The sequence below is a fragment of the Calypte anna genome, chromosome 1 (assembly GCF_003957555.1).
Source record: "Calypte anna isolate BGI_N300 chromosome 1, bCalAnn1_v1.p, whole genome shotgun sequence".
In the NCBI taxonomy this organism is placed as follows: domain Eukaryota; kingdom Metazoa; phylum Chordata; class Aves; order Apodiformes; family Trochilidae; genus Calypte; species Calypte anna.
Window position 1 is genome coordinate 31830464 of NC_044244.1, and position 1134306 is coordinate 32964769.

Genomic DNA, 1134306 nt, shown 5'->3' on the forward strand with positions numbered 1-1134306 from the left:
TGCTAAGTTCATGAAGTGGATGTATCATCCATGAAATGGTTTTTTTCAAGGAATTTGAAAAGTCTCTGACATTCCTATGTGGTGCTCGCTAGGGCAGATAGTTTATGCTTGGTATTTTCCTGCTGAATACAAGCAACTTACAGTGTGTAAGCCTGTTAACGTGACTGATTTGAGTTGCTCAATGTAGGGTAACAGTGTAATGTAGGGTAACGTTTTCATGGAGGGTTATGTGGGATCACATAAATTGCAAATGGAAATGTTTCTAAGGGAGATAAAGAAAGGCCCACTAGGTCTGCCATTACTAGTTCTCTAGTAAATTTTTAACTACTGCATTCTCTATGAGCATGTTTGATTAACTATGTTAAACATTCTTCCAGTTTTCATAGTCATTTCATGATAAGAGCATCCCATCCAGATCAGACAGAGAAATGCACAAATGTTTTCATCAATTCATGCAACAATGCCCTAGGTTATTTTTGTGGAGAGTTAGCTCAACATTAGAAGTAAGGATATACAAACAGATCAGCTTGTATTTTTATGTTTCCAATGATGATGTGTCCAGGGGCAATTACACTTAAGAATCACAATGACTGTCTCTACAGTGGCTTTCATAGATGATTTTTCATTACTTAAAGTCTGTGATTAGTCTTTACTGGAATGAAAACAGAACACTTTAGCATCATATCTCCATGCAAATACATTTATTTTCCCAAGCCACAAGTTTCCACACCAATGTAGAGTTGTATTAAATTACTTAATTACCAGTAATTTTCTGTCACAGCATAAACCCTGCCTATGCTTTAGATAGTTACTCACAAACCTGGAGCCTGAAATTTCACTAGTGTTAGGTAATTTCAACAAAGCTCAGATGAGATTCCATCAAACCTGTGTAAAACATAATAGAAAACATGCTATCTTTCTACTGATGATTCAAACATTTCTTAGGCAGGAAATTATATCTTCTCTCTGCAATAACTTCTTTTCTTTTGCTCTTTTTTTTCAAAATTGTCCTAGCTGAATTCAGCCATTTCATAGGCCTTTGGAAAAAATCTTGCATGTATGTGATTTCATAATCTTTTTCAAACCAGGCATCCTTTTCATGTAAATCTAGTCCAATAAGAAGAACTGATTAACCTTTTCAGATTGCATGAAATTTCATAAAATTGCTAAACTAATGATTGCATCTGTATCAGGTTGAACTTTAGGGTAAAGTTAGCTGGTGAAGGACCTTGACCCTGAAGTCTCATCTATTTTTGATTCCAATTTAATGAACACATTCAAACTTCATTGCTTAATTTCATCACACATAAATGAAGTTTGCATTTTGATTAGGTAATAATTCTATGTCATTCTCTGTATCACTTGAGGATATGCCCACGAAACATCTAATCCAAGCTGATGAGTTCTAAGAAGGGCATATATGTATGTTTTGGACTCATTAATGTTTGGTTCTTATCTACCTAGAGGTATTTGTATTTCATTTCATAATAAAATAAACATTTGAATTGTTAGTCTCTCTTTATGCTCTGCATTATATTTTGTACTTCTCAGATACTGTTTCATTTCTCACTGAGTAATGGTGACAAGTACAGCTGTATCAGTCTGATAAAACTTCATTAGGAGACAGGGAGATATTGGTCTTGTATTTCTCAAGTATTTTACTTTCAGGAAAAAGAAAAAAAAATGACGCTCAATGAGCTTCAGTTGTCTCTTCTATTATCTTGTTCTTATTTCCCCCCCTCCCAGCTCCTAGCTCCAGGCTATTATATTTCTTGAAAAATACAGTCTTCCTGGAATTTTCTCTCCTTTTCAGGTTGTTTATGTATTACCCACACATTATGTGACAAATGGATGCAGAAGGTTTCTAATATAGAATTTTTAGTGAAGAGACGGTGGAATACACCAAAACAGTGGAACACTTTCTTAAGTTTGGATTTCTTCATCATAGAAAAAGCTGCAACTAAAGATGAACCATAGGATATATGGAATGTGGAAGAAAACAGGCAAAAATGAGGCACATAGAATAAAACTTAAGCTGCAATAGGTGCTCACTGAGGACGAAATATAGATGGTATCCTGTGCCACGCTATCAGTGTGGATGCTCTTTTCTTAAGGCCCACATGCAGGAACAGTTTAAGCATGGAGAATTTCCCATAAAGATCAAAATAGTCGATCTTCTTTCACAAAATTTCATGAGTATTTAAAAAGCTGTGAAGCCTGAAAAAGACATTCTAAATATTTCACTGTGGATCTCTATTCAAGAAAAAACAGCATCTGACATGCCATACTGAGAAGAAATATTTCTGTCCTGCAAAGCAAATGCACTTTTGACATTACTGAAACAAACTATGTTTGGTTTGTTACAATTTAGATAGTTCATAGAGATTAATCTCTATCAAACAATGCTATTAATTTTTCTACACTATAGAAGACATTTAATCATCCCACATCTGCAGTTTCAGTTTTTTCAAACTTTGTAATGCTTTCTTTTCTGTGTTGGTGACTAGTGGTTTAGTTTTTTGAAGAGATCTTGTTTATACCTGTAATCTATTTTTTTCTGCAGTTTATCTTCAAGCAATAATGGTACCTTGGAGATGTCAAGCTCTGTAATTAGAGAATCTCTTAAATGAGGAACACTGGTGGCAGTCATTGCAACTATCAGCAGTTTTTCACTTTTCACATGAGGACACTGTTTGCTAATTGGATTAAGTCTGGCTCTGGCTGTAATCTCTACAAGCAGTAGTTAAAGAAAGAACTGCCATGTCACACCTGGTTTGTGGGCTGGAAGGTGATGAACACAGCTAATAAAAAGTAATTTAACGTACAGCCCATGCACATAATTAACTATGCCTTATTTCCTTGATTAAAAATCTGCTTATCAATGATAATGGCTCAACTAAAAGACGTGGTAGTATTTTAAGGTAGAGTAGATACTTATATTACCTGAATAAGTTACTGTTTAAGAGGGTGAGAGAGTTTATCTTTTTTTTTTGTGGCATTGCTGTTCTTTTCACCTCCACAGTCAAGTAAAGTTAAGGGCCTTGCGAGTTTGTTTTTCTACAGTGAAGACATTTAACAGATTGAGGTACCAATCAAATGTAACTCAGTGTACCTCTAAGGTTTGTATTTTTCTGAGCAGCACCATCAAATTGAAGAGGAAGCTGCTAAGGCAATCTAAGGCTGCCAGGAATGTGAACAGAAAGTTTTCATTTTTGTTGACTTACCCTGGTGACCCCATTGTTGAAGTTTAGCATCTCTTGATTTCTACTGGTTGTACCAATTTGGGTGCCTTTTTTCCCATGTACAAATGCTGATAAATAGATACAACTAAATCAATTCTCCTCTTCATTTGCAGTGAGAAAAGCCTCTGGTCATGATTACTCAGTTGTCTCAGTCATCATTGGCGTTTAACTCTACACTTATTGAGCCTGAAGTGAAAGACAAAATAAATACGGTTTATGATTGCTCAATGATCAAAGATTTGGTGCGCTATACAACCTCTGGCATAAGGGTATAACTACACTATTTGGTGGTTTCTTCAGTCTTTATAGATCCTAATAAGACATGGATTCAAGGCTTTTGTTCAATAGCACTGCAAAGGAGGATAATCAAGAACTGATGACTCTGCAGAGGTTTGGAAATTCAGTCTAGAGGAAATTCAATCTAAATAACATTGACCTGACAAGGATAGAGAAAGAAACAGTTGACAGAGACTAGAATCTCTAAAAAGGACTTTGGTACAGTGTGCTAAAAGTACTGGTAGAATTTCAAGATGGGTTGAGAGGTTATGGGCAGTAAGAGAATAAAGAAGCTTTATTTGGACCTATAATTATAATAGCTGAACTCCTGCGGGAGGTGATTTTTTTCGGATTGACTCTTGGTATGTGTTTGCAGCCATCTGAAACATTTTGAAAGAGTAGGAGTATACTTTAAAAATGCTACATTTTCCATAACCCATCTAAGTACTGAGCTAAAGATGAAGAAGAAGTCGAAGGAGGTGACTACTCAAGAGTTTGAGAGACTGTGAGAAGCTCATCAGCAGTGGTTCAGTAAAGTCACTCAGAAAAATCATACAGTTATGGAAAGGTGTATTTTAGTTCCCTAAAAGAGTAAAATAATTTTCTGTTTCCTACTGCATTTCAGAGAAGTCATATTCTGTCAAATATGGAACTAATAGGCTGTAGAATGCAAATGCAAAACTAATTCTTAAAGGGAATAGTGTACTCCCTCCAAATGCACATATAGTTTAACAGTCCCTGTGGAAGGGATAGAGTGTGTTGATGTTGTATGTGCTAGTCATTTGTCTTGATAATGTATTCTCACGTTCTGGAAATTTATGAATACGTTTGCACTAATAAGATTAAGCCTGACATGAGCACTCAAGCCTGCAATCTCCCATATACTGTAAATGTAAGAGCAGACTATGAAATAGTTTTGGACCAGGCCAACAAATACGCATGCAAAAATTTCCAAACATAACTCACAAGTAATGTCCAATAAGCATTTTCATTCAGTTACTGTGCTCTAGGAAATATGTGATTTTAGTACACACAGCCCATTCTGTGTCAGCTGGCCTCAGGAACAGAGATTCATTCCAGGAACACTCAATTTATTGGTACAATTATGTACTCACATCTTAATACCAAAATCACATCTTCTCAATTGTAGGACAACAGCAGAGGAGCAGGCCTGTGTGGGATAGAGAAATGCTGTGAATTCCCTGGAACTGCCTGACCCTGAGAAGAACAAAAAGCTCTAAAGAACCTAAGGAATTTACCATCAGGAGGATGTTATGTCCTGGTACGAGGTGCCTCCAGTGAGAACGTGTAGATAAGGTTTTATGTTAGTAGAAAGAGCTCTTTGAGGTGCAAATTGTAGAACAATCAATAGATATTATATAAATTATATAGATATTATCTAAATATAATGAATCACACAGTAAACTGGTTCTGATTGTTCAGCAATTGGTGTCTGTGCTTCATGTCTTCTATCACTCAGTCACAAATCTTTGCTTAAAACTTAACCGTTGACATCTTAAGGAACAATGGGATGTTTGCCTTTCAGTAGTCTCTCTGGAAGTATTAGTGCATTGCCACTGAAGAATTGCCATGAATTGTTTGATTTACATGCACCATATGATTTCATGCATGATGTATATAGGTTGTGTCAGCTGTCTTTTCTAAGTAATTTTGCCCTTAATTTTTCAGTTTAAATGCTAACAGTTCTTTCCAAAGTGCTCATCCCTGCAAGTCCTGAGTAGCTTTTATCGTGCTGATTATTCAGTTTCTGAGGTTTTTTGATTACTTTGAATCTTGATTCCTAGCAAGCAATTTTTTTTCTTATTTTTTTTTTCCTCATGAAATGACAAAATGGCTTTTTAAAGCCTTGGACTAAGTCCTTTTGACAACTCAGCTGTTGCAAATGCTTTGTCTATAGACCATGACTTGTAATTTGCAATGTACTGTGTAGGCAGCAGTTTTACAGGTACTTGTCAATCTGTTTTACTGTATTCCCTAACCTTGCTATTTTTTGTCTCCCACTGGATGTATTCCTCTTGTATTCCTCTTTATTTTATTTTCCTTTTAGCCCTCCAAGTTCTCTCTGCTATTTATTTAAGAAAAAAGGAAATTTTACAGTTTCAACTTACTAGATTAAAGAGTTTTATACTCCACTATTACACATATAATGAATTCTATTAGGCCACATGAGCACTGAAAGCTCTTAATTTCACTGCAGTTTTTATCACTGCAATAAAAGATCCTTTAGTGTTGGACAATTAAAGAGTATAAAAGAAGAGTCCTTACATAACTTTATATGATGACATGTATGATGTGCTTAGGACGTTCATTTAGGCTTTTCTAATACACATCTAAACATCTAAATATCTGAACATCTAATAAGCATCTAAAAGATGTTGGCTTTACATCTGCTGCAAATTATAAATGTATCTGTGTATGCAAATATTTATATAGCCAAAGTTCAGTGTTCCTTTGCAAAGGAATCTATGGCAAAATGCTCCATATTTAAAAAAACACCAGTCCAGGAAAGTGTGTTATCTTTAGTAAACATATCGTATCACATCCTCTTCATATTTCAGAAGATTTGGAGTATTCTTAATTAATATGGGGAGAGCTAAAAAACATAGTGGTATCTTTAGTTTCTTTTTTAAGGGGGAAGGGATGACCAATGGAATAATGAAATTTGTTTGGGTAAAAGTAGTAGAATCTGATTTGGATAAATAAAAGCCTCTTCCAGATATATGAGGACTGTATTTTGATATGGTATTTTAAGCAGATAGGTAGTAAACTTGCAAAAACAGATATCCAAAACTGCTTGCAATTTATGTTTCAGTAGCAAAATAGCTACTGTATAAGAAAAGACTGAATTTTGAAAACTGTCACTGAAGTGTTTTGACACTTTCTGAAAAGGAAACACTTTGTTTTGAAATTATATTTTTGCTATTTTTATCATGACTGAAATACTTCATGTTGATATACATATTTATCTTCTTTTCTGCTTTTAAGAAGAAAGTCTTCTAATAATTTGTTTTTCAGTTCAAGGGGAAAAGTGGCCAAGAAAATCATAACTCCTTTATCAACCAGTTTTAACAAAGCAGAAAATCTTCCTGACATACTGACTAATGTAAAGTTATGATTTTACAAATAAATATATTGGGGTGGGAAGTCTGTCATTATGCCCTCTGATATATTCTTCTTATGGTTATATAGATATGTATGTCAAATAGCTAGAATGAGGAAAAATAGTCAACCCTTGTGGTAAGTCAAAAAGCTTTATGATGATGCAAATAACTTCTTCAGTCAGAGACCTTGTACCCTCATATCATAGAATCATAGAATCATTAAGGTTGGAAAGAATCTCTAAGATAATCAAATCAAACTATCCATCCAAAACCACCATATAGACCACCACCACTGCCACAAGAAAAAAAAATATTTAAAATCTCTTTCAGTTAGGAAACACAATACTTCAGAAAATGATGGAAAGCATCCTCTTTATGCTTCACAACTAGCTGGATAGGACTCTGGGAGTCCTAGGACTCTGGGAGTCATAAAATCCTTTAAAATCCTGTATCTTGTAGCTTATATCTTCCTGATTATGGATTCAGATTGGCCAGACAATTGATGGAACATATAATAAATGTTTGCATTTGATCAGACATTGGAATGGGCTGCCCAGGGAGGTGGTGGATTCTGTGTCCCTGGAGGTTTTTAAGAGACTGATGTGGCACTCAGTGCCATGGTCTGGGAACCACAGTGGTAGTGGATTAAGGGTTGGACTTGATGATCTCAGAGGTCCTTTCCAACCCAGCTGATTCTGTGATTCTGTGATTCTGTGATTCTGTGAATCAAGGTATGCTGACATGTCACACATGCAGGTTTCACCAGATAAGGAAATACAGTTCTTAAAGAATTGGCAGTTCACCTGAAAACAGCAAATCAGTACTTAAGCTTTATCTGTAAAATGTATATGTTTACCTTTTCTTATCATTATAACAAAACCTTTAAGTAACTAATCAGTAAGAAAAAAGCCCCCACAAATTGTAAGAAAAAAGCCCTTACAAAACAGAAAAAAGGACAAATGGATTTAACAAGCTATTGGAATTTTCAATAAGTAATTTCAGAAGTGATTGATATGAAATTCGTTTTCTAGTACAACTATAATATTCCATCTTGTGTACATCAAGGACAAGACTGACAGTTATTCAGACCTATCAAAATTTTCAGCTATTTTCAGATACAGATTTCAAGAATGCTGAGAAACTGTTAAGGGACTAGTTCTAAATATTCTCCTGTCTTCAGCTGTTTCCCTTTTTTTTCTTTTTTCTTTCCTTGACAATGTGCTGCTTTCTACCTTAAACTCATTTTTACTTTCTAATGCAAATTAGCTTTTAATGTCACTTTACAAAAGAGTCACCAGGAGACTGCAGAGTGTTAGGGTTTTTAAAGGTTTTTGTTTGTTTGGTTGGTTGGTTAGTGTTTTGGAGATTTTTTTGTTTGTGTTTTTGTGTTTTGTTAAGTGTTTCTTCTTTTCTCTCATACCGAGTTTCCTTCAAAACTGTCTGAAACTCTCCATAACTGGAAATCATAAAGAAAAGCTGACAAAGGTTAAAATTTCATCTGAATCCTCTCCTCTTTTCTCCACATCCTCTAATTATCTATCCAGAGAAATTTATAATGAAATCAAGTTCTGGGCCAGCACTATAATGAACCAGTAGATTCCTCAATTACAGTGAAGTGTGGTTGTGTTTTATTTTGTTTTGGTTTATTAGAGAATAATGCGGGGATATAATTTTTCCTTCTTTTGGAACCAGGTTTCCAGCCCTGCACTATGGTAAAACTTTGTCAGCTCATTCTCTCTCTCTCAGCCTTGATGGAACTCCTGCAGTCCACGAATCTAATCCCTTCCCCAGCACCAGCACAGTGGGATCTGGTGAGCACAGAGAAACATGAAATATGGAGTGAGAAGATTCCCTGGGAGTACATTTAATGCTGAATGTCTCTGGCTCTCTTTCCCTCTCTCCTTCTTTTTCTGTCTGTATGATGGAGGTGGAGTGCAGGGAACAATTCTATTCTCTGTTTAACATAATTATGTGTTTTCATAGCATTGTGAATGGTTTAATTGGAAAGAAATGTTCCTAAGGCAAACTTATATGTGGTTTCTTTACATTGTAAAAGGTTTTGTGCTTATTCCATAAAAAAACGAACATCTTTTATACAAATAACTGAAACTCTTAATTAGTCTTCATTTTAATCAAATGATGATCCCCTTTAACAGTGATTAAATTGCGATTGCTAGATAAATTAAGACAACAGCATTTAGTTTAATTAAATTAGGTATGGTATTGGTTCTTATTACCAGTGTGAGTGACTGACATGACAGAACTGCAAATTTCTATGCTTTATAATTTAATAATTTGTTTGTGCAGGTGAATGCATTTTATCATTAAAACAAAATAATTAACAGGATTACATCACTGTATTAAAAAAATACCCTAATTTGAGATTCAAAATATTTTCATATCAATTTACTTAGATTTTCAGTCTTAAATCCAGGACTCCTAGATTTTTTCTCAAACTACTCCTCGATAAATGAATACTATGTACATTTTTAAAAATATAAACATATTTATTTGTGCCCAATACTCTTTTCCTTTGAATCTGAATTATGCTGGTTCCATTGAAAAGTCCTTTAACTTAAAATAAATTTCCTGTTTCAAAGTTCCATTTTTGAAAATTTATCTTTTCCTGTTTCTTAAAATTCTGCTGTTCCTTCTGATAACAAGAATGCAGCACTTTGCTTCAAATTTACATTACATTGAGATGTTTCTTCTCAGAGACTATAGCTGAATAGACAGTACCTAAGCATATTTGGATGTGTTCATGAAATCTAAATTTTACTTATAAAAGAGACAAATAAGGAAATAGTTTGGTTAGAAAAGAGAAATGAATGGAGCACAAAGAAGAAGTACATTCCTATTTGCCATCTTGTTATTCAAAGAGAAGACACATACAACAAAATTGAAACCCAAACTTACATTTTTTTTTTCATCAGTAATAGAATGCCTTTAAGAAAAAAGTTGTTAATGCTACAAGTTAACATGGAAACCAAGATGTCAGATTTTAGAAAGAAAATCCACTTTAAACAAATATTCAAAACAGAAACTGTTATACAGGTAAAAAAAAGAGAGAGGATTATTCTTATTGAGAAGGTGAGTAGAGAACTCAGACTGTGAATTGCTTATTCCTTCAGGCGTTTTGAAATTCTGATCATATTCAGAGATGTAGTACTGGACTTACTGGATCACTGAAGTGAAATGGGGATTGTATTGTCATTTTCTTAATTTTGTGGGGTTTTTCTTTCATTTTCTCCCAAATGTTTTTTCTATTTTTTCTAATTCTATTCAGACCTCTTTCAAAAAATTTCTATTTCTTTGGCAGCTTCCTAGACACCAGAGTAACAATACAAAATGTTAGCAGAACCTGATTTAAATATTTTCTGTTTGTTCTTTTTGGTTGGTCAGTTAAGGAGGTGTTGTTTGGTTAGTTGGTTCTTTGCCAGAGCACACATCTAGATTAACACCTAAATAAAGACTGAAGATCATAAATCACACTTTTGCAGCTGATCTTTCAACTGCCCCCATCTACTGTACTTTGTTTCACATTGTAAGACAAGTGATTAGAATTATTTTGAATGAAACTAAACTGGAAGATGAGCTCAAGAATTTTGCTACTAATGGACATTCTTCTGAAAGGATCAGGATAGGGCTATTCCAAGCTAGAGCAACAGCAAAACATAAGTGGAGGAGATTCTATGCCTCCAACAAAAATTACTTTACCTTACAATAGTCCCCAGTGTCACCTCACCGTAAAGTTTGCCAGTACATAGTAAATAAATAACAATTAAAAAGCCTCATTTTCACAACTCTCAAAGAGTGTGTATAAAAAATAATTCACTGCCTGTGTATATATTGAAAGATATCTAATATGGGCAGTACGAAGGATTTGAAGGACTTGAATGTAACCAAATATCTGGTTACATTTTCTCACTGTCATGAAGGCTGATGTTTGGAAGATATTTCAGATATAAATAAACCACAATAACATATTTTCTGGCAACAATGGGAATGAAAAAAGGGGGTTATTTTAAGGTTTTGGGTTTTTTTTATGATACTATATAATATTACTCCAATTGTCTCAGAAGAAAGATCTCCCATACTTACAATGTTATACTCTATGATTTTTTTTGACTAAGTTTGATTTTGATACTGAAGTAGAAACTGGGTAATCAAGAGTTGTTAACAATTTGTGTCAAATTTGAATTTGATACTGTATGGTTGCATTAGGTAGCCACAGCTTGTCAGCATCCTATGAGATTTGTGGAAACACATGAGCATAAGGAGGAGACATTTAAGTTTCTTTGTGGAGAAGAAAGGGTGGAGATGGGTCATTACTCCTTATCCTGCAAAGAGCTGGCTGGAAATTTGAGCCTGTACAAGCTCTTTCCAAAAAAACTTGTCTTCTACAGATAGGTTTAGTGAAACATTAAAAAATCTGATGAATCACAGAACTGAAATTATTCAGATACTGTACTGCTTTAATTTTGATGCTCATTGGTGTATCTATCTTCTCATCTATGGGAAGCTTGTTACTCCAAGTTCACAGAGCAGACATGTTTGGTGTTTAATACATTTATGCTTAGAAACTTCTGATCACTTCTATGTGAGGTTCTTTGTTAGAACTTATAGACAAGAATTTATCAGTTTAGGTTGTATTATTTTCTCAGGATTTGGTTAATTTGGTGTCCAAACTCTAAGAAGATTGATGCTACATTTGATTTCCAAAGCAAAAAAATGTATCTTGATCCTGGGAAAAAAAACCTCCCTTTAACACATCAATTATTTCTTTCATCAACTTCTAACGCCACTTAGAGTTATTAATAAGCAATTAGAGTTTCAACAGCTAAAAAAATTAGAATTAATTATCACTTTAATATTCAACCTTACTTACCAGTATGATTTCTAATAGTAGTAGAAGCCTTTCCTTTAGGTACAGTCCAACTGTTTAGATGCTGCTCTCAATTCTTTTGGTTTTTTGTGTTTTGTTTTTTGTTTTGTTTTGGTTTGGTTTTAATTGCTTCAGTGTTTGTTTTCAAAAGAACAAGGGAAAGTGTTTCAGTAAGCTGATTAAAAAAAATAATTTAGTTTTGCATTTTTACACCTAACAGCAGAAATGTTATTTAAGCATATTTTAAGCTGTGAGAGAGATCAATGTTCAAATACTCCCCAGTACAACTGAGATGTGATGAAAGAAGGGGAAGTGTGTGTGTATTAAGTCAGTGACTAGACAAAGAAAACCTTCAGAAATCTTATGTAATTGATGTTTTAAAGTTCTAAAACATCTGGAAGTCTCATTAGGGACTGTTGTTCATTAAGGATCCTAGTGGGTTTATCTAGCCGTGGAGAGAACACCTACTGAAGATACACAGTGCAAGATTTTGAGTATGAATCTGCTTTTTTGAAGGTCAAAGGATTTGTTGAGTATCTAGGGCAGTGTTTAAGACCACATGGCAAGCAAAATCTCAGATTAGAAACTAAACAAAACACTGTTGTTCCTATTGAAGTGAGATGTATTGAAGTGAGAAGACAGCACCTGTGGGCAGCAACCTTCTAAATTAGCCACATATTACTGCACCTAATAGGGCTCCTGCTCCAAATAAGCCCAACCACTTTACTCCAAGGGCTTGTAACAAAAACAGAAAAGAGAAAGAAATGTTATTTCTCCAATTTGCTGAGCAATCATAAAATGAACTAAAAGAGCTTTTAAGAAATGTGAACACTGCCTATTCACACAATGTGTATTTTGAGACATAGCACTGAACAGATGTCCAGTCCCTCTCATTTAGTTTTCATTGAACAGCCAAAATAGCATACTATTCATTGAAAAAGGCACTTCCCCCCCCAAATAATACCAAGGTAAGTTAGCGTGTAGTCCTGTGTATTTTCAGGACATGTTTAGGGGGATTATTTCAATATGATGGTACTAGACAATGGGATGGTGGATATAAGCTTTTCTAAAGGCAAAAGATCACACTTTAATGTGACTAACTGCCTATTTTCTTTTTATGTAAGAAAAAATTACCATTGGCATTGGAAAGCACAAATTACATGAACCAGTAAAGCTGCTTCAATAGGCCATTGGCTGGTGTTATTTACCTGTGGCTGGTTTTGCACCTAACAAGAAGATAAAAAAGCAATACTGAATTATACCTTTTCTTTGAAGATGCCAGTGAATACATCATCTTAATGTGAAGTAGGAAAGCAAAGGTGTGAGGCAATAATAAAATAAATACATATACTGAAAGCATATATATATATATAAACACCACATAATTTTAATTCTAATATTTATCCTTTAGGTAGCACAAGTTTCCTAACATAATCAGTTTTCACACAACTTTGTATGGTGTCTTGTGTGTCTACTGAGACTAGAATGGCTGGCTATCTTGCTAAAGGAATGACATCCAGCAAGTCTATCTGCTTGCACACAAAAGTCATAAACTGTTGCCAATGTTTTTTCTTACATAGTCCCCTTCTGCCATGAGCAGGGCTCTGAGGACAACCAGCTCAGTAAGACTAGCAACGCAGACCAGGTGATGGCAGGTGAACACCTAGAGGGCTTTACTGAGCCTGAGTCTCCATGTGCCCAGTATAGCTTTAACAACCTTTCCTTCCCTCCTACCTCCATCCTGACAACTTCTGTAGCCCATCACAACAGCCACTTGGACACAGTACAACATGTGTGTCCCAGAAACACTCAGTAACACCTCTGAAGGAAAAGGAGGTTATCAGCATAGCTGGAGTTAGGGCACTTTTCATCAGACACCCAAGACAAGAACTCCTGTGCCGCACTTTGCAATGATATCTATTTCAGGGGGCTGAATAATTTCTGCTGCTGTTTGCCACTCCCCTGATAATCCACACTGTTCTCTGGCCATGCCTTCACTTCAGAGTAGTTGAATGCCATCTGTGCACTGGCTTCAGGATAGATGGCACAGTGCAGTAACCTGCTGTGTCTAGACAGTCTCTTGGACAAAAAGTAACCACCAGGTGAAGAAAGGAGTAGATAACATATTTTCTATTTTAAAGCTATGCTTTGGCCATCAGGAGTTCAGATACTGATTACAGAGCACTCTTCATCTGGGTGGAAACAACTTTCAAAGGAAGAGTTCCAGGGATGAAAGGAAGACTTTTTTGGTCTAATGTCTATTTTCAATCTACAGTTTATTTTGTTGCTTCAGTCATCCACACAGTCACATTCCTTGACCCCACCTTCCCCTTCATTACCTAGTCCAGTCAGACCCCTCCAGCCTTAGAGTTGCCTCCAGTTTCATCACATTCATATCACCAAAGCTGTCAATAGTAGCTACCTCAGAGCTGCCTTTCCCTGGAGGTTCTATGCCATTGCCATTTGCCAAAAATTATCACATGGAAACATTATTCTAAAATGTAATACTCATAAATTTCTTGGTCTTTTCTAAAATTATACACAGTTGCTGTATCTAAAATTATGTTTAGTAAGTAGCTTTTTGCTCTTTTCTTGCATGTGCAATTCATACAGCCAATGCAAACCAGTTCAAGCAGAACATGAATTTTGACTTCATATCTTATCAACAATATTTATCATAAATGGAGTGTATTTCAGAGTGTATTTTAAAAATAATTTTTGTGACTTATTTGACAACAGAAAACAAGAGGCTCATTTGTTTCTAAAGAAGGATAGTTCTCATCATACACCAAATTTTTTTTATGTACCCACAAATGCAACATTAATTTCTATTGAATTTTCATTATAATATTGTTTGTGAAGAAAGTATCCAAGACAGAAGTTAATGGAAATACAAAAGTTATGCTAAACAGATAGACTCAAAACCAATTTGCCTCTATTTGGATCCTTTTTTAAAAGAAAAGTGTGTATCAAACATTAAAAATGGATGTGTTTTTGTGACAAAAAATGTGTCTACTTGCTAGGCAGAAAAGATACACAGAAGACCAGGTCTATTATTATAAATATTGCAAGCAGTGTTACTGTTATATGGAGGGTGAGTCTCAGAGCTTCTCAAGGTAATAAACATTCAGATCATCTTGCTTCATAAATTAGTTCTTAAACTCAGCAAATTTTAAGATGGAAAGATGGAACTATTTCATGGAAAATGTCAATTACGACCCAGGGAATGTGCTAAATTAGTTTAAAATGGGAAATAGATAAAATTGTCATGAAGCAAAGGCAGTTAAACTGGTTAACAAAATAAGGAAGTGGTAGACAACCTCTGCTGTCAGGAGAATACTTTCCCTAACATTGTTACCTAGTAGATGATGGGTGAAAAGCTCACTGGAATACAATGACTATGTGAACTCTATGTCTCCTCTAACACTGACGAGGATGGAAAAGCTTAATTCACAAAATTATACATGTAAATTTAGGAGTCTCATGGTCAAACAAAATCTCAGCCGCATTGACCAAAGGGACTCCGAGATACTTTTACCACCTACTTCCCTATCTATAGTCTATAATGCTATCTATTTGGACTTACTGCTGCTTATTTCTACCAGAACTTATTTCTATATCTGTATTCTTTGCCTTGTAAATAATCTTTCTTTAAGGAAGCAGAAAGGGAACGTTTCTGTGGCAACAACATCCACACCTATAACTCCGATCTATCCTAGCTGGTTCTTTTTACCTTTTCCCATTAGTTAAAGTCATCCTAAAACATCAAATAAGTTTTTGCTTTATAAGAAAACTTTCCTTTCAATACCAAAAAAGTGGGAAATGAAATGCTATTTGAAGACTTAATACTCCATATACTTAATTATCTTAATTTTTATCATTAATAGCCAGTTAGGAAAAAAATGTATACTGACATTAAACAACGGTAGCTGCTTGTTCTTGTCCGTGGTTAAAAAACTGAAACACATTTAACTGTTAATAGTATAAAGCAGGTTATATCTTTGCTTATGCAAGTTTAATATTTCCTCAAAATTAGCTCTTTAGTCTGCTTATTCTATTAAATATAAAATACTATTAAAATTAACATTGATGTTAGTCTCTGAGATACACAGAAAACTATCAGGTATTTATAAGCAAAAATCATCTTGTCTTCAAAAGGTGTTTAGGTGTTTTGGATAATATTGCTAAAAAGTTTTTTAAATATTGATATCTAACTTTATGTCTCGTATCTTAATACCTTGCTGTATATTTCATGTGTAAAGTGTTCTAAAATGTTCATTACAAGCGAAGTTGATTTAAAACTAGAAAATGTACTTAAAAAATACCCAGATGCGTATTTTGTTTTAATGTGTTAATAGCCCTATGGATGTTGCTAGAATCAAGTATCAGAAAACAGTGTTTTCCAAACACTCACAATTTCCTAAATGCTTTTAGTACAGTTTTTTTCCCACTAAGTTTCACATATGTTGGTGTCAAACATTTTTAAATGTCAAGTCATTCATGAGCCAACTGACACACTTGTGTTGTCCCATGCTTTTGTACAGGCTCTGGGAACCAAGCTTGTCAGTGGCATATAGTATTAAGAAACCCATTTCCCTAACATCCTGCCAGCATTGTCCTCACAAAGTGCTGTCTAAGACTATGACATTACTAAAGCGGCTGAAAACATAGTACTCTTTTGCAAATTTCTAAATATTAATCTGAAATAAGCAAAGGAGGGTCTTGGTCCCATTTTATGTCTGTGTCCTGACCACAACTCAGTAAGTGTATGTAAGATTTTATCTCTCTTGTTCTTCTTCATCTGCAGGTTTCCTGTGAAAGATTCAACCACAGACATAATTCAGGAAATGAGCTCTATTGTTACTCATTTAACAGGTTTTGAAATAATTCATGCAGTAGGCTTTAATTTTGAAATCCTGGGCTTCTCTTAAAAAGTGTGATGAGTGGTATATTAAGGGTGCTATGCGGTTTAGTATTCCACTGTAAAGTTTTACAGCATAACAAATTCAATGCATTCTTCAAAGCTTTGCTTATTTTTTCTTGTGAACTATAGAACACTTGCAATGATGTTAAATGAATTCATGATTGGACACTTAAAATCATGAGAAACAATTAATTTTATGTTTTAAACTTCAATTATTCATTAAGAATCAATTCTCTGGCATTATATTCGGCAGGTAACCCGGTAGGTGTCATATACATTGAATTTGTCGTAGCTCTCAGTAACTTGATCACCATATGATTTAATGGACTCTTTTTTTAACTTGGTTCTCATGAGAAATATTATTTTATAAAGAATCCAAGAAGTATTTTTAAGGATGCTTTTAAAATGATGTTTTGAATGTATTTTTCATCTCTGAAAGAAGTTCAGAGTAGCTCACAGTTAATTTACACTAGGAGTCCTTAAAAGACTTTTACCACAGTTTGTTGCAATTAGGCATACCAAATCTTGACTTCAATGTCAAAGCAGGGACAATTTCAGATCTGTTTAGCTGTCAGACCCATTATTTCCATTCAAAACATAAACTCCATTTGACTTCCAAAGAGCAAGTTCAAGACCTTTGTGGGTAAATAAACACCCATAAATAAGAACCTCTTATGCAAAAGATTAGCACAATGTTTCCTTGGTGGAAGAGGCAAGTTCTTAACCAAGAACTGCATAGTCAAAAACCCTTTGTTTAAATAATTGTTTACAGACCTAGACTACACTAGCAGGCTCTTAAAGATGTGCCAAAATAATGAAGGTGACTTAAGCATTAAAGGATAATTACATTGTGATTTTATTTACAAGACCTTTATCTTGGTGTGTTCAGAATGTCATTGTTGTTGCACGGAGGTAGCAGTCTTATTTATCTGAAAATCAGGAGATGATTAAAGGGCAGTTTTAGGAATCTTGCTAATTAAAAAAATTCAATAGGACCAGCCCTTAGATGCATTCCACATGTACGTGCTCATGTTTCTTATTGATTATGTGAATATTGGAAAACACAAGTTCAGCAAACTATATATGACCTACAAATGTGCTAAAGCAGTGATTACTGAAACAGAAATTATCAAAAAGAGCGCATGGAATCTGAAGAGGGATTTCTGGGAGGAGTGATAATTCTCTGCTCTTCCTGAGAGCATATCCATCTAAAAAATGGTAAGATTTTCACAGTAGAAGTCAAAACAGCTGAGTCACAAATCTTTTTTTTTAATTCTTTGATCCACTTATTATTTTAACACAGTACATCTTTGATGCTATGCAATTTAGAAAACTTTATTTTGAGAGGAAAATAAATGTACATGAATTCACTTATCACAATATTAGAGTAATTCAACACATTTAGAAGCCATTTAGAGCAGGAAGATGGTACTAAACAATGTTACTAACAGAAGCAGGTGACTGCATTTCTCTTTCTGAATCTGAAAGATTTTGATAATTCCTATTTTAGATAAGATTTTTAATTTACACTTAATGGAGACAAACCAACAAATAAATACCATGATCTCTGAATAATATTCAGCATCTTTTACTTGAGGAATAACTATTATATATATATATTTATGTACATATATATACATATATGTACATACATGGGTTTGTGTAAGTATCTGCAAGTACATATATATTGCTTGTGTAGTATATGTATACCATAAATGGAAATAAAGTACTGGTGTAAAAAAGGATGGTTTCTATTGTTTTCAAGTTTCTCACACTACTGGTTTATGCCATATAATCCACAATGTTAGAAGTCAGAATGCATAGTACCAAAAGAATCCAAGAAAAAAAATATTGAAAAAAAATTGAGAGCTTAAATAAGCTGCTACATTTGCAAATTTTTTTGCACTATTTGTCTATTAAATCTCTCAATCCCTGAAAAATGTTCATTTTGATATATGAAAATGTGGAATTTCTTAGTACAGTAATGAATTGTATATCAAAACTCTACTGGCCTCTAATAAAAACAATAAACCTGAGGGAGTCAGCGTATTTTTTTCTTAAATAAATAAATGTTAAAATAACAGAAAAATCTACTAGACTGTGCATGCATTTCACTCAGAATTTTTATCTGCTGTAAAAAGGCTTTATGGCCCATGCCTATGCTCTTAACTTGTATATGGACAGCATGAACTTTTGAAAGTACAGCCCAAGTCACAGTGTAGAAATCCGTTATATACAGAAATAAATCACAGTGTAAGTAATATCTCTCTAATGGGAATATTCATGTTGTTTTTTTTCACAAAGTAAGGAAAGCAGTGGCAATAGTGAAATCTAAATCAATCAATCAGTTTCTTTTGGTTTTTCATGCCTCTCTATCTCTGAACTAGAGAGTTCACACGTAGCAGGGTTTGATTGACTGGCATTGCATCCCAGAGCCATTCATAACAAAAGACAAACACCAGTAGCCCCCCCCTTAATGAAGCCTCCTGCTTTCAAATTATTGTCTCCCTTTAACCAGTAAGACTTTTTTTCTGATATGATGCCTCCACAGACTGTGTAATCTCAAGGTTCCCAATGTATGAGCCAAGTTCACAGCAGACTTACACTTGTGACTCCATTAGGTTCAGCAGTGTCACACAAACTTGATCTTCTGTCCTTTTGTGTGGATGTACAATAGCATATGTTTTCAGAGTCCTTCTGGCTGTTAAACCTGATGAAGTTAAGCTTTTGAGAGTGATTACTGATACCTCACATGGATGTACAGTTTTACCTGTACTTCACTGAACGTCTACAAACAATTAATTTGTTAAATCTAACAGGTGCAACATAAAAAACAAAGTATGGAATTCGCAATTCTGGATCTGAATTTTCATAAACACCATAAATTGGTCTTAAAATACCCCACTGAGTTACTCTACCTCATGCCACAAAGACCACAATAAAAAACTGTCATTAAGTTGTCAGACCAGTAAAAGTATTTGTGGCCTCATTACTAAAGAAGGTACTAAAAGCTGTGTAGCAAAGGCCTTTGTGAGCTAAATTAATTCTCATCAAGCCTGAAGTACCCACTTCATCCATAGCTGACTACATCTGCTATTCTGAAACTCATTATCCTTTCCAAACTTTTGCTGATTACTTTCAATATTAAGTAGGCTAAGGCAAGTTATTTACAAATCAAGTGGTAACCATGAATATTTTCTCACAGTGTGCTGTTCATGTCCAATAAACACATACATATATTAATTGTATGTTCAATATTAATACATATGTATAACTATTATGTAATAATATTCTGTGTATTAATAAACACCAGTTTATTCTTACATACCCTGACTCTTTGATTCTCTGCAAAAGTTCAATATTGTCATATCCCCTGACAATTAGGCATGAAGTGGAATTTATTTTCATATTGCGTGTGTGCGACTAATGATGCAGTTCTGTTTCTTATTAGTCTGTATGTTAATTCTGGCTGTTATATTTTATCTGTAAGGGCAAAAGCTACATTTTAACTTAAGAGTTCTGATATAAAACCACTGTTCCTGTTTTTTGGACATGCAGAATTTGAAGAGAATCGTAATTCTGGTTTAGTTTAGCATGGTAATATTCAGTGTGCCTGCTGTAGTTATTCTGATGAAAAGAACATATACATGTGAGTTGAACATATACAAGGACAACTCATAACATCTGCTTCAAGCCCTCAGTATGCTTGGAAGGCAGAGTCCCCTATAGGGAAAGTCACTTCTTATAAAACTTGAGGCTGCAAAACATGTAATCTCAACTCTTCCTTTCTACATGCTTAATCCCTCTGTCCCCCCAGGGCACTAACAGGATCCAAAGAACTCAGCCATGTCCTACTTCCTCCTACTTCCTCCTACTTCCTTACTGTCACCACTTAGCAGTTTGGGCAGATGACAAACTTAAGGATAGAATTACTCTTTATTACCCACTCCTTCACAAAGGGAAGATAAAAGGGGAATAAAGACTGAAAACAATTGGATACAGACTTACTAACACAGGGAAAATATATTAGCATAAGGGATAAAGTAAAAAAGAATACCAATATATACAAATATACGTATATATATATATATATATACAACCTGATAGATATGGGCTCTGATGAGCATGTGGGGAGCTGATAGTAAAGAAATGCAGGGGAACGTCAGCACAGTCATCAGCAAGTGGTAAGAAAAAGAGGGAAGAGCTGCTGGCTTTCCCAGTCTTTATAGTGTATGGAAATGGGAAGGAATAGATACCTCCCTTTGCCTTCCGAATTAAACAGAATTTTCTTTATATTCTGTATGAAAAATTTTATCACAGTCTAACTGAATCATCTTCAGGAAGTGAAAAATATGCCTGACACCTTTAAAAATTACTCTGTTACTGGCAAGTAATCAAAACTTTAGTGTATTTAATCATTGGCTTCATTTTTTATGCAAAGCTTTTTATGAATTATTTGCATTTACTAATTAAACATGTGTATTCTTGTAGGCTATACATTTTAACTCCTGTTCCTCACTCCTCCAAAGCTTCGTATTTCTAAATTAACTACAAGGAAATCAAGATAGGTCGATCACAAACTGGCTTTCTTCTGTCTGAACCATATTAGACTTCGTTAGAAGAGGTATATTTGATCTGTGCTATTTCATCCTGCTGGTGGACTGAAATCACATAAATTCACCTTCCCCTCAGCTTGAATGGCTGCACCATTTAATCTACATTCTGCATGGTGGACTCTCATGTCTTGCAGATCTCTGTAACTTCATTCTGAAAGAAGCCTATAGGAAATTTTCCATGTTATTTTATTAAACTTGGTATAAGATTTTCTGTTAAAAATATACCTTCTCAAACTATATATATCATAGAAATACTCTTTAAATGAGTAATCCCTATAGAAGTTAATTAGACTGTATCTAGGATGTTGAACATTTACAAACCTAGTCTCTAAGCATCCGTGCTGCATATTTAAATTCATGTAACCATATTTACAAGATTGAATAATCACTGTCTGTTAGGAAAAAACATTTCTTCCTCATGTGTGCAATTTTCAGCACACAATAAATAGCTAGCACTTCTTTCAAAATACCATGTAACATTAACTGGAAAAAAAAAAGGAAATGCAAGTGCTTGTTTGGAAAATGTCTTTATTTATAGGGTTCCTGGTTTTTATGTCTCGAAATATATGCTGAAAAACTAACTGAATATGTGCATTTGAAGCTGAACTGCACCAAATGATGAACAACATTTTTTTTATGTTGAGAATATAATGACTTAATGATATAAACATTAATCTGGAAAAGCCTGATTTAAAAAGAGTTGTTTTCTGAACAATATCTAGCTAATGATTAGATACACATAGTGTAATGAAATAGCATCTAATTAACATGAATCAGTTATATCAGACTAACGAGGAATATGACAGAAAAGTTGTTCAAAAGGCACCCTAACTTGATAAAAAAGTTCTATGGGTTTCCACATAAATATCACGCAGAACTGTTAGGCAATCATATTAGAGACATGAAAGTGATGCATCTAAAGTAATAAGGGCTGTGCTGCTTTGGTTTTCAACTTCATGAATTTTGTCTACAACTGCAGTTAAATCTAAATTTTTTTTTTTATTTTTCCCCTCCACTGACGTTATCTGGAAAATCTAAACTTCATTTTAAATTCTATTATTCAGTCCAAGAAACTGCCTAGTGTGATGTGCCAAATATTGTTAGCTCTACTATATATTGAAATCCATATATGCAAATGAACTTACTAGTCATGAATTGCAAAACAGCTGGTAATATATTGCTAAGGGGATGTTTTCCTTGTTATGCTTCCCATGAGAATCTCATTTCTTGGAATGCCATTCAGAGTATATAGTATTTAAATATCAACCTACCTTGAGAAGGAGGACTTTAAAGTCTTAATCCTTGTGGTACTCATATACATAGCATTTTCCTAAAGCTTTTTATGCTCCTGACCACCAGAGCATCAAAGTAACTGACAATGCAGTAAGACAAAAATATGATGGTAGCATTTTTTATTTGAGTGTCAAGACACTAAGAGATTAGGTGGGCTCTCAAAGCCTCACAGGATTTCTTTTACTCTCCAAGGGATTTCAGCAGGACCCCATTGGTCAAGTGTTCAATGGTGACAGTTTCTCAGATTGCTCAGCCAAACTGAGCAACTGCTCAGTTACCAGCCAAACTGGTAACTGCTCAGCCAAAATTGACTCAAAACAGCATCTGCAGTCATGGCCAGGCCCTGACCATTCTGGTAATACACTGTCCAGCAATCCCTGCACATTGGGCACATGCCACACATTGAGCCCAGAAGCCCCACTGCTTCTCTCCACTTCAGCTTGCTTGCTCTCATCACCTTGGTCTGCACAGGATAGAACATCCCAGAATACAGTGCAAGGAAAAGAATGGAAGTACTTAGCAGATGTATTAATGAAAACTCAGCACTCAAAAAATGTAGTAAGCATAATAAACAACTGTATAAATTAGTCAAAACCGGATGAAAAAATTACCATTTGATATTCTGAGTTACCCACTCACCCTGTTCACAGTGCCTATAAGGAAAGCATAACTTTAGATATCTACACATCATTTCTGCATCAAAGCACTCCCCTTGAGCAGTGCTCAGAAGGAAATAAAAAAAATAACCTCTTGTTTATTATCTATCACTCTGTGGCTCTCAGAAGTTTTTTACTTGTCAAAAGGTTTCACTTTCCTCTTCCTATCTTCTGCTGACTAGCACTCTTCACACTACTTCCCTGCTCTTGTCTTCTTCTCTCCTCTAACTCCTCAAAAGTTACTGTTAAAAATTTGTTGCTGTCATAATTTCAAAGTCCTTCTGCAGCTTAAAATCGTTGTCTGAGTTTTAGACTTTGGCCCTGCTGTGGTAATGCTACCAAAACCTAATAGATGTTTAAAAGGAAATAAATATATACAGCTTGGAGGAAAATAAGTTTTCAAAGACTCCCCAGTAAGAAAGATACAGATGTCTCTGAGTTATGAAGAAAGAATGTCAAATAAGCAGATAGGAAAAAGAAAAAAACAAACTTATTGAAATGTCAGCTATTTTGACCTTGTACAGACAATAATTCTTTTAAAGTTTCAGATATGAACCCCAGCTTCTTGAAGAAAGATAGAAATAAACTAAATAAAATCAGACATTTTGCTACTCTACATTTATTTAGCTTTGGGTAAATACTTTTGTCTTAATACCTGTTGTGAAGTTCCTGTGAGATCTTATACACACTCAAATTGATGTGCTCTAACAAGTTACTCTATAGCAGCTAAGATGGACTAATTAGAGTCCATTAGAGATGGACTTGTTAGAATAAGAGATGGACTAATTAGACTAATTAATTTATTTGCCACTCTTAAGCAGTGGCAAATAAAAACTGATTTTACCTGGGGAGAAAGATGTTTAGCAACAAGTGCTTATTCTCTTCTGCCCTATCAGTTATATCCTTATTTTTAACTTAACACCTCCAATTTTTCAAGCTGAACAACTAATTCTTTTATCATATCTCCACCTTTAAGTCTCTTCCAGTAAAAACAGAGACAAGGAAATTTCAATTCTAGTTATTTCTTCCATATTATTCTCTTCACTGTTCCTACATCCATCCATCCCCCTACCTCACTGCTAACAGGAATGAGGTCTACTTCTGCCATACAGAACTGCACAATGTCAACAGGAATTTCCTATTCTATGTTATTTTGGATTCTGTGAAGGCACATTGTAAATACAGAAATATATCCTTGTTGTTTCTTGAGGGAAATGCCTATTTTTCTTCCTCACAGTTTAAAACATATGATGGGACATCATTGAGAGAACTGGTCATGGGAGGACAAGGGAGCTGAAAGAAGATGACAAACTTTTAAACTGAATCTTCAAAAAAAGCCATACATAAATCCTTTTCCTAGTGTCAGTGACCAACACATAACATATACACATAACCACAATGATGAGTATCTCACTGTTTGTTCTGACAGAAGCTTATGTTCTCATCACTGAGACGTGGCTGGTGCTCTGACAGGCCAAATCTGAATTAATAATACATTCTCAACACTTTGATGAATGTATAATAAGTGAACTGACCCTGCAATCATTCTTTTTCAAAGTTTTCAAGTTCTGCAAGAGTTGCTTTCTGGAAAAGCTTTGTTCTAAAGTAAGAAAACATTGTCAGAGTGTGTGTTTTACTGGGAATCTTATATATTGTTTGGGGGGGTTTTATTGCTTACACTTATAAGTTCGTCTGCATATCATCTTTGAAGGCTGTTTATCTATGATAAGCATAAATTCAGAACAAGTTTTAAGTCTGTTGAACACTGTGAATATTTCACAGTTGATTAGATTGAACTCCTTGAAACACAGATGAGTATGTAAACTGAGAAAATCCCATGTTTAGTTTTCCTCAGATTTTTACATTCACTTGTGCAGAGTGTTCATCTTATCAATAAATTAGTACATGGCCTGCTAATATGTGGTATTACTGCTAATGCTGCTTTCTTTATAAGAGAAGTTTGTTGTGGGGTTTTTTTATGCATTTTTTTTTCTTTTTGATTTTTTAAGGAAACCACATTTTAAATAGCTTCAGTAGGCAGCTTTTTAATTAGTAGACTCCCTACTACACATAGAAAGAAAATCTGTAACTAGTAGCAACAGTGATCGTGTGGAAGGAATACATTTAAGGAATAAGCTGAGTAAACCAGCATAAATTTTTCACAGTCAATTCACAGAACTATCAAGAAAGAAGAAACCACTCCAAATCTCTTTGAAGTTAACATAAATCTCTACGAAAACAATCCAGAGATAAACTTGCTCTTTCAGGCTTCAGTTTTTACAGAGGCAGCCCTACAGCACTGACCTAATTGTCAGCAATATGACAGAAGAAAACCTTTTTTCATCTAGTACTTTGAGATGTTAGGATAGCTTTTCATAGTCTGATGCACAGAAATAATGGAAATAGTACTAAGCGTAATAGTTTTGGTCTCCAGCAAAACTTCACCTTCTTCTGGAAGACGATTCCGTCGTCATAAATCTAAGATCAAAAGAGCTCAAAGGAAAGCTAATGAAACTTATTTCAGGAGGAAAACAACTAAGTTTCCACAGTCTATTTTGTGTAGTAGGTAAATATTTTGGATGATCATTGGATGGTGAATGAGGTGGGTAACAAATGGTTTGGGATTAAAAAAATTTTGGACTGAAAAATATTTAAATTGTCCCCATTGTGCCCTTAATCCTTCAAGGATCAAAAAGATGAGAACCAGACAAAGGAAAAGAGAGAGGAACATTTAGCTGGAAGTTTGTATGTGAATGTTTAAAAGATTTTCATCCAATCTATTTGTTGCAAGAGTTGGGGCTACTAACACAAACATTTTAAAACACTCTCTTCTCTCAGAAGCAATTGCAGACAAGAGGAATATGAATGTACTGACTGCCCAGGAGAAAGCTGGACACAAGTCTGGCCTCCCCAGAAAAGGTCCCTGTGATATAAGATATCAATTCTTGAGTCTCAGCTACTGGGCCTTGATTTTGGTTATGGTGTTATTGTTCACTCAAAACTTTTCCAAACATCTCTTGTTTTTGAAGTGTACAATGCAAACAGCTTCATTGCTGCCACATGCTTGGAGCACTGTCTTGTAACTTTGTGTGAGATTTCACACATATATTGAGTGTCATTTATTTTATGAATCATGGGATTTTCTTATTTGTCTCATGCAGAGTGCTACCAAGTCAAACAATTTGTCCTACATTTTACATAAGCTTTAATATCTTTAAATTAAAATAAGTTTAACATGTGCTTCAGAAATATAGTATGAAATTTTCTGTTTCTAATGGGGTTTTTTTGGTTTTTTGTACCAAAAATATAATTTTGACATCAAAAACATATTTTCTTTATGAGTTTTGTTTAAACACTTTCCTGATAGAGATGTGATGGTTTGGTTTGGTTTTGGTAAGATTTCTTGGTAAGATTGGTAAGATTTCCATTTAAGCTAAAGGAAAAATATTCAGTATCATAGCTGTTCCCTTTTGAAAACACAACTAAAATGTCTGAGTAGAGGTTTTTTAAAACAGATTTTATTAAATATTCATTCTGTCTCTTATTCAGTGCAAATAGCTATAAAACAATACAAAATAATATAGGTTCATTTTTTTTGGTTTTGTTTTAATGGAAAATAGTCACATTTATTACAAGTGACTTTAAAAAAAATGACAAAATATTTGCTAATATCTACTCTTTTCCTTAAGAAACAAAATATCTTGGCACATCTATTAAATTACGAAATCACCATAAATTTACCAGAGATGTAGTTTCTGTGTAGTTTCAAGTAGTTTCTGAGACAGTTAGTGGCCGTTCTAGGGTGTAATAAATATACTATTTGTAGTAACCAGTCCATCATTCTTTTCACATATAGAGGAATTGAAAAGAATGATAGTGATTCATTTTGAAGCGCAGTGGTACATTCACAACACAAAGTTGGGGTTTTTTTTGCACTGGCACAGGTTTTATATATAGCCTAACCATGAAAGAATGCTAAGTGTTATAATTTCTGGTTACAAATTGTATCAAATTACACTGCGGAGAGCATTTAGATTTGTTGAATTATTTTGTTTTTCTTGGCTTGGTAGCATTTCCATGTGATGTTTCATAATAATAGACACCAAAGAAATATGATTATTCTATCACTTAATGTAACTCTGAATGTTGCAAGTCAGTTTAATGTATTTCTGAAACTCTTAAACTGTAGTCATCAAGAGTTGTAACAATATTAAAATACTAGACATAAGTGATTGTGCTATATGGTGAGCTGATTTTTGAAAATGCCAACTAATCAACTGGCTTGGACAGGATGTACAGGTCCCTAAATTCAAGAAAACAACCCAATGTATTTAGAGTTGACATCTTAAAAAATTCAGGTAACGTTGCATCCACTAAATTAAAGGCATTTTAAAGGTTTCTTTTAGCTGTTACTGCTAAGCTAAGTCTGCAAATAAGGCTCTAACTGCATAAATAGTCAGAAAGTATTATTATTATTGACTCCAACTTGGCTGAGAACCTCATTATTCTTATGTGTCTAACAAGATGGTGCTTATCAGATACACACAAAATGTTCTCTTTCAATATTTTTCACAAAAGATCCTTTTGTTATAATATATAAGCACTTTTTTCTGTTCTACTTTGCTGCTGGATACTTGAGTTATAGAATACTATTTTAGTATTTGCTTTTAAGAATTATTCAGCAGATAAGGTTTTTGACAGTGTTTTGAAATCTGGTTCGCTGTGGAGAATCTACAGACAAGATGAGGTAAAAAAGGTTGAGGAGTAGAATCCCAGAAAGAATATTTGTCTCAAAACAGATGCCCTGACAAAATGGACATTGCATTTGAGTGGAGGCCTCATTTGATAGCCATCTGGACTCACAAGGAGAGACCCTCATTTGGGTAACCGCCCTGATAAACAGGGCCCTATTCTCTCAAGAGCAGTCCCTCCTTTAGTGGCTATCCCAATAAACGGAACATTGTCCTTGCAAGGGGAGCTCTGTTTGCTGCCCCCCCTGACAGGCAGGACACTGTATTTATACGATAAGGGACAGGGGCAGGCAAGCTGCACCCTGCGGAGGCAGAGGGACATCTTGTGTGTGCCCAGGGTAAAGCCACTGGAGAGGGTGCATGTGCAGAAATAAGGGTTATTGCTGTGTCATCCCATCTGGAGGGGCTCAAGTGAACACCTGGCTTTGCAAGATATGCCAAAGCCCTCTCCTAAAAAGGTGGGGTCAGGCGGCATAAAAGAGGCACGCTCGAAATGTCATCAAGGGACCCCAAATTCCTGCTGAGATCATTGCTGCATCCCATGGTGGTGAGATCTTTCCTATCTCTTCTTTACCTTTATCTCTCTCTCTCTCTCTCTGCTCTCTCTCTCTCTGCTTCTCTGTTTCTAACCTTATCATGGCACATGAGGGTAACATAGTTTCTAACTTTGTTAAGTTTTACTAGCCTTGCTTTGTTAAGTTTTGTTATTTCTAACCTGTTGATTTGACAGCTTCCTAATTTTTGCTAAATTTTAATCCATTGCTTAGGAAGTACCATCATTTATAATTCTGCTTGTGTAATTCTGACATATTTTATATAGTAAAGTTGTGTTTTTATTACAAACCTCCTGGGTAATAACCTTACTCCTGAGTTACTGCTCAGAGAATTTCTGAACTTAATCTCACTAAATGAGTTTTTAAAAAGAGATTAATTAGAGGAGGAGAAGGAGTGGGACCAGCCATACCTAGGCTCCTCTCTGAAGGAGTTTTAGAAAGCAAGGGGGTACAGTACTAAAATCTCCCTGGGTCAACCCCCCCTCTGGGGAACCCTACCCCTCGCCCACTCTGTGGGACGTAGCACCATACCCACTCTGTGGGACGTGATATTTGGTTTGGCCCCCACAGCTGGGGAGCTGTACTCACTTTGTGAGATGTGACAGTGCTGCACCCACCTTGTGGGGGCACGACAAGAGGGAACTCAGCATTTGGTTGTGCAGGAATTGCACGAGGTGGAACCTTGGACTGTAAATTTTATTTTTTGAAACTCGGTTTGGGAAGTTAATTTTATGAATTTGAAGCATACTTTTTAAATAAAATTTTAAGGTGTGTGAGTAGGACACAGCATGGATGTAGGGAACAACCACAAACCAGTGATGATATGCAGAGTAAATTAATTTCTGTTACCTCTGGGTAACTTCTGTTCCCAACCAGGGGGGGTCTCTAGGCAACACCAGGAATGGGCACTGTTGAAACTTGGTTCTTGCTAGAAGATCACTGAGCAGGATTTCTCAGTCTATATTTCAGATATTCACATGTATGTAATTTCCCACTCTGATTTGGTTCTTTCCCACAGCCGGATAGGAATCTCAAGCATGTTCAATTAGGATGCTTTAAGTCTATCATGGACTATGGTAGCTAACACAGTTGTGCTACTTGTCCAACACCCAAGACCAAATAATAATTAATATGATTATGTGCCTTTCAACAACCCAGGAACCAAGTCACTTATGTGTATTTAAAGTCCTTCTCATCAACTTTCCATTATTTTCTAACATAAAGGATATGCTTGTTACTGTAAGGTTATAACTATAATAGCAATTTTCCAAAATATATATAATTTTTATATATATATATGTATATTTTTAATAAGACTTTGCACTGAACAAGTCTGAAAAAGGTAAGGCCATTGTTGGAAAAGCTGTGAGACAAAAACTGGGTCTTGACGATTTGGAGTCAAAACCACAGGTGATCAACTGGCCCATTGATATCATCCTGGCTGTTCCTACCTCACAGTCATAGAACACCTTGTTGCAGACCATCTAGTTGATCTCACATTACCAATGAATTTCTGTCATGTAGTGACTGATGCATGGAAATAAGATACATAGTCAGGATGGTGCTCTTATAATGATCCAGGAACTATAATAAAGTCATTGATACAAGTACAGACTGGAGTCTATTTTAAAGATACAACTTCCACTCATCTATGTCTGCACAGGAAATCAGGCTATAAAGAACAAGTCTTTGAGAAACAGGTGATGAAAAAAGGGTATTGAGGATGCCTGTGTGGATTTAAAAAGCTGGAAAGTTGAACAAATGGCATGATGTGAGCACTGCATAAACAACCTACTGAGATCCTTTGGACAGAGTACCACATATTAAAAATTATGACTGTAAATCCAATATTAATGCAAGTAAAACTTTTTATTAATTTCTTATGAGATCTGTCTGGAAAGAGCTGTCGAAGAAACTGCTTGGCAAATCAAAATAAATAAGCTTAAGGTACTAATATGGCATCTTGGATTAAAATGTATGGAATTTTAAGCTAAAAGTAATTATAAGAAAAGACAGTTGATTACCAATTTCCTGTCCCCCTCAGCCTCAGTTTGATCTAAATATTCACATTTTCTAAATTCTGTATCAAATGGGGTAAGTTGAAGACATAACTATTCACTTAAACATACAGCAGCAGCAATAATATTTTAGGAAGGAAGCCCCCTCCTTAAACAAAATGAAACAAAACAAAAGACAACACAAAACCCCACAACAAAATAAACCAAAGGAACTCTGACCAAAAATGTAAAGAAAGAAATCATGAATATTATATTGTATTGTTACTGTAAGCAATGACTGAGTCTGCATGTCTTCTAGGAAACAAAAAACATGAGTGAATGCTTTTATTTTAGAAAAAGTTCTGTTTTCTTGTCTGGTGTTAAGATGGTATGTAAAATTGGAAAGCTTCAAGATATATAATAGGTTTTTTTTATTTAATTTTCCATCTTAAAATATATAGTTTGCTTTAAAATTGTCCCTAAGATTTCTTGAATCTTGAATCCCTCTGCAATGACTTTATGATAGTGAACTGAATTTAAAAGCACCTGTTTGTGGCAACTGCTCCTATGTGGGGGAAAAACTGACTAAGTATCATAATTTGTGTTTGATAAACTTTTAGTCTATAAGAATTTAATATATGCATTTTTAAGAGGAAATTTCGTGTATGTACTTGTATGTACAACTGTGGGCATTACAGACATATGTTTGAATGGCTGGGAAATGAAAGAAACTTAGTATTAGACACACCTCAGGACAATTTATATCGAAGTAAATAAACTGACTTCTGTTGTATATCATGCACTATGGAGATGAATTCCACATGATGGCAGCCCTGATTAGACCCTAATGCATGTGTTCTAAAGCCTGCTTTAGAGGTTAACTCTTAAAGCTTAAAGCCAGAAAAAACAGTCTTACACTTACAGATCATATTTATAGAAAATGAAACAATAATGTCTCAGACAATGACACAGAAATGTCATAGGCAACTGATGATGGGATCTCTTCAATCCCTTGGCTGAAACCCAGTTTGGTCAATATTCACTGAGTCTTCTTTCAGCTGTAGGAACCCTACTGGACTCTCAGTTTCGTCATCTCACATCCCATTTCATCACACAGCTCTTCTGCTTTATTGTGATTTGTGACTACATGATGTTATTTGTGAATACATGATTTTTTTTTTTGTTTAATTTCCTTCCAGCATGTTTTAAAACAAAGGATCTACTCAGGGAAGTCCTATTCTGTAACTTGATACATAGTCTCACTCAGGTTCTCTGATTTCCACTCTTCATTTGTCTCCTTAAACTGGTTTCTGTCTCAGATAATTAAACTACTGAATATATTAAAAATGGATTTGGACAAGGACTCCATTTTGCCAGAAAATGATATTTCAGTCAGTTTTTATCTGCACTGGGAAAAAAAAAGATATTCTGAATTGATTCTTGTGCTGAGACACAAAAAGAAAAGGTACAAGATAGACATTATAGAATTATTTATTAAAAGGATAGTCAAGATATGGAAGACCTTGATTTCATCTCTTCCATGAAGTATTTTGAATGATTATCTACCCCTCCCACATTGCAATTATCACCCTATGAGTGATTTGGGAACGTCACACCCAGTGTCTGGGCTCCACAATAATCTGATCAGAGGGCTAAAACTCTGTGAGTAGCCATAAGCATGATCTTCATGACTTCTCTTTTCAACAACAATTTATGTTGGATCTGAATTTTCACATGACTCACTACTCCAACCAAACTGAAAACTGAGCCAAAAAATTTTCAAATATAGTCTTAGTAACTGACCTGAGACTGTACATCATTAGACTCTTTTATTAACTTCAAGATATGTTGGAAATATTTTTATCCTAGTTTATACAGTTGAACCTCTTTTCAAAGACACATCCAATTTATAATGATTTATTTTTACATTATTATTCTGCAAATAGAGAAGAATTTGTGGTTTCTATGCACCTCTGTGCATTTCTTTATACTTTTCAGTAGCTGTTAGATCAGTTCCCTTTTTCTTTACCAGACAATCTGCATCTTACTAGAAGTCTATGTATAGTCCAAAATGCCTCTAGGGAACAGGGAAAATTACTAGACCACTTTTACATTGTACTTGTGTTTATTTTATTGGAAGAAATCAGACATTATGACGGGAAACTCTGTAAGAAAAACAAGTTTGATCCCACTTCCCATGTACATTTGCTAACCATTTTGTCACATGCTTTGCTCTCTTTTCTTCCAATAGCTGCTATTTTCAATTTCTTAACTATATGTTAGAAAAATATAATAAATATAATTTAATTTAAAATAGTATTTTATAATTTTATTAAGAATAGTAACTGCTAACAATTGCTAGCACTTAAAGAAAGATAAAAAAAGCAGGTTGACACTTATTTAAATACTATCAATTCATTACAATGTTTTGCATGACTGTAAAATGGGGCCAGAGAAAGAGCAGCCGTACTCTCCTTGATGGAGAAACAGTACAAGATGTCAGTTGTGTGTGTATTTATTTTCCCTTGTCAGAAGTTGATGTGAAGACAGAAAACCAAAGCATTTTTCATAATTTTTATACACAGTAAAAAAAAATTTTAAAACCCCAGATTTTTATAATGATCTGAAAACTAAAAACTTCTGTTGGGAAAATAAATTTTAAAAAAAGTCAAATTTCCACTACAGAAGTCAAAGTCTAAAATTCTCATTCAAGCCAAAGCCACTGGAAATATATTTTACTAAGCCCTATTAAAATGTTCATTTTGAAACAATTTTACTTTAGGCCAAGTTAATCTGCTCTGTGACAGCACACCACAGAACACATTACAGTTTATTCATATTTGCATTCTCAGTTAAATATAAGCTTGCTGCTTGGGCTACACTTGCAGTGATATATCTTGCTGTCTCCCATCTTGCCAACCTTGATGTCACACACAACACAGATGTGACACAGATGTGACGTGACAGTGAAAAATCACAGCAGTATGAAGACACAGTCATGAGAAGAGTGTAGCGGGAAGAGCCTTTCTTGCTCCTGAGGCTCGACAAGCTGCTGGCCTCTCCATTGCCTTGTACAGAGTGAGCTTCTCTCTGTGGGTGTGTGTCCCACCTTTATTGGCCCCCTGGTAATAGGGGGCCTGTCCTAACCAGGCACAGGTGGATTCACACCCACTCTTTGGCAACTCCAGGAACTTGGTTTATCTTGTTTCTCTACAGAAGAGTGTGGGGTTCAGTGTATGACTGTCCTGGTTTGGACCAGGATAAAGGTGATTTTCTGTCTTGTACTTTTGCTTTTAGCTAAGTTTCTTGTAAGTAGTTGCACTTGCTGAAATTAACAGCAAGTTTCTCAGACAGTGTCTGCTTCTAGGATTGATAACACTTGATGTTTATAGTTACTGCTAGAGACTGGTATGCAGAGCCAAGGACACTGCTCAGCTCTGAGGAAAACATTTTACTGTCCAGGAGGACACAGAGGTCCCACCTGAGCCCTCCTTTGGGGAGGAACAGACAAGATAGATGCCAGAATTGACCAAACAGAGTATTCCATCCCATATACGTCACACTCAGTATAAATTTGAGGCATCACGAGGGCCGAGCCAGATCTTTTCCTGATTTCCTGCTTCCCTTCCTTCACCCGGCATCCTGGAAGGATCCCGTCCGTTCATCTGCCTGTGGTCCTGATCCGTGCCAGCCCATATCTGTGTGTTCCTGCCTCCGGTTCCCGACTGCTGCCGACTCCAGGAGTCCAGCCTGGACTTTCCCAGGGCTGCCCTACAGCCTCGGTGGTGACGTGAGAGTTATTGGGGGAGAGGGGGGAGGAATGTGGTTTCCATTTTCCTGTATATTTGTATATATTTAGTAATTTTTCCTTTTTATCATAACTGTGTCATTAAAGTTGTGTAGTTTAGTTTCCAACCCATAAGTCTCTCTCCCTTATTCTCTCTCCTTTCTCTATCAAGGAGGGAGAGAGATTAATAGAGAGCGTCTGTTATTCGGTTTAATTGCCGGGCCAGTGTTAAACCGTGACAATGACAAACACAACTTTTCATGAGGGACTGTGGGTGTTAAAGCACAAAACTGAATAAGGATGTGGAAAAAAAAAATCCCTAGAATCACAGTAGTAATTTTATGAGTTTAGCCTTTAAAATGTAAATAAAATGTCTGGTGCTGTATTTCTCATATTCACAAATTCTTAAAGATGGTGGGGGAATTTCTTATAAGAAAAGATTGTGGAAATATTTTGCCTCATACAATACCTATGTTTTGCTACATGAAAAAGAAACTTAGATATAATTTCATCTATGGCTGAAATTGTTTTAAAACATTGAATATTCCTATGAAGGAAAGAACTTTTTTCAAAATCTATAAAACCTTATTTCTTTTTCTATATAAAATCTTTTCAACACCCTATTTAAATCCCAATATAATATAGAATTGATATCTATTTTGTGTGATTATGCAACAAGATAAAAAAACTATACCAGAAACTAGTTGTTTCAACTGTATTTTCATACATTTGAGACCACTGGGAAAAACAGAAACATCTCTTAGATTTCCAGAAGGTATCTGTTCCATATCATATATACACAGCACTTCCACAGCAGTATTAAAGTGTGATTCCACCTTGTAATTCCTTTCGGAATAGAGTAAATCACACAAAACCCAAGACAAAATACTTCAGACTAAGCAGTAGTTTATGAAGATGAATCTCATATAGGCTACAGGGTGCTCCTGTTCACTGTCTGATTCTGTCTGTTTCCCATGTCCTGCAGAATATCTGAGCTATTGTCTCTTGGCATTTCTCCTGTGTGAGGCAACCCTATTTGGAGCTTGAGAAATTAAATTTAAATGAAGTTTCTAAAACAATGCTTGGAAGTCACAGTAAAAGGTTTCAGTTTAGCAAATTCAGATTTTAAGAGAAATCCCTATCCTATTTCTCCTTAGGACAAAGCACTGTGTCATACATCTCCAGAAATGAAGCTATGAAATGTTAGGTAAAATATCAAGAAATGAATGCTTAACATTTTGAGAGTGTTAATTATATGCCTTCATGCTTTCTGTGTGATGAATATTTTGCCAGTGGTTGCTAATTATTATAGAAATTAGGTTTAATAAGTTGGGAATTTCACAGACTTAGGTCTTCTGGGCTACACTTAAGCCACTAAGGAATGGGTGTTAATTAAGGACAAAGAAGAGAAGAATTGAAAAAATTTGATGGGTTCAAGGAAACAGCAATTAAATGAAGTGCTAGAGTGATTTGCATATTTTAATATGTCAAGAACTCATGGATTTTCAGGAAAAAAGTTGTGTTGTCATTATTCAGTGGGTTTTTTCCAAAAATATTGTCATATTTTAATGCTTTGTCTCCAGAAAAAAGCTTTTGGGTACAGAATGTCAGTTTTAAAGTCTTTATTTTTGGTGCTTGGGAGATGGCTCTAGATGGCAAAGAGATATTTTTGGTATAAATACAAGCACTCATAGGGCTTTCTCTTATTCACAAAGAGCCAATATATTCTTCTGAATGACATCTTAAATGAAGGGACTTCACAGGCTACCCCACCTGCATCTGTGACATGTTACCAGACATCCAGAAACTCCATGCTCTGTAACAAGTGGATAACTAAACACCAGGGAAAAAAGAAAGAAAATCAGCAACAGTAGAAAAAAGTCAACAACAAAAACAAACACACACACAAAAAAGCAAACCAAACCAAACCAAAAAAACCCACAAAAAGAACCCCCCCAAAATAACCTTCTGTTTTAGTGAAGATGACAACAGAAAATATTTGTAGGGAATTTATCTCCTTCAATAGAAGAAGAGTTACATCACTATGTTCATCAACAATCAGTGACCAGACACTGTCAACCTATAGACGCTGTCTTAATTTTCTATACAAAGAGTTAGCAACACAACTGCTGCTATTAGGAAAACCCACCTGAAATTAGTCCTAATGCATTAGAAAGAACTGTGAGCAAACTAATAAACACAGTGTTTTTTCTTAGAATTAAAACAGTTCATTACACCTGGGCATTTTAATTGAAGACTCTGCAGCTTAGGAGAAAGTCTTATAAAGCTCATTTTAAGGAACACTCAAATAGCATTCTCTGCTTATATTATATGTCCAGCACTAAAGTTTTATCAGGTAGAAGATAATCTGAATGCAATTCATGCCAGAAACACCAGCATCTTAGTGACCATGCTATTGTGTAGCAAGTTAAAATTCACAGTATTAGATATACAGGAGCCATGAAGGCTGTAAACTAGTGATTTATTCATTGGTGAGTGAGGAGCTGATGTGAGGACTGACCATTAGTGTCCCAAGAGCTACAGGTCTACTGAAACTCACTAAAAGTTCAAACATCAAATTTCTCAAAATGTGGCATATATGTCTGGCTAAGGAGTAGGACAATGCTTCCATCAATATGAGAAGGGCTTTTTTGCATGGGTGGTCCATCTAATTCGTGAAGAAGTGAGAGGGAAGTGAAGAACCTAAGAGACTGGAAAAGAGAGAAAGCAGAAGTGAAGAGGTTTCTATGTCTATGGATCTGTGATAAGAGAATCCTAGTACTGTAATTAGAGAGTAGTATGAACTATTCAGTGAGCAGTGGAAGAGAAAGGACATCTGCATGTGCTCTCAACAAATCTAATGTCAGTTCCACCACCAAAATTAAACAAAAATGTAATTGTATGTGTGATTATATTTCTAGTCATAATAACAGAAGGATCCTCATTTTCAGTAATAATCCAGGCAGAAAACATCTCACTTTCTGTTACTATAGCCTTTGAATTGCCAGCTTTCATGGAACAGATTGTGACAGGAGGTTTTAACGTAGCAGCACAAGAAAAATAGGCATGACAAAAATAGCATTACACAAAGTTAGAAGTTATCATTGATTGATAGAAATAATAACACAAACCCACTGCTAGTTACACAGGCCTAGCCATCTGGTGCTAGGTACTGCATGTTTCTGTTGTGGTGCTTGGGCACTAGCAAATATAATAAAACATTTGTTACATTTAGAAAGATGCAGTTACAGTAATATTGCCATAGGCAGAATAATAAAACCACTTTCCATCTCTACAGTTGCTCTTTAGCTACCCATAAAGTAATTTCTGTGCATGTGTTATCTTTTCAAAAGTGATTGCCAAATTTAGACTCCAGATGAAGTCTTCATTTCTGAATCTCACTTATCATAAATAATATTTTATTAATAATAATTTATACATAAGCTATCAGATTTCTGAGGTAGCAAATGAAAATGTCTTCTTCTGTCCTAGCTGATCAGTTGGAAGATGCTTAATCACAGATAGGCATAAAAGAAATACCCCAGGTCCTTACACAGTGAGGATGGTGTGAAATGTCCTAATCAGGTACAAATTATAAGAAGAGTTTATGAAAAGCAATGGGGTTTTTTTCATTATTTTCAGCAAAACCTCTTTATTATGAAAGATAAAAATGTCTCCTTAAAGACCACTTTATAATACCTATTTCATGCTTCTTTGAATATTGTTGTTGTTTTTCATTTCCTTTTCATAGAACTTCAATAGTTCAATGTTCCTTACTGGAACTGAGAATCTGGTCATCAGTTATCTGACCTACAAGAAGTCTTCTCTGTCATTTCATTTCATTTCACTGTTCCTTTTTCTCTGTAAGTTATCCCATCTCCTCACAGAGGATGTCATGGATAGAAGTGCACATTAGTGGGGTGGATACAGGTGTGTCAGAACATCTCTGTGTCCAGCGTATCACTGGAGCATGTCCATATTAGTAAGACACTTTGACTAAAAGAATAAAATGACAGAACTTTCTGTTAGTGCTATTCAAACTGCATATACCCCCAAATATTCTTCTGTCAGACTCATGGTTTGCTTAGATAAGATTAATCTTGAAATTAAAATAATGCAAGACTACAGCATCAGAGCAGTGGGTTTTTTTTAAAAGGTGATTGAAAATATTTGAGGTCTTACAGTTAAATAGCATCATATAAATTACATCGTTACTAATATTGCATGTATGCTTATATGAACTATACTATTGCTCTGTCATCTCATAAGTAATCAGTGAAATCAGGGACATTTTTGATAGATTGAATGGTCATGGCAAAACTATACAAATAATGTGTTCTCAGCAAAGAATTAGTTATCCACTTGTAAGGCTTAAAAATCATCTTTCCCTGTGATTCACTCAAATATCACTCTGTAATATAATCTAGAGTACCAATTACATAAACAACATATTTACAGTATGTTTAAAAACACAATGGCAAATTTAATCTATGTGATTAATAAATGCCTCATATATATTTTTGATAGAGTATTTTCCAATTGCCCATGATGTTGGTTAGACAGAATGTGATTGTGAGTGACAATTACTCAGCCATTGAAATTAATTGGTGATAATAAATGATCTTGTGACTTGATGCTGAGGATTTCATACTTATGACTACTTCCTTCTTGATATTACACATTGCTGGAGAAATGACCTTTTGTGACCTATGATAAAAATGTCAAATGTCATGTTTCTCCTATTATGCAGTCAACAGTCAACATGCTTATTGAATGTTCTAAATTTCAAGACTACAGCTCAAAAGGGCAGTTGAGTGGAGGAAACATAACAAGGGAGACTGAAGACCTTGATAAACTCTGACAGAAAGGTTAAATGCAGGAAATGTAAATTTCTGTGTCGATGTTCATGATGAGTGAAGTTTTTGCTGGGTAAGGATTATCTCTGTAAGAAAATTACATTAGTCCATTTAATGATTTACAGTTCTTCCAAATGAGAACATGTAATTCCTGTCAAGAAAGAATCTACATACATCTTCCCTCATTATACTTTTAACTTTTTTTTTAATCTGCAATTTCCTTTTGTCATCTGTCTTTCTGATAAATGCCTGTGGTCATACTCTGATATTCAAGTCAGACTTGAATGAAGAGATGGATCTTGTGTTTTAAAGATGACAAGATTTGGTGTCACTATGATCACCAAGGAAAAGAACTTACACAGTCATAAACCTTCAGGTAATTTATCATTCAAACCTAACTCACTTGAGAAAACTTTCTGGTGGAGGTGGTAGTGCAAATAATAATTCTAGAATACAGCAAATGTTTCACTGGTGTTATATTGATAACTGTACACTAAACCAACTCACATTCCCATTCAACTGGACTGTCCATCTGTTTTGCTGAGATATTTGCCAGATAAAATTGTTTGGATTTGCTTTTCCAAGAATACCAGCACAAACAAAAGTCATTCGAGAGCCTGAAATTGTAGTAAGGAGGAGACAGAAAAGTCACCTTTGTTTTGTCCATTAAGAGACCATATTATTACTTTGATATATTCCCTTGATATCCTCATCCTTGACATCCAGAGCATGTGCTCCTGACAGGATAGAGAGCAAAACTCCATTTTTATCCCATGTCTCTAAATTACAAGCATGCCATGTGGAAAGACCTTGAGTGCTCCAAAGTCTCCTAGACCATTTATTTCTTTATCAGTCCATCAAACTTTTATTATCTACAGCATTCATGTTCACCTCAGTTTTTTGTCAATCTTGCTGAAATCCAAAGCACTGACTCAGGAGTCAGACTTTGTTTACTTTGTATTTGGCTTTCAAAAAGATTTCATATATGTATCTTGGCATTTTATTGACCAAGAAAATGCATTCATATCATCAGTGACAAGGCTGCACTAAGAAGTGAGATTAGTTAAAGTGTCTGATGAGTACAACTACATAGAGGAGAAGGCAAGGAAAGAAAATAACTTTGTTCAAAGAGAATAACTACATAAAGTCTGATAACATTGAAATACTGCTATAACAAGTGAAAATCAAAAAATTACCCAACAAAATCAAATTATAAAACTGACAAAAGAACAGAAGTGTGTAAAATACTGTATTTCAAATGGTCTTTTGGAAGAACAGAGTTTCTTCTTGTTTGTAAAGAACCTGACAGCATCACAAATCGATATTTACAACGGAGTTAAAAGATCAGCCTATGCCTTGCTAAAGTAAAGCAACTCTGGTGAGATGCCTCTCAGCTATGTGTGCAATGTAAAGCTACAGAAAAGGTCTCTTTAGGAAAAAAATGCTATAATAAGATAGAAAAAAATATCTTTTGACAAATTACTGTTTCTTGTACGGTTTCATATTCTCATATGTCATTATTTAACATGGTACTTTTCCTGGCTTGGGCCAGGATAGAGCTAATTTTCTGTCTTGTAATTTTGCTTTCAGCTAAGTCTCTTTTAAGTAGCTGTACTTGCTGAAATTAACAGGAATCCAGCCTGGACTTTCCCAGGGCTGCTCTGCAGCCTTGGTGGTGATGTGAGTGTTATTGGAGTAAGAGGGGAAGATCATGGTATAGACTTTCTATATATTTGTACATATTAAATATTTTTTCCTTTTTCATCATTACTATTTTATTAAAGCTGTGTAGTTTAGTTTCCAAACCATAAGACTCTTGCCCTTATTCTCTCTCTTTATTAGAGGAGGGGGATTAATAGAGAGCATTTGTCATTCAGTTAAGTGCCGGCCCAGCATTAAGCCATGACAGTACTTTAAGCCAGAAGATGTCTGAGGATATTTTATGCTTCCAGTTATAAACATCTGACTAGGAGAATATTTTTTGCATTAGTTTTAAATTTTTAAAGTAATTTTCAGCAGGGTGACTATGACTGTTCTGTGACATTGATTCACTGCTGTTTCAGATGTAAAACTATTTCACAGCTAGTTTTATAGCTTGCTTTTTCCCTTGAAAATATTTCCACTAATTACTGACAGACAAACTGTGAATATCTTGTAAGATCTGATGATATAAGACTACAGCAATGTGGTCACTTGTGTATTTTCTGTAGTTTCACTTCCTTTTATAAGCACCTACTATTCGTCATACTTACATACAATGAGAAGTCCGAAGTACACTTAAGGTTCAGTTCAGTGAAATACAGAAGTCTTTCTTCCTAAAAAATTTCAGCACGAAAAATCCATGACTGATGCTTTGTTTTCTTGGAATATGAGCTGCAAGAAAGGAAGCCAGTCAAAGCTACATTGCTTCCAGGGGAATATTACTTAGGGAAAATGTAGAAAACTACTTAAAAACCAGAAAGAAAATACAAGAGATGTAAATGAGAACAACAACTGAAAATGAAATTAACTAAATGAATGTTCTGTTTCAGTAATGCAGGTTTTCAAGGCATATTCTTTATATGTGGCACATGACTTATAGTGAATGGTCTGTAGTTTCCTTGCCAGGTGGTCATCATCCAATAAGACCCTTTTGCTTCACAACCCATTGTGCCACAACAGACACTGCTCACCTGCCATTATGGTTCTGGTACTTGAAGCAAAAGTCAAAGAGAGGAAGAAACTTCTGTCAGAGCCTTCCTCTCTAGGATAGCAGGACTTCACATGCTTGTAATGATGGTTAGGAAAAAATTATAGAAGGAACATCAAGTAGTGGAAACTAGCAGGGAAAAATCTGAACACTGATAAAGATAATTCTTTGACTTTTCTGTGCAGAAAAACCAGGACACGGGGAAGTAAAGGAGTTTGGTTCTGCAGTCATTCCTGAAATGCTCTCAATTTGCTTATGTTACAATGTGTAGAGAAATTCTCTTAAACATACTAGAATATAAAATGTTGTTTTATAAAAGAATAGTTAATTTTCAGTTCTGAGATAACTTATCACTATAACTGAAACTGGTGGAACTGTCTGTCACTAAGCATCCTCTGGGGTCTCACTTAAAGAGGTCTTTCTGGATACATCTATCTTCTTATCTCAGTTTAGACTCCCAGATTCCCTTATCACAGCAACTAGACTGCTTTTAGCTCTTTGGCTCTGGGTTAAAGCAAGAAAACTATATATTTAATTCCACTGGCTACAGACCTAATGACAGGCTCAGAGGCTGAAGTTAAGCTTCAGTCTAAGATTTTACAGTTCAGATAAAGCTGAGAGAGACAAGGATCCCTAGACTCTATAGGAGATGTTAACCCCAGCTCCAAGAATTCTCCATTACAGAAAATCCATTCTGGAATAAGAATGGTATGTTTAATTTCCTGTTTATATGTCTTGTGATTTTGGATGAAAGAGCAACCAAAATTGATGTAAACACAATGTTAATGATCAAATACTGTCTTGCAAAAAATATATGAAGAGATCAGAGACCAATATTTTTGCAGTTCTAAGTTCTTAATTCAGACAACTCAAAACTGCTTCACTGTTGTTATCAGGACCCATAACAGCTAATTGCATTCATATATATATATTTATATATCTGACATAAACTAACTGAATTGGCTATGTCAAATTAACAGAATAAAAAAACTAAAAACCAAATCATCTGAAAATACACTTATATTCTCTGGCCTCATTAGAGAATTTCTACAGCCATCATTCATTTTTCCTTATTTTAAAGAATTATGAAATCTGATACTGTCTTTACAAAAACTTTTTCCATCAGTATATTTTTTTTCCACTGAAGTCAGATTCTTATTTCTACCATGCCTGAATAATAATCCAGAGGAAATTCAGAATCTTCTATCCCTAGTAAATTTTCAAATTGTAATGGAAGCTTTCATTTTATGTATGTAAAAACTCGACTGCTAACAGCACAGCAAGCAACACTTATTCAGAAGGGTTCCAAAAAGATATGTATTATTTTAATTACTCACACAATTCAAAATTGTGCTGAAGGATAGTTGCATACCCTTGCTGAATGTGAGCTGATGTGTCTTGATTAACACTTTTTTTCTTTTTCTTTTTTTTTTTTTTTTTTTTTTTTTTTTTCAGGGCTGTTGGCTGTTTCTCAGTGGAACAGATTATTTTATCCTCCTTTCCCTCAATAATCCTCTTTGACATAGAGCTGTCACCCTAATCCACATGAACCTTTCTGTTTTTCATGCATCAGTCTTACCTCATGGGAAGGGAGAAGGCTGGATATGCATATGCTAAGGTTTTAAAACTTAAAGATGTCGTACTCTGATCTCTTAAAATGCTTTATGCAAAGACCTTTCAATGCAGCTAATGTAGTGTTTACCAAATCCATTTCAATATCTCTGTTAATCATTCCTGTGAAGTTACTAAGATAAGCACTAGTGTTAATGTACAGATGTGATCTCATCTGAAGATTTCAGAGGAGTGACACATGTTCAGTGCTGTCATGGTTTTTGGACCTTGCATGCATAGTTCTTATGTTCTGCTTAGTAATGGGAATCTGCCTCTAGGTAACAGAAATCACTTTGCTAAATTGTAAGCTTTCATCCTCATTTTTATATTTCTTTTGAGCTGAAAATTCCAGAGGTGATTAATGTTGGAATATCACCTGGGGGCCACAAAAAGAGTGTTTAAACCTCAGTAAGGCTGTCCACAACAAAACTTGTCCCTTCTGGAGCAAACAGGGTTTTTTTGGGATCTACTAAATTAAATTCTGGTATAGAGGTGAGAAATTGACATATAGTGAGGAAAAAGTTACTATAAGATTAGACAGAACAACAATTATTTTAAAAGTTTGTTTGTAATATTTCAACTCTCAGAAAGGGCTGTGAACAGATCTGCATTCCTACAGCGTATCTAAAAGCTAACAGCTGTAATTACTATTTGGAAGTCTCAGGGAGATTAAAAAGCCATTTGTGGCCTAATCACAACTTCCACAAATTCCTGCAAAAGCAAAATATACCTAGATTTTAACAGTATTCAGCTAAGTACTCAATCTTTTCATGTTAAAAGTCTATAAATGCATTTTAGAGTGTATTTAGGGGAAAAAATGTTTAGCAAAAGTTTCAGCAAATCCTCTTCAAGCATTATATAGCTTATTACTGCTATTTCATGTGAGTATGAATGAAATGCTTAGTATATCATAGAAAAATTAAAGCTTTCAATAAATAATCTGCTTAGTATAGCAAGTAAGAATTAAAGCATTTCACAAATTATCAAATAGTCATAATCCTATCTAAGACCTGTTAAACCAAAGAAAGCATGTAAAATAGATTCCATAGAAAAGTAACTTCAGAAGAATCCTGAAAGAGATAAATTCATTAATCCAAATAATCTTAAAGCCAGAAATATTTCCAACCATTTCTCTGTGCTAATCAAGCTTAGGTCATATCGCCTTTCTGATAGTATATGGTCTGAAATTTGATGTTCAGTGTTCTGAGTTGATTTAGCATCTTATTAGTATAAGAAAATAACAGAAGGAACTATGTGATATAATTGTTTGGTAATGCTTCCTAACATTTCCTTGCCACTCATGCGGCATTTCCATAAGATGTTTTGAGGATGTAAAAAGAAACTTTTCTTCTTTGGATTAATTTTCTTTAAAAGTAAGGAGAAATAACATAAAAAACTGGACTGAACACTATTTTCATGGTTTGAAAACAAAACAATCAACATTTTAAAGATGTCTGCATAAAGACGTGTGCAAAACAGTTAGTGAAGTGATATTGAACACAGACTGTGGACATATCCATAGACTTCTTTTCCTACAGGACTCCAGTCTTATTCAGCATTTAAGGACATGAAGAAGTGATAAGTCTTTTCTATACTAAGAAGTTAAAGAGCAAATTGAAGAGTGGAAGGAGGTAGGGTTGCTACTCTAACATGGAAATTCAAGGGAGAATCTAGTCAATCTATTTTCCAACATCACCTCACCCAGCCTATGCACCTCCATGCCTAAATTTTATTTTACTGAGTCGCAGATAATCAGACCACCAGAGCTGGGAGCTGTAGGCATTTATACTGCCCACAGCTCCACTGCCATCTAAACTATGTGGAGCTGAACTATTGTACTGTTGTAGGACTGGGAATGTAGCAGACAAGAGGGAACATGATTCTACATGTGTGCTCACTGCCCAATGTTAAGGTGGACATACCGGGCAGTACTTTCCTGAGATATGAGAAATTTGTATTCCAATTTTCTCAAACTGAAGAGGGTTTTCTAACCTTACATTCACTATTCATATAAAAGCACTGAATAGGAAGCCATTGTGAAAAATGGTTCCAAGAAGTTCTGGACGTTAAAGAATTCCTATAGCTTTCATCCCCAGTCAAGGGGCAGACTGACTAGAATGGACTTTAAAAAGGGATATTTGAGATGTGAAGTACTTTGTATTCCACATTCACCCTTTTATTTTATTTACTTGCACATTTCAAATCCATTTTAACAGTCTTACCTCTGGAAATTTTAATGTGAAAACTGCCATAGAAATAATTTTCTAGTTTAGATAGCTGACTTGTTTCTGTGGTTTCTTAAAGTGGAAAAGTTTACATGGCTTAAAAAACTCTATTAGCATGTTTTAGTCCTAGAGATGGGTACTATTGTAGAGGATTATTTTGAAAATATATATTTTTAAAAAAATCTATAGATTGTCTGAAGTGAACAGTTCATGTTGACTTTCAGTAAGAAAATAAAGTTTATATATGTAAAAAAACAGCAGTTCAACAATGTTCTTGTCAATCACACATTTTTACAAGAGTCTGAGATCAAAGGCTTTTACCAAGGTTTTCTTCCATAAATATTTTTCCAGCCACTTAATCCTGGGCATCACTGAACTGCAATCTCTTGAAGTTTCAAAACTTGTTAATTACAAGTTGCAAACTTGTAATTAAAATAACAGTTGTTAAAATTTAATGAAATAATCTTGAGTGTGCAATATGGTTGATAGAACACTCAGAATAGTGGGATTCTGATTTCTAATTTAGTGAACACACTTTGAGAAAAACATGGGAAAGGTTTAGTAGGGGGAAATGAGGAAATCTTAGATAAAAATAACTTTTATACTGATGATTTGGTAATAAATCAAATCTTAGCAACTTAATTACCTCCTTAACTTACTTTTCTTTCACTTACACAGACTTACACATGCTGTGAGTTGATCAAAAACTGTACTTTTTAAAAAATATTCCAAACTCTGATACGTTTGGGCAACTGAAGCTGAACTCTGTCTGGAGAGTTCAGTTTATAATATGCAAACAGCTGTTGTAGAAGAAACAAAGAAATTTAATTGAAATTGAATTCATAAAAAATATGCAGCATATTAAATGGTCTGAGGCAGAATTATGTTCCACTATGCAGTTATTTGCCAATTTACACCATATTTGATCCAACTATTTCTCAGCATCAGAACAGTGAGTGTGTAAAGCAACCTCAAGGAAATAACACTTTTCTATTTTTACTTAATTATTTTGGGTCTTCATTTTATACAACATCAGGATTTATTCATAATTCTTACAGGCGAAACAGCAAGACTATTTCCTTAAATCAAATGCAGTGGAAGAAGAATAAAAACCAAAGAGAAAAATTATAACAATATGTTGAAAATGAAAGAGGTTTTTCAAAATGCTAAAAAGCCTTCTGGCTGTTTTCCTTTAGCTTTTTTCCTTATTTTTAACTAACTTTTTTTTTCCAAGTTAATGTCAATATTTTGCCTACATGGAAGAAAATCAAGGCTTATGTAATCCCCCTACCTGTCCACATCAAAGTAATATATATTCAATTTAGAAAAGGAAAAAAGCAATGCTGAGATGCAGGTGAGTAAGAAAAAGTGAGCAAAAAAGCTATGAGAGAAAAAGGCAATTAAAGAATGCTTGAAAAGGCCAGGTTTTCTGAAATAGATTAAGTTCCTTTATTGACTAGGGGTTTTACTTCGCTCCCGTAATGGGAAAGTATACATCTTCCCAATCTGATAAAAAATTTCCAGTCTTTGTGGCATCAGTAAGGTTGTCGGTGATGGATTCCTGCAGGTTTTAGTTCAAGTCTAATGAGAACGGATCCAATTATAAACTTTTTCATGGTAACTGATAAGCTACATCAAAAAGATTACTTCAGGGAAGTTGCTTGAAAAGTTTTGGAAGGCAACATAAAAATTAGAAAATTAAATGGAAACTTCTTGACATTCTTTGCTCAACAGAAATGAAAGTGGAGTTCTATTTCAAGGAGTATTTCAAAAGAAAGAGTAATAGACACAAAGAAATACTGAGTGAAGGAGTGCCAGCTCTTCTGTGGCATTCAAGAGAAGTACTTCAGTGCTTGAGCACTGTAAGACAGGACCTGTTGAGTTACATTGTTGAGCTTAGTGCATTAAAATACACGTTTATGATTTAGCAGTACTTGTCAATGATGGTCACCCCTTTTAAGATTGTCCCAGGTAACAGAAGGAAAAAGGATGAGAAGGTAAGCAAAAACACATAAGGTTTTGCAAATAAAAATAACATAGGCCAAGTGTAATACATTCTTAATAGAAAAAAAAAATCTTTATGAAAGCCACAAAAAGGCATGTTTACATTATTAAAAATAGCTCATGCTGCAAAGGAACCATGAAAATATTTGTAATATTATTAAAGAAATTGAGAGATGTCAAAAGTCTACAAAACAGTATGAGAAAAAATATTATTTTTTTTTCTGAAAGACATAGTAAGTCAGTTTAAAGTTCTGCAGTTACCAATCAATGCATTTTCTCTTTGTTCTTTTGATGATGATGATTCATTCACACATTCAAACTCCTCTTTTATTCTAAACATTTATAATTCTCAAAATGGGGGGAATAAGAAAATATAGAGGTAAGAAAATCGGTTGATTAACTAAGATATAAGATTATTTAATGTACTAAGATGTCTTAAATTCTTAAATAGTCTTTCACTGTAATTCAGTGATAAAATCTGATGATGGTGAAGTATGGTTCCTGAAGATAGTTTCTGTTTTTCTAACATAAATTAAAACTACATTGCTCACTCAGCCTCTTAACATAAATCAAAACTAAAAATAATCTCTAGTTTAAAAACTTAAGTTCTCTTTAATGATGGTTATTTTTCCTGGCTAACAAAGACAGGGTAAGGTCACTTCCTCATGAACCAAATGCCTCATTTAATGAATAGAATTCCTTTTATTACTATCTCATTTACATTTTAATCTGCCTGGTTTTGCCTTCTGGCTAAATATTCTCTTTTTACATATAGTATAAAAATTCTTTATATAAAAGTATAAGACTGGAAACTGGAACGAGGAAATTTCTCTGTATTTCTGCAAACAAAATACTGCACAACAACAGGAGAAGGTTTTCACCTTTCCCCGAAATGACTGCCTGTCTTTACTGACAAATGAATGCATTTTGAGGTTTGATATTTTTTTTTAATTCTTATAGTTACTGCTTGGTCAGTCTTAACCTGATTGGAAAGAAGTGATAATTCTCTCTGTTAGAAATCAGATCTAAGTTTATAAAACTAGAGTGCTGAAAAACAAACAAACAAACAAGCAAACAAATAATGTCTTAATGGGAGTTTTCTTACACTCAAAACTCTAAAGCCTGGTGGGCCTTTTTGTTGGTTTGTTATATTTACTTTTGTTTTATTTTTTGCAGGAATATGCAGTACTGCTTTGTGGATAGCCAAACAAATTATATTGTCTGCCCCTGTGGATTGCAATGTTTTAGGTTAAAAAATTTTTTTCAAAAAAGCTCTTCTGTTCAGAAACTTGATCAGTTAATTCATTATAATTTTTAGACAACTGGTGTGAATTTCAGAGTCACCTCATTGTGATTCCTTTTCTAAAATAAAATGTTGCAAGGTTTCAAATGTGATTAATTCCTTGTTTTGTCAATATAGGTGTCAAGATAAGATGATTTCTGCTCTCTCCCAGGGATTGTAAGTAGTGTACTAGGATAGTGACACTATGCTGTAAATAAACCTGACACTACTGTTTTACCATGTACAGGTGCAGCTACGGTACAGGGAATGGAGCCATAGCTCTATCATTAGCACCTAAGTATGTCACACACACTTATCAGATTTCAGCTGCTGGCAATATTTAAACAGTATGCCTGAAGATCATATTTTCTTCTTGATCTATCTTTTAATTGAGATTACTTTTCATAGAATCACAGAATCAAAAAAAGCTCTAGGTTGAAAATTCATAGAATCATAAAAAGGTTTCAGTGGGAAGGAACCTTAAAGATCCTCTAGTTCCAACCCCAGGGCATGGACAAGGAAATCTCCCATTAGAACAGGTTGCTCAAAGCCCCATCCAACCTGGCCTTGAACACTTCCAGGGTGGTGGCATCCACAGCCTCCTTCAGCAACCTGTCCCTCCCTGTGTCTTGCCACTCCCACAGTAAAGAATAACTTTCTAAGTTTTAACATAAATCTACTTCCTTGAGTTTAAAACCAATATCTGTCATATTGCTACAAATCCTGGTAAAAGTCCCTCTCCAGCTTCTCCTTTATTCCCCAAGGAGAGGGGAAACTCCTCCCCAGGAGGAGAGCTGTCATTAGCATACATCATTCAGTTGCAGCAGGAGATCAGGTGTCCCATTAATTCAGACTGGCCCATAAGAGAGAACCTCCACCCATTTTATCAGTAAAGGTGTCTCCAGCACCAACAGAGCCATTGAAGACTGGCCCTCAGGAATGTTGCCTCCCAGGTGGTTGATTGCCACATGGAGAGGGCCATTGAAGACAGGTCCTCAGTAAGGGGGGATCTCCACCCACTTATGAGTCCTTATCTCCTTCGAGGGGCTAGCTCTGCTCCAACCACCTGTATTCACTTTAAAATTGTGTTTTCAGTCAACAAAAAAAACCCTGACTGGAATCTCACAGGTGTCATCTCTTTAATTGTGGCATTTGCACTTCCCCTGACACACTGTTATGAAATGTTTATGGATTAGCAATCTTTCCTGCAATGTAGGCAATAAGGCAATGCAGACCTACCACTGATGAAAACATCTTCTAGTCTTCTACAAAAGTGAAAACATTATGCTCATGTTTCCAAAAGCAATTTAAAGTGCATAGAAAATGAATCTTATTTGGTTAGGAAAATGCTTAATGCAAATTCAAGCAAAATCTGGCAATTTTTGAGATCCTGTTGAAATACAGTTCAATTATTATGAGACAGATCTGCAAGAGGAGACAGTGCTGAAATGACCACAATAAACTTAAAGAAATAAGGATTTGTATTACCTAAAGATACTCCACTTGGTGGCCAGTACAGCAGTTTCTAAACAATATACTAAAAGATGTACCCTGTTGCTGAAATAGAAAGTAACTGAAGACCGATAGCCTGCCAATGTTGAGTTATTACTGTGATTTACTGGGTTGTTGCATTATATGACTTCTACCAGCACTACTTTCAAAAGATGACATTTTGCTAATGACACTAATGAAGCAGTGAATCCCTGTCTCTCTTACAGAAAATATTGTCCAAAAGTTTTTCAGAAAGATTTGCTTTATTTCTTCTTTGTTTTATTTTTATTTCAACCTACAAAAGCCTAACAACCTTGTTGGTTTTCCCTTAACTGAAGGATGATCTCTGAGGTCCCTTCCAACCCAGCCAATTCTATGATTCTATGAGAGCTCAGAAGTGATAGCTCTCTGAATGAACAAGTTGCATTATTCTTTGCCAAAGATTAGACTGTAGATAATTTTATTTCACGAGGACAAAAGATGAAATTTTATCTGTTAAGCAGTCAGAGACCAACGACCCACTTTTTCATAAAAACATGCGTTTGATGTTCTGTCCCAATAAGCTTAGGTCTACAATGGCTTTCTTTGGCTATCTGAGGAGTAAATTCAGGGAGAAGAAAACCCAGCTGAATGTTAAAATGAGTAGTATTTTTTGTATGGTATCCTATGATATCAGTGTCTGGAATAAGACACATTTGAATCACACAGGAAGCCTTTTTGCCAAATATGCTTTTACTCTGATGAAACATGCTCAGGCACCACAGAGCATTGCACTGTAAATGTCTTCTTCACACAGGTTTCAGTAACCAGGCTGACAGCTGCACACTAAGGCAGACTGAGCACCTAAATTACCTAGAAATAGGTACTCCATGTGCAGCATCTTAGAGAGATCTAACCCAAGCACAACATAAGAAATTTGTCCGATATAGATCAGTGTAGCATCTCTTAAAAGAACATGTGTTTGCAGTGCAAAAGTGAATTCAGTGCCATCTAGCTGTATTGTATTAACTGTGAATATCTTATGAGATTTAAATTAATGTGCTACTGAGATGGATTAACAAAACAGAAAAGAGCATTTATGTGTCAGAATGAGTGCACTTTGCATATCATACACATTAGAAAAGTTGCTGTCCATCTGCACAGTTTCAAAGTATGTGGACTGAGAACGGCTGCCAACCTGCACACTTTTTAGCAGGTAATTAATGTCTGCTGACAGATGAGTTGATGAGGATTAGATTTACTGTAGTATGGTTCCTAGAGGGAGAAGTCATTGTCCATGACTTTCATCTAGACCATTTTGTTTACTTTCTACTATCTGTCAAACCACTAGGGGGTTGCTTTTACTTCTTGCTTAATTCTTCTAAAACTGTCTCTCCTACTGTTCTCTCTCTCCATATGACAGTTTTTGGTCTGGGACAATCTTTTTCAAAAACATTTCCTATTTCTGAAGCAATTTAGAGAAAGAATGAAGTCAGAAAAGCTGATGGCCTCTCTACTCCAGTGAAGCATTGCTCTATTATCAACAAGAATCATTCTTATAGGTCATGATTTACCAACTGGCCTCCCTTCCAAAGATGCAACTTTTTTTAGAAGTAAGGTGAAGAAAACAAATTATTTCATTCAGTGTAGAAAATTTAGAGTTTTCTTCTAGAAGATATCAAGTTAACATAGATTTATACAAAACTTATGTCCAACATCATAAAAAATGATTTCTCTTGTGTGTTCCAGTTCCCCAAGGTCAATGTTTTACTTTTCTATAAAAGTTTTTGTTGTGGTCACTTATTACTTTTAACATCTTTCTCAGAACAGATTCTTACTTCAACAGGTTCAACTACCAATGACTTTAAAATACTACTGATAATAAAAAAAGATGGAAGGTTTTTATTGGTATTTTAATGTTCCATCCAAAACACAATCTATTGTCTTCCAAAGTTTCCTTTATTTCTCAGATGAGGCACAACTGGTCTCAAGCCAACTGTAGATTAACAGATATATTGTTTCAATGGAAATAATTATTGTTACATATCCTGTAATCCACAGGTGATGAAGGTGTCTTCTTTATATTCAAGAATAAGAAATAATTTCTTCATTAATTTGACTTTCTGTTGGCTCAGGTCAGTTTAATATGTCATTAGAAATAATTTTTCTTTTATAGTAAAGTCTGGCAATAAAATGTCAAGGAGCTGTGCACTGCAGAGCAGTGAGACACTCATCACAAACCTCAGGAACAATTAGAATGTTACACTAAGAGAAAAATCTGAGAAAAAGAGGAAATTCATAGAACAGTGAAGAAAATCCTTTTCAGCGGAGTAGGAAGCCACTCAGACAGAAATAAACCAAGCAGATTTTTTCCCAGTATGAAGAAAATAAATTATTTACCTTTTCCCATATTCAACTGTTCAGATCTGGTCTGATGGATGTTGATAATTTGTGCCACTTCTGGTAAAAAATGTTTTGTAGATTATTCTGTGTAGTGAAATGAGGCAACCAGGTGCCACTAATTGCCAGGTAGTGGGCGTGAGCTTGTGTCAAGCCCACCTGTGCCTGATTAGGGTGGGCCCCCACTGCGCATGAGCAGGACCAGGGGGCCAATAAAAGGTGAGTCCTGAAGCACAGGCTCAGATCAGTCCTGAGCACGCCTGCAGAGAGGTCAGTCGCTCTTGAAGCACTGTATTACCTTCATTGTGCCACTAGCGCTCATCACCCTTAGGGTGAGGTTCTGAGGAGTCTCGAACCGACAACTTCGGCATTGTGCCACTGCGTGCTAGCCGGCTGCACTACTCAAGCCTCACCCTGCCTATGGCTCTCAGAGTTGACTAGGCCGGATCAGTGCTGTTGCTCCAAAAGCGACTGGCCCCTCTGCTGGCTAGCTCAGGACTGAGCTGGGCCTGTGTCTTAGGCCTCACCTTTTATTGGCCCCCTGGTCCTGCTCATGCGCAGTGGGGGCCCACCCTAATCAGGCACAGGTGGGCTTGACACAAGCTCATGCCAACTACCTAGCAATTAGTGGCACCTGGTTGCCTCATTTCACTACAACTCTGTTTACTGAAGAGAAAAAACGTTTTTCCAGATCCTGGAGATTATTTCGTCTATGTCCTGTGCAGGCTTAAAAGGAAAATCACACAAGGACTGCTTTGCTTTTGTGGAGCTTGTTTGAGCATCTATAGGTCTTTTTGAAGTTTACTAATTGTAAAGATCATTCTGGCTTCTGGGGAATACTGAAACACTATTTTCTTCTGGGTAAAGATGGATCTCTAGAGCAGAAACTGAATTTTTAAAAGAATTTTTAAAGTCAAAGTTTACAGAGAAATATAGCAAGATGAAAACTATAATGAAGCTATAATCAGACAATAAATGTCTGAGTGACCTGTTAGGTAAATATTTTGCCTATAATTTGCAAGCAAAAAGCAAACTTCTTAGGAATCAAAAGGTCAGAGTTTCTCTTTCCGTTTCTCCTAGGCAAAGAGAAGGAAAAATCACAACTCAGAAGTCCACAGACACAAAAAAAAAAAAAAAAAAAAAAAAAAAAAAAAAAAAAATTAAACATGTGGTCTTATGTAAACCATCTATTAATTTTTTTTCCATAGCAGGGTAACCACTGAGAACTGGGATTTTCCTTGTTGCTCTGAGTGTGGAGCTCTACTTTCACTTGTTTGTAATAGTTCTTTTTGAACATGAGATGGATGCTGCTTGCATTTCTCTTGCAGTTCAGTCAGGAATGGTTACGCATTTCCTCTGTTTCAGTTTATCCAATACCTGTATTGCATAATAAATAAATAAATAAGACATTTATAGAATTTGTGGACTGCTAAGCTGGAATACTTTCTACAATCATCTAAATATGTTACATCATTTATTTTTGTCTGCTTTCATTGAGGGTTTTTTTCTCCTCTCTAAACAGGAAGCACCTCTACCCAGAAAAAAAAAAAAATAATGCCTCAATCTTTTCTTTCCCATAATCTTAATGGCTGAGCAAAAAATAAATATCAATGCTTAGAAACATGTATCAGTATCACTGTTTGGATGGCAACTACTGTTAAGAAATGCAAAACTAAATTATGAACAAATCATAGTAATAATACTGATCATGGAAGGCTAGTTAATTATAAGTTTCCCTTAGGTATTTACTGGTAGAAAATATGTCATGTCCATGGTCTCACCCTCAAAGAGTAAAATGGGTCCTCCCTGTGGCACATCCTGTGGAGAGGCTGTTTCCCAGTATTTATACTCTAAACTATATCACAAAGACACTGACTCTCAAGGAGAGTAGAGCAGGAAGAAAATCTAATCCAGTCTAAGTAAGTTGAAAATCTTTTTTCAGAGGTGACATCAGAGAATTTATCGAACTGTAGAACCAACCATTGTGCACTTTTTTTGACTGAATTGTAATTAGTTTTCCAAAGTAACAGCTTCAAAAGCATAGTGGTAAACAAAGAAAGAAAATGAAAAGACATAATGGAAAATAAACAACTGCTGAACGTTGTGTATTAAAAAAATTACTTATAACTTTGACTTAACCAGAAAGAAGCCACATATAGTAACCTGATGGAGTTGGTTTTGGTTTTCTTTTTTGTTCATCTCTCCCGTGTCTATCTTTAATTGATAAAATGTCAACACATTGCAAATTTGAGCTCCTGCTTAATTATACTCTTAGAAGAGAAGTGTCTGATATGTGTCTGTTTAACTAGACTGGCTCTACAGCTTTTCCATGGTTTTGCTTCCTAAATCTATGGCACTGCAAAGCACAAAAGCAAGTTAAAAGGGTAGAAAAGGTAATGAAATATTTATATTCCCATGAGTACATTATTGTGCCAAAGTGCTGGAGTTCATCAGTGCACTTAAAGACAGGCTACTGAATGCTTTGCACTTAGTTGGATTTGTATTTTCTCACCAGAAATACGAACTAATGATCCAGAGTCAGTTTTAGGTGCTGGAAGATTCATGTTTGAAAGTGAGGTATGATTTGCACCCTAAGCAAAAAGTCATTTTTGCACCTGGAGACACATAAGAGGATAAGTGCTGAAAACATGGATGAGCAGTGACCCATTATTCCCATGCCTTGAAGAATGCCCTATAAACTCTCATTTCAAATGCATTTCTGTTCAAGAAAGAGCTGAAAGAAAAATATTACTTTATAAAATTACCTAGAGGAAACTACTTGTGTTGAGAAAGACTTTTTCAAATAACGAAATAGGCTTTGTTACCTGAAAGGACTCAAATACATATTCCTTATATTCCAAGCTTTTTTGGTTTGGTTTGGGGTTTTTTTGTTTTTTTTTTCTCAAGCTGCAGTCTGTAATTGTTCCCTAGGTCATCTCCTGGTTTGGTTGTACTTTATGTGAGCAGGCACTGAACAAAAAACAAGGGAGATATTAAAGAGCAGAAATGAAATTTTGCAGAGCTAGAAAAAGTCCTGTCAAATGAGAATCTTAACTCATAATTTCATCCATTGCTTCCTTCAGTTGGCCAGTGAGTGTGTGGCCAGGACAGGCAGTAAAGCAACACAGAAAAGACCAGCATCACCACTACCTTGCCTTCCATGCTTGAGTATGAATGGTGGAGGGAGTTAAATATCCTCAGACCTAGGCAGAATTATATTATCCTTTGGGCAGAAGGGAACACTTCTCCCCATGTTTACAGAAAAAGCAGTAGCCACTACTACAGAGAATAACACTGCAACCCCTCTGAAAAGGCACATCAGAATACAACACTCAAGATAGATAGGCATTGGTTAGGAATAAATAGCTCAGTCATGTTAGAACTGGCATATTCTGGGCACATGTGTAGTGATACCTGTCTTCAGCATCTGGGGCATCTTGATGAGACTATTAAATGGGACCAAATTTCTACAAATCTACAAAGGTCAGTAATTCATCCAAAGCCATTTTGTCAGAGAAATTACTGAATTCTGTTCATGTTGTCACTATTTGGCAACTCAAATTGATAAAAAACCTCAAAATGTTGAGGTTTTAGGACTTCAAACAGAAAAATAATAGAATTATCATCATGCTGAGGCCATTTGTGTTTAGTCAGTATTGTCATCACTAATGTTAAAAATAATTAAAAACTTAGAAAATAAATAATCTATATTAGATTTAGCACTTTGTTTTGGGAAATGGTAAGAAGACTGAAGTTTAAGGTATTCAGTTGTGCTAAGGAAATAAATAATCTCTATTAGATTCAGTATTTTGTTTTGGGAAATGGTAAGAAGAAGACTGATGCCTAAGGTAGTCAGTTCTGCTAAGTCATGACAACAGATGAACAAAATTTGCTCTTAAAATTTAGAGGACCTTTAAAGAAAATTGTTAAAGCACATTTGTTTTACCAGTATTGTACCATGACTTATTAATCTTGCATCATTAATCTACAAGATCAATGCATGTTCTCATTATTTCTGTTGCCCTTTGCAACAAGGATACACTCGGCTGTGCAGAGAATCAGAATTTGCTGGTGAAGGAGACCATGGTCTGAGAGTCAGTTCTGGCAAATAGGAATGGTAAATTAGTACAAAAAACCACAAAGCCTTTTAAGAACTTAATCTTTTAAACAGAGTAGTAAGCAATTTTGGATGGATCAGAATTTGAGTTTTTAACTTGAGATCAGGACATATTTTAGAGGTAAAGAATTTGTGGATCACAGAGAGGTGGATCAGATCATTTAAAGTGTTCAAGGAAGAAAGTATAACAAGTATTTTAAGTCAGGATGTGAATTAAAATGGGCTTGCATGCAATGGTATGGACAGCAGCTAAAGAACAAGATTTTTTAAAAAATGCTAAATCCATTAATCAGTCTTCTTTCCCTGATATTTTTAGATTCAAACTTTAGTACTGGGACAGACCATTGATAAAGAGTAAAAGGAATTTTTTATCAATCTATTGCTGGCACCACATTGAAATGAGAAATCTTCGAACCATATGTACAGCACAAAAAAAGAACAGTGTTATGAAAATAAACAACAAGAAAGTATTGAAATTATATGTGAAACACTGTCTAGCATTACCATTTTTTTGCTATCTTCCACAGAGGGATGTGCTCTTTTTAGATTGCTTTTAACAGAAATCAGCTGGTATTATAAGCAGGAACAGTTTTTGCTAAACTTAATCTGGATTGGTGCTAGTTTATGGTGAAGTATTGTGCAAAAACATAGCAACGTTTTTCTTAATTTACATCTCAACAGATAAGAATAGTAATGGAAAACCAGTACTTGATAAGATATAACATTCACAAGGTGAATGCAGTTTGGCTGAGCAGAACTCCAATTGCGAGTTACAATTCTGTGTCTTGTATGAGACTATTCTGTTTCCAGAAGTAGTACGAATCATTCAACAAACAAGTGTAAATCTGAGCACATTTATATGTGAATCCCACTGCATTGTACACTAGGGACAGAATTTTAATGAAAGGTCTTGTTCACACTTTCTTGATCAAAATAGATTCATTGAACTGGGAGTTTAATCAATAGAGCTCTCAGTTCTGTAATCCAGCCAAACTGTCAATGGCTTCAATTTTCTTGGTTTGTTTTTTTTGGTGGTTTTTTCTGTGTGTGTCTGTGTCCGTTCTGGTTTGTTTTTTGTTTGTTTCTTTATTTTGTTTTGGTTTTTGGTTTTTTGGTTAGTTTTTTTAGTTTGTTGGCTGGTTGGTTGGTTGGTTGGTTGTGGGGTTTTTTTTCCAAACAGTAGCTCACCAAATGTTACATGTGTTTCCAGATAACTAAGAGAAAAGTAGATAGTTATTGGCATCTTCCAATGGAACTTTCAGGGAATTTCCATATTCTGAGAGAAGGTGGAACATCCAAAGGCTTGTTTTCAAATCCCCAGAGAGGAATTATGCTCCTGAAAGAGAGGAAAAATAAAATCCAGAAAAACCTCAGTCTTCACTTCAGCCCTTCCAGATTAAGTGCACAGGATAGCCTAATAAAATTTTCTTTATATGATTAATTAACCTCAAGCACTTTTATAGTGCATGATGTGTACCTCTTTCTAAAACCCATTTAAACATTCCTGGTGTCCAAATTTAAGTCAGGTACTCCATGCTTCAGATAATTATCTATTTACAATTTAGATTACCACCTATGTTATAGAAGGTACATGAGTACTTGGTTTTTCAGCAGTTCCTCAGTATTATATTCTCTTAACAAGTTATGAAAGCCATGAAAGCTCTCTGTATGCACCCACTCTGCCCCTGTGACACTGAGGGCATAAATCCTTATTAATTTTATGATTTTGTTGCTGCTATGGATCAGAAACACCAATGTAGAAGAAAGGAATGTAGGCAGATCTATAAGTGTAAACCATACATGTACTTTGAAATTAATCTCTACAGGAATATGAAATTTAAAACAAACAAACAAACACCCCCCAAAGTAAGTAAGACAAAAACCCAACATGCACACACACAAAGAAAAAAAAACGAAAAACCCACCAAACCCTAATATATAATAACATTGTTTACAATATACTTCCTACAACTTTCACAATGTCTGAAATGGGTTTCCTATCCAATATGTTGGATATTAGGGATATAATTTCTTATTGTGATTTAAAGACTTTTTTAACAAACACACTGGCTATGACATCTGGCTAATTCTTTCTAATCCTGAAAATTAAATATCTGTTCCATCATTCCATTGGGAAAAAACCTTAAATATTTGTTCCAACTGTTTTTAATTTCCATTCACCTGGGCACTTCTCCCAGTCTGTAAATTTACTCACTTTTAGGTTTATAGGAGTCACGTTTCCATTCACCCTCCTGGATGTTGACAGTCATGAAGGAGGAACAAATCTTCCTTTTTAATTGTTGTTTTAAACCTGATTGTCATGCTTGAGCATTTCCCCCAGCATATGGATGCACTTGATGTAGTACAGAGAGTGAGCTGTACTATGCCATAAGCACAGAGCCTGCACAGCTGTTAACTTATAAAATCAAACTGTTCCTTAGAAAAGCATAATTTCATTAAGAGTATACATGCAAAAAGTTCAAGCAGCATCTTACATACTACATATAACACTGTTGAGATGGCCTCTCTGTATGAACACTTTCATTGCAGGAAGCTCATGCTAGAAAGGTTATTTATATTTCTATCAATACGGAATTTAATGTTTTGGTTCACAAAACGTATCTCATCCATTACATCACTGAGAGGAAAGGAACACTACAGAAGTAATACTCCATTAGCTCTTGCACAGCACTTTTATTTATGGCAAGTCTGTTAGGTCTGAACCCTGAGGAAGAAAGATGCTGAAGGACAAATGTCAGGGCACAGCCCATTTGTTCAGAGCGGAGAACTGGATTTTGACTTGCTTTCCATCATTCTCTTTTGCAGACTAACTGTTAAAAAATTTATATTAAATTCCTCAAAGAAATTTTAGCATATGGGAAGTACAGAGTTGTCCTTCTATGTTGTTTCACCAGAAACAGATTTTTGGGGTTTTTTTGATTGATTGTAATTGTAGACAGTACTGCTATTCCAGAAGACAGCTCCAATCAGTAGCATCTTAACAACCAAAATCATAACGCATCGATCAGTATGCTGCAGAATGCACATGCTTCTCCCTCTTCTCCAGTTGTGTAATTCTGATCCAGATCTGTAAAGTCTTAATTATTTTGAGGCTCAGCTATTTAGAGGCCCTTTCACTAACTATAGTATTCCAAGGCAGATGCATGTTAAGCAAACCGCCCTCTCTTTCCTCCAGCTGCATCAAACAATTCTCAGCTGCTCTTTTTAAGTTAAATTCCAGAATGTTAGCCTGCTGTATCAAAATTTAAGAAATAACTTTTCAAATTTGCGTCCAAATAAATCAAACTACAAGAAAATTTCTAAGCACGTATGAGAGAGAAAAAAAAAAAAAAAAAGATTTTATTTATTTTATTTTACTTCCTTGTCACTGGAGGAACCTAGGCAAGAAACTTCAACGTTTAAGCATTCACAAATCTCTTGACTTCAGGATAATCCCATAAGCATCTGAATCCCTTTTTGTCTCCATTTCTGCTCTGGGCATGAATTCAGCTGCCTGAAGCTGTGGTTACGTGGGCAGCCAAGCTGCCAAGAAAGGGAAGCTTTGAACTTCTCTTGCATTCTCTTAGTTTCTCCCACTCTCCTCTCTTCCCCTCCTCATTTATTTCTAAAATAACAAGGCTTGTGAATCTGAATATGTCATCTGCTGGGGAGATAATGTCTGGTCCTCCATCATCACATTTAGAGACAAGTGCATCTCAGCTGCAAGCCAGTTCACAACTGTTACATGTTTTTCACATGCAATTTATTACCGGTGACGCTATGTAGCAAGTCCAGCCTGCTTGTTTTGTCATGGACCTTAGTGGAAAAAACTCTAAATCATGTGTATCGGCAGATTCAGAAATTTGGGGGCCACTTAGTGTATTTACCATTTCAAATTACCTGGTAGCCTTTTCAGACTATCAGTTTCAGACACGTTTTAATTCCAAATATCTTCATTAATCCAGTTAAGGTTAGTAAAATGTAAGGGACTGCGTCTACTTAGTGATCAAACGTTTCAGACATTTCAAGCAAATTAAAATTGCAGGTATAAAATATATTTTATCATTCTTCCTTTAGAGAAGGCAGGGATATGGGTCTAAAGGTAAATGCCTTGTTCTCTTGTAGCATTTCTATTCATTGAAAAAAAAAATTTTTTCTTTAAATTGATTACAAATTTATAGTGGAAAAATAAAAAGAAATTTTGGATTAAAATAAAGCCTTGTGGATAAATTGACAGAAACTGCAGCATCACTTCAGTAGCTCCAAAAGCTCAGGATATGGCAGAAAGAGATCCTATCACTTTTTTCGTTTTCAATCTCCTATCTGAAAACAGAAAACCTAACATTGAGTTAAACCAGATGATAGGTGGAGTCTTTATTTCTCCTCTCAAAGCTGTCACACTTTGTATAAAATGCTTACAGAATCATTGATTAGCAAGTGAGATTTAGCTCCTAGAAAAATCCTGTCATTCTTCTGCCCAGTGCTTTTAACTCCTATGGTGACTCCATCATCAAGAACATCAAGAACATCAAAAACATCGATCACAAAACCCAGCACCCAATCCCAGATGTCAGCCCAGCTTCAACAATTCAAAATTGGCCATCAGAAGCTGGAGAATGAAGCTGAGAAACTTCCCATACAGGCAGCACTGAAGTAGATAACCTACCAGCAATATCCCCATGACGGTTTTTCTGTTCTAAGAGCTGAATTTCTTGCAAATACACAGAATGAAATGTACTTATAGCAAAGTACAAATAGGAAAAAAACACGATTTCTAATAACTTCATTCCTTCAAGTGTAAAACAAATAAAAAAAGAACCAAGCCCCACATTTAAATTTAATTCATTAAAACCCAAAGTTCCTAGTGCATTATGTACCACAGACTGAACTGACAATGTTCATAATCACACTGCCTTGCCTACAACATAAATTCTTAACAATAATTCAACTTCTTTAAAAGGTCTTGGCTGAAAATAGAAGTTAAAAATATTCTTTATTTTCAATTACTCCAGGTAGCTGTGCACGTGCATACATAGCCACAAAAGATCTCCTAACATTTTTTAATTACATTGCAGGAAAAATTATTCTCTATGGTGTAAATAAAATAAAAACTGAAGCTGTTTGTTCTATTAATATCATACAACTTTCCAGTAGTCAGTGAACTATGCATTCATGATAGGTTAACCTATAAATACCTTAAATAAATATATAGGGATTTCTAAACCACCCTCTAGAACAACTCCCTGTGACTACACCCACCAAGACAGCCACACACCCACCTCCCCACACACACACACATGTGTACTAGCTCTCATAGGCATTGTGAATTATAAACTCACCCCCACACCACACATATCTTTTCTGGGAGTGTGGATTTCACTATTTCTATACCATCCTGCTGGAGACGTAGGTACGTCAGACTTACGTGTGCCAAGGAAGCAACAAAACATATTCTCATGAGAAAGCCCCACCTCAAGTTGACACGTGTGTCAGAAGTGTGGATCCCTGCTTGTTGCACCCACACTGTCCCTCCTTGAACAAGATTCATACTCCCCATGACATTGGATAGAAGGATGTCCAGTAAGGTCGAGGTAGAGATTGTGCTGGTCAGGCAATTTCTGGTAGTGTCAAACCAGTTTTTGACAGTTTTTTGTTGCTTTCTTCTCCCTGCCCAGTGTTACAAACTTTGACACTTCTCTTGATAACTCCTTTGCTTTTTAGCTGTAGCTGTTGGTTGTTTTCTTTAGCATTGTCTCCCTCTTAGAGAATTTTGGATGTTCTATTGACACTCATATTCACATCCCTGTGTTGAACTCACTGTGATGAGGGGAGGGTGGGCAGGCAGCCCCACAAAAACTTCTAATGAGACCAAGAAATTTTCAATCAGATGTAAAGTCTATCTAGAAGTGAAAAAAAAAATCACAATTGATTACAATGTATAATTTGTGAATCGTGCTAAGGTTATAATCATCTCCCAAAGTCATTAGGCATGAACAGTCTCAGGACAACTGGCTTTTGAAGGAAGATGGAAAATGCAAAGTAACTGAAACATAATCTGAAGTTCAGTTATTGAACTTTACAGTAGTATTCTATTTAATAAATTACTAAGTTTGCACAAACATTATAATAAAGTTTTTCTCATTAATCTTATTGATATCTTAAAAACAATAGCATAACATAATAGCACACAGGAACTAACCTTGCTCACCTCTCTTCCAGATTCCTTTTTTCTTTTTAATTTTCTTTCATTTTTCATTATATATATTCAATTATTCTTTGGGCTTGCTGGCAGAATTTGCTTCTTTCCCTCCTGTCTATTCTTTTTGTGAGAGCAAAAAATGATAGTTCATTTCCAAAATAAAGGACAGCCTCAGATAGTTCAGCATACAACATAAAATAAAAATATAATATGTCTCACAAGGAGCATTGGTGTTGGCACTTTGGTGAAAAAAATGCATGTTGTTTCTGGTCAGAGTACACTCCCTCATAAGATTAGAAGAGCTCTATTGTTAAAAAATAATGGAAGGTATTTGAAATATAAAAAATTTTTTCCCAGAAAAAAAAAATAGAGATTTTAATTAAAAATTCTTTCTAGACAAACAAACAATATTTAGCTAGTGTCTTATTTTAAACACCTTTCTTATTTCTCATGTTGGAATCCTATTCTGCTTCTTAGAACCAGATGTAATTTTCATATTGATTACCTGGAAATAATTTCCCTTCATTCTCTAGGGATTTTTATGAACATCAACCCAGACAGATGAGTAAGGAACCAGATTCATACGGTAAATATTGAGAAGAAGTCCTTCCAGGTATCTGTGAGAAACAAATTTTTCTTTAGGTTGTTTTTTTTTCACATAGCACCTTTCTGTAAGGTACTCATTTTTTCTTTCAATTTCTATATTCTAAATGTAAAGAAACATTCATGAAGTATCTCAGCATACATTTTTCACTTAAACTAAATTTATTGTAAGGAAACAGCCTTCTTTAAGTGGTGATTTTTTTTTCTACAGTTCTGAAGAGGCAAGATGTAAACTAAAATTGTATTAACTATCAGCCATTACCCATGGCACGCAGAACATGAAAATATGGTAGCATTAACTCAACAAGAAAGTTGAGAAGGCTTGGATATTTCTTCTATAAAGCTGGTGAATTAATTATTTTCCAATATAGAAGGATATATATTGACAATCATCTTTTAGGCAGATACTTCTCTGTCTTCAAAGCACTCAGAGTTGAAAATATATCTTTTCTTATTTAATATTCATGTGAGATCATTCTTTGATAATGCATGCAGGAGTGGACTCTTTTTTTTATAGTATTTAAACCATGGTTTAAATCTTCTTCAAACCAAATAGTAATAAAATAGAAACTAGAGAAGATTTAAGGTATTACTTATACAGCAGTGAAACTTAAAAGGAAATAACAGGAGGAAGAAAATGAAAAATATCATAGACATCACTTTCTCTTTTTTTTTTTTTTTTTTTTTTTTTTTTTCAGTCACAGTGGAAGGAGTAGTTTGTGGAGAATAATGATTCCATGAATTATGCATGTTCGATAATGTCTAGAAGGTGCAGTGAGTTTAAGAAGCACAAGGAATTTACCTTATGCTGGCAATTTGTTACTAGTACATTAGCAAATGATACAGAAGAAGATATCTGAGGAAAAAAAAATCTGAGCTTGAACAGACATTTGGTAGATCAAGCGTAGACAGAGACCTCTGAGTCACAAAATGCTAGTAAGAGACAATTTCACAATAGGATAGACAATTTCACAGGAACACAGAAGCAGCAGACAAAGCAACTCTTGACATCTCTCTTAAAAGTGAGAAAGAGAATAAATGGCAGGAACAAAAAGGAAAATGAAGATGAACATAGAGGCAATAATCAGACTTGTAAGGGACTCAAAGATCAATAGCAGCTGTGATACCATCAATGCTGACATTCGGCTTGAAATTTTGATCAGAAGGATGAGTGTGGCTTTCATGGTGACCAGCTCTGTGTAAGTGGCTGACTCCTAACCTGAGTGGCCACATCCAAATTGCCTATGGGTCCTGTGAAGAGTCCTGTTTTTGATCAAACCATTCTGAGGCTCTGTCTGAAGCAGTGCCAGCTGACACTGGCCAAACCAATACCGGGAGACGTGGTAGAACATAAAGAGTACAGACAATCTTGAGCCACTGTCAGAGCCCATGCCTTGCCTGTGTTTTATTGAGTAGCTGAGATGCAGACTTTGTTTAGCAGAGTTCTTGATGCAGAAGACATTTAGAAAAGATCTGCTCTGCAACTGGAAGATGATAATTTAGAATAATATACATAGTTGGAATTTCATTTCTGTGGAGAAGAAAAGGTAAAGTGACAGCTGAATAAAGAAGATTAACATCTGTAAAAAAACCATAGGTGTAAACAATGCTTAAACTAGATGGAAAAAATATATAATAAGGATAAAAAACTATAAAAAACAAATAATTTTTTTTCAAAAAATTGACTGGTTAAAGCAGATCATGCAAAATAATAAAAATGTACTTCCCCTATTGGAACATTTCTTTATATTATAGTCTGATACTGTGTGGAATTTGTCCTTCCTTAATTCTTCCAAAAGCCACGTGTGTTTGAAATCCTTACTGTTATCATCCACATACCATAGTGAAATATATTTAAATGCGATTTGACTTAAGCTTAAAACCTAACACTCAACACTATGCTGTTAAGTAGTTGCTGGCTCATTTGCTTTAAGATATATTTATTTGAAAAATCCATATCTGTGGGGAAAGCAAACTTGAACTGTTTGACGTTGGTCAATAGGCTGCAATTGCCTGAGCACGTTGGCAGTCATCCGTGGAAATGGTCACAATGTCCTGTTGACCCAGTTTGAGTCCTGTGTTGAGATTATCCACATTGTATTATTTGGACTCAGCTTTGGGTTGGGGAATCCCATTTCCAATTTATGCAAGTTTTAATTCTGTTTTCACAGCTGTTGACTACCTGTCTCCCTTCTGCTTTTATCTTGAAGAATTTATCATGTTCTATTCCCTTTTGATGCCTTTATTTGGTGTTAGGAATAGGTTTACATTTCTTTGCCAATATTACATTCTAAGCCTCTCAGTAAATCCTCTCAGACCTTCTCAGAACCCAGCATGGAAGCTAGGAAGATATTTTAGGGACACATAAATCCCTCTTCCAATGTAACAGGGCTGGGTTTGCCACCAACATATTAATTCTTTGTCTTCTTCACCAGTCTAAACACCTCCTCAGTTAGTAACAGTCATTGCAATTTCACTTGTCATTTCACAGGTCATTTCATTTGTTTATTCCTTGCTATAACCATGCAGGCAAAGAATAGTGAAGTCAAAATACAGTTGTTAAAGAATATACTTTCGTTCATGAAAACACATTCAAAAGCTCTCATTGCTTGTCTCACCTTCCAAAAACCTTCCTAATAAATGTCTCAGTTAAACTACATGTGGGTATGAACAAATAAATTTATCAAAAAAATTTCAGAGGAATTAGGAGCTATGAAGAGGAACCGACCTGCCTTACTGCTGTCTATGAGAAAATGGCTCCAGCCTTATTAGATGCAAGACACTACATCTACCAAATAACAATAATGATTGCCACAATAATATTAGAATGACAGTTCAAGCCTCATATGTGACAGCAGATCATCCTGCCACAACAGAAGATGCCATAGCAAGACTGGCTTCATTACATAGACAGAATTACTAGTTGACACAGACTGTGAATTAGTGTGTTCTAGTCTTCCTAAACAGTACCTATCTCTAAATCAAATGTGTCACTACTGTTCTAGATTTTTTAAACAGTAGAAAATATATAAATTGAAGCCACTTTTTTTTAGTTATTCCAATAGTGTCATTAAAAAAAAGCAAACCCAAAACACTGGAACACAAAATATCTGCCCTCACTAGTGCATCTTATCTCAGCATACCTCTGCTCCCCTCCTTATTCATGTCCAAAGCCCCACATCTGAACTTTCTGTCTTGCATATTGGTTTCAGATATATTAAAATCTTGTCTTCATCTGGAGGTGAGGAAGTCCTAAGATGCACTGAAGCAGAAAATTACTTATATTTCAGTTGTGTTTCTTCTTGGAATGTCTATGAAAGAGCATTTTCCTGTGCCATTACTCATAAAATCATGAGGAAACTGGAGTACTTATTAGTACAGAAGTAACTGAAATAATAAAAATTAGAAAAAACTAGAGGTGCAGCAGTCTATTGCTACTACATATATTTTCAATTTGAACACTATTGAATATTTAAATTACAATAAGCACAGTGACTATCATGGTGATATTTTAAACCCTTTGTGTGTGTATGTGTGTGTGTAAAGTAGGTTTATATCACCTTAGTGTGCCTGACAGACCATTATTACTCTTACAGATATAGATATCATTTGTATGACACTATTTATTTCCAAGATAGGATTTCAGCTATATTTGGCAGGATATACCATTTAACCAATGTTATTCTTGGATCTATTTTCAGGAGAGAAGACCACTTTAAAATTTATTTATCAAAATATCTTGGAGTGTATATGAATCTTTTTCTTTGAGTACCCTTTGTAAAATGTTTCAGCAATGACTACAGAAACAGTTACCCCTTCTGTGGTTTTCAAATTAATGGTATTTGTTTGAGATAGTAAGGCTGTAAATTATTAATTGAACATCTATTGGTTATCAAAAAAAAAAAAAAAAGATATTAGCTATATACACTATAGAAGCAGCTTTCCTCATGATATAATTTCAAGCAAAGATCTCCAAAACAAAACAAACAAAAAAAAACACAAAAAGATTTTACATCTTTCTATGTGTGTATAGCTAGAGATGAGCAAGTAAGGGATATAATATTCCTGATAATTGCATAAATACAAAGGCTTATTTGCTTTTGAAAATGATTATTGTGTGTTTCACGTATTTAACCAGCAGTGCTGCAAATTTTGTAACAACTTATTGCCTGTCACTGTGAACTGAGGGTCTTATGATACAAGACAAATTTAAACAATTTTGCTGTTGCCCGCTTATACAAGTTAGCTAATTAATAAAAAGAAATCCTATACTATTTGCTAAGTAACACTATGAATTAACAACTAACCGTGAATTACCTGTTTGTTAACAGTCTGCAGTCAAAAATATGCAGTAAGAGAATCTGTGAATAGTTCAGAAAAGATTAGTTAAAAAAATAAAAAGCTCTAAATCCATTCCTCTTTATATAAAAATTATTCATGACTAATTATTCAGAAAGTTATGATTTCAAGTAAGACCAATAAATAATATTTAAAAGTAACACCTGGCATTTTATATTTTCATTCCAAATCAGCCTTGAGTAGTTAGATGCCGAGATCTCATCTCTATAGGTTTAAAGTGCCTAAATCCCAGAAGCAATCAGAGAAGCCCATTCATAAATTAATACCAAGTTGAATAAACAAATTGAATTTTTTTACATGCTGGAAAATATAGCTAATCCTCTTCTATCATTGATTTGTGCCCTTTGTACCCTATGCATCATTTTCTTCTTGACAGACCTCCCTAAGTAACAGCCATTCTAATGGCAAGTCCATTGTGTGAACATTACATACCTGATAATTTATGGAAAAACAACTGTCAAAATGGATTGCATGATGGCTGACTCCTACCACTCTTTTGCTCCAGATATGTGTTTTCATAAAGCATCAATCCCTTTTTCAAATATAGCTGAAATTGGCCAGGCTGCCTAGGAAAGGAATGTACAGAAAAACTGTCAACAAATTTGACAGAATATGAAAACAATCTTTACAATTTTCTCCATTCTCCATGAGCATGAATTTCGGATCACTGGCTAAGTTGCCAAAATATAGTCTTTAGATATGCATTTCAAACTGTAGTTACCACAGCTGTAATTCACAAATACCCCCTATAGCTGGATGCTCTGTCAGTTAAAGCTCTGAAACATTAAATTTTATTCTAAGTTGTTATTAGTGGCAATTCTGGCTAGTACACTGATATAGTTACTCAGTTTTTCTCAGCAGTCTAACTGAACATACCTCCAAAACTGAATGGAAAAGGCTTGAAAAAGCAGAGACTATTTTCAGTCTTTCCCTTATGTTTTCAGTATTGCAAATTAATACATCAGCATTCTTTGGATCAGGACCCTGTTATACATGCAATGAAATAATTGCTGTTTAAGAAGATTTTTATGGCTTGAAAATCACGTGGAACACACAAGCAGAAAACCATTGACTCAAGAATGATTTACACTGGAACACCAGTAAACCTACAGCATCAGAGCAATGCATCTCAGGAAGAATCTTTACTAATGGTTTATCATCGGACATTTTTTGTGCTCTGAGGTCTATTGATGCAGTGTATCTATCACAGTACTAGACATAGGATTCTTCTTTTATCTGTTATTTTAGGTCTTAAGAAATTGATGTGCCATCTTTATTCTATGAAGCCTTCTTGTACACTTTCCCAAAACAAAAGTTAAATATGCTCTCAATGCCTGTTACTCCTATTGATAAATACTCAGTGAGTCTTCCAAGGACTGAAGGGACCTCAGTAGTGATCTATGACTCCAGGGACATGAGCTCCAAAATAAAGAACATTTTCAGAATACTTCAGTTTTGCTTTAGCTGCTCTGGACAAGGCACTGGATATGACTGATGGCTATCATAGGTTAACTACACTGAAATATCTCAATCAGAAGCTTCACTCAATGGCATTTGAAATGCCAAATTATTTTTTCCCAGTGGATCTGTTTATTCCAGATAAGTTACTGTTTAATTTAAATTATTTTACATGGAAGAGAGAAAGAAATAAATAAAAAACATAGGAAAAAAACCCCATGTTTTTTTGCATTTATCAGTGGTCTGAACTTAGATGATGTCTAGGCTGAAAACTTTAGCCAAGATAGCCACAGATTAGAAATGGAAAAGTTTAGAAGTCACTCAGGGACTCAAATCCTGTAAACACAACTTAGCACTGAGTCAGTGGGACATAAGTATTTAAATCACTGAAGTGCTAAATCATCTGCTAGCATGTTTTGTTATAATCTACATTAGTTCAGGAGACTTGTCCCCTCTTTTTAATTTTACAGACTTTAATTTTGTATGTACTGGATGTTCTGAATCACAGAAAGGTTGAGGTTGGAAGGGAGATCTAGAGGTCATTTGCTCCAACCCCCTTGTTCAAGCAGATCCACCTAGACCTGCTTGCCCAGGACCAAGTTCAGGTGTCTTCTGAATATCTTCAAGAATGGAGGCTACACAATCTCTCTGGGCAATCTGTGGCAGTGCTCAGTCAGGTATTTATATATATTAACAAGATCCACCCCCAGAGCCTTCTTTTCTCCAAGCTGGACAGTCCAAGCTTTTCCATCTTTTCTTTATAGGAGAGATGCTTCAGTCCCTTGGTCCTCTTTGTGGCCACTAACTGCATTCCCTCCAGTGAATTTATGTCTCCCTTACTGACTGAGTAGCTCAGAAATGGATCTAGCATACCATAAGCATCACCAGAGACAAGTAGAAGTAAAGGATTAATCACCTCCCTTGACCTGTTGGCAACAATCCTTCATTAGCTTACTGTTAGTCTTCTTTGTGGCAACACCACTTGGCTGACTCAAGTAAGAAAAAAAGACATCTTTAAACACACATATAACTTTTAATGTCAACAGATAAGTTGCTTTTCTCAGTGTCACTTGGTAGTCACTCAAACCCTGCCTAAAATTGTCTAGAATTTTCTACAAGAAGCTATAATCATTTATATATTAACAAATACACAAATATATAGAGGAAGCACATGAGTATTACAGTTGCAGACCAATCTATCTTATTTGGGGCTTCTGGAAATTGTCAATAGCTGAAAAGTGATCAGGATAATACCTAGAGAAATCTATAATGTGTTATTTGTTTTTTTTTTTAAATTCTGGATCTGGGACAGTTTAGTATTTATAATTTTTAATAAATAGCTCTTTCGGCCCTACTCTTTACTGAAAAAAGTAGAACATTATTTTGCATCAGACATTGTGATGATTAACAAGAGGAAAATAAACAATCATATTATGAAGCACACACAAGTGTGCTTATGTGGTACCTGTTTCTTCTTACAAATACAGAAATTAATAAATAAATAAACAAATAAATACACATACAAGATTTTGTGAGGCCAGGAGACTTTGCCAGGGGAAGCAGCAGAAGAAAATACTGAGATTCAGAAGAAGTGAATACTTTCCTGATTCATTGTGTTTAGAGTAAATATATGACATTTGTTTAGGACAGATCAAAGCAGGCAGTTATAGTTTCATAAGTTTATAGTTTCATGTAGAGAAGAGGCAGCAGCAGTTCCTTAGAAAGTCTTTTTGGACAGGATGAAAAATTCTGTTCTGTTGTCAGAATGAAGATAATTGGATCATATTATTTTTCTCTAGTTGTCCTAGATGCAAAAAGGGCAAGTAAAGAAAAAACGCTATGTATTTACAAATAGAAGTAAAATTTTGTTAAAAAAGTACTTTTTAAAATTTAATACCTTATAGCAAAAATGAAAAAAAAATTAGTCAAAATTCTGAAGTAGAGATAACTAAAGAAATCCTTTAAATTTACATGTGCAGTGGAAAGAGCTGAAATGGATGCTGCAAGGAAAAATTTTTAGCTTTAAAGCATTATCTCTCCATTGGCAGAATCAGTGACTGATCAGATATATCAACAATAACCTTGAAAAGGAAAAAATATTTGTCATCAGAAGAATTTAAAAAGGAGTTATCAAATATTTTCACTGTCCACAGGAATGCAAATTGTTGACTTATTTTATCTGACTTGAAGCAGTATTGTTAATAGTCAACAACACCCTTCTAATTAAAAATGAAGCTGAGGAGCAGAAAAGGTGTAAGAGGAAAATGGAAGACAAGGGAAAAACTGTATTAGAAGATATATTAATATCAAATTTTAGAAAACATAGGGATAGGTTAAGAAGTGGCTTAGTTGTAACTAAAACAATTATTACAAGTCTGGTGAATGTTAACTGATTCAAGATTCGACAGTTCCCAGTTCAGGAACACCCTTGCGACCATCCACTGGTGCAGCGCCCTTCTTTGTGTTAAGGCCTCACTTTTTGGCAACTTTGGTCTCAAAATCCACTGCTAAGACCTACAGAATCTTCCCAACAATTAATTTATACCCCTTTCTGCCAAAAAACCACAGAAATTGTATGTTTGTCCTTCCTCTAGAGTTCTGGGCTAATTTTCACACCATTTTTTTCAGAGATCCTTACAACACCTGATGATTAGACATTGAGAAAAAGCATCTTAGATTCTGTATTTGAAGAATTCTATCTTCTTGATGCTGGGACCAACGAACTCAGCTTTCAGGACTTCTCTGTCATCAATGAGGAAGGTCTCATCTCAGCTGTCAATTCCAAGAAAAAATCTCAGCGAAAAAAAAAATACCTCTGCACCAAAATCATGTTTTGTGTAGCATCTTCTTTAGGAGGAGAATTAAAGATGGAGATTTGTATACTAACCCTGCAGGAAATGGTCAGTGTTCAGATTACTTGTCTGAGTTTTGCCCTTGAAATCCATCAGCACCTTCTCAAAACACAAGTTACATTCTTCAAAAATGACAGCTTAATGGAAGGTCATGGTAATGTGGATGTATTATACCAGTCCATCAGTTATATTTTCTCAAGCCACAGATGGTAAGCTTAAGTGTGCCTGTAGATGATAAAATTTTCTAAGAGGTGAACGTAAGCCCAATGTTACATGTATAAAACTATTAAGAGCATTATTGAATCATAAAAATGACCTTAATATATTGATTTATAAAAGCTTTCAAGAGAATTCATTGTTTCCAATATCATCTTAACTCTTGCCAGAATATTCTTAAGCAATATAAAAAAAGAACATTTATATATATATATCTCACTGTATCTAACTTGGACTGCTAGACCACCTCACCCTGTTTCCATTTCCTCAGAGGACTAAAGGAAAAATTCTAGTTCTTCTGCTGATAAAAGTTGCTTTGGCTTACATCATTCAGCATTTGAGGACCCAGAGCCTGTGGCCACTGTGTTGAGCATGATTTTATTTGACTTTGTAAAGACATCCTTACTCTTTTCCAAAATTCTGTTGAGCACATACACAAAAAGCCCATAATAGTTCTACACACCAGAATATGAAAAATAACTGTGAAAATCATTCTAATGGCTTGAGGGTTTGCCTCTCAATGACTACTAAAAAGTGGGGGTATGCTCATTTCCTGTGTTGAATATTACCTACTGTCATCCAAGAAGAGCATTATGAACATGGCTTACTCTCAGGTGGCCATGATTTAGATTCTTTCAATCAGCCTTGCTGCTGCTGAAGTACACCTCTTCAACAAGGACAGCATGAAGTAACTTGCTGTCATTAATGAAATTATTGGTAACGAGAAGTTACTTCTCTGATATGGTTAAACCCCTCATTTTCAAAGTTGTGAGGCTATCATATCCCTGTTTCCCAAACCTGGTGCCCAGTTTTCTAATATATGAAGTCAATTTCAACATATCCATCAGCTCAGAATTTCTGTTTATCACCCTTTTACACTATGGCAAGGTTAAAAAATCCCATTACTTCCTCCAGAAAATCTTTTGAAGCCCTTGCTGTAAATGGTACATTGTGTTATGGAAACAGCAGATCTCCAGAGGAAAGATAAAACTTCTCTATTTGGACTTTTAACAAAGAGCAGGTGGAAACATTCTCAAAAAGAAATGTAATCATGGGACAAATCAGTACAGCTGTAATGAACACCTGAGACCTTAAATCCTGTAGAATGAAAATGGTGTTTTGACTCCTTCTCTAACAGTGTGAAAATGGGGCTTTTGGGAGGGGCTCTATCTAACACTAATTTGATTACACCTTCAGAATACTAATACACTGGACAGTAACTCAAAGCTGCTTCATGTTATTTGGTTCCTTTCTAGGTACACTACTACTAGCTGCTGGTTAGTGATGGATTATTTAAACTCTTTTGTATGTAAACACCACAGTCTATTATGAAGCCTACATATTAGTCTACTGTCCAGTGTTGTTTTCATTCTAAGAAAAAATGTATTTTTTTTCAATAGACAATGTATTATTCATTTGTCATTCACTGTCCTAATGTTGACTAACATTACAGGACTTTTTTAAAACTTCTTTTTATCTGTTTGCCCCAGTTCTGTCACTGACCCTAAAAGACAATATGAAAAAATCGGACTTTTTTACTTTTAAATATACAGCAAAAAATTGGTTTATTTTGTTCCCTCCCACTTATTCAACCTGAATGGAGTTACTTCAGATTAATGAAGTAGTCTGAGAAGTAGAACTTAAGCCTGTACTTTTTTTCCTTGAGCTTTGCTGTTACAGTCACTAATTTTTCAGTCCTAGATTAGAGAAAAAAAAGTAAGTAAACTGAATTACGGAACAGAAACTCCTAAAACTCTTAACCATATTGTAATTACTGATAGCAGGGAAAACATGAAAATTGCCATGCCATGTATTGCAGTGTAGCAGGCTTCCATTTTAACCTCAGGAGTAGGAAAGAAGCATAATAGAAGTTGTGTGTGACCTGAGAACAGGACTCAGAGCCAAGAATTCATGCCAACAGTCACAGATTAGATGCCCTCTAGGACTTGTCCTCTCTGCTAAAAAGAAACTAAATTAATTTACTTATCACTTATTCATCCTGTGTGGTTGCAAGAGAATTCATGAGGCATCACAAAAGCTGTGTATTCTTTTGGAGATCAAGCAGAGGAACTTGAAAAGAGTAAAGCAAACAATAACTTGGTTTGCAGTCTTCCTTCTGATTCTTCATTTTTCAGTTTGAGTGGTGTCTAGCCTTTAATTTTTCAAGTGGATTTTTGTTAAAAGAAGATCAGCAATGGAAGGTAGGTCAGTCAGATAGGAGAGAAGAGGAAAAGAAAGGAAGAAAAGAGTGGAGAATGGCACCAGTGGGAATAAGACTAAAGCAATGACTCCAGATAGAATGGTGTGTGCTGGAACAAATAGCTGAGTGATACTAAAGGTGTTCAGTCTGCAAATTATATATAACCTGGATACTGTCAATGCACAAAGGTCTCTAAGTCATCAGTAAGATCCCAGCTGCTGGATTACATTTCTGATGTGAAGGTTAAGATATCTTAGAGACTCTGTGAACCACATGGGAGTTAGGGGAAAGGAAATAGTGAGAAGTAGCTGCATAAAACTTGTTTTTAAGAACTATTTTCAGGCCTCACTGAATGTATCCTGGCAAGGCTGGGTTTTACAGTTTTACTTTTCACTTTATGGGGTTTTTTGTGTGTTTGTTTCTTTCATCACAAGTCCATTTTGAACAGCTACAGAGAAAAAAAGAAAAGCAAAGTAAAAGAATGCATATGGCCAAATGCCAGGATTTATGGCAAAAAAACTCAGTTCTGATGTCCTCTAGAGTAATTCTTAGGGCTGACAGTTTGCTAATATGGAAATGTAAGTAACAGACAGTCAGAGCAAAACTGAAGAGACATCCTTGGGATCCTTGATCCCAGCAGCTTTAGCTTAATTAAGGGAGATCCTACTGAATGTGGTAATCTTTGGCTGGCCATTGTACATCTTATTTTGTAATACCTTGGGCACAGTACTATCTATCTCCTAGGAACTTTATGGAATGTTTTTTCACTCTTTGTCTAGATGTTGTTGAGAAGAAACCTTCTATTCCTTCTTTTGACTTCTCTCTCTCAAAGGCGTAGTTCAGATACACATGCCCAAAACCAAATACAACCAGAGTCCTTGGATTGTTATAAATGTCTTACATATAGGTTTAGAGACAAAATTTAGACAGGACAGAAAAACACATTATTAGGCAAAAATCAAGCAGACTAAAATCTTGGCTTGTTCCAATATATTTGAAACTTCTGTTGTTAGAAAATACAAGGGGCAAAAATTATTTGCACTTTACTGATCTCGCTTATACACGTCCACAGCAGATAAGTGTACTTTTTACACTGAGATGATTTAATGAACAAAGATGAAGTGTTTTTTCCCTAAACATCAATCAGTGCAGTCATTTCTCAAGTATGGAAAATGATTTCTCTAACTCTCTTGTTAAAAAAACCTTAAATTTAGATTATTTAAAAGGCTAGAAAGGTCAAAGATGTCTTGCTTTGTAGATGATACTAGAATCCGACTTTCAAGCCAAATGTTGAGCAAACTGATTCAGTGATTCAAGGATTAAGCTTTGTGATGAAACTTACTGTATGTTTTCTTGCTTCTGCCCAGCATTTAGGATTTCCCTGTTCCAAGAATCTTTTACCTTCTTTCTTTCTTTCGTTTTCTAAATTTATAAGTTGACATTTAAAACCCATAGTCTGGGTTTTAAAACCTGTACCTGGTTAAAACCCATAGCTAGAGCCCTGAACCATATACCAGCAATATAGAATCTAAGAAAACCTAGTAGTAAGACTAAAAGTCATTTATTTGAAAGTAACGAAGACTCCTCAAAACTAACAGAATACAAATTCCAGACCCTTTTGTCATTTTGATTCTTTTTCAAATGGAATTTGCTTAATGTGAATTAGACCATATGAGTGGGGCTGCAGAATCTGAGCTCATAAGGTTTATGAAACCTTATATATCACCATATATCTGTGATCTAGTTTCGTTTTCTTTTAAGTTCTTTTTTTTTTAATTTGTGATACGTAGTTAATTCTAAATACATATACACCAATGAAAAATACAGTACAGTTATGTCTACAGCAGAGTTTCTGAAAAATGTACATTGAAAAAAAATCTGTACTTATGTATTAAGTCATATTACAAAAGAAGAAGTAGTTCCTAAGAAGTGGTGCACATTTTGTTTTCATCACGTTGTTTTCAATGTGTTAGCAGTTTTGTTACCTGTGTATAAGATAATGAAACCTGAAAATGAAAATCAATTTTTTTTAAAGACCAAGTTAAATTCTTCCTTCAATTAATGATTTTTATCTTAGAAGCTGTGATAGCTACCTTGATGCTATGTCAGGTTTGGCACCTTTTTTTTTTCATACAACAGTGTCCACACTTTCAAACCACTCCTATTTATGGTCCTTCAAGCACTTCAGGTAAATTTGGTCATTCATTTACACTTAGTCTTTATTAACAACAGCATCACCCGGCAGACTATAAACAGATTTTGCTAAAGAACCAAAGTTTTCAGACATATTAGTCCTATTATTTTTTCCCTTTTATATTATATCCATCTTAGAACACTTTCTGGTTTTTTATCATTCGTTAGTGATTCTAACACAGTATAAAGAAGAAAAATAATAGTTCCTGATAGTTTTATTTAAAATGAATCAAGGCAGTTTGTAATTATATATTTTTAACAATTCCATTTTGAGTAGATCAGAGAAATTTCCTTAGTAAATTATTTCTTTTCATTTTTTATTGCATTACAATTCATTTTATTTCTGACACCTTTCAGACTTTGGTCTCTGTAAGGCTTGAAACAGATCCACATTTAAAGGTTACAAAAGTGTTTACGAATTTAAAACTTTATTCTAGAAATGTTTAAAAAATCATTGCTAGCTCACGTAAGCTTATTTATGAACGATAACTAAAGGGAAAACAATGAACTAAAGGCAGGACAATAGTTTAAAAATCAAAATACAGAAATGCTGTAAAGAATAAAAATGGACATGTGATTCAGCAATATATCTAATTTCCTTCTAAACAAGCTCTAAGTGAGGTACCAGAAGCAGTTACAGACCAGGATAAATTTATTCTGCTCACAATAGCTATCTTTGTGCATTGCAGATATATCAAAAAATGAGGGAAAAAAATATTTCTAAAAAATATCTATGGAATTTCTCATTGTCAACACTGGTAAGTTTATAACTGCTCAAAAATATAATATTTTTTTCCTTTAAAAAGTGATTTACTTATATGATTTCAGCAAATCTGTTCAGTGAAATGCAAGTGGTATTTTGCTTCTTAGTTGCAGTGAGAAAGGGAGAAAATAATCTAACAGTGAAAAGATAATGAAGAATATGACATGTACAAACATTTGTCATTACTATATTTGCTCATATTTCTCTTTTACTCTTTCAATTCAAAAGTCTCCCAAATGGAAACATTTAATCCAATAGGCATTTGAAAACACAATCGAAAAACAGGTTAGGAAGAAAACTGGGAATTAATTTTATACTGCATACAGCTTCCTGTATTAAGAAGAATACTTAAATTTTAGGAAGAGAAATTTAGCCTTTTAGCAAAAGTTTTTTGTGACAACAACGTATTTTATGAAATGCATTTTATTAAAACCCAAAACACACCAACCCTAACTGTAAGTATAATATAAAATAATTCAATATAAAAGTAATAAAATCTTGATTCTGTTGTGGAACCACACAGGACTCCTCACAGAATTAGAGTGAACTGTAGATCTTCCTTCCTAAATTCTCTTTTTAAAAATTATTATTCTGTTTATTATTTTAATAGAGCAATGTTTGCTCTTTGGTTAGAATTTAATGTGCTTTACAATAAATTCCTCAACATAATAATGTATTTTTTAACCTTGGGTCTGCAAATGTTATTTGCATCTCCTTCAGCAGCCTTCCAAACAACAGTGTTATTTGATGCCTGGCTTATGCATATTGTTCTTTTCAAAAAAGTACAGAGCAATCTTCACAGGACACAAATCCCTCCAGGCTATATCTCTACATTACACAATGCATACAATACTTCCAGAGTCCATCCCAAAATTATTTCTGCCCTTTTTCTTTCCATTCCATCTTAGACTTTCCTCACTCTTAATTTCCTTCTTCCTTAAAATTGGATTTTTTCTTTTTCTACTTTGTAACTTTATCTTCAGGTGAATTGTGCACAGCAAATATTTTACTTTTAGCAGCTGTTAAAGAAAACCTTGTTTAAACACAGTACTTCTGAAAAGAAGAAACATATTATAAAAAGACTGAAACTTTTCCTTTTTCACTTTGCCATCCATAAAACAGGTCTGGTATCGTGTATATAAAAATAGTTTTAAAATCTCTTTTCATCACCTCATAAAGAGTTCAATTCACATAATGCTTGAATACAAAGATACCAAGCCATGTAGTTAAAGTAGATATTTTTAAAACTAGGCAGTTTATTATCCCTAGCCTAGTTGTGATGCATTAAGTAATTCAGATTAGAAGCACATCTGAATGATGTGAATTATTAAGAAGCCACAGAAGATTCCAGTTTATCCCTAAGAAGCCAGGAAGTGCCAGGACATCATACATATACACAAAGATGTGCATAAGGACATCAAACAAGGTGGGACCTCCATCTCACATTTGTCTGGACTTGTTATAAGATCTGCAATGTAGAATCTTCAGCCTGATATATGCTGACAGTACCCCAGAACAGATCTGTACACTTCCTCACCTCTGTAGGCTTGTGGTTTGGCATCAAAGGCAAAACAGATTTAGCAGACACATTTCCCATGTGCAACAGCTCAAATATGTTTCTCCACTTGATGTTTATGTATGAAAATGGAACTCAAGAATCCACATTAATAACAGGGACCATGAGAAGACTTGTGTATGGATAAGGTTAAGGAATTAATGGGGGAAGAAGAAAATCCATTCAAGCTGAGTGCAAGCTGGCGTAAAATCACACCTCTCTAATGTCTCCTTTGACTGTCAAGACACGTACTGAGACCCTATTTGACTACTTGACCCTGCTTGAATTACTATCAGCTTGACAAGAGTTACAGATATTGGAGTACAAGCACAATGAGACGACCATCAGAAAAGCTATATTATGGATAAAATATATTTCTCTTCCACCAGGAGTTTGATATGTTGAGACTAGTCCCACTTGGAAGACTGAGTACAAAGATTAGCTCTGCACAAGATCAACTAATTCTCAGGTTCTCAGGCCTGAGACCTATGAGCCTATGTCTTGAAAGAACATAGGAAAAATTAAAATCCCCAGTTTAACTTTAGTCTGTCTGATTCCTTCTGTAGCTTGAATTCTGAATACTCTACTAGGATTATGTAAGAATTCTATTTATGCCCTCAGATGAGTCCAAGAAGCAAAATTAATATCACACTGAGCAGGATTCAACAGGTTTCCACACTGTCACAATTACATAAATAGAACAGTAATGTCAGTAGACAGATGGATTGTTTTAGAATAAATTCCCCTTTTAAATAAAAATCGTTGGGGGAAACACAACAAAAAAATTTTTTGAGGTTATATATTGATTTGATCTCATCTGTTACATCCCAAGGGAGATGCTAAAATCCCTAATTGCAAACCAGTCAATCTGCTAGGGAAGTTCCATATATAAAATCAATAGAAAACCCTAAGGAGCTGCTGGGGAGCTAGTCACAGAAGGAGATACTTCTGCTCATTTCGTATACAGAGGGAACCCTCTCCTGAAATAGATCCTTTTGAAAGACAAAGCCATTTCTTTTAAAATAAAGCTATAATACAATGTCATCAAGCACCAAATGCATGTCACTTTTCCCCTGAAGGATACTCTAACAAATTATAGGCAATTTTTGTTCAGAAACTGTCTTTATCTGCCAGATGAAGATCTACAACTATACATAGGAGAATTCAAGACCCATTAGAAACACCCGAGACATGGCTCCATAACCTTGAGGGGTGGGTGTTCATCAGGGAAACAGTCAATTATGGGTTTCTTGTCAAATCTACTCATCTTTCCCCAGAAGACTGGTTACTAAAATGTATAAAGGAGTCTTGTGAAGCAAAGACAAAATTTATGAACACTATAAATGCTGAATTATAGCATAATGTGCTTTCTAGTTCTTCTCTACTCACACCCCACCAATTTTTTTGTTTCAACTCTTTCTGTATATTCCTAAGAACCACATAATATTTCCTGTAGAATTTCCACAGAATAAGAAGTGGGGAGTGTTTCTCCTTACTAACCTCAGCCCACAGTATACACTAGAAATAAAAACACCTTCAGGAATGTGTGAATTTTTTCCCCTTAACCCAAGGAGGTCATTGAACCTGAGTCTATGAATGCTATAAATCTTGAACATGTTTTTATTTCACTGAGAGCTCTGCAGTCAATGTCAGTCAGTTGCTCTTAGGAAATGCATATTAAGTGTCCTTTGGAGACCTTTGGTATTTGGCTGCTTTTAGGCATATGATGGCCCCTGAGCTGTGTAGGCTGCAGCAATTTCAGTGCTCTTGAGGCAGAAAGTCACCCAAGGCACTGGGGAAGTTTCAGTCAGAAGGGGAGACATCTGGAGGTTTAAACACCTGCAACATTAGACTCTATTGTAGTTTATAATTTTATTCTGTAAAACCTGCCTATACCCTTCATTTGACATATGTCTTCCTGTCCTCAGGATTCACATATCTAACAATTTAGAATTCACTGCAGCAGAGTAAAGAAAAAAATAAAACAGCAGAACAAAGCCTTTGAGGCAGAAGTGAAAACAAAACAAAAATATGATCTGTTTTTTCAAGGCAGAGCAATACATTATTTTAATTCCCTAGTTTAATAGCAACTTATTTTGTTTGCCTAAATTGTTCAATCATTTTTTTAGAACACGCCAGAATGTAGCCTGTTTCTTCTGTGTAAGAAAAGCAGTCAATTTTAATTAACTCAGTGTGCAGGAGTCCTTGGCATTTGTGGAAACTGGGCACACAGCCAATCCCCAAAGTACCTCTGATCAGTTTGCCTAGGAAAAAGTAAAGAAAAAGAAGATGTTTGCTTAGAGAGCTTAAAATTATAGTCTGAAATCTCAACAGCTGGAAATAAAATTAATTACACAGTCTTGCCTTCTTTACCTACCTTTGTAGCACCACTAGCATCCCTATAACTACTCACATGAGTAAGTGCAAGGGGGCCTCTGGTATGGAGATACTGTTTACTTTATGCAAATGTTGGTACACAAGTTCAGCACTCATGTTTCTCTTGAAATCAATCTACCTAGAGTACCTAACGTAATAATAACAAGAATAATTCCTATATTTAAATTCATGCATGTCTGGGAGTGTGTTCATGAATACAGCTTTTTAAACTTTTAGTGAAATCCTTTTTGAAGTGATACTGAAAAAATTATCAAAGATTTTTAGTGTATAATTTGAACTAACTCCATGAGATATCACTAAAGTGGTAGGAGATGTACATCAAATTTTCAAAGACCCAGCATCTTTTATTCTTCTCTTGATTCTGAAATATAGAATCCTCAGTACGTGCAACCTTTCCTCGACTCCTATTATAAAGCTGCATGTATATGAATGATAAACCAGTATGTGTGTGAATATAGGTAATTTGTTTTACAATTGAATAAACCTAGAAGTAACAAGGTAACCTTTTAAGCTTAGCAGTGGGAATTTTGCAAGGAAAAAAGTGTGCATTTTATCTGACTAATCAAATATTCACATTTAACCCATTGAAGCATATTCTACATTAAGAAAATGAATGGGCTTTTTTCCCCTCAAAAAAACAGAAATCAGCTGAAAATATGCTGTGTATAGAACATTTCTTACATAATTCAAATCCCTTTTAGACAACAAAATGTTGATAGTACTAAAATTTAAAGTAAATATAACAATTGCCCCTTGATACTAATAAATGTAGACTTACTGGAATTTTGTAGAGTTTTAAAGGACATTTTAAAAAATAAAAAAGAACACAGGCAGATCTGAATAGACGAAACTTCAGCCATTATTTTAAATAGCATAAATCCCTGCTTCTAGATATTTAAACATCTATCATGATTTTTCAAAATTACTTTTGAATAAGATTTTCATGAAGATAGAAAGGTAAAAAGTGTGAAATGGAAAAATATTAACTCAGCCTGTGATCATAGCAAATGATGCAGACCATCGAAGCCTATAGCATTAGTGGTCTGCTTCCGAATAGAGGGTTCACTGTAAAAGAGCTAACTGCAAAGCTGAAACTCCAGTTTTTAGCCATAAATTTCCACAGCAGGCTTAAGGTGCAGTGCCTGGCATTTTTGTCAGTCTATGAAAGCAGAAGTTTTTCCACAGAATACATCAATATCTTAATTTTGAAATAAAACTGCACTGAAACTTGAGCTGGGATCAGAAAAATGGAAATGAAGTCTAGCTTCTTCCTCTTTTCTGGTCCTTGTATTCTGCATCTTTTATAATTCCTAACTAATATTTTTACTCCATTTTTTCCCTATTTTTTTTTACTAGACATCTGCCATTGCAAATTCTGAAATGTATATAACCTAAGTACACTTTGGTGCTTTACTCAAGAAAAACATACTTTAAATTTCATAATATGAATCGTAAATGCATATTAAGTCATGCTCCTTTGTTCTTCTGTGCAACTCCACAATAGACAAATGACACTGTTGTGAAGTCTCAGAGACTTTCTACCCACTGATTGTGCTCTAGGTTTCATCACTTGTTGACAACACTGTAAAATATGCAAAAACTGACAAATGTCTTGTGTTCTAAAAGAATTGGGGTCTAGTGACTTTTATATCATGATCCATTATGCTATTCACTTACCTGAGATTCCAGCTGAAGGTAGTGGTATAAATTCTATTACTGAAAGCTACTTACTGAGGCTGCTATATAGTCAGCATTCTTCTGATACCACATGCCCACTGAAGAAATATCTTCCTCCTTAAAGTCAAAATGCAAGAAGATAGTTCTAATTTCTCCCTGATGAGGGAAGTTGGATGTATGTTATGTTTCAAAATCTTTGGCAACGTGATTATTTAATAAATTTTATCAGAAATGCTGCACAATTTTGGCTCCTGCTGTGTTGTCCCAGACATTTTACAACTGTGAGGTTACATTCAGTTTTAAAGTAGGAGTACTGGTAGTAGTCATTTGAGAGATGGAGTATACCTGGTCAGGTCACAGAGCATTGATAACTTTGCTTTGCTAACTGTGCAGAGTCTGAATAGTGCTGCCTGGTGCGTATCTTACTCAGAGCACAGACAGAGTGAATACATGAGTATCTGCACATGTCCATGTAGATTTTTTCCCTTGTCACCCACAATCTCATGTCCTATGTCAACAACATGAGGCACTGCAAGTTCTCCTAGAGCAGACCCTATGTAGCAGCATGCATGTTTTGATTATTCACCAGCAGCTGATGATCAGGCTTATAGCTCCATGCAGAAATTTGTATCAGGAGATTCAATGTGATTCATGGATATAGTAGAGAGATCAAAAGAAGCCCAGCAACAATTAACACCCCCAAACAAGCTGCCAGAGTCTTCACATAATAATTTAAATTATGCTTCACACTTTGTCTCATTTGCTATTTCTCATTGCTTATCATATGTTCTTAAGTTCTATTTCCCACTTTACATTGCACAGAAGTGCAAGATATTAAATTCAGGGTGCAATAGGTGTGTATGCACCTATGTGAAGGGTTTCCCTTCGCATTCAAAAATCAAGAGGCACTTTTAGACATGAAGTACAAGACAAAGAAATGGAAATGTAGCAGTAGTGGAATTCTACACCATGCTTACGAGACTTTTAGGTCCCTGTCTCTATAAAAACAGTGATTCTGTCTTTTTTTTTTTTACAAAACTATTAAAACTAAGCATATGAAGCACTGACCTCCAATTATTTACATCCCAGGATATGTTAGTCTCAGTTCATTTTTCTTGAGCTTGCAAACCAATCATAAAGTAACATTATAACATTTTTAGCTCCATGTGATATCAGTATAGAATATATGCTATGGTTAAAAGTGAGGAAGTGTAGAATACAGAACTCTGTATTAAACTCTGCAAGGTTTTAAAGTGGTTCTCACATAATTGTTATTAAATTTTTATAAAACTCTATTTTTTCCTTAGATCCATTAAATTCTATGTAGCTGTTCAAAATCACCCTCCTTGTTACTCTCATCCTATTTCTCTGACAGCTTTGTTGAATTTAAACTCCACAGAACTATACTTAAATTTTAAAGGAATCTTCTTGAAAGACAAAAGAATATACAGGGTCATATATTCCATGAAATTTGGCAGTCTGTCCACAAAAGGAACATCTCTTTCAAGAAGATTGTCATGTTAAGAATGGGACATTAATTTTAATAATTCATTGGAGAAATGTTGTACTTGGTAAACACCAAGAACTTGTAGACAAAAGAGCTGGTAAGCAAAGCAGAAATCCATAACTTGTAAATTATTGAATTTCCCACTTCCATGGCTCAGTAGGCAATCATGCACATGACATTCTACAACTCCTAAAGGTCATCATGGACAATGACTCCTTATATATTTTATAATGTTGATAAACAAGGTTCTTAGTGAGACAGAAGCTGGGAAAGAAGCTCTGCAGTTTTCACCTTATGTGTCAGAGAGAAAACAAGCCCTGACTCTTACTTGTGAGTAGCCAAGGAAACAGCACTATTTATTCTATTGTCTGATCTAAACTCAGCCATCTGATACAACTCAAATAAGTTATTGAAACCTGAAACCCTTTCCACAAGCTGATATGATGAAACAGCTGTTTTATTTCTTTGCAGCAAAGTTTTAGCTTCATTATAAACCAGACAAATAAACAAAAAAATGGCCTTTTGTCATCTATTTCTTATCACAAGGACACATTCCCTTGAAATGTGGAAAACAGATAAAGGGGGAAGGGAGAATAAATGGGCTTTTTTCAAGACAATATACTGTGCTTATTTTATTAAGCAAGATGGTCTTCTTTGATTTCTAATACAAGCATGGGTGAAATGACATTTTAGAGCAGAATTATTTCACATACTCCAAATACTTTTGAGACGTACCTTACTCTCCATTGTTAATTGTACACAGATCCTCAGGAGACCACCAACCAGATCAAAGTAAAAGCAAGCAGGTCAATAGAGTATTCCAACAGCAACATTAATTATCAAGCCTACATCTGAGAATGATAAAGATGATAAGGATCATTTGCCTGCAATAGACTATGATTAATCAGGAGTAATCATCCTAAAGCATATGATCTTTCCTTCCACCATGTTCTATAGCCAACATGAAATATGCATGCAGATGAATTTAAATTTCATATTAAGATGTTTACTCCTTTTAGATATGGAAGATACTATTTGCAAAATAGCATTTTCTGTACATTCTTTCAATGCTAAAAGCATAAAATCTACATTTGAATTGTTATCAATATAAATGTCTACATTTCCCAGAACTTTTATAACTACATTTATTAGAAAACCTTTCAGAATTTATACACTTACAAAAACATGTATTTTTTTTTACCATTTGTTCCCATCTCCTACACCCAGGGTTTCAAATACACATAAAACCAGTATGTTACTTCACTTCCTATCCTTCTTTAAGCCTCAATATTTTGCATATAGCTTTTTCATTTGTATATAAAAAACAGGCTAACGTATCCCAATACTTTGCACATCATTGCCTTTGCATAAAGATTAAAAATTGTACACTTTTTTCAGCTGCTCAATAAGAAAACAGTCTATCAATAGTCATCATTTAAATAAGCATTTTCAATAAAAATTAGTAATTCTGAAAAAAAAAAAAAGAACAGAAAAAGAAAATATCAAAGGAATTGCTCAAGCACTAATATCCTCAAGCACTAATATCAGCATCTATATCTCTCATATGATTTACAATGGACATTCCCAACTAATTTATAAAAGTTAGTAAAGAGGAGTAATATTCTAGTGAAATGAGGCAACCAGGTGCCACTAATTACCAGGTAGTGGGCATGAGCTTGTGTTAAGCCCACCTGTGCCTGATTAGGGTGGGCCCCAACTGCACATGAGCAGGACCAGGGGGCCAATAAAAGGTGGGGTGAGCTCCGGTGGTGCAGTCGGTTGGCATGTGGTACATATACAGCAAACCCAAGCAATGCTGAAGCTTTGAGTTCAAGGCTCACCTTTGGGTGAGCTCTAGTGGCACAATCAGGTTAGCACAGTGCTTATAGAAGCAGTACAAAGCCAAGCAATGCCAAGGTTGTGAGTTCAAGCATGAGCTGAGCCTGTGCTTCAAGCCCCACCTTTTATTGGCCCCTTAATCCTGCTCATGCGCAGTTGGGGCCTTCCCTAATCAGGCACAGGTGGGCTTAACACAAGCTCATGCCCACTACCTGGTAATTAGTGGCACCTGGTTGCCTCATTTCACTACATAACATCATTCTAGTATAGTTCCTCTTGCTAGCCACCCTCAGCCAAATCCAAGTTTAATCACTTGATAGCTTGGTACTTGGTGTCCTGAAAAAAGTTTCCAACCATAGGTCAGTGTTGAGTTTTTTCATTCCTTGTGAATACAAGGTTCTCAAAAAATTTGAACTTCCCTGTTATTTCAGGGACTCTGAAGTCCCTTCCCATTGTTCCCCTTTCACATAACTTGCTCCTTCCCTTACCCAAGATTAGTGTGTTTTAGCAGCAGTGATAAAACTAGTCTCAAAGAAGAGAAAGAAAGAATCTCTCTGAAAGAATCTGGGTAGTAATCCTTGATTGATATCAGACTACCAAGCAAATGATGTGTTGACTCCACATACTGTTTGAAGATAGGAGCACAACATTTGTAGAGTTAATGGTACATCTTCCCATCTTCATGAAGACTTCAGACTTCAGTTCTTGAAGATACAGATGTCAGCTGAGTAATCTCCAGTTTGTATTTTATTGTTTTTACCAAAATCATGTGTGAGTATCCATAACTCAGTCCCCAACTCCATAAAGATCCGTTTTTGTAGATATCTGTTATTGACAGTCACTACACTCTCTGCCCATGAATGTGCCTTATAACTGGAAAAAACATGTACAGTTTCTCATCTTAATTAAAGAACAACTAAAGAAATATTCCCAAAAATCCACTTTCAGGACACTCAATTAAATTTTTATATGTTTTCAATTATTATTTTCTCCTGATAAATTCTTAATTTCTCTTGAAATCATCATCCATAGCCATTAGGAATGTAGATTCTATGCCAGTTGCCATTAAAATCTGCTGTTTCAACACCATTTCTTCCATTATTTTATCTTATAACATCTAATACATTGCTTCCACTAAGCTATATTTTATTCCAACTTTCTGATCTCTCATAAGACACTTTTCTAAACTCCCACAGAAAATTTCTTGTTCGATGCAAAAATGAGATTAGAAGATGATAGAGATCATAGGGTCAACATTTATGAACATAAACTGATCAATATAAATTTTAGTAACTAACAAAAAAAACCTGTAAACTTTTGCTAATATTCAGAATGTATGCTGCTTCTTTGTCACTATATTTTCTGCTTACTAGGGATTTTCCAGTCTTACTTTCTTCTCATTTTTAGATATCAATTCAAATGTTACCTTGCTGTCTTATGTCACTGAAATCAATTATAAACTTCTTATAAATAATGACTGTTTGAACTAGCACATGGGAATCTGAAAAACAGAAATGTTACCTGGGGCTTTTTGTACATGCTAAGCATCTCTTTCATTAAATAATAAATCTTTAAATTATTTACAATTCTTCTTCTTAATCCAGGTTTTCAGTTACTGTTTCTATTAAGCCAGTTATAATTCTCTGAGAAAGCAAAATCTATGTTTGTCCTGATATCTTCAAAACTGAAAAAAGGAAGTTTCTCCCAGTATAATTTAATTGCATTATTCATAATATTCGATCATATTTTCATTCTGAAGAAGAAAACAAGAGTTTTCATGAAGTAACTAACTGTGTTATGGGAATTAAAAAGTCCTCTGGTAGCTGAGTCATCCTATACTTTGAAAAGGAACAAAAAGCTATGTCTAGAAGGAACTTGGTCTGAAACCTAAAACAGGACTAATATGGAATGAAAGAACCAATAATGTCAAACACATGAGATGTCTAAATAATTACTTCAAATAGAACTCTAAGTCTCATGGCAACTGCATTAATACTTCTCTAAGGCTTCTCCATATCCCTTTCTTCCATTTAAAAAACTCACCTAGAATGTGTGGGAGCTTCTAACATTTCTCTAGGTTTTCTGGATGTGGGCTTACTGGAACAAGAACACAAGCAGCAGCTTATCACTTATATAGCACAGATGATTTAACTCCTCTGATACATCAAGGAAATCTTGACTACAATATTCCTTCAACAAAGATCTGTACAAAAGCTCAAATGCTAAATCACTTGATTCACTGTAGCTACAGAGGTCCCTTTGGTCAGAAAACACATGATTTGCTTGCAGAGGTAGAAGTACAGCTGCAGAAATATTTGCATACAAATATATTGACTATAAAACAGAAAAAAATGAAAGCATTTACAAAACAATTTTAATTTCACAAAATTTTCACCTGTAATGTTCAGACAATATGATCATTTTCAATAATTATGGCATATTGCAGATATGTATGTGTATGGTGTATGTATTTGTGGCCAAGTAAAAAATATATTACACTCTGGGAAGCTGCCTTTGCATATAACTTCAGCAAAAGCCACAGAACAAAAGTCTAACCTTTCACATAAGTATGGAGCTTCCAGCAGACTCCTTCCTACTGATTTTCTGGACTTTTTTAATAAAGATTTTTGCAGCCACAGATAAATCTCCTGCTATTGATTTAGCAAGCAGCCCCCTCCCCCCCCCCATTTGATTCAGTACAGATAAGTGCATCTAAAATGGAAAAGATGAGTATGACTCAGTAGAGATTATGATCTAAAATCAGAAACAATATCTTTAAAAAAACACAACATAATCTTTATTTTCCTTTTAGAAATCAGTAGGAAATCAGTGCATCAAAATAGGATTCTATGTAAAAAACTATTTTATTGCAGAAGTAAAATAAATATGACTTTCAAAGTATGCACTGAAGCCGCAAACACACCATGTATACCTTACCATGTATACCTTCTATAGAAAATAATATTCCTATAAGATTATTTTTTAATTAAAAGTTTTACCATGTTTGACCATTTCATTCAATGTTATATTTTCACCTCTCAATTTCTTTATGTCTACTTGATTTGTTATTCTCATAATTGCTTTGCATTCAAGAGTGGACTACTCAATCTCTTAGAGCTCTCATGTTCTGTACATTGCTGGGTATCTTGGAAAATCAATAACTGTGTGTGCCCAGATACTCAAAAGCAGCTTTCAAATAAAATAGAAGCTGATAATGCAGCTCAGAGAGAGGAGCTAAGTTCATTAGTACTTGCAAGTTTATACCACATATGCACAAGTTGCATTTAAGTATCTGATACTCACATTGTGGTCCCTTTTTTGTTGTGAAGTAAATAGTGTAGTTTAATAACCTACCTACAATCAATCAATAATCAGAGAAGTTCCTCTTTGGATTTAATAGTAGGCAGATATTTGTGGCTGGTTACTCATTTGAAATAAAAATAGTTTCATATTCCTGTTGAGCTACAAACTTTTATGCAATAACTCACTATAGACCAATGAGCACAGAAAAAATACTGTTCTTGATCTTTCCGCCAACTCATCCTCAATTTTTTTCATTCAACTGCATCAGTTCAAATGGTCTTGCATATGCTTTAGAAAGATTGAGACCTTCATTTTGCAGAAATAAAGGTGAGGTGAATTTTAACTGAATAAATTCAGTAAATTTTGGCCAAGAAGAGATTAATATAATTCATCAAATAAATACCGTTATATCATGAGTGGTATACTGTAGGCATCTAAAACACATTTACACATCAGAAACGCAGGTTCTCTGGCTTCCTTATCAGGTCTTTGCTGATATTTCAAAGATATAGGACAGCAGGATTGCACTAAAATGGACGGACAATGTGGGTATACGGTGTGTGAGAGGTCCCACTTCATCTTGAAACAGCTGCAAAGAACCTGACTGACTGGAAGAATCAGTGGCAAGTAAAAGACATCATTGTTGGAGACATCATAAGGATTGAATTAATGAACAAAACCTTATAGCATTAATTTAGCACTTAACATGGGCACTCTGAAACTCTGAAAAAAAAGTAGTTATCATGATTACATTCAATCTGATGTCAATGTTTAACATAGTACAATACATGGTGACAACTTACACCAATATGTTATGCTGCAAACAATTTTGTAAATCTTGTGACCGTATGGGGCCTATTTAGGATTAAAAAAAGATCTTAGAGAACTGACAACAGCACAAAACCCAGGTATTTTAGATTTCATATAAGAAAAAAAATGTTGAAATTTGAAATAGAAAGAATGATAGAAAAATATCTAGAGACTTTGTAGAGTTCCTCCAGACTAAGGAACTAGAGGCAGAAGCTAAGCTGGACAATGGTAGGAACAGTGGGAAGACAAGATCCTTATGATATAGCAACTGTCACACTGGTTGCTGACAAAAGCAAAAAAAACTTTCCAGAGAGAAGAAGGAAAAAAATAAACAAAATGAAGTCAAGAACAAATAGTTATTCTGTTAAAATCAGAATGTACTAAAAACAGAATGTGGATTTCAAGATACCTAGGCAAAAATTGAAAGAAGGTTTATGGCCATCGTTCTTATACTGCACTCTAAGCATTTTACTGCTTTTTTAGTTTAACTGATAAGACCTACATTTAAATATGTCAGGATGCCTTCTTGTTTTTTTTGAAAGGAAGCTAGGCACCCCTTTTTTCCATGAAAAGACCAATGATGATTCAAACTAACAAGAACGAAGTGTATCCTTCTGGCAGACCATCAAAATTCTGAAAACTTATAGAGCTGTAGATTTTCTATCACTTTATATGCTCTGACAAACATCAGGAAAGCTCAGCAATATTTTTCATAATTTGGCCACAATGATATTCTGATCAGAGTTTTCCTACACAAGTTTGGTTTTCCTCAGTTTTAAGTCATTTAAAAACCTCATGAGTTTCCATGTTGTTGCAATGTGTTGTAACCTGTTATCTAGTGCCCCCCACGTGCCATGTTATCTGTGACTCTACAGTGATTAACTTCAGAAATTTAATCAAAATGTAATTAATTTTATGCTTTGTTTATTTAGCAGATCTTTGGTGAAAATAAGTTATTAACTGAAGCTTGGATTTAACCATTTTTTTATATCAAAAGCAATTGAATGTTTTATAAACTGTGAACTATTCTCTGACAGTAACAGGCAGGAGCCTCATGAATGATCACTCTGTCTGTGAGATAGACAAAATAAAACTGGATGTTTGAGTCAGTAATGACATTTCCACCTGGGACTGATATTCTCACATTAGAAAATTATTTGATGCAGTGTTGGTGCATACCCTGATGTGCAGTTCCTTTTGATTATAATTGTAATCTCAGTCATTTATCTGTTAACTTCTATGCACAAGAGGACTGACATCCATGAAGGCTTGGCTGCTAGTTGTCTATTTTTCCACATGAAGTTATTCTCCATGCTCTCTCAAGACATCAGCAGGAATAATCATCTTCTGTTGGCTTTCTTATGGTAAATGAATGGAGGCAAAACACTTCTCAAAACACAGCTCTGTTGGGCATAAACTTGAAGGCAGTAGCTAAAGATGTTTTTATTTACATTCATCTCATGCACCTTGAAGCACCTAAGACTTTTTGTTACTAGCTTTGTTAGCTGCAGCTTCCTTTTAGAGAGGTAAGTGGCCACCTCCAAAAGGCAATTCATCCTATGAGAGATTTAAGTCACTTCCATCATCTTGGATGCTTTCCTTGTAAAAGATTAGGCATGATGAGTCTGGGCCAATGACTTTAAGGAATGAGCAAGACAGAATGTCCCTTCTGATAGGATATGTGCTTGAGGCATTCCCTGATTTCAGATTCCCTGATCTTAAAATAAATTTAAAAATCAAAATTTATTGTTCTGCTTTGAGCTGCAGGGATCAAGCAGAGGGTTTCCAACAGGCACATTACTGAAGAGCTCCAATTGCATCTTCTTCTTCCTTTTTAATTTTTTTTCTTGATCTTCTTTGACACTACTTCTGCCCATCCAGATAAAAAAACTTCTCGTTACCTTCTCTCCACTGAATGTTTTATGGCCTTAAGTGTTACTCATGATCCAACTGCCTTGAGTACTTCCATCTTAATGATCTTCCTTTTTCTAGCAGCCCCCGCTTATTAGATCTGTTGGTTTCTCAATATTTTTTGTTCCCTCTGTTGATAATTTATTTCTGTTACTATATCAGTTGCATAGCCTTACAATTTCCAGATAAGTCAAGAGTGCACACCAGTGCAGGACCTTTGCAGGAACAGTCACAAGCAGCTTCTTAATCTCAGATGCAAAGTAGCCTTCCTCTCTTTTGTCAAAAGGATGTGCTAATATAGTCAAAAGCAAAAGCCTAACAGCATTTATCTACATTTTATGCAGGCAGAATAAAATGTAACCCTTTCTGAGAATATTTTGTGGATCATCAAATACATGAGATTTTTTTTTTTTTTTTTTAATTTAATGCTAATGCCTGTGCATACCTTGCACTTCTACTTCAGGAAGACACAGAGAGATGCTAAAACACAGCTTGATGTCTATATGTTTACATTAGAGTTCTTCCCCATGGCAATGCATTTGAGTCTCCCTAGAGGAACACCAGCAAAATGCACTGACTGTGAGGAAACAGCAGCTCTCTAATAGCCAAATATACTATTTTAGTTTTTACTGGAATATCAACAGAAATTCTTTTTCTAGCATGAATGCAAGGACTACAGGATTCCTTGGAAAAAAAAATAACATCCAGATTTGTGATGAAGTCAAATCTGCTGTGGTAAAACTGAGAGCAGAATGAGCTGCACAGTTCTCTCAAGTATAGTTTACAGGGCAAGGTCTGTCAAGCAGCTGCCAATATTTTTAATAATTAGCATTCAACTTTACTCAGAGTAGTTGGCACCCTGTTAAAAAGGGAGACCCTAGAAAGCCAACAGCAAGGAAAGGCACTACAGACAGTGTGGCAGCCACTGCTGAACAGGATCAAGGAGGTTTGCTATCCTCCTCCTGTACTCCATCTCTCAGCTACCCTTCTATCTATTCCTGTCACATGTCCCACAATCTCATTCTCTTAACCAACATATTTCTCCCTCCCAATCACTTTTCTCATCTATTACCAAGTACCAGAACCCCTCCAGCAAATACATGCTTGCTCAACAGATAATCTTTTAGAAAATAGTCTGACTATTGTGTGAATTTTCTGCTTCACACAATTGTATTTCCCCCAGATAAAGCCTCTTAACAAAAGCAGATTGCACCAACCTTTTTTTTCCCCTCTCTGTTTTCTGCCAGGGTCTGGATTCAAGATAAAGTGGATGAATACAGGCTGAATGAATTCCTATTGCATGGCCAGACTGGCATAAATGCCAAGCTGAGACCCTTTGTATCTTCATCAGTAGTATTGTTTAATTCACCAGAATTCACAATAAAAAATCTTTTCTGTCCTTTGTTTTGTTTTGTTTTTTTGTGGGTTTTTTTTCTGGTTTTGTTTTTTTCAAAGAGAATAGTATTGCATAAACTTTTGACTAAAATATCCATATTTCAGTCACCAATCCAACCCAGACCTCCAAATTTTAAAGGAATGACCACTTAGATTGGTTAATTTTATTTAGCCTACTGTATTCAGGAACAGATTCCTTTTTAAAACTAGAGAGTTTCAGAAGAAACTAAAAATACAGACATCTATAACAAATATACATAAGTGTGTTATTCAAGAATGTGAAAACAGAACTCTGGAACTTTTTCCTTGTGAAACTGTGATATGTTATAAAGACTGTTTTCACTAAATGGAGTATTAGAACTGTAATAATATATTCCTTTAATCCTTGATCCACTTATTCATACTTTTATTATGCACCATAAATATTCCTTTTTATCATTTTAGTAAATTGGCATGGTTTTCACCAGGCTGATACAGATCCCCAAGTATACTACTGCATACTTAAAATTTGATTACACATTTCAGGTTTACTAGATGACTACTGGAAGAATCTTGTGATTTTTATGTTAACTGTTTAAAACCAATTAAAACTGATTTTCATGTTATGTTGACAATATGCTTACTGTGTCTGTATATCAAAAAATATTTAGAATCTATAATCATGGTGCATGATGTTTCGAGGGAATATCATTGTCAATTTTAATACATATTTAAGTGGTGTAGATCTGCATCAATTTTTCCTTTGTCTGATCTGATGAGGTTTCTATCCTGATAGCAGTCTGAATTGACAAGGCATTCTAACACAGGAATAATGTTCAGTCTGGCAGTCTGACTGAAGTCAATGATACTTTTGAAGGCTTAAAATTAGGCACATGGTGAACTGTCTTACTCAAACAAGGTAATAGTGATTATAGTTATTAGACTGTCATTTAAAATAAGGAAACACTTGTGACTGAAATTTTTAAACTAAGTCTGGACAAATATCTGAAGAGCATGCTGTGAAAAAAAAAAAAGTAAGAAGACAGCTTGAGTTGATGTAAATGAGCAAATTCTTTTTCAAATTTTGAAATTCTTAAATTCTTTTCATGAGACAGAGAGATTTGTGGAATAAATATAACTGCATAAAATTCAGTTTAAAATGTTGAAATATTAGTATTGTGAGGCTCTGCAAATGGATATTTCCTTAAAAATATACCTTTAAAATGTGTTTTTAGACAGTGAGAATTTTTTATACTATAGGAATATAGTCTGTCTATGAATATAAATGCATATTTCTAAGCATGTACCTTTGTGTTTTAGTTAGATATACCTCACTGATTCTTTGACTTTAAAAATAAACATCAGAAAAATACATTGGTTTCTTCTTTTAGTCTCAAATCATCCTGTCTTCTAGACATTTATTAATTAGTTTATTAAAAGATTTTCCAAGCTAACTCCTCCTTTGAATCAGATGAGTCCACTAAATCAAGCTTGACCAAAATCAATCCTGTGTTTTTCTACATAGAACAACTGATACATAAGACTTATTGAGTAAGAATTGGCAAGAAGTTAAAATTGAAAAGCTTAAAGTTTCAGTTAAAAGTAGAAACTCATTTCTTTTGAGTTTTTAAAAAAATGCCCTCATATCTTATTTTCCATAGGATATCATGAAAATTTAAAGGCTATAATGGTAATTCTCTGTAGCAAAGTTCATATGGGAAAAGTATTATTTTTTAATCAGCATTTCTTAAAGTAAATTTAAAGACAGCAGAAATCTTTTCACTGAAGTACTTGAATGAGGGGAAGAACATTCAGCATAGCAGCAGGCTTCATTCCATTTCTTTGGATCTCAAACATGGACTAACTCATCCCTTTCAAATATGGAGTATTTTGGGTAACAGGGATTACCTTATTTCTTTTCTCTTTCCATCAAGTGTTCTCAACTTAAGATTGTAAATGTGTTCTGTAACAATAACTCATCCCTTTTCAATCATTACTCTCAATATGAATATGAGAATAGATACTTTTAGTAAAACTTTGTTCCTTGTCCATATCAGTGCTTTGATTTTGGATACAAGTTGCATACAAATTTATCTCATATGATCTGTACCTCTTGCTAGAATCTAAACGAGTCTTAAATATCTATTTCCATACTAAGAAGTATTTGGTGAAGTAGTGGATCAAAGCACTTGGTTCTCAAGTCTGTATACTTACACTTTGTTAAGAGATTCTTCAGGTTAAATTTAGTCTGGATCATATCTCCATGAATCACGACTGTTCCACACACGAACTGTGAACTTATGTTACAGGTGAATCATTGGTTTGGAGCCTTCACTTCCAGAAAGAGTGGATCACCTTCACGCATGTTCAGACTCGAGCATCATGTTTAGACATCTCAGAAAAGACTCAAGCCACAGCATGGGGAGCAGAGATGAATGGGGGCCTTGCTTCAAAACCTCACTACTGGTCTTTGCCAACACACATATGTAGATGCAGCCTATATTCAACGGCAGTTCCTTTAGGACGGGTTTAATTGCATTCTAATTATGTCTACCCAACTTTGTTGAATGCAGATAAGAAGACCTGTACATTATAACTTCAGCTGTATTTGATCTAATAGAAACTTCATATTCCACAACTCTGAATATGTTACAAAACCTGATAAAGTAAAATGAAAGAGTTCTGCTGACTTCAGTTAGCCAAGCATCAACAGCCCAACAAGAAACATATTCAGTTCACTTCTACTTGATGAAACACTGTTTGTTTCTTAACATACAGCATTGATGCTGTTCTGGGATCTTCAACTTAAGAAGACTTAAGAACAACCTGTTGGAGCAAGTCCAGAAGAGGGCCATGAAGAAGGCTGGAGCACATCTCCTGTGAAGACAGACTGAGAGACTTGGGGTTGTTAAGGCCTAGAAAAGAGAAGCCTCCAGGAGGACCTTGTTGCAAGACAAACCTCTCTTTGGGCACAGCGCTCTGAGGTCCAACAGGTGTTCCAGCAGAAGTGCACAAATAGTGCTCTGAGTCTCTTGCCCTCAGGATTGGTTAGCCTGGCTCAGTGCTACTGCTCCACATTCAACAAACCACTCTGCTGGCAGACTCAGGAATGAAGTGAGCCTGTGCTTCAAGCCTCACCTTTTATTGGCCCCTTAATCCTGCTCATGTGCAGTTGGGGCCTGCCCTAATCAGGCACAGATGGGCTTAACACAAGCTTATGCCCACTACCTGGTAATTAGTGGCACCTGGTTGCCTCATTTCACTACAGGACTTTGTATCAGCCTTCCAGTACCTGAAGGAGGCATCCAAGAAAGCTGTGGAGGGGCTTTTTACAGGAACATGTAGTGATAGCATGAGGGAGAATGGTTTCAAACTGAAAGAAAATAGATTTAGATTGGCTGTAAAGAAGAAATTCTTCCCAATGAGGGTAGTGAGACACTGGAACAGATTGCACAGGGAAGCTGTGGATGACCCATTCCTGGAAGTGTTCAAGGCAAAAGTGGATGGAACTTTGAGAAACCTGGTCTAGTGGGAGGTGTCATGGCTCGTGTAGGGGGCTGGAAGTAGACAGTCTTCATGGTCCTTTCCAACCCAAACCATTCTATGAATCTAGGATAGTAAGATAGTTAAGTTCAGTTTTGGAATAGTGGGTTTTCCCTAGGACGTTTGTTTAATCTCCTACCATATAAGATTAATCTTAGATACCAACAAATGCTGTTCTAGGTAAAATTACTTTCGTATCCTAGTCAGATGCTTTAACATTTTTAACACACTTGATGTTTCTCTTGACACATATATAAGTTGACATTTATATAACTAACCATCCTTTAACTTTTAAGTTTACTGAGGACTAGCTTATTAATAATATTTAAGTTTGCTTGAGATTATATTGTATCATTTGAGAGCTTTTCTCTTCCTGTCTTTTTTTTTTAGTGGCTTATATATAATTGTTTTTACAGCTCTAGAATGAGTAATTATAACCTTATTCAGTTTTGGATTTTTATCAGCTTTACATAGTTTTCTTTGATTATATTTGATCTCACATTCTTATATACCTATATAGACTACCCAAAGCCACGAAAATATCTTAGTGAAAGTGTTTCTCCATTTTCTGTGCCACTTACTCCAACCTGTTCTTTTTTTTCAACAAATCTGTTCCTGAAGACAGTGATTGCATAAAAAAAATGCTGTGCTTTAATTGATTACTCTTATCACCCAAGAACTTTCTTGTCCAATAGTCAAAAATTTGTCTAGGCTGCAGAGTAGTACAGGCATATTAAAGTCAGTTTTAAATGAGCTAACTCACCAAGATGGACAAAAAGCTGGACATTAATTGATGTTTTTTCAATGTCTTCAAAGATTTTTCAGGCTGTATTGAGCTTTGTTCTGCTGCTGCCACACCACTTTGATTACTCATGCAAGTTACTTTAAAGTGAGTTTGAGTGCCTTTAACACTAGAGTGCAGCTGCAGAGCACATTATGATTTTATAACTTTTCTTAGTGTTTTCATATATTTTGGTACAGTTCAATGTCCTTGAGCACAAATATGTATTCTTCCACAGCAATTTTATTGGATTTTCAATAAAATCATTACACTTTTATAATATTATTATGTTTTCTTTACTGTCCTCATTCTAAGTAAATCATCATTTTTATGCTATATAATCTTCATAGGCTTAATTATAATTTGCAAACAAAATTCAGTTGGGCCTCTTCATCACCATCATAAGAGATTAAACATATTTTTTATTATAATGAAAGAAAGTGGTGATTTTTTGTTCCCATTCATCATGGTTTTCAAAGATGAGACAAGCATAAAAATGTATGAATGGAAAGCACTAGAGAAGTGTTATTAGATAGTTGTAAATAGTTCCTAAAATCCACTACAAATCCAATATAATAAAGTAGATGTTTGCTGTTTGGGAGTAATGTATTTTGAATTAATTTACCAACCTTTTTAAAAGAAATGTAATTTTCATATTTTACTTATTATAGACCATCAATTCTCTTAATAGCCTTTTCACCTACAAGTCACTACTATTGAGACTGAAAAGGACAATATTTAAATGGACTTTAAACTCATGAGTTTTCCAACATTTAGAGTTTTATGGAAGTTCCAGCAGAAAAAAAAATCAGACCCTGAGAAGATCTTTTTCTTCATTCTTTTAAGATCTGCAGGATAGGATTCATATTATCCATGATCTTTAGAGGCTGCTTTAGGATGTGTATTGATTGATTCAGGCAGGATGAAATACTTGACATAATTGAGGAGAGAAGAAGAGAGGAGTGGAGAGGAGAGAGTGAAGATTTTTAAAAAGTCAGATCTTATCCTCTGGTCTTGAATATGACCCAAAGCACAATCTCTTCAGAGCGAGAAACTATAGCAAAAGGAAGTGCCTTTTCTTTTAAGCAGTGATTAAAATATTCTATGGTGAGTTTTAGTTTTTCCTTTTATTTCCCTGAAGCAAAAAAAGTTCTGAAAAATATTGAAATTCACGCTTTCTTACACACTGTATTTCCTTAGACATCAGAAACTATTTTGCTTTAGCAAATTCCAAAATTATTCTGTACTTTGATGATTTTATTTAATTGAGAAAGAAATTTACACTCAGATATTGTGTATGATTGCTTTCTAAAAGCTCAGATACTCTAAACAAAAATAATAAGTGTCCAGAGAAACATATGAAATTAAATCATTTACATTTGTTGAATATACATTAATGAATAATCTGATAATTTAGTATTGAATGCTTAAAAAGGTGCTTTATCTTTATTGGTTTATAAAGGTTCCTGACGACAGTCTGGAAAATTTTTAGAGATACCTATTTTTACAGAGCTTTTTCATGTGACTGGGACAAAATGCTGTTTATTCCTCACTGTAGCTAAAATGATGTATTAATTCTGAATAATTTTTAAAGGTACATATTAAACCACTAAAAAGCTTTTAATTTCTCTTTATCTAATTTCTACTTTATTTAAGGATAATAAAACAACAATAAAAAAAAAGAAAAATAGCAAAGCAATGACTCTTTAATGTTTGAAAAATTTCAACAGAATTTAAGCTGTCTGAATTTGAACTCACATTTATTGTTTTGAACCAAACAATTAAAACTTGATATTTTTGAGAGCTAAAAAATGAATAAAATATACCATATTCCACTGTTACAATTTAAGTAAAACAAGGGTAAACAGGGTTCTCAGATGACAGTTTAGGCTTTCTCACTTTTCACTGTTTGATCTGGGAGATCAAGAGATTAATTTACTCATTTCTACATTGTGCTACTGTCCCTCTGGTGTAAATACTGTTTAGAGCTTCAGATGGCAGCACTCTGCTTCAGACATGCTGTAAATCCAGCCTGGTCTTTAAGTATAAACTTATTTTAGATAGCTAATAGTATTGACATTGTATTTACAAGATAATAAACTTTTCACATTACATTGTATTAGATAAGAAATATTAATTTATAATAATAATAATATCATTAATTTATATGGATGCTTCCTAAATAAATTACTTCAGAGTCATCTGCTGTTTCCCATAACCTTTATTGATGTCATTTGACTTGTGTATTTGGCTGTCAGTTTTTACAGCTTCTGAATCATAAGCCATTGGTTTTAAGTTAAAAGTAAAACTGATTTTCTGCTACAAATCTCCACTGAGTTTTCTTGATTTACTGTTCCCATTTCATCAGATATGGGTTGGCATCAGGAGTCTATTGTGTTCTGTATCTCTATTGAGAATGTTGAATACATTAATCAAAAAAAATATATTAGCAATCCCAAATAGCTCTGTCTTAGGAGGTCATGCATTAAAATTGATATTTTTGTTGACTGAAACATCTATTTTCAGATGCAGCCCATTCCAGGGAATAGGATTTTTCTTTAGGAACAATAACCATAGGGATACTATATGTCAATTGTTTTCGATTATAAAACATCATATGGTTCATTAAAAGAAATTATTTAAAACATTATCAACATTTCAGAGGACACAGAATGGCACAGTCAATGGGTCAACTCTGGGACATTGCCAGACTGAAAAAGTACTGGCCTATGTAGCTTTGCAACTTGACTAGATACATACAATACAATTTTTGTTCCATTTTTTCTCTCCAGATTCTAAACTCAAATAGGCTGTGGAACTATCATTTACTGCACAAAAGAGCAGCAAGCTAGTGAAGTGTAATAATAAAAAAAAAAAAAAAAGGAAAAACAATTTTGTGATCAGTGAATCATAATCTGTTAACAATGCATTATTTTTATTATCATCTTTTGTAAATATGTATTATTCACAGATTCAGCTGACAGGTGAGTTATATGCAGCTGAAAGAGCAAGAGGAGGAAGAAATGTCTGTGATGATTTCTGAAAGGGATTCCAGTTTTTACCCCTCTTCACAAGGAGTCCACTTTTCAGAGGCCTTTACCATACATTTCATCAGAAATGTATCTCTGTACAGGTGCAAATATCCAAAGAATTTAATCAAAATCATAACAAAAAAAATGAAGAAGTATAGACTAAATATGCTCACTTAGCTCCATATATCTGCTATTTCCTTATAAGAGGAAATCCACTGAGTGTCATCCATTTTCATTTCAAAAAAAGGAGAGAGAAGAGTTTTATCATGAAGGAGATTTTGCAAAAGTAATTTGGAAAGCACTACTTTAATTTATTAGGAAGTTGATAAGGGCAGGAGGGCAAACTGTGAAAGCAAAAGGTCAGACAGAGAATAAGTAAGCAATCAAACACTGTAGAACTGTGACTGGTACTAGAGCTGGTTCTATTCTGTCTTCAGATGAATCAAGTACCAGAAAAAAAGGAAGATACAAGTTGCTCTAAACATACCATTTACAGTTCTTTGAGTGTTACACCTGCTCCCTCAGAAGCAAGTGGCTGGTCCAGTATTACTTAGTATAGTTGCTAGATATCTGGTAGATGCAGTATAGACCATGTGCTAATGCAATTTGTTGTTGATAAAAGACTGAGGATAACAACAAATTGCTTGAAAAAGTGCAGTTTAGGAAAGAGACAAAGTCAATTACATGTGACTCGGTAGAGCAGTTTCCGTGAAAAGATTTAGTGAGGGATATTTCCTGACCACAGAGAGGAAAAATATGTCATAATCAAAACAGAATGCTGGAACTGAGTGCTGGAAGTACTTCTTATCACTACTGGTGACAGCATGTTCTGTTCATTTGTGGGGTTTTTTGTTTATTTGTTTTTCGGGGATTTTTCTTTTGGTTTTTGTTGTTGCTTTGTTGTTGTTTTCTTTGTTGGTGGTGATTAGTTTGTTGAGTTTTTTTTCCTCGTAGAGAAATCAATACAAATGAAGATATCAAACATATAGTTGGAGACATTTAGTGGTTGTCTGCAAACAGTGCAGATGAGCAGATGAACCTGCTGGAAACTCAGGGAACTCCAGAAGAGACTCCGTGCTGGTGTGGGCTTTGGCACCAAAGTTATTGGTTAGGTTCTGTTAACCATGATTAATCTAGTGCTATAGTTTTCTATACTAACCTAAATAAAACTAAACATGACAATGTAGTGAAATGAAGCCACTAATTGCCAGGGAGTGAGCATGAGCTTGTGTCAAGCCCACCTGTGCCTAATTAGGGTAGGCCATGCACATGAGCAGGACCAGGAGGCCAATAAAAGGTGAGGCCTAAGACACAGGTGGAGCTCAGTCCTGAGCTAGCCAGCAGAGAGGTCAGTTGCTCTTGGAGCAACAGCACTGATCTGGGCTAGTCAACTCTGAGAGCCATAGGCTTAGAGCATTGCTCGTGGGTCTCTGCTGGAACACCTGGTTGGACCTTGAAGTGCCATTCCCTAAGAGAGGTTCGTCTTGCTACATGACAACTATACCATAGTTACTCACTTTTTATCTTCAAAAATGTAGCTTATAAGAAGAGCTATTATGAGCAAACTAGTTAACATCTGCAGGTAGAAATTGGATTAAAAACAAAAACATTCAGTTTTAGGGCAGCTGTTTAATGAGGATATCAGTGACTGACTTCTGTATTAGTATACAAACAATCTTTTGTGGAAATATTGCATGTAACTTTTAGGTTTGATAACAGATAAGCAATACATGTTTACATGCAATGCACATACACAATACATAATGTGTATTTACATAAACATAGATACATATTTGGACGAATCACGGTCATTTCTATTGTTAAATATGAAAAAATAAAAAACATTTAAAAATCCACCTTTTCCTTTTTTTCTAGAGTTCATTATCTGCACAGTTAAAAAATGTGAGCTTTATTTTTATGAGGATTTTTTTTCTTCCCACTGGTAGCTACTGTTACTATTATTTCCATCATGTTCATCAAGTACCTCAAAGTCCTGTCATGGCTCATTTTTTTGCATTTTTCTAGTGGAATGAAAAACCTCTAAGCACTTGGTATTTTCTTCCTACAAAGGTACTTATGCATAATAATCAAATCAAACCTCTATCTACCTCTTGATAAGCTAAGTAGGCTGTAATTTAAATCTCTCACTAAAAGGACTTTTCTCAGACTTTTAAAACTCTGTTTGTGCTGTTAATTTTTTTACCTATCCTATAAAAGTTGGAAATAAAATAAGAACCTCTCCTGTTAAAAAAGGTATGACCATTTGACTTCTGCTGACCTCTTCATATAGTCAGGGGATAGGTTATCATTATTTTGGACAAACTTCTTTCCAGAAGTTCACACTGTGTTTTCTTGTAATAGTTTCTCAACAAGCCAATATCAGTTACAAGCCCTGATCCCTCAATCCCTTGATACAAACTAAGAGCCCCAGCCCCAGCTGTCATAGTGGCACTCAGATGAACTGACTCCAGACATCAATGACATTTTGTACCAGAGAGCCCCCTCCCAAAAACAGGAATGTGGAATTCCAGCATTTTTCAGGATGAAGTCCCCCATTCTTCAGGTAGAACTGCAAACTCCTTCCCACCTGGCCTTGTACTTCATAGAATCATGGAATGAATGGCTTAGGTTGGAAGGGACTATAAAAATCATCTAGTTCCAAACCCCTTCATGAGCAGGGGCTCCTCCCACTAGACCAGGTTTCTGAAAGCCCCATCTAACCTGGCCTTGGACCCCTCCAGGGAGGGTACATCCACAGCTTTCTTGGGCATTCTGTTCCAGTGTCTCACCACCCTCACACTAAAGAATTTCTTCTTAATGTCTGACCTAAATTTCCCCTCTTCCAGTTTAAAACTGTTATCACTCATACTATCAGCACATGCCTTTGTAAAAAGTCCCTCCTAAGCTTTCCTGTAGGCCCCCTTCAGGTACAGGAAGGCCACTGGAAGGCCTCCCTGGAGCTTTCTGACCAAACCCAACTCTCTCAGTCTGTCCTCACAAGACAGGAGCTCCAGCCCTTTGATCATCTTTGGGCCCTTCTTTGGACTCACTCCAATGACTCCACGTCTTGTGCTGGAGGCTACAAACCTGGACACAGGACTTCAGGTGAGGTCTCACAAGAGGAACTGCAAAGTCCTTCCCACCTCTATGATCTTGTATTTTACTATAGGAAAGCATGTTTTGTTTCAATACAAATAATTTGGTGTTTTCTGTGCTATTCATTTCTGCTTGGCAACACCATTCCCAGCCAATTGCTCAAAATACTTAAGCTAAAAAGCAGATGTACATAAAAGTCTGCTTACTAGCAGCTCCTTTGAACAGTAGTACATCTTTTAAAATTATTCTAAAAATGAGCAATTTGTTAGTTATTTAAAAATTTTGTTCTTACACAGAAGTATTTTGAAAGCAATGTACTATGTTCTAGTCATCCCTCTGATAAAATGTATTCCATACATGAGATTTACAGTACTGGTCATATTAGTTGCCTCATAAAAAGATCCACCATGGAGATTTTACATATTTTCAGTAAAACTACACAGTCTGGTATTGATTGTATCCGTGAGTCTGAATTCTTATTTGTTAGCATATTAGAAAACAGTCTGGACTTGGAAATTCAGTTCTTTAAACTTGTAATCTTAGCCATACAAAAAAAAGCAATAAAATAACCCCAGTTCTGTGTGGAAACCTTTTATCCCACGTTTTTCTTCATAAAAATGAAGAGATTAGCATTAATTTTGTTTCTTTTTTTTTCTTTACTCCCATAAAAATATTATTTGACAATAAAAACTAGCTTTGTGAGTGGCCAAGTTTTACTAGAATTCATGGAACTTTTAAAAATATTTCATTTATAAAATACCTTGTTTTTAAACAAGAAACATATGATGAGTTTAAAAGTGATCATTTGCTTTACAGTTACCTGTATGTGTTTGTCTGATGTGTTTAATGAAAATTGCTTTGAGGATTGTTTGTGAATATATGTGTACCTGGTAATATTGTTTGCAAAAGATACCCAAGGCAAGATCACTAAACAAGCACACTATTTTTTTTAAGACTTTTAAAAGTTATAGTCTAAGAAAGGAAGCTCATTACGTGTTCTCCTACCCAGTGCCTATATCTTAAAAAAGTTAGGATTTGCCAAATTAAATATACATAGTTCTCACTCTAAAATTTTGTCTCAGCAAGAATTTGAGTCAATGACTTATTGAAAAAATGCTGCATTGCTTTGTTAATAGAGTACTATATGTGTGCCATTTGATCAAAGTAACCTGTACAAAGAATAGCAGTACAAAGATTCTGAGAAGCTTGATGTCATCTTGTTTTAAGTTTCTCCTTATTGATTGGCTTTCACTACTATCAAACAGTAAAAAATAAAAGAAAATACTGATAACTCATAGGCACAGCTTTGAGGGGGTTTTTGAGGGGTTTTTTAGACTTTTTTTTAAATAGGGAATCATTCAGGGGGCAAAAGTCTATCAAAACAGACAGAATCAGAAAGAAAACATACACACTAAAGGTCTAAAGCTAGACATGTATATAATTAAAAGTGACATTTCAAATGCAATGTCATAATTTTTGAGGATTCAATGTACAAATGCCAGTGGTTTGTATTCAGCCATAAGCAGACTCCATTTTCTTCTTTTGTTTAGAGTGAAAAAGAGGGACATTTAGTAACAATATAGTATGAAATATCACCAGCATAATCCCCTTATATGTATATATATACATGTATATACATACATGTATATAAATACATGTATATATATAACCTGAATCAGATACTTGCATGTGTTGGTTGTCATCATTATTTGTGGCAAGTGTGGGATTAGAAAGAGCTTTACATACATGAAAAAAATAGTCCACATCATCAAAGCCACCAAAGGTGAAAAACATTCTTTGATGGTTATGGTCCTAATCAATCCTCCCTGGATGTACTAAAAAGTTTACTGGTAACATTCTGTTCACAAGTGTATTCAAGCAGATTTACTAAAAACTCACAAGCCAACTGAGTAGTACTTTGAAAATTTTGATACACTTCCACATACTTAAAAAAACTATTTTGTTTCAGCCAATGCTACAAAATAGCACGGTGTTTAGCCAGTAGAACCAGATGCAGAAGAGCTCAAAACCACAAAATTTCCCCATCCCATTTTTTTCTCTCACCCTTCTCTTACAAAACAATTTAGCAATGTGTGTCACTTCTCATTATCAGTCTTTGGCATGCAAAACCTCTTTAAATAACAATGCTAACATATGTTCAGTAATTTTTCATTTGGCAGACTGATTGCCATTGTTAGAGAATCCATTTCAATACCAAGAAAATGTTATCACCTGTGATCGACCAACATGCTTGGAATTTATTGAGGAAAACACTAATTCAGTGGTTACCTTTTCAAATACATCTGCGCCATTACACGCCAAGGTCTGTGAAGGACTGGGTCTTCATCCAAGTGGAAAATAATCTGGAGCATCCTAATTTACTTGGAAATGTGAAAATACACATTATTGAGACCTTCACAGGAAGCATAACCACAAATACAGAGAAAAGAATCTTCTTATTGGCATCTAACACCTAACTTTCTGAACTTCTCATTGGGCAGCTGAGTTTCAGCTCTCAGTTTCAGTCTCTTTTTCATTGTTGAATGAATCAAGAGAATTTCTTGATCAGGATTAAGTGTCACAGATGACAGATGTTAGCAAGGGTATAGGAAAACAATCTGCAACTTGTTATGAGTTTTTAAACAAGCTGAATATTTTGCTTGACTTTGGGGAGCAGAAAGAGGACCAGTCTCTTCATTTAAAAAATGAGAATAACCAAAAATAAATGCCCTTCCTCTCAAAAAAAAACAAACAAACAAAAAAAACAATTGAATTTATTTTTGAAGACTAGTCTAGAGAGAATGGACACTCCTCTCTGAACCAATTTCTCATTTCTACAACTGCTTCCTTAAAAAAAATAGGCAATTCTGTCTGGATTCAGGGGTTTGGTGCACTAGTGTGAGCTATTGGTCTTGGCTTTGCTTTCCACCATTTCTTGAATGCACACTGCAGCTCCCGTCACCAAAAATTTTACCTATATTAGCATCTGTGACTGTCACAGATGTCACAGGATTTTGAAAATTCTTGTAATGCCACCATTCCCCCCCAAAAAAAATTTGCTTGAAATCTTGTGTAAGTAGATTTCCTATGTGCTGAAACAATTGTATATGGCCTAAGTCCATCTAATAGCATTCAGGTTGTATGACAGAAAACACTCTCTACCATTTTGTAAATCTTTCCTACCTCAAGAAAATTAGCAAAATTGAAACCTCTAAAATGAAATGCTTCTTCTTTTGATGGTATTGTTATTTAATAAGGTTTAATTCATCCCTTACTTGTTTAAAAATAAACAAGCAACAACAACAAAAAAATTCTGTGTGGCAAACAAAACTCCTAGTAATGAAAGTATTGCTTAAATAAATAAGAGCTCAAATACTTTACCAGGAACTCAGTCCAGAAAACACCTACTTAGGTTATTTATCCTTCTCTTTTCCTAAATGCCGACTACATCCCTTGTATCATGCCCGATAGTAACCAGATTTGAGCTACTTTGGAGCAGGTAGGTGGTGCAGTGGTTTTGAAATCTCACTGAGCTAGAAATGTTCTCCATCGGCTACATCTTCTTTTTCATAGAAAGAGCAGATCACTCCCAGGACTTCTGCTTACTTCAATATAGCACTAATATCATGCTCTTCTTTCTTCAGCATCATACAGTCTGTTCACATCATGTAATTTTAGTGTAGGGACCAACATCCAAGTTTTACAAAGGTAACAAAAAATATTGATATATTGGATCCAAAATTATTCCACCATAGAGAAGATAAGTGATAGAGTAATGGTGTGAAATCAGAAAAGCAAACCCTTTTTGCAGGACTTCTCTGTTGTTATTTTTAGCTGCATATTAATAACTTCATCCACGCTATCATCTTTAAGTTGCCTATGGCAAGGGTACAATCAGAAAAGATAGGAGTTTATACTATCTTAAATAAGATAATGTTTTTAATATTGACAATATTTGAGGCAAACTGCAATGCCAACAATGTAAATTGTGAGAAACAGACAGAGATGGCAGATAAATTTGCCCTCCAGACAAGATATTACTATAATCATTTATATCTCGAAACTGCTAGCCCCAGAAACCCAAAGGAGCAAACATAAATAGAATAGATGGTTTTATCTTCCCATGAATAGGCTATTATTCATACACTAAATTAGAAATTAACGTACATGAAGGATCCACTTGAAATTACTGAAATAGCCCTCAACAATCTCTTTTTATACAATTTAAACCAAAGAAACTAAAATAGAAGAGAAAGCAGCTAATTAATTTTTAAAAAGATAATTGGGGATGGGGAGAATAATAGATCTTAACTATAGCTGCCTGGCAGAATAACCAGAAATGGGGATCATCCTCAAGAAGGATAAGTCATAGTCCCCAGGCTTTGACACAGCACTAATGAAGGTCAAGTTTTATAACTTAAAATAAAATGAATAATTGAGAAAATTCCATCCTGTAGGAGTCAGATCACTACATATTACTCACTAAGCTCCGAAGTTTTATATGTGGATCTATAGCTCATTTGTTTTTTGCAGTTCCTCAGTGTGTTAGCCTTTGCATAGACAATCTTTAATACAGACTTAACCACAGTATCAATGACTCACTGCTTTGTATGAATGAGTAAAAATAATCCTCTATAAAAATGCCATGCACATAGTCCATTATTGTTACAAATAACATTAATTTTTTGTGTGGAAAGAGAATGTGTAAAGATATGCAGGATGAAAAATGCTGGCAATACACATGGAGATGCCACAGGGAAACTTCCAGATTAAAAAAAAAAAAAAAGATATCTTGATGCTTTTGTTTCCTCTTATCATCCTGTTTACATAATTAGGAAGTTGAATCATTCACCAAACTGCAATATGACAGTAGCAGCAGGTAGAACATAAGTCATAATCAACCCATCTTCTGAGTTCCAAAGATAATATCCAAGGAAACAGACAGCTACTTAATTTTGTTGTCCTTTCTCAATTACATAGCTCATAACTGAAAGAGAGGATTGCTGGTTTGAAATTATTATCTCTACTTGCTAGGTTTCAGAGGGAAATAAGTCTCAAGCTAATTCAGAAAAAGATTATTTTAAGCAGCAATTTTAACATATTCCTTTGTGACCACTGAATTAAAAAAAAAAAAGAAAAAAAAAAAAGCAGACAGTATGCCCATGATTCCATAGGCAGAGCAATCAGTTTTGAACAGAAAAATCTTACCAGTGTGGTTAATCTCTAACTCACTTTAACATGGCCAAATCATGGATATTATAGGGATTTTTTTTTCCCACTTTCATTCAAAAAAGCTCTCATCAACTTCACTGGCAATCTTATGTATTTTCCTTACTCCTCATTTTGTGGAACAGACAATATAGGGAGTTTGCCTGGGTTAGAAATGAGTGCACTGAGACAAAATTAAATGTAATTTTATTCTCAAGAGTAAAATGAAGTTTAATCACTTCTAGTTCTGCCAATGAAAATTTATTTAAGTTATATCATCTTATCTTTTAGCAGCCCATTTATAGATTAAATTACAAGTACAGAGACTGCAGACAGTTACATTTGCAATTCTGAACTCAAATGTGAATGATACAGCTAAGACTTATCCTAACCAAGGATCTAACTTGGCTAACACTGAATTAAAGGCTGGAAGGAAAGAAATAGCATGTCATTGGTGAAGACATCAATAGGGACTGTTACTTGCCATGGTTTATAAATGAAAGTGAGCTTTAATATTTTAATAAATTGAAAGGTTTTTTTCTCCTTGCTAACCTATTAATTCAGATTCTTACTTTATGAGGATTGTTGCACAGTTTAACGTCCCCTCCACAGTCAGGTACCTGCAAGTTAGGTTACATAACAACCAAAGCAAAACCTGCCCATGAAAAGCTTCTGCTAAGCTAAACAAATACAAAGTAAAACCAGAATAACAAGTTAGTGACAATTCCCATACTGCTGAATTTCCCTAAAATATTGCTTACACACTACGAAATCTTAATGGCCCCTCAGTAGAGTTGTAATTCACACAAAAAGCTACTTCTTCAGCAGCAAATATAGTATTGTGGAAGACATCAGTGAAGCTCTGGCCACATTCAAAAGTTGAACTGCAGTTGAACTGCCTATAGTTAAGGTGCTTCTGTCTGGATGACCCAAATTTCCAATTATTTTACCTCACAAAGGTGACCAACCTCTTATATATGAGAGTCTTTCTTTCTCTAACTCCTGGAAAGACTGTGAATTTCTGTGTTGTTTTCTTTTTCCACTATCTTATTATGGTTAAAATGTATGGAAATCTAAATATATTCCAATATCAATGCATTAGAAGATGCTTAAACAACATTAATCCTGTCTAGTAATGAGGATATAATGGAAGAAAACACTCCATGGTTTTTCAAACTATTTTTTCGGTCTGATGTCTAGAATATTAGGAAGGTTTTAACAGGTCATATTTTTACTGTTATTGTTATAAGACGGCACTTTTATTATTTGTGTACAGCATCCAAATTTTTATAGCAGCAAGCTGCTTATATATTTATTTTGTTTTGAACATTGAATAGCCTGTGAAAAATTAATTGGGGAAATATTACACAAAAATCTGTTTTATTGTATATTATTGATTCATAAATCTCTATGAAGTTGTTGCTTGCAAGTATTTTACTGTTTTAATATAACAGGATTAAGTCTTTCTATGTTCAGAGTTGTGTCAAACATTCAGGAGAATGTTGCTGGTGCCCCAAGGAGCTAACATTCTAATTGAGGCCTTACCTGTGATTTACCTATGACACTTGCTTTTGAAGAGGAAATGTCAACAGTCAAGTTTACTTTCCTCTCCGTTTTCAAGGTGTACTTAAGCATTGTACCTAATCTACTACCAAAGCATCATCAGTTAATCAGGTCTAGCTAATATATGCAGTTCTAGTCTAGTGTAACCTTCCTGTGGTATAATTTTTAAGATCTACATGCTGCATTTCTGTTTTCTTTCCAGCTATGTAGTAGAGGATTTTTTAACAGGCCACCAATAATGGATCCTGTGTAGCTGGACATTTTTTAAAAAGATTAAATTAATTCAGCTTTTCATTTGTTGTTAGAGGGCAAATCCTGTAGATACAGATACTCAGGATGCGAGTATTTTTGTAGTGATGATGGCGTAGTTCTTGCTCCAGTTATCTGGTACAAATACTGGTTTACTTTTAGAAAGGCCTTTTTCCTCATCTGTTAGTTTGGTAAAATGCCTGTTCACAAGGTTTTATGTTGGTTTTAAGATAAATATCGTGTCTGAAAACAGATCCTGAGGACAAGCAAAACAAACAAAACTGATACCTCAGGTTCTCCAATGATGGCTGTGGGAAAAGGAATCTATCTTTCAACCTCATAAGTCCTGTGGGAGACAGAATAAAACATCATTTAATATATAATTTAAATAAATATTAAACAATTTTTTGAATGTCAAAATTAAGAAAACATTATGCCATCACTTTTTATTCTTTCTCTCCCATTCACACACACAAACACTGTGTTCAGTCACAGAACAACAGTTCACCACTCAAACAGTAAGAGATGACGGACAGCAGGAGGCAAATGACAGAAGCTGTCTTTTTTTTTTTTTTTCCTGGCTTTGTTGTCTGGTAAATAAAAACACAAACATTTTGTTTTTTTCTTCAAACTAACTCTTCTTGTGATCACAACCATCTTTTTCAAACACTGCACTGTTAGGGCAAGAGATGAAGAGGACATAATCAACCAGACTTCATCATCATGTTGATTGAATCATAAAATCTGTTGAGTTGGAAGGAACCCATCAGGATCACCAAGTCAAACTCTTGTCCCTGTGTGCAGAACCTCAGGTATGTACCTGAGATTGTCATCCAAATGCTTCTTAAACTCAGGCAGGCTTGGGACTGTGACCACTTCCTTGGGGAGCTTTTTCCACTGCTCAACAGCCCTCTGTGTGAAACACCTTTCTTCTAATATCTAATCTAAATCTCCCCTGATTTGGCTTCCTACCATTTCCCTGAGTCCTGTCATCAGTCACAGGAGCGAAGAAGTTGGTTCCAGTCTCATCTCTTTGTCTCATAAGGAATCTGTATGCTACTGTGAGGTCACCTCTCAGCCTCCTTTTCTCCAAGCTGAACAATCCAAGTGACCTCAGCTGCTCCTCATAAGTCAACCCTTCCAGAATCTTTACCATCTTTGTTGCTCTCTTTTGGATGCACTCCAATAGCTTGATGACTTTTCTATACTGCAGTGCTCAAAACTGATTTGCTGTGCATCTACATATCTTCAAGAAGCTGGAGCATCATGGTCTTTCATCATATAATATTTCTGTATGGTAATGGAAACTTTTATTCATAAGTTTCTGTCTTTTGCTACCTTAGGAGTTACAGGAGATAAGACAGAGAAGCAGAGAAAAAGAAACTTATGGTAATCAGGCATCAAAGGAGGCATTAGCAAACCATTTTCAATCTTCCTGATCATGTGTCAAGTTAAGTTTTGTTTTGCTTTAATGGGCTTAGCAGAATCAGAAGTGAAGCTTCATTTGACTGTTATTTTCTATGACTTGATTGATGACTTGGAGCTTCAAAAGAGCAATGTATTTTTGTCTCATCTTTGAGCATCTATATCATATGTGAATAATTTTTTGGCCTGCTGATTCAACTCTGTCATGAACAATTTAAAGAGTAATGTTGTCTTTGCACTAACACACCTACCATCTCTCTAGTGCCATTCTGCTATCTTTCTTTCACTTAGATAATGAAAAAAAGATTCTGCTTTAAAATAAGTTTCCTAGCAGTATTGCTTGTTAAAATATTCAGCATGATAGCATAGATCAGAGAGTGTTGTTTTGTTTTGGTTTGGTTTTTTACACAAGATATATCTGTTTTCAGTAACTCTAAAATTAAACTAGAATACTTATATGACACCACAACAGAATGCCAACAAATCTTCTCAGGTTTATATTTCAACAAGTACAAATAATGTTAGCAGCTGAGGATAGTTGTAAACCTGTGTTAAACTATAAATTGCATGATTTTTAGTCCTATTCCTTCATGAAGGAAGTTGATATTCTTTATTTAAAATAAATAAATACATACATAAGCTTACTATTAGGTTTAAGTATTAATTTCCAGTTTAGAATGAAAATTTAATTAAAAAATAATTTAAAAACTTTAAAAGAGCAAATGCTTTGCTTTTTTGATATATTTTTCTTGTTTGAAAAATGTTATTTTAAATAAAATGTTGGTAGAATGCTAATATTGAATAACAGCTTCCTCTAGTGACAATGAGCAAATCCCAGCCCACTCTTAGAAAATATAAAGACTGCATTATATAAAAATTAGCAAACTATTATAAGGAAAGCCCACCCTAGATGCCTTCATAGCTGATAGCAGACCTTTTTTAAAAGCCTAAGTCAATATGGACTAAAAACTTAATGTCAGAATACATTTGGTGAAACTTGTGAAGGCAATTTCTTCAGAATATTTTCAGTTCAACCACTTCAAATTGACAAAAAAACCAAACCAAAACAAAAGAAAAAAACCAGCAAAATCAAATCAATCATTCTAAACCTTTTCAGAAAGCTGTAAAAACTCTAGAATGCATATATGCTAGGCACTTTAGAATACATAAATACTATATACATTTGAATTGCACATTAAACAAAAACCCATATATATATTTGAGGTGTATTGATATTGTTTTAATTACTCTGAAATTTCTTAAAAAGGAATGAAAAAAAGTGATAATTATCAATCTTTTTCATCTAGGAGTGTTTTGAAATTCTATTTAGATTTAGGTTGCAAAAACACAAGTGACAGCACAAAATGAAAATTAGTGAAGAGTCAGGATTACCTGACAGTAAGAAATTGGGATTTAATGTCTTGTGGCTTTTCATTTCCACATAAATCTTTCTGCTTGACGCCTTCTCCAAGATTCATACTTGACCTTCACATTGTCTATCATTGTGAGACTTTTGTTCTTTTTATTAATCCACAGGTATGCAGCAAGCATGGAAACAAGATTAAAAGTTTCTTATTAATGTCCAGGGAAACTCTAAACAAAAGAAGAAAAAAAAAAACAACTAAAAAAAGCAAACAAAAAACCCCTAATGAAACAGAAACAAACAAAGCAAACAAAAAAATCCCTAAAAAAACAAACTCCAAACAAAATACCAAAAGGATAATGGACATATAAAATTATTTGCAAATGAATGACAGTTTAAAATAAAAATTTCTTCCTAGAAACTCAATTAAATAATTCTGAGGATTCACATCTAAATTATCACTAAATTATCTAAATTATCCACTCCACAGTGGGAACCTCCTCCAGAGGCTCTTTTTTTATATGTGTATTTTATTTCAGTTAGTTTGTCAAACTGCAGAAGACAGAAAATATATCACAAAAAAATATCTCTCACGAATTCATGATAAACCATCCACTGATGTACAACTATGAAATTAGATAGTTTAACATGGTGTTTTTCTGGTGTTCAGGAATAAAATTGCATTGTGATGGGAAAGATACTGTGAATCCCTCCACTGTTTGTTCAGTATAATTTTATATTTTTTGCAAGAGAATGGATTCTGTAAGAGAAGAACTAAATAATGATTTTTTTTTTTTTTAAATTACAACAATCAATATAAATTACAAACAATCAATATTTTTCGATTAAATCACATATTTTCACCTCTGTAATGCTAAAAATATGAGGTGCCTTGCTAGTCTAGATTCAATAAGAGGGTTGAACTGGATTTTGCCATTATCTTGGTACTGAAAACTTTTTCATAAAAAAAAAAAAAAAAAAAAGAAAATATTACAAAGAAACATAGGTTTAAATCATGTCTATCTAAAAGGGAATTGTTCCCAAGTTAAAGAAACCTCTTCTTTCCTGTAACTCACAGGCACTGAAGCAAAATACAAGTGCTTAGCAGAATTTTGCCTAACCCAGCAAAATGAAAAGGGATATACTGGTTTTATCTGGGATAGCATTAATTGTCTTCATAGTAGTTTGGATGGTGCTGTGTTTTGGATTTATGAAAATAGTGTTGATAACACAGTGATGTTCTAATTCGTGCTGAGCAGTGCTTGCACAGCATCAAAGCTTTTGCCCTTCTCACTTTGTCCACAAAGCCCCCAGCTTTATCAGCTGCAGGTGACCACTATGTACAACATACACCTTGCTTAAATTATAGGTTGGGGTGGCAGCAAGGGTGAACATGCAAGAAAAGGCCTATTGAGAATGGTATAGAAGGCCTGATTGCTGGAGGAATGCCATCCTCTCCTGTACTGTACAGGCAATACATAAATCACACATATTTAGACTTCTCACTGACATGCCCAGAACCAAAACAAGTGATCCTTCCTGCAAAGCCCAAGTAAAAAGTAACTTTCAGTCCAGTGCTGCCAGAGTTGCAACTTAGAAAGAGGAACTTTGTGCATCAAGGTGTGAAGAGACAGTAGAATGAGAAAAGGTCACTGACTGCTCCCACTTGCAGCCTTTCACAGGTTGGCTCCTGCCTTTTTGGGTTCTGCCATCTCCCTCAGCATAAAAGTACTCTCAGCTCCTCCCCAGTCTTATCCTTGTTCATTATCACCCTTCTATTAAATGCATTCCATTCCCCCAAACTCCTTGCAAGCCCTTCATTTCTGTCAAAATGAGATGTTACCCTAAACACTTACCTAATCTTTTCAGGGCACCTCCCCACATGACAGCAACTACCTGCATTTGAAAGCAACTGTCTCTACCTGCTGCAAAGAAATTTCCATTTGCCCCTTCCATCATTGGTAGAAGTTTTTTCCAAGGCAGCCCTGAAGTGCAAACATCTGTGAGCATTAAAATGTCATTTCAGTGTTTGTCTGGGTATTATTGATTTTGTCTAACAAGTAGGTGAAAGTCTCTGGGGAGCAGTGCTGTGTAATTGCTGCTGTGACACAGCCAGCCAACACCACCCTGGACAGAATTTTTTTGATCATAATCAATACTAAATCCATTTCTTTCATGCTCAGAGTTCCTTCAATAAAACATGGGCATGTACAACACCAAACAGCCAGGTGATATTATTTCCACTTTGACAGTCAGACCCTCGTATCACCTCATTAGGAAGTTTGAAGTGACATTTGCCTCTTTTTCTATCAGCCTCTGTTTCGGTTTTTGTTTTCTTTTGGTTTGTTTTTTTTCTTTTTTTTTTTTTTTTTTTTTTTTACTCAGTGAGAACTCTGTCTTTTGCCCTGGGTATTTTTTAATATCCTAAACTGATTTTACTTTCAATTTCAGCAAAATCCTTGAGAACTGTAATGGGAGAATACAGTTTCAAGAATAAAACACAAAAGATTAGAACCAGCATTACTTTGGCATTGCTATACATTGAAGAACAAATAAAAGACTATGAGTTTCACTAGTACTACATTAATTGATAATGGACTGACTTTTATTACTTACAACATGGAGAACCATAGCTTTGTCTAAGATTTGATGAACATCCTAGTGAAGCTATACACTTTTTGTCAGCAATGCCAGAATCTCAGCAATTAGCACTTATGTTCATATTTGGTTTAGAACTTCTGTTTTTTGACTCAAAGTCTGGAAGGAGGCTGGGCTCTTACTTGACTGCAGAGGAAGTAAAGAATTAACCCATCAAAGAGATGTCCAGTAATCTAATGTCATATTTAATCCTGTACTGCTGTGAATAGGTGCTGGATTAAAGTAATTTCTGCAGATGCAGCATCCTACAATTTAAGCATCTATTTCTGCTTGAAAAAAAGAAAACACACACAAAAAGGAAAGGAAACTTGGATAGATCAGAAGCTCAGCATGAGCCACCAATGTACACTTTCAGCTCAGAAAGCCAATCAGGTCCTAGGCTGCATCAAAAGAAGCACAGACAGACAAAGGATGTGATTCTCCCCCTCTACTTTTCTGGAGGACTTCCCTTTGAAGACAGTCTAAAGAAGCTGGGTTGTTCAACCTGGAGAAAAGGAGGTTCTGAGGTGACCTTATAGCAACCTTCCAGTATCTGAAAGGGGCCTACAAGAAAGCTAGGGTAGGGCCTTTTACATGGGTGTGTAGTAAGAGGAAAAGGGGAAATGGTTGCAAAGTTGAAGAGAGGAGATTTAAGTAAGACATCAGGAAGAAATTCTTTAAACCATTCTAATTTTATGATTCTATAATTTATTGGAGAAATTCCATTACTCTAACAATAAGTTAATGTATTATGCATGCATTTTTAATTTTATCCATTAAAAAAAAAATGAGGGTTTAGTTTGTAAAGGACCTAACATTACATGTAACATTACATGTTACATTACCTAACATTAACATTACCTAACATTACAGAAACTAATACTGATTTTTTGTATGCATTGGTTTCTATGATATGAGTGAAAGAAATTTCTGGTATTTACAGTCACGTGTTTAGAAGGACCCCACTGCAATTTTTGGGGGGTTTTTTTGGGTTCAGTTTAGCTAATATCTTGACTCTGTTTATTATCAGCAAGCAGAAGAAACAACTGCATTGCCTTCTTGTCACAAAAACTCGAGGAAGGAATCTTCAAACTCTGAGTTGTGTTCTTAGCATCCTCAAAACTAATCCATCCAGCAATGGAACACTGCTCATAATTAAATACTATTTAGTCCATTAATTCCACTGGGGATTGTTAATAATTATATCCCAGTATGATTTCCTCAAAGATATCATACAGGCCATTGATAAACAGCTGAGGAGAAAAATCAGGGGATTAACTGCAATTATAGCAAGTGATTTGCTATTAAACTAATTGAATAAAAAGTAATTGGATTATGTATGATCTTCAACAGCTTCTAGACTTTAAACTTTAATTAAATTATCATACTTTCAGAAATAGAGTGGTTGAACATTAGTTATTTGACGCTACCAAAGTAGGAGGAACAAAATGCAAAATAATCATGCTGAATGCAATGTTCAGTATTGGTAGAGTACAGTAACAAAAGAACCTTTCTTGTCTATTTCAAGTCATTATGCTGAACTTCTTATTTTTCATTTACATTCTATTTAAATACAACTTTTTGATTGAAAAAATAATGATAACTGGCAAAGAGTCTCTTCATTTTAAACAATTCACCACATTACAGTCATTAAGCAAAACCTGATCGCATACTTTGCCTAAAAATGTTCAATTGGAAATCTATGTTACTTCCTAGGAGAGATAACATAAAGTGTGCTTGACCAAGTAGAACAAAAAAAAAGTTGATTGTTTTACTATTTTGTTAGACGATAAATGAAATATGTATAAAAATAGTAACCTATTATTTTAAAATGTACTATTAAAAATGTGCATATTTTATTCATTTTTTTCAAAGAAAAATTTTCATTGAAAAATAAAATGCTTTTTTATGCTAAATAGACATAGAGACTAGATGATATTAAATCCCTTTAGCTATGATAAAAATTAAAAAAAAAGTTATTTGAGGTAAAAAAAGTATTAGGAAAATTCTTGGGAAAAAAATTACAATATTTTCCCCTTCAAGCATTAAAATAATAATAATTTTAAAAAAGGAAATGTATAATTACTTCAAACTAAATAATATAAGCAATAATGCAAGAAAAAGACAAAGAAAATCTCAAATAATAGTGGACTTCAGCATTCAAAGGGCCTAATATTTTGTGTACATACAAGAAGTTGTCCTGTGTATATATTGGTACTGAGGTTTGCAAACATAGCAGATGTTCTTTTTGGGTTCATTATACCTTCACACCATGCTTTAGGGCTATCCATAAATGCTCAAGTATGCATGCAGTTGGTTATTCTAAAAAGATAAGAACTCTAGAAAATAACTAGCTGTCTTGCCTAAAGACTGGAATTTTTTGCCATTATGGCTGTTGTAAGTTCTGATGTATAATCAATAAAAGAGAGGGTGAAAGTTAATATTGTTGATGACACGATCCAGCACAGTTAGATGGGGTTACCGAGATATTGTTGGAAAAGAGAATAAAGGGTAAAACACAATCAAAGCATTGCTCAGAATTTCAATGTAAGCTCTCTGTGTGTGAAAAACTCCAATAAAAGCCGACATAGCTGAAGAGTAAATAAAAATTGATGGAAGGTAGAGGTATTCAGCATTTTAAAGGATTAGACATAACTGAAAGTGGATGCAAGCAGGAAGTTTTTATTTTTATTTTAAATTTTGTTTTAGGTGTTTCCCTGAGGGGAAAGTGTTCTGTTGGGTGAACTGCTTGTGGTTTAACTGGAAATAAGAAGTACTGGCTTTCCTCAGGAGTCAGATGCCTGCCTTTGAACATCTTTATTAATCTAAAAGTGAACTTAGTATAAATGGTGTGCTCAGGTTCATATTTTAAGCTTCTGTGGAGGCATAGCTAGAACACAGTAAACCTATCAACATTTTCATCACATCTATTAAGTGGTATTAAAAAAATAGACATAAAATTTTATACTAGGTTATATGCGGAATACAAACATTTAATTCATGTTGGCATGCATTTCTTTACATTACTTGATCAGTAATGTAAAGACCTCTTCTTTTAATCTTTCTTTATCAGTTTCTATACTATAAGCCCAGAATTCAGGCTTTATTACTGAGCTCAAAGAAGTTCCCAAAGGAGTATCTGGCAAAGGATCCTTCACAGAAGTTGGCCCAAACAGCAAGCTGCCCACATCAACATGTACGCTGAGCTTCTGAACCATAATCCAGTGTCCCAGTAGGATTGAACTGCCATCTACTTTATTCATCCATTAAAAATAAAAAAATATTTTACACAAAAAATTCATACTACTACTGTTAAGGTACTTCTGTTTTAATTCCACTCATGGCTTCAAGCCCTTCCAACACTTCATCACAAGCTGTTCATGTATGAGTATTACTGACATATAACACTGCAAACACAGTAGCTGATATACTCAATAACTTAAAAATTATTAAAACATTCATGAAAAATAGAGAAAAGATTGTGGATATAATGAACATTGATTAAAATCATCTAAGATCTTAATAACAAGAAAAAAAGGTGAGTACACGCATTCCTGCGAAATGGAGTAGTTAACCCCTAAACTGATTTAAGAGTATATCAAGTTTACTACATAAATATAAGAGGGCAAGATTTCCCATTTAATGATACATAAAACCCCTATTTTATAGTAGTGGACATTTCAGTTGTAAGGAAAAAAAAAAAAAAAAAAAAAAAAAAAAAGGCATTTTCCTGCATCATGGAATTGCAGTCCCTAATCACACCTAATGCAGAATCAACCTGGGGCCATTTCTCTAGAGCCCGATTTGTCTGTGAGTTTTAACATGGGCAATAAGATTTCAAAGTTTATGCTGTACTCAGGAACTGGATGTAACAAAACTCAAATTGGAGTAATATGCTCATGCTTTTTGGTTTCTTTGCCTTGCAGCTGAGTCCCAAACTCACTAAATTCTATTGATCAATTTGATGAGCAGACCTGCTGATATATAATATGAAAAAATAAGAAATTGTATTAGCTTTTCAGACACATATTTGAAATACAAGGTAAGACCTACACTGTCTGAGATCAAAAGTTAGATTAAACTTTTACTATGAAGATTAGTCAAGAGCTAAAACAAGGAAAAAAAACCAAAAAAACAAACAAAAACACATATGGAAAATACAAAATCCTTCCAGGTGTCAAATACCATCCATCAGAGGAATTTGCTAATGTAGATACAGTTCCAAGTTAAGTTTTTTAAGCCACCAGTATAAATCCAGAGAGTTTTCAGATTTTAAGGGTCAGTACCATGCTTGTTTGTATTTAACACATAGTGAGTGGTTTCATCCCTATTTTTATAGCATCTCAATTTATCACTTTAAAATGACAAATTATTGTGAAACGTAGATAAGGTTATCTTAAAACAGAGGTAAATAATTATTTTTTTTCTTACAGAAGCATTATGCCATTTATTTTTTTAATATTAGTATCCTACAGTAAGAGAGGCCATTCTGATCTTTCTCAGCAAGGGAATAAAATTTCTAGAGAAGCCTATTTTTGAGGTCAGGCCTCCCAAACCAATTTTTGTCAATAAATCACAATTTTTTTGTTAGGAAAAAACCAAATAAATATTGACAAAATAACTGCACAGAGAAGGATCAAGCATGCCTTCAGCAGTTGGAGACAGTGGCCAGAGCCTCCTTTCTAATTTCAGTTCAAACATGGTGGAGCAGTAGCTACAAGAGGACACAGCTCTTGCATATATCAGAGGAAAATAACAAAGTGTTCCAGCAAGTGCCCCCAAGAAACATGGATAAAATTATTTCAGAATTCAGTGGTGGGTAAGGAAAGTATAAAAATCGCAGTTTGCTGTGGAAGGATATAAAGTTTGTATTCCCCACAGTAAGTGTTTAGGTAAGCACCAGACTGAATTTTTCCTATTCAAGGAAGCTGATAATGTGATGATAGGCTCACTAAATCATAATTTGTGTCCCAATATGAAGACTCAGAGCTGTTTAAGTGGTGCTACTGAGAATAAAAGATAGACTTCTCTGTATGGGTCTGGAATTAAAATACAGAACAATATCACATTTATGAAAGGCACCTGAGAAGTTCTTACATTAACAATGGAGAAGAAAGTACAATGGATAATTTTTAATTCCTAGCTACATATTCCTGTTGTTTATGAAGAAATATAAATAAGTGTATAATTTGAATTATTTTCTTTGAACAACCTAATATTTTGACCATTTAGAAAGACTGGTTTCCAGACAAGTGACCTTGTATGCCAAGTCTGAACTTTATAACAATTTTTTACAGCTAAGTTATCACCCCTTGAAGACTGGCATTATAATGAAACTGCTGACTCAACCTTTCCTATAGTAATTCTGTTGTAATAAAATTTATAAGGGGTAATCAAGTCTGGAATTTCTCAGGCACTGTCATCTCTTGATGCTTTTCTTGGTACCAAAATGGATCAAAGGAGTGACAATTCAGATGATTATATTATTGTAATAGCAAGGCGGGAAAGAACACTGAAGTGATTTAATTTGGGGCATTTTTTGTTGTTCCTTTGTGAAATATAATATTATGGAATTCTTGTTGAAAATAAAAGGTAAGAAGTGAACTGAGGAATAGTGATCGTTGTATACTACAGTTATCATTACCTCTTATTCTTATCAAAAATTGTCACGGCCTAACATAAAAATATCAAACGACCCATGGTTTCTTTGAAAAAGAGTAATCAATGATGCATATAATACTGAATTTTGACTTAAAATAGGTACTACTGCACAAAGCAGAAAAATGTTAACCATACAGTCCTAGACTATTCTCTCAAATACTGCACTCAATTCATTTCAGAGGAAGAAGTGAAGAATACATTACTCAAAGTATGTAAAATATGAAATGGAAAGGCAAACACTGTCTTGCTGTTGAAGACTGCTTGTGAAATGTTGCAGACAGATCAATTAGTATGTACTTTGAATCAAAAGCACTATAGCAATAAATACTAATTGAGAATCTTCCTGTTTTCTATTCAGAATAAAAAACATTAGAATATGCATGAAATATGGGTGCCCATGCTGCCAGTACCAAACTGCCAGTTTTACCCTGCAAGTTAAAAATTCTAAAAAATTAAACTTGACAAGTTAGTGAATCAAATAAAAAACAGAGAAAATCAGAATTCAGCTTATTTTAGGAACATAATGCTTTTACAAAGTAAAATGGAGCAGCTTCTATTCAAAGTCCTTTCACCTCACGGCAAGCAAAGTGATGTGCATCTTGATGACAGATTTAGAAAGGTTCTGTGATGCTCCTTTCTTCTGAACATATCTAACACTGGTTAATGCTGAAGACCTGATCAACCATCCACATCTAAACACATAACATCAAACCACCATGTATTTATGTACCCCACATAGATGAACATCACAGTACCATTTTTTAGCACCATGTATGCATGCCTGCACTTCATAGAATCATAGAATCAGCATAGAATCAGAATTATTGGGGTTGGAAGGGACCTTCCTATCAAGATTCAAACTCCCTGCATGGGCAGGGAGAGCTCCCAGTAGACCAGGTCACACAAGGCCTCATCCAAGCTGGCTTTAAACACTTCCACGTCAGGGGCATAAAAAATTCCCTAGGCAACCTTTTCCACTATCTTCCTACTCAAGTATCTTCCCACTCCAGTATCTTCCCAGTATCTACTGCTATGGTAAAGAAACTTTTCCTAATCCACCGTTTTTCAGTTTAAAACCATTGCCCTCTGTCCTATCACTACCCTCTAAGGTTAAAAGCCCTGCCCCAGTTTTTCTGTAGGCTCCCTTCAGGTACTGGAAGACTTTTCTAAGTTCTCCCTGGAGCTTTCTTTTCTCCAGTCTGAACAACCCTTACTTTCCCAGCCTGTCTTCATAGCAGAAGTGTTCCAGACCTCTGATCATCTTTGTGCCCCTTCTCTGGACTCTCTCCAACAGATCTACATCTTTCCTGTGCTGGGGAATTCTCTACTGCCGTGTCCAAACGCCAGTTAAAACAGCTGCAACACATCTCCAAAGGGTTCATCTAGACTAATATTGGGCACAGAAGGAACAATATTTACACAAGGTTCATGATGTCCTAGTTGGCCAGCTCTGAAGACACATCCTTACAGTCATGTCTCTGTCACAGATGCTTGGTCTGAGTAATCTGAAGACACCTTGAAAGGCCTGCAAAGTTCAGGCTTGTGGTATGGTTTTTTTTGTTTTGTAGCAGATCCTGACAAAATGCAAACAGGAAATGCTGATGCATTTTCTGAAGTGTTTTGACTGCTACTTATTTTTTTGTCTTATGGAAGTATACAGCTTTTAATCACATTGTGTGTTTGGTATGTGGTGTGTCAGGGTCTGCCTCATGAAGCTGCCCAAGTATCAAGCAACTGTCATATAGATTGTGATCTAAATCAGCATATTTTCACTTCTTCTGGCACAAAGCCTATCAAATTCTTAACCATAAAGTAAATCCCGGAGGAAAAACAAAAAGAGAACTGCACAAAAGACAGTGTATGTCTCTAGCATTTTTTCGCTTCAATAAATCAATTTCAAAGTTGGAAGCCATCACTTTGGCAAATTATAAACGTTCACCATGCCTAGCAGGTAAAATGAAAATAAGAATGACAGTTATAGGGAAAACATAGGTGAACAAAAAAGTATGTTTTCAAACATCGAAAGAATAACAGCCTTTGTATGAATCATTCTGATGAATGTTACTGATGGCTAGAATATTATAAGTATTACGGGTTGTTGGTATTTTGCCAGAAGAAGGTACAAAAATAGTATTTTTGTATATTTATATTTGTATATATTTGTATAATATTTTTCCCTGAAGAAACATTTACATGTTTTTAATAATGCATTTATTATGTTTTTGAAATTTTTTTAATACTTTCATAACCTGAGGGGCAAATATGTGCAAGTGCTAAGTAAGAAAAGGCAGTTTCAGGAATAAAATTCTTTGACTAATCCTATCCTAAACAGAAACATTATCACTATGAGCTTTCTAACTTGAGCTAAAACACCCCAGAATTCATGTATTTTACTTTTTGTGTGTGGTTGGAGGGGTAGACAGGGGAGGAAATTATTACAAACAATATTACAGCAGTTCCTAAGATTGAACCTGAATGATGTTTGTGAACTGCGTAGAATTCCATGGATGAAAATGAAATAAGAGAATTGACAGATACAGAGATACAAGATCTAAGCTTTGCCCATTGGTATTCTGCCTAATCTTCAAAGTTTAATGATGAGTTTAAGTGAGTTTTTTCAATTAATGGTGTATTTCAAGGTGAGGATGGGTTTCACATCAAAGGCTAAATAGGCACAACAAATTTATGCAGTTGAAGAAATGATGTTCAGAAAAAGTGGCCAAGAGACTCATTCCTGTTTGTCATCTTGGTGAACCTTTGGGAGAAACAGTGTAGTGGATAAATTTTGTACTTAGGTTTCTGCAGTCCCTAGGGGTATGTCCCAGGCACAGAGAGACAAAAGATAGAAACCACCTCTGATGCTGAAATAGGTTAGAAATGCCAGTTTACTAGAAATACTCATGCACTAACAGCTTCTAGGATGACCACATGGGGATTCCTTCCCTTTTAGCTCAGCAAATTAATAGCTCCATCATGCAACCATCTCACCGTATATATGTCAAGTGACAGAATGACTGACCTTGAATGACTTGCATGGTAGTTCACATCATTCTCTGTGAGACTGGAAGTACAGTTACATTTTTCTTCCAAAGAAAAGTTGAATGTGTGATGCTGAGAACAGTACCAAGAGAGTACAGCCTGTTCTTCTCACAGAAGGAGAGACAATGGAGACCTCAGTAGACTGAAACACAGAATGTCTGGAAGCAGCTTATTTGTATCACCTGCTTCAGAAAAATGTATTAAACAAATTATTTTGTGTTTTGCTTTGTTTTGTTTGTATTTTTTCCAGTTGGGTTGGGGGTTTGGTTTGGTTTTAACAGAATATTCCCTTCTGCCCTTTGTAAAGGCTAAACCACCTTGAACATAAGTTTCGAGACCAGGATGTCACCTGGGCCTCAATAAGAAAAAGTAAGATATTTTATTTTACTGTTCAAAAGCTACATTATGTGATGCTCTGAATGGAACAGAAAGTCATTATCTTTTGGGTCCTTAAGTCTCTGGAGTTAAATACAATTTGTATACCACCATCTCATGGAAGTTTTATGAAGTCTGTGCTCTGAATTCCCAGTGCTTTTTGCTGAAAGGGTCAGCATGTACAGATAGAGTGAATACAGCTGGAGTTGTATCAATTTAACTGACCCTTTCCTTTGGTTATATGGCTTAAGTACAGAATTAGGGAAAGTTTAGTATTATGCATTTATGAAAAACAGTATGCAAGGGAAAACCTTTTGTGTCTTGGATGAAGTGACTCCTGGACTATACCCCAACGTACAGAATCACAACTGCAATCTTATTTCTGAGTCTGTTAACTGTCCTGTTTCACACTCCTTCAAAAGACATGGGAAAGTAAGCCTTAACTTTGGCCTACTGAGCAGCACATTTCATTTCTGGAACTATGAATTGAGTTGGCACATGAAGTAATTAGACTCCTTTTTCTTCTCACTTTGCAAATAGTCTCTTACAATTAAACATTAGTTTTGAAAAGAAGTTCTTACATTCTTCAGTGTGTTTCATTTTTATTGCACATGTTCACAAATATTTTTCTATTTTTTGTTCAGTTAATGCTTAATAACCACAAGCTCTTATGGACCCTGACATGGAAAGCAGAGAATAAAGGTCCTGTCAAATAACAGTAGCTTGTACACTTTATGTATGTCTGCAGTTACTTTTCTTCTTAGCTTTCTTAGATAAATTTATCTGAGGCTTTCAAATGTATTAGCTGGCATTTTTTATCTTGCAGAGATGGACCAGAGGAAATCTGTACCAGGCAAAATCTGTACCAAAAATTTGCCTGAAAGTAAATCTCAGCTTTTCCTGACTTCTAGAACTGAACAATAGAGAATAATTAGGTATTAATATAGAGATTCTAGTAGTTTTTCATGAGTCTATCATTCTTCATATATGCTTGCCCAGTGTCCTAGCACCATGGATGAATCCAATGCTGAGAGTGTTAACTGTTTCTCTATCTGAGCCATAGGTACAATAAAAAGAAGGAAAAAAAGAAAAATTAAAAAAGAAAAAAAATGAAATTGTAGGTTTACATGAGAAAAGTAGACTGTTTGTTCATAGTAGAGTGATTTGGAAGAATGAAATCCATACAGCTTTTGCATGGGTAAAGGAACCTAGTAATTATTCCTTGTGAATGGATGCAGTCTCATATATAAAAGAAAACTAATGAAAATAATGGATATAACCTGACTTTTCCATGGCGTGTATAAATACAAGATAACTGATTTCCATGTGTATGACATTGAGTATTCTTTTTTCCCCAAATACAGATAAACTTTAACAATAATTCTGCAACAAAAAACTATAAATGCAATGTATTACAGTCCAGTAGAGAATTAAGCAGAATCAACTGAATAAAATGCATTGTAGCATTAGCAGTAGGTCAATAACAATAGGAATTAATAAAAATAGCTAAGATATAAGCGTAGTTAAGTAATTCACTCTCCAATATGCTACTTCAGACTCTTTCTAGGCAGCAGTTTGGCTACCTCTCTGTCTTTCATTCTCGTCTCCCATGACTTCTACTGGCCCATTGAAAACAAACCTAAGAAAGGTGCCCAAAGATATCAAATTTTCACAACACAGTGAAGGAAATTAATAATTATCTTTTCTCGGCCTGCTGACTGTTAATGTCCAACAGGAAAATTCTTCTGCTTGTTAGCAGGGAATTGTGAAACAGTTGTGAAGTTTAAAACAGTCAGCTGGGCAGGTGAATTTTGTAGTCTTGTTTGTCTTAGCTAAAGGGCATGTGGTTCAAGTGGAGAAGATGAGCAACAAATGGTGAGAATGGTCAAACCAGAAGTCTACAGCATGACATAGACCAAGGCATTCCTAAAAATAACAGAGAACAGGCATATGGCCTAAACACTAGAAGAAAATCACCCATTTTCAAAAACCCAGATGTGACAGCAAAATGGTTGCAAGCATTTTCAAGAAATTTTCAAGGATATGGTAGGAGTAGGAGTATATTTTTCAAAGCCCTTCTATTTATCATAGCCTTTAAGTTATCTTTATTCAAAAGAGTTTCTTATACAGATTTTGTTCAAATAAAACCTATTGTAACCTATAACTCCTTTCAGCATCTTCAGTATGTTCTAAAAAAAGTGGCCACATCAATGATCTGAGTTCAAGACTGTTGTTCCTGCTCACTTAGCACATGTAACACTGGATGAGTGGCACCTGACCCAGAACTTTCTGCAATTTGTAAACCTGGTGGTGGATAAGTGCACATGAGTCCTGAAGATACTGGGAGTGTTGTAGGTAAGCAGGAAAACAGAGGGGATGAGGGCCTTGGAGATGGTGGATTTGTCTGGTATTATTCATGACTAAGTCATCCAGTTCTAGAAACTAGCCATGGAGTGTTCCAACTTACATAGCTTGATGATTAAGATGTTTCCTTTTGTCACAGGACAATTCACAGCTTCCTGTGTGTAAGTTTATTTCAAAAACAATTGAAAAAACAAAATCATCAAAACAAAAACCACAGAGAAAACCAAAATAAAACCAAGAGATTCACTCATACTAAGAAGCTGCCGTTCATCTTATTTCAGTTAAGGACCCATGATGTCCTGGACCTATATTGTCTAATACCAACAATGTATTAACTCCACTTGTTGACTTTGGAATGTCTATGACAGACTTCCTCAGGAAAGATTTTTGGCTAACAGGAAATACATCAGAATTCACCAAAATGATTGGCTTGATATTTGAGACTGAGTCATCCAGAGAGGCTGTAGTTATAAGTCAATCCTCTTGTGCTATTGAAACATCAGATAACAAAGAAAACCCAAGTTCTTATACCCCGTCTTTGGAAATACAGCAAAACTTGCAACTAAAAACCTTCAACACTGATTCTATGGATTTAAGTTATTTGTTTTGGCTCTATTTTCTGGAGTGCTGAAAGGACAATACAATCCTTTCCAATAAGAAAACAGAGGAAGAATAGAATTTAATTTAATTTTTAATTCTTCTTTAATTACACATTGCCATTTTCACAATTCATTTTTAAAATAAAATTGAGATATCTTCAGGTCACTCTCAACCATGAAGCAATACATATTTTTAAGTTTTAGCTGTGCTTGTAGAAGATCAACTGGAAACCTACATGAAAAATAACTTGAGAGCTATACAAACTGTTTGATGTATTTCATATTTATGCAACTAATGTTGCAAAAAGATTTTTGAACTAAGTCCTGATAGAACAACAGTCAAAACATCTGGAAAAGTGTAATATGTAACATGTCAGCTGGTCCCCACTCACGGAAAACAGATAAGTAAATAATTATAATATTTCCTTCCAGAACTGTGCTCATTTCTGCCTTGAGAATATAAGAACTACCAACGCTCAGGGAATAAAATATCTCAATAATATATTAGGAAGAGAAATCAAGTATCCTGAAGTAGAGTCAACTAATAGATCTTGTGTGGAAGTATGGCTAGTTGTATATGCACAAGTCTGTTTGTGTTTCACAAACAGATTTCATCCCTAGTAGATGTTCTTCAGAGAATAATAGCCAGCACATCTCTGAAGGCTCCTCTCAGTGCCTCTGACAAGGTGGCAAGATTGATAACAATTCACCTCACCTTGAAGAAGATTCCCTTCCTGTAATTCCCTTTTAGGTATCTCAAGGGAACTGAAGAACTCTTATTTGAAGGTGTGTCCAGAGGCAGTTCTTTTGGACAAAAATACATTTTCAACAGCAGATATAATAGGAATATTTGAATAATTTTGGAATTGTGGTTTTTTTGTTTGCATTTTCCACCATATTTGAGGGGAAAAAAAAAAAAAAAAGTCATTATAAGACCTGTAGGCATTTCTGTCAAGATCTGAATATAACCTGATGATCATCTAATATCACACCCTTATCTTCTAAAATCTTGTGGAAATCTTGCTGCATTTTACATCAGCAATATTCTTGTTCTGAGGCCAGAACTGGATACTTTGGGTTATGTTTTATTGCACGCAAAACAATCAATTTACAGGACTTTTACGACACAGATTCTGTCTCTAACTCCTCTTTAATTGCCAATCAATTCTTCCTACCAAGGCACAGGATTTGACACCAGCTTTATTTCCAACAGCAAACACCTTGTTCATTCAATCTCATGACCTGACATTGTCATTAGGTCTTTAGCCTTTTCCTTCAGTTTCCCTTTTAACTCATTCAATCTATTGACACCAGCCTTCACTCTTGGAATTATGACTTCCAAGCCTTGAACTCCTGATCAAGTTACTGCAGCTTAACTTTGGGTGATATGCAGTACCTGTTCATTTCTACACATTTTGTCTGCAACAATGTAAATTAATGCATTTAAGAAGCTGTAGCACCACTGTCACTTGGTTCACTTTGGTTGCAAGCTAAATTAAGACACTGTCAGTGAACTAAAACTGTGCACATATTAGTTATATTAAACTGATGTATGACAAATTGTTTTGAATAATAGATGGATCAAGACTTTATGCCTTATTAATTTATTTGAGTCAAGCAGCTAATGGCCTTAATCATCCAATTTGAATGGGGCTCTGCATCTCTCCTCCAGGCTTTAGTTCTGCCCCATAAGCAAGCATGCTTTGGTCAAGGAGTCTGAGATGTATATGAGAGAAGAAAGATTTTCTGTCCCCAACAACTCATTGTCATTTTTCATTGGGATGAGTGCAACTGAAATCTAACTTTATTAGGTGAGACATTTCTCTTTAGGTTTACTGAAGTAGATCTAAAGACGATACCATAAAAATTGACAACAGATTTTTAGCAATATAAGAACAAAAAATCTCTGTTTTATTAATAGAACCAGTTTAAATATGGTTGCTTGTGGCTGATCTAACTTCTGACCTTGTATTGCTCATTAGAGTCCCTCCCTTACAGCTTCCCAAAGGTACAGATATATTTGTTTACCTCCCATATCTGTCTGTCAAATATAGTCTTCTGGAAAAGTAAAACAGCTCTTTTAACATTTTCTCACACTTTTAGTCTCATCAGCATTGTTAGCCCTCTTGCCATATTTTGCTAAAGAGGGTCTCTGCCACCTCTCTCTCACGAGAAATTCAGAGGTTCCTTAAAACAAAGTTTATGTTACATCATTTAATACATAGTTTCAAAGTGCTGTTTTGATCAAATATATTGGAGGTTAAAATACTGAAGAAAAGGACAAATAAGGAAAAAGCTTTTTTTGCCAGCTCTCAACATGCACCTCACTTAGACACCTCAAACTAAAGAATCTGTTGTCTACTTGACTATGCGTGCACATAGAGGCCTCTTGAGAAAAGTCAGTCTTAATTTTAAATCCTCACAGTTTCAAATCCTAAAGGTGGAATTTCATGTTTTTATTTACCAAGGACATTAAAATAACCACTCTATACTCTATACTATATATCTATATATAGTATATATATAGTATATATACTATATATATATCTATATATATACTATACTCTATACTCTATACTATATATCTAAATGTATGTGTAACATCATTTTAAAAACAACACCACTGAGAGAATGGGCAACTGCTATGTAAATGATGCTCCTATCTCTCATGACTAGCATTGCAAGAGTACTAAAAAAATCCAAAATAAGATGTTCACATACACATGGTCTACAGCAGGCCATAGTCCATCTTTTTCTTTTCAGTAGAAGGAAAAGAAAGTCTCCACCTTTATCTACACATGGGAAACACTAATCCTATGATATAGCATAAAATATATGCTATAGCATAGCATATAGAGGCAATTGCCTCTAAATTTCTAGAAATCATACTCGTTCTGTGTTCTATCTAAAGTTACAACTAGATTTACTCACAAAAGTTATGTTTCAAAACATAGATATTTAAACCTATTTTCAATGTAGTATGTTTCCTAATACAATTTCAATTTCTATTAGAATAGTATTTAATAGACCATCCTTTACCAAGGTGTGTAATAATTCATTGCTTTGCTCATGGATGCTAGATACATTTCCTACTTTTATTTCTCTAACTACAGAACTCAAGTCACATAACTTGTATTACAGGGGGGAAAACGTCCTTCGTGTTAATTAAATTTGCCATTTCTTTACACTGTTAATTAACTTTCAACCCACTTTGCGAATATCTGATGGCATAGTTCGTTTCCAAAAATAAGAAACTCATTAAGCATTAAAAGACTAGAAAGATACATAAAATGTCTGTCTTTACACAAATCGTCCACTGCCATCTTCTAATCAGAGATATTTACATGAAATATATTGCCTGGAATATCAATACCACCTTGTTATTTTCCTACTCGGTCATTAGATGTCATCATCGTTACCTGGGGACATGGTCAGAATTAGTCTTAAGTGTCCTACAGAATCTCTTGTTGTGAGACACAAATTCTCTTTTGAAATGCCATAGGTATGATCCTGTCCTAGGCAACATTTATGAATATTGCACATTTTCCAAGTTCCATATGAGCAGATAATCCTGGCACTTGATTCAAAAAGGCTAAAAATGTTTAACATATGGAAAAGACTCAGCTCTTTTTTATTTAGATATTTATAAAGAGACATAATTTATGTATGTGTGGTTTTCTTCATGTCCACTTCTTCATGTTTGCCTGCATTACCTTTGGGAGGTGTGAGGTTAACCTAAGAAGCAGAATAGTTATTACTAGTGACTGGAGAGACTGTTCACTAAATTTCACTCCTACAAAAGAGACCAAATATTTAATGCCAAATTGTTTTATTTCTTAGTGCTTTCTCCTAATTATTAAGTATTTAGAAAAAAGGTTCAGTGTCGCATAATTCAGAAGATCTTGTGTTCAAAGAGTAGCAACAGACTCAGATTTTACTGCACAATGGAATATTCACAACAGATTATAGTATTGGATGTGCATTATTTACAGGAGAGCATAAAAAAAACAAACGAAACCAAACCAAACAAAACAAAAACCCAAAAAACCCAAAAAAACAATAGCAGAATCGTGGGCTTTTCTAATTTGCAGAATGTATATTCCACAGAGAATCTTGCATAAAAGACCAGATAAGATTGTCTTAGGAACCTCTGTTCTCGTTTTCTTGTGTTCTTCATCCTGTCTGCCTCTTTTTTAGAGGGTTTTTATCCCTTTTAGGTAATATCAGAAAATACAATAAAGTGATAAGCAGCATATTTCAAGATGTGCTTGTTGCACTGTGGCAGAAAGGATGGATCATTTTTAGGTACATGGGTACTAGCTGACCCTATGTGCTAAATCCCAACACAAGTTCTATTGTGAAGAATCTTATATTTCTTATTCAGTCTTCAGGATGGTACTATCTCAGCTCAGAAAGATTATTCAGGCAAAAAAAAAAAAAAAAAAAAAAATCAAAACCAAACAAAAAACCTAAAGCAAACAAACAAAAAACAAACAAAAAAAAAGTGGTGCTTTTCAAATTGTATATCAGCTGTATGAAAAGGCCACATCATGCTATGTTTTGTGAACATAGGAAAGCTTCTCAGGATGTTGCCAACAGTTTTAATTAGCATTCTCTAGTGTTTCTTACTAAAAATATCTGCCCTGCCACCACTACAGAAATTGGTCTAAAAAGCCTTAACAGAGGGTCATTGTACTCTATTATAAATTCCAAATAATACCACATATATTGCCAAACTTCATGTATGTCACTGCATACAGTAGTGGAGATTTTCAAATGGGCGTATGGAAATCATAAAATTCATTCATTTTTTTAGTAAACATCTAGATGTGACAATGAAGTTATTATTTCAACAACTGAGCAATATTTTGTAACAAAAATAGAAATCATTCAAGATGTTGTCCATCCAGATCTGTTCACATGAAATTATGTGTGTCTATATCTTTCTACTTTATCTATAGTCAAAGGCTTACAGCAGGTGTGATTCACTGCTTCATTAGTGCAGTTCATGGTATTGCAAATTTGTATATCAGTTTGTGATCCATGTGCACTCAATGCCAAATCAGTGTCAAATCTGGTTTTATCAGATCGATTCTTCTGTGGGGATATATGCAATTATAATGATAATGCTCTTACGTTCATGTTTTGTGACTAAGATATCCTTGCACGTATTGTGCATATTCCGAATCAGCTTGGATTATATGAGATAAACTAAGTCCTAGACAATGCCTTGTAATGCAAAATTTGTGGATACTTGTATGTTTATTTTGTTAGAAGCAAATCAGCAAAGAGGATTGCCTGATACCTTATGGACTGAATGAGCACTTTCCTAGCATTCTAATCAACACATAAGAATTCTGCATAACTATATCTGTTTCAGAATTGCATATTACTTGTCCCTGCTATCCCTCACTGTTAGAGGGAAAGTAAACTCATGATGCATAGAACATTCAGACAAAAAATTGTAGTTGCTTTTGGTGAAAAATAAAGTTTTACAATACTTAGAGGGTAAGTAGGCACCATCTCCAGTGCCCTTAAGTCATGTTCTATCCTAGTTTAGTGGTTTCTGGAAAGTAGTTTCATTTGCATCTCCAAATAAGTTATGCCCATTGTACCACTGCTAAGACCCCAAAATATAACATGGCAACCTAATAAATTCTATTTGTTCTACTGAGAACAGAGCAAACAAACAAAACAGCAGAACAACAAGGTTTGGATAGGATACTTCTCTGTTGATTAACTTCAAGGTTTGGGGTAGGAAATTTCTCTGTGAATTAACTTTAGGAGGTTGTCTTAGATATCTCTCAAGGGGACCTGTAACCTCCCTGGGAAATGTGCAAGCTGACTGGCCTCCCAAAATGCTGCTTCCATGCCAACTTATGTGTTTTGATGTAGTTGTAATGTCCCTCTATCTGTGTGCAAAAAACAAAACAGCTCTCAGCTAAGACTCACCAGAGAGGGGAAAAAATGTGGAGAAGTAGAGAAATAATGGTTGAATACTGTCAAAACTGCAAAACCATTTTTTGTACATGTATTTATAGCGGAATGGACTTCTTTTTATTTCCCATGAACTTATTTCACATTTTCATTTACCAGAGGAGAGACATTCACACTGCAATAGTCTTAAATCCTTGTGAATACAATGTATGGCTTATTTCACCAACTATGTCCAAACAACAATGCAGCATTTGCATTATTGCTACTTCCTTTTAAATATAAGGTTTTATAAAGCCATCCTTATCAAAATTATATAAAAAGTCAGATGAGTTGTCATGTAATGCACAAATGGTAGGAGAACAATTTCAGGCTTTGGTAGTTTTTCCTGCATAAAGCCTTTCCTCAATGGCTCTTTCTAGCCACTCATGTCAAAAGACAAGGAAAGCAAAAATCCATTTTTCCTGGAGTGCAGTGTTCTTTAAATCCACAGAGGCAGAAAAGCATACAAGCCCTTTCTTTTGCTTGGCATGGTGGAAGAAAAAGTATGATTACAACCAGTTCCTGTGATGATATTGCTAGCAAATTGAGAAAAAATTGAATGGACACAAAGATGGCCAGATCAAAGCAATGCTGAGACCCAGTGGAAGAATGTCAACGGGTCCTGTGGATCTGGAGTGGATTCATTGCAAGGTAATTTTAAGACTTTGAGACACAGCCCTAAAAAAAGAACTTTACAAACCCAAATACATCTGTGTTCCTCAGTTCTAAGTTCACCAGAAATAAGGAATTGTTTCACTGCGTGGATCCAGAACAGTTTTCCACAAAAACAGCAGCATTTTCAGATATGCTACTTTATGATCCTTAAAATGTATCTAGTATATGATGTGCACTATCTCCACATTATTTACAGCATGAGTTAACAAATGAGAAAAGTTGGTATTCTATTTTCCATATATTCCTGCTTCTAACAAATTGCTATTTCTTTGTCTCTCTGGAAAATAATTTTTGCCAGCATTTCAAGGTGATGCTATAAAGCCTTTTTTTCCTTGCATTCTGGTTTGCTATTGTTTTGGTTTTTTTTTTCCCCTTTTTAAGTCTATATGGTACAATAAATCACATCTAAAGCTGGTGATTAATAATGAGACACTTCATAGTGAAGCCTCTATAAAGAAGGAAATTGCGCAAAGAGGCAGAGTTATCTGTCACCACATGACAAAGTTCAAGTTTAAGAAGCTGCTTGTCAAATACAATCGACTGAATGAGTGATAGATTAGATCTTAATAGCAATAAAAGTAAGCTATAAACCATTGCTTTCCCTTACAATATAAAAGCCTCTCCTTTTAAACACTCTATGATGAAATGCAGTAAAACAAACAAACAAAAAAGGTAGTGGGAGAACCAGTGATGTTTCTTCCTTACCCAGAACACAGTGAATGGTGTTAATATTTTAAATGTTCAGATTCTGTCAAGGTCAATTTTATTCTGGTGTTGTTGTTGTTATGAAAAAATAATCTAGATAAAAATTGACCGAGACACTCTAATGATTTCTGTAAGATTAGTAATGTTTCAAAATCTCTCCTTAATTCTCCAGTCTGTAAGAAACTTTTAAAATTGTTACTTGATATATATTTCAGTTAGGATATTTAAATGTTTCTGCTTCTTCTGAATTGTACAAAAAAATCTTCCAAGTCTTTCCATCTTCCAGTGGAAAAATAAAGGAGAAATTCCATAACTGCATGATGATTATAGAGAAGAAAAGGATTTCTATTATTTAGGAAACTCACATGTTTTTAGTTTATTTCTATTCTGAAATGTAAAAAATGTTTTTTCTTCAGTTCTTCAGAAAAAAAGTAAAATTCATCAAAACATCACTTATCAAATCAGGCAAAACTTCAAGTGAAACCTCAAAATGTTCCTTCTTAATTGCATACATTACTATTTATTTTAAATGACGCTCTCTCTCTCTCTCTATATATATATATATAATATTGATTTTTTTATGATGGTACTTGAAAAAGTCTTGAGTGGTCATTTAGTCCATTTCATTTCCCCAAGGGCACCTTTGGTATATACTTAAAGGGGACTACTGAAACATCATGTAAATATGACTCCACAGAAGATATCCTAATTCCTTCTTATTCAATTAATGTATTTATGATTATTTTACAGGATTTATTAATGGTTTAAATTATATTATTTACACTATTTGTACCAGTATTCTTTGAGTCCACTGAAGCATAAAGCTGCTACTTTTTCATACATTTACCACCAGCTGAAAGACGAATCAACCTACCGCAATTTAGATGCCACAAATTTGAATTTTAGGCAAGATTTTGTATCCTAGGCTGCCCTTTTCACTTCGGTGTAGCTGTGTTATAACTTCTTGGTTTAGTAGCTAAGGCTAAGGAAACATCTCTAGGCTCTGGCAAAATGTTTGCCACTTCAACCTGATCTTTACAAAATGCAAGAAGTCACCTAATTTCATTCTTCAGTGTTGGGGGATTCAGTTATTTTGTGGATAAGTATGAATAATGTATGAACTTAAGCTGTTAAAGACAGTGCAGTCTGGAGACTGGAGTGTGAGACTAGTGCTCCTGGTAACTATTCACAGTTTTGTCATGGATCTGATGTGTGATGCTGAACAAGCTACTTTCTTGTGTTTGTACTGCCTTTACTCCAAAAAAACAGTATGAAGTCACAGCCACCCCCTTTGAGAAGCACTCTGAAATCACCTGCTATTAATTCCAAAATTAGCTAGAATAAAGCAGTATATTTAGGGATAAATTCTTTAGTGAGACCTTATAGCATCCTTCCATTACCTGAAGGGGGCATACAGGAAAGCTGAGGAGGGACTTTTTACAAGGGCATGTTACAATAGGATAAGAGGAATGGCTTCAAATTGGAAGATAATAATAACAGCAACAATAAAAAACACCCCTTTACATCTTTGAGGATACTTGCATCCTTTCACATAAACTTTGAATATCCATAAATGTACAAATATGAATGTCCATAACAAATAAATTAAATAAAACAAAAATGCAGTGTCAAATAGAAAATATTTCATAACCGGAATAACCAGCGTGCTGCACAAAGGCTCTCCTCCAAATAAATAAATAAGACAATACACCTGGGCTTGCCACTGACACACTTTGTTAACATCCATTAAATACACTTCCAACTTAAAGAAAATATTTTTTCTGTTATTCCACAGAACTCAAATTCCTAAAATATCTCAGTGAACTTGTCCCTTAATAAGCAGTTCTTCACACTCTGAATTTATGCATTAGAACCACAAAAAAAAGCAGAAACAAACTTTTTTTTTCCTGTTTCCATGCATTCCTCTTCCAAACTGTACATCAAAACTCCCCTTTAATGCCTATAATGACATTCACTAACAAAGCAGAAGAGATTTATTCTCACATGACGGAGACTGCTGTGAGAACTGGGTCACTGGACTATTATTCTGTATTTATACCTATTGACAAGATCTTGTAAAAAAAAATATGTCAGGAAGAAACTCAGGAAGAAAACAGAGGAGGGGTTGATGAGCAGAGTTATTTGACTTCTAACTGAATTTATTTCTGCATTAAAAGATACCACAGATGAACTAGTGTAGACTACCTAATGATATTCCTACCACATCCTGTAGAAACTTAGTAAGGTAAGTTCTTGAGCTAATGAAGTTTCAGTGACTTCATGGAAAACCTTTTTAAATTAAACGTATAGAGTTAGCACCAGGAGTTTGGGCATCAAGGCACACCATGGGTCTTCTTTGGAACAGAAAATATTATGCTGTATTTGTATTGTATGTATTTATAGCATGAATATGTATGTATTTATAGCATGAATTTTAATTTAGGTCATAGGTTGAGCAGCAGAGGTAGTGCAACATTAATGGAGAAGCTCCCAGGAAGAAATATCTACTTGAGTTTCAGGTATTCTGGTGTTTCAGTTTAAGCTTTTAAATGAACTCACAGTCCTGACTTTTTCCACACTGCTATGGAATCTTGTAAGTCCTAGGGTTTGTACCAGAGAAATACCATCATCTTATGCCATCACAAAGTAGACAGAATCACAATTGAATACTTCTGCTGAAAAAGCTGGAGTGCATAGAGTTCACAAGAAAATATGATAACTCACTTAAACAGTGATGAGGAATTCCACTTTTTAGGAAAGCATATTTCCCTGCCAGATTGGGAGAGAAACTACCAAATTATTAAAGAAATTGTCAAAGCAGGTAAATGCTGAACAAACCTATACTAGATTTACAGAGGTATAGGATGGAGTTGCTACATACCAACAACTCAATTGCAACAGAAGGGACCTTGCCCTAAAAACTCCCAGGTCTACAAGTGGTAGAATGTATGTGTATTCATGGGTGTTACTCCCTAGAATACATTTCAGAGAACTGCACTTGTTGGATGTTGTTTCTTTTAATCTTACATTTCTAAAAATATAGTGAGAAAAATGTTGAAGGTATAGAAAATTTCACTCCAGATTAATAACTGGAGAAAAATTAATTAGAGAAAAAAGAAAAGAAAAAGGAAAAAATATCTATACATATATTCAAACAGAAAGAGAACCCAGTGCATATCTGCAGGGTGAATAGACAGATTAAATGACTCCTTTCAGCAGTTAGGACCACCTTAACCAGGAAGGGTTTCTACATAGAACAACAGCATGCTGTGAACATTTTCACCACAATCATTCTTTATCACATCAGTTGGCAAAAGTATTTGGGCCTTTGACCCTGTATGAATGCCATCTGAGTCATAAGCTTCCAATTTCTCACTGCTTGAAATCTGTTCGTTCCCATCAAGGGATTTTCCTGGAGGCAATCATGAATAGAAACAGGGACAATTTAGCCTCTCATATGCATAGCTACACTTTGATAAAAATAGGACAAAGTGTGTGAATCTGAAGTGTGCTGAACAGACTTAAATTTGCATCTAGAATATCTAATATGGTTAGATTTTCCACTGGTGGAAAAGAAAATCAGTAAACAAAACCAGAATACAACTGTGAGAGGAAATTTTTAAAATACCCAGAATAGTAAATAATAGGAATAAGAATAAATTGAAGCTACTGACGTGGTTAAAACTTTTAAAAATTTCTTTTTCCTTTTTTTCAGAGGAGAACAGGAGCTTGCATGCACTGAGAAAAGAATCTGTGGTATCCTTTGTGAGACTTTTAAGAATGCTACCATGATATCCCACTGCTGAGTGTTTTAGGAAAGGAAGCTGCAGGTACATGCATTACATTCAAGCTGCTAAAGTAATGGTTTCATACATTAAAATGTCAAGACCTTGCACTACAGGAAAGTGAACGCACAGTAAATTAATGACTTCTAATTTGCCAGCAGCAAGTCAATGCAGCATATTTTCCATCTTTCCCCATATGCTTTTTTCTTTTACTCGTAAAATAACGAGCAACGCTTTGTAAATATTATTTATACAATAGCTTTGTAGTATCCATCTTGAAAATTTTCCTCAAATCATCCTCTTTATAGAATGATTTAATGTGAGTTCAGGACTTGATTAGGTAAGAAAAGTTATTGCCACTGGGGCAGATAAAGTATGCAAGAAAAAACCCTCTGTTTGCATTACCTCCTTGCACCAGACACTCTGACAGAATTGTCACTCTGTTCAATATTTTCAAGTCAGCTTCTGAGCTTTCCAGCAGTGCTAACCTTTTAAAAAAACCCAGTGGAGTAATACAACAGCTGGTGCTTAGCTTTTTCAGAGAGGTTCTCTAGTCAGTGTTTCATCGCTGACTTTTGTGGCAACCCAGAACATGGTGGGAATGAGGGGGGGCCTGGATTGGAGAAATCGGGTGCAGCACAGAAATTGGCTGTTAGCTAGCAAGGATGAAAAAGACATAAAAATGATCAGAAAAGGAACAAAATAAGACTAAATAAATGTCAGAGTAAAGACAGTGATGTCACATGTGAATTGCATGTTTGCTGTATGTTTTATTAATCAACAACATGGCCTTTTTGTGTAATTTTTAGATATTATAATAATTTTTAGAGCTTCTAATAAAAAAAAAAAATCTTTTTTCAGGAGGAGCACCAGCAGCATAACTCCATTATGAACAGCCTGAGGAATACTTGCAGAAAAATTATGCAAGCCATTAGCTTTGGGATTATTATAATTAGTTTCCCTCAACCTGAAGACTTTCTTCAGCATGTGGAAGTGGCTTTTCAGTTGTCTAAAAAGCATCGGAAACATTATCTGTGAAGAGTAAACACTGAAATTGAATATGTATATATCTTGATAGAAATTCTGTCTGAAATAAAACAGAGAATTTATTTTCATAATTATGCTATCCAAATTCTAGAGCTGGTTGTCATTAAATTCTAACCAAATCTCTGTGTGAAAGATAGAGAGGCCTGGGAATTTATACAAGCCAAGCATATTTCATTGCTTTTATATTTGAATACACAGTATTCAGAAAAAGAGTGGGTGGTGTGAAAGTGTAGTAAATTGTGCACATGGGTGTTTTAACTTAGTCCTTGCATTAGCCACTGGTCAGTGCTTTTGCAAATGCAGAGCTACAGATCTAATCACCTAAGCTGAAAATAGAGTCATAGACTCATGGAATGCTAGCAGTTGGAATGGATCCTCTGGTCCAAACCCCCTGCCAAAGCAGGCATCCATCCAGGCAGGTTTTGAAAGTCTCCAGAGAAGGAGACTCCACAACCTCTCTGTGAAGCCTTTTCCAGTGCTCCGTCAGTTTCACAGTAAAGAAGTTTATCCTCCTGTTGAGATGGAACTTCCTATGTTCTAGATTAAACCTCGCCTTTTACTGGGCACTATTGAAAAGAGATTAGCTTCATCTTTTTGACACCTACCCCTGAGATATTTATGGACATCAATACGATCCACTCTTAGCCTTCTTTTGTGAAGGCTAAGCAACCTCAGTTCCACAGTAGCCACAGCAAAAGAAACACAGGAAAAGAATAATCCCAATGAATCTTAGGATGGGTTTCTGCCATAAAAGCAACACTGAAAACCAACCAGCAAGGGGCACTTACAGAAGTAAAGAGGTATCACATCTACTGTCAATAAAGTCTTTTTCTTACCATCCAGTCTCAGGGGATGAGAGGTGAATGGGCTTTAGAAAGGAGAGGAAATGAAGGCCAAGAATGAATGTATAGGGACAGGAAAAGACAAAACCAAACATGTGAAGAAGTGATGAAAATAAATCCACACTGTACAATAAAACCCAAAGAGAATAGACAGCTGGGAAAAAAGAACATAAAAAGAAAAAAAAAAAAAAAAAAAAAAAGGAAAAATGTTGCATACTGTTATAAAACATAAAATCAGTTTAGAGATTGATCAAGCCTATGTTTTTCAATAAAGTAAGGTAGCTAGGGGTATGCCAGTTTCTCTGGACAGTGCTAGCCAAATTAGTGATGTAATTAAGGTTTTTGAAAACATTTATTTAAAAATAGCTGTGAAATGGGATTATCTTTAACAAAAAAGGGCAGGAATACTGCAAAATACATAATTTAAAATAGGACATTTCATCATTTAATCTCTGCATAATTTGTAAATAGCACCATAGTTTTACACAAATTTAAAAAAAAAGACTCATGATGAAAAATGTTGTATTTGATCATTAATGCATGTTATTAAGAGTAGGGAAAAAAAGTATGGAAATGAAGGGAGAAAAAAATTAGAAGACCAAGCAAGAAAGATACCAAAGCCCAAATACAGAGTGCTCTTCCAGAATGCAGATCTTTAAAGTTCTAATAAAATAGATTTGATAACAAATGTCGACGTTTATAGGTTTAAGCCTAGACTATTATAATATTAAATGGGATCAATAGGAAATGTTCTTTGATTATTCAATCTGTGAATTTCAGCTTTGCCTCTGAAGTTTGCTGTTTGGTAAGTTAAGTGCAAGGGTGCTCATCTTTTCCCTGTGATAATACCTATCTCACACATCACAATCAGTTTTACTCTTGCCTTAATTCTAGAAAGGAGTCATTGGCTAATACAGTAACATACACAGCAGCTTCAAGAAATCAGGCAACGGATGAACTGAAGGGGGGGAAAAGCAGACCTTTATCAGCTGTGCATCCATCTGAGATAATTGTAAGGATGCATTTAACTTATCTGGTTGTATCATTTGAGACAACAATAATGGAGAAATTCTGAGGCTTCCCATTAATTCTCTATAAATAATGAATCCTTGACAGTCTTCAAGGTGCTATTTACTGTCATGGAAACATCACTATGGTATCTGCTATTTGAAGAATCACAGAAACTTAATATTTTAAATCAGTCGCTGAATTCTAGTTGCTGAAAGTGCTTCTCTGAGAGAAAGTACCAACACTTCATCAGCTTCACCTTGGCTTTGTGGTCTCCCATCACTATGGCTCCAGTCAGATATATTTGTCTGTCCTCCCACAGATAAGGAAGACTTCTGAAGAGAGATGTATTTCCCTCTCAAGCACAGACCTACTACTTCCTTCAGCCTCATCCAGAGAGTTACCTGTTCAGAGGGGATCTCTCTCATGCTTAGCTGTTTAAAATTTGTGCATTTAATCTAAATAGCCTGGTAGTCTCCTTGTACAGTCCATCCACAGAGAGAGACACCTTTGTCACCTTCAGAAATAGTTATCCCAGCAGGGACAGTGCAGGAGGTCCCATTCACTCAATCTCTTTCTCTCTATTTTCTTATGGACATTGGAGGGAAGCTGGCTGTCTAGCTCAAAATAGTCATGCATATCCCATCCTTTCCTCAAATTAACCAAATTGAACTTGGTAACGGTATACTGTTCTTGTAGAAACAAAACCATTTCTGAACATATTTCATACAAAATATTCATTATTAGCCTCAGTTTCTGAATAGGACACTATTTATAGCCAACAAATCATCTCACAGGATGTGAATGTCATTTTCTTGCCAGTAGTCCTATCTTATAACTTATTGGATGGTGTCCAGAAATAGAAATAATTTCAAGTTAGAAATGCATAGAACAATCACAAAAAGATTACTGTAACAGATGAACAAAAATGTTTATCTGTTTATCATAAATTATCACAGACAGCATTTCTGATTGTCAGTTGTATTACAGTCTCCTGAATGAATTGCTGTGCCAATTGCTTTTCCTTGAAGGAAGAGAAGAGAAAAAAATTACCAGATAGAATAGAATGGAAAGTTATCTTGACATCCAGCTGATTGCTTACCAAAAAATAAAATAAAAAGAAAAAAAAAAAAAAAAAAAAAAAAAAGAGAAAAAAAAAAAGGTATCGACAGATGTAAATAAAGCCCCACATATATGGTTTTGGTTTTTTGTTTTTTTTGTTTTTTTCAGTGTCCTTCTCTAATACAATGGCAGTGAAAAGAGGGTTACCAGCAAATACTCAAGGTTTATTAACATGAAATACTTCCAAAAAAATGATATGAAATTAATTATCATTTGAGGAGAAAAATTTTCTCCAACTTTTATACTGTTGGAGAAATATAGACAAAAATATAGACAAAATATAATCACTATGTGCCTTTAATGCAGTGTCTATGCTCATAAATTATTTTCTTTGACTGGAATAAACCAGTGATCCTTATTGTAGATGCTACAATGTGTGGGTACATAGAAAGCAGCAGTAAGCCATCAGGATATAAAAAACTTCTGTGGGAGGGAGGAAAAAAATGAAAAACTAAACACAAATAAAATTATTTCTAGAAAAATGAAATTCTTAAAATGTGGATTAAAAGTTCAGATAATCCCCTCAAGAAAATATTTCTTTTTTCACTACAATGTATATACATGTAAGATACTTCACATGGAATGATGGCTCATACTTTACTGAGCATAAGTATGCATGTTTAAATATAGAGTTATATGTGCACTTATATGTCTTCCTATACTGATATTTCCCCAGACTGGAAGAGTTTCTTTTCAAATTAAAATATAATCAATACTATTCATAGCTATTAAACATATATATGTAACTATTAAGCAACATACTTTTTAAAATACTGCTACTGAACTCATAAGGACAGTTTGGCTGATGAAATCTGTAATTTTAAATCTTATTTTGTAATGCACTTTTTACATGTTTTATCATAAACAGTGAAAGACCTGGCAATCTTTCAGTACTTGTCACGCTTTTCCTTTTCCTTCTGAAAGCTTTTCTTCTGAAAGCTGTAGTACTGTTGATCTAGTGAATATCTAGTCTTATTAGTGAGATCCTGTTTGCTTTGAAATAGGAACTTTACAGGCACTGGCATTCAGATGCAATCCAAAGTCTATTAAAAGCAAGTACCAGAAAGCTGCAGGCTAGGTAGGACCAGAGTAATGATTCCAGTGATTGGCACTCTTAATGATTTTTTCTCTGAGATCTTCTGGCTGGTATTCACTACTTTGCTCCATACTCTCTGGCTTTTTTGCACATAACACTGCATCAGTGAAAATGAAGGAAGAAAAGGTTTTAAATTGCAGAACTCTGTTTTTAATCTGCCATAAATTGCTTTATGAAGCCATGGAATTTCTTATCCAAACAGGACTGCCAAACACGTCTTGGTGTTGGACTAGAGGCAATACATGAAGATTGAACTCCATAGGAAAGCAGAGAACTCTTTTTTTTTTTTTCTTTTAATGAGCAAGCACTCTCTAGTGACAGAGATAATTTAAATTGTGCTTGAAAAGGAGCTGAAACTCCTTTTGAAATCACTAAAGCTGTGTATATGAAACATGGAGTGTCATTACAAATGAGACATCACTTTATTTACTTGTGGCCATTCAACAGGCATTTGGTCTAAGTTTATAATCTAGACAATTTATGGAGCCAGTGGAAAGAGCCAAACACTTCCAGCAGGGAAGTCAGACTTCCTGTGTAGGTGTCTAAACCAGGGAGGGATAAATTACCAGCTAGAGATGCCTCAATCTTTCAAATGATAAGAGCACAAAATAAGTTACATAGCTTGTACCAGAAGCAAGTTCTTAGACAACTAAAATTAAGTTAATCTCATTCTAAGGATCAGTACTAAATGAGAAAAAAAATGTTTAAGAATAAGTGTTGCTGTGGCCAAATTTTCTTAAATTTAGTGAGTTTTTTACTCTTTCACATATCTAAAATGATGAAAAGATGAATATCACTCCGGCTGCATTTTGCACCTTCTGTTTCATCCATTACGTCTTATAATAATAATAAAGTTAGAATCATATGGTTATGTGGGGAGCCTGTTTTGAGTATCATCCACATTTCTTCTGTGAGAAAATCATACTTCTCTTTGGCCATGCAAACTACTTTATTACTCATTAATCTTATTCATACTAGAGCTTCACAAAAGCCCAGCATTACACTTCAGAACTGCAGACAGAAGGCTGCAGGCTTTGAAGATTTAAAGAATCTTTGAAAATACGGTCTGGTGACCCCTTTCCAGAGACCACTAGGGCCACTGGAAATCTTTGCAGATATTTCAAAAGGCTTTGGATCAACTCACACATACTCCACCTCTCATATACATAGGTATGCATATTGCAAAAATAGTTTTGTAATATCAGAACTGAAGTAAAATTTAAATTGGCTGCACAGAGATAGTAAATCTCCCCAGACCTTCTGCTTAAACTGAGAATATAAGAGCTTCACTGTTTCTGTATTGAAATTGTCTTTGCTATTCCATGCTAGAAGGGAAAAAAAAAAAGTGTTTAACATTCTGCAGCTGTCTACACAATGTTGATCTGTAGCCAGAATTAATAATTTTGAAAGAATGGTGTTTGAACACATACTAGAGCACAGCAGAATTAAAGGTGAAAGTTCAAGTGCTGCATTTTCAAACTATTGATCAATGGTATTTTTTGGCACCCTTGGGTTAGTCATACTGGCATATGGCAAGCAAGCAAACCATGAAGGTTAAGTATGAATCATCAGTACCAATGTAAATCACCTTCTTTAGTTTTCTTAGATTTACAAAACTTGCTGTTAGGTTGTCTTTCCCCTGTGTGCTTGGGGTGTGCATCACAGCAAGAAATACCTTGAAGACCATGTCTTCTGAGCACATCGAGTTGGAGAGACTATCAAAAAGGAAAGCCCCTTGTCCTTACCTATTTGTTTGATATCCTGAGAAAAAATAATTTACATATTACTTCTACACTTTATTATTTAAGGGAAGCCTCAGATTATCTTCCACCAGCCCCCTACCTTCCACTGTTATTAAAAAGTCCTCTTATCCTACAGGGTTGGTGTTTTTTTTTTAATTACACCCAGAAGTTACAGAGAGCATTGACTCATAAGCTGTGTGCTTACTTGACCTTGTTTGTTAAACATAATTTAGTTAACACTCATTTCACCTAATTTCAAGAAGGATACTGAGCATGTTATACTAAATTGTGGTGCTAGTATGTCACTTCATTCTTCAAGCACTGATCCACTCCCTGATGACATTTAGTTTCACTCCTTTCTGCAAGATTCTTTCCCTTTTGGACAGAGTGTAAGACATGGTTTGGGCTCACTTGTAAGAATTTCAAGCCTGAACTTACTGTTTTCAAAAGCTGCCATATTAAGAGGAAAAAATATTTTGCCTTACTGTAGTCCCTTTGTAGTTTCATTATGAATGGGATTTTTGTTCACAGTGTACTCTAAATCATCTTCATACGTTGTAATGCTGTTGCTGATTTTTGCACCGAAAACAGATACTACTCCTTTTGTAGTAATATAGCCTGAAATAAAGTATCATCATAGCTAATAACAGGCCATGCACTTTGCACTGACTTTGTGAGGCTCCAGGACTCAGATTTTTTAGGTTTTCTCTGTCTTAACTTTTCCTGATATGCCTCCAACTTCTTCTTACTTGATTTACCTGTGACTGTAGTTTCTGTAATTGAGCAGATTTCTATGGGCAATTTGTTCTACTTTTATCTTTGTGTGGTATGATCACAGTTTTATATAGATGGCAGTAAAAAGCAGTTATTCATATGGATGGGCTTGTGACCAAGGGGTGGATTTATCTTTGGATGCTATTGCGCAGGTTATCCACCACTGTGACACATGGGCCGCAATTAAGCAAGCTAAAAGGTTGAAACCTCTGTGGTATGAAGGGAGATGGTCAAAATATAGGTATGGGGAGGCCTGGCAAGTCAACTGCATCACACTGCCTCAAACCCTCCAGAGTAAGCACTATGTGATTACAATGGTGGAGGCAAGTACAGGATGGCTGGAAACATATCCTGTGCCTCATGCCATATCCCAGAACACCATCCTGGGCCTAGAGAAACAAGTCTTGTGGAGACATGGTACACCAGAAAGAATTGAGTCAGATAATGGAACTCATTTCAAAAATAGTCTTATAAATAACTGAGACAAAGGACATGGTACTGAGTGGACATACCATATCCCCTATCATGCACCAGCCTCAGGTAAAATTGAAAGGAGGTCCTTCTAAAGGAAGGCTGCTCAAGTCTCCAGTGTGGAGTTACCCAATTCAAATATGCTGCTGACTCAAGATCCCTGTGCATCAGGTGTGAGTACTGGGGATGCAAACTCCAGTAATGCATGTACTGACAATGCTGTATGTGCTTAAGCTTAGAGGTGCTCATCCTCCAGCCAGGTGGAGGAGAGGGACAACCGAATTTATTGGATTGTGTGGATTCGATGGCCTGGCACATTATAGCCACAAAAGTATAAAGCCTTGGTCATAAATATCATGAGATAATTATAGATCTCACATGGTGTTATAGCAAAGAGTAATACAGACCTGAATACCAGGGACCCTAAGAAGTGGAGATGCAGGGTGCTGGATAGAAAAGAACAAACATAGGATGGTAAGAGATGGGCATAGACTGGTGCTAGTAGACCATGCAGCTATAAACAACTCAGCCTTGGCTGGTTAAAGAAATGTGGACCTGGAGATGCACAAAATTGCATTTTGGAGTTACAAGGAGAACACAGATGTTAAACATAGTAAAGTCACTGCATATGGATGTAACCTGGAGCAGCAGAAGTGAATCTTAGAGTGAGGAAGGAGTAATCATCAATAAGAATATCACGTTCCTCCTGCTGAAAGACTCCAAATGTCAATGACTTGTTGTAGAATACCACAACCAGATCTAAACCTCTATCCTCACACCACAGAGGAAATGGAGAAAGGTGAGCTCATCAGAAAGAGGTAAAAAAAAAAATGCATGTGTCACAACTCCAAGTACAGTATTAGTGTGTCTTTATTCTGTAACAATTGATTAAGAAATAGGGATTATTACATTCTTAAGATTTCCATTATGTCAACATGAAATTATTGTCTTTGCTTAAATATATATATAAATGGTGTGATGCCTCTTCAGCTATAAACAAGACTTGGAGCATAAAACTTGTGGATAAAAAAATATCTTTACTGAAGCTAAAGATGAATACCTTCCTAATTACCTACTAGTAAAAAAATCACAGGCTATATATGCAATAGTTATATGATCTGATTTCCAGGAAAGTCATTTTACCTTAGAAATATCTCATAAATGCTTTGACCATTTTTCCACTTGTTTTACAATTGTCATACTCTAGAGCAAAGATATGCTGTCTTAACATAAACTTCCCCCATAGTTTGGAAGAAAAATATATTTAAACATATTTTGAGTGAGCATACTTCAGAATTGCAGATAAAAATGGTAAGATTTCATTTCAGCTAAGAAAGAGGGATGTACAGTTTTTAATTACAAAGGAACACAAGCAGGTTTGATACGTGTCTACAAGCACTTTTCAGATGCAGTTTCCATTTCAGATCCCATGTGGAAACTTTAAGGGAGTTTTTTGCTCTTCTTAAAAAATTTTATGACTTCAGCAAAGAAGAGTTATTGACCAAAACTGCAAATGAAACCTGAGATAAAAATCTCTATGCATTGAAAGTGAAAATAAGAATATTTTGCCTTTACATGGCTTCAGTGGAGAGAAGGGAAGGGGGAAAAAAGAAGAGAGAAATGGGATAGCAATTCCTTTTTCATATGCACAGAAATTTCTTACACAGTCTTTGCACTTGAAGTAAGATAACACCAATAGTAACAAAAAGTCGATTTTAATGGCTAAAATTGCAATTATTCATGTAAAGGGGGATATGTAGGCTCTGTACAGTAAAAGCTCAAATTTTAACTTATTCAAAGAACAGATGCATTCATCATAATTACATGACTACTAAAGTCTCTGGTGTCAGGTGTTCAGTACCTTAACAGTTTTCTTTCTACATCAAGATATTGGGATTTCTCACATGCAGAGCTTAAGTCTGACTTTATCCTTAACTTACAAACTCAGTTTGAGGATAATCATAACAGACCTTTGGTACATTTCCCTGATGAATGTACTGACCTAGTATTTGTGCATTATACCTATATCTGGAAAAATAAAAATGAAATAAAATAGTAATTTTAAAATAAGTTAAAAATATGAAATAAAATAAAATGCAAAAAATCTATAAAACACTGAAAATATTCTATCTTTTCCTTGCCAGAATTCCAAAGAGATATACCTGTGTAATGCAATCACTAGCTTTTATCATAGGCATATAGAATTTAGAAGATACTTTTTGTCTCTATGGGGTTGTTAAAGACTATATTTTCCTAGCTCAAAAGAAAATAGTTCCTAACAGTTTTATTGTTCTGCTTTAACCTTTGTACCATTTGAAAAAATAATTTATTTTAATTTTTCCTATTATTAAAGTCTTTATCCTTCAGGGATTTAGCACCACAGTTCTGCTCAACTAAATCCAGACAGTGTCCTCTGCTGAAAGAGGGTCACTTCCATTGAGTGCTAGACATATATATACTTGCCTCCCTTCCTCTGTCATTCAGTAACTTGTTTCATGTAATGTAGAACAAAATCTGGGACAGATTGTTCTACTCCTGGAAGCAGTAAGGTTAGCATTTACTGGTAAAAAAGTGAAATCATCTCAGGAAGAAAAAAAGAAGCTTAACCCTGAATTCCTGTACTGTGGTTACATTGTTTAACTCAAGAAGATTATACCACTAAAGAAGATGTAGGCAATTATGCACAATCAGCAATATAAAGATCTAGTTGCAACCCTAGTACATAGTTCCCGTAGTACATAGACTGATGCAAGTCCATATCTCCTACTCCAACTTCAGTTTTGTGAATTCTGTTTTCACTGCTGGGTAAATACTAAGTCCTGCTCAGTACAAGGCATAAATCCTTAAATCCGTACACAAGGTTCTACCCAAACAGCTTTCTAGTGGCTTAAAACACTTTTTCAAAAATCCTCCAATACTTTACCAAGACCTTTAAAGTGATGGCTAAGTGACTGTCAAAAGCTCATACTAAACACTGCTTGAGCTGAATTCATGAAAGCCTGCTTTCCCATTCATCCATGCTGTCTTCCCCATAAATCTATAGAATCCAAAGAAATAGATTAAACACAGAAAGACTTAGAAAAGATAATAGCAATCATCTCACATTGTGTGGGAGGACTGTTGAAACTACACATTTTATTGCAACTGATACCAAACCTCTTTCATTGTCCCGCAGTGAACCAAACAGTTCTGTCAAAGAACAGTTTCCAGTTTTTTCCACCCTCCCACTAGGAAACAGCTATAGCCAACTGTCTCTTGTGGCTCCATCCAAAGCAATCAATAGAAACCACACAGCTTCCAGTCTCCCTAGACATTTGGAAGCCTATAGTCATTGTAACTGCCAAGTTCTTCAGAGGTTAAAGCAGACTCTGAAGAATCATAGTCTATCATCTGTAATATGTTTGATGTATTCCTGTATTTAAAGTATCCTGGAAGATTGTGGTTTAAAAGGAAAAAAATAAAAGAAAAGGAAAAAATAAAAGAAAAAGGAAAAAAAGAAAAAAAGGAAAAAAAGAAAAAAAAGAATAACTGGAGAGAAAAGAGTGAGGTGAGGAAAGGAAAAAAAAAAAAGCCATAAAAGGAAGACTCCAGTATCACCATTTTTCTTTCCTGTGAAGCAAGAAGTCCCTTAGGAGCACAATGGGAGCATCTTTGTCTGCTGTACTTTACAATGATACAGAAACTGAAGGTTTTATCATAAAAGATGACTCCCTAGCCTTAGCTGATAAATGACTTGAATTTTCTATCGGATATCCTGAATCATCCAGTTTGCCAAAGCATAGAAGCTCTCTAACTCTGAATTGAAGGTATAATTCTAAAATGTGAGACTCCACTGAGGAAGGTTAGCACACTGGCTGTGAATCCTTGACATTCAAGCACTGCTGAGAAAAAAAACCAAAAACAAACCCTAATGTTATTTATTTACAGAGAAGAGTGAGCTGGAGTGAACTTCACCATTTTAATGCACAGCACAAAAACCTAATTGGGGTCAAAAAGAAGATACATGACAGGACAAAGCAGAGCCCAGGAGTGAGCAGTCCCAAAGATCTCATATATGAAAACATTAAAAGCATATACATCACTAAACAGATCAAGACATATTGGCACAAATTAATAACATGGCACTAGGTTTATGGGGCTTTAAAGCACAGGTAAAGAAATTCCTACTCAAACTATTGCCTCATAGACAGACACCTGTATATTCTGTAGATGTTCTATAGGCAATCTTCCATGAAATTCTTCCCCATAAATAAAAACTCAGAACCAAAATGTCTGAAATAAAAGGATCATCAGTTATTAAAGTGCTGTCATGAAAACTCCCATTCCTCAGGATGAAAAAGTAACTAATATTTTTTTATATTAAAAATACTGTAAAATTCTAGCATAACTGGTAGAAAATATTATAACAAACATTATTACTAACTGAAACTGCTTTTTGAAGATCAAATTGGGGCATAGTCGTAATTCATTGGCAAAAACCAGACTAGTGTCTGAGAGGGAGCAAGGAGAATGGCATATTTTGTAAGATGGAAAGCAAAGGTAAAGACTATGGTATCAAAAGAATATAATAATATGTAATCAAGACAATCTTGTGAGAGGAAGGAGGATGTGATATACTTAGAGCATTTGATTACATTATTGAAGAGCTGGGGGTTTTCGTGCTGGAGTAGGACATGCTAAATCCCCTTTACTTTATGGAAGGTTACGGTCAATGTGTGGATCTGAAGTGTGAAGGTTAATTACCAATATCTGCCAGTGGATCCTCTATCTCCAGGAAAAAATTCTGCTTCTTTCATTTTTTCTCAAAGCTGCAAGTGTATCTGTGCCCATATGTGTGTCTCTGGAATACATGCTCATGTCTGCTTGGAACTGCAAACAGGAATGAAAAAGCCACATCCCTCAGGCTGGGTCGCCAGGGCAGTGGACCGGGCTCCAGCAGGCAGGCTGGAGTGTCCTAGGCCTAAGTAGTTGAAGAAGATAACCATGTTCTTACAACCTGTAACACTCTTCTCCAGATGAGTTTTCATCTAGCATATTTTTTTTATGCTAGGCAGTTCTGTGCAGAGGGTTGAATGCTTCGTTTTCATCATTCAAGTATACGTTCTATGCCTAATCCTTTCGCTACAGCTCAAATACAGATTCTGGGGTTTTGTTTGTTTCTTTCAAGAGAAATTATATGATTTGGAAGACTTCAGATTCCTCAAAAACTTTTCAAACTTGTCAGTCATCAGGACAAAGTAACTTTTCCTATAAAATAGAAAGCCTGAAAGCATCATGCATATTACATGTGAAATCCTAAACCCACTAAAGACAGTGGCAGAGATGCTGTTATGTGGGCAGAATCAAGATTTCACCATCCAGATGCAGTAATTTCATACATTTTTCATCCATTTAAAAAACCTGAAATCAACACAGAATTAATAGAGAATAAAGTAATCCATAATTAAGCATTTTTTGAGTTATTTCTTACCAAGTAGTAAGACAATGCCTTCTTTTGACTTCCAGACAGCTGGTCATCTGTTTATTGATTCAAAAAAGTAAATGTCAACTTCAGCCTTGTAAGTACTGGATGCCTCAAGAGCCCAGCAAGCCAGTTACTTTTGGCAGATTTTCATACTCACTTGCCAAGTCCAAATCAGGCAAGCGAGAAAGCAAAAACTAGGCCTGTTTTTTTCTAAGAGCCAAACAAATTGTTAGTAGGCAGAAGGTGTTTTTATAAATTATGAGTCCCTTATCTAACACGTGCAAAATACAACTGTGTCTAGAGATCTGTGGGTGGACCAGCAAATACTATTCAGTTTCCATTTGAGGGCAATAAGAAAATCCTTATTTCCTAAGAGTCAATAAACTGATGGCTAACTCTATAAACAAACACCAAATGGATCATAGGGAATGATTTGATTTCCATTAGATTCCACCTTCAAATATTAGTGATGTCTGATTTTCTTGTTATTACTTCCAAAAAACAACAGCTGCTAGGAGATGTAGACTTTTGAGAGTGCTGCACTTAAAATCAAAAATTAGCTGGTGGCAAAACCTGAAGACCAGATTTCAGCGTTTAGGTGGCATTCAAAGCTTCATTCCAGCAAGGATCTGATCTTTTACTTGCACTGGTGAAACAGGGCCTAAAACTGATACTCAGGTTTCCTGAAAGTAGCAATATAAAGCATTTTAAATAATAACCTGACCCTGTGCCCTGTAAATTTCTCAGAGTGGGACTGGATTAGTCAAGAAAAATCCAAGCATTATTACTGTCTTTTGGAAAGATGCAGGACTGAAAACAGACTCGTCAGTCCCAAAATGGATCTGTGCAATTTCCACTGCCAGCTGTAAAGAATAACATATTAGTATTTAAAAAAAACAAAAAACAAAACCAAATAGCTTTAAAAATCTACTGTGGAAATGCATTAAACTGATGTTCTTTAATATGCTCTTGCACTGATTACATTAAAAATTTGTTATATTCAATTGTTATAATTCAATGCAGAAAAGGTATTTTCATCACTTTTAATCATATGTCAAATTTAAGGACCATATGCAGTATGTGCATTAACTCCTTGCAAACAAAGCCACATCAGCAGCATTGAGTAGTTTCTCAGTATACTGGTTTACATCTAAAAGTTTCAAATATGGATTCTGAAATATGCTAAACTCCAATACCTCTGATCTAATAAAGTACTTTAATGGCTTACTGCATAACTACAGGGGATTCCTGCATGCATTACTGTCAAGCTCATTTATTTGTATATTTTATGTTAGGTAAATCCAGAACAAATAGCCCCTCTGAGACCCAGACATGGTATTTTCACATCTTTCTTGAATCACCACTTGGATAAAACTGTGGTTCTATGCTGAAAGTAATGATGTAAAAATCTGAACAGTACTTTTGCTTTGTTGTTTCCAGGACCATGTCTAATTAAATGTAGTGACCAGAACAGCCCAAGCTATTTCTTACTTCTCAAGCCTGCAGATAACACTGTGAACAACTGCAATTTATTCTCCCTCTGACCACCATCAATAGAACTATTTGATATATTTAAATGGTATGCCAGTGTGTTCACAACATCATTATGCTGTTGCTTAGCTTTAGTTTGAGTAGGAAGCCAAAGTAAAAAAGCTGATGATGCATTTCTTAATAAAGCAATATTATTTCCTCAAGTTTTTGGTGAGAAAAGGTCACTTAGCATCGAATCTACTGCTCTGGATGCTTGAGAGAGCTACTGTTGCAGGTAGAAGTCTATGGGTGGGGAAATGGTATCTAATAACAAAAAGGAACTAGGGAGTACAGAGAGCTTTCTGTACACTTGACAGAGAAGAGGGAATTTTATGTTTCTAGAAACCCAAGAACAAAGGGTAAAAAAACACCTAGAGCATGTGTGGAAATTCCAATCTACACAGGTGTGGCTTCAGAGACTTCCCATTTTGAGCTTCTGAAATGGGTAATGGTACTGCATCTTAGAAACCGCCAGGACACAAGTTTTTTTCTCGATCAGTCTCCCCTGAGATAGTTGGAAACAGATCTTGTACATAATGAAGGATATAGAAGCTGAAGAAAGCATGAAAATTAAGGAACTAGCTCAGTGACTGGGAATTCGTAAAGCTCTTTGTTGCTTCTGAAACAGCAATATTTTTAAAGTTACTTTCATTTCAATGTAAGTCTTAACACAGACTGTCAGCAGATATTCTGGTTTCTTGTAACTGGGGAATTATGATCCTTTCATTTAATAGCTGCTTGGATAAAATAATTGCTTCTCTGAAGTCTTAGATATCCATTTTTGGTTTGGTTTTTTTTTCGTTTTGTTGTTGTTGTTGTTGTCATTGGTTTTGGTTTGGTTTTTTTTCATTATTGTGCATCTTTATGTATATAGTCTTGTATGTCTGTGTATAACCTTACAGACTTCAGTGAGAAAACTAAGAGCATTTGAAGTTTAACGTAGGTGAAGCATTCTAGAAAAGACTTCATTTTCATGAAGTACATGATTTGCATAGACTTTTCTATTTTCTACAAAATAATTATTTGGTTATGGAAAAAAACATTTCTGTGACTGAAGCTTTGCATGCAATCAAGAAGTGTGGATGAAACTGTAATTTAAATGGTTACATATATGTACATATGTATGCACATGAACACGTGTAAATTTGACAGAATCAGTGTTATTCTAGTCATCATGCTTGGGGTTTTTTTGTCTTCTTTGGAAAAAAAAATTTAGTTAACACTCATTTCTTTTTTTCTTCTTTGGAAAAAAAATTGCTGTAGGCAAAATAATTCAGAGATGTTTTGGGTTTTTTTTAATTTATTAATTCATTATTTTAAATGTATGGTGTGAAGACCATATTGCAGAAAAATCAAATTCAGTTCAGACCTTCATATACTTACACTCTTATGACAGCACTGGGTCTCAGTAGATGGGTTAAGTCTGTATTCCAAGTAACTTCTACCATAGACTAAAATCACTGTAATTTTTTTGTGCTTGTTTTGTTTTCAAGGAAAGAAACAGGAATGATTAAGAATTTGAAAGTGGCTTTGTCACAGTGTAAACTGGTTAGGTGTTTATTTTTTAAATTTCTATTTTCTAAAATAAATTTCTATTTTTTACATTTTTATTTTCTAAGATAAGAAAAAAAAAAAAAAAAGAAACTTTTATTTCTATCAAATTTCTCCACCTTTAAGCAAGAAAGTGATGAAGCAAAAATTAAAACCAGAAGAGCTATAAACCAGAAAAACAATAGAAACATAAGCGAAAATATTATAGCCTCTGGCAAGATCTATTTTTATACTCTAACAGCTGAAAGTAACAACATTTATATTCTGAAAATTAAGTGGATTACCACAGTGGTACTGTTTAAATTATAACACTTACGTTTTACAGAATGGTTCAAATTTGGAAACACAGGAGACACATAATCATAGAATCATAAAATCAGATGGGTTGGTAAGGAACTATGAGTTCATCAAGTCCAACCCTTGATCCACTACCACTGTGGTTACCAGACCATAGCACTGAGTGCCACATCAGTCTCTTCTTAAAAACTTCTAGGGACAGAGAATCCACCACCTCTCTGGGCCGCGCATTCCAATGTCTGATCACCCTCTCTGGAAAGAATTTCGTTCTAATATCCAACCTAAACCTCCCCTGGCAGAGATTAAGTCCATGCCCTCTTACCTTTCTGGTAGCTGCCTGGGAGAAGAGACCAACCCCCTTCAGCTACCCCCTCCTTTCACGGAGTTGTAGAGAGTGATGAGGTCTCCCCTGAGCCTCCTCTTCTTCAGACTGAACACTGTCAGGTCCCTCAGCTCTTCCTCAGAGGACTTGTGCTGGATTCCTTCACAGCCTCCTTGCTCTTCTCTGGACCTGCCACAATCTCCTTCCTGAACTGAGGGGTGTAGTGAAATGAGGCAACCAGGTGCCATTAATTGCCAGGTAGTGGGCATGAGCTTGTGTTAAGCCCACCTGTGCCTGATTAAGGCCGGCCCTAAATGCGCATGAGCAGGATTAGAGGGCCAATAAAAGGAGCCAGGGTGAGGCTTAAGTGGTGCAGCTGGTTAGCATGCAGTACTTATACAGATAAACCTGAGCAATGCTGAGGCCGTGGGTTTGAGACTTAGAGCCTCACCCTAACGGTGATGAGCTCTAGTGGCAGAACCAAGTTAGTGAGGTGCTGAGACAAAGCAGTCAATCTCTCTGCTGGCTTGCTCAGGAGTGAGCCAAGCCTCTGCTTCAAGACTCGCCTTTTATTGGCCCCCTAATCCTGCTCATGTGCAGTTAGGGCCCAGCCTAATGAGGCACAGGTGGGCTTAACACAAGCTCATGCCCACTACCTGGCCATTAGTGGCACCTGGTTGCTTCATTTCACTACAGAGGGGCCCAGAACTGGACACAGAACTCGAGGTGTGGCCTCACCAGGGCTGAGTATAGGGGAAGAATCCCTTCCCTGGACCTGCTGGCCACACTGTCCCTAATACAGGCCAGGATGCCATTGGCCTTCTTGGCCACCTGGGCACACTGCTGGCTCATGTTCAGCTTCCTGTCAATCCAAACTCCCAGGTCCCTTTCTGCCTGGCTGCTCTCAGCCACTCTGTCCCAAGCCTGGAGCTCCCCATGGGGTTGTTGTGGCCAAGTGCAGGACTCGGTTAATCTTCTACTGTTTATGTGCATGGAGATAACTCCAAGTCAGAGAAAAGAAAAACTTTAAAAGAGCTGACAGAATCTGATATATGCCCATTAAAGACTTGACTAACACATGGGAAATGAATATTAGAAAGCTAATATTGGAAAGACAAGAAGGCTTTTATGAGGCATATGATCTGTTGAACGTTTAATCACTTCTTATCGCATGCATTTTAGGAAATGGGATCAAGCTGAATGCTGCATGGGTGCTTCACAGATCTAACTCCTATTTATGAATCCCTAACTTGTGAAACTACATGTAGATAACAAGCAATTTAAGCACAACTGTGGCCAGCAAAATATGTAAAGTCAAAGTAAAAAAAAATGTACAGTCAAAGAATGTTACTTTATTGCCATTTCTGTTGTATATATTTCTAGCTCTTAGTTTTCCTGTGCAAGATGTGCATCATTTATTTCATGTGGTAAGTCTTCAGAGTCTTAGAATTCATGATTTTTTTTTTTTTATTTTTTTTTTTTTTCAGTGCCTAAGTGGAGGAAGATATGATCAGTGTCACATATGCAGAAACTGGATGAACATAACTGGATCAAAACATGACTCACTGCATTAATATCGTGCTTCTGGGCATTACAGAAGTGTCTTGGAAATTTAAATTGATTCAATCAACTCTGTCAACAGTCAAAATATATTCTCAGTGTAAACTGTGTTAATGTGATACAGCAAAGTTATGAGTCTCACAGACAGTGAGAAAGTTTGAATACCTCTTTTCCATACTTTATCAGCAAGTGAACAGAAGTCTGTATGAAAACATGATATGCCTTACCTTGTGTGTCTGAAAGTAAACCCTGACATATTTAGCTGAGACATTCCAGACTCACGCTGGTATAATACGAGAACTTTTTAGGGAGCTCAAGTGGAACAGACATTCTTACTTCAGAAGTATATATAACAGAAAAATTACCCATAGTCATCAGTTTGTTATACTTAGAGATGGTGATACTTAACCTGAGCCATATACCTTTGATAACAACAAGATCTTTACAACTACCAGTTCTACCATTTCAGCTTTTGAAAAAACAACTTCTGGTTACTGAAAACCAATAAGCCCTATTATATTCAGCTGAGGGTATTTCTTTCTGTAGTTTGTTAAATGCTTATTTTCCTTTTGTTTCGATGTAGTAGGAATAACATTGCAAATACTCACTGTGGCTGAAATAAAAAAACAGTATTTTTGCTCTTAAAAAATTAAGATCTCAGTCATAGCTAACAGTGAAAAGAAAAAAGAGAAAAGAAAAACAAAATGAGAAAAAAACACCATACATACAATGAAAGAAGACTGAAAAACTTTTTGCAAAGGAAATGCTGAAAACGGGTCTAATAATTTATTTATTTAACTTGTATCTTGTATGAGTATTTTTTTGACCAGTTGAGGAAAAGTTCTTTTAAAATAAAAGTTAGTAAACTCTAGGGGTAATAACTGAGTGGTAATCAGAGGAAATTTCAAGGCTTTCTTCATGGAATATTCAAAGCTGCAATGGGACTGAAAAATTAACCATACCCAATCTTGATGTCATTATTAAATTCATGGAGCAGAAAGAGCTCCCTCATTAGTATTTTGTTAGATGGTTATGTGCTCAGTCTCTTAGCAATGTGCATCTCCTATTATTGTAGATATATGTCAGCAATTTTTCTGACAGAATGAAGAGAATAATTACATTATTAATGTATACAAAAATGTAATGTATGTTTAATATTAATATTGGTACATTAATCAGTGTAATGGTGATAACATTAATTTTTTCTTTAACTGCTCTACTGGTTGTCTCTACTATTATGAAAAGGTTAATTGTTACAGACTAGACCCTCTTCTGTTAAATTTTGAATTCTCTCTTCCTTTCCTCTTACAACCAAGTGTTTTGACTTATTAAATTGTAGCTTACAAACAGAATCAAACATCTCATCAAAACATATTCCTTATTTAAACTCAATATAGCAAAACACTGTGCCTCCATATCAGTAGTATTTCTTATAATTTACTACGTGAGTGGATACAGCTATCATATTTGTAACTACTCACAGCCAATTGCTTTGATTATGCAAGCAATGCTAAATTTTATAGACTACTGTTTGAATAATTTATATTTCAGTTTTCTTCCCATCTGAAATATAGAGCAAGAAAAGATGGGGAAAAAACTTAAAACCTGGATGATAGAAGGAGCAAAAGTCTGATGGAATGCCTCTTCTATAAAGAAGTAAATACAATAAATGGCATGACTGAAATTTGAGATGCCACTGTGTCATTCTACTTCTCATTGGAGAATTTATGTTGTTTACAGTAATGTGGAGTTTTAATTTATTACGTTTCTATTTCTTCGTAGTATTCACTTTTCAGTATATAAGAGATTAAAACTAGATAGCTCCCTGGGATATACAAGTCATCAGAAGCCCAGTCAAGAAAATTCCACCTGTGATGCACTGGGTTCTTTTTATTAAAAACTGTATATCATTGATGCTTCTCCCATTCATGTCATGTGCTTTCTTAAGCAGTCAAACCTGTTAGCACAGAGGAGGTAAATTTATTGTAAGATTTTATTTGGATTTTATTTGTCTTTCTTTTTATTTGTCTTTTATTTGTCTTTTGGGTTTTATTTGTCTCTTATTTGTCTTCAGAAGGGATTGGATTTTCTGCTGGTTTAAAAGTGTCACAAAGCTTATTCTGGCTTCAGGAGCTAATGACAGCAAATAGTAGTTAGGCATTGCTGTCTACGTTGGCCAGTGTAGTCTTACAAGGGGGAATGTTCCAGTTAGAAGAGAGATGGTCAAAGTAAGAGAGCAAGGAAATGTCTGGAATACAGGAGTACAAGAAGGTGTGCTAATGAGAGTTTAAAAAAAAAAAAAAAAAAGGTGTTAGGTACAGAAGACAGCTTGTTGTGCAGTCTTCAAAATTTGTTTTTCTGGTTTTTAATTTGTTATTTTGTTTTTCATTTTCTTTTCCTTTTTGTCTTTTATTTGTAATTACCACAATAAAAAATTTTCAAAGTATCATATACGAGTATCTAATGGAGACATCAGTTCAGGTTGTTTGGTGATCTCTGCCCCGTGAATGAGCAGAATGATATCAGTCTGCATGCAGTCAAGGGCTGTGATCTGTCACAAGCTTGGATGGTGGTTGTCTCTGCTACACATGACTAAGATTAATGCACTTTCCCCACTCTTACTGGAAGAGTATATTCATTCAGGAGTAATTTAAGAACAAACTCTCTGCCCCTCTGTAGTACAGTGTTCCATTAGAAGATAGCTTGTCTGTAGTTGTCTTAAATAGAATTGCAATGTCTCTCTTATAATTTGCATCAAAATAGCTCAGGTTGAGGCTGTTATGAAACATAGCTCAACCTGGGTGCATGAAAGTCAGATTCATAGCATGTACATTATGTTATTTTTAACAGTAGCAATATAAGTATTAGAAAAGCTGATTGAAAGTTTTCTTTTCCATTGTTAAAAAATTTTCCAAAAATCTGGGGAGTAAAGAGGGCAGAAAAGTTCTGTTCAGAAGAACTCTAAGAACTTCCAGCAAAAGGGAAGTACTAAATTTGACAGGAAAAGAATATGATTATTTTAAAATTTTTTTAATTTTTTCCCCTCCATTCTGAAAAATGATGCCCAGTCTTCCAGATGAAATTCATGCCAGAGTACCTTCACTTTCAATATTGCAACATTGTCATGGGCTTCCAAGCATCCAGCTTCCCAATTTTTCCAAGTCTTTCTGAGCACTTCACAGCAGACTCATACTCAATAATGATCTCATTGAGCTGCACTTTTTGGTTTCAGTTTCAGTTTTGTTTTGTTTTCTTTTGTTTTGTTTTTTTCTTGGGGGGGGGGGTGTTGTTGAATGAAAAGAACTCTAATCTGTATAGAATTACTCACTTAGAGGTAATTCATTTTTTTTATATAGTCTTATGTATCATTCTTGGCTAATACTTTACAAGAGTCAATCATGGAAATCCTATCCAAATTTGTTCTTCCTTGTATACATAAAACTTTAGTCTTTGAAAGCAGCATATGCTTCAGCTAATACTTGAGAAATGAAATAAAACTAAGAAATTAATATTGCTAAGATTAGAAAAGTCGATACATTTTCTACCTAGAAGGTTTATCTATATCTTTGCCTCCCAAAACTTACTCACACAAACACATTTTTTTGGACAGATACATGGAGTACTTGTAATAATTACAGGTCCCTTGCTGCTGGATCACATAATTTTTATTCACACATTTTTTATTTTGTAAGTGAAGATGAACTCAAGTGATAAATGCAGGTGTGCCCTCACATCAAATAGGTGATAGAGGAATGATGGTGAAAGCAGTATTTTCTATTTCTGCTTGGCTACAGCAAATATGTTAAGTCCCTATGCACTCCTCAGTGCACTGTTGTTTCAGGTGAATGGAATGGTCTATATTTTAATTATTTTATAGTTCTTATTCAAACATAATTCTGTCACACTGCAGTTCAATGCATTGCAAAATGCAGCGTGGAGTGTGATCTAGCCACAAGCCCTAGCAACACTGATAGGAGTTTCTGCATTCAGAAAGGGACTTTGCTGCTGTTCTAGGTAGTTATAGCAACTAACATCATCAAATAAACAGATAATTATAAAGGATTTGAATCTAAAGAAATTGGAAGACCATTTTTTTAAAGTGCAGAATACTCATTTTTATACTTTCGGATTCAAGCCTTTAGGTTTAAGTTACATATCTGAAACTACCCTGAAAATTATGCAAGTTTTGCTTTTGCAGAAGAGGAATAAGGAGTTAAATTTCAGCAGCCCCTGGGCTGCAGAACTACCAATTGAAAACCTGCAGTAAGCTTTATAAAAACTAATAAAACCGAGTAAGAAGTGCAGCCAAAGCCAAAGATGCGTAAGTAATGAATAATATGTTTCTATAAAATACTGTTCCTTTTTTAAAAAAAAAAAGTATTTTCAATCAAAAAATGGTAATTACAAGTAAAACATGAAAAGACAGCAGACATATTTGTAATTCACCTAATGCATTTGTTAGAAATGTTTACACATTCTTAAAAAACACCAAATACATTTATAGTGTAGCAAAATGAGCAATGTCTTGTAGTTTGGAAAGCTGAGCATGTGGAAGTAGGTGGAAATTTTGTTAGGCAATATGAAGTGTTTCTCTGCATTGTAGAAACATACAATATATTTCTTCCTGATGGGGAAACACTTTGTCATTCTAGCATACTTTACCTTCTAGGAATATTTTTTTACCTTCTTAAGGATAAAAGCCTAAATGTAGGCTACTCAATATCAGTCACTATAAAGAAAAGACACGGATTCAATGGCAGGACCACTTGGCTGATAAGGAATTGTTTGGATAGTCTCACTCAAAGAATTGTGGTCAACAACTCAGTGTCCAAATGGAGACAGAAGGTGATTGGCATTCCTCAAGGGTCTATACTTGGACCAGTGTTATTTAATATCTTTCTCAATGACAAGTTTGCCAATGACACCAAGCTGTGTTTTTGACATGTGGGAGGGAAGGGAGGCCATCCAGAGGAGCCCTGACAGGCTTGAGAGGTATGTGAATAACAACCTCATGAAGTTCAATAAGGCAAATTCTTTCATGTGAAGGTTGTGAGACACTGGAACAGGTTGCCCAGAGGAATTGTGGATGCCCCCTCTCTGGAGGTATTCAAGGCCCAGCTGGATGGGGCTGTGAGAAACTTGGTCTTGTGGTAGGTGCCCCTGTCCATGCATGGGAATTGGACCTAGGAGATCTTAAAGGTCCCTTCCAACACAAATTATTCTATGTCTAAGCATAATTTTAGGCCTGAAGCTTCCAACAAGCTTTGTTGGAAATACCGACCTATCAAGCATTTATTCTCAGTGGAATGAGGATGAGTATTGTCTGCCAAGTAGCCTCCAAGAATTTCTTTCCACCTGTTCTTTAGACAGCTTAATCACTCTTAGGACACGCTAAAAATATAGAACTTTTTTAGGGTTCTCAGTTCACTTCATCAGCTACTTTGCATCATTAAGCATACTCCAAGTCAGCAAGTTAATTAAAGGAAAAGCAACCAGCAAACAGAATCAGGAACAACCAACCCTCCCCCCCCCCCCCCCCCCCCAAAAAAAAAAAAAAACCATCCAAAAATACCAAAAACAAACAAAAAGAACCCACAACTCCTCCCCCCCAAAAAAACAAAAAAACCAAACAAACCAAAATCCACACAACACTTTAGTAACTGCACATTTTCAGGTACAAATCTTGATAATCAAATTTTTGAAAGTCAGTTGGACTGTCCCACTGAAAAGAGGTTTTTATACTTAAGAACTTAAGACTTGGGAATCAGACACAAAATATCAGAACAGCGAAATCTTAACTGATCTTCAATATAACCTTACATTCTTAACCTTTCTTTTTGTTAATTAAATAAACAGTGGAGCAATTACCAAAAAGACAGAACACATAAGAAAAGTTATATTTTCTTATTTCCAGTATAGCTGGTCCAGTCATCTATGATAAAAATTTAAAATTCTTGCAAATAACTTTTTTGATATGCTAATTTATATTTGATCATAATAGAAATGGAAAACATCATAGGCTTTGTCTGTTATTTTTGTATCTTTTTTTCCTTGCTCATTTCTTTGTCAAACTTCTCATATATACATATGCTCCTTATGACTGAAACCAAGCAAGCCCTATTATTTTCAAAACTGTTCTCAAAAGTAGCAGCAGGATGAGCTAGAACGTAAATGACTCAAATCATCCAGGGTTGTCCTACCCAGCACTTGGGCCACTGTGAAGTATAAGGATGCAGAGCTGTATTTATGAACCAGAGGTTTTCTCTTAATAGCTAGTGCTTAAAAAAAGGGGAAAAAGCTAGCCCCAATCAACACGGTTTGATTGTTAGCCTTGTTCAACAGAGTACTGGTTTTTATCTTTTTGCGTATTACCTTTCTTGAAAAAAGCATTTTTTTACAAATGATCCTATTACTTTAGTAGTCTTCATTTACATTCTGAATTTTTGTTGTGTCAGTTATCTGATCTCATTTAAGTGGTGAAATCTGTGGACCTCATGGCTATTTCAATGTGATGCCTTTCATGCTGTAATTGAGACGAGTCTCCGATGAATAAAATAAATGCTTTCAGAGGAATCTCAAGCCCTCAACAGACATCAGCTAAAATGTTAAGAGTGTCTCAAATTCCCTCTGGTACTATATTTTCTAACCATGAAAGAAATGTCATTATTGTAAATTCTCAGCCTTTGTCTGAAAATCTTGTACCAGTTCCCTTGAGCGCCAGTTCAGTTAATTAATTCAAACAATTTCCCCTCTAATCTCTAAAACATTTTCATATTTAAGACAATAAATGAGACACTTCAGGGGCTCATTCGTTGTTGGTCATTAATATACCATGGAATTAAAAGAATTATTGCTGGCCTTCAGTGACATGAATAATTTTCATATGGTTTGGACCCATATAAGGTTAAAGTTATGACCTCTCAGTGCTCTGAGGAAATGAATTTAATGAAATCCTTTAAATAGGACTTGCCACTCCTTTGTCATTCTTGATATCTAATTTGATACTTAACCACATGATTTATGACAATTTTGCAATCATATTATTTAATGATAACTTTAAAATTAGTAATTAATTTAGCTGGGGATTGATTGCATTTCTCTTGAACCAGTGCATAAGGTTAATGCAATAGGAGTCTGATGGGTCTGGTAACTTTGACAGTAATTGGTTATTATGTTACATGTTAAGATAAGGAGTCAGCAACTGAGAATCCCCATGAGATTTCCAGGAGACGGAGCTGTGTGTTTGCAAATGTCTTTTCCTCCTTTCAAACACTTGGTTTAAATTCATAAAAGAGTTATTTTTGACCTTCACAATGATGTTTCATAGGGCTTAGTTCTAACTAACATACAATATCAGATTATAGCCATAGAGGAAAATAAGTCTCTTACAGGGAGATCAACAAAGCAATTACAGATTTCCTTTTTGTACTCAAATATAGTATTTCAGTGTAACTGTCAAAACAACATGCTGCCACCATAGAAAACTGTCTGTTTCTTGAAACTATATGATGTTTACATTAAAAACCTCACAATAAAGTCCAAAATAAATCAATATTTTTGGTCAGTAGTTAGTAGAAACCTTTCCTATAATTTTTAATTTTATAATTCATAATTATAGAAACCTTACTCACTTGTAAATAATGAGTTACACTAATATTCTGTCAAAACTGATCTCTAAATTTAAGAGAACAAAATAAATATTTGTGTGCTTATTACCTCTTTTTATGATTAAGTCAAACCTATGGATAAGTGTATGTAAAGTGTCAGCACATAGATTATTTTTTGATAATAAAAAAATAGAGAAAAAAATAGAGAAGATAAAATAGAGAAGATAATAGATAAGGATAATGCTTTTGAATCAAATATGTCATCCAAGATTCTTTTCCTTTGGTTTTCCTTTGAAGCCAAACCATTAGAAAGCTTTTAGAGTTTATGAATTGATTTACCATAATCACTGAGCTCTGTAAAGATACAGCACCTTATAAGTATACATGAAAAAAAGTGTATACAGGGTGCAGATGTGTATTTTGATGGCTATATGAGAATAGTTTTTCATATCTAAATTCTTCCAAATTTCTGAAATATTTGTAGAGAAAATGTTCACGTGATTACAAGATGGAATAACACTGAAATCCATGTTCAAATGCTTTTGGAAACAGAGAGGAAAAGGAGCAACCAAATAAACTGTCATGAAGGACAAGCACCTTATTTGGGCATTTTCCACCTACCTGGAACCAAATGGCCTAACACCTAAACATGATTGCCAGTCTTTGATTAAAGTTGGTCTTAAGTCTTTGAATATCGAGAGTACAGGAAATTTTAATTGATTTTCACTGTCAGAGATATCTGAGGAAAATTGCACGATATCTGTTTTGGAATAGTGCTTTCCTGTTTGCTACAATGAGCCACACCTTGTTCTACAAGCATCTGGTTGCAACACAGAATTGCAAATATACTTAAGATTAGAGGCTTATGTACCTAATTGTATTTTTCCCCTTTCTTCTCTGTTAAAACTCTTCTGTGACAAAATACAGAATACTGGTGAGCACATGTCGAAGCAGGTAGGAGAATTGTAATTTTATTGAAATAGAAATCACAACATGGTTGAAGGTGAAAGCTGCAGTTTAATTCTTTTAGAAATATCCCCAGGTGGATCTAACTCACTGCTTGCCTCTGTCATGAGCACCTGGCATGAAATGTACAAATGCAATATTACTGTAAAACACTGAAAGAAAAAAGAGTGGTCTATTTATAATGAAAAAATTCAATCCAGAGCAGGTCTACCTGCCAGTTCAAGTATGTTTCTCATGAACATATATAGAATCATAAACATAAAGGTAACATATGACCAACCTATCCTGAACATGACTAATCATCTAATAAGGGAATCCAAATATAAAATTTATATGTAATATGCGTAGTTAAAAAACTATATCCTTATCTAAACGTTTTTAATATTTCCATTATAAAGACAACTGAGAAAAATGCTTAAGTGCTTTAAGATTTTGCCACCATCCTTAAAAAGAGTAATACTAATTTTTTTACACTTCTTTATGAGTCTTGACAGACATATACCATCTCTTCACTTCATGTTTGAAAATCCTAGCATCATCAAAGAAAATTAAAACAGATTAAAAGAGCCATATTAAGGACAAAAAGTCTTTATTAACCTACCATAAAGTATGCTATTGTTTTTCCTTCGGTCAGTATTTTATTCTAAGTGCATACATTGCCCACTGGGTTTCCAGAATATAAATACTCTTGTGGAAGTAAATGTATTCTCATCCTTAGATCTTAAACTCCCTACAGTATTACATTTTATTTCTTGGCTTATGCCTCATGCTTTTCTGTAAAGACATAAAGTAGAATTTGCAACCTCAGATGATATTTCTTTATCCAGAAGGCTGCAGCCAAAATATGGCAAACAAGCAACTGCTGCTGCTACTCAGCAGTGTTTCAGAGGAATCTATTATTAATTCACTGAGACTGTAGATAATAGATTATTTTAAAATAGTATTTTTTTTTCTCTTCTTCTGCCTCATTTGGATGGTAAACTTGTGGAATTTCTAAGACTGTTAGATTCCTAAGATTGAAGAAAGAAGTCAATGCCACAGAGTTATTGCGGAGTTTCAAAATGAAACTAAGTGTAGAAGATCTGGGATAAATATCATTAAAAAAATGCTCCAAATGTCCAGACTGTTAAACTGAGGACATTCTTTCAAAGCAAGAGTTAAAGATCCCATTACAGAAATAATTTATTTTGCACAGGATAGCTTACACAAAGATACAGAAACAATTCTAAATTGGGAAGATATAGAGAGACACTAGATATTGTCCATGTTAAACTTCAATAATTTTCTCATTTATAACATATAGTTCATAAAAAATTCAAGTACACCCATGAGTAAGGAAATCCACCTAAGTTTGTAAAGGATAAATGGCATCTTCATAGCAACACTCAAAAAGAATTTGTAGTTATATATTTTGTGTTTTAAACTGAAATAAATTCTTTTGGGCAAAGTCTTAAAACTTTTTCTCCATAACTGCAAGGCAAAATATCACCTTTGGTCCTCAACAATCTAGCTTCTCTCCCTGTTATGTTTGTTGCCTTTACTATTCCCTGTTAAGGTTTCTGTGTCACAAGCACTCAGTCACATGCAATATTCCCATTTTCTCAAAACATTTCAAAATTAATCTTCTGCGAGATGTTCAGCTAATTATGAAGAAGGTTGTCAGCTTCTCTTAAGGTTGAATGAAGAAGAGTAAAACTGTGTGTTCATTCACCTGTATCCAATCATAAATTCCACAGAGAAACTTGTCTCTGACATAATAGACAGAATGGGAGGGCTAAGAAAAAATAGGTGGAACTTATTTACTGAAATACTGCTTTGGTTCATCAGAAGACATTTGCCTTAGTCTAGCTATCTATTTATCAATGGACACCAGAAGCAGAGTCTAAGTGCCAACTACCTTTGAAGAAGTCCTCTTGTACAAGTTTTATTAGTTCCTGTTGCTTTGGTTGAGATGAAAACCCACATTTATCTCATGTTACTAGTACTCTGTCAAAAGCACAAAAACTTTCTCGCATAATGTAAAGAGGAGGAAGAAATTATTTATAATTACTTACAATTCTTCAATTCAGACAACAAGAGAAGACAACAAGACAACAGAGAAGCAATCTTTGGCCTAAGGTCTGACTCCCAAGTGTCAAACTCTACTGACCAACTGAGGGCAATATATTCTTACTAATAGTTCCAAACATCTTTCTTACATCAAAAATGTTTATCCAATTTATGTAACAAATTTGTTTATCACATTCTCTACATTCTCATTTACATTATGCATTAGACATGGTTTGCAGGGTTTCTTTCAATTTGCATAATACACTTTTAGCTCTTTCCCTCTGCAGCTTTAAACTCCCATATTGATTCTACTGTTTTGTAAGCCCTGTAACACTACGTGTACCTTCTTACAGGGACTCTGTTGAAAGCGAAGATGCTAACCTATAATTCGAGAAATATTTACTGGGAAGACACAATTCTTTCATTACAACATTGGTATAAATATCAAAAAAGGTCTAATATCACTCTCCTTTTTTGTTCTTCTTAAGTATCACAAGCATTCCTGTGAAGGTCACTTGTATTGCCCCTAGCACAGAATGTTTTTTTTATTCAGGAATAGGTTTTTAAATATCAAGTATTCTTGTGTGGGTCATTCACCCACATTATAAGTGCTTTCTGTCAGATATCCAGCAGTATTACTGTGACATCATTTTGCTAGTATGCAAAGGGCAGTATATTATCCTATTTTCTTGATTGAAGACTCAGACACCCAACTGAGTTGGTCACAGTAGCTGCTTATTTCTGTCTTTTCTTCATTTCCATCTTTTAAAAATTCAGCTTCTGGTAAGTTGTTCTCCTGACTTTTTTTTAAATCACCATTTGTTTTCCAGAAAAAAAAACCCAAACAAAAAACAGGGGGGGGGGGGTGGTGTTATTGTATTGTATTATATTATTATAAATAATGAATAAAGGTATATATCAAGCTTTAATAATATCAAGAATATCACGGTTAAATTACTAAATATTTCTTTCTTTACTCTTCTTTGCCCCCTCCTGTGACCTGACCTCTCATGCCTGGGATTCCCTTTGAGAGTACCCAAATGATGACAGCCCCCTTGAACCATTCGTTACCACTAAATCAGATTAAGGTGAAATGACACTCAAGATCTGCACCTGAATACAGGAATTAATTAGAACTATAGAAGGAATAAAAGCACAAAAGCTGGTTCTTCGATTACTATTTACATTCAGGCTGTGTCATCACAAAGGCTGACTATTTAGATTATTTATATATTGCATATGCAAAGTCCACAATACGTGGATGTTAATGCTGTGTAACCTGGGGAAAAACTGGTTACTCAATGATTTTAGGAAAGAGAGGGAGAAAGATAAAGTGAGAGAGCAAGAGAAGAAACAATAAGAGAGAGAGATAACAGAAAATCACCAGTCCCAGATCCAGCGTTGGGTCAGCCAACAGGGGAAGGTTGGTGTCAAAGAAATTCCCCAGGCCCACCCCTGCAGACCCTCATTTTATAGGTTTGTCTTCTTTGTTTCATAACAAGTAAGTGTGGCTGAGTCATAATGACTGAGCAGCCAGAAAAGACACCAGTCCCTTCTGCTACTTAACTTTTTCATCCCCAATTTTATCATTATCATGACTTAGGCCCTTATTGCAGACCCTTATTTTAGTCTCTTTCCTCTCCAGCAATCTCTTTGGAAATGCTAATGAGGATTTTTTGTTTGCAACAGAGGCTTGGCATCAATCCCTGCAGACCAGTTCTATCAGGGTGCTAAGAGAGTCTTCTTTCTACCTTTTGCTATTCCAGTCTGCTTCTATCACTTTCCATCTCTCTCTGTATCATTTCATCTAGCAATATATTTTGTCTGTCTTGTAGAGCTTTCTCTTTAAAGATTCTTCACAAATAGATTCTGTGGGATTCATTGGGATTCTTTTGTCTTTGATGGTTTTATATGCCATTCAAATTTTTGTATCTTTTCTGATAAAAGAGTAAAAATTAACAGTATTTCTTGTGTTTCCTTTGCAGTCTGTATCTATAAGAAATATATATTTACGTTTCATATTAAACCATCTTGTATTTTTCAATATTGAACTTAACAGCTCCAGTGTTTTTCTGCATATTAGAAAGCTGTTAGGAAAACAGTTTGGCAAGCCAAGATCTCCTGTAGTTTTAATCTGTAACTCACTGTTAGATCATGCAGATATTATTCATGGAACAAAACTCGAAGGGGACACCTGCCTCTCTGGATGCATCCCTTGCAGAGATATATGGTTGCCATCAAGATATTCATATCCCACCATGTATCTCTGCAAGAGTTTGAATTCTCTAATCCCTAACTATAACTTTAAGTAGCTTAGTCCTATAAGTATATAGGAAAACATGAATTTAATATCATCCCACCTACTGGAATATACAATCCCCAGTAAATTCCTTCTTTCATTTCCTATTGACCAGTATTTATGGATTTCTATTCAGTTTGAAGTCTTTTGTGAATTCTGCTTTCTGGCACAAAAAAAGATTCCTTCAGGGTGCTCCACAGGTACTTTTTGCAGAAAAACACATTGATGACAAGCACCACATGACTTCCATGCATTTACCTCACACTCATTCTTCTTGAAATACTGGAGTATGGGCCATGCTATAATTTCTACCCAGACACAAACTCTGTGGAAGAGAGAAATGGCTAAAATTTTCCTTCTTGTAGGGAATGTTACAAACAAACATGTCAAAGGGTCCTGTATCATTACATATTATCCTATTATCTGTACTGCATGAACACACTGCATCTGTATAACACTAGAATATAATAGTACAAGTTCTTAAGAAGATAAATAATGCTATAATTTATATTTCTGCAGAGCAAAAAAGGAGTGATATGACATTTCTCTTAGCCAAAGAGAATTCTGGATAAACCAGAGAAACAAAGAGGAGGATTGGAGGAATTACTGATAAGAAACACAAAATGGCTGCTACTTTTTAAATTATTACTATTTTAAAATATTTGGCTGAGCCTGTGTATTTCGTGATAGTGTGGTTCAGTCTTCACAGAAGCATTTTCATATCCTCAGTCCTCCAAGGCTACACATTTATTCAAGTTAAAAACAACTTCAATATATCTGTGATCTAAGTAACTGCAGAAGGAAGAGATAATTTTCTACTTTCACCAGGATTAAGTAATGTTTCCCCAGTAATACTTATTTACATTCCTTCAGGGAATGTTTGAAATTGACCCTTCTCTCATAAAGCAAAGAAATAGATGTGAGAAATAAGCTTTATTGTGGCATCACAGCAATATAGTCAACATGCTGTCAACATTTTTTTCCTGCAGGACAATTATTCCATCAATTTTCTTCATTAACAAGGAACAGGATACATTAAATATGAAGGAAAGGGGGGGGAAATGACGAGCAAATGCTCATAACTACTGAAGTATGTTGTGTGTTTATGAATCAGGAGGCATAATACAGATTTATAAATATAAATTTAGATACAATTCTGTTGTATACAATCAAAACACCTGACTCAGATCTGGGAGCAGAGCTCAAAATTAAATAGCAAAGGTAGCTCTTGACAATGTACATAGTGAAATGCTAACAACACATGTATGTGATGCTTCATTTCTCACGAACAAGAGCAGTGACCAGTTCTAGAAAATCAGCTTTTACAATTAGTGACTTCAGAGTAGTGTATATCCAGAGATACTGCCACACTTTCTTTTATGCTTAGCTGGAAATAAACATAATGCCACATATACAGTAAAGTGGAATGCCAGTAAAGATTGTATTTTTACCCAGAACTGTTGAAATACATAGAATGAAATTTTTATATTGAAAAGTAAACACTGAAGTGACGTGGGGGGACAGTGTCATGTTTGTAAAGCTTAGTCATACTCTACATATGCAGTTGTAATACAGTTAAATTTATTCTACCATCCTGATCAAATTTAATGTCAGCAAACCATAGTCAATATCTGTCTTTCTGAGAACATGGAACAAGTAAGCATTCTGTACTCATTTTTTTAATTCTTAAAGAGCTGACACAATCATTATAGATTACTTCATCCATCCAGATTATCAGAATGCACAACCAAGATTTCAACTTTCTGTCTGAAACACAAGATTTGGGCTACGTAAGTTCAGAACTAACCTGAAAATTCTCCACAAGTGATAGAGAGGATTGCATGTATCTAACCAGTGATGGATGATTTTTCATTGGGAAAACCCCAGGTATGAAAATTTACAAAGTCCAGATTCAGGTGGAATCTTGAGAGCACATTGCTGCCACGAGAAGAGTCAGGGCATGCAGAAAGAATGACTGTGCTTGAGGTATTTGATGGTGTAAAGTACAAACATTGTCTGAAACATACATAGGAAGCATGATCCATGGTGCTGTATGAGAACCTATACCATTTCTCATTCCTGAAAACCATTTGTCACTGGCCTCCTTTGAAAGACCTCACAATTCATTCCTACCTCCTGTTAATTATTTTTTACTTAATTCTTTACACCAGTAGGAATGTTTCCTCACTCCTCTGTTAGTACTGTTTAAGTTTCATAAAAGGCTTTGGTCATGGAATCTAGCAAAAAATCTGTCTGAAATCCAAGTACATGAACAACTTAATATTTTCCAATCTCTCAAAAAAAAAAAACCAACAAAAAATAATCAAGAAGTTTTTAAAGTTAGAGTTTTTACCAGCATGTTAAGTTAAGTAAGTTCATTCAGAAATGTTTCTCTGTACCAAAGTGCATAGCAACATGGAAGTATGTCCCTGGAGAAGTTGGTACAGTTCCTATATTATGGAATATATCCTCAGAAATATCCCACTGAACACTAGAAATAGTTATCTGCCTTATCAAAGGCACAAATCTAGGCATTTTAGCTAATTAACAGCTGATAAAATACTTCAGGCACTAGTGTAAACAATGTTTACAGTAAAAAGAGTGAAATAGTTAAACTAAGCTTTCAATAAAGTCACTAAAGTAAAAAACTTGGAAGCTGTTTTCTAAACCATTTCTGAGTTCAGTTCATGAAGATGGAAATTTAAAAAAGCCCAAAAGTGACAGGTCTCTAAAACGTTCAAAGCAAGATAAAATTTATTCCTTATCAGCTGGGTTATAAACAAATGCAGAAGGGTTTTCATGTAAGACCTCTTGAAACATACAAATTTTTCTGTTATTCTGTAAAGCTATCCAGAGTAAAGGTCCAGCAAACATTTCTAATTATAGATTTTTAATGCTAGTGTTGTTCCAGGTATACAAGAGATATTGCTTCATAAACTTGGTCCTTTTCCTCCATAGATGTATGATTTTCTTACAGCAACATTTCACAGTAAAATAAAAGATATATGCCACTTCTTAAAAGACTAATTTGTAAGGGACTGCAACAGAGTGAAGACCAATCATAAAACACCTTCTCTGTGATATTTGGGATCTTATAGTTCCAATAGGCAGAAGTGAAACTAAAGGTAATCATCATACCTTAAATACTGAACCATGAAACCTTTACCTCTGCAATTATTCACAAAAGTCAATAATGTTAGAAAGTATTCATAAGAGTACATCAGAATGAGTAAATGTTCACAATCTGCCTTGGTGTAAGAAGGTGTTCTGTCCCTCTTAAGGAATATGAACGACCCATTTAATTAATCTTGGTTGTACAATGACAAAGTGACTGTGATATATACTAGCAAAACATTTACATTCAGGTCAGGGTCAGGACCCAATAGCTTTGCACTTAGTCATATATCTCTCTCCAGATTATGCTGAGTGCAAAAATAACCAAAGACCCAAATTGCTTTACCTGTGCAGATATGTCTAGAATGACAGAGGAGCTTTCTGTGCTATGGCTGAAGAGAGTATTCAGAGCACAGTGAGCATCATTGCTGTTTTGAAGCCAACACTAAACACATTCAGTTGAAGATGTCTTTAAATTGTAAGAATTCCTTGTATGCAATAAATTGTCCAGGAGGAAATATAAGCCTTATTTCATAATCATAATTCTGTTGATTAATAAAAAAATAAAAATAAATAAAAGTTCACTCAGTCTTTAATTACTTTTTACGTTAGTAAGGTGAATACCTTTTATGCCCCTGAGCTTTCTGTACATTGCCACTCTAACTGCTTGTTCTTGTGATTATCTAAACATAGATTATGCTGCTTCTTATGCCAAATGAAAGGGACAATAGACAAAGGTGGAGAATAAGTGGAATAGGTTGACATGAGTTGTATAGTCTGGAATCAATGAAAAATTTACTTTCCTTACAAGAGCAAGGTAATAATGCTGTCTGTCCTTTAGGACAGTGAAAAAAAAAAACATCTTCCAAACTTACTACGGAAAGAGATTTGGACTAGGCTGTCCAAGTCAAATTGGAAAATGGAATGTTCCTAAAGTGAAAAGCAGCTTTTAATGTGGAAAATATGCTGTCTTGACTCATGATTCCAGTCAAATGTAACAAAGAAAATAATTGCCCAAACATGGGTTTGTAATTATGTTCTTCAAAGCTTTCAAAACTACAGTTTATCACAATAAGTCACACTATGAAACCATATCCTAAAAAAAAAAAAAAAGTGATATAAGCATGTTGCTTTCTTTAGGAATTTATTTCTTTAGGCTGTTTATGTTTCTGTGTCCAAAGGAAAGTAAGTCACAGAGAATCCAGATTGGCAGATGTGTTTAAAAATATGACTTTTTAGGCACCTGCATTCCAACTAAATTTATTATGTAGTGTTGTGAATGACACATTAAATTCTAAACTATGAGAAAACAGACTCACCATTTTGATCAAATTAAATGACTTCTCAGTGCCACATGTACTTCTCAATTCTCAAATAAAAACAAGTTAAAGAAATCAAAACCAAATGACTGAGCTCTAGTATTTTTTCATAATTGCAGTTTCCCACACCATTAAGAGCCATTTTCAAAGAGATATGTACAGAGGTTTTCACATATATCCTGTCGAACCTGTCATCTCTTGCACTCATAGATTCATGAAATCACAAAAATGTTGGTTCTAAGGCACCTATGGAAGTCAAGTCCAGGTTTCTTTGACCTTTACATGCCCAAAACTACATTCCAATATTTTTCTATGGAGAACCCAGAGGCCAACCAGGTTCCTCAAGTCCTGCTTTCAGCATTTTTAGAGTTGGGGATTTTTTTTTTTTTTTTTTTTTTTTTTTTTTTTTTTTTTGGGTTTGGGCTTGGTTTGGATTTTTGTGTTTATTTTTTTGTTCTGGGACCTTTCTCAATACATATACTTTTTCACAAATAATTGATAGTGGCCTTGTAATAGTATCCTGTAATATCTCTTTCAATGGACTCATCTGGGCCTGAATTGAGTCAGTTTCTCCAAGTCTACAGGAGGCCAAAAAAATCTTTCCATCCCATGCATAGTCAGTGCATGAGAATCAGTTTAGGTGTGCTTTACACACAGGTACACACGTAACTTCAAACAGGTGTTTGTAAAAACAGGTGGTGTAAAAATATTAGATTTTAAATTGTCCAAAGAACACTGTAGCATAAGAGTTACACACAAGAAAAGGAAAGAAAAAAAAAAAAAAGAAAAAGAAAAAACTAACTAAAAAATTTGAATAAAGCCTAAAATCAGCTGGCAACAGTTTTCCAGACAACTGATGGTGAGATGTGTGACAATACTCTGTCCCTTATAAATCTGCTCCCTGTATTAAATAGCTGCTATTGTTGGTGTCTTTCAGCTATTTCCCTTTAAGTGAATTTCAGCTGGCAAAAAGGAAATATGCCTATTCTTTTTTTATGGAACTGATGACGTTTTCAGTACAAATGCATACACAGCTGCTGTGGACAAGTGACACTCTGCCAAGTGCATCCCATGCTGTCTTGTTTCCCTTTTTTGTGCTGCAGTGTTTCTTTTTCATTCTCTTGGTAATAATAATGAAGGAGAAATCACCAAAGCTGAATAGAAAGGACTTGTTTGTTCTCTTTCTTTTTGCTTAGAGACCAAGAGAGAATGAACCCACCACTGATAAGGGTACAGATAACTTTCCTTTGACGAGCCTATTCAGGAAAGAGAATGACAACAAGGAACGCAAACTTTTTACTTTCAAGCCTGGTGAGGATGGATAGAAGGTGATGGTATTGCAATAGACAACATAAGGAACTGCAAGCAATAGTGGACTGTAGTCATTTAGCGTTTAACGCCACCTTAGGATATGTTCTATGAAACAAAAAACAGAAATAATTCTGATGCTGATATGAATGGAAGAGAGGCTTAATTAACAGAATACAGAATAGCAATATTAAAATGTTTTATCAAGTCAAAAGGTGATAGTTTGCTTGAACTCCAAGTCTATACTAGCATACAGGAAATTTTAAGTTCATTCTCATAGAGTATGTATGGCATTTCCACCTTGTTTCAAGCTTCTAACTGATAGGTGGGCCTAGAAGATAAAGGAGAATTAATGGAATTTCAAACTGAGAAAACACTATAAATTTCTTTTCCTTCCATGCCACTCTAATTGAATGTCTTCAATACTCAAATGTTTATCTGACCCAGAATGAAATTTGAAATTTCATGTTACATATTTTAAGTAAAAGAATGATTTCACAAATCTCAAGAGGCATGTGCTTTGTACTCTGAACTGTCCAAGAGCTCAGCGATTAAGAAAATTACTCTCATTCATTCAGGCCCTAGAAACGCCAACTTTCTTTTGCTCTTTTGTCTGAGACACTTCATCTTTTTGTCCTCTTAAGGGCTCACACTGTTTACTTCAGCAAGGACTGAAATTATTATCAAGCGCATAATTTCCTGTAGGGGTGGTTTGAACATCAAGTTGGATAACCATTCTGTTTCAATATTTTATATGTAGAATTTATATGTAGAATTCCTTTCAAGATACCAGATATCTCAACAGTTACAATAATTTACCAAAATCTAAGACATATAGATTGAAAAATTCTCAGGAAGAAGAAAATTAAATCATTGTTTTAGTAGTTCTTAAGAGACCGCAAGAAAATCTTAATTGGTAAGTGAAAGAAGGTAAATTACCTTTCATCATATCTGAGATTGGAGTCTTGGATACTCTTCCAGCCAACACTACTCACAGCTCCAGGCTGAACAAGCACATAGTTTCAGAATGGCTAAGCATTTATCTTAGGTAAAAAAATGCATGTCCAGTTCTAGAAAGGGTAGCCTGCAGAGACTTGGAGCCCATACCCACAAGACACATCTGATCTTGTCATATGTGGAAAATGAAATGGGTTGGGAGATTGATTGCTCATTGGAGCAAGCAAGTTGAAACTTGGAAGCAAGTGATTTTCATATCTGATCTCATTAGCAACAATATATGTGTGTATGCACCCAGATACAGACTCATAGAAAAAGTGTCTTGCTGAGTGTTATTCTGAGATCATGCGGGGAGGGAGGGGGAGTTCACATTTCATTAAACAATGGTACATATTAAACAAACTTTACATAACACATATTATTTTCTTTTGTACCTCAGAAGTACATAGTTATTTTCTATACTAAGAATTTAAAAGACATAAGTATTCTCTTTGGCATATTCAGAAAATATAGGTATGGCTATATAGAAGAGGACACAGCTTTCTGTTGAGTTTCCATGGTCTTCCTGAAAAGAGATTATTTCATTATTCAAATGAGCCATTACATAACTAAAATAGAAATTCTGTGGTTGTACTTAAGCATGATCTTTCCTAAAAAACACTTTGTTAGTTGCTTTGGATTTGAACTTTGATATTCCTCTCTTGCATATTTTGCATAAATCAAGTAAATTTGTTCCAAAAAACTATTTATGTCCTTAATCAAAGGCTTCTTCATACTCTGCTTATTTTCTTTTAAAACTTTGGGAAGTTTTCAAGTCAAGGCATATCTACTTCAGGGATATATGTCAGGAATACAAGATAAAGCATTCAAAGAACAAAGAGATAGCTGAGTAGAGTATTGACTTTTAATGTCTATAGTTCATGGGATTCGAAAGCCAGAAACTGTGTTATACAATGACTGCAAGAGAAGTTTACATGGATGTTAAATTACTGGAATAGCTGCTCATACCACTGTTCCAAGGGATATAAAAAACTCTGCTTTAAAATACAACTTCCTTCTGTTGTAGCTCTGTGATCTAAACAACTGACACTTAGACACCCATATTCACTCTTCTCCACTCACTAAAAGTGAGAGCAGAAACATAAACAATCACTGTCTCTAAGTAGAAATATAGTGTAAAACAAAAGCTGATTAGTGCCTCCTAGAGTATTGACATATGTACTTGAACAAAATGAAAAATCTGATGTTTTCCTTTAGTTTTCACAAACTGCCTCATCATGACACATGCAGAAGTTACATGGATATCAAGTTTTCTAAGCATGTTTTCATGCACAGCCTCTTATTAAAGATATCATCAAATTAACTTTGATAGATTGACGGTAATGTAGATTTGATATAAAATCATAGAATGATTTGGGTATAAAGACACTCTCAAGATCATCTAGTTCCAAACCCCATACTAAGGGTCAAGAGACCTCCCATAAGACCAGGTTGCTCACAGCCCCATCTAACCTGGCCTTAAACACTTCCAGGGAGGGGGCATCCACAAGTCCTCTGGGCAACCTGTTCCAGTGTCTCACACCGAAGGATTTCCTTCTAATGTCTAATTGAAAAGTACTTTTTTTAAACTTAAAACTCCCCCCATTTGTCCTATCCCTACATGCCTCTGCAGAAAGTCCTATGTTTAGCTCTCCCTAGAGGCTTCTGTTCTCCAGGTTGCACAACCCCTACTCTCTCAGCATGTCCTCATAGGAGAAGTGATCCAGCTTTCTGATCCCCTTTGTGGACTTCCTCTGAACTCTCTCCAAGAGCCCATGTCCTTCTTGATTTAGGGGTTCCAGAACTAGACACAGTGTTCCAGGTAGGGACTCACAAGAGTAGAGTAGAAGGGGAGAAGGACCATGCTTCTTCTGATGAACCCAGGCTGCAGTGGCTTTCTGGGCAGCAAGTACACACTGCTGGATGAGTCTTGAGCTTCTCATCAGCAAGCACCCTCAAGTACTTCTCCTCAGGGCTTTTGGTTGTTTTCAATACATTCTCTGAAAAGCCTTTATTTGTGCTTGTTATTGCCCCAACTTATGTGAAGGACTATAAGTCATATAAGGAGGGATACAGAACCCTCAGATTATTAAAACTTGAATCAGTTATTTCATTTGGAAATATTCAAAAATGAGCATATAAATATCCATAAAAATGATAACTGAATTTTTAATGTGGGTTTCATCCAATGTACCTATGTTTCAGAGGTGGAGAAGAGATTCTCTCCCTAGTCCAAGAGCTACTTGGAGTACAATTTCCTAGCTAATTAACAAAAGAAGGGGTAAGGAAAGATGTAGTGTTTGAATTTTAACTAGAATGCAATTTTTCAGTTTTTCTCATTCATATTCAACCCCTTTGTATTAACCACATATCCACACAAGGATCCTTTAGACTACATTATGGAGGAAAAGGATGTAACAACTGCATTATCTTCAGTAAAGCTCTGCCATCTTTTTTAATTTAAATAACTTGCCAGATCTATGCCAAAATGATAAGAGGTGATAAGAGATAATGTGAAATACCTTGCTTTATGCCAAGTGCATCATTGCTGGGATGAGAAAGATGTACTGGTTAACTCTTGCATTGATTTACAACCTACCAGAAGTTTTTTTCCAATGCACATTAAAGTGAAATACATTTAGGTTGTACAAAGATGGTTGTCTAAATATCAGTTTGATTTTTATATAATAATAAAAGAGAATCTGTAAGATTTACATCCCTATTTCAGAAAAAAAGAACTTTGAAGGACACTGAAATAAAGAATGGGTCTGGCTCCATTCACACAATCATATTTCTCTTCAACAAGTATTCCTCTGCACAACAGTAGATAATATACAAAAAAGAATTCCATCTTTATAATGTCAAACATGGAAAAGGGTGTACTTCATCTGAGTGCATACTGGCCCATGGTGTATTGCATAGACCAGAGGTCTTGTTCTGGCCACCGAACAACTTTGTTAAATTTGCACAAAAAAAAAAAAATTAAAAATTTCATAGCTCATTAATACATTCTTTGTATGAGCAGATTAAGTGAATCTTCCTGGATTACCATCACTTCTCACCACCACTTTGTGCAAAATGTGTTGTTGATTACTTAATTTTTACAAATACTGCTATAATATTTTGTGACATAGGACAAAAAATTATAAAGTAGGAACAGAATACTATGAACCACTATTCATATTTCTAAATATAAATAGGATTTGTAGCTGTAACAATAAACCAAAATGAGCACTATTTTCATTAGTTTAGATTGATGCATTTCTTTGTAGGTATATTGCTGGTTTCCTGGAGGATTTTCTGAGCAGACATATGATTATGTAAAACAGCACTAAAAATAGTTCTGTTAAATCATTAAAAAATTCTAATTTGAGTTGAGCATTAAAGAAAGATAATTAGAGCTAATTTAATAATATGCCTACATGCATTTATGGCTGCTGCTAAATGTGATGCACCTAACAAATATAATGCTAATTTTACATCTAATGAGATTTGAAATTATTCTATAGCTTTCCAGGCTTTTTAGTTTTCTAAAATGTATTTGTTTACCTGTTATGAATTAAAACCATTTAATCATAAATTGATAAAACATCACCTTCTAGTAATTATTTACAAGAATAAAGGTAACCCTAGTAGCATATTCTTAATTAAAAATATACTGATTCATGATTAAATGTGATTTGTGACTGCTGATATTCATTCCCAGAACACACAAGTCATCAGCAAGTTTCTGTGTTTTAAGAAGCATAACAGACTTTGAAAGTTTAGTCAAATACAATTGTATTGTCATGGCAAATATTTTCACAGCATGAAACAAGATTTCCTATAACACTTGTAAATGATACACCCTCTGTTGCCTGAAAAAACAGCCACCGTGTTTGCTCTGAGTGTCCATCAACCTTGGTACAGATGACGAGTGGACCAAGGGCTTCAAGGCCAGAAGATGCCAGACTGGAATGGAACTGCTTGGACAAAACTCACTCCCTTTCCCTTGCCTAAAAGCCCATTGCAAACACATTGTACCATTGCCTTTACCATTTATTCCATTTTGGATATTAAACAGCTCAATTGCTATTGATAGTGATAGTATGGATATTTTTTTCAGCAAATCATGTCCCTCCTAGTTTTTCCAACACTCATTAAGGGGAGCTTAGCCACTATAGTGACCAAGTATTGATGGCTGCAGCCGCTAGCAGAAACAGAAGTGATATCACCAGGGGAATCTTGTGAAAGTTAGAGGATGGATACTGACATATTAGCAAAATTGCAGCCATCTGCTCCTGACTCTTAATGTTCTTGTGTCAGACTAAGTGCCAGAGTGGGGGAGCTTGGACAGCAGCAGCCTGAGAGGAATTCTATCAGCGCTTGCCAGGAGATGTGAGGGCTAGCACAATAGTCACTGCTCCTGAAGAAGAACAGTTTGTACCTCCACATATGCCATGAAGCTCTTTTTGATGCAATAACACTTGGTATTTAATACTTACCTTTGCAATTTTATATTTCATTTACTTTAAAAACATTATTAACACAATGGCCATTTTTCCTCAATCTCCAGTTCATTTAAGAGTGTGGACTTATTTTTTCAATTAAAAACAAAACTTTCATTTTTAAAGTCCCCTTTTACTCCTTTCCCTGATAACAATTCCTTAAATCCCCTAATAAATCACTTTCCTTTCTAAAGCTATGAACACTGGCTGGTGCTTGATTGTTCATGTTCTCATTTTGGAACTGTGCTTTGCTTTTTTTTCTCCCTTGTCTAAATGGACAAAACTTAACTATTTGAATTAAATTTTATATTCAAGATAGATATAATTTTTCAGTGTCACATGAACTCAGAATAATGTTTAAAGAACTCCTCATATTGCTATTATGCATGGAATTGTGAAGCACATCAGTTTTTCCACACATCTGTCTCCTTTGCAGAAAAAGAATGCTGGAGGCAGTCACTACCAGTTTATTTGTTATAATTAAAATTGGCATTTAGGCATCTCAATTTGTATTTTCTCTATAAAGTAAGAAATATAAAAATCCAAACTGTGGTCAGAAATTATGTCACAAGACCATGTACTATTTGATAGCAAGCCTTTAATGCTTGGCCTCACACCTCTCCAGCTACTTCTTTGGCTACAAACCCATTCCCAGCTGTATGGTAAATGACCTTTTGTTCTAGCACATCTACTTCTTTCAGACAGAATAAGATTGCTTTGGGCACACTGTTCTTCTTTCAAGCACAAACACTCCTGCTTGATTAAAATGAAGGAAATGTTAGCCATCATCGTAGGCTTCCTGTCACTTTTGAATTTTATTTGTCCCCTTTAGCCTGAAACCCAGAAGTCTACTTTTGACCTCTGTTGTACATCCACTGTCACTACCAACTCTGGATTGTTGGCAGCCATTATCTACACTCCTCTTTGCTGACAGTACAGTGATCTTCACTCTGTCTACTCTGACAACTGCTTTATGGTATCCCTGAACAGTTCCTCCTCACTGAAATTCTCACAGGATTCCTTTGCGGAATTTACTGTTTTGTTCCTCCTGGACTGAATGACAGAAATGCTGTGCAGCGTTCAGCTTTTGCTGATTTATTCAGATGTTGGATAGTAGTTATATTAATTTTCCCACCCTGCAGGATCAGGAGGCCTCTGTGTTCAGCACTCTGTCACTCTGTCCCTCTTCAGTCCTGTTTTGCCTTTCCTTTATATTCTCTGATCTGTTGATACAGAGTTTGTGGCTCTATGATTATCTTAAACCATTTCCTGATGCTTTATTTACATATATATTAAATAAATCTTTGTATGAAACCCATGAAAGGAAAGAACATCTTTCTTTGCAACATCAAAGACTAGAAATCTTACACTGCTATTTTTTCATACAAACTTATGTTGTCAAACATCTGATCTGGTTTCTGAACAAAATGCAATGTGAAATTTTATGACAATATTATAATTATTGAAAAGAGTATATAAGTGTTTACCAAGGTGGACAATATTTTCAAGAAATTATCTTTATCTGTTTTCTTTTCATTAGTAATTTACTCAGTATTGTGCATCTCTGATGAGGAGCAGCATATAGACAAGGGCTGCATCAAGAAAGCCATGAGGTCTCTACATCCTTAATGCAGATTAGATAGTTCCCCTGTACCAATGGTGATGCCAAGATTGAGCATAAGTTGTAAAGTACAACAAAAATCAGAGTTTAGGGTATAAATATGCATGCATAATCTAATTTGTGGCCAAAACAGCAAGGAGAGAGTACATTTATATTCATTACACAGAAGATCTAATGATCAACTTGCTGTATAAGGTTATTTGGATCTGTACCGTAAAGGGTTAAGAGGGCAATTGCTACAGATTGATATAGTATTCAATGGTGGAATATAAAGACTTATTAATTAATTTAGGAAAAACGTGTATTGCTCAACATCTGAATGTGGTATAGCTTAAATTAGATGGTAGATTCTTAAATGCTTTTCTATTTCCCATAAGAAATCAAAGGTTAGTTGTGACAACCTAGCTGATATTCATTACACTAGTTATATAAATCAGAGATCATTTATAAATTCCATATACCTTAATATTCACATTTCTTTCCCATAGTTTTTTTGTGCTTAATATCAGAAGTATCTGGAAAATTACTTTTTGCTAATGTAGGTGATAAGGTCTTTTCCCTGAGGATCTAAAACTGAATTATTCAGTGCTCTATGACAACACTCAAGACAAATTAAATAAAATCAAAATTAGTCCTGGTGACTTCTCCTTATATTCACATTTTAAAATAATAAGTCCTGACAAGAAAAGGCATTACCATCTCATATGGCCCAATTAGGAGAACTAAAGACTTGAGGCCATATTATTTGCTATGGAAATTTCATATTGTACTACACTGGTATGATAAGCCAGAAGTCTGGCTGTATTCCCAGCCTTAAACTTATGCACAGGGATTTGATGGTCTGATAGGAAAAAAAATACTTTGTTGTAAAAACATATTTTTCAGAAATAGTTGAGAGTAAAATGGATGGGCATGGGCAAATTGTCACATTTATGACAAAGAATAAGAAAAGTAGGCCTTTGTGCCATATTTACTCATAAGTTAAGCTTCATGACGGTGCTGGTATAAGGCAGCTCATTCACAGCTAGTCAGTAATCATCTGGGTACCTATGTTTGATCTGGTTTTATTTATAACACTTTTTAAAAAGTACTTATCTGAAGCTCTGGTTCAATACATATAAAAAGGGCAAAATTTTACATGGGCAAAATCCAAAGTAACGGCTTAGTGTTTAAAAGCTGTTCTACACAAAAATATGTCAAATTTGTGTTATGGTGTTAATCAATCAGAACAAATATATTACTACAAGGCTTCTAAGCAATGTTTGTCTTCATACCAAATAATTAACCATATACTTAAATATCATTCTTTTAATCAATCTAATCCTTTATAAATACTCAACAGTAGAAACAGTAAGGAAAGATACCCCTCTGATTTTATCTTTTGGTACTTAGACAATTTGAATGACAACACAGTTTCAGTTATACTTTAAAAATATTTGTTTTTTTCCATAGGTTTTAATCATAAATGAAAAAGATATAAATGTTTGCTCATGTCCCTCCCATTCATAAATCTTATCATTTGAAGTGAAATGCACACATAATTTTACTTTTAGAGAATTTGCACTGAATAAGTGAATATAAATTGACATTATCAGACCCTTATTATAGAAATGTTTGCTCATTCTTATAATTTACCTGACATAAGTGAATGCTGTAAGACAGAGAGCAAACCTGAAATAAGAAACTGTATGTGGTGTTATTTTGGATATTTCTAAATGACTGTAAGAGATATTGCCTTCAGTAGTGATTCCTTTTTTCTTTTTTTTTTCTTGACAAGTTCATATTTTCAAATGTTTATCTGTTTGAACGCTGAACACAGATGAGATTATTTATTACTCATCCTGAGACAGTATCTTCATGATTATGTACTGTGTAAGTACACTGTTCTCCACAGAGTTTACAATTTTAAGCAAAAGAAAAATAAAGAGTGAAAAGTAAGGATGTACTGGAAGTGCAGCAGGAAGACTGAAAATAATTTACATTCAATTACCTTACTGTCCAGACATCATTAAGAAATAAACACTAGATTTCCATTTTTTAATTTCCAAAATATATAATTAAAGAGGTTACTATTTTTCTGGAACTCTGAAGAAAACTTCCATGTCAGGTTGGAACTAAAGTCCTCTTAACTAAAAAATTTTGCTCACACTTATGAGAAACCCCGTAGGTTAAAATGGAATTTGAGTTCTGTGAATTGTACTTAACCCCTATTAAAATTTTTAAAAGGAGAATACTCACAAATTTATTTTAACAGGGTTAGCCCATGATCTTTTGTGTCTCATATCATAAACTTAACACTGAGAGTAGTAGAAGGAACCTGTCTAAAAAATTATAGCAACCAGGTACGGAGGAATAGTTAAGAGGAGTTATTTAATTAGATTGAGTATTAATATAATCAATTAAATCAAATTAGAATAATAATATAAAGTTAGTTTGAGTTGAAAACTAAACTTTCTCTTTTTTCTTGAGCAGCAATGATTGATTTTCCAAAGTGTTAGAAGCTGTAGAATCAAGATAAAGAAGGACAAGGCAATTTTAAAAAAAATAATATATATCTTAGACACTTGCTGATATTATTTAGCATTCCAGTGCATATATTAGAAGGGAATAATTATCCAGAGCAACACTGAAATCAGAAAAAACTTATTTAGAATTTTTTCCTTAAAATATCTGAATCACTGTGAATGGAGATGATTACACTTCACCTTTGCTTCTTCCTCCAGTATTAGCCTTAAAAGTTAACTTCACTGCTAGTTTCCTAGAGCATTTTGTGCCTATTAACAGTAGCTCTGGTAGTATTGCTGGGAGAAATGGCAACCTTCTTCTCCTCTTCTTAGACTAGGATTTTTGATGTGTTACATTTTATATGCACAAAGTCAAAGATATCTTTTGTGCCTTAAATCTGCGTGTACTAGTCAGTGTTATGTCAATGAGTCCATGAGGAATCACACATTCTCCAGGTGCCCAGGACCTAATGTGTGAATGATATGATAAGCACATCTTCTGTACACATTTAAAAACTCACTTTTTTCATGTTTTAAATTGCCTGAATAGGTACTCCACACAACTCACTATAGCTTTATTATATTGCTCCTGCCTATCATTGGGCTGAGGAAAATGTCACAATGAAATCCTGACCCTCATCCCCCACCCAACACTGGCTTACTGCTAATTAATGTCTGTCCTACATAGAAAAATATTGCAGTCAAACCCCATGTCTTGAAGAAAAGATAAACCTTGTCAAGCCTTGCCCTTATTGTATGAGTGATCTGCATACACAAATGTGTCAGGATACTCTGAATTAAGCCCCGGTTATTTAACATGGAATAAACACCTTATATATCTCTCCTAGCAGATACATTAAAAACATGTTAGGGCAAAGTCAAAATATGGCATTCTAAAATTGTTTTATCTAAGGATTCAAGTAACAGAAGTCATGGGAAAGCGAAGAAGGCTGCTTAGAATACTAATTTGGTGAAAAACTTAGACTGAACTAACTTTAAAATAATCATGTCACAGATTGCCTGTAGCCATCTTTATTTCTTCATCATCATCATTATGAGATCCATAAAGGGCAACCTTTGTTTAATAGCAACATCTGACATTTACTGCTATGCCTCAGATAGACAGTGTCCCTTCCAATTTATGAAGTCATAAGTGCATCATATCCCCTTTTGGGAGAGCAATGCATGGTAAATGAGTTTGTTTTTCAGATATAAAAACATTGTTTAAGCCATGTCAATGTAACTACACAGTGACTGGCACAGGGTATTTTCATGTAGCAAACAGACTTTTTGGTATAACATAATTGAATTTGACAAGACAAGAATGAATTTTTGTCTGCAAAATAAATCCAAGTGATAAAAGAACGTAATCTAAGCTTCTCGTAAAGCCAAAAAACCCAACTACTGTATTGATTTTCCTAGAGCCTGTTTGAATCAGCTGTATCTAAACCGTGGAACTCTTGATAGACCTTCATCTGATACTTTGTGATTTGGGTTTTTGTCAGAGAATTGCTTCAAAGCAATATTCCATTGACTGATTCAATAAAATATTGAAAATTCCAGGCATTCAGAAGTTATATGCAGGGTTGTAACTGTCTTAAAAAGAAGATTTTATAAAACGGTTCCTTTTGCATTTCGTTTACCTTAAGATTTCTGAACTCTTAGGGTTTATTCATACATCAATTTCAATATTTTCATGGAAGCAATCTTTTCTCAAAAGTCAGTTATATTTTCAGTTAAATTAGTAAGAATTGGCAAGTGGATGAACATTAGAACCCGTTGAATTCCAGCAGTGCTTAGACAATATGAATTAAAGCTATCTCAGACATGTCAGCAGAGCTGCTCTCTTTGCCTTCATCCTGACACTGATGTCACATGGGACAAGTGTTGGGAGATGTAAATCTAAATTTGATCACAGCAGGCCCCAACCTGCATCTCTTTCAAAGTGGTCTGGCATACACAAGTCTTGAGCAGCAGACCTTGCTCTGCACAGCTTCTGCCCTCAGCTACCCCTGGTGTTAGAGGTATGGAAGAGGCTCCCAGCAGCACTACGCTTCTCAGCCAATTTATTCTGATTTATGTTAATAAGGGTATTTATTTTTACAGCATATGGATAATCTTGCATTGTCTTTTTCACATCACCACCTTTTCACAGCCCACACTTTAGTTAACTGTACAAATTTAAGCTTACTTGATTCAATTTTCCCAGAAATATGAAGTGTCAAGTATGCTAGCTTAGAATTTTTGTTCTCCTTTTGTGTCTTGTAATGACCTCTTAAAGATTAAATCACTTTGAATAAACACTTGGTCCTTTTTTCTCTCTTTTTTTTTTCCTTTTTCTTCTAGAATTCAGAAAGAAACTGAAATTAAAGTGAAACTCTTTGTTTAGCAACCATTTCAAATTATACAGTATCTTATGCCAAAACAGTCTTTGAATGATGTTCATCAAGCTCAACAAGATCAGCACTGCTAGGAAAAAAAATACCTTCAGATTACCATGACTTGCTGTGAGCAGACGGAGCTCAAAGCATTGCCCATGCAAGCCTGATAGACACCATCACTGTTTTGTCTAGTGTGTTTCTTTAAGTGATGCAGAGAGATGAATATAGCATGAGGTGGCTCTGGGGTTTTGGAGATGACTGCATGCAGAAACTACACAATTCACATTGGCAGAGACAGGCAGATAAACACAGTTCTGAGCTGTGATTCACTTCAGTGTATACACATCAAGTATCTGAATGTATTTTTGATTAAAGTAAATTTTATTCTAATTTATATGCCTTAAGTCAATCATAAAAATAATGGTGGATAGAACAGTATGTTTTAACCAGAAGGAAATTTAGAAATCTAACTTTAGCTTAATAACAAACTGCCAAAATACAAATTTCAGAAGAGAAACTATCACTTAATTTTATCTGATTTTAATAAAACCCTACTACATATCTGTTATCTACACTCTACAGGAGCTGAACAGCTCAGAATATATTCTTACCCTACTTATCACTTCTGCATGTTTATGATCGTCCTCCATGTAGGTGTTTTTCTTCTAATTTTTCCAAACTCCCCATAATTGTGTTCTTGCATATATATGTAAGTATTACCACATATAAGCATTGCCTGATGTAACTGCTTCAAAACTACTCAGGCACCTCAGTATGATACATGTATACCTGTACGTAGTCACAATGATCACAGTACAAAGATACCCTCCGTGCATGTGTCAGAGCACATGATCACCCCTTTGGTATATGCTTTTTGCTTTTCTTTGCTGTTAATCTCATGTATTATCCCTTTCATTCAGTCCATGCCTCCTTCTGCCTCATCTGCCCTTAACCAACCAGTTCTTTGAGAACAAATGTTGTAAGTGGAAATCTGTTCCAAATTTCTTCATTACTTTTGCTTCTAACTTCTTTTAGCCTCTTTCATCCTCATTTAGTCATATTGCCTTGAAATAGCAATCACTTTATAAAAATAATTAATTATCTTTGCTGTCTGTTCTTCATATGAGACTCGTTACTCAAGTAGTACCCACTTTTGTATCAGATGTGAAAATGGGTAACAAAGCGAAGAGGGCTTCTGCCAAGCTTTGGTAGTATCACCGTGTGTTTACACTGTTATAGCCCAAATCACCTAAAAGTGCATGAATCAGAAATTTTGCTTGTTTGTCTGCTTTTCAAATTTTCTTTTTTTGTGTGTGCTTTCCAGCTGCTATCCTGAAGTCAGTGGAGAAAAAGCTGAGATACGAACATGTGCTGTAACATCCTTAAATGCTGTGTGAATGCAACATCATAAGCAATGAGAAGGGATAAAAAAAAAAAAAAAAACCAAAAACAAACAAAACTGAAACCCTACAAAAATACATGAGATATTAACTCTGTACTTAATGGACTGATTAGTTAGCTTTGAGTTGAGTAAGCTTCTCAGTCAGAATTTCCAAGAAAGCTGATAATAGAAGTATGGATCCACATTACCATTTAACCCATCCAACCTAAGCACAGACACTGCAGTCCTAGCCAGTCTGGATGCTGGGTTCCAAGCATGTGATATTTTAAGGAAAGAAATAGCTCTGCCATTATAGAGTGTTTCCTTCTGTTCTTCCCTGAAAAGGTCATCAATGACAGGCTGGACTCCAATTGTATAGTCTATTTCCCCCCTTGCCCTTTTCAGAGGCAGAATCCATGCAAAACTTCTAAAATACCATGTAAGGTTGAAGAAGAAGTTAGAATATGTTTAGAAGAAAGTGCTGGTTATAAAAGTCTTTCAAGTGAAACACCATTGTGAACCAAAGGCTATTATAAAAATCTTTTCAGTAGAGAGCTGACTCTCTACTACACGGTGGACTTTCCCTTTAAACACATGACTCAGATTCTCAATGTGTGTAAATCACCACAGAATCATTCAGAGAAGAAAGATTTGTATCAATCTTATAATTATTAATTAGTTCTGGAGAAACTGTTCTCAAAAATCTTGCTACCATAAATTCAGACTCAGCCTCAAGGCAAGAAGTTATTCTGATAAGCTCTACAAATAACTAAAGGGGTCATTTTTATTTCTAGAAGTGAAAATGAGCGTGTGCTAAGCTTGTTGAAAGAAAAACTTCTCATTTGCCACATTTCTTCTAAGATATTCATTAGTAGTCAAACCAACAAACTAACAAAAACCAAAAACCAAAAACCAAAAAAGGAATGAATGAAGATGAAATAGAGAAGGAATCAAGATTTAATTTAAAGTTGCTATCTCAGAACCCAATCTGTATTACTATGCACATTATATGGCTTATATAAGCAAATATTCTTTTTTTCCCTCTCATACACAGGGAAAGAGCATGGGGCAAAATTTCTTTTTTAATTCCTGCCCTTATTACTAATTACAGAGTTTTTGAGAAAAGCGAAGTATTTCTAACTTTGAAAGGGACAGTAACATTCAGATCCACTCTAGTGGAAGTTGTCACTATCTCCTCCATAATATCACCTATTCTGACAAAGGCATCTAACTCAACATCCCAGACAGGGTGCAATTTGTCTGAGTGACCTAATTTTTTTTTCAGAAACTGGAAGGTATACACTAGGCTAACAATATACAGATGAACTTTATAAAAATCTAATTAAAATTGGTTTCATTGAGCCAGCAAAAATTCAAGTTTAACTGGCAGTGGATGCAACATAGCTATCTAAATGTCAGCAACTGTTCAGAGCAGCATGAGCAGTGAATCAAGATTGCATTTAAAATGTTTTCAATATGCATGTGAGACTGGTGAGTTTAAGACACTCCTAAAGGCAAGACAGGAATGAAGAAGGCATTGATAAAAAGCTGCAAAGCATTTAAAAAACTTCTCGTTCCCCAAACATATAAGAAATGAAAGGATAACATTAAGACAGGCAGTTCTAAAGAAAAACTTTTTTTAAAACCTCATCCTCAGTTATGGTCCAAAGGAAACATGAACCATGAATTAGCAGATTTAAAAAAAAAAAAAAGATTTGCCAAATGCTACCAAAGGCTTACTATTTTCACCATTGATTTTCAGCATTGATTTCTTTGTCAGCTAGGGTTATAACTTGTGAAAATCTTCAACTCCTTTCATGTCTTTGAATTTGCTGTACCTAGATATTGTGCTTCTGGCCTATAACAGTCTGAAATAATAGATGATCTTTGCTTTCTTTCTATACAGTCAAACATTTTGCTGCAGCTTTAATCCTCTGGATTTTTAAACATAGCCTTCTCTTAACTGTTACCTTGTACACACAGAAATACACAGCTTTCCTCTCTCTGGATTGTGCAATATGGAGGTTCTTTATGTTACCCCATTTCTTCACCAGTGATGCTGTTACTCCAGCACTGTATACTGAGTTCCTCTGGAATTTTCCCTCTGTATATCAATCTGAAATTTCATTTTCTTATTATGCCCCCTTTAAGTACCTCATATAACTTCCTGTTTGTTCAATTTGCTCTTATTAGTTGTGTTTTATCAAGTAGCTTTTATTTTTCAAAGTATATCTCATGGAACTGCTAAATATTTAGTAGGAAACTGAGACTCTTAAAACCACTTGTTTCTTCCAAAAGGCAGACTTAGCTGTACAAAAAATAAAATAAAATAAAATAAAATAAAATGAAATGAAATGAAATGAAATGAAATGAAATAAAATAAAATAAAATAAAATAAAATTAACTGGGAGATTTTAATTATGGAGCATTGACTTTGGACAACTTAGACAACTTTGTAGGCAAGTTTGTACAACTCAAAATGAATGAAATCTTAGGTACAGAAGATCTGTGCCATCTACATATCTGGTTTATTTACCTGATATTTATCTTCTGTGTCTTATATTTGACCTATAATTTTTTTCCTGCATCATCATCTTTTTGTCAGGCATACATAATGTATAACCTTATTCATTTAACTTTAAAAAATATTTACCCACTGACACCAGATTAGTTTCTCCTCTTGAAAGAATTTTTAAATACATGACCCTGTAGAAACTTTTTCATGACTCATAAGATACAAATCAAAAAGTCAGCAAAATCAAAATTTCTCCTCACAAAGCTATGACTAATTCTTCTTCTTCATCAGCGCCTTTGTTTCCTTACAAGTATCCAAACAATCCGTTCATTTTCATATCCCTTCTCTAAATTTTTAAACTTAGTTCTCTGGTTCAATATTTTTTTTATTTCAGGATCTTCTGAGGAAAACATTTTCAGTGTTGGTTTTATAGAATATATATATATATATATAATGCATATATATATATATATATATCCCACCTTTAGCCCACTGAGGTTCTGATAATTCCATGCCCAGCTGACTCTATAAATACAGCAACTGGGTCTATGGCCTTTGCAGTATAAATATTGGACTAAGAATTATGGCCAATCTGATGCCCAATCTTTTTAATTATCATCCTCTGCCTTTGTTAGTGTTTCCTGTGCCGCAGGAAACGTCTCCTTTATTTTGCTAATTAAGATTTTATAGCTTACCCACCAGCTACTCAGGTCTACTACTGCAAGACTCTCCCTTTTTGGTCAAGCACTAAATCCCCAAATATATCCAGTTACTGCAAGGGTAAATCCTGAAGGTTTTTTATTGAATTAAGTAATGCCAAAATGAATAATGCTATATTGTCTCTAACAGTATATGGAGTGACACGTTATACATATATATATATCCTGGGGGAAAGCTTGAATTTGAATGAAGGATTTACATCTGCATACTTCTGTATTGTTAAGCTAGTAAAGAATGTGCAGAGACACGACACTTTTTAAATTTTCAAAAGAAAAAAAATCTACAAAAAACTGAGTACAGTTTAAAATGTAGATTTACTGCCAGACTGGTATTACATATCTCACTACTCTGTAGGTCTCTGAAAGTCTGAAAGTGACTTATTCAGCATAACAGTTTATGTGTGTGCATTAATGCCATTTGAGGGTAGAATATTTACTTTCCTGATATCAAATGGAGCAGGTGATACGACATCAAAGATCCACACTTTACAGTCTACACCAGCCCATCCCCAGTATTTCAGGCCAAGAATCACAAAAGTGAAACACTTGACTATCAGGTTTTTTCTCTGAAATACAACCTCAGCTGTATGCAGAACAAGCAGAGCAAGCACAGTATTAAATTATGTACTACTGCTGCTCCACACCCCCACCGTTTGACTTGAAATATTGAATCTAACTTCCACAGCAGTTTTGTGGCAGTTAAAATCTTATTAAAGGGACAAGGGTGACTGCAGGAGAAAGGCAAGGCTTAAAGCAGAACTCTTTTTTGTCTGTCAAGTTGTGTGTAGTGTTTTGTCTGATTGATAAGGGTATAGCTTTTATTAATTGTAAGACACAGTTTAAGCATTACAGAGTAAGGTTTTATAAAGAGAACCTGGTTGCTCATTGCACTGAGTTCTGCTTAGTAAAGACCTTTCATTCACTGCCACTCATAGGCAGTGTGTGTGTGGTTAAGCAATCACAACTTGAGAGCAGGTCATGGATCTTCCCATATTGCAGGTAAAAGCAGCAACAGTTAAAGATAATGGATTTGAATAACTAAGTCTACATTGTTGAGGACACCCAAAGGTACTCTTAGGGCATGCAGCAACTCTATTACCATGGGGAAAGGGAGCCTATGGATTTGGAAGCACCTTTGCAATGGATTAAGAACTCTTAAAATGAAATCTTTGGGTCATACTACAAATTTGGACTTTCTCTGTGACTAGGAACTATCTACCTCCCAAAATTTAACAGTTTTATAAAATCCACAAGAAACGTAATAGCAACATAAAAGAACTGAAAACAATTACTAGAAGAGAAGCTAGGTGCACTGTTTCAAATAAATTCTGAAAGACCTGTCATATACTACACTAGAAGAATGTACATTACAAATTACTACTTTAATTTTGTTTTGAGTCAATGAATCCTGGGCTTCTGATCAGTTAACCAGAGCTCATGATGCATGGAAACTGAAGAAGAGCTATTGACAACATCTTTATAAAGGGAAGCCAAGAGAGCAATGAAAATACCTTACCACAGCCAGGTAAGATTCAAAGAAGACTAACTTACGGTGTCCTACAGCTACACACTGTGTGAAAGAATGCTAAAATTAGCAGGTTATTGTATTTTGAAGGCAGAAGAGACTGCTCTGAAAATCGAATTTGAACTCCTGAATAAGAGAAGCCATATAATTTCATTTAACTCCTGAATTGCAGTTCTCTGGTCTGTCCTCAGATCCAAAATATGAGACCTGAGTAGAAAGTATTTACTAGCAAGGCATCCCTTGGTCAATCAGAAATGCTTATTTCAAGTGACGCCTATTTTTTCTTCTTTACACTAAAAGACTAGGCAGAAAGTTAAACTCATAACTTTCAGGTGCCTAAATTCAGTTGAATGACTTACCTTTAAGTGGCATTCCATTAGTTTTGCAGTGTTTGGAGTGAGTTGAGATTCCTAGATTGAAGTCCTGAAGTTAGTCATCTCTCTGGAGTGGGACTCCCACCAGCAGTGTGTAATCTCACCATGCTCAAGGGGGAGCTTGGTTCTTCAGGGTGTGACCTCAGGTGTCAAATCCAGGACTGCAGAGCAAACCTTTCAGCAAGACAAAGACTTATTAGGGGGTTGAATTCTTTATTCTATGGACATTCAAAAACTTGCTACATAAGCCAGACTCAACAACTCTCTGAAACAGGGTGTTTGTCTTTCATTTCAGCAGAAAGAAAACAAAATGTAACTTCTATTTATTTTCATGTGATTGTTATTTTTCATTATTCAAAATATATTGCTTTGTGGATCTTGACAGTCTGAATATAAATAAGTAGTAAAAAACACCAGATGAATACAGTCTTACCATACAAGAGTTCATTGCATACATTTATAGCCATACATAAAGAGATAAGTTATCTCTTCTAAGGAAATAATGCATTCTGCCTCAGATTCTGCTTCTATAAATTTCTAAAACTTTACATGTGGTTCTTTGTGTAATGCTGTATATTGTTATATTTAATAAATGCTCATTTATAGTATACTTTAATAACTATTCTGCACTTAGCTATCTTCATTTATTCCATCATTGGTGGTTATATAATAGTTCTCTGCATGTTAATTATCCAACTTTATAACAGGTCAAGAAGTAAGGGGACATGGGGATAAATGGCAACAATAGAAGAAAGCAGATAGTGACAAATTCACCTCACATGTGTCTCTTAATCATGATTAAATATTCAGTGCCTCTACTAGTTTCTCTGTATCTTCTGTCCTATTCATCTTGATAATTTAGCTTACATGCAACTACAGAATAGCCCAAGAGTAATTTTTTTTTTATTTCTCTTAATCATGGATGATAATTCATGAAAGATGAAACAGTCTGCTGAAAGGTAATGCAGCCACTGTTTGAATAGGAAAAAAAAAAAAAAAAAAAAAAAAAAAGGAAAAGATTCTCCTCAAATTAACAACTAGATTTTTCAGTTTGGTTCCTTGACCTTACAGCCTCTTGATATATTTAGTATTCTCTGTTAGTGGCCACTGTGCTGTCCTGGTAGTCAGGTAGACAGCATCTCTCTTGTACTCACCATCAGTTGAGTGATACAGCCACTGCTCAGAGACTTCCCTTTCTTAAGTGAAAAAAGCCAGATCTCCATAAATAGGGAGGCTACTGCAGCAGGAATCTCTGAATTAGTCAGCATGCACTGCTCACTTCATAATGGAATTAGATCAGAAAGAAAGTAACAAGGCATAAGGCAAGATAGCCCTTTTTTGTTACCCTATGCTACATCATATTTTCTTTTCAGCCATTTGGTAGATAAAAGATTAATGCTTAGACTCCAGAGTGGCTCAGAAAAAATGTGTAAGTTATAAGGAATGGACTATTACAAAAAGTAGCTTAATAATCAAACTCTAGCTACTGTTTAAATACCATCTCATGAAATAAATCTGACATGTTTTCATAGCAATTTGGGAGAAATACATCATGGAAATAGCCTACATCACTTGCTTTCTGAGATGACAATTTACCCTCTCCTGCCAAAAAAAAAAAAAAGACATTTTCTAACAGAAAGTTTTTTATGAAAACCTGGTGGCACAGTGGAAAGATATATTCTTTAATTAACATAATAAACAGAATACTAGCTTCCTGATGCAATGAAAGCAAAGCATGTGGGAAATGCTTATTATACTTTGACAACTCCATTTATTTCAAATGAAGCTATTTGCTCTTAGAAATATTAAGCAAAGGCTTATGTATTTTGTGGCTATCAGTCCTTGTCATATCATTTTATATTACAGGGTGAAAAAGAGGGTAAAAGCTTCTAGATACTTGTAGATTTATGGAAAGCCAGGTGAAAAATCAGAGATCCTGTAATAGACAGAATCAGAGAAAGTTAGGGGTTCAAAGGGACCTCAAAAAATCATTGCGTCCGGCTCCCATTTCCAGAGCAGGGTCCTACAGGAGGTCACACAGGAACACTTCCAGGAGGGTTTTGAATGTCTCCAGAGAAGAAGACCCCATAACCTGCCTGTGCAGCCTGTTCAGTGCTTTGTCACCCTCACAGTAAAAAAAAATTTCTCCTCATGTTTATATGGGGGGGAAGTATCGATCAACATGTATTTATACATGTATTTATATATATTTAAATATATATTTATATATATTTAGTAAATTTTCCTTGTTTCATTAAAGTTGTGTAGTTTATTTTCCAACCCATAAGTCTCTCTCCCTTATTCTCTCTCCCTTCTTTATCAGGGAGGAGAGGGGGATTAATATAGAGATCATCTGTTACTTGGTTTAATTGCTGGGCCAGTGTTAAATTGTGACAGACCATTAAACTCAAGAGCTGTATTTGTTTTAAAATCACAGTTCCAAAACAAAGAAAAGTTGATAAAGGCTAACCCTCTTTTTTGTTCTGTCAGAATCCTGCTCCACTCTGGGCTTCCCATAGGATCACAGCTTCCTTTGGGCACCCACCTGCTCTGGCATGGAGTCCTCCACAAGGCATTTTTCTTCCCATCTTAAGCATGTTATCCCAGAAACACTATCACAGTCACTATAAGCTCAGCCTTGGTCATTGATAGGTCCTCCTTGGAGCCAGCTGACATTGGTTCTATTGGACATATGGGAAGTTTCTGGCAGCTTCTCACAGAAGCCACTCCTTTAACTACCCTGCTACCAAAACCTTGCCACATAAACTCAGTACAATAAATCAAGTGCAATCAAAGCTGCAGACATAAACTGTTCAAAAACATCTTCAATCACTGAAAGCATATCCTTCCTTCCTTCCTTCCTTCCTTCCTTCCTTCCTTCCTTCCTTCCTTCCTTCCTTCCTTCCTTCCTTCCTTCCTTCCTTCCTTCCTTCCTTCCTTCCTTCCTTCCTTCCTTCCTTCCTTCCTTCCTTCCTTCCTTCCTTCCTTCCTTCCTCCTTCCCTCCCTCCCTCCCTCTCTTCCTCTCTTCCTCTCTTCCTTTCTTCCTTTCTTCCTTTCTTCCTTTCTTCCTTTCTTCCTTCCTCTCTTCCTCCCTTCCTTCCTCCCTTCTTCCCTTCCTCCCTTCCTCCCTTTCTTCCCTTTCTTTCTCTGCCTTTCTCTGCCTTTCTCTGCCTTTCTTCTCTTTCTTTCTCCTTTCTTTCTCCTTTCTTTCTCTTTCTTTCTTCTCCATACCTCTATCTCCACTGTCAGATAAATAGATTGCATAAAAAAAATTCAGGAATATAGAAAGAAAAACAAATCATGTTGTGGTAACTTTCTCTCTCCCTTTTAGATCTATACATTATAATTTAGTTGTTCATCATAGGATCAGATAATATGTGGTTGCCTTACATATGATTTGACAAAAGCAATAGTAAAAGATAGATGCATTCAATACAAATGTCAGCTTTTCAGCAATCCCAAACTGTAGTTGATGAAACAAATCGATACAATATTTTTTACGTGTTCAGCATAGATGAAATACTGATTCCATTTGAGATGTTTATGATTGACATAATGATTTCTTTAGGAGTGCATAATGTTATGACTCATCATTTAGAAAATATAGGTATGAACTTCAAAAGGGGATGGGCTTCAGTACTTTAGTTATCTGGATCCTGTTAAATAAAGGTATATTATAATACTAATTCTCTTCATATTCAGCTCAGCCCTAGGATACACACACAGACAGAACTAGAACTAACATGTACAGGCAATGTGATTGAACAGTGAAAAAAGTAGATTAAAGGCAACCTCAGTTCTCACAGGAGACAAGAAGATGATAACCTGAGGAAAGACTGCAGTTTATTCTGGAAGATGTATAGCATGTCAGTTTATCACTGTAAATCAAGAGAGACTAGAGGGTGTTTTTGTGTAAAAATAACTATTTGGTATTGTAATTTGAAAAAGAATAGGATTACTAGTAAAAGTATTGATTTATGTTCTGTAGACTTCACACTACTAAACAGATTATTAATTTTCCTGAAGAAAATATTAATCTACTTTTTACCTTTATAGAAGAGGAAAGACTGTGCTCTTTTATTTACCTTTGCAGTTAGATACCTATCCTCAAGGTCCTGTTATGCTCAGCCAACTCACTGTCAGAGTTTCTTCAATTCCATGTGCCTTAAAAGACGATAAAGGAACATCATATATGGAAAAGCTCATGGAGATGAAGTGCATAAAGATCAAGAGTAGGAGAGTGGATAGGACTCCTAATGTAATTTCACTGACTTCAAGATTCCCTATAACCTTTGGCAGTGTTGTAAGAAGGAGGCATTGAGCTCATAAAAACATAAGAAAATTATGATAAATCCTCATGGCAGTGGCAATACCAGAATGGATTAGAAGTGATCTTTTTTGCTACATAACTGGTTTCAGTCTCAAGATTAGGATGTATAAAATAAGCAGAAATTAAGTGATTTTCATGGCAGCAGCAGACCATTAATTGAAAGAAAGCTTCTACCTTGCAGGTAAAAGGAGTAAACCCTCAAGAGTGTTGATCTGCTTGAGGAAGGAAAGCTCTGCAGAGGGAACTGGACAGGCTGGATTGATGGACCAGGGTTAACTGTATGAGGTTCAATATGGACAAGTGCTAGGTTCTGCATTTTGGTCACAACAACCTCATGTGACTTTACAGGCTTTAGGAAACTGCAAGTCAGAAAAGGACCTGGAGCTGCTTGTTGACACCCAGCTGAATATGAGCCAGCAGTGTGCCCAGGTGGCCAAGCAAGTGAACAGCATCTTGGCTTCTATCAGGATCAGTGTAGCTATCAGGAGAAGGGGGAGTGACCTTTCCCCTGTACTGGGCACTGGTGAGGCTGCACCTTGAGTACTGTGTTCAGTTCTGGGCCCCTCGTTACAAGAAGGATATTGAATTTTTGGAGCATGTCCAGAGAAGATCAACCAAGCAGGTGAAGGGTTTGGAGAACGAGTCCTGTGAGGAGAGGCTGAGGAAACTGGAATTGTTTAGTTTGGAGAAGAGGCTGAGAGGAGACTTCATTTGTCTCTACAGCTACCTGAGAGGAGGTTGTAGGGAGGTATGTCTTGGCCTCTTTTCCTGAGTAAATGATGATTGGACAAGAGGAAATGGCCTGAAGTTTTACCAGGTGAGGTTTAGACTGGATACTAGGAAGAAATTCTTTACTGAAGGAGTAGTTAGTCACTGGAAGGAACTGCCCAGGGAGGTGGTGGAGTCACCATCCCTGAGGGTATTCAAAAAACGTGTAGATAGGGCACTTCAGGACATACACTAATGAGCATGGTGGGGGGAGGGGGGTTCTGGCTTGACAGTTGGACTCTTAGGAGACTTCCTCAACCAAGACAATTCCGTGATTCATGCAAAATGTACAAGCAACGAATGAGTTACAAGTGATTCCACTAGTAATTTATTGCTCTAATTCTCTTCAAATACAAGGTGTGCCCTTTGCTGTTTCAGAAAACATAAGATAGGAAGAAATAATGTTTGTTAGATAACCTTTAACTGACTTACTAAAAGACTGCAGAACTTTCTGTTCTTATTACTGATACACTTATTCTCAGATCAGGCTGTTAATATGAAGTGTAATATTTTAATAAAGCAAATAGCTGCATATTCCAATTGATTATGAAAGAGTGTCTGACCTCGATAATAATTTTAAAAATAGCTTCCAAATATCAAGATAAAGCAGCCAACAGTGTTTCATTGCTCTTTAATTAGGGCTTAGATTAGTTAATATTCGCTCACTTGCTGTATTGATTTGTATGCAAACCGTAAAATAAAATCACTTAATGCATTAACGTAGTTGTATGGCAATGGGTGGCAAACAGATTGTGGAGATTAAATAACATGCTTTATGCAGCAAGGCTTAGTTTAATTTGTTTGACAGCTGAGTTTTTGTACTTGTAATTGCAGATACTGCAAGTGGAGCTAAAGAACGTTGTGCTGCTGTCCATGTATATAAGACCTAAAACTGATGAGCAATTTCAAGGCCTTCAGACTCTGAAAATCATTTTGCTGGCTTTTTATTTCTTTTTTACTTCTGAAATAATATTACATTTGGATATAGTAATTAAAACTGAAAGCTTCAGAAACAAAACATATGCACTTACTTGAATGAGTTCCTCTGCTTCTTTCAGATAACTTGTATTAATCTGGATTTGAGCCTAAGTATGAGACTACATGATCTAGTCGTAACAGCAAGTTTAGAACTGATTATATTATCACTAAAAGAAATAAAAAATAAGAATTTATGACTCAAACTATGCAGAAAGTCACTATTGGGAGAGTCTTCCTTAGAGAACTATTTGTCATTTATTGCAGCTTTATTAGAAATTAATCTGAGTCTATAGGCAAACTATTGCTGAAGGATGAGCTTTCAGTAGGATAAATAAAGGATGCAGTGTGCTAAACTGTGATTCTCACATTAGCAAGAATTTAACAATTGAATCTCATTGGAAGCTAGAGAGTTATTTCAGAAGGTAGCCCAGACAAAAATTTACATGCAAATAATATGAGTGTTGGGTATGGGTAAGCTAAAGTGATGACAGGGGCACACATTAAGAAACAGATCTGCAGCATTGCACAGAAAGATGCTCCAGAAAACAAATACTAATAACTTGGGATTTTGTTATTATTTTTATGCACTGCAGAGATTTGCCTTTAAGAAGTTGATAAGTAAAATCTTGCTCATTTTCACCTGTAACTGTTCTTATAAAATTTTCACTTCCTGAAAATCCCTACTTGAAAAGTCCCCTATGAGAAGTTGAGGAAGGCAGACAGAGACATACTTACTGCTTTAAAAAGTTGCCATTGTAAATTAAGAAGCATTGGGATTTTAATGAAAAAACCATTTGCAGGGCATGCCACCATGTAGTGTCCCATTCAAAGGTTAGATGGCATGTAGGTTTAGCTCTCTGTATTAGTCATAGCTCTGCATCAAGAGTACAGAAGATTCTTCCCAACTTCTTGTAGGTCACCAAGAGGCATCTGACATCCCCACTGTCTTTTCAGTTCGTTAGCCATAAAGAAGGTATTAGGAATATGTCTCTCCACATCAGCATAGCACCAGTGATAGGAACAGTCAGCTCTAAATGTTCACTTGTCCCCTGAGCCCAGATATACTCCTACTGAGAAGTATCTGTGAATTTGCTCTTGCTGTATTAGATTGGTAGATAGGCTTCCTTCACTGTGAATGCTGCAAATGCTGTTAATACAGGAAACACCAAACATGAACCTGGAAGATTCTACAGTTGGGAAGCAAAGAAAGAAGAAAAGAATTACTGATTAGGTGTTTGCTGGAATCTAGAGAAACACTTAAATGCCCTTCTTTGCACGGTCAAATTTAGACTTCCAGACATTTAAATACTCACTGTAGCCATGCAAAAATAAATTTCCTTCTGGTAGTAACCTTGAGTCATTAAAGGTTGGTCATAGATGACCAATTTAAACCAGGTATCATTTTTCTACTCCTTAAAGTCAAGTGAAGCAACTACCTGCAATGACAAAGACTTCTGCAATAAGTTATGAAATTTCAATGCAAGTAAGAGCAATTTGGTAATTTGGCCCTAAATTTGGCAATATATGTCTCCATAAATTCAACAGACAACTAAAAGTGAATGTGATATGCTTCAATACAGATAGTGACAGTTTTCAAAATACTTTAATTATACTCACATTGCTGGGAGAACAAACCTAAAAAAGTAATCAGTGATCATGGAAAGGTCTCTTCAACTATTCAGTAGAACACATCAGAATAATGCAAAAAGTATTTTGTCAGTTCCAGCAGTGTCCCACCAAGTCAAGTATCAGAAATACTGAAGAGACTTTGTTCCCCTTAGCCTCCTCCAACACATCTGAAGATCCTCTTTGAGATACATTTTTTTTCAGTGCTCAAAACAGCCTGCATGAATTAATAAATAGATGGCTATAGAGGGCTGAAATTACAACAGATGTGACTGCATCAAAAACTGTATAACTATAAAATTACACAGTAAAAACAATACATCCTGTTCATGTCTGTGCTAAATCACAACATATGTATTTTTTTTTTAAAGTGTTCCTTCTCTTTTCTTGCTGAAATTTACAAATTACCATGGTTGGATGAGCTACAAACAACACTCTGTGGGCACAGCTTTCACTTTTGTTAAGAATTTTACACTCAAGAATAAGCCTCAAGACAGAAACTGAGTACAAAGAGACAGGAGGTGTAAATAACTGATGAGCAAGTTTTTGAATTTCCTTCTATTTTAATTAAACACTTAGTATTTTGCTTTTTTGCTTGAATGTGGAGTTCAGCATCCTGGTTTCATTCTCCCCTGGTTGCAAAGTTCAGCATTTTAAGCTCTTCTTTTCTGTGCCTTCGGACATAACTATGACATTTGCTTCTTCACCTTGCTGAAGCCAAGACAGTGGTCCAAGTGTATTCTCCCAAAGTGGGAGCACCTATCTTACCTTTACATGCAGGCAACCTGAAGACAGTCTGCCAAGACAGCCAACAGCCTTTGGGTGTGCCCAGAAGGCTCCCTCTGGCTCTGGACCCTGTTGGGTTCTGTTGTTGGTGTAGATGTCCCAATCTATACAGTCCTTAACATGCAGTAAAACTGTGCTGTGATTGGAGTTTCACAGGCGTTTCAGGGCACTGTTACCAGATGCCTTCACCAAACAATGCCTTGTGTTAGTCAGTATAAATGCAAAAATATCAATATAAGACAAAGAAAAGTGACTGCAAAGATGTGACTGTAGCTCAAAATCCTACCTTGAAAGTGATCAGAACTGTATAATTAATAGAGAAAATAGATTATGCACAGCTTCTATACCAAGAAATGTGTTAAAATGTATCAGCCTGACACAAAATCCTGAATTTATGGTTTTTTTGCTTCAGTATACTTTCACCTACAGCCCATTATGCATGTTCCATCCATAGAAAAAAAAATTCTGGAACTTATATGAAAAAATAGTTAACCTGTGCAGCACTATAACAAGACCAATCAGTCATTTTTATTTTTTATCTTCTCTAGGAGACAAAAAGTCTTCATTAATGCTTATCTCCTAAAAAATGATGATTCCTACAGCTACTTGCTTTCTGACTCATTGCCTCTAAGAGCAGGTATCTCAAAGTTGTGTATCTAATAATCCATCCAGATTATATTTTCTATAACAAAGCTTTCTTTGCTATTGCTCATCTTATAACAAATATTTTGTTCTGTTTTCCTCTGTTCAGTTTGCTCCTGAGGAACTATGCCTGGTGGGAGGGGCTCATGTTGGAGAGGTTCATGAAGGACTTTCTCCCCTGGAAGGGCCCCCATGTTGGAGTAGGGAAAGACAGTGAGAAATCCTTCTCCCTGAAGAGGAAGGAGTCTCAGAAAACAACCTGTGAGGTCCAGATGTAAACCCCACTCCCTATTCTCCCATGCTGCTGGGGGGAAGAAGGTAGAGATATGAAGAATAAAGTACTTTGGGCCAGGGAAGAAGGAAGGAGTGGGGGAAAAGTATTCAAGCTTCAGTTTGTGTTTTTTCTTTTCCCTGTTTTGATTTGATTAATGATAAATTAAACTGACTTTTTTCACCAGTTTTGCCCATGAGTGTAACTAATGAATGAAAACCTCATATCCCTTGTCTTGACCCACAGGGTTCTAGGTGGATTTGCTCCTCACTATCCCATAATGGGGGAAGGGGAGTGAGTAGTCATCTGATCCTCTGTTATTGGCCAAGCTCAGACCATGACACATATTTAACATCTTTGACAGCACACAGATTTTGTCCTCAATTGGCTTATTCCTTGCATTATACTAAACATGAAATCATTCTTTATTGGATTTGTATAGCAAGGCTTTGGAAGCGGGGTGGATACAGGGGTATCTTCTGTGAGAAATCTTCTGGAAGCTTCTCCCAAGTCCAACAGAGCCAATGCCAACTGGCTCCAAGACAAACCCTTTGCTGGCTAAGACTAAGCCCATCACTGATGGTGGTAGTGCCTCTGGGATGTTTATAATGGAGGAAGAAATCTGCAGAATTTCAGTCAAAGAGAAAAGTGAGAATACCTGGGATAAACAACTCCCCGGACAGAAAGGCCAGAGAAGAAGGACGGGGAAGAATTGGTCCTCCAGGCACTGGAACAGACATTCCCCTGCAGCTTGTTGTGAAGCTCATGGTGAGGCAGGTTGTCCCTCTGCAGCACATGGAGGTTAATGATGGAGCAGATATCCACCTGCAGCCTGTAGAGAACTCCACACAGGAGCAGGTGGATGACCAAAGGAGGGTGTGATACTGTGAGAAACCTGTGCTGGATCAGGGTCCTGGTGTACTTGTGGGCAGAGAAGCCCACTTTGGAGGAGGTTTGCTGGCAGGACTTATGATCCTGTAGAGGACCCTGCTGGAGCAGTCTGTTCCTGAAGGACTGTTCCCCAGGAAAGGGACCCATGCTAGAACAGTTTGTGAAGAATTGTAGCCCACGGGAAGGACTCAGGTTGGAGAAGTTCATGAAGAACTGCCTGCTGTAGATGGGACCACATGCTGGAGCAGGGGAAGAGTGTTTGGAGTCCTTCCCTGAGGAGGAAGGAGCATCAGAGATAAATTGTGATGAACTGACTGAAACCCTCATTTGCTGTCCTCCTGCACCTGTGAGGGGAGGAGGTGAAGAAAATTGTGGTAGAAGATGAACTTGGGAAGAATGGGGCATTTGGTGGAAGGTGTTAGAATATTACTTTTCTCATTATCCTATTTTGATTTGATTGTCAATTAAACTGATTTCTTCAATCAGAGACTTGTGTTTTGCCCACAGCAGTAACTCTCTCCTTGTCCATATCTCCACCTGTGAACCTTTTATTGTATTTTCTATCCCCTGCCCAGCTGAAGAGGAGAGTGATAGGGTGGCTTTGGTGGGCACTTGGTGTCCAACCAGGGTCAATTCAACAAATACAGTGACCCGTTAATGCAACTATTAAATCTTTCTTCCTTGGAAAAAAATCTTCTTTAAAGCTCCTGCATTTGAAGCAATTTTGCATATTTAAATGAAGAAAAAATGCACAACAGAACATTTCCAGAACTCTATCAGTTCTGCAAGCCTTTAAAATGAAATTGACATTGATGGTAAGATATAAAGATTGGCACAAACAGATTTTGTAATATATTCTTCATCTATTGCAGCAAATTTACAGAAACTAATTTGAAAGAATGGTGCTTCCCATGCAGGCTCATGAGAATACCAGTACGAGAAGGCAAACTAGACAGGAATTAGACAATTTTTAGTGTTGAAGCAAAATGACTGAAGTCACTGAAGAGCATAAAAGTGATTTGAACCATTCTTGTAGACCACTGCTTTCTGCCACAAGACAATAATACTCCAAGAGAACAGTGAGTATGAAAATCTTCATCCTATACCTTTTTACCTTTAGCAACCAACCCCTGAAATGTGATTTTGGGCTGTGGATGTGCATGATGTGTTGTGTGACCAGCTTAAGAGATAATCATTGAGATACTGGTGTCATGATAAAAAAAAATTAAAATTCTGGGTATAGATAACCTTTAGCACTTTACTTTTTATAAGTCTTTACAAAAATCTTTTTAATAGGAAATAATTTGGTATCAGTGAGAGAAGGGGAAAGACCTAAACTTTCAATTAAAGTCTAAATCAAACTTTACTGGTTTTGAAGTCATCCAAATTGATCCCTTTAAAGTTCAGGGCTTTGATGTAATTTTAAATACATTCATAGAACAGTGAATTTGAAAAAAAAATATATTGTGCCCAGGGTAATTTAATGTACCTAAGGCATTAACTGCACTGAGTAAGGATATTCAGTAAGTTTTAATAGAGCAGAAACATTTCATTGCCTTCGAAGTACTTGCTGCTTTTTGAAATTTGTGATGCAATATTAGAAAGTTGTGGTTTCAGGTCAGATCCCATAAGATTATATTGCTTCATATTATGTGAAACCTACTAACAGATGAAAATTGAGCGGCTTACCTGTGTGCTCCTCAACACTGAAAAATTCATTAACCAGCAAAACACTTGATGTCAAAATACAGAGAATTTTCTATATTTAGGAACCCAGATGTAAACCTTATTAACATCTATGAGAGAAACATCCATGTTTCAGTCGACTGAGAAATACAAATTACGACGTGCTGATGGTTATCTTGTCAGAATAGCAAAATCGTACAACAATATCCCAGATAAAGAGAACTTTTTTTTAGGATCCAATGATAATTTTGAAAACTGATCAAAGCAATCATAAACAGGTGAACAGGAAGAAGAAAACTGTCAGTCTAAGTTCTCCATCTGGCACATGTTCCTTTTCCAGTCTGAGAAGCAAAGGGAAGGGAGGAGAAGTGTGAGTCTTACCTGTCCTTGAATTCCTGCACCCAGCAAGGGAGATATGAAAAAAGCTTCTATTTGCCAGATTGATGATTGGCTCCCCACACATTTTTCTCTAATATGAGCTACCAAAAGACAAAATACTGGAAGACATTACAGTTGGCCACTGTCCCCAAAGGAAAGTTTCCTTAGATCACAAAATGCTGTGGTAGAATGAGCTAATTCTTTAAACAAAGAGTACAATGCTCAAGATTCAGGTATAAATATTTTCCACATCCAAAGTCCATTTCTGTGGGTTTAGTCTCTGTCCAGCAATATTCAGTGGCTGCAACAAATTATACCACAGACATTGCTTCAAACAGTAGGGAAATTTCATTCCTTCTGTAATTTCAGAAGCTTGTCTTCTCCCTTTGAGCTCTTACAGACTCCATTCATAGCTCAAGACCCTTTTCCAAGTCTCATTATCTTTACCCATTGCTCTGCTAGCTGCCTAACACAAGTAGAAAAAAAAATCCATCAGTCAAATCCTTTGTTAAAAGAGGCAGGGGAGCTGATGCTGAGTAGCTATCTCTCTCCAGGATCTGGCAATTCAGGATGCTTAAATACAACTTGAAGAGGAGGAGTTCAAATTATGTGGGTGTGCAGGAAGATGCTCAATTAAAACCATACTATATATTCAGTACCTTTCTCTCTTCCTACATTTAAATACAGCATTACACCCCTGATCATCACCAAAAATAACCAACAATTAGAAAAAAGGTTTAGATTATTGCCAATGTTTTATTGTTCGTAACACACTCTTTTATTTGTCCACCTTGGAAGAGGTATTCAGTAAGGTATATGTCTCATATAGAGTTTATGTTCATACAGATTAAAGTAAGAGTGTTTATCAGGAGCTCTGAAAGTCAAATAACAAAAAAATATAAAATAGTGAAGAACTAAAGTCATACTTTTTATAATTAGGAAATAAAAAAGTTTATTTTGAAGTTTTACTAGAGATAAATGCTTTAAATACAGAAAGGTTGGTTTAAAAAATTAGAAAAAAAACTCAGCTAATAACATCTGAATAAAAAATATGAATCTAACTGAAAATTAATTATAATGAGGAAGAAGAAGTTCATCATATAGAACATTTCTCAAAAGAGGATTTTCAGTTTCGTAACTTAATTATATGGCAAAAGAAGAGCTGTACTAAAAAATGCTGAAATGCAGCATCTTTATTTTATTCCAAGAAAATTTTTGTAAAAAAAAATAAAATTGGCCTTTATTTTAAGAGATTTCAAATAAGATAATGAAATTATTATAAATAATTTCTCATTTGTACACATAGCCTACTAAGGGAAAAATATTTGGCATTTATTGACATTTGAGCTTCTTAGCATAAAAATACTGCTTGAATTAATAATGCAGACCAACTCAGTGCATCATGCTATCAAATTCTTTTATAAATTGATGTTAATCTGAAAGAATCTTTTTATCTTCTTCATTGAAAACAATACAATATTATCTGGTTATGTTGAGAAGTTTGCTATGTAGAGCAGGAAGTTTTGTAACAGTATTTTATTTCTTGGCCTTGGTAATAAGGGATATTAATTCATAGAATCGTAGAATCAGCTGGGTTGGAAGGGACCTCTGAGATCATCAAGTCCAACCCTTGATCCACTACAGCTGTGGTTACCAGACCATGGCACTGAGTGCCACATCCAGTCTCTTTAAATATCTCCAGGGATGGAGAATCCACCACCTCTCTGGGCAGCCCATTCCAATTTCTGATCACCCTCTCCGTAAAGAAATTCTTTCTAATATCTAACCTAAACATCCCCTGGCACAACTTGAGACCGTGCCCTCTTGTCTTACTGAGAGTTGCCTGGGAGCAGAGACTGAACCCCTCCCTGGCTACCCCCTCTTTTCACGTAGCTGTACAGAGTGATGAGGTCTCCCCTGAGCCTCCTCTTCTCCAGACTGAACACCCCCAGTTCCCTCAGCCCTTCCTCACAGGACTCGTGCCGGATCCCTTCACAGCCTCCTTGCTCTTCTCTGGACCTGCTCCAGCACCTCAATCTCCTTCCTGGGCTGAGGGGCCCAGAACTGGACACAGTACTCGAGGTGTGGCCTCACCAGGGCTGAGTATAGGGGAAGAATCCCTTCCCTGGACCTTTTGGCCACACTGTTCCTGATACAGGACAGGATGCCATTTCAATCGGTGTAAACATTGGTCTTTGCTGCCATCCAGAAATGAAATGTCATGTAGAGCAACTTCGTATTTCCTGTTTCAGTACACTGTCTGTTCTTTGGTGTTGCCTTGTAGATTTAGAACAGAAATGCTTGGTGATCTCTGTAGGAATATGGTTTTCTATAGATCTCATGAATCCATCACTGTGATGAATTCCCACTTTTCTATTGCTTGTTGGCAATCCACAGATAACTTTTTATAAGTGAACTATTGCAGAAATCTTTGAAAATGTTTTCTGTTTTTCTCATAGAGGCCTTAATCTGGCTTACAATCAAAAACTCCACTCAACATCATCAGGACTTCCAGAAACACTGCAACTAAAATGTCTGCCTTAAATGTCATAGTATAATCTTTGATATGGCTTTCACGCATAATATACTCAGGTTTCCTAGGGTTATTTTAATAGTGCCTGCTAAAAACATACCCAAAAAAACAAAACAAAAGAAAAAAACCCCAATAAACATGTAGATGATGGTCGTGATAACAACACAGTGTTGGGTGGATCCATCTAGACTTATAGAGTCGCCCACCAAAACCTACTGCAGATGAAATAGCTTAAGGCAATAAAGATGGCAAATAATAATCAGTGAAAGAAATTTTTTCCATGCAGCCTCAGCCAGCTATGCCAAGCTCGTACCTAATACACCCTGAGGGAACAAAAAATGTTAAAGAAAAATGGTATGAGTCTCTCTGGAAGTTATTTATCAAGCAATGAACCTCCATTAACATTCAATAAGCAGCTGAGTTCTGGGAGAGTGAGAAAAGACTAACTTTTATATTTCATCTATTGAAAAAGTGTTCACATTAAAAATATCAAATGATACTTGATTGCATTGACACATAGCTGGACAGAGTTCCAAATTTTATCCTAAGTAGCTGGATCATTCTCACCGTCCTTTTTTTTTAGTCAGACATAGAGGAACTTTAAACCCTGTGCTGTAACAATCAGTAGTTTAACCACCAAACCTTCCAAGGATGCAAAGCTTACAAACATGCAGTCTGGTTTTGTGTGTGCAGATGTTTCTGAATATCCGACTCCCTCCTACACATGTGTGCTAAAAAAGTTTTAAGCCTTTCCATCCAATGAAACCAGAATTTCAAAGGTAATAAATCCCAACAAATTATTTGAAACTGTGTGTTTCTGATTAGCATGTTCACTGATGAAAATTTTTCAGCCTGAGCTTACTTCTTATGAAATATAAGAAAAACCTCACAAAAGTTTCCAGTCAAGGCACATATTCACAAGGCACATGGCAGAGATGTTTGTTTCAAATTGGATGGGAAATTTTCCAATCAGAAGAAGACATTGCTAAAGTATTTTCCAGAACTCTGCCTCAGAAAAAATTACATAATTGAATTAATGATTCACCAAAAGCATTTTCACTAATTATTAAATTTTTTCTTAAGATCTTCATAGCTTGTGACCAGCTAAGGTACTTCAGATGAGGTAAGTTATGGGTCCCAACATGATCAGGCTAACAGCTGGCAAATGTGATCTTATCGACCAATGTGAAAGAATTAAAACAGAGGAAGGGATGAAAGAACTTGTCCGTTTGGACACTCATGAATACTAGAGGTTAGGTGTTAGCTTTCTAAATATACCTAAAATCTGCTGCTGGTGCAGCCAGAGTCTCAAGAGCAGACAAGACAATAACACAACAGAAGCAGTGGACCAGGCAAAGCAGTGTTTTTTTCTTTCAGTTATGCCATCTGAAAAAAGGAAGAGTAGATTTTTATCTTTTATTATTCCAATACACAGGGAATTAAAATAATACTTTACAACTAACCCACCCCACACTTCAATTCTGTAAATATAAGTACAGAATAAACCAGAATCCCAGGGAATCCCAGTCAGCTCACAGCCATTTCACAAGCTAAGGAGGCTGAATTTGTTCAGTGTACCATTTGATGCAAATTATTCCCCAAGTCCTACTAGGGAGGTAATAGTCCAGAATTACTTCTACGCTTAAACAGTAATTATAGATTGTGTACTTCTGTATATGTGCTGTATGTGCTCCTAATAAAACTCTTCTATAGTATTATGTAGACTTGAAAGTAAGAAATATTCTTTTAAAAATCATTTAAGTAAGATAGGTATTAATAAAGAATATTTCCTTTCTCTTGTCCTTTTATTTTTTAATTTTAAGTAGGAGTTAATGATATCTAGTCATTCTTCTCTGTACAGAAACACATGAATGCTTATTTGTGATTTCTGTAGTAAGGTGCTGTTCTGCTAAATTAAATGAGTTTCATGCCAATGCCATAAAGGATTAGGAGGAAATTCTGCATAATTTCCTTTGCAATTATCAGGTGTGTCTGACCTGGGTGATTGGGTAGGTTGGACAACAGCAAGGTCTGTGATGCAGCTGAGCTGCAGTTTCTTTTCAAAAGGGCATCTAAAAATGATTATAAAATATAGGACAAACACTTCCAGGCACCAAGATAGCTAATAAGTATGCAGAAAAGGCAATCATTCTGGCAGAATGTGGCCTTCTAGTAGTGTAGCTGTGCAAAGCAGCTTGAATTAGAATTAGGTAGCCGGGAGGATCACTTTTGTCTGTTTGCATATCTGAATTTGATGAGCCTGCAAGCTTCTTACAGGGAGGAGGGAGAGAGGAAAGAAATGGAATAAACCCTTGTGTCCTGCTTAACAACAAAAGTGTGAAAGTCAAATAGTATTCCCACTTAGTGTTGCATCAGCAGAAATACATTAATAGAGAATTATATCTGTTCTCTAGTACTCTAGTGCTTAGTTAGAAAGGCAATCTATTAAATCTTCGTGCCTTTCCTGGTTAATTTTTATGCAGCCTTATTATATTGCTACAAAATTGTTCAGAATAATCCTTATAAAGATTGAAAGTACAAGCATAGATCCCATTTCTACTAAGCAAAGTAGTTAGGTATGTGCTTAACTCTTGCTCAAGGGTCTTAAGTGTTAAAAATGAACACACATCCACTTCCTCACATGCCTACAACTGAGCATATTATACACCCTCTCGGGTAAGATTCATCTCACCTGACTATAGCTTTTTCAGAAGTGTTGTAAAGAAGAAAAGCAATTTACTTAGGAGCCTTCTTCCAGACATCTTCATACAGGTTCTGAAGCTAGGCCTAAAACCATCTTAGACAACCTGTTCAATTTTTAGCTAATCTCATCTTGGTATGTAATTGGACAGTACTCTATCGTATGAATAAAAGCTTCTGAAAGATGTAGTAAACCAGAGAATGCTGGGATACTACATGTAATGTAACAAATTTTGGTTTCTTGTTTATGTGTCATATTATTGCCTAAGAGAAAATATTTTAAGCCATTTCATCATGAGTGATGCACAGGATATTGAAAAACTGCAGTAAGGTATGTGTAGCATTCCTCTTAACGTTTGCTTTTTGGTCCACAAGTATTTTTTTTTTTGTCCTCAGACATGCTCAGTTAGAAGCATCAATATGCCCCTGGATATTTGGAAAATCATTTTTCTATTCTTCACAGATAAAACAGGGTCAAATTTGGACAGTAATTGAGCTTCTACTGGTGACAGTCTTCCTCCATTTTTGCCCTTATCCATGATCTCATAGCCTACTGAAGCTTCTTAAACCAGAAAGAAAAAGAATTGTGTACAGATACAAAAAAATCTGTCTTTCCTAAGACAGCCAGTAGGTCCTAGCTTATTCTTGTTGGAATTGTAGTGATTCTATCTAAATACTGCCTGGACATCCAGCCAAATGAGACATGTGGTAACCATTGTTATCTTAGATAGGCATCTGATTCTTATCCACACTGTTGTAGCATCTCTCCCAGTTGTGGCAGAGCTGATGCAGGAGGCAGGTGTCCTGCTATTCATGGAAGCATGTCACCAACCTGTATGGACTTCTGTTGTTTTTGGGGTTTTTTTTGGAACAAACATTAGTTTACTGAAACCAAAGTGCTATTAGAAGATTAATCATAGTGCTAAATCTGTCCATTTATTTGTTCTTGATCTGGCCATATAAATTATATCTCTTTCCATCATAACTGCCAACAAAGAGGGCCCTGTTTGAAGTCCTGTTTGGCTCTAGGTTCATTTGAAATGAAAAATTTCTATATAGTTATATAAAGTAACAAATAATAAAAGAGAAATAATTACCTTTTCTAAGTTCCCTGTTGTTACAGTATAAGACAAAGTATATTTAACAAAACTGAAAGACAGCTTTTGTAAAATGGAAAAAAAAAGGAAATAATTTGGTAACTAATGCATACAAAAATATACATATTAATGGTATTTTGTAAGAGTACAATTTATGAATATCAAATATTATTTTAAGAAAAGATTAAAATAATACAAAACAAATTATATTATTTTAAAGCAGTTCAGAGCATTAGGGAGGCTATTCATTATTAAATAGAAAAATGTATTTTCCAGAATGTTCATGTTTTGGAAAATAAGATAGACATTATGTTAGGTAGACTTGTCTGTTAGAGATGGTTATTTTACCATCTTGTAACCCTAAGAGAAAAATCCTTGTTACTATAGTATCTTATGTTGGTCTTTGGTAGAGATGTCTTTCATAGAATACCAATTGATACAAAAATCCAAATTACTGTGCTCGTGCATCTACAACTTCTATAAATAATGTGATGAAAATACATTATCAAAAGCTTACATTTTTGTGTATATTTTAAGTTTAAAAAATATAATTTAAAAATTCCTGGTAACGTGTAAAAATGTGAATTCCACATCTATTTCCATCTCTTTCTGTTCTACTTGAGTTCTTGTTGGTTTGCTTTATTTTTTTGTTAGTTTTAATGCTGACTCTTTAATGTTTGTTGAATTTGTGGATCAAGCAGGAAAAAATCAATCTAAATTGCATGGGCTTTTGAATAAATCTCTGGAGAACTTTTGTATAATCACATATTCTTCCTTGTTTATTACAAAAGGGTTAATTTGAATTACTTCAAAGAACACAAAGCTCTTCAAACAAAACAGAGAATGTCTGCCCTTTATATTACCATCCATGCAGGTATTTTTATATGAAGGGGATACATTTTCAAAGCACTGAAAGAGAGGCATGTGCTAAAATCTGTTCATGTATAACAGGATTTGTGCTAATACCACCTACACACTGTTTTGAAAGTATACCCCTCTATGTTTTTAATAGCTTGCAGCCACGGAAAGGTCTGTAGCTTGGCAGAAGCTAGCATCTGTGAAATAAAAAAATTCACTAAGAAATCTAAAAGACAATAAAATTGGTAAATTTCAAATAAAATGTATATAATAATAATAATAATAATAATAATACCTTTTTCAACTTGTGGAATTGTCTTTTATCTAAAGATCACAGTAGATTAAGAAGATTTTCATGTTCCATCACCTCCTTTGCACATGTAGATCAGGCTTATGAAATTCTTTCTGCAAAACGATGCAGATTCTCAGTGTATGGGAAGCAAGGCAATGGTATTGAATTTGACAAAGCTACATGGATTTAAGAGAATTTCAGGCTTGTCCAAAGCCTCAACAGCATCTGCTTTCATAACATCTCAGAAGAAGAAAAAGAACTGGTATTTTGCACACACTACAAAAAGAACAAACAAGCCCCTCCAAGTATCAATCTGGTTTCTATTTTTAGTCCTGTTCTATTTACTGAATATTAATTATTATATTAATTATATAATTAGTATTACACAAATATAAGATTATAGAAGAGAATCTATAAGCATTCATATATTTGAATTTAAATCTACGTATTAAAATATACTAATGTGTAAATCATTATAATGTGATTTTATCAGTGATAGGCTTCTTCATACAGGGCAACAAATGTCACCAGTGTCTTAGGAAAGGAGGCCATGACACCTTCCATATGGAAGTTTCTGTGCAGAACTGGGATTTTGTTCTGCAGCTCAGATCTGGAAGCTGCATGGAGGAACCTTGTCATGCTTAAAGTAGAAGCTCAATCATCTCTAAATTTTAATTCAGACAAAAGAGGACCAAGACTTGTGTGAAGGCCAGTTGCATGAGTAAGCAGCTTCTTGAATATTACTCTTATATTATTCTGAATGTGATGTAGACTTCATTGAAGAGGATTCAAATTATGCATCTAATGGCAAAGGTGAGAATCAAATGTTTCACAAAGTGACATTGGACAACACATCCACTTTCACCCCATGTCTTAATCCTTTGGTAAAGCTACAAAGCTACAACTGACCATTCAAAGACACGCAGGGGAAAAAAAATCAATATAACAAGAATATAACTGAATCCCATACAGAAATACTACTGTCACATCACATGGCTGGCTTGAACATGTATTTTATAGTTTGTAACTCATGTATGCAACAGAAAATGAAAAGGATTTTGAAATAAAAAAGTACTTACCCAGAAAACCAAAAGATTTTCACTGTAAGAAACAGAAATTGGTTACCTATACCAAAACACCGCTACAGATTTTAGCATCCAAAACTCATCTCTTGTTTATGTCGAGCATCTATACGTTACCTGGGGGAACTATTAAAGTGTTTCTTCCAATAAAATCTAAAGGGAGAAGTGCACATTTTAAAACTTTTGTTGTTGTCATTAAGTTAATAAAGCCTTAATGCCGAAATTGGTTGTAAACTCTGTCAAGCCTGTAATGCTCTTAGGGACAAAAGTTCTATAAGTTTTTCCTAAGTCTTTATTTCTGTATATACTCTTCTCATGTTTCTTCATCTTACATCCAAGAATATGGTTTCTATTTTCACCTTCGTTGTTTCAGTGAAATATCTGTTGGCTTTTTATTGTGGTTTTGTTTTTTTTTTCTGCCCAGCTTCTTCAGGAAAATAAAATACAGCTCTCAAGTTTTCCTCCTGTCCCACAGAGGAGCTGTGGGACATGTACATACCCTGTGCACTAAGACATATGCTGGACAAGGAGCTATAAAGCTATGCTGGAATAGAGTAGAGTATATTCTTATAGCAGGATACCAACTGTTTGGGTTTTTTACTTTCAGTCTGGAAGTGAATTAGTGACACTATGCTATAGGAGTGAGTAGGATGTGTTTCATTGCTGAAGGGCATGTGGAAAGAGCCATTAATATGACATAAGAGTCTTTCATAAGAACCTTGCATAAGACTACATTAGAAAAAATGTGTCAGTGCAATAGCTGGAGCATGACTACCAAATATTTTTTCTTTATTTTTCTCCTACATGTGAGATAAGCAATACCCATGACATACAAAGTTAGGGGGTGGCAGAAAATTAGTAGAGAATGAGAAAAAGGGATAGAAGACATTAATTTCCACATCATCCCCACCATTCAAGATAATTTCCAAATACTTATGTAATCTTCTCAAAGTATTTATTATTTGAGGGCCAATGGCTGATTTCTCATTTCACCTTCTGAGCAAGATTAAACTTGTCAAAGGGACTGTACTTTTCTCCTATTTTTCAGAACAAACACAACTGACCATTTCATAGTTCAATTTCATACTGACAATTTTTCATCCGTAAGTTTTAATGTTATTGTGGAACATACATTGTGTATGACATACAGCTTTAGCAGGTAATACTGTCTTCTACTTGCACTGTAAAACCTTTTCCCTCTGTGCTTGGAACTCTGCAGCAGCTTTTCTATTGTTTTTGCCTGGTCCTCATGTTTTTTCTCATGGTCTTACAACTGTGAATAGCCAAACATTACAATGAGCTTCCCATGGGAAATTGTTTCCTCTGACATTCTCTCCATCTCTTTTTATACTTTTGGGTTTTTTTATTTTCTAGTTTATAATACAGCAAAAAGAGACCTAGTGAACACCAGCACAAAATATTCATGACCAAAGCATACTGCAACCAGCAACACCATGAACCACAGCAGGAACATGAAAGGAATGGGTTCTTCAGGAGGGAGCCTTGCCAGGTCCTTGTGAAATCTGTGTTGTACTAAGGAAAGACTTTATCTAGGGAGTTTGTTGCACTGGAGAGAACACTCATCAGAGTGCTCATCACTATTCTGTCCACCTGGCCGCTACAGGCAGTTTTCAATTTCACTTTCTTTCACTTTGTCTCTGTCTCTCTTGACAGAATTACAGGATGTTAGGGGTTGCAAGGGTCCTCTGGAGATCACCTAGTACAACCCCCCTGCGAGAGAAGGTTCACCTAGAGTAGGTTGCATGGGGTGGCATTCAGAAGCATTTTGAATGCCTCCAGAGACAGAGAATACCTTGGTTTGTTCTGTTCTTTTTTGTTTTGTTTTGTTTTGCATGGAAATAACTTTTACTTACTATCCACAATCATTGTATGTAATGCAGTGGACCCCACACACAGCCTGTGAATTCCTGTTTTCTGTAACAATACTTGGAAGAAATTCTACAGGACACTAGAATAAACTCAGTGCCTGGCTTGTAAGTATTTATTTATAACTGTGTCACTACTTCAACTCGTTACCTGGTGAATGCACTTGCCTACAGGCTGCAGGGCAGGTCCCCCCATCATCTAGGACAAACCAGAGTCACAACCTCTCTTCAGGCCATACAATCACCCTGTGCTCCCAAGAAAATGAGGGAACAAGTAGAAGCAGCAGTGATGCTCAGCCTGTTGAAGTGCTCCTATGTTGCACAGCTTGGGCAGGAGTGAGGTACTGCAGCAGCTGAGACGTGGTGGTACGTATGCTGAGCCTTGTTACCATTTCATCTATAATCCAGGCTGCAGTTTCTATCTGGACAGCCTGGGGTAAAAGGCTTGTGTGGTCTATATCTGCAGGACTGCTGGCAGAAACTCTTATTTTTGTCTTGCAATACTCAAACATACTCATTATGATTTAGGGAAAATTTAAGATAATTTTTTATTTTTCTCTTTGCCATGATTACTCTGTCATGCTGCTTTTCCTGTTGTATACTCCTTACTGTCAGTTTACAGTTTACTTCCAGTTCCATAATGATCTCAAATGTCAGGGCAAAAATACTAATCAGAACTCTGAGAAAATAATTCACAGATCCAAATGTGAATTGAGCCCCTCTTATAGTCAGTAAGGAGATACAGGCACCTAAAGAGAATTTATACCTGTCTCGAATACCTGCTTCAGAGTATGATAATAATTTAAGACATAATGATTTAAATTTTAGACACCCAAGATGGAGGAGATGTAATAGCAACAGAGAGTCCCAAGGAATCATGTAAATGAACTACATATAAGCCTTGTTTGTGAATTTAAGCTTGCTTCACAACCTAAGAATCTATTTGATTTCAAATCAGGCTGGAAGCAGTGTAAGTTTTGCAATCCAATTTGGATTCTTGTAAATTCTTATGATTCATACGACCATCTATGATTAAGCCCACCTTCAAATTCTCCTAGAGAAATCCTAAACAAAATGTTAAAGTGATGTTGAAAGCCCCATTTCTGGACTTGTCAGGTTAAATTATTTATTTGTTTCAAGTTCTTTATTCATTTTTTAATGATGTAAAACCTCATTAGATGATACATTTAAGCATCAAACTTGCTGACATGAATATCAATATTTCCTTCAATACAATTAGTTGAACTACATTAAGTTACATTGAAGTAATGTCAATTTCATCACATTGAGATGGATCATACTATCAGTGTTGTCAAAAGTTTTCAGTCTTTCCTGCTAAGAGCTAGAATAGAAGGGAAATTGCATTTTTAAATAAAATTTTTAAATCTTCATTTGTGTATCCCAGCTCTATAAATATTTTAACAGTGTATGAGTTTCTCCTGTCATGCTGCTTGAGACTGAAGTAATGTCACATCATACCCACCCAGTCACACACTCTACAGCAGCCAAAATACCATGTTGGGATTTTTGTTGTGTTTCCTACTACATGACTGAGTTACTCCATCCATTTGCATACAAGCCAGACACACGACAAAACGAAAACATGGGGGATGGGAACAGATGGGAAGCTTTCAACGCCTCCTGGCTTCTGACCATGAACTTTATAGAGTATTCTGTTTAAAATTCAATTAGTTCTCATTTGCATTAACCTCATCTGAAATTTTGAAAGTGGAGAGGAAAATGCAAAGCTGATAGCATGATGATGTACAATGAAGATATACTGAGGCAAAATCAACACATTTCTAATCTACATTCAGTTCCTGTATTTTCTTACCTCACCTTGGGTGTCTCAGTGAATATGTCCTTTACACAATTCTTTATCTCCAGCTAAAAGCACTGACACATTTTTTTCACAAGAATAGTAAAAAAAGATAAATACAAATAATGCAACAGGAACAAAGAAGATGCAGAATGAAATATTCAGGTGGCAGTTGTAGTATATGCTGAAAAAAATCTTATTTATATTTAAATTTTGAATTTAAATCCTTACTAGAAGGGAATAGGGAGCTTTTCTTCAAATTTAGTCTAGTCAAAATATCCTTGGAAATGGAAAACAAACCCACTAGCGCACTCACACACTTCCACATAAATTTGTTGAGAAGAGCAGACAGAGTTGTCAGAATATCCAGTCTGAAATGTATTTGTTCACTTCTACAGCTATCCAAATTATCTTTATTTCCCCCCAGGAAGGCACATTATCACAATGAATTTAGGGAAGTAAATATTGGGACACTTTCACTATAGCTATGACATATTCCAATACTAGTAACTCACCCAGCACTTTTAAACATCAGTACCTCTAGGATAAATATGCTTAACCACATTATTTTTAAGCTTGTGTTGTAAAACCTTAATAAACACATGCAACATTGCATTTTCTTCCTTCCACCTTTTGCTAACATAACTCAGAGAGGTTTTTGCCAATACTTTTAAATTGATAGATTTTGACACAAGGATATTATCACTCATTATTGATACTAACAGGACCCAAAGTCAAACAGTTCTTTTAAAGTTTTGATTTTGTGAGCCTGATCTTATAAGGCATTATAATTGAATCAAAGGCACTGTTTGTCATCAGTGTACAAGATGTGATGAAAAAAAACAAGAACTCATCTAGACAAGAGAGCTGACAACAAAAAGACATTATAGGACACAGATAAATGTTGAAGAGGAGGAAAGCATCTGACTTTTACTGCTCTGATTTGTGCACTGATTACAGAAACACAAAGCAAACTGCAAAGCAGTGAAACCAGTGACAAGAAGCATCATTTCACTGTGTCTCACTGACATAGAGAAAGAACATGTTTGATTTGGGATTTCTAATGAAGCTATTTGACCAACTTCTGGTTTTCTACTTACTGCAACATTATTAAAGAAGAAGAAAGCATTTATTTTTACTTTAAAGGGAATATTTGAAATCAATTAATTTTTTTTTTAATTTCACTGGAAATAATGAACTGATCTTCAATCCCAATTGGCCTCCCAAAGGAAAAATAGATGAGTACATTGCTAATTAGTAGCTATAAATTATCGTAGAACTGCATAATACTCAAGTTAATTCAACTCATCTCTGCCATTATTTCTTTTGGTTTAAACAGGGATTTCATAAATATCGTGACATAACCTCTTGAACAATAAGACTAAAAGGAAAGAATCTTCTTTTCCAAACTACTTCCCCAGACTCAAATTAGAATAAAAGATAATGCAGTCATCCTCTGGGCAGCCTTGCTTCCAAGTTTTATGCTTTGTGATCATAAAACAATTCAGTAAACTGAATTTTAAGTAGCTGAATTTTAGTAAAGAATTTTTTATCCCACTTAGGAATTGGCTCATAGTGACAGAATTTATTTCCCTTGTGAACTCAGACATTGTCTGAGAGGAAAGGCATTTTTGTTTCTGCTGATATAGATATGAATATAAGAAGAAAAAGGCATTTACTAAAACCAATTATCCTAGTCATTTAAGATATATAGCCTTCACTACTAGCACTTTCTCTGGTTTTCTCTCTAAGTAAGAAGAATTGGAGAGCTGTTCTGTTCTCAGCAAATCTGTCAGTGTTTCTGGAAAAAAAAAAGAAAAAGAAAAAGAAAAAAAACTTAGAAAAAGGAAGGTAAAAGAGCACTTGTTCCATATTGAGAGGCAAAAAAATGGACTTTCAGGTTAGGGACTTTAAATATCCTTTTCTTTTCCCAGCAGAACATAACTTTCAATCTTTTCTTATACTGTTCTTACATTGTTTCTAAGGTTGATGACAATAGTTACAAGAAACTATTTTGCTATGGTTTTCTTCCATGTAATAACTTCACCAAAAATGTTAATAAACATCTAAGGAAAAAAAAAAAAAAGCCATGAATTAATCAGAAGACATATTTATGAATAAACTTGTGAGGGCTACCGGTTCTCTTTGTTTTCCTGCTCCAAACCCCTCAGAAGAGCGCTGCAATTTAGTCTCTGGAGAGTAATTTCTTCATTCTTGACAGCTAGATCAGGACAAAGAACCAGTACAAATAACTCTAACCAGCACTAAATAAAGATTACAGAAATATTACATCTTCCCTCCCTGTACAGAAGGTTGACTAGTTAGGAAAGTGAAGGAAAGTGACTTGGGGTAATGTTTTGCACTGAAGGAACCTCCCAGCAACACGGAGTATAATGAGCTTCCTGACAGTTCCTGCACAGCCTTGACTTTCAGACAAGAAATAACTGGCACTCAGCTCCTTCAACACAGACCTATGGCAGCTGGCAGGAGGCAAATGACTCTTTGGGATACAGAGGAAAATGTCAAGAATGCAGACATAATTAAAGCACAATGTAGAGCGAGCCTACACATAACCAGAGAAAATACAGCTAATGACATTCAAATGAAAATTATCTTCTCTTTTTTTTTTTCATTTATCTTCTTTTCTTCCCTTTCCTTTTTTTTTTTTTTTCTGCTTACAAGGACCTTAATTGATACATGGGTTGTACAGTGCTATGAGCAAGCTCTAATTTAAAACACATTTCCTACATAACAAGGTCAAGCTCTACTGCACTGATAACCCTGAAGCAAGCTTGGCTGGGAGCCCTCAGTCAAGCTTTGTCTATTGTATAACAGGATATCAGAAAAGAAACTTCTGAGAAGCAAAAATATTGGGATAGTCAGGACTGATACCTTTTACTACCTGCATCTCTCAGGTCTGGGATTGGGGAAGGGTATTCTATATATATATGGACTTAGACATATTTTATCTATGGATTTTTCAATGTATAGAAGACTGCCTATGCATATGGATGTAAAAGCAGAAGAAATAGGTACTCAACTCTGCACATTTATGTAAAAGCTACTGCACGGACATTTTTACAGGTATGAGAGGAAGAGAAAATTGTAATATTCTACTAACATATCTCATTTTTACTCCAGGAAAAGTGGCATAATTGCTTGCCATTTTAAACAAAATATGTGACTGAATGTGTCCATGTATGCAGGCATATATGTATGTGCAAAAGCACATTGTATGCCCTGAGTTTATTTCTTCTTTTTTCCCCAAATTTCAGTAAGAGAATTTTCATCCTGAAGTCCAATATTTGACAAAGACCAATTATCTTGTATCTATTCTATATTCTGCCTCACATTCAAACTCAACAGTGCATCATTTAATTTTGTGGCAAGCAATTATAACATTCCACTCTTCCAGACCCAGTCCCAGCCTTTTATACTGAGAATTGCCATACTACAAGACACTTAATATGACAGAATAATAATTCTTGCAGAATAATAGGCATGAAAATCGAGGTTAAAAGCTTTGTTGTCTGGGGTTTTACCAAAACAAAATCCTGATGTGTAGTAAGCACTTTCCTTTGCAAAGTTGTGGGAGCAGTTTTCACAGATTCTCACTTGATCTTCCAGACTCACAGAAATGTCTCTGGATATCCTTTCAGAGATATCCAGAACTCATATTAAAAAAAAATATACAAAAAACAAACAAAACAAACAAAAAAAAAACCAACAACACAATCCCACCAGCAACCTCTAAAATCCAAATGAGCATAACTCAAAACCCACACAAGTGACAGGCACTTGAATCTTAATTTTTCCTACTAATGTTTTATCTGCCAGTGTCTTCCCTGAGATGGAATAAGATATAGAAAGTCACTTATGGTTTTTTTATCTCCTTCTTCCAAATACTTACTTTTCATTTCTGTTCAGAGCTCATGTTAGCTTTCCTTTTGCTTTCCACCCCACATATTGTTACTTAATTAAAGCAAACACCCTAAGTTACTCTGCATAAAAGATTGTTCTATAAAAAAATGTGGTCACTGTTGTTAACAGGCACTTCAAAGCCTATGTTACCTGTAAGTCCAAACTGACCTTGTCTTCAGGTGTTTTGAGCACTTGTGAAACTTAACAGAAATCTCAAATGAGGAACAGGTGTCAAAATAGACCTTAGATTTTAACATCAGTTTTGTAAAATAATAACTTACTATTTCAGAGACTGTCTTCCTGGTGTGTGCAGGGGGCCTTTAGTAACAACCTAACAAAGGAAGAAAGGATAGAAAAGGCGTGTGTTTGTCACTTGAAAATGTATTTGAACACTGATTTGTTGAGGTGGAATGATGGGCCTGCAGTCCATGTCTTTACTTGTTCTGCTTCACACTCAAAACCATTTAAAGAGAGGGTCACCATAACAATTACCACCAAAAATCACAAAAATCATAAGATGTAGGTGCTGCTGAATGACATCAAGGCATCAGGGCTACACAGTGTCTGCAGTGAATGAATCACTGAGCTCCAAAAACAAGATGAAATTATGTGTATCTATGTGACCTAGTGGTTTTATGTCCAAGTTCTTTCCTTTTTGAAAAAAGCAAGAGGCAGAGAAGACAATGATCACTATCTGTAATGGAGATTATTAAAAGTTGCCTCTACATGGTGCTGTTCATCTTCTTCAGTGTGGACTTAGAAATACCTTATAACATATGCAGTTAGTGGATCTGAGTCTTCATCAACATCTAAAAAGTCAAGTACCTTTCTGCTTTCCTACAGTTTATTTTTATGAGCTTTAGTCTTGATACATGTATACTTCACAGAATCCATTAAATTAGCCATGAGCCTCTCTCACAGTTCCTTTTTGGCAGATATATAAATGAAAATTACTGTTCAATAACATAAATCACTTTTTTGGATGTCTGTGTTTGTTCAAAACTCAAGAAAAATTAATATATTCCCAAGACTGGGATCTATACTATACCCGTTATGTACATAAGTGAACAACCCTTATTTTCTTTCCCACGGCAATGAGAAAATACTCAGTGCTATTAAGCCCAAGGAAGGAGCCTTTCTGACTGTCATAAAAAAGGTAGAAAACAGTCCATGGAGTATAATTATCACCTGAGACCCTGGTGAAAAAGGGTCCTTTGCAGGCCAAATGGAAGCACCAATGACAGGGAAAAGTGCAGCTGTTGATATGATGGTGATTCTCTGCTAAATGTGAGTATAATGGGTCCTAGAAAGCAGGGAGTAGGTTACAGTAGCTGTGAAAGTGGCCTGATTGATGCCAAGGTCTGTGCAAAGCTTCTTTAAAGACATTTCAATTCCCAGTCCTATTCTTGATCTCAGTCCAGCACTGGGAAAAAAAACTTGTGAGCTCAGTCATTTCAGTGCAAACAAAAAGAGACAATTGTCTTTTTAAAAGATCACAAACAGTTAAATTCTCTTCTCTTGTACCAGGACACACACTCATCCCTTAGGCTCTTTGGGGGAGTAGATTATTCAATCTGAAATCAGAGTGACTGCGGCTAGAGATTTGTTGGTGAGCTTATTAAAAACAACTTTGCATTTTATTCCTTCATTTAGATTACTTAGACCCAATAAATGAGCACCCCAGGCTACAGACACTTACTGCCTGCCCTATTATCCCTAGCAAACAAAGGCATACGCAACAAAATGAGTTTTCTTATCCAGCCACATAGAACCAGAAGCAGGAAAAGCAAAGCATCAGTACACACACACATCCCAATGGAACATAGCGGACAACTTCACCAAAGAAGGTCTGGAAAAAAAAATTATAAAACACCCATGAAACAAAGCCTACAGCTATTTCTTTTTAAACTGTGTAAATGACAAGACTTTTTTGACCTTCAGTCAGATAATTAAGTTCAAAGAGCTACAAAAGCAATTGGTAACAATGAGTCCAGGATTTTCATAGGTTACTTAGCCATTTCTCTGGAAAATGGACATTTTAACATTTGGAATACTAACTATATCAACTTGTCCTTTTTTTTTTTTTTTTTTTTTTTTTTTTTTTCCCTGTTTTGTTTTGGTTTTTTTTCTTTTCTAGTAAATCTTCTATCATGCCAAGAGGCCATGTGTTCATAAAAATACAAGTCCAATTTTGCTATGCCTGTCTATTTTCTGTGAGTATACAAAGAGAAACACTTCAAAAGAGATACTTCAGACTGTTACCAATTACTAAGAGGTACGGTGTGCAGATAATAACTGAACAGCACCATTATACTGGGACTCTGGCAGCAATTACAGCTTCGTTTCCTGCATTTGTGTTTCAGGTTTGTGTTGCAAGGTTTGGGTAGCAGAGGGGCTTCTGTGAGAAGCTACCGCTATGTCTGACAGAGCCAATGCTACCTGGCCAAGGCCAAGCCCACCAGTGAGAGTGGTAGCACCACTTGCCTCTTGGATAACTTATTCAAGGGGAAAAATTGGGAGAGAGGGACAACTCTGCCAACACCAAGTCCAGTGAAGAAGGAAGGCAAGGAGGTGCTTCTGGCCCCACAGCAGACTCCCCTGCAGCCCATGGAGGTGGGCTCCACCATTAGGTGGAGCAGGTAACCTGCAGCCCCTGAAGGACCCTGTGTCAGAGCAAGTGGGTGTCTGATGCAGTCTGAGACTCTATGGGAAGCCCATGCTGAATCAGGCTCCTGGCAGGACCTTTGGCCCCATGGACAAAGGAGTCTATGCTGGAGCAGATTTGATGGCAGGACTTGTGACCCAGTGGGGGATCCTTGCTGGAGTAGTTTGTTCCTGAAAGTCCATACCCTGTAAAGAATTGCAGTGAGAAGGGTTCACAATGGACAAGTTCAGGGATGTTTTTCCTGTGAAAGAAACCTGCGTGGTGAACTGGAGGAATGGTGTGAGAACTCCTCCCCCTAATGAGGAAGGAGCATCAAAGTGTGATGAACTGACAATACTCTCATTGCCAAAAGTTCTGTTGTCTCCTGTCCCACTCAGGATGAGCATGTGGTGTCCAGTCAGGGTCAACCCACCAAAACTTGGCTTTCTATGCTTTCCCCAGAGAATGGTGCCAGTTTGTCCTTATCCCAAGCCAACTGTCTGGGTGAGGGTGGATCAAACTCCAGGAGGTTTAGCTGATATGGGTTAAAAAAAAAATTTCACCTTTGCAAGAAATAGGGGACAGTACAACCTCAGATGAAAAACACACCAGAATAAGAAGTTCTTACAGTTTTAATGAAACTCTGGCTTAATTTGACAGGGAATGAGAGAAGGAAAGAAAAGCAGGGATTTTTCTACTGAAATTCCTTTACCTGCTCTTGTCTGAACTGGTGAGTGCATTGTATCATCAGTTCCATATAATGCATACAAAGGACAATAGATACCTAACTGAACTACTGTGATTAATTGCCTGACTCTAAAATTGAATTATCATCAGTTACTACATTTTATTTCATATATTTATGCTGTTCTGCACCTTTTTTGCAATTTACAACAATTCTTAAATTAAATTACACTTTTTTTTGCAAGTGAATAGGGTACATAACTCAATATACTACTTGCAGCATGTAAATTTCAATAGAAAACAAATTGTGGTGATACTTAATAAAGAAAAAATATTTGTAGTACAGTGATTTGTAGATTTACAGTGTAATACAGCAGAAGAGTAATATATTTAAGTCATTAACTAAATTAAACAGAAAAGTTACCTTTTCCATATTGTATTTGTTATTAAAAAACAATCTTACTGATTGTGATGTTCTGAGTGACAAGAGATGCGTCAATGAAAAGACAAATTAAAATGTTTATGTTTACTTTCAAGATCAATCATGTTATCACTGAAGATTATTAGTGACAAGGATGATTTTCCTATTAAAAGAATCCATCACATTAGCTCAAGTCAGACAACAGCCTCAAGGCTTTATATTTTTATCTCTCTATTTTAGAGAGATTCTTTAAAATATTACTGGTAATGAACCATATAGTAGTGAGGTCAACCAGTATGTTAGCCTTTGCGGTGTTAGTATATTTAATGGTTGGATCCAGATAGCTTCAAAATACCAATTGGTCTCTAAACTCTGAACTCAGTGAAAAAAGTAACATAATAATTTTTTTGGATTTTATATCCATCAACTTCCATTTGTAAGGCTTCAGTTAAATTGAACACATCTCTTGCTTCAGTTAGTTTGAGCACATTCTACTCACACTTGTCTCCTAGTATTTTATAGTCATATCAACTGCCTACACACATCCAAGTATTTCATAATTCCATATTTGTATGTGAACCTTGAAGTTCTAGTCATTCAATGGAAAAGATCTAACTCTGATTCTTATAATGAATAATGACAAACTTTTGGCAGGGTTAGACCTAAGTCTAGTTGAGAACACGCTGACTCTATGTTAATTTTCTTTTAGAGTAATGGCTGGCACTGTGTGCCAGCATGAGTCAGCCCTGTCCAGAACTGAAACTCACTGCATCAGGCACAGTATACAATAAAACTAAAAAACAAGTGGGTGCTGAAGTAGCTGCTACCTTCCCCTCCTGCCCCACAGAATTTACAGTCTTTAAGTCAAATATGTAAATGTGTAATTGTAAAAAAGAAACAAATTTATTTTTTAAAGCCCCGACATTTAACAAAGCAGGAGCTGAAGTGATAAATTACTCACAGGGACTGCCAGCAGGCAACTTCACACACTGTAACCACTTTGCTATAGAGTGATTAATACTTATCATGAGGGAAAATAATATGCTGTCCTTTCTTGATAAGAACATAAAAGAAGCTGTTTAGGTCACCAGGAGCAGAGCTGTGGACATGGCCACAGTTGCAGCTACACTGAGAAATGCTCAGGTCAGGGATGAGACATAATTATTCAAAATGCTAGACAAAAAGTAATGCTCAAAGGCCATATGGATATTAGCAGAGTAAATGAATAATCAGACTTTAGATTTGAAGTTCATATTGATTAGAATGCAAATGTCAGATGGAATTAGACTACATGAGGAATGCTTCGTGCCTCTGTTATGCAAACTACACCTTGACGAGTCATTCAAAGTCCTTGTCCAGTGCAGTGCAAACTCACTAAAGCAAGTAATGCATTACCTTTTTCTATGGGTCACTCCCTAACTCCCAGTAGCTACTGGGAGATATCAACAAACACTGGATTTATGTGTATATTGTTCTAATTTAGGCCAAGGACCATGCAAAATGCAGTAATGAAATTAACTTGCTAATTGACTGCATCTGAGAAAAATAACCCCATGTACCCGTATAAGCTGGGGACTGACCTGGTAGAGACAGGTAGAGGGAAGGGTGGACAGGAGGAGGACTGTGAGGCAGCAATCTGCCCTTGTGGCAAAAAAGACCAATGGGATCCTGGGGTGCATCACAAGGGGGGTGGTCAGTAAGTCAAGAGAGGTTCTCCTCCCCCTCTACTCTGCCCTGGTGAGGCCACATCTGGAATATTGTGTCCAGTTCTGGCACATCTGTTCAAGGAGGACAAGGAACTGCTTGAGAGAGTGCAGTGCAGAGCCATAATGATGATTAGGGGAATGGAACATCTCCTCTATGAGGAAAGGCTGAGCTGAGGCTCTTTAGCTTGTAGAAGATGAGGATGAGGGGCAACCTCATTATAAATATGTAACATTTATATGTCAGGATCATGGAGCCAGGCTCTTCTCAGTGATGTCCAATGATAGGACACAGGGCAATGGGTGTAAGCTGGGGTACACCCGGTGTAAACATAAGTGTAAACATAATGAAAAGTGTAAAAATAATGAAAACATAAGTAAAGTGTAAACATAATGTTAAGTGTAAACATAATGAAAAGCCTTTTCACTGTGAGGGTGACAGAACACTGAAGTAGGCTTCACACTCGAAGACATTCAGAGACCTGCCTGGAGGTCTCTGAGACATTCTAAAGACATGAATCTAGAGACATTGAAAACCTGCCTGGAGCTGTTCCTGTGTAATCTACTTTAAATGATCCTGCCCTGGACTTCATGTTTCGAGGTCCCTTCCAACATCTAACATTCCCTGATGTTGTGTGATTCTGTGACTTTCCAGCTCCTGCAGAGGAACAGAATCTCCGAGCAATACTCTTTCCTTCCACTCTTTTTTCTATGATATTAATCATTATTTTCTTATCAGAATATCTAAATTCCTTGCAGTCTTCATATTATTAACCTTGCTAGTGGATGGTCTTTTTGTAGCAGGTGAGGAAATCAAAGACCAGGTTACTGCAGAAATCCAGATACTTTAAAAAGGAATAGGTATTTAGAGTATGGGTATTTCTGGCAAACTGAAAGTCAAAACCAAATCCTGGTCCTCATTGCAGGAACTGAGTCAGAGCCCACAAATACTAATTCTAGGACACATTTTCTTCTCTGTTGCATTCTGAAAGGAAGGTTCTGCCACATTATCTGTACAGCCAACCTTCTGCACCACCACCAGTTATCTTAAATTAAAGTTGTTATTTGTGTTGTCATTGCCTGCACAGAATAGAGACAAATTCTTTTATCAGTTCCCTCACAATATGAATATAAATCTTGAAGCATGTTTTCTAGGCATAGCAATGCTTTGTCTGCCATCTAATAGGTCTGTATTATCTTGATTTCTCAGTTGTAATTAAATGTAATGATTACATATTTATTTTTATTTACAAAGGCAGTTGCTTGTACAATAAAACTCGGTTTAATCGATTGGAGATATTTAATGGACTTCTGAGGACCAAATATATTTAAACAGTGCTCTAATCAGACATCAAAACATGCATAAATCAAAGTAATTAAATCAATGGAACAATAGGCAAATTGTGAACCAAACATATTTTAAAACAAAAGCAATAAAAAATATGATTTGAGATCTGTTATCAAAGCAATCACATTACTGATGGCTGTATCCACCATTCCTCTCACTAAACAGCTCTTCTCCCTGATCTTCCTTTTAAAATTCCTTCTATATAAAGTGGGCAATACTGTGGACAAATCCAGCAATGGTTGTCATGCTGCAAAATTCTAATGTAGCTTGCACGTTCAGAATAACTTGAATGTTAAAACCTTAACACATTTCCTACACCATGCACAGGATACAAAGTCAAGTAGCTGAATATTCAGGCTTTCAACTAGGACTGCCTGTGTAAAGGATGACAATCTTTTTCCAGATGATGTTTAATCATGGTACTTATTTTATGACAGGTGCAAAGGGTAAAAAGTCAGGTGTTAGTTCTTATTCTAATTCATTCCAGAAATGCTTATGGGAGTGTAAACACCAATGTGTGCTTGCAAATCAGGGAACTTCATCAAAGCATGCATTTTCAGGATTGCATGCTGCTATCCAGATGCCTGTGATCTTAATAGTCAACACTTTTTTAAAGATCCTTTTTGCTTCAGCTCTCTAAATACATCTCCAGACAGGTCCATTGATATGCAAACATCCTTTGACTTACAGTTTTGTCAGTCCTGCCACTATTTCTCCACTATTGTTTCTATGCTTTCTGTATCTGTTCAGCTCCACAGTCTTAAAGTAATAACCTCCTGCTGTTTAAGGTATTTGTCTGTTCATTCCCATGTCCCCACCAGATCCTTTTTCACCAGGAGAGGACCTCCCACAGCATGCCCACTCCTCTGCTGTGCAGTCCCAGCCTTAGGTGAGAGTGAAAGCCACTCATCCTTTTTCACCCTGCATAACAACACTCTAGGGAAGATTCTGCTTTGCTCCAAATGTGTCTAATGGTTGTCTACATGAATTTTCTGTCATCCTTTCCCTGTCAGTCTTTCAGCATCCAATCCTTTCTCTTCTATGCTCCCTTTTTTCTCTCCAGGCTGATTTTCTATACAAACATAAGGCTATACAGCATAAGTATCATTTGATATGAGTACGTATTTCACATACAGACAATTAAGCAATCCACCACTTCACAATAGTGAAACTTAGACAAAATTCTCTTTCAGAACATACTGATATAGATCAGTTTATAATGAAGCTGAGATTTTAGACCTTTATCAGGTTAAAAAATGAAAGTTTAACAGATGACTTTTTAGAATAGCAACTGGAGACAGAATAGCAGTATATTGTAATGGATCCTTAATATAAGCCAAAACATTCCATTTATTTTTTGTGGCTGTTTGCCAAAATAACCTCAGCTCTTTTGTGCACTTTGAAATTTCTTTAGTTCCTGGACAGTGAAAAATACAAATTATCTGACTGTCAGTCAGAAGTTAAAATAGCAGAAAAATACTCTCCAGCAACTGATTTCTCTTACTAACTGTAAAACATGGGGGGAGTCTGCACCTGAAACCATTTAATGCTTTAATGGAAGCAATGAAATAACTTCAGGTGCTTCCCAAGAAATGAGTTCTAAAACAGGTGTGGAGAGGATCCATCAAAAATAAATCAAACCTTGTTTTGCTTGTGCCACAAGAAGTATGTGCAATAGAAATTTATTAAGACCAAAGCTGTTTGCTGGATTGTCCAATTGCCAAAGCATTCTCCAGTCAGTCAAGAGTCAGCCTCATTTCTGCTTGCCAGAACTGAGGAGAGTCACCATCTGACTGTAGATAATGAGATGAAATGGGGTTAGTAGCTTTGTGTTCTTCTTTATTAAATGATTTACACCACTCTGTTCTGCCTTCAAGGCAGGTGTGAACTGATAAGGAAAACCTTCATTTTCTGGAAAATTTTTTCAAAACTTAGATCAAAATATAGTGTGGTGTCTAGGTAAGGTGCTAATTAAAAATGAATAAAAATATAATGGGATTCAAATCTCCAGATATATGAGAGCTGACACAATAGTGTTTGGCACCAGAAGAAACCTCATTTTCAAAATACCCGTGGGCTTTTCTCTTCCTTTTTGGAAAATGCATATAAATTTTTTTTTCTACCTGCATCTTTGTCAGCTGACTAATACTTGTTTCCTCTGCACCCTGATTTAAAAACCTTCAAGCCTGTATGGAGGTTGTTGTAGGGAAAGGGTCTCCTGAGAAATATTGAGCATGATGTATATTGACAAACAGGGATGAAAAAAATAACTGGATTATGGAGCAGCATGTTGCTAGAACAACTGTTCTGTAAGTCTCAGTCCATGTCAGAGTGATGGAAGAGCACTGTTGTGCTTTTAAAAGAACGTTTATGCACTATCCTTTCTGATTGTACTTCTGGACTCTACACCAAAAGTGTAAGGATTGTCAGAATAATTTGTCTAATTTACACTTTGCTGTACAATCTGGAGTCATTCTCCAAAACAGCACATAACAAATTAAAGAGACTCCATTTAACTGCTTCCTCCTTCCCCTGTTACTCTTGTAGCCATCCCTCCCTGGCACCAGTCAACTCACTATAATCAGTCATTGGCTTGATGCATCAGTGACTGAAGTTTATGATCTGACATGCTATACTGGCAAATGGCTTCAGCCTTACCCTCTCACTTCTGGTGAAAAAAATAAAGCTGTCTCCCAAAGCTGCTGGTCTTCCACTTGGTAATCTACGCATCAAGGCAAGACCTATGAACACACTGACACACACTGCCTTTACTAAAATGCATTTAGTCCTTTTCTCCCATAAAGGAATTTCACTTACTTGACACCCCAGGCTCCAGCAACGCCTTTAATTGTTAAAATGTCATTAAGAGCTCCTCCTGGATCTATCTTTTCCCATTCAAGTGTACTTTTCAGCACTTCTCTTTTTCTAGAGCAAAACTTGAACTGATTTTTATGTAACTAAGATGAAAGTAATCATGCTTAACATTTCAAACGGCAGCCTTTGCTTTCAAAGATTTGTTAAACTTATTTCTTTCAAAGCTGTATTTATTTTATTCATTTTGAATGTCATCTGGTCCAGGAGCTCCCTGTGTGCATGATGAAGCATTTGCATTTATAGAAATATCTCATGAATGCTGCAAACTGTTTACAGGAAATAAAAACAAATACCAGCAAATTAAGAGAGTGGAAGTCATTCTTTATCAGCAAAATGCTGTGATGAATATAGTTCCACTGATGTACAGTGTATGCACAGGACTGTTCTGACAAATCAGTAATACCCAGACTCTGTGGGAGTCTTTGAAAAACAGAGAGGATGCTTGTTAAAGGATTCTTACCGTTTCTATTTGAAATGCATCAGAAGTTCGTGTCAGCTACTGAGCAGATCCTTATTTAAAGTGGACCTGCCAGCTTGGGCTTAGTGTGTCAGGGTGCATCAGTGTGTTCAGAAAAGTGATTTACTGTGGCAGCACGAATGCCTAATTATGTGCATAGCTTACAGTTTTTAGACAGAAAAGAGGCCAAACAAGAGAAAGGCTGAAATGAGGCTTATTTATTGTTACCAACATTTTCTTATATGTTCCCAATGTTTTTCCTTTGAATTACATTGTATTTCATCCTTCCCTCTTCCTACCTACATAGCTACAACATTATGTTACAAAGCTTTCCTCTGTTGGATATGTTTTTAAAAACATCTCTAAGCTTTATTCCCACAAAACATCACATCAATTACTTTTTCTTACAATTGTTGGCTGTCAGTCATTTTCAATATCTAAATGGCTATTAGTTTCACAGACATTCTCATTAAAGTAGAACTATTATTAAATCAACTGATTACAGCATAGAAAATACAGAAAAAATTGTTTTAACCTTAGGTTGTTTCCTGAGTGATCAAATTTTTAGTATAACTCCAGTCTTTCTAGATTTTCAAGAGATCCTGTCTCATTTAGTGGAAAGCATGAATTATACTACATTAATAGACAGTTATTCAGGATTTTGCTTTATTTTTACTGATCAGCTTGTAACCCACAGCATTTTTAACATCATGTTATCTGAAACCTCTTCTGAAGACTGGTTTATCAGTTCCCACATAGCCTCTTACAGCAGTCCTCATTGCAGTAGTTCGTTTATCCTCATAGTACTCCTCTAAGATAAGTGACTGTTAATATGTCCACTTTATAGAGATAGGAAAAATAGTAAATACAAAAGTTTTCATTAACTTGGTATATCCAGTTTGAGATATTTAGGGGTTTTATCTCACTGTACAAAATATTTCCCAAGCCTGGCTCTCAGTGATTTTAGTTGATGCTGTGAATGCTCAGCAATTATATAAATCAAGGTGAAAGTTGCTAAATTGAACATAAAGCTAATTCCAAGCACAGAAATAATGACTGCCTTTGTAAAGTTTGATTCAAGCAACTTGCCATAGGATCTCTCACAGCAATAGCAGTCCAGAATTTAACTCTCCATATTAACAGCCAATTGCATTAACTCACCCATTTTTTCCTCCAGTCACCTTAGTCACTTAGCGTTTAGGTTCCAGTAATAGAAAAAAATGTTCAAGCAATGCAACATGAGGTGTTTCACTACCATCTCCTCCCTTTTTGCTTTTTCTTTTTCTTTGGTTGATTGTTTGGTTTTCTGGTTTACTTTTTTTTTTTTTTTTTTTTAATGCTTTCTTACACTGCCATCTAGTAATGTTTTCTTATGAAGGATACATCTGCACATAGCTGATGCTGAAGCTGAAACCGAAGCTGAAAGAGATGCAGCCTTGGTCCAGATGCTGTAGCATCCTCTTCCTACTGCTGCAATATGTGGCCAACCACCTGCGCTCCTCAATCCTGTATTCTCTTTGGAAAACCAAAGCAAAACCATAGGCATATGCACCTGTAACAGACACTGTAGGAGCCCAGTGTTTCTTCAGCCACGTCAGGCCAATTTATTCTCAGAGCATCTGCTGTGCACCTTACGTCCATGGACTGTAGGTCTGGTGTATTCACAGCAGATTGGAGTCAAACTACACATTCATTCTGAGATTCACTCAGGACCTTGCTCTCTCAGGAGCTACAGCCTTAACTCCAGGGTGGCCCCTGGAATGACACTGTGCATTTTCATCCATTCACTCACTCTACTCAAATATCAATCAGTTCTTTAGGCTCCCGTGTTATCCTTGCCTGAAGTCTATAAAGGGGACACTTAGAAAAGAGTAATGAATACAAGAAGCCAAGCAGAATACCATGGAATCAAATGAGAATTCAATGCTCTTAGTTATAGTTCCATTCAGATTTTAGAGGATAATCTTGCTAGCATTTATGTTTCTGCTAAAGGAAATTTATTTTAAAGTGATCTGAAGATAATAACATTCTGTAGGAAAGATAAGAAATATGTATGAAAAGAGAGCTTTTCAGACACTGCACCCTAAACTTGCATCTAACTTCCACCCAAATCTTAATTTAGACTCTTAAATGAAAAGGATCACATTTTAAAATATTTAGACCAAAAAAGAAACATCTAATGTATTCAAAAAGAAAGTTCACAAGTCCTAATTCATAGACAACTATTAAAAACATAGCTAAATATGAAAATAAGTTCCTATCTTTTATACCAGGTTTTGAAAAAAGGCTAATTTACCAGAATGTCATGAATGTTTCTTCTCTAGAACAAGAAATTTTCTGTGGTTAGACAGAATTAGGTGATAAGAGAAAAATCATGAACATATGAGATAAAGCTTCATAGTAGAATTCAGGAGTAATGCAAACATTAGTGGTTTTCTGCACTCACTTTAATTCTCATTTGAGATAATCCATTCACACTGTGCAGATCACTAAAGGAATCTAAGCAAAAATTATCCTGTGGTGATAAAAGTGCAGGACAGTACTGTGTACATTTATATCTTCACATACGTCCTTGTTAGAGATGAAAACTGGCATTTAATTCTGAAATGCCTCTATTAGAGGTGCAGTTTAGAGGGTTTATGCCCTGCCTTTGACATATACATTGCTGAAATAAAAATAATTCAAAATAGTTATATAACCACAAATAATAATTTTTTAAAAATTAATTTTCCCTGTAATTTTTTTTCTTTTGTTTTGTTTTCTGGTTTGGGTTTGTTTTTTGGTTTGTTTTTTTTTTTTTGTGATGATCTAAATGTTCTGGTACTTGGGTATTTTCCTTTCCCAAGAACTGAACGAGAACTTAATTGTGTCATTAGCTAGCAATTCTGTGAATGAAAGAGAGAAAACTTGCCATGGAATAATCAGCAGAAATTTGATTCTGCTATAGAGACACTCCTCATTACACTACGATCAAAATTCAGTGGGACGTGGAAAATGCTACCTGTGACGGGCACCTGATAAAAAATCAGTGTCTGAATCTCATATCTTATTGCAAGTGTTGTAGGTGTTATATTTTTTCTTCCAGCTTCTCCTTTTCCAAACAGGTTCAGTTGCACAAAAAAATTCACAGTAGATGTTTGCTAGATCTTGCCTTAAAACTGAAAAGTAATATAGATTTACCATTATCTTATCATAAGCTATCTACATATAAGCATTTTCCTTTTGCTCTTTTCCCCAGTGGTAGAAGTTTTCCTTAATGGTAAGACCACAAAACAGAAAACAAAACAAAAAAATAAACACTGAATGACTTGTTATTTCAAGCTACAGTATGTGCAATGTTTCCTAACATTATGGGAATTATGTGGCTAGTTATGTGTTTTAGCTTTCCTTCTCAAATTCTTGCTTTAGTAAATGGACCAAACACATGTTCTGTGGTCTATTTATATGCCTGTTGTAGAAGCATTAATCAGGAATTGTAGCTTTGCTGTTATGTCTAATGTGTTAAGAGTCATAGTGTTAAATCACTGGACATTGTTTTCATCCTGCCCAAGTTTTTCTGCTTTTAAATGGCAGATACCTGGGAAGTGGCTTTGCTCAGTTATCAGCTTCCTGTAACCAGGACTGCATGACATAAATATGGTAGAAGTTGTACACTGATGACACTTTGAAACTGACCTAAGAAATAAAAATATAGATGCATATAGAAAAGTGATAAAGCCAGTAAACTGTGGCTTAGTGTCGAGGAGTAGATACTCACCTAATTTTTCACCCAAGTAAAATATAATGCTCTCTCTTCCACTTTATTGCCAGACATTTCAAGCCTCATCACACTGCATGACTTAATAGTCTACATGAGAGCAGAATGATAAAAAAAAAGAAACAAAGAATGGAAGGACCTCCTAGTGTCAATAAAGACACTCCCAGTTGAGGTGCAAAGGCACACACCTACAGGTTGTAGGCTCCAGATGAAACTCCCAGTGTCCTGGACCACTAGTGCTTATTCATCTGCATTTGCCACCATTTCACCCATTCTTAAGACAGTACAGGTTTCAGAAAGCTCTGCAGTTGCTTTGGCAGTGGGCAAACCCAGCAATGGGGGTCAGCAGCTGGTACTCTGCTTTCATGAACCACCCTTCTCCTATTCAGTGGAATCAAACATAAGCAAAACCTGCTGCAAAAAGAAAGGAAAATACAGTAGATGGAAATATTAACTACTATCTGTGGATGTCATTGACAAAGATGGTGTTTTGTGCTTTATGCTGCATTTAATTTGTTCATGTGAGGAGAAGAGGATGTCTATTTATCTTCTTTTGTGTTACTGACTGTTAGTTCACACCAATAAATACCTGACTCATAAAACTGGTAGTTTTAATGAGGAAGATGCTAACAGAACTCATAACACTTATACACACACACTTTCTATTTAATCACTGCAAACCTCACAAGCAAGATCAGAAAAATCTTTAATGAATACAAGTCTGAAATGTTTATGAATATTTTTATAGTCGCTTTTTCCTGTCCACTGCACTTATTATAAACACACTAACACATCACTAAAATAACAACAAAAAAGGAAAAAAATGAAGAGGCATGACAGAACACATCCAGACATTATGCTACTTTTAATCACTAAGAGTGGAATGTTTAGTCAGAAGAAAGTGTTCATTTTTCCAGAGCACAGGAAAATGTTGTTGCGCTTTCTTTTCCTACCCTGAACTTCTGTCCAGCCTGAAGATTATGTTTATCTGGACCAGCAGCCCATCAGAGTCCTAGATTTACACTGTGTGCATAAATATATGTCTTATGCTCTAAAAGTCTCATAAAAGATATAATATACCACAACTGGAGAATGTCCCTCAAGAGTTTTCTATTCCCATGTAAATACAAGCTTCTGCCTTCTCCTGTGGATGCTGGGCAAAATGTCAAATTTTTTTTTGTTAACAAGTCTAGGGCATCAGGACACAGTTTTGCAAGCCAGCAGAAGGAACTATGAAACATCAACCAGAGTGGAGTACAAATAAAATTATTGAGAAATAATTTATTAGACAAAAGAAGGTTCCCTGTTATTCTTAGATAGGAAACACATGATCTCATGATGACCCAATATCCTCCATTCTTGAAGTTTATGAACTAACTTTCTAGTCCACTGACTGTCCTGGAACATGAACCAGAACCTGTAAAATATCTAAGGCAGGAAGTAAATATTTATGTCATTAGGTCATGACAAGATGTGGCTGCTACCTTGATATGAATACTTAAATCATCTTCTTTGCAAACTGAAATGATATTGCTTGTTTGCAAGTGACTCTTTCTTGAAAATGCTACCCTACAGACTTCATTTATAATTTATTCCTTTTTTTTTTTTTTTTTTTTTTTATTTTACGTTTTGTTTTAAATTGACTAATCTAGATCATGGTTTCATTAAATGGTTGGAAAGGTGGACAGGTAGTGGGTAGGAGGGATTTAAGTTAGATCATGAAGGACGAAATGGGCTTGACTCTAAGATTATGCCTGAAATTGTGGTTCTATTTGTAACCCACTCGAAGCACTATGTAGGAGCTTCACTAAGGTGAATTTAAAAGGAACTGGCAGGGTGCAGTCACAGATTCACAGAATCAGACAGCTCAGCACCACTCCCCAGCTAAATGACTTCCCTTATCCTACTGAACTTTAAATGTAAAATCTTTATGAAAACACAGAAATCTGCGTCACATTCCTTAAAAACCTGCTTTCATATAAAAGTTCACTTTATCATACTAATTGCTAATATCTTATTGAAAGAAAATGGAAAATAACTATTGTACAATAATAGAGACAGACTAGCTGTAATGAATAACACAATACACAAACCTTAATTCACAGGTGAAAACCTAGTTCAGTCCTGTAGCAGTCTCATCAGATTGAAACTTCTGCCTCTTTTGAATTATTCTTTGCACACTTCTACAGAAGATACATTGATATTTCTATGTTCAGGTTGATATGTATGACATTTCTTGGAAAAAAAATTACTGTGGCCATTGAATGTTGCCTACTGGTTTGCACGATGGCTTAGCCACTGATCAACAAACTCTAAAAATTTCCTAACAAAAAAAAAAAAAAAAAAAAAAAAGAGATTTAAACTTATAAAATTGTGAGGTTCATGTATTTCCACAATACAATATATTTTTTATATTGCTCCATAGGGAGACTATACAGTAAATAGAGGATGGATAATGCTTCAAATATGGCTTTTCCAGCAGAAGCAGTTCACATCAATGTCTTCATGAACTGTTCATAAACAGATACAGGTTTACACCAACCTTTTTTCTTGTACACAGATCATGGAAATTAAATATACAGTGCCCTACTGGAAGAAATAAATCAGACCTGGCACTTTTAAATTTATGAAATTTAGATTTTCCTATTTTTTACACACATTAAATGTGCATGTTTCTTCAATACTTGGACACAATTACCCCATTAGCTATTTCATTATTCCCAAGATCATGTTTCACATAAAAAAACATGTACTGAAGGAATGAATTAGACAAGGTCACTTAAATTATGCTGTATTTAAAAAGTGCACTGATATACAGGATGTCAGCTAAAACTCTTTGAAGAAGGAACATGGTCAAATAAGTGATGATGCCATGCTGTCCTCTTTACTCTAAAAATAATTTCATTCTTCATATTAATGTGTTTGACAGGATTTCCTACTTGTAAAACTGAAAAACTAATGTAGTTGTCTTGAGAAGTATGTCCAGGCTCTCAGCAAATGTCTCCAAGCCCATTTGCTGCAACTCCTACAGCAGTTCAGTTCCACTGACCGTCAAATTTCTGGCATTAGATGTGGTGGGTTTTATTTAAAAAAAAAAAAAAAAAAAAAAAAAAAAAAAGGAGGTTTAGAAAAGCAATGCTCCTCTTTGGTCAAGAAGTAACTTTTAAAGTTAGCGCCCTAGCAGTATTAGGGCATTAGTCCAATGGAACAGCATTCTTTAAGTCCCATTTTTACTGATCAGAGCTCTATTTAATTTCAGTTGATATCCAAACTAACAAAAGAGACCTTTTGTTGGCTTACTCCCAGGAAGTCAGAATACCCCTTGTTCTGACTGTCTCTTCAAAGACTGATTAAGTTACCTGAATAACTAAAATTCTTCACCATTGGAAAGGCTGGAAACAAATATATCACTTATGGAAAATGAATGCAATGAGAAAACAAAAGGTGAACATAAATGACAACACATTGAATCTGCAAGTGAATAATTTCAGGAGAACAGACAACAAATAGATGTATTCCTTTATGGGAAGACTGAAGCCAAAAAAATTTAATTACATTAATTGACAAGCAGATGATAGAATTAGAAAGCACAACAGACAGAGACGAGTTATGCATGCTGACTTTATATCAAAATGCTTTAAGCTATTCCAGCATAATTTAGAATGTATTGGCTAAGATGTGCTCTGCTTTCAGATGCTGAAAAATATCCACATTTGTGAGTTGATAAAATGTCTTCCAGGATTACAAGTACAAAACTAACATATGTTAAGTTCATTCTGAGAAGAAATGAATTGAAATAAGCTGTATTTTTAAAAGAATCTTATATTTATGTGAATTGTATAGATATCTGTCTTGCTTTGTGGTTTTAGTCTCCCAGCACTATTGACCTTCTGTAAAGAAGGAACACTACACACACTATGAAAACAGAACACTCAGAAGTTACAGTTTCATATAGTTCTTCGGGTAAGAACTCAAAAGAGATAGCAAAATTTTGCTAGAAAGTATGTGATGTCAAGTCCCAGGTTTCCTGTGCTAGTGGCTATAAACTGTACCCTATTAAAGTTTGTATTTGATCAGAAATTAAGACTTTTCCTATGTTTCCTGCATATCACTTACAACATATCAGAATTTTATTTATTTATTTATTTATCAATTTGTGCTACATCCCAATTCAGTAAGTATTAAAGCACATGACTCAAAGATTGCCTGACTGGAGATTTATGTTAAGGTGAAAATTGCAAGTCATAAAAAATTCTGCCATCGTGTCTTCAGAATTTTGCTACCACAAAATCTTTGTAGGAAAATAACTGAAAATAACTGATACAAAATCAATATTTTACAATGACTAACAGGTTTGGAAAAAAAATAGTTCTGTGTAATATATATACATATATAAAAAAAAAAAAAAGTAAAAGTTGCATTTTATTTTCTGCATAACAGCAAAGGTACAGATATGCAGCCTGGGAAGTTAGTTTGCATAGAGTAAGAGGTATCCAACATTTTCTTTTCAAAGCTGTTTTTCCTTCAGCTTATATTCATTATATATTCATTTCCTTCAGCTTATATTCAGACGAAAACTGTTAGAAAATCATTCAAATTAGGCACGAAGTAGAAAAGAACACCTAATGGATATTTCCATTTTCAGGACTGAATAACCAGCCATGCTCTTTCACTGGGTATTAGATACCTGCTTTACATGATTTCATACTTGTGAGGCAACAGGCACAGTCCTGCTCATGCACAGCTGTACTCCCATCCCTCATTTCTGATATCACCACCTACATAATGAGGTTGATTGGAAAAAACATAGGAGAGGATATTGTGAAAGTGATTGTCTTCAGGAACACAGCCAGGACTAAGGACTCCTCAAATTGTCAATCCAGATCTAAAATCACAAGAGAAAAAAGATCAAAGAAGAAATACAAAGAAATAGGAAAGATGCTTGACATATACATAATATATATATATTATATGGCATCATTATTCTGCAAGAAAGCAGTGCAAATCTGCATCAATTTCTGCTGCATAATATATGCATTTTGGAAGCTCAGAGGTACATATATATATATAAATACAAATGACATTTACTTCATCCCTCATCATTAGAGATGGCATTAGAGTCAACTGCAAGACCATTAATTTTCTTGACCTATGGTGTGAATTATGATCTCTTCTTTTTTCACAGTCTTGATATTATTATCCCCAATAATTTAGAGCATTTATGAAGCATTCAGATTTCAGATTCTACAATTCACACGAAGTGGTACTTTAGTCTGTGCAGAGCTTAAAAATTATTTGGGCAATTTGCAAAGTAAAGAGAGAGATAACATAACTAGTACCCTTTTAATAATGGTTTTTAAGGTATTTTAAGTTTTTTACAAATAATATGTGTGCAAGAAAAAAGTGGTGTATGACTTGGAAGTTTGATGGGACAAAGTTTTGAAAAGTGGAGGGACAGAATATTGCTTTGAAAAGTAAAGTCATGTTGAATGACATTCAATAGTATATTATACTGTATTATATATGTGAGTCAATAATGTAAAAATATGTATTTTCTACTGGTATATTTCAGCAAGGAAGGGGATGTAATATGGTGAAAAAATAAATTTTATTTGATTACTTATGCTAGTCAGAAAAAAAGCCAAAAAATTTTCATCTGGAATCCCTTTGAATAAATATCTTATCTACTATATAAAATGTACACAACCAGACACACATATTTATCTTCATGCTGTTAACTAAGAATTAAATTGTTTAGAGCTGTTTTACAACACCAGGTCTACTCTTCTCAACACTTTTCTGGTTTTTTTGTAACACCTCATCTTGATCCCAAAATTAAATCTGTAAGGTACTATACAAATAAAAAAAGCAGTATCTTTGAGGTTGGGTGAAAGTTGGGTGGTTTTTTGTCTCCTAAATTGAGCATAGGGAGTGACTTCCAGTAATTCACAGTGGCTGACCACATCTGAGTCCTAAAGTTGTAGTTCACAGAAGCTGGAAAAGAGTGTCTTTACTGCATCTATGAAAAAATAAATAACTAGTCCAACCTTGTTCTACTTTCCTATGCCAAATAGCAGCATCTGTGCTTTCTGACAAGGTAAGTCTAATAGTAAAAACAGTAACCACAACACAAGATCCAAAAATCATAGTCCCTATCAGGGACTTTGTGTAAAAACTGGGAACTCTGCTTGGTTTTACTTCATGTACATAGTAGTCTCAGAGAATTGCTTGTTAACCAGTCTAGCATCATATAGCTCCTGCAATATTCTTGAAGGTGCAACATTGACTATTTGAGGTTGAACACACTTTCATCCTTTACAATTAATTTTGGAATAGTAATATGGCTTCTACCTAGGAAATGCCAAAATGTCAGTATGCTTCCAGACTACCAAGGAAATCACAGGAAAAAAATCAATACAATAAAAGGAGAGTAGACTACAGAATCTAGAACTGTTTATGCCAAAAAGTCTTCTGCTTACTGAAGATGAGGAATTTTTTTACTTTTCAAGGTTAAACAAGGGAAAAAATTGCACTGTCATTATCAGGAGTTAGTGTAGAATCAGTGAGGAAAAAAAAACCCAAAACACTGGACCTAGAAAAGAAAAAGGCACTTAGAATTCCTGAAAGAATTCTACAGACTTTAAAGTAAGTTCAGAAGTGATAAGAATGCTGAAGGAGGGAATTATTTCTCCATCTTACCTGCTCAGGAGTATAGGCATATAAATTATATTTGTGTTGGGAACTTTTCAATTTTCATTAATGCAAGTAAGATGATTTCATATTTTTTGTGATAAAGACATTGGAATTTTGTTTTAATTTATCTGTGTTCCCTGCAAACTTGAGCATCAGGCATTCTGTAATCTGTTTCAATTTACTTTGGTTTAAAACAATACAGAAACCATCAACATGAGAAAAGTGAGAAATACATGGTCTCCTTTACAAACAGAGAAGAGAGAGATTTTTAGCAGGGTCAACAATCTCCCACAGTCATCTACTTCAGCTGATAAAAGGGAACTTCCCTTGTGGAATTCTATTAACCCCTTTACCAACCTGTCAATAATGTCATTCTCTAGAAACCTCGTTTCATTCATTTATAGTCTGCAGAGTGTATTTGCTTCTCTGCCAATTAAAAAGAACAGCTCTACCAACTCAACCAGTATAAAAGATTTATACACCATAGGTAGGGAATTTCAATAAGTTGTCATAAATAATATTTTTGATACCCAAAATAAAGTGTGCTTTTCAATATAAAAGCATACGTGCTGAATGGAAAAATACAGTTTAAATGCTCTGTCACAGCTGTACATACATAGCAATTTGTACATTCTGCAAATACAAGGCTGTATTTTCACATAAATATCAGAAGATTTGCATACTTAAATTTCTATTTTAGTTTGTCTGAATCTTTACCTCACTAACAAATGCAAAATATGATTCATCACGTATTTCATTTCATTACTACTTAAGCTTCAGTATGTTTGTCTATATGTAGTCAGTAGATACAGTAAATACATACTTTTTCCCTTTTGACTTTGCAAGTTTGTCTTTCCAGTGTAGAATGTCATGTATATTTTAATCCAGTTTTCTTATTTTTGTTTTTAAAGAGAAAAAGTATGTGTACTTTAAGTGAATTTTTGCATGCAATTGTAAAAAACCTGAACAGAGGAGGGGAGCATTCCCACTTCTGCTACTGCTGATTCACTGAGCAGGCTGGAGGTGCACAAGAAGCCAAGAGAGGACACAGCTGGGACAGCTGACTCCATCATGCTCAGCAATAAAAGCTGTGGGAAAGAAGGAGGGAGGAGCTGTGATGGTTGTCTTTCCAGAAAGCCCTTACCTGTGATGAAGCCCTATTCTTCTGGAGATGTTTGCTGATGGGAAATGCTGTGTTAATGCATTATTTTGCTTTATTTATTGTGCAGGTTTTGCTTTATTTATTTAATTGCCTTTACCTCAACCCACAAGTTTTCCCGCTCTTATCCTTTTAATGCTCTCTCCCACTGGGAGCAAGCAGCTGGGTTTAGTTGTCATCTGGGATTAAACCACACAATCCAGAGGCTAAAGGTCAAAAATAAGCTCCTTCTATACACTGAAAAGTATACAAAGAGAGAGAGGACACATCTATATCATATTTATTAATGTTATATTTACATGTTGTATCTCCTAATAAGATATCTTTAGCTATTTCAGAAGAACCTTCGATTTCTTTTGATGGCAAATCAGATGCAGCACCTGACTGGATTTATAACAGTCAGATGAGGCTGACTCTCAGTACACAGACAGTGAGACATTTTGGAACTGTTCTGTTTGAGTGTAAAGTGTGTTTATCTTGAATCATCCATCCCCTAGATATGTCTACATCTCTGTATTTATTTATTTATAGATAATAGTCTTCCAAGGTGGTGTTCAGCTTCTTTAGCTATTTAGTAAAGAACTATCCTCTGCTAAGTGATAGCTGAGCTCATTTATCCTAGGAATGAGCACTGTCTATCTGTCAGTTTTCATTAGCAAGAAGATTTACATTATAGGGCAAGTTGGTGTTTCACACATGAAAATTTCACACACATAAAGCTAAACTGGAAAAATTCCACCTGAAGCATTTTGGCAATTAAAGATGAAAATACAATCTTCTTTAGGTTACATGAGGGAATCAACAGACTACAATAAACAGTAAAAAGAAAGTGAATTATTAAAATGCTAAAAATGATACTTTACAGCAGAGGTAAAAACTTCAAAATTAAAAATGTAGAATGAAACAGAAATAATAGAACCTTCATGAAAGACTGGTAATTTTTCCACAGTGTGTGCGTTTTTAGTTCTTTTTAATATAAAACCCTAGTAAAATATTGATGATAATTTATTAGAGAAGTCTGCTATATTTAACCTAAAAAACCATAAATATTGCCCTCTCAGTATTCTCTCATTGCAATTTATCTTGATTTTACCTTTGCCAGGGTTGACAGAAAGAATGTGCATTGGGACATATTTACCTGAGAAGCAGCAGAGTCTTACCAGAAGCAAGCCAAAGAATGATACCAGCTTCAAATTTTATTGTCATTAAAATTAGCACTTGGAAGTCCATCTAAGCCTGCCCACAGTAAACCAGCATAGTGAGGTCTGTGAGAACAGCAAATGTGCCATGTCTTTGAAATCTGGTTATTCTTCCCTTAGTAAATTCACTCAGTTCACTGAATTTCCACAAAACAAGCAGTAAGTAACAAGATTGTTCAGAGCTGATGTCTGCTTTGCTTCCTAACTTTCTGCAAAGCAAACTTTTGTATTTAGAAGAAAGATGAAGCAATAGAGGAGATAAGGGAAGAAAAAAGAAAAGGAAGCTGTAATGAAACCTGAAATGTTATCATACCAGTTCTTTACTTATTTCATCCCTGGTAGATGTCCAAAATGGACACTAAGGGAAAAACTAGCAATTTGGGTAGCTAGTAATTTGGAAGATGCTTTTATTTGACAGCATTTTTTAAAATGCTTTAATCATTTCCCATGTACTTATGATTCAGAGGTCAGCACAACTCACAGTGAATTCCCTATATTAAGTAAAGCTCACTTCAGGGAATCACAAGTTACCTATTCAACTATAATTCTATAGATTTCTATAGATATTTTCCTGTTACAGAATGGAGAATAACAACCATCTTAATGAGTGGTCTGCGGATGACCATCAACATAAGAAAGATTTTTGGAAATAATAACCTGCAAATAACTGGGGATGGAAGGGTCATTAAATAAGATACATAATTTACATGTCTATAGGTGAGCTCAGAGTTTTCGGTTGTCATGGTAGCTGTTACAGATATAGTCAATATAGATAGCAGAGCTTAAATAATGTCCTTAAACTCTGTCTAAAAGCTTATGCCTACTGACTAGCCAGAGGAATAGATCTCTGCTTCACTGACAATATTGACTGTCAGCTAGAAAGAGAGTTTACAGAACACAGACATCTGGAGTTAGATGTCTTAATCCCAAACTGAATCCTTCCCTCCAGTCTCCTCATGTTGCATATAGCATGAAACAGTAAGTACAAACATAATAACTATTGTTTCACTAAGTATGGCCATTCTTACATATAAAACCAAAATTATTCCATTGTGATCCTAGCCTGAGTGATATTTCAAAAGAAAAAGCAATGTTTTCTCTTTGGCTGACAAAGAATGGTCCCCAGTCCTAAACCAGATGATGAATGAGTACATGTGTTTCCATGCACATCAGCTCATTTTAAAAGCCCACAGATAATATTAGAATATTTTCTTTTTTTTTTTTTTTTCATGAGAAAATACTTTTACTTTTTAAATAGCTATGCAAATAAATAGTACTAACATGGAGAGGAAAAAGTCCTTTTCTTCCAAGACTACTGTGCAAAGATGCTTAAAGTGGAGCACTTATAAAAAATCCTAAATGGATAAACAAATCACTTGGCATTGCCTCCAGAAGCCTAACACTTCTGTAACAAGCAGAATGCTTTTTCCTTTCACTGTTTCTATATGATGCTGAACATTACTGATTCATGCCCATGTGATGTAGAGTACAGGACTTGATTCTGTGCTAGAATTACACACTTATCTGAAGCAATGCAAAACACGATTTGTCCTTGTCTATATTTGTGTTAGAACTCTTTTGAACATTTCTTTAGTTTTATCCATTGCCAAGAGCTTTCATTAGGTAATTTTTATAGCAGATAAGACTGGAGAACTTGACCTCCTAACATCTGAAAACTGAAACACAAAGGAAGCGAGAAAAAGGCCTCAAACCACTTCAACTCTAGCAGTATGAGCTTTTCCCAAGACATTTAATGGGGACAAATTTTCACCTTGTATGATAGAAATGGGACCAAGGAAGAAATTTTCTTCTCAGACAAAAATAATCGTATCCCCTTCCAATAAATATCACATCTTTTGCAAAGATGAGTGTTAGTTTGCAAATCATTTTGCTTTCCACAGTTGTTAATGCTACATTTTAAAAATACTTTGCAAAGTATACCTAGTATGAAAACTGTATGCATTTGTGTTGTGCCAAATGAAAAAGTTTATTGAGGCACAGCTTTCCTTCCTGTGTGGAGGTTGCAGACTGCTGATCAAGAAGCGACTCCATTTCTTATTTGATAGAAGATGCACAGAACACTGCAGGATTCAGCCACTAGTGTAGAGAGACAAGATAAACCAGGTGCCTCGAATTGCCAGTGAGTGGGTGTGAGTCCACCTGTGCCTGATTAGGACAGGCCCCTATTGGGGGCTCACTCTGGTGTGAGGCATGGAGAGGCCAGCAGCTTGTCGAGCCTCTGGAGCAAGAAAGGCTCTTCCCGCTACACTTCTACCCTGGAAGCGCTGTGTGGTGGCTGGAGTCCTGGAAGAGACCAGCAGCTCGTCGAGCTTCAGGAGCAAGAATGGCTCCTCCTGCTACACCCTAGTATTTTTTTTTTTTGTGTGTGCATCTAATCTGTGTGTTCCTGAAGCTGTTGACTTATGGAATGTACATCTCCAGTTTGTTAATGGTTTGTAGCAGTACCAAAGGTTTGTATAAGTACCAAAGGTGCTTTTGGCATGAATGTATTAAAAATATTGCTATTTGGTTAATATATACTGATAAGGGATCTAATTTTTTTTAATAAAATGGAAAGCAAATAAAATTGAACATTTAAAATACAGCTCAAAGAAAAATGAAGGTAACATCACTGGCTCACTGATAAAAACAGGATAAATCAAGGAAATACTGTTAGTAGAAATTTAATTAGTGCAAGAGGATGATCGTTGAAAGTCATTTGATGAATGAAATCACTGTTGATTAAAGAGAGGTAGTATACATATCACAGAGTAAGCACATTAAAGGGAGGAATCATTTAAGGCAGCACTGAATAAAAATGACCAATTGAAGTGACTTGTTCAAAGCTTTTTTTTCTGTGGTGCTTGAATGACTGCCAGGTCTGGCAGCTGAGGTTCCTATAACTCCCTGTTGGTCTCCCATCAGTGGCTGTAGATTCTTGTTGCTATGTGAACAAAAGAAGTGCAATGAGCCTCTCAAATGGCATCTTGTGCTCTCCTGTGGCCCTGCTGCCTCTTCTGGGATTCCACATGTTATCTCAGCTTTAATACAGGTAATGGCAAGATCACAGTCACAACAGGATACTGATACCAGTTAAGCTCTGCTTGGAATAAGAGCAAAGACATCCTGCACACCCAGACAGAAAATAAATAAATAAATAAGAGCTCATATTTTGGCCAGGCTGTTGTAAGTAGCATGTGAGCATCTCTTTCTAATGCTTCTCAAAACCTTGTGCTGAAGAGTGGCATCCACTTTGCTCCAAGGGATTTCAAGCAACTACTCCTCAAAGTCATAAAAACAGTGACTTCTCAAAGCAGACGAAGTGAATATTTGCCCATGGTAATGAACTAACTGCTTGCATGCAAACTAAGCTTTAATTTATCTTAAACCTCTTCTTTTTCATCTTGATAATCCAAGTAAGCATGAGCCAAAAAAGGAAGAGAGAAAAAAAAATAAAGAAAAATTTGGAAATGCCCTTCGTGCTTAAATGCTGATGCAGGCTGTTCCTCCTGCATCCCATGGAAAGAATTCATTTCTGTGTAGTATGAGCACATTTAAAAGTAAAATTAAATACAGCCAAGAGTGTGAGAATAAAGAACAAAATTCATTATAAAACTCTCTCCCTTTCAAGGCAAGATGGTACTCTAAGGAAACTCCAGTTTATAGGCTATGCCACACAGCTTCAAACTTTAAACAAACTCCTTTGGCTTGCAGCTCCCAAAGAAAGTTTACTAAAAAAAGGCAAAGCTGTAGAACAGTGAAGAATTTCTCATATATATGTTCATCATTAAAATGGACTAGTTAGTAGCTTTTATGAATAATTATTTAGATAAGTTACTTCTCAGTCTCAATTTAGAAAATACTATGGGAAAATATGATTTAATAAATATAGGAACAAATGTTTTCAAAATAGTTAAGTAAGGTAAGGTATGTCCTCTAATACCAATCCTATAAAATTAAGGAGAAACCGGAAGAAATTCTCTACGTATTGAAGAATGAATTTCATTTCCTTGTCTTCAAGATAGTTTGCAGTAATTTATGAGGAAGATAGCTCACTTTTTATATTTTGAATAAGAATGCAGGTAACAGGATAGATCACTAGTCAGTACTAGGAAAGGTATCCAGACTGTTCTCTTTAATTGTTGTGCTTCTTTTCCTTTTTTTAATGGGAATCAGAACCAAAGTTGCTGGCGCACAGGAGAAGGGACACTGCATGAACCAGCACATAAATGAGTATTCTGCTTCCCATTTGTAAGTTAGTTCAGATCTTTTCTGCAGTCCTTCTGTCCAGAACTAACCAAGAGAAGGTAAGCAAAGAAAACATTTTCATTTGAACATACTCTTCAGCCAAACTTTCCAAGCTAGGGGAACATCTTTCCTTTGCTGTGATCAGCTAAGCTACTACATGCAATCACAAGAGTTTTCAAAAGCAAGTTTGAAATAGTTTTTTTCCCTTTTTCTCTTCCTTATATTCTTGCTGTGCTGAGGGCTTTAGAAATCCAGTTCTCATTCAGTTCCAGTGCTTAACCTAAAAACTGATAAGTTAATATATTCTTTGCATTTGTTTTATATTCCAAAACTTCATCTTGAATTGCTGAACGTAAGCTATACAATTTACCTTCAACATTTATCCCAAAGAATATCCTCTTATTTAAGCAATATTTTAGACATAATAACTATGCATAAGGACAATTTAGGTAAGCATTGCTAACACCATATTAACCAAGTCTTTTAATAATGTTTCAGCTGTCTTCTTTTTCACACTTTCTAGTGACTGAAAGGAAATTTCACAGCTTCTTTGTCCAGCCATTTAGTTGTGCTTAACCTTAAACACAATAAAATGGATCTTTCATAGAGCCAGCTATGATGGCCCTTAGCTTTGACAATTAAATGGAAGACAGCAACAGAAAATATTACTAACAAAGAGGGAAAATGCAGTATTAGAAGGTGCTGTCAGAAGGGTTACACTATGACAGATGACAAAGGTTCAGTTCACCTGGGTCTGCATCAAAATTAAAACTCACTGGTGTATGACTTATGACTTGGACAAATGAGAACAGACCCCAGGCTCCAAGAAGTCATCAGAATCAAATACTTCAGTGCAAAACATAGAAACCAGATATAAGGTAAGTTACGTCGTGTTAATCCACCCAGTTGTTAATGCCCACTTAGATAGAAATCTGTTTTAGCCTGATATATATCTTTCTATACATTATATATTATTTCTACTTTTAAACACATTTTAAAAATCTAGTATTTTAAAAATTTTGAGTGTGTTTTTAAGCCATTCTAAAATTTTCTGATCTTATTATTTACTGTGCAATGATGCTATGAATTAGTTTACCAAAAATGAGTTATTTAATTAATGACAGAATCACAGAATTGTCACAGTTGGAAAAGACCTCTAAAATCATTGTGTCCCACTGTCAACCCTCACCAAAAACAAAACCAAAAACTGAAACAAAAACAAAAAAATGAGCCATGATGCCCACTAGAGCATATCCTGAATGTCTCATCTACATGATTTTTAAATACCTCCAGGGATTGTGGCTCTATCACCTCCCTGGGCAGTCCATTTCAGTAATGATTTAATTATTATTTCATTTCATAATGCTTAAGATTACAGGTTCTAAGTGTTCCCCTCTTACTGCACATAGCTGTTGTAGAGTTTTAAGGATAAAATTTAATAGACAATTGCAAGTAATAATATAAAAGTTTCCTATTGAAACAAATTTCAAGAATAAGGTTATTGGACAATAATAATGTAACAATTAATGTAACAACTTCATTCACACTGTATGTGGTTGTTTTTACTAAAGATACAATTCAGTGACTGGCTTTGCTCTGGTTGTAATGAGAATCTGATCACCATTAATTAAAAATGCTTGCAAAGTGCTTCTCTGAACTGTAGGTGGTTCCTGTCTCATCTAAATTTAGCAGATGAAAAATTAGCTCCTTAATTTAAGCCTGTTACCTTTCATCCCCATGGGGTAAATGTAGAGATGCACATCATTGAAGTCCTTTACTCCATTCTAAGAGATTAGGACATCTAAATTCAGATGTCAGCAATTAAACTAGATGTCCAAGCTCCAATTTTACTGGATTATGGACCTCTTATTTTACAAAACCCTTGTACCAAAAACAAAACAAAACAAAAACAAAAAACCAAAACACAAAAAGAAAAAAAAAACAAAACAACAACAACAAAAAAAAACAACCAAAAAAAAAGAAACAAAAACAAAACACCACATTTTTGTCAGATTCAGTTTAGGTGCCCAATTTTATCTCTGTCCTGTAATGAACAAGGGAAATTAAAAACACTGTCTTTAAAAGCCTGTTTAGCCTAATCTGGGTATGGAAGCATTATTACACATTAATCATAGCCTTGTAGTTATTATGTGGCACTGTTCCAGAGAAAAATGAAAATTGCTTTGTGCCTTCATATCTTTTCAATTCAACTCTAGCTCTGGATTTCCCATTTTCATAGTTCCTACTTTGGAGAATATTATAATAACTGTAATATTTTCATGTTTCAGCCATTAATACATATTTGACCTTAGAACACTTTGAACTCTATTTTATTTAAAAAGAAAATAGAGTTGCATATGAATAGACATATCATGTTATAAATAATTAAAAGGCATCTGTAAAATTAATTCTCTTGCAGATACATCCATTCCCACTTCCACAGCAAGCTGGTGTGATTTAGTGTAAGATCAATTGAACCAATGCTCTGCCTTCAGGTCGCATAGATTTAGTGAAATAGATAAGGCATGCTCTCACCCCAGCAATTTCCAGAAATTATTTTCTATCATACATTATTTTGGTGACCTAATTTTTTTTCATAAATGTTTCTGGCTCCTGAAACCATGTAACAGCTTCCCCACTAGCTGAAACTTTATTCTCCATATAACATGTCTGGGAAATCCAAGAGATTCTTGTGCCATCAGGTCCTTGTGCCATACCCCTTCTAACCTAACTAAAAATGCTCTGTGGCAGAAATACTTTGGCATGGATCTCCATTGATAGTCATTAGCTGTACATCTGGTCAAAAAAACTTTCCACGCATTTATTGTTGGAAAGGAAGTTTGCAAAACTCTAACCCTTGACTCAACAGAATATTAGTAAAATGTTTCAGTTACTCATTGTCATTTAAAAATGTCCAAGTGGGTTTGTCAGGACAGCTTTTGAAATGTAAAAAATTAATATCCTTACTCTGTCTTCATTTGTGGACAGATGGTGTGAAGAGGGCTGAGTGATGCACAACGCTGTCCCTCAGCTTGTCAAGACTTATTTACAGCACGGGAGCCATCCTCTCATGGCTGATTATCTGCTTCATTTAGTAGAAGTGAAATTAACCTCTGGTTTCTGTGCTGATGACTCAGCAGGTAGTGCACCAATAATGCAAAAAATAGTACCAGAAAGACATTGGTCTTCAACCCTAACAAGGCCCATTAAAGAGCCAAATTGCTTCATTAGGCCCAGGAGATAGAGGCAATCACTTCTGTCTACTAACTGGAAATAATAAAATCTGGGGGAAAAAGGAGGAGAAAATGAGTTTTCTTTCCATGCCTGACAAAAAAAAAAACAACAAAAAAACCCACAAAAAACCCCAGAAAAAATAACACAAAAAAACCTCCAGGTTATTTCAGCTGATTTTTAAAAAAAACTGTAATTCTGCAGTTAAGATCATTGGAAGAAAATCTATGTACAGAAATTGAAAAATCAGGAAAGATAAAAAAAGTTATACACTCTTTCAGCTCCTAAGGCTTCTGCTTTTTGAGTTTTATGACATAGTATATCTTATGCACAGTGTATCTCCAAAGGGAGTAGTCTTAGTTAATAGCTTGATGTTAAGTTCACCTAATGTATGATTCTTTATGCTGGATAATAATATAACAGCAGTAATAATCCACCCAGAAATGCACATTAAACACTTTCAAAAATGTAACCTCTTTTGAAAGGTTCTTCTAATGATAGAATTTATTAGCTCATAATTGAAAATCAGCACAGAGGAAGGCTAATAAAAAATATTATTGCTATTTAATTGAATATCCTGAGAAATACTCAAATCTTAAGACAAATCTGTCAATAGGAAGAAAGGATTGGTTATTTGAAATCAAATTTACGTTGCCTTCCTGAAATAAAATTTCTACAGAAGGTCTCTGCATTATATTGTGTTGCATCACATGATACATCATGATACATTCACCTTATTTGATAATATTTGTTTAAAGCAGTGAAAGCAGTGTGATGCATCAGAAGTGAAGAAACTTTTTTTTTTTTTTTTTTTTCTTTTTTAATTGTACTGGATATACACAAAGTGTTCCAGTTATAAAAGTGTTGATTATAATTGGGTTGTTTTTGAGAGCAGGCATCAAGCATTATACCTGCTCATCTCCAGAAGAACAAATGATGGGTTAAACACTAGATGGGAGGTTGAACTGAGATTTTAAACTTTTTTCTTGAAATATTAAATATATATATATATGGAGCACAATGAGGTATTTTACTATGGAAATAACTTACAGGAGTTTATTCAAGAACGTTGGCTGGTACAGATGTCTTTTTAACCCTTCTTGGTCTTCAAAAGCAGCAGCATTTTCAGTACTTCAGATTACTTTCTAAAGGAACTATTAATAGTTATATCATATATTTGTTTGTGTCTGCATGTTAGATTGTCTTTTGCTTGCTGTAGACAGATTTTCATTTATTTAATTCCACCAAATAAATACCATAGAGTGAAACTCAAGACAGTTAAACTAGGATAACACTCAATGCCTCTACACAGCAAAGCATTTTTGAAAGCTGTTATTGCCTTTAAAAACATTAAGAAGAAGTACGGAAGGCAAAAAACACATGCTTTCTCTTGATGCCAGCGTGCTTTCCAGTTTTTCCCTTTCTCCTCTGATACTTCTTGCCCAGTTGAAAAAATCCTACAGAAGTCTCTCCCACTTTAATTTGTTCAGGTGATGTTGGGGTTGAGACTCAGGTGTATGATCCATTCAGGGAAATTTGCGAGCAATAAGTTTAGGTATCTGCACAGGGACATGGAATTTACCTTCAAAATATGGGTATAAAGAAAGAATCTCTCCTGTAGCTTCCAAGTAATGTTCAGTTTCTTTGTACCCCATAATGTTCTAAGTTGAAAGGCACATCATTATCTATAGGAATGGATTGTTTCCAACTTATTTTCTAGTTTATTCCTCTCCTGATGCAGCTACGTTCCTTACTGTAAATGTTATTTTACAAGCCATGCTATTAACTCATATAATTGAAAGTGGACAATGCTGGTTTTCTGTCAAAAGAATAAAAGACTGCCACAATGTGGTTACAGATCTGAGATTTGGGGGCAGTTATAGGGCTTTGATGGTCTCAGGAAAGCTCTATATCTTGAGAAGAGTTTCTTTGGGAGTAATGTTTTAAACACTCTCCTGAATGAAATCAAAAGGTATTTCATTGATATTTCATGAAGGAAAGACAAGGTACATAACCATTCCATGTAGTCAATTTTTTCTGGAGCTGAATACTACCATGTATTATTTACTGTTCCATTTAGCTGTTGGCTTAATGTTAGATGTCTATTATACATCCCACTCATTTCTGTCATGTCATCTTGACTTTGGTACATCCTTCAGGCTTCCTCCACCTAAAGTTTTTTGTAACCTGGGTTTTTATGATGATAACTCCCCAAGTGAAACTGCATATCTGGTGTGCTGTGCCCAACCACTCTCCACTAAAACATCTCCCACTTGTCACAGCCTTTCCCAGTTAACAGTTAACATCTGCACCAAACATTTCTTTACCAGAGTTTCCTGTCTATCCAACTATCACATTTTTTCTCTCTTTTCCTACCCTAATCAGTCCTATTACACTTACCATACTATCAGTTTTCCTCTCAGTCAAGTCTTCTGGTCAGTCATACAGTTTTTATGTTTGAAAACTTCAGTAGACTTTCCTTTATAGGATTCAGTCCTAAGATCCTTTTCACTGATGCTAACCCCTACACTTGGTTATATTCATCTGCTATACCAATGCTTAAAGAACACATAAATCACTGCTGAATGTATAGGACTGTAACAAAGTCCAATGTTTGTTACACTGGATGTTACAAATACTGTAACATCTCCCACCATCTTCCAGGTTGTCCTACTCAAATTCTGAAAGTTACACCCAAATCTTCTGCTCTCAGCTGGACTGCATATCGCTTCCAAGCTTTGAACTCCAAGCTCCTTCCAGCTAAGAGCAGGAAAGAAAGTGTCCATAATGATTATGCATCAGTTTCTTGTGGGACCCCCAAGAGGCAAATCTGTCATTTCACTTCAACATTTGCTGTGACAATATTGACAAATGCCACTGCCTCGTTGCATTAGATATATGGATATCTTCACCAAATGTGTGAACAAGAGTGATCCTCATTCACTGCCACTCCTTGAAGGACTGTATTTTGTTCTTGTTCCACCTAATGTCAGTTTTGCCAGATATTCAAACTGAACTATATTTTGACCCCAGCATAAGAAAAGTTTCTTCCTAAACTTATCAGTTTCCTAATGACAAAGGGTTATCTACGATGCTGAATATTTAACTTCATATAAGCTAATGAACATTCAATGCAACTCAATCATTTCCTGTAATAGTAAATTTTAATTTTACAGATATTTGATGGAGTTTGTCTACACTAAAAGTAAACCAAATTTGAGACTTTTCTGGTCTCCTGCTTTTTTTAATTATTATTTTACTTTTTAAAAATTATTATTTTGGGGGGGAAATACCTTATCTTAGAGGATAAACAGAATGTGATCCTGTGTCCTGGAATCTCTAGAAGCAGGAAGCTTACTTAAAATAAATAAAATTAACATACCAGAGCAAACTTGCTTTAATTAGGCCAGCTTCTTAAAATTGTACTAGTGTCTCCGGAATGATTTTAAGGTCACAAGAAGCCATTCGTTCCAGGACTTATTCTTTTACAGTCTCTTTTTTCCCAGGATATCTAGGGTAAAAAAAAAAATAGAATTTCATAGATGGGCTGAGTGATCTACACTTCTTCAAGTTTCCTTGAATACCATGAACAAGATATTGAACATTTTTCACAGAATTTCCTGCTCAGAATTTTCTGTGTGGGACAAAATACAAGTTGGTGGAAATGGTCTCAGGCAAGAAACTCAGTTTTTTTCCTTTCGACTACATATTTAATGTCATACCAAGTTCCAGACAATGGACAGTCCATGATTCTACAGCTGTACAGCGTGCAGATCAACCTCCCAAAAGTTTTCTCCAACAGATACTCTTTGTGTGTATGTATGTATTGATTTATTAGCATTTCAACATTCACAAATTAAAAAAATGTCTTTGCAATTTTACCCAAGTCTGTTGCTGCAAAGACACTTTCTGGACCATTTGAAGTAATAGCTCTGAAATATAGATTATCAGTTTTCTTACAAATTTTATTGAGATAGGAGTTACCAAAAGAGTAACTCTCCCAACATCAAGTATTTAACTGAGATAGGCCTCTTAATATTAGTCTTTAATGCTACTCAATTTCATGAGCCCTCTTGGAGGTCATTATGACTTAGAAACTACCTCTGGTCTAAACAAAAGCCATAGAACTGAAGGGCCATGAGCAATACATAATATCACTTATCAAGACAAAGAAAAGATTCAGCAGTGTAATGATTAGGTTCTTCTCTTATGTAAAATTAATTCAGCTCCTTCATTTTAAAATTAACTTAATGTTTCTGTAGGTCAGAAATGTTTGGAGTTTTTTTCAGACATCTTGGTGTGCCACACTGCAGGCTTGGAGGATAACAAGGTTTTTTGTCAAAGAGCAGGACTAGAAAAAAAAAAAACTTTTCAAATAAAACTCACATATGTCAAGTCGAAAGACCTACAGGACCCCAGATATAGGAAGAATATTGTCCACACTTTGAAGGAAGGAAAAAATTAAATTTTTCATTGGCAAACACTGCTTAACATCAAACACATAAAGACTTTGGGGGATAAAAATATAGTACTGCATAGCTTTCCACCTAGCTTCCCACCAAGCTCACTTATCTACAGGGCTAAACTTCCTGTTATTTCTCTCCTGGAGGCATGGTTCTGTACACTGCTGTGTCCATCTCACCAGGAAGGATGGTATGTGTTCTGGCATTTAGATCATTTTTTGAGCTATCAGAGGTAGGCAACCACCAACCACTTTGAGAAGTGTTCAAAACCTGGAAAAATTCTTCCTAGCAAGGACTCTAGCATATTAAGCAATTATCCACAGCCTGAGCTCCTCCATATCCTGAGAATAAATCCGATCTAATACCTGAGCATCAAGTATTCTAAAGCAGAATAATTTCCAAATGAAAGCAGTGTTTATGTCACAAGCAAGTAAAGAACTCAAGAAAGTATGCATGGAATTTTTGCATGAAATCACAACTATATACAATGTCCAAAGCAAATTTATCTAGAGCTTTCCTCTGCAAAAATCCCTAAATGATACTTTCACCAGCTTTTAAATTTTGTAATCAATTCTTACACTCATTTCCTTTAACCTCTCTCCAGTATATTTTGTACATATTTTGCAATGCTAACTGTAAATTACTTCTGTTCTGGGTCTTCTCTTTTACATTCCCAAGCCAGAACAGGGCATAATTTCTACATATTTATCTCCCAGGTAGAACTTTCTCTTCAAAAGAAGAGTTCAGTTGACTGGGATTAACTTTTCTGTGTGTTTTCTTGGGGTTTAGTAACATGCATACAAGAAGTGTTGCAGTTCAGTTCAGACAGACATTCCCAAAATTCACAACCAGTGACACTGCCATGGTCAGAAATGCACACACCTTTATTGCTTACCTTCCATTCACACAAACATGAACGTTAGCAATTTATCTTCAGGCTTGTATTTGCCATAGTTCAAATTCAGTAAAGGCAACAAGGGTATAAATTTGGAATAATTTTCTCTAGATATTTTCTGCGTCATTTTACACTGTGAACTTTCAAAGTAAAGTACTCTGTTCAGAATGTTTTCAAAAATATTTCCTTATTCTCTGGTAACAGGTGTTACATAGCAAGGGAGCACTGTACATTATGCATTCCCGCTGATTCCATTTTGCTCAAGTGATTTCCTTTCTCATCCACATGAAAAATTTAAGTGGTAATGAAATAAAGACTGTGTCTATCACTCACCTTGCTTCATAAGACTGAAAGAAATCCATCATGGATACAAAATTCACAGTGTCAAATGTGCCTGTCAGACTTGAACAGGTGAGCACTGATACACTGGAGCCCAGCCACAGAGGAGCTGCACTCAATTTTTTGAAACAAAGCCCACAAGGTTAAAAGTTGTCTTCCAAGACTAGAGATAATACAGCAAATATAGAATGGTAGCTTTTAAAATTGACAATTAGGAAAACATTTTTTATAAGAAATTTTATTTCTACCGAAGAAAATTCAATAATTTCATTTGTAAAACTCCCCTATTCAAGGTAACTTCAAGCTGATGCTCACATACAGAAAAAAGGTCTATCTAGGTACATCTTTGGGACTAGGAAACAGTAGCAATTATGATGGTTTGTACATTTAGTCTACTAAGGTGCTTTTGAAATATCAGTGGCTTTAAGCTGCAAGAGTATAGATTCATGTTATACATTAGTAAGAAATTGTTCACTATGAGGGTGGTGAGACACTGGCACAGGTTGCCCAGGGAAGCTGTGGATGCTCCATGCCTGGAAGTGTTCAAGGCCTGGTTGGAAGGGGCTGGGACCAACCTGGTCTAGTGGGAGGTGTCCCTGTACATGTAGGGGGGGTGCAACTCAGTGATCTTGAAGGTCCCTTCCAACTCTAACCATTTTATTATTCATTGATTCTATGATATGAGCAGATGACTACTGTTGAAAGACACCTTGAAGCACATGAACTTCTGGGATTCCCTTTTAAACAGTTCACACATGTCATTCCCTTGGCTAGACTCTCTCCTTTCAGTGGTGATTACAGCAGAATTAGTCCCACTAAAACCAAACTTCACTTAGTTTGGAATTTAATAATTATTAAATTTAATTTAATAATTATTAAATGACATAATATTTTGCCTGTTCAGCATGATAACCACCACATCAAAAGACTATTTGGCCAGACAAGCACTCAAGCTTAAGGACACAAAAATACATGTACATTTCTCTATGGGACATGGGCCTGGGGCTGGTCCTGGCTCAGCAGGGTCCATGGCTGGGCAGGGCAGGCTGTGGGGACATGGAGATCAGCCTTGATGTGGCACTTCTGGAGAAGGATCTGATGGCTCCACAAAGCTGCCATTGGATTGTGGGATGTAGGCAGGGTTTGGGGAGGCTGCACTGAGGGCATGAGGGACAAACTTGTGGGAGTTCTCAGGACCTGGACACATAGACAAGGCTGGACCTAAATTTACACAACAGTTTGCTCTGCCAGATGCTTTTCTGACTTAACCTGAATGGCTAAAAATCTCTAACTTCTATCCTGCTAAATTTACTCTGTCATGGTAACCCTGAAACTTCAAATGAAACAAGTAGTCATCATATCCCTCTAATCTGACTAAGGAAAAAAAATATCCTAGCAGAACATTTTTCTATCAGGAAACATGACTGCCATCCCCTAAATACATTACTTCTCATAAAGAAGTGTTTCATTGGAAAAAAAGTCTCAGGTTGAAAATTACACCTCTAATTAGAAAAAATGTTCATGTATATGAAAGAAAAGGAGTGAGAGAGGATGAGGGCTGTACAGAGAGAGACAAATTTGTCACGGAGCAATTAATAAACCAGTGGTTAGAGAAGGAGAAGGAAAAAGGTGAAAGAATACCTGTTTTTTTTGTAGGGGCTTACTCTGGCATATTGTTTCTCAAAAAGAATAAGTCCATCTGATGCCTGTCCATCTTCCCCAGCCCCTGCAGTCCCTTCTGTACCACCTTTATCCACCAAGCTACTCAGCTCTTCCCAATAGTTGAGACAACAGCACCATTTGCAGCCACCCTCCCCGACTCTGCAAAACCCCCCTCATCACCTCCTGTTCCCAAATAGCTTCTCCCCAGTTAATGTGCAAAGCAGAACCCAGACACCCAGCCCAGGCTAATCCACCGTTAGTTGGTGATTACTCACCTGTTTAGAAGCTCAGACAGACTTCAATTTCTTACAAAATTAATTCTGTAGGGTCTAATGGGAAAAGGAATGGAGGAAACTGCCCCATATTTCTAATACAAATATCCAGTTTCGAGGTGTCAGTTGAATTCTTCAGTCTGCAGCACACATTCTTCAATCATTCTGGCATTTCCATTTATTCAAATTAAATATTGGGCTGCTAATTAATTCACTGTTCCACCTCTTTTTCTGAACAAAGTTGGTGGTTTCTTAATGCAAAAATTGCTTTCCATTAGAGACTACCATGTCTTCATAATATCTTCTCAGGAAAGCTGAAGAACTTTTTAATAACTATCCACTGGGGAACTTTTGTATAAATATACATAGTCTGGATATTGCAACAGTACTCTGAGTCAATATTAAAAATTTACACTGGCATCTCTGGCTATATCACAAGTTCATGCTGCAGTGTATTGCTTAATTGTATCTTTTTCATGGAAAAAATACTATTAAGAATATTTTTGTTGTTAATTAATTTTTATTACTAAGAATAAAAAAGGTTTCTTTCACAATGAATGACAAAAAGCTATGAAAAACAGGGGCAGGCACATGTCAATGAAAGGAAAAGGCCCCACTAACCAGTTTTAAGACCAAATGAATACAATGAAATCCAGGTAAACTCAGTTAACAGAATGTGCCATTATTCCTCATGGGATACTACTTTTATTGGTAAACTAATAGGCTGGTGTACACAGAAATCATGCACTTCGGTGCTAAAAATACCCTAATAAACCTGGATTTTGATGTAAAGTAAGATGGGGAATCAAATTTCCTGGACAGGTTGCTCAGTCACTTTCCAGATTGAGAAGTTGGAAGTTTATATCATGAGTATTCTTGCATCATTTACTTTAGTCAGATCAATAGTTTCTGTACTGAATATACAGAAGTCCAGGAAATAAATATGATACCCAGGTGTTTTTTACATAATTCAAATGGTGGTGATATACCTTGTTCTAGTTCTAGGATCTTATATCCATGTATTAAGCATCTTTTTTTTTTTAAGATGCAACTTTAGGACAAAAAAAATGCTAAGAATTCTAAGAAATACACAGGTATTCAGTAGAAAAGCACAGGCTGTACAGTATGGCTTTATTTTGTGCATTTTAGTGCCCCACAAGCTCTATCTCTAAATATTTTACTGTTGTGAATAATATTAGCAAGCAGACAGGATGTGCTCTCAGAGAAACTATAGAGTAGCCACATTTGTTCAACAAGTATTGAGAAGTGCCCATTTAGAAAAACAAAAGGAACAAGACCAAGGTAAGAAAATGATTGTAGATATCACTTGGGGATGTCTGAGTGCTTAAGTGATAACTTGGCAGCAAGCCCTGCCATGGAGGGAGGGTTGCTTTGGTGGCGACCTGGCAGCAAGACCTGGTCATAGGAAGAAGCTAATTCCTCAGGGGTACCTAAGAGCCTGTTTGAGAGCTTGAGCCTATTTGGAATCCTTGTCCTATTTATAAAAGATATAAGGAGGGCTGAGGAGCTGGGCTTAAAGGTTGTATGAACTGCTAGGTAAGCAGACAGAATGCTGTACTTCCTTTATTCATGCTCCACTAGACTGATCCTCAAAAAGGATTTGCTTCCCTAGACACTGTCAGCCTGCCAAAGCTGCAGGACCACTTGCCAGAATCTGCTTTATAGTGCTGCAGGGCAGTCATGAGGAATGGGTGAGGGAAGCTTTAAATGCTTTACTGAAGTCACTTAAAGATAAAGGAGATGAGGAACAGATTAGTAAATGTACAAATTATGATGGGGGTATGATGAAGACCCAAAAGTTCAGCCACATTTTGTCACACACTTTCCTATAGTAGTGAAATGTTGTGGGCATGGATCTCGCTTCCCAAGATGAAGAAACTGAAACAAAAGAGTTTTTTTCATGTTTTGTTTTAAAAACAGGTAACTTGTTTCAGATTGAAAGACTAAGTGTAACTCCAAAATTAAAATCTTATTTTGCTCAGTCTTCAGTTGAGTTCCCATTTACTGTTCAGTTGTAATGGGTTGCATCAGATCTGTATGTATATGACCCAGACTACACAAGCCACCAGAACCAAACACTGCCAAGCTGATAGAGGAGGAAAGGGTAAAGGGAAACTGTCTTTAAGGCCAAATTGCTGGTAACAGTTGGAAAAGAATTAGATCAGAGAGAAAGAGGGTGAATTTGATTTAAGTAAGGCCAGCTTGTGTTATAACACTGGAATATACTAGCCCTAAAGATCCATAAAAATTGAGGCAGACAATGTCTGATTACAATGTTACTTGCAAGAGAGGACTAAACAGGGAAGTTAAGAATACAAACAAGTTAATTCTGATTATAATTTGTTATTTATGAAACATCCTACAAAATCAGTAGCTGCGCCCTATGCATGATTAAAAAAAAAAGTCAAGAAAGGACTTCTAAAGATGATGGATAAAATGATATATATACATAATTTACTACTCTAAAAAAAATCACTCCTATTCTGATACACTCGTGTGCACTTATATTGCACTTACTTCACTTACATTATCTGGCATATACTATACAAAAGGGTAACCAAGGAAATGTCCAGGTTATGCCACACGTGTCTGCTTAGAAACTGACCTTCAAAATAATGATCAAAATCCAGTCTCAAACCAAAATATGTAAGACAAGTGAGCATCACTTAGCAATTTAGCAGGCTACTACAGCATTACAGTTACATGACTTTGGAGAGAGTACTTTTCTCTGCAAAGTACTGAACTACTCTGAGAAGACATTGTAGCCCTAGCTTTTGAACCTCCACATCTACCCAAAGGGAATCAAGTTGTATCACAACACAACCATGTTGCATTCAGAGGATCCAGAGATCTCTGAGGGATAATTGGCTATAATTTCATGATATTTAGCAAATGCTTTTGACCATTGAAAGGCTTTTGATAGCACAAATTGCCCATTGTGGACACATACTTTATGCTAAGTGCCACCTACCTTTGAGCAGTCAACTGCAAAACACTGTTTCAAACACAAGAGACGGCTTATTCTATATGCCCAGTAATTTATTAGTAACACCAAGAGGTGGTATAGATGTATTTTATTCTCATAAAATATTGAGTTCTCATGTGTACACTTATTTCCTGTAGATAAACACAATAGATATAGCATTTGGAGTTAGATCTTGGATCCTTTCTAACTATGACAAGTTTGAGCAGTTCTTGTCATCTTGGAGAAGCAGCAACAAAACAAACAAATTAAAAGTGGCAACAGGGTTGAAATGTAACTAATTAGATGGCAAATCGTTTTGGAATTAGATATATAGCTTCTTGGACTTGCTTCTTCATAAACAACAAGCCTTAAACTAACAGGTCTGAATTCAGTAGTAATGAAAGATACCGGAGGCATAAAAATTAATAACCAAAATACATATGAATTCAGAATTGTACAGAAATACATTTTTGTAACAATGATTCAGACATGAAGATGTAATTTGTAAGTAAACGCTTAGTATGCAAAGTATCGATGCTGAAGAATCAATATCAATATATGAAGCAGTCCTGCAGATGTCCTCATCTTCTCTGTGAATACTATTTCCCTGTGAAAATACCAGGAGGGAATTAGAGGGACAAGACCACCACTGTAACCACTGGACTAACCACTGGAGCAGTAAGCAGTTAAAGCATACATTATATCTCTGGAATTTTTTCTTTTTCTTTTTTTTTTTTTGATGTTGGATCTTCCAAAGAGGAAGTGTTTTACTATGTCCAATGGAAAACAAAATTAAGAGTTAAGGTTGGTAAAAAGAGCAAGAATTCTACTTCTCTACTCCCAGAGAAGACAATAAGTGAAAAAAAAAAAAAAAAAGGAAATCTTTCATTCCTTATCAGTAAAAGAAATCATCAGAATACATGCAAGTCTATCCATATCTAGATCTAAATGATTCAACATGTTGATGACCACCACTCTCATGCTCATTTTTCATCATTTCATTGCTCAAATCTCCTTTCTTTAAATATATTCCTGGAAAAAAAAGAAAAATGAAGAAAAAAAAAGATTATAGTAATAATTTTCACATAAGTATAGGATTCTCAAGTCATACCAGCGATCTTTCCATAAAGACTGAGTGAAAAATTTTATTTGTATATTATTCTTTTATTAAAAATATACAGGTTCCACTGAAGATTGCAGACCATGGATAACAATGCATAACAGTGTCTGCATCTATTTAATTTATCAATTACGATCTAATAGGAAATACTCTGTTCTCTTCACTTTTCCATCTGCATCAGTAAAGATAAATAAAATATGTTTTCTCTCTGTGAAAAAACAAATTAAGAAAATGTTCTGCTGAGTTCAGCTGACACTAGTGAATATGGGAAATCAGCAAAACAGAAAATGGCAACTGTGGCAACAGTTACCCCAGTACATTATGAAGTCAGAGTCAAATCAATGCACCTCTGTCTCACTGCTCTGATCCACTTACACCTGTCCAGTAAGAACAGTGACTTCAGAAAAAAAATCAACATAGCTCAGACCTTTTAAAACACCTAAGAATGACTTTTGAATTCTTCCAAAATAAAAAACTGTGGTAAGAATAGCTGGAATTTACTGAAAGCTTAACAATAATGACTGTTTGACGATGATAACTCCAATCCATAAAGAGTTTCCACACCTCGAGTACTGTGTCCAGTTCTGGGCCCTCCAGTTCAGGAAGGATATCGAGGTCCTGGAGCAGGTCCAAAGGAGGGCAACCAGGCTGGTGAAGGGACTCAAGCACAGACCCTATGAGGAGAGGCTGAGAGAGCTGGGGGTGTTCAGCCTAAAGAAGAGGTGGCTCAGGGGAGACCTCATCACTCTCTACAACTCCCTGAAAGGAGGGTGTAGCCAGGTGGGGGTTGGGCTCTTTTGCCAAACGACTTTCAACAAGACAAGAGGGCATGGTCTTAAGTTGTGCCAGGGGAAGTTTAGGTTAGATATTAGAAAGAATTTCTTTACGGAGAGAGTGATATGGCATTGGAATGGGCTGCCCACTGAAGTGGTGGATTCTCTGTCCCTGGAGATATTTAAAAATAAGAGACTGGATGTGGCACTCAGTGCCATGGTCTAGCAACCACAACGGTGGTTCAAGGGTTGGACTCAATGATCTCTGAGTTCCCTTCCAACCCAGCCAATTCTATGATTCTATGATTCTGTATTCTGGGAGATATGTAGAACCCAGGAGTCCCCTTGAAATCATCAAGATCTTTGCCTGTTCCTGTGAGAATGAGAATATTTCTGCTGCTAATACACGATCAGATTAGGTGCTCATATGCCAGAACCAAATTTTGCCTAATAAATCTGCAAACAAACTCAGACTCTCAGTGCTTTTTCTCCCAGGGTATTTACTGTTTCTATCCACTGAGCTGTGAAAAGGAAAGACCAAACCTAATTTAAAATAAAGGTATATAAAATCCAAACCAAAAAAGCTTTAAAAATGCATTGTAAATTAAATTATTTTAATACTGCTCTTCATAAATATTACTGGGAAAAGAAAAGGTTAAAAAATTCATATAGACATGATACATGAAGACCATATGACTCTACTGTTCAAGTCTTAAAGAACTATCTTAGTACATTCTAGAATTGAGAGGTTTGAACCTAACAAGTATTGATAAATGGGATTTTTTTTTCCCCTTTTATTATTATATCATTAATAAACTATATAAATATGACTCAAAGGACCTGGGTATTAGGAGGCTATATTTCACATTATAATTTTCAGGATATAATTGTAAAATCATATGAAAAGTACTGTTAGGTGCACTGCTATTAATTCATATAAATTTTATTATAAATCTGAAAAGGAAGGATAATGAATAGGACAATACTTTTTTTGCACCTCCAGCAGCTTCACTAAAATTACAGATCTACAAAAAATGTAATGAGATTTAGAAAAATATTACTGCATGTACCTAAACTCAAGTCAAACATTAACCTTTATTTAATCCTACTCCTATGCAGCTAAGATTCCTCTATGTGAATGTGGTTTAAAAGAAAAAATAAATCAATTTTTGTCATGTTAATAAAAAACAGTCTCCAAATAGATTGTCATTGAACATCACAAATAAGCAGCTGTTTCTGTGTCAGTGGGTGAATAAGAGCAAACTGCACTTCCCCTAAACAAGCCAGGAAAATCTATACACCCCTTCACACTTCACACCAACGTAGCCAGGTATCCAGTAAAACAAATAAGCCACACAAAAATTGCATATAGATCCTCTGTGTTAAGGAAAATACAAAGATGAGATGGACGAGTACTACAGCATGAGCCTGGTAAACTCGAGTGTATACAAATGTGAATGCCATTTTCATCAGGCTCCTGAAAATAATTTAAAACTATATTCATGGCATGAGCAACAACAATTGTTTCCCCTCTCTTCTTTTGGATATAGACATTGCTCTCTGTTCTATACTTAAGAATCACTGATAGCACTTAACTGCAGTTCTAGAGACATACCGCAACTTTAGTATCTACAATGACAAATCCATCTTTTAATATTAGACTAAATACAATAATATTTTTATATTATTTCTAATCATTTTTCACTGGTAATTTTACTTAAGGGATCCACAGTGCCATTAAAATTAAGGTTTTAAAGCAATGAAATACAATGTAAGCAAAATTTCTGAGATCCCAGGGAAAGCTTGCTGATTAGAAAAGCCTAATTTTTTCTTCAGTGTCTACTAGAACCAGAGTTTCAAATCCTGGAGACATTTTCACCATGACACACTCACACAAATCCAACACAAGCTCCTTAGTATTTGGTAATCTCTCAGTGCCATATGTATGTGTGAAAATCTCAGCTTTATTTACAGAAAGAGAAATATAGAGACTAAGAATGTCATCTTCAGAGTTTCATGGAACAGGGTGAAAAATAAAGCTCACAAAAATAAAAGGCAACTTCTAACTCTTTCTCATTCATGTCTCACAGATGGAAGAACTTAATTTGCTCATCCTTAACAACAACAGTATTATTATGAATAATAATGATGTACTAAAACCCACTAATAGGAGCTAGATTTACAGCAATATACAACAAAGAAGAATTGGAATATAGAATTGGAATTTGCTTAAGCAGTTTACAAATCAGACAGAAATCTAGTTCATCATCTATTTGCTTTCTAGACAAGATCAAATCTGTTGATTGGTATCTTTTAATATCAAAAGCCAAAGTCACCATATAAACCAAAGAATTAAACCTTACCAGAAGCTGCTATGGAAGAGTCACTGCCACTGCTAGTAAAGTGTTAAGTTTCATAAAAGGTGATTATGTACAAGCTGCCTATTATGAATGATCTTCGAAATGTCATAAGTCCCAAACCATACCCAGAAGTCATTTGGGAGAGTGCCTGACACCAGGAGCCAAAAGTAAGCCAAGAACTGTCTATTCTCATGGCTAAGCAGCACAAGTGACTGCACTCTGCTGGGAACTGTTTAATCTGCTAAAATAACCCTAAGGAAGGAGTCCAACAGCAGTGAGTTTCATTCATTACTGCATAACTCTGAGCCTCTGCATAACATGATAACAATACACAGCTTTTTCTGTGACATTATGTTCACCAACACAGTCTCACTTTTACAAGTCTCACTTAAAGTAAGAAACACTGTTAAGGGATTAATAGCAGAGCTACTTCAACAGTGTAGCTTTACAGATATGCTCAGATAGAATTACACATTGGAAATGTGTTCTAAGTTCCCTGCTGCTGCTGCTTTGACGCGTGCTGGTTGTACAATGTCCTTCTTCTGTTCCCCAGGACCACCATGCAATGGATCTCCCACAAGGGCACAAAAGGTGAAACTGCTGGTGAGTTCAGATTTCGCTGATTCTTGTGCATCAGGTACTGAAATGCTGCAACTATGAACACACACAATACTCTTCATACATCTGAGGTTTCCTGCAACAGTAATATTTAAAGATTCCAATTCAATGGATTGTCACCTTTTTTCACAGTATTTTTCACTCTCTTTCTGGGAAATCAGAAGATCTGAAAATGAAGATGATTCTCAAAGACTAGCTTGCCTAGGGTGACACCAAGTTTTCAACTCAAAGCTCAAAACCATCAGACCATTTTTTAAACTATTTTTTTCTCGACATAATTATTGCTTAATACCTGCCTGCCAAGTACATAGACATATCTGTATGCATATATACAATCAATTTCCCTATGTTCCTCATACTACAGAGTTTTAAAACTGGGAAAAGAGACTGATATTTAATGTATCACATCTAATTCAGACTGTAAACCTGTAAAGTAGAAGTGAAAAAATATTTATTTTTTAAAAAACAATATGTGATATATGAAATGACACTGTAAAAAGAAAAAAATTTTAAAGAACACATTTTTACTTTGATTATGAGTGGTTTAGCATTATTTTAATCTCTGGAATAAAAAAATAATTTTCATGTCTTCTTTGAGATAAATTGAATTTGTTTATGATGGTGGATACAAAAATTAAATATTAGCAAGATAGCCCAAGAAATTTTACTTTTTCTTTATATTGCAAATTAAACTTTTGAATATTACATGATAAAATATAGTGCACGTTCTTAAAATATAAGCTTCACTAACAAGAATAATGTGTACAGAGGAGAAAAATTCAGGATAATGAAAACATGTATGATAGCAAGTAAGAAGACATAACTGTGTTTATATAACATCCTTAATTCAGATCATTTTCTCTGACATTTTTCTACATACCTAATGCAAAGTACTATTTTATTTTTATACCCTAAGCTGATACACACATAAAAATAGAAAGAAAGAAAAAAAAAATAAAAAGCAGTAGTAATCAGTCTGCAACACTTTCATTGCTCCACTTACTGCTGTTTTTCTTCCCTTTTTACCTAGCAATGAGTTGTCCAGCAGGTCTACTGTTACACTGTTCACTAGAGCTTATAGTGTAAGTCCTTACAACCAATTGCAAAACCTAACCCTGCAAACAGAAGTAAATGCCTGCTATGCTGTGGAAACACTGAAGCTTGTAGTCTTTGTTTGCCTACACTACAAAAAGCATAATAAATAAGAGTTAAAGGATGCTGTAAACATGGGGATCAACTACATTCTAATAATAAACAGGATACATTTATATATGAATACATATTTCTGAGGTATCTGCAAATGAGACTTTAATGATGAAATAAACTATAATTACTGTAATTAGAAAAATATGGAAAACAGTTGGTTATTATTTTTTCCTCCATTGAGTTTAAAATAATCCAGGCTCCCTTAAAAAAACTGGAAATAACAGATGCACTGTAGGAGTAATCCTGAACATAAAACTTCTGTTTCTGTGGAACCAAAAAATGCTAATGGAAGTGGCTCTGGAAAGTAAGAGCAAGGTTTAGAGCCTGAATGAAAAGAATATTTACATTCTTTGTATTTAGAGATTATATTAACTGAGGGGCTTTCTCTGGCTAAGGCAGAAGAAACAGGAAAGAGTAACAGAGCAAGTGTGACTATCCAGGCCCATGCCAGGAACACACAGACAAATAATGCATAAGGAACCCTGGGAACCTGGATTTCCTGCTTCTTCAAGATGGAAGAATGAGATTTGGGAAAGGAAACTGAGTTGTTTTCCCAACGTGTTTGCAGCATGCTTCCCACAGTGTTTTTGATAAACTGACAAACACTAAAAGAAACATCTACAAACTGGATATGCTGACTTATTATAATTTAGTGTATAAAAAATACATATTCTATGGTGCATAGGAGATCAGTCTTCATCACTGTAGGCCTATTCTAAGCTTCATAAAGGTATACAAGAGCTTTTCAGCAGATTATATGAGGGTTTTCTCTCCTTCAGCATTTCACATCTGGCTTTTGTCTCTTACAAGATCAGAAGCAGCTCAGCAGCTATAAAATTTTAAGTTTGGTCTCACTTTTTTGCCAGTTTCAGTAAGCAAGCTTTAGTTGCCATTACATTCCTGTTTTCAAAAGTTAATCAGATTGATTGTATACTAGTGAATAGTATTATATTTCCAGAACTTAATTTCCTTATTTTAGCATTTAAATCAGAAAGGCAATTTTCTGTAAGACACATGTAGATAGGGGATCAGAAGAAGAGGGACTCACCAGAAATAGGAGACAGATGATAGAAGCAACTGGCAGCAGCATCTGAAGCCATGGGAACTTCAGGAGACATTTGTTTCTTCCTGACAAGTGTTTTCACCTGGTTATAACATTCCAGATAGATCACCTCAGTTTATGCCCAAAATAACCTTTTCCCTTAATCTCTCTCCACTGCTTCATTCTCTCACACTGCTTAAAGCAACAGTGCTATGGGTCATCATGCCTTTACTTCTGTTTTTTCCTCACATATAGGCATTTTCCAAAAGTTAGTGTGTCATCTGCAGTGTGTAAGTTTTTCCCATTTTCTGAAATTATTTTTTATATTTCTAGGGATGATAATAACAAAAAAGAAAACATGGAAGATACAATAACTTTGTAAGAATTTACCTCTACATGAAACTGTCTTGGCAGATCCACATGGACCAAGCTTCAGAAAGAGTAAAATTTACTTTTTAAATAACACATACAAATAATATCACAAAAGCAAGATTTTCCAAAGGTACTGCAACTTAGTCCAATTTTGGCTTTTCTGCAGCCAGCATTTAGCATTAATTATTCAAAAGCCTGTCTTTTTCTGCCATTTAGGAAGATTGCTTATAGTTAGTTTTATAATCATCTCAATTATTCTGCTTAAAAGAAGAACAACATGAAACATATCCTTATGTACAAGTTTCTTCTGAAGCTTTAAATCATATGCAGCCTCCAGTAATACTGAGATGGCCAAAAAAGATCAATTTCAATGTTGCCCTACATTGAAGCTTTGGAAAGAAAATATTGCTTAAAGTTATATTATTTATACAAATTTTACTATTAAAGTCTTAATCATATGCAAACACAGAAATTCTAAAAGGCAACTCAAATAAGTTTTGTATTATTTCAACATCATACAAATAGTAAAAATAGAGCTTAAAAACACATTAACAGACATCCTAACATAAATGCATTCTGACAGATCACAGGTAGAAGGAAAAAGTTATTCCCTAAAAAATTCTATATTCGATAAATTCTGAATATAAAATAAATTTTAAAAATTAAATCTAATAAAAAATAAAATAAAATAAAAATTCTAAGATTTAATATCTATGTCATTTACAAGCCTCACATGTATACTCTCAGCCAGTTTTAGTTGGCAAGGCTGGTCTCCTCAGAGTCCCTTATACAGTGGGGAGGGAAAGGTACATGAAGTATGATTGAAAATATCTACCATTAGGCTCCTGCTCTGAATTTCTCTACAGAAGCATTTCTCTCTCCCCATTAACCATAAAAAGCCTGGCAGATCTCTGTTTTTGCAGCCTCTGTCCAAACCCAAACAAAAGAAGTCTCTTAAGGGTTATTGTCCAAGGTGTTTAAGGGCATTAGGCAGAAATTAAGTTTGGCTCTCAGTAGGTCCTGTAGAAAGGATCAGCCTTTTATTTTAAACATTTAAGCTTTGAGAGAGGTAATTTCAAAGCAACAGGCCCCTAAGGAGTTCCACAGGGAGCTGCTAGGATTACTGAATGGATTAAGAAGAGACAATGTAGATTTCCAGTAAAATTAAAAGTATGGGAATACTGCCTACACAAGGACCACCTCTTCCTCAACAATAAAAACTTCAGGCTGAGGAATGTTTGTAATTTTTCAGCACAAAAATTTACTCACAGAAAATAAAAGTGAGAAGGATGTTTAACTTCCTTTCAAAATCTCACTGAAGAGAGAGATTTAGAAAAAAAGATTTTTTTTTGCTTGCGCAGGCTCCTGACCTTCAGTATTCTCCCTGTTTGTCCTAAGATTAAATACTCAAGCTTCACCTCTTCCACAAGAATTAGATCTGCTGCAAATCATCCATCTAAAAATTCCCTTGCTGATTAGAAGGCAAATAGGAGGACAGCATCCTATCTGTATTAAAAAAGAAAAAAAAATTGGAAAAAGAAAAGAAAAAAGCACGAAGCAGCAACAAAAATAATCTTAAATATCTGGTTTACTACACAGATATTTTTCTGTCATTGAGCTAAAAAATAAAAAATGTTAGCATGTCAGAGGATAGCCCACAAGCAGAAAAATGTTCACCTGCAGGGAGCTAGTTTCATGAGCCACGTCAGTCACCTAAAGGTATGTCCTTTAAATTGCAAAAAGGTCTTGAAAAAGTCTCAGGGCCGTCTTGTTGTACAAATACAATTCATATTAGGAAAACATCAAGCGTAGATAAAACAGAAACCTCAAACATCTGCGCCTTGCAGACATTAGGGATAGCTTTCAAAAATCTCATACAAGACGAGCATCAGAAAGAGGATTCTCTTATTGGTATTCTTAGCTGCATTCCCAGATTCAAGAAAGCTCACAGTCATGCTACAAAACTGGAAAAACTGCAGTTTATTTTACAGCAAAGCATCCTAATAAATGGTGCTGAGTAAGTCCTCCTAGGGCTATGTTAATTTCCCTGACTTTGAGCAAATTAAGTGAAAAATGTTGTGAAGGTGAGGCAGTCATTTAAGCTGGTTGTATTATGAAAATACTTTTGGTGGGAGAAAAAGAGAAGCTGTGAAGAAACCTCCCTTGTTTATGGGAGTACTGTGTTAAGACTGCTTCTGAAAATATTATTGCCTTCAAAAGGACTAGGTTGCTACTTGTCAGAAGAAAAAGCTTGGCTGGAATAATAAGGCAGTAACCATGTCAAAATAGCCACAGTGTCTGTAAAGAATTAGATAGGGCTGGAGACACCAAGCCTTTGCTAAAGCTCCACAAGGACAAATTGCAGTCTATGAACTCCTTCAAGCAGAAGAAGCCACCTGGTTCTGAGAAACACCACACACACCATATAGGGGGCAAAACAAAGCAGATCTGAAGAAGTACAGATACTGCAGCATTATTTTCAGCAAGAAAATGAAGATCCTAGGAACATGTGAGGGTTGGTCTCTTTTCCCAGGCGACTTTCAACAAGACAAGAGGGCATGGTCTTAAGTTGTGCCGGGGGAGATTTAGGTTGGATATTAGAAAGAGTTTCTTTACGGAGAGGGTGATCAGACATTGGAATGGGCTGCCCAGGGAAGTAGTGGATTCTCCATCCCTGGAAATATTTAAAAAGAGACTGGATGTGGCACTCAGTGCCATGGTCTGGTAACCGCGGCGGTAGTAGATCAAGGGTTGGACTTGATGATCTCTGAGGTCCCTTCCAACCCAGCCAATTCTATGATTCTATGATTCTATGTATGAAAGAAGCTAGACATCTATGAGTATTACTTTTGGTTGGAAGCGCTTCAAATTATTATGATGAATGACAAATCAGTACAATTGTTACAATTCTTATGTAACAAAGAAACAATTCCTGGAGTCACAGTAGTTTTCCCATTATGACACATATATGAGAAACTGAACATGCCTTAAATGCACTCATATTTTTTATTATTGTTTTAAACTATGCTGCATTCACCTGAAATTAATATATGTAGATTTTCAAGCAAAAAAAGAAACAGGAAAAAACTTGAGCTGTGTGAACTGTGTAAGAAAATTATCTAAGAATCCACCAAGGATGCTTTTCTACAACTACTCTTGTCCCCCTAACAGCATCTCCATCATCAAGACTCTGTGTCATCTGAGGAGATAATAAATACTGAACACAACATAGCCCTAAGATACAGCCCCCTATCTCAAATAATAATTAATAGTTGTCACCATCAGACATCTTAGTTTTAAAATTAACTTTAATTTTAATAAAAACCAATTTTAATTATCTATTATAGAACAGGAAAAAAAATATCTGAAATTAAAAGAATCTTAGTAGAAGTACCAGCATAAAGAGCTTTAATGTTTGCTGCAAGAGATTTAATCTACACTTTATAGCAAAGTCTGCAAAGATGTTTATCAAAACCAGACTTACCCTAGCTAATTTTGATACATTAAATTTACAGGAATGCCACTAGACACAAGAATGAAACTGTCATAGATCTGTTTCACAATCTCATTTTCATGAGAAGCATTCTGACTGGGTCAAATGAGAATCTGAAATAAATGGTCTCCAGGAATTAAAATGGGATCCTTCATTTGTAGTATAACCTATCTGTGCTGATAATAAAATACAAATTATTAGAACAGATTAGTATTACATTCTAAAAATCATTTGCTACCTTTTTCAAAACATGTCTTTAAAAAGTTATGAGCTATGTTGTACTTATTACACAATGATTCAGTATATCATGGGTTTATGAAAGTTACTCATCTGCAAAAAAGTGAAAGGAAGTTTTTTCACAATGAATGAGCATTCATCAGTTTTATAGGTCACCAGCAAATATTACAATAAAAGCACTGAAATTGAATCAGTTATAGGATTATGGGCCCCTGTAGACTTCATGAGATTTGGTGATGCCAAGTGTAAGATCCTGCATCTGGCTTGGGGCAATCCCAATACTGTGAGGCTGATCATCAAGATTATGATCACGACCAACCCTGCAGCGAAGGACTTGGGGGCACTGGGATGAAAAGCTGGAAATGAGTCAGCAATGTACATTAGCAGCCCAGAAAGCCAGTCTTATCCTGGGCTGCATCAAAAGAAGTTTGACCAGCAGGTCAAGGGAGGTGATTCTACCACTGTGCTCTATTGACACCCCACTTGGAGTGCTGTGTCCAGCTCTGGAATAATCATTACAAGCAAGACATGAACCTGTTGGAACATTCCCAGAGGAGGATCAAGAAGATGATCAGCACGCCGGAGCACCTTTCCTATGAAGCCAGGCTGAGAGAGTGGGGTTGTTCAGTCTGGAGAAGAGAAGGCTCTAGGGCCTTATGGCTCATCGCAGACTTTCAGTACCAGAAAGGGACCTCTAAGACAGAAGGGGCAAACTTTTCTAGTTGAAGATATCCCTGGTCATTGCAGGGGATTTGGACTAAATTACTTTTACACATCTCTTTGAACCCAAATCATTCTATGATTGTATGGGTATGTGCTGAATATCCCAATTAGCAACAGGGAGCTGAGCATCCAGTGTGTCTCCTCTCTCTAATCTCTGCTTAGGGAGCTCTAGCTTGGACACTGCTACCTTGGTTTACTGGTTGCTTTCTTTTTGATAGTGACACTAGGGAACAAAGCCAAATTATTTCCAAATCATTCAGACACATCAATGGTTGTTTGCTGCCTCTATTTCAAGGTATTCACCAACACTCCAGTGCCTTGTGGATATTTCCAGGACTGTCATTTTACAGAAATATCATGGACTTTTCCTTAACTTGAAGGGGAGGATAGCAGGGAGACAGTAACAAGCATTTTGATCACTGAACTTGTAAACTCTTTTAAGATCTGAAATTTCTGTTTGGTTTACAACCTTCTCCCAGTTCTTTAATATAAACTGATAGATTGTGGCACAGTTTGACATTTTCATTTCAACCTCAGAAATAAAAGATAAGGGATAACAAGAAACTAGATGTAAAAAAATAAAATATTAAGGTTCTCAATAGAGAAAAGTCATTTGAAGAGGTCACCGAGCTCTCTAATAGTTGGTATCCCAAGTATACTGTTAGATCTCACAAAACAGCCAGGAGATTAAAACATTTAATCATTACAGTGAACAGCAGGTAGCTCAGTTACAATACATTGGACAGTGATATTCTTGTTTGCAGAAGCTGGAATCTGGATGATAGACACCTGTGTATGACATTCTGCAGAGTGTCAAGATGTCTTGAGATAGGCATGGTAAAAGTCAATTTGGGCTTTAAACCCAGCTTTGATGTAGAGACTAATACAGACCACTGGATAGTAAAGATGGGTCTACTACTATTGCTGGAAAGAACTTGCATGATGGATATTCTGTAATTCTTCAGAAGCAAATTCTGAATTTGAGATCAGGCTTGGCCTTCACTGAAGACCTTGAAGCATTTCCCTTGATGGGTTTGATCGAACTGAGAACGTTGTTTTTCTAGTGTTTCCATGCCCCTAAAGGTATCGCATCAGTCTTCTTTAGTTCCTTATGTTTTTCACCCCACTGTATTAGACCAGAAATAGACAAAATAAAAGAAATTGGGTGTTTTTCCATTGTTATGAAGATCTGGTGACATGTCTTTATATTGGGTTGCCATATTTCTGTCATTTCCTTCCATGTTTTTTAACACTGTGCTAGTATTCATAACTCTGTATTTATATTCACAAATGTTAATTAAAAGAAAGTTACTGTGACAGGTCTTGCATCATTTATATGCATAGATATACACACACACACACACAAGACTGGTTTAAATATATACATGTACTGTCCTGAGTTGTTTATACAAGTTAGCTCAGCAGCTCTCAGGTATTCCACATGACTTTTTTCCTATGAGCATTATCTATCAATTTTGGCATAATGAACTCCTGCAAAGGTCAAATTTAAAGGATAAATGCTGCAGGAAATGATGACTCTACAATAATCCTGTTATCCTCCTACAACTCTAATTTCATTTTATTGACTTGAACAGTGTAAGGGTAAAAGGGTAACTACTTTCTCTCTGCTAACACCCATATACCCAAGTCCCCTGAGCACAGTATTATATTTAATCACTGCTCTAATTTTATTAGCAATAAAAAGTTATTGTAAAAATAATTGTTTTCTGTTTGGGTTTCTTTTTAATTTATGAATATCATGAAGGCATTCCGAAGAACCATTTAGTTAGTTTTTCTATTTTTTTTCTTTTAGCTAGGTGATAAAACATTGTAAATATAAGGCAAGCTGCATTGTGAACAAGTGTTTTCATAGCTGCTACCAGATGTACATACTACAGTGTGTAGGCGCTCTGCTAAATATTTGTATATACAAGATGGATGAAAACTTACAGATAACTTTTTCAAAAGTATTCTTGGCATCAGCCTAAGCCTCCTCTGAGTAAAACTAAGAGAATCTTATACCTGCAAACTGACTAGTTTTTTTTTGGTTTTTTTTCTTAGTTCTATTAATTCAGTACTATTCTTCATTGACTGTGATTCGTCTGTACCTTCTGTTTCTGTAATCTAAAATAATTTCCGAGGTGAAAAATTCAATGTATTCTGGCATACACTTTAGAAAGTTCTGTCTTTCCTAGAGTGTTTCAAGTTACTTTAAAAAAGCCCATTGGAATATTTGTATATAAGCCTTAACATTTATTTTTATACATCTCTAGGTTGGCCAGGAGGTCCTGCAGAAGCCAAATATGGAATAGGCACAAAAATAAACTGAAATAGTTCGTTAAAATTGTTAACATGTGCTCATAAACAATTACACTCACCACATTTTTAACCACCTCAAGTACACTGGTATTTAGGTGTTCTCTGTGAAGTGCTACAGTAAGTCATTTAGCCCATTGTCTAAACCCTGATCAGAAGATGTAAGAGTCTTTTAACAGCTCACCAGATAGGAAAGGCACAGTGTGTATTGGAGGTGTTCAGAAGTGCTACTGAAATATTACTTTCCTCCAGAATATTTTTTTGCTGGAAAATTCCCCTGTGACTATAAACAAGACAGGCACAAGGAAGGTAAAAGCAATATCATGTCATCATCTCAGCTTGTTACAAACATGTAAAGCCCATGGGTAAAGGACCCGTTTGAATGGCTGTGACTATTAACTTTTACATTTTATATTTTCATTAGGTGTGAGTCGCAGCTGAGGTTTGTTGCTCTCTTTTGCAGCCTCTGGCAATAGGTTGAAAAGATTAGTTCATTTTATTGAAAACAGAGAAACTTGAAAACCTGTGAAAAATTGCAATGACAAGGTACGCATTCATTGCTTCTGATGTAGTGAAATGAAATCCTTGCCCCATGCACCTGTCTGCATTGGCAGTAGATGTATGTACAGAGGCTGGAGTGATATTCATTTAAAACTAGTTTTCATTCCTCTATAAACAATACAAATGTCAGCTTCCTATAATCTCTCCTGCACATTTCTGACCAGGGAAAATCGTGCAAGGAAAAAGTACCACAATAATTGTGAATTTAAGTTCTCTCCCAAGCCTTCAAGAAAGGTCTTTTACTTACTGAGTACTATTAAAGAGCTCCTGTGGCCAGAAATAGCAATCCATAGTTTATTAGTAGAGCAGTGCAAATAAAACAGTATAGCATCTGGAGAATCATTCCCTAAAACAAAGTGTATCTGCCACCAAGGCAAGATGTTGCCAAAATCACCCTTAATTTTATAAAATTTTGGTCAGCTGAACCCACCTGGGAAAAAAATACAATCAACTTCCTCATCACCTGTAATGTGGACTATATCTAACTCATTGAAAGTTAGAGCACAGCTTTTGTAGAGAAGCAAAAGCTCAGTGAATCAGAATAGTGGAAAAAAATCATGATTTTTAGATCACAAAATCACAGAATATCAGGTTGGGAGGGACATCAAGGATCTTTCTAATAATATTGTTTATGTGAAATGTCTCAGCACCCTGTTGAGCTGAGACTTAAAATTTTCTAAAGTGGGGGGAATCCACCACTTCCCCTGGGAGACTATTCCATAATCTGTCTTCATAGTGAAAATTTTTCTTCTTGTGTTCAGTTGGAATCTCCCCAGTAGCAACTTGTGCCCATTACCCATTGAACTTGTCCCTGTTATCCCTTTATTTTCAAAGCTATAAAAGATAGCATCTAGCTAGAAAAGACCTCTCACTCCACATTCCACCAAGTTCCAGTTTTATTACATGAACAACTGCAGCAATGTGTCTGGATCCTTGAAACAGGTTAGAGCTCAACCAGAAAACTCTTTTTTCTGTCCAGGGTATACTACATACATACATTTTATATGTGACTGGCTATCAGATTGAACAAAATTCCTACATTTTTCCCTGCTCACAGTCAATAACTGGCTACACAAGCGAGGTAGGGACCCTTTTCCATACACAGGTTGAAAGAGCATATGTTCACCTTACATGGCCTTAAAAAATAATGTAAAATCACGCTCATAATAATGTAAGCATGGCTGGGCAGAGGAGTAAAGATTGAACATTCTATATTGTCTCCTTCAGGACTGGCTTGCCAGATTTTCAGACAAAATCCCTTCTCCCACATTACCCCTCATACTAGGGAAAAGTTCTCCTTAAATGTACATAGGCATGTCAGTACTATCCTTTAAGTCTCTTCTTAAAAATCCCTTTTGCAAACAACCTACAAAAGATCTCAACTACAAATTTAGAGCCATCTGGATATTTGCTTGAGAGAACAGTGAGTATTCTCTTGTCCTCTGTATTAGATGAAATTCAGACTTTAAAAACTTTTGGACAGCCTTCTAAAGTGTACTGGTGACAATAATGCACCTAAGTGTCAGTGGCATAGAACAAGATAGGAGACATCATGCAGAAAAAATGCTGGGCTGTTAGTTAAAGGCAGCCAAGAACTTCATTAAATGTCCTAACTGCCATAGGCAAAACAGGCAGAGAAGGTAGATAGTAAGAATAAAACTGGCTTAGAGTAAAGTAGGTCTGATTTAATAAGGGTTGAGGAAATAAGGAGATCCTTAACTACTAATTATGGTATGTAATCTCTCCTGTGCCTGGTCAAGCTATCACATTTTGTAACTCAGAATTTCCTTACTGTCTAAGAAAATCTAAGAAATCTAAGAAAATATTTGTCGCGATCCGACCTATTATTTTAATATTTTGTTTGAGGAAAACCAGCCACTGCTTCAGAGACGCGCAGAATTACAAAAGAAAATAATAATACTTAGTGATTTTAACAAGTTATAGGGATTTATTTTCAGGGAACAAGAGAACAAGTAAAGAGAGGAGATCGGGTTACCGAGTCCGGGCCGCGGCGGAGCTGTTCTCGGCTTTGCCTTCAGGGCTGGTTGCTCGTTGGCTCCTGGCTGCTTCTGGAGTTAGCTGCTCTGGTGGCTTGTCCGTCGCTTGCTGGCTCGCCGAATGCTTGCGCTCTGCTTGGTTCTTTTGTTGGGTTTTTAAAATAAAACGGGGAGAGGAAGGAGGGGGTCTTCGTTTGCATAAATTGAAGAAATTCACGGGTTTCCCGGAACAGACTTTTCCTTATCTATTTGTTAATTTCCCTATTGTTTTCGGTAGGCGCCGGGGAGGTGGTCTGACCAGTTTTAGGCCTCAATAGGTGCTAACGAGGCATTCTTACAGGATTGGTGAAAGAATTTGCTCGAGAAACATTTGAAATTTTGAAAAGGTTCACATCAATATTATAACTTTCCCTTATATGAAAAAAATTGCTAACTAGAAATCAAATTAGCATACCAGTAGTCAGAGTGAAGAATCCTCATATGTATTAGAGACAGAGGTAAAGATTTTCTTCAGTATACTAACAATAGAAAAAAAGAGAGAAAGAGAGAAACTTTCTTTACTTAAAAAGAAATTGCTGACAGAAAATTTATCTGTAGAAACAGAACTGGAAAACACAGTGTAATATATTTTTTTTAAGAGCAGGGCTGTTTAACATTGTCTTTGAGCAGGACCATTGCCAATTGGATAAAATATTTAATGGCACTGTATTCTGAACTATATATTTTTGACAATGCATTTCATGCTTTGCATGCCACTGAAGTTATAAGACTGCAGTGAATAATGAAAGAGTAACTCAACATTCTTCATGGCATTATCTTCAAATTTGTTATTTTTCATTGACATGCCACTAGCTAAATCAAGTCTTGGTAATACATAACTGTTTCTTTGTAAGAATTATATTAAGATATAAGAGGGACTCAGCCTTATGTCTTTTCCTATGCAATATTGAAAACACATTAATATTTAAAGCTTCGGCACCCATTGCAGGAAATAAAAATTTAAAAAGCATGTACAAGTCGATGCTACAAAAATTTGATTTGAGACCTTTAGTTCTTATACCAGTGTTATCTGCTCCTGTTCAGCCAGGAAGAAAGAATAACAGAGTTAGAAAAACCTTTCAAAGCATTTATTATGTTTGTAGCAACACTGTAATTTTCAAAAGCAAATATATTATAGAAATACATACTTTTTCCACGATGCTCTAAAGAGGCGTTTGTGAGCACAGAACAGACCTGAAGGATTTAAAAGCCTTTTGCTTTAAAAAATATAAAAGGGAAAGTTTGGAAAGAAAGGAAATTCTTTTGACTGCCTGAATATACACTGAAACTTGTATGTACCTGATGTGCCAAAACCACTGCTTATCCTGTGTTGTGGCAGAGTAAAACTTGTGTAAAACTTGACATAACACATCAGAGCAATGGAGATCCTAGCTAAGCCAGGCAGTCAAAATGAGCACAAAACTCTCACAGAGACAAAAGTTTTAAAACCCTATGGTCTTGAAGTCTCTGCAGTGGTTGTTCAACCCTGGACATAAGCCATGATGTTCATGTTCTTCGTGTATTTTTTAATCAAAGCTCGTGTAACCACCACAGATAATCTTATTCATAAAAATATCTATCTTGATATTCCATAATCCCCTAACAGTGATTTCTGTTGTATGACTGAATATTAAGTGTAAAATTATCTTTTAGTTCTTTATCTGCCTTTTAATTTTACTTCCAACACAATTAGGATGTTCTGTCTTGCAGAGTGAGAGAGAATAAATGGGAAATATGAACTGCTCTCCATCACCTTTCTTCAAGACTGAAGAAATATATCTTCCTATCTTGTTCTCTCAGATGTGTTTCTTCTTTGTTATAAGTAGATGAAGAGTCGTAGTCTGCTTTTTCTACTTTTTTTTTTTTCAACATTACCAATGTAATGCATTTATTAAGCATAATATGCATGGTGGGGGAAAAAAGCATCAATGAGTCCTGCATTGGTAAATTAAGAGGGATATAATTAAGAAAAAGATCAGAAAAAGTTATTAACCATGTAGTGAAAAGATGATAGGATCAAGGTCATAAAGTTTTTTGAAAAAGTAATGTAATTGCATTTTAAAGAAGAGTACCTCTCCCAAGTTAAGAAAGTGATAAGGGATTAATTTTAAAAATATCAACGTCTCTGCCATTTTTCCTCTACACACTAGACTAAACAAAATCGATTTATTTTGCCCAGTATTTAACACCTTGCTAAGGTATTTTTGCTGACTCTGTCATAGGCAGCCGTTGAGTGACTGTGACTAATTGTGAACAAATACAAATACTAAGGGGAAAGGAGGAAAAGTTCTGTGATCAGCTGCCTTATGTACATAATTAATCAAGTGACAGCTGACATTGATCCAAAGTTGTTAGTCTACTGAGGCAAAATCATTAACAGATATTCTGTCTTTTCACAAATTAACAAGAGTGTTTAGCATTGTAGGATATTTACTTGATTGGCTGTAGACCATTGACAGCTTGAACAAACTATCAGTATGTGATACATTCTGATGCTAAAGTCATGATATTAATCCTGGGCACGATGGATTTCAGACAAGTGCATAAAGCGCTCATAACAACAAGTTCCAGTGTTGTCAGAATTCTGACACTTTAAAAGTACATCATAATTTGTGGCTTAAAATTTTTAAATGACAGATTTTCAAAGAATGAATATTCATAAGTGCCTGGGATATGAAGCACCAAGAAGTAGACCCAAAAGTAGAAGTAAGAAAACACTTCTGAAAATTTGCAAGCTTCTAAACAGAAAGACATCAGAATAAAACTATCAAAATGAGGAGCTAACTGACACCACACTTTAGTATATTCCACTTTATTTTTATAATTTTTATTTTCCATCCCCTTCAAATTTCTTAGTGGATGAATAAAAGCAGTATTGTTTTTGGAAAAGTGTTTTCATAAAGTCATTAAATTACTCTAAAATTCTGTGTTTATCATACCAACATTTGTTTGCCACATTGTGATGGGACTATGCAACTGAGCAATCTCATTCTGAGATGCTACCTCATTTTTATGGTTTCCTTAATTTTGCATTGGGGGAATATATATCCATTTCATATTATATATGCATATATGTAACCTTAAAACTTCTGTTGCATGAAGACTTATTTTGAAGGTAGTGTAAAACTATATGATAGGTTACTCTTAAAACAAACATACAAAAATTTAAAATAAATTATCAGGCACCATGAGAACTAACTGTGCAAGATTTTGTGAAGTGCCCTCGGATCTCGGGAGTTAAGGTTAATAATTCCTTCAAATAATGGGATGTAGGATGGTAATGTTGCTAAGAAAATAATAGGTAGCAGATAAATAGAATTTCTACTTCAGCAACCTGCTGAGGACACATGCAGCTTAACTTCTGAGTGGAAAATACGGACTGGAAAAAGTTATGTTCAAAGGCATAGTAATGCAATGTTTAAATATGTTATCCCTACATTGTACCTTCATATTCTTCATACCCACTGCATTACACTTGGACTCCTGTTGGGCTGCATAAGACAGTGGCTTTCATCGTGACAGGTCATAAATACTCTCCTGCTGTGCAATGCTTTACAGGGTTGAGGGTAATTGTGTGCAGCTTAAAAACATACAGCTTACATGACCCCCAGACCCTATGAGCTCAACACAGGAAGGAAAAGAAAAAGCTAAGTAGGAGTGTTTCAGGGTTTATTTACATTTTCTAAAATTCAACAATAAAACTCTAGATATTCAAGGGATTTATGTCTACTATGCACTTGCAAGAGGTGAATTGCACTTATTAAAAAAAAATATTAAAAATATTAAAATCTTTTCTGTGTATCTGCTTCTTTCCATCTTTGCTGCAGATCACTGGATTACTCCTATTTGGCTTCATCACCAGAATTATGCCAATGAGAGTAAATCATCCTTTATTCCATGTAACTGCAAAGACCACCTTAAAAAAATAGTATAGGCTAAAAAACTTAATGTGAGTGAAATGAATCAGCTTAAACTATATTCAGTTGCAATTGTGATTTGTTTGTTTTCGTTTTCCAGGAGTGTTGATTACAAGCAGATGATACTTGGCTGACATTAACTAATTTTTTTATTTCTGTGTATTAGAGACTGTCCAGTCCAGAGGTCAACAGGACCCAGAAAATACATGTAGATGTGAGGCTGCCACAATGCAGTGTCTCCAGGTCCAGGCAGTGTCAAGACTAAGCCTAACATGTACACATGCATCCATATGCACACCCACACTTAAACAACATGGCAGGGTACACGGACCAACACAGACAGAAAATTGGGTCATTATGGCATCCATTCAAACAAAAAAAGCACTCACACAAAAATGAAACCTCAGGGACTCAAGCCTCTGAGGGCTGTGGTTCTATTCCAGTTGCTGGTAATCAGTTTTCTTCGTCCATCACCAACCAGTCCATGTTGAATTTCCATACCATCCACATATAGCCATGAAAGAGATAGCTGGGATTTAGTAAGACTTTAGGATATCTTGCAGCAATCAAACATAGGGCTCAGCCAGACAAATCCACTGACCAGCCCCTTTTTAGTACACAACTGGTCTCTTTTACCTTTTCTATTTTCACACACTTATTCTTCCCAATACAGCTGAACCCCTTACTTTACTTGCCTTTTTCCCATGCACTAAACAACTCATGATGAGTGTCACACAGTCCCAAAATTCTATTTAAAACATCTCATAATGAATTGCACACAATCCCAAAATTTTGCTCTCCCTGGACCCCATGCACCCTATATTGTAGCCACCCCTTTTAGTCTGCAAGTCATTCAGTAGAGGCAGTTTCTCTGGCTGACCTGCCTGGATGCTGGGAGTGCCAGGTCAAGGTACTCCAACAGTAGTGATTTTTGGGGTCCCTCCTCCTGTCACAGTTGCTCTGATCCCCCAGTGTCTTTTTGTGTATGGTTGTATAGCCTTTAATAATATAGCTCTCAATCTAGAGGAGCTAAATGTCAAGAAATTTCCATACCTTGTTGCAAGCAGAAGTGAGGGCAAAGTATCTTGGAGAAAAATTGCTGAAAGTTAGAAAATATGGTCATGTGTCAGAGACTGCAGTAACTTCATTAGGTAGAGATACAAAGAAGAGACAAAAATAAAAGGCCACTATTAATCTCCAGAGGTATTCTGACCTTCCCAATATACAAGAGAGAATAAACAGTTTGAGACATAACTCTCTTGAAAGAATTCCTACTAAGCCCTTGTTAGCACTGACGGAAAACTTCCCAGTAAATCAGTATGTGTGGGGAAAAGGGAAGGGAGAGGAAAGCAGCATTTGCTTCAGGGGTGCATTACCCCTTTCAGGATGCTTAACAAACCCAGATCTGGATACTCCCTCATTTTTGTCTGTAAGATACTGCAGGTTCTGAAAGACAACAGCTCTGTCATTACTCCAGTCTCCTCCAGCAGATTAGTCTTCTCTACTTAAAAAACAAATGTAAGAATTTTTCACTATCAGCTTTTTAATGCATGTTACTTTTACCAACACAGAAGCCTAGTGAGGGGCAAGGAGTTGCAGTTTCACTCCAAGATAAACTGAATAAGGTCATCCCAGCAAGCTGGCTTGACTGCTACTGCTATCATACAGGTGTTCCATGACAGAAATAGAGGTACTCAATCTTCATTTGAATCTTTCAATATGTTGTCACATAGCAGTGTTCTCATTTGTAAAAGTCACATCTTTTTTTGGGCAGCAGCAACCCAGCCTCCAGTTGCCACCCACAGTATGCAACTCCAAATGAACAACTTAAAGATTTAAACTGGTAGTTTTACACTTTTTTTTTTTAATTTGGGGTTTGATTTTTTTTTTTTTTTTGTTAAGACCCTGTCTTAAATAACTTCTCATACACCATGCACTGGAAAAAAACCACCAAGGTTAACACATGGTAATCGTCCTGAACAAAAATGTAAAAAAAAAAAAGTGAAATTAAGCAGAATGGAGATGAAAAGCAGGAAATTCACAATACTGCTCAGGAATGTGGATGATTCTGACATAGGTAAAATTTGAAATAATAGTTCATACTTTAGGAGCGTGTCCTGAGAGAGAACAAAGAAACAAAGTAGAAACACAACATAGTGTTAAAGACTAGTCATAGAATCATGGAATGGTCTTGGTTGGAAGAGACTTTAAAGATCATCCTGTTCCAACTCCCCTGCATGGGCAGAGACACCTCCCACCAGACCAGGTTGCTCACAGCCCCATCCAACCAGGCCTTGAACACTTCCAGGGAGGGGGCAGCCACAGCTTCCCTGGGCAACCTGTACCAGAGTCTCATCACCCTCACAGTAAAGAATTCCTTTATAATGTTTAACCTAAATCTACCTTTTTTTTCAGCTTAAAAATGTTCCCTCTTGTTCTGTTGCTACATTCCCTTTTAAGTAATCCATCTTGAAGAACTGGAAGGCTGCTATTAAGTCTCCCTGCATCCTTCTCTCCTCACCCCAACTATCAGCCTGTCTTCAGAGCAGAGGTGCTCCAGCCCTCTGATCATCTTTGTGGCCTTCCTCTGAACATATTCCAGTCCTCCCTGCATTGTGTTAGAAGTTATTTATGTGTTGCAGGCCCATGTATTAAAGGTATTCATGTTCAAACATCTATATAGAAGACATAGTAAACCTATGATAAAAATAAGGAAAAAGCAAACCATTTTCCAGACTAATAAAACCAAAAACAAATGAAAAATCCACCAAAACACCAAACCAAAACAAAAACACAAAACTAAACAAAGCAAAAAAACCAAACAAAAAAAACCCCCCAAACAACAAAAATCTAAAACAAAACAAGCAAAAAAAAAATAGGAAAAAAAGCAAAACAACCAAGAATTAAGTTTGGAAGAATTCACTGAAAATTTGCTTAGAGTTCTGAGGAAAAGACTGCACAGAGAAGTGAAGAATAGGATAAGCACTGCCATAAAGGAGTACTGAAAGAGCTCAAATTCTCAATGCCAAGAATTGAAAGAGACACAGCTAATAATTCCCAGCTATGACCATTAGAATGACTGACTTACAAATGTCATCATATAATTCTGTCATGATTAGATTACTGAATATGAAGCAAATAAGAAACGAATAACTGCATCTCAGGGAACAGAGATCAAAACAGCTGAACCTTGATTTTATTTTAACTTTCTGGTGATACATGGTTACAGCTTCTGAGATATGATCTCTATGGATGTGATTCAGCTCAAGATTAAGATATGTACAGATAACCCTTTATGTGTAGGTAAGCTTTCTGCTTAAGATGCCATTATAGGCAATGGGCATCTAGGCAAATGCTCAGTAAAACCCATGGGGTGGATACAAATGAATAGCCAGCAGGTATGGTGACTGTTGTGTGTGTGATCTCTATGAACAAGTTTTGCATTGGCTTTGAGACTGAAGGTTCATACATCTACTGCACATGTAAACACATTTATGCAACTAGTCTGGAGCTGATTCTAATCTAAATTGTCTTATTGACTTCCTAATTCTCCTCCCTAGTTTCATGAGAGTGCATCAATATAAAAAGCCAGTCCAGAAGATTACTTTATAGCAGTAAGGTGACTGAAATAATCAGTGTGGGACAAATGAAAAAAAAAATAAGGAGAAAAAGAAAGAATAATTAAAACCAGTAGAAATTTCCAGGCTGAAAGCAGTCTCTATGACAGCATATTTTCCTTCCAATTCTGGAATTGCACCTTAGCAAAACAAGTATATAGATGGGTTTTTATTACTGTCAAATACTGCATGAAACCCACTGATAGAACAAATTTATAATTACACAACATGCAAAAAAATGTAAGTTCAATGCAGTTGACAAACCTGCAGAATTAAAAATTGTTGATCTTAAAAATTGATGATCTTAATTTTTCCACTCTGTGACTGCCTAGTTCCAAAACGTGTGCAAAAAAAAAATGGAGAATGATAGGAAATAAATAGAAAACATATCTTCACATAACGAATGGTTTTCCTCAAGGGTCGGTACTCAGACCAGTGCTTTTTAACATCTTTGTCAGTGACAGGGACAGTGGAACCTCGGCAAGTTTGCTGACAACACCAAACTGTGGTGAAGTCAACACTGGAAGGAAGAGATGCCATCCAGGGGGACACTGACAGGTTTGAGAACTAGATGAGAGAGAAATAGAAACTACATGAAGTTCAACAAGACCAATGCAAGGTTCCGCACCTAGGTAGAGGCAATCCCATGCAGGAATAGAGGTTGGGAGGAGAAGGGATTGAGGACAGCCTTGAGGAGAAATACTTGGGAGTGGTGGTGGACCAGAGGCTCAGCACAAGCCACAGGGTGTGTCTTTGCATCTTGGAGAACCAGAAGAAATTTAGACAGCCAGTCAGGGGAGGTGATTCTCCCCCTCTGCTTTTGTGAGACCCCATCTGGAGTACTGTGTCCATCTCTGGAGTCCCCAGCATAAGAAGGACATAGAGTTCCTGGAATATGTTCAAAAGAGAACCACTAAAACAATCAGAGGGCTGGAGCACCTCCCCTATGAAGAGAGGCTAAAGAAGTTTGGGTTGTTCACCTGAAGGAGGCTCTGAGGTGACCTTATAGCAACCTTCCAGTATCTGAAGGGGGCCTACAAGAAAGCTGCGGTAGGGCTTTTTACATAGGTGCGTAGTGAGAGAACAAGAGGAGATGGTTTAAAACTTGAAGAGGGGAGATTTGGGTCAGACATTACTATGAAATTCTTTGAGGGTAGTGAGACAGTGGCACAGGTTGCCCAAGGAAGTTTCAGCTGTCCCATCCCTGGAAGTGTTCAAGGCCAGGTGGGATGGGGCTGTGAACAACTTGGTCTGGTGGGAGGTGTCCGTGCCCATGCAGAGAGGTTGGAACTGGATGATCTTTAAGGTCCCTTCCAACTCTAGCCATTCTGATTCTATGATCATATAGTCATCAGCAGCAATAGATATCAAAGTAGAACAATTTTATCTCTACAATACAGTTTCCAGTCAGCCAGAGTTTTTCTTTCCATCATTAACCATATCAGCAACATTTTTATGACATTATATCTAACCTTTTCTGAAAATGAGGTATTGCTGACCCTACTGTGCTAAATTTTAAGACTGCTGTTTCTACAAAGAATAATTTTGACTGCAACATATCCAGTCCATGACAGAGCACATGAGGGCAGAGACACCGATTGCTGTTCACAGTCAGAATCAGTTTATTGTGTGTTTCACTACATTTATATAGTATCCCGATATCTATTGATTGATCTACAATTTGCACCTCAAAGTACTCCTTTTACTAACATAAAACCTTATCTACCCATTTCCCACTGGAGGCACCTGGTACCAGGACATTGTCCGGAGGGCAAATTCCTCAGGGAATTTGTTTCCTTCAGGGTCAGGCAGTATCAAGCAGTTCACATGATTCCTCTATCCCATGTAGGTTCACTCCTCTGCTGTTCTACAAGTTCATTTCAGGATTTCCATGGAACAGGAGGGGCAATTGAATAATTCTCTGTGGTACTGAAGTACATGTATTCAAGTAGAACACTAAGTTATTCTGTGATATTCTCTCACAGGAATTACACGGGTTGCCTGGAAGTAACTGGAGTTACTGTGAGTAAGAAGCTACCATTCAGATATCTTATTCAAGAACAAGAAGGGAGAATGAGAATGTGTTGCTGAGGAAACAAAGGGACTAAAACAATACACTTGTTTCCAGTAAGTTTATGGTAGCATAAATTTTTCTGTGATCTGTTCCAGGAATTCTACATTAAAACTCTCTCACTTCAGTTAAAAAAAAAAAAAAAAGTTTTTAATCAAGGTACTCTTTAGAGTTAAAATATTTAATAAGAAAGATACAAGTCTTTCTGAATTATTCTCACAATGCTAGATACTGAGTGATTGAAAAGCTCAAAGATTACCTTCATTTACCTCTGAGTCTAAGTGAACATGAGGAACAAACTTCATTAAGAAATGTGTTGATAGTTTTCTTGGCATTAATAACTTCTTCAATTTGCATTCCAGACTCTATGCCCTTGATATACTAAATCAAAATCTGACAAGGAAAAAAAATGAAGAAATACTGGGGTTCAAACATGAAGATGTGATGCCAATTTTTATGCACTTTCCTTGAAAGGATTATTTTTCAAGTACTTGATTACATAAAGGTCTGCAGGAGGTAGGCAGCCCTGCTATACTTGCTCCAATTTCAAGAAATAATCAGTACTGCCAGCAGAAAACACTGGGATGCCCCAAATATTCTTGCAGAATATTTACTGGACTGAAAATTCATGGGGTTTATTTATTTAAGTATAGAACACAAGTAAACACAACAGGCAGGAAAATAGTCTCTACTTTATATGCATTATGAGAAATGAGAAAATTACGTTTAACAATTAATTCAATCTATTGAAACCAATTCACCCATTTGTGAGCCACCAACACTTGTCTTTTAATTATTTACTTAGATTTCTCTATGCACTGTTTTTAATAATAATTCTTGCACTGTAGACTGCCAATACATGTCTTGGTTCTTATAAATCAGTGTCAAAATTCATGCTGTTAACATTTTTGATAAAACTAACAGATTATATTCTATACCAGGTTTTACATTACTGTTCTCATTTTTGTTTTACTTCATATTAATTTACATTACTTACAGAAATATTATTCATTTGCTGTATTAGCTCATTGGTATAGGGAAAAATTGCTCAGGGTCTTAGCCCTCACAAAGAAGGTTTGGCAGATGTATTTGTACATGGCTTTAAGTAATCACTCCAGACTGCATCAAGGGTGGGTAACTGACTGCTGAGAGAATTTCATCTGCTGTGACAATGAAAATTTGTTATGGAAGGGAAAAATGACCCAGGATCAAATTTCCCAAACCATAGGAGACTATAATATATTGTGTAACTGTAACAGGAAATTCTTCTGGCTTGTCTTGCTTTGAAAATTATTTACCTAAAAATTAAAATCCAGATTTTAAATTTACATTGAATTTTTGAACATTTACAAACAGATTTACTCCTTATGTTAATATCCTTTGTCTATTCAACCAATTTAATTTTAACATGAGCCTAAACTAGGGCTCTTAAGAAATTCAGTCTGTTGAAGACACTCGAATCTTTAAAACAAAACAGGAAAGGGAAGTAAAAGCATCAGCTAACTGCTTACTGGTACCTGCACTGTTTTATAAACTATTTAATGTAGAGACTGTGCTTTGCTCTACATAGCTTTTTACAATTTGATCTTGGTCACCAAATAAGATGCCTTAATCCTCCAGTCTAGGCAGTGAAAAATAAAGTAACAAGTTGTTGTCATCAGCAACTGGAACATGATCAAGCACAGTCCTCCTGAGAAATAAAGCTGTCCCTGATGATTTTCTACTATCAAACTTCGTTAATTGTCCTGGGAATTTTGACAAGGGTTTTGTCATGTATATGTTTAGGAGCCTCATACAAGTTCAGCATTGAAAAATACAAATTTTAATATCAATTATTAAGAAATAGCATTTGAGAAACACAGGGCTATTTGGTCAATACTAAAGCAGCCTTTTTTAAAAAATTGAAACTGAGAAACTGTTACTTTAGTCCATAAACCTCTCCTCAGCCCTAAAGGCAAAAATATCTGCTAGCTGTTGTAAACAAAGACTACTTAGAAGTTACCGAATTACCATTAATCCTCTTGCCTGGGAATGTCTCTGGAGTCAGTAGCAATTACTACAATAGGTTTCAGAAATGGAAACAATTTGCTTGTTAGTGCCACTTGGGTTTGTGCTAGATTTAAACTGTCAGTTTTTAAAAGAGTAAACACTTACTGTAAGCTGTGAGGGCAGAAACAGGAGAAATGACTACTGAAGAACTCTAATTTATTTTATTAAATAGAATTATTAATCAAAAGGTTTTTTGAAATAATGTGCCAACTACTCAATAAAAATGAGTGTGTTACATTTGTGGTGTGTTTAGGGTGGGTGTTTTTTAAAGTAACATTCCAAAGTATAAGACAATCTCTCCTGTTGAAGCATCTTCTGAGAAGATTGCACATTATCAGCCTGAAGACTTTAATGGTGTTTGGATCTGGTATTTTGATTCAGGTATGAAAAATATTCTTTTTCTTTCCATTACCATTCAGAAGCCCCGACTTCTTTTAGGAGGATGGTTCAAAATATTCAGGATAGAATCACAATAAATATCTGTCAATCAATGGCATTAACTGCCCAGTGATCAGCTCTCCATTCACTGAATGGTAGAGGCAGAAGGCAGGAAAAGATACACCAAATGGCAGACTACTGGTTATAAGTCACATATATATATAGCATCTATAAGTATATATGTAAACATACACTTTCAGAATATATTATCTTTTCAGTGTGGGTACAACTTTTTAATGCATTCCACAGCTGTGAAAACATCAAAAATCCAGCAGCTCAGTTAGGGATTATTATAAAGAGTAGGATTTGGAAAATTAATAGCTGGTCTGGGGACATTTGGCCCAGCACAACTCATATCCACACACCTAAACTTTATTCTCTGAAAAACAGTGGCCTCATCTTAGCCAGGAACACAACTGCTAGAAATAACATCTGATCTATAGTGACCTAGACCATGGACTGAATGTTTTCTGGGATGCTACTAGCTAGCACAGGCAAAATAAATGCCAGAGAACATGATGACAAATATGATAGCAGAAAAAGCACAAATACACTTGCGTTTTGGCCCTGTTTAGGCTGAACTGAATAATTGAATACAGGAATATATTATATTGGGTCTTTGGCCCTGTTTATGCCAAACTGAATAATTGAATACAGGAATATATCATATTGGGTCTTTGGCTCCAGTGTACCAGAACATTCCAGAAGTCTCATCTCTGACTATCTGGATGTGCTGAATCCACTTACAGTTTCCTCCTGATCTAGGCTTTCAGCCAATCCAGTTCTTCCTATTGTTTAATTCAATAATGAACCCTATGTCTGACAGGTACATGCCATTACATCAAATGCCTTTGTTCATTTGGGGAGCTTTATCAGGACATTACAGCAAGACCAACCCACAACTATACTTCTGGTTTTGCTTCCATTATATTTTTATCTAATAGGTATATCATCAAGACCACAGAGGTTTCAATGTTGAAAAAGCCATCTAAGACCACCATACCCAACCATAAAAATTCCCTCTTCCCTACCAAAAAAAAAAAAAAAAAAAAAAAAAAAAAAAAATCAATATTAAATATATATGTATATTTCACCATGCCCATTAGAGCATGTCCTGAAGTGCCTTACCTACATGCTTTTTTAATACCAACAGGGTGAATCCACCACCTCCATTGGCAGTCCGTTCCAATGCCTAACTACTCTCTCAGTAAAGAAGTTCTCATGTACCAGAATCTACTTATGGAATGCAAAATAAATGTAGCAGACAAACCTTTCTTGGGGCATGGCACTTCAAAGTCAAACGGGTGTTCTTGCCAAGGTGCACAAACAACACTCTGACCTTGCTGCCTTCAGACTTAGCTAGCCTTGTTCAGTGCTTCTGCTCCAGACTCACATAACCTCCTCCTCTGGCTGCTCGAGAATGAGCTGAGCACATATTCAGAAGCTCACTTTTTATTGATTGCCCAATCCTGCTCATGCGCAGCTGGGGTCAGCCCTAATTGGGCACAGTTGGGCTTAACACAAGCTCACACCTCCCACCTTGTAATTAGCAACACCTGATGGCCTCATTTCACTGCAAGTAAAACCACCATATAGTAAATATAAATAATAATATAATATATTATAAATCAATAATATAAAACCACTAAAGCATCTCAATCAAAACACTATGTTTTCTGTGATACAGACCCTTTCATGTTCCACCTCCTCTCCTCACTATATTCTTTCTCCTGTTCCTCAAATGTTCTTTCTTAGCATTTGGCAGGGAAGGCAACTGTACCTTACCTACTCTAGTTTCATCTATGCTGTCATTCAGGTAGCCACCAGTATTACTAATATAATAATATAATAATAATAAGGTTACTTCTACTACAAAATCACTGAGTAAAGCCAATGAATGTGGTGAATTCAATATCACCACAGCTGCCACTTGAAATTCTGCTGAGATGATTTCCAGAAAGTGGTCACTTGACAAAAATGGGAAGAAAGGAGTAACCCATGCAGAGTTGTTCAGCACTATACGGGGGTAGGTTAAAAATCTGTATCAGTCCACAGTATGACAATATCCCATCACTCTTTTTCTGTAGAAATATGTTACTTTAGCAGTGACGACTTAATAGTTTGCACATGACCAACTTTGCTCTAAAGTCACTTACAAAGAAGCCCAGCTGTGACAGCACAGTGCATTATACAACTAATAATCCATTTATCACCAGTGTCCATTTGCCAGGCAGCTTTTGTGATCTTGTTCTGTATTGTGGCTGCCACTCGTATACATTTTAGTTGTTCTCTGTGTGACAGAACAGTGGCTGCAGCATAAGCATAGAAGTCAGAAAGGGTCTCCATCCCATCAAGACAGCTTTTTAGTCTCTCTGAAAGCGTTATGTTGTCTTTTGTCAAAGCTGGTTCTACATTTGTCATCTTTATGCTCTTTCTTTCATTTCACGTAAAAGAGAAGACATTTTCTGGTTCAAAATGTTATTTGTTATTACAGGCCAGGTATAGTTCTCAACCATTTCTGAAATAACTGCTGAGAAATTACATTCACTTTTATGCAAGTGTTAATTTTTACTTCTCCACCATGTGGGAAAAAATTTACCCATGTGGAAAGTTTCTTGAAATAAGCTGTTCCTGCCCAGCATGGCTTAGGGAGTTCTTTCTTTGGCTGTTGATTACTTTAAAAACTGAACATAGAAAATTAAATTAATATGAAGAATTCCTTATGCATTTAATTTATATTTATCAATCTTTATTTTAAAAAGCACTTGATTATATGGATTATATCTAGATCCATGATAAGTTGAGTTGCATAATTACCACTGCTAAAATACTGTGATCATTTACTTAAAGTTATCTTTCAATTTGTATATTAGATGATTTCTATGACATTGCACATAAGGTCAACAGCTGCAGAATCTAGAGAAAGATTAATGTTTGGAAGAAAAGTTCTCATTTTTTATTTGAGGGTATTTTGAAGAATTTTCTTTTTTTTTATATTCTTCAAATCAATGCTTTCTTTTCTATTTAGCAACCCAGAAGAGTTGGAAAGAAATAAGTTGTCATTGTGAGTGAAAGACATGACTATCTTTATCTTTTCATATTACTTTTGAATCACTTTGAAACTTACACATATTATGTCTTTTGGAGGCTGTGCATCTTTTCCCAAACAGATGGAAATATTTGAATATGGTTGAAAGATTTTCTACATTCCTTTGCATCTAAGAATTTATTTTGAAATAATAAATTTCAAAAATAAATTTATTTACTCTAGTTGTTTTAGAGTAAATAAATACATGTAATTCCTTTACTGATTTACTCAACATTTTCACCACTATGTTCAATCATAGAATCTTTTATATCATATATGACCAGAGATTGGAGTCTGCCTTTTTTGACTCCATTTTTCTCATACTGCTTTGCAGAAGAAGACAATATAAGGTATTATATCTCATCACGTAACAACCAGAATGCATTTGAATGAAAAGGATGAGATGTTAGTGCATATATATTTGACACAGGCAGAAAACACTTAAGGAGTAAATATCTACATTCTCAAGATGATCCTTCTATTAATACGATACTTTGAACATAAGATTTTCTTTTCCTTAACCCAGCAGAAAAATCCTCTAGAAAGAAGTATTATAAACAGATTGGACAAAATATGAAATCAAGAATGTTCAGATATTGTAGCAAGATTAACAAAATGATTGAATCATAGAAATGTGTTGGTCATGTGAGTAATGTTAACACAGATTATGAGAAACAATTCAAAGATGGCAATGAACAAGGATGTTTTACTCCTGAAAAATCATTGTATCTGTCTAATTGACAGTATTCAGAATATTACTTGCATATGATTGTTAAACTGAACATCAATTAATAAGCATAAAACACAACTAGTAATAAATTTAGAATATTATTAAAGTGAAGAATATTAGTATGAGACAAAACAAGAAATCATGAAACTACAATAATACTCCTTTTAGAATTAAAATCCCTTTGTCTATCCAAAAGTCTTAATAATCAATCCATTCCTGTTAAGCATTTCAAAAGCAGGGGAAAGCATTTTTCAATAGAGAACTGACACTTCAATTATTTTTAATCAGGTCTAAATCTTAATCGGTAGCCAGTAAATAATAATACTTCTTGGCTTTGGTAAAAATGTCAATGTATAATTTCACTACACCTACATCACACCTGCTGGTATAGTTAGTCATGTTATACATTACTCAAACAGCAGAGCTTAGCTGAAATACCATACAGAATTCTTACACTCTAATTTGGCAATTATTCTTTGATGCTGTATCTTGAAATTTTCCTCTAATATCAACATTTGGTCTTACATATTTTTCTTGTTATTATTGACTATTTCTATAACACCAGGTGACATGTTATTGGCAAGTATTATTTGCAAGTTTTTTTCCAGAAGAGTGTCAGAATTAACAAGATGCCATAATATGCCTCACAGCATCAGAAAATTATTTTGCAGAGATGAGCAAAGTCGGGCAAAGGTAAATAAAAGATCTGCATAGCATTTGCAAAGGCTGTTAGTATTACTTCTGATACCTTCTCTTTCTGTTTCTGCTGTTTCTGCTGTTTCTGCTGAGCTTATATACTGCTAATTATATGAAACCTTTTCAGCATCACTCTCTCAAGACATAATGTTTGATCAATACAGTTTAACCTTAGCTCATCTTAATTTAGCGCAAGGTCCCTCTCTGATCTGTTTCAAACACAAAGGCTCCCCAGTATTTGTTTCCTAGCAAATGATGAGTTTGTTTTAACTCACTTGGCTTGTTTCTAGGAAGATCAAGATGAGGATATGTACAACTTAATCACAAGGTTGTGATGAAGTAAGAAGAGTTATATATACATTAACATATCCTGCTGCAGTATATATTTTTATATGTGTATATATATATATATATATATATACACTTCTTAACTTACTCCACAGTGTCAAATTCAGTTTTCAATGAACTGATGAAGATCTCATTAATTTCCTTTGTGAATTTAAATCTAGAGGTAAGGAATTTAATTTTTTTTTTTTTTTTTTTGTGGTTCACAGTAAGGTTGCTCAGAGACTTGAGGCTCACATAGTCCTTCAGAGTCCTTCAGAGTGGGAAACTTCATCAGATATCAAGGGTTTGAAATTAAAATAATTAGTTAATGACACAGTATTATTTTGTACCCCACTGGATACTGTGAGTATCTTGCATCTAATCATTGCTGTGACAGTGCAGGGTGTATTTGTCAGGAACCCACAGGTTTTTTGCCAATGCAACCCACAGGGTACTCCCTAGTTGGTGCATGGGCATCTGGAAATTATGTGGGCAAACAGAGCTGGAGCACCCACATCTCTGTGCAGGTTCTGGGGGTCTGCACCCCCAGGAAGGGGTATGTGGCCTGGGCAGGGAGTGCAATTAACTAACTGTGAGCATATGGTGGAGAGCATCAGACTTTTGGAGACTCACTATAAAAGGTATTTCTTTATAAAGGTGGTTATTAATATTTTGTAAATTTCTAGTGCTGTAGCTTAGTTGTTGCATTTCTGATATTGGACCTGAATTATAGATTGCAGATTCCTCATTGATTATGTGTTGTTAACAAATCAGTACACCACTTCTCTCTTTTTTTTTAAACTACAGGAACTGTGAAGGGTTTTTTTCCCTGTGGCAAGACGTTGCAAGACATTTCTCAAACCTATTAAAACAAGTAATGACTGTGATAACAAGAGATAAGAGACAAGAGTATTGCAAACAAAAGACTGCCAAAAAGGTTGGTCGAGGGCAGATTTGATTCAGTTCATGCTGAAGGGAGGCTTAGGAAGATTCACACCTGGTGCTCATGCAGTGTTTGCAGATAGACTGGGCTAAGGGAGCCACAACACTCTTCTGGAGAGCTATGATTTATGTGGATTCACCAGCAGAACTCCTTGTGCTGGGCTGTGCATCTGGGGAAACTTTGAAGCCTCAGTTTTTTTGCAGATGACATTTTAAAGGTAGAGTATATGCCAAAACAAAGTAAACTCACTGTACTCAGTTCAGAGAGAGGAGCTGAAGAGAAGCAGAATCTTCTGTTGCACACCTACAAACCATTGCACTGCAGTAATCTGCTGGAGCTGGAAGTGATAGATGAACCTTTTTGGAAGCACACAATCAAGTGTGCTGCAGCAACCCAACTGTGATATCCATGTAATAGGTCAACTTGTCAGAGAGGAATGTAAACTTCTCATCAACCTAAATGGTTTTAAAAACCTTTATAAAACATCTCTAGCTGCAACTGACACATGATTTTCTGACACTCACTTTTGATCAATCTGTGCAAATAAATTTCAAGGCCGACATAGTATCAGTCTTGAAATACAACAAACATAAGTGTATTTTATACTGTGTCATTCAAGGATATATAGCACTGAGTGTAACTAAAAAGCAGAAGACAAGTTCTCTCCAAGTATCCATTTTTCCTCTCTGAAATAGCAATAGCTAAACAAGACCTGAATTAGATCATCAGGTTTCTAGTTCAATAATGGAATATTTTTTTCCCAAACACTCTAAGGATCACCCAAGCCCCTAAATATTCTGTGGACAGAGCAGAACTTGACACTGTAAGTCCTGTAAAGCCTTCTAGCATTTTTCACTTTTTCTAGCCTGTTCAAGATAAAAGTTGAGACTGAGAGTACCTACCTAGTATAAATGAAAAACAAACAGCCATTTTCTTCTCCTGGGTATTCCTTAGCAAACAGCAAAGTCAGAGAAAAAGAGAAACTGAGAGGTAAAAGCAGGCTGGAAACACTGAACTTAGAACTATAAACAGAGGGCTGCAATCAATAAATCATGCTATACACAAAGACACTCTCACTCTCCCTTTTCTCTTCCATGGTCTCATAGTTCAATTTAATCATAAGTCATTCCCTGAGACATTTCTGGAAAAAATTACCTAATTATATGAAAAGTGGTTTTAGCAGAAGAGACTGCTGATAAACTGATGGAGTGTGATATTATCAGAGCTGTTGGACTTACTTCACAATGATGATAAAATCTTAGGTGAAGAGAGGAAAGTTTAAAAATTGAAAGAATACTGTAAAATTAATTTATTCATATGTTTTCTTAGTTTGGTAAGACTTCACCCTCTGTCTACCTCCTTCAAATACTTAACCTGCCCTTTCTGCCTCTGTCTCACTTACAGCAATATTGTTGTTTCCAGGTGACATTTAGAATGCATGTGAGCCAAATTTCCACACTTACTTTAATAGAGGAAAATCAAGCATGACATATGAGTAATTTAGTTAGCATTTACTGCACTGTGGGAAACTCTAACTTCACTTGTTACTTTGAGCAACTGGGAATATGCCTCTTCCGAAATACTAGCTTGCTAATATTGCAAACACTATACTTCTAAGTTTAATCCTTGTTTAGAAAAATATTTTTCTTCCTTTTGCCTTGTAATAAGCTCCATACTGAACTGTACTGAGACTTTTTCAACTGAAGAAATTTATTAGCTACTGCAATAATGAAATTATTTACCATATATTAATCTGTCAAGGACAGACATAGACTCATTCCATCTCACTTAGGTACCTAAACAAAGTGCCTATTGCCAGGCAGTGAAACAGATAATTTCACATGGTAATTCAGATCCTGAAGAAGGTAACTCTCTCTTTCAGCTGTCCAAAAGCAAGGCCATAGGGCTGCTCTGCTTACAGTTTAGACCCCTCAGTTTTGTGTTTAACAATAGGTAAGGTGAATGTGGACCTAAGCACATAAGAACTTTCACATGTTTTGGAAGGACATGTTCTGCTAGTTCTTTGAATAAGCATTTTCTTTAAAATGCCAGAAATCAGTGATGATGAGTACTGAAATCAGAAGAATTTGGGAAAATTTAGGGGAAAAAGCTGTTCCCAGAATGCTTGATAGAAAATTGATTGGGGTATAGCAGGAATATAATAATGGCTCAGATACAGAAAGAGCAGTACAGATTATAAGCGGGATGAGAGAGAAAGCCTTCAGAGGGAACAGAGAATTTGTGAGAGGTGGAAAAGGTGATGAAACGACTGGAAATGCATGATTGTAGGGAGGAAGAAATAGAGAAAAAGTGTGCGCCTGTCTTGTGCAAAGAGAGGAATGGGGTTTGGCAGGCAGTAGTCAGAGGATGAAAGGAGGAGAGACAGCAGTCATAATTTGGGTGTGAAGAGCAGAAAGGTGAATGCAAGATGTGGGAACAAAGGAATATCACTGACAACAGAGAGAGGGAGGAATATAAGAAGCTGGAGTTTAAGAAACTTCATGAACATTTAAGAGGTAATCTCTTATATTTGCCATATACAATAAAAAGAAGTCAGTGAAAAGTTGGGTGAAAATTATGTTTATGTTTTAGTCCTTTTCTTTATTTCAGAATGAGTTTTTCCAACTGCTCTTTTGTGAATTGATGCTACACTGGGCCCCTGGCTGCTGGTGATGAATAACACAAGCAACTGAAACACTGACAATATTTACAGGAGCTAATCCTGCAGGGAGAAGTCTAAATAGCTTTTGCTGGCTCACTTAAGGGTATTCTGGACTGTAGTACAGAGGTGCTGAACACACTGAACAAGGTGAATCATGTACCAGAATCAGGAAGATCAGCTGGAGCTAATTTATGTTGTGAGAAGGACTTGGGGAAGAGGGGATTTAAAACTCAGCTTTTGTTAAAAGGAAACTTCAGTGCCAGGTAAAAATGGTCTTATCAGAGATATTTCTCAAGGTTGCAGTTTGTTAAATAACTCCTAGTCTCTCCTAGACTTTGTGTGCTTCTTTCCTTTCACAGTCGATATGCATTTTCCCAGATGGTTTGTCAATGCTGAAGATTACATGTTTAACTAAGGAATATTTCATTAGTAATGGTCTAGTCAGTAACATGGACTAATGCACCCTGCTCCTGCACTTTCTGGCAGGCAAATAACTCTTAAGTACTAAAGTATTTAAGAGTGGAGCAGGCTTAATGATCAATTTCTGTTCTGAAACTTTACTCTTGGTGTGGGTTCTAGTAATGATTAGAGTCAATGTCAGGAGCCTATACTTAATTTGGTGCATAAGTAGCAAGGATTTTTACCTCTAACATTTTATTTCTATTGCAATGCAGCCTACAGTTAACAAACAACTTTGGATGTTAAGTCAACTAAATATAAATATATTTTTATCAAGATATTGGGAAATAGGGTCTCATTATCAACTGACTTGTTTTCCATCTGTCTCCATTTCCTTGTGTTGTTAGGTTTGTTGGATTGCTAAATTCCTTAACAGTTTACCTTCAAGAAACCTACTCTGATTAGATCTAAATTATTCCCTGAAAAAGGAGACAATTTGCACTTTTGTTTTGGTACACAGCACGTTAATAGATTCCAGGTGCCAGGTTGAATGAAAAACATTTATGTTTAATTGGTCAGACGAGTTGAAAAAGCTTCCACAAATTAGTGTCCATAGAGCAGAGTGCTATGCACAGATATACCCAGACCATCCACCCCCATACCTGTGTATAAGCTAAATTTCCCAGGTGAGAGAAACAAAGCACATAATCTTCAACACAGCAGCCTAATAAATAGCTGTACTATTTCTGTGAGACATCAGAGCATTATGGCAGTACTCAAAGCAGTTTCTCTATAGATACATGTTTTATGAGGTTACACTGCATTAGGAATTTTACTGACATATAAACTGAAGAGAATGAACACTTGCTCATCAATATGATCAAGCCACCTAGCAGATGACAAAAAATTAACTGCCTTGTATATTTTGACAAGCTGAGAGTCAGACTTAAGTAAAACAATTTATTTGCATCCTGGCCTATGAGTTATAGACATCCATTTTATACCCTTTCTGACCACTCTCTGTTTAGCTTTTTTACTTAAGATTTTCCTGCAAAATTCTTATTTCTTCTTCTGGCCCATATTTCTAAAACAATACACACTTTAATGAAGTTTTAGCACTGAAGCAAAAAAGCAACGTAATTAAGAAAAGATAGTTCAGATCTCCCTGTTTAAATCACAAAAATTAAAGGCAATTTATTTTTTAAAAAACAATCAACAAAAATCATTTAAGGCTCCGGACTTTTTCATTCCTTAGCTATAACAAATATCATCTAAATTGTTTTCTGATTAAAGGAGTATTATAGGAAGTTAAAAGAAAATCTTGACTGGAATTGCCAATTCCATTATTAGATTCAGTTTGTGATACCAGCTGAGTAAAACCTCATTTTATTTAACTTATTATATCAATTGTTGTTCTGCACATAAGTAAAAGACTAACCCATTTTCTTTCCTACATGACCTTATGCTCAATAAATCAATTAAAATTTTTCGAGCTAAAAAGGCAGAATTTCAAAATAGTTTCAATCTTAAGTCTTTCAGAAGACAAACTTTTCTTGATTTTGATCAAAAGGCAAATACTGAAGAATAAAACTTTAGAACAGCTTCTGTGAGTTAAAAAAGTTATGAAGTAGAAATCAGCTGCTGTTTAACACTGGGTCATGGCAGACTTCATATAAACTTTCTAAGAGCAACACAAGTGCATCATTCACAGTTATTCAACTGCTAACCCTTCAAACTTAGATGTATATTTTCTTGTTATGGCAGATATCTTTGAGAGGACTCTACTATTACCTCAAAAACATTTTGGTTTTCTACACAACACATTTTACATCTAAAAAAAAAAAAAAAAAAAAGAAAAAAAAAGTATTCCATCACTTTAACTTTCTAGTGGAGTTGAAATTTTTTTTAACACATTGGGGTCCTAGTCCTCTCAGAGTTTATTCAATCAGCACTTTCAGCTTTAAAAATATTTGTCTGGATTTGAACAAATATGCTAAGAGACAAAAATCCAATGGTTTAAAACGTTGTTTTATAAACAGTCAAGTCCCTGACTAAGTGAACACCTGTTAAAGTTATAAAAATAGGAATGGAGAGATACAAACATACTTAAAAATTCAGTTGTTTAAATTTCCATTTAACATTGATTTTTCAGTATCAAGTCATAGTACCAAAGCTTTATCGTTTTAGCTAAACATCTTTTATTGTACATGTGTTTTTTGAATTATCATAATATGTCTGCCGTTTTATACAGCTACACCAAAAACTACAGAAAATATTGACATTAAAAATTTATGTCTGCTCTCTAAGGCAGAGTCATCCATTGTGATGCAGTTGAATTTCCAAGCAAACTTGTCAGACAGAAAAATCACTGGACTGCTCTTCTCTCAAGCTATCACTTCATTCAAAGACCCATTGAATTTCTTGAGCAAATATTCATTATTTTATAACCACAGAAAATATATACTGTTTGAGGTTCTACTAAAAAAATATTTTTTTTTATGAGTGAAGTGCTAAATGCAGTAGTGCTTTCAGCTTTTCATGAATGTTTTGTGCAGTCTCCTTGCTGGACAACCAAAAATTTCTCTTAAGTAGAGGTCTTTCTTTCCAATCCTAAAGGTGAACTATTCCAGGAAAACAGTTTAGGAGTCAATAGCAAAACTAAAGGATTTATTTCGGTGAAGCGATGAGAGATGTGGAAGACAGAATTCTGGAGAAATTCTGAAAGTAAACCTAAACCTGAAAAGCCAGTAGTTCTGGAAGTTGAGTTTTAAATTTTTTAAAGGTGAACAAGCCTTGCAAAACTTGAAATTGACCTCCAGATCAAATCATCTCGCATCAACATGAGGTTGATCTAAATTCTTCTAATATTCACAAGGGAAAAGAAATTTAGACACACAGAAGGTTTGAGATAAGATCAGTTAAAAGAATAGAGCATGCAGTATAAGAAATCTACTGCCTAAAGTCCCAGTTTTACATTTCTTAGGGGAATAAGTGTTTTAAACACTTTATGTATTAATATTTTACAGTCATTCAGGTTGCTTACCCTCTATTTCAAAGTCTCTGCCTCAGTTAGCATAGTGAAAAATATTACCATGCACAGATGAACTAGTTGCTTTTATCATTTTCCAACTAGAACTTATTCCTATTTTAGGAAATAGGGATAAAAAGCTTTAATAAAGATCTACCAAAACTTTTTTTCTTTTGTAGTTAACTGAATCACCTTTTCAAATGAGTGAAGAAATCTTGCCCTACTTCTCAATCCTCTATGGAAGAAAGAAAGGTAGAAGGAAATAGAGGATGAAAACCTTGTTCATATTCTCAGAGCAGATTGTGGTTCTTACAGCATTGGGACCTGCCCTCTTTCTATCCCCACCTTCAACCTCAATCTCAGGTGCCAGCTAGAAAATAACTTTTCCGCAAAACTATAAAAGCCTTGGGAACATCAAGGATACTCATTTCAGAGTCAGATCAGGTCTGTTAATGATTCAGAGTCTTTTATTTCAGCTGCTTTATTCAGTTCTACTCTTTATGTGGCTCTTTCTTTGTCTTTGCCAGCTATGTTTTGAAATCTGTTCTGCCTCCTTCTATGTGGAGGTTCCTAAGGTAAACACTTGCTCGGAAAGCAAACTCTCTCATCTTGATTTTGCAGTCCTACCTCTTAGCCTACATGTAAATAAACTGTCTGCTGATTTCATGAGTATCCATATTTGCAGCATAAACAAAGCTGTTAAAAATGGGAGAATGATGAATGGGATAAACAAAATTATTGATACTTAAGATAATCAGTGTCACTTTTAATTAGAAAGGCGTAAAAGAAAAAAAAAGAAAACTCATCAGATTTTAACTAAGCGAAAATATTAGTAAGATCTCCTGCTAAGTACATCTACTAGTATAAACAGAGAAAATTATCCACATCACTGCAGTTAGGGCAACACTCTTTCCCTAGCAATATATGAACCTAAATGTGAGGTTGATTGTGAAGACTGGCAATTATACATCCAGTGCTTCTGTTAGATCTGTCAGTCACATGGCCAAACATGACTGAACCTTCTGCATCTGTATTAACAGTATGAAAGACAACAGCCCTTCCTTTCTTGTGGAACACAACATTTAGTAATAAAAAGCAAGTTTTTTTGGCTGGTGAAGCCTTTATTAACATTCAAGGTATCTTCTCTTAACAACACAGAAGCCCAGAGGCTAAATATCAGTCTTTGGTATGACAACTCAGTGTGCATCCAATAAAGAAAGACCCATCAAAAAAGGAGGAGATAAAGGGATCCTACTCCAATCTCAAGTCTACGGACCCAATTCAAAGCATAGCAAGATTCAGAATCCTTTCTGAGATTGTTTTGAAAAGGAAGCAAGTTCCTTTTCAAAAAGGAAGGTTCAAAACATTGAACCACATTCTTGTTTTAGGAGCCTGACATTTTCCCTTTCTTTAAGACTAAATCCATAGCATATGTAAACCTCTTTTATTCCATACATTTTCCTTGTAATAATGTGTGTAGAGTAGCTCATCCTCAAACAGTAACTATGTTTCCTATTCACTAAATAGATGTCTCAAATGGACAAATTGGGATTTTCACAGGCACCCATCTCCTTTGATTGATTACTTAAAACATAGATACTTTATCTAAGAAGGATCATCTTTCCTTTCCTCAAAGAGATGGGTGATTAAAATTCAGGCACAATAAAACCTACATCAGGCACATGAGATCCCAAACACCTTTCTATTCTACTTGTTCTAAAGTTAGAGAGGCTGCACACAAGTGCCACAAGGTTGCCTTTCGAGGGTGGACAAATAAACTGCCCCTTCTATTGTTTAAGAATGACTACAAAGGTCTTTCTAAAACACTGAAGGATGAACACAGAACTTTGTCTTGAAACCTTTGTCACATGAGCAATCCTAGTTGAAAGCAATGAAATCATTCATCTGAGCAATGTAGACCACCTGCTGCTGAATTGGACAGAAGAAGAAAGAAAGTGCTGTTTTTAAGGCAGATGTTCTCTTCAATATGTTTTCTCTAGCAGAGAAACATTATTCTCCTTGCCTTGGAGATATGTGAAAATGAACAAACATGCTTCATCAAATTATCTTCATATAAGAAAAAGGTTTTTGTTTGTTTTCATGGTTTCCATTTTGTCAGGCTTGCAAATCTCACTCCAGTGTTTTGTGCCACAAGCAGCCTTTGCCAATGTAAACTCTTCTTAACATCTATTGCTCTACCCATGGGTTGATGCTCAAATGGAATTTACAGAGAAAGATGAAAAAGAGCAAGACATTTTAGCTGGTTATCGATAGCTGTTATGAGAAGACTACTGTCAGACTTGGGATTTATTACTCTTGATTCTTAATATGTAGAGCATGTTCTAAAGCATGACTCTTAGCATAAATAATGCATACTTTAATAGACCAAAAGTAGTCTCAGCTGGTTTTGATGGGGAGTTTTGAGAATATTGTAAAACAGATTTTCTTAATGCAGATTTGGTAGCAGTAGTTAGGCAGGTTTGTTTTTTCTTTTTTTTTTTTTTAATTTTGCTAGAGTTCTCCATCCTTAGGGGGAAGAACATTCACAGACAAAGACTTATTACATCAGACATTATCCTAACAGAAACTGTTTGCTCAGACACAGAATGCAGAGTAAAAATGTTTAATTCTCAAAAGCACTGACATTCTCTTGATAGGGATTTAAATAAACAAACATTTCTTTTTTATAACCCTCTTTCTAGAGAGTAGTATTGCACTGCAGAGGCAGAGCTCTTCACAAGCTCACTGCTGTGAATGAAAATAGATGACAGTCAGATTAAAGGTTTCCAAGAAAACTTACATTTTATGTCAAGATAAAAGACCATGAGTTTTCTAGTTCCTCATTTAGAGCATTCCTATTGATCTGCACATATGATTAGAAATGCTGAAGAGATGAAATAGTTACTGTTTTGCAGACCTTAACATAACTCTAAATTATGTGTCTTGCCCACAAGAAACATCAATACTAAATTCATCATATTTTAACCAAACACACACCAATTTTTCACAAGAGCATTCTTGACAGTTTGATGGAGGTTCATTTTCCATGATTTTTTCCTTATATTCCTATCTGTTTTTGTTATATTTATTCACAGGCAGCCTCAGATTCATACCATCCTTTATGGCATGAGCAAAAATGGACCAATATGCCCTGCTCATAATTCTCTGAGCACAACAGGTGTATTTCTCCCACATAGACAAAAGCTAATGGGTTGCAGGAGGGGTTTCCTGTCAAGATTTCTGATTTTCCATTTCAAACACTGCTTAGAAGCTTTTTTATAATATGTGGTCTCAAAGATCCCAGCAGGATCAAGACCCCATGATTACAGTTAAATGGGAATAAGCCACTACTGCAGTATAAGACTGTAAAAACCTCCAAAGGTTAACAAACATACGAACAGTTGGGTGAGAGAAAATAAAAGTAAATATATAGCATGTTAGATATCTCGCAGTCCCTTACAACTTGTTTCCGTTGCTACTACAGGATCATGTAGAAACATGCATATGTGTTATGTATGCATGTGAGAGATCTCATAATGGGGAAAAACTCTCTTCCAGTTGTGTAGAATATAAATTAACTTTTTAAAAGAACTGAAACGGCTATTTAAATAGATGTTTCTCCTATATTTTTTATTACACCTTTTGTATGTCCCAAAAGAAAAAAAACCTTGCCAATGTTTAGGGAAATGCTGCTAAATTCTCTATAACACTTAAGTGGCATGAGAAGACTGGAGCTAGTATTCCACATTAATCACATTTTCTCAGCCATTGGTAACATATGGTATTATATTGAATATGTTTACAAAAGATGTGAACAGGTGCTAACGCTTGTGTTCCAAATGTTGACAAGTCTTAACAAGATGTTCCCTTTTTACCAAAGTATGTCCCACAGAAAAGTCAAGAAAAAGCCTATAAACTAGGGCAAAGAAAGTTTTCCAAGGAAATTAAATTTATTCCCTAACTCTTCTGAAATTTAACATTTTACATCTCAGTTGTATAGATAGTAGTCTAGGCTCTACATTATGCATGAAATATCAAAGAAATTTCCGAAGACTCTTGTCCTTCCCATTCATAAGGTGAGTGTAGTATATATTTACTGCTAACACTTATCACCAGTTATAACTGAAACTAACATTGTGCTGGATTCTAGGGACCATGACACAGGTGACATTAATGAGGCACTTATCATATGCTCACATGCATAGAAGACAGTCTGTGTCTGCACAGTTACAGACCTCAGCAAGAAGTACAACCAAGGAATATGATGGACAAGACAAATCAGGAAATGATGAGACATCATTTGAAGGGAAAGTAATTTGGAATAGCTTTATCAAAAGAACAGTGAGTACTCCTTTTTATATGTTGTATCTTTCCTTTTTAAAACTGTAGATGCTTAAAATATCTGTTGACCCAAAATAGACATGACTTTCTTCAGGGGTCATTACTGGCACCAACGCAGTCTTAACATCTTTGTCAGGGATGTGGACAGTCAGATGGAGTGCACCCTCAGCAAGTTTGCTTATGACATGAAGCTGTGTAGTGTGCTTGAGGTGCTGGAGGGAAGGGGGTCTATCCAGAGAGCCCTTGACAGTCTTGAGAGGTGGGCCCATGCCAGTCTCATGAGGTCCAAAAAGGGCAAGTGCAAGGTTCTGCACATAGGTAAGGGCAATGCCAAGCACAGATACAGTCTGTATGGAGAATGGATTGAGAATAGGCTTGAGGAGAAGGACTTTGGGGTGTCGGTTGATGAGAAGCTCAACATGAGACACCAAGGAGCATTTGCAGCCCAGAAAGCCAATGGTACCCTGGCCTGCATCAAAAAAGTGTGACCATCAGATCATGTGAGGTGATTGTCCCTCTCTGCTCCACTCTCATGAGACTCCCACCTCAAGCACTATGTCCAGTTATGGGGCCCCCAACATAGCAAGGGCATGTAGCTCTTGAAGCAAATACAGAATAGAGCCATGAAGATGATTAGAGGGCTGGAGCACCTCTCCTTTGAGAACAGGTTGAGAGAGTTAAGGTTCTTTAGCCTGGAAAAGACAATGCTCAAGGGAAATGTTTTATCAACCTTCCAATGTCTGCAAGAAAGCTGGAGAGGGACTTTTTACAGGGCATGTAGCGACAGGACAAGGGGTAATGGCTTTAAACCAAAAGAGAATGGCTTTAGATTAGATATGAGGAATTCTTCTCTGTGAGGGTGCTGAGACAGTGGCACAGATTCCACAAAGAAGTGGTGTATGCCCCCTCCCTGGAATTGTTCAAGCTGGATTGGGCTTTGAGCAACCTGATTCAGTGGGAGGTTTGGAACTACATGATCTTTAAGTTCTCTTCCATCCTACTCCATACTATGATTCTATGATTGCTGTGCAAAAATATATGGATAATTCTTAAAGAATGAGAGTGATCTTATTTCTGTTTGATCTAGAACAGTAAGTATCAGATATGGCTCACTAACAACTTATAAGTAACAAAATATGTAACTACACTTAACAAGAAAGTAGTGCGAAACACTATTTCAGTCTATCGGTGTTTTGATTGTAAAGCATTTTAGATACTCATTCGATAGGTACAATGACAAGGGAAAAGGAATAGGCTAGCTTCAAGCCCTTTAAAAAATGGTTTTAAGTAAACTGCTGTTGACTTTAAATAATTTCTATTAATTCATTCTGCACCCACTGCATTACTTAGGATCATTACCTTTAAGCAATTATAAGTGATTCTCCTGTATTAAAGACTGAAAATTACAAAATAATCAAGTCCTTACTCTAATTAACAGCAGTGTAAATTCTTAATTTGCATCCACATAGGGTCAAAATAATGATTTTCTAATATGTTCTTCATTTCAAGGGGAATTTTCCACTGCTTTAAAAAAAAAAAATTTAAGAATAGTTTAAAAGAAAATGCTCCCCTCTGCAAAAATCTCTCCGGTGTGCAATTCAAACACATCTTCTGCTCACTATTCACATGAAGTTGCTGTAAGACATCAACATCATGAGATGGGACTGACACCAGGCTATGGATAACTGGTTTTGCATTATTTAGTTGATGTAATTTATTATTTCCACTAGTGCCTAGTCATGTTTTGGGGCACAGAGAAAATCTGTAGCACAGTTCAAACATGGCCTGAGGTAAAACAAACAGAGATTACATGTAGAACATTACTGGTGAGGCCTACTGTCTGGCTGAGGAAATTAATTTGTCATTGCTACAGCTGGTTTTAGTCCCTCGCTGAGAAAGGCCATTCTTTTTATGTCACTCTGGCCACATTTCTTCTTAAATTTGGAGAGTAGCATTGTCATCTGCAAACTGGTCACCTCAGATTTCAGCTATTACAAAATACTCGGACCAAAGCATCTGAAAACTATTCATTTATGGAAGCTTGTATAACTTACTTAGCTAGCGCTGAAATCACAGCACCAGAAATACAAGAAACTTTACTCTAAAACAAAAACTGCAGTCACCAAACACCTGGACTGATTTGCCACATATTCTATTTCTTCTCATTCTGTATTGGTGTGATTCACCAACAGAACATTTTTATGAAATTTCTTTTATTGTTGTAGAAAAATTTAAGCTAATATACTGTTCTCTATGAACACGTCTTCACTGCAGTGTTAGTCTAAACTTTTCCCTAGATGTTTCCCCACTGTCCACATCCATGACATCTGCCACTAATTCCACCATGATTTAAATGGCAATTGCAGATACAGCATTCAAAGTTAATTATAAACTGATAATCTCAACCTGTTTCTCTTGATCCAAAATGCATTTCTGAACATTAAGGCAATGGACTTTCTGTGAATGCTGCAGAAGACAAAAACTTTAATTCAGTTCCACTTTGCCCACCTATATTACATGAAGGTAGCCACAATAATGGTGAATTTCGGTAACGTGGCCCATAGTTCTGGGTTATTGTTGTTGTCTTAGTAATGTTAAGCAGGTGCTTCATCAGACTCCACTTGGCACCAGCACTGACCCTGTTTGTGAGGACCAAGCAGAGTCCAACACCAAAGTTTTAAGCTAAGTTCTGCCACTCCTTTAGCATCTGTGGTGACTTCAGAGCACTGCCTGCAGCAAGTCAAAAGTAATGCACAGAGCAGTAGTTTCATCCTGCCAATAACAACACTGAAAAGGGTAAAGCTTTCAGCCAGTCTTAAATTTTAAATTGGAAACTTGCTTTATCCAAACCCATGAAACTAACAATAAAACAGATTTTAATATTCTGTAACATAAAAGATTTTAAATACTTTGCTAAGTACAAAATGCCTCATCATGGCTTGATCAATTTTTAAACTGAGTGGAAATTTTATTATCCTGTGTTTATGGAAGATCATTCAGACAACATTAAATACCTTGATTTTCTTCCAAATTTAGAAAAATTTTCTTGTTTTTTGAATACTAATGTACAAATAAGAGAAATAGAGTACACTGTTAACTGCAAGTCAGAAAGAAAATTTTAAAAAGAGATTGGAAAGCGAAAAATTGTTTTGCGTTTCTATACATCTTTCCATATTTTTATCTCTAAGCTCATTCTCCTTTTAAACCATAATACTTATTTTTTTAATCAAACAGAAGAAAAAAAATACCAGAAGTGATTTTGCGGTACAACAAACTGTTACTATGCAAAATATTACTACATTCCTCTTACTAAGTCCTTTATGAATTGAATAGGTTACAGTTTATACACATATCAGTTCTTAACTGTTACTTATATATATCTGAAATAATTTTTTAAAAATTTAATAAAAAAAAAACCAAACAACTAAACAAAACAAAACCTAAAACCTTGAAGTATATTTGGAAGAAAAATCAAAACCTGCCCAAAATCATAAAGACAAAATACATTACCTGTCTTCCTCTCAGCTGCATTAAATATCTTTAGCAGGTGGCAGTATTGCAAAGGGGGAAATTAACAGTAGAAGAAGGAAAAATAAGGAAAACTGGAGATGATATTGCAGAAGAGATGGAGGAACAGATAATAACTGTTTGGAATACTAGAGTGGAGTTGCAAATGTGTAAGAAGGGCGAGGCAATAATATTCTCGGTGCACACCCACCCACTGAAGTATTTTTGGCTCGTGTTTTTAACATGAGTAACTTTCAGGTCAGTCTTGGGGATTTCAATTTAAAAAAAAAAAATGCAAGCATTGCATGCTGCATTAGCATACATTATAAAAGTTCTCTCCACAGCAGAAAGCACAACTGAAGTGTAAATAGCTTTATTTATACCCAGATGCATTCAGAACTAGTGCTGGTTCAAGCCTGAATTTTATCCAGGCAGTATCATAAGTGTTTCTCATTTTTGGTTTTGGTTTTTTTTGTGTGTTTTTTTTTTCACAGAGCTTGCCCTTAGCTTTTTACACCTCAGCCTTCACACAAACAAGCTGTCTCCTCTCTCTCTTTCTCTCTCTATCCTTCCCTACTTCTTTCCTTCTACGAACATTGCAAAACAACTTTTTTAGGCTGATGTTCTTGATATATTTTACCTGTGAGACTGGTAAATTAGTAGGTGTCAAATGGGCCAAGTCACAAAGCATTTCTCATATTCCTAATTGGCTCAGTCTAACCTATATGGTCATCCCACCTCCACAGAAGCCATTTTCAGAGCTGATTTCTCAGACAGGCAGATGGCACTTAAGCTGATCCCCCTGGTCAACTAGGGAAAAAAAATGCAGGGAAAAATAAACACTATAGCTGTTTCTTTCAGGCTACTTGCCTACCACATGAATTATTTTCTATAATTCCTTTGAGAACTGTCTTATCTTATTTTCCATTGAGCTCAAGATGAGAATTACCTATTTTTAGAGATATTCTTTTCCACTGATACCAAAGCTTCTCTGTGCCAAGACTATTTTTACACTGTCGTATTCCTGTAAAGAAGCCTGCATACACTCTTCCCATATGTCTCCAATAACAAGTTATTACTGTGATTTAATACCTGACATTATGTAAATGTATCCTACTTTTGCAAGAGAGAAAGGTGTTGTTTCACTGCTGTCTGCGATCTGTTGTATTTTCAGGCTGTAACATGTGATGCTGATCTTAAATGCCATGCACATAACATACTAGCATTCTACTACTCCCCACCAGCTGGCAGAAAGTTGCTTGCAGGAAATAATGGCCTCCTGCTTTCACAGGAGAAAAACTTTTCCTATTAGATCAATTCAATTCCACTATCAATATGAAAGTGAGGAGAAAAAGAGGGGCAGAGGACAATCGGGGCATGAAAGTAAATACAAGCAGCTTTGCCATTGAGTTTTCCTTGTATGCCCCTTTCTGTCTTTCAGGAATGGCCAAAAATCCCAGCTTCCTTGCTTCCATCTGGAAAAATAATTACTTTATCCACGTGCTTTCTCTTACACAGAAACACACACAGAAATAATTTTCTTGCTGAGCTGGTGGAAGTCAAAATGTGGCAGTAAATGTAGAAACTGAAATTGGGCAAGCACATAGTTTTCATCTACATGAACATAAACAATTTATAAATGCACAGATCACAGTCCAAAAGAGAATCAAGCAGACAGGAAACTGCAAAACCAAGAATGAGCCAAATTCAGGAGGACTGTGGGTCTGTAGAATACAGATTTTAACAATACATCTGTCTGCTTCTTTCTTCAAACATTCAGAGTTTTGATGAAATGCCAACAAAAGATGTTTGGTAAAAATCACTTGAAACCAGGAAAAGTCTTGTTTTCTTTAAACACCAAAAAAGATCTTTTTCCTGAAATAATTTAAAATGTTAGGCCTTTTTTTTAAAGTTAATTTACTTAGATCTAGTTACATATTTTTATGATCAAATAAACATAATCTTAATACAAACTAAAATATTTAATATTTGTGCCTATATGGTTTTAAAAACTGTAATAATTTATTAGATCAATTTAAAAAATCATAAAAGTCGTATTCACAAAATTTTGCAGTGGAACATTTTTATTTTTCCAACTATTTTCTCATTTTTATTTGATATGATTTTCTGGATCTGTTTTCATGTGTATTTTCATAAGAATGTAAGAACAATCCTGATCCTTTCTGAGAAAAATTCCTTCCAGTTCATCCTGTTTCTCCTCATGGACAATATTGTAAAATATAGGAAGACTTTTAAAAATATGGACAATAGTAGAGTAATTCCTTCCAGTTTGTGGCAATTAGCAGTTTGGGATTCCAAACTGGAGGTTCAGTCTGGACTACCAGATTCAGGAAAGAATATTTGAGCCACCCTACAGGAAATACTTCATTCCTACTGTAGTCCCTTCATAGTATGGGCCTATCAATTACTACATGAAAAAGAGTTCCATGTTGCAAATGAATACTATTTCTCTTTACTTACATTTAGTCATGAGCAGGAACACCTTCCTGTTGTCAGTGTTCCCTGCTGACTTTCTGCATGCCAGGTATGGTTTCAATCATTGTTCTCTCAGCCATTTTTCTAATACTGGCCTTTGTGATCTGTCTTTGAATAAGAGCCACTGTCTCTAACTTTTCTGGTTCTACTAAATCAATTTTGAGATGGATTGACCAACACATCACTCAGTATTCTACATTTAAGTGCATTATTGTCTTATAAACCTATTTTCAGAACTATGCTTTCTTCTTAATTCTTTTCCTAATGATTCATGACAGTGTATTAGAGTTTTGAAGCACAGCTGAGCCTAGACCTCATGTTTTCAGAGAAAAATCTGCAATAATTCTATTAATGCTGATTTAAACAGAAGGATATACATCAGTAGCTTACCACTTTAATTACTGGCTCTCTTTAGCTTGCATGTCATCTACACTTATTGATTTTCTACCAATCATTGTATTGATTTTTTCTAAAATATCTTATATGAGCTTAATCTCATATTATTCTTGATATCCATTCCCTGTAAATAATGGCTCAATTGCAGTAGCATATTAATTTATAAGTATAATTTCCCCACCATGTGAAATAAATTTTAAAAAATTATAACCTAACTTTTCTGCTTTTCAAGATGCACCCCAAAATATGCCTTGATGGGGCAAAATACTGGGGTTTTAACCTTGTCAAAATTTAAGCTCTTTTAAATTATTTTTCACTGAGAAAAGATTTTCACTTTTCAGAAGGAGCAAAATCTTTTTGTCTCTAACAGTTTCCCTTGCTCTACTGTTAACCCCAGTGCTACAGTCCGAGGTAACATTAAAATTTATTTTTGCTTTGGATCCACGAAACAAAGTCCAACCGTAGAAGAGTTGGGTGCAAGCAGACTTTATTTGAGAATTGATGCAGGCAAAATTACAGAGCCAGGCAAAAGATGGAGAGACTAAAAGAAGATATAAGAGAGAGAAAAAAAATGTGGAGAAAAAAGGTAAGAAAGTGGGAAGAAAGAATGAGAGAAAGCGAGTCACCAGCAGGGGTGCAGCTGGCCAGTGAGTTTCTTCAAGATGGGTCTGATCCTGGACAGGGTCCCATGCAAGACAGTGGTAGGTCAAGAGATGACAAAAGAGCCACAGCATGGACAGCCTTATATATACCCCCGAGTTCCTTTTGTTCTGAAGGGGCAGCTGTCAGTCAGCTCCCACAGCAGCAGGGGCATTGGCATCAGAGCCATTGCAGACAGGAGGGAGCTGCCTGGAGGGGGGGAGCTCCCACAGAAGGGTGCAGTCCCCCAGCCACTCATCAGTTCTTATCTCTTTCCAGGTGCCACTCCCCACTCCCTTCCAGCCCCTCAGCCAGGTAGAGCAGCATCAGTACACTCAAGGTGGCTTCCTCCACCCTAGGCAGGGTAATTGTGCCTGGAGGGACATCCCAGCATTGCAGGCCCTCAGAAAAGGGGAGCAGTCTCCACACAGTAGTTCTTATCCCTTCCCGGGTATCACCCCCTGCTCAGCTCTGGCCAGGCCAGGTCCTCCACCCTAGCCAGGGCTATTCACTTTAAAATTGCTCTTTTGAGACTATTGCAAATCAGTGGTATCCAACTCTCACACTCAGTAAATGATTTAGTTCCTTAGAGCGTGTATTGATTATTTTCTATTTTCACCATATCTATAAAATAGGCTTGTAAAAACACTTTGTGTTGCCTCTGAATGTTTTACCTTATTCACTTATATTTTTATGTAATTCATATGAATATTTTCCTGTAATTCTCTGGGTTTTTTTGTTAGATTTCCTACATGGATGTTGAATTGGATAGGTTACAACAAAATTATTCCCCAAAAGGTACTAGAAGCAGTTCTAGAAAGACTCATGCCTCTTCTTTCTTGCTAGCTGACCAGCTTTTCCAACAAGTAAGCATTCTGGGGATCTAAAATGTTGGCTCTGCATCATGCATTTCTGTTACAGTCAGCGTAAGTATAATCAGTGTCTCCCAGTATAATTAATTTTCTACCTTAACCACCCTCTAAATCTCTCTTAACATGTTGCGATTACTGTTACTGTCAGCCTAATACAGCCTAATGCCATATTTGCTGCTTTGGTATGTTTTTTCAGCCTACTGAGATTGTGTTAAGTTTTGCAAAAGTTACCATGCTTATTTTTCACTTTCCATACAACAAAATTGTTGTGTGCTCCAAATACATTATTGGAACATGTTATCGTCTTTCTTATGGGTTCCATACGGCACTCTGGCCAAATAAATACAGAATGAACATCTGCAGGATAACTTATCCTCTCAATGCTTCGAATCCTAATGTGAGCAATTCCCACCCCTACTCCTTACCTCTCTAAAAATGTATTTAATCTTCTCACATGGCCTTTGAATGCTGCACTTTATGTCTCCACAGGAAAATATTGTCTACCTGCCCCTCTTCTTTTCTGTAATTCTAAATAAATCTGTTACTGCAAATTGAGAGTAAAATAAAACTAGATTTACGGAACAGCTGCAGAGGGGATAAAGTAATACGTTGATATTTTAAAAAATTAGAAAGTAAAGAAAAAATTTAGAATGTAAAGTAATTAGAAAATGCTTAAAGTCCCTTAAATATTCAATCCATTTTGCCCCACCTATTCTTATAACTCTGCTCAGGTAAGTTTCTAGCTTTTTGTAAAACATTAGCCCAAATCTCCATATGCCTGTAGCTGCAATGTTTACAAGCTGTTTTAGACTAAACCTTTCAGTCTGTATAAAAGAATATATTTATAGCAATGGGATGACCTTGTAGGGCCCAACACACACAAAAAAAAGATTTTTTTTCTAGCCCATATTATACTGTGTGATGCAACCTTATATTTGGTCTTCTATTGAATATCAGTTTCTTTCTTATGTTATTTTAAAGTTAGCATGAATTAAAAATACCCATATAAACTAAAAATTTCCCATGCTCCACAGCAGCTCCTGCACTTGTAAAAAGGCACCAGACATTGCAATTCCAAACATACAGAACAGATATATCAGTAATTATAATTTAATGGCATACAATCCTGAGACAAATTATTAGTTCCCAGTGGCTTTAATAATCTTTTTCTTTTTTACTATTAACAAAAAATGCCATGCATGTCAAAGGCCTAACATAAAACAAGTTCTACAGAAAAGGTCAGGTTACAGCAGATGCTTTCCATATGTATCCAACATTCAAAATAATTAACATACAAACACCATTATTTCTCTAACTACTTATTTCAACTTCTGCTTTAATATTATGCAAATTTCTCTCCATTCTCAATAATTTATGAATATTTTAAAGCTTACTAAAAACAAGAACAAAATAGACACGGTGTATGAGTTCAGAAAAAAGCATAACAAAAATTAATTTAGGAAATTATGCTTTGTGCAGCCCTTCTTCCTACTGCACTTTCTGTCTGAACTTTAAAATATTATAAAAAAATTCTATTTCAAGTTTCACATTTTCAAATTGATTTGCTTTAATCAGAAAAAGGCCTTTGCACAAAGGTTATGATAAGACTCGTATTAGTCACACATGCACACATTTCATGCCCAGTTCTTATTCTGCCAAGGACTTAAAAAAGGAAAAAGAAAGACCACTGTGAGCAACCTTTGATACTCATTCCTTTTATGATTTTTTCAAAACAACAAACAGTAAATTATGAAAAAATGAAAGCAAAACATGGCAGTTTGAATCTGCTATTGAAATTATTACAAGTAAATATAAATAACTGAGTGTTTTTAATAATCAGAGGAAAAAACAACCAACCAAACGAACAAGTTCTCTGCAAAACACACACTGGAGGGATTATAAAGGAAGTATCTAAAAATTACAGCTGTATCTGCTGTCTGCTTTACTGTGATGTGTCTGTAAATCCAAGCAGATGTATCACAAGTCCTTTTTCTTTAATAAGGAAACTGGACAAGCAATGGCCAACAGAACGTATGTGTTATAGGTTGTTCTTTTTCAGGGGTTGTAATTCGGAATGAGATTTTGCAATGATTTTGTTTGCAAAAGACTTTTCAACACTGGAGGCTCTCAGAGCAAAAATCACATTTAGGCTTACCTGCACTATTCACAGGACATTTGAATGTCATAAAGAATCAAACACTTTTTCTGTTTCATGCCTGGTCTATGGTCAATAGAATTACTTCAGGTATGAAATGGCTTCTCTATACCCTAACCAGGCCATGGTCAGAAGTTTCCACAGCATTCTTCCAGAGCCACAATAAAGTGCATGTATTTTACACTAAATAAGCAAATTTCTCCATTTCTGCAACTCATTTTAATTGGGTATAATATTTCCATTTAAAAACACTGAATATCTTTTTATATTAAACTATGCCTAATATTACCATTTCTTTCAATTCATATTCATTTCTGTTACTAGGTAAGAAATTTAATTTCTCTGGTGGATAAATTATGCTCTGTAATCCATGAGAGTAGAGCTGATTTTATTTTTATTTCTTACCAGCTTAAAAATGTTTGTGAATCCATGGAAGATTTATACCCATGTAATGTTATGATCTGGCCAGTATTTTATAAAGTGTTTGAGGATCTGTCAGGATGAAATTAAGTACATAAGATTTATTTGTTTAGATGCTTAAGCATTTGAAGTGGCTTAACCTTTCTATCAGCTCCACAGTTTTAAGAGGTATTATCCAGCTTCATGAGCTCAGTTGACTGCACAGTGAGAAGTTAAATATCCTAAATAATGCCAATAGTCTGGCTAATTAGCAAATGTTCCTTATTGGGATAGGAGATGACTGCTTGAAGTGCTACTATTAATTATAATGTTAGCTGAATATTTGTAACCACTTCAAAATTAACCTTTGTATCCTCAGGAGATTTTTCTTTATAAGAGTCACTCAGAACCTGAGAGAGAAACTAATTAGTCAATGAATAATAAGTACAGAAGGAACACAAATTAGTTCTTTGTTTACTGCTTTATGGCTGTATCCCATAATTTGTACTATAATTAAAATTTGTTTTATATTGTAAAAAGAAAAGTGTATAATGCAGGGATAATAATAATGATGCTGACATTTCATCACTGCTGTCTATCCCCTGGACACACAAGGTGAAGGAGAGCCTACTAGTAGGTTTTTGACAAGTAAAGAACATTTCTGCATCTCTTGACTAAATCCAGATTTTAAACCCATACACCAAGATGCACGGAGAGGAGTATTTAAGATGAAATAGCTGAGTTCTAGCATTACTACAGACTTCACACAGCTCTGCTTGCCAGAAGTTTGTGTGTTTGGCATTCACTTTCCACATCTTTGTGAATAAAGCACTGATTAATTATGTCATCTACTAAAAAGATACCCACAGACATCCCATTAATCCAATAACAATGTTATTTAATTAACACAATTAAAATCTATTCAGCTGTTACCATGTATTACACATTAATATTGTTATGCATTACACTATAGCAATGTGCTATTTAAATATGAATTTAGTATAAGGTATTATGAAGCTCTGTATATACGTATAAAAAATAAAAATAGACATTTGCTATTCAGACTTAAAGCTCTAGAGAAAATACCACAAGCTTATCAACAGTCCACTGCAAAACAGCACAAATTAACCCTGCAATAAAGTTGTTACATGGGTTCAAACCTAAATGCAGGACTATATTTGCAAAGCTTAAAAGCTGAAAGATTGATTCATGCTTTGAGTCACTTACTATGCATCCTACCAGTTCCATGTACTGCATTTGTATCTCAACTATTTCAAAAAATCTTAATATATGATAATATATTTCAAAACCTAACAGCTTTCTAGTTCTGCTATATCAGCTTACAAAAAGGTCTGAGTATCTGAGTGATTGTCCAGAATCTTTTTTATAGTGCCCTTATTCTTCCTTTCTACACTAGAAAACATAGGTACTTCAATTTGATTTTCTTTCACTGATGGATAAACTAGATGAACAACTAAAAGGAGCTGTACTATTGTACATCTGCTGCCTGGACAGGTAATATTTTCACCATGATCTTTTCTGAACAGATATTATTTTTATATTGAATAATCTTAACTTTTTTCCAAATCCTGAGCCTGCTCTGTTCCTTTCAGCCTCTTGGCTCAGCCCTTAACCACTGCACAGGATTTCGAATTTCATGACCCAACTGCCAACAACATTTAGAATCATAGAATGGTTTCTATTCAAAGGGACCTTAAATATCATCTAGGTCCAACCCTCCTGCACGGACAGGGACACCTCCCACTAGATCAGGTTGCTCAAAGCCACATCCAACCTTGTCTTGAACACTTCCAGGGAGGTGGGGCATTCAAAACTGCTCTGGTAACTTGTTGCAGTGTCTCACCACCCACACACAAAAGAATTCCTTCCTAAAATCTAGCCTAAATCTACCCTCTTCCAGTTCAAAGCCATTACCTGTTGTCCTATCACTACATGCCCTTGTAAAAAGTCCCTCTCCAGTTTTACTGTAGTGCCCCTTCAGGTACTGGAGGGCCACTATGAGGTCTCCCCTGAGCTTTCTCTTCTCCATTCTGAACATCCTGTTCTCATAGGAGAGGTGATCCTGCTTTCCTTGAGGCACTCATCTGTCAAGATTCCTCTGGGTGGCCAAATTTCCCTCCAATGTGGCAACCAGACCACACATTTTGCTGTAACCAGCAAACTTGCTGAGGGTTCACTCAATTCTACTGTCCACCCTCAGCATATTTGCTGTTGACACTAACCTGTGTGGTATTGGGGTTTTTTTTCTTTTCTGGTTTTCTTTTTTCATATTTACTTTTCGTATGTCTTGCTTTTTCAATTCCTGGCTCCATCCTGGATACCAAAATTGATCCAGAGGCCTGTGAGGTCCAGCTGCTCTCCTGGTACAGGGAGCCAGGAGCAACCTTGGTACAAGCCATGCCCCCATCAGAAGATTTCATCTGGTGGGGACTGCAAGGGCAGGCAGAGCAATGGGTTGACAGGATCCATGAACAGCCCCAGACAGGGCAAGTGCTGAACCAAGGTTAAAATCCAACCAGGAGCCAAAGAGGAGGCTAGAGAGGTCCCTGACTCCCCTGCCACAAGATTAGGCTGTGGCAAGGCTGGAAGCCAGGGCTGAGAAGAAACAGGGTCCTGTAACCATGGGGAGGAAAGGGGTGGTAGTCCCCAAAGGGATGCTTAGGGCCATCCTGGCCTGTGAGTGCCACCAGGGACCACCACCTTTTACTTTCTACATCAGTAACAAACAAAGCTCTCACTTCTTCACCTCTTATTTCCCTGAATGCATATCCTTAGAACTAAATTTTAATCGCATAATGAAGTTTCACTATATGGAGATCATTTTTTTCTTAAAAGAAACCCAAAATCTTTCACTGCTGGCCAGGGCGGATTTTTTTAAATCCAGAAATCGCTATACATCTAGTGAAGAAAAAAAAAAATCCAATCCCCATGCATTGGTTCCTTTAAAAGTAATCAGATTTTGCAGGGGGAGCATTTATGTCATTCTGAAAAACATATCTCAGAGAAGTGAGATTATTCATTTTCTACTTCTGTATTTTCACTGTATGTTAAGGGATCTTTGGGAACTATCTAAATAGACAAATGAATTTTAGATAGTTAAATACAGTTAAATGTGATCACTCCCATTCAGATTATTTAAATGTTGTCAAACATGCTGATATTTCCTGCAGAAAGCAGAAAATTATTTCATTGTGTTACAAATGTCTTTGAAACTTCCTTGACCCCATAAAATATTTAAATTCCAAAGTAATTACATTTCTCAGCCCTTTTGATACCAAATTCATCAGATGTAACATGAACAAAACTTCCAGAACATAAAAATATAGTGTAAAGCTAGTCATCTCAAAATAGGTCCTGTCTCTACTTGTGTATTTATCCCTGCTTTCTTTGCCCTGTAATTCCTGAAACTTTACCATTTATTACATCTTTTTGAGCCAGAACAATCCAGTCTACAAATTAATTATAAAAACTATAACTTTAAGTCAAGCTCCTAGACCCAAATAAGACACATAATAGCAACACCATTCTAAATAGTTTTGAATACCTGGAAAACTTGTGAACATTTTGCACCCAGTTCCAAACTACTTTTTTCTTTTACCTTAGCTTAGCTAACTATTGCACTGTAAGGATGCTAGCTTAGCCATATCATTTATGTGGATTATCTTGTGTAGGAACTGCACTCCGTGACCACGAGTTCCAGTTTCACTGTAGCTGAAGACCATTTTGAAATAAACATTTCATACAGAGGGTTTTGCTGAACCTCTGCTCTTTGAGGTTCTCAAATGACTGCATACCGAAAGACTTTTTTGCAATCTTGCATAATAAATTCAAAGCAAATTTAATGACCAAAACTTAGATTTATAACATCCAACAGGAAAGAACAGGTCTCTCTTTTGGGAGAGACCAAGGGCTGTGCAGAAGCAATTATATTGGGCTACATGACATTTGGGGTTAGAAACATTCACCTTCCGAGGAGTATATCCAAAATAAATCCAGGGGAGTTATTTCACTTTTCAACAGTGAGCTGAAGATAGTTTGGTCACAAGGCCAGAGTTCAGAAACATTGGTAAAACAGAGCCTCATTCTTTGAGCAATCAAAGTTTAAAAATGCCTGGTAGCTACAAAATATTAACATTTTCTACTCAGCATGAGAATAGGCATCATACTGATTCAGTTGCAAATTTGGTGGACTTTACTATTATTCTCTTTTAAATACCTTCCCAAAATAATCTTTTCTTTCCAATAGTTTTGAATGTGCCTCCAACCCACTGAAGCAACTTGTGTATTTTTTCTTCTAGCCAAAGCTGCTTTCACAATATTTTGATTATTCTTTCTTCTCCCACTTATCTGATGTTTTGAATTTAGCTTGTTAAACTCAGAATGAAACTAATTAGTTGATGGAATCAACTGATGTGTAATTTAAAGTAATTTGTGGTTTTATTTTAAGGATATCTTCTGATATATCTCCTGAACCTTAATTGGGCTGCTGGAGAGGTTAATTAGAAGTTTGCAGATTAATTAAACAAATTCCATCCACTTTTCCCTAATTTAGTAATTCTCGGTTATTTTCATTCTATCAGTTGCACTAATATGTCTATAAAGTTTCTTTTTTTAAAAAAAAAAGTACTCAAAACTTAATTTTATTTTAGAAAAATGTTCTTTCAATCTGAAGACTGAAAAGATAAAGAGATTAAAAGCTTGTTATAGTTGAAATTTAATCATGGTTAATGCTGTTGAACACTTATTTTTCTTCTTTGCCTTTTTTCTATGCCATATACATATACATATCCTGAATAATTCACAAGCTTATAATAAATATCAGAACTAATAGGAATGAAGGTGTTGCTGGACAGCTGAAATGAGAGAGACTGATAAATTCTTCTGACCACCTATTTGAAAGATGCCTTAGGGTGCCACAGAAAATTACTTCTGTGTTCTGTCTCTGGGGGTAAGACAAGCATTCAGAGAAAGACCTTTGCTTTATGATGAAGCTCCATCTTAAAACTTTTTGAAACATGAAAACTGTTTCAAAAGCATTGAATGCAATATTTTCAATGCAATATATAAATGCATGAATGTTTCTGTACTTCTATCTCTATTGGAAAAAAGGAAAAAAAAAACAGTGTAATACATCATACTTAGAATAACATTTATATTTTTTTATCAAATTAGTAGCTCAATAGCATTTTTACTGACCAATACCATCCAGATCTTCTTCCTTGTGATTTTCAACTCCTGTTAATATTACAATTAATCCTATATGAGGAGTAGGTTCAACAAAAGCCTTAGTCATCTGAAAACACCCTGCAATGAGCCAAAACTTAGCTAGAAGGTCAGACTTCTTAGTCAAAACAAGGGAGTGATAAATGGGTCAAAATGAGATCCAAAGTGAGATCCAAAGTCCAAGGCAGAAGTAAGAACTACTGAGAACAGCAATACAGTTTTTTAATCTGACCACCCTCATGCAAGGCTGCCAAGAGGTGTTGGTATCCAGCTACAAACCAGAAGCTTGGACTTTTCTCCTAGGGGTAGTGCTTATGTTTCTCTAAAGAACTGAGCAGCACTCAGTCTTTTCTGAAGCACTGTTTTGAGCTGAAGGTATGATGGCGTTCACCAGTCCCAAAGTAACAGTCAGCCAGGAAAGGAAGGGTCCAGGCACACTGTCCTGCTCCTGCTGGGCAAACTCTGATGCCCATCACTCCTCTCCCAGGAGAACATCATTGTCACCAAGGCCATAAAAAGGCTTAACTCAGTCTCCAACAGTTCTCTGGAGGTGTGCAGCAAAGTGTTCACAGTTCTCTGGGCTCGAGAGGAAAAATAGGTGCATCAGGAAAAGTAATAGTGTGACAAAATACAGTTAATGGTATTCCCTAAGAAAATTAATCCAGGCCCTACTCTATGGCTTCTATACTTTATATAACTAAAATAAACCCAAAAGCCCTGTGTAAGCATGAGGTCCTTGGTAATTTTATTTTCTCTCACCTCTTGTTAGCATTATGCCTTTTATATCAATTTATAATGTCCTTCCTACCAACAATAATCCAAGTTTTTTTTTAATTGAGGTAATATAATTAAAATTTTAATTTTAGTACAGTTTTGCAAATACTGACCAAGACTGATCCCAAGACCAATCCTTAACGTAGTCCACTGATAACTTCTCTCCAGCCTGAGATTTCACCTTTCATGGCAGTTTATGCTGCAATTTATTCTGAACCACATAATATTATACTGAGTTCCTATTCTATTTTGGCTAACATTTTCCAGTGAAGACACAGATCAAACATTTTAGTGACAAGCAGATAAATTAGATTTACTACCTTCCTTTATCTAAGAAACCATTTATTTTAATCAAAGGAGGGGATCCTTTTATTCAGATATGAACTGCTTTTGATGAACTGTGCTCAGTTTTACTATACTTTCTTTTCACTTCCATTTCTTCAATTTACTTTCCTGAAAAAGTGTTCTAAAATAATCACGTCTTTTGAAAATAAATTAGGGAGTCTCTCTAGCTGCCCAAGTCACTGCTTCCTCTCCAGGAGATGTAGTATTATTAGAGATTTTTTCACTTAAAAAGCTATCCTCAAACTCAGAGATTTGTTAAAAATACAATTTGTTTCATTCTGTGAGCCACATCTTCATTTCTTGTGTCAAGTTCTCAGAGCTTTACTTTTCAGTTGTACTATTCACCTTTCTGTGTTTTCTGTTCTAATTAGCTTCACTTTCACTCCCACACTCAAAGCCATCAAGTGTATTGAAAACAGAAGAGTAGGAGTAATTTTATCCTGTGTCTTTACCTTCCCTTCATCTTTAACCTCTGTCCTGTCATCTGTGTGTTATCTTTTACCCCCAGGCTTTAAAATTTCTATATTATAAGTTAGGGTAAGAAAAATTTACCAATTACTTTTATTTCTTTTAAGATGGTGATTTTTTAATTCTCATTTGATTTTCAAACTTCTATAAAAGAAAAGTAAAATATGGGTTGTCATTCAGTTGCATTTCTCATCCATATGGATTTCTTTCTCAATTCTTTTTTAAGAAAACATTTTCCCTAGGAAAAGTTTTCCTTTATGATAGACAGTTCATGTGCTTTTAACTTCACAGATTTTCTTCAAGAGTCTGAAATCAGTAGGTAGTGTTTCTCTTAGTTTGTCAGGTTTAAATTTAAAGGTGTTATTTTACAGATGTTTCTTGAACCTCAAAACATTAATATTTTTCAAATTCTTATCAATAAAAAGCCTGTATCAAAATTGCTTTTGTCTTCCCAGGGAATTAGCTGAGGCCTCATCCCTGGGCATATTCAAGTTGAGGCTTGACAAGGCTCTGAGCAACCTGGTCTAGTTGAGGGGGTCCCTGCTTACTGCTGGGGGGTGGACTAGATAACCCTTAGAGGTCCCTTCCAACCCAGATTATTCTGTGATTCTATGATTCCCAGAACAGATTTAGAAGACAAAAGGTAATACCTTGACAATTACAAGGTCTTCTTTTCATTATGTCTGACCATTCAGATTTCAGTACTTGATGAAATAAATCTTCCTTTAGTGCCAACATTTTTTTTACACAAGTGTCCAGAATTAGTTCAGTATGAACACCCATCCTCAAAGAGACCTATTTTGGTTCTAAATCTATTTTGGTACTAGATCAGTAACTAAAGCATTACAAATTCAGTCTTTCATATTTTAAGCCACCTCTGGAGCTGTTAAACAGTATCTTGCTGTATACAAATTGGACAAAGGGAACATCCTAGTGACAATATGATTAGTTTTCCATTTTGCAGCTTCAATGTGGTCCTGCATTGAACCACAAGTCTACAAGCTTAAGGTTGCTCCGAATTCATATTAAGCAATGCCCAAGGTCTATCTCTACTGGAACTAACTGAAAGTTCCACTAAGGACAAATTGTAAGGTCTACGTTGTTATTCAATATAAGCACATTTCAGTGCAGCCTCCAAGAAATAATTTTATTCCATTTCTGGATTCATAAGTACAACTACTTCAAAGAGACAATAAGCATGTGCCAGCAAAAAAGAAAATTGACTTAAATTTTTGTTTAATCATCAAGTTTTTGTTTGTTTTTCAGATCTATTCTTATAACGCATGTTTGCAGTAGGAAGTCATCCTTCTCAGAAAGTGAGGAAAGTGCTTTATTCTTTTAATGCAGCAAAATGAAAGGTGAAAAGAAGTGCAAATATATTTAAGCAACAAAAATAGAGTTTTTTTCACCTCACTCAAGGAAACATAAACTATCCATGACTTAGGATAGAAATTAGAAGAAATTTCTTAAATATAAAAAAGTGAGACTTTGAGAAAAATTTCAAATAGAAGGTTTAAGGGTAACATTTTAAGACTTTAAATTAAGAGCACAGTAAGACTATAGCAGCTCAGGAACCCTCACAAGAGCAGCTGCCACGTTTTTCCAGTGTAGTTTTTCTGACTCAGAGTGGCCACGGATCTCAGGTTCCCAAATGTTCATCCTGCCACCCAGGCAAATATTACTTCTACATTAACAAGTACTGCTCTCATCCTGGGGGGACAGGAAGCCCAGCCCCACCAAAACCTGAGAAACCTCCTTAAAAATCTTTCCTTTGCATACTGTCTTAAGAGAAACTTGGTGCAGCTGCATAACTTATGTTCCTGTGGAACAAGTGGCAACTGCAAGACTTGTACCAGCTTATTAGAAAGCATCTAAATGCAGAGCCATTTTCCTTAGGGAAAGTAGGGGGCAGAGTTTGGTTTGCTTTTTACTCCTACCTCAAAATGCAAGAGTTCTCACATGTTTGTGCACCTAAATAGCAGCCCTCAGAAAGGACTTTGCTGGTTGCCCCTCAGCTTATAGAGACGAGCAGGTGGAAAATTCTGTTCAACCTGACAAGGGGAATTTAGGAGAAATTTGCAAGGTTTCTGACAAAATGCTGACCATTTTTTTTCCATTTCCTAATGTTCTACAAATAAGCATTTTCATCTTGATAGTATTATCTTGATTACACAAGCCTGTATCTTGTGTATTACCATATCATGTAAAGACTTTTCTTGCTTGTGCAATATTTTTCCTTCAGTCACCTGTTGTGTTACATATGTGCACACACAAATGCTTTCAAAGTCTACAGCTGTTGAGATCCTTTCTGCCTAAAAGTCATCAAAGTCATCACCAAGGGCAGGTCATGGCCAACCAGAGCTGCAGAACTCCTGAGTCTCTGCAGTTTAGTGTCCACCAGGGAAGTGAAATCAGAGAACACTTTATTAGCAACAAAAAGTATGCACAAAGGAAAAGTTAGTCCCTGAACCCATATTCTGGGGGCTTGCCTACTGCTTATTATAGCTTTTCTAAAGTTACTTACTACAGGCTTATTATTCAAACTCCCCTCCAGGCTTTAACCTTCTCCTGCATCACTTGCTGCATGCTTCTATCATCTGTGCGCCTCCCTTTTTTTACCGACAGAAGAAAACTTAGTCACCCTGGGTTTTGTCTTCTGGGGGATTTGTGGGAGGGATGTCCCATGGAAGATGCTTGAGGTTATTCTGTAGTCAGAATGAAAAACGGGAAAAAAAACCCCAACCAAAAAAACTCCAACAAAACCAAACAAACAAAAAAACTAACAAAAACCAACCAACACAACAAATAAACAAAAAAACTAGAGGTTAAAAGTTCGTTCTTTATTTCATAGTTCATTCACTCACTGACTTTTCTAACTTAATTTTCACATCACAAATACTGAATCTGTTTTTTCTGCTTCATTTCCTGATGAAATTGTGGGTCTCTGCATTCAGGTGGTGTAATTGCAAGAAGTTAAGCTGGGTTAAAGTAAATATACATACAAGCTAATAGAGTTCTCAGACTTTTCTTGAATGATGGCATCATGTAACTGATAAAGAAGTCTTAAAACCTTCATTTTAGATCTTTCGGTATGTCACTTAAGGAAATAGTAGAAATCAACTGCAACTTCAATAATATACAGAAAAAAATAGGTGAGGTGGTAATTGTGCTTCAAAGCATGATTTTGAAGCCACCATAAAAAGTGAAGATATATTAAAAAGTGACATGTATACAAATGGGCTTTTAGGAGATATTCTTCATAGGCACAATATCCTATTTTGGTTGATTTGTCAGTAGTTGTTACTTGAAAGGTCTTTGCAATTCTTCCAATAAATACTGTAGCAAAATTATGTGAAAACTCAGTGTTATTAAAAATCAGTATGGGAATTCTGCTATTTTTAATGTATTTCAATATATTATTTTATTTTTTCATATTAATTATTACATCCACCATGAGAATACAGATTTTGCTGATATGTTTAGACAGCCTTGTAAATACCATACCTACACAGAATAGTAATTAATATATAGCCTTCTAAAGAACAGTATGTATACAGGCAATGTATCTTGGAGTTACCTTTGTGTACAGTCCAGTAGTCCTTAATCATGCAAAAATCCCACATCTACTAACATGGCTTTTGCCTGAGAAATTTCTTCTTCATAAATGGGTCAGTTTACTGGAATTACATCTTTATTTTCTACAACAAAACAGACAGTGCCTCATATTTCAGTTCTTTAAATTTTTATTGTGTTCATATGTGTCTCAGCTCTGCTCACATATTATATTTTTTAAATGAGTGGTTGATTCATCCTGAATGAATATTCCTCTACATGACTCATTTATCTCTGCATGCAATCCTAATCACAAAAATGTTTCAACTATCATAGCATCAGCTACAGAAAAACTAAGAACTATCTGTACATGGACAGTTTGAATATACATAACACATAGCACCAACATCTGTAGGGTTTTTTTTTTTTAATTTTCCATTAGTTCTGGGGCATATTTATTTTGTTATTTGTTACTAAATGAAACTATTGTCAAGTTTTCTTCCCCTCTTTTACCAGGACCTCTATAGACTTTACAGCTAGAGTATCAACGTATAAGCAGTAGATAGCAAGGAAAAAAAAAATCTTTACAATAACATTAGCACTGTAAGCATGGCAGAGATGTGCTTGTGATCTAGGTTTTAATGAGCATTACAGATGTGAGTTTAGTTACAGATTTATACAAAATGCTTCCTGAAGCTAGAATGAAGAAGATGATGCATGAAATGTGCTAACACAGTCCTCTGATAGGGTGCCTGGCAGTCCATTTATACCTCTTTCAAGGGGGACTTGTACCACTGGGTTCTCCATAACTTGTGGCTTACACTGTGCCATAGTAGCTTTCATTAAATATACTGAGGGATACAGTGAAGGAGGCCACCCTTCTGCTGCTCACAAACTGTAGCAATGGTTATTTCAAGGCTATGATCTTGTACAGATTAGAAAACCTAGACAAGTCACAGAAATATCAGATATTTGGAGGCTTTTAGGTGGATATGAAGGAGCATATAAAAAATCTAACATTTAAAAAAACTGTATTTCACACTTGACCCAATTCTTTGTATTTTTCCTATAGTCCAGAGAAATGCTGTTTGGTTTCTGGCATAGTGTTATTCTCTGGCGATATTTATAATATTTAAATGTCTCTCACTACTACCTGTAGTTCAATTGCCTTATTCACGTCAGAAGATTAAATGGAAAGTTTAGTCTAAATTAATTTCTGTGAGACACTTGCAGCCTTTTATAGCCAGCCAAGTATGCCACTTCCTTCTCTTTCATCCTCTGTCTCCCTCAGTTCTGAATATCATCTCCAGTACATCACACCAGAACCAGACACAGCATGTGATGATCTCTGACATCTATGAGCCCCTAAGTAAACAAAAGTGTAAATGTTCCCAAAAGCACATCTTTCAGGCATCTCAACTCAGGAAAAAGCATTTTTGGTGGGTTTTTTTTTTTATCCTCATCTGCTGAGTAGAGAAAACATAATGGTGAACATCAAAAACTACAGAAGCAGGAGGCATTCAATGGAAGCCACCCTTGCACCTGCTGAATGCATTACCTAAAGCATATGGCACTTCATGGGAAAAGTTTTGCTTACCAAAACCTAGTTTTTGAACATCATGCTGACCAACTTAAGAGCAGATGGATCATCAAAAGACAACTTCCTTTTGTAAAGAAAATATCTAGAATGCCCAGATTCATTTGGCACTAAACCTCATGCTCATGTACCACATTTTCACAGCTCCAGTGGAGACTGATGAAAGCTTTCAGTTTGTATCTACTTCAGATATGCATTGAGAAACCTGTTCTGTATTCTGAGATCTGGGGCTGATAAGTATCAATTTAATTATTCATTATCCATGGCTACCTGAAAGCCAAAGAGCATTCCAAAAGGAGCAGAGGAAAACATTTTACCAAAATGTACTTACTGTAAAGTTGGTACTTAGGCACACTTCTGATAAAAGTCAAGATCTCCTTTATTTTCAGTACCACTTTTTTTTTTTTTTCAGGTTTTTTCAGGTGATTGTACTGATATGTTCAATTTATTTCAGGAATCAGTGCAAGAACAACTTCTTGTCTTTTGCAAAATCAGTACAGAGGACAAAAAGATCTTTGCATGAGTAAAATATGCTGAATACCATGGACAAAATATGTAAGTTATTAAGTGTAAGGAGAAAAAGGAGACGTGCAGAAAAAAGATCAGATTAAAATATGGACGATGGCATTTAAAGTACAAAGAAAGAATTATGGAAGTGATTAAAACAGAATTTTTTTAAAAATATATAAATCTGACAGTTGAAGGAATAATGTCATGAAAAAAATAAAATAGAAAACTTGTTCTAGAAGTCAGTCTAGAACCTTACTGTAAGAGCTGTGTGTAAATAAATTGTAAGAAAAAGCAAACTATTTCACTTCTTTTTTCACTTTTTTTTTTCACAGGCTCATATATATAGATTACATTTTTGTCTTGTTCTAAAATAATCAAATAAAGTAAATTACTTCTATTTCCCACTGCCAATGTCTGAGAACAGTTTACAAGGACTTACTCAAGAAAAAAGATTCCCCTGCTCCTAAATGTAACTGTTTGTCATTTTGTTTTATCACTTTTCCCTACTAGTAATTTTTTAAATCATAGAATATTATTTTGTGAACTCCCAAATCAGTCCATAGGAAGAAGGTACATATTTGCAGGTACAGTATAAAGACAGAAGAGAACAGAGAAGTGTAACTTAAATTGAAACTGCATGGTAAAGCAGAGGAGTACTTTACAGTACAATTATAGAGGGTAAACAGATTAAAAATCCATCCAAGGAGCATTTTCTTGAGGATATACCAGTGCATATCAAATGAAGGGCAAAAAACAATACACAAAAATCGACTCTACAATTACTATGGAATTCCCAAAATGCATAATAATTTAGAAAAGTATGAAAATAAGAATTTCACAGCATGAAAATGTTTTCCCTCACTTGTTTGCAAGTATTATTAATAAATGTTAGTTGTCCTCACGATTGAGAGGGAAACTTAAGGAAAATTGGAAAGAAATTCTTTCCCAATAGAAATCAGCAGCCATTTTTAAAAAGACTTCAGTGCTCATCCTCTGTCAAGCAAACATTTTTCCACTGTTTAACTTTTTCTGTTAGGTAGTAAATCTGTTGTTAAAAGAGCTGAAGGTCAGCAGTTATCTAAAAGATCCCGGCTCAAACAGGCAGGCAGGAATCAACGATCTCAAGACTGGAGTCTTAAAACTGTGCTCATTGGGCTATGTAGGTTCTCAGCTTCATAGAATCATAGAATCATAGAATTGGCTGGGTTGGAAGAGACCTCAGAGATCATCAAGTCCAACCCTTGAACCACCGTTGCGGTTGCCAGACTATGGCATCATGGGTACCTACACCTATCCCTTGCTTTGGGGCATTTCCCATGAATTTGAGGCAGTGTAGTGAGTCTGGGGACTTGGTGACTTGCTTAGATATAACACAAGAAGTTAATTTCTTGTTCATTTGTTTTGTTAAAAAGAAAATAAGGGATCATTCTTCTTTCTAACGTGTTTTAATGCCTCAATTATTTTTTCTGCTGAAAGGATTGATTTTCATTAAGAATCATATAAAAAATTTTTTTCACACTTTAGCTTCCCTGTAACACAGAAATTAAGTTCCACCCTCTCCACACCATATGACTGGAAGCCAATGGTACATTGGCCTCTGTCTCATTCTCCACAGTAACAGCTCTGTATGCACTTATCTACATCACAGATACCTACAGACTAATGAATACTTAAGAAATTATCTGAGATCTTCAAGACATTGCTCACAGACAATGCATGGACCAGACGTGTGGCTTGAAAGGAACAGAAGGAAACTGTGAAGTTTCACTTATTTTCCATGGAAATTAAAAGCTGCAAAGCAGAAGAAAATGGAAGAAACAACTCATGTGAAAAGTAAGTCCATATAATAATAATATTTTAAGATCAGCCATGAATATATGAGAATGTATTAAATAGGAATGTTTTCCACTCATATACTGTTGTCAAAACCAGAAAAGAAAAGAGAGGAAAAAAAAAAAAAAGAAAGAAAAAAAGTTTTTCAATACATCAAGAGTCCCTAGATGAATTAATTTATTAAAATAATATTTCATATAACTAATTTCTGCCCTGCAGACTGATTACTATCATTACATTTTGAGTATCTCATAGCTCCGCAGAGAAAACTTAATTGGATATATCAGTCATTTGGTACATTCTTCTTCCTTGTCTGGATTATTTTAGCTTTTCAGTTGACAGGTTTATGGTGAGTGTGAATAAATTCACAGAAGAGTTAAAATCATAGTCAATGTTTAGAATGAATGAGAGCAGAAAGGAGAAAGTAAGAGAGGTAGATATACATTATCTACCTCTACATATACAACATTTCATGCTCTCAGTCCCAGATCCATGATGTCTCCTTCCTGTTGGCACAATCTGCTTCTTATCCTGCCTCAAAAGAATCCTAATGAACTCATGAATTTTCTAAAATCATGGGCACAAGCAGTCAGCCTCTACCCCAGCAGCCACAAACCATTAGCTTGATTTGAAACCAGATCAGTTTCTCAAATTCAATTATTCAGGCAGGATGGATAGTAACAAATGTAGCAACATGTACCACTGATTAGACACTGGACAGGACCCTGAAGCCCGAGTTAGGAAAAAACAGGCAGAAACCAATCAATGTTTTCATTTTTATCTCTTTAGTAACTACAGGAAACGTGCTGCAAAAGATTATCCAACAAAAGTAATAAGCTTCTAGTTGAGGAGAACATCTGTATTCCAGTCTTAAATTTGTACTTAACCTTAAGCAAAAGTTGATGTACTCCAGTCTTCCATGCTTTCTCAGTGGCCAGACAATTCATCATTGCACTTGAAGAGTGGCATTCCTTCTGCTCCCGTAGTATGTGTCTTTCTTTTAGAGAGGCTCCTCTCACAGTGTAACATGAAGTAACACTCACTTCCAGCCTGTTTTGCAAATTCTTTTTTATTCCTCAGGTTGGTATTTTAGCACTTTAGTAGTATAAAAATCACCAGTTAATTAAGTTTTTGGTGAGTTGAGACATTTACATCTTCCTACATTCATTTATCTGGCTGGATGTAAAATGCCAGCATCCCAATTAATATTTAGTTTGTAAATGGAGTTTTAAGGTACAGTTATAAGAACAATGTATGAGAGCTATGCCAAATAATCAGGCTGCACAGACCTAAAAATACTTCATGAAACTTCTGAACTTTGATATTCAGGTACTTTATGTGCAGGCTTCCTAAGTGACTTGTGTGCCAGCTTGAAAGAAGTCAGGCAATGCTTTGTATGAAGCATAAATGAATCACCGTTAATGACGGCCACAATGAAATAAATCATAATTATATTAGACACTGTCAAGGAGGTCACTCAGGTTTATAAACTACTATGGTAAACCCAAATGGCAGGTTTAATCAAATCTTAGCATTTGAGTGTTATCATCAAGTCTGTCACACAGGTCAACTCCTTGTTCTGCTGGGGGCAGTGAACCATAATTTCACCCACAATCCTTAGATTCTCTATTAAGACTTGCATTGATCTTATTTCTTTAAAACATCTTTCATGGAAAGTGAGTAACTTCTCTTTTGAGGTCTTCCAGCCATAAAAAGCTTTGTTGATTCATTTCAGTTTTCCTGATTTATGAAGCACCCCAGAGGCTTTGATCCCCTCAGAATCAATATCTCATTCACACCTCAGACAGCAGAAGTCTACTGGTCTTACAGGAAGATAGGATGACTGCATAGAAAGGCCTTAAAACACCTTAGCCTAACCCTGTCTGAGGTGTGTATATAGACAGAACCAGAGAAAAACATCTAGGTCTTTGATTAAAATTCCGTTTAAAATTAAAGCATCAAGCTTCCTACAAAAATTTTTAAGCATGATCTGCTACAGGATAAACCTAAAGATTAAGATAAACTACTTTATACTAAAGTGTTTATTCTCTAATAAGCTAAGAGAAGTGGAACCATTGAAGGTATCCTTTAGAATCTGACATCTGAGCCCACTCTCCTTGTGCAAAACTAAAATGAGGACAAAGTGTTTAAACTCTGTTTGCCTGAAAACCAATTTTAAAGCAATGTAGTCTTAGCAGAGCCTTAGCAGAGTCATTCCAGCATTGTTACTATTGACAGTGAAGTGGATTATGTTTTCTTGGCAACTGATAGTCTCTGTACTCAAGGATATTTTGCTTTCCCCACTAATCAGCTACTCCCCCTTTTGTTGGGAAGCTCTCCCAAATCTCCAGGGTGATTTGGCACACATCTCCATTCTCCTAAGGAAGTTAAAGAGCAGAGATTCAATCCCCCATTTAAAAGCTGCTGGAGGTTTTACATAGGCTCAGGAGTGATCCTAAGCCCAGGACTGAATTTCATTACAGGCTGTTGACAGCCACCAGGTTCCAATTTGTAGCAAGTTGGGAAGAAAAAGCTGTTCTTTCTGATGAGTATATGTACTAAACTTTCACACAAGTCAAGCACACACACTTCCAGTATAGTGTTCCTTTATTGGAATTTTTTGTTGATTCAAGATATTATGATATGGTTTTATACAGAAGTAATAATAATTTTGTACACAAACACTCAAGATTGTTGGGCTATATAAAATTACTATAGTCTCCAGTTTTAGATATTTAAGGAATTTAAGCTCTTAGTTCCCTTGTGAATACACTAAATGATTGAATCTGATTATTCTAGATGCAACTAAATTCATAAAATTTTCATCATTGATTAATTGTTAATCTTTCTGGGAATCTTAGCTAAAGACTTATGGGTTTGCGTAGTTTAGATACATACTTTGAGAATAAGTGCCTGCAGATGGAGATTGGGACAAATTGGTAGAAGGACACAGGGAAATTATGAGTGTTAATGCCTTATCAATGGATAGAGAATTTCACAGATATTCTATTCTATCTATTTCATAGATAGATGCTAATCTTTCTGCTTTATCATATAAATAGAATCACTGTACATGCAAAGGAGAATGACTGAATCCAAACTCACGGGTTAACTACTTTGTCAAGAAAGCAACCTTTTGATTCCTCTCCTTATCCAAGATAAGATAAGCTGCTACATCAGTGAACATGATGTTATGTGTAATAGAGCCACAGAGACAGGTTTCAAATTACTTCTTTACTTCTTTTTGGTCCCTATGGACCAAATCAGAGGCCCCTTTCCAAAGGAATACTATGGGTTTTCTAGACCACTACTATTGGACTACGTCATAGAAAGAAATTTAAATCCTCACAAAACTGATTTATGATCTGTGCATAATGTTTATGACACTGAAGAAAATGTAGAGAAAAAGAGTTCTTTGTAATGACTGATTTAAAAAAAAAACATCTGCAATTACTCTGTCTATTATTCTCGCCTGTATTGTGTGCATTCCTATATAATGATGATGCAAAATAACTAAAAACTTATTGGCTGGCTACCTCAGGACACTTTTTGTTGGGAGGATCTTTCAAGTAGTAAAGCTTAGAGACCATAGCCACTGCACTTGGTAAGGGAGATACCAGTGTAAAGTTCAGCAGCTACATAGTCTGTGATAGTGAGTGAAATCAGGCTACAGTTACAACAAATTTCTGTAAAAATATCTCCCTTGTCCTGCTGGGCTGTCACACACCAGACAAAGGACATTAGGAGATATCTAATACAAGTTTTGATTCATATGTTACTGTTTTAACTTCCTCAGCAGATGAAGATTGTGTCAAGGCGGCTGAGTGTCTGGAATGACATGCTTGAGTGCCTCAAATATTCAGTGTGTTTCTGTTGGGTTCATTAGTTCCTTCTTATATACATGCCACCCTCTTCCCCACCACACACCCATTTCCCACCCCACCTCTTTCTTCTTTCTTCCCTTCCATTTCTCTCTCATATACAGTAAAAAGGAGCAACAAAAAACCCTTACAATTGCCAGTTTGGCTTATTAGATCTTTTTCAATCTTTAAGCCACCTCACTGAAACTCAACTAATTGTGAACATGATTTCTGCCCCACTGCTTAATACACACACCCACATTACCACTCTTAACACCTTTTTTTCAAATGGCATCCTGCTAAGGGTACATTTTAGGTGCAGGTATTCTCTTCACCATACCCTTTGCACTGATACCTGTTCTCATGACTGTTTAAAGTAATTTTGATTAATAATGGCTGATTCACTGCTGCACACACCTAATCATAATTGAATAATGTAAAAATTTATGGAAAAGCTAGGTATAAAAAAAGGCCTAATGTCAAAGACGACAACATGCACCTTTTGTCTAGAGTTATTATTCCACAGCTAGACAAGGGGCTGTAGGAGAAAGCAACGTTTATTTGCATGCTAATAGAGAATCCCTTTTTGAGACCTGTCACTATTTCTTTGCAAAGTAAGGCATGCCTGAGAAGCCCCTTTTCATCAGTTCAACATTTCAGTTTCCTGTTATATTACCATACTCATTCCATTTCCTCAACTGAAACTCCAGTAGGATAGCAATGGGGTATTGTACATATAGCATGGGGTTTGTACACCAGGTTGTTCAGCAAATAAAATAACAGCACTGTGGCAATACAGTTCCACTGCACATCTCAGAGAGGTATTGCTAGACAGGAGAGACTTACTCTCCTAGACAGCCAGACTCCAGTGATCAGCCTGACTGCAGCACACTGCTCCTCTTTGGAAAAGGAGGAGAGGAAGAGACAGAAGGGGAATGTTGATTACATCTGCATCCTTCTGACTGGCACATCTGTACTGAAAGGAATTGGTTTGGTTAATATTTTAATTTTCAAAAAAGTTGAGTGAAGAATATTCAAATGCAAAAGTATGCAAACTGTGTAGGCAAGGTAATATCTATATAGCACTAGTACCAGAGAGTTTATAATGATGTTTATTGCTATGAGAAAGAAACTGGAATTCTGGTATTTAGTATCAGTCCTGGAAACATCCCATCATTAAGAGCCTAAGGATGCTCACTCCAGATGATTTTTAATGCTATTTTCTCATCTGTCTAAAAAGCCTAATAGATAGATATTTCATGGATTATTTTTTTCATCAGGAATCATGCTAATGATAACTGAATAATGAAATTACACTTCTTCATAAGAAAATTGGAAGGAATTAATTCTTTTCCTGTGACTCTTCGGGCATAGTAATTCAGGCAAATAATACATTTAGGGCAATAGGACCCTCTAGTTACTGACCTACTCCATGCCACATGTCAAATGCAGTTTTTCCTCATGCCAATAGGTAAGGCACTCTTATTTAAAGATGCTGTATCTCATGCTGATGATGGGTCATAGGAATTATTTAACATCTAATATTTATTCCCAGTGCAAATCTTGCAACCTAGCAGAATGCAATTCCAAGGCAGATTCAGAGATGATTCACACACAATGTGGTGACTATCCCTTGCACATAGAATAGCAAGCTCAGTATTCCCCAGGTCTTCCCTCACAGGATGTTACTAACTTAAAGGTACAACCCAGTGATGTGCGCAGGATCAAAATATTCTGAGGACATTTCACAATTTAATAACCCTCTGAACTATCACTATCTGAAGTCATTTGTGAATTTGTGACCTCCAGCATGATGCTAGGAATACATAGTTAAGTTCAGCTACTGGCTGAAACTAGAACGATTTTCTCATCAAATAAAACCACAAGAACAATGTGAGAATGTGGAGAATATGATGTTTTAAATTTAGAATGCCTTTCAGTTTCAAAGGTTCCAAAACCCATTGTAACTCACGTGACTACCTCATTGCTGAAAAGCTGTCCTTAGTTCTTAATTACTGACTTTCTTTTACCATAATTCAGGGTACTTCTTTCTTTTAGTCAAGACTGCATTCTGTTACACAGTGTGAAAAAGAGACCAGCAAGACAGTCTCTTGTAGCAATCTACACATAAGAGATAAAAAATACTGTAGATAGGCAGGGACATCACAGTAAACAAAGAGATAGCATTGGTCAGGATGTTAGGGGGTGATCTCAGTATAAGATTCTAAATTGCCATACTTTTGAAGGTATCTTCAGGCATTTTTAGCCAGAGCATTTTTAGAGTTAGTTGCCTAATTTGAAAAAGGTCAAGGGCATAAAATGTAAAGAGAAATAAATACCCAGGTTTACAGAATTTAGGAGCTGATGTCTGAGAATATTGTTTGATGTTCAGTAAAACTCAGCACTAGAATTCAGTATTCAAACTGTATGATTGGTTACCAAAGTATTATATTGACTCCTTTATAACTTCCAATCAGATGTCATGATGAACTCACTAGGAATTTTGATTTTTTTTGTTAGAAGTGTATATGGGTAGAATAGCAGGTCTAGAAAATTTAACTAGACACTATCAACCTTTTTTTTTTAATAAGAGAGATATCTTGTTGAGGTATTTGGACATCACATTTAAAGTCGATGTCTTCTTCAAGCGTGAGCAAAATAAGGAAATTATAAACTCACTAGAAACTAGTTCTATTGACTTTGTGTAGGACACAGTATCAGAATTTCTTGTGCCACATTCATGGAAAGTAATTGTGTTCTTATATCTATATGCACAACCTTTCTTACCACATTTGAGTTCCATTTATTCTGCCTACACACCATACCTTTCTGGAAATTTTTACACTCACTGAGCACTTTATCAAGTGAGGATATAGGCCCCTCTGTGCCTGAACAGACCTGCCTAGACAGCACTATACAATTCAGCCAGTGTTATCTCATCCTACTGCTTCTGCTCTTTCATCCATTTTATCCTCTACCTAAAATTATCATTAGAGGAAAAAAACAGTTTACGCATGGTAGTTTTTCAAAGAACAGAGTGCAGGCTTGGGGAGTACTGTTCATCATGATCTTTTAGGCATTTTAACTGATGTAAGCACTAATGGAATCAGGAGTCTCAATAACAGCTTTTGAATTAGCTTAGGAAGTCTTAATGGACTATGTCTCTCCTACAATAAATAACACTGAGGAAAAGAGATTCACAAATATCAGAGAAGTACACATGCAGTAAGGAGAAGAAATATTCACTCACATTAAGAAACTGAAAGACCGATTTTACATTGAGCTTTATGTACGTAACATGCACTCAGAAACACAGAGAAAAATATAATTTTGTGTGGCAAAGCTTTTGTAGCAGTGGGGATACAGGAGAAGCTTCTGTGAGAAAGCTGTAGAAGCTTTCCCCATGTCAAACAGAGCCAATGCCAACAGGCTCCAATGCCACTGGCCAAGGCTGATGCCAGCAGTGCCAGTGGCAGTACCTCTGTGAGAAGGTGTTTCAGGAGGAAAGAAATGATGCAGTACAATTGAAGCCAGAGAAAGGAGTGAAAGTATGTGAGAGTATCAACTCTGTAAATACCAAGGTCAGCGAAGACATAAGGGGAGGGATGCTTGAGGTCCTAGATCAGAGATTCCACTGGAGCTCAAGAAGAACATGACAAGGGAGGTTAACAGTGGAGCAGATATCTACCTCCAGCCCCAGGAGGACCCCATTCTACAACAGATGAATGTCCAAAGGAGACTGTGACCCTGGTGAAAGCTTGTGCTGGAGCAGGTTCCTGGCATGACTTCTGACTTCATAGGAGACATGCACTGAAGCAGTTTTTGAAGAACTGTAGATAATGGGAAGGACTCACATTGGAGAAGTTCAAGAAGGACTGTCTCCCATAGGAAGAACGCCATGCTGGAGAACAAGAAAAGTGTGAAGAATCCTCCCCCAGAGGAAGAAGGAGTAAGAGAGACAAGGTATGATGAACTGACCAAAACCTCCAATCCCCATCCCCCTGTGCTGCTCAGGTGGAGGAAGTAGAGAAATTTGAAGGGAAATTGAGCCTGGAAAGAAGAGAAGGGTGGGGGGGAAGGTATTTTTAAGATTTAATTTTAGTTCTCATTATCCTACTCTGATTTGATTGTTAATAAATTTTAAAATTTTTTCCGAGTCGAGTCTGTTTTGCTCATGACAGTGATTGCTCAGTGATCTCCCTGTCCTTATATTGACCCAAGAGCTTTCTGTAATGTTTTTTTCTCCCTGGCCAGCTGACAAGGGGACTGGTAGAGCTTTGGTGGGCACCTGGCATCCAGCCAGGGTCAACACACCACAGAATTATAGACTTTAATATGTAAGGGCACATTAAGCTCACATAAGGTTATACAAATATTTTCAGATCTGAAATCTTTTCTTATCTGATTCAAAAAACAAGCCAACATGCTTGTGATTTAAGATAGGAACCTAGCTCATCACTAGACTCTTCCATCTAAAGTCTGTATTTTTCAACTTCTATCTTCTCTCAGTTTCTGGAGACTTTTTCCCCACACTGAGCCAGCAGACCCTTGCAGGACATGGTCAGAGTGGGATACATTATGAGTAGAAAAGAATGCAATAGGCACCATGCAGAAGTAAGTGGTGTGAGTGAATTGGGATAAAGACACCACTGCAATTCAATCCGTGCCTAATTAAGTCTGAAGGACTGTGCGGAGAACTAGACCGTGTCAGTGTATAGAAGCTGGTTGATAACTTGTATTGATTTCTTAGGCTCTGACTCAGCACTTAAGCAGTTGCTAGAGTTTTAACTTAAACAATGTACTAAAGCTCATGTACAGCTGCAGCAGGGCCTTCCTTCAGCTTTGTTCCTGCATGTCAGCATTACACTGAAGTTCTAGATAGATCTGTGCTTTGTTGACGTACATAAAAAAGCTGATGCTGTGACCTAACAATATCGGTGAATGAAAATAATAAGCTTAATTATGACTCTCAATTACACATTGTCACCATGTAGCTGAACAATATTTCTAGAGTGTACAGGTGCCCATTGTTTTCAGCATAGAAAAAAAGAGTTTCTACAAGATTTGGACAAATTAATTAAAATCTCCTTTTATATTTTCTCCTTTTAAGTGCAATCACAGCTATAGCAAACTTTTGTCCAAATCTCTTTGTATCTATAATACAGATATTTTTAGACCACTCATATTAATATAAGGTTTTGAAAAACTAAGTACATCTAGACATTTTTATCATGAATGTGATATAATAAATATCAAGGACAAATACACACAGGAAATGCACAGTACTAAAAAATTCATTCCTTTCATATGAATGCACAACATCAGGGCTCAGCTCTTGTAGCTGCCTACATTATCATGTATTACACTGCTCACATGCACACTCCTAGTTTATGACAAGAGCAGTGCAATTTCAGCTGAGTCTTCTTCCATTGCAGACTCTTGCAGTGATTGTGTTTTATAAGAAATGTGCAGATATTCAGTCCCATTAAATTCAGTAGAAGAGTTTGTTCTCTTACTTCCAAAAGTGAGAAAGTCTGGCACCAGGGAGTAGTTATCATTGGAGACACCAAGGAAAAAATTCTGCCTGTGAAAGATGCCTCTTTCCTTCTACCACGTAGTGTGACCACATTGCTACAAGTAATATCCTTAGAAGGCAGTATTCTCCTTTGGGACCTCACTGAGACAGATTTATAGAAGTGCATTTAGAATTACTCTAAACTATGTATGAAATTACTTACAGAATGCTATGCAAGTCAATGGAAGGAGGCGAAGTGATTCATGAACGAAAATAGAGATCTGCCATGATAGTCCTCTCTGACATTAGAGTTTAGAGACAAACTTCAATTGGAAAAAATTAGATCTCTAATAAAATCACTGGATGTAATTCTTGAAGAAGGATTTGCATCATTCTTGGTATCAATCATTTTCAAAAAATAATCACAGAATAGAAGAATAAAAAGAGAGAAGGTGAAAGGTAGGAAAAGAAAGAAAATTGAAGGTTATGGTTTTAATCATGTCACACAGACAATGAGACTCTCATCTGAAAACAAAATTGCCAGTGATTTTATTTTATACCAAAACAGAAAACCCAAACCATTTCAGATTCTATTGTCATTGACTCTTCCATAGGCTTAAGACTCCAAAACATCAGTTCTTCAGAGGTAGTTGCAAAGGAATTTGAAATGTCAGTGGAAATTTTCTGGAACTGAAAATACAACACTACAAAAATCCTAGATCAGTACTTGTAAATTAAAATATTCTTTTTTTGTTTTTAAAACACCGAAGACACTAAGACAGAGAGAGAGTAACTTAACAGCCTTTTTCGTGCAATTGCTTTATTTTTAAACATCCTAGAAAGGGCTCAAGGGAAGAAAGCTTTATCATCACTTTAAGGATTAAGTGCTAAATGTCATTCACTAGAGGAACTGGCTTGAATTTCCCCTTTCTCTCTTCCTCCAGTTCAGGATTTATTTAACGTGATTGGACTGAGATTGATTAGGGCAGAAGACAAGAGAATTGCCTTCATGCACATCTACAAAAAGCTCAGTGACTCACAAGAGAGTGTCACTTAAAGTAAAATGAAAATAATTAAATGCACCCACATTGCCTCAATGATCAGTCTTTATCCTGCAGTATTAGTACCTATTACTTCTAAGCAAAAAGGATGCAAGCAAGATGAAAAAAAAAAAAAATTAAAAAAAAAAATCTTTCTCCAAAGCTGTTCAGCTTCTTGTTATAGTTAGGCACTGAGGAGGTCTCATGGAAATTAATTATGAATGGAACAAATAGCTTATGTTTGAGGAACCAGTCATGAGAGAGCCAACCTCTTATTGGGACCCTGTAGGGGACCTCAGATAGATCTCTGCCATCAACATGCTTTTTGGTGTACAATCCCCAGCTCTGAGCAATTGCCTCACATAGTCTTTTCCATCAAAGCTCTCTTTAAACATAACCTAGGATCTTGTTTGTGTATTGTTCTCCTTCAAAGGCTTCTTCCAAAACCTCATTAAACTTTTGATTAGAAGCCATCTCATTTTCAGCCTAAAAGTCAAACTCCTTTGAACCTGGAGCAAATCTTGCAAATCTTGTACTTTAGTTTAGAAACATGAACTCATGAAGTCCCTCAATGTTTTGATAAGAAATAGGAGAAGGAAACATGTTCTCTCACTCTGTCTTCACGTGGTATCTGTTGTTTGTTCTCTTGTCCTTCTAGCTGTCCTTCTCCCCTGGCCAAATCCAGCCAGAATTTCTTTTCTGTAGGAAAATATTATCAGAAGTAGGCATGATGTTCCTGAATTCCAGCTATAGTACACTAAGTAACACATCTCTACCTCTCAAGTGAAATCTTTTGCAATGCACACCCTAGAATTGTATTTGAAGGAATGCTTTTGCAGAAGACCTGAGAAACCACTAAAGCAAAATGCAGGCTGTTGTCTTTGGAAGGTGACAGGTAGATATGGGACAGTTTCTTATCTTCTTCCCTCATGATTAAAAACAATATGCAAGATGTCAAGTTACAGACAGTTTGAGCAGCGATATTTTAGGGAAGCACAAGAATCACTCCTGGGTCCAGCTACATGGCTTAAGAGCAAACATGTAGTGGCCTTATACTTGGTCTTTGTGGAATTAAGAAATAAAGCTGATTTTTTAATCAATAAATAAAGAGAAGATGCTCAAAGGGGTGAATACATTATGTAGATGAAAAATTACATTACAGCTGAAAAGACTTTTCAGTACAGCATGTTCATTAATCCAGGAGTAAGTGTGCTTTGATGACTGCATTGACTTGCTCCCAGTGTAATTTCACACTACCAATCACTTAGTTATAGATTGAATTCAAACTCCTTTTCTAAATTAAAGTAAAAATTAAGCACTGTATCATCATAGTGTTGCCAAGCTCCAGCAAAAAAAAAAAAAAAAAAAAAAAAAGTGACAGCTGAAAAAGCAAGGCTCTTAAACAATGAGAAAATATAGCCAAGTTAAAGAACATGGAGTAATTAACTGAATTTCTACTCATAAGCTAAAGTTTCTATCTCCATTCTCTCACACTTGTGTCTGTGCCATGTATTCACAGCAGGCTCAGTCACTAAAAAGAAATCTAAGTGTCAGTGTCACTAGAAAGAGTCTCTACACTTTAGTCACACTCCATTGCGACCAATGATGTACGTTTGATACACAGGAAAATCCCCAGTGTTCTTACTCTTTTCCATAACTTCACAGATATTTTTTATTATATATATATTATTATTCAAAGGAATACACAAAGTTCATTTGTAAATAATTTTTACTGTGGTTATATTTTACAGCTTAGGCTATGCAAACTGAAGTTATGGGGGGGAAAAACTTGTTTCTACAGTTCAGTTACTTTGGAGAATAAGAATTTGTGTGCCAGTTCATAATCTCTGTTCATTAGCATAGATCTGTAATTGGTTTAAGTCTTTTATCTCTTGAAATAGGAATATTTTCATACAAGATACACATTTCTGTAGAACTAAAAAAAAAAATTGTCTTCTGTTCATCCATCATTAAATATTTTCAATTTCAGATTTTTTTCCTAGATTACTAAAACATTATGATAATTCAGGCCTAATTTTTGGTACAGATTAGTCAGAAGTTCAATTAGTTTTTAAGTTTTGGAAAACACTTTAAATTAGAATAAAAATATGGATATTATTTTTTTATATACTAGGAAATGCCTTAAAAGGCTACAACTAAAATTAAATAGTAATATGCACTTAAGATTTAAGAGTGTGTCAACAGACACACTGTTTACCTCAGAACACTTTTCCAGACCCATGCCTAAGCATAATAAATTGGCAGCTAATTTTAATACAATTCAAGTGTTTCAAGCTTTTAGCCAAATATTAATTTTGAGGTAATATTCTACACAATTGCAGTTGTAATTCCATATAAAGAGATGTTAGCAGTTTGGCTTTTTGAGAAAAGGAAATTAGTTACAGATGGTTAGAGAGTTAAAAGAAGCTATATAATATTAAAATGCTAATTTTAAAATAAAAACCAAAAACATAACATCAAAAATAATTATCTTCAAAATCTAACTGAAGAGGCTAAAGGCCATATTTTTCTGATACTGTTTTTCTTTTTTCCTATTCCACAAGAGAAATTTTCATAAGCAACGTCTTCATCCCACCAGCACATAAACCTAGCTCAAAAAATGAGGGGAATTTTTTTTAACATTTTTGTTGAAAAATACACAGCTGTAATAATTTCCTTGAAGATTCTTTACGTAGAAAGATGAATACACCACTAATACTGTTTTGCATTAGGTTCAAATAAAGCTTGTGCCAAGGAAGTGATAAACATTCCCTCTATTCAATGAAGTCACCTGCCCCATCAGAAATGAGTGCTATAGCTGATAGCTTAATACTTTTGCTACTAACATTAAGGAACATACTACTAATCTGTGACTGGTTTAACAATCTATTTCAAGTTTCTTTGTCAGAGACACTTGCCCAAAGAAAAAAAGTTCAAAGTGTTGCTAAAAAAAAGTACCAAAAACTGAATGAATGCTCAATGCAATTAGGAAGGCGTTACATCAAAATAATTACATCTACACTAAAAATAAAAACTGACATTTCCTAATCATCCAATGTTACTTGAGAGTCATTGCTGACCCTCTGTACAGAAAAAAAAAAGCCAACAATTTTGGTTCATTGTCCTTGTTCTTCACAAATGAAGAGAAACAAGATCAGAGCACAGGGGAAGAACTGACAGGAGTAATTAAACATTTCATATACCCAAGTGATTACTGGGCAAAACCCACAGTGCATAAATATTACACTCTCCTGCCAAGTCTTGCATCTCTGTTGATTCCTTCTGGTGGCTTAAACTCCTTTGAGTCTAGGTACATCAAACCCTAAAAGGTACATGACACATTTTCCCATGTTATTCCTGAAATTATTCTTTCCAGATTTTAGTTTTTGACAGAATTAAAAATAAAATATTTTCATATGGAGCTAGACTTTATTGTATTTGATTATTTTTATTAAAGTTGTCATTCATGGAGTCATACTTGTGAAAATCTTCCATATCGGGAAGTCCTTGCAACTCTAAAGAGCAACCTTTTCAGCATCCCAATAAAACAAAACAAAACAAAAAATAAAGCCAGAAACTGCCCTCTTTCCTCCCTAACAATTTATAACCTAAGATACTGCCAAGATGAACAAAAGATAAAAAAACCTGCAACAGTAAAGAGGGGACAGTGAGTTACTAACAAGGAAAATAAATGATGTAGGGTAGATTTTAACAAGAACGAGGTCTTAATTAGGGAGGGATTTGGAGAAAGAGAGAAAAAATATTTCTTACTATAAGATAATTAGTGACAGTAGTTTACATCAGTACAAAACTAGGACAGGCAGTTGGCAATTCAAAAATTCTGCTTCCTTGGTAGTGTCAGTCAAAGAGCACAGAGCAGCAAACATTTCTAAACACAATAAAGTGTCAGATATCAGCTGGAACCACAGCCCTTTCCTTTCTTTCAGTCACTCTTTTGGAACCCTGTAGTACTCCTTTTCTTTCTCCCTAACTGCTTTGAAATCGAAAGAGATTATTTGAAAATCAAATAGTAGATACTCCCTAAGAAGGAGGCAAATGCATGAGTAGGCAGGGGGAAGCATAAGGAGAGGCTGTCTAATTCTCAGTTGGGATATGCATCACCTGTGGTGCACAGGAGTCCCTTTCAGATAACAAGCATTGATATGATCAGAGAGAGGTTATGTCAGAAACTACAAAGTTGAAAACAGATTAGTTAGATTATGCATAAAAGGTTCACTATCTTTCATCTTAAAAGAGCTTAGGCAGCTCCTGCATGTTTGTCCTATTGAGACTGACTTCCCAACACATTTGCTGAGGAAATGAAAAGGTAATGTCCAACTAGCTAAGCATACCCTGTCTGTCCTCTGGCTCCCTTCTGAAATGGCTTTAGTCTTGGAACTTACAGGAAAACGTCCTCCTGTCCAACTTCTCAGCAGCAGCACAAATATACATTAGGGACTGTTTGCTCTCATTCCTTGGCACTGGGTAAATACTAGGTATTCTTTTACTACTTGTATCTGTGGTTTTCTATAATTTATCTGACACAGGGACTACCTTGGGTTACAGTGCGTCTATTTCGGATGAGAGCTCTGGGTGCTCTGAGCTGTGTGGTGACTGAAATCCAGTGCTTTGCCAGATTATTGCTGAGGCCGGTGCCCTGAACATCTTGTGGTGCATCCTACACCAACTTTACAGGGGTTGTTAACAGCATTGTGCTTAGCTGATAAAAAAAACATTGTAAAAGAAGCATCTGAAATTTCACTTGGGGAATACCTTTTTTACCCTTCCTCATGGTGCCAAGGTCTCCCCACAGGAAAACTAAACTGACCCTTCTCATTACTACTTGTTCATCCAGCACCCCTGGCAGCCACGTTCTCCTGCAGCTCGTGAATCTTATCTGAGCAGAAAGGCCTTGAGCAGGGGACACATGGAATGACATGGCTGAACCAAGCCTACTGGTGAAGACCTCCGTCTCCACAACACCAGTTACAGTTCTTGGGCCCAAGGAACAACTGGTATAAATGAACATTGTCCCTTATAGTCATATGAAGACTCATTGTCATCTCATACTCCTACCCAGGCATCTACACAGAGTACACATTGGAGGCTGATGCTACAGTGTTGGTGACTTTTCAGCTGCTGCCTCATTTCAGCTGTTGGGGTTGAATGAGGATAAAACTGACATAGAAACCATTCCCTTATGAACAGCAATGGGCTAACATGGAAAAGAAACCTTTAATGGCACAGCTTGTGTTTGCAAGTCAGTGAATGAGACAGTTCCAGGGGGAGGGAAGGAGCAAGGATTGTAAGCATAAGGGGATTTCTTGATCATATATTTTCTGTCCAGCAGAGATATTGTGTGGTCAGTTTTCTGGGGTTTTTTTATATAGGGATCCTGAGATAGAAAACACACTCAAAAATAGCACCTAAATTCCTGCTCCTAGAAGTCTTAAGCTTAAAAGGAATTACATGTTAGTGAAAGTTAGTGTCAGACATTACAGGGAAGGCAGACACTCTCCCTGAAATTCAGTCTGGTTTTGGTTAGCAGCAGTTGGGCCTCCTGAAAGTAAACCACCAAGCTGCTAATGACTTATGAAATTTAGGCCACAGCCTTTAATCTACTCTTCTGGGAGCAGTCAAAGATTATAGAAGCAGCAAAAAGGATAACAAAAAAATCATTTTAATCTGAAAATAGCACAGGAGTTTTATCTTAATAAAATTTCCATTTTCAGTCACTATTCACAGGAGGATCTGCTGTAGTGTTTAGCATATTTGATACCAATGGCACTGATGATTCCAGGAGCTGAGTCAACTGACATAGTGAACTGCTACCAAAGCACTTTGCTAGAATGAAGTAAGCTTCTGGGACTCAAATATCTGACAGGCTTTACTTATGGCAACAGTAAGACTTTATTATGCATTAATGTTTCAAATAGCCTGTTAAGCTTCTAAAAGATAACAGCACACAGAAAAATGTTTATCCTGCTATGGCAGGACCATCTTTAAGACACATAAATCCTCACACACTCTTTTCCTCTGTGTCTTCCCCCTTTCTGCTAGACTACTTCAGGGGGGAAAAAAGAATACAGCTAAAAATTATTATTTGTAGCAGGTAGGATGCATCAGCATTGACCTGCAAAACCTGATTAGGAACAAGAAAATAATTTATAGCAAAGATGATGTTATGTTTCTGCTAACATTTCCTTCCACTCTAATGACTGTTTTCCACTAAATTAACTAAGAGTCAGGTACTTTCTTACAATTACAGTCAGTGCAGAATTGGAGTGGAGAAAATTTGTATTGTTTTAGGAATAAAGGCACCTGGAAAGGAGACAAACTTTTATTTTAAAAATGGGTTCAACAAGCCCAGAATATTTATTTTCTTAATGCTCTAGTGACAAGTACTTTTCATGGTGCTGAAGGCAAGGTTTCAAGGTAACATTTTGTTTAGCATATGTGTGCTACAGTGCTAAGTAATGCAGAAGTGGTGGCTTTCTGACCCTGAGGTCTGCTATAAAGACACTAATAATGTGGAAATAGCTGCAAACTTTAGCTTAGTGAAGACGCTCTGTCCAAAATGTATCAAACCATAAGGTTCTAATGCCTCTTGTCTGCCCAGGCTTTGCCAAAAAAATAAAATTTAAAAATTATAATGTGCAGAGAGCCTTGTAAGCTCTCAGACCACAGAGCCTCCCTGGGAAATTCACATGGTGTTGGCCTTGACATTGAAAGAACTCAGCAGTTTCCCAGCTGTGGGGGCAGAGAACTTCGAAGGCTTAGAGGAGTTTGAACCCAAGCAAAGCCCTCATGTAAGACGTCTATAGATAGCTCTTCAGACAATTTCTGGACAGGATAACACACTTTTGTAGGCATGTCTTTTATGATCAGATAAAAAAAAACATACCTACATGTGTAATCTACATCTGGTTTGTTTTTCCTCCTCTGCAGTCCCTATAACACCAGGTGATAACATATGCAATTGGTTAGGTAATAAAGTATTTTTTTCTTGGGTACAAGATTGTGCCATAGTATAGAATGAATTCAATTAATAGAAACTCCCTCTGAAAAAATGGTAATTTGTCCTTATCTTTGTCACTTTTAGCAGACAGCATTTTTACCACTCTGGAGAGATTATCTTCAAATTTGTCCATGATATATAGAATGAACAGATAAAGTATAGGAATTGCACCATTTGCAACTTGCCTTGTACTGAAATGTTACTTCAGTGCTGCATATGTCAACAAATGTACCTCAATACTTCAAGCTCACAGGGATAAAATAAGTGGCTCCATTTGGGTGAGCTGCTTATGCATGGTCATGCCTGTCATGATAGCAAGTTACTGTTCAGTTTGTGCTTGGTTTTCATCAGTAGCCACATGTTTTAGTGATCTACCCCAAAATGAACTTGCTGGCTTTAGGATTTGCTGTTTATTTTCTTCTTCTGTTAGAGCTACTGGTCTGTTAAGTTTGCAAAGATATCACAGAGCTATCTGAGTTTAGCCTACAAGTATCAGAATTTTACTGATATGGCTATATGTTAGATGCTGCTGCAGTTTATACTGGTACAGAATCAGTATTTTCCCATATGAGGGCCAAAAAAACTGCCCAGAAATAAGCTTCAAAACCACATTAAACTAGAAAATGTACCAGGTAAACATACTGCAAGTGAAGGATTTCCAAGAAGAAATAGTAATGGTTGATTTATCCACTGGCCAACAAATAATCTTAGTTACTCACTAAACTTTCCTTCCAAAAAAGTAAGCAATCCTGGAGGAAGAGTGCTTGCTCATGACTCTGTATCTGGGGGGCTTCCAGCATAGTTATATAGATGTTACATGTAAGAACTGTGTCAGATTACACCACAAAAACTTCAAAGCATGGAAAAACCTGCAAGGTGGCTACAACCATATTACTAAGTAGGACTCACTCTCAGATGCTCCAGAGACTGAGCAGTCTCTAGAGGAAGCAGATGTCACTGAGTTGATATCCTGCAGCCCAAATACCCCATCTCACCCCATCTCTTCTGGCAGATACAGGCCAATGTGCTAGCATTGTCACCTGCATCCTGCCCAGCTGGAGTCCTCCCCATAGCAGATGTGATTGCAGCACACTGGACACATGTAGGATTTCATTTCAGAAGGCAAGCAGAAAGAGCCCGTTACAGATCTCAAGACTGATGCTGTCAGGATATGATTTTCTGTTTTGCCTCAAGGCCAAATTGAGGATGCTCTAAACAGGAGTGTAAATGCAGGCAATCAATCCAAAGAGACCTGACCAAGTGTGAAAATCATTTGCTGGTAATGTAGACTGAATATAGTCTTACACTATACAGGTTCCCCAAGGGTTACTGTAGCAGAGAAAAGTAACATGGCTGGACTAAAAAAGGCTTTTTAAAGAAGCCACAAGAGACTCCTGGAGTTAAATAACCATATTGCTAACTAGATGCAAGGCTTAGCTACTACTGCTCTGGTAAAGATTAGATTACTTCTGAAACATATAAGGTTCTACTATTGATGTAAGGGTTAATATAAAATGCCTGCTAGTAATTGTCTAGGGGTCACATTGACCTGATAGAAGCTAACACAGAATGCCTGTTAAATAGAAGCTAAGAAATTGTTTAGGTTGTCATCACCTTATAAGGGAAATATATGTGCTAAACTGATAGCTATAGCAACCTTGAGATAAGAAACAGAACATGTTGTCAGCCTGGCTGAAGACTGAAGAAAAGCACATACCCAGAGAAGAAGTGAAAATTTTACCTAGAGAAATACTTTTGCTTCATTTTACTTCATCCCCACGACCCTCACAACCACCACCAGGAGACACTATGCAAGTGCAAGAGGGAGGAGATTATGAAAATGACCTCTTGGGACTAATTTTAATACAAAGCAGGAGTAGGTGATGCATATGTATAGGCATATTGCACAATCTAATGAATATATAAAACTTCGGTGGATATAACAAAAGCCTAACTGCAAGATTGGTGCACACAGATTTAGGAGGAATTATCCCCTAAATGTGCCCAGTGCTGAATAAATATACCCCTCTCTAGAACTTTCCAAGTTGTAGAGTAATTTTCCACAAGTCATTATAAAAGAATTCTAGGATTTTCTTTTTCCCTTTCTTAGTTATTAGATCCTCCTATTTTGGCCATTGATGGCAAACCAGAGGTAACCTGGCTCTTCTCTGGAGAATTAAATGAGTTCATAAAAATATTGCTTGCATGCTCTAAGAAACAAACCACTTAAATAATTTCAATTTTTCATGTCTTTGAATTTATGGTATCTAGCTAGAGAATGCTATATCATTGCTTTTATCCAACTACCCTTATCGGTTCTTCTCAATTCTCTCTCTGTTTCTATTCCTGCTACTTGTCTGTTCTTCCCTAAAAAAAAAAAAAAAAAAAAAAAAAAAATAAAAATAAAAAAATTGCAGAGGCTCCAACCTACACAGAGATAATAGTTTCTCAGACCATGGAAAGTGACCTACACAATACTACACATGCCATCATGTTTGATATCCAGGCTGAAAACGAGTTTTACACTTGGTCAATGCAGAATAGTGGCACCATGGGACTGAAAGCCAAATTTTCCAGTTCTGAGCCTTCTAGGGACAATTCACCCCCCTGTTTTTTTTCTGCTCTCACCAAGGGCAAAGGAACTACATTAAAATATCTGAATTCTCTCACACAGATTGATTTTAACAGAGCTCAGAAAGCTGAAAGGAATCGATCACAGTTTTCAGAAAGATACACACCGTGCTTAAAAGGTGGTAAAGGCAAAAAGCACAAGAAGATAGAATAGTCTGAGGCCTGTCAGTGAGACAAGAGGGACCCTAACATATTTCTATATCCATTTCCCATTTTACTAGCAGCTTTACCAGGAACTGGATAAAGAAATGATATTTTAAATATTATTACAGCCTGCTCTCTGTAGTGGCTTGACCCCAGCCAGCAGCTAAGAATACAGACAGCTATTCGCTCACTCACTGCCCCCAGCAGGACAGAGGGAGAATAGGAAGAGCAAGAACAGTAAAAGCCATGGATCAAGATAAATACAGTTTAATAAGAGAAGTAAAATGAAAAAGAGAAAAAAAACAAAACAACAAAAAACAAGTGTTGCAAAGGCAATAACCCTCCACATTCCTCAAGCAGACCAGTGCTCAGCCAGTCTCAGAGCAACAACTTCCTTAGAAAACACTTAGAAGACACTTTTTTCTCCTGCTACCCATTTTATTATTGAATATGTCTTCTTATGGTAGGGAATATCCTTCTTGCCAGTTTGGGTTAGCTATAACAGATGTATCCCCTCACAATTTCTTGCCCATCCCTATCTACTCACAGAGACAAAAGGGTAGAGAGAACAAAAAAGAAAAACCCTAAAACTCTCAATGCTGTGCAACTACTGTTCAGCAACAGCCAAACACGGGTGTGTTATAACAACTGTTTTAATCACAAATCCAGAACAGCCACACACAGGCTGCTATGAAGAAAATTTACTCCACTGCACCCAGATCTAATATACTATCTGTGGGGATTAGAGACAAAGGAGAGAAATGCTTGTACCATCTGCCTTATCTGGAGAGAGGATTCCCATACCAGAATAGTAGCTAATTTGTTCTTCACTCTGTCATTTATTTCACAGTTCACCAGTTACACTGTGTTTTCAGACATCACTGGGACCCTGTTCCAAGGTTTCAGCTCAGTGGAGGACATCTAGTCCTTATCAAAGTGCACGTTACTTCAGACCCCATATTCACTTGCCATTTGTTCAGTTCACTTTATAGAGTCTATGACCTATTGGGATGTTTATAGAAATATAAACAAATTTACTTCATAGCTCTTAATGTCATCACCCCATTCACAAGTGAACAGGAAGTCATGCTAAACCTTATAAAGGTCTAAAAATATAAAAACAACCCTAAATCCTCCTGGAGTCTAGGAACAGTAGGAATATTATTATTTTTTTTCAGAAATAGTTTTACTATACTGAGATGATTTATATTCTTTCCTTTCAATTTGAAATACCCAAATACAAGATTTGAGAAGATAATTGCATCCCAGGTTTTCATTTAAACCTTTTTGCAGACCGGGGTAAATTATAGTTTTCATCTTCACGTAATTCCAAAACTTTTTGGAAACTGAGGTGTTGCTCTAGTTCCCTACTGAAACCAATAAATGTGTGGTTAGTTTTTGTAGCAGACAATACCATGGGGCAACACTATGCTTAAAAACCCAGTTCCAAATGTGTTTAACTGTCTGGATTCTCTTACTGAACCACAGCTTTAAGATTCTACAAGCTACACTGAATCTTAAATGTATTTGCAGACAGTGAATCTCTGCAAGTTTACAGCAACTGAGGAGGTGGACCTTTACTTGGGGGATATTTTCTGTTGCTGAAAACCTGAGTAGCTGCTTCTATAGGAAGAAAGGTTCAACAGCAGAAATTAATGTGAAATCGCCTCACTTCATGCTACTTATTGTATTGCTTTATCACTTGAAATAGGGCTGAACTGCTAGACTGTGATCGTTTAGGGAAAAGCTTTGTGACAGATGCTCCCAAGCATGCTGCTAAACCTTAGGAAAGCTATTTCAATGAGTTGCATTGTGAATATTTTAAAACTGCTGACAAATACTTTTAAGCTGAAATGCTTATTAGCATATCTGAGTCTGTTCAAAAAGCACATCTTGTGAGCTGATTGAAGGGGAAGCTTTAACAGAACAACGAGGCTTGTACTTTCAGTGGTGCTTGATAGTTCCTCAAAATGACCTAATTTCTTTTAATTGACTATCAGATTGTATTTTCAGTCCCACTTCAACATTTGCAAAAATCTTCTATTAGTTCTTACCTACTATTCCAGGCAGAAGTGTAATTGACGTTTCCCTAATATGCAAGTAATCCCTGCTTTTCATATTCTATTAAATGTTTCTAAATCTTGCAAAAGCTGCTGTTGTGGCTGTTTTTGGAAAAGAGACAATTCTTCTGTTAAGTCATCTAAATAGAAACATTCATTTCAAAAATTAAAGCTGCCATAACATGACTCCCTAATCCCTGCAACATTGCAGGTGAATTAAAGGACATGACTTTAAAATGATCCAGCATCCTCCTACTACAGAATGGCAATTTTTCAATCTATGTTCAGAAACACGTGCAGGACAGCTACCCTTACATATGTCACAGGTGCTAATGGACTTAGCATCACTTTAAAAACCTAATGAGTCATCAACCTCAGACAGCAGATATTGATCCCTTTGAGTGACACCTCTTAATTTCCCATAGTCCATATAAAACTGCTCACCAGAGGAAATGCACTAATATGAGTGGAGATGCCCATGAATAACCAGCAGCAGAGAAAATGCCCTCTTTTACCATTTTATTTAATTGATCTGCAATAACCTTTTTTCCCCATAAATGAAGCTCTGAAAGGTATTTCGACAACAATCTTTATTGCCAGTATTAATGTGACATTTAACTAAACCAGTCTTTCTGGGCTTATCTTTAAAGACACTGGATTTTTCTGTGTTAAGAACTTAATCCCTGTGTTTCTGATGTGATTCTGTTTGTAGATGAAACTAACATTTTCTGTTCTGTGGATTATTTTTAACTCAAGGTCTTCCCACAGCTGGTGAATGCTCACACTTCTTCATAAGCTGAAGCTACTACTTATGGCACTGCACCTGTGAGCTAATGTTATATTGTGTGGTTTTAAATCCCATTCATTCATTCATTGTGAGTTCAGGAATACTGTAAAACGTGAGGTTTGCTAGAGATATTGTGTTATCCACAGAATCTACTGCAGCTGCTAGACTCTTAGTCCATTCTAAAGCAAATTAGGTCTTTCCAAAGACAACACCTAAAACAGAGCTCTCTTTTGGATAACACTGTGAAAGAGCTGGTTTTATTTCTGTTCAAAGACTATACAAATGCTGGTCCCTCTAGACAGCATCTGTAATGACCTGCACACTCCTGCAATAACACCAAAAAAAGCCACCTCATTCAGCATCCTCTGCTGCTAAGTGTCTACTGAAAAGGGACATCATCACAAATTTCAGCATGGGATGGAAGAAATCAGACAAACATTGCTTCAAAGCATTTTTAGTAAGTTCTGTTACATCTATTTCTCATGAGTAGGACAGAAAACTATTTGCATCTGTCCTTCTCCTTCTGGATTGACTGCATGCAGCAGTCTGCTTAGGAACAGGGGCTTCTCATTTCTCATATCCTGGCCCAACAGAGAATTTAGTCTAGCTGTTTTTCAACTTCCTGGCACATATAATTAGTGCACTGTAATTTTCTTGAGAAAGAGGTCTTGCAAGGGGAAAATTTCACACGAGAGAGGAAAAAACTGTGAAGGAAACATCCCAGAGCAGTGGTTTATTACAAGAGAAGTCACAGTGCCATGAACTGACAACACCAAAACACTCTAGAGAGCACTGTCAGGATGAGAGAATCAAAGACTGCACTTCACAGCAGAAAGGCTGAACTACCCTCTAAGTATCCTTGATCTACTTAGTAAGAGAAAACTGACAACTGCAAAATAAGCCTATAAAAAAAAAAAAAAAACAAAAGGAAAAAAAAAAAGCTGGAAGGGGAATACAAGGAAACAAGGAAATGGGGAGGCAAACCCAAAAATTTGCAAAATATTAGCAAACCCACAAAACACACAGTAAAATAATTCCCTATCCCACAAACAGGTGCTGGAGGACACATGTAAAAATGCTTACCTGTGCAGGTGCTGAATAATCTGGGACACAATAAGGAACCAGCTTTCAAAAATTACTACATGAGCCTGACAGTTATTGCCAACCAAACTTCACTTCCAAGTGTGGAAAATGAAGTCAGTAGCCTAAAAATTGCTTGTATTATGGACACTGACTAAAGAATAAGGGAGAAATAGCCTAGCTGGCTTTACTAAAAGCTTATTGTGCTGGATGAAATGTTATATGTTCTACATTAATGTGTTATATAATGTTATAAATTAATATGCAGAGACAATTCTGAATGTTACTAAAGTTTTGCTAGAGTTTTTGGGTTACCTGTTGATGTTCAATCAGTCTGGCCTGGGAAAGCACAGGTCATTGAAGGAAAACCAGAAGAAGGAAGCATATGATCTCTGAGGTCCCTTCCAACCCAGCCAATTCTATGATTCTATGACTAGTAATAACAATAGAACAAGCTTGGGTGTGTTTGTAAGGCCTGTAATTGCTGGATTTGTACCCTTTTGACATACAATTGATCATCAGCATTAAAGATGAAACAGTTGTGAGAGATTCATCTTCATTAACAATCAGGAAGAGGTTAAACAGTATAGTAATTAAACTAGCAGATGATAATAATTTGAGAAATGTAGTAAATTACCTTTCTACCACAAAGGCAAAGCAGCACAACATAGAATTTCCTTAGGTTCAGGTAATAGGTAGAAGATGAAGAAGCAAGATGAAATTGTTTCCCAAAACATGAGAAAAGAAACTAAAAGACCAATTTTATTTCAGCAAACTAAACTGTGAATTACACAGTAACATATTGCACAGAAAGGGCAATATGACTTTGAGCAGCAAGTACAGAAGTATCTTGACTTACAGCAAAGAAAAAGTAATTTGTTTCTACAAAGCTTGTAGAATTTAGACTAATGTATTCAATTCTAAGAACAGTCTGATAGACACTGGAAAACTGAGAGAACCAAAAGCATGAAAGCAATGTGAGGTTGCGAGGAGAATAATTTAACTTAAAGACTTAAAGCATGAAATATCCATAGATTGATTAAGAGAAAATGCCTGAAATAAATTAAATGGATAGAGAAATTATATGAAGGTCAAATTAGGCCAAATAGGAATCAGGGTTTCAGGCTGCGTTTTTGAATTTTCAAAAACAAAATGTTGAACACCCTCTTACCTCTGCCAAGAAAAAGATGCTGATTGCTTGTTACCTCATATTTAAATCCATCCTCACCAAGCAATTTCCCTATATCCTTCAATGACAAACCAGGCAAAAGCAGCCACGCAGAAAATCCTAAGGGGAAGAAGTGGAAGAAACTGAACAGCTAATGAAGTTTCTAGAATTGCAAATATGTAATAACCATCATTGAGCTAAGTGGACTTCACCTTATATGCTCTGAAAAAGAATCATGGGGAAGGCCATTTAGGGAGATATGGTGTAATTCTGTTATAGACCATACAACCAAAACTAAGAGTCAGACAAAATATTTTAGAAGAAGCTGGAAGAAGTCATATAATCCCTAACCCTTGTTCTCATGTGGGACTTCAAACTTACCAGACATCTGCTGAAAATAAGACAAAGCAGAGAGAAAACAGTACAGGAAGTTCCTGGAATGTGTGGAAGACAATTTCATGATACAGCTGATGAATGACCCAAGTAGGGAAGATGCCCTCCTGGACCTGCTGCCTGAGAAGAGAATGCGTTGAGAATTTGAGACAGTCTTGGGCATAGTAATCATGAAATGATAGTTTTTTATTCTTGGAGAAGATGGAGAGTCAGCAGGAGTGCTACTTGGACTTCCATACTGTAGACTTCAGCCTGTTTAGGAATCTGGCTAACAAAGTCCCTTGGAAGACTAAGGAGTCCAGAATGGTTGGGCATTCTTCAAGAAGGAAGCCTTGAAGGCAGAGCAACAAGTCATCCCCCTGTGCCAAAAGGTGAGGATGGGGATGATAAACAGCTTGGCTGAGCAAAGACCTTCGACTGGGACCCAGGAAAAAGGAGAGGGAAGGTGCAAGTAAGAAGGTGCAGGCTACTCAAGAGGACTATGAGGATATTGTGAGATTATGCAGGGAGAAAATTGGAAGGAACAAAGCCCAGCTAGAACTTAATCTTGCTAAAGCCATAAAAGACAATTAGAAATGTTTCTATAAATACATTATCCACTAAAGAAGGGCTGAGGAGAATTTCTATCTTTTGTTGGATGTGGGAAAAACTTCATGACAAAGCATGAAGAAAATGTTGAGGTACTTATTGCCTTCTTTGCTTCAGTCTTTACTAGTAGGACCAGTTGTTTTCTGGGTACCCAATCCCCTGAGCTGGAATACAGGGATGGGAAGCAGATTGAAGCCCCCATAACCGAGGGGGAAATGGTTACTGACCTGCTACACCACTTAGACACACACAAGTCTAGGGGTCCAGATGGGATCCACCCAAGGGTACTAAGGAAGCTGGTGGAAGTTCTCACTAAGACATTTTAATAGCTTTATGATTGTTCTGGATGATGGGATCGAGTGCATCCTCAGTAAATTTGCAGATTACACTAAATTTTGAGTATTGATCTTTTTGAGGGTAAGAAGGCTCTATAGAGGGATCAGAATCAGACAGATCAATGGGCTGAAACTAGTTGTATGAGGCTGAACAAGGCCAAGTTCCAAGTCCAACTCTTGGGTCACAGCAAACCCAGGCAAAACTGCAGGCTTGGGTAAGAGTGGCTGGAAAGCTGTCAGGCAGAAAAGGACCTGTGGGTGCTGGTCCACAGCTGGCTGAATATGAGCCAGCAGTGTGCCCAGGTGGCAAAGGAGGCCACCAGCATCCTTGCTTGTATCAGGAAGAGAGCAATCATCTTGAGCTAAGGAAGTGATTGTCCCCTTGTACTCATCACTGGTGAGATTGAGTCAACATCCCTGAAGGTATTTATGAAATATGTAGTTGTGGCACTTGGGGACATTTTCATGGTGACTTGGCAATGCTAGGTTAACAGCTGGACATGATGATTTAAAGATCTTTTCCAACTCAAATGATTCTATGATTCTGTATTTCAAGGAAAATTAAAATTTTTCCTGTTTAGAAACTACCAACACTGTGTTCTGCTTAAAATCTTCAAGATAAAGCTGAGACATATTACAAAATACATTGCATGGGTGAGTCTCTTAGACTTGTAGCTTAAGATGCAAAGTGAACACCATTTAACTTCTTCATACTGCTATAAAAATTAAACATTCATACTGTAAGTGAAATAAGGATATATTCAAAGAAAATACATGCATTGAAACACCAAAGTGAAACACAATGTTTTTCATCATTTTACCAAGAGGAACATGAAAGCACACTAAACAAATCACTAAACTTTAAGCAAAAATCATGTAATAATTCCAGGGTGATGTACAGGCTCCATAACTTTGAAAAGTATTTTAGTTCCATGATTTAAATCAAAGTCTGTGTGTGTTGGGGGGGGGTAGGAGGGGTGGAGGAGGGTGACAACAGGAGAGGCAATAGAAAATCAATTGAAGTTTGTGTTGGGTTTATTTTTCATTCCACACTTCCTTTGCATTTATTCTCTTTCTTTCCATGATTAAAATAGTCTTTCTCATTCAGAAGGAAATCTTGAAAATGTGTCTAATTTTAACACTCCATTATACTTATTGCATATAAATTGCAATGAAGTCTCATGGGTGAGTACAAGAATAAATACCCCATGTAATTCAGTAAGTTAAAGAAACATATCTTATATGCAGAAACAAGATTTTACTGTTAGTTGGTCTAATGAAAATACTTGCAACCTAATCAAAGATCCGTCCACTTACAATAGCACTAACACAGATTATGTTTTTACAGCTCATTGCCAGTAATGATACAGTCAAAATGATGTAAACAAACTTTCTGATATGTTCCCTGTCTTCTGGTGTTATGTTCAACCTTTCCTAAGTCCCTCATGATGTTAGGGTTAATGACAGTGCTGCTCTGTGTCAAAAAGATGAAAGAGTTTCCAGTGAGCTGTAAGCACCCCAAGCCCTTCACCACAAGTGTGAAACTGATGGGAGCTTTGGTGGGGGGAGAATGGGTAGATCGTTGTTCTTTGTCACTCTGGTTTGCTTGGGGTTATATTTGTTTGCTACTACAGACCATTAGCTCTAATTCAATTTAGAATAATTTGTAAAGACTTCTATGCTCTGGGTTTTTTTTGTCCTTATAACCAGTTTTACCCAGCTTTCAAGGTTACATCCCTTTAGTGAACAGTAATTGGCTGGGGTTTGTATTTATATCCCAGGCACTGCTGTTATCAGTCTGTGCTTGCACTTCTAAAGCTCTTGTTATTGCTCTGCTCTTGTACTTCTGTAGGCCAATGTTACAATCCTATTCCTCTTCAATGACATTCAGGCTGTGGCTTTCTATAACACACCTAAATTTTATTAGCATAAGTTAGTCATGCATACCTGTGTTCTAGCAGCACTGAAGTGTTTACTGCTACAAAAATAATGGTTCATTAGATGTATATATCTACAGACACACACAGACACAATCTTCTGGTATGCCACCAATATCTACTAGTTATAGCAACATCATCAATGTGTTTTCAAAATAGCTTTACAGCTGACTCAACTATCCCAAAATAAGTGAGACCATTTCTGACACTAGCAATTTACACCATGGCTTACAAGATTAAATTACACATGAATTAATGCAACAATTTTTTAATATGATGAAGAAAAAGGGAGCACAGATTTTGTTTCTGATCAAAAGATAGATGTTTGCTGAATTCCCTTCATTCAAGAGTAAATGAAGTTGGAGGAGCCATGAGAAAAGCCCTGCTCCTCATTAGCTGTGTGGGGTAATGGGTTGCCACACCATAGCTATGCCAAACATCTGTAGAAGTACCTCTTTAGAGAGCCTAACTGTGATATTTGAGAAGCACAGCCCTACAGAGTCCATGCTGCTAGCCTGACTAAGGCACAGTCATTGCCATCAATACACTGCAGACTTAGACTGCTCTTGTTGGCTTTTAACTACCAAGCCCTTGGTGCATTTACACTTAGGTTGATTAGAATAATTTTATTTCAGCTAATGTCTCTACATCTTTCCTATGATATGTCAAAGGTCAGGAAGTTACTATTGCCCAGGGTCAAATGCATTTTGGATGGAATCTCACATTTATACAAGCCTTCTACCAAGTCAGGGCTGCATTAAATTGCATATTCCATTCCAAGATGAAGTTATCCATACTACAAAATCCTACTAGACCAGAGGCACAATGGGTTGTTGGTTTAACTTTTGTACAGTTGCCAAACCATGATACTATTAAAAAGTCTGGCCTTAAAAAAAAAAAAAAGGATGAATTTTTACACAATATTGAGCTTAAGAATACCAGGATAAGAATTCTTCCTCTCCAGAACAAGGACCTCTTTGTGTATAATCAAATATGTCATATTTGAAAAGAAAAGTTTCTGACCTTCATGCTTGCTAAGAAAACAGCAAATACACAGTTGAACTGCCCCATTTTTTCCAGCCCTGAACTCTGAAGATGACAATTTAAAATGTCAGCATTGCTAGCTACTCCACTGCACAAAGTTCTGTAGATGCAAGGATATTAAAGCCAACAGGCATTAATGGGCTAATGTAATCTGACCTGCATAATATATGTCACTGAATTCCACCCACCCTTTCCTGCATCAAATCAGTAACCCCAGGCAAGATAGCCCCTATACTTTTAGAAAAATGTTGACTCTTGATCTGAGAACTCTGCATGAAGAGCAATCCGTCATATTCCAGAGTAATATATACTTGCCATTAATTAAAAATAAGACCACTTGTGTTTTCATGAATTTCACTGCCTTTATCTTCTAATCAGTAGACTGTTTTCTGCAAGATTTAAATTACTTCCTCTATAAAGACTTCTTCACCACCCAGAAATCTACTGGATGAATTTATGTCAAGTAGCAGAGCCCAGTGTAAATATTCCCAAGTTAATGGACATTCATCCAAAACACATAGTCCAGCTTCTCACTAGAGTTTATAAAATTCAGATCTAGAGAAGGATGAACAAAGGATAAAAGCACCAAGCACTCTCCTGCCTTACATGTATTTGAAGAGGCTTTGGATCTGTCAAGTCACACTGAAGGTGCAGACTTACATTGAAAAACCCATTGCTCTGTTATTGCACCAATTTCCTCTATTGCTGCAATACTGGGAGATTAAAAAAAGAGGGTTCGTATCCCGCAATCCTGACAATATTATTGTAATCTCAGCATTTCTCTTAGTCCCTTTCATGAAAAGCTGCAGTAAGAATATTACCACAGCCTGTCCTTTCCCCAAACCAAAGGTTTCTTTCAACAGACCCAGGGGTGCCCACTGCTTATTAATACTGTCCTAATCCTCTCTTTGAGCAGTCCAAAAACCTTGCAATTTGGGGCCAGTTTCCCACCTTAAGCTTTCATTCACTAAATAGTTTCTTGCATACTGAGGAATCAAATTTTCCACATTCTAGACTATTTCTAGTTAAGGAATTACAGAGTAGGAGGTTTCAGAGCAGCAGTTAGATATGCCAGAATGCTTAGTCCTCTGATGTATTAATTATTGTACTTCCTAGTTTTAGATTAAAATAAATGAAAGTCAAAGCAACCTCTTTCTCTACAGTCTCATTCCAAGACACGTATACTGTTACCAGTCTTTGCCACAACAGCATTTCTAACCCTGACAACAGTAGCTTGGTTCTTTCAGTTGAGTTTTTTTCCATCTTAACTTTCCAGGGCCAGTTCTGCAAAGTGATGCAGGTTTTGCTTCCACTGTTTTAAACTCTTATGTGGGACTTTCTGTCCAGAAATCTTTGTTTTCCTAAGAGCATTTCTCCGGTGATGCTAGCTTGCTCTGTTGGTAGCTGCTGTTCTCTCTTATACCTCTCTCTTCCCTTCTGTGAGTCTCACTTGACTGACTGCCACTAAATTTTATATACACAAAGGCTGATCAAAGAACAGGTCCCCTAAACTAACCTAACTCCCTAGTATGAGAAAGATTTACTGTAAACGCAGGAAGCATTCAACCCACGCACAAATTTATTAGCATTCCAAACTAATTCTTCTAGAGATATTTGTCCTATTTGCTGCTAACCACAAAAGAGTGGTTTTTGCTAACCACAAAAGACAATCCTGTCTTCTACTCTCATCCCTGCCACAAATTAAGGCTACAAAGAGAAAAACAGTTTGATTCCAAACAGCCATGTTATGTTGGAATTTACCTACGAAGCTGAACTAATGCTATGCCAACACCAAAAACTTGTAATTCATATTTTAGCTGTAATGCAGTTTTAAATGGTCAGTTACCACAAAAGGGTAGTGCTATGGGGGAAACTCAAGTTGAATGAAGAGAAAATAAGTTTGAACAACAACAAATTTAATAAATGTCATACTCACAACAGCTGAGGTTCACTTCATTCAGCAAATCTTTTTTTATAGTACCCAAATTACACTGGACACAGGACACAGCCAGAGCTTTGAGATGAGTGTTTTACACGTTGTTCCTAAATTAAGCACTCGTAGGTCCCCTACCAAATCTGAATTTCAAAAGGTGCATTTTATTAAATCTCAAATAGGAAAAACTAGATGTTTTGAATAGAAAAATTTTGATCTGCTAGGTGAGAAAAAAAGAACCAAATTCCCCTGCACCTGTGTACTTCATAGATCAATTTTGTTCTCAGCCCAGCAACTTCAATGTCTTTCTACAACACATTTTCCTCCCGTTCACAGGGGAAAAAAATCCTACTCTCCATCACAGGTTTGGCTGTGTTTTGGTCTATCTCATTTCTCAGTAACCTCCCACTCAGGCTCACACCAGCATCCTGCTGAGTGTGCCTTTGTCTCTGCCAGCTCCCTCTGTTTTCCTTTGCATCCAGCTGCTCAGGAAAAGGCTCTCATCTTTTACACTGAGAGGACTCCACCTGACAAAAGGAAAAGAGTCAGATTTCCTTTTTCTTCCTAAATCATAGCCTTTTAAAGGGATATATTCAACAATTAAGTACAGCACATGGTAAATGAACAAGCTTGAACACCGGCTGTCACAAACCAGGTAAACACTTTTCCCTGGCAAAAGACCTGGAGGGACACATCTGTTCTCAGTACTAGAGGATTATATTTGAGGCTTTTATAGCAATATTCAGAGCGAGTCAAGATTAACTCAGAACTGCCAACTTGTACAGGCCTCAGTAATATGAAGGCATAAAAATTGCCAAACTATGTCAGCCTTGCTTCTAATTGTAGTCTCCTAATAGATGCTTTGGGAAATATTGTAATAGTAAGAGTAGGAATTGTATGATCCAAGCATAGCCTCACAGCTTCTAGCAATGAGTGGTCAGAGATTTCATGAGCTGGACATTACATCTGGCCATCACACTTAATAGCTACCAAGGGAACTGCCTTCCATGAGCTTGTCTAATCTGTCTTTGAATCCATTTTTACTCTTGGCCTCCACAGCTTCTTGTAACAACAAATGCAAAAATGTTAGTACAAATTTTATGAAAGAAAAGTCATCTTCATCAGGCCAAACACTTTGCTCCTTGTTTCTTCCATGATAAAATAATTAGGCCTTATCCAACCTCTCCAAACCATTCGTGGTTTGATAATCCTCCATGATAACCCTTCTCCAAGCTGAAGTTTCCTTATGTAGAAGAATTTTTTCTGGTACTTGTTAAGGGATGTTAGGAGCAGATACTTTCTCCAGCAGTCTCTGGCCTGGGAATTCCTGTCCAACAGTTGGATCCCAGCTTAGTAGAACCAGAGACACAGAGCTTCTACTCAGGTTTCCATGTTCCACTGGTATTGGAGATGAGCATATATGCACACAGGTCCCCTGATTAGCAGAACAGACCCTCCACCTGCCTAATCCCCCTGCCTTATCCCCAGGCCACCAAGCTCACCAGCTGCTCCAGCCTGAGCTTTGCCAGCACGTGACACAGACACAAACCCACACACACCCAGTTTGGGAGAGATGGTTCCCCCAGCAGCCAGTATCTGACTCATGGATCGTGAGGAGAAAGGACCAGTATGGGCTGGTATTTGTGCAGTCTGACACGTAGGATTTCCCACAACAGGTTTCAGAGATCTAGATGACAAAAAAACAGTGAAATGGAGGGAAAACATCCCTAAGAGGGGGGAAAAAGAGGAAAAAAGAAAAAAGAAAAAAAAAAAATGTGGGAAATATCCAAGACTTTCTTAAGCAGAAGCAGGAGAAAATTAAGACCAGCAGAGGAGGCTGTCCAAGGCAGTTCTGGCTTAATGCAGTCTTGGAAGCAAAGGATAACACTTCACCAGTTTCGTCATCTCCTATCTGTATAAACAGTCACAGTTTTAGGATGCAGCATAAAATGCTATCTATTTTTAAAAAGTAAGATTTGCAAGCATAAATTATTTGGACAGTTTGCATAGAATATTTTTTGCAGTGCGTCTTTAACTCAAAAAGTGTAGTGAAAATGGTAAATTATTCTAAATGTAAAATGACTAGAAGGCATAATAAACTTAAATGAATAATAACAAAGTACATTCTAATTAACGTTATCATATTTTTCATAAAGATTTGTGTGAAGATTATAATTCAGTGTTAGGTAACATTCAACTACCAGGCCATTATGAACATAACTGAAAAATCGTCAGTCCAGAAAATCTGGTATTTACTTCAAACTGTGTGGTCTGTTTCCTTCTTGAAAACTGTCTTATTTGTAGTCTACTTCACTGATGTCAATACTTACACGGGTGTATACTTATAAAGTTGTAATATTTGTTTTCCTTTTGGTAAATTCAAAGAAAAGCACAAGAATGAAAAAAAAAAGTCTAGTAATGTATCATAAGAAAAAATTGTTTGCCATTAATAGTTAGTGTTTTCCATTTCAAAGATAACTGGATTTTATCTCTATTCTGTTAACATTGTTCCAAAATTTTATACTTTCTTGTAATTTAGTCAAGTTACCCTATTTGTACTACTAGAATCGTACCAGAGAGTGACAGCTCAATATCTTTCCCTTACATTTTTGAAAGTAGCAGTGTATAATATAGACTGTTCACTTACACAGATAGACAAAGCTTAAGCTTCACTCAAACAAAAATGTTGTCTTGCATATAAATGCAGCAAAAAGTACAGATGTGTCTATGGAATAAAGTAGCAAAAAACCTACTACTTGATTTTGTAATTAAGTGATAAATAAAATGCTGACACACAGAGAGGAATTTGCTGAAACAAATGACAGGCATTTACCAAACAATCCTTCCATTACTGTCCTTTGGAGAACTGCTTTAATAGTTTATTAATATGTCAGTCATTGAAAAGAAACAGACTGCTAGAGACAAGCAGCAGAGGGAGTTAATATTTAGTGCTATGTCTTGGAAGTGGTTGCAGTACTTGGAATTTGACAAGGGAGGGGGAACAGAAAAATGCAGTTTCTAAACCCATTCAATATTAAGTTGTTACAGCAAACAGACTTTCAGTACATACGCTTACAATCTTGCAGAATATTAGTCCCTGTGCAGAAAAATCTCCTACATGGCTGTAAGGTTGAAGCTGTAATCCCACATATGCTGTTCCTCTGATGGAGTATGTGGTAGGCATTTGGCTATGAGGTTGCCATGTCAGAGGTCCTCCTACCCTGGCCCATCTCACCTTCCCTCTGTGAGCCAGTGGTGGATGTACCACTGCCCCAGTTCAAGGTCTTCCAGGTTTTTTGATAAGATGTCACATTTTTCACAGCGCCACTTTGGAAAAAAGAAGTTCCCAGTGTCTAATATGTTTCTGTTTTGATCCTGGCTGACTACAAATCATGCTTAGTAATTTTAAAAAACACAGTACAAAAACTGAGGTCAGAGCAAATTAGCCTCCCCTGTGCTAAACATGCTATTTTTCACCAAACATGGGTCCATTGAATACAGAGGCTTTCCCCCATCCATTTTGAGTTTGATGACTTTTCTGGAAGACTGTTGTGAGGCAACTTGGAAAGCCCTTTGCTGATTTGACACCATTTTAGCTTTTTTACTAGCTAGGAAGGAAGGAAGGAAGCAAAGGTCCAGTGCAGGGTGGTGTGTTAGTGGTAGGTGAAGAAGAATGAACACTACAATGTTTCCCACAGCTCTCAAGGTTAATTCAAGCCCATGGAATCTTTCCCCTAAAGTTTCCCACCACTCCCGACACTGATTTAGGCTCGAGGAATTTCACATCTTAGGAGGATCCCCTTACCCATGGAAAAGGCCATTTTTCGATGGCCCTCTGTCATTAACAGTGGTTAGAGCTCTTTGGCCAGTTTGCTCACTTCACCTGAGTGAGAACCTCCACCAACTTCTGTCAGTGTGGATCTGTGCCCTAATATTCTATTTGTCACATCATTGTCATTTGAGGTAGAAGAATTTAAAAATTCCACTGAATGGAACCTCACAATCACCCTGTTCTTTATCTCCTTTACTAAGCCTGCTTTTAGTTTTGACCAGCTCAGGGTAGACACTTCAAGTTGCACTCCGAGTCACACTTCAAGTAAGCCATTTAAGTTTGTCTCAGTCAAAATTGGCCCTTACCTCTGCACCACTATGCTTACACCTTTGGTGAAAGAAACAGGGAGAGCAAGTTATAGGTATAATTCTTCCAGCACTTTAGAACAGTGCAAGGTTTCCTTTGAGCCCTTGTACCCACATGAGTTCTCAGGCCACCCTCTTATAGGAAGCAGTGGCATATGTATTTCCCAATTACAGTTTTACCAAATTGAGGAGAAAAGGGGAATGAAATAAAATTTCGTTTCAAAGAGAGCAATATGAGCCATCCAGTCTGTTTGGGCAGTTTTGCCCTCTTGATCCTACAATAGAGTGAGGTTGCTCTGAAACAATGCTATTAAAGCAGAAAAAAGGAAGTATCTGTGTGAAAAAAAGACAATTTCTGCAAAATTAATTCCAGAGAAGAAACCAGCAGAAACTACTTTAACTGAACTGTGGTAAAAAATACTTCTTCATTTGAGTGCAAAAGCTGGTGACATTAATGAAACACAAAACAAAGCAGTTAATACACACCCAATTTAGCAAGCAACATAACAAGGCAGCTTCTTTCCCCAGATGTTATACAGCATTTATCAGTTTCCAAGAACATGAGTCTCAGTTCTGCAAGGGATGAGGCTTTTTCTCTGAGAATTTTCCACTGAGATCAGGCCTTCTACTTGGAAGTGACAAGACATGAGTGTAGTAACAACCAGTGATTTTCAGTTTTATGAATAAATAATAATCTAGCAAAACTCAACATGAGCTCAAGGGGGAATATTGTCTCCCAGGCTGAAAATCCTGAGACTATGTAAAAGAAGGAAATGAAAAGGAGTTTTATTTCTTTTCTTTTCCTTTTTCATGTAATAGGCCTCCACAGGTGTGAAACAGAAAAAGAAGGTTCAGTGAAGCAACATGCCTTCTTCAACTCTAGTTAATCCAGTCAATTTAACTGAAACAGTGAAGATTACTCTTTATTGTCTCACCTTTAATAACAAATCTTGCTAATCCCCTCTCTGGGGGAAATTCTTGCTATTTCAAAACACATCCAACTGCTGTGTCTCACTTTTTTTCCTGTAACACCAATTTTTATGATTTTGACATTATGTAGCAAAGGTACCTGCTTTTCTTTTTATATTGATTTGTCAGTTCTTCAAAGAATACACATTCTTTGTGTATTCTGTATGTGCCCATTCTACAGAAGTGTCTGATAAGGGAATTTTGAAGAAAAACTGTTTTTAAAAGGTAAATAAAACTCTGTTGCATAAGAAATCTTTAAATCCAGCATCTTTAGAGTTCATTACAAAGAAAAATATCTTCAGTGGTTTCTTTACTACTGGAGGTAACATAAAGGTTTGCCAGTGTACAAAACACCTCTTTTCCAAAAATTTGGCCATAGTTTTTTTGCACCTATTTATCAGGAAGCATCTTCTCCAGAGATATTTAATTTGAAATAATGGAGGACAGGTGATTTACTTGGTTTGAATGGCTCTGAGTGGTCCTTACCATCACAGTTGTAAGTTTTGGGATTTCATCATCTCAGAAGGGAGCTATTCTTGGACTAATTGCATATGAATAAGAGAAAAAAATTTCTTTCCTATTTATGTATCCCCTTCCATACCTCTCCACCCCCCCCCAGGAAAGCAGTCTGGATCTGCTTCTTATTCTATGGGACTCAAATTCACTGAAGAGTTGACATCTATTATTATTATTTGACTAATAATTGTTATTATTATGTTATTATTAGAACAGAATCTCCTCTATTCTATCTTAGATACCAAAGTAGAATTCACAGAGGGCATGAGGAAAAAATTCTTACATCAAATGCCGGATGTAAGGATGAATTTTATGGTGTAATTTAACATGGTCTAATAACTGGTAGTACCAATCCCAAGGGAAGTAAAACAGAAAACTGAATGTTTATAACTAACAATTAAATTGTAATATACTAAGTGTTTCCTTTACCATGCATATATACAGAGGAAGAGATATCATAGTTTTACCCTCTACTGGTCAAACTGGGACAGGCCACAGCTCAGGATGACACCCATTTCTACATATTGGAAGCAACCACACCCAGATCCTTAGTAATGACATCTTTGTTTCTTTAATTCAGACTTGAGACTCCAAAGTCCACTCCTTGCACACAACTAATTCTTGTGTTCCCTGGCCAGCACAACATGAGCCTGCACCCTCTTTCCCCTTCTTTCAGAGAGAACCATGCCATGCACTGTTCCTGTGCAAGCACAATTATTCCTTTTCTTAACTATTGAGAACAAGATCCAAGTACCACCTCTGGGACTGGCATGCTCAGAAAGGAGGTATCTCACCCAGACATGCAAAGGAATAGTACTAAGTGAGCAGGAGTGGCACTCAGCTATATCTGTCATCACCTTTGAGTGCTAACAAGTACTGGATCAATGGGCAGAAACCAAACACTTTGCTGGGCCAGAACCCCCTCCTCTCTATAGAACATACCTCCAGCTCCCATTTTCCTCCTTTTCACACACTCTCTATCCATCCCAGCCAAGGTTTTAAATATATCAGTCCCTGCATAACAACAGACCACTCAGTTGTATCCCCGAGGTACAATAACTTTACAGTAAATTGACCAAGATAACGTCTTGGTTTTGGTCAGAAAAAATCAAAAGTTTTGATTTCACAGTATCAGTGTATTATGTTAGAATGCACTGGTTTGGGTTTAAGCCAGCAAATCAAATAGTTTACACCATTCCAACACATGTGTTTGCTCTGGTTGTGTTTTTTTTTCATTTGCCATTTCCAAGACATAAGATACGGTATTATTAACAAACTGAGAATGCCATTATTTACCCAGAAGACAATATATAAAAAAATAAACACTTTATTAATGAGGCATTCATGAATCAATCATATAAATATTTAGATAGATCATCAATTCAGTGTACTGGGAACTGAGAGCCACTGAGTGCCCAAAATGACACCATTTAGAGAGATCAGAGACAGCCATTTCCTAAAGCTGTCTGAAGGCAAGCTCTTTAAGATCTGTTTCTCATGATGGGTTTCCCAAATTTTGGAGTACTACAAATTATTAACCTATAGAAGATTAGATCTATTGAGCCAGTTAAATTTTAATTAGGGAAACTAAATGAAAATGAGAAATCTGGATTCTCAGTATAATTGTAATCAACCATGCTTAAGAAAGATATGTTAAAACCAGAACAATTGCAGAGCATGGTCACTAGGTTGATGAGGGGAAATGAGATTTGTTTAGCCCAGTCTCACAGAGGCACTAATGATATGCATAAGCAGAACAAATGAATATAAAGTGACCGTGATGAAATTTAGGGTGGGGAAAAAAAAAAACAAACACCATACCAGAAAATGAAAAAAGCATGAACTTTTGAATTTATGTGCCTGCATCCAAAGACAATTTCTTTTCTTATTTTTCCTAAAGGTGATATGCACCCAGCACTCAAAAAGACCTGCTAAACCTACAAATCTTTACCAACTAGATTACATGGATGAAAGGCTTTTAGGTATTACATATTGAGGATTTTTCTGTGTTCACAAGACTAGGAAATGCATTCAACATAATTGTTAGATTAGGTTGTATCATTCCTGAATTGTCTTTGGAAGGTTTTGTTTAGGTAGGTGTGCTTATACAACCCTGAGACTGTGAAAAATTCCTTGGACAAAAGAAGCAGTCATGGGGAGTCATGTAAAATACATAGGAGGAGGTAATTTAGTTAAGCCTAATTTAGTTTCTGCTTCAACACTCTTATGTCTGAGCATGTTTTAAGATTTCTCTGCTACTTAAATGTATGATGTGTTACTATAAATAAAGCAGCATTTCCAAAAACATTCATTTATGGCTGACTGCTTTAGTGGCTTAGTGAAAGTCAAATGGATTATTTTTGCAATATGTTCCCCCCTATTAAGCCTTCTGTCCTGGCCTGACAAGAACCAAGAGCTTCCCAGAAGAGTGCACTCTAAACTGCAGTTTGGGGAAGCTACTAATGCTGCTGTGCTTGCTTTTATTAGCCATCTTTACCAGCTGAAAACGCTGGCAAGGAACATGGTTTTTGTTCTTGGCTGCAATTCTATGACAAGTGTTTCCAATCTAGGAATTAATTTTTGACTTGCTAAACCAGAAGGATTTCCATAGTGGCAAAAGGAGAAATTCAGCCTGGCACCTATGAAGCTTCATTTAGTTCTGTCCTAAATGCTGTCCAGGCAAAAGTTAGGAAGGACAAGAGAAATCCAGAAAGCAGAGAAGTATATTATTTCCTCAGTTAAAATCTGTACAGTGGGTTCAACTGGCAGCAGAAAATCTTCTGCAGTCTGGTTTTAATTAAAGTTTGTCAGTGATGCTAGTTTCAGAGCTGGTCTAGGGTGTATCTGGCTGCTTTTGAGGAATGAATGTACCACCTGTTGCTCTCAGCCTTGAAGCACTGTACATGAATACAGTGGTAACACTAAGGTTTGCTAGATGCTTTTTAATCACTCTTGCACATACAGATACCACAGAGCTTGCTAAGATACCACAACCCCATAATGCAGGTTGATCTTCAAGAGTTATATCAGTTTAGCTTTTCACATAACTTCTCTGCTTCTATCAACTTCCTTGGAAAGATAGCAGCAGAGTTTTTGAAAACACACAATACATTGCTAGAACTGAAACCCAGAGAATTGATTCATCACTCAGACAATGAAGAAACACCAGAAGCCAGTTTCCAAGAGAGACTTCTGTTAGCCAGATGCCCAAGATTTAGGGACTGTCATCTAGACTCTTTCCAGCTGTGTAATGTTTTCCTGTTTCAGAGTCTCCTTCTCAGTTTGCTGCCATTCACTGTTACAGTCAGTTAGTGCTTCTTCTTAATTCTGTGTTGATTGAAATGAGCTTTGTATAACCCATCACAGGAGGCAATCTATTTGTATAAGAGTTATGGCAGAAACAAATGAAGTAGTAAAAAGAGTAGCCATCCTATTCTTGTATGATCCTCATGGCCAAAGGCAAGATGAGGAGTGATTAAACTCCTCAGTAAATGAGGATTTGGGGTTTCTCTTTCTCTCTTTAGTGAATATTTTAGAAATGCATTTAGCTGCTGCCAAAACCTAGAGCATGTGCTAAAACTTCTAGTTCTATTGCTGCAAAAAGTATAGAATAAAATATCCTTTAAAATTCCCAATTACATGACATGGTATTTCCATCTCACTCATAGTTAGCATGTGTAGGTCTTCTTCAAGCAGTCAGATTTTGGGGGAGGTTTCAATATCCATACATATGGCTGGTAATAAAATTCTAACCTCTTATTTCTTAATTATTACCTCATTCACTGACTCAGTGTTAGGACCTTGTTAACATATTATAAGATATTAATAGATCTTTTATTACCAATTATATTTCAGGATTGCTTTTCATATAGATGCCCTATTCCTAAGTTTATGTCATCTCACTGATTCTATTCCACTGCACTGAATGTAGTAGTTAAAAATGGCTAATAACTCATGTAACATTACAGGTACATTTGGTACCTTTCTCTCCTCTGATTATAGACATATCAGCTCATTAAACACTAGTGTAAGAACACTGGCTGAGCCCTTTTTTTTCTAAAAAGCTATCGGTGTGAAACTAGAGGCTAAGCCCTTCTCTTTTAATGAACCAATAGTATTGCCTTCATAATCAGGGAAGGCTGGGAAGAAATGGAAGGAGGGCACAGTGTTTCAAACAGCATTTACAGAACTGGTGTTTTTTCATGTCTGATTTAAAGCATTTTTAAAATGTCTATTTTGTGCCCTTTTCTCATCGCTACTTTCATTAAAAATGTTGATGTTTGTTATCAGAAAGGTTGCTGTATTTGTGGATATGCCAGATTGAACAGGATTACTCCATGCAGTCATTTAGAAACTGTGTAGTACTACATATACAACATCAAACTTGCATAAATGGTAAATGTGCATATAATAAACAATATAAATATGTACAACAATATATCTTCTAAGTCAGACAGTAATTTGGAGCCGTTAGAGGTCAGGGAGACATTTGTTTCTACAGAGAATATGACAGAATTTTTTATGGTTGCCTTAATGAATAAAATCAGTCATTTTTTGCTCCCAGCCCAATAGCATGCTAACTGTAAAATGTTTCACAGCTCTAATGGGTTTCCTCTCCTGAAGCTTTCAAGGCATAAAAAGACTTTATCTTCAAACTCAATTGAGCCTGCAGCAACCAGAAGGCCCTCTACACTTACAGGATGAGGCTTAGCCCTCTAGCTATTGACATGGAAGTCCTTCCTGTCTGGTTTTATCAGTGATCAGAAGGAAAAACAGATGTAGAACTAAACTCAGAGTGAAATGATTGTCCCTTAGATATTCCCCAGTGGAACTCTCCATGCAAAACACAAATCAGGTCACAGGGCCCCTCCTCCCTCCGAAAAACACACAAAAATCCAATCAGTGCAGGCACAGGTGTTTTACACAGTCTTCCCTAGGCACAAAGGACTCTGGTTTCTCTTATTCTTTCACTTTCATTAATTCTTATGTTCTCACTAGTATGTTGGGTAAGAACTGCTTGATCTCATAACAGCTCGTAAACCTTGTATTTTTCAATAGTGGGTCTGCATAACTGTTCTGTGTCTGAAAGGTGCAAGAAACATTTCAGCAGAAATATGTGCTGTAGCAATATAATAGTGCCCATCTGATTCTTGGCTGATTTTCATGGCCAAAGGCAAGATGAAAAGTAATAACTAATTTTACAGTAGATGAGGATTTAAGGTTTCTCATCTTTTCTTTGCTGAATATTTAGATAAAATGCATTTTATAGCTGCCAAAGAAATTATAGCAAAGACCACAATTTGCAGTTCTATTACCCAAGATAAATTAATACAGTATGACAAAGTGATTCAGCAGACTTGCTCTGTTATTATTACCTGTTTCAGAACTTCCAAATAAAATCAGTCAGCTGCAATGTATGCTAGGTCTCCCAGAGCTCCATTAGTTCCCTTGGTACCTTAAATACAATAATACCTTTAAATACAAATAACTGTTGGAAAGGGAAAGGTTATATTAATGCCTCTCAATATTGTACCAAATAATGAAGTTGTCTAAAACAGAGGTAACAAACTATTTTAGGACCTTCCCTACGCTAGCAATTTTGTAATATTAGTAGTTAATAAGACATATATCCTCAAGGGCTATTAAATTACTTTACAAATGACAGTCTAGGAAATAACATTATTTGCATTTTAAACTGAGGAAATTGAGGAATAGAAAGGCTATTAGACCAAACATAAATGGTGAATCACATTTAAGACATAAAAGAACAGAAATGGTGACACAGATTCATTTAACAGCACTTAACTGGGTCAAGCTAGCAGTATAGTCACACCACTTTCCGTTTCTCAAGATAGAGTAGCCCAGTAAATACAATTTTACTATTATTGACAAAAGACCACAGACTTTTTATTGCCCTTACAGTTATGGATCCGGAGTCTTGTCAGGGCTTGTTTTGGTGTGGCTCGCTGTAACATCAGTTGTCTAGGAGTGAAATAACTATTGTCAAAATTTGATTTGTCTTAGTTTTGGTTCTTAATAATAAGTAGCTATTCCATGTGGACTGAACTATCTAGGACTCTGCAGGAAAAACTGGAAGCATGATGGTCCTAGACTGTAAATACCAATGGTTAAGAAGTGGTCTTGAACAAGTTAAACCTCATCAGTAATTTAATATCTGCTATAAAGAAAAAAAAAACAAACTGAATAATCTAGAAACAATTAAAATAAACAACAATCAAGAAGTCTATGTGGAAAAACAAACAAACCCCATAAAAATAAATCCACAAAGATGCAAGACTGATGAAGACACTTTCCATGTTGCTGATAAAGATGCTGAACAGCACTAATCCCAGTGGGATCCATTTAGAACGGTCTCTTGGCTCTGGTCTCCATTTGGACATCAAGCTAACCACTACTCTTTGAGTGAAACTAGACAGCCAATTCTTTACCTACTGAGTGGTCCATCCATCCAGTCCATATCTTTTCAATTTAGAGACCAGTGTCAAACTTTTTGCACAAGCCCAGGTGGATGACATCAGTTGTTCTCCCCCTGCCTACTGATACTGTGACCACACTGAAATAGGTTTCCAAATTTGACAGGCATGATTTGCCTTTGTTAAAGACATGCTGGTTCCACTAGCCACCTCCACATTTTCCATGTGCCCTAGCAGGGCATTCAGGAGGATCTGCTTCACAATCTTACAGGCAAAGAGGTAAGACTGACTGATATGCAGTTCTCTGGATCTTTCTTCTTCCTTTTTTGAAAATGGGATTATGTATTTCCCCTTTCCAGTCTGTGGGAACTTCACTGCCACAACTTTTAAAACATTATGGAAAGCTGTAGTGAAATGAGGCAATCAGGTGTTGCTAATTACAAGGTAGGAGGCTTGAGCTTGTGTTAAACCTACCTGTGCCCAATTAGGGCTTACCCCAGCTGCGCATGAGCTGGATTGGGTGACCTAATGTGGGCTTAACACAAGATCACACCTCCCACCTCATAATTAGCAACACCTGATTGCCTCACTTCACTATAGAAAGCATCTTTACAACTTCACCCAGAAGTTCCCTCAGGAGTCATAAATGGGTCTCAACAGGTGCCATGAACTTGAGCACTTTCAGGTTCATTAGATGGTCTTGAACTGGTTCTTCTCCTACACTGTGGGATCATCCTTCTCCCAGTCCCTCCCTTTGCTCTCTGCGACTTTGTTGGTGTGGCCAAAGTCCTTGCCAGTGAAGACTGAGGCAAAAACGCTCTTGAGTACCTCAGCATTATCGAGGTCTCCTGTTTCCTTTGGGAGAGGGACTACATTTTCCTTAGTCTTCCTTTTTTTGGTGACCCCCCAATAAAAAATTTCGATGTTACTCTTGATGTTCCAGTTCTATATGGGCTTTAGTTTTCCTAACATGATCCCTAACTGCTTGGACAACTTCTCTGTACTTTTCCCATGCTACTTTCCTTGCTTCCAGTCTCTAGAGTTTGTGTCCAGGAGCATCTTTCTCATCCATGCAGGACTCCTGACATTCTTGTCTGAATTTCTCTTTGTTGGGACATCCTGATCCTTGGCTTAGAGGAGGAGGTCCTTGAATGCTGACCAGATTTCTTGGGCTTCTCTCCCCTCCCCTCCAGGGCATTATCTCATGATACCCTACCAAGCAGATCCCTGAACAGGTCAAAATCTTTCCTCCTGAAATGCAGGGTTATGAGTTTGCTGGGCACCCTTCTTGTTGCTGTAAGGATCTGGAATTCCACCATTTTGTGGTCACTGCATCCCAGGCTGAATATATATGTGTGTGTATATATATATATATATATATATACACACGTAGCATATATACGATAATACCTTTTGCTCATAGCTAAATTTTGAGCATAATAAGACAGAGCCTGGCCAGATCCTAAGGTACATGGACTGCCTTAAGTTGCATGATTCTCTCTGAACATTTCAGTTCTAGTCCCAGAATGAAGCACTGCAAGTTCTCCAGGGTCTCATCCATTCCCTGACAGCAAAAATCCCCCCATCTACAAACTCAGTTACAAATTTTTACTTGGTGTTTAAAAGAAATTACACTGCTTTCAACATATAATAATTATGGTATTTTTGAAAGAAAAACTCATTTTCTAATATGAATTATCAATGAGTAATATCCATTTTCAGAAGGAGGGAGTGAACTCCTGCTCAGTTGCAAAGATAATAATCTGTGAATTGCAAATAACAATTTTCCACAAAAGGGATTTCATCCTTCCTGATAATGGCTCTACTGCTTTCAGTCATACAATATATGGTATTCTTGCATTCTGCCTACTCTGGAATGGTTGCATTTCACTGAAAGGTGACAAAACCTTCTTCCTAATGCATATGCCAAAAAAAAAAAAAAAAAAAAAAGCTATGTAAAGATACTGTAATTTTTATTATTAGTCTCTTTCCAGATGATTCTTCATCATGCAGAGTTAGCACTTTTCAGCTGACAATCACATTGTAGAATATCCTCTTTCTCTCTTCTTTGGTATTACAAAATACCATGACAGATTAATCCTTTTCAGTAGCATGATGCCCCAGCAGGACCATTGAGAAAAAAAATATCCCAGCTTTTTCAAAACCATAGTTCCTGCTACAGAAGCTTTAATTTCTTTAGAATTAATGATCTCTCAGTAAGCAAAAGGAAGAGCAGGAAATTATTGACAGTCATCCTAAAACAAAAGCAGACTTAAACAAACTCAGTGTTTGATGAAGTCCTGGGCAAGGGAATAATGGAGAAAAATATTTTTGGCACTGCAACCACTGTGAAACCAAACAATGCTGAAGTTAAACAATTCAGAGCAGGAAATGCAGTAAGAATAATTTGAGCTTACAGGGAGATCTCTAAGTATGTTGGAATTTTAAAAGTATTGCCCAAAAAGTATAAGCAGGGAAAATTTGCTTAGGGTGACTAAGAAAGCAGTACAGAAGCACAAACAGATGAAATCAGGAGGGGGTAAGTGTAAAATCCAGAAATGGATAATAATAAGTTAGCAAAGGGGAGTTAGGGAAGAAAAAAAAAAAAACAAAACTTTAGAGGACATGGCAAAGTGAAGTAAAATGTCTTGAGCTTTATAGAGAAGGTAAGCTATTAATAGCAAAGGTAGAAATGTCCTGGGTTTTTTGTCTTCCTTTTTCACAAAAAGGTTAATAGTGATCAGTTGCTTCAAGAGACTGCTGTAACAGCAAAGGGATGTGAACATAGGCCAGATAAGAATAAGAATATAGCAGAGAATATTTAGGTATTTGGGAAAGTTATATATATTCAAGTCACAAGTCTTGAGAAAATGTATTGTAGAGCAAAGCAATCTTTGAATTGTTAGTGATTATCTCCCAGACTTCATGGAGAACAGATGAAATCTGAAAGGGATGGGGAAAGATAAATATTGATCTTACCTTTCAGAGAAGAAAAAATAAACACCTGGGGAATAAAAGATCAGTAAACTCAACTTTGTTATGTAGAATGATACTAAAACAAATGATTAAATAATCAACTTACAAGCTCCTAAAAACAATGGAGTAACATTAGGCACCCACTAATAGTTTCTTGAGACAAAAATCTTTTCAATGACAGCTCTGTTTACCTTTTCTTTCTGTCTCTACTTCAGTAAACAGAGAATAAGCACAAGACAAGCCGTGCATGTAGCTAGGGAATGCTTTTACCACAGTCACTCTCAGGGGAAAAAAGAAAAAAAAAAAGCAGGAAGAGATGATCTGCCATGAAATCGTCCTGGCATTGAAAGAGTTGATGAGAATGATCAGTGTCTGTGTTCTACCTGAACACGATACAGAGCAGGTAAAAGAGACATGTTTAAGACAGTTGTCACTAGGTTGTATCACACTGGAAGATGATGTTAGGTGGAGATGATGTAAATCTGCACTATGCATAGTTCTAGTCAGTGCTTCCATGAGTAGTGTGAACAGTGGAAAATCTCCTTAGAAGTTGTGTGGATGATTGAGCTGGGAGGGACTGCAAGCACTTTAGAGATTAGGTTTAGAATTCAAAATTATCTTGATAAATGGGTGAAATGGGCTGAGATCAATATGGCAAAACTCAGTAACAGCTGTGAAGCAGGATGCATATACTCAAACCCAAGCGCACACATATAAACATAAGAAAAAAACTGAGGTATATAAAGACTGAAAAATGGATACAAATCAGCCATGTGCTGCTGTTGCAAAGAAGGTAAATATTTTTCTTTATAGTAGGAGGAGTAGGGCATATAGGAAATAGAAGGCAACAATCCTACTGTGTGAGGCACTAGAGAGCATCCACTGGAGTACAGTTTTCAGCAATACACTTTCAGAAAGATGCAAATAAGCCAAAGAAAATATAGGAGACAGGAATACCAATTAAATGGCCTGGAAAAAACAAGCTGTAAAAAAGAGTTGGAAGAAAGGAGTATATCAAATTCACCATTGCCACACCATGGTCTTTAATATCTTCATGACAGATGAATCCTCCTGACTATGTCTCTTTTTCTTATCAGTTTAAAAAAAAAACAAAACAAAACCAAAAAACAACGACAACAACAATAAAAACCCCAAACAAACCAACTAGGCTTAATTATTCCATATTAACAGCAAATCAATAGCTGGGTGAATTAAAACTAAAGAGCCTATTATCTTTGACAAGCCAATTGTCCCATTTTCAGACTTCCCCACCTAAATCCCAATTTCTTTCAGCATTTCATAATATTCCTGTGCCTGTAGTATGTAAATTAATCTGCCTTTAAAAAAAAGCATAACTAAGCACTACAGACTGGGTTTAGTTCACTATATGATTTATTAATTGGGACACTTATGAGCATAAATTGATCTGTCATTTTCAGGACCAGATACTTGATAACATGCATAATCCTTAAAATATGCAAGATAAAAATAAAAATACAGCCTGTTATCTGCAAGCCATTCTAAATCAGTTGTGAAATCATATCAATTGAAATGAAACTTCTCATCTGATTTCTGCTTCTTTGACTCTACCTGGCTCTCATGATGCCATAAACAAATTATGCATTTTCACAGAAGAGATTTAGTTCCTTTTTGGTGCTTGACCACAGCAAAGTTCCTGACAAGACCTGACATACAGGGTTATAAAACTTACTTCTTTTCAGCTGGCTAAGTGAAGAACTTCAGCCAGAAGATCATACTCCCTTTTTTTACATCAGAAAATGAAGCTGGAGGAACTTTACTACATTATATCATCCATATTCCATAGCCTAGGTGTAGCATTGAACCTTTATTCAAGTACGGAAAATGTCAAAAGAAATCTTCATTTTATTGCTCAGGTAAGTGTCTAATAAATATTGGAAAAATTGCAATCCAAACCCCACTAGACATGTACAAACTAAAAATGACTATCCAGTCAGAAAATGGTGTCAGATTTTCGTCAGAAATGTCTAATTTCAGTCAGAAATTGGAGTTTTTAGGCTAAGATTGTATTTCCACTTTAGTTTTGGGTTTCTGTTGCTGGAGAGAGCATCTCCAAATTTCATGTATTTCCCTTATAGACAAGTATTCTTTCTCCCCTTGTAACATCTGACTAGGACAGAGTGGTAACCCACCAAAGCACATGAATAAGTATTGGAAATTTACTTAAGAGTTTAAGCAATTAATTTGGTTTTTCTAGTAGTTTTTTTGCAGCCTCTTTGGGCTGCAGTTTGACATGACAGCACAAGGTCTTAATTACTTGCTAAGGAATCACAGATAGATGGATAGATAAATAGAAAGAGAAAAGCAGTAAGGTAATTGCTTTTAATGGAGGGGCCAGAGTGGTGGTGAAGAAGGCAGAGATTATAAATGATGCTAAATCAGACCAGTTCTTTTCTTATATCTATGATTCTCCTGTTCATAGCTAGCACTGCAGCAAACTCCATGTTTAACAAGAATTTGAAACATATCATCCCACTGAAGGGATGAGAAAGCTCTTGAAAAAATTCAGTTTTATAAGCTCCCAAGCTTTAAGCGCAGAGGAAAAGGGAGTCTGTCAGGAGAAATCAGCCAGGATCTGGCAGCCCAAGGGAGGTGAGGCTGCTTCAGCTCCACAGCTTGGGTCCAGCTGGTAGTAAGGCTGAGCATGGACTCCCAGAAGGCACACAGAGAGCATATGTATACACCACATATATACAAACATATGCAGCTGGCCATGCAGATAATACGAACAGTGCTCACACAAACAAAAGTGACCTTGTCCTGATGCCCTTTCTGGCTGTGCAGAATGGAAGGTCACTAGTAAGAAAATATGTATGTGTGTGTATGTGTATATACATGTTTAATGTACACATATATATACATATGTGCACAGAGACAGAAAGGGAGATATAGAGAAAGAAATGAGTGTGGATCCTTGCAACATGTGGGCTAAGACACCTATTCTGGGTGTAATTAACTGGCCTCCCAGTCTCCCAGAGTTCCGCAGCTGGCACCTGGGTACAGATGATTCCCCAGGGCTACACTCCCACTCCATTTGCTTGCACATACCCACTCACACACACGTGCACACACACACACACGCATGCATATTTTGGCCAAGACTTCCTTGGTCCCCAGCAGACAACCCTTTGTGCTGCTTTTTTTGGATGTGCAGATGAGCTTTTGCCACCCAAGTTAACAGAGAGAAGCAGTCACTGACCAGCAATAACGTTCAGAGATTTGAAAGAGGTAGTGATTAGGCAGGAAAGTACCCCTCTCAGGATTACAAAAGAAGGAAGTGAAATCTGCAGAAAAGTGAGGTAAATTCTGAACTGATTAGAGGGTTCTTCAATAAAAGCAAAAGAAAACAGATGAGGATCTATGAACTCGATAAAAGAGAAAACATGTATCCCACTGAGAGCAGTTATGGATTGAGTACATGCTTGTTTCCTAGTGCTGTATCACAAAACTGTCAAAACTGCAAATGCAGTGATGTGCAATACTATGGACACGCTATTTCTTAAAGGTTGCCAAAACACACAGTGAGCAGAAGCTCAAACTAGTGTTTGGGAACACTATTTACTCATCCCAGTTACTTACCCAAATATTTGATCAGGTTTGGCAAAACAACACAAGGAAAAATTAGTTTCTCAGCTATGACTCAAAAAGAAATCATGGAACTGTGGTATTTATACAACATGGGAGGTGCCCTACAGTTCACAACAACGAATGCCTGCCAGATGTTTGCCAATTTATGCGTGCATCTTGCCATGGCCCTTCGCAGCATTTTGTATGTAATGGAAGAGAAGCCTGCATAGGAGGAAAGCAAACAAAAGGAAAGAGTAATAGAAATGGACATTTTGAGCAATAGAACAGGGAAAAGATGTCAAGTCCACTTTGTTTGAAGCTTTCTCTAATCTAATCTTCCCTGCATAAAGATACAATAACAACCCATTTTTCTAATTAGACTTCTTAAGAAAATACCAGTGAAAGATTTATTTAAAATTTTGGGCAGACTCCATCCTTGGAAATTTTTAAGACTTGTCTGGATAAGCTCTGAATAACCTGGTCTGATCTCAGAGGTAACCCTGATTTATATTGGAGGTTATGCTAGATACCTCCTGAGGTTTCTTCCAGCCTGAATTGTCCTGTGATTCTGCTATCCTAAAAAAAATGGTGCATCAGAAATTTCATTTGCATATCTGGAAGCAGCCAAGGTGGCAAGAGGTTTGTAAACAAGTCATAGCTACAGATTTCTCTTCCATTGGTTACAACTGTGGATAGATGCGTGATATAGAAGTTCACAGTGGTTTTCCTCAATAAGATTTGAGTTTAAACCAAGTAGTCCAATCAGCCTGAATGCAAATTATCTTAAAATGTCAGTATAAATGTCATCAGACTATGACACAAGGAGAGGGTGAATTTCAGGAAGGAGCCATCCATGCAGAGGAGCTGTCAGCCTCTTTAGCCTGCAGGGATGAGGCAACAGATCTTGGATCTGTACCAATAGCTCCTCTCCTGACCACTGTCTATCAACAGGTTCTTTAAGTACTTGCTTTTCTAGGTTGCCATAACAGTATTGCTGCAAAGCTTTTTTGCATTTTCTTAAATTCATTGTGACCTTCTGTGATCAACTCTTCTGTCAGATAAACCTAATTTTCACTGCTCAAGGATCATGAAGGTTATCACTGATAACTGGCAAGAATTACACATTTGCCAAGGAGGTTCGGGTTAGGGTTAGGGTTAAGGTCAGAAAGATTGTGAAGGTGGAATCGCCATGTCCCATGGTATCTTATATATAATATAGTGGATAGGAAGGAAAAGTTCATAGTAATGGTGCTGAAGGAGTGTATGAAGTCATGATAAATATAAAGTGGGGATTCTGCTTGGGAATTTTTTAATCAGCAGCGGGAAACAAAGATTAAAAGCTGTAAGCATCTCTTCACTGCACCCAAATAAAACTCTTCTGCTGTCCCTGTTTAATTTGACTTGCTCATGCTACCTGTGAATGGTTCATGTTTTTTATTTCAACTACCTATCTTAAAATTTTCTGCAAATGTAAAAGGGAATGTAAAAGATACACAATAATGCAAGAATTGGGAGTAATCGGAACCAAAATGATGTCCCTTCCATAAATATAACTGTATGACTATTGACAATAACAACAAGACTTACTATGTACAAGATTCTGATTTCCATTCAGGCAAGAAATTGTTGCCCTTTAAAAGCAGCTATTCATAACACTGGGGAAAATTCTCACTGTACTGAACATGCAGCAGCTGCTGGGATGCTCAAATGTCATGCTTTCTTGGTGAGGATGTGAAACTATTGTAGAGAATATATGCTAAAAGTAAAATAGCATTAGGGAGAGTTTGGTGGTGTGGAAGATTTACACTTCCTACAGTGTTCCTGAGAACAAGGTTGTTCTTTCTATTTAAATTGTGTCCATGGCAAATAAGAGGTATGGAGAGGCTGACAGAGTATTTATTACCAGTGGATATATAAAAACCAAGAAAGGCTAAATAAACAACCTTTCTTGGAAAGTCATATAGAAGTTGTGTATAGACTACTTCTTGTCTTATCAGTTGCCATCTCAGTAAGATGGTTATAATGATACAGAATTTTCTTACAGTGGTATGGAATGTGTGTTTGCTTGTCCATATGTGATTCTTATTTCCCTTCTTCCAAGAGAGTATATTGTAAATTTACAGAAACACAGAATGTTAGGGTTTGGAAGGGACCTTAAAAGATCATGCCAGGGCAGGATCACCTAGTGTAGGTCACAGGAATGCATCCAGATGGGTTATGGATGTCTCCAGAGAAGGAGACTCCACAACCTCACTGGGCAGCCTGGTCCAGTGTTCTGACACCCTCACAGTGAAAAAGCTTTCTCTTAAGAAAGCTCCTGAGCTTTCTTGGAACCTCCTGAGCACAAACTTGCACCCACTACCCTTGTCCTATTATTGGACACCACTGAGAAGAGCCTGGCTTTATCCTCCTGACGTGCACTCTTTACATATTTACAAACATTGATAACGTTTCCCCTCAATCTCCTCTTCTTCCAGCTAAAGAGACCCAGCTCCCTCAGCCTTTTCTTGTACAGGAGATTTTCCACTCACTTAATCATCTCTGTGGCTCTGTGCTGGACTCTCTCAAACAGTTCCCTGTCCTTCTTGAAATGAGGGGCCCAGAACTGGATGCAATATTCCAGATGCAGCCTCACAAGAGCAGAGTAGATGGGGAGGAGAACCTGTCTCCATTTACTAACCACCCCCATTCTAATATACCCCAGGATGTCTTTGTCCTTCTTGGCCACAGGGACAGACAGTTGGCTCACAGTCATCTTTCTGTTTACTGGAATCCCCAGATCCATTTTCTATACTGGTACATGGGGTTGTTCTTTCCCAGGTGCAAGACTCTACACTTGCCCATGTTGTATTTCATTATCTTTCTCCTCACTCAACCCTCCAGCCTGTCTAGGTCTCACTGAATGGCAGCACAGCCCAGTTTTGTGTCATTAGCAAACTTGCTGACAGCATGCTCTGTTCCCTCATCCAGCTCATTGATAAATACTTTGAACAGTACCAGTTCTGGTACCAACCCCTGAGGGATCCACTGGATACAGGCCTCCAACTTGACTCTGTCCTATTGACCACAATTCTCTGATTTCTTTCCATTAACCAGTTCACAATCCACCTCACTATCTGATCATCCAGACCACATTACTATGTACAAAAGAGTTTTGGAAAGAAAAATAAAGGATAGGGAGTTTGAAATACTATCTGATGCACATACAGTACAATAAATACAGATGGATGTTGATCATGAACCTATTTTCCGCACTGGTTTCCAGATTTTATGTATTAATTTCCAAGCAGAATCTGCTGTACGTGTTTCAAATCCTGCCAAATTAAAGAAATCCACATCTTTCTATGATCTTATGATTCTTTCTGGAGTCTAATCTTTAGATAATCTATAATTTATATTTAATACAAGTGGATAAAATAATGGCATATATATCTTGTTTGTAGCTCAGATGTGATAATTGTTAATAACATAAGCTGATATCTTCCATTAAATTATATTAGATTCCATCAGTTCACCTCATCTTGTTGACTGAGAAGATTAAACATTGCTGAGGAAAAATAAGATCTCTTTGAGTCTCATTTCTTATACTTTCATGAAGGGTAAATTGCAGTGGTGATGTAACCATAAAAATACCCATTTGTTTGCTGAGCATTTTAAGCTAAATTTGTCTTAACACTTGTGTCTAGACAGCTGATTATTAACCATCCAAGAACCTAAAAAACTCTGCCAATCCACTATAGAGCTATAAAACATTTGGTGCTAGACTCAACAGATCATGCTGTGTGTTTCTGTCCTACAATAAAGGGTCATCCTAAAAGTGAAGACTGAAGACTCACTGTACCCTAAACCTTTTTGATAAAGTTGTCAGCAAAAGATGTTAATGGTGATGACTTTGAAATATTAACACTCATCCAATAGAAATGAGTGAGAGAGTGAACAGCTTTGCAAGATCCACTGGGGAAAAAAAAATCCCTATGAAATGAAAACCACTTTCTCATTCAGTGCCAGACTACAAGGAATTAGTCTAATTTGTAAAGGGTTATTAGCATTATTGCAGGCTTTTTTCTGGCCCAGGAAAAGCTTACTGGAACTACATCAAGCTCACAGACAAAATACCTCTACACCATCCTCATAAATTTGTCTAAAAAGCACGTAGCCTTGAGTACCCACATTAAAATGTCACTACTGGTTCTCATCTCTAGCACAAGAATGCTGTGAGGGACATCCCAGGCTTACTAGTAATGTATGGCATTGTACAAAAATTAGCTAAGTGTTGTCCAGTTGGGAAGGACAGGGATTTTTGTTAGCTGGGCACTCACCAGTTGCCTCTTCTGTGAAGTCAAAGGCAAGATCCATTGGAAGAGCTTTCAGTAAGCATACTCCAATGCTAACCATACTGAACTACCTTGCTGAGGGGCTGCACCAGTTCTCAGGCACCAAAGAAGCATTTGCATCATCAAGGATAGCATTTTTTCTTCTGGAGTTGGTTCCACATACTGCAGTGTACTCCACAGGACTATCATAGCACCTAGAAAGCACCCTAGAAGCAATATCGTCCCTGGGTGAATGCAGGCAAAAAAAGCCTGGCACCCACATGAATGCTTTTATCTATGGTGCACATGATAATTTAGGTCAGTCATTGACTGCAAATGCAAAATACCTTAAGACCTTCCTAAGGATTTTAAAAGAATGTATGTTTATAATTTATTTTCATTTCTATGGTGAGGGGATTGCTAATCTGCATTTAGCATTTTGTATTTGATAAATTTTACAGGTTTGACTGTAAGAGGGTTGATTTCCTTGTGAAAGAAAGTATCAATTTAAGTGCAAGCCTCTGTGCTATGTACTCCAGGGACACAGAGTGCTTTTTAATTGGTTTGTGTAGATTGCTTGCTGATTTTTGATACCTTAATAGAACCCTATGGCACTGCTGTGGTTTCCCATTTCCTTACAATTAAGCAGACACCAAGTCCTTAATACAAATGCAGAATTTTATTAAACTTACTTATATACAATTAAAAAAATTCCAGGGTACAGTCCAACCTGCTGATTTGCTAGCAAGGTATAAAACTGCTTTTTATAAACTATCAAACAATGCTTAGTCAAGAAAGAAAAGGGAAAAAAAAAAAAAGGTGTTAATTAAAACTAAAGCTCACCTTGTAAATACAATTTTAAAACTTCCTAAAGGCAAACTGAATGGCAGCAATCTTTGTTTTCTTCACTGCACCTACCTTTTCCCTTATACACAATGTGGAGCCATACCACAACTGAACAAGTGGGGAATATTTGTCCTGTTCCCCCCACAGTTACTTTAGCTGTGTGTTTTGTAAAATATGTGAATGTACGTAATAAATCCCATGTCTGGATACTTGCTTGCTCCCTTCCTTATGGATTACCAGTACTGTATGGCACTTTCCCTGACTGTGTCTGCTCAAATTTTGAAGCTTTGTGAGGAAACCAGAGCGAGGGGAAAAACCAATCTGCAACAGCTGACAGTTCATGATGCCACAGAGACAGAAACAACAGGCAGAATGTCAGCCTGAGGTGGCTATTACCTGTATTTGTTATGCCTTTCAGCTGCTGAAAGATGCATTTGGACCATTTGGGCCATTTGGATTAGTCCTTATTTTTAGTCCAGATGGATTAAGCTGAGAGATGTGATGTGTGCACTCTCATGGTAAAAGAATCCCACTGCACTGCAGTGAAGGTTCAAATGATCTGCAGATGCAGGAGCCCCTAGGAACTGGGAGGCTGAGGGTTTGCATAGGCTCCACTACCAAACTTAAATCCTGGTCAGCCAGACAGGAGGAAAGGATTGGGCCCTCTGTGTTGCATGTGGCTGCATTCATGCTTTGTGTGTGTTTAAGTAGGTGAGGAGAAACCTTCTGTGTCTTAGCCCTCAGGATCTTGTTTCCTCTAATATTACTAGAAACTCAGCTGCAAAACACAAGTTCTTCTGGTGGACAGTTTTTCATGCATACACCAATGGGATGTTTTGGTAAAGAGAAACCCAGGTCTGCTAGGAATTCTTTAGTGTGAACATGAGTCACCACTAGAGGAGTTCTCAGTCCACAGGAAACCTATCTAGTACCAGCCAGCTGATGTGGGGACAGAAATGTTCTTCACTGGTGTCATCTGTCCCTGTATGGCTGCCTCATAGTAAGGACAATGATGTGACTAGAAGTTCTTCCAGTTCTGCTGGCAGTATGGGGACTCCTTCACTTCCTCACAGAAGTAGAAGTGGTGTACTCTGGTTTTGTTACAACTGCAAAGCATACATACCCAATTAAAGGTTCATTGCAAAGAAAATATTATTACCCTATTTAAAAAAAGGAGGGAGGGGGAGAGAGAGGGGACAAGGGGGGGAGAGAGGGAGAGAAGGAGGGGGAAAGGGAGGGAGAGAGAGAGGGAGGGAGAGTGAGAGGGAGGGAGAGAGAGAGGGAGGGAGGGAGGGAGGGAGGGAGGGAGGGAGGGAGAGAGGGAGGGAGAGAGGGAGGGAGAGAGGGAGGGAGCCTACCAGCGTGTTATTGATGTGAGTACAGCATTGTCTGGCTCTGAAAATCCCCAGACCACAGACCCTGTTACACCTACACCCTCTCAGACCTCTGAGAAGTAACTCAGCTCATGCTGCTGGGCTGGTGACTGCTGCTGCTCACACAGGCTCATTGTGAGCTGGCTCAGGAATCTCTGCAGTCTGCTGCATGGATGCCCCAAAGTGCACACAGATCAGCAGACTCTGCAATATTAAAGTCCTCAGCTTACACTCTTAGGCACTCACACAGCATTTTTTTGTTGTTGCAACAGTGAATGAAGCATGTTGAAATTCTGAGCCTACAAGCACCAATATTTTACCCAAACTCATTTGTGCACTTAGTGGTTGATCCACAGCCCACTAGAGACAAAGGGAAGACTGCCATTAACTTCACATCAGGCTCATAAAAAATGAGGCAGATAACTCCCATTAATGTTAATGAGAGTCATGTACATAAATCACCTAACTGCTGATGGAAAAAGAAACCTTTTTTCTGTTCTGCTTTTTATACAGCTTCCACAGCCTGTAATCTTCATCCTTCTCCAACAGCACTGTGAAGACAAAAGCTTTTTCAACAGCTACATCTTTTTAATGATTTTGCTTTCTGTCAATAAGAGTCAAGCTTCATGTAGACAGAATACATTTAATAATACAGTCATTAAACAATTGTATTTTTACATAGTAATGAAAAGACAAAATTACAACAAAATTCTTTCCTCAAAGGTAAATGATTATTTCTCAATTATTTTTGAGAAAGTACAGTAACAACTCTTGGTTTTATTTCAAATTCACTTTTCAGAAAGAAAAAATATTTCCTTAATTATGCATTTTAACTAACAAATATAGCTGTTTTCCATTTTTTTGCTCCTCTTTCCTCAAAGAGCTGGATTTTTTGCTTCCTCACATGTTTGCTTCAGATTGCATTATACATCATATGAAATCCCTTGCCCTACAATTGAAGACATGCACATACATATGCAGAATTATAGGGTTGTGTACAACTCACCCTCTTTACACAGTGTATATATCCTGGGTAGGCTTTTGTATAGTTTAAAGTTTTTTATAATTAATTATATCTACAAAGAAAAAAAAAGAGCTTTCAGATGTTAGTATTTTCTATTTGTATAGAGACATATGTAAAAAATATAAAATACAAATAGATTCTTTTTTTTTTTAAACTAGAAAGTAAAAATTAAATACAGGGTTAACCTCACTAATATTTGAATTTGAAAGGTTTTTTTAAATAACATTCCAGAGACTGCATTTTCCTGTACATTTCAATAATGATGGATGGCCAAGAGACAGTGCAGGAAAAATGAGCTACTGCTAACGACTTATCACCAGCAGGAGCTATTAGGATTCTAGAAAGCATTGCAAACAGATTTTTAGTTTTCAAGACTACACTGTAGCTGCTTTGCTTCACCAGTTTTAGTCTTTCTTTGGCTGCTTATCCTTAACTCCTTAATGTGGCACATTAATTACAGCTTCTCATATGTTCTGTTCTTTTAGGTCCCTGTGTCTAGAAACGTTGCCACTCAAACAGCAAAGTGCAAGCTTTCCATCATTCTAATAGTTAAATAAAGGGAAGGCTGTGCAATTGGAACAGCATGAAAAGTCACCTTGACAATACCCTTACTGGTAAAAAGGAGCTTAAGGCATCACAGTTCTTCACTGTGATTGAGTCGACCACATTTATGACTATTCAGGATATTTTAACAATTTCAAAGTTTGACACGGAGTAAGAAATGCCATTTTGCAATTGCTGCAAAATGATCAAATGCATCAAATGTAAAGAAATACGAACAAAATATCATTTTTTTATTATGTAAGCCGACAACAAGCTTAGTCAGGTAGGAACTTGAATAAATATTGAAGTTTTTGTAATATCTGGCCCAGGTAGTCAGTATGAAATTTAAACCTAAGAAGAAGTCTGTAAGAAGCTTAAGTCACCAACAAGGTTCAAGTTTTATTTTCGGGATTTAAGTAGCACAGTTATGGAGTAGAGACCTTAAATTGAGGTTTTGAGAGGAAAAGTTTTATGCTGAATTCCTTTCATACGTTGCCTTTGGCATGTGTTTCATGGCGGGATTAAGAAAAGGACTGAATTTGGGAAGTAGGACCTGGACCATACAATATCAACAATTACACAGCAATATGATATCCAGTGAAACTCTAAAGGAGATCCAAATTATTTGTCACCAACATTTTGTTCTGACCAAAGCCCTTGATGTTTCATATGCCCTTTCATCTAGGTGTTCAAATTAACACCTTAATTGCAGTTTAATTTTCTAATTTATTTAGCTAGAATGCTTAACACAAGATTTAGACAGAGAGTAACTTCATTAAAGACAGTGGAGCTCACCAAGGCAAAAACTGGCTTGCACTTCCTTTCGTGTTTTATTTCAGAACTGCTAATTGCATAAATTGATTAGTTTAAGGTCTTCACACTACATCCTTTAACAAAATATGAGGTAAGATCCAAGTTACATGGACTTGGGCAATTAGCACATCATTAACTGAAGTCCAGTCAGCACTTTGGCTCCCTGTTTTATGGTATATCTCTATTTCATCCCAAAGACATAAAAATGGGAAAAATATTTTCTACATTCCTTCTTCATCAGGAACACTCGGTAAAGCCCTGAATTTGAGATGTCCTAGATCCTTCATTGCATACATCAATACTTAAGGATCCATCTCTCAAAAGACTATTAATTTTTCATATAAATTTCAGTGTAATCAAATTTGAATCAAAGCAGAGGGATGGATATTCTAAATGATGGAACACAATCTTATACATAGGAGCTATAACTTTCTTCACTGAGCAAGGTCTAGGTGTTTGCCTGAGATCAGAACATTTTCAAGGCTCTCTTACTACTCTGGCATCTAGTTTCTAATGCTGGTACTGACAGAATGGAAAAACCACATCCTGCTTATGAAAATCTTACAACCCAAAGAGCATTTTTCTGCAGTGACCTACAAGTCTCTAACTGATCACACTATTTTAAAAGGTGCCACCAGTAGCTGACACTAGTGAGTAGCTAGTGTATGTGTGTGTGTGTGTGTGTATATATATATATATACACACACACTTATATAGAACAAATGACTACATTTTAATGTATTTTTCAGCTTCTTATTTTTCCATCACATCTTTTAAGCGCATTGTTCAGACTGGTGCAAAATAAGCAATTCTAAACTTCTACCAAATAATAAAAATTTAACTTGCAGCTGTCAGAAAAAGACATATAGAACAATCAGGGCTGTCAATATAAGGCCAAAGCATGTAGCTAATGCATGTTTTGCTTCCTGCTGAGGCTTGTCAGAGTAACCATTCTTCTCCAAGAGCCGCAGAACAAGTGGTACAGCTTGCCAACACCACACTGTGCAACTCTAAGGACAGTGTAGCAACAGAATCCAATTCAGTAGTAATGGAGGAGGGTTGGATCTGAATTTCTGGAGAACCCCTTTCAAGACATGACACCAAATCTTGGTTTTATTCGGGGCTGTTTGCCAGAAAATACACACACACCTCTACTGCAAATGCTACCTAAACAATCATTTGGTGTCTGCTCTTAGAAAGGCAATTACATAGATGGAAACATCCTGTGGATATATCTGACATTTTTTAAACCTGTAGAGCCACTCAATAAGAATGCCCAATATGTTTCTCTGTGTCCCTCCAATATTGGTTTAGATATGACATTTGATTCAGCTCCATGCAATAAGAGATATCCTGTCAGAATTGTTTCTTTAGGAGTTGGGCAAAAATGATGTCTATAGAAGTGACAGGTCATATTTCACCAGTCACTGCAGCAAAGTCATGATGTTCCCAGACATGAGCCTATCTTAGGCAACTAGTGCCCACCTGAAGAACTGGGACTCTTTTAAAGTACCCCAAATGCTCCCTGTTGAAACCAGCTTCATGCCTGGTATTGAATAAGAAGAAATTAAAAGTTTATCATAAAACAGGAAAGTGTCGTAAGTCTAATTAAAAAAGCATCACCAACATTACATATCTTATTTTGAATTCATGAATGCTTTTTTTATTTTTTTTTTATTAACTGTATGAAAGTATAAAGAAATAATTACTTATATTAAATAGTCATTAAAAGAGCTCTGCACTGGATATGATTGCCATCCTTCAGGCAACTGAGCTCAGTGAAGGAAATTAATCAGCTTTCATAGAATCATAGAATCATAGAATCGATTGGGTTGGAAGGGACCTCAGAGATCATCAAGTCCAACCCTTGATCCACTACCATTTTGGGGGGAAACACAAACAAGGTATTCTTACAGGTCGTGCTGACTCCAAAATCACTGAGCCACAGTCAAAGGCCTGATCCTTCCAACAGATTTGCATGGGTGGAACTTTGATTCTGGTCATTCCTATTATCAAAAAGAGCTTATACAGCCGTATTTTAACTAAATACTTGGAAAAATAAGGAACACAGAACTGACCTCAAATTAGCAGCAAATTTCCCACTAGTATCCCTAATGCCAGGCTTTAACTCATCACCTGTCTCTTTGGATGCACTGAGATAACAGCTCCACAAATGTTGATTTCCTTATGAAGAGTCTGAACTTTCTCCACTAAGTTTGCCTGTACACAGAGGTCTTTTATAATATAAATTTAAATACACAATCTGGTTTACAATGTTTTCCATCATCTCTTCTCTCCATATGTTCTCCCACTAGGAATCTAATGTGTTCTGCATATGAGAGATGACAAGGGAATATGCCTGAGAAATAATTCCAGCAATTACGGCATATGGAGGCTTTGTTTTTGAGTCGCTTTTGCCATGAACATTAGGCAGAGCATCTGGGACCAAATTCTGTCTACCTGCCCATGGACATTAGCAAAATCATCATCTTCCATTTGTAAATTCTGATGAAGTAATCTGCCATACAGAGAGGACCATTTCATCAGCTTTATGATCAGGGAGCATATTGAAACACAGACCATTTATAGTTAGGAAAGAACACTTCTGTTCAGACAGGATAGTTTAACCTGGAAACCATTTTAAAAGAACATGATTGAGATAGATCACCTCTCTCCTTATCTTCAAGAAGAACTACAAAGAAATTGTTTTCAATTCCAGGCCACTATTATTTAAAAAATAATTTCTCATCACTACTGACATTTTTTAAGAACAGACTAGATGCTAGGTTGAAAGAAAATTACCAAGGAATACAAAATTAACAATAAATTTTTAAAAATTATTAAAAAAAAAAAAAAAAAAAAAAAAAAAAAAAAAAAGAGAGAGAGAGGGAGACCCACATGCTAAATCTGTAACAGGAAACGATTATACTCGGTAGACCCAAAATTGGCAAGGCATCCATAACTACTCATAAGTAGAGAAAATAGACTAAAAGCCCTCCTTTACATGCACACATACTGGCTAAACTAGTGTAAATTTTGTGAGTTCTGGGTATCAAATCTATCTACAAGACATAAGGCTAGGGATTGCAAGTTCAGTTTTTGTCGTGTTTGTTATGACAGTAAGGAGAAAAGAGACCAAGAGAATCAACCAATATGCTGATATGGGATAAACCTGCAACTCCAGCTGTTCATCACATTTAAAAAAAGAAAAAAAAAGTCTCAGCAGCAAGTATCATCACTATTTTATATGTCTTTTTCCCAGCTGTGCAGTTGAAACTGTGAAAGCAAAGCCATAAATCCCAGACTACAGCAACTTTAGGTTACCTCATTGTTACAGGGAACAAAAGAATGGCTCTGCTGTTGTAGAGTATCTAAACAGAGTATTACAGCCATGCATATAAATATAATTTAAGAGCTAATATAGAACATTTACACTTCGAGTTCATATGGGCAATATTATTCCAATCATAAAAACTATTTCTTGAATTATTTGGGCAATAAACTGGTTTTCAGAAAACCAGATATATTTCAAATTTTTCAATAATGATGTGATTAGTGATTTTTAATAACAAAAATCGATTATCAAGGAACAACTGGATTTACTTCCACACAGAATTACCTGTATAGTAGCAAGTAAGGATTGAAAATATACAGCAGGTCTTTTAACTGTTAGTCTGAATAGGGACAGGCATATGAACTTGCTTATTCAGAGATTTCTAAGCAGAATGCTGAATGTTTAGCTGCAGCTGAAGGCCTTATCCAAATACCACTGAAATCATCAAGGCACCTTACCATTTCTGTGGTCTGGCTTTGAAGTAAACGTGAAGAAACACATAAGAGAGACCTTTACGCCACTGCAGAGAACAGGCCTGAGGACCAGTCAACTGCACCCCAATGCTCCCCATGCAGGGAGCAGAACCTCAGAACCTACATCTCTGGTGATGAAACCATCCTACAATGGTTCTGGCTAGGATGGGGCCCCCCTGTCAGCACTCAGAGTCATTCCCTAATACTATAGTTTCCACCTGTCACCATCAGTGGTCCTCCTGTCAGGTGTTCTCAAGTTAGTTTTGGATTAAGAGATGTTGGCAACACTTGTCACTACCAAAACAAAGTTTTGGGAAATTCAGCCTTCTCACATACTACTTCTTGTAATTACTACATAGGCAGTGCAGATTAATACAGCTGATGCAAAACAAAGAGCCACGGAAGACATTTTTGCTAAAATATTTACAATGATTGACTGTAAAGTGGTATCAGGAAAGTTAACACATTACAGAAACAAGTTAATCAGGATACAAACTGTTATTCTCATTATTCAGTTTGCAGCCACTGAAACCATGAGAAATCATTTAATACCATCAGATGGTTCAGGTGCGGCAATGTTTGATATAGAGCTATCTACCTGTCATCAAAAAGAAACTAGAGATTAAAGCATGACTTCTATCACAAAGCCAAACTGTGCTCCTTTTCCTCACCAGTATATTGGTTAACAACAGATGTGTACAATTCAGTAAATGAAGAAGAATGCAGTAAATCAACAGAAAAGGATGCCAATCACACCTTTCTGTTTTGTTGTTATAGATACCCATTCATTACCTGGAAACTGTAAAAGCCAGCTGTACAATCACAATGAGCAAAAAAAAAATCCAGTGTATGTTTTTATGAAGCCTAACAAAATAACATGCTTTCTAGGAGATTTTTAGTTTCAAAACAAATCTATCTGATGCACTCTGTTTCCAGTTTTAAAGTGTATAAACAAACAAAGCTGGTGAAGCACTGGCTTGCTGGAGTATTAAAAGCCTATACCAGTAAAGTTCTTGAGCAGAGCTGGGAAAACCAAGTTTTAGGAGATTTAGGATAGACAATAAGACTCAGAGGTTGTAGGATAACAGATGGATTTAAAGGTAGTAACAGTGGTATCTGCAGATGTATCAAAGATTAGCACCTACTTATGACCAATAACCCAGAGAGAACTAAGACAGTCTTGAATGTTTTTTAAGCTCTATTTTATATTCATTAATTATTTTAAGACTCATATCATGGTTTCCTTTTTGCTTTGTGACTGAGCCAATATATTTTTGAAAGGTTTGAACAAAGCAGTGAGTTTTATTACCGTAGCAATGCACTGCCATTTGAACCTGCAGAATGGGAACCCATTTTCTCTTGCAATTCCAAGTTCTTGATGATTACTGAATTCAAAGGGTAACATGGATTTTCAGCTGATCATAGTGCCTGAGCATCTTTGCAATAGGATGAATCTGTATATGTCAAATAATCTGGGAAGTCATATAAAAGGCATAAAGGAGTAATAGAATCAGGATTCATCTTCCCATGCCTACAGCCTAAACACCAATGGCTGACCTAGTCACCTGTACTAAATTTTCCACCATAGCACTAAGGTAGGCACTAAGGGCATCTGAAATAGGGTTCCCAGCTTGCTTTGAGATGCACAAGCAGAGTTCACTGTTGAACTGGCTGATTTTTTATTTATTTATTTATTATCTTTTAAGCAGTTCAACAAATAAACCTGAAACATTACCTTTTCAGGAATGTCCACCATATGCTGTTGCTACTAAAAAGGTCTAAATGAGAATTTTTCAAGATTCCAATTTTTTTAAGAAAAGAAATTTTTTAACATTTTTATTCTGCCTGGCCTGAAAGCAATAACATACTTACCATAATCTCCCATGATAATGCAAGAAGAGTTGTGCTAGGTACCAGTTTCCTCTGGTAAAAGACCTTTCAGAGTGGTAGGAGATATTTCCAGCTCTACTGAAGACATATAAAACTAATATAATCCTTGAGATTCTCTGAAGAAAAATTATTTTGCTCCATGGGCAAACAGAAGAGATCTGCAAAGTGCACACCCATACAGGGAACTCTATTTTATATTACAATTTTATTCACTTGTTATGAATATTCACAACATTAATCTACTGCAGATAATCTATTCAGTATATTTGAAAATCCATTTATTTTCACTTATTGATAAGCATGTGTTACACTTGTATATAATGCAGTATTTTCAGTGTTGTCTTAAGAACAAAGAAACAAATAAAACAAATATTGAGAAGCATGATGTAGAATTTTGACCAAAGAGAGGCCATATTCAGATTTTACAAAACAGCACATTTACACTTTGCACTGTCCCAGACAATCTCTCTAAGATGCTACCTTCTGTCCTGCACCTGTTAGCACAAATCCATACAATATTAACCATCCTAAAATACTGAGATACCTAGTTGCTGCTACAAAGAGTTTATCCTAATTAAATTTTAATCAGAAAAGAATATCTTTCCCTGCCAAAATTTTTTATTATTTCTCAGCAGAATGATAGAATATACTTCTCTATTTTATTCCCAACAGTCATTTATTTTATTTAAGCTCTCCTGTGCAATAATACAGCAGAGGTAATGAAATGGTTTTGGAACAGCAGGGCCTACTGTGACAAGCAGAGCACTCCAGGGTGTTCATCCATCATGGAACTTAATATATAACTACCTAGTCATGTCGATGGCTTGTAATGATAAAATCATTTCCTTCTTTTTCTGAGAGTCTGGAAACCACACAGGAATTCTATATAGGCTTCCTCTTATATATATTTTGACTATCATTAAGTGTGTGTGGTTTTTATCTCAATGCACCAACACATCCAGTCAGAACACCCTCACCCTCTCTAGTCAGCATGCTTATGCAGTGTCACTGAAAGGAATTGCCAAATTTCTGTTGTATCCATATTACAGATGGTGCAATATACATTAAATGGAGTATAAAATTATACATTCTGTAATAACTTAGAAAAAAAGCTCATAGATGCTTAAGGCCTCTAAATATTGAGGATTTTTTTTCATGTAACAGCACATCACAAAGTTCCGAAATTGCCACTGAAACAGAAAATAAAAAAACTAAATATGGTTTTGGCAAGGATCGGATCTGAATTGGACGATTGTAAGCAAGCAAAGTACCCATGATCTGTAAATCTGGGAGGGCATTAGGACTTTTTTCTTTTATAGCAAACAGTCTGAGCAGACATCTATATAAGCATCCAATAGTAGTTAGTTTCAAGCAAGAGATTTTATTTTTTAATATAAAGACAAAAATTCTGAATGATTACCATCCAATTTCATAATTGCAAAACTCCTTTACATCCCTGCCTACCTTTATAAAAAGGGATGAAATACTGTCATTGACTGCTTACCATGAATTTCAAAGAATAGAAGGTTGGGAAAGTAAAGTACATATCAGGAACACCCATCCCCTTCAAACTAAATGGAAGTGGTAATTGAGTTTTGACCACTACTTTTTAAACTGCCAAAAAGCTGCAGTAGTTGGTTAGCCTTAGGGAAACATGTCAACCTGACTATACATTCTAATATGACTGATGTATTCAGATAACTATTACTTGTCAACAATAATTATTAACAATGGATATATATTTCCATTCCTATAACAAAAGCAACTTCAAGATGTTGAAATATGTTCCTTTGAGAGCTCCAAGATTAGAATACAAATAAAAATGTCTAAAACTGCGCCATGCCAGAGGACAATTTCTGCAAAAGAAATTTAATTAAAGCAGCGTGCAGTCCCACCAGCAATCTGAATGGCAGACCAGGGATCATTTTAGCGAGAAGGAACCAATACATTTTGGAAGTTGACTTCATCAAGATGAAAAGCCATCAGTCTGGAATGGAGAATCCAAAAGATTGCTGCTTTTTCTGCACCTTTTGAATATCAGCTCTTGTGATTACAGCTGCAAATTCCTCAGCAAGTGCGATTTTACAAGTGTACACAGTTCAATCAGTTGAAATCTTTGTGACACAGAAGTTCAAAATAACTTTCCATTGGTTTTGTTCTCAAGGCTGTTGGCGACTGCAAGCCAGGTTCACACTGAAACAATTGATTCTGAAGGACACACCCCAGTAACATAAAATTTCACTTCAAGGATTGCCTGGAAGAATGAAATTCCTATGTGTTGTATTTAATGTTATCAGCCTTGAGACTTACTTGATTTGTCTTTACCTATCGGGTTACCTGTAAAGAAAAAGAAAATCAGAAAATCAGAACTGTACATAGAGAATCTACTTCTGAAGTACTGTAAAGTAAGACTGAAATACAAGACCTGTGCCCAGCAAAGCTCTTTCAGTTGTTTTTAAACAAGTGAATAATTCCCAATGGTAATAGATGGGATTGTTCCCCAGTTTAAATTGTGTAGTTAAGTGCTTTGATCGTGTTGGACCTGACAAGGCAAAACTGAAATGCGACCGTGTTTAAAAATATAACAAAAAAATCTAAAGGTCACAAATTACCAACCCACAGATGTCAAAAGCTTTGGTTTCAAGAATTTCTGTATTTTGCTCATTCTTTTCAATGTTAGAACTTCTTCATGGTAATAACTATGCTTTTAAAATGTTAGCCATTGAGTATAATAGCGACTGATACTGGAGATGTATTCTTCTGTTCTTTGTATGCTACTTTAAAATGCAATGTCCTGTTAAGGGCTAAATGCATCTTAGCAAGCAATAATTACTTTGTGGAGAAACAGAACAAAAATTATGCATTCATAAACAGGAGATAGATATATCCTGTTATTGACATGTTACAAAATAACTACCAAGGAGTTCACTCAGAATGATTTCACCCATCCTAACATGAAACAGGAGTGGAAGAGAAGGACCAGACAGTGTGGGAGAGGAAGTATTTCACAGGGAAATAATTGGACTTTCCCTGTGTCTGATCTGAATTTTAAACACTAAAAGAAAAAAAATAATCCATCATATCAAAGAAACATAACTTTGAGGAATATTTCTGCTGTGTCAGTGGATACAATTAATGATCATGCAACATTTTAATATCAAATTGTGTCAGGGGAAAAGATCCCAGCTCTTGAGGACCAACCCACTGGAATGGTTGCAGTGGCGCTTTGTGACATCAAAGGGCATATTCTTTTCATTTTGATCTCAGAGAGAGGGTTCATGGTCCTTAATGATGAAACATTCTTTTGCCCTCAGCAAAACTGTTTGCATACAGCTCTCCCCAGCTCTGCAGAGCATGAACGCAGAGCAGAATATTAAAAAGACTGTTCAAGGACTTCATTATTTCTGTTTGCCTTCTCCACCAAGTTGTTTCTAGCAACTGCACTTAAGGAGGCAACAAAGAAATTGTGCTTTGTGATTTTTATAATACTAGGGCTTGTGTATTTATTTTTTTGTTGTTGTTGTTCTTGCTGCTGGTAACAGCCTCATGTGGCCCTTCTATAGTGGAAGATTGCCTGAAAAAGTAATGACGAATTAATTTAAAAGTCAGGCAACATATTTCTGTGCCCGGCACCAAAGCTCAAAGGGTTGACACAGCATCTTATTGTTATTTATGTTTTGCTTCATTGTAACTGGCAGGAATTCTACTCATGGACCCAGGTGCCACCGAGTTACATAATGTCAAATCTTCTGCAAGTGGATTTTCACTAGCTTCATGTAAGACACACACACACACACAGAAAATTATATATTTTTATATATATAAAAAAACTGATAAATCAACTGATGTAAAGCACACTGCAGACAGATGAAAAGATGTGAGACTCCCAGAGAGCCTATGTAGATGCAGGGGTCAAAGCTTCTTACTTTTTCCAAACAGAGCAGACCAAAATCAAAGCAGAAATAGAGGACAGATTCCTCAGAGGCACATCTGATTGGGACAAGTCCATGGACGTCATCTGAATTCTTTATTCTGCCTACATACTCACAGAGAAGAGCTTTGCTATTAAAAAGAGAGGGTGCCAGATGACCTTGAGAGACTATGTAGACCATGACCTAGCAATGTACCCTTGCTGCAAAGAAGGGTAATGATATACTGGGCTATACTGACAATTAAACATTGTCAGCAGGTTGAGGGAGGTGATCCTGCACCTCTGCCCAGCATGCAGTCCAGTTTGGGGCTCCAGAGTACAAGAAAGATATAAAGCTACTGTCTAGAGTCCAGGAAAGGGCTGCTAAGGAAAATAAGGACTGTAGAGAGTTTTCAAATGAGGAAAGGCTGAGATGGCTGAGAGCATTCAGCCTGCAGAACAGGAGACTCAGGGGGGAGGATTTCATCAATGTGTACAAGTCTTTGAAGAGAGGGTGTGCTGGTTTTGGCTGAGATAGAGTTATTTTTCTTCAGGGTGGAGCTTTGGGGATGTGTTTTGGATTTTTGCTGTAAACACTGTTTTGATACTACAGGGGTGTTTTCATTGTTGCTGAGCAGTCCTTCCAGACTCAAGGCCTTTTCTGCCTCTCACATTGCCCCATCAGCAAGGAGGCAGGGGGTTCACAAGAAGTTGGGAGGAGACAGAGCTGGGACAGCTGACCACAACCGACCAAAGACATAGTGCATACCATATCACATCATGCTTAGCAATAAGAGTAGGGGGAAGAAGAAGGAAGGAGTAGGGGGATGGGGGTAAGTTTAGAGTTATGGCATTTGTCTTCCCAAGTACCCATTACACGTGATGGAGCCCTGCTTTCCTGGAGATGGCTGAACACTTGCCAGACAATGGGAAGGAGTGACGTTTGCTTGTTTTGTTTTCGTTGCACGCACGGCTTTTGCTTTACCTATTAAACTGTCTTCATCTCAAACCCATGAGTTTTCTCTCTTTTACTCTCCTGATTCTTTCCCCATCCCACCAGGGGTAAGTGGGTGAGCAGTTGTCTGGGGCTTCCTTGCTGGCTAGGGATAGACCACAACAGAATGTGCAAAGATAGAACCAGCATCTTTTCAAGTGGTGTCTAATAATAAGCCAGGAAGCAGTGGGCACAAACTGAAAGACAGGAGATTTCCTCTCAGGAGAAACACCTGTACTGTGAGGGTGACTGAGTACTGGCACAGGCCGCACAGTCTACATCTCTGAAGATACTAAAAAGCCATCTGGTCCTGGGCTACCAACTCTAGGTGTCTCTGCTTGAGTATGGGGGCTGGACTTCCAGAAGTCCCTTCTAACCTCAACCATTCTGTGATTTATTATTTCTAATACAGCCAGCTCTGCCAGTGTATGAACTAAGGTGATAGGCTGCAGGTTGCAAAACAAGTATTCCCATGCACACAAGACTGTTCAAGTTACATGGCTTTATGGAAGTGCAAATGTGTTCTCTTTAGTCACTCAGAAAAACTATAATCTACAGGCCTATCTGCTCCCCATCATCAACTTGTACAACTGTGTGCTGAAAATATCCCTATAAAAGCAATATACAGTGTTACAAAGACTGTAAATAGGTGATATCAAGAAGAAAAAAATCCGATAACTATTCAAATCTCTGCTCAGTAACAGGTGGCTAATCATATACAAAGGTCATTTTGTTTATACAGACTGAACAGGAAGTCAAGCTGCATATTCTTAGTTTTTATGATTATGTGCTTGGAGTTCTTAACTGCTTTCCCTTGCCAGAATTGTTATTATTTTGCATGCTCTCCTTTTTTTTCCTCTCCTTTTCTTCCATTAACTTCCAGTTCACACAATACTACTCTGCGTAACATGCACTGTGGACCATATTTACCTCTATGTAAGAAGGTAATACTTGCTATGTGCAAGCACAGACCAGACATTACCATTAATGGCAGTTATATATCCATGTACATTCAGGAGAGAATAAACCTCCTGAATGCTAAAGGCATTTTTTAGCTAGTAGCTAGTGATGCTATTCCCAGAAATGCTCAGTTTTGGGTATAGTAAAAGCTATTTCATTTGAGTGGCTGGGAAGCAAAGTATTGTGCCAAAGGTCTTAATAGGAAGAGGGGGTCTGATAGCACTAGGCATCTGATTTTTAAAATCCTAAGAGAACAGTAACACACTGAATAAGTGCAAATCAAGTCTAATCAATTTTTCAGTTAATAATTAATACACACGGAAAATTAGCTCTGATGCTTTTTAACAACACAAGTTAAAAAGCAAAAAAAAATCCAAAAAAAAGGATGTAAAACCTTTAGTATCCTAGGTGTTGAGCTGAATTAATTTCTTCATCCTTAGAAGATAATTACTCCCTTTATGCTGATATATTTTTTAACATAGTTGTTATATCATAAATACAATGCATTAGCCTCTCTTCACTTTCTTGTACTAAATGTGCCATTAAAGTATAATTATTCTGCAGTTGCAGACTTTTTAATTTAATTAGTGAGTGGCTGCTGGAAATTGGCTGTAATTGTATGTGAATTCACTTACTTTATTTTAAAACAGCAACATATAATTACATGCAACCAAAGTTTTCCACATTTCTTCTGCTCACTAGATGTTCAAAACAAATTAGTCTTTGGGTAGAACACCTTTGCCAGGGTAACCTAGAGTGGGCCACAGATGAAAAGACCTCAAAGGCAGCTCAAGAAATTTCTGGACATCTTCCATTCCAGTGCTGCTGACAGTGGAAGAAAAATATCCCCAATTATGAAATTCCAACAGCTGATGAATACTGTAAATAATTCTATCTATTCTGTAAGAACAGGTTCTTAGTAAAAACCTGGTCTGATAGTTCTATTCAAGACTTCCTTCTGGCTCAGAGGAGGAAAGGAGGAAAATTAAGACTATAGCATGTAAAGAATGGTTGAGTGAATATTGTCTGAACAGTAATATAATTTTCCTTAATTTCATGCACCTAAGCATCAAACTTACAGGATCATAATTAGGTATAGTACAAATCTCCCGTTTCTTCAGAGAAATAAATGTATCATGAATTACTTGCTAACTATAGAACAGTTTATACTGCAAATGAGGCTCATAGGTAATTATTATTTTTAAAATTGTGAAGAAAACAGAAGAAAAAAAAATAGTCTACTGAAGTAAGTGTGTGTTGGAACATTCCATAATGCAAATTAGAACATCACTTTTTTTTTTTTATAATGTTAACTCTTTCAATTTTTCTCTTTTTACTGCAAGCCATACACAAAATCCATATTAATAACAGACTCTTGCAACTTAGCATCTTGCCTTTCTATGAGTGTCCTTGCAGCTTTAATTCTACCCATCTCTTTTTTATCATGCATAGTAAACAAGATTCAGTGGAGGAGGAGCGTTGGAAGGAGATCTATTATAATATTGTCAGGACCATGTATGAGTGCAAATGCAGAAAGGGGCAAATTTTTAAGCCAGTGTTTCTTCCCTCCACAGATGGAACAGCAGAATGATGGACCTTCTCTAGCAGTACACTAGCAGTACATTTCCATCCACTTTTTGTCCTTATTTTATTTTTTTTCTACTGTATGTAAACAGACCGCAAAAAGATTTAATAAAATATGGTCAGCAATGTGATTCTTTGGCAAACCTTTCTGAATAAGAAATGAACTTGGAATGGAAAAAGAACTATATCAGTCCTATTTTTCCATGAAAGAGTTAACTTTGTTATCATAATGAAAGTCTAATCCAAGTACTACAGTGCAGAAACAGAAGGGCCCATACAACCAGAAACAAACATCTGCCAATGCATTTTTCCTGTTTATGCCCCATGTGAATGAGGTTGAGGTTGGAAATTAATCCTTTGAACAGATGGACGTTCACTATTTCCTGGAACTTCAAAATCTATACAGTATGTTTGCCATGCACTACCATTCATACATGGCTTATGAAGGCAAATGCCAGTTTGCATTGCCACTTCTGCATGTTTATTCACTGAAGCAGTTCAACTTGTCAGCTTGGAAGGTGCTTCTGAGAGTTGGATGTGGTGATCACAACCACATTTCCAACTGACAATTCCGTGATTCTGATCTAATATTACTACCTTGTACCACTGATATTCAAAATTACTTTGCAAATGTTAACAAAGGACAGGCTCACAATTTCCTCACAGCTTGAAAATCCTGTAATTTATTTTCTAAACTGGTGAAGCTGGGCAAAAAGAGCTCTTAAGGACATTTTTGCAATAGGGCACATATATGCATATAGGTGTGGACTTGTGTGTTTATGCTAGATAAATAAAGTTTCGGGGTGCATAAGGAGCCATTCCAAAATTCTAAGAAATATGCAGGTGATTCAAACATATTTCAAGGTTATGCTTGATAAAGAAATGCATCAGAGAATGGTGAGTTGGGAAACAGGCTGTTTTTATAATCCCACATATTGCTATTTGACTTGGGCTAATGACAAAAGACAAAATTTGAGTGATTTGTGAGCACTTCAGAAAACAGGTTTTTAGTGATAACTATATGTATTTACCTCCCACATGGATTACATTTATATATATATATATATATATAGTCTTCTTTTCAAGTCTTCATAGGTTTCATTTCTGTGTTCATTCATTCCTTCATAAAACTTTGGCTCTACCTAACTTTCAATATTTTTCCCTTCAAATTTTTCCCTTAACTTTATTTTAGGCACTACAATATGAAAAGTGTAAACACGTTCCCAAGCCTGTAATAGTGCCATTTAGTATTCTAGATCCTCAGGTCTGTCCTTTGGCAAACATCTCTAACTCATTTTATTAACTAAACAGAACATTTCCCAGTACACTTACATGGCTCAAAAGTTGCCAGTGTCTTTGATAACTATCAGACTCTTAAGTTTTTTTTAATTTTTCATATTTTTTTTGCACTTTGACTAATCAGAATTGTATTTGTGATCACTCTTGTGCTTAGGACCTTCCATTACAAAGACACAAACATGTTGAAAACTCATTTCAAGCAATGCCATTTGAAGTATAATTCTGCATTTCATGTTTTCCCACTACTCTTAATGATTTCAGCAGGAAATTTTTGCCTTTGAAAATTAATATCTAGACAATCTGTATTATAAAACAGTAATTAAAACTAAAAGGGTTTGAAGATCTTTCACATGTACATTGCACATTCTACTTGCTCCAAATAATTAGAAAGTTAGGACTAGAAAAAGAGGGACAGGAAGAACACTTTGGAGTATAGCATACATTCCTGAGAATGGCAGGGTTCTTCATCTCTAAACATGGTTTTAAGACTCAACAGACATCTACAATATTTTAGGAATATAGTGGCAAATAGCCCTTCCTCAAAGTATGGGCTGATGAGCTTTCAGCTACAAAGTGGCACCTAACTGAATGTCCCAAGACATGCTTCCTTCTTAAGTGATGTTCTCTTGTCCAGAGCACGTGTTGCCCTCCCATGATACTGGCTAACTTAAATTTAAAAATTGGCTCTACTTTTGAAAAGACAGAGAGGGAAGAAAGACATTTAAAGGACCTCAGAAGCATCTGACTGACACACTGAGGCTGCTCAGGGGTACACCTCACCCTCTCCAACCACCCTCCTGAACGTCAGCCCCAAAAAATCACGATTATGGGGCATCTGCAGCAAACTATGCAACTGTAATGAGAAGTAAGGTACAAATATTCCTGTAAATACTCTGTAAACCTGCATTTGTACACACCTGCTGTTCTGTGAGTAATAAACCAGGGCTGGAACACATTTTCTGGAGTGGTTTGACTCTTTATTCCTCAGCGAACGTTCTGGCCCTTCCTTAGAATCCGACCAAGACTAGGATTCATCACACCTAGTGCTCCAACGTGGAGCCAGAATATTTTGTGTGTGTGGAAAAATCAAAAATTATCATCAGGCACAGCAGAAACCTCCTTTCTCTACTTCTCCATTCGGACTTGAAGAGTTTTACACGTTTGCCTAAGAAACAAACACATGTCAAGAACTACACTGTTATGGAATCAGTTACAGAAAACAAAACTGGGTTAAATGGAATTTTCTTTAACTCACAAGGAAAAGTCCAAAATGACAGGAAAAAACATACTTCAGAATAACTTCTCTAAGGAAAAAAGCATTGTCTCACACCCCAAAGCAACAATAGTAACCCCAAAGGAAAAGCTTAAAAAATACTCAAATTACAACTCATAGGCTTGTCATATAAAAAAAAAAACAACCAACCAACCAACCAAAAAAAAACCAAAAACTCCAACAACAAAACCCAACACCACAATAGAAATTGATATATAACTCTCATTATTGCAAGTACAAAACAGTAATTGAAAATTTCTTTGAAAATAAGTCCATGGATAGACCTGTGGCACAGAAAAGATCCATGAAGTCAGAAATGAAAGATCTGAGTGTGTAAAATCAAAGCATTCTAATGGTAACTATATTTGCAGCTATTTCTACGGTTAGTAGGTTACAAGAAACACCAGAAAATAACAGATGACACATTTCAGAAGACAATATTCAATTGAGACATAGTTCTTAGAATAGATATTTGGCTTGCTGGTAATGATTGCTTCCAAAAAAGGTTGTACAGCACCTCAAAATACCACCTAAGTTTCTTTAAATTATTGCTTCCAGAAAGACTTTTATGTTCCTTTTTTTTTTTTTTCTTTAGGCCTTTTAACTTAAATGTCATGCTGCAGATCATAAGAAACATACATTACAGATTAAACACACATATGTTTATGTCATAAAATGATATATTTGATAAATTGTTGCTTAAAAAAAATTCTGCACATTTTGATACTACGAAACAAATTAATATGGCTCTGTATTCATATTTCCCTGAACTTGATAGTTTACAAAATAAATTTAATTGATACAACTTATTGGGACAATTATCATAGGATGTATTTAATGAACACATACGAGTTATGTCAAGGTTAAATCTCATTCATTAGTCTCTTGAATGTATTTCTTATTCTCTTCCAAAAGGTAATACCACCACAATGCACATGCCTAAACTTTCTCAATGTTTATGTAACTCAACAGAGAAATTAATTTATGATAGAATTGCTTTAACTTCACAAAATTTTTCATTTACAGACAGCATTTTTATCTTAATAGCAGATTCAAAAACGTAAACCTTATTTTACTTTTTGTAACAGATAATAACTGTAGCAATTCAGACAAGGATATTTCCTCTTGAGGTTTTTGTGGTGGTCACAACGCCATGGTCGGACTGCAGCATGGCAGCATAAACGACTGCAAGACAATTAATTGAATAAATGTAACTTTCTTCTCTTTTACACCTCTTATTTCATCTTAAGTCAGAGCTAAAAACAACATCCTTCCCCACTTACAGATGAGGAAACTGAAGTGTACTTAATTAAGAGTCATGATACCCTTCCAACTGCGAGAAAGTAAATGGAGGAGGAGGGATGGGAGCAGAGTCCCTCTCTCTTTGGCTTTAAATTACCTCAATTATCTCAAAAAAAGCCTACTATTGTTCCTGAATGGAAAGAAAAACCAGTATCAAGCATTTTCCTATGTTTAATGTTAAAAAAAAAATCAAAAACAAAGAAAACCCAAAAACAAACAAACAAAAAAACCAAACAAAAAACCCTAACCTTGTTTTAAAACTAGGTTGAGATTTTAAATCCCCTAATAGGTATAACAGATTTTCATCTTTTAATATCTTTTTCTAGAAATTGGGTAAGATTGAAGGTCAAATTATCCCCACAAAATATCAGGTAGTCTAAATTCATCACATCTCTTATCTTTTACTTCTTCAGATATTTATGATTTCTTTTTTTGGGGGGGGAGAAATTTTGAATGGAGAGTAAAAAGCCATTTGGACAAGATCAAAATAGAAATGTAATTTCCTTACCTGTAATTTTATCTTCTCTATGAGGTTACCTGCTGCTCTGTTAATGCAGTACTGATGTGTTTTCTGCCTTTGTCCCAAGCTTCAGGGATTCCAATGGTGATTTTTCCCCACTTTTTTACCAGCTTCCACTGCTGGCATTTTGAGGTAGTGCACTCACATTTGGCTCCAGGAATACTGCCATAGCTGAGGGAATATAAGACAACTAAAAAACAAGTTAGAAAACAGCAGAGCAATATCCAGGCAGGGGAAAAATTGTTTAAAAACAGTGAATCAACTTAATACCCTTCAATCATTTTCCTTTCTCTTTTTATCCATTTAGAATCTCCACATGAAGAAAAATCTTTCCATTCTTGCAGAAATTTTAGTCAAAGTAGTGGGTGCTGACAGAGTAGTGGGTAGCCTTTCAGAGAATACAAAATTACTATAAGGGAATCTAATTTTAACTTTCTCCATTATGAGTACCCATCACAGCATCACTCTAATGCAGATAAGAAAGAGGAGAAAGGTGGCAGATTTGGAGGAATTCAGAAAAAAAATAATACTCCATCTCAAGAGGGGGAAAAGAAGACTTCAGGCCTTTTCACCTCAAAGCTTCCATAGATGAACAACTAGAAGGATTTCTCATCGCCCAGGGAAAAATAAAGTCTGGTTCACTAAGAAGTTGTCAAGGTTATGGTTGTGGTCATCTTGATCATCAGAGAAAAAGAAGGAAAAACAGAACCTAGTACTGTCAATTTAGTAAGTAAATAAATCAAACCCAAATCAGAGAGCACGTCAACCATCCATGCCTGCAGTTGTGTAGGTGACAAAATTTCAGTGTCATTGTCTTGTGTTTTTTACATGTACTGGTCACAGGTTCTCATGGCATTGTTGGAAGAAGATAGCATAACACACTTGGATTCATTCCAGGAAAGTATGGCTTTGATGTTTTCCCTGTTATTTGTCCTAAACTCATGACAAGCTGATGTGCTTTATTAGCATAATTCCTGAATTGAATTAGAATTGTCTTCTTGCTTGAGTATATTGGAGATTTCCAGTTGAAAATTACAACCACTGTAGGTCCTGGGGATCGCCTTCATACTGTTTCCGAATTAACAGTATGCAGAAAAGACATATACTATCACAGGAAAAAATGAACTCTAAATATTTAACTTAAAACTTGGTTTGGCATTCATCTTCCTCAAAGAACTTGGCCAGCTGTCTTCATACCTGCATCTTTTCATTATCTCTGATGAGCACGTCACCCTAGACAGGGTAAGTATGAATGAATTGGAGCAATTAATCACAATTAGACACTGGTATTCTAAAATCTCAAGTAATGAAGGACAGACCAAAAGGCTCTGAAGAGGTTATTGTCTTCAAATTTCAAGAATGTAAGTACAAATGATGTGCTTTAAGATCAACACAGAGAAAAAGGACTCCAGTGAATTCTTCAATGACCCTCTAAAAAGAAACTGGTTTTGCAAGTAGTCATCTTCAAATTTGTCAAGTTGCATTTTGGGAGAAAGTGTCCTGTTTCTTTTTCATCCTTTGAAAATGTTGAATAATAATTATTAACAACTGGAATTCGAATGGTCCTTTGATGATAAATTTGCTCTACTTTTGTTGTCCAAGTTCACTTTTAAAACATTACAAGGAGGGAGGAAAGAGGGATCTTGGGATTCTGTAAGAACAACTACTCTGATTTTTCAGTGCATTTGCCTGAATTGGTAACAGCATAAGCAGAGGTAAAGTCGTTTGGTCTTCATTGGCAGGGACACGTTCCTGAGCCACAAAGCTTGATTTCAAGATGAAGGAACAAGCTGTTCTTGTTCTGGATGGCATCAGTAAAATATTTTCTGGCATTCTTGAACGCAAAGAGGAAAAGCTGTTTTGGACCTCATAAAACATGCAGCTCCAGTAAAATTCTCAAATATTCTGTTACTCCTAAATTTGCAGATATGTGTTGATTAGACACAATTTATGGTTTTCTTGAGACCATGCCCATCCTCAAAAACTGGAGACACAGTTGTGTTCACTTCTGGCTTTAAGGGTCTTGCCAATATAATTCTACCAGTCCAACCAAAAAATAAGTAGTGGGGCACCGGTTATTTTGTAGCTTCGCCCAGAGGCTTCATTTCCGATCTTTACAGCTTTTCTCACTTCTGATATGGAAGGGGATGAATCATCATCTCTTCTGCAAGATCTGAGAACCAATCATCTGTGTATGCTAAAAATGCAGTAGAAGAAAGGTAAAAGTTGATTTTATAGAAAATCTGAAGTCCTTTGGAGTCTTCATACATAGCAGTAGTCTTTCCTAAGATTATCCTGATGGAATAAGGAGTAAACTACAAGCTATTTCTTATGGAAATTAATTATAAATTGGTCCGCTTCTTTTTTTAATTTGGTCACAGACATCAATCTTCCACTTACTCTTGCACAAAATTCATTTTTCCTTCATTCTGAGGAGTTCTCAGATATGACAGCACTATCTTCATTATTCTTATGGAGAAATAAGAGTTACAACTGTGCTCACCTTGCTCTGCAAGGGAATAGTATCTACTTAATCTGATTTTAGCTGGTTTGAGAGTTGTTCACTCCTCCAGCAGTGACAGTGCATAATTCTCTGTATGACAGACCTTCTCCACTTGATGTTGATTCTTACCCATTTTTCTGCTTCTCTATTAGAAGGCAGAAAAGTGAATCGGGGTAGCACTTCTGAGGTGTGCTATAAGAAGTTCTAATAAGTAAGGAAATACTTCAGGAAAACTGTGGGATTTTGAAGAACTGAAAATAATACTTTTTGGACAGTTAGGGGCCACTTTTCCATTCCCTCATATCAGTCCTTCAACTAAGCAGCGATGCACAGTTTTTGAAGTCTGTGCCAAATCCCCATGGAAAGAGACAAGATCCTGCCTGCAGCTATTTAGGTAATAGGTGATGGGAGGTTTCAGAACACTCCAGTCCCTTTGAGCTGAAATGTATAATTTCTGACTTGCAGAAATGAGCCAAAGAAACCCTTACAGACTGCAAAGGAGGGTGAGACAAGGAGTTGTAGAGGATGTCAGCATGACTCACCCAATACTGGCCTTGGAGTATCGTCTTCCTGTAAGGTAACTTGTGAGGTAGTAGGAGCTGACAAAGATTTCCCAGGAAAAGTAGAAAGGACTGTTTGATATTCAAAGAGCCCTTCTTGCACAGCTCTGAAAGGGCAAAGAAACTGGCAGAAAGTGGAGCTGCAAATGAGAGTGGAGACACCTTTGATTTCAGAGTCAGGACTTTTTCACTTTGTGGAAAAGGGGAGAAACCCAGGAATTTACATACAGCCTTCAAAACCCATTTCTGTTTTCCATCATATAGGCAGAAAATCATTCTTCAGACATAAGGTCAATATCTCAAATATGCCAGCAAAGGACAAATTTTGGGGAAAAAAAAAAAAAAGCAAAAAACAAATCACAGGTTGAATCTCTTGGGACAAAGGCAGAAAACCTCTTGACTGGACTGACGGAGTGTAGGAATTCCTCGTGGAAGAAATTAATGCTTGCAAAAATCATTGATTAGTTAATTAGTGACATGCAACTGAGACCATTTGCATTTTTATTTAAATATTGCAGAAAGATTTCCTTTTTATTTCAGTGTAATTCTGTCAATTATCAGGTTCTACAGAAGCTAAAATGATGCTTTACAACAGATGCTAGCTGCAGCCATACCTTAGGAAAAACTATTCCCTCATAAAAATGTATAAATCACAATATAAATTACTAACGCTCTGAGAGTGTGATGAAGGGACTGTAAAAAATTTCATTTCTTATGAGTTGTACAGTGTGTCTACTCACAAAAAAATTAGTGTAACACTTCTGAATAGCTAAGGACAAGGCCCAATGTATTCACAAGAAGTTGCAGCAAGAGATTTGAAAAAATAAGGAAAAATTGCAAAACTTCTAGGTAAAAGCTGCTAATAAATATACTATCCTGGTTTTAGAAATCATTTTCTTTCAAGTAATAACAGGCTCCCTATTTTCAGAATGTACCTATGAATATTGCCTTTAACCCATTCTCCCTTTATATTCTTCACCTTCAATTTTTAATATTAGTAGCCATAGGACTCAAAGTCAGAAAAGAACAAAATTTGAGACTGAAAATGTCTTGAGAGATAAATGTTTGGATTATCTTCACCTGCCTAAAGATTTTACTGACCTTTCATTCTATGACTTTGCTTATAACATTTCACAATGTAACACTTTTTCCTTTAATCCTTCTCACCTTCTGTTCTATGAGTATTTTAAGGGCATTTGCTTTTGGGCAAGGGACTACGCCTTGCCTAGATTTATGTGACCTACAAATTAATATCAAGCTGTAGGCCTAGAACCATGTCACATGTAGATTTGCATCAGGAATCTTTTCATAGGGTAAAACTAGGCACTCCAACTTCACATTAAGGAAGTAAATTTGGTATATAACAGCTATTTTTAAGATAATCGGTAAACCGCATAGCCCTGAATCATAGAATCATAGAATTGGCTGGGTTGGAAGGGACCTCAGAGATCATCGAGTCCAACCCTTGAACCACCGTTGCGGTTGCTAGACTATGGCACTGAGTGCCACATCCAGTCTCTTTTTAAATATCTCCAGGGAAGGAGAATCCACTACTTCAGTGGGCAGTCCATTCCAATGCTTCAATATGAAGGATTCCTTGTAACATAGCATTAGTTGGAAATTATAACTATTTTCATCAAAATGTCCCTATAAATTAGTGTTAAGGTACCCTACAAAAACCACAGAGCTTCAATATAAAGAACTGTGATACTAGATCAATGTAATCATTACTGACTAATAAAAAAAAAAGTTAGCTTGACCCAGGTAATGTCATGCTGTTTCCATTACCAGGTCACTTGGTCCCTAAAATTTGCATGTATTTTTAAGAAAACATGTACATACAATTTACTGCCATTTCAATGACAGATTAGGTACAGTGGGTCTCTGAGTTAGCAATGAGAAATGTGCTGAGACAGCTGTAAACTTGTCCTAGTGACAGATTAGCCACAGGCATGGAAAGAGATACCATAGCAACAAAGAGACTGTCACAAGTGCAATCAGTCTTTTCCATGGGTAATATTTTGCTACAGTCTGTGCACTTACTTGCATTATAATCACACCCTTTTTATGAAACCTGAGGTATTTCTACTCACTGCATATATGTGTGTTATTCTTACAAATCTTCATCTCAAATTAAGGTAGGAAGTGAGGAGTCTATAGACAAAGGCTCTGAAGTGAGGCAGGGAGACAGAGGAGTTTTACGGTGGGGTGGTTTCTTAATTTATTCATACAGACCCTTAGATGTTAGGAAGAACACTTCCTGTCATTATTTAGTACTGACACGTGACAGATCTTTAATGTATCTTGTATTTCAAGTTTCACAGCAGTCAAAGAAACAGGCAAATTGTTTAATGTGATGGAAGTTAGTAGCAGCTTTATACTGCTGAAAAAAATGTGATGTGAGAAATATATTGCCATAGTAGTACTGACTGACCACAACTACCATAGGTCTGGCCTATCAGAAACATCCTAGAATAACCCAGACACAATGCTTATATGATTATTTTCTGCTTATTCTAATTAAGCGTCATTACTACTACTGGTTTTGAAAAGCTTAGAGGAGGAAGAGGAATAAAGACACATGGGAAGAGACGACCACAATGGCAATATTTTTTTCCAGCTTTGGCAGAAAAATGAAACTTGCTCCAATTTTTTTCCCTCTGCTGCTTAAAGCGCCCACGCATCTGTTGCTCTTGCGGAGCAGCACGATAAACAACTAACGTAGCTACATTGCTAGCACTGATGTCAGGCTCAGTCACAAGAAAAATGTCATTTTCTCCTCATATCCAGGGACACATTTTAGCTCTCTTTTATTATGTTGTCTTACTCTACCAGTGGTTATGACAGAAATGGTAGCAGCTGAATCACCGCTAATGCTTCCTCCTGGCACTGGGAATCTCAGAAGCAGCGGTGCACTACGTAAAGTATTTTTTAAAGTTACTTAACAGAGGTCCTTTCAATCCTTGTGCTGAAAGGGCAATGAACCACATGTTTTTTAAATTTAAACATAAATAAATACTCCCTTTTTAGTAGCTGTAATTAATTTAGAAAAAACATCCCAGCATGTGCAAGTGAGAACAAGGAGACAGGGTAAGAACGTGAGTAGTATTTATAGACAGCAAGAGAACTGCATTGATGCAGTGTAGGGAATGCACATACTGAACACCATTTGGCTTCATATGCAGCCAGTTGGTTTGTTTGGATAGTACATGTTCTTGTCTTCCAAGAATGTTATTCCATTTTTAGTTTCTTTTAAAGTCTGAGTGCCATGATGTAAAATTAGATTAAATGGAATATTACAAATATATGACTTCAGGCTTTCTCCAATATTGTTTTGCAATGTAGATAAACACTCTCAGTATGGATTTCTCTCTATCTTGGCAATATTTCTGTTCTTTTCATACTAGTTGGCTATCTCTGATATTGATTTGGAAAGCAGATTTGGATTTGGAATGTAGATAAATATACTCAATATGGATTTATTTTGGGTCTTGTAATATTTCTCTTTTATTTCTCTCTGTCCTTGTATTATTTATTTTATTTTTTATGGTACTCTTCTTTTAGTATTGGTTTGGCAAATGGTCATATAGTAATATATTAGATATTGATTTCTTTCTGTTCTGCAGCATGCTTTTCCCTACATATTAAAAATAATAGCAAATTTTCAGAATTACAATTGCAGTTCCTTCTGCCCCTAACAGATATGTGGGTGCTCAGCTATTCCACAATTTGGATGCTCATTTCCAAAAGATGGCCCCTTATGACCTGTCTGAAAATGCTATTTTCACTCATTTATAGGAAAATGTTGCTCACTGTCACCTTCTAGAGATTTTCAGAGGTTAATAATCAATACCTGCTATTCATTACATCTGGTCTTTTTGTTTATTTACAGTATTTATATTAGTATTAGGATTATATCAGCAAGTCAATTCTAAAAGGTCATGCACTGGTTGCCAGTTTTTGTTGAATATTAGATATTAGACACGTTGTTCATCATAGTATGATGCAGCAATTTAATTCAGAGCTGTGTATCTTCAGATCATGAACATTTTTGCAACTACTCTTACATTATATTGCACCAAAGCTTCTCAAACTCTCTCCAAACCTGAAAAGACAGCCTAGAGCTTGGGCTAGTCATCTCACCCTAGAGAGCCTAACCCAAGCAAAGTCAAATAAACTCCACTCCATGAATTTTTACCAGAACTTAGTTTCCAGTCCACGCATTTTTATCAGAACTTAATACTAAGCATTTAGCTGTGCCTCATACCACAAGCAGTTCTCTCAAATCAAACTAAAAGATTAAGAATGAGGCACAACAGTTCAAAAGTGAGCCAGGAGAATTTTAGATTGGCTATTAGGAAGCATTTACTTACTGAGAGGGTGGTCAAACCCTGGAAAAGGCTTCCTAGAGAGGTGGTTGATGCTCCAAGCCTGTCATTGATTAGGAGACATTTGGACAACACCCTTAGTAACATGCTTTAACTTGAATTGATCAGGCAGTTGAACTAGGTGACAGCTGTAGGACCCTTTCAACTGTAGATAATTCATCTGATTTATCTTAGGACAAACTGAAACAGTTGCTCTGCTCTGCTCTGCTCTGCTCTGCTCTGCTCTGCCCTGCCCTACTCTGCTCTACTCTACTCTACTCTACTCTACTCTACTCTACTCTACTCTACTCTACTCCACCACTCCACTCTATTCTATTTCACAAGAAATATATCCATGAATATTTCTCTATATAATAAAATACCAGCTCAAGAACACTTCACCACTTCCAAGCACGCTCCAAACTAGTCCCAGGGTGGATGCCCAGAATGACAGCAGGCATTGCAGCATGCACTTTCATACAGGCTATATGCAAAGACTGGTAATCTTACTTAAAGTCAGCCTCTATTCTAAAGATAATGGGCAAGGTATTGTTCTTAAAAATACAAATACAGATTAGCATCTGGCTCTGTTCTTGAAAAACCCCTATCAAGATGTCCGGTGTGGAATAAACTCCATAACGGAGAGAAATATAAAATTGTTTCTCCTCAGCTCTAATCTGACTGCAAAATGTTGTTTCTTTAAAGGGCTCCTTTGTTTACGAGAAACACATAACAATTTTTTTAATGTCCGTGTCAGTTTTTATACATAATCCTGCTACATACTGTAGTTTTCAACTGATGAGAAAATTCTTTTGTATTAAGCAGACATTTTATTCATTTTGTGTAAAGAAAAGGAAACACAACTAAGAGTGGGTTTTGAATAAAGATAATGATATATTAGAAAAAGCTGTAAGAAGAAGAAAAATGAATAGAAAAGAATAAGAAAAATGTCTTTGGAACTTCCCCTTTGTGTGTATTTATCAAAACACTGAGGTTAACCATACAGAAAGAAATTCAATCACTTCCTCTCGCAACCATTTCTAGTCTGGAGGCAAATGCTACAATGTGCCTGGTAAATCTCAGCTATGCACATAATCATTTCATAATGCTCCTGAATATCATCTTTTGTTGTGGCATAATTCTCAGGAACATAAACACCCATTTATTTACATGAAGTAAAAAAAAAAAATTACTGTTTTAGCTAAACTGTCATTGCTTCTTCTCCTCTTTCCTCTTGCAATATACCTAGACCTAAAACAGTCAGATCTAAATCAGCACAAGTTAATTCAGTACTCAGATTATTCCTATACATTTTCCTCCTTGCACTTATTCCTTTTCCATGGTTAGCTCCTTGTATCTGCCCTCTTACACTAATATGCAGGCAAGTTAGGGAAAACAGTTTAATCTTTCCAAAATACACGGTTTTGCATTCTCAAGGTAAACAATCTCAACCTGAGTTTTCTTAACATTTGAATTCTGAGTACCATAACATTCATGCAGCTTCTAATTCATTATTCATTACCTTATTAGTTTCCCATAACTGAACAAAACACAAAGCCTAAAGTAGATCACATTTTTAAAAATCAGTTAGTTTTCTTTCATTGTTCAGTTGTCCTTTTTGCTTAGTGACTGATACCATAAGTATTAAGAAGCTGGTATTATCATTTTTCACAACAGTGTGATTGAATATGCTAACACAGGTGGACAAAAAAATATCTCCTTCCTCCACTGGTTTTGTCTCTAAACTTAACAATTATCTCTAAATCTTAACTATTAACAGCCCAAAATGTGGAAACATAGGTGCTGCTTTTGAATCTGGTATCCTGTACGAGAGAAATAGTAATTCAGCGGTTAGCTGGATTACTGCTACTGCACATGAAGGAGGCAAACTCACAGAAATCGTTTGGAGGTGAATATAGACTTTCTTAGGCCTTTCAGGAAAGTCTTCACAAGGCTTTTCTGCAGTACACTTAAATCACACAAGCTGTTCTGTTCCCTTTGTTTCTTCATGCTTTTACACTATACATGATAATCACACATGGGTTATTTCATTTGACAATCAGAAACTTACTGTTCGTGACTTCTTAATACTGAATCTGTGTAAAGTTCCTTTTATTTTTCTCATAAAAGGGGTTTAGAAACCACAAAGCACTTTAGAAATTCCCTTTTTATTTATAAACTTTAGGGAGCAGAAAGAGGAGCTAAAAAATATCGTAGTCACTATGTATTAGGTGGAAGTACTTGAAAAGTACTTACTTTTTGATAATAAACTACTCTCAACATAAAGACTCACTCCCATTTCCAGTAGCAATGAAAATTTTTCTGGGAATCAGAATGATGTATTTTAAAACTTCAGCCCCCTGCATCTGGGAAGACAGAGACCTTCATTCCTCTGACACTTGGTTTCAATGACTTCTACCATCTTTAGGTCAGAAATTTGAACTTGTTTGCTACTTGTCTCAAACCAGCCCTGCAGCTGTGTGGGAAATGAAGAGGGCAACATACAATATCTGGAAAAACTAGAAAGCAGCACAAGTAGTAACAGATTTAAGGGAATTAGTATTTTCTTTTTAGTGGTGGCAGGTTTGCAAGCAGGTTATGGTAGGCATTGAACTGAATCAGTACAATGTTATGTTATGATGGCAACTAGAGAAAAGGACTGGATTTTTCATACTATCACTTCTTAAAAGGAATCAAACAAGTCCTAAGGATTGCCACCATCCATAGAGGATAAGAAAAGTCTAACTACTGCAAATAGCCAAACCTACAAGTATGTAACAGAGGCATAAACCCTTAAGGACAAGAGCCTTGGGCTTCTGTAGATTTCTAAAAGTGAAAAGAACTTCATAACCTTGACCAGCACAGAAAAACCTAACTTCTGAAAAACATACGGAAGAAGCCCTCCCAAGGTGATTCTAATTGATCTCTCCCACTTTTGTGGACTCTTTTTCAGAGAAATGTAACCCAGGTCCACATTTTTACTCTCTGCTTGTTAAACACACAAAACAAATATAAAATGGCAGGCATTCTTGAACACTGAAGTGCCATGTAGTAGTAGCCAGGTCAAATTTCAAAACATAAGCATACATAATTATTTTTCTGTTTATATTATTATTCTTAAATGCTACTGAGCTCTTTTTTTGTTATATTGCATATGCACACACATTTTACATGCATTTTATCAGGTTTGTATTGGCATGTACAAAGTTAAGTGTGGGCAGCATTCAAGCAAGCTTAGCTTCAAAAGAAACACATTTGAAAGAGGATTCAGGACTGGAATTGTATATCAAACATTTAGGACATATCCTTCCTTCAAAGAATATAAAAATGTTTTAAAGACTTATACATACAGAAGCTGAGATATGTAGAGCTCACTGTGAAACACAAGGAATATAATTCAGTCAGTGTGCATCACATTTCACTACAACCAAGGTGTACCAGAAATTTAGAGTCTATGCAAGGAAGACTTCAACCAAATGACACTGACACTCAAACACCTGCATAGATTAAACGCCACCCTAGCAAATTATGGCCTGACACTACAAACAATCACCAAATACTTACAAGAAAAAGTCATAAGTATGTGTGGAGGGGTGGATGTGTTTATGCTCACAGATGCATACGTGTCTTCAGAGTGCATTTGCATGTTTTATGTTAATGAAGAGCTGTGTTGACCCCACAGAAATACAGATCTGTAGTTGAGAGTGCTTAATGCTTATCTGAATAATTTGTTATTCTTCTGTTTCTCTTAGCCACTAAAAAGCACCTCTACTTTGCTCTCATGTTTGTATGAAGAATGTTAGATGTATTTCTATTAATGTCACTTTGAACCAATAATATAAAAAATGTCAAATGGAAAACAGAAACTCACGGAAACTTTGTCAAAATTTTTTTAGTAAATATCAGTTGTACAAGAGAGAAAGAACCAGAAGATCATTCTGTAACAATACATCAAATGCTTACCATAATCAGCAGTTTCTATGTAGAAAAACAATAATTCGATGTTACTGATAAAAAGGCACTTGATTGCCATCCTGTGAATGAAGATCTTAAGAGTGTGTATGGACTTTGTATAACTGGTTTCAGAGAGAAATACATTTCATATTATAATACATTTGTTCATAACTGGTAGCTGAAAAAGAAGTCACCTCTACTATCTCTGCTGCTTACCTGAGAAGGTCTGGCACGCTCTTACCATGATCAAGCAATTGCAAAGTATGTCGAGAAAAGCTTGCAAGACCAGGGAGTCCAGTCCCAGTATGACTCTCTTCCCATACTTCTTTAGTGTTCTCAACTCATGTCTTCTTTGTGCACCCAATTCCTTGTGCACTTTTTTATTTTTTTTAATCTGTTGGTAACATGTCACGTTGGTATCATACCTACCCTGGTTGTTTTCACTTTATTCCCAGAGGAACAGCTCCATCCCTTACGATCTGGAAGAACTTTACATTCCTCCCCTTCAAGACATGGTTGCATGTGGCACCACCATTTCTGTTCCACTATTGAAGCTACACGAGAAGGAAACAAACACAACATTTTCATGTTGTTGAAATGGACACTTTAATATGTCATTATGTTGCATTTTTTAAATTTTATTTTCCAGGAAAATATTAACAATATATTGACTGTCAGCTAGTCTTTAACTTTAAGCCAGCTCAGAACCTTCATAAGAAGTTAGGTCTTGATTTGCACAAGGTGCTTTGGGATTCAAAGTTACTCTTAATTGATTTTGCTTTTCTAATTTGCTGCAGTGCAGGAACTAGTTTCACAGAGTTTCTTTCTAACCCTCATTTTTCCTTGCTTAGCTAAATTTCAAAGTTTTAGGTAGATTCTCTTCTTTTGAGTTAATACATTTGCCTGATCTACTATATAGTCTAGCATAGTCTGGTTGAATTTATTCCTCAATGATGACATATTTACAGCTTCTTTGATGGCTAATAACATATCAATAGTTAAGAAATCACGTAAAGGATGAATCTATCCTGCTGTTCTTTCAGAGACGTAGATGTGAAAAATCAGCTAGTATTTTCCCAAATAAAACAAATGACCCTGTACCAGATTTGTTAAGTAAAGCATTACTGATGCATTGTAAGTAGGAAAAATAGTGTTGATCTAAAAAGACTGAAAAACAGCCAGAACTATATTCTGTCCGTTTGTGGCTTGTTTGTTCAAGCAATTTATAAACAAATTTATAGATAAAATGTAAGAATGCAGCACATGAAAATTATATACTCATGTAGATTTTGCATACACACTTTTAATTAAATTTCATACAGCTCCAAGGGCACTCTGCTAGATGATATTTAGCTTTTCAAGAGTTCTCTTTCACTGACATCTAATAATTTTGCTTGGCATTTCCATGGAGTCATAGCAAATAATTTTTACATTTTTCCCATCTCCCATTCACCTTGAGCAGACCCTTCAAAATGCAGAAGCTTTCCTACTCTTCTTTTAAATAGTTAACTGGATCTGGCTAAATAGTTAACAGAGTGGTTCTCATTGATGACGTTAAGTCAGCAAAACCCCCTTGGAACATGCAATGGAGGGAAACAACAGAGTAGTCGCACCATCAACACAAGAAGGAGCTGCCCGGGTGGTACCCGCTACCTGCCCAGGGAAGCAGGAGCACTTCACTGTCTGTGATCGTTCTTCTATCTTGTTCTTATTACAACATCTGTGCAGTGCCACCACTTCACAGGTCCCAGTTTTAACATGGTGAGCTGTAAAAATAAGAAGATGAGCAATGTGATAACATTGTGAGGTAGCAACATACTGTTTGGGTCGTCTTTTAAATTAGAAATTCATTAAACTTGGCTCTTTAAGACATTCTGCCATGCGTGAAACTATGGAATTACTATGGTAAAGTTCATTTCTTTTCCAAATGTAGTGTAACCGTCTCAGGCTGAAAATGCTGGCTAAAGAAGAACAAATGAAGACTGCTGAGTATGGGACTGTTCCAGTGAAGTGGGAACCCAAAATATTATAAAACTAACCTAGAAACTATAATAATTTTTGGACTCCCATGAGCAGTTCTGTGCATCTCTACCAAGTAGTTTTTGTTTTGGTTTGGTTTGGTTAGTTTTGGTTTGGTTTTCCCTAGACGGTTCAGCTACCTTTCCTATTTCTAATGGCAAATAACAAGAGCTTTTCCCTAGAAGGCCCTAGTAATAGATTTTCAAGAGCTCAGCACTGATCTCTTAATCCACTTGTAGTTATTGCACACTATCCATTCTCAAAAAGGCCTGAGGAAGGAAAACAAATTCAGTGTAGGTTATGGACCGCAGAAATGAGCCTAGAGCCAAAAGCCACAGGCGGCAATTTAACTGGATCTTCATCAACAAAACATAAGCTACTGAACATTTCATTCAGGCAAATGTGTATTTTTCAGTAGAATGAAGTCCACTGAACAGCCTGTGATCTTTGTCATCTCTCATTGCATCATACTGTGTCAGGTTAGATCATGCTCTATCACATTATGCTGTACTACATCTGAAACGATGCAAGACAGTGCAAACAATTAACCCGTGGTCCATCATATTGTGATACACTGAAATACTATATATAAACCAGAAACCTAAGAGAGAAAAAATCTTTTATATAAAAATGCCTTTCTTTGTTTTTAACTACTTATTATTTTAATGCAATAGAAGAAAATGAAAGCAGCTCATATTACCTATCTGAATTTTATAGTCTCTGATATTTTCATACTTTTTATGGTAAGTAAATACTTTTGCATATACGAGCACACAGTGTGCTCTAAAAATTTCTTTGAATTATTTTCCATACAATTCACATACAATTAATTTCCATACAGTTTCACTGGTATATATGCCAATTGAAAGAAATACATTATTTTTTCTCATTATAACTGCTATGACTTTTTCATTTGTGAATATAATAAAAAAACATCCTAGGTTATATTTCAGATGTACAACATATCATAGAACACATGCTGCTTCTGTAAGCTCACATTAATTAGACATTTTATACCCACACATGCTAACACAAATTCCCTAATTTACATTTTATGAAAGGTACATAAAAAACCAAACACCAAATCTAAACAAGAAAGTAAGTTTGGTTGTACGGTGTGAACTTTACTGAATTTTTCACTATATTAGTTTTCAGTTCTTATCTATATTCTGTGTACCACTTATTCTGAAATTTTGTCTTGTCTATGTCTTATTAAATAGCTTGACACAGCTCTACCAAATCTACAGAAACACTATAATATACTTGGTAAGAGAAGATAAATATTATTTGCACCAATAGCCATCTAGAGTAGAAGCCAATTCAAAGAGTTGTTGTAAAATTATGTGAGGGAAATGTTCACATTGAAATAAAACTTTTGCAAGACTTGGTGTGTAGTAATTAGGGAGAGAAAATCAGGCATTTTAAGACTTCTGTGGGAAAGAGTGTAATTAAATGAAATGGTCACTTAAATTCATGTACGGTACAGAAAAGCATTTCAAAGGATGAAAAGATAGGTGAGAAATGAGAGAGAATAAAAAAGAATCACATACTACTGAGAGTAATTGGGAATCTTTAATATAGCTGCTTTGACATTTTCTAAGTATAAAATCAAAACAATCTGGAGAAGAACACAAAGATATTTCAAACATTGAAAATCTAGGCCAACCATCCTCTAGTTTCTATTTACCACCTTGAGTATGCAACGAATATTCCTTGAGACAAAATGTAGGGATTTCAGCTCTTTATGCTATCAAATAATTAAGTTCCAGTGCAGTAACATTGTGCACATTCATGTGAAATGAAAGCCTCTATACAGTAGATAAAGCATTTCCCACAACATAATAGAAATTAACCTCATTAAGCTACTGAACTATTCCATAAAAGGAGAGTAGTTTAGGAGTTTCACATTTTAGTGTTATTTCTTTCCTCCCAGCACAGATTTCAAAGTATGCTGCTTGCTTTGCAGAAAATGTTTGAGGAACTGAATGTCATTTCTAGAATCCTACATAAATTCATTATTCAAAACCACTGCAAACACTCAATCCTGCATTCTCTGCTAATGCAAGTAATCCTTCCGGAAATCAGCGTGAAGAAGGACTGAAGAAATAGAGATATCTTTGTGTTCAGACTGTGAAGTTTTCCTGATGATTATGCATAACATAATATATATATATATATATTCCAGAAGATGTAACACTATATTATAAGAATGTAACTTGGGAAACAGACATTACCATATCTCACCCATAAATGGTATATGTAACATGCCACTGCCTATAATTAATCTGCTGCTTCTATAGCATTTTTCATGTAGTGAAATAAAAAATAGCTACCTCTTAAATTACTGTGCTATTGGTACATGAAAAACTTACATGTTCACAATCATGCACCTGGAAAAAATAAAGCTAAGTAATTATTATTCCTCATTTTACATATGATTGAATGAGCTTTAAGTGTATGTTTAAACAGCAAAGACCTTTAAACATTTATAACTATTACCCGTCCTTGTTCCTTCATGAAAACTTAAAATTTCTGTCCTTCAGGTGAATGAAATATCAGTCCTATTTGCACAGTGCATCTCACAATAAACCCTTACTCCTTTACTTCTGTGGGAAGTTTGCTCCAGGCAAGAGGGCAAGTTATTGTTGAAGATTATTATTTTGCAACTCACAAATATGAACATAAGGTATTTAGTGCAGTTTTATAGACAAACCTAGCATTAAATCAAGGAAAGTCTTCTGAATTTCATTGTTCATTATGATCATCATTTCCAAATCCATCCCTGAAATATTCTTGCCCAAATCTGACACTTAGCTGATTATCCATTTGAATCTTTTATTTCCTCAAAGTTGCTCAGTTCATGCATTAACAGAAACACTGGCCTTTAACAAAAAGGAAGAAAGCATGTTGCCATGGACTAGATGAAATAAAATCACAGGCTGTGTCCTCAGGTTCACCATCATTGTCATTGCCACAGTACAAAGAGTGAAGGAAAAAAAAAAATCTCTATTATATGCTCTCTGCAAAGATACCACTGCAAAAGGGTGATGCATCTAAACCCATCTAATGACTAACAGCAACAGGAAGAAAAAGATCTATTGTTCCTGTTGCCACACTCTTTCTTCCCTTGCTTCCATGAACGCTGTCATTTGATGGAGACAACAGGAAATCAGGGATTTAGACTGAGAGGAAAATATCCCCTTTTCTGTAGGGTTAGTCCCCTATAGAACTGTAGTTCCCAACAGAACAACCTACAACTTGGTGCAGAGACTAGTGAGAGGCAGTTTCAGCCAAAGGAAAGCAGCAGGAGCAGTCATGGGTACATGATTACCTCTTTCTGCAGAAACCAGCTCCTGTATTGGCTCACAGGCACTGCAGCTCCTCTGTACTCTTACATCAAATGAATGTATCTTACTTTATTCCATTTCAGGGAATTCCTCTGAGGTGAGAGAGACTATGGAAAGTGTACAAAGCTTTGCTTGCCTGCATCTGTGGGTTTTTTAAACCTCTTCACAACAACAAAGCTTTAGTTGAAACAGGAAGCAACAGATCAGCAATAAGGAGAGAAATGGAAATTACTTTTAACCATGAACTTCAATCCAAATCACATATAATATTATACAAACTTTGGTCTTTTTGTCATCTTGGGTATACTCAGGAAGATGTCCCATATGAAATACTACAGTGACCCAGTCTTTCAAAGTAGGCACGTAAGTAGGCTTTATTCATGTAAACCATATTCACATGAGTAATTGCATTAAGGACTATAATGGGACAACATTTTTTTAAAATAACCATCTGCAAGGAAAAACAAACAATATTTCAGCAGATTATCAACCTGCTTCGTCTTTTCCCTGAGGGATTAATCACTATTCTATATCCCAATATTCAAACAAGTGTGTGCATGGTGGGGAGGGGGTAGTGGGTAGTGATACCAGAAAAATAAACAAAATTAGTGGTTGCAATGTACCATTTTCCAGATCAGACTCTAGATCACTGTCCTTTTCTTATGTGACCAGGAAAAAATGTGTTTTCTTGCTCACGGTCTATTTGCTTTGTTCATACTGATTGACATGGAAAACAAATGTAGGTTATCTTTCTGCTGCACTTCAGCAATTTCAATATGTCATATCAGTCTCAGTGCCAATTTAGATATGAAGGATACAAAAAAACTTGCAAAATCTCACACACACAAAAATGCATGTGCTCAAACAGAGTATTGTTGCATTTTTTCAATAGCCTAATAAGTGTTAGAAGCCACCACATCTTAAGCAATCAAAATTGTTTGCAATCACAGCTAAGCTAGGATTTCCACCTACGCTTCTTCTGTTTAAACATCAAAGATACTTGAAAAGAAACACGCTGTCCAATCCCTTCATTCAATTAATTTCAGTATTTTTCACTATTTTCTGTCATATCCATCTAACATCTGGTAAAGAAAAAAAAAAGAATTTGATTTGTTCATATTCCATCAATAGTGGTGGGGGTACTGCTGCTGTTGTGTGATCTCATAACAAAGGCAAAATCTTTGATTTGACAAGTCAGTATAACTGGGAAAAAAGCAGTCAAGTATTGGGAACACAAGATTCAGTTTCCTTGTGTGAACACAAAACAAAGAACTCCCTCAGTTCAGCTTTATGGGAGAACTGGCAGCACAGACATCTGGAAAAGCAGAGACATCCCTCATACCACCACAATCATGTTACCTTCCCATAGAAGCACTGGTAGGTACATATTGACCCTACTGATCACCCTTAAACATCAGATTTAAAACCCTATGGAATCAATTGTTTTGGTCTGACTGGTAGTTTTGGATGAGAATTTTAATGACAGAGTTAAAATTTTGTATTTTCATAAAGGTGACATCTGAATTTGCAACTGAGAGACTTAATTTTGTGACTGCATAGCTAACATCTATTGAGCAACTGAGCAAATGATGACATAGTTTACATATGAGACTGAGAAGTATGATAAATTAAGATTATTGAATCATGATTTTAACCATCATTAGAGTTGTCCTATGTTTTTCATTGGACAGTTAATTTACCGAAATTACAGTATCAACCATGTTTTTAAAATGCAACCATTTTTGAAATCTAGTAAAATTTGGTTAAACACTGAATCTAAAAGTATGCATTTTCAGAAGGAGGCAAAAAGAAAATCTGTTTCCATATGTTTTTAGAATTTTTTAACAGTATTTTTTATTGCTTTAACAGAATTAAACTTTATGAATTTTAAAAATTCTCAAAAGCAATTATTTTACCTAATTTTTTTTTTTGGGGGGGGAAGGGTACTTGAATTTTTTTTTTTCTTTTTGAGCCAGTGAACTGAAAAATCAATTACAGACACAGCAGTACGTCCTCTGTCTTCAGTGGTGGCAATGAGGCATGCTACAGTTGTGGTGCATCTCAGGAAAGGCATTCATGCTGCTTTATTTTCCAGATAACACATGAGGTTGAGATATAGAATCAGCAAGAAAAAAATTATAATTTTTTTGCTGTCTTATTTTACACTATTATTGCATTTCACATGACTACTTATGTTGCTACCACAAGCATTTAAAATATTCCCATAATTCAAAAGTAATGTATAACTCAGAAAAAAGTACCAAATTTTAGTTTTAAAGAGTGAATTTTCAGTAGAGAGCAGCTGCTCTTTAAGTTTCTTCATAATTGATTTTCCAAATAACTAGAACCAAGGATGTGACAAAAAAACCCTTACCTTGGCACAACTCTTGCTTAGACATAAAGACCCTGTGGGTCCAGAAGGGACCCAGGAAGCTAATGAGCACTGATGGAGTAGCCTGAGCTGACACTCCCAGTGCCACTCATGTGGAGTGAGGAAGCCCCAGACCTTGCAGGCAGCTCACCAAGATGTGTCAACCCAAGAAACTCCCTTCCCAGAAAAACTTGAGGACTAAAGGGAGTTACTGCCTATAGGGGTATAAGACATGCCGCTGGATAAAGGGAGAATGGAATTTTGGGATTGTGTAAAACTTTCCATTAGACATTTTAGGGAAATGTTTCAGATTCATCATGGGATGCTTAGTGGAAGGACCAGGGGCAGGCAGGGAATGGGAGGGGCCAGGGTGAATTGAGGAGAAATAAACACAGGTGTAAAAAGGGACTGGTTTCAGAGGGGGCAATGAAGCATAAATAGAAACTGAATAGAAACACTTATCTGGCTGAGCCTTGTGCTCAAACACTGCAAGCCATCCTATCTTCTCATTAAATCCCATTTTTACCATTTTTGTGGGTGTATATTCTTTTCTGAGTGGGTACACACGAATGTTAGGGAAATTCAGGCCATATTAGGTTGTGATAGATAAAGAGAACTGATTGCTTGCAACTGGCAAGGGAACACAAACATCATGGGCTCATAAATCCGAGTGAAAGAGACAGTTACCAGTTGTGTGGAGAGCCTACAACCAGGTACTGGGTGGAGTGACCCATTTTGTGTGTTTGTGTATGTATGTATATATGTACCTGCCTCCACCAGCAGACTTCAGTTCTGAGGAACCAAGGAAGAGGACTGGGCTGCCTGTTGTGAGATTGGTCTGTGCATTAACGTGAGAATCAGTAAAAGTGTTTTAGTCTGTCTGCATTGGCTCCATGTGTAATGTGGGGGGGGGGGGGGGCCTGTGTGCCCATGTGTTCATCTGCCTGTGTTCAAGGAGCACACATGCTCAGCCTCACCTCACCATTGGCACAACATGAGGATAAGGAGCCCCAGCAGTTTCACATCTACTCATCCATTAACAGATGGCAAACATTAAAAACCTTTTGGAAATGAAAAAAAGCAAGGAAGACAGAGGCAGCATTTGGCAAAATCACATTTAATCCTCAACCTTTACTTTTTAGCAAAAAAAAAAAGCTACACAGACTGTCAACATAATTCTCTCATAATAGGCAGGTTACCTGCTAGATCAGCAGATCAATGGCTGTAGAGAGGCATATGCCAAAACACTGCCGTGAGTCAAGCAGAACAGTTCCTCTGATGAAATCAGTCCATGCAACTGCAGAAGCCATGCAGACTTTTTTTTTTCCCTTGGATAATGCTATGATGTGGACAACTCCTTTCCATGCAATAATTTCTTAAACCCCTAGAAACACACTTTACTGACAAGACTTTAAGGTCTTATTTATTGCATTCCAAGTGTCTGTGCCTTGCATCTAAACTATAGCTATTAAAAGTTACTTGATCACCTTGGGCAATGATAAAATCCAGTTAGACAAATGAATCCCTGCACTCTACTTACACCAGTGGAGAAACAGTTTAGCTTAAAAGTGTAGAATTGCTTTTCATTCTTCTTTTAGTCTGATGTCTCTTGCATCACCTGAGACAGGTTCTCAGATGAATTGTAAAAACCAGAGCTTACTCCTTGGACAGATGATTATTGCAGTGCCACCTGTAGGCAGCATATAAACAAAAGATCCTGATAACTGCAGTCTTCTTGGATTTCACGTGGTCATTTCTCTCCTGTTATTTTAAAATAACAAGAGTAATTCTTTATAAGTGTTTATTTTGCAGATATTAGTCCAGCTCATCTCATCAGTCTTCCTCTACCACAGAATTAACCCAGCTAGTCCACTTGGCCAAAGGGTGGTAAGCAGAATTGATATGAAAACACTATTCAGACAATATCCCTCATAGCCTTTAAAAACTGAGATAATAAATGGTTTGCTACAATCATATTGCCAAGCATACTTTCCTGCACAGTGCCAAAGAAAAATCTCATCAGCTCATCTGCCAGCCACCAGTTAAAGCCATCTGTGTGGGAAGACTTTTTCCTGATTGGAAAAAAATCAAGGGAAACTACAAGGCAAGCAGTCCCCTAAGAAGAGCTCACTAATGATCCTGTAAGACCAAACCTCAGATGTTCCCATGGTGCTACCTGTGCATTGGAATGGACTGAAGGCCTGAATCTTCACTAAGAGAGTAAAAGACTGGAAGAAGTAAGTTCAGCAAGTTGGAATGGTCCCAGCTGGTCACACAATATCTGGTCACACAGTCTTGACAAACAAGCCACAGATGGAGCATATCATGTAGGATTTCTTGGATGGGGAGAGCTCACAGCCATCTGACTTTATCCTCTCGACCTTAGTGAGGCTAATTTTACTGAATAAGTCTTTTGCCAGGAGTGAGTCAAAGGAAGAAGCTTACTCAGATAAGCTTATCCGCTCTCTCACAAAAGTCAGAGCCTTTTTATGGCAAGGGCTGAAAACGATGCCTTCATGCTAAAAACTTTTAGCCAAAGACACAGGAGTTCAAAACACTAATTTTCAGGTATCGTGAAGGAAAATTTCTCTTCTTCGTACAATGCCCTCTCAGCCTAAAGAGGGGATTAAATTCCAATTTTGAAATCAGATGATCGCTAGCATTACAAAACCACAAAGGCTTCGGAGACAAGATCAAAATCAGCGATCACTTGGAATCTTGCAGCTCTTGATATGATCACCCACTGGAGGAGGAAGCAAAGAGGCTTCTTCTGCACATTTGCCAAGTCCTCACGACAAGCTCAGCTCCTGGCCTGCAGCCATCCCGCCAGGTCCGCTCGCTGCCTCCCACCACCGGTGCCAAGGTTGGATCTGCTCCACCAGAACCCCCCCATTTGCAGAGCAGTGGAGCAGACAAGATGATGCTGACTGCAGCAAAGACTGCATGTTTCCCTACAGGCTAGAAATGGAGCAGCTTTGTTTTCTGCAGGCAAGAAGCTTCCTCTGTTTCTCCTCCAGTGGCTTCGGGCTGACACCATCCACCAGACAGGCCTGTGGAAAGCTGGCAGAGAAACACCCAGGGCAAGGCATAGTTTATAAATACTACTAGAAGTCAAAAGCCCCAGTACCTCTGAGGTTATCAAACATGCTAAACAAATGATATATTAACGTGTGCAGACATCTGTAAATTAACAGGCTGAAGTTTAAGATTACTAATTATATGATTTCACAGAGAAAAAAGACCAAACCAGCTCTCAGGCACTCAAAAGAACATTTGGCACAAAGACTTTTTATTCTCTCCTACTCTCTCTGTGGGCTTTCTGCCAAATATCTCGACTCAGCAAGAAGCAGCAGCACATGTCTCAGAGCAGCCTTCAGCATCTGACAGAATACAAAAAAACCCTCACATTTTTTCCGCAGTCTCAGGGCTTCAGAAGCCTGTAGTTTACACAGTTTATGGGGAATATGTTTTCCCTAGTTCCTTAGATGACTCTCATTATTTATTTTCTTTTCTTTCCAGCTGACCCACATGGTCTCAGGGCACATTATACTAGATGACAAATTAACATGTTCTCAGGGACACATCTGAAAAACGAAGAATTGAAAGGTTTTTTTCTAGCCCCACATATTTAAATGACCCTCTGGCACACAACTCTCACCTGAAGTAAAATCTTAAGAAAACTGCTGTGGATGGGAGTCTCTCTGAAACGGGATTAGCATAACAAGGTGAAGAGGTAAATTCAATAGTTCTTTTGAACAGCCTGCTTTCAGGCTTCTCAAGTGTACTAAAATACAGCTCAAGCACCTGAATGGACTTCAAGTGCCTCTGTGGAGACAGCAACTGAATCCAAGGGAAGGATCACCGTGGTTTACTCCCACAGACAGATGCAGCTGGATCCATGTACTCCCATCCCAACACAAATCCAGTTCCTTAAGTGTGATTTTCTTCCCAGTTAAGGTGTCCATCTATTTATTTATTAAGGTGCAGAAACTTATTTAGGTGAGTTTAGATGTAAGCACCTGAATGTCACCAGGAATTCCATTATCAAAGTGCTTATGTTTTATTCCAGCTTTCTTTTAATAGAATTATTCTTAGTGTTCTTTGTTCACACCATGCTAAGGTTCTTCCAAGGTTAGAAAAGCAACAGCCTCCCAGATTTACTTGGACTATCTTTAATAAATACTAACAAAAAAAGGGCAAGTCAAGAAAATCCAATGACTTTCAAAGTAAGAAGCACAAAGATTTTTTTTTTTATATAAGGATGAATGATCAAATCTAGAATGCATGCAACAACAGAAGTACTCTGAGGCCTCTGTGATGACCTGATAGGAACTACTTAGTGAGATGAAAGTGGACGCCAAAAAATTCTGCCAACTTCAATATTCCAATTGTGCATAATTTTTCCAAACACTGTAAGCGTAATACTGCATCCCTCTTTATGGCTCTTCTGTACAGAAAGGCAGTTATGTTTACTTAGGCACCTATTCATCTAGAGTCATATTTGTGTACATTCATCATGTACATATATGTGATGAAATTTAACATAACTTGTCTCTAAAAAGCATTTAATTTTTGTAACTCGACATTTTTAAAAATCTCTATTTTTTGCTTGCTTGGTTGACTGGTTGGTTGTCTAGGTTTTTTTTTTCAGGTGAAATTTTAGTTAGTGTGCCAATATTTTTCTTTTTAAGGTTTTGTTTTGCCTATTTATTTTGTGACTAGATAGAGCGCTATCTCTGTACTAATTTAAAGTTTCTTTAATTCTGTAACATTTTTATAACACATAACGTCCCATTTTGCAGCTCTGTAATGCGTTTTTACTTAAGCTGTCAATTATACCAAATTATCAAACGTATCTTGAGATATTCCTCCCACAAACTGGATATACATGTATGCATACTTGTCTTTCTGAGAACTGCGTAACCATTTTTTTATTTTTATTTTTCCTTTTCCACCCCTGCACTCTAGGACTTGCCCACAGGTCTTCAGACTCCCCCACATGTGTTAAGAAAAACTCTGTAGGATGTCCCAGCACACGGTTCACCATCTGAAAGAAAGATCTCAATTTCAGGCTTCAGCTTTCTTCTGTAGAGCCCCAGGCAAGCTCTTTGAAGTACAGAGCCAGGGGAGGAAGTTAACTCATGCTTTTAGGGAAAAAACTGCTAACAAGGCACATGTCTAGTCCTGTGAAATCCCCTCTTTTAGACTCATCTCCCCTGATACAACCTTCTCACTACATTATTGATTCCATATAAATAGCAAGTCTCTAAGTCATGGGCATGATGAATCAATAAGAATCTAGACAGAGGGTATGAATTGAAACTGGATGGCTTGGGACAAGGCTGGCTGCTCTTCAAGCAGAGGAAGAGAAAGCAGATTTCAAAAAGCAATATAAAAGAGAAACTACCAGAAGAACCATTCAGAGGTGTGCAATCAAGAATATTTTTTGCTCAAGGAGTCCCAGAAGTTACTGCTTTCAGGTATCTTTTCTTGCTGAAAAGGTGTCTTTAGAGATGCTCCTATCAGATTCCCGTGAGCTTGTGTCCGAAGGTTTTTCTCTGGTTAATAGAAGCTGTTGATAGGAAGCACATACAGCTCTCTCATTGCTGTCCAAAGTAAAAAGCTGAAAAAACATTACAGCTCTGAGAACTCCAAAATACAGCTCTGTAAAAACTATCAAGTAATGAAAGCATCTAAAGGAATTCACACTTTCCAGATAAACCAATTAAAAACTAAGATATAGGGGGGAAAAACCATAATTATTCAGGGTCTTTTTCAGAGAACGAAGACATGGCTTCATGCTTGTCATTTTACCCTATATTCTTCAGAAACTCATCCAGGGGTATGCAAGGCCATGCCAAGCTGCTTGTCATCCCTTTTCATTACTGTCCATCCATGAAATAAGCCAGCTAGCTACAATATTGCTGAGATGCAAGGCATCTCTGGGCAGCTCTTGGGTGTGTCCTGTTCCAGGACCATAAAAAGCACATCTGGAGCAGGATGCAGGAAACTATTAGTAATCTAATTTTACATCACCCCAGACAGGTCAAGAGCACTGCATTGACCATGAGACTCACAGAGCAGTCACGCAATCATTCCTCCTACACCATGGAGCAGAAAACAGGCTACAGCTCTGTGGCTGCTGCTGCTGCTGGAAGAGGTGCAGAGGGGCTGCTGTTCAAGGCAAGCTTCCCATCCATCTCTCACAGTTCCTCCTCTTCCATGTTACCCAACATCTAGATCCATCTGCCTTCCACAAAAGCTGGAGTGATGTTCCCTCAAACCCTGGAAATGAGATACCCTCCAAGGTGTCACATCAGTGCCAGAGACTGCTCATGTCAAAGGGAAAAAGAGAGGGCTGGGCCCTCAGGAAGCAACGAAAATTAAAGTTAATTTTTCTTTTTAAAAAAAAAAAAAAAGTTTACATTTTAATTCAAATGTTGCCAACAGGAACTTGCAAGGAAGCACTTAGTGTACAGGCAAATGACCATTTGCAGACAAAATTATAGCATCCATGTATTACTGTATACATATTTACTGCTGTTCTTTCTTTGATCTTTTTGTTATTTTAATGCAGGATTTTCCTTAGAAAGGTCAACATTAGAACCTCAAAACTTCAACCCTCAGGTCACGATGAAACTGCATTTTAGATAAATGACTGAAAGATCAGCAGATAGAGAAAGTGTCGCTTTCTGTGAGCTAGTTTTCACATATTCTTTCAAAAGTCTCCGGTGTGAAGCTTAACACCATGTGCCATAGAGAGTTATACAAGGTATTTGTCTTCCAACATCAAAAAATGTGTCAAAAACTACAACAGACAAATGGCCATGTATAAATATCCATAGGGCCATGCCTCTTTGAGGTTAGATGAAATTGTTATGAGGAAATAACCAACTACCTAAAGTTCCTTAGGAATATCTATACCAATCCATGACTAATGCTTTTATTGCTTTAATTCTGAACTGCACACCAGAAAAAATAGATGAGTGTTAAATAACTGCCCGGGTCTGTGGCACTGATATGTTGTGAAAGGAGCTAAGCATAATCCTCTTTAGCATGTGGGAGACTGTCACAAAAAGAAGAATTGCCTTCCTACTGAATTCACCACCTGAAAAGCTGAACAGCAAGGGGAAACAGCAAAGGATCTGACAAAATGCCATTCATGAGATACCTTGTCTGATCGCATACACAAATCTAGAGGGAATTTATCTCCACGGGGCTCACAAGACATGAAAATCTTGAGAATAACCCTACTGCATATCCTCCAGGTGCAGCTGTAGTTAGCAGAGAATTGTAGAACAGGATAAAAAGATGGGAAAACTGAAGATGTAGCAAGGTGAGCCAATCTTCCCTGACTTCAATTGTGCAGCCCTGCTTTAACAGCTAATTCATAATATGAAAGTCCTTCATTACCTAGCAGTTATATTACACCTGGGCACCTATAATTACAATTGGACAAGACCCAGAATAAAGAACTAAACATGAACACTGAATTTCCTTTTATTTCTCACACAATTACTCTGATAGTTGTGGTGAGTAACTTCTCTACTTGGATTTTTACTTTAGCAAATATACTTAATAACACATGTGCCTTCTGATTATTTCTGAGCCTCTGTCTCACCTCCTCAAGGGAGTGGCATGTTTATTCCTATTGCTTTTCCAGCAGAGTCATTTCTAGTGTCAAGTAACACACGACACGAATCATTACCACAAGTAGTCAACATGGATTCACCCAAGGGAAGTCATATCTGACTAATCTGATGGCCTTCCACAATGGTATGACTGGATGGATAGATGAGGAGTGGGTAGTGGATGTTGTTTACCTTGACTTCAGTAAGTCTTTTGACACCATATCCCACAGCATCCTCATAGGCAAGATTAGGAAGTGTGGGTTAGATGAATGGGTGGATTGAAAATTGGCTCAAAGATAAAGCTCAGAGGGTTGTCATTAGTAGCACAGAGTCTTATTTGTAGGTCAGTATCAACTGGTGTTGCCAAAGGGTCAGCACTGGGTCCAGTTCTGTTCCATATATTCATCAGTGACCTGGACAAAGGTTTAGAGTGTACCCTCAGCAAACTTGACAATGACAGAAAACTGGGAGGGGGTGGCTGACACATCAGAGGGCTGTGCTTCCATTCAGTGTGACCTGGACACGCTGGAGAATTAGGTAGAGAGAAACCGCATGAAGTTCAACAAGGTCAAGTGTAAGGTACTGCATCTAGGGAGGAGAAATCCCACGCACTAGTACAGGTTAGGGGCTGATGTGCTAGAAAGCAGCTCTGTGGAGAAAGACCTTGAAATCCTGGTGGACAACAGGATGACCATGAACCAGCAATGTGCTCTTGTGGCCAAGAAGACCAGCAGTATCCTGGGGTGCATCAGGCAGAGTGTGGCAACCAGGTCAAGGGATGTTATCTGCTGCCTCTATTCTGCACTGGTGAGGCCCCACCTGGAATACTGCATTCAATTTTGGGTTTCCCAGATAATGAAGGGCAAGTAGCTACTGGATAGAGTCCAATGCAGAGACACTAAGGTGACTAGGGAACCGGAGCATCTATCATGTGGGGAAAGGATGGGAAAGTTAGGTCTGTTCAGCCTGGAGAAGAGTTAGGAGGGATCTCATAAATGCTTACAAATATCTAAAGAGTGGGTGTCAGGAGAATGGGACCAAATTCCTTTCAGTGGTGTCCAGTGACAGGGCAAGGGGCAATGCTCACAAACTGGAATACAGAAGGTTCAACCAAATCATAAGGAAGAACTTCTTTACTGTAAGAATAACAGAGCACTGGAACAGGCTACCCAGACAGGTGGTGTCACATCCAACTCTAGAGACATTCAAAACTGACCTGGATACCATTGTGTGCCACCTATCCTAAGTGAATTTTCTCTGGAAGGGGTGTTGGAATCACTGATCTCCAAAGGTTCCTTCCAACCCCTAACATTCTCTGATTGTTTGATTCAGTTTGTCAGCTGAATGAAAATAAACCAAATTTCAGCAGTGCGTGCTGCGTGATTCAGACCCCCAAAAGTGATGCACAGCAGTGTCTGAACCTGCAAACTAGTGAGATTTGCTGGAGTTTTGTCCCTGCTTAGTTTTTTTTTAAGTATTATGCATTTACATATGTACCTACATACATACATGCATACACAGTCAAGGACACATAAGAAATTATCTCTAAGTTGAGGGATCCAAAACTTCACAGCAACGAATCTTAACATTTTTATTCACTTTCTGATTCTTCATGCTGTTGTTCATTATGTTGTTACAATAATAAAGAAAGCAGAGTTTCCACTCATCTTTAAAAAAGCAAAGACACTTGTCACCATATGTTGGATATCTGCAGCTTTGGCATCTAAACTAAACTGAACATCCTTGTATAATCAGTGCTGAGCTAGAAAAAGAAGCATCCCCAGGAGGTAATACCTGAATTTTAAATGTGCAAGATTAGATCCCTCTTTTAGGGAAAGAGCTACATCAGCAGAGACATGACTTGGTCCCTGGCTACTCATTTCTTTAGGGAGATTGCCCTCATGAGAATCTGACATTACCACAATACTGAAACAGGCCTAAGAGAAGGTCAGTGCTCTATGACCATGTCTGCTCTAGGACTGATATTATAGGTGTATAACTAAAGCAAGCTAAAATATACCCACTGATTTATTCTCCACTATAAAGTTGACCTCTAAGATCTCAGATATTTGCCACGACTCAGCAGAGGAATGACTTTCAGGTCCAAATATAACACTGAAGTCAGAGGAAGAAGCAAAAGGACATTTGAGGAACATACTACTCTAGCTATTATTTCAGGAGCTTTTAAAATGTTACTAGGTATGGTAGCAGCATATCCAGACTGATTTTCAAAGCTCTCTTTAAACAGTGAACTTTCTCCCTCAAAGAAAAAAAAATAAATTGAAACTTAGAGGACTAAGACAGGCTTCCTGGATTTAAAATACATCATTGATTTATTTCTTCCTTGCAGACAATTCACTTTAATAAAGGGACATGGAAGCATTCTGAAGCTTATAAATCCTCCGCTATAGTGGCAAAACAACATTTCCACATTTTCTGCAAGTTGTCTGTAAGAAAGAAATCTCACATGTCCCATCCATCTCCTCCTTAATTATTCATTGTTGCTACACATGTACCTAGGAGATCTTTCCATAAAAGAAATAAAGCACAAAATAAATGCTGAACAAAAACTTCATTAAAGCCTATTGAAATTGTTACCCCCCCAGGGATTGTTATGAAAAATGGAGCAATATTTTATAGTTTAACACCCACCTCCTACAATGACTCTACTAGGGTAAACCATAATCTGGCATTTTTTCATATTTCTAGTGCGGGTCATAATGCTACTTAAATCTAGACAGTTCTATTGCTCCTACCCAGTAGAAGAGCAAATTAGTTTATAATCACTCCTACATATCTATTCAGACAATAGAATGGATTTTCAGAAGAGGTTTTCTGTCAGCCAAGATCTGTTTGATATATGGAGCTTTTTAAATTACTTTCCTTACACCACTGTTTGGTTTGGTAGCTTTAAATGGGAATTCTTCACAGGACTTATTGTATATACAGGTTACAAATGCTCATTAGACTAAGTTATATTAAAAAATAGAAGCAAGAATAGACTTCAGAAAGGTATTTGCTTCAACAAATTCATAATTTTTAGAAGTGATTTCTGTACTTACTGTCAATAGTAACCTAGCAATATTTAATTCAAAAAGATGAAAAAAGAATGAGGGTAAAATATTGCCTGAAATTAAATAAACCATATGAACTGCAAAAAAAATAAGGATATAATTTCTCTGTGTCTTTCAGACTGCTCTAGTTTCATTTTGCTCTGACTTTCAGTAAAACCCCTAAGAGTTTTAAATGCCTATAACATGAACAAAAAATGTTAAAAATATAGTAATGGATGTCCTAGTCCAAAAATAATTAACAGATCTTTTTGCGTGTGTTTTGCTGTTTCCAAAAATAGCTGATTGATTTTGAATAATTTGGGGTACTTCCACAACTAAACAGCTGTTCTAGAATATGGCATGTTTACAGGCTCTAAAACAGTAATGTTTTGACAGTGAGAGGGTGGGAAATATGTCCTATCCTTAAGTTGCTTAGCAGAAAGCACATCTAATGATGCATGGTAAAAACTGAGAAGCCAAGACAGGCATAAGACTGGTGAGCACTGTCCTTGTACTGGCATAACAGGCATCATCCTAATCCCCCCTTTCTAGCTGTTTGCATCTCATCCCCTCTTCTTCTCTAACATTAGACAGGGACCTGACTGCACTTCATTCCTGCAGTACCCAAAGAGCAGTTTCCAGGGCAGGTGTGACAAAAAAGTATTAAAGAAGCCTTTGTGCTCATCTAAACTATGCAATGAGCAGGAGTGGCATAAGTAGGATGAGAGGTTAAATCTTTTCTCAGATGTTTCCTGGGCATAACCTCTGCAGGATGCTCTTTGTCTTCTGCAACCCAGCTTTCTATATAATATGCATTGTTATGATGAGTGAAACAATATGAAAAAATATCAATTAATGATTACCATACCTTAGAGTTTCTGGATTTTCCCATTTTCTGAAAAGGTAAACATAGGCATGGAAACTGTATTTTTATTCTCCCAAGGTGTGTTTGAAAAAAAAATAGAAGGAGAAGAGATATTTGCACAGCCTTCATATGCACAGCATGCAGCAGTATAACAAGATGGCACAATATTACTCTTCCCCCTTCCTTATTTACACTTACATCTTCTCTCAGATACAGTTATAGTTGCTCCTAATATCTCTGGCAGATGTTCTGGGGTGAATGATGCAATTAAGAATCTAAAATTCTCATTTCTTCCAGATGCTTATTTTCTCAATATTCACTCACTGGAAATATATTTACTTTCCACTCTGCAGTGTCTAGCAGTTAGCACACCTTCTGTGTTCCATTTCACAAGATTTCCACAGATAATGTGACACATGCCAGTGCATCTTAAATGACAGTTTAGCACCAGTAAGCTTTTTTCCATTGGTAGAAAATTCACATAACATAACAAAACTGAGAAAATCTTTAAACAAGTATTTTACTTTGAAAATGTTTCGTTTTGCTGCTCACAGGTATGACGCTTTCTGCTGTCACCTTTTTAAAACTTAACTTTGGTTTTCTTTAGTCTTCCAGCTCCCTGAAGGCATCTAATGATGATTTCTTTTTGCATGATTCATTCTTTTGACAGAAATTAGCAGGCTTTAAACATCACATCCTTTCTCCCCTTCTATCAGATACAGACATAATTTTAGGTTCAAAATCTGGATCCAAAACAATTCTGACCTTCCCAGTAACTCAGCCAGCCTCATGCAAGCCCCACCTCTCCTTCCACACATGATCCAGGAGCACAAACTAAGCAGAGCTGGAGCAATTCTAATAACTTACACCCAGAATTACAGTGGCACAAGGCACCCAAGATTTGTGTCGGTCTTAACACAATACTTTTCTCAGGCATATTCTTTCCGCAGCTCTGCATTCACCCAGAATAACCCACACATTCAACTTTATATTTCAGTCATTCAAGGACACTTGATGTTGAAGCCAGAAGTATTTTGCAAAAAGAATTCTAGGTCTACTGCCCTTACTTGAGAACAATTTGAGTACAAGAGTTATACAAATCTATGGGGAGAAAAAAAGAACAAGACATACTTGGCAGCTCTTGCCTCAGCCTCCTCATCACTACAGACAGAATGCTTGCTCAGCCTGGTAAAGAAAGCTGCACAAAGCAGACTGCTCTTTTATGATTTTCCTGCTTTCTGTCACCTAAACTCCCAAGCCAGCCTCCATTCTCCTCTAAGTATACCATGGTTTTGTCCCTAGCTAGATGGAGAAGTGTTTTTTTCTTGGTCACAGCCACCTCTTTATGAAATGGCACTTTCACACTTTAACAGGAAGGTCAAAATTTCAGTATTATCATTATGCAACTCTCAAGAATTCTTCCTGACTTTCTGCATATTTTAGCTCAACAAGGAGAAATGAAGCAATCATCAAATCCAGGTTTTACAACCAAACCTTTTTTAACACAACAGAATGATATTTGCAGAATGATATGCAGATATAAATGAATCTGTCAAAGACCAAATTTCACTGGCGTCTGAACTGCACCATAAGACTCCACTTGAACACTAGAAATAAAGTAAGACCTTTGCAATTTTATTCATAGATTATGATTCATACCCTGATACACGACAGGAGTTACTAGGGAGATAAAAGAACAATATCCAAACCAAGTCCTCCTGCTCAGAGACTTTCCAAAAGTTCCAGAAGGTTTCCAATATGCTGCAAACTCTTTGATAGATGAAGTCAGGAATGTCTTCATACCTACACTGAAAGCTTGAGTTCCCACTTTATTAAAGGAATGAGCTCTGATGGATATTTCAGAGCACCTATAGAGAGATGCCTAGAGCTGGATGCTGTGGAAAACTCCCTGATCTTTCAGCTATGTTTGAGAAGCACCCAATATTTTGTGAAATGCCCATAATTAAATGATAAGCATTTTAAAAACACTAAAATGGTCAACATAAGCTATTTCATCAGTTATGACCTTGGGTTTTTCTGCTTTCATGCAAGCCTCTTGTATCTCTGTGTGCATATGTATGCACATATGAATGCCTAAAGGAAGAGGCTTTGCTGCTCTGGAGCTTTTGGTTTGTGCAGCTTGGGCTCAGGTCAATTCCCAATTCTTCCAAAAAGATGAAACTCTTTGACAAATCTCTTCTACAACAGAAGATAGCTCCGGTGACCCTTAAAATGGTAAATCACCTCAGCTCCCCAAAGAACAGAACTAAAAATGATGGTCCAGGAAGATACTTTAGAAATTTCTGTACCTAAACTCAGGAAGTATTTTTGCCCTGGTATTTCCTAGAATAGCTGACTGTTCCTGAATATTTCCTCATCACTTGTATGACTAAATAACAGCTGTTCTGAGATATGACATTGTTCAAGTAATCACTTAATACAGCATAAATTCAGTGAAGAGTATCAAGAGAGAAGGGCATAGTTTTTAGACATCATCAGCAGAAAATTAATGCAGGGGAAAGTTAGATTAACATATCCTCTGAATGCTATAGAAATAATATCCACATGGAATGCGATTTTCCAGGCAAAAACCTCCCAACCGGAGAAATCCCCTGAGCAGAGCAACAGGGATTTGCAGTAGATACCTGCAGATGCATGGGGCAGTCATCACTGCGTATATGGACTGTATGTTGGATGTATGGAATGTATATTGGAAAGCCTAAGGAGCAGCACAGAAAACCCAAATTGCAGCACAGGGATGTAAGACTTCCATACCTGAAATCAGACCTAGCCTTTAAAGGTGGAACTGGTCCTTATGCTGCTTTTACAGTAGTTTTACATATATAGAGACTATTAAGGGTCAGACTCTAATTATAATGTGATATTGACCCATAATATTTGACCTATAAAAATGACAAAATGACACATTTTGGATTTGTAGAAAACATAATGTAAAGGAAAATGTGAAGTATTCAAAGTTTCTTTTCAATTACAGTCTTGTTTGATTAGTCCCAGACATTAATAAAATTTTATGATTGATTCTCTGAGGAAAAACACAGGAAACAATGAAGTTGTCATATGATTGGAGAAAAATTTGCTTGGTTTCTCCAACAAAGAAAGTTGGTGTCAAAAGTTTGGGCAAAAACCTTTGTACAAGTCATGATCTTCCAATATACATCAAGGTCATCCTACCATTTGAGCTTCAAAGCTATCAAAAGATTCAGACACAGCTCTTTTGCAGCACATGGCAAATACCAAGGCTGGAAATGTGCACATCAGGGATCTATTACTTTTGGAGTAACTCAGTAATCTATTATAATCAGCATTAGGTATATTTATAAATATAGAGAATAGCATTTTCTCAAGTGTTTTGTGTGTAAACTCTGAAAAAAAATTTGCAATCATTTTCTCATTAACAGCTCCTATACTGTCTGTCTGTACTAAAGTATCTTCTTTAAAGACAGTGTAGCCAATATACCAAATGAGCAAAATTGTTCCCACAAAGAAAGGGTCTGAGGAGTGGGTACAGGCAGTTGCAGCAACCCCATCTCACTGTGGAATAGCACTCTGCTTCATGGTGTATGATAGGAGTCTCCAGGTCACCAAACAGTCCTTCTCTCCTTTTCTCATCTTCCCTAATCACAGCTGCAGCTAACGTCCATGGCTTTCCTTTTCTACTCTAAGGAAAAGTTTATTTAACACATTACCTATGACACAATGTAGATGTACACAGATGAGAAATCCAGAATAAAACTGTGAGCCCAGAAAATAGTATATTAAATCTGGAGATACGAACAATGATATACTAGTATTTGTTATATTAATTAACCACTTAACAGGGAAAATTCTGATCAACAGATCCAAGGGGGTGGTGCTGTTAAACCAAGACTAACTGAACAAAAATGGCTTCCTAGGGGGCTAACAGTTTCTTTCATGCTATTTCTATGGGTTTAGTCAAAACTGTGGGAAGCAAATGTAAGCACTCTGTTTTCCTAAGTATAAGGATAAAGGAATCTAGAGGAATGCACTACCTAGTATATATAAAAATCAACAGGACTAATTTGAAAGAATATGAAACTGGAAAGATCTTATTCCAGTGTTAGGGAAATGTCAAAATTTACTCATGGTAGGAAAAAATAGCAGCAGGATAAGCATACTATAAATGTCGGTGGGGTTTTTTCAGTCCTAACATTTTACAACATTTTCCTTTTAAAAAAAAACAAGGGAAAGCTTAATCTTCCAAAACAGAAATGGGCTAAAAAACCATCTGATTGCTGGGCCATCTATCCAAGGGAAAATAATACTTATAATTAATGAAAGGGATGAAAATGTTTAAAAGTTTGGCATTTACAGATGTAAAATCATCTAAGTGTGTAACTTCTATAAAATTATCTTTTGTGCCACCTTGTCCTCTCCACCACCACACAAAATCTGAATGTATTTAAGGAAAAGATCCTGAGCACTCACTAATAGAAAGTTAATAAAAATTTGACACTGGGGTTACAATGCCAGGCCCAAAATAAAGAACTGCACTTCCTTCTTACTTATCTTAGGAAAAGACCAATAAACCATAACACGTGCCAAATATAAACAGAAATGTTTTTAAGTGATCAATATACAGGAAAATGCATGATATCTTGGTGCAGTTCTCCAAATTCTCTTTCCATGGCTGCCTCAAGGACAGCCAAGTTTTATCATCAAGGTGGTGATGGAAATGGGAGCAAAAGTGGAGGCAGCCATTTGCTGTGATGGAGCTGGCAGCACAGAGAAGAAATAGGTGCTACTCTGCTACTGCCATGATTTCTGCACCCATGCCCCACTGAACCATCAGAACTATTGGCATCTTGGCAATCAAGCAAATTATTCTTTATACCCAGGCAGAAGGCCAAGGAATGTTATCTACTGAATTCAAACAGATACTGTATTAACATTTTAGATTGCAGTGACAGATAGTGATATGAAAGTGTTTGACTGACTGTTCTATTTTATCTTCAAGTAAATGGCAATTTTGAGATCAGGTTCTGATCTTGATATAACTGAAACTTTCAATTAATGCCCAAGCTAGATAAGAACATCTAATATATTTCTTCCTCATGTTTTCTAAAATGACTACCGTCTTCCTCTGTTTCTATATTTAAACATTAATTGCACTCAGAATTAAGTTAGTGAAAGCTGCACACAAAGCATTCTCATTTAAGAGAATTTATCTCTGGAGCAAACTTCACTAGAGGTAAGATTATCCATGTTTGAAACATTTATCAACTATGACAAAAGAGTTTGATGACGCAGGACTGACAGACCAACAACTAGGGAGTGGATGCCTTGATCTATTATTTTGATACCCCACCAATGTTACAGTACAGGCACTTAAAAAAAAAATGCAAGCTGAGGAAAAGTTGTTACTGCTGCTGCTTACCCAGTACATTAAAACCCCTATCATGGAACTGGAAGGTCTGCCTTCAGTCCCCTCTTTAGCTCAGAGGTTCAAACCATGTTATGGTCCTCCAAGAGGGCCATTACCTTCAGCAGGACTCCTCCAGGAAGGAAGGAGAAGAGGGAGCATGTGGCTACCTAGTGGTTTCTTAGCCACAAGGAGGGATCTGGTTTCCACTCTCAAGTTTCCAACCCACAAGGTTACTTTAAAATGGAATACAAACACCCTCTATTTCTGCAGAATGAATGCTGTCTTCTACACAGGGTAAAATGCTCAACAGAAAGGACAGAAGCACACTCTTACCGAAATTCTGGAACTTCATGATTAAGGTACTTCTACAAAAAGGCAAAGGGTTTGAATACTTCAGAGCTCTCCCATGCATCAGGTAGGGTTATTCTCCCCCAGAAAATAGGCTAGGAATGTGTATCTCAAACAACAAATTTATAGGCAACTTGCCTGAATTAAGTAAACTAAACAGCCTTACATTACTGCAATGTTTTTTTGGTATTTACCCAGGCCTCTGAACCTTGCTGTCAGTAACCTGCACGGTCTTAATGCAATAACAAGACACTAAAGTCCTTCAGCAGCCCTTCTAAATGATTGTAACCTCTGGCGTGATTCCCAGTAGCAGAACCAAATATATATATTTTCTGCAATGTTTCAGTTGTTATAATGTTTAAGATCTTTTCATAGAATCATACTTTTGATATGATTTTTCATACAAAATAGAATGAGATCAAAGTCAATAAGATGTCTGTGGTTGACCTTTTTTATATGACCAGAACCCCTCAACACAGTCATATCTGGCTCCTTAAGTCCTTTTCTTTCCATCATCTCAACAGACTAGCTGTTTGCCTCCTTACTAGCCTTCTCAGCTGTCCCCTAGTCTGCTCCTGCTGTAGGCTTTCTCTAAGCTAGCCTCCCTCCTTTTCTTATCTGACCACCCATGTCCTATGGATTAGGGTTAGGGTTTCTCACAGCCCATGCAAGATAGTTTCATTCAGTCTGCAGCAAGTGATCAGCACAAGAACAAGGTCCTCTGGTCTGCTGCTTAACATTTAAACATGCAGAAAATCAGAAATAAGCGAAATTAATCAAAAGTGTTCATTTCTACTCAGACATTTTTTTTACTAAACTTCAGGGTACATTCACCCATGCCCATAGCAGATCTTACTGGGATTCCAGAGAGTACAAGCCACTGCTAACATTTAAAGACTGACATTTGAACATGGAGTCACATGTACAGCAAGAGTTACACACATGTGACAAGATGAGTATCAGTCAGTGGATGACTTTAAAGGGAACATTTGGCTAGGAGTAAATATATTTCATGGATCAGGGGATCACCAGTACCTTTGTGGTACAATTCACAACACTAAGTCTGCAAAGCATTGCAGAAGGCTCACCAGCATGCCTCAAGTCTCTGTACTACACATATAAACCCATAAACAGGACATACATCACCCATCAAGCCATCTAAACAGAAGTCTTAACTCACCAGTGAATTTCACCCCTTGTGCATGAAACGGACACGAGGGCACTGAGGCAATGCACACAAGCCATTACCATAGCTTTTAACAAAGTGCTACATTATCTCTCCTCAGAACAAATCAATTCCATGGCCCTGGGGTCAGGTAGAGCTGGGAGGCTGTCACATGCTGATTCAGTGCAGTGTTAGCATCACTGCAGAGAGCCCCATTGAATGCTAGAAGGCACAAGAACAAACTTGCACAACCTCAGCTGTCTACAGAGCCTGAGTCCTCCCACTCACTATGAAGAACCAGGCACAGTTCTGCCCATACTGGTCTATGGTATCACATTTCATTATTTTCATAACTATGAGATTTCATCCCCTAAAAAAAAATTTAAGTTCTCAAAGATGGATGCGGGACTTGCGTTACACTATACAAAGACCTTTGAGGGCTTGTCCCCTTTTTGTTCCATTTTCCTAATAGAAAACATGACAAATCTAGACATAAGACTTCAAAGCAAACAGAAGTGATTAACTGCTCAGAGAAAATAAGATATCTGGGGACAATTATTTACAATTAAGCTGCATTTCTAATTCTGTTTCAAAAAGACTTAAAATATTCTGTCAATTCCTCAGGCTTTCCTGGACTATCCTGCACATTTTATGTGTACCTGGTGACCAAGAAAGAGGATGAAAGTCTATCCATGCCGAAAAATACATTAGCATTACTTGAAAGCTGCTACCACTACCACTGGGTTTCTCATAGCCATACCAGTTCCCATACTCCAGGCACATGTGTGGCACAGGATGGACCCTACACCAAAACACTGGTGCCAGGAGTGCTTCTGCCCTACCCAAGCATCTGAGAAAGGCAGACTCATACAGAAGGGTGATGGGACCAGCAGCTTCAGAGGCTCAGTGACGCCTTCATCCAGCTGGGCTTCAGAACAGCTGCTCCTCTGCAAGTGAATCCAAGATTCATTTTCTCCTTGTGAATAGCAAGACATTCCCTCAGACTTCTGATTTAGTGCGAATTCACTGACAAGTAGAAGCAGCAATTCTACATAAGAAACGATGGAGAGTTTAGTTTGTTTTAACTATACGTTAAGCAGCAGATGAATAAGTTCAGATTCTGAGAGAAATTTTTTTAATGAACAGAAATTATCATGCCTCTCATTCTGGGAAGACCAAAAAGCCTCAATTATTTTATTTGTATTCCTGGAATGTTTTCTTGTTCCATAACAAATTCCTTTTGGCAAGCAAGCATTCATGATTAGCTGTATTTTTAAGCAGCTTTTTATTTTTCCAAGGATTTAAAATTTAATATGAAGTTTACTTGTTTCTGTTTTGTGGAATATTGAATTATGCTTAGATTGGAAAGTGCTCTTAATTGATTTAATTACTTTATTGCATCATCAATCTAAAAAACCTCAGCAACCACAAAAAGCTCAAAGAAACCCAGATTTTGAGTTTTTCATTTTACAGTAGAAACTGTCCCATGGCAGCCACTTGTCTACAAAGTAGTGCTTTTGAGGGGCTATCAGTATATTTCTTGCTCAAAAGGACCACTCCAACATTTTGAACCTTAAGCACAGGCTGTGATACCATGGTCACCAAATCAATTCATGTTCCCTATGACAGAAATAGCAAACAGGCAGTGTTGCTGAATTGACAGCTCCCTGCCTGCCATATCTGTCAGTGAACACCATATGTTTGCACAGGTTTATTTGTTTTCCAAGGGCTAGCAATGAGTAGGAGGATCAGGATCAATCTTATAATAAAATACCCTTATGGATTTCTTTCAGCCACCCTCAAAGTATATCAGTTTTTAGGCTCATAACCTTGACAACATCCTTTTGAAGATTGATATGCCACTCTTACCTGTCTTCTTATACACAGCTACTGCAGCACAAATGGATTTGGTACCGACCGTGGTCTGACTCACAGGTGCATGTGCTCTTGTAAAGAACACATCACCACAGGCAGCATCAGGGTCCCCAGCAAAATGAGAAAGAAAAAGCAGAATTCCTGTTTCTTTCCAGAAGATGGGATAAATGGAATATAAGTATGTGCAGAACCAGGAACTACACAGGAGAGTGCATAACCCTGTGTACAGCAAAAAAGGCAGCTTTGTGCTTTGTTTTAAACAGCATGAATGCTCATCTATTGAGCCACCAATGTTTGTTTGCCTAAAGCCCAGAGAACCTGGGCTGCATCAAAAGAAGTGTGGCCAGTAGGTTGAGGGAGGTTGAGGTGATTCTCCCCCTCTACTCTGCTCCTGTGAAGCTTCAGCCAGAGTATTGAGTTCAGTTCTGGAGCCCCCAACACAAGTAGGACACAGAGCTCTTGGAGCAAGTCCAGAGGAGGGCCACAAAAATGACAGAAGGGCTGAAGCACCCCCCCTATGAAAACAGTCTGAGAGGGATGGGGTTGTTCAGCCTGGAGAACATGAGGTTCTGGGGAGACCCTATAGCAGCCTTCCACTGTCTGAAGAGGGCCTAGATAAAAGCTGGGGAGGGATTTTGTACAAGGGTATGTAGCAATAGGACAAGGGGTAATGGCTTTTAAACTGAAAGCAGGTAAATTTAGGTTAGATATTAGGAAGAAATTCTTCAGAATGAGGTTGGTGATACAGTGGCACAGGTTGCCCAGGGAGGCTGTGCATGCCCCCTCCCTGGAAGTATTCAAGGCCAGGTTGGATGGTACTTTGAGAAACCTTGTCTAGTGGGCTGGGGTTGGAAATACATGATCCAACTCTAACCACTCTACGATCTCTTTTAGCTTTTGAACTTTTTGGCCAGACCAATGAAACTTTAACAATCAACAAAGACAAAGGTATTGGACATGTCTTCAACCCTGCCTTATCAAGAGAAAGAAGGATGGATTTGGTACCTCCGCACATGCTGTCATCTGAAACCCCAGTTTGGAACACTAGTGGTGGCTCACAGAGTCTCATTTCCCATGCCCTGCCTCAGCACTTGTTTTTCTTCCTGCTGGTTTGGGATTTCTCATTTATGATGTATGCCTGAAATATGCTCAACAAGCCTAGAGATGGCCTGTCAGAGTCAGCTGTTTATAACCCTGCTAAAGTCTGTCTAGAGAGCAGAATGCTCATTAAACAATTTTTTCACACATTGACGATCTCTCCTGCTTTTCGTTTTCTTTTACAATAGCCTTCAGAAAAAGAGATGGGTTTAGGAGCTGGTGCAACTGATGCCTAATGTGACTAAGTCAATAGGAAAGTAAAGATTTTTTAAAATTTAGATTATCGATCTTTGAAATCATAAAGGCTCCTTCAAAGTCATTAGGGGTTGTCCTGTCAATATGTTAGTAAGGACTTTTATATATGAAGATTAATGATGTCAGAGATAATTACCACTGAAGAATCTCACATATTTCTCAGTATTTGAAACTCCATGCAAAGGTGAACAGTGTCAGGTTTTCCTTGACTGCACTTTATCTCCGTTTCTACTATTAGAGCAGAGGGAAGATTTTCTGTGACACAATGGGAAGTTAAACTCCCAGTTTCTTTGGAAATCAATGGTAGCTGAGCTGCACAACTCTGATTTGTGCTTTTAAAATAATCCCCTATATACAGTCAGTGCACCTGGTGTGCAGATCTACTTAATCTACAAGCCAAAAATCCTTCTGAATATTTTTTATTTCCAAAAGTCTGAACATGTCCAGTAGTTGCTTTTCTAAATTAAACACTCAAGTCATGCTCCTTCTTATTATTGTTCCCTGCAAGACTTCGTGTATTTTGCTAAAGGGGTGAAAAGTTACAACTTAAAGAGACAGAACCAAAGCTTTCTGTTAACTTGCAGGAATGCAAAGAAGGCCCTACAGATGATAAACTGATTTTCCAGAGGGGTTCATGGCCATATTTTTTTTTACCTAAAACCATCAAATTCAATATTTCTCAAGTTATTTCTGCTCTAAGGCTGGAGCTCAAACAGCAAAATCTGCCCAGATTAATTAATTCATGCTGGGGGTTCCTTTGCATGAATGTATCTGGACAGATAAAAGTGGTGGAGGCTCACTTGATTCTCAATTATGAAGCATTATTTCCCTAAATACTTCTTGAGATTATAATTTGTTTCTATTAAATAGTTGGCGACAGATTTTGCTCATCATTTTCTCAAAAACAGCAGCAAGTATACTTCTGCAAAGTTTGAATTCAATTTAGGCAACCACAGCGTGACCAACTTTTGTGGATGAAATCAATCAAAATGATCTGAGATGGGCTTTTTGATTTTTAGAGAAAGATAATCAGACAAAAGAATTCTGAATTCAGCCTAGGATATCTTGGCTCTTTTCTAGTAGACTAACCTGACAGCACAAAGCTATATCATAGTTCAGAGAGGGAACAAAGGCTGAGCAATGGGTGTCAGTGCTGTTCCTTTCTGGCATGATCCCCATCGTTGGTGGTCTGCAGGACCACATCAGAATCCATTTTGTTTGCAGCCAAATTGCAGCTCACAAAAGACTCACAAAAATGTTTCTGCATGCTGGGGCCCTTGATCAGTGAGTTATTTTGAAGAATACCTTCACACAGCAAAAAAATATCTGGCAGCTACATACAGAAAATACCTGCTCATGAAATCCTGTCATCAGAAGGACCTTTATGAAATGTACATGAGCATAGAGAGAGGAACTCACAGGTGCTATTGGAATCTTTCCTCAGTATTCAACTCCTTAGCTCTTGGTAATGCTCATGTCTCACCCTTACTTTACCCAAGTTGCTAGACTACTCAGCTTTTGAATAAGCAAATAAACAGCCAGTAGACACCATAGGAAGAAGTGGACTTTGAAATCATATTATCCTGCAGGTCATGTTTTAAGTTATATTGGCCTATAAGAAGATACAAGCACGTGAATCTGGAGAGCTTGTTCCTTGCAGTAGGAGTTTACAGAAACACACACAAAAATGGCACCTTTTTACAAGCTTCAATAAACCATCACAGTTTCTGATGGTGTTCATACATTGTAAGGGCCAGAATGAACAGGAGGAAACAAATCTCATATCATCACAAGCCACTGAATTTCCTGGTCCAGTGTAAGGAATGAAGCAACTGTCTTTTTTTTTAGGTGTAGTCATCACACTCGGCACATGTTATCACAAAGTTAGCCTAGACAGATAATTACACACAACAGCAACATATATGTTACAAACAATTGTTTCTTTCTAAGGTTAATTACATTAATTCATTTGTAGCAGGCGTATTTCTTATCTGATATATCTGGGTTTTTTTACTTTACTATCTATATTTTAACATAATTTCAGCTGTTTTCAAAATTGTCTAAAATCAAGGAATGCCAGAAATAGGACAGAAATACTGACATTCTCAAGAAATTAATAAAGTCTATCTGTTGAAAACTCTCCTCCTTTGGTATGATTAGGGGACCAATACCAGAACACACAAATATGCTACAAGGGAAAAAGGCAGCACACACTGGACACTTCTGAATTTCTTGACAGAGACCACAGATATGACAGTATAATAGAAAAGAACAGAATTTCTTACCTTTATGATGATTTGCCCCAGATGCTAATTTCCCCCACAGGGTTACAACAAATATTATTATTAGCAGTTTTCCTTTTGTTGCTTTCTGTAAGTATCTCTTATTCATCCTGAAAATAAAAATACACAAAAATAAATATTTAAGACTTCTTAAAAAAAACAACCATTTTTGTCTTAATTTAAGACAAATTCAATACGTTTTTGTAAGTATCTGGATGAAAACTCTGGAGTCTTAAATTCTGCTTAGCTCTAAATGAGGTATAGAGCATCAGTATAACCTCCCTCCCTGGCCCACCAGTGTTTCTCTATCCTGGTCAACACTATGAAAATTCAGTACCTCCACTCATCAAGTTTTTCCCAGGGCACAAGCACTGTTGTTTTGGGTCAGTGCAGTGGTGTTTTAGAAGCAGGGAGGGCCACAGGGGTGGCTCCTGTGAGAAACGGCTGAAAGGTCGCTCAGTTCCAATCCTGGCCCTTTCTCTGCCCAAGCAGCTATGGGAAGCTGGATGTGCCTCTTCGAGTAACATACTTAAGAAAGAGAAAACGAAACTGCAGAAATATTTTTTAAAAAAAAAATGCCTTTATAGCAGAGGAGAGGTGGTGAGAGCAAGCAATGTCAGAGCAAAGGCACCAAGGTCAGTGAAGAAGAAAGGGGAAGAAGGTAATTGAGCAGAGATTTCCCCTCAGCCCATGGTGAGATAGGAGCTGAGCCCCTGCAGCCCATGGAGGAGCATGGTGGAGCAGTCCCTGAAGGACCACGGTGGGGAAAATGTGGATTTGTAGCCCCTGAAGTGACACAGGTGGACAGATGTGGAGCTGCAGCCATGGAGGACTCCGTGCCAGAGGAGGTGACTGTATTCCCTAACAAGTGTTCAAGACCAGGTTAGATGGGACCTTGAGCAACCTGGTCTAGTGGAAGGTGTCCCTGCTCATGCAGGTGGGTTGGAACTAGATGATCTTTAAGCCCCCTTTCAACCCAAAACATTCTATGATTATATGAACTCCTTTTGGACTGTGTCCACCAGTCATAAGGCAGTAAGGTGAGCAGACCAGCACAGATACCAACCGTCCCACAGAGAAATCATGTTAGGAATACATAAGTGATTTGAGAACCTGAACTGAAAATAAGACAGATTCACTACTCTCCTGTCCATCTTTGGGTGATGAAAATATTTGATTTACTGCACCAAGGGAAATTGCACACAGCTACCCTCATCTTGCTAAGTGATGTTTTTATTGTGACAGCCAGCTATGGTGGTGGTTCAAGCACAAGGTAATACATGACTTATTTCTCAGTAACCTCCTTCAAAGACAAAATACCCTCCACCTGCCAAAAAGACAAGTTTAGGAATGTAGGATCTAGTGCTTGAGGATTAGAGTTGTGCAGAGTGGCAAGCCATATAATAATGAAACCTTCTCTCGCTTTTCAATTTCCATGTAGGAGCCCAAGGGAGTTGGCCAAGAAACAGCTTTGCACAATGGTCATGTTTCTGCTGATAGGCCAATAGGATGATGATGCCTCTTTCAACTCTCTTATCCTAGAAAAGCTCAAATTTGATCACTTGAACAAAATTATTGCTGTTTTGTAATGCCTGGAACTAGGTTGCCTTTCTAAGCAGAAAAAGCTGCACTGCTTCAGTATCGTTGCACATTTGTCTCCTATTAAATCCATAAGAAGCTCAAAGGAATTTAAGAGCATCTCTTTTGCTCTCTTCTTGTACAACGCTATCTTGGGCAACCACAATTCCGTGAAAGGCAGACTGCTCTAATATAGAATTAACCAGTAGCCTGTTCAAAGTCCCAAATCTCATTCCATTCCTTCAAAGCAATTCCTTTTCTCTGAACAAATTGTTCTCTAACAGAACACCACACACTGATAAGGCAGCCCCCAGTCCCCCCCCCCACCCCCCAACTCCACTCATGATTTCCAGAATTGTAACCAGAACTCTTCCCCCAAAACCTCCAATCTTGTTCTCCAGGAGATTGATAAAATCCTGTTAAGCACCAGTAAGTTTCCACACCAGGCTGTGTGGAACAAAAATCTATGACTCAGATTAAGAGCCCAATGAGGAGTGCACCAAAGCCTTTTAAACCTGAATTCAGAGCAAGCAGATCTCAGCAAAAGTCACACATCTGCAGTGTGTTTCCCAGAGGTTCATATATCACATTTATCAAAAAAAAAGAGAGGAGTAAGTAAGTACTATATCTAACATGGTGGATCTGCCCCTGAAAGCCTGACTGATTAATAATCACAGCAGAGGTCACACTGTGCTGTGAACCACACCAAGCTCTGCCTTCTTGCAGTGATTCCAGTGCCTTTGGAGTGTAAACTGCATATTCATCATCAGCTCCAGGTTTATAAAGCACTCAAAGCTCAGGGAAAATATATTATTTGTCACTGTAAATAGGAACAAAAAAAATGAAACTGGAATGCACATTCAGCACAGCTATCTGTGAACAAAATATGAATTAACTCTTTCAATCTTGGATTCTCATATTGCGCCTGTTAGGATGCCGGTGCCCAGTCATCTCTCATTAAAATCAGATTTTTCTTCCTTACCTACCCAATGCTGCTCAAAACCCAGTGGGACTTCCACTATTAAGTAAAGTTGAATCTAATGTAGTTCTTTCCTGGACTCTGCTGATGCCAGATTCTCTCACTGTGCTGTGAGGCTGCCAGCAAATGCAGAGGAGAAAATGCAAATACATAAGGAAAACAGTCGCAAGCAGTGGGACAGAAAATCAACCTATCTGTCTGTCCATCACCCTCAGGGCAGGTGGCAGAGTGAAGATACAAACCTCTGCCCACAGCCAGCACACCAGAGAGGAGTAAGCCAGCAATGAACATAGAAGAGACAGTTATGCAAAGTAAAGCAAGGGCCCCTGCTTTGGCATAGAAAATCTGGGCTCAATGTCATTGGCAGGTTCTCCAATCATGAGAAAAACAATACAGCATTTCTGTACCACAAGTCTCTTATGCTATTCTGCACTATTTATTTCCAGCAATCACCTTCAGAAGGCCAAAAAGTCACAAATTTTTCTTACAGCAGTCCCATGATAGGGACAATTAACTGAAAAGTCAGTGCAAGTAGCAACTCGAGCTTGGGATTAACAGTTCAGAGGCCATTAGGAGAAGTACAAAAAAAAATTCTCAGAATTTAAGGCACTGAAAACATACAACAGCTCCAATAAGAAGCTACAAGACGATTTAAAAATTTAAACTACTTACACAGTATAACATGAGACCTGTGGTCATGTGTGTCCCTCACAACAGTGAGGCCCAGGACACAGAAGTGGCTTCATAAGCACAAACAAGGTAGGAAGCACCCAGCTCTCAGCAGTCCTGGCACACACACACACAGAACCCACACTGCAATATAGACTTAGAATTAAAAAATGAAGGGTTTGTAGTTCAAGAAGCTCAGGTGGCTGGGTTCTCAGCAAAGCAGGCAAACAGGTAGGTATCAAGGAGAGGCCATGAGATAGGCTCAGTATCTGAGTGCATGCATTATCACTTGTGCTCAGAAAAAGTGATGCTGGTTATTTTTTGTGAATTTGCAAAACAGCTCATGATATAGCACTGGAACAAGATAGCGTTTGACCTCAACTCTGAAACATAGCTATTAGCACCTTGCAACTCTGGTCCATGTCAAGTAAGTGCATCCAGGAAATAAAATTCAGTCCATTACTGTACTGTTATTACACTAACATAACAGGCTAAGTTAAACAGAACAAATGAGCTCCCAAATGAGGTCTACTTTTAGTAGAGGTGATGTAGAGCTCCATAGACAAACTATAGCTATTAACCTGAATGGTTTTCTTTGCGAGATATTTCTCTCTTCTATTTGCCTTCTTACTGCAAAACTTCTCCCTTGCTGTGATCCTTACAGCACTCAGTTATGCTACACAAGACAAAAGTGGTCCAAACTGAAAGCAGTCATGCTGTAGGAGATGCCTGCATTTGAATGAAAATTTTACACAAAAATACAAACTTTATGCGTAATGAAAATTTCCTTCAGTTTCTGATCCAAACATATTGGAAACAAACCCAAGAAATTGTCAGCACTTTCATTCAAAAGAGTACAAAAACTGCCATGTTTGAGTTCATTTTTCAATGTGAATAGAGGTAAGGAAAAGGAAAGATAGCTCCTGTTGTGATTTCAAGGACACATTAAAAATAAAAGAAAAATATGTCACCCTTATAATTCACACAGGAAGTGACTGAGTGTGACATGACTGCAATAACCAGCCCTTCACCAACACAGTAACACAACCAGTGAATTCATATACTTTTTTACTTTTGCTCCAAAAGATTCCTTCTTCCTGAGACTAGTTTGCCATTATGGACTCCAGAATAGAGTGTTTTGATGACTAGTGACAAAAATAGGATAAAAACTGCAGAATTTTTTTCTCAGAGGGAAAAAAAATACGCTGCACAGAAGCCTCACAAAGTGCCATGTCAGCCAAAATCCTTCTCCCTGGCCTCTGTGGCCCATCAGAAGCAAACTCTAGATACAGACAGGTTGCACAGGCTCTCATGGCTGCCCCACTTGACTGTCAGCCCTCTCCCAACAGCAGACGTGGCCCAACTATCAAGGTATGTGAAACTGTTGTGTGCAGATGCATATTTTCAATATCACTGCAGCAATGTAGCATCCATAAGCTTTTCAGCTTCTGCTTTCTTCCTTCTTTGCTTCTGGGCTCAGGATCAGCCACCTTTCCAACAGTTCAGAAATAGAGGAGAACCATGTGGGAATTGCCTTACATGGTACAGCCAGTGCTAAATTGCCTTGCTTTCCCATTTTAAGTGAAGTGTAACCTCATGTAATCTTTATTGTTGAGGAGAAAAAAAAAAAAAAAAAAAGAAAAAAAGAAAAAAAAACCCACAAAAAAAACCCCCAAGGAAACAAGGAAATAATAGCTTCCATTCCTCCCTTAAGAGCCTATGCACAACTAAAATTCTCATCTGCTCATCTGTTTCCTAGAAGTAACAGCATTTTGCTCTGTTGCTCCTTTTCTTTCTTTTCTCTACAAACCTCATCTTCTGTGAAGCTGCTGAAAATTCATTCATTCCTGCTTTACATATGTAGAAAGTTTCAGTGCAAGTATAATCCATTTGTCTTCTGCAGACTCATACACCCTATGAATGCGAGTGTTTGTAAAGAAAGATAAGCCTACTTCTGTACTGAATACTGATGAGATGTTTAAGAGAAAAAAAAATGATAGAAAATTAGACCCACATTTTCTTATTTTTCCTTTTATGACAAATATTTCTTCTGTTACTTTAGAGAAACCCTAAATAAGTAGTAGAAATCACTTCTGACCCCAAGTCTCTTGAAGAGAAACACTGCAGTCATTTAAATTATGTTCCATACTGTGTTGAATATTACATTATTTATTAGTTGTGTTAGTTTCTACACCCCGCACAATGCAGGTATTTGCAGTTTTATTTAGTTTTCCCTGTGTAAGCTAATGCAGATTTAAAAATGCCCCTCTGGTGGATAAGGTCACTTTGTAAAAGTAACACTGATGTGACCCCCTTATGTTTGCATATATATAAATTCCCTCTATGACATTCCTGTCATATTTGCTCAGTGAACAAGTAATTTGCCACTCTCATTACTTCAGGTACAAGGTAGCCTGCGAAAATCAATCTTCTTTCTGCTTCATACACCACAGCCTGTAACAGACACAAAGTGCATTCTGATTCTGAAATGAAGCTGGGAGAAAAGCACAGACCTGCTCTCCTAAGCTACTTTCTTTGATCTAGGTGGACAAGGAAAGAAAGAGAATAGGCATCCAGCCCAGCAAAGCACGCAGGCAGATCTTACGTGGGAGCCACACAGGAAATCTCTGCACACAAAGCAAAAGGGGTGGGTTTTGCTGTGTTTTTTCACAAAGCTGCCCTCTACCAGTGTGGACTTTTTAATGGCAGAATGAGTGGCCCTAGAGAGCTTAGCCTTGCTACTGAGAAATATTCGGAAACTGTTAAAGCCTTGTTGGCAGATCAATACAGCAAAGTTGGCATTGTTATTTTCAGCTGAAGTGTAACAGTGGAAGCAGATTGAAGAATTTAATGCTTAATGCCATAAGAAGGGCTTTTGAAAGGCTACTGTGCTAAAATTTAAGACACTGAGGAAAATGCATTCTTCTTCCCCAAAATACTTAAGTATATGATTGACATACATGCCCATACTTGTCCCTTATTTAAATCAGTGTGACTTTAACACATACTTCAATTTAAGCACATACTTTCCCAAACTGAGATTTAGATACACAACGTGAGTTCCTGAAAAATTATTAGAGGATGAGCTGTAGGTTTTTTGACAGTTTCAAGAAAAGACAGTACCTCAAATACCTGGAAAAAAAAATTATGTGCTATATGAACATGTGAAATTAACCAAAAAAAAACCATTTTTCTTTACATACTGCAATTAGTTTTGCAGTAACAGGAATGTGGAGACAGATGCACATACAGGTAACTACATTTGCTGGCAGTATATTATAGCACCTAGACTTGAAATTTACATATATATTATTGCTTCCAAAATTTTATAAATATGGATGTTTAAACAGGTATAAAATACTTTATCCACCCAGCTTCATGCTGTCTCACACACAGAAACTCTGAGAGATTCTGGGGTAAAATTTTTTCATCCTGAAGGGTATGTGTGGTTGTGATGATATTGCCTTGAAAACACAGACAATACTGATGGATGGGCCGCCCTCTAAATTGCTATCAATGTTAATCTCCCCTGTCTCCAGATTAACACAGTTCTTTGTAGACACAATTGATCGTAATTTTCACCTTCATTAATTTTCAGATGCAACACCTAACTGGAAGCAATAAAGTATGCAAAGAAAGAGTAAACAAAAAATGCCTCTCCTAGCCAGCTTCAACTCAGGCAAAGTATTTAACTGTGTATATATTAAATTTCTTTCGCAGTCATTTAATCAGGACCAGAGCATTCACCTGATGAGCCCTGATGCTGAAAAATCACTAAGTACACAGAAAGAACATGCCATTAATTTCTGTGAGGTTAGACTCTGTACTTCTATGTATCTATGAAAATATAAAACTAACAGTAACAGCATTAGACCTGCATATGCCATTCATTGTGTATTTCAGTGCTAACATAAAACATTACAGAATATTTAATCATCCAAGCTATTCTAATATCTTTAATGTGCACAATGATGTCCTAAACCCTTGTGAAATAAGCTCTCACAGTTAAGTGTTCAGTATAAGGAGGTACTTAGACTCCAATTCACATAATTTTCTCTGATATTATTATGCCACTTTAAACTCTCTCTCTCCCAGTTTTTGTGCTTAAGGGAGCTTTAAGTTGTAGGGGGTACTATCTATTCACTTAATCATCATGGCAGTAGTGTTTGCTTATATCTCATGTGTGATCCTCTTGCAGATGGATATTTAAATTTTCTCCATTCATATCTCTCATATCTCCCTAACCAATGAAAAGTTCAACTGGAGGTAAAAAAAAGCATTCATGTTCAGTGGGCTTTGAACAAAATGTCTCACTGAATCACTAGGTATACTCTGATTTCATAAAGGCCATTGCAGAGGCAGTGATAAGCCTCCAGATCTATAAAGGCAGAGAAAGCATCAAATATTAGTGAAGACATGCAACTGAAGTGCCCATATTTAAAAGCAAGGATGAAAATGATCTGGGCAAGTGTAAGCCTATTAGTCTGACCTCTTCAGTTTTCAAGAGCTTAGAACAGGCTTTGAAGAAAAAAGATAATTTAAAGAAAGAGAAATAAATAGAACATAGGATAAAATACAGCAGTGTTACTAAGGGTAGATTGTGCCAGACTAACTTGACAGCTTTTTTGATAAGAGAACTGATTTCCCAGACAAAGAAATGAAGTAGATATAATTTGTCTGGATTTAGATAAAGCATTTTCTACAGTGTCACTCTACAACTTACACATTAAGCCAAAGACTCTGTGGATTACTATTGAATTGAAAGGTGGATCCAGGTGGGCTGCCAGCAAGTAGTACTGTAAAAGAGCATCAGGGATTAATAGCATTTCTGCTACAAGTTGGAAATTCATAATTTAAAAGAACATGTGTAAAAAGCAACTAGTTTATTTTAGCTGATCACCAAAAGCACATCAGCATCAATATGCTATGAGATGGTTGTGAAAAAGGCAAATTTTATAAATTATTAAATTATGTATTTCTGATAAAGACTCAGAAGGACAAGTAGGAATTTTCTTAAACATTCAGAATTATATATACAATTCTGGCCAACCATCTTCACAAACAAAGAATTAAACCCACAAAACACATCAGTTTTCTATGATGGTCAGCAATTAAGACCTACCACAGGAGGAGTCTGAAAGACCTTGGCTTGTGGAACAAAGCAAAGCCTAAGAGGAAACAGGGAAGTCACGGCAGGAAGTAAACATAACAAGGACAAGAAATATATCCATAAGAAATTGATTAGATGATATCTTGCCAGCAGGCAAGATCACTCTGCTCAGTGATTCAGGAATTCTCTTCCAGTCTTGTTTCTACATTAATGTCATGAACACTTTTTTTATACAACAGTGATACTTTTTTGTAGTCAAGTGATACTTGACTTCATGTGGTCAAGTGATACTTTTTTTTAATTATGAAAACTAAGCAAGTTCTTTCCAAGTGCATTACTGTAGTGGCTTTTTCCAAGTCATTTCACTGTCCTCAAAACAAACAAAAGCCACAGCATTTGTTTCTGTGATATCCTATGTGAAAAACAAGTGGGAGATTCCTCACTAATAACCTGAACCCATGTTGGGTCCCATCCAAAAGGTGACCATGCTGATGAACATCTGATTAAAATGAATACTACTTCTTAGTTCTCAAGCCATAATTGCTATCTCCATGTCATAAAATTTAAGATGACCCAAACACTCTCTTTATTGTGTTAGTGGACCATTCAGCACTAAAATTGCTTTTTGACTAACTTCAGTGAATTAGTCATACTGTTGAGCATAAATTATTTCATGATTAAGAATCCCTCACTTTTTTTAGAGCTCATTCTCTTTTCTATCAATCTTAAAATTTAAATTTAAAATCTTCCTATCGTCATCCTGTTTTTAGCACTGACATCATGGAAACATAAAACAGGCAAGCATCACAGTTGTCAGGATATGAAGGAGTTTTCCATAAGAGTACAAACATAGGAAATGAAAACTACATACTTTCAGAAATTAATTAAGCATTTTAATATTTTTTTAAAAGAAAAAAAAAAAAAAAACCCATTAAAAGTATTTTAGGAGTGTGAATACATGAATACACAAATTTTAACTTTTCTGTTATTGTTAAATCTGTTTAAGGTTACTGCCATCTTAAACATAATGTTTTCCAAGCAACAGTGGAGCACTAATTCTAGTACTTCTAAATGGATGTAATCGTATGGACAAAGTGCTAGAGCTATATTACACAATCCTGTCAGACCTGTAATCTAATTATGATTCATAGGAACCATTCAGATTCTACTGCATGACTTCCCTGCTGAAGCTTAATTTTTTTCCCAAAGAATTCTGGCAAATCACACTGTGACAGACCTCTGCAAATGAACCAGGAGGCAAGACCCAGAGTAAGTTCCCCCCTGCTATTTTCATGGCATTTATATGTGTCAATATTCATAGTAGCAGTTCTGAGAAATAAGTCTGTAAGTCTGAGCCAAACCAATGTTTTATACCTGACTCCTACACATTTTGGGCCACACTGGAAGGCAAGGGTTCAAGTACAAATACAATGGTTACTTTAATTACCGAAAATATTGAGTTCACATCAGCAATAACCAAAATAGCTCTAAGAGATGACATAACACACTAGGAAACCAGGAGTTGACTAGGAAAACTCCAGTTGACTGGGAGTAAACCTAGTTGAAACACAGTTGGAATAAATTCCTCCACTCTTCTAGTATCAAGTTCTAATGATGCTTATTTGTCTCAGCCACCACAGACATCATTTCCAGGGGGGAAAAAAAAAAAAAAAAAAAAAAGGAAAAGAAAAAAATGAAAAAGAAAAAAGAAAAAAGGAAAAAGAAAAAAGAAAAAAGAAAAAAGAAAAAGGGAAAAGAAAAAAGGAAAAAGAAAAAAAAAATAAAAAAGAGAAAAGAAAGAAGAAAAAAGAAAGAAGAAAAATAGAAAAAAGAAAAGGAAAAGGAAAAAAAAATTAAGAGCAAAGCTAGATAGACCAGGTCCTCCTGAATTTGGATTTGGTCTGAACTAGTGCATAGGAAAATACTTCTTTCACTCTGACAGATGCTAAAGAAAGGGAGCCAGGATGCAAAATACCTTCAGCTACCAGATGGGAAGTAGAACACAAAGTCCATCAGCTGCTGGCAGAGGGCTTTTCACTCAGCAGAGGTACATCCATATAGGTACAGAAAGAAAATCTGAATTTTTAACTTACTTGTAGAAAAAGTACTGTAGCTTTTCTGTCTATGCACAGGGTTTTGCTAAATATTTGTGGATTTTTAGTCCTGGTATACTACTTAATCTGTCCTATAGACTATAATAATTAATGCTCCTTATGCTATATGCCACGCAATTTTGAAGTATTCTCTCAGTTTCTATTTCTTCCCTGGTGTTCTGAAACAGTAAAATTACTTATAACCAACTCATACTGAAAGAAAAAATTCAGAATATTCCTGGATTCAAGTCAGGGAAGGATTTAATGATGGCTGAAGTATCTAAATGGCATCCAGTCTTCCTTGAAAAATCAAATAGCCCTTGCTTAGCCCTTTTACAGACAACCCCTTTTGAAGGGTACCAGCATCTATGTAAGAGCCATCATGACCATAAATCCTGAGTTTCACCTCAGTGAGTGTACCTCCAGAAACAATGCAATCTCTTTGCCATGTACTTTGCCAGCCTTGCTGTGGCATTTTAATATGGTCCGGAGCTCATTAAATAGCAAGTCACAACCTGCACCTCCTAAAAGTCTATAATCAGCTTCCTCCTGCATGATTTGTAGCTTGGGATTTGCTGGAGAGCACACCAAAAGGTGAATGACAAAACAAATCAATAAAGAGTTCCCTGGAGCAGAGACTCTTACGAGGTACATTTATGTTAGCATTTCACTTTGAAGCTGGACTTCACTTTTCAAACAAATGCTCAAATTGTCTCCATTTACTGTGATGTGGCTCACATTATGGAATAACCCCTTTTAGAGGCTTATGAAGCAGAAGATGAGCCTAAGAATGCACCTAAGGCACTCTAAAGAGTTTAGAGGTGTTCAGTTCAGGGGATAAGAGATAGGCAAAAATAACCTCCTTCTCTACTAAATTAATATAATGTAGATGTCATGCCCACAGCAATAACAGTTTGGGTCTACAATATCATTACTGTAGGGATAAACTATTTCCTAATGTAGAGGCAGCCCTATAATCTCATGAGGATGGAGATAATTATCATCATTATTTTATATTTGAGTAAGATGCCCTCTTGGTTGTGATTATCTGAAAAGCATTTTCAGATCCTCAGCATACCTCAACAGCATGTTGAAAGGGACCTGTCACTCACAAAGCTCTCTAAAAAGTCTGGATCTGCATTTTAGAGCCATTATTCCTACCGTGCCACCACAGCAAAAGGCAGGACAGCTTGTGTGCCAACATCAGGAAACAGCTACATCCCTCTAATTTAAAGCATAGAGTACAGAATAAATGACTTCAAATTACTCAGTGAATTGTTCCTTTTTGTGAAACAGCAAACTCCTTGTCTTTCAAATGCAGAAAATTAAAGAGAAGAAGTTTGCTTTCTTTTTTTTCACGTGGAGTAATACCTAATCTACAAGCAACTCTACTCTCAAAGGAGAGTGTAACTCACTGTAAAACTCAAGCTGCATACTTTACTGGCTCCATACCTGCTATTCTCAGCTATTGGATTATTGACAGTTTTTCCCTAAGTATGGTAGCCAGGCTACCAATAACCACGCTTCAAAGACGCACAGATTGACCCTTTTAAGTGAACAACAAAAAACGACAGGCCAAAAGGGAAAGCCTATGAAATTAGTGCCTCTGCCCTGCCCACCCCTCTACATCCCCTGGCCATTCCCCAGGCAGAAGGCACTTGTTTCATGTTGCCCTGGCATCCAGAACTTGAGTTAAGGATCAAGCCCAAGTGCAAATTTATTCAACTTAATCTAAAAATAAAATTCATATATGTAATTAGAATAAAATTGTTTTATTGCAGACTAGCAATGTAAAGTGTCCTTAAATTAAAAGTTTATTAGGATACATTAAATCTGACTCAAGAGAGATTTTGCTCCCTAGTACAAATTTGGCCAAGAAAATCCTCAGATGTTACCATATTTACAACAGGATTAACTGTTTCTAACAAGCTCTGCATTTGCATTCTTATGAGTGCTCACTGGAACAACAACAAAAAAATTATTTGCTTTCATTTGTATTTCATTATTAAAGAGCATTATGTCATTATATTTCCATAACAACTGCGCTAACAGCACCAGTACTAGACACAAGAATGTTCAGGATTCCATGCACTGTATTTCAAAAGAAGGGGTTACAGTCAGTGTTTGTAGTATTTATGATTAAAGAGAGCTTTTCTTTTTTCTTTAATTCCTCATTTAATAATAATTAATTGGAACTGTCTAAGCCCTAAGACAAGTAATGTCTATTCTGTTGTCAGTAACAACATAAATCTGGTAAACTACAAAAGCAGTGCTATCCATTACAGTTCCTTTAATGCTGTCTTGGAATGGCTTTCCATGTGTCTCCCACACTGAGAGAGCATTATTCTCTAAATGTGCAAGACCTGAAAAAGGTCTTTAGATAAGAATGAGAGTTAGCTAGTACAACACAGGAAGAGCCATAAATGAAAAACAGCAGAAAATTACCCAAGCTTCTAAAGATAAATGGTGAGATAGAAAGGTTTAGGATGTTGTTTCTGTGAAATCATGATTTAATTTTAATAAGGGAGCATTATAAGTCACTAGAGCACAGGTATAATGCTGTACCTACATAAACTTACTAAGAAAAAAATTATATAATAATATTTCCATATTATTTCAGTAAAAATTATATATATTGCACTGCCATCACCATCAATGGAAATGACTATGTGTTTACTGGACTTGCAGGAAACTCTATGAATGATACTGAGCTCAGCAGTTCATTATGCACTGTTTTGATTTTGGAAAATCACTGCAGCTTTCCTAACTTGAAGAGAAACAAAGTGCAGTCTAAGCTGACATATGTATTTCCTTCTGTATCACTTAGTTCTGTTTCATTTTAACAGCTATCTCCTTTGCATTCTCCATAATCCTTGGAGCAAGGATTTCCACCAAAAGGTGACACTGATGCAAGACAGGATATTTTCTAGTTTTATATTCCTCCTTGCAGAGGAGTTTTGCAGTTGTGATCGCTACCAATTGGCCTCCATTTCAGGACCCTATTGCAAAGCAAAGCAAGCACAGCTTGCCCAAATGTTTTCTTGAGTCCTCTGCTATTGAGTGTTTCTCTTAAAGCTCCCAAAGTCCAAAAACTAGACAAGAACTGAAATTTTAACTATCCTTTCCAGTTTCAGAAAGAATGTGATTTCTACAGGTAACAAAACTCAGGAAATAACTTTCATTTATCAAAGCCTCGAGAACTTGAGATGAAACTAAATTTCCATTATTAGTATTGCCATATTTTTTATTTGGAAATAATCAATGGAGGTTAGGTGTTTATTTTATGCCTCTACTTTTCAAATTATCTACAGATGCTATATAGAAATTTATTATGATTACCTACATTAACTATAATAAAGTAATTTACATCACTGTTCATGTCTAATTATTTCTGGAAAGGGGAATTTTCCCTTCATTTCTCTATGTAACTCTTGAAATTTCAGAGAAAAAGGAAATTGTAATTTCATTATAATGATGGGTTAACCCACAAGTGAATTTAAAAATGCTGCCTGATTAGAATTACTGGCCATAGAAATACATATCTTTTCAAAAGGCCATTAAGATAAATGGAAATAAAAGTTCAATAAAACTGTTGATTTTGTTGTCTTCCAGTTTTATGTGTAACAGTAGGTACCCCTTCCTGTATTGCTGGTATCACAGAAATGTCTATGTTGTTTTCACTGCCAAACCCAAATACTATTAAGGCTCATTCTCCTGTGAATAAGAGGGATGGGGATGAATTCTCATCAATACATTTCTGGAAGAAAAAAATTAGACATTCATTTATTCATCTGTGGAGTCACTGTATTTAGGTATTTTCAGTAGTGGGTACTTTTGTATATTCAGTCTCATATATTGTAGTTAATGGTGGCAATGCAAGCTTCTTCAGAAGAAAAAGGAAGACCAAAATTTAGCTGAAATAAAATGAACATCTAAAGGACACTACACTCAGATCAGTGTAATTTTCCAGTCCTATGAGGTCATTGTTCTTCAGATAAAACAGAGCTGAGGAGCCTGAGCTGTATGCTATGACCTGAAAGTTTAGCAGTCATCTCAAACTATTCATCATCTCATTAACTGCAAGATGTGCAAGATTTACATGAAAAAACAATGGCATGTTGTGGGAAAGCAACTCACCCAAAATGTATTGCTCCCATAAATACAAACCACTATATGTTTGCAATGTACTGTCAGACAGATTAAACTCATCAAATACCAGTTCTTTATTTAGCTATAATGGAAATCCTTTATGTGAGGCAAAAGATATATGGCACATTTCTCTTGACTGCTGTAATTCAGAAATACTCATCTATAGGCAGTCAGTATGAGAAGAAGCCTCCACGCACACAAAAAAAATCTGAGCCTCAGTATAACTTTCTTTTTTTTTCTATTTTGTCCTGTCTCTCTAAATATGATAATATGATTGTTGCCAAATGCTATTTTAAAATTAAAATGTTCTGGTTTATTATTGGTAAGTGATGTCAACAGGTGTATATCTATTAATGATCTAAAAAGTAAGGGATAAAAATGAAGATGAGTCCAAGTTAAAACATGATCAGGGAAACAAAGTGCTTCAGCAAAGCTGAAACCAGAAGAGATCTTTAGTTAAAACTAACTTAAAAAGCAAGCTAATTCTTCTTTTCTGCTTGTAAAATGCATTAAAATAGGGATGGGATTTTATCTATATAGCAGGAATCACAAACTGTTCTTGAATTACAGACATTTTGTAAGTTCTCTTGTTAAAGGTGTTCCAGTTTGGGGATGGGATCAAACATTCACCAGCATAGACAGAAAATATCTGTATTCCAGGCAGCCATTACACTAAAAAGTAATTCCCTTATTCAAAAAACATTTAATATGTATGTAACATTCTTGTACCACAAGGACATACTACAGAAGTCTTATTTCAGGAGACCCTCTGCTCTGCTGGCTAAGATACTGACCTCAAGTAAAAGATTCAATTCAGCTCTGCCTTGTGCAAGACAGAGGTGAATATATGCTGCAGTCATTAAGATAATGAAATAATAATGTAAAAGTAAATTCAAATCCCTTCAAGACAAAGAGGAAAGTGGTCCCATATAACTGGCAAAAAACTTTAGTCTGCATGGTGCAACCAGGGAGCTTTACCATGAATGTGTCCTGCAGGACTCTTTAGCTGTCCTACTGGGATCCATTCTGCTTCCTTTTCTCAGCACTTCCACAAACAAATCTTCCATCTACAAAATACCAGAGCTATGTCCAATTTATCTGAGCACGTGTGAAGGAAGAAACATATCCATGCTGTGAAAGCAGTAGATAGTGCTGAAAGAAACCACTGCCATCTCTCAGAATGAGACTCAAAGACTATGTTCCAGTTTCTAATCTACCCCAAATCTACCCTAAATAGTGGATAGTACTACATACATGTTAATCTGGTCCTTGTGAAACCCCATATGCAGTTTCCCTTACTTTTCCAGAATTCTAAAATAACTATAGAATTATGTAAAAAGTTATAGCAAATTTTGGAGATACAATTTAAAAGCATACTTCCAGTACTAAGAAAAGGAGCTACAGCTAGACTGTAGAAAAAAAAAAAAAACAAAAAAACCCAAAAAAAATAGCATGAAAAATATCCCTTAACTACATGTTCAATAATGCATGCCAAGAAATCAAAGTACTGGAGTGACTAGAAATTATTCAAATTGACATTCCTAGAAGTACTATTTTTCTATCAATAGAAGAATCAGTAGAAAGCAACTGCCTTCCTCACAGTTCATCAGAAAAAGAATCACCTAGCTACACTTCATCAAAACAAGAAACCACACCAAATGCCATTATAATTCAAGAATCAAGGAAATAAGTCATCTCCCATTTATGAGCCTATGATGTAGGCAGAGTTATGTGCAGTGCTGATTTAAAATCTACTCAATGTCTCTTCAAAATGATTCTTTAAAAATATTCAGTGTGATTACAAGGTACTTAAGTTTATAGTAGCCATTATATTTAAAAAGTGAGAGAAACCGTATTTCTTATACCTGTAGCATAGTCTTTAGTAGCATGAGAGCAAAGATCTGTGCTTTTTTTGTTGTGTGTACTGTTTTTTTTAAACAGGCTTTTTTAAAAGGCTTTCTAGAAGTTATCAAATGTGAGCCAAGTCTTTAGACTTAGTCAAAAGAAATCTGAGTCCTTTGTATCTACCTACAATATTAAATGTACCCGTTACTTCACAATAATGCTGAATGGCTCAGAATTTATGAACATCAAAACAGGGAAAGAGTAAAACATTAATTCTTCTTCCACCATAATAACTACCAAGGTGTACAGGACATGGAGCAATTGAGACTTTTCTTCATGGACTTAGAGAGTCCTCATTAACCAGATATTCCAGATTATCAAGTGCAATTTAAAACAACATGACAGCAACTTGTAATGTAAACCTCTTATGCACAATTCTAGTATCTGTCATGCTAAAGTTTTAAGTGCATACATAGACTCCGTCTGGTAGGCAAAATTTAATTTTGAGACAAATTACTGTATTTTCACAATTTGAAGGACAGAACTTTGAATTCTATGATCCCTTATTTGTCCACTATAATGTATGTGTGCTGTCAGTATGTCTTAGATAAATAAGAGCTTTTCTGTAAATACCTTGACTTGATTTGCCATTTTCCAGAATATCTCAAATCCTGGCATATCCTTAAAAGGTATTCTGTGTTTCCTAGCTTTCCTTTATTACTGTAAGGAGCAGAAATGGCATTTCACTCAGTGAAAGCTGTGATTTCATTATTCCAAGAGCTGGAGCTCTAAGTCTGCTGTGTCTCTGTAGAGATCTCAATCTGTGTAAAAATCAGAGAACTGCTGAAATTTCTCTAGAGCCAGGAAAACACAATCTAAATACAAGAGCACATAATATGCAGCCTTACAGATTTTACAGCTTTTTAAAGACTTGAAATAAGATTTTTCCTTTTCTAATCAGAATTTAACTTCTGTACTTTTCGAATTCCTCACTAGAAATCTAAGCCAATGAGGGTGTTTTAAAAGTACCAAGAGTTCTGTTTTTACCTGGAAACTACATGGCAACTTTTGGTCAGAGGGTTTGGTATTATTTATCTGTATTTTAGTGTTTGTTCTTAATAGGCCATTCTGCTATATTTAATTGCCAAGTTCACAAGAAACCAACCCAAATGCTTTTCCCAAGCAGATGGTGGAAGTTGTTTTTTTCAACTGCAGTGAGACTTCTTTTCCAAAATGCTTGCATAGCTTTATGAAGTCTAATCCCTGTTCAATACACACACAGAACATCAGCACGTGACCATGGATGCAGAAAGGGGCCAAATATGCAAAGTGTTGAGCACTCTAGCCCAGAACTCTGCACTGGGACCATTTATGGTATCTAAAATTCAGCACATGTTCCAGTATCTGTGTAACTGAGACTACACTTTCAGTTCACAGAGGACACGAGGTCTTAATAAACACTTGTGGGCATTTTGGACTTTATTATTTAACTTTTCACTGCACAATTCTTCTCTTACTCATTTTAAATGTCTAATTTACAGCAACACAGGTCAGAAATATATACAATTAAAAACTCATTTTAAATTAATTCTACTTTAACTGCCAAGTTAAATCTATGAAGCTGCAAAATGAAGAGTGACCTAAAACAATGTTGTATAAATTGATTTACAAAAACTCATTTTTGTAGCTTGGCAAATAAGAAATATGAGAAAAACAGGAGGTGACATAAACAAGAAATGCAGGTCCAAATATCTCCCAGAACTCTGAAGTTCAAATCTGGATCTGAAACGCCTTGCCTTGCCAGTAACTGTGGGAAAACAGTCTGCGGAGGCTTAAGGATTCCATGTGCAGATCAATATGATTGTATGAAATCGTTTATTAACAACTTGCACTCACTTTATATAGAGAAGTCTTGTTTACACCATCTTATCATGCAGGTGGCTTTGTATTCCAATTACACATACCATTCTCATGGAAAGATTCTTCTCACATAATTATTTTTCTCTACTGTTGCCAATTAAGTTATCTCTTTCCCAGTAGCTCATTCTCAGAAAGCCTCTAACTAGGCCTCAATAACCATTAACCCAATGTGGCCTAAATTGAAGTAAGTCAGGATTGCTCACAACCTGTATATTTCTGAACTGTTTCCCCAACAAATAACTGTAAAGTAGTATTTTAGAATAACTTCTGTGAAAAAAAAAAAAAAAAAAAATTAAGATAATCAAAAAAGAATACAACCATTCCTTGCCAACCAGTACAGGACATGAGCTGGAGCACCTTGTGTGCCCTAACCTGATCTAGAAGCAAAGTTGCCCAGCAAAGTGAGCTCCACTGAGGCACAGGCAACCCTCAGCCAAAGCTACCATCAGCAACTATGAACCCATAGAAGTGAAGTGAGCTCTGCTGAAAAAAGAACTGCTAGAAGCAAAATGCCCTGGCAACAGCCTCCTAGACCTGTTCTTACCTCAAAGGACCTAGCCCATATATTTTATAAGAGAAACTATTAAAGACAATTGTTTCACATAAATGCAGTTCTGTTCACACAGTAGCCTTATACGTGTCCACTGGTTGGTCACAAATCACTCTTACTTTCAGCCAGTTTGCAATATTTTCTGAGTCTCAAGCCACAGCTTCTGCACAGCACTTAGCACAGTGCTAGCTAACAGCTGATGCCCAAGGAAACAAACAAAAGCTATAATAAATAGTGTCCAAGCAACATGAAATCCTACCAGCAACTGAACCATCAAATTAACAGGTCACTGACATTAATTGGTAGCTTTGAATATTGCAAAATGTTATTCATTTGTACAGTGAAAGTCTAACTCCTTACATAGCTAGACAAAGAATAAATATAATGGATTAATGAATAATATGAGAGAATGAATAGTATGCATTATGCTATGTGAAGATAATGATGTGTCATTAAATAGATCAGCTATTATGCTTCCTAAATTTCAATAATGTAGTTAAGAAAGAGCAAATAGGGCAAAAACAAAAATGAGTGAAAGAAATGTAATGTTTTTATTTAAAATGTGTGCCTAAGGATCTTTTCTGTATAGTCCTTCATAATTTAATCTGATTAATGAAAAAAAAATAATTTTCTGCTCAGTGCTACTTGTGAAAAAAAACAAGTTCTCATTTTATATAAGATTTTTTTTTTAAATGCTTTTCAGCCTGAAGACAGCTAACAAGTTAGTTATTACAGAGCCTGCATAATTTTATGATATAACGTAGAGCTTATCACACATTTCACATCTTGACTGTATTGTAAAAAAATCTTATCCAGTCATTGCTGGTTTTGACTGACTGGAAGGAAACATAGTGGGAATAAAATGCACATTCTTTTCCAAATGCAAGAAAAAAGGAAGTCCTCATTAAAATGATTTGCTGATATGACTTAAAACAATTTATTTAATCTTTACCTTTTTATGTAAATACCCTTCAACTGAGAATTTAAAAAGTATAATTTGAAATAGATTTTGTAAAGTATAATGAGATGCACTGTCAGATGGGAAGACAAATTAAAAGTGCAATTCACACCATTATAGCAGCATTACCACCACGGAGCTACTAATCTTCTGCACAAAGCTCACAGTAGAATGTACTTCAGTCTCTGTAGGGCACGTGATTATAGACTTGCAGGGAGACTGGGATTTAAATTATTCATCAATGCGGATTTCCTTTTGCCGAGAAATTAGTGTGCCACATAAATAGCAAAACTGTTAATTCTTGGCCTCTTGCAAATTAACTGCCTGCTAATAGCCACAGTTATTACTGGTGAGTTTCCTTTGCAGTTACAATAGCAATATTCTGTCAAACAGAAAGCCCTATCCAAAAATGATGCTGAAGACAGAACACCCCTACAGCCAATTAAACGTTCAGGATGTATCAGGTCCTGTAAGTGTAAACAGCCATGCATAAGCCTGTCAGGAGATCTGAAAAATGCCAGCTTACAGCCATAACCTCTGTGCTGGGAGAACAATCCCATTTTAGCCAAGGCAAGTCTTTACTTACAAACATCCAGAGGGAACAGGATATCAAAATAATTTGCTTGAAAAAGACTTGCAATCTTCAAAACTGTCAGGTATGCATTTCAAGTGAAGTGATATGTGCTTTCATCTGCCTGTTAACCACATAACACTGCAAGCCCATTATTTACGAAGTCAAACTCCACTGACATCTAAATGGGATTATTAAACTCTCACTCAAGTGGTACCTGCCCCAGTTGGGCCACAGCAGATGGCAGTGTATGTGATGTGCTGGCTCTGCCAGCCCTTTCAGCACAGGAATACCAGTGGCTGGTTTCTTCTATATTTGGGGGAACTGCCACAGAATTTTCAACCTATGGGATGGATTCTAAATAACCATTTCTTAGCAGGTTCACTGAAGATGCTCACTGTGTACAAAGTTAAATAGATGTCTGAAATTTGGCTGTTATTAAAAAAGAGAAAGAGCAAATCAGTGAAAGGACTGTACCGCTTCCTTCCTAAGTGCCAAGAATGCTTCTTTGGACATGTAACTGGCTCAAAATATTGTAACTACCAAAAATAACTAAATAACTAAATAAATAATAAATTAAATACTTCATAAAAATTAATTTTGACAGTTAAATAAAAAATACATATTTTAATTTACTATATAATGCACTGAAATATCCTTTCCAGTTTTTAGGTCAGATAACATTATGATTTAAAAATACAGCAAGTTTCATATCAAGAAGATATGGTTCATTTGATACTATAAAAAGCTCTGTTTTTTTCAAGAATGGTATTCAATTAATTCACCTTCCCTCTTACTCAGAGACAGAAGCACTGCAAAACAGCACCCACATGGAAATCAGTCCTGGGTCCTAAATATTTTATGACAGTTTGTAACAATGACATATACAGATAGTTTTGATTTCAGTTACATTTCAGGTGTGAAGTTAAACATTTGCTTTCACTAGTCTGTATGTATTGGAAATTTTAATTCTGAAATTATTATCAGGAAAAATCAATTGTAAAATTCACAGAAATCTTTCACATAATCTACCTTATAAAACTCCTATTCAAGTTAATCTAACTACCTACACATGGATTGAGTAGGAATATTTGGAACAAAAACCCAGACAGTGGTGGTGGTGACCTGAAAAGTTCCTCCTGCATCTTCCCCTCCTTCCAGCCCCTTATCGCTTCTTTGCTTGGAATGTGTAAGTCAGATATTCTTCCAGGAGAGCTCCAGAATGCCAAAGATTTGGAAACATATAAGGGTAAAAGAATGAAATACTTTTATTTAAATACAGTTGATTCTAAGTATCATCTTTGCCTTTCAAATGTCATGCATTTCCAAACGTATATCTTGGTGATGACTCCTATAATTTAGCATAGTGAAAACCTTACAGTGTTGAATCAGGACTCAACAAAAAGATAATTACCTTTCATATAGTTTCATTTGTGTCTGTGGAGCAAGCAACCCCAATGCCCAGGATAGACGAGTACATCGCACGTAACAGAGCAGTCAGCCTAACTATAGTTAGCTGGACTGCTTCTGTTACTCCAGTTAGTTCATTTATCAAGAGATTAAGTATCTCTACACTGCACAAAGGAGACTGAAGGCCGAGTCCCTTGGTAACTTTAAAGAGAGTCCAAGTGCAGAGGAAATTCCTTGAAGATAAAATACAGCTGTCAGACTATAAACTTGTCAGTTTTTCTATTCCCTTCCTTTTCCACAAAGGGAGAAGAGGGATGAGCCTGGATAATTACATTGTCCTTTCAGCATAATTACCCAGCTTTGTCACTGCTTCACACATAATTAGGTATTAATATTAACTTGTAAATAAACAACACATATATGATATCTCTGCAATGTTGAAGAAAGCATTGCCTTATATACACACTGTTAGCTGGAGTAAAATGGTAAAACACATGCTAAAACTGAACCTATACTATGCTGTTGGACATTTTTGGTTAAAATGAATTTGTTTGCTCTTCAGTACAATAAGTCATTAAACACACTTTACATGATGCTAAAAGGATGCATTACTGAAGGGATTCCTGTACAATGAACAATGTGTTTAAATACCTGAATCATCACAGAAAACAAGATGCTGGAGTCAATACTGCTGATCAGAAACATCATTACAGGTGTGTTAGCACTGTAAAACTGCCTCTAGTGCTTTAACCTCAGACAGCAGCTGAGCTCCACTCAGCCACTCAATTACTCCCACCCAGAAGGATGAGAAAGAGAACCAGAAGGGTAAAAGGGAGAAAATTCATGGATTGAGATTAAGACATCTTAATAGGTAAAGCAAAAGCTGCATGCACAAGCAAACAAACCCAAGGAATTCATTCACCACTTCCCATTGGCAGGCAGGTGTTCAGCCACCTCCAGGAAAGCAGGGTTCCATCACGTGTAACAGTTAGGGAAGACAAATGCCATCATTCCAAGCATTCCCCTTTACTCCTTGTTTCTCTCAGCTTGTATTGCTGAGCACAAGGAAATATTGTTTGGGATATCCCCTTGGTCACCTGGGGTCAGCTGTTCCAGCTCTGTCCCCTCCCAGTTTCTTTTATACCCCCAGTATACTCATTATCAGAGCCACCTGAGAAGCTGAAATGCCTGGAAATTGTGTAAGCACAGCTCTGCAATAACTAAAAAATCCCTGTGTTGTCAACACTGTTTTCATCACACTTCCGAAACACAGCAACTTAAAAGCTACCATGAAAAATAATTAACACTATTCCAGCCAAAAAAAAGGAACACTTTCACAGGGAAGTTGCACTGTATTAGATGTTCCTTATGTAAGTGCTCATGACTACATGGTGAAGGCTGAACAAAGCTGTTGGGAATGAGGTCCGCTGGGTTAATTTCTGAACTTTGCAAACAAGTCAACTTTACAACTGCTCAGTCTGGTTGGTTTGCATTTAAAAATCAGCAAGAGAGGATAGGGTTGACAAAGAATTTTTCCCTCATACGGCAGCAAGCAGTTTAGAGACTCACTGGGTCTGATATTGTACCACAACCATAAAAAACCAGTAACTATAAATACCCTATTTTCCATAATTTTCATCACTTTCAAAAGCTGCCTCTGTGTTCACCTTTCAAAAAACCTATAGCAGTTTCAGAATTTACTTATCAGCTGTAGGAAAAAAACACTTTGATTTCTTTGTCCTTAACTGTTAAATTAAGTTGGTGCTCTGATCTGGAGTGGATCAAGAGTAATAATTTATGGTTTTGTACATGTTTTTCACATTTCTTCATAGCTATCTGTTTTAATTTACATTGTCTTTTCCAATAGCACAGCTGCTCCAGATCTCTGATTCATATTGGGTTAAATTCTCTGCCCTTTCTAGTTCTGCTACACTTTTCTGTGATAGAATTAATGGATCTCACATGTAGTATTCAAACGAGCTGGTGCCACTTGTAATTGTGGTAGTTTAATGAAGTTCCAGTGTTTGTCCTCAAAACTTTTACGTCTCAATTTTCAACATCTATTTCTCCTCGTCAGTGTTCAGCACTGAGGTAACATTCTGTATGAAATATCTTCAGAGATTCTAATACTGCTAACTGATAATAGTAATGGTAATTTTGAGGTCATTACTCTGTATGTGTAATTGAGACCATTTCCTTTGCATGCATCACTTGGTATTTATTGACATTGAATTTCAATTGCCATTTTATCACCCAGTAACTCAGTACTGTACCATAAGAACCTCATCACAGACTGTTTTAAGTCCTAGGCATTACTTTCTTTCGTCTGCAAACTTTGTTACTACAACGCTCACCTCGTTTTCTGAATAATTTATCAGCTTGTGAAATTTATTAATATGATGAACAGCACAGGCTTAGCACTGACTTTTGCAGGACTTGTAACTACACACCATTAAAAAAAAAAAACCAAAACATTGATTTCTAACTAGCAGTAAAAAACCCAAAACATTGATTTCTAACTAGCAGTATTTTAAGAAAGTGGCAATATGGGTCTTTGTTGAAGGAATTTATCATAATCTCTTTTGCAGTTTGAACTATATCATTTGGATCTTCTTTATCCCATGTTTACTGACACATTCAAAGAACTCTAGATTTTGGACTGATGACATCCCTCTAGTTTCCAAGACATTTTGGTGCTTATTGCATATATTTATCTATGTGTCCACTAATTCTACTCAATATAGTAATATTTATCAAATTGCTTAATGTGTATGTCAGATTTCCTGGTATATAATTCACAGGGTTATCCTAAGACCCCACTTTGAACACTGCATCACATTTTCCAACTTCTACTAGTTCAAAATTGTAGGTTGTATATTACCTTTGTGTATTAACAGAGCTCAGCAACTTCACATTTGAGTTCCTCAGAGAATTTGGGTAAAAGCCATTAGATCACTGTGATTTGTTACTATTCATTTTATTGACTTCCTCTAAAACATCTTTCATTAACACTTTAATTTGAGAAACTTCCTCAGATTTATCATCCATAAACAACAATTCTTGTACAGCTTTTTTCCTGACCTTCTCTGCAGTGAAGTTAAATGCATGCCATTAATTCAGATTTCCTGCACAATGGCCTTACTACACTCAGTACTTTGATACCAATCTACCTACCTAGGCATCACCTACATTCTCTGGCAAACTTCCCAATTCCAACGTGTGTGAGGGGGGCAGTGGTTATTCGTAGGTTTCTGCTAGCAAGACTTCCCCCAAAGTGGTTTTGGTTTGTTTCATTGCAATTTTACTTTTAAATGCCAAGTTTACATTTATTTCCATTTTCCTTATTTGGACATGACATACATGTCAGTGAGTTCTAACAGTTTCTCTCTGGTTGGTATTTAACATATTTTCAGTATTTGAAAGTATTCTCCAACTAGTACTTAAGTTTGTAGTTTATTGATATACATCAAGGAAACCTCCAAACATTTTTGTCTTTGTTGCTGCTCCTTTCAATTTGCTTCTTTATCTTTCTCACAATCAATCTCTTTACTGTTAAAAAGTACAATGGAACTTTATAGATATTTTTGTATAACATATTTGAAGGCTACTGAAATCTCTAAACATCATTGTGTTTTCTGCTTTTACAGATTCTCTGGTCCCAGATTATTCATCTAGGGAATGCTCATTTCCCACCTTTCAGAATAACTACAGGCATCCATGTGAAATTGTCAAGTAGAAACTTGACAACAGGCAAGCAAAGGACCCTTTTCATCCCAGTATTTCTTCATCCTGTGGAATTCACTGTCAGCATTTAGGTTGGGATTCAGTAGCACAGGACAATAAACCCTTCCCTGCTTATGCATGCCATGTCAGCCTCTAGCAAATATGTGATTCATTTTAACAGATACCTTGTATGACTTAATGGTCCTGTGCATCCACATCATGACTTAGTGTGTCATTTCTATTTACTTCCTATTCCTGCTATATTTATCTCCCTGGTTATCTTCCCTCCATTTTACTTAAGAAATGCCTTTTATACAAATATATTTATTTAAAACTAACCAGTTTTATTTCTCTGTTTGGGGTTCAGACTTGAAATGCAGAGATGAAACTGAACCTTGAAGACATAAATAGGGAGGAATGTGGAGGAGTATCACTGTATTGGTGATTGATTACACAGGTAAGTGCAAAAAGAGTTATCTGAAAAGCTAGGAACATTAACTGAGAAAAGGTGTTTATTTACAAAATACTAACTATATCAGATTTATTCCATGTGTAGATCTTATTCTAAAGCAAGAAGACCACACTACAAAATAATGTCTTTCAAAGAGATTGTATATATATGGCATTAATCAGAAAGAGTACACTGCAGTCATCAGCCAAATTCCTAATTTCTCAGGTTATAAATATACATTGCCAGGTTTTTTTTTACTAAGTATTTATGAAAATTAAATAGTGTTCATATAACTAAACACTTTCCTGACACTAAAATAGGTTTTGTACAGACTGCTGTGTAATTGCAAAAAAATTAAGGCTGTGTGAGGACCCTCTTTGTCCTACTAACTCAAGTTGTGCAATATTAATTCATAATGGAATGGAAATCTTAAATGTAAATTGCATTTACAATATTGAGCTGGTGAAACCACAAATAACCATATATAGTAGTGAAGTAGTAGGCAAATAACACAGAAATGTAGGTTTATACTATGAACATCATATTTCAAACTGTCTTTCAGAATTTGAGTAAAATATAAAATTAGACATGCACTTCACTGGCTTTCAGTTCCCCAGTATGTGCTATCTTCATGTGATACATGAAGAAGAAAGATCTCCCTTTTCAGAACACAACACATGATAGTGATTATACAGACATACTGTCATGGTCAGGATAACTATTGAGCAGATATATAGACAGATAGACACACAGAAAGACATCTAACTCTTTTGCAGTCCAGAAATCGTGGTCCATTCAGTTGACAAGTGAGCATGGAATCACAAAAAAATATTTCATCGTGTTTCTCTTCATGGTAACAAGACATAACAAAAGAAGGAGATATATATATCAGATCAAATGTTCATATAACTCAACATCCTGTCTCTGCCAATGATGAATAATAATACCTGAGGAAGAATATAAAATAAAGCACAAAATGGAAATTCCATGACAAACTCTCCCAACCTAAAGAAAACTTCAGTACAGGGCTGGTCAAATGTCTCTTCTTCAGGTTGAAGTACTCTAACACAGAAAGTCACTCTCCATGTCTTTAAAGAATTATACATGTTTCATGAGTCACATCTCCTTTCTCTTCCTCTTTCATAATTCTTTTGTATAGTTTTCAGGACTAGAACCCCAGAAGTGTACAACTTAAGGATGGAGACAGACCAGAGGCTTGTACAATGCCATTATGATGCTGATTGCTTTGTTCTCTATTCCTTTCCTAGTAATTCTTTTCATTTTATGTTCAGCCTTTGTGCACTGTTGAATCATTGGCTCTTTCTAAGCACTGAGATGACTTTTTCATGGAACAATCTATTATACTTCCAAGATCTCTTCCCTCAGTAGAAAGAACTTATTTGGAGCCCATCATTATGTATGTAAAGTTAGCTTTTTCTCACAGTGTGCCTTACTATCAACATAGAATTTGATCTGGCACTTCATCACACAGTTCCTCTGTATTGTGAAATCTTTTGCAACTTTGAGTTAATTTCCTTTTTCATTTCACTGAATAGATTAGTGTCAGCACACTTCATCACCTTGCTATTCACCTTTTTCCAGATCATTTATGAACAGCTTGAACAGATATGCTTAGCAAGGATTCTACTGGACTCCACTAATGCTCTTTCCCTACAGAAAAAAACTAATAATTTCTCTATTTTTTACCTACCATGTAACCATTTATTAATCTAAGACCTTCCCTCTTATCTCATTGCAGCTAATTTTTTTTACTAGTTTTGATGAACAATCTTCCTAGAAATCTCTCTTCAGAAAGATTTTCTCTTCGGAAAAAATAATTTTGCAAATTTTTTTCTCTGATTTTGGTCAAAGTAAAGTTATTTGTGAATTTAAATTTCATTTTCCAGTGTTTTGACCAAACGAATTTTCCATAAAATTACCTAAGTTGACTTAATTTTAATTATCATATTCATTTCTATTCTCTTTTTGCTTACTCTGGTGCCTGAGAATGATCTGCTGGTACAGCTTTGTGCATTGTGGCATTATTCAAAATAAATTATCAAATAATCCTTTCTGATTTCTTTATGTACTAACATGAATAATAATTTGCAGACAATCTTTTCCAGTTCCTAAATGTAAATCCTATGTCTGTTAGACATTTTCTCTTTATGATGACCAATAGATCTACTTGGAAGTGAATCACTGAATCATACTGGGCAAATATGATAAAAATTACTCATGTACCCTAGCAATTAATTGTAATGGTATTATACCACTTTCCCTGTTTTTTAATTTTTTTCCCATGAAAATTTGGTAAGTAAAGATTTCTTGCAATATTCAAAGGAAGTAGAAGCTACATTATGCATCCAAGGATAAAGCAATATTCATAAAGCTATCTGCTCTGGAAGTGCTCCAGTGGCTTCTTTGAAATCTCTCTGGTCTTCATTTGGCAAGGAGCTTAACTTTAACTATATAAGTGGTTCTATTCAATTAAGAACTTCAAAAAAGTACTTCACAAGGATGAACTTTTTACAAATTGGGCTGAGCAGTGAGGTTACAAAACCAAAACATGGAATGTCCTTACATAGCAGTGGAGGGAAGCTCACAGTGCTTTCAGTTTCAACACCCTGACACAACTGCAGTCCACACAATATCATTACTTGGAAATCATTTGGTGGTGAGATGATAGATTCTAGTTGAGGAGACTTTATAAAACTCTAGCAAGAAGGCACGGAATGGTCAAATCCCAGGATACCTAGAAGTACCAGATCAAAACTAAAGAATGCAGAATAGCTTACAAGCTTTAGCTTTAGACAAGCTGTAAACCCAAAAATGCTCATGGCAATCGTCTCTATGTAACTGGAAGCACATCATGATTTTTTTTTTTTTTTTTTTTGCCAGGATGTCACTATGAACTGCAGTTTACTGGAGAAAACACCATCAGCAGAGGGGGGCAAGGAACGCAAATAGTCAAAAAGTATCACAGAGAAAGCAAGGCACCTTCATTACATGAAAATCCAAGAAGATACTGAAAATTTAAAAGAGTGTATATGCATACAGCACAGCAGCTCAGGGAAAAAGTCACATCCAGCAATTATTCCCTTTTGGACTCAGAACATTATAACCCTGGTCCTTCATGCATAGTAGATGGTGCTGTTATGAATTAGTAGTCTGCCCAAGTTCTAACATTTCTTTTATCTGCTAAAAATAGCAGCCATACTATAGAGGAACTCTCTCATGAGTTATTGGTTCAGTTGTTTGCTAATCTTGGAAAATGTAACATGGATAGGTCTCTCTTTTCCCTGCCCTCAGTGTTATGCCTACTTCTTGCATTACATACTTACAATGTTGCCTTATCAAGGTGCTACTGGTGACTTTCCAAGATAATTCTCCATAATAAGAATACCTCTCCTTCTGCAACACCCACCCAAAGGAAAATTCACTACCTGAATTAACATTGCAGTTTCTCAAAGCATGGACACACTTCTTTCTTCTAGCTCAAAATGAGGTGGAGTAAAACTCAGTAACAAATAAATCAATTCAGAAATGCAAGAAAAGTGTACCATTACTAGTCTGCTAAAAAAAAAAAAAAAACAAAACCAAAAACTGAAGCACAGGACAATGTTAACTCTGAAGACTTAAATGTTCACTATTCCTATACCCTCAAGCTGCTTCACTAACCTTATTTTAATTCAGTACAATTCAAATATTTATAAGACTATGTTGGCACATTATGAACATGAACCTCACAACACTAAAGGGTTTATATTGAGAGCTGAACTTTCTGTGACCACTATTCTTCCAGAATTTTTAAAATATGTTTAGTTTTTCCATTTTTTACTAGCCAGATTATTTGTACATCTTGTACTTTCATGTTTACACTTTCAAGATTGCCAAAGATACCAAACACAAATCATTTCTGAATGTAATACTTCTTTGTGCTTCTGCTTTCCAGATAAGCCACTGAAGAAAGCTGGAAAATGTAGTGATGCATTTTACAGACAAAATATAAATATGATTTGTAAAATGGGATGCAGAGGTTTCTTCGTTTCAGTTACTGAAGCATCACAAAGGAAGGATGAGCTGGTAGTACAGCTTTATGTCTCTGGTCACAGCATTTATAACAATAAATAACAACAAATTGATCTTAGTCAGTTTGCTTTCACTCTTAGTAACAAGAGAAATATTTAACTTCAGAAGTTGCTGCAAGAATGTTTCTTCACAGTAAATTCAAGACTTTTAGAGACAGAAATTATTCTAGAGTGGTTTACTCCCTACAGGGCAAACTAAACTTGTCACTCAGTCCAGACCAGATAGTCTTTCCAGCTATGAAAGGAAGCTGAAAGAAATGTTCTGGTTAATGACATCAGTGCCCAAGCTTCCTTTTGCTTTCCTAAAGAGATTCCCTCTTTGCTTTCAGACCTTAGAGATTAGCTGTACAATTTCCAAAACACAAGACAGTCAATTCACCTGTTCCTCTCAAACCACCAGTGACCTTAACTGCTCAGTTTTCTCAATAGAAAAATAAATAAACATATATCCAGTTTCTCCAGTTCAGAGAGGAAAAAAAAATTAAAAAGCAGTTACTCAGTAACTCACATGAAGAAGGTTCAAAAAGGCACAAACTTAGGGTATATACTAAAAATATATGGGGCAGGGGAGTGACATGGAATGAAACACAGAGCAAACTTGCTTCATTTTTTTTTGTCTTGCTTTCCAGAGGAACTCCTGCAAAGTAAGCCAGAAGTCCACACACAAAGCACCTCAGCTCTCAGTATCTGGCCAGTTTCAGAAGAAAGAGAAAAACATAAAGGAAGGAAAAAGGATGAACTCTTCAAACTTACATAGTAACAAAGATTGAATACATCGAAGCACAGAGAGGTGAGCTGGCAGGGGTGGGGGGAAGGAAGTACTGGGGGGGCACTGTCTTAGGGATGATGAAGTAAAATGAGGTAATGCAATGATGAAAATTCAGCATCATCATGAACTGAGGTAAGAAATGAGTGAGTTCCTTCCAAAACAACCCAACAATAAATATACAACAGTCACAGTGTTTTACTAAGATCAGCTGAACTTTGCATTTTAATGGAAAAATATTTATTTATGTTGAAAAAATCTTTCTGGGAGAGATGCAAAGAGAAATACGGGGGTTATCAGCACCTACTATTATTTTTCAACCCCACATTCTCAAAATGTGAGAATGTACTGAGATTGTACTGTGAGAATGTGGCCTGAGCCAGTACCTGAATTCTTTATCATTATCCTTCCCAGGAGCTTGAACAGTCTAGCAATTCTAGACAGTGTTACCACATGCAATTAAATACTTCAAGAGCTCTCATAGAGGCATATGGCTTCCATAAATATCAGAAGTAATCTTTATTACTTTCAATTTCGGAAGCTGATGCTGATCATTCCAGACCTGCACTTCTATTATCACCCACCAGTCCATGCTTGCCTCCAGGCCAAAACTGTATTTTGCCTTGAGTAAAACCAATCTAAGACACAGACTTTCAAATACAACTGTTCTATGCACTCCTCTTCCACACCCTGTCCTTGCTTTCCATCATTGTACTGGTGCTTCAGCACTACAAGCAGCTGCCAAAACTACTGGAAAAGCTCTTCAGTGTTGGTTGAAAATATTGCACTTAAGCCATCTTGCAGATATACAAAGAAGGCATCACACAGGTAGTGCTGTTGTTGCAATAAGCATTTTTCCATGTTGACCAGAAACAAATTAAATACTTTTAATGTTTGCTAGCAAAAATACACACTTGGAATAGTGAGAAGTCAATGGAAGTTATGTCATTTGGCCTCAAATGGAAGAATTCCTATTAATTCTTGCAGATTTAGTTTTGTCAAACCTCTGCCATAGTAGCACAATAAAGAGACTGAGATAACTTTATCTGTTATAGTTTTTTCAATGTACAATTTTATGTAATTATGGAAATTGTATAACTAATTAAGAATAATCTATAGAATGAAAACTGTTCACCTAAAAGCCCTGTACAATATACTATTAATTAATTTAGGGTAATAAACTATTCTAAGTCTTAAGTTATTGGCCAAATTAATTATTCACTGTGAATTGTTCATCCCCTAGTAATCAAAGTCTAATCTGCTGTCCCTCCAAAGACAAAGTCAGTAGAAGAATGCAAATTAATCTGGAAACTGAAATAACCATTGATTCAACTCTCAGGCATATGTAACAATACAAATAGATAGTTTCTTTTTTTCTTCATAAAGACTGTATTAATTCACTTGAAGATAATCTAAAAAGCATAAATACTAAAAATAAAATAAAAGGTAGAAATACGGAAAAGTTCTTCTCCTGCAACAAAAGTCAATATTCTACCTAAGCAGAGTTCATTCTAAACAGTATATGCCCTTACAGTTCTGTTCTGGTATTATAATCCTCTTTGCTTTCTCAGTTATCCACTCAGATCACTTACACAGTTTAAATTCTCTAGGTATTTTATTGAGCAAATACTCTTTCTCAAGACTTTCAGTGAAGGAATTTGAACCTGTTTTAATTTCACTTTCACTTGGAGAGATAATTTTGGAGGATGCTGCAAGACAAGCAAAAACTAATGTCTGAAAATAGTTATTATGTGCATCTCCAAGGATAAAGGCCCCTGAGGCAACATAGTACTTGCTAAAATGATGCTGAAACACTTCTTATAAATTCATACCAGAAACAGAGTAGCGTAAACTAAGTGTGCATGGTTAGGTAGCAGTAACTTCACACTGAATCCAAGCAGGCACTTGGATTTGTTGACTTATTTTTGTTCTTATTTTCTATTATTCTGTAGTCAACTGGGTAGCTCTAGCAAGTTCTACCCTAGGTGTTATACCCATTCACCTTATTTCTCATCTCTCCTCCCTGCTAAGGATGGTGTCCCCACCTTCTGTGTGTTCCTTACTGTCCAGACACTAACACAGAACCAAGCGGCGGCTCGCTCCCCCTTTGGGATGGGGAGGAGAAAATTCAACTGAAACCTCATGAGTCAAGACAAGGACTCGGAGGGTTTCACTCACTAATTATGGTCCCAAGCAAAACAGACTCAACCTGGGGAAAAGATCAACTCAATTTATCATTAATCAAGCCAAAACAGGGCAAAGAGAAAACAAACCAGAGCTTCAATACCTCACCCCACCCCTCCCTTCTTCCTGGGCCCAATTACTTTGTTCCCAGTATTTTTTTTTTACCTCCTCCCCCACAGTGGCACAGGGGAACAGGGAGTAGGGTTTACAGTCCATTCGCCACAGGTTGTTTCTGCTGCTCATTCCTCCTCAAGGAGAAGAATTCCTCACACTCTTCCCCCTCTCCAACACAGGGTCCCTCTGATGGGAGAGTCCTTCAGGAACACCCCTGATATGAGTCCCTCCCAGGAGGTGCAGTCCCTCAGGAACTGCTCCAGCCTGGGCTGCACGCAGAGTCATGGCTGCTGCGGGAGTAGTCACCTCCTCTGGCACAGGGTCCTCCACAGATCTAGGTCCACTTGTATTCTACTGTTTTCCTTCACGGTTTTCAGGATCACATCTGCTCCACCATGGTCTTTCATGGGGTGCTCCAACATGCATCTGCATGGGCTGCAGGTGGACAGATTGCTGTCTCAACATAGATGTAGTGGAAGCTCTGCTCAGGGACCTTCTCCCCTTCTTCCTCACCAGCCTTGGTATCTCTTCTCCTGCATTGCTCTCAGCTCTGTTTGCTCTCCTCCCCCTCTCCTCTGCTCTGATGTCTTAATAGCAGCTCGATTCCCCTTCTTTAATATGTTAATTGCAGAGGTTGCATTGCCACTGATGGGCTCATCATTAGCCAGAGGTGGGGATGGATTTATTTTCAGCCCAGGGAGCTTTCAGCAGCTTCTCACAGAAACCACTCATAGAGTCCCTCCCCTGCTACCAGAATGTTGCCACCACAACCCAAGATACACTTTTCCATGTTGTAATACATGGGCCTCCAGGCATATCCTCTAGCTTCCCTCGCTGGGAGATTTCTAAATTTATATATTCCTATTTGCCCCTTCCTCTTGTTCAGCCTATTCTGATTTACCATAAATTTCTGCTTTGTTTTTTCCCTCTGCTGGCAGAGGACTTGTATATCCTCAGGAGGGTTTTCTGCTCAGACTTCTTCCTATAGCATGCTTCACCTGGCAAATACTATGAAGGCACAGGCATGCTCTTTGTGAAGTGATTCATAGATTCCTGACTAACATGCCCTCACTGGTGAATGGAAGACCCTGGCTCACCTGTACCCCAAGAGCTCTTGTCCCTCTCTCCTTTGCATCTCTTCCAGATCCTCTTGCTGGTGTTCTGACTGCACAGGTCTCCTGACTTCTTCCTCTGATGTTTTCTCTGAGGCCCCGCCTTCTCTTGCATCTGGTGTGTTGGCCAGCTACACCATCAGGAGGAGGAAAAAAATGGCAAGGCTCCTTTATTGTCTTCCTCTGAGAAAATCCCCAAATATCTGTAGTGAAATGAGGCAACCAGGTGCCACTAATTCCCAGGGAGTGGCATGAGTTTGTGTTAAGCCCACCTGTGCCTAATTAGGGTGGGCCCCCACTGCGCATGAGCAGGATTAGGGGGCCAATAAAAGGTGAGTCTTGAGGCTTGAGTGGCGCAGCCGGCTAAACACACTGTTATACAGACAACCCGAGCAATACTGAGGCCGCGGGTTCGAGACTCCTCAGAGCCTCACCCTAAGGGCAATGAGCGCTAGTGGTGCAATGAAGGTAGTGCAGTGCTGAGAGAAACAACTGACCTCTCTGCAGGCATGCTCAGGAATGAGCTGAGCCTGTGCTTCAAGACTCACCTTTTATTGGCCCCCTAATCCTGCTCATGTGCAGTGGGGGCCCACCCTAATTAGGCACAGGTGGGCTTAACACAAGCTCATGCCATTCCCTGGGAATTAGTGGCACCTGGTTGCCTCATTTTCGCTACAGATCTCCTGGAAGCAATGGGCACACTCAGATATGTTCTGCTCTATGCCTTCTGTCTGAGCCCACACAATTAGCTTTGGAGCCCTTGATCTGCAAACCCTGGGTTTTGTATTCTTTCCATTGCTTTTCTCCCAGTTGCCTATTCTCCTTAGTTTTGCTCAAGAGATACTCATGCACATTGCAATGGGAAGCATCAAGCACTTTGGGAATGCCATCTGCTTTCCTGACCACATATCCTCCAAGTTCCAATCATATTATGGAGCCAGTGCATTCCTTAGGGTAGCTGCATGTTATCTCTTCTCAGGTACAGGAACAGATCTCAGTGGGAAACTTATTTTCTACCATACAAAAATACTCATGATTTCAACAGCTATCTCTTACCATACACAGGGAAATACAGGCTGAAATTTCAAACCTTTTGGAACTTAAAAATACCAACAGAAGTCATAGTTTAGCAAGTCAAATAATGTCATTTTTTTAACTCTCCTTGTTTTGCTGGTATTGCTATATAGCAAATACAAGTTTTGAAACAATTGCTTCTATTAAGAAAGAGTAAAATCTTCATTTGAAAAATGGCAAAATGAGATTCTACCATTTTGAAACTTTTTCAAATCAATTTTAAATCCTGAAAGTAGTAAAATATTTCTCTCCCACAAGCAGTTTCAGTCCCATCAGTGTTATCCAACTAAGCATGGTTTCATTGCAAGTTACTTTGATCTACTGTCTTGTAGATTATTTATGTTTTGATACATGTATTCTTACCTGTTTTTTCTAGTTTGCTTGTTCTAAAAATTCTATACTAATTCAAGTGAAGTATTTACTTAAAATACAAATACTTTTATTTTTCATCACATGCACAACTCATAAGTCAGAGAGAGTACAGTCATAACAGAGTTCCATATGCAATATCATTGTCTTTCAGATAATTAATTTTTATTTTGATGTGTATAACACTTAAGCAACTGTTGGTATTTTTGCCATGCATTAGAACACAATGTGAATATAATATTAGGCTTCTAATTGCATAATTTCTTCATGATAACGAGATATTCAGATTTCAAAATTTTCAAACCTTACCTCCAATAATAAAGGCAGCAAGCTCTATGCTTAACAAAATACTGAGAAACAGTAAAAGATTCATTCTTTATTACACTTCAGATCCCCTATTGGGTGAAAGCTTAAGGTTAAGACCAGTGCCTTGGAGAACTGAGCCATAAATTAAAGCTTAGAACTATAAGAAATGTTCTCCTGAAAATCAGATCCTACAAAGGGATCAACTCCAAATACAGACAGTTCAGGAAGTTAGCTCCATCCAATATCATCCCTTTAGAGAGTAAACTCTTGCTATACAGAATGCATGAAGTGTGTGAGTAACTGGGTGTCTACAGAAGCACAATAAATATCTGCAGAAAATCTTTCTGACTAAGCAAGTGCCAATTACAACAGACCCTTTCTTTTTGAAATTTAATTTTGATTAAAAAAGAATTTATTGTTGAGATAATAGGAGCAGACTGGTTTGTCTCTAACTGACAAGAGGGATTAAAAATTCACCTACATAGATTAAAAATTCACCTACATAGATACCTACCTAAAATTAGCAAACTTTCACATAAATAAAACTAATTTAAACAAAAAAGTTAAGTGTGTACTGCCCTTTGCGTTTAACATGATGCATTAAAAAACCTTTAAAACATTAAACTTGAAGAACAAAATCTTTTTCAAATGAAGCTGGTTTCAAACACATCATGAAAAGAAACACTACTGAAAAATTGCATCTCTGTCTATGCTAGATTTAACAAGCACTGAGGTGCAAGCCTATGATTGTAACTTTTTTGGTTTCTGTAGATTGGTTTTGTAGATTGTCCAGGTTAGAGAAAGTTATTTACAAGCTAGACATTTGGAACATGAGCAAATAAACTCTGTATCCCCTAGTGCAAATCCATGTGATGGCATAACTTGTTTCCTAGGATTGTTGGAAAACATTGCTAGATTAAAAACCCACAAAGGAATCTAACCTGTTACTTTGTTTTCTGAATTTCAGGACCGCAATCTACAAACAATGAGCTCTTTTATCAAAGGCAAAAGGCTTCTGAGCAGAGAGATTTTTATGTAATAAAAAATAAAGCCACCTCCTTTCCTAGCCTCTTGTGTTTTCATCCCAGCCTTTAGCAATTTTAGCTGAGGATTCACAGGGATACAGGTGCCACAGCCTTGTACTCATATTTCCCTGCAATAAGAGCTGCAGTTCTTCACATGGTCTGCAACACCTGTGACACAGCTGCAAGGCTCTCTCCCACACCCTAACACTTGCTTGAAGTACCCTGCTGATTTCTTTGAGCAGCAAAAACCAGTGCCCACTGCACTATATTATGACTTCTTTTATGACAGTGAAAAGTGAGGGCTTGCAGCAGGAGGACCATTCATTCTGCACTATTTAGTGACAGCCCTTTTTTTGGTGCCTAATGTTCCATGACCCGTAAGCATTAAAAGAAATGCTAAGAAGTTTTTGATCAGCTAAAAGGTATATTTTTGAGCCACAGGCATGCAAAAGAACGTACTGGAGAACAAAAGTGGTTCATGTAATGAAGAGAATACAGCACATCAGGTAATAAAACAACAGAATAAAAGCATAACCTGCCTTAGAGGCAAATTTTTGCATGGTAAAACCACCACTCCCTTTGTGGCAAAGCTACAGAGACAGTTAGTCCCCAAGATAAGAACAGCTGGCCTCTCCTGGAAAAGCTGCTTGACCTGAAGGTTACAACTCTGATGCAAGCGACAAGCAAAAAAAATCATGTCATGTTTTGTATTAGTCCATTAGTGCCTAGTTTCCTCTGGATTTCCAAAAATCCTCTGAGAAATAGACTTTCACAGAACCAGCGTCAGGGTTAATCCCTCGTGAATACATCAGTTTGGAAGATTAGCAGAACAGTCTGAGCCACAGGCAATGGCAATCCTGTGTCAAAGCCATATCTGGTGGCCTACGAAAAAAAAAAAAAAGGACACACAGGCACAGTTTCTCCCTTCATCCTCCTTCATTCACTTCCTTTCCCCCAGCAAAGGAAAGGTTATTTTAGTAAGGCAAGGCTGGAAGAGACATCAGGAGACAGGAAGTCTCTAGTGCAGCCCTTTGCTCAAAGCAGCATCACCTCTGAGCTCAGACCAGGATGCTCAGGACTTTGTATCCAGTCAGGTCTTGAAAACCCCCAAGGACAAAAAGCACGACCACCCTAGGCAGCCTCTTGGTGAAAAAATAATTTTCTTGTGTTCAGTCTGTACCTCTCCTCCTCTTTCAGTTTATGCCCACTGTCTCTCAAACAGCCTGGCTGCATCTTCTGATTAGCCTACATATGGGTACCAGTGAGATGCTGTGAGGACCCTTCAAAACCATGTTTTCACCAGGCAGTGAACAAGCCCTGGAATCTTGGGCTCTCCTTGCAGAGTTAATGCTCAAGCTTTGACCATCATGGGGGCCCTCTCCTGAATATTCTGCTGTTTGTGTCTTTCTTCAGAGGATCCAAAGTTTGACAATGAAACAAGGGCTAGTGAGTGAATAAGGGAGGATGATCCTCTCCCAGTCTCCTGGTTGTGGTCCTGTCTGTGAAGCCCAGGAGGCTGCTGGCATCCTTGCTGCCAGGACATAAGGCTGCCCCATGCTCACTGCCCACCAAAGCCCCAGAGAGAGCTGCTCCCCAGCCAGTCCCACCCCAGGATGCAGGGGTTCTTCCATCCCAGGGACAGTTCTGGGTGTTTCTCCTCACTGAATTAACAACATGCTAAATTGAATAACTGAGGCCACCACCAAGAGAAGGAACTGAGCCTCTTGGAATAGCCTTCTACCCAGAAAATGCACTCATTTTCAACAGGGTCAGAGCAGTGGGAGCAGCTGCTGGACATGTCAGAAAGGTGCTGCTGGTCCTGCTGCAGCCACAGCACCTGCAGAACCAGCTCCAGTCACTGACCCTGCTCCTGCTGGCCCAAGCAAACCAAAGATGGGTACAGGCAACAACTCAAAGCCTTGCTTAAGGCTCTCAAATGAAGCAGCAATGGCAGCCCCAATAAGCAGAGTCCAATGAGTAGCTCAGGGAGAAAGCAATCATCTTGTTAGCCCTTAATCTGACAAGGGCCCATCCTGAGAGCTGAACATGATTAACAGCTATTCTAAGGTACCTCTGTGTAATCAGGAAATGCTCTGACAACAACTCCAGGAGGAGATTAAGGTCTTTTCTCTGCCTGCAAAATATATAAGTCCTCCTTCAGTAAGCTCAGGAAGGGAAACATTTATTTTGCAAGCTGCTCATGCTCTTGGAAGCAGCGGTTGGAGTTTTCCAGTGACAAATCTTCTTAACCAGCCCTATGGACAAATGGGACGTTGATTCAGATCTAGTGTTACACCCTTCAGATGCAGAGGCTGAGCAGCTCATGTGTTCTCAGCAAGCAGCCAGGAGTCAGTGGATCCCTCCTGCACCAAAGTCTTGCTCCTTCCCTTACTCCACTGTTGCCTCCCAGCACACACTGGGGCAGCCTGGACACAGCCACATAAGGAGGCATCAGTACTGAGCCTGAGGAGCTGCCCCTTGCCTGTACCAACCACTGCTCTGAGGAACTCCCCCATCCCAGCTGCCTCTAAAACACAAGTTACAGGAGAGCCAGCTGCCTGGACAAGTTTCTTTTGTTGCTAAAGCAACCATTTTCCCTTGCCTCATTTGGCCCTGCCACCTCCTGCATAGCCTCTAAAAAGAGATCTGAAGGGTGGGGGGAGTGGGAGGAGGAAAGCTCCTATGGAAGAGGCAATCTGCAGGGGAAAATCCATTTAGATCTATACAAACTGCACAGCCAAAAATATCCTCAAGGCTTTTTTAAATAAACAACCACTTGAGCATTCAACACTGAACCTGGAAGAAACCAGAAAGGAAAAGAGAACCAAGGGCAATACAAACTATAGCGTATTTCCCTTTGAGATTTGTTTCTCCAGAAGGCAATGCCACATATTTAATCACTGTACTACTCCAAGAGAATTAGTCTCTTTCTTTTTTGTTGCTGTTGTTTTTTAGTCTAGTATTTTGCTGTTCCAGCTGATGAAGCTAGTAACAGATTTCAGTAGCAAAATTTTGCAAATGTAGTAAGTTTTACTCAGTAAAGGTTGAAACTACACTGTATAATTCCCTGCAACTGCAGTAATCATTTAATGTCTTTTACTCAATGATACCAACAGACCAGCCTATGTTAAAAGCTGGCTTTCATAAAAATGAGACCATTTCTTGACTCAACAAATGGGATGGAAGAAAATATATCCAAATGAGGTAATAAACAATTAATTTCAGATTACTCATCAATATATAATCAATAAAAAAGAGATTATGATGTAAATATAGTGTAGCTGCACCTATAAAAGGTGTTTTAATTGGTAAAATGACTCAACCAAAAAAATTATTGTAAAAACCAATGCAACTTTAAGGAGAGGTCTACTTCCCAGTTATGTTAAAATATTATTGCTATTCTGTTCCTCCTCTCCTGGAAAAAAAATGTCACTGATATCCACAGGAAGGCCATCAAGTCCCAGACATGTAACCAGTTTACCTTGCAGAGCACTAATGGTTTTTTACCCCAGACCTGTACTCAGTAAATGCTGAGAATTGTTCACAGTGTAAAAATCCCTTTCGATGTATCACAGGCACACATAAAATTTAAAGCTTCACCTCTCAAACCTCTGCATTTCCCTATTGTTTCCTCTATTTTGCCTTTTTGCAAAACATCTTGTGCAAACAACATCTTGCCTAAATAATTTCCTACGGTGAAGGGAACTGTGCAGCAGGCTGGCATGTACTTCACCAGAAAGGATTAAGGAGGACCCAGAGCTGCCATGATCATATATAAACAAACAAACAAGCACACAAATGAATAAATAGAGTTCTTAGCCTTTCATTATGTAGGGTCTTCTGGTTTTGTTAGATGATGCTTTAGGAACACAAAGTCAAGAAGTCTCCCTCCTTATTAATGCTGGTCCCTTGAAGTCACTGTTGTCATTCCTGAACCCTCAGGCACAAAACCTGACCCCATGGACACACAGCCCATTCTTTTTTTGATTTTTGCAAACTGCATGTCCTGGATATCTGAGTGTCTCCTAGTCTTGCAGCAGCTGGGCTTTAGAGATCACTATCCTTTCACTTGGAGAACATCCTGGTATTTGAAACCAACCATTGCTGAAGTACACACTGCATTGTTTCACCATCCTTCTGAGGAAAAATATAATAAAATTAAATTAAAATTGTCCTATCTAAGCTCAATGTCCTGCATTGTAAGCTGTACTCATTGCTTCATATTCTACCACTCTGCATCTCCATGAAGAGTCTGCCTCTGTCTTTTCTGTAGCTGTGCAGTAATTACCCTTCTGTACAGAGTGCTCCAGTCAGATTCAATTTCTGTCTCTGCCAGATGATTCATCTTTACCAAATCCAGAAAAATAGTTTTAATATTCCTCCCACTAAGGTATGAACTGGCTGGTACAGTGAACTGGCCTTCTTCAGTGGACCAGGTATTATTTTTGTATTTAATATTCTGCTTGGACAATTTCAAGTAGAACTTTTCCCATATTTCAGCAGGAATTGCTTCTATACAGTGAACATCAGTTTGTAGAGCAGCAGATACAAAAATATAAATGTGATTCATGCATGCATCTTTGTGCTGTTTCTTCACCCAAATAAGACACATGATAACCAACAATTTGAGGTGACTGTGAGTATGAGATTTCTGGCATCCCAAGTCTTTGAGGAACAACAATTTTCTATTGTAGAAATTCTCATCCTGAATTTTTTCTGTGGCTGACTTTAAGTTAGCATTGGGTTTGTTCACATCTTGAAGGTTTTTTCATTACTGATTAAGCAGGTATTTGGCCTGGTGAGAGCACTGACTGTCAAGGAGATCCTGACAAAGTGTCTTAACAAAGAAGATCACTCACCAGGGAAATGACAGCAGTTTTAATATCTATTTAATCCTTGTCTGTTTATTGAAACTTGAAAGATGATAATTAGTGCAAAACAAGATGGTGCTTTTGCAATTTGGACAGCTGGCCACTATAAATTTAAGACCATTATTTCACACAGGCCAAAAAAAGCTCTCTGGTGATAACTCCATTCAGATAGTGCTGACCTAGACTGGGACATAAATCAATGCCCTAGAGGTGAAAAGCTTCAAATCCAGTTAGTATTTCACTAAACAGTTCATCCTCCTATCCTCAGGATCCTTGGAAGTTGTAAATACCAAGGTGATAACACAACATGGATTGAAGAACACATTTTCACACATCTGTCAGTATCCTGTACTGGCCAGCTTATTAAGATTGGCTGCACGTATCAACAGAGAAAGAAGTATTTGGCCATCCAACTGCAAAAAGAGTTCACAAAAATTAATGGCAGCTATAAAAATCTCATCATTTTATTTAGACTGAGTCTATTCTTACCATGAGCTTTGGAACGTGACAGCTATATGTGCTGTACACAGGATGAAAAATGTGCTGTAGGCTGTAGCATAACTACAACTCAATGAAACATTCTGGGAAAACTTTTTTTTTTTCTTCTTTCTTTTTTCTTTTGCAGAGCATTCCATAAGTAGAAAACCAACCAATTAATTCCTGCTGAATCAATCAAAATGCTTTAAACAAATATCTGCTTCAACTTGCAACTTTTTATAGACTATTTCACTTCAAAATGCAGAAAAATCATTTTTTTTTTAAGTTTAAAACACTAAAAAATCAAGTTACTTCCTTTTGATTTTAAACATAACAGTTTTTAATTTTAGTAAAAAAACACAATGTTTTGGTGTGTGTTTCTTCTGACACATTTTATATTTTCAGTAGCCCTGGTCAATCAAGAGCACACCTCTTGCCAAGCATTCCCCATTCCTCTGCACAGTCCACATTATCCACCACTGTTAAAGGCTGCTTCGATAAACTCATTTTATTAACAGTTTCCAGCATAATTCTGTGTCAAAAAATTAACTAAGTAAATTATGATAAAATTATAATAATAATGTATAATATATTATGTATATCTATATGTCATACGTATAACATGTAATATGTATAATAAAAACTCCTGATGACTACGGCTTGGTATATTGCTGCCAGTTACCTAAAGCAAGTTGGGGAGCTGACTGTGTTGTTACCATTTCAGTGAAACAAAAATATTCAAGAATTGAAAGAAGAGGGCACTTTTGGAGGGGATATCTTTTGAATGAATTGATTGCACTAAATTGCTCTTCACGAGAGCATTTGCATGTCATAAGACACTCGGATGGATCAAGCAGCAAGTACCACTCTGTCCCATTCTCATGCACAGCATGGTGAAGCTGACTAATAGAAGTTGCCTTTAATTTGCTAAACGTGAAAATGCTCAGTCAGCATGAACATTTCATCTTTTTGCAGGGAGGAAAAGAGAGAAAGGATGAAAAGGGCACCTAAAATGAGCCCTCATTATTTTGGTATCACATTTTGGGGCCAATCTCCTCTGGCACTGAGTAGCTGAACTCTGCTGAATGAATTAATTCAAAAGAACTTTTTATTAGATACATATGAAAAACTTTCAGTCCACAGCAAAGTATCTGCATAGAAAAGGGCATGGTTTATATGCCTAAACAATAGGAACTGAGACACTGATATTACTCCATAATCACAGATTCTCAGAGATATTCTTCAAAAATGAGACCATTAACTGACCTACTTTATTTACATATATATGTGCCTATATATGTCTGTATATATTCTCTCTACTCCACAGAGATAGGCACTTAAAAATCACTTCAAATCAGGTCAGTTTGTTGTTTCCAGCTTACAGATACGGTGAAAATCTAAAAGTAAAGAAATTTCCTTAATTAATGCTTTACCCTTTGACCTCCTTTTCTGTGTAGATTCATCTGGATGCCTCTCAAACCAGCTTTCACTCTACCAAACACAGCTTTGCCTTTATTTTTCCTTTCCAAAACACTACTGAAATAATCTTTTCTAAATACTGAAGTAGCCAAAACTTAAAATCATTACAAACATGAATCTTGACCTCCATCCTACTGGGATATGTTCCATTTTTCACAAAAAAGTCAAGACTAGAAAGTGACTAGATGTTCTCCCTGACCAAAGAGGGAACCAGCTGGTTTTTTGTCATTCTTCAGTGACTCTACACCAAACCCTTCTTCTTCAGCCTCCTTTAGATAAAATGCTTTACTGAGGACTAGAAGTTTCCCAACTAGAGAAAAATAAACAAAGACCTTGAGATCTATTTTAGAAAGATATTTTTAAAATTCTTTTTCCCATTCTTGAGATCCTGAAAAAGAATCCTTCACGTCTTTATTCTGAAGAGAGGATTGTACCTTCACTGCAGAACAGATTTGCAAGTATTCTGCTGCAGACAGACAACGCAGTAAAATTTTCCCAGTTAACAAAAGGCATATCCTTGACATACACACTGCTTTTTTATTACAACACTGAAAATTAATTCTTTGCCCAGGAGGCTTTCATGGCCCTGCCGTAAAAGTTATGAATGTCCTGAAAGGAAATGTTTAGATTATCTGAAGATGCTGTCAAGCAAATTAAGCCTATTGTTGAATGTCTGCATTTCACTGTCAGGCAGCTACCAGCTTCACTGGGACTATCTGCTAAAAAACAAACAAACAAAAAAACCAAAAACAAAACAAAAAAAAAAAACAAACCCAAAACCAAAAAAAAAACCACTGGACAGTAAATTAACCAAGATTACACTTTGTAAGATACACTCTATAAGAAAATACTGGATTAATTCAAACTTTTGAAATCGAGGAAGATGCATAGATCTTGCATGCACTAAGGTAATCAAGATTCATTCTCCCACATATCTTTTTTATGTCCTCACAGTTTGACCTAATAATGGAAAAAAGACTTTTTCGTGGTAAAACATTTCTTAAGATACAAATTAGTTCAACAAATATGAAGAATGCTCACAAAAAAAAAAAAAAAAAAAAAAAAAAAAAGGTTTTCCCATTGTTAAAAGCATACCACTCCATTTTAATGTACACAAATAGTGACATTATTGGAGACAAAGTCAGGTCTCTCAATGGAAATATGATTTGACATTTATTTGACAGAGGTCTCATCCTGAGAAGATCACACAGTCTTTTACACCTTACAGTTTTAAACAAAGTTCTAAGCTCCAGTTTCATTTCAGCCCTGATAAGACCATCCTCTTTCACACCATCAATTTTTAAATAGAACAGTGCAAAGAAATCAATGGGGAGCTCTTCTTAATAATTAATATGGCACTACACACTGCAAAGCTGCCCTAAGATGTGCAGTAAATGGCTGCTATTATCAATCACAGTAATTAGACTTCCACAGTAAATTCGTATATTCATATATAGAGTTGTGTAAAAGACCCAATTCATTGAATTTATTGTTATTTGTTTTAGATAATTTTCATGATTTATCCATTCCAAGCACACAAGGAGACATAGCTGCTTCTATTTGTTTTCATCAGTACTACAACATAACATATGATTTATTTCACTCCTTAGTGCAAAATAACTATATGTGTTATTAAAAGTACGAAGACGACAGATTTTTGGTAATTCCTGAGTAACAGCTGAGAACTCTGCTAGTTCAACACTGAATAGATCCAGAGGAATGAAAATCAGAGTTTTACTCATATGTTCATTAGGGGAAAGTTGTTCATGAAAAGATAGGTGACGCAAAGGGTTAAAATGCAAAAGCTCTTCAGTACTGAGTGTAAATCAGAATGAGCTTTACTATTCTCCTGCCACTAATCCAAAGGAAGACTGTGAGTTTCAGAAGTTTGTCACAACTGATAGCCTGCTCCATAGATATATCTTACTGACACAAAAGAAGATTATTCCAGGGCTAAACTATCAGTTATGTGGGAAATTCCTACACAAAAGAAACATCAGACAATTGTCAATAGGCTCTGGCTAGTAAGTTACAAAAGGAAGTAAAAAATGTTGCAAATGTCTTTTCACTGAAGATCAAGTAAATCTTTTTACATATATTTATATAAATTTGACAAGTATTAAAGGGTTTCTACTACTTTTATATTTAGATTCAGTCATTATATAAACAGTGAAGCTTATTAGCATGGATCTTAAAAATTTTGAATTCGAGCTTTAAGTCATGATTATTCTACCAAAGCAAGTTATTTTATAAGGAAGAGCAAGAATTTTAATAAGCATTTTTTAATAATTGATTACATTTTGAAATTAGAACAACTGGTTCATAGAAAATTAAAAGAATAATTTGATCAAGCAACAGAAAAAAAATAGTTTAATGATGCCAATGCATACTGTAGGAGAGAGAGAGTAGTACATATACTTTTCTGCAACTTAAAAATATCATTCCATAGAGCTGTGATATTGAAAACAAAACTGTCATAAAGTATTGAACATTCTGAATATTTATTGAAGCTATCTTACCTTCAGGTATGTATCTGGACCTTTTGAAATCTGCCATCAGCTTCAGGAAGTAGAACACAATGCTTGCCCTCTGCCAGTACCAACACAAAATTACCCACAAAAGTGTGGATTCCTCCTCTTCTAAAACCGTTCCCGAGATCTCATTTTACATTTTTTTTTACTGTTTTGCATTTTATTTTATAAGATAAAATGAGCATTTAGTACCAGGACTGATCTGCTGCATGTGTCTTTCTTCTCATAACTGTTGTGCTGACATTTTACACACACCTCTATGCATAAACACAAACATCAGGCTGAAATAAAATCCCAAGACAGTAAACATCTATCAAAGCTATAAGAAACTGAAAATGAGGTCCTATGACAGGACCGATTAGGGAATTTGACAATAGGCAGAGCTGGGAATCCCATTAATGGTATATACACATACATAGTATATGACACATTCATAGTATATGACACACTCATTGTTTATAATGACTAAAACTAGTTCAGGGCAGCAGAGAATCAAGCTTTATAACTTTAAAAGTCTTTTTCTGTATTCTTTCCTTAGCCTCCATAGAAACATTTAACCCTGCATGAGATGTGACATTTTGAAATTTCACAGGGAATGGCTTGTTTTGGGAACAAGTGGTTGATGGGAGTTGCAGATCAGGCTTGTAATAGAAGTGAGCTTCAACCTTTACTGTGCAATAGCTGTAACTGTTTCATAATAACAAAAAAAGATTAAGTCTGGGTATACTGTTTTGTCACTCTGGCACCCCGGAGTCAGCAAGAACCATTTGCACAACCCAGTCAGGGTAAGGCATGCTAAGAAAATTGAATGAATATAGGTTTCTCACCTTTCTAGGGCACGGATTTGTCAGGTGTTTCTCTCGCCTAGTTTTGCTTTGGAAAAGAGATTTTTAGCAGTTGGGGTAGAAAGGCAATACAAATGTGGCTTGTACAAAGCAAATCTCCCTAGACACAGGAGAGCCATTTACAGGTATATTCAGGAAATGGATTATGATATATTTTCTCTTAGTTGTACTTCTGCAATGATTAAATACTATTTTGTTAGCTATTTGACATTTGGAAAACACCAGTGGCAGAATTCTGACCTGAACTTCTTTGTAAATGAAAATTAAAAGTCAACAGAAATAAACAACTAAAGAAAGACCAGAGACTTGCACTGTATACTATATTTCTCTACATGACCGTGGCTTCTGAACAATTACATTACAGCAGATCAAAACATTATTTCCACTTTACTACCAAGTCTATTTTTTAAATTTGCCTTAGCAGGATGAGAAGATACTGAGCTGCCAGCCATCACTACTACCCCTCCTCAGAGAATGAGAGAACCAGAGGCTCTGAGAACTGCTCTAAAAGGCAATAGGAAACGTAGGAAGGCATTATTAACACTCAAGAATTACAACTTTGCTGATAAAAAACTAATATTACTAAAGGTCTCTCAATATTTTTTTGTTATACAATTTTTACAATTGCAGAGCAAAAGTAATCTTGCTTTTAGATCTCCTCCTGTTAGGTCATACCTGATGTCCTGGCCAGTGCAAATTCAAGATGGTCAAGCAAGTCATATACAGTCTAACAACAACAGTAAAATTAATTTTTTAATAGTTTCTTCCATATTTTCTTTAGATAGTGGGGAATGAGCAAATAAATAAATAAATCAGAAATGTCAGTGACAACATAAATTTATTAGAAAAAATAACCTGCTAACAGTTTAGAAAGTTTATGAAACATTTGGATTTTGTACTGTTTTGAATACTGTTTGAGAAATATGACCATTTTCATTTGGTTATGGAGAGAAATATCAATACAAATCATTTGGTTTCTTGTGTCTCCACTTGGTAAATTACACTTTTTTTTTTTTACAAGTATTTTTCTTGTGCCATAAGGTTAAAACACAAGATAGTTATTATTTCAAAAATGCACTTACATCTGCAGTGAGAAGTAAAGCTGCTCTTTAGTAAGGTAAGACTGTTTCTGACTATAAATAAATTACTCTACATAAAAGCTATGATATTCTTCAGTCTTATAAAACAATAATGTCTAAAGAAATTGGTTCAAAACATTTTTCCTAAGGGTTTTGATTTTAAAAAATTAATCTTATTTACAGTACTTTACAAAGAATCAGGTCAGAAAAGTTCATGAAGATGTTATTTGTGTAAGTGAAATGGGGTCAATAAAAAAGCAATCTAAAGATGAAGTAGCAGAAATAGATTGATAGTGAAGATAAATACCTTTTGGTTTACTGTCAGAAGTTACTATACTGAACTCAACACATACAGAGATACCCTGAAATGCAGACTGGCTCATCTTGAGATGTGATTTCTGGACACACAATCCTTTTGCAAGAGCAAGCCAGTGATTAGAGGGCTAAGTATCAACTTCTATTGCATCAATCAGAAATTTGCATGTATTTGCAGGAAATTGGGAACTCGTAGCTAAATATTTTTATAGAAGATACCTTTCAAATATACATTCACAATTGGACAGAAAAAGCTGTGCCACTTACCAATTTCCTTACAAGTTTTATTATATGCACATGAAATTTTAAGAACATTAATTATGTACAATTGCAAACAGTCTACTGCCTACTTGAATATTCCAAAAGGGCTCCTGACCATATTAACATTGGGCCTCAGGTACCATTTAAACAACTGAGACAAATTGGGCCATCTACAAAATTGCTGCATCCAAATTCCTACTGCCCCTTTGTGAGCAAATAAACTGCAAGTACAAAGCCTGGATTCCAGTGTCAGCTTCAAGTGTGTATTATTTAGCAATAGTTTTAAGTGTAAACTTTACTAGAAGCAGGAACTGGATCCTGGAGTATCTCCTCTCTGCACAAATGGGCTCCATTGCTGGGCTATTGACTTGATCTCGGTCCTGTGATACTTACATCCTTTCCTAACAGAGTAGGATTACTGGAGAAGTAGGCCCAGAAGATGTAAAATACCCAAAAGACTGCAGAAAGAAAAGGATCAGTAATGGACATCAGATGCAATCAAGATAAAACCAACAAACCCAGCCAGTGGAGTAAAACAGCCAAGGCAGTGCAGTGTTTTAGCAAACCCTTGAATTTCCTGTGGCAAATCAGTGCCTGGCATTACAATTAAAAATATTAAAATAAATGAAATTTTAAATGGCATTAATTTTATTATTATGTTGAAAATTTCACTTTGTGAATTTTCTTATGGCTTCTGGATTATCAGAGAACAGCAAGCCACACCAGAATAGTGGCACAAATTGGTCACACACTATTTGGCCCATGTCAGGCTCTTTTTTTAGTGATGTTGGACAATACAGTACTTCCAGCTGTGACATGCCTAACATATTAGTAGTGAGATTTGTTTCAAAGAGTAGTGGGACAGAATCACCTCTCTCCATCTGCTGGCCGCACTTCTGATGCAGCCCACGAAGCAAATGAACTCCAGGCTGCAAGCACTACAATGATTTGAAGCTTCAGAAATATTATACAGCTCAACAAAGTAAGAAAGTGTATTTTAAAATTTTGTAGCTTTGGTAGCAAAAACATTTACATGGTAACCCTTTTTAAAAGTGGGAAAGCAGAGTGCAGTAGAGCTCTTTGTTTCTCCTTCTCAAACTCCAGCAGAAATAAAATTATTTTGTGAAAGTTCTTTATGTTATCTGTTGGACAGAATATGATAAAGACTCCAAATTTTTCAGTAACAAAAGAGCAGAACCCTTAGAACACTGCAAATACAGACAGAAGAATGAATTTCCATCGCTAAAGATGTGTTGATTTTAGTTAATCTTAGAAGAACAAGTTATCTGCTTTTTAACAAATTTACCTATGCATTGTTGATCTTATTAAAATATTTCCTTCTTTGTTATGATTTTCACATTTCATCATTTTATCTCAAGCATATTTAAAAACCTTATTTTCAGGGACATCAAGCATATTTAGTTATCCTTGTATAACCTCTTTCAGTTTGATCATCTGCTGATGATCACTCCACCAAAACTACCCTCTGTAAAATCCCTAATGACCTTCTCAAAGCCTATACTTAAAACCCATTGAATCCCCATCTTCCTTGATTTATCAAATTACTTCAAAGCATATATATACCCTTTTCTTCTTCTTAAAACACTTAATTACAAAAAACTTGACTGATAAAAAGGCTGGCATTTTGTGTCAGAGAAGATGAGGATCGAAAGTTCTCTCTTTTGTTTTTAATCTTTTTTTTTAATGCTTTGGCAGAAGCTTGACACCACATTAGCTCGAGTAAGACACACTTTTGTCTTCCGCAGAAAGGGAAATCAGAGAATGATTGAAAAAAGAAAGTTTTGAGGAACTCAGACTAAATAACAAAAATAGATTTGACAGAAGAAGACACAGTATTTCCTTGACACCTCATTAAAAAACACAGGAGAAAAGGACAAAAATCTACAGGCCTACAGAGAAGAGCTTTCTCAAAGGACTCAGTGCTCAAGGTGGACAAGACCATTGATGTGGCAGCATTTCTACACTGGATGGAAAGGCCTTCAAAAATATGAGCTCCTTCATTAGAGTCCGCTCCTCTCCACAGCTCTCAAGTCTGAACCAAATGTGGCAGAAGTGACAGAAAATTATGTCTGGGCTGATGGGACAAGGAGAAGCCAACACGCCCTATTAACTGGTAGTGTATTCTGTCTGGGAAGTCAGGGACATTTCTTGCCATGCTTAAAGAAAATCAGTAAGAATTATGACTTTTAAACTGTGTTGCTCTGCACAAGGAGGCCCTAAGGGCACATCCAAACCATGCTGAAAGCACAGACTTTTATCTCCTTTTTGTGGACCAATAAAGCAAGGAGAAAACAGAAGTTCAGAGATTAAACTAGGAGATATTTCACACCGAGAGGTGTATTTCTATATTTCATGCATACCCATTTTTCTTTTTTCAGTCTTTCACTAATACAAAAGACAAAAAAAGAAGAGGATATTTAAAATCTGAAGTGAAAGGCCAGAAACTGGAGATAAACTTCTTATTATATTATCTTCTTCACAAAAAAGAAATAAAACTCACAGATAATCCTAGAAGCCAGGAGGGCTGTGTGGTTTACAGAAAGAGCCACCAATCATCATTCATGGTCCATACACCTTCAGAACAAGGAAGCTGCTGGCACAAGAGCTGTGTTCATGGCAGGCAAGACAGGAACCACTCCATTCATTCACTCCCTCTAATGGAGGAGTACTGTGCTCCTGAACAGAGCTGCAGGATCAAAAGCAAAGGTGAACACCTTGTAGTCCCTGGCACCAAGGGTGGAAGCCTGATGGCTAACCAGCATCAGTGCTTTCCACTTATGAAGACTTACCTCATGATCTGCTTATCTCTGCCCATTAGCTATATGGGGAACCTGACATGCAAAAAGCCCAGCAACAGAAACATATTGCCATTTTTTAACCTCATTCAATCCAATCCCTTTCTTACCACCAGGTACGTTTGGCAGAGCACTTTATAAAGCAGCTGCTTCACTCATCATCAAAGGAGGGAGTAGGAGACAGTAGGGTCCAATGATGTCCGTGTTTAGCTCCCGACAGGTCTGGTGTCTCTAAGTATTCCAGGAAGCTGTCTGTACAGCTATCCAAAGACATGGATGCACAGCTCTGAGCAGTCCCACAGGGATATGCATGGACAAAATGAGCCCAGGTACCAGGAGGCCCATAACTCCCTTAAGACAGCACCTCTTGGGCTCATCTGCTTGGCAATTCACTGCTTTCTAGGTACATCTTGCTAAACACAGACATGACTTGCTAAACTTGGAGAATTTGTATTCTTCCCCAGAATGGCACTAACACTTCTTTTTCACTTTCAGATTCCTGCTAAAGGCTCAGAGGATTCTTTGTACATGAGGTCTGAAAACTCCACTATTATGTCCAGAAAATGAATCAACAGATCCTTGATACAAATGCTTGGATCTTCCCCTATTAAATCCTATAAGATGACCTTGCAAGGTGCTCTCCAGTTGTTTTCAATCATAAACTTGTAGCTGGAAGGTACAATCACATGCTGTGATTCCTTCAAAAAGCAGCTCTTCTCTGATCCTGTCAGCATCAAGATTTCCTTCAAAATGAGCACAAACATCCTTCACTTACTTTATTTTCTGATAGGAAGTATAAACTCAACGAAAAAATAATCCTCAAGAGACTGCAAAATAAAAGAAAGGCTCCTTTCTAAAGTGTTAAAATTGATGTTTCAAAATATTTTTGTTTAACATCAAAGATCGATTAGGGAATTGATACTACCAATAGACCAAATACACAAAAATAATATTACTTTAAAAATTGAAAAAAACCCCAACCAAATCTGTTTATAAAATTAAAGAAATAAAATAATGATAAGACATCACAGGAAATCTCAGTGTGCTTCTGGAAGAAATGGCCCAGCTCTTGGAAAGAGAGAAACTAGAAATGTTTTTGTTTCCTGAATATTGGATCCAATAAACACACAAAAAAATCATCAACAATTTACTACTTATTTCATTTCATTTATGAAAAAAGACTCTCAGCCCCCAGAGCTCCACAGATATACTGAAGACAGCTTATTTTAAATAGAAAATTACCAAACTATGATGAAGATTTATTTGTTTGGGGCTTTTACAATTGTTATACATCTTTGTTATGAAGATTGCTTACCAAATTAATTATACTCAGCAAATAATCCTGAAAGCTGTGAGCTATTTTGGGGTTTTAGTAATACAGAATTAAAACATATAAAACCATCTAACTTTGAAAAAAAGACATTCAAACTTTTAAAAAAATCAATGTAGATGCTCAACCATAGAGCTTCACTTATGAGACAATCTCTAGCAGCAGGAGATAAATCTTAGTGCAGCAATAAATTATAGCCTTAATTAATCTGATTGTATAATTTTAGTCTTCCCCTTTTCTCTCTTTTTAAATCATTGCTTGAAGGAACGAATTGATTGCTGAAACTTCTCTTCCTGTTCTGAATGATGGATCTCACTTTCTTCTTGAAATTTCATATATATGGAATTTAGTACTTCAAAACCAATTTTCTTTGGTTTACAACTTAGCTAAAAACATCTTTCACATACTTATTACTGAAATATTAGAAAATCAGTGAACTGAAAGAATAATATATGTAAATTTGCTACAAAAACATGTTTTCATCTAATTTTACATTTTTTTGCTTATTATTCCCTACATATTGAACGAAACTTCTCGAGAATAACCATTATGTGAAAACCAGAAAGTAAAGAATAGCTCACTTGGTATCATGAGACACTCAACCATTCCTCTAAGACTGGAAGGTTTTGAGTAAACAGATCCTCAGGTAACAAAATTAGTCAAGAGCTAAAATCCATAACACAATGGAATGGACAACTTAATTGGAGCATTAGTGGGAAGCAGGCAAATGCAAAAGGATCCTCCCTGTGGATAAGGAACTGGCTGGATGGTCACACTCAAAGAGCAGTGATTGATGGCTCAAAGACCAAGTGGAGAACAGTGGTAAGGGGAGTGCCTCAGGAGATGGGACTGGGACTTACCAGCTGTTAGGAGACGTGGACAGTGGGATTGAGTGCACCTTCAGCAAGTTTGCGTAACAACACCAAGCTGTGTGGTGTGGTTGACATGCTGGAGGGAAGGGATGTCATCCAAAGGGACTTAGACAGGCTTGAGAGGTGGGCCCACACCAACCTCATGAAGTCCAAAAAGACCAAGTGCAAGTTCCTGCATCTAGGTCAGGACAAGCCCAAGCACAATTACAAGCTGGGCAGAGAATGGATTGAGACCAGCCTTGAAGAGGATTTGGGAGTATTGGTTGATAAGAATCTCAGCATGAGCCAGAAATATGCACTTGCAGCCCAAAAAAAGCCAACGTTATGCTGGGCTGCATTAAAAAAAGTGAGGCAGGCAGGTTGATGGAGATGATTCTCTTCCTCTACTCTGCTCTCATGAGATGTCACCTGGAGCACTGTGTCCAGTTCTGGAGCCCTCAACACAAGTAGGACATAGAGGTCTTAGAGGGAGGCCAGAGGTGGGCTATGAAGATGATCAGAGGGCTGAAGCACCTCTCCTAGGAGGACAGGCTGAGAGAATTGGGCTTTTCCAGCCTGAAGAAGAGAAGACTCTGAAGAGAATTTCTAGAGGCCTTTCAGTACCTGAAGGGGGACTACAGGAAAGCTGAGGAGGGATTTTTTAGTAAGTCCTGTAGCAAAAGGACAAGGGACAGTGGATTTAAACTAAAAGAGGGCAGATTTAGACTAGATATAAGGGAAAAATTCTTTAGCGTGAGGATACAACAGGTTGCCAAGGAAGCTCGTGGATGCCCCACCCCTGGAAGTGTTTAAAGAGAGGTAGGATGGGGCTTTGAGGAACCTGATTTTAGGGGGAGATGCCCCTGCCCGTGGCAGAGGAGTTGGAAATAGATGATCTTTAATGTCCTTTCCATGCCAAACCATTCTATGATTCCATGATTAACAAGTGGACACAGCTTGGGGAAAGATGCCAGTGGCTGAAACCTACATGAGAGTACCCATCCTTGTACCCTTTTCGGGAAAGACTGGTAGGACTTTTATCAATGCCCTCCTTCCCCAGGATGATGCCCAATGAAAATGCTGTTGAAGGACTCAGACAGACACAAGCCCTGCCTAGAGGCAAGCATTCAACATAAGTAGGACCTGCAGATTGATCAAGTTGGCAGTCTGCTTTTCCCACTGGACCTTCTCTTCTATGCAGGCTTTTTAATCCTTCTTTTGGGATTAAAAAAAAAGCCTTGGGTTAAAATCTTCAGTCAGTTAATTCTGCTCTACTCATGTCCTTTAGCTCTGCCTTGCTTTTTAGATAGATCCTCATCTCTCTCTTCCACTAACTGCCAATCAAACATCACTTAAACAAAAAGGAAAAAAAAATGCATTTTAATTAAGTTCGAGAGGCACTTCTTTCATAAGAGAGTAGTGAGGAAGCAGCCAATTCTGTAAAATGTTTGCCATTTGTCCTCACATTATATATGCCACAAGAAGCTGAAATAATTTGTGTAATAACCAGCTGGATCTCAATATTTTTCTCTCAAGCTGTTGCTTCATTCAGTTTCCCTCTCTTCAATACAGTAGTTTTCCCACTGAACTTGCTGCTCCTTAAATTCCATCTGCGCTTTGAAACTACTTCCCATCTGTGCATGAACTTCAAATAAACTTCTGACCAAGTGCTGAGAGACTGTATTCTGGTTTTGTTACAGTCTGTAGCCTCATTCATGAGCTGGTGAATAATCATTAAACAAGCCAGACATTAGTTCCGTGTCATAAAAAAAAGAGGAAATTAAATCTTTTTTTTCCTGGTTAATAAGTACTGGTAATTTTTATTGTTAAAATAAGATTTCTTCCTAAATACACTGAAGCATCTAAAACTGGTAACCGTGTCCTCTGTGTAACTAGGCTGTTATTTCTAGAAGTAGATCATCATCAGCTTTTACTGCCCTGTATCAGTGCCCAGGAGCACCAGCCGAAGGGACCCTCAGAGCCTGCTTGGCCTTGCACTCAGCAGAGGGATCAGCTCAGCATCCTGCCCAAGGGCTCTGCAGTACCACCAGCCCCACCAATCCAGAATAATTGAACACCATGAAGCCAGGGTGAACATTTGCCTATGAGATGTATGGCTTGGTGTGTCACAAGCTCCAGCTTCTCATTACTGTGCAAAATCCACATCTGCATTTTTCAGCAACTTTAGAAAGTTTGTAAGCAGTCATCAGTGCAGTGACCTCTTCACTCTACAACTAATTTCCTTCTGATAACACACTGCTTTCCTTTTTTAGTAGAAATGAAAAAAACAGCAGAGATTGTGCATTTAGCCTACATGTAACAAGAACTTTTGCATTTAATATGTTCTAGCTAAAGTTACAATGAATGATGCCACCACCTTTAAAGATACAGCCCAGCAGTCAGGTCTAACGTCAGCCCAGGTTTCACAGAGTGATAGACAAGAAAACTGTAACAAAAAACATTCACTTGAGTCACAGAAGATGACAAACATCTTTTGCAAGATTATAGAGGATTTAATTTCTATTGGTTCCTTAACAGACCTATTCTTGAATAGCTGCAGTGACGATTCCTCAGCAAAATGAGATAGGATATTTGCAAATGCAAAGCTATTAACAAAGAAAATGGGTTATAATGCTAATTAAGAAACCACAAAGCATCCATGCATGACCTTTTCCAGATTTGTGCCATGAGAATCTGCAAACTGAAAGCAAATGAGAAAATCCAACAAAGAGGATCACAATCCTGACTTAAATGAATCTCTCATTCTTTCTAAACTCATTAAACTCTATTCTAAATTTTTGTTAATAATGTTTGGTTTAGTTAATATGGAATCTCAATTAAAATTAATTATTTTAGCAAAGTAGAGCCCTGCAAATCCCTAGTATCAATTCTGTGAAATTCTACATTTAAAACTGTAATTTTATATTACTTTAATCTCTACTATTATAATATTCAGAATTGTATTTTAAAACTATTTATCACTGTTTGAATGCAAAATTCATCTTGCAAATACAGACCCATTAATTTTGAACTTCTAATTATTTTTTTAAAGACAAGTTTATGTTCTAAAATCACATACTCTCTAATAATTTTTTCCAACATTTAGCCTTCTTTTCTTTGTAGTTATAAAGCAGAGAATAGCCTGCAGTATTTATAATATGTCAAAATAAGACAAAAAATTATCAAGGCTTAAAAGCAAATCCTGTAGGAGCAGACTGGAAACTGTTGCTCATTCATGCTATAAAGCATAGAATCTTGTATTTAATACTAAGAAAAAATATTTTACTGTACTCTGAATGCACAAGTCTCACATCCCCTCTGTGCATCAGATCTTAGTACAACATTTTTGGTTCTGAAGTTAAACTGACTGTTTGCACACCTATCTCTAGATGCTCCACAAAAAAACCCAAAATAATCTAACTTTCCCTGACAAAATTGTAGTCATGAACAGAAAACACTGTCCAATATGCTGACATGGTTTTTTCCTTCTTTTTCCTTTTTATAATGATTGCTGAAAGTCCAATTGAAAATGTAAATTCAAATAGCATGACAATGTACCCTTGTACAGCAGGAAGACCTGTCTGGGAAATATAACATGTCCTCCTTTCACTCTCATGATATTCCAGGCCTGCTTAGTTTAAGGCAAAACATGATACATAAACCAGTTTGGTTTATACCTAGGCATGCAAAAAGAGTACTTGATTTAGCTTAGAAGAGGAATTATTTTGTAACATTTGCCTGCTTGTCAGAGTTTCCTAAAAACAGTCTACAGCTACTTGAAGGTACCAGATAACCGGCACCAGCCTGCAAACATGCATACCCAAAGACAAGACAATAGACAAGGGTTGGAGGGAGTAACACCTGCCTGGACAAGCTGAAACAGATCCATTGTCACCTGCAGAGAGAAGAAGAAATCCTTTGGACCAGAGTTGCCTTGCCCCATGGAAAATGTTTATCTAGATGCCAGTGATGGAAGTGGAGCTGGGAAAATACACTCATTTCAGCTCCAGTTTCCCTCATTAAGGAGCTCCTGAGTCAGGACATCTTGACCTCAGGCACCTGAGAACTATCACTTTGGCCATCAAGGACAAACACAATATTAGACTCACAACTTTGTGTATGTAAGGCTTGGCTTTTTTGTTTGTTTGTTTGTTTGTTTTTGTCTAATGCTTGATTTCCAGCTGTTGAGGATAAGGAAAGGCTTATTTGAGGTTTTGAGATTTGCCTGGTACCTCATTCTCTAAGGGCAGTCCCATCACAGCAGCCCCCAGTTCACTAACAGTAACAGCTGCAACCCCCTGAAATAGAAGTTGGCACCTGGGAAGGCCATACAGTGTATTTGGTGAGGAATATTTTTCATACATCCATTATGCAAATACCAGAAAATTATAGCATCCAGAGTATGTCCTTTACAGACTTAAAGAGATTAAATGTACTTGCTCTGAACTAATTTTCATTCAAAGGATATATGTATATGAAGGAGTATACTAAAAAGTTTCCAAGATACATTTTCCATTAAAAATCACAGATTTTTAGAGCTGAGTCTAAAACTCATTCTTTAATTTCCATGACTTACGTGTATTAGTCCCTTATTTTATGAAAGTTTGAGATGAGCCTTCATTCAGAAAACAGATGGTTTTATACAGAGTTGCTGAAAACATTTTCTGGGGACTTAGAATCTAGATTAAACCCATCTAGGAAACATTTGACAGTCCAATATGCAAAGCAAGTTTTCCATAACAAATCTCTTTCAAGAACTCAAAGAAGCATGGAGACATTGCTTGAGGAGAGGTCTTCTGGGATATATGAAAAAAATTTTCTTTAAACAAAGATGAAAAATTTGGTTAAAAAAAGTAAATATTTGAAAAATAACTGTACATCTTCCACTGAAGGCAAAAAGGCTCATTGGGATCTCTCATGATGTCAAAGCCTGGCTGTGAGAAAGGTTTATTAAAAAGAAAACAGCATTCAGTGTCACTGAAACTCTAGGAGACAGCTCTACTGAGAATTCTAATAGCTCTTTTGGAATATATAAATAAATACAAGAAAAAAAAAGTACTGACATAACAGTACTTACATTACCTTAAGCCCTGCCATGTCAATGTAAATGTATGTAACCTTTCAACTAAAAAGAAACAAATACTTCACAGGTGATACCTTCAGCATCTATGTTCTTCAAATTTGATGCAGTGACTTGGCACAATCAGGAATTTTACTATGGGCCAATGGAGTTCAGATTTGCTGTAGATTATACTCTTTTGAAGTTAGGAAGAAAGACACCCTGACAGTGACAACTTTCCTTCATCCTGAAGTTGAAGGAAAGCTGTGGCCATTCCCAGTTTCTATACAGTACCTTACCTACAATATATACCTGTAAAAAATCAAGCTGTATGGGGTCAAAGCAAAGCAACATACACTGAGCTTTCACCCTCTAGTACTTAACTCAGTGGTAAAGCTGTTCTTGAGTTTGGTGTTTCGAGACAAAGCTTCTAGAGATATGGTAACATTATCTGTTATATCTAGGTTTAAACCCATTCTCAATCACAGCTATTCCTACTGACAAGCAAAAAAACCTGCTCAGACCCTCAGAGAGAAAGAACATATATACAGCTAGAACAGGTGCAGATTCTTATTCATGAGTTCTGAGAATGTGGGGCAGGGTGATGACCAAGTGTCCTAAGGATCAACCCATGAACAGCAAGCCCAAACTCAACTTTCCCAAAGCACAGAGACTGTTCAGAGATCTGCAGTGCGCTCACAACTCAGGAAGCCAAAGAAGGCTAAAAACTCTCAAGTTCAGTCATTGTTTCTGAGCACAGATCTATCCCAAAAGGTTACTTCACAGAAAGCTTTCTTTTCATAGAATCCTGGAATGGTTTGGGCCTGAAGGGACCTTAAAGATCCTCTAGTTCCAACCTCCCCGCATAGGAAGGGGCACCTCCCATTGGACCAGGTTGCTCGAAGCCCCATCCAACCTGGCCATGAACACTTCTAGGGATGGGGCACCCACAACTTCCCTGGGCAACCTGTGCCAGCACCTCACCACCCTCACACTAAAGAATTTCTTCCTAAAGACCAGCCTAAATTTCCCCTTTTCCAATTTAAAGACTTTCTCATCCCATCACTACATGCCCTTGTAGAAGGTCCCTCCCCAGCTTAAAAATGACCTTCAGGAACATTAAGTTTGTGGTTGAATACTGCACTGGAACTGCAACAGAGCTGTCTGGAAAATGCAAAAACCAACAAGTTTTCTTCCTGGCCAGAAATAACCCACCTTATTTGACAATTTCTATGGCTGTCTTTTGCCTCTAATATAAATTCTACACACTTGGAATCAAGTGTTTTAAGATGCACACTGGACACACTTCTTACCCTGGGAACCTTCCCTTCTAGCTGTGCCAGCTATTAATCAAGTCAGAAGCTTTCATAAGGAGAGACTAACAAGGAACTATTTGTGAGTATTGACATGGTCCATCTGGGATTTGCTACTAATTCTGACAAAAGTAATATTAAAATTCTAAAAATATAATAATAAATTCTTTTGGAAAATAGTAGGGAATTGACATAGTGTGATCCCTTTTCTATGGAGTAATGCTACTGCAGTCATTTTGTTAATCTGCCATTCTAGCAGTATAAAATCGAGTGAGTAATATGTGACCGATATGCAAAACACTATGCAAATGATATGCAAATAGTCATGATTGATAGCCGGTCAAAGCAGCATCCCATTAATATTCTACCACTGGCACAAGAGTTACTGTAAAGTACTGTCTGCACACCACCTAGACAATTAATTACATTCTCCACACATACACCACTAACCCACATTACATTTTTCCTTAATCTTCTTTATTTCAGACACAGTGAGAAGAAACTCAGTCACTACATCAGCATTTTAGCTTTCATCAGGACATACAGAACATTTCCAGCTGATAAGCACTAACTCTTCTAGCATATGAGAGTTTCCAAATGCCACTCTCAGACATTACCCAGGGGTTGTAAGTTTTAATCTTCTTTCTTAACATACTTGTGCCCCAGTGAGCTAGACTTTTGCAGCAGGCTGATTAAACAGAAGTATAACTTTTTGTCTCATTTCCCTTTCAAAACACATTACTTGTACTAAAATTAAGATATCATTACACATAGCAATGCACAGTCAGCTGTGAAGAATAGTAAAAAAGCCAGGTATTTAGCAAAGGACTGTGGCAAAATCCATGATCTCCAAGCAGAGCCACCACGCTGCTCTTCAGCAACTGCCCCACACCACCTGGGGAGCACATTTATACAGAACAAAACTTAAGCCAGCAATTTAGCATTAAATGACCAAAATAGCACTGGAAAAAAATAAAATTATGGAATTATAATAGAAGGCTACACAACAAGTTGGGGGAAAATTCAAGAATTTTTCCTGGATTACATAAAGGGGTTGTGGGCTGACCCCAAGGTAACACTGCTGCCCACTGGGCAGAGATCTCTAGGTCCCAATGCTATAAACCAAATCACTTAACAAGCCACCTCTCTTCCCCTTCTTAACCCATTTCAAATCCTTTAAGGATCTTTCCTTTCTGTCCCTCAGATAGGAGGGTAAGAGGAGAAATTACCCCTTGCTTCTTTCAGTCTCAACCTAGGTCACCATATGAATCAGCAGGCACAATCCCTTCCTTCAGATTATTCCTTTTCATGAAGAACTTAAGTTATTTTTAAGAGTCTGCGTAGGTTAAATATCACAGCATTTGATGTCAGATTCATGTATCTTGAGTGTATCCTATTTTGGGAGGATTTAGTATTTTGGGAAGTATTCAAGGGTTCACCTTTTCTGAGAAGAAAATTGGGTACAGAACAAAAGCCATCTTTGAAATCCCCATATGTTGTGGCACAGACAGCTTTTTATACGATAACTACTTTATTGTTTAAGAGAAATCTATGTTCTAGTTAAAAGTTCTGCATGTTGTTCCCTGGTAATGCAATCCTCCAGGAAAAATATTCTCTTTCCTTGGTTTTAATGTTTTGGTATGGTTTTTTTTTTTAAAATCTAGGGGCTACTATTGCAAGTTATTTCCCCAAGCATATGCCACCTGGTATGATATCAGTTGCTACTCAAAGATCACACTGGCTACAGACATACAATCATAGAATGGTTTGGGCTGGGAGAGACCTTATAGATCATCTAATTCCAACACCCCTACCATGCACAGGGACTCCTCCCACTAAGATCATGTTTCTCAGAGCCCTATCCAATCTCTCCTTAAACACTTACTGAGAGGACACATCCACAACTTCTCTGGGCAACCTGTTCCCATAGCTCACCACCCCGCACACTAAAGAATTTATTATATCTAGTCTAAATCTGCTTCTTTCAGTTTTAAACCATTACCCCTTGTCCTATTGCTACAGGACTTACTAAATAGTACCTCCCCAGCTTTCCTGTAAGCTTCCTTTAGATACTGGAAGGATGCTATAAGGCATCCCCTGACCCTTTTTTTTCTCCAAGCTGAACAACCCCAGCTCTCTCAGCCTGTCCTGCAGCAGTGAGGTGCTCCAGCCCTCTGATCATCTTCATGACCCTCCTCTAGACTCACTCCAACAGCTCCGTGTTCTACTGGTGTTAGGGACTCCAGAGCTGGGTAAAGTGTTCCAGGTGGGGTCTCGCAAGAGCAGACTAGAGGGAAAGGATCACCTCCTTTGACTTGCTGGCCTTGCTTTTTTTTTTTAATGCAGCCCAGCATACAGTTGGCTTTCTGGGCTGCAAGTGCACATTGCCAGCTCATGTTGAGCTTCTCATCAACCCTTACCCTTCTCCTCAGGGCTGGTCTCAATCCATTCTCTGCTCAGCCTCTAAATGTGCTTGGATTGTCCCAACCTAGGTGCAGGATCTTGCACTTGTCCGTATTGACCTTCATGAGGTTGGCAAACAAGGTAATCAACTCCCCATGTGCAGGTTATCTCCATTTTACAATTACTTCAGATTGTTGCAGCTAATCAGCTCCCTGAGTGTGGGTTGTTTTTACTGCAACTCCAGCACTGTTGTAGCCTGATCCACAACTTAACAAAGCTGTGTAGTTGCTGCTGGGTCTCCTGCACATGCACACACCAAACATTATATTCTGTGGCCATTGTCTAACATCAGTATTGTCTTCAGGAAGCCAACAAGATTGAGTAGGAGGATGATTTAATCTTTGCAGAACCCTTAAGCTTGTATGTTTAATGTCTGCACAACAGTTATATGTAAGAGCTTAGCATTGGTACACAGTGCTGAATTGAAGCAGCCAGACAACAGAACTCACTGGTCTGGTAGCAAAAGGAGCTGCCCATCAATTCATTCTCATTGCTTCTGTCTTCTGTCCAGATGTGCATACTTACTCCACCTTAGTTTTGTTTTCTGATTAAAGTTTCATAAAGAATGAAAATAACTGCATGTGTCCACTGGGAAAGCAGTGGATGTCATGATGTCATCTACCTCGACTTTAGGAAGGCTTTCAGTACTGTTTCCCACAACACTCCTTTACAAAAGGCAGGACATTACACCGAGGAGGAGTGGACAGGCAGATTGGAAGAAACCTCCTGAGATGGTAAGGGTCTGAGAGAACTGGTTAATGGACCATGCTCCGCCTGGAGGCCAGGAAGAAGTGGAGTTGCAGGACTCTATCCTTGCACCTCCCCTGGTTAACATCTTTATTGGTGACTTAAAGGTAGGAGAGTGCAGTCCCTTTAAGTCTGCAGATGACATCAAGCTGCAGGGGCCAGCTGGTATGCTGGAGGGTGGGCCTGCCATTCAGAGAGACCCGGGCAGGCTGGAGAAATGGGCTGACAGGAGTTTCAAGGACTTTCATGACATTCAATTAGGAGAAATGCAAAGCACTGCCCCAGGGAAGGAAGAACCCTTGCAGCATCCCAATCTGGGTAGGGACAGGCTGACCTCCTTAGCTCCCTTCCAGCCTGAATTACCTGTGACCCTGTGATCCAAAGAACCATACATTTCCTTTAAATAGTTTCTATATATATTATATTACTATATAATACAGTCATAACTGAGAGCGAAATAATAATGGAATGACTGTAATGTTTTAATTAAGTATAGTGCTGCAACTAAGAATCTGTCTGTATCACACGTATTTCTTAGTCTTTCCATCTTTGTAGTGAAAGTATCAATATCACGGACACTGCCTCCCTGTAAATAGTAATTTTGACAGAAATCCAGATCTTTCAAAGAACTCCCATTTCCTCTACCTGCTTGGTATTGCTCAGTACTTCTTGAGCAAGACGTTTTACCCATTCCAGCTGGGTTATCACTTGGTGAAATGTACTTCTTTCAGATAATGAAGTGTTCACTATTTGGCTATTTTCAGAGGTACTGGATGCCTGATGTTTGTGTGCATGTTTGAAAAGAAACAATTCTCTACCTGAATCTCACTAGTTTTCTATCAGAACCAAGGAACTTTCCATTCCTACAAAGAAGAGGTACAGATACAGAGATTGAGTTACATGTTATGAATCCTTCCCTGTAAGTCAATTTCAGTAGAGAATAGTGGTCTGTAACAGTTAAGTCAATTTAATTTTCCATGTCTTGAGCAACAACAATTTCAGACAGAAGGAAGAGTCCAGTGGTTAGGTCAACAACTGCAAATTTAGACAAACCTGTCTCAATTTTCTGAACTGCAAGTTTCCTACAAGACTTCATGGAAAGCTGTCAGTCTTCTTACATGGAGACTTCAACCATAAAACTGGAAGTCATAAAAAGCATCTAACAATATAAAGTAATTTTTTTTTTTATAAAGTAAACAGCTACCATGTTAACAAACATGGATCATATAAATACCATAAATGCATAATCTTCCAATTAAAATATGAATGTGATGCATTATGATGTAGACATAAATACCGAGAAATCAACCTCGAACTGAGTCTGCTGCAAAGCAAATCTCCAATAGGTAGAAATGGTTTATGTTCTTGTTTTTAACATCAGAAATATCAGGAGCTGAGTTCCCTGTAGTGTTTGTGTTTGTTCTGATATGTTTGCTGAGGGACAGTGTTTGAAGAGCTCAACATGCACAAGGACACCATATGGAGCAAGATAGCTGGTTTAGACCTTGTCTATGCCTGACACTAGAAAAACTCCTCACCATTTTCATCAGCCAGATCCTAATAATATTGAGCAACATTTAGGAATGGAAAATCAGGCAAGCATCAACAGAATAATGAATATTTAATGGATGGCATCTCCACGCGTTGAATTCACTTGCAGTGAATTTTGCAGGACCAAGCACTGCTGTTGCTTAAAAGATACTATCACTGAAATATCACACTTATGTTTGCAGTACCGTTCCTGATAGGTGCCTGCTTGTAAGCACAACAAATGCTATTCCTCCAAGAGTCTTGAAATTCATTACTATTTCCAGGGCAGTTATTCCCACTGTGGAACCAGGGGTCATGGGGAATGACTGTGTTGGTTGCTACAATTTGAGGTCTTGTGTGTGACCATATTTTAAGGAGGCTTCTCACAAATTCCATTCAGAATAACAGATTCTTTAAGGACACCAGTCCATCCCCACATCTTTGTTACCTTTATTATTCCAGAGGTGTTCCTAGAAGATTATAAAATCATTCAGCTTAGTTCTCCTTCTAGGAAACTCAGCTATTAATATCAAGTCAAGTCAAAGACTGCAACTAACTCCCAGTTATTTTAATAACAAGTTGTGAGGGTGGGGTTTTTTGTTGTTGGGTTTTGTTTCTTTGTTTTTTTCATAAAAGTACTTTCAAGTATCTGTCCTATTTATTTTAGTGAAAAAGCGCTCATTTTTGAGCTCATTTTCCTCTCTGTGAAAGGAACACAAACATCCACCAACTGTTAAGTGCCAGAAGCAATCTGAGTGGGATGTGGGGGTCCCTCTTTACCATGACCCCTGCCAAACGATGGCAACACCACAGAGAAAACAATTACTTGTTATGTCAAAACACAATGTTGCTGGCTTTCTGAGGAGCTGAGAAGGCAGGAAGAACCATCACTATCCCTCTGTGGCCTACTAGGAATATTTCTCACAGGCCATGATCTCTGTCAGCTGACAGTTTTCAGTGCCTCCATTCCTCTCTCACAAACTGTAGAAGACTTCATCTCAGCTTTTTCACAGCAGTGTTCTTTCTCATGTTCCTGTTCTTGTGGAACCAAACAAAACTATTTCATTCCTTATTTCTGCCTTTAATGTGCATAATACATAAGATGTCCATGTCTTTGACTAGGCCTTTCCCTCTAGAGAACACAATTCATTACTTAGACAGATGTAGAAAACCTTTGCTGTACTCCATTGCAATATCATAGAATCATAGAATCCTAGGGGTTAGAAGGGACCTCGAAAGATCATCTAGTCCAACCCCCCCTGCCAGAGCAGGGCCACCTAGAGTACATCGTGCAGGAACGTGTCCAAGCGGGTTTTGAATGTCTCCAGTGAAGGAGACTCCACGACCCCCCTGGGCAGCCTGTTCCAGGGCTCTGTCACCCTTACAGTAAAAAAATTTTTTCGAATATTCAACTTGAACCTCCTGTGCTCCAATTTACACCCATTACCCCTTGTCCTATCACTGGTCATCACTGAGAAAAGCCTAACTCCATCTCCCTGACACTCACTCCTTACATATTTGAAAACATTGATGAGGTCACCCCTCAGTCTCCTTTTCTCCAAACTAAAGAGACCCAGCTCCCTCAGCCTTTCCTCATAAGGGAGATGTTCCACTCCCTTCATCATCTTAGTAGCTCTGCGCTGGACTCTTTCAAGCACTTCCCTGTCCTTCTTGAACTGAGGGGCCCAGAACTGGACACAATACTCCAGGTGCGGCCTCACCAATGCAGAATAGAGGGGGAGGAGAACCTCTCTTGACCTACTAACCACACCCTTTCTAATGCACCCCAGGATGCCATTGGCCTTCTTGGCCACAAGGGCACATTGCTGGCTCATGGTCATCCTCTTGTCTACCAGGACCCCCAGGTCTCTTTCACCTACACTGCTCTCCAGCAGGTCAGCCCCCAACCTATACTGGGACATTGTGTTGTTCTTCCCCAAATGCAAAACTCTACACTTCCCCTTGTTGAACTTCATCATGTTTCTCTCTGCCCAACTCTCCAGCCTGTCTAAGTCTCTCTGAATGGCAGCACGGCCTTCCGGTGTGTCAGCCACTCCTCCCAGCTTAGTGTCATCAGCAAACTTGCTGAGGGTACACTCTATACCCTCATCCAAGTCGTTGATGAAGATATTGAACAACACCGGTCCCAGTACCGACCCCTGAGGGACTCCACTAGTCACACACCTCCAACCAGATTCTGCCCCATTGACTACAACTCTCTGACTCCTTCCTTTCAACCAGTTCCTGATCCACCTCACTACCTGATCACCAAACCCATACTTGGTCAACTTATCTACAAGGATGCTGTGAGAGACGGTGTCAAATGCTTTACTGAAATCAAGATAAACCACATCTACCGCTCTACCATCATCTATCCACCTAGTAATTTCCTCATAGAAGGCTATGAGGTTAGTCAAACATGATTTACCCTTGATAAAACCATGCTGACTGCTCTTGATGACCCCCATGTCCTTGATATGCCTGGAGATAGTGACAAGAACAAGTTGTTCCATCACCTTTCCAGGGATGGAGGTGAGGCTGACCGGTCTATAGTTACCCGGGTCCTCCTTCTTGCCCTTCTTGTAGACTGGGGTGACATTTGCTATTCTCCAGTCCTCAGGCACCTCTCCTGTTACCCATGACTTACTGAAGATGATGGAGAGTGGCCTAGCAATGACCTCCGCCAGCTCCCTCAGCACCCTTGGATGCATTCCATCTGGACCCATCGACCTATGGATGTCCAGATTACTCAGCTGATCCCTAACCCAATCCTCATCTACTACGTCAAATTCCTTATCTATCTTGACTACTTCTGGGGCTAAATGAATCTGGGGCTCATGTGGAAACCCTGCAGGAGTAAAGACAGAGGCAAAGAAGGCGTTCAGCACCTCTGCCTTCTTTATATCCTCTGTCACCAGGGCTCCCATCTCATCCCTTAGTGGGCCAATATTGCCTCTAGCGTTAGTTTTACTAGCTATGTATTTGAAAAAGCCCTTTCTATTATCCTTAACCTGACTTGCAAGGTTAAGTTCCAAGGAGGCCTTAGCTTTCCTAATTGCCTCCCTACATCCTCTGACGACAGTCCTGTATTCCTCCCAAGTGACCAGCCCCCCCTTCCATGATCTGTAGATTTTCCTTTTCCACTTAAGTTTTCCCAGCAGTTCCTTTTTTAACCATGCTGGTCTCCTAGCTCCCTTACTAGATTTCCTAACCATAGGGATGCTCTGATCCTGTGCTTGCAAATAGTGGTCCTTGAATATTGACCAGCTATCTTGAGCCCCTTTATCTTCTAACACCCTGTCCCATGGGATTTCTCTTAACAGTTGATTGAGGAGGCCAAAGTTTGCCCTGTGGAAGTCCAGGGTTTTGGTCCTACTGGGTATTCTGTTCCTTCCACACAGGATCCTGAACTCTACCATCTCATGATCACTGCAGCCAAGGCTGCCATTGACCACCACTTCTTCGACAAGGCCCTCCTTGTTGGTTAGTATAAGATCCAGCAGCGCTCCTCTTCTAGTCGGCTTGTCCACCATCTGCATTAAGAAGTTATCATCAATGCACTGGAGGAACCTCCTAGACTGTGAAAGGCTGGCTGTGTGAGTCAACCAGCAGAGATCAGGGTAGTTAAAATCCCCCATGAGGACTAGGGACTGAAGTTGTGAGGCTGCTTTCAGCTGCCTGTAGAAGGCCTCATCAACCTCTTCGCCTTGATCAGGAGGTCTGTAGTAGACCCCCACAACTGTGTCACCCACACCAGCCTGCCCCTTAATTCTTACCCACAGACTTTCAACTTGCCCCTCATCAGCCCCTGCACAAAACTCAACACATTCTAGTTGCTCTCTCACATGAAGAGCAACTCCACCACCTCGCTTCCCCGCCCTATCTTTCCGAAAAAGCACATAACCATCCATGGCCACATTCCAGTCATGTGACCTATCCCACCATGTCTCTGTTATCGCTACCAGATCATAACCCTTAGCCCGTACACTGACCTCTAACTCTTCTTGCTTATTCCCCATGCTGTGTGCATTAGCATACAGACATTTCAGGAAACAAACAGAGCACACTGGTGGGACTAAATCCTTCCTAGACCAACTGCCTTTGGGCCCTGGTTTGTTCTTCTTGTGTTTGTCCCTAACAGACCCAGTTTTCTCCCCTTCCCCCTTCACATCTAGTTTAAAGCTCTCTCAATGAGCCCTGCTAAGTCCTGCCCCAAAAGCCTCTTCCCCCTCTGGGACAGGTGCATCCCACCTGTCACCACCAGGCCAGGTGTCTCATATAGCATCCCATGATCAAAAAAACCAAAACCCTGTCTTTGGCACCAGTCTCTTAGCCACTCATTAACCTGTAGACTCTTCCTATATACCTCCCCACCCATTCTTACAGGAGGGATGGAGGCAAACACTACTTGTGCTCCAGACCCCCTAACTAGCCGTCCCAGGGCCCTGAAGTCACTCTTCATTGCCCTTACATTTCTTGTGATAATTTCATCACTGCCAATCTGAAAAATCAGCAGTGGATAGTAATCAGAGGGACCCACAAGATTAGGGAGTTTCCTTTTAACATCTCTAATCCGAGCCCCAGGGAGGCAACAGACCTCCCTGTGGGATGGGTCCGGTCGACAGATGGGCCCTTCTGTCCCCCTCAGAAGGGAGTCACCCACCACAACTACTCTCCTTTCCTTCTTGATTGAAGAAGTCCTAAGGACACGGGGTGACTGACGAGTCCTAGGTGGTTCACTAGGTGAGTCTACCTCTGTAACTACATTTTCATGTCCCTGAATTTCCAAGGCCTCATACCTATTCTTCAAGGGCAATTGGGAGGGAGGAGGGGGTCGGGAGGATTTTTTCTTGCCCTTCCGAGGCCGGACCTCCTTCCATTCATTCATGTCTCTTAAGGCCTCTCCTTCTGTCTGGTGGCAGGAGGGGTGGGGATCCATCATCTCCTCAACCTCTCCCGTCTGCCCCTGCCTCAGGGTGTGATTCCACCAGTCTATTTCCCTCTCACATTCTCTAATGGATCTCAGTCTCTCAACCTCTTCTGTCAGTTTAACCACCTGCCTGAGATTATTTACTTGCTCACAACGCACACATTCGGTGTCACCGGTTCCATTTGATACCAGTGCCAGGCACAGGCATTCACTGCAGCTAGAGACTTGCACTGCTGCATGCCTGCTTGGGAGCTCCGTCTGAGTCCCCACATTCTTTTTCACTGTGGTTTTTGTCCGCGTTGTGACCATGATGTATCTATCTACTAGTTGCTCCCTGTCTAGCCACGTGCCTGCCCTCTGGAAGCTAGCTGCCGCTCTCTGCTCCGCGCTGCCACGTGCTTACTCCTGCTTTCTTTGCCTGCGCGAACTGCCTCGCAAACTGCCGCGTCCCTTCCTGTTTGCCTGCTCCTGTTCTCTGCGCTCCGGGTCACTGGCGCTCCCGGAAACCTCTTAAATACCTTCTCTCCGGTGTGTTGGCCGCGCCCTTCACAGCCCTTAACAGCTGATTGGCCTCAAAGACCCTCCAGCTGAAAGTTGGGCAGCAGCAGGCTCCCAGCAGCCTTATCCCCAGCAGCCTTAATATTACAATAATTTTAAAAATATTCTACAGCCATGTTAATAAAGTAACAATTTGTGTTTCCTGAATCCTGCTCCTTTCTTCTAAAAATCCACCCTTTTATTGATTTATTTTAATTTCCTACAAATAGCAAATAATGAATCAGAACAAAAAAAAAAAAAAATCAGAACAGATTACCAGCATCAAGATAGCCTCTAGTATGGTTCTTTGCTCTACAAGATGTTTATCAAAAATCATCCACCACTCATTCAGCTGAGGAGCAATGCTAAAACCAAAGTGACAATTTTTTTCTCCTGAGGGTTTATAACTGGAGGTTTTAACAGTCACCTTTACATCCCTGAAAAAACATTTTATTTTATAATGCAATCCACATCAGGAATTTCATGCATTGTCAACACATTCTCATCACTGTTTGCCTACGCTCTTTGAACTGTCTGCTTTCCCTGCTCAAATATTAAAACTGTATTTTCATTTGTTGCGTAAAAAAGAATGTTCCATTCTCTTTCTGAGGCTGAAAGTGGGAATTAAACATATGATTTTATGGAAAATATCAGTTAAAATACAAGAATGATGGGCCTGAAGTGGCATGGAAACACAAAAATACAAGAATGATGGGCTTGAAGTGGCAAGGAGAAGTGAAAAGGGACTTGTTGTCCATTGTTTTTTCATTATAAGTAATAAAATCTGCATGCTAATGAAGAAGCATCAGATTAAATAAGACAAAGTTATAAACAAATACAAATAAAAAGGCTTTGACAGAGCATACAGTTATGGAAATCACTGTCAAAGGATATGGAGATATCAGTAATTTATATGGGTTGTTGGATCCACTCCTAAAAGAAAACTATCACAGTCTATATTAAACACAAAGATGCAGAAGAAAGAAGGTAGGACCTCTGAAAAACCCTGTCTTGTTCTCTGCTGTTCTGCAGGTCTCCATTCACTAAAGAAGCCAGGGCTGGATTGACACAGCAGAGCTGTTCTCATATTCACAATGCACAGCAAGACTCGTGAACAAATTTTAAATAAAGTATTTTAAATTTTAAATAAAGTTTTGGAACCAGTAGCTCAGCACCAGGCACCAAGAGTAACTGTGACAGTCAGATATGACATTGCATCCTCTTACAACCCTTCCTCTTATAAGAAAGGAAAAGGCTAATCCTATTTTACAACTGAGTCAAAGAACAAAGAAATTAGGTATTCCCCTCAAGAGGAATCAATTTATGCAAAGGATGCTGTACTGTGGAGTTTGCCTGGTGAACCAATCGCCCCCTGATGTCTTGTTTTCCTATATTAAGGACTGCACAATAAATTGGCTGATTTGGAGGTATTTAGATTTGATTGCTGAGACCCAGTCAAGTGCTTTAGCCAATTAATACTTACGCTCTCAACCCCAGAAGATATTTCATCACAAAAATCAACTTACTGTTGTTTTATTCAGCATTTCTTCCCATCATCCTTATGACACTCTGCAGTTACCTCATGGTATAATTTTAGCTTATTTTGCCAAAGTGAGGACCTTGTATAAAATTACTATCATCACACCTTTGACTGCTGTGAAGTAAATAACAACAGCTTAAAAATCATAACAGTAACTTATTGCAATCTCTTGAACATTCACCAAGATATGCTGTGGCAGATGATTACCAGAAATGGATTATTTCTCTTTCTGTCTCTCACACAGATTCCTGTGCATTATCTAAATATTATTTATATTTGGCCAAGAAGTGTTGAGGAACTGTAAATTGCTACAGATCAGTCAGAACTGTATTTCAGACATGTTTACTACTCTACACAAGGCAGCTAAGTGTAAGCTGAGTACTGGGCATGAGAATTCGCACCTTTAAAAAACGTAACTTCTTACATCCCTTGCTCAGATGTCAAGTCTACCAACAAGTCAGAAGTTTCTCCATGTGACCTCCAAACTCAGAAAAAGCGTAGGAATGAAGGAATTCATGCAATACAAGCAAAGTTAAACTCCAGCCATAAAGTTCAGATTTGCAAATGAGTGGTACAGGAGTACCTTAGAAAATCTAGTCACAAACAAATAACACGATCCTGAATTTTTTTCATACTATGTTTATTCCTTATTTGTCTATAATTTCAGCACATGCTTTGAAATCAGATTTTATCCCTTGGATTATAGTTATTTTTTTGACAGAATCAAACTGTAGGAAGCATTAGGAAGATAACAATTTTCACGGACTCCTCCTGCCAAATATCTCAGCAGCTTTTTTTTTTTTATAGCAGAACTTTTCTAATCATTAGATCTCTCGACTTCTATGAGATACTTAATGATGTGAGATTTAAAAATTACACACCAGTTTTCTTTGTGATCCCAAAAATAATGCACAGCAAAATTAAGCCTACGGATGATGCTGATCTCAGGGAAGTGAATTAAAAGCTTCAAAGTCATTTCTACAAGAACAACTTCAGAGTCCCAGTGGGCTTTATCTAAAGTCATCTGCAGTTAGTGGCAAGACTTAATCTGTCTTCTGGGCCTGGGATTTTTCCTCCATTCAGAGAGTGGTATGTTATATTGATCTGCTTAAACCCCACTTTTCTTAATTGTGTTCATTAATTTTTAAGGTATGCATAGAAACACCATCATGAACAGTTGGTAATAATGAGCCAACTAACTCTAAAGATTGATGTATCTTTGCCCTCCCCAATCTTCTCCATGTAACACATTTGATAGCTGTCACATGACTAATAAATGGATTACTGAACTGTCAGAAGTCTTGATATACAAGTCACTTTTCATTAGAATTTATTTACAAAAGTGAGTGCTAGTGAATCCAAGATAACTGATGAAAGAATTAACTCCCATGTTTTCCAGAATGGATTTATTCAAGATAAAGCAGCTGAGACACAAATATTCAAGAATGTCTTTTCAAGAAAAGGAGGTTCTGATGTTCTGTCTCATCTACACCCCAAAAAGATTTCCTTAATTTTCCTCCAGGAACACTTCAAAGATACCTACACCTGAAACTTCTAAAATAAACTTAAAAAATGGTTTAATAAAGACAGGCCTGACAGTATCAGAATCATCTTAGAAAAGGCACATGAGAAATTTCCAAAGTGCTGATCCTAGAAAAGACCCATGTTATCCAGGCTTACCCTCCAGCACTGGAATTTCAACAGTAGGAACATTTTATATTCTTTTTCATTTCATAGCTCATAGTCACAACAGAATTTATATATGTCAGTGTCTTTTTTTTTTGACTATGAAAAAACCAAGAACTCCATTAAAATTTCCAGTCTTCCTCACCCTCACCTATACTGCCCCATGACATTCATAGAGCTCACCGTGCCATGGTGCAAGTATAGTGATGTGTAGTAATGGCAAAAATTATGGAAGAAAACAAGTATTACTTCAGGAACAACAAGATCCAAATGATTGTTTGGCATATTTAGTAACTTTTATGTAATACTTCTACAGCATTGAAGTGACAATTTTCTTACATATGCAAAACTTTGAAAATATTTCAAAGCTGTAGTTACTTGAAATAGGAATATTTGTAGAGCATTAGAGAAAAAGGGTAACCTTACCTATATTTACTATAAAACAAATTTCCTTTATATCAATTAAAATTTAAAACTGTAAAAAAAAAATAGTATGAAAACAGCCCTGTTAGCCCAAATCTAAAACTAAATAACAAAACCATCCAGCCACAGAAACAGGGACTGCTTCTGTCCTGTTGTACCCTTAACACAATCATCTAGATAACCTGCATACCCTGAAAATCAACAGCTTCAAGTGAACTGGAGAATGACTTGGGGATAAAATGTGGTCTCACACATTAGAACTAAATGTTGAATACTGACATACAGCATCATATAATGTACACTGAAAGAGCTGTTTAAGAAGCCCAGTGGTGCATGCTATGCTTTTCTAAATGTCTGAACGTATTCCAAATTATTCCTGACATTGAATGAAATACAACAGACTCCCACCAGCTCCACAAAGGCACCAATGACAACACAAAAATTATTCTATGTTCAGAGCATGGAATGACAACCTCTTAGTGAGACAGAACTGTGGAAAAGTAAAATTCAGGCCACACTTGCTCCCTCAGCCTAGGGATCCATCCCATGCAAACTGGGTTCTACACAAAAAGGAGCAGCTGCACACCATCTACTACAGTAATTCCTTTCCACGTTGGCAAACATCACTGTTACCAGTACAGAACTAGTTTCTCAGCACCACTGATGGTGTGTAAGCTGAAGGGGAATTTTATTTCAGTTATGTAGATGCAAGCACACCTCTTTCATCATTTACAGTTCCCTAGCTATTTTTTCCAGTGTTCAGACTGGCAAGATTCAGCAAATCAAAGCCAAGTCCTCTCTCCTCAATTCAGTGCTATGAATTGCAGTAGAGAAAGTTCTACCAAGACTAAACAGTAAAAAGCTGGACACACTAAAGAAAAGTTAATGGCCACAATCCTCTGTTCTTGCTTCAGCTGCCTCATTCATCAATGTAAGGAGTGACAACAGCACGGACTGACACCCAGCTGCAGTCAGCAGGAGTCACGCCTACAGCTTTTGTCACTGGAAACACACATTGCTGTCTAATGAACTGAACAGAGATTCAGAAGATTAGCAAGTCAGACAGCAGCAAGAAATATGATCTCAAAGACGAGTTGATTTGAACAGACCTTCAGTTTCAACCAGTCGTTCAATGATTTTCCTGTACAAGTTCCATTCCAATCAAAAGAAATTATGAATAATGGCAATTCAATCAAATTTTTCCACTTGCTACTCTAAAAAGTGCAAAAGCAACTTAAACCTTGTATCAGAGCAAGACTGAAAGATGATTTGCTATATATCTATACAGCAATTTATTACAACCTTGAACAGATCACCATCTTTTAGTATCTCAACTTTTAATGTTGGGAAAAATACAAAACTTTCTCACAGAACAGTACCGTAGTACTTGAGCTAAAAACTTACTTTCCATGTTGGGACATGAAAAACTGTTTATTTCAGATATGCTGTTAAACTAGAAAACATTAAAACACATCAAAAGACACTAAGTTCCCAAAACAGGTAATAACCAGGGTAGACCTGAGATCAGTAACTCACATTAAAAATCTAGCATAATAAATTTTGATATTCACCCAAACATGATGGTCTCATCTCAAATTTCACAGTTCTTAAACAGGCCAAGCTCCACAATAACTTTGCTGAAAAAGAGGAGGTTTCCCTAGAGAAGAGATGACTTCTTGCAAATATCATAATTAAATTCCAGAAAAGGCACACAACACTCAACTCAATGTAAATTAATATGATCTCTGCCCTGATTAATTTTAAGCCCAAACTAAATAAATGCAGGCAAGCACAAGCCACCCAGCCAAAAGGCCTTCTAAGGAACCTTCTTATTGTCTTCAGTGAATTTTGAAATCAGCCTGAAAAAAGAGAAAAAAGTCTTTCTAATGCATCTGTAAGATAAGATCTCTTTTAAAGTTGTTTGGTCTTCCTCACTCTGGTGGTTCAGGGTTTGTCTGTCTACCACCAGCTTCTAGGAGGATGGACAGCAGCTGGGGCTGCTTTTGCCTCCCAACCAGGCTCAGTTCACCCGCCCCACACCTCCCTGGTGTTTGGTGAGGGGACACATCAGTCACCAAGTTCTCTGTAGCTCACAGGGTGTTTATATACATGTATGCAAAGGCAAGTGCCTATCTATTCTGCTTTACTGACAGCTAGCCCTGGAGAGAGGGTAAAACCCATCCATCAGCCTAACAGAGACGTTTTACAAAATACCAAGTGTTTATTTTACAACAAATTCAATCTCTTAACTATAAGGCTGGAGAGCAGGGTTCTGGAGTCCTTCTTGGCTACTTTAACATCATGTGGAAAATCCTTGAACTTGACTCAGAGATTAAAGTTGAACGAGAAATCTCTACAGCAGTATCTCATCTTCTGAGTGTGCCTCTCAGCCCGTGCATATACCAAGTCCCACATCTTGGAGCTTGTCTGTGTGTATATTCTCTTTGTTCAAGAATAAGGAAATCTATTTTTCAAGTAGCAAGAAAATGCATTGGAAGACACTTTGTTTAGGGACAATAGATGGGAGGGAAATGCTTGTACAGATAATTTGTCAGAATTATCTTTGATCCAGTGGATCCACCTGAGTGGATTTTGTGAACTTTTCCAAACTCTATAGGTTGCTGTAGACCTTTATTTTTTTAAGTAACAGCAACAACAAAAACAAACAAATAAACAAAAAAAGTACACAAGAGTCTGTTAGAAAGGAAAGCTTTCATTTAGTCATTATAATATAAAACATAAGCTTCTTTTCCTTTGAAACTGACCTTTTAAAATGACTTTTTAGATATTCAGGCTTCCTCTTGGAGAAAAAAAGATTGCTAAAATAAGGTTGCTAATTATACAGTACTGACTGACATAGATAAACAAGTCAGCACTATTACCAGTGCTGCTAAAATCACTCTGATTACTCTGTTTAGTACAGCTAAAAAACAGGATTTACTCACCTATATAAGGCTGAAAAATATTTTTGCTCAGAGAATTCTTTCTCCTTTTCTTGTCAAAATGTAAAATAACTGGAGAAAAATCAAAAAAATAGCAGTTTTTATGTCTTCTATGAAATTTTAATATACAGAAACATCCTCAAATCTGACATGTCATTTGGTGAATTTCAATATCTGTGAGTAATTAGCTTTTATGATTACTCATTCAAGCCCCTAATTATACCCTTGCAAATTGAAAACAGGAATCTGAAAACCTGCAATTCAGATGTTCAAGTAACGTGTTTCCACAATGATTCAAAAATAACACAAATTCAGCTTAGAAAATATCAACTGATAATTTACTCTCCTGATGATGTACTAATCTTAATAGACTTCATGAGGACAGCTCAGTAAACTGGATGATCTAAATGAAAGATTAAAACAGCAAAATGATTACTCACATGACGGGCTCATACTAGTAACGTTCTAAGTACCCCCAAATACATATAATAATTTTTAAGATTTTTTTTCCTACTAACAAATTGTTGGTTGCTTGGGTTCTTTGTTTGTTGTTTTGTTTTTTCCATTTAATAATCAGTGTAATACATTCAAATAATCTCATTTTGAAGAGAACCCTCAATGGTAGCATAATGAGCCCGTTGAAATTTCCTAATAGCATGGGTTGAAAGTCCCTAAAAGAGTGAAGTACAGTAATCAGCCCTTGAAATGACAAAAGCATTAATCAGCATGTCTGTATCTTTACTTATGATCAAGGTCTGAGCTTGGCAATGATACAGAGACTGTGAAAAGGAGGAGCCTTTGTAAGAGATGCAATCAAATGGTAAATCTAAGAGCCATATGACACTTGGTGATGAGATGTATCAGATGATGCTAAAAGCATTACAAAAGGTAAGGGCAAAAGGGAGAGATTAGGAAATAAATAATTATTTTAAACATTCTGCAATATAATTCATGCTCTTTGAAGCATACTGGTATTTTTCCAATTAGATTAAGCTTCAGTAAATCAGACCATAACTGGGAATAAATTGAATAACTTACAAATGACTTAAACACTTGGTCACCAAAAATGGATTATTGTTGCTGGCAGACTTCTCCATTCTTCTAATTAAAGTCAACCATTTAAAAGACTTTCTTCCTACTCATCAGACACGTTTGATAAAGGAACTATAAAAAAATAAAACTATTTCCACATTGTACTTCTCAGTAAATGGTGACATTGTGCTCCTCAAGCAAAACAGAGCTCAACAGATTTCCAGAGGCTGAAGCCATGACCAGTGTTTCACAAGTGCAATGCAGACAAACCACCAGCTGCCTTCCAGTGACTTCACTGGGAGCAGAGATCACCTTTACTGAAGACATTAGGAGCACTGCTTGTTTTCTAGGAGATTGTTCTTCCTAATCAAAATCAGCAATACCTGTGAAAATGTAGCCTGACCATTTGTCACTAAAGATCACCATAAATAATTCAGGATTTTAAATTCATAATTGGAATGAAAGTTGCTAGACAGGACCAGGGCTTCTATAAAGAGAGCATTCATCATCCTTTTAGCAGAGATGTCTATCTCAGATATGTCTACAGCAAGTCTAATACACAGTAATGGAAGAAAATTTGCCAAAGAAAGAGTCATAACCATTTTTATCTGAAAACTGCAGTTTGAGTGATAAAAGACTCATGCTGCCTCATAGGTTGAGGTATCAGCAAGAAGTGGATGGGTTTGGAGGCTTCTGCAGCCTGAGAAAATACTCCCATCTTTCAGGGACAGAGCTCTTACCCTCAGCATATAGATTTCTTGTGGAGTTGGAGGGAATTATGCAATTGATCACAGTGGACGAGCTTTTATTCAGTCAGGTCTGAAAGACCTTCAATGCTGAAGAGAGGTTGCACAATCTCTCCAGGAAACCTGCTCCCCTGCCCGACTGTTCTCATGGGAACAGCCTTTCCTTATATCCAGTCTGAACTCCTTGTGTTGTAGTATACAGCCATTATTTCCTGTCCTCCCACCATGAACCACTGTCAAGTGCCTGGATTTGTCTTCTGGTTAACATCCCCCTAGGTATGAGGGGACTGCTGTGAGGTTGGCTTTTTCTCCAGGTTGAGCATACCCATCCCTCCCCATCCTCTCCTCACAGACAAGTGCTCCAGCCTCCAAGCAGCTTCACAGACCTCTGCAGAACTCCTTTCGGTTTTTCCATGTCTGTCTTGCTCTGGTTGGCCCAAAACTGGATGCAGTCTCTTGGTGCAGCCTAGAGGTGGATAATCCCTTCCCTCAGCCTGCTGGTTGTGCCCCTGCTTACACAGCCTCCTGGCTGTCCCTGCTGCTAAGATATGTGGCTGGTCCATGTTCAGCTGCCCACCAGGATGCCCTAGGTTGCATCCATGAAGATAGAAAACCAGGAGCATTTCTCTCTCCTGTCACCAGATAAACAGTGGCACCTGAGGTTCTCTTTCCTGCAAAAGCATTGACAAATTGGCTAAGGAGTTAGTGCTAGAATAATGCTTTAGGAGAGGAAGACAGGGGAAATCCCATGTCCTTCCCTAAAATATGGGACAAAACATTATTCCAAAGATTTTTTTATATATATACTAGACAACATTGTATCTATGGAGACCTTAAAATCCCTGCAGCTTTTATGACTTATCCAGCTGAAACTGGACTTCAGTCTTTTAGTTTAAAGCTTCTGTGCACTGCCCTTTATACCATCGGTCAGACTTTTAAGAACAACAAATCATTATTTATGGACACTTTCAATACAGCATCAACTGAGATGAGAGTAAAAATGTACCACAAAAAATTGCACTACTGGGAAATCCTACAAAAAGCTCTAGACAACACCCTCTGTTAAAATTTATTAACAACCCAAGCCTCTGCTTTTCCTACTGTAAATTATGCACTAATTAATGTTTGCTTCCTACCACGGCATGGCATTAATATGACAAGAAACAAGATCACAAACTCTATTAAAAAAGCATAAACAAAACATCTGATTAGGCCCCAGAACTGGAAAAGGAGCCTATCACATAATTAATTAGTTTTACTAACTTTAGCTATTTCTAGACATTATAAGTGGCCTTACGTCACTGTAACCCCTATTTCTATACCAGAATATCATCTAGGGACCTGAATAAACCTTTGCCTTATATTTTTAATCACAGGTGTCATTTCTAAATCTAGTGGTGGAAGAAATCATCTCACTACAACATGATCTCATTTGCTGTGTTGTCAACTGGGAACTTTCTTCTGCTAACCTGACAAACAGAAATAAACCTGTTTTGAAAGCATATTTAGGATTTATTACTTTTTAGTGAAATAACAGAATTTAACCAAGAGACCTGCCTCTGGCCCCTAAGCCACTTATTTTAACATTAAACACCTTCCCAAGTATATACTTTAAAATAAATCTTACACAATGTATTTATTATGATTATAATGTATTTATAGCGTATTTATAATTATGTATTATATATTAATGTATATAATATGTATATGTATAATGCATATATCATGTATATAATTATGTATTATATATTAATGTATTTATTCCAGCACCTTAAAGAACAAAATAAGACTTCTTTGAATATACTGTGTTGTTCCCATACAAAAGAAAACTGAACACTAAACCATGTTATGTTAAATTACATACAAGATATGGAATTATATGTATGCAGTAGTGTCCCAGCTCATAAGGGAAAGAAGCAGCATTATATGGGACTGCTTCCCATCTATTCCTCTAGATTGTTTTCTGAAAATGGATTCCTACAAGCAGAATTTAGTGCATATAGCTTCACAATTTTCAGGAAAAAATGCAAAAAGCAATAAACAAACTAAAGTGCTGACATTACCAACAAGTGTTGCTCATTTCATTAGCAAGGATCTAGACTTGGAACAATAGTATGAAAGAGCTGATATTAGTAATTTCTCAAATGACATTGTGCTGCTAGGTAATTCTGACAGCTTTCAACCACAGATAGATCGGACTAATGAAGATGGATGTTGTACTAGAGAGATGGTGGGAAGTTAAAACACTGCACATCAAAGGGGCTGGGTCCTACTCTGGTATGACTTTGGACTCATTTTGAGGAACAGCTTTATTTATTTATTTTTATGAAGCACTTGAGTTTATGCCCAGGTAAAAAACAAGGTAGAGAAGATCCAGGAGGATGGATGTTACTGCCTCACCCTAAGGTCAAATGTCTCTCAGATTTCACTTCTGAAGGAGCTTGACCCAAGTTGGGGTCACTGGACTTTTGAAAATGTGATTGCCTCTTGGGATCATTCAGGAGTTGTAGCTGGCAAAACCCTTCTCATCCTAGACACACAGGAGATGGACAAACCCCTCAATCTTTATTTTCTTTACTGTGACACGGTAGTTGTCTTTTTGGCCTCTCTTACTTTGGTTTTGAGTTAGAATTTGTCATAGAACAGTCGGAATCACTTTCTGGTCAATGATATGTGACTATCAGTGTGATAAATGTTCCACAAACATCAGATCCTGTGAAGCAGCTGTTCTGTGGAATTTTTTTTTTTTAATTGTAATAATACTCAGTAATCACAGAGGATCAGATTCAACTACAGAGTTGATCTATTCCTGCCCTATCTCTCCTCTGTATAACAAATTCCTTCTTTCCCATAGATAAATATTTTTCCCATTCTTCAGAATGATTTCTAGCCAATTAACCAGCTGGAAAGTGTTCTGAAGTCCTCAGGTCCCAGATGGCAACAATCAAAGCAGTGAGTTAGTCTAAGCTCCAGGAAGGGCATACAAAGAATTTGAAAAACAAGTAATGATAGCACAAGATCCCCTTTGGTGCCCCATATACAGAACATGTCCCCCATCAGCTGGTGATGGAGGGATCTGATGACTTCTTCAAAGTAAAAAGCAACATCAGAGGCTTTAAGTCTCCTATTTCCCTCAAGCCCCAGCACATCTGTTTAGATCTGCAGCTTCCCTTACCACACAGCAGATACCAGAAAGACCTTAGAAGAGGCAAACATGGGAATTTCAAAATCAAAAATGCTTCCCTGAGGCAGCCAGCACTAGATACAGTTAACTATGTAGGAAATATATTAGTGTTTTCTGTCAGGAGGCAGTTTTGTTGAATTGGCCATCCAAGATTCTTTTGATAAATTTGTGGGTTTTTCCCTTCATAAGGCATTCTTGTCCATTACAGAGGAGCTGGATGAGCAACACTTTGGAAACCACCATCCCACAGTGTTAATCCTAATCTCTATGCTATAATACTTTCTTCAAACTTCTTCCTCAGGGATTCAGTACCAGGAAACAGGTCTCAAGCAAACTAAGATTCTCATCTTCTTAGACTGCACATTAGGAAAAAAATTTTCACAGAAAGAGAGATCAGACATTGGAACAGGCTGCCCCGGGAGATGTTTAATGGTTGTTTAGATGTGGTGTTAGGGAATATGGTTTAGGGAAGAACTTTGTAGAGTAGGGATGGTGGTGGGACTCGATGATTCCAAGGGTCTTTTCCAACCTGAAAGATTCTGTGATTCTATGTTTAAGGAGGAAGGGTGGCTAAATCACCTCTATCAATACTGGGGTGGAAGAGGGGGAGGAGGGGAGATGGGAAATGTAGCTTAATTGTCAGAAAATGAACGGTGTCTACCAACTCTGCAATGACCTAATTCTAGCTGTCATTACAGAATGACTTCAACTCAGAGAACTCAGATAGTGTTACCAATCAAAAATGAAAAGACACCAAACAGAACACTCATATCTCAGATTATTGATGTTGACGTTTTAGTACTTAAAAAGGGGAAGTCATAGATGCATGACTCTGGACTGTCAAAATCTAAGTTCCACAAAGACAAGAAGACAACAGGGAGATTAGTTTTGTTTAAAAATGAATTGGCCTGGGGGCACCAGACACTTTAAAAACAAATAAAAATGCACTCCTGCCCTGCCCACTAGTAAGCTAGGTTAGCTTCAACTGTTTGTTGCCAAACATACTTTTAGATTGAATTGTCAGAGTATTTTCTTCTCTACTTCTAGTGCATGGCCAGAATAGGGATGGGACAGCCCATGATGATGGAATTGCTGGATGCAGTAGGACTTCAGCTACCAGCAATTCTTTGGAGAGAAAAGCTCATTTCTTCTTGTCATTGCACAAGAAACATTTCTTACCCTACTGTATTCTTAAGGCCGAAAAATATATGCTGATTGCAGATAAACTTTCATTCCCCTGGAACTTATCCTGTCAAAACCTTTTGAGACTGAACAGTTGTCCAAAAAGGAAATAGCCTCCGTGGACTACTTATTATTTGACCATAAGGCAGTGCCTTTGCTTCTGCTCAGACAGTTACAGGCAACATTTTTTTTTCCTCTGCTTTTAATCTTTTTATGTAAAAGTTTCTCTGACACTTCTGACACTTAAGTCTCACATGTTCAGCATCTAACTGACAGTGTGATATTCCATTTCATTCCATTTCATTCCACCATGAATGAAACTCACACACTTACATAGTGTAATATAATGACTGCCCCTTCAGCAGTCTGCAGATGTGCATACAGCTTCTCCACAGACACTACTAGTCAATTTTGCAAGTCATATCAAAAAGCCAGAGGTCATGACACTCATCTGCTCTTCCCAATAATTATGTTTCTTAGTAGAACATCTTGCTCAGAGAAATTCAGGACCATTCCTGCTGCCATTCTCAGGTCCCAGTTGAGTTTTGTCTCACACAGCAAAGAAGGAGGTTTGGAGTTCATTCAGAGCATGCAGAAGCCAGTAAGACAAGGTCTTATTCTTCAAGGTGTTATACAAATTTACAGGAAATGATAGACACCATTCATGTAAGAAATAAGCCATACAATCATGAGACACACAGATAAGCATATGAAGTAATCTTATTTCTCTTACTAGCTTAACTGTTCTGTAACTTCAGAACTGCAGACCAGCCAGGAGAAAATTCTCAAAAAATTGAATGACTCAGGTGAATTTCAATTATAGAAGTTACAGGGCCATGCATACTTTGGACAGGAAATATTTTTATATGAATGCAGTTTGCTAAGTTGTTTAACTAGTATTCAAAAGGTGAAAAAGGAGCAAGCCCATAAATACAAAAAAGCAATAGTCCTTTGGTAAATATGAAATTGCTATCAACCCATTGATAAACAACAGATAACCATAAATTCTGTTTGTTTACCTTCACATACAGTTGCTATTAACCATATTTTACTCTGTGTTCCCTAGGGCAAAAAGGCTTAGAAGTTCCTTGTCTTAGGACCATGATGTGTGTCACAGACAATTTTGGTTTTTTCCCACCATTTATTCTCCAACAGGTTACTACTTCATGCTTGAGAAGTGATAATCATGTTTTGTAAGGCTCTGTTCCTTCCCTGGGCAGTATATACAGAAATCCAGGCTTCCTGTGAAGCCCACCAAAATTAAAAGGCATATTGCCTTCACAGAATTATGTGCAAAATCAATGCTTAATTATGTTTACCATAATTCTCTTTTGGTTATCTTTATATTTTCCTAAGGTACCATCCTTCTCCTGAGCACTGACAAGCAATGAGAAAAAGCAGGCTTTGAAAAAACAAGCTGAGTGGAATTAGGTGGAGTAAATAGTGTGCTCACTGGGAAGTAATTAAAAGCCATGAAGCAGGAAGAAGGCTGGAGGTGCCTAAAAGGCATTATAATTAAAACCTAAAGCATGTTAACTGTGAGTGAAGCATTGAAGTCATTGACATGAATGACAAAACTCCCACTGAATTCAATAGGGACAGGATTTTACACTCTAAGTGCTCAACAGGAAGGCCAGTACAGCTTCAGAGAGATTGATTGAAGGTTTGAGGGTAAAAAGAAACTGTACTGAAAATACAAATTGATGATTCATACAGACAATGATATGCACAGTTGTGAAATATCCACAAGAGATGAAAAGAGAGAAAGAAAACTAAATGAGATAATCTTTGAGAAAGAGGAAGAAGAAATTATTTTTAAATCTGACTTGAGAAAAAAACCAAAACAAAACAAAAAAAAACCACCAAAGGCCATTACAATGGAGACAGAACAACTAGAAAGAAAGTGATGAAGAAGTTAAAAAGCAGTGATAACTTTGTAGAGCATAACTATTGATAAAACACATATTGGGAATACCTGGCAAATCTGAATTGGTTCAGATAGCATATAGACTATTTAATAATGAAACAGAAATGAATTAAGAAAGAAAAAGAGAAGGAATTTGCAATTCAGTGTACCTAATCTCCAGAGCCCAGTTAAGTAATGGAACTATTCTTCAGAAACAGCCAACACAGTTCCAGTGGCTTTAACACCATATTGTCAGAAACTGACAACTTAATTTCAGTTTGCCTGAATGTATTTACTGGATTTACATAAGAGTCAAATTTAAAATCATAGTGAATATCACTGCTATATAACAAATATACTACCAGCAGTTCAATTTCTTCAGGGAGTCTAGCAGGCTAACAAATTTTTAATAGGAAATGCAGTGTTTACTTTGACAAAATCAATTAAATTTTATATGAGATACACTGCATGTGAATAGCAAAAAAACCATGCAGAAGGGTAGGTGCAGAAGATCACACAGGCACTTGGAATTCACCTGGTGCAAGAAGGGAATTCTGTTAATTTGGCTGGTATTTCTGACATCAACATTCACCAAGCAATGGACAGAAAGGAAAGAGTAGCAGTGTATCAGTGTAACACTATTCTCCATGTCTGGGAACACTTACAAGTTCACTCCTCATCAGATGAATTGATCTTCACAATAGGATATTTTTAACATTGAGTACTAATTCACAAAAAATTAGAAAGTGGAATTGTGAGCATGGAACTTGGAGAAGAGTTATGAGACACCCTGAAAAAATTGTGGAAATCAAGCATTTTTAACAGTAGCAGCTATCAGACAACCTCCTAAAACACCACACTACCTTTCATTGCCTGATCCTGCAAGTCAGCAACTATAAATATACAGTTAATTAATTATTTTCTCTGTGTGAGATAAAAAGGATGAGGATCTAGAGAGAGCCCAGGGACTTCAGAGAGCAACTCCAGAGACTTCTAGTCTCAGCTTTCAGCTCTGATGAGACTACCTTAACCAGAGACTGTCTTAACCAGACAGAGGATGGAACTTCAGATGCACAGTGGGTTCTGTCTCCTCTTTCTCTGCTCAGACAGTTCTGCCCAAGAAGTAATGAATGGTTCTTATGCAGACTGCCCCAAACACTGTTAACATTTCAAATTCCACCATGTGTTCTCTTAAAGGGCTATGAGCAAGGACACTTCCTCCTGCTCTCATCCTTAGAGTATCCTCACGAGGCATTCCTGGTATTTCTGCAATGCGATGCAAAACCTTAGTAAGAAAATATTCTCCTAAGACATCCATCCTAGTCCCTCTCCAGGCTACACAGCTGGTTCCTACAGGCACACAAACACTCCCTGGAGGCCTGACGCACATCCTCACGCACATTCTGCTGGAAGCTCTGTTTTTCCCTCTTCTCCACAACCACGCACAGTATACAAAATGCAAATAGGGCAGGCTTCAACTTCCAAAAAGCATGCATCACTTACTTATTCTTGACTGCAGTTCCATAAAGATGTACGAAAAAGACTACCCAAAAAGCAAGTGTCCTATTTACTCTGTCCTACATCTTGTACCCACTGATTCAAATTTAAATTTCTACAGTTAGTCCACAATTAGAACAGTACACTTATTTTTATATACCAGGTCAGGACATTCTAGACATACAATTGACACTGCTATCTGCAAATTTTGGAAGGAAAAGTTCTCTTCAATCACTATGATGAGCTGAGAAAATGTTGATGAGACAAATTATTAAAAAGAAAATCACCGTAACAATATTGCACTTCCACTACTAGTGAAGAAATCATTAGGGTTTGTTTTTTTGGTTTTTTTTTAATAAGTCACTTGTCCCTCCACAGAAGTGATATTCAAATTTAAGACCAGAATCCCACTTGTCTCTCATGAGTTGCACCACATACAACGTGCAACATTATGCACTATTTTTAGAGTTGTGAAAATCAGACATAAATCATTCTGTTTCACAAATCACCTTTAAGGAAGTACTTAAGATTTTTTTACTCTACTATGACTACATAATTGAAAAGTAAGTATTAAAACTGTTTAAACATGAAATTCCGTGAATACTGCCACAGTAAAAATAGATTCCCTGAGAGAATTAACTAATCATTAATAACTTGATTTGACAAAGGCAGCACTAATCAAGTTCTGGCTCTGTAGTAATTCTTATAAAAATGGGTGGGAGAGCAAGTTAATGAAGTGAGAATAATTTCTGAACAAATAATAATGAATCTACAAGACGTTAACTCGTTATAGAATTATACTTTTATTTCACTATTTCCTTTCCAGGTTAAGAAAAACAAAGGCCACTTAGGACATGATCCTTTAAGTCCCTTCCCACCTGACATTCTATGACTCTATGGTATGCTGAGCATGGAAAAGATAATGCTTTTCATTACTAGCAGCACCTATGTCATGTGAGAAAATACCAGAAAAAGAGATCAGGTTTATGTTAGAAAGGGGATCAAGCATCTGAAATGTGCTAGCCACAATGAATTCTCTGGTTACAGAAATAAATGTACAAGCTACATTGAATACAATTTATTTGAAAAACTATATTGTTAACTTGAGTGTCCAGCTAACAGGACTCTCACACCACACTAAATTAAAGACTACGCTGAAAGAAACACACACCTACCCAGGAAAAATTAAATCTTACCCACAAAGCTGACAACAATGTCTAAGGACTCCAGTGGGGACAGAATCAATCAATCTCTGTATACAAAATTTCCTGGGTTGAAATGTGTGTGCACTGCAAAGCAGAGGCACATTAAGCCTTTAGCTTCAGAGAGGGATCAGAACCATTGCACATGCATAAACCAACCGGATTGTACAGGCCCAAAAGACCTTTCAGAAGTGTCAAACTTATAAGGCATGGCTCTACAACACAGCACACATGTACAGAGGCTGCAAATAAAATTGTTTTTATGGCCAAGGTCCCAGCTGAGACTAATATGAAATGCTGATGTGCAGCAGCTGGATCAGGGGCATCTGGGCTAGGGTTATCAGGTGTCCCTAAATCCCAGAAACAGTTATAAAGTATTCAAAATGTGCCAAGATTTCTAAAGAATGCAGCTGAGAAAATCCAGGCATGTATGCCCTGAGCCTTCAGGAGAACATGCTTGAACAAACTTCCCAAACACCCACAACTCCCAGTGTTTTTTTTTTTTTTCTGAGTGATAATAGGTGAAATAATGTTACCTATGTACTACACAAACACACACTGAGAGTTCAGCTTACTTCATGTACCTCCTAGCCAGCTTCAGTTTAAAGAGTTCACCTGAAAACTTCATTTAGCCTCTGCAGATGCTTCAATCAGTGGGAGTCTGGCTGGCTCTGAGCTCTGGTCAGGAGAGAAAGGAGCCTGTAAAAGCTTCTTTTCTTTTTCTTTTCAAGTCTTTACTTCTGTGTGACTAAAGGAAGCTGCATTTGTATTCCTTGAAATAAATCTTATCTGACACAGTTACTCTGACTCTCTGCAAGGCAGACTTTTTTTGCCAGAAATAAAAGCTGTGATCATTATAAAAGTGTGAGAAAAATCAATGTCATATAAAAGGAATGTTTATTTTATGTATGCATGCAAATGCTGCACACACACTCATAATATGAGACCTGATTCTCTGATCATGCATATGAGTAAACAAATTAGCTACCCTTGCTGAGGATGCTTTCTAATACTATTTGCAAGGTATTTTATGGAGGTGGAGCTGAGAGAAAGCACCAAAACAAATTAATCAGAACTTGTGATTTTTTCCTCTCAACATCATGTCTGTTAAGGCATGGGAGCCTACAGCTGATTTTAAAGATCCCTGTGATGCCAGTTTTGCTAATGGCTTTCTTTTAGACTTCAAAAGAGCAGGATGTCTCCTTTCAGTTTTCTATTTGTAATTCTGACTTGCACAATGGTAATTTCAATTTGAACTTATTTTCTCTTTTGTATTAAAAAATATATGTATATAAATTTTCCTGTTCTAAGCAAATCATACCTTCCTCCAGTGGTATTACGTACTTAGATTTTCCTCCTAAAATGCCAGGCCTTTCTCCTTTCGCTGTGTTTTTTATTTTCTCACAAAATTTCTCTTTAATTTTACTATGTATTACCTCCTATTCCAGCATTTCACTGCAGAGAATCTGAAATAAACATGAAAAAAATGCCATCATTTCCCAAATGCCTTGAGAAGCAATGTCTGCACAATGCAGCCCTACTTTAGGCCAAAAATATTTCCAAATCTCAGATTCCTACTCAGTACATTATAACACATATCATAACCTCTGGTTGCATTCCACATCACAGGCTTGACTTCATCAGGTACAAACACTGCTCCTTGTTTGAAGATTCTCCAATCTGACAGTTCTGGCCGCTTTATGTATTTCTTGTGTATTATTTTAAGTACTCTCTAAGCTTTTACATGGAAAGCTCTCCAGTCCAGTCTGGTTTGCCTTGATTCTTAAGCATCTTCCTTTTACCCAGCCTGTATATGAACACCAGCAGAAGGGATGCACTCCAAGAGAAATAATTTCTGCACCTGTCATCTTGCAGACACTCTCTGATGCTGAGGCTGCCCACAGCCTTGTGCCATTGAGGAGAAGGAACAGGACACAGCCCTTGGATGGCCCTGGGATGCCACATCAGACATTTTGCTCTGCCTCTCTCCCCAGCCAGTCCCTGATGCTGCCTCAGGGCCAGGCTGTCAGGGGGAGGTTATGGAGCAGCAAGTGATCAAGTGACATGCCAAGGACTCAAATGTCTGGGTGGGCTTTTCTCTAGCTGCCTTTAGGAGCTAATACCAATCAGCTAGCAAAGACATAGCTAAAAAAAAAAAAAAAACAAACCAAGGGACTGGTAGTTGTAACGTTGTTCTCTGTTAACTGACACATCAGTTCTGCACATTGCCAAACAAAGGGAATTCTGACTAAATACCTGTCTCCCACTCTCTCCCTCTACAAAAAATTAACATGCACAGGATCACTCAGATGAAGAACAGCATGAAAGGGGCTAACAATGAAAGAGCAGTATGAAGAGACAAAATATTTCTTAAGGATTAAAAAAAGAAGGATGGCTTTACACACTGCCAAACAGCTTTTATTTGAACAGGCTACTGCATCCTGCCCCCACTATATACAGCCTCATGAAGTTGACACCAGAATAAATCTCAACTCTATAAAAATTTACTGACAACACAAACTGCCAGAGAAGAGCTTGTTTACCTTTATCCTCCACATCTTCCCTTCCTGCAAAATTCAGCACTTTAGTGCTGCATAAATCTGTTTAACATTACCCAGGACTTCTCCATCCATCTAACTTCACTGGAGACCCAGACCTCTGGCCCTTCAAGGAAATCTGAGAAATACCCTCCTCACTGAGACAGATGACCCTTCACCCCTAGAAAATCAGAATAGAGGAGCAGAAGTAAAATTATGTGATGCAGCTAAACCATTTTGGTTTCAAAATGCAAGCTGGCAGGAAGGAGAACAGGTCTGTGGAGAATGGGCACACTCCACATGGACACCTGAAGGAGCAGGACCAGCAGTGGGACTGCAGTGGGGGAACAACACTTTACCCCTGCTTGACACCCAGTGCACCCTGGCTGGAGTGCAGGGCCATGGCTCTCAGGCACCACAGGAATGCCACCAGTTTCCCAGCTCCCACGAGCCAGAAACTCTCATGCTGATTCAACTACAGCCTCAACCAGTACTTCTCTGGACTTCTGTTCACACTAAGGGGATAATTTTTCAATTAAGCAAGTAATACAGTACTCATCTCACGCCTGAAAGTTTCGGATTCCAGTCTAAACCACCCAAAGCCACCCTGCTGTTTGCCTTCGTCATTTTTGTCGGCATGAGGAACATTTTCATGATAAAGGCTAGTGAAACCCTAGGAAAAATGGCCAACCCCAATACTATACGTTTTTAGGAAGGAACAGGTTGCACAAATGTGGCTCAGGATGCCTTAGGAGCTGTTAATTCTGCCTTGGGCCAGGACAGATTACATGACTCTTACAGTCCTTGAGAAAATGTCCCCTCTCTGATTCTGTTTTTTGTTAAAAAGTTATTAACCACCTTCTCCTCTTTGCTCTCCACCATGTAACACAATATGTTTAAATCTATTATTAAAATAACAGTTAAGCCTTGCAAGTGCAAGAAAGAGCTGGACCAGTCATCTTCTTATGACCAAGGAAGGTCAGAAATGAGACACGTTAGCTTAACGAAGCTGAACAGATGAAGTGGAATGCTTCATTCATCATACCACAAGCTGAACTAATGTTGACACAAGACAAAACAATTAATTCATCACAGACATGGTGGCATGACTACATCCACAGTCTCTAGAGTCCTACCTGTGTGGTCCTGTGACACCAAACAGTGGCAGACAGGAGGTTTAACTGGTGAATGGAGCAACAGGGAAGATGTATAATGTCTATCCAATGCCCAGCATAAGATGGCAACATTAAAAAAAAAAATTCCATGCCCTTGGGCACTGTCTCTGTTCTGCTTGACCCCTCCACTGAGGACTGATGAAAACAGCCTTTCCCATGAGGTGATTTGGCAGATGATATAAAGTAGACAATGAGGTGCATGGTGGTGGGGAAAGATGGCATGGGGAAGGGGCCAAGACTGTGCCAGGCCTTCACATGATGCTCATGCTGAAGGCATGTGGCACCTGTGGGCAGTCCCCCTTAATGCCCTCCCCATCTCCCCAGGAAGGGATGGGAAGAAATCTCTACCCTTTCCACATCTTTCCCTTAAAAGGATATTCTAGGCCACACCAAAAATACCAGCATGGTGTGTTTCCACACCACTGGCTTGATGGTTTGATTGCTGCTCTGACTGTTCTGACAGGGTGAAAAAGAGGCTGTGAAAAAACCCTCAGTTACATTTTATCTGGAGAATCATTTGACAAAAGTTTGATGGAACAGTGTGAAGCTTTCCCTGGTGGGGGACTAGGACTTCCACTGAGCTGGAAGGAGGCCAAAGGGCATAAATCAGAAGGGCTGTAAAAGATTCAAGTGGAAACACTGTTGAGCAAGGCTCTTTTCACCGTTTATACCCATTCTTGCTCTCAGGTTTTTAAAACAACATTCTCAGAAACTAAGCATAATTATTGCCTCACCCTCAATCTTGGACATTTCATTCAGAGAGCATTTTTAACATCTTGTGTTGAGAAAGATGACAGTTCCAAACAGTGAGGAATTAGCCTGGGGTTTTTTTGTACTTCAGTTTAACTTGGCTCTGGCAATAGGAGTTGCATCCACAAAGCAAGCATTAAAGAACCCAAGCAAACACTGATTTCTCCTCAGAAAATCAGAGGTTTAGCTCCCCACTCTACTAGCTTCTCTTTCCAGCCCAGCTACATTACCCCCAAAATCCCTCAAGGAGTGGTGCCAGGGCTGTTGAAGCCAAAGACCTTGTTCCCCTATGGGAGGAGACATGGGGCCTCTGCAGGGACACAAGAATTTTGGGAAGAGCAGAGTGGTACCTCCCCCATCTGAAGCAGCAACAGCATCTCTCTGCCTTGAAACTAAACAGTGTTCAAATAAGGCACCAGAAGGACCTTCAGATGAATGTTCAGGTTTTTTAACCAAGTCCGTTCACTCCAAAGAATTCAAGAAAAGTTAAACACATCTCAGTGTTTAATCAGCTAGTAAGGGACTCGCGTGATATACTGGATTAAGACCAAAAAATAATAGTTGGGTGAGATGTGTTTTTTACAACAAAAGACATGGCCTTTTAAGTGAAGGAGGAGCATAAAAATAAATGGTGGACAATCTAGTGAACAAAATGCAAGTTTACATCCAGAAATTCAAATTTTGGACATAAACAGGTTAACAAGAGTATAGCAAAAAATGCCACAAAAGTCAGAGACAGATTTGTCCCTAAAGGGCTTCTTTTCTCCTTTCTTTTTGTGTTTTATCTTTTTCTCCTGCTCTAAGACAAAAACAACAGTGTTAAAGGGGAAAATTTCCAAGTCTGTAAGTGTTACTAGGTGAGAAGCCACAACATATCATAGGGAAACCAGAATCGAAAAGATTTCTATCATTTAAGACCCAGGTCTTGCCAAAAGCAAATGCAGATGAATGCAGACTGACGAGCCCTGGAACAAAGAACCAAACTGACAGACTGTCAGCTAAAAGAGAGATTCTGCAGCATATAGAGAGTTTGGAATATATTACAGAAAAATCTTTTAAAGCCCTTAACCAAGTACCCAGCTGTACTAAAGAAAGTAAACAAGAAGTTAGGTATTATTGCTAAAGGGCTAGAAATCAAAGCTGTTGGTATTATCACTGTAATAACACAATAACTAAACTTGAAGAAGGAATACATGGTACACTTTAAGTGTATACACCACAGAGAAAAAATACAACTTCCTTTTTGGTAGGTTGAGCAAAAAGAGCTATGAAATACTAACAGCAAATGCAAGGTTTGAATCAAACTAGAAGTCAGAGGAAATACCTGACCTCCTTTCACCAGTCAGACTCATTATTTATATGGAAGGACTATCTGAATCATGACTAATATTTTAATTTAAATTTTGGACATGCACAGCTTAGCACCATCCTCCCCGTGTGGTAAAACACAAATCTGATATTGAGCATCCCCAAGGACCCTCTGAGAGAGGGTGATAACTGATTCTGTAGGACAGACTGGCTGCAAGTGAGTTTTCCCTTGCACAAAATAGTAGCTTTTGTAACAACTGCTGATATTCTTGATCCTTTTCTCCAGCATTTGCCAGTAAATAAGGGAAATATGTTTTCCTTACCTTCAGTTACAACGTGTTTTCCAGCCTTAATTATTAAGGCTAGCCAGCAAGCTACTGTAATTGCTGGGTTTTCTCTTAATGCCTTCGTAAAACTCCCTACAGGTTACTAAAGATCTAATTTATAATTACCTGCATATGCCTGGGATGTATCTCTTAAAAATAATGTTGATGACACACAAGTTACACTAATTTCTAATTTTGTACTGTTTTATGTAAAAGTACTGCACTTTCCTGCAGATTAGGAAATCCTGTGCTGAATGTTCTTAGATCATGTTTTTTCTAGTTTTTATGCTTACCATGTACAACTATGTTTCTCTAATTTCATTTAGAAGGGGAAAAGAATGAAAGGAAATCTTTCCTGGTGGGTTTTGTGTCGTTTGGATTCTTTTGAAACACACATAGAATAATTGCATTCCTGAAAGTCTTTTAATGGAACTGAATTGTACCATTATATTAATCACAAGTGTAATCACTCACTGTGTTAGTTGTTATTTTGGTGAAAAATTTACCTATTACTGTTTCTTCAGAGACACAAAGCTAAAAGATACAACAAATGTCAAACCAAAAATAATTCATTTAAAGAACAAACAGATATTGATAAATAGCTGCTGACTTTGTTCCTGCATTCCTCCTCAACTACAATCTACCTCTGGTATCAACAGTAGAAGCATATCTCAAATAGTATATTTCTTCACCGGAAATCAAACTGCTTCACCAGTTTCCAGGGGTCCATGCCAGGAAATTGTCAAAGAAAACAAAGAGCAGCTAATCTCAGAAGTTGGTAATACACTGAACAAATGTAGATAATTATTTTTTTTCTCTCAAATGTTGATAAACAGCACCATGAAATGAAGCAGTGATAGCCAATCAATGGAAAAATCTACAAGGAAAAAGATGCAAGAAAATGGTGTAGGAAACTAGTATGATGACATTTTACAGTCCCAGTACCCTTCATGGTCTTTTAAAATATTCTGGATGACTTCTTATGAAAAGTATTTTTCTCTCTTACAGGTTAGTTGACAGCATTGAGTGACATAGCACTTCTGTCTAGGACTTCACTACCTGCAAATCACCTTAGCCTAGTAAGTATTCTGAGCTTGATATTGAATTTCCTTCACCAGTTCTTCCACCGGGATAAGAACTAGAATGATTTATAGCTGCTGGGAACCCAGCTCTTTAAATCATGTTTTCCCTTGCATGTGATACATGAGGTGATTATGTCCACACTGTCTCTCAGAGCATCCTGGGGGCCCTTCTCAAGATCAGACCAGGCTGCTGTGCAAAGAGGGAGCCTGCAGCGTCTCAGCAGCACTGCAGGATCAACACGGACCAGCACCAAGGGCTCAGTTGCCCAGTGTGCTTACAGATGCTCATTGTGGACAGGAGGGAGCCTTCAAGACAGCATCCCATGCCAGAAAGGGAGGAAGACCAACCACATGCTGCTAATGGCTGCTCCCAAACCCACTGCCACCCACCCAGGGAGGCACTCTGAAAAGCCAAGCATTAGTCTTGCATAGATTGTTAATGTGCTACATCTTCATGGCTAATTAAACCAAAGAGAATCATGGAGAAACAAGCACCAGGAGCTCCACCTTCTCCTTCAAACACTGTGCATGCTGTGTATGTATCTTTCCTAAAAGGAGTGTGATCTGCAGGCAGCTGGGGAGGACTCGGGGAGGGCTCAGCATGACTGTGAAACACTCAGTTGACTTCCACTTTTCTGCACTGAAAGATGTCTCTAAATACCTGATCTAATATGAACTCTGGGACAGTTACCTTATTTTGCTGTGAATTTATACAATTCCCAGGAAAATGGGGGTTGGTCTATGCGGCAGCACAGCACTGCCTCAGCAACAGCATGGGAACAACACAAATACCAAATCACAGCACTAAGATCCTGCAATACATCTGCCTGTGGCTCAAGCTGGAAATCAGCAGATTTTCAAACAAAGCCTGGTATGAATAAGCAATTTAAATTCCAAACCAGCTGAAGAAAAACACTTTCTATTTTTTAAGAAAACAAAGCTGTAAGGCAGTGTCAAAGTTTTTAGTAAAAAAATACAGAATGTTTCTCCATTTTTTATGCAGTGTTTTTCAACGTCTGTTTTGTTGCACACAGAACTGCTTCCCTATCTCTACCTAAGTGAATAATGCCTTTCACACAAGAGCAAGATAAAGCAGTTCAAGTAGACTTAGTACTTCACAGAACAAAGCATCCTAAGAAGCCAAGCAATTAACAACTGTTAATTCTTGTTATCTTTTTCTTTAAGAACCAGGATGCATAATAACTAAGACAAATGGTGAAATATGTCACACATGCCTCCCCCCGTGCCCATGGATTTTGCAGATGTTACAATGCATAACAGATGAGTAGCACATGGGTATCAGTGACTCGCACAGGTTAAAAGTCATATCTGCTCATATTCCTGCTTATATAGATATCTTCCCTTCTTGTACTTTTCCTGAAAAACTCTTTTTTGTCGAGCAGATGTGTGTTTAATGAAAATAAAATCCTCAGTGAACAACAAGATGTAAAATACCACGGGAAACAATGATAGCGATTGAAGACATTCACCGCTTCTCAGTGCTTTGTCAGCACACACGCTGAGATTACTCACTTGCAAAGACTTGCATTATTCAAAGAAGCCTACAAGTTAGGGGAATAAAACAAAAAATCATATGTTATGGTTTAATTAACAGTTAAGCCTTATTCCTGGGGCCACCTGCCCTTTGCACAGAAGCAGCCACTGGTGCCTTCCCACACGACTAACAGCCATTAAAGGCCTTCTTCCCTTCAGCATCCCCTCGCTCCCAGTAGATGCTTAATCTCATATAACAATACCATCTAGTGGTAAAACATATTCATTACACTTAGAATTCCGTCCTATTCTTTTCTTACACACCATGGGATACGTTCAGGGAGAGCAGGGCTGGCAGAAAACGCCTCCTCAAGCTGCCTGAACACACACATCTCAGGCCAGCATCTGAAATAATTCTTCATTTCCTCTAAACACATCCTTAGCATACATCTAGCTCTATGTAGATCATACGAGCTTGTACACTTTCAAAGAATATTAACATGTTGATGCCAGAAATGACCACCTAAAGAGCAAAGACAGGGATTCAGACTGAAGTCATTGCAAAGCACAACATAACCTGCTACTGGTGTGTCTGGAATGGGATTGTGCCCACAGCTCCTGTAGGCCATGTCACAATAGAAGAAACACAATTTTCTGCTGTCCTGAACAGAGTAAATGGGGAAAAAGTGCTTACTCTTCTTTCTACATAAAGACTGAAGTTGTATTCAGGTGGTATCATGAACCAACCTCCTCTGCATGATTCCACTTAGCCATGATGTCTAAAAAGAGTGAAAACTGAACAAAAAGCCAAATAATTACACTTAGTTGCAATCCCTTTAGGAGAGTGTGAATGGTCTGAGACTGCACAATCTAGGCTGGAGTGAGTTAGCAAGGCAGAAAGATAACAAATGGGAAGCAGCAACAACTTGTTTTACAAAACAGTAAATACTGGCTACACTGATGATGCAGAGCTAAAAAGCTATTTGACATGAAATAAAATTATTCAAAGATAGAATCCTGTACTAATGAAATGGGACAATTTGCTTTACTTCAGTGGCTTTTGTGGGAACATTAGTGCATTGTAAACAACATATTAACAGAGAGTGCGTATTTGTGAGGAGCAAATTAAGTCAATACTCGAGCTGCAGAGTAGTTTAGCATAGCTGTGCCATGTACAAGCCTAGCTTGTAATCAGCTTGGCATCTTGAATGCTCTCAAAAAGAACTAGCTTTGCCCAAAAGCTAAAACACTACTAATACCCAGGGGAAAAAACAAAACAAAACAAAAAAAACCAAAAAAAATTTACCATGCACCAATTTACATAGAGACCCACTCCTGGCAATCTGCAAAGTTCTGCTTATAATAAAATATTAAAAAATTCTTGAAAAACTGAGTTAAGAAATCACGTAAATTGCTTTCACAAAAGATGATGGTCCAGCATCCTTCTTCAAAATTTCATTGGAGCTGTTGCTTTTCTGCAATAAACATCTTCATCCAAGACCCCTGAAAACTCTATAAATGCTTGTTCTCTCACTCAAACTCTTTAATTATCTAATTGAACAAGATTTATAAGGTAACTATCACCCTATGAAAAACTGATGTTCTTCAGAGCCTCCTTTATGCAACCACTTCACTTAATGAAAAGATCAGCAAAAGAAGCAAATTTCAAAACATGAAACATTTATTAGTCTGCAATAACAACTTCCTATTAAAAATGGCAAATTAGCAACAGCAGTGAATCACAGAATCACAGAATGCCAGGTTGGAAAGGACCTCAAGGATCATCTAGTCCAACCTCCCCAGGTAAAAATACAGTTTAAATGAAGTGGCCCAGTGTTGGGGAAACAGTTCAGAAATATACAGGTTGTGAGCAATCCTGACTTACTTCAACTTAGGCCACATTGGGTTAATGGTTATTGAGGCCTAGTTAGAGGCTTTCTGAGAATGAGCTACTGGGAAAGAGATAACTTAATCGGCAACAGAGGAGGAAAATAATTATGTGGGAAGAAGGTCCCGTGAGAATGGTATGTGTGGTTGGAGTACAAGGCCACCTGCATGATAAGATGATGTAAACAAGGCTTCTCTATATAAAGTGAGTGCAAGTTGCTAATAAACGATTTTCCTGCAATCATATTGATGCGTACATGGAATCCTTAAGCCTCCGCAGACTGTTTTCCCACAGCCCAGCACCCTGTCAAGCTGAGAATCCAAAATTGTTTAGAATTCTATTAACTGTTAAGATGGAAACAAAAGGAACATAGTGACAACCTCTTGAGTAAAAAAAAATTGAATAGCATCATGTTGCAAGAGATTCTGAACAGAAATGCCATTCGCATCATGCAGTTCCTCTCCAGTGTGCATATCTATTACCCTCAAATATAGAATTACATTACAATCAGCACCAGTATACTATTTTAGATGTTAGTTATCAGGTCTGATAGATTTTGGGGTTTAAGTCTATTCATAAAGCTCTTTACATGGACAACTAAAATGAATTTGAAACTCAGCCTCAACAGAATCAATATTGAGTTGGTGTCTGTAATTTATTCAAGTCTGTTTATGTAGGGAAAGCATCGGTTTCATTGCTAAATTTGAGGCAGGAATTGATGTATTCTGTTTCCCAAGGTTTCAAAAATTGAGAGAATCTGGATCTGAAGACAAGATTCCTGAAGCAGCATCACCTGCTCTGCTCAGCACTCGTACCAACAATCCATACCCAGGCCTCTACAGAGTTTCACCCTGTCAGTAATCATTATTGACTAACATAATTTCATTCAACGAAATCAAAATCTAAGGCCAGGGCCCAGAACTAATCTATACTACTGAATGAAATTCCTTCTCATTTTCAGAGAAAAGTTGCATTTATGGACAAAGGATTTGTCATTGATTCCTTGCTGTTATTTGCACTTAAATGAGGATCTTATGACATAAACGTCAGTGCGCACAATATCAGTCTGTCATAATTGTTATAATCATATCATAAAAAACTTATTACATATTGTAGAAGCACTAGACACAGTATTCAATCATGGAAAGTAGCTTTTCATCATTCCCACCTTCATAATTCCCAAGATAAAAACGGCAAGGAGCCAATCACTGCCTAGCATATAAAAGCAAATACTGAAGAGGAAAACATTAATATATCCATATCTGTGGAGATTTATTACAGAATTATAGATAAAATTTCCTTGAAGGAGTATGCCTCAATATCTTCCTGTCTTAAAAACTGATAAATGAAATTCTGAAACTGTTCAAGCAGGTTAAGAGAAGCAGTTTAAAATTTTCATTACAGTTTTCATATGCTGACATATGCTGAAAGGTAACACAGCATGACACAGGTAGTCAAGATTTCTGAAGTTGTCAGGGAGAACTTCTTGGGAAAGGTATTGGTGGGATCAAACAGGGTGAGGGTCTCCAAAATCTGCTGTTCATCAAGAAGGAGAGATGGCTGGGGACATGATAATGGGTGGCAGATGTGACTCTAGAGGCCATGTAGTAATGGGTTCCAAGATCCTGGCCAGTAAGAAAAGGAGCACTGTAGGGTTCTGGCCTGGGGACTGTCTTGCTTAATATTTTTATCAGTGCCCTGGAGGAGGCATGTGGAGTGCATGCTCATCCAGTTTGTAGAGGATGAAGGGCCAGCTGATATGTTGGAGAGAAGAGCTGCCTTTCACAGAGATCCAACTAGGCTAGAGAAATGGGCTGAAAAGAACTTTGGGAAATGCAGCAAGGAGAAAAGCCAAGTGCTGCCCCAAAGAGGGAAGCATCCCTGCAGCAGTCCAGGATGGGAAGGAATGGACTGGGGAGCAGCTCTGCATGAATGGCCCTGGTGAGCAGCTGAGCATGGGCTAGACCTGTGCCCTGGCAGCAGGGACAGCCAGCAGCCTCCTGGCAGATGAGGGAAGAGATCATCCTCCCAAAATCATCCATTCAGCACTCACTAGACCTCATCTAACTGTGTCCAGTACACATAGAACTGGAGAGAGCTCAGCAGAAGGCCCCTGCAATGGTCAGGGTTGGAGCCCTTGGCCTAGAAGAAGAGGCCAGGGACCAGGGATTCATTAGACTCCAGTGACTACAGGAAAGTTAAAAGGAAGCTGGAACCAAGCTCTTCAAGGCAGGAGGAGAAGAGACAGTGGGCACAACCCAAAACAAGAGGTTCAGAATTAATTTAGGAAAAAAAATTCTCCATGAGGGCAGTTTCTCAGTGGCACAGGTTGCCCAGAGAGCTTGTGCAATCTCCCCTCCAGGAGCCTTTCAAGATAAGACCAGATAAAGCCCCACACAGCTCAGTCTGACTGCAGATCTGACCCTGCTCTGAGCAGGAGTGAACTTCCAAGGCTCCTTCCTCTAAACTACTCTGTGATCCCACAGTCCTAACTCTAAGTGATAACCTATCTCCCTCCTATCTCCCTATAGGATGCAGCATATAAACTATTTAAATACCCAGAAGCAAATAGCCTCCACTAATTTGGAAGCAGAGTGATGTCTCTCCACATTAAAATTAACATTAGTTAATACAAATAAGGATACACCGTCAGTGTTCAAATACTTCCATTTTGGCATTTTGTATATTGCCAAATATTCCTAACTAAGTTTTTGTTGCTTTTTTGAAAAAAGTCATCCAGAGAGTAAATTACTCCCCTTTTGGATGCATAGTATCAATAATCCTCAAAAACATCTGAATATTCCACAGTTTGAGGATTCACTGACCACAAAGAAACGTACAGCCTTTTCAACAGCGTCTTGAGTTATTTTCTCAACTGAGAGGAAAAATGCACATGAACATTTGCACTACCAAGGTGCAAATCTATCCTTGCCCAAGATTAAACCAAAATTACTCTTTAAATTTTTTGTTGTATTCATAAAGTTTAGTCAATAGAGAGCTCACGTCATCAAACATCTTGGTTTCTTCCTTACTTTGACATTTCTTAGCAACCAAAAATTTTCAAGACTTCTTGGAACACATTAGAATTATATGCCCCACAACACATATGTGAGCAATTCAGAAGTAGCTTCTATATATACTACAGTAAGCCTTATGGCAATCTTCCCTAATTCCTGGTAAATAATTTTTCATTCACTCTGCAAATCAGAAATCTCCTTCCCATTATCCAAAGCATTCTGACTTTTTAACAGATAGTTAGGCCACAACCACCACCAAAATGACAAGCAGAAATAAATTTAACCAGGTAAAAATTGCAATGTTCAGCTCAACATTACAGCATATTTGCTCTGTTACCTTTGCATCCTTGTGTATAAGCCAATAGACCTCAGCTGGTTTTCTCTATGTAATATTTATCCCCATGACAAATAAATGGAATAAAAATATGTCTGGACACAAAATATTTAAGTACATACGTGATCAAATTTGTAGTATTTTCATGTGGACCATATATATCCTGGGAATACAGTTCAAAACTCATCTTTCTGCATTTCCCTCATAGCTGCACTCTTTTTAAACGTGATATCCTCTCTTGTTCCTGGACAGGCAGTACAGATGTAAGCTACTGATGCTTCAGGTCAAGTGCACAGGACCATTCTGATGTTCCCACTGAGTGATTGATTATTCATAATATTTTGCTAAGTCCTTAATTTCCTAATGAGGTCTACTAACCTCATCATAGCATCTGAGGGATCTTCTACCTCAGTTCTCTTACCTCTGAAACTCACACCTAACCCTTGTCCCTAGTGAAAAAGGATCAAATCTCTCTTCCCCATTTCTACCATGTGCCCTTGAAGCATCCCTGCAACCATCATTTCAGCAGTTCAGAGTGCAAGGAACACACTGCCTTGTAGATGAACAGGGCATAACATCAGTATCTTTCTTATGGGCTGCAGAAATCAAATGGAAATACCAGTGACTCTGTTAAGGCCTCTAAATATGAATTTCCATGCCCCATCAGTAAAAGACAGTCTGCTACTGTATTCCATCCTGCACAAAACATTACTGTATTCTTGGAGTAAAACTTAAGATATCCTATATGGAGCAATTTTCTTTTTTTTTTTTTTTTTTTTACATAATTAAAAGGTATCTGGTATTTTTTATCTTTGCATTTCCTTACCTAAGCAGCAAATGCAAAAAACCACCAAAGGCCTGGTGTAGTGACAAATTCTAAAAAGAAAGATCTGAAATATTGAAGATGCCAACATAAGTTCTGTTTCCTGTGTGCAGGTCAGCGCATCTTACAATACAAAAGGAGAAATTTAATTTGCTATCTTTCTAAAAAGCTGAACCACAAAGCTCAAAAAAAGACAGGTTGCTTTAGGTTGATTCTTAAATAAAATTACAGAAAAAGAATCAATCCACAGTTATATTGCTTACTGTTGCTCTGCAGAAGTTTGGCTGGCTCTGGTTTCCTCTTACACATGCAAAACAAATGAAATGAGAGACATTCCCTTATAGAGGGAGATGTGATCACTATTTTAGAGTCACACAAAGCTGATGCAGAAAATCCTCTCCAAAGCTTACTTCATTCTCTGCAGCCCTCTTTAACCAGGAGAGTTATTGCTGAAGACTGATGCAGATAAAGTACAGCTGCTCTGAACTGCCCTCTGGATGTGCCTTATGGTCCTTATTGACTGTGGGGAAAGCCATGGGAGAACTAAGATAGCAGTCTGGAGCAAAGGATAGTAATAATTTTTTTTAATATAGTAATGATTTTTGGATTTCTGAAGTACCCAGTGACAATTTGTCCTCTGCTGCACCAACATGCTGTCTCACAGTGGTTCTGTGTAACTTTTATAGAGGCAGATTTAGCTGAATTTTTGTTCCTCTCAAAGAGCATTTTAAGAACAGGGCATGTGTAAAGGTGTGCCAGTATGCAGGAGGTAGATCTGCCATACCCTGGTCTGGGGAAAGCTTTGGTGTATGCCAGTTCACTCAGATCTACCTTTACCACTACATGGTATCTAAGAAAAATGAGTATGCTTACCAAGAAAGAGGCATGGAACAAAACTGCAAAATGCCAAAAAATAATGAAATTTTATTAAGTTTATGTCTAGGAATAATTATTTTGCTACTTAAGCTTCTTAGCTAGCTTCCAGTTCTCCTTCTAGTTTACCTGAAAATTCTAACTTAAAATTTTCCTTGCCCAAAATGAGTACTGCTCATGGAGGAGGAGAGAAAGCAAGGAAGAGCCAAGATGCTGTCCCACACCTTCACAGCTTTGTTAGAAATACTAACGAGTATCACATAAAGATTGAGCACAGTATTATTAGACACCATAAAATTCAGAATAGGATAGTTCAGTGCAGCAATGCATCCTTCTGTCTGGTTTTGGTGCTTCAGGGTACTTTGAGGGACACTGTCACTCAAGTTTTTCTTCCTATAATCATATATTAAACAACCAAATGCCAACAGAACCACAAACACCACACGAACCTGGGCTTCCTGAGCCTGCACGCAGCCTGAAACCATGACTTGGTGACAGAGATTTTTTCATTGCTCACTGCCCCCTCTGAGGTACCACACAGACACAGCCTGGAACACTTTCACATGAGCCAATCCAGCAAAAGGGTGTGGAAAAAATGCTGGAGGAGGTGAAAAGTAGGAGTCTCAGCATAGGAAGAAAAAAAAAAAAAAAAAAAAAGAGAGAGAAATGGAGAAAAAAAGAAAGCAAAAGACCGGAAGAAGACGGGCAAGAAGAAGAGTGTAACAATACAAACAAATAAAATTCAGGACAAATGCTTTATTCTCCCCGCAATCATTGCATCATGCCCGATGTTACAGGGAACTGTGGAGTTTGGCCTCAGCCTATGCTCCATCTGACAGACTATAAACTAAATGCAGAATCTCGCCTTTTCCTCTTCATGAATTTGCCATGCCAGATCAAAGAAGTGGGAATTTGGGACCAGTGCAGTACTGATGCAGCTGGCAGAGTTGTTTATTTGAGAGGCTAAATTCAACCTTCGCTTGGTCGAATAACTTAATTGTGCTTACTGGGAGCTTGCTTTTTAAAAGGTTCAATTCTTTCTGCTGCCAAGAATCAGAGTTTGCTTTCAGCATGTTGAAATTATCTCAGGGGAAAGCTTTTGTGAGTCAAACCATTCCAAAAGTATTCTTAATTGCTTTCCACACTCTTGTGAAACAGGAGATTATGCGGCAAATCCACATTCTAAACCAGAAAATTTAAGGAGAGAGGAAAGCTAAAAAACAACCTGACAGAAAGAAATAATAATCTTTACCATACACCTTAAATAACAAAATGCAACTTAAAATGTTTAGTGTTTTTAACAATCATTGTCCTCTCTACAAAAAACTATAATCATATTATGTTAGCAACGCAACGTACATTAATGCAGCTCTATTTAAACAAATTGAACAGCCCAATATTTGAAAACTATTTGACTGATCTATATAGATGCATATTATTTTTATTTGAAAATTGTCCTATAAATTAAGCATGATGAATAGAATAGAGAGCCTCCTGAGGAGCAAATATTTTTCCTTTCTCTTTGTATGTCAGAAGTCTCAGGAAGGATGAGATTATCTTTCATGCTAGAAGAGCAATGCTGACACAACAATATCGAAGCTATCATTGAAAAACATTAGTCTGCAGATAGTTTTCATCTATCTACAAACATATTTCTTCAGGTTTTGGTGGCAATGCTTCAGTACAAAGGTAGACAAAAGGAGCAGCTGAATACAGCCTCTGTAATCAACAGCTTTACATTCTTCAATATGTCTAGGATTATGCCAGGAAAATTCAGAGAATTTCTCAAGTTTAGAGAACAAGGAACCAGAAAGCTTTGAAGACAGATTAGTTAAAAACAGAATATCTGTACGTATTATGAATCATTTAATGCAGATATGGGTGCAGATGGGTCAGAGAGATATCAGCCTAAATTCACATACAATGTGACAGGTTTTGTCTCTTCAGTGATTCTTCTGTCAGCTTGAATAACTTGCAGAGGAATATATCTGCTTCCCCCCCCTCTACAGAGGCATCTCATTCTGTCATTCAGTAAATGTAAGTATTTGGCAAAAGCCTCTTCTAAATGTGCACACAAACACTCATGCGCATGTTTGAAAATAAGTGTACAGAAAACTCTGAGTGTTTCAGTGAGTTGTATGCTTATTTTATAAGCCTAACATATGTTTCCTAACTGTATTCTGTTTACAGAGAAAACAGAACAGCTACCCATAAATAGTGATAGCTCAGCTTAAAGCCAGGGAATTGTCAATATGCTAGGAAATTTACAACTCTGACATAAAGGCTTCCAGGCCCAAAGAAATCTTAGGTGAGAACTTGCTAAAACAGGCAGGTTACAGGAACATGCAATACAAGTTAGCCAATGCACACCATATGAAATACTCTGCCTACAGCCATGTTTAAAATTAGCATGCCTCACACCAAAAATAATATTTTTTAATAACATGATGCTATTTACTATTAAGGTGGCATGAGACAGGCTGAAGCAATGCATGCAGAAACATAAAAGGACTGTAGTGTCTCTAATACTTCTGTATAAAGGATGAGAAGTTGCAGTTTCCAACTCATTTGATTAAACATAGGCACGTATGAGGACTTCGACACAGCACTGCCTGACAAACTGATGAAGATGCACTACACAAAATCAATTTAGCACATCTTAAATGGATTAAAAACTGATTAAATGAGAGATCTCAAAAAAGAATTCCAGTGACTGCCGTAGGATCTATCCTTGATCACAGCTAAAAATATTACTATGAAATATTATTGTTCATCAGATTTGCCGAACTTGGCTTAATTCAAAATAATGTCAAGAAAAATCCAGATTCTACAAAGTGACTTGATGGTTTGATAACTCAGGCTTATTTGATTTACTGGTACTTTGAACAGAAAACTGTGTAGCAGGGTTGAATTATTCACATCATACTTATTGTATGAGAAACTTTACTTTGAAGAATTTGGGAGGTAATACGATTAGCGAGCTAATCAGAAGTGTGCAACATGGTACAGTGCCACGACTTACAAATTTATTTTTAATAACTGTTGAAAGGGAGGTTGATGGAAATGCTGTACTTTACGCTGAAAGGTATTACATATTACAAGCCCACCTGCAGAGGGAATGAGGAGAAACAGTGAGAGAAGTTCCCCAAAACATCCCTGTTTCACCCTGCATTATAGTTCTTTGGGAAGGAAGGGACACTTCTGAATCTGACTCCTCCTCCAGAAATAAAGCAGAAAATGTCAAAAGATACCAATGGTAATCAGAACTCAAGGACTCATTTATAAAGTAACACCAGGGTGTATAAGCTATTTCCCAAGGAACTTTATCACTACCTACAACTGCAAAAAAGAAAGACGTGATTTTCACATACATGGCAAAAGAATCCCATTATACGTGCATGTGAGAGTCTGATCTCATTGATTTGCAATTGTCTCAAAAGAGCAATTTTAAAGTGAATAGCCCTAGCTAAGGTGGAGGACCTGGCCTGGCCAGAGCTGAAGAGGGGGTGACACCTGGGAAGGGATAAGAACTACTGTGTGGAGACTGCTCCCCTTTTCTGAGGGCCTGAAATGCTGGGACGTCCCTCCAGGCATGATTACCCTGGCCAGGGTGGAGGAAGCCACCCTGAGTGTACTGATGCTGCTGTACCTGGCTGAGGGGGCTGGAAGGGAGCAGGGAGTGGCACCTGGAAAGAGATAAGAACTGATGAGTGGCTGGGGGACTGCACCCTTCTGTGGGAGCTCCCCCCCTCCAGGCAGCTCCCTCCTGTCTGCAATGGCTCTGATGCCAATGCCCCTGCTGCTGTGGGAGCTGACTGACAGCTGCCCCTTCAGAACAAAAGGAACTCGGGGGTATATATAGGGCTGTCCATGCTGTGGCTCTTTTGTCATCTCTTGACCTACCACCGTCTTGCATGGGACCCTGTCCAGGATCAGACCCATCTTGAAGAAACTCACTGGCCAGCTGCACCCCTGCTGGTGACTCGCTTTCTTCCCACTTTCTTACCCTTTTTCTCCACATTTTTTTTCTCTCTCTTATATCTTCTTTTCCTCTCTCCCTCTTTTGCCTGGCTCTATAATTTTGCCTGTGTCAGTTTTCAAATACAATCTGCTTGCATCCAACCCTTCTTACAGTTGGATTTGTTTTGCGGATCCAAAACAAAAATAAATCTTAATGTTACCTCGGGCCGTAACATAAAATAAGACTGAATGGCCAGGCCCCACATAACATACCTAACAGTAGTCTTCATTCAGATCTATACAAATGTTTGCAGCTGAAGAGAGGGAAAAAAACAAACAACAACAACAGCAACAACAAAAAAAAAAAAACTTACAAAAATTTGGTTTAAACCCGTAAGTTTCATCTGACTCAAAATGAGGTTTTTACAGTTTTGGTGTTAGGTTATTCAATCTTCTTAAAACTCGTGTCACTTTTAAAAAAAAGTCATTTCAAGATAAAACTTAAATACTTCCATATCTATAACATAACAACATTCTCTATATTCCTGGAAGTAAATACATGCTTGTTTACGTTTAAAACTAAGAACATCTTTATGTTTCAAAAAATCCTTTTTTATTCCCAATTTAATCTGTTTCTCAGATTGCATTCAATTTCACATTTCAGCCTTCCCTTACAGCATCACTAAATCTGTAAATCAGGTGAGAATGTGTTTCAGGGTACGTAAAATAAAAAGGTTACATTGTGTAAATTACAGTCTTCAAATGTCAGTGCTACAATATTTCATACCGTTGTTCACTGATCTTTTCTACCATCCCCTTTATGAAGTATTGCATGTAAAGGCTGTAAAGAGGTGAGGCAAACATCATACTCAATGGCATTTTTCTCTTCTGCAATGATTATACAGAGAAAGTCAAATCAAAACAACTGTAATGACTCATAAAAGATTAGCAAAATGTCACACGTAAAGTAACATTCTTGTGATGACATCTAGAGAGGAACCTCACTGGTAACTTGGTGTTTGACAAACAAAAACCATGACAGAAAAGAGTAAAAGACTGGAGAAAAATCACAGCCCAGTATAGCTCTGAAGGGAACTCACAGCTGGCAGGTTGAGATGGGAAAAAATCATTCCACTCCAGTAATACTGGAGTGCATAAAGCACCTGCATGCTCTGCATACTCTTGTCATACTGATTTCCAAAGGCCACTGGAAGTTTTCCGTAAGAGCTGAATAGATAAATCCCAGAGACAGCAATGAAAATCTCAAGCATACATTTAAAGTATTCAAAGAATGCTTACTTTTGAGTCTCATTAGCTATAATGAAATCTTAGTTCTGTTTTTAATTAGACTATATGCAACACATATAAAGGAAAGCTTATAGGGAAAAAAAAAAAAAGAGAGAGAGAGAAAAAAAAGAAAATGGAAGAGGAAAACTTAATCCAAAATTGAAAATCACACTCACAAAGAGCAAATACTTTGAAAAATTTGCACCAAAGTTACAGAGTGCAACAAAAACTTAAATGTAACCCCTTGAGACCTTTTCTGAGATGGATAACCTCTTGTTATCCTGAACCATTCTGCTAAAAAAATCCATTTCTACCTTGTATTTCTCAAGTGAGACTTTTGTCTAGAGTGAGAGGTTTTTTACCTCCATTGCTGCTGATACTTTCTGATTTGAGCTTATTTTGATCTCAGTTATGGAACCTTGAAAAACAGATCAATGCAAAGACTAGAAAAAACTAAACAATGTGGATCGTATTTACAGTGAAGAAACACTGTTTGTCAGTTTAAATGTGCATCTTAAATCATGTTAAAAATCCATCATTAACCACAAATGTTTATTTGTTTTAAAAGATGAGTCCTTTAAAATAATTCAAAATTAGCTTCTGTTACTAGACAAAATGCACAACTGAAACATAAATAAAGAGGTATAACACTTTTTATCTTGATTTGTGGCAAGGTCATGTGTGGGCTTCATAGCATTCCTCATTTTCACACCTAATTAGAGAAAGAAATTTTTTTAACAAAAGAGTTCTCTCAAATAGCAAACTCACAGGTCCTCCAATGAGACAGTTTCTACAGAGCCAAATCTCAGATGTTTTGGGAAGTGAATTTGATTCACACGACCTGTAATTACACCAGGAGTCATGGTCCCTCTTGTCAAGAAAATGCATCATTCACAATGCACATCTTGTCTGATTACTTTCACTTTACTTCATAATCCACAGAAAACTGACAGGAGAGAGTCCTTCCCTTTCCAGAGGGCAATCTACTTTTCACAGGTTTCTCTCTCTTGAAAGCCAGTCTGCCTACTCATGAGAGCAACTATATAGGGTCATACTGGAGGCACATCTCCTCTGGTAAACAGGTTCTCACAGATATCAACAGCAGGAGCACTGTAAGAAGTTTATACAGAGCTTTTAACAGGGTAAACATGCAGTGATAATTTCCCCAGAACATAATTCCAACCTCCTGCATCTTCATCTCAGTTAACTCCTCCAGCAGAGGCATTTTTCTTAGTAAGAACTTGGTGGAGTTTTCTTCATGAAAGTGCCCATTTTTGAAGTCATGTAAACTTTCTCCTCCTTCACACATGGACTTTGGGGTTTCTTGCCTTCTCTTTCAGAACTCTGTCCAACTCAGAGCACTTCAGAATCTCCTGATCCCTGGCTGATCAGTACTGCTTGGAAGACAGCTCATCTAGTACAAAGATCAACCTCTCCAAAAACTCTGAACTGCTTGCCTGTCATACTCATCTTGAGATTAGGAACACTTCAGGGCTCTTCCCAACAGTACACTAAGGGTCCCATCCTCTCATACTTTTGTTCTCTAGTTTTGTAATGTGAAGAAACAGCAAGCCACAGTATCACCTCACTTAGGTTAAACGTCTGCAGTCTGTTTCACCAGTTGTCTTACTGGGTTCTCAGGTAGTTAAGAGACAAGTTCAGGCAAAGAGAGATCAACAGCACCACCCTGAAGCATAACACCAAAGCTGCTAAGGGAAAAACCACAAAAAAAGAGCCTAATCATTCTTGAAGCTGGTTTTAATTTATTCCCTACAACCCACATTATTAAGCATGTGAGACAAATATCTAGGAGTCGTGACATGATTTTCAATTACTGGAGTCTGAGTGAGATCCCCAGCTAAAAGATCATGCTCTGCCCAGTGCCTGAAGAAAACCATAACCTCCACAGGGCATCACCTTGGAAGAAAAGGATCTGTTGTGAGCTTGAAGGAATAATTAAATAGAGGTGGTCATAACACTGCAGACAGATGGCAAGAAACTAACCAGGGAATGAAGAAGTCCTTCCACAAAGCCTTTTATTTTTAAATCATATGCAATCAGGCTCCCATTCCAAAATGGTCACATAAACAGAACAACCTGAAGTCCCAAACAGTTTTATGACTTTGGAGGAAAGCTGAAAGGAAAAGGTTTTTATTCACCAGAATAATGATGAATTCCAAAAGCACCAAAATGAAGTAGAGTTGATACTCTCTGGTAGTAGCTGAAATTTTTTCTCTCTTTTACCTTTCATCAGGAATCTCAGTAAAAAAAAAAAAAAAAAATTATTAAGAATGTGTCCCTACATAGGGTAAACACGATCACATAGGAAGTTCTAAATACAGATCAGTCCTCCACCCAGATATCTTCCAGCAAATGCTGGATAAGACACTCAAGCACCCATTAAAATCATATGCTCATCAAAAAAAAAAAAAAAATCACAGCTACTACTATAAAATGCCATTGGGTTTTTGCCCATTTACAAAGATTTTTTTCTCTTAGAAAAGTGTAAGTACTGAGAAAGACTGCCACATGAAGCTTTGAAAGAAGAAATCTGAAACAAAATCTTGATTTCAAATGAAACATAAGTCTAATCAAGATTGATCCAGTTTTTTATTTTTAATAAGATCTCAAAGTCTTGCCACTTTCACAAGCAGAGCATTTAAAAACCCAAAGGTTTTTAACCCATAGCTTTGAGGTCTTTTAAAGTGGCAGAAATTACCAGAAAGCATTATTTTAAAATCTGAGCTGTAAAAGGTAGAAAGCTTTGCAGAGACCACTTCTTTCCCAACCACACTGCAGGGAAAGTTTTGTGGCCTTCCTTGGAGGCTGAAACAGCCGTACAAAACTCTGCTCACTGCCTGGCATAAGCAAGGTGTTCAAAAAGAGGTCTCAGCACCTGGTTTGGTGCAAACAGAGCCTGCCTTTTGCTAAAGCAGCAAGAATGCTCTTGCAATGAGGTGGTGTAGCAAGTACATACTGTTTTTACCAAGGCTGGAGGGGAAAGAGACATCATTTGCAGCACCCTTTGACAATGCTATTCTTTGTCTTCTCAGTATGTCTTGCAGGCGATGCCATCTCCCAAGCCTGAGTATCCCTTACACATTGAACAAACTGTTCTCTTCTCACAGCTATAATCTTGTTATAAGCTGTGTGAAAACTTTGGAGAAGTTTTGCTGCTGGAAAGGAGCCTAACTTATCTGCAGAGTTTCCGGGAGAAAACTTTCTTGTATAACTGCAATATGTACGAGGACAGCTCCTGGTTCAAAAATAAAAGGCTACAATGTCTTACATAAATCTGGGGGTTGAGTGAAGAAAGGGCAGTGATCTGGAGGTCATAAATATTCTGCTCACTCCATATGCTCTAAAGTCCAACTATAAATAGCCTTCAAATTGCTACACATTTCAAAAAAGTTGAGTAACCCAGCTCTTACTTTGTAATGTGAGGGTACAAGTCTAATGATGCCGCAGAAGGGCAGAGGAAAAGAGCTGCTGAAGACATGTAGACATCTGCTGAAAGGGTCCTAGCTGTGAATTTCCACAGAGAGAACCAGCTGGCTTTAAGACAGACAAAGAAATTGAAAAGTATAAGGCCAGCCAGAACAAGGTCAGCACTGTGTTGGGAACAAGCAAAGGAGCTAAACACTGACGTGAGTGGTCTACAGGAGGGAGAAGGGAGCAGCCACACACACACCTCTGCTTCCCCACGTCCAATTCTCAGTAACAGCTACATCCAGCTAGGACTTTAGACTAATTTTCTTTTACGTGTCAGTCACAAGTCTTACATATTTATATGTTTGGGAGCAAAAGTACTTCAAGAAGAAACTGGGTCATCTTCAACCTCTTTCCAGCTTATTTACTAAGAGATTTCATTGACTTTGAAATGCACTTCCAAGGAAAAACTACTGACGTGCTGGATATCTGTAGCCTTCTTGCTCCTGCCATTTCTCCACAACTCTAACCTTCAAATCTTCCTTCCTGTTGCTGGCACTGCCTATTCAAACCATTACCCTAGTCCTGAACACCCCACATCCCAGGTAGCTGATAGCTGAATTTGGATGCAATCACCAGCACTTTCAGTGCCAGAGCTGCTTCTGTCATACTGCCCTTGTGACATCTCTGAGTTCTCAGTGGGACAATGAAAAGAACTCTATCATCTGTTTGGCCAGTTCAGAAATCACTCCTTTCTCCCACATCCCAAATTACAATTTTGGGTGGAAGCTGAGTTGTAAATAATATACCAAGAGCACTCAGAAGAGAAGCTGACTTTTCCCATTCTGTAACAATCAAAAGCAGGTGAACCACAGCAAGAAAAAAATTCTAGTCAACATTAGCTTATCACTAGTCATTCATATAAGCATGCTACTTTTCTTTTGAGAGTTTTGACAGCAGAACATGAAGTCTAGTATTTGATCCAGTTTTCACTGGCATGGTTCAGAAAACATCTATGCTTAGGCCACAGATCCATACGTACAACTATTTAGTCTCTAAGTGAGATAAACTCATTGATCTAAGATTTTGTGGATTTGAAATTTTTGAAGGGCAGCCAAAATTTTCGCTTCATTTTTCAAGTCCTTCCAGAACTGGAGATATTGCTTCTTGTTCCTAAAATACTTAAATATATTTACATTGTAAACAACATTATGCTGAGATGTGTGAAGTGGGAAAGGTCAAAAAAAAGAAAGGCATCCTTAATGTTTTCTTTTCTATTTCAAGTTAACCATCAAGGACAATTTTTATTCTAAAAGCTGCTCTTGAGCTTTGAATTGAAAAAAATTATGCGGTTTGTTTATTTTTTTAAATGTTGTCACACTTCTCCATCTAGTACTCCTTTCAAGATGCACAGGTTCAACTGCTTGGCCCTTATGTTTACTATAAAATATTTTCTGATAATATGAGGATGACCTTTCTCCACAGAACTCCCATCTCATGAACAGCACCTCTCTGTAAGCCCTTTGAAGGACAAATCAGAACTGAAGTGGGTAATTTTAATTGACTGCATGAAGATTCTATACAGAGCATACTGCAATGGAGTCCTTATCAGTGTTAGGTGTTTATTCAGAGCTCCAAGTCCTTTTTCCAAGCATTTGCTGCCCCTATGCAGCTCCCAAAAGGAGGATGCTGTCTCACACAGAGTGTTTTGCCTTGACCTTAGCTGCTCCCATGTCAAAGAGAAAATTTCTTGTTCAACTTCTATCTGCTGTTTCTGGAGAAATTTCAGTCCTTCAGACTGAAGGGGCTGAAAATCAGTACCTCAGTCCAGACATAAAAAAAGAAAGCCTGATTTACCCATCTTCCTACAAGACGGGGTGCTCCAATTTGAATAAGTGATCACTAGGACACTATAATGCTTTACTGTACCTTGTATGAGATGCACAGTATATAACCCAAACAGAAGACGGTAAATCTCCTATATAAACTTACCATTTATACACTGATATGAAATCAAACAGAATGTATAAGCGGGGTAAGATCTGCAAACAGAGACACTTTTTCCCTCTAAAATAAAACAGGTCAATACAAATTGCCCAGGTCATCACAGATAACTGCACAGCTATTCAAGTTCTCATTTCCCATAATTTTGAAAATGACTCACCAAAATTTCATGTGGAAATACAGAGATTGCAATAATTACAGGCAAAGTCATACAAGCATTCCTCTGTAGAATCCACAAAAAAATTCAACATATATAACGGGCCAAAATCTGTTAGCCCTGAATAGTTTGATCAACTGAAATTCTTCTGCCTGCAGCCCAAACTAAGGCAAATTAATGGACCAATCAAAAGCACCTGCAGAAAATTGAGATTTGGTCCCCAGAATAGCATGCAGCTGTCAAACTGCTTTGATTAGCTGATGTGATTATTGTTTCAAGGTTGTTCCGCTAGGGATTGAAGCAGTGAATGCCATAACTAACAATGCACTGAACACCAATTCTTGCACTACAGAGTCACATCTTTTTACCTTCAGGTTGTAACAGCTCCCCCAAGCACCCAAAGTCCACAGTGATCCATTCTAACCTTGTAGCTGACATGGCTAACTAAACTTTCTAACGAGAGCACAAACTTGTCACCTTTGCTGTGTAATAGCTACAACCACTGAGCTAAATAATCTGAACTAGAAATGCCAACTCACTCTCTGTGCTATGAGGATGCAGTTCTTACAAGAGCTCGTTCAGTGATCGAGACCTAAATATGTTCCACATTTCATTTGGCTCAAAGCCAGAAATTTCAGCTAAATGTTGGAGAATGAAAGGAGGGAAAAGAAATTCAGCACATGACATACTACTTGCAATCACCAAACTACCTTCTCTCAGGGATATTTTTTGCAGAAGTCCTTGGAAATAAAACCCACTGCAGATATCATTACAGTAAAGGTATGCAAAAAACATAATTTAAGTGAAGACTGTTTGGCAATGGGGATTAGTTTCTTTGAGTAGATTACTGGGATAAAAAGCTTATTAAGATTCATCTTTTTCCAGAACTTAATGACTGCCTTTGGAGTAAGCTGTATCTCCTGTAATTTTTCAAAATTTTGACCTGGCAGTGGTTGTTTCTTCACTGTAGAGAAGGATTTCATACAGATCTGAGTCAGGACTCTTCAAGGCAGGTAGCATAACAAGTAGCTTAAATTTGATTTAATTAGGGGATTTGATTAAAACACAATGCAGGTTTTTTTCAGCTTGTGGGCTGAATTGTATGCACATAATCTTTTTACATGCACAAATGACAGTAAGTTATGCAGGCTGTCTCACAATTTACCCACGCAATCTTAATTTCTCTTATAGGAAGTTTGCACTCAGAGCTGCAAAACAACAACTGTAACAGGCCAAGAGAAACTCTAAGGAGTTCATATCCCTTACATAAAGTGCCATGGACATGCATCAGCTGAAAATGCAGACTTCATGTCCAAAAGATGCTTTGACTGGATGGAGTGAGAAGACTGGGTTTGCTAGCTCTGAGCAAGACACCTGCATCACTCAAGGTACAATTTGCTGTCTCTTCATGTTGAAATTTCATTCCCACTAGCACTAAGCAGCACTGCTGATGTAGCCCAGCAGGTCAGCTGGACACTAAAAAAAAAAATCAAGCAGGCTTCCTGGTGTGTGCTTACAGTGGAAATAGGATGATAGTCAAGTCTAGCAGAAGTTTTCCTGATGCTTTTTTCTATGCTGCTATGGAAAAGAACTGAAACTGCATGAAGAACTAAGTAAGAGTAGCAATTTTTTTCCTAGGAAATTATGCTAATATACTAATTTGGGAAGGTGAAACAAATCAGAAAGGCTCCTTATGTTCTGTTGTCTCCCTCCTTTCTTATAATTGTAATAAATACATCTATATAGCAATCAAAACAATACCTGCCAAAAGGTACAAAGAAAATGCTTCAACTTTAATGCAAGTGGTGAACCCAAGTTAATAATGCAATCTACTTAATGTGGAGAATGAACTTAATGACTCTTGACAGGTACACACTAGATACATGTATCCTGATTATTATAGGTCCTACAAAAGACACCGAAAGGACATAAATCACTTGGATTTTCTGTTCTTTTTCAAAGCCTGCATTTGTTTACAGCATGTGTGCAGCATATGAGCTGCTTCTCAGAGACCATGCTCTGCTATGATCTTCAAGTACTCCTATCCATTCTAAGGGATACCAAGAGTGAACCAGACAGTGCAGCAGAAATGTTCCACTTCCCACAAATGCTGCTGGGCAGTTGTTGGTACTTTTTTTGGTACTTTTTCTAAGAAAAACTCAGAGGAATATAAACTCAGGGGAAAAAAAGACCAAAAGCAGATGTAATATTGCCTTGTTGCTAACCATCAGCATCTTGTTTTAAAGACATTACGGCCCTGCTAATGGGCATTCTAAACATCTGCAGGCACGTGGCTTGGTCAAAACCCACTCCATTATGCAATAGTTACTCTGAACAAAGTTCATCCTTCATTCATTTTTTCCTAAGCAGCATTCATCATCAGTTCAGCTGTATAAATTGCTGATGCTAATTCTTTTTATTACAGACAGGCCACTGAGGTTTTAAACTCTATCCATCAAACTAAGCATATCTATTCACTCCAACATTTAAAGGCAGGTTAGTTGTGCAACAGCAGTTATAGCAAGTTACTACAAATAATGTAGTAGGAAGGAAATTTAAAATGGTGTTTCTTTCATTGTATAAACATTTTAAAACATTTTTTCTTTTTTTGGGGGGAATTAAAAAAAAGCAGACAGCTAAGTATATAAGAAGGATAATGTTTATTCAATGAAAGAGGTATAATCCTCATATTTCTGTAGTATCTTACAATTCTACCTGCCAGAAAAGATTTTATGCCTGTATTTTATGCAGAATGAGAAACTTTTTTGTCAAATATTGTTTCTTTGGTTATTTGCATAATTTCTTGCAATTAAAATATAAGACCTCTTCACAAAATGGTACTTACGATCTTTCCAACCATAATTAGCATTTTCATGTATTTAGCAATTAATTAGAAAGTTAGAAAACTGCAATAACTCAATACCTATTTGGTGTTTCATCTCTAATTAGTCAGATATTGATGTTGTGCTAATACGAGTGTCCTGCAACAAGACTTTCTCAAATACAGTTATTGGGTGAGTCAAGGCAGGTTCTTTGTTGCCCAGAAATTGTAAGGAGACTTGAAGACCCTCAGAAATTTAAATACAGTCAAAAAAAGTATTCTGCAGATAAGAAGGAGTGAAGAGAGGAAATATGATGGAAGAAAAAAAAAAAGGGGGGTGTATGGGATAAGGAAAGAAGGTACATTGCCTAGTAGCATCAGGGCTGGGGGGCCCAAATATTTTGTTTATTTAGTAACTTCAGCTGTTGCTGCTCACACTAAGAATCACTCCACAACACGAATGATAAGCAAGACTACTTCTTACATTTAAGATTCTCTGTGATTCTGGGGCAAAGAGTTTAATAATCGAAGAAGTAGTAAAGAAGACATGCTTTTCACATCACTTACTTGAATTAGACAAAGTAGAGCTGCTTTGTTTTGTTTTCTGTTGGTGTTCTTTTCTTCTGTAGATTGATTCTATCCAGTTCCAATAAGCACAATGGGAGTTTGGGGACAGATGTCAGCAGACCTATACTCTACAAAGAGCCCACACTAAGGACACCTAAGAGATCACAGTCAATTCACTCATGGAAAATCAAAACCACAAAGGATATCTTCTGATTCTTCATTTTGATAAAACACTAGTAGGCATCAGAAATTATATACTTTCCACTCTTCACAGGCTGAGGTGTATGGAGCTGAGCCACAGCTAGGACAGTGTCCTGACTTACAGCTGTAGACCTAATGGCAGGCAGCTGTAGTAAGGCCCAAGTAAGATCTTTAGCATTATTTTCGTTCAGTGTCTCACTCCTGGCTGGTTATGCTACGTGACACTGCCACAAAAATAATTAACACAGAATATGCTTCCTTCAGGACTGTGCATTTGGTTTATTGCTCTGAAACTCTTTAAGAAGATTTTTTACACACGTTCAGGGTATGCTTATTCATTCATGTGGAAACTCTTCCTCTCATTTCCCTCTACCACAGCATAGTCCAATAAATGCTTGTACTGAAGTTAACTATCCTTGTAGATGATGCTCTCAACAACAAAAGTTGACCTGAGAAATAAAATTTGATTAATTTCATGCTCTTTATTATTTATAAGGAAAGCTGAAATCACTCTTTCCAGACTTAGTTTTTAAAAGGTATTCTCTGGTTATTCACTTCTCTTAGAATTTTCACAAGCATTTGTCACAGCTTAGCAGTTTGGGCAGACTACAAACCTAGGATAGAATTCTTCTCTATTTCCCACATACACACACACAAGGGGAAGATAAAAGGGGAATAAAGACTGGAGACTTCAAGTTGGAAACTGAAAACAGTTGGATGCCGATTTTACTAACACAAGGGAAAGGTAACATAAAGGGTAAAGTAACAAAAAATACAAACATATACAAATAGATAGATAGATAGATAGATAGATAGATAGATAGATAGATATACAAGCCAATACCTGGCGAGTTGGCAGTAACAAACAGCAGCATAGGCAGCAGGAAGTGGGAGGAAAAAGAGGGAGGAGCTGCTGGCGTTCTGATCTTTATATTATAGAGTATGGCAAGAAATGGGAGGGAATAGATCCCTCCCTTTGCTTTCTGCCCCTCTCAGAGTCTGCCAGCCCTCCTTCTTTAGTTCCTCCTTTTCAAATGGTGACAGGATTAAATCTAGCTTACCCAGTCTGGCCAACAGCTTTGTAACTTATGAGATTTTTCAGTCCCCAGCTGGAGATACATCCTCTGAATATGAGGCAGAGGTATTTTCCCACAAGTTAGGATTTTGCATTAGACTGCATCACCAAATGACAGACAGAGAATAAAATAAAGTGTTGGCCGATATTGCCTCCCAGGTTAATTAATTTCATAATTTTTGTGTATGATGCTGTTATTCTTCCTGTTATCTATCAGTAACATAGGTATCAACATGTTCTAGATTAAGACACTTAAATTTAGACATTGAAATACAAGTACGTGGTTTAGTTGATTGAACATGGTATCTGACATGCCCATGAGACAGATGTTACAGATCTAATACTTTGACACATTAAAAATGCTCACAAAAGACAGTTAAGATACAAATTTAGGGCAAGCTATTCAACTTGATCAACTTGTCACGACCTGAAGTACAATTCAGCTTATCCAAAAAAAAGGGTATCCAATTTAGGGCAAGCTGCATCACTACACAGGTCTTTTGATAAGACACAGGATTCAGGTGACTGAACATAATCATCTAGAACCACTGGAGACATCCAAGGGAAGTGATTATCAAATGTGAGGTCACGTATCTGGCAAATGATTCATGTGGTACTCTACACCCATCTGAAGTAGTACTTGGAGGCCATCCAAGATACACAAGAATGTTCTAAGTTATGTTATGAACCTCAACCCTACCCTGGATCTTCCTTGACTATGAAGCTAAGGCAGCTACTTCATGTGCAGATAGTTACAGTTGGACACCTATTTTAGGCATCAATCCCAAGCTGAATCCTGCCTCTGACTCTCCTTCATGGTAGGCCATGACCAAATTTCCAACATTAAAAACCAAGCAGCACTGATCTTTAAACTTCAGAAAACAGCAACAAGGTGACACACACAAAGTGTTTTACCCTTTGAACATCTGAAGAAGGAGTTTCTTTCATAATTAAAATAGGACACTGTAGCTTTGAATGTAGCTTTGCAAAGGCTCATTATCTAGCAAGAAAATTAACGACAGCTAAAGGAGTATTGACTTCTAAATTTGTGTAGCTTGTATTTTGTGGTGGGCTTGTTCTTTGGGTTTTTTTAAGAAAAAAGAGACATCTCAACCTAAAAAGGTGTTATTTTTTGATACTTAATGCTGGCTCAGGAATTTCATTTAATGATGCACCATTACTACTCTTCTCCAAGTACCAGGAGATTTAATACATTTTTGAGAAGAGGCTTCAAGATTAAAAAGAGTAACTTCAAAAAACAAAATTGCTACCATACTTCTGAACGGGAAAAGAAACATAATACTGTGACACCTGTGAGACTACCGTTACATCTAGTTCTATCATTCCAAATCATAAATTTTCATCACTGGGAAAAAGATATTCAAGCCAATCAAGCAACACAAGATGATAAAACACAATTGTAGCTGTCCTCCAGCTTCCGGATTTGCTAATGTCAGTAAAAAGGTAAATTCCAACTGCAAATTTTATTAGTATTGAAAATGCTGAAAAGTGTCTCCACCTTCACCTTTTCACTCAAAATCAGCCACCCAAAGAGCTTTTATTATATGAAATTCATAGAGTGAATTTCAGAGTAACTGCAATGGTTATATGAAGGGCTCAAATCTTTTCTCTGACAGATCTAGGCCATCTGAGTAGGTTTAAACTTCCTTCATCACTTCCAGACCGAAATTAGAGCATTTGGTCTGTATCGCACACCTTCTCTCTAATCATGACAAGCTCATTGGAAATTTAACTGGTAAATTGAAACTCCCATCCAAAATCTCTACCATAAATTACTACACTGGTAAAATGAAAGGCAAGGAGTTGTGCTGTCTTATTACATGAGTACTCATGTAACTGGCATTACTATTCACTGGTGTGAAAGACATTTAACTTCAAAATCAAATTTTTGCAGAACATATTTATAAGCATATAGCATTTCTGAATTATTAGTATATAGTTGCTAATCGAAGACATTATTTCGTTCAGTCACAATGTAAGAAAAAAAAAAAAAAGTGAAAATATCTAATGGAACAATACTTTGGGTAATATTTTTCAAAGAAAATGTTTCTTGAACAGAAGCCCAAGTTGGAGATTGTTTAAAAAAAGGAAGGACATGCACAATCTCTTCATCATTCTCTATGCAATTATAGTCCTGGCCTCTTCAGTGCTAGAAAGTATTTGCAATTGTTAAGAATGAAAAGGCCTTACAAAGCAGCATTCCATAAAAAGTCATAGGCAGATATGCCTTTCTCCAGTGCATGTTTAGACATCTCTGGGAAACACAAATAACATGTCTTCCACAAATATGAAAAGAGCACATAGTAAAATTAGAACAAAAAGTAGAGGCCAAGTACAGCTTCTTTTCTCTAAAACAGAAATGACTGTTCAATACCTGCATGAATTAGCAATATGTAAGTCCTCCTGTAGCTCTGTTATGTGAAACATTGGCTACCTGAAACACAAACAGTCCCAGTCATCCAGTGTCAGCCGGTACTGAAGCTCCTTAACAGAGAGGCTTCAGTTGTCCTCCACAAAATAGAACAACTGGATCAAAATAAAATTTCTTTATCGTGGCCATAGACAGAGCAGAATTTCAGCAACAGCTGATAGAAACAAAAAAGATAAATTGTTTGTCCAGTAGGCAAGTTCCTTTTCCAATGGGCTCCAATCACAGATTTTTTATTGCATGACCATTTACTTAAGTTCAAAAATTTTCCTGACTTCAGAGGAGAGACTAAACAAACAAGGATTTTCAAATAGTAATTTCTACTAGAAACAATCAGATTGTGGGAGCCAACATATCACATACAGTCCTCAAACATCTCCTCTACCCCCAAAACTGTCTTGTAATACCTGAAGCCATTATGGTAGGCCTGACTCATCCTTTGGCAAGGACCAAATGGGAAAAATTATAATTAGCTAACAACCAACCACAAAAACGGTAAAACACAGAAAGATGTATCTTTAAATCTTTATAGTCTGTCATTTTAGAAAAGCAAACTTCAGCTCATTCAGGGCTCAGTTGGAAAGGGTGCCATGCAAAGCTTTCATGGAGGGTAAAGGAGCTAGGGAGTGCTGGGAGTTTTTCAAGAACACTCTCCTAGTTATTCAGAACCAGTTTATCCTTTCTAAAAGCAAGGGAAGTAGGTGGAGCAAGCAACCCCCATACCTTAACTGTGATCTTCAGGGTCTGCCTAGAACTGAAAGGGAAATGCACCTAATTACAACGTCCCAGTCCTTAACTGCAGGCTACAAAGGAGACAAAGATTCCCTATTTATAAGGAGTCACATGAACAAGACAAGGAGCAATGAGCGCAAGTTGCTCCTGGGGAGATTCCATTTGAACACAAGAAGATTTTTCACTATGAGGACAGTCAGACACTGGAATGGTCTCCCAGGGGAAGTGGTGCATTCCCCCACTTTGGAAAGTTTTATGTCTCACCTTAACAGGGTGCTGAGACAACTCATATAAACATAATATCAGAAGGGCTGGATCAGATGATCCTTGAGGTCCTTTCTAACCTGACATTCTGTGATTCTACAATTCTACTATTCTATGATTACTGTCACCTGAACTGCACAGTCCACTGCTGAAACAGGAAGGTGTTGTATATACAGCAAAATCATGCACATTCTGTTGATAATGCACACTGATATATATTAATTATCTGACTGTCACATAGCTATTCATATACAACCATTTCTAACTGGTTTAAGATTGTTATACTTGTTAAAATGTAAATATATTTTGTATGCAAGTGGAAGTACCATCTGTAAATAAATAAAATAAATATAGCAGTAGAGAAACAATAATGACTTTAAGGTCACAATAACCTGGACAGTAATTGGAAAGATGTTCTTTCCATGTACTAGATAAAAGCAATACAGATCTTTTGGTCAAGACTAGAATACATACAGAAATTAACAGAATGAGAGAGCTACAAACTGTCTCTCCAGGAAGGAAGCCATGAATTACCAATAACTGCTTGATTTAAGATTCTGAAATAAAGATACAGAGAGACTGAAATATGCAACACAGAACAGATGTTGACATAACCATTTAAATCATACCTTCTTACTTTTTTAATAAAATATTAAAGTTTAGGGAAAATTGGGCATAAACAGATTCTTACCTCTTTGCTTGATGGGTGTGAAGTTTGAAGAATAAAAAATAAAATTTTCCTTTTAAAATCTGGCTTTGAGGTACCCCAGTATTTTACTTGAGCTGACAGAATCAGGCCTGTCATCTTACTATGCCAAGAAACCAGAAAATCTTGCAACTGAACTGAAGTAGTGCTGAACCAAAAAGTTCCAGTTCTGAGAGAAAGAGGGGGAGAACTGATGCTATCTGCTATCTGTATACTTAGCTATTTTCTCAAAAGGGGGTGCAAAAAAGGGGGTGTTTGAGGCAAAAGTGGTGAACTTTTGTACCCAACAGTACCCAGCAGAGCATAGGATACACATCACACCCATCAGCTGTGAAGATGATAAGAGTTTTAGGTAGCTTAAAAACCTCTCAGCACATTTTTCGATTGTATATATTGAACTCATTTTAAATCAGCAGTTAACATTTACTAACTCAGAGAAAGGAAATTTTCCCCTAGGAACCTTTTCAGTAGTGTTCCCAAAAATTAACTGTGAGAATGAGGCATGAGCTCAAACACAAAAATAAAGGAAGTCTACTGGAGACTCAGTTGTACTACAGCTTGAACATAAGGTTCAAACCTGAAAGATTAAGTTGGGTTTTTTTAAAAATGTACATTTCTACCTTCCACCATGGTGGGGTCATGGACAAAGTTTCCTTCCTTCAATCATTTCCATATTTTGCTAAACTTGAACTGTAAGTAGCAGAGGGGGAAAAAAAAATATGAATTTATGGAGAGGTTACTGGGATTTACCACAAGCTAAGCCATTAGTAGAATGCATCCAAATTTACAGCATTTAGTTTGTATCCATTAACTAGATGTAATTAACCACAACAGTAGAACCAAGATTATATAGCCTGAACTAGTAGATATTATTGGATTTAATAAATACACAGAGGTAATGGAACCTGTGAGCAACAAAACTGAACTCACTCATCATTACTGAGTCCTCTGTAATTTTTAGAAATTTTTAATTAGAAATCACTTATTTTGAAGAATTATTCTAGCAAACTTAATATTACCATTACCTAAAGAATACATGAGAATAACAGACTGATTCCAAAATGTCCACATCCATGCAATACATATGGAATATTACTTGTGTATGTGCTTAAGTCTACTCAGAACATTCTCCTGGACTGAATTAATAGCATAAACTCTTTTTTTTCTTTTTAGTTTAGTCAAAGCAAAAATTAATCCACTCACATATTAAAATAGCACATGCAGTAGTCATGTCTATTATTGATGACAACGTGGTGGCTACTGGACTGCTATAATGGTCTCAAGGAGTTTCCAAATATAAATATATTCTAATGAGATAATCCCCAGAGCATAAGTATGGAGGGATGCTATCTAAATACTGTCACTTCTGTTGCAGAACTGGTTTCAAATTAATTGTTTCTTTCTAAAGCCATAATTATCAGGAGGAATGCAGTTAGCCAGAAAAGATGAAGTTAAAAAGTGCATAATGTTTAATAGCTCATTAAATAGAAAATATATTGTAAATTTGGGAATCAGAATGACTTGCAGCTAACTGTGAGATGATGGGTCATGGCATATGAAAAGAGACTTTTTTGGCAGGAAAGCAATTTGGTAATGCTGACTGCAGCCTGCATTTACTTGACATTCGGGAAGATCGTATGACACCAATGCAGATGAGGTGAACAGTGAAGAGAAAAGGAAGAGCAAGGAGAGCTAGAGGAGAAAAAGTTAGGTTACCAGTGGCTGAGAGGATGATGAGGAAGAGAATATGAAAGTCACAACTGGGAGCTCAGGTTTTAAAGGGGGAGTGGGAAGATGGTGCTATACTGAAGGAACTCAGTGTATTCATATAGTGATAGCTGTGTCAGCACTTTTCTCACAGGGAAGGTTTATGTCGAATTCATATAGGTGAATAATCAGCAATTTTGTAATTTCTCTTCTGATATGAAAACATGGCAATTCTTATGTACCCATCGCTGAGCTAATTGAGTTGATTTTAAAAGCCAGTGCCATTTTTTAAAAGCATGAATTGTGTAGTTACCAGACACCAAATAAGCACTTATTATAATGCAACAAATCAACTCAACTCTGAAGAAATGAAGCATTTCAGAATAAACACTGTGTTTAAAAATACAAGAAAAAACAAAACAAAACAAAAAACTAAAATTTAATACCACAGCCTCAAAGCAAAAGAAGCTCAAAACACCTGAGCTAAGCTTAAACTATCCCTGAGTACATTTTCACATAAGCAGTGACCCCAACAATTACATGAGAGGCCACAAACATGACTAGACTGGGAGAGGGCAGCTGTGCATTTGCATGGTCACAACTAAATGAATGTCACACCAGCCTGCACAAACATGAGGTATAAAGCCCCTTAAAACCTTGTACAAAAGCACAAAGCGATGTATTCAGTACTGCAGCATGTGAGCTCAGGTTCCCAGATAAAGCGCAAGCTGCTTAATAGGGGAATATAGTTACTCAGTTACATCCTTCTGTCCTGTTAATTTTTAACCACAAGCTGACCTATGGGGTGAAAAAATCTGGGATACAGTTACATAGGATACTTCCATCCACATACTGGATGGCTGGGATAGAGCTAATTTTCTTAACAGTAGCTCTTAAGGTAATGTGATTTGGATTTGTGACCTTAAAGTGTCAGCAGACATGGATATGGCCACAACACAGCAGGCACACCCCTGGACAGGACTGTGGCTCGCTGATAAGGCCATGCTGGTGCAGATACATCCTGAATCCATCACAGCTGTGGATAAGTCCATGCAGCAGCAGGTATATCCCTGAAGAGCCTATGGTCTGCAGAGTATTCCATGCTGGAGCAGGGGCAAGAGAAGGAGTCCATTGCAATGTTAAATCCTATGACCCAGTCCAAAGGGACCAGGGGTGGAGATTCTAATGGATATATCTTTAAATTATTGTAACCTGGGATTTGAGTTCTATGCTATAGGAAGCACTATATCAGGAACCACCCGAACCAGTGGCACATGAGCTTTAGAAGAAGCCGTGCAAGCGCAGCAGTGACTCAAACTGAGATGACTTTGGTGCCTCATAACTCCATAAAACACAACACCTCTCCTCTTCTGAGTGACCAACATAACAACCATAATCCAAGTCAGGGACTAAATTAGCTCAATAGACATTTTATGGACATTATGGGGGGTCACAGACTAAGGAATAACATCTGCATACCTACCAAAGGGCAGAAAGGGGAAGGGAGTGGTTAATAAGGTGTGTTGGATAATGTAGAACCCGAGCATGATTTAAATGGTAAGGAAAATTAATCTGCATGGGAGGAAGGAGGAAAACATGTCCTACATCAGAAGTTACACCTGGATTCATGGCCACTTCTTTCTTTGAACATCCATTGCCCAAATATCAATATAATGCCCAAATTATGAAGGTCTGGACACTTTGGCAGGAATGTGCTTTAAGTATTACCTTAATTCCAATGCAAGGGATATCCCTCATGATTCTAAACTGAACAGGAAAAAAATGGGATCATATAATAGGAAGTGTCAGGAAACATTAAGTGTATTGGCTGATAATATTGTATTGGAATCTATAGCATACAAATAAAGTATTTCTTCTGTCCAGATGCCAGTGAGCTTATAAATTAGAACTTATCTCACTTTATTTGTCACTGTTACCAGACCTCAAAATAGAACTGTTTTTTTTATAAGTTTAGCTTATTTGTTACAATACACAGATAAAAAAATTTCAAAGCTAAATAAACAGAGGTAACACAGTCCAAAGAGGGCATTTTTCTCCTGTCATAATGCTGAAACAGATCTTTTTTTGTGCAATTAAGCTTTAAACATGACCTCATTTCTTTCAGGAATACCATAGCCTGATAAACTTCCTCAGAAAGTGACTTTTTTACTTCAGTGAAAAAGTGAAAACATCACATTTGGAAATTTTCATGATTGTAACTGTAGTTTTTAATACTATAACACCTGTAGCATCTTTCTGAAAATTACCTGCTGCTATATGGTGTCTGTTCTGAATTTAAGGGGACTGAATGTTTATAAAAGGTGCAGGACTGACAAGCCACCAAGACAAAGCTCAAGTCTTGATTTTTTACCCAGAATACAGATACAAACACAGTCATCTCAACACCACTCCACCCACGTGCCTTCAACGTGGATGACTCTGAGCAGTCAGTTACATTTATTCAGGATCACTTCAGAAAAGTCTTCAAGCACGTAATTAATTTGATGAGAACCGCTGAAGCCACACACAGCTGAAATGCTTCCGTGATCAGACCTCAGGTTTTGCCTCTCTGCACACAACAGGCACAGATCCTTATTTTCGCTAGTGGTCACCTTTGCTATATGGACATTTCTACCATTTGGTAGCGACCAAACTACTACTATTTTATATAAACCATGAGACAAGCTTCAGATGGTATTGGCTCTCATCCCTTACTAAAAAAGATCCAAATTTCATTAGTTTTCTATGTACAAATGGCCTAGAAAGCCATTGTCTTTCCTCAGAGCCATCAAGCCATTCTCTGTTAGTCTGCAGTCCCATTAAGTGCAATGACACAAAAGGCAACAACAGATTATGGTTGAGCCTATAACTCAACAAGCCAAAAGATATCTTAAAGAGGAATAAATACAAAAAAAGTCTCAGCTGAAAGGGGATCTTTAGCTCACATACCTCCCATTTGCACAGCCATGAGGCAGAAGGTAGCAACTAGGCTGAGAGTGCACAAGAGGTCCTCTCACATGTAGAGTTTCAGATGGTGAGGAAGAAGCTACAAGAAGAGCCTGTAACCAGGAAGGGCATCTTGCATAAAGATGCTCAGATGGCCAGGAAGAGCCATTTGGTGGCCCAAGGGCTACACCATGCCCTCTCCATGGCCCAACATGTCAGACAGAGACAAGCAAAGGGCAACCTGCCATGTAGCTGCCTGGCTTGTGGCAAGATGGGCTGGAGGCCACAGCTCTGTCTTGTCAGTATATGATATAGAAACTGTAGCAGAGGAACGGAAGAAATTCAGTGCGAGAGTATTGCAGCAAATCTGAAAGACTTGTCAGATCTGTACTCCTGTCTCTAATAGATCTAGTGTGAGAAAAGTATTATATCCTACTTTTAAAAGAAAAAAAAAAATAAAATAAACAAACAAACAGTAGACTAAGCAATTGCAGTTTGGTTCTCGTCAGTTAAAATACACAGTACTGCTATAATGCCTCCTTGCATTTCAAGAAGGAAATTGCTTTATTTGATGAAGCCAGTGGTCCATCTAGCCCAGTACCTCAGTTTCAAATACTGGATCTTAATATTGCAACATAGGCAAGGAATCTTCCATGCAGAGAGAGACCTACATACAAACAAGACTAAAAACTTGGTTATCTATTTCAAAAATGTTTCATACTTACTAAGCAACTTACCAGCTCTTAGTATTTTGCTGTTTATACAACCAAATTGGTTTGTTGCACTGTGCTTTTGCATTTATTTACTTGCAAAGTTTGTCAGTTCAAAGCACCTTACACAGCACTAGCTCCAATTCGTGATTCAAGCACAGAAGATTACCAAACACCCACAAGTCCAAAAAAAGCTCTGTGTGTTTTCACCTGTGTGCTACCCTATATTATGACTCTCCCTTTGGCGTTGTAAAAGGGATGCTCACAGTAGAGGCAGCTATATACAATGTTGTCCTGGGGCTGAGAGACCCGTGTTCAAGTTTCATATTACAAGATCAGCAAGATATGAAGTTAGGCTTCTGGAGAATGTAAGATATCAATCCATATACAGTGTGGCTTATGAGGTTTGATAAGATTGAAACAAGGGAAAAAAGGTCTATTTCTCACTTTTTTAATATATGCAACTAAAGTGATTCTTCTGTACCACAAAAGATACGGGAGCTACTCCTGTAACTTACTCCTCACTAATGTAAGGATCAAATCCATGCAATGCACTTTCTAGCACTACTCCAAGCAATAGCTATACCTACAACACACCATGCAAATCAGTGTACTGACACAGGCAAACAGAATAAAAAGTTAAGAAAGCTTTTTTTAGTGACTTTTTCCCATTTTATGTAAATATGTAGTGTCCTGCCATAACTAGTACTGTATAGCATGATGTCTTTAATTTCTCTAGCCTATCTCCAAAGAGTTTTTCAAAACAAATTACATGGAAGGCATAAAAGGCCTTGAACTGTTAATCATAAAAATGGGATTGCTTTACACTAGTAGTATGAAAAAGTACATCAGGTGGCTATTATTGTTTTGTCTTACCTTTTGATAAATAAGCCACTACATATGGTAAGCAAGGTAGCTAGCAAGAGTGTACGAAGAATCAAAGCACAAAAATCATCATCTTCCCAAGTTCTAACCAGAGCAAAAGAAAAGAGGTTAGTAGTTGTCACCAAGAAAAATTTACATTACTATTGATGTTTCCACATTCACTCCTATATTTGATGAGTTTTATGAATCTGAACTGAGTTATGTGTGTCTTAAAGGATATATTAGCAGCTGACAAAACCAAACCAGAGGACCAAATTTCCTGTTGAAATAGCTCCAAGTGGGGGCCTCTGCTTTTAAAAAGCACTTCTGATGTGAAGGTGTGCACTTACAATGGATTCTGTGAAGCTCAATGTATTATGTAAATGTTTTCTCATCCTAAAAAAAAAAAAAAAAGGAAGCAAAATCCTTTTGAAGTGCACACTTAAATTCAGTGATCTAAGGATAATGGAGTGAATCTCCAGCTGGTTTAAAATGTCAGAGCTTCAACTACTCCAATGGAGCAATGAAAGTCTATATCAGACTGAGATACTCCTCTTAACACATAAAAAAGAAAGTGAATGGGGACAGGTCAGTATTCAGGTCTCTGACATAGGCCCCTTCTGTTATATGCATCCAAACACAACTTTTGCCTCAATGCCTTTAAAATGCAGCATCTCAAACAGAAAATGCATTTTCAACTGAAAAGCTATTGCTACCTGAATTATCTGGAGCTGTAGTAGAAAATCGATGAGAGAAAGACATTTAAATGAGATGTTTAAATATAGACTGTAAATATGAGACTAAGCATTAATTAATTATATTTGTAGGGTCTCTACTTGCATTAGCCTCTGTATCATCATGCAGTCTTTGTTTATTTTCATTTATTTTCTTTCTTTGATGACGTTTGACTAATTAATACATTGAGGAATCACAAGATCAAATGCCATCCATGTACCACAAAAATAGGGTGTATTCAGTGTTTCTGACACACTGATGAGAAAGGACTTTTTTTTTTTTTAACTTTCAGTACTTAACAAAGGAAATAATACTGCTTTGCTGGATAAACTTTCTGATTTTTATTTTAATTTTCAGTGAACAAATAGCTGCAGAATAATGTGACTTAAAGAAGCATTTCTAATAAAATCCTGCAGAAGTTAAAACAGGGGCATAGAAATGCTTGCTTACTGATAGAGAGAGAATAATTTTTAAAAATTGTGATCAAATTTTTGTATAGATACCTATTACGTAATGCACTTTTCTTTAATCCAAAATCAGTGATTTGCTTTAGTTTGATAACTAGGTAGCATTGTTCTATTACTTATTTATAGTAGTAAACCATACAACATAATTAATGCAACATATTTTTAATACACCATTTAGGCTTTACATAGTTAGGTAAGTAGCAATACAGCCAGCAATAAATTTAAGTGTTAAGATGCTCAGACCTGAAAAAGTTCATGGTATGTTTTGCTCACCAAAAACATATAGTCTGCATTTGTAAAGAAGTCTTTTATCAAGTCTGTCATCACCTGTGATGAAATTACGAAACTTCCTGGTTGATGCATTTTTCTCTGCCACCTCAATTCAGTGTAAAGTATTATCTACCCTATGTAAAACTAGATAGGGTTCAATGAATCATCACTTTTCAACCTGCAAGCACAGCAATCTCTAATACCCATCTGTACACACAACTATTTACTACCATTCAGAACTAGTTTCTCATGAATTCCCCACCAGAATTACCAAGTGCACTACAAGCATCTATATGTAAAGTTGAGATCCCTCAGATCATAAGAGGCAGGCAAAAAGGTTACCCCATATGTCCAGTATGATGAAAGATACTGTCAGATTAGTAATCATTCCCTGATTAAAACAGCATGACAGGAATCAAGATTTTATTTCAGTCACCCACTACCAGCAGCCTATCTAAAATTAATACCATACTTTTGAAAGCCCTCTTATGTTCAAACAACATGTGGTAGCAGTGAATAGTAATCCTGATTTGCTATCAATTAAATGAGCAAAGCTTTCCACTGAAATTATGGCACTTAGATATTTACATTTGTAAGAATAACAGTACTGTAATTTTGAAAATTGGGACTTCATGGAACAAAAAAACCACACAGCTTTCAGTATTGCCTCAGCAGTATCAATTTTCTGAAATAAAATGTTAATACTGAAATTTATATTAATTTCTTTACTACGTTAATTATACAGACAAAAAACGATGTAGGCATCAATATGAAAAGAATACAGAATTACTGTGCAAAAGTATAATGAAAGATGCAACCTTTGATACCCCTGATAAAAATGCCTTAGTACGTTGTTTCCTCAACTTTAGCTCAGCTATATACCTAGTACCACCAAACCACTATTTTTTTACTGTTTACCCTACTCTACAGAAAAGAATCTTAATTTATCCATTTGACTTCACTTAGATCAGCCCATAAAGTAGCTTTAAAGTGTTAAATATACAGCAGGCTGAATGGTAATGCCTGAAACTAGTTGGTAAGAGAGAGAAACCAGATAACAATTATCATTTAGTCAATAGTAATTTAAATGTATCCACTGCTGTGTGAAGAGCCGAAGACCCTGAATACTTTACGGGGCTTTCAAGGATAGGGGTGAGTATGTTTATTATTTAAATTGACAGTTCTGCAGGAATCAAAGTACGGTTCCCTAAATACTGAGCCAGTGGCTACTGAGGGGTGGTCGGTGTAGAAGTGAGCTGCTTAGTGCTCTAAAAGCAGAAATACCGATAATCTCTAAGCAAAAGCTGAAAAGAGAAAGCAGTAACTACACATATACTTTAAAATGCTTTAAGCGATTATTTTAACTGCCGATTATAATGAAATGTACAGAAAAGCCATGCATGGCAACTCCTGACAGGGCACTGCAAGCCATTGCTCTTTATCCTTTGCATACACAACCCGGAGTTCAATCCTACAGCTCCACAGGAACAGAGCATTTTATTTTAAAACTTTCTCTTGCAAAGCTATAAATGTGGTGGAATAAGGGGAAAGCCCTCTCCCTATGGCTTACAGAACCAGCAACATATTTAGTAGGTAGAGGAGCTCACTAAAACGTGAAGCAAGCAACGTGGAGGGAGAAGGTTGTTTCATACTATATACGCCACAACTTGGGGAGCGTTACACACAGAAAGAAACGAAGCCATGAACCATATCTTTATAGTTCTTTTTTCCAAATTATTCCTAAAGCAACTCCTCGCGCTTTCCGCCTCTCCCTGAAGGCGGCCGGAAAGCCTTGGAGCTCCAAAGCAGGGGAAAGCCCCAAGTGCCCGGGGGGTGCTGCGAGTTAGCGGCCACTCTTCCAATATCAGCAGTTGGGCTGAAAAACGAGTGGGTTCCCCTGCCCCCCCTCCCGCCCCCCAAGGCTCTGCTGAAAAACTGAAGTGTTCCGGTGCATAAAATAAAATAATTTTTCAAAAGATCCTTGCGGATCCCCCGGCGCAGGGCTGAAGTAGACTTCCCCGGCACCGTTCAGCAGCGGCGGAAAGGCAGCGGAGGCAGTTCCACTCACACTCGGTTTTCTGCAACTTTTGGCCAGCGGGAGGGCGGCAAGAGCAACCCCGCACACCCAGTGCCCAGCCCCGCCGCGGCCGCTCCGCGGGGTCTCCGCCATCCACGGAGGGCATCTCCCGGCCCCACCACCACCCGCTTCTAGACAGGCACACAGACACATGCACCTCACCTACCTGCAGCCCCGTTTCCTGATGTAGAGACCTAGGGATCCGCCGCCTCCCGTCGCGGGGAAGCTCCAGCCTCACCGCCCGGGCATCGCCGGCACACGCCCCGCGCCCCGCCAGCGCCCGGGGGCATGGAGCGGCACCGCGCTCCGCTCCCCTCGGTTCCTCTCGGCTCGGATGAGCTGGGGCAGGCAGCAGTCCGCCGGGGCCCGGGGTCTCCCTTCGGCTTCTCTGGGAATACACCAGAAATCCAGCTAAGAGATACTAGAAGAAGGGTGAAGTAAGTGGGATGGGAGGGAAGACTTGAACTGCTTCTTGTGGACGATTTCAGAGTATTAATAATAATAAATAAATAAATAACAATTAAAATGAGGACGAAGTATGAATTAGCTTTCGGAAAAGCGTAGAGTGAGGAAGTCCTGCAGCCCGGTGCGGCTCCAGCCCCTCCGCCAGCTGCGCGCGGTCCCGATTCAGCCCCGCCGGCAGAGGAAGGGAGGAAAAACCGGCGCGTCCTGCAGCAATCCCTCCGTTAGAGCATCTCTGATTGGTTTGCCTTTCATACACAGCACGACTTCCCCCTCCTGCTGCCTCCTTCTCCCTCTTGGGAAAAGTAATTGGAGAGCCAGAGCTTCACCTTCAGCAGCAACAGCAGCTGCCCCTCGCCCAGCCTACGCGCACCGCGGAGCACCGCGGAGCCGCCCCGGGCGGACGGACAAGCAGAGGCAGCTCCAAGCGCGCCCTGCCGGGGGGAGAGGGGAAAGGGGGAAGGGACGACTCTGCTCCACCGTGTTCCTCCAGCTCCTCACTTCTCTCCTTCTCCCCCAGCCCCTTTAGAAGGCAGCAGGTCCCCGTGGCAGCCGCCGCTCTGTCTGACCGAGGCGCTGGGCGCCGCCGGCACTGCCCACCGCCTCCCCCGCCGCCCCCCCACACCGGGGCTTGGCCGCCCTCTTGGCAGGGCAGGGCAGGGCAGGGCAGGGCAGGGCAGGGCAGGGCAGGGCAGGGCAGGGCAGGGCAGGGCAGGGCAGGGCTGGGCTGGGCTGGGCTGGGGCAGGGCAGGGCAGGGCAGGGCAGGGCAGGGCTGGGCTGGGCTGGGCTGGGCTGGGCTGGGCTGGGCTGGGCTGGGCTGGGCTGGGCTGGGACGGGACGGGACGGGACAGGGCTGGGACAGGACTGGGCTGGGACAGGGCAGGGCAGGGCTGGGCTGGGCTGGGCTGGGCTGGGCTGGGCTGGGCTGGGCTGGGCTGGGACGGGACGGGACGGGACGGGACAGGGCTGGGACAGGACTGGGCTGGGACAGGGCAGGGCAGGGCTGGGCTGGGCTGGGCTGGGCTGGGCAAGGCAAGGCAAGGCAAGGCAAGGCAAGGCAAGGCAAGGCAAGGCAAGGCAAGGCAAGGCAAGGCAAGGCAAGGCAAGGCGCTGCTCTCGCCTGCCTCCCTCCGCTCCTCTCCCCTCCCGAGCGGCGGGACAGGAGGTGCGAAGTTTCCGCACAGGCCACGGAGACGACGAGATATCCGCGGATCCCAGGAGGGGCTGAGGGTGGCACCGCTGCCGCTCCCTCGGGATCCGCCTTCCCGTCCGCCGGGAGGCAGCCGCCGGGCAATGCCGGGCAGGGTTGAGCAGCTCCGCCGGGGCAGGAGGGTCGGGGCCGCCGCTGCCGGTGCGGGGGCAGGGGCAGGAGGGACGCGGCGGCGCTGGCGGCAGCCAAAAGCTGGGCTGTGTCTCCCTCCAGAGGGAGAAGGGAGTCACGCACGGCAGCTCCGGTGGCGGGAAAGCTGAGGCTGAGATCGAGACCGTCCTGCTCGGCTGGTGCCCGAGCAGGGGGGACCGTGGGCTTGGTCCGCACCTGCGCTTGAGTGGTGGCCGAGGAGCCCATGATGGCTCAGATCCTGAAGGTCTCTTCTCCCCTCTGCTTGAGTATGGGCGTTGGGTCGCAGTCATCTGAGAACAGAATTAATAAAGGGAAATGTTGGTGGGTGAGGATGAGTAAAAGGATAGCTTGCACATTTATTGAAGTGTTCTGGGCTGTTCGAATGAGGTCATAGAGAAGTGGAGGGGAGCGAGGCAAAGGAGGCAGGAAAGGATCCTCATTCATTAAAGTAATATCAAACAGAATAAAATTCTTATTTTTCTCCTAGAATTCTTGTCCATTTCTAGGTTAAATGGGGATAAATACATGCAGCATTAAGAAGTACTGATGTAATCATCTGATGACTATTTTTAATTTGTACAGAACTGACAAAATTGTCTGGTTATAATTTTGCAAGTTTTCTGAAAAGGAGATTTTGTTGACTCTTAAACTGTCATCACATCTTATACAATGTTGATAGCTCTGTGAGAGACCTAAGAGGGAGGTGAAACACTTCCCCAGTTGTTACTCTTCATATTAGCACTTTTCCATTTAAGTAAGGATTTGTAGAATGGTTGAATGATTATTTTTTTTCCAAAGCAATACAGACTTAAAAGTCGATGAAGTAAAAAAAATAAAAGAATTTTAAAAAATTAAAAAGAAAAAATATTTAAGAAAAAAAAAAAAAAAAAAAAGAAAAAAAAAAAACAAAAAACAAAAAACCAAAAAAAAAAAAACCAAAAAAAAAAGAAAGAAAAGGAAAAATGAAGGCTTGATGTTGACTACCCCACACATAGTGACTTGGCTCTGGGAGGAAATGCAGAGGCTGGTATGGAAAGGGCAAGTTAAAAGCAGCCTGGTATGTGGCTGTCACCATGGCTATTGCAGCAAGCTCTGCAGTACATATGCATGCCTGGATGCAGACTGCAGCCAAATTAAGAGGTTGGTGGTGGTCAGGAGGACAAATGTGGTTTTACCTCACTCATTGGAAGCTGGTACAGTAACACCATGATTTCCCTAGTTGGTTACCAAGTTTCTACATTTGCAGAATTGCAGCTAAAAATAATGCAGAGGGAACAGAAATAACCAAGACTGTGTTGCTGTCAGCAGCATGATTTCAGTACATTGAGGTAGACCCAAACTAATGTGGATCCAGAGGGGGTGGATGGTGTTGCCTCCACGGTGTGAAATGACCAAGGATCCTGAATATATACTGGAATGGGTAACATCTACTGTTCTGTAGGACCACAAGCATTTTTACAGTGTTAAAAGTAGTCAAAGTACATGGAAAAGACAACAGCAGCAGCTAAAATCCATCTGCTGCAGATGTTGCAGTTTAGACACAGCAAACACCTTGTATTTATGGGAGAACATATGCCTGTATTATCTGCATGTATCATTACACTCAATTTGACTGCATATTTTGAGACCAGAGGATAGTGAGTAGTTTCATACTGCTTTCCTGCTGTTATGGAAATCAGGCAAACATGTCTCAAGACACATGTATTATCACCCAGCTAAAACAATACAGTCACATTCAAACAATAGAAGAAAAAGCAGTAAGCAAAGCAATAGAGAAGATGTTTTGAAACCCAGGAATCTGGTCTGTGCAAATCTTGAAAAACGTGATCATTATTTACAGTGTGATGCTGCTGCACATCAGTAGTTGTCCTAGATCACTTTGCCAGGCAAAAATCTGAAAAATCTGTGAAAATCTGAACAAATCCACAGGTTGTGTGACACCATGCAGAAAGACATGCTTTCAGAAAACTTTCCTATGTGCTTTCACAGATGGTGTGGCCAACACTCCTGGGAACAACTGAAACAATCCATTGCATCTATAGAGTGCAGCTGGTTTTACAGATGCTTACTTAGTAAGCCTGACTCATCTCCAAAGGTGCATTTGTACATGCTGCACATGCACAATATGATAAATCTTCCATTTTCTGGTAAAACCAGATTGGCAATCTTTGTCCTAGAGAGCCTGTATTTATATCTTTCTGACTGGAAAATCCCCAGCTGAATACTGTGGCCTTAGAACACAACACAGTTATGAAACACTTTTATTATATGAATGTTCTCTGTCTTTCTTCAGCTTGTTTAGTTTTTGAGCTAGTGTCACTATTTCTTACTTTCTGTCAATTTGTAGGGCTCATCCACATGCTAAAAGAAAAACATAAACATTAAAAAGGGCATTCACACTTGCAACAGGTACAGTGTTTGGAACAAATTTAGCATTTCCATTTCAAGATGAACAGCACAGCATAAAAATCAGGAAAATAACTTGGTTCTGAATGGTCGTATATTTAGGGCTCTAGTATGTAACTGTTTTAAACACTGATTTTACTCAGAGGTAGGCATGTTCTGTGCTGGTAAATAGAGAAAAAGAAAATTTGTAATTTGGTAGCCACATACAGAATTTTGTCTCTAAGAAACAATGAGTTGACTAATGTTTACCAACAATTTTGCTTCCTTATCAGTTCTTAGAGACAAAAATCATCACTCACCATACTACTGCCCTAAACTAACCAACAGTGCCAGTTGCAGCACTGCTTTTCAGTTTAGCAGTTAGTTTCTCATTTTGTTCATAAAGATTAGCTTTTTACTTGCATCTCTCTTAATATGGGGCTTCAGGTACTAAAATAATCAGGAACAGAAAGTGCAGCTCTCATTAGGAATACCTCCCTGTAAGGAGAGCAATAGTGGCTTAGAGCCTGATGTACAGCAGCATCCTACAATGTTCCTCTATTGCCATCCCTTAAAGCTGAGGAAGAGAAAGTATAGAATCCAAAAGCCAGCTTTTGCCCCTCTTGAAAATGGGCATGTTTACCATTTTCCAGTTATTTGAGACCTTCTCCTGTCACCATGAACATCTGCAGATAATAGTGGTCTTATGACAACATCATCCCACTCCATCAGGGCACTTGGATGCAAAGTGCACCTAATTTGGTGGACTACTGTATGTCCATTTTACCTCAGTGGTCCCCATTGATCTTCTCCTGTCAGGGGTGGTACTTTACTCCCCCAGACTCACCAATAAAGCAGAATTAAACAAAGATGAAGAAATCCTGGGATGAATGCTTTTTGTCTGACCTAACCCACAGAATATCATACAAAGAGATCTTTCTTCTTACTCTATTTCATAAAAAGAGAAAAATCCCTCAGGCAATGAGAACTGTAGCTATTTTGAAATATAAAGATGCTTCTTTCTAAGACTTTGTAAAGCACCTTAGCTCCCTAAAGGGGAAAGATTTAAAAACCTGCACTCCTCATTTCTCATTTGCTACGTCTTGACAAGTCACTACCAAGCTTTTTAGATTTTTTATATATCATCATAAGGCAGTTTCCCTTCTATAATGCAATAGAGACCCTATGCTGCCAGGCACAGTGTCTGAGTCTTGCTCTGGGTGAAGCATGTACCAAAAAGTAAGGTGTTGCAATATTTCATGCTTTGAAGCCTAATTTTCTTTTTGAATCCAGGCTGTAATCCCTTTGAAAAGCAGAAAAAAAAGACCAGAAGAATTTAGATCAAAAGTAGAACAATACTTGGTCTCCCCACCTTTTGAAAATAAGCTTAAATTGTATTTTTAACAAGTAATTTGCTTCATTATATTATATAGTTAATAGGAAACAGGTCTGTGCTTTATTAAACCACAAGGAAGAGTTCATGGGCCCAACATTTTGAGCTGACTACAGGGTTTCATTGCACAGCAAAGGTTTGAATTACAAGAATATTAAGTGTATTGCTGGTTTATTATGAAGGTTCAGTAAGCATTATTCATGAGCTTCGGAAAAGGCCCAAACTATATCCAGGAAAAAAAATAGCCATCTTTCCTTAAAAAAAAAAAAAACCACCTATTCCTCCACCTACATATGTGGGACTCAGAGTATGCACTAAATCAAGAATCCAGAGAAAGAAATCAGGAGGAAAAAAAGAAAAAAAACAGGAGAAAAAGTGTATGCACACATCTGGTCTAAATTTGGATTACTCTGTTTTATAACTCATTTGTGCATACATTTGCCTTAATCTGATACAATATGGTAGTTCCTATTTTCCTGTGTATCAAACAACATCATCACTTGCTGTCATGCTACCAACGATTTTAAACTGAAGAAGTGTTTTAATTTTGGCTTAATGTCTGCTAATTTTGTTTCAATATTATTGTAAAGGTTGCATAATGGACACAATTGACTAAAAAGCAGACCTCCTTACCTAGTGAGATTTTTATCTAAATTTAAAATAAATATGATTATTTACAAAATGAATATGATTGTTTCCAAAATTATGTATTGAATTATTTTCATGAATTAATTACACCTATATAATTAAATTATATTAAATAAAAGGAGACCATGTGAAAACAGGAGGCTAGGCACAGCAAGAGTAGTAAAGGCAAGTAAACATGAAGCTGATTTCACAAAATGAATCACACATTTTTTTCTGAAACTTCTTCACTGAGGGCAATGTGTGTTGGCAGTCTTGAGAACTCATCTACATGAAGGATTAGACTTCACTGTAGAGATTCATGGTGCCATTTATTATCTCGTGATATAGGATTTCCTAATCTGTGTAGTGTCATTTTAAAAACAGGCATCACAAATTCTGGTTAAAAAGGTGTCAAAGCTTATTAGTCCAGTAACTCGGTTCTTTCACAGCAGGAGATGAATAAGGGGGTTGTCAGATACGTTGTTTGCTGCAGGAAAAAACCTCACTGTGAACTTACCTGGGTTATTTTTTCCAGAGAAATAATAGAATCATAGAATTATTTTGTCTGTGAAAGACAGTTATGATCTGCAAGTACAATTGAGACTGTACCGTGCCTACTTTACTGTTTTAACACGTTCTTTGAAATATATGTAATATATAAGAATAATATATAATAATGGTATAAAATAATATAATCCAAAGTTCTGTAAGCTTAGTGAATGATATGGCATGTTAAATAGGAGTAAGCTGCTCTGTCCCTCAGTATTAATTTCAGATTTTAAGCCTGTCTTCTGAAATTTAACCACCTGAGTTTTAATAAGGGAAGGAAAAATAAGAAAATTTCACTCAAGAACATACTAGGCTTCTGTATGTGCATTTAAAAACATTAAAAGGTGCCTTAAATGTTGTTACAGACTTTATTTTATGGTGTTCTAATAGCAAGGCAAAAAAAATATATTTTGATATCTTTCTGCATATTGAGTACAAGCAAAAGTAGAGCTTTCCACAAGCCAAGAACAGCACAAGTACCATTACTTAGAATATTATCTACCATATATTCCAAAACACCTTGAAACTCAGAAAAGGAGGAGGGAAACCAAAACAGGAAGAGAATATTGTCATGTTAAATGTTCTGGATTGCAGATTTCAAGATATTTTCAAAAACAAGACCAAAATGAAACACTTTTTTTTTTCTTTTTTTTTTTTTTCCCAAGAAAAGAGAACCAATGAGCATTTTGGCTTGGCTGGGGACATGCAGCTATTCATTCAGCTTGAAAATATGCCTCTGATTAATGCAGAATCAAAAAACCTAATTCTGTATCTGTAAAAAGTTACACTTTCCATTTAGAGTAGTTACACCTTTCAGTGAGATTACAAATGTGGAGCTAATGAATTACATAGATAATAGTTTGAATATAAGTAATTTCTCATTGTATAAATACAAAAGATAATTATACATACCTAGAGAGGATTACTGAGAGGATCACTTTTACCTCAGAATCTGCAGGGCAAGGAAGGCAGACAGTGAACTCTGCCTTCCTTCTCCAGCCTTTCCTCCTCCATCAAATACATGGTAGGAAGCACTGAGGGCTGTGTGCCTTTGAGGTGTTTCTGCTTTTGTGGCTGTTGTTGTCTGATTCTTTTGAAGGCAGTAAATCTGTAGTTTGCAGCCCTTTAGATTAACCTTGCCTTATTCAGAGCTTGGACTGCATGAGGGCAGAGTATCGGGATGCCCTGATCCTGATCCAAAGAGTTCTCTCGTGTTACAACCAAGTCCACCCTCACCTGGCCAAGGTGAATTAGTTAGAATCTGCTTACTCATATTGAACAGTGAGATGTGGATGGACAGAAATGTTAACCACTGGCTCCCTGCACCCTACATGCCCTGCCTGGTATCCAACATCTTGCCAAGATGTTTATTCTGAGAGATGGATCGCATCAACTCCGGCCAACCTGAAGAGCTTTGCCACCTGCTAGGTTACCTCACATAGCAATTCAGTTCCTTTTTTTCTCACCTGGAATCATGGTAAACATAACACAAACATCTTGGCTTTTTCTTGGATGCACATAATGCTTATTTTCTGAAAACCAGACCAAATATAATATAAGAGTGGTGAGTAATAACTAGCAGAGCTCTAAGTTATTGAGGATGTGTTGTGTAGGGTCATGAGAATCATTCTGATATTTTCATTCCAACCAGTTCTTAATCACTTAGAGTTTTCATCTAAAAATATACTTTAGGGCTGATCATTTCTTTGTGTGTTTGCATCCCTGAAGCTCAGTCCTCACAATGAACAAAATGCACTTTTTTTCCTTGTGGTCAGGGGACACACATCCATAGCTTCTGTAGCACCGTGCACTTGCACTGGGTTTTTGGCAACTGGAAGCAGAATCGGTGCTCAGAGCTCAGTGGGGAAAAATTTGTTTTTCTGATCAGTTTAAAGTTATCTCAGATGTCTTCACTCTGCATAGCCTGGAGGACAGTGAGGTGATGCTGCTACTAGAGTGATAAACCCACTACATAAATCTTCTTTGTTTTCCTCCTGCTTTAAGTTTCATGGCATATCGCCTGCTCCCTGCCAGACACCAGAATTACCTCCTTATCCACAAGTGCCCTGGTTTTCCCTGGCATTAAGCACCCACAAATGCCAGAAAAGCTCTTGGAGATGGCTCGTGGGGGGGGGGATGTTATTTTTTAAAAATTCGAGCAAACACTGTAATGGAGAGAGTTTGCCACCAGATGTCAGAAGGCAGACTAGACAACACAGCACCCTACCGAACCTTGATAAGGGACATTTCGGTTCTTCCGCTTCCTTCTCCTGTCCTCCTCTCTTGTCACATCTCTGCATACACACAGAGCAAGAAAATCGCCCGGGGAACACCAGGCTGGGGTTTTTGTTTGTTTTTATTGTAGTCTTACACAGATAAAAAGCAGACCTAATTCTCTGTTAAGCTTCATGTGAAGTATCAAAGAAAAAAAGTTGTCTAAAATTAAAAGTTTCTGAATAATTAAAAGCTGAATAATTAAAAATTCCATGAGCTCTGGAACTCATTTCCTATGGATTTTACCTCATAGAATCATAGAATCAGCTGGGTTGGAAGGGACCTCTGAGATCATCAAGTCCAACACTTGATCCACTACTGCTTCTCATGGTTGATTGAAGCTTTTCCTGTGCTGGGGAACATAAAATTTTCTGGGTTATTTGTGTAAGGGTGATCTTAATGGACAGCTTTTCAGACTGATACACTTTTTGCTTTTCTCTCTTCTTCCCAGGAATCTTTTTTTATAGTGACTGAATAGGTTTAAGACTCCAAGCCATGTCTCAAATTTTGTTGAAAAATCAAATAAGGCTCCAAAATGCACAAAGCTTACTTCTATAGGAAAAGTAGCAAAAGAAAAGGCAAGGACAGCTTAATCTATTACAGACTTAGATTAATGAGGCCACTAATTTTACAGTCTAACTCTGCTAGAATTACTTAAACACATGAATTTGCATTGGCAATTTAAATGTTCCACTAAATATTCTGATGATTCCTCATTTTTCTGCCAGATTATGAATTTATAGAATATGCAGAGATGTGCTTGATTAACCATCAGCCTTTGCTAATGAAAACCTGGTTCCTTGGATTGTATGTTAGTGGGATACCTCTCCCCTCTTTTTTCTCCCTTCCTTTCAAATTGATGACAGCATCAAACACCATAATTTACACCAAGATTCCACATCCCTCCAATACAGCCAAATAGGCAGCATGGATAAGAGAGAACATTGGCCTTCCACCAGAGTGCTGTGGTTCCAGCTATGAATTTCTATGATTATTTCAGTGAGAATAAGATTAAAGGCTCAGCACTTTCTTCTTATTGTAAGCTTGTGCTTATTCCATCCCTTTTTAATTGTATGTATTTTTACTATGGTAAATTAATGAGGTTTGCTTTATTATCCCATAAAATTTTAAGCTTTGATTAGTCTGGCTCTTAAAATGTACATAAAATTACTTTGATTTTATTAGCTATTATTTAAATGATCACCCTTAAATTAATCTGTATATATTGTGAAGCTCTTCTTGTTGCATTACAATGGTTACTTATCCGTCCTGACCCAAGATAATATTGGATCATAAAAATTTAGTGACAGATTTTAAAAATTATATGGAATTTTTATGAAGCATAAGTGGTAGCAATATGAGCTCCTCTATATTAATCTATAATAATGATCCCTTTTGAGCTGTTTTTACAGAAATAGGTCAATTCTGTGAAAATTTAGATTGTTTTTAAACAGACTTTAACATGACTGACATGTTAAAGTTTAGCAGCTTCACATTTAAAGTGTCAACCTTAGCATACACATTCAGAGCCATTCCAGTGTCTGATAACACAACTATACAATTAGTAAATTAGTTTTGGGAGTCATACCAAGCAAAACTTTTTAATGGTATACCTGGAAAGTGCAGACATGGATAAGCATGAGTCAAATTTGCCATTTATGTAAATAAGTCTGAGAAATGATGGTGACACTTGTTCAAAACCAAAGACTTTAATAATTTTCTGGAGTTGGACTGGTGTTTGTACTGTGGTGTTTTTGTTTTTTTTTTTAATAGGGGGGTACCAATATATTATAGCCTAATGAAAGCCTTCCCTTCACCATATCCACACTGGAACAGTATATGCATACCTCTGCTCTGACATCCCTGTCCCATTGCATGTTCTCTCTGTCATGGTGAGTTTGTTCTTCCTTTTCACTCTTCTCCTGTACTCTCAATACTGCAGGTAACTGTGTGGCAATGACAGTTTTCATCCTAGTGTCCAGTCATATCCTCCTTTCTTCCAGGGTAGCAGCTACTCTCATAACATGCTGCACATCTTCGGAGGGCAGTGGGTAATAAATTCATCCAGTCCAAACTGATGGAAAGCAGCAAGTATAGTGGTTTTCTAATGTATGGGAAGCCAGACCTTAAGATGATTTCTTGAACAAAGGCAACACTGAATTATACCAAGCAAAAGACTGTAGTCCAGCTGGCCATTGGATCCAATCTGATTGAAGTTTGTGTGTTTGTCCTGGGCAGGTCATGGTGGGATGATACTATAGCACTCTTGTTTGATGCAATAAAAGGTGCAGGTACCTGGAGAGATGGAAATTCACCATCTTCTTAGAAAAAGTTTCCTATCAAAAGGGCTAGGCTACAAAAGTCAGATGACAAAATGTGGAACAGATATTTAATTCAAAGAAACCACTGCCTCAGCCTCAGTTTAGCTGTTTCTAGCCTCTGCACCTGTCCACAATGTACATTTGTCTATATATGTGGGAGGTGGGTGATAAGAAAGGAATGTGCTAATGAAGTACCTTGTTTACCAGAAGGGATGGTGGAAAACTAATGGAAAAACAGTGAAACTTTGGTGGGAGGTTCTTGGGACAGAGCCCTGGGGAAAGTACCTAGAGTATAAGTAGGACCCTCAAGAGAATAAACTTTTGTCTCCCTCAGGTTGGAAAAGCTACTGAGTCCATGAAATCAATACACCATATATATGCATGCAAATCACACCAAATAGAAGGGGAGGAGCAGGGGAAGAGTTTATGTGTGGCCTGCAAGCTCATTAGGATGTGCTGGTTTTGCCTGGGATGGAGTTAATTTTCTTCATAGTAGCTGGTATGGGGGAATGTCTTGGATTGGTGCTGGAAACCATGTTGATAATGCAGAAATGTTTTCACTATTGCTGAGCAGTGCTTAAATAGAGTCAAGATTTATTTCATCCTAAGCACATTGTGGCAAACTGAGCCCAAGCCCGTTTTAGGTGACTGCAAGAAGCAAGTCAGGGGCTTTGCTTGGTGCCTGTAGGTCTGCCCCTCAATGTAGGCATCCTTGCTGTACATGAGGACCACAATGCTCATTCACATTTTCAGCTGGATTTCCTCTACTAAATCTATCACTGAGGCAGACCTAACACTCCTGGATGTCTGAACTCTGAGACATTTATCATTTTGCCACTCAGCAGCTGGGAGGTGACATGGGTAACTATACCACCACAGCTGATGAGCTGTTGAGAGGCTTAATTTAGGCCAAAACACAGGACACCCAGCTGAAAGAGTCTGCCAAGTCCCTAGTGCCGAGTATAACTCAGTTTTTTGACTCACCCCTTTTTCTCCTTTCATGCTTCCATGTAAGACACTTTCCCTTTCCAGTTCTTTACAGACAAATCCCAAATCTGCTGCAGCCCCTGAGTCCAGAAGGCACATTCCCCACTGCCTTGGTCCCTCTCTCATTACCTGCTCAGGAAAATCTCCTGCTTAACCCAGTACAGTCTGACAGGTTTCCCTGAGTAGGCCTGGCCCATCATGGAATGAGAGTCCTAATCTTACCAGGTGGCAAATATCAGGAATACCAGGGTGTTGGTAGACAGTGAGGTCTTCACACATCCACACACTTCTCCTTCATCCATAAAGCACTGAACACATCACCTGCAATTCCCCAGGGCTGAAAGGCCGACATTAAACCATAAGCAGGCATATAGAGAGCTCTGTGCAGAGCATCAGCTCACCTCTAGGGGACGAAGGAGATATCAGTTCAAGTCCCTGCAATATTTGGGCAGGACAAGGACTTAAAATGACACCCAATACTCAAGGTAAGTAAGTGTCCTAGCTATTGTATAGCTTGTCTGTCTTACTCTCCCTCAGGTATTTCTGCCTTTTTCTTTTTTTTTACCAAAAGTGTACCAAAAGTGTATCTGCCTAAGAAGATAATCTGGTTCAAGCACATAATTTCAGGAGAATGTTCACCCTCAGGATTCTCAGGAAAGAAAATCTGAAATGGTTGTGTATCAAAGAGTTGCATATTTTCCATATTTTTCATGTTAAATTCTAGGCTGTTTTAGGTCCTTTCCATGTCCCTTTTCTTCAGTGACAATTCACCACAAGGATCTTTAAGAGGCACAGGACCTGACCTTGATGCTAAGACCATGCAAGGTACCCTGAGATTCTAATACTTCCCAACAATCTAACCTTTAATACCTTTACATTTTCAACCTTTCGTAGCTGCAATAATGGCAAGCACATGCTATGAACAAGAGGTAGGAAATCAACTGACACCTTGGATGATTTCAATTTATCAGTTAAAAAAACTAGCACTTCACGTAGTCAGCAAGTTAGAACACTGTAAAAAAATCCTGAGAAAAGGCATGGGATTACTTTTCAAAATCTCTCATTAATTCACTATTTAACTTGATTTTTTCTGCATGGGTAGCAGACATATGTTCTTTTCAGACACAGATGACCCTGCTGAAAAGGCTATGCCCTCCCTCTTGGGTGGTGCCTATGTCTTCGATTTGTCATTAGATGTTTTCTTGTGAATGCTCTCTGGTGCTTTTCACAATCTTGAGGGTTGAAAATACTACCTGAGAAAGAACAGAGGTCAAAAGTTATTATTCAAGTAATTAGTTAACAATTTTCTTTCCCTGGGGGTAAGTACACAAACAAAAGTTGTTTGTATCATATTTGAAGTTCAGCTGGTAGCTGCTAGAAGTAAATAAATTATGAAAGTGCAAATTCCCTTGTTTTTCAAACTACAAAGGCTGGTTGCCAACTTTAGTTTAAACTTTCCAGCTTTTCCAAATGTCTATCTGTGGTTGGTTTGGCTGTTCTTTATAATTTTTATTTCTAGGAAAAGGGACACCTAATGCTTTATTAATTAGGAGTTTTGACCTGGATTTATCAGGCACCTCCTTAATGTCACTGTTTCATTTATTCTTCAGAAATAACTTTTTCGCAAATTTAAATCACCTTCACCCAGAAACAGCTTCCAAGCTGATGTAAATTTTGAACAGTTTCTAATTTCTCCAAAGGTGACTATAAATGGAAGTTAATATAGCTTTCACCCCTTATGAAAACAAAAGCACTGCAATCCTCAGTGAATAATCCTAGTGCAAAGTGCAAGCACATAAGCCAGTTTTAATACAAAACAAGTGAAGTCACCACTTCAGTCTTCAGGGCAAATAGGATTTTTCCTAGCAGGCAGCATTTCATCCAGTGTGCTTAGGTGTTCAAAGAAAAGAGATTTTTCACTCTTCTGAGAGGATATTTAATAATTAGTAGGAAAATAATATATCTATCTTGCTTTTTTAAATAAACAATGACTTTATGTCAGAAAGAATACAAGCCACCATACCAGCATGGAACTATCACTACATAAAAGCTTCAGTGTTTTCTTGACAGTGCTTGCAGCTTTTCAGCTGCAAGTTTAGATCTCAAAATTCAGAGAGCACTTGAAGCAGGATTAGCTTCAGCAGTCATCAGCTGCCTAACAACTCATTCTTTAGGTCCCTTTTAAAACAACAGAAAGGGATCTCCAGACCGCAAATTATCTCACCCTAACACACTGGGGATGAATCATTCTCTAGAGGCCATCTCCATTGACTAACAAAGGATCATAGGATCATATCCAACTATCTAGGACCAGATAGTAACCTTTATGTAGTGAAATGAGGCAAAAAGGTGCCACTAATTGCCAGGGAGTGAGCATGAGCTTGTGTCAAGCCCACCTGTGCCTAATTAGGGTGGGCCCCCACTGCACATGAGCAGGACCAGGGGGCCAATAAAAGGTGAGTCCTGAAGCTCAGGCTCAGCTCAGTCCTGAGCATGTCTGCAGAGAGGTCAGTCACTCTTGGAGCAATAGCACTGATCTGGGCTGGTCAACTCTGAGAACCATAGGCTTAGAGCATTGCTCGTGAGTCTTTGCTGGAACACCTGGTTGGACCTTGAAGCGCCGTTCCCTAAAAGAGGTTCGTCTTGCTACAGCTTTAGATATTAAAGATGAATCCCATACATGGCATACTAACAAAATATACTTATTTTTCTCATATTAATGCATGGGGAAGGGGCAGGGAAGACAGGAGTCAGGTGTTTTGCACGATATGTCCACTCTTTTATTGCCCTCTAAGCCAATTGAAAAACTGTAGAAAAAGGAATTGAGAAATTCTTCTAACTTCTGGGATGTATATTCTTACAGTTGAGTGGAACGGAAGATTCAATCACCAGTTCAGACAGCCTGCCATACCTCCAAGTGGTACAGAAAAGGCACTGCCTGGTAACATTCTATTCTGTGAACACAAAATAAGGCTTTCTGTTGTCTGTCATACAACAATCTTTTCAACCTTAAGCCCAACTATGTACAAGAAACTCAAACAGGTATGTACAGATACATCTTTCTATAGGTATTATCATGTAATTAAGCTTCACCAAGTTCCTTTTCATCTGGTAAGTTATCCGAGCTTGCCTAAGGTCACAGAGAGTTGGTATCATAATTTAAATTAAAGTTCAATGAGTGCTCCTGGAGCGCTTGAGCCAGATATGAATTAGTATCACACGTAGATTACAGAAAATATTTCAGAACAAACCTCTAGCACAGACATGCTTAAATAGGCATATGCTTTGTAACTGTATATTAGGAACTGGTAATAACAATTACTTTGTATTTGTTAGTAATTTACACTAAGAAATTCAAAGAAATGGTTAATACTTTGATGACACAAACCTCCTTTTTGTGTCAACCTGATACTTTCCTTCATTACCACAACAAAGCTTTTGGCAATATATTAGGGACAAATATTTTTTTTTTTCTAAGTGCAATCCAGATTCTTTTATCTATCCAAGCTCCTATTTATTTTGTTTGCAATGTACAGCCTACATTTCATTGAAGCCTACATGATGTTCAAGAAAAGATTTTAACAGTAATTGACAACACAATTTTAAAAGTCTGAATATTTTGTATCCAGAAGGGCTAACACCAGTATTTTCATTGTATTTTTTTCTCTCAGCTGAGCTGTGCTTGTTCCCAGGCATAAACACAAAGAATAAGACCTGCTGTGCATACAAATGTGCTCCCTTAGGTGTTATTTGTATCACCTATTGAAATTGCCTCTCATATCTCATGCAGTCTTCTCCAGGAGAGGTGACAGAAACATCCTTTTTCTCTTCACTGTGCAGGATGATTCTTCTCCTTCCTCTTGACAGAAGAAGGCCCTCAGCTAAGGATACAGACTAGATGGTGAGGAAACCCACCTGGGCTGATTAAAGGAGGTTTAGGCAAAGACATCAGAAGAGTCATCAAAAAAAAAAAAAGGCTTTTTTTATTCTTAATTTTCCTTCTTTTTAAAACATTGCCTTTTACTTGTACAATTTCTTTTATTCTTAATTTTCCTTCTTTTTAAAACATTGCCTTTTACTTGCACAATTTCTTTATGGCTTTTCCCTAAAGCACCCAAGCTCCTGCTCAGCACTGCCACCAAGGTGGAAATCACTTTCCACTTTCCCCCCCAATATTACAAGAGGCAGTTGGGTCCCACTGAAGAAAGTAAAAAAGACTTTTTGTGCAGAACATTCCAGGATAGCTGGATCTTGTGTTCCACAACTTGATGTGAATTGTTGCTGCTCACTAATTCTTGGAAGTGCCCAGCAAGGGTCAACACTGATGTTTACAAAAAAGACTCATTGACTTATTCTGCTAAGAAATCTCTGATCACCAGAAGTAATACCAGAGCAGAAATTAAAAAATGTTCCCATTTATAATTTTTTTTCTGCATCTGAGACATTTCAGTCAGGATGTTTATTTTTCAGTCAAAGTATTTTACTTCTCCTTTTATGAATCAACAGACAATAACCTCTCAAAGTTCCTTAGTTTTCAAATTAGAATAAGATTTACAAGCTTCCATAGTATTGTTAATGCTTTATTCTAATGAAGACTCATAATGGGACTTCAGAAACCACATAAATACAATGTACAGAATTAAGATATGCCTTTATGTAATTTTACATATCAAGAATTAAAAAAAATACACCTTAAATGAGATACTTCCTTAAAGGTTGTCATCCATACATGTCCATGCTTGCAAATGTAAATTTAATTTTATTAACTAAATGCCAATTTGTTTATACTTCAGAAAGCCAAATGGGAAGAATATGCTGAAACAAGTGTGCTTATGCTAACAGCATTGATTTCTGCAGCTTGTCTGCTGTCTGAGGCCTTGCTGTAAATCTATTATCTCCTTCCACTTAAGCACCAACTATTTTTATCAAAATCTATTTTTAGCACATGAAGTGCAACCCTTACCAAAACTAACTACCACATTTTGTTTAGATTTCTGCAGCATTTTCAGCAGCAAGTGCTTAAACTCTACAGCCTGAATGATCCCCTTAAAAGTCATGTCTCTAGAATTATAGTAGCTGATGCACACATTTTGTGCATAGTAAATATACTTAATTTTACCTCTTGCTTTCAAAACAAAACAGTTCATTTAGCAAGCATACAGGAGGAAATTTGGCTCTGTTCTGATGTGTAAATCAGATATAGAAACTGGTAACAGTTTTGATATATCTGCCAACTATGGGAAAAGCCTGTTGCCATCAGACCATTTAAATTCGTTTGTGTTTTAAACTCTTGAAGGAAAAAAACATTTTTGACAGAGATATATAAAGGTGAACTGATTCATAATAATTTGAAAATGTAGTATTTTTTTGTATAGACAAAAGCATTGAGTTAAAGACATGGAAATTAATTTCATCATGTTGAAAATAGGTAATTAAAATTATAGAAAAGCCTATTTTTCAAAAGTTTTTAAAATTACTAGGCTATTAGAAGTCTTCAGTGTATGTAAAACAAATGCTTAATCAGTAAACCCACAGTTAATTAACTACATTTGTTAACTTTAAATGTTATTCTAATAGTTCTACATTGCATAGTTAGCTTATTATCTTTTAATTGCTAGTAGAGTTTATTAAGAAGCCCCTTCAGAGAATAAAAAAATAAATAAAAGTAACATAAAAGTGGTCAGTTTTTCTGTGGTACTCGTGAGACTTACAGCTGTCTGTCATTTCTACAGAATTTATTATGCACACAACTGTTTGCCACAGAGAAGCAGAGCTTCTCATATCCCTAGAAATCAAGTTGTGTTTTAAGTTTCTTTAGCCAGCTCCACTAATTGACTTGGAAACAAGAACAGAGAGCTTAAACTTTATGTTGTATTGGGAATCAATAGAGACACCCGTGTACACAGTTTGTTATCTGCAGCTCATTTGCTGAATGTCTGGGCTGCTGCATGCTGTATTAATTGCATCTCTTTTCAGGATCAATGTTTAGAACCACAAAAAATTGTTTATAAAAATTAATCTCACAGAAATGAAGTCAGCTAAGGATGGAGGCCCAGTGATTACTGGAAAGCCTTCTACTTCACCTGGCTTTACAATGTCTTGCATTCAGTTGTATCAAAAGTATGAAGATATAAATCTGAATTACAAATGCTTCTCATCAGGTCATTCACCTGGATGTTCAGTGCTGTTTCTGTTTACCAGCTGGTTTAAAATCTGAAGATCCTCAGGCACTGTCTAGGACAGAGGTACTTGGACAGAATTCCTACCTAGTTCAGAAAACTTTTTTTAAAATACAAATTTAACCCTAACTGGCATCTTCCAAGAATTTTGCATAGATCAAAGTTTTTCTCAAGCTTAGGAGGCTGTTCTGTTGTGAAAGGCACAACTGCTTATTGGGAAGCACTGACACTCCCAGCAAGTCTCTCCCTTGCAGGTCTGAAAAAGCTCTGCTCCAGGTGGAATGTTATATGATTTTCTGTCTAGTACTGGTAGCACCTAACATCTGCCCAGTATCCATGCCTGTGCCACGGATAGATGGAATTTAGGAACAGAACTTCTAGTCCTGCAGCCTCAAGAGCAGAGGCATGGGTTCCCCCAGGTGGCAAAGGAAGTGCTGATGGTCCTACTACAGACTCATGAACAATGAAGCTGTTTATCAGTACAGTGGATCAAGATATATTTTTCCCCAATCTTCCATTAAAATATCATTTTTGAAAAAAAAATTATTTGGCACACAGATAACTTTCAGGGTTAGCTGTCTTCATTTGTTAAGACCTGGTGTGCAGGGGGTGGGAAGGTGTCACAGTCCTTCTTTCCAGAATTTGACATTCTGTTACAGAAATCTATTCAACTGTCTGGAAAGCTTCATCTTGCCTGGTTTGGATTTCTCACCTCCCATTAAACATAGCCATTAGATCCACAGCTCTCAATATCTCTATATAACATACAGATCTTTAACTTGCTTGCCTGTCCTCCTGAGTAGCTCTGAGCTCTTGAGAGTTTTACTTCCACTTTCAGTATGACTTCTGTATTACCTTTCTAGCCACAAATCCTGATTTTGCCTGCATTTCAACACCACCATATTTGCCAATAATCCTGGCAAAATATTTACATAGCTTTGGACTACCATGGCTGCCTAAGAGCTTTATTTCCGTTCTCTTTTTTGCTCTACCTAAAAAGCAGTCTTTAGTGCTATTTGTAACAGCTATATGCTACTAGCTCGTAACTGCTAATTAGTTAATCATGCCCATTAGCTTGTAATATGTGACTGGCAGCCTATGATACATTTCAACTGTTAAGTCATGAAATATATAGCATGCTATAATGACTTGGAAGGAAAAGGGGCCAGATACACAAATGCATGCTTTATAGATACACCAGCTATACCTACAAGAACAAACTGGCTTTTCAGATGTTTGTTATCAGGATTTCTCACCCTCTAGCCCAAAATTTCTATACAATTTTGACTGTATGAAACCCATACACAAGTGTGAGGACAGAGAGAACCCTGCTACTGTAACGCAGCACAGGGACTCGTTTTTTGGTGAGGTGCCAAGTGACGGGTTTGTACAAGGTTCAGATAAGAGCGACTGAAACAAACAACAAATTACCCGTTGGCTTCTGCAGGGGTCTGGGGAAGTTAACGCCAATCGCATAGGCCATTTAAATTCCCAGCAGTATTTCCACGGTAATACAGAATATATCATTATATGCATGCTGGGAATACAGACTACTCAGTTCTTAGTAAGGCAATCAGCATCTAATTATGCGCACGCTGAAATTAAAACACTAATACTGAAGGAGACTCTCCTTAGTCCATAAATACGATCTGCTCCTTCTGACAGACTTCACGGTCCCACGCCGGGGCAGGAGGCCCAGCGGGTCAGCGGCCGCCACACCGCGCAGCACCGGCGCCTCAGGCCGAGCCACCTGAGGTAACCCCGCGCTGCCTGCCCGGCCAGGAGGCTGCACCACAGCGCGCCTGAACCGCTGCCGGCACCCCGATCTCCTCGGAGGCCCCACCTGGCTCGCTGCCCGGTGCCGTGACGCTGCCCCGCGTCCCCAGGCTCGGCCGCTGTCCCGGCGGGAGGCCGAGGCCGCCGCCCCCGGAGCCCGCCCCGCCCCACAGCGCCGCAGCCCCGCAGCCGGCGCTGCGCGCATGCGCGTCCTCCCCGAGGGTTGTGAGACGGCAGACCTCCCGGCCGCGAGGGGGCGGTGCAGGACGGCGCCTCCCCGGGATCCCTTCGTCCCCCGCCCTGCGGATTCTGGGAAGGGAGGGGGGAGAGGGCGTCTCCCCGGCGGCGTCACTCCCAGCATGCAGCGCGGCACGCTCCTGCCCCTGCCGCCGCCGCTGCCGCCGCCGCCGCTGCTGCTGCCGCTGCCGGGGGGAGAAGATGGCGGAGGGAGGAGCGGCGGATCTGGAGACCCAGCGCACGGACGTCGCGGCGCTGCTCAAAACCGCTCTCCGCAAGGGCGACACCTGGTGAGGGAGGCGGGGGGGAAGGGAGATGGGGAGGGGGTTAGGGTAGGGCTGCTCGGCGCGGGCGGCTCCCTCCGCCCCCGCCCGGTGCCGCTTGGCTGGTGGAGGCACCGACCGCCTTTCTCTCAGCTCTCCCCGCCGCCGGGGACGGCTCGGCCCCCCGCGTCCCCAGGGGGCTGCCGGGAGAGGGCGGGAAGGCGGGTGACAGCGGGGATGAGGGGGGGGGGGCGGTGCGGTGCGGGCAGCACCGTTCGCTTCTCATCCCGCCGTCCCGCTCCCTCGGGCCCTGTCAGAAGGCCGTCGGCCGCCTCAGGGCGGCGGGGCCTCGGCTTGGCCCGAGCTGCTGGCAGGCGGCAGGGCCGCGCCGCGGAGGCGCCCGGCGGGGGCAGGCACCGAGGTCAGCTCCCTGCCGGGCAGGGGGGAGGGTAGGCAGCGGAGTGAGTGACGGGGCGCGGTGCCGGGGGGCAGCCCCGGATGGCGGCCCCCGACAATAAGGGTGGGGATCTGAGGCAGCGGGGGGGCTTGTTTGGCCTCTCCGGGAGAAGGACCGAAGGAAGGATTGAGGCGAGGGGGAGGGGGAGAGCGCCCGATGCCAGGCGCTTCTTCCATTATCTGGGCTGAAAGGAGGAAACGGCCCTGGCGTCACCTTCAAGTTGACAGAAATTCTGTTTGTACCCGGGGTGCTCTGAAACCCGCCCGCGGTTGTGATAAGCTTTAAGTTTAAATTTTAATTTTGACTGCGAACGTGTTAGCTGCCTAAGAAGCAGCCCCCGAAGGTGCAAGCTGGCCCTCGTGATACCTGTTCCACAATAAACGTTTAAAAATATTTATTTTCCTGGTCAGTCAGAAAATATTTGCTAGTATCCCATGCAGATCGCCAACCCAGTAATCCGTGGTTGAAAAGAATTAGGTTAAATAGGCACTTCTTTCTATCGTGTAATTTGCAATTGATCTTGTGTAGTTGTAGTTCTCTAAGGCTAGGAAACGGGACCTTTTTTTTTTTTTCTTTCCCCACAAAAAAAAAAAAAAAAAAAAGGAACTGACGCTTTTTCCACCACTCAACCTCTTCATCTTTTCCTGTGTGAAACTGTCACTCAAAGACAAAAGGCTGAAGCATTAACTTACTGAAAATTGAATATGAATACACAAAAGTAGAACTTGCCCACTTCTTTTCAGCTGTCATCACTCACTGTTCCAGTTCTATAAAAGACTATATTTAACAGTGTTGATACTGCAGCATGTGTCAGAAGCTTACATTCTGATGCATTATTCAAATACTGCTGAGTATATATTCAGTTTTGGCATATGAACAGACTGATCTTAAGCTGAAAAAATATAAGCAACTAGAAAAATGAAGTCAGTTTGCATGGTAGTGTTGAAAATGACCAGGGGTAGTAAAAGTATGATCATGTTTGTAATCTTCCTAGATTTTTTTTTTTTTTTTAAATATCTAGCTCTGTTGGGTACTTCCCAAATAAGAAAAAAATGTCTCAAACAGTTAATACTACTCAAAGTGAAAGTAACTTTCTGCTAAGTTTGCATGGTGACTAAACTAGTAAGTTTACTATGCTGTAATATTTTAGTACATTAAATATTTTAACATTAAGAAGTACATTAAGTGAAAAAAGCTTCTGAATGTTCTCTGAATGTAAATATAAGTAGCTGTAATTATGACACTGATATTAATCAAGTGTTTTAAGACTGAATAAGCTATGGCAAGGTGCTATTAACTCTGACTCATGAACTGTTAAATCTAGCTACATAAATGTGCATGCATGTACAGTGTCCCAGTGGTAGCTTTTGCATTCTTTTGTGGGCAATTAATAAATTACATTATTAAATTGGTGAGATTGAGGGTTCTTCCATCTCTTCATTTATCTTATTGTTCTAAACATATATTAAACTAATTTAAGCTCCTTTGTTTGCCAGTGGTTTTAAATAATGTTGACCGCTATTACGAGTGAATTGAACTTTAAAAACACACCATTGTTCCACAGAACTTGAATAAAGTCTTTCTTCTTGTAATATTACCCAAAGGGTCTTCAGGTTCTGTGGTTGAAAGACATAGAATTCCGTTTTGGAAGAGAAAAAAATGCTGTATTTCATTATAAGCCTTGCATTTTAGGATCTGATACGATTACTTCTCAGTGTTTGGAAATTCTGCTGATGCTTGATAAGTGAGAAGGATTTTTGTTGTTTGTGGAGATTTTATCCTCTCATTTAGAAAAAAAATATTGGTTGTTACAGCTGCAGTCAAATTTAAGCTCAATCAGTCTCTTCTTGTATCTCATAAATTGAAGAGCTGTTAATGTTCAACATTTTTTTTTTGGCCAGTTTATAATTTGCATGACCTGCTGGTCTTGATTATGTTATTTAATGCCTTTCTAGCTGCAGTGGTATTCATGAGAACCTTGCCAGGTTTTTGGTTTTTACAGTGCTAATGAGATACGTGTTTCAGTAATGCAAATTATTGATCTTGGAATGGTTTTCTTAAAGGGGTGATAAAGGCACTGTAAATTCTTGTGTGTGATGACTTATATGAATATCTCAGTAATTTCTTTCCCATCCTGGGGTATAATTTCTTGTCTTTAAGACCACTTTCAGCCCTGCTTTCCCTATAGTTCCAGTTGTTTCGTGGCTGCCTTAGAGGTGTTATCTCTGTTACTTAAATATGACGTTACAAATGCTTTCATGTCTTTTACTTTGCTACTTTGTTCACAGGTTGGGCCAAGATGGTCTCAAATGCAAGACCATGTTTCTCGCCTGTCAGTAAATGTTTCACTTGTAGTAGCTAACAGTGACTTAATAAAGGCTAGCAGCACACCCTTAGCTGACAGTTTAACCAATTTTTCTCTCTCCCCCAAAATTTATGCATTGTATTTCTTTCACCTGTAGCTTGCTGTAGCAATTTGTGAGTAGATGGGAATATGGGTGTTATTTTTATTTTTAAAAGCAGTAATGTGGAAAAGAATTAAGCTGCAACAGTGGACAGGTAACAGTCACAAGGAGTTTATTTGGTGGCTAAGGGAACAAGTGCAATCTTTAGATATCCGAATAGTAGGAGTACAGAAATGTACTGTATACAGTAATACATCCATGAAACTAAGTCATATTGTCCACTTCTGGTGTCCAAATGTGACTGAGGGTGTTCATTTGGAATGAGTTCAAAACTCTCACAATTTAATATGAAAGGTGAAGTCTTGCTTTTCGGAGAGCTTTCAGAGTATTCATCTGTTTTGATAGAATGTTGAGTCGTGTGCTGAAATACTTAAGAAGAGGTCTTCTAGGATAAGGATTTTTAGATGAGCAGACAAAGATTTAAAACACTATCTGTAAACTGAAACTGGTAGAGATTAGACCAGGCAGAAGATATTAATTTCCAGCCTTGCTAGCCAATGAATTTTGGTGTCAGTTGTCACTTTACAGGGTGATAAGGTAGATTCCTAATCTGTTCTTGGCTTTTAAGGCTTGCAGATTATGAAAACTGCAGTAATACTGGGTTCTTTCAGATGCGTCTCTGACACACATAACTTATGAAGCTTGGATGAGTCTAGAGGGAGTAATGTTCACCATAAAGTACTTTTCTTAAAAAGGGAAGAAAGCATTCTCTTCTTTTTTATTTCCTCCCCCCTTGCCCCCACTGTTAGAATTTTGTTGTATGTTTAATTGTAAAACTCAGAAAAGAATAAATAAAACATTAATCAAGGTAAAAATCTTTCCCAGCCTGTGATCAGTAGAAGTGAAAAGATAACCTCAAACAGTTAACCCACCAAAAATATATAAACATTTTAATTCTGGTTGCAATGAAAACTCATGAATCTTGGTGAACAGGCTTACACAGCCCTTACTGGAAATCCTGCAGTGCTTGGTCGCTGATGACAACCTTGATGCTGTCGTGCTTAGCTTTAGTAGCATTTTACACTGGGGTCAATTCATTGTTTTCCACATTTGATCATTTGTCACTGTGCTGTATGTGAACAGAATCTGGATTGAACATTAATGGAAGAATATACTTGATTTCACTGAGACCATGATGAAATGTTATGGACCTGAACCTCAGTAACATTTGGAACAATATAAACTGCTTTGATGGCTTCATATAGTGAGAAACAAGGGACACCACATCAGTGTTCCAAGGATAGAATTTAGATTTGACTGCTTTTTTCTTTTAAATGAGGTTTAGAATGTAGATTTTTTTACTTTTAAGACCTAGTGGTTGAAGTTATGTGTTAGATTTGTCTCGCTGCATGTGGAGTGGTTCAGCATTTCACCAAAATCATAGAATCATAGAATTGGCTGGGTTGGAAGGGACCTCAGAGATCATCGAGTCCAACCCTTGAACCACCGTTGCGGTTGCTAGACCATGGCACTGAGTGCCACATCCAGTCTCTGATGTTATGTTTTAAATTCTTCTGGGACAATACATGGAGTGGAAAATGTGTATATGTCATTTTCTTCTGTTAATTGATTAGGCAGGGGGTGTGAGCATGTTATACTCAGTAATGTTTATGTCAGGCTTTTGTCTGAAAATTGGAAGTCAAACATTGATTTTGGAGTTAGATTATTTTCTAATAAAGACTTAAATTGAAAATGTATAAGTATACACAAAGTAATTTCATGGTTGTTAATGTAATGTTTGCACTGAAATTTTAAGAAAAATGCAGTCCATTAGTTTTGGTTGAATTGGGCTTTTTTGGTCAGCCTTTTGGTGCTGCTTGGGTTATTGCAGCATATTGTGGGAACTGAGCTTGGGGAGCCGTAGGGAGAATTTGTAGGTAGAATGTTTGATAAGTTAGTTTGAAATCCTTGTGGTGCATTTAGCTGAACAGAGCTTTTATTTCTGAAGAGGAATGTGAACTATTTAGATTAAGATTTCTTAAAATAATGCAAAGTAATATATCTAGTTAATTCTGAAAGAAAATGTAGTTTTGGAGGCATCTATTAATCATGAGTGTACTTAGTCAAGCAATCTTGGCTATTTTAATCAGAGTAGAAATACAGTTACAAGCCTGTTATTACCTTTCTAATTTTTATAGCTGCAGTTGTGCAAGAAAAAAAATTGGATGCTGTATCTTTAAACAGGAGCCCTAATTTGCTTTGAGCCACAAGGCTGTTCCACTTTGTCCTCAGTATTGCTTAATCTGTACTCATGCATAGTGAGGAATGTATTAAAAAAAATGCTCACCTATCTCTCTGGACAATTTGCACAGTTTTGCTGTTAAAAATGAAATTGCCTTTGTTCAGATGGTACGATGTACCAGCAGTACACAGTGATGGAATGAGTCTATCTGTGGTGTCTTTACTGCATATACAGGTTTGATTTTTGAATTTGAAGGCCTGATCTGTCAGTCAATATAAATAGATCTAGGTTATATGTTGTTTAATTTTGTCTGTGTATAACTGAGAAATGCATTCAGAAAGCTTTTGACAGCAATGAGAAATAGCAAGATCATAGTCATACTGTTCAAATATTTTTCTATCACCCCAGGTGTTAATGAATGCTGTTGTACTACTGTGAAGTTGATTCTGTGTTAATAAGGTTCATTATATAAAAATGTGAAGTAAAACACAGGTGAAGTTAAATTATGTGAAAAAGTTACAAACCATGAGAGAATTTTAGAAATCAATTAGCAACTTTACTGCTAGTACTATTTTTTTCTTTTGTTGAATGACCCTACATAGTCATGCAGTTGCAAAAATTTAAAATTTGTGTAAGTTTATTATTGATTTTTTATTAAATGAGGAGTATTTGCTTAAGAGATAAAGGTCCATTTAAGGGTGTTGTCATAGATTAATTTATTCTTTTAAGTCAGTGTACTAAGGCTGCCCTCAGTCTACATTTTGTCATTCATAAAGATACATACAGTCTTTTGGTAATTTTAATGGACAGAGCCCATATGAACATATATTTGGATATAAGGCATGACTTTCAACTGGTAATTGTGTTTTAGTATTTGAATATCTGCAGGAGTTACATGAGGTTGAAATAACTGATCTACACTGATCATACATTTAGTCTGTTTAGTGTCTTCAGCTAAAGCAAAATACCTATGACTAATGTTTTCACAGTATTTCTAAACAAATCTTGTTTACTTCTAAACATGAGAATGAAGTAAAAGATTACATTTTTATATAGCTTTGAGCAATATCTTATTCTAGAAGAAAATAATATGAACTAAAACTAACTTAAGGTCAAAAGTAATCTTTTCTTTGAAAACAACCTGTACATAGAAAAACATGAAGAAAAAAGGAGGTTGAAGTAGTAAGCACTCTGCTTTTTAATTTTCAATACTTGCCAAGTATTCTTTAGAGAAGAGTAATTACTGAATGACAATATAGTGTTGGCAGATAGTTTCTGTATGGAGTGAGCTAGGTATGGCCAACAGCTATCATTGCTTTTTGAGGAAATTAAGTGATATGTAATTGCAGGAGGTAAGAAGGAACATTTTGATGTGGTTTTTCAATCCCTTGGCCTGATGAATGGACTCACATTAGCCTGAATTAAGATTGTAAGGTGAGCAAATCTGTGAGGACGCTTAAACTTCAAATAAGGCCTTTTGTCATCAGCTGATAGAATGAGAATGTTGTTGGAGTTTGTTTGCAAGGTTCAAAATTTCATGTTTTGTTTCATCCTCCGCACTGCTAACACTGAATCCATATGATATCAAAACCTGTTGTATATCAGAGGGAAAACATCCAAAAATGTGCAGTTGTCATTGCATGGGTTTTCCACTGTAGTGCAGTGTTCTACAGATACTGTGCAAATTTTGATATATTGCTTGTCTGCAAAGGTAATGTAGACCTTGGCTACACAGGGTCCTCTTGTGCTGTGGAGTGAAACAAAGTTTTCATGGAGTCTTAGAATATCTTAGGTTGGAACGGACCCATCGGGATCTTGGAGTCCAGCTCCCCACTCCTGGCAGTACTACATAAAGCTAAATTGTGTGACCAGGAGCATTGTCCAGATGCTCCTTGAGCTCTGGCAGGCTTGGGGCTGTGTCTGCTTCACTGTGGAGCCTGTGGACCCTCTCAGTGAAGAACCTTTTCCTTATGTCCAATCTGAACTTCTGATGCAGCTTCCTTCCATTTCCTTGCATTTTATTTCATAATCTGGCATTTTAGGGGACTCGAGTATAAATTGTCCCTTGCATACTATAATCTGCTTCAGACAGGCAAGAAACATTTTACAAATCAGAGCAGATCTGTCTTATGAAGTGTTCAGAAGATCCATTTGGGAGTAAGCATTGAATATTTAAGTAGGCTACACCTGAACTGAAAACATGTTCATCTAAAGCTTTTTGTTTCTACTTGCTCAAAGTTTAGACTACTTTAAGGATATGTAATTCATCTAAGAGAAAACATCAAAAACTTATTAGACTGCACACATATTTCCAGTATTCTTAATACCTAAAATATAATTTGAGTTTAATTTTCAGTAATTCAGACTTGATTTTTGCTTACTTGTACACAAAGATTTGAGGTTGTTCCAATAGATACGTATTCCTGTTATAACTTTACTGACTCTCAGTTGACTGTAGCATAGCCAAACATTGTTGTACTGTTAATGGAGAAATTTGAGGTGACCAAGTGCTTGAAATCCTGCAAATGTCAAGCATCTGCTGATTTAAACAGTTCACCTTGTTATGAAGTCTTGCTTTTTAAGGTTTCCCTCTCAAAACATCATATCTATACATTTGAGACAGTTCTTTCAGTCTTTACTATTAATCCTTTAGGTGTGTTTTACCCTTGGATATAGGTAATACTGTTCACTAGATTGACTGATGACTCCTCTGATGGAGCAAAATTTGTGTTTCCAGCTTGAGCGAAATCTTGATTCCATCACAGTTAGGTAATATTTCTTAATCACAGTTCAAAAAAAGTGGCCAGGCCAGATTTTTTAACTTTGCTGAGGTGTCCTGTAGTAGCTTTGTCAGTTGGGTCCACAGTTCAGAAAACTACTGTAACTTTAGACTGGTTTGAACTCTTTCCTGCATTAAGTAACAGTTGCAAAAATAAAAGCAAAATGTACTAAGTTGAATGTACAGACATTTTATGTCTCTGTTTTACTCATCTGTGATACACTATTTTTGTATCTGGGACAACACATACTCAGTGAGGCGTATCTGGTCTCAAGTGCATGCTACAAGTTTTTAATAAGTTTCTCCTAAAAAATGATCTAAGAAATGATCAAATCTTATTTAAGAAATTAGGTTTTACCAGATGTCATTCTGTAGACTTGAGATATCTTTTCCTCTTAAATTATTGAATGCCCCTTGTGGATAATACTTAGTTTTTAGGTGGTTGGTTGAATCATGAATATTGTAACATTAACTGAAAAATAAATTAAGTTGCCTTCTTACAGTTTGTCTTCTCTGTTTTCTGTCTTGTTGATCTTGGTAAGAATGCTGAATTGAATGTGTTTGTAGGATCAAAAGCAGTGGTTATTTTCTGAGGTTTACTTTTTAATTTTGCCTTAAAGTTAAGAAGTCTGGATTTTAGCTATGTACTTTTAAGTGCTTTAGCAGATTGACCCTGTAAGCTGAGTGTGGTGTAACTATATTAATTTTTTGCAGTATAATCTTTAACACGGTATATGCTTTTTGCATGAAGATGAGGGAAATGTATAGCATTTGCATGCAATTTTCAGTTTTCCCTAATCTTATTGGAATAGTTGTATGTCATCTATTGATTGAGACGGAGATGATTACACCTACTATGACTGTACTCCATAGTATCTTAAGATAATTTCTCTTACCTGTATCAGGTATCCATTAAAGTAAAAGCAGCAGAATGCTCATTAAAAGACCTAATATATATAAAATGTAAATATACATATGCATATATATGCACATAGCCAGTAATTCAGTGCAAGAATTCACAGCTACAGTGTCTGTTAGTATTTTTCAACATCTATCTCTACTTTTTTTCTTAGTTACAGAAATTCACTAAATCCTTCTTTCCTTCAAAAGTTAGTACGCAGAGAAAGACATATACTGCTTTATATTACACCAAGCTGTACATAATACAAATTATATACACCAAATTATTAGGCTCTGCGTTTGAGTATCCACAGATTTCTTGATCTTCATTTTTCAGTCTTCTCATTAATCTTCAGTAGAATATGTGTTGCAGAAAATGCACCTAGGCTCTTACTGGTTTGAAAATAATCAGTTTTAATTATGCTTCACAAATATTAACTTCATTTTTTACAGATTTATAATTCAATCTCAGAACACTGCATGCATTTAGCTTTTTTAAGATTGTTCCTTGCAGTTTTGTCCATGTGATCAAACTATCCCAGTCTAACAAAATACTACTCAGTGGATGCAAGTTAAGAAAAAAGGAAAGGAAAAGATACAAAGTCATTTGAGTTGGTCTCATATAAGTATGACTAGGGGACAAGGCTGGCAGGTTTGGTGATAGAATGAATGCCTGAGAGTGACTGCATTCATACCAGCACACACTTGTGTGGCTGTTTCAGAATAGTGCTGGATGGCCACAGCAGAAAAGAAAGGTGAGAATGCTGTTGGCCTTGAGAACATTCATAAGACTGCAAACTGTGTATAAAGCAGAAAGTGAGGGCATGTCAGTTTTACTACATTTGATATTTCTTTTTCTGTTTATTAGAAATGAAAATTTGTTAAAATTAAGAGTAAGAAACTGTTGTAAAAGCAATTGGGATTTGTACGGGCAGAGTGAAAGAACTGGATTTTTGCAACTGCAAAGAACTGCTGCTATTTGTGTTTTAAAATTAAAAAGACGAATAACAGTGATTCAATAAGAGTAACATCAGGCTTATTCTGGTAGACTCAGGGTCAAGGAAAAATTATCTTTAATATTAGACTCCGTATTCAGTTATATTTGCAGTGTGTAGAATAAAGTCACTGCATTTAATATGATCATACCAGTTGAGACTTCCATGGTAGAGTCTTGTGTTTGTTTTTCTCTTCCAGGAATCAGAATGTAACAATTATAACAATTATTAGTATTGCTCAGTGAAAACTTGTTTTATTTTTTCCTTAATTTTCAAGTAGGCTGTGTGGTATTCAATTTATTCATACTTATGTGAACCTTATATTAAATAGGCTAAGTTGCACTTTGTAAGCTTCTCTGCTATATTCTCTTCTTCCTTCTTCTCCATTTCTATGTAACAAATAAATGTGTTGTATTTTGGGCACCAGTTCAATCTGGAATGCTAGAAGAAGCACTGTAAGACCTGTCTGCATCCACTTGTTAGTCTTGAACTCCAAAAGCATTTTTGCCTTCATTGGACCAGATGATAGAAGACATCTGCATCTGACTGTTGATTGTAGAAAAGGAATCACATGTTACCTCTGTAAAATTTAAACCTAATTTAAGGTTTTTTTTCTTACCTACTGCAGTATTCTTAGGAGGACTCCATATAGCATAATATAACTGAAAGCTTCTGGTAACAAACAAACCAAGTATTTTTAAACATACTGAAAAGCTGTTTGGGCATCATTTCCATTGTCTGTTGCATGATGGCAAACATGGTGTTTTCAATGGACTTTTCAAGTTTTAAAGTTTATAGCTTTGCTTACATCTGGTATTTTAAAAAATGTCATAATGCACCTTTTTTTTTTTTAACGAATGTATGTTTTAAGCATGATCATACCAAGTCTTAAATTGTATGTGGCTAGTCATGTTGTGTGCCTGTTTTCACAACATGGTCTTTTTTTCATAGTAGAAGTTGCTTCCTCTGATTTCACAACAGTTTAAAATTCATGGTTCCATAAGTTTTGCTTTGCTGATCATTAAATCTGCTATTCTGTTAGTAGCACCTGAAAGTTAAGTTCAGAAAAAGTTTTATGTGAGACAGTAAAGCCATACTTGGATACATTCTAGTGCTGCAAAATTAGGTTTTCTGTATACGGAGATCTGAATATGTCTCAAAAGATTATTGCTTTGTTATCAGGTGCTTATAGCTTCTCTGGACAGTGTAGATAGAAGTGCTCAAAAAAAACATTCTAGCTAAACTCATTCTAACAGAATGAGTTTGATTTTTGAAGTTTGAAATGTGTGTAGGACTGGAACTTAGATTTGAACAAAATAAGCTTTTCCTGTTTCTCAATATTAATAAAGCTGAATATTTTTACTTCTGTATTAGCCTGCTCTTTTTTTTTTTTTTTTTTTTTTTTTACTACTGTATTTTATCCCAAATTTTACCATCTTTAATGCAGCTTAGCCTGGTCCTGGTTTCCTGTTACATTCTAACCAGGCTGTAAATAAAATGTATCAAGAGAATTCTGTCACAAAACTGAAATAATCTGTGCTGGGCCAGGCTACTTCAGAATTATTTGATATTGTAAGATTGTAGTGACACAAAGTAGCTCATCTTTCTGGAATAGTAATTCAGTCATGCTGTTTCATTACTGGTATGGTGGGATGCACTCTGCCCAATATAACCTGTTAAGTCACTGTTTGTTTCTGAGTTTGGTAAGAGTGGAAAGGGGAATTCTTGAAGAAAATTACTTTTCAGATACATTTCTGAAATATATTTTTATTTCCAAAATAATACTTCCAAATTTTTTTTATATGTATAGTTTTTGTTCAAATACCAGTGTGAGGCTGTTTTCCAACTGCTTTATTAAGTGTTTAAAATTTCAGAAAGAAACTGTGTGTTGCAAGTGCCAGGACCAAGTTGTTTATAATACAGAAGAGGTAGCCACTCATAATTGATGACTCCTGAGCAGCAGTAGCAGTTTTGATAGTAGAATAAATATAAGACCAAGTCTTGCACTACCAGGTGGTTGAGGTACATGCTCCAGAGTACAGCTGGCGTTGGTTCTATAAGGGAGACATTGGCTAAGCAAACTTCTGTAGGTGTAATTCTGTCACTGGAAGTAGTTGAGACACAGCTCTACCTTTGCTCTTTATGTTGTTTGTTTAGAGTAATTACAAGTGAAGTCTAGGAGTAATTTGTTTGCAGATTCATTATTACTGTTCATTAAATCATATTTTGAATCAAGACTGTTTTCAGTGTGAATTAGGATCTTGTCAGGTGTTGTAAAGTTGCTGTTGAGACCTTAGTTATTGAAGGAATGCAGGGGAAGTAAGCATCCAAAGCCATTGGTGATCGTATGTGTAGCTGTCTAATGCTTTCTTGTCTAACTTTCCACAGGACATTTGCCTATAGATTGACATGCTTAAGAGTACATTCTCTAGGCAGTGAAAAATTTGAGTTTATTGAGAAGACAATCTGCTAAGTTTTCTACAAAGGATCCTACTTACTGAGTGCTACTCAGTAGTAATTTCTTCTTTACCAGAAGTTTGCTAGCAGAACTTCTGGAGGCTTAATGTGCGTGTGTGTAAGAGAGAAAAACCTTGAGAATAATTAAAATTTGCATGTCTTAGGCTTGTTAATTCTTACTGTAGTTACATCATTTGGAGGCACAAATTTAAGGCCCTGCTAAAGTATGCTTTTAAGCTGTTCAGCAAAATGCATATTCAAGCAGTGTTTTTTTACTTCTTTGCTTTCATGAATTGTGGATGTCAATGCAATGAGTGGCTCTTACTAAATGATTGCCTAATAACGCCATATACACTACCAGCCCAGTGCTTGAATCACCAGGAAGTTTTGAGATGTCTTAACTGTTCAATAGCATATTAGTGGTATGCTACAAATGACAGCTCAGTAGTCAAATACTTGAGAAAAAAATGAGTATTACCTGTCAGCTTTTGTTTGGCCTTGCGTTACATCCTGGTAGTGGTACTCTGACTTGTACTAGGGTGGTAGCAAACGGGTTGGTACAGACCTGATGGAAGGAGATGGATACTTTTACAACAGAGAAATAGTGAAGGAGGTGCCTGTAAAGAAATACAAGAGTCACTGAACAAATTTGGTTTCTTTAAGATTAGAATGAATTCTGGACAATAAGATATAAAATGTCAGTATCACTGGAATTTGTAAAAGCTAGACTGGCAATGGTTTAATCTGGATAGAAATACTGTGGAGCTGAATTTAGAGATAGCCCTTTATACGGAAGTGTAAAGTTTAAATATAGGCTGAACATCTCGTACTGCCTCAAAAGCAGAACATTTATGGTATGTGTTGATGCTTACTCAAAGGAAGAAAGCACTTACTCTTTTTTGACAGGACAACAGAGTTGTAAAGTTCTTCAACTTTTACGTATATTATAAGTTATCAATTAAACTCCAGCAGGAAAAAATATTTGACTAAAAGTTATCTCTTGTTTTGTAAAGCTCTGTCTGATCTTAAAGATTTAACTCAAATCTCATGAGTTTTCAATTTGAGAACAGGAATTAAAGCTGGTTTATATTTCATGCTAAAAAGAAAATTTTTTTTTGAACTTGTAATTTTTCAACTTCTGGAATGCTGTATTGGCAGTCTTGCAAAATTGTATTTGCCCACTGTGATTAGTGGGATCTTTAATTTCTCTGAATTGAAGTCCTTGTTGGTGGGAGGTGCCAGTAGTGGTTAGCAGACTAAACAGAAAAACATTCTTCATTTTGCAAGGTTGATGATATAAGTACATTAATATTAATTAATTGGTACTGTAGGAAGTAGTAGCATGCCACTAATTAACTTATTTGTCTTCTTCCATTTAAGGTATCTAGTGGATAGTCACTGGTTCAAACAGTGGAAGAAATACGTTGGGTTTGACAGCTGGGACAAATACCAGATGGGAGATCAGAATGTGTACCCTGGTCCTATTGATAATTCTGGACTTCTCAAAGGTAACTGCTTCTGATTGTGTAATATGCCAATACTAACATTTAGTGCAAATTTGTCACAGATTGTTCATCTTTTGTAGTCATTAGTGTAAATGGATCTCGGTATTTATAAACATGGACCTTTTCAGATGGTGATAAAGGAGCTGGAGTAGATTTCCCTAACAAATTACAGTTTCATAAATAAAATTATTGTAACTGTTTGCAATTGTAGCAGAATATTTAATAATATACAAGCTACTGTTCATAATGATTTTTGGGATACCTTGGGAGTTGAAATTTAGTGAAGCTGACAAATAGCTAGCCTGAGTTCAGAAAGATTTTTTTAGCTTAGTTGAATTGGCTGAATTAAAATAACAGTTTTACTCTTAACTCTAAAATTTCTTTTTGTAAGTGAGCCTCAAGCCCTTGCTTTGATTTTGGAACACTTGGAGAAGAGGTATTGTGCAGTTCAGTGATAAAGTGGTATGAAATGCTAGAGAATACACTAAACTGTGGTCAGATTTGTGGACAGAAGTCCTAGAATACTTTCCCAGATATTTTAGATCAATTTTTTTTTAAATACATAATAGTTAAACCATTAGAGCCTTTAATGTTTAATCTGCAAAATCTAGTGGACGCTAAGTCTAGGAGATATGCTATTGCTCTGTGATATTTGGTATCCTGCTTCTTTGTGGTTACAGGTAATGTAATAGTACTGCATAATTTCTTTGCACGAAAAAATTGTGCAAATGGGATTTCTTATGGACTCTGACTTTCTTAATTCAAAACATCTCAACTGCAATTAATATTTCATTATTTTACAAGTTAAATTTTAAAGATAATTGCTCCGTTCGTAGGCCTTGTCATACCATGTTGCACTAGTTGCTAGGGTGAGTGTTCATGTCTGACATGAGTAGTATCAGTGCCTTTGAAGCAGGTGCTGTATTGTCATGTGCATTTATCTGTATGTTCTCTTCCATCCCCAAACTTAAAGATCTTTTTGCTTAGCCATTTTGCTAAAAGGCCCTGAAAACCTGTATTCTCACTATCATTTTGACACTGCCCTTACAAAATAAACACAGAATCAGGGTTTATGAACTTCACTTTTGCTCGTTTATGGTTCTAAAACTATGGCTCTGCATTGGTAATGACACCAGACATCTAATTACTGTATGACATCTGTTGTTCCTGTATGAAGGCAGTTTTAAAATTAGGTGCTCAGCAATTAGTAGCTATCTACTTCACCTACTGCTAAGCAGCAATCCTCTGTACAAGGTTTCCTATGTAGCATAAATTAAACCTGAAAAAGTTTGGTTTTAATCCTGTCTTAGGTACATGTTTGCATGAGTTATTCTCATACTGCTCTCCTTCAGTGTTAAGTCTGAATTTGCATCTGATTTAATGAATGTAAAATAATCTAAAATGGGCCTGCTTTCTCAGATATTCTGTAATGTAATACAGTGATAAGGCAAACAATTATTATGTTCAAGAAAGACTTATTCCAGGCAACTGAAGCGTTACTTGGGTGTTGCTCCCTTATTTTCAGATTTGAATGATGTGAGAGCAATAAAAAGTAAGAGATTTGGGTTAATCTCATTATAAGCAAAAATGTATGTAATGGATTGCACATGTGCTGTCTTTAGAAAAAGAAATATATAAGTCAACATGAGATTAGCAAAGAAAGCCCAGGGAAGTAGTTATGTAGAATAGCTGATTGTAATAGAATACAGTGTTGCTTGTAAGGGACTGAGATGTCAGAGTCAGGGAACTTCTTTGGTGAAATAAGGTTCTAAAAAATATATACTATAAAAATGTTGGGGATTGTAGAAAGACAGAATGAAATCCAAATTATATCTTCTCACTGTAACCTCCTGTAGTAATATCACGTAGGTCTAGAAATCCAGTATGAACTTTTTAAGGGATACATGGACCTGAATGTGTTTTGATGGATTTCTCTCTAAACTTGCTCCCAGTTATAAATAAGCACCAAATACATAGTGTTGAGTGAGCCGGGTATGAATTTGATAGTACAAGTCATGAATTGTTCTAGCAATTGTTTCTTGGATATGGTTCTTGCATGTAGATTTTTTCCTAATCAGCCAAGACAGTTTTGAACCAAATTTTTTAATCTTGAAAACTGTTACTTGTGGAGATAGGATGAAATTGACTGAGGGGGAAAAAAAAAAAAAAAAGGAATGTACAGGTGCATTAATGTGACCCAAAAATGAGACTTCAAGCAATTATATTTATCTCCATGAAGAACGAAATTTTTATTTTTCACTGAGATGCTCATGAAATTCCCCTTTTACTTTTTGCTTGAGGAGTTTATGTACTGTGGCTCCCAAAGCGGAATCCAAAGTCTAAGATGTTCATACACATCACTTTGTTGCCTTCTCTGTTGCATTGTGGTTTTTCTTGCTAAAATTGCAAGAAATACTTTGACTGTTCCTGAACTTGATTATCCTTTTTTCTAAAATAACTTTATAATTCAATACTTACCTGGCTGTATCTTGGGGTTTTCAGTGTTATTAGGTTTTGTGTTCTGCCTATTTTTATTGGAGAAAATGCCCACAAACTGTGCTGTACTTTCTTGACTGCGTAAGGTCATCTCTAAACGGTAGCGATTACAAATTATGGGAAAAGTATCTTGTCATCTTCTTTGAGCAGCTAATGGTAGTAACAAATGTTGCACTTACATAGGTGAACTGAGAACAAGAGGCTTCTCCCATCTTTTGCCACACAACGTGGGGCTTTGCTGAGGAGGAAAGGGAGTCAGCATCAGTGAAAAGGCAGTAAGAGCACAAGAAAGCTGTGGAAAGGGAAAGCATTAGGGTAATTAAATAAAAAACCATTGCTTTTTTCCCTCTTTTTAATTCTTTTAATCCTTTTAATTTTTAATTCTTAAATTTTTATTTTTAAAAGCATAGTTTTTAATAATTATTATTAAAGGACTTTTAGTTTCCAAGTGCCCCTCTTTTTTTAATGGTTAGGAACTTTTATCTGAAGTTACACTATGCTGTGTTCACTAAATCTGTACAAAGGAGAAAGAAGAATAGTATAGAAATATGATCAAATGAGAGGACTTTTCATATGAGAAATGAGAGTCCATATGAGTTCATGTGCACATAGCATGCACTTATTTTTGTCCTTGCAGAAAAGTAGGTAAAAGTATAGATTTTGTTTAGCAGTATGACTTAAAAAAATAAAACCAAGAGGAAGGCCGATACTTGGAGCAATTTGAGATTATTTAAGGTTACTTTTATGCTCAGTTTTAATTATGCAGTGTGCAATTCTGCAGTTCAGTCAGATAGGACAATCAAAATAAACAGACTGCATATCTATTACAGTCTATTTATTCTTTATAGAGTCTATTTTTACACTTCATTAAGTTTGTCATCCTGATTCATCCCTGGAGCTGCATGTGTGGGTGTCCCTGTTTGATGTCCCTCTGTATAGACAGATGTTTGCTGGCCTGTAGTTGGGTTCTTTCAAATAGGCAGCTGCCTGAACTGGCTGAGGCACACAGTGGCTCAGGTAATCACCTCTTGCACATCTAGGATAGCCACTACTTACCACAGTAAAGACAGGTTAGACAAAAGTAAAAAGCATGCTTCTTATATAAACAGGTTGTCAAGTTGTACTTCTTTTAGGTTTTACATCTCGCTACCCTTGTAAATAATTTTGTAGGGTTTGTGTTTCCAGAGCACATAGGATTCTTTAAGTAGGAGGGTTGTACCATTTTTTTTTCCTCAGTCTGATGTGGAGTGAATGACTTCAAACTTTGGATATACTGTAACTACTCATTCCTGCATTTTCAGTATAGCATGGAATGGAAGCATCTGTGTTCTGCAAATATGACTGAAGTGGGTGGAGGAATGGATTGTTTTTTCTGAAGGCCGTGATGGTGTGTGATAACAAATCAGTTACTTGTGATTGCATGAGTATATGGAGTTGTCAGTATGGGTTCCTGAGTGTAGGAATATTGTGTAACAGGTGTACTATGCATGAACTCAAAAGCTTGCAAAATTAGTTTCAGGAGAGTTTTGTTTTGAACACCATAATGCTGATAACACAATTATGACTCGGAAAATATTTTGTTTGCTGTTTATAGTAAAAATATTCCATTAAAAACCTCAAGCAACAGAATTACAATATTCAAGTAAAAATATCTATTTTACAGATGGTGATTCTCAGTCTCTCAAGGACCATCTCATTGATGAGCTGGACTACATCCTTTTGCCAACTGAAGGCTGGAATAGGCTAGTCAGCTGGTACACACTGATGGAAGGTCAAGAGCCGATTGCACGCAAGGTACTCTTAAGTTACCCACTGGAATGAATGATAATATGGAATATGAATATACTGGAAATGATAATATGGAAATTACTATAGCGGAATATGATAGACTCCTGCAAATATGCAGGAACTGCACAGGAATTTATTAGAAGATTGTAAATCTGGCCTTGTGATAATCAGACAACTCCTTCTGTGGTTGCTTGTAGATATCTTTTTATTCAGATTTTAGAGGCTTAGGTTTTTCATATTGAGAAATGAAGATGCAAAGTATTTAATACCTTTTTTTTTCTTTTTCTGGAAGTAAGCCCTCTAATATTTCAAGAGGAAGTTGCTTTAGAAGCCTCTAAGTCTATTAATGCAAATGATTCTGTAATTAAGCATAAAACTCCAAAACTGTTGATGATATTAGTGAAGAGCTTAGCTCTAATAATGTTAACACCAGCACCGTAATCGGTAGTTCTTTTTCTGATAAGCAGTCTTCTGTGTTCAGCAGCTTGCTAAGGGAATTTTTTTCTTTAAGAAAAAAGCTTAGCACAACAAAAGTAGTAGTGCATGGTACGATGGATACTGTGGTCCTTCAGACTGAGCTACTCTATTTGCTCCCACACATACCTTGCTTATTATTGAGGTGATGGGACATTTTAGCAGTTTACCGATCAGATAATCTGTTTGTCTTATTTCTTAAGAATTTCAGGGAAGTGATTACAGTTGCATCCTCCAGGGACTGCAGTACTTGTTTTAAAATACATTATTAAGTTTGCTTTTAACCATTAGGGCACCTTTTTTCCTCTACAGGGATCTTTACTAATTCCTGAAAAATTGATCAAAAAATACTCTGATTAGAATTTAGTTTAGAACAAGACTTCTAGCGTAATAATTTTTTTTCTTTCTCCTGAGTCATGAGGATGGTCTAACTACTTGCATGTTGGCCATTTACTTGAATTTCATTCCTTTCAGACAAATGCCAGATTTAGCTATAGAAGGTTTCTTTGAGATTCATTTGGTCAGAAATAAGTAGTAGTTTGGGCTTTTTTTTTTAACATTTGTTTCTACACAATATGAGATCTTTTTTTAGAGACATCCACAGAATATCTTTTTCTCTAGCTCTGTGAGAGCTGAAATCAATTAAAATGGCTCTCCTTTAAAGATAGATCTGTTACCAACTTGCTACTGTTTTTTCTGAAGATGGATTTCAGCAAACTGAATGCTCTCCCATCATCGTGGTAATGTAAAAGTTGTGTAATTTTTTTGCTTTGGGGGGAAAGTTGTAAAGAGAGAACAGTCTGAATGATTTCCCTTCTGCTTGGAAGGATCTCACCATAAGAGTATACGTATTGTAATGAGTGGACAAGTGAACTGGTGTATCTTTATTTTCTGCAAATATAAACCATAGTTATCATCCATGATGTATATTACAGTTCAGAATTTATCTTTCTGATGCTCTTGTCATTTATTTATTCATGATTCTTTATCTTGTATTTCATAGAGGTGGGATGATACTTTCTTCCCCCCTCCTTTGCTACTTAAACTTTTGCAGTGTGGATCCAGATTTCAAATTGATACAATGTTGTGCTTGATCCATGTCAAATAACATTATAAATTTATGTAATAATGTGTAGCAATACTGCCACTACATTGTCCATTTTATTCTCAGAAATGTCTCAACCATCAGCACAGTTTTGTTTACTGGAACTGTTCTGTTGTTACTCTAGTAGCTGAAAACTCCACTAAGCCGCTCAAGTTAAGGTGCATTTTTATTTAAATGTTATGGTTGGAAGTCATTAAAGCTAAGGTAAATGACTGAAATAATTCACTAATTTATTTCTTTTCCTATAGTACGTGCATACAAGTAATATTTGTACAGCAGATAGCTGTACAGCAGATAGCAGATCACCAGCAATTAGCTGGTGGCTTTTTTTTTTTTTTTTTTATTACCGTATTTGTCAGATGTATCACATATCAGGGCAAGGATTATTTTTGGAACAGTCTACATGACTAAGTACTGCAGTTACACTTTGGAAGATCAAAGGGAAAAACATTTAAGAGGTGACCCTGAATATTTTTTTCTACATTTTATTTTTATTTTAAAAAATTCCTGTATACTTGAACTAATTTGTAATTAGTGTTGCAAAAGGGAGCATACAATAAGCAATTGTTATGAGTAGGTGAACTGTCAGCTTAGTGTGTGCATTGTCAGAATATAAGTGGGAGATTTGTGGGTCTTGTTTAAATACAGGATTTGTTTAAAAAATGTGATTTCCATGTTTTAGCAGTGTGTATTCTGTTATTAAGTATTTTTTAACTGTGAAAACTAATTCTTCATGTTTTGGGGAAGTAGCATACAACACGTGATGTGAAATAAAAATAACTTTTTATGTTTTCTGTCTTTAAATCATCTATCTTGTATTTTGGTTAAATATGTATATTTGTAATTTCTGTTGTACTGAACACTCTGAAAGCTATGGTGGTATTACTAAACACAGGCAAGTTGCCATCTCATGTGAAAAAATACTTTTTAGTTTGCTGTGTTTCTAAAAAGTTACAGGGGAAATTTTAGTTCTAATTGTTAGCATTTCTAAATGTTTTATGTTCCTTGAACTTGAGTTTCTTGAAGAGTGCTCAAAAATATTTTGAAGTGTATGAAAACATTTGGACTGATACTTGATCCCAATCTTTTTTTCAGGTCGTTGAACAGGGTATGTTTGTAAAGCACTGCAAAGTAGAAGTATACCTAACAGAATTAAAGCTTTGTGAAAATGGAAATATGAACAATGTTGTCACACGAAGATTTAGTAAAGCTGATACAATAGGTATGGGCAACTTTTTTTATCAATCTATAGCTGTTACTTGTAATTAAATGGTACTGGATAGCAAGTTCTGTATAAATAAGTCTCTAAGTAAAATAATAGACGCATATTGCAGCCTGTAAGAAAGATGGGACTGGGTCAAAAGTGAAAGTTAAATTATTTGGAATGTTAGGGTTTTAAATACTTTTTTTTAAAATTATGTTGTTTATTATCTGGGCATCTGTGTTTACTGTAGAGGTTTGCACTTCTTAAGAAGTGAATGGTGTGATGTTTTTCATTATCTTTATTGGATTCTATAGTGCATTTTCTTCACTTTTGATGTGTAAGAAATGTAATTTTTTTTGTTTCCATTCATGTTTTTGACTTACATAATAAGGAGAAGGGTGTATTACAAATACATACAAATATTTTACAAATATTTACAAATATATTACAAAATATATAGCTAAATGTGACTTACAACGGCAATATCCTTTGGGGTTGTGAAGTATCTTTGCCAGAAACTGAGTCCCTTATTAATTTTTTAACTTACCTTTATTTGTAGTTTATTTTGTCTGCTCTGTATTTTGTTATTGCTTGAAACCATATGTTGATAACACATTTGAAAATAATAACACATCTGAAAATAAGTCAAAATATTTCTGAAGACACTGGCAATCATATAAAATCAATTTCTGGTATATTTATGCACATGTATGTGAGATATGAGTCTTTCACAGTCAGGTTTTTTTGTGCCCTTGGTCCTAGGTGCCCAGCCATTACTTTTTGTTTACATTGTTTGACACCAATGTTGTGTTTTTAAGTTATGCTTCTCTTTACCTTTTGAGTAGTGACTTACACTAGGTACCCCATAATTCTTTGCAGATTACTTGCATTAAAAACAGAATAATTTTACTTGTGAAATTTTAATCTTTAAGCTAAGCAAGTTAATCTGCTTATATTAGAAAGAAAAAAAAAAGAAAATTATTCAATTTGTCCTTGGAAACAAAGCTTCAATGTTGTATGTTAATTGGCCTTTTGAGATCTGGTTTAACTTGGGAAGATGCAACTCATTTTTCTCTAAGCAAACCCAGGAACTTAGAAAAAACAATATAACGTTATCCTTCCCTGAAGACCAAATACAACCTATTTTGCAGCCATACTGGATTTAATTGTATCACTTGTATTATGGGTAATGGATGAATTTCTGATCTTTTCCTTCTCTATCGAGAAGCAGGGCATTTTGGAATGACTGTTACTTGGAGGTATATTAATTTTTTTCTTAGCAGGGAGAGAATTACAATTAGAAAAAATTGTCATAAAGGGTACTGGGAAACAGGCTCACTGGCAACTACATTCCAGACACTGTCCTTACTTGTTTTTCTGAGATGTGGATGACATGTTCTTGGAAGCCTTAAACTCAGGCCCTTTCTGAGGCTGAGTCTTTTTATGGAGAACACCAAGCAGGATAATCCTACTAGCCAGGTTATCCAGAAGAGTTTGTATCTTAGAAGAAACTGTGGAAAAATTAAAACTACTTTTAAGAGTGAAAAAATGATGGAACCCTGAGATTTTTCTCTACCATCTATATAAAAGATGTTGATTTATATTTTTTACTGTACATTCCTTAAGATAGTTCTGGAATACACATTTTATTTCCCATACTTTTATAAGGGCACATAGCAGCAGGATGGGGGTAATGGTTTTAAACTTGGAAAGGCTAAATTTAGGTTAAGTATTAGGAAAAAGTTCTTTAGTGTGATGGTGATGAGACACTGGAACAGATTGCCCTGGAAGTTGTGGATGTCCCCTTCCTGACAGTGTTCAAGGCCAGGTTGGATGGGGCTTTGAGCAACCTGATCTAGTGGGAGGTGTCCCTGCCCATGCAGGAAGAGTGGAACTAGATGGTCTTAATGTCTCTTCCAAGGCAAACCATTCTATCAGTCTATGAAGTATATAGAAAAAATGTTCAAAGCATCAGTAAATTAAATGTAAGAGAAATCTTGCAGAATTTGATTATTTTTCATCCTCCCATATGCCAGTAAGGTGTTCATTTTCATTGTGGTTGGAGAAGATTGGTATAAAAGAGTCAACATCAGCCCTACTGAAATGATTAGATATATAAGGTACTATGGTCTTCTCAAGAAGTTTTAATTTTTCTACCCACCAACATTGATTATTTATTGCCCTCAAAAGATCAAGAAAAGATCTTTCTAAGTTCACAGGTTTTGTGCACCTGAAATACTCTGAGCAAGATATTCCCTTACCAGTTTGCACATGTGTGTTATTCCTGGAATAACACAGGAATTTGCTTCTCCTTTCAAATAGAAACTAAGCTAAACTGTATATGAATAATTTCATACAAGGTAGGAAAAATAATTTAAAATGTCAGACTTCAATATTACTGTCATCAGTAATTTTTTTGTGGTGGTATTGGAACATATGTTCTTTGGAACTTCTTGGGAATTTCCTACAATCTCCTACAACTCTTGCATATTAACTGAGACAACTGATGACTTACTCTTTGGGGGGTAGGTGTTTTTTGTAATTCCAGAAAGAAAATGAGCTAGACAATAGATACACTGCAGGCAGCATTTCAGTCTAGTTGTTGTTGATGATCCTAAAGAACATCAGGTCTTCTGAGTGAAAATGAGTTGCTGATCCATTCAAGAGTCTTAATCATACAAAAGTATGATAAAACTAAGTAATCAGCTAAGGTGTAGACCTTTTTTACCTTTATTCAAGAGTTTTACAAACCACAAAATGACAGAAAGACTGTAGCATCTCTTATGAACTAGGAGGAGTCAGGTTGTGTCTGCAGTACCATTAAGCAATTCTAAAAGTGAGCTGATAGACTCTGTTGAACATTGCACCAGAGGCTTTGCATTTTATGAGGTTTTGGCCTTTAGCTAGTAAACTATCTTGGCAAATGGCTTTGCATCTTTCTCTTTAATTTGCTGCAGAATAAAAGAAAGTAAAACTTGCCACCTTTGAGGACAGTTCATTTTGGTATCTGTGAATTGCTTGTCCCTTCTTTAGGAAGCTGAATTACTGTTCTGTAGTACAGATTAACATTTTTGCTATACTTTCCTTTAGACATCATTTGTGATATCACTATCATTTAGGACCCAGAGTTCACTTGTATTAGGATCCACTGAACTTCTTCAGCATCTCATCAAGACTCTTCCATGTAGTCTGCTAAAATAGTACTTAAATCATGCAGCTGTTTTGTTGGGGGGGGGGGAGGGGGGCAGGGGTGGTTCTTTTTTTCTTTTTTGGAGGAGATCTTATTATTAACCACAGAGAATATATGCTCTATGAGATCAACAACCTTTAACTCTCAAACTGAGCTATTGCAAATTGTGGCTATATATCTGATGGAGTGAGAGGCATCTTTAAATGGCAGTTCTTCCTGTCCCTTTCAGACATTATTCTAGTACTAATCAGCTCATACATGGGGAGGGTATAACACTACTAGAGGAGATCCCCATACACAATGTTCCTGAGACTACATATTTGAATGTAGTGTTTTCATTTATGGTGGAATGGGCACTTTGACTTCAGGTCATAAGCCAGCATGTCAGTGATATGTGCTGGGGGACCATGGGGAAGAATTAGAAATTGTGCTGCATTGGTAACTTTCATGAGGTATGAAAATGAACCTTAGTTTCACAGTCTCAGAACTGGGATAATGGTCAAATGGAACGTGCTTTTCCAACAGTCTTGGACATAATCCATGGTCATCTGGTAGAACTGATGTTTCCTGTCACTTAACAGTTCTGCTAGTGAAGCTGAAATATGTTAAAAATCAACATAATAAATGTTAACTTAGTACTTAATAAGAGCTGCAATGCTCAAGTAAGATCAACAAATTAATTAGCAGCCTGTTGCCTTTTTTTATAGCACCTACCTTGCCTACATATCATCTTTATTACAGAAATATATGATCCAGTCTAACACTTGTTTTCATACTAAATTGTGTCTTAACTAGTATAGAGGGAAGCTTCGGGACTCAGAATATTTAACATAGGGGTTAGTATAGCAATAGTAAATAATAAAATACTATCTTACAATAAATAATAATCATATGTAAAAGGCAATAAGGGGAATTCTAGAGAAGCTGAAACACTGATATTTCATCCTGAGATTTCTGGGCAATGTCTCTCAGCTTCCAGTGCTTGTGTTTTTAGTGATCATCAAGAATGAGCTGTACATTTCTTGAGTTCTGTTTTGTGTTCTTTGTTGGCTGCAAGACTTGGCTGCCATGGGGCTTTATGAGTGAACCAATTTTAAAGAAAAAGTAAATCTGAGGTTGTTATTATACAGCACTGCACATATTCAAATTAAATAACTCTTTAATAAACTCTATTTTTCCATAAGAAGAATGGAGTTAATTATGGATTTGGTCTAGGGAGAGGAACAGAATTACTTGCCCTTCCTGCACCTGGTTTTGCTGGCAAGTGTTGCTTCTAATCCTTCCCTACCTACCCACACTCCTGTTTTACCACACTGCGAAATCAGTAGATGGGTACTAGATACCTCCTATCATCTGTTATTTATCAGCTTGTCTTTATTTGATCTACTTTGCTAAGAGACTCAGGAGGGAATAAAATAGTCCTCTGTTTCCATTTTAAAGGGAGGCAAACTAGGAACTTCCATCTTCTCCTACAACATGATGTGGTTGTGTTGCTATTTCTACTGTTCCGTTCATATTTTGAACATAAGAAAAAGCATGGATGATTCCAATGCTTTATTCAACCTTTTACTATTTGTGTAGTGAAATGCTAAACTTGTGTTCTCTCCCTTTCAAAACAGATACAATTGAAAAAGAGATAAGAAAAATCTTCAATATTCCAGGTGAAAAAGAGACCAGACTGTGGAACAAATACATGAGTAATACTTTTGAACCTTTGAATAAACCAGACAGTACCATACAGGATGCTGGTTTATACCAGGGACAGGTACAGTGTAATATTATTTCTTCTTTTTTTTTTTTTTTTTCATGCATTTGGTTTTTTGCTCATTAAAATGTAGCTGTACCCAGTGATTTTTTTTCTCTTTAAAAGTTAATTGCCTTCAGAGAGATTATGTTAGGAAAATAATTATACATTTTTTAAACAAGTTAATCAAAATAAAAGTAGTTTTGGAGTGTATTTTTGGTATCAAAGATGAGTTTACCTCTCCTAATGAATTAAAATTACATAAATGGAGCATTTCTGACTTGAATTTGGTAAAACGTGAAATAAAAAAGTATTCCTATGATCTTGGATATGTTGTCATAATGAAATCCAAAATATGAAGAACTTTTTAGGTGCTTTAAAAGAATAATGTCTTCTGCTCAAATTCTACTACCCAGAATTCAGAAAGAAATTAAGAAAAAAATGAAGCTTTTTGAGATTAGAACTATATAGACAAAAGAGCTTGAATACCTGCTCTAGCAAGAGCCTATATCATCACTTCAGAATCACTTTATAGGAGGATTTCTTACAAAACAATTTTTTACCTTTCCAGATGAATATAAATGTGAACCAATAGAACAATTTCATCATTAGAATAACTTTTCAGGTTATTACATTGATTCTTTAGTCTTCAAATGGAGTTGGATGTTTTTTCAGCAGCTGTAGTTCATGCTGTTGTACTACAAATATGAATGGATGAAATTTGATGGCAGTAGCTGTAGGAGAGATTATAGTGAGGTATTTCCTTTTGCCTCAAAATTCTTGACTACTATAAGCAGTCTTTATGCCATGTTTCAGTTTTGGTTTATGGCATGGAAGGTAAGTAATCAGTGCACCAAAATAACAGCTTTTACTCTTGTGCCCGTTAGCTTCATGCTGCACAAACTTAAACCCTCACACAGATAATTTTAACAATGCAGAGGTCCTGCTGGAAGAGCCCCCATATCACATAAAAGGCTTTCCTAAAGATGTAACTTGCAAATTGCCTCTATCCCAGTGAAACATTAACTATGAAGCAAGCATGGCCTAATACTGCCATAAAAATATCTCTAGGTGACATCTGTACTTTCAGCAAAACAAATATTGTTCAAAACTGCATTTAGCCTTGGTTTCTGAAAATGCCAAATGTCATGGTAGACTCTGTGTTTCTGGTCAGTTGCACTTGTTAACACACAGGTTATTTTTCTTGCTGAGCCTCCTGATCTTACAGTACTTATCCTGTTACAGTCTATCTAAACTAACAGTCATTTTTTACTGTGTAATTCAAAGTTCTGTCACTGACAACATTAATGTTTTGAATTTATCAGCTGGTTTCTAAAGTGAGCCTTTCAGGGTTCCATTGAACTTTCCAGTCTAAATCTTCCTTTTATTTAGTAGTCTCCAAGCCAATGAAATGAAATGCAGCAGAATCTGTTTTGCAGGATTCATGATCAAAGACAGCAGACTCCTCTTTTCCAGATAGAAAGCAGGTCATGATAGAAAGGTAGTTTTCAGTGTCATAACTTAAGTACATTCACACTGAAAATGTGATCAGATCTCCGAGTGGCAGCATGACTTAAACATAAGGTTTTGGGCATGAGTATGTTGTGAATGTATGTCACTGTGTAGACACATACAGGCACAACATGACAGTTAATTAGTGTCCTGAAACATCAGTGTGCTATTAATGCAGATTTACATTTAAAATTAAGAGTTAGGTTCAGTTTAAATATTGGAATCTAGTTGGTGTTTGAGATGATCCAGGCTATCCCAGCTGTCAGTCCAGTGAGGCATGAGCTTTTTGTAGGTCCTATGTCATATCTGGCAGCATAGGGCAGATATCTCAAATACCCAAAGGCGTTTCAAATGGCACTTGATGCCTGTGTTTAGGACTGAGTGTTCCATACTGCCTTTTGTACCAGTAACAATTTGAATGAAATTATTTTTATTAGCCAATTATCCCATTGGAAAATTAATATTAGATAAATGCTTTTGCAAAAAAAAAAAAAACAATACAGGTATGATTTTAAGGATATCAAGCCAGAAAATGTTCTATCGGGGGGTTTTGTTTGTTTGCTCTGGGCTTTTTCCCCTACCAACCTGTGTTGTGTGAGGCAAAATTCCTTCAGGAGTATCACTTCCTTAACAGAGCTGTTGGATAGGCATATGGTTGCTACAGACTCATATGTGCTGTTTACATGTTACAGGACATTTTCTGACCTCTTTGGAAGATAAGGTCTTGCCTTTGTATTCATGGATTGTTGAGACATAGAAATACCAAGTGGCTTGCCCAAAGCTGCACAGATTAAGTGAGTTGTGGGGAGAAAAAAGTGAATAGAGCAAAAGGAAAATGCAGTGTAAATTGACTGAAATGTTTTTGAGCCTTAGGGAATAGTAACTTAAACATCAGTCTGTTCTGTCTCAGTCACGTCTGCAAGTCCATTGAAAATATTGGAACAGAAAGCAATCTGCTGAAACTTTTATTTCAAATTTTCTTATTACGCTTTTTGTGATAGGTACTGGTGATAGAACAGAAGAATGAAGATGGAACATGGCCAAGAGGTCCCTCAACTCCTAAGTAAGTTGTGAATTTAAGTCATGTTACTCACTATAGCTCAACTGTTTTCACAATTCTTGTTTTTTTAAACAACTGGTTTTAGAATTGTCATTTTATTTTGAAAAATCATCATTCAGATGTATTATCTGAAAATATTAATAGCGTGTTTGTTACAAGTGCTGCATGTTGTAGAACATGACATAATCATGAATTCTTCATATATGTTGCTTAATTTTGATTTCAGTAAGTGGTATATGCTTAAAAATATGAAAAAAAAATCCACAGCAGAAAACTGTAATACTTAGCTTGTTTTATTTAGAATTCTGTTTCAAAGCAGAGACTGTCTGTTAGGTGAACATAGGCATGTATTTTTAACAGTATTTTTCTTATATGTAAATGTTTTCATAGATACCTTGTCCTTGTATCTCCAGAACACAATATTTACTCACAAGCATTATGCAAAATGTCCTTCTACCATACATTCATGTTGCTTTTTTCTTTGTTGAGTTGTCATGAATTAACAGACCACAATGTTCGTTTTTTCTTCTGTTCTTCCTGCTGCCAACAACACCTTGCTAATGGCAAATGAGCATTTTTTCATTTAGATGGATAGACTTCTTTTAACACTTTTTCCAGAGTCTAAATCATGTTTGGATGATTTCAAAGATGAGCTGGAACTTGTTACTAGTAAGCTAACACAATCTCAGCCTTACAAAAGGTTAACTTTGCTTTTTCCCTTTGTTGGCTGGTTCTGGAACATATTTTTCATTAAAAGTTCTTTCAAATTCATTTTAATATTCTACATTCATGTCATTGAAGTTCACTGATGTTTTAAAACATTTTTGTAGTAACATTGCTTATCATTTGATAAGGACAGATTTTTTTAATCTTTGGTGTCTTACCTCAATACTTTGTATTAGGAGCACTTGTTTCTTTTAAGTTGCTTAGTGAAGTCTGAGTTCAGTTTAAGCTTAGTATGAACAATATAACCCTGCTTAGTGAGATGTTATGACACAAAGAAGTTAATGTAGAGCAGCAGAAAGAATGGGATGCAAAATACTTGAAGTTTAATCCATGACCTCAAAAAGCATCCAGGAGAAATGTAAATTCTGAGTCAAATTTTAAATGTAGATTTTGAAGATTAAAAGAATTTAGATAACTTAATGTCAGAGATGCTTTGGAAGTTTTACTAGAAAGATATTCTTGGTGATGGTATTTGCTTTTATTCTGCCAAATTTCAATTCAACTTTATAAAAAGCAGTCAGGAGCTCCTGGAAAGTGTTTGATCTGGGGATAAGTAAAATGATGAACGAGAATACTTATGTCAGAGAGGAGTATAACTAAACCAGCAAGTGAGGACGAATTGTTTTACTACATATGTTTGGAAGATTTCACAGATACCAGAAAGATTGAAATTTGATATTTAAATACATTGTAATATTGGGAAGTTTGCAAGATTTAATAGATTCAAATACTAATTATCAACAAGCAGTAATGGGGACAGGTTTTTACATTCTTTTAAACCTTTATGAAAAATCTAATAAAACTTTAAAGGGGCAGAAATATTATACACTTGCTTTTGAGTCTTCTTTATGAGATGCATTAGTAGTATTAGTTTGTCACCACAAATAGTTTACCTCCAGATACCTTCCTATGGTCCTGTCTGTCACACACTGGTCTCACACCAGTTCCTGCTGAGACTAACTCTTCGTAGTGCTTGCTTTAGAAATGCACAAATATTAAACATTAATTCTGAGGCTAGAGTATAAAGTGCCATATTTAGAAAGGCCAAAATAGAGAATATTGGGAAGTATGAAAGGCTTTTAATGCTTGATAAGGGCAGGATCATTTCAGAAAATCAGATAAGTTTTTCACAGAATCACAAAAGAGTTGAGGTTTGAAGGCATCTCTGGAGACTGTCTGGTCCATCCCATCTGTTCAAAAAAGGGTCAACCAGAGCATGTTGCTTGAAACTGCTTGCAGTCAGATTCTGGCAGTCTCCAAGGATGGAAGCTCCTCAGCCTCCCTGGAAAACCAATTCCAGTGTTTAATAACCCTCACTGTAAAAAATGAATTTCTTATACTTTAATGCAATTGCAAGTGTTTTAGTTTGTGACCATTGCCTCCTCTCCTTTCAGCGGGCACCACTGAGAAGGGTCTTGCTCTGCTTTCTTCATTCCTTCCCACTGGTATTTTATACTCATTGATAAGATCACTCTAGAGCCTTCTCTTCTCCAGGCTGAGCAGTCCCAGCTTTCTCAGCCTCTTAACAAAGGTCAGATGCTGCAACCCCTTGATCATCTTTGTGGCCTCTCACTGGGCTTGCTCTGTTTTGTCCCTGTCTCTTGTACTGGGGAGCCCAAAAGTGAAGCCAGCACTCCAAGGGTGTTTCACAGGTGCTGAGTAGAGAGGAATGGTCACCTCTCTTGACCTGCTGGCAGTGCTTTTGCCAATACAGCCCAAGAGGTTGTTGACCCAAGGTCACATTGCTGGCTCATGTTCAGCTTTTTGTCCACCAGGACCCAAGGTGCTTCTCTGCCAAGCTTCTTTCTATTTGGTCACCTGCTGCCCCCCAGCCCCAGTGTGTCCTGGTCCCTGGGGTTATTCTTCATCAGGTGCAGGCCTTTGCATTTCCTTTGATTGAACTTCATGAGGTTCCTGGCTGCCCATTTCTCCACCCTGTCAAGCTCCATCTGAATGACAGCGTATTGTATATTGTGACAGATGAAAATGAGAGTTAGTAAGATGTTTTGCAGAATTTCCCTGCCTCTTTCTTGTTAGCAGAAGCATAGCATCAGTCTTTGTATTGATTGCTTCTTTTGGCAATTTTTTCTTTCTTGCTACTGTAGATGATGAGCTTTATGGCAGCTTTTTATGAGAAATGTTATGGTAAGGGTGTGAGCATCTTTCGATACTGCAAGAGAAGAAAATATTTGAAAGTGACCAAATGAGGACCTCAGCTTAAGATAGAAAGGAACACTTCAAAAAAATGATAGTTTTGTTTTTCTTAAAAGTATAATGAATTAGTATGTATAAGTGCAAAGATCAATTATCAAAATAATTATCCATTCTTCTGAAGAAACAAGAAAATTATTTCAAGTTTGAGATCTTTATTATATAGGACTAGAGACCCAGGTGTGCAATTTAATTTCAGCTTCAAGTCCAAATTTGCCAGTTTTGGATTTATTTTTTGTGTACTGTTCTTCGAACCTAAGAATTTAGTATATGATAATTGCAACATCTGCTGTTAAAAACCCCTCTAAAATTTAATATCTGCTAGTGTTTCATATTCTAATGCTGCTTTAAAAGTTTTTGGGGCTTTTTTGTCTGAAAGGATCTGAATGGTATACATTCTTAAAATGTGCTCAGGGTCAGTAGGCTTAGGAATAGCTGCATTTTTGGCACCCTGAGAGGTTCTGTTTACATCAACTGTTTATACTGGCTACTGGAATGTTTGTTGCTCAGGAAGTTTGGCTTCTGTAAAACATTTTCTAGGGAGCTCATGGTAACTTCTCCTAGAATGTCTTTACTGTCATCTCTTCCAAAAATAGATATTACTCAGCATTAATGGGCAGTTCTGCAGAAAATTTTGTTATATTACTTTGTTATATAACTTTTCTCTGAATATCTGTCTCCTTGTTGTCATATATGTCACAAATTCAGTGCAAACATGGAAATCCCAGCAGTTTTGGTAGTTTAGTTGTTGCAGATCCCAGTTCTTGTGGAGCTTGTGATCTGCATGCAGGCAGATTTTTTTTTGTCTTATTTGTATCCTTCTGTGGGAGATTATTCCTCAGGCAGAAAAACAATGAACAAACCTATTTCAATGGTTTGTATCACCAAGAGGATATTTTAAACTAAGTTACAAAAAAATCTAAGGTTTAGTTCAAATAACTTAAGCACAGCTGTACTACAAAATCAAATTACTTGTATTCAGGAAAACCATACAATTAAAATCTTTCATGCAATTTGTGATTGTAAAACTTGAGATAAGAAGAAGGACAGAGCCTGAGTTTTGAAGCTCCATGAATTACCAAATTAATAGCCAGTGTAAGGTTTCTGTTAGTTATCTGTTAAGAAGTTGTTTCCTGTTTATGTGCAAATATGAAAGCAAGTAAAACATACAGAGATGCTATTCACTAGATACTTATTTCCTTCTATTTTTGGAAATGAATTGTTTACTGTTTTCTTAGAAAATAAAATACTATTACATCTACTGTTCCATCTATATTTTTCAAAAAAACTTCTTATATAGTAATAAACTAGGACTTTTTAATCAAATCCGTCAATACATATATGTATGGATAATAAAAAGCTGCAGACTTCATTCTGATCCATTTTGTTAGACTTCAGTGTGGAATAAATCATCCTAATCAAATAGCTGGCTGCTTTGCATAACTGACAGTTGGTCACCTATTAACGTTAACAATTTATCCATGAAAGAAAGGCATACATTGATTTTATTTTTTTGACTGTACAAAAAATTGAGACTACACAGTTTTCTTAAAATATTTATCCCATGGTTTCTTTTTTTTTTTTCTTTTTTCTTCTTTTTTTTCTTTTCTCCCTTGCTTATTTCAAAACCGTTTGCCTTTTTATCACAGAAAACAGTAAAGGATCATATTTGATTCTTTTTCTTTCTGTGCTGGATGTTTATAAGAGGAAAATAAAAACTGAGTTTAATATGCTTAGCTGTCCTTTTTGAAATACTCTAGTGCATGTGTACCTAAGCTTTTTTTAAGGTAAAAATATCCATGAGGCTTCAAAAGAAAAATTGTGTTTTGTGTACTGAAATTATCATCTTTAACCAAGAGATAGAAAATCTGGTATTTTTCCCTGAAGCAGTTGAAATGCAGAGAAGTGTGCTTTCTACTGATTTTTCTGTAAAAAAGGTAACTGTGGAGAATAGAGATAACAAGGGATTTACTGTAATGTCTTCAGTTTGTAAGAGCTGCCAGAGCTTGTCTACCAGTTAAGAGAGAGCTTATGCCATTCGCTGATTGTAACATAACAACTGACTAACATAACAACTTGTTACACTGTGGTAACCAAGTGTCTGAGCCTCTGTGGGTAAACATCAAACATTGGTAATGTACAAGAGATGTTTTCAAGTTAGTTTAACAAACATGTTCATTAATATCAGTTAATGCAGGGCTCAGAAATTCTTAACAAATAGATGCCCTGAACATTAACTGCTTTTTTTTTTTTTTTTTTTTTTTTTGCACAACTCACAAAGTGGATTCACTGAATCAGCTGGGGTTTTTTAAGGAGAGAATAATCCAAACTGGAGTAGGTTCAACATACTAAAGCTTAAATGCCTTAAAATGATAAGTTGTATCTTAGCCTGATTATAACCACATCTTCACAAAATCAGAGGATGAAAGGACCTTTTCAAATGATTTTCAGTCCTGCTTCAAGGGTGGCTGGAGCAGTTTGCCCAGGTTGTCATGGAGCAGACCATGTCCAGGCACATTGGGAATATCTCCAAAGACTGCACAGCCACTTTAGTTCAACTGGTCCAGTTTTCAGCTACACTCACTGTAGAAAAAGTGTCATTTTATCAATTTTGTGTGTGTGTGAACATCATCTTATATTCAGATAGAATTTCATGTATTTTAGTTTAGACCCATGGCCTCCTCTCCTTTCAGCGGGCACCACTGAGAAGGGTCTTGCTCTGCTTTCTTTATTCCTTCCCACTGGTATTTTATACTCATTGATAAGATCACTCTAGAGCCTTCTCTTCTGCAGACTGAGCAGTCCCAGCTTTCTCAGCCTCTGCACAGAGGTCAGATGCTGCAATCCCTTGATCATCTTTGTTGCCTCTCACTGGGCTGACTCCATTATGTTTCTGTCCTTCTTGTACTGAGGAGCCCAAAAGTGAAGCCAGCACTCCATGGGTGTTTCACAGTTGCTAAGTGGAATGGAAGGATCACCTCACTCAGCCTCCTGGCAATACTCAGTGTGTCCCAGGAAACTGCTGGCTGCCTTGGCCAGCAGGTCACATTGCTGGCTCATGTTCAGCTTTTTATCCACCAGGACCCAAGGTGCTTCTCTAGCAAGCTGCTTTCTAGTTTGTGGCCTGATCCCCCTGCTCCACTGTGTCCTAGACCTGGGGTTATTCTTCATCAGGTGCAGGCCTTTGCATTTCCTTTGATTGAACTTCTTGAGGTTCCTGGCTGCCCATTTCTCCAGTCTGTCAAGGTCCATTTGAATGCCAGCACACCCACCTGGTGTATCAGTCACTCCTCCCAGTTCTGTGTCATCTCTAGTCTTGCTGAGTGTGCACTATGTCCCAGTGTTCTGGTCATTAATAAAAGATGATAGAGAACACTGGACCTAGTATTGACCCTTGACATGTACCACTAGTGACTGACCTCCAACTGGGTTTTGTGCCACTGGTCAGAATTATCTGAGCCTAGCCATTCAGCTGGTTTTCACTGCCTTTCACTGTACACTTCTGTAACTCAGGCTTGTCTATGAGGGTTTCTCCTGTAGGACACAGTGTCAAAAGGTTTACTGATGTTGAGATAAACAACATCCATTGCTCCCCTCGTTATCTGGCCAGCTAGTAATCTCATTGTAGAAGGCTATCAGGCTGATTAAGCAACATTTCCATTTCATAGCTCTGTGCTAACTTGTCCTTGTCATCTTCTTGCCCTTTATGTCTGGAAGTGGTTTCCAAGATTAGTTGCTCCATCACCTTCTGTGGAATTGAGATGAGGCAGACTAGCCTGTAGTTTCCAGATCTTCTCGCCCTCTTGGAAATGTGAGTGCTATTTGCTTTCTTCCAGGTGTCAGGAACCTCTATTAATAGTCCAGGCATTTCAAAAATGAGCAAGAATACTATCACAGTAGCATCAACCAGTTCCCTTGGCATTTGGTGCATCCCATCAGGCCCCATGGTCTTGCATATCTCCCTAACCTGATTTTCCTCTACTGAGGGAGACTCAGCTTTGCTCTAGACTTTGGTTCCAGGGCTTGGAATTCCTGAAAACTTGTCTTACTGTAAAGACTGAAACAAAGGAGGCATTAAGTACCTTAGCCTTTTCCATGTCCTTTGTCACCACGGCCTCTGCCCCATTTAGCAGGGGCCCACCTTTTCCCTAGCCTTCCCTAGCTTTTCTGTTTGTACTTGTATTTTGGCAGATTAACACCAGGTAGGCTTTAGCTTTCCTGACCTCGTTCCTCCATAATTATACAGTATCTCTTATGTTCCCCCTGGGTTATCTGCCCCTCCTTTCACTCAGTCACTTTCTTACCAAGTCTCAGTTGGGTCAGGAGTTGCTTATTCATCCATGCAGGATCCTGGTGCCTTTGCTCAATTTTCTACTTGCCATGGTGAACCATTCTTAAGCTTAAAGGAGTTGGTCTTTGAATATGAAGCAGCTATCTTGGACCCCCCTTTTCTCCAGGGGTGTATCCCATAGGACTCTTCCAAACAGATCCCTGCAAAGACTGTAGTCTGCTCCCCAGAATTCCAGGCATGTGTTACTGCTTTCTGCCCTGCTCTTTCCTGGGATCCTGAATTTTGCAATCTCACAATTATTGTGACCTTCACATCTTAAACTATTTCTTTCTGATACAGAGGTATCTGGTCCTGCCAAGCATCTCTCTCTGCTTCTTGGCTCCCCAGTCACCTGTGTCAGGAAGTTGTCATCAGTGCATTCCAGAACCTTCCCTGTTTGCTTGTGGCCGCTATGTTGTCTTGCCAACAGGTATCACAGTGGTCAAAGACCCCATAAGGAGTAGGGCCTGTGAATGTTAGTTAGATTTCCAGCTGTCCAAAGAAGCCTTGTCTGCTTTTATTTTTTTCTAGCCTGATGCAGGCAATCTGTATCAGATGCCCATGGAATATGGGTGGAAAAAAAAAAGTTGTTCTGGTTGCAGCTGTTCTTGCTGATGTCTGTATTTGTCTCAACTGTGGATGATTCTGGGAGTTAAAAGTTTAGAGCAGTATAACCAGGGGGTTAATGAAGTGTGTATGGAAGTCAATATCTGATATGAGTTACTGTCTGTTTTGGTATAGGACTACAGTAAAGTTTCTTTATCTGTCTTTTGCTGGATCATTAAGATGCTTAACTATAATAATATTGTCGGGTTTGTTTGATAGATCATAAAAGGTTATTTTTCAAAGTTATCTGTTTTTCCTGCTATATGCATGTGAGAAAAAAGGCCATTTACTGACTACTGGGTTTTTTACAACTGGAGTTTAAAATCGGTTATTTTTGTCAAGCAAGTAATTGTATTCTTTGGACATCTTTCTGTGGTGTTTTAACACCACAGTAACATTATTACATACTGAATTTACTATACCACTCAAAGGATATGTATTTTGTCTTGCATTTAAAGCATAATTGTTTTTTTCTGTACAGTTGATCATTCATTTTGTCTTGGGATATTCCTAAATGGTTACAGAGACCTTATTGCTCTCTACAGGTATCTGACAGGAGGTTGTAGCAAGGTGGGAAACAGTCTCCTTCTCCCAGATTACAAGTGGTGTAGGGCAAGAAGAAATATCCTCAAGTTGTGCCAGGGGAGGTTAGGTTGGATATTAGTGAAAGGTCTACAATGAAATAGTTGTCAGGCACTGGAATAGGCTGCCCAGGGCAGTGGCCGAGTCAGCATCCCTGGATGTCTTTAATAAGAGTGTAGATGTAGTGCATAGGGACATAGTTTAGTGGTAGACTTGGTAGTGTGCTAGCTTAATGGTTGGACTCAATGAAGGTCTTTTCCAACCAAAACAATTCTATCATAATGTGGTGTAGGACCCACTTAATGCCTTCCCCTTGGGCCCAGTCCTGAACCACTGTACCCATAAATTGTGATCCATGGTCACTCGGTGCTCTCAGCAGTGGGCAGAGCACTGACCCACCCATGCAGCACTCGCAGTTAGGTCCCCAGCAGCAGTGCAAGCAGCTGTGGCTGTAGTCAGTCCCAACAGCATCCCTGTTCCTACCAAAATGCATGTCTAAGAAGCACGGGTTACTTCAGATTGCAGTAGTGCAGGAACAAGGTGCAGGCTCCATACAAGAGTTTCTTTTGGCTCACAGCTCCTAAAAGTCTACACACTGCTATTGGGCAAATGGCACTGCCTGCCTGCTGATATATCCAAATGTATTTCCTTTTCCATCTTGCTGAGCAAATCCATTCCATATCAACAGGGGATTCCAGCTCACATGAGCAGTTTTAAATTAGTCTGAGCCACAGCACATCTGGCTCCTGGCAGGAGTTGTGCCATGACCCTCCTGACTGACTGACTGAGGCAGCCTCCCTGCCCCTCCACCACTCCCACCAGTGTGTGGACACAGTCAATGGGTTGCCCATGCAGCACTGCCCGGGGGTACCCACAGCATTAGAGCCTTTCACCTGAAGTCATTCCTTCTGGAACTGGGGGTTCAATCCAGGCATTCAGACTCCTAGGAAAGGCCGATCAGCCTGAGGTTTGGGCCTGACTTCTCGAACCTTTTGGATCTCATCTGTGCCACAGCCTGGCTCTGCCCACCCTGCCCCTTGCCTGTGACTGACTGCACTGGGTAGCATCTCTGCCTGAGGCATCACATGCACTGGAGGATTCTCAGGGGTTTGGCCGTTATGTTCTGTAGCCCTCTGAATCCTTTCTCTGAGAGCCTGGATGTATACAGAGAACCTGGTAGCCCTCTACTGAGCACCCTGAGTTGGTGGGGATCCACTGGTGTGGCAGTCAGCACCCAGTGCTGCCCTCTTTCTTACATGGCCAGGATACATGAAGCCTTTTGCCATCTCCCACAGCCCTTTTACCCAGGTAGTAAAAGGCTCCCCCCACTTTGTGAGGTCCAATCCTCCAGACCAGTAAGCCACTTGGGATATTATCAACAGGTCACCTGCCAGCCCATCACTCAGAAACACTCTGGGATCCCAGAACACTGCTCTCATCATCACTCAGCAGTATCCAACACCCCTCCCCATGAAAGAGATTCTCCACAAATACTTGGTTTCAGTCTCACCCAGCTTGTGCAGAAACATAACTTGAGTTCACTGAGCTTAGGTCCCAATCAGGGGGTGGCACAGATGGAGTTTCAGGGGGTCCCACTATTTTCTCAGAACTGTTTTCATCAGAATCTTCTAAGTGTTCCCATCCTAATCCTCAGGGGTTTGCACCTGCGATTAACTTTCAGATTTGGGAAATGCTGGGCGACTTTTATGCTTGTGCCAGCGTGATCTCACTTAGCACATGCATCTGCTCCTTTTCCCTTTTCAGTTCTCTCTCCTCACAGTCTAGTGTTGGTTTTAATGTTCCAAAATGGCCCTGCACCTGAATTACACAGTCACCTAGGATGAAACACATAGCTTCTTTATCTCTGCCAAAAGTTTGCATCTGCCACAATATAAATGCTGTCCAAGAGTAAAACCTACAGATAGTCCTCTAAGAAACAAATTAACTTCTTTTAGGTTTTTTTGTGGAAACTGGACCTTTCTTTATGTAGCTTGTTCTGGTTTCTTTTTGGTTTTTAGGCAACAATTATACATTGGGTTTTTAACTTTAAATATGTATTGCATTTTAATTTAGTTTAAATTAAATAAAAGCTTGAATTATATAAAAGCTTCACTGGAATGGGTTGCCCTGGGAAGTTGCAGATGTCCCATACCTGGAAATATTCAAGGCCAGGTCGGATGGGACCTAAAGCAGCCTGGTGTAGTGGGAGGTGCCGTGCCCACTACAGGGTGTTGGAACAAGATGATATTGAAGGTCTTTTCCAGCCAAAACCATTCTATGATTGTGATTCAAAATTGTTTTGAAAAGTTCAGTTTTGATTCAGAATTAATCAGATCAAATAGATTCTTCTAAATTATATCCAAATGTGTGTAACTTAATTTTTGTCTTGAATTTGGGTAGGGTTAAACTGACTTCGATTTTATACCTTGTTGACACAGTCTGTGTATTTTACTTCTTTGAAGATCTTCAAAGATAAGGATTTAGATTGGTAAAGAAAATCTGCAGGAAAGCTTTAAGAGTGATGCTCAAAATGCTTTAAAATTTAAGTAACATTTTATTCACATGGTGATGTATCTTTTCCTTTGCAAAAGGTTTATTAATTAAAAAATGAAAATAAATGGGAAAATATACTTGGGAAGACTCACTGTGTAAAAATGTTTAATCTCCTTTCAGAGCTGAGTTCTTGAAAGGTGCTTAAAAATCCTGAGCATGCAGAATTTCTTCTCTTAATATTGTATATGATATTTCATATACAATTGTATATGATATTTCAAAGTTTTCCAGTGACAGCTGGAGGTTTTTGCAAGTTAGTTGAAGTTCCACAGAGCCCACAAAAACACGGTGCCTAAATGCCTTTGAGTATTCAGAGCCTTTTCCATGGCTATCTGTAAGATATGATCAGAAAAAGGAAAATACTCTACAGTAGATTTGATCATTGTATTTGTTACATCACAGGGTCTTTGTGATTAAAGTTATTAGTATTCTTATACTTAAAAATATATCCTGAACAGCAGGGTTGAGTGATAATTCTATTACTTTTGGGAAAAAAACAAAACAAAACAAAACTTAAAAGGGTTTTAAAGATTAATTGCTACTTTGTGTAATGTCTTGGATTTTTAGAAATAGTGTTAATATGACAGTTTAATTAAATATTTTCATGCTGCTATTAAACTAACCTTGAAGTATGCATCTGAGTAATTTTTGTGTATCATCTCAACATCCATTTATGGTTAAATGAAAAATTCATAAAATATCCATGTTAGAAACTACATTGTAGTTTTTAGAGCATCAAAATATCTGCAGTCCTGAAATCTGAAAAATTTGTAGCACAGTGGACTGTGATTTATTTTTTTGTATGTGTGTCTGTTTGCTTTTTGTTTGCAATAGCTCTGTTTCTTCAAAATTATATGAAAAGCATCATGAAGCATTTCAAGTTTTTAAAGATGATTCTGAGGACTGCATGACCTGGGTATTTTTAATACTTTGCCCACTTTTAAATGAATATTTATTTTCCATGTTCGTTGATATACGTTGTTCATTCATTAGCTCTTTCATAGTTTTTAATATCTCAGCATTTTTATCTAATTTTTCATTTTCATATTTTTAAAGGTCCCCAGGTGCATCAAATTTTTCAACTTTACCAAAGATCTCTCCATCTCTATCAAATAATTATAACAACATGAACAACAGAAAGTAAGCAATATATCTTAAAACATTATTTAATTTTATTGCCCTGGTGTGGCATAAGCAAATTTTGACACTTGAAACTCCTAGCTTAAGGATTTTGATTTGTTTTTCAGTATTTGGATTGTGACTTGTTACTGGTTACTGTTTCATAGTGTAGGTATTGTAAAGCATGATAACAGCAACTGAAACACAGGTAAAGATGTTTGGTAACTCCCAGTCCTCAGTAGAACAGGCACTAAAAAGATTATTGAGCATTGTAAGAAAATACATCACTTCATTTAGAGTTTACCATGCTAAATATTCATTGTTGTTATTATCCTGCCTGAATTTAGATGGACAACAAAAAGACATATAAACTACTTACATTTGTGGTGTTCAAGTTTTCTCCTATTTAGTGATGCTAGGGTATTCTAGCAGCATATGTGGTACCACACGTTGATCTGAGACCACTGTAGCTGAATTGTTTTAGCAGTAATGGTGTCCACAGGGATTATAGACATTGATTAATTATCAGTAACTTGTGCTAGAAAATTTTAGATCAGTCTGGTAGGTGTACTTGAATATTACAGTAAGCCAGAGGCTTAGTAAAAGAGGCTTCTCACTTTCAAGGTTTTCTCCTTTATATTCCTAACCAGAAGTTTAAGAAGGAATGGGATAAAACTTCAGAAGAAGCCCTTTCATATTCCAGTGGCCAACTTTGTTTGTAATCTCTTCTTGTTGTACACAACTGTAAAAAAGTTGGTGAATATAGAAAAACATGGAATTATTTCACTTTAACAGATAATGGAGCATCTTTCAAATGCTTGAAACAAGAGGCCACTCATCATTAATGCAAGCTGGGGGAAGCTGAAGAGGCTTATTCTTACAATTCATTCAAATTTAAAATATTTTTCCAAACATGTATTTTGTGATCAAACATGAAGATGTTAAATATTAAAAAGGTGACATAAATATTAAACCTTATACAACATCTTCCAGTTAAATACTGCATTTATCAGAAGTAATTTTTCCTAAGGGGTGAAGTGTCACTTGTGCTTCTACCAATTGAGTAGCCCCAGCTCTTACTTACTGTTAAACAGTTGAAATCCATGTATTTAACTGCAGTCTATTGTACCCTGTGTGTGAATGTATAGTAAATAAGAAGTATATTGTAACAATGATTGTGTGAAAAAGACTTGACCAGATCTGAGCCTCCTTCAGCTGAGAACTAATCTTCCCCCATTGCTTATGCAAAAGGAAGTAGTAACACTAAAACCAAAGCTTATCAGTTACCTTTTCTTAGGGTGCTACTGTTCTAAATCCAGTCAGCAAGGCTTTTTTTTTTTTCGTCTTCCATATTTTTTTCCTTTTTTTAGTGTTAGCTTCTCCCTAGTGATGCTGAAGTTATTTTTAGGAAGCACTTAATGACATCTGTTGCTAGCTCTTGCATCTTTTAAAGATAGCTTCTTCACTTACTTTAGCTGATTTTATTTTTATTTCTTAGTTTATTTTGGAGCCAAAATAAGACAAGATAAAATTGGGGGATGAGGTTATTTTAATTTAAGGATTTTCGACAGAAATACATGTCTAAAAGGAAGTAATATAAAAATCAGATTTGATAAAGAATTGGTCCTTTGAAGTGCTTTAACTGTAAGTTAAACTTTTGTTAGATATTAGGTACATGTTCTCATTAGTGTTGTGAAATAGAAAGCGTTTTTCTATTGTAACTCAAAACACTGTATCTGAATGCTATGCAAGGCAGACATTCAGTGCAGAAGTATATGATTTTCCTTACGATGCAGTAATCCTATTGTAGTGAGTTTAAAATAAATATTTTTAAAATCACAAATTTAAAATTATAAAATATAATACAGGAGAATTTTTAGCAGGACTTCTGTCAGAATATATATTCAATATGAACTGGTTTAGTGAAGGAGAAGTCATATGCATTAATAAGCTATGTACTTTAATGCCACAGTATATACTTTAGGGATTTTTTGGCTTCAGAAAGTAAATGGAAAGCTATATTTTATTTATTATTCTGGGTTAAGATCAGTTTCTTCCTATATTCTTCTCTCAGATATCTGTCTCAGAAAGCACTTCTTTTCCATTAATTAATGCTATCTTCTTTTCATTAGTTTCCTAACTACTTAATATTACCTAGCCTGAAATTATTTTCATGTTTCTGCCTTGTTGTCTCTTATATTGCACAATATCTTTAGTATAACAGTAAAATTCTACATTTGTAGCACCTGCATGTGGACACAAGACACTGTGACTCTAAAATAAATACCAACACTTGTTTTTAAGATCATTTTAGCTGACAGCTGATTTTTAAGGCAGAAAAAGCAAACAGGTGCCTGTAGTCATAAATGCTGCTCATTGCAAGCCTGGTTTTGCGATTACTTAAGTGCAGCTATAGAGTACAAGTTATGTTAAAACCTTTTTCTGTATATGGTACACATTTCTGTTATACTTGTCTTAGTCTAGGATGTATTCTGTGTAATAGTAAGTCTCAAATTAGTAGATACCTAATTGTATGTTAAGCTAGTCATACATTAGATAATAAAAATAGCTTATGCAAATTTTATCAGATCCAAAGCTCGCATTTCTCTAGATATGAGTTTGCATTCAGTGGAATGGAGGAGTCTAAATAATTGCTTATTGATGTTCTTTGCCTTTACAGGTGATCATATTGAAAGAATAACATAGGAGGTTTAGCATAATATGAGTTAGTGGATTCAGAAGAGCAGGCAGAGACACTCATCATTTTGGTCTTACTGTAATGTCTGCTTATTGCTGTTATAAAGCAATGCATTTCATGTCACATGGTATTTTTTTAAATTATGTGGGTAGAGGACTAAAAACAGTTGAGCAGGGATTTTGGTTTGGATATTAAGTGAAAAGTTGTTTTGCTTTCTTCATTTGCAGCCATTGTTTCAGGCTACTAAAATGACTTGCTTCATCATTCAGTAGTGTCAGCTTGTCAGAAGACAGACAGCTGACAGCTTCTTTTGCAGGGTTGGTACATTCCAATATATTTATTTCAAGAAACAGAGACCTTGATTGCATCACCTGTAGAAGCAATTTCTTCATGTTGTACCTGACACATAGGCAGATATATACAAGGGAGATTTTTTTTTTTAAAATAGATTATAATGTTATCTTTTGCTCTTCAGACAATGATCACGAGCAGTAACAAAGACAATAGTCTTAGTGTAGTGACATGGGCCTCTCCTGCTGCCTTAAGCATCTCTAAAAATTGATGGAAACCTATTATGGGTTTGTTAAAGTGGCTGGTCACAAAAACACATTGACAGTCCATTAAAGTGGTTGAAATATTACAGAGCTCAGTAAGTGTTCCAAACAAAATATTCTGGGTTCATTTTTCAACTCAAAATTCGTTTTGCAGCATTTTTTTTGGGTATACGGTACTCCACTGTTAAATTGTGTCCTTTTCAATGCTAGTGGTGCTTTTCCAAACCTCTCTGTTCCAAATCCACGCTTCCCAGAAGTCCTACTACAGAATGAGTGCTCTGGGTTCATTATCATCTGAAAGCTCCTTCAAGATTTAAAGGCAGGATACAGACAGTACATGTAAGTCATTTCAAATATGGCACATGCAACTCAAAATTTTAGATTGAAAGTTAGTAACATCTCATTCAGAAACCTCCCTTTACCATTTTCACTACTTGAGGAACTCTGTCTAGCTGTTCAATGGTCTGGTTTCATTTTTTCTAGTCTTGCCTTATTTTTTGAGCAGCAATTTCTTCTAAGACCCAGAAGTGGTTTTTTCCTGTATTTTCCGTACTTGACTGTCCCATTCTAATACTATTCTTCTGCTTTTCCATACATTGTTCCATCATTAAAGGCAACTTTTTTGCAGGAAAAACAGATGGAGACTCAGGACATGTTATCACAAGTTACTTTTTCTAGGGCATTTCTGTTTGAAGCTCATGTAGACTTGCCTTGGACCTTTGCTCACCATTGTTATCCATTTACTACTGACTGTTAATAGTACTATGGTGTTTTGTCCAGTCTCAAAAGCATAGTAATTTAAAGAAAAAGAATTCATCTAGAAAAAAATAAGTTTACAGACTGGCAAAGATACAAAGAGACATAGCAAGCCCTGTATTTTAATGGGTACATTTTGATAACATATTACAGAAATATGCAAGAAAAATGCATTAATAGACCTGACTCATGGAAATAGTATGGCAACCTTATTCCCTAAACCTCTCAAATGTATTTCTGTGAGCCAGTACAGAAGATGGAAGAGCTCAGAAATGGCTTTCCCTTTTGAAAAGTAGACTTGACAGTTTGTCCCTCAGAGCAAACCAGCACTGGGGTTCTATGTGCATTACAGTTTCCTTGAATTAAGTCATGATGTTAGTCAGCTAATTTGAGGAGATCGTTCACATTAATGCACTAAAGCCAAAAGCCACCAATTTCATTTCTTAGCTTTCTAGTGTCCCTCCTAAGAGGGCAGGTCATGAAAGGGGGAAAGCTGCAGGGAAGGAAAAACAGGGGAGTGAAAATCCCCAGGAAAATCATATAAGGTCTGTTTATTACCCCTACATCTTCAAACTTTCCAAAAGAGATTTTTGTTGTTATGTACAAAGTGTAATCTTTGAGTCAGGTGAGGAAAGCAGTAGGAAGCAAGCAGGGCTGAAAGTAGAAGCTTATTGTGTACCCTGTACATGTGCACTAGGTGATCATTAAGTCTGATCCAATGCATTCTGTGATTTTGGTTGCTGCTTGTGCACTGTTGAGCTGGGTTGAGAGGCTGGTTGTATTGTGGAGGTTGCATTAGCACCAGTGGCAAGCTTCTGCTTTTTTCTTCCTGGGGAAATTAAGGTTTACCAGCTTAAGGGAAGTGAGGTTGATTGCAGTAGCTGGCCTGCAGCTGCAAAGGGAGGTGGAAGGTAATTTTCCTTGGGCATCTCTCATGAATGAGTGAACCAGGGACTAATGGTAACAGAGGGTTAACCACAGAAGCAAGTTTGAAGGTTGTGTGGGCCCTGAAGTACAAAAAGTAGCTTGTGTAGACCAAGGTGAAGTATTTAAGTTAGGGTGAAACTGAAAGAGCATGATTAAGTTTACAGGGATTTTTTATTGGAGAATAACCAGTAAACACACTGCCCCTTAGCTAGTTTGGGGGAAAAGCCAGAGAGCAGAGAAAATGCATGTGTATGATAAAGGGAAGGAATAATAGGAGGGACAGCTATTGAGAGCATCAGTTTCTAGCGAGAAATTTTCTCCCCTTTCTGCTTGAAGTTTTCAGTAAATTGTTATCAAAACAAAGCAACTGTTTTTCTTAAAGAGTGAGTGTGCAGTGAGGGGACAGGTAGAATTCATTTGGATGTAAAGGATGTGAGACTGCTCAGGAATGGCTGGAGTGTACCTCTGGGTACTTGCATTGTCAGACTTTTATAAATTTCAATTATTTATCAGGATTTATTATTTGAACTGCATATTTTTCCATGTGATTTTTAGAAAACCACTTTCAAGTTGCTTCTAATGTGAATAATGCTTTAGTGACTGCAGAAATACACTTGACCTTTAGCCAAAGCTACTATTACACAGATGTCATTAGAATCAGTGCCTGAAATAGTTTAAGAAAGAATTTAACCTTTCTGATCGGCTGTTTTTTGTAACATCTGTAATATTACAGAGCATCCTCTTACAAAACCTATTTGCCTTTCTCATGCTCTCGGATATGCTTACTTTACTCTTTTGAGGTTTATTCTATATATAGTATTTGCATGATTTCATCTGGAAACGAACTGCCTTAAATCTTACTGTTTTACCTATTGCAGTCTTCTCCAGTTTCTCCAAACAGCAGACGCATCTTGGAGATTTATCAGGAAGTTGTTCCGAGGCATTTTGCGCATTCTTTTACCTCTCCAGGCTTCCCTGCATTTGCATGCTGTGGATTGTGCTGTCCTAGCAGGGAAGCTATAAATAGACTGTCTGATGCAGTGAGGCAGCTATGCCACAGTGGCCTTGGAAATCTCAGCTTTCACCTGTAACTCTGCATTCCTGTTCCCACCGACCTCACTCTCTTGCAGTAGCAGGATGCAAAAGGGACATAAATGATTGATTGCTGCTGGTGGTGTCTAAAGTCTGAGTGTATTAAATTTGATGGAGCAATGAAGAATGGAGTAAGCTGTGAAGCTGCTCCTATCAAAAAGGGGTAGGGATATAATAATTACAGTTATTGCAGTACATTAGATTTTGGTTGTTTGCAGAGGTGACTTTTAAATTGAAATTAATATTTTTAGAGAATTTAAGTATTCTTTAAAATCCTTTCTTGTTCACAGAAGTTACTTTAAGATTTTTTAAATATTTAAGTTTGTAAAGTACTTGAATGCATTAAAGTACTATAGAGTACATGTTTACATTGTGAAAGGTGTTTTGTTTTTTTACAGTGTGAAAAATTCAAACTATTGTCTCCCATCATATACTGCTTATAAGAATTATGATTATTCAGAGCCAGGAAGACACAATGAGCAGCCAGGCCTGTGTGGCCTGAGTAACTTGGGGAATACATGTTTCATGAACTCAGCAATTCAGGTACGTACCTTAGAATAAAATGAGCTTTCCTTATTACTTGGAAACTACTATCTTGTTATATTTTGTCATGTGTAGAAACTGATACTAGGAGACTCCATTAAGCAGCAGGATAGGATTAAAAGGGAAGAAATGATACATGTATATTGGTATTGGTTGATTTACATAACTGCATTTATTGTTTCCCCAGTTTTTGCACAGTGGTCGATGTCAGAAAGGGATTTAACCAGCATTCTACATAGGCAAACTCTAAAGTGGTATTCTTTGCTTTTTGTAATGATTACTATGCATGCATGTCATGAAAAACACTTTAAGGTGTGCTTGAGGGCAGGTTGTAGTGCAGAAGTGTCAAAAACTAAATGACCAGTGAATTACTGGGCCTTTATTTTTACCTCATTATCATGTATTTTAGTACATAGATTGACATGCAGGGAACCTTTGAACATTCTGTCATTTGACCTTTCCCCTTTGAATGGATGCTATTTAATGGATAAGATATTTTACAGGAATGCAATAGCTTGTTTCTTTGCTATGCTTAAAAGAGAAATACTCATACCTAGCATTACTCTTACAAGGACAAAAAACTTCATTATTAAATAGAAACCGCAGTGCTAGCAGCTTAACTAATATAATTAATAAAAATTAATTAATTACTAGAAAGAACCAGTAGTTTATTTTGGTCTTGCTTAGTTTTGTGTTTTGTCATCAAAGCAGTCTTATGTCAAAAGGCTGTAAGTGAATTTGTTTCCATTCCCATTTTTTTCTCCTTGAGTTTAAAGATACTGGATCTTAACCAACCATATTGCAGTTAATGTCCTCCTTTGCCATCACAATTTATGTTTGTGATTTCTTTGGGTGAAATGACAATAATAACAATAAGTATAATAATAACAACAATAATAGTTATTATGGTTATTATAACAATATTAATATTGAATTCCCTATTTACCAGCTCAGTAGCTTCAGACACATTTGTAAGCCAAGTTTATAAAGTTGTTGAAATTTGTTCAATTTTAATTTCATCGTCTGTGCAGATTTTCTATCCCTTCATTTTATATCAGAGAATAATTTGAATTAGAAGAGACCCCAGAATGATCATGGGTCCTGTCTCCTTTTTGTGCACTTCTGAGAAGAGTCTGGCTCCTCTTCTCTGTAGCCTCTAATTAGGTAACTGCAGAAAGCCACAAGTTCTCCTTGTGATCCTGTGTTCTTTATGTTGAACAAATACATACAGCTCTCAACTTTACATTGCATGTTGTTCTCCAGCTCCCTGGCCATGTTGGTGGCCCTCCTCTACTTGTTCTTAACTCTGAGGAGCCCTAAACAGGACAGTGCTTCAGCAGCAGCCTCACAAGTGCCAAACAGAGGGAAAGACTCAATTCCCTTTGCCTCTGGCTGCTGTTGCTAATGCAGCCCCGCTTGCAGTCAGGCACCTCTCCCACCAGGATGCACTGTTGGCACTTCCAGATTTTCACAGGGAAGGAGCACTGGGTCCTTTCACTCAAAGCTGCTTTATAGCCAGTCAGCCTCAGCCTGTAGTGCTATATGGGGTTATTTCATGGTTGTTTCACACAACTTATATAAGACATCCATAAAATTCAACTATTTTCTAAAAATATTTTCAATGAGGATACTTAGAAGTTGAACAGTTCAGGAAGTAATTCAAATTTTTTTTTAGCATGCTGCATGGAAGATGGCTAAATTGGAAGGGGGAGAGACACACAATTTGCAGTGTCCTAAATAAAAATGTTATATGTAACCTCTCTTGATTATTGAATTGCATCATTATGTTATTGTAAATAATTTTTTTCTCTGTCTAGTGTGTGAACCAGAATTGTCTTTTAAGTTAAAAGGATTTTCATAGCACACAGTGAAATATTTTCTAATTATGCTACACTGTTTGTAAGGCTAGGCTGATTAAAAACAAGGATAAATGTAATTGCTTAGTAGGTTTACAAGTAACCTTTTTGGTGAAAATTGTAAGCATGGATTATTGTCTATAGAAATCTTAACTGGATTTGATTCTGAGGTCTGCATTCTAAATCATGTCAGCTTTGACTTCGTTCCTTCTCAGTTGTATCTAGAGAGTCATCTTCAGTTAAGTTCTGATAAACTGTACTGTAAATTAATACATTACATTTTGCTGATTCACAAGACAGTGCTTTGTGTGAGGAAATCAGGCATTTATTGAGCAGTGCAGCTTTGAGTTTGGCATGGTACCTCTAGTATGCCCTTCATGGTGTGTTATTTTCAAATGCATTATTTGGCAGCATTCTTAGCAAGGAAGTGTAAAGTATCTTTCAGTTCCACCTACTGTATCTCTCAAAGGGTTGTTCAGACCTTAATATTATCTAAGAAATCCATGAAAGTGCTTTTTAGTGAAAGTATGATGTAAAAGTATGACATCTTCGTAACATACTAAGGTCTCATGGACTGCAAGTTCTACTATCTTCCAACTACAACCTAACTTCTACCTTTTTTCCAGTTACACATGCATTTCACTGGACTAATTTGTCATTTTCATCTCCTACTGTTATCAGAATCACATGGGTTTCTTCTGGCTGGAAGTGTAATGTAAAAATAATTAATGTAAATTAATTAATGTAAAGTGCTCTGAACACACTTGATTTTGTCTCATCTTGGAAGCAACGAGGGGATGGGCCATACAAATAATACATGTATGTCAGACTAGGGAAGTTTGCTTGGGAATATTGGGTGCTCTAGGCTTTGAGCTGGATGATGGAACATGATGCAACCTCAGCAGCATTAGAGAGGACACAAAACTGGAAGTAGGGACAGATAGGCCGGATGGATGGGCTGGCATTCCAATGGACCTTGACAGACTGGAGAAATGGGCAGCCAGGAACCTCAAGAAGTTCGGTCAAAGGAAATGCAAAGGCCTGCATCTGATGAAGAATAACCCCAGGTCTAGGACACAGTGGAGCAGGGGGATCAGGCCACAAACTAGAAAGCAGCTTGCTAGAGAAGCACCTTGGGTCCTGGTGGATAAAAAGCTGAACATGAGCCAGCAATGTGACCTGCTGGCCAAGGCAGCCAGTAGCCTCCTGGGCCACGCTGAGTATTGCCAGCAGGCTGAGAGATTTGATCCTTCCCCTCCAATCAGCCCTGCAGGACACCTCTGAAGTGCTGGGTTCATTTCTGGGCTCCCCAGTACAAGAGGAACAGGAACATAATGGAGCAGTCCTAGTGAGAGGCCACAAAGATGATCAAGAGATTGCAACATCTGACCTGCGTGAAGAGACCAAGAACTGGGACTGTTCAGCCTGGACAAGAGAAGGCTCTACGGAAATTTTACCAAGAAATATAAATACCTGGTGGGGGAGTATAAAGAAAACTGATCCATACCCTTTTTAGTGATTCCCCCTGAGAGAACAGGAGGCAGTGGGCACAAGCTGAAGCACAGGCAATTCCAGTTAAATATAAGATTCTGGTTTACAGTGAGGATTATCAAATACTGGAATAGGTTTTCCAGGTAGGAGCCTCCATCCTTGGAGATGCTGAAAACCTGCCTGGACAGAGTCCCAAGTAGCCTGTTCTACTTGTTCATGCCCTGAGCAGGGCACTGGCCAGTCTCCAGAGGTGCCATCCAGCTTCAGCTATTTGGTGATTCTCTGATATTCGTTGCTTACCTGCTGTAACTTATTTGCATTCTTACAGTGTCTTCCTTCACAATTATGTCAAGACAGGGTTGTTTATCAGGTTCAGTCTATTTCCCTTAAACAAAATAATTTACTGTCTAGTTTTAGAGCCTGAAATAGTTTCCAGTTCCATTCATGCTCTATTTCAAAAGCTCTGCTTTGATTTTTTCCATTCAGTGTAATCAGTGCAGCTTCCTTCAACAGAAGCAGAGTTTAGTTTACCCACTCCTGCTGATTACTTCTCTCAGATCTTCATCTTTCCTAGAGAGCACTGAGAACCCTTAGTGTTGACAAGAGCCACTTCTGCTTCAGAAACCACTATTTTTCAGACAGCCTCTCCTTAGTTTTGTCTCATGTATTGTGATGGTTTGCATGCAAACTGTTACTGGTGTTCCTTGAAGAAAAGGGCCAGATCCTTGCACATCTTGCTCTCAAGAGTCTGACAAACTTGACTGAAGGTTTTTGCCCTGTAACCATAATGGGCAGAAATGTGATAATTTAAGAGAAATTTCTTAAATTCCGTAGCAAGTTCACTAGTAGTTCTTCAGTCTGTAGTAAGGTTAGGCTTGACCCTTCTAATCCTTTTCATTGTTTGTTGTAAAAAGACCTTTGTTTTTCCAAGTAGAGGCTTTTAGTGTTACAAGGCTCAAGACAACCAGCGGGTGATAAAAAGGGGTAAGGTCATTTGGGGTACCATGAACAGCTGCAGTCTAAGTAAGAGTAAGGCCAAGAAGGTTAAGATACCATTGTTTTTCTGCCAAGTGCTGTTGTCTTATCACTGTTTCTTATTTTTAAAAGCAATAATTTTACATTATTTCATATTTTGGTCATATTGGATCTTCCCCTTTGTAAAGATTTTTTAGATACTTTTGAAGGAGTACACCATCTATCTTAATTGTATTTTGCTTCAGCTCTAATACCTAAGGCTTAATTTTAAGGCCTAAATGTCTGCTTTGCAAATCTGAGCATCATACAAAACTGGAACAACAAAAGGAAGCTGGTATGAAAACAGAACTAGAAAAATAGAATCTTTTGAAGCATTGCTATGCTGCCACCTGTTGATTTTTCTTAGTACTGCTTTGCCCTCTTAGTGGGGTACTTACTGGTGTTCAGAGCTCTGAGATAGTTTTTTTTCTTTTACAGTGAAAACGTGAGAATTCACAAGGTTTTCAATTTGTGATTCAAAATTAGGAGAAGAGTGAAAGTAAATGTTTTAGCTAAAAGCACATTGTGCCCTATATATATATATATATTTTTTTTTCCATCAGTGTGATTATATATACCCAACTTTTTAAAAAAACAGCTGTTGAGAGCTTTGCACTGGGGTATTTCAGCAACTCTCTTTCTTCAGAAAGCTGATTACTTACAGCTGTGAATTTATTCTGACAAAACATAATACAGAATCATAGAGTTATTTTAGTTGGAAGAGACCTTCAAGATCATTATGTCAAACCTGCCTGGCACTGCCTACTCTATATTTCACCATAGCATCTTTCAGTAAAACCTGAAATGTTTTAGTGCTCTGTTTCATTTGCCATAGGTGTACAGAGTTTGAGTTAGGGATTGTGTTGAGCACTTTTCACCACATCTATCACTTAAGTTCTATACATAAAAGTAGGACAGACAGATATAAAGGAGTTCACTTTTTCTCCTGTTACTTGGGTGTTTCTTTCAGTCAGTCAGCTCTTGGTCTTTTGTTGGAAGGCTGGAATGTGTAGTTTCCATGTCCCTTGCATAAAATTGTTACCAAGTACATCAGCTGTAGGACTGTGATACTCACAGAAACACTTAATATTTAGCTGCGTTTCATGATCTCATTTTCTGCCTCCCATTTCCCCAGTTTAATGGCATAATAAGTATGGCATAATGTTTTCTTGTCTTTGAAATTGTTTTTACTGCTAATTTTATGGAACATGAATAAATGTTTCCCCATTACCTTAGGATCATAGGGTAATTTGGGTTAGAAGGAACTTCAGGAGTTTTCTAGTGCAACCTTCTGCTCAAAGGAAGGTCAGCTCTGAGGTGAGACCAAGTTGCCCAGGGCTTTTTCCAGGTCTTGAAGACATCTTAGAAGGCTACACAGGCTCTCAGCTCTGCTGCTTGACTGTTCATATACTGAATTTTTTTCCCTTATATCTTTTACCTCCCTTTTTTTAAACTTATTTCTGCTGTTTCTTGCCCTCCCATTATGCACCACTGTGAAGAGCCTGGTTCTATCTTCTCCCTGTGTTTCTTCTAGAAGGTTGCTGTTGGGTCTCCCTGAAATAATCTCTTCTGTAGTCAGGACAAGCCCTGATGCTTCAGCCTTTTCTCATGGGGCAAGTGCAAGTAGGCCCCTGACTGTCTTGGCCCTCTTTGTTCATTACTTAATTTTATTTTTATCAATTAAACAACACAATGCAATGCAAACTCCTTTATGAGTTTTCCAGTACTTAAATTGTGTGAATTTAGAGAAAGATAATACGACTATTATTATTATTATTTTTCCACCTATATTAAAGTTGCATGGGACAGGTAGACTTGCTAACAAGATTTTTATAGCCTAGCATTGAAATCCCAGTGAGGCTGCAGCATTGATATGAATAAAAAAAGACACTGAAACGAAGGATTATTTAATGTTCATTTTACTGTGCATCTTAATGCCTCCTACACTCTACTACTTACAGTTTTAATTCCTAAACAGTAGGTTATATGATTATATGTGTCTTCACAGGTGATTAGATCTTCTTTTGGATTCAATTGTGTAGAATTCTTCCAGGGTGTTGGTATGCATGTGTTTGTACATAACAGTGCATGCACTGTTGCATAATACGGTCAATGCACAAATTATGTGAAGCATTATTTCATCTGGTCACAGTTTGTCTCAGTTTTCTCAGAGGTTGATTACAGTCCCTTGATACTGATTACATAAATAATTGTTGCCCACAAATTACTGTGCTACAGAAGAAATAATTTTTTTCCTTATTTTCCGGTAATTAATATGTACCGTGGAGCTATGATTTCAGCATTAATCTTTGTTACACTGAAGGCAAATCCTTCTCTTCTATGGTTTGCTTCATAGTTGGTCTTGAAGTTTTTACATTTTGTTGGCATCTTTTCCCTTGCTCATTTAGCTAAATGAACAATCTGGGTTCAGAGACTGAATGACACAGAATTTTGAGGTTGGAAGAGACCTCCAAGATCATCCAAGTCCAACCTTTGACCAGCACCATAACCTAACTACTAAACCATGTCCTTAAGGACCAGGGGGTGGACTTTGGGCAGTAGGATTTGTCACATCACTCAAACTGAATGTGCAATTTTACCTGAAGTGTAGTTTTATTTCTAGTTGGTTTAGCTTGATGGAACTTGGTAGTCCATCCATTGATTTAGGTTGATCCTAAAAATAATCTTTTGAAAATTCTGATTACTGCTTCTGTATGGGTTGGAGAGACCAAGTGTTTCTCCTCTTAACTGCATGGATCAGCTCAGAATTGTCAGCACAGATCTGTGAGGTCAGGAGCATCTATAAGCAGATGCCTTGGAAGAGAAAGAATAGGGCAAGGATCATCATCTTCCCTCCCATTCCTGCCAAATAAAAATATTTCTGTTTTCAACTCTTTTCAGCTCACATGTTCTGAATGTGGCATAATTTGGTTAATAAACCCTATTGGCACTCTCTTCCAAGTACCTATGCAGTCTCTCCTTTAGGTTGTGTAAACTTTGTCTAGATACAACAGCAAGGAATTTCATAAAGCTGCTATCCATAAATTCTTTTGCTTGTTTTGAACATCAATACAAATTGTGTTGTCATACTGTGGCTGACCAGTCTACTATGTCTAGTAAACTGAGACATAAAGCTTTTGAAAAATATTTTCTGTGTAGTACTTTTCATGGATGCTTTGACAAAGTTCAAACATTTTTTTATTCAGAACTAATTCAAAACAGTGTTCTAAAATGCCTGTATTTCTATTTACAGTGTCTGAGCAACACACCTCCTCTTACAGAATACTTCCTCAATGATAAATACCAAGAAGAGCTGAATTTTGACAATCCCTTAGGAATGCGAGGTGAAATAGCAAAATCTTATGCAGAGCTTATCAAGCAGATGTGGTCAGGAAAATACAGCTATGTTACCCCAAGAGCATTTAAGGTCAGTGGGGAATTTAACCTGAATGTACATTGCCATTTTTGGTTTGTAGTTTAGTAAATATATGTAAATTTACAGTAATAAGTATTTAAAGGAATATTAGTCTATATGCAATCCATTAACTATTAAAACACTTGGATCTATTTTTAAATGTATCAGTTGTCCTTGTCCTTTGAGAACTAGTTTTGGCTTCCTATCTCTATTGAAAAGCTTTTCTTTTATGACCTTTTAAGTTTTACCTTTTCAATTTTCTGTTGTAGAATCTCAGAAGTATCTATTATTTATAACAATTAAGGTACCAGAAGTATTTGTATTTCTTTTTTCTTTTAGACACAAGTAGGACGATTTGCACCACAATTTTCTGGTTATCAGCAACAGGATTGTCAAGAGCTACTGGCTTTTCTCTTGGATGGATTACATGAGGATTTGAATAGAATTAGGAAAAAGCCTTACATTCAGTTAAAGGATGCAGATGGGAGACCAGACAAGGTAATGTTTATGGTGTTGATCTTTATCTTAGTCAAGTCTATATGATGCAAGATACTTCTACATGATTGTGCACTGGAGTGCTGGGACACTGATCAGCTGTTGCTTTTTCTTGAAGATAGTGCAGAAAACAAGCCAAGACTTAAAAATGGAGATTTTGTTCAAGTACCTGTGTAAATTTTTGGTTATTTGGAATATAATTGAGTGGGTGGGAGGGTGTTAAGATTACAATAAGTGCTTTTTGTTCAACTTTATGCTGAATTCAGTTGGAAAGACAATTTCCATTCTGTTGTTCTTTTATATCTGCGCTATGCAGTATTCTGTCTCTCCAGTTCTTTTTCTTTAGGGAAACTTCCATCATTGAGCTACAATCATGTAGATAATTTCTCTTGTTACAAGCATGGGTCAGTTCAGATGGAATTTTTAGTTTTATTTGCATCAGTCTTACCCCAGTCCACTTAAGATCTCTCTCAGACTGTAATTTAATACCACCAACAGAATCTGTGTCCTGGGAGAAACATACACCTTTTAACCTGTGATCCTGATAGTCATAACTTATCTTACAGGGTTGTGTGGAGTGATATTTTTAGGTTTAGGGGGTAACTGAGAATGTTCTTACTGATAATTCTCACTATTAATTTCTATTACCTTGTCATAACCCAGATCATGCTTTAATTACAGGTGGTTGCTGAAGAAGCCTGGGAAAACCATTTAAAAAGAAATGATTCCATCATTGTAGATATATTTCATGGCCTTTTTAAATCCACTTTAGTTTGTCCTGAATGTGCTAAGATATCTGTAACCTTTGATCCTTTTTGTTACTTGACACTTCCATTGCCCATGAAAAAAGAACGCACTTTGGAGGTTTATTTAGTTAGAATGGATCCACTTGCAAAGCCTATGCAGGTAAGCCTCTTAATTTATGCACAAAATTCATGTAGCATTAACACTGAACCAGAGTTCCTTTACATTTTTTAAATTTATAAATACAATAAGCAAATCCAAAGAGCTTTAGTTTTCTGTAGTTGTTCTGAAGTTTCTGTTAGAATGCCTGTCAGTTGTCAGTTTCAAGAAAGATATTGGTAATTTCTTTATGGTTGGGCTCATAAGGGTTTTTAATCTTTTAAATGTATGCTGTCCTCATGTTTCATTTTAGTGTTGATGTAATTAATCTGTAGGGGTATTGAAAATATTTATACACTTAACCCGCCCTTAATTCCTCAGTTTACTAGGGAAATATTCCAGAAAAGGCAAATATTGATATTAGGTGATAGAGGAAAGTGTCTCTAATCATATTAGGTAGTTCTTAATTTTTCTGTGCGATCGCTAATAGTCAAAAGAAGACATTTCAGATGAGATTTCTTTGTAAAGAGTATCTCTTTTGCCTTTTTTTAGGAAGGATGGTGTTAAACACCTTAGAATGACATGAAACAATGTGCATGGATTATGATAACAAAATCTTATGAGTTAGGAAAATCAAAGGGAAAGTGACATGTTAACTAATGGGAGATATGCCTTCTGGATATTTAATTTAATTTCATTTTAATTTAATAATCTGTGAGAACAGGTTTGCACAAGGGACAGACAGCAGTTAAAGATAACCCTTTATGACAAGTGAGATGGTTTTGCAGGAATGAGTAGAGACTGAGAAGAGTACAAGTTCTGTTTTGAGTCTTAAGACTTAAGGAGATACTAAACACATGCTGCACTTGGCAATTAATTACAAAGTTACAATATCTTATTTCTAATTAATCCTGTCTTTGTTTATTATGCAAATATCAGGTAAGAGTCCTGTTTGGAGTTTCTTTACAAACTGCAGGTGTATTGCCCTAGGGGAAGCCACAGAGACTGTTAATCATCAGGTTCTCTCTCTGCATGTAAAATTAGATTTCAGTCTTGACCCACTGCCTGCCTTTGCTTTCTTCCCCCAGTAATACTTGATAAACAACTTCTGTTGTGTTCCAAATTTAAGAATCTAGTCAATAGCATGCATACTATTTAAAGGCTTAAATAAATAGGTGCTATTGAAATATAAATCTAAGTAATCGTTGCTGTTAATTTTCCACTGGGGAAGGTAAAATAGCATTAAAAAGAAGTATTGTACAGATTAATAAATGTATTCAAAGTGTGCCTGTTTGACTAAAGTTGTGAAGGTGCTACTATGTTTTCAGCCAGTTATGGAAATTTTCAGAGTTGATTTACATTCTGTATACCTTAAGTTCAAGAATCCAAAACAAGTATGTGAAGTATGCTCAACATATGATCAGTTGTTTGTGTTTTTCTTATGCATATTTGTTATCTTGCAAAAATTAAAGTGGCACTTTATTTTTTTTAGTACAAAGTAGTTGTTCCCAAAATTGGAAATATGTTGGATCTTTGCACAGCACTATCAGCTTTGTCTGGGGTTGCTGCAGATAAGGTAAGAGTGATTTCTTACATGAGTCACAATGAACATTTAACACTTAGTATACACCATTAAATCAGGTTATTCTCTTTTCAGATGATTGTTACGGATATATACAATCACAGGTTCCACAGGATATTTGGCATGGATGAAAATCTAAGTAGTATTATGGAACGTGATGACATTTATGTGTAAGTACAGTTAACATGCTTCACATCTCTTTGTAATTTAGTTATTAAAAAATTAAAACCTAGACATAATATAAAGATAAATCTTGGAGGGTTTATTATTTTTATTTTTTCCCTTTTTAGCTTTTTAAATGACAGTGATCCTTTGTATTTCTGATTTTCTGTATTTCTGTATTTCTATTTTTCTTTTAGGTTTGAAATCTCTATCAATAGAACAGAAGATACAGAACAAGTCATAATTCCTGTTTGCTTAAGGGAAAAATTCAGGCACACAAGCTACAGCCATAGTGGTGCTTCACTGTTTGGTCAACCTTTCCTCATAGCAGTGCCTAGAAATAATACTGAAGATAAACTGTATAACCTGCTGCTTCTAAGGATGTGGTAAGGTTATTGTTTAAAGACCGAAGCACTTGTTATGAATAACGCTAATAATGGAATCAGTAGGCACTTGTTTTTACATACATTCCTAATAATACTGAGTAATAGTCAATTTTAGGCACTTGAGATGTAAATTAGTATGCATTTTAATTTGATTTTGTGTTAGCATTGCCTTACCAACAATGATTTGAGCAGACAGCAGAGTCAATCTATATTATCAGTTTATAGAACTAATTCTGCTGTATACATAACTACTGTCAGGGCTTAGTGAAACAGATATGTTTCATCAATGATTCTGCTGTGCTTTTGCCTCCTCTATCTACTGTACGTAGTAATTTATGTCGTAAAACTAGGTGATAGACACTTCTAAGACTATACTGAAATAAATATCATTATGTAGAAGAAATCAGAATCATATAGCCTCCAATTTAAATTTATTCTTCAGTTTCTGTTGATGTAACTTTCCCTATAAGTGAACCCATATTTTGTTGTGTGTAAAAAAATACAGCTAATGAACAGTTAGAGAAGTGATTTCTGGATATACAGAGACTAACACCAAGAATCAAGTTGTACACAATCAATTAACTTGCTCCAGTGGGAGATGTCCCAGCCTATGCAGAGGGATGGAACTAGATAATCTTTAAGATCCTGTCCAACCGCAACCATTCTGTGATTCTATGATAGAAAGTAAGTGCCAGAAAAATAAGATCATAGATGAGCAGATATACCTGTAACAGTAGACATGTTAGACAAAAATCCTATTCATTCTGTATAAAATCAGAAAGGGATGCAGGAATGCAGTACACTAGAAAGGCTCTGCTATAAACTTTTTTAATTATCTGGTTTGAACATTGTAGATCTTTAAAAATCCATTGATTCTAACTCTTGCTTTCTTTTGGTGCATTTAGCCGGTATGTAAAAACATGTACTGAAACTGAAGACACTGAAGGATCCCTACATTGCTGTAAGGACCATGGTATCAATGGTAATGGCCCAAATGGAATACATGAAGAAGGATCTCCAAGTAAGACTGGAATATCTAAACTTGTTCAGTATTGTGTGTTCAATTTGAAACTGAAATTAATTCTGTAGTGTCTTTCAGTTATGGTTACTCTACCTCATTTATTCCTCCTCGTTCTTCCAATGGTTTTAGGTGAAATGGAAACAGATGAACAGGATGATGAATCCAGTCAGGATCAGGAACTTCCTTCAGAAAATGAAAACAGCCAGTCAGAAGACTCAGTTGGAGGTGACAATGACTCTGAAAATGGATTATGTACTGAAGACACTTGCAAAGGTCAACCACTCATGGGACACAAAAAGCGATTGTTTACATTCCAGTTCAATAATTTAGGCAATACTGATATAAACTACATCAAAGATGATACCAGGCATATTAGATTTGATGACAGGCAACCAAGGCTTGATGGTAAGTCATGGGGATCAGGTTGGGGCAACATCTGATTCTGATGATTTTTTGTATTTCTCCACTTCCATAGAAATGTTTCACACTCTCTGGGTGCCATTTGATGTATCTTTTTTTCCTGTAGTAAATTTAGTGTAGTTAGTTTGTTACTGTTAATTTCTTAGAATGCAGAAATTCTGTGTGCCTCAATTTTTCATCTTAAATTCCTGCTAGCACTGTTCTGTTTCATTTATGGTAGAGTTTGACCACAGTTAATACAATCTCATGTGAAGAAAGAAATAATATTAAGAGAAAACATGGGGTTTTTTTATTTTAGAAAGATCTTTCCTTGCCTTGGATTGGGATCCTGAATTGAAGAAGAGATATTTTGATGATAGTGCAGCGGAGGTAAGCTGTTTATGTTGCTCCCCTTTCCAACACTTACCAAATTTAATGTGAAACGCAACTTAATTAGTGTGACATTAAAGATTGTAAGTTTACAAAAGAAGAAGCTAGTATATCTTTCTTTTTTTCTTCCCATTTCTATTAAATATGTTGTCATAAATAAACTTCATTTGCACATCTAAGTAATTAGCAAATCTGAGGCTTACTAATTCAAAAGTAAAGCTGAAGCTGTCAAAACATTTTACAAGAATGGTTTCTGATCAGTTTTTCCATATATAGGAGCTTTGTAGTTGCCGTTTAAAGTAAGACGACATCACTAAAATGAGTTTTGTTTCATTTGTTCTCTTAACTCAAGAAATACTTCTCTTTAGGATTTTGAAAAACATGAAAGTGTGGAATATAAGCCTCCCAAAAAGCCATTTGTGAAATTAAAAGATTGCATCGAGCTGTTCACAACAAAGGAAAAACTAGGTGCTGAAGACCCATGGTAAGGACAAAGAATTAAAAATATTGTTTTTCATGGTGCATTTCTCTAAATATAATCAAAAACATACTTGACCATTAACAGAGATACCTATATAATTTCTCACTGGTATTTTAATGCTGTCATTTCAAGTGGAGCTTGAATTCTCAAAATGCTTTCTATTTTGATCCATTGCTTACCTAAAATTATTACCATATACAGAAGGTTACGTTTGTATGGAAGAAGATGGGTTCAGAATTTGGAGGAAGGGTAGATCTAAAAGTGTTCTGGTATGTGAACTGTGATCCACAGTGAGTTAATGATACTGTGCCAAATCCAACGCAATGGTTTAAGCAAATAGGACTTTCTGAGATGAGAAAGCTTGGTGCATACTGAAGATTTTTTTTTATGCAAATACATAACTTACCTTACCACTGATATGTGATATGAGGACATGCTTAAACAACAGGATTGTAGGATGGACAGTGTCTGTAGTGAGTAGAACCTCTCTAAGTTATGTGACCTTGGCACATCTCTTGTCCAGTACGGTTCATAGTCCACCTAGGAAAACAGTTCTTCAGCTATAGCCTTCCCTTAAAGCTCTTCTAATTTCTTGTCTGTATCTGATTTTGCTATGTAAAGATATTTGTGCAGTCTTTTTTTAATTTGCACTCATCTCTTTTTTTACTTGATCTTTACTTGTTAAATACCAAGATGTAGAATATTCTTAGACCTCTTCATAGAAAAGCTGCTTTCGTGCATTCTCCTTATCTTCCTCTCTGAGCCTTAGTTTTTGAAAGATTCAAGTATGCATTGCAGGGATCAGAAATTTGCAAGTCACAGCCTATTTAGTATTCACCTGCTAAGTAATCAGGTTTTTCTAGTTTTTTCAGGTTCCAGTAGTCATTGTTATCTGGATGGGGTGGGAGGTGGATGAATTTGGAAATTGAAACTTGGAAGAACCACAGTTGTCTGAAATTCATGGCTTTTCATATAGTCAGTTTTCCTGAAATATTTTCATAAGCCTTTGTCTTTTTATATAAGACACAAGAAAACTGTTTTAAATAAGGATATGGGGATTACTACAGGAGACAAGAATGGTTTATCAGGACTTGCTACTTTTATGTTTAAAATGGTGCTGAGCTTCACTGTGAGCATACACACTGGCTCCTCACATTTTAAGCTGGAAGAAATATCAATAGCATTAGCAACAGAAGATGGAAAATGTATGTTTGTTTCCTCTTTCACTCATTCAGTTCCTCCCATGCTACTGGCTGTCACTGCAGTAATGTATTTTAACGTGTATCACCTTCAGTTGTTTAAAATTGTTCATGGTTTGTTTTTCTTTTCCTTTTAGGTATTGTCCAAACTGTAAAGAGCATCAGCAAGCTACCAAGAAGTTAGACTTGTGGTCACTGCCCCCTGTACTGGTGGTTCATCTAAAGCGCTTTTCCTACAGCAGATACATGAGGGACAAGTTGGATACATTGGTTGACTTTCCAATAAGGTAAGAAACCTAAATATTTTGGTGCTAGAAGTGCAAAAGTTGGCATGAATAGGACACATTTAGTCCAGAAATTATGTAAAGCAGTGGTGTTCTCAGCTTGCAGTATCCAGTAATCACAGATGACACAATTCTTGTAGGTGAAAAGTATGAACTTCAAAAAATAATAATAGTGGCTAAATATGAAGGAACACTATGAACAGTTTTGGTGAAGATTACTTGTTCCTGTTCCTTGTTGTTTCTCACAGAGTGAGCAAGATGCACTGTCAGTGTGGTGTGGTGTATGTGTTTTTTTGTGGGGAGTACAAAGTAAAATGCTCAAAGACCACCAAATGTGAAATGGTTAAAAAGACTATTAACATGACATTTTGTTTTGGGTTTTTTTTTGTGTTGTTTTTATTTTTTTAAACAGCGACTTGGACATGTCAGAGTTCCTTATTAATCCCAATGCAGGGCCTTGCCGCTACAACCTGATTGCCGTCTCCAACCACTATGGAGGAATGGGAGGAGGGCACTGTAAGTTGATGTCAAATCCCATCATTCTACCTGTTAGTTTTCTTTCCATGCTTATTTTGGTGTACTGGTCACTTTGAATCAATAGCATTTTTTAATGAATGAGGGACAATTTTTTTCATTAGCCTGAAATGTTTTCAGAAGTATTCTAACACAAAAATCTATATGAAATGAACTTTCAAGGATAAATGTAGACTCTTTGGCTCTTCTAGTTATGCATTTTTTGGAAAAAGAAAACCTAAGAGCTACTGTATTCTGACAACTGATACTTGTCTTAATTGTCTGTATTTTTCTACGTTCTGTGTCTCATTGAAAGAAGAGAGAAAAATGAAAAATAACAGATTTTATTTTACGTATCCTTTCTCATTATACATTGTCTTAAAAAGAGAGTATTATTGTTTAAGCTCTCTTTGCTTAAAGAAAACAGTATGAAAATATGAGTTTAATAGAGATAATAGGTTTTTGATACTGTCAGACACTTGACATTTAACTGATTCTAGCCACTGATGGTATTGCATCTATGGAAATACACAGTCCTTAGACATTGTACTTTTTTATGTTCTAGATACTGCTTTTGCAAAAAACAAGGATGATGGAAAATGGTACAACTTTGATGACAGTAGTGTGTCCACTGCATGTGAGGACCAAATAGTGGCAAGTACCTTTTGTGTTTATAAAAATGGGACTGGTAATGTTTTCTTCTTGAGAGAAAAAAATTGAGAGTAAATCCTTAACCATACAGTAAATTTGTAGGTAGTAGTTTGTGTTCTTTCACACGATAGTACAAACCAAAAATGCTTTGTTCCAACAAGCAAAAATAACGTAGATGAAAGCTTTGGATTTCTTTGTAATTCTGCTTTATGGACTTGGAAAAAAAAAAAAAAAGTGATAACTTGGATCCTACATGCTTTGCTGGAGCCTTATGAGTATATTACACTTTTCTCTTTTACAGTCCAAAGCAGCTTATGTGCTCTTCTACCAGAGACAGGACACAATCAGTGGAACTGGCTTTTTCCCACTTGACCGGGAAACTAAACAAGGTGCTTCAGCTGCCACAGGCATCCCACTAGAAAGTGATGAAGACAGCAATGAAAATGATAATGATCTAGAAAATGAAAATTGTATGCACACTAACTAATGGAAGAACTAGAAGCCATAAAAGAGACTTTCCTACCGGGGATACCTATTGGAAGAGTGAAATTGCCCACCAAATTAAGAATAAAAATCTGAGATGGGGAGTTTCAGATAACAGAATGTAAATCTTTATTACGTTTTAACATGTGCAGTACTTGAAGTGAAACAATAAAAACTTTAACAGAAATTGTCTCTAATGCATTTACAGTCTTGTATTCACAAGCTATATATAGGAAATCACAAATAAACCCCTTTTAAGTTTTCTGCTGCTTTTCTCTGATGGATTATGTTTTATTTTGTTTTCGATGTGAGTTAATAAGTAAAATGTTAAATCTGTGGACTTCTGACATTTATTTTCTTAGTACTGCAAGAATACTACTGCCAAGTCTAGTTTCTGGATGAGTATATATATGTTCCTTAGGCTGTCACACAGGCTACAAGTAAAAATGTCATAAATATATAAGCAGTAGTTTTCTTGAAACAGCAAATTTTTGTTTCTCCCTAAATTTTTTTTTCATTTTGTAATTCGGCCAGAGTAGAAGAAATAGCTTGAAAAGGTGTTTTAACCTTTTGTGATATAATTGAGCATCCAGAATATTATGTTCATCTTACTGCTGCTGTGGAACAGGTTCTGGATTTCATGCTGCATTAACAAAAAGTTTTTCAATTAAATGTAAGTATCCCTTGTTGCTTGTTGGAATCTACTCTGCAGACATAGTTCCTGTTATCTTGCTTATCAGACATGCATAATTTTAATCTGGTATCAGTCCAAAATTTAAAATTGTGCTCTAAGTTTTCTCTCCCCGGTTTATGTAGTTTGGCAGCTTCCAAACTACATTGTAATAAGGGTCGGAGTTAATAGTATTCTGTATCCATAGTAATGACTGTGTATTGGGCTTAGATGAGAATTTTTTCATTATTACCTGCCTTTAAATTGTTAATGAACAAAATGGCTTTAAAGGTAGGCCTGTTAAGTTTCTTTGTGTGTTCCTGATGGAATTCACCATAGCCTTACAGCATATCTGAAAAGGTAACTCATTATAAGAGAATTGGCATTTGCATGTTCAAGTCAGAACCTGTACAGTATATAAGGCATACAATCTTTGAATTGGATTTTAGCTAACTATGTTCAGGGGTCCAGGATGCCAAAATAAGTGTGACAGTTTGATACTTTTTTTTTTTTTTAATTTGCTGCTTTCCCTTTGATCTAGTTGGAAGAATGTATTGTTGATTTGTATACAATACTGCCTTTGAGAGAGGCTTCTAAGTGTGGGGGCACACTTCACATATCTACTACCTGGAGAATTGCTTTGTGTCCCACTGTTAAATAATTTAAAAAAGCAAAAAGTATGATGTTCTTCACTTGAACTAATCAAATACAATAGGTTATAAATTGTGTATTGTAAATAAAAGTTCACTCTGTGAGTGCACATTTTGGTAAATTATTTATTTATGTTAGCATTAAAAAGTTTAAAAAATTGCATTTGACCAGGATATAAATGAAATATGTTGGACATGGCTTTGCTTTATACCTTGATATTAAAAATGGTGTTTCATCCTGGTATTTTAAAGCTGCTTTGAGGTTGTTTTGTTTTGGTTTTTTTTTTAAATGTAAACTAACCTCCTGCATGACAGAGGTTAAAATTTTGTCTGCACTTGAGTTCACTTGGGTTTACATTTGAAATGCGCATGTTTATTTATACAGATTTCAATAAAGCTATTCAAGGCCTTATTTAGTCTTCCATGTTCTTACAAATCCTGTTCCCACAGTCTTTATGTAATGGGTAGTCTTTGTCTGAGACATTATTGGTTACAAAATAGCTGTCTGAGGACTAACAGAGTATGGTTAATAATATTTCCAGAAGACAGTATATATAAAAGGGATTCTATCCTATCCTTAGCTAGCTCTAACATACTTATAATCCTTAAAAAAAAAAAAAAAAAAAAAAAAAAGTTTATTGTCATAAGAACCAATACTTGCTTTATTAAACTAATAGTGTAACAATAATTAATCTAATTGAAAGATACTAACTGAAGTGGTTGGTGAAATGGGACTATATATTTAATATTAGACAAACCCAGTATGGTAGAGGGAAAATGATGTAAGCTTTTGGCTTAAAACCTTGTATTTAGATGTGGAATATAGTAACCCAATACAAAGCTATGGACGAGATAGCGTGTGAGTTTAACTTGCTTAATTTACGCAGAGCACTTGAGAGGTAAGATTGATCAATGGCATATAGGAAGTAATCCTAGAAAAACAATCATCTCTTTAAATAACACACGCAAATGCCCCTCTATGTTCATATTCCCATTGGTTTTCCCATATCATGTTAGCCCAGAATTTGCTTGGGAAAATCACCATGGAACAAAGGATCTGCTTTGACTTAACCAGAGTCTGACTTTGGATTTTGTGGGTCGGAGCTTTAGAATCTGATAATTCAATCTCCTAATGCACTTCCTTCTCCCTTTAAAAATGCGGATATATATACATTTATGGGACCTTACATTTGAAGGAATGTACTTTCCTTCTTGTAGTTGGATCATCCAGATAGAGTTGTCAAAGTAACATTTATTTAAGAAAAATATTGTAAGCTTCCTAATCAGATATTAAAAAATAAGTAACATTTCTATATGACTAACTCAAAGGCTTCTGATAATTCAGCCAAATTGTGAGTTTCATAAAGCTGTTACATATTCACACATGATAATTTATGCAATGTGGACATGCTTGGAGGTTAAAACCATATGTTAAAGCATATTCTTTGTGGTGTCTATCAAAAGTTACTGTCTCTCAAATAGTCTTTTCTATAGAGAAGAAAGGGAGAGCTAACATCTCTTTTTATGGATCGTGTCTAATAAAAATCTACAGTATGATTTCTTTTTCAGTTACATTAATTGCAAGCTTTTTGATAGGTATCAGCATACATCCCAAAATTACAAGCTGCTGCTACCTTGTTAATGCAACAGTCACAGAAACAAAATAGGAAGAGGAAGGCAGCTTGCAATTCCCAGTTAACTTTATGGATTTTGTGACAGCAATGCATCATTTAAAGCCTGGCTGGGAGGGAAGGAGAGATGAAGAGACGCTGCCCAGAACCTCTTGTTTTAGCTGCCTGCAGACAGCCCTTGGAGTCCTTCAGTGTTGGGCAGAAAAGCTGCCAGATTGTACCCTGCCAGGTGATGCAGGAACAGTTCTTACATCTACAGCTAATGGCAAGGCCACAACCCTTTCTAACTTTCCCAGCAAGTTGGTGCTGTATTACAGAGCACTGTATTTTTAAAGTGTTTTGAAATCTTTAAGGGGAAGTCAGTATGATAGGCAAAGAAATTAATTGGCAGACACACCAGTTTTAGCCAAAAATTATGCCGCCTTCTTGATGTCAGGCTGTAATTTCAGGGTGTTGTTTCTAGTTTCTAAGTACTAGTTACTTTGACAATCACTATAAATGTAATGCAGTGAAACAGGATTCATATGAAAGCTATATTTGATAGAATTTGCATATTCTGAATCTGCAGGCAAAGTGCAACCTTCAGATTTTTTTGTCCTTTTTCCTTAGGGGGTAAACAAATTGCGAAAACAGTTCCACTTTCTTAGTTCCAACATTGCATGGTTTAGCTGGCACCATGTGCTCCTGAGGCAGGCAGAGGCCCCTCTTACTGAAATTAAATCTTGAAATAGCATGATTTCCCTCAGAAGAGCCCAGATGTGACAAATTCATGAACATCTATCCCATTAGGTAGGGAATGAACTGGGTTAGTATGTGCCAGGCAGCAGTAACAGTCATCCTGAGCTAAGTGTACAAAAGCTGATAGAGATTCAAATGATAAAAGAGTTCACTTTGGTCAGTATGGTTTTAGGAAAAGTAAGATTCTTTCTTTGTTACCATGGGAGTTTTTATTATTTTGTTACTATGGGTTTTTTAATTGAAATAGAGAATTGATAAAGATTATACTTTTAAGTGCATCTAGGATTATTCAAGTGCTTGTCACTTTGTTATCACATTGTGTCACATTACTCTCATGTAAGCATGAGTGTTACCCATTATCACACAACACCAGGGTAAGGAGCCAACCAACAATCTCAAAATAGTTTCCTTTAGGATTAAAGGGATTATTGGATAAATTGGTGGCATTTGGTCTTAAATTAACATTTTTATTCAGTGTACAAAATATGCAGATCATAGCTATAGAAGGTTCAGGAACAGCGTGACCAGCAGGTCCAAGGAAGTGATTCTGCCCCTGTCCTCAGCGCTGGTGAGGCCACACCTCGAGTACTGTGTCCAGTTCTGGGCCTCTCAGTTTAGGAAGGAAATTGAGGTCCTGGAGCAGGTCCAAAGGAGGGCAACCAGGCTGGTGAAAGGACTCGAGCACAGACCCTATGAGGAGAGGCTGAGGGAGCTGGGGCTGTTCAGCCTGGAGAAGAGGAGGCTCAGGGGAGACCTCATCACTCTCTACAACTCCCTGAAAGGAGGTTGTAGCCAGGTGGGGGTTGGTCTCTTTTCCCAGGCAACTCTCAGCAAGACAAGAGGGCATGGTCTTAAGTTGTGCCAGGGGAAGTTTAGGTTGGACATTAGAAAGAATTTCTTTACGGAGAGGGTGATCAGGCATTGGAATGGGCTGCCCAGGGAAGTAGTGGATTCTCCGTTCCTGGAGATACTTAAAAAGAGACTGGATGTGGCACTCAGTGCCATGGTCTGGTAACTGCAGCTCTAGTGGATCAAGGGTTGGACTTGATGATCTCTGAGGTCCCTTCCAACCCAGCCAGTTCTATGATTCTATGATTAAGGTGGGTTATATCCTAGAAAGTAGCAATTATCACTGAATCTTGTGCAGCTCTGGTGGACAAGCAACTGAGCATGAGCTCCCAATGGGAAACACTGGCATAGGAACTTGTCACTGGGTGTGTAAGCAGAAATTAAGTTAATTTAATCTTCCTAGTTCTCTGGTAAGGATACTAAGAAAATAAATCATGTGGGTTGCAACCTTTTAAAAGTTCAGATTGTAACCTGGGAGACATTATAGAAATGAAGTTGCAACCCCTAAGTAAATATAATGCACTATTAGATCTAAAGAAAAACTCTTTTCTCAGAAAGATAACTCTGAAGTGCCTCAGTATGGCTGCAATTCCTTATGGGGGTAGAATTAACTATGCAGGAGTTATTGGAGAGTAGAGAAACATTCAAGGAACCAATGGTTCAAAACTGAAACCAAACAATCTGAAGATAGAGATAAGTGTCTTATGCAGTTACTTTTGATCCAGAAGAATTCCAGCAGAACAACCAGCAAAGGTGAGTGACGGGTTTGATGTTAACCCTGGGCTGGACACCTTCCGTGTCTCCATTCTTCTCCTGCCTGGATGGAGACATCGTCTGAGCCATCTGCCTCAGTTTTGACATCTATAAATCTGTAGATATCCTGTTCTTCTCAGAGAAATGTTCCTCTTCAGACCAAATGGTACCACTTAGCACTTCAAAATTTGAGATGGAGACCTGTATCAAATGTTTCTTGGTGGTACTCAAGAAGTACACAGTTTAGGACTGCTCATATAGGACCGGTTTCTTTAAGTTATTTGCTAAGAGGATTTAGATCCCATTTGAGTTCTACTCCCCTCATTGCAATTGGTGTCTTCCCATACCAAGGGCTAAACTGCAGTTTGATTCAAGACAAGTTGAAGTAAACTGGTCTCTCATCCAATAATTGCTTCCCCAGCCAAGGAGGGGAATCAGGAAGAGGAATCCTATGGGCTGAAAAAAGAAACAGATCTGAGGAAATAACAAAAATGATACAAACACCATATACTCAGCCTAGACCTTGGAGGTAGGAGCAGCAGGCTGAGAGGAAGCAGGCTCAGGAAAGAGACCTCTCCACTCTCCCTGGTAATGTTGAGCCTTGGTTGGTATGGAACAGGCCCCTCAGGACACCCTGGCCTGGGATCCTGTCCCAGACAAACCAGGACACTGAGGAAAGAGCAGCTTCCATAAAACCTGATATAATTCAGCTGCAAAGGAACTGGTCAATAGAAGCTGTTACATGCAGCATTGCTACCTTAGAGTTGCATTTGCCAAGTCAAATCAAACGTATCAGTCATGTTGACTGATTTTGCATTACCAATAGCTGCTCAATAAATGACAGCAGTGTCTGTGTAACCTGCTTATTTGGTGAGACTGATGTCCTGAATAACTTTGCCATGTGTGACATGGATCCCAAATACAGCTCGTCAAGCTGACCCAGATTCATTTAGTTTTTAAAAACAGTACTAGGGCTGCCAATAACAGCAGTGGGATTTTCACACCTTTTACTTAAAAAAAAATAATCTCTGTCACCAATTACTTCCTGGCCTCTGACATTATGTGAATATTCTGAGGGGTTATGGTAAAATAAAACCATTTATATGCTAATTTTTTGTTTGTTTTCCAAATTCTCCATTAAGAAAATGTTGTGAACATTTTAGGTTAATGAACTACAGTTGGGCAATAAAGTCAGTGGAAATGTTATGATCATGCCTAATAAAAATATTCACATTTTGACTGCCTGTTATGCACAATAATCACATTCAACAGATGGGACTGAGACAATAAAACTTTCTTCATAAAATATCCTGAGTTGTTGAACTAACTCCAGCTGAGTTGGAGGAAATTAGATGTACCTGTTTCTTTTTAGCATAGGAAATAATGCCTTTAAAGTTGACTTCAGGAAATGTAACCTTAGATGTTTCTGTAATATTTTTTTAGATAAGGTGTCAAAGATTAAGAGATATATCAAACAGAGTTTGTACTTCCTATGGGAAACATTTGATGATCTTCTCTATATAACCTCTGAATTTCTGGTTAACATCATGCTCAGTCTGAGGTTGTCAAGCAGAAAGCTCATTTTTATGACTTCAATTACTCCCTTAATATCAAGTGTGATGGACTGTAATGTTCCCATTTTCCCAGCAACATTTGACAATTTTATTAGAATTTGACAGACATGGTGTTCCTTCCTTGAAATAAAAAGCCCAAATAGACATACCAGTTTCTTCCCAAATCTTCCCAAAGCTTCTGTGAAGTAATATGCAGTTAAAAGTAAACAAAACCAGGGCAGATTTAAGGGCTGAATTTCCGTATTCCATTCTAGAACAAACCTGTAGGAAAAGAAAACAAAAGTCATCCGGTTCCTAGCAATGGGTTTGATTTCTTAGTGAAAGATACAGAAAACCAACAGAAAGGAAACAATCTACAGATGATTCTAGCACATTATGAGGACATTTTCAAATAAGACAGTAGTGCAAGTGCCATACTATTTTTTTTACAAGTCCTCACCTAGTCACCGATTTATATGTCAAAATATTGGATAACATCAGAAGCTGTGTTAATAATTTTGAGGTACAGGTTTACAAAGGAGGGCTCCAAATGTCCTGAAGAGGAAAAATCAAAGCATCAAGTTCTCTGAAACCCTACTATAGTTCTGTAGGTCAGGCTGGTCCTGGCTGTTTATGATCTATCCTCTAACAATGAGACTTTCAAGCTCACAAGACACTTGGATCCCCATATTGCAGTGGCAACAGCCATTAGTTAAAGAATTAGTATATCTTAACTGCTGATTTTATAATTAAATTGTTTATCAAATCTTCTCAGATCATATTTTTTTACTTAAGACTAGGGCAGAGAAGTAAAGCTCCTAGATATAAACAGCCATAGGAATCCACTGATGACCATGAGGAAATAAGGTCAAACTGGCTGAACAAGTTTCTCATTCCATTTAATGAGCCATTCAATAGCTCCAGGGCTTGGCTCTCAGCTGGAACAGCCAGGGTTCATACCTGGAATTTCCTATGACCCAGCCAGCACCAGTGAGCCAATAGCACATCCACAGTGCTGGGAGGAGACCACTGCTCATCGACTGTGCCCTGGGAGTGGGTTTCAGGAAGAGGGTCCCACATGTGAAATACTGATTACAGCTTCTGGAAATGCTCCCACAAGAACAGTATTAACTATGAAATTTTCACATGTATTCATCCTTGGATATGGATATACCTGTTTGCATATCATCCAGGATGTGGATATACACTAGGCATAGCCCTTCTTTACCAGGAATATCTATTTACTGGTGGAGGTAAATTGTATAGTCATTTTACTATGAAGGAAAGCATTTGGCTCTTTATGATTGGATTTCTTTGGCTGTCTCCCAAATTGCCTGAAAAGTGTGTTCGTTCTTTTTATCTGTTTTGACTCAACCTGAATAACAAAATTTCTTTCATGCTGCCACTTACGAACACAGCCAGGCGTGCAGCACCCATGCAAATATTCATCTCCTGGGCAAAGTCCCCTGAATGCAATAAGGTCTGTAATTTTCATAAAGAAAGCAAAGCATAGCAAAGATAAGCACAACATTTAAGGTAAATCAAGGTCCCTATACCAAACATTTCTTCATCAGAATCTCTTCTGTAAGAAATCTCTAATCCTCATGGTTTATGGGAAGAACTGCCTGTAAAACAGCATCATGGTCATGCTTCAGATATCTTTGCAAACAGTTGTGCTGGAGGCTCTCAGGAAAGCACATGGCCATACTGAGTCTTTTCTAGGCTGTTTAGCTACAAATTAAGTTGGTCATGCCAGCAGTGTAGTCATTGCAGTGTGAGAACAGAAAAATACCTCTGTAGCGTGCTGGCCTCCATGCCACTTACATCTATGAGTAGAGTCAGTGAATTTAGGTTTATAATTTTTTTTCTGAATTTTATAAATATGAGTGCAATGCCTTGCTGTAGACAAAAAACAGTGAACACAAAAGACCAAACTTCTTTTCAATAGATGGAAACTCTCCTGTAGTAATGGTATCACTTGGCAGCCTCAGGGCTGCAATCTGGAATTATTATTTTACAGAAGGAATCACCAGAGCCTGAAGAAAGCATCCAGCAGCTTCCCCTCCTTGCTGCAGCAGCCAAAAGGAATTATTTTTAGATGGGGGAACACCCATCTACTCTGCAGTGTTGCTTTATGATTAGCAGATTGTCTGTAGGCTACTAGGTGTCTGGAAATAATTTTCATAGAAACCGAAGAATGTATTAAAAGGAAATGACTAGAGATGTAGGGAGGCTTTTGGCAGTCAACAGGAGAGCAGCAAAACAAACAAGACTGCAGCACAGTGTGTATTTCTGACATTCTTGACAGACATTTTTATGTTGTGCATCCTGCAGTCTGAGCAAGACACTCAGGAAAGGATTTGTCCCAGGAGTGCAGCTGATCTGCTGCCCACTTTGAGAGCTCCAGATCAAATAACACTGCCTAGAATCAGAATTATTTTTTTTCAACACATTTAAGCCTTAATTTCTAAACCAAAGTCCCCAATAAAGAATATGATGATTACAATAAATTCTGATCAGAAGTGCAAAATTGCTGGATTTTCTTCATCATCTGACTGTGACCTCAGGCTGTGCTAATAGTGAAGATGGTAGCAGGGACAGTCAGCATGGTTTTTTTCAATGTAAACAACTGTCAAGTAAAATCTCCATCATGGTTTTGGTATTTCCTACATGTAGCAGAAAAATATATATAATGAGTGATGTGCATTAAGTACCATGCAAGGAAAAACCCCAGGTGCTGCTTGAATAGATAATAATTCTGTTATGTAATCAATACTGTTTATTGTATAAGGGAATGAAAGGGCAGATTCAACCTAATGCACAGAGTTATGTTTGTTTCCTGGGCCAGCCACATACTTGTTTTGTGAACTGAAAAAGTTATTTAATCTGTCCTGGCTCATGCTCAGTTCTAAGTGTGAAGAGTATGGGAGTTTCACCCCATCTTATCAGATGATAAGATGATAAGATTTTGTGAGTATCATGTATGTTTGTGTGTTGTTACACTGCTGGGTAGAGGACAGCAAGATATTAATTCAAGCACTGGACAGCAGTAGCAGCTTCTTCTCAAAAACAAACAAACAAAAAAACCCACAAAACCCCCCACATTAAAAGGTTCAGCTGATTCTATGGCCAGTAATTTAAAGGTCAGTGCAAAACAAACAAACAAACAAAAAAACCCAAACAAAATACCACTGTTTTGACAATTTGTTCCGACAAGATTCAAGGAGGAAAAATTAGAAAAACAGTTTTGCTGGCTGGCTACATAAAAGCGATGGAAATATCTAAGCCTCTGCTTGAGAGATTGTGCATGGCCCTGACAAGACTCTGACATTGCTGAGTACTGAATGCATGTCATAGGTCTGATATTTTGGGTATTAGCTACTTAACATCTTTGTCAGTGGCCATAAGGATAATGTGACACAATTACTCATAGTTTGTTATGACACTGAAGATGATTCACTGAGAGACAGCAGCTGGGATTGCTGTTTTAATAGACTAAACAAAAGAAACTATATATACAGTGCAAATATACAAGCTGAATATGTACTAGTATGTAAATATATGCTCATACCTATGCAGAGAGGAACACAGGCTAAATTCCTGAGTTCACTCTGAAAACACTATCACACATGGATAGTTTTGACTCTGTATCATGTGGCAGCAGAACCCTGTTCTCATATTCAAGGCCTGTATCTGCATCCATTTATCAGGGTGGACTGTAACTAGCAGTGAACACCTGAAATTAATACAGCCAGATGCTACCCCGTGCTTAATTCAATCAAAAGGGCTTATACACATCATTTGGGATGAACACGGGCACTGGTTCCAGGGGGTAATTTAATGAATCACATTAGGTCTCATGAGCATTTTTCTTGGTAATTGGGGCCATGAAGCCACAGGGAATGATTTCAATCACCCACAGCCCATCACAAAATAACATATAATTGAATAACAAAGCAACAATGTAGTAATTGCAGTGCAATACACATTTAGCTTAACAGCTAACGAGCATTTTTAGCGTGCAAATAAAAATAATGTGCCCTCGGAGATGCCCACATGAACTGCTCCACTGTGACTTCAGAGTGACTTGAACTGAAGCTGAGGGATTCAAAACATATCAGAAGGCAGGCAAGAACTTTTTATCTCTTGCAATGAAATGCAACTACAGTAAGTCACATTCACAATCAAACCAGTGTCACTTAAAGAGATTCTGGATAGTTCAAAGAGTTTAACTGCTCCAGTTAGCTTGACTAATAAATCTTCTGCATTTAAAAAAGGTGTACAACAAAATAGTGAGAGAGATGATCTTGTGGTTGAAAGATGCCACTGAGATTCAGGCATGTGTAAAACTCCCAATTCTTGTATCCAGGATATCAGTTTTCAGTTCAGCAGCCACTTGTACCATTCATCTCCAAACCCACAGCAATCCTGCTGCATTTGGCTGGCAGTGCTGAGCAGACAAAGTGTCAAAGCTGGTCACTGAAAAAATATGTATGACAAATCTAAATGATAAAAAGAGAAGTATGCAAATAAATTTTAAACTAATTTATTGAGTTTTTTAACTATTAAACACAGAATGGCCTTCAGAGAGGATGGAGACTGCACCTAACCTTAAAACCCCCACCTTTTTAATTAACAGACATGATGCATATTAAAGTAACTCTACATCTAATTTCCTAAAATCCTGAATTATAGCAGATTTCACCAAATTCACAAACGCTCTGCTTGGTTCAAACGGTGTCACAATGTATACACAGAAATTATGTGATACTATAAACTCATAAAAATCTCAGTTTTAGAAGGAGATGAAATTCCCCAGAATATATTGTTGCAGTATTCTGAGATTAGGTTTCCATTACGGTACCATGAGTTGGGTACTATTACAATTGTATGTCCAATTTTGTCTGAGATAATTAAGGAAGGCTGCTGGTAGTCTGCAAAGAGGAGAGTAGATGACTGAAAGCTCAACACTGGGCAGTGTAATAGACAACTGAAGAGTAATTTGTTTTTTTCATGCACATCAGCAGACTAATAAATCTACAATTCTAAAATTTAGTAAGAAGAGAAAATTCTTTTCCTCGTCTACAAAGCAGAGCACAGAAGAAATTGAGATTAGTGAAAAGGGTAGAACTTGAGCCAGAACAGCTTTTAAAGAAATTTAATATGTTACACTTAATAGAGGTGGTAGGGTTACCAACAAGCTGTTAAAAATATGGGCAGACTATAGCATGCTCCCATTTCAATGTCACCAGACACCTGGAATAAGAAAAGATGGATAATTTGCAATTGAAAGCCAAAATTATAAAAATAATTAAGATAATGAAATAATCTTATTTTTCTCAAGAAACCATCATTTTACACAGCATAAATTACAGCAAAAACAATACACTGAAACTTTCTTCCGAAGAAGTGTGGTAGTTTAGATACCAAAATATTTATCACTACTGCTTTTAAATAAATTTACAGTTTTCATGGAATCATAGAATCATAGAATTGGCTGGGTTGGAAGGGACCTCAGAGATCATCAAGTCCAACCCTTGAACCACCGTTGCGGTTGCTAGACCATGGCACTGAGTGCCACATCCAGTCTCTTTTTAAATATCTCCAGGGACGGAGAATCCATTACTTCCCTGGGCAGCCCATTCCAATGCTGGATCACTCTCTCCGTAAAGAAATTCTTTCTAATATCCAACCTAAACCTCCCCTGGCACAACTTAAGACCATGCCCTCTTGTCTTGTTGAAAGTCATCTGGCAAAAGAGCCCAACCCCCACCTGGCTACACCCTCCTTTCAGGGAGTTGTAGAGAGTGATGAGGTCTCCCCTGAGCCACCTCTTCTTTAGGCTGAACAGCCCCAGCTCCCTCAGCCTCTCCTCATAGGATCTGTGTTCAATTCCTTTCACCAGCCTGGTTGCCCTCCTTTGGACCTGCTCCAGGACCTCGATATCCTTCCTGAACTGAGGGGCCCAGAACTGGACACAGTACTCGAGGTGTGGCCTCACCAGGGCTGAGTACAGGGGCAGAATCACTTCCTTGGACCTGCTGGCGACGCTGTTCCTGATACAGGCCAGGATGCCATTGGCCTTCTTGGCCACCCGGGCACACTGCAGGCTCATGTTCAGCTTCCTGTCAATCCAGACTCCCAGGTCCCTTTCTGCCTGGCTGCTCTCAGCCACTCTGTCCCCAGCCTGTAGCGCTGCATGGGGTTGTTGTGGCCAAAGTGCAGGACCCGGCACTTGGCCTTGTTGAACCTCATCCCGTTGGAATCAGCCCAACCCTCCAGCCTGTCCAGGTCCCTCTGCAGAGCCCTCCTGCCTTCCAGCTGATCCACACTCCATCCCAGCTTAGTGTCATCTGCAGATTTGCTGATGATAGACTCAATCCCCTCATCTAAATCATCTATAAAGATATTAAACAGAACTGGGCCCAACACTGATCCCTGGGGACACCACTGGTGAGCGGCTGCCAACTGGATGCAGCCCCGTTCAGCACCACTCTCTGGGCCCGGCCCTCCAGCCAGTTCCTAACCCAGCACAGGGTGCTCAATTTTTACACAATCTTAAAAAAAATATTGTACAGCAAAAAGCTGTCGATTTTATTCAAATATACTCATCTACTCCCTCAGTACTTTTACTTCAGAGGTTGGTATTACTTTGTAAGGAAGGGTGGACAAATTCACTACTAGTGCTTTGAAAAAATCCATTATCTTTCTTCCATATCAGTTAATTTATCAGGCATTCACAATTTAAGAGTAGCCCCTCAATTCAAACTGACTGTAAACAGTAATCTTGTTTGATTAAACAGTAAGATTTGCTGAAAATTTGTATACACATACAGTCAAATACGTAATAATTTGCTTGTTTTACATGTTATTAATCTCAACTTGTTTCCCCAGTGTTAAAAGGGAAATACAGCCATATTACAGTCTTCTGCATCTTTGTCTTATTTACAACATAATGACAGTGAGATGCTCTAACTCCAGATGTCACATTCAAACAAATTTTACCCAAAATACCTGCTCCCTTTTCATAAGAAAGGCGGTGTTCTAGAGCAGTTAATTCACCCTCATTTCACAAGAAATTTAAGTTGTTTTAATTTATGCAGACAAGTAGATTTGGGGAGTACCAGTATGCCCAGAGCTCACCATGTACAGTAAATATTGGAAAAGTCCAAACAAAAAGAAGGAAGTAAATCATTAAAGCTGACCTGACAAATAACTATGCATGGGCAAGAATTATTTCACTCGTTTTCCTAGCAAATCATCCATCTTCCTTATTAATGTATTTGGACTGGTCTGTGAATTAACATCAGGCTTGAAGCCCTGAATGGAAGCACTTAGATGGGAAAATCCTTAGGAAAATGCTTATTGGTTAAGCATATAAATCGTGCTACTGAAGACAACACTCTTGTTTTAAAAGTAGCACATAAAAATCAAAAGCTGCTGAGAACACAGACAAATGCATTTTGAGAGCACAACAATGTTATGGAATTATGGGTTTGATTTTACTAAACATGAGTGAAATCCCAATCCCTCATCTGAAGGCACATAAAGTTTTACCACCTAATTCAATTTTGCCAGTATTACACACAATTTTAAAAACACATCCATTTATCCAGGTCTGTCAAGTTAACAGGCAGTAACCTGAAAATGTTGTAAAAATAGAGAACTTAAAATGATAAGTTACTTAGAAAGCAATCCTGTACTTTTTGCCTGATAAAGCACACCCAAAGATTTATGTGTGCAGGTACAGTGTACAATCTGTGCCAGAGGGAGCCTATTTACTGTATGATTTGCAATGTATGTCACAGTAAATGAACCCAAACATGTAAGTAGAGATGCTCAGATTTATGAGATGATCTTTCCCTTTTATAACAAGACACACACAAAAGAAATCTTGGAACATCTCAACACAACAATGAAGACTTCCATTCAAGTCTGCATAAAAACTATTATTTAAAATAAGCTTATTTTAAACAGTAAGTCAGTAAAACTTTATTATCCATTCTTATTTTCATAACTTTTTTTCAAGATTCCCAAAAAACTACAGATTGTAGAAACTCAGTAATGCTTTCCAGCTCCCTGGGTTTACGGAAAGGGAACAGAACCGTGCTGCATTACAGGTGGGCAGCCACCAGAGTACAGCATTTGTAGCAAGTAGAATATGGAAAAACAAATCTTGCAGACTAAATTCTTTGTGAAATGGTAACTGCTCGATGAAGAATGGTGTCCTGCAGACGGAAGGTCCCAGCAGCGTTCAGGCTGGGAGGGAAGGAGCCTTTGCTGCGTCTGAAGTTAGAGGGAGCCTAACCACAAGCTACAGCTCCTGGCTGAAGAGCTCATGCCCGCTGTTCAGGTAGGATAAAAACAGGTGGTTGGAAAGCTTTCGGGCTTCAGAGGGACACGGCTGAGCTGGTGCTGGTGGCAAGGAGGGTATCCGAGACCTGAGTGCCCCTTGTCCCTGTTTGTGTTCATCTTAAAACTTCTCACGGAGGATTCGCTCTGCCTTCACCTGGAGAACCGGGTACCCGCACGGGCCTCGGAGGGAACGAGCCCTTCACTCCTGCCCGCAGCAATCAATCAAAGCATGTAACGAGTCACACGGAAACCAAACAATCTGCCTCGGTTGTTCTGCTTTGTCTGCTTGGTTGTTCTGAACCGCGTTCAGCGCCAACCTCCCTCCCTCCCGAGAGCCGGCACGGGGCCTTCCCGCCGCTCGGCGGGGCGGTGGCTGCTGAGGCCCGGCTGCCGGTGACATGGGGCCAGGCCCCGGGTCCCCACCGCCCCCAGCCCCGGTTACTCTTCGCCAACGCCACACGCTGTCCCCTCCCCGTCGGCAGCTGGAGGGGGCTGGCGGTCCCACCAGCACCGCCTCCTCCCTCCCCATGCCGGCCCGGCGCGGTGGCACCGACACAGCGGGGAAAGCGCAGCACTTCCCGCTGCCGCCACCCTTCCCGGGGGGCCCGGCGGCTGAGGTCCGGTGCCGCCCCCCGGAGCTTCGCCGCTCTCCTCTCCCCGCCCCCGGGCTGTGTGTGCGGAAGCGGCCCCTGACGGCGCCCGGCATTGTGGGAGCGGGGGGGCCGCGGCGGCGGCTCCGGGGGAGGGGACGGAGCTGGGGCCGCGGCTGACGGGTTCCGGTGTTGGGCGCAGACGTGTCGGCCGGGGCTGCGGAGCGAGTAGGTGCTGCCCCTGCCCGCTCGGAACGTCGCCCGGCTCCGGGCCGGCCCGGCGGCGCCATGTCCGGGACCAGCAGCCCCGAAGCCGTGAAGAAGCTGCTGGAAAACATGCAGGGAGATCTGCGGGGCCTGAGCCTGGAGTGCCGGAAAAAATTTCCCCCTGTCAAGGAGGTGAGGGGCGGGCTGAGCTGAGACGGGCCGGGCCGGACCGGGCCGTGCGCCGCTTTGGGGCCGGGGGAGGGGGAGGCTCCCTCTCCGCGGGGCCCGGCCGGAGCGGAGGCTGCCGGCGTGTCCGTGAAGCCACAACCCGGTACCGCTGCCGGTGGGGTCCGTCCTCCATGGCCGCGGGTTGCCGAGCGCTGTCTGTGCCGCGACGTGGCTTTGCGTGTCCTGGTTGTTGTTTTTAGACGCGTTACCGAGTCAAGGGACGTGGGCCGGGCTGGTTCCCTTGACGATGGGGGGTGCTGACAAGGGGGGAAGCGGGGCAGCCCCGCTTCACCCCAAGCGTCCTCCCCGGGGGAGAAAGACGAAGTTTGGCTCGGTTGTCTCGGCATCTCCTCACGGAACTCTCCCGAGGGCGGGCTCGGTGCCGGTGGGTTTGGGCAGGCACCGAGTGAGTGGGCTCGTCGGGGGGGAGGCGAGGCGGCCCTGACGGTGAGGGACGTGCTCTGACCCCGCCGGGGCACGACCCCGGGGTTGCTGTGGGGCCCGGGGCCTTGTGTGGCATATACCCCGTGTTTTTGGAGTAAATAAATGTATGGCAGTAGGTTTGCGTGTTTTGTTTCTCAGAACTTCTGTTTACTTTGCGTGCAGCTTGTGCCATCGAGTCGTTGGGGTGAGGCAGGTAACTTGGGCTGAAGGGGAATTCTCCCCCATTTGAAGTAAAAGTCTTAACTGTGTTTCTCACTGAGTGCTTAGACGGTCGGTTTAACTTTCCCCCTCTCAGCAGTTTGCCACTTGCCATTAAAAAAAAAAAACAACACAACTTTTTCTACGCAGTAGTGTGAAGAAAAATACTATTATATTGACACAGATTAAGCTGTAGAAGCAGAAAGGTACCCTGGGAATATATGATAACAGCTATCACAGTCTGAGGGAAAAAAAAGGAATAGTGTATGTAGTGTGACTTTAGTTCCAGTTAAGTGATAGCGTATTTAATGTTGTATGAACTACTATACTCTTTAACAGGGGCTGGAGCGAATGACCAGGCTTGTTTTGAAAGCCATGAAGAGCATGGTGCTGGAGCAGAGCGTGTCACAGGATTTATAGTTTGCAGGGGAATGTATTTGAGGGATTGTGTGCAGTCACAGAAAAACCAGAGAAAGTTGTGATCCGTTCTGAGAAGTTGTGTGTGGTCATATGTAAATTAAACACGTAGTGGTCAGGGCTAAAGAAACCTGTGTCTGTTTTTGGGAGGGAGGTGGGGTGCCTCTTCCACGTTCTCCTGCGTATTACTGCGAGTGACTCTGAGTGAGTTCTTTGGTCTCTGAACAAGTGTCCCCACTGTGTTAATGTTTACTTATTTCAAGATCTGCAAAGGAGAGGGGCAGTGTAATTCTTAAGCTAGTATTTTTAGTAATGCTTCATTATGTTTGTCCTGCTGAAAGTCAGAGTAAGTCATGCAGGTTCTTGATACTAGTTCAGCATGTTTATTATATTCGTGAGAAGTAACTTTTGAATTGCTCCCTTTTACATCTCAACAACAAATTGCATAGCTTCATTAGAAACACTTAAAATTTTTTACAGCTGTCTAGAGTTTGGGTAGACTTGTGGAATAGTACTGGAAGGTGTTTATGAAGAGTTCAAACTCTTTCTGCTCTGAGCAGTGGGCTTTTGCAGAGAAGTATGAGTTGCAAGCTCACAATCCTACAGTAGGATGTGTGATACAGTCACAGGAAACAATCTTTCCTCCCCGACTTCTGGAAGCGTTTTGGTTTTTTTTTTCCAGTTTTAAAGGAAATGAGTGGACTTGTCAGGCCTCAATTGCTAAACAGGTATTTTAATTGCATGCATTTGGCCTGATCATGATTTGATCTGGCTAGAATGATCAGAGGAATGGCATCTTCATGCTGATTTGGAACAGCATCATCTTTTTAAACAATGGTTGAACACAGGCTTCTAAAAAATTCTTGCTACATATAATCTTACTTTTTTGCTTTCTGTATAACTAGGCTATCCTCATCACTACCACATGCAGCGTAATTTACTGGTTTATCATGCAGCTGATGTGTAAACTTCCATGTCACCTAATAAAGTTATCATCTGTGATAAAGCTATTGAAAAACTCCTAGTCCAGAATCATTAGTTATGAGCTGTATCATAGCTGTTAGATTTGGTAGGTTCTTTATGAAGGGAAACTGCTTCAAATGATCTTTCCAATCTCTGATGGAATTTTGCTCACAGTTATTTGTTATCATCAGTCATTTCTAAAATGAGGCGTCTATTCCATGCTTTTGATTTTTACATTAATACTGTTAATATTCTGCAAAATGAGCTTAATTGATAGGTTTGCTGCTGATAGAAGTTGTAGTGTAGTTCTCAATTCTACATGTTGCTGAAATGAATTTGAGTGAATCCTTTCTTGAGCAGTACTGTAATGGGTTGGAAAGTGGTATGAAAAGAAAAACAGCCTGGTTTTGTTGTTTTGTTTTTTTTTATTAATAGGGTTTTCATTTTCACTTTTTAAAGATCTTTCTAATGCATGTGTTATTACAAAATTTATTAGGTACAGGGAGACCAAAGCAATATTAAATGATTCTTTGAACAGGAGAGTAGGTGACACAGCTGAAAAGATTTATTGGAATTTTTCATTCTGGGGAGAGGCAGGGGGTGAATGGAGCTGTGGGATTCCACAGACTGTGGGATTTAGATCTCCTCAGCGAGGAGCTGGAATCAAGGTCTTAAATCCTTATCGGAAACGGAACTTGAACTCTACACTGGTTATAGCACTTCTTTCTCATATTTTTCTATTACTTCTAAGTCTGTGAGGACACATTTGTGTGGAAATCATGTAGTTCTAAGTTCAGGCACTTACAATGCTGGATTCTGAGGCTTTTTCTGTCTCTTTTATAATCTCTTAGGAAACACAGAATTTAGAGTTTCTCCTTATGTTAGATTTATGGCACAAATATGTAGCAAACTTCCTTCCTGTTAGTTAGAAAGAACTTTTAACTAAGAAAGAACAATGTATTGCTGGCCCCAAAGCCATCCCCACCTTGTCTTAGCTCTGTGTGACAAACACTACCCAAGTAGGATTTTCCTAGGTGGTGTTGCTTAATACAGTGAGAACAGGAGCTGCAGAAAGAATCTGTGGGTTTGAAATTACGTTGCTGGCAATGTTTGGGGATTACCTAAGATGCTAGACTTATTTTCCTTAAGGGTGTAGGGAATGTATCTGTTACTATTAGAATTCATACCCATCTTTGCGGGTTGTTAGGTGGTTTTTCTGTTTGATACTTCTAAGATCAGCACCACCCACAGAACTGTATTAAGTGTGAAAGCTGTGTACTGTGACCAAGGAGGGATTTGGTGGTTATGTCAGTGATATGCCAAAACTATTTATATAAGCATTTATATACCACGTTGCTTATATGTTGACATAACTTAAAAATGTATCTGTATTTTCACAGTGTATTTTTATTTCCCAGTTGGAAAAATAGACATCAACCAGGGATGCAATAGAAGCTCTTGGGTCAAGTGTAAATTAAACAGTATCTTTTGGAGCTTGAAATTACAGAGGATGAAGCAGTCTTCAGTACAGGCACAGACATGCTCATGTTATCTTAAGTAATTTGGCATTTCTCCTAGGAGACAATACTACTTGATTGTTATTCTGTTATTTTCAATACAGTGGCCTCTAAACTTTCCTCTGTACTAGAGGGTGTTGTAGTGCTTCTAACTCTATACTGACTTACTGGCATATGCATCAAGCTTTACAAAAATCTTTTAACCTGTTGGTAACTGGAGTTTTGATGTCTTTGATTGGAGCCTGTTTGCTGGATGTGTGGGAAGCTTGTGGTACTCTCTGTAGTTAGCTGGAGTAAAAATTTTCTCTTACCACAAAATTAAAAATAGTTTAGAGTCCTAAATAGCTTTTGATTTGGTTAGATAGTTTCACTGCATAAGTGTTCTTAGAAATACAAGGGGGAAACACAATAAGCAGAAATAGTGGATTTAAGAGGGAAAATAAATATATTCAACAAGTTGTTCCCAGCATGAACTCCAATCTGTCTAACTCCTTGTGTACACTCCAACACTCAGCTTTCTAGTAGGCTTGTAGTCTCTATGTTGGCTCCTTTTATTTCCTGACTTTTCAAGAGCAGCAAAAGCAGCATGAGCTTGGAAAAAAAAACAAACCAAAAACACACAGGAAAAAAATAACTCTTATCAGGGCTGGGGCAGGCAGGGGCTGCATCCTTCCCTGGTAGCATCAGCTTGGCCTGGGTTGGACCCGTGGTGGGCTGGGGTGTGTCCTCTGCTCAGCAGCTGTGTCACAGCTTGCAGGTGTCTGTGTGTTTTAGGCTCTTTGCTGCTGCAGTCATTTGGAAGAGTGGGGCTGGGAAAGAAATAGTAATCAAGATCCCTCAACCTGGAAGAGCAGCACAGTTTTGGCTTTGAATACTTTGGCCAGCTGAAGTGCTCTCTTGAGACTCCCTAAAGATAATTTTAGCCTCTCTGCACTGTCTTTTCCAGACATTTGTTTGAATCAGGAACATTGTGTTTGTTTAATGAGTTAATGAACATGCCTTTGGCATACAGACTTTTAAAAAAAATGTTTTGTAAATTAATTTTACAATTTGTAAATTAATTTGGTATATATGCAGTTTTACACTTTTATTTTCCTTCTTTTAAAAGTAACTCTGTTTTCAGACAAGTAGCCTTACAAAATTCCAGGGATAAAAGTTAAAAGAGTCTGTATTTGAATGACTTAAGGGCAAAGCAAACTTTAAATTATTTAATTAGAGTAGAAGTGGTGTGGGTTCTCTGAGCCAAGAGTAGATTTGCCCTTCCTAAGGGGGTGTTGTGTTATGTGAACAAAGGTTTTATTCATACACGTCTTCCTTTGGAGTCTTCCTTTTCTGCACTGATTGACATATAGGACAGGTTAAATCATTCCCCTTTTGGAATGATATGCTGAACTGGAACATGTCTTGGGGCTGATGCCAAAATATGAGTTGGGAAGCTTTTCCTTTGAGGGAACCTCTCTGATGTCACTGTATGAAACTAAATCTGAGGATGTACTGCAAAATTCAGACATGCTAAAGAGATAAAGATCGATTAATTACATTTATAACGTTGAAGTTATCACTAGGATTCCTGATGCAACCGGACTGAGCAGTTTAGAAAAATACGTCGGAATGTTAGCTGTTTGTTCTGTAACAATGTTTCAGAAAATCTGTTGTGTGTAGTGCAGTGCACAAAGTAGAGAAGGCTGAGAAAGAAAACAACATGCTGAAATGCCTTGTGATTTGGGGGTTTGAGTCACTTGATATGTTACTGGCATTGAATGGTTTCTGAGTGCTCTGTATTCAAGCAGCTCTTGCAGCAAAAAAGTGAGAAAAATGGACCTGGCAAAGAAAAAACCTTTGTAGGTAGACTGTTTTCTGTCAGAGACACCAAGTTTAGGGGTTTCCCTCTTTACTTTTTTGTAAAAATTGATTAAATAATTCCAATACTATAGCTTACAGGGAACTTAGCATGCACTGAGCTTTCCAGGTTGGTTAATTTTCAGGTCTTCACAGCCTCAGTTCAGACGAATGCAAATACTGTAGAGTTTTTTGTTTTCTTTAATGTGTATTCATTTAACTAATAATTTGAATGTTCTTTTGAAATGTAGAAACTATGTTATGTGAAATGCAGGTTGTAGTGAGGCAGCTTGCATTCAAGCATGTGTTTTGTGCATGTGACTGGATATTATTCTGTAGCATTCTTTAGTTGCCAGCCTGTAGCTCAACTCGTAACTTGAAATAAGTGATCTCTAATATTTCCTACAGTTCTTTTATAATTCCTGATCTTCACCAAATGCCATGTCTGGTAGGTTCATGTTCGGAACCCATTAATTTCGCTGTGTTTTTACTTTAGTATTGATCTGTGAACAACAATATTTTTTCAAAAATACATTTTTAAAGATGTACTGTCATGTTTCTAGGGACCCATCACACATTCAAGTGTGTTCTAAGCACCAAGATTTATTCTAAAACCTGCATTTCATGTAATTGTCTTTGAAATGTGTTCAAAAATTATTCACATCATACATATAGATGAAATTTCTCCATCATGTAATACCTTGCAATTTTATGAATAAAATAATGAATAAAATTTTCTGTGTCACAGTCTGTAAACTTTATAAGTTTGACTTCAGTGTAGGATTAAGGTGTCTAACTTTGAGTGTCAAAATTGCCTTCACTGATTGTACAGGCTTGGTTTGTTATGGAAATACTATCAGGGAAGAAGAAAACCTATTTAGAGGATCTTGTAGCCAGGGGATTGATTCAGTCTGTCACCTGCACATTGAGTATCTTAGCCACTTGAGATATAGTAACATTTCTTCCTTGTCTTCCAGCAGCTGGTCCAGAATAGTGTGGGATTGTCTTCTGATTCCATGGAATTGCCTCAAACAGAGAGGTCTAAGCTTGGGCCTCTGTATGGAGCCAGCCCCTGCTAGCAGGTCAGCTGAACTGGCTTAAGGAGAGGCTTTAAGAATTAAGGAGCATTCAGCAGAGACTAAATCTCAATTGAAATAAGAGTCTATAAATATTTAAAGTTATGCATCTCAATCTCTTATTGAATGCCTGTGAGCCTCCTATGGTTTCCTTAAGATTATATAGGAAGCCTGTAGTGGAATTTGGAAATTCTTGGTGACTCCAGTTCTGAACTAGTGCCCAAACTGTTTAATATTTTGATTGTCAGATGAAAACGCCTGATATTAAATATTTGTATTTCATTATCTTAACCTCCACATTCATATCAAGTGAGGTACTTTCAGAGGCAGCAGCTATGAAGCAATTTAGATAACACTGGTACCCCTCCTGACATCACTGATGATTAACCTTCAGGATTCTGAACTCACTGCTGATGCTGCAAACTGACAATTTCAGAAGATTAATGGGCCAGAGGAGTAGTCACTCCTGTCAGGTGAAAGAGCACTTTTAATATGAGGGCAACTATTACAGTTGCACTGTAGTGGGAAGTGAATAAGGTTATGTTTTTTAAAACCAAAACTACAATATCATAAATCTTGAATTGATGGAGAAAACGTGTGATAGAATCAGTCAATGCTTTTGCTTTTTCTTTTGTTTTTTCTAAATGCATCGAAGCTCTAGGATCTGAGAATGGCACCATCCTTGAGCAGAGTCAAGTTTGGCAGGAACTGGAGTTTAGTAGTTTAGTATCTTCAGTTCTTGTGTCTGTTGTTGGGATCAGAAATGCACACAATTTCCTTCACTGAGCACAAGTAGATCATGCTGTAGATTAAACCAGAGTATTTGCATCTGTCTCGGGTAAAGTTTGAACAGCTGAAGAAACTACTTTGTAAATTAATAGAGACTAATGGTCTGTTTGCTGTTTCTTGCCTTGTATATATTAAATAAAGGTAATGTAAAGAAAACCAGCAAGCATGATGATGTTTTTTTATTAAAAAGAAAAAGAATCAGAATCAGGCTTTTCAGCAATTCACATAAATCTGTGATTCCAAACTTTAAAAATTGGAAAATGTTGTTGATTTTGTATTGAAGGTTTTGTGATAGTGAAAGTGGTTTATCAAAGTAAAAGTTTAAATTTATAGGAAAATTAATATTATTTTACTATGATTGGTAAAATTCTGTGGAAGAAAAACTATAGTGAGAAACTTGTGCAGGAACTGTAGAGTATGAAGTGAGCTGACAGGAGCACTATTTGCTTTTTTTCCCTGCTCTCTTTCTCTGTTTGTACATATATCCAGGATGGAACTAATCTTATGAACAGCCATTGTGAAGTGCTTCATCTTCACTACAGCCTCCCTTTAGGAAGCTGTGGAGTTTAACAAGCCTTCCCCCTAGTCTCCTCTTCTTCAGGTTGAACAAGTGCAGCTCTGGCAACATCTCCCTGTCTCTTGTTCTCCACCCCCAAGCTGACTTGGTAAACCTCCAGTGAACTTGTTCCATCATGCCAATGTCTTTCTTGCAATGGGGAGGCTAAAACTGGGCATATTACTCCAGCTATTAATCCCACAAGAGCCAAAGAGAGGGGAGTCTTACCTTCCCTTGACCAGCTGCCTATGGTTTTCTTAATACAGGCCAGTATGTGGTTGGCTGGGTTTGTTGCAAGGGCTCCGTGCTGGCTCTTGGTTCCACTTTGATGTCCACCAGGACCCTGGGTTGCAAAGTCAGCCCCTGGCCTGTACTGATGCCTGGGGCAGGACTTTGCATTGGCCTTTGTATGAATTTGGTACCAGCCTATCTGGGTTCCTCTGAATGCACCCCCCTGAATGTTGAACAGTACCCTGCATTTTATATTTGTCCATATCCTCTGTGCCTTTATCTGGGTTGCTAATAAAGATGTTAAATGCTAATAATCCCAAGTATCCATCCCTGAGGAGCACCACTAGTAACTCAATACCAGCTGTACTTTATGCCATTTCTAATGACTCTTTCAGGTGATCTTACACTCACTTTACTGTCCACTTGTCCATATCTCATCATTTTGATGCCATTTCCAATTGTGAAATTGGAAGATCATCACTTGATTTGAAATCATCATTTTGATGCCATTTGGCAGTCAAGGGCTCTGCTATAGTCAAGATACAGATAGTGCTTTTTCCTTAGCCATGCTGCTCATCATCTCATTGTTAGGAGGCAGTGGAGTTGATGAGGCTCATGCTAAATTTATATTTGCTGTTTCTAATCATCTTGTCCTGCATGTGCCTAAATGTGGATTACAGGAGGATTTATTCTATAACCTTCCCAGGGAGTGGTGTGAAGTGACTGGCCTGTACTGCCCTAAATGCTCTTCTGTGCCCTCCCTTGAGATGTGTGTGATGCCTACTTCTCCCCTGTCATCAGTAACCTTTCCCCATCACCATGTCCTTGAAAGAGAGTGTTCTTTCAGTGACATTGGCCGCTGAGTGCATGGGCTTGTATGTGTCCAGCTCACATAAGTAGCTGGTTTGTGAGCTTGGTGCCTGTACCTGCCTCTGTGGCAAGCAGTGCTTTATTCCCAGAGATTCTGCTGATAGTTTTTGCTCCAAGGCAGTAGAATGTGAGCATCCTTTTAGCCAAATATATTCAAACCATTCAATATAATAAATCCCCTTGAGAGCACAGTGCTGTCAGATCAAAAGTGGCATTTCACTGCTTTAAATCACAGGTAGAATGAGCATCTATAAAAGGGAAGGGGCTGAGTGAGGACTGTACTCCTGAGGAGGAAGGAGAAAACACAGAAGGCAAATACAGTGCTTTTTTACTAACGTGATACACTCAAATACTTTCATGAGGTTGATTTAGTGTGGAGCTCTTTGTGAGCCTGTCATTTTCCAAATAATAGTTCAGCAGTGTAGTAATGGTCCAGAATGTGCTTTTGCAAAGCAAGCCCAGAATAGCAGTGAAGTGAAGTGAAACTGCACTTTATATCAGAGGATCTTTTATCTAAACTATTGGTTGTAGGGATAGTGTTCCAGTTGGAAAAACAGGTAATGCTGAGCAAAAAAAAACCCAAAACAAACCAAAAAACCCCAACAAACCCAACACTTTTTATTTCATGTAGTAGACGTGGAAGTGGCCATGGATGACACATGTTACTCTCATCCAATCTTAGTAAAAGGTTGGCAAACAGTGTAATGTAAGCACAAACACAGAACATCATTCCTGGAAGCATTCCTGAATGCTTTTCTTTTCAGAAAAGAGCAATCAGAAGCTTATGTAGTAAAAGCTGAAAACCTTACGGCAGTTGTAATATCTCTGGAGAAATAATTTGCTCTGAGCATATAACTGAAACACAAAAGGGTTATTCAGAGCATTAGTGGTGGAAATTCTTTATCTTTTTTTTTTGTAACGTCTCTACCAAAATTCAAACTTTGTACAAAAACATATTTAAAGTTAGGTCAAGCCTTAGTACAAACTAGCACGTCTACTTGTTACATTAGCTATTTTTATGTGTGTGTATATTTTTTTGTTTAAAAATGGAAAAAGATGCTGACTTTTGGTCCTACTTGGGAAATACCAGTTTTTTAAGATCAGCAATTTTACCCTTTTTGAAAACTTGTAAAGAACTTTTTAGAAGTTTCTTAGATACAGTGGTTTGGTGTTTCTTTTTCACTTTCTGAAAAGGGTCATTGGTAAGAGATTAGAATTTTGTGTCATCTTTCTCTGATGAAAAGTTAACAGTCGTGTTATTCTGCAGTGTATCAAGGGTGGCTCTTCAACATTTACCCCAGAGTAAAGGCAGGTCCATAGGGATTACTGTGGAGTAGCTGATGTGCTGTTGGATCACATCCCATCTGACCCTCTGGCACGTTACTTTCTTGTCCATGTGCATTGCTACCTTGCAATAGGGCTTCCACAATATTTTCCCTGTGAAAAATAAACCACTAAATAATTACAGTTCTGTGTTCAAGCATACACTGTGCCATTATTCATTGTGGCACTGGGCTGCCAGGTAATGTTATCATCATCTTGGAGTTAGCTATAGTGGTATCTTTGGGTAATATGGACTGCTGATCCACTGCAGTTTGGTTTAAGAGGGTTTAAGAGCTTTCACAGTGTCCCTGAAAGACAGATGTGAGGAAGCAGTGCCTTTCAGATACATTACTGCTCTGCTGCTGACATGAGTGGCTTGCTTTACATTGTCTGGGCCAGTAGTTAGTGGAGTTGTGTACCACAGTTATCCTTATATCTCCATATCCTATTTATGAGTTAGGGATCTTTAAATATGTGCACACAGACTATGATGTGGAGAAATGGAGCTCTTGATTCTGACCTAGGTGTTGGAAAATGTTGATTCTGCTTGAGGGTGGGTTAAGTCTTTGCTTGCTGAGTGCCCGAGCAGACGTTTCCTGTCTCTGATACCTGCTTGGTGCTTTTGGTCCTACACAGAGGTTAACATTTCCAAAAATTTGGTTGAAGTTCTTCCCTGTTTGAACTGAAGACTGAAAAACCTCGAGTAGGGGAAGAGTTTTGCATCTGAGAAACTCCTAAAATGAGGGTTGAGTTTTCTTTGTGAATTTCCACCTCCTGGTCTCTCTTGTGCAGAGAGCTTCTGTGTGTAAGGTAGCTTTAGGGTGAGGTTCTCAGGGAGCTGTGAAAGTTGTCAGACTAATACCTTGGGACAGGAACTTTGAGGCCAGGAGGTAGATATTGTTATGCACAGTCTTGTTTTCAGTTTCCTTGAAACTGCACCATGTGTGTCTTGACTCTTTTGTACATAAGGTCTCCATTTGCATTTGTTTTCTGTGAAGGGTGATTTCTGATTAATTAGCAAATACTTAGCAAGTTCCAAGAAAGGATAAAGATAATAGGGCAAGTGCTTGAGCTCAGGGGTCTTGTTGAATTTTGCTGTGAGATTATTGACTGCTTGATTAAGACTAAATCAGAGTACCAGAAGAGATTAACCTTGAATATGTGCTATGTCGGAGAGTCAGTTTCTGTTCTTCATCAATATTTCCTCTCCCCAAACTGGTTGCTTTTGTTGCTTTAGCAGAAACATGAAGCAAAACTCAATAATGGTGAGTGTGTGTTTGAGGCATTTTATTTCAGTTCATATCATAGTTACTAAAGCAGCAGAATAGGAAGTCTGTTTTTCTAATTGACTGAAGGTTTCAGGTACACTTTGAGCTTTCTTACAAGAATTGTGTGTATTTGTTTCCTTTTAAAATTAAACAGATAATGTACTTGCTCATTATACTGCTATTAAATGTGATGCTAAATGAAACAAATAATATTACTTTAAAAGCTGTGACTGCTTTAAGAACATGATGCCTTATATTCGTGTGAAAGTAAATTATAACGTTTGTCCCCCTAAATAAAGAGTATGATGCTAGTCATCTCCTTGATTAGTGTTTTTATAAGATCCTTTTCTAATGGGGCATAGTCCTGTAGTAGTTGATGTAAATTTGTAAACAAAATCTATTAAGAGGTCTTTCAATTTGCCAAGTTAAATGGATGCAATCCAAATACAGTTTTATATTGATGTATACAGAATAGCCATAGCTATTAATACTCTCATTTTTTCTACTGGTTATTTGTGATTGACTAAAGTTATTTCTTGTAAATGTTAGTATGGTCTTTTTTACTTGTATAGTGAAATACTGGGGATTTTTTTGTTGGTTTGTTTGCAGGATATGTGCAGTGGAATTATTTTTTATCTGTAAGCACTTTGGATTGGGATTCTAAATAGAAATCACAGCACGATGCAGATAATCGTAGAACGTCCTGTATTTCATGGAGAAATCTGTTATATTTAGAGCAGTAGTAAAGATTCTATTGGCTGTTGTTTTGTTTTACCTTGTATTTACCTTTACTATTTTATATAAAACTATCATGGAAACAACTAACTGGGAAACATTATATTGCAAATAATTTTTTTCCTTCTTCATGCAGAAGAATTTCAAGTATGTGAGCAGGCTTAGTGTTTCTTTGATTCCAAGTGGGTTTGTCACTTGGCAAAGAAGAAATTGATAGCCAGTAGCTGTGATGAGGTTTCATGTGAAGATAATTGAAGTTGGACTGTGACAAGTCCTTCATATAAATTAATAGGAACAATTTGTTGTGACAAGATGCCCCCCTCTAATTAGCTGGCAGTTCATGACTGAAGAAGAATGAGGAGTGACTTAAAATGTAGACACTTCAACACATTAAGTTAACTTAATTAAAATAAATGAGAACTGCATTTGGCTCCTTGTTTTAATTATATGAAAGATGTATTTGTATGTTGTACTGTCTGTTATTCTATCTGTATTTTTAAAGTAGAAACCACTGTTCTGCAAAGCTTAAACAAACACACAATGTTATGAACCTCTTCACTGCTGATGAGGCAGTGTTGAGTCTTTCATGTTTGTGTTGGGAAATTAAAAGAAACAAGAAGTTGAAAATTTCAGCTCCACATTTCTAATTTAGGTCTTTTGATATATATGTTTATGAAATTTTAATTAATTTGATTTTGAATCCATACATTCATCTTAAGCTGACTTTCTGGGAAATGTTGTTGAAGTAATGTTTTGATGGAGGGGAAATATTATTACTTGGTAGAACTTTATGTACTGCTGCTGTTTTTTCTGCTGCCACAGTTTGTCTGCTTCTCTAATCTGTTCTATAAAGTGATGGCACACTTTAAAGAGTAGTATCAGAGGAAAAATGGAAATGTGGGAAGTACACAGAAATACAAAGCTGAAATGAGAGGAAATGTGCTTTCAAATTTGGCAGACCAGTGTTTTCCAGCAATTTTAGTCCTATCATTTGGGAAAGCCTGTAACATTTATTTTAATGCACAGTGTGTTGAACAGGATTTCTTGAATTGTTTCCAGAGGATTATAACATACCAACAAAATTAAAAAATGCAATGGCACCATTTGCAATGTATCTTTATGTTTTGCACAAAAAGCTTGTCAGGAATCATAGTTTTGAAATGCAGATTCTTGGTGTTACATTTTCAGCTTGGTTTGATTTCATTAGAGAACATTACTTCAGTGATTTATGCAGGGAAGCATTTATGGACAATTGAAGAGATAATTGCTGCTCCCTGGCAGGAATTTGTGATCTCCAGGGTGGGCTGCTCAGCTGTGCTGCATCTGGTTGGTGTCCAGGCAGTCTGTGCATCTTTATCACCTCAGGTCCTGCTGAGGGGATGAGGAAGAAGAAGGTGCTGTTGCTCTGTCAGGTCACAGGGTGAAAATGAAGGAACTATTGCTGTGGATTGTATGGTAAATCAGGAAGGCTTCTTTATAGTACTGCTCTGGAGTAAATTGTATAGGGCATTTGGGAGACAAAGTCCATGGCAAAATAGGTTTCATTCTGATACATCTTGTCAGAGCAGAGTGAGATTTCAAATGGAAAATACTGCTACCTGGAACAGTGACAATATTCAAGTGCCATGCATCCCATTCAGTGAATTAACTGGATTACATTGCTTAAGTGTTAAACTAAGCACTGATCCATTTGCTGTTGTTCTCAGTTCGTTCAGCACCCCAACCTGATGAATGTGACAGATTATGTATCATGTTAATTGTTTCATAGTTAAAACTGTACAGAGACTATGTAACAGGGGGAGGGTTTGCATTCATTGGACTGGGAGACAATACAGTGAGAATTGTGGTTGCTAAAACTTCTGAACAACTGAATATACCCCTTCCCATGGAATTCTGGAAAAAAATTCTAGAAGCTACAAAGGTTTCCCTTCTGCTCTAGGTCTGTTTACTGTGAAAACACTACAAAAACATCTTTGCTCTGAGACTCTATGTTTTTATCTGTCTTCGGTGTTCTTACTCCTTTCCAAATATTGATGTATGAAACAGCATGTAAATTACTTATTTTCTTCTCTTCCAGGCTGCTGAATCAGGAATAATAAAAGTGAAAACAATAGCTGCACGGAACACTGATATTTTGGCAGGTAATTATTTGGGATGCTTTGGGGAAAATAAATCTGGTTTACAGATCAAAATGTTAAAAAGATGTCTTGGAAATGTGTAGTAATCCTACATGTCTTTTAATGTGTGCCATATCAGTGCTGGGTACCTAGCAAAAAATTGAGCAGCATGAAAATTTTTCATGTTAGTGCTATACTGATGCTGAGGAAGGTCTTTATTTTCAGTTGTGGCTCTACAAAAGTAATCATCTACTTAGAAAAATAGCATGAAATGCTTAGAGTCCCAAGTTCTCAATGTTTTATTCTCGTCTACGTTCACCGCAGCTGTTGTGGAGTTCTCTGTGTGGAGTTATGCAGTATGAGCCTCATCTGTGTGTTTAGGGTGAAAGTCTAGCCTTGTGCCTGGCAGGCAAAAATACATCTTGATCTGTGACAGAGTCATTCAATTTAAGATTTACCATTGTTAAGAAACCACTGAGGGACCTGAGATACCTCGCGAGTTGCGTCAGCTTTGTAAGTGCTTAAAACACTATCTCTGACTTTCTTAACCTTTATTAAATATTGTGTAAATTGATGGCTTTTTGCCAATTGCCAGTAAAGCCTGTGGCTAGGTTTGAATGTTCCTATATTAATACTTGAGTGTCTACCCATAGTGTAGTCCAAATCCTTAAAATGCTAAATTGTTTGAAAGATCCTAATAAGGCAGATGTAAAGCTATTTCTTGTTTTAAGGTATGTAAATCCAGTATTGGTAAGGAGGCTCTTCCTATAATTATTTGAAGTAGCAGTCCCATCCCTCCATACTTCACTTTAATGCCTCTTTTTTTATTTGTTTATTTTCTTTGTTTTTACTGCTGTCATGAACGCTGACATAAGTGGGAAAACTATGCCAGGTAATGTCAGCTATATCAAAATACACAAATGAACAAGAGAAATCTCTAGTTAGTCACTTGGGAAGCTGTCAACTTTCTTTGACATATTACTGTGTAAAGAACTTTCTATTTTAGAAAGCTAGCTTTTAATCCTGCAAAATTCTTCAGTTTTAAATCTTAATTTCAAAGTGAAGAGATGTGAAAGATCATTGATTTGGACCATGGATAGGTAATTTTACTTAAGTCTTTTTGAGGGAACTCTCCTCTTAGTTGGTCAGAATTTGTAAGTACTTTTTTTTTTTTTTTTTTTTTGGATAGTTTAAACTAGAATGTAGTTACTATCCATTTCATTAATAATAAAAAAAACAATTCTTAGATATGTTGTTACAAGATTTGGAAAACCAGCAGGTCCTAAAAGTTATTGTCTTTAGTTAATTTTGCTAATAGGGTAATAATTTTCTAATAGGGTAATAGGGTAATAATTTTCTTCCCAGTAAGAAACTGTGGAACAGAGGGGAGCATATACTTTGCTTACACGTTACCCTAACATTCTACAGTTCCGACATAATGCTATTAAATAGTCCCAGTTCTTTATGGACTCTTGTGGTTTTTAAGGTAGGAGTTGTAATATCATCTTGTGCATAAATAAGTGGCAAGATCTCTAGTGTCTTCTATGTGCTAATTACATTTTTTTGGGAGAGGAAGACAATATCTATGCTTTAGTAATAATAAAGCTGCAGAAGGCTACCGTAATTGGGAAAACAAGAGAAATAGATACTTTTTGACTGCTAGATGATTTAGGAATATCTATCAGACATTCTAGTAATAAAACAAGTGTTTTGATCAGAATGTGGGTTTTCTTTATATTTGATGTAAACTGTCACATCACTAAAAGAGACAGGAACAACTCTATCTGTTTTGAATAAGCTGATGTGATATTTTCTTGAAGTATTACACTGTGTAGGATTATCATTATTAGCAAAATAGATCCGATCTTAATGTGACAAATACACAGAAGTAGTAGGTATTGTGAGATGTGTTTACATTCCCAGAACTCTGAGATCACTGATCTAACTTATTTCTTTCTCTTGGAATAGTTGAGCTGTTTCAAATCTTCATCTTGCCAGTCTGTGATGGTTTGTAATTTATTGATGAGGATTTGAGTAATTCAAAAAGAACTCAGCTTTTGCTTGATATCACAAGAGACAAATGTGAGAAGTTGCTTCCACATGGTTCTGATATCTACAGTTCATATTTATGTTTTAGAAGGGTTTTGTTTGTTTGTTTGTTAAAGAATTAAAATCTTGGTGATGGAATTGAGGATTATGTTTTACCTTCCCAAAACTTCTTTTTAGATATGGTACATTATGATAAATTTCTTCTTTAATATATTCTTCCAGAATTTTGGTAGCAAAATGGAAGTAGACTTGCAAAATTTTTCTGCATTTTAAGACTGAAGCTAATGATCAGCACCAAACCAGATCTACCAAACATTAATTTTGAAGCTTTGTAAAGTAAAAAAAATTGTATAAATGCTGTTCTGAAGGTTCTGTAAAAGGTTTATATTTATTCTCATGCCAGATTTGCCATTCGGTACTTTATTGAGTCTTTTATTAAGGATAAATAGTTGGTGATAACTTTGTAAAAATGTTGCTTTCTTTTCCTGCATAATGCTTAGAATTTAGTGGTAATTGAGAAATCTGTATCAGTGAAGAAGTATTTGTTCCCAGGTTAGAGTGAGTTGTTTAGGATCTGTTGTTCATGTGTTCATAGGCTGTAAAGGAAGCAAGGTATGCAGGTGACATACAGACACTGACTAATAGATGCCCATGACAGGGGGCTTGGAACTGTGTTTAAGGTCCCTTCCAACCCAAACCATTCTGTGAATCTGTGCCTAGATTACATCTCTTAACTGGGACCAAGTTTTTTATGAAGTAGCCTATGTTTTGTTTTAGTTTGAAAATCACAGTGTATCTCCTAGGAGGTGGATAGGTTTTATAAGGTATATTTTAGAAGCTGGTTTATTTGCTTCATAGCTAAATAAAAAAACCAAAAAAACCCAACCAAACAAAAAAAGCCACACCAAAAAACCCAGAAAAACCCCACAGAAACAAACATTGAAATCAAAGAAGATTGTTAAACAGGCAGTGAAAATACCTGTTCATTCACATTTATGCTGATACTTGTGTAGTTTTTGATTAGGCATTTAGTGCAAGGTCTGCCAACTGGACATAGAGCCTATACTGGCTCTGAAGAGGATGACAAAACTCAGGGTTGGATATGTGTTAATGTTACCATGTAAGAACTATTCTCTCATTGAAAGTTGGCATCTGATAATTTATATCAACCTATCCTTTTCATAGATACTTATATGTCATGTTAGTGCTTCAGTTAAAAAATGTCACTAAGCTTATTTTTGTAGCTTTTTACCTTGATGTTTCATTTTTTTTCCAAATTAGTTGTAGTGATACATAATAGCAAACTTCTTGAGACACAAACTTTCAAATTGCTCAGTAGAAGAAATAAAATCTTGTCTCCATTTTGTGTGAGAATGTATTTTTTGTTTTTGTCATAAGATCCATGCTCTAAAAATGGGTGTCAAACCTTTTCATGAACACATTTCTCTTATTACATGTAGACTAAATCATGGTGTATGAAATCCAATGGAAGAACACACACTGTGCTTTCAACTTTGAGGAAATTCGTAATACCTGAAATGGTGACGAGCAGCTAAAATCTTAATACCTTGCATGAATCAACAACTGCACCTGCAAACAAAAAAGCACTGATCAGTCAGAGTCATCTTTCAGAAATATTTTCTCTTTAAAGAGAAAAAGAGAAAAAAGAATTTTATCTCAAATTTCTAGAATTATGTTTATGGGGAAGACTTCTTAAAATGTTAGTGTGGAATGTTGTGTTCATTGTGAAGATGTTTTTTCTCCTCAGAAATTCCCCAGAAGCTGAAAGTTCTCGAAACTTGTATTTTTCCTGACAAATCTTCATTTTAAGAAACTGCCTTTTCTTACTAAAACAGAGGTGTAAAATTTACAGCCAGGTGTATGTACCCAGGAGACAAACAGTTCAGTCTCTTTCTCCTCTTGTTTTGTTGGTTGCATTTTGCTTTGTGCCACGTGCTTTGATCTGTGTGTCCATGCCACACTTTGAGCTGCGTTTGAGTTGGGTGCCAAGGGGAAATGAAGCAGAAGGAGGAGGCTTCCAGCCTGGGGCTGCTCACTGCTGCAAGGCCAGAGGGGAGTGGGCAGAACCTTACAGCTTCCTACCAACCAAGTGGACAAAATGGATGGTTTGGATTTGGAAAGAGAAAATCACTTGAGTGTGTAAGGGAAAAGGTGCTTGGGATTTCAGCCTCACCCAGGGGAATTGTGGAGGTGAGCTGGGACAGTGCAGTGTCTTTCTTCACTTGACTTTCCCTCTGGTGCAAGAGCAAATCCCAGATTTGCAGCACTGGAGGTTTTTTTTTTGTGTGTGTATATATGTTAATAAGTACAATTAAGATATTTTACATTGTATTCTTCAAAGTATTAAACGTCGACTGATTCCATGTCTCTTTTTGAAAGCTTTGAAAGAGAACAGCTCAGAGGTAGTTCAGCCTTTTCTAATGGGTTGTGGAACAAAGGAACCAAAGATCACTCAGCTGTGTCTAGCAGCCATACAGAGGCTCATGTCCCATGAAGTTGTTTCAGAGGTAAGATAAAATACATTGATATAAATGTATATATATTTTATTCTTTATAAATAAATCAATAGTTTAATGTGAGAAATACAGGTCTCAAACTGAAAGTGAATGCTTTTTTTAGGAGATTGTTTGTATTCTAATGAACAAAGTCTGCAAAATATTTAAATTGTATCTGTGTTTAAAAAACTGTAATCTAAAAGAGAAGCATTTTGACCATGGAAAAAAAAAAAAGGTGATGAAAATTTAGTAAGTTAAGAAGGAAATTAATCAGATTTCAAACCAGCTCATTTAGTTTGCATTCTTACATTACAGAACAGAACAGGCAATGGTCTTTGATAAATATAATTCCTAAGCTGTCATCCACAGAATTTACTCTGTGTGTTATCATTACGTATTAAGTTTTGGTTAAGTTACTTTTCAAAATCAGATAAAATGTATGCATGTTTCCTGCAACTGTAAATGTCATGACATGTTATGGGACTGCAAATATAGGGTGCTAAGAAGCTTGTGAAAATAATACTGTTCAAATATACCGTCAGTTGTGCTTGCATAATGTAAAATTACACAATAAAGTTTTCTTTGATATGAATAAATTTTGAGGACAAACTGTCTTCTTACTGCCTTTTCTAGATTTCCAAGTAGAAAATGCAGTACTTTAATTTAGACTACACATTAAGAGGTTTCTGTCATCAATTAATTAAAAAATATTGTTGGGAAGCATCTGACAATGAAATTGGCTTTATGTTCTCAATGTCATCCTATGTTATAGACAAACAGGCAAGTTCAGTAAAATGCATTTATAGGAGTGCTATTCTTACATGTGTACATGACTTAGCAGTATGTAAATATAACTGTTGGCCAAATAATATGTTTTTGTAGGCTGCAGCAGGAAACATTATTAACATGCTTTGGCAACTGATGGAAAATAGCCTTGAAGAACTTAAATTGCTTCAGACAGTTCTTGTACTTTTAACAACGAATACAGTCGTGCATGATGAAGCACTGTCTAAGGTAAAAATTTCTTGATACCAGCTGTAGTATTTACAATATCCAAGAGAAAATACATGAAGAAAATTTTACATACAGACCATTTGTAAGTAATAAAGTAATATAATAAGTAATAAAAAATAAGGAGGGCTTTTTTTTTTATTCTCTTGTGTCCCTATAGTCTTTATATATAGACTCTGAGAAAAGGATTTCTTTTAGCTTCCTTTTCAATCTGTGTTTTAATTCATCCTCAGTAATACTTCTCTTTATTGGGCCTTTAAATAGCAACATTAGGCTAATTCTTACCCTTCTCATCTGCTACATTCATCATACTCATGTTTTCAAACTGAAATCAGAGCACATAGCACAGTGTAAGCTCTCACTAATAAAACAAATATTAGAAGCAGCTGCCTGCCACCCTGCCTTCAGTCTCTTTTGGAAGTAGTCCAGTTATTGCTCTTTCAGTTAGAAGTGAATTAACTTCATTGCATAATATTAAATGTGTTCCATTTTGGATATTATGTTTCAAGCTAGAGAAAAACTTCTCATCCATTTTAATAACTTGTAAGTTGTAAGATAGTTCTTCTCTTTGAAGGAGAAACATGGTTTACCCATCTGTGAATTGTGAAGTTCTGTTTAAACTGATTTCCTCTTCCAGACTGCATTTTTTAATTTTTGTTTTAGACTTCTCCTTTAAACAAATTATTCTAAAATACTGATATTATTATGCTGTGCCTTCAGTGTATTTTTTCAATACAAGAGTGATTTATTTTATTTTTTTTTATTTTTTGAGAGAGAAGAGAAACAGTGATTTTGAAGGCATTCAGTTCTGGTGGAAGTTTTTCAGTTTTGCTTTGCTTCAAGTGTTAATGAAATAATTTCCTAGCTCTTTAAATGTGTAGATATTAAAATAATTATCAATTTACATAACCAAAGGAAGAAAAAACACACAAGGAAGATGAAGCTAAGTTATGAAGGTCTGCCAAAGGCAGGAAGGTGATGGAAAATTTATAAAACATAAATGGCAGGATAAAAACTTACTGAGGATTGAATGGTCAGTGGGTTCTTTATTAACTTGAATGGTCATTATGTTAAAGAGTCTTCAGTGCTGCCTTATTTCTTTTGTTCTGCATAACACTCATTTTCCAAATGAGGTGTGATGCTCTTAGGGAGAAGGGTATTTTTTAAGGTAATGGAAGTATTTCAGAAAGTGAGATTTTCAGTTATTGAGTAGCAGATGTTCTTTACCAGCCTGCAGTGCTGTCATTTTGTCAAGTTTGAGTCTGTGGTATAGAAGGAGATAGTTACTGTTCTAAGTCCACCGTGTCTTTCCCTTCGGCATATCATGTATCTGCTTCCCGCTACTTTCCTCATGTGTTCTTCTTCCCCTGCCTCCATATATCCACTCTCTCCCCTACTGCCACTCCCCTCCCCCTCTTCCAGCCCTTATTCTTAGGCTCCTGTTATCTGCATCCTGTTTCACTTTTCTATTTTTGTTTGTGTCTTCCAAACACATTTTCCCCTTTATTAGTTCATCTCTCTAATGTTTAGAAACTTTGTCCTTTTGGAAACCAACCAGAAAAGCATGTGGGCACAGCGGTGTCAGATGAGGAGGGGAAATCTTTCCCAGGATGTCTTTCTCCTGTCTTGTGTCCTGATCCAGAAGTATGCTCACATAATACAGTTACTAGAAAATCTAAATGCTGTACTTCTAACAATTTCTTTAGTGTACATTAAAATCTAGAACAATAGGTACAAGATTTAAGGCATCTTAGATTTGAGATTAAGGCATCTAGTAAAATTTGGGCAGGCTCTGACAGCAGTAAATAAAAAAACATTGCTGATGGAGCAGCATCAATTTCTTGATGGAGGTTCTCAGTTAACCAAATATAAGCATTACTTGGCATGGATAAAATAATGCAGTGGTTTGTTTGTTTCCCCTGAAGATTCTTTTGAGAAATATCTGGAAGTTGTTGGGGGTTTTTTATGATGTTGAAAAGTTCGTAGAGAAACTGAGTTTGAGCCAGATGTATGTTAGATATTCATGTTTCAGCTTGAAAATGACTGTTTTAACTATCTTGAAAAGCCCCTTAATACAGTCTAATACTGTTAGATTAACTCCGAGAATCCTTCAGTATCTTCTGAAAGCCCTGAGGTGTATGATAGTGTGTTAAAATTTCAAACTGACACAGAGATACCATCTGGGCAGAGTCTACAAACCATTTGCATGAAAAAGAAGCAGAAGAATATTCTGAATCTTGTATGTCTCAGAACATGTGGTGCTATGGTCAGGTGTGGTTGAGTTTCATGCAAGTGGAAGAGCACCAAATGAGGACAAAAGAACAAGAAATACAGGTTTCACTACACATAGAGATGCTAATTTTCAAAATTCAGTATAAATAAAGTAAGTGTTAGACTATGTCTTAGATGTAGTATGAAATCCAATGGGAAACTGTGTTGAGGTCATTGCCAGAACAGTGACACATTAAAATACACACCTTCGAGAGGAATAATAATAGTGGAAGCAATATGGTTGTGAAAGTTTTGTGATTTAATGTAGGAGGGGAATGACATTTTAGCTTTGGAGCTGACTAGTCTTTATGTGATTAACCATGTAATCCTAATGCTGTTTTGACAGTAACATTCATGGTGCTTGTTTTATATGGTTGACTACTGTATATTCTCTGTATGATGATTGTAGTTTTACTGGCACATCATAATGTCTTCAGGTAATACCCCTTCTAGATTACTTTTGGGAAGGATTATTAAAGATGATTTTGTCTAGAATAATCATTAAAACTTATTCTACTTCATTCAGTTTAAAATGATTAAAAGATTTTTTTTTCAGGCAACATTTTGACAAGCTATAATGGAAAGTATTCCTCACTGTAGGGTGTCTTGACTGTTAGCTAAAAGATGAAAATATATTGTTGAAAGGTTAATTTTTTTCCTCCCCCCCTTTCAGGCAATTGTACTTTGTTTTCGATTGCACTTCACAAAAGATAACATCACAAACAACACTGCAGCAGCTACGGTGCGGCAGGTGGTGACTGTTGTGTTTGAGAGAGTGGTTGCTGAAGATGAACGATACAAAGGTGGGCAGACTTCTTATTCTCCTTGCTTATATTAACCTGGTTTTTGGAGTCACATTAAACATGTATGTTTTCCAGATAAAGAAGCAGTAAAAACTCTATAAATCCTATTTTAAAAGTCGCAGGCATTATTAATTTTTACTGTCTTCTATACCTTTGCCTTTATTCAAAGAAGTTGAGATCTTCAGCCATTGTGACAGTTCACATCAGTACAGCAATATAAAGAACCTAGGTATTTTTCAAGCTGTGAGAACTGGTCTTCAGGTTGGTATTGTGAAGGAATTTCAGGTGAAGGTAACTTAGATTTTACTGAGTGTGAAATATGTGGCAGCAGTAGTTTTGAAGAGAGCATCTACTGGAAAGAAGTGCTTGCTATTGTTGATCTTTGGTGTTCAATCTAATCTTTTTTTCTGTAGACATGATAAGTTGCAGAAGAATTACTTGGCCATTCTCCTAGAATATTTTAAAAAACACTTAATAAATCCTTGATTTTTCAACAGTGCCTTTTGTTCACAAAACTGATTTTGTTTTCACACAGATACCATTGACCAGCCTGTTGCAGTGCAAGGAAATAGTAACAGAAGAACTGTCAGTACCCTGAAGCCATGTGCTAAAGATGCATACATGCTTTTTCAGGTAGTTGGGGAGCATATACATTTGCAGTTATGATTGGGTGCTTCTACAACTCTCTAAGAAATACCAAAATTTTTCTTTTGGCATATTGACAAGGTTCTTTGCTATAGCCTCAGTCTTTCTTATGTGCATTTATTGTAGTTGCCAATGATATGTTGTATCCCAGAGGGATGATTGGAAAATGAAGACAGAGTGACCTAGGCAAATTTTTTGCTATAAAGCTTACCTAATAGCTAAGCATGCAAATCTGCATGAAAATCAATATTACTTTTTCTGTGAGCTAAACACTGCTACTGTAGCTCAGGCTTGCTTCTTGTGCTTGGAATTGTATATTAAAGTTGAGTATAGAATGAAAAGTTGTAGTTTTATTCGTCACACCAATAAAAATTTTCTTGACTTAGCAAACTGAGTTTGAGGGCATGAATGAACAAAATTGCTACAAGTATACCAGCAAAGTTTAATATGTCTTTTAAAAACTGTTTCACTTAGTAATTTATGTAAAAGAAGTATTTGAGATAAAATTATTTTGAAATAGGAAAATGACTCATTACAAAAGAGGGAGAAAGTGTAGATTTTCAGATAGACTTAGAAAACCTAGGCCAGTACAGGACAGTGCAGAGAATGTAAATGCTGTTGTATTTTTTTTTAAAGGATCTTTGTCAGTTAGTTAATGCTGATGCTCCCTACTGGCTGGTGGGTATGACAGAAATGACCCGAACATTTGGTCTTGAACTTCTTGAGTCAGTCCTCAATGACTTCCCACAAGTGTTTTTACAAGTGAGTAGTTCTTGGAGGGAGAATACAGTTTTGTTCACGTGGTTAGTAAAATTGATGCTTCATTAACTTCTTTAATTTAGCATGAGTACTACTTTTCAAAAAGGATTTGTAGCTTGTAAATGTTGGGATTTTATGATAGAAAAGTTCTGTGCTTTTTATCCACTTTTTTCTACTCCTATACTTTATTTATTCTTTGTGTATTTTGCAGAGTATGCCATATTCTGTTTCACCATTTATATCCTCTCCAAACATACATTTTCTTCTCTTGCATGATTTATAACAGCCCTGTAACTTAGTTTGTAGCATTGTTATTCCTATGAAAACAGTAACCTCACCCCACTTTCAAAGCACCAGGAATCATAACTGTGAATTTTGTGGATCTGCTGCATTTAAATAACACATTTTAGCAGACAGTAGCTAAATGAAAAAAAAAGTTATCTATTAAATGATGTATTAGCAGCCTATTTAAATTTGCAAAATTCAAGAAGAGGGTACATGGTATGAACTTGACCATGTGATTTTATCATTATTTATGGTAGCTTTATAATGCCGTCTGCCATTCTTCCTTTTCTTTTCCTGAATGTGTAGTTTATACCAAGATTTACATGACTTCAGAGTGCTTTACTGTAACATTAAATGTAAATAAGATGTATAATCAGAGCTACTGGTAGCAATTAAAGAATATCTGGTTATAATTTGTGCTGTTTTCTTTTTCAGCATCAGGAATTCAGTTTTCTTCTTAAAGAAAGGGTATGCCCTCTTGTTATAAAGCTTTTCTCCCCAAATATAAAATTCAGGCAAGGTTCCAGCACATCATCTTCCCCAGCACCAGTGGAGAAACCATACTTCCCCATCTGTATGCGTTTGCTGAGAGTAGTTTCAGTTTTGATTAAGCAGTTCTACAGTTTACTGGTAAGAATATATTCAAATTTTCTTTATGCAGTTTGTTTCTTCTTAGTATATGCCAGTACTGTACTCAGGAATAGAATTAATAGGTTCTTGAGAACTGTTGACATATAACAAAGAAAGATAAGTCTAAATATTCTTATCCTCTAATGTGTATTTGTATTTACATGTATTCTGCATGTATGATTTTATTAAACATGGGCTTGTATAAATTCTCAGAGTAGATTAGCTGTTGTCTTTTCTGTTCTCAGCTGCCTTTCAGTTAAGGTTTTTGGGAACCTTTTGATCTTCTGTTGTTTGCCTGGGCTTTAGGCAATGTTGATTACTGTGCCTTGTTAATAACTGCGAAGAGGTATTTTACTTGTGTTGCTAAAAACCATGTTCAGCTGTTCTTACTTTGCAAATTTTGGATACTTGCTAAAAAAACCAAATATTTTTTCCTATTTAATTTATTTACTTTAGCACATGTAAAAACTCTACTACAATGTCTGTGGGGAACTTACCTTCTTCAATAAAATTGCATATGTGATGCTAGCTTGGTAAAAATATAATGGTTATTAGTTATGTTTTTTATACAATTTTGAGTAAATGCTCACTGAAGTTTTTTATAGATCCTGTGTAAATCTTGTGATAGAATGATAAGATGAAATAATTATTTTTTAAAAAATATTTTGTTGGAGTCTTTTTCTTTTAATTTAATGTTTGTGAACTATATCTTTTAGGTAACAGAATGTGAAATCTTCCTGTCATTGCTAGTTAAATTTCTGGATGCAGACAAACCACAGTGGCTAAGAGCTGTTGCTGTAGAATCTATTCACAGGCTTTGTGTGCAGCCTCAGCTACTAAGGTATTTAATGCATTGAGTTTACTTTTACATGAAATTTAAGAAACATTTTCATTTTTTAATGGAAAATGCTTCCTAAACCATTATAAATATATATATATATATATATAAGTTTAAATGCAATAACTCTTCATGACAGTTTCTTATAAAGCATTAGGCAAAGCTTATTATTCAGGAGAGGCAGATTTATAGTTATCTGAATATTCTAAAATTTCTCTGTCTTACCAGTGTCAAAGGAGCATTTACCTAAAACTATGGCATGTTATTCATCTATATATTTGCCATTAAAATATGCTTTTACTCTGAAAGTGTGGAGGGGGGAGGGAAGTGGTGTTAAAACGTTCTTTTAGTTCATAATTTTTCAATAATAAATACTTACTGTACCTTTATAAAATACCTTCCAGGTCCTTTTGCCAATCGTATGATATGAAACAACATTCCACAAAAGTTTTCCGTGATATTGTGAATGCACTGGGGTCCTTCATCCAGTCACTATTTCTTGTACCAAGCACAGGAAACACATCAGTGACACCAAACCAAACTGGTAAAGTCTCATCCATACAATCATTTTAATTTGCCAGCATTTTTTGGTAGTAATAAATTCTGATTTGATGCAGTACGTATGTTTTGCGTGGTGCAGTTCTGTCCTTTAGTGTTTGCTAAGGTGAAAATCTAGCTTGAGGCATACAAGTGTTTTCAGGTCATGTAGTCTCTCTAGATGTTAAAAGTCATTAAACCAAAATGGCAGTGATTACACTGATGTATTAGGTTCTATGAGTTGCTTTCTTGAGGACTATGGTCTTCTCTCCCCATTGTCTGGAGAGAGTCTGAACTTGTGGTACCTGCTTCTAGTATGTTAAGTAAGCTATAAGCCTGCTTCAGTGTGTAGACAGTGCATATATGAATTTCTTCTTTGATTTGCTTTTTTTTTTTTTTTTTTTTTTTTTTGGCTTCTTAAATTGGAACCAAAATTTATTCCTTCCTAGATGTTCATTGGTGCATTGTCTGCTCTTACCTGATGTGGTTTGTTTTCCTTTACCTAGGCATAGAACAGATTCAAATGTTGCAGTTGTCTTTGAGTTTTTTCTTGTGGTATTTGCTTTTGAAATCTTTAAATTTGTGATGATCTGTGTTCTTATAATGATTAATCTCTCTTCCCCACTACTGAGTTCTAGATGCATCTAGTCAAATACTTTTAGCTATCTGTATGGCTCTTCACTAAAATAAAGATTCTTCTATTGAGGTGATTTAAGTTCAGTTGGTTCACAGAATGTTATGAGTCCTGCTATACCTTTCTCAGAAAGGCTTTATTCTGACTGAAAATAAGGCAGTTAGCATCACCTTGTGCCTTTCAAGGTAACTTCTTTGCATGTAAGATCACATTTTAGACAGCAGAGGGAGCCCAAAAATAGTTTGTGGTGGTCTTTTTTATTGTCAAGCAGAGTCTCAGATTAGTTGATGTTATCTCAACTTAAAAATTAAATATAGAAGAAAAAAAAATGTTTGCTGATCACTAAAATTAGATCAGTTAAATTTATCACTTTGTTTTCCTGAATAGGAAACAATGCATCAGGGAATACTGGCTCAGCACAGACAAGTCCAGGAGTGCTTGGAATGGGTGGAGGTGCAACTGTATTACCTGCCTTTGAGTACAGAGGCACTTGGATACCTATCCTGAATGTAACAGTACAAGGCAGTGCTAAAGCTACATAGTAAGTACCTCTATCTTTCTGAAAACCTATAAAAAATAATTTGATTTCCAACTTGACAGTTTAAGGATTTTATTTCTTAGTGAACATGGAGGTCTTCATTTCACTCATGCTGAGAGGCACATTATGGATTTTCTTTTTGTTGGTGCCATGAGGTCTTCTGGTTTTTTGCTATTTTGTACAAATGCTCTGGATTTTGATCCAAATGTCCCCTATGGCTTTACAATCTGTTGGATTTTTTTCCTACCATACTGCTGCTGTATTAACTCTTTCCTTTAGGCCTTCCTGCAGTATCTAACAATTTTACCATATCTTTTGCTGAACTGTGTAATGGTAAACATTAGGGGCATAAAGAAAATGGGACATCAGTGAGGAGGAAAAATAGCTTTTTTTACACCAGCTTTACTGCATTCAAAGTTTATTGAACAGGTTATTGTGATATGTGACCTATATATGAAGGGTAGATTGTGTATCCTTCATAGAATGTCCAATTATTTGGTCATGAGTTTGTATAATGGAGATTGTGTTCTTCATCTAGAGATGTGAATACCATATCTTACTCATGTCAGTCATGACCATTGAGGGTCAGTCTCTTCCAAATTGGAAACAGCACATGAAATTTAGGCATACAAAAGCATCAAATAGCCTCAACGCTTCTTTAAAATAGAAACTCCTTTATCTGCCTTTGAGACAGGGAAGGACAAATTCAGCCTCAGATTCCAGTAAATTTGGCATGTATGTGTTGACTGGACTTTGTTATTTTGACTTGACAATTGTTATATTCACAGTCATGGGTTTCTGACCTGTGTGCTCTGTTGTTACTCTGTACTTGTGTTCTTCTGAATAGGTTCTGTTGCAGTGGCTTTAAGTAAAATAATAATAAAAGTAGAATAATCCATTCACTGGTGGTTGCTTATATGTGTTAATTAAAAAAAGATATTTATCTGACAATCTAAATACTGTATTTGGGGGTTGTACCCTTTCGTTTACTGTTTTGTTTATTAACTCATTTAGTAACTCTTATTCTGTTATGACTTTATTAACCAAGGAGTTTATTTTCTTGAGTTGATATAAATCTTGAAGGATGGCATTTGGGGCTTGTTTGTACTTAACATCATTTGAAGTCTTGAAGTTTTGTTTGGTTATTGTTTTTAATCACAGTGGTACTGTTACACACTTACTTGTCATGCTTTCAATTTTTTAGTTTGGAAATGCTGGACAAAGTAGAGCCACCTATGATTCCTGAAGGCTATGCCATGTCAGTGGCATTTCACTGTTTACTGGATCTTGTCCGTGGTATCACTACCATGATTGAAGGAGAGTTGGGAGAAGCAGAAACAGTTGATCCAACAACAGAGACAACTTCATCACAAGCACAGTCTTCTTCAGAGCAGCAAGACTCACAGTCCATATCTGACCAATCAGAGAGAGAACTAGGTATATAAAATACAGCAGTTTTACATGAAGCAGAATTGAAATAGTTCATGCTTTGTTGCTTAAATTTGTTTCTAAACTATATATAAGCCTTTTATTTCTTTGTTTAAATGGAACAGCAGTAGTTTCTAAAAAAATTACTTAATTTAATGTTCCTGTCCTATAGCACCTCAGCCATAGAATTCTTATGGTGTATTAATACTGTTTTACACATAGGTAATGTGCAATATGAGGGACAGGTAACAGGCATTCTGTTCTCCAGAATTAGTATTCTACCATCCAATGTCCTTAATTCTGCTTACCACTGAGATCCAAGGTCACACGAGGCAGCCTGACTGAAAGCAATGTAGCAGTTCACAACACATGAAAATAAAAACGTATTTCTAGTAGCAGGACAAAACCATCCGTTTTATGGAGAGATTTTAAATAAAACAGAAGTAGTTAGGGCAGAAGTTATTTAAAAGCAGAAGCAGTTGGAACTGAGGTTTGTCTTCGCGCAAGATAGGAAGGGTTTGGCTACGGTCTTGGCCCTCGGGAGCGATTTTGGCTGACTTAGCCCGGACCCGAGGCTGCGGCACCGGACCCAGAACCGGCCCCGGGCCCGGGCTCCAGCGCTGCGGGAGGGGCGACGGGAGCGCGGAGCTCTCCAGGGTCCTGCAGGCAGCGCTCGCCCGGCCCTTGGCGGGCGCGGTAGCGGGAAGGAGGGGTGGATGTGGTACAGATTGCAGATCTGGCAGACCTATAGCTTTCCTTTATTACTTTAAAGAAATTAAAAAAAAATAAAATATGGGGACTCATAAACATCAGAGGAGAGTATTTTTCCTTCACTGCAAGATTTCAGTCTGTTACTTGCCCTATGTTTTTTGCACTCCTTAATGTTTATTTGTACAGACAATGATTAAAAAGTTGGGTACACCTTTAGGACATTTTTTGTGTAATTTATAAAAAAAATGGCGGTGGTGACATTTTTTACTTTAGCAATGCTTCTTTAAACGCATCTGTTTAAATGGTGCTGGTATGAGTGTGTTTGGGTATGCACATCCCCGTGTCTGTGCAGCTATACCTGTAAGAACATACTTTAAAGATGTAGAAGGAAGCATTGTTTGTCATACAATGGAAAGTTATTAAAATACTGTGTGTCTGCTATAAACAAGTCTATGTATTTCTTTCAAGTTAGCAGAGCTGTCTGGGAAGAAATGGTGAATGCATGTTGGTGTGGTCTTCTGGCTGCTTTATCCCTCCTACTTGATGCAAGGTATTTGTTCTTTTCTGTCTCTTGATTTTTTGAAGATAACATTCCCAGCTATACTTTGATCTGACTTTTGGTACCAGTCAAGCTGACAGTTGTATGAGAGAGCACTGCTGTTGATGGCAGCTGAGTAGGCAGGTTTGTGGGTTAGTGATGGCTAGACTGAGTGAGGATCTGTTAAGAGAAAATGACACAGAGCTCTCCAGAAATCTATCAAAAGTCTTTAATGTATTTCAATATACACCAACTAATTACATTTTAAAGGCTTTCATTCAAAATATTTGAATTAATTTTACTCCTTTTTACTTTGCCTTAATGTTTCAACATACTGAAGTTATTCTACCCGTGTCTTGATTAGGGTTGATAAGCTACTTAATAATGTCTGTATTATGCAGTCTTTGAAGCTGTTTACTAGGTAGTAACTTTGTAACTTAATTGTCTTTTTCAAAGAGTCTTTTGTTGTCAAACACCATAGTTTGAAATTAGTGTTAAAAACCTCCTTATAGTCTCCTTTGAAGTCATCATAAGTAATGACGAATTTTACAAGAAATGGTTCTGAAGAATACAGTTGTTTGGTTATGTTTGCTCTTCAGTATATGTAGTGTCAACAAGTTTAAAGTATACATTCTCATTGCTTTATGTTTTGGTTAGCTGCCTGCTTCTGTACCATGGATTAATTCTAGCAAATTGATTTGGTTTTTTTCAGCACTGATGAAGCTGCCACTGAAAATATTCTAAAAGCAGAACTGACCATGGCTGCACTTTGTGGCAAACTGGGTCTTGTAACATCAAGAGATGCCTTTATCACTGCCATTTGCAAAGGATCCTTGCCTCCTCACTATGCCCTTACTGTATTAAACAGCACAACTGCAGCTCTGTCCAGTAAATGTGAGTATATAGGTATTCCTTAATTGTGCTTCTGTGTATTGTCCTCTGTACCCAGATTTGCTCAGGATGTGATTACAAGGATATGCAGCTGTAGTATTTGGCTATACTATATTGTACTAATATCCTCAGACAGGATCTAGACTGCCTACTTTCCAGAACTGGTTAGCCTTGCAGCATCTGCTGGGTGTCATTCTAGTCAACTCAAAACTTCCTGAATGCTTAGTATATATTAGAAATTCATGTTCTAAGGAGATCTGTCTAACATCCCAAAGATCTGTTGGGATATGTAATTTAGGCATTCAAATTATGAAAGGAGCTCTGGGCAACTCAGATACTTAACAGTTGTCTAGAACACCCTGCATACATGGTGTACTACAGCCTTTTCTACAGTTGTCTAGTGATGGTAGTACTTACTGTGTAAATGGAAGATCTGAAGTTCTGGGCTATGCTCATCTTAACAAGAAGTTGGATTAATGCCTCCCACATACTGATAAAATCATGTAATTCATGCCAGTTGAGGATATACTACTCTGTTCCTTATTTTGAAAATTAATTACTGTGTCCTGAAGAAATGCAGATGGATCTAACATTAGACATCTTAATATAAAATAAAAACACCTCAGTCTGGGAATAAGAAGCAACACCTTTAGTCCAGCCCACAAGCTGGAGTGTATTAATAGATCATAAGTCTGTGAAGCAGTAGGCATGACTGAGCTTCACAAAATTATGAAAACGAAGCAATGAACTGAAGTTATTTTACATAGGCTACTCTTCTTTTTACAGGTGAGTTAAGAAATATGTGTCCTGAAGTCCTGTATTGGAAAACATCATGAGCATTTATTACACCTTCATTTTCTGAGCGCACAGTGATACTATTTACACACAATTAACACAGATGACTGAGTTGAGGCATAGTCTATTGCTTGTACCTTAGCACAAGTAATTTCAGTGTGAACATAAAATGTATTAATCTATTGCTATCAGTATTTCATAGTGTGAGAGACTAATTACTGCCTCCTTTATAAGGCAAAGACTTAATAATCTATATATAATTAAAGGCCTCAAAGTGACCTTAAAGTTAATACAGTGAAAAAATTCTCTGGAGTGTTTTTGCTAGAAGGAGGTTGTTGCTAGAAGTGCTGGATTTTAAATTTAATTTTTTTTCCTTTTTAATTTTTCTCTAGCATATTCCATTCAGGGACAGAATGTTCAAATGATAAGTCCCTCAAGTGAATCTCATCAGCAGGTTGTAGCAGTAGGGCAACCCTTAGCTCTTCAGCCACAGGGAACAGTAATGGTAAGTAAGTGATCTCATCCTCCTTAACTTCTTTCTGCGTCTCAATGTGTCTCAAAAACAGGCAACAGATAAACAGCATGCTTACAAATAGTAATTATCTGAAACATTATCCTAAGCTTTTACTTTGGAACCGTGCTGAACAGCAAGAGTTCTCTAACAGTATAGAAGACTTATTTTCATTTTTTTATCTGGCTCTTGGATCAGCAGCTTCTATGCATTCAGTTTGAAAATCCTTAGGTTTCAGTTCCATTACATGTCTGTGCGTGAAGGTTCACTTATATGGCTTTTTAAAGACTGGTTTTGTGGAGAAGATGCACTTAAAGCTGGAATACTTGGCTTCTTTGATAATAATGCATGACAGGAAGGAGAGGGCTGTGTTCAAATCTCACTCAACCCTAGCAAGATAAGACTGAGAAGGAGAGATGCTAACCTACTTGTAAAAAAAAAAGACACATTGCACTAGTGCAAACAAAATGTCATCTTTCAGCTGTTCAGTATAAAATGTTTCCTAGAAACATTGTCATTGCAGAAAAATAAAAATTCTGTAGGCATTTGTTTTATGGTGGGTTTTTTTGTTTGTTGGTTTTTTTTTTTTAGCTGACTTCAAAAAATATCCAGTGTATGAGGACATTACTCAACTTAGCTCACTGTCATGGAGCCGTTCTTGGTACATCGTGGCAACTTGTCCTGGCTACCCTTCAGGTACGATAGGAAATATTTATGCTTTACTCTTTTGCTGTAATTTGGTTTTGAGTTTTTGTGTGAGCAATAGAAGGTTTGATTCTACTTATGGTGTACTTGAATTGCTTTGGGTAAGTATTGAAGCATTTCCCTTGATTTCTGCTTGGCTGGAAGGGTGCTGGCTGGTTTGAGTATGATACCAGTTTCCTATCTACCTGAAATGTTTTTTCTGCTAAATATGATCCTTCTGTATTTCAGCATCTCGTGTGGATTCTAGGACTGAAGCCTGGTGTTGGGGGTGCCTTAAAACCTGGAAGGGCTGTAGAAGGGCCCAGCACAGTAAGCACGATTCTTCATTTTCCAGTTAATGATTACACAGTGTTATTCTATTGCAGTCTATAAGGTATATTTCTGTCTCTTTTTCAAGGTTCTGACTACAGCAGTTATGACTGATCTGCCAGTTATATCCAGCATACTATCAAGGCTCTTTGAAAGCTCACAGTAAGGAAGCTTATCTTAAAATAGTGTGTGTACATCTGTCTTGGCAGTGTTCTGATAGCTGTTATTTTTCAGGTACCTTGATGATGTGTCTTTACATCACTTAATAAACGCCCTTTGCTCCTTGTCTCTGGAAGCCATGGATATGGCGTATGGAAACAATAAGGTATAAGGGGAATTCTTAATTTTCATTTTAGATGTTTTTGTGAAACAGGCAGAAGGCTTGTACATTGCTCCTCTAGGGTAACTATTTCTAATATAAAGGTAGTACATTTGATACTCTAGACTAAAAAATAAGTTATGAACCAGAGAATGTCTTGTTTACAGTATTTCATATGGTTACTAAATACTCTGAGCATTTTTACTATGTTCCTGCTATGTTTTTTTGCTAAGTGATGCCATGCATTTCCATGAATCAGATAGTGGATGAGTAAAACTTCTACAGGCCTTGTTATTTCAGAGGTTAGCACAGGATAGCACAGTATGTTTGTTGAGGTATTACAATTTTCATTTATGATATACTTCAGAAAAAGACTGATTTAGATACTGAAAAAACCCCAAACCAAACCTGATAATTGATATTAACTTGAGAAAACAACAGAATTCCTGTCAGCTGCAGTAAACAACCTTTATGCCAAAAGTATTGAACACCCAGTGATCAAATAAGAGTGAGTATATATTCTAATTCAAGAGGAGAGTTTCTGCAAGTTTTTCCTTTATCTGTTACACTAGAGATCATGACATAAAATATGAATTGTAATATTTGACAATTACAGCAACAGAGAATGAATTAAAATAAAGTTTACGTTTAAAAGCAATTGAAAATGAGAATAAAAATCAGTAGAAATGGAAACAGAATAATTCCAGCTCATCAGTCGTTTTGAATATATGTGTAATATTGAGAGTTTTGAAAGAAATATCAGCTCTCTGGTTATTGTCGAAGTTGAAGAAAAATATATAAAAACTATGGAACAAGTATTCTTCATGGTATGCTGTTGCTACCCCCTTGTGGCCTCTGTTTAAGTACTGCAGGTGCTACGAAGTCCTGTAGATGCTGTGGAGACGAGTTCATAGCCTACAAGACAAAGTAGTTTAATGAGATTACCTTAGTTTAGGAATAGTTCCTTTATTTAGCAATTATGTCGTAGCAAAAGGCTCTGAAATTATCTGAGTTACCTGTAAGTCATGTGTTCAAATTTTATTTTATTAAGGAACCATCACTTTTTGCTGTTGCTAAATTACTGGAAACGGGACTGGTAAACATGCATAGGATTGAGATTCTTTGGAGACCTCTGACTGGTCATCTTCTGGAGGTAAATAATTGGGTTTTTTTCTTATCTAGGAGGTAAATAATTGTTTTTCAAACTAGAATTTAGTTTGTATTAATAAAAATATCATGGAAATATATTTTCAAGGTGTAATTCTTTTAAAAACTAAACCTTTTGCTTTGTGCACTTTTTTTTCCCTTCAACTTGAATACATCAGTTTGAATTTAAAAGCGATATATTTAAATTCCAATATTTGGATATCTCAGTTAACTTTGTTGTGCTGTCAGTACTTATAAGCTTTAAACATGACAATGTTTAAAATGACCAATTTGTTTTATTTCATATAGGTGTTACAGTAAAGGTAATTTAGTTAAGGTAGCTTTCATTTTGAAATTACATAGTACAAATATCTAGGAGGATATTCAGATATATTTTTGTTACCTTATCAGATAGATTGAGGCCATTAGCTTTACTTACAAAGGGTTTGTTTGTTTCTTTTAAAAATGCTTAAGCTAACATTTTGAATGAGAGAATTTTGAATACTGTACAAATACAAAAATAGGTCTTATCATATCTCAATTCCTTAAGTATTTTAACTTCAAGATGAAAAATAGTCTCCATCAAGGAAAAAAAATAGAAAACTTGAGTCTAAAAACAGGTAACAGAATGTGATTATAAAGTTTCAGTTCTCCACACAAATATGTTGAAGAGTGAAATGGAACCACGGGGTTAAGTTTAAAATGCATAAAGGAGAAAACTTTTCTTCCTTGTTTACCAGAAAATATCAGAGACTTCCTTAGAACCAGAACCAGTGCATTTTTTCAAACAGTATTAAGGATTAGCCATCTCTGGCCTTATTTATAGAGATCATTTCCACATAAACTTTTATCTAGGAGAAGAAATTCAGATACTTAGGGATTTAAAGATTTATGGCACAGTCATCTCTTTCTCTTTTTTTTTTTTTTTTTTGTTTTTCCTCTCCAAGACAATAAGATTCGTTCACATCTTGAGACTCTTGTGTGTTTTCATCTAGTAAGCAGTCTGTTTCAAACTGTTACCTCTAGTGGTATTTGCCACTCTTTCATAGGAAATACATGGTCTTTTGATTTATTTTAAAGAACTCCTTATTTTCTTTAAAATTAAGTCACTGAGGTACAGTAAGGAAGGAGAAAACACAAGCTGCAACCTGAGGGAAGAATTAATTCCTTGTCTCTGGAACTGACAATCTGGTTACATTCAGAGTATCATAATGTAGTTCAAAGTCTCTCTTGTTATATACAGTAAAGAAAATCTATATAATTCAGGAGACTAGCTATTTCTTGTCTGCATTTTTTTAACATTAAGCTAGATTTTCTGCCTCATCCTCCTTTTCAGTTATGGCTAGTGGCTGATAAGGGAATGGTTCACCAGACAAAGCCATCAGCATTCCTTGTGATCCTGCCTTGGACTTTTCTGGGTTCTCACACTGTCTGAGCTGGGTCTGGGAGGGTGGGTGGAAATAATATTAAAAAGGTCAAGGAAACTTTTTTGAGGGTACTGAGGGTACTGAGTATGGTTCATACTAGTTATCTGTGCAATGGATTTGTTCTCTTCTAAAAAAAAAAACAACCAACAATTAGCAAAACTATAGATTTAGATAGGAGACAAAAAGAAATGAAGACACATGCTTGAAACTTAAGTTTGAAATAGTGTTTGCTGTTGTTTTGTTAACTTCTTAAACTAATGGAATATAAGGCTTATTTTACATTCACTGTGTAGTTACTTTTTGTATTTGAGAATATAGAAGAGCAGACACTTCCTGTATGGGCTGCTGTCACGCTTCCTCACTTGATTATGTTAAGCAATACATGAAAAAAGAAACTTTGAATTTTATAGTAGCTTAGAGCTAAGTGAAACCTGAAAGTTTCAGGCATTCATTGAAGAGATGTTTGGTCCTTTTTAATAAATAATTTTCTGAGTTAGCTGTTACTGTAGTCATTTTGGAAAATGTATTGGATTGGACTGCTGGGGTTTTCATTATGTTTCCTTCTGTCTTTCACTGCTTCCCCTTGCTTCCTCATTCAGAAGGTATGTCTGTCCAAAAAATATAGATACTTTTTTCTTTTTTTTTTAACTAAACCTCGTTCTGTCATCTAGATATTTACTGTATTGTTTTTAACAATTATTATAATATTGTACATAAGTTATAATTAAAATATCATTTTGTAATATATTACATGTGTTCAAAGTTTGGTTAAATAAAAGTGACTTTAAGCAACACATTGCTGTGTTTTCAGGTCTGTCAGCATCCAAACTCCAGAATGAGAGAATGGGGAGCAGAAGCTTTAACTTCTCTCATTAAAGCAGGACTGACATTCAACCATGATCCCCCATTATCTCAAAATCAGGTAAAGTAAATTCTTCATTTCTAGAACTTGAACATGAAATCAAAGTCCTCCCTAGAGGAAGTTTTCTACAGTTCATTGAATAGGAGACATTCATAGAGCAACTTGAGTATTGAATTTGTAGAATCTACAGCTGTAACCTTCAGGTGTAATTACTGAGAATCACCTAATTCATTATTCATTCTAATGAACTACCCTAATTCCTCTTTGAAATGCATAACAAAGAGTGGTGATGCTTGTGTGTTATGTCCATTTGTTGGAACAAATTATAGATCACCCACATGAGTACAGAACGTTTTCCGAATGTTTAGAATTATATAGATGGTAAAAAGAGATATTACTTAACCTTTTAAATCACAGCTATTAAATCCATTATTAATAAAGCATTGTAAAAATTTTACTGAGGTTCACTGGATAGCTTTTTCAAGGTCTCGTTAGTAGGAAGCTGAGTCTAGCACTGCTGGGTGAATGTAAAGGTGCATGATGGTTTATAAGCAGCTGTGCTGGCATGCTGTAGCTACTTCCCAAAGGACATGGAGAACAGGTGAGGGGAAAAAAATGTATGCGCCCTTCTGAGATCCTTTATAAACAATTTTTTAAAAGACCAGTCTGACACTGAGTCTTAGCATTTAATGAATGAATTACTGAATTAATTGAATGAACCTTCAATAGGTAGGTGTTGTATGTTTTCTCTTATTATACATAAAAATAATTAAGGCTCATTTAAATTTTGGCATCCTTAATGTGCTTTACTCTTTACTTTTAGAGACTGCAGTTGCTTTTATTGAATCCCCTAAAGGAACTTTCAAACATAAGTCATCCTGATATCAGGATCAAGCAGTTGGAGTGTGTGCTACAGATTTTGCAAAGTCAAGGTGACAGCTTAGGACCTGGTTGGCCACTGGTGCTTGGAGTCATGGGGGCAATCCGAAGTGATCAGGGGTAAGTGATGAAAATAAAGTTTTAATATAAGAATATGTAATATAATAACAGAATGAATTCTGCTTTTATTTTACTTTAATGACCACTTCAGTAATAGTCATAGTTTTCATTGTCACTTGTGGCTTATGAACAATTTTACTCAATAAAATTGAAGGGTTTTTTTTTCCTGTATCATACTTTTATTTACTGAAGTAATCTTTCAGAAGACCAGAGGATTGTTCCACTCTACCCTCTGCTGTGGTCAGCACCCAGTATACACTCAGGAGTACTTTTTTGTGCCAATTCTTTTGATCCTAGCATGCTGCTAAACACATCTCTGGTTCTTGCAGATAATTCTGTATGTCTTAGCTCTTGCTCACAGGTCCTTGGTTGTTTCTTTTCCTTCATGAAATCTTTGAATAGTCTCTAGTGTGTGGCATCTTCTGAATGCTCTCTATTTCTTTGGAAGCTTTTCTCTCTAAATGGCTGCTGGTGGCAAAAAGATGGATTATTATTTACTTGTTGTGGGTGAATCACTTGACTGACTGACACAGCTGGCCCTGTTGCCAACAGTAACTGGATTGGTCCTCTTCCCCACAAGGGAAAGTGTGAAGTGAAGTTGCAAGAACTTCTTTTGAAATGAGCAGTGGAATGAACATCTGCCCCTGGAAGTGTAAACACCAACACCAATACCACATGCTTAGATCATATTATTTCTTTTTTGGAAGTCTTTACTAGCACCAGCATAGCTCAGCATGTAACTCTTTGTACCAGAAGAAATCACCTTGGCATATCTCTCCTTTCACCCCGCCTTAGCCTCTCTCTTCTGGCCATTGCAGACTTCCTTAAGTCCATTGAAATGCTTGAAGAATTTTGCTCTTGTAACAGTATTGCTTCCTCTGGCAGTGGTATTCACCAAAATTTCTAGGGATGTTGGCATTCTTGGTTGTGAGCATCCCCTTTTTGGTACTTCCTTTGGTAGCTGCTGTTTCCAGGTGTGTTCTGTGGTCCCCAGGTGCCTTTTGATTTTCACTGTAGTTCTTGTTGGATGAGAAACAGCACAGGTTTCTTCTCAAGACAGTCTTCAAATCCTTTTATGTCTCAATCCTAAACCTCACTGGCAGATACCTCAAGATGTTACTCAGATCTTTTGTTTTATCTTAGACTCCTACAAAGCATATAGATGTTTGCCCACATCATATCAACTGCAGTGGGAAAAAAAAATGAAGCAAGTTTTCTTTCCTTGGGACACAGCTGGATTTCTTGCCTCACCTAGAGCTGTGAGCACAAGATGCAGGCACTGTTATCATAGTTTAAACATGGACTTATTTACTGTTAGGCTTTCTTCCCAAGTGTCTTCTCTCTGGTCAGTGGACATCCTGAAAAAATATTATTTTATTTAGGATTCTGAAATATTCAACATACACATCTGTATTCTGAATTTTTTTCTTGGGATATATATTCTGAAGGACACAAGTTTCTGTACTACTGACCTTTGGAATTTTTTGTTTTGTACATTAGACATAAAAAACAACAAAACCTATGTTGACACTTAAATGCTTGTTCCATATTTTTTATTACTTATACTCCATCAATCCCTCTGATACTTTCATTTTGTCTCTCACTAAACAAAGTTTTAGTTATAGATGACCTTGCTGCTTCTGAGAGCCCCTTCTCAGAAACCTTCTCCAAACTAGCTTTTTTCTTTTTAAGTATTATTCAATTATTTAGTTATTAAAAATTTCATTCTGAAGGCAAAATATCTGTTAAAGACCAATTTAATGGAAATATTTTGTTTTAACATAATACTGTATTTAAGCAAGTAAGACTACCATGACCATAGCATGTACCTTCCCTAATAAATAGAAATATACATTGACTATCAGTTTGGCACACTTTGAACAAACAAGTCCTAGAACTCCAGAAAAAAGAAGAAGGTTTGACTGTATAAAACTAGCTTAGGACCACTGGAGAGTCTAAACTTCAACTTACTAGCTGGTTACATGGACTAAAATACTTCTTCAGAATTTGAAACTTGAACTTAATGTTATGCCTCAAAAAAAAACCACCCTTAATTGAAACATGTAAAATGTTACACATTTATCTCAAAAACATTTTTAAAAAAAATAATGCTGTATAGGTGTTGTATTCAATACACCCCTGTGCTCATGAAGAAACCTGAAATGAGTGATTGTGTATTTTTGTTTTGGTTTTGTTTTTTTAAGAGAGTCCTTAATACGGACTGCATTCCAGTGTCTTCAGTTGGTTGTGACAGACTTTCTTCCAACAATGCCATGCACTTGTCTGCAAATAGTTGTTGAAGTTGCAGGGAGCTTTGGACTTCACAATCAAGAACTAAATATTAGCTTAACTTCAATTGGTTTGTTGGTAAGTTCTATATTAACCTACCATGGTGCTGCTTCTGGCTTTCATTTTCTCTTTTTCTTTTCTTTTTTTTTTTTTTTTTTAATGAAAAATAATCTGTGGTAAATTCTACAAATCAAAGCCAAAACCTATTTTTGAGTTCTTACTGAGCTCCCATGCTGTAATTTGGAATCATATGTAAATTGAGTGAGCACAACTTAACCTTTAATCTGCATTACTCCAGGTGAAGAAAGGTTTTCTTTACTCTAGGTAAAGAAATAATTGTGTAGTAACTGTGTTTATCAATACATGGTTTTAATAAACATTGCTTCCCTTACTAGTACTTCATGTATAAATGGGGCCTAAAAGCTGAGGCTAAGAAAAATGTTTTCTGCAAAATTTATGTGCTTATCTTCCACCAGTGTAGGGAAATTAATGTCTTGACGTACTTCACAAAATATTTTAAATGTGAAAATGAGAATTTATTTCATGATCATTAAGAGGATTCTAATAATTTTATTGTACAACAGCACGTGTTTTACTTATTTTGTAGTGGAATATTTCAGATTATTTTTTCCAAAGAGGAGAAATAATTGAAAAGGAGCTAAACAAAGAAGAAGCAGTGTTGCAGAAACAGGCAGAAGAAAAAGGGGTGATGCTGAATAGACCTTTTCATCCTGCACCACCATTTGACTGTCTTTGGTTGTGCCTGTATGCCAAGCTTGGAGAACTGTGTGTGGATCCCCGACCTGCAGTTAGAAAGAGTGCTGGCCAAACATTGTTTTCTACTATTGGTGCTCATGGAACTTTATTGCAACATTCAACGTGGCACACAGTAATATGGAAGGTATGATGTACAGGTTTCTCTGAATTGCATTTACATTTTGTTAACCATTGACATGCTATCTCAATATCAATCAGTTTATTAAGACTTTTTGAACATAAGGTATGGTGGCAGAAGTCTGATAGTCTTTTGGGTTTTTTGGTTTGTTTTTTTTTTTTTTTGCTTTTTCTCTGGCCCTTAAGACCTCTTATGAAAGGTAATTTCTTTTTCTTGATAATTTCTTAATTAGGAGTTATGTAAAAAAGACTGTTCCCTTCCTATAAAGATGAATTACTCTTTTTGTTAAAAATTATGGTGTCATTTGAGGGTTGTGTGATTGGGTTGATATGATTTAGATCAATCTTTACTTTGCACTCTGTCTCTGATTTGAGAGGATCTGTCAAATGCCTTGTTCCTGATCACTGTCATGTTGGTTGTGCCTTATGGAAGAAGTCAGGCTGAAGTTGAGTATGTTGCATGTTGTACCTGGGAGGTACCTGGGAGGTATCTGGGATCCATCAGTTTAGCTTTCTGTCAGTTCTAACTCACTGGTTTTTATCATGCTGCTTGTAACCCTTCCCAGGTGAACATCAGTCAGCTGATCCTTACTCTTAGCTGTGGCAGAGACTATTTAGAATAAGGCATACCTAAGGGTGACACAGTGACAGAAAGGATAATGGAAAAATTAATGTTTAACCATGAATATAGCTATGTGATTTGAAAAGTTGCTTTTTTCCTTTTGTTTCTGACTGTTACAGGTTTTATTTCACCTGTTGGATAGGGTTCGAGAATCTTCCACCACGGCTGACAAAGAGAAGATTGAGTCAGGAGGAGGCAACATTCTGATCCATCATTCAAGGGATACAGCTGAGAAACAGTGGGCTGAGACATGGGTATTAACACTGGCTGGAGTTGCAAGAATATTTAACACCAGGAGATACTTGCTGCAGCCTTTAGGTAAAACTCATAGTTTAAAGTTATGGGAAGATAAATTTTCTGCTTTTGTGTATTTTTTTATTAAAGTACCAGGCAAATATCTTAATCTTAGCTTAAAAGTGTGTTCTGTTGTGTCTCACCTCAAATGTGATGAAAATTACGGAGTTTTTAATGCTTTTTAGAGCCAGAAATTTTAAGTAGCAATATGATTTTCCATGCCACAGTATTTGTGATTAAATCTTACCAGCCACAATTCTAGACGCTAATTAGATTTAATTTGTAGTAGCCTGGTAATAATTTTCCAGTTCTTTTGGTTGTCAGAATGGATTTTTCCTCATCCTTCTAAAGTTACACAATGCTTGTCTAGAACTCCAGATCTTGAGATTACTGACTAACTCAAGGGATTCATTCTTCTCCTCTTACACTCCACCACTGTTTGTCTTGTACAGAGATGCCAGCTTGACTTACTTTACAGTTGTCCCTGATGCAGCTAACTGAAGTGACTTCTGTTTCCTTAAAATCTTACCTTTCCTATTTTTAAGTTTTTTATTTTTCTTCTGTAACTCCCTGGTATCTTTATTTCTTCCTCTCCCTTTTTCTCAGGCTCTGGTTATTCCCTATTTTTCTTTTTCACTTTCTGCTTATTCAAATTAAACATTAGGTCATTTACCAAGGTACTGAAAAATAAAAAATATTACCACATACAACTGAAGAATGTAAATATACTGAACTAGAAAATATAATTCAGCGTTCATGCCTCTTTTGTACAGAAAAAATGTTTCTTTTCTAAACAGAGATATTGTAATACACTTTCAAAACAGATTTCATTTCTAGTTCTGTTAATTACCTACATACGTTACTTTCAAAAAACCAAAATGTGATATAAAGAATATCTTGCAAAGATAATTTCCTGTTATATTAATATACCTTCACCATCCCATAGTATGCAATTCATAAGCAAATAGCTAGAAATAAGTTGCATTTTCTTTACTCTTGGTTATTTATGAGACAGATATCAACATATTAATAGCCATCAACAATATTGCACATTTGCAGAAATGTAAAATAATAGAAAAATGTTAAAGCATTACAGGGCTATTTTAATTATTTGAGCCCAGTTATTAATAGCATAGCAAACTATGTGTTTAATGCTAAATTTAATTAAAAACTCAAACTGCAAAAATAATTTTATTCTCCACAGTAGCATTACCATAGCATTTTAAAAATCAATTCTTTCTAAATGTGTATATAGATGATATATGTAGATTTGACCTTCAGACTACAGATTTGACTCTTAAATCTGTTGTGTTTGCTTAACACTTCTTGAAATCAACAGTCATTGGTATGTATAACATCAAATCTGTTTCACTAGAACAAAGAAAGCTTATTTTTCTGGTATGGGATGTGGTGGATGATTTTTCACTAGAAAATTGGACATGAACATTGTTTCATTCTTCATATTTGTGTTTCTCAGTGACATTATTCTTTCTGGTTATGGTTGAACTGAGGTATTTTGGAAGTTGTTCAAGCCATCACCTAGCCTCATGAGATTTCTCAGTATTAGAGTAACAAATTCATGAACAGCTTTTTAGAGAAAGGTTGGGTGGGAATGGAAATAGGAAGCCAGTTCCAAGTTGATTTGGTTTTGGTTTTTTTTCCCCTAAACAGGAGACTTTTCCCAAGCCTGGGATGTTCTTCTTGATCACATCCAATCAGCAGCACTCAGCAAGAATAATGAAGTTTCCTTGGCTGCTCTGAAAAGCTTCCAGGAGATCTTACAAATTGTTTCCCCTGTCCGAGACTCGGAGAAGCCTGACACACCACCTGCTATCAATGTTTCTGTGCCTGTGGTGGTGGGGACAACAACTGCCACCAGTCTTGGCAGATCATTCATGAGAACTGACTCCATAGGAGAAAGAATAGGAAGATACAGTGGATCTGAACCACCTGTAATAGCAGATGAGATTGAAGATTTGAATCTTTGGTGGGCAGCCTGGAACAGCTGGTATAGGATTGGTTCAGAAAGTACAAGGCCTCCAGTTACTTGTGATAAATTGACTTTCATTCCCAGCCAGCCTTTTCTTACAGCTTTAATTCAAATATTCCCAGCTCTTTACCAACACATCAAAACTGGTTTCAGCATGGATGATCTCCAGAAGCTGGGTGTCATTTTGCATGGTGCTGTTTCAGTTCCAATCAGTTCTGATGCTTCCCCTTTCATCCTTCCATCTTACACTGAAGCAGTTTTGACAAGTTTACAGGAAGCGGTGCTTACAGCTTTAGATGTTTTACAAAAGGTAATGATGTGACTTCAAATGCATGGTGAAAGGTAAACTATACCATGTCACAGTTCTCAGAATGATAGTGTGGTGACTTAAGTATGATTTGAAAAAATTATTTTTAATTGCACAGTGTTAGAGCAATCAGATCTCCATTCCTGGTGCAATCCAGGTGCTCTTCATTGAAAGGAATGGTGTAATATTTCTGAAATGTACTTTTTTCTTGATTGCAGAACATACCTTAAGTGTAATACTGCGTTTGTAGCCATTTACTTGTCTATCTAATATTACAGTGTTGTATTATTACAAGGACTTGTACTCAAGAGTTGGGTGAGTAGTCTCCCTAGCAGTATTCCTTATGTTGCCCAGATACTGCCATAAACAAAGTTGTGCAAAATATATGAAACAGTGTCTGGCAGAGCACCTGACTTCCTGCCTGTTGCAGACGAGTTGTTCAAGGAAAATGCTGCATCTCTGCTTAAAAAATTCTTACTATAGAACTCATCCTCAAAGAGCCCTCTTCATGCAGGTGAATTTGTAAACAACAAATTAGGGTATCTTTTTCTTGGATAGTTAAAAAATGAGAAAAAAAAGTATTGCTTGTTTCTTTCTGGAGTTGTACCTTGTGAAATAGATTGTTCATTCAGAAAACTTACTTACTGAAAAGTTGATAGTGAATGAGATCATACATTTATATTAAGCAACTTAGAAAAACACAAAAAAAATTCCTCCACAACCCAGTTCCCCCCAAAAAAAACTACTTAGGAAGTGCCAGAATTGAAAATACCCATGTGACCTAACTTCATTCTCTTTGGGCTTTCATGTTATGACTGCTTTGCTTAACTATGTGATCATACTAATTTATTATTTTCCTTCCTCCTCTTAGGCAGGATCCTGCCTCAGCTTATAGAACATATGGTGCCTACTTAAGAAGCATCTTTTCTTTTTGCATATTGTGTGTTGTCTTATCTTAACCACCACAAGCAAGGCAGAAACATTATCTTGCAGCAGTCATTCCTTTAGTTCATGAGTTTAACAAATTTTAAGGAATGTATTTTGAGAACAGTTACAAGATTAGATGTTGTTAAATCTCAGTTTTGTGAGGGGGGATATAACTAACATGAATTTTTGACACCAGTCATATCCACTAAATTTTGATCCTTTTCCAGTCAGCCTTGACCCTTTTGTACACTTCAGCATTAGCTCAGCCCTTCCCAAGTTCTCTTCTGCCCATTTAATCACTCCATATATACATCTCTCAGAATTTTCTGTTTCTTTGCCTAGCTCCCAAAGGCTGCAGGCATTAGCGCTTTTCAGAGAAGTGGTTACCAGAGTTTTTAACATGAGGAAAAGCTGCACATATTTTTGTACTCTTGTTCTTCTCAAGATGCTAAACTGTTTTAGCTGAAGTTTCCTTAAACCATAAAAAAAAAAGTAATAACTCCCTATGAGAAACAGAGACATCCTCCCTTTCCCAGTGGAAATGGTTAGCATGGCAGTTCAAGCCTTTGCAAGTACAGACTTACATAGGATGTCTTAGGTACCTCAGTTTCCACAGTACCTCCTACCACATGCATAGTTACATTACTAACAGAACAGCACTGAAGTCACAAGAAAAAGTTTAAGCATATTTGGACATAGTAATTTTTGTGAAGTCTCATGATCATGCTGCTCTTGGCTATAGGACATGGTTCACATGATAACGCAGCCAGCGAGTGCTGATATGGAGCAAAGGGCATCTGTCAGGTGGTTTTGCTGGAGGCCACATCTTCCTCTGCTGAAATTAATTGATACTCTTAGGAGTACACACAGAACCTAGTGGAGCAGTTAAAGAATATGTAAATACTTGCCACCTCGTTTTAAACAAAATGCTTCTTGTGTGTTTGTACTACTGGATTAGATTCAGTTTGTTATTTGCTGATACAGGAAGATTTTGGATTAGTTCTGATTTTCTAAGAAGTTCTGGAACAACTTTGTAATTCAAATACCATGAAAAAACCTTGGAGATTTTAAGACTGAGCCCCTGCCTGTTTTAATAAAAGATTTTATGATGTGATTACACTAGCAGAGGACACTGCAACTCAAGAACATAGGACTGGAAGGGAACCTTGGTTCTCCTTTCAGATTTCTGTGTTTTGTGTCCATTTTATACCCTTTGTTTTGATCTTAGTTTTCTTTTTATTCCTCTGTAGAACTTGTTTTCTAGTCTTTGCTGCAGCCTTAAGTGCCTGTATCATCACTGTAGCTCAGCTAAAGTTAGTACTCAAGCCCAAATTCTTTGATTATTTCCAGTGCCTCCCTACCCTGACTCTGGGTCAAGTCTGCAGTGAGCCAGCTGGCTCATCAGGCAGAGGAGCACAGATACTTGAGCATAAGATAAAGTTTAATTCTGCCTCAGCAGGCAGTATGGGGACAATCCTCTTGAGCTATGAGTGTGGTAAAGTCAAGGCTGAATTTATGTACTCTGGCAGAGATGATAGAGGATTAGCTATGGGGAGCTGTGAAAAAACCCAGAAGTTTGTGACAACACTGGTGCTGGGAGTTGTTAGATAAATCTGAACTATTAAAAATGTGAAGGTTAGTACCAGAGTGCTTTAAAGCATGAATTTCTCTCACTAAAGTAGTGTGTCACAACACATGACATACTGCAGAGTATTTTATTTTAGAGTTTGTGTGTTGTTGTTGCCTGACAGTTACTTTTTGACTTAAATGTGTCTCTTAAGTATGTAAATAAGCACACTTAATGCAGGGAATACTACTCTGTTATATAAGCAGCTCTTAAATATACTTTGGGCATCCTTCTACATCCTTCACCACTTTGCTAGGCTATTTTTGAGTGTTTTGTACACTTCCATAGAATACCATTGGTATAAAAGCAGTTTCTAGTTAGGTGAATTTTCAAAAATAGGTGACCTAATCCTCCCCTTTTTTAACATTATATGAAGAATTTTTAGAGCTGGAAATACCCAAGCAGACTGGATAGAAAATGCTTCTATTTCTAAAATAAAAATCTTAAATGTTTCATAAATATGAGGAATAAGAAGCTACTCATGCACAAGCTTCAAATAGGAAGTAGTTATTGCTTTTGTTCACCAGTACAGAAAAAGTAGCATCTGAAACTCTTTTCCACTGATCCTGAAGCTAGTTATAATAACAATAATAGTAACAATAACAGTAATACAAAATCTATTGTGGAGTGAATCACTAATGTATTAAGTCTTACCATTATAGATGTTAAGAGTCTATAAAGTAATGTAAGTTGCATCTGTGCAAGTATGTTGCATCTGTGGAAAAGTTATCCAGGTGGTTGTGGGTGCTCTCTTTGTAATCTTGCATTAACCAGTTAAAATTTAGTGCAGTGACTTTAGCAGCATGTGAGTTGAAATTGTTTACATGGTGATGAATAAGTTTTGATCAGCAATTAACCCTTTGGTCTCTCACACACAGGGGTGAGTACTCTCAAAGCTTTTTCACAGCTCAGTACAGTCTTGAACTTGAGCACCAGAAAAGAAGTATGGCTTTTTAGGAGTGCTGCACTGTATTCACAATACTGAATAAGCTTTTAGAGTATTAGATGTGCTATACAAACTTGACCATAGGAGGTTCTGTGTATATACAAGAAAAAGCTTAATTTATCCATTGTGAGGGTGACAGAGCCCTGCATCAGGCTGCCCAGGGAAGTTGTGAAGTCTCCTTCCTTGAAGACATTCAAAACCCACCTGGATGTGTTCCTATGTGACCTCCTGTAGGTGACCCTGCTCTGGCAGAGGGGTTGGACTCTGTGATCTCTGGAGATCCCTTCCAATCCCTAACTTTCTGTGATTCTGTATGATTTTTAATCGCAGGAAGCTGAGGAAATGATAAAGGTTATTGATGATTCATGGATTGCTCTGCTGCAGGTTGTAGATTGCCAGGAGGTACATCTAGGGCTTGGGGTTATCTAATGATGACGGTGCCTGTGGCCCCTGTTGGCTTGCTCCCTCTCATGGCTGGAAGCTCAGGATATTTGCTAGCCCAAAAACTTCCAAATCTTGTGACACAGCCCCAGTGTGGAGGCTGCATTCAAAGAGCTTCAGAGCTGTTGGCACCTGGAGTGAGTTCAGCCACAGCTCAGCACGGGTTGTCTGTGCTTAATGGAAAAGGGGTTTGCTTCCTCCACAGAGAAAAATGACAGGAAAAGCCCAAGGTCTTTTTGTGGAGCAATAAACAGGCTGTTTCTTGAAGCTTTGAGAGGAGAGACTTTGGGAGGAAAAGCAAGACATTTAAAATGACAGAAAATAATTGGAGAAGCTTCATAAAATCATTGTATCTGGCTTTGGAAAGAAAAGGCCTAAGATTGCCTCAGGATTTATATTGCAACAGGAAATCATTAGTCTATGACAACATGGTATTTCATTGACATCTTCTAAGTACACCCTTCCTAAAATGTTTTCAATTTTAAAGCACGATCATGAGTTTCAGCTGTACCAAAATCATATAATGTTTATCTATGTTGTATTCTGGAAGACACCATCTTAACTACTTGGGACAAATCTTGTATCGAATTACTTCTGAGATCTAAATGTTCCATGAAGGAGAACATAAAGAAGCTGTGGCTAGGATCAACAGGCAGGACTTCTAGAGGAGTTATATTTTGCTGTCATGCCCGAGCAGTGTTTGTAAAGAAATTGGTTTTATTTAATTAAATGAGAGAGGTATATTTACTAAACCATATATGCCTGGATATCTTGCCATTTAGTTTACTTTAATAAAATAAAAACAGTAATTTTCCTTAAGAAAAATAACTGTCTTTTATACAGAATGACTCTTGTATAGTCTTGTATGAGAATTTTTCATTAGAAGTTCTTTGTACTGGTGCAGATGTTTGAATGTGGAAGCTCAAGAGATATATTAAGCTTTTGCATTTTTTTCTTTTTGTATAGGCTATATGTATGGGCTCAGAGAGTATGCAGATAATGTATCCTGCAATCTTCGACCAGCTGTTGGCCTTTGTAGAGTTTTCCTGCAAGCCTCCACAGTACGGGCAGCTGGAAACAAAGCACATTGCAAATGCAAAATATAATCAGGTAAATTAATTACAAATCTTGCTTGTTTGACTTGGCTGGTGAACCCAGTTCAGCTTCAGATATAGGTTGTTGAGCAAGACTAGTTTATTCTGTCCAGAGAAACTTTGCTGTGCATGTTGAGTAATAAGTTAATTCATTAGTACCTTTTTACATGTTTTTATCTTTGTTTACTCCCTTCAAATTCTCCTTTGCTTCTATACTTTGTATTCCTTCTCATAGAACAGGTCTTGCCTGGATGCCAGACATGGTGAATGTGTCTGACTTTGTCCAGTGAATTAACCTGAAATAACTTGCCCTACATGTGATACCAAATTTAATAAAAAACACGATTATTTTAAATGGAGAAAATTCCTTCAAGCTGCAAATTTTTTAATTGCACGTGCTGTAGAGAAATGGGACGTACTCAATAAATCTCTTTATCTGTGTACTCTGCTGTTCAATGAGCATGAGCATCTGATTCACTGTAATCAAAGAGGTAACAATTATGTATGTATTAATTCTTCTTATTCTGTTTGTCCTGCAACACAATGGAATCACACTAGATACAACTATTTGCACCGGTGAGTTAAATTTCCTTAAAGATTGTCCTAAAGTAGTTGTCTTGCCTAGACTGCAACATTTCTCCTACTTAAATGTACTTTACTTCAATGTAGAGTACATTTTCATAGTCGGACTACGTTGTATTTGCAGTTTTGTTGCTTGGACCATATTCTTAGCAAACCTTGCATGCATTAAACTGAGAGTTCAATGCGAAACATACATTTTCTGTTCCTTAATTAATATAATTTTCACTTGTAGTTCAGTAATTCACAAATTTGTTTTCCTAGGCGGAATGGGTAGCGTTGAATTACGTACCATTTGCTGAGAGATCATTGGAAGTTGTTGTGGACTTATACCAAAAGACAGCTTGCCATAAAGCTGTGGTAACAGAGAAAGTGCTTCAGAACATTATTAAGGTGAAAGTTTGTCCTGCATGTGCTCTGAATGTAATAAGCTTATACTTAAAATTGTGAGTCTTTCTATTTAAAAAATGTTAAATATGCTGTGTTGTCATCTGCTCTACATTTGTATTGTATTGCAGCCTTTATCTTACAATTTCAGTAGCTCATTTTCCTTTTAAACTTTGTGGTTTATGTATACTGTTCGGCTTCTGCAGATTAGGAAAAAGTTTGGTTTGACTTTTGTTTTGCAGACACTAAGAATACCTCTTAGTCTGAAATATTCCTGTCCTTCTGAAAGCACATGGAAGCTTGCTGTTTCCTCTCTTCTCAAAGTTCTGTCTATTGGACTCCCTGTTGCAAGGCAACATGCATCTTCTGGAAAATTTGACAGCATGTGGCCAGAGCTAGCAAATACTTTTGAGGACTTTTTATTCACCAAAAGGTAAATACAATTAAAAGCAACAAAAAATCAAAACAAGACAAAACCCTATAAAATATTTGTAAGTTTAGTAAATGGTTAGTAAAGTTCAGTAAAATTGTCCTTATATTTAGAGGTATTTGCTATCTGTATACTTCAGAAAAGCAAGTTTAGAAAGTAGTAGAAAAACTTAATTAAAAAGGTGAAACATCAGCAAGAAAGAGCCCAAATGACATCTGAATACAAAGCATAGCCTTTATGACCAGGCCAAGGAATTCCATATGGACTCCCAAGGACATTTTCTATAGATTTTAAAAAAGAATTACCGATGTGTACTCAAAATTTTTCTTTTTCTTTTTTTTTCTTTCTTTTTTTTTTTTTTAACAGAATTGCAAAAATAACATTTAATTATTTATTTTAGTTAAAGCGAACACCATTAACTATATATATTTCTCTTGAGTTCTATCTTGAAATATTTCACTTACTATGACTTTTGGAAAATTATTTCTTACATTGCTGTTCACTTAGAAGCCTGTAGTTACCTTGCATTTGTTTCTACCTAAGATAAATTGAATGCATCTTAATAGTTCACCACACTTTATTTATAATACTTTGTGAAAAGTATAGCTAAATAGTCAAGCTGATCACTAGATAGAAAGGCAAGTATATGCATTATCTCTCAATATCTCTCAATATATATGCATTGTATCTCAGTAATGGAACACTGTGAAAAAAACAATTTTCAAAGGCTTAGACAGCTATTAGTTTGTTCAATCAAAATAATATATAATTAGGAAGACATGGTAGGTCCTCAGAATATGGTAAAAGGTTGCTCCAGAGAAGATTTTTTCATTGTCTCTTGAGAACGATTAAATATGGATTTCAGTACAGCAAAGGTTACCTAGGTTAGGCATAAAGGAAACCTTTTACTGGAAGGAAGATCAGGCATTATAGAAGATTGCTTGTCTAGTAGTGTCTCAGATTAATAGAGAATATGGAATATGAAGAATTTAATTCCCTGATTTTCTCTGTGTATGCTATTTCAGCAACAAATTACTCTTGCTTTTTAACAGAAAACAGTAGGGTTCTTCTATACCTAACACTAATCTGTTTGTGTGTGTGTGTGTGTACAGCTTTCAAACACAAAAATCAGCCACCAAATGCAGCTGCATTTGCTAATGATGAATAAATAGCAGCTTGCCCCAAATCTACACCAAATAGATACCAGTGAAACTTAATTTTAGAGACATCCATTAGTTGTTTAATAATGAACACATTTGGAATTTCATCAATAGGTTTACATGACAATTGAATGAAAAGACTTTCTTTTGGTTTTGCATTTACTCCAAAGAAATATTTTTAAATAGGAGAACATGAAAATAAAATAGCTCAGCAACACTACATACAAAACACTTTAATGACTGAAGTTTTTAGTTTGATGCTTTGCTGGTTTTTTAATTTAAAACACTTTTTGCAGCATTTTGTTTGGCTTTGTTTTCAGATGCAGTTAGTAGTCCTGCTTCCATTCTGAGACAGGCAGTCCAGATCAGCTCACACCCCATAATCAGTATCATTGTTGGGTTTAGAAGATGAAAATGAAGATTTTTTCAGGTTATTGTAGTAGAATTTATTTTAATTTAGAAGTTACTTAGGGAATACAGAGTTATATTTGCTGTAAGTGAATTATTCCTAAATATCTACAGACAGATTAAACATAACCATATTGCATGTTTTCAGATGACCCAAACTGACACAGCTACAGTTTTTGAGTATTAATCATTCCTAAATCCAGGGCAGGAAGATTATCACAGATCTTCAGTGTAATTCATGATAATCCACTATCATCTGAATGACCTTTTTGGGCAAATATGTTGTCTTTTTTCTCTTAATTTACAGTGAGTGATTTATACTTTCATGAAAAGTTGTTTCAACCTTAGAAACATCTTGCTTGCAAGAAAGAATTGCTGTTGCCATTCATTTTAATAGCTTTTGCCAGCTGTCATACTTGGGCATTTCCTTTACCCTGGAGGTAAAGGAAAAATAGTGCTTCTGTGAATATTTATGATGCCTTAGAACTTGTCTGTCTTCACTAAAGTCTGGTATTGCCTGTTTAGAGATCAGAATGCATTCTGTAATTTTACCCACAAAATGTTTTTCAGGGATCAACATTTTCATCAGAATTAAAGATATTCTCAGAAAAGTTCTATGAAACTTTTCTGTTCTCTCACTTCCAAGCTTTTAAGGTTAAAAAAAAAAAAAAAAGTAAAATATTAAAAATAGGCTGGTGGCTTATAGAACCATATGGCTACAACAGGATAATTTCTCCTGTTATTTTAATTAATAGCCATTAGCATTACTCTTTCCTAGCTTGTCATGAGCAGATTATTTTTGCTTATATAGCTATACATTGTATGGATATTGAACATCTGGTTTGGTCTTGGTTTTGGTTTTTTTTTTTCCCTGATGTCCATCTTTTTTCTGAATAGCAGCTTGTGTTGCCAAGTGCATGATTCTCTTACAGTTAGAGCTCTGTCTGTTAGTAGCTTTAGGAAAAATAGCTTTTCTGTTCCCTCTATCAGTCTGAGCCTTGTGGTCCTAAAAAAAGCTAAAGCTAAGTAGGGAATACATCTGCCTCATGCCAGTAGTCAGGAGAATTAGTAGCAGAAGTAATTTCTTCTTCATCCTCTTCCTCCTCCCCACTATGCTCCTGAAGTCTGCCTCTCATTGAGATGCAGGGAGGGCTCTAGAGATAGGTGTGGAAGTTCTCCACATCGAGGTAATTCTCTTCTCATTTCCTTTGGTTAAGTCCTTCTGCACATCTGTGCAAGATGCTGTGAAACAAGACTTGACAAACCTGTCCCTTTCGTGTTAGAATTTTCTAAATTGTGTCTTTTAGATTATTGTAATTGCAATATACTCAGTCTCTTATATTTGTAGTTGTTCCATTTCTAGTGAAATTGAATTCAGAATTTTCAGATTTACTGCATTCTTTTATTTTTCTTTGTTATAGTTCTAATAGAAAATGTATGTTAATCATAGCAGTGTTTTGAAACTAACATCTAAAACTTATCACTAAGTTGGGGTGTGTGTCAGGCTACAGGTAAATCAGAGAAGGCAATGGGAATGTACTGTCCCTTCCAACTGTCCATGTTGATCCTTTATTTTAGGCCAGCTAGGTGGTATCAAAGCTGTTTTCCAGTGTGTTCCCTGATACAGTTCTATTAACAATGAATTGTGTATTTTTCCAACTTTTGGTAATACTTGGATTTTTGTCTGTATCACCAACATCAATTAACCAAGCCACAGATGAGAAGATGTGAGTGCCCTGTGATCTCTTAGTTATAGATCAGTGACTAGTAAACTTGGGTTTAGTGACCCTGCTGACCATAACTCTGGCTTACTGCCACTGTTAGTCAGCCATCCCTGATGGCTTTCCAACTTCTAAATATGCCACGCAGGACAGAGGGTTTATTAAGTCAGGTGCAGAAGTGTGCAGATCAGGCTGTGCTGCTGAAGACCAGCATAGACTGAAAAGGTTCAGGAGCAGGAAGAATTTGGAAATCAGAGATTCCCCAGAGACTAGTACTGGGTCCTGTCTTGTTCAACAGTGATCTGGATGAAGGGACAGAGTGTACCCACAGCAAGTTGGTACTGATGCTGACAGCCCAGAAGGCTGAGCTGCCAGTCAGTGGGACCTGGACAACCTGGAGAGCTGTGTGGAGAGGAACCTAATGAAGTTCAACAAAGACAAGTGTAGGGTCCTGCACGTGAGGAGGAATAACCCCATGCACCAGTACAGGTGAGGAATTAACATGCTAGGAAGCAGCTCTGTGGAGAATGACCTGGAAGTCCTAGCAGACAAGTTAACTAAGCCAACAATGTGCCCTGTGGCCAAGAAGGCCAGAAGTGGTGTCCTGGGGTGAAGTGGGAAGAGTGTGGTCAGTAGGTCAAGGGAAGGTTATTTTCCCCCTCTACCCTGCCCTAGTGAGACCACATCTGAAATACTCTGTCTGGTTCTGGGCTCCTCAGTACAAGAAAGACAAGAAACTACTGGAGAGTCTGGAGTGCTATGAAGTTGATCTGGGGACAGGAGCATCTTTTATGAGGAAAGGCTGAGAGACCTGAGTCTGTTTAGCATAGAGAAGACTGAGAGGGGATCTTACCGATGCTTATAAATAATTAGAGGGTGAGTGTCAAGTGGATGGGGCCAGACTCTTCCCAGTGGTGCCCAGTGACAGAACAAGAGGTAATGGGCACAAACTTGAACATAGGAAGTTCCACCTGAACATGAGGAAAAACTTATTTACTCTGAGGGTGAGGGAACGCTGGAACAAGCTGCCCAGGGAGGGATGTTGTGGTGTCTTCTCTGGTGATATTCCAAACCTGCCTGGATGTGATGCTGTGCAGCCTGCTTTAGGTGAATGTGCTTTTGCAGCCGGGTTGAACTAGATGACCTCCAAAAGTCCCTTCCAAGTCCTATCATTCTGCAATTCCCTTTAGCTTTGTTCATTAAAATATCCTAGTGCATATTCTTTCATTTTTGTATGCATATTCTCCAACACTACCTGGCTGAGAATAGAGTAGAAAGATAACTCTTGTTCGCTGACGTTCTGCATCTTTGATCAACATTTTAAACATTTCTCTAATCTGTCTTATAATTATTCTAATCACTGTGGTCCTAGAAACCATGTGTGGGGATAATGTAGTACTGCTTGCACCAGTGAAACAGAGTTGGCATTGCAAGAGGTCACTGTGGTTAGAACTCTAAAAAGAAAGCTCTGAAAATCTCTGTATTTAAAATAGAGAACCTCCTCTGCATGGTCTTGCCTCTTTCTCTTGGACAGCAACAGGTTTTCAAGGCAGCTGTGGGCCTGAGAGAAGATATTCATTGATGTTTAAATAGTACAGAGCACAGCAGAAATGGTCTCTGCAGCTTGGTACATCAAGAAATTTCAAATATAGCCAAAAGAGCTCAGGTAAATGAAAAAGGAAAATGTTAATGTCATACAGAATTAACAGCTTCCAAGCAGTTAGCTTCACCTTTCCTTCTTTGGTTTTGGATTTTTTTGGGTTTTGTTTGTTTGTTTTTGTTTTTTTTTTTGTTTTGTTTTTAAAGCAAGCTATAGCTGAGGAAGCTCAATAATCTTGATTTTTATTCAAAGTGAAAACAACATTTTAAAATTAAAAAATTTAAAATTAATTTAAAAATTAATAAATTTTGTGTAACTTAGTTTACACAAAATTTTCTTCTAGTAAGAGCGTGGTCTCTATTATTTCACAACATCCTTCTTTCCCAGAGGCATTCATGGAAGCATGTCAATCCATTATATAAAATAAAATTCAAAAAACATGTATAATATAATTTACTAGAGCAGAAGTCTGTGCCCACATGAGGGAATTAAATCAGAACTCTCCACAATGATGCTTGAGAGGAGAGTGCTGCTGTGCCCAGCAGGACTCTGGATGGCTGTTAGCTCTTTGTTGCTGGTCTCTAAAGCCCTCCCTAGACACTGGCAGCAGCTGGGAGCTCTGTACCTAGGAAATCTTGCACACAGCAACAGTCTGCTTTGCTCTACCTCTTATCTTCTCTGTCTCTTGACCCTTCGGTACAGTTTGGCTTTACTGCATCAGACTAGTCAAGCTTTTGGCCCTTAGAAAGATGCTTTATATAGACACCTTAATTATGAAGATCTCTTTACGTGGGACAAGTGTGTAGCATCCTGTGTAGCAGGTAGCAGATATGGATGACTGGACAGAAAGATCTTAACACCTCTTCGAAGTAAAGCTCTGCTCAGAAAAGCAGTCAGTCATAAATTAGGAAGTGTCAGAATGAAAGCTGCCCATGGATTTCAACATGACCTGCATTTGTGTGCATCATAAAAGGTTACATTACTATTTTAGGATTTATATAGTTACCTCCTTTATGTTACAAAAGGTACTGACTGAACAACAACTTAAAATTTTATTTTATTTGTTTTCAACATTTAACTCCAAAACTCCTGACTGCCTAAAACAAACCAGTAATAACGACAGTGTTTCATTTATCCTTCTTTGGGTTTTTTCTACTCATGCATGTAACACTGGAGTGTTTCAGAGACAACAGTGAAGTTACCTATCTAAAGTCAGGCAGTTAAGGCCTACGAGTCAGCTCAGGGCCATTACACTAAGTTCTTGGCCTTTTTATGAAACAGGATAGAACAATGCAATCTTTTCATGGTGTTACAATGCCAGCTGAGAACTGTGAGGGTTACAGGTGTTTTAGGTAGTTCCTGTGAGAAGCAGGGAGTTAAACTTGATGATCCTTATGGGTCCCTTCTAACTTGAGATATTCTGTGATTCTATATAAAATCCATTTGAGGAAGGGAAGATTCATGCTTGAAAAATAAATGTATGTTGGTACCTGCTGTAGTAATTGTCAAAACTGAAAATTTGCTGTAGGTGTGCAGACTGAACTTCAGGTGTCTCATGGTAAGCACTCAGAAGATCGGGGGGGGGAAAAGCTTTACTTGGAAAAATTTTACTTGACTTGGTCAGCATCATATAGGAGCATGGGTAGAGGGGGGACACCAAACCTGCTACCTAAACTGATCCAGTTTGAGATTTAGAAGCCTGCAAAATTCTTAAACCTTTCATGAAAACTGGCAGTGGAATGGCCAAGACATGCCCAGAGGAGTACCCTGATGAGCACAAGGCTGGCACAGGTCCACAGTCGGACGTTTGGCAGCTGCCGAGCCAGCGAGGACGTGGTGCTTAGTTCTGAGCTACCCACCCCGTGCCTGTTGTTTCCTGGGGAGGGACGTGGTCTGGAGGAAAAGCTGGGGGCTGGGGAGGGAGTTTGGAAAGAAGCCAAAGGATGCCAGTCTGCTCGTCACTACGATACTGTATTGATTCCTCTGCTTACAGAACAGCTTGGTTCTTTGTTCATCCAGAGCTCTCTTTTCCTTGCATCTGCCTGCTCTGCCATAAATTAGGCAGGGAATGTTGTGGCAGGTTGACCCTATCATTTTCCTTCCTTCTCAGCACTGATCATCCTGTGTATTTAATCAGATGGCTTCTCTGGAGGAAAAAAAAAAATAAAAGGAAGAAAATAGTGTCTAATTAAAGATGCATTGCAACACACAAGCATAGACAATAGCAGGAAGGTGAAGTACCCCAGGCAATCCTGATTCCAGTATTTCCAGCCATTCCATTCAAGTGGTCAGATTTCCAAACTGTTCTTTAGCTTAAGGATGTTTATATAGTTATTTTAAAAAGGCAAAAAAGTAAAATTATGGGAAAACAAGGTAATGTAATGTATGAAATTCTATCGACCTTGTATATTAGTGCTTTGTGTCTTGATTTTTTTTAATGCTACTGGTTATTCCATTCATTCTGGTAGCATGTTACCTTCAGTGCAGGTTGGATATTATGGAGAAACTGAACCTGCAGTCCAGTGGGTTTTGCAGCTGGCTTTAAATTTCAGAGGGACATAGGCATGAGAATTCCAACTCCTGTGCTATGTCAGAAGAATCAGTAACAGTGTAAACTAGGTTAGAACAGACACGTACCTAGAACTATCTGCTGTTTCTGTTGGATTAGTGGATTACCTAAAGGAAGAGTACAAGGTGACCACATAGTGATATTTTCATTATATGCTACTTCAGCTTCCCAATTTTTGTAGCTCAGAAAGTTCTTGTCATTGGCTCACAATTGAATTTTCTTTTTATAATTTAATTTTGCTAATTTTATGTTGAATTTGTAGATTTTGGCTGGCAATCCTATGATTATGAGATTATAAGCGAGGTATGGCAGAGCTAATCTATTGTGTGATGTATCTTCTTTCATGTTGGTTTTTTTTTTTTTTTCTTAAGCGCAGTAGAAGCAAATCTGTGAAGCAGAACCTGAGGTCCCAGCACCTACAGAGTGCTCACTTGAGATGTTCTGTTTCAGGATAGCTCTGGTCTGCCTTCCTGTAATGCAGTCATCTATGAGAGCTTGGAATGTAGTTTAGTTTCACTGAAAATAAAGTGCACTGCAGTTCTCCAACCAAGGTTAAAAACAGGATGTCTAAAAGTCTTAACTTGAAATGCCCATATCTGAAACAAACTAAACACTGATGCAGACACATCGGGTGAAGTGGTTGCTGTCTAAATAAGAGGCCTTTACTCTTTCTGTCCTGATGAGGAACTTGGCCCAGTAACTCAGCAGAAGCAAAAGACAGCAAAGGAAAGGAATATGAATTCACTGGTTGGATAGCCTAGTTAGTACAAGGAATGACTCAATAAATGAGTGAAACCTCCAGAGAAAACTGCATGACTGATGGTTGACATAAAATTTTCAGTCAAATGGTACAAGGTTTCCAAATTTACAAGCAGGGTAATGTAGGATCTTGTAAAGTATTGGGTAATTTTCAGGGTTCAATCACTTCTGGACATATCATCTGTAAGTTAGTTTTTATATACAACTGCAGAAAGTTCTGAATTTCTTTATTGTTTGTAAAATGGGTTTGACTCTTCATAAAACAAAAAAGAAAGCAAATACAATTTCAGTTATCAGGGAAAAGACAAAATAATATCACATTAATTTAAAAAATGTGTTTCATTAATGCAAAAGAAAATGTAAATTTTTTTAAAATTAAGTAATTTACAGGTGCACAGTTGAATATCAAGTCTCTTACCTTGCAAAGTCTAAAGTGTAACAAACTGTGATCCCATCATGATACCTTCACAGAGTCCTCTAACCAGATATTGTGACTTTTGCACATATAAGACAGGAGATAGCTTTGAGATGCATATGAAAAATGGTGTTGGTGATGTGATTCCTTAATCAGGTCCATAAGTTGTAACTCTTCAATTTTAGTGTTTTACTGCTTTTTTCCCTTTGAATCATTTTTACCATCATTATCCAGAAGATTTTATTCTAAAATGTTAATAAGTGTCATATACTAGTACCAACCTGATGCACCTAATAACTTTAAATGTAATGCATTTTCCCATACTTACCTTCTTAACACATGTTGTGAATTTAAAAGTATAATGTAGTATGCTTCTTTTTAGTACACCTCCTGATAATCTCTCAATTCAAGAATTTCAGAAGAATGAGAGTATTGATGTTGAGGTAAGGAGACTATAACAAATACGCTGTTGAACATAACAAGATAGTGACATTCAGAGATTGCATTTGGGTCTGAAATAATTCTTTTTCAAAGGTTACCCATTTCTTATTTTTTCTGTGATACTGAAAACAAGACAGGAAAGTCAAAGGCTCCGAATTTGACTGCTTCAGAGTTATTCAAGAAGTAACAAGCAACATGCCAAAAACTAATTCTTGTCCACTGAGGTTCAAATCAGCATAGAGTGGATAAACCAGCTGTGATTCTGCCTCCTGACCTGTGCTCTAATTGTTTCTTACAATGTTTTTGCCAAACAATTACCTGGGTAATTGTAAACCCTGGAGGAAGCTGACAATTAAGCCTGGAGTCCTTTCTGTGTTGAGGTGGGGGTGTTCAGTCAGCAATGATGTTGTTGCCCTCCAGATGTGTTCTCAGTATTGAAAAGCTTGTGTGTAAATGATGAAATGATGTCTTCCTTATGTAGTACAGGGACCACTGTAACTGTAAAAGAGACTGTGTTTGGTTGGATAAATAAGGCCAAAAAATAAGTAAGAGATGTTGATGCTTGGAATGAAGAGGCCCAGTTGCCTTTCACTCCAGGACAAAGCTATGCAGCAGGTCAGGGATTTAGGGATAAAAAGGAAAAGGAGCTGCAGAGAAAACATGGAAATATATGTGGGTTTGATGGCCTGCCATCTCTCCAGAGTGGCAGCTCTGAACAAAGATTTCTGGGTGAAAAGCAGGAGCAGTTCTGTCTGCAGTGAGCAGAACTCTGAAATCTAATGCACTTCTGGAGATCTAAACCCACTTTGTTCCTGAATGGGTTGCTAGAAGCATTTCAGTTCATGTGCATTGCCTTAAGCTCGTTTAGATAATTAGCTCACTTGTTCTACTTTGCAGATGTCACATTGTAAGCATGTGATCTGTGTCTTAATGTCATAGTGAGGCTATTGAATTGAGTGGAGGAAGAGGGAGATTTCTAATGTTAGATCTTCTCTTTTCAAAACCATAAATTCAATTTGAATAATATACTTGAAATGTCAGTGAAAATCGGAGTGGTAACTACTTCAGAAACTGACGATAGTGGTGGAAAAAAGTTGGTTATTTCAAGTTTCATGCAAGACCACAATTTTTGGATGCATCTGCAAATTTTAAAAGCTATCATTGGAAGGTTTTGTGCATTTTCATTAGGCATGTCTCTTGTTTAATGTTTGTCTTCTTAATACTAGAATTCCAACATTTAATATTCAGAAAAACAATAAAAATATATTTATTTCAGGTGGTGCAGCTAATCAGCACAGAGATACTGCCATATGCTAATTTTATTCCTAAGGAATTTGTTGGTCAGATAATGACCATGCTCAACAAAGGCTCAATACATTCTCAGTCATCCTCCTTTACAGGTATGGTACCTGAATGACAAAAGATACAGTGTTTAAATCTACTAGAAAGTAATAAAAATGTTGAGAGTACTTACTCTAGCAAAGACTTTTTGTTCCATGGCATGTATTCAGTACAGACTGTTTGATATCCAGTTTTTATAAACTATATTTCATGGAAGTTGCCAAGCATTCCTTGCATTTTTTTCAGAATTATTTTTCTACTCTTCGGTTAATATCATATATAATATTATATTTATGTTACTTTATGCCATGTACATAGTTTGTTTTGCATTGTGCCAGCTGAAATAGTTCTAACAATAATTTCAGACAGTTGAAAGACAGACATAATATCCTGTTCTTAAAAAATAAAATTATCATAACTGTATGGTGTACCTAACCAAATACCTCCTCTGCCTTTAAGAAAAAACATCTCTAGGTTTTTTGAAATATGAAAAAAATTGGATATAGGCCATTACTGAGAAAAAAATATTTTGATTGTAAAGTACTAAGTATTTACGGTGTGGAACTGGGGTTGCTGGCATTTTTAAAATTTATCTACTGTGTTTCATTATTAAAGCAATGTCAGGTAGGTTACAAATAACTGAATGTGTTGCATTTTTTATTTCTGAAACTATTACGGGTATTGCACAATTGCCTTTTCTTAGAATGCATTCTTATTATTTCTTTCAATCATTGTTAATATTTTTTAATACTAGAGGAGTGATAGCCTTCTTGCAAAATATAATAAGCTGAAATGCTACATTTACTGTATTGGCATACACACTGCACAATTAAATCTGATGTTTTACTTTGACAGAAGCTGAAATAGATATTCGAATGAGAGAGGAGTTTTCAAAGGTGTGTTTTGAAACACTGCTTCAGTTTTCATTCAGTAATAAAGTCACAACTCCTCAGGAAGGCTACATCTCTAGAATGGCACTTTCTGTGCTCTTGAAAAGGTCACAGGATGTATTGCATCGCTACATAGAAGATGAGAGATTGAGTGGCAAATGTCCTCTCCCACGGTATGTACATTGGTTTTAGGAAATTCAAGGCATTACCAGTACTTTATGAGATTCATAGAATCATAGAATTGGCTGGGTTGGAAGGGACCTCAGAGATCAAGTCCAACCCTTGATCCACTACTGCTGCAGTTACCAGACCATGGCACTGAGTGCCACATCCAGTCTCTTTTTAAATATCTCCATGGATGGAGAATCCACTACTTCCCTGGGCAGCCCATTCCAATGCCTGATCACCCTCTTGGTAAAGAAGTTCTTTCTAATATCCAACCTAAACCTCCCCTGGCACAACTTGAGACCGTGCCCTCTTGTCTTACTGAGAGTTGCCTGGGAAAAGAGACCAACCCTCACCTGGCTCCAACCTCCTTCCAGGGACTTGTAGAGAGTGATGAGGTCTCCTCTGAGCCTCCTCTTCTCCAGGCTGAACACCCCCAGCTCCCTCAGCCTCTCCTCAAAGGACTTGTCCTGGAGTCCCTTCACCAGCCTGGTTGCCCTCCTTTGGACCTGCTCCAGGACCTCAAGGCTGCAGAACAAGGCTGCATTCAAAATATTACCCAATCATTAAAAATATAGTGAGGGTGGAGGTGGAATTTAAAATCAGGGAAATTTTTGTGAGGAAGACATTGCCAAGAAAAGTTTGATACCAATTTTTTTATTGAAAAAGCTTTAAATAGTAATAGTGGTATTCAGTGCTGTTACATGTGCAATAGGAATGTGACATTTTCAGTTACTGAACCAATGTTTCTGATACTTGTAGCATAATAAGTAGCATAGTATTTCTGAAATCTGATTTCCCTTTATTCCCAATGGAACTATGTGTAGTTTCTGAATTGAAAGGTAGAGACTTCTGAAAAATAAGATAGAATATTCAAACAATATTGTGAATTATTATTCAAGGTAATTATTCTTGAAGGAGAAAAATGGACAGAAGTACCATGAAATTCTTTACTATGAGAACTTAAGTACTTAAGTTTCACTTTTGAAGGTTTTGATTGTGACTGATGACATTTAATATTTTCATGTTGCAGTTAATAATGTACTTGACTATTTTCAGATTGAAATGTGTATGCTGTTACTGTTTCCAGCATCAAATTTAAAGCTGTTTTAGCTGAGATGACAGTAATGATGGTGGGAAACTAAAGTTATAACCTTAATCTCTAAAAATCCTTTCTTTGGTAGGTTTCATTGCAGCTTTTTCCATTATGTATTTAAGGTTGTGTAAGTTTCATAGAAAACTTAAGATTCTTGAGATAAAAACTTGAAGCTGACTGTTTGCATTTGTTCTTTTGTAGGCAACAAGTAACAGAAATCATATTTGTTTTAAAAGCTGTCAGTACTCTCATAGATTCACTTAAAAAAACCCAACCTGAAAATGGTAAGTTATTGCTTAACAACGTGGTTCTGAACAAGGTAACATCTACCAAAAAGACATATTTATTCTTTCCTCTAATAATTTTCCCACAAATTTGAAAGAAAATGTGATCTGTAAGATTCAGTATTTAGTAATTCTGTATATATGTAGGTGGCAGGTAGACCAAAAACAAAATTAAAAACAAACCAGAAAATCTTTCTATATACCTAAAAGTTATAGGGTGCTAAGAGATGTTTAATAAAATAGAAAACTTCAGTCTGTGGTGTCTCTTTTTAGATAGAGCTTCTAAAAACAAACAAACAAAATATCTTAATAGAATTATAAACTGTATGTAGCCCATCTAGGTACTTTTTTCTTCTCATGATACCTCTATAGGTTGCTATGGATCACGTTCACATAGGTGCGCTCTGCATTTAAGGGGTGTACAAGTTAAAAGCATGGACAAGGCTGTTAGATAGGTAAACTTGTAGTCTTCTTTCCCTCTCTTTCTACTCTAGGTCTTCCAAAAGTGCAGTGTGCATTCAATTAAACTTTCTGTCAATAACTGAGAAAAGCAGGAAGAAAATGTATGTGTATTACAGATTTATCAAAAGTAGTATCTTCAGCTTGTCAGTTCTTCATCAAAACACAGGGGATGACTCAGATGTAGAAACACAGGTGTGCAGCACCATTTTATGGTGCTACATCTGGCTTCCAGCTGCTACCAAAAAAAAGAAAAAAAAAAGTATGTCTCTCCTGCAAAAAGCTGGCATCATATCTGAGAGCCCCATACAGATGTTGTAGTGTCTGTGTAATGAAGAAATTTATTGTGAGACTTTGGACAGTAATGAGAGATTCAATCTGTTCTTTTCCTCACTGCAGTTGATGCTAACACGTGGGCACAAGTTATTGCCTTGTACCCGACTTTAGTAGAATGTATCACCTGCTCCTCCTCGGAAGTGTGCTCTGCTCTTAAAGAGGCACTGGTTCCCTTTAAGGACTTCATGCATCCACCAGCATCCAAGGTACAGAATGGAGAGTCTTGACCCCATAAAACTTGTTGGCTTTCTTTTTTTAATTCTTGAAGGAAAAAGAGTATTCAAAAACGTTTGTTCCCAGGTGGAGTTTCTCTGAGGAAATCTCTTGTGATTAGTACTTTGGCAACCTGTGCTGACTGCCTTTTAACTGTACTAACAAGAGCTCAGCAATTCATGAATACAGGCTATATCTCAAAGATTCCAGAATGAGTAGCAGTGCAAACCTTTAATAAATTTAACTGAATAGTTGGAATCATTTATAATCTAATGTACTTGCTACAGTATCTTGAAGTGGTGATTGAAAAGTGGGCTTATGTACAGCTTGTTGTGTATGTGTTAATGATGTAATTAAAAATATTTCAATTCAGTCAGATTTATTAGGCTGGTGTTTTGCACCCTTTTTCTGAAGTACAAATTGTACTAAAATTTTATGCAAGATGGTACTGTAACATTCCATATATCTGTAACCAGCCTTTGTAAACAAAGGGAACTGATATACTTGTGTGTATAATAAATGGTACAGTTCTGTATAAAATAGTTGCATTTATTATTTAAATTCTTTTAAAAGTATTGATAATGTTAAATGCTTGAAAATTTATTTATTATTAATAAGTTGTGTGCTTGAATTTTTACTTAAGAGTTTGCCTTCTAAATTGCCAGATATGCTCATTCATATCTGATCATGTTGGTTTTGCTTAATTGAATGTATCTTGTCTGTGGCCATGGGACATCTAAGAAAGGGTCATATGACAGAAGGCTGCAGCAAGCAGTCAGTAGTCTGCTGATCTCAAACTTCAAAGTAGTTGAGCTGAAATAAGTTTGATTATGCAGAAATCCACTGTAGCACTTCAATACTACCATACCTCACTTCATAATATATTTGTTTCAAGATGTTTGTTCTGTTCAGCTCTATCCATTTTTGTAGTTGCAGCTTTCCTTTAAGAAAAAAAATAATTGTGTATTTGGGGTTTGTTAGCCCTTTTTGACCTTCCTGGGAGGTATGACAGTCTTTAGTCATGATGCAAGAAAGGTGATTTCAACTATCTGAAATACTTGGCTGTAATATTTTGTTGAGTAATTTTAAGTGCTCTGTTTTGTAATGTCTTTTCAACCCAAACAAATTGTTCTAATCTTTTAATTATAAACTGTGTCTGATACAAAACCACGAGAAGCGTATTTTTGAAGGTAGTTACTCATTTAGAAGTGCAGTGAAAATTGTCATTAGGTAAATGTGAATTGGTTTCACTTTCATGTAATAACACAATTGAAACAAAACACTTTTAATAGTGGTGTTTTTCAAGTTTGTGACTTAGCACTTAAACTCCTATTATTAAGTCATTAATTATTATTTCAATAATGTTTAATCTATGGTCACATATTTTTAGCCTGTCATGTGAAAGCACAAAGGCCAAATGCTTAAAAAAAAAAAAAAAAAGAGAGAGAGAGAGACTGGTGCCTTTCTGTGGATTTCAGAATTTCAAAGCTTACCTTCAGATTTTTGTTTTAAAGTCTTTTGTAGCTATTAAGGATAATTATCATGCATAAGGAATGGTGTTATATTTATCACACTTTCCTGGCTAAGGGAACATTGGTACATGAGAATAGATGTAGGAGCTTCAAGTTAAAGGTGTGATTAACTGGTTAGGGTTAGAAATGCCCTGTGTGAATAATGTTATGCAAGAACAGCTCTCAACAACTTGCTCCCATAAGGCTCCTTTATGGTCCTTTTTAAAAGCTTCCAGTTTCAAAGTCAAGTAAATATAAAAGAGGCTTCAAGATCTTGCACATATCACTGTGACCAAGGTTTCATGGAACTTAATTGTCTAGTGGGAATGGTTTTTCACAATTTTTGTCAGAATTGCTCCCTGGGTGTCATGCAGAACTGAGTCCCACACGCAGGTAACAACACTGGATGTACTCTGAAAGTGAAAACCTGGCAGCTGCTCTCCTAATTAGCGGGTGATAAGTCAAGGTCTCTGAGATCATTAAAGAAGCAAAGTGTAGGACAGGAAAGAAAGGTATTAATTTGGTTTAGAATGTATTATCTTAGCCAGAATTTCTGGAAAGAGGTGTGCAGACTAAACTAGGTGAGTTTGTTTCTAATTAGTGTCTAATTGGCTTTTCGGTAGTAACACAGAAACATTCTGTGCAATGAAGCAAATCCTCAGTTTTATCTGTATTTTGGAACGGGGGCATAGAAGTCTTTCCCAACTCTAGAGTTTAGTTTGAATACTTTATGACCTATGGACATTAATCTTCAAAAAGTTCTGAAATAAACTACTAGTGAGCTATCTTTCCTTCTTTTCCTATTAATTACAAAATTGATTTTGTGTTATTTGAGGCATATCTTGGACATGCAAACCAAGGCTGACCATATTCAAACTGCTTCCTTGTATTTTGTATAAACAGTTTGAAAACTCAATCCAAAGCTAATTAATGTAGAAAAGAGGTTCTTCATTGACTAATTTTGCCTGTGAATAAGACTTATTCCCCTTACTGTGCCTTCTTGTCCATCACTTAAATATTTTTGCATATTGAAGTATCAGGTTCTTTTTTATATTTATGCTTTTTGCTAACCATTCTTTGATGCAAACAGCACTTTTTAATTATTTAAATTTCTCATTCTTACATGTTTCTAGCAAGGTAAATCTTGTTCCTGAATGAATTTAATTTAATGTTACCTGTTGGGTAGACCCATGTCAAAGTTCTTATCGAGTCTGTAGAGTTAATTAGCCATGAGCAGTAAAATACATGGACATTTTTAGGATTGGGGTCTGCGTTGCATCACTGAAGTCAGCTAGAAAAGGGGTACAGCTGACTGTATATAAATATGTCAGTAGGAAATTAGAACATAAACATTAATTGCTATTGAATGTAACCACAATTTTCACCTTTTTGATTCTCCTCCCCAACTTCAAAAAAAGACATTGATTGGGAATGCGATGAGAAGATGTGAGGGTCTTACAGATTAGAAGGTTCACACTGAGATTGTGGATTACTTGGGCAGGCTTGTATGGCTCAATGCCTTCACCATTGCCTGGATGTAATCTTAATGCTTATTTACATTATAACTTTTGATTAAGAAAAAGGTCACGTGCCTCAAGCTGGGAACTTCTTATAAAAAGTCAGTCTCTTAGCAGTAAGCTAGAACAGTTACTTGCTTATTGTCAGAGCAATTTACCTTCCTGGATATCTGTTTTGTTCCTTTATTCACATGTCTGCTTCCCTACCTGTTTTATTGGTGAGCTGTGAAATGTTACTGGATATTAAGCCACATGAAATGCATGGTTACTGTTATTTACAAAAGCAAGTAGGAGTATGTCTGTGAGACTTCAGAAGTTTATCATTGAATTCTGCAGATGTTTTTTTTCTTCCAGGCTGAGTTGTTTCTTCTTCACAGCCTTCTCATTGCTGGCCCTGACCAGTTCAGGCAAGGTGTTTTCAGTGAGGTTATTGCCTTTCCTCAGTGCATTGCAAACACAAGTGCTTGTCATCAATGTGTTCTACAGAACTTTATAATTTAAAAGTTCAGGATACTAAAAAAGCATGTTTTGTTCTTACCTGTTTCTGTACAGCTCAGTCTGTGTCTTTCACTAGTTGTTCACCTCAAATTTGTACCTTGATACTCTTTCATTTGTAGCCAGGCATCTTTTATAAAATCTTCTCAATTATGATTAACAAAAATGCTCCTAGATTCCAGGAATGCAAAAATTTCAGAAAATAAAAAATGCTGTGTGTATTTTCTGTCCTTCTATTTTGATCTTTCATTCTGTCATTGCTCTCCATGTTACATTTCAGAGGGCCAGGGGAGTGTCACAAAACACTGTCACTCATAAATGTGTGCATAGCATGTGTATAGTGTTGTGAAGGAGTCAGCTATGAAAATGTGGCTTGTCTGGTACCAGTCAATATTTTTCTTCCACCTTCAGCTTAGTGAATTGAAATTGTGTTGCTTTAGAATTATTAGAAATCTGGTTTCCAGTTTTATTGATAAAATATTGTGTGATAATATATGGTGCTCTTTATGAGACTGGCAGGTTTGCACATGCGTGTGAGATTCAGAATTTTGATCTCGAGCATCTTTAGGTAAGAATGCTCAGTTAGGGTTGTAAGCTGCTTGAGAACTCACTGACTCCTGCAGCTTACTAAGTAACTCCGTTTATTACAAGGCTACCAGGATATGGATAGTTGTTCCTGGCTGCAAATTTTGAATCAATTTATTGAGTAAGGTCTGTGCAGTATTTAGTTTATCTCAAGTCTCAGGAAAGAGTTCCTTAAACACAGCTTTGGTGGGACTTGAGCACTAGCATACAAACATGCTTTCTAAATAAGAATACTTCACTCACATGAAGGTTGCATCACATGTTAATAACTTATCAAATGCAAATTTTGTTTCATAGCTGAGTTGTAATATTCGGATTTATGTAATCTTCAAAGTATCTGACTGCTGTCTAATCTAGGACACTCAAAGTTACACTCTTTAGGAACCTGTTGCTGGGATCAGGAATGACTACATCAGCAGCAAGTGAGGAAAAAAACAGATGGTTTCAGACAACTTGTGTAAGAAAGATAGTGAAGTTAAATATTCATGATTCTTAGGGTGGAGAGAGAACATGAAAATAAAAATCACTGGACTTCAAGAAAGCAGACTTCAGAAAATTGATAGGTAAGATCTCACAGAAGACAAGTCTGAGGTAAGAGAAGAACTAGGAGATAAGACAGTTCCTTGGAGATGCAGAGGTCAGGACTGAAAGTAAATGCCAGTGCAGCTGACAGAGAGTGGTTGCAGTAAGAGACCAACTCAGTAAAACAAGGAATCTCATTGACTCCAAACACAAGGAGAGGCCTACAGGAGGTGGAAGTTTAGGTACGACCAAAAAACAGTTTCTAGCAGATAAAGACTTAAAGTAGATGACACAGAACTGTCAACTGACAGTGTCTATTGACCTATCAAGTGATCATGTGTTTTGTTCAGATTTGCCATTTGTGTACTGAATTTTTTGGTTTGTTACAGTGATGACTGATGCAAAACGTCAAACATGTCATCTTACTGCTCACACAGTTGATGTGAGTAACAAGATTAAAGAAGCTTACCTAGAAACACAGGATACAGAGTAGTTATGTACTGCCAGATTGATGGCCTGTAGAATTTCTTCCTGATTAATTTGAAGAACTAATCTGAGAAACTGCAGAACTTTTAAGATCATCTTCAAAAACCGATGTAAACCAAGAGAAGTACCAGATGACTGAAAAAAGCAAAAGTAGTGCTTTAACTTAAGGTTGAAATGGAGAAGATGGAAATTACAGATTAACTGGCCATTCACTGGTACTCTTTTATGACAAAATAGGTTGATACTATCAGCAAGCTATCCATGATATGCATAAGAACTTACAAATGTTTGCTATGACTAAGCCACATAAACCCAGTCTAATTTCTTTCTTTGAAAAAGTTACAGATCTTGTGGATGGAAATAAGAACTAGTTGCTGATTTTTTATTTTAGTAAGGCTTTGGGCACTGTTTCTCATGACTCTCATAAGCAAACCAGGGAAACAAATTCTAGACAAGCAGACAGTACCCTAAAAGCAAGCATTAGTTGATCAGGGTCAAGAGTGTGCAGGTCAGCATTCCATGTGTAGCCTCTCTGAATAGAATAAGGGTAACAGAGTGTGCTTACTAAATCAGTAGTAAATTGACAGATGTATTACAAGTGTGCTAGAAAACAGGATTATAACTCAAATTTTCAACTGACAAAATGGGCTTCCAAAAACAAGGATGCAATTCATCAACATGACTGTAAGATGCTGCAGTTAAGCAGCAGTCAGCTTTTTCCATTTAATTTTGCCAGCTTTCTTGAGTAGGAGACTTGAATTTCAAAACAAAATTTCTCCAATGTTAAAATGTCTGTCCGTGCAAACAGCTGTCATTAGCACCATCAAGAACTGATCTGAAAACCTGTTTTGCAACACTTTCTAATAATAGGAGTATGAAACAAGTCAACATCTAAGCAATTAAAATTAAAATTTTATATTAACTTTTCAAATTGATAATTTTTTGTGAATAATACGTAACGTTTTAACATTTACACAATGATTATGTAATTATCTTTAAAGCATCTTGTCAAAACTGTATTTAAATGAATCTTCATTTTTCAGTTCTGTATCAACACCTGATCTCTACTTACACTGTTTTAAAATATATCACCTAACAATGTAATTTACATCTTAAAATATTAAATTTTATATAAAGACAGGATGGAATTCTTGCAATAAAATAGTACTGAGTGGTATTGCCAGCAGAATAGGGCTTTGTATTGTATTGTAGAATGCATCAAATAACTACAGTGCATTATTTGCCATCCACATTTCTGACTCGGAATGTAATAGCCCTTATGTCCTATCAGTTGGACAGTAGCATGCTAAAAACTGACCCCTGTATTTCTGAGGTCCTTATTAAACAGTTATGTCCTGATTATGAAACAGATTTGATAAGAAGGATAAGATACCTGTGTGTTCACTATGCTAACTGCAGAGTTTCATTAGCAGGAGATGAATTTCTATTATAATCTATGTTCAGAGGAATTACCAGATCATCTTATTTTAAAAATCAGTATGATAAGCTCTTCTCCCCATGCTAACACATTCATTCCCACTTGTGGTCCACATGCCTACCTTAAGAACTTCTGAAGGAATTTCCTTTGCAAGCTCTGTAATCCTCTTTTCTCTGGAAGCGTGTTCCTTATGGAAAGGAGGAGTTGAATACAGCTGCCTTCTTTTTCTTCAATCAGAAATACTGCAGTGTTGAAACATACTGAAAGGCCTTAGCCCTACCATCTCTCAGTTTAATGTTGGTGGTTTTTTGGTCAGCTTTGTTTTCAGAAAGGATTGCTGATGGATAAGTAAAGGTAGAAAGAAAATCCCTTATAAGTCAGGTATCTGTTTGGCATCTTCGCAGTTTTGTTATTGAAGACCCTTCAAACTGGAATCATAATTGGTGCTCTGTGTGTGCACAGTATCTGTCTTAGACTTGGCATGAGTCTCCACGACCAGTGGTATTTCTGAAGCTGACAGTTTCAAGACTGCAGAGGCTGTTGAGGATGAGAGACTGCTGGAAACCTGAAACTTGCATCGCCTGCTCTGTTATTCGTAATGTTAACTATTTCCTACTTGGAACTATTAAAGTTGTAATGGAATTGCTTATGTTTCTGGCTTCCTTGCCAGAAGACTCACACTTCTTTCCCCCATCACATCACAAATGAAAGCCTGGTCATGATGGGAGAGGCACTGAAAAGTTCCATAGAAAAATGGCAAGCTGGATTGCTACCAACAAAGAACCTCTAAAAAGCAAGGAGAGTGGTCTGGTTTTGATCAACCTCTCTTAGGAGATAACATGGAAGGAGACAAGAATATTATGTGCATAGTATTGCTGGCATGTACATGTACAAAAAATGGTTTCTGGAGTGCATCATAACTGTTACTTGCAGATATTCTTACTGAACATCTGTTCATGCCTCAGGGCTTGGTGTTGTAGCGTCATACCTTACTGTCAAAATGAACCCCAGAGTCTGCACATTGTACTGCCCTAGGACAAATGAAAGATAAACATTTATTTTTAAAAAGACTGATTTAAATGAAATATTTCCGCTTAAAATACGAAACCCATATCCTCTGTTACAGCTGGATGCACTATAATCTCTCAACATTTTAAGCAGTGATGTGTTGCCAAGGTCTCATAGAGAATGCACTGAACTGATGAATGGAGGAGCAGCACAAAACTCCTTATACAAGAGTAAGAATCAGGAACCAAGGTTTTGCCACAGTCTGATAGCAGTAGCTGCTTCTTGTAGTTCAAATTCACTTTGGGTGAATTCCAGCTTAATTCCAGCTACCAGTTCAAACTTGGAAACATATTTGGAATTGAAGAAGCTTAGGTTATTTTTCCCCTTCCACACATAGGACAGAACTGTGAAGGTGAAATACTGTCTCTAAAACATGAAGGCAGTGCTAGCCAGAAGCAGCCTGTTCTGTCCTCTGAACAGGATCAATTTAATGTGTGTATCCAATTAATTTATCATATCAATCTTAAGGAAGAATTTCTTAGTTATTCTACTCCGCATCCAAATTGAGCTCTGTGGAAACTAATGAAGTGTTAAATAATGAAGAAAAAAAATGTACTCAACTATTTTCTGATACAATAAAATGTAACTGTTTAGCATTTAATCTATGGAATTGTTAAGTATGTAAAATGTATTCCCTAGTTATAAAAGGCTGCCAGTCTTGGTGCAGTGACTATACTTAATTTCAAACAAACCTTTAAACACTTGCTGATGAAATAATAAAAGTGTTAGAAGAAATAAATACAGATGCAAAATAAGGTTTAAAACATAGTTATGTGCTTAATTAAATCATTATCTAAACCAAGTCACTTGACAGAAATAATTCATCCTGTAATCAAACTTATGAGAGGCAGTATAGGATATTTATTTTGAGAGGCTCAAGTTGGAGCCTTCCTCTGAAATTTAGCTATCTTAAAATTAAGTAGCCTGGCTTTTGTTTGCTGTTAGTGAAGAAAAATAGGCAGGCCTAGCAGTAAATCTATTCCATCCTAAAAGAGGTCACCTAAGTTGCTATATGGAAGTGTTGGTTCTTGCTAAGGGAGCATAGGACAACTCCTCTAGGCTTAGGCATCTGGTGTTTTGTGGGGTTTTTTTTTTCACTTTACTTGGACATTTTCAATAGGGGAAAATGAATCTGTCAGTGACTCAGCCAGCCACAGTAAATGCAACTGGTTTCACTGGTGCAATGTGTTGATGGTGCTATGGTTTTTTGAGCTCCCCTAAAAGCATTTTCTTTGTGGTGTGTTTGTTTTGTTTCTTTTTTTAAGTTTTGTGTGCTTTTTTTTTTTTTTTAAACCTCCTCTGCAGTGGCTATCTAAGGCTTTGATGGGTTCCCCCTCCCCCGTGAAGATCACAAAGTATTTATTTGTTATATCCTTCCTCAGCAAGGGGCAACATGCTATGATTTCCTTGTAGTCATAGCATTAATGTGAATACTTAGATGAAGACTTAAAGAGTTCAACAGTTACTGTTAGTGTAGAAAACAGGGCTCTTCCTGAGCCTTAAATTCTTCTTGCTACTGATCTATTTTGGTTTTCTATAGGTTCCCCAATTTAGATGAGTACATGTGTCTTCATGAATTCAGTAAACTGAACTTCAACATTTCCAGTCCTGGAATTTTGTACATTCTTTATTATAGAATTTTTGTTTTTTATATAAAATTCAACTGCTGCTTCCTACCCATTTTTTTTCAGATCATTAAGGTCACATTTACTTCCAATATCTGAAACTTGGTGCCTGAATGCTCTGGCATTTTGGCATATGAATTTCTCATCTCTGAGGTAAAAGAAAATGCTAGCTAGTAAGCATGACTTCTTTGAAAATCATTGCACATTCATATTCTCAGCAAAGATTACTGGAAGTAACTAAGGGCACCAATCCTCAGAAGCTTTCAGCACTATGAAGCATTATAAGGTGTGGGACAGCATGAAGAAATCACAGCAAGGTGGGTGGTTGCAGCAAACATCAGGGTCTGGAAGCTTGCAGATTGGTATCTGCACCCACTTGCAGTTCTCAGCCTTTTAGTTCCTTTTTTATTGCTTTCCAGGATCTCCTTTAATAACTACTTGAACTTCTGGTTGTTAGATAAATGCAAACCCAAAAATAAAACATCAGTGTTGATGGTCTGATTTGCCATATAGTGAACTGCAATGTATGCCGAATCTCTGCCATTAATTTTTAGAGAGACCTGATTGAAACAATTTGAAAAGACTTCTGCCTACACATGATATAAATCTAATGAATTTCTAAGAAGAAACAGTATGCTACTGTTCTTTACCTGCTCCTTCTTATAATTAAATTCATCCCAGTAATGTGGTTTAAATTTGCATTTTACCTTGATACAGAAGTACTGATTTTCCTTGTAGAAACTGAAAACTCCTTCTTCAAGAAGCTGTCTAAATATATTCATGATGGATTTCAGTCTGTTAAATAACGAATGAGATACCTTAATGGAGGAAAACAAGTCATTGAGACATGAAATACTGGCAGTATTGTGTAAAAGTGCTTTACAGTGGAAGTTGAGGTGACCTCAGAAGGGAGCACAGTAAAAAAAAAAAAAAATTTGATAGGGAAAAAGTGTGAAAAAATAATCTTTTTTATAAGCCCTTCAGCTTTCCCAATTTTAGATTGTGTTTCTTGTGTACACCAACTTAACTGAGTGGGAGTGGAGCATTTATTTCCTTGGTATACCCATGACTGCAATACTTTGGATCTCCTGAGCTGACCTCAAAGAGCAGAATAATCAAGTCTTACTGGCCCTGGGAGAAATAGTTTTACATGGCTTTGCAGAGGACAACAGGAATTAGGAGAAAGTGCTCTAAAGGAGATCAAGCAGTCTTGTAGACCCAGAAGCAAAGGACTTGCAGGATGCTTCTATTTTCTCAGCTCTCCAATGATCATTAACTTCTTTTCAGTTGGCATCAGAACCATATGCACTATAGAAGTCTACAGAAACTCTTGGCACCTTTTCTCCAATGGAATGTCACTGGTTTAAACATCTTTTTAAACAAGCAGTCATCTAATTCCACCCAATGTTTGATATGGGTAGCAACTTAAAAAAATGGGAACTACATGATCCTGAAGTAATTTATCTTTGTCTCTTTATTAAGGTGGCAATGTGTCGGCTGGTTTTGAGTGTAACTTTCTCAACTAGATTTGTCTCAGGTTGTCATTAAAGACATTACATTTTGTTCTCAGTCATGTTGTGAAATAGCTGGGAACTCCCAAGACTATTGTGTTTCATTTGAGGCCTGGCGACAGGGTGGGTTATTTCCATATTCTGCATCACTGATGTTAATAGTTTGCAAACTGAACTGCACTTTTTTTTTTTTTTTTTTTTTTTGACTCTTGCTGCCTAATTCCTCCTGTGCAGTGGCGACTGTTTTTTCAACAGATATATTCATAAGAAATGTTGGTGGTGAAGGACAAAAGCTGGATTAAAATTGTTTAACTTTCCAGAAACTTGTAATGAGGTTTACGGTTTAAGTCATTTTCTGGTATGAAATAGCCATCCTGGGGTCTACTAACATTTAGAAAGAGCTTCCAGGTTATTTACACTGAAAATCAACCAACCAACAACAAAAAAAAAAAAACCCGAACTAACGAAAAACCCACCAACTTAGAGAGCAAAACCAAATCAATTTAAAAAGTTAAAGCCTACCACCAAAGAACGCAGCTTTTATTTAAGGCCAGGCTGAAGGGAGGGGAATCTTAGCCCTGCCGCCTGCCCCGAACCCCGCCGCGGTACCCGCGTTGGCTCGGAGCCTGTCAGGCAGCACGTACGGGAGAGCCGTCTCTCTGCTCCTGTGCCTAGAAGCCACACGCAGCCGGAAAGTCGCCTGACACTTCGGTGCCACCCTACAACTTCAAGCTCCTCCGACGCGTCCCGCCGGCCGGCGCCGCTGCGCCCCTCCTGCCGCCCGGGCACTCACCCGCCACCCGCCCGCTTAAAGGGGCGAAGAGCCCTTCCCAGGCGCTGCGCTTCTCCTAAACCGCGCTTCCAGAGTAAAGGCCCCGGTTTGTGGCCGCCTGTTCCCCTCGCCCCGCCCCGACCGCGTTTCCCGCGGGCGCCGCTTCGGCCCCGGCGTTTCCCGCGGCGATTACGGAGTCCCGGCTCGGGAGCGGGAGATTCTCCCGGCATCCCCCCGGAGGAGCCTAACACCCTCCTCCGCACTCCGGCGGGACTCGCAGGGAAGAGCCGCAGCGGAGTGCCGCCGCCGCCGCAGCGCTCGTCGGTGCACAGCGGCCTCTCGCCGCCCTGCGCCATCTTGCACACTCGCTGGGGGGGCCGCCTTCCCCCGCCCTCTCCAAGATGGCGCCGGCCGGGTGAGTGACATGTCCAGTCACGTGGGCAGCGGATGAGCCCCTCTCTCCCCCCGCCTTAAATGATCTCTATGGTTCAGCCGGACACACAGGCGGCGGCGGCGGTGGCAGCGAGGGACGGAGCTGAGGGACGGAGCCGCGGCGGGAGCGGGGCCGCGGCGCCTGCCCGGCGCTTCCTTTGTCTGCGGCCTCAGCAAGGCGAGCGCTTCCCCCTTTCCCGGCCCTCCGGGCTGCGCCGCGATGCCCTCCCCTGAGCGGCCGTCTCCTTGCTCCCCGCCGGGAGAGGTCGGCGGGGATTCCCGGCCGGGGCGGTGATCTTCCCCGGCCCCTCCGCCTCCCGGGCGGCGGGCACGACGCGTTCTCGGGCGAGGGGGGCTGGGTACGGAGCACCTCGGTCCATCATCTCCCGCTCTTCGGGGCAGCGGGCTAACCGGCCTGCCGGGGCCCGGCGGGCGGGAGCGGTGGGAGGTCAGCCGCGGGCAGGGCGAGCTGCGCCTCTCCGCCCCGCTCTCGCCCTTCCTCCGCGGGCTGGCGGGGCGGCCGCGCTGCAGGGAGGGGCAGCGCCGGCGGGTCCTGTGCCGCCGCCGATCCTGCGGAGGGTGAGCGAGGGGGGGGCGGCTGAAGCGGGCTGGGGGGGGGTCGGTGTGTGAGTGTTTGTGTCTGCCTGCTTGCTGTGTCTCCCCCCCTTTCCCCCGCCACCCCCGTTTCTCTCCTTTCTTCGCTCCCTCCCTCCCGTCTTCCCCTCCCCGCCCCATCTGTTACAGGCTTGCGGAACTGTGGCTGTTTGAAAATTAAACGTGATCTTTACCGTACCAGCTGGGGTCTGTAATGTATCTGATAAATGAAGCTCTTCCCGTCGGTTTCAGGTCATGCAAGGAAAAGGGCGAAGCTGGGGAGGGAGCTGGGCGGGGTTTCCCTTTGCTTTTCACAGTCGGGCGAGAGGAGTCTGCTTGATGTCTGCAGCAGATAAAAGGAGACAAGAGGATCGTCCAAAGACCCCAGAGCCCTTTTATCTCTCTGCCGGTTTTCCCCCTCTTATTTTCATTTCTCGCTGTGTTGTCTGTCTGCATGTTCCCCCCCTTCAGGAGGGGTGGGGTGCACCAGGGCCCTGGCTGAGGTAGTAGTTTGTGCTGTTGGTCGGGTTGTGACATTGCCCGCTGTGGAGATAACTGCGCAAGCTACTGCCTTGCTAGTGCTGGTGATGATCAGCTGCAGATGAAGACAATGACAATGGGAATCCCCTTTGTTTTCCCGGGATTGCATGCTGCTGAGGTGGCAACAATTCCTTCTCCTCCTACTTCTGCAGAAGGAGTCTGGAAGCGGCCGCTGAGATGTGTGGGGTTCAGCCCCATCGGTAGGATGCTGCTTCTTTCACAGAGCTGGATGAAAAAAACATTGGTTTCACGATGTTTGGAGGGCACCTGAATTTGAGCTGAAGAGCAAGTGTCTGCGTTTCTTCTCATTTCTGACCTTATTCACATGTCGGTGTTGAAAGGGCTGGATTTGCTATTTTGTGAAGACAGATCAGCGACCAACTTGTGTTTTCTGTGTTCTGAACATGCAAAAGTTGTATGTGTGATGTTACGTGTTCTCGTTTGAATGGTAAAAAATCCTGAGTGCTTACCTAACCAAAGTCAGAAAATGTAATTACAACTTTCCTTATATTGGTAAGATAGTCTTTTTATAGTGTAGTTGACTAATTATATTGCTCGGTGCTAATAATTTTGTGGGGAGCTTCTGAGATATTTGTCCTGTGTATTTTGACTGATTTTATTGTGAAAGGCAAAGAAACTACTACTGTGAATTAATTAAAATTGCTGGTATGTTTATAGTGATGGCTGTGAGTATCTCTTTAACATGAATTTTAGTCTGTTGATCACTATTATAATGGCTTAAACTTGGAATATATTAAAACATTTACAATAAATGTGCATAACTGTCTCAAGTTTTTAGAGGTAAGAATTCTTCAGTCTTTATAGGACATAGCTGTGAACAGGTTGTGGTTAAACTTTGGACTTTATAATCAAAGCTAAAATAACTTGAATGTAAGTTGATGCCTTAGTACTGCTTCCAATTCACACATCTGATGTATGCATAATATTGGGAAGAGTTTGGCAAAGTTACAGCTACTAAACTTTGCCTCTTTTTTTGAATTGGTTGAGCTCATGTGTTTAGGAGACTTGCAAAGGTCACTGTTGCTCTTGCACATCTGCTGAATGTAAAGTGCTTTGCAGAACACAGGACATCATACTTGCTGACAAGTTTTATGTGATTATACTTCATTTCTGCACTGTGCTACTACACTAATTGAAGCTCTGTCATAAATGAAATTTTTTAAAAGCCAGGTATTCTCATCTAACTAAGTAACACATTAAGTATTCTTACTCTTAAGATATTCTTTGAAGTAAAATAATGATCATAGTTGTTGACTGGCTACAATCTAAAACCTGGCTTTCCTTCCTCCCCCTTTAACTGGAAAGGGCAAAAAGAAAACAATAGTTACCTGCTTTTCACATCCTAACAAACAGCACATCTCAAACAGAACACCTTGAGGTTTGATCTGGAAATCAAGGTGATATTTTTACTGTCTGTCTTTAGGCATCTATTGTATCTCCCAGATCCACTAGTCCATGGCTTCAGTGGAGAAGGTAGAGGTAGATCCCTGATGTAAATCATGATTTCAAGTGCCTCAGCATTATTTGATCTGAATTACCCTTTTCAGGTGCTTGTTGATTGTAAGGGAGTTGCCTAAGGGAAGCCGAGTGTCTGGAGGTGGGTGGTGTGAATTGCTCCTCTCTGTTGCTTTTCCTTATGCTCAGGCAACATGGGTAGGACCAGAACTTCCTTCTCTTTGTAACTTGCTGCGTTTGAAGGAGGGAATCAGATGGGAGATATGTTAAAGTATACTACTATTGAGCACTTTGTTGTTTAATACCTCCCTTCAAACTTCACTTGCCACCTATGCAAGTTCACGTTGAGTTCTTTGTGCTCTGGATGGTGACTGCGGAGTCTGAAGAATGTTAAGAACCTGTACTGAAATAATGCAGTGCTACTGAAATAATGCAGGTAGGGGGGCTGCTGGTGAAATGAGTAGTGCATGAGGTGGTTTCTCATGTCCATGTAGGTCTTGGTTATGTATTGCATGGTAGGTTTTTACTGTTGGACTCAATCTTGAAGGTCTTCTGTAACCAACGTAATTCTGTGGGTCTTACAGGTCCATACTTTTCATCTCTTTCCTCAAGTTGCATTCAAGATGCTTGGCTTTGCTTTAGGGATACCCATACATTTCTTAGAAGACTTCCCAGTCTTGTATTCAAAGTATAGAAATTAGTCCAAACAAGTTCCATCCTTAGCATTGCCCTAGTCACAGTCCATAAGGACTTAACTGTTTACATGTAGGAGGAAGGCTGGAACACAACACCATGCTTTGAGGCAAAAAGGTTATTTCTTCAGTGGAATGGAAAGCCTTATCTTAGTGATATTGTAAAAGTCAAATCTGGTATTTCTGGAAATACTGTGAAAACCTAAAATGGAAAGAGAAGCTCTTATCTTGCAAATTCTGTGATCCTTTACTGTGATTTGACGAATGAGTTTGGAAAGAAAAATTGTCTCATGCCAATTAAAAAGCTGTATTGCTGGCACGTTATTATCTATGGTGTTGTCTCCTGCTGAAGTTTTTTTCCCCCTTTATTCTTCAGAGGTTTCACTCAGTCAAACTTCTTGTGTGAATTGGTTATAGAGGCATTAAAATAGGCACATGGCTGAGTTGATGGAATTTCTGTGCAAAGTTATTTCGTTTATAGTATCCCTATTGTGTATTGTTTGCTGCGCTGGGTGAGAAAGTACTGCAAGAAATTTTCCTCTGTAGCTTTTCTGAGCACTTCCTTTGACTCATGGAATAATAAAAATGCATTGAGATTCATGGCATAGTCGATTAATCTTTAGATGCTCTTATTCCCTAGTTTGATGTCTTTTTGCACTATTGTCTTACCTATTTTGTGGAGAACAGTCACCAGCTGCTCACCCCTCCAGCTACTGTCTGTCAATGCTGTTTCTAAAGATACTGGCACGCATCAACCTAAAATCTTAGATTCAAGATAGTTGCTTCCCTGCAGGGTGCAGTTGCCCTCTCTGTCACCAAGGAGAGTGCTGTGTTCCCATGCTATCAAAACTGATATTTGAAAACTTGTCTTCACTGGCGACTGGCTTGGTTCTTCCACTTCAGTAGAACCTGAGCAATGCATATGAGTGAGCTTTCCCACTTAAATGGGAAAGCAGCTTAAGAGATTAAGAGGAAATGCCAGTTCCTAGAGAGTTACATCTACAGACACATGAGCACTGAACATATATCAGTGTGTTTAGCAAGTTATATGTGGGGCTTCCCATATTATGCTCTCTTTGCTCTGTAAAAATGAGTACTAAATTAACATCAAGAAATGTTTACACTAATACTTATAAATGAAAGTGGGCTGCATTATTTAAATCAGTTTGCTTGCATATTTCTCTGTCCTGTAAGCATTACTGAAATGATGGAAATAGGTTCAATAGCCTTGCTTCTTCTAGAGGAGGTCTTATATATATATTATGCCACATGAATATATATATATAATATCACATGAATATATATATATATATATATATTATATGTGCCTCTAGAGAGATTCTGTAGCAGAAATATAAAAGTGTCATTCAAAACAGACTGCAAATGTTTGGGAAACTGTCATACTTATCCAGAGTCTAGTTATCTAGAATGCCTTGAATATTAGTTTTCTAATGTATATTTGGGTCATATTTTTTACAAATTTATGAATTTATTTTTGAGAAAGTACTCTTGCTTTTTAGCCAAGCAAGCTGAGTTTTCAGCTGAGTCTTTTAGCCTCTCAGTTGCTTTAATGTACATTATTTGTGAATTTCTGTCAAGAACATGTGCTCTGTCACTGAAGGCTTTAAAGGTGGGTAAGGTCTGGAGAAGTATAACAGAAATTTGTCTTTATTATGGATCTAGTGGAACTGCTAAAGTGAAAGCCTCGTATTTAGTGGGAAGGGGCTGGAGGGTGCCCATCAGCACAGAAAGTGCTACATCACTGTGGATGTACTGCTGTGAGAGAGAGGCTGAGGACTTGGAGCAAAGTTTTTCCTTCTCCTTATCCAAGACTTCACCTGCAGAAAGAGCTCCCTTACTTGGACTTCCAGTTTCTCTTCACAGATTTGCTTATTTTTGCATCTAAAATTCTCTTGCCCTGTTATTGTGATACCCTCCTTACCTCTGCAGTCCAGGCAAAACTGCCCCTTATGTTTAAAGTTAATAGGTTTTGCAGGTTGCCTGTCTGGTTTAGACTGTTGGAGAAGGTTGCAGTGGCTGCAATAAAGAACTGTCTGGATGCAACAAATTAACAGCGTCCAGAACACAGACACCAGTGTGTCAGTACACAAATGGGAAAAAAAAAAAGAATGCAGTCTTGTACTTTTTTCCTCAATGCTGTTAAGTTTCTTGTTGCAGGGCAGCTAAGAAAATAGCATCTAGGGTATCGGATTATCAGATCCCTTCCTGATTTCTGATCACCTTATTCCTTCTACCCACTCTCTTCACAGTAACTTTTGAAGCCAAGAACTGTCTTCAGCCACTCAAAAGAAGAAATTTTAACAGGAAATGTTGTTCTTCCAACTTACATGAAAATATATTTAAACATCTCATTGCTAAGGTGATGTGATATTTCCCAATTTTCCCTTTCACTTGAAGTCACCCAGAGTTCCCATTCCAAAGGAGGTTTTTTCTACCTTCCTATTCATCCTTTGCAATAAGCAAGGACTTTGCCTCACTCTTGTCTTGAGCCTTGTCCCACAAAACAAATGAGATGAAGAAACTTGTGTGAAAATGCTGGCATTGAATGAGGCAAGGTCACTCTTATCCCACCTTCTGTGTGAAGGTCTGTGTGTGTGTTGGAGGAGAAGAGGGGATAGTTTTGCTGTGGGTTGACTTTTGAAGTACCTCATCAGAAGGGACTCTTCAAGTGACAGCCCAGTGACCTAGTATTACCTGTGGCACATGTTCCTGGAAGGATTACGTTAGTTTGGTGCCAGCATTTTGACCAGAAAGACAAAAGAATCTTTTTTATGCCATCTGCCAAGAAAAATAGTTGGTGTGGAAGCAAAGAAAAAAGTATGATGACAGGCTTCCAGCTGCTTTAAAATCAAGTTTGATCTGGTTTCTGGTTTATCTGGTAAAAATAAGTGTAGTTTGTGTGTGTGATATTAGCCCAGGCCTTGTGATTCAAGCTGCAGCATAATTTTCAGTGTAAAACATGTCGTTTACTCACAGAGGTTCTACACTGTGCTCTTAAAGGGGAAGTTTTTCCAGTTGGGGATCTTCCAGAAACAACCTTGTGGAGGATTAAACCTAATTAATAGTACATTTTAATTACCATAAAAAGCTGTGGTTATGATTGTGAATGACATTTCAGGATGTGAAGTGCAAAGCAGTGTCTGTTTTTTTCTTAGGTGTAAGTGAAAGCTGTATCGGTCTTGTCTGGTAAAATAATACTTGAGATTAAATTTATTTCTGTAGTGGAGTGCAGGATGGATCAGGCAGTGGTGTGTGCAGCAGCTACAGACATAGTCATCCCCTGTGTGGTGGCAAGTATGGTGGTATGCCTAGCACAAAGAAAACAGAGGGACCAAAAGTTAACTCGAGAAGTGAGGTGTTTCTTTGAGAGATTCTGTGGTGTTTCCACTCATGGTATTGGTCCATGGGACCTGCAGAACCTTCTGAAAAATGAATTGCCATGAAATAGGTACTAATGCATGTTAGAAGGCCATTACCTGGATCTGTTTTTCTGTTCTCCATGTGTTGACAGGAGAGATCCCACTATTATGTGTTTTCCTTGAATGATTTTTTAAATCTATTGTAGCTGAACCCTGTGTTATGCCAGGAGGAAGATGATGCCAAGGAGGCAGATGTTTATTGGTTTGTGTTCTTTTTGTTCTCACTCTTTAAATTGAACACATGTAGGAGAAGCTGGGGGAGATGTAGGGCCAAAGTACAGTCCTCTGTGAAACTCTGTGTGGGAGATGCACAGCCTTACTCTTTTTTTGTGAAGCCCTGGGCTTCTTCCAGATAACCAGGTCACCTCTGTCCTGCAAGTCAGCAGCTCTGCTCTACAGTATGAAACCTGCTCCTAAATTTCTTGGCAGTGTGGGCTGCTATAGTAAGGGGACTGCTCATCTATTGCATACCTAAGGGCTACACCAGCATGCATAATTTATGTAAGGGTCTTATATAAGCCACGGCCCTTCAGCATGTCCTACAAAGTCAGTTCACTGCTGTACTGCATCTAGTTCTTGCTGCTAGTATCTAGCAAGGCTTGCTTCAAGGTCACCCATGTTACACAGGATGGAACAAGATCATCTGCAATGATTTGGCTGTAGTGTGGATCTTCGATTTTCTGTCATCTGAGCTTTCAAAAAAATACCTGTAGTGAAACCCACCTGCACCTTCTTGCCAGGTCTAGGTCAAACTGCAACTTCCCCTTATCAAATAGAGGTTTTTGGCTTGGGTGAACAAGGGAAAATTGCTTGCAGGTCCAGGACAGCTGCATAGGTAGGTCTGTTTGCAAGACTGTGGGTGAACAGCAGTGACTCTCCCAGTTGCATCAGTACAACTCTCATCAAGAGGGCAACTGCCCTCTATGAAGCCCTCATGGAAAATTACTTTAGATTGGGTAATTCTGAGATTTGAATCCATGTTACTGGGTGGCTTCCCTCAGGGTGATGCAAATAACATCATTTCTTGGGGATTACAAACAGCATCTGGTTTTCTCTGTGATGTCTTTTCTAGAGATCACAGACTAGGCAAAAGAAAAATCACTTACTTACCTGTATTTACCTACGTGTCTTACCTCTTCAGGGGCCAGTATCTACACACACAAGGGGTTGTAGTGAGCTGTGATATCTGTGCTGCCTGAGGTCTTCTTTCCCAAGGTGATAGTCATAAGCATTATCAGGATGCACACATGCCTTGTCACTGACTGTATCTGTCTTGTGCTGCTCTGTTTTGTGTAACCCTATCTGATTTACACAGTGTTTTTGGTCAGATACTGAGATTCTGACGCCTTGTGTGGCAGTGTGATAGAAAGCCTCAGAGCTACTCTCATTGCTGGTGCCATTGGTACCCTTGTGCCCTTTCATGTTGCAAAATGTTCTCCTTTCCTTTTCCCAGGCTTGTGCTACCTACAACCCTGCTGTTGTAACAACATGATGGTGAAGTGTTTAGGATATCACATGGCTTCTGACAACCCTCCAGCAGCCAACACCTGAGCTGCTGCTATCTAAAGATAAATTTTGAAGCAGCACACAAATAGTTCAGGTGCCATGAGGACCTTCTTCAGGAGGCCCTAATGCAGGTGGCCTGGCTGGTCACAATAATCATGATCATCCAGGCCTGGCCAGATGGCTGTGGTCAGCTCATGCATGCCAAGGCCAGGCTTGGCATTTGCCCAAAAAATCCTTTATGGTAATCCTGATCTTTGTGGTGCCCTCCAGAGCCTCCTACTGGCACGTGTGGCAGGAGGGGTTGCAGGCAGCTGGAGCCACCCTCAGAAGAATGAGGAGAGGTAGAGAGAGTGAACCACTGGAACTGAGCTGTGTACAGGGCTGCTTCCCAGAGCCAATCCACTCTGGCACTTGTATTTCAAGGCCAAAATTTGCAGTTCCCTATATGGATGTCAGTATTGTTCAGTCCAGTTATCAAAGCTCAAGAATGTGCAATACCATCCATAATGATAGCTGCAGATGCCACAGTGATTGATGGGACAGTACATGTGGAGCATTTACTGTTAGAAAGCAATCCAAAATGTTTCATTACTCACAGTCCAACATATTTATTACTGTCAATCATGGAGTACCATATCTACTAGCAAAAAACTAGGCTACATCCACAGGATGTGTTGTATAAAGACCTAAAAGTAGTTTGAGGTAACAGATGGTAACTCTCGGTCTGTTACATAAAAATATTTGTAAAAGTCAGGGAAAAAAATAAAAATAGAATTAATTCAGTCAAAATTTCCCGCTGGTTTAAAGAACGTATTGAGATTATATCTGATGGATAATAGAAATGCCTGATAGGAAAATGCAGTGGACCCAGTGGTTTGAAAATTAAACCTAGGTGGTAGAAGAGGAGGGTGTCCCTCCTCTTTACGTCCTTTGGAATTGTTTGAGTAAAAAGATGCACAGCTTTTTTCTGGATGGTCAACACCATTTTGGTTCACCATGCTTACAGACCTCTGGGTCTGGTCACAATAAAAAAAAAAATCCTCAAACCATGGTAAGGCAGCAGTGACTGAGGTGATCTTGCCATCTTTACTGGCTCTGCTCTGGTCCCACCCATCACTCAAAATACCAAGACTTGGTTATTTTTGCCCCTTTAAGCTTCAGTTTCTCCCTCATTCTTTTCTAGTCCTTCTAATTTTTGCCTTTATGCTAATCAGTTCTCCTTAAAAACCTTGTCTTCTGTGACCTTGTGGCCAAGTCAAAAGCAGTGTCTTTGATATGATAATAGTTTTGGCAGAGCTTGAGGTGGCTGAAAGATGCTGCATATGTTTTCATTCCTAGTGGCTGGTATGGAAAAATCTAGCATGATGAAATGACATTTTCTTTTTTGTTTAGCATTTATATTTTTTTGCCCTTTCGTGTTTGTTATGTTTCTACCTCCCTTTTGGCTTCATCATGTGAATCTCTAGGCTATTTCAGTTTGTTTTCCCATCTCTAAAAACACTGTTAACACTATTATCAACGCCTTGGTTTGTCAAGACTGTCAAAACAGGAGTGTTTTTTTGTTTGTTTGTTTTCCCATATGTTTATATCTAAAATGATGGGAACGGGATACAATGAAGATTTAGGTTACCCTTGGAATGATGTAACTGAGTAGGATTTGCTACTCCCTCCCCCACGTTTCTTTTAAAGGGCTTGTACATCTCTAGGGTGGTTATCTGTGATAGAATTAAGCTGGATGAGATTGCTGGGCTCATAACCCTGAGATTTAATACGGTACAAGACAGCACCACATCAACTCCTTTGATCTGATTTTGGCAGCAGACATGAACCAAGGCAGGGACTATGTGTCATTAAGCAAAGAATTAGAAAAGGGGCTGGTGTCATGGTGATCCTCTTGAAGTAGACTTCTGCTGCAGTGCTTCAGTATACAGAAAGAAAGCTATTAAGCTGAACAAAGTGATCTTCTCTTCATATAGCACTTGGTTATTGTATGTTGAAGCACTGGTCATCTTAATTCAGAAAGAAATGGAACTATTGGAGAAAATTGAAAGAACAAAGTGTTTTGGAAAGGAGTCTGAAGACACAAACCATGTGTGTATTCAGCAGATGAAAGAAAAGGATGGAAGGTAACATAGCACTTAACAACTGGCAAAGTAAACTGATTGTGGGAAGCTTTTTATAATACACAGAGGCACAGTAGAAGCAGGATTCAAAGCTGGGTCATCAAAAGAGGCATCCCTTTTTACTTGGTGATGTGGGCCTAGACCTGCCTTTTGTAGGAGTCAGTAATTCTGCAACCCTTACTGTACTTGAATTCCTCAGCTCCATTGAGTCCAAAAGGACAATGACCATGCTAATGGTCCTTGTCTTCTTTCTGCAGTGCAAAAATCTGCAGACTGCCCATGGCTATTAATTGAAAGTTGTGTCAGCATTGTCCTTCCTCTTCTTCTCTCTTGGACAAGAAAAAGAAAGTCATTAACAATGCACTGTTGTAGTATTGTGCACCACTGTTTCCTTCGTAAAACACAGTTATTGGTTGTCTGTCACTAGTGTTTCCTTGGCTTCATGTTCTGCCACCTTCACTGTTCCCAGAACTCAAGCAAAACTTACATTCCTGGTTCAGGCTCACAAGCCACATGTCCACCTCTAATTTAGGGATGTTGTTTTGGCCTTTGGAATGATTCCCTTCTTTCTGCAACCATAAAGAATCAACTTCCGTGTTGTCCTTTCTGCTGGATGTGACTCTTCTGATGGACATCTTAGTGTATGGAATGTAACCACAGCTGTGCAATCACCAAAACCACTTCTGGCTTCTCTCTTCCCTGCCTCTGGGCAGCCTTCTCCTTTCCCACTGGCAACAACTGCCACCCATAGGCTTGGTCTGCAGAAGCCCGTGGTTGTTTGGTCTCTTTTCCACTTAGATGGAGAAACTTCTGCCTATCTTAAACTGTTCAGATATAGATACTTTCTTCCTTGAGCAGCCACTGAACTCATTGTCCTCTGCCTGTCACCAAAAGCCAAGATAAGTCCATACTAATGGGGTGTTAGTGAGTGAAACCCACTAACCCCCAGGCTTGGCTCATTGCTGCACATTTACCCAAAAGGTGAGACAATCACTGCTGTAGTGGCCTGGGAAGAGTGAGGGTGGCTGCTGCTGAAAAAATGCACCTCTTGTGCATTTTTGCACAGCTTTGCAGCTCATTTTTGCCTGGTTTTATTTGCTGTCGTGTGAACAGGCTCAGGAGGTGCTATGCTGGCGCCTTGAAGGAAAAGGGCTGGTCAGAAAAACTCTGCAAGCCAGAGTCTTTGCACAGCTGATAGGACTGTGGGTGGGGTGGTCTTTTTGGTTTTTTTTTAAAGTAGTCAGTGGCAAGTTCCTCATCTATGTATCTGTTGGTGTTGTAATTTAAAAACCCTTGTTTCTTATAAATGGAGAGTTTGTGTGCTATACGAAAAAATTGCTCGTCTGCCAGTGGAACTGCTTTGGCCAGTGGGTTACAATCATTTAAGTGTCAAGGCGTTTCTTTCATTGAAGCCTACCTTCCTCTGCTGTCACCACTGGATTTGTCTGGGAATAGCACGTTGCTTCTCTTTAGGTGTTTATTCAAGTACTGCTACTCCAAAGGGTTTTGTTTAAGTTTTAAACTGTGGTTAAAAAAACCAAAACAAAACACACACACAAAAAAATTCACAAGCAAAACCAAGATCTCTGCACCAAGAAAGTTATTTCTTCTCCAACACTATTTTTAATATTTTTATTGTTTTGTTCTCATCTTAATTCCAGCAAGTTTTGTTATCCAGGTTACAAAAAATGTTAGAAACATTCTTCATGCAAGTGTGTATTTCACCTATGTCTTTTTTTACTATAGAAGGCAACTGGGGAATTGCTGGATCCACAGCTGGTTATGGTCAGTATCCCTTTGAAGTAATGCAGATCATATGCTCCATTTACAGAACCATCTGAGCTACTGCTACAGGAAGAAACTATTCACTTGACAAGGGCCATGAGATCAGTCTACATTATGGTCTGCTTCTTATGAATAAAACCACAAGGAAAGCTGTGATAAAGGCTAATTTCCTTAGATTCCTCATTCTTTTCTACATGGATGATAGATTTATTTCTTAAGCATCTGTGTTTGTGCCAAGAGATTTTTCTCTAAACCTAGTGCTGAGAAATTGCTCTTCCTCTCCAAGGACACTCCACTGTGGTCTGCTGCAGCATAGCCAGCTCAACTTAATCCCTGCCTTGTTCAGACCTTGAAAGGAGCCCTTTACAGATTTTTTTCAGGAAACTTGGACTGAGATTTTTTTCAGCTGAACTTGGGGGGAACCAAGTGGGAGAACGAGGACTTGAGCTAGATAGTGCACAGATGAGTCTGGGGGTTTGGAAGGAGCAGTCTGAAGCTATGCCAGAAATGACTGACCTTTTCTATTGAACCTGAAAGGACTCCTTTGAGGAGTCTTCAGCTATTGCCACAGCACTGTCACCTGAAACCACAGACTGGTGCAATGGCTCCATTGTTAGGTGACACTTTGAAACAACCCTAATACTGAACCTGACCCCAAACACGGTTTCCCATTTGTAGTTCAGGTGTGTTGCTCTGCAATACAAGTTGTCAGGTTGCCTTTGTATTTCTGGTAAGTGCCTGTAAAGCTCTACTTGTCTTAAAACCTACAGGAAAAAAGATAAAGGAGTAAACAAACTCTCTGTCTCACTGTCATACCTGAGGTTATCAGGAGTGCCTGTGCTTGGTAAATACAGAAACAAAAGCAGGAACTGTTTGAAAAGCAGCACACGTGGTTGTATTTTCTCTCCTTCTTACCTGCCTTTTTTAATCCAGTGTTCCTGCAGTTTGGCACTCTGCAGGATGGGTTGTGAATCTTTGCATTTATTTTGGTATTTGCAAAGGATGGGTGCCACAGTGAAGGAAAACTGGTTCAGGTAAGAACATTCTGCTTAATATAAAAAATATATTTATAAGTAGGTCTTTAATAATTGCACATGTGTAAGATGAAAATATGATAATTTTCTCCATTGATAAATATGCTTCTTTCTTGATTTTCCACTTTTGCTGTTTTTTTCTATTTGTATTTACAAAGTAACTTCCATCTCCTTCACATCTCCTTCAAGTGATTATGCAGTTTGACAAAAAACCAGATCTTTACACACATGTAGAAAATATTTTTTAAATTAATACATATTTAAAGGCACTTTTTCACAGCTTTGCCTCCTGGATCTTATTTTCCTTTTTTTTTTTTTTTTATTTAAATGATTTTGACCATTCCCATGTGATCATTTGCACTAGTCTTTTCAAAAAATGTACTGTATTAAAGAGAATCCTAAGTCTATGACTGAAATACTGAAATCAGACCAGTTTCAAACATAAACTAATGATCTCATTTGTCTTGCATAAAATACATGCTTTTTATTTTTGTTGGAACAGTATTACCTTACTATGTAATGAATGTAAAATATCTCTCCCGATTCAATGTTTCTATAACTTAACCCCTTCCTCCTTTTCTGAATTTGGGTCCTTTTTTCTTGTTAGGACTCCTTCACATCTTTCATGATGCTTTTGTTTATTTCAGGTGACTTCTTTATTGAATTTTCAGTGACTATATTGTTGCTCTTTTCCATTTCAAATAATCCCACTAAGAATCTTATTTTTCCTATAGCAGCCCACAACTGTTAATGAACACACTGAGAAGTGCGTTGCAGGAACAGATCCTAATGGAACACCTAAAAAAATCTGCTAGTTCGTGTGTAATACTAAACACACTATTGGTGTATAATACTAAACACACTAAATGCACACCAGTGCATTTCTTCTCTCTATTACATTTGTTTTTCAATCACAGAAAGTAAGTGTGGTTAGTTGCACTTGTGTTCTGATTATCAAGTTGACTGATACTTAATTATTGTCCTAATGATGCTTGAAATTCTGCCAGTAAACTTAGTAATTCATAAGAAACACTGAACTCTAAGCCCTTGCACACACATTTTGAAAAAGTTTGTGTACTTTCTGTTTGCCAGAGCTCTCTCACCTCACCTAACTTGATTATGTAGAAATAATGGTGAATAACTCCAGCTAAATATTGCTGTTTCCTTTTCTTCTCTGAAAGCAAAAATCTCTTCTAAGAGAAATCCTAGCTACAACTTGTGACAACAATGTAAGCTTAGATGGATTCCTGAAGACAGGAGCAAAATGAGAGAGGAGACAATTAGATGAGTGGCTCTTTGTAGGTATTGACCAAAAGAGGACACTTGGGAAAAAGGCAAAAAAGAACCAGAAGTGACTTTTCAAAGAACTGATGCACAATCCAGAATCACAAGGCTGGCTAGTGAAGGAAAAATAAAGTTGTGGGACAAGTTTCCTTGGCTGAAAGAGAGAAAAGAGAAAAAGAAGGAAGAAAACAGATTTAGCAGATGAGTAGAAGAGAGAAGGCAGTGATAGTGTCTGGTGCCCAAGGAGCAGTGGACATGATGAATGTACTGTGAAAGAGAGCAGATGACAGAATGCTTTTGACAGGAGAAGATTTGTAGTCTAAATAAGATGAAATTATCATCAGAAAGAGGAAGTGTGTGTAATGGGTACTCCTTTCTGAAGAAAAATGGGTAGGCTATCGTGAGAATGGATCCAGAAGTATGTTTGTTAAGTTAAAAAGTATAGATTTGGATCTGAAAACTGTAATGATCCAGTGAACAGCAATGTACAGATTTCCTAGAAACCTCAGTGGAATTTTCCTTTTTCCTGAAGAGTGAAGGACAAAGGTGTGATGACCAACAGACAACTCAAGAGTTGGTGCTACGATTAATGAATCACTTGAGAAAAGTGAATCACGTTTGGAAAAGGATTATATCACAATGGATATGCTAGTATACTGGATATTTTCTGAGATTCAACTTAGAGCCATGCAGGGGGCAGGTAGGTTGAGAGAGAGCTGTATTTACATATAGTCCATGACTGCATGAAGAGAAGGAGGAAGGCAGGGCATAGGATATGAAGGCTCATCAGAGAGCATGGAATGGAGAAAGACAGACATCCTGCTGCTAGAGCAATGGTCATCCTAGACAGACTTCTGGGATCAGGGGGGAAAAAAAATGCCACAAAAGGCTAGTTTTAAGAAAGCTTTTTGTAAAGTCATGAGAAGGCTTATGTGAGACAGTTGCAAAACCAGCAGGGAATAAAATCTGGGTTTTCAAGAGCCCCTCGCTATTGTATGTTCTTAAATGTTTATCTAGATCTTCTCCAACTGTTTCTCTTGAGCCTTTCTTATGACAACTTCTTTTTGTTAACCCCTGTTTTGTAGCATCATGCCACAGTTACTCACTTAGCATTGCAGCTCAGTAGTTTTTAAGCATTTCAGCCTACCCCATGTCTCTTGAAACAGAAGGTAAAATAAATCCATAGTCACACTCTCTTTTGTTGTTCTTTCTTCCTCAAAAGCTTGTTCTGCTTTGTAAAGGAATTGGACTTGCTTTCTTTAACCAATTACTTTGCCATGGCTGAACACTTTTAACCTAAGTTTCTAAGAAAACAAAGTTTATGTGATTATGCATCTGCTAATCTTTTCTGATGAGCCTTGAATCCATTGGCCTATTTAATTCCGATCTGACCATCAGGAAGAGAAATTAGAAATACTAAGTTTTTGAAAAAAAAAAATAAAAAATAAGCCTTTATCTCAACAGCTTGATAAAGAAGAGAGCCTGCTAGTGGAAAGACTGTAAGAGCTCACTTTCACCAGTTACCATAAAATTTATGTGAGAAGTAATCCTAGAGGCACAAATCCAGGGGAAACCAGGGTTGCTTGGTTCAGCTTCTCAGATCCTTCCAAATTCCCAGTCCTTGCTGTAGAGCAGCACCAGGTTGTGGCATTCTTAGGACTTTAGCCTAGAAGAACTGGGGTTCTCAAGACATGAGAACATGATAGCACTATCTCAGCTGACAGTCAGATGCCTGATTTAACTTTTACTGTAGTGCTTGTGTAGATAGAGTGGGACATTGGATGGAAATGGCTAGCATAAATGAAGTCTTTGTATTTTTGAGTGTCTTTTATCTTCACCTATTCTATGGCTTCTCTCCCTGTTGTTCCCCAGATTCTGGTGGTTTACATCTCCTAGTTTCAGAAATATTGCTACTGTTAGAATATTCCTTTTTCTTCTTTTTTTTTCCTTCTTTTTTTTTTTTTTTTTTTTTTTTTTTTTTCTTCTATTTTCTGACAAATCCCAGTTTCACTGTTCTGTACTTTCCAGATTGAATTAGAGCAACCTTATAGCAACCTTCCAATATCTGAAGGGGGTCTACAAGAAAGCTGGGGTAGGGCTTTTTACATGGGTGTGTAGTGAGAGGACCAGGGAAAATGGTTTAAAATGTGAGGAGGGGAGATTTAGGTTAGGCATTAGAATGAAATTCTTTAATTTGAGGATGGTGAGACCCTGGAATAGGTTACCCAAGGAAGTTGTGGGTGCCCCCTCCCTGGAAATGTTCAAGGCCAGGTTGGATGGGGCTGTGAGCAACCTGATCTGGTGGGAGGTGTCCCTGCCCATGCAGGGGCTCTGGAGCTGGATGATCTTTAAGGTCCCTTCCAACCCAAAATATTCTATGATTATGTGATTCTATGAATAAGTCTGATGGGAGAGAAAATATGATGAACACATAAAAAACAATATAAGGAAAACAATTGAAACTCAAGAGCTTTGCTAAACTAGTGGGATACATGAATGAATCATTCTTGGTCCTAGTTTTATAGTACTGCTGCACCCCCCACCTAGGAAAGCTTCTACAGAAAGTGTACTTAAAACTAGCATAGATTTTCTCAATGCTGAATGATGAGCATATATCAAAATAGTCTCTTTTCAAAAGTAAAAATTCTACCTTTAGTACAAAAGATAACGTGATGAGAACAAGAATATTTAATATGGTTCTTTCATGAAGTGCAGTGTTTAAGAATATAGGGTAATGATGTTGAAGCTATGTGTGTTTGCCATGATGTTAGGAATAATGACATTACAGATGAAGCATATTTCCACTAAATTTTGAGCAATTAGTTCCTTTCCATAGGAAGGAGACTGAAAAGAGAAAACATGATATTCAGCATTTTTTGTGCTAAATAAATGCTTTCTATGTAAGCAATCTAATTCCTGCTCCCCATCTCAAAGTCTGCTTTTGTGCATGACTCACACAGACATTCTGCAACACTTTTATACCTGTGGGTAAAAGCTGTAGCCTGGAGGATGGTGCTCTGTATATGAGGTGGAGTCAGCACCTTCATCCTAAAGATAAACATGTTTGATCATCATCCTTGATCTCACAAACTCACTTTGATAACCCTCAGCCAGTGGGGTACTGCTTTCCATCTGTTGCTGTATCACGTGTTTGCACACTAAACTGATAACTTTTAAACTCTCCAGCAAAGCTCCCAGAGGCCTTTCCTCTCATATATGTATTGATTGGAATCACTTGGAGTTGAAAAAAATTGCCAGTGGCTTTGTGATGCATTTCAGGGAAGCAGAATTGAGGTTTGCAAATGACTCCCCTTATTGCAGTCCTGCAGCTCCAAGACTCTTCTTGGAGGCTTTCTCTTACCTCTGCATTTATATGTAACGTGCTGTACACCTGAGTAATAATTAACAGCTTTTTCATGAGGAGTGAATCAAGCTGGGTAGGTTATTAGAGATGATCCTTACTCAGGGAGATCTCAAGTAGTGTTAAATCTTCTGCAAAGGTAAACACCACCCTCCTCCACCCCATCATGAGTTAGCTCCACAAAATTTGTGCTAGCATTTTCCTGGCATGGAAGCAAACATAAGCACAGTGTTCGCTTTGGCTGCCAGAGTGAGCTCTAGAGCTTGGTACACGGAGCAGTGAGTTCATCTCCAGCCTGCCCTGACAGGAGGATTTGGTTTGAGTTGGCACAGTCTGTGTGGTTCCTCTCCTGCTGGTGATGCCGTCCCCACGGTGCTGGTTGGTCTTCCATGGTGGCAATTTGCCAATGCCTCATCCTCTGGTGGTCTCCTGCCTTGCCTCCTGCTCCAGTGGCAGGGGGTGTCATGAGCACTTGCTCAGCATTTCTGGGGCATCACCCTCACCCCAAACACTTTCCCTTGCCTGCATCCCATCTGTGTCCATGAATACAGCACTTCTTGTAGCTCAGGATTTTCGCTCTCAGCCTGCATTTTAGGAGTTTTTGTGGACATGATACTTTGCTGTAAGATTTGCAGCATTTTGGCTAGAGATTGCAGAGAGGCACTCACAAAGCCAGTTCTGTTTATGTTGTCCACTCCTCAGGCACGAGTGGGCTTTTCCTGGTGCCACCACCTCATCTGAGGCCAGCAAACCACCCACGCAGTGCCATCTCCTAAACTGCTGGCATGTTTAAAGGACTTGCAACACCATTTTTTGTTTTGTATGCAAATAGCTGGAAGTGGCTTTAATTGCAGTGTTAGGCAGTTGATTTTCTTCCAGGGTGTTTCAAGGGAACTCAGCTTCTGGTTTATATTGTAGGGAGCAGTCACACCATGAGTTGAAGTGGAAGGATTGTGGGTGAGAACCAGAGCTAGGAGTGGCAATGCAACATCAGAAATTTCTCTTCCCATGTTTTAATAATTAACACCTTTGAGCTTGAGCATATTGGGCTGCTGAGAGCTCTTGCGGTAATTAAAGACACCTTTCCTTGCAAATGGTTCTCAGAAATTCAAAGAAGAAAAAAAAAAAAGGAGGGTGATTCTATGATTCTATGTATAAAAACCCCACCTCACTGGACTTGTCAGTTATTCAAATTTTCTTCAAAGTTTTGGTCATCTCAAATGGTTTCTCTGGTTCTTGCTGAAGCAGCATTGTTTTTGTTAACATAGTAGCAGAAAATTTTTATTTAAAAAGTACATTCTAGTCCTGAACTGCTGGTGCTTCAGCAGTAAACAAGCCACATAGTTTGGACCCTAAGTTGTCAATTAAACCGTGCTTAGGAATTTTTAACATGAGAGCTCTGAGATGGAATCCCACAGTCTCCCAAGATGTCATGTGTCACTAACCTTGTAGGATGCGTTTACACTTAGGTATGTAATACTGACAGGTGTTAGGATGAAGTCAGTGATAAATTAAGGGATCAACAAAAAACCCCAAGGCAATCCATTTGGTAAAAAGCAGTCATTCCTTTGGAAGTGTTTGCGACGCCTGTGCTGCTGAGGATGCTTATTTGTAGTTTTCCAGAATTAGATTTGAACCCATCTAGAGTGGGCTTTAGGTGGGAAGAACTATCTAGTGTTATTTTGGGAGGAACAAAGATTTCTTGGTATGTGGGCCAGAAGCAGCACCTTTATTTTCTTTATTTAGGAGAATCTTGTCATGGGTAAAAACACTGTTTAGAAATGTTTTAGTGTGCTGTTTACATTATTAATAATTTTTTACCCCATAAAGTTGAATTTAAATAGAGTAATACGGCATATAGTTTATTACCTTCTCCTCGTGTCCCTACAGCATGCTATAGGGACCAAGACACGAATGATGGAGACACAAGTTGATGGCAAGAAGATGCCCAGGCTGACATACAGCTTTCTGTATTCTTCAGGTCTGTAATACGTGGGCTTCAGCTTTGGTTTATTTTCATGGGGGTTTTGAGCTTGTTTTTATTGTTACCATTTCCCTCTCTGCACCTCCCTCTGCCCTTTTAGGGAGATAGATGTCTGTTTAGGCATTTATTCTTCAATGTCTTGATAATGTATATGAGATTTCATGGGGATTTTCTCTATATTTCATAATTTGTTCTATTGCCGTGTCTTTTAATTTTTTAAAAATAACTGTTATTATTTCATATTTTGAGGGTTGAAATATTGTTTTCTGGTCTCCTTCTCCACCAACCCCATTGTATGGATATTAAGAGGACTACCTTAGTTTCAGGTCAGATAGCTTTTCATCAGGCTGGTGAAATGACTGCAAGCATTCATCCCCCGTGGATGAAAGCCCAGCCGGCAGCATTTATGTTTCCCACCTTGAAAAGTGGCAAGACAATTACTGAGATCTTTGTAGATGGGCTTTAAAAGCTGGGCATAATCCAGCAGTGAATGAAATGCAGAACTGTCAAAATTGGTGACATTTAACCCAACCACACGTCAGTCCAGGTGGCAAGATAAATCGGCACTCAACTGTTTCCAGCCCATTTTCCTGGTGAGTGCTCTAAAATACAAGGAACAGTTTTGGCACCTCCTGTGTGATTTTTGTACACGTGCATTCACTTGTGCAAACACACTTCCTTCTATATTTTTATTTTCTGGTGTCGGTAAACTTTTAAAGCGTTTGTCTTTCATTTCACACCCCTCTTAAAAACAGTTGTTCCTCTGGAGAGAGAGTGCTCACTTCTCCCTTTGCCTTTCATCCTTTCTCTTATTTGTGTGACGGAATTGCATCACTCACTCGTGACATTTCAGTAGTAGAAGCTATGCTCATTTTAACCAAAAAACATTCCTCTGAAATAAAACCTAGGTATATTTATTTGTCAACTGATGCGCTCTGTAAGCTCCATTAAGAGGACTAAGTGATAAAAAATAGTAAAACGTGAAGTGTTTAGGTGGTACTGAAATCTGCCTTTAAAAAGAGCAAGAGCCAGCAATCCCTTGTGCCAACCTATTTTATCTCTTCTGAAGCTATTTTTCATTTACTGTAATGCTGAACAATTCTGTGTCACTGTGTGCTGTAGATTCCCAATAAGAGCAATGGGGAAAAAATAGTTAAGGAGAAAAAAACCAACTTGCAAATTTTGTCTATGTTTGTGTGCAGCTCGAAATGAAGCTTTACCATTTCTTAACTAATGAGGAACTTTTCCATGTGGAATAAATTCTTAGTACTTAGCAGCATTAGTAATGCTTAAAAAAAAAAAAAAAAAAAAGTATTTAAAATAGTTCAGTTGCCAACTGCCTTTGACTGTCTCAGTAAGACATTGAAACAGCCCTTCTTCTCTAAATTAATAAGGCCAATCACAGCCACACAAAGACCAGAATGACCGATCATTCTTCTGGTGTCCTCGCTATCTTTACTGAGGTCAGATAAATCACTTTCAAGCTGTTAAATCAATGATCATAAATTAGGGCTCTGTTTTTACAGTGCCTTGTGGGAAATTCTCATGGTTAAATTAATCTAACAGCTGCAGTGAAGAGCACCTCCCACAAGATCATGTCAAAAGTTCTCCCCCTCCCTCCCTTTTTTCTTCTTCTTTTTTTTTTTTTTTTTTTTTTTTTAAAGGGGAAAAAGGACTGCATGATTTGTTTTTACCTAGCACACAAAATGGAATCTCTCCGTCTATCCCTGCTAATTCGTGTTTCAATTGTACCCAGCTGTTTAAATTGCACTGTGCAGAGATTGCCTTGATCCCCAGGTGCTGGTACTCCATCTGTGCTGCTCTGAGAGACTATTTACAGCAGAGGTTAGGCCAGCGATTGCTGGGATGGAAAACTCATTTCTCAGCCTGGCTTTTATTTACACTCTTATTAAAGATCCTTTCACTCATGTTGGAATGGCAGCTAGTGGCTGCAGTGAGCGTTTGGCATCGAGCCAAGCAGCAAAATTACCATGTTGATGAAAGATAGCCTGCTTCCATTTTAACCTTTCCCTGTTCTCCCCTTTCCCTCTGTATTTGCATGAAGAAGGATGATTATTGAAAAAGATAGGGGGACAAAGGGATGAGAGAATCCTTGTCAGCTGAGCTTTTCAAGGGATAAACCAATGGTTTGTGACCAATTTGGAAAAATCCTTACTGCCTTATTAATTTCCTGCTCCTTTCCCTTAATTGCTATTAGAGCTTATTTTCACATGAAGCACAAGAGCTGCTCAGGCTCTGCTCGTCTCCTTCCCCCACTGCTTCCCTGTGCCTTGTGAAAGCAACCCCGGGATATGTCTGCAATGATGAGGTTTCTATTTCATCCCCGATGCAGGTCACACAGAGCCACAGCAACACTCTCAAAAGAATTTTTTTTTTCTCCTTACAAGAATACCTCTTAGAAATGAATCACCTTCCTGGGAGCAAGTGGCTCCTCACACATCCCATGGTATATAAACCAGGGGCAGGTGAGGGAGGTTATGAACAGCAGCCAGGGGAGACTGGCATGCAATTGTCTTGTTGTGGATCTAGATGCATTTAAAGAAGTAAAAATAGTGCCTATTTCTCCAGAAACCTCAGCACTTTTTTTTTTAGGAGCAACACAGGACTGGTGAAAAGCAAAAAACCCCCACCTTAGCTGTTGTCTTGACATTGTCAGGTGCCAGCTATAACACAGCACAAGAAGGTGGAGACCCCAAAACCTCCAGCATCCCAGCCCAACTCCATTTCTGAGGCAGACCATGACCTGAAGTGCAGCAGCAATACAGGGTCTGGACTGCCAGCACAGATGGCTTTTCTTTCTCTTTGTCTGCTTCCAGGGCAGAAGGAGAGGAGAGCCTGTGTTCAATTTCCTGAATGGAGAAGCAGTGCTTCTACTGAGAAGCTTACCAGAGATGATGGTCTTGCTCCTGAAAAGTGTTTTGGGTAACATGAAGATACCCGTTTTCATAATAACAAAAAGAGGATACAGCCTGAAGGATTTAACCCTCTACTTGGATGGTTGTATCCTACTGTTTTGTGGTTTTTTGTTTGTTTTTTTTTAGCCACTGCTGAACCTTGCAGGTCCCCAAGAATTGTTGTCTCCACTCATCACCAGGAGGCTCAGAAGCCTGATGCTGGCCAGAAGCAGGTGGCTTCACAGGACCAAGCTGTCCGAGGGTGAAATCCCACAACTTGCAGATGTAGGGAGCTTTTCAATACAGAGGCAGCTGTTGATCCTCCAAAGAATGAAGATACTGTAGTATTCTCTGTTCAATTCTTAAAACTCAAGTTTTGTTCTTTTGAAAATAAGGCACCCAGAGAAAGAGGTGCCTTGCTATTTCTTTGCCTCTAATCCCCCTAAGAAGTTTAACAGAAGCCTAAACATACATTAAGCTGTATGCTGGATAAATGACAGCTGAAATAGGTGTATTCACAGATCACTGCCTGCTGTCAGCACAAACAGATCACACCTTTCCACATCTTAGATGCTGCTCAAGTTTCTGCACTATTCTTTTTCCTATATAGGTACATAAAAATAGCTAAAAAGTTATAAATTGAATTTCAGTATTCTAAAAGAGTCTATTTATTGGAACCCAATCTGTGCCATATAGCTAACTGCAGAACTTCAGGTTCATTGGGTGCTGTGGTTTTTTTCCTAACTGGACAAGTACCTTGGTCTCCTGCTACCTGCATTCCTAGTGAAGCCAGCACTAGGGAAATCTTGCAGGAATAGTAGCAAAGAAGCTCCACAGGGAAAATTTACAGAACTGTAAATAATTTTTTCTCCCTCTCTCCTTGTTTTTTTTGTTTTGTTGTTGTTGATGTTGTTGTTGTTTTTGACACTAAGCAGACTTAGTGCATTCTTAGAAAAACGTAACCACAGCAAGACTTACTATCTGAGCACTGTGTTTAATATTTTTCCCATTCATAAAATACTTCTGTGTCTGGACCTGAGACTTGGTTTGCTGGGTGTGTTTTGATTTTTGTCTGGCTCATTTGAATTCCTTCTATGCTGGTACTCAAGCACAGAAAGGCTGAGACCAATGTTCCAGCACTTCTAACATCGTCTCAACTCCCAGATGTAAAATTCAATCGCATGAGTGCTACTGAAAAACAAACCCTAAGAGGGGGTGCAAAGACCAGCAAAGTAAATTTATTTTTTTTAATTGGGAGCAAAACGAACTCAATCCTCAGAAAATGCGGCATAAGAAGTCTGCATTAGGAGCTTGTTTGTGAAGTACTTTGATCTCAGCTAGATGAGATGCAGTTGACATTTGGCTCACAAAGCTCTAGGGAAAGCTGGAGGATGGCAAGAAATAAGATATCTGGTGCAATTAGCTGCTGTACCAACCTAGGAACAAAAGCAAACAGGCAGAACGTGGGGACAAGAAGATCTTTCAGAATCAAGGTCTAAACAGCTCAAGGATGTAGCAATTCCATGGTCTTTGTACATTCTTCGGAGATTCCCTATTTGAGTAATTGGTTTGTCTGTTTTTAGATCCTGGAGAACTGCAACTGGATTTGGCTGCTTCTTTTCTCCCCTTCCCCATCCCAGCCCCTGCTGTGACACTGCCCTACGCCTTGCAGCCCCTTCCCCAGCCCACGGCCACTGAGGCACTCGGGCTGCAGGATTATAAATTGAATTAACAGCCATGTAAGAGATCTGGAGGGGCAGAGTTCAGTCTTGAACTCTTTTGAAGCAACTGAAATGACTGCAGGTGCATCAGTTGTTTTTACATCCAAAGGCTTTATTGAATACTGTACCAGGCAGAGGAAGTGTCTCTCTTCAGGAACAGTTTCTGCTGGTTGATGAGGTGCCTGGTCATTTGTCTTCAGCTCTCATGAGAAACCAATACCTATGTTTGTATTTTTACTCATGGATATCTCACAAAATCACCATATTCTTAAGCGAAACCAGAAAAATGTCAGGTTTGTTTGCTCAGCCCCCCCCAAAAATGTTGTAGCAATAATTACAGAACTAAGCAACAAATGTCACATCTGGAGACAAGTGCTGCATCTGAGCTAGTGTGATAACCTTCAGATCTTCCAGTCAGCTCCTCATTTGCAGAGAGTCAATTGTTTCCCTGGAGAATAGCTGAGCCAAAGTAGAACCTTCTAAAATCATCTTAAAGCCATTAAAGTTTCTTCTTTCAAATAGGAGAGTTCACATATTGCATGGAAGGTATCCCTGCCCACACAAGGGAGCTGGAACTAGATCATCTTTAAGGGCCCTTCCAACCCCAACCTTGCTATGATTCTATGATGTAAGATGGGTTTTGTTGGGGTTTTTTTTTGAGATAATGAGCAACATCAATTAATAAAGAACTCATTTTCCTTTCTACTGGGCTTCCATTTGGCTGGCATTGATTCTTGCCTTGCCAGCAGTGCTGTCTGTCCCAGCACCCATAGGAAATGAGCAGTGGGGAGGGAGGTGGATGCCCAAGGACTTGTGGACACATCTGAAACAGCAGTTGACTGCTGTTAAGGGATTGCCTTCTACTGCTTAAGGGAATGAATTCTCAGGGGTAAAGATCAGGAGAATTTTGATTCTTCAGAGCTTAATAAATTATGCACTAATACTAATCTTAGTTGTAATTCTAATCTTAGGTGGCCTAAAATTAAAGAAGGTTCGGAGATCTCATCTGTCCGTGCATCTAAATAATCAGTCTTAAATTAGCTGCACTAAAGGTCTAATTATTTTTTCTACTGCAGCTTCCTCCCTCTCCCCTTCCAATTTTGCAGCAGAGTGCTGCAGACTATTTCTGTGGCTTCAAACTTATGAGTAATCGTTCTTAAAATATTTTTTCAAAGTCTCCAGATCATCTCTTCTTCATCTACCTGAGACATGCTTTGTCTACCTGGATCATACTCCTTTTAATTAACACTGTTCTCAAAGCATAATTTCTCCTGAAATCATTTTATGTCCCAAATACATTACAGCATCCTTTGCTTTGCACAGTGAAGGCTTTTTAGAAAAGCCTTCTAACAAGAACAGGATGTGCAACAGCTCTGGTTTATATAAGCCTTCCTGGAAAGCACAAGAGAAACTCTGGAATCAATAAAGGCTGAAGTAATAGCATAAAGAGGAAAACTTCTGGTGAAGGTACACTGCTGCACAAGGATACATTAAGAAGATGAAATATCAGGCCTTGGTTTCACAGTAACTGTACCAAATACAATAAATCATTGGGATCATTCCCTTCTGTCTCTTTAGTTGACCAAGAACATTGAGTAGACTGCCATGAATACATTGTTTGACTTAGCACTGATTTATTGCCTACAGGAATAACAGAAACTGATGTCCAAGTTTGAAGAGTTGTGTGTCTATTACCTAACAAATGAAAATAACAAGTCTTGATTGATCTACAAGCTTATAGAATTTAGGGCATAAGAGATGCAAAAGCAATAGGATGGCACGAAGCAAGCTCCTTTCAGTTTACTTGACTGGCAACAGCTCTCATCACACCATGTTACCAACACTTATTTATTCATCCGATACCAACAAAGCAGGCAAAACTGTGCCAAAGTTTACTTGCACAGCAATTTTAAACTTGACTCAATGGTCAGACTGCAATAATAAACTGTAGGATTTAGCAGGAGAGTGAGCAAGAACCAGAGTGAGAGTAACAAATGGCTTCTCTTTGCACCCTCTGTTAAGCTCAGCGAATGCAATGGGCACATGGAGCATTTTAAAAAGTGGGGGAACAAATATTTTTGGTGTTCTTTTACTAAGTGTAAGGTGAAATAGATATAAGGATGACTGGTTGTGCTATAATGCTGTATTTCAAAGACCTAAGCAGTAGATCCATGCCCATCTCAGTCTCTTGCTGGCAGTCAGGGTGGGTATTGCCCGTGGGTCTGTGCTGGTCCAGCACAGAGGTTGGTGTCAATTCCTGCATCTCTGGTACCTTCAAATACATCTTTGGTTACTAAATAACCATGACATCTTGCTGGGGTGGAATCCAAAAATTCACCCTTGGTTTTACTAAACTTGGAGCAGAATTTGACTGCGAGTCTTAAGCAGCTGGGGAGGAGGGATAAAATTATTCCAACTGTGTTGTCATTTTAAAAAATTACCCTCAATGTCTCATGCCACAGAGAGAGCTGATAGCTGATGGCTTTGAACAGCTCTTCACTGAGTCAGAACATGGCAACTGGCAGCCTGAGCAATGAATTATAATCTCATGGAAGCACGCAGCTCACACAGTTATCCTACAACTGAACTCTTCCAGATCAACCCATCCACTAATGCACCTCACAGGGATTCGCTTCATTAAACTGAGTGAGACCTTTTGTCAGTGAATCATCCATTCCCCTGTATAGCAGAGTGTGCTGCTACTCCATATTGCACAATTAGTAACACACAAAGAGACTTAGGCACTCTCTGGGACAAAGGCATAATAATAATGGTTATAGATATAGATGGATATATATAATTTAAAATTTTATTTTAAAACTTTGTGCATACACTTCTTCAGCATCCTCCTCTTTTGTTCATTGCACTGAAAAGTTTCAAAAAACACAAAATATATCCCTTTACTAAACATTTTATGTTCTTACAAAAAGATTAACATTTCACAGTCACAAAGCAGAAGTACATTGGTCAAAAACATCTTCCTCCAGCGGTTCCTCCATTCTTCAGGACATAGAAAACCCAGACAGTTGTACAGATCTCAAAACAAGATGACTTCTTCTCGAATGAAGGAAAAGGTGGCAGCTATTAAAACAAAAATAAATCCCAAACCAAAAATAAATCCCAAACCAAAAATTCACCTATGAAAGAACACCATCAGCAATGGTAAAAAAAAAAGGAAAAAAAAAAAAAAAAAGAGAGAGAGATGAGAGTGGAGGTGGACAAGGGCATCCTCCTTCAAGTACATCACAGGTAGAAGTACAGCAGCACAGTTACAGCATCATTTGGTCACTCTCTCTATGGCAGCCACATCACTTTATCTTCATCTAAGACACATGGAGGAAAACTATTTACACACCAAAAAAACTGAGGAAGAACAGCAATTCCACAGTCTGCAATTATGTTTGACACAAAAATGCTGAAAATATTTGTACATAAAATATAAAATAAAGTAAAACACCAAGTGTCCTGGTTTGGGCCAGGATAAAGGTGGTTTTCTGTTTCTGTACTTTTGCTTTTAGCTAAGTCCCTTGTAAGTAGTTGCATTTGCTGAAATTAACAGCAAGTTTCTCATGCAGTGTGTGTGCTTTTAGGATTGATAACACTTGATGTTTATAGTTACTGCTAGAGACTGGTATGCAGGGCCAAGGACACTGCTTTCCTCAGCTCTGAGGAAAATATTTTACCGTCCAGGAGGACACAGAGGCCCCACCTGAACCCTCCTTTAGGGAGGAACGGACAAGATAAATGCCAGAATTGACCAAACAGAGTATTCCATCCCATATACGTCACACTCACTATAAATTTGAGGCATCACGTGGGCCGAGCCAGATCTTTTCCTGCTTCCCTTCCTTCACCCGGCATCCTGGAAGGATCCTGTCTGTTCATCTGCCTGTGGTCCTGATCCGTGCCAGCCCATATCTGTGTGTTCCTGCCTCCAGTTCCCGACTGCTGCCGACTCCAGGAGTCCAGCCTGGACTTTCCCAGGGCTGCCCTACAGCCTCGGTGGTGACGTGAGAGTTTATTGGGGGAAAGGGGGGAGGAATGTGGTTTCCATTTTCCTGTATATTTGTATATATTTAGTAATTTTTTCCCTATTTACCATTACTGTTTCATTAAAGTTGTGTAGTTTAGTTTCCAACCCATAAGTCTCTCTCTCTTATTCTCTCTCCTTTCTCTATCAAGGAGAGACAGATTAATAGAGAGCGTCTGTTATTCGGTTTAATTGCCGGGCCAGTGTTAAACCGTGACAGATTTCTTGGCGCCCAACGTGGGGCCCGAGCTAATTGGCTCGAGTCCAGTTTAAATTTTGACTAAATTGCCTGAACAGTTTGAATTCCAACTCCAGTGAAAGAATGGCTTTCCTGAGCTGGAATCAGACCTTGTTCTTTGGAAATTTCACAGGGTTGGAGATTAAACCAATCGTGCCGTACCTTTGGTATTTAGGGTATGCAATCTGTCTTTTCGCAGCTGGAATTGCTGTTACTTTGTGGTTTGTCTTTCGTAAGAGCTGCTTAAGAACCATCATTGCAATATTGTCCTCAATACTGGTGTATATCATGGTGCATGGTGCAGTAGTGTTTCATACAGAGATAAAAAACTTGGTTGGTAATTACACTCCCAGTTTTAATTTGGAAAATTATACCATTCCATCGTATTTTGGGCTGACTCCACCTGATTTTAGTAACAGTAGCATTTCATCTCTCAATCTTTTAGTGGGTGTTGTTAATCTCTCTCATATATTGGTGAGGAGTAACACAAAAACCACAGTAATGAGATTGAGTATGCCTTTTCGGAGGCCGAGAGTTGCTGTTCGGAGAGTGAGAGCTGCTCCTCGTACAGAGAGCACCCCCACTCCTGCCTCCCCAGCCGCTTCTCGCCCCCCTCACGCAAGGGCACAACTCAGATAAGGCCGGCCAGCATCGCCAGTGTTTCTGCTTCAGCTTCAGTTGCTGTGTCTACTCCCACAGACACTGCTGCTGCTCAGAAAACAAGCCCTGCTGCTGCCACTGCTGCAGATGCCTCAGCCTCTCCCCCTCAGCCCACACAGTTACTTGTTAACCCTGTAACTAGGAGAAAAGGAAAACAAGGGAAATCAGAAACGAGCCGTAACCCTTCCAAGTCTGAACAAGATGACCAGGTGATAGAGGAAATAGAGGATAATGGCTCTCCTCCCAGACCAGGTAGAGCAGCTAGTGCAGAGTCAGATGAGGACTCAGACTCAGAATCTGCTCAGCTCTATTCCATGAGAGACTTGCGTACTCTGAGAAAAGATTTCAGCCGTTTTCCAGGTGAACCACTTCTCTCTTGGTTACTCCGATGCTGGAATGAGGGGGCTGCTACCATAACATTAACTCAGAAGGAAGCCAGGCAGTTGGGATCCCTGGCCAAAGATGCAGGTATTGATCGGGCATTTGGGGAAAAGGCTGGAACTACCAGCCTGTGGAAACGACTCTTGTCAGCTGTAAAGGAGAGATATCCCTATAAAGAGGAAATAGACTGCCCACAGATCAAAGCACGCAACCTTGGAAAAGCTATCAGGTATCTCGAAGAATTGGCTGTGCGAGACGTGATCTATAATAATGATGACATTGAAGATCCCTATCACGTACCATGCCCTAAACCTATGATGCAAAGGTTTGTGCATGCTGCACCACCACCTTTTAATCATACACTATCAGTAATGCTATGGGTTCCTGCAGAGACAGATACAACTGTGGGTGATGTGAGAATAAGAGAGAGAGACTTATGGGTTGGAAACTAAACTACACAACTTTAATGAAACAGTAATGGTAAATAGGGAAAAAATTACTAAATATATACAAATATACAGGAAAATGGAAACCACATTCCTCCCCCCTTTCCCCCAATAAACTCTCACGTCACCACCGAGGCTGTAGGGCAGCCCTGGGAAAGTCCAGGCTGGACTCCTGGAGTCGGCAGCAGTCGGGAACTGGAGGCAGGAACACACAGATATGGGCTGGCACGGATCAGGACCACAGGCAGATGAACAGACAGGATCCTTCCAGGATGCCGGGTGAAGGAAGGGAAGCAGGAAAAGATCTGGCTCGGCCCACGTGATGCCTCAAATTTATAGTGAGTGTGACGTATATGGGATGGAATAAGGGGTGGAATGTCCTGGTTTGGGCCAGGATAAAGGTGGTTTTCTGTTTCTGTACTTTTGCTTTTAGCTAAGTCCCTTGTAAGTAGTTGCATTTGCTGAAATTAACAGCAAGTTTCTCATGCAGTGTGTGTGCTTTTAGGATTGATAACACTTGATGTTTATAGTTACTGCTAGAGACTGGTATTGTTATTCGGTTTAATTGCCGGGCCAGTGTTAAACCGTGACACCAAGGCAGGAAGAAACACAGCAGATTTGCTTGGAGTATGTAGTGTTGAACCAGCAAAAGTCAAAAGCCAAAATCCTCTCAAACATCAGGTGTGGTTCTTCAAAAATATCCTGAAGGCACAGAGCTGACTGTACCTCCCACACCTCTTCTCATAGTTTAACATGAAAGTAACTTTAACATGGAAATCCACTGCTAACTACAGACTCTGACCACTTCTCCTTTAGCTTGTTAGCCCTGTTGTTATTTAGAATTTATAAAAAGAAAATAATACCTCTCTTCCTCCAGCATGAGGCCACTGAACATCATGAACATCAGCCCTCTCAGAAAACACTCTTGTGCTCATGAAGGAAGCATCATTCCATTTATGCACCAAAAAGATGTTTGAGTGCCTTCTTGCCTAAGGTGTAAACAACATTTCTACGTACCTTCTTCAAATTAAACAAAGAAGAGTTTAGGCTGCAGTGTAAGAAAAAAAATCTCTGAAATGGCTGTACTGCCTTCTGCAACACAAGAGAATCATAGAAGCTTCTTGGTTTCCAGTTTCTAGAAACTGGAATGGATTAGGTACCAAAGCACAATGTTACATCGCACTGCTGGCTACTCTGAACCACATGGCACATCACCTCCTTCCCTTGGCCCTGTCCAGACAAGGCAAAAACTTGCCTGACTCTAAGCAGCTCCTATGTACAGGCAAGGACACAGCACTGTGCAGAGCAATGTGAATACAGAGGTAACTCAGGACTGAGGTCCCTTGCTACTGAGGCTTAGACTATTTTAGATACTAAGGTAACTTCACTGGCAAAAAAACCTCCAACCAACCCACAGTGCTGCTGGCATCAGGCAGTTACTAAAATGCCATGGCAGGGATGTAAAATTTGGAGCTGATGCCCAACTTTCCCCAGTCTGCTCCTAATCCAGGGGCTTCACTGGGCCCTAGAGCAGCTGAAAGTCTGCACATGGCAATACCCATCCTGTGCCTACCTGAAGACTGGCATTGTGTACCATGGATCCTCCCTGCCATCGGTGATTTCTAACATTGTGACTCCCAAAATAATTCAGCTTACAAAGGGAACTGGAAATGCTTTTAATTATTCTTCCTTCTCACACAATATTTCCTCAAGAAGTGACTGCTGCCTCCTAGTCACACGAGGCTTTGGTGTGTGTTATGTATTTATACCACGCCTTGAAGCTGAGCACAGAGCACAGTGCAGGCACATCAGAAGCTCCCAGTGAAAGCAGGCAGAAGGGAAAGCCCAAGTGCTAACACAGCAGCACATCAGAGGCATGCCAGAGAAGATGCTCCAGGATGGCAAGCATGAAACTGTATAGAAGATACTTCATAAAAAAAAGGCAAAACAAAAAGCATCACAGCATAGCTTCAGTCACAGGCATCTGTGTAGGAAGCTTTTCATTATTCTTTAAAATTCTCAAAATTCATTAATTGATGCCAATCATTATTAATTGTTGATACTGTGCTTCCACCCTGTCCAGGAGAGGCTGTGAGAGCTAACAGAGTTCTGCCTGGGCACAGCCACTGCAGAGAAGCAGTCTGACTGTGGAGGCTGATTCACAAAGCCATACCAGCACCCGTGAGATTTTGCTATGAAAAATCACCAGCCTGTCTGCTCCCACCAAGTCACACACTCTGCCAACCCATCTCTCCAGAGGTACATTTAAAAATACCCCTGAAGGAGAAGGTGCATTCTCCATGGCCTTGAGGTTTCACTTTTACATTTTGGCAAACGCTACACCGGGAATTTATTTCCACCACATTGTATTCAGTGGTTTTATCATGCCTGGCATTTGCACTGACACCACATTAGCAAATAATGAAGACCAACAGCTCATGGGCACTGAAATATTTGACTTGGGCTCACAGTCGGTACCAGCAAGCATCAGCTTCTTCGCTTTTCATACGACTCCACCAGAATTGCCAGCATTAGTTTCTTTGTGAAAAAGGATCTGAATTGCTAGAGGACAGTGCGACTGCATTTGCGAAGAGACAACAGGAGTTACACAGAGCATGAAAAGCATGTTTACAAGTTTATTAGGAAAAAAAAAAAAAAAGAAAGAAAAAGTGCAAGAGAAAATCTCTTGCTTAATCTTTAAAACATACAAGGAGCCACGTGAAAAACATTCTGGATTCCAGACCTCTCTTTTCACCCAGCTGCACACAGAAAAAGAGGCAAATGAAAAAAAACAAAGTAAGGAAAGAATAGATAAAGCATGACAACACATAGTCAGATATGCCATTGATTTATGCTGAAGCTCTAGAATACAACACATTGGTGTTCTGCACAGCTTTATCACATGCAGGTCCCGGGGAATGCTTGGAACAGTTTTCAGGCTAAAATCATGCATTTTGCTGCATGTTTGAGCCATTACACACTCTGTATTGCCTCCTCCCAACCTGAAACTCCTACTTGGTGTAGAGATTTAGAGCACGGGTAGCTTAAGTCCACCGGGTCAGTCCCACATGAACTTCCAGGGGCAAAGCAACACAGCCCTGGAGCAGCCGTGCCGCACAGGCGCTGCGCAGTGTTCACAGAGCACAGGATGAATTGCAGACCTGGCAAGCTCCAGGCCATGCCTGCTCAGGAGAAAGTCTGCAAAGGGTACATTCTCCTCCTCCTGCTTTGGAAAGGACACAACATTTGTGAGCTGCCTAGCCAGTGCTCTACAGTTCTGTCAGCTCCCTGTCTTTTGGCTCTCCAAGCAGCCCAAACCAGGTGAGCAGCTCTAAATGTGGTCTGAGGGTAAATCAGGTTGAAGTTGGCTCCCCAGCCAATCCAACCACCCGTAGTTAGAGCCTCCTGACTTTGTTTTTCCTTCAGTCCCTGCCAATGAAGTAAGAGTGCTGCCTGCTTGAAGAATAGGCAACCAGGTTAAGCTTCAGATTTGCTCAGTCGTTTCCCTCCTGGAGTAATGCTTTCACTCTGGCAATATTATACTTCATTTTTCCTTATTTAAATTAATTCATCACTTCTAAAAAAAAGCTGCTGAAGCAAACCAAGGGCTTGCATCTACCACAGCGATCTTTTGATTCTTGACTACAGTCCTCAGTAGCAAGAGGACACAAGATTATAAGATGTCACTTTCTAATCACCAAGTCAAGTAGACAAAGGTATACTGAATAATAAGTGAGACAGGAGGAAGTTAAATGACTTTTAAATAGACAACTGTCTGGGTATTCAAATTGATAACAAGAACAATACCACCATTTCCAGTAGGAATCCATCTAAAAGTACACTCAGGAGCCCAAATAAATGTACTGAATGCCAGCTGATGCAAAAGCTGTATGGTCAGGGATCCTTTCAACAGGATAAAGCAGGCAGAACCATTCAGTGAATGAAAAATCTCTGATCCCAAAGAAACCATGGCCTCCAGGTAAATATCCCATAAAGCTGAGTTTGTGTGTTCTGTATAATCATGGTATGCACACAACAAGGAATCTGGACAAACAACTCCTCACTCACACCAGAATAAATCTTGCCATCCAGAACTGTGACCTATTTCTCCTGGTCAGTTTTGCAGGTGGCTGTTTTAGCTGCAGTAAACAGGCAGAGTCACACTGAAAACAATTTCAGTTTTCCTACTAAAATACAGAAATATAGTCTGCTGAAGAAGAGACAGGAGAGGAAAATGGAGATTCGAAAGACTACACGTTTGAAGTTGTCCATAGGTAAATCATGAATGCAACTTTTTGAAAGAAGAAAACTCTTGAGTCTTATATATGTATATATAGGTACTTTTAAATGAGATGTAACCCAAGTCACCTCCTGAATATTTGAGGGTAGCTTTCAGGAGCTTCCTTAGCTTCTGGTACCCACTTCTACTTTCACAACTGAAACGGCTCTCCCAAGCTACATGGTAAACTGAGAAAAAACCTAATTCCCCACCTGGAGGGATGACAGAATCCATAATATGCTAGCAGCATTTAAATCCCATTCCTGTTAAGCACCAAAACCATTTCTATATGGAAATCGCAATCTTAAGGATAATCTTTAATCATATACAGTATATGTGCAGAGCCCTACCTTTCGGGCAGAAAAATACCCCTCCAGCATTAGTTTTGAATACATTACATCAATTGGAAGTGTCCTGGTCAGATCACCAAAACCATTGTCTCTTACAGGCCCTTTCCCCAAAAGATCCCAAACCTATAACCACTCCTGGTGCTGCTTTCAGGACTGTTTGTTCCCGTGTATGAGAGGGATGACGTAGACAGAGATGTCATCTCCAGAGCCCAACCTGTCGTTGGATATCCGCCAGCCCCGATCCTTCAGCACTCCCCTGGCTCGCATCACCAGGTCCTGTGCCGCCAGCGTGTACCTGTGGAAAAGGCAGAACACAGCCAGGGAAGTCTTCATGAGGGAACTGGGTTTTCACAGCCTGCAGAATTTACTGCCCTGAGCTACCAGGACAAGCTGCCCCGTGCTTCCGAAGCAGGTGGGAGAAAAGCGAACCAGTGCGTAGCCAAAAAGCTACAACCCCTTTTCAGGTCAGTGATGGCTCCTGCATCAAAAGCTGAAAGTATCTGATGGGCACCAGCTGGTGAGAGTCACCCATCATTCTGGGTGCGTGGCTTCACAAGTTTTCAGAAAATTATTAAAACATTTGTCTTAACAAATCTGCTTTCTGGAAGTCTGAAAAAAAATGAGGGCGCTACTTGTTGAAAACTACGTCCTTGTGGACTCAGACATCTCAAGGTAAATATGGGTCAACCATTTCAGAGACAAACTCGAACAAAGAAAGTGATTTGAAAGTAATAGAGCACTAAAAATAGAATCTAAATTGCACTTTAAACCGAGCAGACCAACTTGTCTGTTTTCCTTGGCCATAAGAAAGATTTCTAAACATCTTCTATTCTGAAATTGGAAAAGGAAAAGTACAGTTAATACAGCCAGATTAAGAGTCTCACAGTCCTTTCACATTTATGCATTCAACGAAATCTATGTGAATGTGAGTTGTCAAGCGCTTAATTTAGTGAAAAAACAAGTTTCATGTTGCTTCGAAACTCCCTGCTTGTGCTGGGCTGAGCTGCATTGGATTTATGGGAGTTATTTTCTGTCCTGAAAAAATAACAGATGCTGCTCGGGGCAAAAGGCTGTCAGAATCCAAAAGGTGGTGCATGACAATGCTCCATCCTGTTCTTCCTTATTGTTTTACCTGCTGTTACTAGATCCACACATCTGTGCACTCACTCAGAGGCTTCCTCTGAAGGAAAATCTCATTATCAAAGAACCACAGAATCAGAGAATGCTAGGGGTTGGAAGGGACCTTGAGAGATCAACAAGTCCAACTCCCCTGCCAGAGCAGGGTCACCTAAAGTAGGTCACACAGGAATATGTCCAGGAGATTTTGAATGTCTCCAGAGAAGGAGACTCCCCAACCTCACTGGGCAGTCTGTTCCAGTGCTCTGTCACTCTCACAACAGCTATTGTCATGTGGTTTTCTTCATCAGTCCAACACCTGGCTGAGATGATTTGAATTTAGTTGGGTGAAGGCAAACTTTTCTATGATTTGATAGTTAAAAACTAATCAAGACTGACAAAGAAAAAAAAAAAGTTCAATATTGTGTCTGCCTGTGCATAAGTACCAACCTCCAATATAATGGGGGAGGTGGGGTGTCTATGAAGCCAGAAACACAAGCCAGCAGAAGCAAAACCCACCTCTGTACTTTCCTGAAATCAGGAAGGACAAGAATGGTTTGCACTTCAAGACCCAATTTTCTAGGCAGGATCCTTGGTCAGAAATGATCTGACCAGATCCCATCTGAAGAACAGGAAAGAACAGTATCACCACTGATCAGAATCAGTGTGTGCAAGGAAGGGGGAGAAACTTACCGAGTATCTAAGACTGTTCTAACCCCCAAAATTTTCACCAGAGAATGCATTATTAAATGGTGATTTCTATCAATAGAGACTTTATTTATTTTCTGGGGATAAAAGAAAGAAACCCCCCAGCTATATTCTGACAATTTTTGTGCCTTAAACTCTAATTACTCCTTTGAGCCAGGAATAGTTTATTTGCTCTCTAGAAAAATTTCTTCAATACAAAAGAACCGACATCTGACTGCCCCAAAGGTTTGATGTTAAATCCAAGTAATGTACAAAAGTGATGCTGTACAGAAGCAATGCCCTCCATGATCCTCATGGGACTCTGTGAGAAACTTTCCAACCCTCACAAGTTTTGACAGAAGATTTACTTTCATCAGTAAGAGAAAGGCCCAAGACATGAACTCTAACACACTCATTTGCACACTTGTACACACTGCCTGCAGGTTCTGAAATGTCTGTACCCACAACCTCGAGCTGCAGCAGCAGGATGTAGCAAGCAGCACTGCCTATACTGTCCTAATGTGACATGAAAATTTTATTTTCTACAGGCAAAAACCCCAAACATGCATATTTGCACTCCCCAGTTCCCAAATCCCCAAATCAGATGCAGGGCTAAGGAACAAAAGAGCTCCACGTGGCAAGTGAGAAAGTGGAATATTTATTCACAACATGCCTGATGCTGAGTGAATCTTTTCCAAGGATTTCTCAGCTATTGTCAGAATTTGAGAAGAAAACACCCATCATTCTGTGAGAAAACTTTGTCTTCTTCCTTTTTCCAATTAATAAGGGCTGTCCACATTGAAAGAATACAGCTGAATGAGTATTGCTCTTGACTGTGTAAAGCTTTTGCTTCTCAATGTTTGGAAGGGGCAAAAGAAAAAAATAAAACAGGAATTTGAATAAACCAGAAATCCTCTCCTAGAGATACTATGAAACAGACAAGAAAACCAGCACATCGAAACAAAGGAAAAAGTAGAGCTGAATTGAAGGTGATGCTGCTCAGCTTGGCACTGGAGGAGACAGGGTGAGTCTCTTGTAGCTGGAGATGAATAGCAGCAGCAGTCCATTACTGAATGTTTTCTTCTCCAGTGCTGTGAACTTGGGAGTCAGCTGTCAAGACAGCATTAGAGAACTGCTGAAATAGTTTTAAAGTACCCACTTCCTCCTAATGAAGAGTCTCGCTGAAATACAACTTTTGTGTTTTAAGAATAAGTATTTTTTTCTTTTGCTGAAGCTTTCAGTATTGATCAGTGAAAGTACTGCAGAAGAAATGGTGATAGTAGGGAAAACATACTGCTGCCTGAGCAGCTTCTTATCTTCTCACACCCAGCAAAGGTGGAGCAACTCCCCAGCATCCTCATAAATCTCAGCGAGTGTGAGTGAGGGAATGAAAAAGGAGAGGAGGGAGGACGTGAAGTTAAAAAGATTCCCAAGGTCACAGTGGGAAACCCTGCATAAGTGCAGCTGAAGGGAACAGGCAAGAGCCACGCTTCTCCATCTTCATAGCTTTTTGGAGAAATGATGTATGGAAAGCAGAAGTGTGTCACTACCACCTGTTCTTCACTCAGGGTCCCCTTCATGCTCTTGTCTGTCACAATCCACGTAAGAAATGAGCTAGGTAAGAAATACAACTCCAGCTTCTTCCCTCTGTTGCAGCCCTCAGAAAGAAACTGTTCTCTAATCGAGTCTGTGCCCATCAACCATCCCACTGCCCAAATCCCCTGAGGCTGTGTCTGCATGGCTGGGTGCAAACAGACCCAAAGACTTTGCTCTCTCTGCACTTGGAGATGCCCAGGCGCATGCTACATTTGACAGGATTCAAAGATGTTTTTCTGTGGGCAACAAACACTCACAGTTCTGACAGTAAATATCAGCAGGGGAGTCCCAAGAGTATTGCCAAGGGCTGTAAGCTCTTACCCATCAGGCTATAAAATTACTCCTAATTCAAATGGAATGTATATTGTTCCCACGAAGAGCTAATTATGTAGCAGATCAGTACTCTGCAGCTCTAAGATCTTCCTTTTTTTTTTTTTTTTTTTTTTTTTTCTTTTTTTCTTTTAAATATGCTGCTGTCAGGGAGTAAGTAGGCTATTGGGTCAGGCAGCCCCAAGGTCTGCTCCACAAGTAGGTTGTCCAGAAGACCAAAGCATTACCGAACCCAGAGGACAAGTCTCTTACATTCTGACAAGTTTTCTACATCCCTAGAGATTTTACATTTCCAGCTGATGACCTCACCACAGACTATGTCACTACACCCATCACAGAACCTGACATTTTCTGGGATAACATTTCCTTTAAACATAACACTGATAATACAGCACACGAGATTTCCCTGTCACTGACTAGTGAGAGGAATGAATGCAGCTCTGCAGTCTGAGCTGCTATGCTATTGTAAATTCATTAGTTATACCTCATTTGGGCCACTGTGAAGTAATTATGTAAAACCTCTCACACTGTGCTTTAAACCCTTTAAATATTCTTTACAACCAAGCAGCAACAGCAAGGTAATTTTCATAAATATCACTGTAAACTATATGAGGGACTGCTCTAATTACCTTTTGCAAGATCGTATGAGAAGTGTCTTGCCACCACTATTTGTAAGCCTCTAAATGACCTGGCACAAAGTTACTAAAAAGAACAAATTAATTTTCAATCAAGGTGTCCATTCATAGACCAGTAGGTCAAACACTAATAAATGTGTTTGTTCTAACTCATAATACAGCAGGCCCCATTCTGGAATGTGTTGTATAGTCACGCTGGCACAAACAGGGACTAATCCCCCACAGTTACTGGGGATAAACCAGCACAAAAAAATCTAAATGAAACAAAGAAAATATCTTTTTTTTTTTTTCCTTTAGTGTCTCTGATTTCCATGAGTGTTTTATATGAGTAATTTTTCATCCATTATAACAAGTCAAAAGGGTGGAACAATTTATTCCCATCCCTGTTGAAGCAAATATGGTGGCCATCACCAACTTTACAAAGACCAAAAGGAACAAGGCAGATACAATACACCCCGAATGTATTCCTGACACAGGACCAGTGAGGATGGTAGGAAGCACCAGTCTTTTCCAGCTTCGAGGTGACAGTGGAGACAGAGCAGGGCAGAGGTATTACATAGAATCATAGAATCATAGAATTGGCTGGGTTGGAAGGGACCTCAGAGATCATCGAGTCCAACCCTTAAACCACCATTGCGGTTGCTAGACCATGGCACTGAGTGCCACATCCAGTCTCTTTTTAAATATCTCCAGGGATGGAGAATCCACTACTTCCCTGGGCAGCCCATTCCAATGCCTGATCACTCTCTCCGTAAAGAAATTCTAATATCTAACCTAAATTTCCCCTGGCACAACTTAAGACCATGCCCTCTTGTCTTGTTGAAAGTCGTCTGGCAAAAGAGCCCAACCCCCACCTGGCTACACCCTCCTTTCAGGGAGTTGTAGAGAGCAATGATGTCTCCCCTGAGCCTCCTCTTCTCCAGGCTGAACAGCCCCAGCTCTCTCAGCCTCTCCTCATAGGGTCTGTGCTCGAGTCCCTTCACCAGCCTGGTTGCCCTCCTTTGGACCTGCTCCAGGACCTCGATATCCTTCCTGAACTGGGGGGCTCAGAACTGGACACAGTACTCGAGGTGTGGCCTCACCAGGGCTGAGTATAGGGGCAGAATCACTTCCTTGGACCTGATGGCGACGCTGTTCCGGATATTTCACTAGGTGCCTTCACAAGAGGAGATTCAAGGGTGTAGAAATGAGAGCAAAAGCTCCCTAGCACCTCTAAACAGTGCCAGTGAATAACTGAAAATATTTTGGGTGGGTCACCTCCTCCACCCTTAAAATAATGGTCTAACTGTATAACACAGTGCCAGATACCCTGGAAGGTCCCCTCTCTAATCCTGCCTGGTCTCCTCCCAGAGAAAGGGCAGAGACACTTCCATATGTTGCTGAAGTAGGGACAGCCCTGGCTGTCATTCATGACATATCCTCTCAGGACAAGGAGGTGGGGAAGGTCAAAACATTGCAGTGGCAGCTTCATCATCCATTCACCCAAAGACTGAGTGCTTGCAGCAAAACATCATTTTGCATTCCCTGTCTGTGTTAGGGCAAGAAAATTCTGCTCACAAGTTACTTTGGAGCTGCTCCCACATTAAAATCCAAGTGGGTGTCAGGGTGTTGCAGTTATCTTCTTTGTTTGCTGATGGGGAACAGGGCTGTTCTTACGAAGAAAGATGAAAAACCAAGCACTGAAAGATGAGTTTCCCTATGTCCTCAAGAGCTGCCACATCTAAAGGACTGTAACTTGAGCTCTTGCATGGTCGCTCACATTTTCACTCGGATGACAAGATATCTCAGAGCTTATTTCTGAAGCTCTGCTTTCTGCCAGCCAACTGAGGATGTGGAAAAAAAGCTCTTCCCCACTCTCAGCCCAGGGCGAGGGCAGAAGACAGTGACAGCAAGGCCTGAATTCAGGAGCAACACTCTCTTCCCTTCCTGAATAGCCCCCCTAGGGAAAGATAAAGCTCTTTTCACTTTCACAGTCCTCACTTTTACAAGCAAGAGACTTCTGATCACTAGAGTAATGTTTTAACTCACAGTGAGACCGAACTCAGCAGCAGACAGATGGATGGACTCCCTCAAGGCAGGCAGTGCTCTAGTTGTTTAGGAACTTGTTTGTTTGCTTGAGTGAACGTTTTAAAGAGAGAAACTGATCAAGTAATAGGCGATAAAGACATGAAAATAAAGAGGATGAGTTAGGTTAATATTGTGCAATGAAACACAATCCAACTAACTGAAACAGAATCAGACTTCCCACCTACTTTGTCACTGCATCTGTCCTGCAGCTGGTAGCTCTGAGCATCCCCTACTGCAGGAGGGTTTAAAGGTCACAGCATGACCAGGAATGAGTAGTAACCACACCGTGCAATATTTATACATACCTACAGTGAAAGAGAGAGAAATACATGCTGATGATGTCCCAGTGAGAAGCAATCTTTAGTGTTAAGGGACTATTCAAAGGAGTTGAGGGGAAACCTGTGACTGCTGGAGACAGAGACTTATTGCCAAGACCTCAGCCTCCTACAGTCTCCACAGGGTCCTGCAAAGCATACAAAATGGATTCCGTGCCAAAATACCATGATACCACAACCTTTCCTTTGAAGGTAGGTAATTCTGAGTTATAACAGACTCCTTCAGCCCCCACATTTGCTGTAGAGGCTCCATCCAACTTATAAAAGTGTCTTCATGTAACTGTTGCATATTTACTGATTGTTATGTGTATCATACATTCTACAAAAATATGTTACCAGAAAGCACTCTTCCACAGAGAATCTAGAAAATCAGAAGTGAGCACAAACCTGTGGGGATCATCCGGGTCACAATTTGGTAGAAAGTTAGTGACAGCTTCTGCCACTTCTTCATTCAACAGCACATCCCAGAGGCCATCAGTAGCGAGGATCAGAACATCATCTGGCCCATGCTCGTACTGCAGGAGGTCATAGACTCTGACCTAAAACAAAAAAACCCAAGAGACACCCATGAAGGAAGAGACTGTCAGGCCTGTTTGTGAAACACTGACGAGTTTAACTCCAAGTTAGCAGGTTTGGCCAGGGCTCCGAAATACCTCTCCTGCAGCACTGCTGGGGTGGTATCCAGTTTGGCCCTTGGGCCAGCAGCTCCTTCTGCCCTAGCTGGGATGGACACAGCTCCTGAACGCAGCTGCCAAGCACCGTGCCACCAGCAGGTGGGTTTTTCCTCTGTTTGGGAAGATTGGAATTTTCCTCTTGGTTGGGAACCCACCCAACCAAGGTGGGTTGCCAGCAGCAACCTGAACCTCCCCCACCCTGCAGCCTGGTTTGGCATGTGAGGCTCTTCCCCATCACTGGCAGGACTAGTCAGATGGAAACTGAATAATTTATTTAATGAATGTTTGATATTTTCTAATAAAATATTCACAAATAATTGTTTTCACTATTTGTCCAGACCCATTTAACTCTCCCAGATAAATTGCACCCATTTGGAAGTGCCTGTGTGGCAGAAGGCACCACATTTGTTTTTCTAAACCTGAGGCAGCTGCTGCACTCAAGAATTACAGCCTGTAGTTTGATGAAATGGAGAGAAATAATTTACCTGCTCAGTTATGTGTAGCTGTAAGGAGTTCAGTGGGTAAAAACCAATTCAAGATCTGCACAAAAGTGAACCCCCAGGCCTATCCACACAATTAAAACCCCCACTGGCTTCACCTTGCCAGCCCAAAGCCGCAGCCAGGCTGACCGCTGCTGCTGGCACCTGCCCCACAGCCTGCCTGGAAAAATAATTCTACTGTCCTCTCCCCGAGGAGGCTGGGGAAAGCCAGGATTGGAGGGAGCAGACGTGCCAGGGGGCTGTCAGCTGAGCCCCAATACTAGCAAGAGGCCGTGGCAAGTGTTTTTCAAAGGAGCCTTTAGCTCAGTGTAACTCTGCTTCCAGCACAGGCTGTACTCCAGCTGACAAATCGCCCGCCAGTCCCGGGCTGCGATGGGGGAGCCGTGAGGAAAAGCTCAGGGAGCGCTTTAATTACGGCGGCAACAACCGCGGTTTGCAAGGAGCGTGACAACCTTGGCAAGGCAGGCACAGGAGAAAACCATCATCTGTACTCAAGTTTGGAAACGGGGCCTCTCGTCACGCACTCCGCTCCAGCCTCAGGCTCCGCTGACAGCCGCGGCAGTTGGGAAATTTGTCGGGACAAGCACTTGGCATCACTTGGAAATACGAGCTGTTTTATCCTCCCTCCTGGTGCATTCTCCCCTTAGGAGCTGTGGAGAAGGCAATGCACATAAAATGCCCGGACCTTTTAATGTAATTATGATTTTATGGGGCTGCAACCAGTACCACAGGAAAAAAAAAATCACCTAGCCCTGACTGCTAATCCTCACTTGTTCGCCTTTCACTCAAAGGCACAAGAAGGTCATTTGTAATACGTAACCTATACTTCATTATCTAAGGTAGCAGCTGAATAAGGGCTTTGGAGAGGATTAAATCAAGGAAAGATACTCTCTTCATTAGAGCATATCTCCTTATTCAGACTGAGTGGGAATACTGTTAAAGAAAAGATCCCTGTGTGCAGCACAGATCTCACCTCAAGCTCACTGCACAGAAACCCATAGCTGTCAGAGTCCCCATCTCCCAGAATTTAGTTCAACCTCTAACTGCCCAGGGTTTCACTTTGCAAATCACTGAGGTGTGGAGGATATGTTGGCCAACACAGCCATCAATAAGCAGCACGTGTTCTGGTCAGATCTCTTGGGTACAGGCAAATATTTGAGAGAGCATCGGGGTTAATGCTCAGGGATGCACTTGGCAGCAAGGCCCTCAGAGGAATAACCAAGCTTTGAATTTCAGTGCTGGAAAAAACACACCTACTGTGGCTCTCCCACTCAGGCAAAGCACACATTACACCACAAAATCATTTCTGCAGCGTTGATGGGGGAGAAGGCAGGATGGCAAAACCATGCATCACTGATTTGAATCTTCCCAAAATGAGCAATCTCATCTCACCGAGGAGTGGCGTTGGGGCTGATAAGAAATTTCTCAAAGGTACCTGCAGCCAGTCCACCAAGGACCAATCCTTGGTCAGCACAATGCTAGAGCAACACCCACAAGAGACTATTTTATCAAGAACATGCTCAGGGGTTTTTTGGGAAAAAAGCCCCAAAACCAAAACCAATCACTATTTTATGGCTAGTTTTGGAACAAAGTAGTTACTTCTTAAAAGTAAAAGTTGTGTGAACTGAGCACCTCCAGAAAGGGTTGCCATTGAGAAGGAATTAGATGTCAGAAGAGATGGAGAGAAGGGCAGTGGGGTGAGCAATAAGGGATGCTAGGCTGGTATCCAGACTAAAGAAAAGAGAGTATCAAGGTTACAAGAGGCAAACTTGGGGCAACTTCAGGTAAGGGCAACTCTTATAAAGAAGGACCAATTGCGCATGCAACAAAATGTTTGCTGAAAATGCATCTTTGACTGCCTTCCAGTTACCACAGCAGCAATGTCCACAAATGACTTTTATTCTTAAACTCTTTTTCCAGTCTTTCCTACAACTTCTAAAATACAGCTATAGGTGTCCCCCATATATTGCAGACAAAAATGAGTTAACTTAGGGCTGTCCTGCCTATCATAGGTTCAAGTGATGCTCACAGACCACCTCACCCAGGTGCAGAAATAAGCCAGCTCCTAACCCTTCACTTTCCTGCTAGCACACACCCACACACTGTGCAGCACTCCAGAGCATACCTCACACATACTGTACAGAAAAGGCGAAGGAGTGTGATATGCCAGAGTTTCAGAAAGATGAGGAGTGATCCAGGGAGTTACCTAAGTGCCTGCAACAGCAAGCAGCCCCACAGTACTGTGAATCTTATGTCACCAAAAGCAGCTCATTGGCTCCAATGGAAATCACTAAGTTGTTTTTTTTTTTATTTTCCCCAATTCTAGAACTAATCTTCCCAATGACTGCCCTCCTACCCATAGATGTATTTCAGGAAACAACAGTGAGGTTTAAGTGATGTTCTCTCTGTGACAAGTTTGCACAAAGCTGAATGCACTGCAAAACTGCTAGAGCAGTTGGCCAGACACTGACTGGCAATGCAGAGGTTTCTTTAACTGGTGCTGCACCCTCAACAAGTTTCCTAGCAATTCCACCCCAAATCTTCAATCTTTCCCTTGTGACTCATTGCTTTGGCTGCTAGATGCCAATGCTGATAGCACCCCACAGAATTCACGACCTCTTTCTGAAACAACATGGGCTGCCTATGTTCTGTTCTCTGCCTTCCATGCTGTCCCGAGAACTTTGTCAGCAACCTCTCCAGCCTACCAGCCCCTTCTGTGCTGTCCTGGAAAGCTTTCTAATTCTTTAAGATCTCTCTGGAGTATCAGGCAGCCCTCGAAGTTGCCCAGTCTGGTCACCATATTTCTACCTGATCTGTCTTGATGAAGAGAGGCTGACCTGTGAACTAGCAGAACTTGACTTGGGCAAACCAGAGCCAGCCAAAAAGAAGGAGCACCAGAACCTTGGTAGCACAGTCACCCATGGCATCAAGCACTGGGCTACACTCTATTTTATCCTGACTGATACTGACAGATGTCTGCTGATAGGTAATAGCAGATACACACCACTAGAGCCCTTAGTCACACACAACATCATTCTGAACATGTCTTATGCAGTTGGTCACATAAGGCCCTTCTACAATCCAGGTGTTTGTTTCTCATGTTGCTCACCTACACACAGTCAAGACCGCCGAGAAAAATGCTCTGGAGAAAAATGCTCTGGGCAAGCAATGAAAGGAACAGGTGGGCTGGTTTGATATTTACATTTCAAATGGATCTACCCACCGGTCAAAAAACCTGCACTTGGCTGCTGAAAAGGAGCACAGCAGCTCTGCGAAGGCACTGAGGCTTTTTTGACAGGGTTGCTTTTAAGAGGCAGCCAACGTTGAGTCCCTGCGGCTGGAAAACCATTCGCAGCAGAGTGACACATGAGCCTCCAGCCACCTGAGGTGCTCCTCATCAGCAGCCCCGGGGGAATTCGAGCCAAACAACAGCCCACATTCACTAGCCTGGGCTATTGATCAACTCAGCTACTTCAATAAATTAAACCCTTTCTTAATTGTATCGCCCCTTTTTATGTGCATTGTTATCCGGTGCAGCTTCACTGGCAAGCGACGAGATCTTTCAATGCTACCCTCCAAGTAATTTATATGTAAATAATAAAAAGCGGGTCCCAACACTGCTCCCTGCAGCACTCACCAATTAATCTCCTTTTAGCTTTTTACTGCCACCCTTTGTTTCCTGCCCTTTAGCCAATTTCCAGTAGACTGTGCCAACTTTCCACTTAGTCTGTAGCTTCATATCTTTTATATTAATAACCTGTGATGCAGAACAGTTTCTCAAACGTTTTCTGAGAAATCAAAGTGCTCATGCAAGACCATCTACTGCATTTATTATTATTTTTTTAATTCTCTGGTAGACATAGCCCTGAAGGACTTCAAGCCACTAAAGCGTGATGTTTGCCACCTTGGCTCTCTTTGATCATACTGTACTTCTCTAAGCATTTGCCTTGCTTCTTCCTTTAAACAATGTAATTCCTGAAGATTTCTCCAGAAGGCAGATGAGAATCTAAAACGGTTGCCTTTGACATACTTGTGGAGTTGTCAGAAAGATTCTACTAGTGAATCTGAAAGATAAAAATTCTCCTTCATTACATTTGTAACATTTGCTGTGGTGTCTGGCTTCGGGTTCATTGCTGGCAAGGGCCAAACGCTGCCATCAGGGCCATGCCGCTCCCCACCGAACGCCTGAGCTGCCTTTCAAACAATTTCATGATGATGATCCTCTGCTTTTCAGCTACAACAAGGTGGCTCTTGCTGAGCTTCAAAAAGCAGAATTTCCTGCTGAAAGCTTTCAAATGAACTGTTCCATTATGGAAAATAAATATTTAATTCCATGCCAAAGAGCCTCAGCCATGGCTTGCCTGCTTTGTGCTACTCCAGTTCATTATAAAAGGCTCAATTCTCTAGAGCTCACCAACCTGCAAAAGTCCTCCAAATCTGGTCTTGTAACAGCTGAGCCACTGAATCCTGATTACATTTGTCAGTCTTGGCTAGATGACTTCTCCTCCCATAGCCTGGCACTCAGTCAAAGTGTCGTTTCACACCACCCTCAAATTACTTTTATATGCCTATTTCTGGATGCAGTCTCAGGGATGCTTACCTTTCCTTCAGCTAAATTTTAGTGGATATGGAATACTAGAGCTTTGTCACGCTGGACGTAAAATGTTCTGAAGTCACACCACATTCACCCAATTTGGGAAAGGATGGCACAGAAACAAAAGCCAGAGGACTTGGATCCTCCTTCTGTCACGACTCTCTGTGCCACTTAATTTCCTGTGTCTCCTCTTTTCCAGGTCTGGAAACCAGACATTGTGCTTCTCTACCCCTATATAAACAATCTGAAATCCAATGCTGCACAGGGGCCAAATATAACTGCTGCTTGATGCCACTGCCTTTACTTCCAAGTGCCGTACTTCCCAGATGGCAGCATGAAGATGTTGTTTCTTAATGCTGATTTCTGAGCAAGGTGCACTGTCTATGTATGGACAGAACAAGTCAGGCGAAAACATGAGGAGATAAAACACTGGGGACCTCTCTGGGATGAGAAGGAAGAGATGACTAAGAAAAAGAGGTGCAATGGAAAGCAAGCTGGAGCATGTGTTGGTTCCTAACAGAATTCAGGGATTTCTTTTGCCAGTATGTCTGAATTGAGGTGGCTGGTGTTCTGCCTTTGCTGCTCCTGCACTCATCCATTTCTGCTGAATTTAGCTGTGAAGAGACTGTAGAAACAAAGCCAGTTTTGCTTCCCTTTTGCAAAGCAGTTAAGAGATCCTTAAACGTGGATTGCATGTGAACTGGATGTCATCTTCCAGAATTTGAACACATACAAACACACTCCACACAAATAAGAAAAACCCACGAGAAGCTTTGGTTTATACACAAATACTGCAGCAGCAATTGTCTGATACTGCTGAGATACTCTGCTGCAGCCATTACATTCCCCAGAAACACTGGGTCTCAGCATGCCAGAAAGAAAAATAAACAGGTAGAATTGCATCATTTTGCTGGCACTGAACAAATCCATCACAGTGATGAGGGCAGAGCTGCTGCCTGGCTGGCTGAGGAAAACAGCAGCAGGTCCCAGGTGAGGGTTACCACACATTCAAAGGGGGGAGAGAACTGACAGCAACGAAAACACAAAGAAGGTGTTGTCTGTAGAGATCCTGTTTTTCTTCAGGGCCAGAATCTCTCATCACTTTTTAGATTTTTATTTTTGAAGAGTCAAAAATGTTGTATGCAAAGTTAATTGAATAATTTGGTTCCTTCCTAGCAGTATTACATCATTTGTGTATTTTTCTTCTCGCACTGCTACAGCAAGCAATAAATTCAAGGTCAAATACTGGGTATGGCTAAAACTCCAGCACACCAGTTGACAGTGGATGGCTCTAAGCATTTGGGCTATGTAAGCAAAGGCTTCTCTTTTGGTGCTGTCATCAGACGGTCTGCCCTTGCTTAATTTTTAATGAAAAATATGTTTCATCTGCTCCTTGACGTAGGAACAGGAATGCAGCTACAGAGGGGAAAAAAAGTGAGGTTTGCATGTTTCTTGTTAATAAACACATTCAAACCCCTTTGGAAAGCTTCATAACATTCACTGCAAGGACTTGTGGTCAAAAACTAGAATTGTTTGTGGCAAGGTAAATCAAAATTGTAGAGGCATTTTAAACTACCCCTAATGCAAATACTGCATTATCCTCTCATTATACCATGATTTGAGAATGCACACTGCCATGTCTGCCACTGCCTGGTGTTTGCACAAAACCATCATAAAGAAATAAGAACTGGAGGTCAAGAGGTGACCGATGGAAGCATAAAGCACTCTTCCAATCACCTTTGTCATTTCCCTGCTTAGGAGGTGGTCTGGTATCCTCTGTGTAACGCATGACACTAAACTACCCTGGAGGATACCCAGTGCTGCCTTCTGATTTACATCAGCTTCTGTGAAGGCAGCATGATCTAGGCCTCCATGGGAGCTAGAACACATTAAAATGGAGAGATGGGCATCTGATGATGAGGCTATGGGATAACCACAGACCAAGGAGTGAGAAGGCATCAATGCCCCATCAGGGATGTGGAACGACTGGAGCCAGAAGACACAGCTGGATAGCTTACAACATTCCTACTATGAGCATGTTATTCACATACTGCACCTTTAGGAAGGGCTGCATGTTCCTTGGATCAGAACATAATCACTATCATCCACAATCAGAATAGACAACTTTGGAAGAAGAAGGTAAGCACACCAAGGATATCTGTTCCTTTCTTACAAATTTGGTAGTAGAACCTTGGCTGTTTTACCTCAGGAGATGAGGACAGGAAAGGTTTGATGTATATATTTGAATCATGCACTTTCAGGTCATGGTCTCCCAGTCCTCGTGTCACTCCAATTGTTGCCATAACCCGAGCCTGAAAATAAAGAAAAGCAATGGGATCAGATTTTCTAATATGCACTGTGTTAATAGGGAAAAAGAGAACATTCCTACCCTGCAGCTGCTACAGTTTGGGATGAATTCCCTTTTCTCTCCCGGAAACCCTAGATTTACCATAGGTAATCAACTCCAAAACTTCACACTCACGTCACCTCCATTTCCCTGATTATTCCAAGCTTTGTATCCATTCACATCCCAGTCTGCATGAACTCATCATAGACTGTGACCATCTGTAAGGGACTGGGAGCTATGGAAACCTAACCCAGTCAACACATTGTCCCACATCAGCCTATGAGAGCAGTCCTACAGCAAAGTGTACTGTCAGTACACAAGTTTTTAAAAAAAAAAAAGATGAGAAGCCTAATTACTCACCTAAGGAACCTGTGGCCTCTTCCTACTTACATACTGCCAATATATTCCCTCCACCAAGGACAAGTGCCAAAGGCCACATTAAGCTGCTGAACACAGGTGACAGTGGCACTGACCCACAGTGCTCTCCTCTGTGGACAGACACTCTAGGGCAGGCCTGCTGGTACCTCAGGTCTACCACTGCTCAGGCACCTGTCTGCAACACGAGTTCTCTCCCAAGATGATCTTCTTCATTAACAATTCTTCAAAGACCAACCAGGCAGACAACCTCACAGGGAACCTCGCTCTCTGCTGTCTGTGCATCTCTTCCCCCAAATCCAGTTTAGACACAGCAGCTTCTGAACAAGAGAGCTCTCAGCATCAATAACAGCAAGCAACAGACTCAAAATTATTTTGCCTCACTAGCCCCTGGCCCCATAAGGCAACAAGAAAGTAAATTAAAAAGATGTGCATGAAACATTTTGCAAATAAATATAAACCTAACCAAATTCAAAGATAAGCTGCAGGTCTGAACCTTCAAAACTTGGACTAATTTTGCAGAGTGTGTATTTTTGCAGAGATAAGAACCTAATGCAGCAGGGGAGCACTATTTAGAAACACAGCAAGCATACCAATATTGGCAAGCTGACACCACTACATCCTTATATTGATCCTATTGCTGCATCCAGCTAAGCTTGCTGGGATCAGCACTAATGATCTCACTGTTCTTAATCACAGAGCTGGAAACAAAGTACATCCAAACAGAATCGTTCATTTCTGTCTTTCGATAAAAAACTATCAGCTTTCACACAACAGAAAAATTTGACAGTGAGTTCACATACACTAGCTGAATAAGATACAGTGAAGGGGTGTTAATACTTCCCAAATCCTGTCCTGATCCCCCCTCTTCCTAAATTAGGGCTTTGCATCTCAGAGCACTCTAAAAAGTTATACCCTCCTGCTTTGTTTTTAACAAACGTGAGCTATTTTGCTATCTTCACCCAGCCCAGTTATATTTTATAATGAGACCAGGGACATTTAAAATCAGTTATTTAAGACAGTCTCATTGCAGCCTATTTACATGAAAGAAAAACTAAAGCAAACTGAACAGCAAATGACTATGTGCTATAAAAATGCTTTTTAGTAAGTTGAGCTCCCCTTGCCAACCCCCAGACATGATACTGATTTATGACAGAAGATACTTTTTCAAGCTGTCAAAACGATAAAATAAAGAGGTACTGAGTGGAAAACAGTGGACTGCCACAGGCTAAATCAAGTGGTAAACAGCAGAGAATCCCTTCTTGCTTTGGTTTGGGGAAAGCAAATGTGCCCACCTTCTTGCCCTCTCCATATATAAGGGGAAACTTCAAGTCATCTTCCTCAATGATTTTGTATGCCCTGTGGGGGGAGAACAAACAACATTTATAAAGCTTGCACTCAATTAGTGACCCAGTGCCCTGAAACAAGTAGCTGTGATTTAAAAACAACAAACAAAAAAAATCATTATTTTCCTAGGGACTCTGCCTTTGAAACAAGTTGTGTATTTCTTTTTCTGTGGAAACATTTTCCCTGAAGAATTATCCATTTCACCAGAAAGAAAAGTGAACACGAGGAAATATCTAACTTGCCAAGCTGTTCCTTCTTCTTGCAAGAATAGAAGAAATGGGCAGGAATAAAATCCTAAGCAGGTAAGAGATTGTTGGGTATGGCAACAGCTATATCGTAGTACAGTACCATTAAAAAAAAAAACCAAGCAAAAAGACAAACAAACCCAAAGCCACCAAGCAGCTAATCAATGACTAGATTCACACTGTCAATGTGAAATTGTGAGCTATGGCAGGATGTGCACACAAAGCGTGAAACAGCTCTCTGACCCTGTTCTCACCTTTCAGAACCACTTAAACCAATCCAAGCTTCACACACTGCAGAGTAGTAGAAGGATATTTAGTGCTCATTTGACCTCGATTGCAACAGTCAAGGTTGTCAGAGATTTCACATTTCACAGCAGCTTTCCCATGGCCAAGAGACAAGAGAAGTAAACGCTCATGCTCTAGTTTACTGCGTGCCTGTGTACTCCACCTTTTACTCATCCAGCTGTTGACACTGATGAGGTGAGAAGGTGAGCAACTTTGCCAGTGAGAAATAAAATTAAAAAAAAAAAAAAAAAAAAGATGGCTGTCATCTTCAGGGTCCTGTGGTTTGTATAACACATGCTTGAGTCAAGGTGCTGGGAAGCCTCTTTAGCTGAAGTACATCAGTCCAGAGGGAGACGATTCCCTTCACACCACAAAACTGTCCCTCCCCAGCCTTTCTCTGCATGTTGTCTTTCCCTCCTGGCCCACTCTTGCCCAAGGCCCTTGGAGTGACACCATAATAATTCCCTGAGTGTGAGAGCCAACACTTCCCAACAAAGTGGAAAGGAGAAGCAGAAGGAGAGAAGGCACCGTGGTGGGTCCCCTGCCAGCCATTGCCAGCCCCTGCTCTGTGGCTCTCCAGCCAGGACAGCTGCTTGGGCTCCAGGGAGTCACATTCAATCAGGTTTAAGCAATGTGAAGGCTGGGACACAGACCAGCAGGAAATTAAAAAGTAAGGGTGAAATTCTATATTGTAATCAAACTACCGCATGCTTCACCTAAATATGGCATAGAGCTGGGATCAATAAATGGTGGTGTGTTACATAGCTATACATGCTGCATCACTTAAGTGAGCCTCAGACTTAAAGAGAGTAGCACAGCCCCACCTTTACATTTCCCAGTAATCACAGACAGGGCCCATATTAAGGTTTGGAGATGAAGGGAGAGGGAAGAAAAAAGGAAAAGCAACCTGAGTGCTTTTCAGAAACAGTAGTGGAGGACTCCACTTCCATACTTACTCTCTGTGAAATGCCAAAAGGGAACCAGGTGAGGTTTGAAACACACAGTGGGTGCTTTATGGGAGACCATGTAGTCAAAAATATCTTGGGTGTATATATATATATATATAACCATGATACTTGGGAAACTCTATAAAGGACAATAAAAGGAAGGTATTTAGATGGCATTTTGTATTGGGAAGGGCAAGCAGATTAACTCTTAAATCAAAAAAAAAAAGGCACCAATGACTACAAATAGCCAGCATGATACCTCTATCATAAGGACCACTGTCCCTAGGGCCTTCAATGGTTACACAACAGTGCAAGGTTGCTGGAAGAATCCACATTGCAAGGGCTGAAGTTAACTTGTTTCATCAGCAGATGAGGAAGGGCAGCTGGCTCCCCTATGACCTCCTGAAGCTATGTGACTTAGTGAGGGAGGCCCAGAAGGCTACAGTGATTTGTTTTGTGGTTTCTTGCAGAAAAAATAACCTCTTGGACTCAGACCTTGGGTGTCAAGACTCATCTCAAACAGGCTTTTTTTTTGCTGCTGCCTGAAAAATTATCAGCACTTGAAGAACAATGCTCAGAACTGCAGTTGCAGCAGTGGAGCAGGCACAGACACACTGAAAAGCAATCGGAGACACTCCAGAAAAGTACCTATGTCCTGTATTACTAATGAAACAGAATTAATAATGTATGAGCATGTGGTTTGCTGCAGGACAGCTTTTCAGCCAGCAGCTCAGCAACTGCACTGAGAAGAAAGAAGCTATGAAGTTTGTTTTGATTTATGCCCTGTGAAGCCTCCTGTACTTCGTACATGTGTTTATTTCACACAGGCTACAACCTTCTGGACTACTTAATTTGATTTTATGTAATAGAGTTGCATTTAGACATTCCATGTGCTGTTAAAGTGTGATGTATATAAAGTTATAGTATGGCAGTAGGTACAATCAAACACATGGAGAACCTGAGGGGGCTATTTGGCTTTTTCAGTGCCAACATGGCTTTATTCAGCCACCTATGTAATTCAGCCTAGCTCACTATTTTAAAAAACACAGGGTTCTAACCTTCCACTGTCCCCATCTCCCCCCTCCACACCCCAAGAGGTCTCTGTGGCCACCAGGGCATGACAAGACAGGTTATAAAGACAGTGTCTGCTATTGCTTGCTGCTCTGAATGAGCCCAATTCCTGTTAAGTGCTTCTGCCACGTAAACCTCTATTTTTTCCAAATGGAAAACCAGGGAGGTGGAGGGGGGAGTAGAAAAGGAGAGCTTGTGCCCAGCTAGATCTAGCTGCACTTTTTTTCATTTAACTTTGTTTCTTCTTTTCATTTCAACAGAATTATGAAATGCTACTGCTGTCCAAAAATACCGAACTAGGGCTTGACATATGTACCACCCACAAAGTTACATTTGGACACAGGATCAACATTTTGGAAAACCAGGCCAAATCGCACCAGGAGCCAAAAGAGATGTCAGAACGAAAGAACTAGGACTGACATGATGTTACTCATATGCTAACTGGAATCTGCTCTAAATACATGGTGAAAAAAAATCAGCAGAAGCTGCTAAGTGCACAAGACAATCTACACAAGTTTCCTACAATGCTGAGGTCATTAGCAGTGCTTTAGGCACTCCTCAAATAAAAGATTATCAAAGTTACCTGCATATTGCTGGGTCAGAAAAACTGGTTAATTCCAAAACACAGATTTCAGAGCCAAAACCCTAGACAACTTCTGACATGTGTTATGCATTCTCTTGCTACATAGTTTGTTCTTAAAATTGGCCTCTGACAGCACATACAAATTCAGGTAAGAGTAGAAGTTGTTCATGACAAAAAAAAAAAACAAAAAACCAAAACCCAAACACACAAACAAAACCCCCCCACATTATATTTTCTTTTACAGCAAATTGTGTAAGGTTACTGGTCATGAAAAGTATTTTATTGGCATCCCCCAGCACAACAGATGGTGGCAGAAATATAACCTGCCCTAACCTGGAAGGCTCAGTTCTGTGAGTAACAGGGGAATCCAGACTCTGTGCTCTGCTTTTTCCATAGCACTTGGGTTTAGAAAGTTGTCTGTATTTCACATCTCTAGTATTTGTATTTCACACTCTGCTAGTGTCACCTGATCATAAACTGAGAATTAAACCTAAGGAAATGCAAAAAGAATCATCATCAAAGGGCTTTAGCTTGAAGCACAGATCAATACCCATTTGTGGCAAGCAAGAAAAAGCTTCAGAAGTGTCCTAGTTCATATTGAGTACAAAGATGAAGGGTCTCCTTTGAGACAGGCTTATGGATTCAGTGTACTTCCATCACTGCTTTACTACAATTCTCTTAAAATACACAAATCCAGAACCATTCTCAAACATGCCCAACATCTCCTGAAAATGCACCCCACAATGAAACTACCCCAGGTAACCAACAAACCTCCCTTATCCCAAGCTCAGCTTTCCATGGTCATATCAACAGAAAAATAGGCTTTAATTCTTGAGCAACATAAAACTTGACAGAAACTGGTTTTTTTTCTCCCTTCAATCAATGGATTGGAGCTAACCCTTTGGATAACAGAGCTTAAATCACCATCCCAAAAGGAACTGTTTATCTCTAGTGTTGATTGAACTACAGGCATCAAACCAGAATATGTGAGTGCTTACTACCAAGAAGGAAAGATCTGTAGGGCAGGGTAGGGACAGAGCCACTGAAAATTGTACAATCTATGCCTCAATGCAGCCATAATTTTTTCAAAAATGTCCTTAGGCATATGTGCTTCTGCAGAGTCAGGATCTCTAAACCCAGACCACACTGATACTTAGTACCCTCTAGGTCAGTTATCTTTAATGTTCCACTGCCTCAGTATCTTTCCCCTGTTACTCATCTGACATGCAGCTTAATAAGGCAAATCTATGATAAAGAAAGATAATGAAAGAACACAAACTATAGAAATGCTTGTTAAGAGAAAAGATGATGGCAAACCCAAATCAACTGAAGATAACAGATGCATGTGTACACAGGCACAAAACAGTTTTTAGGGAATGACCTACTCTAAACTGAGATACTTTCACAGTTTCTTTCAGCTAAAGAGAAAAACATACAAGTTTTAAAACATGCGTTTTCCCCTGAAAATTCAGAAACCCTTTCTTCTGAATCTGAAACTGTATAACGCTTCATTTTGTAAATCCCAGTTCTGCCTATGCATCTACAAAAAAAAAAAAAAAAAAAAAAAGATAAAACAAATCCCCCCAGAAACGTCTCTCAGTATGACTTGCACACACATATGATTTCTGGCTTCATCAAATCAGACTGGCAGGTGAGCTCTGGGGCTCCAGGGAGCCTTCCTTGTCCTGTACCATCCTAAGACAGAGTCTGGACACTGGAAAGGATATATCCCCCCAGTACCACATGCTCCTTATCAAAAGAAGCTCTTTTGATCCTGGTCAGCCCTTTATAAAGATTTAAGGCACTGGCTTCTTCTCTCAGATGCTTACTGGAACACAGCCAATTTTTCAGCCCATTCCCATCTAATGATATACTAAACAGAACTGATGAAGAACAAATTGGGGAGAGGGTGGCCAACGACCTCTCTAGATCTTGCCTCACAAAAAAGAACACATCAGGACTGAGGGTATTTATAAGCACCCTTCCTTGCTGCTTTTGGTCTCATGAGGCTTGCAAGGACAGAACAACCCTACTGTGCATCCTTTCATACACTGCATGTTACTGGTTGAGCTTCCACTACCCACAAGTGATGGAAACTGTGTGTATATACTCCAGCTGCACATCAAGTGCAGTCTCACCAGGCCTTCTAACAGTCTCACCAGGCCAAATCTTTCTTTTTTTTTTTCCCATCGAGTTTGCCCTCTGGAGGGCTTACTAATATTTACTTTGTATCTCCTACTTTAAAAAGACAAACAGGAAGGTTTTCACCAATTTTCTGACAGATAAAGGGGATATAGAGGAGTAAGTGAAGTGGGCTGTTAAAACCCTGTGGGCTTAATGCTCTGTGATGGACAGAAAAACTGTCTGTGAATTCACATTTTGCTGTACTTGTAGTTAAAAGGATGTTCTGAGGGAGATGGGAGAGGGACTGCATGTTAGCCTCACAGTCCCTGCTCCAAACGTGCTAGCTGGGATCCTCTGGAAGGAAAGGAGATTGCTGCTAAGGAGAAATCATGGAGCAAACTCTGCTGTGAAAGATCAGCGTAGCATAGGACAGGGCAGGCAGTGAGACACAAGCAAGCAGAGGCCTCACCACCTCACAGAAGTGCTGGAAACTCCCCCAAGGAGCAAGAGATCTCCTCTCAGATAGGAGCAGAGGCACGAGTCAATCCTGGGTGGCAATGGAACAAAATAGAATTTCCTAGGGACCCAGCTGAGGTTACATCAAATTTGTGTCACTGGGGAAGCCAGAGAAAGCAGCAGTGAAAGAGATTTCAGCTGGCCAGGAAGAAGAGTTGCTTTTGCTTGGGTTTTCAGATTGAAATTTACCTCATTTCAGTTTAGTTCTGGTAAAACAGACTGGGAGCTTTTTGTTTGCCCTTGCATATGTGGCACCTGATCTTGTGCCAAGGCAAAACACAGGCAGAGATGCACAGCCATGCGGGGACAGGCCTCAGATGCACTGCTTCCAGATGGAGATGCTCTTGTAGGACATGACTTGGACCAACCTCATTCTTGTTGGGCTGACTTGGCCCTAAGAGAGGCCATTTATAAAGAGCTTTACCTGAGACCTAGGTTTTCTCTTTTGTGGCAACAACTATTAACTTTCTTCTTTCTGCTGTCTCCTGCCCTGAAGACACTGGCTCAGCTCCTGTGGCATGTGTGTGCACTTGGGGAAAACAGAGCCATTTGTCACTGTCAGGAGATGTGCTGTATGCAGCAGGTCAGCTCTCACCTCCCACTGCTCCTGCGCTCAGTGAGGGCTGCAAATCCTGTAAAGATGCATAACATGCACATTGCAAACAGCCATTCATCACAGAGCTGTGCCCCAGACACCCATGCACAACCCAGCAAGCTGCTCTGGCTGTGCACACTGAGCAGCAATGTCCTGTCCTGCTTCTGGGTATCTTGCAATCAGACAAGAGAGCAAAGAAGAAAAAACAAAACACCCAGTGAGGCAAGGGGCTGTGGATTACCTCCTCTGCTGCAAAAATGACATCCTACCTCTCCCTTCTCCAGAATGGCCCAGTGCTGCAAAGGTGGCCCATAATCATTAAATTATGAAAATGTAACTTGCTGGGAGGAAATTAATACCAGGCATGACTGGGAAAAAGGCTGCTTTCTTGTGAAGTAATTATGAAATTAAAATTTGATCTCTCCCTGGCGATTGTACAAAGGATACGGCTGAGGTCTCGAACACAACAATACAGCCAGGATTTCAACAGAAGCAGCACAGAAGGTTTCACTAGACAAAAAAAGCTCAATTAAAAAAAAGGATTGGGGGGGGGGGAAGGATGACTTTTTGTAAATTACATGAATTTGGCTAAAAGGCACAATCAAGCAGGTTACAGCACAGGGTTTGCAGACTTCCAATTACTTTTTACAAGTTGGAATCAAGCTGTTAGGAAACGCAGCTTATCTGAATAAGACTAATAATGCTAAGCTAATTAGACCCACAGGCATTAGCCAGCAGATAAATTCGGGCCGAAAAGAGGGACACTGTCACTTTAAATACTGCCTTGGGATCGGTGGAAAAGCTAATGAGGAGTGTCAGTTGGGGCTGTTTTATTAGGTGGTTCTCCAGAGGATATAGCCCGAGGTTTCTGTAGCAGGGCTTCTGCACTCAATTCAATAAATCAGTTTATATTAAAGGGGGGCACCGTGCAGGCTCCTGCTCCATAAAGCATTTCTGTGGCATTGCTCAACCTGCTCAGGCACTCCTTGGGCAGGCTACCTGCACACGCTGTCAAAGGACACCGAGCCCAGCCATAAAGAATAAGATAGCGGCCTCGTTGGCAATATTTGTTCAAATCAGCTCGTGCATTACCAAGCAAAACATGTACATTGGCTCTCACCGGGGTATTCTGGATCCCCAATAAGTGATTAATGAGAGCCTGCTTTTTGTGAGCTGGAGTCTGAACCGCAGACAGCAAGGCGGGCTGCACAATGAAAGCAAAAGGCATCCATCCCAAACTAAATAAAACGGCTTGAAAAGTGAAGTTGCTTTTTTAATCACATGCTCAGAGGCTGAAAGACGTTCCCTGTTGAAAAGGGCGAGCGCAGAGCACGCTGGCGGCTTTCCAAGCAGTGGACAATATTGACTCTAGAATAAAATGGGTTTTGCTTAGCGCTTGCCCCAGGGAACCACCTCCCTGCTTTGGAGTAAGTCATGCAAGACAGGCGATTCCCTGGCATGGGCTGACCTCAACCCCGGGCAGAGTAACCCCTTGCCACACGGACATGGAGCCGGGCAAGGGCTCTGCTGCCAAGGTGCTGGGGGGGGCAGAGCCCATTTCTCCTCCCGCTGCCAGCTGGGATCTCAGCCCACAGTGCATGGTCGGTACTACAGCATCTTGCAGGGTGTTTGATGGGATGTGGCTCAGCTCTGTGTGCTCCTGGAGGGCAAAGGTAGCTGCCAACAAATCAGCTCAAAAATCGGATTTGTCATCTAGGACTCTCTATCAAGTAAAAAAGCTGAAGCTGTCGTCTGGAAACAAGCCTTTAAAGAGCTCCACTTCAACACGAGCTGCAGAAAGGCCACTGTTCATGTTCCAAGGAAGAGAAAAAAATTGACTTTGAAACCATCAAAGGTGATGCCAGTTGGTCATGCCCTGTAGATGCCTTTGGTTATGTGACATACAGGAGACACCGCACGGCTCCTCTAGCCCTGCCGGAGGCCAAGAGGGGAGCCCTGGAAGAAGCCTCTGTGCCAGTGAGGGATACTGTGAGCCAGAAAACCAGGTTTAGGGAAAGTGTCTATGATATAGTCAGAGCAAAGTACTTCAAAATTGGTCACACTGGATTAACCCAAGAATAAGAAAACCTGACAAACCGTATCTTAACTTTAAAATAAAAGGTGGAGACAGAGAATACTAATTCTGTGGAGTCCTTTAAAGTTATGGTTATCAGACCTGATTTTTTTCCCTTCACATATTTCTACCTCAGCCTACCTATACTCATTTCCAGTGCTGGCAGCACTTTGCTTACATGGCTACCAAGCCTTTGCAGATGCTTCCCTTGCCAGGACTCATCAAAGCCACCAGAGCTACCCTCTCACTGGTACAAGGTTAACCTCTGCAAGCCATGGCCTGAAAACCCCAGCTTTAGAGACCCAGTTGTGAAAGACTGTCAGTAACACAGCTATCTGCCAGCAAATCATGGCTCAGGACAGCTCTTAGGCTTGTTCATCAGTAGACATAGCTCCTATGGTTCCTTGCCAGCTAACAGTACACATTTTGCAATGGTTGCTCAACCACAAATCATGTGGGGGGAGAGTGCTGGAGGGGCAGCTCCTGGTCAGCTCACACCTAGATGGGATTTATTTTAGATATGTTTAATACAGCAGATTTCTCATCCCAACTGCCAATGCAGAGGAACAAAGGGTGTGAGAGCCAGAGGGAGAAAGGAAAGGCTGGTCTCAAAGCAGTCACAGGCAGCCTGGACTAGTGATGCAGTACACATTGCTGGTTGTCCTAATGCTGTGGGGAAACTTGGCAGCTCCACTACCACTGTGGGCTGTTGAGACAAAGCCAGTGTGGAAACTTCACATGAAAAAAAAAAAAAAAAAAAAAAAGAAAAAAGGGCAAAATGCATTATGACAGACCCAAAGACAATAATCTTTTGTAATCCAAACAAGCTGGTCAAGCCAAGCCATTGTTGAGAATCTGAAAAGCTCCAGAGTACAGGAGAAGGGAAAAACAGATTAAAAAGAAAATCAATCATACAGCATCTAATAAAAAACACAGAAAATGCTCTGAATTTTAAAATAAAACAGTCCATTTTCTTGAGGCAACATCAGAGCAGAGTTTTACACTCCTTCACTAAAGGATTCAGTAACTAAGTGTAAGAGTGGCTGTTTCTTCCTAGCATCACCTGCACCTCTCTCCACTTACATGCAAATGTCAACACACAGAGTAAAGTCACGGACCAGAAAAAGGTTCAGACAATTGATCTTCTGTATTGTAAGTGATAAAGGTTTGGCAGTGTTTCAGTGTACCAAGCTCTGTCTGGCCAAAGCTTCACCTGATGTTTTCTAGAAAAGGAATATATATACTTGCTAATTTATTCTCCATGATAGACATTGTACTTAGGAATAAATGCAGAACAGACAGGTCCTCAGCTGCTGTGTCCTGATACATCAGCTAAATCTAGGAATTAGAAAGGGAAGAGAATAGAAGCAAAGCCCTTGAAGCACAAAACAGCCACTAAAATACCAGCCACCTCAAACCATCACCTGTAAGGGCCCACACCAGGCTGGAAAACTAACATCTTGTCTACAATCTCAACCATTAAAATTGACTCTGACTTTTGGATAAATAGAAACAGATTGCTTCTCCTCTGCTTAGGAGAACACTGCACACAATTCAATGGAAAACAAGACTCCCTTGAGCAAACACCCTGCAAACATAAATGGATCCTTATTTAGAAGAGCTCAATTTAGATAAATGTATGGTGATAGAGCAATTCCCTCACCATTTTATTGTCCTGAGGCAAACAAACAAAGCAGCAACTGATGCACTGGCTGTGGGATATAGAGCAGCTAAAAGATTCTGATTCTTTTATTCAGGACAAAAATGTAGCCCCCATTTTCTACTTCCAGACAGAAGTCAAAAGGAACAGCAGGGAGATGTAACCTCCTCACAGTCTCCACATTCTTTTGCTTGGCACAGATCACCCCTTTCCGGGACAACACTGAGGTAAATTCAGACTTGGATTTTCAAGACACATTTCAGGTATTTATTCTGGAATAGCTTCTTACAGCTAGGCATATTTGTACTAAACTGGTGGTAATTTTTGCCTCCACCATATTAGAAAATGTAACTGGATCAACATGTGTCCTACACTTCAGGGAATTTAAGAAAAAAAAAATCAACAGGCAAATCAACTCTTTCCCCCCACCCCCAGCCATATGCTAGTTAACAGAGTTCACACACCAGTACTGAAAAACAATACACTGAATCAAATCTGTCATCCATTTAGGCTTACCCAAGCTTTTCTACCTTACTCATTATTCTACATTAAAACTTTGCATTCCTTCTTATTTATTTTTCTTCTAATGCCAGACAGTATTAGCTACGCAATAACCATTTTGAGTAAGATGAAGTGCTATGCACAGATACACAAATGAGGTGCAACCTGATACAAAGAACCATTTCTTTGTTTAATTTTAACCAGTCCAACACTGTATGCATCCCAACATCCCACTGGTTATTTTGACTGGAAAAATCACAGTGAGCCAAACTTCTACTGGGCTTTTTGACAGCTCTCAAGATTTTTGGAACTTCTATGTACAAAATAGTTGGTTTTCCCTCTTTATGCTTTACTTGGTATTAATTAACACCAAATTTGATCACTGTGATGCCCCCATCCCCACTGCCAATACTGCAACTTCAACCATTCTAGCCTAATTTCTTTTCCAGACTACTAACCAACTGGGAAAATGCAACACAACTCCCATAAACCTGGAGACACCCTCTCTGCCTTCCAATCAGAGTGAAAAAATTCTGCTTTTACACTCTTCTCAGGAAACTCTTGGCCCATTATACTTTTATAGCTCTCTCCCCAAAATCAGATTTTTTTTTTTACCCATAGCTTCTCAAAAAAGAGCTTTTGGAAGTCTACATGAAGCCATTCCTTTCTGATGCCTTCAGAGACATCCGAGAGTTTCACAAGAAACTTCTCCCTTTGCAGAAACTTCTGCTTTTGTAGTGTGTCTCATGATCTTCCAAATGTTTTTCTGTTAAGTCCTCAGTTGATCCAATGTTCTCATTCTGTTCCTATTCTTTTGCTCATGCCTGCAGCCTTTTTAAAATGTGAAGTCATCGTTCTCAGGGTGAGACTGCATATTTCTACTAGCAGCTGTTCAAGATGATGGACAATGACTGTTATTCCCAGATTAACATGTTCTGCACAAACACTCCAGATAGTATTAAGCTTAGGTCATTATTCAGTCATTAAAACATCATTATATTTATAGTCTATAAAGGAATGGACAAATCAGAAGCATGTGGCGTTGTAGTTGCATGTGAACATCCAAGTCTCCAAACCTATAAGAGTTCAGGCTTTTTAACCCCTTCCATTCTTTCCCTTCCTGAAAGGATATTTGCTAAGGATGCCGAAATAAAGCAGCACAGCAGTGAAGACCACTTGCATACAAAGGACCTTGCCTTTATGTGTCACACAGAAAGCACCCAGCAGCAAGGATTAGGGCTTCTGAGTGGGAGTCATTTGAGAAGGAGCCTCTTGAACTGACACAAAACAATGAAGACATTTAGCCAGAGACAAAAACCTCATCATTCTTCCTGTCTTCACTTCATTAAGTAAATGCTGTTCATTCAAGCCTTTGCATTTTAGGCTGGCTATGACTTTTATTGAGATTGGCCCATCTTTAAAACAATTCCTCAAGGCTTACCCAAATCAGGGGTCAGCTGCACTGGAGTATGGGAGGAAGCTCTTCCCTTCTGCAAGCATTCCTCTGCACACACTGATGAAGATTCTATAAAGAGTTACTTCCAAGATCAGAAAGTTGTTTAACTTTCAGAAACATCACCCAAAACCTCTCCTCCTTTATTTATTTGCTCTGTTTGAGTGCTCAAATGTTAAAACAAACAAAGGTCCTCTAGAGGGAGGTCGACTCATCTAAAACATTAACTTTCAAAAGAAAATACATCTGAAAGAAGGAAACACCTTCCCCCTTAGTACACAGGTGAACACCTCTGTGTTTGATGCAGTTTACACTAATCAAAGACACGTAAAAAGCAGGCAGTGGCTGGGGTTAAGGCTGACACCATGCTGAAAAGGACACATTCTTACCAGCCAGTCATGTTGAAGTCACGGTAGAGCATCCTCTTCCCAACTTCCTTGCGCTGCACTCTCCGTGGAAACTCTAAATGTGTGAATTCATTTCCCAGCAAGTGGGGCTGCATGTAAGCCTGTGGGCAGAAACCAAGCCTCAGATACCACATGAACATCATAAAGCAAGACATCTATTTTTAATGAGGTAGCAATACCATCCTTTCCCACTCCCTTCCCACACATAATTTCCCCCCTCCTTTTCAAACAAGAAAGATATCTCCATTTCAGCAAATTATGTACTCATGCACCAGTCCTGACATTTCTGGGTGTCCAGCTGTAGTCTTAAAGAGAACAGTCCTTTTGCCCTCAAAATCCTTCACTTCTCCCTGCTCCTAAACATTTGGGACTCTAAAGTACACCTCATCCACTGACTTTTTTGTAGGATGGTCAAAGGACAAAGCCATGGAGCAAGCAGAGACTTAGAGGAGTGTGTAGAGTGAAGCTCAAGCTTTTTGACTCCCAGTTCAACTATGCCAACAATGTGTACATACCTATGTTACTATCACACTCTAATTTTCACTGTCTTGAGAAAAATATTCCCTTTTACCTGCTCTGTGTGCTGCACCCCATCACACGAGACACAGCAAATAAGTACAAGTTACAGAGCACTTTGTTTTCTTGCTTTCTGAAAACTACCTCCTCTGTACAGAACTGACATTAAGAAAAGCAGCAGCAGTTTTGTCTCACAACCACAAATAATGTTTTTGGTGGTCTGACTACTGCTGTCTTTTCTGGTGTTGCTGCTCCGTGGATGCTGGGAGGCAGCTTTGCTTGAGTTGTGCCTGAGGCTCATGTGCTCCAGAGCTGACTGTATTTGAGAGCATCAGGAGACTCTGTCTACCACATAGATTTTTGGTTTGGATTTATACATAGATCACCTGACATGACAGGTTAATCCTTAAACATACGCTGTTTCTTGTTTCCAAAATAAACCTCACTCATTTTTTTTCTTTAATATTTACATAAACAAGCCTTTTGCCCACCTCCCCAAAGCCATGTTGTGAGTCAGCTCTTCTGAAGACACCGTCAAATTGGCTAGGGAAATGAAAAAAGTTGTGTTTCTTAACCTTTCTGCAGATAACTCTCTTTCCTTATCCAGCCAGTCAAGGCAATAAAGTCTGTCTTATCTCCAGCAGCAGCTGCCATCAGGGCATACTAAATAAGCTGGCTTTAGTCTGTGGCTTTGTCATAAATCTAGCGTGCATCAAAGGTGAGCGACAGGAAGCAGCGGGAGTCCTTATGGATCTACCTGGCAGCTATCATTCAGAGAGCTCACAATAAAATATTACCTGCATTTAAGGGCAGAGTCTGCTCCCAATCAATTTAATAGGAGTTGGATGAGGCTCGGCACATCACAGCGCTAACCTTCCATCAGCTTGTCCCCATTCCTGTCCCCAGACATCCTCCCAGAACACACCACGAGCTCAGCTGAAAGAGGGCTGAGGGAGATTGCTGTGTGCAGCCAACAAGACTGGATTCTGCTTCCAAGAGGCAGCTTTCAAGCATGCAAGTGTGATCTTGACATTGTGATCTCTTCCTGGAACAGGAGCTCCATCAAATTCTCCCTCCGTGTACAGTTGAAGGAATTACATTTTTTTTCCTGTCGCCTACAGTCAGCCAAGGTCCCTTCCTCCACCCAAATATTGTTTTCAAGGACCCTCGAATTGGATCACTGTTCCTCATTACAGAAATGGCTGAGAAGCAGTAGTGACTTTTGAGAGGTTTAGCAGTATGAGTCCAGATGAGGCCTCCCATACTTCCTGAACCTCGGGTTCTTTATTTAAATGTACATGTCAACTTTTAAATTTTATTTTCATTCCAGTTGGGAAAAAAAGAAAAAAAAAAAAAAAGAAAAAAAAAGGAACGTCCCTAATGACTTATTTGATGTATTGCTACACACTGACAGCAGAAAGCTGGAATTTTTGGGGGTATTTTTTCATTCTTTCTAGTCTGTGGTATTGTAAACAATTAAGTCAGTCTGCTTTAAAAGTGCAATTCAGTTCACTTACAAATAAATGCACAGCCTATCTCTATTAAAACATTATAAAGCACTTCTAGCTCAAGACTACAGTCGCCTGCTTACCAAAAAAAGAAGCCTTATTTAAAGCAAATAACACCCATACCTGACATCAAAATGAAGTTATTTAACCTTTAGATCAGGAGATTACCTATTAGGCTGAATCACAGGTCCAGAAGAAAAGAAGAATTTACAGGCTTTTAGCATTTTTCCCCTTGAAAACAAGAATTCCCTTTATTGAAAAGGTAAAGCGATTGGGAGAGACTGCATTTCATGAAGATTTACTCAGATGGAAAGTCTGAGGTCACAAGTGAAATAAGATTAATGAAGCTGGCAGTTACCAGTGGACTGCTAATGTTCAAATAGATTTCTCTTCTGCAGCCAAGCCTCAATGCTTGATTTACAATCCAGGGATCTTAACTTGATTCTAATATATTTGGCGTCAGCGGAACAGAGGGAAGAGAGCCATTTGGAAGCTACTGGTGCCAGTGAGCTAAATTCTTATGTGAAGAAATGGGGATTTTTGTTGGAATTTTTTTTTTTTCATTTTCTATATTTTTACCCTTTTAAACAGTTATTTTTGATGCTTCCCTGTTAGTTCTACAAAGAGAAGAATGTTGTGCTATAAATCTCAGCTGCAACTTTCAGTCAAGTTTGATGAGAGTTGTTCTTCATTTACTACTACAAGGAAGGACTCTTCTTCCTCTCCTGACCCCGAGTCAAATTGTGCTGGGCAGAAGAACCAGAAAATAAATAAAAAAAGTTCTTTAAAAATCTACAAATAAGAAAAAAATACTTTACACATCTACAGATCTTTCCAGTAGATATACAAAGCAGACACCATGAAACCCAAATCCCCCCAAGTGATCAAATGAGAAACCAAACCAGTGAGTGAATTGGCAGAATTTCATCTGTGACGAGGCACCATACTTTCAAAATTTTTTCATTTGTTTAGTCTCAATTTGCAAAAACCTCAATCAGAAACACCATTCAGAGAACCTAAAATTTAATTTAAAAAATTACTATCAAACACTCTATATACCCTTCCAAGGTATGTTCAGACAACATTGTTATTCTATGTTATGGAACTGGCATATTTTCCATCATTTTCTTTCAGAAGCAATTACAGATTTTTGGCATAAATCTGGCATAGTCTGCATCATGTGTTTTTGGTACTCTGCCATTTTATGGTATATTTTGTGGTTGGATATATTACACTTAGCATTATTTGTTTAAAATGGAGTCTGCTCAAGGAAATATTAGTCATGTTTCTTTCAAAAGGTCATTTGCTTCTTGCTGTGTTTCCTGGTGATCAGCAAAGCAAACATGAAATTAAGATAAGTCTAGATGTACACACTAGTGTGCCAGTTAATTAGAAGGCAGGGAACACTGCATTTACCTTATCATACCTTGATAAGGCCTTCTGATGTCTTTTCCAGCTCCTCCAGTATGCACTTCTCTGGGATATCACCAGCACTAGCAGTCTCACTGTATTCTGTTGTTTTCAGAATTGCTGTTTTCCCCTATACCAACTATATATAATACAACTTCATCCTCTAATATGGATATTCCATATGGATATGGATATTCTACTATTCTACTACAGATCACAAGAGCAGGTATAGCTCAATGTACCCAGGAGTTTTACAAACTACTCAGCCATTATCATATGAACACATTTTAGCCAGAGGTGGTGGTAGAAGGAAAGAGGGAAGTGGAGCCAAATCCATCCCCAGATTGTTCTCTCCTCTTATGAAAGGTTAAAGCCCTTTCCATTAAACCACACATCTCTTGTACCACAGCACTGTGCAATATATCAGATGACCAAAGCAACCTTACACTGGATCAGGCAGGGAGCCACAAGCTGTAGGGGAATTAAGACACACTTGACTTGTAACTAAAGCACCAAACTGACATTTGGGAGATCAAGGTTCATTTTTTGCTTCAGGCTTGGGTTCTCCAAGCATCCTTCAGCAGGTAAGTTAGTATCACTTAATCCTCAGGAAATAAGAACAGGTCTGCTTTGAACCCATGCCTGCTTGGGCTCATGAATCCTTGTTTGAATGGTGCCAAATACAGAAGTCCATCAGCAGCTCACAGCCACTGAAGGCCACCCAGTCTGTACTAGCAGTAAAGCCTGCCCTGACAGCAGTAGTGCATCATCCTTGGTCTGAGTGGTGAATTTTTGGGGCACTGCCTGGCTACATGCATAGACACTTTATGCAGTAACACCATCCTAACCTCACATGACATCTTCAGAGTGCAATTTGGATAACTAACAGAAATGCACACATCTGCAATACATTCATCGTTCATTTTCAACATGTTTTCCAAGGGAGTAGGTAACAAAATCTATGCCATTTACTGTTGCAACTTAGACTACCATGACTGGAATTAATGGTCTCCTCAGAAGATCAAAGGAAATTTGTCTCTGGCAGTTGCCTGCACAACTGCTGAATGTACCAGAGCAGTTCCCAGAACATACTGGATTTTGTTCTCCCTTGAGATAACACCCACAGGGGAAGCCAGGGCTTTCCTGCAGTAGGCACTGTGTGAACTCTCCTGACAGTTCTAAAAAGAAAATAAAGGGGTTATTCAGTCTGGAGAGGAGAAGACTCCAAGGAGACCTTAATGTAGCCCTCCAGTATCTGAAGGGGGCCTACAAGAAATCTGGCGAGGGACGTTTTAGGATGTCAGGTAGTGACAGGACTAGGGGGAATGGATTCAAAATAGAGGAAGATAGATTTAGATTGGAAATTAGGAAGAAGTTCTTCACCATGAGGGTGGTGAGACACTGGCACAGGTTACCCAGAGAGGTGGTGGAAGCCCCACCCCTGAAAACTTTTAAGGCCAGGGTGGACAGGGCTCTGAGCAATTTGATCTAGTAGGAGGTGTCCCTGCCCGTGGCAGGGTGGTTGGAACTAGATGATCTTAAAGGTCCCTTCCAACCCTGAAAATTCTATGATTCCATGAAATACTCAAAAGAAAAAGAGGCCTGTGAATGCCCAGCAGTGGAAGGGAAGCAGTATGGTGCACCACACCTCTGTACAGGAGCTGAAGGACAAAGGGAATACTGGTGCAAAGCCTTGCATCTTAAGTGCTCTCTGACTGAAGGACTGATTGCCTTCTGCAATACTCCCACAAGAAGCCCCCTGACACAGAAATCTGCCTCTGCCATATGGACTGCCTGAAGTCTGCAGCTGTATGTTGTCCTCCTACTGCAAAAATAAGGGGGTGCTGTTGGAGATGGTGAGATGATCAGAGCTGTTCAGAAGTCAGCGTAACTGGATAATCAACTTGTTCTTTAGAAGCTGCCATGCCAAAGGCCCATGCTCAAGGCCATTCTCGGATATGTGGCAATAAACCTGCATTAAAACGGGAGCTGCTTAGGGAAAGAGTTTGTTTTCCCCTTTCTCTCAGTTACTCAGCCAGTACTACCTGAAGCAGGTTTGGATAAAACTAGGCTGGAGGACTTCATATACAGATGCACACAGGACCTAAATAACTCATCATCCTGCAGATTTTTTTTCCACATGGAAATTAGGGTCCAGAAAAGAAGACATGGATCCAAAAGGCACCAGTTAACCTAAACCAATGTCCTGTGTGGACAAAATTCTATGAACAGGCACTAAAGACAGAGGAAAGCTACTTTGTCCTGACTGTGCTAACAGTGTCTACTACACAGGGAGCCGATGCTCAGTAGCCTGCAGGCTGTAAATCCACAACCTCTCTTTTCCCATGCAGTAATTTCCCCACAGTGAACAGTATCTGCATTTACCAAGTAAAATATTAATGCTAAAATGATGAAGTGATTTCTTTCCTATTGTGCAGGAAGAGCAGTGCAACGTGTCTGAAACAAAGAAACTCAGCTTTCATTGCATATAGGAAAATAAATCCAAAGTAACTTTCAGATTAAGAATAGCCCAAGAGAGATGTGGAAGGTACAACAGACTGACAGCAGAACCTGGGGACAGCCAAGGTGAGTAAGGAGAATTATTTGGGATTTAATCAGCAAGATGGACATAACTTTTGGAGTGTAATGTTTATGCTATTGTAGGGTTTTTCGTTTTTGTTTTTTACACTAGAGTAAAAATATTACTTACAGAATGTTATGTTAAAAATTATCTCTAATTTTGTTTCATGCTCTTGCTGTCTTGTATGCATTTCCTTTGAACATGATACACAAATTCCTATCACACTTGTTACATATAGAATTAAAATTAACAAACATAAAGGAATTTTCCAAAAGAAACAGCAAAAATCCTTTTCAGATCAGCTCTTGTTTTCAAATATAAGCCAGAAAAAACATCAAAAGAGGAAAAAAATCCCTTGTAGGCAATGCTCTATCTCATATTTCCTATAGAAGACTCCCCAGATATTAAAGATACCTATCATTCTAAAGGCAAATGAATTATTTTAAATGTAACTGAACTGTAAATATTTATCATGCCTCTTTTCCATTTGGTTCTCTGAATATGAATACTCCCAAAGCCGTACTTCTCCTGAACTTTTCAGCTTCAAGCCAGTGCATCTGATGAAAAACCAGACATGACAATTGTGGAAACATTTAAAATTTTTCTTTAAAACTTTCCACCCCTGCCTTCAACCACTGACATTTTGCCTAGCTTTAAACCACAGTGCTCAGGCTCAGGCTCAAGATAAAAAGACACCTGAAGACCAGGGAATGCCACTAGCATTGGCCAGTCCACCTCACATCAGGAAAAGCTGACAGTGAGTTTGCCTTGGCTTGAGCTTAAGTTTTTAGGAGGAAAAAGCAGATCAGAAGAAGCAGAAAACTCCCAGCTATGTTAGGAATGACACTCAGATAAACAGCACAACCAGCCAATCTGACCATCAATGGAAAACTTAAAAAGTAATGGGATTGTTTGCATGAAAAAGAACACTATGCATTTGGAGTTAAGTTTCTTGGGCAGTTTATCAGCCAACACAATTTGGTGTATAAAGCAACTCACATCTTCTCACCTAGTCACTTGCCCCAGCTTTACAGATGCTGCTGTGCTACATAAAATCAGTCTCTATTTTGACTGACATTTTGACAGTCAGGTGAATATGAGCCAGCAATGTGCCCAGGTGGCCAAGAAGACCAATGGCATTCCGGCTTGTATCAAGAGTTGTGTGACCAGAAGGACCAGGGAAGTGATCCTGCCCCTGTACTTGGCACTGGTGAGGCCCCACCTTGAGTACTGTGTTCAGTTTTGGGCACCTCAGTAAAAAAAGGACATTGAGGTGTTGGAGCAGGTCCAAGGAAGGGCAACAAAGATGGTGAAGGGTTTGGAAAACATCCCCTGTGAGGAGTGCCCAAGGGTGTTGGGGCTGTGTGGTCTGGGGAAATGGAAGCTGAGGGGAGACCTTATCACTCTTTACAAATACCTTACAGGAGGTTGTAGTGAGAGTGGGGTTGGTCTCTTCTCACTGGTGACAGATGACAGGACAAGGGCAAATGGCCTCAAGTTGCATCAGGGGAGATTTAAGTTGGATATCAGAAGAAAATTCTTTACAGAAAGGGTTCTTAAGCTCCCTAGAACAGGCTCCCCAGGGAGGTGGTTGAGTCTCCATCCCTGAATGTGTTTAAAAATCATCTGGATGTGGTGCCTGGGGACTTGGTTTAGTGGTGGATCATCAGAAATAGGGTAACAGGGTTAGGACAAGGCTGGACTTGACGATCTTGAAGGTCTTTTCCAGCTTGATCAATTCTATAATTCTATGAACCATCCTAAACTGCAGCAAATAACGTTCATTGAGATCACCTCTAAGTGGGATACCTTTTCCCTGACTTTGATACTACGGGCATAACTACCACAGCAAATTAATAAAGCCCTGCAATAGTGTTCAGACACACACAAGAGCAGACTGTGGTATTTTATAGTCTCACACAGTAAACACTGGGATGGACCTCTGTGGCTTTTTAGCTCTATGTCATACTTCCCATTACCCTACACCACTGAGCTGCTGGAGAGCTGCAGCTGAACAAGGTACCTGAGCACAGCCATGATAATGAATGGCCTTCACAGAAGTGATAAGACTCCTTTCACTGGGAGGCTTTTCTCCACATTTTGCTGACGGCTAAAAGACATCCGTGGTCAGTCACTGGTGTCCAGTAGACACATGGTCTTTCACAGAAACTCAGAGGCACATGTCTGAACCTTAGATAGTAGCAGGCAATGCCTGTCAGCAGCAGCACCTGATCTGGCCCTCAGGTCTCTTACCAGATACTGAAGTCGCTGCCGTTCAGTCTCTGGAGTGAATTCTGAAGACATTGGAATGACTTCACCATTTCGGATTATTATAGCCCTGTAACAGTAATAAAAAACATCATCAGTGCAGGGAAAAAAAAAAAAGTAAAAAATACCCAGAAAACCACAGGATACAGTCACACTCTTATTCACTTCAGAATCACAGTAAAATAAAGCCATTTCTTTTCTACCGAAGCTGTCAGCAGAACAGGGTAATAATTCCTGCCCTGCATCCTTTAGGTTGGATAACAAAGGATATTTGTATATGCCAAGTTCATTTCAGAACTCACAAAGACACCTATGCAACAAAGGCAAGAGTTATTTCAGTTGATGTCTACAGGGGATCCTTATTAAGTGAAATGCAGACACCCAGAGGAGATGCTGCAGAATAACTGATTGCCGAACAACTCTTTGCAGGTTTTAATCCCAGTTGTGGCTGACACTGTCTAAACTACTGGCTTCAAATGACTCATGCAAGCACTTTCCAGTTATTGACTGGTCATATGTCATGTCAGAACATTTCTACTCCAACAGTAAATGGAAATGGCAAAGCAAAGCCTATTTAACACAAATTTAACTGGTTGCCTGCTGAAAGACGACAGGTAATGGAATGACTATAGATCAGCCAGGAGATTTCACATCTATTTCTGCAAACAACAGAGAGGAAATTCTCTCAACCACCTGCCTGTTACCTCCTAATGATCTGCTAAGCTGCATGCAAAAGATTGTTTGTATTTCCATGGCATTCTGTGGTCACGTATTCACTCGCAGAACAGCATTCTTTAAGCTTTCCATTATTTACACTGCTCTGTAAGTACAGTAATGCTTGGTGCTTTTGCAGAGCTGGATGAACTATGTATCATCCCAAAGATTTTAATGCCTGTTTTGAAGCCATTTCTCAACCATCAGTATATCAACTCACTTCTTGGACAGCAGCAGTGTACCAGCTCTCTTGACTTTGCACAGAATTTGATGTAGATAAGCAATTGTCACTTAGATACCAGCTTCTGTATGCTTTAGATGGTCTCCCTTCTGTGATCGTTTCATCCTGCTGATGTGCTATTTACATGCTAGCTCATGTCTCTTGGTAATTTGATAAATCTGCTGGCATTACTTCTATGCCAGATATTCTGATGGCACTGCAATGCAACCAGCAACTATAGCAAGTTGCATACCTACCTTCTTCTTCTGCAAGACTGAAAACTTAACCTTTCAATTAAAACACAGGCATCTTGAAAAAAACAGCCTGGGTAAAAAAACAGTTTTGTAAAACTAGGAGCACAGGATAACTCTTCTGGATATGACAATGGACTAAAACGGTCTTCAAAATACCATTTAACTATTTCTACTATGCTGAAGGAAGGAGCACTATTAAAGAGGAAAGAAATCGTGCACATTTCTGAGATTCATGTGGTGAAGAGCAGACTGGTACAGAATGGTGCTACAGTGGACGAGGTGGGAAAAGGTTCTGGTGAGGAAGTGAAAACAGCTCTTTGACAGATAACAAATTTACTACTCCTGGACTTCCAGTACTCCCTTGCAAATAATTTTATGTCAAAAATTAGAGGTGGCAAGAGAAGGCTCCCACTGACCCTCCAATGCTACAATTAAAAACAATATTGTGTGTTTGAAATGAGACTGACATGACAGTTGTAGCTCACTAATTTCTTAAAAGAAATTTATGCAGATTTTTTTACAGAATTTTTCCCCTTTATGGGATCAAATACATTACAGGCTTACAAAAATGCCCGTGCAATTTCAAATAATAAAGATTGCTGAAAATTCTTCCTTTGGGTATCTGAGACAGTAATTTAAAAATGAATTAAGAACTCCACCACCTCTTTTCTGCAACAACACCTTTGCTTTTATTTCTGCAGTTCCTAAGGTCCTTTGAGCCAGACTCATTTACTCAGATAGTGGACAGTTTTTATAACCTTTTCATATGTAATGTGATTAATTTGAGTAGGCCTACATTTAAGGGGACTGTGGGTTCAGAAAGAGTAGGTACTCTGGCAGAGACCAGACTGATCAACAGAGCTGATCAGACACTAACTAAACTTTACACACTGGTTTAAGAGGGTTGCAATGGATCTACTGATCCTGTGCTTGTCTGGAAGAACTAGCATAAAAAACTGTTGCAACGGCTATTGCATCAGGCTAATTTAATTATCCTTAGCTTCCCCTTTAATCACCATTTCACAGGAAATCCATATGTTAAAGACCACTCAGACCAGTCTGTGGTTCACCTTTTTCTCCACGTGCATTGACATACTGCCTATGTACTTCGATAGCCATCATTCTCACTTCTGGAGGTAGAATTGGGCCTCAAGGGACTCACATCATATAAAAAGCAATTCAGAGGAGAGTGGGTCAACCTTTCAAGGCTCAGCTTATTTTCACTAGAAACTGCAGCCACCTGGGATGAAAAATACAACTCAGCACAAAAAAGAAAAAAAAATCTTTGGAGGGGGGAGGGAATTAAAGCAATGCCATTGATACTTGATAAAACAGAACCTCAATTTTATGTTTTTCATTAATGTTTTCAGCAGTTGGCCTTTATTCATCTTGAAAGTTATAGCTGCTCGTAAGAGTCAAATGGCCTGATGTGAGGAATTAGAAGGCTCTAGATAAGAGTAAGGGCTGGGACACATACATAGACACACAGGTCACTGGTCTGAATACAACTCTGGTGGGCTAATTATCCTCTTACCAGGCTCTTTACCTTTCTGCAAATGACAGCCAAGGGTATTTCTGACAGCCCAAGTGACAAAACCAGACCCATTTGTCAGCCAGCTCAGTGGAGAGGCTGGGTGCCAAAGCCTGACCCAGGAGCCGCCCGGCTCTGTGGGGTTTTCCCCTGTGACTGAAAAGGTGCAGACTCAGGCCCCTAAATAGGTTTGGAGACCGAACTGCCCTTTGCATGACCTCGCAGTGACAGAGCTGCCAAGCACTGACTGAAGAAAGGCTTTTCCCACCAAGCAGCCTCCAGAGCCTTGAATTCAATAGCCCAGAGTCAGTCACTGCTCCTGAGAGGGAGGGAGCCCGATGGAGGTGGCAGTAGCCGCCAGGAGCCCAGAGACTGCTTGTGGAGACCCCACTCTGTAGGGTCCAGCAGGACAATTCAGTTTGATTTTATGCTTCCTAATGGACTAAGCAGCAACGTGGCATTCCGTGAGCATTACTGCTTCTGCCACGCATGAAAGCTGCATGGACCCAATGAAACAGTGCTCTGAAAGCATTTAACTCCCCATGCATTGTGGGAATATGAATGTGTTATTTTATACCAGAATCCAGCTGTCCTATTAAACTGTCAGAAATAGCTACCCAGGAAGCAAGAACTCCTCAAAGTGATGCAGTGCCCAGAGAGCATCTGATTCTGCCATGCTTAATAGTGACATTTTAATTTCAGCCACACTGGTGAAACACATTATAGCAGAGCCACAGGGCAAGCCTGCCAAAGGCAGCCAGATGATTCATTTTTGCAGGCCACGAGTAAGTCAACACTAAACCAAATATTCCCTGATGACAAAGCTGCTTCAGGCCCATACCAATCACTAATTTATATCAACAATGAAGTAGTAATTAAAGCAAGTTTTTTTGGCATGAAAGGAAACCGGGAGCTGTTGACCTGCAGCCCTCTCAGTGTGCTCACTGCCTTTCAAGCTCTGTGGCTCTGATCCCCACTTCCTCACAGCAGCATCCACAGTGAGCAAACAAACAGAAGAAACTGTCCTTAAGTCTTGAGGCCACAAGACTACTTATATAGATTTCTCGTCTCCTCTTTTTTGAACACATCTACCTAACTGCCCATCCACACGAACTACAAGACTGTACTTGCCCTTGCATTTCACACATACATGCTCTGCATGGCAAAGAAAGAACAGTCACTAATCCAGAGCTGGTAAGTATTAAGAGAAAACAGGAATTTACTTGGGGACCAAAAAAATAAAAGTCCTGAAAACACAGCTGAAGTAGCCTAAAATGGAAGAAACAAGATTCTGATCTCATATCTCTCTTCTGGCCACCTCACTGAGCTTTTCAGATCCAGAGAAGTCATGTCCTGAACAAATGAATCTGGAGCAAGACATGTGCCAGCACCTCAGTGTGTAAGGCAGGACTGGCAGTCACAGCAAACCCTGCAGCAGCCCTGGTCTACTCAGTCACACGCAAGGAAAAAACCTCCAGGTGCTTAGAAGGCTGCATGTAAATCTACAGGAAATACTACATTTGTCTTTTGGATTGACAATAATTGCCTAGTCCACAATGATCATCTGAAATCACACCAAACCTTAAATATATGCTTATTTTCTATATTCAGATTCAAGACTTTAAAACTGTATTTTAAAAGAAGACTTATACTAAAGCATCAAATATGTGATGAATGAAGCAACAAAAGGGTAAAAATCTGCTGGTGTTGTACTGCTGCTGTAACATTAGGATCTACCAACAACAGTGGCTTAGGGAAAATATCAATATATCAACTGCTTTTGCATTTTTAATATGGATAAAACAGCCACCTCTTCTTGAGTCAGATAGGGTTTGTTGTTTGTTTCAGTGTATTTTTTTCTTTTCTTTTCTTGTTTTTTTTTTTTTTCTTTTCTGGAGAACACAAACAGTTCAAAATTCCACAGCATTATTTCTGAGATGTTTATGAGAAACAAACAGAGAAACACTCATACATGTTAGAGGAAGCTATTTTGTTGGTTACTCTGATTTAATCCTACAGAGAAAGAAACACTTTAGTGAACAAGGTCAAAAGTGTAATTTCATCGCTGTCATGGGTCTATTGGGATTCTGGTGTTCAAAACAAAGAGACATCTCCTACTGTTAGGAGCATTCAGGGGACACCTTGATTCCATTACACACTTTTTCAGAGGAAAATGACTTGAAGCACAACATTAAACTGCACATTTCTACAACAGAGGATAAAAATCTGGCAAAGGTGACAGACCATTTGGAAAACCCTTTTTGACAGCATGTATCAATTCCAAGCCACAGGGAGGATGTATCCATTTTGTCAAAAGGTGTTAAGCATTGTGGATTCAGTACAGATGAAGCAGAAGTGTCTGGTCTGTCTGAAGAGGTATCAGAAATGTGTCAATAGAAAAGAAAGAGGGATTAAACTGACAGAAAGAATAAGGCAGGGTTTTATTACATTCCAAGAGGAAACAAGCAGTAGATTTTAATTAGTGTGTCACAAAAATAGCTGAGAAAAAAAAAAAAAAAAAAAAGAAGAGGTAAATCCTAGAAGTACAGAATCAGTCTAAATAAGTACTTGTTTATTATGGTAACTAAATCATATCTTTAAGGAAGCTAAGGAAGAGCCATGTCAAACTACTTTTGTTTATTTACCTTAATTGTGAAGAAGTGAAAGAAGAAATTTTTTACAAAAATTCATTAAAATGTTTCTCTCCTCTCTAAATGAAGTACTGGAACTTACAGCCATTATTATTACTGATGACTTTTAATATTCAGCCCTGGCACCTTGGTTTCACTTATTATGAACTAAATTGCTCTCCCTTGGTCTCACACAGGCTCATTTTTCAATGTTTCTTTAGAAACCAGGTGAACAAACACCTAACTACTCTAGCAATAATCATGGAACTATAGTGCAAAGCCTTTAAATGATTTCCTTAATTTTACGAATTAAGGCAGGCTGGGAATAGTGAAAGAAACCATTAAATAACATTTAGCTGGCATTAAAACAGGTCCCATCCATTACTATAAAACTCAGAGGTGAAAGCAGCAACCCTCAGCAACACCAATGGAAAAAAACCCCTGGCTGCCACCCACCCGTAATACCCAAGAGATGTTTAAAAAATGTCCCAATTCCTTCTCAGCATCACTACCAAGAAGAAAACAAGCAACAAACCAGGGAGAGGACAGAGCCAAGGAAAACTGCCTCTGTCACCATTTTCTATCTACTGTCACTCAACACTCATGCCACCCTGGTTTCTTCAAATTTTTCAGTGCAGACATCAGGCTGTCCACAGAATTACTGTGACAGAATAGAAATACTGGATCAGTTTTTCTTTCAGCCCAACACAGCCAACAACCAAGAGGAAACACTCTCCCTGCTCGTGGCTCTTCCTGTGACAATGCAGCCCCGTGGTGTATGCCATGGTTAAAGGGGGCTGTATTCATTCATTCATGGATAAACTGGGGGAACTCCTGCTCCTTCAAGCCAATAAAAGGTGTGAGAACTTGCTGTGGTGAAGCATTGCACAAGAGCAGGGTTAAAGTAACTGGCTACAGAAGTAAGCATTTGCACTTCCTGCAGGAGTGACAAAAACCCTGCCCAAACTTCTGCTAAGATCTTTTGTAGACTGCCAGACACCTTGGCTGCTCCGAGGGCTAACATCTCAGCAGCACAAACTCAGGGTACAGCCCTGGTCAGGCAGGACACTGAAGGGATAAGGGCCTCTTTCATTTAAGGGCCTCTTTTTGATATCCTCACACCAGCACAATGTGTTCCTGTGCTCACAGGTGTAGCGTTTTATGTTGTTTCCAGTTACTCAACTCATATTTACATTTCTAATGCTTATTTAGTGATTCCTGTGGAGAAGGTGTCAGAGAAAAACGAGGCTGCTGAGCTGCTCTAACACCAGTATGCTGGAGCTCTGTTCTTGCTGAATGTATTGTATTGTATTTAATAAAGGACCACAAATGGTCAAATAGAAGCTGTTTCTCAAACTAAAATAATATTCATAGATTTCCACGGAAGGGCTTACTTCTCCTCTACACTTGACCAGTCAGCATCTTCCTCACTGCAACCAAAAATAATAAAAATGTGAATTTTCAGAACTGATCTTACATTCCATCCCATGTATTCACCTAACAACTTAGCAGCAGCTAAAGAGATTTTCTACTCCTGAAGGCCTCCCTCTGCCCTGTACATTTCATCCAATGTTGAGAAGCACTTGGCTATCAACAACACTGTAACCAAATTACTTCGGTTGTTTCTGCATCACTACTCACTCTAAAGTTTTAAATTAAAAATAATCCTGAGCTTGCAGGTTGTCCATAGAAGAGAAGAAGACGACAACACCACACTGCTTGGTCATTTTTGACCCCAGGAGCTGCACACTTGTAATTTTCAGTGCCTCTTTGGCACGGGACTGCCATGGGACAATTGTGTGGATTTTGTGCTCCACTTTATGTCCTCATGTGTATTGCTTGTCTGAGGCAATTTAAGTATCCACCTGTTACTAGTAGTGGGCTAAATTAACAGTGTTTCATTTCCAGGCTAATTATAGATTTTTTCTGTACACTCACTCTATCACTAATGGGATGGCACTGGCTATTTCTACACAATTTTTTTGTTAATCAGGACAATAACTTTTGCTACTGAACCAATGGTGACTTCAGATATTTACCTATACACTTCTAGTATTGTCTCTTCCAGTTCTGGTAGCACTAAACCAGAAACAAACTAACTGAGTTAAATGCCCTGTGATTAATTGTGCATACTTTCCTGTTGGTTTGCATCTGAAGCCACCAATCTTTCAGGAAAGACTTGAGCTGGCAGCTTGGAAGCTATTAAAAGCCAGTTTATAGTGACACTGCTAGCACATGAGAACGGCCTGACATCAGCTCCAGCATCCTTAGGTTGAAGATTTGCTGCCCTCATGGGATTAATTTTGTCATGAGGGTTTCAGTGTATTCTTCATTTGACCACAGCTAAGTCCAAGGTTCCAGTGATGATACACCATTGCGTTTCTGTCTCATGGTGGAACCACATGCCACCAATTACTCAGGCCACGCCAGAGAAATTAACAAAGAAGTGCAGTCACATTTCCGTGGCCAGCTCTGAGCCTCAGGACTGCTATCTGTGGAATCAAAGTCTTTTTTTTCCTGCTGTCCAGGATATCACATTCATCTCCAGGACAAGTTACTATGGCAACTAAACCTGAGCTTAGTGGATGAAGGCATTGCTGTGCAAGTCAGTGTGTATTTTGCCCGTAATATGGCTGGGATATGGCTGACCACGTAAGATGGAAGAAGCATGGATTTATGGATTTTTTTTGCCCCTGCTCTTTGTTGTCTTATCATTGAAGAAATCAGAATGACTTTTAGCACCTAAAGCATCATTTACTCTCAGCTTTTCTGCTTAACCCAGCAGCGGTTGCAGGATATTGGAACAAGCTGGACCGAGAAGTAAAAGCAGACAAAGTCACACTCTCTGCTCACTATGCATCAGTGAATTTTTACCCAAGCCATGCTTCATTCACCCATGCAGCAGTGAACAGAGAAGCCTTTGCTAAAAGCCCCCAAAAAGCACAGCTCAAGCTGCATTGCATAGCTGCTGCTGAGACAGAATGGACTGGGCTGCCTGGCAAACTCACATAATTCAGGGTGTAAGAAAAGTTTTCCAACACAGTAAGGACTGCAGTAGACCTGAAACATTCACCAAGCAAGCCTGAGGGGCTCCTCCTGGCCCTTCTCCCATGCTGGTGAGATAGAGATCTAAGGCACCCAGCCTGCCTGGCATCCCTTGGGCCTGACCCTGTAATGCAATGAAGAACCTACAGAACTCTCTGTGGTCAGCTACAAAGGCACAGATTCAAAAGATGGTTTTGAGCTTAATGCAGTGCACTGGGAGATCTGGAGTCTATTTGCTTATAGCACCAGCTGTCTCTATAAGAGTCTCTTTAGGCATTACTAAAGTACTGGTAAAAGAGTGATTGAAATTACATCTTGGCATCCTTCACCCAGCTTGCCTCAGACACTACAAACTCTACAAGCTACACATACAAGACACATGCAAATGTGTTGTTACAGTAAGAATTTTTCCTTGATCAATGCTTATATTTACCAATAAAAACAGCAAAGGAATTTTTACTTGCAGTGCCAGGAACCACCTTTTTTTTTTTTTTTTCTGGCTTGATTAGCTTGTTTTTTGTTGGCTTGGTTTTTTTTCTTTCCTTTTTTTTTCTTTTTGTTTTTTAAAGGCTGAAAACCTATGAGATCGAAAGCTAATCGAATTCATGACTCCTGGAAACTAATACAAATGAACTTCAGCTTTCCAGCTTATTGAGATTACTTGAACAGCCAAAATTCCTCTCCTTCTTCATAGTCTGGAACATAAGGATTTCTGGGGTTGATGACGTCTGTGTGGTTAGGACCAAAGAGTTAACTGAATGTACCACTCACTGAAAACATTTACAATGGCTTCAACACCTGCTAGATTGCCACAGACTTTGCTAAGGCATACAGTCTCCCAGGAAAAAGAAAAAACAAAAAAAGAGTCTGGGGAAGAAGGAGCATTTCTCTTGTCTTCAAAAGCCTATGAACATTTACTGCTGCCAAGTCAGTGCTGGATATGACTTGCCAGTACCCTGGAACTTGTCATCCACTGGATTGCTAGAAAACACTTTTCTCTCATCATCGCACTTCAAGTGCAACCACTTATTTCTGACCCAACACCTTTTTTCCACACCTCAGTTAAAGTGTTTCCTGAAGTGCCTCCAAAAGCTTTACCCAGCATGAAATCCTGTAATATCTGAGGTTGCTGTTATTCCTATGAATCCTTTACTCTTGCTTCTCCCTGGAAGGAGGCCAGGCAGGAGAAGGGGAGCAGAAGTGTTTTCTGCCAGCCTGCAAGTCAGGTTTCCAAGGAAAAGAAGCAGGGACTTGGGCCTATCTCCTGAGTGTGACTAAGATGCCATGCTCTTTCCCAACATTTTTGGCTAGGCAGGATCAGAGTACCCCTCCTACCAAAGGGCAGGCATCAGTGAAGGAGAATGTGTCTGGGAAAGACTTCATTTTGAATTCAGTCTCTCCTCACAGCACAAGGTCCTGAGCAAACCAGGCTTAGGCTATCTGCTGCCCTGAAATGACCAAACATTTATTATTTTAACCGATTCCATCAAAGAATTAGTAATAATCCTCCTTAAAAAAGGACGTGCATGTAGATAGGTCAAAATAAGTGTTTCTCTCGCCTCTCAGGAGGCATCTTAAGAGGATTTTGGAGGAATTAGAACTTCAGAAAACGAGAAGGAGTCACCACAGATTGCATGGTCTCAGGGTGAAAAGGCCCTGTGTGTGGTTCAGAGATTTACAGCTCTTTTTGTTCCATCTTTAGGAGGAGACAGGAAAAAGAAGAGTTATCCAAACACCGCAGACTGGAGAAGCTTAGTAACTGAGTTGTCTTTCCTCTAGAGACCTCTAAGTATGAAGCACAGTTGTTGTTGTTTATGCAGCCACAGATGTAAGGAGACAGAGAAGGCTTAAGGCAGATGACTAAAGGAGAACAGGGAAAATATTAGAGAATGGGTAGCTAAGAATAGCAGAAAATTAAAATTTCTTTAAAATATTGTAAACCAAAGGCTTAAGAAAACGAGCTCTGGAATAGTAATATACTAAAGCACTTTTTGGTTTCCATTCTTACATACACAGTGTTAGTGCTTCTGGCAAAAATCACCCTGCAGGGCTGCCTTGAGAAAGAAGCCAGATACCATGAACCAGAAAAATGGGTCAGAATCATAAATTATGACTTGTCAGAAATTCTGTTTAAGCTACAGTGCCAGTCAGCAGATACATGTCTGTTTCCACGCCTCTTTCATTTACTTCATAAAAGCAGATTAATTCCCGAAATTTGACTTCCTATTATGAGAACTATGCATGAGGGAAGCAGCTGACAATCACCATGACACAGAAGAGGAAGTATAAATGTAAAAAACCAACAAATCTGGAAAGAACTGAAACAGTATAGAAAGTCTAAATGCAGTGAAATTCAACACATGCAGCAAATTCAGAAAGAATTGAAACAGTAAGCAAAGTAGAATGCAAAGCAGAATTCAATTTTGAATTCTCTATTTTATGACACTGGGAGAAGTCAGTGTTAAAACCAAACTCTTTCACATCTAGGCAGCTGTAGCATGAATGAAGTTGCTTAAAGTGCACCCAGATGGAAACATCTAATGTGCTCCTATCAACAACCCCAAATGTCTGAGCATTAACTCTACCCACTTGCAAAAAGAAGGAGAAAACCTACTCTGGACATGAGGCTATCTGTTCAAGCAGATAGTGAATATGCCCTGAAAACATAAGCAACGGGGGAGCAAAAGCAAGGAGGGAAAAAAGATCATAAAAAAAAAGCTGATGAAGCAAAGCAAAAAATCCAGTGACCCTGCAAGTCTGTGAAGCCTGCGAAACATCAGGCTCTTTGCTTTGATCCCATCTTCTACCAATAAATCAAAAAATCCAAGAACCCATTTGCAGTGAGAGGTTCAGGGGAAAAGTCAAATCAGCTTGTGGTGTTCTGCTCCTCACATAATGATAAAAGCACAGCTACCCTATGTGGCTCCAAACACAGCACAAAATGGCAGTGCCTACATTTTCTGAGCAGCTCCTTAGCCAGACAACATAAAAGCCAGAAGAACATTCATGCCAAAGATAGTTAATATGATCATATTGCATTACAGTCACTGTAGTGATATTGGGCAAATGTTATGTTGCATGAGGCTATACAATAATTGGGCAGTAATCAGTAAAAACATTAAGTCCCTGATTTACTACTGCTTCATCACTAGCTATAAACCAACATCCTTATAAAGAGCCTAAAACTAAAAAGAAGTGAGATCAACAAGGCATGTTATGGCAGTTTAGAAGTAAAAGTCACTTTAGCAATATAAAATTGAACAACACTATTTAAAAGAACAAGCAAAGATGATTTACTCTTCCTTATTTAAAAAAAAAAAAAAAAAAAAAAAAAAAGCAGCTATTCAGCAGGCCTTGGCCTAGTTACCGTAGTGTGTGTCAAGCTGGTAGGCAAAGCACAGCTCCCTGATGCTCATCAGAAAAACACTATATATTGGATAGCTGACTATAGCACTATCAGTTCCTAATGAGACAACCTTGCATGGACAATCCTAACCACTGCAGTGAAAAAAGAGAGCATTAGAAAAAGATTTGGTCAATATTCAGACTTGAATTTTAACTGTACAAGTGAGGCATATTTATGGCAGAGTCCAAAAATGATCAGACAAGCCACTAGACAACGAAAGAAGCTCCCTCCAAGTTGTTTTTATCAGGCTCTGAATACATCACCTCATTTTTAGTAGGGTTCTGGTATCATGTGCAGTTAACGTGTCATTATTACAGAACTGTGATCGCATCATTAGCACAAGTTTAATTATATCATTGACATTAGTGATGCCATAACATCAAGCTCAATAATAGTTCATAGCAAAACCTACAATTAGCACAATTTTTCCTCCCTTTTACACCAACCAAAAGTGTTCAGCTTGGAGAAGCCTAATAGTTGATACAGAAGTAAGCTAGGGCAGAACCTGAAAGGCTTGCTGGCTGGTAATTTAGTAATATGGTAATTAAAGTCTTTTCATGATGTAATTACACATCAACTACAAAAGGACAGCTGCTTTACAACACTGCCAGGGTACGTGGCATGAAATGATTAGATTTGAGAAGCTTTGGTGGTTAAACTGAATACCACAGACATAAGTCTGAGGTATAGCTGGCACTGCACATCACATTATTATTCAAGCCTCACACTTGGTGTTTCCTCAGTCTCATTCTGATAGTAACAGTTTGTTGCAAGTAATTTGGTCCCACGACATCAGAAGCTGTTCAAAACCCACCTTTAAAAGCTTCTGCTGCTTTGAAGTTGCCTGGAATTAAGAGCTGTAAACTTCTTCTGGGCAGAGGCAGGACAAATGAGGTTTGCCTGGACCCAAAGTGTTCATTTCCCACCCCTGCAGCATGAAACTTCCTCTCACAGACTCTCGTCTGTGGGAAACACAGCTTGATTTATTTGTAGGCTTTTTCCAGTGGGGGAACGAGGAGGGGAGAAGGAGAATGAGGACAGAGAAGAGGAAGAATGGAGTAGATGAATTTGCAGAAACTAAAACTTGACCAAAGAACTAAGCATTTTGGCATCTATTTCAAATGGTAACAAGCTCAAGTCGCCTGTTTGGGTGAAAAAACAAACCTTGCTCTTCTTCTCAAGAGCAGATAAACATTTTTTAAAGTAGTTTCCTTACTGTTTTTCTCACCACTCTCATTTTATATGTACAAACAGCAAAGCTTACCACCCAAGGCATGAGACAGCAAAGAGGAACATGTTTTTCCAACTAACACAAATAAAACTTCTGGGCTACATGACCAGGCTCTTAAAAATACATAAACACACTGTGCACCCTGGCAGTAGGCAACCAACCTTAGTACTGCTTTTCTAGTCCCACAGTGTCCTTTTAGTTATAAGGAACAACACACATGTTTTGCAAATTGCCTTTTTTTCTCCCTTTCTGAAAGATGGGAAGTGGGAATTTAGTGGGAAAGTGACCCTGATCAGCTGATATGAACTGATATGAACTATGCTTTAAAGCTTTAGTTTCTTAAAATACAGAAGTCTAGAAGTGGGCTTATTTGGAAGTGAAAGATTTTGGGAATGCAGAGAATTTTCTTCAACAGGCACAAGGTTTCCATGAGGTCCATTTGGAAAGCTTACTACTTAGAAGGAGGTCCTGCATGGCCAATTTTATGCACACTTTGAGACAATAAAGCAATTTAGCCAACCTAGTGGAAGAGACTCAACTTCAAGTGCAGTAGCACAGGAAAACATTATTATTTCCAATTTAATTGCACAAGAGGTAAAATTCACTGCAGCTCATGATTCTGATGACAAGACAAGTGATCTACTCAATCATGCTTGCAGCTACCTTCTGTGAGGACTCTTTTGACATTCGATGCAAAAAAGATTCAACTAAGTCACTTATTGAGGAACTGGATGAGAAATTAGCAATGTAAGCAGCAAATTCAGCATATTAAGAACAACCACCAACATGAAAAGAATAGGAAATTTATGCACAAAGGATTTATCTGACTTCAGACGTAACTTAAAGCAGCAAGGGGAAATAAAAATGTTGGGTTTAAACTACAAGGCATTTTGCAGTTGTCTGCTCTCTCTGTACAAACATGAATTGTGTGTACACAAATCTCTAACACAAAGGTGTAAGAGTAGCAGTCTCCACCTAAAGACAATGTGGTTCTCTGCCTTTGCAGACTCCAGTTCCCCAGCTGCAAGAAAAGCAAAACAGCAGCATGCAAGGAACTCTTCTCCCTGGCCTGCTTATGTAGGGCACTGCCAAAAGAAACATGTGAAGGTCTGAAGTCTTGCAAGAACAGTCTCATCTCTCTCTCTCTGAGTCTGATGGTATGGGCAGGAAGTGAGAGAGAGGAAAGAACGCAAAAGATTTCCAGTATCCTCCTGGCTAAATCAGAAGACAAAGGAAAAACATCTTGTCATGTCCTTTAAGCATCCAACTTCTAAATATAACAAAGCAACAAGTCCTGGCTGACAACATTCAGTTCTGAGAAATGGAAAAATAAACAAACTAGAACCAGACACATTAAAAATCCTAACCTGAGATATGTCTTCTCCCTCTTGCAGGAGTAGCAGTTTTTTTCTCAGAGATTATTACCTTCAATCATATCAAAATCAGAGAGCCAGGTACCCTTCCAAGACTAAGGCTGAGGACAGAAGCCACAAGACTTCTTACCGAACCAGTCCAGCCCTGTTTGCTGTTCCAGATCCAGCCACATACCCATTGTTCAACACATAATTCTATTTCACACCCAACATCTGTTTCAGTAGTTAAGTGTCTTTTCATTTTCTTTCAAAAATCAAGTAATTCAGAAACTTCTGTCATCAACCTCCCCAACTGGAACCACCACTCGATAAGATACATTGCCATTTGTTTTAATTTCTCTGTGAACTGTTGAACATATAGTCAAAAACCAGAATCCTCTTGTGATACAGTTTGTAGCTAATGGACTTGATAATGCCAGATTATGGGGTTTGGGCTGAAGGAATAGGTGGGAAGACACCATGCTCACTCACCTGCTATCACCAGCATTTGCCACGTAAAGTTTCCCCAATAAATACACCACCACAAGAGCTGTGCAGCCACCAGAAATATTATACACTGTCCTCTCTCGTTCTATTTGCAAATCCTATAGGAAAAGAGAACAAGATTTATAAGGAGAGCATTACAATTAATGTTTTAGAAAATGGAGATTCCCCTAAAAATATAGTCTTTCTGAAACTGTGTGTCCTGCTGGCTTTTTATTAACGTTGCAGCTATGATCACAAGGAGCAGAACAGAAAGTCAAGGAGCACCTATTACTTATGGTACTAAAATACTTGAGAAAGATCAGGACAAGAGGCTGTAAAACATGGCACTAAGAAACAAATGGCAACTCTGAGGGACACAAGGGAATTCGCTACAGAAAGAAGCACAGTGAAGGCAGAGATAAATGTAGCTTAACAACAGGTACCTGGTGGTATAATTGGAAAGTGCTTTACATAGACAGCAAATAATTAATGGGACCTACCTACATTATGAATAACTACCTGCTGTCCAAAAGGGACACTGAGATTGCAGAGCATGTATCTTTACAAGCAGCAGCAAGACACACTCATGCCACAAGAAACACAGGGAATGGATGGGTGCTAAACTTGTTAAGGGGGCAGGAGGGAAGGGCAGCAGAACAGCATTTCCTGAGAAATGCTAGGCATTTACAGACTTTCCAGGATAACCACAGTATTTAACCCTGTGTCTCATCTCACTTATTTTATGAGATTGTGAAAAGTTTTAATTTTTTAATGCACATGCACAAGCTCAGATTTAAGGAGGTGTGGAGCTACTCAAATAATTCTTCCTGTGTTTATTTTTCAACTAATTCTGAGTGTAAGAAATACATATTTAAAAAGTCCTCTTGCTTAACAAGAGTGGAGAGCACAAACCACACCTGTCATCAACAATCAAAATACATAAATATATGCATATACATAGACACAAACACACATATATACATACATGATCCCCAGAAAACTTGGAGAATGTAAAGAACACAAGGAAATGAGCTATTTTCCAGTACTGCATATATTTTAAACAAAAATTGAAGTATGTGCCAATGAATTAATTCTGCTTCCTCTTAGTTTAGGCTATAATATATTACAAATTACCCTCCTCTCCTGTGTCCAGAATCAAATCAAATTTCAAATTGGTCTTTCCTTGTAATACTGGACTCAAATAGGGGCATCATTTAACATTACTACTGCAAGTACTGGCAGATCTTTTCAGCTAAACCTCACCTACTTCCATGTGGTTTTCATTAAGAATACATTTGCCTCTATGTGTGTATAACATACAGAGCTATACTTCAGCCATTTTCATGTTTGCACCGAGCAACAAACAGCTCAAATTGTCCATGCCTTGGGGTATGGGATTTAGAGCTTTATTTTAGAGCTAAATATATCTGAGAAAAAGCACCACAACAAATGCAAACCATGACAGCTGCAATTTGGTTGAATATCTGCAGAGGAGGCCAGGAACGTTTCGTTTCCTACAGATTTCAGCAGAGGGAGGTGATCTGGAGCAGTGGTGGGGATGCTCAGCAGCACTTGGCCTCTGTCCTGAGCTGACTGGGCAGAGGGATGTGTCTGTCACAAACACTGTGACTCTGGCTGGCTGCTGTATTTAGGGCCTGAACCCATTTGTGCCCCAAATACAGCATGGAGGTGTGGTGGGGACAGAGAGGAGTGACAAGGCCACCCTACACTGCACAGGGGAACTGCACTCTGTGGCCAGAGAGACTCGGGTTTACTGCTGACTCTTAACCCACGCTCTCATGGACTTGTGTGTGGTTTCTCTTTCTCTCTTCTCTTCAGAGGTGAGCGTGTGAGTGTGGGGAGAAGGAGTGGGGGGTGGTGAGGACAAGGAGCAAAACACCTCCAAGCTAAAACTCATATCTCATAGAACCTTTGGTCACAGACATGGGCCCGTTATAAACGCCACTTTTATCTAATCTTGCCATAGAAGCTGATTTTCCTCCCTGTGGTTTCTATATATTTTTAAATTAAGCTGAAAAGCACAGTTCAAAGGAAGCAGACTTTTCTACCCATCAAAATAATTTCAACTTACAAATACTACAGTGGATTTTCTAGATGCTGACAGGAATTTTTAAAAACCTTCATCTCCACAGTTCCAAGTATCCTCTGAGGCCCTCACACAACATACATAACCTCACCTGGTTTCAGCTCTGTCATATGTACACTTCGCAAGTGCTGGAATGCCTAAATTAAAATGTATTTCTTTCAATAAGCAGAATTTAGAAACATTTAATATAGGAGAGAAGATAGATAATCCTTGGAGCTTCATTTTCTGAGTTTTCTTGACTTAAAACTAGATCTGGGTACTGGCTTCTTTCAAATCATTGATGTTCTTGGGCTACTCCATCTAGTTGATGTTCAGAACTTGATTTTACTACCATGACTTGCTAGAGTATATTCAGTGCCACATTTAATTTGATGTTACATACTTTGTTTGACATTTCCTTTGCTGGAGGAAGGGAAGGATGGGAAGGCTTTCCTACAGCTCAACAAGATTTGAGGGGAAAAAATAAACCTAAAAACATTAAAGCCCACCAACATCACTAACTCATTCTGAAACACACTGGCTTTTAACAAAATACTTTTTAACAAAAGTGGTAAAGTAGTGCAGCACAAACAGGGGAAACACTTCAGGTTTTTATAGGTAAAAGGAGGTCAGTCTAGACAAAGCCTGAGTGTATATAAAGCTTCCCACCAGAAAAAAGATATCACAGCAAATTTGGTTTTTTTTCCCCTCCTCTTTCCTGTAGCATGCAGCTCACCCCCCCACGGCAGTCAGCATGCTGGGGAAGAACTGAGCCACAGTGGGCAGAACCAAACGATTCAGCTTTCAGCCCAAAAACGCAGTGTGTGCTTCCATTTCACACTAAGGAAAAAGCCAACTTAGTTTTGTGCTCTGCCCCTTTTTTTTAGGGTGCCTGATGTCACAGCAGGTAGGAGCAGGGTGCCCACATGGGTTAGACGGCGATCCCCATTCCCTGGGTGAGGGAGCAAAGCCTGCAGAGGAGAAGTGCCACGAAGTTCTTTTCCAGCCCAGTAACAAAGAATTGGGGTGGCTTTCTCCACCGATGGCAGAAGCCACCTGCGGACAGCCCTGGGCCGGACCATCCCCTGCCGCCCGGACCTCTGAGGTCTCTCTCTGCGTCCTTCCTCTCCAAGGCTCAGCCCAGGGCTTCCCAGAACACCAGCACGGGTTAATCACCTTCCTCTTAGGTTAATCACCTAACAACCTTTTCCAAACACAACAAAAGAGGAGGATGACGCCGCGAAGCCACACACTGCCACACACCGCCCGCTCTCCCGGAGGCTCCCGGACCCCCGACGGCGGCGGGCTCGTGCCACCTGCTGGACACCCGGCGGAGGGACCGGGGATGCCGGGCGGGGCCGGGACCTGGGACTGGGACCGGGACCGGTACCGGGAAGGGAACCGGTTCGTCCGTCGCCGGCCTCAGGCCAGGCGGAAGGGGGGCACAGGAGGCTCACTATAGGGGCACAGGTGATGCGGGGGAGACAGCGGCGAACGTGGGGGCACAAAAGGCCGATACCAGCGGTACCCGATGGTCACCTTTAGAAACACAGGACCTGGGAAACAGCGAGGTACCGCGCAAATCGCAGCAGCATCACTGTGACAAGTTAGCACACCGCAGCGACAACTAAAACTGGGGGCTTTCCTCCAGGACCTCAGTCTTAGTACGACAGAAAGCAGCTGTACTCCCTACATGTACAGCGTCAGCTATCTGCTTGAAGTAAAAAAAAAATACCAAAACAGCATTTCATAGGCATAAAGAAAAAAAAAATTCCTTCATCTGCTCTCTACTGCTGTCAAAAAGGCATTAGAATGCCTCTAGCACTGTTTAAGGCCTCTTCATTTCTACTGGCAAAACTACTGGTGAACTTTTCTACTAAATTATATGAGTTTCTACTTATCTATATGCAAAGATTTTCAAAAGAAAAACTATAGACCACATATTGCTCTCTCAAGGTTGTAAGACTGTTCAAATTAAAATGGAATCAATCTTGAAAAAAACCGAAAAAACCCCACACACGTCTAGATATTGCATCTGATATAAAAAAATCAATCTCAAAGAAGTAAATCATGAAACAATGTATACAAACAGGATTTTTTGCTCTCTGCCCTTAATCTTTCTTTAAAATACACATCACACACATCTGCACAAGGGTACATGCAGGGAAGGGGTTGTAGTTTGATACTTCTATCCAGTACAAAACAGGACTTGGAAATACTCCTCCTGGCTCCCTAGAAATAAATCTATAACTGCACATCTTAAAAGTCAAGAGTTGAAAACTAGAAGATTTGACTTCTAAAACCTCTAGGACCTGACCTTATGCTATTTCTTTTTAACTGGAATAATTGCAATCACTGACAATTACTGACACTGAGCATTTTTTTTCACCAGGATAGTAAATTACCTGACAAAACAAGTCAGCATCTTGCCAATCCCAGTTCCACCATAATCAAATAATAGTATCTAGAAGTACTTCAGGAGGGAGACAATGACTTGGTCTATGTCAGCTTTCTACAGTATGGATGTAGCTGTCAGATGAGAACAGTCCAAAGGAAACAACACCCAAAGAGGAAAAAAAAATTAAAAAATAAAGCCTTTAGAAAGGGATGAATTCCATTTCATTTGAGACTTGGCAAAAAAACAAGGAGAACCTGAATAGAATTCAGAAGGCAGCTGGGGAAAAAGTACTGGTATGCTAAATGCTCCTACGGAAAAAGGACAAAACCATCAGTAGGTAAACCTGTCAGATTAGATTGTTTAAATAAAGAAAAAAGACAAAGAAAAAAGGTATCTGTATCTACTCAGCATTTTCACCAGGTTCAAAAGGCAATTGCTGCAAAAGTTTTGCAGCAATGGGCATTTCAGGAAACACCACCAAGAAATCTGCCAATGCATCAGGAAACATGAGCTTTCACCAAGTGCCAGGTAAAATGATACACTCTGCTGGCACAAAACCCTTGTACATCATGCAGATCTCAACTGCTTTGCTAACTCAGCAACATCCATAACACTTCAGTACAAAAAGCTGGATATACAGCACTCTGTGAAAGAGGTAGGAGGAAGATAAACCATTGCAAGCACAGATGAGACTCAGGATCTTGTGATCTTATGAACCTTAGACAAAAGAATACGCTGCCTCAGTCAGGAGCTGCACACACAGTCTCTTACAGTCACTACTGTGCTTTAGGAGCCACTCCAAAACTAATACAAACTCCAGGTCAGTGGATCAAGGATGCTGTCCCTCATCCATGTCCCTGATGTGACCTTTTATGACCCATCTGCACAGCTGTGGGCAACACAAGTTGTGCTGGTGGTGCATGAAACGCTGAGAGCCATTGCTCTGGTAGGACAAGGCTTTGTGAAGTGACAAGTGACAACAAGGCTCATACACACAGTCTTATGATAACAGCCAATGCTGAAGTAGGCTACTGTGAGGCAATACTGATTTTAATCTTAAAAAAGAAAAAAAAAAAAAAAAAGAAAGAAAAACAGCAGCTATCTTTTAAGAGTCAAGTAATCCATAAACACTTAAGATGCAGTTCCTGCACCTCAAGCATGTACCAGAATTTAAATAATTCCATCCACATTCAGATGGTGTTTAAGTAGGGGCAGAAAAAAGTGAAATAGAAAAACTCCTAAATGTTCATGTTCTCCAGACCATGCGACTAATTAATGCAACAAGGACTTCAGAGCCCCGAGTCATACATACCATTTCCTTGAATGCACTTTCTATGGCCCCAATAACCAGGCACTCATGTGGGATCTTCTTCTCGGTGAAGAATCGTGTTGGAGGGGTGCTGGGTGAGCCTGGGGCCCCCACCCCACCACGCAGGGAGGCTGCCCGAGTCAGTGTCCTGCTGTTGGTGGCCGTGTTGTCAGGCTCCTCTCCCAGGCAGGTGGGTGGCAGGACAGCCGTGTTCCTCAGGATGTCCACGATCTCCTGCAGCTGCTCCAGGATATGGTGCTGCAGCAGTTTGGAAGCAACCACAGCTGCCCCTGACCCAGCATGTCCATCGAACAGGGACCAGTAGTACAGGTTGATCCCATCTGTGTCCTGGAGAAGCAGGAAGGGAAGGAAGGAAAGGAAAAGAGATGGTCACTCTTAAAGAGCTACGAGTGAGGTGATGGAGAGGCCTGTAGTACAGGGACAACAGGCAAAATACAGGTTAATTTTCCCAGAAGCAATCTTCTGGATTTAAAGACCATGTGGATGAGGCACTTCACAGAATGCTCTAGTAGGCAGGGTGATACAGATATTGATACATCTTTTTTGTTTATTTTATTGAGGGGCTGGAGGGTGTTGATGGTTGGACATGGTGATCCTAGAAGTCTTTTCCAAGTGTGACAATTCTATGATTCCTTCTGAAATAAAGAAATACCCATTGTGTTAGTATAGCTCTGGCAGGAAAGAGAGATACTTATTTTTGCCCTAAACAATTAAAAAAGGCTGAACTTGCAACCTTTCCTACCTTACAGCAATCACAGGATGCACTGACCAAGCACAGATCCCACTGCAAGATTAAGTTGATTTCATAAAGACTGAGTAGATCAGAAGAAAAGCATTCAAAAAAACCACATCATTGATAAATGATGGACCTACCACCACGGAGACCAAACTTTCAGGCACTTCCAACACACTTTGTGTCACTAGGGATGAGATCAAGGACCTCAGTTTGACTTCTAGGAACAAGATGTGATCTGCACTTCCATGACTGATAGATAAGGTCCACCTATGCAGAGGTTCTCAAGGACTGAAGACAAGTGAGATCAGCTGTACTTGACCTATCCCACCTACACATTCCACATTCTCTGCCTAGTTCTTCCCAGTCTTCTGAAAAGTTTCTTTTACAGTACTGGAGTTCCATACCATCTGATCAGAAGAGCTACACAAGTATTTTTTATTTTAGCTCTTGGCATAATATGCTTTTAGATCTTGCATCTTAGCTCAACTCCTACCATGCAGTTCAGCTTAACTCATCTCATATGGGCTGAATATCCAGGAAAAGTAAATTGTGTAGACCTCACTGTTAAAATCAAGGCATACGTGCTAATGTTATGTATTTGTTCAACAGTTACCAATCAATTGTGATTTTGAAATATTTCTCCTTTTCTGCTCAATGCAGTCTCCTCTGACAGGTTTATGTCAGCTCCACTATTGCTCTGATTTGAGAAAGAACCATGTTTTTGTGGTGAGGTTTCCTATCACCCAGATAGGGCCCATCAACCCAGGGCTGGAGGAAGAGGAAGTTCTGGGCAACACAAGCTCCAATCTGCCTGAAAAATACCAGGGAGTTATACCCCAGATAACCTCAATGTTTTTGTGAGAAATTCACCTAGAAACCCTCAGGGAGGCATATAAGGCATAAGATTACCTGTCTTTGAATTATAATACATTCAGCAGCAGCATGTGGAAAGAGTCTTTCCCATCTCCCCTTTCCCCTTCATTTCTTCTTATTCCTGCACCTTCTCCCAGCTATGCTGAAACAATTGTGGGGCTTCCTTGCAAGTTAGATGTGGGTGGGCTAACACAGATTTAGAAATACACCATTTTGCAAGGGACCCGAATCAAACATTTGCAAATGCCTCACACTAAGAAAGCATCAGCTTGAGCTCACTGCAGTCAAAGAACTCAAAAGTTCTATCTGCATCTCATGATGACTGTGGTCTAATTTAGGATGACAGAGATGATTTGTTTCATTCACCTGAATACTGCTCTCTTACACAACACATCAGCACATAGCTCAGGCACCACCTGCATCCCATCATCTCATGCCCAAAGCACTGCTTATTTCAGACTCATGGATAGGGCTGTGAACTGCAGCTCCTTTCCCTTTCTGCTGTTTCAGCTGCTTCACAAAGGAGCCAACCACTGGCTGTCAGGCAGGGCAGACAGGTGAGAGTAAGAACATCATGAATTCACATTTGGAGATCCAGAAGACATTATTCGTTGTTGCTCATAGGTACGAAATCCAAAGCCTAATGCAAAATGTAACTTTTAGCAACATGTATATAGATTACAATCAGGAGTTCATGTTGCTCAAAGGGCAGAGTTAAATGCCACACGAGCACTGAAACTCACAGCTTACTTTGCTGAAATGCACATATAAACCCAAAATAGTCATCTACAGAGTGAAGAGTTCCTCCTCAGCAGTCTATTGTGCAATATTCATTACTGAAATACTGAGAAAAGGCAGTACTGTATTACTTAGCATAGTAAAGACGATGCAGGAAGCATCCTATAATGGTGAACACCAACACATTTCCCAATGTGGCTCCTGATCCAGGCCCAACCACTGAGTCTGTTAAATCCATCACCAATTTATTGCAAAAAATCATTCCTGAAGGCATGACATGGCAGTTGTGCTAACTTGCTCTGGGCTCAGAATCCCTCCAAGTTCACACAAGTTGGCTGTAAAATTCTGCTTAAACCATTTTTAATGGATAATAGAATTACAGGCTAAAAAAAAAAAAAAGTTTGCAAAAATACATCGCTATTCATGCAAAAGATGGAAGTATTTTTTGCCAACAGAAACAAGTATCCCAAACAGACAGTATTTCAGATGAAAACTGAAACAATTCATTCCAAATGGCAACACCTTGCCTCCTGGTAGTTGTAGATCACACTACCTCTGCTCTTAGAGCCTGGCTTTCCAGCCAAAAATCCACCTCATGGTGCACCATGGAAAATGCTTCCACAGCTTAGGTCCTCCTGTCATTCAAAAGGTGCTGCTCACTTGGGGATGTGCTGCCTTTGGTTTGTTAAAAAGCATAAAGGCATCACACCTCTGACTGAAATGGAAATATTTTACCTTCCACACACTGGAAGTTGTTTTGTCATTGTACCCCCTTTCCTCCAAACTATAACAGAAAATTATTATTAAGAACAAGTTTAAACTGTGCACACACCCTCATCACCCCTCAGGTTTCTTAAGTTTGCCAAAGTGAGGCACACCGAAGTCTATGTTAAGAGCTTTTAAAGGAAAAGGAAGAGCTTTTTAAAGGAAAAGAGTTATTAACACAATTCATGGTCATTATTATGAGCACAACTCTGGAAACATTCTAAGCTGAACAAGCTTCATGTTAACTTGGCAGTCAAAATGGGTGTCATCAGAGACTGGAAAACTTTGAAACATATCAAAATAATTTTCCATGACAAAAAGTGAAATTGTAGTGTTACCACTCATTTCCTCTAAGTCAAGCACAACTTAGGACAGAGAAGCTCAGAGGGGCCTGAGCAGTATTCTCAGGCTGTCACTGACATGAAGATGGCATTGCTACACCAGCTGTGGTCGTTCTTCTGGAGTTCACTGAACTTGTCCTTTTTGGACAAGTAGTTCTTAAACAAGAGGGTGTTGCTATCAGCTCAGCTAAGTTCAGACACCTAGACTGCAGACATCCAAGACAGTTCCTTAAATTGCCCTTGTAACTCAGAGAGAAAAAACCCCTGCACTTTCAGACTATGCTCATCTCACTCCAGAGCAGATTTATTTCTCTCTATCATCTGCAGAAGTATTCTAGATAACCGAGAGGTCTGTATTATAAGTGCATACACTCTGGGCAGATGACTACCACAATGCTGCTCTTATACATCATCTATGTCAGATGCTCTTATACCTTAAGTTCAGTTGGGATCTGCAGGCATTACTGATATCTAAATATTAGTCTCCAAAAAGTTGTACCTATTCTTGTGAAACTGAATTGGTTTTTAAACTAGCAGAGGGAGTATAACTGTGAATAACATATCAGCCATCTAAAAAGGAAGAATAAACAAGATCCTTTCCCCTGCCCCCAGAATAAAAATGCTTCCTCTGAAACAAATGAATTCTCCAAAACCATACCAACTTGATGAGAATTAAATATATGATGCAAAGAAAGCAGCATACGAGAGAATGAACAAGGGCTGGTACTCAGGGCACACAGATGAGACAAATAAAAAGCACAAAAAGGTCTTTGCTTTTCCTGCTGCAGCTGAAATGAGCTCTGCAGCCACCAAGCAATTACCTGCTCTGGTGTGCATACACAGTGCTGCTCTGTTTCATATTTGGGAGCTTGAATTTCTTCCCAAAAGCTCCCTCAGAGAACAAGACATCTATTTCTACTAGCTCTGGTGGTATTTTGTCAAATGCAGACTTGCAAACATCAGTCTCCATTTATTCTTTCAACTGAACAGAGCCCTCAAGTGGGTGTATGATTGGTCAACACAGTGATTTATTTTAGATTTGCTTTCAAAAGATTGAAAAACATTCTGAATAGCTACCAGAATGTAGCTACCAGCTACATGAAAAGCAAACATATCCATCATTGCATTGACCTTACAAATTCATTTCCAGAATAGGAAAACTAATAAGCATTAGGCTTCCCAACTGCTGACTTAGCTTTCAGGAAAGTTGAGCGGCCTCATGGGTCTTATAATTGTAAAATATAATTAAGACATGCAGAGTTTTGGGTCAAACAATGGATGATAAATCATGAAGGAAAATGCATATATATATATACACATTGTTGGAGCTCAGTTATACAAAAAGAAAGAAAACAGAAAAAGGAGAAAGGAGAAAGGAGAAAGAAAAAAAGAAAAAGGAAAAAGGAAAAAGGAAAAAGGAAAAAGGAAAAAGGAAAAAGGAAAAAGGAAAAAGGAAAAAGGGAAAAAGGAAAAAGGAAAAAGGAAAAAGGAAAAAGGAAAAAAGGAAAAAAGGAAAAAGGAAAAAGGAAAAAAAAAAAAAAAAAAAAGGAAAACAGAAAAAAAGAGCAGCCTTAGTAACATATACCAACCAATTTGGGACTAATTTTTCAGATAAGCTAGACAGTGGCCCTACACTAAAAACCTTCAGATTTTTGTTTATGAAGTTAATTCTGAATAAGCAAATCATATTGCTACTAAAGATTTATTCTGAAAATCACAACCCAACCCTGACTATTATTATCCTAAATACTAGCAAACATTCACTTCTTTCCCCCTCATTTCTGACCTACCACCTTCTTCTTCCCACCCCCCAGATATTCTGCAGTGTCCACTCACAGAGTCAAGGCCATGACAGCAGCACCCAACCCAACCCTTGGATCTCTGACTCCTTGATGCTGCCCTTGCTGAAATGCAGGGCTGCATTCATAGGCTTAGCATCAACCTTAGCAGAAACTGCCATTTAAATTTCAGATTTTCCAGAAAGCAGGGTAAAACCAAATCAACAAGCATACAAAAATAAACCAGAAGAAAACTTGCTTTTCATTGAACAAATACTCAATAAACTGCTACCACTCAGACTGTGTGTTATGGTGAGATTTTCCAACGAGGAATTTAAAGTATTCAGCCTCTGGGTTTTCTACTAAGTATTTGTCAGGATGCTCTTACACTGTTCACTGAGGTGTCTCAAGCCTCTGTTCCTACATCCTGTGGCAACAGAATAAATTTCACCCCCCGTCAGGTTTAACATCAAAGCCATCAGCTCCTTAAAAAATATTTGCTATCAATGTTAATGTGAGAGCAAAACCATAATATTATACTTCACAGTATAAAAATTTGAAAACAAAACCATTACAGAAATGTGTACATCTTTTTCAGATACATTCAACCAGCAAAAAACGTACCAAGGATAAAATGCTGCTAATTGCTAGTGTAATACTGCCCTCTAGTAGAAAATTTTCTCCAGAAATATGCTGCCTCTTTTGGGAGAATTTGTTACAAATTTAAATTCACAAGCTGTGTTCTAATGACATGGCAGAATAGGTTTTACACAGCTAAATAATGAGAGCTATAGCTCTCATTCAAGTGTTGCATAGAAAACAGAAGTAAACCTCTAGATAAGAAGAGAACATATAAAGAATATGATAACAAGTAGCATGAAAATAGTACGCTGTATTATACGGATCAGCTGGCTTCTCACTTCAGCAATTCTCATTTCTGGTCAAAATGCATCAGAAACAAAAGATTTGAAACAAAAATATTTCTCTCAATAAGCTTGAAAGGGACCAGCTGTTTATTTTTAAATTGAGAGAAAAGCTATAGAATCAAAGTAAGAAATAAAAACTTCACATAATGCAGGGTAGCTGGATATTTAATGAGACTGACAAGTTTCGAATGTATAAAAATAACAGCTTACAAAAATATGCAGTCAGTTTATAGATTCTACCATTATAACAACATATGATAACCAGAATGATTGAGACTATCAAGGCTAGTGAAGATGCCTTTCCAATAATGAAACAGTTTTTATCCCTGTATTTTCTTATGCAATTTAAATATATTAACCATGTGATGTTTGGCAGAAAGTTCTTTCTAAGGAAGATGATTAACCATGCAGTACAGTACATAAAAACACAATGTGCCTTTTGCTCTTGAGAAGCACTTGATGCTATTCAGTTGGAAGTTAATTGGACTTTGTGCAACAAAGTTTTTTATGTCCCATGCAGAGGAAAACACAGGCAAATTCAGCCCAGCTACATTCACCCACATCCAAGGTGCAGAGGCCCTGGACCAGTTATCTCACATGGGAGGCCTGGAACTTGATGTGGTGCTCGACCAAAACCAGTACCTCTTGCACAGCACCAAGATGTGTCTACCCCAGCTGGTGCCTGCAGAGGGGTATTTGCTCTGTGGACAACACAGTGATGCCCTTTATTTCAAACAAACCTACCACCTGGACCAAGCACACTGCTGATTTTCTCCATGTGTTTGAGATACATGAACAAATTCTATGACCAAATGCTCGCTTCATTAAGCATAATAAATGCATACTAAAATTAAATGCACTCATGGAACCAAGCATCTGCATCAGCCAATAGCAGACAGGTACATTTTAGGACTTCTTAAGAAAGACTTTTAAAAATGTAGATATCATTACAAGAAGTTCTGTTTTGCCTTGCATCACTATATGCAGAACTCAGTTCCAGTAAGTACAGAGCACAATTCTTTATCCAGGAATGTGCAAATATGTACTTGAGAAAAAAAAGAAAAAAGTCTGAATACATTGAAGAATATGAGCACAGAGGCACCAGGACAGGTGGTTTGAAAGAGGAAAGAACAGGGCTACTTGCAAGTTTGGAAAATCCACCAGAATTTGAAAATGCAGCAATAATGAAATATGAAACAGAACAAGAAGAGCAAGAAGTGGGGAGGGACACAGAGGAGAGGAATGCTTTTTGCTTAGGTACCCTATGATCCCCTGCAGCCATCAGGTGTACCAGACCATAGGGTTTTGAGGGAGAGACTGAACAGACTGCTAATTGCAACGTGGTTTAAAACAAGAACAAAAAGGGAAAAAAAAGAAAAAAAAAAAGGTACTTACAGTCCCCTGAAAGACTAATTTTCACTTAGGGAAAACTTGTGTTCTTCCAGCAGCAGAAAGACTGCATTTTCACATTGTGTGACTTCAACATTCAGCTAGTGTATTTAGTCTTAGATGGCTAAATGTCCAAATAAACAGACACTATAAATCACTGCTGGAGTCTCAGCTCATGCTTAAAGAGCAGATGAAATCATGGAAATAATGGAGATGGAGAACAGCAGATGACTGTCAGCAGGCAAGTGCATGATGTACATCACTCTACACACAAAGACAGAAGTCATAGTCCAGAAAAATCACCCAATTAGGTGTGCTGGTTGGCAACCTACCTGCATAAACCAAATAACTGTCTAACACTTAATAAAATTGTACAGCTGTAGAAAAGGTGATAGTGTGCTTGCAGTGACTGTCACTGGACAAGCCAAACATAGCCATTAAACCCATTGTTTTCTGCAGAGGTAAATTTCTTAGGGTTATATTTCCAGAAACGAAACAAAAAGGAAAATCCAAGGAATATTCTCCTCTCTATCTTTAAAATTAAATACCTTAGGTGCAAGGAGCAAGAAATCAATAATCAAATAGTAGAGCTAAGGAAAATATAGCTAAGTGTTCTGTATTTAAGCAGAGATAGTTAATCCAAGGTAACTGAAAATATAGGAGATAAGCATTAAACATATTTTAGCGTTATATAGTCACATCCTATAATAATTACTTTGTCCTTCTTCACTGACAAGACACAGAAGTCTGCTTACCAAGTTGTCTTTCAGCTGGAGACCTTCTCCATTGGGCAGCGATGACCTCCGCTTCGTCGAAGAGTTCTTGTTGGGTGTAGAGTTGGTGCCTCCAGCTTTCTTCTTGACAAAGAGGACTTCACAGCTGGCCTGATCTTCATTGTGCGTGCTCTTCCCTGCATTTATTACCCTAAGAAAACAAACAAACAAAAGAACAAAGGACATACCCACATTAGCAAAACATGGTAGTCTCCATGTCTCGTATGTGACTCGAGATATACAGAACTATAGCCCAGAAATATTGCAAATACCAACTGAATTAATAAAAATATATACATACACACATGCATACTTCTTTGTTTCTGTACACCTACGCATGACATAGCAAGCATTTTCCACAGAACTGTGTGAATAAGAACCAATGGCATCATGATCTTTTTTTACCCCTAGGCATGCGGTGATTTTCTTTACAAGGATTGATGCTCAAGGCTGGTAACACTTATGCCTCCTAGTTGAAACATGAGCTCCCCAGTTGCTTTTATACCTATCAGTCTCTGCTATGGTGCATAAGAAATCTGTTGGCTAAGAGTGTGCATTCCCTCTGGTTCCAACTCTTGCACAAAAAAATAGGTGCTGTAAATCTAAAAAACTGTTACTGCTACAGCCACAAAAAATGCAGCTGCTATTAGTCTGTTTACTAGAGATGCTGTGCCAGAAATACAAAAGAAAGGCAATGCCCTATATTCCAGCATGCAAGTTAAGCTTGCTTGTACCCCAGCAACTAAGAGATGCACACTGAATACACTCTTCCAGTAGTGCAGAACAACATAAACACAACTGACACCACCCCAAAACAAAAACCCAGCAAATTCAACCCCTCACACATGTGTCCTGCTGCTGAAGATTGGCACCAAGAGCTGCAAACATGCAGAAACCAACACTAAGAGCTCAGTACAAGCTTTGGACAGACAAGGGTATCCCAACTTGCAACACAACTGCTCACCCTTCCCTGAGCAATGAAGCTGAAATAACAGCTATTCCATCACCAACATTTAAAAACCCTGATGAAAATTTTGCATTATCTAAGATACTGTGGCTGCTATCATCCATCCCGGAACAGCCAAGTTCAAATAGGTTTTCCACTTTCTACATGAAAACCTCCTCAAAAATTAAGTAATTTCACATCAGTTGACACTGAGGAAGAAACGTGCTTTGATAGCCCTGGGTTCACAAAGAGAAAACCTGTGCAAGCTGGGATCATGTCTGAGTCACCTAACAAGCTGACCACTAGGTCAGTCAGACACAGCATTTCCACTACTGGACAAACACAGAGTTTCACATCAGGCACACAATGTATTTAAAAAAACTGCTGCCTTCCTGGAAAGTAAAACAGCTTGAAAGCACATCCTAATCTTGATGGCAAGTTCAAGAGATACCTGACTTCTTGATCTCTAGTGCTTTCATAACAGTAAAATTTTATGTAACAGGAGAACACTTGCTAAAGGATATTGAAACAAAAAGAAAACAAAAATAAAAATCATGCAGCTTTCCTCAAAGCTAATATATTGGTTTGATTTTTGAGGAGCAACATGATACTGTGGCATGCAAATGAGTATTTCTGTCTCTGATTAGAAAAGACAGCCATCTTCTAAAAAAATGTGTATCCACTAGAATTAACTGCTTTCAGAAACTGAACGATTCCTTACAGTGCCAAATGTCAAAGGCTGCAGTCTGAATCTGTATGCACAATACCACCAGTTGTTTACAAGTATTTTGTGCAAATAAACACCAACTGTGAATAAAATTACTTTGTGAACCAGGCAGGGAGCAGAGAGGAAGGAGCAAGGCACCTTTGAGCAGTTTAACCACTCACCCCCTGTAGTACCCAACCTCTGAGCAAATGGAGATCAAACATTGAGTTGCAAATTGAGTTGCATTGAGTTCAGGTCTGAAAACTCAACATTTTCTTGACTAATTAGGAAAAATGAAAAGCATATATTCAGACACAGGGAGAAGGGAGAAGCACAAATAACAAGAATTTACATCAGCTGACCAATACCCCTCCAGTTTGAAATACCACAAGCATAATTAAAATATTGCAGCAGCACAGAAAGCATACTTGTATCATATCAGAAGCTAATATTTCTTTGGTTTAGCTGATCAGTCTCCACACTGATGCTGCCAGCTCTTTTCAACCTCACTCAAAATAAAAGCAGATGACAAATAGAGACAAAAGATGCTTTTTACAAAAATTGTTATCCTCAACATTCCTGAAAAAAATCACTCATGTATCGGAGTTGCTCTGGTTTCTGAGCTCAGTGATAAACTTGAGGAGTTGTATGGTATGAGATGTTCTGATGTTTAATGGTGTGTGAAGTTATGCACAATATGGTATCATTTTACGTAGCTCTTGCTAAGAAAATTCGTCAAGGCACTGAATAATTAGCAAGGCTCTGAGAACAAAGTGACCTAACAAACTAGCTTGGCAGTCAGCTATTGTGAAACTCCTGGAGCTGAACTTGTGTATCAAACACCTTGCCAGAAGAGGACATGGTCAAAGGGTACCAGGCAAGATGAAACACTGAAAACACATGGGAGGTGGGCTGTCAGTATACTTGCCTTCCCTGAATTTCACTTTTTCTTGCAAAAAATCTATCTTTCCACACTCAAGCAGAGGAGGAGGTTTACTTGGTAAATGCTTGTGAAGACCTAAACTGATCATATCAAAGCAATGCTTACAGGTGCTACCAGGTATGCAGGGTCCAGATGCTAAATAGTGCCCCTTTCCTGACAGACACTCTGCTACCTTTCCATTTTATTTCATAGAAAACCTTCAGGAAAGGGCTGCAGGGAAGCCCCGTGACTTTTAATCTCAAAGCCTGAGCTATGTGATGGTGCCTGATGCCCAGCACTGAAGCAGGGAACACCTTCCACTCAGCCTCAAAATATCTCTGCTGCCTTTTGAAATCTTTTTCTCTCTGCAGCTTCTTAAATTCCTCCTTGAGGCAATTCTGCCAAGCAGCTTCCCAGTGCTGCCTTTACTGTTGTCTTTTGTCCTTGCCCTCCCAGACAGTAACTTACCAGAACAAATGCCACATTTAAGCTGCTTATACAAAGCAGAACTAATAAGATGCTTGCATGTCAAAAAAATAGCTCTTAATTAGACCTCTGAATTTTTTTAGGGAAAATCTACCATCACCCTGCTTCCAGAGGAAGTGCCTCAGCTTCCTAAAATTTTCAGTTCCCCTTCATATCTTTTTTTTTCTGTCTGCCTCAAAAAGTAAGTTAACCTCCAATAAAGTGAACAAAATGAGATTAAAACACTACCTTCTCACACTTCTAGAAAGAAAAAGCCCCTCCTCATTAAAAAGCCCCTCTCCAATCATACAGTTGTACTCATTCCCATTCTATCATGGATGCCAATAATAAAATCTAGAAAAAAGAGGAATTAAAAAAAATATATCAAGGACTATGTAAGCCTGTCACTTTTACTCAGAGACATATTTTCAAGGGAATTCTTTCTTTTGTTGTTTTTTGTTTTGTTTTCTCCATAGTTCAAGGAACTGTTTGATTAGACCTAATAATGATCAGCTCTTCTCCATCCCTTCCCTTCTTTGCCCATTACCTGTTTATCCCCAATCTTTCATGAAGTTCAACCCAAATAATGAACCTAATTTAGATTAGAAAAGTCTTTACAATTATCAGCTGTCACTTGTATCAAACACACGTGGCTCAATAACAGCTAAATAATCCTGAGATTTAGTTCATGGTGTATTAGTGCTTGTAAAAATGCATCCTACGTGCAAAGAGGAACTTCACAGTGAGGTGCTGGGGTTTGGTCACACTTGAAGAGGTACGTGCATCAACCTTGGTGGATGCTTCAGTACTGCTCAGGACTAATCTCTGAAATGGCCCCAGCTGGAAGCAAATCCTTCAGCTAGGAGCCAACCAGTTTGTTTGGCTCACATTTAACATTCTGCTGGTATCACGCAAGCCCCCAAGCCCCATCTGACTGAAGGGGAATGTAGGTCATACTGTGCTCCTCTTCTGCATCCAGCAAGCAGGGCTCAAACTCCTGTGCTGAGTGAGGGCACTGATTACAAAATCAAAGTTTATCTTAACCAAAACAAACCAGATGAACAAATCCAAGCTGTGTTTTGATAATAGTTTCCCAATTTAAAAAAGTTTACCAACTCAAAAAAAAAAAAAGAGAAAGTACCCCACCAAAAATCCAACAAAGCAGCTTAGTCTTTTGAAGCATTTCCATTCTACTCTATTTTTCACAACACTATCTGTACATTCACTCTTTGGTTGTATTACTCCTCCCTGTATTGTGCTCATTGAGGTTACATTAACTTGTATTTGATTCATCAAAAGTTTCAGGCTTTACTGTGGGAGGAGATCTGGTCTAGATTTCAAACTCTGAAAAAATTCCATTAGTTGTCCAAGTACTCACAAGTCTATCAAAATTTTGTATGTAACATACAAAAGTATGTTAACATGCTTTTAAATAAAAGTAACACATAAAGGTAGAGAGCTCAGCAGAAACTCTGAATGATGAAGAACAACCGTGTGCAGAAAAAAAATGCTTTTTGAAATTTAAGGAATAAGAAAGCTACATGATCTTGGAGAGTTATGTTGCACCAGGAGAAGTGTGGGAATGGGCTGCACATATGCTCCAGACTTGCCCGAGCTAAGAAATAAAACCTGTAAGCTGGGAGCCTACCTTACTCTCTCAGTTTAGCTGAGCTGTGGGGTAATTGAAATACCTGTGACCAAGGGCAGACACCCCAAATCCTATCTGTTCCTTCCCCACCAAGGCACAGTTCCTCTCTGCAGTACTGGAGAGCATTCCCAGCTCCAATTCCTCTGTGAGATCTGTTCAAAGGGTAAAGACATTCCATACACACACTTCCAGAGCAAAAGGCTGGGCACCCTATGCTTGTACCACGTTGGTTAAGACTGAGTATGTGTGTGTTATCTGTGTAGTCCATTGGGTCTGACACTGGAACAACAAAATATCCACTAAAGTGTCTAGGAGAAGGCGCTGCAGACAAAGAGGGCGATACAGCAACTTCAGTTTGCAAGTGGGGAAGCAGCTGTGGTGGGCAGGAAGCCATCCTGGCAGGAAAGGTCAGCTGAAAGTGGAACAAGGTGAGTGAAAGAACACAAAACCAGCTTGCAAGGGTCCAAACACTTCTGATAAAGCAAGAAAAAATAAAGCCTTAAACAAAAGACCAGTTGGTGGTTCCAGTTTGCTGTTTTCTTAGATTTCTTAGAAAAGATGCTGTCAAATGCTTTCTCTGTAAATGCAAAGATAAGACTCCCAACTCTGCTCCAACAAAACCTGGAAGTACTTTAAGATATTAAACATATAAAGAAAAGCCTTGCAAACGAGTCATCTGTCTCACACTAAACCATGCCTTTCAAAAAATAAAGTACTAATTAATCTTTGAATTACCAAAACAATTTTTTCTGTCTCTCTTCCCCAAGGGAATTTTCTAACTTCACCATTTATCTAATGAACAGACATAAAATCTTAAACATTTATTGAGCTATACAACTTGGAACACACTCCTTTTTTCTCCATTGTCAGTTTTCAGGTTACTAGCAGTATCACAGAGTAATAGCACTTATTGGGGAAGTAAACAGTTCTTCTTCTAGGAAATTGTGGCTGTATTCAATGCTCACAAGCATTAAGCAATGACAACGAAGAACTGCCACCAAAGTTCTTTAATGTGGATAGAAGTGACTTTCTGCACTTGTGGCATATAGAAGTTTCTGAAATAAAAGTACAACCTTCCTGCTGTTCTCAAAATGGAAAAATTATTATGGCACAATGTCACGCCTAACCATCTACTCCCCTGTCTAAAACAAAACAAAACAAAACAAACAAAAAAAGCCAACAAAAAAATCCACCCCACTGCAGCTGGTTTACATGCCTGTAGGAAAATTTAGCTCACAACAGAAAATTACACCAGAGATCATTAACTGTGGTGCAGGAGAATTGCTTGCACAACATCCTGCAAAATGTCTTTATTTGTGGAAACTGATCTCACTTGATCTACAAAATCTTTAACTTGTAAACCCCCAGGCAAATGCAAAAACACTTCACCTCCTTAAGGCTTAGGCAAAATGAGGTAGATAAGAAGTAGATACACCCATGGGCAGTTCATGGTTTATTGTGATTTTCCATTTAAGGCTGGACATGCAGAGTAGCTATGAGCACCTGCAGTTGTTTTGACACTGAATGAATCAATTCATCAAGCAGCACAGAGCCCTTAGCTCCTTCCCCTACCCTGGCAAGCTCCAGCAGCCATCAGTGTGACACCAGCTTGCATCCAACCCAATAACACAGAAGTCACCCAGATGAATGAACACCATAGCTACAAACAGCAGACAACATGTTCCTATGGTTTTGCATTATAATTTCAGCTGTCTCAGAATGATGATTAAAGATATCATAAAAACCCTTTCATACAAGTATCGCAGGCCTTTCTTCTCACTTTCTTTCCTTCCCCCTCTATATTTTTTCTTCTTCCCTAATGGATTAGTATGTGAGTGGAAGCCACTGCCTTTTTCTGTGACATCTCATTTACAGTCTTAGATTTGCAGGTAGGTGGCTGCTTACCCCCCTTCACCCACACAAGATTTATTTCTGCACTGGGAAGCGCCTTGAAAGAGATTTCCTCCTAGCTGTTCACCTCCTCCCATACGAAAAGCTGCAGATGAAAGGCAGCTTTTCAAGCAGTCCAAACAGTTTCATTCATTCATTCATTACTGTAGCTGTCATACTGCTCACATCAATACCAAAACACCCACTATTATTGTCCTCTGTGGGCAGAAGTTGAAGCTATCACTGAATCAGTCCTCTAAATCCATGGGATTGAATAAACCCTTTATTTTATTATCAGAGGAGGGAGTGATGTCTAGCCATGCTCCAGTGTGAAAATATGGGTTTTTGTACCAACAATCACATGGGTTTTCTGGGCCACGTTCACTTTAGGACCCAGCAAGAAACTACATCTGCCAAGCTGCTAAGAACTATATATGGGATTTAAATAGGAAAGGCCCCCAAGTAGAGTATCATTCATGCTGGAAACTTAAAATACATTTAAGAAGTCAAAAGCAATGCAAGAAAAAAAATCCTATACATTTCTGCCACAAGTGCAGTGCAAATGAACATAAACTGGTCACACAAAGCTTGCTTTTGGACTGAAGTCAATGGCAAAAAAATGCTACTGCAGGGCATATTATCCAGCAATGCTTCCCAAAAAGGATGAAATACTAAGAGACTACAAGGAACGAGACAAATGTAGGTCACATCACTTTGTGGTCACTACACAGGGGTGAACAGGTTTTTTTGACAATTAGCATGCAGGTTTTACATGAGAAAAAGCAGCAGACAGTGAGCCCAGAGCAGATGCTGAGCCAAATCAGGGGTTGCAGATGTTAAGCACAGTCTCACTTTGGGAATGAGAAAACTCAGCCACAGCTGGCAAAATTAATTGCCAAGTTCTCCTTCCTCATACCCTCTGTACTGGGTATCAGCATGGGGTGAGAGGGGGTTGCAAATGCAAAGATGACCTTGACTCTGTAGGGGAATCACCATTTCTATTCTACAAAGCACAGTGAAATTTCAAAGATACAAGTTGGACTGCTCATTATCCTATCCAAAGCACCTTTGGTTTGGCCATCTGTTCAAAGCTTGCTGAAAAAAAAAAATACGCAAAAACCTCAGAAGATAATGAGGACAAACATCTTAGAGTTGACCAGTGTCCTTCTAGTCCAATTTCCACTAACACAGGTGGAAAAAAAGCTGTCTTACACCTTTTTCTTCTGCTTCGTAACAGGTAAATTTTGAAATCCTGCTGCTCTAGGAAAAATAGGTATTAACTTATTTCTATATTACACAGCAGAAAGTTGACTTAAAAGTTCTTCAAATGATTCTTCTTTTATGAATTGGGCATATCCAGTCCAGTGAAGTCAGCCATCCAGTTTGCTAAAAAACATCCAAGAGATTTATGTATCACTAGATTTTTCTAGTTTTCCCTTGTTGATATTGCTGCTAGGTTGTATGATGATGTTTTCCGTTTTCCCACTGACTGGAAAAGGGGAAACACAACCTCCCTTTGCAAAGGGGAAGAAGAGGCAGGGAACCACAGGCCAGCCTCACCTCTGTGCCCAGCAAGATCATGGATCCTGAAGTCTCTGCTAAGGCACATGGAAAATATGGAGGTGGTTGGTGGCAACTAACATAGCTTCCACAGTCCCTAAGAGCATCCTGCCCCTAAATTCTATAGCAAGGGGCATCCAGGCCTTAGAAATACTCACTTTGCCTACAAGCTCAATACTACTACTACAGCACCAACTAGTAATATACAAAAAAACCCCCACAAACAAACAAATGCTCAATTTGAATTAAAACCAGTTCAGTTTTACTGTAGGCTCATAAATGAGTGCTTGCAAATGGCAAGGATGCATGAAGGAAAGAAAAAGCCATTTTTATTCCCCTCCTCAACTTCCTTTCCAAGGTTCTACTTTTGAAAGCACATCCAAAATAAACCCTTTCTTTCTTAGAGCAATGCCAATTATGCCAAGAGAATATATGCAAAAGAAAAGCTCTCCTTATCCTTACAATGAAGCAAGTTATGCATTTAAAATATTTTAGTAAGTCCCACACCATTAGGCTATAATGCTGTAGACAGCAGTCTCAGTTCTCTTGGGGTTAGGAGAAATCAAGATAAAGGGCTTACACAAAACTGGTCCAAGCTTCAGGAAAAAAACCAACAAACCAAAACCAAAAGAATCCAACAAATTATCTCTCATATTTAGCATGTGTGAAAGTTAACTGTAAGAGTTAGGTGGTGATGGTACTAATCACTTTTATACAGCTGTCATCTTAAATTATCCCCAAGCTGATCTTTGCAAGTGTGGCAGAATGTACACATTTCCACAGATAAGCATTAATACCTTATTCACAATAACCCTCTGCTGCGCCAGGGTGAAGCCTCCATAACCTCAAAGAAGTCAATCTGCTAATTTATTTTTTAAAAGTCATGGGAAATTGTAGATGTATAAAAGCACACATATGGAAGGCAAGGAAAAGAACAAAAAAACCCAAAAAACCCCCAAACCCAAGGCATTACATACTTTATTACCAAGAATCCGCAAGTAAAAAAAAAAAATCATTCAAAAGGACTCACATGCTGTTAATTTTTAAGAATAGCTTAAAGAAAAACTACACCCTGCTGCTGGAGTTTTACATCCATCACTTTCCCTCTGGGAGAACACTAAATGGCAGATCTGCAGGAAAGGGCCATGTGCAAAAAAGACTACAATGACTCTTTGCCATAGAAACAACCCTCAAAACCCAATCTTTTAGTTCTATTATTGAAATTACTTTCCTGGGCTTAATTTTTGAACCTGTTAAAATAAGCTAAAAGCAAGCCAAGAAGATATCAGCCATCCTGAGCTTGGAGAACAAAAACAAACAAACAAAAGGTTTCCAGAAAAGCAGCAGCTACCCTAATCTTGTTAGATTTGGAGCCATCAAACCACTTGCACATTGCTAATTCATTCTGCTTTGGAGTAACAGACAACTCCAAAATTAGCTTTTCCGATTTTAAGGAAAAGTCACAGTATTTAATAAAAAACAGAATTAAGAAAACATTGCAATATTTTAATATATATTTTATATACAGATACATACACACCCCTGTACAAAAAACCTATGGTATGCACAAAGCTATTCAGAGTTCAGTTAAACACTATGTCAACAAAAGAAAAAAATCTATTTTTCATGTAATATAGGTCAAAGTGCTGAATATCTTTGCTTGGTTATTCAGGCATCACACAGATGCAAAACAGAGACAAGGGTGTCCTTTCCAGCCTCACCTGCTACCTTTTTCCATGAGGGAAGGTTTCTCAAGCTCTGAGAATGCCATGGCATGACACAACACATCTTAGAGGTGTGCTGCCAGCAGTCAGCCTGTGACTCTGGTGCCATGGATGTCAGCACTGGAGAGACTGAAGCTCAGGGCAAGTTGTCCCCACAGACTCCTGCTGTCCTTGCAGAGGGGGTGGGATGAAAAGATGTGCCCTCACTCACAGCCAGAGGCAGCACAACAAGCTTAATGAACAGTTTTGGAATGTTCAAGACCAGAGAATCACAAAATGGTTGACCTTGGAAATTACCTTTCTAGTAGTCATCTGGTTCAACCCTCAAGGGTCACCATGGGACAGGACAGGACACAGCAACACATCCGTATGGGGATGGAGAGGGAGCAGAAGAGCAGGGACCTGAGGGGTCTGGCACTGGGCAGAAGCTGCTCACTGCCACCTTGGTGAGCCTGAAACACAGAATGGCCCCAAGCTGGGACACCCAGCTCTGGTCTGAAGGAGGGCTGGAGCATCTCCACAGCTACTACCAGGTCATGCTTTCTACCAGGTCATGTTTCTCCACCACTACTGTTTTTTTCTACTTGCGCTGCAAATCAGCTCCATTATGAAACTTACCAATTCCCAAGTCAATAACAAAAGCACCACTGGCTCCTGGGAAACCTCAGCCCAAGTCTTCACTTGCAAATGCATCTACAGACACTGGGAAATCTACAGGCTGGCAAATACTTAGCACAAACATTGTAAGCAGGGCTGACATCAAATATTTTGAGAAGAATTATACCAAGGAGAGTCAATTGTTTCTGAAGAGGCCCACAGGAGATGGGGTAGCCCAGCACAGCAGCCCTCAGATGGATCCTGTGTGGCATGATGAAAGGCGCTTGCAACCCCCAAGAGGTACCAGTAAGAACAGTCAACACCAGAACCAATTGACTCCTCCAACTCATACATAACTCTCCCCATTCTTCTCAGACCATTGGGAAATTAAAATGGTGTCAAGATCTGTAAAAATATGTATCAAGAAATAATAAAGTATTTAGTGTGTCCCTGCATCCTGCTACACCAAGGAACAACTCGTTTTCAGAAATTATAATTACAGTTGCACAAATGCAAAATATATACTAAAGCAGTGACTGAATCTGGAATTTTGAATTTATTAACCCCTTGGTAATAGTGTAAGTAAATATTAAACAAAGCTGTATGGAGACTGAAAAGAAAATCCTAGAGAATTCAACAGTTGAACAATTCAGAAAATTAGCGCAAGATCCAACTTCTCAGGCAAAGGATGAGAGGTGAACTTTCACAAGCATTCCCTCTCCTGTCTTTTCCATTGTAAGCAACCTCCACCTTCACATGCTACCCCACAGGGACAGCAGTGCAGACGACTTACAGGTTTTTTTTTTTTAAACACAAATCAATATATTGCCACAGCAAAAGTGAAAATTCAATATGGAGGCTTTGGGCCTTGAGCAACCTGGTCTAGTGGGAGCTGTCCCTGCCCATGCAGGGAGGCTGGAATTGGATGATCTTTAAGGTCCCTTCCAAACCAACCCAGTCTGTGATTCTATGGCTGATGGAGAAGAAGGGTCCTGCTTAAACTAGCATTTCTGGAAAAAAAAAGTTAAGAAGTTGTATCACAACAAGTCTAGGAAGCTTGCAATGATGAGATATGGTCTGCCAGTTCAGTGCTATGTAACTGCAGACATCAAATACTGATCTCTCTCTTCCTTGGGAAAGTCCACTCAGGTTTGGTTTTGGCTTTGAGAACTCAAGCCTAGAGCACCTTCACCTTGTCACTTGCACGGGCTTTGCATCACAAAGCCATGTACTTTTAATCTTCTTGGGTGTCCAGATATGTTTACAGTCACCTACATGTGACTCCTGCTACAAGTATGGTCCCCAGAGGTGAGATCTAGTCAGACATCTATGATGCAGACAGCTAATTCTGAGCTAATCACACAGACTTTACAAGCAAAGAGAAAGAGGACATTTGGGGACATGATTCATCTGACCTATTTTAGTTGTTTATGATTAGCATGAAATGTCTGTTCCTCTTCATGGACAATGAAGGCTGAGCCCAGACACTTACACAGCAGGTTGTCACAGCATGTGGTCAGACAATTCCCACCTTGGGTGCCTACTCTGATGGCAGTGGAGGGATCAAAAAACCCAACAACATGCACCCCCAAATTCTCTTGCTATTTGAAATGCCTTCTCAAAATGTATCTCTGGTATGCAAGTCCCTTGGTATGACAAATAATGCCACCCAGTACAGAGAACCAAGGCTGAAGGGGAAGTAGAAGAAACAGAAATAGATACAGAAAAAATGATTTTTAAAATTAAGACCAAGAACAGATTATCAGTTGCCTGAAAATTGGCATTATAGCTCCTGATGTGACAAGTGAGTTTGGCATGGTGCAGCAATTTAAATGTATCTAAAACAGCTGGTGGGATTCTCAGACACAAAAGGAGATAATTGTCAACCTTATTCACAGCAATTAAATCTGTACAGGCTAAAATAGGACCCATTGTTCCCCCCAAATACTGGGATTAGAGCCAGAAGTAACTTCAGTGGAGCAGAAAGTTGGCAGTTTGGAAAGGGGCTGAAAACTGTGCAGTTCTCTAGCACAATAGGGGCAAAGACCAACCCACAATCAGAGAAAGAAGACAACTTCAGAGGTTTTTCTACAGAAAAATAATTTCTCTTCTTCCAAAAGTACCAGAGAGATGTTAGAAATTAATATTGAAATGGATGTAAGCATGGACTGATCTCAGTGTGTACCCAGCACAAATGGAAGTGTATCCTGTAATTTCTTCTGCTGACTGAAAAGAAGAAAACTAGAGATTATTATTGCTATATTTGGACATCTGCACACTACCCAGATATGTTCCTTTGGAGTCATCTGAGCACATGATATTTAGACAGGCACAAGAAATCTGGGTAACTGTTATTGAGATGCCAATACTGCCACTAGAGAAACAATCATTAATTTGCTCTCGATTCAAAATGATCAACAAGTGGCAGCAAAGGATTTGCAAATCATTTGCCAAAGACAAAATACCTCCAGAGCAGCATTGAGAGACAGCTGTTAGACTGAGAAATGCCACAACGATTGCACCATGATCTTCAGAGCGGTGTACAGACTGCCTCAAGTTCATCAACACATCCCAAGGAGAGCAGTGCTTGACCTAGCTGGGCTGGGGGCAATATAGACAGCACACAAGAAATGTTTTCAAGGTAAGGAAAAAGTAATAAAAATCCCTCTAACCCATCTGAGAACATGGCTCTCCTAACTGAAAACCTATAAAACCTAGACTGGGGAGGGGTTGGGGAGGACAAACACCAAGGATGCAACCAAAAGTCTTCTGCTTGGTAAATCTGCATCCTGCTCCTGCACAGAAAGTTTATTAAACAAAATATTTAAATTTTAACTGTTTAGCACTCTGACAGAATGGCCTGACATAAGAAATGAAAACTTCCCCTGAAGTGGGCTGAAAGGTATACCAGAGCTCCCTCCAACATTTACACCTAGCCCTGTCACTAGAATCACGCTGCAAAAGGCTCCCAAGGAATCCTGTTGACATATTTGGCCCAGTCCTCTGCCTCAAGGTTTTATCTTCTCCTTGCACCAAGCCCACCAATACAACTTTTTTGCTCATTCACCCAACAGACAAACACCACAAACAACCACCCCCACCAAATATAATTGTTTTTTTGGGTTTTTTTGGTCATATCAGTTTCCTGATGATTTCACAAGTTCTGTCAGCCCAGCAGGAAGCTGACTACCTGGAACCCCATGAAGGAGAAGCACCAAGGATGCTGTGGGCTGGGCAGCAGCAAACACTTCTGCTCCACTGTGCAAGTCTGCTCCTGCTTCACACCTGCACTACTACACATACAGCTGGATGTTCTTTCCCAGCCCAGAGGCCAAGGGACATGGGCTACTCTCCTCACCCTCTCTCAGAACTGAGTGTCTGCATCCAAACTGCACAAGCCACAGGTGGTGGGGACAGGCTCAGAGACAACACATACAAATGTAGGACAAGCACTAAAGTCAATATTTGTCTCCATGTTATTTCCTAGTACAAACACTGTCTTGGTAGCCAGAACAAGACCTGCAATGAAGGGTAGTTTATCTCAGCTTGTAAAATTGGAGATTTCTGCACAACCCTGTAAGTTCTCCAGTGATGGATGGCCACTGTTAGAAGGCATGCTTGGCTGTGCCATTCTAGTTAAGAAGTTCTCAGGAACCTCACAGAAACAAAAATTCGTTCATTCTTCATCCCTGCTTTCTCTTATAAAAAAACCCCATCCTTATTTGACCCTATGATCCACCTGAAATATAATTTTGCAGTGAGATGAGTACAGATAGCTGCTGTCATGCACCAGAAACATCATCATTAAAAATCATTCATCTTCAAAAGATCTTTCTCCGGATCTTCAAATACATTGTTCATGGAAATATAATTCATACAAAATTCATCGAAAAGGCTTCTGCTGGACACAGGGAAAATTAAAGTTAACCAACCAACAGAATCCCAGCTGCACAGCATCAGCATCTCAGTGTCATGGCCATGGCAGAGGGAGAGATGTGACTTTATGAGCACCACCCTTGTGCAGGCACTGGCAGAGGTGCCTGAAGCTCCTTCTGACCTTGGGGAGCTCTAAGCCCTGGCTGCAGCCAGCCCACCTCTGCTGGGCATTCTCCTGGCTGCTCCATCCCGATCCCAGTGCTGCACCCCAGCTCCCTCTCCAGGGACATGGAGCACCAAGATGTCTATGGAAACTGCAGTCTAGCCTAGGGGATTCTGCAAGCCTATTAGCTTAACAAAACCTGATAAATCCCAGCCCTGCCTTACATTCTCCAGTCCCTTAGCAGGTTCTTCAGGGTTCAAGCAGATTCCTCCTGCATTCTCCTCACCACCAATACAACTATTAATTTTTTTCTTTGAACTTGCTCTATCTCAGGTCCCTGGAGATAGATCCCTTGCTCAAAGGGGATATGCTATGATGAGGCCATATCGCTTCCCCCAGTCCTCAGGATGGCATCAAGCTTCCTGACCCTGTTCTTCAGTGTTCTCTAGCTGGGTCTTATCCTACCACCAAAAAACTTGCTTCTCTATTCTCATCACTAGGAACTTTCTATTCCTGTACCACCCTACTTGAAGGAAAGCTGAAGGAGATACCTACCTTTACTTACAGTGAACATTGCCCAAAGATACTGCTACTAAAAGAAAGAAAAATGAAAACTCCTAGTTTCGTAGTTTAATAACCAGCAATAAACAGAAACTTCATAGCAAACTAATATATATATTACTCTTCAACCAAGTCTCAGAATTATCCTCCAGTTTCTCAAGATTTTCTCCTAATGTAAGACAATACAGCAGCTTAAAATGTTACAGCTTGCCTTCAAATTTCTTAATACATTGTACAATGCAATAATATTATATAACATCCAGAATGATATATAACACAGAATGATATAACATCTAGTAGCTTTTACAAATATGGCAAACACAACTTGGAAGCATCTAAAAAGTAAGAGAAGAAAACAATAATACTTTAAGCATGAGACAATAGCTTAATAAAACAATCTTTATATAATACTGCATCTATGTATAACCAATAAATTGTATCTTATACACAAATATGCAAACACATAAAAAAATGCCTTTAAAATAACGAGGTGAAGCAGCTAGAACCTTCAATCTTTACATTAGCCTTCTGATTTCTAACTGGCAAGATCATGACATAAATATAATTTATCTTTCCTTTATTCATCAGCCAGCTTAGAATACCCACCTTTTCCAACTAGTTGTGTGTCAGGGATGATGATAATATTTCAATTGAGAAAAAGGAGATTGATTCTTCACTCCACAGACTGAAATAGCCACAAAATATCATCATAACACCCACCATGCAATTATAAGTAGTGTTTTTGGAACCAGTTAAAACATCATTAATTCTTTTATTTCTGTCTTCTTTGGTGAGATATATATATATATATACACACACATATATATATATACACCCACATGTATATTTTTAACAAGGATAAACTTATCTTGTTAGAACATATTTTATTTTCCACACAAATATTAATAAACCAAATCTCTGCCCTTCTCAGTATTGAAATAAAAAGCCCCAAAGAATTCAGAAGTAATCATCACTGCAAGCAGAAAAGAAAGACTTAAAACACAGAGGAGTCCTCCCCTACCAGGAGATTAAAAAAAAAAAGAGGGGGGGGGCGGAGCAAGCAAAATATTACCCATTCCTCTGAAATACTGATTATATCAGTGAGTACAAAACTCAGTCAAACAAAGATTTTAAGTAATGCATTTCTGAGCAGAAGAAATAGGTCCCTGTGTGGTCTCTCTCCTTCCACATTACCTGCTGTTCCACACTTCCCTCATTTAATGCACAACTTGAAAAACTGTGTGGCCTCACAGTGTTAAACAAGGGAAAGAAGTGCACCCAAGAGGAGGTGTTAACTAAGTTCCTCCAAAGCAGCTTTACACACTCAGAGGTGAGGAGGTTGCCCACTTGGGTCTGTGGAGAAACAAGCTGGCAGCAGAAAACAGAAAAATTCTGTGTTTGTGCTCCCCCACCCACAGGGGGACTGTGGTGCCAAGGGAAAAGGAAGAACACTGAGCTTCAATCTGACAGCCCCACCACTGTCCTCATAATCTGCTTCCATATATAAGCTGGAACAACAACAACAAAATACAACAAACAAAAAACATTCTCAGAACCTCTTCAGCAAAACTCTACTATCTCTGAAGTCTCAGGATGCTGAGCAGTAGACATTTTGTAGTAGATAGTGGGGAGTGGGTAGAGAGGGTACGGACTTTACTAATAGTAAAGTCTAATAGTACATTTTACAAAGAAACATCACTCTCCCACTGTAAGCCTGGGAGGAAACACCTCCAAGTAAATGTGAGAAGAATCGCCCACTTCTTGCTTCTTGGTCCAATGTACATGAAGGTTTCTTCCATCTTGGTGAATAAAATTTATCACTTGAGCTTAGAGACATGGCTCCCACCTGTGTGACTCCTTCCCTTCTTGTGACAGTTACTTTGCCTGGCACTTCTTGCCTTTTATGAAGAAAAGAGGCTTTTCCAAGAGGTTGAATGCTGAAGGGAAATCGTCATTTTTCGTTTAAAAAGGCATGGGTTTTCTAGTGACAGCAGAAAAAAAAATACTAAAATTGCTTAATCCTCTTATTTCTACATGCATGAAACTTGCACAGCCCTCTGGATTTATTGTATTTTTTAGACAATAATTAAATTTCAGCCATAAAGACATCAGTAGGAAGCCAGAAGATTAAACAATGAGCATCCCATCTTTCTCATTTATATACACATGGAAAAACTTCACTGCACTCTGTTTTCTTACCTCTAGACAGCCTCTACCTCTGACAACAGTTCTATTTCCCCCACTTCGGAGTTACCTCCTGCCTACCAGCACAAAGTGAACTACATGGGAGAAAAAAAACTGCTCTAAATGCCTAACTAAAACTATCAAACGTTCCAGTTGGTAGATGGTATTATTGTATATCACTTTTTGTTTGTTTGTTTGTTTAAATTTCCTTCATCAGATGACAGATCTCAGGTATAATGTGCTGTGAAGCACAGCAACTAATATCCTCTTAGGATCTGGCATATTTTGAATGTGACCCAAACATTTAGTAGACATTTTCTCTAGAGATGAAACTCAGGAGTCCAATTATCATTTTGAATACCCTCAGTAACTACTGCAAGGAACACTACAATGATAATTGTATCCATTAGACTTCTGTGCTTCAAGCATCTTTATCTGCCTAAGATTCCACAGTGGCCTTCAACTGGGCTTTAAATATCACCATAAAAAAATTAACCAAGAACATTGTCACAGTTAATTCTCAATAGTACACAGACTTCCAAAAATATCTTCAAGGTAAAATTGATGATTTTTACTCTGTAGGAACACAGAAATCCATTGTTTGGACATGGGAATAATACTCCCCAAACTGTTTAATCATCTCAGCTTTCATCTTTTACAAATTGTCTTCAAAACATGAAGAGGGATATCTTCTGTAAAAAAGGCAGGATCTCTTTATTTACATCACTGGAAAGCACGGAGATGAGGATTATACCCCGTTTATTTGCTTTAAGAATATTCCCTGCATCACCATCTCCCTGTAGGCATTTATGAGACTCAGTGAATTATAATGAAGTCAAATTAATATTTAGTTTGTGGTTCTGTTTTGCATAACATTTAGGTGTATGTCACTCCTCACTCAACTTATTTTGGGTCTCCAAAACCAACCACTGAAACTCTACTGATCTTATCTACCTTAAGAATTGTTCTTAGAAGATTGCTTTTGCTTTTAACATATTTTATGATGCCTGTTTAATCAAAGAAAGGACTATTTCAGTCACCATCTGAACAAAGAGAATATCCATCTTGTCAAGGGAAGGGGTGGGCACGCTTTCAAGTACTAGCACTTTGGTCAGAAGTTAATGAACCAAGCAACAGCTCGCTACATATAGAGCCTGAGTCACCTCTATATTGTGCTTATTTCTCACTTTTAGGCAATCTGATACTCACAGCTCTTCATATATTTAAAAGCAAGTAAAAACCTGCACAGAAACCTGAAATGGCCTAATTGGACAAAATGCTTTTCTTTCCAGATGTGTCAGGTTATAAGAATAACAAAGTTTCCAAGCTTTTGGGAGCTAAATAAAAACAATAGTAAAATCCCACAAAAAGGCATGGGCAATTCTATAAATGAACAATTGCACAAAAGATGGTATGAAAAAACCAACCAACCAAAAACAAAAAACAAAGCGAAATAAAAATAATAATAAAAAAAACACCCTAGGAATGAAATTATGAAATACTTCCCTCCTCCTATATTAACTTATTGCATCTGCCTCCCAGACAGTCAGGCCTGCAGTCACATTTCGCAGTGCTATGACTGCTGCAGGGTGCATTGGCACAAGCAGGACTGCTGCTCACTAGAATGTACCAAAAGTGACAGATGAATGGATCCAATAATGCATTAAAATGAAGAAGAGAAAGTTTATAATATTTTTTTCCAGGTTTTACAGGTATCCCAAAGTGAAAAGTAAGTTTTAGTCTGGTGTCATCTATTTCCAGCAATTAAGAAGCACAGCCTTTCAAAGTACTGAGGCAGTTTTTGATTTAGAGTAAATCTCTGAAGTTTCTCCAGAGCTACTACAGACTGAACTTTTACATTTAGGAATGTGTCTCTTTCTGTTACTTTTGCAATGCACAGTATATAAATCAGGAAATAATCCCTTTCTCACATCTCAGGTGAGACACAACTGCAAGCAGATTTCTTTGAGACGAATAAAAAACCATTCTGCACAAGGACAAAGGTCATCCAGTTTAAGTAAAGGGCCAGAAAAATATTTCCCTATTCTAAATCCCACCACTCCACCTCTCCCCGCTTCCCACCGCATATAAAACCAGGAAAGTATCTTTCAAGGATAAAAATCTCCACCGGATGCTCCTGTTCCCTGAAGATTTGCTGGCAAAACCAAGTTGAGAAAGGAGCTTGAGGGCAACTATGGGTTTGCTCCTCAGCATCTTGGCTGCCTACTTGATGGCGGCTGCAGCCCCTGGTGTCACATTTTGTCACTGTCCTCAAGTCAAGCGAGGGGTCAGTGACATTGAGCTGATGCTCATCCCACAACAGTTTCCCAAATACCAAACACAGGGCTTGCTGCTTTCAAGATGGGGGAAACCAGTTCCACAGGGCAGAAGCATTAAAGGATGGTTTTGTGGATGAAACTGCTGAGGACTGTGGAATAAACCTTCAACAGCCTCAGAAGCAAAGATGAAAAAGCCAAGAAGAGGGGGACACAGGATACCTGTATTTTTAATTTTAAGACTTTTTCCTACATAGTGCCCAGGAACAACATTTTGTGCTTCTTTGTATAGAGTTACTTACCCATTTACAAAAAGTTTCCCTTTTCTCAACTACCCTCATGCTTGTAAAAATAATTACAAGCACAGCATTAAATGTCTGTGGCAGGTTTAAAACATCTCATTTTGCTGGGACAGTTCATAAACCCAGAATTAACAGCCTCTAGGCAAAGGACTAACAGAATGAACACCTGACCTTTGATGGGTCCTTAGTACCCAAATTGGACCTATTTCTGCAAGAAACTGGAACATCAACTTAAGAGTAAACATGGAGAAGCAAGTGCTTTTCCTAGGTGCAGTTCCACATCCCTGAGACATGAATTAACTGTTTCCCCTCATCCCTCCAAACAGGGAGTTCATACTCTGCTCCCTGGGAGGGACATGTGCTTGATTTCTCTCCCCTCGCTACCCCCTTCACCTCTGGCCTTCAGCTGTATTAGTCAGGCCAAAGAGAGAAGGAATTACAGCAAACTTTTTCAATACCCAGCTCTATCTGCATACCCAGGACAAATTCCAATGCAGCAGAGAAAACAATATTAGTGCTATTTTTAAAAAAGGAAAAGCTCACTCCCACTCAGCATCTCATTTATTAGGGTATCACAGATCTCAATGTTCTTAACATACACTGGCAAAGCAGGATAAAACCAGCAAAATGCATATGTATTTGCAACCAGCACTGTACTAAAAAAAGGCCACACCATTTTTATATCCTATCAGTCAAACCCACAGAGGTTTACCAATCGCAATCTGCAGTCGTATTGAACATACCGGTTGCCTTAGGCAACTGCCTTTTTTGCTTCAGCAGAAGAGATAACTCAGGTATTGAATCAGATAAGCTGTCATTTTTGGTCAATAAAAGCCCATACGTCAGGCTTTTATCCTCCCATCAAATAAAGAAATAACTATGCTGAACCAAAGGCTCGGGGTTCACCTCAAACATAAAAGCCCTTGCAGAATCAGTTTCACCAACCCAATTCATCAGCTGAGCAAACGAGTTCCGAGCCTTGACCTCCCTCTGAGCATCTTTACCATCTCCAACAGAGTTTACTGCTCCTGCCCACCCTTCCCACCTCACTCCCTTCCCCCCCCTCTCCCCCCCCAGACCTCTGCTTGCCTGCTTGTAGCCAGATACACCAGCTTTTTTGGGGGAGATGCCTGAAAGCCTATACCTCGCTTACCAAAGCACGAAGCAGCACGATGGGCACAATGAGCAAGGCTGGGCTCAGAGACCTGCTCGGCTCCCAGCTCCCTCAGGTCTTGGCTCAGTAGTTTTGCAGAAGTGGCTTCCACCCAAGGCAAATTTCCAATTTATAACCTTGGCAAAAACTCTATCAGGAGGGCCCAGGTAAGCCAGACATGAGGAGAATCCTACTCCCAGCGAGGACTTGGAAGAGCTTTAAGTAAAAGCATCAACAGGTCAAACACTGAAATCTCCTTTCTGTTGTGCAGAAATTGACTCCAGGGTACCTTAACAGCTTGGCATTTTGTTGTCTTTGTTGTTTTGGACACCAGTGTTTGTAGGTACCACAGAATGGGGAAATAAGGAAGAAGTGGTTTAAAACTGTTGTTCCTCCCTGAAGTGCTGCTGTAACACAGTTACAAGAGGTGAAACTATAACTTCCATGTATTGTCTCAACAGTTACTTCTCTACAGCTGCACTCAGTAGCAGAAAGCACCTGTGCTGTTCTCTTGAGATCTCAGGATGTGAGAAAGTGAACCAGGCTGCTAATAATGTTAACTCAGCATCTGCTCAAAGACTTCAAGAGCAGAGAGAGCCACAGAGACAGACAAACCAAAGATGGTCCAGATTCAGGTTGGGTTGTGAGTTTTGTTTTGGTTTGGTTTTGGTTTTGTAAGCTGAAACTTAAGGCTCAGGTTTGCTGCACTGTTGACCTGGATGCTACTCCATTTCCCACTTCATAATCTACAAAAAAATGTAGTTGATGGTAGTACCTCAGATGCTCTGGTTCATATCTGGTGCAGATTGCTCATGAAGGTAAATTTGCCAAGATGTTTAAGCGTAAATCAAAGCAGCTGAAGCACAGGACTTCTTTCCAGTTTGCCAGCAGTGCTTTAGGGGCTTGTTCAAATGTTCATCCCAGCTGTGCAGACAGGTTTTACAGCTTGCACTAAGCTGCAGGCTGCCCTGACCACAAAGCATTTACCTGGTCAGCTTTCTGACAGCTGCACTCTGTATATGATCTATGTGAACCTTGATGTGGTTTCTCCACTCAGCAAAACACAGGTTGAAGGTTTGAATTCTGCAGCAGCACAGGACAGACACCAGATACAAGGTTATAAGACAGCCATCATGGACTGCACAGAATTTCTTGTGTGGAACCTTTATATTAATCTACTCAAGATATTTTGAGAGAAATCCTGGACCCTACTTTAAGCAGCAGTTTCTCTCAGAGGGTGCTTTTCAATTTTTAGAAGTGACCATGGAGAGGCAATATGACAAGTGTCTTTGCCATTTTGCAAGCTAAGGAATTTGAACAATTCCACAGAGTAAAGCTGCATTGCTTTCTGGGATCTTTCATCCCCAGGGTCTCTCCCCAAAAGGCTGAATGTTACTTAAAAAAAAAAAAACAAAAACCAAAAGCAACAACAAAAAACCCCCAACAAAACAAACCAAACAAAAAAACATCAAGTGACCATGGATGGAAAGCTTAGAGTTGAAAGACATGGGACATCTCTAGCATCTGATACCCACAAAGTAACTGAAGAAATAACCACTCCTTATCCAGTAAATATTTCTACAAAACGTGTAGTAACTGTCAAACTTAGTCTAAAACCCAGTGGCTATTTTCAAGCAAGAAAAGAAATGTACACAAAGCATTCACACAGACCTTGTTTCCATAGAAAACCCAGTAAATAATCAGTTGGAACAATGACAAAGATTAAATAAAGAACAGGAGTTAGTGCAGAATGAACTATACAGTTCCACAGGATTGGCAAGTTGGTTTCTTTGTGATGGGTTTAGCTTTTTATTTGTTTGTTTTTAAGAACTGGGGGAAACAATGTGATTTTACTCATAACTACAGAGTGAAGAATCATACAAAGCCACACAGTCACTCTGGTGCAGTGTGACAGAGATTTCTATGCTTTCCTTTGAAGCTTAAAAAGGTTTTAATCAGAAAGCCAGTGTCCACACACAGCTGGACACAAGCAGTGCTATGACAGAGTCAGCATGATGCAATTTATTGAAATTCCTCATTTGCACACCTCCTTGCTGCAGACATACTCCTAAACAAGTACAGACTCTATCTTGTCCTTCAATTAAACAAAGTAGAAATATTGCCCAACCAAAACTTAATTTGCCTAACTCATTAAAGAGAAGCTGCCCGAGAATCACACACTTTTCCACACTATTAACTTTACATATCTAACCAATGCCTAGGAGAGTCTTCACTTTTTAATACTAACACTGTACATGGTAGGAAGAGGGGTTACTTAATATAAATGCTTCAAAGTTCAGCTCTGCAGTAATACATTTGGCTTTTACACAATGCTCACAAAGAAAACAGCTATGGGAACATAAAGCTGAATTCAATTTATCAAACCTTCTTCTACATCTACTCTATTGCTTTATGTTCTCTACTGTAAAAATGTAACACATGATGTCAGACATTAAACACAGTATGTACCTTGTAAGAGCCTGAGGTCCAGAATGGGAAATGTGCTAGGTAAGATACTCAGTAGAAACTTTAATCAGAAGAGCTGCAGGATGGAGAGGGAAATGACTTCATTTCCCACACCATGAGCTAACAGGCCAGTGTCTAGTGGCAGAAACAAGGATGGGAAAGTCAGGACATTCCTTGTGTTTCAGGCAGGAAGGGGAAAATAATTCAGAGCAGCCATTCTGATCAACTCTAGCAAGAGCCTCCAGAAGGCTGTGTTACCTGGAAGAAGGATACAGAAAGAAGCTGTAGCTTTATGGATTCTCTGGGGCATGTCAGTCCAGCTGCAGAGCTCATTAGCCACCATCACAAGCTACGTAAGAAGCTGAGGCTAAGAAAGAATCTTATGGTAAAAAAACCCAACCAACCAAACCAAAACAAAAACAAAAAAACCCCACCCTAACTTATATCTAAACACAGATGTAAAAATACCTTTTGCTGCATCATATTTTTAGTGGCTTTTTTTCCCCTGAAATGTATCAAATAAACATATTTTTAACCTAAACCTTTCTTTAGAACCTGACCTCAGGACATCTGGTACAAAATATGACACCCACCTACCAAGATCATGAGGGATTCTTGTGATGCTCAAGTCCCAGTTGAGGTGTAGGGTTTTCAGAGCACTGCATCATGCTCTTTACTAAGCTGTATCGGTCTCAGAGGGATTGCACTGGTAACTGCAGGGATCCAGGTGGAAAAGGGGTTTTTGTGACTAGCCTTGGTCAGGCCACCTCAATCAGTTTACTCTAAGCATGTCTAAACCCTGAGATTCCTCAAGAAATGCTGCAATTAACATGAAGCTGGCAAAGAGACATCAAAAAACAAGGCTGGAGAAAAATTTCAATTCAACTGCAGCCTGAACTGAGAGAGATGCCATTTTACTCTGGTGACCATTGCAAGTTGTGCTATATTTTTGACCAAAATCTACCTCAGTTTTACGTTGAATAGCTTTATGTTTCTACCAGCTTGTTGCTATAGTCCAGAAATGGTCAGTTTAGAAGAAACTAAAAGGGAAAAATCTTTATTTTGAGGTCTGGATTGCAGCAAAAAATCATCCCAGGACCTACTCAAACATGAATGTACCCTGACACACACTGATGAGAGAGATGCAGATATGTCTGTCTTTAGTCACATTTAATCATGTTTAAAATTGCTTGCGGAGTGGAACAGCACAGCAATCACAACAGCAGGAAAACTCAAGGGAAGATTTCCCATCCCTTTCCCCAAGAAGTTTTTTTACTGATTCATGTTTTTCTTCAGCACCAAGTCCCTTTATGGGTTACAGAAAACAAGCACATACCCTTTTCCTTCCCATAAAAACTACAACATTTCCTAACAGCTGTTGGCATCAAATGTTCAAGTGCTTTGTGCAGCCTAGTTGAACACAGTGTACTGGTTAGCCTGCCAGAAAAAGAAAAAAACCCAATTCCTTTGTTATTGGGGTCCAGAGCACATGCCTGGGAAAGACCAAGCATGTTAATACATTCACTACCTGTGAGCAGTAGTTAGCTAGGGATAGCAGATACATATTCCAGCTGGTGAGGAGATCTCTCCTCAAGAAGACTCCCTCACTGCCAGTCAAAACCCTCCTCTACTGCTTGTACCTTGATGTGGATGAAAGGTTTGTCCCAATGACCTTGAAAGCTGTTGTCATCTGGAATTATAAAATCCCGAATTAGGTTAATATCTATTGGATGAAGACGAGGGTCGAAAAAAGAAATCAATTGGTCATCAAAATAGGAGGGTGAGAGTTGACCATTATTCTTTGCTGGAAAAAAAAACCTCAAACAAAATACCAACCCAACAAAACCGAACAAAAGCAATAGGATCATCATTAAGCCAAGCCCAAGATGAATATAAAATCACTTTTTAAGATTTTTGTAGTATACAGCACCGTGGCAAGAACCTAGGCTAATATCCAGTGGCAAGTAAAATCACTGAGAAAACCAATGTTCTTGACTGCCACAAATTCCCACCACAGAGATGTGATTTAATTCTTGTTAAAGGTCTGGTCTACAGAGTTCCTTCCACACGCAATCACAGGGAATGTAAAAAAGATCTGTTGCTGCCCTAATAATTTGACACAAACAAGGAAAATATTCATCAGAGAAGGCACAAAAAACCCAAGGAAGAACAGATCTACCCCATATTTTAAATCCAGATTAGAATCTCATTCTAATTCTTCTATATTGTTGGTTTTCTTAAATTCTGACTGAAAAACCTTGTTTTCAGTCTTCCCTATTTCTTGGCCTCACCGCTGCACTCAACAGTTACTAATTACTAATACTAATACAACAATTACATACAGGAACAAACATAAACTCTTTGGAGGAGTAATATTTAAAACAGAGCAGTAATGATAAAGCAGCATGTATTTCTTTTAAACAAAATCTTTGTTCTAACAGTAACAGAACTTACTATAATGTTTCAGCCACCTACATCTAGAATCTGTCCTGTAAAAATAGGATGCTTCAAATCATTAAAACACAGCATACTGCAGAATATAAACCAAAATTCATTTCACTTGCCATCTGAGAGGTGTTTGCTATTTATACCACACTGTAATTCTGATGCATATCTCCATCTTAAAGTCACAGAAATCATAGAATATATGAAAACATATTTAGCACTGGGATAAAAGGAAGAAAACCCAAAACAGTTTCAGCATTCAAACTGATTCAGTAACACTGATGTGAGATCATGTTAAAACAAGCAACCCTCTGCCAGACAGATAAGGGAAACTATCAGCACTGTTAGATCAAGTCATAAAAGATTAATTTGATGAGAAGCTAAAACCCTGGGACTTCCAAAGGCAATACAACTTTCCACTCACCAAACAGAACAGGCAAGAGCTCACAGCATCAAACTGACTGTTGAAACATGCAGTTATCATGGATGCTATGTTTGTTCTTTCCTCATTTACACTAAACAAGAGGCAAAACTACCACCATGATCCAAACACAATAAAAATTTACTTGAAACACAGCTCCCTTCTACCATGAGCTCTTAGAAAGTCATTGAAACTATGCCCCAACCCAGAGAGGCATCACTTTATTTTACAAGTGTTCCTTCACCTTCCTTCTCTGTCAGTCCTCTGGTTAAATAAAATAAAGTAAACACAGCTGGAGATGAAGAGAAACAGAGCCATCAGGTTGCACAAAATGACCTGAGAGCCAGCACTGATTACAGCAGCCATCTTTCACTGTGTCCTGCCTCAAGCCCAGCCTGCTGGGACTGGCAGCAGATGCCTGCAGTGAAGCTTGAGGAACAGCATGGATGACTGTGTCCTCCTGGATATCTGATTTTTCAAGTAAGTCCAAAATTTAAGATTTTGGATTGCATCACCTTTTACTTCTGTTTCTCTTTGGAAACTGTTTTGAAGTAAACATACTAAATCTGTAAGCTACAGCTTTACACAGCAGTCAGGTCAGTAGAGGGCTAATCCTGCCCACAGTGGGATGACCAACACCCTCATTCACAGAGGGTGCAGCTAAGATGTACCTGAGCAGATTTATTGTAAGTCATAACACAACTTTGGCATTTTGAGAAGTACAATGTAGCTCCAAAATGTATAATATGGGTAAAAGAGAATAAATTAAATCATGGCGAATTTAAAAATAAGTGGTTCTAGCAGATGACACTGTTGTAAGTATAGAATCATAAATTCATTTATGTTCACAAAAATAGTTTCCTTAGAAAATTTGCTGACTCCCTAACATGAACTTGAAATGGTATTCAAGTATTCAAGGTCTCTGTTCCAGAGAAGCTGGGTGCTGTAAAGAAATTATTTATAAAAGAACTTCGCTCAAATTTTTGACAGGCTATTTCATAGAATCATAGAATTATTTAGGTGGGAAAAGACCTATAAGGTCTTCAAGTCCAACTGCTAACCTCGCACAGTGCCAAGTCCACCGCTTAACCATGTCCCTAAGCACCACATCTGGATGTCTTTTAAATGCTTCCAGGGACAGTGACTCAAGCAGTGCCCTGGGCAGCTTGCTCCAGTGCCTGGCAATCCTTTCAGTAAAGCAATTTTCCCTGATACCCAATCTAACTTGAGGCCATTTCCTCTTCTCCCACCATCTGCTACCTGGGAGAAGAGATCAACCCCCACCACTCCACGACCTCCTTTCAGGTAGCTGTAGAGAGCAATACAATCTCCCCTCAGCCTCCACTTCTCCAGGAACAAACAAGCCCAGCTCCTCAGCTGCTCCTGACCAGACTTCTTCCCCAGACCCTTCACCAGCTTTGCTGCCCCTCTTTGGACTTGCACTTAAAAACAGTAAGCAAAATTTATCAATAAATCCCAGAAAGCATGAGAGGCATGTAGCCTACAGCATGTAGCAAAAGTAATTTGACAAGCTAATGTGAAATCCAGTGTAAGATGACATGTAAGACTTGCCCTGGCAGAAAAAAGGCTTCTCTATTGTAAAACTGTTAAAAAGAGATGAGCAAACACAGCTGCACTGACACTCCATTCTCAGTGTGATGAAACCACATTAGCTGCTGGCATGCAACAAAACCTCAAGTCTTGGGGTAAAAACTCAAGTCCATTCTCCAACCTTCTCTGCCTCTCAGGTTTTTATTAATAGTGAGATGTATGTGCATGACCCACTGCTTTAAGACACAAGGAAGGAGAGCAGAGCAATAAGCACATACAGTTTTGCAAAATCATCTTAGAGTTAGGCTATGAAGCAAAAAGATTGAGTTCTTGAGGGGGGGGAGAATTTACCTATCAATCATTTGTCATAGCAGAAAAGTGAGACAAAGAAAAATTCCCCTTAATTTGGAGGTTATTCTTAATCCTTTTAAACTAGGTTTCTGGTTTCTGTTTGCACCAAAGATATCATGGGGAAGAAACAATATCCAAGCAGTGTGCATACTTCAGATGTGTTTAACTATCATTGTGAAATCCCTGTCAGGTTTCAGTGGAGAACAAACTTCTAGCCCAGGGACTGTGCGTAACAGTGAGCTCACGTTTTGCTACAAAAAAAAACCACCTACACCTCAAGCTTTTCACTTGAGGTTCACTTTTCACTTGAGCCGTCACCTCTGACGGCTTTTGAAAAGTTCTGAACTACTTTATAAGCATAGTCAGTGATTCAAAGGGTCATGATTTTTGCTTTGTCTTTAATGCAGGTAAGTTGTCTGATGATAGCAGTTTCATTTAAAAGATTCAAGCAAAACATTGATCTGTGCTGCTTTTCATTACCCAGCTACATACCATCTCTTGTAATGTGAATTTTCTCCTTTCTTCACATTCAAAGACCAAAGAAAATTCAAGACAAAGCCTGAATTCAAATCTAGATTTGTTAATACCTTAAGGAGCAATACCCTAACAACTACATAAATTTTACACACAGAAATGAGAGACTTCATCTAAAGCTAAAAACATAAAATTCAAATAATTCTTTGCTGGTGTCCTGTCTATGACAGCTGGTACCAACTAACCATGTAAGAAACTACAAACTAATACCGTTTCAATAAAATTGAATACTGGATTATGCAACATGTTACTGCTCAATTAATTGCTTAAGGTTATCACTGAATATGAAACATTCAGTAGAGAAGGACACATACATCTCCAGTGCTCATGGCCAAGAGACACAGCATCATTATCCTTGCATCTGGCTCCCCTTCTTCTCACTGTCCCACACTGCAGGGAATTTGGGTTTCAAAGTCCCAAGGTAGCTTCTGGAAAAACGTCAGAGGACTGGAAAGCAACATGGGGTTATACCACCAAAACCTCATCCTGGGTTTTTTTTTTCTTTCTGTGTGGGCAGCTATCCCACAAAAACTGTCAGGCTAAACAGCATAGTCAAAAACTAAAAGCACTTTTTTTTCCTGAAAAATTACCGCTTTACAGAGCTCTAAAGAGCAGACACCTAATGTCACCACTGTTGCACTGTACCTAGTACAATATAAAGTATTTTCCAATCTGTAAACCTGATGATGAAATTGTCCCAGGTTTATTCAGTGTGAGGTTGAAAACTACGCCTCCTCACACCAATTTTTAAGTCAGCAAACAACAGGAAGTTTGTTCCTCTGCAAAGTCTCACAAGATTTTGCTGCTGCTCAAACTTGACAAATTTTTCTCATGTGAATTATTGCTTTATGGTTTGCCTTGAAAATCAAAGGCCTGGAAGGCATTTATGCTGTTAAAAATTAATGAACAGAGGCCTTTTAGCTCTTTACTTCATAATCGAATACCAAGAAGTCCTCTGTGAAGGATTTCGTTAATTTGAGCAAAACTGATGGATGCTGCCCACACAGCATCTCCTTGCCAATTATAAATGTACCACAGTAAATGTATGAACACTGGCTCCCTTCTACATGATGCAAAAGTAATGTTTTTCATCCATGACTCTTTAAGCTCACACAGATAAGCATCCTGATCTCTCTACCTGCAGGTATATCCTTTTTATTGAAGAAAAAAGCCTCATCTCCCTTCATCCCCAAGACACATATACACCCTGCATGCTTACATGTACGTGTTTCTGCAGTAAGCCATGAATAAGGCCTTGAACAGAGAGCTTAGTTATTTAAATAATATGAAAGATAAAGTTAGGCAAGATGTTTCAAGAAATATGTTATATATGTTAAGCATAAATAACTGAGTCACATTCACCGACTAAAAGCAGATCAGTGTAGTTATTGTAAAACAGAAGGATAAAAAAAAGAAAATCTGTCCCAGAAACCAGGAAAACAATATATACAACTATCTCAAAAAACCCACGTGTGGGTCACTTTTTTTCCCTTCCATAGTTCTGTCCCTCACAGTAACACCCACACAGTAGCTATATGTAGCAAAGCAAAAAAATTTCAACACTGTTCCTACCTGTAAGGACAGTAGGCAAAAAAAGGGCTATAAATAAATAGATAAATAAATAAATATTTCTTTAGAGTGGTATTCCTTCTTTCCTTCCATGCCATGAACTTCAGTTATGGGTGTTAGGACCCCTGCTGTACCTGCTAGGGAATATACCAGAGCAAATGGGTACATGGAACTCAATTTTGGGCTACACAGAGTTTATCTGTCCTTTTCCTGACCAGCCAAAGAGCTGAATCAACTTTTCTTTTATTCACTCACTGGAGATTCCCAGTCATGAGATTTTAGTTCTGCCAACTGGGCTCTTAAACACAGACTCAAGCAGACATGTCTCGAGGCTTGACATGATCTGGATATGTCACACTAAGCCTCCTAATTCCCTTTGAATTTCACTCCAGCTCAGGAAGCCTGCAGCTGGCTATAAAGCAGGAGCTGATGCCAAACAGTGAGGGCAACCTTCATGTTTTGCATGGGATGGTTTTGACACTGGGGAAGAGCTGTCCTGGAGGACATCTGCAAATGTTCAGTTGAAAATGAGTATGGAGGGAAGAAGTTCTTTTTTAAAAAAGAAAAGACAGATAGGGAGGGATAAAGTTGTCTCTATTCCAGAAACAATGGTGCTAGGCTGGGAAAAAAAGGAGTGCTCAGCTTCAAATTTAAATCAATATCATTGCTAACATAAAGCAAACAGCAGCAATGAAGACTATTACTGTAAGTCAAGAAAAGCACTATCAATAAATCAGATAGCAGCAGCAAAATTCAGATTGCTACAGAAATGCAGTCCAGCATTCCCAGGTATAGGTGGGCTGTGTTTTGGCCAGGCTGGTCCAGGCTTGGCACATTACATCAGCCAGAGACTCTTTGACAAGGCTTTTGCAGCTCCTATGATAGGTCCTTCACTATGCAGTTAAAGATAAGACATTAAAGTTCAAGACATTAAAGTTACGTGAAGGACTCAGTGGAGGAAAAAAAATGCCAAACTGTCAGTGCCAACTCATAAAACCACTCCTGTTGGTAGCTGTGCAGGTTAAAATACATCTCTACCTTTGCCCCACTTTTTTTTTTTTGGCCTGGTACCTCCCTATTAACACCAGACTGCTGTAGCTGTACGAGACTGCCACGTCCAAGGTAAATCCTACAGAGTAGCTTTGGCAAGGTCAGTGATAGTCAAAACTAGAACTTACAGCCAATTTTCTTCCAGAGATCAGTTATCTGGAGTTCACAACAAAATATTCAATAACTGAGTCAAACATACAATCCAAAAGCTGGGTTACAGGGTATGCCCTAGTCAGCCAGTGATAAAAAAAAGTTAATCAGATAAGTTTCCTTTTACCTTCTCTCTCTTTTTTTTTTTTTTTTTTTTTTTATAAGCAGCCTATAAATTAGATGTTAAAAGAAGTACTGACACACATTAGTTTTTACCACTTCCTTTATTGTTTTTTTTTAAATGAACAACTGAATCTCAGGATAACAAGTTTCTCCCTAGGAAATGTTAAGATTTCTGGAATAACAATACCTGGTGCAGTATTCCCTAGAAAGCACAGAAAAGAAAGATCTACAGCCACAGTTCTACTGCCAGTACTAATATCTGCTAGCACACAAGTTCCAGATTAAAGTCTTACTTCTGAAGATTTCAGTAACCACAGATTAAGATTTTTATAATCAGCATCAAACACTAAATGAGTGGGGAGGTCATGAGTCTCAATGACTGCTATTAAGCTTCCTCTCCAGCACAAGGGAAAAAGCAACACATAGTCCAGGGATCTGAAGAAGCAGTTTAATTGATCATTATGTCCTAGGCAAAAGAGATCAAACATTACACTATCAAGAAGGGTATAATGTGAGCCTCTTGTATGTTGTCAACACACAGCCCAGGACAGCACAGCATCTCTTGCTGGCTGTGACTTCCCACACTGGCAGGGAACACACAAGGATTGAGGCTGCCCATCCTGTGGCTGGGAGGCAAGCAGGGATGAAGAAGCATAAAAGAAAAAAATGTGCATTATTAGGACTTGTCACTAAATACAGGCACTTTGAAAACCAAGAAAATTTCCAGTTGCAACTTGATCAGGACAACTCAGAACTTTGCCTCAAATCACAACAGGAGCTTTAGAAGAGGAAGGACTTGGCTCATTCACCTGATTTTCCGAGGGATAAAAGGCAAACAAAACCATGCAATTAATCCCAGGCTCCTTCTCTCCACATCAGCCATTCTTGACCAAAGAAAGGTCTCGGCTGGAGCAAATATACAGGAAGAAGAGTGGCCCTGATGTGACGATAGCCTTAGCTGGCACAACAGAAAGGAAGTCAGGACAATTCATCCTTGACAGGGAAAGCAGCACTTTATTTTTTTGTTAACCAAATATCATGCCAAAGATAACATAAGGCTTTACAAAGTCCTTGGGTTGCAACATAAATGTGTGCAGAGGTGACAGCCACCTGAACTATTCAAGACACTCCTGTCCACACGAGTGGACAGGACTGAGAATGATGGCTGCACAGAGGGAGGAGACCCTATCAGGCCCAGTAAATAAAAGGAAAAATATTTTAAAATTAAATAATTTTAAAACAATATAAATATCTACTGACCTCCACATAGCCACTTTGGTATCTTTGAGTTTTTATTTATAAAGGTCTAGATAATTCAGGGCAAGACCTTCCCATTGTTCCAGGCACTCAGCAGCACAACTCCACAACTCCCCCCAGTGCTGAGGAAGTTCCCATTCCCCTCCCCACCAGGGCCTTCCAATTATTGTGACCAACAATGAAACTCTTTTGACCAAAGACATTTTCCCAAAATACTAGAACTGATGCTGAAACCCACCCATGCTAACTGAGCCACTTGGTTATGGGAACAATCCCAAATGAGAGAAATCCAACTGAAAAGAAAACATAACAACTCCTATTAAAGCCTTCCCCTGATTTAACTTTTGTTGCTAATTATAAAGCTCTAATTCAGAACTGGTCTATTACAGGAAGCAATAAATGGGAAATACTGCTTTAACTACCAGTTGGCTCTGTCAGCCAACTACCAGCTGATGAACAACATGCAAGCCCTCCACAAAGAGGAAAAAGTCTGACTTTTTATTTTTTTATTTTAAATTTCTGTGTATTTCTCTGAGGCAATACATTATCAGCAGAACAGCGGTCTCCACCCTGATTGTACATCCCCTCATTAAAAATGAATTCTGACCACACACTCAGCATTCACAACATACATATATTTATTTATGAATTACATATATGTATTACTGATGTTCTAGCATTTTTCCTTCCTGAGCCCCAAGGGGTCATCTTGCACAGCCCCTTTTGGAGACTACTGCTCTAGCAGGGTTAACTTTACAGAAAGCCATTGATTCAAGAGATTACAAAAAAAAATTACATACTAAGAAGGAAATGCATCTAACAAGGTACTCTTTTACAAGAGGAATACCAGTTTCCCCACAGCTTCTACACAGAAGCATTGATCTTACAAAGATTTTTCCCAGGATTCACCAACAGGCAAAGACGATGCTTCAAAAATCACCAAAACTAGAGAACATTCATATCTCTCCCCTACAACACTGCCTAAACATCTGAAAAACAAAAGTTCCTGTAAGGTCTTATATCTAGGCTCTCTCCAAGGCAGAAGATCCTGGGTTTTGACACCTGGCAATGCTGCATGCTCAAACTGAAATATTGGACCAAAGTTTTTCCAGCAAAGGGACAGTACCCATAAGCTAGCCACTGCTCTAGCAAAAAAACCCTGACAAACAAACCCACATGTATGCAGAGCCCAGGTTTCAAGTGCTGCATCATTGTACTTGGGGCTTTTAGGAAAACCAAAATCCTCTCGTTGCCTTTTTTCTTTGGGTTCACAGATGATGATTCTGTTTTCAAATTTCATGTTCTTTTCAAACAGGATTTCGCTAGCTACAGCTGTACTACACAATTTCTCACTCAACCATATAATTAAGTTACATTTTTAGCTGACTACATAAATTGACCTTCAGATGCAACAACTGCATGTGCAGACTGACATTCTGGACGAGCACAGTTAGTACTGCCAGCCTCCTGCTTCCACTGAAACAAACGGCAAAGTTTCCTTTTATTCAATAACTGAAACACTCTTTTTATTGAAGAATGCACAGAAACTCTAATCAAAGAACAACAATCTAACAGTACTGGTTGAATACATTTAAGGAAACAGAAGCAAATGCAGAGAAAAATGGTGAACTGCAACTGATGAGCATGGGGACAAGTGACTGCTGCAGAGAACTGTATCTGTACAGTTAATGCAAAGAGGAGTTATGAGACCTGAAAGTCATCAGAGAGACCCCACGACAGGGTTGATATGAGGTGCTGATGTCTATCAGTAGTTACAATTCATTTTCATAACTAGTTGTTTCATGACAGTAAAACACTGTTATAATTCTGTCTCAGATTTACTCCTACATGAAAATAGCATTATTTTTGAGACATAATGTTGCCTTTTCAATTTTTCAGTTGGAGAACAGACAGAGATTACCCTTTTGGAGGAACTCAACTCTCACATACAAATTTAGTTTTGACTCTTAGGCTGTTCAAGTTGAAACAAGGAATTTTTTTCTTTTAAGTAGTTACTACAGATATTTGCAAGTTAAGCAATCTATTAGCAAGCTGTTAGGAAACTCTCCTTAATAAAAAGTCCTCACTCAAGATTTACTTCCTGTAGGATACTGTAAGTCTGTTTCTCCTTCATTGGGCTCGCTAATGTTTTTAGTTCTAGTAACATCCAGAAAAATGTTTAGGTTTAGCATTTATCAGACTTGCACAAGAAAAAATTAACAGACAGTATGACAACTGTGTATGCATTCTTCCTAACAAGAATTTGAAAAGGTTATTCTCAGTATCTTACATGAGTAAAGACATCTGTTCCTAAACACTTTCTAAAACCAGGCTGAGATCAAGTGAATATAAGTACCACATAAATCTGAAATTCCCATCCCAGGTCTCTGCAATATCAGAGTGATAAATCATACTGGATTCTGGACTTCTCAAATAGTATGAAATAAATTTTTCCTCCACTTCATGAGAGACCAGCACAGGCTTTTGAGTCCCTCCACTCCATTTGTCAACTTATTTTCAACCATTACCCCAAATCATTTAGGCATGATACCACAGCAGTTGTTCTGACCTCAAAGCTCTTAGGGTTTACTGGAACTTCAAGGCAAGAACAAGGCATAAGGAAAATATGGCCTTACTAAACTAAACCCCAGAAAAAGGCAAATCTAAACCCATGGCAGGCTCAGCAGCTCTTGTAGTGGTATTTACCCATCTTCTAGTAGTTGTCTTGAAGAGACCTGGAGAATGGTCCCTAGATCTCCCTCTGACCAATGTTGTCATCTTATGCTTGCTCCCTCCCAGCATCTTGTTATCCATCACCATGAAGCTAACATGCTTGGCACTGAGACACTCTCCCTTATACTCTAGCAGGTCTTTTTGGCCTGTTCGGTCTTGCTGTTGTTGTGGTGGGGGGTTTTGTTTGTAGGGATTTTTGTTTGATGGCTGGCTTGTTGTTGTTGTTTTGGGGTTGGTTTTTTTTTTTTGCTTTAATAAGAGCACATTTTTGACTCTTGCAGCTTGTACACCAAGTTAAATACCTTTTCTTTATTTTTACTTTATTATTTTTATTTGTTTTCTTTATTTCATATCTAGGTCATGGCTGAATCTGTCTGCTCCCTCCACAGTCTGTAGTACAGACTTTTCTCTCTAGTTGATTTTCCAACAGCTCTGTCTTTGCCTCCTCTTTGTTTTTTACAACTCTTCTCTACGTGAGTGAACAGAATGATTCTGAGCCTCTCCCCTGAAACAGCACAACTCTCAACTTTACATTCAAACTGTCCCTCAGACTCCTCACCTCAGGACAACCTTATCCATACTGCCTATTTGGAACAACCCCTGGGCCATGCACAGCCCCAGACTGCACCAAGACATTGCCTGAGAGAGAACACCAGACAGCGTGGCCCAAACCTCTCAAACAGTCTGAACAACTGTGCCATTGGGCTTGGAGCCCACACCTTGGCCCCACTTCACTCGGCATCACCAATCACCCACAGCAAGAGCCTTGTACCTCTGCAAGGCATCACTGCTGACATGGTTGTGCCAGTCACCACACTGTCTCCCCATTTGCGTCCATCATCTTCAAGTTATTTTAAAGCACGCCACGTGGGTACTCGTTCTTTCACTGCTCTTCATCTACTTGCTTCCTACTCTCCTCTCCCTGGCTCTTTAATGACAGCAAACCCAGTCTCCTCCTCCACCCAGTCTGTCTTGCAAGCCTGCAATAGCATTAACAGTCTTCAGTTTTTAGCACCTCGCCTCAGATCATTTCTAATTTTGCTCCTAGAGCTCTGCATCACACTGCTCTTCTCTGTCCTTCTGCTTTTGCCATCTCATCACATGTCTGTTGCCAAGCAAACTGCTCCCCTGGTGCATTGCAATTTGTAGGACAACCTCCCTCCACCCTCAAAAGCAAGATGGGAGAAATCCATGCAGCTTCTTCACAGCAGGTCTAAGCTCTCAGCTGGCACAGCACCTGCAAGGTACTACAGAGGAAGCCTTCAGGGATGAACCGGTCCATTTGCTGTTAAGAATAGCAGATTGCAAAGCTCTGAAACATCCTTTTCCAGCACAGACTGAACAAAAACAGTGAATAGCAAATCAATCCAGCAATCGCCAGCCATCAGCCCAGTTTTTGGATCACCTCCAGGTAAATGCTGCTTTTAAAGAAGCATGGCCATTCTTTCAATGCTGCTTTAAAGAATCATGGTCAGAGGGTCAAGTGAAGTAATTCTCCCCCAGTACTCATCTCTGGTGAGACCCCACTTAACACTTGGACTACTGAGTCCAGTTCTGGAACCCTCAACATGAGAAGGACATGGTTGGAGCAATGATGGTCCAGAGGAGGCCACAAAAGTCATGAGAGGGCTGTAACACCTCTCCTTTAACAAAAAGGCTGAGTAAGTCGGGGTTGTTAAGCCTGGAGAAGAGAAAGCTCCCGAAAGACCTTATGGTGGCCTCCCAGTATCTGAAGAGGGCCTCTCAGAAAGGTGAGGACACAGTTTTTTAGCAGGGCTTGCTGTGACGGGAAAAGGGGTACTAAAAAAGCATAGATTTAGACTAGATAGAAGGAATCCATTTTTTTATGAAGAGGGTGGTGAAACACTGGGGTAGGTTGCCCAGAAAAGTGGCAGAAGCCCCATCACTGAAAATATTCAAGGTGAGGTTGGAAAAGGTTCTGAGCAAGCTAATCTAGTTGAAGATGTCCCTGCACATGGCAGGGGGATTAGACTAGGGGACTTTTAAAGGTTCTTTCCAACTCAAACTACTTCCAACCCAACTGATTGGCCTTTCAGCACCATACCATGCCCCAAGCTCACACACCAGACTGCATGCACAGCAGAGTGGATTCAAGGCCATGCTGTGCAATACAGTACCCAACAACATGTCAGGTCCCTGAAGAACAAGAAGAGACTCACATGAGCCAGGCCCTGGGACACTGGACAAAGCATCTCTTATGGAACAGTTACCATTACACTTTAATAAAGCTTTGAGACACTGATCTTAGGCTATTTACATGCTTTTCCAATTTCTCCAATTTTTTCCTATTTCTCTAGCAGCTCCTATCAAATGTGCAAAACGCATTTTACTACGCTGCACATTTTTCAGGTAATATGGGTATAAAATATTTATTTCCAGATTTATCCATCTTAATAAAATCTTTACCACACAGAATCACTTTTTTTTTTTTTTTTTGGTTGGTTGGTTGGTTGTTTTTTTATTTGTTTTAATCAGGAAGAAAAGAGACACAGCAATCTCTGCATTTTCTTTAAACCACAAAACAAACTGGGACACAAAATGGTTATTCCTTCCTCCTCACCTTGTAGCATATAGGAACCACTAAAGTCCTATAATCAATATTTTTAATGCAAAGACTAGCAAGTTATAAAAAGAATCCCATTAAGAATAGATTATGCTTCAAGATAATACTAAAAAGTTTATTTACTGTATGTTTTATTTCTGCTCTGTGATGTCAACTGGCCCTTGCTTTAGCACATCAATAATTAGGAAGTGGTGCATTGATGCTCCCTTGAAGGTCAACAAACAGCTTCATTGTCTCTTTTGCATATCAGAAGACTGGAATGATAGCAGTGGGGTTAACAAAACTTGGTTTCTCACACCCTCTTGAAGCACAGTAATGCCATACCTGCCCCTGACCCAGCTATCACTACCATCCATGTGTTGTCCCCTTCTCTTAGGAAACAACACTTGACCTTCTGAGATTATTTCCAGCCCTTTCTGCACATCCTTCCTTGCATAACACAGTCAGCTTGTGTTATGCTCAATTCCCAGCTAAGCCTGTGCTGACTCACTGGCCAATATGCCCATCCTGACTGAAAATCTGGCCAGGACAAAGAGAACAGGCAAATAAAGATACTTTCAAGAAGTCTGTGAGTATTCACCTCAAAGTCCTGCTTCTTGCATGGGTTTGCCTGAAATTTTCCCCTCCAAAATTTCAAGCCATGGGTTGACCTTTGATATGTAGGATAAAAAAAGGGAGCATCTGTCCTTCAGGTCATCTTGTCCATAAAGTTATGTGGGATTTTTTTTTAGTCTTATAAAAAAAACGTAAACTTTTTTTAGTTTTGTAAAATCAGTTTCTTTTTAATATAAATTTTTAAACAGGTAAAGGATCCTGCACTTGAATCTTTCCACCTGATTTATGGTTATTTCCAATGCCAGTTTTCTAGAGTAAGGTAACAGAAACCAGTAAGGAAAATACCTGTCTTACCAATGACAGCACAAAGGTAAGACTAAGCAAGCAAGTTAAAATGTCAGCCTGCCTCAAGCCAGATGTCCTCAAAGGTCTCTCTGACCTCAGCACATGAGAGGTCTCCAAACAGCTGATTCACATACTCTGGTAATTCTCAATGAAAGTTTGTTCTAAAACATATATATGTATAAATACATATATACAGAAATTCACAGATAAATTTTTACAGAGAGATACAGACAGACACACACACAGACACAGAGATCCCTACACATTTTTTACCACAGGGGATCATTGCTTTCTTTATACATGAAATTTAACAGGTTCTTTTCACTGCTCATGTTACCAAATGACATATGCACATTACACTAAAATAAAGAACAAGAAATACTATCAATACAGTCACCTCAAAATTAAGTTTTATGTAGATATACGGAAAGTTGGTAGATATTTTATTACGCCTTGGGAGCTGAACAAAATTAAATCAAAGGGAGAAGGAAATGTGATGACGCATATGCTCGCCTTTAATTAATCATAATCAAAATACACGACAGTGTTCTCCTATCAGCCAACGCAGCACCAGGGTAAATATGTGAAGATATAATAAAGAACCCAGCAGAAATATAGATGCTCCAAGTACAAGCACCCTATAATTAAAATATTTTGGGTTTTTTAAGACTGTAAACTGACTTTTGGGTATTCTACAGACTGCTTGTGGGAAACCATCTTCAAGAACCATATTTATTCAGACCTTGTTGGTCTGAACCTATGGGCTGCTGCTCTTCTGAAGTGTGAAGGCTGCCCCTCTGCAAGTGACAAGGCTGCCCCTCTGCAAGTGACAAGGCTGCAGACATCACTGCCACCACAGCACTCCCCAGCTGCTTCTCAAGGGCAATTCTACAGCTCTGCCAGCAGATGTGAGGACTACCTTGCACATCTATTTTGTATGCATGCACATGGCATCGGGGGGTTCAGCCACTGCTCAGCTAATTGGCTACCTCCTTAATTAGAACTCCATCTGAGATAATCTTCCCTAAATGGGTGAAAGTGCAGAGCATCCCATAGCTACTAATGAGGCTGTCACAATCTGTAATCAGAGCAGTGTAAGCAACACCCAGTAGTCACATGTGAAAGACTTTAGCCTGGTGCTGTAACCAGTGTAGCCAATTGCCATGAACATAATTAGTTTTATCTTTTAATACAGGTATTCTAAAAACTATATTCACAAGTTCTGAAGCCAGATGAGCGAAGTTAATTATCTAGTCAGACTTCTCATCTACCTCAGTACCTTACATGTAATCCACATCACTCATTTGTGTTTGTAGAAACATTTGGTATGTCTGGATTATTCACTTGCAGAGCTAGGACTGCAAGATAGGAGCTTCACTTGTTTCCCTAACAGAGCTCTGAATTACCCACCACCCCGTGAAAGATTTGTGCTTCATTTCTCAGTTGAATCAACAGTTTTAGCTTCCAGGCTTCTGTTCTTTTCTCCTTTTCTTCACTAGATAAAAGGGTTCCTTAATAACACATTTGCTACATAAATATTTTCATAACTAATAATCTCTTTGTTTGGTCAGCTAGATAGATTACACCCAAATCTCCTGCTGTAAGGCACTTTCTCTATCTTTGGAATAACTTTCACAGCCCTCTTCTTTACCCTGCAGCTCTTCTAACATCCTTTAAAATGATACTGACACCAGAACATAGCCCAGTGGCCCCATAATGTGACATGTGGAGGTGAAATCTTATACACCCTACAGTTCTGGGCCATGTTACAGATGCAACAGAGATACAGTCAAGCTCCCTGCAAAGCACAGGGGTTGTCTCATAGCCATAACCTAGAAGCAGGGCCCAAACTATCAAAACCCCAAAGCCTTCATCTCAGCCCACTTATGCCAAGCAGTGATTCATCCCTAAAATCTTCTGCATTTTCTCCTCTTTTGCTCTCCCCCTTTTCAGAGCACACCAGCTTAATAACCTCACATCAGAACCTTCAGCTTCTGAAGGGCTGAAAAGTCTTCATTGGAAGTGGCTTATGTTATCCTGCAGCCACTCCTATCAGGTAGGTCCCTGCAGCTTCCCCATCTCAACCCAGGAAGTGTGATGGCCCCTTTCAATTTTTCAGTTTTGTCAAGGTGATAAGAAGTGATTTGTGACTTCACAGTGTTAAGTAGTACAGCACCCTGTCTGCACTCTGCAACCTGGAAGCTTCAAAACGTGAAAGAAAAGCAAAGCAAGTCAGTGTTATTTTAATAGACTTCCCTTGCTAGCTGCAGTCTCTGCACAATTTATAAACCAATTTGGCAGCAGCTCCAGTGACACCACTGCTACACAATAATCACCAAAGCAGGAAACGCTCAATAATACAGAAATAATTCACTGATACACATCTTTCACATGAAAATAGAAATGTTTCTCTTGACCCTTTTCTTAATGTAACAAACAGAAAAACAAGAAACCTTCACCCCAGACAAAGGAACTGCATGGTACTCTCTGCACAGTACTCCCCACTGCTAGTAAATGCCATCAGGGAGTTAAGGAACCTCCAAAGCACCCTTTGGGAGCAGCTATCAGGCTCATCCAGTATTCAAACCTGGAATGAAGGGCAATTCTGCAAAGCAGATACTTTGCTTACTGGGGACCAAGGAGATACAAGAGTCCATTTCAGCCCTGTAACAAACCAGTAGCAATGTTCCCACATTCCCCACAGCACTGCTCTTCCCAGCACCACAGGTTTTCACTCTTGTATTTTAGAAAAGCATTCAGTACATTGGAACCTTCATATAAAATGGCATTTATATCAATTATCACAAACACTATAGTTTATATACCATTTTCAAATACTCAGTATAAGAAAAGTGCAAATTTGATCTAAGAGGTGACAGTTTGACAAAATCTCCTAAGAAACAAGACTGCTCAAGCACTGGATTTTTATCAGAGCTTTGTCCTCTGCATGAACAGTATAGAAGTGAAAATAGATAAGGAGTTTTACCAGGCCCAAACCACAGACCCCATGCAAGATGAGAGTGTTTGTCTGCAGCAGGAAAATCATAATGTATCTCTATTTAGCATATGCATGTGTGCTTGTTTGCTCTAGATGCATGTATAATCAGCTCTAGTATAAATTAGAAAACATGTGAAGGATTAAACATCAATCGTCTGTCCTCCTACACTTCCCATCCCTCTGCCAGGGCCTAAGAAAAACAGAAAGCGTGACAGCAATGGCTGGAAACAGACTCTGCAATTAGAACAGAAGAAGAAAATACCCACTTTAAACTTGTAGCAGAACCTGTAAGAACCACGTTGTTGTTTCACTCCCAACAAATACCACCATATTCTGAAATTAGAAAATACTGGTGGTTTTAACAGAATCCTAGAGATGCAGCATAAATAAGGATCAGTAAAATTTGGAGCTGTTACAACTACATTTGACAACAGAAGTTACGTTATTATGCAATGAACTGTTTCAGTATTACTCAAACATCCCACATATTATAACTATTTCTGGTTGACTAGGAGAGCTTCACAAAATCTTCAAGGGAAATCTTTTGCTAGCTTCACTATCTGGGAATACACAGACAGCACTTAATACTGCTGGCTTTTTTCCAAGAGACTTATGGGAAGTCTGTGACATGCCTTTCTTTTCACAATCAAATGAGGGAGTTATTTCATTTTTGATTGTGGCTAAAAATAGCTCACTATCAAAATAGTATTAGGGAAATCAGGTCTCCAGAGGGCAATAGCATCTCTTACAAGGTGGAGCTAAAACTTGGTCTACTGTTTTCACCCACATATGCATACACTTCTCCAGAATGCAGAGCACTTCAAACTAAATGCAGATAAATCATAAAGAAGTAAGCATGAAGCACGTTGTAAGACAAGAAAGGCACAAGCTGGTGAGCTGGTGAAAGGGCACACTAGGAATGAGAGGGGTGGAGCACAAGAGCAGGGTATAATTCCACATCAGGCCATAAAGCCATTAAACAAATCTAGGGACATCCCTACCATTATCATTATGCATACCTAGGACACCTAAAACAAGTATGATTTCCCAAATTCATCCTTGCAATGCTTTTTTTTGTTTTGTTCTCGATTTTGGGGGGTGGTGGTGGTGTGTGTTTTAAAATAACTCAGAGGGATCAAGGCCAGGAAGATCATGAGAAGATACTAAAGATGTTTCCTGCTGAAAACAAAGTGTTCCAACCCTTCACCAGCTGTCTGCAGGAAAGCATCTGGGTCTAGAGTCACCCACACAATTCCCATGATGGCACTACTGCTCTGGATGGCACAACTGCATTCAAAGCATGTGGCATTTTCAGTGATTCCTACAGATTTGTCCTCCAAAGCATTTATTATAAACATGTGCTATTCTGGCACAGCTTGGCTTCATTTGGGTTGGGTTTTTTTGTCCACTGGAAGTTTGTTCCTTGTGAAGTCTTTGGTAAAACCAATGGCTACTGTGAAGGCTCAAGAAGTGAGGACAAGGAATGTGCACTGAAGATAATGAAAACATTTCTTGCAAGGTTTGGTCTTCCAGTTCTGGCTTTAAAATATGCACTGATCTATCATGGTCACACAACCAGATGGAAAATAAAGGGATGAACAATTAATAAGAATTTTTGTTCCAAATGTTTGAGGAGACATGGGCACAGCTTGCCCAGAGAAGCAACAGTCTTTTTCAGATGAACCAGGGCGCTCTCTGCAGCATTACATTGGGACTTGAGTTGCTTATAACACTTTGCTAGTATATTTCAGGTGCCCACTGATTTTGTGGATGAAAGTTAAGGATGAACTTCAGAAGAATGACAAGGTCTGAAGAATCAAAGTGTGATGACAACTTTATTGCCCTCCAACACTCCACAGGTCAAATGGATAACACAGCCATACTGGACATCACAGACTGCAAGCTGGCAGAGGAAAATAATATTGGCTGCCTTTAGGCATAACTATTCTGTTTCATGCTGATTTGATACACAAATGATTAAAAGGATCAATGATCAGAGAGAAACATAATTCACAAAGTATACCTGCCACACTGCAAGATTAGTCCAGCTGAGATGTAGAGCAATGTGGCTTTTTTATCTCCAACAGTGCTTAAGTCAAGAATGGCAGTACTCTAAGATAAGGATATAATTAGAAGCTTTCCATTTCATTCAATTGTTTAGGCTGCCAGGGTAATACAGCCTTAGGAAGCAATTTCGTGTATACTTTATGTATACATATTCAGTTGCAGACTGCTGCTGAAAGAGAAGGTTCAGACTTTCCTTTCTCCTTCCCAGCTTTCTGTCTCCTTTGTAGTGAAGTAATTCACCTCTCCTTGAGGTGAAGCAATTATATGGCCACTCATGATTTTGATCCTTTGGATCAGTTTGTTGGACAGGCAGAATTACTAACCCACCAGAATACCTTTTTTTTTTTTGTCAGATCACAAAGACAATATGACTGATTCTGTGCAGGTGCTCAATGCTAGTGTGTACTCCAGGGAGTGTGTGCTTCCATGAGTATCTACTCAGGGGAGTGTCCACTCCAGGGAGTCCATGCTCCCCTGACTGTGTACTCAGATCAGTACTCAGTCTGTATTCAGCCTGTACTTTGGGTGAGTGTCTACTCCAGTGCAGACGTAAAGACTGAAATGTGAGTGGAAGACAAACTGCTCAACACCCTCAGTGCTCAGTTCCAATGAAGTTTCACCTTAAAAATGAACCAGGGGGGATTTCAAGTGAGCAATTTGATGAGAAGGGCCAAAGGAAAGTAATAGGCAAAAGAAAACAAAATACTTTTGAGAACACAACTGCCTCCCAGAATGACAGCCTTGCTGAAAGGTCATGGGTTTGTTTTCTTTGAAAACTTGTCTAAAAAGGCTCTCCTCAAATCATCATCAAATAGGTCACTGCCAACACATACAGATGAAACCTGAACTCTCAGCTGGGATACACCTTCCCCAGCTCCTGACACCAGAGAGGGCAGCTGCTCACCCACACACACTGCCTTTCTTTGCAACAGGGCAACACAAGTAATGACCCTCCACTTCAATCAGTTGTCAAATGCTTATTTTCAGATGTCTAGACCAAATTTCTATTCAGAGCTAATTGAGCAGAAATGCATATTCTTAAGTACTTTGTGAGACTGCTCTGCTGTTCAATAATCACATTTCATTTTTCTGCATCCATGAAACATGGGGGACAAGATGGACAGAAGTCAACTTTGTAGTCCCATCATCCCCCCATTCTGTTCACACTGGAAGGAGACCTGAAGACTTCCTACCCATTGCATGGAGAGACTGTGTGAGAATCCAATGCATTCCATAGAGAATCCTTCTTCCCATCAGCTGCCAGCCTCCACAGACAAGTCTCATTCCCCAGTTCACAGCCATGCTACCCCTAGCTTCCTTGTCCATGAAAAATTATTATTGCTGCTGCAAAATGAAAGCACTTGTAGCTCTGTATCTCCCATTACTTCAGGCCATAAAAGCCCCAGATAAACAGGCACGAGAAATAGGGGGGGGCCTTTCCTATTACCCCCCCCAAAGCCAACCAAGTCCTGTGCAAAGGGTATGCACAAAGTCAATTATTTTTTTACAACTCAGGTGCTTGTTCAGATTTCATGCTGTTTCCTACACCAAGTTAGAACTCTTTCACTTTTGAGTCTCCACTCACACTTCCTCCCATATCACCACAGACTGACCTTTTTGCAGAGCTAAGCTCACATGGCTTGCCAGGTTTACCTCTATTTGATGTACAACCAAGTCTGCTAAAGAATGTTGTGTAAGCAGATACACACACTGCCTGCTTCACTGTTTGAGACACAGGAGAGAAACAATTCACAAAGATTTTCTAGCAGCAGTGCTACCAAACAACCTTACTTCATGCCTGCAGTGTGAAAACCCTTATCTCTCTACAAATTTACAAGCAATCTTTAATTCTGGTTAAGATAAGCAACATGCTATGTTAGCTTTGTACATGGCTTACACCCCTGGCTATGCTGCATGACACTACTGTGAGCACCAGGTGGTTTTGTATTGTAAGGGCCTTTGCCTTGAGAACAAATCCTGCCTGTTCCCCACTGCTTGCAAGTCTGACTATTCCACTGTAGTTATTTTAGTTCTGTCAGGTCTTGTTAAAACCCTCACACAGGAAACAATTTCCAAACTCCATTCTTTTTTTGCAACTCAAGATCACCATGTCATTCCTCCAGACTGAGCTGTTTGATCAATGATTCTTTATGACTAATCCTACTCTTTTCCAAATGGTACTCCTGTAATGCAGGGGAAGGCAGTATAGACCCACACAATTCTGTGATACTTCTGGAGGGCTCTTAACAGGAGACTCAAAAAGAGAGGGGAAAAAATAATAGATAGGTATCTACCTATATTTCTCCTGCCTTTTTGTTTCAGGAATGTGGGCCTAAATATTATACAAGAGCAGAAAGATGAAGAGTAAGATGCTTCATGATACCTCTGGCCGGGTGTCATTGTTTTTCTTCTTGGTGAGGTAGCCTTCCTCAGTTCTTAGCTGGGGAAAATCAAACCTCTTACTTTGGAATATCATAACACAAGCTCATCCACCCTTGAACAAAATTAATTACTTTATGTAGTACTTAAATATAGACTGCTAAAATTAAAAGATTCACCACCCTTAAACGAGCTTTTGGTTTAAAAAGGAATTTCCTCCCCAGGCAGAGAATCTGCACACCATCTTTTGGTACAGTTTGTGCTGCTACTGTCAATTGCTATCATGGTCTCCATGGAAGGGCCTTCTCCCACATTCTGGTATTTCCTCCACATGCTAATTTTGGCTAGGACAGAGTTAAATTTCTTCATAGCAGCTGGTATGGGGCTGCCTTCTGGATTTGTGCTGGAAACAGTGTTGATAACACAAAGATGTTTTAGTTACTGCTAAGCGGTGAGCACACAGAGTCAAGGTCTTTTCTGCTCCTCACACTTCCCTGCCAAGCAAGTAGGCTGGGGGTGCATGACAAGATGAGAGGAGACACAGCCAGGACAGCTCACTCCATCTGACCAAGAGGATATTCCACACCACATGACATCGTGCTCATATACAGCTAGGGGAAGGAGGAAGGTGGGAGCATTTGGAATCATGGTATTTGTCTTACTAAGTAACCACCGTGCATGGTTGAGCCCTGCTTTCCTGGAGATGGTCAAACATCTGCCTGCAGATGGGAAGTAGTGAATTTTGCTTTGCTTTGCCTCAAAGTGCAGCTTTTGCTTTACCTATGAAACTGTCTTTATCGCAAGCCACAAGCCACAGGTTTTTCACTTTTACACTTCTGATTCTCTTCCCCATCTCACCACAGGGAAATGAGTGAGTGGCTGTCTGGGGGTTATCTGCCAGCTGGGTTTAACCAAGATACAGGATTGATTTTCATTCCAAACAACAAAAACATCCCCTTTGTAATAATACCTTCAGTAGCTTAGTTTGTGCCCCAGCAAGTGCTTTCTCCAGCTATTCCAGGTGGAAGTGTGAGAAACACTAAATTAATTCAGTAATCAACCCAACCATAGCAGAACAATTCCTTTAATACCCAGTAGAGTCCTCTGTCATACAGCAAAGCATGAGAGGTTATAGCTTCTTTGTTTTAGAGAAAAGACAATTACTCTGGGTTTTCATGACACCTAACTCTAACTAAATTTTAAATACCTTTAGATCCAAGGTCTCAGGGCATCCTGAATCTAAAGACCTTGACCTACAAAAGAAGCCTTTCACAACTGTAGGTCCTCAAGCAATTCTTCCCATATACTTTTAAATTACATGGGGAAGCATTATCTTTCATCACTGTAAACAGCCTTTCATTTTCTGTCATAGGGGTTTCTACCCCTGCTTAACTTTATCCCCAAGACAAAAATATTTTGCTTGCCTCCAGTGCAATCTCCTAGTTTTGTAGGTTTCATTTTTGTCCCTGTCTTGCAACTCCCCTGTTTGTTACTTGTTTTTCTCCATAGTCATTATCCTTCCTTTCTAGCTGTTCAACCTGGAGAAGAGGAGGCTCCAAGGTGACCTTATTGCAACCTTCCAATATCTGAAGGGGGCCTACAAAAAGCTGGGGTAGGGCTTTTTACATGGGTGTGTAGTGAGAGGACAAGGGGAAATGGTTTAAAACTTGGAGAGGAGGTTTAAGTTAGATATTAGGAAGAAATTCTTTCACTTAAGGGTGGGGAGACAGTGGAACAGGATGCCCAGGGAAGTTGTGGCTGCCCCCTCCCTGGAAGTGTTCAAGGCCAGGTTGTATGGGGCCTTGAGCAACCTGGTCTGCTGGGAGGTGTCCCTGCCCATGCAGGGGAGTTGGAACTGGATGATCTTTGAGGTCTCTTCCAACTCAAACCATTTATGATTCTATAACTAAGGGTGAACACTGTCTACAGTGTTTTAAATGTAGACTTTCACACAGGCAATACATTTTACACTACCATATCCCACTTCCCATGAACACTAACATTTTCTTTGGCTTTTTGTCTACACATCAAGCAGCCATTTCAGCACACTCTCCAGAAAGGTACTAGCGGGTGACAGTAATTTTAAAATGGTTATCTGTCCAACTCTAGTGCAAACTGTCCTTGCCAAACACCCCTGCCTTTCCCCAAGATTAAATCCATCTAGTCACTGATCTAGTGTTTCCAAGTTATTCAGAGGCTATGATACAATGTCAAAGGGGAAAGAGGAACATAAATTTCCCCTTTAAATGTTTGATAGTGGGGGGAGCTTTGAGGTTCTGTTGTTGTTAGTGTTGTTTTAAAGACGCTCATTTATTTGATTGCCTGAAGATGTTTTCTGGCCTCAGGAAAAGCTAAGGGCACACAGCATTTACCCCACATACCAAATCATCAGATTGTAAGCAAGTGCAAAAGAGGCAGTAGTGTGCCTTACACCGTAATTAAACTGACAGTTTTTCTTTGTAGACAAGGCAGTCCCACACAACCTGACTGGCCCTGTAGATTGATAGGGCTACTATTGCAACATTTTATACTTATCGCACCCTCTCTTCTGCCCTTCCCAAGCATTGCAGCTACTGTGACATGACTGATACCTTAGGCTGACTCAACACGACAGACAAAAGTGAATTAATATTTGCTTTTCAGTGGATCTGCTTCTACCTTCCAGTCCTCCGGGGAGCTGAACCAAAGAGCTGTGTTGCAGCTGAGCACCCGTCTGCTCCCTGCCTTCCCACCCCAACACCCCTACCCAGGTTCCTGCTGCCACCACACCGGCAAGAAAGGGCACAAGAGGAGTGTGAACCTGATGGGAAGACAAGGGAAAGCTTTAATTCATGCTATATCTCTAAATTGCTGTATCTCAAATTTGCTGCTGGAACAAAACAGCAAGTTCAGTCCTCAGACCTCATCCCTCTCCAGGGCAGCCCACTTCAGGGGGTTCTGCCAGCATTTGACCCCAAGACCAGCCACACTTTTTTTTCCTCATTTCTCCAAGCTGTGAACAAGGTATTTTTCTGCCTTCTCTTTTCTTTCCCCTGGACACAGAAAACAGGCCAAGCCTGTGAGGGCAAACAGTTCCTCCTCCCCAGAGCACCGAAACTCTGAACACAACTGATCTGCTGCAAGCAAATGATGGCATTGAAAGCCCTTGATCTCAGGTGGCACTTTGCCTTTCACACAAGATGTCCCTTGTCCCCAGAGCTGAGTGGGGTTTGTGCTCATACCTCGGGGCAGCCCCTGGTGCCTTTCACTCCTGTCAAGGAAGTCTCTGTGCATCTCTGACACTTCACCCCACTGCTCCCACAGAAGTCACTGTTTGTGTCCCCTCAGCACCAGAAGGAAAAACAAGTTCCTCAGTGGGGATAAAAGTCCCCAGATCATTCACCTCAGGTAGAAGCTGTGGCTATTACTAGAGACAGCTGTGTCCCTGTCCCGTGTACAACCAACTACCCCACCACATAACAAGACCTCAACATAAACCTTTGAGCCTACAAAGCCAAGAAGAGCAATTTGCAGTGTGTGTGTAAGTTGTTCCTTGACTGTGTTTATACATATACCTAGATACCTGAAAGGATTATGCTCATTTTGTGTTTCCACTTACAGACCCTTGGCTTAAGATTTATTTTTAAATTATGCTTAGTAGAAATTCACGCCAGCTATGAGAGCTTCTTTTCCTCTTGCTTCCAGTGTATTTTCAAAGACAAACAAGCCAGCCCCTGTCCCGTAAACAAAAGCACTTCACAGAACTGGATGGTGATTTAGGAATCACTTTTCTAAAACTGAGAATGTGATTACAGCTAATCACATTAGCCTATAACTTTTTTCCCCGCTAAAAGTAGGATTAAAAGCAAAGATGGGGAACTTCCAACATTCCCACATACCAGCTGCATTCTTCCAGTCTCTGCTTGTTGAACAGCTAATAGACTTACCATCCACAGACCTGGGATTTTCAAGGATTACTCTTGAGGGCTGCCCTAGGAACTCACTGGGCTGTAATTCCTAGCTTTGCACTACCAGAGAGGGACAGAGAGACCTTAAAATGACCTTGAGAAGTTCTCCAGTGGGAGTCCCAGGCTGCAGAAGCTGCCACCGCATCTTGCAAGGGCTGTGGAGACACTGATCTTAATTAAAGTTTATTGAAACGAATAAATAAAGTGAAAGCACAGGACTGGAGATGTGATTACCGAGAGAGGTGATGGGTAAGAGAGATGGAATCACCCTCCAAGTTTGATGCTGACTTACCTTTCCTTAATTTCTAAAAAGGTTAGTGTAAGTTTTAATGCCTTACCAATTCCTGCATTACGATCAAGAGCATATGTGACCAATAAGTTCTCACCTTCAAAAAACACACGAAAATGGCAAAAAAATTTATTCTTTTTATGCAGAGTGGGAGGAAGACAGGGAAGATAAAATTCAATTTACATTCTCCAAAACAGAAAACACTTATTTCAGATCAACTACCCACAAAACTTCATGATCTATGTGATGATATAACCAACAATCTTGAGAGGTTAGCATTCTGATCAGCATTTTCCATTTCTAAATGCCTAACCAAATACCTGAATCTACAGGTATGCTCCATCCCCAGCAGCACCACAATGCAAAATTCACTGTACAAATATTAAAATATCTAAAGGATAAAACATTGCAAGTTTGAATGCAGATCAAGTTCTTGGAAAGAAAAAGGGAAAAAAATCTTTTAATTTCCCTTTCAGTTAAGATACCCACGACAAAGTTCAGCAACGAGGATCCAAGACTAGTTCGAACTGGATTTTAGATCCAGTTTCTACTCTAAAATTTAGTGTTGACTTGTGAAACAAAGACCCTTAATACAGATTTGGAAGAAAATGCACTTTCTCCAAAATGCTGTTTTAAAAGACCCTTATAACTTGAGGAACCTAGTTTTACTGCACAGGCTTCTGCAAAACATGATATACTGCTGATCAGCAGTATTGATTTAAAAAAAGAAATACTGATTTAAAAAAAGAAATTAAAAAAAGACCCACACTTATCCTGCCAAGGCACTTGCACAGATGTGGAGTGGAATTAACAGGGGGTGGTTGAGCAGGCACGACACAGGAAGAGGCATTAACCACATGGCACAGCCACTGAAACCAACAGAGGTGCAATATTTTGCCCTCCCAGGTACAAGCAGAGCTGCCCAAGCTGCTTCGTGAGCCCAGTAAGCAAGGCAGGGATGAGGTGGGTTTTATGCAGTGGCTCCAGCCTTTGAATCAACCATCTGGCTCAGCTCTCACCTCACTGGAAATGACCCTGTCATATGATAAGAGCCCACAAACAAGGGTAAAAAAGCAACTCCCCTCAAGAGAGAAAAGGAAATAATAATATTTTACAACCAAAAATCAGTGGCACTTGAGGCAGCTTCTTTTTCTAGCACTAACCTCCCTTTCATTCAAACTGTTTCAAAACCTAACAAAATCCATTTGAAATCAAACCACCAATGTCTATGCTATTTTCTTAGCCTACAAAGAGCTGTGTCTTTAAACTTCATACCTGAATAAAAGGACAAAACCCTTGTCCAGGCAGCTCACCAGGTAAAGGATCCTGTTTCACTCCAGGGAATGGGTATAGAGAGTTTCATGGCTGGGTAACAGACTGAACCTCCCTTTTTGGGAAGAATTGAAGAAGGAGTAACAAGTTGTAACACAAGGCAGTGTTACTTGTCTACATGGTGACCACAGAGATCTCCGAAGAACAGCACAGTAACTTTTTTTTTCTTTTTTTTTTTTTTTTTTGCTTTGCTAGACTTCTCCACAAAATAAACTACTGTCCCAGGTGTAAGATCTGAAGATCCATTCTCAGCCCCACCTCCAACATAAGACTCCACCACAGATCACAATGTTAGTTCTTGCTGACAGGACTCATGCAGCATTACAAACATGTGCTATGAATGCATCATCCGTTTCTGAGGAGGTCTCTCAGCATACCTAAAGACAGACAAATCACACTTGGCCTGAATGAACCAGTGTTGGGGAAAAAAAAAAAAAAGAAAAAAAAAATTAAGAGATCTGCAGCAGAGCTTGGCTAGAGCTGAATCTCTTTTGGCTCTCTGCAGGGAGTCTGGAGAGTAGAAATTATCATAACAGGCCATAAAGGACAGAGGAACAAATCAGGGAAATTCCAGAGGACACATAGAGGAGCAGAGGGGAGGAAAAAGCTCGCCCCTGTCAGTACCATTAAACAATTGGGCAGACACACAGGACAGCACAAAGAGCACTTCACTAAGGACCAGCAGATTTAATAAAAGGACTGGTTAAGTGGGAAGACTTTGGAAGCAGAGCTATATCAATGAAACAATCCGTAGACAATCTCACAGACCTCTAACACCAGTTCAAGGACATTTTGCCACAGGATTTCTAAAGCACTGGTATTCAGGACACCAGAGCATGATCCACAAAATGACCACAAGCTAACACCTAAAGAGCATGTGCTCTCCTTCCTCTCCAACTCACACATACTGTTGTGTCCTCCCCCCTTAGCAAACCAAATTGTATATGATGCAAAATAAAAGCAGCAAAAGATGCAACCAAAACTCAATCTGTTTCTTCTCTTACTGTAGGAGAAACCCACCATGGAAAGCATACACACAGCAGCACCATTTCCCATCCTTCCCCACATTCTCTCCCTGAGGTCAAGGGAAGCTGACCACCCCAATCAAGTCAAGGTGGGGTGGGTGTTATTATTGCTGCCTGCAAAGCAATCTGAACAGCATAAAAAATCAGTCAAGCTTGATTACACTTTATAGTAGCACTTAAAAAAGAAGAAAGAGAGGAGAGGAGATTGGAAAAGGTTAGTCATCTTTGGGGAGAGGAGATTGGAAAAGGTTAGTCACCTTGCAGCCACAGTCATTACCAGGACCCGAGACCTGCTTTCACTAGAAGGAAAGGTGCAGAACCTACAGGATCTGACATTGCTCCTCCTCCAGCAGAGGAGATGCCCAGTAGAGATAAAAACAACCTTGCATGATCACAAGTGAAACTGATCGACAGAAAGATCTCACTATACCAGAAGAAATGCCAGTATAATGCTGCTTTCCTCTTGGGGACCAGATCCATTCAACTCCTGCCTGTCTTGGGGATAGGGACCTCTTAGGAGAAACACTGTTGTGTCTATGAACACCAGGGCCACACAAGATTCAGGTGGTCATGCAACCTTTGGTATCAAAGAAGAGAGAGAAGGAAAAGAATTGAAGCTAAACACAGCCAACAGGATTGGCAGCTTACCATTGTATTTGCCATCCTGCTTCATGCCAGAAAGGCCTGCTTGCCACAGAGCACTGATAACCTCTTCTTATTTATGTTGTGTTTTGTTTTCTCTTGGGGTTTACTCAGCATGGGTGCTGAGTCACATACAGGGTTTGTATTTTGACAGTTCCCACCTATTACACCGCCCACACCTCGTCTCCTGCTCAGAGCCTCCCTCAAACCACTGCACTTGCCAATGATGGCTGCCTCAGCATGGAGTTATTTTATTCCCTTCCCCTCTCAAACTCCAGCAACTAAACCATGCTGTGATCAAGAACCAAAGATGTTCCTTAGACTGGCTTTAGCCCAGCACAGCTTTCCCATGAAGAAACACTGGGTGCGGTGTTTATTTAGAGAATAAACACTAAACTCTGCAAATCTTTGTCTTACATACAAAACTGGGAGGAGGAATCACACACCTGGCTCCAGCCACTTTATAAGCTTCACCTGTTGAACATCTCATGCAGCATCAATTGTTTAGCACCCTTCCACTTACAACCCCAAGTACAGCTGGCAGTGTCTACTCAACAGCAAGCGTGCTGCTGGATGGGTGACCTAGGCAGGAGGCACTAGCACTGAAACTGGCCAAATGGCTGCAATGGACCTACCAGCCCCCTCCTATGTGTTTGAACCCCTCAAATTACCACACAATCATGACCTATTCTACCTAACCTATGAGAAGGGACACCACTCTGAGTAATACTGTGTATTGTAACTGGCCACCCCAAACACATAGCTACCAGGTAAATGTTATTGGCCAAATGGGAATGAAGACTTACATTTCTCTTTCTGTTTAACGGGGAGGAGGAAAAGAAATCCTTACAGTCAAGGAAGAACAAAATGCACAATTAATACCAAGCTGCAGCTGCTCAGTAGGAACTCTTGTATTTTTATAGTGAGTTCAGTCAGAGCAGAAAGCCAAAAGGAAGGAGATCCAGAGTAGATATGACCTAGGAGTCCCTACCTGCCTCCACAAACACTGCATCAGCACTCAGACAACACTTAATCCTACTCCAAGCTCATTTCACAGCACAGTTACTTTGCCTGCTCTGCCCAAATCCACCCAAAGACAGCTCTCTCCACTCAATAACACCACTCCCCTACTCCAAGTCTTACTGTCAACACAGAGCTCACAACCTGTCCTTAAACCCACAAAGCGTATTTCTTCTCAGTGTGATACACAGATCCCATCACAGGCATGACCTGTGCATCCCAGCACTGCTTCCTTTCAAGGTCAAACTGAGGATGTTTCATTTGATCACATTCACAGGTTCAAAGCAAAGGGGCATAGCTCTGTCAGATTACTTTATAGCATGATGATCACTCTGCCAAGCCACTCCCACCTTTCCCAAATGATGCAGCTGAATCTAAGACAAGCTCTGAACAAAGCTGGAGTGTTTGCAGGTAAGATGTCAGCTACTGCCAGTGCCAAGGCAGAAGGGGCCAAAGGAAGCTGTCTGGGAGGACGCAGTCATCCTCCAGCTTCAGAAGCCAGAACCATGCTCAAGCAAGCTTTTCAGAATCATGTGAGAAAGCACCAGTCTTGAGCCTCTGGGGAACCAGCGATACAGGACATCTTAGAGGGATGAATTTCATACATGCCTTGTTAGGAATCATGTGAGTGCAACTTAGACTACATTGAAAATACCAGAGCATATTATTTAAATTTTTCCCCACCCCCCCTCTCTACTTTTACCCCTAAGTAGTCAGAGACTACATAAGAAAAGGCAAGCACACAATAGCAAAGAAAAAAACTATTTTGTCCAAGCACAAAACTTCAAACTCATTCAAACAGGATTCATTCTCTACATTCGTATCAAACCTCTTGCTAAAATTTATCCTCACTGTCTTGGTTCCTTCACCTGAGAAATCAGAACATTTACACACATACATTTTTTCCAAGGTTACTCTACAACTATTATTATTTCCAAAACACACAAAGCAGATTAGAGGCATTACATAAATATTAGATGCTATAGTATAAGCTCTTACACAAGGAAAGGGACTTCTGAAGCTCTTAAAACTATCATGAGGTTTCTGCAGGCTCTTTTGTATAAGCCCAGGCTTAAATAAGAGTCTGGTAATGTATATTAAAGTTAACATTACACTATGCATACAAGAATAATTCACATACACAAAGAATGTCCATTCCTCTTTAGGTACACATATGAGATTTGAATTTTTAGCTTATTCACCAGGTCCTACTCAGTCTTGTGATTTAACCACAGAGAGAATAAAGGAACACAATTTTATCCAGACAAAGAGAAGTGTAAACAATTATTTTTAAGTTTTAAAATCAAAACAATTCATTATTTCTCTGTACTTAACCTGAGTAGACAGCCTAACAGAACAAGATAAAAAAAGGTATTCCTTTTCCCAGGAGTACCATCCTCCTGAAATTTGAACCACACAGAATACATACAAGAGATGTGTTTACCAAGGGGGTATGAGTCATTCTCCCAGCTGACAGTTCCAAAGACTCCCTCCCAGAAATGAGAATGTAACTTTCAATTCACAGGAGCACGACTGCAGTGTTACCTCCCGTTAACAGGAGGCAATGGGGATTAGAATAAGCCATCAGTAGTCACAAACCCTACCCTATCCTCCTTCATGAACATGCTACATCCTACTCAGGACATGCAATTTCTCTGCTTTGGTTTATCTCACCTCATAGAGGCTGTACTTTCATCTGCTTCATATTGTGGTTGCAGTGCTTCAGGTTTGTATAAATAGTCTGGTCTAGACAGAACACCATAGGTACTTCAGGTTGAAAAATACTTCTGTGTTGTCTTAACTCACAAAATCACATTTCACCTTGATTGTGCCAACCTAAAATTTATAATCACTGAGAAAGGCTGGAAATTTAACAAAAACCTCCAGCCAGTTGTCATGTACATTAATTTCCCACAAGCGAAGAAACACAGCATGAGAAAGTACAATGCAACATCATCAGTCTTACAAAACGACCCATACTTGAGTAGAAAAAAGAAAATAAATCCATAAGCTTCCCCCACTCCTTTGCATTTTGAACTCAAGTTAATTCTTGTGTAACAATGAGCCACTGTAATAATACTGCAGGACACAGTCATAGTTTTTCACCAACAACTCTTCATCCATCATGGGTCAGTAGTCACCACACCACACAGAAAATATAATTGCTACTGCAGGTCTGCAGAGCAGAGAAACCACAGTATATCTGAAATGTAAAATTATGGAAAGAGTCTGGACTTTGTGTCTTATCAAACAGAAGGCACAGCTGGGATAATAAATTGTCATGATAAGCCAAGAAATGAACACATCACAGAAGCCAAGTTTCTGGCTACCTATTACAAGCTGGAACTGCAAAGATATCTGATGTACCATTTGGAAATTATTAAAAAATTAATTTGAAAAGGCAGGCAAAACTGCCCTTTGCATAAGGTCACAGACAACATATAATGAGACTTTCTCCACTTCCTTTAAGCCCTTTTACTAGCACTTAGAGTTATTCTCCAAAGATAGGTCAGAAAGGAAAGCATGCAATACAGAACCAGCTAGCTATGGTCCCATCCCCAGGATTCATGCAACTTAGAAAAGGAATTACAGAACTGAATTCTGGACTACCAGGAACATTCATTCAAAGTAGATGGAAAAATACTAATCTTGTTTTAATACCTCAAAATTCTGCTCAGGTGCAGTTACCCTGCAATTCCACCAGCACAAGCAGCAGGCAAGTCTTTGTCAACTGCACATTTAGCATCTATTTTGTTGTGTCATATGTAATCCAAGGAACTCAACCAGGAGAGGAAAACTTCATGAGAGAAACACGATAAAGCAAAAGGTGAAAAATAATGCCCTGGACAGAGTTCAGATGCAGGTGAATACTATCTGAGTCATCTCACATTACATACTCCATCTATTGTACCATCTCTACTTTGCCAGTTACTCTCAGTTTAGCTGAGAGACGGGGGCAGCTTAGCAGAAGCTCTAAAGGGAAGAGATTGTAACCCAATGAAAACAGCAGAGAAAGGGACTAGAGAAGAAATATCCACCCCAGTAACAGGACAATCCAAGTAGAAGTTCAGAAGAGTCAGCTAGTGGCTCAGACAGGGAAAGGTCTGGTTAGAGTCCTGTGGCCTCAGGAACAGAGTTGCCTGAGGAAAGGAAGGAGGGCAGTGAGTAAATAAAGCATCAGGCTGGATCCTCCCCGCCACCCTTGCTGAAATAAATCACTTAACTTTTTAGAGAGCAACAAATCTTATACCTCCGGATTAAAGGCAGACTTAAAGGAAAGTTTTTAACAGACTACCCTCTCCCTGGGTCATTCCTGGTGCCCATCAGCAAGCCACATGCAGCAGAACTGTGGTTAAGGATGCCCTGGATTGAAAAGCAGAGTTTATTTCAGAATAAAATTATACCTTTAGAGACAGTTAGAAAGCTGGATGTGGGATATAATTTTCATTTTGCTTCTACAGAGTTTGAGGACCATTAGAGAAGTGTCTGTGGGATAAGAGTATCTCTTTGAAACATCCACTGGCATTTTGTCACCCTGTAGCACCAGGTCCCAGGTGTCTCATGCAAGGAAGAGAACACAGGACACTTGTTACAGGAGACAGTTTTTTCAGGCTGCTCGCTGACTATGGAAAGCCAAGTCCCTATAGGATTCCCATTGAAATTTCAGCAAGCGAGGATGTTTTATCTCAGCATCAAATATGTTTTTGAAGATTTCATGTGCCTGCCTACATGTTTTGCATAATGATCACACTTATGAAAAGAGGGGAAGCTAATAATAAAAAAAATTAGGGTTAATTTACATTTCACTCTATAATAACATAGATATAAATAGGCAATTTTAAAAATGAGTTAAAACATACCACAAGGATGAGAAATATTGCAATAATACCCATTACAAAAAAAGTTCAGTATGAGAGAATAAAGCAAAAGGGGACAAGAATAATTGCTTGTTCCAGGAGAACAAGTCAGATGAGCAGGCATATACCAGATGCTAAGGAGAAGAAATAATTAACAGCACAGGCTTATCAGTACCTGAGTAAAGAATCCCTAACCTCAGGAATCAAAGGCACAAGAAGTCGCCCTTGAAAAAAACTAAATGTTTTGCAGACTGCATGGGAATCAGGTCTAATCCTGAAATGCCTTCTCCAGCCTGGATGAAACACCAAAATAATGACTTCAAGGAGCTCCAGTATCATGTTAACAAACATGTTTTACAACATGAACATCGCAAGTGCTTGCCTTAGCCAAAGCCTTCGGGTGATAGGTTCTCAGAGCCAAACTTTCCACCTAAGGGCAGTGAGACAGATGCTGGTGCTGAGAGTGGAGCATAAATCCATGGACTCTAAACTCTGCTGTGCAAACAATCTTTGAATTCAGGGCAGACATGAGAAAGGTGGCACACACTCTCCTTAGACCTCTGCCAAATCTTCACCTTCTCTGTCTACAACAAATCTCTCCTTAACTTCAAGAAGTAAACATCTCAGTGCCTAATGGCATCCTTGCCAACAGAACACTGGAATCCCATTTCCTGATCTGCTACAACGTGGAAATGCAGGAAAGCAAATAGCTCAGGGAAGCCAGACCTTGCAGCACTGTGGGTACAACTTGGCCTTTCTGATTCCTTCAAATCAAAGCAAACTAGTAAAAAGTGAGATAAATGGCTGACCTTTGTATTAAGTCTCAAGCTTTTTGTGAGGATACTAGACTTCCTCCTAACATTCTTGCAAGTACTCACTTGTACTGTAACAAGCAATGCCCCGATAGTTTCCTTAATACAGACACTAACATAGTGCTAAATGTTGGCATAAAAGTACCTCATCCCTCACTTCCCCCAGGCAAACAAAAACTTCAGAATATGTTTAACAGTAATTTGACCTTCGTGATATTTTTCCACATTGTCTATATAAGTCAAATGCATCTCAAAAGGCAAAAAGATATTTTGAACGTATACATCCAAGTAAGTGTTACAGCTCTTTTCAGAAAGGCTGGTGATAGCTCAGTAGGAGTCAGAAAAAGAAGAGAGTCATTACTTGGTAAAACCCAAGTTTTTCCTTGTTTTCTTCTTTTCTTGTTATTTACTAATAGTTGTTGCAATGCTTTACCTTTGGACGACAATGCAATTTTGGCTGCACTGCTTTACTTCTCACGGTGAGCATTTTGACATTTTCCAATTACAGCCAAACCTGATTTTAGATCATACAGATGTTTCTGGGAAAAATCTGATAATGTATTCACTAGTTGTCTCGCTCAAGAAGAAGTACCTTTCACTTGAGCTCTGCTCCACAAGCACTAAAAGTAGTAATTGCACTGGAGTGGGGTAAGACAAAGGAACAAAAAAAAAAAAAAATATATATATATATATAAAGCAAAAGGCCAACCCTTTTTTCACATACCAAACAACAGGAATTGAGAAAGCTGGTGAGGTTTTTTTACGTCTCCCAATTAACCAAACTGCTGAAAGCTCAGGAGAGTAAGAATCCTGGCATGTTCTCCTCTCATGATCACCAGAGCCATTTACTTTATCTCCCACCACTGCATCACAGAAGTTTTCATCTACAGGGCTGACCTGGTCTTACACTTTCCAGCACCCACATTTTACTTCCTCTAGACTCTCAGGCAAAGCTTGTGGGCAGCAAGTGGATGCATGTACCTGATGCAGTGGTTGCATTTTACCTATGGCAAAACAGCTTGTAACTTGGAAGAGCTAGTTTGGTGTAACTTCGGTAGTCTGTGAGTTGGTAACAAAATGGATGACCAGATACGTTCAAGATTAAGATGCAGCTTTAGAGAGAAACTAAATAATGAGTCCTGCTACCAGTATCATCAAAGAAAACAACCTGTATATTGATACAGGAATTAAGTGCAAGGACATGCCTTGCCTCCGCAGCTGCTCCCACTGCCAGCGGGACGAGGATCTGCATCCAAGTGAACACTGCCCTTTGCCTGGCTGGTATTTAAGGCACTGCGCGCAAACATTTCGTTTGATTGTGCTCAAGGCTACAACACGTCCCCAGCCATACACCCTCTAAAGTAAATACCATGACACGAGCGCGTCAGGGCCACAAACTGCTGCCAAAGCCCAGTTCTGGGGCTGGCCGCTGGATTTTTCTGATTTTATTTCCACTTTGGAGTTCATGTTCCTCAAGCATCCCCCCAAATTGGAAAGCACTTGGAAAATAATTAGCCCACCATCACCAGCACATTGCCAGGTCCACAGCAAGGTGCCCCAAACTCCACACGTTTCAGCACCCCTGAGCAGTGAGAAGCAGCTACGCACACACACAAACCAAACCGGGATTGCTATCAAAAGGCCTTTTCATTCCCGACTCAAGAATGGAGACAGTTGTTCACCGGCGGGGACCCCATCCTCGGCTCCAGCGTCCCCGGAGCAGTCACTGCGGGCAGAGGAGCCCCGGTGCTACCGGTCTACAATCCTTCACCCTATGGGCACCGGCCCCTTTCGTAGGGACTTCCAAGAGCAGGTGACAGCTTGCATCCCCGGACACCCACCACCCAGGTGCAAAGATACGGCCGGACCGGGCACACGGCGCCACAGATGCCGCCCCCCGCTTCGCAACCCCCAACCCCCCCGCCCCTCACCTCCCGCTGCCCGTGGCGCCGCGCAGGCCCGGGACGGCGTCCTCGGTGCCTTCGGCAACGCTGGCACCCGCCGCGGGGGGTCCAGCCGGTACCGCCGCCCAGGAGCGGGGTCGGTCCGGAGAAGCGGGCGGGCCCGTCCGCGCTCCACCTGCCCGCCACAGCCAGAGTACCGTACTCACTCGGCATAGCCCGTCGTCCAGGGCAGGCGCCGGGTCTCCTTGCTGAGGATGAGGATGGGGCGGGCGATGTGGTCGGCGGAGCACTCCACCTCGTCCGGGGACAGTCCGAGGAACTCGGGTCTTCCGTAGGGGAAGCGGAGAGGCAAGTCCGCGCCGCTGCCGTGGTCGGCGCCCGCGCTGCCAGCCATGATGCCGCCCATGAAATTGGCCACGGCGGACTTCACCCGTGTGAGCATAGTACCCCCGCCGGCGGCGGCAGCGCCGGGGCCGCCGCGCAGGGCGGGGAGCGGGGCGCGTCGCCGGGCAGCGCTGCTGCTGCTGCTGCGGCTGCTGCTGCTGCGGCTCCGGCAGCCCCCGCCGCGCTTCCGCAATGGGGGCGCCGGGCCGCGCCGAGCCGGGATGGGGGGAACAGCGGGCTCAGGGGCGGCCGCGGGGCCGCGGAATCATCGCAGCGGCAGCACCAGCAGCGGCGGTGGCGGCAGCACCGGGGGCAGCAGGTTTCCCCCTCCCGGCGCGGCGCTGGGTGAACTCAGCCCGGCGGCGGCTGCTGAGTCATGTGATAGCGAGGCTGGATTTGCCCGGGCGCTTCCTGCTCCTCCTGCGGCACCGGCGGGCTCCTGGCACACGCCGGGCACGGGCGGCCGCCGCCCCCTCCCGCCTCCCGTGTTGGAGATGGGGCGGGGGCGAAAGGGGGCGGCCCGCGGCAGGTGCGCGGCGGGCGGGGTCTGGAGGGGGCGGGGGGGCCGCCCGCGGGTGCATGCGGCGGAGGCTGCGGAGCGGCGGGAGGTGCTGCCGGCAGCCAGACGCGGGAAGGGTTACCCGGGAGACGTTTCACACGGAGTCGCCCCGGAGCCCCGGCGCCCTCGGGGGCTCCGTTATGGGTGGGGGGGAGGTCAGCGCCCGCGGTGCGCCGGTCACTGCTGCGCTGGGGCTGAGCCGGCGCAGCCCAAGAGCGTCCCACCGACCCGCTTAAAGAGCGTCCCAGCCGCTGGCAGAACCCGCTGATCCCATGGGCTGCGGGACCAGGCTCCCTCTTGAAGGGTTTCCCGTCCTTCTCTTCATCCACGTCAAGGATCTTTGGTAGAAAAAAGGGTGGGCCAGTGGCAGTGGCCTAAAATGAGTCCTGTAACCGGTCGGCTGTGGGTCTGTGCCTGCTGGCTAGCCTGCAGAAGTAGTGTGGTAGCCCCCCAAGTGGCTCTTCACACAGCCAGGCCAGATGCTGTCATGGAGCGAAACTGAAAGGGTAAGCCTGAATATCCTCAGTCTGAGGGGATGGATGTTTTTACCCTTCCTTCTCTAGCCGTGTTGTATGGACCATGTCATACAGTTTTTACCAAACAAATTTGGGAGGTATGCTGCACATGGTGGTCACCCAAATGTATGGAAAACTTGCACCCACAAGAAAGTGGGGTGAGGGGAAGATAACAAGAGTATGTAAGGAAGTACGTCCTCCATAGCAAGGCTGTGCGTGTGCCAGGGAATATTGCAGTCCACAGGACATGTAGGTGTCACTGAAAGGCAAAGTGACCTGCAAAATGGAGCAGCTCGGTGCTGCAAGCCATGAGAGTAGCACAGGATGGGGACTTAGCAGGGAAAAGCTGGTTGGTCATCAGACATGGCTTGTGAGAATGATTGTCTGTCATCTGGCTGGCTCATACCAGAAACCAGCCTGGCATATCACGGAGCACACACTTAACACTGTTTTGGAGGCCAAACCCTGTGAGCTCGTTCAGTTTCTGATTATTAAACAGCATCCGGAGAGCTGAGTTCCAACAATGGCTGGGTTTGCTCCAGTTTCCTTGTGTACAGACACGATAAATGTAAAGATGTTGTGATGCTTACCAGTTTTTATTATAAATTTGTCTATTAATAAAGTCTGTGGAACCAAAATGAGATTAGTGAATGAGGGTGCTAAGAGTGTGTTAAGTGCTACTTGAAGCAGAGTTGAAGAAATATCCACTCCAAATTAAATATGACAGATAGGAGGTGGGTATTTTTCCTTTCTCTTTTTCAGTTGTTTCCAGGGTTGATATTTTAGATATTCTGAGGTACAGTAAACACCTTGGGTCAAAAGTTACTTGACATTAATAACTCACAGTTTGATTGCAGTATAATGGAAAACCTCCAGTTCTTCCTTTAATGCATTTCTCTTTGCTTTATCTTGTTTCACAGTTATTTGTTGCAGAGGTTGTTACTACAAAGAAAAAAAATCAATTAAAAAAAAAAGGAAAAAAAGAAAAAAAGCTTGTTAAAATTCAGGTAGGTTTTTATTCATAGGCCCTATGTCTCCGTGCCCTAGAAGGCAGCTGTTCATCCACATTTGCATGTTACAGGGGAAGGCAAGCCCAGAGTAGTGGCATCCCAAAGCTCCTTGGTTACCCTGTTCAGTGTCCTGAACTGTATTTGATTTTCCTGGTCCCAGTTCATTCCCAGCCCCATACACTTGCCAATGTTTTCTTTATACTGTCTTTTGTCTGCTGTTTGGCCAGTGTTTTTCATCAAGCAGGCACTCCTGTGCCCATTTCCTTCACTAATGCTTTAATGGACCTACCATGTGAGGAAGACAGGAGGGGCATGAGCAGAACTTGATGTGTGTCCTGGAGAGGCTCATTTTTCTGTGTAAAAGTAGATCCCTTCACTAGTTATTCCATCCACTTTTGGCAAGGCTACACCAAACTAAACTCTACAATTTATTTGACCTAAAGGTTTTGAAAAATGTGATTGACTAAAACTCATACAGGGAGGATGCAGTGTCCCTCCTCCTGCCCCACCTGTGGTCACCATTTTGCACAAAACAAAAGAGTATATGTAGGTTTATTAAAGTTTGAATTATGATCTTTGCAAGATGACAAGGAAAAGCTCAGGTCATATATATATGACCTGAGACAATTTAATGGCTCACCACTTGAAACAAATCTGCATGAAATTCTGTGAATGCTTGCCTCTGGCACAAGAACATTGTAAGGATACAACAGGTATGATATAGCATCTTCATACTGAAAAGTATAAAGCTGCTTTGATTTCAGTTCTCTTTTGGGAAAGAGGATCATGTTGTTGACTTTTGAGTCAAAGGTGAAGCCCTGCTTCTCAAACGAAATAATGGTAAGGCCTGGTTCCTCAGCTCTCCTAGTCTGTGGTCTACCTAGTCCAAGCCAGACATCTTTCTTTGGTGGTTGGCAAACCTCTAAAGGTTTAGTTATTGACTCCAGATAAAATATTGAGGCCGAATTCTCTATATGAATGTGTGAAAATTGACTGTTCCCTTCTGCAGTCCCATGACTAATGCAAAGGAAAGATGACTTTTTGACAGGTTGGATTTTTTTAAAAATGCAAACATTTGTGATATTTGGATAAATATACTTTTGTCTGTGAATGGCTAACCATGCTGTGTATGGAGCTAGTGAAGCTGCCTGTGAGCCAGAAGTACATCCATATGAGCTCTTTGAAGCATCTGAATGCCACCTTGCCATGTACCATATTCAGCATTCAGGACATTAAAGAGCATTTTTAGTTATGATGAAAACAGATCTACACAGTGACTACTCCAAACTTCTATGTAATGATAGGGTAATTTTGATTGGAGATGACTTCTGAAGATCATGTGCTCCAACTTCTTTGGTAAAGCATAGCCAAATTTAACATTGTATTACATCGTCCAGAATCTTCTCCTGTCAAGTTTGTCATCCTCGAAGGATGGAGATACCACAGCCTCTCTGGGCACAAGCTCCATACTTAAACACCCCACCCCACCTCTCCCAAAAAATTATTTTCTCTTGGTACCTATTTGGCATTTCTGTTGTTGCAGTTTGTGTCTGTTGCTTCCTATCACCATTCACCCCTTAAGAGGAATATGACTTTTTCCTCCATATACCCTCTCATTAGGCAGCTGAAGACAGCAGTAAGGCTTCTTCCCCTTGGCCTTACCTTCTAAAGGCTGAACAAACCCATTTCTCTCAGCATCTTCTTGCACCCATCTTGGTGGCTCACTGCTGGACTCCCTCCCCACAATACTCTCACAAGAGCCATGTAGAAGGGTATGATGACTTCACTTGAGTATTGCTAGTACACCCCAAGATGTGGTCATAGCCTTCACTGCTGCAGTGGCACACTGGTGGCTCATGTTCACTTTGTAGTCTGCCTGGTCCCTCAAGGCCTTTCCTGCAAAGATGTTTTCTTGGTAGCCAGCCTTCAGTATGGATTTACACCATCACAGTTGCAGGACTTTGCCTATATTCTTGGCAAAGTTTAGGAGGTTCCTGTAAGCTCATTTCACCAGACCACTGAGATCCCTCTGGGTGGCAGCCCTGCCCTACAGCTATCAACTTATCCCCCATAACCTAGAGGAAAGGAGACTAAAACAGCAATCAAAAAGCTTAAACTATTGTGAGCTCTCTATATGGCACCTTGTTTATACCTTATGTTGTTTTCTTGCTTAAAGTTGTTGTTTTTTTCTTTTCTTGTGCTTTCTGTGCTTTGAATAAAAGCAATGGGAAAACTCCCAAAGACTGTGGAACAAGAGGTCTAATGTGAGATGAATGCAGCATTTCTGCTGGCATGAACTTTTGTGTCATGTTACCACAGATGTGCAGGATATCCACAGGTGTGAACTCTGCTGCCAAATGAATTTGGGGAGTACGTCAGAACTGTTGTCAAACATGGTGGTGATGAGATTGTATCTGCAGGGGGGGAAAAAAAGTTTTGAAGGAAGAATTTGTTGCCTTTCTCTGATAATCCCCCAAACTAAAAACATTATAGAGCCTTGTTTTGCACATGATTCTGCTTAGGAAGATCACCATGTCATGTGGTGATCAATGAAGTTATTCTTACTTTTTCAAAAGTACTGTGCGACCTTTACTGAGCATGAGAAAGCTCTTTATCTCTGGAGAAAGGTCCTTCAGAAGCACAGTGCCTGAGGCATCACAGTGATGTGGAGGAGAAAATGCCACTTATTAAGACATCAATCCTACTTCCCGCAATACCAGATCTCCCATCAGTGCCTGCAGCAACCCCCAGCATTTCTAGGCTTATCAGAGCTGACAAGATCAAAGCCATTTGTCCTCTTGCCAGTTTGCAAGCAAGAGCACCATGTACTTTTTAAAATAAATAAATACCAACCATACTTGGAGTGGTAAGTTTCCTCTGCTATACCTAATTTGTACTCTACATCCTCTAGTTAATAATGGGTGAAACCCAGATGTCCTGTTCCGGAGAAAAATCTCTCCCTCCTGCTTTTGCAGACTCATTCTTTCTGCTCCTTCCCAGAAATATTTAGGTAGTGATGCAAAGTGGAGCCCTGGTACAGCCCTGTCCTTCCTCAAAAAAATGCTGTACAGCTGAGTGGTGAAAGTGTTTGTTCTAGAAAAGTGGGTTCATGTACCTTCTCATGTTGAGCACTAAGAAATGCAACACCCTGAGCTGCGTGACAGCAGCCCTGGTTTAGGTACCCATGCAGGAAAAAGGCCCTAAGGAGGGACCTTAATTGACTGCAATCACTGTAAAAGATGTCACTAAACCATACAATTGCATGCCATCTATAGAAATATAAAGAAATACTTCAACAGAAGCTGTCCATAAGCCTGTAAAAATTTTACACTTGTCCAACAGCATGGAATTATTTTTTCTGCAAGAATCTATCTGTGAGAATCCTAAAAAAAAAAATATCTAATTTTGCAATAAATATCATCATCACTATTTTGCATTTTCAGTCTCTTCTTACTTTCCTTTTTAATGCCTATAGCTAAATCTGCTAGATAGAATAGGGATTAGCTTGTTTATGTGCTCCTGTTGGCAGATTTTCATTGGGGAAGTGGAGCAAAATAATTATAACCTCTCCTGGGCTCCTTTGCTCTGTCTGCTGAGAAAGAACATCTTGCCCTGATGATGTTGTGAGAGGCTTCAAAATATCAGTGATGGTAACACTTTTGCTAGCAGTTTGGGCAGAAAAGCCTGAAAGTAATCAAATAGGTTGCAATGCAGAGTCGATGGAAAAATGAGCAGGTCAAAGGATGTGTGGATATTTGTAGGTGCTTGGAGTTACAGGGCAGCATTAAGAGCTTGGCTAGGAACAGGCACAGACGCACAGGTTGTAACTGCAGCAGTTTGGGTTGGATAGGATCATGTTTAATAATAAAGGATGGTCTTGTGCCTGAGTTAAGTATGGGTTAAATATGTGGGGAAGTGATTTGTATACACCAAGCAGTGGGGAATATTTGAGTAACCTGCTGGCTGCCTTGGCTGCAAGCACTCCTTAAATGGAATTTTCCAAGGGTAAGCAGGATGGATGGGCAGGGGCTTCTTGTCTGCCAGTGCTGGCTCAGAATCGGATGGCAAACACAATGGCAAACACTAAGAGAGATCCTCTCCCTGCATCTGGGATGTGGATTCTGCTGCTCATACTTTCCTGCAGTCCAGTCCAGCCAGGCACCACATTTCAGCTGAGTATTGGCTGGGGTCTTGTTTGCAGCATGGTCAAGCCTTAACCATCATGTCTTGGTTAGGGTTTGAATTTGTGTTTTTTCTTTCACCTTTTATTTTGGGGTGTTGTTTTGTTTTGTTTTCCTTTTAATAATTATTAAATTAACAGTTCTGGCAAAACTTTAAGGTTTGAATGTCAGCCTGGGCAAGCAAAATCCTAGGTGCCTTATGTGGCACTCATTCCTAGCCAGTCTTGCCAAGGAAGGGAGTGGGATTTTTGAGCAAGTTGTCAGAAACCCAGCTTCTAGGCTTAGGGCTGAGACTACCACATGTTTTGTGCTGTCAGAAATCACAGTCTCAGCTATACTGAGACTGAATGATGGCAGAGAAAGTTAAAGAAATAGTGCTACTTTTGTATTTACCTCTTGGGTTCCTGCTTACAGAAGGTAAGCAGGAATATGGAAACTGTTTTTCCCTTCATTTTTTTTTTTCCTTTCCACCACTGCTTGTGATTTGTCTGGGGTCCTGCATAGGCAGCCTATCTGCTTTCCTAAATACAGGACATTCTGATATTTATACACTGCCATTTATATTGCTATAACTAATATGCAGAATCTTGTCAACAGCCTAAGAGGGAAGAACAAGGCAAAAGCAAGTATTTAGAATTTAGTGGCACTTTCAAAAGCCTTGTGAAGAGGTAAAGTGTGTCAATAAATATTTATTAAGAGCTCCCTTCCTTTAATTTTGTAGTAAGATACTATAAATTTTGTCCTTTCTTTTTTAGCTTCCTTCAAAGGTCTCGCTTACAGTATCTGCTGCTTTTTCTGGAGACCTGTGTCAATAATGTGGGCTTTAAGCCATTTTTAGTTTGGACAAGTATGTTGCTTATTTCCTCACTGGTTTTATAACTTGGCCATTCTCTTTTATTAATGCTCATGACATTTTTATTTAGATGGACTCTTCCCCACCTTGTTTTATTTATTAGTTGTTTGTTTGTTTTGGCTTTATTTGCCTTTTGGTTTTGCTTCCTTTTTGTTGACTAGGAGCTGTATTGTTGACAGTCTTCTGTAAAGTGGATTTTGCTAACAACAACAATAATTATCACAACAATAGAGAAGGAATATTTTTTTTAATGTATCTCATATCAGAGTGCCCAAGGCACAAAAAATATGAGATATCTTCTTCATTTCTCCTAGTTTGAACTGAATCATTGACTAAACCCTAGGACATCCTTCAGTAGTACAGTGCTGCCAGCCAAGGGACAGACACATAAAAGAGTTTTAGCAATGTGTCTGATTGCCATGCAGCAAACTGTGACCCTGAGGAGTCTCGATGGTTGGGAATGAGACTCGTTTCAGTTGTGTTGCAATACACCTTAAAGAATCTTCTGAGATCACAGAAACCTTGGCTTTTTCAGATGTTCTCAAGAAAACCAACCAAACAAAAGAACTACAAAGAATTAACATGAGTGCTAAAATCAGGCTGAAAAGGTTGCATCAGGGAGAAGTCAGTTTGACTCTGGAGCAGGCTGGTGGGGAAAAAGTGCATAAAGTATTGTCTGAACATCTCTGGTTCTGTGGCAGAGGCAGCAGTGGGAAATGCCCTAAGCAAACACACTGCCACAGCAATGGGCAATCTGCACAACCTTCTGCCTACTCCAGCTGATGTATCTGAAAATCAAATTAACCTTTGACTTGTATGGGTCACGGCTTTTCAGCTATTGTGTGGATCAGCCTAAGAAACCGGAGAGAAAAGATGCTTTTAAACAGATTTAAAGCAATAAAACAAAGCATCATAACCTTCCACTCAATACCTGTCATAGAATAAATATGCTGGCCTTCTGGAAATATAATTACATGGGACTAAACTTCTGCATTTACTTTTTTTTTTCCTTAATATGAAGATTTAAAAAAAATCTTCAATGATTCTATGGAGCTCTAGCTGCTTTTGAGAGGTATATCTGCATCTCCAATACATTTCAATAACACAAGTAAATCATTAGCATGTCATAACCTAATGATGGTTATTGCCAAGCATTTCTCAGCTGAGCCACCAGACTCTTTCCCCGTCTGCTTGCTGAGCCCTTCCTGCAGCAGGGAGGTGCCAAGGGTCCTGTGCAAACCCCATAGCTACCAAGACTGCAGTGCAATTGTGGTACCCCAGGGCTGGTACAAACCCTTTTGCCAGCTTAGCTAAAATTGACTTTGGCCTCCATGAAAATAAGGATAGAGTAACTGGTTCTGCTTGCTGCCTTCACTGTCTGGGAACAGCATGGAGCTGAGAGGGAGGTTGTGGGGGCAGTCTTGGTGCCTCCAGCCCTCAGACAACCAGCAAGATGTTTCCAAACCCAGGACTTGTCATCACAGGTACACCCACTTGTCCTTTGACCTTTGGTCCTGCAGTTTGCAATCAGAAACAAAAAGTGGTTCCCTCCACTAACTTCAAGACATCAAAGACTGTAATATCTCAATTTCCACCTTTAAAATAGTCCTTACTGGGATACAGTCCCATTAAAAGACCTGTGGTTAATAAAACTCTGGAAATGTATTGCCCAAATTTGTGTATTATTTTATAATAAAGGACTTATGTGGGTGAGGGACACTGTAAGATACTTTCCTTGACAGCTGGCTCAAAACAACCTGATCCTGGGCAGACCCCAATTTCAGCATCAATTAGTGAGGGATGTAGGTCTGGAAGTCAGGGTCAAAAAGTCTGCTGGTCTGATAGCAGGGAGAGAATCTGCAGCTCAGGAGGTGACTGAAGAAAAGTGTTGACACTACAAAGACAGTAAGGGTGCTCCATTAAATCTGATGAAGCCTGAAATTCAAAGCTGGTAGGAAAGGCTTGTATAAACTGCATAGGAAGCATTTAAAAATGCTGATAAGCAGGTATCTCTCTGCCTCTGTTGGCAGCTACATTGATATAGTGAGTTTTCAAGGATGAAGTTCTTTGATAGAAGTTTCTCAGGAAGGTTTGGACTCTCAGGGCTTTCTAGTCATTACCAGCCAGGCACTCCCTGAAGTTTAAGCAAACACGTTTAAGGGAAACTGTGTCACACTCTTCCCTGGGTTCTTTTCATGTGCTTTTTACAAAGGATTTTGTGATATGGGATTATAGCTCACATGTACAATTATTGTCTTATTCTAGATACCCTCAAGCCATTCAGTGACAATCTCCATCCATATTTTTATAATTTGAGATTGAAGCTCAACATGAGCCAGTGATGTGTGTTTGCAGCCCAGAAAGCCAGCTGTGAAAGAGGCTGCATCAAAAGAAGCATGGCCAGCAGGTCAAAGGAAGTGTTTCTCTCCATCTACTCTGCTCTCATAAAACCCCACCTGAAGTTCTGTGCCCAATTCTGGAGTCCTCAACACAAGAAGAACATGGAGCTGTTGGAGCAAGTCCAGAGGAGAGCTACAAAGATGATGAGAGGCTTGGAGCACCTCTCCTATAAAGCCAGGCTGAGAGAGCTGGGGTTGTTCAGCCTGGAGAAGAGAAGACTCCAAAGAAACCTTATAGCAGCCTCCCAATATCTGAAGGGGGACTACAGGAAAGCTGGGGAAGAAGCCCTTTTTACAAGGGCTTGTAGTGATAGGACAAGGGCTTTAAACTGGAAGAGTATAGGTTTAGATTAGACATTAGGAGGGTGATGAGACACTGGAACAGGTTGCCCAGGGAAGTTGTGAATGCCCCATCCATGGAAGTGTTCAAGGCCAGGCTGGATGGGGCTGTGAGCAACCTGGTCTGGTGGAATGGGTGGAATGAATCTAGTGGAATGAAACCAGCTGATTTTTGAAGGTGCCTTCCAAACCAAACCATTCTGTGGTTCTGTGAAACTGGTCTTTGGAACTGCAGGATGCTGAGCTTGCAGAGGGGTCACAGAAGGGGAACAAGCCTGTGCCCCAGGGTTTTCCTGTGGTATCTCTATGTGGAGAGGGTTGACCCAAGGGGTCTGGTCACAGGGAAAAGGGTATACAGAAATTGTAAAGATTCAGTAATACTGATAGTTTTGGACTATTATCATAATAATGTCATTATTAGTTCCATAATATGTTTCAGCAAAGACTCCAGTTCTTGGTGGAAATTAAGTTTGGAAGCTATTGATTTAATGAATAAAGGATAATTTGATAGTTTATAGTAAATGATGTAAACAACGTTGTCTGTTTTATTGTTATAGAGACCTTGCTGCAAGAATTTTGTAGCCATTTAAGCCACCTTGATGTTGTTATTCTGCAAAACACATCCGTGAGAGCTTCATGGAAACTGGGGGGGTAGAACTTGTTTCCAACTGCTTCTGAAGCTGCCAAGGAAAGCAAACCTGGTTGACAGAAAGTTCTTCAACTTGGCTTCTGTTGCAACCATCTTTTTCTTCATCAAATTCGTGTTTGCTTAGCAGCTCTGAGAAACACTGCATTTCTATCAGGTGCCCAAAGCCACATTTAAGAGCTAGACTGAAGCACTTGGCTTTGACTTTCTGACTAAACAGTAATTTTAATAAAATGTCCTGGTGATTGTAATTTGTCAAAATAGGGGCTGCCTTCAACACTTGTCTTTTCCTATTATTTCCTAACACACACATCATAAATTGTATCTTGAATACTGATTGTAGAAAAAACCTTTGTGTATCCTAATAGTAATAGTGCAAGAATACATAAACACAACTACATTTTAATCTTAGAATTTCCCCAAGTTTCCCACCCATGTAAAATCATCCGTGCACCCACTGGCAGGATAAGGACATAAGATTTTTTTCTGTCCTTTTTTTTAAAGTGATCATCATTATACCAAAGACAGCAGTGAAGGGGAGTTGCAGTGCCTGTAGTTTTAGCTTTGATAGCTTGGGTAACAGCAAAGCAGGTCAAAGTGAACTGAAGTAATGCAGGTGTCAGCATGACCGAGGTGCTGGAGCAAATCCCCACCATTATTCTTGATCACCTCCCCAGAGTCTGCACCAGAGCCCAGGCTGCTGCTCCTCTCCAGTTAAACTGAAAAGCTCTCAGCTGAAATCATGATCAGATGATATCAGATGTAGAGCCAGCATGGGCTGTCTGGGACAGAGAATGTGGGATCCCAGCAGCCTGTGCTCCCCAGGCCTCTGGACAGTCACCTTTTTGTAAAAACACAATGCTCGATACATTTTCGTATGAGTCATGTGTGTTCTTCCTCTTCAGTCTCTTCCAAACAAGTTCTCAGTGTCTCTCTCTGCACATCACTTCTAGAGAGCCATTAGCAGAGTAGTTGAGTATCTTGTATAATGAAAAGTGCATATGAATTCAGAATGGCCTTAATAAAATATAGATTAATCCCATAACAAAAACAAAATCTATGCAGAAAACTCTTGAGAGGAACTTACTGTGAGGATGGTGTGGTGATGTGGTGGTGGTGATCTTTTGATATTTTTTCATGTAAATCTCTTCAGACTGTTTTTTCTTTTCCTTTAGCAGAAATAAAATAAATTTTGTAAAATAACCAGAAGACAAAATATAACCACATTTTAAATATGAACAAGTTATTCTGGGTTCTTTCATAAATATTATTAATTCCAAAAAGGAATTCTGCACTTACATTCTGAAGCATCAGTGTGAGCATATGATTTTCACTAAAATTCAGTCTGAACAGCAATGTTTTAATGTGGTATAAGGAAAAAAAGCTGCCCCAAGGCTGGCAGGTCCTTCTCCATCAACGACAGAGAAATAATTCTCTCATCAGGAAAGTTAAAATAGTTGTACTGTGCACACATACATACCTAATATGTATAGAACACCTTAATCTTTTGTAGATGGTATATGACACTGTAACAGACATATTCAAGTGGAAGAAAGAGGTTTCCAGTCTGGGTGGTGTGACTGAGTCTGTCCTGATCTGAAAAGAGTGATCCCTGCATCCAGGTGTCCTGCCCCAACACTGCTGCCCTCCAGGCTGCCTCTGTCCCCATTCTGCTTAGGGGGGTGAGGGGCAGGGCTGCACCCCAGCTCTGCCTCTTGCATCTGGTCCAGAGATGTTAATTCTGTGTATAAGGAACTGGGCTCTGTTCTGGTGTACAAATTGTCTCACAAAGAGCTTGAATTAGAGGTCAAATTCCACTCTATCTGGATGTGGTTTGTATCCAGAAATGCAAGGAGATTGATGTGTGGGTGCACACGTGTACAGCAGGTCAGAATCAGACATAGTTGATTCTTTTTATTGTTTTTTTTTTTAAACCCAGAACACTTATGGATGCCCCCTCCCTAGAAGTGTTCAGGGCCAGGTTGGAGGGAGCTTTGAGCAGCCTGGCTTAGTGGGAGGTGTCCCTGCCCATGGCAGGGGGGGTGGATGATCTTTAAGGCCTGTTCCAACCTAAACCATTTTATGATTCTACAATTCTCCCTGGTGTCATTGCCAGCAAAGCAGTGTGATTTGTAGGGGAAGTTAATAAAAGTGTGGATTGGCAGGAAAATCCCATGTGTTGCATTAAGGAAAAGATTTGGTCCACTCCCAGCTCCTTGTAGCCCCTATCCATCTTCTTCCTTTGCAATTCAAAGTTAGAGGTACAATAGTATCCCCCAGAGTGGAAAGAAGAGGACTGAACTGTAATCACAAAAGAAGCTTTTGAGATCAAAAGATGCCAACAGTTTCTAGTCACTGTGTTTAGCCCTCAAATCCCCCAGCCTACTGAATGCCCAATGATTCCCTGCTGAGATGCAAATAAACTGAGAAGCAAAGAGCAGAGATCAGAGTCTTCTTGAGTGCTGGCCAAGATTTTGGGTGAGCCAGATCATCTCACAATGTCACACAGGGCTCAGCACAACCATCACGCTCACCCAGGACCACCCCTCACACCATCCTCAAGAATGAATCCCAAAGACCCCAGGCTGCCTGGGAGAAGCCCATGGAGAACGAAGGACTTCTGGCAGAATCAAAGGAGCTGCTATTGCCCATCCCACAAACCTGCCCCTCCAGGGCTCACTGAAGGTGCTCCCCTGGGTGAGAACATCAGCCCCTAGCTCAGAAGATGCTCACATTGATATGCACACTCAGGCTTAAGTATCATAGAAATGTGCATCTCAGCACTCTGCTGAGGTTTTAAAGAGCATTGTTAACTCCATATTGTCTTTTGGCTCCTTGCTTTATATTGGTATGCTTCATCTTCTGGCAGCCTGAGAGTGTTAAAAGTTGCATTTAACCTTGTCAAAGGAGAACTGCTTCTATTTTAAATTGAAGCTTTTTGTACAGAAGTCATATTTTGCTTGCAGCATTTCCTTATGGCTAAATATTCATGTTGGATTTCCTAAATGATAATACAAAAACAGTTGAATCTGTTCCGGATGAAAGTTTAATGATATCCTGGATATCTTGTTGTAGAAGCTACTTACTTTCCAAGGTAATAGAAAGAATAGCAGCAATATTTATTTTGTGACAGATTTAGCCTTACTTTTTTTTCACAATATTTTTATGAGCATATCATGATCTCCTCAAATCCATTTGGTGAAATCTCTTGGATTGTTTTATTCTTCAAATTGCCTTATCCCATCAAGTGAATGACAAGAGTGCTCAGGCTGAAACATCAGCTTCTCACACTCTGCTGAGCTGCTGATTTTACTGGGCTGAGCCACAGATGCTGTTCATTGTGTGGATAAGTGTGTACTTAACCTGCCTGGATTTATTTAAAACTTATTTTTCCTTGAATATGTCAGGTCTAAGATCCACTTGCTTCTGGAACTGAGTAGGAATTTTCTCAGAAAACAGGGGTTTCACCACTAAATAGTCCTGCAAAATGGCATTTTTTCATGAGAAAATGTTAAATTTGCAAATCTGTTTCACTGAGAGAGATGAAACAAAATAGGCTGGTTTGGAGTTGCTTAATCTGGGCTCCAACCTCAGTGCTTCAGGCCCTTGGGAATAAATTTCCTTGTTATCATGCACCAGGGCATCCCTTCTGCTGAGTCCCATAACAAATCCTGTCTGGCAAGTGACTGCACACCCAGCAAACACTTCTGCATTTCTAAACTGAAATTCCTCATATGTGTTCTCTTCCCATAAAAACCAATTCTAATCTGATTTGGGACAACCATGAAAATATCTCTATCACCCCATAGTGAAAAAGGTGCTTGCTCAGCTCTCCATTCTGCAAATATCTACATAATGAAACTATAAATAAAATGACTGGAAGGAGAAATAGCAGCAGGACAAGCATGACTAATTTCTGTTAGAAGCTGCTACATTCATACAAAATTACTATAAAAGTGGCCTCAAGTGATCTGTGCCCTACAAGCTTGACCTTGAATTGAATACAGCCTGGTAAAATCTGGCCACCACATTTCAGTGATTATTAGGAAATAAAATCCATTTTCTTGAAGTGCCTCAAGTATGTTCCATAAGATCATCAGGATACGTTGGTAAATTTTACTGCCAAATGAACATTTCAGAATAGAAGCTTTTGCATTGTTAACTACAAAACCTGCTAGAAGCTATTGTCTCTGCCTAAAGAGAATGGTAACAAAGGAAAGGAGAAATTTCTCTGATGCAAACTCATCTTCATACCTTCAAAATGAACAACTGCTTAATGGGATAGCTGCTCTTTTCTACATCTCCCTTTTGAATGCAGACACTGAATGCATACCCATTAGCTATTGTTTAAATTCTTATTCTGAGAGGAAAAAATATATGACAGGTGGGTATAATACATGAGAGACAGATATTCTTGCCTGGTTGTAATCCAGTGCACTAAGATCCTTACTTCAGCTGGGACTTGATGGTGGAGGTGCAATAAAAGAAAAGAACTGTCCTTTTTTTCTTGAATATCTCTGTGGAAAAGTACTGTGTATTGCCACAGAGATAGCAATGCAGCTGCATTATTTTTTTTCTGCTGAAAAACTCTGAGTAAACAGCACCCATTAATAAATCAGACCTTTTCCTCCTAGGCTGAAAAGATATTATGAGGCAAAGATTGTTCAAGTGATGAACCTGCTTCTGTAATCTGTTTCAGATAACAACTTTATAACAGTATTGAGTGTATGCCTGTAAGAAAGATTTTAATTATTTCTTCTGAAGCAAAATGCAAAATCTGAGAACAGCTATCTGAAAAGAGTGTAATTGATCTTCTGTTACACAGAAATTAAAGGTAGGGATATGGGTGATACAAACATTTTCTTACATTAAAATGTGAAGTGATTATTATGGGATGAGTGGGACTGAATTTTCTACTGAAAACATCATGCTGATTTAAACTGTGCTTTTCAGATGACTTTACTGGGACTGTCAAGGCCTTTTTTATTACCTCCTTTTCCATTGCTTTCTTTTGAGAAACCTCAGCTGATTTCAGCCATGCTTTCTACCTAATCTCTACCTCTACAGAGATGTAATTGGAAGGAATGCTAGGGACAGGAAGCAGATTTCACAACACCTAATATTTTTTCCACTGTAAAGTACTTGTAGCAACCCTCCAGTTTAGAGGAGGAATATGAAGTTTGGCAAAGGACTTGGTCCTCACTTGACTAAGCTTCTGTTATTTCTTCTGGGAAAACCTACTTGTATTAGAAACCCCAGAAAATCACAAGCTCTACAGGTTTTCCCATACTTGTTCAATACAAATTAAAATTACATCAGCCTTGAAGTCCTTTTGGATTTATGCTGAGAGACTGGATTTGTTTGCAGACATCCAGCAAGCAAGCAAGTGCAAGGCTGAGTTTTGCACATGGACAACTCAGTGTAGCATTCCCAGCCCTCCCTCTTCTCACACACATTTAGGTTTGTGTTTCATAGCTACATTGCTCCATTCCAGTCCCACACAAGGACTGCAAGCCAAATTGGCTATTTGGCTTTTACAGCAATAGAGGCCATTTGCTTGCTTTTATATTATTTGACAGTGATAAATCTTTCCCTCCATATGCAAATAAACTGCACTTGGTGCCAGAAGTGTCGAAGCACATTAAAAAAAAAACACAACAACTTGATAGGCATATTGATTAACGGACACTTGGAACAGTACTGTTAAAGATTTAACTCAATTTTGTTATAATTCTGATTGCTACACAGTGTATAAATGCTATCAGAGTCCATAATTGTACTAAACTGTAAGAAACACTGAGAATTAGCACAACAAAGCAACAAATGGTGGGATTATGCTGAGAGAACATCATGCTGTGGACATAATTTTTCTTTCCCTAATAATGCGGAAATAATGATAATTGTAGGAGCAAATGGGTCAAAATGATGAAGCAACATGGGTTTGAAAGGATCTGCATTTCCTATGTCACACTGAATGACTCGCTTTTGGAGTGTGTCAGTTAACCAGCTTGTGTCTCTTTTTTTCAGTTTTCAATCAGCTTTTAAATGGTTCTCCAAAAGTTTGGAATTGAACATTCCCAAATATAATGAATCTTAGGTGCAAGTCTTATAGGTAAACTGTATGAAAACCTTAAAAATTAAGATAAAATTAAGACCAGCTGGTGAAAACTTGCTAAAACCCCATAAATCATACCACATTTTAAAAGTGGCAGTACTGAAGAAATATATTCTGTCCACCTCTCTAAGTGACACATCTGAGTTTAAAATACAGAACCACGGAGGGAAACAAGCACTTGATCTTCCCTGTCTTTTTCTTCAAGAAAAGACCTGAAGCCTTTCATCCTGCAGATGCCTCACACCTGCAATCAGGATGCAGTGCCAAGAAGCTCAGAAGGCTGAGAAGGGCCTTAGGGCCAACCAGAGGTCACAGGTAGGTGTGGGCTTAGAAAGGCAACAGCCCAGAGCAGAACAGACAAAAATGCAAATATTTATATGATTTTTTTGAGAACTGTCTGTTCTCTGCTTACCACTTGCTCACAGTCAGCAATCTGCTGAACCCAGCCCACGGGTGAAAGCTGGCATGATGCTCCACATCATTCTGCTGATTCCCTGGAGATGTGCAAAGCTTCATGAAAAATGCCATGTTTTCACAGTGGCCACCTGTTAAAAGCACATGATGGTGACTCTGCTGGTGACCAGCAGGTCAGTGGTGGTGTGGAGTGGCTCAGCCTGTCTCTCTAAAGGAATTAAGAAACAGAAGTACCTCCCAGATCATATCCAGATGTCCATTCCAGGCAAGGAAATTCAGACAGCATTCTGGTGGCTCTTTCAGCTGTCACACTTGACCAGACTTTGCTCAAGTGATGGTTGTATGAGAAATCTAAATGGGAAGCAGGAGCCACAAACTCCCCCAGCTCACTGTGTTAAGAGGAGCTTTTAAGGAGATGTGATACAGGCACCTCCATCTGCTGCAGAAGTGTGCAGACAGAGCTCAGAGCTGCCATCACAGCTGCTGTTGCCTCACACACACATCACTTTGAAGCCTGCAATTTGTCCTTCTGGCTCTGGATGCCAGGCATGACCTAACTCAGGATGAGTAGGGGAGGATGGCTTGATGACTTGCAGCTTGTCTTTGCCTGGATGAGAAGAAAGGGGCCTGGTTGATGGAAACAGAGGTAAAGCAGGAGGAATGAAAGTATTCAAAGCTCGGATGGAGGTAATTGGGTGCAAGAGTTAAGGGCAAAGATAGAGAGGTAGGGCTAGCACCCTGATGAGACAAATTAGATTGCTATGTAAGTGGTCTGGGAAGGTGACATTGACGAATGTAGTTTGAAGAGCTTCTGTAGGCATTTATCACAGAAGGAGGCCTTGAAAGGGTGAGATATGTTGTACCATATGTGAGGTATCTTCTAAGATATGTCACAGAAAACTCAGGCTGCTTAGCTGTCCTTTCATACCTGAACAAAAATGCATTCATATGGCAACATAGGGTAGTCTGGCAGCCTTGCACAATGCTTTTAAATCAGGGCAAGTTTCTCTGGTGACAGAATTGTCAAGAACAGAGAAAAATTTGCTCCTTAAAGAGTTCTCATAACAATGCAGAGCAGAAGGGAAGTGATAGATCCAGTCTCCCCTCTCCTCCTATTCTTGTGCACAGACCAGCTCTCTCAAGGATCATTGTGACATTTTCAAGAAAATACCTGAGCTCTGGAAGTAGGAACACCTCTTACCCAGCCAGGGGTGACCTGCTTTAACATCCTGGGCATGAGGAGCAAGCAGCTGTCAGCAGGGCTTCCCAGCCTCCCCTGTACTCCTGACTTGGTAAACAGAGCATGGCCTTCATGCAATGAACCAAGGACATTTTTTGTTTCTTACAGGAAGGAAAGCTATGGAGAAAGATAGTCTTTTTACTCCTACAGTTTACAGCATCCTGGGTGACAGATTTCTTGTTCTTATGATAATACAAATCCTAACTGAAGATGCTGATGTTTTCATTTAACCTGGAGTTCTTCTGGAATACCTAGCTGGAGTCTTAGAGCCAAGTGCTATAGAAGCAGGGAGTAATATGCTATTCAGGGTTACTCAGATAACTACAGTGTTCTCATCTGGATAATATCAGTGTTGATGATAAAATTAGAAAAGCCTCTGGTGGACCTTTGTAGTTGCTGTCATCCCTTAGAGACAAAGCTTTGTCCAGACAAGATTGCATGGATGAGACTGCAAAAAAAAAGTTATTTTACTGCAGCAGGATCATTTTTGTAACTTATTCTTTAAAAAATAGTAGACAACTCTTTTTCTTGTGTTCTGTCTGAATCCCCTGTATCCATAGAAAAGGTTTTGCCAAGTGTCAAAACAAATGACTGTTTTTAAGGCTCTGAAGATCTGCTATGTTTGGAATAAACCTAAGAAGAATTTAATTTCATTCCTTTATGCCATAAGGCCTCAAAGCTGTTGGAGGCATGATGTTAAATGCCTCACCAGGAGAATGGACATACATGGGGAGCCATGGAAGGCTCCTGGTGGCATTGTGGGGAAAAGCATATGTGCCTCAGCATTTTAGTGACATCTGTTGGACAACTCTGTTGGATTGGTTCCCAGCATTAATTTGCAATAATCACAATAATTTACATTCAAACCTTAATTAATGAGGAACTGGATATTTATAGGATGGGGGATCTTGAAAGGATAGGGTGTACTTTCTGATCTGTTTCTGCCCCTTTTCATTCCAGTGAAACCCTCCTCATGACTCACCGCTCATTACCATCTTCTGGCAATGTATGAAGGGGGAGATGTACAGCAGAACAAAACGTTCCTTACCCTGATTATTTGCTTATTTTCAACAGGCCAATACCTCCTTTACCACATCCTGGTAATAGTTATAATTTAAAATCTACAAAAATGTTATATGTAAGGGAACAGTTCTTGCGTATCAGTTTATGATCTCACTGCTAACCGGTTGGGGTGGTTTGGGGTGATGCGGGAGCAGGAAATCCCTTTCTGTGAAATTTGCAGATGGGGAGAGTTTAGGTTTGGAACTTCTGTCATTGTGCTGTCTCTGGGTCATGGAGGCACCTACCACCTGATGGTGACAGGTGCTGAGGGTGGTCACTGACAGAAAGAATAACACTATGAGGTAAAAAGGTTTCCTTTTCATTTATGGTAAGGTATTTAATGAACTTAGCAGCATCCATGTTAAAGCACCTCCAGGTTTGCTGCATGTTCAGGTACTGTCTCCTCCTCCTCACTGCCCAGCCTAGTAGTTGGAGTTCTTTAAAGCCTCTGATTTAACTTCTGAACTACACCCTTATCTCTGTGTGTTATCCTCTATGGCTGTTGCTTCCAAATGTAGGGTAGGCAGATCAGCTGCATCTCTCCTGCTGTATGGGTTGGGGTGGTCCTCAGTGCAGTGCTGAGGTGCAGATATGGACAACATACATTCTGTATGGTGGCATCCTGTGTTGGTGTGCACCAGCTCCTCTGGGCCCATCAAGGTGCTTTTGGGAAGAAATCTGGTTACACCAGCAAGGAGGGAAGCATGGAATGACAACAAATCCACACAGAGCAGACATGGCTATTTTGAATGAAGATCATTGAGTTATGACTTTAGTTTCCCTTCACTTGGAGGCATAAACCTCACAGACCTCTCTTCTTTCAGAAAAACCAACTATTTATCTTATATCCCTGCAAGTATTTATAAAAGGATTTACTACAGATACTTGATGACAAGGAAGCCAGGGACCTTTCTTGGTTTTAATGTTGTTTGTTTGATGCTGCTTTGAAGAAACTATTTTAGGTGAAATCTTATTAGTCAAGGGTAAAGTCCACTGCAAAAATGGTGTCTTATACTTTGGGAATGAAAAGCAGATGTTAATGCACTTTTTTCCCAAATATTTAGAAGCAGAAGTGGAGTCCTGAGAACCTATTCCAACTCTGTTTTGTGTCCCAGTCAAACAGCAGAGAGTGCTGAAGGCTCCTCAGCAGCATGGGCACAATGGAGGAGTGGTGACCTGAAACATGGGGTCAGAGCACTTCCCAGGAGAGAAGGATGGAAAACCTATAGATAAACCTCACATGGAAGGTAAACAAGGTTAGGGGGAAGAGCCTTTGGGAGATGGGATTGCTGCCACTGAAGAGGTGGAAGAAGCTACTGCAACACCACCCTAACCATCCACCTCTCCTGGCAGGAGAAGACAGAGCTTCTCCAGGCAGCAAAGAGAGGACAAAAAGAGGCTCTTTGGCCACCCCTAACACACTGATCCTTTCTGCAAATACATACCTTTCTGATGCATAAAGCATCCGTGTGGGGAGGACAGCAAGGTATGTCTGGAATCTGGTCTGAATAATAGAAACACAGTGAAATTATCCCGGGGAAGAAGTACCTTGAGTTACCCATTTACAAGCTGCACACATTTCATATCTGACAGCAGGACAAAGCACTATAAAAATACCCTAAAGAATGTGAAACTCTGCTCTGATTTGCACTTAAAAGGCAACATCTGATAAGTGTCTGTGTTTTATTAACAGAAGACTGGGAGGATGAAAGCTTCTCAGATAGTACCTTTATTGTACCAGATATTTTTTTTCTAGTCTCCTGTGGAAGAAAATGCCATATTTCATTAAAGTCTATCATTCACATAGCACAAAGGACTTGGCAGCAGTTTATAAACTTTGTGGTAATATTCAAGCTTGTCTATTTTTCAGTTTCTGAAGATGCTTTTAAAAAAGCTTCTCGTAACCTCTGAATCAACTGGTGTTCACTGGTCTGTGGGGGGGTGTGTGCTGTTGTACACCAGCTGTGGGGAGGCCTTTGGTAACAGCAGCTCAAATGCTGTGTCAGCAGTAATCACACTGTTTAATTTTAATGGCCTTGGTTACACAACACATTCTCAGACCTTCCAGCTGTGCCTAATGAAAATTCATACCAACACTCATTCTGGTCTCAGCATCCCCCTTGCTCTGGTGTTACCTTATTATTTTTTTATTATTTTATTTAGAAAGAATCTCAGTGCTCCTGGTATGTGTAATGTCATATATGTTGAGGATAACCTCCCACTACTGCTAGGTTTTTCCTCTGTCAGTTCTAATTTTTGTGCTTCATTTCATCTGTTTGCCACTCATCAGAAAAGGTAACAAAACATTTGGTTCTTGCAGGGTTGAGCGCTTCATTTTATGTGATGTAGCTGCATCAGTAGAGCAATAATTCACAATGAATAACATGTTTGGCAGTCGTAGGCTTTTTCATGGATTGCCTTTGAATAGATTGTAATTTGCTTGAATTTATTAATTATTCAAAATTTTAATGACTTTGGGGGATTGATTATGAACAATTTTCTATGAGTATTTGGTATGAAGTACTCCACCTCTAAGACCATTACTTTGTTGTGCAGGTAGGTAAAAGCACATCATGTTTCTCTATTTTGTTGACAGAAGATGCTGAAAAAAGTCATGACAATTTTTCTCAGACTGTGAGTCTAGGGAGAGAAAAAAATAATAATAAATCAGAACATTTTCCCCTAAAATACCGGCTAGATAAGAGATTATTTCAAATTTCTGAAATAAAGATTATTGCCAGATTTCTTTTATTTACTTATCAAATTTTAATTTCTTATGGCAACTTACATACAAGGTAACTGGGTGTGTGCTTGTAGGTCTGGTGGGGGTGTCCTACAGCTCAGGTCATGATTGCCTTGGGCTTTGGTGAAATATATGTTTCTTCATGCAAAATATTCTGCAAGTAGAGTTGTCATCAGCTTGTGAATTTCTCTCAAGGTTATTTTGGAGGTGAAGGTGACTATAGGCAGTTTCCAATCCAAGGTGACTACAGGCAGAGTCAGAAGAGTGCTGTGAGATGCTTCTGAGGCTTACTGGTCTAACAACTTGTTTTCTATTTTTGTTGAAGGACAAAAAATTTTAATTCACCTTAAATGAGCATTTTGTGGGGAAAATCCCTGAGTTCTTGAACAGCGAGGGGCTTAAAATAGGTGTTAATAAAAATAACTTTTAAAGACATTTAATACTTGATTAGGAAATATTTTGTAGTGCTTCCTTCTCTCTGCTCTGGGCTACTTTTGCTTTAATAAGGAGAGAAGAGAGGAAAGGCAGCTGATGAGAGGTGCAAGTACATGCTGCTTGTATCACTTACTTAGATATAGTTATGAATTATGAGTATGGCTAAGTTGAAAATTCTCATTTTAGTTACAATACTCTTGTCATTTTGGCAAATCTGAGAAATGGTTATGTGACTGGCTGCTGCTGGATGAAACTTTCCTTCACGTACCCCCACAATGTACCTTTTCATGGCTTTGACAAATAGGCCTATTTATGGAGTTCTCTAAAGAGCTGACTGCTACCCAGACCTTAGAGTAACATGCTGAGACCCTCTGTAGCTCTTCAAGTGTATAAAGACCCTTTTTCAGCTATGGCTCTGCACAGGTTAAGCCATAAGAGAGAGAGAGAGGCCGAGAAAACTGGGTCTGTTCAGCCTTGAGAAGACTTAGGGGAGGTTTTATTACAATGTTCCAGTACTTACAGGGAAGCTACAGAGAAGATGGAGACTCCCTAATTACAAGGAATTACATGGAAAAGACCAGGGGCAGCAGGCACAAGTTGATCTTGGGGAGATTTCGATTGAACATGAGGATAATTTTTCACTGAGGACAGTCAGACACTGGAATGGTCTCCCGGCGCAAGTAGTGCATTCTCCCACTTTGGAAAGTTTTAAGTCTCAACTCGACAGGGTGCTGAGATATCTCACATGAACAATAATATTAGAAGGGTTGGACCAGATGATCCTTGAGGTCCCTTCCAACCTGACATTCTATGATTCTGTGGTAAGTAACAGATGTTGCAGGTACCACCAGGGACTGTCACTGACCCAGGAATGGGCAGAGCTCCTGTTGTGGGTTAGTCCCAGTTACTTTCAGGACTGTTTTCCACTAAAGGTCCAGTTTTTGCTTTGCTTCTTTTTCCATAACCTTCCACCACCCGGCTTGTGTTTGAAAGACACAGTTTACTTCTCTGGATTTCAGGCTGCAACTAGCTCTGCTCTACAGAAACTGGTAGCAAATTACGTGTGAGCTCCCAGAGAAAGATAAGGGTTAGTGGGGGTAGCAAATGAACAGAGAATCAAAATCTATACACCTTAAGGTTCCCAAAAATGATAGAAATTAATCCATTTTAAACTCCTTACATAATTTAAGCTTCTTGGAGACGGGATTTTTCTCTAAGTCCATATAAAATATCATGTCATATCCATTTTACTCTGTAATTTGAGTATAAACCATTATTCACAAAGCTCAGCAGTCATGCCAGAAATCTGTGTGGCACCCACAGCTGAAACCTTTGCATTGAAACCTTTGTAAACCACGTCTGTAGGCACTGAAATGAGAACTCATAGTAAGTTAACAGTGCTCCAGCACTTCTCTGGCTACAATTCAGAAAAAGGCTGATTTGGGTATGGTTTACTGCAACAAAATATGGAACTGTCCTGGGTTAGTGCAGTGGTGTTTTGGGAGTGGGACACAGGGGTGGCTCCTGTGAGAAGCTGCTGGAAGCTGCCCTGATTCCAATCCCTGCCCCACCTCTGCCCCAGGCTGAGCAACTGTGGGAAGCTGTATGTGTCTCTGCCAGTAATGTATTCAAGAAAGGGAAAATAAAACTGCAAAAATAAAACTAATAATAAATAAAATAGGACCCGCAGAGCAGAAGATGAAGTGAGACAGCAATGCCAGAGCAAAGACACCAGGGTCAGTGCAAAAGGAGGGGGAAAGGTACCCGGGCAGAGATTTCCCCTCAGCCCATAGTGAGATGGCAGCTGTGCCCCTGCAGCCCATGGAGGAGCGTGGTGGAGCAGTCCCTGAAGGAGCACGGTGGGGTATATGTGGATTTGTAGCCCCTGAGGTGTCACAGGTGGGCAGACATGGAGCTGCAGCCATGGAGGACCCCGTGTCAGAGGAGGTGACTGCTCCCGCAGCAGCCGTGACTTTGTGTGCAGCCCGGGCTGGAGCACTTCCCGAAGGACTGCACCTCCTGGGAGGGACTCATGTCGAGGGTGTTCCTGAAGGACTCTCCCGTCAGAGGGACCCCGCGTTGGAGCGGCGGAAGAGTGTGAGGAGTCCTCCCCCTGAGGAGGAAGGAGCGTCAGAAACACTGTGTGGGGAACTGACCCTGAACCCCTCCTGCCCCTCCCTGTGCCCTGAGGGGGAGGCGGCAGGGAAGGGATCCGGGACCGGGAATAAGGAATGGGGGGAGATGGAGGCAGGCATTAAGATCTGTCCATGTTTTCTCTTGTAGGTTCTTTTTTTTCTTCTTGAGTTTGTCTGGTTTTTGCCTGTTACTGTAATTGGAGAGTGCAAACCCCCCTGTCCTTGTCTCAACTACGGAGCCTTTGGGTGGATTTTCTCCTCCCTGTCCCACAGCGGGGTGGGGGGTGAGCGAGTGGACACCAGCAGGGCCTAAACTCTGACAGGAATTAATCGAATAATGTCCAAATGTACACCTTACAAATTTAAGCAACTGCACGTGAGCTAAGGGCATGATGCAGCTGCCTGACTGTGTGTTCCTGGAGCAGTAAGAACTGCTCATCTGCTCAGCTGTGGTTATCCCAGCCACCCACCCAGGTGGTGCCCCATGTCCCTCTTGGAGGGTTAGGGGGAAGCCAGGTGGGATAACCCAGTGCATCTCACCTGAGTGACACTTGGTGACTACGTTTAAGTAGCTGTAGGTAGTTAAGTTCCCATTGAAGTCAGTGAACATTTACTCAGTGCAGAGAAGGCCTAGAAAGCAATTTGGTTGCCTTAAAGTGGACACTTAAGTGTTTGGATCATTTTTTTCTCCTCTCACCATAAGGCTCTTTAAAAGCTCCAGAACCTCTCCTTTGAATGTCAGAGCTGGGCTGCATCTGGCCAAAGGGAAAGGAGTCAGTCCAGGAGGTGCAGAACCATCAGGTTTTCTATCAGGTCTGCTGTGTTCACTGAGCCTGTCTGGTTCACAGCTTTCCAAGCCCCATGCCACAGAGTGGTTACTAAACCACAGATTTTACTCTTTCACACACTGCTATTGCAACACACAGTTATTGTGTGTGTTGTTCTCTGTCTGCACAAAGAGTAACATGAGAAAGAAAGCAGAGAGTACAAGTGTACATGTTGAGTGTGGCATCCAAAGACTGTAAGGAAAAGAGTAGTTTCTGCTGTCATTGAGCTTGTCTAATAATTTCCATTTCCTGTCCACAAATGCCTCTAGAACTAAAGTTTATAGGAGCTGGAGTTTTTATTTATTTATTCTGTTGGGGGGGGGTTTTGTTTGTTTGTTTGCTTGGTTGGGTTTTTGTTTTGTTTTGTTTTGTTTTTTTTTATGATTCTGAAACAGGCTCTCTATTGATTAGGTTTCCTGTGCTGTAAAACTTGTTCTGCTCACGTACATCTGGGGCACCTGGAGGTCAGCAGGTATTTCCTGAAAACAAACTGGATGGCTTTTCTTCTCTTGAAATACATGGCCAAGTTCCTTCTCTGAACCTTACAGAAAAGTGCAGCGATGGGAAAGCTTCAGAGAAAGTAGGCCCATAAATTTAAAGATAAAAGTCAGGAGTAATCTCTCTGTTTCTGATAGGGGGAAGCCAAGGGGGCCAACAGGATGAGTTTCTGGAATGCACTGAAGTATCAGCAGAGGCTTTTTTTTGTTGCTCACTTTTAACTTGACAGGATCCTCAAATGTATTTTTATAGTTTCCTTCCTGGTATGCTCCCAGAGATAAGTACTTTCTAAACGTAAATGTCAGGCCAGAAGTAGCTGCAAGAAAACTTCTTACACTGTTGGAAAGAAGCTACAGCATTTATTCCCAATTCCTTTGTTGAACCACTGCAGCTCATAATAAAAGCAAAAGGATAACATATTTCTAACCAATGTACTCCTGGTTACCCCACAAAAGGTCCAAAGACATTTAAAAGCTCATATAGAGAGTAATAGTCACGCACTTGCTCATGGACTTCTGTAAGGAGGGGAGGATTACAAACTGTAAAATGATTCTTTGTTTCACTTGAGAAAATATTTTCTGTTACATTTCTTATTCTGAGTTTTCCTGCATGAATATTCCTAATACAAATCTGCTGTGCTCCTGAGTTCTCATCCGTATTCACATCATTAAAAATACAGACTTTATTTTATTTTATCTCAGCCCTTCTGATAGATTTTTAAAATTATTCCTGCAACAGCAATACTCAGTGGAGCTGCTTTCTAAAGTAGTTTGCTGTTCTATTTATCTTGGGGAATGGGCAATAATGCATAAGAAGTAGCGGTTGAGAAACAGCCAAAACCAGAAGATCCTGCAGACTTGCCATATCTCTACAGCTGCATTCAGTGCTCACACACCCTTGGGTACAGTTCTGCTTCTCCTTCCACTGCACACACACCACGTGGTGTGTGAATGACATAAAAAAAATGAATCTGTGGCTTTGGTGGGTCAAATGTCTGCCAGTAAGGTAGGTTCTGCAGGAGCTGGAGAAGGGAATGGTGGTGACCCACTGCTCCTCTGTCACAGGGCAGACTAGCAGGATGTTGCTTTGGGGTCACCTGGCTCTCTCTAGGTCTTTTACAAGGTAATAAGCAAATAATGGGGATGTCTGGCTGATACAAACTCACTGATTTCAGGGTTTTTAAAATATTAAATGGCTTGAGTAAATAGCAAAGGGGAAAAAAAGACCACTAATATCAATGAGAAGACTTACTGGCTTTAGCAGACTTTGGATAAGGCTCCAAAGAGAGGTGCTGGATCACTGATTATTAAGGGAAGGTAAGGGAGAAACTGCTTTAAGGAAAGCCTTACTTTGTAGCTTACATTTTGATTGAAGAAGGTTATCTTACCAAAAGCACCTACCTACCTACCTACCTACCTACCTACCTACCTACCTACCTACCTACCACCATGATCTAGAAGTTAGTGTGAATACTATTTCCTATAGAGTTACATAGTAATGTTTGCTCAGAAAAATAAGAGACCAGGAAAAAAAACGCTACTTGGAATTAGAGGAATGTACATGAACCAAGTCCCTGCAAATGAGAAAAAGTTTAGAACACCCCAATTATACTGAAAGCGAAAACCAGCCAACTTTCCACTTCTCAGGAGAGGCACTGTGTACACATTTGGAAACATCCATGTAGCACAATATACCTTATTAAAATCAACTGAGTTGCTACCATCTTCCTCAGTCAATACAGAACTAGTTTATCTTTTCTAGTGCCACCTTCAATATTACCCAATACAGCATAATTAATGCAAATGAAATTGTTGCTGGGCAGAACACCCTGTTGTTTCTGGTAATGATCAGTCAGAGGGTGTGCTTGTGTGGAGAAACCAGGAGGCTGCTAATTACATCTCTGTAGTGAATGAAATGCACCTTGTAAGCATTAAGGGAATCCAAAGATAAGCAGATTCCTGCTGTTTGCCCTGTCAGGGCAGCAGCTGTGGAATATATAACCAGGGAGAAAGTCATAAGAGATCAATTTGAAAAATTGGTAACAAAATATTAAGAACTTCCTAGAATCTGTAAAGTGCTTTAAAAAAAAGAGATATGAAAAATTTCTATAGATGCTTAAAACTTTCAGCATAAGAAGTGAGTGTCTTTATGTATAAGGGCATCTAAGGTCTTGAAATTTAGGAACTGAGAAGAGCTGACTTCTATTCTCAGGCCTTCTTTGTACTTTTCATTGACCCTAAACCCTCCATTTAATAGGTCTAACCTAAATTAATCAGTGAAAGTCAAAAGGCTGGGCCAGGACCTTTGCACACCTGAAGTGCTTCTTAGGTATTATTTAGAAAGCATGAGTGAAAATTAAGCAGCACATAGAGCTTACACTATGGCCTTGCACAGGACAAGTTTTACCCTGAGTCTATGGAATACTTTGCTATTGCCAGACAGAAATCACTGTAAGAAGGATCATCATATAGTTGTACCTCATCTATGCTTGTTTAGCAACCAGGGGAGCCCATTCATTATATGACTTAGGTTAAAAAATTTACCCACCACCTTCCCCTCCAGAAAAGGTTATGGGGGTTGTGTCACTGTGTGTGTAGCATCATCATGGAACTGAAGCCTTTGGAAAGGCTCTGGACTGAGGGAGATCCCACCCAGCCCCTCCCAGAGCCTCTCTGAAGATAAGGGGATGCTCTAGAAGTATCTGCTGTCTTTACAGCTCTGCATGATGCCTCTGCTGTGTGCCTGGAAACCTCAGCAGTCAGGGCCATGAAAAAGCCCTTTAAATAGGATCCAAGTCCTGCCACTGTAGGGTTTTGACCATCACTCAGATTCTATTAATCAAATCCAGACAGGGAAAGTCAAGGAGTCCAAATTAGCTGTACATCCTCATCTGAGCAAGTATGTATCATGCCTTATTTCAGCAGCTGCATGGGATGACCCTCTAAGGCAACCATTTCTTCAGAGAAACATCATTACAGCAAGAAGAGATGAAATCCAGCTCCCCTGACTTTGTTCATCTCTAAGCTAGGTGCTGGGTGAAAGGAGTCAGACAGGCATTTGCTAAAATCAAATCAAAGCAGAGAGATGTAAGGCCTCCCATGGCTGAGTGATTCATCCCCTTCTAGCAAAGGTATCTGAGGCAAATCAAATGAGTTACACCCTGGAAAGGGCTCTGTCTCTCCACTGATTAACAGAGGGATCCCAGACAACACACACAGACAAAATGCTGAGCTCTAAGTGGCTATAATTAAGTGACAGCAGTCCTACCTTTCATGAACAAAGATTGTTTTTTAGCAGAAAACTTCTAAGACATAGCAGAGAGATACAGGAAAAATGAAATATAAATTAGGAGAAATAAAGGATCTTTTTCCAGAGAAAAAAGTATTAAGAAATATTGTACTTTGAAGTCTGTAAATGAAAATCTTGAGCATACAGATCATTAAATAAAGACTAAAGCCTGCAAATAAGGAGCAAGGATAAATGTATGCCTGCTAGTTACCTATACAGTTTTTTAGTTTGATAGAAACATATCTTTCTTACAGTGGATTCTGCTTTCTTACTTCTCTCAGCCTGTGTCTGGAAGCCTCCCACCCAGGGCATGCTTGTGGAGGAGTCCATGGTGTTCCTGCTGCACAGCACCTCTCCCTGCTCCCAGTCCCCATACCTTGGGGACCATCTCAGCCAAGGTCTTACGTCAGCTCTGCCAAAAGCAGCCCACACATCATTAGCAGTTTGCCTGGACTGTTAATTTGTCAGCAGGCTACTTCTAGCCAGGCTTTCTGTAGCAAAGTCTCTTCATACCTATTGTCCTTGACACTATTTGCCACTTACAGTTTCCCTTTACTGAAGTTCCTATTAGCTTGACTTAGATAAGCCTAAGCTGTTACATCATTTATCTTTAACATAACCATCCTGATGGGGACCTATATAGCTCAATTCAATCTAGAATTTATCAACTGTCCACAGATTAAATAAAAGTTTGCTATATTTATATCACCTGTGTATAGCTCTTCAATAATACTTAAAAAACCCACAACTATGTAAAATGGAGAATTTTACATAGCTACAATGCATTAGCATTTCATTCTAATTCCTTTTCTCTCCTGAGTGAGAAAACTCCTTAAAAAAATGAGGTAAAATGTTGACATGCTCATTCAAAGGAAAATTTTCAGTTGGTGCATAGGTGATTAGATGTTGAATACCTATTATTGTTAATGTGAACGGCTGGTTTAATCCCCTTGCTATCACACAACAAAATTACCCTTGACATGATCTTCTGTAATGTGCTGAGCCTTATCTTACAGACTGCGTTTCTGATGGATTTTGTCTGATGAGACGATGGAAATAAAAAAAAAAGTGTGTCTTTCCCATGCATGATTCCTTCTATGTTTTCTTATTGAGGCAATGTCTGGATTATGATTTCTTTGTTGCTAGTTCGGTACATTAAAAATCAGCTAATGTAGCATTAACTAAACACTAATAGGCCATTAAAGACAAACTTCCTTGCTGAAGAAAACAAAAAAGTTTCAAATGTAAATATAAGTCAATCTTAAATGCATTAATTTCTGCCATTTGATGCCATTTGTATTAATAATTAATATGTGTGTTTCACTGGGATATTATCAGCTTCAATAGATGTGCAAACTCTCTTGGCTTAGTGTTACTTCTTTTCCTTGCAAAAGGTGCAAGAGGCCAAGACAATTTTGGTCACTGTTTTATCCTCCCCTGCTGACTACCTGGCAAGAGCATGGACCCAGCCGAGCAAGGATGCTGGCAGGACCAGCAGTGACCCAGAAGCAAACACTGATCAAAATGTGTCCTGCTGTCAAAAGCTCTGAGAATCTGCATTGACAATTGGCAAATATTTTTTCATCTTTAAGGGCACAGAGCAGTAGTCCTACTGCATTTATTCAAAGTGCAGACACATGCACAGCCATCCTGGGAAGCTGATAACCTTGTTAAGGGCACACACACACAGCTCTTTGTAAATGCAAAGGTAATGTCCTTTGTAAACCTGCTTCAAACCAGCTCTCTTGCTCTGGCAGTCATCATGAAATGAGAGGAATGGAGGCTGGAGAGGCCTTGGGTGTCACACAGCCACCCCCCATTTGAGGTAAGACTCAAAGGGCATCGGTTTGTGTTTGTGAGGAAATCTGCCTTTTTTATTTAGTTTGAGAGCTATTTGCTGGGAATAATTTCCAAACCAGAGCTCCAGAAAAAAAATACAGTGATTTTTGTCTTAGTGGGGAAGTCGTTAGGTTACTCACATATGTACATTATAAATAATGTGCATGGCTATAGCCAGGGCTTCCTGGCCCTTTGTTAGCCTCTGATCATCTCTTTTGCAAGGAATATACTAGATAATAAACAGCTGAAAGCCCAATTTGTTCCTTATTGACCAGTTATAAGACTCTTGGGAAGAAAAGACCTTATTGTATGTTCTAGGAAGGACAAGGAACATTACTCCTGTAATCATACCAGGAGTTGTGTTTCACTGACCCTTACATACCAGACAGTCCACAGAACTCAATGAGAATACTTGCTCTGCATCATTTTACGAACACGCAGTGCTTTTACCAGGTATGGACTTGTAGCAGATACAGCTTAAGAGATTATCTTTGAAGTTATCCTTCTACACAGATGACAAGAGGAAAAGAGAATGAGAATAACTGGTGAGGATGATGGCTTTCATCTCCTAAAACAACTCTCCTGATGATTTCCTAATGATGAATTCTGTTTGAGGTGTTGCAACTACATAAGCTATTGCATTTTGCTTTGGTATAGATAATCATGGTAATAATATTTTCCTCTAGCAAACTGTCATATTAGGGCAGGGACATGCTTTCCATCTGTCTCTTTGTCAGCTTGTTTTTGCAATAAGTAAGTAAATAAATAAATAAATTTCCCTCTTTAAGATAGGAGCCACTCACACATTATGAAAGTCCAAGACATATTTTCAGCTTTAGTTTACTGCTTTACATCAGTTCCTTGTCTTCCCTACACTTGGGGGGATCTTTATTAGAGGGTTACCAAAATAGTTTGTGTAAGCATTTAAGTGGCAACACATGCATACGTACTATGTAACTGAAAAGAGACAGAAGGGATTTTTTTCTTTCTTTTTTCTCTCTTTTTTTTTTCCTCACATACAAAGTAAACAGGACATCACAACAAATTACTTGCTCCAGTCAGTTTTCACTGTGAGGATCAAATACAGTTTCAGTCAAAATCAGAGCACAAAACAAACAGGCCCATTTCTGGGGGTTGCCCAGCACCATCCCTTTCTGGTCTCCAAGAGGAGCCTGGCCTGGCTCAGTGCTCAGAGGCAATGCTGTTTAGGAGTGGGTTTGGTGCAGAAAAACCAGGTTCCCCACTTTTAGATCCCCTGATTGAACAGATGCCTTGACTTTTGTATTTTCTCCTTAGTGCCTATAATTAATTGGAATGCACCCTGATGAGCCAGTACTTTGGTTTTAAAATGATGTTTTGATAAATGTTTTCTCATCTTTGAAATTTCTGTGTAGCAGACATATTGTTTGTGTTTGAAACAGGCCATTTTTGCTTGTGTCACATTTGGAAAATAAATCTCCTCTTATACCCCCTCAAGGCTGCATTAGATGATGGTAAGTGCTCTCATTTTTCTGCTCCTTAAGATATTTTTAACTGGATGAGTCATTTGGTATTCTGGTCACTCCTCTTGCAGATGCAGTTATGATTCTAACAGGAAAAATGTCAAGTCTGTGAAAATCTCTGTGACAACCACTCTCATGAAGTCGCCTCGGAAATACAGAAAACAGCCCTGGCAGAGGATTTCAGAGGTCATGTAGTCCAACCCCTGCCTCAAGGCAGGCTCAGCTTTGCCAGGTCATCTCTGGAAGAGGTTGGTTTAACCTGAGATAACCAGTGCCTGTGCCCACAACTTGCAGCCCCCTTGGCCAACAGCCCTGCTGTGAAGTTATTCAAAGCCTGTGTTGTTGAACTTAAATTTTACATGTGGCACTTTTAAAGACCTTTTGTTCCAATGGTCTGCAGAAAATTTTTACAAATGTTGAAGCTGTTCTCATAAATTTCAGCTTTCTCACGTCTAAGCACCCTCAGTGCTCACAGTCTCTCCTTTGAGATCATGGACTCTCAGCCTTTAATCTTGTTGCTTCTGCCCTCATTTCTCTCAAACTGACCCCATCTGAAAGTAGGGCTGAGATGTTACCAGTGACAAGTAGACAGAACTTATCTTCCATACAGCTCTGTTGTACATCCTCCTGTGAATCTGCATTTTCACAGCACTGAAATTACTGAGTCAGGTCATGTGCACCCACGTGCTCTTGTGCAGCCTTTACTGAAAAGCAGTTGCTTAGTTCACTGCTTCCTGTCTTGCATTCATACTGTGAATTTTACTACCTAAAGTGCTGATTTCAGACCACTTCAATTTTTCCAAGAGATTTTGAATTCCAGTTGTGTCCTCCAGCTTTTGTCCTTTACAAGAGGGATAGGTTGCCTGGTGTCCAAGCCATTAAATACTGCAGAATACCAGACTCAGGAGAACTCCTAGCACAGGTTTACTTGTTCTTTCTCTACATGTATGGCTTTCCAGCCAGTTGTACAACAATTTCAGTGTTTTCAATAAAGCTGTTTCCTTAACTTGCCTGAGATGAGAATCCCCTGGGAAACAAAGTCAAAAGCAGTGCTGCAGCCAATATAAAGAAACCTACAGCTTTTTCCCTCATATCCTATCTCTATACGATATTAACCTTTTTTTTGCCCATAGCACTGGACCAGTTTTTCCCTTGCCTTCATGTTCTAGCAAATGTTCTTTCAAGATTTTTTTTCTCTTCTTTATTCTTGTTACCTCCTGTGTTAATTCTGTTTTATTCTATGCCTTGGCCTTGCTGGTTTTGTCCTTGTAGGTTTGTGATAGTCTTACATATATCTTCTTAGAAACTTGACCTACTTTCCATGCTGAATAATTTTCAGGTCACTGAAAAACTCCTGAGTTAGCAAAAGTGATTTCTTACTACATTCCCTCTTTCTCCTTCTTATGAAATAATCTGTGCTTTTCTTTTTAAGTCTTTTAAACTCCCCTTTCCCTCCCGCTTTGCTTATCTCTCAGTTCTCCAAGCTGAGTGATGCTATCTGTTTTCAAATCCTTTATTTATATTTTACTGATTTCCTTTCTTCCTTTGCTAGATGCCAGGAATACAATTTTTTATAACCCTCATCACAGGGTTTGCCCTCTCCTTTCACCTTCTGGGCCAACTCCTCTTCATTCTGTAGAAATGCGATCCAAAGGAGCCTTTCCCTCTCCAAGAACTGGATAATAATCTGTTGCAGCAGGGCTGCTTCCCTTCCTCTTTCATGCTCAAAGACTTTCAGCAGCTCTGTTGCCTCCAACTGCTAGCAGTCACAGCAGGCATATGCAGCCACCACACACACCTTGGATATGTGCCTCTTCATCCCCCCCCCTGCCCAACATGAATCATAAATTTATCACTGGATTGCAATAATTCTGATTGTGAATGGAAGTCTTCCAATTTATTTTTCATGTTTCTTATATTACCATGCAGACCTCCAAGGTAATCATGTCTCTGCTTTCTTTCTTGTCCCTTTTCATTCCCAGGGGGCCTTCAGTGCCCCATTTTCTGGATGTGAATTATCGACCTCTTTATGAATTTGCTCACTCCGTGCCCAACCACATTGCTGCTGCTTTGTGAGAGGGGGGATTGCTCTTTCTTCTGCTATTATTGTCTTCTCACTGAGAAGCTGCAGTCACTGCCAGGTCCTGTCTCCTGGCCACCCCATCCTCTCCAGGTTGCTCCTTGCTCCCTCAGTCAGAGGGGCAGGGTAGGACCAACCTCATGCCTCCTCCCTGAATCCTGCAGCAAAGAGTTCCCTTTCAGCTTTCCCAAGGGATCATTTAATGCTCCAAGCCAGGCTCTTGACAGGCACTGTACCTTCTGGGGTGTTGGGTTAGAAATGCAAACAAACATCTCTGTGACCCTCAGCCTCTTTAATCAGCAGGCTGTCAGTTTTGCACACCTTAGGCTAACACAGTATGACTGTCCTCAGACCTTGCTAGTGACAATTCCTCACTGGGTACCGAGGCAGAGCCTGGATAACACTGGATGTACATTGTCCAGCCTGGATGTACATTGTCCAGAAGAACCTTCTTAAAACACAGTGATGCAGTAACATCATAACCACGCTGTCCTCTCCCAGTTTTCATCAGCATAAGAGTGATTTCTAGCCACTGGTCATGTCACTTCACTATTTTTAAAACAAGGGAGACTTTTGAGTCCCTGACTCAGCAGGATGTCTAGCTCTAAACACGAATTATCCCAACTGAGATACCAAAGCCAAAAATTAATGTCTTAATGATGGATTTATGCCTTCTCTTCATCTGAATCTGGACAAATGGCAATGTGTAGAATTACTTTTATGCAATAAAAATCCTTGCTACTAAATGCCTTGAGTGTCATAGATGAGAAAAAAACAACTATTCCTATTACCAAGTCTGAATTTTGTTCCAGCTTGCAAAGTATTTAACAGTTTTTTGCTTTGATCCTATTTCTAAAACTTTCTAATTATATGAGAAACCAAAATTTTATTAAAAGCTGAGCAATTCCTTGTGATTGTAGGGACCAGCTTGAAAATAGCTAAGCACCCTCATAGCTGAGTAGAAAAACAGCAGATTGAAAGAGCTTTTATTTGTCATTTTTTCTTTTTTTTCCTTTTAAGAGCCTGTTATTTGAAAATGAATTTTGTGATTAATGATTTTTTAACTGCTTGGACTTGCCACAGAGCCAAATACTTGTGACAAATATTTGCAGGACTGAGGCCATAAGCTGAAGTGGTCCATCCTGCCATATTTTCCTACCTACCTGCCTGAGACAAATGTCAGTGTTATGGAGCCAAATTCATCTTAGTGGCCACTTACTGGACAGCTGGCTTTGAAAGCAGAATCCCTCAGCAGGGGTTTAATGTAATGTTATGAGCAGAAATAATTCAGATTAGTCATGGTACTGAATTTGGGCCATCATTAAACTGTATATGCTCACTTGGAAAGTATTAAGCTACTGTGTTTGTCAAATAAAAAAGAGGTATTTTTATTGTTGCGTTGGCCACTGGTATTTTATCAGCCAGTAGCAGTCTTCTCACACCTTAATCAAACCAAAGGCCATGCTCAGGGGAAATTCATGGTATTGATGTGAAAAAAACAGATCTTGCTATGTTCCTAAATTTCCCCAAGTCACTGAAATCTCCAAAGGGAAGGGCTATTACACAAAAATATTGCTCCAATATTTCAAAATGAGGATGATCTACAATTTAAAAATCAATTTTAATTTTTAAATTATTGTTATTTTGTTCTTTTATTCAGTATAATAATAATAAAAAAAATCTACTTTCCCCCCTGCATGAGGAAAGCTTTTTGGGCAATGTGTATGTGTACAGGACTTTAAATCAGGTTTCGTTTTCTGAGAAGTGTAGAGGAACCAACTAACAGTCAGAGAGGTGTCCTTTTTGTTTCAGTGGTAAAAGACTTGTAACCTCACAAGCAAACAGACACCCCCTGAACTCAATATTGAGGTCGAAGACCTGGGTGCCTGCAGGAAAAATACTGCGACCACCTATTAATTGCAGGGGAGGACTATGGATGGAGAGGAGGACTCATTCATATTTTCATGAGTTATTTCTGGTTCCCAGGGAAAAAGAGCATGACAAAGAAAGATGAACTGACCAGTGTTTTCTATCTCCATTCTGCTTGGCTGGGAGCAGGCCCAGCCCCTCCTAATGAACAGAGCAGAGCAGATCAGCAGCCCTGGGAGAAATTGCTTTTTCTAAGTGAAGGGAGCTGATGGCTTCCTTAGCTGCAGCAGTGGTTTCCATGGGAAAGGAATATCAGAAAGTGCTCACAATAAACTTGTAGCTTTTGCTGTGACTTAGCAGCTCCATAAAAGGAGAAGCACTGGCTAGTGGTGATAACCAGCTCTGCCAAGAGCAATGGTTCTGTATTGCAAAAATTGTATTTGGAATGGTAGCCCAGACTTCTCTTGGCCTAGAATTCTTCACGTGAGCAAAAGCTCCTAATTCTTACTTTTCACTGGTTTTACACTGGCCTGTCCCCACTACAGGTTGTTTTTGTTTTTGTTTTTGTTTTTGTTTTTTTATGATACCCAGGTTTGGGTACAGCATCTGCTCTGGTGACAGCTAAAATTCACCACTATGTGGTACAAGCAAGAAAGTTACAAAACTCCCTCCTGCTAATGAGCTGTGATTCTTGTTTGGGCCAAACCAAACTGGGAGCAAAGGACATGCTCCAGCAACTCAGGATATTCACCAAAAATTGAGGTTTTTGCCTACCTCTTTGTCATCTACCTTTCTTTTTTCTAATCAATCATATGGGCAGGGCAGATTCAAGGTCTGTTTGGAACACTGAGCTGATAGCTGCTTGTGTCTATGCTGAGCAGCTGAGGTCAGTGTGTGTACCACAAACTGATGTTAAGATTGTCAAATACATACATGAAGGAGAGAACTGGCTCCTTTTTTGCAGATACCACCTGGCAAATGGAGCTTGAGCCTCTGACCTGCTGAACATCACTGGGAAATGGTTAAAATAACCGATGTGAATTCTTGTTCCAAAAGAGAACAAAAGAGTTCTAGGACATAACATACAGAAACCCTAGACCATTTAATGCAGTGATGAGCAAATTCCTGCTAGGTTAGGATTTGGTTTATAATCGTCTCAACAAAATCCCTAAGTGCAAGAAAGCAGCTGGAGGTATTTTCTTACACAGGGGAAGATGCTTTTCCCATATAGGAATGAGAAAATAAGATTCTCACTACTGTGGTATTGCCATTGCCTCAGCTTCCTGTGGTGGCAATCTCATGCCCAAGGCTACAAGAATTAGGTGGTTTCTTTGGTCCAGTTGAGATTAAAGCTGAAACAGGAACATCTTTCTGCCTCCTGAAGTGATGGAGTGAGCACAGCAGGGAGTGGATGGCAGCACATCTCTTGCTGTGGGCACAGCTGGTACAGGTGAGCTGTATCAGGGATGCTGTAATCTGGCACCACTGACCTCCTCACCTTACCTCCCCCAGCAGCACCTGAGAAGGCAGAGCAGTTAGGCAGCTATGCCAAGTCTTGTGGGGAAAAACACAAGTACCTTCTAGATCCTAAATTTACCATTTGTAAATAAAAATTATTTCTACTGGGGTGCCTTCTTCCTTCTCCAAGTCCTAACAGATGCTGATGAACAGTTTGGAATTAAATCTTATCCTGAGGCATTTCTAGGTGTCTTTTTGCAGTGCCATGCTCAGGGCCACATCCTTGCTGCTCACAATTAGTGGCAGGTAATTTTTAGCTGCTTATATTGTTATTATCAAAATATGATTTCAGCTACAGACACCGTTTCTTCCAAACTATCAGATGTCCATGTTTCCACAAGACTGCCCATTGGCAACAAGTTACTAGACCTTAAAAGTGTCACACCGGGCTAAAGTCTGCAATGTAACTCTGGAGAATGAAAAGCTGCTTCAAGAGTGGCAAACATTTCATTAGCAGAATGGATAAAACACTTGAAAAGTAATTGCAGTGAGTAAAATGTTTAGGGGAGGCTAACTCCTCCTCAGGCTGCCTGCTGTGAGTCCATGCTGTGAGCTAGGAGGCCCAAACCTGCCTTTTCCATGAGCAGCTGGTGCCACCAGAAAGACTGGGGCAACACTGGAGGAATTGCTTAAGAGCATCTTCTGCTTTCTCTCCTGTGCCTTGACTGATAAACTGGAAGAATTTATAAATCCATATAAGTTATCTTGTTGAAATAATACCCCTGCCTTGTTAGTTTAAGTCAGTAAGCGGGTAATAAGGTTCTTTTGATTGTGAAAACCAGAACTAGTGCTCAGCTACCCTCTAAATGGTGCCTTACATTTTTATAAGATGTTAAATTAAAGCTCGTGTTCTGGTAAAAGTATGCTTTCACTTTACATTTGGGGCAATACAATTTTCTAGACACTCAGTGGCTCACAGTTGATTACTGTTGCATTTTAGGTAGCCAGTTTGTCAAGGTCACCTGCTTATAGGTGTCAGAGCCATGCAGAGAGGAAGAACCCCCTTGGTCAAACTGTGGAGACACATGCTTCTGAAGGCAGAGTATGCATGCTCCTGCTCACTGTCACTGAAAGCAGTGACATGCGACAAGCAGCTTGCTCCCTGAGACTGGGAATATTTTTCATTAGATAGCTTTCAAACAGCTCTCATTGGACACAGAGCAATGGCTGAAGATTTGCCAGGAGACCAGTTATTTAGTCTGAAGAAGAGGAGGCTCAGGGGAGACCTCATCACTCTCTACAACTCCCTGAAAGGAGGGTGTAGCCAGGGGGGGGGTGTCGGTCTCTTCTCCCAGGCAGCCATCAGTAAGACAAGAGGGCATGGACTTAAGCTCTCCCAGGGGAGGTTTAGGTTAAATATTAGAAAAAAATTCTTTATAGAGAGGGTGATCAGGCACTGGAATGGGCTGCCCAGGGAGGTGGTGTGTTCTCTGTCCCTGGAGGTTTTTAAGAAGAGACTGATGTGGCACTCAGTGCCATGGTCTGGTAACCACAATGGTAGTGGATCAAGGGTTGGACTTGATGATCTGAGAGGTCCTTTCCAACCTGGATGATTCTGTGATTCTGTGGGCTGGCTTGGTAGTGGTAGTTGTCCTGTGGCAAGAGGAATCTGAGAGGTGAATCATGGCTGTGTCTGTCCAAGCTGCAGCTCACACAAAGTCAGTCCTGTCCTGTTTCTTCCTCACATTCTATGTGTGCAGGCACTCCAGGGCTTGCTGCAGCTGAGCTTGGGAACAACGTCCATGAAGGGAAGAGCTAAGTGCTTGGCACCACTGGGCAGATGTTAGTCCCTCCTGTGGTGCTGGAAGCAGACACTTCCACAGTGACCAGACAACCCAAAGCCAGCTCTCCTGGAGCAGGGATGTGAGACTTTGACCCCAGCCTTCAGCTGTAGCACTGGGTTCTGCAATAGGCACACAAGGGGCTTCAATGCACATCACCATGCTTTCAAACTGGCTCTTAATTTGCAGATTGACCTGGCCTGTTCCCAGAAAGTGAAACTAACTAAGTCCTCACCCAGCCTTGGGCATGCTGAGAGGATCAAACTTCATCTTTAATATTTTACACTGAAATGAGCTTTGTTTTCTGTGATAGTCCTCTACTAAGAGGAGAAAGGATTCAGGTATTCCTTCTGCACAGACTAGCAGAAAGCTCTGGTGGTAACTGATAGATTTTGTTTAAGAGCCAAAAGAGAAATCCTAATGATTCTGTACGTTAAGTCAAGTGGAAAGGATGTGGGGTTGGTTTCTCAGGGAAGAAGGAGCAAACAGAAGTATCCAATTTAGAGAAGAAACAAGACAGAATACAGAAAAGGAAAATCACTCTCTCTCACTCATAACAAAGCCCTGGAGTTAAAGAAGGGATTTCTGTCAGATATATATAACAAGATCTGTGTAACACCATAATTTGCACGGTCTTTACACAAAATATTTCCCTCTTGTGTTCTTTATTTGTAATTAGACTCAGACACTTCAAATGACACTAAAGATATAGTCATTTGTTGGGTTGTTTTGGACTTTTTTTTTTTTTTTATTTCTTGATGATAGTGATAGTGAGGAAGCTTCTTGAGGGTCAACAATTAAACAAGTACAAGAAAGTTACAGTTTCAGGGGGAAAGAACATGATAAGTGGCAAATCAGCTGAAGCCACTGAGTTAAAAAATAGATCAAGTAAGTGATAACCCCTGTTAACTGCAGTGAGAGGTGCATCAGGAAAAACCTGGAGACTGAAAGAAATATCAATTATAAGGAAAACATGTATCTTATAAGGATAGATCAGTGGCTTCAAATTTGAAATTTCAGGTTATGAAGTCTTGGCAATTAAAGCTGTATTTTCCCCACCAGAATGTCAAATGCCATCACTTGGAGGCCTGATTCATGAGATATAATTTGAGCCATTTATTTTCAGCAGGATTTTGAGCATGAAGTTAGCATGGAGTTCAGCAGCGTCATTAGCTGCTACTGGAGCAGGACTTTTGGTGTGATTTCTCAGAAACTCCCTGACGGCAATAAGAAATCAGTGGCCTCCTTCTTTGCAGCTTTTATTACGCTCCCAGTTGGCACCAAGTAATAAGTGATTATGAATAAGCCTCCTAATCTCTCCAGACTCCCTTTACTGGTTATAAGCATGCTGGGAGCCTGTCTGTGGGCAAGGTGACAGCAAGGAAGTCATGCAGTGAGTGACAGGCTCCCAGCTCTAATGTGCTCTCATTGCTGATGGTGTTGTCATGTTGCTGTTGTTTAGTTGCACAGAATAAAAATAATGTGTGTACTAAGAGGCTGCAAAAGGGAAAACATTTTATATGACAAAAGGAGGAACAGTTCTCTATCTGAGCTGTCTTGCCAGCTCTTATCTTACCAGTGCTGGTTTATTAGTTACCTTCTCTATCAGTCCAAGAGATCTTCTGACTCAGCTTGGATTTGCTGCTGACGTGGCAGCATCACAGGGGACCAGTGATGTTGTGAAGGTGGAGCAGTGCTCTAGAAAGTCTCCAACAAACACTCAAAATTCACCATTCAAAAAAAAACAGGCTTCAGCACTTTGGACATTTCTACAAAAACAGGTTTCTTAATTTAAAAATATTTAAGTTTTCTACATATATGTTTAGGGATGGATGGTGTGGGCTAACCAGGGCAGGAATTTAGTCCAAATTTTGGCAAATTTAGCTGTCCAATGGTTCAGTTCACAGATCTCACTCCCTCCCACCTGAGAGATACACTAGCTTAATCTGCCTGTACCCTTGCCTTCTTATGGGTCCAATTAGTATATGTGGATGGGCAAAATGTTCTCCCCTCTCCCAGATGAATATCCCCCAGATGAAATGTTTGGGCTGCCTGTAACTTTGAGAAAACACAGCAGACACTCATCCTCTTCTACCCAGCCAGCAGGAATGTACTGAACTGCTCTGAAAACAAGACCTAGCACTGGATGTTTATTCTGCTCCCTCTTACCTCCCTTCCTGGAAAGCACACTGAAAGAACTTTCTAAATTAAGAGTTGGAGGAAATTTAAAAAAAAAAAAAGAAAAAAGAAAAAAGAAAAAAAGAAAAAAAATAAAGATTGCACTGTAATAAACAGTTCTGTGTGATATTTAAAAAACTGGAAATAACAATAGACAATGGTTAGCCTCACACAGACACACATATATACATATATAGCAATTATTATAAAAATTCAGTAAGACCCTTTCCCAGTGTTATCTTGCAGTATACTGAAACCAGCAGGATGTTATCACTGCTTAGGAGCTACAGAGCAGGCAGGATTGTCTTCCTTTCAATGCCAGTGGCACCAGCTGTGCAAGTGGGCTTTCTGTAATCCCGCATCAAGATAATGCTCTTCTAATCTTACCCTGTAAATGTGACTCCTGAAAAAGGACACTGCATCCCCTCTCTGTCATTGCATTTTCTGCAAACAGCCACGTGCTCCCTCTCATGCTTCAAAATCACTGTGCTGTCCTGAAAGAGCCTTGCATTCAGATGATTTTACTTTTCTAATGAAAATGATCATAGTTTTACAGCTGCAGTGTTGAATCCCTTTGCATGTATTGTAGGCTTTTTTGTGGAAACACAAAAATATTCCTCCAAACTTCAAATTAATTATAATTTCTTTTTCCACATTCTCAAAATGCTGTCCCTTATGACCTGATACTAGGATAATTTTATTCCTGTTAAATTAAGTCCCAAACCTGGTCTGAAGTCCTTAATCACAGGATTAGTCACACTGACTTAATGAATTTCATACCTATGTAATGACAGCAAGATCAAGCTACTAATTTGTTTCTTATTTAGAAGGGTGAGCAGCAATATCTCAGGTATTCCAAAATTCCTTTTACATTCATACCTATGCCTCTGTGTATCTGAATCTGTCAACCTATGAATGTGTGCATTAGACATACCCACACCCTCACTGAACTGCATGCACTGGGAAAAGTTGCAGTCAGGATCAAGAGTTACTGCTGATAGAGTTGGGAGCATTATGAATCCAGCACCCTGTACTCCCCTGGGTTACTCCTATCTAGCTTAATCCCTGTTAGTAACAAGAATCACCCCAGCATCTTTGATGGTTTGAGCCTCCAAACAATCCGTAAGTGGGCAAGAGGACTGAAGAAGTAGAGTCATGTTTGGAAAGTAAAGTGCTTCGTTCCACTCTTGTGATGGCTCCAGTCTAAAACGCTACCTTCTTCTGCCAAAACTTGGAAGTTCAGCTAAATTAAAGACTGTGTGATGTGAAAGTATAGGGCGTAGAACTCCAGACCTGGACACTGCACCAACCAAACAGGGTCGAGATTGTTTTCCAACATTTTCTGTTGTCAAAATAGACAAACAAGGCAGCTATTTGTACAGTCTGGGATACTGAGCCCAGTACACTGGCACCATTGCTACATTCAGCTGTTTTCACATGCTGGAGGCATCCCAAAGCACTATTTAAAATACAAGGTCATACTGATTCTGGAGACCAATAGCAGGGTAAGAACCCAGATACCAGGGCCACCAGTGATACCTGCAGAAAATGCAATCAGAGGCCTAACATGTAAACTTTTGTCAAGAGAGACTCAAAATGACTTTTTAAGGCTGTGAATGCCTTACATCCAATCAAGCACAAAAGGATTCCATATACAGCAAGGTACAAGTGTGCCCCAGTCCATGTGTATGAATGATGGAAACCATTGGTCCCATCACCAGTTTTCCCGGGGCCGCAGACCTTTGCCTGGATGGGGCAGTATGGGGACCACAGCTGCTGGCACCACGGTGAGGGGAGCTGATTGCTGCCTTGCTGAGGGTTCAGAGGGAAGGAGCTGAAGCTCCTCAGAGAACCCAGTCAGCTCCTTGAGCTGATTTATTTACACAGCCTCCAGATGAGTACACATAACATTGCCTTTGGAAATGATCCAGCTCCTCACTCAGAGCTGAAGGAGAAGTGCGAGGCTCCTTTTGGAGATCATCGCTGCCTGTTAATTTCCTGACAGGAATGCAGTAAGCTCCATCCAGGGATGGTGGCCATGCCATGGCACAGGACCTGCCTGCACAGCTGGCCGTGTGTACCCAGCATCTGGTTGGTGGTCCTTGCTCTCCCTGTATTGCTCTTAGTGGGAGCAATGGTGCCTTGAGTCTTCCTGCTGACTCAGGTGCCTGTGCCAGAGCTGGCTCTGCAGAGGAGCCCTTGGTGTGTTCTGTGTGGTTCATGTGTCCAGCAGGGACTGAAAGGGCCATTCAGTAAGTGCTATTCTTCCCCCTAAACTGGAGAGGAAACATGGAGAAATGCTGTGGGGAGACTCTAGTGAGCTCTGGCTGGATATGCAGGAGCCAGAGGCCCCTTCAGGGTAGCAGGAAAATGGAAATGGGGCAATAAAAAAAATGGGGGAGCCTGCACAAGGAGCCAGGGCTGCTGCTGGGTAGCGAGGGCAACGTGTGCACACAGACATCCAGGCACACTGCTCCTCCAGTGCCCACGCTTTTCTCAGGGGGACCCTTCATCCCATCAGAGCAACCAGAACAAGAACTGCCAGTGAGCCCATGGGCTGGGCTGGGCTGGCCAAAGGCCAACAGTAATAAACAGAAGTCAGTGGCATCCCTGTTGAGCAGACCTGGGACACTGGTGCTTTTTGCAGGCTCTTGGTGAGGGCTGTTACAGCTGCAGTCATTGTCTGCAAGCTTTTCATCAGAGAAATAAATACAGTCACTGTGTTCCCAGGTCTTGAGTGTATTCAACAATGCAGGGGAGTCAAAGGGATGAAAAGTTCTGGCAATGGAAGAACTTCTCTAGGTGCTTGTAGAGGACAAAGAGAATTGTGTGCAACCTGAGGCAGATGAAAGCAGAGACATGTCAGCTGTGCAAGGGAGCAGCAACCAAGCATTGTAAAGCAGGCAGAAAGGACTGTGAAGGCCTTGGAGAAAGGGGATATTGAGGTACAGGAGGGAAGTACAGGGAACCCTGAACAAAGCACTCACTGACCCTTTCTCCATAAGGCTACTGTATGGTGCACTGAGTCCAGGGCTTAAAGCCTTAAAGGAGGGGCGGGGGATTCCTCCAGGATGCATTCCTCCTTCTTCGTACAGAATTGGTCTAGAGAAGGTAGAAAAGGAAAAAAGAGAATGAGGAAAAAGCTGTATCAGCAGAATGAACAATTTTGATAAAGGCTGATATTTTGAAAATTGCTTGAGGGTTTGTCTTTCATGGTACAAAAGATTGTGGGTGTGAAAAAGGAAAGAGATCAAATAAATATAGAGGAGACATGACACAAGGGAGAGTATTTCAAAGTTAGTAAATTCTGTTACTTAAATATATAAGGGAGAATCATTCCTAAAGCATGATGTATTTCCAAGGCATAAAGGGGAAAGGGCAGCAACAGTCCTGGAGGAGCAGGAACACTCATGAGTCAGCTGTAATACTTACATGTCAGGAGAAAATGCTTATTTTTTTTCCATCCTGGTAGAAATCTTAAAGAAGGAATAAGAGAGGAGGAAATGTTTTACGCTTTGATGTCTAGAAAAAAAAATCAAGGGATTAATGGATGATGAGGACTTGCAATGTGTCAAAATTTTAGATACGAGGCCCTAGTGTGGAGAACTTCTTAAAGAAGGAGCTAAAGGAGAGCAGCATGCTGGGTGGCAGGGATCAGATACTTTGCCTTGCTCAGTCAGCAATACCATGCACTGCTTTGGGCCTCCTTGATGTTTCATATCCAAAAGGCAAAAAACATGAGAAAATGGCTATTGACAGCTGTTCCTTCAGCAAGCAAAACCACTGTTTGGGAGTGAGGGTCTCTGCAGTCCCTCATGTGTTGGTTCCACTCTACCCATAAGGATGAAGCCCATCACAGCAGCTGCTTCTTGCAGACACTGGACACAGACTGCCTTTTCCACAGAATCATAGGAAGGTTGGTCTATCAGTTCCCCATCGAGAGGCTTGGGAGTCCACTTGCATACAATGACTACAAAATCATGGTAGGAAAAATCAGGCTTGGTTGAAGTTATAAAATGAACAAGCAGTTTCTTGATCTGTTTCATTAGCTGTGGTCATGGGGTACATGTTCAGAGGCACTTATATACCTGCTACCCTGCTATGCTCTGCATGTGCAGAAGAATTTCTGAGGTATTGAAGGAGTACCTGAGTAAGGGAATGTCTCCCTCAGAAGTCCAGACTGTTAAATTTCTCAGTGGAAAACAAATCTAAGTTTACAATGGAAGAATTGTAAATGGTGGAGTATCTCTATTTATGGAGATTTCTGAGAATAGATGGGATAAATGCCAGAGCTTGTCTAACAGAGGTGGTTTTACGTTGGGCTTATCTTGCTAGAAGACCACTGGAAGGAAGGAAGGAAGGAAGGAAGGAAGGAAGGAAGGAAGGAAGGAAGGAAGGAAGGAAGGAAGGCAGGCCTCATGATTTCAACATGTAGACCTGTACCCCTGAAAAGAAACAGAAAGAAAGCAAATCAGATCATGCTGAACTCATGCCATCTGCCAGCTTCTGAGCTACAGAAAGCCTCAGATTCCTAAGACTTAGGGCAGGTTATTTGATGCATGTGAAGGAAGAGACTGATTTTGGTAATCCACTTGAGGACAAAAAAACCATGAAGAGGATATTTGTCTGTAATTATAGAGCTGCTAATGCCTGTAACACTCCTATTACTAAGAGTCTATCAGCACCACCATTTAAGCCTCAAAGGTACATAATGGACATGACATAAGTGATGCTCAGCAGTTATATTACCTTAACAGCTTCAAAGGATATCAGAGGCTACTCTCCGCAGCATTACACATAGGGGAGAATGGGAAAGATTAAATGTCTGCCCAAAAGTTATGTACCAAACCAGCGGAATAGAATTAATTTTTATTGCTTGCATAATCCTAGTCCACTGAGTCACTCAGCCTCTCCACACCTGAGTTATTGCTTGGACCAAAATGTTTCCTATTGCCCTTTCTGCTCTGTAGGCAGTAAGGAAAGGGCAAATTGATGGCCATTTGCTGTCCAGATGTAGTGCAGTCGACTTAAAATGTGCTCAGAGCTGAGCTGCATGTAACTTGCATGTTTCTATTTAAGAAGGATGCTGTGAGTACAGCCAGTTCTTGGGCTGTCACTTTATTCATCTTACTCCCAGTGTATCCAGGCAGTTGCTGCCTTCTCCACCCTCTCACATTTGGGCAGTCCTAATACAGGGTGCAGGTCAGAAAGTCCAGAAATGGGGAATACTCTCAGCTCATGATCCTCTTCTAATGCTCTGGAAAAAGGCTAGTCAAACTTTGGAGAACTGCAACCAACCTGGACACAGGGCTATCCTCTCCTCAGTCCCTCACAAGTCCAAACTGAATTTGGGAGACTGTATCAAGGGCTGTCTAGTGGCAAAGACCCTTTGCAGGTACTTCAGAACCACCTAGAAAGCTTTCTAAACTTAGTTATATTCCAAATGTTCATAAAAGACACAAAGGAATGCTATGACCCTGTAGAAACCAGGAAGCCACCCAAGACTTTGCTAAAGATTCAGAACTGTAAGCATCTCACGGAAGTAGAGCACAGGTTTCAAAACGCAGGCATCTGAGACTGATAGGAGCTTTCAGAAGCCTCTGGCCATGTCTATGTAACCTCTTTCTCAGATAAGCAGGGCTTACTCAAGCAAATAATTGCTTTTAAATCAATAAGAAGGCTGGTATAAATAGCAGCTTTCAGGTCTTGTGGCTAAGGTCTGCTCACATCACTTTACATGGTGCTGTGGGACTCCTCATGCCCCAGCACAGCGAGAGGTGGACACAAGCAGTGCCTGGGGAGTCAGTGTCTGCTGCACCATCCCAGCAGAAGTTTCTTCCTGCAGGGCTGCCAGCCCACCTCATGTCACAGCCCTGAGAGAAGGGCCGGGCTGTTTGCAGGAGAAATGTCAGAAGTGATTTGGGTTGTGCCTGTGCATCGTGTCTTGGTGTGCCAGAGCGTGGTGCAGGGGTCAAATGGTTGTTCTGCACCAGTCGGGTCCCTCTGACACAGGCTCAGATCAATATGCATTGTTTCAGATGTGACCTTCACGGGGGATACTGCAGCATGAAGAGCACATGATAGCTCTTACATCAATAAAAAAAATGTTTAAATAGCAGCTTTTAGCTGTAGTCATCAGTTTGTATCATGGGGTTTTTCCTGAGGCTCTGTTATCTCATCCAATCTTCCTTATTAGCCACATTGCAACTTCCTATTTAGTGGATGAAGTTTCTTAAAATACCTACTTTAAATGATTAAAACAGAGCTGATGGTGTGTTTATCTTCTAGTCCTTTAACATGATGTTCTAAACTGAAACAAATTAAATTTTTTTGTCAGTCACTAGTTATTTTTCTGTCTTTACATCCTAATCTCTACTCCTATTTTTATTCACTGTTTCGCCCAGATAGCACTTTGCTCCAAAGTCATGTCTGTCTCAAATTCTGAATCTGTATTTTTCAACTGAATTTCTGATCCCCTTAAGTAAAATGATTTACTCCCAGAGCTCTTGATTAGAGAAAGTGAAAGATCTAATAATTTGTCATTGAGTTAAGGTGATGATAAGGGCCTTGATACCCACAGAGAATTATTAAAATGTCACACACACCAAGCTGTTACGATTCTTATGATCCTGTGGCATTCTTCTCTATTAAACACAGAATGAAGCATTACTTACATTTAAAAAAAACCAAAACACCCCTCCACTAAAATTAAAGAAAGTTACTGAATGGTCAAGACTTGCATAAATCAGACTGTTCTTGAACAGTGCTCTTCATGCGGAAGAGCATGAAGCTGAAGAACAAAATCTGTTAAAATGTTGTCTTTGAGGGACAGGAGTTGTGCTGTGAGATCATCAGCCTCATTCTCTGATCTTTGCATGAGCTGCCACTGCAGGGCTGTGCAGGCCCTCACCCTCTCTTTGCTTTTCCCACAGGTGCTGGCAAAGTCTTTCCTCATCAAACCAACAGCACAGTGGCATGGACCCCGCTCTCCTCAGAAGGAAGGACCCCTTGCTGACATACATTTTGTTTCCAAGCAGATGACTATTTCTGGATGCAATAAGGCTGACTCACCAAGCTGAGTTCAAATCCTCAACCATAAGATTCAGTTCCTTTTATTTTACTGCTTCAGTTTTATTGTTTCAGCATAAAAAGAAGAAGCTTTTGGACACATGCTGGATATACTCTCAATGTCTTTCACTTCCATTCTGAGCACAGGCTCAGCAGAAACCTTGCTGTGTGCCTACCTGCTTTGGGAGTTTAGAGGAGACTGATCCTTTTTTTAACTTTTCATCCTAGAAACCACAGTTTTAAACTCAAATACCCACTATAACTATAGAGGGTTCTTCTCCCATCCAAGGTCCATGATGAAATAAAGCTTGCATGATCTGCAAGCTCTTACCTCATGCTGTCTGTTAACACAGAATGAATGCTACATTATTTACACATGAAAAGGAAAACCCACTCTTCACTGAAATTAAAGTTACTGAATCCTCTGGATGAAACAAGACTGAATGGTCTTGAATGCAGGCCTTGACAATCACCTGCCTGCCACTGGCCAAAAGCCTGGATTTCATCACTGTGAGGGACTCCCATGAAATACTCAAGAGAGCACACATGCCAGAACTGGACCTCAAGGAGTTATTCTTTGAAGACCTATTTGTAAAGTACTTTTACAGGGGTCTGGGAAGCTAGCAGTCCTACAGGCCTGTTGGGTCACAAATTCCAGTCATCTTCTGTCATGGGGAACCATATCCTGTAATTTTTTTAATTAACAGAGATCTACATTTAAATTAATCACTTGTTGCTCGTGATAAATGGGAGGCATTTGAGAGACCTGGAAATCTTTTCCTGGGTTCTGTTTTAAATTTTATTTACAGGCAATTTATAACCATCTGTTTTTGTGCTGAGTTTAGTCTTTATCCTGAATAAGTTGTCTCACTCCTCTACACTTACCCCTCAATGTCTTTACAGTCAATTGTGATAACTATCTCCAGCCTTTATTTTGCCAGACTAGACAGTATATGCTGCTTTAGCTTCTTTCCTTTTTTTCCAATGGCCACCATGTTGCTGTTTGTATCCATTCATTTTGTGGTAGACTTCATTAACTAGAAGTGAGATTGTCTAGCACAGGACTGCAGACCCTGTATGGTGTTATAAACACTTTTTCACTGAGGGGTGAAAATTCCATTCAGGTTGGCTTTCGTCTTTTTGACAAGGGCCATCACATTGGCAGCCCAATAGTCTTCCTGTTACTGATTAAGAGACCTGTGTCCACCTCCTTTTCTGGCCTATTCCCATAGCAGGAGTGAGTGCACACATCAGGGGATGCACTGAACCAGACAGGTGCTTGCAGTGCCTTTATTTCAACTACTGGGGGAGTTAAGCATTGAGGTTAAGGTTCATACCAGGTAACATGGCAGCCTGGCACAGCAAGACATATGGTTGAGAGGGATGTGCCTGCATGGAGCAGCAAGATGCCTCCAAGCTGCAGCTCATCACCCTCTTCAAGGACAGTGAGGGGTTGGCTTCAGGCACTCAATAACAGTAAAATATGAAGAGCTGTTTAGCAAATTTGAGTAATCATTAGAGACACCATGCGTCAAGTTAGCTTCATCCAGGCTAACAGAAAATTAGGCAGCAGAAAAACATTAGAGAGAGAAGGTTTAGGACAGAAATGAGCCCAAGTTTTCCCTGGCAAGGGTCAGAAAGCAAATTTAGTTTTAGCACGTCAATAGAAACAATATTTAAGTTTCATTGATTATGGTCAGACATGATTAAATCTTGTGCAGTTACCTTATACAGATTTGGACAATTTCTTGTTAGTGGCAATAGTACAAGAGGAATAATCTTATTCCCCAGCATGCATGTGGAAGATAGTATTACCTTGCACTTTTATCACTGCAGCTGGGCTTATGTGGAACAGAACAGATGAATCCCTATGCTGAGAAGAGAGCAGTACACAAGAAGGTAACTACAGCACAGTGTAGTGGTTACCCACTCACATATGAGAAAAATATCCTGTAGTTCCAGCTCCCTGGATTGATTCTGTCTCTTGTATTAGGCAGTCACCTGTGTGAGTTCTTGTTCAAATGCTTGAAATAAAGCTTGAAAAGAGAAGATCAACAAATTCTGAAGGATGTAGACTACTTTTCAGCTGTGCTCATTTTCATCTGAAAACTAGAGTTTTACTCTTAAAATCATTATACCAGGACCTTCAGAAATGTAGTAATTGTTTTTGTCTTTCTCTTGTTTCTGTTTTTTGTTTGTTTGTTTGTTTGTTCTGGTTTTTTTATTTGTTTTGTTTTTCAATCTTTGGGTTTTTTTGCAGTAACTAAATTCAACAAACCAATTAATAACCTGGAATTTACTGACCTCTAATGGCTAAATTAAAATCTTCTTTCTTTTTGTTTAAATGTGCCACTAAAATGAAGAAATACTTCTGCTGCTTTTGTGAGTCAAGACATTCCAGCTTCAAAAACATGTCTGCACCTTCTAGTGGCAAAAAAATCACTTAGCATCTGGGCTGCATAATATTTTTTTGATGAGTAAATTGTCAGTCACTTTCCAATTTCCTGTAATTAGCATGATAAGGGAAAGAGAAGGAGCTGGGGTGCCTGGATTAGTGGCTTTTAATAGGTTTTGCATGCCCTGCTAATGGGAAAGAAACAGTTCCCCTCAGCAATTTTGAAGTGTTTACCTATGGATAGATGGGGACATTACCTAGGCAGTTTCACAAAATATTCATATGTGAAATCTGGACTGAAAGGGGTGAGTTCTGCATCGTGAAGAAGATTTATGAATGCTCTGGCTTAGTCTGACCTCTGGTGAGTGAAGAAGCTAAACTAAATCTCAGGCAGCTCAGTGCAATTCCTTATCAACCACTGCATCCTGCCTACCACCTGGCTGCAGGCAAGGCAGGAGGCTAGTGGGGGACATTTTTGTTAAAATTCTGAAAAAAGCACTTGAACCTTCTTGGATTAAAATAGGTTAAATATAAGGCTTGGTATCATTATAGTTAGCTGCTAGTATTTTGAGTGCAAGATGCATTTTCCTCATCAAGATCAGGCAAAGGGCAGGTCAGCCCTTGCCTTCCATTTCCACCTCTCCTAAAAAACAGTCTCCAATGGGACTGCCATTCCTCTGCTGCCTAATGCCCCTCAGCCTGAAGAACCACAAGTTATAATTTGTGTTTATGGTGATGGCTCATAAGGTATTATCCTGTTGCCAAGGAAGCAGGCAGAAAAGATTACAGAATAGATGGGCAAATATTATTGCAAATGGGATAACAAATTATGCATCATAGCTGGATGCCTTCTAACATGCACTATCTTTTCACAAGAAAAGCACTGTTTTTCCTCTCTCTCCATAGAAACAATGAACCTGTCCATCATAGATTATTGTCAACTATCACTGTGCTTTTACTGTTTTTATGACAGAGCCCTTTAGAGCATAACAACATTTTTTCCATTTTTTTCTATGCATTACAAGGGTGCCTTATTATATTGGTATATTAATGTGTTACAGTGGCAAAAACTGCCATCATATGATAAAGTATTTTAGCACAGGAATTAAAATCCCCTGCTTTCTTCAAAATATCATTCCTTACACCTCCAAGTTATTAGCTATTTTATTTCAGTCTGCTTTCTATAATCAGCAACATGCTGGTAACCTTTCAGTTCAAGAGATCCTGTGTCATCCTCATGGAAAAAAGGGGGAGAAAAGATCATGTTTTGAATTTTGCCCATCTCAGAGCATCAGATTTTCACAGATGGGTGGTTTCACACAGCTCTGCTTACATGCATCAGATCCCACAGGTAAACTGATACCAGTTCATTTGCAGAGTCTCCAAGGCCATTCACTGAACTATAATTTCCTTTTGAACATATGGTCTGCAAGAAACTTGTAGAAATCTACAGTACAGACCTCTGCAAATGATGGGTTCTTAGGATTTTTTTCCTGTCAACAAAAGTATTTTTAAGGTGCAGGTTTCTCTTCTGCTTTATGATATACAGACTAAATGAGCTCCTCCTCTGAGGAAGGCAGGTCTGCTTTGAGGCTCCAGCATTTGGAGATGTTGAGGGATCAGCCACGCATGCCCTGAGTGATGAAAGTTTGCTACATCCACACTGGTGTGTGGAACTGGCAGCAGTGGAACAGGGCTGCCTCTGTATCCACATGCCATATAGGAATTACTTGATTGTCCTTTTAGTATTGCAATGGATTGTCAAACTCCAGCTGGCTCACTACATTTTTAAACTGTGCTATAGCAGTGCCTCCCCTGGGGCTCAAGTAATCATCAAGGCCTCTGAAGACTGATGGGAGAGAGGTCTTCTTTTCTGAAAAGACAATATAGCTTGATTTTCTTTAAATTTCTTACCTCTGGTCAGCAGGACAGAAGGCTGATTTTTAAAAGTGCTCTTCAAATTGATGAAGAGAAAGAATTTCTCCTGAGGTTGCCCATCTCAGTGCTTCATGTTTTCAGTATCATCAATTTTCCCTGTATGATATTGTCAATGGGACATCACCATAGCCATAGGAGTAAAGCTTATGGAGCCATCATTTTCCACCTACCTTGTGTTTCTTCCCTTTAATTACAGTGCTAGGAATGCAGTCCTGGATGGAGCAAAATGACAAGCTGGTCAGAGGCAATATGTGTGGCAGAGTTGGTTTTTAAGCACAGCAAAGCCCATTGCACATCCTCAATAGCTCTTTTGTCCTCAGTTTGGTCCCAGACTTCTGCATGAGGAAAAGCAAAAGGAGGTGAGCACCTGAAGACCTGAACAGTACCCTAGTAAAGGAACAATGATTTTCAGTAGTTCTATGTAGTTTCAACACTTCTAAGCAATGGCAAACTCTACTTACCTGTAATCACTACATGTTCCCTAAGCCTTTGCATGCTAGAAATTGCCTATCACAGACTTTCCAGTTACTGGATTTAAAAGCAGAATCTGAAGAATTCATCTTGTGCTCCAGCAAGGTACTTGCATTTAGGAAAACATGTACCAAAACCAAAACAAAAAAATCAGACAAGGAGGTTTCTACTCCTGAAATTCAGCCATGTTTCACTGCCTACATCACCAAGGAGAAAATGTTTATTTGTCTAGATTTTTGGATGCATCATAAGTTTGCTTCTAAAAAGTCGATTTTTACTGCCTAACACCACCCAATGCTGAGCTAACTTTTGGGAAAAGAGATGTAACCCTAAAAAGGACTTCTTTGGGGTTTGTTGTATGTATCTGTAATACTTATTTACCATATTTCTGCTTTATACTCTGTCTAAAATACATCTGCAATCAAAATACAACAGTTCTTCTTGTACTAGACATGTACCATCAGACCTGTCGGGTTTTTTATTGGTTTACCATCAGATTACACACTGATTTCACATTCAGGCAGAGCTGCAGAGGTCCAGCTAAGCTGCTATTTGGTTATGTTCCTAAGGGCAGTGCATTAAGGTTCAGAGCAGCAGGATCTTGTGTTTGCATTGATTCAGTTATTAATTCAGGTCACTAGGAGACAGGGGAGTGTGGCAACTTTCCCATCTGAATTAAATTATGAAATTTGCTGCTCTGTCTGCATTTTGGGACTTAAAAGAAGACTAAGGAAATACTGGTTCCCTGCAGAGTAAGTGCTGATAATTTTATTTTATAGTTATTGGTTCAGCACTCTGAGACCGGGCTGTGAAGGATACCACATAAATGTAAACAGCTGGAGTACCTTCCCTGAAGCACTGTCTGGTTTTATATAAAATATCTTAAATTATAAAATTTATACTGCTTCCTTTGGGAAACTGTATTATAATCTTATCTCTGTGCCAGGCAGTCCCAGAGATAGCCAGGAACCTTTTCATGTGTGCACTTCACCCTGTAGCTCCAGAAATATATCACTCATCTTGATGTTTATGACCTACAAATATTATAAACTTCAGCAGCAAAATAAAATAAAAAAGAAAAAAATTTAAAAGCTGATGAAAATCTATGGGGATTGGGGAAAATCTATGGGGTTGATGAAAATCTATCACCTACAGATTACAGAAGATGGTGAGAGAAGTGGTTTTCTCTGGCTGACTATAAAGGTGGTGGTTATGTAAAGTGCTTCCACCCAAGACAAAGTAATCTGTCTATGAAGTCCAGTGCTTTAAAAATAGTTCTTTGTAAATGAATCCCTGTAGCCCCTTAATCCCTGTTGCTCTTTCCATTACTTTCAGGGTACTTACATCGTTCTTCTGCTTAAGTGGTTAGGACTCTAAGCAGCTTTTAAGGGCAATCTCAAGAGGGAAGAGCAGAAGGAGTCTGTTCCCTGCCAACTGACGCAATTATTCCAGACTGCAATCTCAGATTCCCTTTGCTCTTCTTTAAGCAGCAAAACATTTTTGGCATAAGGATTGTCTGTGTAAAGAAGAAAGGGGAATTTGAACAACACCAGCAAGTAATTTTTTTTTCCAAATATTATTAAATCAGGATCATAAAGTCAACAAAATTGGTGGGCAAAGTCTGTTTTTTCCTTTTGTAAAGTTAGGTGCCTGCCTTCCATCATTTAATTATGGGGTTCTTGCTATGCTTTGGACTTGTGCAAAAATCACAATGTGAGAAAAATACTTACTGGTATTAGCTGTTACTGTTTTATGCTTTTTCAAAAAATGGGCAAAAAGGAATACAAACAAGCTGTAGAGAGCTGCTATTGCAGACAGTTTCTTGCTGGGACCAATCTTTTCTGGATTTATGTGTAACATCTCCCATATCAACTGTGAGACTTATCTCATTGTGTGTCACAATAAAGTAATTTATAGATTATGAAAGAATTTTTTTTTTTATTTGCTTGTGTTTATATAAATATCGACACAGAGACAGAAATAAGAAATTAGTACTAAGCCACATGAAACAAATGACAGTATTTGATTGGAAAGAAGCAACTCAGTAAGTATTCTGGAGACAGGCAAACTATATTCTTTAACTAAATATCACTATTCCTTTCTGCTCATCATAGTTTGCATATAATTCCACTTTGTAGCCCACTCCAAAATGTTTTTAGCATTTTGCTTCCACAACAATAATTATTTGGACATTTTGGAAGAGGAACAAGAACATGAAGACGAATCAGTGCATGTTTTCCCTGCACTTCACTGTAACAGGCAGACTCCTCTGGGAGCAGGATTTTGGTGGAGCAGCTTTTTATCAATACCACTGTAACGAGCTTTAATATTTAAATCCAGTTACAAGGGCTCTGAATGAACAATTATGAACTGAGAGCTTTACCTCATAATGAGGCTTTTCCTCCTTCTCTTTCCTCCTTGTCTCCTTCCTGCTGCTGTTTGTTTGTCTGTGGGAGTGTTGCCTGGCAGGAGCAGGGAGCTGACACAATCCAGGTGCACTGAATGCACATAACCACATTAGCAAGGGACAGCAAGTGTAAGCAAGATGATAGAACTTTATGAGACCAAGAGAAGAGGTCTATGAGCCACAGTCTGAGAGAAGCTGTGGGATCACATCAGGAAGAAATGAATACATGTTTGCTTGCTCTTCTAAGTTATCCTAGTCACCTGCCACTGTTACCACCCAGAACAGGGTGCTGGAGTAGATGGGAGCTGTGCGTGCCTCGTTTTCTCCTCTTGTGGACTGAGCAAGGGACAACTCAAAAGGACAACAAGTTTTACTTGATGTAGTTTAACCCACTGTCTAAACCCACTTACTGCCACACAGTTAGATCTAATTTTTTAAGCAGCCCAGACACTTTCAGTGTCATGTAAACAAACAAAAAAAAATTCATCTGCTGAAAAAAATCTCTGATTCATTCAGATTTGCAAAGACAGCCTCTAGCCATCAGGAACCATCAAGAAAGGAAAAGCAGCATCCTAGGAAAATTCTCTGTCTTCTATGAAATTGATCAGCAGTTGCTCAAAAATACCAAGAACATATTCCTCAGTTTATACTTCATAAATTCACAAAATACTTATTTAGCAGTGCTCACACATTTATCCACTGAGATGTCCTTTTCCATTAATTGTTCTTCCATCTGTCCCAACAGTTAAATTCAGTGATATCAGATGAATTGTTGAATCAGATGTTAGTGACCTGGGTGGGATTGTTACACTTAATTACAGTGCAATATTTAAACCAATACTTGGGCAATATCATGAGTAAATGTGAATGACAGGAAACAAGACTTTAGTCATACAGAACATACACCAATCAGTAAAACTCCACCAGAAAGCAGTACAGCATATATGAACATTAAGTGTTTGACAGATGTGCAGTTTCACAGAAAGGCTCTTGCAGCAGTTGTCAAGATCAGTCACTGGAAAATTATGTTTAAAAAAGCCTTTGTGAATCATAGTTTGAGACAGTATGTTGTCTGAGATAGTTACCATTTTTCTAAATTACAAGCAGCCAGCTGGTGTTTAATGACAATAGATTGGTATTTCTTAAATTGTCAAGAATTTTCAGTGATGAATAACTCATTTTAATAAATTTTAGTGATATAAGAAAATACTTTGCTCTTAAAAGATCAGGCTTTGACATGAAGATCATCACTCTCTCTTGTAGTAATAGAGTCAATAACAAAAACCTGTGGAAGACAAGCCTTAGACATAAAGGAAATTCAGAAACAGCTACTGCTTGATAGTTTTCTTGTGTGGTGGTAGCATCAGAATGCTATTTACACGTGCTGTTTTAGAGATACATAAATGCTACAGAGAATGGACAGTTACTGTATGGACAGACAAAGTCATAGTCCAGTGCTCAAATTAATATGATACAAGAATTAGGGTTTATTATGATTCAGCTTTGCCTGGAAAGTGCTAGGGATGGCAAGGAGTTCTCTTAGTTCATTCGGTCAATCTTCATTTGCAAAGTCAGCCATCCACAGGCCTTTCAAATAATATTCCTACAAAATTCTGGGTCAGAGTTTTGTTCCTATCCTCTTTCACTGCAGCTGCCATTGAGCCAGCTCCCATCTGACATCCCCACAAAGACAGATGACAAGATTCCCGTTGGTCCTCTGCTCCCTTGGAAACATTTCCCTGGGGAGAGGGGGAAAGAACATGGACCCATGGGTTCTAAACATGGATAGGTGAAATGTTTTGACCTTGATGGGATTTGATGTGCCATCTGCTTCTTCTTTTCTATTTTTCTTTCATCTTGTCTATATCACGCTGTAGTAAAAAATGTCATATGACAAAAAAATTTAGAAAAAACATCATTATTAATGTTCTTTAATTACTAATACAAACTAACAAGAGAGCCTTGTTAGTCTGATGTCTGAATGCATATTTTTAGCCTCAAAGAAGTGCCCGAGTTTTTAGGGATCCTGAGTTTTGTTGGCTGTGGTGAGCGAAAACCAGACCGACATGTTCTGGTTCATGCAGGTTCAGGTGCAGATGCTGAAGGCTCCTTGGGCTGTGATACAGAGACCAAGGCTGGCAGAGCCCAGCTGCACCTTACACAGCCTTACAGGCCTGTCAGGAAGGTAAAAAAGAAGGTAAAAAAATCCTGACAGAAGGTAAAAAACTCCATCTGCTCATGCAGACTCAGTCCTACCTTCCCACTGTGTGCCATGCAAAATAAGTAAAGGATTGAAGAACCAAAGCCTACCAACACCTACCTCCCTTCTGCTGCTAAAGAGGGATCGTGTATACTGACCCAGGGAAGCAAAATATCTAGAGCTGTGACCTCTGCATAGGTCCCAGGACTGGACTTGAATGAAGAGGTGAAAACCTCGTGTCATGTGTGTTAACTGATGGGAAGCCAAAGCCATTTCACCAGCACCCCTCACCAATATGGGGTGAGAGGAGGAGCCGCAGCGTGGGATGGCTGCCACAGCCGCCATCAAGGCCCAGGGTGACCATGTCAGGCCCTGCTCACAGGAAGGCTCTGGCCCAAGCTCCTCCACTGGGAAGGCTCTGGCCCAAGCTCCTCCACTGGGAAAAGAAGGAAGTGCTGAGTTTTTTTGGAAGCTGACTCTCCCCCTCTCCCCCTTCAGAGTTCACCTCCTTCTCCACTGCGGGTCCAGCGCAGGGAGCAAGCAGCCTCCGCCTCCCTCTCAGGCTCAGCACCTCCCATGTCACTGACCCACTGCCTCGTCCACAGGAGGGCCAGGAGGCAGCTTCGGGCTGACGTTTCTGAACCCTTGGGTTATTGTATCCCATAGGGTAAATGTCTTCAAGAAAAAAAAAAAAAAAAAAGTTTTACCCCTGGGGATAAGACGAAACCCGTCTGGAAGGCAGAGGTGCTGCTGCAGGGGTAGCAGATGCCCACAGTGTGGTGCCAGTGCATCGCCAATCCGGGACTCCGTGCAGCAATGGAGGCAGATTCTAGGGAGAGACAGTGCCCGATTTTTTCTCCTTTTAAACAGATTCAAACGCAGTCTTCTTCTTCGGGATGTCCGAATACTGACAAAGCACAAGATGTTGCTCTTTCAGGTCCACTTGCCTCTGCTCTCCCAGCATTACATGGTCCTGAACCAGTGTGGCTCAACCATCTCAATGAGTATTAGTCCTTGAGCAGGGTTCGAACCCAAGGAAAGGTTGAGTCCAAGATTCGTCAATGATGAAGGACATGCTGGCCTCCTCCAGCACTGTTACCACCCTTTGGGATGCCTCTTCCCATTGGTGACTGCAGGAGAAACACAGGAGAATCATAGAATCAGCTGGGTTGGAAAGGACCTCTGAGATCGTCAAGTCCAACCCTTAATCCACTACCACTGTGGTTCCCAGACCATGGCACTGAGTGCCACATCAGTCTCTTAAAAACCTCCAGGGATGGAGAAGCCACCACCTCCCTGGGCAGCCTATTCCAATGTCTGATCACCCTCTCTGTAAAGAATTTTTTCCTAATATTTAACCTAAACCTCCCCTGGCAGAGTTTAAGTCCATGCCCTCTTGTCTTACTGGTAGCTGCCTGGGAGAAAAGACCAACCCCCCCCCGGCTATCCCCTCCTTTCACGGAGTTGTAGAGAGTGATGAGGTGTCCCCTGAGCCTCCTCTTTTCCAGACTAAGAACCACAGGAGACTGAGGTGTGAGTTTTCAGACCCTTTCTTTTGGCAAAATGGGTTTTAAATACTCTCAACACAAGTTTTATTTTTCTATGGAAAACCATCATTTTGCCTGTTTGTTTGACCATGAAGTAGACAGGCTGGTTATCTAAACCCAGCTGTGGTTTGAGGAGCAGACAGACCTTTTACCTAGGGATATGACAGCCTCAAGTCCAGAGGAGAAATTGGGTGGTGACATGCTTGGAGCCCCACAACCTCCCCCTTTTTTTAATGTTCTTAATGGTGCAGAACCTCCTTTGCAGAGCCAAAGCAATGATGGTAGAGCCTGGATGGACTGACACAATCTGCTGAACTGTCCTGCAAGGAACAAGGACCAAAGACCAGGACAAATTACAAGTAAATGACTTACTGGTATTTCTTTTTTCAGTATCTCTTCAGGTCTGAGTGAGCTTTTCTAGAGGCTCACTGATGGTGAGTTAAACAGATAAAGTGAGTTAAAACCCTTGACAGTGGTTTTAACAGACACAGAGGAAAGAGGCCCAGCTTGGCTTTCCTAAGCTAAAAAATGCTCTGCATACAGTATCTTAAGCAATGCTACTGAATGCTGTTTGTCTTTAGGAGGTTGTTGCCTGTATAACTTAGCAAAAGATGACTTGCAACTTCCTCTCCCAGACCTTCACTTTACAGTGTTAATTGCTGCCCACAAGAGAGGCTGTAGCAGTTAGATATAACATCATTATCTGCAAAAGCCTCATGATTTTTAATCACTGTCATCCAGAAGACTGATAACCCCTCAGTGCACTGTGAAGAATGAATGCTTTGTGATATGGAATGCAACACATTTCTACACTGAAGCTGTCTATGGAAACAAAAATAGGAATTGGAAAGTAATGGGGAATTAATGCAAGCTATAACATAATAAAAATGTCTGCAGTAATACATCATCATTTGAAGACATCTACTCTGTGTCTATTTATATTTTTGTTAGTGGGGTAGCTGCATAAAGGTTTTCTATAAGAAGAATAAATCTCTGAGCACTATAAGTCTGGCAGTAACAAGCCTGTGTCATTCACACCTCAGCTCTACTAATACTTTTTAGATCAGGGCCCTGTGAAAAACAAAGGTTGTGTAAACTATGAAGGCACATGTGGCAAACACCAAAATCTGCATGCAGCTCTAGTAAATGTTGTGGATGGGTGCTGGCTGCAGGAAAAGGTGAAGAGGAGGCTTTTAACAATAAAGCAGTGTGTGTAATATGAAGATATTTTATCTTTGCAGAAGTAAGAACTGAAACGTTTGTAGAAGTCAGATAGAAATTAAGATTCTGTGTTTGGGTATAAACAACTGCAAGCAGCCAGCTGTGATCTTATGAGACACTGGGGACTCAAATTAATGCTTCTGGCACTGTAAACAAATCTCATCAATCTCTGATCTAAATTGTCATTTTCCTTTCTCTGACAAGGCCTTCAGTCCCCTGAAGGGCTGATAGGAAAGTGCCTTGCATATACAATGGAAGCCAAGCAGGAATTATTTCTAGTGTGTCTTCTGCTGACTGGAAATGTAAAACCACTTGTCACAGCCACTGCATGGCATATCAGGATGCTCAGGTGAGCTTTGTGGTGTAATCCCAAAGCACAAACTGCCCCCCCAAGGTGAACAAGGGTGATTAGGGAGCAGCTGCAGGAGTGCCAGCTGCCACCGCTTTACCACTAATATTTTGGCATGGAGTGAGTTGTTAACATTTATGGCTGTTTTCCTTTATTAGATGTTCAGAACACCTGCGACTTCAAGCAACTCAATTTTCCTTAAAGAAAGACTAAGTTCTCATGAAGACAGTGAAAATCCAGTCTAACAACAGCTGAACAAAACACAAAGCTCATTTCCAAAACCTGTATTTTCATTTTTGCTCTGAGAAGTTGCAAGAAAGGAACCTTGTGGTTTGAAAGGAAAAGGAGAAAAATTTAAGTTGTATTCTGGTGTAAGGATGTTGTTATAGGAATATTAATTTCATTATCATGTTGCAAAATGATTCTTTTTCATGGTGCATGTGGTGGGAGGGATGATGTGATCTATAAAGTTAAGTTTTAATATAACTGCAACAAGATAAAAACATAAAAGCATCATAATTATTTTTATTTATTTATTTTTAATCTAAAAAGCCCATGGCTTCCTGAAGAGAGTGGCAACTACAGACATGAAGAAGATTTAAATTGTTTTGTAACTGTAAATGAGAATGCTCACATATTTCTGTTTTGGCTATATGCCTTTTAATAAGAAGGGTCTGTTCTTTGCTTATAGAATTGTCTGCAGAGCAATGAAAGCCAGTGATCTTTTGTAATATGATCTTTGTAATTTTGTGAAGCAAAAAGGATGTGTCCATTTTCTTTATTTATTTTGGTATGAACATAAACCATGACAAAATCAGAAGCAGAAAAAAAACTTGGTAGTCTAAGGGCAAAGAGTATCTGTTCAGGTTTGTAAGACATTTAGAGTTCTGGAGTAAAATTCTCCTAGTGTACAATTTCAGATACTATTGAGTATTCTGTGTTGGTCACCTCTTAATGAAAAAAACAGTCATTGAATTCAATATTTTTTAGGGAGATGAAAAACATAAAAGCATTTCTGTTGTTATTTTGTTTTATTTATCTTTGCATTGCTCCTTTGGTTATTGCTTTGTATTACAAACTGAAACCTGGAGAAGAAACTGTTATTATGTTTAACAACCACATATTTTTTAAAGAAAACCAATGAATACAATATTGGACACATAAACATTTGCTTCCTTCCCCTTTGGGACTGTCTGAGCAAAAATGTGCTTTTAATGGGGCCCTTTTTTTTACACAATTGGCATTTTGAATGGAAACCTATTTCCCACTTCACCACAGTGTGGGAAAACAGGGCAGAAGGAGGCATGTAGCTGTACAACCACAGAAAAGCAGTCTGGGAACCTGCATTAGCACAGGTTATAGTGAAAAGGACATATATTGTTTAAAATCTACAAACACTGGCATTTTGAAAGAAAATGAAAAAACAAAAGCACACTTTTCAGAGAAAAAAAATTACATTTCTACCAAGGGCATGAAGCCTGAAAACACTTTGGATTTTGGGTTTTTTCTTTCCCAATATAAAATAAAGAGGGCTTTAGGACCTTCTGTCAGGAAGACAGTGAATTCCCACGGCTATGAGAGCAGGGTAAATCCTCAAAGTGTTGAATTGCTAAAATACACTAACATTTTTTTGTGAAGTAAGTTAAACCAAGTTTTATCAATACTAGCACTGAGACTACTTTGAGCAGCTCTTCCAAGATTCTTTTTTCCCCAGGTTGTGAGGTTTCAGTGCTCAGCTTTCCTGATGGTAACAGCCCGTGTGTCTTGAAAGCCTGACAAGGACTCTTACATGTGCTCTGGCATTGCAAACATTTTAATAGCCTGGCAAGGCACAGATTGCTGTGCAGTTGTGAGATGCTTGCCCAGACCATGCCACTGCCTCCATGCTCCCCCTGCAATGTGCAATAAAGCAGACCCTTCTTCTCCCCAGCTCTTTGGGAGAACTCACTATCAAGATCTCAGCAGGCCTAGATTTATCTCAGAATTTGTATCAGCATGTCCAAAAAAAGATTGAAGCTTGCTGTCAGAAGGCCTTCACCAGTTTAAGGAGAATTAAGGGGAATAGCCAACTGCTGAGAAAAATCTCCACATGGTTTCTATACTACTTCATCAGCCCTATAGGCATGTCCATACTAATTATTCAGTTTGCCAGGCATTGAGGACAGGCAGTATGGATAGACCCAGCTCTTACACCTACAGAAAAACAGAGGTTGGGGTGAGCTCCTGGAGGGCATCAACTTGAAACTCCTGCGCAGTGCTGTAGTGTCCTCCCAGCTGGAGCCATTCTGGCAATCTGCCTGTGCCAGTGAAGCAGGCAGCTGCCCACGAGGTGTGGCTGGGCATGGTGCCTGCTAAAGCATCACCAAAAGTCATAGGACAGCTGGATCCAGGAACATATCCCACAGTTTCCAGCAGAGACCACCACGTCCCACTAAATTGCAAGCCTGAGATTGTATCCTAGAAGGAATAATCCTGCAAAGTCACATGTATGGCTTCCTTCATGGTTAGGGACAACACCCATTGTTTTCTCAGGATTTTTTTTATACAGCAGGAGTCACAGAAGCATTTGATCCTTGCCCCTACAACTCTGAAAAATCAATAGAGGTTGGAACTTTTCTCTAATTCTCACAGTGTCTGGCAACAGCAATATAAACAATTTTATTTTAAAAGGAAAAACAAATTGGATATTTTGTACTATTGGACAATTGAAACCATGATTGTTGTGTAGTGGGGCAGCTGGCGACTTCTGCATACAGAATTTCTTGGTAAATCCCAGTTTTTGGAAGGTTTACTTGTTGCTCATACTGATGGAGAAATGATTTTAAGCAACAGTTATTGTGCTGTTCTAGCTTATTTAATAGGTTCTGCTTTTGAAAGGAACTATACTGAGAAAGCCTTTGCTAAGTCCATGCACCACAAGGACAGGAATATCATCTGTGCCCTGGTGGGATAAAAAAGCCAGCACATGAAACTCAGTATATGTGGTTCTGCTTTAAAGCACTTGGAATGAAGTGTAGCTGGCAAAACTGAGCAGATGGAGATACATAGTTAGCCTCTTGCTTTGCATGGGGGGGGTACCACGGATCCTTAGTGAAATGCTCTGTAGCAGATGTTGTTTGGTTAAGCTCAGGGCTTTTTTCCTCCCCATTGGGCTGCAGAACCTCTTTAGAAAAAAAAAAAAAAAAAAAAAAGCAAATCAAAATTGTAAAATGAGAGGATGAAGCAGCAGGGCTTTATTTAAAACTTGGAAAGAAAACACGAGCAGCTAAAGTGAAAAGGAAAATGACCTCTTAAAGTGCCCTATCCAACCCTTCCTGCATCTAAGGAAGCTGTGCTGTGTTCTGCTTCATGTGATTTGGCAGCAGCTATTTCATAAATAGCCTCAGTACCTTAAAAGGAAATATCTTTTAGGTTAATTGCAATTTGAGGTCCTGAAGAAGTGGAATAACTCATAAAAAGACTTAGTAGGACATGAATGCTTTTAAGAGAGAAACAGATGGTAAGAGTCTGAGAAGAATTCCAGGATCAGTTACCTATTGCCTTGATCACTGGGTTTTGGCTAAGAGTAATTGAATGTGGATTTGAGAAAGCCAAAAAGTACTGGTGCTGAATCATAAAATGGAGCATAAAAAGCCCTTATCCAGAGGAGGAAAATGTTAGACCCACAGAGATTTCCCTGTTTGCTGCTGAGGCACCGGATGCTCTGCAAGAGTCAAATAAAAGAAGCTTGAGAGTAGCATTTTAGTTCCTACACCTGAGAGGTATCTGACACACATAAAGGTACCTGGGATGGTGGAAGAATGTGGGAAGGAATTCCAAGTCCCAGGTCAAAATAAGATTTACAAGTTCTTGTAGTTAGGGAGGGCTTCAGGGCAGGGACTTTGATTGCTGATAAAATTATTATCCTACTGGCTTTCATGTAGTAGGACTAAGTCCTTGGGTTTATTTATGTGTAAAATACTGTTCAGACATTTTTCCTTGCTCCTTTCTGACATTCCCACTGACTAGAATAGACAAAAATGTAGCCCTTAGATAAGATATAACTCTCCTGGATTCTCAAACAGCAAACGCATCTCTTTCATTCTCCTCCATGGGAAAAAGAATGGTGCGTGGCCTTTCCTTGAAACAGCTGATGATTTGCAGAGATGTCATCTAGTGGGGATAAAAGAAAATTAACCCAAATTACAAGTTCTGGCTGTTTGCTTCTCCTTTGGACTGGAACATTGATTTTATAGATTGTGTATTTATTTGTTGTTTGTTTTGTGGGTTTTTTTGGTTGGTTGGTTGGTTTGGTTTGGTTTGGCTTGGTTTTTTACAAGGGAATAGAAATCAGTTTGTTTATAGAACAAATTAGCTGTCTGCTGAGAACTATACTCATAAGTCAGAGATGAATTTTCCCTGGGGTGAAGAATAAAGGGAGAGTTCATGGTGAGAGTTTACAAAGTTCACGTTTTTAATGCAGTCTTCTTCCTAGTATCAGTCATGACCCAAGAAATTAGGGAGAGTCAGTTAATTTCATTAAAAGACAAACCCAACTGGGAAAATAAATAAACAAATAAATAAATAAATCTGGCAGTTAGAGAAAAGAGCAGGGCTCTTGGGTTTGCTTTGATCTCCAGCTTCAAAAGTAGATTAATTCCTTTTGAAACTTCACACTGATGTAGATGGTCTTGCTCTCTCAAGGCTCTTCGCTCACATAAGGGCCCTGAGAAGAATATAATTCATTGGCCAAAGGCTTCTTCTGTTTACCAGGGACCATGTAAGCTTCACTTACCTCTGCAGACGACCAGCAGACACAAGACCTTCTGCTGCAAAGCACTGGTATGTGGGATTTCCCCCCCTCTCCATCCCTGAGCCATTTGATGCACCCACAATGGTTTACCAATAGTGAACAGAGCAGACAGAAATTCTCGTATCTTCACTACTTCCCAGTGACTTGCTCCATGACTCCATCTCAAGTTGTTTGCTAGTGAATGCCATCCATGTCTTGCAGGGAAGACCCAGTTTTAGTGAGAAAAATCCATCATAAACATCTGTCTCCCACTAGCTCCTTCCTCAAAGGTTTTGGTACTGCACCATGATCCAGCATCACAGCGGGCAGTAGGAGAGAGAAGCTAGAGGAGAAGTGACACCTCATACCAGGAATTGGGCTGGCAGGGACATCTCCAGAGCTTGAGACCCTCTGAAGTCAGCAGGTCAGTCCTTTCCTTTTACAGCCCTGGTACCAGGCTGTAGCCTGTGTTGCACAGCACTGCCCACCATGTAATCCTCAGCGTGGTGCTGTACAGCATCACAAAACTGCACTGCTTTCTGTGACATGCCCTTTAAAACACAAGTAACAGATTCTATTTATTTCCAAGTGTGGTGTAAACACTTCCACTTCACACTGGCCATGTGCCCTGGGTAGCACTGTACTCCCTTCCCTTCCCTTCCCTTCCCTTCCCTTCCCTTCCCTTCCCTTCCCTTCCCTTCCCTTCCCTTCCCTTCCCTTCCCTTCCCTTCCCTTCCCTTCCCTTCCCTTCCCTTCCCTTCCCTTCCCTTCCCTTCCCTTCCCTTCCCTTCCCTTCCCTTCCCTTCCCTTCCCTTCCCTTCCCTTCCCTTCCCTTCCCTTCCCTTCCCTTCCCTTCCCTTCCCTTCCCTTCCCTCTGCTTTCCATTTCCAGGCCACCAGCTGCTCAAGGCAGCAGGAGGCAACCTGATTATTGAAGTTTTCTTTCCTCCTGCACACCCTACTTTACAACAAGGGACTGATGTCTGAATCAAGTGCTTACCTGGCAAATATTGGGACCTTTATAAATCTAAAGGTTTTACACTAAGTGTAGCAATCTTCCTGTGTCCACCAACGTCTGCTTCTAAGCCTTCCCATGATCTCTAAAACTTGTCAGAGATTGCAAGACAGATGGGTCCCTGGTTCATATTGCCTTGTTCACTACAAACAGCACAGGGAGTATCTATTTATCCATGTTAACAAGAACATCATGAGAGCATAGATGTCACTAGAGTCAATGTTTTACAGTGTTTTCTGTACCAGCAGTTACAGTGACTTGCAGCCCGTTTCCCACTTCCATCCCTCCCAGGCAGATATCTGTAGGCCATAAATTTCCACACCCCCCTCATGATTGGCTGATTTCAACTAAGAGATATTATTTCTTAATAACAGAACTCCCTAAAAGTTCACACACATTCCTTTCCCAGGTTTTGACAAGTGCCATAAGAGCCCTTACCTCATTCCTAATCTTGTCTTACCTTGGTCAAGTCACGAAGTGGAACACAGCGTTCTTTTAAAAAATGGGTAATCATTTGGGGTTATCTAAAGATTTCTACTGACTTTCAGTTCTTGAGCACGTGTTTATAATTTGCCATTTATATCTTCTTTTTTGTATATGCCTTTTTTATTTCTAGCTATAAATATCCTTATGGCAGGGAGGAGAGGGGAGTTCCCTAGTGGGTTATGACTTGCTCTCATGGCATTTGCAATTTGTCAAACGGCGCTGGTTCAACTGGAACTACTGGATTGTTGTTTGTGAAGGAAACTCACTTTTTAAAAATGTAAGGAAAGAATTTACCATTAGGTATATGCATAAAAAAGCCTGATTAAGTACAGTCATCTTTACCTTAGTTTTTATGTCTTAAACTAAAGAGAAAAAACGGAGGGGAAGAGACTACTGATTTTACTGATATTGCAAAGATATCACGTAGCTGGGACTCACAATTTGGTCCAGAGGTAGGACTGTGAAACTTCATGGAAACAGTATTCAAAATAGGTTTTTTCTCTCATTTATCCTCACTGAAGAGGGAACTGGTTATAAAGGAGTCATAAGTCAAGGAAGAGAACCCCTATGCCTTCCACTGGCAGATTCTTTTAACACTCCATGAAGTTATGGGACTCACACGCCTCATAGTGACTGAAAAGGTCACTTGTAACACTCTGGTGACTGATGCTTATTGCAGTCCATGCTTAGAACAAAATAAACAAAAATTATACAGGCCTCTTCTACACTCCTTTAAGCAAGCAACATATTGCTGGGATCTTCTTGTTCTGAAATGTGATGGATCAGACATTAAAAAAAAACTCTCTTCACAGAAGGAATCATGCAATGAGCAGCATGCAATTATCTCTACTCAAAGTTATGCAGCTCCATCTCTGCCATCTCTGCCTCTGGATTTGGATAAATACCTGGAAGTAATAGTTTGATTGTGTTCCACCAAAATTTTTACAGAACTGCTTATAGTGTACTTATGAGAAGGAATCTGCAGAGCAACCAAGACAATTTAGGAAGTAAGGTTCTTCAAATCCACTGTCCCAGGATTTCCTCAAAGCCCAAACATTAAATATCATCAATTTGAAAAGAAAATCACTTAATAATGATGGTAATGATAATGATGATAATAATAATAACAACATAATAATATAACAACAACAATACTAATAAAGCAAAATATTACAATGGTAAAAGGATCACTTTAAAAGTCATAGTGTATGCATTAGAAAGAGCATTATGATTTCTCTGACTTGTTTATTCATAGAGAGAGTGCAGAATTGCACTACAGAGTAAGAGAAGTTACTGCACCTTTGACATGCTGACACTTTTCCTTGTAACTTTCTTGGAGATCAGCAGCAGCCCAGGGTAACCCAGCACTAGGAGAATAAAATCATGGCCTTTCAGAGTCCAGTGCTCTTCTCTGAGCCTTCTTCCATTGTGGGGGTTTATTGGTCAGTCACGAAGCCCAAAATCTTCCTGTTCCATCTTTTTCTTGTCCCCAGATTCTTCCCTTTACAGTAATTTTAATTCTGCTATTATTGTCATTTAACACTGCCTACTAATATATCTAGCTTATATTATAAATTAAAAGAAGCCTGAAATTTGGAGATGAGGGACTAAAATAATCCAACTTTTCAGTAAAATTAGAGCATAACTAGCCAGAAATTTGGCCTGTGCCTCAGTTGGATTGAATTAAATTTAACAAAACAGTTGCAGGTTAATGGAAAGGCTAATGACAATGCATTTTTGTTATCTTTCAAGTCTAAAATGATTTTGTTCTTGGATTTTGTCCAAGATTGGCTATGGTATCTGTTCTTGCTCTGATATTTGAATGCTTTCACGATCCTTAGTAGTCAGTGAGCCAGCACAAAATTCAGGTACTGCCTAAAAGTCTTTTAAACCTTATTTCATGTATTTCAGATCACAGACACCAAACTCCAGGCCCTTGATGTGACACCTGTGAACTTGCAACACCCTCATGTGTGACGTAGGCCCAGAGAGATCCTTCTGAGGGCAGAATCACTGCATCATTGAGTACCCTGCTCTGCTTTTTCCTCCTGCATCTCAGCAAAGCCAACCTGTAGCAAATGACTGTAACAAAACTGGCAGTAGGAGGGAAAGGTGATTTTCATTCACAATATCTCCAAGTTTCTTACCCATTCATATGATCATACCCGTGTGCTCAGAACCACTAAGACATGCACATCCAGGGCTAGCAGTGGGGAACTGGTGTGGGTTTTTGCTTTCATGCCCTTCAGAACTGGATGAACTTTGGGATCTTTTGCCTCAGTGTGTCATCTCAGCTCTCATAAGTCTTGTTCTCCTTATCAGGTTATTTTATGGCTCCATCTCGGTTCTTCATCTTCTTGTCACCTTATCTTAAGGTCAGGTTGTTCCTCCTCTTCCTTTGAATGAAATCACACTCACAGAGCTATTAATCTTACCTCTCCTTCTAACCTTCGTTCTACCATTCCCTCTGCAGCTTTCATACAAACATTCCAATTCATAATTAACTCTTACCAATCTTCATATTTTTGTTAAAAATCTCTAAAATCAGCTTGATGTCAGGACTGAACTAAGGCTGCTATGGCACAACCAGGGGGGCACCCTGCTGCTGGTCATCCCTCCATGGCCTTGTGCTGATGTGACCTGAGGGACCCTGGCTGGTGAAGGAGCAGTGCAATACTTCATGGCCCCAAATTTCACTCAGCAAACATCCAGACATTCATCTATAGGAAGTGAGGACCATTCCCATGATCCTTGAATGCCCCATTTTATCCCTTTCCTTTAATCCCAAATTGATTTAATGTGGAAATCTCTGTGAGAGTGGTTTGCCAGTCTTTGAAGCAGCCTTCAGGAAGAGCCCAGTGTACAGAAGAGAGGCCTAATAGATACGATTTAGGAAGGGAAATAACCCCCCATTAAAAATGTAAGGTAAACAAAAGGCCATATAAAACCACACCTGGATTCGGATGACTGGGAAAAGCACTGAAATCTGGCCATTAATTCACAGCTACAGCTGAGCAATGGCTCATAAAAATGCATCAGGTTGGAACCAGTAAGTGAAATGCTGCATTTGGACATACACTCTCCTTCAGAATAAGTAGAATAAAAAGTAACAGCTCTAAGAGTATTGTTTAAACGATTCTTTAAAGCATCTTTAAAAGAGAGCACTAAGACAATCAAATTGAAAACAAAGAAGTCCCTACTGGGAAGGTTGTGCTTTATACCATTACCACAGTTTTATCACGAGTGTCAGGGGTCAGGGGTAAGCATGAATTTTCATCCTGTCCTCACTGTGTTTACAGAATGGACTGGAAAGGCCTTTGGCCAGCTAGTTATATATTTACCTACTGCATCACTTCAGAGGACACTCATTTGAGAGTATTTCTGAGAACAAATGAAAATAATGCATCTATCACATCCTTTTAATTATTTGTCAGGCTGTCAAAACTGCAGTTTTACTTACTCCTCAGAGTGCACACCACTGAGGAAAGATAATTTTGTCCTCAAAGTGCCAACATTTTATAGAAAAAAAGAAAACTACCCATTTGTTCCTGGGAGCTGGATCTCAGCTCATCTCCTGAGGCACATTCCTCTCAGACACACATTTTGAAGTACCATTTGCTGGCTTTTTGGCCGCAGATAAAACTCTTCAGAGGCTGCACAGCACAAAGCACCTTTTCTCTTCTCACAGAAGCCACACTTGAGGAGCAGGACCAGACAAACACCACTCAGAGAAAAAGAAGTTTCCTACGGTGGGATATCCAAAGAGTTCCCCCATACACTCTGCCTGCGAGCAGAGACCTGGGTAGGTTGAGAGCTCCCACCCCAGTGCTGGTGCTGTGGCACTGCCCAGCTGCATCCAAGGAGGATAGGAGGCAAGCAGGTCTGAATAGAGACCTCTTTTGTCCTTCTCAACCATCCTGTGGACTTGATAGAGGTCATGATAGAGGGCTGAAGAAGCAATGATTCAGCTGTTCCTCTGGTTGTACCACAGTGCAACTGTGGAGCAGACAAAGGTCCTTGCTAGGAAAGCAAGGTTGATGGGGACACCTTCAGCCATGTGGTTGTGCTCCAGCCCCTGGGAAATGCCATCATGACTACCTGCTGGGGAAGAGGGGTGCCATGAGCCTTGCAAGGAAAAGATAAGTTGAAGACAGAGAGGTGCAGAAAGCTGTCTAGGGCAGTCAGCCCTGCTGAAAGGACCTGTGCATACAGGGAATCCTTGGGCTGACACAAGCCAGTGGCACACTGTGATTGAGAACATACAGAAATTGGGAAAGGAGCTATTTTAGGAAGAGTGGCCTGCAGATCAAGCTCTGCTTGATGCAGGTACAGCTATCACTGGAGTGATGTCCAGTCTGGGACCCTTTCTAAAGGCAGATGTGGAAGAAAAGGAGAGGGACCAGTGGCTGGCCACCAAGGTACTCAGTGGTGTGAGGAGAGGCTGAGGGTGTGGGTTTGTTTCTTTTGGCAAAAAGGAACTCCAGGGTGCTCCAGTAGCAGCATGCCAGCAGCATGAAAGGATGGTTGCAGAGAGAATGAAATCCATCTCATCTCCAGATTGCCACAGTCCCAGCAGAGAAATAACAACCATGTACAGTGCTGGGACAACCTGCCCAAAGATGTGGCAGATTCCCATCCTGGGAGTTTCAGGCATTGCTATGTAGAGCCATGGCTTTAGTGGGTCAGTCTTGCTCTCCAAAGCTACACAAGCTGCCTGAAACCAAACTAGCATAGACTGAGAAGCCAGAAGCACTAGGAGCTGTGGGCTGGCTTTTTCTAGTGTTTGGGTCATGCAGAAGTGTCAGAACTGGTGTTATTTTTGTCTCACATGTTTCTTCTCCCACTTCTAAGTGACCAGAATTGCAACCATTTCGTTTCCTGACAGGCAATGTTTGTGATTTCTCATCCCCTCTCTGCTGTTGCCTCATGGCACAGAACACTGAGGCAGGGAAGGCAAACAAGAGTGCTGACCAGAGCTGGCAGAGCTGGGTCTGTCTCCTGAGCCAGCCCCTATCTTAGTGCAAATGCTTTCACTGAAAAGCACTAAGATGAAGAGATTAATCCTTTCTGGTGATAAACATAGTTGTATGAAAGATCAAAGTTAAATTTACTGAAGGAGCGTTTGCATGCCTGAGTTCTTATAATTGCTGCTCCAATAAGCACAGGATTCTGTCATTTACAGGATAGATAAGCATGAAGTTCATAGTATTATGCTTGGAAAATATTTCTGTAATATGATGGAGGTATTCTGTCATCCTTAGTACACAATTGCAAGGCAGAAAAGAACTTCGAGTTAAGAAGATTAACAGAAAGACAAAGAATGAAGAGCTTTAAATGATTTTCATTTCAAATTAACTCAGTTTCAAAAAATGAGCACCCTTTCTGCCATGTAATAGCTGTAAATCCCAGCGTCTGGAGAAAACATTTAAAATATTTGGTTTAGAACTGATTCATCCAGCTGTTTGGTATATGTTATCAGTGTTTCTTCTAATTAACAGTATCTTGGTTTGCTCTGTTTTTTTCACTGAAATGAAAGCAGACATCTGAGCTTGAGGGTTCATGCCAGCTAAAACACCAGCTAACTTATGTTGCATTTTTATTAGAAGAGTATTTCCAAACCTGCTGGAAACTATCCTCCCAGATTAAGTTGGAGAGTTTTAAATCAATGTATTCCTGAAGGCAGGCAGACAAAGGAGTGCAGAGACTCACTGAGACACTTGCACCCATGGACCCAGGAGGTGGGTGCAGGAGGAGGGCTGGCAGCAGGACACAGGACACAGGACACATGCTTCCTGCACCACTCCAGCTCCAGGTAACTAGGCAGGATCTCTCCCCATCCTGGGAGTATTCTGGAGTACCTCCAAGTGAGGTCTTCCAGAGTTCCGATGCAGGTACCCATCCCCTTTACCTCTGTGTGGGCCTGGAGGAAATCAGGGTCTCTTTTGGCAGATGAATGGTTAAAATCCTTATCCATGCTGCTAGCTGGAATGGGAACGTTTCCAAAAATGGGAGCTGGACTTCCTCAGCAATGAGAAGCCAGATCATGGAGGGATAGGTGTGTGAAGCAGAAAAACATCTTGGAGATGAGAACTAATAGGAGTTTAGTTGTGTGTTTTTACTAGCACACGTGGTAGCTGGGACTCCATTCAGTAAGCTTGTTAGTGGGAGCTGGGAAGTGCAGCAGCATTGTGCCTGCCTTGTTATGTCTACTGCTTTATGGGAGAACAACAATTTTCCTGGCTCAAAACATAGCATTAATGCTTTCCAGTCTTGCTGAGCTCTGTTCTTTACCCACCACTAGGACACTACCACAAATTTTTCACAGTAAGAGATGATGAATATTGAGTCAATAAAGCTACACATTTGTTTAACCTTTTTTTACCAGCTCTAATCATGACAGTTACATTGAAATGTAAGATTTTAAAGCATATTTTAATTGTCAGATGATAGGGGTTTATCATACAATTATTTAAGATGAGAATATAAACAATCTATTTTTTTTAATTAATATTCTCCTTTAGTATTAATGGTTTTTGACTAACCACATCTTAGCAGTCTGGTTGCTTTTTTTTTTTTTTTTTTTTTTTTTTTTTGGTCACTTTGTGTGCAAAGTTATCTTGCTGTCTCCTAGGAGCTCCCTGCTGCTGAGATGTTTTGACTGGAGATGGATCTGAGCCTTCAGCTCCTACTGCCCTTCTGAGACACCTGCCCTGGTTTGCATCACTGTGCAAAATCTTGCCATTCACAATAGGTCTCCCTCCAGCCCTGATGGAGTATCTGGTGTATTAAACACCAGGCAGGCAGGCTGGCAGCAGAGTCTTGTGGCTTTTTTTTTTGCTTTTTTTTTTTAATTGGTTGGAAACAGAAGTGCTGAGGTACTAACAGGCTGACTCCTGTTCTTACCTCTGCTGTCAGAGTGGTTCCAAAGAACTTTTATCAATATGATGATAGGTGCTTTATACAGAGAGAGTCTCTGCACTCCTTTGTATCCCTACCTTCAGGAGGGTTTAAAAATCATACTGGAGAGGTACACTCAGGCACTCCATCATGTTGGTAAAAGCAGAGTTTATCCTGTCAAACCAGAGTGTCTTCCTAGCAGGAGCTGCAGTGTGCTGAGGGGGCTCCTGGGGCACCTGGTTCATATTCCCTTTTCCCTACACTGAGGAAAGGAACCTAGGAAGCCAGACAGATCCCTGGCCTCCTCACAGACTACATTGTACATGGGGGCACATGGAGTTTTTTTCTTTACTTTTCTTGAACCTAACATCTTCGGTGGAAAAAGGACACTTTTCATCAAACGTTGTTGGGTTGCTTGGTTTGGGTTTTTTTGCTTCTTTTTTGTTTCTTTGTTTGGTTGGTTTTTTGCATTAAATCATTACATCATGTTCACTTCTCATTTAAACACTTGGGAAGGAAAGCTGACCACAATCACTGCTTTCTTTTTTTCTTGCAGTTCTTCTGCTCATATTGAAAACAGTCATTGATGGCATTAGGTGCAAATCCTTTTATGGTGATTATATTCCCTGAGTATTTTAAACTGTGTAGTTTTTAGGAAAGTGGAACTTCAAATGCTGTATGGGACAGAGATACCTAACTAGCCACTCTCACTTTATTTATTATAGTGGGTTTTTTCTTCACACAATATTACCAAGAATATTAGGTATTATCCTGACCTTTTTTCATCAGTCCTAGCTCTTTGTGTAATAAGATATCTCTCTCTATGCTGTACATTGACCCTTAGGTTTGCATTATCTGAGGATCTTGAGATTTCTGCCTAATTAAGTATTTTCTCACAAATCCACCTTTAAGAAGAAAGAAGATGAAAACTAAAAAAGTTCAGGATGCTCAGATATAACATGGAGAGGTTAAATGCAGAGCTCATTCCCTCTTTGTAAGGCCAGAGATATCATCTGAGTGTGAGGAGGTAAACTGATCTCTAAGCCCATTTTGGTTTTGGTCTTTCTTGCCACATGACTAACAAAGGCACCCAGCTGGCAGAACCCTTCCAATATGAGCCACCCCTTTCAGGTTATTGGGATAGCATCATCAGTGCCATTCCAATTAATATGATGCTATTGGATGGGTTCATTTTATAGTTGCCCTGAAATAAAGTAAAATTCTGAACTAGTAACATGGAAGACTCTAATGAGATCTGACAATAAACCCAATTGCACCTGTAGACAGCCACCTGAAGTACAGGTGTACAGTGGCACCTGCCACTGCCATCAATGAATAAATAAATAGCCTTCTGGTCCATACACCAATGGAGATAAGAGCAGCATTCTTCTGATCAGATGCTGACATCCTCCATATGATGAGACCCTGAGCTCCAAAAATCTATCTCTGCTTTGCTACAAAAATAATCCCTCTTGCTCAGGTGGGCACACCTGCACTGTAGGTTTATTCACACAGAGTAATTCCACCTCTGTGTCCTCTGGCTTTGATTGCCTGTATCTAGGCATTGGGTCATAAACCTGGCAAGAAGTGAGAATCCTTTGCCTAATTACACTGTGCCTCACACCATGGTCTCTGTGAGACAGAGGAGAAAGTGTTAATGATAAATCTTGGGTTGAAAGAGTGAGTCAAGCTGGGATTCTTCAGGGTGTTTTGGATCATCTCATCCCCAGTACAGCATATTTAAAACTTACTCTTCAGGGGAACTGTAGTAATAGATGAAATTAAAACAAAAAAAGAGAACAAAGGCAGAGTTTTGTTCTCATTTTCCCACCCTCTATTTTATTTAATGCCATGTGCTAACAGGTAAGCTGCAAACCTATAAATTTAATCGAGAACATTTAAGAACATAGAACTTAGGATGCTGGAACCTCTGAACATTACCTTCCTGGTGAACCAGGTTATCAGAGATACATAACCTAATACCTGCTCATTTCTTTCAAAAAAGAAAAGTACAGTTTGGTTTGGGAAATGAGATTATGTATAGAAACACAAATGTATCTTTTCTTTTTGTTTATTATTTACTGCATATAATTCTCTGTTGTTCTGACTCCCCTTACAGTGTTTGGCTTACTGGAGATGTGACTCCAGAAGGACTGAAAACCTCATGAATGCCCAAATGTTTTACTTTACTCAATCCTCAGCTCTAGTGTCTTGTGCAGTATTTGGAAGCCCTCTTTTGCTCCCACAGAAACACTGAAGTGCCTCAAGTTTAGAAAATATTCTGGTGGCTATTTAGTAATGTTTGCTCCTTCCCTGGAAGACAAGTGCTTAGATTAACTTGTGGCAAATTAGTCTGATGATTTGATTTCCTTGTTTTTTTGATCTCAGCCAATGATGAGAGAGAATCATTATCATAGATTTCCACTGAGGTGACCAACACCTGCAGTATTTCAGAGGGTGCATTTGTCTGCAGCTAGCCCTGTTTACAGATATCTGCTGCAGAACTTTGCCTACTTTCCAGTGAGCCATGAGGGATCATTTGCTATCCAATTTTTTTGTTACTTTTGCCATTCTTTTGTACAGTTAGTATTCTTAAAAAAACATTTCAGCTGGGCCCAGCAACTTTCTCCTTTTGATAAGAATACTATAATATCAAATACTTCCTAATCTTTTGGGTTCTTCATCCTCTGCTCCTCACTTCCTCAATATCTTCAACCCAAAGCTTTCTAAAATCCTAGTAAGACTGTTGCCTTTTAAATTGAAGATTTAGACATCTACTTTGACATTTAGCCTGACATTATCACCTCTTTCCAAAAAGGGGATTGGTATTTAGGCTTCCTCCTTTCTACTCCCTGAAAGCTCTGTGGCTGTCCTCCTTTCCCACAGAGCATGTGTGTATTGTGGGGGCCAAGACCCTACAAGTCACATGTGGAATGCTTAAGTTGAAGAGATCATTGTCCTTTTTTAGACACAGCCTTGCAGCCAGCCATGTCAGCACAGATACCAGATTTGTATGGAGCTTCATGTAGTCAGAGTTCCAGGAGACAAAGGGCTCCTTTTCTAAATATATAAACCATATCTTACAATCACAAAATGGAAAGTATCTTGATATTTTTAAATCTTCTTAAGGCTAAGACATGTTTTATTGGATCTCTGAGTCACCAGTTCATCTCTCTCTCAGTGTTCACTGTGTTTTTTTATTTGAGAGGATTCACGTTCCTCCCTCCAAAAGGAGTTTTAAAATGAATGTATTTTAATGACAACCTTGCCTGGTGTGGCATCGGTGGTCCCTGCCCCTGCTTTTGCTGCAGACATCATTACCAGGGACAGAAAATTCTGTGGCAGGAACAATTGCAGCAGTGGTGGTGGAAGAGACCAGGACAGCCACTCTGCCACTCTCTGATTACCTCTTCCTTATCCTCCAGAGTGAGCTTCATGTGCCAGACAACCAAGCAGTTTGTAATGGAAATTTTGCAGTGTTTTGCTTCAAAGGTGTCAAGCTGATGGGCCACCTGATGCAGAGCCTTCATCCATTTTCAGAAATGGATGGACCTGATAGAGCACGTCAGGAACGCAGATAGAAATGTCCTTATGAAGACCAAAGACTAATTAGCATTTAAACTGTTACTCCAAGCAAGCTTATTGTAAGCCATAGCAAATTACTGAGCAGTTGTACCAAAGCAGCAACACAGTATTAACCCATGAATACAGCACCAATCCAGGACCAGTCCTGGGAGAGCCTGGCTGTGCATGGCTGTAATGAAGCTCAGCAGGGACTAGGCAGGGTTGTTGATTCCTTGCTTTTTACATGCCTGCACAGACCATTCTCTGTGACTTCCATTACCTTCAACAACTCCCTGCCTTTTTCCAGACAAGTTGGACCTAATCTTGTGTGAGTGGCTGTTACCTGAGCCAGCTAGGACTGCTCCCTATGGAGTGGCTGTGATCTGCTCCTGCACTTTGAAACCTGTTTATTTATATACCCTGTAGTTCCTTTGCCCAAGTGGCAATTGCTATGTTTTCCAGTAAAGCCCATTCATAAAGAAAAACAGAATACTATCTTATAACAATAAATAAAGCTCCAAATTAATATTTAAACACATTAACTCCCTTTTTGCCTCCCCAGCCTTCAATGTACAGAAGGGCCTTTTACCACTGAAACACTTAAGAAGACAATGTGGTGTTTAATTAGTCCCTTCTGTAGGTGAAGAACTCAGACTAGGACACCTCTGTAAAAGCTCCCCCCTGTGCAACAATTAATTTTGTATTTCAGCAACAGCTCTGTAAGATCTGGGTTCACTTCCCAAAGCTGAGTCTCCAGTGCATCCCCTGGGCTGATATCCAGCTGTGCAGAAACCAGCTGTGAAGCTCCTTTCTGTATCTAAGCACCTTAATAAGGTCCTCAAATCTGGACAATTTGGAACTGGCCATAAGATTTTCTGCAGAGAAAACCTTTGTCTTTGCAGGATTCGTCTTTGTGGTGTAATACAGAAACCCCCCCCCCAACAAACCCCCTATCCTTCTGAGCTATCGTTATGTTTACCTACATATTTTAAAAGAAAGGAAGGAAGAAAAGCTTTTTTGCAACTTAAGCTTGTTAAAGGACAAAATTAGTTCCATCTCCTGCACCCTCTCATGTCATCCTATGCTCCACTTCTGCCATCTAATTGTCCTTAATATGCTGCAATTCTAGAAACACCAACACAAAGAGCAGGCTAATCCAGCCAGTTGTGTTGTTTAGAAGCTAAATATTTTGTTCCTCCAAAGTAGAACCAAAACGTAAAAATAAGCCCTTTAGAATATGAGTAGCTGCTATGTTACAGACTCCAACACTACTTCTAGCAGCCAAAAGTGGAAAGCCAAGGGCATGTTCCTTCTTTGCATGTGTCCTTTGTGCACTACATGTAACAGAAAAACATTTTAGCTTTGTGCACTCCTTAAAGCTTTTCTTGGAAACAACTTTTTAAAATGAATGAAGAGATTTTACTGTTTGTGAAATAGATGGAATATCACCAGGCACATTTCTGGCTATGCAAATGAAAGAAACAAAATGCCTCTCATCAAACAAATATACAGCTTTATTAGAGCATGTTTCTATGTTTTGAACATGCAATGGTTTCACAATTTCTTTTTTTCTTCTGTTTTCATTCCTGTACACCTATTTAAAACAAAATGAAACAGAACCAACTCCACATGAACAATTGAAAAGTATGGGCTATATATTCCAATATCACAATTATGTGAAAAAGCAAAACTCAGGATATCTAGAAAATGCCTGGAATCCAAATACTGATGAATAGTGTTTGATAGTTTAATAACTGATAATTTTATTAAAGGAACTGTAGAAAATTCGCAGGCTACATTTATGCCAACAATCCCAAAGTGTAAGCCTAGATTTTGTAACATATTTGGAATAAACTGAAAATAATAATTTTGAGGCTGTTTAATTTTTTTTTAATATATTGGTCATTACCTAGCTTAATTTTATAATCAATATTAGTATACATTTGCTTTCTCATTGCCTTCTCTGTTTGAATATAAAGTGTAATAGAAAAATAACTCAAATCTGCAAACATAACAGTTCTGTAAGCACAGCTAGTTGCTTTTTAATACTTATTTTATGTACAAAGAAAGCAGTAGCACAAATAGAAAATTTGGAATAGTGTACTTGAAACACTTGCAATTTCAGTAACTGTGAATTACCTCCTTGCAAAGTATATGCAGCACACACAATGTGAACAAATACACACACACGCAACACCACAGCATGCTTTTATTTATTTTTTTTTTTGGACTAAAATAATTCACAAAACTGTTACCCATAACCAGCAAGAGCTGTAGTCACATCTGCATACTACTGGTGGTCAAAAAGAGAGTCTGTTAAATATAAGCCATTTCAGAATCTTCAGAATCCTGTCATTTGGGCTCTACTGCTTTGGACAACAACAAAAAATTCAAACAGATTGCTCTCCTGTAGAGCAGAAAACAATGACAAGAAATGTAAGAGAAAAAATGAGATTTTTCTTTAGTGACAACAACCCTCTTTTTTTTTCCTTCCTTGTTATTCTTCCTTATTTTACTCTTCCCTATTCTTTGCCCAGAGCAGTCAGTGGTATGTCTGAGAGCTCCCAGGGTGGATGTTGGGGTGAGTTTGGCCTCGTCTGGCACCAAGTTCTCCTAATTTTTGTTGCTATTATTGCAACAGGCATGGGGCCATCACCATCCTCAGTGTAACCAACACTTGTGGCCTTGTTTTGGTTTTTTTTTCCTCTCCTCAAGCAATTAGGAAAGCAATTATCTTGTTCATCTGGTTATGGAGGGAAAGAGAAACCTACTACTGAAGTTCCTCCTTGCAAATACAATCAAGCACGTTAGGCAGCCTTGTACCTATCCCACTGCTCTAGAGAGTGAGCTGAGGGAATGACAAGGGTCCTGTGTGTGCCAGGGGAATTCCTGGATTTCAGGATCCAGACAGCTCAGAAGCACATTTCTCAAAATGATCCTTAGGACTTTAAGACCACAGCAAAACTTATTCAAGGAGGTTTAAAACCTCATCTCTGGGGTAAAAGGCAGACTCCACGACAGGACTGATCAGTATTATTTACTATCTGTAGGAACTACATTAGACTTGGTACGTATGACAGTGAAATCAAGCCCACCTTGAATGCTTTGCAATTAGTACATGGGGTGCAATGATTTTTTACAGAATCATAGAATCATAGAATCCTTGGGGTTGGAAGGGACCTTGAAAGATCATCTAGTCCAACCCCCCCTGCCAGAGCAGGGCCATCTAGAGTACCTCGCATAGGAACGTGTCCAGGCGGGTTTTGAATGTCTCCAGTGAAGGAGACTCCACGACCCCCCTGGGCAGCCTGTTCCAGGGCTCTGTCACCCTTACAGTAAAAAAATTTTTCCGGATATTCAATTTGAACCTCCTGTGCTCCAATTTACATCCATTACCCCTTGTCCTATCACTGGTCACCACTGAGAAGAGCAATTTTGAAGCCCATATTGGCATGATCTGACAAAATCCCACAACCCAAACAAAAAAACACTGACAATTTTTTATGTTCCCAGAAGACTTGTAAGTTTGATTTTCATATCTGTGTCCTGGAATATACTGATCCTTAAGCTTTTACTGAATAATCACATTCTCACAAATTTATGGGGCTATTTGCTTGTGGCTTGATCCTAGCTGTCCTAGTGAAGGAAAAAAAGGAAGATCCTACCTATAAAGCAAGTGATTCTGGCAGTCACAATGACTTTTCTTGGTGTGTCAGTTTGTAACACTGCTAAGCAAGTCACAGTTTATCATACTTATCAATATATTTTTAATTAGCTAAAAAAGAAAATCAAGATAGGTTCAACAACACACACACAAAAAAATGCTATGTAACTTCCACCAACATGAAGGGGAATCTCACCCTAAAAATGAAACCTCACAATATACATACAGACATTGACAGCACTGAAGGATTTGCCCTAAATTTCATTAACAGAAAACTGCAACACCTTTAGAAGATAAAGCAGTATGATCAATTGCATTCCTGATAACTCATAGGCGGTTGAACCATGTTGCTTATCTGGACAGTCAGGACTTTCTCTCAACTTTTTTCTTCTTGTGTTACAGCTAAATTCTGATCTTCCTCATATCATCTTTCTTCCCTGTGACTCCATCAGTCAGTCATGAGAAGTTTTAGGCATTAACACAAGAGACTGGACTTACACAACCACATGCCAACTACACTATTTTTACTGCTTTGAACAACAAGCAAACAATGCACTTAGTATTTTAGAGACAAGCAAAACAATAAAATTGAAATAATATATTCTATTTAGAAAAATAATGGCTTTATTGTTGTCACAACTTCCTGATTAGTTGCCCAAGTCCTAAATACCTTCCAGAAAATAATTTATATGCTGCAGAATAGCTTATTGAGCAATGCGGCAAGTTTTGCCTTACGGCCATCTTAAGTCATTCCTTGTCACCATGACTGATGTCTTTGACCAGCATAAAGTGCAGTGCCATAACCTTCTGTAGTGCTGTTTGGGGTCTGCAAACCCTGCCTGCCCCGGGGCCTGTCTCAGGTTGGGATGGGGATGAAACTGGTCGATTTGGAGTGGGGAGACTCTCTCCAGGTGTTCAGGGTGTGCGTTGGGCTTCTATTGTTGGTAAAAGAAGTCTGTCGTCTACTGTTGCTGTTTGAATCTTCTTTACTCAGCGTTTGCTTTATTTTTTGGCAGCAAGGGAAGCTCTGTATGCAGTCTTGCAGGAGATGCCCACTGAAGAACATGTAGATCCACGGGTTACAGCAACTGTTCAGGCTGGCCAGCAGAGCCGTGACCGTAGTCGCGGTGTTTTCAGAATCTGGGGAGGAGGGAAGAAAGTGGTTAAGTCATCAAAAAAACATCTGCACCATTCACTCAATTGCTTCACTAACTGCTGGGTGAATTATCCTGAAGAATTCTAGTTCTAAAAGTTGAGCAGCAGCAGCATTTGAAATTAATACTGTGGACATAACCAGGAAAGTTCTTATTTATGTAAGACTGTCACTGAAGTCAATGGGAATTTTTCTGAACAGGCTTGAAAAATCTGTGACAGAAGAAGTCATGGGACAATTCATTCACATGGATGCTTTAGTGCTGTTTATATATGCGTTGATAAGATCGCAGTTTAAATACTGAACCATTTTTATTCAGACTTCTGTTCTAAAAATTGCTTACCCTGGGAGGCGGTGGCAAAATGCCCACTGATTTCCCACTGCTTCCAGCAATATTGATTCTTGCTGTATACTTTCACATGCTGAAAAATGTTGAATGCTCAAGTAACTACTGGCTCATGAATCAAATCTGTATTTCAGAGGCTGAACAAATTTTACTTAAGGGAAAACCAGAAGTTAGCACTATGCCAAAAAAACAGTTCTACCTTCAATAACTAGTTAAATTATCAAGTACTCTAAATATATATTTAGTCTATTCAGTTATTAGTGATCTTTCTTTGTAAATATTGAATCTCCAAAGAAGTATAATTCCTGTGTTACACTGTTCTATTGATTTAAAGAATCTCTTCAAACAAACCTATCAAGTCCCCACCTGTTCAGTTAGGTGTCTTTTGAAGAAGAAAAATCACCTCTATTTGTGTACTGCAAGCCTTAATTTCTCTGTAAAGACTTGCATTTTAGGCTTGAAATTAGTCCTTGATCTGGGATATCAATGCCGGGATAATTTTGTGATATTAAAAGAAGTATATCAGGAAATTATGAATTACAACATTTTGATTTGCTGCTTTCTATAATGAAGAAATAGGAAGTATGTCACTATGTTGCCTTCCGTTCCTTACATAATACCTAATAGACTCACCAGTTATTTTTATTCAGATTTAACAGTGGGACAGCTATCTCCAAAATACAAAATTGCCACTCCTTTGTGAGGACTGGTGGCTGACTGAAGGGGCTACTCAAAGGTGACTGCCTTGCTGAGGGGAAGGGTTCAGGGTGTGCTCAACCCCGTCAAAAGACAGCAAGGAAAGCACAAGTAAGGCAGTTACAGGAAAGAAGACTTACTAAGTTCCCTGCTCACTTGCATACACTTCGCACAAAACGCTCCTAAAGTTTTATTTATCAGCAGCTTAAATGTCCTTAAATGTAAGAAATATTAAATGTAAGAAAATGGGTCCGCTCACAGCGGATTTTTCTGTTCCAATCCGACAACTTTGCTCTGGATGAGAAGGCAGCGGCTGCTGCTGCTTTCCGGAGGTTCCAGCTGCCGCCAGCAGCCGCTCCGCCCCGGGGCACTCCGAGCCCAGCGCCGCAGCCGCAAGGTCGGGGCCGCCCCGTCCGAGGGTGCCAGGGGTTCCGGGAGTCCCCGGGGCTGCCTCTCCGAAGGCACCTGCGGGGCGGAGGACCTTTGGCCGCTACTCCCCGAGGGCTGGGGAGGGCGAACAGAGGGTCTTTGGCCGCTGCTTCCCGGCCGGGTGAGGGTACGGATCAGCCAGACGGCGAGGAGGGGCTGCGCCCCGTCTCTCCGACGGAGATCGAACCGCCCCGGGAAAACCGGCTGTGCCCCGGAGGACCCCCGGGTATGGGACAAGCAGCGGCGTGACCCTCCCCCGGTACCCGTCGGGGCGTCCCCGTCACCTACCGACCCAAGGGAAGCGCTGGTCCCAGACGGACCACATCTGGATGGTGAAGAAAGGCGCCCAGCAGACGACGTACGCCGAGACGATGACGAAGGTCATCTTGACGGTGCGGATCTTGGCGCGGGAGATGCTCTTGACGCTGCTGACACAAGGGGCGAGCAGCAGCCCCCGCCGGGGGCCGCCGCCGTCCCCCCGCCGCCCTCCGCTGCCCTCCGCCGCCGCCGTCGGCCCCGGGCGCGTCTTGCCCCTGACGTTGCGCCAGATGCGGTAGCAGATGAAACCGTAGCAGGTGACGAGGATGAGGACGGGCGCGACGAAGATCCCGCCGGTGATCCAGGTGATGTAGGCGCGGGGCCCCCAGGGCATAATGAAGTGCGCCCAGCAGTCGTAGACCTGCGAGCCGCGCTCCACCTCGCTGAGGGAGAAGATGAAGTACTGGGGGGTGCTAAGCAGCAGGCTGAGCGCCCAGGCCGCCGCGATCATCCCGTAGGAGCGCTTGGTGGGCTGCTGCAGCGTCTTCAGCGGGTGGCAGACGGCGATGTAGCGGTCGGCGGTCATGGCCACCAGCATGTACGCCGAGGCGAACATGCCGAAGACCTGTAGGTGCTTGACGACGCGGCAGAGCCCGTCGGGGCCGTGGAAGCGGTGAGTCACCTCCCAGCAGAGCTGGGGCAGCACCTGGAAGAAGGCCACCACCAGGTCGGCCAGGCTGAGGTGGCGGATGAAGAGGTGCATGCGGGACGCCTTGCGCGGCGTGCGCCGCAGGGCCAGCAGCACGCTGCCGTTCCCCACCACCGCCACCGCGAAGGTGACAGCCAGCACGGCGATCTCCAGCTTCGCCAGCTCCTCGTCCCGCCCGAAGGGGTCCCAGTCCCCCAGGCTGCCGTTGGGCGACCCCGACCACGCCTCGGGGCTGGGGCTGCTGTTCCCGCCACCACCGCCACCGCCGGGCTCCGCCGCCCGCCACCGGCTGCCGTTCCCCGGCGAAGGTGCCGCCCGGGGGGAGCCGGCGCCGCCGGCGAGGCGCATGGAGAGGGCTGAGCGGTGGGGCCCGGCCCGGCCCGGCCCGACCCGACCCCCGCACGCCCGCTGCCTCTCCTCTCCGGCGGCGCGGAGAGCCGGGCAAGGTGCCTTTATCCGCCTCCGCGGGAAGCGAGGCGGGGGGGAGCTCCCGTGCCAGTGGCTGCCCAGAGCCTGACGCCAGCCCCCTCCTTCCCCGGTTGCCACCGCCCCCGGCGATGCGGGAGGCTCGTCCCGCCGCGCCCGTGAGGCGAACGTCCTGCCGGGGCAGCGGGGCAGCTCCCGTCGAACAGGGCGGCTCCGACGGGGGAGCGGGGTCCGTCCCTCTCCCCTCCTTCCCTGGGGCGGCAGCGGGAAGAGCCGCTCGGGACAAAATGTTGCTGCCCCTGGGCTCCCTCACGGCCGCTTAACGCAGCACCTGAAAGTTTAACTGAGAATAAAAACGTTGCCGTAACCACGCAGATCAGAGCTGTCAGTATCGCTCCTGAAGCCGCTTCGATCCAAGGCAAAGGGGTTGGTCTATGGGGAGTGCTGGTTTGGCTCTGAGAGATCCCTTCTCAGCTTTTGGCATTTCAGAGTCTCAGCAAAAAGCAGACCCCGTCAAAGTGAATGATCGGGAAGAGTAGGGAGGAGTGTGAAAGCAACCCACTAAACTTAATGTTTTTTAAGATTTCAGGATTTCACCTTGGTCAAAAAATGTCATCCAGACGTTAGCATTTAGGTCTAAACCACATGATTCTGCAAGTGCAATCACAACCTTCTGACTTCCTGGAGAGCTCCTGGCAGTGGGTCAATCAAATCTCTATTTGAGATCATCTCAGTTTGAGCTGAAGAATTTTTTTCCTGTTGGTAAAGTGGACTTCGTGAAAGTTCTGGTCTCATTGTCATGAATGTGAATTTACAGCTTGATTTCATTGAAACCTGAACTTGACCCTTCATTTAGAAACTTCTTCCTTCAGTCACACAAAAATGCATAAGATTACAACAAAGAAATATTACACTAGATGCCAGTCCTACTTGACTTTTAATAAAACTCTCTGGGTCTGCTCCTATGTGATCACAGTTAAATTTAGTTCAAAAGAGCTGTAGGGTTTTCCTATCTTCCTATAAGAAAATTAAAGAATTAAAGATTAAATCCTACTTCTTTGATTAAAAATATGTTTCCAAAATTTTTGACTCCAGGAGAGTCTTTCAGCTTAAAATACAAGAAAATTATGTGCCTCTTACCTTGCTAGATTTGTGCAAGACTTTACTCTGTCTTTTTGCCTTTTTCAGGGCACTTCAGCCTGTACTTGCAGCCATGCCAGCCTGCTGCTGCCTTTCTTTTGCTTGGGGGTCAGTGGCAGTTGTCTAGGACACTTGTTCCTACAGTGCAAATGATTGGCATGACCTTTTCCATACAAAGCTGAAAAAAAACAAACAACCAAGAAACAACAAACAAACCCAAAATTTGGAATAGAGACAAAAAAAATTACTGTCCTAAGTTTCCAGCAAAGTTATTTCTTTAAAGGTACCTTTGTTCCAGAGGTGACATTTTTATGTGCATTATTCAGAGCTTAGTGCCTGTTCCATCTTACATGGTGAACATTACTGAAGGCACAGGCAAGAAATTGAAAATCTCTGGAGTCACAAACTTTGTAAGTCAAACTGACATTCTCACACACACAGGTTACAAGAGATCTGTAAGGTTAGCTTAGCTATGCATTGTATTAGACCTAGGAAACCTCATGCACCACACGACACATCAGTGTGTGTGACTGCAGGGTTCAAGTCAGACAGGGGAAATTCAAGTCTCAAAACAAGTCTCAAAACACTGCACAGCTGCCAAGGCCTCTTTCACATCTAAAGCATTTATACCCTGTTGTGAGAAGAATTCCTTGTCTGTCAGACATGCTGTACAGAAGCTGAGCACTGCATAAGCAAATGATCTTACTCAAGAAACTCTGCTAACAGGTTTTCTGCTGTGCAAACCATGCAGGGATCATAAAGTGCTATTCACTACGGGACATGTCATCCATGAATAGAAGAGGTGAAAGTTCAGGTGTGGCAAAGATATATTTGTAGCAGCCAGGCACTAAGATAAGGGTAGTTGCCTTCATTCAGAGTACTGAGAGTTTGCCAAGCCTGCATCATGTCAGACATATCCCTTTCCATCCCACACTTTTTTCCTCTGAATAGTGTTAGGAATGCTTCCAGAGCAAAGGGCTGGAAAGTTCCTCAGAATCATTGCACCAGGTTGCACCCAGTGATTACATGCAATGTTAAGCACAAAATTGGTGCAATATTTGCTGCATTGTACTCTTTCAGACAGAAGGAACCCAGGGCTAGTCTTTATTCCTCTTTTTTCCTCTTCCCAGAATTAGTTAATATGGATGTTTGTACTGATAATACATCTAACCAGGATGCTGCAAATTATTTCTTTCAGTGGACCTAGGTAGTTCAGCAGAGTGTTTTAATTATGTTCAGTATTTCAATCATGTCCTACTGCTCTAGATCCCACCTAAATGCAGAATTCTTGATAGTTTAATCAGCATCTAGTCTGATCTTGTTTTCTTAATTCTACCAGTATTGACATATAGTGGAGACCTTAATAGAATGCTATTGTCCAAGCAGTGCAGTTTTCAGTTCTCCAAGTAGCGGTTCCTTATGAAACTGAACAAGTGATGCTCTCCTAGCTGACCAGACATGAAGAGGGTTCCTCGGGCCACAGAAAGCTGTAACATGGAGAGCAACTTGGGAAAAAAATCAGTTAACAGAAAACTTGTAGAATACTCTTCTAAAGAGAAAAACTGTTGAACATCGTTGTCCTGTGGCTGACCTGGAGCTCAGCTTGGAGCTGAAGTCTCAGCAAAGAAAATTGAGATTGCTGTTACAAGAAAGCTTTATTTGTTATTTGTTTTCAATAGGCACACAGCTTTCTGTAAAAACATCTAAGGGTGGCAAGGGTTCCTACTATAGTCTCTGCTGGTATACAGGTTTCTGTAGCAGTGCTTAAAGGTTGTCAGATATCTGTGTGTTGCATTCACTGATGACTGAATGACTTCTGTTAAATACTCAAAAGCCTAATCTGAACTTGACCTGGTTTGTTGCCAAATGAAGCTGTTTTCTTTTCCATCCCTTGCTGCTGTGGTGGTGACTTTTGGTGCTTTTAGGCAGGCTTAGCCTCTTCTTCCATGGCTAAAGAACTGCTTTGGGCAAGTTGAGGGCTCAGGATTTAAATCCTGGGAAAGTCAAAGTCTCAAGATTTCAGTCCTGGGAAGCTGATGATGATTTGTATTCTGCAAGATAACTTCACCGAGAAGCATGGAGCTTTCATCACAATGCTCTTCAGGAAAACTGTGAGTTTTGAGTTGTAGCTACTCATAGTCAAAATGTGACTGCCAGGTTTTGTAAAGAATTGCTCTAGTCATTAGAGTTGCAAAAAAGCAATGAGAGCAAAAGGTGAAGGTCAAGGTTTTTATCAAATAAATGCATTATGCAGGATAAGGGTTAAAGCACTGCTAAAAAAGGAGGTCTGTTTATTTGTAGGCAATTCATCTGCCTTGTTAAACAGCACATAAGCCACCTACATAGGTATGAACAGCTGTCTCCTCTGAGCTGTCTCTAGGTTTGAAGTATCTGTACTGCTCCCTTCCACAGGCATTATTTAGTAAGGCTGAATGTGGTAGCCTGCCCCAGAGACCCACAGGACTCAGATGCTACAGATACCAACCTTTAAAATCACAGCTGTGGGAATCAAGTACGGGAGGAAGCCCATGTGCTGAGTGAGGGACTGCTGAAAGCTTGGGGACACCAGGGAGGCAGGAAGATGCCTTGTTCATTTTCAGTTCCCAGGAAGGAAATGTCACCTGAAGGCCAGCAAGAGGTCATCGGGCACTCAAAGCATCCTCCTGAAAAAATGGCTTGTTTGCAGCCTCTATTGGGCTAATTGTTTTGGCTACCAGAGCAAAAATAAGCAGAGATTTGGCCCCAGACTGCCTTCAGAACAGATTGCCAGTCTAAATCCAGGGTTCTAAAAAGCTGTAAGATATGAGTAAGACTGAGAGCAAGCCCCCACTCTGGAAAACATGGAATTAAGAAACCTGCCATAACAAACAGGTCTTCAGGATTATCCGTCAGGATTCCAAAGCTCAGTTCATTGTCTGGAAACATCTAGAAGTGGCAAGAAAAATGCAGAGCATTATTGTTATACCCCAGCTTTTCCTTTGCTTATTAACTCAACCCTCATCCAGATCCAGACTTGTACACATAGGAAAGTGTGTCTGATCATCCCTGTCATACTGCTTTTCTTTCCATGAAGGAAATATATTCAAAGGGACATTAAAAGCAGTGCTGCAAAGCAGTCTGTGCATTGAAGTGTCACCAGAAGAATGAGCATGTTGCCCTCACTCTCTTTTGCTGCAGCTTTCCTGACCTGGCTGGGAGCAATCAGGGCCTTTGGCAGTCAGAGTTCAACCACCCCCTTGAAGAAATATTCAGATAACAGCTTCCTGACCTGTCTGGCTTTCAAGGCAATGAAGGAAATGGGCGTTTGGAGGGTAAGGATCAGCCTTCAGATGTTTGCACCATTGTGAGAGGAATATACCAAAAAACCACGGTGAAATCTCCTGCCTTTCCCCATTGCATCTTATTGCTCAGACCTTCAGCACCTCCAAAGCAGAAGAAAACCCACTGAGATAGTTAAATTAAAGCCTCAGCCAGAGAGGATCTTTTCCTTTGGCAGAAAAGGAAAAATTAAGAACTGAGATTCTTTGTGTTAATGTCTACCTTGAGAAATGGCAAAACCTCAGGCTTCCTAGACCTGGAAAAGACTTAATGTACACTTTGCATTTCTACAGACACTGTGTCAGTGTTTATGCTTAAAGCACATAATCAGTAGTTGTGTCTCTCACTTGTCTTATTTTAGAGAAGTTTAAAGCTCTTGTTGATGATACTTGGTAGGCCTTGAGCCAGTTTTTAAATGACTCCCATCTAGAGTTTCATTCCATCTGCAACCTACTGTTTGCATCACTGTATTAACACCTACCTTATGCTTTGTCGTGGCTTTCACAAGTTTTAATTCATCCAGTGACAATTTAATAATGACTTTGGGTTGTCTACTTGCTACCATACACTAAATCAAACCGAAGGAAAGTATTTTATGAAGTTTGGTGGCAAGAGTAATCAGTAAAAAAAAAAAAAAAAGTGAAATGAACATTTATGGTTATTCATGTGGTTTTTTCTTAGAAAACACTTCACACAGTGAGATGTGACTCTTACAAAAATATTTAATATGAGTTAAAATTCTCTTCAGGCACTGAGAGTAGCTGGAAGGAATACAGACAATCTATGGATGACATAATTTTTCTGAGGGATTTATCTGCAACAGACAATGACAAATAATACTAGGAAATAGTCCAAAATGTTTGTGTAAAAGCTAATCATTGTACAAAGTCACCTTACTTATTCCAGAATTATGCCAAGACTTGAAATCATATTGTATTTGAGAATATGCTGGCAGAGTGCTACTGCTTCTTAGTTCTAATTGAAAGACAGAGCCACTTAAAATGTATGGAATAAAGGGAATAGTGCTTCTCATTATAAAAAAATGTAGTATCTATCCTTAAGAAACACGTTCTAAGTCATTTATAATGAACTGATTTTGAAACCGTGTATGTCAGTGTTCTCCTGGTGATCATTTTGAAGGGTCTCCTAATACGGAATATTGGAGATAGATGCAGAATATTGATGCAACCATTACTGTAAAGGAAACACCACACAAATGTTCAGTATGGAAAATATTGTGGCAGCTGCATTCTCAGAAGCTTGAGAATTCACGTGCCTAACACCACAGTCACTTTATCACTGCTTTACTGAGAAATGGGCTGCAGTCCTTAAGGGACATTCATTGTTCTGCTTTCAACAGGCCTATCCTCTCAAGATAAATCCCAGTGCTCTCTGGAACAGAGCTCAGTAAAATGTTTTTATCACAGAATTGGAGAATCACAGTATGTTAGGGGTTGGAAGAGACACCTGGAGATCATCTTATCCAACTCCCCTACCAGGTCAGGTTCACCTAGAGCAGCTTGCACAGGATGGTGTCCAGACAGGCTTTGAATGTCTCCAGAGATGGACTCGCAACAACTTCTCTGGACAGCCTGTTCCAGTGCTCTGCTACCCTCAAAGTAAAGAAGTTCCTCCTCATGTTTAGATGGAATTTCCTATGTTAAAATTTGTGCCTGTTACCTCTTGTGCTTTCACTGGGCACCACTGAAAATACTGGCCCCATTCTCACATTAAAGAATTTCTTCTTAATGCCTAACCTAAATCTAACCTCGTTCAGTTTGAAACCATTCCCTCTTGTCCTGTCACTACATGCTCTTTTAAGAAGTCCCTCCCAGCTTTCCTGTAGGCTCCTTTGGGTACTGGGAGGCTCCTATGATAGAATCTTCTTGAGGCTGAAAAACCTGAATTCTCTCAGCCTGTCTTCATAGGAGAGGTGCTCTATCCCTCTTATCATCTTCATGGTTCTCCTCTGGGCTCACCCCAACAGGTCCATGTCTTTCTTATGCTGTGGGCTCCAGAGCTGGGAACAGTATTCCCAGTGGAGTGTCACAAGAGAGGAGTCGAGGGGAAGAGTCGTGCAGTGGTGTTGGAAACAGGTGATCTTTAAGGTCCCTTCCAACCCAAACCTTTCTATGAATCTATTATTCTATAAGCTGTTCTAGTCCTTGCAGCTGTGTGATAAATCCCTTGAGTGGATGAAACCTGACAATACAGAGTGTATTTCATCACTGCTTTCACACACAAGTTTAGATCCCTAAAGGCTGCAGATTCATTGCACTCCCTAACCTGGGCTATGGCATGAAGTGTGTTCAACACGCAGAAGAAGCAAGGAATACATTCCCTACCTGCTTCCAGTCTGTCTTCTCACATCTGCTGTCCCTGTCTGAGCCAGCAACAAGCTGACAGCAGACACTCTGCTACAGCCTGTTCAGAGATAAACCCAAATAAAGAGCATTATTGAGGAGAGCAGAGAAGGATCAGACATTGAAGAAAGCTGAAATACAGGGCAGGGAGATACATGTTTCCTGAAGCAGAGTCTGTAGGGTGATGTGTGAGAAGGTAAAAGGAGAATCCAAGCAGGGTGATGAGGTGCAGCCCTGTGTCTCAGGCACGGGCACAGCTGAGATACCCTGGTGCCTTTGCCTTCATTTCTGACACTGATGAGGTAGATTTGGGGGTTGAAGTAGACTGGAAGGAGCAGAGATGGAATGGGGAAATGATTAATAGTATTGAGATGGTGCTTTATGGTGTTTAGGTGATGCTAAATGGTATTTAGATTGAGTATCTTGGCTGCTGCTTTCCTTGTTTGTTTTAAATGCATGTGGGTGGAGAATGGTATTTAGCAGTCCTGGGTCAAATACAGCAAGGTTTGCAAATGGCTATAAATTAAATTGTATCATGGCAACTGCTTAGGTGGGGAGAACTTCCTGATGTTAATTACTGCAGCTTAAGGTCCCTTTGAAGTATTCTCACTATAGACTTTAAACTAGTGCTCTTTATAATTTTCAGCCCAAACAAATTGTCTAGCTGACGTTTTTAAGCAGTTTCTCATTGCTCTTCATTATCATATTTAGCAGCTCTGTATTGTATGACATTTTACTTGCTAATTTTATAACCAGAGCAAAAATTGTGTACTTCTAGGATAAAGAATGTTAATAAAGAAAAAAATTTTAGGGTACTAGCGAACCAACTGGCATGACAGGAGAGGAAAAGCACTCCCATGAGATACAGTCTATGCATAGTCAAAAGTGTCTAATTTTCAGTTCCAGGAATAAACATTTTTTAATGGCTTGGTAAGTTTTGCCATTACATTGCTTATGCTTAATTTGCCAGTAGCAGGATTAGTAAACCATGTGAAATGGTTTGTTTAGACTACAGAAAACAGGTTTTATGGTTTTATTTTTCTGCCAGGTGTTGTGGCAGAGTAGCTAGACAGACACCACATACAGATTGGCAGAGGAGGAAGGAGAATTTGAAATAGAATTCTGGAGTTAGAATACAACACACAGAGATTTCCTGAAATTTTCTTAGACTTCTAGAAGGGTTTATACATGAACCTTTTCAAAAGGAAAGAAGAAAAAAACTTGTGATTACAGAATCACTGAGGCTGAAAAGGAATTCTGAGATCATCAAGTCCAGCCTCACATCAGCTATACCATGGCACTAAGTGCCACGTCCAATCTCTCCTTAAACACCTCCAGGGATGGTGACTCCATCACTTCCCCAGGGAATCCATCACCCTCTTCATAAGGAAGTGCTTTCTGATACCCAACCTAAACCTCCCCTGATTCAGCTCCAGGCCATGCCCTCTCCTCCTGTCACTTGTTGGCTGGAAGAAGAGCCCCAACCCCACCTGACTACAGCCTCCCTTCAGCTACTTGTAGAGAGTGATAAGGTCCCCCTGAGTCTCCTCTTCTCCAGGCTGAACAGCCCCAGCTCCCTCAGCCTCTCCTCATAGGATCTGTGCTCGAGTCCTTTCACCAGCCTGGTTGCCCTCCTTTGGACCTGCTCCAGGATCTCAATCTCCTTCCTGAACTGAGGGGCCCAGAACTGAACACAGTACTCGAGGTGTGGCCTCACCAGAGCTGAGTACAGGGGCAGAATCACTTCCTTGGACCTGCTGGCCACGCTGTTCCTGATACAGGCCAGGATGCCATTGGCCTTCTTGGCCACCTGAGCACACTGCTGGCTCATGTTCAATTGATTGTCAACCATTTGCATTTGTCTGAAGCTACAAATAAGTCTTCTTAGAACTGATTTTACAGAAGGCTTCTATCAGTGGTTGCTCCCAGTGGCCTCTTGTGAATGCCTGCATTATTCACTGAAGAGAATTATGAGGACAGAATGTATAAGGAAGAGTGTAGTTCACGTAAAAATACAATAGTAATGTCATCCAAAACACTCAGCCTTCAAACATTGCACTTCTTAATTTTAAGACATTACAGCTGCAGGAAAGCCATGAAAATATGTGGTCTAAAACCACATTTGTGCTCAGGTTCTTAGGGAAAATTTAAGTAAATATGAGTTAAATACACCAAATAAAAAAAAATTCTTTAACATTACTGACTTCATGTTTAAATCAGCTTTTATTTCAGTCCTTCCTGTCTTCTGTCTAGAACATTGCAACAGAGCCTTGTATTTTTATTTGTAACACATATGCTCCTACTTGTGAGAAATCTGCTTTTCTCTGCTTCTTTCACCCTGAATAGTAACATCACTAACTTATTATCTCAAATGTTCAAGGAAATGTTTGTTCCTTGATTGAAAAAGTCATCATCCTTCATCTCTTTCTGTAGCTGTCACCACCACCAGTAGAAGAGGAGATCCAGTTAAGAAGGGATCATCTTATCTTCCTCAGGAAGCTGAGTCTGTTATTTTGGGGAGCAAGTGTATCCCCAGAGCTGCCAGAGAACTCACCTACTCTCTAGCCTATTGCTAGCAAAGTGCTTCAACAGCGTGTTGTAGGAGTGCTTTCAATTAATATTTATACTGTATTTCTGTTTAAAATTCATGCTGATTTGTACTAACATTACTTATTGTTAATTTCATTAATTAAGATGCATCAAGTGCCATTTTCAATTCCTGAACATAGTACAGTGTCTTCAGCCCCTGTAAGAATACAGCTCCTGCTGGGGTGTGACTGAGCATAGCACCCTTCTTACAGAATACCCCCTTCTGCTGCTTCATGATTGCCTTGTGCATAATAAATATTTCTAAGTTATAGAGCTAGCAGGTATCTTATCAGCAGAAATAAGAAGCTTTGTAGGGAAGTCTTTTCTGGCCCTCTCATTAGTGAAACTCTCACCTTTCAGGATACATACAGAAGATAACATAATCAGCAATCAGAAAGGAAAAGTTGCTTAAAATGGGTTTTCAAGGAACTTAGAACTGTCACCTTACAAACTGATGTAATAGATAATCACAGCCCAAATTAGTTTTAGGTCAGTGTTACCGAGGAAGCTAGCACAAGAAGTAATCAAGTCATTCAAACTTATATTCTGTAGGCTTAATGATTAGTGAAGGAGCTTTAGGAGGTTTTTTTTTAAATTATAAAATGTTGCAGCTTTTATGGTTCTCAGAAGGAAGCCTTGGATAGCTCTTTAAAATTAGCAGAACTAAATCTGGCAAATACTATATGAAAAGTCCACACGTTTGGGAAAATCTCTCTTTAGGAAGGAAAGGAGACCTTTTTGTTCCAGTATTCTGTGGTTTGATATCATACTCACTTACTAGGAATTGTAAGCTCTTGACATTCTCCCAGCTCTACATTTCTACCATCTTGTACTAAAATATTCTGATGCTTGGACATTACAATAACTTGGTTTCACGTGACTTTTAATTCCATTATTCTGTTCCAACTATTTCCAGATAGCTTAATCTTTGTATTAAAGGAAGGCTGAGCACTAGGAAGGAAACATTTCATTTTCTCATAAAACTCAGTGATGGATATAGACCTGAAATTTTGCTTTTATGACACGTTTTTTTATTCTGTTCCATAGAAATTCTTTTATGATTTGTTTAGAAAAATAGATTAGTAGAGAACATTGGCTTCATAAAAATATGTAAGAGAGTTCTTAATTTGCAAATTGAATGCAACCTGCAAACAGTATGTTGTAAATCAGTTACCTTTGCTCTTATAAAAGAGATATATCTTTCTCTTATTCTACTTTTTTTAAAAGATAATATAATATTATGTCAAGGAAATGTGATAGACAATGGGAAGACTTTTTAGCAAAACCTTTAGATTGTAAAAGACTATGGAAACAAAGTTTTACCAAACTCAAACAGATGAGAGGCAGGGCCACATTTTCAAAGCTTTGGAGCTTTAAAGGTTTGGACCAAATACTCAAGTGTAAAACTCTCAGATCTTGATTACTAATGAAAGATGGTTCTCAATTTGCTATAATTCCTGAAGAATCTAGAAGTGTTTGGACTTACTTAAACTGGAATTTTAACAAATTCCAGCAGAATTGCAAAAGACTGGCATAGGGAAAATATGAAGCTTAAAGCATCCACATCCTAAGAATTTTCTGTTGCAAGGATAAAGGCAGAATAAGCAATAGTTTGAGGGAAAATTACAATTTTTGTGAATGTATAGTAGCAGACTGCAGATTCATGAGCATCCCATTACCACAGGAAACAAAAAGGACAAAAAGGGACTTGTTAAAATCAAGCCAAGCTATAAAATCAATATGAGCCTTCAGTTCCCAAAATACTGTGAGAAAAAAAGGTACAGAAATTCCAGAGGTAAAGAACTGATTCTTCATTCCACCTTCTCCTCTTTACTAGGCATGTTTCTACAGGGAAGACATGAAAAGAAGTGAGGATAACTGCAGGGCACCAGTATGATTTTGACATGCATCATGCAAAAACATTGCCTGATTGCTTTGCACGTGGAGGAGATTTCTCTCTTAGGTGTTTGTTACCACATTCTCTTAGTAACAAAAGCATTTCTCTGGTAGGAATGCTTTTTATCTGCAGATGAAGCTATTTTTTCTTCAGTAAAAATAAATAGATAAAAACTAGGTTGCACCATACAGATCTCTTTAGACTTTCTGTAATCAAACCATAAGACAAACCCTGCAAAATATCATGCATATTGCACATTGAAACAAGCAGCTATGCAGAGCAATAGGAGGAAACTGAATGGGGTTTAATATCATTTCAAGTCTTGGTGGTTTTGTTTCACTTCCTTGAATGGGAACTGAATTTCCTGTAAGTGCATTTGGGTCTATGATATAAAGTCAGCATTTGAATAATAGGTGATTGGACAAGATACACAGGTCGGCAGGCTGAGCCATCCCATGGGTGTTCCATTTAACATTTGCTGAGGAGCATTTTCATGTGATGTAGTGACCCCATCCAAATGTTTGACATGAAGACTCAAGGAAATTAATTTCCTCCAACAAACTTAATAAATGTGTACAACCATAGGAAGGGGAGGGAGGGAAGGAAGGAAGGAAGGAGGGAAGGAAGGAGGGAAGGAAGGAAGAAAGGAAGGAGGAAAGGAAGGAGGAAAGGAAGGAGGTAAGGAAGGAGGTAAGGAAGGGAAATGCACGGGGGCATTTTCCCTTTCGTTCTCTTGCACAGATTTCCCATGTTTCTGGTTTTGTAAAAACATACAAGGACTTGGAGGAATCTGCATGTGCATTATAGATGTCACAGAAGCAACCTCCCTTTGTGCCTGCATTTTACAGATGAATATGTAGAATAGGCCAAGGGTTTTGAATTTTTATCAGTTGTTTGTAATTTGTGCACTGATTCAAGAAGGCACAGGTGTCTGAATACTCTGGGAGAACTGAGGTGCTTTCCCAAGTTAGGAACTCTGATAACCACCCCCTGCATAAGTGCTGCTTGTTTTCTGAAGTGACTCTGTGCAGTGGATAAGGAGCAGAGATGAAATGCACTTACAGAGATGTGAACTATTTGCCAGAATGACAGAGTCCTAGCACCTAGGGGACTGAACCAAAATTAGAAATACAATATCCTGATTCCTTTCTTCTGCCTATTACACTAATCCATGAGTCACTTGTATGAACAAGTGAAATCTGTCCTGCTTGTAATATGTGGTTTGCAGAACTCAAGCTTCGATTTGAAAATTAAAAAATAATAGATTTTTGCAGGTATGAGAATTCGGGCATGGGACTTACCTGGTAAAGTGAGTCTGGAGAGAGTCTGTAACAGGTCTGAGAGAAGGGAGTTCCTCTTTAAAGACTTCAAATCAGAATCCAAATGATGACACGAAGGGGCAATATGCAAGTATTTCACTGTTGATTGTTTTCATAATAAAAGGTCTTCCTGGTAAAATCCATTTAAGGGAGAGAATAAACAGAACTGTCACAAAAGAAATGCAGAAGTGAGCAGAGAGGGGACAAGAAACAGGCAAGGGGGAGGTAAAGAGAATAGGGAAAATTAGGGAAGACCAAACACAAATAGAGAACTTTGCCCACAATAATGAAACAATTAAATTTCAGTAACAGTCAAAAGATGGAGAAGAGACAAGATTTGTAGGTGACATCACTACTAATGATTTATATCAGTTGGTTTAATAAATTATATTAACTTTGTCTAGAATTGTGGCCTCATGTACTGACAATCACCAGAGATAGCTGAAACTTTTTTGTCATAAAGTCTGGCTGGCTTGGTTTTTGTCTATTTGCTGGCTGGGGTTTTTTAGAGTATATTTAGGAAATGTTAATCTCAATTTTTTTTTCATGATTTTGTGGAAAATCTTTAAGCCTGAATCCCTCAAACTTTTAAGTTTCCTGTGAAAAACTTAACACTGATAAAAGCAAAAAAAAAAAAGTCACTGAAAATTAACACACCCTTTTGCACAGACAGCTACATTCATCTCCCAAAAGAAGGTGGATCCTGCCAGCCCCCCACTTCTTTGCTCAGGGTTACCCCAAAGGCAGGAGGTTTTTTTACCACCTCTTCTCCAGTTGTGACTGTGGGTCTTCTAACCCCTGCCATCCTCTGGTACTACTCAGGGTCAGAGCCAGTTTTATCCAGGCTTTGTGGAGCTTTTGGTGCCCTGGCATACCAAGGAGGGAATCTCTGCACGTGATGTTTCAATCCTGGAGTGAGATGTGGTTCCCAAATGGCGAAATTGTAGGGTCCAGAGAAAACAAGGCTCAGAAGTGGGAGATTCTGGAACATTTAGTCCTTCTTTAGCCTTGCTATATTAAAATTAAATAAAGGTTCTTCATTCTATCTTATGTGCCTACAGACACACTCTTAAGCAGCCAGATCTCCTCTGATACTTTTCCTTACAAGAGCCCTCTAAAAAAGGGAGCTTTTGGAAAGCCACAGCCCAATTAAGTAGAGGCTTTCCTGGTGAGATGTGGAAGAAGGCAAGAAAATGGCAGCACACCCTGCTGCATCATCCTGCAGGCACACTTGTCCTGAGCAGACCTCACTAGGCTGTGCCCAGCCCTTTCAACACCAGTAAATTTAGTGAAGTCACTGCTTGCCATGTCCCAAACTCTTAAACAGATTTCTTCTTTCAGTCAATTTCAAAAGATTGACTGAACCTCAAATACTTTGTTATTACAATTGATAACAGCCATAGCAATGGGAGGCAGATCCATTCATTATCCAAATGGTTTTGCAGACAAGCAGTAAGTATTATTTTAATTCCCTTATCAGTATTCCTGGTCATCTTTCAGTGCTGTATGAGCACCCCTGACCCAGGTTCCTGGGGTTTGAGATGCACCTGCAGTTTCTAGACTTTTAACACTAATATGCATGACTTTTTAGAGGATTTTAAGTAAAATTTCATATTAATAATACCAGAAACACAAGTTTTTGTTGTTGAGAGTCAGGTTGTTTCACAAATTAAAATTCCCATTTTTTTTCCCTAAAGTTACAGTCTTCATCATTTCTTCTTCATTACCAGGAAATAGGTAACCTTCTGCTATTAGTATATGTTGAAAAAACTAAGGTCTACCTTCTTGTGTTTCTTTGATGTACAGCTCTTGGCTAATTCACCCATTCCCCTCTTCTGCCTGCTCCTCCTGTTTGCTGGGGCCATGGAGCAGAAGGACAGTGGAGTAAAAGGAGAAACAAACATGTTTTTTCAAATGCTCCTAACTTTTATCTTGCAGAAACAATTAGCACTTGGTTGGAATGTCAGTCCTTCATGTCATCTGGGGCTCTGCTTGTGACCATCCAAGAGTTTAGCAAATGTTTCACCCATTTGTCATCAGGGTTGGCAAGAGCTGATTTGGTTGGAGCCCAGGGTTCAGCTCTTGCTTACACCTCTCAAGCTCTTACTCACTTCCTTTGGTGAAATCAAGGCTTTGCATGCATAGTTATCACCTGTAGTTCCAGAACCAACTTAGTCCAGTGAATTGGACTGTGGTCTCCCCTTACCCCTCATACATCTCTTCATCTGCTTTTGGGGGATCTTGCACTGAAGTTTCTACGTGATCAGAGACGATAGGAACAAGTTTCTTCAAGAGGCTCTAGAAATGCTGGACCATCCCTGTAGTGAAATGAGGCAATCAGGTGTGGCTAATTACGAGGTGGGAGGCATAAGCTTGTGCCAAGCTCACCATTTATGGGTTGCCCAATCCTGCTCATGGGCAGCTGGGGTAGGCCTTAATTGGGCACAGGTGGGCTTGGCACAAGCTCACGCCTCCCACCTCGTAATTAGCCACACCTGATTGCCTCATTTCACTGCAATCCCTGTCCATATTTGTCCAGTGTTTTGTTAAAATATTCAAGTCACACCGTGTTCAGTACAGGCACCTGAAAGTTTTGCTTGTTTATCCAGATACCAAAAGAAAAAAGCAGAACACCCTGGGCACTTGTACTATAGTGCTGCTAGCTTCCTTTCACTTAGGTCAAAAAGGTGTTTGAATTTTGTACCCTTTCCACTTCATGACACCACAGATTATCAAAGGTCTCCCATACTTTTCAGTAAACATGCATGATCCATTTAAATTCAGTAGCAGATTAAAATTAATTTTCATATTTGCATACTTGAGAACAGGACACATGTAACTTCTGAGAAATTAGAATAAACAATCTTTCTTTCCATGCAGCCTCCAAACTTAAGGACAAATCATCATAGAATGGTTTCAGTTGGAAGGGTCCTTTAGGATCATCCAGTTCCAACCTCTCTGTCATGGGCAGTGACACCTTCTTCAGGTTGCTCAAGGCCCCATCCAACCTGGCCTTGAACACTTCCAGGGATGGGGCAGCCACAACTTCCCTGGGCAACCTGTGCCAGTCTCTTACCACCCTCATAGTAAAGAATTTCCTCCTAATATCTAATCCAAGTCTCCCTTCTTCAAGTTTTAAACCATTACCCCTTGTCCTCTCACAACACACCTGTGTAAAAAGCCCCTCCCCAGCTTTCTTATAGGCCCCCTTCTGGTACTGGAAGGATGCTATAAGGTCACCTTGGAGTCTCCTCCAGGCTGAACAACCCCAAATCTTCTCTCAGCCTGTCTTCACAGGGAAGGTGCTCCAGCCCTCTGACCATTTCTGTGGCTCTTCTGTGGACATGCTCAAGGAGCATTATGTTCTTCAAGTATTCTCAACACTTTTTTTGCAGATGGTAAATTTGATGCCACACTTCTGGCATGAAGGACAACTTTTGTACCAAAAGTGACATATACCTGAATAGCTGAGTAACTCAATAAAAAAGTATATTGTTTTTTCAAGGCTAATACGAGTGTTCAGAAAGTTGGCTGAGAAGACTATGAGACCCTTTTGTCAGAGTAAACAATTATATTTTAAATCTGAGAGACTTCTCTGCTTGAATTTGACCTGACATTTCAAAGAAATGGACCTGCCCAGACACCTGCCTGTAGTGAGCTGGCAGTGGCAGAAACAAAACCAGCATCTCACAGCTGAATTCCCTGTACTCTGTGTGCATCAACCACTCAAGCTGTGAGTAGTTCAAAAGGCCAAGTTCACAAGACAGCACTTTCCTATCAGTGCAAATGTGTATACCAGTCCACAAATTACAGCAGATTTCTACACTCAGGGAAAAAATGGGAAGACTGTTTTGCCACAATCTGATGTAATTTGCCTTAGCAAATTGCATTATTATGCCAGGCAATCGAGCCTTGACTTTTCTGTGGGTGAAATTTTTTTGTTAGCAATGCAAGGAAAGTAAACAAGCATTAATACCACAATTCACTTTTGATCCAGCCATCACTTGTCTGTACATTAATTTAAGCCAAGCATGATTTACTAAACTGAAAGATTTCTGGGGGAAAGAAACTTCTTACTGAGATGATCATATGTATCAATCTCCAGACAAAAGAATGGTTCAAGAGAAGTTTGAAAATGAGGTGGTAAGTAGTCTACCTGGCATAAAAGCCTGGAGACCCTTTTCTCCAGACCACCCGCTCCACCAGCAGAGCAGTCACCTGCTGACTTAAGAAGGAATCACGCATAAAGCTAATCATAGCTCAGTCATAACTGTTTATATTTGAAACACCTCCACAACTGGATACAAAACAAATGCACTGCAGCAAAACACACACAAAACACAGAGAAACCCGTGACCTGGCACCACGAGCTGCAGTCCGGGGGTGGGGGGGATCTGAACACAAGAAAACATTTTTAACTCTTAGTGTGGTCAGACAGGTTACTCAGAGAGGTTGTGGAGTCACCATCCTTGAAGAGGTCCAAAACCTGACTGGAAAATGTCCTGGGCAACCTGCTCCAGGTAATCCTGTTTGACCAGGTGAATTGAACAAGATGATCTCAACAGGTGTCTCTTTCAACCTAAAGGGTTCTAATCCACTTGTGTAAGTACTAACACAAGCAGCTCATCTAGAGGGATAGTGAGTTCACACATCATGTCAAGCCTGCTCTCCTGTAACATCCTCTCTCCTGTGTGAAAGCACATCAGGAGTTTGTGCAGGTCAGTAGTCCCTGAGTCCCAGCCACCCATCTGCAGAGATCACAAGGCACATTATGAAAATAGGCTAAACCAGCTTAACCCTCTGCCTTAGTCTGCCCATTTATCTTAATAATTTTTGCTCTGGTTTCTTCCACTGTCTGTAAAAATCCTCAGTATTAAAGGCAATGCAGAGTCATTCTTTCCTTACTGAAAATACTTGGGGGTTGGGGGGTTGAAGGGTTAGGGTACAGCTGCAATGCAGTGTGTACTTCTCTTCCTTTCAATAATACTAATGTTCTGAGTGGAGTGCTTTGTTGGTTTTGTTTGTTTGTTTGGGGTTTTTTGTTTGTTTAAATTCCTCTTCATGGTCCTTGTTATCAGAAATAGTCTAATATTCATAAAACACCTCGTCCTCTTCCTAAGCAGCTTATGAAGTGCAAACTTCTCTCATGCTAAAAAAATATAGACTGCTGTCATGTAGACTTGAAGTACTGGATCTTTCATATAAGCTTGGGAGTAGAACAAGGAGTCATTACTGTTAAAGGACATATTTTGTGGCTGCTTGTTCTATTTTGCCTTTTTTTTTTTTTTAAATGTGTGATTATTCTGTTAAAAGATGAGAAATACCTTTTTATTTTCATTCCAGATTAATCTCCCCTACACTATTCGTCCCAAGACTCTCTGCTGATTTCTCAGAGAAGCCATTTCTCTAATCCAAATGCCCAGTTTCCTTTTTAGTGGTTTGTCCTGCATCTTAATGGGCCAGAACCTCCCTGTCTGCTCCTCTCACAGCTCCCCTTTGTAAAAAGCTGATGTCAGGATGGCTGTACTGCCCAGAGCAAGCATCTGGATCATTCCTTATCACTGCTAGTTGATGACACTCAAAGAGATCAAAAGTAGATGACTGCACTTTCTGTGTAAAGACTGCCCTGCATAATGTATTCAGAAGCCTTTGCATCCTCACTGCTTAAACTTATTTCCAGATCACTGGGAATACCTGAGACAATAAAGGTACCAATGGGCCTGCAAGAACTCACTGTGGAAACTGACCACTTTATTGCTTATTTCTGTTCCTTACTTTCAACTAGCCACTTATCCATGTGAGAACCTCCCCGTTTACTCCTCAGAATCTTATTTTTGATTCCTTTTGGGAGCACGACTTGTCACTCAGTTCCTGGCAGCCTGCAGAAAACAATGGGGTCCTTCAACAGAAACAGAAAAAGATATTTTTCCCTGGGTTTGATTTAACCCAATTATTTGTGTGTTGATCATGTGTGTTTTCATGAATGTTAATGAAAGTTTGTGCTGGGCAGTTGGTTCAGGCGCAGGACCTTCCTTATGTTGTTTTGAAATGACTCAAAGATATTTAAACTGGAAATCATGGAACTGAACAAAACTATGTATAAACTTTGTGACTACCCAAGGGAACTTATGTTCAGAGCAATAGGTAGCAAATTCATGACATTCAAACAGAACCAGCACAGGATATGAAAAGTGGGACTGCATAAGCAATGCTAATCCTATACTTAGCTTCTGACCTAATCTGATCCATGCATTAAAGTGCTCTCCCAATATCCTCTCGTCTCTTTTCAGTAACTGGGGACATCCCCAAAAGCCTGTGGGAAGCTGCTCAGAATAAGAGAGAAAAAAAACGAACTTTACAATGAAGATACAGAAATCATAGAGGAAAAACAAAGTAATTGCTGAGTCTGGAGGACACAATACTTGTCCTGCAACTCCTTATGCATAGAAGTACCTGAATGACTAAAATAAAGTTCAAGGAAAATGAAGTATAAGTTCAGACCTGAGTCATGTAGTTTATCAACAGGCAAATGATAAGGGGTTCCTAAACTGGTGCTGCATAGTTTAGGGTTGGAATGGGCGTGCCAGGGATTGGAAGGAACAGAAGCATTTATTTTGAATATTCTGATGTCAGCTGCCTTATTTTCGATCCAATTATGCCTGCCATTCACCATTTCAGTAAAGTCAATGTCATTTTTGCATTTTGGTTTTTGTTCATGACAGTTTTTCCCCCTGCCTCCACTCACTGGACAAGGCTTTTTGATGTACTGATAACACTGATGTACATGTGACATACTCTATATAAAGCCAGTGTTGAGAAAAGCTCTAATTTTCTATAATATGAAGAAAATATTTATGATGGGAAGTAATGGAAGTGAGCTTCCCACTTGAGTGCTTCAATTATCCAATTATCAGAAAGAAAGATCAGCTGAAAACATAAAGAAATGGGAGGGCATGAGGAGAATGCTTTTAGTGGTTTTCTGCTGGAAGGGTACTAAATTAAAAAGAAACCAAAACCAAACCCAAACAAATAAGCAAAAAAACCTACCACAAAAAATCCTCAACATAGATTGACAGAAACATAACAGCATAAACCAACAATTTGATTTATTGCCAAAAAGCTAAAACTTGTGATTTTTTTGTTTGCATGTTTGTTTTTTTAATTCTAATCACCAGTTAGCTAATTTTTTTTGTAAGAGCTATAGATGATTTGCGACTGTTATTGTAAAGCACTTGCTAGGCTTTAGGGATGCTAAAATGTTCAAAATGTGTGAATCTTTCCCAGTGGACACAGGTCTTATCTTCATCAAAGGACATAGCAAATAGATAAAACTGTGGTGAACACAGGCAGGCACACAGATATGATTTGGGCTTGTAAAATGGAAAAAGCAGGACTAATGTTGGTTGTAACAGCCTTTCAGTAACCACAAACCCCTGCTTTATGAAGTGATGACCACTCTGGTGCTAACTTGAACTCCACTGTTGAACGTGGTGGTAGTAGTCCCAACAGTGTCAGGCATCCCATTCCCAAACCTATGCCTGTCCTTGTAAAAGTGGTTCCCCCTGCACCTCAGCTCTGATATAAATTTAAACCAAGGTCAGACTAGGGTGGGAATGTCAAAGGAAAAGCTTTTGGAAGATGCATCCCAGGACCTCTCTTTCCTGTGTTCTGGAGAGGTCAGCCATGGTCAGGACATAGCAGGAAGGGGCTGTAGTCTGCAGACTGCATAGCAGTACATAGCTGTATGGACATAGTCTGTGAAGGACAGAGTTTTGAGTTCCCCCTGTTCTAGTGGCCACCAGAGTGACCAGAAAACTGACCACACCGCAGTGAATGTTTCCTTTTCCCAGCACTTAATGTGCATCATGAAGTAATTTTTCAAAGATCTGTTTATTTTCCTTGACACAAGGCAGAATCACATCAGATATCCTTAGGAGTGTAAAGGTGGGAAGCCCAGTATGTGTGGGTGATAAGCAGAGCCAACAAGCACCTTCCACTTTTAATGATGCCTGATGCCCCAGAACATTTCCTACCCTCTCCTTTCACTTTTCCCTTTTCACTGTATGTGGCAGAAATGTTCAGCTTCACAGGAGTTACTGGTGAATCAACAGCCTCTGACTAGTCAGTAAATGGTTATTGCAAAGAGGCATTTAAATCAAATCCTACACCCCAAAAAAGGCACCAGGACAAACATGCAGTTCCATGGCCCATTGTAAAAACACTTCCAGCACTCTCCTCAGCCATACTTGGAATTGCTGTCTACCTACTGACCTTGAACAGCCAGACATATATTTTCCACTTTACTCTCTGCCTAGCCAGTAATCCTTTCCTTTTGCACTTCAGCAGTAATTTGTCATACCGAGCATGCAGCAGTAGCATGAATGTTTATCTTGTTAAGATTCAGCCAAGCCATGAAGGCACTGCAGGAGTCCCTTTAGCCCCCAGTGCTTTGCAGAGGTACCATATGTCACTGGGAGGTGAGTTTGGCTGTCTGGAGTTTTGCTCTCACCCATCAGGTTCCCTCTCATGGCTTTGGCATCGCCCTGCTTTGGTATTTGGAAAAATTTTCCCTCCAGTGGTGAGCATGTTCTCTCAACAACCAAGACTAAAGTAGGTTAAACCTCTGTAGTGGAGCTTGTCTTTCTTGAACTGGGGAGCCCAAAACAAGATGCAGTATTCCAGGAGTGGTCTCACCAGGGCAGAGAAGAGGGGGAGGAGAACCTCCCTAGACCTGCTGGAAACACTTTTCTTAACCCATTCCAGGATCCCATTGGCCATCTTGGCCACAAGGGCACATTGCTGTCCTATGGAGAACTTACTGTCCACTAAGACCTTCATTCCTAAAAAGTTCTTCTGCTTGTTCTTCCCACCACCCTTGTATTTGTCTGTTAGTATTTCTTCATAGTTGTCTGCCAGTGAACCATTCAATTCCTCCACTTGATACACCATCAGGAAACAAATTTAAGTTTAATTTAACCCAAGCCTAAATCATCCTTGTTGCACCAATACTACTGTCCTTGTGGTACTGAAATTCTGTCACCTACTGTCAGAAGTGCACACCCCACTGCACTAGGTCAATTCTGGGCCCAGCTTGAATGGCCCCTACTTTGAAAAGTCAGAATTCATAGAGGTGTAAAACAGCAGCTCACTATGTTTTTGCTGTAAAACATAAACTGTTCTTAATTTTTAAATTTAAATTTAAATTTAATAAAAGTATTATTTCATGTTGCATGTCAGAAAAGTAGGCATACCATGGACAGTGTGTATTTATTTGAAGGAAAGAGGACATGTAGGATGAGTACAGGAGATGACTCATAATCCCAATATAGACAAAGTGCAGTGTCAGGAGAATACATCTTGGCAGATATTTGCACAACCATCATCTTAGAACCCCATTCATTTAACAGGCAGTTGAGAAGCTATGGTGGCCATCAGAAGATGCACAGGCTCAGTTTTTTGGAAGTTAACAATGGCACCCGGAGAAGGAGAGACTCAACTTGTACACATCTAGGCAGTCTTTCAGGCTGAAATATAAAATATTCCCTCTGATTTATAAGCTTCATGATGATTTCCCTGTCCAGTCCAGTGTCTGGCAAATATTTTGTACCCATTAGCAATGTAAGATCTGCACCTCCAGTCACCAGTGAACGGAGCCAGCAGCCAAGGATTCCCACAGCTCAAGGAGATCAGTATGGCTCATTATTTAAGTCTTCCAGATAACTGGGGCAGTCTGTGGAAGCAAAAAAACCTCTGGAACATTGGAAACAAGATGGAATGTTTAACTGTGTGTAACCTTTATAAACAATCATACAATCTCTAAAGTAAGGCTTGACTGGAAACAGAACACAGGCATCCCCTGTTTTCAGTGTTTGTTAGGTTTTTGGGTCTACTGCAGGCAAGCACACATGTAGGCTGGAAAATGAGATCTGCAAAACCCCCTTAGTTCTTTTTTAGCAGGAAAATGCTAAATTATTAGGAAAATACTCATCACCAGAAGGGGTCTTTCAGGAATGTATGTGTTGTCCCCTTGTGTAGACCTTACTACTCCTGCCAAACCAGCTTGGAGCCAGCAACTTCTCTTAATGTTTGTTTAATTGAAATGCTTGGAATTAGATTAGCTGGACCTCCAAGCAAAAGAAAGGTTAACGAAAATTTGCTCTCCCTCCCCCGCCCAAACTTAGATTCCTACTAAAACAGGAAATTTCTTGATAACTGGGCTTTGCCCTTATGGCAAGATTTTAACTTGGGTTTGCAGTCAAACCATCCCCTATTTCAAGAAGTGTTCTGCAGCAGCATGAGAGGATGGCTCCAGATGACCTGTATCACATTTGTGTGGAGCTGCTATTTTATCCTACAAGGAGAAAGACTGAAATAATTCAGTCAGACCACATCAATCTGGTTAAAATGCTGCAGGCTGAATATGTGTCACAAAAAATTTAATCAAGCCTTATAAAATATGAAAACTTTCCTCTTCAAATCAAGTTTTCATAAAAGAATACATATAACTTTGCTCTCTTCTTCTACTTCAGTTGTGACTCTGGTCAGTCCTTTCACAAAAACAGTGAGAAATCAGCACAGTTTGGGGAAAAATAAACAGTATGCAAATTAACTATACAAAATACATTTACAATAATAATGTTTATAAGAAAGTAAAGGACAGTCACGTAAGCCTTCATCTGTAAGCAATGTAGACAAGCAGTAAGTACTTTTGGCTCAATTAATCCAAAAATAGACTTTGCAAGTAGAAAGTTTTGGCTGCCCCATCTTGCTGTTCACCTACAGTTAAAGTATTTTAAATTCTGAAGTGTGTAAAATTATATATTTTAAAGAAAAGTCTTTCATCTATGTGACACATACAATGTTACAAAATCTACATGATTCTATTGTCTGTTCTCATCATGTAGCCATAATAACTAACACTGGATTTTTCCCTCACGAGATAAAAAAATGCTCAGAAGGAAAATAGAGAATGATAAAAGTATATTAAGTGATGTAACTTGAGCGCTTCATCAAGTAAGTACTTGGTAAGTACTACACAGATAAAGGAAGGCCTTGATCATGCAGAATTTTGGTCATGCTAGAACCATTGGGACACAGACCAAGGCAGACAACTATCAAGCTATTACATCTAACATGTTGATTATAATCAAATGGAGTTCTACCTGAAGTCCCAGAGAAGAAAAATGAGAGAGAGAAAAGAAGTGCATATTAGTTTTATGACTGCAGAGCATGTTAAAGAAATCCTCTCACACTTGGACTGTGAATGATAGGATAAATGAAACCAAAAAAGCTAAGTCTGCTCTTCTCATTTATGCAGTTAAGCTTAGGAAAATCATGAAACTCTACCATCTCTTGAAGCAGTCTGTCATCAAAAGAGACAGCTTCATCCAGCCCTTCTGGCCAAGGATCTCCCACATATGGTAGCAGAGCAGTCTTAGGTTAAGTAAGGCCAGTTGTAAAACTGCATCATCAAAAAAAACCATCTTAAGTGTTTTGGGGTTTTTTGGCACAGTAACTTGACAGATTGTATAAATCATGTAGGTAACAGAGGAATTATTGCAGCTAACAACACTAAAGTATTTCTGAATGGGGCAGACAGCTGCAGAATGCTGCTTTCCTGCAAAATGCATAAGAACTGCAGTTTAAAAATAAATGCCAATACATAATCACACTGACTGTGGAAGTTCACACAATCATTGGAGCACTTCCCTAAATCACTCAAGAAATACTGAAGTTGACTCAAGTGAGAAAGGAGTGTTCTCATAAAACTGTCAGGAATGGAACCAGAGCATGATGACATCTGTACTAAGATATTTATGAGTTTGGGATTGTGATACAGAGTAGAAGCTCTCATTTTGAAGGGAGGGAACTGCATTAGTCCAACACAGTTCAAACCAAACCAGGTACTGTGTCCTCCCTACTTTCTAACTCAACCTCCCTCAGCTGGTCTGTGTCTCCACATCAGCTTCCTTCCCTGAACCATAGAATCATAGAATTGGCTGGGTTGGAAGGGACCTCAGAGATCATCAAGTCCAACCCTTGATCCACTACCGCTGCAGTTACCAGACCATGGCACTGAGTGCCACATCCAGTCTCTTTTTAAATATCTCCAGGGACGGAGAATCCACTACTTCCCTGGGCAGCCCATTCCAATGTCTGAGCACCCTCTCCGTAAAGAAATTCTTTCTAATATCCAACCTAAACTTCCCCTGGCACAACTTGAGACTGTGCCCTCTTGTCTTGCCGAGAGTTGCCTGGGAAAAGAGACCAACCCCCACCTGGCTCCAACCTCCTTTCAGGCAGTTGTAGAGAGCGATGAGGTCTCCTCTGAGCCTCCTCTTCTCCAGGCTGAACACCCCCATCTCCCTCAGCCCTTCCTCACAGGACTTGTGCTGGATCCCTTCACAGCCTCCTTGCTCTTCTCTGGACCTGCTCCAGGACCTCAATCTCCTTCCTGAACTGAGGGGCCCAGAACTGGACACAGTACTCGAGGTGTGGCCTCACCAGCGCTGAGTACAGGAGTAGAATCCCTTCCCTGGACCTGCTGGCCACACTGTTCCTGATACAGGCCAGGATGCCATTGGCCTTCTTGGCCACCTGGGCACACTGCTGGCTCATGTTCAGCTTCCTGTCAATCCAGACTCCCAGGTCCCTTTCTGCCTGGCTGCTCTCAGCCACTCTGTGCCCAGCCTGGAGCTCCCCATGGGGTTGTTGTGGTCAAAGTGCAGGACCCGGCACTTGGCCGTGTTGAACCTCATCCCGTTGGAATCAGCCCAACTCTCCAGTCTGTCCAGGTCCCTCTGCAGAGCCCTCCTGCCTTCCAGCTGATCCACACTCCCCCCCAGCTTAGTGTCATCTACAGATTTGCTGATGATGGACTCAATCCCCTCATCTAAATCATCTATAAAGATATTGAACAGAACTGGGCCCAACACTGATCCCTGGGGGACACCACTAGTGACCGGCCACCAACTGGATGCAGCCCCGTTCAGCACCACTCCCTTGGCCCTGCCCTCCAGCCAGTTCCTAACCACAGCACAGTTCCTAATCCCTGTCCAAGCTGTGGGCTGACAGCTTTTTCAGGAGAATGCTGTGGGAGACGGTGTCAAAGGCCTTGCTGAAGTCCAGGTAGACCACATCCACAGCCTTCCCCTCATCCACCAGGCGGGTCACCTGATCATAAAAGGAGATCAGGTTGGTCAGACAGGTCATAAATTCATTTAGGCTACATAAGCACTCTTTTGTTTCAGTGTTCACCACAGCTGACCATCTCTTGACTTGCTTTCCAATTACCAGGCTCAACCATCTCAGCACAGAACACTTTTAGTCAAGCAAAGTTTTGCTTGTGTGATTAAGACTCTACTTACTGTAGTACTTCAGTGCAGAGACCTCTCTAGAGTGATCCATGAACTAGAAAGTGTTATGGCTAATGCCCCAAGGGCATGGCCAGGAGCAGCAGTGTCCTGTGACTGCCACAAAGAGCTCCATCACTTCCTCACTCCGGAGGTAGGTGTGCAACAAGACTCTCTGTGAGGTACTTGGGAAATCCCTCTGCTGCTGGAAATCCCCCTTTCTATGGAAATAAAATGAGAATGGGGGAGAGATGGGTTTTCTGAGTGGAAAAAAATCCTAAAAAGATAGCCAGGATCAGAAAATCAAGCAGGTTGCCACCATCCAAGGAAAAAGACTCACTTTGCTGCTTGAAGTTTTACCGCAGCAGCTGTAAAGAGGGAAATGCAGACACAAACAATGAGCCAGTCATGTTTTATCCTGGAAAGGGTTTCATGCAGTGAATTAAAGCTAGGCAGGGCCCATGTCCTTCACCTCAGATACTCCTGTTCCAACCTCTAGCACACAGCAGGAGCTGTAATGCTGAATCACAGTCTGAGACAGTGAGGAAATCTCTGCTAAGCACTTCATGGGACTGCATTACACTGATGCAGCCTGGGCTGCCTGTCCTTCTCAGGAATCCATCACTTCCCTGGTTTTTCTTTTGAGGACCTATCTTTGGCCTGGATGAAAAGCAGCTTTTGCTGACCTACACTCATGAACTGTGTGTATAATATTACTTTGCAGGTGTAATTGGTAGCCTAGGCCCAGATAAAACTGAAGGAAGTTGTATCAGAGGAATGAGGAACTGGGACAGGTCCCTGCAAATATGTGGAGGAATTGTTGCTGATTCCCAGGCACAGAGCAGAGAAACGCAGAGTACCAGTTTAAGGGGGCCATCTCTGAGTGCCTAAGTTAGGGCAGATTAATCCCAGCCAGAAACCACTGGGATGTCTTATGCAGTAGCTGCCAAGTTTGTCAAGACTCAGAACTTGGCCCGTGGTTGTGCAGTTGAAGTGATAATTCCTCTGACACCTGTTTCCTGGGAATGGCCAGGAAGAAAGCAGCCACTGTAAGGCACTGTGACAGTCTCAGGTGCTGGAGTTAGCCCAGATTGCCCTGCCTGCTTCTGCAGTGTCTGCTGTATTCAAGTGGAAGAAACAAACTATTTTTGCTTCTGTCACTTCCTTTTCCCTGCAGACAGCCAGTCAGATTTTGGGAGAAGTGAGAAAAGTACAACATTGATACCTGAAATTCTGATGGCTGTTGCTCAAAAGAAGTGACAGGGACTATTCACCTACTGCTCCTCCTTTCTCCCATTCCTTTAACAGTCCTACAAATTGCACTGCACCAGTTACCATTGCATTAACTGGTGCATAGGGAAGAGCTGGTACTCCGGTCCCATCTTCTACTGGTCATGCTGCACCCTTGGTAGATAACCTGAACTAGTCTGAAGCCTTCCCTCACCTGCTGCAGAGCCCCAGAATTATTCAGACTTTAAGGGTCTATCAGTATCCTCCAGACACCTTTCTCTCCTCAGCCCAGACCCCCCCCCAAAAAAAAAAAAAATTTACTTGCCCAGAAACACAAAATGTAAATGTGATATTTATAAGTTTTATTAGAAGCAATAAAAAATGATGATATTTATCTTACAGGAAGCTACTTAGTAAGCAAATACAGCTGAGTTATGACAGGCTACCTTTAGCTTAAAATTAATACATCATAAGCATCTAATTCCAGTCATTATATGAGAGGAAGTTAATCAGAACATAAAAGTTTGTCTAGACATTGTCAGGTGTCAGACTATGGAGACACAAATCTATTTTTTAGTACTATATTAATACTGAAGCAGAATTTTTATTAAATGACAAACCATTCTTAAAGCAAAAGAATCTTCATTCCACTTCACAGGTAAAAAAGCCCCCTGTGCATGGAACTGTATGTTATAGACTTTTTTAAAGTTTTAAAAAATATTTCATACACAGCAAATGAAGTTGTTACAGCTCTATACTGAATATGCTGAGTTCATCTGACCCAAGTAACATTGGCATGCTTCAGGATTTACTATATTTAAAAAAAAAAAAGAGAGCAAGCAGCTCTCCTTTCTCCTCTTTCCCTAAATCTTCATGCCCAAAATATTTCCTTCACATTCCTCACTACAACAGATTTAGGTTGTTGTTATCTTACTAATTAAAGATTAAAATTAATATAACAACAGTAATATCTCTGATCATAAGCTGTTTCTAGGAAATGGAAAGAAACAGCTTGCATGAGTTTTAATGAATTTTACAGAAAAATCACACAGCATTAAAGAATCTGTCCTAAAGTACAACCACAGGGAATACTTTTTTATCAACCGTGGCACTTACAGTGACTTGTACAAACAGTGACCATCACCAACACAAAGTCCTTGGGCCAACCAAGGTATTCACCTCATCCTCTGGTCACCTCACCCCAACAGCCCCTTGGCCCTTTGAGCTCCAGCAGACACCATCCAGGTGTCCCAAACCTGGCAGAGGGTATTTGTATTAAAGAACTGCCTATAGCTTCTTATAGACACCTCCTGCCTGGCAGGCCTCAAGAAAAACAGACCAGTTCAGCAAAATGAAGGTTCAGCACACCTCGTAGTCTACAGAGTTGTGGTTTTAGGCTTGCAAAGGGAAATGTCAGACCAGGAAAATACACGAATAGGAGCTTGAACACTAACAAAATGCTATTTGATATCATCTTCACAGCAGTTTCAAGTGAAGGCTCTAGGGAAAAACAGAAAGCAAATAGCAAAAAGGGTCATGTGGAACCACTTGCCTTGCTCCAGAAACCAGAGATGGTTTCTGGATTTTTTTCCATCAGCACACACCTTATTCAGCCAGCATAAAATTGTGAAGATATTAAACATGCTTACTGAGGGAAGCAGAGTAAAGTATTTTAACATATGATGTTTCAGGGTTTGTTTTTTATTTTTTAATTTTAAATTGTTTTGAACTTTGTGTATTGATTTTTATGCTGTGCCTCAGTAGAGTCCTCCAGCAAAGTAATTTCTGCTGTGATTAATCCCAGCACTTCTGGGGTTTTGGATTTAGTATCTCTCTGTACATAATTGCAGGATGCTTGTGAAACTTGAGCTGAAACTGATTTGCAAACATGTTTGAGTACATATCTTATGATTGAAATACATACAATCACATGAAACTTCATATTTGTATGTATAAAATACATACAAGAAGAAGAAACCTTTTATTACCAGACTACTTGTTGCAAGCAGCAAGTTAATCAAAGTAGGGAAATAAGTTGGTGTCTCACTGGCCTATGATCAAGGCATAGGAGTATCTGGTTTGCTCCTTTTACACTACATGGATGTTTCATAAGAACAGCCAAAATTGTAAAATGCTTGAAAGGAACTGTGATCTTCTTTTTAGTAAGCCACTAACTTTTGAAACCTGTTGCTTTAACTGTATCCTTCTTCATATTATTCTCAGAGGATACAGTAACTTGTAGAAGCAAAGTTTGAATACCCCTTTCAAGAACATAGTTGAGGTCAAACTAAATGTACTCTTTTATGGTGGCCAAAACATTGCCTATACATCCTAAGCAGAAACTGCTTTTAATCCCAGTAAGTCCTATTTTAGGTAGAAGGCCATTAACATTATTAAATCAGGATGCCATTAGGGGAACAGCAGCAGCACAGAAACAGTAGTGACATTAGTCATTAGTTGATCCCAAAATGAAAACACAACCACAATATCTCTATTCCCTGATCTCCCATATTGCTTAATGGGATGCCATCAAGCTCTAGGAATAATTTTCAAGTAGGAGCAGTTCCTCTGCAGCACTGTGCTTAGAAAAGAGCAGGACAGTCTGCCTCAAAATTTCTCCTTGATTTTTCAGCCCTGCTTCCTTCAGCTTTGGAAAATTACACCCCAAGGAATCCCATCCAAAAGCAGAGGACTCACTTTGCTAGGGAGCCCAGGGCTACAGCCAGGTCTCTGCAGAAATGAAACAAAATGCTTGGTGTGTTCACTCCCTTGAGGAGCAGGCTCCCAGCTCAACCCAGAAGCTCCCCAGCTGCCCCATGTCAGTCAGGCTGCTGGCATCTCATCCCATGCCCACATTCCCATCATTTACTGGTAGCTTACCTGATTCCCCATGATTTATAGAGGTCTCAGACCAGACCCTGCACAGTTTATACTGCAGAAACAACTTTCTGCCAGATAACTTATATCTAAATCAATGTCTGGGAGCCAGCCAGAGCATCTTTGACTTCCTACAGGGCAAGCAATGAACACCTCTGCAACCTCTAAACCATCAGCTACATCTTCTATAGATAATTCCATGGAATTTGTAGGGAGCATACAAGAATAGTTCCACACTGCTGAGTAAAAGAGTAGTAGGCTGTGCTGTGGAGCACAGAACCTCAGTTATCAAAACTGTTGAATTGCTGGTTTAGTGTCAGTCTTCACTGCTGGCCAACTCATTGGGGCAGTGCCCCAGCTGGCCCCATGTCTATACTTTGACCCAGGGCATGTATAGAAAAAAAAACATAGAATGGATTGGTACTCACTTCCTTGAATAAAATGGCCTTTATCCCTTTAAATGATAAGGGTTAATAAACATGCAAAGTGTCTTTTGGTCTGTTGCAAAGACTGACATTGCTCTTTGCTCTCCATTTATTGCATGGAAAGAAAGGCTTCAGCCTTCCTTACCGTGTAAGGAAGCTTTTCTTGCTGTGTCATCCTGGGTTAACTTGAGGGAACCTGTCTGAATACTCATCAGAGATTCATTTCTCAAAACACAGCAAGTGATGCAGTGTCTCATACCAACATCCCTCCCACTTACCCGGAGAGGTTCTGGAGTATCCCATCCTTGGAGACATTCAAAACCCACTTGGACACCATCCAATAGAACCTACTCCAGGTGAACCTTCTCTGGCAGGGGAGTGGGACCAGGGGATTTCCAGAGTTCCCTTCACAACCTCTGACATTCTGTGACTCTGTGATCTTAGAACCATAGAATCTGCTGAGTTGGGAGGGACCCATCAGGATCATAAAGCCCAACTCCTGTCCCTGTGTAGGGCACCCCAAGAGTCACACCATGTGCCTGATACAGACACTGGGTGCACGTGAGGCACGACACTGTCAAAATACTGCTCTGAAGAACACAAAGCATCCCTCCTGTTAATTTTGTGGATCTCAGGGCTAGCAACAAAAAGCCTCCCCAAAAGGATGCTGCAGGGATGTGTGATGCTCCAAAGAGACAGATGTTTTATTGGGATATAGAGGTTGTGGCCCAGAAACAGGACATTCCTCCTGGATCCTCTCTACAGGGACACAACGATCTGGGCAGTGAATTGAGGCTCTTCACTGTGTAGCAGAATATTTCAAAAATTTAGGTGTCGTGTGTGTGGCCTGGGAAAGGACCAAGAAGGCACATCTTGTAGTTATCATGAATATGTGGAGCTGCCCTGGACAGTTGACTTATACAATCATGTCACTGCTCTGCCTGTCTCCCTGTGATTTAGTGGCTGACCCAGTGCTGGATCACCTTACCAAAATCATCACATCCCAGTCTGGGAAAGCTGAAGAGGACTCAGGAAGGAGCTGCAAACTACTGTTGAGGCAGTACTGGTCCACCTAAGCTGAGAGCACTATGGCTGTGCTGCTCCTGTGATCTGTCATACTCTTCAATCCACTTTTTTTAAATTCTCTACATTACATTTTTGACCAGAGTCCTATGGCTATTTTCTCCAGTAAGCATGATCTCAAGTATTCATCAAAGACAGAGGAAATCAGGTCAGATCAATCCAGCTGTACAGGTAAAGTCACCCTGCCTCACATCCATTCATAGTAGGGCCCACTTTGTGAAAATGGAGGATGTTTTAGGAGCTGCTTGCTGCCTAACCAGCTGGAGCAGCAGGGGAGAGAACAGTGTGAGGGCAGTCCCTTAAGCAAGAAGTGCCTAAGGGACTATGGTTGATACCATCTTTTCCCAAGCTGTGTAATGGCTCTAAAACATCTCTCCTGCACAGTAAGGATATCTGAACCCATGACACTGGTTGTCCTTGAACTGCTCTTAGTCACTTGGAATATGTCACAGACAACACAAAGCTGCCACTATTCTCTTCGAAGAGGGAATACCATAAAGATTAGAGCAGCTGTCAGATCCTGGAGGATTTTCTGATGTATATTGTCCATAATACAGAAATAAAAGCTGGTTGAGATTATAAATCTGAGCTTCTTATGTGTCTCCTGCTGATAAGAGGCCCTATTAAATGGGGAAATGGCAAAAATGAAATTTCTATTTTTAATTAAGTCTACAGTTTTCCATCATTAACTTGGTGCCTGTTACAATATCCTCAGAGAGAAATACGGGAGCGATTTGGAAGTTAATCAAATTACATCCAGAAGGGTTGGTTTGGTAAGAGACTTCTCTTTGTGACCTACTCTCAAATTTGTTTGATGTTTGTTAATATGTAGATTGCTAATACAAAGATTATTAAAAGAAGTCAGAGAGATGACACTGAATGGGGAATTTGTTAATCTTAGGACATGAATGGGGAAGCTTCATCTCACATAGTGAAACAATTTATCAGCTGAACAAACCTGAGTGGCATTCCATCTCATAAAGCAGCATTGCCATCTATCAGGAAATGACACAATATTTATTTTAGTTGGTTTTCCCAGTCTTCCATCTCTGCAATAGTTTAGAAGAGAACATCTGAAATGTTGGACCTGATCAGACATCCTGACAGAGTAATGGCTACAGCCTGAGATTTACCAGGTGGAAAACAAAGAGAGAATCTATGTCAGGATCTGATACCACAAGATGTGTCAGAGTTGTACCACAAGTTGTTACTCCTAGGTCTTTGCATAGCAAACCAATTGGCTGTGTCAGAGATGACAAATGTAGGTCTTTTAAGAGTCCCATCAGTGTTGTTAAATGCAGCAACCTCCCACACTGGCTTAAACTGGTGGCCTCTCAGGCCTCTGTCCCAGTAAGGATTCTGTGGAGTAATGGTGACAAGCACCCAAAGGGTACAGCAAGCATCTTGTACCCTGTCACAGGCCCCAAGAGGGGCAATGATACAGTAGAATAACAGGAATATTTCCCAGCAGGGCACTGTGTAGAGCTATCTTGACCCAAAATGGCCATTTCTTGATGGGGAGGTGAATATAAATGGTGGCCAGGTCTGCCCCTTGGAAACAAATAGCTGGACACTGGTCCATCATTTGGTGACCACCATGTCGTGGTGGTCACCATGTCTCCTCCATGTCGTGGAAAACCAGTTCCTGCAGGGTGGTGAGGTATATGAACCTTATGGCACCAACCCTGTGGCAGCACACCTGGTCCTAGCACACAGGCTCAGCAACAGGGTTGAAAATTGGGTAACATTTCCTGGGCAGAACAGCTAAGCAGATTTTTTTCTGATGCAGACAAGGGAGAGGCTTGGGCTATGCACATTCCTCTCCAAGGAAGAAGGCTTGTTGAGTCCTTGGTGACAGCTCCACTGTGCCAATTTTATTATTTTTTTTTTAAATAGCAAAATCAAAGAACAAACCTCCTGTAAGGAAGATGATCAAGTTATGTCCATCCCACTGACTTAATTTATAAAAGCCAGCAGAAGGCTTTGTATTAATTCCTAAACTTTGGACAGTCCCCAACAGCCAGGTCAGGATCTATGCATTTATATGTGAAAGGATGCATTTCCAAGAACCTGTAGTTCAATACACAAGGAGGAAACCATGAAAACTGAACCCCAGTGGGGGGATTAAAGAGAGTGATGCCTCCAGCCAGCATCAAGGCATGTACCAAAGGCTCTTTGGAGTTCTGTGGGAGCCTCCAGCCATACTCCATAGATTTGGTGTGCTGAGTGCTTTACAGCAATAAAAACCTGCCCCTTCCCCAGACATCGAAGAGAAAATGCATACTAGGAATGTTACAGGGGTTTCAGTGGTGTTAATACATTTTATAATGCATTAAACCTTATTCCTAAATTCTGCTAAGAGATATATAACAAACTTGCTTTATAAGTTAGAATTTTTACTGTAATTTGGGTGCAAAATACTTGAACAATATTATTTGAGAAAACCTATCATGCATGAGAGGCAGTAAAAACAGTAAAATTTTCACCTCAACATCTAGAATAAGTCCCAAAAGATCACACTGGTTCTGTGTGGACGAGATCTACTCTGAACACCTAATGGTGTTCTCCAACTACCACCAAAAAATCTCAAAATCATAATACAGGACTCTCTTAGGTTTATAATAATTGTACTAGTTGTGTATCTTTTTCATGCTATCTTTATAATTATATAGTTAATATAGCAAACTGAACTGTTCTCCATTTTGGGGTCCTCAATACAAGCAGGACATTGAGGTGCTGGGTTGTGTCCAGAGAAGGGCAACAAAGCTGGTGAAGGGTCTCAAGAACAAGTCTTATGAGGAGCAGCTGAGGGAACTGGTGGGGGGGTTGTTCAGCCTGTAGAAAAAGGGGTGATGTTCTCTCTAAAAGTGCCTGAAAAGAGGCTGTAATAAGGTAGGGGACAGTCTCTTCTCCCTAGGAGTAAGTGACAGAACAAGAGGAAATGGCCTCAGGTTGTGCCAAGGGAGGTTTAGTTTGGGTTTCAGGAAAAATTCTTCACGGAAAAGGTTGTCAAGCACTGGAACAAGCTGCTCAGGGAGGTGGCTGAGTCACTGTCCCTGGAGGCATTTAAAAGACATCTAGATGTGGCACTTGGGACACGGTTTCATAGCAGACCTGAGGAGTGTGCGAAGTTAATGGTTGGACTCAGTGACCTCAGAGGTCTTTTTCCAACCTAAATAATCCTGTGATTCTATGATGTAGCCCATCATTAAAATTTGAGCAAAGTTGTTTTATAAATCAGTTCCTTACAGCACCCGGTTTCTCTGGAGCTAAGTCCTTGAACACTTGAATATTTCTTCATGCTCAGGTCAGGGGTTCAGCAAAATATTCTAGGGAAATACTCTTTGTGAACATAAATCACAATAAACATTGATATTTCCCAAAGCCTTCTCACTCCAGAAACTTGGAAACATTACTTCCTCAATTAATATTTAAGTGCTTAGTGTGGAGGTCGTGATCTATCAGGTGGTTGTCTTGACTTGAGCTGTATGAAACATCATTTTGTTCCTGTCTGACTCATTTTTTTTTTCTCACCTCCCATTGCATTGCAGGATGTTTGGGTGTAATTATGGTTGCCACATCAGAGTTAGTCTTAAAAACTCTTACACTGGAATAAAAGATCTTTTTCTTGCAAGACCATGTCAAAAACTCCCAAGTGGAACCGGATGAGAGGAGAATGAGGTTATAGGGGGAAGGGAAGTTCCTGATCTATTAAAATGCATTTGTGCATTAACCAGCAAAATATTCCCAGATGATACTGGAGGAAAAGCCAGACATCCATTTACAGAATTTTTACAAGACAAAGACCCTACTGTGACACCTGCTTGCCTCACCTCAGGGAAGTCTCTGGCCATACCCCAAACCTGTCAATAACTTAAACAAAAAGCTGGAGGCTGAGACATGTGAACTGGCATTCTTGAGACTTCAGGTTACCTTGCTCCTCTGCCCCTGCACTTCCAATTTCTGAGAAACTGTTGCTTCCCCTGAAGAAGAAACTGTTGTAGGTGGAAGGATTTAAGGTCTGACAAAGAAAATCCTGAAGAAAAAAGGCTGTGCATTGAGATGGATGTATTAGAATGATGAAGGTCTACAAAGCATATGCTGCATTGCTTATCCTGCAGCTGTAGCAGCAGATTTGGTAAATTCTGGGCTATAGTTACTGAACTGATCAGTCTTCATTTTCCAGCACTTTACACCATAAAATTCACTGAGTCCTTTATGAAGCTTGTGCAGTTGTGTTGATTTTCCCTCTCCCCTGACTTGCCTCCATGTCTCTGGTCACTAACCAAAGATGCTGGGTGGAGAAAGACAAGCAATTCTTATGGCAAAGTCTGCACAAATTAAATAATCCCAAGTGATACTTCAGTTAGCTCATTTCAGAGGAGCAAGAGCTCTTCTGAACTCTGAAAAACACCCTTGTTCTTGTCCTACTATTTCTGATCAATGAAGAGGTTCTGCTAGGGGACTGGGCCTCTTCATTCTTTACCTTTTTTTCTTGTGTCACCTGCATACAGCTCTGCTGTGAAGCCTGGGAGATCCCTCTTTGCCTTTCACTTTCATGGAAAAGCCATTTCTACTTTGTAAATGTAGTGCTGCAATTTCCCACACAAACAACAGCTTTCAAAAAGGGAAGGATAGGGCATAGGAGGTTGGGTATCTTTCTGCATTGATGCTGCATCTAATTAGAGCCTCTGATTTCCACTCCACACCACTTGTGTCCTGGTGTAAATGTCCCACAGACCTCCAGGGAGGCTCTCCTAGAAGCCTGGGATTTCCAAGTTGGAGTGCCTATAGTTGATCCTGGGGCCATCCTTTGTCAACACAAAAGGGATGTGATATGTAGTTGTTCCTAAACTCTACAGCCAGCTATGTACCTGAACAGATGATTTGGGATTATTAAGGTAAATCCATAGTGCCTTGCTACCCAATCTAAAGGTCAGGTTAAAATAATACAAATATTTATAAATGTGACTTGTAGTACTGGACTACACTAATGTCCAAGCTAGCTTGTGTATCATCTGAATCAGAAGCCTGTTTATATTATCATAAAATCACCTCTGAAAAGGGGCCAGGTCTTGTGATTATACTGAAGGTTTGTTTATTTAGCTATTTTAATCCTGTTAAAGTGACACCTTTTTCAGAGGCTCATGCTTAGCATTCTTTCTCTCTCTCTCTCTCTCTTTTTTTTTTTTTTTTTTTTTTTTCTCCTTCCACACAGCAGCAAACTCACTCTTCCACATTCTACTCTTCCTTTTCTTGGAGCTTTACTAGCTTCTCAGTGCTCTGTACATCAGATTCAGGTTTGTCATGTAGCATATATCTATGTCAGTGCACTCACCTTCTTTTGCAAACTGTATTTTCTATATTAGCATTTTCACCTCCAACTCAAGAGACAGACAGTTCCTTTCATACTGCCTTCTGGAATGCCCATCCTAATGCCTTAGCTGTACAGCTCTAAGATGTTCCTAATCTTCCACTGTTTTCTTAAGTTGAATTATTTGTCTGGTTTCAATACAATCAAAAGCTAATAAAAACTTTGTCATAGAACAAACACCATCTCCTCTGGCCATCCAGACACAGGTTGAAAAAAATCAAATCTGAAATCTTGATCTTTTATACTGTAAGAGGACTCCTACAGTTAATCCACAACTATCACCTGGATAGTAAAGTATATAGGGCAAATAACTGTGGTTTCTTTAATTCCTGAAAAGATATTTTAAACTTTCTTTTGCTGTCCCTTGGTTAGAGTGGAAGAAAGATGTATCTGAAATAAGAGTATCTGTAGCCTATCAAAAGTTATGTTGGTAAAGCTAAAGATGAGACAGAGGCACTGACTGGTAAGTTAGTGAAGTTCATTGTGGAATTGCTAATAAAATACAGTGAGCCTCTATTTTCTTAATTAAAATCTGAAGACTGATCTTTCAGATTCCCAATTAAAAATGGTACAGACAGTGCAATTCTGGATTTCTATCAAACTCTGTAGCAACCACTCTATGAATACCTCATGACTGTGAATACGAGGTATATATGAATAAATATTAGGCAAGATGCATATCATTACCTATAAATAATGCATATGCATAGAAATGTGTATGCACATGAATAAGTTGCAATGAATTACAAGTAGAACTAAAAAGCCCCCTCAGATCTCAGTACTGTCACCATGCATTCTGTGAAGCTTTAGAAATCTCTGAAACCTGGAGGAGTCTACTTCTGTTCCTTTGCCCAGGATACTCCAGTGGCTCAGACCTAAAGTGTGAATAAACACAAGTGTCTGGATTTTATCAAAGTGCCTCGTGTGTGGGTTCAGGTCTTAGAGCTGTTTCCACACAGGAGCTCTCAATTCTTTTTGGTCTGTCCAGGAGAGGACACTACACCAGCTCCCAGTCCAGGATGGACACGCACTGCACAAGGACTCACAGATGGACGTGCCCAGGAGGTCCCTTCCAGGGGACCTGGCAAACAGATATTGCTGAACATGTGGCCAGCCCAAAAAGCATTGATCACTCAGACTCCCTGCAGAGCTGGCAGCCAAGCATGTTATTAAAGGAAATTTGAGGGGAAAAATAAGAAAAAAGATCTCAGATTCCACTTTTGAGAAAACTAATAAATATGATTTTTGATTAGATGAGATGGCATGTTTCTTGGCACAGCTGCTCTCCTGAGCACTGATTGCTAAGGAAATGACAAGGGGAGGATCACACTGCATGTAGCTCTCTACCTGTTTATCTCCCTTATTAACCCATGGGCCAATTATGGCAAGTTTGGCAGGGGAATAGAGACCTCAAAGATTCTTCATTTCCTGTAAACAGGTAGCTAGGTATGTAAAACAATCTGCATGATAAATAGCTGAGACCCTATGAGATATAGTCCACCTAAGAGGGAGACACTGTGACTGACCAAGTGCAGAAGAATACACTTTGGGAATCATTTGCAAAACACCTCTCAGAATCTGAATAAAACACAGGCATCATCAGGAAGCTCAGACTCCTGTCGTGTGGCTGCTAAACCAACCATCTGCATTCCCAGCATATGATACAGAGCCTGATCTCTTCGTAGACCTTGCCTGACAACAATGTAAGCAATAAACAAAGAAAGGTCCAGGCCAGGCCAGTGTGTTGTGATCTAGGTTTTGCCATAACCCCTACTATTGTAGGCAGTTCTCAAGGATGTTGTAAACAAGAACATTTTATAAGGTACCTTTTAACCTCCAGTAACACGACTTGCTTTAAGCCTCTCTTCAGCAGCTAACTCACATCTGCATTTCTTCCTGCATAGTTTGGAGGCTAAAGGATGCTAAGCTAAATGCTGTAGCAAGTCTCTTCTGATAGCAAGTCTCTTTAGTGTGAGGACATTAATGATGAATGCCAAAATTTTCAGGAACATGTTTATGTTTAGATGATGAACCTCTGTATCAACAGAGAACGTTTCAGTGTCTCACTGTCTCAGTAATAGCACTCAAGCCTGGGATTTTTCTGAGTTTTACAGAGCACTGCAGAAATTCCAAAGCCAGCTCAAAAGGTGTTATGTAAATGTGAACCAAAATGTTGGAAGGGAAGGGCACAGAATAATGTGCGTTATTCTCCTCATCCTCCACAGTTGGGAGGTGCACATAACTCAAATAGATTGAAATGTAGTGATTATACTTTTCTATTTCTTATTGCTCCTCGTAATTAATTCTTTTGTTTCCCTGTCTTGAGCAACATGACACTGGTCTCATGAGATCCCACATGAAGTAGTGTGTCCAGTTCTGGAGCCCACAACATGGATTTGTTGGAGCAAGTCCAGAGGACAGCCACAAAGATATTGAGGCCTGAAGCATCTCTTCTCTGAAGACAACCTTCCAGTGCCTAACGGGTCCTACAAGAAAGACACAGAGGGACTTTTTACAGTGTCATGTAGCTATGGGTCTAGGAGCAATGGTTTAAATGTAAGGAGGTAGATTTAGGTGAGACATTAGGAAAAAATTCTTTAGTGTGAGGGTGGTGAGACACCACAAGTTGCCCAAGGAAGTGTGGATTCCTCCTCCCTGGCAATGTTCAAGGCCAGGTTGGATGGGGCTTTGAGCAACTTGGTCTGGTGGGAGATGACCCCACCCATGGCAGGGAGGTTGGCACCAGATGATTTTTTAAGGTCTCTTCCAACCCAAACCATGCTATGATTCTATGAGTGAAGGATAAATAAGAATGCCATTTTTTAAAGATCTCTAATTATCTTGTGATGTTGGGCGTATAGTTCAGGTGGCTTGAGTTATTGCCCTAAGCAAGGGTTTTGAGAAATGAATCTCTGATAAGTATTCAGACAGGTTCCTTCAAGTTAACCCAGGGTGGCACAGCAAGAAAAGCTTCCTTACACAGTAGGGAAAGCTGAAACCTTTCTTTCCATGCAATAAATGGAGAGCAAAGAGTAATGTCAGTCTTTGCAACAGACCAAAAACCATTTTGCATGTTTATTAACCCTTATCATTTAAAGGGATAAAGGCTATTTTATTCAAGGAACTGAATACCGACCTTCTTACAGATGCAGGTATTCACCAATGTATAGTCAGCTATGAGGAGAGAAGTCTATCCAGACAGCCTGGTAAACTCCACTGTAGAGAGTCAGCCAAAGGACCAAGGGATCCTGTCAGAAAGATAATTTAAAAATAATAACAGCAAAAAGATAATAGCAAAGATAAATACATCAATATCCCACTACAATAAACCAATTTACTGACCAGTTGTGGAAAATGCCTGAAGATGACATGTGCATAGCCCTTACATTGTTCCTGAGAACTGTCAGTAAAATTGGACTAAAATTGTCATTACTTTGTCATTTCCTCTTGTAAAAGATGAGCTGTTAGATACTGATAGCAGGGGTTTGTATTAAAGGTGCCCTGAAGAAAACATTAACAATAACCTCTGTATGCATTCACACACAGGGACAACCCTCTTGGTACTTTTGGGAACTCATAGAGATGCGGATTTTAAAGGAAAAAGGGGAGAATTTCAAGGAGGTCATAAAGAAGGACCTCAATTGCCAGCAGATTTTTACAGTAGGATATGAATGGACTGGGAGAAATAAGAATTTTGAACATAGTGATAGTGTTTGCCAGATGAACATTACATGACTCATATTCCAGGATCAATACACTCCATTTCTCCAGCACCTTAGAAAATCATTCAACTGCAACCTCAAGAGAGTGTGGTGCCCTAATTTATTGTCACTAAAGTTTTTACAGACTTTTAAAAAGTGTCCAGAAGGACATGTTAGGGATTGATGAGACAAGAAGAAGTAAGGCAATAATGCAAAGTATTATCACTAATGCTTTCCATCTTGGTAAATGAAACATAAAGTGAAAAGGAATAGATTTCCTTCAATTTTGCAATTAAAGATCAAAATATATAAATTCCCAAACTGAAGAAAATGAGAGCTCCCATGAAATTCTGACAGTATAATGAGAACAGATAAGACCTTAAGCAGAGAACATAAGAAAAAAAATCTCATAGAATGACAAGCCCATAAGGATAAGGGAGAGCTGATAACTAACACAGGTGAAGTAGAGAATATCCTTCTAAAATTTTCTAAAAGCCAGGGTATTGCAGAGTAATACCAAAACCAGTAATAGAGTAGCAAAGTAGATTATTTCCTCAAAATCCTATCTTCTTTATTTAAAAACAGAAGACAGATAATACCTGCACAGCTTGTACTGCAGAGAAGAAAAGCAAGGCTCTGAGAGGATTTATTGTGTGAGCATTCATTTATTTATTTAACAAAAGGAACCAATGAGCAGTACCTCAATTCCCCTCTAATAGCAGCTTGGATGGATCAGATGCAGAAACAGGAGCAAAACAGGACTTGCTGCTTTCCTCCTGAGCTGACTTTGTTACTATATGTTGACACAGAGATTCTTGCCAATATATTTGGCAGATAAAGAAAAAAAGTAATATATCAGGGTTCTATGAAGCCAGATAAACCAGGATCTGTAGTTTGCTGACTTTCAGGGGGGTGCAGCAAGAAGATCCTTGAGCAATACTTATTTTTCATAAATCAAACCTTTAGGGTATTTTAGGCTCTGTCTACTTGGCTGCTAACCCTGTTCCTATGCAGCAAGAAGAGGGTGATAAGCTACCTTTGTGGTGTTTGATCCAGACATTCAATAGCATATGGGCATATGCATTGTAAACACAAAATTCATGCTTGCCTTAAGCAGAAAAAACCCTTTTCCAGCAAGTGGAATGGTCAGGGAAGTACAGGGACTGGATAAAATAACACTGTTGAAGATTTTAATTTCTTTCTCATTTGAGGATTGCATAATTTCTCTTTTAGAAAGCAGAATTATATTAAATGGAGTCAAATTGATAAAAAGTGCCTGGCAAGGTGCTCTCTGACACCCTTTGGGGCATGTTTCCAAATCACAAATTCTTTTGCCACAATAATATCCTAGACCTTCCCATGTGAAAAATAAATGGTGGATGAGACCCAGATCACAGTTTTATGCAAATAATTGCTAATTTTTATACAAGACTTATGATCTTCTTGAAAGCAATAACATCCTTGTCAGATTTCAGTTCTCCTTCAGCTTCCATTTCACTGCAGATCCCCAGTCACCCACACAGCAGCAGTTCACTTGAATCTGGGGTAAACCAGTGAGCATTCAGCAGGGAAACTTGGTGTTCCAGAATTAATCACAGGATTCATTCCTGACACCTGAGACTGCCCTCCAGCAGCATCCCAGGGTGTCCTTTGAGCCACTGGTCTTCTTGTCCTTGCCTAGCAGAAAGGCAGTGTCAAAGGAATTTTTGTAATTGAAAGAAGAATTGTAACCAGCTCAATTTTGGAATCTAAATGTGACTCCCTAATCAGAACTTTTGCACGACAGGAGGCCAGAAGAATATTCTTTTATAGGTCATGTTAGGTAGCCTTCCAAGGAATGTGAAGTCCTATGTCTCCACATAATTAATGTGCCTGATATTTTGAAAATGAATGAGTAATAGGATGTTTTGGAAATAAGTTGTTCCAGAAACAAATAGGGATGTTTTTTTTGCCCTAATCCATACATGAGGAACACCCAAGGCTTTCCTAATCCTGAGTAAGACTCTATACCTAGCCAGCAAGGCAAAAAAAGTACAATCAATTGACTTACAGAATTATTAGTCAAAAATCAATATTGTTGATTTTGCTTTTTGAAATAATTTTTTCTTTTTTTAAATTTATTCCATGGCAAGGATGCTCATCAGCATCTTCTTCTGAGATGTGATGGTTACAAGCAAAAGAGTTTATTTAACAACCTGATCTTCCCCTGAAAATATTACAGCCATTACAATTCTGGTCAGGACTAGCAAGTACTTTTGATGAACTCAGTGCATCCACAAAACAGCTTCTGTTAAAATGACATTTGACATTACCAAACTGTATTGCTTTCCTTCAAGTAACTGTGTAGGCCAGGTTCTTTCAGAACAAGGCTCTGCTACTGCATCTGTCATTCAAGCATCACCCTACTCCAGCCTGGAGACTCTCTGCTCTGTCCCCAGTGCACAAAAGTCCCCGTCAGGCCATGGGGCAGGGCATGTCTGCTGAGCTACAACAGAATAAAATGATCTGACATGTGTGGGGCACCAGACTGAGGTGCCAGAGTTGTGGAAGTGGTACCTTGGTGCTGACAAGAGTGAGCAGAGCTTAAATGCAGCACTGCATGAGTGCAGGGGTCCTGCCAGCTGGGGTGAGCATGACCCTGCTGCATGGTGTGTCCAAAGTCCATGCTGGAAATCAGGGATGGAGGATAAAGCCAAAGCAGATAAATGCTGGAAAAGCTCAACCCACCATCCTGGACTTCCTGCTTCAAAGGAGAATCTCAGATTTAAGGTATCATAAACTCTTTATCATGAAAGTTAGTGCATAGTGCAGGGCCTTATAAAGAAACCAGTTTTGTCTTTCTGGATTTGGGCTTAGAACGAAGCTTTTCAGGGCTTTCGTTTTGTGGAAGAATGAAGCAAAAGCAGGAGCCAGATCGGGTAAATGCTGAGCATTTACAGATATTTCACTGAGGTTCTTATAACAATTATTTATAAATATAATTTCATTTATAGTAAAGGGTATTTAGAAAAATTAACAGTCTTTGCATGGCGAGGCTTTTTCTGAAGCTCTCACTGTCTGGCCCAGGCCTCCTGGTCTGAGGTTTTGCTCCCATTTGCATCAAGATGCTGTGGTTGCTGCACTATTTTACCAGAAGTTTTCATATGCTTTAACCATACTTTCAAGTTAAAGTTTAATCATAACTTGAAATTAAAACACAGGTTTGACAAACAACTGATTAGGTCCTTGTACGAAATGAAGCTAGTTCAGGTTTCTCCCACGTATTTTTCAAAATTCAGGAGCCTACTGTTTGTTATGGGCGTAAGTGCAGAAATTTCACAACTGTGTCTGGAGAACATTTTGTTCTTTTATGAGCTTTTGGTCTTCAGTTTAGTTTATACAGCTCCATCTACACTTTTTTACTGCCATATTATGAAGCATTACAAATGCCTGGGAGGAAGGGACTAGCAAAGGTGGTGTCAATTTCAGCAATACAATAGCAGACGAAAGTCTCTGTAATTTTATATATTTTTTTTTCAGCAAGCAAATGTGTATGTTCCTTTGCTTTCTAGTGAAGATTTCTTCTCTCTCTCATTTTAAAAATTTCCCCTTTATTTAATTTTAAAGCATATTCAGACTTCATAAAACACAGCCCTGAAAGCCGCAGTTAGAATAGCTGTGCTCATCTGAAGTATTTGCTTTAATAATGACTAATGGTGACAAGGAATTAAGGAAAATTCTTTTAAAATGGGCTTATCTTGTAAAATCATGATCCCTGCAATACGAATGCAGAGCAGCAGATCCTCCTGCTTAACAGTGTTTATACTGAGGTAGAAAGAGTGAAGCACTTTTTTTACTATTCTTCCCTCTTACATTAAGGGGAGGTAATAAAAAAATAAATGGCACTTTCACGATCTTCTCTTTCTTGCTTCACATTCCAGGAGTGAAACCTAGTAAACTTCTTAGCCTAGGCTATATTTGAATAAATAATATACATAAGATATATGAGAAACACCAGAGGGGAGCCAGAGCTGCTTTGTGTCAGAACATTTTTATTAACATTATGTACAAACACTGCTCTTTCCCCTCATGATCTCACATCATTCCAATATTATAAAGCAGCACATAAAAATGACTATCAGAAAGAAGCACTGGGTGGAATAAAACCTTTTTGGGTTGACATCTTAGCTGCTCCTCCATCCTCTTTTCTCCAGCTTTGGTGTGGTATGAGTGGCATGTGAGCAAAGGAATCTCTTTTTGTCAGTGCTACCCTAGGAGGAGTGTCAGGCAGTGATAAATCTACCCAGGAGCAGAGCAGGAGGCCCATCTCTGGCACACATCAAGGCAGGGGAAGTGTAGCTGGGTCTGAGAGTCAGTAGGACCTGCTGGTGCATCCTTTTCCTCTAGCCAGGGCTCCATCTGTGGGGATAACAAGGGGAAGGAAGACCTCACATCCATTTTTCAGATGGTGGCTTTTTCATCAGCCTGCAGGACTGCTATGTTTCCCCAGGAATGTGTACAGATAGGATGTCCAGGTGCCACCCTGAAAATGCATGCCTGCTGTCTATAAGGAGACCACCCCATGGAATAAAACCCACTGAGTCTGAAAGGACTCCAGGTTGAGCATGATAATGAAACATGAAGTCTGGCTGAAGATTTTCATTACACGTGTGCAACAGCATCAACAGATTTAGACATCAACTCTGCAACAGCTCAAAGTAAAGAAACGGTTTGGACATCAGAAGGATTCATTTTTTTCCCCAAGAGGACGAGATAGTAATGATTTATAAAACTGTAATATTCAAGAATTAGCCCAGTTCAGGATTTACAATGTTTGTCTGTCCTATTGTGGCCACATTGGAATTTCCTTCTATTTATTTTAATTATGCACAATAATCAAGAAAAAAATTTTAACTAGTTTACTGGAAGTAAATGAAACAATCATTACATTTCAAGCTATTGACATCTCTAAGAATATGGTAATTGAAGACTTCTTCACCATCTTCCACATTTGTCCTTGATATGGCATAGTGCTATGTCCTGATATAAAAAACAATTTCCATGGCCTCAGTACAGCTTTGAAAAAATGTTCTGAAGTATCAAAAATGACTTAGGACTTGTTTCATGAGAACAACCTCAGTAATTTCAACAGTTTAATTGCTTTAAGATGGTATCTTGCTGAAAACATGATCTTTCCATGTAAAGAATGACTATTTGTGAATGGAGAGTAGAATTTGGTTTCTGAAATGGTCTTGAGCTATGAAAAAACTGTTTCAGTTGCAAGTAACAAGCAGCTTTGAAACACAAAAGGAACTTAAGATAAAACTAAAGGAAAAACTACAGTATACACATTATCAAGTCATGGGACTGCAGAACGAGCATTCATGAAGTGTTTTCTGTAACAAATTGTCGATGATGATGATGATGATGATGATGATGATACACTAAAGATTAAAAAATAAAAAACTTAGGATTTCACCACACAAAAGGTTTATGGAGTCATCCTGTTAAGAGAGGAGATGCTGCCCTGAGCATTCACACACCATTCAAGGAGTGTGAAAAGCACCCAACGCTTTGACTGCTGGGACTGGGGTCTCTTAAGAGGGGGTGGCTCCAGCAACCTGAGAGGTGCCCCTTCCAACTCCCCACTCACACACAGACCCACTCGCAGGGGCTCCCTCTTCCTTCAGCCTCAACCCTGGGTTTCCTGGAGCAGAGTTTCAGGCATCAGATCATCTTATATCTATAAAAAATAATTTATTTGGATGGCACAGTGGACAAAGAGCTTGAGCTGGTTGCCTTTTGAACAAGGCAAAGAAATCTGTAGGCAGTTATCCCCTTAAGATCTATGTACCCATTCCTCATGTGCTCTTCATATGATTTTTTGGTCCAATGGCAGCTCAAGGCCATGAAGATGATCAGAGCTCTGGAGCACCTCTCCTATGAAGAGAGGCTGAGAGTTGGGGTTGTTCAGCCTGGAGAAGAGAAACCTCCAGGAAGACTTTACAGAGGCCTCTGAGTGCCTGAAGGGCCATACAGAAAAGCTGGGAGGGACATTTTTACAAGGTCATGTAGTGATAGGACAAGGGGGAACAGTCTGAAACTGTAAAGGGGTAGATTTAAATTAGATATTAGGAAGAAATTCTTCAGCGTGAAGGTGGTGAGAGCATGGAACAGGTTGCCCAGGGAAGCTGTGGATGCTCCCTCACTGAGCAGGATGCTGTTAGCTGTTCTTACCTTGTTGAGGTGCATCTTCTGCTGGTGGCTGCAGCCTCTCTGTCTTCTGGTTTGCACTTCTTGTGCCCCTGCTCACTGACAAAGTTTGTGAAACTGAAAAGCCCTAACTTAGGATGAACACTACTTAAAAACAACTAAAACATCCGTGTGTTATCAACATTATGCTCAGACTAAGTCCAAAACAGCACTATACCAGCTACTATAAAGAAAATTAACTTTATCCCAACTAAAAGCACATCTAAGTGAAAGTTTACATCTTGCTGCCCAAGGCTTCAGCAAATCTACCTACTCATGCTAAGTAAGTAATAAATAAACAGTATGCCAAATCACACAACATTATGCTGTAACCCCTGCATCCTAATGCTAAATGTTTTACTCTGAGAGATTTATTCTTTTTAAAACTTACTGATTTAAGCTATAAGACTAGTATTAGCATCCAACTGATAAGCTGTGCAAGAGCCAGTAGTGATCACCATTTGGGAAACAGATGCAGATAATGAAGGAAGATACTTCCTTGATATTGGCACTGTCATTCATTAGAAATTAAGTTTACTTAAGATGATTAAAGCATAAAATAATTTTCAGTATTAGAGCATCCTGTAAATTGTTGCGATACAGTGATTGTACCTTGGTTTTTAACTAGGTCAGGAAGTTTTTTTGGGGAGAGAAATCCCCAACCCTTTCAACAGAGAATAGAGAGGAGAGGGCTATTCAGCCAAATACAGTGACCAGACATTGAGAGGAGCAAGTTTAATGTGGAAAAAGTGGTGGCATTAGCAGGCTAGAAAGAATATAAGGATCAGACCATCTTTATGTTGCTTAGCCAGATAATCTCCATAAAAGGAATTGGTCTAGATAGTATTGAGTAAAGCAAAGCATCAAATTCTTATATTTAAACATGTGCTTTAATACTTTGCTGCATTGTGGCTATTTGAACTGGTATTTTGTCCTCAGGTTCTCATTTTGTAATTTTAAGCATGCAAACCCATGTACATGCTAACACCAATGCCACAGTTGTTCTAAAGTAATCCACAGTTCAATCTGACATAACCAGTTTTGTTTATAGATGTAATAACCACAGAGGTAGTTTTGTAGTCAGCTCCATGTTTGGATATAAATACCAACAAGAGAGAAAAGCAAGCAGAGATTTTGAGAAACCAAAGACAGTATTAAGAAGGGCAGAAAACCAGTGAAACTGAAGAGTAACAGTGCTTAGTTGTATGTGCTTAAGTGGGGCTATGCAAGTGCTTAAATTTAGGCATATTCTGTTATGTATTTCTCAGTGTGTCAGAATGGGGACTTCTTCTATACAGAAGTTAAAGTTCAGACACTTACATTAAAATATTATCACCCATAAATGACTAGATATTTCTTTGAAATACAGCTAAGGGTCTTATGTCTAGACACTCTGTGCATAATCCAGCTGTTTGATAAGGGTCCTGTGCTATGATTCACATTCCCAGGACCAAGGGTATTGCTGCCACAGGAATGAATGCTTTCTGGAGCCTCTGTGCCAAGGCACAGCTAAAAAACAGGTGTTTATTTCAAATTTAGATTTTGCAGCAGAGATGTTTTAATTCAGAGTTACAGCAAAGTAGTTTTTTTGCATTCACAAGGTAGTACAGGTACAACTTCATTTTATGCTACGGTTTTCATTGAATTATTCATGGCACTGTTTCAGGGGCTACTGGCTATTCTGAAAACCTTTTTGTTGCTGGTCCTGCTTATATATGAAAGTAACAAGACTACTTTTACCACCCACCCCAGGAAGCTTCTTTATGGAAAAGAACAGTCAGACCTTAGTACAGTGAACAACAAGGACAAGTAGGACTGCTAAAACTTACAGACACATAAACAATGAAAAGCAGACAATTTAAATACAAGTGCAATATGCAAAAAATACATTTTCTTCATTTTGACATGTGATTTTATTAATCATAATACAACAGACCTTAAAGGGTCAAATTTAATTTTATATGTATTTAAAATTGAGTCTAATGAGTAAGGATGAAGTAATATGTTTTGCTTAAGGAATAACCAGCATCCAGAGATTCCACTGCAAATCTAAAAGGCTCCATGAAAAGGTGATAAATCTCATCCTGGGCTGCTGCATCCTGGGCAGGCAATTCTGTAGGTCTGGCATCCTGACCTGCCCCAGGATGAAGAGGAACAAGGAGCAAAATGCCCGAGTTGCTGGGTAGCACCCACCTCTCCCCACCCAGCCACCCTCCCTCCCAGTGCAGCCTCTCCAGCAAAAAGCCAGGCTGCAAAATCAACTCTCACAGGCGGCCTCTGTCCTGCTGCACCAGCACAGGGCTCCCAGACCAGCCTGTGCAGCAGCCCAGAGGAAAGAGGAGCAGCCCTGCTCCCCTGGAGCCAGTCAGCCCCAGTGTAGGGACCCCCCTGGTGCCACAAAGGAGACCTCAGGAGGGCATGTGGCTCTTCTCTGACACTCAAAAATATTGATACTTTCCTGGCCAAAAGGCTGGCTGCTACAGACCTTGAGCATCTTCGGCAGCAGTAAAACATGTTGCTGAAATTTACAGCTTGCTGTCAACAGTTATTTATCATTTATAAGCCTCTTATAATAGCCCATCATCCCATGGGTTGCTAATCCCTGGCACAAAAAGGAGAGCCTGCTTTACCTGTAATGCACAGGGGAAAAAAAAAACAAACCAAAGCCCCACCCAGAACTTAGTAAACTTGGCCATCATCACCATCATCATCCTCATCACCTTGTTAGTGCTGGCTCCAGGCTGGCTTTTCAGTAATACTTGCAAAGTCAATATGTGTACAGCTGTTGCCAATCATACAGCGTTGCTACAGTGCCACTGCTATGGCGCTCCTCTTCTTTTGGGGGGAGGTAAACATGGAATAGGAAGGGAAGATTATTTAGACAAATCCTTAGAAATCTTCCCATTATAAAAGCTACTGTGGATGACAGGCTCTGTGAGATTCCACAGGTTGTTTTACTGAGCCATCCTTGCAACAAAATAGTTATAAATAAGATAATTTGCCAGTTAAAATGTTTTAAGACCTTTTAAGAGAGGGTGAAGGTATTTTGCAAGAGATACCACTAATACCAATGGCTATTTTTAGAAAGAGACATTTGTAATGCTACTCAATTTTCAATCAGTCCTGAAGCACTGATAACATTCTTAAGATCTGCTGTCTAAATGTGAATATTTCTTAAATGGCTCTATATTTCATTAAAAATTACAGTAGGAAAGACTTTCAAAGCTCAGCATGAAACATCTCTCCTAAAACATCTGGTCAGTTCTGCTCATAATAAACAGACACCTCTAAATTCAAATAATCCTGGTTTTTTGGGTTTTGGTTTGGTTTGGTTTGGTTTAGTTTTTGCTGGTTTTGTTAGGGGAGTATATACCCTATAGGCTGAACAGTTCCTGAAAGTTACAATAAAGCAATAGAACCTTCCATGTTCCCTCCTCAATTTTTGTTATCACCTGTCCAGTTTTCATGTGATTTCTGTCACAGTAGCTTTGATTCAAGCATTAAATCTCCTTATAATTAACTTTAACCTCTTATTCAGTCTCTTACAAAGCACCATGCAGTGTTATTCTTTTGACTGACAGACATGAACAAATAAACCTTTTCAGGCTTTCTGCAGCAGCTATTTGCAGTAAAATGGACTAAAAAGAAAAAAAACTTCCTGAAACCATCATTTGAACCAGTTGTGCCACAGTGTGGTACTCTATGGCATCAAACACTCATTACTTTGAAACAAGTTCTTGAAGCTCAGATCATCCAGAAGTTATAAAAGAAATAATAGCATTAGACAACCTGCTCTATATGGGGACTGTCATAACCTTTTCATGACTACTGAATTCTATGCTGTGTGGTGGTCAATAAATATGATTACTACACTCTGATTGCCTCTGAGTTTAGGACAGAATCAATGAGAAATAGCTGCTGAACTGCTGCCTGGGGTGCTCTGAAGTTTTCTTCTGCGGGAGGGGAATAACAAATAAAGAACTTGAAGATTTCAGTAGCAGCAAGCAAAAATATGTATCATAGGGGGTGTGGTTTTGAGAGAAAAAAAAAAAAAAAAAAAAGAATCTTCCTGAGGTCACTGCTTGTGTAACAGCTCCAGGTCTGAAACTGCAAATTAAAATCTCTGCAGTATCAGCACCACATGGGGGGGTTCTGCACCCCCAAAGCCACCCAGCCCCTGCAGCATGGCAGCCAGAGACCACCACAGGGCCATGAAGTGATGCCAACAGTGCAGGGCTCTCTGGAGCAAGCTTACTGTTCCCTGACAAAAGTAAGGAGCAGTTCTGGTGAAAACCCTCCAAAGCAAGACAGTGGAGAAGCGTTTTCACTAGGGCAAGAGTAATTACTTGTGAGTTTTTGGTCTTCTTCAAGGAGGGATGCAACACAAGGCTAAACAAGGTCTGGCAATACATGGGTCCCAAAAGAAGTGAAAATTATTGGGAAGACAAGAAAATCCAGATTATTTTTTTTTTTTCAGTATCTGCAGCCTATTGCAGAGCTGCATCTTACAGCTCAATAACAGAACTAACCAGTAAAGAGCCTTCAGTGTTAAAGTAAATGGCATTTGCTGAGCTGAAACAAGGTATTTGAAGAATATTCCTGAGCCTCAGGTCAGGACTGATGCTTCCTCTTTCTCAGATGCCACCATGGATTGCAGCTCCTCTAACAGTTCGAAACAAGGTGACTTCAGAAAAGCCTGATGACAGAATTTCCTTGAACTCTGTTATTGTCTTGCTCAATCTTTTGCTTTAATAAAAAATGTTGAATTTTTCCTTTGTTGGCATAAATGCCATCTCATTTACTAATGCAAGTCAAACTAGATGACATGGTCATATTTCTAACAACTATGTCAGAAAGTTAGTGTCTTGGAGAACTGAAAAATGTGGCACCTACCTCTGGAAGATTTCCATGCCTTAGCAGAAAGTCGTACAAGACCTCTGCAGTTTGGCCAGAGATGTTTAGAATCTAAAATCAATTAAAAGAGAAGTATGCCAATATTCCTCCTGATAAGGAAATTTTTCCTTATCAAAATCTGAACGTAATTTTGAAGTCTGAAGTTGAAACTGGTATTTTTGATCAAGGAGTTTTACATTGGTATCCATAGGTATAACAGGTAAGTTACAAAGTTTTACAAATAGTTCTTTTTACAAAACAAATTCTGTCATTTTGATGCTGTTAAACTCACAGGTTGATGACTATAATGGCGTTAGCCCTGACATTAAAATACTTGTAAATGGCTATAAACCATCTTTCTTTATTTTCAAGTTCTGTTTAAACTAAGAAAAGATTACTCTGCTGCATTGGGGAATATCACACCCATAGGAGAAGCTTAAGTGTAAAGAGCAAAACCACCAGGGTGCAACCTAATCAAAGCTATTATGAAAAGCAGATGACATTTTATTTTACTGTGAGCAAAATACAATGCAATAGTAATTTATCTTTCTGCATAATTTCATAGGGCAAAACCATCAGTCAGACTGTGAGTCATGAAGTGCACACCAGTCAAAATGACTACAGGGGCTACATCTGAATGAATCTGGATGAAGTAATTATTAGTAACCTTTTGCTAAGTTACTCTCAAGAAAAGAGCAGTAAAAGTGATGTTAAGTAACTGCTTTCTGTTGTTGGTCCTGGATCATGTGCAGAGGGCCAAAGCTCTTCCTTTCAGTGCAGTGGCAGAGCCTGTTGGGCTCAGTAACCAGCAGAGCAGCAGCCCCCATGGCAAAATGCATCCCCCTCCCTGCTGGGGCTGTGCAAGTTGAGGGCAGGTCAATGGGTCTGCTTCTCTCCAGGTTATTGCCAGATATCAGACCTTCCCATCACTGCCCAAAGAGCTCCTCTCTCCAGATATCGTCCCCAGGGAGCAAATGAAAAATGAAGCCATGGTGGCACTTTGCAGTATAGATTTTGCTGGTCAGTCAAGGATCTTCCACATTCAGCTACTGAGAATGTGATGGCTTAAAATCTGTGAAAGTTAGGCACTGAAGTGTTATAATGTTTTACTGTCTAAATATTCCTACAGCTAATATCAGCTGAGATAAACAGTTTTTGGTCTTAATTACTTACATAAATTTAATACTGATTTTAATTTATTTTATATGCTTTTATATTTTTGTACAGCTACTCATTAAGAAGAAAGGGCTTCTTCACATGAAGATATGAAATTAAATGGATCAGAATTAATTTTTAGAACAGACTGATTAAACGGCACCAAATCCTCTTGGGAGACTGCTTTTAATGGGAAATAAGGTGAATCGAATTAGTTTGACTTTTGCTGGGGAAATAGAACAGAGACATTTCATTTCTTTATGACATACAGGAGAAAATGCAGTTTAACTGATCCACTATAAATTCTTACTTAATACAGAGAACTTTTTTTAAGCTTCCCCTCAGCTAGAGGCCCAAAATGCCATCAAGCACCAAAAGATGTGTATTATTAAGAACTCAACACACAGGCAGTTTAATAATACAGTATCTTTTATTTTAAAAAATGCAATAAGTAGTACTAAAAAGGTTAACATTTTCTTTTCACTCGTTGATTTGTCAAAAAAAATGAGATGGGTCACATAAAACAGCAAGGTTACTGTATCTTTCATCACTATTCAATGGAAGGTATTTAAATGTGAATATTGTTCTCTCTCCTTAATTACACAGCCTATATTCTACCCAATTATCCATATGACATTGATGGCAATGAGGTAATTTTTTTGTTAGAGACTCTAACTTAACATCTTTTCAGGCTACCTCAGCAATGCTGGCATGGATGGTCATTGCAGCACCCTTGGTTGTAATTCAGCTGAGTTTCAATCATGAGCATTGCTCCTTTTTTCTTGGTTGTGTTGATAAAGGCAGGTGCTGACCACCATATTCAGAATCCTATTTTCTTCCGTGGTCAGCAAGGTAACTAATTTCTTTTGTAGAGCCCGAGGTGCTTCCCTGAGCCTTTGATATTTTGTGCAACTTATTGAACCCTTCAGAAACTGCCTTTATTTCTCCATTAGCTGGTTTTCAGTGGCTATGCATGTCACCACGTACTGGCTGCACATACTCACTTTGTAAGACCACTCAAAGTTTATTGATTTGTGTAATCACTTGCCCATTAATCCCATTTAATCTAATTTCTAGCTGTATAAAATCTAGAAAGACAATTATCTCCTAATTATTGATCAGTCATCCATTACGGCTGTTTTCTTGCCTAATTATAAAGAGAAACCCTACCATATCTCACACAGTATTTAGAAATTGTGAGTAAATATTAATATTTGAGAAACTGATATTCTATATCTAACTGACTGCTGTGTTAGCCTGGGCCAAGCTATTTATAGTAAATACAAATAATGAGGTTGGTGCTTTCCCTTTTCTTAATGGTTCCACGTATTAGTAGGTCCTTGTGGGAAGATAAGCTATCACCCTGTGAATGTCAAAAATAAGTGCAACAAATAGCCAAATACAGGCTGTCTCTCCCCACCAATACTCAGACTCATTTGCATCCACACTTCAATCGAATCAAACTGCAATTTGTATTCTAAATGTTGCATCTAGTGGGACTGTGATCACAGGGTGCCACTTGACCTTTCTGTCATGAATGTCAGAGTAAAACATTTTGCCCAAAGGTAGATACAGCCAGCAGCTTTGACAGACCACTGGACACCCATGGTAGCTCATGTAAACCTAAGATTGTTTCTGCCTTAGTCATTAATTTAAAATATCATGGCAGAAACAAGTCAGTGTGGACTTCAGAAGGTTCCTATGAATTTAAAGGACCTCAGGTGATTTTTTTAACATTTTTTTGAGCAATCAGAATCCAAGGTTAATCACAAGCATCCTTCCTTGCAATGGTGGAGACTGAATAAAACTGAAAGATCCTTCCAGTGCAGACAGGGACATCCAGAGCTACACTCTGTCTGGAGGTATCAGTGAAAATATTTAGTTGGAAGGTGTTAATTCTCATGGGGCACAGTTTAACAACTCCTTCCTATTGAGGTTTGCCTGAACCTGCAGCTAGCAGCTCTCACCTTGTGTTTCTCTCCAGAAGTAACCACGTATGGCATCACCCTCACGCTCGGGGAAGGGACTGCAGTGTTCACTCTGTGTTTTTCAACTGGAATCTGCTCTAAACCCTTGGTACAGCCCAGCTACAGGGCTTTAAGGCAGTATTTAATATAACTTAATATATCAATTTAATATATCAATTTAATATATCAATTATTTATATATATAAAAGTATTTAATATATCAATTAGCAAACCTCCTCTTGAATGTTCAGGTACAACTTACTCCCTTTGTCCTCAGTTTTCCATAGCTGGAGAAAGGATATGAAACAGACTGTAAACTCCCAATACCAAATGAACTGTAAATGGTTTTGTACATCTTGTGGCCTTTCCTGAAATTTCTGGGGTTCTTGCTGGAAAGGGGAAGCCTGTGTGGACCTGCTGTGGAGCACCTAGAGCACCTGAACTCTTCTCTGCATCTGGGATGGAGCTGCAAAACCTTTCCTCTTTTGCCTTAAGCTTTCATCAGCCAGGATCTCTCCTTAGAGAGAACTTTAGCCAACACAAACCCCTCAGAAAAAAGCAGAGAGGTTTGTGGATACAGCTTCTTAGAAAATGTCCTGCAGTTTCAGGATTTATCTTAGTGTTAGACAAAATCTTGAAATAAGTATTAATCTAAATACTAGTCAGCATGTTGGGGATGTTCCTCAGAAAGCCTTTGTAGAAGCAGAGGTTGGAGAAGCTGGTAGTCACAGCAGGGGCAGGAGAAAATGGCTCCAGTACAAGGAGTGGTAGGTTTGGTTTTCATCCCAAACTGCAAATAAGCCAAAATATCCCAATTAATGGCCTTGTGAACCTTAGCACAAAGCAAAATTCTAATCTCTCGGTCACAAAAATACTCCTCTTCATTATAATCAGCTAAGCTCAAACAATACCTCAAAAATGCATTTTCTTGCTATCCTATTTATGTTGAGGTTTTGGGGTTTTTTATTTTTTGGTTTGGTTTGGTTTTTCAAATCCCATTTAAATTGATGGGATTGCTATTCTTATGTGATTTTAAGGCTAAAATCTTCACATCCACACTGGTTCTCAGGCACTCCTAGTGTATCCCAAATAGTTCCACTGCTGCAACTCCCTTTATGTTGCATTAGTATGATAACCCAACATGTCAATGTAGGGTATCCTATGATGACAAACATCTGTAGGGACAGAAGGATTTGAGGCAATGGGAACACCTCAGTCATACTTTTTTCTTATGCCACAGTACCCTGAGGGGTTTTTGGTACTAAATTACAAATTTAGACATATTAAAAAAAATACCTTTTAAGATGTAGGGGCAGTAAGCAGCATCATAGTCTGTAGCTCTCTTCTGAGATGAGGTCAGAGAAAATGCCCTGGATTTCACATCTGTATTGACTTTCAGGAGACACTCGTCTCTAGTCACGGAAATCTCAGTTTTATGGACCTCTCTGTTTTCATGTTCCTTTTTTAATCCTCTTCTTACGTGTTTGCATCTGATGATAGTATCTTTGCAGCTGTATCCTGTTTCATCTGCTGCATAAGGACCACAATCTGCAAAGAAATTTATGCAAGATTTTACAGTATACAGCAAGAGCACTTTACATGCTCATCAAGGAAAATAAGGGTCTCCTGCAACTCGTGTGTTGTGTCTTTTCCCTGACCGAATCTCTCTGAGTATGGGAAGTGTTAACTGAGATCTCCAAAAGTTCATGTCCTAAGCTTAACCATGAACTGGCAGCAATTCGACTCCAAAAGAGGTTGATGTCCCCCACCAGGCCATCTCCTTGGCAGCTGCCACTGATGGCACCTTCTAGTTTGACCTTCGATCAGCTCCTTCTTGCCAGCCAAAAATATCTGGAGGCAAGTCCCCCCATGAATTATCTGAACCTGTATTCACTTCATACACATAACCCTTCTCCAGAGCAACTTACCAGTGTGTCTCAGGAAGCTGTGACAATGTGAAGGACAACTCCAGAAACAGGACAGTGTCTTCAGTCATGCTTATGTTCAATAACCAGAATAGCAAAGTGTGACAGCTGGGTACAGTTGTGGATTCAGTGGTTGGTTTTTTATAGTCCTTAAAAGACAGACATGGTGATTTTTAGAGTTTCTTCACTAAAAGTCATTTGGAGTAGAGGTTGGGGAAATAAGTTATTTTGTTGCACAACACAGAGTCTCTGAGAAACATCTCCCAGATGAATCAACCAGACTCTGTAGGAGTTGGAGGGAACTGGTCAAAGCAGTGGAAATGGAGAAAAAGTATGTGGGTTATTAATGAAAGTCCTGGGCATTTGCCTTGGTGACTCGCAAAGCCCCTGCAGTTCCTTCCCTGCATGGAGACTGACAGTGATGGTGAAATTCCCAGTGTTTACCAGCCTGTAAGGGTAAAATCCATCTGACCACAGATGTTTCTCCCCCTTTTCTTTCAGCTCTTTCCCTTGCAGGCCCGGTCCTCAGCAGGGAGTCCGAAATGCCACAGTTTCATCTCTCCCTTCTCAGTACAGTTATTCAGCTATCAGGGACCTTCCCTCGCTTCATCAGCACATGGGGCAGGAACTCCAGGTTTACAAAAAAGCTAAGCAAGTTTAGTAAACAGAAGCAGTTATTTATACCATCTGCACTATAAATGCCATTTTGAGTGTTTCGAGAAAGGTCACTTAAAACTGACAGCCCAGTGCCAGCTCTGTATTTACATAGGTTTTTAATCCATTTAATCATGGGATGCATAAAATCTACAACATCCTAATTCACACACACATCACCTTTTTTTTTACTACTCTCTACTTATCTTGAGACTTTCAGTGTTTTAAAATCTAAATACTTTTATCATTGACCTCCAGAACAAATTCTCCTCAGTGGCTCCTCAAAGCCAGTGGGTTTCCTTATGAACTTCTTGCCCATGTTAGCTTCCAGAAAGTCAGACTGCAACTTCAGGGCAAACCCAAATGCCCTGTTTTCTCTTTGGGAGAGTTCATTTCCATAATGGGCTGTAAGACTGGACAAAGCTCTACTGTTAAAGTATTTCTATGCTTTTAAAATATTTCTATGCCATCTTACCTATAGTATTATCTGTTACATCTTACCTTACGTCCTATCTATAAACCAAAAAACATTAATATTTGCTTGCTTTTCACACTTTGTGTCCATAAAATGTTTCATATTATCTTTAGCTAAGTTACAGAAAAATGCACAGAACTATGGAAAATTACTTCATGTTTCATTATTCAGGTATATTTTTTGAAGATGAAAGATATGGAATGCTTTTGGTTTAGTTTTGTTGGGTTTTTTTTTCCACAGTGCTTTCTGGGCTAACATGGAAATGTGTAATATCTTCTCTATAAAAAGCATACATGTAATCTTTAGTCTATGCACCATCCAATCTATCACTAACCTATAACACAAGATGAGAAGCACAGTGGGAACCAACAGAAACTGAATTATGAAATTTTCTTTTTCTATTTTCACATGCAGATCACAGGGATACTTCTATTTGTGTGACCTTATTGATCATAATATGGTACAAAGAGGAATCCATCCACATGAAGATTAAATAGGACATTCAAATGCAAATAAGAAACCTAATTTTAATTTGTAAAGGGCACCATGAACATATTTTATCCAGTAATAACGTGTTTAATCTGTTTCAACATCAAGTTATTAGGTTCATGTCATTTACTTTCAGAGCATGGCAGATTGATTCCAACTATTGCATGAGATTGTTCTGTAAATTTTGTTGTTCCTTAACACCTACACTTGTTGGGTGACAAAGGGGCTTTAAAATCAAGGCATGTAAACTCTTCAGAACCTTCCCTTTTCACTGAGACCTTTAGGTCTTAGCTTAATATAACAATATTTACAGAATATATGCAGAAAAATATCACTATAAGAAAGAAGATCTCAAAGCAATATCAAAGCGGGACTGGAGGAAATAATTTCCAATATGAAATCTCTGATCTAACACCTATTGAACTCAATAAAAAGCAGGGAAAAGAAAATGTCTATAGAAGGTAATTCACTAAACCAGCCTAGTCCCTACATGCCATATTGTGTCTTTATAATTTCTCATCAGCATTGTGAAAGCATGACTGGCAGGGTTTGATATATATGTGTTCTCTCAAACTCAGGGTGTTAACGTTGTGAGGTATGGCATGCAAAGGACGTAGAGAGATTTCTTTTCTCTCCTTCATTTTTAAAGAAAACTTTGCTAAATTTCAAGTCCTAGCACATATCACTGCTTTGCCCATTTTTCTTCATACTGCAGTTGGTGCCTGAGCAATGTTAAGAAAACCAGTGTTAAGAAATCAAATGAAAATAAGAAGGAAATGTACATAAGTGGAGCTAATTTATCAACTTAATTACTGATAACAGTGACACCATGCACACCATGTTGGTTATGACTAAAAACACTGGCCTGAACACTGGCACCTCATCTAGAGCACAGTAGAAAAAAACATTCCTTTATGCTTATCATTAGGCAAAAAAAAAGGAGAAAATAACAATTCCACCAACAGGAGTTTTCCACACTTGTGTACATTATTCATCAATATACACAAGAAATCTTTAGGTTGAGTTGCTAGACATCCCATCCCTTGAACACTATTACAACATCATGCTCCTGGGCTTTTAGTTCTGTATGTAGACAAACCAGTCTGTAACATCTGCCATATGGAGGGACCAACCTTCATATTAGATGCTGTCTCACAGTCAAAAAAATAATATTCTAGAAATTAGAGCCAAAAAAGGAAGGGAAGAATGTTGTGTCATAAGCTTTAATAATGGTGAAGAAATAACATATCTGGAAGACAAAGTATCATAGTTTTAAAGCAAATTTGCAGAGACATGCCAGCAGGAGCAATCAGTGAGGCAGCAGCAGATCCTTCCCAGCTGCTAGGCAGGGCTAGAAAGGACATTCAACCTCACAGGCTTGGAGGGGGATTTCTGTACTGATTGCTTTTCTCAGAGCTACCCAGGCAACTCATTTAATCCAGTCTCAGCTGCAACTTCACTTAGCTGAGAGCATGATTCCCAGAACAAAGCCCATGGGACAAGCAGCTGACTGCCCATGTAGCCACAGCAGCACCCAGAAACAAGGTGGGGTGTGGGGAAGAGGTTTTTAAGAACAAATAACCTGAAGAAAAATTAACAAATCTTTTTTTTTTTGTAAATGTCTTCTGCTCAAATTTGTGTCAGAGGAAACTTTACATTGACCTCTACTGGGAACGGAATACTAAAGAATTTTAAAAATAAATATAATTAACTACTATCAAAACCCAATAAGCTTTCACTCAGCATCAAATACACTTGTCCTTCCATAATGGGGTGACATATAGCAAACCAGAGCTATATTTGTGACCATTCATTCTTCGCCTTATTGTTTTTAACTCTTTCCTTCAGCTCCCAGCCAGCATCTTCCCATATATAACCAGTTCTGTGCTGAATTAATATTGGCAGGAATATGCCTTTCTTCTTCTCCCAGAAGAGCTCTCACAAAAGAGCCCTCAAGCTGAAAAACCTGTGTAGCTGGGTATTACCTGATCTCACTTTAAATTTAATGTGCTCTTACCAAAAATACAGTAAATCAGGCAAAGGGAAATTTTTGTTTGTTTGGAAATTGTGGGGACTGCAAGGGGGCTGGCAGATCTTTCCTTCTATCCTGCCAGATAACAATCGAATGAGGGTTGGAGGCACTTTATAAATAGCAGCACAAAAACATTTGATCTTGGTATCAACGAGATAAAATGCTGGTTTATTTGTCTTGGCTTATGACATCTGCCTTTTCAAAGCACATTTCAATTATTCAGTTGCAAAATCACTAAATTTTCAGTGAATTTCTCCTGACACTCTCCAAAGAAACACATATACTGGAAAGCTGCATTTATGAATCAATTATTTCTAATAACAACACCCCATACTTGACAAGCCTGCTTTAAATCATCTGACACAAATCCATCAAACCAATAGTGAAAAAAAACACCTTACTTTTGACACTCCTGTGAAATATGCCCAGCAGTGGAATATGAGGCTGTGTTCTTTAAATATGTTTAAGTGCATATTTCATGCATTATATATCTATTTTTTTAAAGATTAGTTGTTAGATTTTTCTTGAGACCACATCAAAACTTAGGGCCAGCCAAGTGAAAAAAGGGCTTGTATGCCAAAAGCTCATCTTTTTTAATCCAGTTGAGTAAGATAGCTTCATAAAACATATTATTTCTGTTCACAACCCAAACTTCACTAAACATAGGATAAACACAATTTTTTAAAGACCCTCTCAACCTCAATCTGTGATAAATCTTTAGAGTTTAGGCATAACATTATACATTAGGGTATTTTCATTCTTCTGGCTGGTCTCTGTAACAGCAAAAAGAAACCAAAGACAAGGACAAACTCATCCTAGTACCTAGCAGCCACCTGAGGAGCCCTGCAAACACTTTGCCATTTCTGAATGCCAGGCTGGTGCACACAGCCACGGGCTGATTACTGAGTTAATTATTCTACAACCAGATGGTGCAGGCTGGTATGTGGAGGACTTTGTGCTGATCTCTTTTAAGCATTATTTTTTGAGACAATTCCTCTCTCCCTCTCTCCCATTGAAGAATGACTTCAAATATGCAAGGTGCTTTTGACAGCAAGTCTGCAGAGGAAGTGCCCTGTACAGGCTGGATAGTTAAGTAACATCATCAAACCCAAACGACTAAATTGCATCTGTTTCTGTGCACAACTGACAACAACTCATTTTTAAACATTTTTCACTGAGACAAAGGCAAGAAATCGGTGTATTAATTAATAATGGTGAGTGAACAGCATCCTTATTCTTTTCACTGTGTTGTGTTTCTTCAGCTTGTAGAAGAGGGAAGCATCATGGGGAGAAGTGCTGGCAGTGCTTGAAGTTTTCTACTCCCAGCGTGGGCACCAGCAGCCAGAATGTAACATTTTATTGCATTTTAAAGAATGTTTTCAGGGAGAGTCTCTGCACCACACATCCTAGTTCTGAGCTGTGCCAATGGTGTTGCAGAAGCTGGAAACCCTCGTGCAGCTAGGACAGTGGTGAGCACTTCATACTGTGTTAGGAAAGATTTAAAACATGCTGGTTGCCATCAGGTTTTAGAGGCCCCAGCTGTGGGTCTTACAAACATCTCAACTTGAATTTTTAAATTTACTTTTCACTGTTTTCTGTTCATACCACAATGGAAGCTGCTATAGTGTATTAGCATGACTTAAGGAATCGATCAATTGAATGCCAGTAACAGTATAACCTTAAAAGTATAGTCTTGAAATCTTCTAAACTGCTATGAATCTGAAGACCTTGCTCAAACAGAAGAAATCGCTCACTGAAATCTTCCCAGGTGGTTTGGAGGCTGACGCCAAGGCTGTCCTTTGCCTCTTTTGCCCCGCAATCACCCTTGTGAAATTATCTGAGGGTCACTGGCAAGAACAGATGCTGCTCTGCACTGCTCCAGCAGCCCTGTGCTCACCTGAACTGGCACAGGAGCACTCAGATTCTTGTGTTGCCAAAACAAAACAACTGCTTTCTACTTGCTCGTATGTACATGTAGCCCACAGAGCAAAACTTTCTGCAGGACACATTCTTCTGTGTGTATATATTCAATGAAGTGAACAATGTGTGTGTGTGTGTGTATCTACGCAGAGTCCCTGCTCATGCCCCTGCCTCCAGCTGAGGTGCATCACCTGCATCAAAACCCATCAGCGAAGGTAACAAGTGGGACTTAGACACCTGCATTCCAGGAAGGTCTTGGCCAAAGCTGCTGAACTAAGTTGCTAAGCACTGTCCTGGTTAATGTCTGACCCATAGCACAGCAAGGGAAGTGGCGAGTTTTGGCAGAGTTCGACAAGCTGGGCAAATGGAGCACTGAGTACACAGAGGGTTTCAGGCTGGGCGGGATGCTCACAGTCAGGCCACTCCGCCTGCTTCGCCCTCCCCGTGGATTAAAATTATCAGCGTGTGGGCAAATATAAATCCCACACGAAGGGGACAGCCTTAAACAGGCAGTGCCCGGGGGTCAGAGCCCCTGAAGCACCGAGAGGCAAGAGAGGAAGAGAAGGGAGGCACCGTGAGCCCAGCTGTGCCAAGCCCAGGCTGCTAGATGAGGCCTCCTCAGGCAACTGAGGCCATGGCCCGGAGAGGGCGGGAACGGGCCTGAGGGTGGCACAGCCCGGGGCTCCTCGCTGCCCTGGCACAGGGGGATTGCTCTGCTCCCCTCACTCACCCACCTTTATCTCAGTCCTGTTAATGTCACCCGGAGCATTTATTAGCACTGTTGGAAGCCACCTCTATAAAACTGTAGAGATTGTTTGCACCCCCAGCTGCCTCCTGAAGCCCCTCAGCCCATTTCCTTACCCAGTAGTCACAGATCTGCTGAGAGATGGGACACATCAAATCTTACTGCAGGGCACAGAACCCATCTGTGTGCTTCTCAAACATCGTTTAAGCAAAGCCTTACTGCTGGGTGTAGATAAAGCGACCGATGGTCGCCTTTGGCTGCAGGGCTCCATCTCCTGGCTTTAGGAAGCTACTGTACAGCATAAGGAAAGAGTTGATCTCCAAAACGCCTAAGAAATGAGGGTGTTATCGACATGCTGGGGACAGATGGATCCATTGCTTTCAAAGTAAATGTTATTCTTTATTTCTGAAGAAGTGCAAACAGTACGAAAATTTTATGATAGGGCATAGTGCTCCGTGTAGCTCCAAAATTCGGGGCTGGAGCACCTCCCCTGTGAGGACAGGGCTGAGGGAGTTGGGGTTCCTCAGCCTGGGGAAGAGGAGGCTCCCAGGTCACCGTATAGCAGCTTTGCAATACCTGAAGGGCACTTGCAAGAAAGCTGGGGTAGGGCTGTTTGCACAGGTGTGTAGTGAGAGGACAAGGGGCTATGGTTTTATACCATGAAAAAATTAATTTAGACATTAGGAAAAAATTCTTTCCTGTGCAGATGGTGAGATGCTGGCACAGGCTGCCCAGGGAAGTTGTGGCTGCCCCTTCCCTGGCAGTGTTCAAGGCCAGGTTGGATGGGGCTTTGAGCAACCTGGTCTGGTGAGAGGTATCCCTGCTCCTGCAGGGGGGTTGGAACTAGATGATCTTTAAGGTCCAACCCAAACCATTATATGTTTCTATGATTCTATGAAAATTGCTTCCTTGAAATGAAATAAAGATGCTTTGACCACATAAGATATTCCTGTTTTAATTGAAGTAGTGTGTCTAATCTGAACTCTTCTGCTTCAGCCTTTGACTAGTTGTTGAAGCTCCTTGATTCTCTCTCCATTGAACAAAATATGCCTAGGGGTCTTCTTCAGCCTTATCACCCCCAAAGAAAATAGAGACCTCAAAAGGCACATGGCAAAACACTGCAAAGAGGTGTTTTGTTATGTTTTTCTTTTGCCAGGACATGGTTGCTGGGGATGCCACCTCAGACATGGTGATGTAAATCCTCCAGAATATACATCAGCCAGGATGTAAAACTGTACAGACACCCATCATCTTTCCCTATAGGTCCATCTCACCAGCACCCTCAGCTCTGCCCAGACATGCTGGAAACACTGACATTTAGCATGAGTAAGTACTCACTAGCACTCACTCACCAAATAATTTTGAAAAACGTCCTCTTTGGTCTTTTATATCAATCGAATAAAAGTAATGGGAGAATCCTTTCATGTATTTATTACCCACACACTGCTCAGAGACATATAAACAGCAGCATGTTCAGGTCACAGCCCCAAGGCTGGCTAACAGAGTAAGAACTGCCAAGTTTCCCTGGGCTGCCTCATGCACAGTCCCAGAAACTAAGAAAAAAAAAAAGAGAAAAAACCCAAAATCATGGCAGAACACATAATTTGGACCAACCACTTTGATGACTATCCTTGTATGGGAAATGCTATACCAAATACTATAGCTGAAAAGCAGTTTTAGATACGTGGAAATTAGAATGAAGGGTAAATCTTGAGGTAATCTGCATAGGCAGTGTCAACGGAGGAAATGTAGCATTTGCAGTGAAATGAATAAGATAAGCTGAAATATAAGAAAGCATTGGGTGGAGATCACCCAATGTAAAAGTCCTGCCTATTATTTTTAATTTTTGTAGAGAAAGGAATTTTATTTAGAGCTATGTATTAGTAATGATGACTCATAGTGCAGTATTAGAGAAGGCATTTTTAAAGGTCTGCATTCATCACAGTAATTATGTACATCAGTCCAAAAGACAAAGCATGTCAAAGAAATACCAGATCCCCATCACAAAATCACAGATTGTCATGCTTGGAAAAGTCCTCTAAAGTCACCACAATCAACCATCTATATCACCCTGCCCCCCATAAAATAAGGTATCTTTATCTATATCTGTATCACCATGCCCACTAAAGCATGTGCTGAAGTGCCTCATTTTCACATTTTTTAAATACCTCCAGGGATGCTGACTCCACCACCTCCCTGGGCAGTCCATTCCAATGCTTAACTACTCTCTCAATAAAGAAATTCTTCTTCATATATAGACTAAACCTCCCCTGGTGCAATTTCAGGCCATTTCTTCTAGTTATACCATTATTTACTTGAGAGAAGAGGCCAGAACCCACCTCCCTACAACCTTCTTTCAGGTAGTTGTAGAAAGCAGTAAAGTCTCCTCTCATCCTCCTCTTCTCTAAACTAAGCATTACCAATTCCTCCACAAACCTTCCAGTGTGACTTTCTTTCTTATCTGTTGATCATGCAGTCAGAAAACTCCTCTCAGTTCTTCCTGAATATTCTTCTAACACTCCCCTTATCTTCTTCCCACTCTCTCTGAAGTCAATAAAAAATTCCTGTCTTGAAGTAGTGGTGCATCTTGTCCCATCTCTTTCAAAATCTCAATGGATCTGACGTTTTTCAAAGCGGGGAGCGGTAGACAAGCAGGACTTAAAGACATTTGCTGCAAGTTTCATTTTGTTCTGTCCTTCTCACAGTCTCCTAGAACGTCACCCATTTTTTCAGGCAAGTGTGGATACAGAAAATTTTAATTTTCTGTCGTGATGTGCTGTTTTCACTATGTTGCCAGTCTTCTGTTTTCTGCAGAGAATATTTTGCCTGTCAATGGGTGACATAAACATAACTTCTCGTGGGATGTTGAAAGGCAATTTCTATGTTAATGAGCTACATGATAACAGGAAGATTTCAAATGTAGCAGCTTTGTGGTAAGTGATAGGTTACAGTGCCCAGTAATCTCAGTATATGTTAAGTATTTTGGCTTCTAAGTATGTCCAGATTTCAAGCATTTTACAGTGCAGTAGAGTAACCATTAACAAATACTTCAACAAACCTTTTTGAGCTGGTTCTGGTGCTCTTGATGAGGCCATGTAGTTTTTTATGCTGCATTCCCATTGAAACATGAAAAAAGCATTGTATTATATTGTATTTTTTAATCTATTTTTATCTTTTTACTTTTTTTTTTTTTTTTTTTTTTTGAGGATAGTATTTATGCACAAACTTATGCACAAAATACTACTTCACATCACCAGATTTGAAATAAATAATTTGGTTTAGGCTGTTATTTTGTTAAAATAACTTAGGCAAAAAGCTAAACGGAGGCAAGAACCCAATAAGATCTTGAAATCAAACTGGCTTTGGATTTCCAGTGGCAAACAATCCACTGGAAACTGAATCCTCACAACTTTACAAAAAAAAATTTTCATTAGTTTCATTAGTTTCAGAGCTTCCAGATATTACCCAGGAGGGTACTGGACATGACAACCATGTTCTTCTAACTTACTCTTCTAATTTTTTGCCTAGGGTGGTGGCTGGTGGCTCCATTTTTTGTGACTCTCTGGAAATGGCAGCCAGCTGGCTTCAGAGAGGCTATGGCTGAGAACATGAGGGTGGGGAACTGGCTCCCCCTTGCACACCATTCAGGCTGATGGTAGTGGTAGAATGAGGGAAGAAAGGCTTTACAGGCATTATCTGTAGACCCTGGCTGGATGCCAGGTGCCCACCAAGATACTTTCTTATTCCCTCCCCCCTCAGTGGGACTGAGGGAGAAAATATAATAAAAAAATCACATGTCAAGATCACAGGGAGATCCCTCATTAGTTGTCATCACGGGCAAAACAGATTTGACTTGGGGAAGATTAATTTAATTCATTGCCAACTAATGACAGAGTAGGATAGTGAGAAATTAGAATAAATCTAAAATAAATAATTCTTCTCCCTTACAGCTGCCTCTCAGCATTTTTTATCTGTTCTTAAGTATGTCATCACTGTGGTGCTACCAACACTACTGCTGGACTCAGCTTTGGCCAGCAGTGGGTCTGCTGGCACTGGCTCTGTCCAACATGGGGGCTGCTTTTGGTGTTTTTTCACAGAAGACACCCCTGCCAATCACCCATTCTGAGGTACTTCAAGAAAAAAGTGACAAGCAGGTCAAGGGAGCTTACCCTCCCATCCCCCTCCTACTCTGCCCTGGTGAGGTCCTATCTGGACTACTGCTTCCAGTTCTGGGCTTGCCAGCTCATGAAGGACAAGGAACTACTGGGAAAAATCAATTGTAAAGCCACTAAGGTGATAAGGGGTCTGGACTGTCTGTGATAAAAGGAAAGACTATGAGATTTGGGTCTGTTGAGCCTGGAGGAGCCAGAAGAGGTTTCATCAGTGCAGGTGTCAGGAGGATTGGATGAGATTCATTTCAATGGTGTGCAGTGACAGGGGGCAATGATCACACACTGGAACACAAGAAGTTCAATCTAAACATAAGGAAAACCCTTTTTTACTGTAAGGGTAACAGCACTGGAATAGGCTGCTCAGAGAGATTGTTGAGTCTCTGTCTCCGGAGACTTTCAAAATCCACTTGGACACCATCCTGTGCAACCTACTCTAGCTGAAGCTGCTCTGGCAGGAGGGGTTGGACTTGGATGATCTCCAGAGGTCCCATCCAACCCCTATTATTCTGTGATTCTGTGAAAACCCTGCCATGTGAAAATTTAACCCAATACAACAGGCACCCCTTTCAGTAGCCCACCCTCATAATGAACATCCATCAAGCCCAGACCTATCATATTTAAAATCTGCCTATGGGACTTAGTATAAGCTCTTGGTCAGTGTTCCTAGTGAAATGGAGCTATGTGAATGTTAGTAACATCCCATCTCTAAATACAGTGAGGAAAATGGGAGTCAGCTGAGCAGACTTCTGGAAACTGAATCCTGAGTTTTAGGAGAACAAGTAATCCCTTCTTCATTCCAGTAGAAATCAAATGTGTTAAATGCCACAACATCTCCTACTTCATTCCCTAATTATATTCCTGACTCATTTAAAATTTAATTCTGAAAATGATTGCAGCAGTGTATGATGCTTAATGCTTTATGTAGCCTACATAAAATGTTATATTGCTACTTATTTGTTTGCCTCTTTTTCCTTCTTTTATTTGCACGTTTTTGTATGCATCCTTTCTCTGTACACAGTTTTAAAACACCTAATGGGATGTCAAAGTGCAATGAGATCACAGAACTACAGCCTCCATATCCTTGATTTTATTTATTATTGAATTTCAGAATGCACATCTCCTACTGCCTGAGGAATAATGTGATTCAACTATTTTAAGATGATGAGGAAATCCATACAGTGCTCAGGTTTGTTCAATGGAAAGCTGCATCTGTGAATCACTACATTTCCATTATATCCTCAGACTCCCGTTACTTGCCTTTCTTCTCTATTATGTATTATTCTCTGACTTCTTTGGTGTACCATAAGGATTGATATTGGTTTCCTGAAGGTGGGCAAGAATTTTTTTATCCTGCAGTTGAAAGGGGTGCTGTACCATTGATGGTCCAAACCAGTGTTTCTCAAAGAAGGGCCAGGGGCTTATAAGGATGCACATCAGTCTCAAGTGCAGACAGCAGCCCATGGTAGTAGAAGCCTTTGAATGGGTTGCTGAAGATTTCAAGGCAGATACTAGTCTTCTTTCCAAGCAAAGACTCCAATGTGTCAGTTCCCTGTTCCCAATAGGTATGTTACTATTAAGAGAAGTAGAAACACTGTGCAAATTATATAGTTTTGTCACGGTTTAACACTGGCCCGGCAATTAAACCAAGTAACAGACGCTCTCTATTAATCTCTCTCTCCTTGATAGAGAAAGGAGAGAGAATAAGGGAGAGAGACTTATGGGTTGGAAACTAAACTACACAACTTTAATGAAACAGTAATGATAAATAGGAAAAATTACTAAATATATACAAATATACAGGAAAATGGAAACCACATTCCTCCCCCCTCTCCCCCAATAACTCTCACGTCACCACCGAGGCTGTAGGGCAGCCCTGGGAAAGTCCAGGCTGGACTCCTGGAGTCGGCAGCAGTTGGGAACCGGAGGCAGGAACACACAGATATGGGCTGGCACGGATCAGGACCACAGGCAGATGAACAGACAGGATCCTTCCAGGATGCCAGGTGAAGGAAGGGAAGCAGGAAATCCGGAAAAGATCTGGAAAAGATCAGGCTCGGCCCTCGTGATGCCTCAAATTTATACTGAGTGTGATGTATATGGGATGGAATACTCTGTTTGGTCAATTCTGGTATCTATCTTGTCTGTTCCTCCCTAAAGGAGGGCTCAGGTGGGACCTCTTTATCCTCCTGGACGGTAAAATGTTTTCCTCAGAGCTGAGCAGTGTCCTTGGCTCTGCATACCAGTCTCTAGCAGTAACTATAAACATCAAGTGTTATCAGTCCTAGAAGCACACACTATCTGAGAAACTTAGCTAAAAGCAAAAGTACAAGACAGAAAATCACCTTTATCCTGGTCCAAACCAGGACAAGTTTGTATCTGGTTTCTTGCTAAAGAAACACCTCAATTACCTACTAGCAGCTAATTCCACATCTAATATGGTCATTTACAGAGACTGGGTAGGAGTTTCCCAAAGTGTGGTTTCCTTCACTATCATGTAGCTGCAGACTGTACCCACCACACACAGATCACTTTCCTGGAGAGGCAGGAGAAAGGGACTGTTTCAGGGAGGGTGAGACAAAGGGCTGGCGTGGGTATTGCTGTGGATCCTGGAGCATTTTCACAAGTGCTCAAAATTTTCACAAGAGCAGGAGAAGCACCCCAGAGACGACTGGGGAGAACCTGCTGTACAGAACAAAGTAGAGAAAGTCAACCCAAGGAAGTGTGTGGCTCTTACCTTCTCTTGTCTGTATTGATTAAAAAAGTTGAGCCTATTTCTGACACCTACAATTGATACAGGGATTACTTGAGAGAGGGAATTCTGCTGCTTTTCATTTGACACTACCTGTTGCCCAGTGCACCTCTTTATAATTAATTTGCTCTGTCTCCTAGCAAACACAATATATTCAATCAGTAAGGATACTCTTGGGTCACTTTTTGTGGCTAGATGCATGTAAAGTGGTTTTAGTGTAACCAGGGGTCTGAGGTCTGCTCTTTTAGTCAATTTTAGGGTTTACAGAAAGAGCACGTAGCTCATGGCTTGGAGGCCACCTCCTTAAGGGCTTAGTTCGATGGTGGTGAGTAAGCATTCACTTTATAACATTCTTCTGGCATAGGACAGAGTTAAAACAAGTGAGTAATGATTTCATTACACCACCATAATTTACATAATTGCTTTTGAAACTGTTTCACACAGAGATCTTAGACATGAAGGTAAGTCCTTGTATCGCTTTCAGCAAAGAAAAAAAAATCATCACCCCAGAGTGTGTAGAAGGGTAATTTCACTCAGTTTACTACCAGACTAGTTAGAAACAATAAAGAAGCAAATGTGAAATTTGACTGAACTTCTTTTTCATTTTTTCTGATCTTTTATGACTCTTGAAGATTCCAAGAGTTTCCATTGCTTTGCTTAGGTAATTTTGCCTCAAGGAGAAAAAGATGAGACCACTGGAAGTACAAGAGACAAATGGGAATCTCTCTTGTAAATGCCTGCTTTGTTCCAGCTTGATGCAAAAGTTGATTCCAGTTCTCTCTTTTTCATTCAAATGCCAAAACAACAGAAGTAGGCAGTAGACATTGGAGAAAGCCAGGAGGACTATTACAAGGTGGGAAGGCATCCCCTAAATGCCACGGGAGCTATGAGGAGGAACAGAACATAGCATACACAAACATAATTGAGTTCCTCTTTTACCACACAACACATTTTATTCATAGAGTATATAATTTTTATCACTTTTTTTCATTTAAGCTTGTTTTGCGGGGAGAGACATTGTATTTTTTAAACCAGCTCGAAGAAGTGGACAAGTTTTTTTGTTCAGAGTTCTTTCATTAGCCCTAACAAGTTGCAAGTCCCTGCTATTGCTTGTTCAAATTACTTTTCTTGACAGTGAGGGGGAGGAGAGACAACACAGGGGAAAGAGAAAAGAGGGTCAAGGAAAGGTGGTACACAGAAACACACTGTCTGCATTTCTGTTGTGAAACCTCATTTCTTTATAATCTGTCTACCAGAAACAGTCTTTTCCAATTTATATATATATATATATATATTTATTTCAGAAGTTTCAGGGTAGTATTTTCCTTTGATTACGGCTGCAGTTAGATTTTTATATGAGTGTACAAAAGCATATATATAAACATAGAGTGCTGTGTGATCTGTAAGTTGCTACTGGTTTACCCCAAACCTCAGTTTTTCAGTAAAACGTAGAAAATACTTTATTAGTGTCAAATGTGATACATATCTGGATGGTTAACCCTTCTCAGATTTCAGAGAAATATCCTGACTCTGTGAGTCCGCGTGGCTGCTGTTAACTATTTGAGGAATACAGAGTATGTGTGAGTTCATGCCCTGCCATTGAGTTTTGAGAACAATTGCTTCAGATTTGTTACTCTGACATCAGTCTGCAGTGTTCTTGTGTATGCTGCAATTTTAATTAAATCCCAGAGAAATAAATTTTAACTTCATAGTTTCACACTGCAATCTCTGCTTCCTCTCCATCCCTTCGTGGTACAAAATAAGGATGGAGATAATAAAGGAGCCCTCAGGGACTATGGCAGTGCTGTGACATGAGGCACTGCAAAATGCTGAGTACTGCTGCAAGCCACAGAGAAAAAGGGAGCAGCAAGGCTCACACTGGGACAGTGCCCAGCCCCAGCTGATAGCACAGAGGATAATGGGCTCCTCATGCTCCAGAGCTGGGGGTCAGGGCTGCACAGATACTCACCCAGAGTGTTTCCAAATGCTACTGTCCTGTACATCATTCAAATAAATATGTAAGGTTTGCAGCCAGAGCATGATGCAGGATTCACAGAACAAAGAGAAAAGACTGGGTGTTAATACAGTCCAGGTTCTTAATACAGTCCATTTAAGGCAACTGCTCTATCTAAAGGCATTTTCTGTGACATACAGGACATATTGTGATTGACATTTGCTCAGTGACTGGAGCAAGCACAGCCTTCTCCCCAAGTGTAAGTTGTCTTTCCCTTGGGCAATCATATGAAATTCCAGAGGGAGTGAGCACCTCTGCTAAGAGAAATGAACCACTGGCCAGGCTGAACAAGACACCAGATCTCACCTGGCTCCACCACTCTCCCAGCTACTGCATGAGTTTGGATTCCCAGGTAAGGCTTCAGTGTGCAACATCAGATGTGACAATCCCTGTCACAGGGGGCAGCTTCACACAGATCCCTGTCATTTTCCAAGCCTGACTTTGTGAAAGCTGTCTGACGGGGCAGAGGTAGCTTCTGTTTGCATTTAAATCCTTACATGAATGTCTGTTGAATCCCTAGCAGAATTTCTCTTCAGCAGGAGCAAGATGTAGTCACTGCAGTACACGGGTACTCACTGGTAGGGACCAGTGAGGGGCTGGGAGCTGTACATGGCTCTCCATTTGTAGTAGAAACTGAAGGTAACACCTGGGGGAGAGGCAGCACAGCCTCACAGCTCCTGTGTGTGTTGCTCAGTGATACTATGAGATCTAAGTATAGGATTTTAATGCTGCTGAGCAGAGCCCTCAGTTGCTGGTGTATTTAAGTAGAGGGGAGAGCGTGTATTATTGTGAAGCTTATGTCAATGAGGTCTCTTATTTTTATCTGGCACATGCCAAGGTCTAGCAAGTCCAAGGCACAACCTACACAAGACCTATGCTGCTGTGGAGTGGCTGCTGGTGGTCATTCATGTGCCCTCATACTCTGTCAGGGGCACTCGGTGCCCATGGGAGGACACCAGAGGTGGCTCACTAACAGCTATTACCTCTATTGGATGGATCCCATGAACTTTTCAAGGAGTTTGAATACCCACATTCCATCTCCTCTCTTTGGGTATGTGATTCTTAAATCAAACTCTGTTTCAGCAGTTTTTATGGTGTGTTTACCACATATCCCTCTGCATGACTGCAAATTTTCTTGAAGGAGGATTTTCAGTTTGGATTATTTTGTTAATTCCTTTTTGCTTTATCTTAGTTCATACAGATTTCTAAGGTAGATCAGGCATCACTGTTAGTTGCAGGGGTTTTTTTATGGTGGAATAATGTTATAAATATTCCTATCATACAGCTGTCACATATTGACTTCTAACTTTTTAATTCAGCACCAAATTCAAATATATTCAAATATATAAGTATATAAATATATTTTATATATTATATATATTACAATATAATATATTATATATAATATTTATATATTTTCAAATATATAAATATATAAAAATATATTGTTCTAGGCCCACAAGAGAGATGGTATTGTCAGAACTAAACTGACAATAGGAAAATACAGGTGCAGAGTGTCACATGGTGGGTAGCACATCAGCTGCACATAGAATCATAGAATCATAGAATCATAGAATTGGCTGGGTTGGAAGGGACCTCTGAGATCATCGAGTCCAACCCTTGAATTGTGGTTGCTAGACCATGGCACTGAGTGCCACATCCAGTCTCTTTTTAAATATCTCCAGGGATGGAGAATCCACTACTTCCCTGGGCAGCCCATTCCAATGCCTGATCACCCTCTCAGTAAAGAAATTCTTTCTAATATCCAACCTAAACCTCCCCTGGCACAACTTGAGACCGTGCCCTCTTGTCTTGCTGAGAGTTGCCTGGGAAAAGAGACCAAGCCCCACCTGGCTCCAACCTCCTTTCAGGGAGCTGTAGAGAGTGATGAGGTCTCCCCTGAGCCTCCTCTTCTCCAGGCTGAACAGCCCCATCTCCCTCAGCCTCTCCTCATAGGGTCTGTGCTCAAGTCCTTTCACCAGCCTGGTTGCCCTCCTTTGGACCTGCTCCAGGACCTCAATCTCCTTCCTAAACTGAGGGGCCCAGAACTGGACACAGTACTCGAGGTGTGGCCTCACCAGCACTGAGTACAGGGGCAGAATCACTTCCTTGGGCCTGCTGACCACGCAGTTCCTGATACAGGCCAGGATGCCATTGGCCTTCTTGGCCAACTGGCCACATCCATAACTCCTAATTGTTGGGGAAACAGTTCAGAAATATACAGGTTGTGAGCAATCCTGACTTACTTCAATTTAGGCCACATTGGGTTAATGGTTATTGAGGCCTAGTTAGAGGCTTTCTGAGAATGAGCTACTGGGAAAGAGATAACTTAATTGGCAACAGTGGAGAAAAATAATTATGTGAGAAGAATCTTTCCATTAGAATGGTATGTGTAATTGGAATACAAAGCCACCTGCATGATAAGATGGTGTAAACAAGACTTCTCTATATAAAGTGAGTGTAAGTTGCTAATAAACGATTTCATACAATCATATTGATGTGCACATGGAATCCTTAAGCCTCCGCAGACTGTTTTCCCACACCTAATCACAGCCTCATCCAGTGACAGCTTGCTCTCTTTCCCCATCAGCCTGTCCACAAGAGTGAGGAAGCAAGGGGAAGTCTGCTCAGAGCCCTTGGTTGTGTGATCTGCAAACACCACGAGGCAGAGGTGCTCTCGTGCAGCAGAGCAGCAGTGGGCAGGGCAAGCAGAGGGTTTTATTCCGTGCACTTGGGCAGCCCAAAGGCTTTCATTAAGTAACACACTGAGAAGCACCAAGAGGGGCTTGAAAGGCTTCCTTTGCTCCAGTGGAGTATTTGTTAAGAAAAAAGAGTACTAGATGAGTTTCAAAAGAAGAGATGAGTGTTTGAGGGTATGCTGCCCTTCTGTAAAGGGGTGCTGAGAGGGTCAGTCTAGTATCAGAAACATACCAAGCGTATAAATCAGAAACAAATGGTCTTAATATCACTGATTTAATGTAAGTCTTCAGCATTCTTTCTCAAGGCTTGAAAATTATGAATGGCTTTCTCTTGCGGTTATGACAATGAAAAGTTTATAAAAGTTTGTTGAATGCACTCCTATTGCCTGACTTACCTAAACAAAACAGAAATACCAGAGATATGTTCACAGACCTTCCCATCATAAACAGTGTTTTCCTTATACTGTTTCTAGACTGTATATGTGATTAGAAGATTATTATATCGAAGAACATGTAACCTGGCAATAGTTGATATGCAGAAGCTTTCATATCCAAAGCAAAAGACAAAAAATCCTTGATGCTTGAAAATGTTTACCCAAATTCTTTTTCACTTCATTTTCTCTGGTCAAGTTTGCTCCAAATCTTAATGTATTAAATATTATTAGCATTAATCTCCAGGCATATGAGACAGATGAGGCCTAATCAGTTTCCATGCCATACCACCAAGAATTCATATGCAAATGTGCCAAGATCCTTTCATAAGATACTCATACGGTACTGATCTTCATCAAGCTACTCAAAACAGAAGCCCTGCTAGGGAAAGGAAATTGCCCCCACAGATAAGACAGAGATATCTGTGGGCCCTGGAGCTATCAAGTGTGCAAGGGAGGTTATCAGAAATGTCCTAACTATGTTGCTAAAATGAATAGTGATAAATTAGCCAGTCCAGTTGTTCAAGTAAACAGCTGCTGTATTAACAAATAAAATGTTGTTTAGTAAAACAAAACATTCAGAATTCTTTTTCAATATCCATAAACCTGAATTTTTTTACAGTATCAAAATGGAAAATCAAGAATCCTGAGAGAAGTCCATGTGCTTTGTTTGGGATTCATTTCACATAACCCTGGCTATCTCACACCAGCATTTAGACCTGAGTTGGTTATACAGCCTCCCTTTCTAGTGAGCAGCAACAAGTACGCATTTAGGGCGTGCAGTTCATCTGTTTTACAGATTTACACTCTTTTTGTGTATAGCTCATAACACTGCCACACATACACACAGAAGCCCCTAGAAAAACTAAGGCTGAAAATCCATCGTACAAAACTTCTGCTATTTGGGGATTGTGATGGCTTCAGCACCTCTAATTCACCTGTCTCACATCGATGCATTGTAATTCAGTCTTTAATTACAGAATCCCATCTGTTTTTCCCCATCAGATGCTTCCCTCACTCCATGAACAATTAACAAGCTCTCATTCAGTAACTGAGGAATGGAACAGAGGTGATCAGGAGTGGTCAGAATCCTTTAAACTCAGCTTTAAATTTAATAATGAAAAAAAAAATGTGGTACACACAAAAAATTAATTTTAAAAAGCTGTCGACAGGTCTTATTTGTAAACAGTGAGGCCTCATTAAGGGCATCAATGTATTCTTAAGGCCACGCTGAGGTCAGTTCTTGGCCTTTACATTTTTATTAATGATTGGTAAGAAATGAGAGAATCCTGACTGATTAAAGTGTACATGTGACACATGAAGAGGTCGTGCTGAAACAAATGAGTTGATAAGCTGCTGCAAGCAGATGACATTTGAATCAACACAGAAAATTGTAATTCAACAATATTCAGGAATTATGCACATAATGAGACCCTATCTTGGGAACAGTAACTGAAATGATTGGGGCATCACGCCAGTCAGCTGGAGATGAGCTCCTTGTGCAGTATATAAAAGGAGTAACAGCAAAACAAAAAGCCAGTCCTGGGATAAATGAGCAAAATAATACTGAAAAAGGTTAGAAAGGTGATGCAACCTGGCACTCGTGAGTCTTCTCCTCAGATTCTGTGCAAAGTTCTGGTCAACAAGGAATAAATCTTACTGATTCAGAGCTGAACAAGGAGAAAGATTAAAAGATTGGAAAACTTGCCCCAGTGGAAAACAAGTTGTCTGTTTACCCTAAGCAAGAGGCTAAAGCATGCCTTGGTCACAGTTTCTAATTATCTCCAGGGAGAATAGAAATTTAATAACTGAGAGCTCTTCAGTCTCAAAAGCACAAACAGAACAAGATCGAGTGCCTGGAATTTGAAAGTAGGGACATTCAGAAATTGAGATTTCATGAATTTGTATTATGAAAATTAATCACTTCAGCTGAACAGAATTAAGATAGATTGCCCATACTGTAAATACTAAAATTGTGATTTGCCATCTTTTAAAAAGAAAAATAATTCAGGGAAGAACTGACCTGTGCTTCACTGGAGGTCAGAATAAACTATCACCTCTGAATTTAGGATCCAGGATTGTGTTGCTTCATTTCATTGTTGTGTGAGGGCCCCATGTCTTATCTACACAACGAGATTCAAAACTTGATATGTTTATAAAATATTTTACTGTATTATTAGGGTGCTGCAACAACATTAATCTGTGCAACAGACCTTTTTGAGAAAAAGTAGGGGAATTATTGGTATTTTAGGGAATGAGCCCCAAAGTGAGATTACACATAAAAGCATCTGCTAATTGTTGGTGCAAAAATTGAAAAATTGTTGGTGAATAAATTGCATATATTTCAAAATACCTTGCATTTCTGAGCACTTCACATATTTAAACACAGCTCCTACCCGCACCAGTCATAGCTCTTGAAAGTTCAGGACTTCCATAAATCAGACCAGAGCAGTTCACATTGAAAGTCAGAAATTAAGATCACACAGTTAATGACCACTTCTGGATGAAAAATTATTTCAAATTATTCCTTCAGTACAAAACTGCAGGAACTCAGTGTCTGAAACTGGTCATCATTCAAGGATTTAATTGTGAGATCAATCTCTCCTGTTCTGAAATGCCTCTCTTCCACCAGTACAGAACTTTTTGTTTCTGTGTGGGAGGCAAGAATAATAAATAACAGTCCCCTTCACTGCAGAACCCCAGCTCAGCCTTAGAATATGTCCTGCCACCACAATCAGTCTCATAAAGGTCGTAAAAGAAAACAATGCACAGTGAGGAAGTAAATGTACAGTATAATGCATATCCACGAGATTTTAGAGAATTTTTCTGCAATTCTAGTATTTTCTAGTTACCAAGAGTCTGGATTTGCTTTCTTGGTGCTTTTTCTAATAGTTTCAGTTTTAAATGTGTTGTTTTCTGCATTCTTCTATTATCTTTTAAACAGAAAAGTAGGACTTTAGCTCCCATTTTACCAGCTGCTTCCTCAGTGGAGTACAAATAGCCAGACCCAGCATGCAAAATTTTGTTTTACAAGCTAGAGCAGGGATGAGCTCACACCAGGCAGCTGCCATCCTTCTCTATCCTCACATGCTTTCTCACTGAATTTCCTACACAATTCTCAGAGCTCTGCTCCCACAGATCTCTCCCTCTCTTGCCTCAGCATGGCCCCATCCCTCCCAACATACTGCTGGCCCAGACATGCAGCATGGCATGCATGTGTCTGTGTGCAAGAAAGGTAGGAAACCATGGGGAACTCCACTGAAAGCTGGAGATGCTGCACAGAGAGAGGAATCTGGAAAAACACCTCACTGGGCATCATGCTTGCTAAGGTCAGGGAACCAAACCAGGGACCAGCCCCAGAGCTTTGTATCCCAACAAATTCTCTGGGCTGCTAAGCATTTAGGGATGTACCAGGAGAAGGCTGAAGGTAGGGCAGGGCCTCCCAGGGGCCAGCAGCCACCATCCCTGAGGCTGCAGCAAGCTGGGCTCTGCACAGCATCTGCATGGTGAGCAGGGAGTGAGTGCTCCCTGCAGCTCCCTGCAGGGGCTGCGGCTGTGGCTGTGGGATCAGCCTGCACCAGCAGCACTGGAATGATGCTGGGGGCACCAGCCTGCTCTGCCACCCTGGCCTGACTCACCAGAGGGATGTTCTTAACTCACTTTGCATAATGCATAATTTTTTTAATAGTGTACAGATGCCTGGAAGGAAGAGACTTTCTCTAATATGCAGGGAGAACATTGTGCCTGGATAATTTTATGGATTCCTATTGACATAAAGGTTTTATCTGTGCTTTCTATGCACTTAACTATAAATCTCGGTATTTGTGAGTTTTGACCCTTGGGGACCCACATAATTTAGTTTGATGAATGATTCTGTGATTTATTATAGCACAATGGAGTCCTTTATTAAACTCATAGAATCATAGAAAATTAGAGGTTGGAAGGGACCTTGAAAGATCAGGGTCACCTACAGCAGGTCACACAGGAATGCATCCAGGTGGGCTTTGAATGTCTCCAGGGAAGGAGACTCCACAACTCCCTGGGCAGCCCGTGCCAGTGCTCTGTCACCCTCACTGAAAAAGTTCTTCCTTCTATTTATACAGAACCACCTATGCCCCAGTTTATAACCATTGCCCTTTGTCCTATTGTTAGTCACCCCTGAGAAAAGCTTGACTCCATCCTCCTGGCACTCACCCCTTATGTATTTATAAACATTGATGAGGTCACCCCTCATTCTCCTCTTTTCCAAGCTGAAGAGCCCCAGTTCCCTCAGCCTTTCCTCACAAGGGAGATGTTCCACTCCCTTCATCATCTTGGAGGCTCTGCTCTGGACTCTCTCAACCAATTCCCTGTTCTTCATGAACTGAGGGCCCTAGAACTGGACACAATATTCCAGATGTGGCCTCACCAGGGCAGAGCAGAGGGGGAGGAGAACCTCTCTTGATCTAAAATGTAGTAATTCATTTCCTTGTAACTAATGGGTGATAGAACATATTAAAGAAAAAAGAGATTGTTGAATCAACAGATACATCAAGGTGAGCTAAAGCCTCCACAAACTGCTCGTTAAGAATTAGACAATAAAATCCAGCACAAGCTGCAAAAGCAGATTGTAAACAAATTTCAAAGCAGTCTTGATCCTAAATATATACTGTCTGTTGTATCCCTCCGAGGGATCCTTCTGTGCCTTTGTGTCCACTGTGGCACCATACACTGTAGGTATGTACTGTGCTTTTCCCAGTAAGTTGATCTTTACCTCGTATACTAATCCTCTTACAATTCCTGAATATTCAAATATTATGATGAAGTAAAAAGACACAAGCTTCCCAAAAAACTTTTAACTTCCAAGAGTTAACCTGTGAGATGAAGCTGAATGACAGAAACATTATCAATAGGTATTCATTTATGGGCATTTAAGGCCTTTAAAAAGTAAAAAACAAAACAAACAAAAAAACACAAACAAAAACCCAATTTTTTTTTTTTTTTTTAAATCAGAATTTCTCCATCATCTGTCCCAGGATATTTCCCACCAGAAAAGGCAGAAGCTTGAGAGGAGTAGTTGAGGGTGTCCCTGCTTACTGCAGGGAGGTTGGACTAGATGACCTTTAGATGTCCCTTTCAACCCAAATCATTCCTATGGTTCTATGATTTCCAACCAGAACAATAAGCCTGCTGCAAGCTGTTGGGAATCTGGCATTGGGAGGCTGTCCTGACAAGTCTGTTTTCAGCAAGGACCTATGACCACTGGTCAATGCCTTCACATCCAAGATTAATTAAGAGGCTCTGCATCACTGTAATACATTCAACAAGAGCCCACCTGTAAGGTGGCCATTTGTAAGTCTTTCTACAAAAAGTGTGCCCCTGAAATTGCTGATAGGACTGCAAGCCTGAGCCTGCAAGACAGCCTGTGTTTGGTGTATTTATCATTTCCCTTCTTGCCTGGTGTTGTGAAATGCATGTGGCAGATTGGAAGAGATGGGATTTACAGAGGGTCTGGAGACAGAAAACAGAGAACAGAAATTTGGCACAAAATCCTTGATAAGAGTCTTGAAAAAAGGAAGGGAATTCTCCCCCTGTGATGGTGTGGTTTCTCAGAGGGCAGTAACAGGAGTGTCAGGCAGCACTTGGGAGGCACAGGCACCAGCTGTGGTTCACCCCGTGGCAGCAGCTTCACTAGAGCAGCCAGAGGACTGGTTGTTGGTTACCAGCAGTGCTTCTGCTCCATCAGCACCTGGCCTTGCAGGTGGGGGGCTGGATTTGCTACAACTGCTTCATCCTTCATCGTCACCTCACATGGAGAGGTGCAGCCAGCTTGGACATCTCCAAGGACCTTTTGAGTGGATGGCATTGATGGAAGAGTCATGGGGAGGGCTGGGTATGGGCTATTTGCAACAGGGAAGCAGGCACAGAGCACTGTGTCAGGAGGGCAGATACTCCACTGCAAAAACATTCCTGTGACATTTGCCATTTACTTAATATGCCACTTGGGTCCTTACAAGCTCAGTATTTCTCAAAACTTGTATTTCAATCAGTGCTTAATTGCTGCATGAATATTAGTCTTACAATTTATTATCAAAAGCTTTTTGTTCTCTATGTAAAGGCTCTCAAAGAGATAATGCCTTCCTCTTATTTGTGGAAAGGTCAAAACGATATTGCAGAGTATCTGGCTGGTATTCTTTATATATTCAGTACCTGTCTGGAATAACAAAAAGTATAGACCACAGCTGACAGGCTAGACAGGACAGCAGATACCACTAAATACAAGAAACCCTCCATAGTTATACCTCCAGGTATTCAACAGCTAAAATCTATATAAAAATACTGATGTTGCCTGTTTCCCACCCAGCAGCCTAAGGTCATGCTGCTACAGTTTATTAACAACACAAGCAAGAGGAAGAAGAAGCAATTTGGAAGCTTTTATTTTCTTGCTGCTGGAATATCTCCACAGAGAGTCTCCTCAAGATCAGCATAATGATTTAAATTTTGTACATAGCTTTCATCTGCAAAGACTGTCAGACTTGTCTTACACAATTACAGATGCTTCCCAGTGCAAGGGCTTGGATCCTGAGCGGTGTCATCTGGGCCAGCTGCTGCTTGTAATCTGAATATCATGAAGGCCATGATTTTAACCAGCCCACAACTTCCACAGCTTGACAGTACACAAAGGAGACAAGCTCACATGCCTGATGAACGTGCAAAGCTGTGAACTCTACACTGCTAAGTTAGGCAGAGATGAATTCTGCTTCCCTGCATTCATCCCTGGTGGCAGGGCACATCTGCCTGCCTCCCTGTGCTACTGAAGGCACCTGCCTCTTGAACAGCAGCAGAGGAGGTGCCACGGGGGCATTTCATGCTGAAAGGTTGATGAGGTTTGCCCCTTGGATCATGCAGCTACATCCACTCTGCTCTGCAGAACAGCCAGCCACACACGTGCCCTCAGACACAAATCATCTGGTGCTGGCTGTTGTCTGTCACAGAGTATGTTGTGACATGGTGACAAGGGAGAGGGGATTTGAGAACATGCTGTACAGCTCTTCTACAGTTTCCTTACTTGTCCCATATACGCATCTGATGCTTGGTGCAGCACCTACCTGTCCTGGAGGTGACAACATCAGATAGTCCAGTGACACGGTGTCTTTCCACAAGGTCCCGGGCCACTCATGCTTCAAAGGATATAATTTACAGGCAGTCTGAGCTGAAGCTGAAATCAGGAAGAACTCATATGGCTTTGTGCTCAGGAAGAAGCTAAGCTGCATATTGCTCTTCAGGGTGGTCTGTCGAGTGCTGCAGACAGCTTGATGGGGTCTGGTAAGATCTGTGATGTCTTATAATGCCTCAGTTGGTGATCTTTATGACTGGCAGGATACTTCACAGGGTGAATCTTTCATCTGTTCTATATAAAGACGACCTTGCCTTTGGAAGTACCAACCTTTACAGTGTAGTGCAAAAGAGGTCTTCCTAAAATTGCACACAGAAATGGAGGAATGTGTGAATTAAATTGGGAAGCAAAGGTCACATATTAATGTAGATCCCATCAGTGTAAGGACAGGATGTGGTATAAGGGAGATGTTGGGAAGTTAAGTTTCAAATTCTGTTCACTACATAAAATGACTTTTGCAAGAGGCTTAGAATGGCATCTAGACACAATAAAGACAATTTTTTTTGTAGAACAAATAAATGAGCTGTGAGATAACTATTCTGGGACTTCACTGTACTGCTATTATAAAAGGGAAGTAATTGCCTGTAGTGGGACTTCAATATCTGATTAAGAAAGCTACAAACAGTTATGAGTTCTCTGTCTTTCCTTCCAAGACTAGCAGCTACTGCTGCTGTGGACTCTGTCCTCAGCCTTTCTGGGAAGAAAAAGGTCTGAAAAAACAAGCCACCCCACAGATAGGAGTGTCTGAGGGGGAAGGCACTAAACAAGGGTTTAAAAATCATGTTGATAAAAAGGCCAGAGGCTGCCCAGAGACTTCCTAGTAAGTTCCTAGTCCATTATTTTTTATTAACAGCTGAATTTCACAGATTCATTACTGTGAAAGGACTTTTTATTCAGTGACATAATGATAGTACTGTTTTTCTTTCTACTTTTTGCCTAATTATCTTTAATATGAGGCCTTTCAGACATTCTCTGAGCATTACACTGACGTTTTTAGAATACTAGCTGAGATAACTCTACATCTTTTCTCCATGAAACATAACAACTTATTCAGAGACAATCACTATGCATCCCTAGTTAGAGAGATTATTTCTTTTTCAAACCAAAAGAATTAAATGCCCTTATTGGCACTGAAATTCATCTGCCATATTGCTACGAAGTTATTCTGATGAAGTCCTCTCTACCTTAAATGAAGCTTATTGTAACATATAGCAAACAAGCCAATACTGTGTGTGATTGTATAAACATCATGTAAACACATCAGAAACAAAGGTGGGAATTTGCAGTACAAATACATAACTATAACTATCCAAAGGACTGAACTGGACCATGATGTAATCCAAAGAAAAATAAATCTATCTATCTATCTATCTATCTATCTATCCCTTTTTCTCTTTCTTTCTCTTATAACCTGGTAGATTTCTCTCTCACAGAATTATCCTCAAGAGGATTTCATATCCAAAAACATCACCAAGTTACATTCAGTATCACAAAACATTTCAAATTTAATTTCCATTGGTTACTTCATATGAACAAAAATTAGAAATAAAATCCTCTCTCTTCATGTTACCATTAGAACACGCATAAATGGTGATCACACAGTAACTTAACTGTCATCAAACAACTCTGTAGAGTTCTAAGAAACTAACTTACTGAATGCTGATAAAATAAAACTAATAATAATGGAAATGTTCAAAGGTTTGTTTTATTGGTTGCACAAATTTTTGTGAGGACCTGCTCTCTGGAAAACAGAAGTTGTTCTAAAATTAACTGGAAAATAAGGGGAAAAGCTTTTAAGACAATAAATCCCAGCAACTACTGAATGACACTGACAGCTGATCTGTCACGTCTCTGTCAGCTTCAAGATGAAATTTTTGATGTTTATGGAGCCACACTGTTTTCAGTACTAATAAATGAGTCTGTATCATACAAAATAAAAAGAGAAATAAGTATGCCAGATATTACCTCCTAGGTAATATTCTGAGAGAAAGTTAACTGCTGTTTCTGTTGCAGCAGTACTTAAGAGAGATGATTTTTCTTATACAGGTCATGGTGCCCTAGCAGGAGACCAGATCTGCAGTCATGGGGCTCAAGACAGTGACTGGGATGCAGTTTTTCCTCTTCCTTTATTGAACAGCATTTGAATACAGAGAAAAATGAAGAGTTATATAGATAAGAATAAATTCCAAATCACCTTCAATATGATGTTTTAGAAGACTCAGTCAACAGGCAATGTCCCTGTGTTAACAATCTTCTTCACTTCACAGTGAGCTGTGGAGAAATCCATCTGAAGGCTTTTTTAAATGGAGCAAATATAAAGAGGTGGATTAAATACATACAATCAAAACGGCAAGAAGATATGCTAAAGTCTGCAACACAGATGTATAAGCTCATTTCAATGGACTGGAAATCATGCACAAACACTTTCACTCTCATCCTGTTGCTGTTCTGGAGGCTGATATGTGCTGGCTGTGTTAACTCACCATCTGTAAAAAGTGGATGGGCACTATCGACTTGTCTGAGATGTTTTCACCTCAGAATGGTATCATCAGACGCTGCACTTGCTCAAGCCCTGTGTGCTGGGCTGGATTTTACCTTTTCATGACAGTAGGTGGTGGGTTAGGATCTCCCTTTGGAAGAGACACATTTTTCACAGAGGACCAGAACTGATTTTCAGACTTAGGAAAACTGAAGACATTGATATATGGATACAGGCAGTGTATGGACATACATTCACAGTGTATGAGTACAGGCATATCCTAATGCCTCTGAACAGGCTGCCACAGAGGTATAGCAAAGACTTCTTAAAATACTAGAGATGTGGTAGCTTACTTCATTCAATATGATCTTTTTCTTGCCAATGAAGCCTGAGGGTCAAGTCTCACAGCAGCAGCCATAACATCCTTTCAGAGAAGAGATCCCGTTACCTCTGGCTGTTATAAAAGATGCAGCATTAAAAAACTGGTGCCTTCATCACTCCAGGATGCCTGAGCAGCTTCAACAGGAGAATGGACTTAGCTCCACCTGATGGACAGAGAGCACAGGTAGAGCACTCATACTAAGAGGAAAACATTGTGTTCTAATTTAAGTAGTTTCATTTATCCCATAACTTGCTTAATCATCAGGGAGCTGTGAGATTGCATAAAGAGATGCCATTTGAAATATAAACAATGGAGCCACTATGGTTTGTTTCCTCTTGGCAGAGTACATCTGAAAGAATGATAAGGAAAAATAACATCTCTTGAAATTCCCTCCTAACAAACAATAAATTACAGTGCTGATAGCAGGGTTTCAAAGTACAATTCACAGTTTCTCAGCCCAGCACACAGCCAGATGTCATGAGGCCAAGTAAGCCACTGCAGAAGTAACAGTGGATGGCAGGTCATGTAAAGGGCAAATAATAAAGAGTATCACACAAATTTGTAAAAAAATAGCAGCAAAGGAATTTTGTTACAGGTTCATAATCAGAGTTTCAGAAGAGCAGGAGTTCTGAAGCTGAAGTTTTAGTAATTTTCTGTTTACTATCCATCAGAGGACTCTAGAAGAATTTGCTACATAATCAAAACCTCTCAGTGGGATGAAAGCTCAGCAGGAAAAAGAAGCAGAAATAAAAGAAATAAAAAAGGTGGTTTCTAAATATAAAGTAATATAACTTGTTATGGCTTTCATAATTAGCTTCTTTTTTTTTTTTTAGTTAACTGACTTCCTACTGGGATATATTCAGAAAGCTTAGGGATTCCATTATTTCCATGTCTAGTAGGAAAAAATTATAAAAATTAGGAAGATAAAATAGACACAAAGGATTTGATTCAGACTGCATATGTAAGAAGGGCACAGCTGCATTTCTTTAGGTAATTCTGGTAGAAATAGCTGAGAGCAATGCTCACAAATACAAAAAAGATGAGTTAATGTTTAAAAAAATTATCTTTCTTCCACTGAAAGTTGCTGGTTCCCAGCTAGGAAGCAGTAAGTAGCTGTTCTTCTCTTCTTAAGATTTACACAGTGAGAAATAAACAAGATTCACTTAAACCACCTTCAGGGTATCTGCTAACATGAAAGCCAAACAGAGCTGTGACAGCTATTTTTCTTGGTAGCTGGACCAGCCAGCCCATGGAGGAGTGAAGTTACCATGCTTATGGAACAAGAGAAGTCTATTTTGGTTTATCTCAGACCATTTTCTTCTAGTTTACCACTATAGATAAGACCAAAAAAATCCTCCAAAACAAACAAACAAAAAACAGAAAGAAACAAAACTAAACAGAAACACACAAAAAACACCCACACGCTTTTTTTTAAGTGCAGAATGAAGCAATCTTGTTCTAGAAGGTAATTAATCTTATTTATTTCCTCTATTATTTTGAAATTATAAAAACAAACTGTTCATTTAAAACATGTCAAAGTGTCATGTACTATTCCAGATTTTTTAAAGATGTCAAAGTACTCAGAAATAGGCACAGATTAATGAACAGATTTAGTTAATTGACATGTACTGGTCTCAAAAATATTCAAGTGAAAGATCATCCATGTACAATATCTCTTTGACTGTCCAAATGGCACAAAAGACCATCAGAAGAGAGCATGCACAACAATGCTTCATGCTCCAGCAAGCAATTCAAGATGAAAGAATGGGTGAAACCTGACAAACAGGAAGGAAGTAATTTCACAAATTTATCTATTTCATCAAATATTTCTCCACTTGTAGCTAGATGATGTAGTGAAATGAGGCAACCAGGTGCCACTAATTGCCAGGTAGTGGGCATGAGCTTGTGTTAAGCCCACCTGTGCCTGATTAGGGTGGGCCCCCACTGCACATGAGCAGGATTAGGGGGCCAATAAAAGGTGAGATTCCAAACATGGGTTTGGCTCATTCCTGAGCGAGCCAGGAGAGAGGTTGGTTGGATCCAGAGCAGTAGCACCGAGCCAGGCTGACCAATCCTGAGGCAACAGACTCAGGGCACTTTTTGTGCACTTCTGCTGGAACACCTGTTTGGACCTTGGAGTGCTGTGCCTTAAGAGAGGTTCATCTTGCAACATCTGGTGGAGAATGCAGTGTAGTGAAATGAAGCAACCAGGTGCCTCTAATTGCCAGGTAGTGGGCATCAGCCTGTGTTTGGAATCTCACCTTTTATTGGCCCCCTAATCCTGCTCATACGCAGTTGGGGGCCTGCCCTAACCAGGCACAGGTGGGCTTAACACAAGCTCATGCCCACTACCTGGCAATTAGTGGCACTACAAGGTGACGTTTCCCAACCTTCAGTGAATGAAGCCTACTGAATATCATGATACCCAGCCCAAAAGCCTTTGCTACAGAACTCATTTCCACAGAGACCTGTACTGTCTCCAGATACAGGCAGTGAATAAAATGCAGCTCATCTGAATTGTCTAGCCAATTCACAAACTGATACTTTTGCCAAGTACTCCATGTTCCTTCTTGCATCACCTGTGTAACTACTGTGTAAATGAGACCCATATGTGGCTACCTCAGGAAACACTCTGATCCAAAGTGCCAAGAAGCACAACTGCTCATGTGCCAGAAGGAACCAGAAACCACAGTTTGAAAATGCCTCTGCAAGGGATCATATTGCTTGCCCTCTAGAAATTGATTTTTAAAGAAATTGTGGTTTCAAGTGAGTTTTAAATGGCACTGCAGCCACCTCAGTTAACACTCTAGATTTTAAATGATCCTCCCTTCCCAAGTTAAGTCATGTGATACAGAAACTCAGTGACTCACACCACCGTGTGATATGAAATTATAAATATACTTTCTTTTTATAAAACTTTCTACAGTTCTCCCTTTAAGAATACATTATTTCCCTTGGATGTGATATACAAATAGGTATTCTCATGCTGCTCAAAGCTAGAATGGAGAGAAGGACAAAGTATAATCCCTTCTATCCACAAAGCAATTTTTATAGTATCTAGGAGATACAAATATCTTGTTTGCACAGAGGTCTAAGAAACCACTGATGCTCTTGATCTCTCCTCCTTTCTTGTGACATGCCATTTGGTATTCCACAACATATCAGAACTTTGTTATTGAGTACTAGGAAGTGGGACTTGCTAAGTCTTTGCAGGCCCCCACAGATAACTGAGTATGAACTAAAGATATTTCCTGACTTTGGTATCTGCTGCATGGTTTCCCATGATCTCAGGCAACTCCATGGTTAAGGTGGTTCCTTCCAGTTTTATGTTCTTATGAGTTTTACATCCATAGTACCTAAACAAAGCTACAAATCTGTGATCCTAATTCATGTAGCCATTCTGTTAAGTTTATCCTCTCACCTCTTGCTTAGTACATCCTTAACATCTTAACATTAAATATATTCTTGCTGAAGTTGACTTTATAATCTTTTTTTTATTAATATTACATTATGTATAGTTCTTCCATCCTGTTCTGCCCATGAAATGAGCTAATAAAACATGAAAACATGCAATGAATTAAAATGGGAGACAAATGTAAGATTAAGATGTTATGTTGAGGAAGTATATGCTTTTCCTTCTCACAGATGTTTTCACTTCTACATTTAAATTTCTTTTCAAGTGATCATATTGCCATCTACTACAGTTATTCTAAGACTTTGATTGATATTTGCAGTTTATCTTACTTCAATTTGTCTGCCTTTCTCCTCTGCTATTGCAAGAGACCTGCTGAGCAATGAAGACACTGTTACAAATCATGTTCACTTTCTGCATTATTCATTAAAATGCACACATTCATATGCAGACTTTCACGACACTCTATTTATGAAATGGTCTATAATCCAAACTCTTCTTAGATTACTCCTTCTTGACTTAATTTTCAAGCCTCTTTTGTCATTTTTATAAGACATTAACTGCATCTGTGTGAAGAGAAGAACTTCCTATTCAGCATTCAAAGCAGTGCAATAGGAAACCTGGGTTCCCAAGTGATTTAACATTTTACTTTCTTCTTTTCCCTTCTTAATTAATTTCTATTGCCCCCTACTTTCCTTTTGGTTCTTCATTTATCATACTTCCATTACCATATTATGTTTTAAATTAAATAGTAAAACCTTTGTACAAAGGTTTTCTACGAATTTTTGGAACTCAGCACAGGAATCCAGTTGCTGACACAATCTAGAAAACAGATTGCAATTAAAGCTGAAAATAGATTATTTTAGTATCAACCATTTTAGACATCATGTCTCCAATATTTCCAGTTTGTGACGGGGCCACTTCACTGCACACTAAGCTAGAAAAGCAAGAGAGATGCTCAGTCTTCATTCTGAAAGCATTTGTACAGTGCTCTTTTTTCCATAAAATTATAAATCACTGTAACAAAAGCCAAGTGGCCATGATGCCCAACAGGAATATATATATTGCTCTGCAATTCTGCAACAGATGATCACTGGTACTGGCAAGAGTCACCTGTATTATATGCAGGTTTTAAATGGGTAGGATTTCAACATATAAAGGAGACATAGCAGAAGGACAGAGAGAAACTTTTTACCAAAGCTTGTAGTGGCAGAACAAGTACCAACAGTTTTAAACTGAGATTGGACATAATGGGGAATTTTTTTTTTTACAACAAGGGCAATGAAACACTGGAACAGGTTGTTCAGAAAAGTTGTGGATGTCCAATTATTGGAAGTGCTCAAGGTTGGATGGGTTTTTGAGCACCCTGGTGTAATGAGAGGTGAACCATCCCATGCCAGAGGGGCTGGAACCAGATGCTCTTTAAAGGTCCCACTACCTCTTCCAATCTTCTGTGGTTATGTGGTGCATCAAATAACCTCCAGGTCAGCGGTAGAAAAAAATGTAATGTTCATTAAGGGCAAAAAAACAATCACGAAAAAATTGCTCAGATACAGAGGTAGCTGCAGGGTTGTGCATTGTGTTATAATCCATACTGTAGTAAGCTCTCTCTTTGGGGCAGGTGAAGGCCACTGAGATTTTGGCTTCCGTTGGGATCCTTGTGTTTGAAAACAGGCTGGATGGGGCTCTACAGAACATCTGACTTCTAAAGGACTCATGGACACCCTAAAAATGCTCCCTGACTTTTTTCTTACTATATAAAGTGACTGGTCAGTCCACATCTTTACCCATATAGAAAATCCCCAAAAGCTGTTTACCAGCCCATTCACAACCCGGCTACACCGCAGCTGATCACAGAAGGTGGCTGCTGGTGAGGACCACCCTTCCTCCCGTGTCCTCCGAGGCACCAAGCAGCAGGACAGGGAGGATGAGCAGCTCTGCTCCACGCCGGGACTGCAAATACCTTAAGTGTATTTTTATGTACACACAGCAGCTCTGGGCTCCAGGGACTGAGCCGCCACAGGAGAATCAGGCACCCACCGTGCACCTTCGGCTGTAAGGGGATGCTCGGTGGGGCTGGTGGGGCAGAGTCACAGCCACCGTAGCGCGGGCTCTGAGCCTTTTCACCGGAGGTCAAGGCTCCGGGGCCGTGGGCGGAGGCTCCTCCCGTCTCGGCGGGCGCCGCTCCCGCCGCCGCCTTACGGCGCCCCCCGCCGGGGCCTCCGCCCGCGCCGGGCGGGATGCGGCCCGCTCGGAAGCGGCTCTGCTCCGCCTTGATCGTCGCTTACTGCCTCTTCTCCCTCTACGCCGCCTACGCCGTTTTTTTCCGTCCCCGCCGCACACCCTCTCCCCGCCCGCCGCACCGGGACCGGCGCGGCCCGCGAGGTGAGAGAGGCGGCGGGGCCGTTCTGCGCCGCCCTGCGGCGGGCGGGTTGGGCTCGGGGAGGGGGTGGGAGCGGGTTTGATGCGGGGCCGACGCGGTTTGCAGTCTCCTGCCTGCGCCTGAGAGGCCCCCGCGGCTCCTAGAAAACCTCGTCCAGGCCGGCGGCAGCCTCAGAGCCTCTGCTCGGGGGCCCTGCGGCGAGCGGGACCCCGAGGCCGCGGTCCCTGAGGGAGAGCGGGGCCCAGGCCGCTCCGCTGCCGCCGCCAGGCCTGCGCTGCCGGCCGCCATTTCCCGGGTGCGCTGTGAGGCACCGAGCCCCGGGTCCGGCGGCGGGGAGGGTTGTCCGGGAATGCTGAATTCAAGAAAATTCGTCAGCGTTCCAAACTCGCGGATCGGTTCTTTCTGTGTAAAGCACGCCTTGGGGTTTTTTTAGATCATGTTGCCGTGGGAAGTGAGGAGTGGAATCCGTGGGAACTGGACGAGAAAAATGAACAGGCAGCTTCTCAGCAGAGATACGAAGCATATCTTAAGATGATGAAAAATGCAAGATCTCACCTAGAACAAACTAGCCTTAGAGTGCAGATTTGGGGCAAAGCTGCAGTTGGTAAGCAGATCTAATCAATATCTGTTAAGCACTAAACCTTTCTGACAAGCAGCTTTCTCTGCCATTTTAAAACTACTGAAATTTATGCATATCATTAAATAATATGGAGATCTGTACATGAAGATTATTAAGGAAGTGGGAGCTGTTACTCAGAAGTTTGTATCAGTTCTTTTCACAGGTGTTTTCACACCTGTCAAAGAAAATGGTTCAAATGGCACAGAAGCACAGCTACTTTTTAAATCCAGTCTAGTTTACAGTAAACGACAGACCTTTTATACGGTTATAACAATATTTATTTCTGTCACATTTACACTTTGTGAAATAAAACATCGCACAGTGAAAAACAGGCCTTTTCTGTAGTGCAGTACTACTTCCAATGAACTTGGAAATGCTGTTGTACAAGGTACTATGTTTCTATGTCCTCTCAAGCTTTTTAACTGCTTCTGAATACATAGCATTGTTCTCTTTCTAGCTTTCTGTAAAATGTAAAAATCCAACTTCAGTTGAGCTCTCCTGTAGCACTGTAGAACACATTGGTATATTACATGGTGATGCTTTCTGCCACAAAAAATCTGGTATGTGTCACAAAAGTTTAAGAGAACTATGCCTGTCATTAAAATGCTGATTAATATTTGCTCATTTTTAAGTGGTAGGTGTACCAGAAAGAGATGCTAATGTACATGGTAGTGTGGTATATGTTCATCTACTGATATTTTGATGGCCAAAAAAATCTTTTTAAGTTCCTTGTGTGTGAAGATTAATCTTCGCTAAATCCAATTCATACAGAATTTGGGAAGCAATATCCATTTTGTATAGGAAGTTCTGACTCTTTTTTTTTTTTTTCCCCAAGCTGTTCTGCTTTTTCATTTCCCAGAAATACTTCTTTATATGCCCAGAGAGTAGAGTAGGCAAGATTTGTGCATTCAGATTCTCTGTTTTATCTTCATTTATGTAGGTCTTTACCTTTATCTTCATTTATGTAGGTCTTTACCTTTGGCAGCATATTTTTGGAGGGAACCTTGAGCCAGATGATGTGAATGCTCAGTGGAGAGAAGGAAGCCAAAAAGCAGGAAACACGTATTTCAGGTACTAGCTGCATGGTGTTGACCTCAGTTGGGTTAACTTTAACAAATGATACACTGGATAGTTAAATAAAGTGGTAAGGTGCACAGGTGCATTATTTTGTCTGTGACAGAGCTTCAGTTACTTTAATAGTAGTTGCAAAGGCTTCACATTTGTTATGTTTTGATAACTGAGGAGTGTGTACGCAATTTCTCATTCTAAAGTATCACAAGTAATGGTTACCTTTATTCAGGGAAACATACTTGATAATACAAACAAATACTAGTCCAGACTTGTTGCTACTTAAGGAAAAAAAAATTGGGGAGCAATTTCTGTTTTGTGAAGATTTGTGTATTTGAAAGAAATAAGAAAAGACAGATGCTGGGTTTAAGATTTCTAGACTTCTTTTTTGCCTGGCTGAAGTAAATTATCTTTTGGTCACTAGATGAGGCTAGAGGGAACTAGCTGAGGTGACATATTTGGGGAATATGTGCTGCTGTTCAGCTTATTGTGGAAGTCTAATGATTGTTAGGACATAGAGCTCTCATGAATTTTTTAGAGAATGTCAAATCTATTGGAAGTTTTCATTCCAAATCATGAATCTCATGAATCTCGTCTTCTAATTATTCCACATCAACTGAGTTAGTGTTACTCAGGTTCAGAATATTCTTGCCTAAGCTCATTCTGCTTTAGATATCCTCACTGGAGCAGTTTTTACAACTTTTGGACTGAATTTTTCCTCAGGGGGCACACTTGAACTGCAAGTAGCAGTCAGTGTGCTGGCCTAGTTAGTTGCTGGCTTAGTTGCTGGTCCCGTTAAATGACAACCAAGTTCATGAGTTCAAACTTATTCTAAATTAAGTTTGGCTAGTAGGTGAAAAACTGCAGTAATGCAGACCTAAAACCCTAAAAATCTGCGGAGTCCTGCAAGAAAATTTTGCTTGTTTTTTTTCCCCTCCACTCTTTTTCCAAGGTGTCTGATCACTAATGCCTTGAGTTCAGTCAGTAGGCTGTCAACACAGCAGTTAACTGGGGAGCAGGAGCTGGCAGTTCATTAGTGGCTGCTGTCAGATACTTGAAAATGCTCAGCAATGTAATGATTTTGCTACATGATTGAAATTCCTCTGTGAAATAAATACATTGTGTGACATCAGGAAGTTTGATTTTCTACTTAAAATGTTTCTGCTGACTACCTTGCACCAGGCTCAAGTTTGACCTAGGTTACATGAGCAACTTAAATTTACATTTTAGTAATCTAATGTATCTCTCGTGTTACAGATTCTGTTCTGTATCAGATTATTTTTTTGTAATCTAACCTTAACCAAAATTACAGAAAAAAGTAGTATGCCAGACCAGCCTATTTTCCCTTATAATCATATCTGGTTTAATATAGTAATACAGATTTTTGGGAGAGACTTTCTTGTTACAATACTGTATGCATTGGTTATTACTGGAATTAATAAAAAGTCTGAATTCTAGTAACTATCAAAGCATATCCTTCTTTTAAAGTTGATCAATTTACCTGCATTTTGATGTTTGAGTATGATTTCTTGACAAAATACTGTAATTTCTTTTAAGTTTAAATGTCCTTTTTCCTGAATAAAGATGAAGGCAGCTTTATTCCCATGTTACAGATGTAGGTATTAACAACAGAAATAATTACAGTTGCATAGTTACTTTGCAGTATATTACATTTACTTTACAGAAAAAAAAAATATCTGGAGTACAGCCTGCATGGCAAGGATGTTCAGAGGATTAAGGTCAATAATTTGTCTGAAGGGTGTTTACTGTTTGTATTTTGGTCTTCACAGCTTCATCACCGGCCCCTCCGTGGTTCCTGGCTACTTCTCAGTTGAGGCTGAAAGTGTTGTGCTGGTTCTGAATGGAAGAGAAAGAGCTAAGGTCACTTACGCCACTCAGTGGCTGCATTATGTACAGACGTTAATTCAGACTCACAAAATACAGCGTGTAGCAGTTGTGCTGCTTGGAAATGAGCAGTGCAACAATGAGTGGATTCAGCCATACCTGAAAAGACACGGAGGATTTGTGAACCTGCTCTTTGTTACATATGACTATGCCTTGGTAAATGAAGAAGATATTTTCCAGTGGCCTTTAGGAGTAGCTACGTAAGTGCTGCAGACACAAATTGCAATCAAAATTTAATTGTAAAAGCATGAGGCATGGAAAATATGCCTTAATGTTACTGCTGATACCCAAAACACTTACAGGAAATAAATTGTAGAACATGATGCTTTTAATGATTCTCTAAATTGAGCATTGGAGTCTTTGGAAATTGTATTTAGCAATAAAGATTGTAACGGAGGAAAAGAATGCTAGGATTTAGAACCTTGAAGACATGAATCTCTGTCTGGTGGGGTTATGTTAATTCAGGAGATTTGCTCTTGAGATCTATCATAGCTGCTGATGTAATAAGTACCAGTGACACAGGAATTTAAAAGATAACTTACATAACCAGGTTCCAACTACCGTTGTGGCTTTCAAAAGGAAATTCTATGCTTCAAATTTGGAATGAGTATACTTCAGTATCACAGTAATGTAGTCTGGCTTAACTTTTTACTCACAAAAACCAGTTTTCTTTTACTTGCTGCTGAAACTATTCATGTGGAGTAGGTAAAGATTTAGATCACATAGATGTAGATTGTTTCAGCTTATTCCTCACTAACAAAATTAGTGGTATTTTAGCTTCTTACCATGTAACATAAGATGAAAAGAATATGAAATTATTTTTGGTAGCTTGTGTTGAATTTGAATTCAGTATCTTGTATAACGCCTGTTGGCAAACTGTGTGGAATTTTTCTTGTAGCTTGAGCTTGCTCACAGTGTCATTGAAAAACATTTAATTTGAATTCTTGACAGTGTAAGAGAGTTGGTGATGGCATTGGAAGCTCCTAAGCAAAAAGAGGTTGAATTTTGAAATTTAAGCAGCTGACAGAAAGCAACAACAGTTACAGCAGTAAACAGGGGTGCAAAGTTGGGGAGAGAAAGATGTCAGGTATCAGGATGGTATTTTACAGCCCTTGAAACCAACAGGTGTAAAAATTGTGGTTAAAGGCATGCAGATTTTCCCAATGAAGAGGCAAAGTAAAGTAGAATCCTACAAAAATATTTGGAATGAAGAAAGAAAGGTTTTCTGAAAGTAAATATTAATCACAGAGAAGGACTAGCAAAGGACTGTTGCATCAGAATTTGGGAAGATGAAGTTATGTCTTTGGAGAACCATTAATAGCAATGAAGAAGTAATTGTGAAATATAGACTGCCTTTGAAACCAGTCAAAAATTGGCATCAAAGTATGGTTTTTCTTACAAAATAAACCAACAGGGAAGTAGACCGGTGATGTATCAAAAATAATAAGATTGGAAGAAATATCTGTCATAATTTGAGAATGCAAAGGAGCAGACACTTTTTTGACATTCATCTGCTCCGGAAAAAAAGATTAACTTCGTGTAATGAAAGAAGTTAGACCCAGCACTTCAGCTGAAGCAGTGCTTCACTAGCTGTCATGCTGACCAAAATAAGTGATGTCAAACAATGAGGAATCAGTCAGAAAAATGCCTGCTGTGGTGGAAATGTGTCTAAAAGGATGGCATACAGTTTACATTGGATCCCATGATTTGGACTGGTTTTGTTCCAAAAAGGCAAGTTAAATAGCTTGGACAACAAGCTGTTTAGTAGTCAAAAGTTTAGCTTAATAAAGCTCACCAAGATCAAAGTGAGTTTTTTATTTTGAGAGGTTACCTGTGTTTTTTTCTGGTGATCAGCATGCCCAGAGATTAAGGTAGCTGAGACTTAAACTCCATTGTTACTTAGCCATTTCAGTCAAAACTGGTGTTTGCCTCAAGGACAGCTGCTTTTGTAAAACCATGTTTCTCAAGGACATTTTGTAGCATGCACACATGATATCTCTGATGTCAGTGGAAGACTGAAGTATTCTGGAATGTCTCTGAAGAAGAGTGGTGGGAACAAAGGAAATTAAAACCAGCTTTTAGGGCAGGTTGTGCACTGGTTTGCTTGTGGCTGTGTCTGTGCTCATGGATGTGGACTGGCAGCAAGATAGGTGGTTTTAGTCTTAGAATCTGCTACAGTAAAGATGAAATGGTGCAAAAAGGTTTTTTTTTCTTTGACATAAAACATATCCTTATCTAATGTATACTTTTTTTTACAGCTACAGAAATTTTCCAGTTGTAGAACCCAGCTGGTCTATGGTACATGATTCAAGACCATATCTATGTAATTTCTTAGGAACAGTTTATAAGAACTCTTCTAGGGAAACACTAATGGAAGTTTTGGAGCAGAACGGGCTTGATAAACTTTGCTGGATTGCAGCCAGAGAACAGTAAGACTTTCATTTACTTGGTAAAAATACTCAAACTTGTTTTAGTTCTTTATTACCAATACTTAGTGTTAAAAATAGTGCACATAAAAGTATCCAGTCATCATTAAGAGAGGGAACATTGCTAAGACTCTTTGTGTACATCTTTATAACATCATGGCATTTCAGTTGCCATATTTTATGTAAAGCATATTTTTAAATACATAGAAAAATCTTTTATGTATACTACATGTAAAGACCATAAATTTTTTTTCTTGTATGCATTTGATTATAGTGGGAGAAGAAATGTTTTTCTTGCACTTTGTGTGTATTAGTGTCTTACTAGAAGATAAAAACAAGTGTATTTTGTTGTGGTTTATATAGGAAAGTGTATTTAACCTGTACAGCTCTCTGTTTCAAGTACATAGAATGGATATTTTGGCTTAAGAGGAATAGGCTTCTGATTTTGTTTCTTAAGAAATAAAAGTTTGTGAAGCAACATCTATAAAATGATAGCAAGCACAGCAGTGTTCTGCAAGACCTCACTACTCTAATGGAGAATCTTAGGAGATGCATTGTATCTGTGACATAAACTTATTTCACAGGTGTTTTGAGGCACTTCAGGCAGATGGATTCAGGATAACAGACTATTTTACATCATGATTTTTGAAGAGCAAACCTCTACTGATTTAAACTACTTGAGGCAAAAAACCTCAATCATTTAAAAGTTCATTAAGTATTTCTATTTATGAATGTGGCTGTGAAGTAAATTGACATAGGTATCATTCAAGTCACACAGATTTTAAATGGTTTTTCAGTTTGCCTGTCTGACTTTTAAGGATTAGTAATTTTCTAAAAGGACCATATCTAAAAAGTGTTACAATCTATTTTTAACAGTGACATTTTCAATACATTTTTGGAAGACTCTTTAAGAATAGTTAAGACTGAAAGCTTATTGATTGTTTAAATAACACAAAATTTTTACATTTCCAGCTCTATGAATAATTTTGAGTTCTATTAAAAAATAGAAATAAAAGCATATTTCTGTTTTTTCATTGCACTGGTTGTAGGAAAAATGTTAATTTTCAATCCCTTTACTTTCCTAGGTGGCAGCCTCAAGAAACAAATGAAAGTTTCAAAAACTATCAAGATGCTTTGCTGCAGAGTGATTTGACATTGTGCCCAGTGGGAATAAATACAGAATGCTACAGAATTTATGAAGCTTGTTCATATGGATCTGTGCCTGTTATAGAAGATGTAATGACACAGGGTGACTGCGGAAATTCATCAAAGTACCACAGTGCTCCATTACAATTATTAAAAACCATGGGGGCCCCATTTATCTTTATTAAAAACTGGAAAGAGCTTCCTGCTGTTCTGGAGACAGAGAAAAAAATGAGCTTACAGGAAAAGATTCAAAGGAGAAAAAAGCTTATAGAATGGTATCGAAACTTCAAAGCATGGATGAGACAGAAATTCATTAATACTTTGGAAAATTCATTTTTATCCAGTGATAAAGGATAAATTGTCCCTTTTCAAAATCTAGAATAGATTGAAAGCTTAATTTTCATTAACCTTCTGAGGAAACTTCTATACAAAAGAAATCTCATGGGGCAGACGCATCCCTTTTGAAGTCAACAGAATTATTCTACCTTGACCAAGAGCCATGTTTGGCCCTCCATCTGTAACAAATTTCAGAGAGGTTGTTGACTTAGCAAGATGGTAGTCTGGAAGGATTAGAACCATTTTATTTATAATTTTTACAATTTACATGTTGGTGTGTGACCTGATTTTTTCTTTTTAGGAGAATCTTTTTCAGCATGTGAACTTTTTAAAGTCTAACGTGAGTACAACAGTTGTGTTTGAAGAAAAAAGAAGAATGAAAGTTCTGTGATACAGAGTAATTTATTAGGTAGCCTAAAGAAGAAGAGTATTATTCTAGCACAATTGCCAGTTTTAGCACAGTTGCACAATCATTAACACATATCCTGGTAAGTGCTTGTTTTAAAAAATGTGAACTTGATTGGCATTTCATTTCCAAGGAAGTGGCCATAAAACTAATAAAACACTGTGCAATAAAAGTGTATGTTTCAAGGTAAGAATGGAGACCTCCTTAAAACTATTCCATATAAAATGTTTCACCTGTTTGCTTATAGCTTATCTGATTTCTCAAAATTTGCTAAAACTTGCCAACTCCAGAAGATGGCAGAAGTATTATAATATTGTGTCTTTGTGATACCACACGTACAGCAGAGTTTCAAAGATGTGGTTTTTATATGCAGCAAAGGGGATCTGCTAGTACATCAGCAGAGTGTGTTACTCAGTTTGGTTGAGTGGTGATCCTGCATACACAACTTTGGCACACCAAAGGTGGTCTGTTCACCAATTTTCTGTCTTTAAATATCAGCATGCCTTGTTGGTTTGTTCTCAACCAGGAATTCAAATGCCAGCACAGCTGTACTGCTTGGTAATACTTCTGTATGTAATGTTACTATGTAGTTCTTGAATAAGTATCATACAAGAATGCTTTGGGGTTTTCTTCAGTGTTCTTGTATCCCTTCTGTGTAAGAAAAACAAAACAGAAAAACCCTACAAGCCCACAGAAAAACCCAAACTGTAACCCCCCTGAGGTTTAGGTTGCTGACAGTGGATTGTAATCACAGTGGCTGCTCAGGATCTGGAGTAAAGTATGTTTCAGAATGCTTGGATTTTAAGAGTTTGCATTCTGTGTCCATAATAGATACCCTAAGACAAATACCTGAATCTGAATTGTACATCTAACATGGAACCCCTGTGTCTTACACCCATTTTGCCCCAAGCCTTGTGCTGTTGCAGTACAGTGCAAACATACTCCCTCCAGCTAAGACTGGAAGTGCAGCTGTCACAGTTCAGCACTGAGTTGATGGTGGACCACATCAGACCAAATCTACAGTAAATTTCCAGCTGAGGATCCGAGGTAGCCATCTGCACTGTAGTACACAGCACTTTAAAGGGTTAGAGGAGGCTTGAGTATCTGCAATAGTGTAGCAATATTGCTGTAATTTCTTTCTGGTCAAATCTTTCTACATCAGCTACTAGACTGCAGAGTAGTGATCTAAAGCAGTGTTCTTCAGTCTGTAGTCAGCAGATCCCTTGGAATTCCTGCAGGATGTCAAAGAACTGCAAAAGAACAGCAGACTGAGAAGCTTTCACTAGTTAGCCTAGGATCTTATAAAAAGGGTGGCAGCTTTTAAACCACTTTAATGGTATGCAAGTCAAAGTCTGAAAACAGTTCAGTGTGTTACTTGATTGTCAGTAGAAGAAGCATCCCATTAGTCATGTGTTCATTTTTAAGTGAATGTGTAAGTTTATTTCCAAACTTGTGGTAATTATATCTTAAGGGAGGCCAAGACACGTATCACAGTTTTATCAGAATTCACATTGTAGCTACTTACTTGCTCTTGGAGTTCCAAGGGGAGCAATTAGCATTGGACCTGTATTTAACCAGTCCTTGACACTTTAGTCCTGCTTTAGTCCAATAGAAATTGACACTAGATATTTTTTCTTGTGTTCTATTTCCAGTGCTAGTGGAGCAAAGAACAAAACATCTTGAGGCCAAAATAGGGCTCCTAATGAATTAGGCAGGTTAATTATTTCCTTACTCCACTGTAAACTTGTGAGAAGGATTGAAAGATTGTGGTTCTCCTGCTTTTACTTCCTAATCTTTTCTCATTTGGAAAAAATTGTCAACTCCATGCCCTACTTGGATCCAGAGATAAGCAGGACAATGAGAGGCACCATAGGAAAAAAATAAAAGAAGAGAAAAAAGAAGGAAAAAAAAAAAAGAAAAAAAAAACTGAGGGAAGACAAGGGTGCAAGAAGTCAGAGACAAGTTTTCATTAGTGGCAGAAGAAACTGGGTTACAAGAAAGGAAACTATAATAAAGCCACTGGTGAAAAATTTTATCCTCTTCATTACATGTCCAGGCAGGAGTAGATTGTATCTGCTGTCTGTGAAAAGATGAAGAGTCAGTTCAACTGTTTAATATGCTTTGTTCTTGCAGGTACCTCTCTGGTTCAAGACTGTCACAGTGGGGTACAGCTTCCCAGGGCAAGAAACAAGGGCTTGAGGCCCCTTACAACCATACATGCTCTCTATGTCAGAGAGGGAATTGTGCACAGAACCCTGTAGTGAAATGAGGCAACCAGGTGCCACTAGTTGCCAGGTAGTGGGCGTGAGCTTGTGTCAAGCCCACCTGTGCCTGATTAGGGTGGGCCCCCACTACACATGAGCAGGACCAGGGGGCCACTAAAAGGTGAGTCCTGAGGCACAGGCTCAGCTCAGTCCTGAGCACGTCTGCAGAGAGGTCAGTTGCTTCTCTCAGCCACTAGCGCTCATCACCTTGAGGGTGAGGCTTGAGTGGCGCAGCCGGCTGGTACGCAGTACCGTAATGCCGAGGTCGCGGGTTCAAGACTCCTCAGAGCTTCAGCCTGAGGGCGATGAGCGCTAGTGGCACAATGAAGATAATACAGTGCTGAGAGAAGCAACTGACCTCTCTGCAGGCATGCTCAGGACAGAGCTGAGCCTGTGCTTCAGGACTCACCTTTTATTGGCCCCCTGGTCCTGCTCATGCGTAGTGAGGGTCCACCCTAATCAGGCACAGGTGGGCTTGACACAAGCTCACGCCCACTACCTGGCAACTAGCGGCACCTGGTTGCCTCATTTCACTACAGAACCCGGCCTGTCCTGAGTCAGGAATGCCAATTGAAACATCCAGTGTTACACAGATCACTAACTATGCAGTAATACAAAATACATAACTACCAGTTTCATGATCAGAGGTATTTCCTGCCAATTAAGACTGCAAATTAAGCTGGATTGCCTTGCCACAAGAAGCAGCAGATCTGGATTCTCATAATTCAATGTCACTCTGTCTCTCACATAATTCTGAAATCATTAAGAGTGGCTGTGAACACATCATGTAAACTTTTTGTGACTGCCTTCTAGAGAGCAATATGCTTCCAAAGAAACAAAAGTAGTCTTTATACTATTGGTAGTCCTGTAGATAAGGAACTGGTTTGCAAAGGCTCTGGCTGCTGATTTCTTACCGTTCTTGAAGATTTAAATTGTGATAGTGTATTGTCAATATTTTGGCTTTCTGATATCTTTAGATACTTTATTTCAATGACTAAAACACACACAGTGTTCAACTAAGATTTGTAGAAGTCTCACAGTAATTATTAAGTGTGATTCAGTATCACTGTGTTCTGGAATCACCAGTTTCTTGGCTTATTGCCCTCCCCCTCACCAGAACACTTGCAAAACCACAGAAATAAAATACTTCTACTTCTTGGCAAACCTTCCATGTTAGTCATAACCTGGAAGAGCTGGACAGATTGAGAAGCAGCTTCCATGCTGTAGAGTCCTAAAATATTTCCAGGAATAATTCCTACTGGGATGAGAGAAATAAATGATGGCTGAACAGGATTGTGCTTATTTTGGCATGTTCATAAAGACTGCCTTTGGGGGAGACAAAAGTATTTCAAATGCACTTCCAACCATGACCTAAGAAACTGTTATTTCCAAGAAAGTGCTATCATAAGATGTGTTGGGACTGCTGTTTCCCAGTAGCTAAGAAGGAGTGTAATGTTTATGTAGTGCTGTGACTCCTACACAAAGGGTTTGATGCATGAGGGGGAAAAAAAAGAAAAAAAAAAATTGCTTACCTGATGAAAATGTGCCTGAGTCCACAGAGATAAGCCAGATAAGTAGTTTGTACAGTAAGGCCTTCTGAGATCATTCCAAAGTGATGCAATGAAACCCATGCTTGTGCAGCAAAAGTGGCAGTGGCTCTACTCTTCTCGTCCCAGCATCTTAGACAGTAACCCAGAATTGCAGAGATTTCTTACTAATCACAAGTCTCTAAATCATGACTGATAATCCTCTTGATTAAGAAACAGTTTGCTAAAGGTGACGTTACTGATGGATACTTACTTAAACTCTTGGAGTGGGTGAAATTTTGAGATTTCTTCAGTGTCTTCCTGAACAATAAAAAAGGTGCATGTATTTTTATCGTGTCAATATAAATTCTTTTCACATCTTTACTGCTAATCTGAGCATGGAAGTCTGTTTCGAGTGTTAAAATCTCTCTTTGTGACTCTAGTTCTAAAGACTGAAAAGGCACTAGAGGTGAATTCTGAGGGCAAGGGAAGAAAAGAAAAAGATTATTGCTTACATACATTCCTGATGTATTTGATTCAAAATTTTAAAGATAAATCCATCTGAGAACTAGAACTGCATGGCAATAAAACGTGCTAAATGCTAATGCACAACATCCTTTGGGATGTGAGGCACCCAGGTTCAAGCCTCTAGTCCAGCTTGAGCAGAGCAGGATCGCTGCCACTGCCCAGCTGCCATTTCAGAAACACAACCACAGGGAAGGGCTGTGCTCAGTCTCTTTGCTTCTATGTTTGACTAGGGGGAAAAAAGAAAAAAGAAAGTGTTATCTTTTGTCACAGCAGAAACCTGGGAGTAATAAAACAAATTTGAAACTTTGTGTGAGATATGAAAACAGTCCTGTGCTATAGGAGACAGAGTAGATGATCTTTGAAAAACTTGAAAGACAAAGAAATAATCTCTGACAGGCTTTAGCACACAGATTCACTACTGTTTTCTCGTACTAATATGCTTTCTGTTGAATGGCATTTCATTAAAATTATGCTGCCCTGGAATCTGTTGAACAATTTGAACCATGCAATCAATGGTGGAAAGGAGCAGCAAGGTTTGAACTTTGCTTGATGTTAGGGAGTTTTTACAGAAGATTTACTCCAAGACTAATTTGAAGATGTCCCATATTCGGGACCAGATTGTATTCCTGTTTAATGATTTGTTCATCAAAATGTGTGAAACCATGCATACTTTAGGAAATGTGCTTTTTCACTGAAATTTAGACTTAAAATTCAGACATGAAATTTAGATTATAGACTTGAGCAAATTTAGTAACTGATCTAAACTTCAAGCTAAAATACATGGTAGATTTTGATAGCTTTATTGCTTTGTTTGCTAGTAACATAAATTCAGCAAGTGCTACTTCAAGTGTAGCAAAAAAGTTTCTTTATATCCTTAGACAAAAAGAATTGTAGCAGAAACTACGATTTATTTGTTTACCAATATGCTGTTGTTTGTTACCACTGGGCACGTGGAAAGTAGGTGGTTTGATTTCAGGAGAGTTAATTTCAACAAACACAATGTAATGGTTTTCATGGATTCTTATTTATTTATTATGGATCTCTACATTCATTCTCTTTGAATATGGGAACAGAATTAAGGGCAGCTCTTGTTTCCTCTGAGGGAAAAATGGAATGCACTGGATAATCACTGTAAGTATTCAAATAGTGCTTCACACCTCCTTCAAATGGCAGCATAGGTTTAAGGGAGGCAGTGAGTGAGGTGTGCTCTCTGGTATGTAGTCTTTGATTACATATTACATGTTCCTTATTGCTGGAGGGTTCAGTTTAATTTATTTGTGATTTCTCAATCCCTGTCAATGCAACCCTATGCTGATGATTGTAGAGCATCATGATTGGTTTATAGTAAAACCTAAGGAATCTTACTAATGCTCAAACTGGAGACAATATCCCAGCTGATGAATATACAAGCAGAAATCTGCAAGCTGTGCCATGTTGTACCAATTTTTCGTCCTTGCCCTCTGTAATCAGATTCTGATTGTTTCTTCTTGGATGTCTCTTTTCTCCCTGTGAAGTGATTTTCCCCAGCTGACCCCCTTTCACATTGTTATTTTCAGATTATTGCAAATTGCCTCTGTCTAGTAGGTATTTAATTTCCTTGTCACAGTGGAGAATTTCTACCAGGTACCCAATCTCTGTACAGATGTCATCAGGCTTTTGCTGAATTTCTGCCATATCGAAGTTCTTGCTGTTGCACAGTGTGCTGCCAGAATAGCTCTCTGTAGGATATTATGCCATCTGAATGCTTGTTTCCTAAACGTTTATGGTCTGCTGCTTAGGATTTTTGGCTATCTGTATTAAAAGTTCAGTGAAAAGGATTATGTTCATAGGAGTGGAAAAGGGAACTGACTTCAAACATCTCTTAGTGTTTTATTTTACAGCAAGGAATAGTTTTCATTCCCTCAGTGAAATTTAACATGCAGCTATAGGTAGCTGAACGCATTTTATGGGGTTTGACACCAGTCTTTGGCATTGGCTCTGTCTTTTGAGATTCAGTTCCCTACAACACAAGCTCTCAAGGGCCAAATCCACCAGAGGATATTTACACCCAGCATATCACAGGGCACTTCAGTTTGGGTTAAATGCAGTATCCAACTGCAGCCTCTGGTGCTTGGCCTGCTGGTGAGCTGAGAAACACCCCAAAGCAGACCATGAAACAGGAACTTTCTTTTGTTTCTAATTGCAAAAGCACATTCCCCAGCGGCAGGTAATGCAGAAGCTCCCTCTGCTGCCAGTGTTTGTGGTTAAACAAGATCACTTTTCCTCCTGATCTTGAATAAGGCATTTACAAAAAAAAGTGGTCAATGTGGTAAGTGTTTTATTGCCATTTCCTCTGTCACCAAACTACAGTACAACATAAGGCAGTGGCCAGGATCTGCCCCTGACCCCTGTGTGTTACTTTGCTTTAAAACCTACTGGTTACTCCAGCCCTCCCAGGCCCTCACCAGTGGAAACCCCTCAACATCTGTGTCTCTGTGTGCCCCCGGGATGCCCAGTCTGGTCAAGGCTGAACCACTCCACACTTCTCTCCAGCCAAATGCTGCTCCTCAGGCTCTGCTTTCTCATGTTCATTTCCCTCAAGGCCCGGTGCACATGCTCACAGCATGTCTAATGCACACCTCTGGGACTGGACTCTTCGGAAAGGAAACCAACTGCTTTTGTTCAGAAAGCAGCACCTCAGAAGGAGGGGATGGAGCCTGTTCTATCATGTCACAGCTAGGGAGTGAGAGCACTTCCCCAAGACCTGGGAGACTTGGGCTCAGTTCCCTTCTCCACCTGTGAAAACTTGAACCCACGTTTTCCAGCTCCCAGAATGACAAATGCACTGTCAGCAAAGACTGGAGATGGCCTTTTTCCACTAAAATCATCCCACATCCCAATCCTCACAAAGCCTTCCAGTATTCACTGGGATAATGAGTATGCGTGTATTGTTTATGTCACCCACCTAGAGGTCTGGCATCCTGAATTCCTGTCTCTGTTCCAGATGTTCATGGATTTCACATGGGATCATCACTGAATAAAACACCAGTTTCCCATCACTTGTTGCAGACTCCCTTTCTTGTAAGGCTACTCGCTCTTGGAGACAATCCATATGCAGGAATATGAGGAACTCCACTGCAGAGATCACACACCTAAGTTGAACACCGCACCACTGAGCATGATTCCATTTCAATGTCCTGACCAAACCCAACCCAGCACACACCTCTGTGCCTCTGGTCTGGTATGAATGAGAAGCACTACACCTATAGAGCATAAATCAGTACAGGTGTGAAGCTTAGATCTAAAAGCTGTAATGCTACATCCTTCATGCATCCAAATGTGGGATGTCCACAGTGCCCTGGGTAGCATGGTTACCACTGGTTCCTGTTCTTGCTCCACACCCCCAGTGGCAACGTAAGTGAGGAATTAGCTTAGATAATGCTAATAAAAATTAGCTTAAAAATATTTTAGATAGAAACTGAACAGCAGGAGTACTACACCTAAACAGCAGCTCATGAACCTCTGAGTGCAGCTCTGGCTCCACAACCTCCTCTCTGCCAGGTTCCCTGTTTGCAGAATAAGGAGGTGCCTCCCATTTCTCATGGATGCAGCTGTGGTGAAGCTGAACTGACCTGATGGTGCTTGCTCAGCATGCCCACGGTTCAGATTGCTGTGCAAAACTTCATGTGCCATCTTTGTATTGGGTAACCAGACATTTTTAAACTTCGGGAGTTTAAGTATGCTTTCTGTCAGTATCTCAGCAACTTGGTTTGTATTTTCTGATGTGATTTCAAGTAAGGTTAACATATATATTAAAAATAGTCCCACTTTCAAACAGAGCTGACAGCTTGTCATAGTAGCTCTCTGTTTAGTACTTAAATCAAGCACTTAACTTGCTTCTGGGCCTATAACCAAAAGGACATTTCTGCTGCTGCTTATAGCAGCTATCAATCTCTCTCTTTCTTTGTTGATTCTAAGTGTTTCAGTTACTGACTGAATCTTTTTTATGCAAAATGAGGTTTTGCATCCTTTGTTTTATCAAAGGATTGTAGCTTATCCTTGCTGAATTCACCATCTACCAGTAACACCCCATTCCACAGAATTTTGATTGCTTTGATCTTTCATTAGAGGTGGCTCTTCTGCAGGGGTTTGGTTAATTTTGATTCCTATGATTCATATGGTATAGCCTTTCCCCCAAAACTACTCAGGAGCAAAGCTTTCCTTCTGCTACAAATAGAGGTAACATGACACCAAATGAAGCCATTATTGTCTCATGATTCAGTCTTGGAATGACCTTTGGTATACCATTACTTTGATATACCTAATCTCAGTATGAGAAGTATAAATCTTTTGTAGACCTTGTTGACAATTTCTCAGCTTCTTGATGTTGCAAGCATAAGGTAACATTCATGGGAATTGTGTGTTAGGTGGCAAAATGCAAATTTTTGACTTGCAACAGCTCAGTAGGAAGAAAAGAGAGAGACAAATACACTCACTGTATATTTTATAAACTTGGAGCAACACTTGGCAAAGAAATACTCAGGTTGCTAAGAAAAAAATACATCTTCATCAATATATATATATATGAAGTTTTTGCCTTCATGTTTTCTCATATCTCACCCACAATCAAACAGCAGTCTGAGTTTTGGTCACCTTATTGGTAGCAGTTTTCAGCTTGCATTTCACATGGATGGGCAAAAGGGACAAGGATGAGGGAGAGGCAGAAGGACACAAATCTGGGGGTCCATCAGCATGAGGGAAAAGAGGACAGGGAGAGTAACAACAAGACCTGTGTCAAATACCTTCAAGCACTGCCCAAGACAGTAGATTCACTTCCCACTCCAAGTAACTTGGCACTGTGATACCTTTACTGCCCACATTAAGCGTCCATCCTGAAAGCCACCATTTCAAAAGGGACCAGTGAAGTGACCCAGGGACCCAGTGTAAATCTATTTGTGCCAGGGACAGAAGACTGCTGCAACAGCAGCACTGAGGATTTGGGTCTGTTGAGGGTTTGCTTGTTTATACTGATTTGTAAGGCAAATCAGTGATGAAATTTCTGATGTCTACAACCTTTACATGAGCTTTACACTGCAACAGTGGTTACATTTTTATCAGATCAGTGAGATTTTTTTAGTATCTGTTCAGATTTTGGTCATTTCCTTGCTGTGGATGATGAGTTGTCCAACATCAGATGCAGCAAAGCAGTAAGGTGAGCTCTCTGCCATACACAGAACTTCTCATGCAGAAAAAATAAATTCCTAGATTAGGGAAAAAGAATAGTTCTGGCAGCAGTCTCAGTGCATGGATACTTTTCTGATGCTGTTAGAAACTCCAGAGTACACCAGCACAAATAAAACCAAGCCATCCTCTTTTAGATACCTTGGATTGTAATAGATAGATTTGTCAATATTTTACAGCTTATTATTTATTTCTGATCAATCCTCATAAACAGGTCTGTAATCATTTATGGTTCTCCATACATATTTGCAGCAGATGCACTGCAAAGAACTTTTCAGGATGGTAACAGAGAGGAGACTGAAGAAATTGTGGCCGCTAATCTGTACTGCTTTACCAACCACGGATCGCAAGTTATCTGAAATCCACCTGGATAGGAACCATAGTTGAAATCTAATCAGCTCAGCTAGTCAATAAAACATAGCATTGGTTGTGAGTGATTTTTCCTATCAGATATAAAGTGATCTGAGATAGGGAACTGTGGGGACTGCACTGTGGAACAAGGTTGACCGCTGATGGACGTGGTTCTTTTGATCATCCCTGAAGCACTGCTAGAGAAAAGTCTCCAGAGGCTACATAATGCACAGCATCAAGATATCACAAAACTTTCGTCACTGGAAGCCATCTAAAGGCCAGACTGTGCCTCAGGTAGTTACCCATCAGCACTGCCTGATACGTCTGCATACAGAGAACCAAAGACATGGACAGTTGTTGTGTGCTGACCATGACCAGCAGCTGAGCAACCACATAGCACCTCACTCCCTCATTCCCAGCAGAAGTGGGGAGAGAACAGAGGGACCAAAAGCAAGAACACTCATAGAATGAGGTAAAGACAGTTTAGTAACTGCAGGGAGAGGAAAAAAAAAACCAAGTAATGCAACAGCAATCACTCTCTGCCTTGACAAAGGAAACACCACTTGGAACGACAAAGGAAGAGTTGTAATAGATGTTACACAGCGTGAGATCTTTGTGGTCTCTGGTTTAGCCCAATCAGTGCAGATTATCAGCAGGTACATTGAACAGATGGACAGCTTGTCACATGGACAACACTGTAGACGCTGCATGCTTGTATGTCCTTCACTGCACGTAGCTGAGGGAGAAATATGGACTCAAAGAAGATGCCAGCTGTGCTCCTGCATCTCTGCCCTCTTTGTCTGTCATCTCAGCTTGCCATCCTTGTTGTAATTTGTGTCGTGCCTTTCCTGCTACAAGTTAAATCAGGAATGAGGAAAAAACTCCTCAGAGGTTGCTTTTCTAAAGTCACATTTAATTCCTTTTATTGGAACTAGATGAGCTTTTGCTCACCATATCCCTACCCCCTCCAGGCTTTGCACAGACAGTACAGAAACCAAATAAACAGAGACTGCAGAGAGCCAAGCTGTAGATAGTTTTTATTTAAGCAATTAAAAAAAAGCAATACTGCAATCCTTAATTAAAGGAAGATTGAAAAAATTATGGGGTTTAATGAGCTGGTAGAAACTTTTTTATTCCAAGAAGAGCTACATTTGTCAAGAAAGGAACAAGCAGGAAAATATATCTAATTTATCTCGCAACAGAACCAGTATCATGTCCCAAACCAACACGAGCTCTCCATTTTAGGAAGTACATTTAGAGTTAATTTTTCAGTTCCCTCTTTGTGTCCCTGAGTATATGTGCATGGGGTTATTTATGTACCAGTACATTCAGATGACAGAGAGCTGGCATTGCCTGTTTCGTAGCATCTATTCTCATTTGTCACCTCTTCCAAGGATTTTAGGCATATCAGATAATAAATTGCATCACTGTAGAAGAGTATTGCAAAGAGCATTTGGTAATTCTGGACTACTCATCTGTGTAGTTACAGATTTAATTCTCAAAGCCTTCTTTGCTAAACTCTCTTCAGCTCCAAATCCCCCAAGCCCTACACAGGTCAGCTGCTTCTACACAGCAAGGTGTCCTCTGTCTCCACACCAGTATCATTTCCTTCACTTCAGATCCATCATCTTTCAACAGCAGCAACTTGCCTGGGACTGGGAATGAGAGGGGACATTCAGAAAATCACACATACCCTGCTTTGTGTGGAGATCTTCCCTTTGGATGATGCCCTGAGCAGCTATGGGTAGCCAGAGCAGAATTATGCTCCAGTAAGATCATACACAGAGATGTGATAACTGCAGCAACATCTTCTGCTCTTAAAGGCTGCTTTGCCCTCAAGGAAGATTGAGTTTGTACCTTAATTTTTGATAAGCACAACACCTTTCTCAAAGCAGCAGGTGGCTAGAACAACTTTGTCACATTTGTTCCAGTAATTTTCTTGATTTACTAATGTTTAACTCCTGGGAAGCTAATGAGGCAAATGCCCATGCTCTGGACTGGGAGAGATTTTCTCTGCCTCCATATATTTACAGAGCAGAAAGGCAAGCTGACCATGCCAGTGCTCAGCTCAGGTAAGAGGCTTGTTTCTGGAACCATTCTAGCACATGAAGAGTATTTTCAGACCTGTTTGTTTTGTTTCTTTTAATAGTATTTATAATGATCACGATTTTTTGTACTATCCTTTTCATTTTGCACATCCCCATAACTGCTAGGATATTGGACTACAGGTTTTTTCAGGTGGTATGAGCAGAAAAAGAAGATATTTTTTCAGTGGTTACAAGTTAGTATCAATTATGAATGTTGAAGTGCTTTTTGCTTCTTTTTTCACCCAAATGTGCAGACAGAGCATTTCCATGATGACCTGGTCCTTCTGCACAGCCCCTGCTCCCACACTGTCCTTGGAGGAGTGTGGGTAGCAGGGGACTATTAAGATAACTTTGAAGCTTCCCCTGTGCCTCTGTAATCAAAGAAAGATGAAATTCTTCTCCATGGGATGGAGATTGTTGGTGTCAGCACAGATGGGGTCTCTACCCTGTGCTGGCCTTCATGGCACACTGGCAAAAAGGAGGAAAAAATGAACACTCACTCAACCTGAAATCAGGATGTCAAGAACAAAAGTTGATCTAGATGCCAAGGAATGTAAAGGGAAAAAAAGGAATTAATTATCTGTGCATCAGTGCTAAGATGCTGGTTATCTAGTAAGAGGAATAAAAGTTCTTTCTTTTAGAACACAAATTCTGCCTACTGGGTGTTTCTCAAACCTATGGGATGATTCAGACCATTATTAAACCTACAGCTTACAGCCTGCTGAAGAAATACAGAGAAGACAAAAAGGGAAATGGAGAAGCTCTCTGTGTCAAAGATGTCATCCTTTCCCTCTGAATCCCCTAACAGCTTGAGAATAAATTGCCATGATTACATCTGGATCCCTGCTCTGTGAAGGCTGAAAGATCTTTGCAAGTTGGTATTTGCCACAGACCAACATATCACTTGGGTAGACACAACCAATCAGCAGATAAACAGCTGGCTGTGACATGCAGGGAGAAAAAACAGCATTACTGTGAGGGATTTCTGCATGAGTTAAACAAAAGGCTTGTAAAGCCAGAATGAAATATCCTCTAGTGTCTTGGGTGTTCTAAATGATGATTTGCTAACTAACAAAGTCCTGCATCCAGTATCAGGGGATTCTTGTCTTGCAAAAACTTCATTTGGCAAAGGAGAGGAGAAAGGACTGCACAACAAAAAAGCAACGTTTTTTTAGGCTACACTGACAGGGGTTTGGCCATCAGCAGCCTCTTGCTACAGAGCAGAATCTCAGGCAGTACTGAAGGCTTTGGTGATTGCCCCCAGAAACAGCTCCACCTGGGTTTGGGGGATTCCAACAATGGACATGTTTTCACCAAGATCAGACCTTTTTCTGAAAAAGATACCTTCCTTTTCCCTCTGATTTACTGGACCTGAAGTCTCCATAAATTCCTGAAACCTCCTGCTTTGTATAATGCAGCAGATCAGCCCAGGAGATCCCAGGGGCTTTCTCTTAATAACTTAGACTTAATAACCATGAACATTTATGTCTGCTAGTGTCATAATTTACTGGTGATGCCATATGCCCAAGAACTTGGTATTCTCAGGGTAAGCACTATAAGCTAAACTTTAGAAATTAATGAATTGTAACATTTAAGTTTCTTTAGACAATTTTGCTGTTGGTAGGAGGCACTCAGGTTACATTTTTCTGTATATGCTATATTTCATTTAGATAAAGACACACTGTCTTTTCTAACATCCAGATGATGTGGAGCATCCTGACAAATATAGCGAGAATTGTTTTCATGTAAGACTGAAGAAGGGAATTATCATCCATAGAGGTAATATTCCATGGACAAGTATCTCCCAGTGACCAGGAAACAGATACAAAAATAAGTATCATGATATCAAGCCACCCTAGTACCTACACTCATCTGTCATTTGCTTTTGCTTGTGGTCTTTTGTTGATTTTATTTTTTTTATTCACGGTCAAAACAGAATGTCAGATGCCCAAATCTGTAACCAAATATTTAGAAACTATGCACTCTATTGCCATACCTGAAAAATAGCATGTAATTACTACTAATGATGATAATGACAATAATATTAATTATGCTGCAATAAGATATTAGAAAATTTATCTTTCTTTTTCTCTCCCTAGAAAAAGAAATTGCAAGTTGACATTTTAGGTTCAGCACCCTGAGAATTAGCTAATTATCATTCTGTTTTGCTACTGGGACTCCTAGATTTTATAGAATATTTAAATCAACAACATGTGGGCTTTACTGTTCCAGATATATATCAAAAGGTTGGTAGAGCTGATGTTTTTATTCTGCTGCCAAAACGGGTTCCTGTGTCTACCAACTGTGCAGATCAGTCAAAGCTCAAAATTATCTTTTATTTGGCTGTAACTTGTGAGCCATTCTTTGAGAAGATACTATCACATTAGTCTCTGTATCACTTCAACCTACTTGTCATGAGAAATACTTCCCTGACTCTTTAAAAATGCCATATTCTGTATTTCTCATCAACTGTACTTCCTAAGTCATTTTTAGTTTAATCCAGTCACAGAAATAAAATTTTCCACAGGAAAAAATTAAAGCAATGATTTCTATAAAACACCCAGGTTGAGCCAGTTTGAAATAACCAGGAGTAAGTTAGTAACAGTGTAAAGAAAGTGAGCTTTAAGCTAGCACTGAAGTGAATTCAGGCTCAATTCTTGCTCAATGGGGTCTCCTAAATGACATTTAGAAGGAGGGGAAGTGAGCAGAAAAGTCAATTCACCCTGAAGTGGAAGAAAAAGGATTATGTCCTTTCTCATAGAAACACTGTTCAGCAGCTTTTCTTGTACCTCAGCAACAGTATATTTAAGAATGCACTGGTTTAATTATTTTAAAATCTTTTCTTCAAGCTTCTGTGCCACTTGCAATTTCTATTCTCATTCTATTAATAAACCTTATCTTACCTGTGTGCACTGAAACTGCTGCTTAGTGTTCAAATTAAACATTTTTCTTTCCACCAGCAAAATTTACCCAATTCCTTCCAGAAAGGCCTCTAATTACAGTTGCAGAGAGGAAAACACAGGGGAGTTGGGTCTTGATAATCTTTAAGGTCCCTTGCAAACCTAACCAAGGGCTAGGGTTGTCCTTGTAAGCCCTCCTGAGGGTGGCTTATTGGATGGCAGTGGGCTGTGCACAGGCAGCTGGATGAAAGGGACATTTCCCTCAACATCTCTGGCCTAGCAGTGGTGCTTACAGGAAAGAGCACATCCCTCTTGGCCTCTGAGAAATGCCCATGGTAGCTTGGAGTTCTGTCTCTATAGGGAACAGGCTGGCTGGATCTGGAAAGCTGGAGAGTTTATCATTACTGTTTCTCAGCTCTATGGGGCTTTTTTTTTTTTTTAATACTGTATTTCATAGAATCATAGAAACTTAGGGGTTGGAAGAGACCTCAAAAGATCATGAAGTCCAACCCCCCCCTGCCAGAGCAGGGTCACCTATAGCGGGTCACACAGGAATGCATCCAGGTGGGTTTTGAATGTCTTCAGGGAAGGAGACTCCACAACCACCCTGAGCAGCCTGTGCCAGTGCTCTGTCACCCTCACAGTGAAAAAATTCTTTATTTATATGGAGCCTCCTACACTCCAGTTTATAACCATTGCCTGATATAAACGGAGAAATCAAGGAGATTTAATAATTGTAGAAATAGTTCTCCTGTTACCTATTCTTTAGAGATTAATGCCCTAAACCCACTGTAAATTATGACAGGACATAATCTAGGAGTGACACATCTCAGTGCTTAAAAGCCTGTGGTGCCTCTGGTGCTGGGCACATCAAAGACTGAGCACATTGCTCTTGGGTCATCACAGCTCAGTGCTTGAGGACTCCAAGCTGCCCCCACAGCGGTGGAGGGCAGAGCTACCTTGTCTTTTTGGGAAGAAGCTTAAGTCTTTTAGCTGTGGAGACATTTTTGTTTCAGAAACACAGTGTCAAATTAAACAGAGGGAAGAGTCTGATAGCTGTTCGTCAAGGGGAATAAGGCTGGGATGGTGGAGAGAGCCTCAGCCTAGAAACTGGGAGATGTGATGACACTTTGGGGTTCTGCCATGGGCTTTCCATCACTCAGACTGAGTGTGGATGTCGTGCTAAGCCAAGCTTGGGTTGGCTTGCTGTAGTTGTTGAACTCTGCCATGTCTCTTTCAGCTTCTATTTTCAAGACAGCTGAATTTGCATTCACACTATCGATGCTGTTTCCCAGCATAACTTTCTTCATGGCAGGTGGTTTTCTAGTGAGATGACATTTTATTCTAGTGAGATGACATTTTGTTCCTAATTAACGTATGCAGTTCTTCGCTCAGGCTAGGTGATGAAAACAAGCCCTGCCAAGAGGAAAGGAAAAAAGCATTCACAGCTTGAACACTGGGCCAGCTTTCTTAAGTGTTTCAGATGATTAGTTCTTAAGATGATGTAAAATATATCCCTCCTTCCTCCTCTTACTTCTGGTAGATTATTATGATATTGTCTTCTGCAAGATCATGGACAAAAGAGACCATTGGAGAGCAAGCCTCTCTATTCTTCCTCTATGAATTTTCATTCTCATATAATGAAAATGGATGCTGAGCTGTCTTCTTCAGCAGAGAATTTACACGTCCATCCATGGAAAGAAGATCTGAGAAGAGGACAACCTTTGCAAGCTCCTAATTCCTTCCAGAGAATGGAAAGCAGGAGACAGTAGGTGGCAACAAATGTCAGCTGAATCAGCAGAGCTCTGGAAAAATGCCAGAAACAAGATCAGGTGTCTGAATCATTTATAAATTGGAAAAGGAGAACTGGTAGAATAGTTTGTTTACCAAATCCCAGTTTACAGCCTGAGATGAGCAGTGGCTTGGTTAGGAGATGCTCCTGCTCAGCACTTGCATTCACACACCTGCAACCCAGTGGAGGCTTTTCATCATAAGCAATGGCTTCATTTTCTTGCCAGGAGCTGAAGTTCCTGGCAACAAAGTAGTTGCCAGGAAAACAAACTAGAAATGGGCACATAAAGGCACAAGACATTGTGGCATATTTTGAAATTGAAGTTATTCTGCATGTGTGGAGACAAAGCCATTATTCATGTGGGCATGTGACACTGATCCAGCTTTTCTCCAAGTTCTTTGTGAGTGGAAAGCCAAACACAAGCACAGGCACCAGGCATCCTTTGTACAGTGGAAATGTAGCCAGCCCAGGTACAGTACAAGCCAATGAACCAATAGCACATGCTCAGCTTATTCTTAAGTACAGCAAAAATGATGCAGCCAGGCTGAGGGGTTCTTGGTCCAGGCAGAAAGCACAGGGTGACAGCTGAGTGTCCCTCTGAGGCAAAAGCACTCACCAAAACTCAAGTCATGACCTCTGTGTCCCTGATGGCTGTTCCCAAAGGGGCATTGCAGAAACTGTGTCTTATCACCAGGCTTTGGTGAGGATGAGCACCACACAGAAAGAGCTTCAGGTGCTCAGGAGGTGGCACAGCAGGGGATGTGTAAATACCTCAGGTACAAAGTACCCACCTTGCTCCTGATGTCCAAAAGTTTGGTGCTTACACTGAACTGTTTCTCAGGTGTGAAGTTTGCTTTAGTCACCTGGTTAATGCCAGGTAAACACAGCCTGCCCTGTGCTCCCTGCTCTCCCACAGCCTCCACAAAAGCCCATGGATCTGAGGAGCAAATCCTGCACTGGTGTACTCTGAGGATTGTGGTTTGGAAGACAATTTGGGTACATCTGTGTGGTCATGTTTGTTCAGAGCATTGTCTCAAGATCAGTCAAAGCTCCTTGATGCTTCACACCTTGCTTCACCTCACTCTGTGCCCTAGTCTGGAGTGAGCCAGCTCCTTCTACCCTCTGTGCAACTCATCCCAGCAGAGAGCAGCACTGGACCACAGCTGTCTTCAAGTCCTCTGTCAGGATCATAGAATCATAGAATCATAGAATTGGCTGGGTTGGAAGGGACCTCAGAGATCATCGAGTCCAACCCTTGAACCACCGTTGCGGTTGCTAGACCATGGCACTGAGTACCACATCCAGTCTTTTTTTAAATATCTCCAGGGACGGAGAATCCACCACTTCCCTGGGCAGCCCATTCCAATGACGGATCACTCTTTCCGTAAAGAAATTCTTTCTAATATCTAACCTAAACTTCCCCTGGCACAACTTAAGTCCATGCCCTCTTGTCTTGTTGAAAGTTGTTTGGTAAAAGAGCCCAACCCCCACCTGGCTACACCCTCCTTTCAGGTAGTTGTAGAGAGCGATAAGGTCTCCCCTGAGCCGCCTCTTCTTTAGGCTGAACAACCCCAGTTCTCTCAGCCTCTCCTCGTAGGGTCTATGCTCGAGTCCCTTCACCAGCCTGGTTGCCCTTCTTTGGACCTGCTCCAGAACCTCGATATCCTTCCTGAACTGGGGGGCCCAGAACTGGACACAGTACTCAAGGTGTGGCCTCACGAGGGCTGAGTACAGGGGCAGAATCACTTCCTTGGACCTGCTGGCAATGCTGTTCCGGATACAGGCCAGGATGCCATTGGCTTTCTTGGCCACCTGGGCACACTGCTGGCTCATGTTCAGCTTCTTGTCGATCCAGACTCCCAGGTCCTTTTCTGCCTGGCTGCTCTCCAGCCACTCTGTCCCCAGCCTGTAGCGCTGCATGGGGATGGATGCACCTAATTCTGCAAGTTTGTACCTGGCAGAGCCATCTTAGCCTCTGGCCACCAGAGGAGCCAGGCCAGCACACTGCCCTGCAGTGATGGATGCAACTTGCACTGCAAGTAGCAGGAGAGCACATTAGTCCCTGGGGAGTGGAGGGTGTCACCTCCCCTCTTAGAGGACCCCAGACCTTTTTAAAGCCCAGCAAGTGAAGAGGACTAGGTCAGCTGTGATTGGGTCAACTCTGGGCCAGAAAGGGTCAGAAGAGGGCTTGAACTGACTTTCCAGACCTGGTGTGAACATTTGGTGACCTGGGCTTAACACACACCTGGAGAGTACAGATGGTAGGTGTGCACCCATGAAGGTGTAAATATTCACTTCAAGGGAAATTACTCACTGGGGAGAGCAGCATGGAGAAAAGGGCAGCCTGCTCTTGGAATAAAGATGAACTGTTGCTCTGCATTTAACTCAGAATCCTCTCTTCACGGGGATTTTGTTTTTCTTTCATCCCTCCCGCTATGGAAAGAAGTTATTAAAATATGAAAAGATGCTGGGATAAAGCACATACTTCACTGTGTGCTGTTAAAAAACTCTACACCAGCCTCTTAATGAAGTTCTACCTACGATACAGCAATCTCTTCTTCTTACCTGGTTACCATAAGGAAAATTAGCTTATTTATCCTCACAGTATGAGTAATTTTAAAAAAAGGAGCTTATTACATTTGTTAGCCATAATTAATGACACCCACATAAAATGAGACTTTTGCACCCTCTGTGAGCTAAAGCTTAACTTGCAGAAGGATCCTTTTGAACACAGTGGAGATAAACTTATCAGTAGCTTAGCACAAAGAATTTTTATCTTCCTTTGAAGCTGTTTATGAGGATCTTGCGGCAGAAGAGAATGAAGTTACCTTTCTCTCCTACATGTTCCTTCATTAAGAGTACCCCAAGGATCACAGAAGAGCAAGGAAAATAATAAATGTGAATTTCAAAAAGTTTAGTTAACACTTGTGCATGAAGATTTTCAGTGGACTTATGCAAAAGTACATTGGAGCTGTGCTGCTCTACATACACCCCAGAATATCACACATGCAAAAAGTCATAGCTGACTCTTTCTCTAATTTTACTGCAAGACTTTATTCCTCTTCTAATTCATCTTTTTATCATGAGACAGCTCTAAATAACCCTTCATCTTGAGAAAATTACAGGGTACAGAGGATTAAATATGACATGCAATAATCCTTAACATCTTTTTTTCATGAGACCATGGGTAAAACTGCTTCTTTTTAATTATTTTTATACCTTGAGAAGTTCCTTCTTTAAAGCACACATCTTCTCATTAAAGTTAGTTACCACACTGAATCATAAATCTTTTTCAGTTACATACTGCAGAAAATAGGTTTTCTTTATAATGCTACCTTACTTCCCATTTGATACCTTGCCTGCTTGGGTTCAGTCTGAGTGCCCAAGCAGTACAACCATGTGCTTATTCTTTGCTTACTTCCTAAAGTCCCTTCTAGTTTTCGCCTTTTGAGGACTAAAAAACTGGAACAAAATTATAGGTTCTGGTATATTTAGCTTTTTCTTATTACTTTATTTAAAGGGTTTCCAATTTTGATCATCTAAGTGGCTTTTCATGGTGCTACAGAAGAGGAAACAAAAGCAGCTCTTGAACAAGACCTCCGTGACGTGCCTACTGCCATGATGATCACCCCTACCCTGGTTTGTGAGGTGGCTGCTCATCCAGTGATGATGCTCATCCTCTTGATGTCCCCATCTAGAATCTTTTGGCATCCAGCCCTCTGCTTTTCC

At 38.4% G+C, this 1134306-nt stretch overlaps 7 protein-coding genes across 14 annotated transcripts; 4 read left to right on the top strand and 3 right to left on the bottom strand.

Annotated features, from left to right (window-relative positions):
* Positions 1 to 282433: 282433 nt before the first annotated feature.
* Positions 282434 to 588356, bottom strand: TAFA2 (TAFA chemokine like family member 2). The gene is given in 7 exon segments (XM_030468998.1): positions 282434 to 282580; positions 381775 to 381923; positions 381926 to 381954; positions 424007 to 424130; positions 425190 to 425342; positions 455293 to 455399; positions 588312 to 588356. Coding segments are annotated over 6 exon segments (708 nt in total). The 5' UTR covers position 455399; positions 588312 to 588356.
* A 20433-nt stretch (positions 588357 to 608789) lies between these two features.
* USP15 (ubiquitin specific peptidase 15) lies at positions 608790 to 674348 on the top strand. Of its 6 annotated transcripts, XM_030444393.1 has the most exons (22): positions 608802 to 608968; positions 622557 to 622684; positions 626841 to 626971; positions 629640 to 629766; positions 634558 to 634703; positions 637196 to 637257; positions 649319 to 649402; positions 655807 to 655951; positions 663566 to 663739; positions 664067 to 664225; positions 664904 to 665128; positions 666558 to 666641; positions 666723 to 666817; positions 667007 to 667195; positions 668101 to 668216; positions 668346 to 668621; positions 668935 to 669005; positions 669374 to 669489; positions 670823 to 670972; positions 671382 to 671485; positions 672048 to 672136; positions 672435 to 674348. In XM_030444393.1, the coding sequence occupies exons 1-22, from the start codon at positions 608880 to 608882 to the stop codon at positions 672618 to 672620; spliced, it is 2946 nt and encodes a 981-aa protein (XP_030300253.1). In that variant the 5' UTR covers positions 608802 to 608879; the 3' UTR covers positions 672621 to 674348. The 6 variants fall into 6 exon arrangements, with proteins under 6 accessions (XP_030300263.1, XP_030300253.1, XP_030300299.1 ...); XM_030444403.1 differs by lacking the exon at positions 649319 to 649402 and having other exon boundaries at positions 608790 to 608968; XM_030444413.1 differs by lacking the exons at positions 608802 to 608968; positions 622557 to 622684; positions 626841 to 626971 and adding an exon at positions 628952 to 629002.
* Positions 674349 to 688608: 14260 nt separating this feature from the next.
* MON2 (MON2 homolog, regulator of endosome-to-Golgi trafficking) lies at positions 688609 to 758706 on the top strand. Of its 2 annotated transcripts, XM_030445767.1 has the most exons (35): positions 688609 to 688804; positions 703144 to 703207; positions 707633 to 707760; positions 708631 to 708762; positions 711704 to 711833; positions 712369 to 712466; positions 713115 to 713240; positions 713958 to 714152; positions 714869 to 714993; positions 715395 to 715534; positions 716549 to 716702; positions 717904 to 718136; positions 719307 to 719388; positions 720089 to 720270; positions 721455 to 721567; positions 722165 to 722269; positions 722507 to 722587; positions 722676 to 722749; positions 722822 to 722912; positions 723958 to 724059; positions 726291 to 726401; positions 727165 to 727340; positions 729545 to 729707; positions 730237 to 730530; positions 731265 to 731463; positions 733111 to 733739; positions 738644 to 738787; positions 739615 to 739743; positions 739980 to 740170; positions 749182 to 749242; positions 750517 to 750640; positions 751437 to 751644; positions 752934 to 753016; positions 753875 to 754017; positions 758629 to 758706. In XM_030445767.1, the coding sequence occupies exons 1-35, from the start codon at positions 688694 to 688696 to the stop codon at positions 758644 to 758646; spliced, it is 5139 nt and encodes a 1712-aa protein (XP_030301627.1). In that variant the 5' UTR covers positions 688609 to 688693; the 3' UTR covers positions 758647 to 758706. The 2 variants fall into 2 exon arrangements, with proteins under 2 accessions (XP_030301627.1, XP_030301621.1); XM_030445761.1 differs by lacking the exon at positions 758629 to 758706 and having other exon boundaries at positions 753875 to 755246.
* A 6009-nt stretch (positions 758707 to 764715) lies between these two features.
* Positions 764716 to 765977, top strand: LOC115600431 (formin-like protein 5). The gene is made up of 2 exons (XM_030469101.1): positions 764716 to 764726; positions 765344 to 765977. The coding sequence occupies exons 1-2, from the start codon at positions 764716 to 764718 to the stop codon at positions 765975 to 765977; spliced, it is 645 nt and encodes a 214-aa protein (XP_030324961.1).
* A 32843-nt stretch (positions 765978 to 798820) lies between these two features.
* PPM1H (protein phosphatase, Mg2+/Mn2+ dependent 1H) lies at positions 798821 to 929161 on the bottom strand. Its single transcript, XM_030449655.1, has 10 exons — positions 928760 to 929161; positions 867157 to 867325; positions 858838 to 859182; positions 853048 to 853160; positions 838158 to 838242; positions 829872 to 829990; positions 817377 to 817440; positions 815564 to 815671; positions 807979 to 808130; positions 798821 to 801120 (listed from the first exon to the last, which is right to left on the bottom strand). Exons 1-10 carry the CDS (start codon positions 928993 to 928995, stop codon positions 800973 to 800975), a joined length of 1539 nt encoding a protein of 512 aa, XP_030305515.1. The 5' UTR covers positions 928996 to 929161; the 3' UTR covers positions 798821 to 800972.
* An 82589-nt stretch (positions 929162 to 1011750) lies between these two features.
* Positions 1011751 to 1014894, bottom strand: AVPR1A (arginine vasopressin receptor 1A). Its single transcript, XM_030463171.1, has 2 exons — positions 1013868 to 1014894; positions 1011751 to 1012095 (listed from the first exon to the last, which is right to left on the bottom strand). The coding sequence occupies exons 1-2, from the start codon at positions 1014892 to 1014894 to the stop codon at positions 1011812 to 1011814; spliced, it is 1311 nt and encodes a 436-aa protein (XP_030319031.1). The 3' UTR covers positions 1011751 to 1011811.
* A 90915-nt stretch (positions 1014895 to 1105809) lies between these two features.
* RXYLT1 (ribitol xylosyltransferase 1) lies at positions 1105810 to 1114081 on the top strand. 2 transcript variants are annotated; one of them, XM_030467119.1, is made up of 6 exons: positions 1105810 to 1106005; positions 1106437 to 1106607; positions 1107591 to 1107693; positions 1109481 to 1109795; positions 1111854 to 1112024; positions 1113107 to 1114081. In XM_030467119.1, exons 1-6 carry the CDS (start codon positions 1105861 to 1105863, stop codon positions 1113522 to 1113524), a joined length of 1323 nt encoding a protein of 440 aa, XP_030322979.1. In that variant the 5' UTR covers positions 1105810 to 1105860; the 3' UTR covers positions 1113525 to 1114081. The 2 variants fall into 2 exon arrangements, with proteins under 2 accessions (XP_030322979.1, XP_030322987.1); XM_030467127.1 differs by lacking the exon at positions 1106437 to 1106607.
* Positions 1114082 to 1134306: the final 20225 nt, after the last annotated feature.

Coding starts and splice junctions, on each gene's coding strand:
- MON2 (XM_030445761.1), top strand. CDS start 688,694: ATGTCCGGGACCAGCAGCCCCGAAGCCGTGAAGAAGCTGCTGGAAAAC. Junction 713,241..713,957: donor TCCCACAAGTGTTTTTACAA/GTGAGTAGTTCT, acceptor TTTCTTTTTCAG/CATCAGGAATTCAGTTTTCT. Junction 718,137..719,306: donor CCAATCAGAGAGAGAACTAG/GTATATAAAATA, acceptor ATTTCTTTCAAG/TTAGCAGAGCTGTCTGGGAA.
- USP15 (XM_030444393.1), top strand. CDS start 608,880: ATGGCGGAGGGAGGAGCGGCGGATCTGGAGACCCAGCGCACGGACGTC. Junction 626,972..629,639: donor AAGAGCCGATTGCACGCAAG/GTACTCTTAAGT, acceptor TCTTTTTTTCAG/GTCGTTGAACAGGGTATGTT. Junction 668,622..668,934: donor CAGGCAACCAAGGCTTGATG/GTAAGTCATGGG, acceptor TTTTTATTTTAG/AAAGATCTTTCCTTGCCTTG.
- PPM1H (XM_030449655.1), bottom strand. CDS start 928,995: ATGCTCACACGGGTGAAGTCCGCCGTGGCCAATTTCATGGGCGGCATC. Junction 817,441..829,871: donor GACTTCAACATGACTGGCTG/GTAAGAATGTGT, acceptor CTCCCCCCACAG/GGCATACAAAATCATTGAGG. Junction 801,121..807,978: donor GACCCGGATGATCCCCACAG/GTTTGTGCTCAC, acceptor CCTTTTCCACAG/GTACACGCTGGCGGCACAGG.
- RXYLT1 (XM_030467119.1), top strand. CDS start 1,105,861: ATGCGGCCCGCTCGGAAGCGGCTCTGCTCCGCCTTGATCGTCGCTTAC. Junction 1,107,694..1,109,480: donor GCAGGAAACACGTATTTCAG/GTACTAGCTGCA, acceptor TGGTCTTCACAG/CTTCATCACCGGCCCCTCCG. Junction 1,112,025..1,113,106: donor TGGATTGCAGCCAGAGAACA/GTAAGACTTTCA, acceptor TTACTTTCCTAG/GTGGCAGCCTCAAGAAACAA.
- AVPR1A (XM_030463171.1), bottom strand. CDS start 1,014,894: ATGCGCCTCGCCGGCGGCGCCGGCTCCCCCCGGGCGGCACCTTCGCCG. Junction 1,012,096..1,013,867: donor CCAGCGCTTCCCTTGGGTCG/GTAGGTGACGGG, acceptor CCTCCTCCCCAG/ATTCTGAAAACACCGCGACT.